This window comes from Pogoniulus pusillus, chromosome 19 (assembly GCF_015220805.1).
Source record: "Pogoniulus pusillus isolate bPogPus1 chromosome 19, bPogPus1.pri, whole genome shotgun sequence".
In the NCBI taxonomy this organism is placed as follows: domain Eukaryota; kingdom Metazoa; phylum Chordata; class Aves; order Piciformes; family Lybiidae; genus Pogoniulus; species Pogoniulus pusillus.
In genome coordinates this window covers 8678784-9824851 of record NC_087282.1, presented here as the reverse complement: position 1 = coordinate 9824851, position 1146068 = coordinate 8678784, and the positions used below count along the sequence as shown (strand labels likewise).

The window sequence follows — 1146068 nt, the reverse complement described above, 5'->3', positions numbered from 1 at the left end:
CAGATCAATTTCTGTAGGGTTTCCAATAAAACAAACCAAACAGAAACTTCACCAGAGTATTGAGTTACAGAGTTATTAAACACTAGATTTTTTCCTTCATTTATCTACTTTTTATAAAAACCTTTCTGTATAGCATCATGGTGCTTGATAAAGACCTGTAAAGTAAGAGCCCTGCTGTGCTTTCATTTTCTTTCTTAAGCGTTTCCTAACCTGACCTCATCCTCTGTCTGGCCAAACTGTTCAGAAACTTTTGGGGCCCCAGGTAGGTATTGTACAGAGACTGGCTAAATCCTGCGGCTCAGACTGAACATCTAACAGCACTGGGCTATGAATTGAAGGAGAGAAGAGGGACAATTGAGATGAAGACTCCTATTTTCCCTCTTTCTATATCATCACTTTCTTAATTTCCAAAACTTCCTGTTTAATGAGAAGTGATTCACCCTGTTTTGAACAATATTAGAGGAGATAAAGTGATTTCTACCATTCAGGTCACCTCAGTTCCTTGCCTTCTCCTGGTCTTCCTCATCCTCAAACTTGGAGCATGTTTGAATTTTTAGGACAATGACTTTCTTACCTGGAGAATAAGACTAGTGCAAGACATACTGGTGTTTATGAAGCTTGTTAAGAGTCTCCTAAGATAGGACAATATGTTATTTTGTCTATGTGGGGTGGAACAAGGTTTTCTGATTTGTTATTGCTCCAAAACAGAACTATGACCCTAAAGAAGCTTGGGATAATTTACATCTCAAATAATGTCTGTGCCTGAGCCCCAGAAGCTCCTATTAAAAAAAAAAAATCATGTTAAACATTTTATTTGGAAAGAAATCAGAGGTCAGAAGAGGGCAAGGACTGAATACATTCACAGTTTCTGTTATGCTGGCCTTAATGTAACTTCTGAAGCATATTTGAAATAATTGGGTCTGCTGGAAACCTTCCAAAATATTTCAAGGGGCCAGCAGAAGAATTGGCTATGCTGTATCTAAACTTTAGTTACAGAGTCTTAATTCTTAGATGTATAAAAGTCTTCTGAAAAAGAAAAAAAGGAAAAGATTTTCTTAGAACTCTTCACTTGGTCTTATTAAAATAGCACTTCTCTGTAGAGATGAGTTAATCATGATTGCCAGACTAAAGATTCTGTTAAACATAAAAGCTGTCACAGCCCTTGTAGTGAACTGCAGCTTAGAGAGAAAAAAGGCTAAGATGATTCTATTACAGAAAAGGTTGGTCAAATTGTACAGACACCCATCATAATTCGTGCTAATGATAAACAAACATGCAGCAGAATGAGAAAAAGATCTGCAAGAGACAGAAATGTTTCTAACACACTGTCCTTTCAGACCAAATGTGCTCAAAGAGGGAAATCTGTACCTTATCTAGAAGAGTGCCAGAGATGCTAAAAGGTAGAAAAAAACCCAGATTTATTGCAGTTAGCTGAGTTGGTATCATCATTACTTTGTCTTATCTTTGAGCAGCTCTTTTTCTACTGCAATGTCTTCTTCAAGATCAAATGCCACCAAAAAGCATTGCTTCTGGGGTGAGATCAGTCTGCTGATTGTTCAGTTCTACAAAGTACAACAGCATGAGAACAGAAGTGACTTGACATCTAATTTACTCACACGAATAGCCACGCATTAACTGACTGGCAATTTCCCTTAGGCAACAGCAGCTGGCTTGCTAGCTGTAGACTTTCTGGTTTTGCTCTGTTCATCCTTCTGAAATCAGTCAGACTTACCTGGATTTGTCTATAACAGAGGACAGCCCCAGCCACAGTAGATGGGGTTTTACCAGCTGTCTTTTAACGGGCACATTAAAACATTGCTTTGCTATGACTTCTTGATACTTCCCAGAAATCATAGTAACCTTGACACCTCTTCAGAAATCTTCTTGTCTGAGCCAAGGAGTCTGCAATGACATTAGGTTGAGAACAGTCTTTGACTGGTCTGATTTTGTCAAATATTATGGAAAGTGTTATTATGGAGTAGCTATGAGCCAAGTGGAAATACCTTTTATATTGTACTGAAGGTAAGATACAGCAGAACACACAGGAGGACTGATCAGTAAGAACAGTCATTTTGCACTGTTAGTGTTTCCAGTTAATTTTATATTCAGGTTTGAGAAGTGCTGCACTCCTTGCGAATGGAATTGTATAAGAGCAGTTTTAAAACTTACAGAAGAAAGGTGAAAAGGCAAATTGCACTAATCCAAGTTTGAAGAGCCCTTCTTATGATCTTTAGGGACTGAGTCCCAAAGAAAAAATCAGCTTGTGATTGAGATCTGAAACAGTTTTCTCTAGTGTCTACTCAGAGATGCAGAATGAAGCCCTTAGGAAAGCAGTGAGAAGATGCCAGGCTCAAGGGCTTGCCCCACATGGGCTGAGGATTCTGGAGACCATACAATGCTTTCTGTACTTATGCAGCCTGAGCATGGTAGTGAATTCAAAATAGTGCAACAAAGGAGAGCTAAGAGAGCTACCTCTGACAAGAGCACTAAGCCTCCAGGAACTGGCACAGATTACCCAGCTATAAGAAGATACCACAGGAGACTGTCTATCAAAAGTTCCACTGGCAGAAATGAGGTGTCGTGTAGTCTGTGTGAAGACGTGAGGGAAAAGGAGATAGGATTTGTGGGAAAGGCCACTTGCCATCACTTAGTAAACAGCAAGTGTAAAAATTAGTTCAAATAGGCAAGGTGTGTTAATTTGCTGCTCACTGCATATACCTTTTACAAGAAGCCAACCCCATTGTCACTTACACTTGCAGGATTTGGGTCAATGTATTTATTCTCTCTTGTTCAAAACAGGTGCTGGGGACAGTGCTTTGACCCAGAGTAGAGTTGTCACATTGTATTTGTACAACATCATTATTTTGCACTCTGCTTTGTCTCAAAGGATGTGACAAGACAGTACTTTGGGAGAGTTGGAAATGTTTAATCGAGGGATAAAAGACCACTGTGGGATTTAGTAGAGTTTGAGAGACTTTGGTGGATGGAAGCAGCGATTTTTTCCTATCTCAAAGCATGTGCACCACTATGCTGCAATTTGGGCTTGCTGGATGTTAACAGAGGAATAAAATAATCTAAAGCAGATAGCTGCAGAAAAGATTTCTCTCTGTTTGTCCAGTATTTCAGGAAATACTGTATTTTCCTACCACTAGTGGACTGCAAGAGGTTTTTCAGCCCCGCTGTGGTACTTACCAATTCTGACTGCCTTCCCTGCATGTTACACTTCTATCGTTGTACCGATGTAAGGTGAAGGAGTATGGCAAAATATATGCATGTTCATTCTCATGTATATGTGTGAGGAGAGAGATTTATTAGATATTGCTGTCACATCCCTAATGTGACACTTCAGACCTGAACCTGCTGGGTGCCTTCAACTCCTACAGCTTGATTTTTCAGTTCTGGTGACTCCCTGTGGGTCTGATTGATTTCAGTGGAATTGACTGCTCAGCACCTTTGTAAAGGCTGTCTGTCCACAGCTGTCCTGGGTGAAGGTGCTCAGCACCTTGCCAAATCAGGCTTCTCCCACACATTTTCAGACATATCTCATGGCTAAGTAACTCCAAAGCTGCCAACAGCCCTTTTGGTGTTTTATCAGTACCACACCACCCAACAAAATGTGTTCATTCCTGAACAGTTTGCAACTGGTGATGAATACTACAGTGATGATAAAAAGTTCAGGAATATCACCTATCTCCTTTCCTTGTCCCATCATTCAAATACTCTGTGTAGTAATTCTCTTCCTTACTGTATCTCTCAAATGTCTTCCATCCCTTGATGCTGAGTGCTCTTTATAGTATTATGTCAGTGATCCCTTTACACTGCATATCTATTCCTCGTCCTGCTTCTCAAATGCTTCTTATAATACCACATCTCCCTTCCCTGTAATCTCTCTGAGATACTTATAATGCTTCCTTTCCCTGTCATACCTTTCAGATGCTCCATATATTATAACCCAAACATTTCTGTGCTCACCTAGCCAGAAAGATTGCCAACCTTCTGAACGACAAAAATGATCTAAAGAAAGATGATGTAGTGAAAAAGTAAAGGTTACATCTTACTGCACTCAGGAAGGATCAGTGCGGCTTTTCAGGTCTACTAGCCAAGCAAGTGCTGCAGCCACAGTATCATTTGTGGGTCTGATTTGCCTGGCAAATATCATGAAATTTCACAGTTATGGCCATTGTGTTACAAGAAACCTGCACTGGCAGCATACAAGAAATGCTAGACATTGATATAATTCACTGAAAGGATTTTCCTGTCTATCCGACAGAGAATTAAGTCTCCACTAGGTAGTGAGTTGTAGATCTTCATTCAAACTATGGAAATAGTTCTCCGTGGCTTAATTGGGCAAAACGTGAACAGAAAGACAAATTCTTCTACAGCCTTCCTGAAATTGGTGGGCCCATGTTGAATTCAAAACAGCCCCCAATTCTACTTAAGCACTTGTGCACATTAGCTAAGCCTGTTTTTTGACATGCAATACAAGGATTGCTTGTGCTGGTGCAGACATGTGAGCTCTGTCACTGTCCACCTCCCAGATATGCCTCCCTGTATTGTGCTGTATGCTTGAACATGTTGCCATCCCTTGTGGTTCAAGCAGAATGAGGAAGAACTTTGATATCCAGATTCATCAGCTAACCAGGAAGGAATGGAAGCTATTGGGATGTGCTGCTTTATCTCAGTCAAAACCAAGAAATTGAGGTACTTTTTAGTCTGTACCCAGGGATGCTGCAGCAAGGAAACTTTTTTGGTTTATACTTGTAGTCTTTCCAGCTACAGAGAGCATGTATATACATGATTAGTCAGTGGTTGTGGCTCTGTAGTGTATGGTACCAGTGGGCACTCCTCTTGTGGATGGGCACTCACTCCTGCTCTTTATGCCTCCTGCACCAGGTACGGTGCTGGCACACCTACTGCTGCGTTTAGCACAGGCAGGAAGTAGGGCTCAGATTTCACCAGGAGAAACAAAGTTCTGATGGGGATAGGGATTAATTCCACAATCCTCAAGGTGCTTCCCTTGTGCTTGCTTTAGAGACACACGTCACCTCTGCTGGTGAAGTACAGAGAGCCTGATCAGGTCAGTGCCGCTGTTTTTAGCCACCTCTCTTTCCCAGATGCTCTTTCTGTACCTTTCTTTACTGTAAAACACTCCAGGAGTGATATTTCTGCCCTCTATGACTGTAAGGAATTACTGCCCCAAGGGAAACCCATGACTTCTGGATATGAGTGATGCCATTCCATATCTCCATGGCCCTGCTGCCACCAAGGCTTCAGCAAGACACTCACAGCTTACTTAGGCTTAAGGTTTATAGGCAAGCTAAATCAGAAAATAATAATAATATTGACAAATCTGCCTTCTTTTTATTTGCCTTGAAATGTTAGTTGAACCAATCCACCTTTGTTTGAATGATAGTCAAACTGAGTATTTTATGTCCTTTAACCATTTTGCTGTTACTTCTGCTAAGCAATGTTTCAAGGATAAACTCTTTGTTCTGACCCTCCTTCATATGTCAAGTTTTTCTTTTCTTTTTAGCCAATGGTGATATGTTTCTGTTTTATTCTTTCCTCATTCATCTCACAGAGCGTGCTCCCTATCTATTCTGTTCCTTCCATCAGCAAGTTTTGCAGCATCTGCTTTGAAGTGATAATACAGGAGTTGTCTAATCAGAGCCTGATTATCCTTTCTCATGGAGGTAGCACCATGTGGATAGGCTCTAATCTCATTAACACTACTTTCGTTGTCTCCATCCCACTGATGACATCTGCAATTCCGTCAGTGTGATTAACATCCCGGTCTGGCTTTTGGCATGTTTTAGTTGTGATTTATGTCTGCATGAGAAGAGAACCATGCTATCTGACTTTCTTCAGCTTAGGAGTTTGATCCCTCTAGATAGATTTTGGTGGGGTTTTTGCTTCTCTTTAAAGTATGATCCAACTGCTCTTTTCTCCTTTATTTTGTATTATCTGGCCAAGGAAAATGGTGCTTTTCCCCTAAATGGATAATTTTATTACTGTCATACAAGTGTAAGATTGCTTCTTGCAGATCTTCTCTTGGAAGACTGAAGTTATAAATCAGTTGAGAAAATGGCATCGTATTGATGGATATGCTTGGGGTTTGTAAATATTTTTATCTGTGTCTATATATTGAGCCATGCTAAGAGGTGACTTGGAAAGTACTGATTTTGTAAGTGACAGATAATCTACTGTGGTGAATGCACTGAGATTTAGTTCCACAGCAGACTTGCTACCAAGACTTTGCAAATTCCTTTCTTGAAGAATTTGACATTCGCTGTTATTAAGTCAAAAAAGCAGCACTTGTTCCAGATTGCGGAGCTGACATCACACTTATGAATATTTCTCTGTTGAATCTTTGCTCTTGATTGTCCTGGAACTTCTGCTTTATGTAGACCTCTTTCTCTCCTTAATTTCAGTTTTAATTTCATGTGTTTTCATGGAAACTGGGCTTCACAGTGATGTTTCACCCCAGCATGCACCATGGAGCAAGTCTTTGTGGTAAGGGAGTACGTATGAAGTGAACAATAGTTTTCAGTGAATGTCAGTCTTACTGTGAACTATAGGAAGACTAACTTGCTTTATATTGTCCAAGAAGTTATCTAGAAATGCGAAAGTGAATTTATTTCTGGAACATGCCTAAGAATTTTTTTGTGTGTGGTAGTACTATTTGTGGTGTTACCAGGCTCAAGACAGATAGGCAGAGACATCAAGAAACAGAGAGACAGTTTGCACAGCCTGGAAATCAGGCTGTGAATGGCACTGATCAGGCAGGAAGGTCCTAGAAGGAAGATTTACAGTGCAGGATAAAGCAAAAGAAGTGTGTGGAAATGTGGTGTTGAGAACAGCTCTTAAAGTCCCCTTTTTCCTTTTTTACTAGAAAGATTAGAATAATTGCTTTTGTTATTTCTTAACGTTGCCACGTGACACAGACATTCAGTCTCTGCCCTGCTGACCAAGAATCATCTCCTGCTGCTCCAGCTAGAAAAGTCACTGCCTACTAAAAGCACTTTGTGTCTGAAAAGAAATATTGGGTTGAAGGCAATAAAAATATTCACTTCCAGTCCACTGAGTTGGTGAAAACTGATTTGGTCTTTGGTCATTAACTGACAAACATAATTGCAGCTTATAAATCAAATGTGACCGCTTGAGAATGTGGCAGCTTTTCTGGTTTAAGATGTTTACTAAAGCTACTAACATTATCATAATACAAAAGAAAAGAACTATATCAAATAATACGTGTATATATATATAAGAAAAAGTCACCAGGTTTGCTCTTAAAAGCCATCTATGATTATTCTTCCTTGTGTCATCTTTGGGATGAAGTGGCATTTAGATATGTAAGTGAAGCCAGAGCAATGAAGTTGGCTGCCCACTCTTCTCTTTGTGGTTGAAACGAGGAGAGTAGAGAAGACATGGCAGACTTCTGGACAAGGACAGTGGCAACGTGAAAGTAGTGCTACCTAGGGATTAATTTTGGAAGAAAGAAAAGGCAAGAGGGAAGGGAGATTTTTTAGCACAGGATGGAGGAGGGGAATGGTTACTGTAATTTTGTATTATGTTAGAAACCTGAGGCTCCAGCTAAGGCAAGAACCCTGCTGACCTCGTGTTTGGCACTCCACATAAAGGAAGAACAATCTTGTGCTAGAGCACTTATAATCTGAATAGGAACTGAATGGGGGAAATTGTCTTCTGTGCTCTCCAATTTTTTTTAGACAGGTAAACAGAAGAAAATTGAATTTAAGTGTCTCATAGAGAGTTACATGGGGATTCCATAGCACAGCTGGGAATAAACCCAGATAATCTTTCTTTCAAAGAGCTAGCAGTATTACTCGTCTCATTTTATAGTCAGGTCATTGAACCCAGTGCAATGCCTTTGCTGGCACTCAGAAATCTGTCTTGAATGCATCCCAGATCTGTCTGTCTTTCCTGATCCAGAAACACTTCCAGAAATCTATCACAGCTTCTTTTAAACAGGAGAATTTTTCTGTCTCTGATCTTTGCAGGAATTACACAACCTCAGTAGTTTTTCAACTCTGACAGTGTTTTGAACTGCTTGCTTTTCTCCAATGAAGGTGAGAGAAGCCCTTCAGCTTTCCTAAGGAGAAATGAATTACTGAAGGGAGTAATGTTTCTGCTCCACTCTCTCCCACCAGTTCCTGTCATCTAACAGCTGCATAAAATGGTTAGAGAACTATACTTAGTTTGTAGCAAGCTACCAAATGCAGGTTAAGAACAGCTGCTGTTAAACAGAACAGGTCATACTCCAAGGGTCCCAAGAGATAGGAGTATTTTTTTTCCTTGTAGTCTCTATTGAGCTTTTAGCAGTACCAAAACAGTATGGAAACTGCTGCTCACATTTTTTATGTATTGCTATGTCAATTTCTGACCCAGAGAAAAAATGCTTTCTTTGTTAATGTGCTTGTCTGATAGTTTTCAGGTAACTCCATGAAGAAAACTCAGGGAAAACAATCTCACTTTTGCTATAAGAAAGAATGAGCAGATTGGAATACATAAATCAGGAAAGTAGCAATAGAAGCCAGGCAATCCCTGAAAAGCTTACACTAGTTTCTGAAGAATGTGTTTGATTGCAGCATTGTGTGGCCTTTCTGCTGCAAAAGAAAGGTCCTGTGACCCAGCTCAGCTTTCCCCAGTTTGGTGAGAACAGTGAATTTCCCTGAGAGTAATGATGAAGTAGGTAAACTGGCAAAACACAGCAGAAGCCAAAATCTTGGTTGTCTTCCTTCTGTTGCTAATTACCACAAAAGTTGCTGTGGGGTGTTGCAATTTTTATGTGCCATAGTATCTCAGAACAAGGCCAGGACTGTCCCAGGCTCTGAGGACTGCCATATTTCCCTCTGTGGAATGGAAGATGCCTGGGCAGAGCTCTCCCAGTATGAACATCAAGCTTGGATCCACATAATTTCATCCTAAGAATAGTAGTGCTAAAGGATGTGGTGCAAAGCAAGTACCTTTGGTCACTGCTACTTAAGAGCAGCAAGGCAAGAATGGGTTTCTAGATCCACTCTGGTGAACCTGCCCAGTGCCATGATGCTCTCTGTGTATTTCCTAGTCTGGGTCTTCTCTTTATTGTGTGGGAGCTATAGAATCAGTCCAGTGAAGGAGCCCACCAAAGCTTTATATATTCAGCAGCTATACCAGTTAGTATCATAGAACTATGGAACTGTTGAGGTTGAAGAGACCTTTGAGATCATCAAGTCCATGCCACTCACCTAGACTTCACAGTTATATATTATCAAATTACTGCCTTTGCTTGTTTCCATACATGTTTTTAGGCGGTTTTACTTTTGAACCAGCTCAGTCTGAGTACCAGAAGGATGCCTTTGTAATTAGAATTCAATGTGAGATCTGAAATTCTTGCTAGTTTCTATTATTTCTTGTATTGTCATAAACAATAAATATTCCAGAACCTGAAAGTGGCCAGTAATTTTACTACTAATTCTCAAGGGAGTTCAGGGTTCCATTTGCTTTTGCATTGTTTCCCTGAGCGTGGTGTTATGCTCTGTAAACATGGAGCACATTTGCAGTATGTGTGATGACATCCTCAGCTGTATGTAGAAATCTTGGCATGCGTCTTTAAGGAACTTAACAGCAATTAAGAAATAAGTAATTAGTATTTATATGAGAATTAAATGGACAGCATGCCACTTTGCAGGGTAGATTTATAGATGCTCTCTGTACCAACAGAATGCAAATGCAGTCAGTAATCCGTATACTGAGAACTTACAAACTAGTGTCTGAAATAAAGAGATATTTTCTCAACTCATGTAAATTGGTTTCACACTACTGCATGTTGTAACTCCACTAACTGTGAGCTGTTTTAGTCAACAGAACTAATCCAGGTTATTTTAGCCCAGGATCTTATCCACAATTAAGATTGGGTTTACAGTAAAGGCTTTCTCAAAGTGAAGTTCTTGTATGGAGTTTAAGGTGATAAAAATTTTCCCTTCTCTGCTTCTTGGTTCCTTAATCCCCAATTAATTTTTAGATCTAAACACACATGTGACTTTTTCAAGAACTTTCAAAGAAGGCTCTGAGTCACTCCAATCAGTTCTGAAGCACAAAATACCCCTTGGTTGACATTCTGAGATCATGAGCTGTGGTTATGTGTATTTCACTGTTCACATGGTAACAGAATCAAAAGAAAATCATAATGAAACACAATGGTTGGATTCAGAAATAGGTTACAAAAACATTCTTTTGAGCACTCTTAACAATGGAGAAGAGATGCATTTACATTGGGCCAAATTCACCCTTATTGCAATGCCAATTAACTCACTGAATTTGCACCTTGGAATAGCTCAATAATTAGGTAAAATTCTGTCAGTTAGGCTCGTGCCACCCTCACCTTCCCTCCAGTGCTAACCTGAAAGTAATTTGGCTAAGAAAAATCAGGGGTTGGCATTCCTGTTAACTCTTTGTATGAATGTCTTCCTTTTTTAAATCATTAAACATTTAATGCAGATTTGCATCAGGAATTGCTAATGAAGCTGGATGTATCAGAAAAGATGAGCCTCTGATGGTTTAAAACAGAAACAGCTTCTGTATAAGCATGAGAAGAAAGGGATGAAAAAGACTTAATTCTGTAGCTCTAAGCTGTCCTTTGTCTTAAAAGGTAAGAAAAGAATTACCATGGAAACGTGCTCACTCAATTCTTTTCATAGAAAGAGAGTTTGACTTAATTACTATGAACTTGTACTATCTTATCTTAAAATAATATTCTAGGTCTTTTTTCCCAAGCAGTGTATTTATGTGTCAGAAAGAACTGAGGAAAATGCTATCAGAAGGGAAATAAGCATTTGTCTGTGTTTAAATCATAGCTCGCTCTCTGTAGCAAACATTTTTATTGCTGTTGTGAAATTCACACCTCTCAGGAGGAAACCTTCTTATAGAATCTGCTGGTTTCTTTCAGCTCCTATACTTGTATGTAAGCAACTGTAGCAAATCTCTTTTAACTAGCAACAATAAAGAACAGTAATTGCACACTTTAATTTAAAATTACAAGAATGTTCCTTCCTTTTCTGGAGGGAAACCTCTTCTGCAAGCCTCTTTCCAGAACTAAGTGCCTGATTGCTAGAAGAGAAAAGCATCATCTTGTTCAGATTTACAGAGAGCACAACAGTCAAAACATGGGACACAACAAAGAGCTCTGCTCTGCTTTTTTGCTCTTCCTTGTGTTCACTCTGTACTGTCAGTCCGGGTACTAATGAGGTATTTGAAGATTGTTGTGCCATGAATTTATTCTTGCACATCTTTTGGTCCAGCTTGGAGCTGGGTTTGCTCCTGAAGCTGTGTCATACCAATCAATCTCACTGGCATTCACTCTGCTTCTGAGGCACTGTTCCTATTGCTCCCTCTCCTCACTTTCTTTCAACTTGTTCCTCACTTTGGGGGGGGGGGGGGGGGGGGTGGATAAAATCCAACAGCTATTAGAAGGTGTATATTTCTTCATAGATTTCTTCCAAGATAATCTGTCTCAGCCAGCAAGACATGAGAACTTCATCCAAGTACTTGGCAGTTTTGCCCAACCCAGCAGTCCTGGGAAGTGGAATTGGTTCTCTAAGTGATGCTTTGACAGTCTAACCTACAGTGAGCGTATGAAACATCTTACATTTCACATCTAAAACAGTAGCTTCCCATGTATCTCAAAGTACTGCACAAGCTTTGGGCTGTGAGCTTCAAAAATTGTTTCCGACTATCTGCCTTCAGTAAGAGTGGAGTCTGCATTACTGGGTGATATAGGAACAGGGTGTATTTTTATTTATCTCTCAGATAGTCTTTGGTTTCCGTATCACATCTGTGAGGCTTCCAGTCTTCTTCTGCAGTTAGTTTGCCAAGAATTATATCTGTGGGAGTTACAGTTCCCTTGAAAAAAAGGCAAACAGAGAACTTTCAGTCTAAGTAATTCAATTTAGTGAAAGTAAAGTATGAGAAGCTGACAAAAAATAAGTTTCTGTGAATGGCCAGAGGGAACACCTCTCTCCTGAAGTTCTCTACAGTCATTTTAGAACTGATAGCTCTGCATCCCCTACAAATATGTCAGGCTTAATAGTTCCAAGGTCCTTGGTTTTAGAACAGTATACATTTGTGGCAATCACAGATGCAATCAGAGTTGCACTAGGATGAGTGAAGTCTTGTTTCTGTCTCCTTTTTGGTGCCTCTGCATTAAAACAGCAAATGAAGTTTCTCAAAATACATAAGATTTAAGGTGGTGTTGGCTTCTGACTTAGCTTGGCCATGATTTTGCCCTGTGTTTCTCACAGTAAGATACAGAGAAGAGAATCAGAGAATCACAGAATGGTGGGGATTGGAAGTGATCTCTAGAAATCACCTTATCTAACCTTCTTGCTAAAGCATGTAAGAAAATTGTGGTAGCATGGGTTTAAATGCAAAACATTAGAATCTGACTGCACCACACAGGCAGCATGTTCCCTCCCCCTCATATCATTATTTTTTATGCACCAAGGGAGCTGCTACAGCCCACTGTTACATCTGGGCACCAAGTCTGTAGAGGCTTCAACTTTCAACATTTTAATTCAGCTGGTTTTAATAATGATTATAACATATAAAGATCAGTTTGAACCTTACAGAGGAGAAACTGTATTTTCTACTATCTGCTAAGCTGTGTGTCATGAGTTTCTGTAATAACTCCCAGGGATTAGGTTAATAGCATTACAGCTGCAAGTGTTACTTCCGACTTTGTGGAGACCTGTTTACAATTTACAAGGTTGGAGTGATTAGTAGTGCAGATGCAGGCTCCGCTAGTTACAAAAGCTTATGTTGCCTGGAAAGCATAGTGGATTCATTTTCTGGAAGAAAAATATGGTATGTTACAGTAAAAAGTGTACTGGGTGTGGAGAATCTTTGGCTCGTTAAGGATCTATTCACAGAAGTAGAATAACCGTTGATAACATGCTGTAAGAATTCCCCCAGCCCTGGTAACTGGAATGCCACATAACAGCATACATTCCAGAAAGTCATGGAATCAACTGGCTCTGAAAGAATTTCAGTGGCAAATCCCTATAATCCACACAATGGCAAAAAGTCAAGTCTTCCAGGGACAGTGTTACATGGAAAAAATTGTTCATTTCCAGGCATGGCCAGGAGCTTGACAGTCACTACAGAAGCTGACTGGGTGTTAGTCTGGAGAGTATTTTTGGTCATTGCTTACCTTCACCAGTCCACTCAGAAGAAGGGTAACAATACCTTATAGCAGTGTACAACTTGCATGGGGAATTCCCAGTTTCCATTGAACTGTATCTTTGCAGACAGACCTTTGGGGGTTGGTCTCTTCTGCCAGGCAATCAGCAACAGAGCAAGGGGACACAGTCTCAAGTTGTGCCAGGAAAAGTATAGGCTGGATGTTAGGAGGAAGCTCTTCACAGAGAGAGTGATTTGCCATTGGAATGGGCTACCCAGGGAGGTGGTGGAGTCGCTGTCCCTGGAGGTGTTCAAGAAAGAATGGATGAGCCATTTAGTGCCATGGTCTAGATGACTGGATAGGGCTGGGTGCCAGGTTGGACTGGATGATCTTGGAGGTCTCTTCCAGCCTGGTTCGTTCTATGATTCTCCGTGATTCTTGTGGCTATTCCAGACATCTTCAAATCTGAACTAGGCCTTCAGCTATGTGTTTTTTTTTTCATCTAGCACCTTGGTCAGACAGATGCCTTCATGTGGAAATGGCTTCAGAGACTAGTGTTCTGTCAACTAAATTAGTGCTGTCTTTCACTGTTACAAATTCAGATGTTCTAATCTAAACATTTGATTCAAAGTAAATAAGAGCATTTCATTGTTAAAGACACGATAATATAAAAAGTAAATTCTGACAGTATTTATATTAATCTTCCTCCTTGAAACAGCTGGAACTAGTGTCTGTGGTATTTCTAACCATGGTTTACACAGAGGCCAGCTGATGCTGTCCTTCCACTTGTGGGTTTTGTCAACTCTCTGCTTCTATGGTGATCTCTGTTCAGCTTCTTTGCTCCCAAATGTTTTCCAAAACTCAACACTTTCCCTTGGGTGCTATAAAATGGAAAACTACTGAGTCATACTGACTGTCCTTCAAAGCATGAGGAGTGATTAGACTTTGACCACGATGGTGAAAACCCCTATGTCTCATTTAATTCTCTTTCTACTGCATTTCTCTTAAAGATATCTTACTAGCTACAGCTTTCTATAGATAAACAGGCACTCTGTTGGAAAATTTCACACTCACAGTGAAGCCTACAAAATTTGCATTTGTTAAATTTTACAATGAGGTGGAAAAATGGCACTCGTTACTCGGAACAGACTTGAGACATAATTGCTTGTAGGCTAAGCAGATATCAAATTCATTTGGTCATGAGTTTGGTCATGCTTTGGTTTTGCAGATTGCAACCCCTCAAAAAGGACTGTGTGTGCTAACGTTTGCTGGGGGCGTGTGTGTGATTAATACCATCTGAAAAAAATAATGGTATATGATGTGACTAATGGAATACCAAGACTCCTGTATCATCTTTAGACACAAAGGCAGCCTGACTTTTCTCTGACTGTTCCTGTCGGTCTAAAATGTTGCTCTGTTACAGGAACAGTTATGGTAATGGTACTTACTTCAACCAACTTGTCCTGCAAACTAAATGTTTGCAAAATAAATTGGGTCCCTCTGGAGAATCTTGGCCTAAAGTGTGTCCTAAATTTATCCTCCAAGGTAGTAAATTGTTGCACTATTTGGGAATTCAGTCCAGCTCTCCAGACAGGAGGATTCCTGCCACTGCTGCTGGGAAGCTTCCTTGCCAAATGGCAGCCATGATTGAAAACACAACAGTCAGTGACCCTTAGCATGCTTTTATAGTACAAGACGTTAAAAATGCTTCAGTGAACCTCAGGGGAAATTGTGATCAAAAGAGAGACTCCCTCAAATTTGCCTAGAGGTAATCAGTTGTTGGGTTTTGTTTTTGTTTTCATTCCCTTGAGAGTGTATTTCTTCCTGGAAAAGAGAGAAAGGTTTTGTTGTCCCAGGGTAAGGTGACTATGGTGTGAAGAAAGGCTAATGGGGAGGGGGGGGGGGGAATTACAAGTGCTTTTTGTTTGTTCGCATGTGTTTTAAGTGCTATGTTGCTGACTCTTCCTATGCCATATGGTGGAACAGCTGATGGTTAAATGCTGATGCTGAAACATGATGCTGACACAGCAGATGCTAAAACGTGATTGTGGCAAAGATGATAGCAAAACACTGAAGGTGAAACACCAGTGTGGAAAATGTTGATGATAAAATAGAAACCTCTAATGTTTCTCTGTTTGAAATTATATGCAATAACTGTAGCAGTCCAGATGATATTTGGAAAGCCAGATTGGATAGTTGCCAGATGCGTGGGAAACCAGAAGAGTTGTCAGCTGTTTGTTAGGAGGTAGTAAACAAAGTTTCTTGTTCTTTGCTCTAAAGGGAAGGACACAAATCCCTTAGGAAGAAGCAGATCAATTGTGAAACTTTCTTTCTACTTCTCACAGTCCATCCAGCAGAAGTTTGCACCAGCTCTGTGTTGGTCTTACAGACATGCAAGAGGCTGGCTGCAAAGCAGCGGGTTTCCAGCTGGTCACAGTGAAATAATGAGGTCATCCAGCACACACACACTCTGTTTACTTCCTTGTCTCCCTTAACATTTATGTATTTTTTATGGTTCTAAACATTTAGAAGAGTTTTAAACATTTAGCTGCAACAAAATGTGGTCCAGTGGTATTTTTTAAGAGGAAAAGTCATTCTGGGGTTTGCATGCCTAACTTTCTGAAAGGTGGCTTTGACCTTCTGAGCAGATATACACTGTGATTTTGCGGGTCACAGGAATGACATTTTGGTTATCATGTACCCAAGTTGTTCTAGAAAACTGAGATTTTTTTTTTTTCTTTTAATAAAGTAAGCAAGCAAACTGGGAGAGGACCACATAACTTAAGTGGTGATATAAAAGCTACAAGAAGATGCATTTTTTAATACCTAAAGTTCCCCAGTTGGATGATGTCTTTAAAAATCCAGGGTAAATTGAGGAGTTCTCTGGCATCAGGGACAGCTGATCCTATTTCTTGAAGCAGAAGCAGAACAAGAACTGCCTCTTAGCCCATGGACTATATGTAGATTGAATTGTAGACTCCACAGTACATGTTATTAAAATATTTTGAGATCATTTCAGCAGCCCTTTACTTGGCAAAAGTCTTGTAGTATGGATGTGAAAGGGGATGAGTAAAGCCTGACCACTAGCTTGCACTCTCAGAAAAGGAGAGAGGACATGGTCAGCATCTCCCACAAACACTAAGAGTGTTTAACCTGTGAAATTTGATTAGAAACCTTCCAACGATACATTTCCTTTGAGAGTCCTGGCGTGTGTTTGACTTGTTTGTTTGCATCTTACTATGGCCTCTAAAAGAGTGTAGGTAGGCAGCAGGGAGGGGGACTTGTTTCTGTCTGTGGTACCATCTGCTGCGGTTTGGTCAGACAAGCTCTGTGAACACATGCAGACCTGAGGGATGTTCCTGGAGTACAGAGAAGGCACAAGGAGAAGATGAGAGATTTTGGTAGCAACTGATGAGAGGAGCAGAGAGAAGCCAGGATTCAGACATGACACGAAGTGTGGGAATATTTTACCTAACACAGTGTGGTTTTAAATAACTAAAGAAACCAGCTTAGGAGGCACATGACCTATGGGAGACCTGCACCCCCTGAAAACCTGGTCCACTGGACACCCTGTGACCTCCCTGAAGGCATGCCAAGTCAATGCCTAGCTACTTGTGTTCTGTCTCAGGAGCTTTTTGTCACCTGTACATAGCTTACCTATGTTGGTGCAGTAAAAGAAGCCACTCAGTGTGATGAGAACGACACAGAAGGGAAGGCAGAGGGAGATCAGCTTTCCAACTGATTCTGTTTCATGCAGCAGGTCTCTAGTTAAAAAGTAGGTTGTTTTAGTTCATGCTTAGAGATTCAAAATCTTCAGGGGATCTTTGTTTTAAGGAAGATGACTCAGCAATTCTACCTCAGGCTCTGCCTCATCATGTTTGGTCCAGAGAGGGATGTTTCCAGAGTAAGTGCCAAGTTCTCTTACTGGTGCAGTAAGTAGGTGTGGTATCCCTAAGCTAGATGAGAGTAACTTTGGAGGGAATCAAACACACTCTGTGAGTAACAGAAGTGCAATTTTCGTAGACTGCCACACTTAGCTTCTAAAACAATGAACCCCAGCAAATAATACTCACTTTAGGAAAGGGTTAATAGCGGCACCACAGAGGATTGGACCTCAACCTCTGTCCTAGACAAGCATATAGGATAGCAGATCCCACCACGTTTTTGGTCTGCAGAGAAGCTTTCACAGGTGCACAGTGCAAAATGTGGATGATTCATTCATTCTTTTAGAGTAAACTGCACCACTTGAGTCAATTTTGGTGGGCACTCATGCCTAACTCCTGCCCTTCCTGATTCTATGCTTGCAGTGTTTTTTTCCCAGAGTAGAACCTTGTTTGGAGTTCTCTTGAGATGTATTGTGGTAGCTCTGTGTTTTCTTGATCAAAATGACAAAAAAGTCTGAACCAACCTACACAAAACTTCAGTCCAGAAAAACAGCCTCAGCATCCAGCCACGTGTCAGCTGCTGGCTATCACAGTGCCTGGGAGAGGAATACAACTGCTGTCTCTGGGAAAATTCATTCCAATGTGAAAACTTATGATTGAATCAGGTCCAAAAATGTTTTTGAAAAGCAATCGCTCCAGTGATTTGGGAAGAGGCTCAGTGTTTGGTACCTAATAAAGATAGGTGGCATTGGAGGGGATGTTATTTTAATTATAACAACACGATGATGGCATTTTCAGGAAGGGATCTCACAGAGTTCTGACTGCAGACGTTTCTCTTCTCACAGCATTTAAACAGCTGCCAAAGGGTTTTTATTAATAGGTTATTTGGATACAGTATTTGCAGGCTTAGGCTATGCTATCACTGCTTCACAGCCCTTCTCTCACTTTCTTCACTTTCCTGGAAAGATGAGCCAAACAGATTTGGCCAGAACCAGTGCCTCAGATTAGAAGGCAAGAAAGCAAATGATGAGAGGCAGCCAGTACTGCAGCTCTGCATCAGAGAGAAGGGCAAGAACCACAGCCCTCAAGACCACCAGCTGCAGTAATCCACTCCATGTGCGGAGCTTTTGCAGGACAGCTTTCAATGCCTCCCATCTGAGTTAGCTGATGCAGTAAACCCCTTTCTAAATTCAGTAATGTAACTACACCGAGGGACTGAGAAACTGTAGCTTCAATTTTTACAGGAAAGCTCTCTAGCTGCCCATGGTTTGGGGAAATCACACCATTTGTGACTTGCTGTCATTCATTTAGCTGCTGTAACTAATTGCCAGTGACCTTGCTGGCTTTTAGAACAGCTGAGGACCTTGCCCAAGGGCGCGGGGTGGAACACAGTATTCTTCTGTTCTGAACTTGCTTAGTACAGCTAGGTCTCCTCTCAGATGGATCACCATACATGAGGAGTAATTGGATAGGAATCTTGGAGTCAAGCCAGTGCAAAGTGAGCATCAGGCCCAGCTACTCATGCTTGCAGAGTCACTTCTCCTGAGAATGTGCATCTCTTATCCTGCTTTCTCAGCACAGCTTGGGTAGAGGAAGAATTCAGGGAGTACCTGGAGCCTGTCAGACCTTGCAGCTATCCTCAGCTCATTTCAGCTACACATTTTCATTACTTAGAAGATTTTGCCAGAGCACCATCCCAATCAGACTGTAGTACTCTCTCTCTCTCTCTATATATATATATGTCTCTTTCCAACAAAACTTGATGCAAAAAAATAAAACAAAACCAAATCCTGAAAATAACTCTGTAAATCATCATCATTTTTTTTTTATTATTCATTAAAGAAACATTAATCATAAACCTCTTTGGTATTCATCTGGATGTAATATGTAGTTCCAAAGGAATTACGGATTAAAGAGGACTTAAGCTCAGAACACTCAGTTCTCTATGAACATGCTGTGTTCATTATGTTAGATTTAGTGTGAACTATTTTCTTCAGTATTATTAGAAGAGAGTAATGGTTGAGTTTCGCATTTATTTGAAAGTGATTAAAGTAAAATTTTCACCTTGAATAAAACAGCAGCAACATATTAACAATTTTTATCATGCCCACAAAAGAAATCTCTTCTCAAAAGAAGGGAAATAATCCTCTGAAATCTACCTGCAGCTGATTATATTAACCCATGCAAAATACACATTTCCACCTCTATGGATTTTACACTTTATACTGTTGAGGTTGTTACTATCTCTGCTACTCACAGGCACCTGGGGGTAACGTTAGGATCACTGCACATTCACTCTTCTGTTTCTGACTTCTGAAGGCCCTACATTAATATTCTAAGACTCATTACTGATGTAAAAACTAACTGGTTTATTGAACATTGCATGTCTGGCCTCGTGTCTGCATAGTACTAATTAAAAATCATAAACTTCTTTCCCAGCAGGAAGCTTTGTAAAATGTGGTGTGGATTTTCTAGAGGATTTAATCCTATTTTTGTGTATATGTACCAGAAGGTATTTTCTAGACTTTCGAAAGTTTAAAGGCATTATCTGGGGAGAGGGAAATAACAGTGAGTACACTAAGTTGGATTCTGCCCAGCCATTTTACACTACAGTAGTAGACAAATTAGCTCCAGGCATGAGAGGTCCAATGAGGAGAAATTAGGTTGCTCCAGGAACTGTGAAGCTATGGGTCACAGTGGTTCTTGTTCCTGCTCCTGAAGCTACCATGCATTTGATAGCATTTCCTTTCCAAAACACTCACCTTATCTGAAGGGCAGAAAGTCCTCCAGAAGCATAGAGGTCAGCTTGTATTTAACCTCTGGGCTTTTGGTGTTAGAACAGAGATTTCTATTAAGACTCTAATGAGATAGCATTTAGGGCCATATTTTATCAGGCAGTGGATTTCTTTTCATTTTGTATTAACAAAGTGTATGTAATCCTAATTAAGAAATAAATTAATCCTAACGTCAACTGGCACAAATCCTGTGAGGAGGAGTGTTTGCATTTTCAAAGTACTGGCATGTATTTACTTGCCTTTGGTCTCTGTGTTCTTGCTCCTGTGCAGCCAAATCTGAGGTCAGAAGAATCATAGAATGGCTTGAGTTGGTAGGGACCTTTAAAAGGTCATCAAGTTCAGCCTATCTGCTACGGGCAAAGACATCTTTCAGTAGATTAGGTTGCTGAAAGTTCTATCCAACTTCCTGACCATGAACACCTGGGAGAGTTGGCCTGCTGCCCTTGTGAACACTCATCTTGTTTGTGTCACAAGAAGTCTTGTACTTGTCTGGTCACCGCTTAGACCCTTCAGCTGTCCTTATCCACAGTGCAACTTTTTGTATGTTCTTCAGGTAACTGTTGAGGTTTGAGGGTTATTTACTTTCATGAATTCTGAAGTACTGAAACTTCTAGCTACTATTCCTACTATCACACATTTAAATTCCCCATCACAGCTGTGGCTACATGTTTTAACTCAGCTTCACACCACTAAAAGTAGCTTTTGGGCGTTTGATAAGCTGAAGAAAGAAATAAAAAGGCTTTGATAACTCTGTTATTCAGAAATGTGGAAAATATTGCAAGAATGCAGAATTAACTCAAACTTCCTAACAACCACTTCATCCTTCCTCTGAGCCAAAGCCTGGGCTGGCATGACCTCTTTCAGCCTGACAAGCATCTTCTCCAGCCCCTTCTGATGACTGCTCTGTGCTGCTCCCAAAATGCAGCCCAAATCCCCATAGAGAGGTTCTTGTAAATACCGAGGATGGTGTTTGTTACTGCACAGATGCCATATCACTGTGCATAACTTACTTACAATAATTCAGCTTGTAATGTGAATTGTGATTCCTTTCATCCTCTGCCCTCCTTTGTACAGGCTCTGAGAAGAAAGTTGTTCATTTTATTAGATGGATTTTGGATTTGTTCTTTGATATGTGATTGTCTTCAGGACAATCTTGATTTCAAGTCATGATGCACACAGAGTGTTGGATGGCTTCAGAGGCAGGAGCAATGAGTCTGTATTCCAAAGGCTGGGTGAGGTAATGTGACCTTTTTTGGGGATACAGGTGACAAGATTGCTGCTTGGGACAGGGGATAGAATCAGACCAGCCTTAGGAGGAAAACTGGTGGGGGAAAGAGGGAAAATAAATCCTTTTTCCCTGCCACTCTGTAGTATATGGAACCTGGGTTCTGTAAATATGCACTTACGTAGAGTAAAGATGGTTGTGTATGGAAAGCTTATAGCTCTAAATACCTTCAAACACTGCTTTCTTTAGTCTGTAGGGAACCTTTATCTGCTCAGTCACAGCTCCTCTGCTAGAAACCAGCTCCTTTATCTCTTTCTGTATGAAGCATGGTGCAGGGGGAAGGAAGAGTTTCTGCCGGCTCATGCGGCACACATCATCTGTTTCTGAACCTCTTGTTATTAATAATGAATTAGTCTTCACAACACAAACATAAGGAAAAGGTGGTTAGCAATGTCAGTTTTGGTTTAAAAAAACCACCAATCAGCAAAAAAACCCCAAACAAATGGAAGAAGGGAATGATGAGGAGATCAGGTGGGGATCATACTGCACCTAAAACTGGCACCTGTGACGTAGCTTTCCTGAGTGCTGTGCCAGATGCCTAGCCAGTATAAAAACTTCACCTATCTTTTATTACTAGCCTGCTCCTGGAGAGTTTTTCTTTTAGTCCTGTTTTTCTTTCCCCTTTCTTCAATCTGTCCAGCGTTAAGTACAGAGACTTTGTACGCACAACTTCCATATTCCACCAAAAAAAATAAAAAGCAAATTGGAAAGCCTCTGGACACACTGTATTTGCAACATATGATGCGATTTTGCAAGACAAAAGTCATACTGTCATTACTAAACATATGGGGAACTCTTAATGCCATGTGTTGCTGCAGCCCATGTTGTGGGCAACACGCATTATGTTGTCTTTTCTCGTGACTGTTAACTGTTCTTTCATTCCTGGTGTCCCTTTCTTTCCTTCAGATTACATGCTGGTCAAAAGCTTCTTGCAGTTTTGTGCATCACAGAAAGAAAATAAATAGGGGAACGAGATTATTCACTGCAGGTTTATGGTTGCTTGTGATGTGGAAGGCTGCCAAAGGAAGTGTTCACATGCTCAGGGACTGGCATTGCTGGTCTAAGTGCTCTTATAAGCTACCTTGTAAGCTGTGGGATAATGTTAACTTTTTTATTGTAAGGGAGTAAAAGGATTTGCAACATTAATTTTTAGCTGAATTAGATCTTTTGATAGCAGTCTAAGAGACAGTCTTGAAGCAATCATTGAATTGGAGCAGCTAATGCTGCTTTGCTGTTACATGGTCTCTTCACAGATCTAGAAGCACTCTTGTCCTGCTCCGAGGGGCATCTTCAGGCACTGTGTTCTGTCACAGATTTTAAACCATGTGTTTCCATCACTTGCTTACATGTGTCATAGGTAGAGAGGGAAGGATGCCCAGATAATTTCTGATATGCAGCCAGGGGTAAATTGGAGAAACATCGCCAAGATGCTCTCCAGTTCTCTAAACACAGCAGCAGCAATGTCAAAGCAATAAAATGTAGGCTGTCTGTACCTACACTGAAGTGTACCCCACATTATGTCCTGATTGAGCTTTGCTGTGTCTGAAAACTTTGGATGAGGTTTCTCTTGGAAGTAACAAAAGATGACAACATGGTCCATTGCTTTCTGTTGCACCTTTTAAGTGCTTTCTCACTCTCACTAGTAGCAGATGTGTTTAAATCCAGTGAGGATCTCTCCTTTCAAGGTGCTGTATCAGTGCTCTGGTTATCAGGAGAGGAAAAAATGCACTGACAGAGAGAGTGGAAATCTGTTAGAGGACAGAGATCCCAAAACCATTAAGAAAAAAAAAAAACAAAACCAAACTGCTTCCTTGATAAAGGATTTTTACTGGGCATGGTGGGAATTTGCTGTAGAGAAAAGTAATCTGTGAGTAATTGGCTGTGAGTGGGAGGAGGGGAAGAGTTGGGTTCCAGCCCACAGCTCCCATCCAGGGCTGCTGCTCTGTAACCCCTTCACACCTATTGAGTTCAGTGGTACAAGAATGTGGCCAAAGCCTTGCCAGGAAAGATCTACAGTGAATATACATCTTCACTCTAAATCACTCTAGGTTCCTGATTTTGCATTTCATTTCCAAATGCAATTATCCAATTTTCAGTTTAGTCCCTATAAACTGTAGAAAAATAGAAGTAAACTGAAGAAGAGAAGGAGGTAACAACCTTCAAAAATTGTTAAAATGATGCACAAAGAGAGAGAGAAAATGACCTTTGGTTGGGCATCCAACAGTGCAAAGAAATTCTGAAGTAGTTTACTTTGAAGTACATTTCAGTCAGAGGGATTTTTGTAGCAGTAAAATCAGGCTCTTAGCAGGGATTGCATATAATTTCCACTCTATGCCAGTGTAAAGCTTCAAACACAATGATTTTTTTTTCTTTTCCATTCAGCATCAATAACTAAGGCTCTTGATCATTTAATAATGACTTATTCCTCACCTGCAACTAGTTGAACTACATAGTCATCTACTTACTAGCCCTTAAAAGAACTTACCTTGTCTCTTCCATTTGCCTTGTCTTTCCAGTTTCTGAGCCATTTTCTGTACAAATGACACACAGAATTTGACATTTACATAGGACAACGTACCTTATTTAGAAGTGCTCTTCAACTGCCATTTGTCTCAATTTTTGGTATTACTATTGCATACTATTCCATTTTACTACTCGCTTTATTTTAATCCTCTCATAAGAATATCAGGTCAGGGACAGTAGGAGTGTGGAAGTGGGGAGCAGAGTGGTATGATATCTCCAGCACCAGAACTTCTAGCCAAGTTCAAAGGTGAACTAATTTACCTCGAAAGGCAGCCAGTCCTGTCAGGAAAGGTTTGTTGGGCTCTAACAGATTTTTACCAGAAAATCAGTAATCGGCATCTGTAAAATGACCTAGTTTAATATCCAGTTTAGGCAGCCAAGCAGAAGCTGGTAGCATTCAGGCATCAATGAAGAACAGAAGCATCTTTCTCAGAAGGCAAAATCCAACAATCTGAACGCTCAGCAGCAGTGCCTGTTGCTTTGTTAACAACCTGAGTATAACAGAGGTAAAAGCTGTTTCAGCTCATACCCTTCTTTACATTTAAGGTATCTCTGAAAACTAGGCAGAGAGTGACAAGGTTAGCACATGTGCCTGTTTTCTTTGTGCATCTGTAGGAGCTGTCATATCGGAAAAGTCCAGTCATAGAATCACAGAATCAGTTAGGGTTGGAAGGGACCACTAAGATCATCTGGTTTCAACTCCCCTGCCATGGGTAGGGACACCTCACACTAGATCAGATTTTCTAGAGCCTCATCCAGCCTGGCCTTAAACACCTCCAGGGATGGGGCCTCAACCACCTTCCTGGGCAACCCATCCCAGGGTCTCACCACTCTCATGGTGAAGAACTTCTTCCTAACACCCAGTCTGAATCTACCCATTTCTAGATTTGTTCAATTCCCCCTAATCCTATCACTACCTGACATCCTAAAAAGTCCCTTCCCAGCTTTCTTGTAGCTCTCTTATGATACTGAAAGGCCACAATAAGGTCACCTCAGAGGCTCCTCCTCTCCAGACTGAACAGCCCCAACTCCCTCAATCTCTCCACATAGCAGAGCTGCTGCAGCCCTTTGATCATCCTCATGGCCCTTCTCTGGATGTGTTTCAGCACATCCGTACCCCTCTTGTAATAGGGGTTCCAGAACTGGATGCAGTACTCCAGGTGGGGTCTCACCAGTGCGGAGTAGAGGGGAAGGATTGCTTCCCTCGACCTGCTGGCCGCACTTCTCTTGATGCAGCCCAGGATCTGGTTGGCTTTCTGGGCTGCAAGATCACACTGTGCCCACCTCTCTAGCCTGTCCAGGTCCTTCTAGATGGCATCCCTTCCCTCCATCCTGTCTGCTGCACCGCACAGCTTGGTATTGTCAAGAAACTTGTTGAGAGTGCACTCAACACCACTGCCCATGTCACCAACAAAGATATTACACAAGATTGGTCCCAGGACTGATCCCTGAGGGCCTCCACTTGTCACTGGCCTCCACTGGGACATGGAGCCATTCATAGCCACTCTTTGGATGTGTCCATCAAGCCAGTTCTTTATCCAGCTTGTGCTCCGCCAATCAAACCCATGTATCACCAATTTGAAGACTGGGATTCTGTGCAGGACGGTGCCGAAGGCTTTGCTCAGTTGTGCAATTTAAAAATGGCAAAGTACTCTGGTTTGGATGGCAGTTGCAAATGCATTCTGCACAAGAATATTTCTAGCCAAAAATGTTGTCTGTACTTTATATAAGTTCCAATAGCATTCATATTTTTTTTTACCTTTTAGTCCTAACCCATGCATTTTTTTTCATCTTTCATTCCAAACCCATGCTGCAGTCAGTGTTAATGAGAGAAGCAAGCCTTGCTCCCACCAAAACCCCTGTAACTTTTGTTGGTGACCTTCAAGTCAGAAAGCGCTTGTCTTGCTACAGAAATCAAAAATAAGCCAAAGCTGTAAAAACATCACCTTTTCTTAAGGGAGGCATCCTTTTGTGTTTTCTTTCAGTGCCTAAAGTGCCTTTTTTTGAAAGGTAACTAACCTGCAACAGATGAAAGTTAAAAGGACACAGTTAGAAGGCAGAGTAAAAGGTAGTTGTGAACATATGGCTGGTAGAATTATTTGGTGCAGTGAAATTCAAAAACATGGAAAAGGTGGGCAACCAGTGCAAATTGGAAGAACTCTGTAATCAAATATTTATGGCTCTCTTTGCAATGTTTGAAAAATTAAATTATTGAAAGCAAATATTGTGGCAAATAGGTTCCCATCAATCTCAATAAAAGCTACATTTCACTATCTTCATCACATTATTACTTTTTTTTTTGCTTGTCTTTTAAGATTGAAGAGAACAGTAACAAACTCCAGTAACAAATCAAAGCTTTTCAAAGTAATTTACTTGGTGAGTAATTTCTAATTGATTCAGACTGATGGGGCCGCATGGTTTGATGTATTGCTGAAGCGAGAGATACTTTGGATTAAGTGAATTTATAAGCACCTCTCCTGCAAAGAAAAATGGCTGCTATATTTAATGTTGTCAGTTTTAGCCTTAGCAATGTTCTTGTACACCTATCTGTGTAGAGTCTCAAGGCAAGCAAAGCCCTGGGCAGCATGTGTAACTCTGAGGAACCCCACTTCTGTTCCACAGTGGTGGGGGGAGCCAGCTCCCGCACTGGGACCCAGACACAAAGTGTATTTATGCCACACTGGCTGCCTGGGGTGTGTGTACAGCTCACTCCTTTACTCTCTCTTTTTTGAAAGTGTAGTTGCTTAGCAACATAATTTAGTCACCTGCAGGTCAGGGTTCAGATCTTGTTAATGTCATTGTGAATTAGAAGGAGGAAATGACTTTGGGGGTTTTACAGCTTCTTTGTGACATTGCTGTTAACTGAGGTTTGTATCCTGTTTCGTGGAAAACCTTCAGTGACTGCTTGTTTTGGGTGTGATTATTTCCATACATACTCTGCTATATTTCTGCAGAGAAGCAAGGAAAGGGGAATAAGACACAAGATATGTTATTTGATAAATACATTGTAGATGTTAAAGGTCAGGAGCAGTGCTTTGCACCCAATGACAAATTGCTCCATTTTAGGGCAAATTAGACTCCAGAATTTGGAAAGAATTGTTCCAATGTCAGTCCTGCTCTGTCCTCTTGTCTTTCCCCATAGCACGTACAGGGGAGGCTTTCAGGAGAGCAGAAGCAAGTTCCCTTCCACATATGCCTGCCACTTTATTTCCCACAGCTGAAATCCCTGGAGGTTGGTGCCTCAGGGGAGCAATCTATATTTAGCAGCTAAAAAATTCATCTTGAATTTTTGCTCCATACATTTGCAACCTCTTGGATACCACCTGATTCTCCCTGCTTCAGCCTGCTGTAATAAGGGCTTCAGTCATCCCCTGGCATCCTGTTCTGGTCAGACAGAGGAGTTCTCCAAGACTCTTTGCTTAGTTTGCCATGGAGGATGCAGTTCCAAATGCTTAGAGACTTGCAGGGCCACTCAGGCTTGGAAAAGTGAGTGCTTTCTAACCTGCTTGGGTGCCTCTGGGGATGCTGCACACCCATCAGGTCTGTTCAGCACATCAGGCAGAGCTGGCAGGATGGGGCCATAGAGCAAGGTTGGGGATCTGCAAAGGCTCAGGAAAGAAAATGGGATTTTTGCATGCTCTGGGTGTGAAGGAAAGGCTTTGCCATTTTGATAGAAATATTTGTGTAGAACTGTCAGAAGGGTTTTTCCACTTCATTGGCCTAACTAGTTGAAAGGAAAGCAAGCAAGCATGCATGCATGCATCCATGTGTGCATATACATATATCTAGTGTATGTGTTCTTACTGCTATGGATGAAGAACCAAATTCAGTCCAAACTTGAACAGTTTGGAACGGAATTAAATATTCCTTTTTTTTCAGGATAAGAACCACTTTCTATTACCATTTTAAAATCAGGCATCCAAATCATAACCAGAAGTCTCACTGGAAAATAAAAAAACATAACATTTTCATTGGAAAAAAAACAGAATTAAATATTTTGCATACACTGGAAATGTTTCTTCATTGTTTAAAGACAACAGTAGTTTTATCAAGTTCAATCTTGATTCACAAGTAGCTACAATCTTCCTGAAATATCATTTATTGTCGAATCCATTAAACACCAGTTTTCTTAGCCAAAGTTTGCATTTGATTTTGTGATCAAATGTATCCCTTACTCTTGTCTCTGTGGCTGGAAATCGTGTGCTAATGGCTCTGTCCTGCTGAGGTTTTCACACAGGCATTGTTTCACAGAGGCTTTGTGGCCCCATTGTAAGCTGTGCGAGAAGCTGCAGTTGTGTTCGCTGTTCACAAACACTAGTAATCCCAAGATCATTTGCATGGGTGATTTGTGGGCTGGAGTTCATTAATCTTTTGCTGTGGCTGTTCATTATTTGTGCTATGTGACTGGTCAGCTAAGACATATGGGGCCAGATTGCCAGCTGCTGAAAATCAGCGTGGCTCCACTGATGGATGGAGGCAGGCTGGTTTCCGTCTGTGACGGATTGGATCCTGGAGCAGAGGGGCTTCCTGCTTGTTTGTCAGGCTTTGAGGCAGACAATGCTCATTTTTGTAATGTATGAGCTTCTGCACAGGTGAAATCCACCTGTGAAACAAGCTGTCTTCTGATACCTCACTTATGTAAACATTTGGGAACTTGTAAAAGAACCTAGTGTGAGCACAGGTGTTTGCAAACAGGAGTTGAAAAGCCAACCAATACATAGCTGAACTGAAACACTTAGGATATTTTTCTGTTTTGTTCAAGTGACTCCCCAAACATAAGCCAAATCACTTCTTAAGTGGCTGCTTTGTTCTTTCAGCTTGAGATGCTGACCATGTTCTTGATTCCACTTCCTGTAAAAGCTTCAGCAGTGACAACAATATTATGCAGCAGCTATCCCAGCATGTAATGCCATAAACCATTATTTACAGGGATTGGTACAACAAGCATCAGTGATTCAGGGTAAAGCCTTTAAGAAGCCCTGATGATGGCGTAGGCTCCATGCCATATTGATAGCTTGTAGTGAGCTTTGCAGAGGGGACTCCAAGTCACTGGCAAAAGGGAGCTTCACCTACTTTTTTGGGTTTTATGTTCAAAACTGGGTGGGCAAGAGCAGCTACGTGAAGCAAAAATGTCGAGTCTGCCTTTGTATTAATTAACTCTAGAAAGATTTAAAATTCATTCCTTAACTTAGAGCCTTACAAAGTTGTTGGCATGAGAATCATAAATCACTCATGCAACCCCTGCCATCAGGGGTGCTGAGACTAATGTTTCAGTGGGTAGCTGGAGAGATAGCAGAATAGCAACTAAAACTGAGATGAGAGGGAGTATTCCTTACCTTCCTCTTGCCTTTGTCTCTCCCTTCCTTCCTCCACTTCAGTCTAAGTTTCTCAATCTGTGGCTGTGTGCCAATTTCCAGCAGCACCTTTAGTGCATGACAGTCACCAATGAACATAAGGCCAACCTTATCCTATGATACGGGTCAAAAAATCAGAACACTGTGGAGATGGAAGATTTGTGTTGTTATTGCTTGTTCTCCATCCCTCTCTTTCTCTGCCCCAAACATTTGACAGGCAGATGATAGCTGATAATAATCCTTGGCAGTTTAGGAGGTGAAACTTTGAAAACTTTCAGAAACTTTTCATCCATGGATCTCAAAGTGCTTTCTAGATGTACTGTCACAAGTGGTTTGCTAGTTAACTATAAGGCTGTGGGAAAGGGAGGGTACACAGTATGTGGAAAATCAGTAGCAGAGCTCAAAGTAGAAGCCAGTAGTCTTTCCTTTACCTCTCTGCTACTTTTCCAGACACTACATATATTGTTTTCAAGTGCAGAACAGTCAGGTGCCTGGTAACAATGAGCTGAAAATCAGTATCCTGGTAATTCCTAATGAAAGCAAAACCAGTTGACACACACAACAGTAGAGTGAGGAGTATGTCAGAAAAAGAAGTCATATTGGACAGCTAGATATTTTGGTTTTAATGATGAAGCTTCATGTTTCCCAGCCACTAGAGATTTGGGGGATTGAATGAAAGGAATGGAGTACAGACTTTTAAGAGCCTTTATGCATTGTTTCATCTGTCATGTATTGTCTCAAAGACACCCAGGCCTGCTAGCCACCCAGCTCTGTATGACCACCATTCCAAACCTGATGGTTAGTAACAGGTTTTGTATGAGGGCAAAAGTAGCTGGGCTTTGTTTCTGTGTGTGCCTAGTGCTCCAGAGCACCCACAGTTAATGAAACCACATGAAAATGAAATGGTTAATGCCAAAGTTCTCTGCAGGCAAAGTTTGTTTTATTTCCCTTTGTAAAGTTTGGAGAAGGTATACCAGTTTTGTTTTATTTTGTATTTTCCTTAAAAAGAGAACCAACAGGGCTTGAAAGGAATTGGATCTGTAGAGCTGTCAACAGCATCTTTAAAAGAGACTCTCTGGGAATCCCATCCACCTCTCCAGTTGCAGGCAAAAAGACATGGAAAATAACACATCAAAACTGCATTTCTTAAATATTTTATGCATAACACCCAATGTTCCAGCTTTCACAAGAGTGCCAGATAGCTGTGCTTCCTTTAGTGTTTTATATATGATACCTTAAAAACATCTGAAATTAGTTTATGCCTTGTATTGGCTATCTATAGCAAACTGTCTTAAAATCAGTGCCTTCTGTAGTTCCTAAAGGGATAGGTGGTGTAAACCTGGAGCCTCTCTCCCCTGAAGTGCCTGTTCTATAAAGAAGGCAGTGCTGTTCTTGAGCTTATGTTTAGGACTGTGATATGTTCCACTGGCAAAACTACAAGCAGGTCTCAGATGTGATTTACAAGAACTGATTGACCAAACAAACATCCAAAGCCATCAGAAGGTACAGTAGATGCTAGGTAAATTTGATGGAAGGTTAATGATTTGATAACATATAAATGTCACCTAGGGAGTCTGGCATCCATGCATCTGCTGTAGCCAGAAGTCCAGAGCGATTGCACATGCGAGTGCGTGAAGTTAAATACAAGTTTGCAGTGTGGAATTCCCTGTTCAAGAAAAGGCATAGGATAGAAAGCCATAACACTACATTTTAGCTAACTTGGCAGTGTAAATCCAGATTAAATCTTTCTGTATTTCTTAATTAACTGCCAGGTTGCTTTATGCAAACACAGTTTGATGTACATATTTGTGTGTAATTGGCACAGAGATCAACCATGCCAATTTTAAGTAAGCACAAGCATACAAACTCAAACAACAAGATGTTTGCCCAGCAAGACAACATAACTCTTGCAAACAGAAAGTCACGTCTTCATCTTCACCTAGAAACCCTTGTTTTCTTAGTCTTCCTGCACCAGGAGCCCTGCAGATCTGGTCTTTGAAGTGCTCTAAACAATCCTGTGCGGATGTAATCAAGTGTATTGTGAAGTACTTCGGGTTTACTTACTGGAATAAAGGCACCTGTGAGGTAAGGCTTTTGAGATCTGCCTGCCTCAGTTGAAAAACCAGCTTTTGCAATTGGTACTAAGCAGAGCAGAAGATCTGCTCTAAAGCAAGCCTTGACTTTCTTATTCCCATCATTTGAGTTAATGCAATGTTTCTGAGAGATGCCAGAGAGACAGCAAGGTATCTCAAGGTGCACTATCCATCCCACAGCCAGTGTAACTGAATTAAAGTTGTGATTTGTCTTTCTCATTATAAAATCTCAGTATGTTTTGGTCAGTATATTGACAAATGTGACTCTGAAAAAGTCATCTAAAGAAAGTACAACATGTAAGGTCTGATTTCTAAGATTATCTCCCACAGGTAGGACATGATGGGGTGAGGATATGAGACCTGCCTGCAAGCTGACTGCTCTCTGCCTGCATTTCAGTCATGTGCAGGGGGACCTTTGTAGCCTCTGGGTGACTCAAAGCAACCTCACAGGCCACAGGAGGCAAAGGAAACACTACCGAATAGCAGCAGTGGAGCTAACAAGGTCATTTTCCTTGTACTTGTGTCTAGACTGCAGTAACTAGTTGGAGCAAGCAAGGACAGGCAACAGCTTTCAGTCACTAAAGGCTTTGATAAAATCCAAACTCATAAGCTACAGAAGAACTGAATGATGCAAGAAATGTTAAAAAAAAAGGTGCAGAGAGTTTTCTGCCAAACACCTTTAATCATTCCATGTATTTTATCACTAAAACTGTTTTCATACAGTGTCTGACATCATGGATTGTGAGCCTGGCTCAGTGTTTCTGTGGACAGACATCACAGCTTCACACAACACAGAAGACAGAGCGTGACTCACCTTGAAATAGAATCTGAAAAACAGGAGATTTTTGTCCTACCCAGGTTGTGTTAGGACTGCAACAGAAGATGATCAGTGCTATCTGGAGCTGGTCTGCCATGAAAGAAGTGAGGAGATGAGTGTGTAGAGTATTTTATCCTGGCTGTGGATGGACTTTCTATGTGGATTTCTTTGTGTCTGACTTACAAGTCTGCCCATACATCCTTTGGAGAATGGTTGCAGGAGCAGAGCAGCCAGAAAGGAGGTGAAGGATCACTATTTGCTGAAGTTCTCTTAGCTTTTTTCCTAGAACACCCAGGGAGGCAAGTGGAAAGGTGACATGGGATCAAAAGCAGTAATGGAGAAGCATTTTCAGGAGTGTAGTTTAGGGCTTTTTTTTAAGATAAATTGTTTCTTAGAGATGCATCTTTCTTTTTTCTCTAATACTCAGCTGTTGAACTGAAATCTAAACATACCTGGTCAGTGCAGAGCATTGCAACCCTACAGTCCAAACATCCCAGCTGTTTCTTGCCTTGTTGTTTCTTACCCTATCCAGAACAGAAATACATAAGCAAATGCACCCTTGCCAGCCTCTCACACAGACTCTTTCAAACCTCTTTACAGACTTAGGAACACAGTATCCGAGATCTTTAAGACACTATTGCTGAAGCAAGAAGGAAAAGCTGCCATCTGTTTCTTCCTTGCTTCTCACTCCAAATGGCAAGAGAATACTTCTTTCTGACCCAGCTCTTCCCATCTTTTACCCCCTAAAGCATCAGTTAGAATCAAATGTCAGCATGTTATTCACATGGGGAAAATAATTTATTTACATACTTGTATAGTGAAACAGCATGTTAGAGGAGGCAGTTAACTAGAGGACAGTTCATATATCTGCAAGAATTGATTGTTTATTTAAACATTAAACACAAGTCAAAACCATAACTAAAATAAATCTGTATTCCTCTTTACATGCAGCTTTGAGAAGTCAGGAGTATTTTACGCTTAAGAGTCATCTTGTCAGCTGGCTGGCAATGTGTTAAAGATGCTTAAATGCAGGAGGGCAGAGCTGTGGTGACTTTTCCCCTAATCAAAAGGCATGGCAGGGGGAAAAACACAGATGTGATTCTGGGGCTTTGAAATCATCAGTCCTGCAACAACAGAGGCTGCAGCTTCACCTGGAGCTGAGAGGAAGACAAACAGCATGCTGTAGGCAGCCTATCTCCCTTCAAAAAAATCCCTGCTGCATCAGTCTGAAAGTAACACAGCCAAATGTAGGGCCTGCATTTTGGGGTGCTCCTACAGAATGGGGGATCATATTGATTATTTTTTAAGAGACACTTTTGTAGTTGCACAATGAAGCTTTTAATCACTGTAAATATCAAGTACCTATACAGTACAGCTTGGTTGACCCACTGAGCGAAAGAAGGTGAATTTAAGAGGGAAAACAGCTCAGTTTGACTCAAAGTCTCTGTTACTGGTTCTTTTACTGCTGTTTGCAACTGTGGCAATGGCATTTCTGGTTGTAAGGTCTGGTTTGGGGGCGGAATTTTTGCCTGTACTGTCAGAGAGAAGCACACCTGAGCCTTTAGAAATCCCCCTCTTCAAGCTTTACCCTCCAAACTTTGAAATCTACCCTGTACAAACAAAATCTTTAAAACCTGAAGGTGTGCTAAAGGGGAGATATAAGGGCAGGGAAAGGTGTTTCTTTTGAAGTAGCAATAGATGCAATTGGATGGATGAGCAATATCTCTCAGTTCAGGATCGTTAGCTGATGAGCTTGAATTTGATATAAACAAGCAGCACGTTTGGGTTTGCTGAGAGCTGCCAGTATTCTCTGGGTGCAAGGAAAGGACAGGGATTTTTCTTTTCATACATCATTTACAAGCAACTACAATGACTCCACAAAGTCAGTACAACTCCCAAACACAAAGCAGGAAAACGTACAAAGGAATGAAAAGGATATTTTGTTGCCGGTTTTTAAATAGAAGTTCTTTGTAGGCAGAGTTCAGCTGCGTTGGGGTGAAATCAAAGGGCCAATACGGAGCAATTTTTGTTCACCTTCTGGAATTTAGATGTCTGGCTTTTGTGTCGGTTTCAGCACTCCTTGTTTACTGAACAATGCCTTATATGAAGATAGCAAGGTAATGTGATATTTGCTTATGAAAAGCCCATTTCTAAAGCAGTGCTCCTGGAATTTTCAGCGGTTTTCACAGGGACCATTTCCCAGAACTTCAAAGAAAACTGCTCTTGAACAAACAGCCATTCAGAACAGACCTGTGTTTTCTATAACCTGGGGAGAAGAAATTTTCATTGAGAGGTGAAAATTAGCAAAGCAAAGCTTCAGACCTTTTGTGCACAGTCCAAGCATCATAGCTTTCACCTTATACCCCCCTCTCACGTGCTAGAGCCACATTTTCCTCTAGCAGCCAGCCTCAAAGCACTGTCACTCCTGTAGCTCAGAAATTATTTTCAGATCAGGCTGAAAGCCAGTCTTCCCACCCATCCTGACTGTTTATTTGCTGGAATGCTGATAGGTCTTATGTAGTAAAAATGTAGTTACTCCTTCCACGTGAGGCACCATTTATAAGCACAATTTCCTGCTGTGTAGGAAGGCTCCTGTTCCTGTCCCAGATGTCTCTATTATCTATTCCAGCTATGGCATTCCAGGTAGACAAGAAGGAAAATGAGATAGCCTCACGTTTCCCAAAAATATCCTAAGCTTGATGCCTCATGATTAAGGGATATCAGAGAGCAAAGCTTTGTTCCTATAGCAGATATGCAGAGTTTAGAGAGGGACCAGTCACAGAGGCTGAGCAAGAGAGAGATAAGAGGCACCATGTAAGAGGAGAATGAGACAGGCAAAAGTCTACACGCAACAGAGTGGAGAAAGGTTTAGAAAAAACCTTTTGTGCTTGTTAAGATTTTTGCAAATCCCAGTCTGCTCAAACATGGGTTTGTCCTTCAGAAAGCAAAATGGCTGGCAGAAGAAGTGGTTAGGAAATGACCTTCTTATGTTAGTTCCCTGGATAGAAAGAAATTTACTTGTAAAGGTATATTTTTAAAGATTTTCTTGTAGGTCTTATCATCCACAGCTCTATCTACAGGACCACAGGGTTTTTTTCACTCTCTTCCACTGGGGTTCATTGTCAAGTGGCCACCAAGAGCTTAAAAAGCATTTATCCATCTTTCACAAGCATGACAGACCCTATTGCTATTCTCTTGTCCTTCAGATACCTCTGTCTTAGAAAAAAATGGATCTCTTTCAAGAAAGTGTTGTTTTCCTTTTCTTTATGCAGCCAAGTGAGATTAAGTGATATTACACCATAAAGTGAAAGAGTCCTCCCTCTGCTCCTGCTGCCCCTGGATATCTCTCCTGTTTCCCTACTACATTGTCACACAATTATTGACAAGATTCGGTGTGATGTTTGCCTATGAGCTTATTATGCAACTGATATTAACTGTCATTATAAAAATCACTCTGGCTCTGGCAGTCAAGTGGTGCTAAACTGTCCACAATGAGCTGAATTCAAAGCCACCCGATTGCTGTTCTGAATATCTGAAAACTTGGAGCTGGCTGCCTTGAAACCTTAACTTTCACAGTATCACAGTATCATCAGGGTTGGAAGAGACCTCACAGATCATCAAGTCCAACCCTTTACCACAGAGCTCAAGGCTAGACCATGGCACCAATTAATCTTGGAACGAGCAAGTTAGTTTTCCTGCTGTTTTCCAGATTTTCTGATTTTGTCTTAGTTAAAGCTTTGTTTCTGCAGCCCATCAGTTTTAGCCATCAGTATACAGTGGATCTAAGCTTCCCACATATCAAAAAAGAAATGCACAGAGATAAAGTGCCAAAAAAAGATCTGTTCAAGGGGCAGACTTTAAAAGGTATTTAGAAGGTAGAGGGGCATGCTAAGAGAAGAAATGATGAGAGGAATTACAAACTGACACATGTTTTGGAATTCTCAGTCTTCACAATCTGCCCAAAACTGCTTCATTATGGAAGAGGTCCACAAGGAAGACTGTAACCTATTTCCCTTTGTTCAACTCTTTCTGTTTGGAAGGATTTATTAAGCCAATGTCAATATTCTTCCCATCAATCTTGGAATGTCTGACTCTTTGTTGAAACAAGCTATTAGCAGCAATAAAAAGACACAGGACTAGAATAATTTGTCTAGATTTCTCCTGTGTGAAATATTCACAATAGTGTGAAGAAGACAGTAAGTAATATTACACTCACAGCTTACTTTGGCTCACAGGTGGCAGCAAAATCAATTAACTACTTCTATCCATAGGACTTTATTGACTTCCACCCATTTTAGAAAGAAATGTGGCTTTCAGTTGGTAAAGTTACAAAACGCTTGTCTCATGCTGTGCAATTTTGCGATGTGCTGCAAGACATTCTTTCTGTTCTAGCCAGCCTGGCTCCGAGGGCAATATGCTTCATCTGGTTATTCTTTCCCAGAAGGCAGAAGCTCCACCAGGACTGCAAATCTTCCTTACTTGAGTGAGCTGCTAATCTGCATTCTCATTTGAAGTTGCTCAAACTATGGGTTGGCGCTGCTACTTACCTCTGATTACTTTGTCACAAAACTCAAGTCAGCAAAACTTGCAATGATTGGTATGAATCTCCTAATACCATGAGCGGTGGGAAAGTGTGTTCTTGCAGATAAGGCACCCCACACTTCTTATTTAGCTCTGTGTGATCCCCACACTAAGAACCTGGCACCATACCAGGGAAGGATATGGAAGAAAGAGGCCAAGCTATTATAGCAGGTAGATCAGTACACATAAATTGAGGCAATCATTTAATGGAAGCTTAACTAAACAAGCTGTCCCTCACCTTTTGTTCCTTCATAGATATTTGTGTTACTAATTAAGCCATGGGTTTAGGTCTGCAAGTAATGAGGCTCTTGCACCTGCTGATGTCAAAATATCTGATGGTTTGTTGGTGCTCCTACTAAAGGCAGGTAGGAGAGCTGGCTGTAATGATTGACTGGTTACCTGCAGAAGTTATTTCAGGGGCAATGCTGGAGAGGCTGAGCTGCCTAGAATTTTAGAAATGCATCTTGGCTTTTGTATCCAGAGGCTCCTGATTGGAGCTTTTTGCTGAGAAGTCTTACCATTTGGTAGCACGTTCTTCACTCTAGGTGTAGTATGTACTAAGCCTACATCTGGGTTTTCATAAGGGAGCAGATTGTGTGTGTCTCTCTTGTATAGTCTAATTAAAATAACTTGCATACATATGTCAGTGTTCCCACTGAGTCTTATGGTATTTAGTTAACTGGTTTTCATTCTGCTGAATGTAGATTTGGTTTGTATTTCTGAGCTTTGTGGCTGACAAAGTTTTAATTGAATATTTAACGAGTATGGTATTTAGGTAATATTTTTTTTCTTTTCTCTTGTTTTGTTCAATTTCAACGTCCCTGCCAGAGCAGCAGCACACAATCTAGCTCAGGTCTCAGAGGAACACATCCAGACAGGCCTTGAAAGTCTCCAGAGAAGGAGACTCCACTCTCTGGGCAGCCTGTTCCAGTGCTCTGTGACCCTCACAGTAAAGAAGTTCCCCCTTGTGTTGAGGTGGAACCACCTGTGCTGCAGCTTACACCCATTGCTTTTTTTCCTATCACAGGGAACAAGTGAGCAGAGCTTGTCCCTGCCTTCCTGACCCGCAGCCCTCAGACATTTATGAACATTTATTAAAGTCCCTCACAGTCTTCGCTTCTCCAGACTAAACAGCCACAGGTCACTCAGCCTCTCCTCATAAGGCAGTGAACCAGTCCCCTAATCATCCTTGTAGCCCTCCACTGGACTGTCTCCAGTAGATCCCTGTCCCTCTTAGACTGAGGAGCCCAAAACTGAATGTAGTACTCAAGATAAGTACTGCTGGGCACACTCTTCCTAATACACCCCAGGATCTCATTGGCCTTCTTGGCCACCAGGGCACGTTGCTGTCTCATGGATAACTTGTTATCCACCGGCACTCCCAGGTCCCTCTCCAAAGGGCTGCCCTCCAGCAGATCACATTTGAAACCTGTGGCAGTGACAAACTGGAATACAGCATGCTCTGATATTTTGCTTTATATTTAAATATCTGTGGGTGTTTCAAATACCTGAAGGCATATTTTGGGGGTTATATTTCGATTCTGGATTACTCTTGAGTGGGAGATGTATGAAGGAACAGTCGAGGTTTGCAGAGGAAATCTGTCAATGCTATACATTGCTCTTGCCTTTTTCCACTTCTTCAGACTTTGATCCTGAAACAAAGGCATCTTTACAGGGCACTTGCTAGCCAAGATGAGTTGTAAAACCTAGGTGCTGAACACTTGCTATGAAGCATTTCAAGGGTGAGACCATTAACCCAGATCTTCTGGCTGAATTCCAGTCTCTCTGTTTAACTTGTTATCTGAGTTCCTCTGGTAGTCTCAGTTATCATGATCTTCACCCTCTCATCTCTGCAGCTGCCATGTGACATTTTCCTGCTTACTTCAGCAGAAGTTGCAGATTAGCCAGCTCTAGTTTTAATCAACAATGAAGCATGCATTTTGGAAAAACACATTGCTACTGAAAGATGTTCATCATATCTTAATCAGGTTAAGATCTGGATCAACATATAGGAATGAAATAGTGTATTTGCATTTCTGAAAGGATAACATAGATGTCTGCTATCAAAATATCTGAAGTGAATGGGCTTTTACCAAAGAGAATTATTAAGCACTGTGTAATAGAGAAGGACTTCAGCAGTGGGGTAATATAGAATCATAGAATCAACCAGGTTGGAAGAGACCTCCAAGATCATCCAGTCCAACCTAGCACCTAGCTCTAGCTTCAGGCTGTTTTAAGAGACTGTCTGCATCAGGAAACTCTACAGCATTTTTGCTGAAGTTCCTTCTAGCTCTCATCAGTCAGTCAGATTTTGCATTGTGCCCAGAAATGGAACTTTGATTTTCCTTAAAGGTAACCAGAAGTAATTGCAAAAAGTTAGTTTTACTGCTGAGCTCTTGATTCTGAATAAAACTGAATGTTCAAAAGGAATGTTATGATTTATGATCTGCTCTGAATAGGGATGTATTTAAACATAGGATTGAATTTTAGCTTCTAAGGGGGAAGAACAAAGAACAGGAAGGAAAGAAGAAGAGTGAAATGTGTCATATTCATGATTAAGCTAAGCTCTACAGAACGAACCATTATAAATAGCTTCAGCTGTACCCTAGTATTAGTGTCTGGGCCAACTGTTTAGCACATTTAAACTGAGGTGCCTTCTCATCCTTTATAAAGACAAACTCTCCACCACACATCTAAGAAGTAAAGATTTCTATTGCTGAGCTCTGCTAGAGAGTTAGAAAAGGCAGACAGAGTTTACTGTAGCCTACAATGACTTAAAAACCTGATCTAATTACCATCTTTTGGGTTTTTTTCCCCCAAATAATGCATTCTTTTAGTGTGTAACCACATGAACATGATGTGGGAAACAGACTTTAATCAATATTCCAATCTGCCACCTGTGGGTGATGGTGAATTGCTAGTTAGGGCTTCTCCCAGGTAAATAAAAAGCTACCTGTTTTCTGTCTTTGAAGGAAAAGCTGTCAGGAAGTTTACTTCTTTGGGAATTTCTTTCTTTATTTGAGTGGTAGACTTCTTCAGAAAAATGAAACACTCAGTGAATTTAATCCTAGCTTTCAGAAAACTCAAAACCCTATTTCATTTTGACTGCTAAATGGAATGCTAGATGTTTGTGTTATCAGATCCAAGCTGGTATTAAATGAGTACAGCCACATCAATTATCATGGGGCTGAGCTGAGTGATACTCACTATGTGGTATTCACACCCACACTTTAGAAGGGAAGATTGGTTTGGGTATTTTTATTATTTTGTTGTTCAGAAATTCTTATCTGAAGAAAACAAGAAGCTGTAGTTTCTTGGCGTTGACACTGTTTATGGCCTCCTTGATTGAGTGAAGGTTGCTATGGTATAACTGCAGAATCTGTTCAGTGATGTATATGGCATCACCACTGAAAGCCCATCAGCTGCCAGATACCACACAGTGATAACTGGGAGGCTGCATTTTCCCTCCTGCCTCCCACCTTCACACAGTGCCATATGGTAATTGTTGGAATCACTGACCTTTGGTGGCTATGAGTGTGTCTTCAAACTACCCTTTTATTTATTAAATCATTCTCTATTTTCAGCCTTGGGACTTAGAACCAAACTTAATAGGATCATTTACTACTGTGGATTTCTTCCTAGAAGAATTGACTGGCTTGTCCTTTGAAATATGGTAAGAAATAATTACAGGCAGGCTGCAGTTTTCTCTCAGAGGGAAGCAAGTCCTTCCCAGGGCACCTGCTGTGCCAAAACAGTGGGGTCAGAGCTGCCTACAGGCAGAGCAGGCAGTGCAGACTGCTACCCACAGCTAAGATCCTGCTGGACACAGTTGGATGACTGTGTCCATACGGGAGAAGTATCTCAGCACACAGGGACTGGTTTTATTTGTTTCCAGAAATGTTGTATTAGGCTTTTTGCAGAGAGTTTTGTGTGTGTCTCAGAGCCACAGCTCAGAAAGAGGTGAGGGCAACATTACTCACATGCTGCTTGTCCACCCGGGATGGGGCCAATATTGCTATCACACGAACAGCAAAGCAGTGAGCACTCTGTGAGGTATCAGGTGATTCATCCAACTACAACAACGCAGGTGTATGTAGAATGTATCAGCCTTGAGAACTGAGGGAAACTGTGCCGCAGCAGTATAAAGGCCACATTCCCTGTGGCACTTCACGAGGGAAGTTAAAAGCAGCATGTGAGTTGAATAGCTTGGGGTAAGCACGGGGGAGGTCCCATCTGTATGTACCTTGCTGTCCCAGGGCAGGAGAAGAAGTTGAGCTGACTTTGTCTGTCTCTGGATGTTGGCTGAAAGATGAGCCAATGTACTTCGAGCAAGGATGGACGGTTAGGAGGGGAGTGGAAGAGAGGGAGAAATCTTCTTCTGTACTGAGGAAGGCTGAATTATAGTTTGGACTGGATGATCTTGGAGGTCTCTTCCAACCTGGTTGATTCTATGACTTCCCCCCCCAGCATCTGAGACTTGACTTTATCGGTTCATTTTAATTCCAGTGGAACAAAAAAGGAAAGCTTTGATTTCTTCTGGCCACATAGTATCTAAAGCTTTCTTTGCAGGTTTCTCTGTCTCTGAAACTGGTAGAGATGCCATCCTTCATTACCTGGATTTGAGCTATTAAGATCAACCTGAACTGACATGAGAGAGTATATCAGCAATGAAAAAGTTCTGAATCCCTGGGTTTAAGCTTGTCAAATCTCTGAAACTCCTTCAGGGATCTAAACAACACACTATAGCTCATACAAGCTCCATGTACATTAGAGCGTTCCTCCTAAATTTCATGTGGGGTTTCCACCTTGATCCAGTGACATGCCTATACCGTTTAGACTCTTCTTTCATTCTTTTGCACTAAACACACAGAACAAGTAGAGTGGTACAAACAAAAGTAATTATCTAGTTATTTTACTATATCATATGCAAAAGCCAGCTGATACTTTCTAAGATGCAGAACAAAGAGAAAGGAGGAGGAGGAGGAGGAGAAAGAGATCGTTCCTGAAATTCCTATTTCTCCAATGATCTGTCAACGGTTTTGGTTTGTTTTTTTCTTAGAGGAAGTTTGATACCAATGCCTGTCATGTCCACTACATTTTACCAGTGAAAAGGGCTGTACCAATCCTTTGATTTGAAATTAAGTATATATATATGGGCGTAGTTAGAAAATAATAAGGGTTTTTTTCTGGTAAAGAAATCTTGTTTTCTCTGTGCCTGCTCTCTGACAGTTGGTTGGCAGAGAAAGGAGGAATAATAAGTTTTAATTATATCTCCCCAAACAAGCAGATTTGAAAGCAATGCAAGGATTACATGAGAATAAAATCCCTTCAAGCATTAACTGTCTCTGGTAAAAGGATGTTAGATATAATCCTATAAGGTTAGATGTCCAGCATCCTGGTTTAACCAGGACAGTCTAATTTTTAATTTAACGTTCTGTCATCCTGATTATTTTCTTTGGGAGGCTCATGTGTCATGTTTGCCTTTGTGCCATACTCAAGAGTGGCACAATCATGAAAATAACACTTTAAATCATCACGCAGCTTTTCTCCTCCAATTTCATCAACCAGCATCACATGTCAAAATGCATTGAACATCACAAGCCAGGAGAATAGGAATTGTATTATCTTCTGCATTAAAAAGGAATAGATAAGCAAGAGAACAAAGGAAAAGTAATAAAGAGGAGTGGGGAAAATAACTCCAGATCTATACATGCCTTTTTTTTTCTTTATAAGGAATGATGCCTTTGACAATACACAATACACTTGTCACTTGCTTGTTACATAGAGCTTGAACTAAGCCAGTTCCAAAAAGCTTCAGGTGCTGTCCCCTTCAGACACTTCTTGGTTGGCAGGAAACTAGTAAGCAATTGCCAGTGGAATAGTTAAGAAGATGGAAAGTTTTCTTTTTTTTCTTTTTTGTTTTTTGTTCCACCCATGAGCTTTCAAACTCCCTCAGACAACAGATGGGTGATCCAAATTTGGTCTAATAAAACAAGGATAGATATTTTTTTCTGAGGCTAGAGGAAGTTTGGTTAGACTTAATGGTGTTTATTGTGCTCTTGCAGTTTTTGGTTTTAGACTAGAAGCATAAAAATCTGCTGAAATACAGTTTAGTTTCCAGCTGAAACCAGAACAGTGTTGTGAATCACAAGAGAGAAGCAGATCCTTTGTGATTTCTAGGCAGAACAGGTTCAGAAAAGCATCTAAACTCCTTCAGGATTTTCTGATCATCCATGCCTGAGGCTTTGCTTTTCTCGTGGCTCATCCCCTCAGTCTCATTGTGAGAGTCACCAAATGCTCTTTTTGTCCAGCTTCACTGTCAGGTAAGAACATTCATTACTTCTCCAGCAATATAGGGGAGATCTTAAGAATATCATGGATGAGGTAATGCACAAGGATTTAATAGACATCTGACTAAACTGACTGGTTGTTTTCTTTTCAAGCCAGATTTTCTTTTATACGTCGTTTAAGTTTCATGGATGTATTGCTCCTACACCCACGTGTTCATCATCACTTCACTTAAATCAGGACTTAGTCTGTGATTCATTTGGAATTTCCCAGGTGCTCAGAGGCTGTGTGCACAAAGCCAGCATCTCAGACAGCCTCGAGGATTTCTTGGAGGTCTCACTACTGTACAATTTACTCTCCCCTTAGGGTAGACAATAGTAAGTTTAATAGATGACTCACTGGATGAATAGGACATGTCATCCTTAGACTTGGGCCAGGCACTCTGCACAGAGTCTGTTGGCTGCTACATCCTGGCTGCTTTGCAAATATGCAAGCAGAGGATAATGTGCAGAAGTACAGAGAAGCATGTTAGTCATAGTGAGAGAGGGTCCTCTGGGAGCTCTCAATGAAATAAAATACTGCTGCAAGAGCTAAAGATGAGGTGTGAATGAAGTATTACCACTCTAAGTGGTACCTACTGCTAAGGGTGCAGTAGGCAGTGACACTTGGACACCAAGAATACATCTACTTTGAAAATCGAAAAGTAGAGGTGAATGCAAAGTGAGAAGGCAATGCCAGTGAAGTAGTGGAGATGTCTTCTCTCTTCACATGCTTGTGTAATTCCAGCTGATGCTAACTGGAATCTTGACTGCTTTCATGCTGTGATACCCCCACAGCAAGCTGATGCAGTAAGAAATGGGAGGAGCTCTCTTCATCTTAGCATTGCCACTTGGGAACAGCTAAGCACTACAGCAAAGAGAGAGAAGCAAGTTACTTGAAGCTGAAAGTTAACAGTAGGAGGCTTTGTATAAGATGTACAAGGGTGGGAGAGGACTGAGGGGTGGCCAAGCTTCATCACATCATCTGCTGTTGTAAATGCAATGGTAAAATATCCAGGATGAAGCAACAGTATTTCCACGGTCCACCTTCAAACAGGATATAAAGTGGATAAACGATGCTGGCATCCATTAATCTCTCGTTTTCTCCTTTCTGCATATTCTGGCAGACTTGATAGTTGGATTTTTCTGACAATTTTCATTATTTTTATTTTACATCAAAGAATGAAAGAAAGAAGCTTTCTGTTCTGTTTGAGCAGATGAGCTCATGAGTTGATGAGTAAAACTAGACCACTGAAATCTCAGTGTTCTAAAGTCTGACGGTAGCCAAAATGAGAGGGGGCAATTTTCTAGCTGGACAGGATACCTCCCGTCACCCACTACTAATTGTGTCATTCAAGAGTATAACTCGGGATGCTTTGGAGCAGACTGTGGTTTCAGATGCACCTGCTTAAATGTGGCATCAATCCTTCCTTCTGCTTCTATATTAATTAATGTCTTGTGGGCTGTATTTCTACAGCTAGATAGTAGGCTGCTTTGGATGGGATTTATTTCACTGGATCAGGCAATTTAGTTCTCTTTGAAGTTCTCATTGTGATTTATATTTGGATGTGCCTCTATATAACTGAGACTTAAAAATGAGTATTGATGTCTTTTTGTTATTATTATGTCTTTGTGATTAAATGCTTGTCTCTAATAGTTGTAACCCAGGAAGTGCTTTCTAGTCCCACATTCCTCTACCGAAGGCAGCAGGGTTCTGAGCAACGCAGCATGACATGGACAGCGAGCTTATGGTGTGGCAACATGGAGAGGAGGAACAGATTTTTGAAGCCTGTTTTAACTGAGATTGTGTCAGTCACTAGGAGTGTTCAGAGCAGAAAGGACAGTGCTGACAGCCCTGCTGCTGGTAGCACAGCTATTGTACCGTTGGCCATGCTTTGGCTTCAAAACAAATGCCTCTTCTGCATTCCCCACCTCCATGCCAGCACTGAGGCAAAGTCCTGGGGCAGAGTTAATGAGGGAAGTTCTGTGAACCTTTAACTCTGAAAGGCACTATGCAGAGAACCAAACACACATCTTCCAGCCTCAGGCTGGACTCAGGCATGGTAGTTTGTATAACCACCAGCAGCTGTTTTATTGCTGGCTGAGGCTCAATCTTCATGGAAGGCAACTGAGGGAGAAAGATTAAGTAATGCTGCAGGCACAGCCATGTCTATTTTTGGCCCCTTGTGGCATCACCATTTTGCCACTTGTTAAATGCGTAGCCTCTGTTGATTTCTTCCCTGTTCTATGTATAACATAAGCAGAGCAGACTGGGACTCTACTCTCCACCCCAGAACAAAACAATCTGACTTCTTAACAGGCAGCAAATTAAGCAAGGCAGTTAAATAAAACTATAAGCACATGGACATGGCACTCTGGAACATAGTTTAATGGCCATGGTGGTGTCAGGGTCAACAGCTGGACTTGATCATAGAGATCTTTTCCAACTGAAACAATTCTGTGATTCTACAAAATTAGTCTGTTTTACCAAATTACTTAATTCCAGGTTGTTTGGGCATTCCACATGTTTTGTACCAGTGGAGGAAACCTGCCCTTCTTAGCTCAGCATGTCTACCTCAAAACACTCCACTGTATCACTTCAGACCTCAGAGTACACATTACTTAATTCCAGGTTGTTTGGGCATTCCACATGTTTTGTACCAGTGGAGGAAACCTGCCCTTCTTAGCTCAGCATGTCTACCTCAAAACACTCCACTGTATCACTTCAGACCTCAGAGTACATCTCTAGTATGTTGAGGAGAGATGGAGATGCCAGAGAGTGAGCTTAACTATAACTAGGGCAAAGTACCAATCAGACATGTGCTGGTTTTGACAACTATGAAGAAGAAGCTATGTGGGATGCATGATACACTTGAGAATTCACCTACACTCGGATTCCCAGTTTCTTCTCCTCACTTGCCCTCTTCCTTGTCCTCACTGTAAGCCCAGCATTGTACCCAAGGGCATGGCAAGCACTGGCAGTAGCACATTGTTCTTGAGATGTAGAGCTATGCTTCACTGTCCCCTCTGTGTTGGTTGGGAGGTGCAAGGTCGTCATTTTAACAGAAATCAGCAGCATTAATGAGAAGTCCATAGTACATTTTGTTATGTACAGAGAGAACTTAGTCCAACCTTTCTCATGACAAACCTTTGGCTAGAATAATGAAAATGTTCTGGCAGTAGCTAAAAGGAGCAGTGCACTTTGGGTAGGACAATTTGCTGCTACTCGATCAAGGTGAAGCTCTCTCAGAGTGGCTGGCTATTGTAAGTCTCGCCTTCTCTCACTCTTTCTTCCATCCTGAAGAATCCTTTGAGATTCCTGTCCTGATACTCACCCCTTGGTTTACTGTGACACTACTGAAACCAGTAGTTCCCTTGCATTTCCCAAGCCAGCGTTTTGCCTCCATGTGTTTGCAGGCCTTCCAAAACATTTGTTTTATAGATAAGAGTAGCCACCTCTCTCTCTCTGCTTTTATATGTTGTTCTGTCTTTTGCCATCAGGCTGCAACATATGCTCATATGTTTTTTCTTTCTTTGCCGGTCTGGTTTAACCAGGGGTGAAGTCTTTGACTGTAGGATCTGTTGCTGCTGCATATCTGCCCTGGAGAAGGATAAATCAGGTTCAATGGTCATGAGTAAGGTAGTATAAGTGCCTCATCTTCTGTTTATCTACACAATATAGTACTATTTAGGTGCTAAAAAATTAATGTGGTAAAAGAAATGCTCTGCTTCAGCTGATGAGGAAGAGAATTCCACCAGAGACACACAGAGGACTGAAAAGCACAGCACTCTGAGCTTAGCAATATTTGGCATGATTAACTGGTATTGTAGAAGGTCATGGCAGAAGCATAAAGAACATGCTGTGGAAAACAGTGATTCTCTTCCATAAATAAAACAACATTGTGATCTTAAAGAAGCAGGACTTGGAAACAAGCAGACAATGTAAATAAATAAGTAGCAGGGGGAACATGAGAATATCAATCAAGAAATTAAGCCGACAGCATAAATAAACAGGCAGCCATAGCCTGGGGGGTGGATAGAAGAACATGAAGTCAAGCAAAGATGTCAGTGGAATAGTGGAGAGGAAAGAAATGGTGCTGTGGAAAGGAGTCTGGGAAAGAACTCCACCTCAAACACCAAATTCATGTTAAGCAAGTCTGGCCAACAATTAATGTAAGTGAACCATAGTTGACAGTCAAAGAGACAGCATAGGATCCTTGCCACTGATAAAGCTGCTTTAGCCTCCAAAAGTGATTTTGTGTTTAAGTCACTGGGTTTAGATCTCAGGATATTTTTTTAAATACCACACACTATATAGACTGTAAATATGCCTAGGGAGGAATGCATTATGGATATAAAACTGTCAGTTATTCTTTACATTTCTAAAATCCTTCACTTTAAAAACACAAAGATGAACTGTGGAGGGCATTTTTGTGGCAGCTGGCTGTAATTTTTGGGGTTTGCTTCTAAGTTGTATCATTAGGAAATGCTTTTCTTTGTGACTTAATTGCCCTTGTGGAATTTATTTGCATGTAAAAAAAAGAGAGAGAGAGAGGGTCAAAACGTGTGTGTGGTAAATACTCTTTTTGTCATTTGACATGTTTTCATCCATAAACCATCAAACTTTCTAACTAGTTCTGCTTGGCCCGATGAGTCTATGTTAATTTTTTTTTCATTAACAAAAGCTGTAGAAAATGTCACCACAGCAAATTAGGAGGTTCTGAAGAAGTTGTTTTCCACTTCATGAGAAAGTATACATGTGAGAGGACAGTTTGGTGTGAGAGGGTGCAAAGAAAAAGAAAAGAAACTCTTCCTATTTTTAACAAAGAGAAGGTTGTTTCTTTGAGATTAATGAGAAATTCGCTGAGAACAAAAGATAAGATAAAGTAGGCTGGGCTGACAGATGACTTCCATGCCATTGAAAAGTAATGTCCTCTGGCTCAGATTCATTCCTTTAGATCACTGAAGCACATGTCCGCAGGTGTTTGGCTTCACTCGCTGGCATCCCCTTGCAGGACCAAACCCCTCTGTCTTTCTCCAGGACCAAATTTCAGGTTGTTTCTCTCTCCAGACCCACACACTCTGCACAGGTGCTCTCAGGGACTCTAGAGAATGGCAGACTTATGTTATTCTTTACATTTTCCTAACAAGTCCTTATTTTTCCCTACTTTTACTTTTGGGAAAACTTGATTTGGTCTAGTTTGAGCCTAAGAAATTTCATGACCTTTCAGGGCTGAGCCCTGGTGTTCTCTTGTTCAGAATTCAAAGCTGAATAATAGTTGTGAGGGCATTCATTGTATCTTCAGTTTGTTGGAGGAGTTGTGTGTGTTGGAAGGTGGATGCCTTTAATCAGCGCTCTGGAGGCTCACACTGCTCCAAGGCCAGCAATCTGCTTGCTCTGTTACTACTCTGGGGTTTGGGTTGGGGTGATTTTTCCTGAAGAAAAGCAAGTGAAATGATCACCTTATGTGACAACTTATTTGAGTTTTCAAATCAGAGCTGCTATGCACTGGCTAAGGATCGCACGGTCTTATTTAATTCCTTTTTGCTGTGGTCTTTACCTCATGAACTTTTGGTATGGGTTAGAAATTTTTCTGTTTCTTCTATTCTGACTATAGTTTCCTTCTCTGGAGGATGCAGATCTTGGTGCTTTTGTGGATTTTGTCTGCTGGCCTGTGCGATACAGCTTTATGTTTTCAGCTGTTTTGTGCAAATACATCACCAAATACAGACACAAAACAAGGCAGGAGATAGAATATGACATAAATTACTCAGAGATAATGTTTGGAAGGAACATGTATAAGCAATCAATCACAAAGCTCAGGAGGAAGCTCTCTGGGACACAGTCTTTTTAAGTGTTCAGAGTTGTGTTCACATAACAGCAAAGCCTTTGTCCACAGGGGGGATTTCTAGCTTTACAACAATCCAAATAATAATAATTAAAAATAAGGTGTTTAATTCATTGCAATTCCAGACAAACTCTGCAGAGAATTCTGTAACAGCAGAAGATTAGAACAACTTAAAAGGAAAAGCACTGTATATTTGATTCTGCCTGCTCACAGCTGTGATAAAAGCTATTACCCAATTTAGACTGGCTTATCAAAGAAGAGTATCAGGTGTATCAATAAGTAATTGGTAAAGTAAAAACAGAGCTATTTATTAATTAAGCACCTATCACTTCTGCACAGGGAGACTCTGCTTGCAGCAGAAGCAGCCCTTAGGGCCTGGCTAAGTCCTGTCATTCATCCTGTAAGTTTGTAGATACTATTCTTTTTCTTTACCTGAGTGAAGAATTCATGGTCTAGAGGGATTTTCTTTCATTGCAGATTCCAGCCTTTTTCCTGTTCATTTTACTACCATGCAGAACAGAAACACTTGTGTTTGTCTATAAATATGGCTCTCCACTAAAGGGGTTTGAACCAAGGAGCTTGATCAGAGATCTCTGTCTTTCTTTCCACTCCCCAAAACAGAGCAGGAACTGGGTTTTCCTGTTTGCTGGAGCAGCTGCAGGCAGCATATTTATGGGTTCAGGTCAGCACAGGTATGGAGCATTTTGGGTCCTGACTTTTAGTTCTAGAGCTTTGTCGAAAGTCATTGGTTTTGGTGAAGACATTAACATCACCTTTACACTTCTGTTGAGCGAGATGGTGCTTCCATGGATTAGTCAAATACAGAAGTATGGGATTTTTTTAATCTTAAATGAGCTCTTTGTTGAAAATCCTTCTTATTGCAGTCCAACCACTGTAAGATATGAGCCTTTTTAATAAAAATACAGTCAATTCCCCTTCAATGTTGCCAGCAAACAGAGATTGACTGTTTTTAATGTACCTTTCAATTTACAGTGCTTTTGGAGGCCATGAGGGAAATACACAGCCCTAAGTGCTTAACTGAAGGCCGTTGTTATATCAATACAAAATCATTATAATAAAAAAACTCCTGTCGACTCTGAACTTAAAAAAATCTAGACATCATTTGATACGTATTTTACACAAATCCATAGCTTACCTCAGGTGAAATGGTGTTACAGTTAGCCCCATTATCATTATGGCAAACTTATGACCGTCATCCTGGCACCCCTGCAGGAAGAGCTCTGAAAGGCTCTGCAGCCTCTCACTGTGACAGGGTTGTTTCTATAAGATGTTCACACCAAGGGTCCTAGGTAATGTACTGCTGAACTGGCTAGGGCTGGAATGGAACAGTCAGTCTGCATGCTTGTGCCTGCCAGCATGACCTGAACGTACTGACTCTCCTGACAAAGCAGTGGACTCCTGCAGTAGTGCATGTTGAAAGGCACTTCTGGAAGTCACCTGGTTAGCTCCTCTGATAAAGGTGGTTTGCTCAGGGCCCTGTCTAGTCAAGATCTGAATATGTCCTGGAATAAATATTTCACAGCCTCACTGGGTACCTGTTTCCAGTGTTGAACTGGTGACCTTTTTTCCTAGCATCTACTCAGAATTTCCCATATTGTAACTCCCTCCTCTCATCCTATCATCTGTGCACCGTTGAGAGTCATGCTCTGAGTTCTCTGCTTCGCACCATAAGGCGGCTGAAGGTAGCAATAAGGTCCTCTCACCCTGACGGTGTTAAAACTAGGCACATGCACTCTCAGTCTCCTTTCCTGCTTCATTACTCTAGATCCCTAGCCAATGTGGTGGCTCTCCATTCTCTGTTCTTTTGTGCTCCTGGAAACATGATTCAAGAGCTCCACAGAATAAAATACCCGGGGAATAGAAATAGGCAATGGTACAGCTTCTCACAGAGAAACTTACCTTTGTATCAGGAATGCTATCAGAGCCAAAACCTCCTGTTTTCTGGGGGTGGTTTTCTTGCCTGTTGATCTTTGAGGTTTCTAGCAGGGTGCTTCACCCCAAAAAAAGAGTTCAGCCAGGTTTGGGAAATGATGGATAGCAGGATAGAAAGCAGTTTGCAAGCTGACTGGGTGAGGTGATGTGGGAGGAGGGCAGTGACGAGCTGCCAGTTAAAGAATGTAACAGGAGATTTCTAGCATCTTTTGAAAGGTGTGCATATGGGTTTCACTTTTCAGTAACAAGAGACTGGAGCAGAAAGCTAAGAAAATCAAAATGCCTTGTATTGTGGAGCTCCTGGTGAAGCAAGAAACAGATACTTTCAGTAATGAACTCCTCAAAGAAACTGAAGAATTTTGAAGGCAGCATCTATCTATCTATCTCTAGATTCAGCTCCACACATGACAAATGCTTTTGCTAAGAGAGTGAGAATCTGACCTTTTCCTTCTTATTCCTCCTGCAGCTGCAGTGCTCTGCTTGCTCATTAGCAGTGCCTAGGTATTAACTTCAGAATAATCCAATAGAAAAGCCCAGAGAATGGTGCAGCCTCCATTCTTAAATACTCCATTGCAGGCTAAATGAATGCCATGTTCCTCCACCCAGGTGAGATCCCATGCAGGTGATCCATGTTTTGTAAACTACTAGCAAAATTCTTTGGGAAGCACTGGTTGTGAATATACCAGAAATATTTTGTTGACCCAAGGAAGTCTGTAAGATGTGTGAACCCATGGCTTTACATGTAATAAAGCACATCTTCCCACTCCATTTCTTCGTTGCCATGCAGGGACATACGCTTAAAACACAGGAAGTACAAAGCAAGAGTTGAAGGGAAAGGTGCTGGCAGGAGTCTGCTGACATCTCTGATGCTCTCTGACATCCTTGGAAGCCAGCTCTTCACTGCTGCTGTTGCAAGCACAGCTGCTGCTTGTTCAACTGCTTGTCAACACCCCTGTGTTGCTGGGTGGGGAGCCTGTAGGAAACACAGGCCTTGCCTTTCTCACAGTTGTACAGAGAAACTTCCCAGAGTTGTTCTTGAATACAGGTTGGAATCAGGACTGGCTCCCAAATGATAGCTGCCTTTTGAATGGCAGTGGGGGCAGAGGCTTACAACTCTCTCCCATAGAGCAGAGCTAGATGGTGATTATTAACACAGCTTCACAGGTAACTACTTGTAATCACTAACATGCCTAAGAAATAAAGTGGTAGCTGGCCAGAGTACAGAACCATGGTCCTATCCATTGTTTGGCCCCAGCTTTTGCAGTGAAGTGGCTTTGTTTTCTTCCCTTCCTTATACCAGTTTGGTTTGTGGGAACAAGAAACTCTGCTTTTAAAACAATGACTCTTACCTGATATTTCTAAAAGCATCCCCCTACTGTTTTTAATATTCAGTAATTGTATTTTAATTCATGCATTTAACTGGCAGCTTTGGAAGTCTAGTTACAAACCTGGAACCCAGCTGCCTTCTCTGGAGGCTGTGTCAAGGTATGCCAGCACATCGCTGAAGTGAGCCAGCAGCTGGCACACCACTGCACAGCCTCCAGACATACTGATATGACTTGCAAAAGCCTCTGGATGCTAGTTTCTATTCGTTTTACAAGGCTGTTCAATAAATGATCAAGTACTGTTCTGTACTCTCCAGTAATTTGATATTCATCTTAAGGCAGGGATATTTCTCATGCACTACCAGTTTTACATTTTGCAGAAACAAAGGCCAAAGAGAGCAAAGAGCTGCATGGCTGTTTCACCTCCTTCCTGATAAAAATGTTGCCTTACATAGTTTTCTACATCCTGCAACCACTTTCGCTATGATTTTGCCAGCTTATGTAAGGCAAGGAGGTTAGTCCAGGTTACTTGGATGGGTGCTTCTAAGAACTAGCCAAGCTGCTTGAAGATTAATCCCTATGTGATTCAATAGGTGAATAGTGGCATATCCATGCTATTAAAGATGCAGTCTTTCAAACAACACAGAAAGCAAGCTTCTGAGCACACACTACCATTAGATATCTGGCTGCATTTAGGTCATCTCTTGTGAATGATGTCAGGAAAAGAAATATGCAAAAGCATCCATCAGGCTCTTTGTGTGATCGTGTTGCCAGTGTGTTCCTCACCTCTTCATACATACTAGTTTTCCTCAGAGTTTTGTAGCAAGTGGAATGGAAACAATAGTAGCTTATTTGATCAAATGTGACTAAGCATTCATTTGCCAAACTATATAGAAAAAAGAGTGTGCATGTGTGTATATCTATATAATTGGAATAAATAGACTCAGGTTATTCTGAGTTGTCAAAATCCCATAGGTAAATTTTATACTTTTTGCACTTTTTTTTTCTCCCCTGTTCTTTCTCCTTTCCCTCTTTAAATTCCCTTGTGGCTTCAAATGGAAAAGATGTTTTCTAGTTGCTGTCAGATGAACTTGAATAGTGCTAACATGTACCACAGCACAACTGCATCACATGTGCTGGATGCATGCAAAGCAGTGACTCCAAACAAACTCTTGGGGAGGCTGCTCTTTATTTGTCAGGGATAAATGAGGATGGTACTGAAAACACACATTAAATTTCTGAAGTCAGAGGAAACAGAGGATGGTCTTGTGCCTCTTAGAATTTACATTTCTAGTAATTCTGTTAAATCACCCAAGCAAGGGATGCCCAACTCCAGGGCTCAGGAAAATGCTTCAGAAATATTATGCTATCAGTGCATTCCAGCTACACCTAATCCTTCTCATCATTTCTCACATGAGCAGTCTCAGTGACTTCAGTTGGACTTCTCCCAGGCCTGAGCTCAGGAATGGCTTCTAAGTGTGCCTATCAAAGCACAACCTCTTGCACCTCACTTGCCACTCAGCACTTCTAGCTGAGCACTACATAGCTTATTTTAACCAGGTAAACCCTTCTTTCCCCTGCTCCCCTCTCTCCCCATATGAAGTAGTAGCGTCAGACTAAGAGGAGAAATTATTATGAACCTCGTGTTGTATTAGGAAAGTTTTGGAATAAAAGGGTGCTGTAGAAACATGTATGGATGATCAATTATCTCTTGATCGTCTTTACTGGCCCCCCGGCCAAAGGTTCACAGCAGCGGTCAATTCCTTAGGAGCCTCTCAGGCTTGAATGTATTCATCATGACTGCAGTCCAGTTGGGAGATCAACCAGATACTACATCATCTAACTTCTCTGTGCAAATTTTTACCTGGAAAGTGAAGCAAAATCCATTCCCCTGCAGACTAACCTCTGCCAATAAACTGTCTGCTTTTTTGCATATAACTAAAAAAAAACCATCCTTTGACAGTTAGGGAAGATGATCATTACTTAATGCCTCTTTGCTCAAGCAAGTCTGTTCCTCCACTTCAGCTGCATGCATTAATTTAAAAGAGAGAAAACCCAGACAATAAGAAGAAGGAAGACCTCATGTCATGACAAGCTCAACTGGAGCTTACTTCCTACAGAGAGCAATGCAACAAAAATCCTGTCTAGAAAGGAAATGGTCAAACATAGGAACAGGCTGCTGAGGGGAGCTAATGGAGCTCAAATAGTATAGACACAGACACTTCAGGACACAGTCGAGAGAGCACAGTGCTGTTGGGTTGATGGTTGTACTTGAATGATCTTAGAGGTAATTTCCAGTCTTAATGACTCTCTGATCCTTGCCTGTGCAGTTAAGCCCAGCAACATTTTGCAGGTGTCCTGTTTTTCCTTTATGTGGTCAAGCCATTCTAGAAGCATGACACTACTGAGTTGGCAGAAGAGACACTGGTACTTGCAGATAACAAACTAGGCTTTCTCTGAAGAGTCTTTCTTGTAGGACCCACCAATGCAAATTTTCTGAGATGCTTTTTAGGGTCTCTAAATGATATCTGAGCTTGCTGCTTTCTGTGTGAGGTATTGGAACATAGTGGGGGTCTCCTCTCTGTGGAAAAGAGGTTTTCAATCTCTATCACCTTGTGTGGTGTTTAGGTCTTTTAATTGTAACTTTCTTATTTTTACAGAACAATTAGCAAAACACTTGACTTTCAGGTCTCACATGACACCCAACTCCCCCTGTGCACCACTGCTCACTGATGTATTTCCACCGAGTACTTAGCTGAGCTTCCAAACTAAATGCATCTGCTCAAGGCAAATAGCTTACAGTCTTGGCTACCCCCCGTGAAAGTTCATCAGCTTCATTAGTAGCTGAAGGGGGGTCTCACTAAAACCCAAATGGTGGGTGCCTATAAAGGGACAGCCTGTGATTAAAGCAGAGCACAAGAAGAGGAAAAAAAAGAGTTATTACCATAAGAGCTTTTTTTCTTCTTGTGAATAGTAAGGAAAGGACACATCTCAGCTCTGACATCAGAGAGCTCCTGATCATTCCATCGTGCATCAGAATGCTCCTTGATCAGCTCTGTGATGGTACATCAGCATTCAATTGTCATTTCTGTGAATGTTTCTTGTTAAGTTTCTTTTTGCCATACAGACGAAGGGAGGGGAAACACTGCAGAGGTCCTCCTGAGGTGAGGCAAAATGCCAAAGCACTTGGTTGCTTTGCTATGGACAAAGCTAAAGGTCTCTGAGACCTTCATCTTTTGCCTTTCCCAGCAGTCTTGCCAGGCTTCTACCACCCCCCTGCTGTTTGTGCTGGCAACTGCTCAGCATAAACACAAGGGTGGAATTTGGCCTTGTACCTACCCCTGTAAGGTTGTAATTTTTTGTTGTTGTTGTCCTTTTGTACCTGATGTGTTTGGGAAAAAATGCTGATATCTTGGCAAATATCTGGACATCTTTGCTGTTAAGAGAGCAAGTGATTAATGTGCTTTTTTGTTCTCTCGATTAAATTAAAACATGTATTCTAACATGTCTTGGAGACATTAATAATTGTCCTTGGTGAGCCCAGCTTATCCAGGTCACAGTAGGCAGGTGTTGTCAGCTCAGCCAGCCAGGATTTTTAATCCTATGTGCCCAGCCTCTCTGCTGAAAGCCAAGACCCAGATGCTGCAGTCTTTGCTTTCACTAAGCAGGATATCCATGAGCAGTCCTGTTGACTGGGATGGCAGCTAGGTGACTAGGACAAAGCCCTCCTGGATCAGAACTAGGAGGCAGGGACAAAGCTCTCCTGAAGCCAGTGTGCTGAGTGGCAGTGTGGCATGCGCCGTCTCACAGAGCTCTCTCCACATCACTCCACCTGGCCTGCACTGGAGGACTGGGAAAGGTGGCTTGTTAGATTTCTCAAGATCTGTGAGGCACTTGAAAGCAAACTTTACTTGCTTGCATCTTAAATAGAGCTTTTTGCTAGTTTATCTCAAAGCATGTTTCAGAGGAGAGCAGTAGCAGCTTTGATGTGTGGAAGAAAACACAGTTTTCTGTGAAGAGCCTGTTCTGTACCCTGTTAAGAGCCCTCTCCTCCTTCGCCTGTTGATGTAACCTTAAGTAAAATGTCCGTCTCCATTACCACCACTGCCTCTCCTGTCACAGGGCACTCAAATCCAGGGGGTTAAAGAAGGTTATGATTGCTGAGGTGGCTGTCTCCTCAGTTTTGCCCTGACCCCTGTCGCTGTGTTTATGTCTTGCCTTGCGAAGGCTATTCAATTCCTCAAGGCAAGAAATTTTGTCCGTGTAGTGGTCACTTGTTATCCAGAGATGAGATCAGCTTTGTGCCATTAAGCTCCCTTCCTTTCTTCTGATGAATTTTAGAGAAGTAGTGAAACCTTCTCTATTTTCAACCTCTTTTGAATAGGCTAACACTACAGGAACACCTTTACTTCCAGAAACAAAGCAACAACCCCATAACCCAGTTTACAGACTCGGAGGTTATCCTTCTTGTTCCAGAGTAAGAAATCATGGAAAATTGTTGAAAAAGAAAAGTTGAAAATAATTTCCAATTGTACTTTTGCCATCTTTGTGTGAGGAATGAAGAGCAAAACTGATTGATAGCATTTGCAGAATTGAAGGAATTGTACACAAAGAGTCAGGGTTTTTCTGCTTCTCTACTTTTTTATAATTTCTTTTCGGGAGGTTAGGGTCCACAAGGTGTTGCTGTGTACTGGTTAAGGTATGAGAAATGAGTAACTAAAAGTCTGCAAGGGCAGGACAGTGTTTGCCACAATGGATACACACTGGAATGAAGAACATATACTTGTGATTTTGGTCTGTAGTGACAACTCGTTCGCAGTTTTTTTCATGCGTAGGGAAAAGAACTCATGGTCTCTAAATGCGACACTTACCGTGTATACAAACACTCCTGTTCTCTTTCATTTGCAACCCTAAACTACTCTGAATCTTACTGCAGAGGAACTTTAAAAGGAAAACTAATGAAACAAAAACAAAATTAATACTAAAATACTTACCATTTTTTTCTCTTTCAGTCTAGCTTTTTCTCCATCCAAGAGTCTGTGCTAACTTTCTCCTTTGAGAAGAGGTCAGGTTTGCATACTATGATATGTAGTTTTGGGGCATCTTTGCCCTTGTTTCACCTATCTCACTTAAATTTCCTTTGCCTATCAGCCCTGGAGTCACACTAACTCATCAGTTGTGTTTTTGGGGATGTAAATCTATTTGAAATGCCCCACAGACAAGGATCTGGTAGGAGCTTTGTTAAAGCATTCATCAAAAAGCATCACAATAAACGGTGTTTCTGATCACAATAACAGACACTCAGGGTTTGCCATTGATTTAGAAGCAGACATGCAACAGACAACTGAGATTTTTATCAAAGGTTTTCTGGGCAGTGAGTTACCATGGCAGTTGCAGTAAGATAAAACACTGTAGGATCGTTTGAGGAGTTCAGTATAATTTTGTAGTTCTATGGGGCGTATTGTCCAAGAATTCATAAGGACCCCATTAAGTTTCACTGGGCTATTGTAAGGAGGGTAAATAGCATTAGATCCATTATTAGACTAGCAAAATGAGACACAGAAGTGGTGTGATTCCCCCCACTGTGGCACATATACCACTGGAATGGACTCAGTGTTCTTCTTCTGTGACATGAGCCTGCCACAGCTCAACAAGGCAGCTGCAGGTGATCTGATGGTCCCTTTGTGCAGTTCTGCACTCTCAGGTGCAGCTGTGTTTTCCCAGTGCTGTCTGTTCCTGATCTGTCAGAGGATCACTCCTGTAGTGAATGTTTACATATTGTACTTGATGTCTCTAAAAGTAGAGTCATTAAGCAGCCCTTTAAAAAAGCCCTACCACACAGTTTCATGCCTTCACCAGTGTCTGTGTGCTGTCAGGGCTTTTTATCAGGCCCCTCAGGCACTTCAGCTCTTACCCTATGGAAATTGTAGTCTGTGCTTCTACCCCCACACTGTGCAATGTGTGGCTCAGACCCTACCTTCTCCCTGCCCACATCATGGACTCTTATAGCCCCAGTGTTGTACTCTCCTTTGTCCCTACCACAGCTGCTTTTGCTTCCAAAGCAGCAGTGGCTGCCCTCCTGAGAGCCTCCATGCTGACAGGTATGGGCCACAGCTTTCTGCTGAGCAGAATGGATTTATTAGAAAGTACTCCCATAGCTGATTGTTATTATTATTCTTTTTAATCCTGCTGTTGTCTCTCTTAGGCCAGTCAAACTGACAAGGAGACAAAACTTGAATCTGTGATTGCTTTTACACTTACCTGTGTTTCACACATGCTGGAGGTGTGAGGCTTCTGTGCACGTTCTCCTAGCGTGCTGTCTCAGTACATCCTTGAGATCCCTTTTGCAGCTGATTTTCTCCTTTTAAAGGCAATCTGTACTCTGAAGGAGAAAACAACTCTTTCTTATTCCTGTCTTCCTTCCCTAGTGCTGCCCTACCTTTGTCAAGGCATGGGATTATCTGGGCTGACTATGATCTGGGCTTTTTCCAGGCAGAAAGCATTTGGGGAATGGGGGAGAAAGCAGGACAGTCATGCTTAGCTTTAAAGCCAGCCTTAAAGAGATTCAGCTTTCTCTGGGGATGGGGCCAGCTGCAGTATTTTACATTTGAGCTCATTCCAGCTCTAAGATCTTGTCTAATCTGTGGAGACAGGGAGTTCAGTGTGGTTAGAAAGGCCAATAGTAGTTCTCAAAGGGGGAGCCTCAGTGATCCCCATTCATTGCCAGCCCACCAAGATGATGCCTGTTCCTGCAGGCCAACTACAGTTCTAGACTACAGTCCAGCAACCGGTAAAGGGCAAATGCAAAACCGGGCCTGCAATCATGCTTAGTTGTAAACGTTCAGCTCAACCTCACAGTCTGCTTTTTAGAGCATGAGCACACAAAAATGCCTCTGTGTGTGTTGTGAACCCAGACCTTTGAGACTGAAGAGCAAGCTCTTTACTTCATGTTCTCTCTCAGAAGAGCATGCAGAAGAGCTGCAAACAATAAGTCAACAATTTTTTTAGCTGCTTAGTTAAGGAATATCCACACTCTTTCTGACTTCATCCTCAGATCCTAGAATGGCCAAGTCCTCACTGTTTCCTCAGTTACCAATCCCATGGTGAAAAGATGCCCTTTGGTCCTGCTGCCACCTTTGTAGCAGCATTTGCCAGCCAGAGGGGGTTTCTGAAAGTCCTGACATATGGCAAATCAGCCCCTCCAACATGGTTCCTCCTGCCACTGCGTCCAGTTAACAGAGACATCTAATCTTGTCCAGTCTGGGCACATTTAGCTATAATTTCACCCATCCTTTTCTCCGCTGGTTTGTGGTCTCCTCAGGGCTGACTTTGTGGTCAAGTATTTAAGGAATACTGGAAAGTTCTTGCTCAAGCCTTCCTAATCTTTTCTTTCTCAGCCATTCTTCTTATAAGGGCTCCTATGGGAACACTGCTCTTCCTTGTGCTTCATTTCATAATCCTCCAGCCTGGTCTCAAATATTGTATGATACCTGCTGATTCATCAGTTAAATTGAGCAGAATAATCTGTATTGTTTAAAAACTAATTTTTAACACACCTTAAATCAGCCTTATTGACTCTTCTCTCGTGTGGCCTCTGTCAGGCACTTTCTGAGAAGGGGAAAAATAAGTATCGCTTTTACTCCTTTTTTTCTGACTTCTGGCTGTTGTGGCAGCACAATATTTGACTCTGCTCCTTGTCTTGCTCTGAAACAGTTTATCAAATCTCCTTCAACAATTACTGTCTGCTCCTCTATTATTCACTTTCACTACCTTGATTCCCTCCTATCAATCAGCCTTCTTTTCCCTCTCCAGCCTGCATTCTGTCAGCAAAAAAGTCTTCTTTGCCTTGAACTGCAATCCAGGGCAAATGCAGAGTTTTAACCCTTTCCATGAGTGCCCAACTTTCTGTACTCTATTCTCTATCTACCTAGTTCAGCTCAATCTGTTTGAGCTCTCCATCATCTGCTTACTCTTTCCCACCATTTGCTAGTGTGGGATTTCTGAGTCAATCAAATGGTCTTCTGTCGTTGTGATGGCTTGGGAGTTACCCCTCACACACTACGAAATCACCCTGACTAGACTCAGTAGAATATGGATTCAATTTCTGTCAGTAAAATATTCCATTTGGCCTCAAACCAGCACAGCCAGTTTTGCTCAGCACCCCAATGACATTCCAAGTTTTGTTGGCACTTTGCTCGATGCTCTTAGGTTTTTGGGCTAAAGCAAAACCTACTGCAGTACTATACTTTCTCACTGATTTCTATGTGCTTCAAATGAATCTCTGTCAAAGAAGTCACCGTGCTCTGAATATCTCCTCCATCTATGTAATTGCCTTTAAGTAAGACTATGGGGAGGTTGTTTTGCCCCTGAAAACAAAAGTTGTCCATTCATGGTGGCCACAGATGTGGATTCTGCAGTATCTTCTGCAGTTTACATTGTAGAAGGTCTCAGGAAAATAGATTTCCATAACTAGGAAGTAAAACTCTGGTTTTAACGTAATCACTAATAAAGCAATTAATTTGGTTTGTGCGCTGTAAAATCCACAGACCTTTGGTAGGTCATGCTTAAAAGTACGTTTCTCTTATATTAGCAAAGTGGTAACATTCAGATGGAAATGAGAAATGTTTTCTGTTCTTTGTATGGAATGTGAAAAAAAAAAACCACAGTGCTGGAATTTTGCTGGGTTGTTGCAGGAACTGTCAGTGGGGTTATGTTTACTCAGTGCTACTCTCCAAAGAACATGTGAAATCTTTTTTTTTTTCCATTAACAAATCAACAAAGTAGTTTTAAGGTGAAAGATGGTGTTTAGTTATGAAAAGGATATGAATTTGTATAAGCCCCAAAGCTTCAGTCACAGGATGTCAGGGGTTGGAAGGAACCCAAAGAGATTATCAAGTCCAGCACCCCTGCCAGAGCAGGAACATGCAATCTAGCTCAGGTCACAGAGGGACACATCCAGACAGGCCTTGAAAGTCTCCAGGGAAGGAGACTCCATAACCTCTCTGGGCAGCCTGCTCCGGTGCTCTGTAACCCTCACAGTAAAGAAGTTCCCCCTTGTGTTGAGGCTGAACCTCCTGTGCTGCAGCTTACATCCATTGCTCCTTATCCTATCACAAGAAGCAAGGGATCAGAGCTTGTCCCTGTGCTCCTGACCCCCAGCCCTCAAATATTTATGAACATTTATTAAATCCCTTCTCACTCTTCTCCAGACTAAACAGCCACAGGTCCCTCAGCCTCTCTTCATAAGGCAGTGGTCCTGTCCCCTAACTATCCTTGTAGCCCTCCACTGGACCCTCACCAGCAGATCCCTGTACCTCTTAAACTGAGGAGCCCAAATCTGAATGCAATACTCAAAATGCGGTCTCACTAAGGCAGAGTAGAGGGGAAGGAGAGCCTCCCTTGATCTTCTGGATACACTCATCTTAGTACACTCCAGGATCCCATTGCTCTTCTTGGCCACAAAGGCACATTGCTGTCCCATGGATAATTTGTTATCCACCAGGACTCCCAGGTCTCTCTCTCTGTAGGGCTGCTTTCCAGCAGATCACCTCCCAGCCTGTACTGGTGGAGTTTATTATTCCTCCCCAGATGCAGTACTCTGCACTTGTCCTTCTTGAGCCTCATTTGGTGCCTCTGTGTCTGGCTCTCCAGTCTGTCCAGCCTTTAGCTGTATCAGCCAAGCCTTCCTGTTTGGTGTCATCAGCAAACTTGCTGAGCAGACACTCTGTCCCCTCATCAATGTCATTGATGAAGATGTTGACCATCACTGAACCCAGCACTGATCACAAAAGGGTTCTTCCAGTGGCCTGACCCCAGTAGCAGCAGCTTGCATGTAGGGCAGTGTGTTTGAACCAGTGTAGGGGCAGACTTCTACACCCCATGGATTTGTGCCTGACTGTATAACTCACAGGGAGGGAACTAGAAAGAGAGCAATTGTATCTGTGCTCCCTATCAATTAGGATCAAAGCTACTTAGCTGGCTGAGATATGCTTTCTCCAAATCCTCATTTTGGGATTCTGTCATGCTTCTCTAATCTCCTACAAAGTTACATTTCCATAAAAAACATTTCCATTTTTCCTGCTTATTTTCGTTAAGTGGAAAGTCTCCTTAATGATGTTTTTTTGGATTCAAAAACTCCTCATCTAGGTCAGCATTTTCAGAATACCACTTTCCCAGTTGTTATATTGCTATGCCTGAAATCCTTAATTTTAAACAATAAAAGTCTTGGAACAGTTCTCGCTTTTCTTTAATTTCCTTCCTCTGAGAGCTGAATTTTTTCCTCTCATCACAGTCTCCATCCCAGCTCCAACCCATTTATCAATTTATAAGTCTTGCTTCTTCCAGAATAGTTTTTCAGTTACGTATTTTTAGATGAGAGCTGTTCCATCTTTCCAAAATGATCACTTCAACCTCAGCCACTGGAGCTCAGACATACAATATTTAAATTATTATTTATAGTACAGGAACATGCGGAGACTTTCATTAAAGATAAGGCATTAGGCATGTGCCTTGATGAGTAAAGGCACAGTGAATGATAGACCCTACTCTGAGCAGTTTTGCAGTCAAGTCCAGGGAGATTTTAAGGAGAAATTTAACCCATACACACATCAACATCATTCAAGGTTGCATAAGGTCTCCAAATCTTCTCAGAGATACCCAGCCCTGCCTTCCCCATCAGCACCACCCATTTTCAGCTTTTGTCTCAGCACCAGGCAAGAGAGACAGCAGGACAGTATCAAAGAGAGGAATAAGGGATCTGAATGCCATGACAGCATGACCACCTAAGGGAAATATCTGCCAGGTGAGCACAGAGGGGCACATCTGTCTCCACCCTGCAGAGGAGTGCAGTAAAGGGATCTTCAGAGCAGCAGGCATGGTGATACAGCTCTGGGGCATGATAAGAAAACACCACCTTGAGATAACAGATTTCATAGGCAAACATGGCCAGACAACTCCAGACCCCAGTGTTTTTCCACTAATTGCTAGAGCTCTCTTTTCCCCCATGTGCCCCTAATTCTTTTGATTCCTCAGCTAGCTACAACTTATGATCTGTCAGGCTCTAAAGAGCCTGGTGCATTTCTCTACTGAAGGAAACCTTTCTACCTGGATTACCATTTATAGCTCCAATTTTTTCACTAAGTGGTGTAAATTAGTTCTGTGTGACTTGATGGATTCTCTCCCTCCCCCTTGACAACAGTGATAAAAGATCTCACCCCTTTCTGGGCATTTGTAAAACCAAACATACAAAACCTAATTTGTTTAGGGCAGAGCTTTTAATTGCTTTACTATCACAACGTGAAAGTGAATGCTTTAGCAATCCTGAGGATTGATCGACTGATTTATAATAAGGGACTTGACCTGAGAGGAGCTATCGCTCTTAGATGTGGTAATAGAAACTTTTATGGGATGCTCAGGATGTTGCTGTTGACTTCTGTGGGGCAAGGATTTGGTGCACAGCTTCTGAACCCTGCTGCGGTTGCTGCCGAAACGTCCTAGTAAAATGGTCTTTCACGCTACACTTCTTATCAGGACTGAACACTATAAGAGAGAAGTGAAGCTTAACAACACTCAACAGGGCTTTTCTCTGCTCCCAGGTGTCCGAAAATCAGGCCATGTTTCCTGACCTAACAGGGAGGATTGAAACCCCCTGCCGGTTTGAGGTGCTTGGGTTTGGGTTTTGACAGCTCAGAATTAGGACTGCAAAGCAAAGCCAGTAGTTACATGCAGAAGATACCTCCAATTAATTAAGAGCTTTTTGCTCTGGACCATGAATTCTAAAGGCTTCTTTAGCCTTTTAGAGCCTGTACTGTTTTAGCCTTCTGTTTGTGCTGATGAGTATCAAGTCAGAATAATTCATTTTTTTCCCTGGAGAAATCCCCTGTGTTTTGCTCATAAATAAAAAAGAAAAGGCAGAAACATTCCTGATGGTATTTTTGCGATTTGACTTTGCCATCAGAATAGAACTGCACACATACAGCACTTGTCGTCCCTAAAACTTACATTTTGAAAGTTCTTTGAAGATGTAAATTACAGATCTTTCATATGAAAAGTTAATGAAGGACTCTAAACAAAATAAAATAGAAATGATGACATGAAAGAGCCTTCTTATGGCTTCAATAACAAGATAAACAGTTTAATATTCCACATACTGCATTAAAAATAACAGCTGGGCTCTATGGAGATGAATTCCTTAACTTAGCTACATCGCTTTTCACACAAGCTGAGGACAGTTAGGGAGACTGATGACTCTCTCTGAGTCGTCACCTCCTTTTGGCCCTGGGAAACACTGAAGGCACCCAGCACCTGCTAAGTTTTAGCAGACACCACAAACACTTTAACAAATACAGTAGAGATGTGCCATTACCACCAACGCTTCAGTAGCCTCTGAAGTGATAGACATCTACTGTATTGACAGCCTAGAATTTTAATGAGCTATAGCTGTTTCAGACCATATTGATTGTCCTTTTTTTTTTCTCTTCCTCCAATTCAGACAAGAGGAAACAAGAACCAGCATTTCATTAAAAGGCCAGTGATTCATATTTCATGAACACTTGTGAGCGAACACATCCCTCTAAAACAACCAATTAATTCAGCCATGTTAAGACTCAGGCTGAAAACCGAAAACTACACCACTGTATTTACAGAAACGTGAGAAGGCACAAGCTTCCAAATTTCCTACTGCATAAAAAGTTCCCCAAACAAGACTTTGATCCACATCTCTTGGTTCAATTCACTTTCTACTGTTTGGCTTTCCTGACAGCTTCTCCTGTGGATATTGTTTTGTGTGACTATTGTACCGTGCTGTTCACAGCTCAGGATGTTCAAGATACAATGTCCTTTTTCTTTCCCTTTTTGTTTGTTCATGGGTTTTGGTGGTGGTGATTTGGCCAGCATCACAGATTCCAGTTGAAAGTGACCAGAAGAGCAAGGGAAGGAGTTGCCTGCAATAATGATTTGCAAATTGTGTTAATTTCATAGTGGGATCCTGCTTTTTGATAGGATTTAATGCGTAATGAGCTCCTGAGACGTTATTTTTGCTTCAAAGCTTTGCTGAGTACTAGATCCTATTAAATTCTTGCAGTGAACACACCAAAAAAATACTTTGAGCTAATTTTAATAATTTTTAATTGAAGGAATATTTTTATTCCTATTTGAATATTCAAGCTGTTTAAAAGTTAACACATTCTCAAAGTATTCATCAGTCTTTTCTTCCCATCATATCTTTTTAGGCAGCCTGTGGGTTTGGGTTGGTTTTTTTTGTATCTGTGTCCCCGATTTGTTTTTCAGACCAAATGGAAACCTCAACTTTTTCCTTTTCCCTATTTATTTCTTTTAAAGCACCTTCATGCTGCAGTTTAATCTCCATTCTTTTTGCGGCTGTTTTATAGTCTACCATTATTGTTTGCTAGTTTCCTTTCTTTTCTTTTCTTTTTGTCCTAAGAGCAGAAGCAAAATACTAATTTCCCTGGTAGTCCTTTCTTGTGTCCTAGCAGGAGCTGAATTTGTGTGTGGTGCTCAGTAACATATGTATTTCCTTGTTAGCAGTGTTGTTATGTTCTGTAAAATCTTATGGACCCCAACAGAGGCTGGCATCTCAGGTTGCAAGGCAGCTAGCAGGAAACTGAACAACATCACAGCTTACATACATAAGCAAAAAAATATGGTTTACTGCCCTGTTTCAGGAAGGGAAAGTAGATGCAGAGAGATTCAGTGACCTCATTCAAGCTTTCCTAAAGATCTGGGATTGGTTCCCATAGCCACAAGACCATTTCTCTGATTTATCCTCTCAACCTTATTCTTGCTTTCCAAAATCACATGGAAAGCTGGAGGACAGCAGGCAGCAATGAAATAGAGCTGGGTAGTTTGTCTCTTACACGACTCCGCTCATTTTAAGCATGGTATAGACTAAGAAATTGATGCTGAAGTGACAGCTGTGCTGAAGATTAAACCCTGACTAAACAAACTGCTCCTGAGGCCCTCCTGTACAATGACCACCTATGGCAGGAATTCTGAGTCCCACAACTCTAGCTCCAGCAGGGTTAGGGTCTAGCAGAGGGGAATGGTGGTGAAGCTGGCATGTGTGATCCCAGATTGTCTTTCATTTCCTTACTGGTGCCAGCAAGAAGTGCATCCTTTGGTGACAGAGCTGTGGTGTGGCCATGGGCTTAGCTGTGAGAAACAAAGGATTTTGGTCTGCCACTGTAGCTACCCAGGGCTCTGCTTGTGGGGCACCTGGCATGGGTGCTTTTTCTTTAGTCAATGTGCCTGCCAGTCTTTTTCTCTCCACCTCCATGTTAGATTTTAGGAATCGGAGGCAGATGTTTGAGAGATTTGAGATATTTGGGGTGACCTTGGGGAGATTCTAACTGCAATGCAAAATTGCAAATGGTGACTGCAGTAAGCAGATTATGAGTCTGGCACTCTGGTAAATCTCAAAACCTAGTCTTATGTTGCTATTTTCCCCCATGGCAAACTTACAGATTTCAGAATGACTTTGCTATAGCAATGACTTGAAAATTATAGTGAGTGAGTGTTCCCTTTTAAATAATGGATTATGAGGCAAAGATTAATTTTTGCTCAATTTTCACACTAATTCAGTGCCTTGCTGCTAGCAGAAGCACAAAGAAGGACATGAATTCACAGTAGCTTTCTTTCCTTCCAATGCCTGAACGTGCTTTTATTGCATGGGACTCGTTATAACAAAGTCCCATCACTCACATCTGGCTGCCTACGTAACCATAGGACTTTGACATCTCTGGATCATCCTTTGGTGGCGTTCCCAGTGAAAATGGTCAAACCACTTCTCAGCTTGCTCAGCACATGTCCAAAGGTAGCCAGTCCTCTTTTGCTACAAACAGAAGGTCATATACCAACAATCCCTATGACAGCTTATTTTTAGGCCAATTGAGGAGGAGAGGAAGACATTAAGAGAAAGAGAGAGAGAAGGAAAGAGAGAAAGACAGAAGGCTGGGAAGAGGTGAAACCAGAAATGTTATGTCCCAGAGGCATTTATCAACCCGAATGAAATGGAAATGGTGAAAGGGAAACACTGCTTTGCTTTTCTCAAAATTGTATTTCCAGTTGAATGAGTTGAAAAGAAAATATCCTTCCCTTTTCCTGTGATTTTGAGAGATGTGTTTGCTAAGTCTGCAGGCTTAGGAGGAGAGGCATGGAGTATTTATTTTCCGTATACACTGGTAATTTATGAGGTTGCTATAAATGCAGAATTTATGGAAGTAAAATCAGGCCATGGAATAAAAAGGATTTTATTCAAATATCCCAGCTTATTAATTCTTTCTAATTCTTCACAGAGAAGAGGATGAGTGAGGATGCACACAGAGTTTACTGAATTTTAAGGGGGAGAAGATCCAGTGAAAGGAGCAAGTGCAGGTATGTTTTAAAAATAGAAAAGGGGGAAAGATAAGTGAATCTTATTAGGGCTTGAAATGTAATTGAATTTTCCTTTTCCTATTTCAACATCAAAGATGTCAAAAAGAAGTTTACTGTTCTGGGAAAGGGTCTTGCATTGCTAACTAACCTGTGTAAAGTGGCTTCACCTGCTTGTGCAGCAGGGTGTGACTGACAGGATGTAAATGCAGCTCTTATCTATGACACATGAATGGGTGGAGAGGAGATTTAGAGCCTTGAGTGAGAAGTAAGATGCCAGAATTGCTTTCACTGGGAATTAGTGTTCCACCAGAAGCAGAAATGGGGCAAATGTGTTGTGCTTTATGAGTAATGTTAACTACCAGTTCCAATGAGTGCCCGTCAGTATGCATGGCTGTGTGTTGTGTTATTGTCCTGCCTTTACCTCCTGAAGCCTCCAAGAGGATGAAAAGGTTAAGAGTCTATGATATGCTTTTTTGGAAGAAAAGGGTCAGCACAGCCTGAACCTTTGGTATCTGCTGGCTTCATGTCAGCAGGCACTCCCCAGGCATGCCATGCTTCCCAGTGGGTGCTTTACATCAATATTTGGATCTGGGAAGGGAGAACACAGGAGAATTAGGGTGTATTGAATGCTGGAGTTAAAAAGTTAGCTGATAGTGATGTCGCAGAGCAATTGTTTGGAGGCCTTCACCAAATCAAGTCCTTTCTATTAGCTAACCACATTAAAATGAGAATGTCCCCCAAAACAATCTCCTTGATTGACAGACCCAGAGGCCCTGCACTGCCTTTTGCCACACCTTGCTCTCAAAGCTTGTAAGAACTGAGTACATTTAACATTTCCCAGCTGCCCAAAGGGTGTCTGTTAGCTTTGCCACCCCCAAAAAATAACAAAAATTGACACTCCACATGCTTTCAGATGTGAGGGACAAGGATGCTGTTCTTCGTAGCTGAACTGTTTTCCTGGCTAAGAGAAGTAAGTAAGCCCTAGAATGTCAGAGCAGATGGTGATGGCAGTCACCACCCAGCTCACTGGGCTAAACGAGATGAGGAGAACAGAACCTGAGATCTGTTTCCTAGAATTAAACTGATTAGGGCTCTGTAGTTGAAGCGAATGGCATACAATGAGGGAAAAGGTCAGGGTAATGGCTCTGGGTGAAGGCATAAACTTCCTTCCCATCTTGGCATCTCCTGACCTTCTGTGGCCATCTCAGTTTTTCATCTTTGCAGGGGTTAGCTGTGATGCCCAGTGGCCCTGTGAGGGCAGCTCTGGTAGAAAACATATTAAGACTGGTAGTGTGTGGTGGAGGAACAGCACTTCTCCTGGAGTGTCAGTTGGCTGGATGACACAGAGCACTTTCACAAGGCACAAATAGACTGGAAGTCTGTGATGAGACCGCAGGACGGTGGGGTTTGAAGAGAGACTGGCTCTGGACTTGCTAGTCCAGTGGTACCCTACGGGGGACTATGACTGGGGCTGTGATGGCGAGATGAGATAAGCTGCAGTTCACATAGTGCAGTAGTGCACTATCAGTATCGCAGTTCGTAATGCTTTGGTGTCTTTTTTTGGCATGCTTTTGATAGTAGAGGTGGCATATGACCTTCTGCATTTGAGATCTGATGCCTCAGAGTCTCCAGCTATACTATTTGCCATCAGTCCCTATTCTGATATACAGAACTATTGCCAAGCTAAGAAAAGCCATAGAGAATGCTGGCTTTGCTGAGAAACAATTCCCATTGTTACGTTCACTAAGACTTCTGGACCCCTGAGGTATACAAGGGAGTGTCTGAGTTGTAACTATCAAAAGAAATTAATTATTCTATATTATAATTAAGACTTTTTTAATTAGCTGAATAATTAGAATTTTTTTTTACTTGCACTGTGGTGCAGCTTTTCACACAGCCAGATAATCTGAAACTTTAGAGCTGCTTACCCAAACAAAAGAAATTTCTAGCATCAACAACTCTCTTTCTGTAATAAAAAACAGTCAATAACAGCTCAGCTGCAGCTGCAAGAAAGGCAGCTCTCTCTAAAAGAAGTTTGTCAAGTCAAACTTGTCCCTCAAAACGTATGTTTTGTAAAAGCCTTCAGAAAATGTTAGGTCGAACTGTTTTAGTGTTATTGTGAGGAAATCAATATTTCCCTGCAGCCTCTGCAACCCCCAAATTGTAACATGTTGTTTGTGCTGAAGAGGCTGAAAGTGAAACTGTCTAAAAATTAGAGTGAACTGGCCTGTTTTTATAATTTGCCCTAAAAGCACCCAAGGTAAACAAAAATGGCACACAGGAGCAGTCAAAAAATGAAACATTTTCCTAATGTAAACAGCTGGAGTAGAGGGGTGCTGGGGAAGTTTTGGAAGGGAGTTTAAGTTCTTCCAACCTTTGTCCCTATTTTCTCATCCTTCCCACCTCCTTCAATGCCTTACTTCTCATATGATGTGTTAGATGTTAGCATGGAGTATGTCTTTCAGGCTTTGTCTCCCAGGGAAAGCATCAAGGAAATCATGAAAGGTCCACACATGTTTTGATACTGAAATTAATAGATTGCCTGCAGTAGCCTCTCCACTGCTGGAGGAAAGAAAACCTTCTCATATCGCTCTTAAATACCAACCATGTACGTCAAGCAGAGGTGGGACTGGAAGTGCATTCACTTCTTTAGTATAAAGGTGACAGAGCACTGGACAAGGCTGCCCAGAGAGGTTCTGAAGTCTCCATCTCTGAAGACATTCAAAACACTCCTGGACATGTTCCTGTGTGATCTTCTTTAGGTGAACCTGCCTCAGTAGGGGTGTTGGTTTTGATGATCTTCAGAAGTTCCTTCCAACCTCTACCATTCTTTTATTTTGTGATCACATGTTTGGGACCCTTCAGCTGGCAAAGACAGTGACAGCACTCCTCTGTATTCCTGATCCTCCACTGTGAACTCTGCCAGATGATATCACCATGGCTCAAAGGCTCTGCAGGGTTAAGGCTTGGTCAAGTCATAGAATCATAGAATCAACCAGGTTGGAAGAGACCTCCAAGATCAACCACTCCAACCTAGCACCCAGCCCTATCCAGTCAACTAGACCATGGAACTAAGTGCCCCATCCAGTCTTTTCTTGAACACCTCCAGGGATGGTGACTCCACCACCTCCCTGGGCAGCCCATTCCAAAGCCAATCACTTTCTCTGACAGGAACTTCCTCCTAACATCCAGCCTATACTTCCCCCAGCACAACTTGAGACTGAGTCCCCTTGTTCTGTTGCTGGTTGTCTGGGAGAAGACACCAACCCCCACCTGGCTACAACCTCCCTTCAGGTAGTTGTAGACAGCAAGGAGGTCACCCCTGAGCCTCCTCTTCTCCAGTGATACCAGAAAGAACAGAACGTGCGCTCTTGGATACTGTGGCTGTGGATGGATATTTTAAGCTGCTAAAAGTGATCTCCACATTGATTTGGGAAGCTTGGCTGAAACTTCTGTCACAAAAATGAAAAGGCAAAGTCTCACAGTGCTCACAGACACACTGGCACGAGCACAGCAGCTTTACAATGCCGTACCCTCACCAGCACCAGATAGAAAAAAAAAAAAAAGTTAAGCTAGGTTGCAGGATCAGGAGGGTAGAGAGCAAAGGACCAGAGGAAAGAAAATGCCATGCTGACTGGCAAAGCAATGGCTGCCTTTGTGTTCTTTGTGCTCAGACAGAAACATCTTCACAAGGTTTTTTTTTTTTTTCCCCCTTCTAATCTGGAAATAATTCTGATTTATTTTAAGCCTTCTATTAAGACGAGTCACGCAGCACTGGCTGGCTGGCAGGGGGCTGCGCGCGCGTGTGCGCGACCGCCTGTGCGTATCTCCAAGGGTGCTGCCTGCCTCCTTTGCTTGACGCCGCAGTCAATTACTGTGTTTTCAATTATATATAAAAGGCAATGATGGAATTTTTCAGCTTTTATAGTACCACAAATCACAGGGTCCTTTACTGCACATGCAGCATTGCTGTCACTGTGTAGCATGGCAGATCACCGCTTTCACATACCGACTTGCAGAGGTGCCAGTGCCTTTGCCCCGAACTGAATGAGGGCCACCGTGGGGTTTACAAGTCTTTGCAGGCAGCTGCTCCTCTGCACAGTCCTTCAGCCATCATACTGTCTGATAGATGGTGAAAAGCAATGTGATTCTTGAGCTATGCCTTGAAAGGCAGGAAGATCTGTTTTCTCTGTGCATCACATGTTCAGCAGCACATTTTTGAAGGAACTGTACAGATTGGATCAGCAAGGAAGGGTTCCAGAAGCTAGGTGAAGAGGTCATTCACAAGAAGAGAGATGATACAGAGAATAACACTGATTCCAGCACAACTTACCATGAATACCTTAGCCACGCAATGGGTCTCTTGCCACCCCCAAAGTAACTTGCTAGATCTAAACTGAGTGGGCTGGAAAGCTGTAGAAAACTAGGATCTGTTTCACAGAGTGATCATTTAGTTGTGCATAATACAGTCACACACCCACTTCTGTATCTGCAGAGCTAAGGCTGGAAAAGTAAGGGGTTAGACTGTCAGATCAGAAATGTGCTTTGTAATTAGGCTATATAAGAAAAAACTTGAAGATGTAATAGTACACAGGCAGCAAAGACCTGACCTACTGATGGCTACTGCTAGAAGATGCCACCACCTATCCAGGTATCTGAAGAAGGGCTCACCACTGTGAGGCTTGGTATTCCTTTGGCTTTGGCGTTGGCGTTTGTCATGCTAAGGCACCTGTAAATGCCTGAAAATTGTCTGGTACAAGTGCAATACTAGCAATTGTCAGTTTCTCCAGCTTAGTTTAGTAAAAAGAATATTAGCCAAGCCATTTTTATTCTGCTCTGAGCTTGTGGGGAAAGGAGTGTCTGAATGCATCATCAGACTGCATTTTACTTGTGGCAGATTGGAGGTAACCCAGCAGTCAGCTCCATGAGGGCAAGGCTGTGAGAGTCTGAGTGGAGCAGGAATAGAAATCAAATCATTGCCACACAGGGCAGACGAGAACACTCGAATTCTGAGATTCCAGTAAGCAAGTGAGAAAAATAAACAGAAGTTGTCAGCTAAGCTGGATGTATTGACTGCAGTACAAAGTGGAGAAGGGATAGTGGCTCTGATGACTGTGATGGAGACGTTTAGAATGATCCAATTTCGCCCAGGCCCTACCCTGGAGATGTAGGCTTCTTTGACTAATGAACTGCAAGTGTACAGGCATGGAGGATCTCATCATGGTGAAAAATACTGCTACTTCAGGGAGATGGGGACCAGCAGGAGACAGGCACCACTGAAGGACTCATTGTTAAATTAAGTTGGTTTCTACTCAAGGTTGAGTTTTCACTGGAAAGCTGTTAAACTGGGACTTTAAATAGAGATATTTGTGGGGGGTTGATTGTGGCTTTAGATAAATAGCCCAGTCAGGCCAATTCTGATGAAAATCCTTAAGCTGAGGATGGCTAAATACCCACTCTACATGACACCAACCTGTACAAGACTGCAGAGGAGAAAGAGAACAGTTGTTTTGAACAATGTAAAGGTTTTTAAACTGATTTTACACTGAAACTGGAATGAGAAGCAAAAAATCAGATGAGGGACTGGAGCCATGGGTTGCTGGAAAACAACACCTGACACAGCTGCTGCATTGTTTCTGGGGAGACTGAGGTTCTATTGGTAACAAACTGGGATTTGGAACTGCAGTCCTAGAGGTTAGACAGGACTGCAGGACCTAGGAATTCTGCTAACACAAATGAGGGGTGGGCATGGAAGAAAGTGCCAAGAGAACTGGAAGCAGTCTCAGGCAAGAAAAGGAACTAGAAACAAGTCTGGTCAAAGCAGTTGATACTAGTAATAACCATTTTCACAGGGTCCTGAGGACAAACAAATCCAAAGCTCTTGAAGGGCGAGAGGGATCTTTACAGTCCTGCAGTTATGTGGCACTCTGCCCAAGGGAAGGGCAGAGAATATTGTATCTGAGCTGGAAAGGTCTTGGAAGCAGACATGAGCCCGAGGTTGAAAAGAATTAGGGAGACTGAGAGAAGACATGGCTAGATGGACTATAAAACTCATTAGTGTCTTAATGCACAGATTGGCAGAGCTGTACAACAGCAGTGAAAAGCAAGATACCTGCAGTTCAAAGTGATTCTGGTGCCTCAGTGACTATTGAAATTGCTGTTTGCAAGAATGTAGGTGCCCACAGGGTACCATACAGCCAGAACAGAGGGCTCCTACAGTTTCAGCAGTGTACCAGTTCTGCTCCCACACCCACTCCCAGTGCAAACTGCTTCCTGGAGGGTGTGGTCAAGTTTTCTTATATTCTGTATCATTTGCAGAAATTCAAAAGGGGCTTTTCATCAGCCTATTCCTTAAACAAAATAGGTTTCTCTAGCTGCAGAAGAATAATACAGAAATAGAAGGACATGTAATTATCTCTACCTACAGAACGATGTACTCCTGTAAAGGTTCCTGAAATAGTCAGAAGAACCTCAGGATGAGAGTGAGTTACCTTTCCACAAGAATAAACCAGAGATAAGTTGGAGTATGGAAAGATTAATGCCTTTGCTTTAGTAACAGAGCTTGATCCAAGACTGCAGAAGCGATGTAAGTACCCAAGCTAAGCCCAGAAAGGATTGTTGTCCACTATTAATAGCCTGGTGGATCAAGGAGTACCAGTGCAATGACCCAGTGTGTGTAATTCCTCTATATGTCTGGTATTAAAGGGAGATAGAAAAATGCATCTGGCTGTGGATTTCAAACCATTAAATGCTGTAACTCTGCAAACATCACCTCTTCTTGTTAAAATGCCAGAAATTATGACTGCACTAGTACAAGGAGCTAAGTGGTTTTCAGTCATAGATCTAGCAAATGCATTTTTCTTTAGCCCTTTAGCAGCAAAGTGTTGGTAAAAGTTTGCTTTTAAGTTTCAGGGGAAACAAAATCGTTTCATGTGTTCCTCAAGGATTTCACAAGCCACCCAAATGTGGGTGACATTAACCTCTTCTTGTTAAAATGCCAGAAGTTATGACCGCACTAGTGCAAGGAGCTAAGTGGTTTTTAGTCATGGATCTAGCAAATGCTTTTTTCTTTAGCCCTTTAGCAGCAAAGTGTTGGTAAAACTTTGCTTTTAAGTTTCAGGGGAAAGAAAATTGTTTCACCTAGAATCATAGAATCAGTCAGGGTTGGAAGGGACCACAAGGATCATCCAGTTTGGGACACCCTACCCTAGATCAGCCTGGCCACAGCCTCTTTCAGCCTGGCCTTAAATAACTCTAGGGATGGGACCTCAACCACCTCCCTGGGCAACCCATTCCAGGCTCTCACCACTCTCATGCTGAAGAACTTCCTACTCACATCCAGTCTGAACCTACTCATCTCCAGCTTCACTCCATTCCCCCTAGTCCTGTCACTCCCTGATATCCTGAAAAGTCCCTCCCCAGCTTTTTTTGTAGACCCCCTTCAGATACTGTTCCTCAAGGATTTCACAAACCACCCAAATGTGGGTGACATTAGACTGCAGGTTCAGGAAGCCAGTGGATCACGTGTGGATCACACTTGAACTGGGGGAATTCTGAAGAACAAGTGCTAGGAAAGTTTGGCTGCATTCCAGGAAGAACGATTAAAAGTCAACAGACAAAAGGCTCAATTAGTGCAACGAGAGGTAAAATATTTAGAAGCAATGCTAGGTATTGAAGGCCAGAGTCCTGATAAACAAAATGTGGGATTAATTCACAAGCTGCCCAGCCCCACCACTCTGCCTAGCTGAAAGCACTGTAAGGCACATTTAATCGTATGCAGGATTTTATTCTGATGTTCACTGAAGTGAGTTGTTGTCCAGCTAAGCTTTTAGAGAAAACTAGGAGCTGGAAGCAGGGTGCAGAAAAGCAGGCAGCTTAGTGGACCTGAAGCCAGCCCTAGCCCAAGCTGCAGTGCTAGGTTATCTGGATCCAGAAAAACTCTTCATGTGTGGCTTGCCTCCTTTAGCCAGGAAGGAAACACCAGCTTGGCACAAAATAAAGATACCATCTTACAGGCTGTTGTCTGTGCTTCTCAGATCTTATTGACACCAAAACTTCCTGTCAAAGGAATGAATGCCTTTAGTCTGGAAATCAGAAAATTTGGGTTATATCATTGGAGGAAGGTCAATTGCACAACACACCAGTCACGATCCCTTGAAATGCATTGTACAGAGAGAGTGATTTGCCATTGGAATGGGTTCCCCAGAGAGGTGGTGGAGTCTCTGTCCCTGGAGGTGTTCAAGAAAAGACTGGATGAGGCACTTAGTGCCATGGTCTGGTTGATTGGATAGGGCTGGGTGCTAGGTTGGACTGGATGATCTTGGAGGTCTCTTCCAACCTGCTTGATTCTATGATTCTATTCTATGATTCTAACTGGTTACAAAATCTAGGTCTAGGCTGGCAAAATGGGTCCTTGTGTTAATTACTTAGGGAGTTAGACTTGTAAAAGAACATATGGCACAAAAACCCATCTATATCTTAATGGTGAAGGGTGCTGAACATAAGTGTCAGATATTGCAGCCTCTTGATGTGCAGTGGCCTGTGCAGATTTAATTGCTTCTGTCCAAATGCAGCCATGTAGACCACAAAGCTGATTTACAGGTGGTTCAAGTTCCCATAGATTGCACAAGATCTGTTCCAGTCCATGTAAAGAAGAGCAGGAGACGTTGGGGTAGGACTCACCTCGCTCAGTACAAGTGGCAGAAATCTCGGCAGCACTGTCAGGTGTGCTTCCCAGCAGTGTGAGCAAAGAAAGATGAAGGATTTCATTTTGCTGAACAAGTGTTTTGCCCAGCTAGGCATAAGCAGCAACTGCCCATAGCAGAGTATCCACAAACCTCAGGATATGAAGAATTTGTCTTTTGCATGAAGCTTAAAGGAAGTTAGTACAGATGAATAGCAAAACTTGAGATGCAGTGCCATCTAAATGGCTCCATAAATGACCACGATTATATTCCCTTTAAGACTATGATATGAAAGGAGATGTGACTTTGACAGCATTAGTGATTAAAAACTTCCATATCAGATAAATAGCAGCTGAAAGGTCTCACAGATTAATGGATAAAAAGATTTGACAAACAACTGCAGCAGGATAATCAACAAATAGCTGAGCAATTAGAGCAAAACGTTCATAGAATAGATAAAAGGTAGCAAATGGTGAATGGCCAACATGAAGAATGACAAGCAGGGGGTCAAGTAGTACATCATTTGTTTCCTGGAAAGAAATGCAGCTTGGGTTGTAAGTGGGATGAGTCTGGCACTAGCACAGATAAAGTCATTTCCATTGTTTATTAGTTCAAGTAAGTTCTGACAATGTGAGACAGTTCCATCAATCATAGCCAAAGCTTTGGAGAGAAGAAAATGACTAAAGTCTAGGAAAAGTTTCCTTTATCAGGATTACACAAAGGAGTGAGTGTTAACCAGTACCAGGCCCTGAGCAGCACAGAAATGTGGGTGTGCAGCGGTGAGTAAGAATGGCCCTGCCAGCTGTTGTGCTGGGCATCGGTGTTATGGAATTGGGGAATGTGGTTGCATAGTGTTGGGTACTTTTTGTTATGCATGCAGCATGGTGTTGCCCATGTTTTGCAGTAGGGAGGACAGGACTGGAAAGAGCAGAGCTGTTAGGGGTGCTGCCTCACCCACCTGTGCCTCCTTGCTGGTTCACACCCTGTCTGAGCAGAGCACTTTCTGCAGTTTGGGTGGTCAGTGTGATAAAGCTATTGTCTAGGTGTTGATACACTTGGTACCAGATAGCAGACAGAGCTCCCTAGCCTGTATCTCCAAGATGTCCAAGTTCCTCTTAGAGCTCCATTAGTGCCACTTTTTCAGAGCTAGTCATGCTTTGCTGAGGCTTTTACAAGTGCACAGTCTCATCTGACAGTTCAGATGTCCTCACATTTGGTTTCCTTTGTTCTTCCATCTATTTTACAAAGTCCCATCTACTTTATTTTAAAGGTATTGTATTTAACAGGGAGACAACCCTTTCTCCTGAGAGGCCAGCATGCTGCTAACAAGCAGTGTAGACATAGCCAAGCACTATTGTTCCTGTCACCTCTAATCATGCGATGATCACCTTCACACCAAATCCCTTCCTCCCATCTGCATTCCTCTGAATTGCATGAAATACACCCTCTCCTCCTGGTGCAGCCTGAGTTATCCTTGGTTCTCGCCATCTTTGACCCTCCCCAGCCTATGCAAGCAGTCCAGTGCCTCCAAAGGAGAAAACTGCCTTGTTATGGAGAGGGTCTCTCACTCTCCACTTTTCCTCTCAGAAAGACTCATTTCTTCTGCCATGAACTAGAATCCCTTGAGAGAAAGCAAGCTAAAAAAGTCTTTCAGCAGCCTTTTCTGTTCTGCCCTCCTGGTGCAGGCTGAAAATGAGAAGAAAAGGAGGGGAAAGATTAGAAAAAAAGAAATGTCTTCCAAAAGGAAGACTTCTGCAGAGCCCAAACAATCAACGGACAATAGGAGATAATGATTCCACCTCTGTGCCCTCCTCCTGCCAGATGGGAATTTTAAACCCTCTGTCTGCCAGAGGTGGTAAAAGACCTTAGTGATCTGCCTTGGCTCTGAACATGGCACCTCGGTGATGAGCTGAAAAGCTTGTTGCTCACGTTGCAAACAAGGACTTAGCAGAGGGCAGAGGTAAAGCCAACTGGGACTTGGCCTTCTAATCAGGCCCATGCGGTGAGCTCGTGGCATTAATCCGACAGGCAGTGACATCAAGGCAGGAGGCCTGCCTGACCCTGAGCCCGTCCAGCAGTGGCTTACACTACCCAGTACTGCATGTTCCATTTAATAAACTCCATTGATATATTTAATAAAGACACCTCACACTTCCACTGTTTCATCTGTGACCTCTCTGTGGTTGCTACCCAAAACACAAAAGAGTCAAGTATCATTAGCTGACGAGGCAAAACTGCCCCTTCCCTTGCTCTTCTATTTTTCTTGTGAGTGTCAACTGCTTGGGAGGCTGTGACTGCTTGTAGCCCTTCCTGTCTCCATTATGGAAGGGACAGGTTTCTGGGAGAGCTTGGGAAAACATTACAACGTAATTGCCTGCAGCTTGGGCAGCTCACAATCCTGCTCACTACCTTCAGACCCCTTATGCCAGCATTCATCTTCTGCCCAGAGGCTGCATGAATGGGCTCTTGAGAGCCTGTAGGGTCTGGGTACTACTCCCAGTTTTGCGATGAAGAAGCAGAAGCATTTGCTGACACTAGGGACCAGAGGAAATCGTTCTGAGGGGCCTTGGCAGTGCTGCACAAGCCAGGGCATTTGGCTTCTCATACAGGTCACTTCTCCCTGCAAGAAGGAAGAAACATCTATTTTCTTTTTCGGTAGACAGGCTAATAAAGCCTTGTAGGTGGAATGTCTGTTTTTAAATCTAAAGAGACAAGGATTTGTTTTCTGTTAAGTTTTGAGCTTTCTGGGTTTTTTCTGTTTGGGTTGGTTTTTTATTGTTATTGTATTTCATGGTGGTTGGGGTTTTTTTTTTGCATTAGAAATTGTGTCAGTTGTCAAATAAGACTCCTGATTGATTTGAAGAGGGGTGTTTATGTCTAGCTTTCAACATCCTCAAAGGCATCTAATTGTTCAGGACATAGTAAGTATCTGCCCTTACAGAAATCAAGCCTTGAGTGGAACTCCCCTGAAAGCAAGGCACCGGGAAGCCAAGATTACTTTTCAGAACGTAAGTGGTTTTCATTTTTCAGTTTCTCAAGGACTCTTTCAAGGGCCAAGCAGATGGCTGGGAGATCCACAGAATGGAAACCTGAAGTTCTAACAGGGACAGAAAGTGTATGTGAGGATGGTGGGGGGAGGTGTTTGGAGTTGCTTTTAGTTAAATCATCTTTTTGTTTGACAGCAATTTATGCTATTTTATGCAGCTGAAATGCCAGTGCATTTTTTTTTGTATAGGCTCTTCCTTTTCAACAAAAGATTGAGGAAATTGCTGCATGAATCTTTTGAGCTTCATAGCAGCTCTCCAGCATAACCAGAAGAACAATTTCCAACTTCAAAATACAAAGGCAAGCAAAAGGCTAAAAGCACTCACAGACCAATTCGGTTCAGGAAGCTGCTTGAAAACTTTGGCCAGCTATGGCTACACTCCTACTGAATTTGGAGTGGAGATGTGAGTCTGTGCTGAAGACCAAGGCAGCCTTAGCTGCTCTCTGGGTTTTCTGGGGACAGTTCAGGCTGTGTTAGCCTCTTGTGCAGCCTTAAGTGACCATCAGCTTTCTGTGCAGCTAGACAGGCTGCCCATGCACCCTGGCAGTCATGATGTGCTTGGAGAGGCTCTGAACTCTCGTCACTGCAAGGTGTGATGGCTGCAGGCAGGCAGACATGTGGGATGGGAAGTGTAAGTCTCAGGCGTCCCCACAGAACCCAGTCCTGAGCCTGGACAGCCAAGATATGGCACAGCTGCACCCCAAGGTCCCAGCAAAACCAAGTCTTAGTAGGCTGGTAAGCAAGTGAAAGCTGGCATGTTAGCTCTTATCTAGTGCATACCATCTGGACCTACTAAAATGCCTTGTTACTTCAGAAAAATAGTGCTAATCTAGCATCCCCCTGAAAATGAACTGTAGTACAGGAGTGGCCCCTCTCTCCTTGGGGAACCCCATGTATTCCCAGGGATCCCACACCCACTGAGGACAGGCTGCAAAAGTGCACACCCTCCCTCTCTCTGTGTCTGCGCTGGCATGTATTTGCTATATAGTTGTCCCACACATTTTCCTTGCTAGCCTGTCATAACCATTACTAAAATATGCTTATCTCATATATGCAAATAGCAGGATATTTATAAAGTTCTTTGAAATTTCCATAATTGTGCTGGGAAAAAAAAAAAAAAACCCACACCAAAATCTCTTTGCTTATCTCACAAAGTGTTGTAGCCACTGTGTTACTTTTATTGAAATCCAAAAAAAAAATCACTCAGCAAAATAAGTCCAGTTGAAAACCGGACAGGTTCCAAAACTTGAAACAAAAGGGGAAGAAAGGAAGCAAAGCAGGCTTTATTATTTTAAATTAGAAAGTTTAATGCTCACCAAGAAGGATATAAACTGTAAATGTATTTTAGCAGTTCCTAGAGAAAAAGGGAGAGGCTTTAATAATAACACTGTGTGCTCTTATATCATTTTCATTAGAAAAATCTCAGAGCACTTTCTGCTTATTAAAGAAAGGAATGCCTCAGAAGGCTCTTGGGAGGTACTATCCAAAACTAAGGTAACAAACATAAATCCACATTATAGTCCGTACTATTATTACTTGGAACTTCCCAGCCACCTTGGGGATACCCAGCTCCCTGCTATGGCTCAGGCTTTCTAGCCTGCCTTCCGTGGTGCAGCCTCATGTCTAGCAGCTGAGTCTAGTTGAGAGATGTCTCTGTCCATGGCAGGGAGGTTGGTGTAGATGATCTCTAGGGTCACTTCTAACATGAGCCATTCTGTGATTCTCTGTCATGCCCCATAGGGACACACAATAAGCTCTGCAGGGATTCCTCTTCTTCCTTCAGGGGATCCTGGCACGAGTAGGCTTCTCACCGGATTCAGGAATGTTCCCAGGCAGGCACTGACTATTCATCTCAGGAATGATCTAGAGGACAGAAAAACAAGATATTAGCCTAAATTTAGCAAGAGTCATGAAATGTTTGCTGGAACCACAAAAGGAGGAAGAGAGGCTGTAAGTGTAGAGGATATTCCCTGGCCTGATGAAGAAAATAGCCTTATAGAATCCCTGGTGTTTAATTTCAGAAAATACAATAGACTGCCTGAGTGGCCAGAGGAGGAACAGCATGTGAACAGAGCTCGGATAAATGGGAGTCAAACTGTTAGCCTGACAGAAAAACGAGAAAGTCCATCAATGCAATAGGGGAAAGTAACAAATTAAAAACCAGATGGTTCAAAAATGTGATTGCTTCTTCAGCTTCAGTGAGAGGAAAGAAGGGGAATGTGTATGTATTGCAGGCAGGCCAGGAACACAAAAGCTGGGAAAACATAAGCGAACAGAAGAGGCAGACTCATCATCACGGAGCTAATTAATATAGCAGGACCTCAAGTTATTTTAGATCCCAGTGGTAGAAACCCCAGAATTCCAAGCCCTGTTCTTCATTAGTACAAAAAGTTTCCTATTTCATCTGTGCTCAGAAAAGGGACCTCTTCCTTTCTGCACTAGATAGTGAGTCAAGGCAGATGGGGATTATTCTGAGCTTGGAGAAAACAAAGAAGCACAAATTAATGGTTTACTGGCAGAAAGGCAGTTGAAGCACTTTGCCAAGGCACATTTCATTCCTGCACTTAGCCTACATACATATTTTTCTCTTTAATTCTGTTCAGATCAGAAGTGCATGGCCAAGCAGAGATACTTACCTATGCTGTGTATAGGCTGGAGTAGGCATTAAAACAAACAACCAAGCAGCAGATGAAATGGGGGGGAAGAAATGCCTGCAATGGCTCCTGCAATGACTTCACAAGTTGTGTTGCCTCACTCAGCACACAGAAAATAGAACAACCCCATATTGCCAGCTTGAATTCATCCCAGAATGTCTGTGTGGGTTTATATGCACCTGTGCTTCTGTCAAATATACATATGCACGTACCTATATGCGCACCCATATATTACTGTTTCAGATGAAACAGCACTAACTGGTTGCAAGGGATCCTCATGGATATAGGAATCCTGGCCAGGATCCTGGTTCTACCATAATGAGAAGTTTTGGCTTTGGCTTCCAAAGCGGCAGGGTTTCACTCCAGCTGCCTTTGCAGCAGAGCAGTAAATCTGTAGCAAGGCTTTCCCTGTCCACAATTGTACTTCAACCACTTCTGTGAGCAAGCTGGAAATGGTTTCACTGTGTGAATTAATCATGCATAAGCAATTGAAGATATCACACCAATATTATTTTGGTCCTAATCTGGCAAAACTTTACTCGTGCTTGAATAATGTTGATACTTTCTGTGACTAGTAACTCTCAAGACCTCCACTTTATATCCCTTGGGAATTGATTCTCTCTGTTCTTAGGGGATTAGAAGCAAGAGATCAGGAGACGTAGGTTCAGCTCTTGTTATATGACTTTCAGTTGTTTCCTTAACTTCCTGCCACCCTTTTTTTTCCCTTGTGTAAAATTAGGATAATGACATTTCTTCACATGACAGCAGCTTAACGCATGTATGCCTAAACTGCTCGAGTGAAAGGTGTTATACACATTTCAGAAATTGTTGTTTATTACCCCAATTGTTATTACTGATGTTTCTGAGAGCTTCACTCTCACATATATAATAAGGGCAAAATATTATGAGTGTTTTGCCTTATTTTGAATTTCACAGCAATTTTGTTCTGAATTAATTCCTTTGAATAGAATTATTCCTGAACTACATCAACTGGGGACCAGCTGCTGACCCCAAGTGTTTAAAAACTACAGATAATCATGGATGAAAAGAGATGAAAATATATTTTATCTAAGAAGTATCTACTGTTGTGATAGAGACCGAAATTAAAGTATAATCCAGAGAGAGGGAGGAAGAGAGAATATTCTTTAATTAAAATCAGCTACCTCAAAAGATGGATATTCTCAGGAGTGAAATTTGCACTGTGCTGAAGGCTTCCCACTTAAACCCTTGATGATGCAAGGAAAAAGAATTCTCAAGGAGTGATACTGGCATTAGTAGATAGCCACTTGCCACTGCACAGTAAGGCAAATTTTGCAGAGAAAATAAGATGTGGATGATACACCTGAAAGTTGGACAAAATAGGAAGTGATCTGAAACACAAACTTGTGATTATCCAGCAACAAATTAACAGTTTGGCAAAGAAACAGACTGAAGATAGAGGCTTGGAGATAGAGAAAGGAAATTTAAAGCAGAAGCAGCAGAGAGCAGTGAAAACACTCAGCACTTTCTGCCAGGAGATATATTAAAAAGCTCCAAACTGAGGCTTTAGATAATGTGTTCAGAACGAGCCATTGTCCCACACACTATCTCTTAAGCAATTAATGGTGCTAGCCAAGGACAAATTGTGGTTCAAGCCATGGAGATTGCATGGACCCCCTGTGAAAGGCAGCAGGTAAACGGCACAACATCCACTCAGGGTATTTCTGGGGCTTGTGGCGATAGTTGTTTCCTCACCTGCTTCTGGCAACATGGGAGCCACAGAGTGCATGCCTGAGGGGGAAGTACTTCTGAGGAGCATTTCATAGTGAATCCTGTTCTGTTCTCATTTTAGTTACCATCACAGATGGCTTCCTGCAATACAAAGCAAGCTTCTGGCAAGGCAGTTTGTTGGATAATGTTAGAATTGGATGTGATGGAAGTATTACCTCACAGAAACAGCCATTCACCAGCATTTTTTTCCTTGCGTTGAGCACAGCAGATCTGAGCAGCTACTTTGCCCTGGCACTGGCTTCCTTGCATAAATCTCTCTTGCACCAATCTTGCCCAACGGTTGTCTGCAGCCAGGTGGTCTCTGTGAGAAGTGGTTGTGCTACAGTAAGGAAAAATGTATCCTTCTCTTTTCCTTCCTTTAAAAAATATTTCAGCAGTAAAGTGGAGGAGCTACTTGAATAGCATCAGAGCTCTCTGGTTACCTCTGAGGACCCCTACCAATGCTGTGAGCAACAGCAGAGCACCCCTCCTGTGCTCTGAATGCCTTTTTGTTAGGGAAAGGATGCACACAGAACCGCAGAATTGTTTCAATTAGAAATGACCTCTTAAGATCACTGAGTCCAACCATTGACCTAACACTACCATGGCCATTAAACCATGTTCTGAAGTGCCATGTCTACACATCTTTTGAACATCTCTGGGGGTGGCAACTCCTCCATCTCCCTGGGCAGCCTGTTCCAGTGCCTGACCACTCTTTCAGTAAAGACATTTTTCCTGATATCCAACATAAACATCCTCTGGTGCAGTTTGAGGTGGTTTCCTCTCATCTCTCAATAGCAACTCCTCTAACTCCAGTGCCTGTGCATACCTTGCAGCTATGCTGGATGTGATGCAAACGGTTTTCTAGAACCTAAGCTGTTAGGCTAATACTGACCACACGACATTGCAGCCAGGAATGATGGGATGTATATCAAGGGACTTTTAATGCATTAGATTAAAAAATCTCTGCAAATTTTAGCTAAATTCCCAAAGAGCCACTGTGGGTTCAGGGCAAATTTCAGTTCAAGTAGAAAAGTTGACTAATCATTAAAATACATTTTACAGGTAATCTGTCTCCCAATCCCAAACTTTTAAATGTATTATAATACTCGCAATACTTTAAGTGATAAAATGGGTTGACTGAACTTGAGATTAATTAGCAGCATCTCTTGAAAACAAAAATAAACTCACGGCAAGAAGAGAGCAAAGTCTTCTTGGCAGTGCTCCTTACATTGGAAATTAGTGGATCATACGGAGCTGAACTTCAGCTTCTCAAAGTTATGGTTTCTTACAGCAGCTTTCATCACTCCTCATTTGCCCAGTTCTGCTAGTCTGCTTGTGAGGATGCCACAGTCTTGTGGAACCTCTTTGAGCACACAGGGCTGGGCATTCCTTGGAAGAAAATCAGCACTGAAAGTCCAGCACCAGTGGTACATGGTGGAGAGCAGTATTCCCGTATTAACAGATTTCCACTCAAACTGGCAAATAGGAATGTCTATGTTAGAAATGCTGTGTGAAAGCCAAGGCAACAAAAGTCAAAATGTGCATATGAGAATATGTGGTACACACAGTATATGTCACAATGTTTACCATCACTTCAAAACATGCACCCGCCCACAGTTCTTCACTAGCGGCATCCTGGAACTTCTCCAATTGGGATTTGCTATATGAAGCAAAAGTCAATTAAAACCAACCATTATTGTACAGATCATGAGATCCCCAGTACAAGAAACCCTACTCATCCCAGATGCTCATTAATAGCAATGTGTTGCAAACGAGCCCAGGACAATTGCACAGGGTTTGTATATTCTTCTGATTGCTGTGTTTGCTCACTTAACACATAACTTTTTGTTTTAGTTCCAATGGCTTGGATTAATTTTTTTTTTTTAGCAAATAACAAATTCCCCACAAATGCAGTTCTGTTGCGTTCTGAAACTGTTGCAAATGTAGGTCAGAGGCAGTAAGTATGTTTAGCTAATAAAAACAGAGAGGAGAAGAAAGATTTGGGGGAAAAGAAATTATGTTCACTCAGCTTGCTAGAGGAAGACCTGTTGGCGTCAGCTTACCCACCAAAGAGCCTGCTGCTCTACAAGGTGTGGTGACTCATCTCTGCATCACACTCATCCTGCAGTTTTAGCTTGGAAATTAACTACCTGCTAAAAGTGTGGTGTGCTTGATTGGATTCCCTCAGCTCTTCTGTGTAGCTAAGAAAACATCATTTTTCAAGGAGGTAAACTGTTTGGTCTCACATTCAGGAGCTCACATCATTGTGCAACTCCAAAAGCCCAGTGCCTGCCACACTTTTGTTTGTGAGGGCAGAGCATTCTCTGGCCTGGTTCAGGGAAACCCACAGGGGAATGACCTAGAGCTTGAGACTTTTCTGTGGGGTGGGTGGAGGCTTCTGATTCTTCAGGCAGAGCCAAACAGTACCATCATCTCCCAGTTCCCAGGTAAGTCTTCACCAGAACTACAGGCCAGCACTGGATGTGACCTTTCATGTCCTGCTTGGAATCAAACCACTGATTTTTTTTTTTTTTTAGGCTAAATAATACATTGAATCCATATAAGAAAAACATCTTTGCTTTGGAAAAAGATTCCCCCACGCCTATACACACAGAAATGCACACACTAATTTTTAGGGCTGATTTATAAACCAAAAAATCTGTAATTAGCACAATTTTAGCTGTAATGAGCAGGGATAAGTTGTTTGCTTTAGTACCAATCCTAGTAGCAATAGAAGAACACTGACTCTTTTGGGTTTCATTCTTTCACTGCCTCTTTACATTTAGTTTCAAGGTGAGTTCAGTATCTGGAAACACAAATTAATTTATGCTGTTGTCATTTCATGGACTTCAGCAGCTCTACTCCTAATCATGTATTATGATTGTACTGATGTTCAAAACTGGCTTTGAAAACACACAGAGGCTGGTGACAACTGCCACTGTGTGTCTGACTAGCTCAGAAAATGAAAACAACTGTTGCTGGCATTTATTGTTAGAGGAGCTCCATCTCAGGTCTGCAGTGAGATATGGACTGCAGAATCTGAGTGGTTATGTACTTTGCATATGTGCCTAATTTCTGTGGATTTTGATACTCGTGTCCTAATCTCTCCTGTGCTTCCTGTTTGCTTCTTCCCACAGTGCCCCTTTAAGAGAAGCTTCCCCACTTTATAGCCAAATGTGAGGCTCCCTGCTGTGATGGATTCCTTCTTTTTCCTTCCTAATTGGAGCTATTTCATCAGATCGAATTTTGACAAAGATAGTAATTGTCATCCAATTTTAAGGCAATGACAAGATCAATATGAGTTCTCAGATGACAAGTATTATTACTGGGTGAGCACAAAGACACAAAGAAAATGAAAAATCCATGTCCTGAGGATCAAAACAGTTAAAGGCACATGCTTGCCTTGATCCACGTGTGTGTGAATCCTGTTGACAACAATAGATGCTGTGCATGTGGATGGATGGGGGTAGAACAGATGGCCTTTGCCAGCCAAATAGCAAAGGGAAACGAGCACCCAGCGCTTTAGTATGCTGCAGTTTCAGTAATGTGGGAGTCAATTAACGTACCACCAAACGGGCTTGCAGAGAAAATTATCCACAGCCCCATCTCAGAGAGTTCTGTCTCTCCTTAACATTTTGTACTCCTTCTGTTTCCTGAATGTCAGGAGTAAATACCCAAGAACATCCTGGTTCTTTAAGGTAAATACATTCAGTGTATATTTGTGTGGGCAGAAGTGCCCTATTATTTTTAGAACGTTGTTTAAATTAGATGATCTGATTAGATAATGGCCCAAAGAGTTCAGATAGGGTTCAAATGAGGTTCTAGAATGTGTTGCAGCATCTTTAGATGTTTTCCCCACAGTAGTGGTTTTCAGACAGATTCTGCCACCTACGCATAACAGTTGCCAGATGCTGCCAGATACGTTTAATTTTAGTAGGTATACCTCACAACAAGGCATCTCCTGAAGGCATTTGACCTCTAGAGTTCAGCTCTTGTTCCACTTTTACTACTCAAAGTGCATTCAAGTTACCTCTGCAGGACTGCTAAGCATGCATTCATCTTGCTAGTAAACTAGACCTCTTGCTTTCACACCCTGATATGTTAAATCCTAGGAAATAAACACTTTTTTTCCCCCTCCAATATTTATATTCAAAATACAATTTAGCTGGGGAAAGGGAATTTGGCAAAATAATACATGATTGTCATACTAATTGGCAGCTGCAATGATAACAACCATGAAAAGTTTTAGCTCTGTCCACTTCAACCCAGCCAAGTCATTAAAGGTTTCCAAGAGGAGGATCACGTTATGAAGCCTCGTATAACACTGGTAGAACTACACTGGGATCCCTACGTTGCTAAACACATTTTTAACCACCCAAATGCAGGTTCAGTAGAATTTGGATCCATGGAGGAAAGTCTCAGCTGAGTACTGAAAAGATGTTTGTTACCCTGCAAAAAATATAAATGAAATATTTACAAAGAGAATAATTGACTTTTGATGTTTACTTCAGGCTATGGTTAAGCAGGCAGTGCCTGCACTAAGCAATGCAGTGACCACCTGCCACAAATGCTGTGATATTTGACAGATCCCTTTCTGCCAAGAACTATAATTCCTATTTAAATCTAAATAGAGGAGCCATGAATGCAGATTTCTCATCACAAAGACGCTGATGTTAATCCCCAGTACAGAAAAATAAGAAAAGGCAGAACGTTTTATTGGATTTTATATGGAAGATAATTAAACAGTATTTCTTCTTTACTTGTTATACGGCATCCCATCAGCATTCCTGCAAAAAACTTGTTTATAAAGAGAGCCAGAAAGTTTTATTGCATTTTTATGTAAAAGAAAATTAGCATTTTGTATATATCTGAACTTATATTAGAATAACAAAAAGTGGAGAAACAAAAAGTGACCAAAGAATGATGAAAATAAACAGGGGGGGGAAAAAACAGTGAGGAAAAGCTTAACGCTGCTTTCATACATGCAGCTTTATATTCCAAGCATGCAAACAGGCTAAATGTTTATGTGCATATGTATGTGTTTTATATATTTGTGTTCTAAGCAGTTCTGAAACACTAAGCTCCCAAAAAAGTTAGGAAGTGGTGGCATTAATTTGGCCTTTCTGATGGCATACAGACAGACATGTGCTATTTATTTTTTTCACACAGACACACACTGCCCCCCCCCACACACCCCCCATACAAAATGGTGCAGTGTAGGCAGAAAATTGGCTGGAAGAATGATGTAATCTCTCAGAGAGCTGCTTTGCAGAAGCCTGTTCCTTTTCTGCCCACAACCCAGTTTGGTATTTTGGATGTACCCAAGGAAGTTATCTTAGCATGTTTCCCAGCAGGTGGGTGCTGCCAATCTGAGTCTGTGAGAGAATGTGTCTAAGTGTGCGTTTAAAGCCTGCTTATTAATAGAGGGGAGGCGGGGGGGTGGCAGGAGCTGTATCCAAGGTTGCATCCTCGGCATTTAAAAATGTTTCACTTGAGCCTGTGCTGCCATTTACTGCATTATGTGATGCATGTGGATTTTCCAAACAAAAGATGTTTATGAGGAGAGTATATTTTAAGATCCTTTTCATGACTGTACAGACCCCTCTCCCAGCAGATGGCCTGACAGTTGCAAGAGAACTATTCATAAGCCAAAAGCGGCATTTAAAATTCTTTTTAAAAGACATTTTGTTCTCTGTATACATGTACATTTTAAGCAGGTACTAATTCTGGTCACAGCAGCACCTTCCCTGCTTTCCAGGGCGTTCCAGATCTGACAGCACAAACTGAGGACGCGCAGGCTGTGGGGAGTGCAGCCTCCAGCAGCACCAGCAGCGCAGCACAGGACTGCCATGTTGCATCAGTGCCCTGATCTGCTCTCTCTGAGGCTACTTGCAGCACCGGTTGATGCAGAGAGGACTACTAAAACTCAGACTCCGCTCACTGCTTGCTTGGAGCAATCTTGGAGGTACAACAGTTACTCTTTTATGCTCAAGATAGGCTACATCCACAGTGAAAATGGTTACTTAGCATTCACAAGACACAGAAACAAGTGGAGATAGCAAAGAACCTTCCAAAGACGTGAATATATTTAATTCTGTTTTCATTCACAGCCTTTACTGTTACGTAGCTGTAGGTGAAGTTCACTGGGGAAAATAACCAACTGAGAACAATAATCAAACCTGAGTCACCTAACCATTACCAGGTTTGTACTGAGAGGAATCTACTGGCAGTCACTTCATCCAGCTGCATTTACTGATCCTTTTAATTGCCTTCTCCAGAACCTCCCGCTTGAAGGAAGTGAGCGCTCCTGTATCATGCACTGGATAAATAAATAATGCTGTCCCTCCAGAGACAAGAATTCCACCTCTAACCAATCTAAGCACAAGGACAGGGACTAACTGTCCTTACATTTTAGGGAGATTGCTTTTGCCTCCCCTTCACTTGGGTAACTGAGGCTTACTATTTGCAGTATCTAACGCACAGAGAAACGTTTCTGAAAGATGTCCCCAATCTCCTGCAGCAATGAGTTGCAGAGTTGATTATACACAGCACAAATGTGTTCAGAATTTTTCCTTCACCTTTCCATGCATATTTGTTCTTGAGAAAACAGAATAAATAGCCTCTTCTCCTTGCTTCTGTTATATCATCTTTTACTCTTGTGTTTTGCAAGCTAAACAATGCTAGGCTTTTTAATCACCTTTTAGATGGAAATCTCTTTCCTCGTGTGTTTAATCATTTTTGCTGCACTTTTTTTTTTCTACTGCAGAAGCACATACACGTGAGCATATGCACCCCTGGAGCAAACAAAACCTCTGCTAAGAACAGGTTTTAGGGTTCAGCAAAGGTTTGCTCTTTGCTCCCCAAACAATCTCTGTTCATCTCATTCTAAATTCACCGTAAGAAACAAGGTCCCCTGGTGCAGGTGCTGTGTGTGCAGATGTGCAAGTTTAAAACTGAGGAACAGGACAGAGAGGGCAGGGAGTCTTCATCTCCCATTCAGCAGTGTGGTCACCAGGCCAGTCCTGACTTGCTGCAGAAATGAAGCCAGAGACCGGTGCGGTAAGAAATTGTTTCTTCTTCTCTGTGAGGATGAGCTTTCCTAAGCTCCTGTCTTTCAGACATGACAGTTTGCAAAGAATGCTTTGTTTCATCTTCCTGAGGCTCACCTTTACCTTTGTCCTTCGCTTGCACTTTGCAGCGCTGCAATCCCTTCTTGAACAGTGATAGTAAGTTCAGATCTGGTGCTACAGCTCTGCTCAGCCTGAAAAGGAACAGGAAAAGGAGATATAAGATGCCGGTGAAAAACCCTAGGGAGAAGCTTGCTTCCCTGGTGGGACCAGCATGCTCATAGAGGTGTAGTCAAACCAGTTGTTACTTCACTTTTTCAGCCTTTTGTTTTCCTGTCCTGCAGAAGATTTTCTCTTACTGCTTTCTGGATCCAGAATGCTCTATTAGAAATGCCATAACTTTTTTTCTGGGGGAAACCAGTGTGCATTCTGTCAAGGCAAATGATGTAGGTGTACGTAGATTAGCTTTAGACCAGGCCAAAAAATCTTTTTGCTTGGATTTCCTCTCATTCTAACCTTCTGAAACCTGATTATCTAGTCCAAGCCCCTTGCTTAATCTTCTGCAGTAAACAAAGAGGGGAGTCAATTCATCTCATCATAAAATAGACTTCTGAGATAGAAGAGATGCCCTGAAAGTACCTCTCCTTCCTTTGGCACAGAACTGTGTGAATGATGGGCTAGCTGTTTCCCCCAATAGGCTGTAGATCTGCAGAACTAGAAAGTCCCAGAAGTATTTGCTCACAGATGCTTGTGCCTGGGCCAAGCTGCTGTCACTGCTATGGTATGAGTTCTTGGAAGCTTTGGGGTACAGGAGACTTAGAGACTTGGGCTGCTTTACAGCAGTGGCTGGAATGAGTGTACAGGCCTATGGCCAACCAGGCTACATCAACAAGAAGTTAGATTTAAATTGACTGTAGTGATATATAGTTACTAAAGTAAATCTGAAATATTCTGATCATTCTTTAAGCGAGAGAAGAGGGCAATTGGGCTTTTTCCCCCTCATCTACTTAGAGCTTCTCTCTCTAAACCTCTTTAAACAGAAAAAGTTAAGGCGCTGAACTTTCTTTTCAGTCTTATAATCAAATCAAATGTATCTTGTCCTTGGAAAGTTCTTTGTTAATCCTGTTTGTGTCTTTTAAATGCTGTGCAAACATTTTCATTGTGGATTAATGTGCTGTTTCAAAGCAGCTGAGATTTTAAGATTGTCATTAATTTAGAGAAAGAGACTTCTGTTGCTATTCCAGTTCTTTGGAAAACTAATTTCATCTGATGCCCTTTTTGAGGCTCTGCACTAGAGTGCTGAATGAATAGTATCAAAGGCCACATTAAAGAGGATTGTATATAGTTGACCAGCGTTCATACTAGGGACCAGTTTTAGATAGTGTCTTACATTAAAAATATGATTCTTCAATTATACCTCATACTGCAAAAATGAAATTACCTTGAATGCTTGGTCTAGTAGGCTTATTTCTTAGAGTACAATAGTAAGTGGTCAAATTCTTCCTCACAGTAAAACGTATCTGATTAAAAAATGAAAGAGAGAGATGAAATGCAAAGCCAGTTGTAAGAGCCCTGAGATCAGTAAAAGGACAGCTTATACAAAGACTCTCCGTTTGAGTAGCCCAAATAATTCCAGACCTGTCTGAATGACTCAAGTGGGAGTGTATAAAGTGCCCAATGTTCTACCAGATGATCCAGGACATTGAAAAGAGGGGTCAGAGGGACAAAGTGAATATGCAGAAGCTCTTAAACACATTCAACTATTCAGAGATAGTAATCAAAGCGATTTGCAAATACATCTTATACATCTTCTTAGCAAAACTTAATGTCTTTGAGATCACAATCATAAAAAATAATTGGTACAATTATGGACTGGAACTACGTTTGGTGTGACTGCAGCAATTCACATTTATTACATTTCTAAGTGTTTTCTTGTCTGCTTTCCCAAGTCATAATGTCCATCTGATTTATTTGGAGAGTAACACTGATTTGCAGTCCTCTCCTCATCTGTTTGGGTTTTTTTAAGCTTATGATCTTTGCAGATGTTTTAGGTGTGACTTTACTATGCAGAGGGTCCAACCCTGTGAGGACGCACCAGGCCTTGGTTAGGCAGCTCTGGCAGGCAATGCTGGCAGGTCAGTCTTGCTGTTCGTTGAGTTGAGTGCCTGCTGTTACCAAATATACACACAATCTCAAAGCTACCTACTGTGGTGCTTCTAAACAGCCTGCTTTTCTAATTCCAGGATTACAGTGCTTAAAGGCACATAAGGATGATGAACAAGTGGAAAGGATCTTATGTCCTTACATCCACAGGGAGTTTTGTGACTCTGTCCTGTTGGCATTAGTCATGTAAGCCTCTCATTCATCTACCTTGGGAAGAATGATTTGCTCAGCCTTTGGTGTTTTTAGCTGGTTTTGATGTGCTAGCTGAACTAACTCAATGATTGCTTATATGTATGAAAATTAATTATAAATTTTGATGATGTAAAGCAATCTTGTGAACTCATGCTTCATTAGTAGTCTGATCAGTTTGCCACTGCAATGCTAAGTGACTTAATTTGCACTGCAGATAGTATAGCTGGAAGGCAGTGGAGGTTTGTGTGGAAGATAGGAAGAAGAGTTACACCAACTCTGCATTTATTCTTATGCACCTGCCTCATACCTGGGTAGTACATGCTGAGAACACAAAGCACAAGGACAAGCATTGTGCTCCCTGCTGAAATCTTGGTTTGTGATAGACAATCTAGCTAGAGTTTACTATACTGGAGAAATCAACCTATTCAGACTGCAGTGCCCAGGCTTGCTGGGCACGGACCCACACCTTAAGACTCTTGTACCCTCACTTCCTTCTGAGCCATAGTAGAGTGCTGCAAGAGATATTGTGGAAAAGCATAACACAAGGCTGAAGTGCTTATTTTCTGCTTTTAAGCACTCCCTTATTTGTAAAATAGTTTAAATTATTCTTAGGAATGCTCAAAGCAGTTCAAGACCATGACCCACCACCTGCAGGAATCTTACTGTTTGCTAGAACAGAATCATTCCTGTCTTCCAAAAAAGACAGAGAGAAGAGAACAAAGAAATGTTTCTATGTTGTATGCATTAGTAAGAAAGATTAGACAGGCTGTAATCTTGGTCAGTCCGGGTTCTACAATTATGGAAAATTACACAGACTGATGTTAGTTGCAATTTATCTCATTGCACAAACTTCCTTGGGATGACTCTTCTCTTTTTGTAATACGTATTTCACTAAAGCTACTATATACATACATCTATATGAAGTGGTTTCTTTTCCTTTCTTTTCCCCATCAGGTTGATGATAGACTGGGTAGGGAAGTGCTGCAAAACACAAGAAAAAGTTAGAGCAATTCAGATTGTCATGGCAATATCCTAGATTTCTCAAGAAGTTTGGTTCTGTTTAGCTAGTCACTTTAATTTCCCTTCGCTAACTTGTCTCCGTTCTCTGCCATGATGATAATTCTTTAGACGACTGTCAGCCCTTTGCATTGTGACAGCTTAAATTAATGTTTTGATATTTCTCTCTTTGTAAGAATACAACAAAGAAGACAACTGCCAAGGATAGGACAGAAACTGTATGAATGTAAAACAGACATTGTGCACCAATAAAGCCAGAAGGAATAATTTTCATTTTACTGCCTTATTAACAAGCATTTGCAACAAGGAATTTTGAAGACTTTGAGTTCTATAGGTTAGTGTGGCCTTTCTGCTTCCTCTGGATTGCAGCAAATGTCTTACTGGGGACCTTAGACCCTGCTGGGAATATTTCAGCTCATTTACCCATTTAGGTCAGGGAGGTTTAATATGAAGGCAGGCTGATTCAGCCTCTAGTACTACACTAACCGTGCATGTAAGCTTTGGTGGATTAGCTTGTTTTACAGTCATAATCATAATAGCACTTGTTCACAGCTGAAACTCTTTTGCAAACTAATGTATGTTCATCTCATCTTTACATACTGCCTCTCCAAAATGTAAGAGGATCAATAGGAATTCCAAAAGGAGGACGCGGGAGGAGTCGGAAGGATTTGACTTGGCACTTACAAAGGAAGCGGTGGAAAAGAATTGTCTTAAGATTTTGTTGAGATTTACACCAGTCCTTAGCTAAGGCTCAAGGTCTTTAACAGCATTGTTCCTGTTCTTAATGTGTGCTTCAAAAATCCTCACCCACATCTGCTATTGCCTTAAATGAAGCTTGACTTCAATGAGGATGGAGCTTTTCAATGCCCTTTAAAGAATCCCTTTAAAAAGATCTGAGATATTCCAGTGCAGTTTAATGTTTGAGTATAGCTGAGGATTTTATTACTACCTTCTCTCATTTTTATAATTTTCTGTCTGTTTTTTCTCTCATACATTCCTTCAGGACCTGCCCTCACCTGAGAGCTGAGGAATTTAAATGAAAGTAGAACAAAAAAAATCAATTAATCCATTCTTTGTGTCAGAAGCCACCAGATGATGCTGTTACTCTTAGTGCTTCTTAGCATGTGAGCAAGATTTCAGTTTTTGAAGGAATACTGCATTGTTATTAGTTTAGTTTTACAGCAATCCTCTGAGAGAAGCCAGCAGCAAAGTGTGTTTTCTGCTTTATTCTCCTATATTAGGATGCAGTTCTTGGGACAAATTACTTTCCTTCTTTCCTTGGAGTTAAATTTCAGAGCCCAGACAGAAAGTGGTGCTTTCTGAAAGTGGGAGAAACTTCTGTGATGACTGCAGATGGTACTGTCATAGGGGGAAAAAAAGAAATAATAATAACAACAACAACAAGTATAAAGAAAATGGCCTGACCCTTAAATTCTGTCACTATTGGGATAGAAAGTGATAATTCTCATAGATGAAAGACACTGAAGAGGTGTAAAGGAAATTCTTATGGCCATGGATTTGCTGGGCTAGATAAAGAAAGGTGTAAGAAGACTACAGTTTGGATCTCAAATCATCCTTTTGACCTGTACCTCTCCCTCTTTAACAGCGTGCTGGGAGCTCTGGTCCCAGGAGCTTCAAAGAATAGATCAAAAGTGTGAGACATACTATTTATCTTGAAGGACCACAAGTGCTGAAAGCTAGGGATGAAAAATTTAACATCAGATTTGTCATATACTTCACTGCTGATGGGATCATTTTAGCAGAAATGACCAATGACACTGCTTATCCATCAAACTGAAGGTTTAATATAAAAAATAAATAACGTAGGATATAGGGATTTTAGTGGAAGATTCACTTTTGCATTTTAATTAAAGGTCTTGATTGTTTAAATGCAAATGAAGCAAACACAGAAATGTCAGTGCGTTGCGTTGGCATGCTGAAAATCACAACAGTGGCGGCAGGAATTTGGTTCAGTCAGGCGCAGGGATGGTAGGATCCTGAGTGGAACATGTCAGAAAGTTTGGCTGTATCTGCAGAAGACATTGCCACTGGCTGCTCCTTACTCTGCTTCTACCATCAGAAATAGTCACCTGAAGAAGATGAGAGCTCAGGCCTCAGCCATGCTGCTACTGGACAGTGATCCGTTAAACTAGAACATTTCACTGAAGAGCTCATGTCAGTGTTCAGACAGCTCTAGATCTGAACAAGGCAACATTAAGCTGTTGTACTTATGCTAGGAGAGAGAAGTGGCATGCATATATCTGAGGTTATCCTTGTCATGGAATTTCCCAGCTTGACTGCTATTTTATGTAAAATAAGTCTTGTTTACTTTTTATAGATCTTAGAAGAAAGAGTAAGCAAGCACGTACAAAAATCAAGCAAGCACATTACAGAGCTAATTCATCCAGGCTTTGCTAAGCCAATTAAGCAATCAAATCAAGGTCACAGCTGAGATGGACTCAATAGATCAATGAGATTGAATGGAGAAAATTAATACACTATGAAATTAAATCAAAAGGATAAAGTTAAGACTGAATTTATTTTGTTGGTCTTGGACTAGGCATATTTAAAGGGAATTTGTTTGCTTTTCAGTTTAAAGTGTTTGGCTCAGCGTGTATGCATTTGGCTAGTGCTCAGAGGTTGTGTCCATCAATTGCAAGGTCTGTGTTGATGGCACCAGGCTCTGTGCTCCAGTTGACATACTGGAGGGAAAGGATGCCAGAGCGACTTGGTCACACCTGAAAGGTGGGTCCACGTCAAGCTCATAAAGTTCCACAAGATCAAGTGCAAGGTCCTGCACTTGGGTCAGAGCAATCCCAATCACAAATACAGGCTGGGTGAAGAATGGCTCAAGAGCAGTCTTGAGGAGAAGGTCTTGGGGGTGTCAGTTAATGAAAAACTCAACATGAGGCCACAACATGCTCTTGTAGCCCAGAAGGCAACCATGTGCTGGGCTGAATCTAAAGCAGTGTGACTAGCAGGACAAGGCAGGTGTTCTGTTCTCCTGAGATCCCAGCTAGACTACTGCATCCAGTTCTGGTGCCCCCAGCACAAGAAGGACATCGAACTATGGTCCAGAGCAAGGCCACAAAGATGATCCTCTAGAAGACAGGAGCATCTCCTTTATGGGGACAAGCTGCATGAGTTGGGGTTGTTCAGCCTGGAGAAGAGAAGGTTCTGTGGAGACTTTATAGTGGCCCTGCTGTACTGAAATGGGCCTGCAGGAAAGCTGTTAAGAGGCTCTTTACAAGGGCTTATAATGATAGGATGAGGCTTTGAGTTGGAAGAGGGGAGACTGAGACTGATGATTAAGAAGAAATTCTTTACAGTGAGGGTGGTGAGACACTGGAATAAGTTGGTGATGTTGTGGATATCCCTTTCCTGGATGTTCAAGGCCAGGCTGGGTGGGCCCCTGAGCAACTTGGTCTAGTGGAAAGTGTCTCTGCCCATGTCAGGGGAGCTGAAACTAGATGACCTTTAAGGCCCCTTCAAACCCAAACCATTCTGTGACTATGATCCTTTTCTAGAGAGGTCCTCCAAAGCAAATGGTGATCCCATGCTGTTTCATGTCAGGAGGAGGTACAACAATCAGAGTGCCATCAGCAGCTCTGCTTCATCATTTTCTTCCTTAAATATCACTTCTCTCAGAAGTTACCGGCTTGCAGTTCTGATTGTCCTTTTCTATCACAGAGAAAATCTTTCTGTAGAAATGACACAGATGACAGTCAAATCAGGTAGAAACAGCTTAGGTGTGGGGGGGGAGACATTCCAGAAGAATCTTCCTGCAAGACTTGCAGAGTTTGGTGTTTACTTTTAGGGACCTGTATGTAGTGCTGTTTCTCCATTATAGAGTGCAAATATGCAAGTGTGTGTTTGAGATAAGGCAGCATCGTCCTGGTATAATGAAAAGAAAAAGAACAAGTTCCAAAGTGCTTTGTATTTTGGGATCCTTCACTTGTGGTGTTGACAGCAGCTGTAGCAAAGTTTCAGGCTGAACACAACCTACAATTCTTGTTGAGCATCTCAGTGGCATTAGCATGGTCAGTAACAAGATGTTCACCTCTTTTCCTGCAAATACATAGTCACAAGAGGAGAAAGCTTTTTGTCCAGAAGCTGTCCATGCTGTCTGGAAATTAACAAGCTTCTTCTCATTAAGATACTCACTTCTTCAAGAATCCTACTCCTTACTAAGGCCAGAACTTGAAATAGGTGATGTTGCCAAGTGGCAATCTTTGACCATGTAGCAGCCAGGATGAGTCCTCCCTGTCATGCTATATCTTCTGGTGTAATTGCAGGCTGTTTGTCAAAAAGAGAGAGAGAGATGGAGGGCAGGCTGTGAAAAACATGTTTGCTTTCTGACTTAATGGAAAACATTGAGTGTCCAGTACAGTGAAATACTTAAAAGGATTAAAAAAAATTGTGAGTTCTTTCACAACAGTTACTCTCTCATCATAACTTGGGTAATTACAGACTCTCTGAACGGTGGGGGACGGAAGGCGCCTCTAATCCAAACCCCCTGCTACAGCAGGATCACTTGGAACAGGTTGCACAGGAATGCATCCAGGCAGATTTTGAAAGTCTCCAGAGAAAGACTCCACAACTTTCCCTTGGCAAAAGCAATGAAGGTAAATTCGTATCCTGCTCCAAAGGAAAATTCTCCTTTTTTTTTCCCCCAGCAGACTAAATTTTGCAGATAATTAGAGTTTTTTTAGGTCCAGTGCAAGCTGACTGCATGGAAACTGTTCTAAAGGAACATATTTTGCTTTCAACATAAGCTGGACAACCTGCAGCACAACTGGGCTGCAAGACCTGGATCTGCCATTCCCCTTGGGCTGGAGTGGAGCCCTGTGCAGGGGCATATGGAGGTTTTCCTCCCCTCACAGCATGCTTTGTCAACAGCAAGCATTTAGCCACTCACTGTGTCTTACCAGCCATCTGCCCCTGAACAGCCATGGCAGAGACACTGTCCTAGTTGTGATGAGAGGCCACATCTCAGAGCTGGGATTTTGACTGGAGATGGGAATGGGAGAGGAAAGGAGTTTTCTTGCTGGTTGGCTTGAACCATGGAGCTGTAAAGCCTGAAGCCTTATTGCTGCCTGTCTGCGTTACAGCTCAGCACAGAGCATGCCAATGGCTGCTGAGGCAACTTGTGTGAGCAACTAGTACCCAGCATGAGGGGCGGGCTGTGGAGCCAGGCCTTCTGTTTGGGCAAAACCCAACAACTCTGCTGAATTAAAGACATAATTGAAGTTTTGGCAAAATTGCAACCCAGCTGCCCAAGGTCATCTCCAGCGAAAGTAGCCGAGGAGGTTTACACAGAAGATGTTAATTGGATTTTCGTTTCCTCTTTAGAAAGGTTTAGAGCTATCAGATCTCACCACACTACAAGCTGCATGAATATGGCCAATGATATTGTGAGCTGATTATTGTTCGTTCTTAACGGCTTTCCATCTCCGTAACAACAGTATTAGCATTAATATTGTGCCCAGGGCTCTGAATATGGCTACTAATGGAACTCAATCAGCTCTTAAAGAACAAAGGATCCCTTTTACATGGCATCCTGTGACAGACAGAGGATTGGATTAGCAACCTGTCAATCCTCCAGTTTGCAGCACGGTTTTTGATGCGGTCTCGAGCGCTCGGCTAGCAGGTAGAATTACATTCACTGAAAAATTCATACAAAACACTCAGTGAAAGCCATGTGCTATTCCCTCCTGACCTGATTATTCTAGATTATTTAACTAAGTAGCCAGCATACCCCCTAATTTAAGTGCTGAATTTCTACAACATAAAACGCTCTCTCTTCTCATAAAAGAAGCCCACGAAAGAGCAAGCTCGATTGCCAATTATACCTCTTCCATGAAATCTCTTCTAACCCCTTCAGGATAGGTTTGGGTAAAAATATAATTGCAGTGGATAAGGAAGCTTAAGAAAAAAAATGTAAATGAAAAAATGTTATGTGTTGGCATCTGATTGATCCATTTGAAAGGAAGAGAAGGAGAATTTGACGAGATGGTAAGGAGCTCATAGTTTGTTTCAAAGAGAACCCGGCATTTTTAACCTGTACAGGGTGCTGAGCTATAATTAAGAACGGCAAGTCAGTGAAAAATCTATTTAAACTCCTGACAGCTTCTCTAGATTAGCATATTTGACATCTACATTCACTCTGGCAAATCACTAATGTGATTTTTTTTTCCCCAAAATTATATTTTTTATTAGCTTTCTGCATATGATAACAAAGTAAAAACGATGTTACAGCCTGGGCAGGTTTTTAACTCAAAAGCTCAGTACTTACAATGTGCTTAATTAGCTGCCTGATTATTGTTTTATTCTGAAAGAAGATTTGTAAGTGTATTTTCATCTATAAAGCATCTCTAAAGTGAAAGCAACTGTTTGATTCTGTTAGTTGGTGAAAACTATAGCAAAGCCTGGATAACAAAGTGCTGTGATTAATTGATGTCAAGATACTCATCTCTGGGTTTGTCTGAGGTGGTTGAAGCACTGCATAGCAAAACAAGTATTTGGATGAACTTTTTCATTATATAAGTCTTTCCCATTAATAATTACTCTGCAAGGGAAGATTATAGCTCAAATCTGGTAAGTTGGGCATAGGTGTAGTGATTTGAAACTTATCAACAACCTCGCTCAGACTGGGAAGAACTTGCAGTAACATTTAAGTCCAATGCCCTATAAATGGAAGGTTATGGCTCAAGCATGGTAAGTTGGGCATAGGTGTAGTGATTTGAAACTTATCAACAACCTCGCTCAGACTGGGAAGAACTTGCAGTAACATTTAAGTCCAATGCCCTATAAATGGAAGGTTATGGCTCAAGCGTGGTAAGTTGGGCATAGGTGTAGTGATTTGAAACATACCAACAGCCTCACTCAGACTGGGAAGAACTTGCAGTATCATTTAAGTCAGATGCACTACAAATGTGTTGGTTTTAATTTGATAGCAAAGAAATACCATCATTAATTAGAATGCTTTCAGATTAGTGTTTGTCTTGCATAATTCAACGTTTGCCAAAGTTCAGGAAAGATACGCACTAAATAGAAATTATTACTTTGATAATGCTGCTACATTTCCCCTCCTTATTTTTAATATGGCTTTTTAATTTGAGTAATGAGTATATATCACTAATCATTTTGAAAGCCTATTACCAACACCAACCAATGCATCAACTTGAGTTAATAATTTACTTTATTATAAAAATTGGAACTGGACACAGCTGTGGAGGACTGAAGGAAAGGAAGGAAAAAGAAAAACACCAAACAAACAAAAAAAAGCTTCCTTAGCAGATAACCTATTTTCCTCTGTGCACAAAATGCTCCCTGTTCTGTTGGGACTTGTTTTCCCACTGCTGGAACTCCATTGGTAGCCATTAAGCTCCCGCTCGAGACACATTCAACTGCAGGGCATTTGGAAATTAAATGCTCAAGGAATTAGAAGAAGACAGTCTTCTCCCATACTTAATTTTCCTGTGTATTATTAGTCGCTGCCTTTGCACTGCTAATGCCCTTCTCCCACTGTGCAGGCATGAGCTGGCAAGGTCATTTATTTTTGAACGTGTTTACTGGGAAAATGCAGTGGCATCTGAATGATTGTTTTGGGAAAAATAAAAAATCCTTGGATGAGTCACAAGTGAAGGGGGGAAGAAAAAAAAAAGGTCATTTGAGAAGATTTCAGTAAGAGAAGAAATTGATAAAGAATATGGAAATGCATTCTAATTAGAATGAGAAGTTTGAAGACTGCACCCTGTAGTGAAATTAGTGTCTGCAGCAGACAATGCTCCTCATTAACAAATTGGGACCTCACTTTTATTATACTTAAACCAAGGTACTTCACCGTGTCCTACCACTTAAAAATATGCATCAGTGACCACAGCACTCAAGCCTGTGGTTGTCCTTAACCCTCTGCATTCATAAGCAGACAGAAAATCTGAAAGAAGCACCAATCAGATGAGGGGTGCTGTGGAGATACACAGAGATCTTCGTCTGAAACTGAATAGTCCTTTGAATGGTGGAAGGATAATAGGGTCCCTGCCCACTGAATCATGTTAAACTGCAGCATTTATTTGTTTTTAGTGACAACACAGTCATTATAGCCTTTTGTTGTTAAGGTTCTAGCTGAAAACCTTTGCATAAGAAAGCCACGAAGGAGAAAGTTTTCAAATGTACCCCCTCCCAACAATCACAAATCTGATTCCCCCAAGTTCAGATGTCTTGTCATTACCAGGGGTCATTACACTGGAAGGAGAGAGAGCAAATAAAAATTAGATTAGCAAATGTTCAGAGAAAATTTAAGTTAGAAGTTTCTTCTTTAACAAGATTTTGCTTTGACATTAATCCTTGTTTGCAGCTGAGCTATCATTGGCTTTTGCAGGAATTGTGGTCTCATTATTTCCCAAGGACTTCCATCGTGCTCCAAACCCAGGAGATGAGTCAGCCTCAACAAGGCCAACAACATGCCCCTGGAGATGAAGAACCACTCACAGAAAACGCCGACAGCCCAGGTGAGTGGAAAACTAAACATAGACCAAGCCTGGTGTGTTCCCAGTCAATGAAATACTTTTTTTTCAGGTTTCCCAGTGGAATATTCTACAAAAATCAACTGTTTGCACACAGAGACTTTAACAGATTTCCATTTCCTGATGGAAAAGAATTTCCCTGAAATACGGTGAGTGGCATTTTATTGCTGCATACAGCCCACATGCTTAGAAAGCAGAAACAGCATCTCCAACAGCTGAGCCAGTCCCTTCTGTCCCAGCAGCTCACCCGCCCAGCTCTGCACTGCTGCTGGGCCCTGTTAGCCAGCACTGAGCTGGCCCTGCTGTGCCAGTAGCCAGGAGGACCTGCTCTGCCAAGAGCCTGCCTGTGTTTTCCCCCCAGCATTCCATCATGCATCTCCAGCCTACAGCAACACTGATGGATGCCCAGGATGATCCCTGCCCTCTCGGGAGACTGAGGGGAGATTTCATTGTTGCTGATCAATAGCTAAGGGGACAGTATCAGGAGGGTGGAACCAGACTCTTCTCAGTGGTGTCCAGTGACAGGACAAGAGGCAAGGACACAAACTGGAACAGAGGAGGTTCCACACAAACATAAAGGAAAAAAAGTCTTCACTTTGAGGGTGGCAAAGTGTTAGGAAATTAAGCCCTGCCAGGACAGAAAGCACTGGAGCACACTGCCTAGAGAGTTTCTGGAGTCTTCATCTCTGGAGGCATTCCAAACCTGCTCTAGCTGGACGACTGGACTCAATGACCTTCAGAGGTCCCTTCCAACCCCTATCATTCTGTCATTTTGTGATTCTGTATGTGTGGTATGGCTTGTGTCTGCTCCCTTTCCTCTGGGGCCCAAGTGGCATCACCTGAGTAACACTGCCAGACATGTGCCAGCCCTGGCAGATGTGCTTGGCTGCAGGGGGGTGCTGGAAGTGGTCGCCGCTGTCCTCGCAGTGCCGATGCCAGGTTTTGGCAGGGCTCTTGTGCTGGCAGGAGGCTTGATTTCCCCAAAGCACCTGCTTTTCAACCCACCTGCAGCTCACAGCGAGCACACCCTGTCTCTAGCAGAGATAAAACCTGACTAGCATATCAAGAGAGCCTACTTTTATTTACTTCTTTAGTCTTGTGAAAGAAAAGGGGGGAAAGGGTGTAGATAAAGGTAATAAACAACCCCAAGCCCTGGTAGCATTTGGGAGGATTCTGCTATTTACGGTTTCTTTTGGCTACAAGTAATCCGTGTCTGTTACATAGCCAGTAGGGCCTTCCTACTGCTAGGACCGAATCCCAGCACGGAGCCAGAGCCACAGGCAGGAGGATGACAAACAGGAGGCACACCAGGTACAAGGCAGGCATTCATCTTCAATTCACTTGACTTGTTGGCTGGTTTATGGACCTTGTTCTCCTCACTCACACACTTTTATTCCACTGGTGTCAGTACAGCAACTTCAGTGAAGTCCTCCTGTGTAAGAGCACTTCAGACCCTCCAGACACAGAACAGAGAGGCTTTTCATGCAGTGGCAGAGCCTGACTTCATAGACACACATCCTCATACGCCCCTCAGCCTCACAGCTCACAGGTTTGTTCTCTGCTCTCCTGTGTTCTTGGTGTGCAGCATGGTTAAATTTGGGTAAATTTTTTTTTTTTTTTGCTACCTACTTTGTCAAGAGAACTGCAGGATCTTATCTGGCTGAAGTGCTTTGGGGTCCCTGCTGCCATAGAAGCCACATTAGCTGCCAGAGACACCTCCATCCTGGGCAGGGATCTGGAGAGCACCTGTGCAAGGAGACAGAGCTGGGGATGGTGCTGGAGAGCTGCAGCTAATTGCAGTCAAAAATCATAACTTTAGACAACTCTAATGTTTGCAGCTGGAAAGACTTAAAAGCCATTTGCTTCTAATCTCCCTCTGACAATCAATGAATTGAACAGTAAATGTTATTAGACTAATTTACTGTTCATCAAGAGTAAGAAATGAATAGAATAATTTGCTATTCATACACCCAACTGTGTGACATGTGTACAGAGCAGTTTGAAAGAAAAAGCAACATCAATGTTCCACTTATCCTCCCATACCTCTTCTTTGTTCCAGTTTCTCTCCATTCTCATCCATAAAGCTGCAGTGGCAGAACAGCCACATCTGTTCGGGTATAGACACAGGAATTTGGTACCTACTTAAACCATCTCAGCACTTTCCCCTGGGAGAAACAGTCACGACTGTAAAGGAAGCCCCGGCTAGTTCTCACTGTTCTCTGTGGGAGGCATCTACCTTCAGGTTTTGGGTAGTTCCCATGAGGATGCTACAGTTGTGCTTCATCCTGAGCGTGTCATCTTTCTCCATGCCTACTCTGGTTATTTGAGAGTTTGGAGCATAAAAGGAATAAATTCAATTAGCTGCCCTTTCTAGGCCAAACTTGGGATAGTGTCAGCCATTTAGAAATGAAAATCCTGCATTCCATTGCCCAATCAGTCTATGAATAGTTTAGATATTAAAGAGACACTGTGAGAGGACATTGGTCACTCCTGAATGCTGCAGACCTGAACACAAGGAGAACACATTGAAAAGTATGATCTAAAATGAGATTCTCAGTGAGGTTCATGTTACCTGCTGCCATGGATGCCCTTCCAACCCTCTGTGATTGTTTCTTGTGTCAGAACTCTGGGCTTCCTGGCTGTGATAAGAGGTATGGTGGCCCTGGTGACCTTGTCTTCCAACCCAGCACAGGAGTGATGTCCTCCCTATTAATTCTGCTCGGCTAAATGCATTTTTTTCTACAAGTTGCACATAACTGAAGCATTTTTTTTAGTTCATAGGAAAGAGCTGGTAAGTGCACACAGGCAACTTCTCACTTCAGCTGCAGAAGTTTTCTCAGAACCTCAAGAGATCCCACAGTTTTTGTTTTGATAAACAAGATGCCACCTACCATCTGCCAGCTCCCATTGCCTCTGTCAGGAAGTGCAGGTTGGAGAATTCTTCCAACTGGAAGAGTCTCAGCTGTCTCTGCACTTCAACATTATCCTTTTGTGTAATCTTTAAAGGTCTGTCCACGAGCTCTGAAATGCTAGTATTGAAAAGAGAACCTGACAAAACCAAAGCTTCAACCTTGAAGATTTAGGATCGATTTTTCTTTTAAAGCTATAAAAAAACAATCCAGAACAAAGCAGGAAGTACAGTTTCATCTCATTTTTTTTTGTTCCCCACTCCAAGCTGCATGCTTTTTCCTGGGACCTGACAGTCAGGCTCTTTTTTGTCCTCCTTCCACACTAGCACCAGTAAGAGAGATTCCACCAGCCAAATGACACTTCAAGTCTCCCAAGCAACTCTTCCCTCAGAATGTCTCCTTTTATATATACGAAATGTAAGAAGAGCTCAGCAAAGTTCCTCAGGATGAAAGCTTTCCTCTCAAGTTGTCATCCACAAAGATGAGCCCCAGAGCCAGTGATTCTCCAGTGGAATCTGCCTTTTGCTGAGCAAAAGGGATGTGATGCTTCTGGAACATGCCACAAAGAGCTGAGGTTCATCTGGGGCCACCTATCTTGCAGGACCATTCAGCCAGCTGACCCCCATGCAGACAAGGTGCAGACTCTGAGCCAGGTGAGATAATTTGCAGTTAAGTTTTAGCTACTCAGTGGCAGCAGAGTCATTATACAAGAGTACCATTACTGTTACAGCATTAGCAAGAAATTGTGCCAAAGGCTGCTGTGATCATGTAAATAGTTCATGGAGGAACACAGGGATTATGATCAGCTTGTGCTGGAGGTGGGGAAGACACCTGAGAAAAGATGCTCATGCCAGTGTGGGAGCACAATCCTTGCCAGCAGAGACACAGGAGCCGGGCACAGCTCCTGCCCTGGAAGGCAGAAACACTGGATTGGTGTGGGGCAGAGCTGACGGCTGGCTGAGCTGCAGCCAGCTCTGATTTCTGTGCTAGGCAATGTTTTAAAAATCCAATGAACACATCAAATGATGTGTCATGTAAGTTTTCCATGTCAAGGAAAATAGCCTGAGGCCCTTCTTGCCACGTTTGCTGCTACCACAGCCAGACAACCTGGCCCAAAATTTATTCTGGTCTTTAATCAGGTAAAATCCCTGTGATCTCTGAGGCTGGGCTTCACGCCTTTGGAAAGAGATTACACAGTTTACTAGAAGGAAGGCGTTAGCCCACTGTTCTTGAGGTCTGTGGTCACTGTGGGAGTCACACACATTGTGCACTGCCTGCTGAAAAAGTGGTAATGTGCTCATTTGCCCCAGTCTTCTCTGTGCAATAAGCATCCAGCATAGCTGCTTCAGAGCCATTACTCATGGTATGTTTCCTTCAGTATACACAAAAGCAGATGCTATCCAGCACCCAGATGACCCTAAGTGCTGCTTTCATCCTCTGCTAGTTTTGCTGTACTTTTTTTTCCATGCTTGTGCTGAGCTTCACCTTTTGCCATGGCTGTGTTGCCCCAAGAACAAAGCTGGTCCTCCACAGATCAGGCACAGAATAGCTGCACGGAATGAAAGGTCACTTTCTACTCTTGATTATTTTGTTCCCCAGTTTAGGGTGCAGATGTGGCCACAGTGAGATTTCCCCTCTCTGTGCACACATCATGCTTGCTTTTCCACCTCAAGTAGCTATTGCACACTTTGATTTGTATTTGGGGTATTGTGAGATGCCCATTTTGCTTTTAGGAAGGAGCAGCAACCTGAATGCACATTCAGCTGATGCAGACTCCTGCCACTGCCAGCTCCAGGAGGAGGAGGATCATGATGGTGCTCACAGAAGTCTCCATTTCAGGCTCTCAGGACTCTGAGTCATTCAGTGCTCTATAATGAACACACTTTCAGGAGAGCGAGGAAATAAAACTAGATATGAGCCTGGGTTTAAAAAGCAAACAAACCCTAAACAGGCTTCTAGGCCAATCTGCAATTGCTCTGGCAGGCAATATGGTTTTCTTGTATATATGATAAACCTTAGTAATCAGTATTGCTCTGAGCTGCCACAACCCACTCTCTCCCGTGGTGCAGCCCTGGTCGCTCTCACTGATGTGTGCTATTTCTGAACTAAAGCATAAGGTTTATCATCCCTGCTGTTCTACCCTGCAAGCAGGAGTGAAAAAAGGTCGACTACTGTGTTCAGGCAGCATCAAATTACTGTAAAAACAAGTGAGATACTGCAGGGATATACGAGGAATCCCAGTATCTTCAGTTCTCTTTCAGGCTTTTATTATAAATGGATCACAAACTGTTGCATTCCTAACAGAAGCATGAGCCATCAACTCACACATCCCTGCCAAATTAATACACATTTTGGATTTGGAAATGGAATAGTTCAGTACCTGGACACACTGTGGAGTACCTGGCGTGCTTTGTCTGAGCTACGTAATGAAGAGTTCAGTGTCACAAGCCAGCTTCAAGGCTGTCTTTGGGCTTGATGTGGGAGACAATAGGAAGCCTGCACAGGTATATGGAGGAGAAGTGCCTCACACAGCACTGGACTGGATGTGTGAGAGGAACTGGCCACTTAGGCTTTTTAATCTCCCAAATTTGAGTGGGAGTTACTTGGAACCCTACTGTCCTCACACCAACCCACACCTACCAACCAGGCACTGCTGCCTTTGTCTGCACTGACCAACTTGCTCAAGCAGCACAAGACTGACACCAATCTCTTCTCTGGTTAGAGAGAAAACAAACCTTTATCTCTCCAAGCTGAAAATGAGCCACTCAATAGATCTGCATCTGTAGAGTGCAACACCTTTTTCTTTCATCCATCCACCCACCCACCCACCCATCCATTCAATGTGTGCACCTGGCTGCTTCTGAGTCCACAGGTACAGCACACAGTGTAATCATCACAGAATTAGTGCATATTTTGTGCTGGAAGGGTCCTTGAAGATCATTCAGTGCCTACCTTTCCATGCACAGGGACATCTTCACTAAATCAGGCTGCAGAAAGCTGGCCTTGAACACTTCCAAGGAACAGAGACATCCACAGCTCCTCTGGGCAGCCTGACTCAGTGCCTCACTACACTCACAGTAAAGAATTTCTTCCTAATATCCAGTCTAAATTTCCCTTCTTTCAGTTTAAAGCTACTCCTTGTTGTATCACTACATGTCCTCATAAAAAGTCTTTTTCCATCTTTCCTATAGGCCTCCTTCATGTACTGGAAGGCTGCTATAAGTTCTCACTGGAGCCTTCTCTTCTTCAAGATGAACAACTCCAACTCTCTCACCTTGTCTTCCTAGGAGAAATGCTATAGCCTCCCTGAAAATTTGTGTGGTCTTCTCTGAACCCATCCCAACAGCTCTATATCTCTCCTGTGAGGAAGACTCTAGAGCTGGACACAACAGCCCAGGTAAGGTCTCATCAGAGCAGAGTAGAGGGGCAGAATCATCTCCCTTGACCTGCTGCACACACTGATTTGGATAACACCTCTAACTGTGCAGATGCATCACTCGAGGTTTGGTCTGGTTTTAATTACTTCTACTGAAATTCAGGCAGAGCTGATGACAAGGAGGTGCAGCCCACTGGCTCGCTCTCACCTTTTTGAAGAGGTAAAGGGTAAGCAGGAGCTGACATCCAAAAGCAAAGGTGAGATGGGAGGCATAATGCAGCAACTAAGTTGGTACAGGAGTAAATTAAAGAGTGGGAGTGTGGACTTGTAACAGCAGGTGAGATGAACAGTTGACAACCACAGGCCCCTTCTGTTAAACTGCACCTTTTAGGCACCAGCTGACACAGCACGTTCCTCTCACTGGCAGCTGTGCTGCCACAAGGTGCTGTTACTCCTAACGGCGGCACATCAGCCACTAATCCTGCAAGTCCTGCCAGCACCAACCAGTTCACATCCCAGCTTCACTCACTTTGGGGCTAATGCTCAGCCCTGGAACCTGTTCAGGAGCTTCACTTGGCAGGGGCCTGGTGGCAAATTGCAAAAAATCTCTTACAATTCTCAGAAAGAAGCAAATTTCTTATCAATGATTTGCCAAACGTAATTAAATACTGCAAAAGTGTCTATGATGCATCTTTAGGGCACAGGATCACAGAATATTAGGAATTGGAAGGGACCCAAAGAGGTAGAATTACAGAATCAACCAGTTGGAAGAGCCCTCCAAGATCATCCAGTGCAATCTCCCACCCAGCCCTGTCAAATCTAACTAGACCACAGCACTAAGTGCCCCATCCAGGCTTTGCTTGAACACCTCCAGGGACAGTGACTCCACCACCTTCCTGGGCAGCCCATTCCAATGCCAATTACTCTCTCTGCCAACAACTTCCTCCTAACATCCAGCCTAGACCTCCCCCAGCACAACTTCAGACTATGTCCCCTTGTTCTGTTGCTGGTTGCCTGGGAGAGGAGACCAACCCCCACCTGGCTACAACTTCCCTTCAGGTAGTTGTAGACAGCAATGAGATCACCCCTGAGCCTCCTCATCTCCAGGCTAAACAACCCCAGCTCCCCCAGCCTCTTCTCCCAGGGCTTGTGATTCCAACCCCCTTGCCAGAGCAGAACCACACAATCTAGCACAGGTCACACAGGAACACATCCAGACATTTCCTCTTCCTCCCCACCACGGTTTGTGGCATACTCCTACAGCATTTCAAGGCTGCTGCACACTGCAGAGCAGCAGAGGGAAAGATTGATAACTGAACAATTAATGACTGATGTCATAAAGCAGTGCAGTTAAAATGCATAATTAAAATAAGTGAACCCAAAAGAAAAAGATGCAACAGCATACAGGAAAAAAAGCTCCCACAAAAATTGTTGACAATAGGTGTCATGTAGGAACGGGAATATGCAAGCTAGAGGAGGAAAAAATTAGCATCAGAGTGGTTAAACAAAGACATGGCATCAGCTAGGAAGCGTCTCAGTGATTTGCCAAAAAATATAATAATGTTGCAATCGAACTATTCTCTGAAGTTAGCTACTTTGGCCCATAAAAGAGTCCTTTTGTGGCTCCCTGTGACATTATTTGCTACCAAGGCACTGCGCTGATGGGCTCAGTGGGATCGCTGGATCCAGCGTTAGATCAGTAAGCAGGAAAGCAGAGCTCCCACCAGATTTCCTGCCTTGAGAGCTGTTAGGATCCACGTAGTTCTTTAAAGAGCAGAGCTGCATACAATGTTACACTCAAAATGATTCCATTAGGAATATAATCTTCTGCTACAAATTAGATGTTTGGGGGGGGGGGGGGGGGGAAAAAAACCAAACATAGGAAAGCCAAAAGAAAAAAAAAAGAGAGAGAGATAAACAAAACCCACAACAACTAAGGAAAGAAATAAACCCAAATCAAACAAAAAAATCCACAAATAAAATTTTAAACTCTATAAATAAATTTAAAAACAGACACCCCAATCCCAAGCCCATTTCATTGAGGTTCATCCTTAAAATGCAATTTCAGAGGAACTTTCATAGAATCACAGAATCAGTCAGGGTTGGAAGGGATCACAAGGATGAGACAGTTCCAACTCCCCTCCCATGCCCAGGGACACCCTACCCTAGAGCAGGCTGCACACAGCCTCAGCCAGCTTGGCCTTAAAAACTTCCAGGCATGGGGCCTCAACCACCTCCCTGGGAAACCCATGCCAGCCTCTCACCACTCTCATGCTCAACAACTTCTTCCTCATGTCCAGTCTGAATCTTCCCACCTCCAGCTTTGCTCCATTCCCTAACCCTCCCTGACAGCATAAAAAGTCCCTCCCCAGTCTTTTTGTAGGCCTCTTCAGGTCCTGGAAGGCCACAAGAAGGTCACCTGGAAGCTTCCTCTTCTACAGACTGTACAACCTCAACTCTTTCAGTCTGTGCTCACAGCAGAGCTGCTGCAGCCCTCTGAGCATCCCCATGTCCCATCTCTGGACACACTCCAGCATCTCCTCATCCTTCTTGTAATAGGGGCTCCAGAGCTGGATGCAGAGGAGGAGAGCAGAGTAGAGGGGGAGAATCACCTACCTCAACCTGCTGGCCACACTTCTTCTGGCCCAGGATCGGGTTGGCTTTCTAGGCTGCAAGTGCACACTGCTGGCTCATGTTGAGCTTCTCATGCACCAGCACCCCCAAGTCCCTCTCCTCAGGGGTGCTCTGCAGCCACTCACTGCCCAGCCTGCTTTTGTGCTTGGGATTGCCTCGACCCAGATGCAGGACTCTGCACTTTGCACACTGCCTGTGCCGCTGCCCTTGGGAAGGCCAGAGAGGGCATTTACCCACGGCCTCCTCCTCAAGGCCAGACTCTGGGCTGCTCAGCTGATTTCACCCCAGCTGGATGTCACTGCCATGGGGCACCCAGCACAGAGCTGGATAGTGCTGTGAGGTGTGCACATCTGCAGTCCTGTTCAGTGACAGCATGTTAAGGCCTTCCCTCCAGTTTGTCTGCTTGCTCTCAGCACTTGTTGTTGTTGTTGTTTTGTTGTTGTTTTGTTTTAAGCTCCAAACACTAGAAAAGATTTTAACGTGTGAGGCAGACGTGCTTTCCAAGAATAATTGCTCCTTGGCTGCTGCACAGGAGCTCTGCTCGTGCATTTCTGGGAGATGCCTGCAGACTGCTAACTGCTCTGGAAGCCTTTCAGCCTTTGCTGCCTGCAAATGGCATTATTATTCACTAATAGCCTTGGCTCACCATGTTGTCTTTTGGTTAGTTAGCAGCTATTCTGCGAGTCAGAGACAGGGAAAGAGGAACATATGTTTAAGCAGTAGCCAACTTCTCAACTGCAAAAAAATATAATAAATGCTGGGGTGTTTCTCAGAGCAATCCCCAGCATTAGCTGGGGAGTGACTAGGAGGGAACATGTCAGCACCGTAGGGGGGAGGGGGTGTCCATCCCACCTCCCACAAAGCAGATGCAGGCAGGTTTGTGGAGAGGAGGATGCAGAGGATGTATGTGCTTGCTCACTAACCCTAAGATGGCTGCTGCCACAGGGTCACAAAGCTGCTGGAGGAAAGGTTTTATGGAGGTAAAGGATGCTTGGCCCCAAAATCTATGGCACAGCATTTCCACATCTAAGTGGCTATGCTTTGCAGAGCACTGAAATGATAAGTGTTTGTGCATCTCATTATAAGTCAAGTGGACTTACTGATAAAACCTTTCCTGCTTTGTTGTTCTTTTCTAAAGGTTAGGCATTGGGATTGTTTTGGTTTGTTCCTTTAAGGTTACTTGCTCACCTGCTCATTTCTTTCTGGATATTGTAGGATTCTGTTATTTACTGCTCAGGCAGTCCCAAGAACTGCTCTACTGACATTTCACGGTATTTAGTATTGACCAAAAACTACATGATAAATCTTTCTAATCCTCCAGAGAGACCATCAAGGGAGCAGTTACAAATGCATTCATTGCAGCATGTTGTGTTCTAGGTTAAATGAAATATAAAATCACATCACCAGGCTGGGTACTAATGGCTCTATCAGTATTCCATCACACCCCAGCTGCAGGTATGGTGGTTGCCATTAAGACGTCAACATTTGTCGATCGCTGTGGATGGTAACTGATGGATCTCACTTCTTCCTTCAGTATGTGGAGGGAGAATGTGAGCTGTGGTGATGTCAGTCTTGCCCCATCCATGGCTCAAACCTAAGAGGGTGCAGTGAGCACCTAGAAAGACAGACAGAAGTGGCACAGTCAGTTCTATGCAGCAGTCTGTCATGGTTACACACTGCCATCCTTTGTGTTAGGCTTTTTGCACCCTGAGACAGTGCACTTCCAATCTCTCAAAAAGTTCTGGGTTAGTTTTGAGTTTAGGGTAATTTATAGCCCAGTTGATTTCACCATTATTAGCTTTTGTATGTTCAAAGAAGGTTTAATTTTCTCTGGAAGATGCAGACGTGTGTACAGCTAGATAATGCCCTGTTTATTTTACTGACTAATTCATCACTTAAAGTGCAGGACTATAGGTTGAGAGACCAAGACTTATGCATAGTCCCATACCCCTAAATCAGGCCAATAAAAGTTAAATTCACACTGTTTGCAAGCACTTTATGCAGATGGAAAATGTCACCTTGTCTGAAATACTTTATGGCACGATGCTGAAGCAAAACGAAATCCCACAGTGAGAGATTAAAAAGCTTCACTAATGCTAGCTGGGAGGCACACGGCTCTGCACCTCCTCCTGTGCGACAGGGAGGCTGTGCTGGGAAGCAGCATCTGGCTGGTGCTCTGGCTGTGGATGCAGCAGCTCCATGGGTTCCAGCACCCTGACACCAACATGGGCATCATTCACAGATTCACAGAATGTTAGAGGTTGGAAGGGACTTCGAAAGATCATCTAAAGCAACCCACCTGCTAGAGCAACAACACATCCAGGTGGGTTTTGATTGCCACAGCCTCTCTGGGCAGCCTGTTCCAGGGCTCTGTCACACTCACAGTGAAAAAGTTTTTCCTTATGCTCAAGTGGAACCTCCTTTGCTTCAGGAAAAAGTTTTTCCTTATGCTCAAGTGGAACCTCCTTTGCTTCAGCTTGCACCCTTTGCCCCTTGTCCTATCATTGCACACCACTGAGAAGAGCCTTGTTCTGTCCTCCTGACATATTTATAAGCATGAATGAGGTCACCCCTCAGTCTCCTCTTCACCAGGCTAAAGAGACCCAGGTCCCTCAGCCTTTTCTCATAAGGGAGATGTTCCACTACGTTTATCATCTTTACAACTCTGCATTGAGGTCTTTCAAGGATTTCAACCTAGTCTTGAGCAGACAATGTGCTCAACCAATGAGAAGCTTGTTGGCTGCTGGGCAAGCTGCCAGGGCTGTTACATCAACTCTTGCCCCATATTATGACTAGCTCATCACACAGGCTTTAGCTTATCACACACTCCAAGGGTTTGGAGAATGCTTTGGAGCAGATGGTTACATTGGGTAGATTGTTAAGGGTCTTCAAGGCTCCTCTGTGATATTTCCTGCCACTACACATAGAGCCAGAACATTGTTTCAAGTGTAGTGGAAAAGCAAGGTTTTTTTAAAAGCAGCTTAACAACTGTCAGAAAGCACATGCTGACATGATCAGATCCTGGGCTACAGCAGGAGAAGTGTGGCCAGCAGGGCCAGGGAGGTGATTCTCCCTCTCTACGCCACTCTGCTGAGACTCCACCTGGAGTACTGTGTCCAGCTCTGGAGCCCCTATTAGAAGAGGGATGTGGAGATGCTGGAGCATGTCCAGAGCAGGGCCATGAGGATGCTCAGAGGGCTGCAGCAGCTCTCCTATGAGGACAGACTGAAAGAGTTGGGGCTGTGCAGTCTGGAGAAGAGGAGGCTCCCAGGTGACCTTCTTGTGACCTTCCAGGATCTGAAGGGGGCTACAAGAAAGCTGGGGAGGGACTTTTTAGGCTGTCAGGGAGTGACAGGACTAGGGGGAATGGAGCAAAGCTGGAGGTGGGGAGATTCAGACTGGACATGAGGAAGAAGTTGTTGAGCATGAGAGTGGTGAGAGGCTGTCATGGGTTGCCCAGGGAGGTGGTTGAGGCCCCATGCCTGGAGATGTTTAAGGCCAGGCTGGATGAGGCTGTGGCCAGGCTGATCTAGGGTAGGGTGTCCCTGGGCGTGACGGGGGGGGGGGGGGTTGGAACCGTCTGATCCTTGTGGTCTCTCCCAGTCCTGACTGATTCTATGATTCTATTCTATGACTTGGCTGATGGGACACTGCAGTGCAAACCCAGCACAGCTCAAGCTCTTCCAGAGAGCAGAGTGCACCAGCTCAGGAGAAGCCCTGCTGTGGCCCAAGTTCCATGGGGGCCAGATTGCTGGGCTGGGCCAACTGAAAGATGCTGGAGACGAACGTGCCTGAATGTGTTAGGCTGTGCAGAGTTGCACTCACTGAAACAAAATCAACAATCTCAGAAGCCCAATTCCCAAGTGCGGGAGATATAAATCGTGGGCGGAGCTGTCTCCTCGCCACCCGCCCGCGTCGCCCAGGCTTGTCACGGCCACTGAAGCAGGAGCAAGGCTGATTTCCACTGCAAACTTTGCAAAGCTGCTCTGAAACGCTCCATCACTCTCCCTACCAAAAGGCAGGGGATCGCCTCGCTCCCCAGGTTTCAGTGGTGCAGCCGACTGCAGGCAGAGCATTAAGTGTTCTGAAAGCACTTTTACAGTGGGGAAGGAGAGACTCTGCAAACAGCTAATGGGTATATTTCACTTCCCTATTAATTGCATATTTATTACTCGGCTGCTGCAAGGAAAAGTCATGTTACGTTGATTAAAGCTTTGCAAGCTGTACAGTAAATATTTTAAACAAAAAAGGTTTTGATCTCTGTTGCTGTTGGGAAGGGTGGGGGGAAAGCTGCCATTAGAGCCGCTATAATTAGCAAGCTCCATTGCAGACAGAATTTCCCACAGGCTCTGCAACATACTTCGTGTGTGTCTGCATGTATTTAGACAGAATGTTATTTTATGTATATGGTCTCTATAAATTATATATATTTTTATATACATACAACTCCATTTCATGTGAGTGAGGAGAAAAGCAGCAAGTCTGGGCTGCTACCTCACATCTTACAGACAGGAAAGACAAAAGACTTAAAAGGCAGAAAAGAAAAGGGGATTTACATGCACTGAATGAAGTTTGGGGGGGGTTAGGTGACCCTCCTGCTAGCCCTGATAACATGCCTGATCAACTGAATCCTTGCCTGCAAATGTTTCTGGTACTAACTGTCAAGTCTCTGCACACAGACACTTTTGGTCTCCCTTGCTTGATGGCGTCAGAAATGGACTCTATGCACAGGATGATTTCCCTGGGAAAGCCCTTGTGAGCATCACCTGGAGGCGGGGCAGAGATCACCAACCACAGACATCCTGAGCTTCATCTCCTGACCACCTGCATGGTGTCATCAGTGCATCCTAACAGCAGAGAAAAAAAACAGTCTATACTTCTGACAGACTGAATCATCTTCATCTCTTGCTCACCCCTCCCTCTCCACTCACCTTCTGCAGAAGATGCCACAGAAAACCAAAACTTACATCAAAACTACGGTGGCAGTATGAGACCGGCAGAAGTTTTACTCCTGTGCTCAGGTATGAGTTTGGTGCCAGCCCTGCCCTCCCCAGCCTGCAGTGACATCAAGGTGCCCAGTCCAACACTGGCCCTTCTCTCTCTGTGCTGGGTGAGACCAGCTGGCCCTTCCCCCAGCCCTTCTCTACATGTGACATGAATTAGAGGAGACATCAGTCATACCCAGCCAGGCAACTGTGGATACCTGTCACAGGACCGAACAAGCTAAAATGACACTAATAGAGGAGAGACAACTCTGGCTAATAAGCCCAGCAATTTGCAGCACAAGAGAGTCACAGGCAAACCAAAGGGTGTCGCTGGAAGGCTCGAACAGCCCAAGCCCAGCCCCAGGGCTGAAAGACCAGCTCTAACAAAAAGTAGTGCTGAGCCTTGGTAAACCCCTAAAGGGTCAATACCTCCTTCAGGGCACAAATTCATTGCTGTCTTCAAATGCGATTTCTGCAAACCCCAAAGCAGAGAGCTCAAGGAGGTCTCTCAGATATGCTGTGTGGGCAGCAGTGCACCCATCCGTCGGTAGGGGATGCTCAGGGGTATCTCTGTGGTGTCCAAGCCAGTCTTTAGCTTTCACATTGAGTCAGGACAGGCTTGGTCATGTAATACAGGCATATAAGTGCAGTGGTTTGGTTTATGACATTGCATAGCCCTGAGCACAGCCATGGTGCTCTCTATTCCCATGCTGTTTTCCCAGAGTTCACAGCTGCTACAGGCATACCAATGGGCAATTTTCAGGAGCAAACTTTGTTGTTCTCAAGTCTTAGGAGTTTATTAAGCTGCGGTATTTGACTTGGCTCATTTCCTACAGCGGCTCCCTTTTGGAACTGTGTGATTGCAGAGGATGCAGCAGTTATTAACAGTAAAACAAGTTTCAATCTCTTATGGCTGTACATGAAGGCTTGGAAGTGTGAACCTTCAAAGGCACAAAATGCAGAAAGCAAACCCAGAAATTATTCAGGATTTATTTCTTCAACAGGGTTTTTGAAACTCATTTCAAAATTCAAGGGGTCTTACGTCTGATTTTTCAAACCAAAGTTGGCAATGCTAAAATTACATGAGCTGCATTTACATCCCACTGATTTCTGTGAATGAAGGTGGGAGGGGGGAGGATGGGACACGGCCACGACTTCGTTTGGCAAGTCCCAGCACACAGAAAAGAAATTAAATAAACAAAGCATGAGCAAAGTATTTTCAAAAAGAATCAAACAGCATGGACCATTAATGTTTTAAGAGATAGGAGGTGTACGTGAGCCAACCATCCCCAAGATATTTATTCCCTATCTTTAAGACAGGGAATTGCATTAGAACAGGTAGAATCTTTCAAAGCAGGAAAAAAATTTTAAGGGCACTCACTATGCTTTAAAGAAGACTTCAAAAACCATCTCCAGCATTGAACTGAATAAGTTGGAGAGATTTGTAGGTTATAGCAAGGGAGAGTGATGGGAATACATGTGGAGCAAGCTGGTTACTGCAGTAAACAAACCTCCCCCAAACTAGCATGAGTGCTTCAGCTCAGGACAAATGGCTTCACATCTAGAAAATACATTTTAAAGTAAGACAAGGTGCTGGGTAAACACCAGCCAAGAGCTATAAACTATTGTTATGGAAGGTGAAAGCCAGCTAGCCTTGGCCATCGTGCTGGTGAGGAAAAGCATAGCTAGACACACTGTTCTTCATAGGCTGAGATGTAGCCTTGAGGAAGTTAACCCTTGCAGGCTTTGAAATTAAAAATTATGAAAAAAAAAAAGAGAAGTTTTCCTTACAAAGGAGGACAGCATAACACAGCTATAGAAGCAGGGCTTCAAACAGTGCTGCTTTAAATCTACAACAAAGCCAGCAACTGCACCGGAAGAAAGCGAAGCTGCACTGCTATTCATCCTGCACCATCAAGGGCAACACGCAGCTCTCCTCTCTGTGCATCCCGGCTGGTTGGTAAGAATGAACTATTTTATCTCAAGGAAAGAGACATTATCATTAATTGACTTGCATAGTGCTTCTCACTAATGGCTGGGTGCTGTAAAACAGAGATACTGTAATCACGCAGAGAGTTTGGAAATGAGCAAAGATTGCAGGGCTTTATTCCCCCACGCCCAGAAAACATGTCAGGAGTGCCACCCTGTGGGTCCTGCCAGCTGGCAGCACTGGTAGTGGGTAGGATGGGTGTCCCCAGTGCACCCAACTGAGGCCAGCACCTCACCATTGCCCCTTCACCAGTTGCCTTCACTCCTCACCTGTGCCTCTGCAGAACTCTGCACAGGCAGGTCTGGCACAGTCCTCACGATCACAGTCCCTGGGTTCTTTTCCAAGCACAGGAGCTGTGGCAGGTTTCTTTTCCCATTTCTTTTCCCTTTCCCACTCCCTGTTCCTTGTGCAACAACCCCAGTCTCCTGGCTTTCTTGCAGATGTCCTTCCCACAGGCTCAGCACATCGGAGGTAAATGTACCTCCTGCACCCTTGTAATATTGCCCTGACACTCCCTCCATGAGTCAGGATTTGCTATTATTTTTTAAAGCCAGTTGGCTCTTCCTTTTCAGGATATATTACTATTGTTATAGAATAATTATTTAAAATGTGAATGCATTAGAGAATAATTATTTTGAAGATCTATTATTAACATAATAATAATTCCTTAGACTTTGCAGGTGCTCCAAGTTGCTTCAGGGATGGATTGAGAGGTTCAAAAGCTTCTTTGTTTTCCCATAGGTGCAGCAAACAAAATTCAGAGCATTCCCAAGGCTGCTGTAAATAGATCTGTCACAGTTTCAAGCTGTGCCAGAGCAGGTTTAGGCTGGACTTTAGAAAGAAGTTCTTCACAGAAAGAGTGATTGGCATTGGAATGGGCTACCCAGGGAGGTGGTGGAGTCACCATTCCTGGAGGTGTTTAAAAGGAGACTGAATGAGGGACTTAGTGCCATGGTTTACTTAATTAGAAGGTATTAGGTTGGGCTGGATGATCTCAAAGGTCTTTTCCAACCTGGTTAATTCTGTGATCCCTTGTTACTCCCTGTGTGAGCTATCAGCGAGCATGCCTCAGGCAGTGCAGCCCGGTACAACTGCAGCCCAGCTCAATGCCAGTGACCAGCAGCAAGGCTGGTCCAAAGTCTTTGCATCAGCCCAGCACTGTTTAGTGAAGTTACTTGCACCCCATATACTTTCAGGGACAGCTTTCCTACCCTCCCTGAAGGCCAGCCTGTTCCCAGATAGCATAGAGGGTCCTTCATATAATGTAAGATCAGGTCCAGGACACTCCATTACCAAGGAGATACTTAACTGATGTTCTGCTTGTACTAGGAGGTCACAGGAGATTTATCTGAAGAGATGCACATAGAAAGAATTAGCAGACAAGCCATTTCACAACCTCTAATACCTTCACCTTCTTAGCTGCTCAGCTGAAATGCCTTAAGGGATACGTTTTACAGGAGCTCAAAAGTGAGCTGGAAACTGCTTAGATCACACAACTTATGCATTTTAAATAGCAGTGTAAAATCCTGTGCTTTACAAAAGCACACTGTTGTACTGAGCACTAGAGACATGCTCTGAGTGGTGATGCTGAAAAAGTTGCAGGAAGTACAATAGCAAAAAAAAAAAAAAGAAACCCCACAGACAGCAAAAGAAATCTGTGACTTACTAAAGTTTGTGATTAAAATTTAAAGACTGTTCAGGTTTTATTCCCCATAGCTGCTGCTCCCTGGACAAGAAGAGACAGAGAGAGGCTGACCTTGAATAATTAAGCCAGTCTGTGGCACCAGATCAATTGCTGGTATTGGCAGAACTCCACAATCAGGCATTTTGAAATGCAAGTGTCAAAGTGCATGTAACTATGGGGCTTTTGGTGCAAAGCAGCCAATATAAAGGAGAAAAGGTGAAGAGTGAGAGAAAATAGATTGTGGAGTTTTGAGTACAGTCATGGGGGAAGGATAGGAAAAGTTTCCATTTCCTAACTCTACCAGGGCAAGACTTGCAGCTGACAAAATCATGGTATGCTTTTTTCCACTCCTATAACCTTGTAAAAGTCACATGGAGCAAGCAGAATGTCTCCTGAGTGACTTAAATCCATCACCAGTTCTGAAAGACTCTTAGCAAGTACCAGTCAACAGCTTAATTGAAAATAAACTTTGTAAATCCAGGGAAACCTCTCTGTATGCCATCAATTACTGAACAAACACAGAAGTGTTTGAAGCCAGGTAGACATCCTCAGATGTGATGGACATTTTTCCTGCTGTTTCTGCACTCCTTCAGATCAGACAACACTAAGGTGACCTGCCAGGATAGGATGTGATGAATTTTACAACAGCCAAGAAAGGCTTTATATTAATATCAGCCAAGTAAGACTTTGTATTCATTTCAGGAGCCATGGGAACTCCTATTTAAATCTCTTCCCAATACCTTGACCTACAATGGTGTGCTTGGAAGAGCAACATCAGACAGGTAAGATAATCATTGTGTTTCCAGCACAGCAGCCCTGGAAGATGCCCTAGATAAGAAAAGGACCTGGGGGTACTGGTAGCTGAACATAAGCTATCAGTATGCCCAGGTGGACAGGAGAACCAATGGCACCCTGGCCTGGGTCAGGAACAGTGTGGCCAGTGGGACAAGGGATGTTATTCTTTCCCTGTACTCAGCACTGCTCAGGCCACACCTTGAATACTGTGTTCAGTTCTGGCCTCCTCAATTCAAGAGAGATGTTGAGGTACTGGAACGTGTCCAGAGAAGGGCAACGAAGCTGGTGAGAGGCCTGGAACCCAGCCCTATGAGGAGAGGTTGAGGGAGCTTGGGGTGTGCAGCCTGGAGAAGAGGAGGCTCAGGGCAGACCTCATTGCTGTCTACAACTCCCTGAAGGGAGACTGTGTCCAGGTGGGGATCAGTCTCTTCTACCAGGCAACCAGCAACAGAACAAGGGGACACCGTCTGAAGTTGTGCTGGGGGAGTTAGGAGGAAGAGAGAGTAATTGGCATTGGCATGGGCTGCCCAGGGAGGTGGTGGAGCCACCATCTCTGGAGTTGTTCAAGAAAAGCTTGGATGAGGCACTCGGTGCTATGGTCTGGTTGACTGGCTAGGGCTGGGTGCTAGGTTGGACGGGATGTTCTTGGAGGTCTCTTCCAACCTGATGGATTCTATGATTATTCCTGTGGGCCTCTGCCATACACTTCTACCTCAAATTCAGGAGCTCTTAGGTGGTCTTCTATAGAAAGAGCAAGGGACAGCTTGCACAGAGGATTTTTCACACACAAAGTCTCAATGTCTGATGGCCCTCTCCATCCATGGGGAAGGTGACACAGCCATCATGAGGCATCAGGAATTTCCCTGTTCTCTCTTGCAGACCAGGGTGGTGCAGCATCTAGTAAAGGAAGAAACCACATGATGACAAGAGAAGGGAGAAGATGAGGCCATTTCACTGCCTGTTCCATAACTTTCATAGCAAGGTTTGTGGTGCCTGCTGTTTTACAGAAAGCTCCTACAGTCCTGTGATGCGACATTGACTCCCCTCAGTCTAGTTTTAGAGCTCAGAGTGAGTTACAATTTCCAGTTTTCTCAAGCATATCTTATAGCTGAAAATTCCAGGAGGAAATCAAAAGCAAACCAAATATATCAAGAATAAGAGCACTGAATCTCAAATCATTATCCAAAAGACTTTATAATTGATGCACAGGATGGTCATTCTGCAGTGCTCCAAGATATGGCTTTAGATAAACCTGGGTCAATGAAGAAACTGTGATTATGGTCAGCTGTTGGCCAGAATCATACAATGGTAGGGGTTGGAAGAGACCTCTGGAGGTCACTGGGTCCACACCACCCTCTTATAAAGCAGGGTCACCTAGGTCAGGTCACATAGGAACACATTCAGGTAGGTTTTCAAGGTCTCCAGAGATGGAGACTCCACAGCCTCTCTGGATAGCCTGCTCCAGGGCTCTGTCACCCTTACAGCAAAGATGATTTTCCTCATGTTGAGGAACATTTTGTGTTCCAATTTGTATCTGTCACCTCTTTATGGAAGTCCATGTAGACAATATCCACAGCCTTTCCCTCATCAATAGGCGGGTCATCATTTTCACACTAAACAGCCCCAGGTCTCTCAGCCTTTCCTGATGAGACAGATCATCCTTGGGGCTGCCATTGGCTACTCTAGTATACCCCTGTCCCTCTTGAACTGGGGATCCCTGAACTGGAAACAATTACTAGGGCAGAGTAGAGGGGGAGTAGAACCTCCCTTGACCTGACCACACTCCTAATGCATCCCAGGATCCCACTGGCCTTCTTGGCCACAAGGGAACATTGCTGTTTCATAGATAGCTTATTGTCCACTAGAACTCCAAGTTCTTTCTCAATGGAGCTGATTTCCAGCAGGTCCATCCCAGAGGGATTGAGAGCAAGGAAGACAACATCTTCTTCATGCTCTCCTAACCCACAATCATTCTTTTCTAGTGTACTGTACTCACTTCAGTGTGAATATAAAGGAAGACAGAAGATAGTTAGGAGAAGAAGAAGAGATATAAGAGTTGCTCTAGACTTACAAGGCCAGCTGCTACACCATCCCCTTGCAACTCCCGCTCCCACTAATGCTGGCACATTACAGGCCTTTCACTGCCTTTGTTCTCCTCTTTCCATTTCATGGGCTTTTGGTTCACACAGCTTCTACCATGGAGTGAAAGGGAATCAGCAGCCCAGGCTCCCCTCCTCGGTGGAAAGGCTTTGAAACTTTCAAAGAACCCAACTCTCTCCCCACATCCCTGCGTTAATATGCACCGACTCTGCTCTTGACGCACTCCATTGTAAATGATGTATGAAATGAAATCTCCTTGCTCGCCTAATGCAGAGAAGAAAGACTCTGTAGGCAACGCTACAACATTCCCATCTAGAGAAAAAGGCAGTGAAACCTCAGACTCCCTAGGAAGTATGGGTTTTTTTCAAGTTATTGCTCTTCAGCATTGGTGTTTCTCTCTTTTTTTTTAACTGAGAGTAAGGATTTGAATTCAGATTTTACATAGAAACCCAAACCGCTCATATATATTTCTAAGCCTTTTGCCAGCAATTGTGTGACTGTTCCCATCCCCTCATCAGAGGGAATAGCAGCAGTAAACTCATTAGCTCCACAAAGCAGCAAAGAATGGCTTCAAACTTGCAGGAGGGAAGAGGCTGGGTGCATGGGGAAACGATTGTGGATGTTAAGCTTGATCTGGATTTGAGACCTCCTTCCAGTTTTATATGAAGCTGTTTCAGAAGTAGAATGTAACAGCAGTCTCTGAAGGGAAAAGGGATCAGTGTGGAGTGGAAGCCGTCGCGGGAGCAAAGCCTGAAAGTCAGTGGTTTAAAGCAGCAAATACTCCACAGGCAGTTTCCAGGGGCCAGACCAGATGATGAATTACTTCAGGGTAAAGGGAAAGTCACTTGAAGGGAGAGCAAAGAAGGTGACTGAGACATTGCAGGAGGCACAGAGAGAGTATCTGCTGATGATGAATAGTTCTATATTGCTCATGATGCCATTAGCATGAGTTTACTACAGATGGCCTAATCTTGGCAGCTCCTGGGCTCACCAGGACCCATATGGCCTCTGCGTGTGTGCTCCAAGCTCTCCTACTTCCAGTGGAGCCACCCCATAGCTTGCTGTCCTGCCTTGACCAGGCAGAGCCCAGATGGAGAGGAAAGCAGCTGTGCTAGCAGAAGACAGGGTTAGAGAGCCTCTCCAGTGCCTTTTGGCAAGATAAGCACAAGTCAGCTCTTCTCACAATCCCAACAGATCATAGAATCATAGCATCAACCAGGTTGGAAGAGACCTCCAAGAACATCCAGTCCAACCAAGAACATCATCCAGTCCAACCTATCACCCAGCCCTAGCCAATCAACCAGACCATGGCACTAAGTGCCCCAGCCAGGCTTTTCTTGAACACCTCCAGGGACAGCGACTCCACCACCTCCCTGGGCAGCCCATTCCAATGCCAATCACTCTCTCTGACAACAACTTCCTCCTAACATCCAGCCTAGACCTCCCCCAGCATAACTTCAGACTGTGTCCCCTTGTTCTATTGCTGGTTGCCTGGCAGAAGAGCCCAACCCCACCTGGCTACAGCTTTCCTTCGGGTAGTTGTAGACAGCAATGAGGTCACCCCTGAGCCTCCTCTTCTTCAGGCTGCATATCCCCAGCTCCCTCAGCCTCTCCTCATAGGGCTGGGTTCCAGGCCTTTCACCAGCTTCGTTGCCCTTCTCTGGACACATTCCAGTATTTCAACATCTCTCTTGAACTGAGGAGCCCAGAACTGAACACAGCACTCAAGGTGTGACCTGAGCAGTACTGAGTACAGGGGAAGGATAACCTCCCTTGTCCCACTGCCACACTGTTCCTGGTCCAGGCCAGGATGCCACTGGTTCTCCTGCCCACCTGGGCACACTACTGGCTTATCTTCAGCTATTATCCACCTGTACCTCCAGGTCTCTTTCTACCTGGCTGCTCTCCAGCCACTCTGCCCCCAGCCTGTAGTGCTGCTTGGGGTTGTTGTGGCCAAAGTGTAGAACCCTGCACTTGGCTTTGTTCAATCTCATCCTATTGGCCTCATCCTCTCCAGTATGCCACCGGTGCTGCAGAGGTGGTTGGGATAACTTTGCAAGTGTGAGAGAACAACAAGCAATGGTGTATGAAACTAGGCACAAGGACCCACACACAAGGTCCCACCTCTTAGGCCGGCTGACTCTTCCCCATACCAACAGGCCTCTTGATTTTCTCTGTCCAAAGTGTCATAGCCAGGCACTGACTGCCTCTGCAGCCAGGACTGAAGAAGCCCCCATTTTTGGGCTGACTCCTTTGGCCCATGCTGCTCTTGCACAGTGTGGGCACTGCGTTCTGTTTCCCTTGGCCCTGCGGTGTCTCTTTCATGCTACCATCACAGTGCTTCTGCCATGAGCAGTAAACTCCACTTAGACCTTATAAAGCTTTAGCAAACTTCTAGGGATGACATTTTTACAGTTGACAGATGAGTCACCTTGATGGATTATTAGACTTTACATTACTAATGAGTTTTAGGGGCTTTGCTTTCATTTTTCTTTCCCTTTTGTTTGTTCTGAGCAGCAACTTTCAGAATGACAAAACAAAATGCTTCAAGGCAGCAGCTGGAGCTTGAAATTAATAATAAAAAGCAGTTGAGCTGATGTTTGGCTGCAGAGTCATGCTAGTAAATGTGTATGTTTCATACAACCACAATACTCACAAGCAACCTGCTTTGCATCCCCATGTCCACAGAGCTGCTGGGCTGGCACATCAACATTGCCAGGGCAGACAGGTGAGCAGAAAAAGGTCCCAGGGCTGGAAACAGGCAGACAGCTCAGCAGCACATTTCCCTCTGCACGAGTGAAACTGGTGACAAATACAACCAATTCCATAGCATTGAGGTTCTCCCTTGCCTGGCTCTGACCTGACTTCATCACCTGCCACTCATCTTGTCCTGCACAGTACTGCCTGCTCCTGTGCTGCCAGCTGCAGGGAGATTGCAACCCTCAACCTCCCAGGAACCCACAGTTATCAAAATACCACACTGCAACAAATCTGCCCTTTTGAGACACAGGAAAGGAAAAATCTGTATGAGTTAAAAGCCTATTTAAAAAGCCAAACTAAGAAACAAACAAACAAAATATCAAACTCAAACTTTTGAATAGGAAAGCAATTCTGGCATGGGTTCAGCTTAGAGCTGACCTCCTCACTCCCCCTTATTCATGAAGATAACAGCAAAATTATCTGTGTATTTCTGAGGCTGGCACCATTATTTCATAAAGCTGCTTTATTTCCCTTTCTCTTTCTATTTTGGAAGAATTTCCCAACATAAAGTGAACATTTATAGCAGGCAGATTGTCTTCTCATTGTTCAAGGCTGAGATGTGAATGGGAACAGCAGGAGGGTAGTTATTCTCTAGCTATATAAAGTGAAGAGGTGATTCTGAAGGAGATCAAGCCCAGTAACAAGTATTACACCAATTCCATGATGTGTCGTGTTATTTTGGCTGTAGACAGGTGATGGCCACACAGCACCTTGACCCTTGTGAGCAAAATGAGATGCAACAGTTTGTAATCCATCTCTGCTCAAGGAAGACAAACCAGAGGAAGGCAGACGGACTAAGAGAGGTGATTCTCTGGCAGCTTTGCTTGAGCTGTAATTAACAATAACAACAATAATAATACTCTTCATTCCCAGATTTTGGCTTATCCTATACTGCTTTTGAAGCAACGCCATCTTATCAAAAAAAACAAGCAAAACATGCCCCTATTATTCCCTCCCTAGGACTGTGACAGGGACAAATCTGATACCTAAATAGCAAAGGTGCTCTTATCTGGGTGGCTGCATTGTGTAACAGTAGGGAAAACCGAACCCCTCTAGTATGACTCTGCAGGCTGTTTATGGTTACCCTTTCACAAACACATCAAAACAAACACATTCAGGAGCTAAACCTTCAGGAAAACACACACAGCAATTTCCTGGCTTGCAAATTCCTTCTTCTTTCAGGGCATGAACGTATCCATGACGCAGCCATCCTTCCTCCTATTTGGTACCACAGGTGGTAACTCAAGCAGGATAATGCTGCTGGAATAAACATCTCAAAGGCTCAGCCCTGGAAAATGTTAACTGTGTAGTAGCTGCTCTGTCAGGAGGGAGTCTGTTGTCTGAATGACACTGATTGACAAGCCAGGGCTGCTTAGTGCAAGATGGGCAGGGGATGCTGGCTGTGCTGCTCTCCACAATTGGGCGCAGCAGCAAGAAGCCCATCCCTGCCCTGTTCCCATGACCTATGGACATATGGGAGCAGAGGTTTACTGTTCATGTGTGCCTCTGGACACCAGGAAGCTGCTGTTGTCAGTTCAAAGAGGAGAAAAGCCCAAAGCCAAGCAAGAGGGATTAACCCAGGACTGTACTTCTCCAACACTCTCCATAAGACTCCTGTGGAGGCACCAAATAAACCAGGAGCAAACAAGGCACAGATCAGCACCCAAAAGGGCAGGAGACAACTCATTGGAGTTATAGAGGCAGATCCAGATTCAGCTTTATAAGCAGAGCTTTAGGGGCAATTCATGTTACAGAAGCCTGAGAGGATGCTGCCTTGGAGAGCCACCATTTCAAGCTCACAGAATTCATACAAACCAGGCTGATGAGAGTCACACAAGTTTGAGCAGAGCTGAGCCTACAAGTCACCACTGTCATCAACGGATGGGGAAACTTCGTCTCCCCAGAGGGAGTGGGACTGGTGCAGAGCACCTCTCATTCCTGGCAAGTACCCACGCGGTGCCATCCCTGCACACACCAACATCAGACAGCCCCCACACAGGCAGCTCTGCCGCTAACCTCATGTCAGGCACATCAAGTCAGACTGAGCCCAGAGGGCACTGTCCAATTATAAAGAAAACCTCAGCAAAGGTTTAGAGTTGGAGAGGGGCACACAGCAGCTTTACTTGCAATTGCTCAGCCATGCCCATAAACTTTGCAAGCCCTGTTCCATTAAAGTCATTCTTATAATGATGTTAATCAGTTATTTAAAGTCATTCACATGAAAAGCTATGAGTGGGTTTTGGGTGGTTTTTTTTCCTTTTTTTTTTTTTTTTTTTTTTTTGTTCCCCTTTTTCCCTTTTTTTTTATTTTGGAGCTAGTATAAATCAACCTTATAGGCAAAAGAATAAATACAGGGAGACAGCTGTACAGATCACACTGTCACACCAATCACTGCTTAAAAGCACACACTGTAAATAGCAGACAAAATTCACCCCCAGTGGAATGCCATTGACTGCACAGGCTGAAGCTGCAGCAGGGATAAATTGGCCTATCAAAAATACATAAAAATTTAGAAACAGAATTCAGTGACGTGTGGGAGCAATTTATCACAGTTATGTCACTTAAAATGACATTATCACTAGCAAACCCATTAAATATTATGGGTTCTCTTAAGATTCCTAAGGGGCCAAACAACAAAGGAGATGGCAGTGGTTGCATGGGGCAGGAGGGAATTCGCACACTGACCCAGTGGCCAGGGCTGCTGGCTACTCACCCAGTCCTGAGGCTAGCCTGGGGATGAACACGGATGGGGCACTGCAGGCCGGCAGCCTCGCCTGCATCAGCAGCACGTGGCCATGTATGTTCCTGGCAGAGCTGACAGGAGCGCAGGGCATTGTCACCAGACCCATGCAGCAGCAGCGGCACCAGCTCCTTGGTGTCTTGGCTCACGGGTGGGTAAGAGTAAGGTCCACTGAAGCGAGTGCTTTGGGAGCTCAGTGTGTTCCTCCCCAACCTGCTGATTTCTGTTGCGGCATCCCAGCTCTGTAACTCCATGGCAGTGATGTTGCTCTAGCTGGCTTTCCATTTTCAGCAGCTGCAGTCTGCAAAATGAGCTTTGCAGAGAGTGGGAGGAAGGGAAATGAGGCATCTTCTTTTTATTTTTTGTGACTCTCGTGGTGTTGCCATGATCTCAGAGCTTGAGAAAATCATCAGGCTGCTTTGTAGACCACTCATCAGCGGTGGGAGCCAGGCATGTGGTGGTGTCTTAGCAGCCAAGTACAGTATTTAGCTACAGGAGGAGTCTTTAGGTTTGGTGCATGGGCTCATCAGGGAGCATTGCAGAGACATCGTGTAGCACAGTATGCATTTAATGACAATAATCACGTGCTCATGGAGATGGGCTGAAGAATTTTAGCCTAGTCTGGAAATGCTCAGTAGTTCAGCACAAGGATCTGGACTTGGGCAGTTATGTGGCTCAGGATGGCTTCACTGATGGTCCAGCCTCACCAGCCCTGCTGCAGCAAGCAGAAGGCATGGGAGAGCAACCCACACCCTAGCCAAGGCAAAGCCTGCCAGAGGGTCAGAGCACCCAGGATGCAAAGCCAGGCTGGTGGAGTAACAGAACAAGTAACTCTTTGCTCTTGAAGAAAAAAAAGAAAAATAATAAAGCTAAAAGGAAAAAAAAGAACCCACACAACTTGCTAAATTGCCTTAGCAGGATTTGATTATTGCAGATACTGGGCAAGGCAGTGTCAGTCACAAAACATTTGTGGGAAGCAATTTTCTTAGAGATATCAATATAAATAAATAAAGGGGATTTTTCCCAGTGTGCTTCCACGCTTGTTTTGAAAGGCTCTTTTCATTACTCTCGTAACAGCTGTTGATGGTGTTCTCCCATTCTTTTAGGCAGCCTCTGTGGCCGTGGCACATGAGTGAGCTGACTCCTGACTGCACACTGCTGTGGTTTGCTCCAGTGGCTTTGCAATTTCCCTCTTCTTATTATTTTATAAATCTGTTAAGGGCAGCAGGCACACAGGAACACAAACAGAAACGTTGCTCTTTCAAAGCCATCACTGGGGAGGTCAGACACCGCCGATGGGCACTTCTTGTCTGGTACAGGGGACAGGCAGGGACTCCAAGCATGGCTGCTGCTGTAAAAAGGGGCCGCATCCAGCCCAGGAAGGTGGTGGGAGTCCCCTTGATGTGGTCACAGACGTTCATCTAGAAGAAAGAGGCCAGGATGAGGCATACACATTTCATGTAATCAAGGTGTCACAAAGCATTAGTCTGCAGATGTACAAGAACAACAATTCCATCTTATACTGTGATAGTTAATTCATTACTGCAGAACTGAAAGGCAAAGTGTAAGAAGGGTGGGGTTGGTTTTTTTTTTCACTCTAGATTATCAAATAGATACATTAATCTTTTTTTCTCCCCCCTCCCAGCTACAAAGCCAGAAAGCTGCCAGTAGATTCAAGAACAGAACTGTAGGTCTTATGACAACTTATGGCTCTGAAAATCTTCACCAAATATTTCCAGCACGAGCTGCTAACAAACCCAAACTGTGCAGCTGCTTGTTGTACTTGTGCTAATTGATGTTTTTGCACTGTACCATACCTAATCCCTGCCTCTTAAAACTATTTTCATGAAGATTCCTTAGCTGTGCACTAGGCATCAGTTGTTTAGACTTTTAGTAATTTCTTACAAATCTCAAAGCATTTTCCATGCATCTAGTAGGCCTTGTAGGCAAGAGTCTTCACCATGTGACAGAAAGATGCATCAAGGTAACAAAACTTGGTGCAATTTAAATACTGCCATAGAAGAACAGGCAGCAAACCTGGCAGGAGAACAGACTTCACTCCTAGCACTTGCCTATCCACGAGAGACTGTCTGCTTTGAAACAGAGACACAAAGAGTGCATCACTTGTTCTCCCATCTCTCCTCATCCCTCTTGAACACATTTTATTCCTGAAAGAAACAAAAATATTCCAGAAACAAATGATGACTTGAGAGAGTTACGGACAATTTTATTTGCTTCTCAGCAGTTTATATCTCAGCTCTCTGATGATAATGTCAGTAACACAGCCCCTGTGCTCATGCCTGCTGCTGAGCACAATGATGTGCACACTGGCAAAAGCTTGGGGCTGATGTCCCATCAGCACAGCAGGTCATGGCCCTGGCCCTTGGGAAAAATGGTGTGGGTCAGGTGCTCCCTGTACAGCCTAAATGCTGGGTCAGCTGTGGAAGGGAGTTTGATGTATCACACTCACTTGCTCTTTCTCCCAGAAAGCTGAGCACTACATTTCCACAGTGCAGATACCTGTGCACTGCTGCTCAGCCTCCTTCCATCCTACCTGCACCTCCCTTCCCTGAGACCCAAATCACTGCAGCCCAGATCATGACACTGCTGCCACCTCCTCTTAACACAAGCTCCTGGACAAGACAACAACATAACTGAAAGAACTAAAAGAAACAACAAAACTAGAAGGGAGTAGATTGAGACTAGATATAAGAAAGACATTTTCTACAATGAGAATGGTGAAACAGTGGGAAAAGTTATCTAAAAGGGTGGTAGTAGGAACAGTTTCTTTACTAAAATAATGGTCAGGCATTGGAACAAGCTGCCCAGGGAGGTGGTGGAGTCACCACCCCAGGAGGTGTTCAAAAAAACATGTGGATGTAGAACTGCAGGACATGGTTTAATGCCTATGGTGGTGTTAGGTCAACAGTTGGACTTGGATGATCTTAAAGTGTTTTTCCTGCCTAAGGGATTCTGTGGTAGATACCCCAATCCTGGAAACTGGGAAGGCTAGGTTGGCAGGGTCTCTGAGCAATTTGATCTAGTTGAAGATGTACCTGCTCGCTACAGGTGTTGAACTAGATAAGCTCTAGAGGTCCCTTCCAACCCAACTAATCTATGAGTCTGTAATAAAGCCTGGATCCATTATTTCTTTCCTAATCAGATTCTCTCTTCCCAACCAGCTCCTGCACAGCAGACAACCACATCCTGTCAGCATCCAGAGATGCTTTGAAATGTTGGTGAATCATTTCCATGCCCAATGGATTATGTTACTAATCAAATCCGACATATGACTAGCCTGAATACCTAGGCCTATTCGCAGCTGGAAAAGGATCTGGCTTGTGTTCAAAAGCAGCTTAATCAAGGGGTGGCCTTTAGATGAAAGATGAAGTGAAGTGTTTTTCCAAATTTTGATTGCTGGCTGTGGGTGACAGGAAACTGAAATCTCTTAGTAATGTCTGTGCAGAGTAAATGGCAGCACTAGAGGGTCTGGGATAAGGGCTGGCCCCTGCACTACATTTTAAAGTCAGATATTGGTTCTTGCAGAAGAAAAGGCAAAAATATGGTAGCTGAACCAGAGTTTTTCTAGCGGAGTTCTGCAATCCTGACCCTCCGCCCTTTGTGCCCATCAATCTAAATGGCTGCATCTTACAGCCCAACTTGCCTGCTAAAATCTGTGAATGTAAATTTGACCTGCAGGTGGAAACAAACACAGCATCCTCGTCCATAAGCAAATGACTTCAGAAAAGGACAATCTGGGCTCTGTATACATTGTAGTTTCACAGGAGTGCAGCAGAACAACTGTAGAACTCCAAGCAATGCCTTTCCCAATTCTCTCAACATGGTTTGAGTTCAGCACAAAATGAGATACTACATTAAATATAGCTATCCCAGGCTGATCTTCCTTGCTCAAAGATACAGTTATACACAAATATACATTCATGCAGATCCACACATATGTCCCCAGGGCTCCTCTGTGTGTGCACACCAATCCACCTACCCACAGAAGAAAGATTTTTTTGGAGTACTCCACTGTGACACTTACTGACACAGCTCCAGGGACACTGAACCTAATTAATTTTTTGGTGGGGGTTGTTTTTTTGTTGTGAGCTTTTTTTTGGCATTACCCATATAATGCAAGACATAAAATTCTTGGTAGATGTTCTAAGTTTGTATTTAATAGACCTGGAGGCATTGAGTGCCTTTTCACAGATTGCGTTCCAGCTGTCTGCCGATATTTGAATGTGCAGGTCTCGGTCCCATGCTGTGCAAACAGGGAGCCTCCCACACACTTTGTGTACCAGGAGTAATTTATGAGTCTATCTATAAAGGAAATAACAGTGCGTTAAGAAGGGGTTATGTAAAGCCCTGAGATTGAGAGGTAGCTCAGCTAACTCACTACAACTTCCCAACATCACCCTTATGTTTCAGCTGATTTACAAATACAGGAGGCCTTTGGCTGGTGATTCATATTCCTTCTGAAGCAGACAGGGGAGGGAAAGAAGTATGATAACTGTCTCTACATAAATCTTATGTCACTGAAAGGTTCCTACCTTGAAACCTCATATTCATTAACCATCTTTTTGCAAATATGAGCGCCTGAATTGAACAGCAAATCCCAAGACATCTGTGGGATGTTCCGGCACAAACCAAAGAGAGGTGAAAATAAAACAAGAGATGCAGGACATTTGTTATTTCAGCCTCGTGCCACGGGATTTCTTCCACAGTGTCACTGAACACAGATGCACTGGGACCCACATAATGACAGCCTGGCACCTCTGCACCACTGCAGTGGGGCTGTCCCATTCTTCTTGCCTCCACACTGCAGGCAGCCAAAGAATGTCCTCCAACACACACAGGAACCCAGGCTGAGCAAAACAAAACCACTGACTTACAGCACTCTTTTTTCACCCTACAAGGAGGAAACCAGCCTGTAACTATCACAGACACCTGTTTTGAAGACTGTCTGCAAACCATTCCACTCCTCCTTTGCAAACCCACCTAGCAGATAATGGGGTCTGAACAACAAAACCTTCCCTAATTACAGAGCAGGTTGTATTTAGCAGCCTCACATCACTTCTCCATTGCAAACAAGACATAAAATGCAAAAGTTGCAAGCCTCTCAGCTTAACAAGTTAAGCATTATTTATTTAATGTCCCTTAGAACATGAATATTTAAAGTGGAAAATGACCTCTTAACAGAAGGAAGTTATCAAAATCCATATGTGCCACCTCTCAGCTCAGAGGGCAGGCTGAGTTTGCTGCTTGGCTCAGGTCAAAGGCAACCAGAACAGAGGCTTCATCCTCCATCTCAGGGCTGGCAACACAGCTGGTCTTGTCATGGCACTGACCTACAAAAGGTGCACATCTTTCATCAGATCTGCCTATAAACCATTTGTGTCTGTCATCAGCTTGTAGCTGCTTACAGACAATTATGTGGCAGCAAGCAGTGCCCAGCACAGTGCTGGAGCTGAAAATCCCACACTTGAGATTCATGCTCAAGTATGTCCCCAGCATGCTGCAGAAGAGGTGGCAGGGTCTGCAATTCCAGGAGCCAGCTGGGCTACCTGGCCAGTGATCACTGTCATTGTGATCTAAAGGCTGACCCAAACTGTCAGACGAAAGAGCTTATTCCAAATGATGGGTTCAAAAATCATTTCTCCCCACCTTACCCCAAGCTAGTGCCAGAATCAAACATTTTGGCTCTCATAAAATATTCTGTTCAATTCTATTCTTTGTTGTTGTTGTTCTAAGCAATCTCTCCTCTCACAGTTTTCTGGAGACTGTCACTAACACATTAGGCACTCTTTTTGCAGGCATTTCTGTAAAAACATCTCAGGGACAAAGAGCTAAAAAAACCCACTCACAACTCTCCCCCAAACCTATCAATTGGTTGGATTTGAGGATTTGAAGACAAACCCAGCTGTGGGCATGGCTTTTTTTTCTACATTTCTCAGCCAGCAATATTGCTGGTCCTGAATAGTGGCTTTGGGAGTATTTGAGACCTATCATGAGGCCAGAACCAGCCCTGTGCAGCCACCCTGTGACCCACTGTCACATAGGCCAATGATGTCAGGCAGATGGATCCACATGGATGGATCAGGCTTATCCAGAAATTAGAGATAATAATATCTCCCTTCCTTGCAGGTCCATTACAGGAGATCCTCATTAGCACTGGGGAGGCAATCAGAACATCACCATGATGAGCACCATAAAAAGCTGTCCATGAAATGTGTCAATCACTCAGCCAACCAGCCTGAGCCGAGTCCTACCCTCTCTCCTCCTGTCACACAAGCGAGACAGCCCAAATTTAAAAGCCAAGGAACTGTCTGCCATTTTCTCTGGTATTTTAGCCACTGGGACTCAAGCTTTGCCAACTGTTAGCACCTAATGTTGCAACCAGTACGTTTCAGCTTCAGCTTGTGAGATTTCTGGCATTTCACTTAAAAAGATGCTGCTATCCTAAAAAAAGCACTTTTTGCAATGGAAGTGTCTCATGAAAAATGATTCACACCCATTTTTCACCAAAGTGTGTTGAAAGCAATGAAAAAAAGCCAAGGAGAAAGCAGCAAGCAAGCAGCCCTGGAAAACTCCCTCAGGAGATGAGACTCTGGCTGATGGCACGACGGTGTGATAGTGTGATTTGCCTTGATGTCTGCTTTGCAGGACTGGGATCTTCACGAGTTTCCCCATCTGGCCAGGAAGAGCTGAAATAATCATCACCCAGTGACAAGGCTACACAAAATCTCCCCCTCTTGGAGGTGAATCTGTCACTTTTTGGTGCAGGAATGCTTGTGCCACCCAATAGAGTGGCTGGGCCAAGACCAGGCTGGGATCTGGGATGGCTCCATTCTAGGCTTCCCAGTTTCCAACAGCTCCTCCAGGAAAGAAGCACTTCCTATAACGCATTTTCACCTCAGTGAATGAAATCCCAGCTCTGTCAAGCTGTTGGTTTTTGCAAGCAGCCCTAGCACCCTGCTCTCCTTCTCACAGTGAGAGTTCAGGACAGAAGGCAGATTTCTGGGTGCTGTCTGATGCCACGCTAGCTTGAAAGTTGGAAATCAAAGAGGAACAAGAAGTAGCCTATAATAGACTAATTAATCCAGCAAAAACACCTCCTGGACAAAGTTTGATGACTTTCACTTCAGGATAATTTTGAAATAAATATGAGGATTCACAGCAGGAAAAAAAACCCACAGTTGGGGAAAGATTATTTTTGAAACATGAATATAGCTGATTTCTAGAGCCCCTCCTCCACATATCAATTAATGAAGCAAGTCATCTGTCTGAATCAAAGATGTGGGAGAAAAACCACAGTTATCTATTTGAACTACAAAAAAATTAAAGGATTTTAAATGAAACATATAATTAGCCTGTAGGACTCTCTGCTGTAGGCTATTGAGGCAAAAAAAAGCCTCACTAACTCTCAGAACAGGAGTCGACAGCTACAAGAATAGCTTGTGCTGCACCACTGTTCATCTTCCAGAGACGGGCAAGTTCAGCCAGAGCTCAGCTTCAGGGTTTGTAACTCTGCCCCTGCATGAGCTCCAGCCATTAGCACATTTTGCCCAGCTTTGTGTTCTTTTATGGTTTTTAATTTACTTCTTTTTCTTTAACTCTAATTACATGTACAGGAGCATCTCCCTGGAGCCTGCCATGCTGCACACCGAGCTCCCAGCTCTCCATGAGTTCACAGGAGCCACCTGACTTTCCCTGGACCATAAGGGAAATTAGAAGAGTGCAAACAGCAGTCAACGAAACCCTTCATATGTCAGGTCCTGTGTTGATGCTATCTGGTGATTGCAACCACCATCCAGGATGCTGGCTCTTCATCCCCTGATGTCAGGCAATCAACAGATAGCAACAACGCAATACCTGACATAGGAGGGGTTTCGTTCGCTGCTGTTTGTGCTCCTCTGATTGAAGGCAAGCGAGAAGCACTACACATGGCTATTTTCGTCAGCCCCCAGTGCTGCAGGACACATAGCTGATGAACACCAGCTGGCAGCAGGAGGACCTGTTCCTACCAATTAGATGTATGATGATGCTCTGCAATCTCCTCTGAAGCATCTGGCATGGGCCACTGGCAGAGCCAGCTATGGGATGAATCTGCGCTCTGTGGTGCTGTGGCAACTCTTATGTTATTAAAGTTCGGATTGAAATGAGGAGTTCAATGTCAAACCCACAAGCCCAGCCAAAGACTCTGCAGATGCTGCACACATAAATGCAGACAAGGGTTAATACTGCTTTGGACAAGGCTGATGCTAGCTTTCATAGATAAATTGCAAGAACATCCCTTAGCAGACATCTTTTTTCTTCCAGAGATTATCACTTGCATAAACACAAAACACCTATGGGTCATAGCTGAAAATCCCTCTCTATTGTTGCTATTTATTTGCAGGAGCTGCATGAGACCCCAAGGCAGGACAGGCAGCACTTATCTTCCACCAAGACCTGGATCCATGCCTATCCCTAAGTGTTTTTGTGTTGCCACCACTTGCATCAGTGCAGAAGCAAGAGTAAAAAAATGGCCTTGTAGGGAGCTGGAATCATTATCATGCACTGTTGTACTGCTGCAAACAGCTACCCAAAGCATTGAGAAATCTCCTGCTTGGTGCCTGCTGATGGAGTTTTCTGAAACAGTTCTCAGCACAATCCACTCATCCTCAGACAAATGGCAGTCTTGAATGACCATAGGTAGGGCAGAGGTTTCATCACCTCAGTTAAAAATTTATGACTCACTTGATCATGATCTTGAAAAAAAGAAAGAAAAGTGAAGAGAAAATTATTCCCTCGCAAATAAGATCACATTGGCTAAGTTACTTGCTTCCCTTCAGAGGAGATTTAAGCTTTTTCTCTCTTCCTCTGCAATCTGTCTCCCTTTTGAAGTTAAAAGAAAGGAAGGTTCGGGGGCTTTTTTGTTTAAGAAGGGGAAAAAAAACCCAACCCTCTTCTCCTCTTTGAAAATATTTTTCTTAGACAATTGCTGTCTCAAATTTTAACAAATACTCACTAATTTGCACCTTGTTCAAAAGCCAAATGGTAACTTTGATTCCTTCTCATTCTTTTTTCCCCCCTTGCTGAATGCTTTTCTTTGTCTTAGTGGCAGAAGGGAGAGCCTTAAAGAAATCAAACTACCAGCTCCATTCCAGATTTCCACAAGTTGTTATTTGTTACATAATTTCTTAAGAGGAGCCATAAGGCCACTTGGAAGAAAGTGGGGGGGTGGAGGGGAACCTTTTAAAGGAAAAAAAGAAAATAGCTTTTTTTTTTCCCTACTCATCTTCTTGTAGATGAGATTGGGAAAAAAAAAAAAAAAAAAGAAAAAAAGGGTTTTCATTAGAAACATTGCATGTGGGCCCAAGAGGAAAAAAAACATCAACAAGGTGCCCCTGCTAGGAAACCCATTCACAGGGACCAGACAGAGGAAACCAAGAGGCTTTCTTCAAGGACAAAGAAAAAGGAAGTTTTGAGTAACAGGAGCTCAATTTCAAACATCCTTTCTTTTTTCTTTATTTTCTTTTCTCTTTCTTATTTTCTTTTCTCTTCTTTATTTTCTTTTCTCTTTTTTCTTTTTATTTTAGGTTTGTAGGTTTGGGTTTGGGTTTTTTTGTTGTTGTTTTCTTCTAGTCTTTTTTTTTTCTCTTCTCTTTTTCTTTCCTTTTTTTTTTTTTTTCTTTTTTCCCCTGCTCTATGAGAAGAGAAGCAGGGTTTTGTTTTCCTAAGAAGAATTGGGGTTCTGTATGTTTCAGAATTAGGGTTCTGTGTGTTTGAGAATTTGGGTTCTGTGTGTTTCAGGTACAGAGCAGGAGTGATGAGCAGGCAGGGGAGAGCTGTAGGTAAATCTGCAACACTGCCTCATAAATATGGCAGGGCTCTAATGACAGAGCAGTATTTTAGGAACCAGGTACTCAGGGCTGCTCACACTGCTCTGCGTTGCTCCAGCAACAAGAAGCTCGTCTGAGAGGCCAGTCAGATTTCCCCGGTGAGAACAAGCCTGCCAGGGTCTCACAGCCATGGGTAAAAGGGGTGGCAAAAAAAATGGGGAGCAGAGAGGTTGAGTACCTCAGACTTCTTGCACTTTAGGGTTTGCAGGGGTTCCACAGCATGGCTGGGCAACCTTGTCCTCACAGTGCATCCCCTTACAACTGCCCCAGCTGGAGAGACCAACCAGTCCTCCCACTGTCCATGATCTCGAGTTCTTGCAGACAGTTTAATGCAGAAGTCTCTCTGCATCTCCTGCTGTGCACATGCACACACACATGCCCCAGCATGCGCTGTTCATACATATGCATGCCCACGAGGGAAGCATAATGAGATGCATCCAGCCTGTCCTTTCCCAGAGGGAGCAGATCCTCCTGCAGCTGCTCCTGATGGAGCACACACACCAGCAGCTCCCCACACTGCCACCCACACCACACCAATGGACCCACCAAATCCATCTTTTCCTATCTCCTCCTATCAGGTGGGTTGATAGCACCTCATCTTCAGTCCCAGATATGGTCCAGCTCCCTGCTGCTTCACAGCTGGAGAGAAACCCCAGGGCAGGGCTGCTGTGTGCTGCTGTGTTGCTCAGGTCTGAGGAGGCTTCAGACCAGAGGGGAAAGGTGAAGGCAGTAAGAAAATAAAGTGAATGCAAGAGGTCGTAAAACTTAAAGGTAGTTCTGGGGAAGACAGGCTGTTTTTTCCACCAGACACTGAAGCTGGGCGAGGATGAAGGGGACTAAATGGCTCTGGAGACTAAAAAAACAGCCTCTGGTTTGTTGTTATTTATCAGTTTATGAGTGCTAGTGTATGCCGTGGTGGGTGTGTTTGCACATCTCTAATCAGCTAAACAGTTTGTATGTAGCCCTGGAAGAATGGCAAATTAACCCAGGATTCTGGTGCTGGAGACATTTTGTACTGAAAAGATGTTTTTGGTGGCAGACTCACAGATTCTCTCCTGTAACACACATTTGCATCCAGGATGTTTTCTCTCCAATATAAAGCTGGTGAAAACAAAACCAAACAGCCAAACACCCTTTCCAACAAAAATAAATGGAGCTAAAGCATCAAAACATATCTGTGCATTTCTGCTATTTACTTAGAAAGGAAGAAAGACAAAAGTCAAAGCCTTCAATCGCAGACTTTCAGGTCTTTTCAGCTCAGAAAATCATTTCATTTACAAGTTTCCTCCAATACTGTCAGGTGAAAACCAAACCAAAATTAACCTGAATGGCATTTTCCTTCCTCTTATTTCTCTTTTCATGGAAAATCTCCCCTGAGACTGACCCTGCCAGCTCTCAGCTCTCCAAGGAGATGAGGATGTGGCTGCTCGGCAGCTCTGTTCAAGGACACAGAGGCAAGCCCAAGGAGATCCCATGGCCCAGCTCCCTGCACCGCATCACCTGAACTCAGTCACTGCATAAGGCATCACAGCATGGCCAGCACTGAATCCAGCCTGCCTGTACCTGTCTAGGTGCATCTCTCTTTCTCTCTGGTGCTGATGAAGACTGCGGGGGTTTTTTTCCGGTATGTTTCAAGCTGCAACTTCTTGGAGAGGACACCATAAAGCAACCACCACCAAGCCAAGGAACAGAATCATGTGCATCTGCTCAGACTGTTTCATTAATAAGCTATAAATGCTATGCAAATTGAAAGCATTTTACACGAGTACAGCTTTGCCACAGTGCTACTGCAATAAAGATAATGGAGGCAAGTGAGTTAGCAGTGCTTCAAGGAGCAGGCTTTCCTTCATTAGCAGTTGCCCTGTCCCTTATGCATTCAGTAGAGATGAACTATGAAGCCAGAGCTGTGTGAATGGGACAGGGGTGGGGTGAGTGGAGCAGAGCATCTTTTCAGGGTCCTGTTTCTGCTCCTTTGAGACTCACAGCAGGGCCACCACTCTTTGCTCTTTCCTCCCTCTATTATTTCCTTCCTTGGTTTTCACAGATTAGAAAACCAAGTTTAGCTTTGCTGGCCCAGGTTGTTCCTCCCTCCTCCCCAGACATACTCAAAGCTACAGGAGAGTACTTCAGTGAGGAAATCTTTGCAGAGAATCCCCTGTTCAGTCCCTGCAGAGTGCTGGGTTTGTTCTTCCCCAGCTCCACACAGTAGAAAAGCTGCTTTCAAACCCACCTCCTTCAAAGACAGCTGTGCAGACTCCAGCAGTGATGAGGCCTGAGCTGGGACCAAGATATGTCTGGACTGCACCCACCCAGGGTGTGTCCTAGCCACACCTTCAGTGGCACAGGGGATTCCCACAGTCTTTTTGGGGCAGGTAGCTTGGAGCTGCACCTCTCTCACAGAATCTCAGAATCACAGAATGGTGGGTTCTAAAGATCATCTAGTCCAACTCGCCTGCCAAGGTTGATCAGGTTGAACAGGAATGTGTCCAGGCAGGCTTTGAAAGTCTCCACAGATGGAGACTCCACACAACCTTCCTGGGCAGCCTGGTCCAGCACATGGGACTGAGTCTTGCCCAGCAGCTCAGTGAGACAGACAAACATCTCGACAGGGAGACATTTCTGCAGTTATTATTTTTGATACCTTCCTGGTATCAAACTAGGGCAGAGAAAAGCTGAGGTCTCCCTCTTCTTCCTTGCTGCCTGCACCCTGCCGGAACCCTCCAGGCGGGAGCCGTTCCCACAGCCCCTCTCTGCAACTAATTGCCCAAGCTGCTTCCCTGGCACCCAAGGGAGAGGAAAAGATCATTATCCCTTTCAAAATGAGACTGTGGAGAAAATATACTCTGAGTTCAAAACAGTAATTGTATTCCCAAGGCTGGAGGGGCCCTTTGCTGCCAGAACTAGCTCTGGCTTCTCATCCATGGCTGGCTCAGGGAAATAGCATGAGGGTACACAGCATCCTGTGTACAGCTCACTGTAGGGCAGAAAGGTGCTAATGGTGCTGCCATTTCTAGGGAAGAAGGGATGAAAGCTGTGGTGACAGCCCCCATCACTGCTCCCACAGTCACAGCATTTGCACTGCCAGACAGTGTAACAGCCAGGATCAGCAGCTCTAGATGGGCCCATACCCCTGATAAAGCCCTGAATGCTTACTGCAGTGCCCATGACACCTCATCCTGCACCCACACAGAGTGGCTCACATCCTGTCCAGCTTCCCTGGAGGTCCCCACTCCCCAGCATGATGCATTGCTGGTCTCACCCCAGCAGCTGCTGCCGCCCATGATCCCCTATGGCTTGTTTGGTTTTAAGCTGTTGTGTTTGTTTTCTTTCACTGTTAACTTTCAAGTATAAATGTGCAAGCTGGGGAAAGTGCTTCTAATGCCCCATATGTTTCCCCTGAGGAGCAGAGATTCCAAGGCTTTAGACTTTTAAGATGTTACTGCCTCTTTGTTTTTTATTCCCTGTTGCTGCAGAGCCAGGAGCCCAGCTAGGGAAGCAGCCAAACACTCTCTGCCCCAACATGGGCAAGTAGGATGGAGTGCAGGACTTCTGTCCCACATCCTCGCCCTGTACCCATGAGCTGGAGTGCCTCCTTCCAGCAGCTGTAATGAAGTGCTTTGAACCTAAGAACGAAAAGAAAAGAAAGGCAAGGGATGTTCCTTTCCCTCCCCTGACACATCCACATGCACGCACACACTCCTGCGGACTCCTCTTTCTCCTGGTATATCAAATGAAATGGCCGTGTCTTTTTGAAGTTACCATGGCAGTGAGAGCAGAGCAACAGCACAACTCACAGAGGAGGAGAAAGTGAGGCTAAAAAAAAAAAACAGCAGAGGGATGGGGAGAACAGGAAGGGGCTTAGAAGATCCTCTGATGTCTGCAAGATGTGGTGCAGGATAGGCTTTCCCACTGGAGAAATTAAAATAAGCAAATAAATATCCAGCCATGAGAGGGGAGGAAAAAGTAAAGAGAAGAGAGATCTAAGAGCAGAGCTGGGAGAAGGACTAAGGGAGAAGCAAAGCTGAGACAGGAATTCAACTAATTAGACAACAAGGGGTGTAAAGAAGAGAGACAGAAGAAGGTGAAAGAGGACTTGGCATCAAAACCTAGAACAAGAATAAGGCCAGGAAGCATTAGGTTTGGAAGACAAAACATGCCAAAATTCCAGTGAGAGACTGCTTCCCAGCAGTCAGCTCAGCCATTGCCATCAACCTCAGAGGAGGGTCTGCAGCTGCCCTGCACCCAAGGGAGCAAGCCCTGGCCCATTGGACACCCCATTGGATGAAGCTTGCTTGTCATGAGCAGCTCAGCACAAGGCCTGAGCTCAGGAGTGTTCCTCAGCATGAAAATCCCAGCCTCTCTTCTCAACGTAGCATAGCAGGTGCTCTGTGCAACCCTCGGCTGCCCCCACACATCAGGCATGTGCCCACTGTGCATGGGCATGGCATGGCAGCAAGGGAAACTATGGGTGCTTCAGAAACTTCACACTGAGAACAGCACAGCAGGGAAGGAAGGACGTGACTACCTTGTCTGAGGCCACATGCTGTTCCTGGTTGCACACAGTCATGCTGCACTGCTCCATCTCGTCTTCATACAGTGAAGATGGCCAACCTGGTTCACAGACCTGTCCCTGTTACATAAGCCCTGTTTCCCTTGAATCTTGATAGCAGGCACCGGAGTGCTCACCATGACCAGCCTAGGAGGCCCTTTGTATGACCAGCTGGGAAAGCACCACTGACCTGTCTTCTGGCCAAGGTTAGATATCTCCAACTGCAGGTCTAATCTACCCTAGCAACAAGGACTTGACATTCCCCTCTTGGGCTATTCCAGAGATTTCACTGCCAGCAAGTCATTCAGAGCATCCCATTTTTCTCAGCATGAGCCTGCACTCCCAGTAGAGCCACGCTAAATAATTCCTTTTTGCCCTGGAAGTTTCAAGTCTTCATCTGTCATTTTGGCGTGGTACCTTATTTAAAATGGTTGACATTTCTTCAATTCCAGGCTTACCTGGAGGGTGCTACGCAGAAGACCAAGGAACTGGGAAACTTTGCAAAGCAAAAAATCTCACAGAACAGGAACGTGGGATGAAAACAGCATCCCATGCATATTTAAATACCAGCATCCAGAGTGAGCAGGATTATGATTGCTTGGCCTGAAACAAATGGTTCCACTTCTGCTGCTGCTAATACCATTAAATAACCACGACAGCGAATGTCACTGATTAGAAAATAGCACAGAACATTTGCGAGCACTAATCAACTTTAGAGAAATGTTAACTTTCAGACCTAAAAAAACCCTTGACAGTGTCCCTGTGAAGTTATTTCGGGTGAGGCTCTGCATACCGGAGCTGTCCCTTCGCATTAGGCTTGATCCCTGCTCACGGTGCGAGCACACAGCAGAGTGCACCCTTAATGCTTCTCAATTACATGACAAGCAAAGCAACTTATTGGTGCTCTTTATGTTAATGTCCTGATATTTTTCATATTTATGATATCTAATTACATTTGCTCCTGATAGTGATGTAATGTTTAGGTGCTGAAGATTGAGAAGACTGCTCTAATGTTAATATATTTACATTATTAAAAAGTAATACATCACATCGGCAGTCTGCTGGGTAGGGCTGGATTTCTAGATGAGCTCTCAAGGCAAATCCATTATCTTCTCCCTCCTCCTGTCCCCTGTACAGATTCTGATAACTAGGATTGACTGGCAGTGTTTAAAGTGACTGCAGCTGGTATCACAGTGCCAAAAGGGAAAAGGTATCTTACACATGCATGAAATTAAATAGGCCCAGGGGTCTCAAAGGACCACACAGCAGTACCAGGCAGAGGAATTTGAGACATCAGCTCACAAGATCAGCATTGCCAAAAACGGTGTTGAAAAAGAGAAGCCCTTCAAGAGGGCTAACAAAAGGTGGACTCACATGTGCAGGGCCATCAGAGGCACATTCTGGGAAACTCCACTAGCTGGAAGAGAGGTCTCTGCAAGCCACTCAGGTTTCAGACTGCCTTTTGCCCTCTGGGCAGGGAACGGGCTATATCCTGATGATCGCCAGGACATACTGCAGAGCTCCCTGCCCTCCTCAGATGAGGAGAAATGGTGTATTTATAGGAGAGGTTGAGTTGGTATATTCCCTGAGGATCAGCTTCTGGGAGGGGCACATCCCCCTCAGGACTGCATCCTCCTCCAGCACTTCCTCCTTCAGAAGTTCACCAAAGACATCAAGACCCAGGCTAGTGCCTCATACATTTTTCAGACACACCTCAAAGTAGCTAACTCAAAGCTAAAATGTGTTATTCAGTATTACATGTCTCCTCAACTCAGAAAAGATGTCAATTGCAAGTGAAGACCAGTGGGACAGGAGGCAGAAGCTGTGGTTAGTCTTCCACAGGGGATATTCACAAACCGAGCAGGTTCTCAGTGTCTTCATCTTCTGCTGTGATCTGTGAGAACTGAGAGTGATCCACACCTCCTGTATGCAACATCTTAAATACCGGCTCCACATCAAAACCCCTAAAAAACCCTTCTCTCATAGCAAAAATGAGCCACAAACTGAAGAGGCTGCAAAGATACCCAGCACCAGCAGTGCTGGAGGCTGCATGGAGAGAACAGCCTCTTCAGGATTTATTTACAGATTCCCAATAAATGACAAATTGGTGCTTTAATGAACAGCAGCTGCAGCAGTGATGCAGGCACTACCCTGATTTCAAGGCTGGAGTGATTGACGCTGCAGAAGGAAAAAGACAAGTCTGGGACTTGTCACAAGCACTGCTAGCAAGCACTAGATAACAAGGGGAAAAAAGGCATAAATGGTTGCAGAGCACTTACCAAGTACAGCAAGGTCTACTTGATCACCCATGACCTACAGTCTATCACCTGTATGTGCTGTCACATGCTGTAGCCAGGTGGGAGCTGGTCTCTTCTCCCAGGCAACCAGCAATGGAACAAGGGGACACAGTCTGAAGTTGTGCTGGGGGAGGTCTAGGCTGGATGTTAGGAGGAAGTTGTTGGCAGAGAGAGTGATTGGCATTGGAATGGGCTGCCCAGGGAGGTGGTGGAGCCGCCATCGCTGGAGCTGTTGAAGCAAAGCCTGGATGAGGCACTTAGTGCCCTGGTCTAGTTGATTGGACAGGGCTGGGTGATAGGTTGGACTGGATGATCTTGGAGGTCTCTGCCAACCTGGTTGATTCTATGATTCTATTCTATGAAACCTTCTGCCTGGGGCACACCCAGCACCAGTTCCCACTGGTGGGGACAGGCACTTTCACCAACGTTTAGACCCTGGACAAACTAATTGGATGATGGGGAGTGAGCTGATAGACCTCCAGCATCTGCTTTTGTGTAGGTGTTTATATCCAGTGCAATGTACTCACATCTTTCAGAAGAAGGAGGTATGAAATTAGGTCTTCCTGGCCTTTTCTACTCCTTTGGATGTAATTTGTGTCTCAGAGTGATGTGTGCTTACACCAAGGAATTGGAAATGACTCCTGAGTCAGTAACAGTGGAAGGCAGGAGGGGGGTTGCTTGCAAGTCAGAACTCATCTACATTAACAGAGAAGAAAGGAGGATTCCCAACCTTTTTTCTTTTAATGAGCACAGAGCTATAAGGACAATTACACTGAATGAAATAAAATTAATTAACTAACACATTTGGGGAACTAAAAATGCTTATTATCTAATATGTATGAATTTGACCTAGCTTAAAATTAATGACAGAGCCAGAATGTAGATGGCATTCAGGTTATATAAAACCAAAATAAACATGGTGCAAAGAGAGATGTTGCTGATCCCTTTCATATCAGAACTACAGGAGCTAGGGGTGGATGAAAGCTTGTGCTGTACTTAATTTTCATAGAAATTTGCTTCAGTGGAGCTTGTACTTTACATGTGTTTTAACAACTGAACTTAGTGGCAGGAGCAAGCTAGGCAAAGTGAATATTAGGGAATACTTCCATGAATATTTTCTCCAGCTGAAATTCTCTTCTAGACAAAGACTAGCACTTCACTTTCCGGGATGCCAAGAGCACTTATGCAATTGATTGAGTTTGTGGTTGCCTGCATCCTGGCGTTTCAGCCAGGGTGCCTGCTCTAAATGCTTGATCAGGAATTTTTAGTCTTGGAGGATTCTTTCAAGGAGAAGCATCCATCCAAGCTGAGAACAGAAGTATGCCATGTGGCCCACTGATCCAATTAAACTGACCAATGCACTTAAAATCTAGCATCAAGAAATGTGCAATTAATTAATCACTTGCATGCAGTTGACAGGCCACAGCTTATTCATTCAACTTATCTAGCAATGAATAACTGAATTATGAAGAAATTCAAGAACATCATAAATTGCTGTGGATTACAACAAGGCAAAGTTTATTAAATAACTCACTGCAAATTACTTGGGCCATTTTCTGTGTGACAGCATAATTTTGGTGTGTAAGAACTTCTCGGATGATGTTAAAGGGCAATTCTATCTGGATAGTGGCTGTGAAATCACATTTGGCATCTCAGGAATGCAGCTCAGCAAGCTCCTCTTATTACAGACATGTACAAGTGTGTGGTTTTCCTTCTCAGTCCAAAAAAATGAGCTTAATGGAAGTAAGGCACCATGGCTCTGCCTGTGCTTTCTGATAATACGAAGAAAAGCCCCTTTGCAAAGTAGAGCTACCAACCATCTGCACTGGAAACCCTTAGGCCTACACTTGGAGAGGCTACTGAAAAACACCCAAGGATGCACAAATAACAGAAATAAATCTTCAGATCATTCTGCTTAGGACAGAAGATTTGTGCCTAATTATAGTACCCATATCCTGAGCCAAGGCAAGGCTCCTCTGTGCAGAGATGCACGCAGAGGGCATGCCAGAGCTTCCCCTGCTCCTGCAGACACGGGGGAGGGAGGAGAATTGAATGCCCATGCTTCAACAGGATTTGGACCAAGGAAGTCTGAAACTTGTCATGCCTCATGAATCCAGCAATCTCCTACTTATACAAATCAAAGTAAACTCCATGTGAAAGGAATAAAAGAAAACCTTCCCTGCTTATACACGCGTGTCTGCAAGAATCTGGACCGACCTGGGCATACAAGAGAAAGTGAGGGTCCTGCTTTCAACTAGAGCAGAACTGCTTCTCTTCAGTGATTTTACTTTTCAGTCAAGTCTCTTCTAAGCAACATCAATTTCTGGAGTTAACAGTGTATTTTTGCAGTGCCTGCATCTAGCTGTGATAATTCTTGGTAGATACTCCTAAGACTTGGTATGCAGATCATGGTCACTGATGAATCTTTAGTACCAAGGTAGGGGTGCAGAAAGCAAAAGACTGCACTTATGGAGTAGACTGACCAACAAGGGATTCCATTCTATCAACTTTGTGTTCAGTATAAAGCTGAGGGATCACCAAGGTCAAATTCTCTTTCTCAAATCCTCCAAGGAGGACTCTGTTCATCCTGCCTTCGATCCCAAACTGTGTGTTCATAAACCCAGTTCCAGACTCCAGCTCCAGAATCCAGTTTCTGTTTGCCATCAAGACCAGTCTGGGACTACTCCAATGCCTGCCCCCAGCATAAGCTGCAATGGTGATGTCACTGCCATCAGAGTTGAATTCATTATTGTTTTGTATTTTTTATATAACTGTATATATTTTATTTTAATATTATTATTTTCATTAAAGCTGGTTCCATATTCCTTCCCAATACTTAGGTTTCTTCCTTTTTTTTCTTTCCCTTAGTGAAGGAAGAGCATCCATCACTCACTTACTGGCTGGCACAGGTCTAGCCCTTGGCAGCATTGCAGGAAGGACAAAATGAAGAGCTGCCTTCCCATCCCTCTGCAGGCACAGTTGCAAAGAACACCCTCAAGAGCAGACTTCCTGGGGATGGTGAAGCCAAGGATGGGGAAAGGACCACTAGTGATTCTTGCTCCTTATGTGCAGGCTCCTGGCTGCTAAGGAGATGGGTTCTTTGCAAATCCCAAATGCACCAGGGGTGCAGGGTCATTGCATAGGGGTGATGCCAGGTAGAAAGCCTCTTCCTGTGGTTGCTATGGGTTGAGGCAGCCCTAGAGACACAAAGGTTGCCTCCAAAGCACTTATGAGAGGGACTCAAAATTACAAAAGAACGAAGATGTGCAATTCCTTAGTCAGAAAGCCACGGAGAAGAGTTTTCTGAACTAAGCCACAGGTTTATGTATGTAACCCTATTTTTCTACAGTGAAATCACCCGTATATAACTCCCATGTAATTTCTTCTTCAATACTTTCATAATCCCATTTTCTCTTCTGGGGAGATTTCCTTCACTCCATCTGCTCCCAGATTCACATCAGGATATAGGCTTGATTTATTCCTAAGGGGAAAAGAAGACTGCTGCCACTCCTCCCAGCTGCTGCAAAGCAACCCCTTAGCCCTGCAGAGGAAGGACCCTTTCCTGGTTAGTTATTAGCATTCCCTACTACTTGCATGTAATTTTTCTTTTTCTTCTTCATTCTCTCTCTCTTTTTTTTTTTTTTAACTTCTGCAGTGAATTCTGCTTCAACACCCACATGTCTGCTATTGAAGCCAATCAGCAGGATTGACTCAGGTAAGTTCTTTTATTAGGTACTGATTTCTTTGTGTCTGATGTCTTTATCCAGACTCCTTTGAAAATCCCATTTTGGCTGAGCATATTGAAGCAAATGCCTCTCTCACTCTCTTTCATTAGCAATTTTAGGGCAGCACTGGCAGGTATTTCACTCCTCTCTCTTGAACTCAGGGAAAAAAAGAAGCAGTGGTGGTTTTATCTCTTTTCACTGTCTGCTGAGGATGTCCTGCCAACACTCCCCCACCTCCGAAATCGGGCAGAAAAATGTAGGTCTTCAGTAGTCTGATGGGATGAGATTTGGAAGCAACAACAATTCACGACACTGGCTTGCTCATTTCCTCAGACTAGAATTAGTTCTGCCACCAACGTTTTGCCCAGGGCCCCCAACCCCAGGAGTGCTCACAGTGTGTGTGTCTCTCTCTCACGAATTATTATGCTCCAATGAGGATGTTCCTAGCAAAGCTCTAACGTGTCTGGCACGGATTCATGTTATATCTAGGTTTTGACATTGGGCCTGCTCCTATAGAAGTCAATGTCAAAATTCCCTGCGAGTGTTAGAGCACAAGGATCAGGCTTGCTTCTCTGATTTATGCAAGTTATTTTTATGTGATAGTGAACTGGATGCAGTATTATAAAGCCTGGAATTAATCTGCATTCTAATACTTTATGAAAACCAGTAAAGAAAAAAAAATCCCAAATTAACATCCTCCTTAACCTTTATTTTTATCAAGTGTACTAAATCAACTGAAGAATAATTGCTCTGAGGACTATGCCAAATGAGTGCACATTTAGTTTACATATTCCCTAATGTAATATGAATTGATGAACTTTCTGAGATACACATGATAGAAATGATCATCATGTGCCATTCTTAATTTCTTTCAATTGTCTCTGCAGAAACACTTTGCTCTTAAGATTAAAAGTGTCTTAGGGGCCCACAGAAGGAAAGGAGAGGCACTTGTAAGTATTTGCCCTTTTGGCAAGAAGAGAAGCCTTTATAAAGAAAAGGTCAAAATCCTGCTGTACAGGGACTGGCTGGGACCCACATTATCACACAGCTGTTCCATGGGTCCGTGGATCAGGATCCAGCTCCCACAGCTCCAGAAAGAAGCAATCTGAGTCAGCCCCATCATACTGTGCTAGTCCCTCTTTCATCTCAACTCCCCTACCTCAGCCCTAACCCATGACTCACACCTGTCCCAGTTAGCTCAGAAGAGGAAGAGTGGTTTCTTCTCCTTCATGCACAAAAAGCCAGGGACCAAGAGCCTTCACATCTCAACCAGAAGTGGAGCCACAGCCTTGCCCTGAAGAAGGACAAAAGTGATCTGGTAAGCCAGCAGTGTTCCACTGTGACTTTCAGTGAAGGCAGCAGTACCTGTATGCACTAACCAGATGTCTCCTGCAGCACCAAGCATCCCCTTGAGTTTGAAAGCCTCACAAGGACTTCCTCTGCTTCTCCTGCTGGCCACTTCAAGAGACTCTGTGGCACTGCTTTACTTCAGCATGCCTTCTATACCCTATGAATATCCCGACCTTGGGCACATCTTCCCTGGTCCTCAGTTTGCCATCTGCTAACTGGGGCATAATAACATGTTACAGGTTTTAAAGCCAAATAGGGTGAGCAATCATCTGAGTTGGAGTGCTGTACAGCAGAAGCCACTGGACTTCCCTTAAACCTCTTTAGAATCAAAGCAAACCCCTTAGAAAAATGTATCCTGTTTTGACTTGCTCATAGCCAGACTGCAAGGATCCAAAGGAAATACAGTAAATGGTGCCAATGTTAATTACTATCAGAGATAGACATGAATGCATTTGGCTCCCTGCATAGACTCCTACACTTGGCTGAGCAGAGGAGTCCAACAAAAAGGTTTGCTCCTCAGATAGACGCAGATCACAACCAAATCACACCTTAACTTTTCTGTTATAGCACTATATTATAGTAGTAACACATAATATTAGTAATATTTATCAAATGTTCCAGTCTCTGCCTTCAGCCATATGGTTCCTCCCCCCAGATCATGCCAAACTCCACTCAGAGGATTGTGTACCAAGGCAGGGATGCCAGCACTGAGCTTGTCCTTCCCATTCCCTCTCCTCTGTGCATATCCCAATGGCTCCCTGGCAAAAAGAGGGCTGTCTCTCCATTAACCTTGATAGGTGCTCCTGCAGTGCAAATAATAATGCTCATGGTGATCACAGAGCTTGCTGCCTAGGGAGAAACTTTTCTTCTCTGACACCTGTGAGCAATCTGGAGCCATTAGCCATATCACTCCAATACTAATGATGCTCCCTTCAGTCATTAGCTTTTTTTTCCTTTCCTTTTTTTTTTTTTTTTTTTTTTTTTTTTTAAAACCCTACAGTAAAGCTGAATCTAACAGGTCATTAAAAGCCCAAAGAAGCTCTGACTGACTTGATCCCAATTGTTCCTTATGTCTGACAAGACTTTCCCTATTGAGCATTTGACTTGCATTTTATGTTGCCTCATTAAATTGTGCTAGACTTTAATCAAGGTCAAAGAGGGGCAAATTTGTGTTTCCAGAATCCAAACAGCTTGTGCCAGGGTGCTGATCTGCTGCTCGTGTTGTTGCACAAGCTCTCCCCGTGGATGGAGCCTTGTGGATTTCCCTAACGTGGGGCACAACACGCACCCCTCCAGGCCTGTGGAAAACCAAAGACCCATGGTTGTGTCTACTTCATTAAAGTCTCATTCAAACCCTTCCCTAATGCCTCTGAAGCAAAACATGCAGACAAGGAGATCAGCGAAGAAAGAATGTTATGTCACAGCATGAATAAAACATATTCTAATTTTATCAACACCTAGAGTCCTGGTCTTTAAAATCCTGAGGTATTTTTTCCCTTTATAAGGTATATGATGAACAGCCGATTACATTTTTGATGTCTTTTAATGATCATAATTAAGTATGATCCATCATTGTAATTTCACCACTAAATCAAGGTAGATCACCATAACAGTCATGATAAATCATGCTCTTTGCACAACTATTCCTGAAGATGAACCAGAAAATGAAGTTAGAGGACTTCAGAACCTCTCTGCTCTGTCAGCAGGATACTCAGCAGCAAGTGCATCCTGGTGGCATGAACAGAACGTGAGGAGTGGAACCACTCATCTGCCCTAAGGTCCACAGGTTTGCACTGCTCCTGTCAAGAGCTGTGGCTCTGGCTCTGCTTCCCTGCATCTAAGAGATTAATTCTTAGTCATCCCTTCCATTTATTTTTCTTCCTGAAACCCCAGGTTCAGTCTTTTCTTTTGAAAGGAAGATGGTGTCTAAAGAAAATGTCTCCTAATGCTGTTCCCTCACCTTAAATAGAAGACTGTTTTTAAGGAATATGAAAAATCCTTGTTCAGGCACCCCAGGCAGGAGGAAGTTCTTCAGCATGAGAGTGGTGAGAGCCTGGAATGGGTTGCCCAGGGAGGTGGTTGAGGCCCCATCCCAGGAGGTGTTTGAGGCCAGGCTGAATGAGGCTGTGGGCAGCCTGCTCTAGGGTAGGGTGTCACTGCCCATGGCAGGGGAGCTGGAACTGGATGATCCTTGTGGTCCCTTCCAACCCTGTCTGATTCTATGAATGAAGCCAAAATTCTTGCTTGTAGAGGTCAAATAAGACTCCTTGGCACTATCTACATTTATCAACATTCTAAATTTGTCTGTAAGAAAGTTTATGAGGAGGCAGTATATCCTTTAGGGGGCAATTAGGCCCCCCATATTATTTCTGATCTCTTCTTATATGTTGCTTAACGGATCAAAATCTTGATGGTACTACCAAGATGGGTTTGCTTTGGCCAGATTCAAGCCTGAGGGTCTACACAATCTCTTTCTGGCTTTCCTCTGCAATTTCAGTTCTGTTAGACACTGTTCTACAGCATTACACACCACAGATGGCTGCCTAACCAAGAAATGTGAAAGAGAGCTCTTGGGAATATAAAAAGAAGGGGGAAAAAATCTTGCATAAATTTCTCAGCCCAAAAGTTGAGCAAATAAGTGCTAAAGTATCCTGTTGACTGCTCTAGGACTCATTGGAGGAAAAACAAATAGTGATGCTACTGTATAATATTGACTATTCCACATAGTTTTGTAAGATGGAGCATGCTCCAATGTCACTAACCAAAGTGCTCAGCAACTCATTAGAAGATGTGCAGTGATCAGCCCCAGATGAACAGAAAAACTGAGTTTCACAGGATCACAGGATGTTAGGTGTTGGAAGGGACCCAAGGAGATCATTGAGTCCAACCCCCCTGCCAGAGCAGGAAAATACTACCTAACAAAAATCACATAGGAACACATCCAGACAGGCCTTGAAAGGCTCCAGAGAAGTGATACTGGTGTCTAATGCTGCCGTACAGGATGCCAGCAGCAGACCTTTCTCTCAATCCACTAGGCATGGTTTCTGTCTAAACACCACAGAGAAAACAGGACAAGGTCCCTTGAGAAGACCGTAAAGATGCTAAATTTCCCTCATCATGGTCCAGATGAGAAGTACAGTAAAGGCTATACATCACAGCTTGATCCCCCTATCTCCTGCAAGCTAGCAGAGGGCTCCCATCACTCTTGGCCTTCCTTCTCACATTCATTTTAATCAAGTATCTGTCATTTTCAGGTTTGGGTACAGCATGCTCAGCTTGACCTGCCTTTGGCTCTGCGTCAGGGGTGTCATATTATCCATCCATGTTACAGTGGTAATGCTTGATAGCCTGGAAGGTCATTTCACTTCTAATAATTCCCCCCAAAGGGGACATGAAGGTAGAATGATTACGAAGTCATGTACCTTCTTGCAGAATACCTTTGTTGCTAGATTATTTAAATGATAAATGGAAATTGGCTAAGAGAAAATCACTTAGAAATGAATTGTAGTCATAAGCCATAGGAAACATATTAGGCTTCCAGAAAGACAAAATAAAAATCATCAAAGGTTACTGTCTTCCACAGATACAGCCAAAAAACCCATCTGTTTAAAGTATTTTAGCTTTAACATCACAGATTTGTTATTAGGGAGGGAAATACCAGGAGGCAAGGTACTGGTTCTGCAGAGGTCCACCGCTGCGTGAATGGCCCAATAAACTGAAACAACTTGTCAAAACCTGGACCTGGGACTCTGATGATGTTGAAAGAAGGCATGTGGACAGCTAAGCTCTATAAGCCAGAGGCACTCACGTGCTAATCTTAGACTCTGCCAGGCTACAAGGAGGCAGAGATGCTCCTATATAACTCAAAAAAACCCTGAGCACTGAGATCTGAGCTCTTTCCCACACAGAATGACAATACTGTAACTAAAAAAAAAACAGAAATGCATTCTAGTTTTTCTTTACACTGTCATCTAAACTTCTGCCTCTGCTGCTGCCTTTGTTCCTCTTCTTTGAATTACACGTAAATACCTCTTATAATCATCTCTCTGTGTAGTCAGCTGGGAGATGTGACCGGGGGAGTGCCAATGAGGATGGTGGAGTTCATCCCCTACCTCTGCCGCTGCGCAGCTAAGTAGCCTTGGGCTACCCAGCCCAGCATCGCAAAGCTGCCTCAGATCTCCTGATTGTGAAGCGAGGATTGTAACAACACTGCTGTGGCTCTGTGATGCTTAATTAACGTTAGGGAAAATCTCCACATGGTATATGCACTGTCAAAATGCCAATGCCTTTGCCATGTTGCTTACAAGATAAGGAAATGACAGCAGGTAGGTTGTGGTCGTGCTGAGCCAGCCAGCGCTGCACTGAGCACTCCTCGCTGGTACCAAGTACATGCTTGTCTGTCTACTCATGCCCATCTACTGTCTCTTGACTAATGTTTAAATCATAAGCTCTTTAATGCAGAGGCATTTCTTGTTCAGGACGAGTGCAGTGTGGGATCCTGGTTCATGCCCAAAACTCAGAAGCATCGCAGAAAGACAAATATTATCGATGCAAATGGTTGCTCTGCTTTGTGGCATAGGTTTAGTTTTGTGGCTTGTGCTGAAATCCACCTGCTTTCCCCTCGCCTCTGTGTTTCTTCTTTATTGACAGCTTAATCACCTTTATATCTGCTGCTTATCTTTGAGGATTTTCTATGAATTGCATTCAGATACTTGCACTGTCACAGTATCATCTACAGTCTGCTAATTAGCCAGCTCATGGACACGGTTACAAGCCATAATAAATATTTCCTGTACCAGAGAATAATCATGATGCTGTCACTTGACCTGGGGATTTTCAAATCTTTTGATGTCATGGTGTTTGTTGTTTTGTTGGGTTCTTTTCCCTTTCTTCTTATGACTCTCTTAGCCATCTCGCTGCAAATGCAAACAGATGTTCCACATCTTATGACTCAATGACCCATTCCACAAACCTAAAACAATAAAACTACAGGCACTGATGTTTCTATCAAATGAAAAGTCCATCTACGCCTTTCAGCCTAGTACAAAAGATGAAAAAAAATATCTAAAGGTTAGCCTAGGGGAGCTTAGCCTCCAAAAACCACTGAGTCCTTGGAGACTACCAACAATATTAGTAATTACTGCTCAAAGCACAGATGAGTTGGCATGGAGACCACCAAGAGCTGGGCCCTTAGGAGACCAGCTCCTATTCAAGACATATATTAAGTGCTGTATTAAGCACCTACTGAACCCCAGAATAAATATAATCACTGAATTATTTCTAAATGGGCTTCTTAGTTTTTCATAAGTCAAAAAAAGGGGTCATGAATAGGAAGGGCAAAAATCAGCGTGGAGAAACATTTACCTCAGCCTCTCTGGGTGCCATTAATCACCCTTTCTGCAAAGCCTTGTACAAAAGCCATTAAAATTTAAGATAGGAGAAATCACTGCTTTTCCTACAGCTCCAGCTAATGCTGCTGATACTAGTCTTAATTAAGGTCTGAGAGCAGTCAAACATTTAAATATGATAAGTCTTAGAGGTGAGATGACTTGCCAAATGGAGAGAGAAAACATTGTCAAACAGAATCAGGGAGAGGAGCCCAGGCAGAGGAATGAGAGGAGCAGAGAGTTGTGGGATGCACTGCCAAGTGCCTGACTTGCTACCAAAAGCTCCTCCTGGGAAGTGAAGCCAAAGTTATGCCTTGTCTCAAGCCATGAATCCAAACACAAATGCTGGTTCTTAAAAGCCTTTTCTGCTGAGGTACCTTGAGATATGTCTCAGTGGAAAGGGTGTTTGTGAGAAAACACAGGAAAGCAAGGAGAAGTTGAATAAAAGCACAGGGATCCTTCCCTGGAGAAGAGCCTCAGGCCAAGAGATAGTACGAAATGAAAAGAAAGAGCCACAGCCATAAGCTCTACACTTGCAGACCTAGGAACCCAGGTCTGGAAAACCTGTGGGTGATGAAAGGGGTTTGGCACCATCACCAAGCATAAAAAAACTGGATATAACTTGTGCTCAGAAGCAGCTCTGAGCATTACCAGTGAAGTTAGTGTCACATTGTATAATCCACATTTGCTTTATGATGACACAGTGTCTTCCCTGCTGGATATTTTACCTTTCAAGCAGTAAGACAATAAACTACAGTTCCTGACAAGAAATGTTTTCATTGCCATTGTTTTAGAAGCACATGCTTTCTCATTCACTATCGGCCCCACCTAAATCAAGAGAGGTGACTTTCACAGTAAGTCAGATAAGAACGGCTCCAAAATGATACCTGCCAGCTCGTTCCCTCCCTTAACGCTGCTCCTGAGCCTGGTTGAGTTGCCTTTTCCCAGAGCAGCCCAGAGGATGGGTGTGAGGAGGATGGTGATGCACTGTCAGAGCAGGACCACAGCACGATTGCCATAGCTGGCCCAGCGTGAGTAGTGGCCACACACCCCTGCTGAGTACCTCTCATGCTGTGATGAATGACACTGCATCAAGTAAAGCAGTATGGGAAGCATGCAGAGAAATACATGAGAAATGAACCACTTCCAAGCCCTAAATTGTGCAGAAGAGCTTTAGAGTGCCCTGAAGTCTTTGCAGAGTGTATGGCACAAACAGCCACGGGTGAGTGGACTTTTGTCTTGGTGGCAAGTATGGACTTCTAGATGCTAAACAGAACATGTAAATGCTCAGTAAAAACCCAGTGCTGTGGATTTGACGCTCACAGTTCAGGGTTTAGAAGTCTCTCTTTTTTCCTACCATACTCTGGGATAAGCAGGATGAGTTAGATATAAATGACCAACAGAATCATCCTCTTCCAGCACCTAAGCAGATGTTTTCCCAGCTGGGGATGAGCACAGGTGGTCTCAGCAGCTGTGAGTCTGCACTGCACACCTGCAGCCTGCATCCACAGATAAACAGCAATCCTGCAATATTCCCTTTCTCAGCTGTTTGTGAGATATCTGGGAGGATGAAAGAACAGTAAATGGAGGAGCTGTGCACTGCAGTTCTTCATCTCAGCCTGCTGCAGCTGGCAAAGCACCACGCTGAAGCAAGGCATTAGTGAGGATGCCTGAGAGAAGCAGGTGGGTGGTGATTAGAGTTATTTCTTCTCTTGCCCCGGGTGAATCTTTCCTGTGCTAGAAGAATGTTCCTTACACACAGCAGATAACTTGTTCTTTCCACTGTGTGCTGCCCTTGTTTTTCCCCACGCACAGTGGATCCAGCTTCTTCCCTCAAAGCAATGGGTTTGTTCAGATGCCTCAACCCCACAGGGTCTCAAGGGCCATGCCTGAACAGAGTCAGTGTTCTCATATTTTCCCAGTTCCTGCTTCCCTGGGAATCCAGTGAGACCTGCCAGGGCAGCAGCCAGAGTTAGGACATTTTCTACACTGCCACTGCACGGCAGAGTTCTCTAGTGTGTCTTTTCCCACCAGATCTCATATCAACTGTGTTGTAAGTTCTCAGGAGCAGCTGGAAATCCATTGTTCACGCTAGCTGGTGAGACCAACTCAAAATAGAGTCAGTGATAATGCTGAAAAATAAAACCATAGAATCAACCAGGTTGGAAGAGACCTCCAAGATCATCCAGTCCAACCTAGCACCCAGCCCTATCCAGTCAACTAGACCATGGCACTAAGACCCTCATCCAGTCTTTTCTTGAAGGATGAGGCTGTGGCCAGGCTGATCTAGGGTAGGGTGTTCCTGCCCGTGGCAGGGGGGTTGGAAATGAATGATCCTTGTGGTCCCTTCCAACCCTGACTGATTCTATGATTCTTTTCACTAGTATCAAGTGATAGGATGAGAGGAAATGGCCTCAAGTTGCACCAAGAGAGGTTTAGATTGGATATTAGGAAAGCTTCTGTACTGAAAGAATGGTCAGGCACTGGAACAGGCTGCCCAAGGAGGTGGTAGAGTCACCATCTCTGGGGGTGTTCAAAAGTTTGGCACTTGAGTACATGGTTTAATGCCCATGGCACTGCTGTGTCAGTGGTTGGCCTCAACAATCTTAGAGTTCTTTTCCAAATTAAGCAATTCTGTGATTCTATAACCATCTTGCCCTTACAGGAAGGACATTGCTTGCTCTCATATGATCATTATCCTCTCATACTGTCACGGTTCTGCTGGACATTAAGGCACCATACTCAGACACCAGCTTCCACTTGGAGCCTTTGCAAGCTCTTGTCCAGAGTATGTCTGAATATTTTCTAATTCTGCATTCTGTCTCCATGCATTTCATATCCAGATTTCATATTCAGCCACACAGCCAGAGCTGTTGTCTGCACTTCCATTACCTCAGACCTCTGTTAGCATAACACCTTCCCTGATCTTGAGGAACACCGTTGCCAAAATCTCCATCTTCCCTGACCACACCACCACTCTGTGCAGCCTTCCCATAGTGCTGACCCCTGTTGCACCAAACAGAACCTGTACATTTCCATGTGCTCTCCACAGGACTGACCATGACTCACAGCCCAAGCTGATAGCTCCTTGTTTAACCCCATGGTGCAAGCCTCTGCTGCCCTATTCCCCAGGAAACACTTTCTTACTGTCTCTGCTTACTCTTCATGATTATACAGAGGTTTTGTGAACATTCCCTTCGTTGTTCTCCCCACACATCTCTTTAAGAAGCCAGTTTGTGCTACAAAAGGATAGCCATCGATTAGATAGCTGATATATTGCAAGCAGCACTTAAAAAGGTGGCCAGCATGTTTAAACCATGGGCTTGTTTTCCATCTCAGTGTCTGCATTTTTGTTTGTCTCATCTCTTAAGTCACAAGTTCGATCCTGTGGAGACAAGCAACCCAGAGATCATGGTCCTGCTCCACACGTGGAACTTGTGGCTGATGCTATAGTGGTAACAAGCTCCTTTCTCCTTCTGGGTGGAGCTAAACCATGCAGTGCAGAGCTAGCATTTCTCCCAGATGTCATAGAATCAACCAGGTTGGAAGAGACCTCCAAGATCAACCACTCCAACCTAGCACCCAGCCCTAGCCAACCAACCAGACCATGGCACTAAGTGCCTCAGCCAGGCTTTTCCCGAAAACCTCCAGGGATGGCGACTCCACCACCTTCCTGGGCAGCCCATTCCAATCCAAATCACTCTCTGGCAAGAACTTCCTCCTAACATCCAGCCTAGACCTCCCCCAGCACAACCTGAGACTGTGTCCCCTTGTCCTGTTGCTGGTTTCCTGGGAGTAGAGATCAGCCCCGACCTGGCTACAGCCTCCCTTCAGGTAGTTGTAGACAGCAAGGAGGTCACCCCTGAGCCTCAAATATCATCTAGTTCCAACCCCTCTGCCATGGGCAGTGAACCTTCACTAGATCAGGCTGCCAAGAGCCACATCCAGGCTGGTCTTAAAAACATCCAGAGATAGGACTTCCACCACGTCCCTAGGCAACCTGCTCCAGTGTCTCACCAACCTCATGGTGAAGAACTTCTTCGTAATGTCTAATCTAAATCTACTCTCCTCTAGCCTGGATCTGTTCCCTCTAGTCCTGTCACTACCTGACATCTTAAGAAGTCCCTCACCAGCTTTCTTGTAGGCCCCTTCAGATATTCAGATATGTCTTATGCTGGTTTCTCTTCCTGTCCAGCTTATGTTTGTTTCTTGTCAAGTGCTCATTCCTCATTTCAATCCTATTCCCTTCACTGTTTCCTGTGTCTCAGATTTTTCCTCCCTCTCTGGAGTTTTTGTCCAACGGCCTTTCCATCACTCAGTACCTTTGTTCCCAGCACTCACGACCTACCAAAATCCCCATTTGATTATACCACCTCCTGGTCTCCAGTTCTCCTCTACCTACCTGCTACATCCCTATTCCCCTGATCTCTCCTGCCTTCTTCTTCAGTCTCTCAATTGATAGTCCATATCATTTGCTGTCTGCTCTTCTCTTGAAATGCAGGCACACAGATGGAAATAAAAATATATGAAAAGAAGAATGGGGACAAGACAAAGCCCATTGCCTTGTCTCATCCAGCACTCCTCCACTGGCACCAGCTGTTCCAGACAAGAGTATTAAAATCCCATGAGCAGCCTTAGGATTCAAACTCCCCCAATAGCAACATTCAACTGTAATCCCTAATAGCTACAGATCATTCTGTGTCTTAAGGCAGGAAGTTTTATGTGTCTGTATTAAAACATTATCATTCAAGACATGGATATCTCATTACCATACCCAGATGTAAAGCAGGACTTGCTGCTTTTCCAGATCATGACTTAATGCAAGGAGAAAGACGAGGGTCTGTATTGCTCCTGCCCTGCTGTCATGGAGAAGAGGGACAACCCTCCCCCAGCTCTGGAGGAAAGACAAATAACCACTCATTTGGTGAGCCTGGGGACAAAGTCACATCCTGGTAACTTGCTTCAGGTCATCAGGACAACAGTCAGTCCTTAGGAGTGTCCCAGACAGTGTATCATAGCACGGTGTCCCAGACAGCGTCTCCTAACACAGACGTCTCAAGTACGTGCAAAAGGACCCAATTTGCCACGATTTTTGGCAAACCTCTGACCTCACCATCCCTTCTGACTGCACAGAACGTGAAAGGGTGACCTTGCCTCCACTGTGAGGTAGCTCCTCTCACCCACATCACATACCCAAGGCCCAGGAGCCCTGCTGTGATCTAGACTTTGGTACAATTCCAGGCTGAGCTTTCAGGATGCAGAAAACTGTAGCCCATGCAGCGAACTCCTCCCTTACAGAGATCAGTAAACAAAAAAAGCTTTGCATGGCTCTAATTTCCATTTCAACATCTCCAGGCTTACCAGAAGGCTATATTTGTACCAGCAGAGACTTTCATTTGTATACAGAAAGAAACCAACACCCAAAAAAAATCAAAATTAAACATTCTAAGTCAGTTGCTCAACAACTCTTTTACTGAGGGTTCAAATGTGGTGACACTACCACAGAGAAGAGCCCTATGTGGGTGTGTGCCTACCCAGAGCCATGAGAGGGAAAAAAAACCACATTAAAATGCAATTCCTCTAACAGTTTCTGAGATGCAATCAAAACCTTACAATAGGGACTCTTCAGAAGACTGGATTCTATCTCAATAATATCTACAGATTGGGTAGTCCCAAATGGCTCATGTGGAATTTTTATACCAATCTAAAGGTGGAAATAATCTTTATGTATAGATGTGTGCATGTGTAATCTTCACCACTGGAATAGCTGAGTGCCTCATGCCTGGATTCACATCCTTCTACAGCTCATGTGAAGCTGAAAGTTTAGAATGTGAGGCAGAGGTTAAGATATAGGCACTGATGCCAGCCAATTTATAAGCACCCAATCTAGCTGGTTTTGATAGCAGGCTGCTTTCCACAGGTCACCTCACAGGACAGACATTCTGCAGGGTCACTGCTGTGGGAATAACAGTGATCCAGCTGATGTAACATACCTCAAAGCACCCAAAGGGCTTTCAAGAAGCTGAGGAATCGTGGTGCAAAAGAAAGGAATTTCTCTTGAATTAACAACTGCTCAACAGCAACAGAACTAAAAATTTGAATAAATGGTCAGTCCTTGCAGTGGAGGAGGATATAGAATCAGTCAGGGTTGGAAGAGATCAGAAGGATCATCCAGTTCCAACCCCCCCTGCCACGGCCAGGAACACCCTACCCTAGAGCAGGCTGCTCACAGCCTCATTCAGCCTGGCCTCAAACACCTCCAGGGATGGGGCCTCAACCACCACCCTGGGCAATCCATGCCAGGCTCTCACCACTCTCATGATCAACAACTTCCTCCTCATGTCCTATCTGAACCTCCCTACCTCCAGCTTTGCTCCATTTCTCCTTGTCCTGTCCCTCCCTGATAGCCTAAAAAGTCCTTCCCCAGCTTTTTTGTCTGCAGGGATTTTATCTGCTGGAGATTTGAGTTGTTCAGCCTGGAGAAGAGGAGGCTCAGGGAAGACGTTGTTGATCTCTAAAACTACCTGAAAGGAGGTTGTAGCCAGGTGGAGTTAGCCTCTTTTGCCAGGCAACCAGTGACAGAACAAGAGGACATAGCCTCAAGCTGTACCAGGGCAGGTTTAGGATGGATGTTAGGAGGAAGTTCTTCACAGAAAGAGTGATTTGCCATTGGAATGGGCTACCCAGGGAGGTGGTGAAGTCACCGTCCCTGGAGGTGTTTAAGAAGAGGCTGGATGAGGCACTTAATGCCATGGTTTAGTTAATTAGGTGTTAGGTGATAGGTTGGACTTGATCTTCAAAGTCTTTTCCAACCTGATCAATTCTGTGATTCTGTAACTGCTGTGATCTGCACTGCTCAGGGCTGCCCAGAATATGTGTTTGGAATGAGAAACATGCTGGTTTAGTCTGCAGCTTTGAGACATGTTCAACTGGAAACAACACAACAAAGAGTACAGATGTGCCCATAGATCTGCAAGAGCTCCCATTCAATAAGCTGTTACCTGGACTGGGATTCTCTACCCCTGGGAAAGAGATAACTAAGAAGGTTATAAATTCAGCAATGTCATGCAGCAAAAAATAACTGGGACAATTATTTAACATTTCCCACAATATAAGAGGCAGGAAACATCACCCTCTGGAGTAGAAGGTTCAAAAGAAAATGTAGAAAACAAATTTTCCCATGCTGCATAGTTAGGCTAAAGCACAACTGCACCCAAAATGCCTTCTACTGGCATGTGGTGTTGCAGCCACTGAAGCCCAAGGGATGGAAGCATTTTTTTATATATTAAAACACATCAGAGAAGATTCCCCAGGCCAATGGGATGAGATTTTAACAAGGTTAAGTGCAGGGTTCTGCACTTTGGCCACAACAACTCCAAGCAGCACTACAAGCTGCGGACAGAGTGGCTGGAGAGCAGCCAGGCAGAAAGAGACCTGGGGGTGCTGGTAGTTAGTAGGCTGAACATGAGCCAGCAGTGTGCCCAAGTGGCCAAGAGAGCCAATGGCATCCTGATCTAGATCAGGAAGTGTGGCCAGCAGGACAAGGGAGGTTATTCTGCCCCTGTACTCAGCACTGGTCAGGCCACACCTGGAGTACTATGTCCAGTTCTGGGCTCTTCAATTCAAGAGAGAGGTTAAGGTACTGGAATGCGTCCAGAGATGGGTGATGAAGCTGGTGAGAGGCCTGGAGCACAGCCCTGTGAGGAGAGGCTGAGGGAACTGGGGGTGTGTAGCCTGCAGAAGAGGAGGCTTAGAGGTGACCTCATTGTTGTCTACAACTACCTGAAGGGAGGTTGTAGCCAGGTGGGGTTGGTCTCTTCTACCAGGCAACCAGCAACAGAACAAGGGGACACAGTTCAAGTTGTACCAGGCTGGATGGTCTAGGCTGGACGTTAGGAGGAAGTTCTTCACAGAGAGAGTGATTGGCATTGGAATGGGCTGCCCAGGGAGGTGGTGGAGTCACTGTCCCTGAAGGTGTACAAGAAAAGCCTGGATGAGGCACTTAGTGCCATGATCTAGTTGATTGGACAGGGCTGGGTGCTAGGTTGGACTGGATGTTCTTGGAGGTCTCTTCCAACCTGGTTGATTCTATGATGCACATGGACATGGGCTTAGTCAAGCCTCCCAAAGACAGAACTTCCATCAAGTCCCATACCCTGATCAAATCCCATATAGTCACAACTTCAACAGTTCAAGAGCCTCTGTCTCTCGAGCCCCTGTGTGTGATCAGAGGCACTGATTTTCACATCATCATCGAAAAGGCTTTTGCAAGCCTGTTCCAGTGATGTTTGCAGCAACCAGGACATCTACAAATGAAGAGCAAAGCATTAGCAGGATTATGCTCTGAAAACAAATCCTAAATACCCATCACATCTAGTATCTTCTGGCTTAGCCAGCCAGAACTGCTATGACAGTCTTCTGTGGCAGACACTGTGAGACCACGAGAGTATTCTCAATCTCCATGCATTTTCCAATCAGATCTGCTTCTGGTAGCTGGGCTCACCAATGCACATGACTCACTCCCAGAACATTAGGAAGCATGAAGCAGAAAAACATCCATAAAGGATTAGATCGCAATCCCAGTGACAGCACTGACAACTACTAAGGGGGCTAGAAAAAAGGCTTGTATTAAAGACTTTTGCTAGGATGTGTATTTTGCAGCATTTTAAATTCTTTGAGGACTAAGTCTACATTAAAAGACAGCCTTGCTCAGAAAAAGACAACCTTTGGCCAGTATTATATGATACAGCTATGTGGCCATCTGGATTTTGCCTTCAATCATTTTCATTGATTCAGAGGCATTTCAAAATGCTTAAGTTCCTACGTCACATTTAAATTTCAGATCAATGTTGTCTTTGCAGAACTGCTCTGTCTTGAAACATGGTGGAGCAAACACCACACACAGAGGCAGTAAGGGGCTGTGCCAGGCCAGTGCTGCAGCTGGCACCTCTCTGATTTGGGCAGCTGTTGACAGTGTCCTGTTGTGTTAATTCTGCTCACAACCTTCAGGGTCTCACATGTCATGGATGGCATCACTTTTTGGCACATTATTCTACTGCCAACAGCAAAGATGACTCTGATTAGCATCTTCTCGGCAACTTCTTAACTAGACCCAGTCTTAGGGTAGTTTGGTTGTGTCTGCAGGTAGGTGGCATCTGCTTCCCCTTCATCCCCACACAGTGTGTTCAGGAAGACCATACCACATATGCTGTCCAGCTGTATCATTGTGTATTACAGAAGTAGGCTTGTCTTGGCCTTCTCATCCTGGGAGCTCACAGCTTTATAAGGGACAGCAGAAATTTATCAGATGTGCTGCTGGGAACCACTCACTTTTGCTCAGACAGAATCAGCCACAGGTTCTCACTAAATTATCTGCTCCATACAGTGAAGATTAACTTTTCCATCACATGTCCTGTTATTAACCCCTACTTGGCCTGGCCTCCCAGCCTGGGGTTTCCTTCCCCCTGCCATGCCAGTTTCAGATGTTGGTTGAGGCTTGCTCCTCCTCCTCTACTCCTGTCCACTGCTTTGCAAGAAGCCCTTAGAGAGGGGATATTAGTTCAATCCCCTGATGTCTCTTTTCCAGTGCTTGTGCAGGGAAGGATGCTAATTACTGTGTTATATACTGCAGCCTGAAAGGAATTCACAATGAAGATGACAGAACTGGACTGAACGAGCTGGGTACAAAAGGGAAACTTGACAGTCAGCAGAGCCATGACAACACCAGAGGACATAAATCAACCAAACACATCTGTCTCCATGGGTCCTTTGCCCTATAGTAAGAGAAGCAAAGATGTAGTGATAAGCCAAAGCCGTGCATCAGTAATGAGAAATGCAGCTCCTTCTGCCTGTAAGGGGCTGCTGAGGCTGGACCATAAAGGCTATATTACAAATGGATGGGTCCCAACAAGGATTATATTTTTCCTTCTGTGTTTTGGTACAAAAGAGATGCTTTTTTACACATTGGGAAAGGGGAAAAAAACACTTGTCCTTTCAAGCTGCACATAGCCACCAAAGCTTTGTTGTTCCTTCAAATAGCCAAGATCAAAACCTCTGAAATCAGAGGAATCATCGCTTGCCCAAGCTTTCAGGGCTCTTCTGTGGGGGTAAATCATTGGCTGACATGTAAAAAGCCAGTAAACCTTAAAGCAATTTTAGGAAATTCTTCCTCTTTTCCTTCAGCCTCAAAACATGCATTTAGAGAGATTAGCATCCAGGGCACCTATCATGACAGTCTTTAACCAGGATCAATAGCAGGAGAAATGCATAATCAATACATTGATGAGAACAACTTGACCTTTCCACAAGAACTGCAGGGACAATGAAGCATTTAGAGAAAGATTCAGTAAGTTTTCATAAAATGAATTTGGGATTTGCAGAAAGTTCTCAGCTATATATAGATGGGGATGGGAGAGCAGACATCAAACAACTGCATATGCAAAGGGCCTCTGGCCAGCTTCTGGTCCAACTCCACCACTCAACCATCCCCCAGCTTGTTTGCACTGCAGCCCAAGGTGAAAATACAAGATCAAGCAGGGGGAAAAGTAAAATAATAATCTCCTGCTGCGGATGCAGAGAGCTTTCAGGCATGTGGAGCCTCCTCGCCAGCACAGCCGGGTGAGCTCTCAGGAACTGAGGCTGCCACCACCGTGGCACCCTCTGCCTCCAGAGGGACAGCCCGGGAACTGCCTTTGCTTCCTCAGCATTCGAAAACGCAGAAGCGGGGGCAAAACTCTGACCTAGCGGCTCTGGAGCCGCTGCAGCAGCAGAAAGGCAGGGCTGACCCCGACGCTTGGAGAAGGCACTGCTCCTGCAGCGCCCAGGGCGTCGGCACAATAACTCCCCCGGAGAAGCACAGAGATAATTAATTCCCCACGTACCGTGTTCTCTACGTGCTGCTGAGCAGACGCCGCTGCAAACAAAAATTAGCCCAAGTGCTGAGTATGACTGAGTAGTCAGGAGCTGACTTCTCTTTTGCAGACCCCCAGCCACCCATCATTGTGGCAACACCAGCCCTAATGAGAATTTATGACAAGTCACCAGCCAGGGAAGCTCATCTGGACTGGAGGATGGGTCATGAACTCAGACTTTTGCTTTACTGAGAGGGCAGATATGCATTTTGTTTCTCTGAGGAAAGGATGAGTGGTGCTAGCATATATCAAAGCATGGAAGGGCTCACGTTGCTTTATGCACCCAACACGCTTTGTTCCATATCAGCTGTGGACAAACAGCACAAGGGAGACAGTCACAGCAGTCCTTCCCCAACAACCCCTTTCCCAGGGGTCATCTTTGAATCCCTGGACTTAGCTTTCCTCTCCTGTTTGCTGTATAGGGGAATCTATGCAAGAATGAAGCCAGAAATATGGTGGTATTTCATAGAATCAACCAGGTTGGAAGAGACCTCCAAGATCATCCAGTCCAACCTATCCCCCAGCCCCATCCAATCAATTAGACCATGGCACTAAGTGCCTCATCCAGTCTGTTTTCTAACACCTCCAGGGACGGCGACTCCACCACCTCCCTGGGCAGGAGGACCTGCATGAAGCACCTCACATCTACTTGAGCACAGCCAGAGTCTCAGGCAGCAGCCTGAAAGGCATTCCAGGAGATCAAACCATAGCTGCAATCAGAGTGAGGAACTGTATCATCTTTCCCTATAGGTGATTTTACAAGCAATTACATAATTACTGCTTTCGAGATTGGCATAAAAGCACCACAGAGCTTTGCCAACCTGAGCTTGGGGCTTCATGCTTGGAAACCTAGGATACAGACAAGAGGTGAGGCAAGCATATGCCTGCAGTGCTCGGAGGGGACTGGGTGACAGAGGCTCAATTATTTACTCTGCTGCAGATTTCCTGGATGGTACCAAATATATCATTTATCCCATTTCCAAAATGGGAACAGCCTATTTCTACTAACTGGCAGGAGTGCAGTAAGCTGCCCAGTACAACAGGGCATCCAGCCTTGTTAGAATAAAAACCTCAGCATTAATAATTGTTGTCGGTGCAGGATTTGTATGATCATGTTTTGAATACTCAGACTTTGAACATTCCTAAAGAATTCAGCAAAGTACAAGGCTCTGTCTTGCACTGGCAGCATATTTGGCTTAAAATCTATTATAGACAGATAAACAGATATTACAAAGTGTTTGTTATATATAGAGACTCACACACACAGAGAGTTTTTCTCTAAAGCATCACTGCCACGTTTCTTATTTAAGTGCTATTGCTTTTCCTGTGCAACTTCAAACCCAGAGCCAGATATTTTAAAGCAAGGAAATTATGACCAAAGGTATAAATACATCTTGGCATACCACTGACTGACACCACAAGCTTCATTTTCATGCTTTATGACACTGCCTGAATCACTAAATATATTTCTGTTCTTGTAAGACACCATTCCACATAACCTTTATTTGTGAATAAAAGGCAGAAAGATGCACACACACTGCTGGAATCGAGAATAAATTATTTCAGCAGAGTCCATCACTCTGGGAAGCAGTCTGAATACCAAGCCTGAGACATGAATACAGACAAAGACTAACACTAGTCTATCATCAAGTGTCTGCACCATTGCTCCCAGACTCCCTCAGTGTGAGTCCTCTCATTGCTGCCCCCAGCTCCTGGGTCCAGCTTCAAATATCTTATTCTGCTGCTGGGTCCAGCTTTAAGGGTCTTATTCTGCTGCCATGTGCTGAGCAGCAACCCTGCGCTTGGACTTCAGCCCACTAGCCATTGGCACATCAGATGTTGCTGTGTCTAGAGTTGTGCCAACACCCAACAGACCCAGAGCCAGGGGGTCTCACTGCATGCTGGAGTACACAGTCTCAAGGACATCTCAAATAAGGAACACGAGGGAATGCTGGGATCCCTTCAGGTTTCTAAGAGGCAGGATTAATAGCAGACACTTCCCTGGGAGTGAGGGAGTGGGCTGGTATTTGTAAAGAAAAATCAGGGAGCATTTAAGGAGGACAGTGCTGGAAAAACAACTTTTCTCATCTGAATATGTAACCAGAAGTGTTCTTTAGGATATATTGGATGACAGTCAAGGGAAACACCAAAATGTCAGTTACTCTACCTTTACGTTACGTGCCCTCCAAGGGTCCCTCCAAAACTGCCCAAGGCAGAAATTGCTGGTGGCTCTATCGTGCTGACCAGCTTACTGCTCTGCCACCTTCATTGTCCAAGGTTTTGGCTGGCCTGAGAGCACCACAGGGCCCAGCAACACTCATGCTCATATCCCAGGACTGCAGCCCTGGCCAGGTTGCCAATCCTGCTTTTTCACTACGATTTGGTGTAACCACAGGCTCCTTACAGCCACATGTGTCCTGCTGACCAGCCAGCTTCAATTTCTGCTTGGAGTGCTTGACTTGCACAAGCTTTGGGCATAAAACATATTCAAGCAGTGCCCACCAAAGTCAACGAGCGACAATGATGTATGGAGTCGGGTTCCCATTGCTACATCTGCATTGTAATCCACATTCATCTGTCACTGAACACAAAAACAAACCTGTCTGATCTACATCTATCACACCCAACGGTGAGCGTGGACTGATCTCCCTTTGGTGTCAGCCCTGTTCCAGCTGTGACACTGAAGGTCAAAAAAGCTATGGGCAATGCATAGGAGAACGCTGCTTGAGTTTAAAGAGTCCAAGTCCTACAGTCTGAGGTATTGGTGATCACTATTTCAGATGCTGCTCTAGTTCCAAGGACTGTATAAATAATCACAGTGATGGCATCTTTCCTGTCTATCCACAGCTTAAATGCTTTTTTTCATTCTGATCTTCCCATCAGCAAAGGATACCTTTAGGGTATCCTTGTATTTCTAAATATTCCAGAAACTGCAGATGATTTACTTTCCCAGCCCTAATGTAGCTCAATCCATTCTCATTTTCTATTCACGACAGCAGTAGTTTGCTAAAGAACATCGGCTCCTATCAGTTCAGATCGTTCATGACAACTTTACAGTATCTGATATCATTTCTAATTTTTGTGCCTCGAATGGCAATGCTCATCCCAGCAGCTGCGTGTTCCAGGGAAGCGCGAAGGCACAGTCTGCATCCTGCCACCAGATGGTACTCCATATGGACACAGCAGAGGAGGACATACTGGTGCTGCATCACCAGTGGCAATCCAGGCCCTTCCCCCTCACCGCATTTGCTCTGAGGCTGTATGTTGCGTGGAGACGTGTAGAGCCCAAGTTCTCCCCTCATGTCTGCACGCTATGTAGACTCAAAATGGGATGGAGGCCACTTCACTTGGTGTGTTTCTCTGTTTCAAGGAGCTGCAGGTAAGTTGGGCCTATGTTTGTGCTCTTTCCCGCAAGCTGGTTTTCTGAATTTGCTGTTTCCATTTAGCCTGTGAGCTCCTGAGCACCATCAGTCTAGTTATAAACTCCATGTGGAGATAGATGGCATTTATCCAGGGACACATGTGTCTCAGTATGGTTTGGAGGCCACAGACCGGCTGCCATTTGGGTGATACAGTAAATCAAAGCCCTGTCTGCTGCTGGCCAGAAGAGATCCTGGCCGCCAGTGCAGAAGAGGGAATCCCAGGGTACTAGCCAGATCCCAATTTCTGTAATTACTTATTGACCTGAACATCTTCATTCCTACCTTCAGGTAGAAAATCTGTTTGACATTCTGGAGCAGAAGCATTCAGGCAGGATGACTGGACTGTCACCAAGGAGATTTTCTTTCAGTGAAGCAACACACCCATCCCTGCATGAGCTACGGATCTGACAAACTTGTTAGTGGAAGTACACTTCCATGATGCTTACTTCCACACACAGGCACTGGACTACTTTTCACTTATCCACACAGTGACCAAAACTTGCACACCCAGGTTTCTTACAGAGCCTGTGTTACAAAGCATATGCCACATTCAACTTCCTCCACTTTGCTGCAGCTGGCAGCACTACTGACAAAGCAATACCAACCAAGTGGGTGCCTGAAGGCTGGGCTCAGAAGAGGGACATGGCTACCTTTTGGCTACATGAGGAAACAGAGCATCTTCTGAGGGACTAGAACCCAGAAGAAGCCTGTTAATGATATACACACATAGATGACCTTCCCTCTACAGCAAATACCAGTGGTCACCAGCACAAGGAGGACAGTGGAGCAACTAGCATCAAATATTCCCAAATACTGACACACGATCTCAAAAATCACAGAATGGCTTAGGTTGGAAGGGACCTTAGAGATCACCTGCTCCAACATCCCTGACATGGGCAGGAATGCCTCTCAACTAGACTCAGCTGCTCAAGGCCTTATCCATCCTTGAACATCTCCAGGGAGAAGGCATTCACAACCTCCCTGGGTAGCCTATTCCAGTGTCTCACCATCCTCAGGCTGAAGAACATCTTCTCAAGATCCAATCTAAATCTACTCTCCCTCAATTTAAAACACTCTCCCTCTAATCCTATTGCTAGATACCCTTATGAAAGGTCCTCCTCCAGCCTTTCTGTAGGACTCCTTGCGTTCAGCTAAATAGGTATAAAGAAAATTAACACTGAGATTTTATTTGTTTTCCTGTTCTTGAGCCTTGGGGATGCATTTTATTCTTATGGAGAAGAGTTCTCACACAAGCTCATCCACATGTGTCTGTTGCAACCATGCAATTCCCTGTGCAGGACCTGGGTGTGCAGTAGCACCCCATGGCTGGTGCAGCAGCTCCAACCGCTCCAACCGCTCTGCAAATGGTTGCTTCATTACCACAAAGAGAGCACAACCTCATCTACTCCAGTCACAGATCTACAGCTCATCCTTGTCCAAGTCTGATCCACCCCACATTTTCCTCACTGACACCTGATGGGCTGTCAAGGCAATGTAAGTCTGGGAGCAACGCATGGCCCTCTGCGAGGGGCTAAGTGGGAGGAAGAGTCAAACGCATGCCTGAACAAGCACTGACTCCTGAGAGCCTCCTTTGCTAGAGGAACTGCTGAGACTGTTGTCTGAAATCCCACTGGGCAGCAAAAAGCAGCCCAATGATTCGGCACCAACTCAGGACAGCTTCCCCACAAAAAGGAGCTCCCAACCTCAGCTCTGTGGTCCCATGATTCCCACCACCCCCTGAGTGCAGAGGGAGCCATCCAGTCATTAGATCCCCTTTGATCTTTTCCTGGAATAAAAAGCTTAAAAAGAACAGATTGTTTTCCTTAAATGCACGGGGGGAAGGGGAGGGGAAGGAGTGAGGGTGAGAAGGAATGAAATTGGCCTGCTAGGTTCATCTCAACAGCAAGAAAAAGTCTTTTTAACTTCTCTTAATGAGGACTACTTTTTCCAGATACTACCTAATTATTGCAAATTGCTTCATCTTTTAATTGTTACTGCAAGGCAACTAAACATTGTTACGTTGATTGCTCAAGAGTGGATTGTTAATGGCTTTAATCATTTGATAATCCAGTAATACAATCAATGTAACTCGGCACCTTGTAGGAATAATTTCTGGATCCACATGCTAGGAAATGTATATTGCCTTACCATATGTCAGCCTCCATGGGCTGGATTCTGCCAGCTATCCTCAAACACAGCTGTACTCTCTCACATCAGACTAGGCCAGCAGCTTTCCATGGGAACACCCAAGTAGCAGTGACCCATTTTATACAGGACTTGGGGTGAGCAAATGGGAAGCCTGCAGATTTAACTTCTGCATCACAGGTGGGTGGTACGTTGTCGGGGAAGAGAGGAGTAAGGTCACACTTAGGTAGCTGCCACCAATGGCAGTTTTGCTATGACATGGAGAATTATTATGGCTGGAGGGAGGCCAGCAAAGAGATGCTAAGGGAACTGGAATATCTACCTTTACACAGAGAGGCTGGAAGCCCTGGGGCTGTTGAGGCTGGAAGAGACTGATAAGTATCTATAGGACAAGTGGCAGGAGAATGGGACCAGATTCCTCTGAGTGGTGTCCAGTGACAGGACAAGAATCAGTGGATGCAAACCAGGACACAGGAGGTTCCATGTAAACACAAGCAAAAAAATCTTCACTTTGAGGGTGGCAGAGCTCTGCACCAGATTGCCCAGAGAAGCTGTGGAGTCTCAATCTCTAGAGGCATTCAAAATCCACCTGACTGTGTTCCTGTGTAACTGACTTTGGGTTGTTCTGCTTTGGATCTTCAGAAGGTCTCTTCCCACCCCCACAATTCTGTGATTATGCTGTAGCACATATTTTCTAAGAACAGTCCTGAGGTGACAAGAGCCAGAGCTGCTTGAGCAGCAAGGCAGGGTGTCAGAGTGGTTCTTACTTTTGTGACAGGGACTGATCCTGGCAGTTGAAGTCTGATGCAGCTGGATTGAGGCCATCTCTGCAGCCTCTTCAAAAAAGGTAGGACTACTACTGCATTCTGTAGGGAGTCCCAAAGAAGAAAATCAGACTATATGGGGACACAGCTCTTAACATCATGTGAAAATAACAGTTTGTCACATGAGTAGCATTTAGCCCTGAGTAACTGAATCTCGATCCTTTTGGCTTTAAGACCCTTGATTATTTCATGGGCAGAAGCTGTTAGTTTCTTGAAGGTTGACTGCCCCTGTGCTTGGCACAGGCAGCCTGCATGGGTACATGACCATCTCCACTAGGTAGTCCCATTGACCACTTAGCTGTGGGGAAAGCTGGACCCCAACCCAACCACTGAGCTGAGCATGGCCATAACTTCTCACACAGAAAGGAAAGACTTCCCAGCTCAAGTGCCCAGCAGGACCTGTCAGTGTGGCATCACACACTGATATCACAGAGGACAGAAGGTTGTGTCCAAGAAGACACAGAGCAGGGGTGAGAGACATGCAATGAGCAGTGGTGCTAGCAGAAGGAGCTCTTCCTGGAAGCAGAGGTGGTGGGAAGAGATGTTTCTACCCAGTTGCCCAATGACTTTGGCCATGTCACATTCAGCCAGGATGTTTGCTTCAGCCTGAGCACTCTTGGAAGCTGCTCTATTGTCCACTAAGGATGCAGAACAGGAGAGGACATTGGACAGGATGTGTCATCCCATCCCTCCATTTCAGCTGATCCCCACATGTAGCTGCAAACAATTCTTGCTGAAGACCAAGGAGGCTCCCCAAAATGCAATCCTGAGTCATGAAAACAGTACCAGCGAGTGAATTCCTTCAGCATCTCTAGGAGAGAGTGGAGGAGGAGCAACACCTGACAGGCTCAGTCAAAAAAAGTCAGTTCTGATAGACAGCAAGGAGACTAATAAACTGAAGAGCTGCTTTGATTTAGTCTTCAAGGAAAAGAAGACAATTAAGAGGATGTGTAATTCAATAACAGTTAGCAGGAAAATGAGCTGTCATGGGCAGAGGAAGGAGCATCAGTACATGGATACCTCACAGAGGAGCAGAGCAGTGGGGTACAGACAAGCTCAGCCTTAGGGCCAGGGGCACAAACATGGGCATCTCCAGGACCTCCGGAAGGATGATGGAGGGTGAGGACAAAACCACTCTGTTTCTCAGGAGAACATAGGGGAAATCAGCATAATCACAGATCAACTTCCCTTCGCTTCTAACACCAGATAGAATGGAAGGGCATTTAATGAAGCATGAAGGAGGAGTACCCACCAAAACACAAAGATAATGTCAAAAGTCAGACAAGCCCCATCCAGGGCAAGACTTGCCAGAGCAATTTAGCTCCATCTTTTTTAAATGGCCCCAAGATAAGTAGGATTAATTTTTATTAAGGCTTGATTTTCTCATGTGCTGGGAACATATTTTCAGTAGTCTAGGAATAGGCTGATCTTTGCTTGTCAGGGATCTGTGGTGCCAGGATCAAAACTGAGGGAAGTGCTGGCCTTGGAGACCTCTCTCAATGGCAAATGGAACAACACCCAGCACTGGCAAGCAGCACCCACCTAATACAGACATGTGAAACACAAGCTGGTTCTGGCAGTTAGAAGCATGTAATTGAGTTAACAAGATTTTTTTTCTCTGTCATCTCTCCTCTTTCTTAAAGGCAACTTTTACCCCCAAAAGATGGAGGTAAACCTGCTAAAGATAAGCTCTTTGGAGGAGCAAAACCTGGGGTTGCAAGGTGACAACTTGCTGGAGGCTGGAATAGCCAGAGATGTGATACATTGCCATCATCCCAGTGCCAGAAATTTGACCCTTCACATCCACCCCTTTCTGGGGACCAGCCTCACTATCTGACTGGAGTCAAACCCCTGCAAGCCCCTGCCTCTGCAAACTGCTCACTATCAGGCTCACGATTAAAAAGAGAGCCCACAGGACTCTACACAGGTTGCCTGATGATGCACCCTCCCAGAGCAGGACCAGAGACCTGCCAAACACAACCACAGCTTTACAAATCCAAGGCTCCAGCCTGCCCAAGGTGCTGGGTGGGAAATATCCAGGGAACAGAGGAGTCTTGATACACAATCAAGGCCTTGGAGGTTTCTTGGCAATGCAATATGATGTTTTAACTTCACACAACTCCTGCCCATCGGTATCGGCAGCTCATCAACAGACAAGGGCTCAGAGACCATCGTGTCAGATACTATATCCATCACTAGGAAGAACCTCAGGCGGGTAGCTGGAGCTCCACAGATCATCATTTTTATTATTAAAACATCATATGGCTCTTTACATAGTGTAAATAAAATGAACTACAAGAACAAAGATGTGCTGCTGATTAAAAATACAACAGTTCAGAGTCCAGTGGGCAGAAATGTTAAGTGGGGTCCTGCTGAGTGCCCTGCGAGGTCAATTCAATTCAATAGTTTTATTAACAACTTGGAAACCAGACCAGGGGTATGCTAATCAAATCTGAGCATTTTACCAGAATGGGAGGGTACCAAATAATTTGCAGGACAGAAATAAAATACAATACAAGCTTGATAAATTAAAGAAGTGGTCTGCAATCAATGCAGACATTCAGCAGGACAAATGCAAAAGATTAACACATAGGAAGGAATAAAGAAAAGGAAAGAGCCTGTATGGAGATATCTGGCCAAACAGCTATACAACAGACAGTGGTCTGGGGGGGGATGATCGATTGAACAGAAGTCAATAACATCAGGCTGCTGCAGCCCAGCAAGGTAATTATTCTGCTCTTCCCAGCGCTCATCAGGCTGCTGTTTGAAGCAGCTCACCCAGATCTGGGCAGCACATTGTAACAAAGACAGACAAGCTGGAAGGAGTTCAAAGAGTAACAAAAATGCCAAAAGATTTGGGAAACAAAAAATCCTTTCTATGCCTGTGAAAAATGAACTACGTGTGTGAGACCTGCTTTTTTTCCCTGGCATTATCAGGACCCTGCTTGAGGCTGGAGGAGTTACAGCCCGAAGAAGCTGGGGTTGGTCTGAGATTAGTCTCAGAAGCAGCATGAGGAGAGATGTGCAAAATAATAGGATGCTACAAATGGCCACAAGGGATGCAACATAGATGCAGGGATTAATTAGGGTTCATTTTGCCCTTGGTGAAATTGCAGCATTGGGCCAAAGCTCATGCAAAGAAAATTTAGGAGAAATTTGATTCTGTGTTGTTTGTGAAAATCCAGGCAATCAAAAGCAATAGAAGACTGGAATCCTCCTCTTGAATGGGGCTGAGACCAATCAGAACACCAACAAAGAAAAAGAAGGGGGGGGAGAAACATACAGTGTCCAGAGAAGTCTATGAAATCGCTCTGGCTGGAAATTATCTACCTGCTGAATCCAAACCAAGCCCTATCACACTCAATTCCTGCAAACCTTCCTGAGGAGGGTCCACATGTCACAGAAAGCCCAAGATACCCACCAACATCATATAAACTCAGGACTGAGCCTCAAATGGGTAAAAAACTGCCTGGATGGCTGAGTCTAAAGAGTGGTGACGAACAGAGTTAAATCCATTTGGTGGCTAGTCACAAGTTGTGTTTCCATGGCTCACTATTGAGACCAGTCTAGTGTAATAGCTTTACCAATGATCTGGATGAGGGGAAGAATGAGAGGAAGAATGAGAGCTCCCTCAGTAAGTCTGCAGGTGACACTAAGCTGGGAGGGAGTATTGATCTGCTTAAGAGTAGGAAGCTTATACAAGATGGCTGGGTCAATGGGCCAAAGCTCAATCATGTGAGATTCAACAGGGCCAAGAGGTCCCAGGTCATGACAACTCCATGAATGCTGCAGGCTGGGGGCAGAGTGGCTGGAGAGTCACCTGGCAAAGAAAGACCTGGGGCTGTCAGTTGACAGCCAGATGAGGATGAACCAGTGCGTGCCCAGGTGAGCCATCAGCATCCTGGCCTCGATCAGCAATAGTGTGACCAACAGGAGCAGAGAAGTGATTGTTCTGTAGTTGACACTGGTGAGGCCACATCTTAAGTACTGAGTTCAGTTTTGGGATCATCACTATAAGAAGGACAGTGAGGTGCTGGAGTGTGTTGAGAGAAGGGCAATGAAGCTGGTGAAGGGTCTGGAGAACAGGGCTGCCAAGTGGTGGCTGCCAGGGGTGCCAAGTGGGAACTGGGGTTGCTTAGTGTGGAGGAAAGAAGGCTGAGGAGAGAGAGACTTGCTTTCTACAGCTACCTGAAAAGGGGTTGTAGCAAGACGGGTGTTGGTCTCTTGTCCCCAGTAACAAGCGATAGAATGAGAGGAAATGGCCTCAAGTTGCACCAAGAAAGATTCAGATTGGACATTAGGAACGAGTTCTTTACAATAAGAGTGGTCAGGCATTGGAACAGGCTGCCCAGGGAGCTGGTGCAGTGAATACCCCTGAAGGTGTTAAAAAAAACCATATAGACATGGCACTCTGGGACATGATTTGGTGGGAATGGTAGTACTGGGTTGATGGTTGGACTCAGTGATGTTAAAGATCTCTTCCAACCAAAACAATTATATGATTCTATCTCCCCCCCTATAGAAATAATGCACTACACATAGGCTACTCCCACTGCCGTTAAACCTGGATGCAATTGAAGTAGAAATGAGTCCTCAGAACTGCCAGAAATCAAAGCTATTTGACTGCAGCTGGGGGAAGGACCCACAAGAGCTCCCTCTGCCCCAGACGGCTCTCCCAGCAGTGAGAACTGGAGGAGGGAGTAGGAGCTGGAGGGAGGCAGTGCCTGGAGAAGAGCCAGAGCATCACTCAGTGCTCCAGCACAGAGACGGAGGTCTGTGACTCTGCAGCACAGTGTGTAGACTCCTGCCAAAAGCCCAATTGCACCATCTGCCAAATTAATATTCCTATTTTTAATATCTTGTTAAAAGGGAAACATTAAGGGGAGAAAAGGAGAGAAAAATAGAACACCACCATGCTGATTAGATTTCTAAGCTCTGTAAGGAATCACACCAGACACTGGGTCTGTTTTTCTCCTGTCCTCCTGTGAACAAACCTCTCTCCAGAGGTGTAGGGCTGCTGGATCGAATGCAGGGAAATGCACCACTGAACACCATGCTGCTGCTGCCACTGCCACTTAGCAAGGAGAGGAGAGCAGAGAGGCTGCAGGAGATGAATCAACATGGTTCATTTCTTTGTGAGGAGCTCTTGCCCTGTCCTATTTCCATCTTGGAAGCAACCCATGCAACCCTGCTTCTCCTGGAAGGCATATAAGAATTGCACCCTAAACATGAAAGGGAAAGGGGTGGAAATGGAGGAGAGACAAAAAGTAAGATGGAAAATCTCCCTCCTGTGAGCAGAAATGAAACACAGAAGCCATGTATCAGGAAGGAGACAGCCTGTGGAGTGGTTGTAGAGGTTGATTGAATGGTGGTCTGAATTAGCAGAGGAGTGCAAACAAGAGGCAGCTGCTGGGAGCCCTGATGATGTTAGTGACTGATGAGCTGGGGCAGGGCCTGATCCTGGCTCCTAGCCAGCCACGGGGTCCCCCTTCCAAAAGTGGCACCTCCCAAAGCTCATCCAAACAGCTCCCGGGCTGAACAGCAGCCACCACTGCTGATGCTAATGGAATTAAACATTAATATGCTAAACAGAACAAAGAGTGAGAGAGGGGCTTGGATGTCTCTAGGTAGCAGACGTGTCTGAGGTTAATGCCTGCCAATTCTTATTTGCTCTGCGATGTCAAAATCCATGTCCTCATTAGGCAGCCCATTAGTCCCCCGAGGCTAGTAGCCCATTAGTTCTGTCCGGGTCCTCCTCAAAGAGACTCCCTGTCGCTGCAGGGCAGAGCATTTATAGCCAACCTGTTCCTACCTGGCATCCCCAACCGGGAGACCTCGAAGGGAACTGGCTCAGGTTTCTGAGACCAGACGAAGGGCTTTACAAAAGCAGCTTCAAGCAGCATGGTCAGAAAGTGCTGTTTTTACCTCTGCCACCTACGTTTTGTGGTGAGTAGGATTATCCTGACATGTTCTTGAGCTCTTAAAGGTGAAATGAGCTTCCACACCTTCTTCCTCCAAAATATGTTGGGTCTACTCTGATTCTCTCATCATTGACTTTATATTATGAATCCTATGGGACAGGAGAGTTGTCTTCCAATTGCCTACAGAACACTGCTCTGTACATAATTAATAGGAATAATTAGCGGGCAAAACTACCAGAGTCAAAACATCACCAGGCCACATCAGGCTGTCAGTCTATTAAGTGCAGCATCTGCTGGATGTATGAGCTCAAAGTGCAGTAAGAGATCTCCAGTCATGGCTCTTACTCACCAGGCAACAGCTGCAGCAGTTCAGGGCACCATGGTGGGAGCAGTTTGCACCAGCAACAAGTTCAGTCTGTCCACTCTTACCACTGTAGTTTTGCTGTCACCAGGTTGTGAAGTCCTTTACCAGTGAGACCTGTATCATTCCCATCTTGCAGATAAGGAAACTGAGGCATGCACAGCATGCAGGGAACCATATGATAGGGCTTGACCAAAGTCAGATAGCAAGCCAAGCATGTAGTCTAGATTTTCTGCAGCATTCCTATTCCCCAGCTCTAAATTAATCTTAATATCAGATTAGCAGGGTGATCAGCGTCTTCTTCACCTCTCCTCAAGAGAGGAGCTTCTTTCACAGATTTCTTACATTTCCATATCAAGCAACAGCAGTGAAATAATTTTTCCCTTCCTTTGACCGTGTCTGAGTTGGGAGGTCCAAGCTCAGTTTGGAGCCACAGCTTCAGTGCCCAAAGAAAGATTGCTGAAGACACTGGCACATAGATTAAATGTTTGCCCTGCAACCTGTTTCTTCTGCCTCCAGAGCAAACATTTTCCCAGAAGGTCTCCCTCTCTGCAGGCAGGATTCTTCCATTTATTTCTATTCCCAGACCTCAGATTTCGGAAGCACTGAAGCAGGTACTTACCTTTAATCAAGCACATTAGTCGCCCCATTGAAGTCAATGGGACTTCTCAGGTGCTTAAAGCAAAGAATGTGCTCAGAGTGTGCTGCTAAGCCAAGGAGAGTGGTGGTTGATGAAGACAGAGAAAAAGCAGTCAACAAATGAACCAGAACCATCTGCAAATGACTCCCAACTGGGCAAGTTCCCTTCTATCTCCTTACATTGCTTTTCCTTGCTGAAGAATTTTTCATTATGAATAGAGAGCTCCTGCTGCTGCTACTGCTTTTAAACGGTGCTTAGTAATGCTAAACCCTCAGGGTACGTCAGACACAGCCAGAGCATCCCTCTCCCTGCTTGAGCACTTCCAACCCCGGCATGAACATGAACGACTGGTAACAGGAGAGAGGTCGAAGTACAACCACACTTTGGTCTGAGCTGGAGCATAATCTCAGAGCTATCATATGGAGAAAGCTGTACAGAAACACTCTTACTTGAGTTAGGCTACCAAAAAAAATCAAATTACAGCCCAAACATACAGGGAACATCCTCCAAGTCGTGCTACAGGGACAAACACTGCACAGCTCTATGCATGCCACAAAATTATCCTTGTGATTGCTCTTCACTAGTTATGTGTGAGGGCACCTACAAAAATGTTCTCTGAAAGTCCTCCCTCATCTCCCCTACTTGCTTTGTTGAGTGAATCCCTCCACACTTGGTAAAAATCAAGTGAGCAGTTCAGGTTTTTTAGCGTGGTGCAATCATTAACCTGTGCTAGAAATCTCTGGCTGGTAGACCATTGTGGGAAGATGGTCATGGACACCTGTGAGGGAGGCTCTCCAGTACGAGCTGTGCCTTGCTCAGCTACCTGTAACCCTGAGAATGAGCACCTGGTACAAACAGCTCTTCCTAAAAGCTCAAAATTCATGTTTTACAAATAAGCCCTTAAAAATTCACCACTTTCTGCCAGTAAACTGCTATAAAATATTCACAACCTTCAAAGTGAATCTGAATGCCAAGCAATTCTTTCCTTTTTCAGGTGAGAAGCTGCAGGAAATGCTACCCCCAGCTCCAGTCCTGGGAGGCAGAATTGGTTCAGAGTAGCTTATGCACGTTCTCTATTGCTTTTTAAAGACATTAGAGATGGCAGATTGATTTTTATTAATTATTTCTATTGCAGCAACACCTAAGGCTGATCTGATGTTTCTCTTATTTTGTGTAGGAGTACAAAATAACGAGATTATCAGGTTGTATACTGCCTCTGAAAGTGCAGTGTTTGGGACTTGTATCATCTGTTGCAACATACCCTGTAGATAGCATTTATCAGAGCAACACAAAAAGAATCCATAATATTCAGCCAGCTCTTGTGCCTCCATGATAAAATTACAGTGCAGTTCAGGGAAACACTTGAACAAGTTTCAGTGTCCTCCCCATAAGCACCATACATGACAACCAAAAATAACTATCAGCCTGCTGCAAAATGTGTCCTTGGATGGAATCATAACTTACAGAAACCACTGACTTTGCAAACAGCAGGCATCAGCAACACAGAATCACAGAATGGTAGTGGTTGGAAGGACCTCCAGAGAGTGTCTAGTTCAAACCCCCTGCTAAAGCAGGATTACCCAGATCAGGCTGCACAGGAAAATGCCCAGTTGGGTTTTGAAAGCCTCCAGAGGAGACTCCACAGCCTCTCTGGGCAGCCTGATTCAGTGCTATGTCACCCTCAAAGTGAAGTTCTTCCTGAAGTGAAACCTCCTGTGTTCTAGTTTGTACCCAAAGTGTACAAACAAGCATACCTGCAACCGCTTGTCTCTGTGGCCAGCTGGAGGTGCCCTCCCAGAGCAGAGCCGGTGGAGCCAGTTTGGGAGCATTCCTCTTCCACTTCAGAGCAAAGTCCAGCATCCAGGATACACGAGGTGCAAGCAGCGGTGGTTGGCTGCGCCGAACGATGGCGAAACTACAAGTGGAAGAATTCAGATCAGATGTTAGGAAGAAGTTCTTCACCATGAAGATGGTGAGAGACTGGAAGAGGTTGCCAAGGGAGGTGGTGGAAGCTCCATCCCTGGAGTCTTTCAGGCCACGCTGGACGTGGCTCTGTGCAACCTAATCTAGAGTGAGGTGTCCCTGACCGTGACAGGGGGCGGTTGAACTAGATGATCCTTGAGGTCCCTTCTAACCCTGACAATTCTATAATTCTATGGCTCCAGACATTCACAAACCATCTGGAGAGCAGCAGGCCCACAATTATCTTCAATGACTACTGCCAGATACTGGCCCACATAATCAGAGATGCATACGTGCCAGACGAGAGATGGATATCTATTCAAGAACAGGATCTGCTATGCGTGAAGGGAGAGAACTGCTGACTGACAGAATGCAGCTTACTATTTAAATTCTACTTTACAAAAAAAAAAATTGTCTTTTTTAATAAAATTTCCTTAGAAGAGTCTCTCTTGTGTACACAAAGCCGTGGGGAAATTTCCCAAAAGGGTACAGCAGAGATTACAAGATACAGCTTAGGTTGGAGCATCAGGGGGTGGATGCTTTGAACTCAGGGGGTTTCTAAAAGCACAAGGGAAATTCTTCCAGAGTCAGAGTATTTCACAGTGTTTTAATAGGGGACAAATTACTCCATTTTTTTTCTTTCCCACTCTCTGCAGATCTGCCCAAAGAATCACAAACATTTTTCTCCTTCAAATCATTCTCTAGTGAGAGTGATAACAATACATCCCGGATAGTCTAACTCCACCTATAGATCTCAAAGCACTCGATAAAGTTTCACAGCTTTCATGAGAGCTATTTTTCAGGGGCAGGGAGAGGTGAAGTGACTTCACTAAAGAGCTAACCTAAGTAGCTGAATCAAAAAAGACCTTATTATAGGAACACAAAAGCTTCGTTTGAGATACTACGATTTGACATCATCCCAAAAAATATAATGCTTCGGGGCATGACTCCATAGCCATTAACGTTTGTGTAAAGCTTTCCATTGACATTGGTGGAAGCAGGGTCTGCCTTTTAAAAGCTATCCCTTCATCCACTCAGACAAGCCTTTTTTTTTTTCCTCTTCCCTTCCCATTTGCAGCTGATGTTCTCCAGCCTGTCTTCTGGAAAGCGACAACTTTTCCATTTTCACATAGAGCAACTTTATTTCCATGGTAGGCCAGTCTGGTTGGGATGTCATGGCATGGCTCACAGCAAACACTAACGTGACATGACAGGCAGATGCAACTTGCTGAGCTCTGCCTCAGCAGGACAAGCCAGGAAAGAAATTTAAAGCAGGGTGTTGGTTTTGTTTTGTTGTTGTTTTTTTTTTTTCCCCAAGGAAATGTGATGGAGCAGGGAGGCGAGAAGGGGAGGGCTGAATCCCCCGTTTCTGCTTCCAGACAGAGAGACACAAAGTTTTATGGCCAAGTTTCACTACAAGAACAATACCAATGTCCCCAGAGCCAGCAGGGACAGGGAGGGCACCATCAGCCAAGCTGTGGATGACCACAGCATCCTGAGCCAGGGTGACATGTCTCTCTGCATGACTTATCAGCTCGCAGTCACACAGCCGAGTTGTGTGCAAACTCGGTTTGGCCTCTCCAAACACCCAGGAGACATCTTTTAACAGAGGGACAAAAAGAATAAATCATGCTGCCTACCCAGGCTGCAATACCTTGGAGTGATGCCAAGGTATGAGTGCTGCACACAGACAAGTAACAGAAAGAAGGGAGTGTCCTACATCTGTGATGGCACAGAGCAGCTCATGGATGTTAAAGAAGGCAAACTCATCACCCAGCTGGGCTAAACTGTGCAGAGGATCTGCACCAGATCCTCAGGAACCTTGCTGGAGGGTAGGTCAAAGCAGGAGCTGGGCACCTCCTCACCTCTGAACACTGCCAGCTGAGGAGCAGGACGAGCCACCCTTCTGACAGGTGTGAAGAGCCCTCAGCATGCACCTATTGCTGTGCTCAGACCACTCTCAGGAGAGGATCTGGTTCAGCAAAATATCCTGCCTGGACCTTAGCTTTGGTCTCATGGCAGCCACACACACTTCTCCAGGGATACTCCTTCTCAGCTCCATATCTTCGTTGTTTTCCTGCCAGTGATCCCTTGCTTTTCTGAGTCAGGCCTGAAAACCTCCCAGCAAGAACATGTGCTGCATCAGGGATGGAACAGCTCAGTGCAGCTTTGGACTAGAGCCTGTCTTCACAAGGTGTAGTATTCCAGCCACACACTAGGCACTATCACTTCTTGGACAGGATAAGTATTTATAATGACCCCAGAGCCTGCATTAATTCATTTCCCATGATCCAGAGGCTGGAAGACAACCCTCAGCTTCAATAGGACATTGGCTCAAGCCCATATACATCAAAATGCATTTGCAACATCCAAGCTGCCCCCATCTGTTACCCAGCTGTGAAGTTTACAGATGAGAAGCAGGAAAAGTTAAAAAACACAATGAGCAAGGCCTGCTCTTGTGTAGATGTACAGGACACAGTTATCCATGCATGGAGTGTAATCTCAGCTGTCCCTGTGGACCACCAATAATGCAAAGACATGGGCACAAGTGCCAGGCTTTCAGCACGCCCTGCTCAGTGCACCAGAATTAAGGTCAGCTTACATCTTACAGAGCCCCACACATGGGCTTTTTAGAAGCTTTATAGATTCATAGACCTGTGGAGGCTGGAAAAGACTTCTGAAATCATCAAGAACAACTGCACACCCAGGGCTTGTGATCCCACCACTATAGTTAAGCCACTACCACTAAACCATGTCCCTCAGCACCACATCCATACACCTCTTAAATGCCACCAGAGATAGTGACTCCACGGCCTCTCTGGGCAGCCCATTCCAATATCTGAGAACCCACTTCTGTGAAGATTTTTTTTTCCATAATATCCATTCTAAACCTCCCCTGGCACAACTTAAGGCTGTTTCCTCTTGTCCTGTCCTTGCTGCATGTAAGAAGAGACTGACCTTCACCTCACTTCAATTTCCTCTGAGGTAGCTGTAGGGAGCAACTTTCAAGCGAGTTGAGATAATTAATCTACATATTTATTCATATTCATTAATATCCATCCTAAATGGCATAGAATGAAGTCTCAGGAACCTGAGGAGCACCATCTCAGAAGAGATTACTTTTTTTCAGCAGGACTGCATCTCTCCAGAATAGCACAAGGAGAGCCTTAGGCTGGACGGAGATACTCCTACCTAACCTTCAACTGTAGCAGAACCACCTCTGAATCTCCTGGGGTAAAGTCAGTCTCCACAGGGTTTATAACATCGTTTGGCTGCAGCAAGTCTCCAAGGAGCCCAAGAGCTTGTGGGCACTTGATCTGAGGGAGAAGAGAGACTCTTTTTGACAATCCCCCACGCCAGCACTCAAGGCAGCACTCCTGCCTGCCCGGTGCAGCCGCTTGGCAGCCGGTACAGCAGCCGCAGAGCAGGCGCTTCCCGGGAAGGGTCGGTGTCAGGAGGAACAATGATTGCACGGCAGCGCTGGGAAGAGCCACAACAGACTCTCAGCGCAGAAATTACTCCAGGCACAAAGAAAACACCAACAAAGATCGTGCTCGACAAAGAAAGGCAGGAATTTCACAGCAGAAGAGAAGAATAGAGACTTTAAAAGCTGCTTTCATTTTACTTTGCAGCTCTGTACACGGCAAGTCAAGCACCAGAAACGTTAGGGCTCAGGGCGCACTGCAGGTCACCAGGATTTCCTCATTTATTGCTTATTTCTTACATAAGCTCACTACAAACACAGGAGTCCTCAGCCTCTTTGTATTGTTTGGAAACAGTGAGAATGAATAGGATCTTCTCCTTCTCTCTCTTCTTCCTCTGAAGGGCTGCAGTAATGAGCAGAAGATATAGTTGACTTCTCTGAGAGAGGAGGCTATTAGAGCTGCTGCTAAGCACCCACATCAGAGAGGCTGCAAAGCAACGGTTCCCTCCTCTCCTCCTCTGGGAAGTCATACGCTGGCAACTCCACTTAGAAAAGACCAAGAGGAAGACACTACCAATGGACACTGCTCAAAGGACTGGATCCTCCAGGTGCCACGCATGAGTTGATCGCCTTCACACCGAGGTTTCACTCAGCTGGGCTGAGAATGGGGGTCAGCACCAGGGTGGCTGTAGGAAGCGAGGCTAATGGGAAGAGGATGCTGTGGTCGGTACCCAGCCAGATGCCTCCTAACGCCAAGGAATTTGGCTTCTCTAAAAACCTCTGTCATGAGGCCGGGTTGAGATATGCTGTGACCCTGAAGAGATTTTTGCCTTAAAGTAGGTTAGTGTGTTAATAAATTAATTATGCACTGAGGTAGCCGGTTGTCTGAGGAGAGAAGGATTAAAATTACTCCTAGATAAATTAGGAGCAAGATGTCCTAGGGGGAAGGCAAAGAAGGGAAGATCTGAACCCAAAGGATTACTGTAGGAAACCCAAAGAAGAGACTGGAGGTGAAATCTGCCCTGCATGCCTATCACTAGAGTACATGTCTTGCTGATGGCATCCCTCCATATTCGGTAACTGCCAGCACCACCAACAAACTGCACCAGGAGGCATGGGTACCAAGGGGATGCCAGCTTGCATCCAACTGCCACAAATTCAATGCCTGTCACCAAACTATCAGCAGGAGGAGACAAACGCTCCAGGAGTGCCTCATCCATCCTCCCCTGAGCTGCCAGTGATTACTAAGGACATTTCCATGAGCAGTGTATGATCTTTATTTTTCTCATGCACAATGACCTTTAAAAAGTACTGGCTAAGCTATTTGCATTGCCTAGCCCAGAGTTTCAACAGACAGCAGGAAGACGAGCATTAACCTTAATGGCTAAATCACTTCACGCCACTCCAAAGACGGAGCACTCCCATGAGTCGGCGAAAGACCATTTTCATTTGATTATTACATATTTAAACAGTAACAGGCATTCCTGAAAGCTCAAAGTTACATGTGTCTGTCAGTGACGCCTTGCTTTCCTAGAGGGCCAGCCCGGGATTTCAGTAGCGCTTTGGGGAGGAAGCAGGACACCTTTGAAGACATCTTACTGCAATGAGGTAGGGTGGGAGAGGTCATGCCCTGGCACAGCCACACTGCCTGTGACGGCTTCTTTTCTCCCACCATGCAGGAGCAGGCGTTAGAGAGCTGTGAATTCAGGTCTGACCCCCCACACCTCTCGAAAGCACCCTGCAGCACTCACCAAAGGTTTGTGACTCCTTGGAGCTGGGTTCTCACATGTTTGGGTTTTTTTTCATAGGAAAAAAAAAGAAGATTTTGTAATGTGCAAGTTGTATTTATACCCACAGTAAAAAGGTAACATAAAGAGCATGTAGATAAAATTACAGCCCCTTCAGCACACTGCTTAGGTGAAAATAGCTGCTGCAGAGTGTTTTGGGTTTGGTTTGGTTTTTTTTTAACATGTTCATAAACACAAAACCCCAAAGGAGCAAGCAGTGCTGAAATAAATTCCTGGAAACGGAGAGGCTCATGGCAAAATGCTGTGTGCTTTTCAGCCAGCGCTGATAATTAAAATCTCCTATTCAGCCAAGGTAAGAATATGGCCCTCGTCCAATGCATATTTACTTCCATGGAAAGGTTTGCACCGATCCTAAGAGATTCCCAGGGAAGATCGTCTCACTATCCCGCCCACAGGCACACAGCCACCTCCAATAACACAGCTGTTCCCTAGCAGCTCACAGCAGTGCTCTGCGATGGTTTGGGAAGGAAGATGAGAGCGAGTGCCACGGTAACCGGACTGAGAGGTGTGCCTGCGTGCTCTGACCTGGACGAGGAACCTGCTTCAGCCTCTCCCACTGCATCACATCTGCTTTAATGACTGCTTAGCACTTGGAACCTGCCACTAAGCCAGAGTCAGTGCTTTAATTCCCATTCAGGGGAGTGCTATTAAGCCACTGATGTCACCTCTCTCACAGTGGATGGCTTGCAGCCCACCTAACACCAAACGTGTTCTGCTCCAGCAGATCAGTGTGAGCAAGCAGTGCCTGGATCTCCACATATCTATGTTCAAAGAGAGGACATGCTGCCTACCCATGTGCAGAACAGAACTTCTCACCTGGCTCTGCCTGCTGCAGGATTATTTCACCTGCTCATGCTCCTAAACCTGAGCCACCCATGACAAAACTAGACCAAAGAGAGCTCCAAGCTGCAGAACAATCAGGCTTCATGATTCACCTTGCACACAGCGAGGACAACATGGGCTTATACCTGGCCCAGTGGAAGTTCAAACACAAAACAAGCCCTAGTAACGAGTCTGGAACCAAATTGTGGACTTGGAGTGGTGAACATGTCCAGGGGACACACAGGTACCTGGAAAAGCCAGGTCCCTACCCAAGAGGTTGGCGGATGCTGGCAGAGGGCACGGAAGGCACTGATCACATCTCCAGCTACCAGAGGAAGATTTGACAGAAGACATCTGTCAAAACTCTCCTACTACAAACTACTCAAGAGGAAGCATGTGATGGTATTATTGGAGCTTGCATTGTGCTACTGAGCAGCCTTATTCTTCATGTCCTTTTGTCATTTAAGAGAGACTTTTGTGACAGCATTTGCCTATCACTTGTAATTCTGTGCAGGTTTGTGAAGTGCCCTATTAAAAAAAAAAAAAAACACAACCCACCATACATTAGATCTTCCCATTCTCATTTTTCTTGATGTACAATACTGTCTAAATCAGTTTAAGATCAGGCCTGTACATCATCTCTGGAAATGAATACAAATACCTCTTATTTCAAGTCAAATTAAATAATCAGGAGATATAGCGGCCACTCACATATTTAATACAAAGATCCACACAGCCCTTTTGTCAGACCTCCCACACCACAGCATCTCTGTCCCAGGCATGAGCACAGCCAGGATAGCCAATGCCAGTGCTGCTCCACAAGCACCTCACACTGATGGCTACGTCCAGCAAAGCTTGCACAGGCTCAGCCCAAGCAGAAGCTCAGAGCTGTAGGAGACAAAGGGCAGCTGAAGCCCCTCTGCAGAACATGCCTCTGCCTTGCAGCAGCCCCAGGGCATAGGCAGGGACACTCTTGCCACAAGTCTTCTCCTCTCCAAAAGCCAAAGGGATGTGGACACCTAGCATTGGATTAGTAGGCAGCCAAGAGTCCCCAGGGGACAGCCAGGGACACCCCTGCCACAAGTTTTCAGCCTGGGTGTGAGGAGGAAGCTCTTCACCATGACAGTGGTGAGAGCCTGGCATGGGCTGCCCAGGGAGGTGGCTAAGGCCCCATCCCTGGAAGCGTTTGAGGCCAGGCTGGCTGAGGCTGTGGCCAGGCTGATCTAGGGTAAGGTGTCCCTGCCCATGGGGGGTTGGAACTGGCTGATCCCTGGGGTCCCTTCCAACCCTGACTGATTCTGTGATTCTGAGCCTTCTCCTCTCCACTAGCCAGAGGGAGGTGGAGGCCAAGCACTGGATCAGTAGGCCGCCGAGGGCCACTCCCCGGCCACATTGAACTTTTCATGCACGTTTAATCAAAAGCATCGTTCAGACTTTGCTGCTGGTTGTGCCTGCCCGGCCCAGCACAGGCTAAGTGGGCTCCCCAAGCTCTTGGCCCCCGCAAAGGGCAACACTTACCACTGCCAGGACCAGCGGGCCCAGGACGCAGCCATCCCTTCGCCCAGGAGCCGCTACAGGCGCCAGGCCTTGCAGGAGCTGCTAACGAGCTGCAGCTGTCCCAAGGCAGCTCAGCCAGCCCCGGCCAAGAGAGAGCTTGGGACAGCAGGCAGTGCCTCTCATCAAATTCATTACCTCCTTTTAATTAGCTGCAATTGTTCTAATTGGATGTAAAGGGGAGGAGCAGGCGCAGAGGCTGATGGCAAGGGGCTGGGGATGTTGCACACCCCCAGCAGCCCAGCTGCTCCTGCCCAGGGCCCGCGATCCTGCTGGCTGCCACAGCATGCCCTGACCCCCTGCAGGACAGTGAGTGTGCAGGAGCCCTCTTACCTGTCTCCAGCCCCCACAACTGGGGCAAGAAGCACCACAGGCTCAGCTGGGCTTGGCAAACCCCAACCACCACCTGCACTCAGCATCTCCTTTGGCTTTTCTCCCCGGCTCCAGCAGCTGGCTCTGCCACCCAGCCACCCACCTATGCTTTGTATGCCCAGCCATGCCTCCAGTCATCAGTATTAGCCTTCCTCTCAGCTACTACAGTGTGATTTTGTTTGGGTGATGGAAGCTGAATGCAGTAGTCAAGGCTGACACATAACGCTGATTGATATATTGGTGCATAAGAGTTTTATGTTACTGGCAAGTGACTATCAGGCAGTGTGAGTAGCTGCCTGCCCCTTCGCACTCGCCAGCACAAAAACACAAAATGAAGCAGGAGCAGATGCAGCAGGAATGCTAAAGGAGACCTTTCCCTGATGGCAGGCTGCAGAAAGCACTGTCTGCCCCAGCCCAGGGCTTGCTGCACTGCCCAAGAGGCAGAAACCATCTGCCTGCAAAGGGAAGAGAGGACTCCCAGGTAATAGACGTGCCAAAACCTGTACTTGGAATGAACAGGACCAAGCTGGCAAAGGGTCTGGTGAACAAGTCTTACAAGAAGCAGTTGAGGGAACTAGGGTTATCTCATCTGGAGAACAGGAGGCTATGGGGAGACCTCACTCTCTAACACTGCCTGAAAGGAGGTTGGAGCCCAGTCAGGCTCTATCTCTTCTCTCTAGTAACTGGTGATAGGATGAATGGAAATTGCCTCAACTTGCACCAGAGGAGATTTAGGTTGGATATTAGGAAAAATGTCTTTCCTGCAAGAGTGGTCAGGCATTGAAACAGGCTGTCCTAGGAGATGGTGCAGTCAGCATCCCTGGAGGTGTTCAAAAACCACATAGTCGTGGCACTTTGGGGCGTAGTTTATTTAGTGGGCCTGGTGGTGTTGGGTTGGTGGTTGGACTCAATCTTAAAGGTATTTCCCAATTGAAATGAGTCTCTCATTCTATAGTGTTCAGGCTGACCTCTCCCTGCTTGAAGCTGCACCTGGAAATGGCCAAGTCCCCTTTCCTTCCTGAAAAGGACCTGGGGTATCCTCATGAGCAGCGTGCTCTCTCTAATCCTCCTCTGGCACCATCGTGCAGCCCTGCAGAGCCACGGGTTCATCAGGGAAAAAGCAGCTGTGCTCAGCAGCATCAGCCAAGATCACTGCTGCCCAAGTTAGAGTCCCAGGCAGCAAGTAGGGGAAGTGGACTCAAGCATGGGACTTGAGTAGCAGCTTTTATGAGCTTTACACAAAAAAATTATGCCTTTATAAAAGCTTAACAGCAGGTAGGCATAAGGCCATGAGAAACAGGGAGGTGGTAATGGTCTTTTGAAAGTAATTCCTTTCAGCCATAAAACCAAGACTTGATGAAAATGATAAGCCATGGGATGTGGCTGCCTGATAGCGTATTAACATAAATGCTTTGAGCAGCAGCCACAGCGGCCTGGCGAGCCAGCAGCAACTGGGGGAATTAGCAACCTCATCAGCCAACATGGGGAGCTGCTGCACAAAGAGCCTCGTGAGGGATGCACTGCTGATAATTGATTGTTGGGCTGGAAGCAGGCTCACCTGCATGGGCTGTCTCTCCTGCCCCACAGCTAGAGCAGAGACAAACAGGGAGAGTGTGCTGGGGAGCAAGAACAAGACATAGCCCCTCCCATTCCATCTCATCCCACCTCACCCCATCTCATCCTATCTCACAGAACAGAATCATAGAATAGGTTTGGTTGGAAAAGACCTTTAAGATCATTGAGCCCAACCATTCCCTAACTCTACCAAGCTTGGGGCCAAACCATTTCCTTCAGCACCACGTCTCCTAAACACCATCAGAGATAGAGATTCAAACACCTCCCTGGAGAGCTGGTTCCAAGCTTTGAGAACCCTTTCAGTGAGTAAGTTTTTTCTAATTTCCAACTTAAACCTCCCATGGTACAACAAGAGGCCATTTCCTCTCATTTGATATTGTTACTAGGGGAAAGAGATCAACCTTCACCTTATTCAAACCTCATTTCAGGGAGTTGTAGAGAGCAATGACATCTCCATTCAGCCTCCTCTTCTCCACACTAAACAATCCCAATTCTCTCAGCTGCTCCTCACCAGACTTGTTCTCCAGACCCTTACCTAGCTTTCTTACCCTTCTTTAGGCAGGCTCTAGCACTTTAAATGTCTTTTTTGTAGTGATGGCCCCAGAACTGAACCCAATACTCAAGGTGTGGCCTCTCATTTCACCCCATCCCACCCATTGCATGCAAAATAATCAATCCATGCCCAGGGCTTGCTGTGGAGAGTAAAAGATCTTTTTTCTACTTTATTTGACATCTTTGTGTTTTTTGTCTTCTGCCCCCTGGTAAATGAGCAGACATCCCTGCAGAAAGGGCTCCTAGGAGACCTCTTCCCAACTTCAAATCACTGACACCACCACCACCCCCCACCAAGGGAGATGCCCACTCACACCAGATCACAATATTGGCAGGCTGGGGCACCTGCTGCCCCTGAAGACCTCCTGACCACTCCCCATAACAGACCCATAGTTAGAAACACAACTTCCAACAAATGAATCTTCCAATTTCAAATGCCCCCTCAAATAACTAATATTCCAGTTCACTGGTGTCCCTGCCAGGAGGATGTGAATTGGTTGCACAGTCTATTATGTTCCAGAACATGAAAGGTCAGGCTTAAATGGGATTTTTCATTGTAAAAGTCACCTACACAAATGACTCAAAGTACCACCACAAGGCATTTGTTAAGCAGAATCCAGGATTATGGATGCACCATTTACTTCTGTTTATCTCCCAAACAGAAAACTGGAAAACATTTGCCTCTCCCAGACCTTCAGCTTAAGAAATTTCCTGGAGCTCTGTGGGCTTTAGGGGCAGGCTGTCAAACAGAAAAGAAGTGCCAGGAGCAATTAGCACAGCTGGGGATTGAAATCCTGCCCTGAAGTTTCATTCCAACTTGGGACCTACCTCAGTGGGCCTAAAGATGCTCTTTGGTTGGGTCTAAGTGATGGCAAAGTGGAATGTTGGCTGCAGCACAAAGGGCTGCAAGATGCTGCTGGCACTCACTACAGCCACCAACTGCACAGTCTGGGTCAGCAGGGCTCAGTGTCATGCCACAAGACTGGACACAGGGAAGATACTAATGGAGCACACCAAGTCTGACCACACAGTGAGTTCAAGAGGAGATTTGGAGCAGTCTCAGGGAGAAGAACACAGGGATGTCAGCTGATGAAAAGCTCAACAGGAGCTGGTCATGTGTGCTTGCAGCTCAGAAGGCCAGCTGTGTTCAGGACTACATCAAAAGAAACGTGAGCAGCAGGGCAAAGGAGGCTATTACACCCCTCTAATCTGCACTCATGGGAGCCCACCTGGAGTATTGCGTCCAGTTCTGGGGCCCCCTAACACAAGGAGGACATTAAACTGCTGGAGCAGGTCCAGAGGAGGGCCATGAGTATGAGCAAAGGGCTGTGAGAGTTGGGGCTGTTCAGCCTGGAGAGAAGACTCTGGAGAGACCTTATAGCAGTCTTCCAGTACCTGAAGAAGGCCTGCAGAAAATCTGTAGAGAGACTTTTTACAATGACTTGTAGTGATAGGATGAGGGGCAAGAGCTTGAGGCTGCAAGAGGCTAGATTTAGACTGGAGATTAGGAATAAATTCTTTACAGCAAGGGTGGTGAGACACTGGAACACGCTGCCCAAGGAAGATGTGGTTGTGTCCTGCCTGGAGGTGTTCAAGGTCAGATTGGTCAGGGCTTTGAGCAACCTGCTGCAGTGGAAGGTGCTCCTGCTCATGGCAGGGTTCAAGCAAAGCCTGGATGAGGCACTTAGTGCCATGATTGGCTAGGGCTGGGTGATAGGTTGGACTGGATGAGCTTGGAGGTCTCTTCCAACCTGGTTGATTCTATGATCTTTAAGGGCCCTTCCAACCCAAACCATTCTATGATATACTATGTAAGTGCCAGGATCAATGTGTACCCCAATAGGTTCCCTTCTCTGCTCAGCAGCATCCCATTCCATCTCATCCCAAACCTGCTCTCCCCAGATATAAGCCCCAACTCTCAGCATCATCTTTCAGATTTCTCTTCACACTTCCAATTTTTACTACCAGGATAAAAGTGTTTTGAAAGCAGCCTCCTCCGAGGACGGAGGGGAAAAGGATCAAGATGTGAGAGTCAGGCTGAGAGGGGAAAGGTTTTGGGGACAAAAGAGAATCGAGCTGCTTTGCCCTTTCAGGATCACGCATCCTGCTCTGGCTTACTGCAGAAGATCCAGAAGAAAGGGAGAGCCCTTTCAGCGTGGAAAAGCAGAGAAAGGTTCAGCACAGAGAGCAGCAGGAGTGAGAGCAGCCCCATTATCTGACAGAAGTAGAAATAAGACTGGGGGAAAGAATGACTTAAAAATAAAAGGAACATTAAAACCAATGTTTCCTGGAGCATACGTGTGTGTGTTTCTTCCCATGAGGAGGGCATTTTGAGGGATAAGCAGGGTTAAAGAGCCTCATTCATCTTCCCCTTACAACTGTGCTGACTCAGAACCTGGTCAAACAAGTTTAATCTTTTTAGTGACAACAAAGGGAAGTGGAAGGAGGGTGGAAAGGAGCCAGCCTGGACGGGCAAAGAGGGAGAAAAAGAAAGCACAGAAAGAAAACTTCCCTTTTAGAGCTTCCATTTATTCTTTCTACAATGGAAACCTGGCCTGACAGGCTTAGGGAGAAAAACAGTGTTACGAGAGTTGTGGTTCTGCCTCCATCCTCTCCCCTGGTGCTGTACTGGCAGGATGGTAGGGACCCAGTGGCACTACTACCCTGAGTCCAGGCCATGAGGATGACAGAGTGAGAGCATCGAGGCATACAGGAGCAGGACCAGAGAAGGTTCAAGTGGTCTCTGGTGGGAATGTAGTCAGAGCTTCCTTCTTCCCAGGCTCACGTGCTGCCATCAGCTCACAGTGCATGCCCAGGTGTCAGCACCTCTCACTTCCAGGACATTGGCAGCACCTGCCCAGACAGCTACATGCTGGTAGCCCTGGTGTCCAGCCACCCCTAGAAATACAAACTTGTGCCTCCATCTCAGCCCTGAATATCTTTGAGCTCCCCAGGCTAGAAGAATATGAGGGTGGGGCATAGAAAGAGCTTTTCTCCTTTTTGGAGAGGAGGAGCATGAGGACATTGCCATTGCCTCTTGCTTGAAACGGAGGCATCCATTAGCAGCACAGCTCTAGAAGGAAAATGACCACCTCCTGAAAAGGAAAGAATACCTTAAAAAAATCAAGTACCCTGTACAAAATAATCTCCACTGGCTGGAAGATGAGGTCTTTTTCATCCTTAATTTCTGTAATTCCCAGTCATGCTGAGCATGATGCATCCTCATTTATAATGTAACAGTTAAGGCTGGGGCAACAATTATTTTCAGGATCCTATAATCTCAACTGTAAAATTTCACCCCAGGCTCAAAATGAAAGAGCAAATCCTTCACTTTGGCATGAGCTGTAGAAGACACAAAGCAGTTCCACTGCTAGTGAGTTACACAAATATAAATGCACATTAGATTCCCCACTTAACATCTTTTTTTTTCTGATCTGGAGCCAAAAATAAGATCTGAACTGAAATATGAATTTTTCATTGCATGTTTCTGATTCAAGATGTAAAAAACAGACTTCCGAGGCTGCAAGCATCTACCTGTTTTCAGCCACCTCCCCAGCCCTGGAGATGGGTTTGCTGAGTACACACCCCGCAGGCAGCTACATTGTCTGGCTGTGCTGCCGGCAGCTGCAGAGCCTCTCTGAAACGGCTCACTCCCATTCTGCTCCAGATCTGTACCTGCTTGCACGCTGCCACTCAGCTCCAGAAATTAAAGGGGGAAAATCCTGGCTCAATGCAGCAATAGCAGTAAATGCTGCAGAACACAGACCACCTTGGAGAGATCTGTGCAATGACAACTGTGTGCATAAACAAGGAATCCTCCTGTGCAGAGCAGCACCTGCACCCAGCCCAGCCACAAGCCCTGCCCTTGGCTCTGGTTTGGCTTGCAATGAGCAGCTCTGACCGAAACATGGCTCTTCAGGAAGATGGGTTTTGATGGGAAAGTTTAAACTGTCCCAGGTTGCTCCACTCCAGACCTCAACAGAATCATAGAATCAACCAGGTTGGAAGAGCCCTCCAAGAACATCCAATCCAACCTAGCCCTGTCCAATTAACCAGACCATGGCACTAAGTGTCTCATCCAGGCTTTGCCTGAACACCTCCAGGGACGGTGACCACCTCCCTGGGCAGCCCATTCCAATGCCAATCACTCTCCCTGCCAACAACTTCCTCCTCACATCCAGCCTAGACCTCCCCCAACACAACTTGAGACTATGTCCCCTTGTTCTGTTGCTGCTTGCCTGGCAGAAGAGACCAATCCCACCTGACTACAGCCTCTCTTCAGGTAGTTGTAGACAGCAATAAGGTCTGCCCTGAGCCTCTTCTTCTGCAGGCTGCACACCTCCATCTCCCTCAGCCCCACCTCACAGGGCTGTGCTCCAGGCCTTTCACTAGCTTCATCACCCTTCTCTGGACACTATCTCAACACCTCTCTTGAATTGAGAAGCCCAGAACTGGACACAATACTCAAGGGGTGGCCTGAGCAGTGCTGAGCACAGAGGTAGAATAACCTCCCTTGTCCTGCTAGCCACACTGTTCCTGATCCAAGCCAGGATGTCATGGGCTCTCTTGATCAGGAAGGGGATGCTCGGAGAGGAGTGTGTTGTGCAAACACGTGAGCACTGTAAAACACAGCTAAAATCCAAACCAGGAAAACTCTCAGAGATGGAGTAAGCAGACACCCACAAGGATTGATGCCCATGGCAGCTCCCTGTCACCCACCACCACCCATTCACTCATGCAGGCAAAGCCGGCCATGGTGCAGTGTGGGTTCTGCTCCTTTGGTTTGGGTTGACTTTGTTCTTTTTGCTTCCTTAAGGAAAAGCAGCACTCCCTGCTATGGGATCAGCAGCCAGCAGGTTGGGCAGGACTGGGAACACACAGGCATTGCTTCTGCATCCCATCTGAGTGCAGGGATATGGGAGAGGAACCCAACAATACAAAAGGGCTGAAGCACTTCTTTTGGCCATAAAACTTGATGGTGCTATGGTAGGCTGGGGAAACATTAATTACCATTATTGTTGTTCCAGCCATTAAAAGGAGAAATGGACTCTGCTCTACAGAGGTCTGCCCTGGTCTGATCTGGGAAAGCATCCCAGGACAGCTCTTATATACCTGCTTAAAATTCAGCTCATGTCAAAGTACTACCCTCATTCTGGCTGGGGTAAGCAAGTGCTCGAGGGATTTTTTAATCCAAGCAAAGCCAAACCAAGGCCACACAGACACAGGGCTGGGAGAAAGAACAACAGGGGAGGCTTTTCCCTTTCAAAACATAAAGATGCTTTGAAAGACACGGCAAGGCTGAGTCTGCAGGAGAACCCGCACCAGTGAGGAGCAGCAGACAGGCAGCAAAATGCATTTGCAGGCCACTAGGGAGTGGGAAGCACCAAATTTCCGTGCAGCTGAAGACAGCTGTGGGTGCAGCTATGCCGAGGGGCAGAACCTCAGCCCCATGTTGCACGAGCCATATCTCAAATAAGTGTGGCCAAAACGAGCTTCAGGCAAAATTATTCATTTTCTGCCCAGCAATGTAAACGGCTGATCTAGAGCAGCTCATCCGATTTACCTAAAGCAGGTGGCAGCAGAAGCTGCTCCCCCTGCAGATCACAGGCTCACAGGATGTTAGGGGCTGGAAGGGACCCAAGGAGATCATTGAGTCCAGCGACCCTACCAGAGCAGGATAATACTATCTAACACAGATCACACAGGAACACATCCAGACAGGACTGGAAAGTCTCCAGAGCAGGAGACTCCACAACCTCCCTGGGGAGCCTGTGCCAGTGCTCTGGGACCCTTACAGTAAAGAAGTTCCCCCTTGTGTTGAGCTGGAACCTCTTTTGCTGCCACTTACACCCATTGCTCCTTGTCCTATCCCAGGGAGCAGAGCCTGTCCCCCCACTCCTGGCCAGCTCTCAGATATTAATAAACATTTATCAAATGCCCTTTCAGTCTTCTCTTTTCCAGGCTAAAAAGCCCCAGGTCTCTCAGCACCTCTCCTCATAAGCCCTGCCCTCCAGTCCCCTCATCGTCCTTGTAGCCCTCCACTGGACCCTCTCCAGCAGATCCCTGTCCCTCTTCAACTGGGGAGCCCAAAACTGAATACAGTATTCAAGATGAGGTCTCACCAGGACAGAGGAGAGGGGGAGGAGAACCTCCCTTGATCTGCAGGACACACTCCTCCTGGCATTGATGAAGATGTTGAACAGGACTGGGCCCAGCACTGATCCCTGGGGGACACAACTAATCATAGCTCTCCAGCTGGACCTGACAGCATTGATCACCAGACTCTGAACTCTCTTGTAACCAGTTCCTAACCCACCTCACTGTCCACTCTTAAATCCCACACTTCCTGAGCTTGCTCACTAAAATGTCATGAGAGACAGTGTCAAAGGCCTTGCTAAGGTCAAGGTAGACTACAATGGTGAGAGTGGCAGCCTGATCAGCAGTTATGAGCACCAGTGGGGGATGTGCCCCTTAGCACTGGCTGAAGAGTGAAGACCCCACCACTGGGTAGCCTGCAACAGCTCCACAAGCCCCTCTCTGGAACGCCATAGCACCGCCTTCGGAGCCGACAGGAGCGTGTAGAGGCTGCGAGCTGACAGGATTAGATAATTTGCTGGGTACAGATTTGCTGCTCAATTTTGCAAAATGTAGCGTGTGATGCAGATTGCTATGAGTGTTTGTTTTTAAATACCAGATTAAATGGGCACATAAAATTACCGTAGCCTTGAGCTGATCCATTGCTCTATGACATTTAACGTTGGGTTGCATCAGTCATGCCACGTTGCGTTGCATCGCATAATGTAATGTGACATGACTGATGAATCCAGACCTCCTGCTCCATCACCAGGGAAGCTTCACCAGCCTGAGAGCCATAGCTTGGGCTGATGGCGCAGCTGGTGCTGCCACTCCTCTATGAGCTCTCCATCTAGGGTGCCCCTCCCCCCCCCCAGGTTCTGCAGACACAGGAGAGGGACAGAGAGGGTCACTGAAGCCTAAATGTGCCATAGAAGGCTATTATTTTATTTAACTCCTTCTCCTGGCTCTGGAGTTCCTTCACAATGCATTCAGCTGATGCTCAGCACCCTCAGTTATGCCTCAGCCCCCAAGGAGCCCTTTGCACAAGCAGGCTGCTGGGCAGCGTTGAAGTGACTCCAGACTGGCAGAGGGCTGCACACTCTAAGTGGGCTGACGAGATGGAGATGAAAATCCATGCTAAGCTGCAGAGAAGCAAAATGGATTGGAGAGAGCATTAGCTAAATCCCCCAGTGAAAGGAGCAAGGGGGCTTGCTGTGTCGCTGATGCCGCCTTTGAAGCATGGGATAAAATGCTCCTCCTCAGGCTGGGAGGGAGGAGGCAGACCAGGGACCTTGTGCCGCCTGGCTGGAGATGAAGGAGAGAGAGGACAGGTGCTAAAGAGATAGACAGAGCTGTGAAAGGGTGCCCTGCATAGCCTGTCTGTCCTAAACCTGCCCTGAGAGAAAGGTGACAAAAATCACAGATTTTTTTTTTTCCCCAAACCCATCAAAAGATGAGCAAACACTTTGCAGCACTAAGTCTACCTCCACAGGCCCAGCTATGCTGCAGTGATACAAGTCATAGCCCTCCACGAGATGGAAATACTGTGCCTATGCCCTACAAAGTCCCTCTGTCACCCTTCAGTGCAGGCTGTGACCTCGGACTGGAATGCTAAGCCCCCACGGCTCCTTCCTGCAGCCCACCTGCCTACAGCTCCTTCTGGGCATAGCCTGTAAATCAGATCAAGGAAACGATCTGGGCTAAAAATAACCCAGATATAATCCTTTAAACTGCCGGGGAGGAAATCAAAATTACGATATTTAGGGATTTGCATGCAGTAGCTAAACGAAGATTATCTCATTTAAATTAGCAAGGGGAGGAAGGTCCATTGGGCAGGGCCAGCACAGCAGTGGCACCAACGCCAGCCGTGCCGGAGCCCAGCTCCCTGGCAGGACCAGCCCCTTCGCAGCAGAGCCAGCATCCAGCCAGTGCCCGGACTCACCACTCCAGTCACGCTCAGCAGAGAGACAGTTAATTGTAAAATGGGAAGGAACGAAGGGAGCCAAATTGGCATTTAGTACTTGGAACAAGTGTTATCCCCGACAGAGCCTGCATGACTGCCTTCCAGAGAACGACAAGTCGCAGGCGTGAGGGGCACATTGCCTCAGACAGCACTAAATAAGCACAATTTATTCATCTGCTACCACTCACATCATTTCCTACAAATAACTGTTCCCTGTACGCACCACGCTGCAGTGAAGACACGGCTGAAGCAGGGTCAGACTATGCTCAACGTGCCCACAGCAGCACGTAGGGATGCATCCAAAAACAGGTGATGGGAGGAGAACGGGCATCCTGCTGTACCTGCTGGTCTTACACTGGTGTACAAAGCCTCCTGAAATTGACAATGTTCAAGACACCAAAATGCATGAGAGTTAGAAACCTCCCCTACCCCACACTGAGACAAGGGCTGGGACACAAGAGCACAACTATCATGTGTGCACTTCCCAAACCACAGGAGAAATGATCCATGGGACACAAAAATCTGCAACAGGAAGTTTCCCTAAGCCCACCATGGGGTTAAGCTTTGAAATATCTCACCACAGGATTTTGCAGATGATAAAAATTTACTTGAGTTCAAGAAAAGAAAGGAAATGAGTAGGAGAAAAATCCCTCATGGGTTGAGGCATCCCATCCTATCCAGCCCCACCGCAGTGCTGGGGACTACAAGAGGCCTTGGGGAGGCGGTGGGGCAGGTTTGCAGCTTCCTACGCTCTTCCCAGGGTTTCAGCCAAAGCCCATCCCAAGGCCAGCAGCTCAGGCTGGCTGGCCCTTTACTATGACCTGTTATGACTGCTCTTAAATCCTTTAAAACAGCTTAGTTTAAATGTCAGTGAAAGATCACAGGGTAAGAGCACATCCGTACTGGGCTATCAAGGTTCAGCTGACAGGGGGTAATTTGTTATGCTGCTGTAACTCGATCCTATCTCTGGCAAGTCCCAGATGCTCACATTAGTTTTGAAAACGGGGAGAATCACAAAATCATGTTGGTTGCAAGAGACACCTTGCAAATCATCTGCTCCAGCTGTTAATTGAGCACTGCCAGGTCACCACTATGCCCATGGCCCTCAGCACCACATCTTCGTGGCTCTTAAATACCTCCAGGGAGGGGGAGTCCCCCATTGCCCTAGGCAGTCTGTTTCAGGGCTTGAAAACCCTTATGGGGAAGAAATTGTTCCTCATATCCAATCTAAACCTTCCCTGAGGTTGAAGCCATTTCTTTTTGTTCTATCACTTGTTAACTGGACCACCATCTCCTTCCAACCTCCCCTCAGGCAGTCAGAGAGAGCAATGAGGTCTCCTCTCAATCTCTTCTCCAGATTAACCAATCCCATTTCCCTCTGCCACTTCTCACCAGACCTGTTCTCCAGACCCTTTGCCAGCTTTGCTGCCCTTCTCTGGACACACTTCATCACCTCAGTGATCTTCTTGTAGTGAGGGGCCCCAAACTAGTTCTTTCCTATGAGAGAGGTGAGACACTGGAACAGGTTGCCCAGAGAAGTTGAGGTAACTTCTCTAGGCCTGCTGACCATTTACTTTCTGATACAGCTAATGAGTATGGGCAGTTCAGACATGAAAAGAGTATAGAAAGCTGGACAAGATAGAGGCACCACCAGCAAATTCCCCTCAGACAAAATTCCTCCCATCTCTTTATTCCCGGGAAAGGTGGGGTTGAACATCCCTCTGCAATCCAGTATGCACTGTTATGTCATTTACTCCCCTTCCATGATGACTTGGAGGTTTCTCCAGTGCTGGCAGGTGGTGAAGGCTGCAGGGACAGGGTGAAAGCAGTGTGTGCAGTGGGGCTGGGCTGCTCTCCACCCTGGCCACAGCCCAGCTCACCTCTTCCCTGTGATTCTCTGGACACCGTAAATAAAATCTATTTCTAAAGTCTCAAACCAATGAATTTTCCCAGTGGATCTTTACAAAGTTATTTAGTTCAAGTGTCTTGGTAATTGTGATAGATTGAGACAATTCATCCCAGCTGTAGAGTGGGCAGCAGGAGGGAACAGGGATGAGCTTGGACATCAGCTCAAGTCCCTGTAAGGGATTTTATTTACACCAGGGACATTCATCAGGGCATAGCAGCCTGAGAGGCACAGTCCATCTTCAGCTCCAGGGGGAACCGTGGCAGGAGGCACAGTCTTGGGCACGAGCTTGTGTCGAGGGTTGTGCAGAACCAGACTAAAGATGGAAGCTTTACCTTTTGGGCAAGCTGCAGGGCTCAGATGGCAAAGTCACCACTGGCCCCATCTGATGGCATGATTTAAAAGCCTCCCAAATCTAATCCTTTAAGCAACAAGACAGAAAACCAGAGCAGTACTGGGGAAAAAAAACAACATCACTAAGACACCCCAGATCCCAAGAGTCAGCCAGCAGGAGGGAGCAGCAAGGAAGCTGCTTAGCACAATCTACTGTAAGGTTTGATGCTACAAGAAAAAAAGAATTAAATGTATAATTTTACACAGTACTTTAAAAAAATCCATTTTCATTTTCAGAGATTGGATTTCCTCTTTGTCCTTCTCCCAGGTCATTTTCTAGCCGCTCAGCCTTATCCTGGTGATTTCTCATTGCACTTCCAACAAGTGTGAATGGTGAGTTGTTTTGCAAACTCTGTTCCCTCTAGACTTAGATTATTATTCGCTATTGATTCATTGCATCCATCCACAAAGATGCATACTGCAAAATATCCAGGAGCAGTACAAGAAAAGCAATACAAAATAGCATTAAAAATGTAAAGAACCAGTCATCCAGACAAGACACAGGATATGAGCGATGGCAAGTTCATCAGGCTGTGGTGTTGGCTCCCAGCTTCCCTTCATCAAACCCTAAAGAATCTGAGGCTAAAGAAAAGAAAGGAAAAGGCAATGTTCTAATCTGGCTTTGCCTATAAAAGCACTGTCAGAAGAGCAAAGGAACCAGCCCTTACAGGAGGTAACAAAGACAAGTCCAACTTCTCTCCAGCCTACCCAACAAAGTGAAGCACAAGATAATGCACATTATGGCAGCAGGGAAAGGCACCAAATCTCCTAATGCCCAGTCTCATGTATCCCATTCTGTCTTCTAGTGTTTAAGAGCAAACGTGTAAATTCATGCCTCTTAGCTGCCCAAACCCACGGTTGATGTTAAGTTCCTTACAGATGACCACATTGAAGGATCTGGTTGTAAGAGTACTATCAAAATCAGACTTATTGAAAATGCAGCCAGGATGCCACAGGGCTGACCCTTCTGCTGTGGCTTCAGAGGGGTTAGGGAGCCTGGCTGTCCCAAAGCAGGGCTCAGGCATGGGTGCTGAGGCAGCTTCTCTCTGGAAAGAGCAACAGAAGGTGCTTCCTCACCGTCCTCACTCTCCCAATTGCAATCCAGATGCACAATCTGAAACTCATCTTGGCAGTGACTGCACTGTGAGCAGCACCTAGCAGGGATGCTCCAAGGGCAGAAAGAATTCCCCCATCTGCCTTCCCTTGGGCATTCCCTCCAGGGCTTACATTGCTTACATCACAACATGAGTCCTGAGCATATAGGAAATGAAAGAAAACAGACGGGGAAAAATAAATGAGTCACTGTATACTCCAAGCAGAAAAACTTATGTACACAGAGCACACAAATAATCTAATTCAGGGCTTTGTTTGCAGGAGTTTAATATTCATAATGCACCTATTTTTATTTTAGTGCTGCCCATGAATATAACTGAATAATTGCAGCTGATTAAAGACAAAAAAGAAAGGAAATGTTAACACTGAGACAAACAAACACTGACTGTGTGGTAAATAGAAACACTCAAGGATTTAATTTCCTGAAAAGGAGAAGGGAGGGGGCAGAGAGAGCAGAGAACTCCTGCAGTTGAATTCCTCAGAACTGACTGCAGCTCGTGTTCCTGCTTGCACTGCCCTACAAATAATTTAGAGTGCTAATGTAGGATTTGCTGTACAAATGGTCACAGCCCCAGTGTAATAGTGAAAGTTTTGCTATCAAATACAAGACCAAATTCATGCCTCCACTCCTGTACAGAGCATCACTGCCCCTGCTGCAGCTTCCCCAGCAGGCTCAAGTCCAGCTGAGCCATGCTGATTGGGACCACTTAGCAGGGCAAGGAGAAAAGCAGTGTCCAGGGATAGGGAGAATGGCACCAGGAAAAAAAGTCCCTCTCCCTCTACATTTCCATGCACTTGGACATGGTCTTCACGACGCAGCACGAGGTGATGCCACCAGCACCAGGACATGTGCTGCATCCCTGGCCCTGCGCAGGGACAATCCTTGGGTCCTCCTTCTCTATGGCACCAAAGTAGAGGCTACTTTGTCAGGCAGCAATTTTGAGAAAAATATAATTGATTTTCTGACTTCTGGTCAGATTTTCCACCAAATTTAACACCCTACATGTCATGCTCAAAATACAGGCTCTAAGAGCATAAGGCACTTATTGTTAAGGTTTATTTTATGATACAATATTACAGCCATTCGAGAGAGATTGTGTCCCCTGGCAGTTTCAGGAGAAGGGTTTTTTTTTTCCCTCCTTGTATTCATTAGAAGGAAAATAAAGTGCTTGCAAAAACCAGGAAATCCCCAATTTCAGTTAAATCGAGATCATTTCAGGGACTTCACCTTCAAGAAGGCTGCAAGATAATTTACATTCTGACCTAGATTTCTAACCCAAATGTATTTGCCTGAATGTGAAATGACATTTCATTTGCTCAAGGGTTCTATTTATTTAATTAATTATCAGAGAAAGGGGGGTGGGGAGAAGGCCCTCTTTTTTTCAGATCCTACCAAAAGAGTCAGGAAGAAGAGAGACTAATTCTCTGCTCACACGTGAGCAGGAAAACAGCAGTCCCAGGGAGGTCACTGCTTGTGCTGTGCAAGTCTGAAAGCCCTGATGGAGTTCATATCTAGCTTCAGCAAATAGTTTTGCCCAGTAAGACCTCAGCCCATGGCCAACCTATGCTCTCATCCATGTGACACCAGGAGTTAGGCTAACAGCTGGAAAGCCCAAAGCCGTTTGTGTTCATACAGGACACTCCCAAATGTTCCCAGAAAGCTGGAGTCCCAAACAGTGCAAAACTAAGGTTTTGGCATGTAGGAAAAATACTATCTCCATCTATGGGAGAGTCCGTGAAATAGCTCTGAAAGACCTTCACACACAGGTTACTCTCACAATCTGGAAGTTTCTGGTTTCTTTCACAGCTAATTCAGTGTTGGGAAAGTTGCTGTTTGGTAGGATAGAGAAGAGCAGCAGAGAACACGAAGGGATCTAAGTCCTGGTGAGCTTGTTCTCATGTCTAACCTCACCATCAGTAGCACCTGGTTTCATGCAATAATCTTTCCCTGTGCATCTTTGCACGTGGTCATAGTATGTGGGTTGGTTTCCTGCTCCAGGAAGAACAAGGGCAGCAGCAGATTGGAGACAGAAAGCAAGGAGACCTTCCAGCAGGCTTCCCATCTAACAGTAAGAGGCATGTAAGGTGGAAGAAAGAGCCTTAATATTGCACCACAGAGCTAATCGTTGTAGATAAAAGCCTTTGTGCATTGTCAAGTGCAGGTCAAAGCAGCTCAGCTCAAGTGAAGTCAACAACCCCTTGTGCTGACACAAACAGTTGCTCATCACAGAGAGACAGATGAATGGAAAAAGCTGGAGAAAATGGCATCATCACAAAGCAGCATCTTTGAATATGGGTGTGCCAAGATAAAACTTACCCCTGCCCTCCATCTGCTTACCAGCAGGTCCCTGGAACAGTTACATCTGATACATGACAAGAATCTAGTCATTAGCTTTGTATTTGTGAGCAGCCAACGCCTGACCTGATGAATTCATCTGGCTAAGATGTTTATTTTCCTCTACTTTGTGCCTGAAAGTGTCATCCTTCAAAAAGCATGCAGGCCTCCATCCTAGATGCAGTTTTGCAAGATCCCTCTGAGGGACCTCAGGAAGATTTCCAAGTGAGACATCTGAAATGCACCTTGACTCCTTCTTACTGGGGACCTGTTCATTAGGCTACATGTATCCATCAACACCATTTAACATCCATTGGGAGCTAAAAACTCCCTTATGGAAATCATGGGACAACCCCAAAGATTCCCTGCCTCTTGGTTTTGCTGCTGAGTTCCTGGCCATCAGGGTTAGTGCTGTCCTTACAGACTATAGTTTTCTTTGCCTCTGGACATGGTCCCACCACTCATATGAATGAGGTTGTCTGCACCTGGCAGAGCCCTTTCCCCTGGCACTGGTCAATAACCACCCCTAAGTGCTGCCCTGTGGCACCCAGTTCTTTACCTCCAGCCATTCCTTCCCCGTTCTGACACCAGAGCTGCAGAGTTCAGCCCCTGGCTGTGACTCCTCCAGACACTGGGTGGATAATGAGAGGGGTGTTTGTGTTCCACGGAGCTCCCATTGTTCCCAGCTCTTTGTCTTCCCACCCCAACGCTCACTGGCCACCTGCCTTCTTCCCCAGCCTTTTGAAGAGGGATTCTTTGCTTCCTTTTGTTGTTCTCCCTGCCCCAAGCTACCCAAGCTGCAGCAAGGCAGGCTTCACCCCTTGAAAGAAGCCAACAAAGAAGCAAGGACCCAGTCTGGCTGGAACCAGAGCAACACGGCACAGGGCGGGGGGAGGGAAGGGTAAGGCTGGGTAGTGAGCAAAGGGTGGATCTCCCATGCTAAAAGCACACAAAACAAACACAGCAGAGGAAAAGTGTGAAAGTGAGGCCAGTACTCGTTACAGAAAATAACAGGCTCCTTGCAAACTATATGAGGAAGTGGCCTCAAGTTGTCCCAGGGGAGGGTTAGATTGGATATTGGGGAAAAGTTTATTCCCCAAAAGGGTTGTCAAGCTCCAGAACAGGCAGCCCAGGGAAGCGGAGTCACCATCCCTAGAGGTATTTACAAGATGTGTAGATGTGGTGCTGAGGGACACAGTTTGGTGGCAATCTGGCAGTGAAGGCTGACAGTTGAACTCGACGATATGAAAGCTTTCTTCTATCTAAACCAGTTCCTATATATATATATCTTGATGGGAAAGGCAGTGAGCCCAGCTAGCACCTTCTACCATCAACCCAGTCACTACGCTCAGGACTCAGGCAGTGCTGGGCAATGCGGTGGCTGGACCACACATGGTGGCCATACTCACCACCCTCCCCATGCTCCTGCATGCTGCACGGGGCCTACCACAAGCAGCAAACTGCAGCTAAAAGATGTCTCTGACCCAAGCAGGCAACAAGACTGCAAAATTGCACATCAGAATTTGGAGTGGGTTTGAAGCATCTCTCAACAGAAGCCAAGCTCAGTCAAGACCTTCTGCAAGCACAACTGACAGCACATGTCTGCTGGCAGGATGTAGTTTCTGTATCACTTGCACCATCCAGGTCCATTAGTGTCTGTACAACACAGTACTACCTAGAATTATAGAATTGCTTAGGTTGGAAAAGATCTTTGAGATCACCAACTCCAACCATTAACCCAGCACAGCCAAGTCCATCACTAAACCACATCCCTTAGTGCCACATCTACACTTATAAATACCTCCAGGGAGGGGGACTCCATAACTCCACTGGGTAGCCTGTTCCAGGGTGTAACAAGCCTTTTGGTGAAGAAATTTTTCCTGATATCCAGCCTAAACCTCCCCTGGTGTAACTTGAGACCACTTCCTATTGCTATATCACTTGTTATTCAGGTGGTGACACCAACACCCATCTTTCCTGCCATAACAGTGGCTCCATGAGAGTTTCTGCAGCTGGCAAGAATAACCTTGCTGTGAGTGTCCCATGCCCATATGGCCCAGCAGGACCCTACTTGGCTGCAGACAGCTGCCCAGCATTCACCTTGTTCTTGAGCACCACCAATGAGGTACAAAACTGCAACCAGTATGTACAGCTACAGCAAAAAGAGGCTTTGCAGCACAGGTCTATTCTCATGCACAGGAACCACCTCCAGCCCATCCTGGGAGATAGGGTGACTCTGCTCCATGATCAAGACACAAGACAAGTCTCTCCACAGACATGAAACCACTACACTAAAATAAAACCTTATCTATTCATGCCTGCAGCCTGTGAATGTAGTTAAAGGAATAAATTGCTCCTAGCTAGCCTGTGCCCTCCTGGCTCCAGCCCACTAACGTATTTGTGCAGGTCACAGCCTGGTTCAGCCTGCCTCACCTGCTGCATCCCCAAAATACCATCCCTTCAGGCAAAAATCACAGAGATGAATTAGCTATGGTAATCAGCTCCACAGATTCCTCCTGCCAAAGCTAGGCAGCACAGCTCCTGTCACTGCAGAGCCAGGCTCCACTACCAAAAAAAGACCTGGCTGCCAGGCTGCAGCTGGGTTTGCAGAGCGACCCTTCAAGCCCCTTCCCACAGTGGAAAGCCTGTGGAGATGCTGTACTGCTTCAGGAGATAACTGCTGCTGGGAAGCTGCTTTACACTGCAAGCAGCACTTGCATACAAAAAGGCTTACAAAAAGCTGCTCTAAGGAAGCTACTTATTGCTGTAGCACCAATCTAGTAGCAATATACCATAGACCATAGCTCACATCTGGTAAGACCTGGCAGCGTAAGGTTTATATTTTAACTAAGTTATTTTTGCTACCTCCCTCTGGTCCTTGATTTACCCTGCATGGGAGGTTTTGCACACTCCAAAGAGCCTGCAAAAATGCTTTGCAAAAGAGTGCAAATGAAGGGCAAAATATTTACCAGAGATGAGACACACAAGCACTCACTGCACCCACATTGGCTGCTCCCACATGCTGTAGGCAGCTGGTCAGAAAGACTGCAGAGAGCATGGGAGAAGCAAAGGGACCTGCTGAGGTGGCCACATAAGCAGTGCCAAGCCCAGTTCTCCTCACATGTTTGCAGTGCCTGGGGGCTGCAGACAGGACAAGCAAGGGTGCACAGGACAGGCAGTAGGTCTGGGAAGAGCATTACCTTATCTTGCTCAGTCAACAGCTGTGACCTGCCCAGCATGGGGCTTTGCCTTGTTTGTGTCCCACAGCCCAGGGACCTGTCCACAAGATGCAGCTCACCCTTGGCCACGACAGGAACTACTAGTGGCCTTGGCTAGAGCAGCAGCTGCCTGCTGGGGACGGCAGGACAGCAGGGCCAACAGCTCTTGAGGATTTTGGCACACGTCTCCCACCACCACTAGCAGAGACACAGCTGCGGCAGTGGGAACTGGGCAGCAGGAATCCCCCCAGCCTCGGCAAAGCTGCATGGAGGGGAGGGCAGGGCCAGCCTCCTCCCCAGCCCCAAAGCCCACCCCATTAGCATGTCCCAGTTCCTATTCCCACACAGTCAGCATCACATCCCAGGGCCTCGAGAAGCCTGGGAGCTGGCACACAAAGGGGAGCAGAACCCAAACCCCCTTGTGCCCACCCGCCCAGACGCTTGGCTCTGCGGGATCAAAGCCTTGCCGAGGAGCAGCTCTGTGGGAGCTGAGCCGGGCAGGTCGGAAAACACACAGCCATGGGGGTTTAGCCCAGTTTCCTCAGGAAATGAGGCTGGTTGAGTCACAACTATTAGTCACAGTGCCTAATGAATTCTGAGCCCTTTGGCCAGTTTCAGACAAAACTGACTGAAAGGAGAGTCCTTGAGGTATTAGGTTCCTCAGGAGCTTCGAGGGGTGGCAGCCTCAGCTGCAGAGCCTGCTCTGGAGGGGGCTGCAGAATTCATCCTGCCTATCCCACCACTTGAAGACCTCTTGGCTCCTGTCTAACTGATGCAACCCAAATCGAGTACCCCAAAGGGGAGATTCATCTGAATGCAACACCCACAGCCTACATTTTCTCCATGGCACATCCCCAGGGAGCAGGGAGAGCAGAACAGGCCAGTACTCACTGGAAGGGCAGTCAGCAGGAGCAGCCTCTGTGCCCAGTGAGGAGTTTGCTCAGCTCCAGCCCACAGTTTGCTGATTTATGTTTAAAACACAGACAATTAAATTACATGGGAGCTGATGCTGCTTAATGCATAAAGGCACTGAAATGCCAGGCCTCATCAGGTTGCCATGTAAATCACCATGGTTAAGCGGGTAACCAGGAGCACAAATAGCAGGGGCTGAGCATGCGTCACCCAAAACTCCCTGGCAGCAGCAGAATCCAGAGGCGTTTCAGGAGGGTGAGCAGGGATAAAGGGGAGCAACCCCACCAGAGTATGGCTGGCAATGGGTGGGCCAGCACTAGGGGCTTGACACCACCCTTCAGGAGGGATTTTGTTTGGGGAATTACAGCCCAGATCAGGCAGAGCCACACAGAAGGGAGAGACAGAGTCCAGTAATTTACACACCAAGTGACTCAGGTTCCAGTGAACTAAAATCAATACGAATAAAGGAATAACAAGAAGAGATGCTGTGAGGATGGATGGGAAAGGAATAGCTAAGCATCCTGCTAGGGAAACAGCATAAATCCTGCTGAGTTCCAGGCTGCTGCCTCTGGGACAGGCTTAGGGTGCTGTGCTACTTCCTCCTCACCCCAGCCACATCACTCTTCCCTGGCCCAGCACCAGCATTTGGTTGTCAGGATGCTGAGCCGCGTTGAGCAGCTGAACCAGCAAAACTCTAAACCTTTAAAATGAGGCCTAGTGCTGGAGCACAGGAGGAGAGCTTAGGGCTCACTGAGCTGCTCCAGGGGCAGCAAGCCCCCATCACTACACTGAGCAGCACAACTGGCTCAGCCACAGGGCTGAGAAGTGATGGAGCAGGGCACTGTGCTGGCTGCCAGTCACATTAGGATCCATTGCAAATCACCAGCCAAGCCATGCCAGGATTGTCCCCTGCAGGGAAGTGTTTGTTCCTCTCCAGCACAGAGCATGTCCTCCATTTTTCCACTTTTCACCTGCAAAGCATCTGCAAACATGCCAGTGCCCTGAATGCTTCCTCAGAAGCAGGCCAGAAGCCACAAAAAAGAGCTTTCCCTCTCTAGCCCTTTCTTAACTCTGAGCACTGAACTTTTGCTGTTCACTAATGAATTTCTTGTGATAAAGCAGCTATCCTGTCACATGCCAGAGAAATGGAACTGAGCACAGGGGGTAGGCATGGGAGACCAGGGGAGCAGGTCCTCTCAGCAGGTTTGCTTAGCAGGAGTGAGAGAACATAGAGAGCTTTGGGGATTTCACAGGAAACATTAGCACTGCCAAAGGTCACCCTTTTCTCCAAGAGCTCCACAATTCAAACAAGCAGCCCTTGCAAGCCAATTAGCAGCAAATGTGAAAGATCTGGGGTTTATTTATGTAACATCTAGCAAACAAAACCAGATTTCAGCCTCATCTAATATAGAGACAGAAGCTGGCAGGGCCACATGTCAGGTCACCTCTGCCTGTTTGGTGCATTCAGCATGTCCTTGCGGGTGTCGGGTCTTTAACAGCACTACAGGCTGTGGCAAAATGAACACCCTGCAAATTACCACTAATGCCACAATGACATTCCCAAGCCATCTTTGGGCATATGAAATGATGTAGTAAATTTAAGCTAAAGGGAAAAAACAAGTAGCCCTTTTCCACACAGAGCACAATGACATGGTACAGTTTATTACCACCAGATGTTGCAGTAGCCAAGAGCACAAGCTGCTTCAAAAGAGAGCAGACACATAAAACGAGGGAGCAGATCATCTGGCTACCAACCCCAGCAGTCTGGCTGCCATCCCTGGCTGAGGGCATCCCTCTGGCTCCTTGCTGCTGGAAGCCAGCAGTCTCTGCCATGGGAAAGATCATAGCCTTGTTCCCCAGCATTTGATGCTGTCCAGTGTTGGAAGCTGACCATGGAGCTTAATCTTGAGCTGGGCTAATATAGCTACATTTGTGCTCTGCTCACAGGTGGGGAAATGCTAAAGAGCAAACCTGGAGTCAATAGCACCCTGGCAGGAGCCTGCAAGTGATCCAGCTGTGTGCAGCAAGGCAGGCATTTGAGCGATGATTTAGATCCAGGCATCAACCAAGCCCTCCTGGTCGGGGGTAGCTACCTACAGGGGATGTGGAGCTTTGTCTTTGAATCAGTGTAATGTGCAGCAAGCCAGCCCATTTCTGCAGGCTCATGTGAGGCCCTGCAGCAGACCCCAGAGATGGATTTCACAAGGCTTGGCCAGACTGGCGCTGCTGGGCACCAAAAGCTAGAAGCAAAACAGAGCAGGAGTCCACCTCCATCAGCCAAGGCAGGGCACCCCTTCTCACACAGCAGGCATGAAAGCCTGGCTCACTGTGGGGCTTCATCTAGTGCCCCCTACAAACTCCTCCATGCCTGAGGATAAGGAAAGCTACTCCATCCCCTTTGTCACCAATTTAAACCCAACACGCTGCTGTTTGTCCGCAGCAGAGCCATTTGGCAGCAGAAGCACATGGTGCTGTTAGATTAATCACTGCCACTCACTGGCGTGGTTCACACACACATCAGCCCAGCAGGAGTAGTACCCAGCTTTGTCATCACAGAAGTACTTCTTAAATATACATATAACAAAACCTAACATCAAAGATCCTGAAAGAGAAACTTCTCTCAGATGATATCCCAGGCTCAGCCTCCACAGAGCACAAACAGAAGGGATGAATGATGCTGGAAACAACAAAGAGAAGTAAATTGTCTCCTCTGGATGAACTCAAGCTTAAAATCTCAAAAAATAAGGAACTTGAGTTGCTTTTGCCTCTGCTGAAAATCCACCTCCTGCTTGGACAATACATGGCTGTTCAGGAAGCAAGAGGCAGCCAGAGAGCTGGGATGGAGCCTGGTCAGGCTCTATTTACAACCCCCCCAGCTCCCCAGGGAAACAATAGAACCTGAGCATTTGCTTTCATCAGCCTACTCAGGTCTCCATCATATTAATGTAATATGTTAATTAATAGCAATAGGTTGTGCTTCTGAGAGGTCTTCTAGTCAACAATCAAGATAACTCTACCAATGCTCACCTGCACCACCACCACCCCCCCAGCACCAATGTACAAGAGGTCTCATCTCACCCTTCAAGCTGATTCAAGAGAGGAAGAAGGAACCTGCAAACATGCCTAGGATACTGGGCTGAGATGGGTTTTCCAGGGCAGCCCTCAGGCACCTATGATGGTTCCTACATAGTAGGCTGAAGATGAGCCAGCAGTGTGCTCAGGTGGCCAAGAGAGCCAATGGCATCCTGGTCTGTATCAGGAATACTGTGGCCAGTAGGACAAGGGAGGTTATTCTTCCCCTGTACTCAGCACTGGTCAGGCCACACTTTGAGTGCTGTGTCCAGTTCTGGGCTCCTCAGTTCAAAAGAGATGTTGAGGTGCTGGAAGGTGTCCAGAGAAGGGTGATGAAGCTTGTGAGAGGCCTGGAACACAAACTCTATGAGGAGAGGCTGAGAGAGCTGGGGGTGTGCAGCCTGGAGAAGAGGAGGCTCAGGGGTGACTTCATTGCTGTCTACAACTACCTGAAGGGAGGTTGTAGCCAGGTGGGGGTTGGCCTCTTCTCCCAGACAACCAGCAACATAACAAGGGGACACAGTCTCAAGTTGTGCCAGGGGAAGTATAGAGTGGACATTAGGAGGAAGTTCTTCACAGAAAGAGTGATTGGCATTGGAATGCACTGCCCAGGGAGGTGGAGTCACCCTCCCTGGAGGTGTTCAAGAAAAGACTGGATGAGGCACTTAGTGCCACTGGATAGGGCTGGGAGATAGGTTGGATTGGATGATCTTGGAGGTCTCTTCCAACCTGGTTGATTCTATGATTCCTCCTGGAGCTGTCCAGAGCAGCTCAGGCTTCAAACCACTTGTGCTGCAGTCCCTGCCACTTGGCATAGCATGACCAGAGACCATGTCCCAAAGACAGCAACTAACCAGGCAGCACCTCTCCCCAATAGGCTGCAGTAAGCCAAGGCTGGGAAACACAGAGCAACACCGAGCCACCCTGTGTCACTTAAGGAGAGGCATCCCCAGCCACTATAGAAATTGCTGATTGGCCATTTAACAAGTTAGCATTAATATTTATCGCCGCATGTTCACAATTGTAAAGATCTTCATTTAAAATGTTTTGTGCCTCACACCCTGTCAGCAGGGAAAGCACTATAAGGCAGAAAGCAGGCTTGCAGGCTCTAATGCAAAGTGATGGCTCCAACTTCAGAAGGGAAGCCTATTTCAGCAGGAACATCTGCTCTCGGTGTGGAAAGTGGGTACCTAGTCGAGAAGGCTGGGAGCAGATGGAATGGGGCACATTTCTCCTCCTCATCACAAGTGAGGTTCACCACCTCACCAGATTGTCTATGGGGTGGTGCCACCGTCCCAGGCTGCATCCCTACACTTTCTTCACTTCTTGCTTCAAAGCAGGTGGAGGCTTTGAAAGCATTTTAATTGTTTGGTGCAGCAAAAGCAAACCTGATTTACATCTGGCACCAGAAGCTATGCCGCTGGTGGTGACGCAGCTCTCCATCCCTCACATGCTTGTAGTCAGTGTCGCTGTGGTGACGACAGCTTTGCATGGTAGGCATGACCAACATCAGGGAAGGTGAGAACTGCCAGGAGGAGGAGAGGTTCAGCTGAACCAGGCAAGAGAAAGGCGAGAGGACTGAGGAGCAAGTTCTTCACCATGAGAGTGGTGAGAGCCTAGAATGGGTTGCCTAGGGAGGCTGTGGAGGCCCCATCCCTGGAGGTGTTTAGGGCCAGGCTAGAGGAGGCTGTGGGCAGCCTGATCTAGGGTAGGGTGTCCCTGCCCATGGCAGGGGGGTTGGAACCAGATGACCCTTGTGGTCCCTTCCAACCCTGACTGTTTCTGTGACTGGGCAGCAAAAAATGCAAAAATAATCAGGATTAAGGTGGGAAAGTGAGAAGAACCTTAATGCTAAGATCTGTTAAACCTCCCTCTTGCAGAGCCTTCTGCAGGTGCTTAACTTTGCGGGCTGTGAGTAATCCAATTAAAGTTGTTAAACCCTGCAGAGACTTAAATTCAGGGGAATTAACGATGGCGCGCAAAGTTAAGCGCACGCTTACTGAGTGAAACGGTGTGAAAAAGACCCCTTAAGAGACAGAGCTTCGTGACTTAAGTTTGAGAAGTGGGAAAAAACCACCGTCAAATATATCAAGAAATAATCTTGCTCTGGGATGGAGGAAGTGTTTGATGTGACCTAAAAGTCTCTTCCATCTCTGACTTCTATTAGTCTGTGACAAGACTTAAAAGGTCACCTAGTCCACCCCTTTGCTAATGCAGGATTATTCCCCACAGCACAGCGCCTGTTACTTTGTCCAGTCTTAAATGAAAAGCCTTGCAAAACTTCCTCTTCCCAAGGACCATTATCCTCCCAATTCTAATGTGTTTCTTTTTGTCAATAGTTCTGTCAGTATAATGAAATCCTGGCTGTGCTAAATTGCTAAAAAAGATCTAAAAGTCGAATCTTCTTCTAATATGACATGAAAGTGCTGGTATAAAAATAGGATTGTATTAGCGATTCTCCACTGTATTGTATTAACATCCTATTTCACTTAAGAGAGGCAGGACTGAATTATCTGCGGATTCTTCCAGCCACTGCTCGTGCAAAGCTGTGTATTTGGGGTTCAGAGCTGCATAACTTCCCATTAAAGCAATACAATAAAATCTTACGCGGCATGTAAAATGCTGAGGCAGGAGTTTAGGGCCAAGCACAGAGGGCAACCCTGTTCTTTCTTGCATCCATAGCCCACAGCCTCTGCAAAGCTGCTAAGGACATGGGAAGAGGTGTGAGAAGGCAGGTAGGCAAGACTTGAGGCCCCAGAGGTAATAAAAAAAAAGAACAAGTGAGTTTAGGAAAATACCAGAGTTACAACGTCAGCTATGGAAATGTGTGCAGAGATGGGATGAGGATGGGAGTTAAGCTTCTCCCATTCACAGGTCAAAACTCTCAGCCAGTCCAGACAAGAAGAAAGAGGTGGTGTGCAAATTCAATACAATCAAAATGGGTATTTGTAACCAATTTTGAGGGCATGCCAAGAAATTTGGCTGCCAGGAGGGGGACTGATGCTCCCAGCACACTTCAAGGAATGAAGCTCCTAACATCCTTCGGAAGGGATGGGAAGAAGCAGTGGAGGTGCTTGAGACCAGCTTTGAGGCAGTGCTCAAGCAAGCAGAAAATGGAGGTGATGCTCTGAACATTTAGAACCTCTGTCAGCATGGCCCTGACCTCAGCTCACTCACGGGCACTTTGTTCCAAGCCTTCGCCTGCTGTTCGGTGGCAGGTACAGCTGCTTTCCCACTGCACTGTGCCTGCAAACAAGCTTTTCAACTAACCACTTCCCGTGCCCCATCCCTACCAGAATTAATCCAACTTGAATACATTTTTGCACTCTGCTGTAACAAAACCCGACACTAACATTGCCCTGTTTTCTTCCTAAAACCCAGGTTTGGATTCTTTGAAGCCCCCTGAACTTCAGCAAAGCTGTTTGTAGCATCTCATTTACCAGGAATCTAGGGGGGAAAAAAACAAACACACAACAGTCTCCTCTTATTTTGGCCCAGTTCTGGTCACCATTCCCAGCATATTCTGCAGCCATGCCCTCCCTGGGATTTACAGGGGCTTATTTTCCCAACACACGCTCTGCCCTTACTATTCTTTTTTCCCTTCTTTTTCCTTTCTCCACCCCCCCCACCCCCCCTTTTTTTTTTTTTTTTTTTACAGCATAGCAGAAAGCTATTGAGTAGAAAGCCAGTGGGAAGCCACAGCTATTGTATCTCTGGTTTAGTTCCTTATCTGCTGAGGGGTCCTTTTGTGATTGTGTTGAGGAAGGACATGCAGACAGTGCCTTTTATCACCAGCACAGCATCTCTGGAATGAAAGGAGAGACAGCGGGGATGCAGATGTGACGTTAAAGTATAAAAATCCACCATATGGCAAAGATTGCTTCAGCTACAGTCTGGTCAAGATGTTGACACTTTGGTTATGAAAAACAATATGTATCTCTCTCTTGGTGGTTTCTGTTCAAATTAAATGTTTTGTATCAGGCAGAGAACTAATAACGAGCCAGAATTTCCCTCGATAGCAAAGTAGCAACAAATATGGAGTAATGTGAAGGCTGACTTGAAAATTACTATTCCCAAAGATGCAATAAACGTAGAGATAAGATTTGCTTAGAGGACTCAGATGAGATAAATGCTAAAGGTGCTGCTGGTGGGAAGAGAGTCCAACAAAAATGGGCAGAAGTGGAAAAAAAAAAATATATATATAGCATTTAAAAACCACAGTCTGATCTGTCAACATTTCAGTTAACACAGAATGCCTCCTGGACATCGGGCATTGCTTCAGCCTTCTGCAAAGTCTCCTCCTTCCCACAGCGAAGGATGAGCAAAGAAACAGAAGAAAAGGGTATCTGGGTGCAAACCATTGTGCATTCAAGGCAAAGCACACCTCTGTCAATGCCTTTGGAAGATAAGATGCCCTAACATGTGCATGGAGGCAGAACACGCTGCTGGGGAGCAGTTCTGCTGGCAGCGGGCATGACTCAGGCACAACTCCTGCGGTCAAGGATCTTTTGGGGCTGGAGGTAACCTGGCAATGCAATTGCAGCAGCACCAAGAGAAATCAAGGTGCAAAACAAATCCAGCTGAGGCTGTTTCTCCTATCAACTGCATTCTGGAGGCACAGCAATTCGGGTCTGGCTCAGGCTAAAATAAACTTTTCACATCAAATATTTAATACCCCAAAGTCTCTTCCCGAGGCTACGGCCCGCGGCTGTGTACCCCGTGCAGACAGGCTCCCGTCCCAGGGAGCTGAACCGCGCACGCTGCGCTCCACGCACCCGGCATCTTCCGGTGCTTAATGCGAGTTAACAGCAGTGGCGATGACTTATTTAAGAGCAGATCAAGAAATATCCCAGCTCTCTTTGGAGACTTCAAAAGCAGCTGAACACTACCAGTATCCTCTGATAAAGACACAGCTTTGCTGTACTGTCTGCCTCAGGGGAACCTCACACCGCAGCAGGAAGGGGAGATGCGACCACCACGGAGATGTCCCCATAGAAGGGAGGGCCCTACAGCCATCCAGCCCAGCACTCCAAAAGCTGCCAAACCCACTGCAAGCGGAGGGGAGCCAGGATGACTTCTCTCCTGGCAAAGGCAGCGTTCATTCTACAGCCACAGTGGGTGCTCAGGCTGCCCACATCACCCAGTAAAGAGGCAGGAGGCAATTGCTACAACAGGGAGCCCCCCAGCAAAGAGGTTCCCCCCCCCGGAGAAGCACAATGTACAGCTGTAGGTGTCAGTGCTGGGCACTTTCCCTGTGCCATGGGCCAGAGAAGGGGCACACTGGGGACACAGAGCCATGCTGGGGCTTGGAAGATGGATTAAATGGAGGAAGGACTATGCAGACAGAACTCACTCCTTGCTGAGCACACCTGCCTCGCCCAGTCAGGCTGCTTGTTGCTGCCCTATTCCGTTACACCTGTGAGCACCTTCACAACAGAGGCAGCAGGTGAGCAAAAGGAGGGCTGGGGAGGTAATTGGCAGGTGGTCTGGAGGCTTCCCACTGAAATTTAGAGCAAGAGACTTGATTACAAGTGCAAGCAGGTGGGGGCTGGATTAGAAGGACAACAGAACTGACATGCTTTAATAGATACCTTGGGAACAGCTTGCTGGCTGAGGACAAAAATGTCCTCCAACAGACGACATTTCCCACTGGGAACTGTGTAACCAAAGCCCCATGGCCAAAATCTCCACCCCAGGCTCAGCCCGATAGGAGATTTGATATCGATTCACTGGGGCCAGGATTTCATCCTGTGATTTAAACCTAACTCCTCCAAAGAGAATAAGATCAATTTTACAGAGAATCAAACAGATAAAGAACAGCCTTTGAGTCAGTGTGCAACAGAGGCAGAGAGTTAAAAAAAAAGTTCTTTCCTTATCAGGAAAGATTTAAAAAAAAGAGAGAGAGATAGAAAGGAACCTGGAGAAAGTTGTTTGCTCATTTTTCCTTTTCCAGTCAAAACAACCCCGCCTCTGTCTGCTCTCCACATGGGCACTGAGGGAGCAGAGCCATGCAGGGTTTCTCATAGCATCCAGCTACCTGCAGTCCTCACCCTTAGAGACCCCTACTCAGCTTCCCTGACACTACCTCTATGCCCAGCCCTTCCCACGTGGCCTCTGCCCCACGAAGCTGCCTCAGCAGTGAGGTGGTTGAGCAGGTTCAATGTGCTGAAGGCTCATGTCTGCAAAGCTGTTGCAAGTGATGGAGATGGTGAAAAGACACTGGTGGTACCACATCTATCAGCATGGGCAAGAGAGGTGCCTCAGGAGGGGATGGAGAATGAAGGGAAGGTGAGGAAGACAGAGATTTGGAGCTGGAAAGGGGAAAGCAGCTCTCCTGCAGCAGAGAAGTCACCTGCTTCAGGGGTGCAGAGACTCTCTGCTCCGGTTGCCTCTGCAGGATGTGGGCTCCCACCAAGCAGTGCCCAGCCAACCTTTCCTGGAAGCTGGAAACCCTTGCACTAAGCTTCTGTCTCATGAAGGTTTTATTATCACAACTCTTTCTTTATTTTGGCCTTGGAAGATAATTCATCAGCCTCAGGGAGCACAGGCTCGCTCCGACCAAGACAGCTGCTCTGCTCCTGCACTATCTGCCCCTAAAGCACTGGGCCAACTTGAGTTTCTTCTGTCCTATAGCTTTGCAAGGCAGCAGGCTTGTATTTTCCCCTGGGCGGCCATCCCAGCCACCTTCACTCACTCTGGGCAGGAGCACCTGCAAGCAGCACAGGATCTGTGGCAGAGGCTTCTGCAGGCAGTCACCCCCTTGCCTATTATTTAACTGCTACCCAGAGACAATTTTTCTTGGGAAAAGCTTTTAAGCTTGATCAGTGATGGGGTTAATATTGTTTGCCCTGTGTCTCAATTTTTTATCTGTATTAATGGGAAGTGCCACAGCAGAGTTTTCTCCAGCAGTCCTACAGCAGTGCTTTGCTGGAGTTTGGCTTTTTTTGGAACACTGAGTTGCAATGACTGATCATGCTGCAGCACAGCAGCTACCAATGACATCCTCACAGAAGCTGCCCAGACACCCCTCTCAATGGTGTAATAGCTACCCTAAAGCCTGAAGTTTGTCTCCAAAGAGCCATTTTTCCTGCTGCAGCCCATGCTGCCAGTAAGGGCTGGGAGAGCAGAAGTGGGAGGACCATAGGGCAGCACAGCAGCAGAGGTGAGCTCTAGAATTGTTCACCTGCCTGCATCTGCTCTCTGATGGCTCTTTGGGGACTCCTGGCTACATCACATTCAAAACAGAAAAGGACAACACAAAAACCAGGTGCAAGTTCAGCACGTGGAAGGTCTGTAGCCCCATGGAGGGCAACTGGTCTCACTTTCCCCGGTGGGCAGCAAAAGATGAGAGCTGAACCCAGATCCAGGAGCAACAGAAATGCAGGACAGAGACCTTCACTCCCCACAACACTCTGTGTTTGCAGAGCCATGCTTCAAACAGAAATATATTATATATTTTTTTGCTCTGTGCTTTCAGGCCTTTGATCTCTCCAATTTATTTGTTCTTGTCTTTGTGGGCTTCGCAGTCAAAGTGTATGATAATTCACTGCTTGTTAATCCAATTTGGCTCTGTTTAGATATTCCAGTTTAACATCAAATATAATACAGAATCATACCCAGAAGAGACAGAAATGAGATGGGTGCCTACCAACCAGCTTTGAACCTTGCCCAGTGAAGGCTGGCTGCTTGCTTTGCTGATTTAATCTCTCTCTGGTTTCACCAATACAGTTTTCATGGCTGAGCCACTCACCACAGCCAGGGACACAGCAGGGAAGAGGCTCCGGACCTTGGAAGGCAGCACAGCACCGAGAGCAGCTCTATAGCACAGGACAGCAGAGACAGCCAGCCATTGGCAACACCCTAGGGGTGCTGGGGAGACCAGGGGCAGTCGAGAGGGGCAGCAGCTGCCTTGGGAACTCAGCCCACCCGCCGCACCCAGCTCTTTCTACTGACTGCTCCTGTTTATCAGCCACGCACGGCACAGACCAAGCCTGCAACCCAGCAAAGCCGGCCCAGCCCCAGGGATCGCTCCGGGGCTCGCTTCAGCTCAGGATCTGGCCCTGGGTTCAGAAAGGCTGCCGCGCAGCACACCTCAGCTCGGCCCAGCAGCGGTGCCAGAGAGGCCCGCTGCAGAGTGCCCCTTTTCAGCTGCCGCGGCCGCAGAGCCGCGCTCCCCCCGCCGCCCGCCTCGGCCCTTCCTGGGACTCTCGATGCGAACTTCAACCCGCGGCTCCTGCTGCTGTCTCAGCAGAGGAGACGCTGCAGCTCTTTGGGGTGTGCCGGCGGGGACAGAGGATGGCGACAGCTGGCCGGGGAGCACGGCGAGGACATGTCACCAGGCTGACATCTCCGAGCCCCCAGCTCCCTACGAGCAAGGGCCTGCAGCCAGCACGGCGAGCTGCCTGGCCTTGGAGGAAGGTTATCAAATTAGGAGTGGGCCCGGCGCCCGCAGGGTCCCGGCAGGTTCTGAGTGAGGGAAGCCATGGCAAGAGTACTCCCTCTGGAAAGATTTCTGCCCCATTTCAGCTCTCGGCCTGCAGTCAGCCCATGCCTGAGCCCCGGGCTGGGGCTTTGCACTGCCTCACTGAAACCAGGGTAGCCCCTCAACTGCTGCCTTCCTTCCTCCACTCCCCATTACTGTTACTCAAGGGCCATCCCCCGACAAACGTGCTCGGTTCCTACCTGGGTGATGAGGCCATGGTGTTGGCACAGCTCTGGAGCTTGGTCCCTGGTGCAGATAGCTGGAGGGTGCTGCAACACAGCTCACTGGCCCCTGGGGCACGGATGTGAGCAGGAGCACCCATCTACAAGCCAGACTAAAGACAACAAAGACTGCAAACCTCCCCTCCGCAGCCTGCTTTATCTCCTTTCACCCACCTGCTAAATTGCTCACTAACAAGGGCGTAGCCGAGCCCCAGGTGCTGGTGCTGATCCCTGACAACACACACCTGAGCTGGAACTGACTCTCAGATCCTGCTGCATCGCCAGAGCTTTTACCATGGGAGTGACATGTGGTTAACCCCAGAAGCCTCCTGCTCCCTGTATGCCCCCCGACCATGTGAAGTGTTGCTCAGGCACGCAGCTCAAGTATCTCCCTACCCCAGGAAAGAAGCTTCCATGTCGCAGCTCTTGTTCCAGTCCCACTTTTGTGTCACCCTGACTGATGCACTGAAAGAGAAGAGGCTTTTAGGGGAGGACATTTTGCCTCTGCTAGCCACAAAGCACTCACTCGGTGTGTAAGAGCGGTCCAGGAACAGGCAATTCATTCAAAGGCAGTGGATGTTCCTTACCATCTTCTCACAGCCATCAAAGTGACCTCCTGGAGATGCCTTTTCTTCTTGAGCGTGCTTCACCATGGTCAAGAAAAAAAAGCACATGGTCAAGGAAAAAACACAACGAAAATGTGTGTGTGTGTGTGTGTTGGTGACATTTCCTAAATGTGCCCATCCCTCTTGGATCTGTTCCCCTTGAAGGTGACAGGCTGGTAGCGTGAAGCACCAGTATCGTGCTCAGTTTTGTGGAGGCACTTAGAAGTGTTCCTCCATAGCCAGAGGTGCAAAGGGACTTGGAGCCTGCCTGTCACCAGTGGGGACAACCACAGCCCCTCACTGAGGCCAGGAAACCTCTGCCTGAGGTTTACAACCTTTCAGGTGACAAAGTGTATCAGCTGTAGGAGAAGTGTATAGGGAAAGGCTGAGGTGGCACTCAGGGGACCATGCTTCTGCAGGACAAGCACAAGCAGCCCATCAAAGCAAACCCACTGAGACACATTTAACCAAACACTTACTTTCCATTTTATTCAATAATTGCTTTAATACTAAAATGCATTAGATGCTCAAAGCAGAGAAAAGGAAAAAAAAAAAAAAAAAGAAAAAATTAAAAAAAAAAGAAAAAAAAGAAAAAAATAAAGAAAATAAAGGCAAACAAACACATTTAGGTGGAAAACAAAGTTCTGGTCAGATGAAGAAAACCCCAATGTGGCAGGTACACCATTTTGAAACAGAATCATAATAATTTAATAAAGCTGCTTCATCATCTTCATAAAATAGACAGAATAATGGTGATTCTTTTTTTTTTCTTTTTCCATTTTGTTGTTTACAATGATTCAATCACTGTGAAAATGTACATAACATACAGATCAGCATATACAACAATTTATTCTTCATATACTCAGCAACGGAGACACCATGGACAAGACGTACCGCTTGCCGCTCTTACCGCTACAAGGCCCGCAGCTCCTGCTCGCCGCCCCGCCAGGCTGCGAGGAGCTGTGCTGCTGGAAACCAGTTTGTGTGAGGGGTGTTTGAAGGCTCTATCCCAGCTTAGATCAGCTGAACATCAGCTGGCGGTGACAGAGGATCCGTCTCAGCAGCGCGTGCGGTGGGGTTCGGCCGGGCTTCTCCCCGATGCGTACCGCAACACACAGCTTGGATCAGAGATTACCCAGAGCTGCAAAAGCAGCTGTAGCAACAAGATCATCAATTTTCCCCAATGACAGACAAATGTGTTTCCATTCATAATTAATTCCCCCCCCTCCCCTCAAGAATAATTTCAATATATTCATCAGACAGTGTGTTCTTTACAAAAGCAACTTGTTTCCTAGTTGGAATTTAAGGGGGAAAAAAAAAAGAAAAGAAAAACCAAGAGAAAAAAAATCACAACGAAACAAAATAAAAAGGGAATTCACTTCTGCACAATGTGTGATCCACACACAGGCCACCTCCAGCTTCACAACAAACAGCGAACAGCAACAACCTCAGCAGGACAGTGCTTGGGGGGGGTATTTTTCCAGCCATCAGTCGCTCCCCACCCAGCTCTCCCATCATCTCTCCAGGTGCAGCTCTGCAGCCTCAGGGGTGGGAAGGGCCAGGGACTCCCCAGGGAGCAGGGAAGGGTCCCTGGGCTGGCACAGGATGGGATGGTCTCCCTGTTCCCCATCCCCAGGGTTGCTCCAAATGGAGTCCTCGTCATGCTCGGGGAGAATCGTCAGTGGTTGCTGCTCTCCTGGATAAACAGGGGTGCACAACAAGTTTACCTGAAGGAAACCAACAGTTCCCAGCGATTTTTCCTAAACCAAATCTGAGGACAGGTTATTAAAAAGCACAATAATTACATCTGGAACCTCCCCTGAAATTCCCCCTCACCCTCCCTGCAGCCTTGGATGTTTTTGCATGGCCAGTTTCAATGCAACTGGAAAAAAAAAAAAAAGGCAAGAACAGACTGCAATTTGCCCAGGAGCCCTGAACTCATCTCAAGTGACACAGAGGGACAGTGACAGGAGTAGCAAAATATTCAGGAGAGGGACAAGGCAGCAGAGCTGGGGCCACTCTTCGTCTCTCCCCTTAGCCCCGTGTGGCAAGGATGTGCCAGGGAAGGGCCTCTCACTCAGCATCCCTGGCTGCAGCCTGGGTCAGCAGAGAAAACTGGTGTTTAAATGATTTTCTTGGAGGCATAAGGGTTTACTGACCTCTTTAATGCCCCCTTTTAATACAGAATTATTTCACATTCTTTCTCAGCTGCGCTTTTATTCAGAGTGGCAAGGAACGTTTCCTCTGGGTAAATTAGAGAAATGTTGCTTTTTTTTCCCCCTCTTTCTTCCTTTTCAGTTAGCATCTATTTTTCATCCCAAACGCCAGGCTGGTGGTGGCAGCTCCGCAGGCAGAGGGCAACGCTCAGCAGAAATTAACAGCCAGCCCTCTTCAGGCAGCGAGGGATGATGACGAGGTGCCCAGAGAAAAGGGGGGGAGCACGCTGCCCATCCCTGAGCTGGGCAATGAGAGACCTGGATTCCATCCTGCCAGAGGTGGTGGGTGGATGAGGAGGCAATGTGGGGACCTGGCCCTGCAAAGCCAAGAGGACCTAACAGATGGGGCATCACAGGATCTGTCACTCAGCAAAAACAGATGAGAAGCTTCCCCCCACAAGAACATCACTCAGAGCTGACAAACAGTGGTGAACATCAGAATAAACTCAGCCTCACAGTCACAGAAAACCCAGTTACTCCAACAGCCCCGAGTCAGCCCCTTTCTTCTTTGCTTGTGTTACAATGGTACACACATTTGGGGGAAAAGGAACAGAAATAAATGACAGCAGTAACAGTACACAGGCAGAAAACACTGCAGGAACAGAAATAACAAACCCCTGAAAAATAGGCTCAAACTCCAGAACAGAAGGGAAAACTCCCAGTTCACTTTCCAGAGGGGTGCAGGACATCACGTTATAGTGTGGGATGGGAGCTGCATGAGGTAGTCATCAACACCAGTGAGGGAAGCATCACAAATTTCATTAGACAACCATTTTTTGTCAGTTCTTTCCCAATTCCTGGCCCTAGCAAGTGGCAGGGGGAACAGACTGGCTACAGACCTGTCACGGACCAGCTACGGCTTCAGGCAGGATCAATCTGCCTTGAAGAAACTAATGGCTGAAGCTTAATTTTGTTTTGAGGATAATAATGACTGGAGCTCATTTCCTTGTTGACATTTTTAATTTAAATAAATCAAAATAACAAATATTTTGTCATGATACGTAGACCCTAGAAAGACTACTTCTCTAGAAACCACTAATTTCAACTTGCTGGTACAGCAAACATTGGCAAGAGCTATGCACTTCCCCTTCCAGAATCAATGGTATATTCTAGGAAACATTATTTAGGGTGGGAAAATCTGTTTGGTGAAGGGTTAATAATAATGATGATAATAATAATAACAATAATAATCATAGCTAACTGAAGTCCTCCTACCTTACTCATACCTCACTGAGGAATTATCACTGCAAGAGAGTGGAGAGCTGTGAAACTCTTCCCCTCTCTCCCTTCTACAAAACAGCTATTAAAGTAGCTCAATTTAAAAATCAATTTTATATGAGTAAATTTGTACCCACACAAAAAAAAAAGTCCTTAATTATGAGAAAAAATAATGAAATTCTTTCATTTTTTCTCCATTAAGAAGGCACATTAATTAAATTAGTAGTGTTGTTACATATCACCTGTCTGCCCCTAAATTAACATCACTATTGCTCATTCCATACTTATTTATGACGCAGGGATAGAAAGAAACCAGGACAGTCTCAAAGCCATGCCATGGTGACATACAAAGACACACAGACTTGGCATAAGCACGACTGGGAAATGCTGACTTGGAAGTGTGTGTCCAATTGAGAAGGTAATTGAGATCTCTCAAATTAATTCCACGACTTTTGACTTGGAAAGGATTGGAGATGGGGCAGGGAGCATATCTAAACCTGGTAACTGGATAAAGAAACAGAACGACCAACTTCTTGAAAAGACTTTCCATGCATTGCCTCGAAATTATGCAAAAGAAGTGGAGAAGGGAAAAAGTTCAGCATAGTGCATCTGACAACTGCAATCCAGGCAGAATTTTCCCCTAAAAAACCCATCTTCCCCTAATGCCCTATCACTGCCCTGCAAGAGCCAGAGAAGGCTGCAGGCGATGGTGGGGCTGGAAGAAGCACTTGCTCCACCGAGTCTGAAAACTGCAGGTTCCCCCAAGTTTCAGTAAGTTTTTTGTTATTTTTTTTTCTATCTTTTTTTTTTGTTTTCTCCTTTTTTTTTTTTTTCATTTTCCTTTTTTTTTTTTTTTTTTAAGCTTTGGAAGCCTTTTGCCATCACTAGACATACAGTAATTTGCAATATCAAATACAATAATAGTACAGATAAGCGTGTGACAGCAAAAGGATTCATAAACGCAGGGGTGTCCATAGCAAAATAGCAACATCTTCAAATACAACCAACCTCGTGCTGGGTGAATATCGAAACCCACCCAACTGTCGCTCCCAACAGCGGCACACAAGCGACGGTCCCTACTTTGTCCAGACTGCAAAACCGCCGGGCTGATTACTAAAGATGTCCGAATAAGGAATTTACCATTCCATTCCTCCCAGGAATGGAAATTGATCTTCATTTGGAGATATAAAAATATATTAAACTCCGAGGAGGGGGATACCGAGCGCTCCTGAGGACCAGGGGAGGGTGTGGGGGGTGTCTCCACCTCTGCCTCCCCCGCCCCGCTCCCGCCACCCACCGCCTCCTGGCAAAAGCGAACCACCAGCTCCTTTGCCCCGGCTGCACACCCCTGCTGCCTGCTGAGACGAGTGGGATTGTCACATTAACGATAGCTTCATTTATAAACAATACATTTAGGGAAAGCTTTTAAATACAGCAATCTGTGAACCATTGGTAAGCGATAAAAACAATCTGCGCTGGGAGTCGTGCGGTCCCTCAGCCTCATCGTTCTCCTCCTCTTCCTCCTCCTCTCGCCACGTGCTTAGAGGACGATGTCTTTTAGTCTCCGGGCGCCAGGCGAGTCCTTGTCCCGGCGTTCCTGAAGGAGCGGGTTGCCCTCCTGCCCGCCACTCTCACTGTCCGCCCCCCGGGGCTCTGCCTCGGTTGGCCGGGAAGGGCCATTGTTCCCAAAGGGCTCCCGCTCCCGGCTGCCGGCACAGTGCCCGGCACCGTACGGTGCCACCGGCTTGCCGGACAAAGGGCTCTTCAGGTGGAGGGGGGAGGTGACAGGGCTGACGGCCTCGCAGCCGTTGCCCGCCTCGCGGACGGCGCCGCTGACCTTGGGGCTGCAGGCGGCCGGGTCCACCGTTCTTTTGCCTTTGGGGTTGGCAAGCCGCTCGTCGGCCAGGGGCTCACCGCCCTCCTTGCCGAAGGTGGCGAAGGTCCTTTTTGTGCTGCTGCAGTCTGCGTAAGGCTCTGTGTCCACCGCCGTCGCCTCGATGGAGAGGGCAATGACGTTCCTGCCGTGCTCGGGGGACTTGGCGCGGCTGGGGACAGCACCGCGAGGCATCCAGCACCTGTCCGAGTGGCCCAAAATGCGGCACTCCTCCCTGCAATGAAATCCTTCGCTCTGATCTGTGTGGAGAAAACACAAGGGCTGGTGAACTGGGGACCCCTGCCAAGAGTATCCAGCGCTCCTCAGCCCATCCTGGGCAGGGAGCCCCGAACATGCCAGGCAATGCTCATCACTGCCACCCCAGCAGCAGTTACTCAAGCCCAAGCAACAATTGTTTTTCCCTCTCAGAAATGAGCTTTCCACTGCCATTGCTCTGTCGCTCCAAAACTGAAGTTTAATTTCCACAGGGTGTTACCTGCCACTGCCAGACCTGCAACCTGGAGACAGAGGCTGAATCCCTCACAGCCAGCCTGTCCCACGTGCCAAGCGGCTTGGAATCAGCACCTTCTCAGCTTCATAACCCACCCATGCTAAAAACCACCACACTGTAAGTTTGGTTTGATGTGACATTTAAGCTTCACCGTTTTGCAGACTGGGGAAAGGAATGGAGGGAGGAGAGGGGTTTCTTCTGCTTTTTCTTTTTCTTTGCTGGTGTGTATGTGTGTCTTCACTTTTTACTTAATCCCCACTGACCTCCCACACAACAAAGGTTTTATAAATCTCCAAGACTGCCCACTCCACTGAAGATTAAATGTGTCATTTCCAGCGCTGGGGCTTTATTCATACAAGAGCAATAAAGATCCTTTCTCTCGACTTGGGGCTGTCCCAACACCACTTTACAGAGCTGAAATATGGAGTGGTGGTTTAACCCTTTCCAAGGACCTTCCATGCCCAGGACTGAGACTGCCCAGGCTGCTGCAAACATTTTTGCCTGGTTCTTGCATGAATCCCTGCGCTGCCAGCCTATCCCAAGGGACTGCACCACCTTATTCCTCCATCACAGATGGACAAAGTGGGGCCTAGGGAAGCAGCCAGGCTCAGCCATGTGCATAGCTGGAAATCAAACTCAGGAGTCTCAAGAGCCTTTGCTGACCATCCGACCATGGCTCCCACTGAACACCGCGGGCTCCCAGATGCTTTTCAGTCTCAGCTTATGACCTTTCCTTCATTTGGCAATAACTTGTAATTGCAGCTAGTTTCATAAAGCACATTCTTTCCATACACAAAGACATAGCAGCTTCCTAGCGTAACCTACACGCACACAAAGCAGCACTAAAGCACTAATGCCATCACCCATCCACGACTCTGCTCGCTCGGTGCCTGTTTGATGGATTGAAAGCTGTGAAGGTGCAGACTCAGCCCGGGTTTGCTTCCCGTCCATCTGCAAACCGTTCATTTTGATGCTTTGTACATCTGTGTGCATAACCTCCGCTCCTCAGGCACATTGGTATTTCCACCACATTCGAGCACTAGGGCGGCTGATAAAAATTCTCAGCACATAACACAATGCACCAAAATATGAGCAGCTTAACACTTACAGAGAATAAACGAGCTAAAGGCAGACCTCACTAAAAAGAAGGGGGGTGGGGGGGGAAGAAGGATTTTTTTTTTTTTTAAAGGCAAAGAAGCCAATTAATTAAAAAATCTATGGGTAAAACATTCGCCTTTCTCTCTACCCAGCGGTGCGAAACGCAGCACAGGGTGGTCGTGCAGGAGGTCTGCCTTTTGGCAGCTGTCTCTACAGCAGTTTGAGGGAAGGATGCTCTGAACCTTACATGCAGAACAACCTGCGCCAAGATCTAAAGGCCTGTGCTCTTATACTTTGATTCTGTTACTTTCAAGTACTTGAGAAAAATATATTTAAAAAAAAAAAGGAAAAAAAATAAAGGAAAAAAAAGAAAAAAAGAAAAGAAAAATTGCCCAGAAAGTGTTGCTGTCTGCCTATTTATCCACAGCTTAACTTCAAAAGGGTGCTACAGGCATACAAAGTTGTGTAGTCTGGCTGCGATAGCAGAGGACTTGGTGATGGCTGGAGGGGCTACAGAAATATCTTGGGTTCTCATTCCCGATGAGACACTGATTTATTGTGCTGTGTGACCTTGGGCACGTTGCTGGAGTACACATCACTTCAGTCTTTCCACAAAGATGAAACGCCAGAACTGGCTGGTCCAGTGAAGGAAGGCACAGGGGAAGCTGCTGCTCCTCACCTTCCCTGCCCAGCACCACAGCTCAACCCCACATGTACAGCAAACTCTGATCCTGGAGGGAGCACAGACAGGTTTGTCTTGCCTTGAGCCATTTCTTCCAAGCTGGCACATTTCACAGCTAAAAACAAACTGAGGGCTTCACTGATTACTGCACTGCAAGTAGATGTTCCTCAACCCCCAAAAAAGGATCCATTCTTCAAGAGCAGCTTTATTAGAGATTGCTTGCATGGTACCTATATGCTGGGGGGAAGGTCAGCTTTAGACACGAAGATGCTTGTCTACAAGTCACGTCAGTGGCAGTTGAAATGCAGGCAGGAGAAGAGATGAAAGGCATTACATTAAATTATACTGTTTCAATCTTTTATTTTATGATGGAAATGTAATGAGGACAATAATTGCCCTGGGTTGACAGGTAGAAGGGCAGAAGCCACCATTCATCCACAGACGTGAAGACAACAGGTAGCACCTCGTAATGTTCTGCCTCCTTGCACCTCTCCCCACCACATACCGCAGCTTTGGTCTGCAGAGACCACGTCCCACAGCCAGAGACCACTGGGCTCCTGGGGGCAATACATATCCAGGTTTCCCAGACCAGCCCTGACCTGTCAGCAGACCCAGGGACCAGACCCTGAGCATCAGCAGCTGCTCCTCCACAGAGATTATGATCCTCAGCTATGCACTCATCACTGTCTCACCCTGTGGTTGATATCAAACACTGTATTTATGCCACAAACATGTTCAATACTGATGAATGTTATACCACTCATTCCTCTGCTGTCCCAGACAGAAAGCAGGGAAGTCCCAGAAGATTCTGGGCTCCTCCAGCAGGCTGACCTCTGGGCTAACATCTCGTGTCCTCCTCCAGCTCAGCCCCAGAGCAGAGGCAGGCTCGGAGCCTCCAGGCAGGCTCCTGGCGCTGCCCTTTACAGCAAGGTCTGACTCACCCAGCCCTAACGGCACCCAGGACAGCCATTCACATTCACCAGCTCGTTACTGTGCTCCTCTGGCTCGGTTTTTATCACTTTAACAATTGGAAATAGGACAACAGGAAATTCTTTTACAGCCCTAGACCTGCCCTAGTCAATACGACTGTTACTGTCTGCACTGAAAAATGTTCTTCATGCAAGAAGCAAAGCCCAGGTAATAACCACCGCACCACGCACGACATGACAAGTGTCAGGCAGCCAAAACAGGCAGCTCAGCTTCCCGCCTCCACGCACCCGGCGCGCCGATGGCAAGGGACTGAGCAAGCTGGTGCCAAACGACTGCCCAATGAGGCTGGGAGAGAGGTAAATGGAGAAGGGACAGCGCTGGGCAAGCAACACTACAGCTTATTAAACACTGGAACAAGCTCCACAGAGAGGTGGCTAAAGCCCCATCCCTGGAGGTGTTTAAAAGAGGCAGAGATGTGGTGGTGAGGGACACGGTTTAGCACCAGATTTGGTAGAGCTAGAGAATGGTTGCACTTGATTGCCTTTTCCAATTGAACCAATTCTGGGATTCTGGGATTCAGCACTGCTTTGCACAAGCCACAGAGTAAACACCTCATTTCAGACAGGAGTCCCTGAGGAACTCAACTGTTCAACTTAGTGGAGGAGCCCAATGCACCCAGGTGACACCAACCGATCAGCTGGCACAGGCTAGGTAAGGGCAACACTATGGCCCAGGGCTGTGCAAGTCACCCTGACCTGAGCTGGGCTTTCTATGGAGCCAAGCACACCACACGGGCTGTGGAGAAGAGGTCTGTTGCATGTGTGGCTGTAGGGACACCCATGTCACATGCAGGCTGTCCAGAGAGATGCTGAACCACTCGCCTGAGCACCAGTGCCATGCACAGGCTGTGTGCTCTGGCACGTGACAACGTGCAGGTCCCGCAGCAGCAAGGTCCAGTTTTCAGTTACTTTGCCTTCCTCCAGCACAAATCCAGGATCTTGCCTCAGAGCACCTTCAGGGCAGAGTCACTTTGAAAATGTTCCCCCAGGTACAAAGCATCCTGACAGAAGCCTTGCCAAGAACAGGTGAGCAGTTATCACGAAGTCAGGCTTGGCAGAAAAGATGTGTCACTGCTATATGTAAGCTCTCACATAGCAAACATGAAACAAGCTAAAACCAACAGCCACCTCTGGAATAAATATGCTCCTCAATGAGTACAGCAAAACCCACGCTGAGCTCCAGATTTCAAACCTTCTCTATTTGCACCTCAGGGAACCAGCACAAAGGCAAATGATGAGCTCCAGCCAGCCCTGCCTATGAGGTCTGAGGCAGGCATGTAGGCAGCTACAGGACAACCTGGTGGGAGAGACAATGACACCCTTAGCTCATCTACCTGCATACACACAGCTCGTGTCACCGACAGGGACAATGGCACAATGACATGCAAAGCAGGAGGGTGACATGAAACTCCTGGAGCTGAGTACCCTTATACTTGTCTAGTCAAGGCCCTCAGTACTTTTCAATCCCACCATAAAAGCTCTTGGTCAGGAAAGCCGGGATGCCTGAAAGCTAGGAGCCGAGAGGAGCTCAGGAGGAGCTGGCAGAGGACATGGGCACTGGCACAAGAGAGCCTCCAGCTCCATCCTACACAGGGCCTTTTCTTATTACATGTCCAGAGTGTAGAGATGCTTCCAGCCTCCTGTTCAAAGCCTGCCTACCTGCACAGAGCAACAGGAAGCCACTGAGCAAGCATCCCTGCAAGCTCTCTCAGCAATTGAATTATCTCCAGTGGAATCGCAGCGCTGGCCAAAGAGACAAAGTTAAATCGTAGCAAGGTGCAAGTGCCTGGGAATGTAATATTCCTGATAAATGGCCAGATGACATGTGGTGTTATACAATCTAAGGTGCAATTTGGGCGATGACAATAGTCCCTGGAGCTTCCATTTTCAAACAGCCGCTCGGTTCAATCCAATCCGTGTCAGAGCAGCTTTGCTGGGTGAGTAAGTAGAGCTCATTTGTGCTATTACATGGGGAGCAAGGAAAAGGAGCGGAGGAGATGCTTGAAAATGAAAAACTGGTGGGGGGGAAAAGGGTTAGTGGAAGGATGGTAGCCCAGCTGGGACACACCCGGGGTGCATGGGTGAGCATTGCACTGAGCAGCCCCAGCCCAGAGCCCCAGCCCTGTGCCAGCATGGGGCACACATGCCTGTACCTGGGCTGGTACCACAGGTACTGGTGTGCAGGAGCCTGGCTTTATCTCCTCATTTTGGTGTTTCTTCAGCAACCGTATGATTATACTGTAATCACGATGACACTGCTCCTGGGTACAGCAAACAGCACGATCATTAAAAAATTCATTTCAAAATCTTCCTGGAAGCTAATAAATTTTACAGCAGTTTCAATCCTTTCTCATTGCAACAAAGAAAAGCTTAGTTCCAGACAAATTAAAAGTAAATTGATTGCCTTAGGGGAATCTATTCAAATATCACTTTTCCATGTTAGAAATCTCTTCCTAAAACAAGAAGAAGAGAGCCAGGGAGAGCCAGCATGGGAACGATGTGGAAAAGCAAATCATTAAATCTCAGTTCATGAAACTAAGGGAGGGAGGAGGAATCAAACTTAAAATAAAATGCAAATGTCTCACTGGGGTGCAGGCCTAACATTTGTGACGGAATTTATGAATAATAAATACGAATAAATAGTAAACATGAAGGGATCAAACACTGCTGTTGATGTTTACTCATGGTTAGCCATCTTTCATGGACAATGCGCAACTGCATTATTTAACGCTCCTCTCCCAGCTACTTCAGGGTTTCTTTTCAACTCCGGCACCTTAATTTTCTCAGGGATGTACACCACAAGGCATGAGGCATGTCCTCGAGCAGCACCCAACACTCTCAGCACACCCACCTGCCCTCCACCTTATCAGCAGAGGCTGTTCCCAGGCTCCAGAGCTGCGATCCTCCACATTACACTCCAGATAAAATAGTAAGCTAGAGCAAAATACAAACAGTCCCCAGCCGTGGTTCATCATTCGCTTGTAAATTAAGACTCTGCACCTCTGCCTTATCTCCCCTAATAGCATAATATCAGGAAACAAGAGGTGGGGAATAGTGGATTATATTTTTGACCTATGGGCTTTTACAGAGCCTCCTTCGCCTTTCCTAATAAGAAATCTCCAGTCAATGCAGAAATGTAATCCTGGCATGGCTTCCCCTGCACAATGCTCAGAGGATACTAATAACCAGGGACAGTGACAAATGCTCTTTACCGCAACGAGGAGCCTTTCTTTTCCTCTCTTTTGCCATTGTTGGGGATTTATATAAGCTAAAAAATGCTGTATTTTTAATCCTGGATTGTCTGTCCCGACGCAGGAGGTCACAAGTGGTTGGGCAAAGCTAAATGCCTGCAAGGAACTATTTTAACGAAACATGGGATGCGAATTAGATTAATTTATCAGGAGATTGCTGATAAGGACCCATGGCTGAATGCAGCTCCTGGGCAGCACTTCTGTAGTGGTCAGCGCATGGATGTGATGGAGCTTGCTCCCAGCTGCTGCCGATACACACAGCTCTCAGGATCTGCACTGATTTACACCAGTGGTGGGGGGGAGCTTGGCTCATTTCCCTCTTCCCCTGCTCTCAATTATTGTTAATAATGGTAATATTATTCTGCAGAGTGATCCCTGTACCATGAATGAAGCCTGACACATTGACATCTGGGGTGCCTGGGCTAGCTATCCACAGAGGCTTAAGAACAGGTTTGATGCAAAAGATTTTCTCTGGAAAAGTGCTGAAGTCATTGAGGTGAGACGGTGGCTGTGGCAAGAGGAACTGGTATTTGGGCACACTGTGCACCACAGCAAAGACAGACCCAGAAGGTATCGCGGGCTGGAAGGCAATTTAATGCTGGCTGCGCCCTTTGTCTGAGACCGCAGGCCAATTCCCACCTCATTCACACTGCAAAATTAATTCCCCTTCAGAAGGACGTTGCAACACACCAGTTAAACTCCAATTAATCCATTTCTTAAGTGGTCCATGGAGCTCCTGCTGGCCCCTGAGCGGTGGGGACTTCACCTCTGAAGCTCTACTACTTATGCTTGGGTACAGGGCTCATTAAGATCTTAACGGATGCTGGGATGCAGGATCTGGTCCTCAGAGAGGACAGCACTCTGGGATCTGATAGACCTTTTCCATCTGGAACCATTACAGCTCTGTAATTCATAGGCACAGTGCCCATTAATGCTAATGGCAGCTCCTGCACTGCCTGCACGAGTGCAGAATACAACCCTTTGACTTCATTACTGGAATTCAATTTCATTAACACTGGATACAGAGGGATTGTCCTAAATACACTCTTTCTTATACTTTTTTCATGTTAATGTAACCATTTGAGTATATTATACCCTGCAGAGATGAAAACATTTCTAGTCTGTTTAAACACATCTCCCACAATTGGGAGCAAAACTTTGTCTCCGTTTATGCCTTTGACACCAGCTGCCTGCCATTTAATGGGACTTCAGTTGACAATGCAAATTAATCCAAAGGTTGCTTCTTTCTGCTATTGTCACATTCAAACCAGACAAAGTCACATACTCTGTTGGGGTAAGGTGGGACCAAGCAGGCAGACATGCTCCAACAGCAGCAGTAAATCGAATTATTTGCCCTGTCTCAGCCAAAATTAGATGCTGCTCTGAAATCACTACTCGGTGATTCTGATAACAATTCCACAAAAGAAAATACAGCTGGAGGAGATGTTGGCTGAGGGAACTGGGATTGTTTAGTTTGGAGAGGAGGAGGCTGAGGGGAGACCGCAGCGCTCTCTACAACTCCCTGAAAGGAGGTCGCAATAAAGTGAGGGATTGGGCTATCCTCCCTAATGTCAGATGACATACTAAGAGAAAACTGCCTTAAATTGTGCCAGAGGAGGGTTAGATTGGATATTAGGGAAAATGTCTGTCTTGCAAGAGTGGTCAGGCCATTAGAACAAGCTGCCCAGGGAAGTGGTGTTGCCACTGCCTCTAAAAGTGTTCAAGAAGCATGTGGATGTGGCACTTCAGGACATGGTTTAATGGCCATGGCAGTCTTAGTTTGAAGGTTGGACTCAATGATCTTAGAGGCCTCTTCCAATCAAAACAATTCAATGAGATAAGAAACAACTCCCAGCTGCTTGCACAGGTCCAGCTCCTGACCAAGCGCCTGTCAGAGCAGCATCCCTGCCCTCACTTCAGCCATACTGATGTGCACTCCTTGGGGGGCTCCTGGTGAACGCCTTACCACAATCTGCACCTCCCTTGGCCAAGACAAAGCAGAATAACCCACCCTCCTCTCCCCACTGGGATGTTCAGGGCTAGAGTGAGATCCTGCACGAGATCTCGACCTGCCTCTCTTCCTGTGCACCTATCAGCACAGCTCTGCCATCCCCATGAAGTTTCTGGTGCTTCTGCACAACAAGTGAGAAATAAAGGAGCTGAGGTTATAAATGCTGATACATAATTTACTCATATTATCAAGATTAAACACATCTTTGCATGCTTAGCATAAAACAACTGCCTTTCCCCAGATTTCTCAAGGACATGCACAAGCTTCATTATTATCTAAATAATCAAATGAGTATTTCAATGGAATATTTAACTGTCTGCCTACTGGAAACTCACAGCCTTAATCTAACACTGATCCTCTGTTGTCCTTCATGTAAATATTGTTGGGACGTCAGCCAAAGCCTAGGGAAGTGAGCTTCATCTTGGTGGATGGGAATCTCTCGTGTCAGATACAGTCAGCCTGACTAATGAGACCTACAGCTTGCCAAAACCTACAGCCTCGCTGTCTGTTCCAGCCATTGAACGCGCTCAGAAACCCAGTGGCACCAGCCCAGCAGTCTACAGATCCCAATCAACTATCAATAGCTTAAGTGTAAGTGATTGTGTATGAAGTACAAGCCAAATGTGTTTCCTTTTTCAGTTTTAGGACCTCCAGTATTGTTATTGCACCAGTAATGCTTGCACGGAATTAATCATAGACGTACCCACAAGGCAAAACATTATGAGAAGCTCTTTGTACTTTCTAAAAGTGTGCAGCTCTGAAGAGCAGAGGGAGCTGGAAGGCTTCCCAGCACGATGGGGCGTTCCCCACTGTCAAGAGATAGCTAGGGAATTTTTCCCTCTTTCTCATTTTAAAGCAAAAGCATTGGTGGCTGGCCACGTCTCATCATGACACTGACCTCTTACTCCTCCACCCTGCAGCTTGGCATTAGTCCTTCCCTGGTGTTCTACTTTAACTCTTTTTTAGATGAGTACCAGACTTCTCCATGCTGAAGGATCCTCTCCTCTGAAGAAGAGAGGTCCTATCATTTGATGCTGGTCTAGGGTGGTGGGTGCATCAGAAAATCCCACAGAGAGCTGGGTTATTTTGTCCAGCATCTAACATCACCCACGGCCTGATCCAGCACCATGATTCACGTAACACAAGGACGCTTCTGTTCCTCTCTGCTCTGGCCCCAAATCTACACAGAGGGCTCAAATGAGGTGCCAGCTCCATGTCAAGGAGGGATAACAGCAATGTTAAGAGAACGCCAGCTAAAAATTAGACTGGCCCCATGGCCACCGGAAGAGATTGCAGCATTGCCAAAGCCTGGGATCTGACCCATTTAATGCAGCTAAACTGTTTTCTGGCAAGTAAGTTTACAGTCATTAATTAAAAGAGTAATCATAGTGTATAAATAAACATAAAAAAATTACTATAAGGTCAAAATTCAAATCTAAAAGCCCCTTAAAAGCCTATGGGCATTGCGTTACCTGCGAGTCATGGACAAGATCAATTTCCAGCAATGAAAGTAGGGTCCCATCCCATCCTGTTCTATCCCATGGCCCCTAGCCATGGGGATGAGATGGAGAACAAGCCCTCAAGTTTGTCTGGGGTTTTTAAGAGACATAGGGTGATGGCTGAGCAATGAGAACTGAACACAACCACATTGTGATGACCTATGTAAGCACTGCAAGGAAAGCAGTAAGCTCCACAGCTCCATGGCTCCAGGCAAGCTGATGCCAGCCCATGGGCACTTGGACTCCAGTGCTGAGTCCAACATGAGGTGCCTGCGTGCCACCTTGGAGTCCTGCCATGCATTCCTATCTTGTGGCTTCAGTGCAGGGGCAGGAGGCTCTTGCTCCCAAAGCCTGATGCTCTGGTGCTGCTGGAGCACAGCAGACTTCTGGCCCAAGCTCTGCCTGCACAGCCGCCGATGATTTCCGAATTCTCCAAAGCATGCTTCTGCAGTGCTGCCCTGAGGTCAGGCTGGATTGTGTTGGCTCCTGGCCCTGGTTCACAGGGCTGTCAGCTAAATTGCACCACGGCATCGTTACTCCTGGTGATGGTGTGACAGACAGACAGAGCCCAGCTGGATTTTCAAAACCTAAGCACTTTGCAACACTGACAGGCAAGGGAAAAAAAATACAAACCACCAAGCCACAGCCCTCTTAGTCTGAGAGGTTTTATCTGGAAATAGCCAAAGCTAGTAAGTATAAGACCCCACAAAGTCACTCCTCCTGAACCACTTTTCTGACCAAACCTTTTAACTGTCACTGGGAAATAAAGAGCAATAGGTACCAGCCCCAGCCGGCGTTGCCTGATTAGTCCAGTCCCCACCGCATCCTTAACACAGCCTTTCTTCATAAGGAAAAAGCAAGGCTGAAATGACTGATGTAATTTGCTGCTCTCAGATAGAGTTAGTGCAAAGAGAAGAGTCAGGTTCATCACACTGGAGTTCATCACAGGGCTGTGGCAGCCCTGAAGATGCAGCCAGTGCCAGGGCTAAGCCATCAATCGGGTGCCCGCTTCTGCGACAGGAGGGTGAGATGCACTATGTGTGGGTAAGCTTAACCCAAAGGTGGCCCTCTGCAGTGGGAATCATCCTGACTTTCTCCCCAAGCACACAAGAGGAAGGCAGGCAGCATAGTCCTGCAGCAATTCTGCTAGAGCCTCTCTATAGGGATCCACCCTGGCTGTCTGCAGCAGGCAGATGTAATGCTGCCTCTTTGCCACTGCACGCTCGCCTCGGCTCTAAAACACTTCCACATGCAGCATGCATTAGAATTAAAAAACCATTAAACCTCGGAAAGGAAAAACTTTGACAGGATGCATAATATACTAAGTATAATTAATTAAATTGAATGAGGCACTGGGGGATGAGAGAAGAGTGGATGGAGACTGTTCTTGGAAAAGGGATGGTAATGCACTAATGTTCAGTGTGGGCCATTAAGTAAGAAACAGCCTTGGAAGAGGCGAGGATGAGCATCGGGGGCTTCGAGGGATGGCACCAGTCAGTTGGGCACCTCAGATACACAGCAAAAAAGGTGATAGCATGAAATGTAGCCAATTAGAGCTCTAAAACAAGGATAAGATGGAAAAGGCACCTGAGAGATGAAATAGCAGAAATGGTGTGAAGGTGGCTAAGTAGCAATGCCCTACCAGTGACAGTCTCCCTCAAAAAGCTCCTCTCACCCACCCTGCTAGGGCTTGGGGCCATGGGCCATGTTCACCTTCAGCACCAGGCTCTTTAGTGCCAGCACAGGCACGGGGATGGGCAAGAGGAGATTCATTCTGGAAAGCATCTGGCTCTCCGTGGGGTCATTCTTCAGTTATTGGTACCCACGGACACAGTTCCCAAGCGTGGGTAGCTCACCCGCAGTGAGTGCTGGCAGCGGCTGAGGTGGGGTGGGAAGCAACAAGCAAAGCTAGAGTTGAGGAGGGAGCATCAGAGGGGGCCCCAGCCAACACAGCAGGCAGGACATGATGAGACAGCTGCAGTCTGGCTGTTCAGCAGGACAAAGTTTTAACAGGCTTAAAAACAGCATCAGCACTGATCATTAGGCAATTACAATTGCTGAAAGTTGACAAAGCACCAGGACCAAATGAATTATCTCCCCAAATCCTGCAGGCAGAAGCATGGAAAAGAGAAAAGTCGTTGTCAACAGCCTCTGATAGCTCACTGGGTGCAGAAACAGTAACAAAAAACTAAAGGGCTGCTTATTTGCTTGCTGTTTGGAGAGATAAAAGGGAAAAGCCAGGAAATGATGAGGTCTTCAAAAACACTCTCATCACTTAGGGAGTGGTAGGAGGGAAGGTCTTGGAAACACTGATACAGCCAGGATTGCTCAGCCCCTGGAGATGTCTGATTCAGCCAGGAGAGGACCACATGTGTTTGGAAAGGGAAGGCGGATTTTGGCTGGGGAGATCACTCCTGATTCATCCCTAGCGTGGTTACTTGCTCGGTTCTGCACATTCCTGCACAGCTGCCAGCAGCGGCCAAGGGGACAGTTCTGAGTTTTTCTCTTCAAGGTCATGTTGAAACCCACTCCTCCAGGGACCTACAGAGCTTAACCCACACAGGAATACAGTGACTCCCTGCTCTGATCCTTTGCAAAAATGCAGGGGCTGCTCAGCTCTGTCACACTGTGCTTCTTGTGCACAGCCCTTCACTTTGAGTGACTAGGCACGCTTTTAGGAGAAACATGCAAATGTGATTTAAAGACTCTAAGTGATACAGAATATATCACATCCCTTGGGAACCTGTTCCAGGGGGTAATTATTCTAATTCCTAAAATCATGCTTCTCATTTGCAACTAGAATTTTCCAAGGCAAACCTCCATTCCCCCAGCTGCAGCTCTGCCTTGTTTGCTGAATTAGAGGTGCTCGAGAGCAGATAGCTTCTTGCTGAGTTCACCTCTGAACGCAGGCTGAGATGACCGATGTCTCAAGCGATGTCCAGAGCACATCCCCTGAGGATGTCATCTGTCATGGGTCTTGTTCCAAGCCCAGTGGTCTTATCTGAAAGAGCCCTGCTGAATTCAACACGCTTTGAGTCAGGTCCTAAATCTCCAGATATGTTTGGAGAGTGAACATCAGTGCCTTCAGCTATACCCAGAAGTTCCTGATGCAGATCAGCTTCTAGAAAGCAAGGGGATATTTTTGCACTGACAAAGCATCTCCTCTCCACCTCAGGTCTCTGCAAGGCATGTCTGCCCAGTGAAAGGTTTGCCTGGATTTTATAGTGACTTATCTGCCCAGACCTACCCAATAACAAGGGAGTAAGACTGGCAAAGCAGACGTCAGGCAATGAGAGAACTGCAGGTGAAACTGTTCATCTTAATTACTTATCTTCATTAGTATGAGGTTCCTGGATCCTGCAGTGATGACTAATGGGTCAAAATATTTGCAAGAGTGAACATATTTCCAGAAAAGGACACGTGGCTAAAGGGTGGAACAGAGAGAGAACTTTCCCTGGGTTTTACAAGGGAGTTTCCACTGCAAGACAGAAGTGACTTCACAGCAGCATACCAGAAGGGAGCGAACCCAGATGCATGGCAAAGATCGTTATGAGCCAAAAATGTGCCCAGAAAAAAACGTGGCTGAAGGTAGAAATAAGTGATGAACAAAGTAAAACACAGGTTACACTTAAGCTTTTGTGTTTCCCTGGCACTGGAACGAACTGGATACAAGCATCAGGTCTACCTGTTCTCCTGACAGTACTGAAAGGAAACAAGAAAGTTTGGAACAAGCCAAACACATTCAATTTGCCTGAATAATTTAGGCTGCTGAGTTATGTGCTTCACAGACTGTCATCGAGAAAAGCTGTATTGCAGAGGAAAGGTCTGTGAATCAATGCATCTGAGGGACCAAAATTCACCAGAGAGTGGCTGCAGAAGCACTGCCTGTCAGAACAGATGCAGGACATGGAAGTCAACCCCCAAGTGCTGTGAAGCAGACAGCAGCCTCACACTCCCAGGGTCAGCTCCTCAATAGCCTGCTGCAGGAGATAGTGAGCCTGGGCAGAGTAGGGCTTTGAGAAGACATGTCTTTCATTGAAACATGCTGGTGAGCAGCAATCACAGCATGTTAGGGGTTGGAAGGGACCTCCACAGATCATCGAGTCCAACCTCCCTGCCAGAGCAGCACCACAGAATCTAGTGCAGGTCACTCAGGAGCACAATGGGTCTTGAAAGACTCCAGAGAAGGAGACTCCACAACCTCTCTGGGGAAACTCCACAACCTCTCTATGGCAGCAGCACAGGTAACTCAGGTGGTAAACATAGAGTGAAAACCAAGAAACAAAGTACAGGGTATACACAGTGCCCACCCAGGACCCCACCTGGGTGTGCCAGACACATCCTCCCCCAAAGACACATTTATACCCTCCACTAAGGCACCTAACTGCTCCCAAAAACGCTTCTGGCTCTCTGCCTTTTCCAGGTTTATTACTACATGTGAATTTGGCTCCAGGTTTCTAGTCAGAGTTCTATTCCTGAACTAGAGACACTCATTTGTCGCTTCTCATTGAGCTGTATCAAGTCCAGAAGCAGCTGGTTGAACTGAGAAAGTTCTTCTTGCAGGACAAATCTGGAGGCTCCTCGCCTGTCTCAGGAGTAGTTCACTTTGCCTGTGAAATAAGCCAACTGGAGAAGGTGTCCCAGCAGATGAGGCAGCACCGTCTGCTGTACTTGCACCAGTCACTCTCCTGCCTCATCCCTTTAGCAAAGACTTCCAAAAGAAGAAATCAAGTTCCTGACCTGTTTTGGTTTGCACGTGCTGGGGGCAACCATCTTCCTTGGGCTCCTCATAAAATTCTCAAACGATGCTCTTTGCTCTCATTTCCACATAAACCAATGCAAAAGCCACCACCAAATCTGCTTCTCCAGCACACAGTCTGCTCCCTAGAAAAGGCCACAAGCTCTCCATCTTTAAGCCACTTCAGCCACAGATGCTCAGCATCCCACACGACATGACACACCCCTGCCTTGCTGTCAGCCCTGCTTCACCCTAGGGAACCCCCAGCCACTGTCCCCACACCTCCAGCCATGTGCCAGGGAGGCTGTGTGTGGCATTCAGCTCTCAAGTGCTTCCGTAAGACACAAGGTAGCATCTGTGGTGAAATCTCACCAAATGATCCAAGATAGTTTTCTCCAGCTGGGACTGATTGAATACAGCCTGGGCACCGGATGATGTGGGAAATCAGTCGGAGCTGAGCACAAATTGCATGCATAGAGGTAATTACTGCAGCACAAGGTTGGTAGCACCACTACCCACATGACAGTGTATCTCAGCAATTTTCATTTCCTATCGCTTCAATTCAGAGAGGTTTTTTTTCCTTGAGTTTTTCTTTTCTTTTTAGGTTTTATTTTTGTGGTTCAGTTTTTTTTCCTTTTCCTACAGGGACTGATGCTAAGTCAGGATTTCTTCGGGATGAAGCTCTGCTTTCACCACAGTCATTCCTCATACCCAGATGTTTTCCTGTCTGCTACACCCAGGTCTTGAGCCCAGCCCAGTCTCAACCTGACTTGACTGTCCGTTCTCAATGTGACTGCCACTGCCCAAAGGTGAAGTGACACAGTGGTGACTGTTGGTCACCCATCACTGTGTGCTGTCACCCGCAGCCAGCTGGGGCTATTGCTAATGAAACACAATGTGTGAGTAGCTAATGAACCTCATTACAAAGCAAGTTGCTCTCCACACTTGAAACAGGGTGAAAATATGATATGAAAAATGGAACTGAAAAGGGTTTCTGCTGAAAAATAAAAACACCAGGAGACCTAATGCTGAGAGTGGGGAAGCTGATCATTACTATTACAGATACTCAGCAAAAAACAGGGTCACATTATGCTTACTGTGATTATACACATTGTAGCTAGCATATATCTGTAATATACTTGCTAGAAGTAACTTATTTTCCAAACAGAACAGAGGTTAAATGCAGGATGGAAAGGGAAATCACTGAGCAAAGGCAACACCAACCCAGCCAGAGCCTGGCATAGCACAGGCTCCTGTTCCCAGCCCAGTCCGCTTCACCACGTACCTGCGTGCAAGGAAAGGCTGCCAAACTTCTCCATCATTCTGTGACCCATTTAAAAAGATCTACTTTCTTACATTCATATATGCTGTATGAGGAATAAAACATAGCACTCCTGAGTTTTGAGTGGCAGCACTTCCCTTAAGACTGATAAAAGCTGTACATTCTCTTTGCTATTTGGTGCTAATTATTACAGAGTTTTGACTTATATGTTATTACGCAGATCATTTAGTAAAACAACCTACATACAAACCCACTGGTATGTCTCTCTTCAGCAGTCACCTGCTGGAGCTAGAGCAGATTCAGAGACAGGTGGTCCCTCTCCCTTGCACCCAGAGGAGATGCAGTCCCATGCCCTGCAGCTCTCTGCAAGCCTAATTAAGAGCGGTCCAAATGCCAGACCTTTACTGCCCTTAAAATTTAATTGCGCTAATTTTGGAGGGAGGTAAAAAAAAAACAGGCACCCACCTCATCCCAGCCCCCCACCCCAGAGAAGCATGTCCAGCACTACAGCCCTGTCACCCCTGAGCTGCCGGGTGCACATTTCCTTAGAGCGGGATGGAGTTAACCTGGTGGCAATGGCCTGTGCCTAAAAAGCTGCTCCGAAGCTGGCTGTGCCACGCAGCCTGTGCCTGCAGAGCCGAGGGTCAGCGTGCTGTTTGTGGTGATTATTCTTTTAATAAAGGGCCCTGTATTTTCCAGCGGCTGCAAAAAAATTGATGCAGGTTGCCATGGCAAGCACACACTTTCCCATTTAGCAGAATAATAGACAGCTTTGTATAATTCACTGATTTCGGATGATTTCTCGCCCCGAGAGCAAGTCGCACAAGTTACATAAGTCACCTGTTGTTTAGCCAAATCTGGCCATTTTAATTAGAATAAATTTTTATGATTCCTCTTTGCAACACTTAGAGCTGCTCTGCCACCAGAATGCCAAGATGCCTGTAAATTACACAGGCTCCAATCACATCTTTTTTTGCTGTTTTAATTACAGTAACATTGCAGCATTAATCATGTAAGCCTCTGTTAAACAAGTAACAGCCATCCTCCATCATCATTAAAAAGAAAGGCCAAGCAAACAGGAGCTTTGGAGTTTACCATATTTCCAGTGAAAATTGTATTTTAACTTGAAGAGTTTCACAAACAGTAGTTTTATTTGGCTCTAATTAGTGTTGTGAAGGAAACACCAAAAGGTTAATAAGAGATGGTTAGTTTGTAATGCAAGTTTCCCGGTGCCAGCCCCAGCAGTTCAGTCTGTTTTCAGAGTCATTAACGATGTAGATTGATTACAGGAGAAGATGGGGAAGTGCTGCCTTGCTGTGTTAGCAGAAGGTTTGGTTTTATTCATATACCTTCCCTACTGTTAGATATGATGGTCATTACCTTGACCATTTTGCTAGTCTTAACTGCTGTGAGACACAAAGTGTTAATGGTTTCCTTAGAGGATACTGGCAAAAGCGGGAGGAAGAAAATCCATGTAAGCCTTTTTCTTTTTTGGCTTGTTTAAAAGTGAAAAGGAAGCTGCAAGCTTGACTGAACTGTTTATTTATCTTAGAAATATTTGAAAATCCCAGTGTCGTGTAGTGGTTTTGGAAATGGATGCTTTGAGAGAGCCAGGGTTAGCATCACCCCGTCCTTCAGCTGAACCCTGACAAAGATCTTCTCTGCAAACCTTCTGCTTGGGCTGGAGTTGAGGAACAGTTAACAAAACCTAGCACAAAATAGAAGCTGAAACTCTCTAATCAGAAATATCACTTCTCCCTGTCTCCTATAAATTGCTCTCCAGTCACCCAGCAAAAATATGGGTAAGCAATAACTAAATTTGACAAAATCTCATTAAAAAGTACAGTAAAGCACTAGAAACCCTCCAACTTTCTGGTTTGATCATTCATCTGTTACAAACCTGCACAATGGGATATGGATCCAAGTTTTTGCTTTCCTCTCAAAGTTGCCAAAATGTTCACATCTGGTGAGTGTTTTCTGTGCCTCGCTGGAAAGGACTTGAGGATCTAACGGTTATAACTCCTGTGACCCTAGACTGAGTAACTTCAGTGACGGAGACACTGCAAGAATTATCTTTGATGGAAGGAACCCGAACACTGAAGCAAAGAGTGCCAGGAATGTGAGATATCTGATAATGCTTCTCATGCAAGCAAAGGAGGCTGCACATCTGTTTGTTATTTAGTTCTGCTGTTACAGAAAGGGATTGGCATTCATCTCCTGCTAGGGATATGACTTCAGTGTCACCCTTGCCCTGCCGTTAGTTTCCAGCAAGGACTTCCCTAAGCCATGCTCAATACTTCAGAGGTACAAAGTTAAGGAAGAAGCAACACCAGGGATCTGCTTAAGCCAGACAGTGGTGATGTGTAGCTTAAACCTCCTTGAGTGACCGCTGCCCTGCTCTGCTGTGACACAGCGTGGCGGTGATGGAAGCCGAGGCTGACCTACTCCCTGACTGCCTGTCCAGACCACCCAGTGACAACGGAGCAAAGTACAGCAGATCTGGTGACAGTAAGGGTCATCCCGAAGAGAGACTTGTTAGTCTGAGTGCTTGGTGGCTTTTTTTTCAGTTACATTTGCTGGTCTAATAAAAGATCACAGAATCAGAGAATGCTTTGGGTGGGAAGGGACCTTTAAAGGTCATCCAGTCCAATCCCGTTGGCAGTGAGCAGGGACATCTCTAACTAGATTAGGTTGCTCAGAGCCCTGTCCAACCTGACCTTGAATATTCCCAGAGATGAGGCATCTACCACCTTCCTGGGCAACTTGCTGCAGTGTTTCAGAGCTCTCATTGTAAAATATCATTAAAATAGTGTAAGAAAAAGATATTTCTGGCCCTGTGAGCCCAGCTGGGCAACACTAGCATAAGCGTGTGCTTAGGGAGGGCCAGGAGAGCCTGTACAAAAGTATCAGGAACCACCACACAGCCATAGGATCAGTCAGGGTTGGAAGAGACTACAACGACCATCTAGTTCCAACCCCCCTGCCATGGGCAGGGAGACCCTACCCAAGATCAGGCCATCCATGAGCTGACTTAGATCCTCAATACACAACCATTTAAAAGTGTAGGAATCATACAACAATCAGCTCTTCTTCCCAAAGCCCAGCTTACCCACTCATCATAAAAATCCTTCTCTAGGCTTTCAGAGGACTGTGAGAAGCTGCCTGCTCTCTCCAGGCTGGTCACTGCAGGAGCACCACTGAGCTCACGGAGACTGCTTTACTGAGAGATCCATGCAACAATACAGAAATCAGAAGAGCTGTAATAATTGACATTGCCCTGTAAAGAAAGCTTACAGCCTTTATCCATCTTAAGGGATATGCTGTCACTCACATCTGCATGTTAGACTTTATGTCTTGTGCTGCATATGTGAATAACAGAAAGTAGGTATTCTGATTAATTTGTAGAAACTTCCAGAGAAATGAAGCCATATTTCCAGCCTCCAAAGCCCTAGAACATGTCACTTAGGTCTTCATGAACATACAGCTCTATAGCAAGGCTTTTCTGCAGAGTAAAAGGGGGTTGCAGGTGGAACGACTGCTGGAAATCAGCTTAAAAAATCAACACTGTCTAATACCTGTGTATGCCTCCTGTTAATACCATTAGTCATGTTCTCAATTCACAACTGAAATGCACCCAGATACTATGGAGATGAGCATAAGACCCAAATGGAATATTCTAGATAAAACCTGATCCCCTAAATGATGATGTATCTGAATAATTTGGGATGCAACCAGCAAGTTTCAGTGCCCAGCTCTGCTTTACATTCAAGCCTATTTCTATACCGTGCAATAGTATAAAGAAGACTTAATGGAAGCATTCGAATATCACTCATTTCTATTCAAAGAACCCTTCATCTCGCTGCAGTTTATGAGACTCAGACACAATTAAAGCACCTATATGAGCAAAGTTACCCAAATGTGGAAATATATGCAGGATCAGGTCTTTCCAGATGACATTTCATGCCAGCCTTTACTGCTGATCTGGCACCAGAAAAAAATGGAAGCGATGCTTTTAGAAGCAATTCTCTGTAGAGACACATCACTGACATTGCTTAAACCCCTCCCTCACTTTGATTTTAAAGCTTTTTCACTACTTTATGGCTGTGGTGACTATTTCTAATACAGGCTTTTTTATGATGTGTGTGTGTGTGATAATAATTTTCATATTTTCTTTTAGATTCTATTTTTATCCTGAACAGCAAATTCCTGCTTCACTGGGCCAACGATCTTCCTTCTACTACTGATGGTAAAAATGCTGGCTGGCACTGGGGATTAAGACAAGTTTGAAATCTGTTGCTTCTAACACTAAAAACACATATTTGAAATAGTTCCTTTCTGAGTTCTATGCTGGCAGGAGCTCCCATGACTTGCAGAGCACAAAGTATGGCTCTGGCTCATGGCTCAAGGCAAGGTGAAAAAAAAAAGTAGTAGAAAAGAAAGCAGATCTAGGTGCCTAAATGCAGATCTAGGTGTCCAAATGCATCCACCGAAGCAAAAGAAGACAACCTGCACAAACTAAGAGGGCAAAGGGATGCAGGGGAAAAAAAAAAACACTCCAGTGTGAGCAAAACCAAGGGAGGAATAACTACCTGAATCACAAAACAGACTACCTAGCCTCAAAGATGCTAATTCAGGTCCTGAGGGATCTAATCAACCTCTTTGTTGAAGTAAAGATAAAACTTTTTGACAGCAAATGCTTTCTGATAAAATGGAATTTTCAATTACCCTGTGAAACATCTGGTCCGTGCTGCCATTTCCCAGCAAAAGCACTGCCATGCTCTGCACTGTTGGAAAACATTTCATGCTGAGATTTCCCCACCTTCCTGGGAGGAACAGGCGTCAGGAGCTTCAAACCTGACGGAAAAGCTCCCGCGGCTGCCGGCATCACCCACCACTGTCCTCGGGGAGACTCGCAGTGGTGGGTCTCCTGCCCAGCAGCACTGCACACTTCACCTCCCAGCTGGAAATCAGGGTTTCCACCAGTGATGGATTTTAAGTCAAGGCTGCAACCAGAACATGGAGGAAATTCACTCTGTATCACAGTGAAATAGGGCAAGATATGAAGGGGAACCCCAAAATATATCCCTGTCCATTAACACTTTTCTTCAGCCAACCCAAAATGCTGTGGAGATCCAACAGCCACTTGAGAACGTTCCTTTCTCACACAAATCTGTTTGGAAGTTGAGCAGAGAATGCTGTTAGGAAGGGAACACAGATAAACTTCTAGCAGAGCTTAACACCTCCACAAATAAACAAACAATAAACGAACGGCAGCAAGGCAACTGTGAAAGGTGGAGAGCTGCCGGTGCCTGCCTTCCCCAGCATCCCATTTGGTATCAATTAGCAAGGGAAGGAAAACAATCCTGGGTGATAATGAACTCCAAATTGGGTACATATTAGAACCATCTTTTCAGCTGATGAATTTACAATCAATAATTAAGATCCTGAGGTAAAGTGGGACTGGGCAGGAGTCCTAATCCCAAAATAGGCAACGTGGCTGAGCTCCAGGCAGTGTTTCTGATGACCTGCTGCTGCCCACTAAAGCTTAGCACCCCCCACGCTATGGTTTGCCATTTTTCTGGAAATCTAGGTCATTTCCAGAGAAAGAGAAAGGGCTTCTGCCAGCAGGACTGACAGCTGGTATCACTCCCACCCAAAAGTGGCAGTGAATAGGCAGAGGGCTCAGAAGCCACCTGAGCATCTGCATTAGGTCCCTGGGGCTGCCATGGCCATGTGCTGGGCTCACATACTGGTGTAAGTGTTCTAAAGGGGCTTGGACTGATCCATGTCTACCTCTTTCTGCAAGAAATCCAGCACCCTCATAGGTGAAGAAGGCTGTCCAGACAGGTCCATACTAACTCCCCAGCACCACCACATCACCACAGAAGGATTGTCCTCTACCCTCAGGCTGCAAAGATTTCTGTCAACTAGCATCTTGCCTCAGCAGATCCAGGATTACTCACCAAGCACACAAGATCATAGAACCAACCAGGTTGGAAGAACTCTCCAAGATCATCCAATCCAGCCTAGCACCCAGCCCTGGCCAATCAACCAGACCATGGCACTAAGTGCCTCATCCAGGCTTTTATGAACACCTCCAGGGATGGCAACTCCACCACCTCCCTGGGCAGCCCATTCCAATGCCAATCACTCTCTCTGGCAACAACTTCCTCCTAACATCCAGCCTAGACCTCCCCCAGCACAACTTGAGACTGTGTCCCCTTGTTCTGTTGCTGCTTGCCTGGCAGAAGAGACCAACCCCACCTGGCTACAGCCTCCCTTCAGGTAGTTGTAGACAGCAATGAGGTCTGCCCTGAGCCTCCTCTTCTGCACACCCCAAGCTCCCTCAGCCTCTCCTCACAGGGCTGTGCTCCAGGCCTCTTCCCACCCTTGCTGCCCATCTCTGGACACCTTCCAGCACCTCAACATCTCTCTTGAATTGAGGAGCCCAGAACTGGACACAGCACTCAAGCTGTGGACCAGTGCTGAGTACAGAGGAAGAATAACTTCCCTTGTTCTACTGGCCACACTGCTCCTGATCCAGGCCAGGATGCCATTGGCTCTCCTGGCCACTTGGGCACACTGCTGGCTCATTTCAGCTACTATCTACCAGCACCCCCAGGTCCCTTTCTTCCTGGCTGCTCTCAGCCACTCTGTCCCCAGCCTGTAGCACTGCTTGGGGTTATTGTGGCCAAAGTGCAGAACCCTGCAGCTGGCCTTGTTCAGTCTCATCCCATTGGCCTCTGCCCACCCATCCAGCCTGTCAAGGTCTCTGCAGGGCTCTGCTACCCTCCAACAGATCCACATCTGCTCCTAGCTTGGTGTCACTGCAGACTTACTGATGTTGGACTCAATCCCCTGGTCCAGATCATCAATAAAGATACTGAACAGGACTGGGCCCAGCACTGATCCCTGGGGAACACCACCAGTGACAGCTTCCAACCAGATGTGGCACCATTCACCACCACTCTCTGGGCCTGGCCCTACAGCCAGTTCTTGGCCCATATCAGAGTGAATCTGTCCAAGCCACGAGCTGCCAGCTTTGCCCGGAGCTTGTTGTGGCAGACGATGTCAAAGGCCTCGCTGAAGTCCAGGTAGACTAAATCCACAGCCTGCCCCACATTGACCAAGTCGGTAACCTGGTCATAAAAGGAGATCATGTTCGTCAGGCAGGACCTGCCCTTCCTAAACCTGTGCTGGCTGGGCCTGATCCCTTGCCCATCCTGTAGGTGCTTTGCAATGGCACTCAAGATGACCTGTTCCGTGACCTTGCCTGGCACTGAGGTCAGGATGACAGGTCTGGAATTTCCTGGTTCCTCCTTCCAGCCCTTCTAGTGGATGGGAATCACATTGGCAGCCTCCAGTCTTCGGGGACCTCTCCAGTGAGCCAGGACAGTTGATAAATGATTGAGAGCAGCTTGGCCAGCTCATCTGCCAGCTCTCTCAGCACCCTAGGATGGATCCCAAACCATGTGAATGAAGTCTTATAGTTGGCTACTCATGAAGGATTTGTGGTGTTACAAGCCTTAGTCCAAGCCCAGCAAAGCCTGGGCATGGGGGCACCTTGTTTGGCTGCTAGGCAGGAGTTCACTAACGCTCATGAACCAATTACTATGAGTCTTGCCAATCCATCTCTCTGGGATTATAAAAGATGCTGTTCAGGCAGAGATGATGGGAGAAGGCAAAGCATGGGGACATGAGCTGTAAGGCATCCCTTGGGCCATAGACTATCTGCTCAGGGCAGTGGTCAGCCCACAGGTTCTGCACAGCCTTGTCACTGAACCTGTGTCTCCTCCCTGCCCTGCCACTCTGACCCAAAATTGTGTAGAAGTACGATTCCAAAATCACCACTTTAATCATGCAGGAACTGCTGTTATCACCATCATCTCAGCATTTAAATTTTCCTGATTATTTTCTGCAGTCTCTGCTCAACAAATCAGCTCAGGAAATATTCTCTATAACCTTTTTTTTCTAGCTTCTGTGACAGTAACTGCTAACATCCCTGCCTGCACTGCTCCAGGTCTAACAGGACTGGCAATGTAGCACTGGCAGGAATAAGCCAGAGCCAAGAGCACCAAGACTCTGGCCATCAGAAGACTGGAAGCCAAACACCCAGGTCGCCTTTGGGGAAATACACATGATGTTTTGGGGGTATTTTTACATGCACCGAGGAGTTCATGTGCATAGAACCAACTAGGTTGGAAGAGACCTCCAAGATCATCCAGTCCAACCTAGCACCCAGCCCTAGCCAGTCAACCAGCCCATGGCACCAAGTGCCTCATCCAGTCTTTTCTTGAAGACCTCCAGGGACAGTGACTCCACCACCTCCTTGGGCAACCCATTCCAATGCCAATCACTCTCTCTGTGAAGAACTTCCTCCTAACATCCAGCCTATACTTCCCCTGGCACAGCTTGAGGCTGTGTCCTCTTGTTCTATTGCTGGTGAATTGGACCATATTTATTTCCATCTGACTCCTTCGACAAGCTCTGCCTCCAACTCATTGTCTTTAACTTATTTGCATTGTTATCTGGTGCACAACAGAGCCAGCACGCAGCCTTATCAGAAATGTAATCTCTGTAAAAGCCTATCTGCAGTCCATTGAGACTGGGGTTTGGGTTGGGTTGCTTTTTTTTTTGTGTGTGTTTTGGGTTTGGGTTTTTTTCTGCTGAAGAAATGTGACAAAAAATTAACAGATGTTGCCTCGACCATTCAATGGCACAGGAATCAATTACGAAGCTTGGCTTTTCTGCTCCTACCGCCATCCCTTACTGCAAACGCATCTCAGGAAAGCCTCTCCTGATCAAAATGAAAAAGCATTTCTTTGTAATAGAGGAATAATAAATGATAGCTATCAGCCTGCGTTCCCTGACACGGCGCCGGTCCACCGAGAATTAAACTGCCACTGTACAGTTATATAAATGTTTAATTTTTTTCATCTTTGGCCACAGTAGGGTTGTCTGGAAATACATTATCGCTACGGATGCCATCCCTCTCCAATTAGCGTGGCTGGCAGTGTGGAATGGGTAGGTGACCTCTGCGTTCCCCTCCTCCCAGAGTCTTACAGGGTTAACTATGGCCATTTAACAGACTCTATCGAGAATTAATACAGCGATCAGCTTCTCTCCAGAAAAAGAGAAGCCACACACAACAAACCCACAAAGCGTTCGGCGGCACAGATGGCAGGAACTCTCTCTCTCCCGTTTGACTCTTTTATGACAGCAAAACAAAGGCTTTTAATGATGTTTACCATGAATTGAATTAAACAGCTGAAGACCAGTTCATAATCACAGCATTTTGTTTTCATATCCTTAAGTCTTTTAGCAGTGGGGCTTCCAGTTGAGCCTCAGCTACCGCTTATCTCAAGATATAGCCAAGCGCCCTGAGGCTCCCCTGCGCCCGAGCACCAAGCTGCATTCAGGCTTCTTAATTGAAAAAGACAGGATGTTTGCGCAGGATGTTTGCATCCGTCAGACATTAAAAGCAACATTCATGCCCAAGTACAAATGACGGCTTGGGCTCAGCTGAATTTCTCTGACTTCTTTCCTCCAGCAAATACCAGTCTGGTTTCAGAGCAGGACTTCATCCCTGCGTGTGAGGATGTGAAAGAGCTAAAAGCCCACCGCCTATGTTGGGGGGGGAACCCAAACCTCGCCCACTGGCCTGAGCTCATCCCTGGCGGGATGCCTGACTAATTGCCCACACGCTCCGCTGACCTCCTGCAGAAGCTGCCGGGCCGGCGCCTGCGCACAGGCTCTGGGTCGGGCAGCGAGCGGGGCGCGGGAAGGGCTCGGACTCTGCGCTCCGGAGAGCGGCGCCGGCACGCAGCAGCCCAGAGCGCGGCGCCGGTAATTCCAGCCCTAATCCCAACTCTGCTGCTCACTCACTGTCAGGCAGCTGCTCAGGGCTTTGGGCTTTCTGCCTGTGAAATAGAGGATAATCCCAGCTGCTTGCTTACCTGACAGGCATGGCGTGAAGATTAATTTCTACCTCCCTGGTACTCTGAGGATGTTCAGCGTTATCCTCAGCAAGCACTAAGCATCCTTACCCACCACAGTAGCAGATCGGGCATGTGGGAGTCAGTGGCTTACCTTGCTCAGGGCCCTGGGACCCCATGGAGGGGACGCTGGTGTTCAGGACGTCGTTGACAGCTGTGTCACAGTAGAGGCCCCGCTGCACGTCATGCTCGCTGTCCGTTTGGTCACTCTCCTCGTGGCCACTGTCCTTCAGACTGTTGCCCTCCAAATCCTTGAACGTGGAGCTGCTGGGGGAGACACATCCGTGACTGACCTGGTGGGAGAAGGTGGTCTCCACCACCCCCCAGCACTGCAGTGAGACCTGCAGTGGTGGCACAGCTGCCACCATTCAGCCTCACACCCCACAGGGATGAGGAGGTCCACTGCCATCCCCATCAGGCAGTGGCTGGGGTGAGACTGCTCCTTCAGCTTGGAGAAATGGGGCAGGGGACATGGGGTTAGCACCCCCAACTCGGCACCTCTGTGCTCCAAAAGGCAGCACTCAGCCTGCACCTCCTCACAGACTGCTCTGCCTGTGGCATGGCGAGAGGCTGTGGGTCAGGCTGCTGCTGGTATCACGGAAGCCAAGCGTGAAGCAGGATTGGAAAATAGGGTTTTTTAAATGTATATTAAAGGAGATGGTTTTATAGGTAGGCTCCTTCAGGTTATCTCATCTCATACTGAAATTACACAGGATCCAGACCCTAATTGTTTAGGGTACAGGCCAAATGCTAATCACTGAAACATCTGACAAGAATATTCTTCCTTTCTTTTCATGATGGCGATGCCATTCCTGTGTTTAAAAATAACCTGGTGATTTTGGGTCCAGGTTCACACATATTTAAGCAGATCTGCTACCAGTTGAACTCCTTGACAACTCCTGAAAGTGTAGCCACTGCTAGGGGGATCTGAGGGCTGAGCTGCTCCCAGACTTCCCCAGGGGCCAAGCATCACCACACAGCACCCTGTTACTACTCTGGAGGGAGTGAAAAGTTTCTTTCTGACTGCACTGGGGATCCTTCTGCTGCTCCCCACTGCCCTGCAAGGGGTTGATGTGCTGGGACACCAGCTGCAGTGAGCCATAGAGACGTCATGAGATGTGTCTGCCACAGGTATCACAGCCACGAGGGTGTGCCGCAGGTATTCCCAGCCTGGCATGGGAAATCTGCACCCACTGCGGGGCATCCATCTGCACCCACGCCCCCAAAACTTTCTCACTGACTGATGTGGTGTGAAACGTTGGTGGAAGACGAGCGAGACCTGGGCTTCAAAGCACCAAAGAGCTGGAGATTTTCATTACTTTGAAAAGCCCTTTCGCGTCTCCACGGAAACCAAGCAGACCACCTACCATCAGATGCTTTGCAAAAGCACACGAGGGGGGGAGCTCTGAAATACATATAAATTGGTAAACCTTCAAACATTACCTTTTAAATAAAGATGTCCCTGTTGAAGCCACTGACTTTGATTCCAGGCGACATCAAAGAATTTTAAGTTAAGAAAGCGCTACAAATCTACAATTCATTTTGTGCGCGCGTAGAGGCAGGCAGACAACACAGCAAAAGTACAAACAGATTAATTAAAGTGCTGGATTTGAGGAGATTCACTCACCAGAGATAGAAGAGCTACAACTTCTTCACAAAGGCAAAAAAGGATGAAAATGATGCCAGAGTATGTTACAGAAAATATTTTTTGTCCTTAGATGTCTGCACAGCACCCCTTGTACTTAAGATAGAAGACAAAGGTAGAAAGCCAAGGGAAACGCTGTCCTACATGGAGCTGCTGCTCATAACGTGCAGGCAACCTGTGTTACAACACATTTATCTTCCCCACAGTGAACCAGACCGTAATGCAGCAGCCACACGACATGTTTCTGGGGCTGACACTTCTCTAAAGGATGGGCAGGTCTCGGGGAATCGGCAGCAGCAGCAGCATTTCCCAAACAATACAGCTTGGGAGTAAGCCCCGCTGCGGCAGGCAGGAGTGCTGCTTGCCTTTATCTTAGGTGTGAACCAGCAAAGATTAATAGATTTGGGTTTTTTTCTTCAGCCCGCCTGCAGACTCTCTGGCGAGGAGCAGCACGGTACAGGCAAACCATCTCTCTTGCAGTGGCATTAGCATCGTTAAACATCATGAGCCACGTAGGCAAATACACCTGCCCTTCGCCAGCTGAACCCGAGCTGCTTAAACAATGTGCTTGCAGCTCCCTTACTCCTTACGTTTTTAAGATGTAAACAAATGGGATCTCAGCCAGGCAGATAATTGGATTTTTTTACTGCTCAGATCAGATCTCAACAGTTCAGGGCCGGCTGTTGCTCTCCATTACACCCCTGCTACCACGATGGCTTCTGCAGAGACCCTGAGCACAAACCCACTGGGCACGGGCATGAGCAGACAGCTCTGGCTTGCTGGCCACAGGCCTTGGCCCATCCCTGGGGAGAGGAGGGAAGGTGAGCAAAGTGTTCCTGGCCACCTCCTGCAACTGCATCCTGCACGGGGGAGATGGCCCTGCAGGCCTCCACAGCAGTCTCCTGATGAGTATTGATTGAGCTGTGTCTGTGCCTTTCCCTGCCTCAGGAACAGCCAGGAATGCCAAGGCAAGCCTGGCCACCTGCCCTGCAGGGGGATGCTCACCTCTGGATTAACAACATCCAGTGGGGTTCAGCTAGGTGACCCTTGTGTTAACCTCCCTGAGACTTTACTGCACCGGTGCTAAGCTCTGAGGATGTCAGTGTTGTATCCAAAGGGTTACATTTCCCCAAGGGTAACTGCAATTGAACTGATGATTTCCTTTTTACCCACGGAAGAAAAAACCTAACAAAGTGCTGTTTTGCCTTGGTATTCAAACTAAACCAGTGAGCATGTATCCAACCCAATTACCTGCCACCAAACAAGATTAATTTTCTCTTTTTTCCCCTCAGCTCACATGGCAGGGAGATTTCACCAACCAAGTCTATCATGTTATTCCTGCTCATTCAAAGAGGATAAACTCTGTGAATGTGAAAGTTGTCAGGGTAACAGCACTCCACCTAACTCACTGCAACTTCCCAGTGCGAGGGAGTCAAAGAGAAGCAAACAAGACTTGCCTTTATTAAGAACCAAGGTCAATGGGACTTGGTAGGCAGTAAATACTGTTTTTAAACCCAACCATTACTCTAGAAACAGTCTGCACATTGGAAAAAAAAAAAAGTAAGTAGTATGTAACACAGTAAGGAAGAACATTAAATAATCAGAGCTTGGCTGGGCAAACCCAAGCACTTTCAGGAGAGCCTACGTACCTCTTTATTAAATGAGCTCTGCTGTTCACGTAGTTGGAATCGAAGGAGTAGTTTTCAGTCTAGAAAGAGGAAAAGAAAAGAGAAATGGTTACAAGTCTGTTCCCCTATGCCTGGAAACAGCAGGGAGTGCAGGGCCAGGACAAAGCCAACAGCAAACCCCTTGACATTCATAGAACCACAGAATGCTTTTAGTTGGAAGCAACCTTATCTAGTTCCAACCCGTCTGCCATGGACAGGGACACCTTCCACTAGACCAGGTTGCTCAAAGCCTCATCCAGCTTCTTCCTAATGCCTAATCTAGATAGACCCTGCTCTAATTTAAAAACTACTGCCCCTCATCCTATCTACAAGCCCTTATAAGAAGTCCCTCCCCATCTTTCCTCTAGTCCCCTTCAGGTACCAGAAGGCTGCTCTGAGTTCTCCATCTTCTTTTCTCCAGGCTGAACAGCCCCAACTCACTCAGCCTGTTCCCATAGGGCAGGTGCTCCAGCTCTCTGATCATCTTCATGGCCCTCCTCTGGACCTGCTCCAACACTTCTGTGTCCTTCCTGTGTTTGGGGCTCCAGAGCTGGAGACAGTACTCCAGGTGGGGTCTCATAAAAGCAGAGTAGAGGGCCAGAATCACTGCCCTGACCTGCTAACCATGCGTCTTCTAATGGTTAGCTTTTTGGGCCACCAGTGTACATTGCTGGCTCATGTCAAGCACCTCACCAACCAGCACCTTTGTCTGCAGGGCTATTTTCAATCCACTCATCACCTAGCCTGCATCCCAGCATGGGACAGACCCTAGCAAGTGGAACAGAGCAGGGTGTGGAAAATTCCAGTCCCTGATGGTCTTTCCAACAGCTTTCACCAAAAAAAAAAAAAAAAAAAATAAAGGCTGTCTGGTGACCACAGAACAATTTGCAGAGAGGAAACAATGTGACTATGCTCTGTTACAAAACTAATTGCTTTTAATTCCCTGATGGACTTGGTTCTGTGTGTGTCAATTTGACAGAAAGTTCAAAAGGTATTTTTCTTATTAGTGTATAATTAACATGTTAAAATATTTATTGCATAGATATGTAAATGCCAGCAAGGTAATCCCCTGCCAGAGAATTGAATGTGGGCGCTTTTCTTTGTTTTATATCATTGCATTTGCAGACAGGGGGCTCTGTCATTAATAAAAAAGCAAACAATGGGTGACATGCTTAAAAGTTGAAGGGGAGTGAAAGCAGGGGAGAAAAGTTAATGGATTTGTCATTTGCAAGCAAAACCCACTGGCTCTCTCTGCACTTGAAACACTGTCCTTTAGCCCTAGGTTCCAGCGGCCCAAGTTGCTGGTGCTTGCAGCAGGCAAGGAACCAAAGCGAGCACCCAGAAGTTAGGCAAGAGACTAAGGTGCTACCATGTGGGAGGTCAGGGTGGAAGCCTCAGGCCTGGGATGTGCTAGATGCTGCCTCGGATGTGCTAGATGCTGTGTCCATGGTAAGGGCTGTAGGGTAGGATGAAGTGGTTGCCATACAGTGGGATGAATGGGAGCTGCATGGTGGGAGCTGCAAATGGAGATCATGGCTGTTGCACGGTAGAATGGATGTGGTGGAAGCTGCATGGTGAGCCACAGCAGAAACCACGTGGTGGGACATGGTGGAACCTGCAGGGCCTGGACAGAATCCTTCCCAGCATTCAGGGATCCATGAGGATGCAGGTCTCTGTAGGAGTCAGGTACCCCAGTTCACCCAAAGTTCCCAGAGATGTGCAAGGATCCCACCTGGGCTGCCACTTACATCACCCCTGGCCTGAGGGATGCACCTTGACACCAAAGTAGCCTGGGCAGCAGACGGAGCAGACTCTCAGTCTCTGCTCTGCCCCTCTTCCATGAGCTGACAGCAGTGTCCTCCCAAAACAGCAGTATGGACATCCACCTGCCCCAGCAGCCCCATCCCGCCTTCCCTCTGCCACCGCTCCACTCCACCTCACCCCAAACCCACAACTGCTCTCCTTCCCAAAGAGCCACTCTGGGATACTATGGCCTCTTTTTATGGCAATTATGAACATGGTAAAAATAAATGCATGCATCTTTAATGTCTCAATAAATAAAGGAAAGCAGAGTCTGCTGCTAACGTAATCACAGCGGCAGGATGCAGGCAGCGGGGCCGCTGCAGCAGAGCCGAATGTGAAATCCAATCGTTCCCTGGCAGAGGTTACACTGCTCTGCCAAGATAATAAAGCAAAGGCAGCGTTGGTTAAGTGTGACCTTTTCTGAAATACAGCACAATATCCAATTTACCAAACAGGAACCTCCCAGAGAGAAACATGCAAGGAGCTGCGAGCCGGGGGAGTTGGCCTAGCACTCAGCACAGCTCGGTTATTACTTTCACACAGTAATTACTGCTGGAGAGTCACGCAGGAGATTTACTGCACAAACTGCTGGTCCCTGCAGCTCCCGCGGCCTTGCTCCTGCAGGATGGCTTTGATGGGGAGAGCTCAGGAGCAAACGGACACATGTAGCTTTAAAATACACAATGCCCAAGACTTTAAACACTGCAGAAAATGACTGATCCTGTGTTTATCCATCAATCCTGGCACTGCCATTGCAGGGGGAGGGATGTCACCCTACAATGTGTCCCCCCACAGCAGCTCTGCAGGAAATCTCAGCCCTGCAAACAGGCTCTGAAGGTAGCAGAAAGAAGGAGGGAAGGAGGAATCTGAGGCAGTTTCAGAGCAATTCTTGCTCAACAGAGCCCCCTCCATCATCCAGCGTTAATGGATTTGGGAATGGCTCCAGCAAGCTCAGAGCCTCAGCTGCTTCTGCCCCCTTGCCAGTCCTGCTGCCTTGCTGAGCAGCAGCATGAGACCTCCTGCACTCACCACTACCTCCATCAGCTTCATCTCTGTATGCACACATCTCAGCCCTGGGAAAACTGGGAGAGGAACAGGTGGGCAGGAGGACTTGGAGAGCAAGTGTCAATGTGTACAGGTATATCACGGAGCCTTAAAATGCTCAGAGCACTGACATCCCATAGCTCAGGATTAAGGGCTCAAGAGGTACGGCCCAGGGCCATCTTGCAGGGAGCACTTGACCATGTGCCAGTGAAACCCCACTGCAGGCTGAGGAAACTGCATGTACTCCCATCAGATTTGTCACGTCCCAGATACAGACCTCATGCTCAATTCCCCTCTGAACAGCATCACCAGGAGCTTTCCAAATTATTTATGGCTGAAAAAGAAGACCAAATCCTAGTCCAACCAAAATAATCCACTGACACATAAATTTCCCATGCCTTACATTTGATGCTCTGGAACAGCATCTTTCCCACACAGACACTCTGGTCCATGTGTGTCCCCCTTGCTTGGGATGCTGTGCACCACGTCACTAATGCAACCCTGCAAGTCCACATACAGGCAAATGAGTTCCTGTAGGGTCAGCCACAGCATCCGTACCCAGGCTTTGGATTCCCCATGCCACCCAAAGCAGCTGATTAAAACATAGAATCATAGAATCAACCAGCTTGGAAGAGACCTCCAAGATCATCCAGTCCAACCTAGCACCCAGCCCTAGCCAATCAACTAGACCATGGCACTAAGTGCCTCATCCAGGCTTTCTTTAAACACCCTCAGGGATGGTGACTCCACCACCTCCCTGGGCAACCTATTCCCATGGCAAATCACTCTCTCTGTGAAGAACTTCCAGGTTTGGGACAAAACAAGGAGTGACATGGCCACAAGGATGGGAAATGTGCTTCCTTGGGCTGGAGGTTTTCCCCCTTAGCAAGAGCTGCCTGCCTTGCCCACACCAGCATGGTTCCACCGGTGCACAAAGCAGCCCAGCAGTTTGCAAGACCTCTTCTCACCCATGGTATCATCTGTCAAGGTTATCTCCATGCAAGCTAGGGGATCAAACCAGGAAAATAAAAAAGAAATGAGATTTTTCATGGAGGAGGGCGGCTTTATAGCTTGTGTTATTCAATAGAGGTTCTCTTGATTTAATTCTGGTTCATCTTGCAAAGTGCAGTCACTTCCAAACAGAGGCAAAATGACAGGGAAGGAGAACATCTCCGGCATGTCAACATTTTAATTGGGAAAGGATCCGCTCCCTCTCTTAATGAGGCCTGAAGAACAAAGTGGAAGCACAAAAAAGAGGGAAAAGGTAAGGCTGGCTGGCGCCGATGAAAGTGTGTTCTCCATAAAGCACACCGTCAAGAGGCCAGCCCTCATCCTCTTCATTATTTTGGCAGAAGCAAACAAACCGTTACTTTCTCACTGATCAGCAGCGCTCCCTGCAAATCAAAGGGCAGCACAGCCTCTCCTTTCCATGTCTACAGCCAGGTGGGGCAAGGACTTCCCAAACAGTATTGCCAATTCTTATCTCCTCCTCATCAGAACACAAATAAAGGATGTTCACGCTCTTCAGGATCAGACTCTCAGCCTCTGTGCTATGAATAAACAATACAGCCAAGGCATCAAGTAACACCAACCACAAAGTCTGCGGTCCCAGCCTGCACTTGTCATCCTCTGGGCTTAAGATTTGCTTCCCAGATGTAGGCATGATGGTGTCAATGCCATTGAAGAGAGCACCCTGGCTTGGCACGCAGCTTACCACTGCCCAATGTGAAAAATGTTTTTAACTGCTGCCTTAGCAACACAAATATAAATATAACAACAGACGCACTCAGAATGGAGCAATCAGCAAGGAAATGTTAAACTTTTTTTTTCCCCCCCAGCAGTTGCTTTCAGTTGAGGACTGCCAATTCCATTAAGTGAGAAAAAAAAAAGATGTACAAGCGTCAGTATGGCTCTTCTTGACCTGGACACTGGGGGAGATTGACTTCCCTGTTAGCACAAGGTCCGTTAGCAACAGGGTGCTGCCCCAGCCACTGTTCATTCTCTGCCTTAGAAACAGAAATAAACCCTGGAGGATCCAAAGGCAGCTTAAGGGGAATTAATGCAAGTGCCAGCAGAAAGGTCAGCAGGCTGCAGCAACTCCAGGCACAACCACTGCTGTGGGCTGATGGAGAAATAGAGGGTGCAGGCCAGGGTTGGTGCCCAGAGTTGGGGACATGTCCTGGGCTGTGCCAGAAGGCTCAGATCAGTGCAGCCTTGTCCCTACCAGCCGGCTCTCCTCAGGACATATGCTCAGGATCTGGCTCTTTCTCACTCTTCCCTCTTTCCAGCCATTTGAAATGTGGGGATTTTTTCCAAACCAAACTCCATGGAGGTGAAAATCCAGCTTTCCCCACTGTGTCTGGGCTCTTGATGGAGGGTTTAGCTCCTTAGTTCACACATCAGCCTCTGAGCAAAATCCATGGGTGTTGGAAACTGGACTCATCTCTTCCGATGCAAAGTGACAGGTATCCATCCCTCTGCCAGCCGCAGCTTTGGAAGACAACTCCATGGCATCTCAGGGCAGGTTTTCTTGCCCTTCCTCTCACTTCAGGGTGAAAACATTTCTATCTTTCTACAAATTATTGTAAACCTGCTGCAACCTCCTGCCAAAGCATGTTGGGACCCTTCACAAAATCAGCCTCATAAAAATGACACATTTAGCGCCACTTTTTCAGGGTTATCCCTTGAGCCTTTTTTATTCCCCTATGTGCTTTATTAATAAAGCTTGCATGTCACCCTTTATTATCAAAAAGTGAAGGGGACCTTTCTCCAAGGCTGCAGTGTGCGTCTCTCCTTTAGGCTTTCAGAAGATCCTCCTGAAACACGCAACAGCTCCTCATTCACTGCATCAAGATGCATGTCTGCACCAGGAGTGCCAGTCTCCTGGCATTTCCTTAATGCTGCAGGTGTCATAGAGGACAACATTCCCAAAAATCCACTGGACTTCCCTGGTGGGAAGGGCAAGCCTTGTAAAACTGCTGGTTCTGGTCCTTGCATGTTGTTGGTCCTGTTCTCTGCGGGACACTCGATCCCAGGCTCCAGCATCTGCGATAAAACTGTTGGTGTCTCTAAGAAGATCTCGTCAGCCCTTAATCCTTAGGGTTTGGACTATATTGCAGGTGATCTAGAATTCATGCAGATGAAATAAAAATCACTCCAGCTGCACTTGGGAAACAGGGAAAAGTTCAAAGCATGAATGAAGTACACACCAGCCATGAGGGAAAGTCATTACCATTTATCATGCTGCTTATTTACCCCATGGGAAATAAACCAGTGGTCTGAGACTCCTTCCTGCTGTGAGCAGGCATGGTACCAACCCCGCCGAGCACCACAGCCTAGCCCCATGGATCCGAGAGGAACAGTCAGGCTCAACCTGATGTTCTCACACCCACCAGCACGGCTGGGCTTTCTCTACACACAAGCAGGAGACTCATCAGAGCCAGCTCCAGGCTGGGAGCAGATCACAAAGAACGTCAGGAGAGATTTTCACCCATCGTGTGTGACGCTATGTAATTAGCTCCTGTGCTACCAACTGCTGCCGAGGATGCCGCTGCCTTGGAGCATCACTCAGAAGCCAGAATCATTTTGAGGCTGGAGACCAGCCTAAATGAGCAGCAAGGTATCTGACCCATTTGAGGAGCTGGATCCTCCTTCCCTGTGCCTGCTACCAGCTTTGCTCCAGTGCCGACAGCACCTGCAGTGTTTGTATCAGTGGCTGTGGGTCCTGAGCACCACCACCACAGCTTAGAAAGGTGCAGACTCATATTTCCCACTTCCTTGCTCTTCACATCAGCACCTCCCAGTGTGGTGGTTATCAGAGATGTGAGAGCAGCATCAGCCCAAGGCTTTGGGTTAAATGCCTACCTGAACTCTACCCAATTAGTTACTGGTGCATCCACCATGGAGGAAAGGCAGAAATGCTGATGGACACAGCGGGACAAGACATGCCTGAATCACCCCAAGGGGCCTCCCACCTTCTCCTCTGACAGCTAAGCTGTGCTGTGGCTTAGAGACCCCGTGGGATCAGAGCCACTGGAAAGGACTCAGCTGGCCACCACTCCCCACCAGCAGCTCCAGCTGGCTCCACTGGAGCACAAGTCAAGGCAGAGGGATGCACCTTTGCTGTATCAACAGCCCCAGGCAAGACAGAAGGAAAATGTGAAGCAATTCAGCTCTTATTAATGAGCATTTAAGAACCAGTCACCAGGAGGACTTCAATAAAGGTTAAAAGGATCTGACCTCTGGCATCTCCCTGTGCAGCCAGCTCCCAGCTCACTGCTAAAGCCTCTAATACAGCAAATTGCAAACTGTAAACTAACAACATAGTGTCTTTGAAAAAGTAAGTGCATTTAGCATCTGATATTGATGTTTTATAATTAGATGTAATACAGCAGATCATTTTCCTGCCCTTGATCAATGAAACCAGGGCTGGTTTTGGGGTTGGGCTTTTTTGCAGACACTCTGCTTGCTGCCTAAACCAACTGGAGCGGTGCCTCGCTCCGTTCAGCAGGAATGAGCAGAGACAAGGATGTGCAAACACAGCATCCATTTAGATTTACTGTCCCCGAAATATAAACAGAATATTTATTTCTGACCTTTTAAGCACTAATTCCAAATTTAATGAGGCACAATGAACATTCCTCAGAGCCAGACTCCATGGCTGCTTAACACCACCGACCCTCTAATTACTGCTGTAGCTTAAATAAAGGGCATTTGGTTCTGATGGACATTATTAAACACCGGAGGAACTGAGTCCAGCCTCCATTTTCTCTTGATGAAATAAAAAGCATTGCTGAGAAATTGCTGGCAGAGTTCATCCTTTAGCATCACCTCGTTCATCAGAGTGAGTCCAAGTATCAAACCAGATTGCATTACGGCACAGGCCAGCCCACTAATCCACACTGAACTCCTGTCCCCTCCCCAAACAAATACAGGCTTTGTCATTTTTTTTTTGGTCTGAAAATGGAACAGAGGCAGGACAAAAGGAGCTGCTGTGATGTGATTTCCAAAAAGGGTATAGGATTAGAAACCCAGATTGAATCCTGAGAGCAGCAACACGCAGTGAAGCCATAATTACACTCCTGAAAGCCACAAATAGTGTCACTCAGTTGAATTTGTCAGCGTATCAGAAATCTGCAGTATGGTTATGAAGAGCAAAAATGCAGTTAACAAAAAACCTGCCCTCCACTCAGGTGACACCTGTAACCCAAACACTCCTTGGTGGCCATGGCGCAAGGGTCTCTCCAGCAGTATTGCCAGAGCAGGTTCCCACTTGGCACCAGCTCCTCCAAGATCAAGTGAAAAGCAACACAGTGACTCAAAAGAGGGTCATGCTTTCTAGGGGATGGCACACAGACATCTTCCCTGCATCCTGCATCACAGGCAGACAGGAGGCTGACAACGCCACAGTAGGTGCCCAGTACCCCTGCAAGGGCTGGGACAGGAGAGGTTTGGAACAGAGGGAGCAATAACTCGCTCTCATGTGCCCACCAACAAGTGTGAGGCCGTGTACCAGCCCCCTGAGGCACAGCCTTCTGCATGGGGATGTTGGCTCCATATGCCAAGGAAAATTCCCGGCAGGAACATAATAGCCAGTAAACCTAATAAAAGGGATTTTTCCCATCACCTATGCCTGGGTCTTTCAGCTGTGTAATGGATCCATGTGTGCACTTCCAGGGTGGACTACACCCCTCCCTAAGTAATGCGAGAAACAATCTGGATCTAATCAGCAGCCCCAGGGTAATGGGGCATGACTTACAGATTTGTTAAAAAATCTTTCAGAATTGTCCTTTCCCTGCCTCCTACTATTAGGAATGAAAACAAATATAGCAGAGGAACCTTTTTTAAAATGTTCCCATCACTAGGGCTAAATAAAACTCCTTGTCATTCACCTGCTGGAGCAGCAGGTCAGACCCATGCACTTTGCAGGGAACAGGAGAAATCACAGGTTTGTCACTGGGGAAGAAAGAAAAAGGGTAGGCAAACCAAAAAAGAAAACCCAAAAATCACTGCAGCTGAGTTAAAAATAGCAAAGGTGTGAGATGCCTCTGCCAGCTTGGCACATCAGAGAGATGGGATGCAGAAAGATGGGATGCCTGGGCATTCCTGGGCAGGCATAAACCTCAGGGCAGGCAAGGTGTGGGAGGCATGGTGAGCATGCCAAAACATAGCTGAGCACCAAAATGTGCAGCTAGGTTCAAGCTGGGTACAATGAGCATGCCAAAACAGGGCTAGGCACCAGAATCATAGAATCAACCAGGTTGGAAGAGACCTCCAAGATCATCCAGTCCAACCTATCACCCAGCCCTAACCAATCAACTAGACCATGGCACTAATTGCCTCATCCAGAGAACAGGCAGCTAGGCTCACGCTGGGCACAATGGGCATGCCAAAACAGGGCTAGGCACCAGAACAGGCAGCTAGGCTCAGCTAGGCACAATGAGCATGCCAAAACAGGGCTAGGCACCAGAACAGGCAGTTAGGCTCAGCTGGGCACAATGGGCATGCCAAAACAGGGGTAGGCACCAGAACAGGCAGTTAGGCTCAGCTGGGCACAATGGGCATGCCAAAACAGGGGTAGGCACCAGAACAGGCAGGGCAAGACTGACACATGGGAACCTCATCCCTGTCTGGTCCCTCAGTGCAAGCCTCATTTCTTCTGCTTTTTGGGCAAGCATCAAGGGCTTCCTGTATCACCTACACACCTCACAGACATTTTAATCCTACAGCTTTATTGAAGGGCCGATCCAGTCCCATGTGTATCTCTGGCATGTGCTCATCCACATCTAGCTCCAGAATGAAGCTCTCTGCAGGGAGCTCCTGCCTGCTTCAGTGAAAACTCCCCAGCAATGGCAGACAGTAAAAGGGAGGTAAATGCTGCCCAATGTACTGCCTCCTGTGCTGTCCCACATGCCCATCCTGTCATCATTTGTGGTTCATCTGTGACTGCAGGGGAAGGCTGGCTTCCAGAACGGCCTCAGCCAGCTTCCACTGTAAGCCTGGAGGGGAGTTTGCTCACAACAAAACTGTTTCTCAAAACGATTTTCCCCTATTTCAGTTTTTTCCCATACTGGTGCAGGAAGACACAGCTCTCCAGCACACAGAACTACCTGCAGCCAGCAGACTGGTTGCAATCTTAGGCAGGACTGACCTTCCTCCCTCCTGCCATCACTGTCCTTAGGTGGCCATAGCATGATGTGCAGGGCCCAAGTAGGGAGTTGGGAGCAGAACTTAGCTTGGCTTGTCTTGGTTCAGCCTTGCACAGCTCCCCTCAAAATGTGCTGTGCTACAGTCATCCTTGGGGGTCAAGGGAGGTTCTCCTGTCCCTCTACTATGCCCTGGTGAGGCCTCATCTGGAATACTGTGTCCAGTTCTAGGCTCCCCAGTTGGAGAAAAAGTCAGATCTACTGAACAGAGTCCAGCAGAGAGACACTCAGCTGCTGAGGGGACTGGAACACCTACCTCACAAGCAGAGGCTGAGAGACTTGGGGCTGCTCAGCCTGGAGAAGAGCAGACTGAGAGGGGATCTCTTCAATGCTGATAAATTTCTAAAGGATGAGTGTCAGGAGAATGGGGCTAGACTCTTTTCAGTGGTGTCCAGTGGCAGGACAAGGGGCAATGGACATAACCTGGAACACAGGAGGGTCTATGTGAAAACAAGAAAAAAATTGTCACTATGAGGGCTCCAGAGTCCTGGAGAAGCCTGCCCAGAGAGGCTGTGAAGTCTCCATCTTTGGAAGCACTCCAAATCTGCCTGGACATGTTCCTGTGTCATTTATTCTGGATGATCCTGCTCTAGCAGGGTGGGTTGGACTGCACAATCTTGGAGGTCCCTGTAACCCCCACCATTCTGTGTAACACACCTCAAAAAGTCCTTTCTCTTCTCCAAGCCCTGCTGCCAGCTCAGGAAAGTGAGGAATTTAGCCCAGGAGGAGCCTGTTTACTCCTATAATAAACTGTAGGGAAGTAAATGATATCAAAGCACTCAGGAAATCAGCTCTGGCACTAAGTGGGTGCCCCTCTCTGTCCTCACTCTGCCCACTCCCCTGCCTAACGGCCACCTGCATTGTTAACAGCCTGGTAAACACAGCCCCTTGGTTATTACAAAGATGCCAAAACCTTACTACTTCTTGTTCCTTCCAGTTAATGTACCATGGCCGAGGATGAATTGCTATTACAAGGAACTAAAAATAAAAACGTTTCAGAGGCTGTAATTGGCTTGTCTTGTTGGGCTTTTTAAAGAGCCAAAGTACCAGTTCCAGGCTATTAGCCCTAAGGTTGTAGGAGAATGGTATAAAATATTTCTTCATTAAAACCCTACCTTCTTCATAGAGGTGTTTTTCTTTAGAGGTTGGGTTTGGTTTTTTTTCCTTCCTTTATCTTTTTCCTTATTCTTTTCTTTATAAAAAACATGTGCTAGCAAATAAGCTTTAGTTAAAAAGAGGGCTCTGAAAGCCCAGAGGTGATATAAATAGACAGGGCTCAATGCAGCTGGAGAACCAACCAGAACCTTCACTCAACTATTCAGGTCATTTTTCTACAAAACTTACATAATATTCCTCAGTTACAGCTGTAATCTTGGGCCACTTTTACTCATCAACACCAAATCCTGCAGTCCTCAGGCAGACAGTGTGCTCTGTGCTAGCGAGCACCCAGTCCACCAGCATGGGAGAGAGACCACACTGCTATTGGCTGCAGTACCCTACAAGGCAGCCCAGGGTGCTCCCTGCAATGGAGACTCTGAGCTTTTCCCCTTTTAAGACTCTTTGGTGCTACCTGGTTACCAAGAGCTTTAATCACCACCATTACTCAAGATGCAACACCCAGAACAAAACCAAAAGCACTGATCCAGGAAGATCCTTCTGTGAAGGAAGCAGATCACAGGATCACAGGATGTTAGGGGTTGGAAGCGACCTCCAGAGATTATTGAGTCCAATCCCCCTGCCAGAGCAGCACCTTAATCTAGTGCAGGTCACACAGTAGCACACCCAGACAGGGCTCGAAAGTCTCCAGAGAAGGAGACACTGCAACCTCTTTGGGCAGCCTGTTCCAGTGCTACTGGAAAGAAAGTAAAGAAGTTCCTCCTCATACTGAGGTGGAACTTCCTGTGCTGTAGCATATATCCACTGCCCCTTGTCAAGGGCAAAACTTCTACTGTATCCCATAGAGACTCCTGTTGATGCTTGGCTGAGCAAGGACTCAGCAGCTTGGTACCAGCCATCCCTGTAAGGATGGTGATGATGCACCAGTAAAATAGTAAAGCCTGCTCCAGCCAAGAGGAGCAGCATGAGGCTGCCCTTGCTATGTGCAAGGATCTCTTTGCCATCACAAGTCAGAGCAACAAGGCATTAAAATTCATAATAATATTAAGAATAAAAGAATAATAATAAAAATTATAATAATTAGAATAAGAAGTAAAGAATATTAATAATACTGATGACCAGTCCTGGAGAACAGTGCCCAGCAGAGGAAGCTCAGCAGAAGAATTACAAGAGAGCCTTTCACTGCCTGCTTTTGCACAGGCAGAAGGATGACAGATTTCTTTGTGAAACAATGACCCAATGGGTATTTACTTCTTTGATTTTGTGATTTGAAGGTTGCTGCTAGAAGAAGATTGCTTCTGTTAGGTACAATTGCTATTTTTTGATAGTGTCTAGGCAATACCTTGTTAAAAAGGGCAAAACAACAGTTATTAATTACCCTAATTAACCCAATTCATAAGACACATTTGTGTGGCTGTCATGACAACTGCTTTGACTAACTTGCCAAGAATAGCTTAGCTGTCCATTCAAATAAATCCCTGATAATTACTAGTCTAGTTTACTGGGCTTCTGTGATAATAATAATTAGTGCCTCTGTACAAAAGGTCGTGCTAAACAGTTTATGAATGATGCATTTTGCACGGCGATTACATGAGTCACACAGCACCCAGCAAACCGATGCAGCCACGTCTGCAACGTGGCAAGATGTGATTAGATGGTGCTGTGGCTGCCCTGCCTGCAGACAGCAGGGCAGGCTGAGAGGGAGAGTCATTAACATCCAGTCAGGTGAGGCTGGGATGGCCTCCAACCTGCCTCCTCAACAGCCAGATCATCCATCTATCCATCCATCCATGCAGTCAGCCCACCAGCCACCACAAGCTAGGAGATGGTACTAGAGATGAAGACAGCACTGAGACATCAAAACGCTTCCAAGCCTAATGTGTCACCTCATCACCTCACTTCCCACCTTCTCAGTGACAGATAATCAAGGGTCACCTCTGTTTTTTGTGGAATTCCTCATTATTAAGCTCCAGGACCAACAACCAAGTTACCAAAGGCACATGAGCCAGGGGTGGGCAGCTCCAGCCTTCTCTGTCTCCGTCTCTGCAGAAAAAAAAGCCTCCAACCTGCAGTGTGGGTCTCCCCATGACCAGCTAAGCTGCAGCACATCCTGTAGGTGTGGCTGAGCAGGCATCATTCAGCCCAGCATCGGTGTCACTGCAGGCCAAAGAAGAAAGGGCCACCTCCACCAGTGCCTTCCTGTGCTCCTGGACTTGGCTACGCTTTCATTCACCCTCACAATGGAAAATCCCGGCTTGCAAAGCAATATTTTCCCTCTGCTGAGGTTTGTAGGTGAACAGTCATCCGTAGAATTTCCTCTGGCTCTATCTATACAGAGGTGAGAGGAGACAGAACCGCAATGTCCCAACAACACCGCTGCAAAATTCTGCAATACCCCGGGGCAGAGAGGGCAGCGGGGCAGAGATGGAGGCAGCACACCTCCATTTAAAACAGAGGACAGCTGCCAGCTCCATGGAAGTCTATGAAATTACCCCATTTAGAATAAATTCTGATTAAACACCACATATGGTCCTTATTGTCCATCCCTCGTTACTTATCGCAAGAGGCATCCGCACATAAACGGGGTCTTAATCTGCAAATATTTGTCTGCTGCAGCACTCTCCTCCCTCTCCCCCACCTGAGCTTGCAATTATTCTTATTGATTGACTTTAAGAGAGCACCATGCACATGCCTCGAGCTGCCACGCGCCGCGCAAACAAGGGAGCGACGCCAGGCTCCGCTGCAATCATTACCGGGGCGAGCAATTGCCCTGTCACACATGGCAGGTTATGGCTTCAGACTGGAGGCAGCAAGGCCAGATGAACGCTTCAAACGTCGCTACAATGTGAAAAGCAAGGGTTTAGAAATGACACCTCCTTTCTCAACAAATCTGTTCCCAGAGCTTCTCCCAGCTCTGCAGAGATTGCATCTCGTTCATCTGAAGAGCCAGCGCAGCCTTTGGAGGGGGAACACGGGCTCTTCGCCTGCCAAAACTAAGCTCTGAAGAGGACAGCTTCCATCTGGGGAAGATGGATTTGAGGTCCCAGGAAGGATTTCAGTGCTGGGGCTCGAGTTCAGTGCTCACCTGCACATCGCTCACAGCCCAGGCCAAAAGCAGGTGCTAGAAGACAAGGTGCCTTTAGCAGACCAGAGAGGAGAAATTAGGGAAACCTGATGCTGAGCAGGACCTTCCCTAGTTTTCCCAAGTGAAGTTTGCAGCTCTGTTCAATATGTTAGTGCCTAATGAAGGTTTCCCGCATATTCTGCAGGGTGTAATCATTCTCCTCTTAATGAGCAATGTGTTAATGGCATATTAATGCTGACAACAACTTGCAGAGAACAAGAGATGAACATATTCCAAAATTCCTCTTTTTTTTTCCCAGAACAAAGGAATCCATCGTGTGGATGAGCAAGCCCCTGCCCAGCAGGAGCCCATGGTTCCCACAGCGATGCTGTCAGCCCTCATCCATGGGCTCACCGCAGGGTGCAGAGCCTGTATGGGACCATAGCTTTGGTCTCTCACTAACCCAACCTCTGCAATTAACTGATGTATAAGGAAGGATCTCAGCCCAGGCTCAATGTTTCCCCCAGACAAGGGACATAGCCACGGCGGGGACCCAACAAGAGAGCAAAGGAGCTGCTTGCAAACGTCTGGAAAAGCATTTCAGCAGACAGACAGGTTTGGATGTTGTTTCTAAGCCAACAGCCGTGTGGATTTGATTACTAAATGTCACTGAAGCTGGGTCCCTGCCAGAGCATCCAGATGTGAATCTGAATATGAAAAGTCCAGGAGGGAGCAGGTGACAGGAGATGCAAGCATGGGCACCGAGCCCCCATCCCGCTGCCGGCGTCCCAGCCCAGCTGGGTTTGTACGACCAAGTTTACGTAAGCTTGCAGGCATGGAAAAGAACAAACATAAAAATGGATGTTTTCTAGTTATTTTCATCTTTCTTTGTGAATACAGCTCCCAAAACCCTGAGAGGTCCCCAAAAAGAGCAACCATCTGCCTGGTAAATGTGCTGCCCACTGCCAGGTGCTGCAGGGAGGTGCAGAAGCTCAAGTCAGTCCTCAGTGGTCAGACTCCTGTGTGCTCCCCCCCCCCCCCCCCCCCCGGCACATCCATTTAGATTTCCAGATCGATAATCAATCTTACAATCAATATCAGGGAATTTAGCTACATTATAAAAACAGTAAAACCAGCCAATACTGAGAAATTACTATTGAGTCCTGTGTTTTCTGTACTCACTTAGTCTAATAATGGTGAATGATATTTTCCAAGTACATTATTCAGCAATAAACCCGCCGAATTATTTGATCTCTTGCTAACCTTTATGATTCTAAGCACTCTTTTTGACCCAGATTGAATGAGGCAACATCTGCAGAGCCTTTCACAAAATTGTACTCAGCGTGCACCACTGTAGGTCTGCTGCCAAAGATAAATGTTATTATTTTAAAGCCATCATCCTCCTAATAGATGAGCAAACGCACTGCATTAGCATAGCCTGCAGAGCTCCGGCACGGGTGAGAAAATGCCAGAGGGTTTTCGCTTAATGGAATTTTACATACCTGACTTAGGATGGGTTAATGCAATCCACCAACACGGGAATTTTAAAACCTGCCCTGTGGCATACACCTGCCATTACAAAAGACAGTATAATCCGACAAGCTCCAGATCCCCATGAGAACCATGAAGGATTCGTACCCAGATCTCTGGTGGCCAACAGGGCATCGAGATGAGGACCTCATTGACACGGTTCTGAAGCAGGCAGAGCTACACAATTTATCATGGACCTACATGGTGTACTGGGTGTAAGGAGGAGGAGCGGCCAGGGTGGCTTGCAGTGTGCTGAGGGTGTATGTAATACCTGCAACGCACATCTGTCCACTGCAGCACTGGCAGCTGCTCACTCAAACCTAACAAGAGTTCCCTGTAATACCACGTTGAATAGGGTATCACTTTAAGACTAAGTATTAATCACTCGTCCAGCTGATATAAGCCATTACCTCACACCAAATTTAGACTGGAGACTAGAGGGAGACACTGAAGCAACAATGCTGTAGTCTCTTTTTCATCAAACCCCTTAATAGGTGCCACATGCAAGCTCTGCCACAACAGTAACAGTGCAACTGGGAGCCATCAACAGCCTCAATGTCCCATTGTTGAGACCTGGACGATGGGGACAGTGGGGACCAGGACCTCAGGGGACCACAGGAGACACCCCATACAGCAGCCCTGCCTGCAGAGCACCCCATCCATCACCAATTCAGAGCACACTCTAATTTAAATTATAATTACACTTATAAGTACACAGATTACAACTATTTATGCTACAAATAAGACCATCCTGTGTTTTAATTAACAGAAAATGATTGGAACTCAACTATAGCCTCCACTGGGAACAATATCTAATCATTTATTGAAGCAAGGCCATGCCCAGCCCTGTAGGCAGCCTGGCAAGGAAAACGGAGTGGGCAAAGCTGTGGGTCCCCTGGATCCGAGTCCTCTTATAAGAATGGAAGCCATCTAAGGAATGTGAGAAGAGGTCTCCCAGGAAAGGTGCTCAGTGCAGGAGGCAGTCTCTGGATGGCACTGGGCAGAGGATGAAGGCCAGTGTCCTTACTGGCTGATGGGAGCTGAGGAAAAGTCCAAGCAGGGCACCCGCAGTGAGGGTTGAGCCCAAGGGCCCGAGAGGACACCTGGCTAAGGAGCTTCTCTGGCTCAAAGCCCTCAGGAGGGACTTCAGGAGATGACAGCTGGAAAATATGTCTCTGCCACAAAGCCAAGCAGGTGCAGATGGGGTTACTCAAAGGCTACCTGGGCTTGGCCCTGTGGACACTTTTGCATGCATCATATGGTTTATGCAAAGTAAATGACATGGAGAAGCCACAGAGCTCAAATCACTCAGTACACCAGGAGCCCATTCAGAAACTACTGTAAGAAAGACCATATAAAGCATGCAAGAGCATCCTTCCAATGTAATCTTTAAAAACATCTTGCTAGAAACCTTTCCTAATTTAAGAGAAAGTTCTTACCTGACATGTCACAACAAGAGTCATGCACCAGAAACATGCATCTCCAGAGGTCACTTCCAACCCCTGCCCTCCTGTGATGATTCTATGATCAGAAACTCCAATTTACTTACAAGAAAAGCAGCCTCTCTACTCTCAGTAAAAGAGGACCATAAAACCCAAACCAGTAACACAGAAACAAATGAGATCTACATATGGATAGATGGCTTACTGCATACTTATTTACACATAATTAGCTACGATATGTAACAATTCTAGACACACTTTTTAGATGCTTATAAATATATCATGTATATCATAAAGTGTATAGTATATAACAGGGAATATATAAGATACAATACAAAGTATGTAATATATAATGATGTAATCATATCTATGTGGAGCACTCAGGTCTTGCCACCGAATAAGAAGGTTTTTACTGTTAAATACAGCTTGCTACTGCCACCACACCCCAGCCATGGATCCTTGCAGCAAACCATCTTTAGAATCATTAAGTTTGGAAAAGGCTTCTAGGATTGTCTTAGTCCAGCCATCGACCCAACACTAGCATGTCCACAAAACCATCCCCTGAAGTGTCATGTCTACATGTTTTTTAAACACCTGCAGTTGATGGTGACTCCACTAATATCTTGGGCAGCCTGTTCCACCCAGACAGACTCCACTGCAGGCTGGAAAATCCTTGGAAAACCCAAAGTGATACTAGGATGGGGTTGCAGAACATCTGTGGCTTAGTGGTGGGGTTAGCAGTGCTCGTTCACAGCTGAGCTTGATGATCTTAAATGACTTTTCCAATCTAAATGATTCCATGATTTAATGAGAAGCCAAAGTGCATTGAACTAAAGGTTGCCTCAGACAGAGTGCAGTGAGCGTGGCCAGCAGTGAGAGATGTGGATAAGTGGGGGAATGGGAGACAGGGATAAACAGGAACGAGAGCTGGCGGGTTTATCTCTGCTGCAAGGTATTCAAATGAACACTTCCAAACGGAGCACTTGGAGTGATTGCATTAGGAGATGTATAATTTGGCTAGCTGACCTCGGAGAGGCATAAAAAGCTTCTGATTTCCATAATGCTGGCCTCCAGCGCTTGCAGAGGTCAGGGAACATGCAGCGATACACAAAACACTTTGGGAGTAGTTAAATCAAGGGATTTGCTGGGACTTCTAATTTCGAGGCACATTTGCAATGAGTCAGGAGGGCATCTAGGGTGGTTTGGGGTTCCCACCCCACAGGGTCTGGTTCCCAGAAGGTGCCGTGAGATCCCAGACAGGGATGCGGAGGCTGGGAACCGCAGAGCTGTGACCTGTGCTCACCCATCACGCTGCACATCACAGGCACAAAAAAAAGTGCTGAGTTACAGTGACCTCCCAAGGAGAAAACAAGACTGGCAACGCTCGCTGCGAAGTCAGCCTTTCACTAGTCAAACATCATCACTGATAATGCTTTAATTATTAGCACTGCTGAAAATAAGCCTTATTTCAACAGCCTGGCACGTCTCAGCGCCACAAACTTTCTCTGGGTTTGGAAATTATCTCTTTCTTTTTAATCTTTTTTTTTCCCCCTGCTCTATACACAGCATTACTCAGAAGCAAGCCAAACCCCTTCCAATTATGCATCGTGACGTTTCCCCAGCGTTAACGGCAAAGCAAGGCCCTTCACTTCTAAATGGCATGGTTTATAACAAATTGTCTGTTATACCAGACAGAAACTGATTTCCCCAAACCCAGCATATTAAAGCGAGTACATTCATTCTGGTTGTAACACACAAAATGTGATTATAACAGACACTTTGGGGGCTTTTTAAGGCTAGCGGAGAAGAGGAAGATAAGCTGGAGGGGAAGAAAGAATTGACAAGTAGAGAAATGACAGAGAAAGAGGAACAGCCACGCTGATTTCATTTCTTACAAAACAAAAATCTTTGTGTGTTGTAGAAATGTGCTTTAGTTAACACCACCAGATAGCCAGAGCAAAAACTGCCGGTGCTGCCTGAAACGAAAATTGCTCTATTGTGCTCGGAAAACCATTTCCTACAGAGAGAAGAACACTCTCCAGGTAGTGAAGAAGCCTATCTGAAACTAACAGGGCCTTATCCTGCAACTGTTGCTCGCTTCAAATAATCCCTGCTGCCCCGAGAAGCCCAAGCAAAATCAGTGTGAGTGAGGATTACGTGGGACTGTATCAAGGTTGGGGATTAGACCAGGATTATCACTAAACCCAGTAATTCCCCATCTTACTGATGGTGGCCACAAGCTCAGGACACAGCAGATCACCATGGTCACAACCTCCCCAGTGCTGAGTGGACTCGGCTCTGGGAGCTGCTGGGCATGCAGATCCCCAGAGGACTCAGTAGTTGCTCCACCTGGATCTTCTCCAGTGAGACGGACTAAAGCAGCAGCAGAGTGAGGCCATGCCAGATCTACACCCTGCTGATGCTGCAAGGGCAGTGCCATTGCTTCCCTTCCCTGCTGCTGCCATGATCAAGCCACCCTGGGCCCCCAGGGAGAATCAGACCAGAACCTCCAGGGTAATTCCACCTTTGCATATCCAACCTCTCAAACAAGGCTTGCTCATTCTCATTTCACACCTCCTCATTTCCTCCCTTGCTGGATCCTGCCAGAGATTACTGAGACCTAGGGACTGAGCAAACCACTGTGCCTGGGGGATGCTCCCCCTCCTGGTGCAGCACACAATGCTTCCCAAAGTGGCAAAAAGTCTGGATGCAGAACTGTCTCTGAAAGACAAACGCAGCCATTCCATGCACATGGCACAAAGTCAAAATCCAGACATGTAAGTGTTACCCAAGGGTGGCTGCTCTGCATGCAAGTCGTGTCCCGGGGCTCCAAAAAGGCTCTGCATTCAGACCAGTTTCCACATCACCCCAATGCAATGTGCATTTTTATCAAGAAGACTGCCTAATGGCTCCTATTAGCTTGGATTTTTAAACTCCTGGTATAACTTCCAGCAATATACTTGCAAAATCCGACAACAGGCCCTTTTTGATTTCAAAGCTGACTTCTCCTCCAGCTCAGCAAGAAGGAAAAATAAAAATGCCCTGAGCAGCAGCAGCATAGCCTCTGACCGGCAATGCCCTTGCAGCTCCAACGTGTCCCATTCTCCCTTATGCAAAACAAGTCAAAACACTAACGGGGGCCAAGCCTCCCACTGTCAGCCGCGATCACCAGAGCCGCTCACAAACACTTCTTGCCGTCGCTTCCTGCAGCCACAAGGATGCTGAAGAGCCACGGGCAGCAGTGTCCAAGCAATACTCCAACACTCAACGGATCACTGAACCCCAGTAGGACCAGAAACCCCAGGACATTCCCCACCACTTCCCTTTGCTCTCTTGGCAGCCATGCCCCGGCACAAGCTAAGCTCAGCTCCTACCCAAAGAGAAAAGGTTTTCAAGGGTTGTCTCAAACTTTTTTTTTTTCTGCATCCTCAGTGTGGAGTTGCAGCCGTCCCAAATGTCACTGTTTAAACCTTTCTGGATCAGCAGAGAAAGGTGGGGAGCACCGACAGAACCAATTTCCAGCAGCAATGCACTGCCAGCCCCAAGACCTGACACCGCGCACACCGCTACCGTGGCACAGGAGGAAACGTTTCCTGAAGCTCTACAAACAACCCATCCTTGGGGACTTTTATTTCAAGGTTCCCGACTGTTAAAGTAAACGAGCCTCACATTAAAGACCAGCTAACACTGCAGACTCACTGCTGCTACAACAGCGCCCGTCTGCAGTCACTTACTCCAGCCACAGCCACCGTATGCTAACTGACACCGCCAGCAACACGTTTACCTCTGCTCTGTATCTTTTATCAACTGATGCTCTGCCTTCCCATCAGGAAAAGTCACTCGGAGGTGGAGCAGCAGCAATACCTCCCTGATGCTGACACCTCATAAAGGCTCCCAGGGGAAATGCCGGTAGTCTCAGCACTGGAGGTGATTCAAAGCAGCCCAGACAAGTCCTGCTGGATGCACTGCAGGGAACGGCTTGGCTCGGGAACCTCTGGGCAGGAATTGTGTTTATGAAATCGCCGTCACGTGGAGGTGCACCAATAGCACACTTCACATGCCACAACGCCTGCCAAGGCAGCAACGGGCAGCAGTGGGTATGAGGCTGTGATACTCCTCCATGGAAGCATCTTTCATGGAATTTCCATGTCAGTTGTGTGGTAGGACAGGGCTGTCACTCAAGCACCACTGAATCTCCTCACCTTCAGGGGTCACTTGGAATTTTACAAGCCAGTAGAACCCACACCACTGGCAAGATAACTTCCCTTGCAACAGCTGGAAGCATAACACTGGGACTATCTGCCAAAAAATGTAAGAGGTCCTACCCTAAACCAAACCTTCTAACAGCTTCCAGTTGAGATTTCTTCTCATTGTGGCCTGGCCCTGGCCTTTTGTCCTAAAACATCCACAGGGAGTGAGCAGACATGCTACTCTCTCTGAGAACACCAATCCAAGAGCTGCTGGTCTGTCAGCAAAACCGAAGAGCCAACAACTGCGCTCCTGCATGCTGACCCTCCACGGCACACGTTACAAGAGACGAATTTATTCATCCAAGAAGGTACCAGTTCTTCGGTGTGTCCCATCTGTATGAGTGATGGGGAAATGCAACATGCTGGAGCCACAGGGAGAAACAACAAGCATCCCAGTTCCCCCTTACAAAGTGCACAAGTCAACAGGGGTCTTTGGAGAGCACATCCCAAGTGTTGTGTCAAGGAGGAACATGGCCAGCACTGCCTTCTGCCCACAGCTGCCTAGCAAATTTATCAGTTGAGCTATGAAGGTCCTGATGGTGCTTCCCTCCTCCCCAGCACTGCAGACCTCCTGCTGTCTGGGTAAAGCCAACATGTCATGAATTTCACAACTGGATTTTGCCAGTGGCTGGCAGCGTGCTCCATTGCTCAGTGCCTGTAGCAAGGAGTCAGCCAGAAATATGCTCAAGACCCCTCTCCAAAGCACACTGCTCCAGGAAGACAGGAATTCCTTTTGCCTCCATCATCTCAATGGCAAAGGTCATCCACAGCCTTGGCAGGCATTCCCCAAACAGCTTGGCACCGTTATCCCAAACTGGTACTCCACAGGCAAACATGAGCATTGATGCAGATCCCCTGATATATGAAGGGTGGCATTCCCCATCCCCAGCCTGCCCAAGCAGAGCACAGGAAACAAGTGGCTCCATACCAGTTCTTCTGCCTTTCTTCTACTTGACCAGAGACAGGCTTATCCCAAATAGCTCCCATCCAGGCTTGGATGCAAAGTCCCTGCCTCTCCTCATTGAAGCATTTGAAAGTTGCAGAGCCACTCAGCCCTGTGGGTGGATACTTGCAAGTAGACCATAAGAGTGCTTATTATGTAGGTCATTCCCATTCAGTTTTTGCTAAGCAGCTCCACTATAGCTTGATACAGGCACCAGAAGTTAAATTAAGCATTAATTCCCTGGCCCAGATCTGAGTCACCCCTACTATACCCTTAAGAAGGCAGGTGGGCTCTCAGCCCTGCAACCACAGGTGCCTGCACTGGGCCATGCTGGTGCACCCACGCAGAAGTTGCATCCTCACAGCATCTCAGTAGGTAACCTTGGACAGGACATGTCATATGGTGAGGAACCTGCACATGCAAGAGTGGGAGAGGCTCAAATCCAGGCTGGACAGAAGGCAGCAAAGTGCACATGGTCTGCCATGGAGACCTGAACAACCCCATCCCCACTGCCTGGTCATTAGAACCTGCACCTCTGCTTTAAGCAACTGGCATTTGGGCTGGGAGCACCCCAAAACTGGGATGACATCAGTATGTGACTTCTTAGGAGCTGGCTCTGCAGCCTTAGCAGAGGTTAAACACCAGGGTTCAATGATCATTCTGCCCATAAAACCACTGCAGAATCAGGCCCACTACCACCAGCCCTCCCCAGCAGCCCTGCAAACCCTTGCAGAGGGCCAGGCTCTGCTCTCCATCACACAAGTATAAATCTGAAGCAGCAGCACCACTGTCTCCAGCAGCATCATTTTGCATTTACACCAGCACACTGCACACAAAACAGAGTGAGCCATAAATATTTCAGCTGCTTTTTCAGCTTTGTTATTCTGTTCAAAGCAGGAAACATGACAAACCTTTGATTGTTTTGCTTAATACCAAACAATAATTCAAAGAGAGACAAACAAGCAACATTAAATGATGCCTGTGATGTACAGGAAAGACGATGAATTAGAGGAACCTGATGAGGACGGCATGGATCACAGCAGCACCTTTCCTTGGGCAGGTATCACACATCCCTCCTGTGCAGCCTGCGTGTGCCTGTCCTGTGTGCTGAGGGGACAGCACAGGGCCAGGTGGTCACACTACCCTGTGCTGCATTCATACCCAGCACAGCCAGCTGCATCCAGGGCACAGCCACCAATGCCACTTCCAACAACCTCTTAAAAACATCTAATGAAGGCAGTGAGTGTACCTTCCCTTGATCATCGCCACACTCAAAATCCACTCGCAAAGCGGCCACCTCCAGCCTCCCAGCAGCATGGAGGCAACCTGTCCTGGCTCTTCAACACCAATATCCCTGCCTGGCAGTTTCTGAGCACCTCTGCAGAGTCTGGGAGTGAAAACATCCTCCCATAAACACGTGTTAGAACAATTCCAGTAACCTCAAGATGGGTGCCCACCACTCCTCACTGCCCAGCACCCAACACGCTCTTGGCTCAGGGTATCCGACACAGAAACCACCTCTGCCGGTTTGGTCAACAAGTTGTTTTGGCAGTGCTTACACCAACGGATCCATCCATGCACCACGTCCCACGTGCAAACCCATCATGATGCCCCAGGCCCATGTGCCACCAGCACACACTCACCTCCGGCAACGGCATCCCATTGATGATGAGGTCAGGCTGCTGGGGGCTCTGCCCTGTGAAGGTGTGATGGTAAATGTGGTTGGAGCCAGTGTTCCTGTTGTTCTGGCTCTCCACGTTGAGGAAGGTGCTTTCGGAGCGGCGGCAGCCCAGCGGCAGGGTCTGCTGATGGTAGTCGAAGTAGTTGAGGGATGAAGTAAGAGAGGAGCAGCTCACAACGTTCATTTTATCCGTCTCTTCCACGTCCCGCGGTACCAGGCGGATATCGTTCTTGCTGATTTTCTTCTTCTTGCTTGATTTCTTTTGATGCCCATAGGAGTACTCTGCAATTCTGGGGGACAGAATGAAAGTCAAAAGCTGAGAGCATCCCAAACCCTGCCCTGCTAAATACACAGGCAGAAACCCGGAGGGCTTGGCCCCCATCTCCGTGTAGGCTTCTGAGTCATGCACATTACGTCATATTTTGGGTCTGGTGGCACACCACGGTCTTTAGTTTATTTTGATACCTATGATGCTTTTGGGTCAAACAGGAAAAATAATGGGAAGGAGGAATGCCCTTGGCTTTTTCTAGCATGTGTAATTGCTGATATTTAGTTACTAGGAGTGAAGTCCAGCCTGCAGAACAGAAAAATGGAGATGTTAAAATCCATGAACTGAAAAGGGTACCTGCATTCATTTCCATGCATAATAAGGATTTTTAAAGTGATTTAATTTGGTGCCTGTAATGAAAATTCAAAATGAATAGCATTTTTCCTGGTTCATTTTCCATAGCAGTAAATAAAGCAGACCCAGAAGCAGTCCTAGCTGGCAAGCTCTATTCTCTCACATTCCAAAGGCTGTTTGTTTATTAATGCTTTATCCAAATTGCTGCTGCTTTGACTGTCTTCTGATAATACCTGCTAACTTGAAACCTCTTCTCCAGCCACATCCTATTCCTGCCTGCTCCCCCCCAGCACACACACCCTCTTTTGCTGGGAAGTGCTTTTGCCTTCTAGAAACCAGAGAAAAACAACTGTGTTTTGCAAAAAGAAATGATCCTTTTTGACCTTATTTTTTCTTTACACTCCAAGCTTGTTTTCCTCTGCCTTTCTTTCCCTTTCTGCTTCCCACCTGCCAAAAGACTCAGCTGTTGAACTGCCTTGTTTGCCTTCTGCAAAACACCAGAGGAGAAAAGTTACCATCAAACACCACCCGACCAAATAATGACAAACATGACTGCACCTAACATTAGCCTGGCATGTTCAGCTCCCAGTCACTGTGGCTTCCCTTTCCAAAGGGAGCTACACAGCCCCAGCCAATGCCCCACAGATGAATCTGTACACGTGTGACACCGGGAAGCTCAGTATTTCCCAGGGAAGCACGTAGCCTGCTCCTCGCAGAGAGAATTACACATTTGAAAGTCAGGACTTTGCTGCTCTCCTTGCTACGCTAACAACACTAAAAAAATAAAATTAAAACCACCCAATAGTTGCAACAGTAATAAGGGGACGAATAAATAATACAGTTTATCTGGAAACACAAGTGTTAGACAAATATTCTTGTTCCAGAAAGCTAATTGCCTAAGCATGAAAATGCCACCACGTCAAACAGCTCTCATATAACCTTATGTGCCTCACAAATTAACAGGTTTTATGAAGACTGCCCAGCAGCTGTTGTGAAAAATCTCTAAATCAAAGCACTGCAAAGGCTAAGGGCACGCACCCACCACGAGGAGAGAGTGCCCCACAGTCGCGGCCGCTGCTGAGCCTACCTGGTGCTGCTCTGTGTCTGCAGCTGACTTCTCTTGCTCAGATGCACACTGATAACAGCCTGAGCATTCCCCTGAGCACGCAAATAAATCAGGGGAAGGCAGGGATTTCTGTTGTGCCAACAATCTATATGCTGCTGACTCGTCTAACAATGCTTGATGAAGCTTTAATTGTTTTGTTTACCTAAATGTTTAAGTTTGGCAATGCGAGAGCCCAATTATTTCCTGCAGGCATTCATTTTGCTGTCCTTTCTCTATTGACCAATTATTTAATTAAACTGCACTTCATTAATCCCTAAGCCGTCACAGTAAACCCAGAGCTTATACATATGTGTGAAGCTGTCAGGGGCACCACCACAATGTGATTTTTATCCATTCGAGTCCTATTCTCATTTAATGGGCCGAGCTGGCAAGAAATCTGGTATATGAGCTTTCACTTGAAGCCAGACATCCCATAGTACAGCACAGCCCGACCTTTATTTGCAGATTATTTTTCCCCCATCAAGCAAAAAGGCTTATAAACGCACTTTACACTGTGAAACCGGGGGATAAAACCTGAACTCCCCGGCATTATTTCTGCGTAAATAAAACTTTAAAGACCGCACATCCCCCTGCGCCGCAGCATCGCCGGGGGCGAGCGTGCGTTTCCAAGGTAGAGCAAAATTAATTTTCATCCCTCCTCTCCGAAACCACTCGGTGCCGAAGGAATGGAGAAGTCATGGCTATTTCACTAGTAACAGGATTAAACCATTTATGAGGCATTGCAGCTGCTCTTTTATGGCATCTGATTGATATTCATGTGTGGTTAGCATTTGTCTCCTAACTTGTGTAACACAGAGAATAGTAAAAGAGAGACAATAATCGCCGGGCTGTTACATATTCAGGGGATTGGATTTCCCCTATCAGCCTTTCAGCGGCTCCGGGCGCGGGGCTGACCTCCCCTCCGGCATTTCGGACCCGAGAGCACGCACCAAGCCAGCGCCGCAAAAATCCGCCCGCGCCCCACCGCTGCCAGCCGGAGCGGCCGTGCCGGCTGCCGTAGCGGCACATCGAGGGGAACGGGCTGGGTTTTGCCACTCTTTTAGCCGGTTGGCCCCACCGCCAAGCGCGGCGAGGAGCCGCATAGGGCGCACAATAGCTCTTTTGAACGGCGAGCCAGGGCTGAGGGATGCCACCGCGGCTGCTCGCCCCGTCTGCTGCGGGGATGCGGCGGTGGGCTGGGGGGTGTCCGCGCTTTGGGAACACCGGGAAGCTGCAGCAGGGACAGGGGGCTGCTCACAGGACCAGCCACGCCGCTGTAAAACTGTTCTGCTCCCTTCCTGAGACGGAGCGTGTAAAATCAGGGATGCTGCAACAGATTGCCAAGCCGCACGATGAAATCAAGCCGTTACTGGGCACAAATTTCCGCTCTCCTCCCAGAGCACAATTCAGCAAAAGCTGCACAGGGAATTCTCTGAGAGCGACGAGAACCTCACTTCTGCTCCTACAGCAAATCTAACCCTCCACGCACAGACACCCCCCGCCCCCATCCCAAGTATACAGCAGCAAACAGCAAAGTAACTGCAAAGCAAAAATCAAAGCAGACCCAGCAGGTGCACAGAAACAAAATGTCTTTACCTGCAGTTGTAGGTTCTGATTTCCTTGTTATCCCTTTTGCACTTGACTGCCACGAAGATCATGGTGACAAAAAGAATGGCTGCGATAGACCCCAGGGCGATAATGAAAATCAGGGAGAGGTTAACAGATCCTATGGACTCTTGGGCATCCAGGGCTGGAGACAGGTATATCAAAATCAAGGCAGAAGCTGAGAGAGATGTTTTTCCATGGTCGTGAGCCACCACGATCAGCTCGTATGCTGTCTTTGCATTTTCCCCAAAGGCTCTGGTGGTCCTTATCTCTCCATTGACCTGGTCTATCTCAAAAAACCCTCTGTCTCCTTCCACCATTTCATAGGAAAGTCTGCCATTTTCACCCTCATCATAGTCGTCTGCTTTGACCACCGTCACCAAGTAGCCTACCCCTGCATTCCTGGGGATATACACCTCCGCGGTCCCATTGACCAGCGGTGGGGCTGTGATCACAGGGGTGTTGTCATTGACATCCAGGACAATCACTCTCACGGTGGCATTGCTCTGCAGAGAGGGATTACCCCCATCTTTTGCCAAGACCTTGAACTCAAAGGCCTTCGTTTGCTCATGATTGAAGGATCTCAAAGCATAGATATCTCCAGAGTTGGGGTTGATGGAGACATAGGTGAAGACAGGCATGTCCCTGACTTGTGAGGGTACAATCTGGTAGGAGACACTGCCATTGAGGCCCAGGTCAGGGTCCCTGGCTGAGACCGAGAGGAGGTAGGCCCCTGGAGTGTTGTTCTCCTGCACTATGACCTGGTAATAGGGCTTGGAGAAGTGGGGATGGTTGTCATTCTCATCAGTGATCTTGACAGTGAAGGACTTTGTGGCCTGCAGGGAGGGGACGCCATTGTCCTTGGCCTGGATGGTGAGATTGTACTGGTCCCTTTGCTCACGGTCGAGACGTCCGTCCACCAGGATGGTGGAGAAGCTCTCATACTCCTGGAGCCGGAAAGGCACATTGCCCAGGAGCTTACACTGCACCCGCCCATTGGCCCCAGAGTCACGGTCCGAGACCCGCACCAAGGCGATGACATAACCTGGAGGGGCGTTCTCGCTCACCTCCACCAGCTCACTGTTGACAGAGAGCAGGTTGATGAGGGGCGGGTTATCATTGGCATCCTGGACGCTGATGGTTACTTTGCAATGGGCAGGGATGGAGTTAGGCCCCAAGTCCTTGGCCTGCACATCCAGCTCGTAGACGTGCCCCTCTTCATAGTCGATAGCACCACTCACTGTGATAAGGCCGCTCTGGGGGTCAATCTGGAAGAGGTCCCGGGCCCGCTCAGAGACGTAGCTATGGAAAGAGTAGAGGACCTGGCCATTGGTGCCCTCATCGGGGTCAGAGGCGTTGAGGCGGATGACTGGTGTACCTGGTGGGGCATTTTCAGGCACGCTGACAGTGTAGGCCGGCTCCTCAAAGAGTGGGTTGTTGTCATTGGAGTCAATTACACGTATGCTGAGCTCCACTGTGCCAAAGTTGGGCGGGTCACCACCATCCAGAGCTGTGATCACGTAGCTGTAGTGGGACTGGGTCTCACGGTCCAGGCTCTTCTCCACCACCAACTCGGCAAAGCGAGACCCATCACCCCGCGTCTTGGTCTCCAGCCCAAAGAGGTCATTGGGGGTGATCTCATAGGTCTGTACACCAAAGCTGCCCGAGTCCGGGTCATAGGCACTCTCCAGCGGCACCCTGGTGCCAGGGCTGGCAGTCTCTGATATTTCCAGCTCGATCTGGTCGGTGGGGAAGCTGGGTGCATTGTCGTTGAGGTCCTTGATCTCCAGCTTGATCACGCAGATCTCCATAGAGCTGGACATCACCTCCAGCGAGATAACACACTTGGGGCTCTGCCGGCACAGCAGGTCCCGGTCGATCTTCTGCTTGGTCACCAGGAGCCCCGACCCGGGGCTGATGTCCACCAGGTGGGGAGCCGAGTTGGAGACCACCCGGAAGGCAGCTGGCTGCCGGGGGTCCAGCACGAAACCGGCGTCCCGGGCGTCCTTGGCGACGTTGGCGATAACCGTGCCGGCCCGCTGCTCCTCCTCCACCGTGTACTTCAGGTTCACCAGGGCCCCGGCGCCGGCCCACAGCAAGGCGGCCCCCAGCAGCGTCGGGAAAGCCCCCATCGCCGCCACCGCCCCCTCCGGCCGCCCCGCCGCGCCCCGACGGCTGTTGGCCGCCCGCCTCAGGGCCCCGCCGCCCTCATGCGGACAGTGCCCGCCGGGCTGCCCCGGCGGCGGCGGGCGGGCGGGCAGGCGGGTGCGCGCACCGGAGCCGCTGTCCCCCCTGCGCCCACGCCAACGCCGGCCGCTCAGGCGCTTCGAGCCGGCGGCGCCGTGGATTGGCCAGGCATGACGTGGGGGTGCAGGAGCGGAGCTGGAGCTGGGTGCGAGCAAAGCGAAGCGGAGCGGAGCCGAGTCGAGCGGAGCCGAGTAGAGCCGCGCCGAGCAGAGCCCGCTCCCGCCGGCGCTCGCTGCGGCGGCCGCACGCCACTGCCCGCAGTCCGGAGCGCCGGCGGGCGGCGCGGGGGCGGGCGGCGCGGGGGCGGGCGGCTGTGAGCCCTAGCCAATGGGCCTTCGGGGGTGGGCGCAGCGCGCCGACTCGCCGCCAATGGGACCGCGCCGAGCCCCGCTGCCGGCCGGCGGGGCGGGGCCGAGGCGGGGTCGGCGGAGCGGCGCGGCCGAGAGCGGGATGCAGAGCTGCGCGCAGCGGCGAAGATTGACTCAGCTGTGCCGGGAGCCTGTTGCCCCACGGCGCACAGCCTGCACCGGTACCCGCAGCTGCGGCTGCACCAGCAGCCCTTTCCTGGCCTCGGTCACCAGCAGCTCCTTCTTAAGCGCTGCGGGAGAGCGGAGGAGGGGAGCGTCGGTCCGCACTGAGCGCCCTCAGGACTGCTTCAGGCCCTATCCCTCAGGGGCAGGACTGAGTCTACTCCTGCAGCATGGCACGCCCGTCCGCCACGCAGTCTCTCCGGAGAGCCGGCGTGGGCCCCGGTACCGCCAGGCTGTCTTGTGCGGCTCCTTTCCCCGCAGCGCTCGCTGCTGTTGACTCGGCAAAGTATCACGGCACCGTCTTCTCTTGAAAATTAAATAAAACTTCCCTTGTTCGGGTGCCGGTACCTTACCTCGGGTCTCCGCGCGCGGCACGCAAGTTCCCGGGGTCTAATTAAAGGGGATACTGAGAAGATGCCGCGCCTCGAGGTGGGGCCGGTGCTGCCCCCGGCGGGATGCGGGCGCTCTGCCGGCCGATGCAAGCCAGGGGTCTCAGCTTGGAGCCTTTCGGCTACAAATAACGCCGTTCGGCTCCCACTTCCTCCGCCCCTGCTCCGAGGTTCAAAGAGATGCCGAGATCCGGCGCGTCTCTGCGGCAAATCGCCCCTTGGTGCCCACCGATCGATAGTGAGACAGCGCCGCGGAGGGGGAAGGCAGTGGGACTTGGGTGCCTGATCGGAGCTGCCGCGGCATAGCCCCCGTCAGGGGTGGTGAGCAGCGGGGACGCTTCTCGTCTGTACAGGCGCCCTGCTGGCACAGCCCGAGCAGCGGCGACCCAGTCCCTTGCTTCTCCCGAGCCCGGCTTTTCCCTAGTTCGGCTCGGCTCCAACTCAGCCCCGGCCCCGTTTTTTCCCCAGCCCCTCCCCGGGCCGGCCGCGCCGTCGGGCCCTGCCGCGTCTTCCCAGGCACAACGGCGCCATCTAGCGGCCGCCTCGGGGAAGCGGAGCGGCGGGCAACGACCCGGGCAGCACACGGCTGAGCCGGGAGGGAACATGCTCGGTCCTGGGTGGTTCTGGGTCGCGGCCGTTGGAGGATGGCCAGTTCGCCATCCTCTCTAGGACAACGTTCATCCACGGACAGCATCCCCCGGGGATGCCATCCGTACAGAGACACCGTCTCCCCGGGCACCATTTGCCCAGAGACAATATTCCCCGGGACACCACCCCTCCTGACATCTGCCCAGGGACACCACCCCCTCCAGGACCAGCATCCACCAGGACAGCACTCATTCAGAGACACTGTCTCCCGTGACACGGTTTGTCCAGGAACACCGTCCTCTCCAGGGACATTTTGTCCCGGGACACCTGGGAGAACAGCCCTTCTTCCGCGGGAGACACGGGAGGGATGCAGGGTCCCACTGCTCCTGACAGCCCTGTTCCGGAGGAGCGAGAGCAGAAACCAGTGGAGAAAAGAGCCTTTGCCAGCAGCGTGGGTCACCGTGACCCACGGGGGAGTGGGGAGGTGGGAATGGTCAAACCCTCTGCTTCCAAATTCGTGAAGCTTTCCTTGGGAAAATTAATTCTGATGACTTGAACTCTGCCATGCGGATTGAAAACCTGGCTAGAGGATCATAAACAAAGGGTAATTAGAAACAGGGGGAGTGTTTATGGGGTACTGCAGGGATCTAGGTTAGGTTGGCTCTCATTTAATACCCTCATTAATGACCTGGAAAGAGGGAGTAAACTACACATTAATGAATTTGGCAGATGATGCTATACTGGGAGGTGCTGCGAGCTCCAGCAAGCACAGAAAATTAACACAAAAAAGGCCTAGTGAGATTACAAACATGAGCAGGAAAGAGCAAAAACGACCTCAGACAAATGTGAGTGCAGCTGGGAAGCAAACGCAAGTGCACACCACAGTAGAAGGGACTACGATGGCTGACCCAAGCCCTGGAGCTAGAACAGCAGCCCTGTGAAAGGCCCGGGGCAGGGGAAACAGTAAGGGGACAGATTCTGGCATCTGAGGATGTCACAGAAGTGTTGGGAGGCTCTGGGGTAGCCAGAGTAGGAGCACTGGACTCCCTCAGCTCAGAGGCATTGGTGGCAGTTCAGAGGGAAGCCACACAAATGATCAAAGGCATAGAGAAACTGATTTCTGAAGAAAGATTAAAAGGCTTAAATATATATATTGCTTGGCTGAGAGCTGTCCATGGGGAGACAAACTAAGAGCCTTACAGATCTGGTTGGTGTAAATAGAGAGAGAGGGAAGGAATTATTTAATAGAGTACAAGGGGCATCACCAGAAGGGATGACAGAAAATGAAGAAATGGAGCATTTAGGTTGAATGTCACAGGGGAAAAAATCCCCTCTGCTGACAGCAAAAATTATGAGGCTGCGACGTGGTTCCCTGGAGGGAGAAAGTTCTGTGGCTTGAGATATTTAAAACCAGACAGGATCAGTCTGAATAGAAAGGCGCCTGGGATGAGCCACTGGCAGGGGAACGTGGAGGAGCAGACAGGGATGCACCTCATTTTCCAGCTCCTTTCCCACTGAAATGTTTCTTTATATATCACATACGTAAAAGACCTGGGGGTTTATTATTGATTTCATGTATGTGTTTCTGCTGCTGCAAAGGAAATCACTGTCATGACAGTTGTTGTGCCTGGCACCTTGTAGCTGTGCAGGCCTGAGATCAGAGGAACTTCACCTCCATATGGGTATGGAGAAAGATTAAAGGGGGCTTAAGTGACTGGTGTAAGATGGCTATGATGTATAAGCCCAGTGTCTGTGTCCCTGAACAGCATTATGTGCCCTGGCCTGTAGGTTGGGCTTCTGTAGATCATCTTCTATATCACTGGCTTTCTGCAGGATGCTCTCTAGGTGACCAAAAACAAGCCAAACTGCAGCTGGCCAGCTGCATAGTACCTGAAACCTTGGTTAATGCTCCAACCTTTCACCTCCACCTAATGCTCCATTTGCCAGAGGCTGTGATAAGATCCCTTTGGAGCAAAACAGGCATCAGTTGCAGTCCCTCCCCATCTCCTGCCTCAGTGGAGGTCTGTGAGCACTGTCAACAAAATGGATTAATGGTCCTATTATCAGTTCAGATGGATGACCAGGGTAAGGAGAAAACATTGCATCCCAGGGAACTCAAGTAGGTACATTAATAAAGATGCCACACGTTGGCTCTGAAATCTAAATCCTCGCTCCTCTCCTTGCAGCACAATTAGTTTAGCCAAAGTGCAGTACTCCAGTCGTGATGCACCTGCCAGTACCTCTAGCACCAGCACATGATAGCCTGGCTGGGAAGGAGGGAACTGGTAACACGGTGTTCTCCGTGACTCCTTTGGCCAAACCCCCTGCAGGAGCTCTACCTGCAAGACTGCAGCCCATTTCACAGCATGCTCTTTCAGCCATGCTACCACTAGGTAGCTTCATCACCCACCTTGGTGCCGTCTTGCTGCCTCTTGGGATCAGGCTGGGGGCCCGGTGGGCCACAAGGTGAATCTCTGGCAGCTGAAGAGCTGGTGTGAGAGGCTGGCAGTGTGGTCTGCCATTCAGCCAGCTCACTGATGGGTATGGACAGTGTGTAATGAAGGTATTGGTTCTGTCCATGCTGTAAAGTAAGGAAAGCTTTTCATTAAAAGCAAGCAATGCAGCTTGCAGCCCTTTGTTCAGGCAGTAATGCAACTAACTCTCCAGCCCAGCATTTCTAGCTGCCACTCCTGTACCTGGCAAAAGGTAAATCTCAGGATCTAAACCATGTATATTTCAAACTGTAATATCAGTGGGCTGTCAAACCCAGGGTGGGTTTATTAAACATTCCTCACACAGGGGGTGAAGGGAAAGGACAAACATGGGATGAGGCCAGCAAATCCATGCCCCGCAGACAGGCAGTGCAACAGCCTCAGCTCCTGCTCCCAGCCTTGCCTCTGCCCTTGGCCTCTCCTGGGATGCATTTCTGCAGATTCCAACAGGTTTGGGGGGGCTGAATGCACACTCTGCATCCCTGTGTGGGAGAGACTTGCCACTGCTACTCTGACCCCCTGGAGGTACATAAACCATCATTGCAACCTCTGCTGCAGAAAGGAGGGAGCAAACCCTCCTGGACCCAGCTCCTCCAGCACCCCGTTTCTCCAGATGCAGTGCAGAACTGGAGATAACATACATGAAATAGTTTGAAGTCTTGACATTTGTTTTAATCATGAAAGAGAAACTTTATCTTGTTAATTTTTCAGAGCCTTTCTTTTAATTTCACATTCCTCAAGTGTAGTTTTCCCCCTTGCCAGCACTTTTTCCTTTTAGCTACTATGTGAAGTAAAATAAATGATGTAGGGTTGTTTTTTTCCCTTTTGTTTGCTTATCCAGTTCTGCAAAACTTGAAAGTGTTTCAAAGCATCTGGATGTTGGGAGTTACAGTTTAGGTTTGTGCTTTTTTTTCCTTCCCCTAGCAATGTTTCCACTATCACAACAGATTAGTAGGGGAAAAAAACACCACAAACAAACACAAAACAAACCTGTAGCATTGAAAAAAAGGAAATTAAGAAGTAGGAAAACTCAAAGTGCAGTCCCTAGACCATTCAGCCATCAGACACCTGCCATGTGTGGAGAAAGGGAAAGCCTACAAAGGAGAAAAACACATTTTATCTTGTGGGTGGTTGGAAAATAAGACAAAATACTCAGCTTAGAATTATATGCAGGTTTACTTTTCCCCCAGCACATCAGGACTCCATGCATGCCCACTCCCAAGATGTTTTGGAGTGAGGACAGCTTGGCCAGCTCAGCCCTTCAAGCACCAAACTGTATTGAGCACCCATGGGACTTACATCTGTCGGGGTAAGTCTGTTAGCAGTTTGCACACAGTGCAGGTAAGGGGCCACTGTAAAATACTGAGCCTTTAAACTATTGAAAAATGTCTTTCTAAGCTGAAATCTAACTTTATTTGCACTCCCACAATTCCACCCAAGTCAGCAGGGTTTGCTGGCTGTTAGCAAGGGCAGCGTCTGGCACGCTCCTTTCCACAGGAGAGGTTAAAGTGCCAAAGAGAGGACAGTGCCGCTCTGAGGAATTCGATAAACTCCTATCACTCAATAGTTTAATTCACTTTTACTGATGCAGCATCTTTTATCACAGATTACATAATGCTGAATAATCATGGAGCCCATAATGCAGAGCCAGACAGGCAGCTATAATCAGATTTAAAGTCTATATTAAAAAAGTGACAGGTGCAGGGCTAATTCTCTGCTCCCACACTGGTGTCAGTCCAGAGGAAGCCTGCTGGAACTGCTCCCGTGTTCCACAGCCTGCCTGACAGCAAAACATGGGAAGGGGATGAAAGAAATATCTTGGGGAGGGGGAAACAGCAGAGCAGTACTTTCTGAAGGTACCAAAGAAGGAAAGCAGGTGCATCCCATGGGAATGAAGGCAGCGCAAGTCGCAGAAAGGAGCTGGGCAGAGGTTGGCTCTCTGCAGCCTGCATGGGGCAATATTAAGGCAAAAGGCTTCATCCAATGCTCTCTTGCCAATATGGTGCATCAAGATAGAAAGCAAAAAGTGCCATGAGGCCATGAGACTGGGGGGGGCATAGGAGCAATGCAGCCTTTCCTCCCACCTTGTTGACCCATGCCATATTGGCATTTATTAGCCAGTGGCCACTCGGTGAGCTGTGGCAAACAAGCACCCTGGTTATCAGGTTGCTTAGGATGAGAGAGTTGTTTCAGTTGGAAAAGACAGCTGAGATCATCAAGTCCAAGTGTTGCCATCGTGGCCATTATACCAAGTCCCAAAATGCTATGTCTATGCATTTTTTTAACACCTCCAGAGATAGCAACTCCACCTCTGTGGGTAGCCTGTTCCAATGCCTGACTGTTCTTTCAGTAAAGACATTTTTCCTAATAGCCAACTTAAATCTCCCCTGGTGCAGCTTGAGGCCACTTTCTCTCATCCTATCTCTTGTTACTAGGGAGAAGAGACCGAGCCCTTACTTCACTCCAACCTCCTTTCAGGGAGTTGTAGAGAGCACAGAAATCTCTGCTCAGACTCCTTTCTGCTGTAGGGCTACCCAAAAAACATTATTTGGATTGATGGATTTTTATGCAGTATCTGACAAGAAAACCTGACCTGAGGGTTTGGAAAGGGCTGTTGGTTGCTTTCTGAGACACTCCCCTGGCCCTTGGGTGCCACAGCACACCTGCCTCTGGCAGCCCAGGGACTGACATACATTTCAGCCTTGCTGGCTAAATATTTCCCATGCAATCAATTCCAGGGCATAAAACCATCAAACAGGATAACCTTGTGATCAAATGGCCAACAGAGAAAAGTGCTTAATATTATCCACTCCAGATAATGAGCTGGTTTTCCAGCACAGGCCCCAAACACACATCACCATGCACTAAATGCCATGCAATTGCCTGCACAACAAGTTAAGCAAAGATTAAAAGTGTGGAGGAGAGAAGAGGGAGGATAGAAAATGAAGCAATAGGCAGTTGCAGCCTGTGCTATGGGCAGGTGCAGGAGCCGAGGCAGGGGGGGGCTCTGCAGTGCAGTGAGGGGCACTGTTGCTTGGTGAACCTTCAGGACAGCACGTTGGATCTCTGCCTGGATCTACGAACCCTGTGTGCTGTTACTCACACAGGTGAGGAACAGACGGCCTTAGGGTTTACAAGACAGCAATGCCATGGATGAATTAAGAGGCAACCAAACTTCTCTCTGCAGGAAATCCACCTGCCAGTGAAGGTTACCTTAGGTGATGGGAGAAACTCTGCTCTCTCTACCCTGCTTACAAACAACAACTTCATTCAGTCTCTGGATCCCTGTGTGGACAAACAGATTGCAAAGGTTAGGGAGATGGAGCCACCTGGGGAGGGACTGATAGAGAGAAGCAGAGCAGTGCCTCTGGTCTGGATGGCTACCTGGCTAACAAACAAAGCTTGGCAAAGCCTGTTCCAGCAACATTCATTCCACCTTTAAAGCAGTCCTGAACACAACTAAATCACTCAATTCTACATTTTCCTTTCTACTTTCTGCCCCCCTCCTCCTCCCTTTATTCTTCTGTGTGTTGCTTATCCTGCTGCTGACCTTGTGGAATGGGATAGAGCCTGCAACGTTCCCTTCCTCCCACAGAAAATAGATACCTAGCACTGGCAGAGAGGCTGACAGCTCCCAAATATTCACTGACTGCTACACCTGAGCCACAAGCCCCTGCCCAGCACACTACCAGGCAGAAAAAGCACATTTCTGGGATACAGAGCCTCCTGCCACGGTGCTGAATGCCAGCTGGGAGATTTCAGCAACATTCCTCAGCTGCTCCGATTTGCCCCAGCTCCAGAGCAGCCGATGGAGATGTGCAGCGCCAGCTGAGGAACAGCCATAGGGCTGGAACCAGGCTCCAGCTCTGTTCCACTAAGGTTCCCACATCAGAGAATCTGGCTCTGGTTCCTCACTGCTATTAGCAAAATCCTGGGGTTCAGCGTTTCAGACACTGCCTGCCTGTATCCCACACCTGACAATTAGGAGCCCAGGCACCAGTCCTGGTAGGCTTCCCTCTTAGCAGCTCCTGCCACTTCTGCAACTGCAGCTGTGTGGAAGCTTCAGAATACACCCATCGACCTCCCAAGTCTCCCCCAGCACAACCACGGGGATCATTTTCACCCCACTAAGTTGAGATTGGCACACTATGACACCTTGCCTGTGCTGGCTGCGGCAAGCCTGATGCTCCTGTGCTGCCACACGGCCGGGCTGGCTGTGGTGTTACTGCAGAGCACTCGAGATGGGATCATCAGGGGAAGGCATTTGTCACATAACATTACCTACGAGAGACTGGGGGGAATGAGTAGAAAACTGCCTAACAATTGCTATAATTATGGCCTCTTCAAATGGCTACATGATGTCAGACAAGGGCTGGCATCGCTTATCATGCCCAAACCGAAGGTGGATGCTGTTCCAAGCCAGTGATTAATAGTCTGCTAGGATTTGTTTTGGCATGGCAAAAAGCTGAGAGCAGTGTCTCAGAAAGATGCCAGATGGATGGCCCAGAGTAGAGCCCCTGGCCAGCCGCAGAGCAGGTGCTGGCAATGCTGCAGGTGGTCACCCTGTGCCATGCAGTGCTTGCACCTTCCTTGTGGGCTAACTGCATGCTGGCAGGGACCAGATCCTGCTGCTGCCCTGGCACTGCTTGAGCTGTTTCAGAGCCCTGCATTGTGCCTGTCAGTGGGTTATAAGCTAAAGGAAAGGCAATAGCCCCAGATTCCTTGGGGCTTTTAATGGGTTGTCAGGGGACTGTCAGGATCATAGAGTCAGTCAGGGTTGGAAGGGACCACAAGGATCATCCAGTTCCAACCCCCCTGCCATGGGCAAGGACGCCCTACCCTAGATCAGGCTGGCCAGAGCCCCATCCAGCCTGGCCTTAAATACCTCCAGGGACAGGGCCTCAACCACCTCCTTGGGCAACCCATTCCTGGCTCTCACCATTCTCATGCTGAACAACTTCTCCTCACAGCCAGCCTGAACCTACTCCACTCCCCGACAGCCTAAAAAGTCCCTCCCCAAGTTTTTTGTAGACTCCCTTCAGATACTGGAAGGCCACAATAAGGTCACCTCAGAGCTTCCTCTTCTCCAGACTGAACAGCCCCATCTCTTTCAGTCTGTCCTCATAGCAGAGCTGCTGCAGCTCTCTGATCACCCCAGTGGCCCTTCTCTGGACACACTCCAGCATCTCCACATCCCTCTTGTAATGGGGGCTCCAGAACTGGATGCAGGATGGACAAGAGCATTCAGCGTGGGCGATTGCCCAGTGGAAGCTGGAGGTGGACATTTTAGTTTGGAACCTGAGCCTCTCCCAAGGCAAAATAGAGCATATTGTGGGTTATAAGCTAAGCATGTAAGTGGATATAAGCAAAAGTAAAGGTAATCCCCCCAAATTTCTTGGGGCTGTGAAATACCTGCCAAGAGTTTTCAGGAACAGACAACAGCATTCAGTGCTGGCCCTTTCCCTGGTGGTGCTGGAGCTTTCCATTTTCAACCTAAGCTCTCACCAATCCAACATGTAATACATCATGAAGCGTCATGGGTTAGAAGCTAAAGCAAAGGTGGGACCCCAGATTTATTTGGCCTGTGAAATAGTTGCCAAGCTACTGTAAGGGCAGACAACAGAATTCAGCACTAGCACTTTCTCAGGGGAAGCTGGAGGTGAACATTTTCATTTTGGAATGTGAGCCCTTCTCAAGACTGAACAGAGCACATGGTGCCTGTTTAACAGCTTGGAAGCTAAAGCGAAGGTGGCAGCCCCACACACGGCCTGAGGAAGGGCTCATGGATGCCATGTCTGATGCAAAAGTGAGCATGCAGGCAGGACTGCTGCCTCTCCTCCTCCTGCAGCACAGGCTTCTGAGCATCACAGTACATGAAGGTGACCTTATTGCCACTGTTCCATCATGTCCATCTCTGCAGTAAACTTCTGAATTCTGTTCTCAGAATGCCAGGACAAAGCAATCCTCCTGCTGACCAGGCTGGTCCTCATCTCCTTCCTTAGCTTTCATTTGCTCCGATTTTGTTCATGAGAAGCTGCCCTCCATGCAGCCAAAACAGCAGTCACAATTCCAGTGGCACCCATGTATGAAGTGCAGCTCCTTGAGGAGCCACCCAGCTGTCATGGAATGAGTGTGCAGGGATCTCAGTCCCAGATGGAGCTGCTTTCCCATCCAGGACAGGCCAATGTGCCACCACAGTCATAGCTAACACAGACCCTGTCCTTTAGAGAAGAACATGGTGGGGAGGTGTCAGTTGTGCCCATCCAGCAGCTCACTTCTCCCTTCCCCTTGGAAAGTGAGAGTTAGACCTTGGCTGTCCACACAGTCAGGTACCAACATCTTATTATCTGCTGATACCAACACATTGTCCAATGTAGGGCTAAGGATAAAAGTGAGTCCAGATTGGCCACAAGATAGACTGTTTGGATCAGGCTGAGAACCACTGATGCAGTGTTTTGTTAACCATAATGGATAGCTGTGCCTGGTAAAATGAGTCCTAATCTTCTTTAAGGATCTCTTCTGTGTTGGCCTTGCTGCCAGCACTACAGACTTCCCTCTCTGGTCTGCAGGCCAAATCTTATCCTGGAGCAAGCAATGTCCAGAACAGAACACCACAAGCCAGGTAAGAACAGCTTTTTGCCTTTTTTCTTTCCTTTTTTTTTTCAAGAATTGAAGATAATATGACAGGCACTATCCTCCATCTCACAACCCCTCTGATTTTCACACTTCATCTCATCTCAGCCCATCAGGAATGCTATCTTACCCAGCACTTACCCAGCCTGCTGCTCCACAGCCAGCTCAGGTGTTTCCTGGGGACAGAGCTCTGCCTGGGGTAAATGGTTGGTGGCTAATGGAAGGAAATAGAGGAAAAAGTAATTTACATCAGCTAAGCATTTATTCTGTACACTGCTATTTTGTGATCATCTATCATTTTAATCTATTAACAATAAAAGACATATCTGTTCTCAGGGTTCATCTCCTTTGCAGCTGATGTAAACAAGACAAAGGGACTGGTCTGCTATTCAAGGGCATTTTGGGAAATTCTATATTTCCACAATCATGAGTGACCCCTGAAAGTGAGGGGGGCATTTGGGGAGGGACGGCATCCTACCTGGCAGAGAAGCTGCCTTTTAAGCAAGACCTGCTGTGACACTTTCCACGCTCAGCAGCAGCAAAGCATGCCACATGGAAACTGCCAGCCAGCCTTTCCAACAGCAAGACACACCACTGCTGTCACCCCAGCTCTGGCTAAAGAGCAGCGAGATGCAGCAGGCAGCAGCAGCCTGGGGAGAGATGCTAGGGACTGGAGACCCAGGCTTGGGGACCAGTGGGGAATTCACTCCCAGAGAAAGCAGTCCCATAGAGTGTATCTTCATGTGCATGTCCTGAAATACCCCCTCCCTGCTTCTCCCCCTCCTGGTGCTCAGGACCCTCAGGTAGCTGATCTGAGGCTGTGATTTGGGGCACTGAGCTCTCCTGCAGCCAGGGAACAAATAATTATTAAAGTTAAGGCAAGTACCACGTTCAAAGGGAAAAGCAGCAATTAGAGTCTAGACTACACAGCAGTTCCATGTTACACGACGTGAAAACACCCCCTTCCTGGCAGAGATTTAGCATATACCCCAAGCCTATCATCATGATTTACTTTAATTAGCAAGCTAATCGGCTGACAGCACTGTGGAGCCAGGGCTGGCACTGACTGGTGGTTGAGAGACCTCATGGAGAAAGCCACCAGTGTGAGCCATCAGCCACACAGCCCCCTCTGCCCACCACACGGAGCATCCCCAAACCTCTGCAAGGATGGGAGGGGTGCAGGTAGGGGCATACATCTTTCCATGGAGGAAGGCTGGAGCAACCAGCCCGTGGCTGAGAGGAGTTTTCCAGCCTTGAAAAATGAAAAGGCAGCTTGTTCAAATTCTGCCTGCCTCCTCAAACAAAGCTGTGGCTGCCTCTGGGCTTGGTGCCCCAGCCCTGCCAGCACCGCCACAATCTGGGCTCATGCCACGGCCAGATGGGAAGCCCCACACAGCCCTCAATGCCACTGCTCAGCTCCCTTAAACCACAAAGGAAGGGAAATCAACACTAAAGAGGGCTCCTGCAGTACACACAAATGCTGTGGGGATTGTCCTCTTTAACGTGAACTAGTTCCCCCCAGAAGCCTCCTTTTCTTCCCTTCTCTTGATAGCATCAAGGCAGTGGCACAGACAGGCTGTCCCCTGGTGCTGTTCCCAAAGGGATGCTCCTGCCCACATGTGGAAATGTAACATACTCAGAATCACACAGAATGCACTGGGTTGGAAGGGAGTCTCAAAAGTCATTTTGTCCAACCCCCTCACAGTGAGCAGGGATACCTCTAACTAGATCAGGTTGCTCAGGGCCCCATCTCTGGGTAACCTGCTCCAGTATTTCACCACTCCCATTGTAAAGAACTTCCTCCTAATGTCCAGACTAAATCTCCCTTGCTCCAATTTCAAACCATTGCCCCTCATTCCATCACTATAAGCCCTTCTAAACACTCACTCGTAAGCCTCCCTATAGGTCCCCTTCAGGCACTGAAATGCAGCTACGAAGTCTGCCCAGAACCTTTTCTTCTCCAGGCTGAACAGCCCCAGCTCTCTCAGCACATCTTCACAGGAGAGGTGTTCCAACCCTCTGACCATTTTCATGACCCTCCTTTGGACAGCCTGGGACTCAACCAGGCTTTGAATACTTCACCTACCTCCAGAGACCACAGCCACCAGCAGCAGCTCTGCCCACTGGGGTCCAGCCCATGCCAATGCTCAGGTGCTGAGATTTTCACAGCTGTGGACACCTGCAGAACCTGGGCTGGCACAGAGCTGGTTTAGGTACTCTGCATATTTGCAGCAAACAGTTTATTGGAAACATTTAGCCCTCTTTCTGTTCATTAGTGAAGTTCAAACAGACTTTGATTTTCTTCATATTTGCTCGTTATTTGAAACTGCAGAGGGAGGCTTTAATGGGGACGCCTCTGAGCAGGGACTGCCAGCCTGCTGTTCAAAGCAGGCAGGCAGCAGCCACAGCACGTCCCTGCTCCGGCCCTGACACGCTCTGCGGGATGGAAACCTGGCAAGGATTCAGGCTCCTGCTGCCGCCCCCCCAGACCTCCTCTTCCTGCAGGCGTTTCTGCGAGCAGACTTTGCTCCAGACGCAGGAGCGCTTGCTGAGAGCAATTTAAAAGGGTTTGCAAACACCAGCATGGTTCTTATTGAAACAAATACCCACCGATCTGCGCCAGGCTCCGAGAGCCCAGCTCCGGGAGAGATCACATCCCTCCAGCTGGTCTGGACACAGTGCCGCGGCAGCAGTGTCAGAGCCACTTGGCCACAAGCAGCCTCCTGCCAGACCTGCCCGAGCCGTGAGGCATGCTCCCCAGCCACACTTTCGTCGGTAATGGGACCACAGCGCCAGTGCCGCCGGAGAAGAGGGGAGGTCAAAGCAGCTGGAGGGCGCGAAAGGACATCCCATCACCAAAACGTGCCCTGCTGTAGGAACACCCAAGCCAGGGTAGGCAGTGGGGTGGGAGTTCATGGTGGGAATGAAGCACAGCTTCTGCACTCTCCCATTTATACCTGCACGGACCACAAAGCCGCACGTATCTCAGACCACGCAGGCAAGGAAATGCGGAGCAGGGCCACGAGGGGTCTCCTTGCCCTGCTTCTTCAGCCACCCGCACGACCTGGACCAGGGGGTCTGAAGTAGCCTTGGCCAGAGTAATCGGAAGAGAGAACTGCGGGGTAAGACACATACTGTTTGTCATCCTGGTTACTCCAAGAGGGAGCATCGATGACACCCCCACGCCTGCCAAACCGCGGAAGAAACTCACACGGGGGACAGTGGAGCTCCCCTGCTCCAGCCACCAGCCAAGCAGCCACTGCAGGCTTTTCCAAACACGGAGCTGACATCTCCCAGCAGAAAGCTTTTCTGTGGATGCTCCCAGCCACTGCCAAGACTTCTGTGGTCTGAATATTCCAGACCTGCTGCAACATTTGAGTATTTCACATCTCTCACAGAAGCCCAGTTTATTTCAGGAATTAAGTGGTGATGGATAGCTAGATGCAAGGAAAGGCCATTATACTCTATAAAAAGCTGCACAGTGTTCCTGCCTGTTCCATGCTCTGTGACAAACCATCTGCTTTGCCTGCACCTCCCTTTGTTTATCCTGCTCAGCTCAGCTGAAATTAAAATTGACAAAAGTAATTTCTCCTGATCAAGTTGGAAAGATAAGGAGAGTGGCTGCTGCTCACACTGCCATAGAAACCTGGGCTGCTCCAGCGTTTCAGCCTCCTGCCTGTGCAGCAGCTAAGCCTGTGAAGTGAAGTGCCCAGCTGCAGTGGGAAGATCCTCCTGCTCACGCCAAAGAAGAAACACAGATGGGTTTAGCCACAGGAGATCCATCTCGCAAGCGCAGTACTGAGGAGTTTTGTTTCAGTCGTGCTCCGGTCTCCTCCCCTTAGATTCTGAAGTACAAAGTGGCCCCTTTGATTAGAAAAGCATATTTGGGTGAATGTGGAATTATTTCCCAGTTCAAGGGAAAGGAGGGGGAAAGGCAGCATGTTTGCTCAGAGAACGTTTCTGGAGTGTTTCAAAACCTTCTAGGTTATATTTACACCACTACAGCACTTTTCAGCTCAAAGCACTCTGCAAAACATGGGTCTAGGCTGCAGACACAGCTGCAGCTCAGCTCTGACACCAAACCTCCAGCCTCCAACAATACACCTGCATGAAGCCATAAAAGCTGCAGGATGGAAGAGAAACCCCTTACCACCTCATCCCAACTCAAGGACACCTTCCTCAAGGGGCTGGAGCACAAACCCTGCCTTTGAGCCCAGAGGGGTCAAATCCTGTGACCTAGTTGCCTCCCACAGTACCTCACCAGGAGTGCAAAAGCCAGGAGCCAGAGGCACAGAGTGCAGCTCTTAAATGATGGGGAAAACTACATACTTTTACATCCAATTTCTTGAGACATGTTAATAGTACAAGACCTCTTTTCTCCGAGATGCAGGAGCAGCCGCTTGCATCTCCCCTGCATTAAGAGCCAAGGGCAAGTTTTGTGTTTTGAAGAGAGATTTTGGGGGGATGGCATTTCTTTTAAAACCTGAGAGCAAAGACAGACATCAGAAAAACATCAAGCTGTGAGACATGCCATTTCCCCCCATGCTGGTATAACTCGGGAATAGCCAAATAAAACTGCAGTCCATGTTCCTGGCAAATTCCCTGGTGGGCTGAGTAAAGGCTGGAGAAATTCCACCCCAGAAGGTAATTGCTTTTTCGTTTCTTCTTTTTTTTCCCTCCCTTCCTGAAGTTATTAGAGTCACAGGAAGGCCTCACAGCATAAGCCCCTTGACTCTCGGGAGCAGCAGACCTATGAATGCTGGAGCCTGCTGACATGGGCCTCACCCACAGCTGCTAGGGCTTCAGGGACCAACTTTTGCAAGGCAGTGCAGCCAAGTAAAGGGGTGATCAGATGCCACAGCCTTTCTACTCAGTAACGTCACAGCTGGGGGATCAGGAGCCCTCCAGACCCTGAGAGGAGACTAAGGAGCACTCTAAGTGGGAGCAGGAGCCTCATCTAAACACAGACTGCACCCTTCTGCAGGCACCCGTGGGACCATGAGTGCCTCTAACAGCAAAGAAAAGCTCTCACGACTCGGGTGACACTTGAAAGGATGACACCTTGCTTCCCAGCCAGCGTTTAACATCCTCCTTCTATTGTGCCAGTCTTGCACAGGAAGCCTCACGGCTCGGAAGTCCTGGAGCCAGAGACGTCAGGCACCTCGTGCCACCAATTAATCAAGATGACTGCTTTGATTGTGTTACACATCAAGGGGCAGATAATGCTGATAAGCCCTTCCACAGCAAGGCAAAAACCAGAGCGACAAGGCCAGCAAATCGATGGAGCAGGTCTGGATTTGCATAGGATGCGTTACCTCAGGATCTGGATCTTCTTTTGGGTTTGTCCAGGATAAGCAAGATTAGATCTGGATCAATCCCCAGCTTACTGGGGCTAAGCAAGATTAGACCATGGATCAGCCTCCATATTGATTGTATAATTTGTCACTACTATGCTTGGGCTAAAAAAAAAACCCCAAACACAATGAAAATCCCTTGTGCAGTTAATGGAAGCTGCACCAGCAGACGGGAGCGGGGATGGCAGCCCTGCACCCCTTGCTGCAGTCGTTAGACACATCATTCACTCAGCACAATCATTGTTTTGCCTGATATTGTACTTAAAATTCAGCAGCACATCCTTCCCCACCTTTAAATGGAAAGAGAGATTTACCCCCGGACATATATTATGCATTAAAGCAGTGGTTTAGGAATTAAGAGTAAGAATTCACCTGACTCCTCATTTATCTGCAGCTAATGAGGCTCCACAAATCAGCACCTCATGAACACTCCCTCGAGAGCCAGAGGGCCCATGACACTGGGGTGGGAGAAGCAAAGGGAGCAGCGTGAGGGCTGGGTAGCAGCAGCTCAGGGGAGAAGCAAGCTGAGCGCACAAAGAGAATGCAGAATGATCCACACCACTGCTCGGTGACAGCATCTGCCGGCGCCGGCCGATGCGATGTGACATTTTGGTGTCTGGGCTGGGAACGTGGCTTCAGCTAAACCTTGCTAAGTTGCCCTGGGATTTTGAAGGGTTTGATGATGGTAATAATAACTGGTTGGGTTTTGGAGGGTTTTTTTTTTGCGTGAGCTGCTTTTTATGCATCCCTGAGTGTATGAGTTAGAGGGAATCAAAGACTCTGCCAGCCTTCTGGCAGCTTTGGGGATCACAGCCCACTGCAAAGCAGGGAGGGGAGGGAAAAGCTCTCCTGGTCTCTGAAGTCTGCTCCTCTGCTGGGAGCTGCAAAAGGTTCTTTCTGCAATATTGCAGCTGGGTCAGGCAAGGAGGTGGTGACAGGAGATGAATGAAATAATGGTGCTCTGTGGGCTGAGCAAGGCAGGATTTTGCCCTGGCAATGCCCTTGGCAGCTAGCTGAGCATCAGGCAAAGAAGTCATGGACACAGGCCTTCTGCCTCCAACACCAAGGACTTCTGTCTGCATCTCTCCTACGCCCTGGTACCTGCCTGGGCAAGAGAGGGTCATTTTCCTGTGCAGAGAGAGAAGCAAGTCCTCAGCTTTGGCTGGTGCAGGAGCATCAAACCACAGTTCACTTTGTTCACAGTGTGAGTACAGTGCTTGGCACTCATTTATCCAGACACAAACATCTCCCAGATCTCTCTGCACATTTTCCTGAGGTATTCCTGTCCTCCTCTTCTTATTGACTGCACTATTGAGAGCACTACCTGCTGAAGACAAGCCCTCTCACATGTGTGGCAGGTAACACCAAGAAGTCACTGGGTCATACACCTGCCAGGGAGATCCTGCTGGGGATGGGCTGCTGAGGCACCTGGTGATGGTTTTATAGTACCTCCTGATCCCCAACAACTACCCTTTTCCACCCCAGCCTTGAAGCACAGGCCAGGGTCTGGGCTCATCGTGCCTGGTGCACAAGGAGCCTCTCAAAGGCTCAGCCACCTTCTGCAGACAGCAGCTTCTGCAAACGAGCCCTGCACATGGCTTTTTTCCTTGCTTATCCCAGTAAATATGTTTCAGCTAATCCAATTTGCTCTCACACTGAGTAGCATCAAACACAGCAGCTGCCAACCAAATATTAAAGATATTAAAGAAAAGCAGCTCCAGCCCCTTGCTGGTGTTTTGGGGAAAGGCTTGGAGCAGGCACCCGCATATTTCAGAGGACAAGCAATTCCCTTGCCCCCCCCAAGACACAGCTGGGGTCTGCTGGTGACCAGCAGCAAATAACGTGGGGGCAAAGGACTAATTCACATTTGTACATCTTCTTCCTCCATGTTCCTCTGCATTATTTAAGAGAAAACCTGTTCTCTTCTAGTCTTTATTATTTCCCCTTCACCCTTGGTGAATGAAGGAAATCAAACTCTCCCCCAAGCAGTGCAAAGTCACACCGAGTGTGATCCAGGTCTAAAAAGTCACTCCAGCTGCTGCAGTGGGGCAGAGGTGGCTCTTGGATGGGATACACCTGGAGCAGCTTAGACCTCGGCTAGGCAGAGCCAGCACCTGCCGTGCATTGACTGAAAGCCCAGAGCGCAACACTTGTAGCTTTGAAATGCAGATCCAGGTTTAAACTCTGGGAAAGAGCCATGCCCAGGGAGCAGACAGATGGACAGCTGCTGCTGCCTCTGCCTGGGATCATGGCAAGCACTGAGAATGATCAAGACAAAGCAAGAGCCTTAGGCCACCGTGGTCAGGCAGCATTTGGAGCTGAGGGCAGGCTTCATGCACCACCGCAAGCCCCAGATGGGTCCATGGCACTTGCAATGCCACGTGGCAACATGATCACACCAGACTGTCTAGACATCCCCCCCCAGTAAGCCCATCCATCCCTTGCACCATGGTCTTGCAGGAACAGCATCCTTTTTCCCAGCAAAATGACTCATCACCTGCACCATCTCAGCAGACAGCGTGGGCAGGAGGCTGCAAGGGTGATAGAGATTAGACAGAGGAGATGCTTCCTCCCAGTGCAGGCTGAGCTGGAGGGAGAGTGGAAGTCACTCTGCCACCCCCCAGCAGACATGCAAAGGCATGAGGTTAGCACAGGCACTGTTGGAAAACCTGCCCCTGCAGAGCTCAGTTGGTTTTAAAATTAATCTGTTCCCAGCAGTTGGAGTTGAGCTGGCTTTAGGTGCTCTTAAAGCTGCTTGCCCTCACGTTCAGCATTTGCATGGTGGGATTAAGTCAGATGGGGGAGTGGGAACAGACACAGGAGCACCTCTGGGTGCTGCTGCCTGATGTCTGCACATGCAGAGCAGGACCTGAGGCCGGCAGCAGCCAAGTCTCTTCACAGCTTTCCATCCACTAAATATCCCTCTACCAGGGCAAGGCTGGGGAAACAGTGAATGAGCCCTGAAAATCTTTGGGGTACAGCATTGGAGGGCCAGACCCCACCAGCCTGAGGTGCTCCAGCCCAGCAGTCTCCACCAGAGACCCTTCATGCTTTGGAAGAAAAGCTTAGTGGGGAGGATTTCTCCTCTCTGTCATTAACCTGACATAATGCCTTTCCTGCTGGCAGCTTTCAGGCTCAGCAGGTTTGTTATAAAATTCATTATCAGATATTGCAATCACAGTCACCTTTATTGGGCTCTGCATTTACAATAATTAGGCCAATAAACACTGATTTATAAAAATGACAAACAGGAACTCCCAGCAAGCAAGAAAAATGTGCTTTCTTGAGCAAGCAGCTTCTCACAGGGCAAAACAGAAATGTTCAAAAGCAGAAACCAATCACCACCACTGACAGCAAAGTTAAACAGGTTCTCCTAGGAATTTCCATTTGCCAGCCGCAGCCTCACAAGGGACAGAGCTGAGTGCAGACCCCAGAGCATAGAGCAAGGTTTCCAGCCCCCTCCCTGCCACAGAGCCAAGAAGCAGGGGGAGATGCTGGGGGTGCAAAAGGAGACAATTGTGGCATGTGGCACAGACAGGGAAAGAGCAAGGAGGGGGTGGGAGAAACCAAGAGGGAGAGCAGGAACAAAGCAAAGGAGGAGAGAAAAATCCAGAGGAAGAGAAGAACCTTGGCAGGGAGGAGAAGAAATAAAAAGCCCATCAGGTATAGCAAGGGGAGAACAGAGCAATAGGCGAGGAAGAGGGCGAGGAGATTCAAGCTTTAATGTTAGGGAAAAAAATAAGAGCCTCAGCAGGAGGGAAGAAAAGAGAAGAAAGGGAGGTGTCATCTGAGAAGAGGCAATGCAGATGCTTGCTGCGTGCCCAGACTGCTCCAGAGGCACATGAGGCTGAGCTCAGACCACTGCAGAGGGGCTTGGGAAGCACTGACCGGGCACGGCCCCACTGCAGCAGCTCCCCATGGGTACATCGGGTGGAGGGCCAGGGCAGACACAGCATTGTGCCAAAGGCCCTAAAGACTCAGCAAGTCAAGGAACGAGCTGATATGCAGCCAGCACACTCAGGGGCAGGAGGCAGTGAGCTTGCAGGGTACAGAATGTGATCAGCTGTAGTGCCACTGGCCCAACACCACACAGGGTGCAAGCCAGTGCTCCCCCAGATCCCAGCATAGGCTTTAGGAAAGCTTCATCCAGAGGTCAAGACACCAGAACTCAGTTCCCTCCCAAGAAGACCCCCAGTCACTGTGGGACACCAGCAGCAGCTCCCAGTACTGCCAGACACAGCCCTGGAACACTGGGAACCCTCCAGCTTGCCACAGGTGAGGCAGCAGCCTCAGGATGTGGCTGCCTCTGAGAGCTGCTGGCACACAGCATCCAGGTGTGAAATGGTCAGGAGACCTGTGCCCATGCCCCCAGCAGTATGCCACTGCATATCACCACCAATATGCTCATGTCTCCCCCCACCACACCCTCTATGCAGCCCATCTGCAATCACACATGGTTGAGAAGAGGAAGTTACAAAGGAGAAGGAAAAGGAGGAGAAGATTCCCTACCATTATTACAGCATGGGCACACAGCCCAGCCTGGCACAGGTCCCACTGCCCTGCAGGGACAGGGCTGCTTAATGCACACAGCACTGCTGTGACCCCACAGCCTACTCTCTACTTATTTTCCTACCTTTTTCATCTGTGTATGCCCAAATTTCATCCTGTTTCTCCTAATCCTGGAGCTACTGGGGGCCCCACAGTGCTCCTTTGCCAGCCAAAGGCCATCAGCAGCACAGCCAAACCTCCTGACAGCCACCATATCCCCTATATACCCTCCCAGGTAGTGTCAGCTGAGCTGCATTAGCTCAAATCACCTTTGCCCTTGGAGAGCACCTGGTGTCCCAGGTGGAAGCAGAGTTGGCTGCAGTGGCCTCTCAGCATGGGCACCCCCAAGGCTTCCCCAGCTGTGTGTGGGCACCCAGAGGGGAGCCAGCTCACAGCAACACCAGCTGACTGAACCTTAAAATTCACAGACTTGCAAATCCTTGCAATACTGTTTGGGGCAGATAAGCAATCACAGTGACTTTGGTTAATTTTATTTACTCTATTGATTTTTCAAATCCCTGCTTTTTTCCTTTTCCCCAAAAGGCCCCTGGAGCTGTGAGCAGCTTGGCTCTGTGTATGAGAGCTAGGAAGCAGCAGCTGAGCATGAGGCACAGGGGAAGTAGGTACAGCTTCCTGGAGGCACCACTGAGAAAGGACCAGGCAAAACCCCTCATCTCCTGAGCCTCAGGATCTCAGAATCATAGAATGGTTTGAAAACACATCTGGTTGGAAAAGACCTTTGAGGTCATCAAGTAAGCATTATCTAATTCTACCAGGGCCCCTACTATAGCCTATCCTTGAGCACCATAGCTAGGTGGCTTTTAAATGCATCCAGGGATGGCAATTCCACCACTTCCCTGGGCAGCCTGTTCCAGTCATGGAGAACCCTTTGGGTCTAGAAGTTTTTTTTTCCTAAAACCCAACTTAAACCTCCTATGGCTCAGCTTGATGCCATTTCCTCTTGTCCTGTCAGCTGTGACTTGTGAGAAAAGAGCAATCCCCACCTCTCCACAACCTTCTTTCAAGGAGTTGTAAAGAGCAATGAGGCCTCCACTGAGCCTTCATTTCTTCTGGAGTAGACATCCCAGTTTCCTCATCTGCTCCTTGTGAGTCTTGTTTTGAAGCCCCTTCACCAGCTTTGTTGTCCTTCTAGTAGACCAGGCCCTAGGGCACTGCAGGGCATTCAGCCTACATCACTACTGCAGCTCTCTGTGGTGTCAGAAGAGGGAAAATGATGCAGCAGCCCAGGGAGGTGAATCTCCACAGCCATGCATGGGAGATTTAACAATCAAAGAAAAATGAACTGCATTGAAATTCTTCACTATAATGGATTCCTTCTTGATTAGGAGCATTGAAGAGCAATCTCAACTGTCTTCATGTGCTTTACCAAGTAAACAACAGTAGTGCATCTATCAGGTGGAATAGCTCAGGAGTCTGTGTGGCACTGAGCCCATCCAGCAGGAGATGCTCAGTCTGTTAAAATTACATGGGTTTGGTTTACCAAGCAATGATAACACTCTGGTTCTTCACACAATCCCAGCATGGAGCAGCCTGTTTTACTGAAAGTTTTCTTCTCCCTGAGGGTTTCCCACTGTCAAGATTATGACCAAGGTGAGATGCAGACCTTGCAGTCCCTCAAAGGGCAACCTGGTGCCTCTCCCTGCATCCATTTGTCCTTTAATGACCCACGTACCTGCAGCATGGCATCTGCACCTCAGCTTTGTTCACCTCCTTCCCTCCCATGCTTTGGACACAGGCATCACTAAGTTACCTGCTTCTAAGAGCTGCTGGTGAAACTTCTGCATCACTCCATCTGCTGCCACGACCGTGGAACCCAGTAAAAGCCACTATGCAGCAGGTTTGGGCAACAGGCAACAGGTGATTCCTGCAGGGCAGAGGGAGACTCCAACCCTTTGCTCCACAAGTTCTCCTCTGTTTCCTTTCTCACACATGCAAGAGGAGCTGTAGACAATTCATTCAGATCTTAACAACACCTAAACTCTTTTTAATGAAATGCTTTGTGGTGTGTCATCAAGACACATGTAGCTTTCAACTGCATTTTAGCACACCCAGTAGGAAGCAGCTCTTTACTGGGAGAAGTGACTTAAGATAGTGCAGGGTTATAGGTTTGGCCTTTGCCTTACAGATCATAGAATCATAGAATCAGTCAGGGTTGGAAGGGACCACAAGGATCAGCCAGTTCCCACCCCCTTGCCATGGGCTGGGACACCCTACCCTAGATCAGCCTGGCCACAGCCTCTTCCAGCCTGGCCTTAAACATCTCCAGGGATGGGGCCTCAGCCACCTGCCTGGGCAACCCATGCCAGGCTCTCACCACTCTCATGCTGAACAACTTCCTCCTTGTGGGCAGTCTGAATCTCCCCACCTCCAGCTTTGCTCCATTCCCCCTACTCCTGTCACTCCCTGACAGCCTAAAAAGTCCCTCGCCAGATTTCTTGGAGGCCCCCTTCAGATCCTGAAAGGCCACGAGAAGGTCACCTGGGAGCCTTTTCTTCTCCAGACTGCACAGCCCCAACTCTTTCAGTCTGTCCTCACAGCAAAGCTGCTCCAGCCCTCTGAGCATCCTCCTGGTCCTTTTCTGAACATGCTCCAGCATCTCCACATCCCTCTTGTAATAGGGGCTGCAGAACTGGATGCAGTACTCCAGGTGTGGTCTCAGCAGAGCAGAGTAGAGGGGGAGAATCACCTCCCTCAACCTGCTGGCCACACTCCTCCTGCTGCAGCCCAGGCTCTGCTTGGCTCTGTGGGCTGCAAGTGCACACTGCACTTGCAGATATTCAAAGCCTCATGAAAATAAAAACAGCTCAGCACATACTGTGTAGATGAGCAAAGCCTTGCACATGAGGAAGCATTTCTGAAGGAGCTAAGTGTCTGAAATCAAGCCGTGCAGTCATTGAGTAGAAGAGAGACATGAAAGTGTTATTTATCAAGATGAAACTGGCATTTGGATAAAATTCTGCAGCACTGTTAATAACTTCTGTTGACGAGGGAGTCGCCACAGCAGCAATGAGGTAGACGTCCCCCTGAGCTCAGAGGAGCAGGATTTTTCATGGGCTGTGAGCAAGGAGAAGTGTGTATCGTCAGTAATAACTTTCTGAGCAGCTCCATCAGAACAGGCACCACGAATTTATCTTTTCTCCCATTCTCTCCAAAAGCTTTGTCAGCTTTGAATAATCTGCTGTGGCCACAGGCTGCCAGAGTGCCACATGGCCACGTTCATCTCCAACATGAAGTCCAACTCCCCCAGCAGTTTTATCATAATGATTAAGTTCCTTAACTTAAATCGAGGATGTCTCTGGAGTCCCCTATGACAATGTGAACTTAAGATAAACAATGAGTGATGAATAGGCCAATTACTGAGGCCTCCCTTCAGCTGAGGCCATATGTGGCTAGTTGATAAGAGGAGGTATGCAGCCTCTCATCTGGCAAGTGCTGTACAAAATGGGATGGTTTGTAGCAGAGGCAGTGCTGTGTGATCTGGCACTGGCTAATGAGCAATTTCCTTTAAAGCCTGAGTTCTCCCTCTCTGGTGGAAGTGAGAAGGAAACTGCCAGCCTGGCCAACGTGTGTGTGAATGCTTCACGCTGGTGTCAGGCACTGCCCCCTGCCCCCACGGCAGGTCTCAGTCCAAGACACAAAAGCCACAGGAGATGTCCAAGCACTGTGTGATGGCACTGCACATGTCTCCCAAAGGCAAGGAAGCCTTTCCTGAGAGATGCATCCCATTGAGGGGAAAAGCTACTCCATAGATCTGCCAGCAGCCTACTCGAATCTTGGTATGCACAGCAACAAAGAGGAACAGATACCTTGGACCCTGACTGCAGGACCATGGAGCAGACTCCTCAAGCCATGGCTGTGGACCACAGGACAGACAGCTTGGACCACAACTGCAGGATCAAGGGACAGACAGTTTGGGCTGATGCAGCACCCCAGACAAGCTGTAAGCCAAAGCTCTGGATGTGTTTTGGGGCTGAAGCACCTGGAACAGCAAAGTGAGAGGCATTTCCCCTAGGAAGAGACCTCTGAGCAGCAACCAAGGAGAAGGGACAAGGCTGATGGGGGAGGACACAAGGGATCCCCCCTCAGGTTCTGTGGCTCTGTACTGCTTCCCCCAGCTCCGTTCAGCAGCAGGTGCCACCGTTGCCACCACACCACCCTGCAGTGGGAGCCGTGAGGCGCTGCATCCTGCAGTAAACGGCATGATTTACTTACTACCTATGGAATTGCCCAATTAATTCACTATCCACATTAATATTATAGCTCATTTTTAACTTTACTGTCTCCATCGTTCCAATTTAGTGCTGCTCAGAGATGCTGCCACTGACCTTAATGGGTTTTTCATTATAACAAAGAGCACCATATTAATCACGATAGGGTTTCAGCTGGAGGTTGCTGCCAGAGCCCCACTGCTTTGGGGAGCTGCTTTTTAGTGGTTTGGGGACCTGTTTTATTTCTGCCAGGCTTTCTCACCCTCACTCCCAACCTTTGTGAACCATACTGCTGTCCAGGAGGAATTTCTTGGTATAATGTTTCCAGGCACAGAGGTTTTATGCAGCAGTCAGGCTACGCTGCAGTTATGATAGATTTTTCTGGGCAAATTGGAGCAAGAAGTGGAAAACTGAAAGGATGCACCAGTCATAACCAATGAGCCTCTTATTGTCCTGTAAAAAAAAATAAAAATCAAATGCCTTTTAATCATTTCAAATGTTCTTCTGGGTATCAATTAGTCACACATTAATATCAGTATTGCTTCTCTTCCTCAGTTCGCATCAGATTAAATTCTCCCCCGTCATATACACTCACGCTCATTAGCTGCAAGGAAAATTAGTGATTGTTCCCTCTTCATTGGCACTGATGGGAGATTTCCATCAGAACTGCTTTTTTATACAGAGAACCTGATTGCCATCTTAAAGAGGCTGAGGTTTTCCTCCCACCCAAAATTGTTGCTTTCATGGAGAGTCCTTTTATTATTTTCTTTCTCTGAAATCCTGACTGCTGAGACAGAGCAATGGGGGGTGGGGCAAAAAAACCCTCTCGTTCCTGATCAGTGTCATCCCTCAGTTTCTGTGCCTTTGCATCTCAAGCATCCATCTCCCTCTTCTGCATCCCAAGGATCCAGCTCCCTCTTTTGCATCCCAAGCATCCATCTCCCTCTTTTGCATCCCAAGCATCCATCTCCATCTTCTGCATCCCAAGGATCCATCTCCCTCTTTTGCATCCCAAAGATCTGTCTCCCTCCTGTCCATCCCAAGGATCTGTCTCTCTGTCGGGATCCAGCAGCTGTCACACAGCCCATAGCTGCTGAGGGGAAGGGCAATTTGTTTTGCACAGGGTTTTGCTGCTGTCAAACCCCCAGGTTCAGAGCTGGGTATTTATAACAATCTCTATGGAACAGAGCAGGGAGAGTTGTGGTTGAGCGTAGGGGATTGGGGGGGTAGGGTATCTTATCCTGCTCCCTGCCCTGAACAGGAGCTGGCGCGTTTGGGGCTGAGCTGCACCAGGGACTGCTTGTGCCTGCGCGTCCCTGCATGCCTTGTGCGTGCTCACTCCCATCCCTCCGGGCCAGCAGTGACTAATTCTGCAGGCTGCAGCAAAAGGAGCTCTCCAGCCAAGCACTGCAACCTCCCGTCCCCGGCACCCCTACCATTCGCCCCAGTCCCTCCAAGCCTGGCACTCGCCAGACGCTGTAAGGGACCGATGATATTTATTGAGTTTTATTAACTCCCAGCCCTGGGAGGTTCTCACCTCTTGCAGCTAATTCAGGCACCCGCCTCCTGCTGGAGTTCCAGTGATTGCCATTAAAAGCTTGACATTTACCTTACAACAGTAATAAAATAATAATGCCTAATTTGGTTTACGAGTGGTATTTGCAGTGTTTCCTGTGCCTCGAGTGGGGGATATTGTGAAGATCACAGCTCTGCTGATCAATTATGTCTGCTTAGCAGCACTGCAGTAATCCTTTCCTGTAATCAGAACCATCTTTTAGTAGAGCTGCTCCAAATTTTTCCTTTGAAACTTTGATTTTGACGGGAAAAGCAAATGTTTCTGGATAGTCCACTTTCCAGTGAATAACAAAAGCTTTAGAGGTGAAACTTGCTGGTGAGGAGAACAGCAAGACAAACACAGTGTCTGCACAGATTTCGCTGCATTTTGATTTCCAAAATCTTTCAGATGCCTTCAAAGGCTGCCTGTGATTGCTTTCCATTCAAAGTGATTCTTCTCCTCCAAATAACCTGCTGTCTTTCACTCCTCAATAAAATTCCTTTCTCTTATTGACCTCTCAAATATTAAAACCCCTCAGCGTGTGCTGCATTCCTGAGTGATTTGTACCAAGTCAGGAGAAGGGCAGCTGGCCCCAGAGGTGCTACTGGGCTGCAGGGAGAGAAGCAGCAGCCACGCTGGGCACAGGGAACCCCAATCATTTTGCAGGGAGCTGTTACACATCAGAGTGCACAGCCCTGCACACACAGGTGCACAATGCTTTCCCCAGGCCTTTCTGCAGCTCCGCTTGGATTTACCTTTGGAATGTGGGCAGTGATGCCCCAACGCTCACAAAGCCAGCACTGGACCAGCTAAAACCAATTTCTTTCTCTGTTTCTCAGCCTGATCAAAACTCGATGTGGATTTTCTTTTTTTCCAGTGCAATTGTAATTAGTGCATGATGCACTTCTGGTTTTTATGAGGGTAAACAGCTTGGAAAAACAGTACATGCTAGCTGCTCCACACCAGGGAGCCTCATCCTGTTTAGACTAGAAACTTCACGCTGGATTTCTGGAAGCCTTTCTTAAGATGGGCTTCATTTCCATGAAGAAATGCTACGACTTCAACAACTGGAAATTTCTGCACATAGGAAAAAGAAATTGGTCCGGAAATTCCTGACTGGGCCAACTCTGGGGCAAGGCTCTGCACAAAAGCAGGTGCAGGATGCCAGAGCCCTCCATGGGGAAGAGATTGAGCTTCACTCCACATCGCTGAGGGCTGGCAGCAAGTGGATGCACGCATAGACACATGTGCACACACACATGCACAGCCATGCACACAACTGTGCACACACACCCCCCCGTGTGCAGGCACACCTCCCCCATGCCAATATGCACACCCACAGGTGTATACACACCCATGCACACACGCACCTGCCCCTCCCTGCCAAGCCGTGTCCCCACCAGGACGCTGCAGAAGCCCCCACGAGCTCCTGAGCAGTGGCAAGCAGCCCCCCACGAGCAGCAGTGGCAGCAGGTCCAGGAGAGCCCAGGAGCCCTTGAGCAGCCTGGGCACCTCCAGCCATCGGTGCACAGGCAGAAGCAGAGGGCAGGAGCAAAGATGAAGAGCTGGGACCCTGGAGGTGGTCGGCGGGCACGGTGCAGCAGAACTGCAAGCAGGCTCCTCTCCAAAGGCGTGGGAATTGCTCGCATCCTGCTAGCAGCAAGCACTGCGGGAGTGCCCGGGGCCCGGCAGCGGCGAGGGAATGCTGACTGCCACCGTCACGGGGGCTGCGGGGGCCCAGCCTTCCCGGCCGCAAGTGCAGCCCAGAATCGCTCTAACTCCACCTCGGAGCAGGCTCACAGCCCCACACACAGAGGAGACCATGGGAGGGACGGCACGGGAGAGCCCGGAGGACTGCCGCTTTCTGGACGTAAGTTCATGGCTTGGTGTGCCCCCTTGTCAGCGTGACCGCCGCCTGGTGTGAGCGTGTGCTTGTCCCTCCTTGAGTCACCGGCAGACCTCTGCCCAGCACCGTTTGTCATTAATTAGGCAGAAGCATCCAAGACACGAAGGAGGACCTGCAGGAGATACCAGATCTGTGGGCTGCTCTTCAGCGTGCTTCTCATCTCCCTTATTCTGGTCTTTTTTGGTGTGAAGTATCTCTGGAGCTCACCACCCAGAAAAGTAAGTAAAAACTCTGTCGTCTGGCATTTCTGAGCTCGGGTCTCCAGACAGAGCTGTCCCCCTCCAACTCACCGAGACTTTTAACTACACTCTGAGACCCAGGAAACCTACAAATTGCATTTTCTTAGCCCACAAGTACTCATGGAACTTTTAAAACTCTCTGTATTATTCCTGACTAGCTTTTACTTAGCGCAGGGGCTGCTGCTTTTATTCTTTTTTTTTTCCCTTTGCCACCACTTTCTTTCCTTAACTGCCAATTTCAGGGGATGGGAGCTACGCCACAAAGAGTTAAAGTTACTCTTATTTCACCAGCAGCAAATTTTATGACAAGTAAGAAAATATTTTCCATTTCATTTCAATTATCTTGCCAGAAACTGGTGGAAAAGTCATTATGCCACCGCATAAAGAGGAGAGAAAGCCAGGACGCAGTGGTGATTGATTGTCATGGATTATATTTCTTACTTTAATGTGCCTGCAGTGTGAGGGACGGTGAAGCAGATTAGCTTTGGAGGAGTTCCTGCTAACTGGATTGGGCTCGTTTATTCCCAGCTCCCAGACGGACGCTGCTGTAAGCTCAGCACTTGCTGGCGGTGGCTGCGCATCTCCCATGCCTCTCTGCCCATTGCTGCCCAGCAACTTGGCAGTTCTGCCCAAACGTTTTTGGTTTTTTAATCCCATATCCTGAGCAAATCGCTTAACCTTAAAGCCAAGAGCCTGCCTGGTGCTTCTCAGCCTCCCCTTTGAGTTTCTACACACATGCAGGAGGTCCAGCCTGGCACTTCAGCACTGGTGAGTTTTGCCAGCTGACTGCCCCAACCTGACCAAGCGTCTCTCCTGCTGGGCAGAGGAAGCACCCTGCTTGCTGGAAACTTTGTCTTCTTATCAGCAAACAGAAATGAATATCCCCGAAAATAAAAGAAAAGCCAATAAAAGCCATATGTGCCTCCAGGCTCCTACCAAGAAGGTTACAAAGTCTCTACTGTTCCTCGAAGAACAGAGTGTGAGCTAGCCAAGAGGGGAAGAGAATATTAACCCCTGAGGGAAAGTTTTCTCCAAGCCAGCAGCACAGAGCTACTGCTGCAGCCTCAGAGAGACTGTCTGGAGCACCAACCCTCAGCATGTGGTCACTAGAAGATGGGATCCAGCAGAATTATAGAACCAACCAGGTTGGAAGAGACCTCCAAGATCATCCACTCCAACCTATCACCCATCCTTGTCCAATTAACTAGATCATGGCACTAAGTGCCTCATCCAGTCTTTTCTTGAACACCTCCAGGGACAGTGACTCCACCACCTCCCTGGGCAGCCCATTCCAATGCCACTCTCTCTGTCAAGAACTTCCTCCTAACATCCAGCCTAGACCTCCCCTAGCACAACTTGAGATTGTGTCCCCCTGTTCTGTTACTGGTTGCCTCTGAAAGCCCTTTACAACACCTCACGGTTGGACAAGTGAAGTTTGAGGCTGCAGGAAAGCAAAGATGTTTCTGCAGTGGAGCTGCACACTGATGCTTGCAACATCCAGCATTGCCATCTGCTGGGGCAGTGGCTTGTCCAACTGGCCCAGATGTCCTCCAGGACAAAAAAGGATGGGAAGGCTGGAAGTTCCTAATACTCAAGATATAAACCAAAGGGAATAAAACTCTTTCAAGAGCAAGAAAATCTTTGAACTCCCTTCAGGCAACAGGAGAGCAGGGAAAAAAAATCTTTAAAGAAGACTTGTTCCTCCAAGGGGTGGCCTTGGACACGACACTGCCCTCTGCACCCGTACCAGCCCGCACCACGGCGAGCGAAGGCAATGAGTCAGCTAACGAGGGGCTTGGTGTGGCCTCGCAGGGGGGACATATTTCAGCGACTCCTGAGCAAGTGTTATTGTTAGCCCTATAAAACATCTCACAGCTCTCTGAGCAGCACGGAGCCGACAAAGCCCAGATGGATTGGCTGGCCACTGCACTGGAAAAAGTAATCCTTTGTAAATGCAGAGGCACTCAAAGGTAAAGGTGCCACCTGGGATCCTACCCTTCTAGAAATGATGTATGGCACCATGCACATTTTGTCAGTCAAAACCAGTGGCCTTCCAGCCATTTTAGGCTTCAGGCTATTTTAACAGTACCATAAAATCCACTGACAGCTATACATCTTTATAAAAGCCTCCTGCTGACTAACGGGAGATGCTCATGGCTGCCAAGGTACATGTTGCTCTTCTGACTTTCAAGCAGGATAAAGGTACTCAGCAGTCACCACATGCACGATCTGTTCTGCACCCAAGGCTTCCTCCAGAGATTGCAAAATGATGGAAAATCTTCTGTACTTTGAGGATGTTGGAACCAGGATGTCCAGAGAGAATGTGGAGTCTCCTTCTTGAGACACATTCAAAACCTGCCTGGACACGTCCCTGTGCAACTTGATCTAGATGAACCTGTGTGCCCAGTGTCGTTGGACTAAATGATCTTCAGAGGTCACCATTCTGTGATTCTATGATGCTGAGAATAGTCCTAACAGGAGTATACAAGAAGGAGAGGACTGTGAAAGGAGATGCCTCTGTTTATCTGGAGCTCAACTATAGCAGTTGCTTTATTGCCTGATGACCCCTCCCCAGCTGGGAAGGGTGATCAGGAAAAGGAGAGAAGGCTGGTGAGCTGAAGTGAGAACAGATCTGATGAAACACCAAAACGAATGTAAATACCAACATTAAGTGTACAAAGTTATACTCACCCCAGGAAATGCACAGCAGTCCTTGGGAGCAGAATGGTAAGTGAGCCCCTTGGGGGATGGGAAGAATCAGGAGAAGAAAGAGAAGCAGCAGGAGGAGGAGGAGGAAGGAGTAGCAAGAGGAGAAGGAATAGGAGTAACAGGAGGAGGAGAAAGAGGAGAATCATGAGGAGCCCCTGTCCTCAGCAACCTTTTCCCTTTATACTGCCCGTGAAGTTTATGGTTTGGGTTACACCCATGGCCAGCTAGGGGCAGTTCCCCTAGATTTTGCCCCTCCCAGATCCTGGTTGACTCCAAATTGCTGATGGTCTGCAGGTTGGGAATGGCCCAGGATTCTGTACCAGCCAAAGCAGGAGAGGGGTTTAGGATAGTACTGCAGGCAGAGCAGAGCAATTGCTGCAGAGTCAGGGTGTTTCTTCCTCAGATCCACAGCTGTGCCAGGGGAGGAACAGGAATTTCCCACCCCCACGCCTCCATCACTCCCCCACTGCCCTGTGGACTTGAGAGGTTTTGCACAAGCAATTTGCTCCTGCATAACACCATTTGATTTGAGAAGTAAGGCTCCCCAAGGCTCCCCAGCTCTCACTGCACCAGCAGAATCATTTTGTGCTTCAAACAGCATCTGCCACTACTCATCCTGTAAGGGTCAGGCATCCAGAGACTGAAGGGCTGTCGGGCTGGCTGAGTACAGCAAGCACCTGCCAGGAGGAGAGGGCTGCTCCCCCAGCTCCCTGTAGGGATGAGTGCCACCGGAAAGCTGGCTGCTACGCCTCGAAGTCCTCGACGAGATCTTTAATCTGCAGGCAATCCCTGATCTCCTCCAGGCAGAGAGGCTTTTACCTCTGCCTTTCCAGGAAAAACAGAAAGTGCAGAGAAGGAGCAAGCGTGCTGGGGCATGACATTATTGAGCACACAAGCTGAGGACGCAGTGATGGAGAAAGTGAGCCAGGGAAGCAGTGATGGAGCAAGATGGGAATGCAGTGATGGAGCAAGTAAGCCAGGAAGAAGGGAAAGTGAGGTCCTTTGTGCTCAGGACTTCTGCTTGGGATATAAAGAGGCTTGTGCCACAGAAAGCACAGGTGAAGTTCCTGGTGCAAGTGTAAGATGACTCTTCTCCCAAGCTTGGTGCATGTGTGCTCCCACAGCCTGGCTCCATTCTGCCCTTCTTCCCAGCCTTGGTGCCTGGGAGCAAGTCTCCTTGTACTATCCAGGTGATTGTCCTGGCTCAGAGCTGGGACACCAGGAAGCATCCAGCCCCATGGCAGGTCACCCAGCATCTGTGATCATGCACCCTGCACCTGCCTGGTCAGCCACCAGCTGGTGTGTGAAATCAGGTGAGGTCTGAGCCAAAGCCTGTGTGGTTTGGACCCTTACAGGTTTATGACATGGAACACACATTCTTCAGCCACGGAGAGAAGAAGAAGATCGTGATGGAGATTGACCCTCTGGCCAAGACAGAGACCTTCAGGAGTGGGAATGGTAGTGAGGAAATCCTGGAGATCCACGACTTCAAAAATGTGAGTGTGTCAGGGTTTGTCCTGGGACCTTGCCTATCGTCTTGCAGCAGGAGCAGAGGGATCCCTTAGGGCACTGTGAGCTTGCTGGAGCGAGTCCCAGGAAGATACGCCTTTATGCCAGGGAGAGAAATGCCCAGAGGCAGACTCTCTAGGGATGTGCTCAAAGGAAAGGAGATGTGCATTTACATAAACTTCCACCGGTACTTAATAGTGGTGTGGTTCAGTTCCAGTGAAATACATCTTAAAAGCAAGCCCCAGTTATTGGATTTACCCTTGCAAAGGAATGCAATCATCATAAATCTATCTGAGCCCAGTACATTCGTCTGTCTGGAGAGCATTAAAACCTCATGACAATGTTGTAGGCTCTCTCTGAAACCTAATTAAAATTTGTAGGGAAATACCCTGTGCAGTGACATATGGCAAAATTTTCAGCTAACAGCCTAGCAGGAACTGGGGGCTGAATGTTCATATAACCATAATGGTCAGATGCTATTCTGCATACTGTTATTTATGATAACTGGAGCTTGTGATAGTTGTAAGGAGAAGGGGAGCAAAGTAAAATTTTGTGGCTATTCTGCCTTCAAATATTTGTAAAAAGCCCAATTCTCCCAAACCATAAAATGCAATATCCCTGAGGAGAACCTGTTAGTACATCTTAGCATTGCTGCTGAACACAGTTTGCACAAAAACAGCCACAGGAAAAATAAGACTAAACCCTCATCTAGCTGCACCCTGCCTACGAGGCGTTTGTTTGCCCTCTTGATCATTTTTGTGGTGTCTCTTCTGATGCTGTAGGGGATAACTGGCATCTTCTTCGTGGGACTTCAAAAATGTTTCATCAAAATGCAAACTAAAGTCTTACCTGAGACAACAGAGGCCAAGATCCCTGAGCTTGAGGTAGGTGAATAAAACTGGACGTCCCTCTGCCCCGAGTGAAACTCACTGCTCTCCCTGGACCACCATCCCAACCACCTTCCCATGTGCTCTGTCCTTTCCAGAGATGCTGCAATATAGAAATCATAAAATCATAGACTTGTTTCTGTTGGGAGAGACCCCCTAAGATGATCAAGTCCAAATGTTGACCCCACACCACCATGCCTACTAAACCATATCCTAAAGTGCCATGTCTACACCCCAGGGATGGTGACTCCACCACCTCCCTGGGCAGCCTGTTCCAGTGCCTGACCACTCTTAAAGTAAAGAAAATTTTCCTAATCTCCAACCCAAACCTCCCCTGGCACAATTTCAGGCCATTTCCTCTCATTCTAAGGAGAGTAGGCTTGACCTCCACCTGACTTCAACCTCCTTTTATGCAGCTGCAGAAAGCAATGGGGTCTCTCCTCAGCCTCCTCATCTCAACAAATAACTAGTTATGATCGCTTCATAGAATGATCTTATTTCAGAGGATTGCTTCCACAAACAAGTGGAAAGAGACAGGATTAGACAGCCCACAGACAAAAAACCTCTCAGCGCGATATGTGAGATCAAGAACAATAATCCTGTTGTAGTCAAAAGGTCGCAAGGCAGCTCAGGATTAGCAGGCACAAAAAAGTCAATCAAACTGTTTTTTTCCAAGAATTGAGCCTCATGTTCTCAAGTAGAATGAGGCAGAAATAATGAATTTAAAAGATCAGCTGTGTTTAAGAAACGCGATTTGAGAGAGTGCTCGGCGAGGTGAGAAGCACCAAGCTAGGGCCACCTCCCTGACCTGCGTCAATCTTCCTCCCATCGATGCTCCTGATTGCTTCTTACACCCATTTAACTTCTACCCACCACATCCTGATGCAAGGACTCTCACACTTTGCATGCTGTGCAGAAAGAGTTTGAGCCCATATTTCAACCACCCTCTGAAACAGTAACCTGGGTGATGGCTCAGTCCTTTGAAAGCAGTTGTCCTCTGTCCCCTATCCCCATCCCTAAGCCCCCAGTGCTGGCAAAGCCCCACAGCATACTACTCCCGCTTCCTTGATTGTGAGACAAAAAGGGTGCAAGGAAATTGAGTCTCCCCCAGGGAAGCTATTGCAGGTAAGAATGCCAGGAGGACACTTGTCTGAAATGAAGCGTGGGCAGAAACATTCCCCTGAATCATGACCCAAATTCCCAGACACCGAATCTTTGATTACAACGTAAGAAGCTAATAGATCTTTTTGGCTCCTGTCGTAAAAGGGATATGACTTCCCAGGCTTTAGTAGAACAGTGCCCTGGGTAGAGAGCTGGAATGTAAAACCTAGTGAGATAAATGTAGATTTAAGCTCTAGTCATCTCTTCCCAGAGTCAGTGTGCTGCCAGATCCTTCAGGCAGCGCCTCCCCGACCCTACAAAACCACCTCAGACTGGTTCAGGTTTCGCTTGGCTCTTTCCTAAGACTTCCCAAAGCCATAAGAAAAAACTCTATAAAAGAGAAATGCAACTCCAGACACCTTCTGGAGAGAAGGATACCATTTGCCAGCTTGCTCGATGGGCTACCACCACCAACATAGAAAATGTCGCCTTGGCAGACAGCTCAGCACAGACCCATCCAATAATCTTTATATATCTCCCTCCCTAAGGCCTGCCAAAACACCCCATGGACTAATGCAACAGCAGAGACATGTGGTATAAATTACAGAATACAGCCATGCAAAGAATTTCTGTGAGGAATAAATTAAAGTATTCAATCACAAAATCAGTAGCAGAAGGAGAGAGAAATTGTGTAGTAAGAGCAAAGCAGAGAGGAGATGTTTTAATCTTGGGTTTTAAATGAGCTGGGGCGCTCCAGAAGGCTCTTCCAGATGGTGGGGACTGCACAGGAGAAGGCTCTCAAAGCATGATGAACAGAGGGAGGAGAGAGTGGGGAGGTGTTGACTGAAAGCAGACAGGAAAGACATGGCTCATGATGGGTCTTCCTGCATGGAGACTGGTGAGGTATTGCATGTGCTCTCCATGAGCCCAGGCAGATGAAGTCCAGCTGCTACCCAGGAGGGCAGAGGTGCCTGTGCATAAGCCAAAGGGAGGAGAAGCAGCCAGTGGGGTGGGGAGAGGATTTCTCATGATGCCAAGGTGAAATCTCACTCTTCTTCCAGGGAGAAGAAATCACAACCACTTACTTTGAGCAGTCTGTGGTCTGGGTACCTGGGGAAAAGCCCATCCAGAACAAAGAGTTCCTGAAGAGCTCTAAAATTTTTGACATCTGCAGGAACATGACCATGTACTGGATCCACCCCACACCGACAGCAGGTAGAAGTCATCTCCTCCCCAAAGTGCTTGTGAGCCCCCTCAGCCCTGCCATACATCTGTTCTCTGATTCCTGTGGTGGGAACCTGTTCCCACAGCCTCATGGTACATATCAGAAGTGAGCACAGTCTTTGCCATGACTATGAGAGCGCATGGTCAGTGTAACAGCAAGGGCTGAAGTTCCTGCTTGTGAGGTACTTGTCTCTGTCAGCCCCATGCCACGCTGCACTTCACAGAGCAGCCACCCTCCTCATAACAAGGGGGGAAAAAAGCCAAACCCAAACCTTTGTACCTGCAAAGAGGCCAGCACTGCTGGAAACTGGGGCGCCTAAATTCTCCTCACTGCATGAAGATCAGAGCCTGAGCAGACATCTGCATCTAAATCACACGACGGGGTTGCCACCTCCAGCTGCTCACTACACAGCCCTGACAGAGGTTGTGGCCTCTCAGATCTGCCGGCGTAATTACCTGCTGTCTCTAACCCACTTCTGTCCCAACGAGCTGCTTTAAAAACCCTTACCAAGAAAACTCTCTTTGCGCTGCAGCCACAGAGGTGCATCCTCTCCCCAGCAGGTACCAGTCAGCTTGTGGCTACTGATGGTCCTGGGAGCAAGTGGACACCAGAGATTCCCCACACAGTGGGAGGCTGCAGTCCCTTTTTTGCTTTCTCAGTCTCCACTGCTAGACCCTCCCCCCCCCCCCCCCCCCCCCCCCCCCCCCCCCCCCCATTAGCAGCTGAGCTTCAGCAAAGGAAAACAATATTGTTACTGTGAGTCTCCCCTAACCCATGGGTGCTGTAGTTGAGTTTAATCTACCTCAAATCATCTCGTTTCACTGGGGCTCTAAAAAGCCCCCCACAACAGCAGTGCCCACCACAAGGATGTGTTTCCCCCCACTCCCAGCCCCACGCAGGGGATGCTGACACCACCAACGAGCACCTACCTCCCCTGAGCACAGGAAGGGGATGGGCTGTGTCTTCTTTACCCTCTACTCCCACCACATAATGTGCTACAGCCCCTCTCCCTAGCTTGGTAAGAGCAGGAGTACAGCTGGTTTGCTGATGGCTTTTCTTGTACCTTGGCACCAAGTTTTGGTAGATTTGGTACGTCAGCATCTGTGCATGCACTTGTCCCCCAGCTCCCTGGTTGTTGACAGCAACATTTGGGCTTTTCCTGTAGCTCCTGAGCTGGCCAACCCTGAAACGGTCCAGGAAGAAGACCTTGAGCTGTTCGTAGACAGCCAGAGCTGGCTGGATGGCGGGACTGAACAGGAGATGGAGAAGGATACACAGCCAGGGCCGAAGCGTCGAGCACGGCAGCTCACCGAGGAGGACCTGCCTGTCAACGACTATGTAAGTGTGGGAAATCACACCCTGGGTGTCCTGGTCATGCTCCTGGGGTGTCCTGGCCACAGTCCCAGGGTGTTCTGGCTGTACTTCTGGGGTGTCCTGATTGTCCTCCTTAGGATGTCCCGTCTATGTTCTTGGGGCTCCCTGCCCTGTTCCTAAGGTGCTCTCTATTCATGCTTGCCCTCCCGGGGTGCCTTGTCATGCCTTTGTGGCACGGATCCGTGCTCCTGGGTTGTCCTGGCCACGTTCCCGGGGTGCCTCAGCCACTCATGCCCCTTGCTGTGCTGACAACTGCTCTTCCCATCAGTCGGAGAACGGGCTGGAGTTCCACCCCTTGTGGGATGAGCGAGGCTACTGCTGCGCCCAGTGCCGCCGCGCCAACCGCTACTGCCGGCGGGTCTGCGAGCCCCTCCTTGGCTACTACCCCTACCCCTACTGCTACCAGGGTGGGAGGGTCATCTGCCGGATCATCATGCCCTGCAACTGGTGGATCGCACGGATGCTGGGCAGGGTGTAGCACCCACTGCAGCGCCCAGCGCTCGGGTGCTGCCCTGTGCCCGCCTGCCCTGTGGGCACTTATCCGGATGCGTCCTGCGGGAGCCGCCGCGCTGCCAGAGCGCCTGCAGACCCCAGCACCCTGGCTGGGCGCCCTCCGCCCGCCTGCCTCCGCGTCCCACGCAGCTCCCGCGGGGCAGGGGGAGGCCGTGCTCAAGTGCATCGTGGCCACGCTGAGCAGCGAGAGCAAACAATAAACGTCTTGTCTGAGCGATTGCAAAGAAAATGGAAAGTCGTTTAGTCTCAGTCTGTGATGCTTAATGGGTCTGAGAAGTGATCTAATTGCTTGGCTGCCTCGTCAGGAGCATCCATAACTCAGGTGCTGGGACTGCCGGTGCTCGCCTCGCTGGGAACGTGCCGAGGCCCCTAATTTGCTCCCTGATGGCACTGGTAGTTGTTCAGCACGTCCCAGCTCTGTGCTCCACCGTGCTTTAATGTGTTCAGCAGTTATTAGCGACAGCTCGGGGGGTGCCACCAGGCCCTTCAGGAGTGACGTGCAGCATGGCAGCATGCAGGCAAGGCAGAGGCAGAGACAGCAGCAAGCATTAAAAGCCCCTGGAAAAATGGGTGGTCAAAGCTGAAGGAAAAGGAGGTGCTGAGGACCCCAAGTGTCACCAGCTGTCCCTAGTCCTAGGATCAACAAATGGGAAAAGGCAGGAGATAAAAAGTGAGTCCCTGACATTGCAGCCACCCTGAGCAGGACACTGTCTGCAGCAGTGATGAGGGCTACTAGCCAAAATCCCTGAGTGACACACACACACAGCTTTCCCCTGCCCATGGCTTGCACCAGAGCCCAAGTTCCAGCTCTCACCCCAAGGAGCTATCTGCTGCCACGAGATTTGAAACCCCATGGATGTCACTGAGCAAAACAGTCTCGGTGCCATCAAAGGAGCACACACTGCTGCAGCTGGTGCTTTCCAAGGAAATGCCTGCGTGGATGAGCCTGCCCAGCTCTATGTACAGAGAAGGGAGCAAAGGTTGAGCTCTTGTCACTGCCACTGTGCTGGGTGCCAGCCATGGTGTCCTCAGGGCTACCAAGCCCTCCCTTCATCCCTGCAGCACCCGTAGGGATGCACCCATAGGGAACGACATGTTCTAAGGGCAGTTCCCTCCATCCCTGTTGACAGCTACCCTGACAACGTGGTTAAAATACAGAGTATGGTGCAGCAGGGCACCCTGCCCAGTATCCTAAGGGACAGCAACCAGCCTTAGGGACACCAAGCATTTCTGACAAGTCCCTCAAGGTGTTTATCCCCTGAAGATGAGAGGTCTGGATGTGGTGGGAATATGTGAAACACACCCACAGCTGCCGCAGGACACTGGAGCCCTGGGGCCAGCCCAGCTCATGTCCTGGCTTGTAGGGTCCAACTGGGTCAACAAGATGTGTTCAATGACTGTACTAGGCCAGCAGTGTCCCAAGCCTGCCTGGATCTCTCCCAGCACATGCCCATACTTCCAGGACATTGCTGATCTCTCTTCAAGTTAAAGCAAGACATCTACATAAGCACTACTTAAGCAGGTAAGATCTATGGCCCTCTGATGGCCACAGCACTGGCTGTGAGGAAAAGCAGGCTGGACAAGTCTCTGCATTTCCCAGGTCAGCACAGACAATGTTGTTTTTCCTGCAGCAGTTTGCAATTCTCTGGGCTCCCTGTGCCAGCACCATTGTGGTCTGCCTGGCATCCCCTTGGCTATCTGTCCTGAGAGGGAAGCTGTCTGCCAAGACAGGGGCACAGACCAGTGCATGGTCACTTCCCTCTGTGCAGGCTTTCTGGTGAAGATGGGTTTCTACAGACCTGGCCCTGCTTCTCACATGTACCTGATCTGTCTCCATCCATCTATTATTTCCTGCCGATGGCTGATCTCTCCAGCCTAGTTTCTGTGCTCTGACACACTCTGCCTGACCATCCCAAGGCATTGATAAGGCTGATCTATGCACACAGGTTAAACACAACACAAGGATTTTGGGTGCTTCCCTTCAGGTCCCTCTGTCAACAGCAAGGCTGCCCTGGACTGGGGGATTTTCTGTGCATAGGCAGCTTGCTGGGGCAGCTTACACAGCACCATAGCAGCGTTTGCCAGAGGGCTGATGCTGACAAAGGGCCATCACTCCTACTTGTGGCTTAACTACTCCTTTCACCTCTGACTGGCCAGATGCTCCAAGTCACAGCACTTGGGAGTTCAGTGCTTGAGCCCCAAAAATCCCCAAGATCAGCAGGAGGCGAGGTTGGCCATGCCACTGCAGCACTATGCTCAATTAAGGCAAAGGCTTACTGACAAAACAGCCCAAAGAGTACCAAATGAACTCAAACGCACGTTTCTTGTCCCAGCAGAAGCTGGGGACACAGGCAGCTCCAGCTGCCGTGGCCTTTGCTTGCAGCACGCAGTCGGCTGACCAGGCATGCACAGAGCTGAACTCATCCACTCAGCTCCTGGGCTGGGCTGCTCCAGGCCTTCTACTTCACCACTGTTACACAACCACTGTTACGAAGAGAATTAAATTACAACAGTTATTTGTCAGCGCAAGTGCACCACTGAGCATCGGAGCCACACAAGCTGCAATGGTCCAGAGGTCAAAGGCTGGCCTGGGGCAAGCAGATTATCTCCCAGAAAGGGCTTGCCCTTTCCAGTGATTCGAGCAGAGGAATCTCCAAATGAAAAGAAAAGATGATTTCATAGAGTAAAATATCTTAATATTTATTGTATTTCAAGACAAGAGTTCTACTCAACACACAAAATAAGTAAAAGCAGCATATAATACTGACAATCAAGTCACAGCTGACTCGGTGCAAGGACACCTACCAAGGTAAAGGCACCAGGAGCTACACCACCGAACCTCACTACAGCTTACAAAGAATCACTACGGCCTGTACTTAGAAAAGTACAACTATAAAAAAATATATATAAAACCCAGGGCAAGGATGGGAGGGAGCTTGGCAGCAAGCCAAGACCTGCCTGAGCCCAGGGCTCCAGGCAGGCAGGGCTGCGTTCTACCGTGGCAACAGCGCCATCCCGAGAGCAGCCACCTTTGGAGGGTGAGGGGACACGGAGGGGCTGCTGGAGATGAGGGGAAGCATCGCTTTCCCAACGAAGGCACCTAAAATGAGCGCTGGGAGTCCCGCCAGGCTCCCAGCACAGTCGGCTCAGCGCAGCACTGGAGCGTGCCGCCCAGGCAAGAGCCGGGAGCTGCGGCGCCCGGAGGAGCACGCTTGCTGTAACCACCGCAGCTACACTAATTATCCCACGCGGTGGCACAGCAGAGTAGTGTTAGGACAAGTCCCTGAGCGCACCAGGACAGCTGCTGCACTCGTTTCTATGAGCTAGTTGAGAAGAAGATCAGTCAGTTCAAAGCAAGACTTCACGAAGCGGCATGGAGAGGAGAACTGGAGGTGATGGCATCCCACCTGGCTGTGGAGAGCATACCCTAAAATGCACAAGATAAAGCATTAATAGACAAAGCTTGACTTACACACAGATTAGAATGAGGTAGAAATGCCATCTGGCAGGGGCCCTTTGGCCCTACACGCCCCACACATGGTACCCACTGTCATGCCAAAGGTCCCCAGGGACCAGCCAGGGATGCAGAGGCAGCCCTCTGAGCTTACATCACCTACAGACATACCTGGCCAATGCCACAGCATGCTAAGGGCCAGCTACACCATCTCATACTGATTGTTTGTGATGTGCTGGGACAGGCAGCAAGCAAGAATGATGCCAATCAACTGAAAAAGAGGGAAAAAAAAACCATCATGCATCAAAGGCAGCCAAAACCAAGAAGAGGCAAAACCCCCACACATCAGAGGCAGCCAAAACCAGGAGACAGTGGTTTAGGGAAAATGCTTCATAAACTGCTCCAGAGCATCAGTTTTAATAAAATCCACGGATGGACAGTGAGATTTACAAACCATAACACAGCCTGCTGCAACCTGCTTCAGACTAACTGAGAGAGGCTGAAGCAGAAGATCCTGGGCAGGCACTAGCCAAACAAGCTCCTCACAAGAGATGCTCCATGTCCCATCCCATTACATTTTGCCTCATGAAGCATCTACTGGTTTATGGTAATTCAGGAGATTACACAGGTATCAGGAGTGTCACAGCCAATTACACAGCCACTAGAGAAGAGCAGCCACCTCTCTCTGTTGCAAGGACAGTGGGGAAGGAAGGTTGCCGTTTTCACATCAGCATCCAAAGGACACACTGCTGTTATCACAAAGCAGCCTGCCAGTCCCTCTGCAGACACTTAGGACCAAATCCTGCAGGAGTTTGACCTACACCGGCACAGTTAGAGGCACATTTGCATGATGGGTCCCTGATGATGCATGGACACAGCAAGGCTTGCTGTAAAAGCCAGGAACTGGTTACAATTCCCAAGCCTGGCATCAGCCAAGACAATTTCACATCTGGGAATGTGCAGCTCACCGTTTGTGTTGGTCACGTCTCGGTGACCCCACAGCAAGCACAGCCCAACTGAGGAGGAGAGCGAGGCAAGCAGCTGGGCACTGCAGAGCGGATCCAGCTCCAGGGCTCTCCCACCCACAACCAAAAGCACTTGGTAGCACAAGCTGCAGTGAGGGGTTGTTGGCTCCTGTCTCTCCCCCAGCCTAGCGCATCCATTATGGGAAACACATGGCAAGACGTTTGTTACAGAAGAAATACCTTGGCAGGCTTCCTGCTCCCCAGGCTGCATAGTCAACCCATGGGTCTAGGGGACAGGACCTTGAAGCTCTCACAACAGTTTTTGCATGCTGGTCAAGGAGACGATGAATGTAACTACATTTCAGTATCTGAAGGGGAAGGACTGTTTAGAAGGGCTTGCAGCAACAGAACAAGGGGCGATGGTTTTAGGTTAGGTTTAGACATAAAGGGGAAGTTCTTCACAATGACAGTGGCAAAATACCGCAACAGGTTGCCCAGGGATGTGGTTGAGGCCTCGTCCCTGAAGACATTCAAGACCAGACTTTACTGGGGCTCTGGACAGCCTGATCTAGTTGAATGTATCCCTGCTCACTGAAGCAGGGTTGGACAAAATTACTTATGATGGTCCTTTCCTTGAGGCAACTCAGTGAATTCAAGCCCTTCCAAGGTCCTGGCCAGCTGAGCTCACTGCAGCTGCCTAGCACCAAGAGCCCAGAAAGCTTTCCCATAGCAGCAACAGAAGGGCCAGCTCCCACTGTGGCATCAGAAAGCCCTCTGCACCTTGGGAAGCCCCAGCACAGCGTCAGCGTGGCAGAACTGGGGGCAGGGGCCTCTTGCTTCCTGGCGGGATGAAGCCTGCCGGAGCAGGGGCCGACATGTACGCCTCTGCCGCTGCAGGAAGCATCCCACAGGATCAAGTATGGGAGAGACTGGGGAGAGAAAAGGAGAGGATGCAATTGCAGGCTAAGGCAGCACGTAGGGTGTGAGCTGCAAGCACAAGCAGCGCCTCACAGGCGCTCACAGGGACCCAACCATGCAGCCAAAATGCCTCCCTGATCAGAACAGAGGTCGGTGAGTAGGAAGAGGAAGGGTAGGATTTGATCCCTGCCAACACCAAATGCAGGGAGTTCACCCAGCAGAACACTGGTCGTATCTGGGGTTTCTTAAAGCCATTTGTTTGAGACAGGAGCTCTTCTCAAGCAACCTGGGCTCACAAAAAGAGCCGGTGCTTCAGTCCCGGGTTTACAAGACCAGAAACTGCAGAGAGGTGAGATTAAACCCAAGGGAAATCAGCAGAATGGCTGCTCCCCCCTAGGCTGAACCAGGCCGTGCCTTTTGTACACACGCCAGACTTTGCACGGAAATGAAGTACCTCCGGAGACATGCGAGCTGCGCTCCGCCCGCGCCAGGCAGGGCAGCTTACCTGGAAGCACGCGATGCTAAAGGACATTCCAGCCACAACGCTCATTTTTGACTCCATCGTTGATGTTACCAGGAAAAAACAACCCTGCAGAGGGAAAGTGAATACGTGGGTCCTGTGCTTTTCACCCCCAGGAAGTACAAACTGGCACCTCCCCAGAGCATAGGCAACTCCAAGGGGAAGATGCTCTGGTGTGGAATGCCAAGGGTTTCTGGCTGTCACCCTCCTGCCTGACCTTGGCACAGTCATTTCCCTATCAGCATTGCAGCAAGCAGCCTCCAAACGCGGCCATCTTATCAGGGGAGTGCTGCCCTCAGGCTGTTCCCAACAGGAGTTGGGTTGAGCAAGGTGATTCATCAGAGGAACGCCCCTTGTATCACCTGGCCGTCCCTGCTGGATGAGGTCACCCACGCACTCCACTGGGTCAGGACTTTGCACAGCCACTGGGTGACATCAGCACTGCCAAAACGAATTTTACTGGGAAATTACCTCCTGATTCACCTGTTCTCCAAAACACACAGCTCCCAAATGCTTGGCCCCTGACCACCATGAAAGGAAGGGACCTCAGGCATAAGGGAGGACTCATTCCTCCATAACCCTGTGTTACCTTCACCCCAAGGGAGTCCCTGGGTCACAGGGCATCTGCATTAAGACAGCAGCTCTCCTTTCGAGCATTCCTGGGAAAAGCATGCCTAGCTCTGCCCTCCCCACATCCAGGACTGCCCAGAGACTTTCTCTGAGCTTAACTCACCTCCACAAACACTTTCAGCTTGGCTTTACTTGGGTCTTTCAGATCCTCCTCCGAGCAGTCAGTCTGACTCTTGCAGCAGCTCTGGGGGATGCCCTTTTGAGTGAAGTACTCAGTCTTCTCCCAGTCTGAGTAGTTCTGCACTCCACAGCAGTGGAGCTGGAGAGAGAAGAACATTTGCAGAGCATGGTCACAGCAAGGTACTCACCCTCTACTCGTACTATCACTCCTGTGGCTACCCTACCCTCATCTCCCCAGGAACTAGATCCGTCTCACCCAGTACCTCCTGCCAAACTCAAGCTCATGGTGTGAAAGGATCACCAACACTGTGACTGGGCTATCAATACCATGATTGTGATGCCAGTACCATAGAGGGTCCCACACGATGCCCTGGGGTGAGGAGAGCACACCCACCCAACACCATGAGACACCAGCACTCACAGTTCTCTGGATGGTGTCGACAGCCTCACTGTGCCGGTCTGCAGTCACATTGTAGTCCCTCAAGGCCATGTTGAGGTTACTCTCAAAGTTTGTCTTGATCTGCAAGAAAGTGGTCTGTGTGTCAGTGTGATCCTCTCCCATGCTTCAGGACCCACAGCCTCACATTAGTCACCTCTTGGTGATGGCAGCAATGACTCCAGCCGTGGCCAGCAGACGCTCGCCCAGCCACTCAGGCATGTAAAGGCTGTATTAGAGGGCAGGCTGGGATGTGCTGTGGTGGCCTGGATGCTGCACGTAATTGTAAGGACCTGAGCAGTGCCAACTTCCCCCCAAGCAGACTGCTCCTCAGTGGAGCTTTAATTACAAAAATTATTGCAGGAGGTAGACCAAAGCCAGAAAGTAAAGTCCAGGACTACTTTTGCCAGTCCTGATGGATGGCAGTATGCCATGTCAGGAGGACCCTGCACCCAGCTTCATCCTTATGGGGACTATATGGGTTCTTATAGGGATCAAGCTGCAACTGTGCTTACGTTAAAACCAGCATCAAACTTGTTCCACAGCATTGGCAGACAGCAGTGGCTCCCCAGACTCACCTCATGCCTGAAGACGAACCCCACGACGGCAGCCACCAGGACGATGAGGAAGATGAGGGACAGGAGCATGGCGTACTGCAGGCAGAAATGGTGGGATGGGACATGCTAGAATGGGTCAGGACGGGTCAGGATGGGCCAGGAGAGGATGGGATGGGGACGGGATGGGGAACAACGGGATGTCCCAGGATGGATCGTTGTGACAGGTCAGGAGGGGAAGGGCTGGGAAAGAATGGGACATGCTAGGATGGGTCAGGATAGGTTGGTAACAGTTGGGATGGGGAAGGACGGGTTGGGATGGGTGGACCCCATCCCACCCTGTCGGGGCCACCTACCAGCTTAAGCATCCAGGTGCTACCGCGGCAGGTCGCGAAGCACCCAAAGGTGCTCAGGAGAATGATGACGGTGCCGGCACCCACCAGGACGAAGGGGACATTGGTGGCCTTCTCGTCCAATAGAGAGAAGTAGACGGCCAGGCTCACCTTGCCCCAGACGCCCACGGCCAGAAGCACGATACCCGACACCTGGAGAGAGGGGACAGCCACCGTGGTTCGCTACTGTGTACAGCAACATGGCAGCACGGTCGCGACATGTCGCGGGGGTAAGGCGGGTGGGGGCGGCGGAGGATCGGAGCTCACCCAGAAGACGAAGGTGTAGGTGAGCAGGACGCTCTTGAGGCAGGTGATGACCGGCTTGGTCTGCAGCCGCCGCGACGGGGACGCCATGGCCGACACAGTCCGTCTGCTGCCGGGACCGGCCCCGCTGTGCCGCGCCGAGCACCGCCCCGCGCCCCGCCGGCCAGAACCCGCCCCGCCGGAGGCGCCCGAGCGGCGCCGGAGGTTGCCGAGCGGTCACGGAAATGTCCGAGCGCGTCCGAAGGCGCTCTGCTCCCGGCCAGTAGGGGCGCCCCATACTCGCTGCCACCCCCTACCTGCCCCCTGCCTCCCTTCGCCTGCTTTGTGCCACCCACCCCGTGTTCCGCAACCTCCTGCTTGCCCCATGCCGCCTCCTCCACTACTCTGTGCCAGTCCCTGCCTGCCCCGGTCCGCCCCTCCACTGCTCTGTGCAGCCCCCTGCTTGGCCCGTGCCATCTCCTGCCTGTTCCATGTCACCCCCTACCTGTACCGTGCTATCCCCTGCTACCCACTGCCTGCACCGTGCCACCTCCTACCTCCACGGTGCCCCAGCACTCCATGCCACCTCTTGCCTGCCCCATGCCAGTTCCTGCTCTCCTCAGTCCAAACATGGCCCCCAGTAGGGCTCCCCAGCAGGAGGTTCCTACTGCCCAGGTGTGTTCCCATGTAGAACAGTGACCAACTGGGGCAGTCACCCTGCACCCCAGCACGTTGCACGGCCACTACTCTGGCAAGCAAGGGGCTTCCTGCCCATCGTGTGGTAAGAACCATCTCTCCTCTCCTTGAGGATGTCCCAAGGCTGCTGTGGGCTGTGGGCTCCCAACACCTTGCAGCCAGCAGCCCCACACGGCGGCCTCCCTGCAGCGCTCTGCTCCCCGCGCCAGCTGTGTGATTAATTAGCTCACTTGCCCGCCTGGCCGCCACATAATTAGTGCATTCAGGCAGCGTGTCCCCGTCTCCTACCCACACCCCCCCCGCCCCGCGCTGACCCGTGCCAGCTCTCCTACCTGCCTATGCCAGGCATGTTCCTCATGAGCACTCACCTATGTAGTCCTGTGCTTCAGAGCCCAAATCCCATCTGGCTCCAGCTCCTGCTTTGCCTCCCTCCCGCGTCCCGTGGGACGTGGGGTGGTGGGGTCCTAACGAATGAACGCGCTGCATTACCTCTGCCTCGCGGGGGCCGAACTTCAGCTAGAAAACAAACCCCAGCTGGAAGCGCTTGCCTCGGGACGGGTTTCAGAGCCCAGCGTCTGCAGCAAGGTCTCTCTATCCACCCTGGCAAAAAGTGGGAAAAGGGTCCTTGCTCCCGCAGTTTTCTCCTCAGCTCCTCAGGACCCTTCTTCCCAGAGCCCGGCAGGGCTAGCACAGACTGTCAGCTCAGCTCTCTCCTACGGCAAATGAGGTTCCTGCTCTTCTCCTTACAAACCAAAAAACTCTGACAAACCTTTAAAGCCTCGGAGAAACAGGAGGTGCATTGGAAAACGAGTGGTCCTGGGATTTCTTATTTTTCACGGTCTCATCATTCTGGGCCTGACTCACAGCTTTTGAATGTTTGGGACAAGCAGCAGAGGGGAATAGTAGGCTTGCTCAGCACGGGCAGCACGGCTGGACGGGAGTAGTGGGCGTCTGTGCAGTGACAAAGCGACAGAGAGGGACATTGTCCTGTTTCCAGCCACTCTCCATCCTCACTGGGGTTGCAGCTGCCCCCACACCCGGTGTGGCAGGTGAGCTGGCCGGCCACAGCTCCTCACCCCCGGCATGGCTCAGGAGACAGCCCCCGTCCTTCTGGTTGTCCTTACCAGGCTGGTGTCATCCACGTGGCACGAAGGTGAGTGCTGGGATGCGGAGAGAGGTGGGCAGCAGGGCGCCCTGGGGATGCAGCCTGCAGGGTCTCACTCCTGTTGGGGGGCTCACGGTGGGAAGGGAGGAGTGCCCTCACGGTGGGGAGGGAGCGACGCCAGGGAGAGCACCGGCGCCGGCAGAGTTTGGGATGCCTGTGGGGACAGGCTGTGGGGTGTGAAGAGGAGCAGAGGAGGTGCTGGGAGGCATCCAGAGAGGAGCAGGAAACCAGCCACTCCATCACGTCCCTGCTTGAGGAATGCAGCTTTCTCGCTGACTCCCACGGGGCCCATCGGCCGCCAGATGTTTGCCTGGATAAAGTCTCAGATGCAACCCTTGCAGCTCGACAGCCTACTCAAGGATCGGAAACCCCTTGACCCGCCTGATGGGGTTTCCCCGTTCCACGTTCCCACCCCCAGCCCCTTGCCACGCTGCCAGCACAGCTGGCTGGGGGTGCCGGGTACAGCCAAGACTGCGAGCGAGCTCCAGGTGAGAAGGAAAAGGCAGCGCCTGCATGAAAAGCGAACATCGCAGTGAAATGGCACATCTGCCTGCAAGGACACAGCGTGCCCTGTCCTTAGGGCCCCAGTGATGGGCTCGGCAGCCCCGCTCTGCGGGTCACCGGCGCATCCCCACCGCCAGTCCCATGGATGCCAGCTCCGCTCTTCCCCCGGGCACCCAGGCTCCTCGCAGCAGCCGTAGCAGTGCGGGAAAGACATTGGGATAAGGCTTGCGGAGGCGAGTGGGTGACTTAACGGAGCTTGTGGGAGTTGCTCTGCAGTAAAGTTCATGTCGGGAAGATGCGGAATGGAGTTTCTTGCCCGTGACGGCAGGGCTGCTGCTTGGGCTGCTCTCGAAGGACATCGCCTTCCCAAAACCTGAAGTGAGAGAAGGGGAGATGGGTGCAACCGCTGCCGCTTTGCCTGGGGTCCCTTCCCAGGCTAGGCAACCCCTATGCTGGAGTGGGGTCTGCGATGGGGCGGGCTGGCGGAGAGGAGGGGGCCGCACTAACAGGGGCAGCGGAAACGCTGCGGAAACGTGAGCTCAGTGCTGGGGAATGCCGCGGTCGGCCGAGGCGCCGAGGGGCTGTGGGGAAGGACAGCAGCCATCTCCCCCTGCACTGCTCCTTCCCGCCGCTTGCTGTCTCTTGCCCGTGGCGACACGGTGTGAGCCATAGGGTGTCCCGCAAAGATGGCACAAGGCTGTCCTTTGCCCATCCATAGGGCCCCACTGCACAGCACAGATGGCCTGGGGCCAGCAGCTCCAGGCACCATCCTTCCAGCAGCTTCATCCTTCCCTGGAATAGAAGCAGGGGACTGCGTCACCACCAGCTCCCTGGCCGTGAGCACACCTCTCCTCTCTTGCCGGGGCTCTGCTGGGACAGGCAGGATAAAACAGCTTTCCTTTTTCGCTAGGAATGCCTGGTGGCAGGGACAATGCCCTGGGAATGGATGGAAGTAGGACTTCCCGGCAGTGCAAAGCCGGGGGGTAGGTGCCAGCCCACTCTGCGCCAGCACCCATTTCCTGCCATAACCGCAGCCACTCCTGCCACTGTTTAGTCTGCAGGCGGATGCCAGCACACACCATGCCACTGGGGACTGGGCTTCGCTCTCTGCCTGTCTTAACCCTTGACAGCAGCCCCCAGGATTGCAGGATAGGGTCTGCTCGAGGCTGGGATTGCTTACTGGGAGCTGTGGGATGTTAGGGAGCTGCCCTGGGAGGCATTATTGCCTGATGCTGCTGCAACTGTAAACCATCATGCAGTCCTGTCACTTCTTTCCTCCTCCCAGGATCTGGCTACTACACGGCTGAGAGCCACACCAATGAAGTATACACAGAAGAAGCCCCTCCTGAGCCTGCCCTGGACTACCGCCGAGGTAAGGGCACCCAAACCCATCCCCCAGGTCCTCATGGGGAAAACAAGGCATGGCAGAGCCAGGTGCCCTTCCTATCTCTCCTCTCTCCCAGTACCCCAGTGGTGTGCCACACTCAACATCTACCGTGGAGATGCTACCTGCTACTCACCCCGAGGAAGCTCCTACCGCAGCAGCCTGGGGACACGCTGCGAGCTGAGCTGCACCCGCGGATACCGGCTGGTGGGGCCCAGTGCTGTCCAGTGCCTGCCTAATCGCCACTGGTCTGGGATGGCATACTGCCGACGTGAGTATGACCCAGCCACTAACTTGGCTGGACTTAATAATCTTTTGCAACCTTAACAATTCTGTGAACTTGCCAGCATACCCATGGACAGCCCTGGTGGCCAGTCCTTGGTGCTCTGCCTACTGGCATGGCCGGGCAGCCGCTTCCCTCTCATCTTTGCTCTCTGTGCCAGAAATCCGGTGCCATGTGCTGCCAGCAGTGCTGCGGGGTTCCTACATGTGCTCAGCTGGCGTGCAGATGGATTCTCGCTGTGACTACACCTGCTGGCCTGGCTACCAGCTGGAGGGTGACCGGAGCCGTGTCTGCATGGAGGACGGGCGCTGGAGTGGGAGTGAGCCAATCTGTGTAGGTAAATCCTCACCCTGCTGTCCTCTCAGCCATGTGCTACTGGAGCACGTGAGAGCTAGCCACTCTTCCTCACTGTGATGTCTACAGATGACAGCTCCATTGCCATGTGCTGTTTTGTGGAACCCCTGTTCCCATTACTCGCTGAGGTGCCATTAGTCCTAGGGCATGAGCTGATGCAGGGCATGTGGGTTTGGGATCTGAGTACTCAGTGCTGGCTATACAGCAGGTCATACTGGCCCCATGGTGTCTGATCACAGCACTGAGCCAGTGCCTGACTGTTATGGCCCAGCCCTGGCATCCACAGGTTCCCCAACTCCCTCTGCTCCCTGCTGGCAGATTTGGAGCCTCCCAAGATCCACTGCCCGGATTCCCGGGAGCGGATAGCTGAGCCAGGCAAGCTGACTGCAACTGTCTACTGGGACCCTCCCCGCGTGAAGGACTCTGCTGATGGTGTCATCAAGAGGTGAGGGCCAAGGTAGTACAGGCAGTGCTAGTGAGGGCTGTATGCCACACTGAGTGCCCCTTCCAAGGCCTCAGACTGATAAACCTGTCTACTGGGTGCAGGGTGATGCTGCGGGGCCCAGAGCCCGGCTCCGAATTCCCTGAAGGAGAGCATGTGATTCGCTACACTGCCCATGACCAGGCATACAACCGAGCCAGCTGCAAGTTCAGCATCCGTGTTCAAGGTGAAGTGAGCTCCCCTCAGCTGCAGGCCCTGCACCCCATGGCAAGGGCTATGCCCCACCACCCCCTAGTACTCACCCCACCTTCCTCTTCCCAGTGAGGCGCTGCCCTGTCCTGAAGCCTCCTCAGAATGGCTATCTCTCCTGCACCTCTGACGGCAACAACTACGGTGCCACTTGCGAGTACCTGTGTGATGGGGGCTACGAGCGCCAGGGCACATCCCTGCGGGTCTGCCAGTCCACCCAGCAGTGGACAGGCTCCCAGCCTCTTTGTGCACGTAAGTGATGTGGGGCAGAGGAAAACATGCCCACAACAATGCCTGGCACTTGGGAGTGATGATGCCTGGCAGAATGAAGAGGTGAAGAGTGGGTAATGACAGACCACATAGCATCTCCCTCATGCTCCCATCTTACCCCAGCCATGCAGATCAACACAGATGTGAACTCAGCTGCCAGCCTGCTGGATCAATTCCACGAGAAATGCCGCCTTCTTGTCATCTCAGCCCCTGACCCCTCTAACCGCTACTACAAGATGCAAATCTCCATGCTGCAGGTGAGGAGACCCTGCCACCTCTTTTCCCACCTCCACCTCCAGCAGTCTCTCATAATCCTCTCTCTTCACAGCAAGCTGCCTGTGGGCTGGACCTGCGTCATGTCACCACTGTTGAATTGGTGGGACAGCCTCCACGTGAGGTGGGACGTATCCGGGAGCACCAGTTGTCCCTTGGCATCATTGAGGAGCTCAGGTAGTGGGATGGGGAAGGATGTACTGTAAAAGGGACCAGGGATGGGGAAACCTCTGGGGGTGGCAAAGCATGAGGTTGCAGCTGGTTTTGTGGACAGCCCCTTCCTGCTGCACTACAGAGACAGTGTGGGGACTCCAGCAATTACGAATAGAGCATCACTAGACCCTCCTGGAGCTCACAGCCCTGAGGAAGAGATAACCGGAGCATGGTTGCATGGGGTGGGCAGGCTGAGCTCCCCATGGAAACCCTTCCAGCTCTAACTACCACCTCCTCCCTGCACCCCTAGGCAGTTTTTGCACCTCACCCGCTCCCACTTCAACGCAGTGCTGCTGGACAAGGCAGGCATCGACCGTGAGCGCTACATCTCCCCTGTCAACCCCGACGAGCTCTTCATCTTCATCGACACCTACCTGCTGAGCGAGCAGGAGGCAGCACGGCGGGAGCAGAGCGGGGACCCCTGCGAGTGAGGCAGTGGCAGAGACAGCTCTCTCTACTTCCACTGGCCTCAGGGGTTGGACACATTCTTTTCTGCTTTTCTAGTTGCCCGCCCTAGAGGAGAACCAGGGTGCTGAGGACCTCCAGGGGAAGGGGAACCCCTCTCCAGCTGCTCTGGAAGAGAGGCAAGCAGGGATGGGGACTGGGGCCATGTGCTGGCAGCATCCCCATTGGCCTGCAGCTAGGAGCAGTCACCAACGCAGCCCAGCCAGGACCATGGCAGCAGAAAACAGAGTGCCTCTGCTCAAACCCCAAAGCAGAGAGAAGATGGGGAAGCCAAACATTGTACTGCCAGAGCAGAAGAGAGTGGGCAAGGCAGGCAGAACAGGCAGGGCAACAGCACAACAGCCTCCAATACAGCAGCTTTACCCTTCTCTGCAGCCATCCTTGCACCATGCACAACCCCAAACCTGCTCCCTCCCACCCTGTGGTCAGCTGTGCCAGATGGGTGCTGCTGCAAGGGTCCCAGCCAAGTATCTTTCTTAAAAGCGAATGATCCCATGCTCAAAGCTAGTAGCAGCCAGCCAGCAGGCAGCCCATCCCAAGGGCTCACCCTTGCCCCCCTACCCCTCACTTGCCTCCCAACAGACATGGAGCACCCTTCCTGAAACAGTTTGAGTACTAGAATATTAACCTAAAATAAATAAATTTGTACAAAAAGTCAGAGACTGTACTGCAGAAAGGTCCAGGAGATCCTTCCAGCCAACCCAAGCTGACCCACACAGCTTCATCCACAGCCAGGGCTTGAGTTGAGCTATCCACAGCTGCCCCAGTGGCAGTATGCTTGCAGGAGAGAGCAGGCTGTGAAACAGGGCGGGTGGGAGGAAAAAGAATGGAAAGAAGAAAATCACCCAAACACACTTCAAAGCATTTTGCCTGGGGAGAAGAAGGGAGGTTCCACAAGAACTCTGGTGCAGCCTGAAAGTTGGTGCAGTCTAAGACAAAAGGAAAATCTTGTAAATGAAGCTAGGCCAAGAAGACTTTCAGCCCAAGCCTGTTTAGAGAAGGTCATGTTTATTAACCAGAAAATAAAACCAGCCCAGAACTGGCAGCCCTGCCACAGTATGCAGTAAGCATGGCTTCTGAGTAGCAGCACCAGCCCTCAGCCAAGCACCACTGCCACAGCCTACAGCCTCAGCTTGGCCATGGTGGAGCGGAGCTGCAGTGTCCCCTCTGCCCAGGAGCCTGGGTACTGGCACATCTTCTGCCACAGGTTCAGCTCCTCGCCCGTGGAGTCCATCCAGTCCACTGCCTGTCCATTGCTCATGCCTGGGAGAAAAGTATGGATGCAGGCAGAAGTCGCTGCCAGAGCAGCCTCCTGCCTGCAGTAAGGCAGCCTCATGCAAGGCTGCTTGTCCCCAGGCTTTGATCACACCCCAGGGCTCCTCACCATTGCCCACACCAAGACGGACGCCCCCAAGGAAGTCGTTGCTGGACAGGGGCTCCCTGTCCCAGACGGTCAGCTCCAGGCAGATGTGCTGCAGGTCCTCGGGGTTGATGCCATTATAGACAAAGGTGTGGTTGTAATGAGGGTTCAGGGTCTTCTTCACCACAGGTGTCTTCCTCTTGGAGGCTTTGGTTTTGTGTGGTAGGAGGTAGCTGGGGGAAGCAGCCTCTTGAGTTAGAAGCACATGAGTGACTGCCTCCTGCCCCAGGGACTGGGGCACCTCAGTACTCCAGTACCTTCCCTGACTTGGCTCAGGAAGAAGGACCATGATAGTCTGCAAAGGCCTGGGTCCCTGCTCTGCCTCCTGAAAAGCCTCTCAGCAGACTGCAAATGGTCTAAGGAAGGGGAGAGGGCAAGGACTGGAGCCTGTTCACCCCCAGGCATCTGTCCAGTGGCTTGGTGACTTCTGGAAAGACGATTTGATGGCAACTGCAACCCTGCCCTGCACACAGCCTCCCACCATGACCTCTCAACCAGCTAAAACCCAGAAGTTTTATTACTAGGAGTGTCCTGTCTCTGGGCAGACAGTGACCTCCAGGGCACAGGGTAGCTAGCAGAGAGGAGACCCTTCCCTGCCCTAGGTCCCTGCAACAGCTCTGGAAATTGTCCTGGGATGCAGACAGAAGAGTGCAATGCCTTGGAGGTCTCTTCCAACCTGGCTGATTCTATGATTTACTTCCCTCCCCATCCAGGACCCACACTCACCCCTTAACAAAGCTGTCTGAGGTCCCTCCGGACTTGGCAGCTGTGAGATTCTTGGCTTCTTTGATCCAGACCTGGAGCTCACCACCCTCCCCCATTTTGCCTGGGAAAAAAAAAACCAAACACAGCAAGGACGAATCAGCCTTGATTTCACAATCACTTCTGGGAAAGTCTTGCTGAGCAACCCCCAGCACAGAAGCAGGTACATATTCCAAGTCAGTATCTCCTGTTGCCTCCTTCCTCACTGATCTTGCCTGCTGAGGCAAAAGTGGACAATTGCTCCACATGAGGCTTTATAGCCTCGCCCCAGAAAAGCACCGGAGCTGCTCAACCAGCCTGAGGACAGTCAGGTCCACCTGGATCCAAAGCAGCCTTGCAGATGTAACAGTGGTGACAGTAGCACCACTCAAGAAACCCAACCAGATCCATCCCACGTGACCACAAGCACATCCCACAGGCTATACAGAGATCCCAAAGTACCAACACTCACCCTTCCTGCCACTCCCAGCCCCAGGGTGCTTGGAGGATGGGATGTACTTCATGGAGACAACCAGTTCCCCTTTATACTGGGGGAGACCAGCAGCATCCGCCCCAATCTGTGAAGAGGCAAGACATTACACACTGCCAGAGGTCAAAGCAGACATGGCAATGGCATGGGCCACACACAGCACCTGCCCATGCTGCACCAAAGGGCCTGGTTTCTCCCTGAGGTGGTCTAGCCTGCACCATTACCAGGTCAGACTCAGATCAACAACTTCAGGGTCATACTCCGGTTCAATTACCTCCCTTAGGAAATTCTATTTAGAGGTTTCCACAAGCTGCTCAAGCCCCAGCTACACCAAGGGCCAAGCCCACGATGTCAGCTAATCTAGAGAATCAGACTGAAGTTCAGCAGCATCTGCTGATGCCATCAAGCTGCATGAAGGCCTTCATGGCCTGGCTCTGCAACTCGCAGCAGGATGTCCTGGCCAATTTCCCTCATTTGTTTCCCTGAACTTGGCTCCAGTTCCGCGCTGGGGCAGGCAGCTGGGAAGAGCCACGGTCTTGGAGCGATCAAGCAAGCAGAATGAAAATACCTGATAAGGGAGAGACAATTCCCATGACATCACACAGGGGACTTACTGAGGAGGAGGAGGGAAGCTAGGCTCAGGACAGAAGTTCTGCCCTCTTTAACTACAACAGTACTGCTGTCTGCTTTCAGTGTCTTCATTTCTCCAAAGATTTGATTTGGCACAAGCCTTTTGGCAGCTCTTGGGCAATGGCTCTGCATCCCTCTGCCCACTGAGGGCTATCCCAGGCACAGGGGGTTGCAGGTAGCAAGACTGGGGTGGCAGGGCCAGCACCTTGCCATGCAGGGGCAGAAACTCTTCCAGCTGGCTCTCGATGTTCCAGGCATCCAGTGGGACTTCCACCTCCCCCAGGAATGTGTTGCGGCCAAAGCGGTCATGGTGCCAGACTGAGAACTGCAGCGTCCTTGCAAGCAGCAGGGACTTGTTAATCTCGTACTAGGAAGAGACAGGAAAACCACAAGTGAGCAAGCAGGGGACAGGCTTGGCATATACCATCAAGGAGCAATGCTCCAGCAGGAATGAAGCCAGATTTGAGGAGTAATAAATGCACACAGGAGACACTTCATCCTCCTTTCCAAGCCTACTGATAGGTCAAAGTCCTGGAGTAGTGGTGCAGGAGCCCATGTGCTCCAGGAAAGTGGTCTCAGACCTCCCCATCCCATCCCACCACAAGTGAAGCTCTGCCTGCCCACTGAGCCTCAGGTGGTCAGAGTGCAGACCTCAGCAAACTCAGCTGTGAGAGCCTGGAGACCAAATCACAGATCCCATTTCCATCCTGCCTGGAGATTACGTGGCCTCTGCAACATGCAGCTGGGCTTGGGGATGGAGCCAGTCAGTCTCACCACCCATCTGTGGCCACCATAGGAATGATGAAGGACAGCGCCAAGTGCTTCTGCCCTGGGGCCCAGAACTGCCTTATCTCTGCTTCTGCAGCCATGCTGCCCTCCCCTTTCACCACTATAACCTGCCTGCAATAGCCCAGGAGCCTTCTCCATGGAAAGCAATGTCCAAGGTAAACAGAAGACCTCAGCTCTGGGAAATGCCACAGAAGCTAGTAACACAGTCTGTGACACATCTGCAGCTGTGCCTTCATGCCCTCAAGGCACCCAGAGCTTGACACTACAGCCACATCAGAGCAGCAAGCCAGCCTGGAAAGGAGTTTCTCAAGCTCTTGGGACACAGGTCCTTTGCAGAGCCCCTGCCCCAGGGTTCAGAGCCCATTCCTCCCTAGCTTGCTCCAGCAGCATCCCCAGGGGCAAGTGCCTGCCTGAAGCTGCAATAAGGAGTGGGCTGCATGCCAGCCTGCCCCTGCTGACCTTCAGCAGCTCATTGTAGAGAGGGTTGATAGTGTTGCGTTTGATGGTCGTCTTACGCTTCCCTTGCCGGGATTTGTCAGGCAGGAGGTAGGTCTTGACGTACCTGAAGGGAAGAGCACACAGTACTTCACCAAGGTTTCCCTACAGCAAACCCACTGAGACCCCTGGGCAACCCCAGACCTCCTGCCTCACCAAGATCCCCCACTTACAAATCCCATCTGTGGTGGGCACCCCACAACCCAGCTGAGCACCACCAGCAGTGCCACCAGCCATTGCCCCCCCTGGCTCTCACGGGTTGGAGCGCTTCTTGCCCTCGTCCCCGTAAGCCAGCTGGCGACACTCCTTCACGTGAATGAACAGGGTCTGTGTCTTCTGCTCGTAGCTCAGGGAGAAGGAGATTCCTCCAGTGACCGCAACATTGCCGAAGTCGCCAGCCTCGCTGTAAATGCTGACCATGCTCCCCAGCGTGCTCTGGAAGACACGGCAGGGCTGAGCTGGAGCAGCACCACCTTTGTTCGTGGCAAGGATGCTCCCCATGCCTCCTCTGCTCAGTCACTCTCACCCCTCCGTGGCTGAAGATGGCTGTCAAACGCCCCCCCTGCCATATGCAGACTCCCTGGAAGAGAGCTGGGTCTCTGCACTGCAATTCCCTTTAAGGGAAGGAAGCCTCAAAACAAAAGCTCTTGTCCATGCACCCCAGGAGCTGCCCACCGTGCCCCCATCCCATTCAACCTGTCAAGCACTGCTTTTCCCTGCCATTTCTTCCCGCAATGGACGTGGCCGTGCCGCAGGGACTCACCGAGGAGGTGCCGCTGCGCATGCTGCCCCGGGCCACCCTCTGGCGATGGATCTCCACTAGGTTATCGATGTCCTCCTCCTCCTCCTCCTGCATGGAAAGAAACAAGCCACCTGTGTGGGGAGTGTCAAGGCACAGCAAGCCAGGCTCTATGGCATGCCAAAGGTCTCACCAACTCTGTGTTGAGGCCAGGGACTGACTTGCTTCTGTCTGCCAAAGAGCTGCCTTCCCCCACAAAGTCCTCTGGGCGCAGGTCAATCACCGACTTGGTGTAGTCTGCATAAGAGGTGGTGAAGCGGGAGGCAGCAGCTGGCAGAGCCCTGCTGATTCCTCAGACAAAAGGCTGCTCCAGTATCTCCTACCCACACCAAAAGCCTGCCACAGCTCAGGGAGAAGCAGCCACCTACCCTTTGCCTTGTCAACAACACCTCTTACCTGCAGGCCTCAACACCCGCCGAGGATTCTTCTTGAATATTGTTTCGTGCTCATCCACCAAAGCACTGCTGCGGCTCCCCACAGAGGCATCCTAGGGAGGAAAGGTCCTTTCATAGGAGGCAGGGCTAGCCGCTCCATGAGGCTCCCAGCCCCATGGCCCAGCACAGGGCTGAGACTGGCAGAGCTGCAGCACACACCCGTCTATCAGAGAATGTGGCTTTGGATCGGAGAGGGAGGGTCATGCTGGAAGCAGCAGCTCCTGCTGGTGCAGCAACCTGTTTTCCATCTCTAAGAGGGGCAGCTTTCTCCAGGGAGTTCCTCCTGTGAAGGACACAGAAAGATCTGTCCCATGCTAGGAGCATGGCTATGGGAACAAGCACTCAGCCAGGAAGCACTATCTCCCCACAAGTTTCCCAGAGCCCCCCAGTGTGGGGAGCAGAGGACTTGTCTGCCCAGTGACAGGTTTCAACTCAGACAGAGGATACAGCTGCCCCCAGTTAGAGCAAGAAAAGCATACTGGAAATTAAGATCTTTGTATCCCACAAGGTCAGCCTTGCCAAGACCAACCCACCCAGGGAGCCCCTCACCTGCCCCCCACACCGCTAGGTCTGTAGCCATCCAGGCTCATGTTTTCCATGGATTCTGTGTCACTTTTGCCATCCCGAGGCTCCGAAGCATCCAGCAGCGAGCTGCAGACAGACAAAACCACAGGTATGTCCTGTTTGGCAAGGAGGCCAGTCTGAGAGAGAGCTTCTGCGCCATCAATGGTCTGAGCAGGGCAGCAGTGTCCCTCTTGTCTCTTCGGCAGGTGAAGGCTGCCACTTAGCGTGGGGAGATGGCAAGGATCCTCACCTGGGCCCAGAGCGGGGCACAAGGGGGCTGTGCTGCCGGGCTGCAGAGGAGCTTCTGACCTCACCAAGCTGGGCTTTCTGAAGGAGGGTTTGTCCCACAGTCTCTCTTTTACTGGCTGAAAGCAAAGAGGCATCAGGAGGACCTCTGATGCAAGCTTAAACCAGGAGCTGCTGCCAGCCACCTCTGTGCTGGGCAGAGGTGCACCAGGGAAAGCCAGTGCACCCCAGAGGGCCAGGCTGCAGGATACCTCACTGTGGCACCCATACCTGCTGTCCTGTGCCGCAGGGACAGCCTCACCATGTCGCTGCCCAGACGGTTGGCAAAGCGGTTGACTCTCTGGTCGTAGAACCAGTCACCTGTTGCCTTCTTCAACTCACTGCAGGGTAGGGAGGCAGCAAGGGGCAATCAGGGACAGCGCAGGACTGCTCCCTGCATTCCCCCCCCCCCTCACTTAGTGATTGCCACCAGCCAAGGAGAGCTCAGTGAACACATTGGTGGCAGAGCAGAGATGATGCACTGGGCAGAAAACAGACAATTACATCCCTAGCAAACACAGGAGCAAGATGAGTTCTGTAGGACAGAAAAAGCCAAAAGGGAGGAAACATGGAGTACTTGAAACACAGGCAGCACAAGGGGCACAGAGAGATCTCGGAGTCAAATAAGGGGGAAAAAGAGCAGAGTGGGCATGAAGAAAGCCCCATAACTGGGGCACGATCCAGTTCTTCATCACCCAACCATTGCTGCCCACCCTGGGAAGTGACAGCAGAGACAACTAGAGAAGTCCAGATGGGCTAGGAAAGGGTAGCTATGAGGCATCAAGCTGAGGTTACTGGGAAATGGCATGGGCCAGGAGGAATATGCAGAAGATCCCTTCCATTTGTCTAAGGGCACTTACGCCTCCTTGGTGCAGACTTTGCAGCGCCAGGAGCTGTTGGGGCTGTAAGAACGACAGTCCCGGCACACCAAGTGGTTGCAGCCCCGGCAGGTGTTGGCTTTGGGGCTGATGCGGCTCAGACTCTGCTGGCAGCGGGCGCAGGTCCGCTCGCTGTAGCGCTGGCTGCCCCTCTTGGCTCCCTTGCGCCGAATCTCCAGCAGCTCGTTCTTCAGGCGCCTGCTCAGGAAACAGCATTGGGAGCCGTCAGAGCCACAGCCGGACCCTGGGGGCAGAGACGCCGGGATAGAGCTGCCATCCCAGTGCCATCGCTCACACCCTCGCCCCTCCAGCCGCCTTCAGAGCAAAGCGAAGAGGCCAGCACTCTGCCTTGCCCAACCACCTCCTCACCTGATCCTCCTCTCCTCTGCCTTGCGAAGCTCCTCATCACGCTGCAGGACTTGCAGGATCAAATCCCTCTCTGCCTCCGACAGGAAGGACAGATCCACGGCCTCCGACATGGCTCCACTCGGAATCGCCCACCCTCACCAGAAGGAAGCTGGCCGTACCCGTGCTAGGAGCAACCAGCACAGCCACATAAGGGCTGGCAGCCCCCCTCAGCCGGGTATCCCGTGCCTGTATTGTCCCTGGCTCTCTGCCCGCGGCGTGAAGCCCAGGCGGCACACAGCATCAAGTGATTTTCAGTCACCAGCCCGGGGCACGAGTGGCCGCCACCCCCAGCCCAGATCACCGCACCCAAAACACCGTCTCGCAGCCGGTCCGGCACGCCCCGCCAGCCCACGGCCCTGCCCAGGGCACGGCGCTGCCGCCGGCTAGCAGCCGGCCGCCTGCCAGCTCCGGTGACCTCAGCCAGCTCCGTGGGACCGCGCCTGACGCCCAGCACCGCTGAGCACCCTCGGGGAGCAAGAAGCTGCCCCATGCTTCTGCCTTCACAAATGCACCCCGGTCTCGGAAAGTTGCTCGTGTGTGTCTCCCCCTGCTTCCCGCAGCGCTGGACACGCAGCGGCAGCACCAAGATCTGTCCCGGAGGCGTACACGGCTGGACAGCGTGAGGTCGCGGCAGCCCCAGCCCCGACGGAGCCGAGCCGCACTCCCGAAGCACCGTCTCAGGAGTCCGCAGCCTGCCCGCCGCCCTGACAACCCCTTGCTTACGGCCGGGCGCCGGCGAGACCGAGGACGGATGGCAGCTGGAAGTGGCCGTTGGCGACCCCGGCAGGAGGGATCCTTCTGACCCCGCAGCCGCACCGCGCCCCAGTGCCGTGACGGGGCCGGTCTCCCAGCTCCTTTCTGACGGGAGTGGTGTCCGTGGCGTCCGGAGCAAGGACACGCCGGCAGCCCCCAAAACACCTCCGCCGGCATCAGAGGGACTCACCTTGGGCGGCCGTCGGCCCTCCCAGTACCTGCCGCGGCTCCGGCCGGCACCTCCCGGCAGCAGCAGAGTGGGGGTGGGGGACGGGATGGACGGGTCGGGACGGTGCCGCCTCCTTAAAGGGCCCGCAGCCGGCACGCCAGTGGCACCGACGGGGAGGGAGGCGATTCCCGGTCTGTTCGGTCCCCGCGCTGCAGCGGACAGCGGCCCCTTCCTCGGGCACAGCCCTGCCCGAAGCTCCCGGTCTGCCGGGGACAGTCAGCCCTGACGGCTGCTCTCTCAACGGCGCGGCCAGGCAGTGCCCGGACTGCGTTCCCGCTCCCCACAGACCTAGCCGGGTAAGAAGCTCCTCCCAAAGCACACACGGGCGGCAGCTCAAAGGCTGCACCCCCGCGCTGCTGGGTGCCCTCCTAGGGTGCCCCTCACGGCAGCAGGCGAGGGACCAGGCCTCAGGCAGCACGGCCACACTGTGCCCGCAGCAGAAGACGGCCCCACTTGCAAGGCTCCAGCCACTGCCTTTGTCCGTCACGGACAGAGATACGGTCCCGGCGGGGCAGCCGCAGAGGCAACGGGAAACCGGGAACACACAGAGCAGGATAAGGATAAGACGTGGGGCTCACAGGTGTGGGGAGGAGAGATGGGAGGTGGCAGGAGGTGTGGGGCTCACAGCTGTGGGGAAGCAACTACTTGCCATGCAGGATGGCGAAGCCACATGGGATGTCAGCTTGGAACAGCCCCAAAGCAAACACGAGGGTGCAGCTCTGCCCACACTTTTGGCTGCGCCCCAGGTTTCGCCCCAGGTTTCACCCCAGGACAGGGCAGAGCCAGAGGTTCCCAGGGGAGAAGACTAGATACCTGTACAGGGACAACCCACGGGGATTTGGGGCACCAAAGGGCCAACTGGCAGCTCTCTCCTGGGCAGGGCTTTCTCTGCAACAGGGGTACATGCATGGTGCTCAGGCAATGGGAATTTGGGCTCAACAGGCAGAACTGAAAGCAGAGGACCCAGGCAAAGGCTTTGTTCCTCGAGATGCTCCATGCACCACCCTGGGACCTGGCACCCCCAGGCCAGACTCCGACACTTGCACCAGTGGTTGTATTTTAACTGGAGAAGTTCAACAGATGTTTCCAGCAAAATAATAAAAGCACATAGCCTGTTCCTGACTGGCTGAAAGGAAGCCTGGCAGGAATCTGAGGTTTATTCAGTCCTATGGCTCTCTCCTGTGTGAAAATAGGGCTAAAACTGCCACCATGTGCTCAGGATCTGGGCAGTGACAGACAGTGCTGGCAGAAGTACTCGGGATGCTTTCAGCCACAGTTCTCCTTGTTCTCAGTCAGGGTATGGCTCCTGGAGGGATTTCCAACTGCTGGGCACTGCTGCCACCTGGGAACAAAAGGATGCAAAGTGCATCCAGGCTGGCCGCAGGCAACAATAGCCTCTCCTGCCACTGATGCTCGGATACCTGGAGCCATGTTCAAACCTGTGGTCAGCTAGGTGGATGGCACTGGCCGGCACTCAAGGTCCAGCACAAGGTGATGGACGTGGGGCGCATAGGACTTCACTGGCTCAATGTGCAGAATCCTGGTGCACCACAGCTGTCCATGCAGCTCTACCAGCAGCTTCTGGATCTGTGCTGCTGTGGCTTCAGCCCACCTCTGCCACTTAGGTCTGATCCTGGCTCCCAGTGTCTCCTTCCCACCATCCTCCATTGGGTCTTGTGCCTCTCCATCAGAGTCTGCTGCCTCTGGAGACCTGTGCTCAGCCAGCAGGACTGGGGTCTGTGGTGGGGCTGGCACAGGATGACTCTCCACATTGTGGTGTATATGGAGAACCCCACCCGTGCTCTTCTTCAGGACACGGCAGGCCACTGGCCAGCCTTCCTCTGAGCTGGGAATCAGCCCTAGGTTCACGCGGTCTGCTATGTCCTGCAGCTCCAACTGGAAAGAGAGGGAAGATGAGGTGGACTTGATGATCTGTGAGGTCTCTTCCAACCCTGATGATACTGTGATACTGTGTGTGGATGCAATGTGGGGAGAGGGGGTCTGTGGCTGGGTGGCACTGCACACCTGTCGGCTGTCCCCGTGGTAGACACGGCAGCGGTCCTGCACACCATTCAGAGCCAAGTTCCTCCGCAGGGCCTCCACGGCGTGACCATTCCACTCACAGGCATGGACAAAGGCAGCCTCTGCATGAACCAGGTACGGCAGCGTGAAATAGCCAATGCCTAGGGACAGGAGGTGGCAGTGGCTGAGGGCAGGGTTTGGGCATCACTAGAGATTCGTGTGCCTAGCCCATGGCAGGGCAGGATGCAGACTGCCACTCTGGCTCTCTTAATCTGCTTTGCTCGAGGTTGAAACAAGCCCAGATGCTGGGAAAATTGGAATTCATCCCTCCTTCCTCTGCAAAAGCAGAATATGTTTTGACAAATGCTTAGAGGAGCTTATTTTGCTGTCAGTCCTTGGCTATTAGCTGGAGATCTGCCTCAGGCTCAAAACCTGCTTCCACTCTATGCAGAAAAGCCCAGACTACCATTTATTTCAATGGACCCAGAGCAATTTTGCAAGTGCCACAGCCTTTCTGTGTGGCACAGACTGGAAGCACTAACTTGCCTAAGCACAAACCAGCAGCCTCCTTGACATGCAAATGCCTGATTTGATCTTCCCAGTCATTTGACAGCACAGGAAGCTTCACTCAGCACCCACTTGTCATGAAAGCACATAAGTACAAGCTCAGGACATCTCTGGGAGCTTTTAGAAATGGTATCAAGGGCAAATCTTTGCCCTGGACCCAAGTGGTTCCCATGACAAGCACCAGATACAGAACAGCGCTTTGCAGAGCCCGAGTGCAAGGTCATCTCAAGTGTCCAAAGGGGCATAGGAGGGACAGTAGTGCCAGGTTAGCTGAAGGCTCACAGATGGGGTAGGAGCTCTAAGCTTGGGTATTTTTCCATCCAGGCTGGAAATGATGTTTGACATCCACCTGGATTCAGGAATCACTGCTCCCCGACTTCCCACCCTGCCAAACCCCTGCACCATCCTTGTTACCTGCATAGAGATCTACCAGGACCTCCCCAGAGCAAGGCAGTGAGGCCACCCTCAACTTCTCTGTGATGTTGCCCGCTGAGAACATGCACTTGGTCACGTCAAACATATACCTAGGAAACATCACCAGTCAGGACTAGTTTCTTGCCTGCACCGGCTACATCCTGCAGTGTAGCTCCTGCCTACCTGATCCCATTGTCCATGTGCTCCACCCAACCGTCCTGGCCCAGCAGCAGGGTGACACTGGGGGACCGCATCCCATCTGGCAATACTCGTCCTTGCCTGGCCAGCCGCTGGGCACCCAAAGCCGAGGCAACTGTCTCCCATAGAGCCGGACCTGCAGCACACCCATCCCGAGAGCTTTGGAAAAGGCCAGGGCAGCTCCACAGGCAAGATCTGTGCAGGCAGACCCAGCTTCCTCTTACCCAGGTTTTCCCACAGTGCAGCCCTGAAGCTGTCCTCACTCAACAAGACTAGGTCTCCGTGCCGCTGCCAGGCATGGGGCACATCACGCTCCAGCTCCTCTGACCAGTTCTCACCCAGCAGCCGGCGCAGCTCATTCCGCAGCTTCTGGGCAGGCGTCTGCCGGCGGGCTGCCCTGGAAGGGACAGGCTGCTGTGGGAGGGATGTGACACATGGGGCTGAGACCCTGCTGCCCCACAGTTGGGCTCAGGGCAAGGAGTCTCTCTGAACCTGGATCTGGACCAGGTCACAGGGCATCTCTCGGGGCAGCCACAGCTGGGAGAGCTTCTCCTCCAGTACAGGCAGGGCCACGCGTCCACCCTGCACCTTCTGTAGCCGGTAACGCCCATCCAGGAGCTGCTCCCCTTCCAATTTCTCCCTATAAGGCCAAGGCATGGTCAGTTCTCCCCAGCCCTGCAGCCATCTCATTGCGGAGAAGAGAGCCCTCCCTCGGGTGCAGGACCACCCTTCTGAGCTCTCCTACTGGCCAGCCCTGCCTGCACTGTGCAAGAGCAGCCACAGGGCTCCCATTCTCTCTTGCAGGCTCACCTGAGGCGCTGGGCGAACTGTGGCTCCGTGGCCAGAGCAGGGACGGAGATGGGCACATCCCTGGCCTCCATCCTGCCAAGTCTCAGGATGAAGGAACATCACCTGTCAGGGACACAGCTGTTTACCAGGCAGGCACGAAGCGTCAGGCTCTCAAGGGAGCGAAGGGAAGGGTCGGTGGGGGTCCCTGGCGCCACCATGCTGGGGACATCGGAGCCGCAGCTACAGCCCAGGGCAGGGGGCTGGTGCCCTGGAGGTGTTGTGAGGTGTTTGGGGATAGGGTGATGGGGGGGGGGGGGTGGGGTACCCTAGGGGCACGAGAGGATGTAGTGCCCAGTGGGATCTGGGCACTAGGGTATCTGGGGGTGGGGCCCCGGGGGATGAGGTTCTCTGAGGTGGGGTTGGGGTGCGACACTGAATGGAGCGTATGGCAGTGGGGTGCTCCAGGAGATGGTGTGCCCGGGGTGTGGGGATACCCGAGCGGCGGGGTCACCAGCGGGCCAGGTTCTCTAGAGCTGGGGTACTCTAGGGGTGGGGTGTCCCAGGGAATAGGGTGCCCGTGTGGATTAGGAGGATGGGACCCTCGGCAGTGAGGTGAGTGTGCAGTAAGGGCTGGCATGCCCAAGGATAGGGCGCTTCAGGGAATGGGCTGCCCTAGGAGCGAGGCACGCGGGGAACTACGCCTCAGGGCCGGCGCCCAGGACAGCATGCCTAAGAGCGCGGGCCTGCCCCGGCAGCCAGCACCCCACAGCTGTCCCGAGGAGTCCCCAAAGACCCAGCACCCCCGGCCAGGTGTGCCGGCCGCCCAAGCCCCACTCCCGGTTCCTACCGAGCGCAGCGCACAGCGGCAGCAGCGGCGAGGCTCTGTGTTTCCCGGCGGAGCGCTTTCTGCGCCGCGCTGCCGGCCCGTTGGTTGCGGCGTGGCGGAAGCGGGGGGGACGGCGTGGGGCAGGGGCCGGAAGCGGCGGGAGGCCCGGGCGGCGGGATGGCGGGGCTGTCGGTGCGGGACCCCGCTGTGGATCGCTCCTTGCGCTCCGTCTTCGGTGAGCGCCGAGGGGCGGGGAGGAGGCGAGGGTGGGCAGGCAGGAAGGGGGGCGAGCGGGCGGGTAGGGGGTGCGGACGGACCAACCGAGCCGTCGCCGCTCGAGGCTGGTACCTGTGCAGCGCTCGGCCTCTGCGCTGACCGGCGGCCGCCGTCTCTCGTCCACAGTGGGGAACATTCCGTATGAAGCCACAGAGGAGCAGCTGAAGGACATTTTCTCAGAGGTTGGGCCTGTGGTCAGCTTTAGGTGAGAACGGCCGCCGGCCTCTCCGGTTCCCGCGGGCGGAGGCACTCTGCGGGCTTTGAGGGGGCTGTTAGGCTGTAGCAGCTGTGCTCGGGGTGCTGAGGTCCTGTGTTGAGGGCGCCTGAACATGTGGAGCAGAATGGCCTGGGCACAACAGCGTGAACACGGGCACACTGTTGCAGGTTGGAGGGAGCTGCCCTGCTGTGGCATGGAGCTGGAGCACCTAAGTTCTCAGGTCCTGATCAGGCTCCGTGCAGAGAGGTGGGAGTGCAGAACAGGAGCATCCTTGGGGCACTGCAGAAGTTATATTCCTGACTTGGCACCAGGCTTTGGAGAACTCTCAAATAAGGGCTTAGGAGCTGCAGGAGCAGCCAGCCCAGTCCTGTGTGCCCAGGAGCTGCTTTCATGGGGTCACAGAAAGGACAGTGCACTGATGGCCTTCCTGAGCATTGAAGTTTTGGGAACACTGATTGATCTGGATCCAGAAGGGGGTTTGTCTCTGGCTTAGTGCTAAGTGTTGTACACCTTTACCCTGGTGCTTTCATGCTGCTCCCCAGCACTCCTGTGTCATATACCCTAGTAGTACTCTCCTAAGTGATGGGAAGCTGTAGGCACTGTGCACTGCTCAATGCCTGCACTGCTATCAGTGTTGGTGATCCTCTGCTCATTCTGCAGGCTGGTGTATGACAGAGAGACAGGAAAACCAAAGGGCTATGGCTTCTGTGAGTACCAAGACCAGGAGACGGCCCTCAGTGCCATGCGGAACCTGAACGGGCGGGAGTTCAGTGGAAGAGCCCTGCGTGTTGACAATGCAGCCAGTGAGAAGAACAAGGAGGAACTGAAGAGTGAGTGAATGTTTGGGATAAAGACCACACTGATGTTGTGCTGGATGAGGCCTTTTCAGTGTTAAAAGCTCTGTGCCTTGTGCGAGGCTGGTGAGGTGCAGACCTTGTGGAGCTCCAAGTGGTGTACGCAGTAGTTCTGCAGAGGGATGCGTGGGCTCAGCTCTGTTTTCATCTCGCAGATGATGCCCCTGTTTCCACCTACTTTTGGTGTGGTGCTCCTTTTGGTGGGCCCTTTAGAAATGTCTGGTTCATGCTGCTGTATGAGGTCACAAACTTTTTCAGGTTTGGGTACAGGTGCACCCATCATAGAGTCACCCTATGGGGACCCGGTTAATCCTGAAGATGCCCCTGAGTCCATCAGCCGAGCAGTAGCCAGCCTGCCACCTGAGCAGATGTTTGAGCTGATGAAGCAGATGAAGGTGAGTGGAGAGCTGCAGTCTTGATATGACTACGGCTTTTACCACTGTTGCCTGCACCCTCTGCCCCTATTGTGCCTTTTAAGAGCTCTGATCTGTTTGTCCCCCCAGTTGTGTGTCCAGAACAGCCCCCAGGAAGCCAGGAACATGCTGCTCCAGAACCCTCAGCTGGCTTATGCCCTGCTGCAGGCCCAGGTGGTCATGAGGATTGTTGACCCAGAGATTGCACTGGTTTGTTCTTTGCTGCCTCATCCAGGGTGGGTGGGATATTGGTGGTAGTCTGTTGTGGAGAGCGGATGGAAGAGGACTCCTTTCTTTTTCTTATGTCTCTAGAAAATCCTGCATCGTCAGACCAGTGTTCCTCCTCTGATCCCAGGCAACCAGCAGGCAGTGCCAGGGCCAGGGCCTGGGCCAGGACCGGGGCCTGGGCCAGGGCCGAATGCCCAGCTGAACCCACAGAATACACCCTCATCCCAGCCACAGCCCATAGTAAGAGCCTTGCAATGCGTGTGCTGTGCTGGGGGTGGATGGGCATTGCTGGTACCAGCTTTCCCAGCTGAGGTGCCCATGTCCAGGTGACAGGGCTCCCCTGAGGTCTGATTTCTCTCCTGGGCAGGGTGGGATGCACGTGAATGGTGCTCCTCCTCTGATGCAGCCACCCATGCAGGGAGGAGTGCCGGCCCCAGGACAGATGGCAGCCCCTGTTCAGGGCCCAGGCCCCGGCCCCATGGCTCCAGGAGGTGAGTGCATGGGGTATGGCTGAATGGTGTCCTGGGCACACAGGTCCTGCAGACAGCCCTCCTTTACTTTCCCCCTAACCAGAGTGCTTGGCCCTGTGAGAGCACGCAGAGGTGCATACCATGTGCTGTGGTTGTGGCTGCTGCCAGTGGCAGTTCATAAAGTTGGCTTGTCTCTGTGGAGGACCATCAAGAAAATAAGCCTGGATGTTCTCTGAGGAGGGGAAGTGTTGAGAGCCAAAGGAACTGGTTGGTTATTCAGGTATGGCTGAGGAGGGACCTGATCTTTTGCTGTTACCTCTCAGGTGGGATGCAGCCGCAGGTTGGGATGCCAGGCGGAGGTCCTGTCCCTTTGGAGCGTGGACAAGGTAAAAGAGCTGTTGGTTAGTACTGTTTGTTACTGAGACTTGCTCCAGAGGGGACCCTGGCTACTGGTGCTGAGCAGTGCTGTGCCAAGACCCCCTGCATCCTTGCCTGCCCTGAGGCAGCTCCTGCAGCACTGGGCTGTGCCCAGGTTCTTTCACTTAGGCACAAAGCTGTTTTAGCAGCTCGCTGGCCTCCAGGGTCCCAGCCCATGCACCCATTTGCTCCCAGCTTGTTCTGCCCAGTGTTGTGCCTTGAAAACCAGGAGATCTGCCCCGTCTCTGCAGAGCCCCAGTGAGCAGGAGTGCCTGTGTTTTCCTTGCTCTCTGTGAGACTGTGCCTGGCCCTGCACTTGTGCGGGCAGGCAGAGCTTGCTCTTCTCTGGTCCTTGTGCTCCCTTGCTGCTTGGGTGTGCTGGGAAGCAGCCTGTGCTGCCGCCGCTCCTGCTTGCGTCTCCCAGTGCTCCCCGCACCGTGCCCAGCAGAGGGAGCTGCGCCCTCGCTTCTGCTTGCGGCGGCGAGTGCGGAGCTTGGCAGGGATTTCCCGAGCAGGCCGGCTTGGCTTTCCCTCCGCAGGCACGGTCTGTGCGGCCCAGCCCCGGAGTCCGCTTCCTTACACTTCATAGGCTGTGTGACCGCTCGGTCCAGCCACGTGCTGGTGTTGGCACAGACAAGGCCTTCCCGTTCTCCCGGTCACAAGGCACGCAGGCGATTGACACCTCTATAGCCTTGACTTCAGGAACATGGCAAACCTGTTCTGAGATCCTCTGGTCTTAGGTACTTAGGTGCAGCTGACTCTCATTTTCTTCGGGGTGGACACCATCTTCCTGAGAGCAGCCCAGTAGCTCTTGGCTCCTAGAAGGTTTTGAAGAGCAGACAGAAAGCTGGCACTGGGGAGTGCCATGGGAAACAGTGGGCAGGAGTAAAAGCAGAAGATGGCTGGCTGTGTGTTGTGGGGTGCAGTGTGGCCCCACAGAATGCTGTTTGTCTTGGCAGGATGTTCTGCCCTTCACATTAATGCAGAAAGTGAGGGAAAGGCTGTGCTGAGCTGGCTGTCACACCCATGGTGACAGATGTGGTGTTAGTGGAAGCAGTTGATAAAGCCAGACCTGCAGCATGCAGGTGTTCTCTGTAGGCTTTCCAGTGCAGCTGAGGGAGCAGAGATGGTCCTGCAGGCAGTACTGTCCTCAAGGCTGAGTGCACGTGTGCATACACTATTTACGTGTCTGCTCTTCTCCCTCTTTTCCTGCTGCTCGCCCAGGGAACCTGCAGCTCTCGCCCGTGGGACCTGCCAGGCCTGCGTCTATCGAACGCGTTCAAGGTATCCCAACACCTGCCAGCTCCCTCCTGCCCTGGAGCAACTTGTGGAATGTGCAGAGAGCAGCTTTCACCCTGCTGTGCTCAGGGCTGGGGGCTAGTCTGTCACTGTGTAGCCTATTAGGGTAGCAAAGAGGCAAGATTTTCTGCAGGGCTGGAGGAGAGAACAGACAAGTACTGTGCACAGAGGGCCACCAGTGGAAAAGGAGAGCCCTCCTAGAGAGGGCCTTTGCTTAAATCCAACCCACTTTCACACCTTGCTACTAGGATCCTTCCAGGTCTTGCTTTGCATCTAGCCCCACACCGGGCCGTTGATACTTGCACTTGTAGATATTGCCATAGGGGCACCCACACTTGGTTTGGTCATCTGGTGCTATGAAGGGGCTGAGGTAGACCCAGAGAAGGAAAGAGAGGAATAAAAACAGCAGCCCAGAAATGGGCTTTGGTGCACTTGGCCTTGTGTGAAAGTCTATCCCTGCAGCAGTCAGCATGGTGAGGCTGCCCCATGCCCCAGCCCCGAGAGTGCTGGAGGACAGGCTTAGCACAGCACTGATCATGCAGATGCTCATGAGCTGTTGTGTGTCTCCCTGGCAGTGCCCATGCCAGACCCGAGGGCCCCTATGCAGCGTGGACCTCTACCTGCTAGTGGCCCACCACCCCGAGGCCTTTTGGGAGATGCCCCGAATGACCCTCGCGGAGGGACCCTGCTCTCAGTCACTGGAGAAGTGGAGCCCAGGTGAGGGGAGAGGGAGAGAGAGAAGCTCTTGGCACTGTTCCTTGCCCAAGGGTAACGTCTCACTGAGGACAGGGATGGCACCAGCCTTCGGGGAGTCACTGCTGCCTGGTCAGAGGCATGTGTGCTGCCAACAGTGGGGACAGGCCTGTTTCCCCGGGGATGGGGCATCCCCAGGGGAGTGGCAGCAGCCTTGTGGCATGGGGCTAAGAGCACCCATCTCTGTGCCAGCCTCACCCGCCTCCCCTGTGTCCGGCTTTGGGGACACTCCTAGCACTCTGCCCAGACCGTGCCAAGCCAGCGTCTGATTCACACTCTCGCTTTTTCTCCTCCTCCTGCTTTGCTCTCCTCGTCTCTCTGCTTCAGAGGTTACCTTGGGCCACCCCACCAGGGAGCCCCTATGCACCATATGCCTGGTCATGACAGCCGTGGCCCCCCCCACGAGATGAGGGGGGGACCCATGGGAGAACCCCGACCACTGATGGGAGAGCCACGGGGGCCCTTGATGGATGCTCGAGGTGAGAGAGGGGGCATGAAGGGTGGCTTAAAGCATACAGACAAGGAGTCAGAGTGGAGCCCACTGCCCTGAGGCAAGGCATGGGACAGGGAGGTTGGGCAGTGAAATGACTGACTCGCAGGGCAGGGAGGGGCAGCAGCAGGGCAAAGAACTCTCCAGGCATGTCTCCTCTGCCCCCAACCCTGCAGCTTCCAGGCACTTGCTAGCCCCCGCAGACAAAGGAGGTAGCAGGCTCGCACCCTGTGGTGCTGCTCCCCTAACAGCTCTGCCTTGTCTTTCCTCTGCAGTTGGAAGAGATCCCCGAGGGCTGGAGCCTCGGGTGATGGAGCCCCGGGTGATGGAGGCACGAGCCCTGGAGGCACGAGGCCTGGAGCCACGGGTCTTGGAGACAAGAGTGCTGGAAGCCAGGGCCATGGAAGCCAGGGTGATGGAGCCCCGGGGCCTGGAGCCTCGAGGGCCTGGTCCCAACCCACGTGGCCCCATGCCTGGTGGAATACAAGGTCCTGGGCCACTTAACATGGGAGCCAGTGGCCCACAGGGGCCCCGCCAGGTACCCACAACACTCCTGCTCAGATGATTTAGCGCACCAGTGGTGTCTTGTAGATTTGGGCTGGGTGGAAGATGTGATTGTGTCCTGCGGAGCATCACCTCTGGGAGGAGCAAAGTCTGAGGCAGTGGTTCTCTGAGGGTACTGAGGACATTTGTGCCATCTCCCCAGGCACTGCCCACCTGCTGGGAACAGGATGAGGTTCAGGCTTCTCTCCATCTCTTCTTGATGCACAGGAAGAAGTGCAGGATTTGAGCAAGAGGAGGGCACATAAAACATACAGCAGCCTGTCTCACTTCATGCTTGAGCACCTTCAGACTGACTGAGGGCATCCATCTGATGGTGTTCTTGTATTTGTATGGCTGAGTCCAGAGGTCTCTTGGTCCTCACCTCCTCTTTTGTGTCTACAGGTTCCTAACATGGCAGGGGCAGGCATGCAGGGAGGAGGCATTCCTGGGGCAGGGGTCCAAGGAGCTGGTCAGCCTGGAGGCTTTAGCCCTGGACAGAGCCAGGTCACCCCACAGGATCACGAGAAGGTGAGAGCACAAAAGGGTGAGACAGTGGGAGCAGCACTTCCATGAGACTTCCAGTATTGAGGAAAGCCCCTTTCTGGCTCTGGTAACCTGTGGCTGCTCTGGCAGAGCACACCTGATTCTCCCCTCTTCCCACAGGCAGCCCTGATCATGCAGGTTCTGCAGCTGACAGCAGACCAGATTGCCATGCTGCCTCCGGAGCAACGGCAGAGCATCCTTATTCTAAAGGAGCAGATCCAGAAGTCCACAGGGGCTCCCTGACAGGTGACTTTCTTAACCCAGCCTCGACCCTGAGCCTGCTGCCGGGCAGTGAGTCAGGGAGCTGCTCAGGGTGAGGCTCTCTCCTGCTCACTCTTCTCCCCTTCCTTCCTGCAGGCCTGGCAGGCATGTGGTGGAGATACCACGCACCAGAATAGAGGTGATGCTTCATGGCAGCTGCTTGCCTTGGCTGTCTGAGCTGATACTGTGTTTCGAGTGAGGTGTCTCCTTCCCTGCTAACACTTTTTCCCTCCAGTTCACCCTTTTTTTTCTGTGTGTATATTTTACAATGTTTGAAATAAAGTGGGAGGAGGGTTTGAGTAAAGCCAAGTCTCTGGCTGCCTTGTTTGGCCTCTCCTGGAGGCCAAAGTGGGGCTCCTTGGGAACAGCCTGGCCTGGCTCCAGGCTAGTCCAAACCACTCCCTTTTTCTCCCCAGCACCAGGGCAAGAGGTACCCGTGGGGCTTTGCTGTGCTGTTTGCAGCTGTTCTCAGGACTGTAGGTGACGGGCGGGACCGGGAGCTCGGCTTTCTGTGCCTCCTGACCAGCTGGGAAGGGCTCTGTATCCAATTGCTGTATCGCTTTCCACTCCGACCTGCTCGGGCAGGCTGGGTTTCCCCTCTTCTCTCAATGTGCTCGAGTGGAATTTGTTGCCTTTGCTTGAGCTGCATTTGAAGTTGGCCTGATGATTAGGGGACTAGAACATTGCTCTTATAAGGAGAGACTGAGAGAATTGGGTCAGAGCTTATTCGGGGTTGGAAGGGACCTCCACAGATCATTGAGTTCAACCCCCCCTGCCACAGCAGCACCATAGAATCTAGAGCAGGTCACACAGAAACATCCAGACAGGGCTGGAAAGTCTTCAGACAAGGAGACTCCGCAACCTCTTTGGGCAGCCTGTTTCGGTGCTCTGTGATCATTACAGTAAAGAAGTTCTTCCTCATGTTGAGGTGGAACCTCCTGTGCTGTAGTTTATACCCATTGCCCCTTGTCCTACCACAGGGTGCAACTGAGAAGAGTTTGTCCCCTCCCTCTTGAGCCCCAGCCCTCAGATATTTATAGATAGTCTTCTCTGCACCAGACCAAAAAGCCCCAGGTCCCTTTGACTCTCCTCATAGGGCAGTGCTCCAGCCCCTTAATCATCTTCATAGTCTGCTCTTAGACTCTCTCCAGTAGATCCCTGCCCCTCCTGAACTGGAGATCTCAGAACCAAATGTAGTATTTCAGATGAGGTCTCACCAGGGCAGAGTAGAGGGTGAGGAGAGCCTCCTTTGATCTGCCTTCTAGTCTGAAACATAAGACCGAGGGGGAAATCTCAGAAATGCTTATAAATATTTAAAGGGTGGGTGTCAGGAGGACAGTGGTGCCCAGTGACAGGACAAGGGCACAAACTTCAACATAAGTTGCATCTAAATGTGAGGAGGAACTTTTTTAAGGTGACAGAGCACTGGACCAGGCTGCCCAGAGAGGTGACAGAGTCTCCATCCCTGAAGGCATTCAAAACCTGCCTGGACATGTTCCTGTGTGATCTTCTTTAGGTGAACCTGCCTCAGTAGTGGGGTAGGACTCTACCCCAGTGATCTTCAGAGGTCTTTTCAAATCCCTTCCAGTCTGAGATTGTGCACACTGGTATGTGCCTGGTGGGGAGTGCAGGTTGGCTCAAGGGATGGTGGTGAGCCCTCACAGAGGAGTGTCTGCATCTGGGGAGGAATAATAAACTCCGCTGGTATAGGCTGGGAGGTGATCTGCTGGAAAGCAGCCCTGTGGAGAGGGACCTGGGGGTCCTGGCGGCTAACAAGTTACCCATGTGCCCTGGTGCCAAGAAGACCAGTGGGATCCTGGGGTGTACTAGGAAGAGTGTGTCCAGCAGATGAAGGAAGGTTCTCCTCCTCCCTCTACTCTGCCCTGCTGAGACCTCATCTTGAATACTGTGTTCAGTTTTGGGCTCCTGTTGTGGAGGCAGGGAATTAATGTGGCCGAGTCAGGAATATGTATAAAAATAGAATCATTTTATTTCCCCGAAAGCTGCCCCCAGAACCATATACAGACATTAGCTTAGTTTTGATTAGCAGACTCGGTTTGATTGAGAAGATCTCACAAGCATACCACAGGTAACTTTGACTGTTTTGGAAGTTGGAATAGTCTGAGCTACTAAGCATAGCATTCACCACTGTTTATTAATCAGGCTGAGCCTAAAATTTACTCACAGGTGAGGCAGGCTGGCAGCAAGGGCACCCAGAGGCTTGTCCCTGCTCTCTCCCAGAGCCAGCCGAGGCTCGCCAAGGCCAATCCAGCCGCACCCAGGCCGTGCTCACGGCGGGAGCCGCCCGCAGCAGGGACGGGCCTGGCCCTCAGCAGCTCGTCCCCCGCAGCGCCAGGGCACTCTCTCTGCAGGAGCCACCCAGGCGGGGCAGAGCTCTAAGGTGGGCACCCCAAGGCGGGAAGCCCCCAAGAGTTCTACCCTGCCCAGGCACAGGGCCGAGTTACCCCTGCCTGGGCGCGGAGCCCACAGCCTATGCCCAGCCTGGCCCCAGCGCAGGCACTGCTCGGGCAGCCCTGGTGCCGGAGGGGCCTTTGCTGCGCTGTGCGCTGCAGGGCAGGGCTCGGGGACAGCTTTTCCCGCCCTTTTCTCTCCCGTGCAAACCGCAGAGGGAGAGGGGTTCGGGGTGTGCAGGACTCCAGGACAGCTCCCCAGCTGAAGAGGGACATGGATCTGCTGGAGAGGGTCCAGCAGAGGGCTGCCTGGATGATGAGGGGACTGGAGGGCATGGCTTGCGAGGAGAGGCTGAGAGACCTGGGGCTGCTTAGTCTGGAGAAGAGAAGACTGAGAGGGGATTTGATAATAGGATAGGAATAAGTACCTGAGGGCTGCCAGGAGTGAGGGACAGGCTCTGCTCACTGCTCCCTGGGATAGGACAAGGAGCAATGGGTGTGAGTTGCAGCAAAAGAGATTCTGCCTCAACACAAGGGGGACTTCATTACTGTAAGGGTCACAGAGCACTGGAATAGGCTTCCCAGAGAGGTTGTGGAGTCTCCTCTGGAGCCTTTCAAGGGCTGTCTGGATGTGTTCCTGTGTGATCTGTTTTAGATGGTATTGTCCTGCTGTGGCAGGGGGGTTGGACTCGATGATCTCCTTGAGTCCCTTCCAACCCTTAATATCCTCTGATCCTGTAATCTGTGATCTCTAGGTCACCACAAAGGTTTTTTATTGCAAAGGAAAGGATGTTTAATTTATCCATTGATGCAAAAGACTGTTTAAACCCAGAGGGGCATGCTTGTCCCCCAGCGCCTGCTTAGCGTGCTCCTCTCCTGTCCCCATCCCTGTCCTGAGGTTCTGCCCAGCCTGCTGGGTGATCCTGGCTGCTTCCCACTGCTGTTCCAGCAGCATCATCACAGCACATTCCTCTGGTTTCTCAACTAGGGGCAGGCTGTGTGGAGCTGCAGGCCCACTACCACCTTGAGAAATCCTTGTAGATCAGCAGTCCTCCAACCCAGAGTTTCTCATGGAGGAGTACCTTGCCATGTCTTGACAGGCTTTGGTGCATGCACTTCTCAGCAGTTGCTTACTCCAAGCCATGCTCTGGCATGAGGAGTGAGGCCAGATGGGCAAAGTCCCCAGTCCACTGGCATCCCAACTTATCTTCCACTTAGAAGTTCTCCTTGTTGAAGTAAAACTGGACTTTTCTGGGGTCCATGCTGGAGTGCTGGTGGCAAGACTTCTGCAGGCTCTTTGCCAAGGCTCCTGGCCCACAGAGGAACACACCAACTACTGACCTGTGCACAGCATAGGGAAGTCAGTGTGAGGCAAGGAAAAGGGGTTTAAGATCTTTTTCAGGTCCCTACAACCTGTGAGGGACAGGCACACCCCTCCCAAAGCCAGCAACGCCTAGCCCAGTTCTAGGTGCCAGGGAAAAGAAGTTGCCTCCCAGATCCAGCATCCTGAACTCCCTGCCTGGCTCTCACCTGGGGTGGGCTGCAGCCACTGCTGCAAACTCGGTGTTCCACATGGGCCGCCCAAAAATGGTTTTGTGCCTGAGGCCTGTCACTGTGTCCACAGCAGTGTCAAAGTGGAGTGCCACGTTGTTGGCCTGGGCATAGAGGGAACAGTCAGCACCCCAACCACCAATGAGCCTCACCACAAAGGAGCATCCATTGCATATCCCCACCAAACATCAGCCCTGAGCTTCCTGCCCACAGGCCATTGATATCCTTGCCCTGCCCTGTGCCTCCTGCCTGCCTTGGCCATCCCGTGTCCTTGCAGTCATGCCTGCCCACAGTCAACTCACGATGCTGGTGTTCCAGCCAGTGAGGAAGAGCCGGTAGGTGAGAAAGTCTGCCCTGCCCGATTCAGCCATCTTCTGCTCCAGTGAGGCAAGCAGGTCATTGAACCAGGCAAAGGCTCCTGTGTCCCGGCAGAGCCAGTAGAAGTAGATCTGGGATGCAGGGAAAGAGGAGTTGGCAAAGGTGTAGTAGAGCAGGAGTGGTAGGATACGATGTCAAGGACTAGGAAGTCCAGCATTAAGAAACTCACATCTGGTCCTCTGGGACACCCCATACCTTCTTGGTCTTGAGAGTCTGATCAGCCTGCTGGAACTTGTACCAGATGGACTTCAGGATGGAGGCAAAAGGGGTGACGCCAATGCCCGCTCCCACCAACATGGCCACCTCGTACTGGAACACATCTTCACTGGCTGTGCCAAAGGGGCCGTCCACCTCAATCCTGGCCAAGAGAGGCCCTGGGTAACAGGTACAAGGGAGGCCCAAATCCCTGAGCTGGTCCATTCAGGTGCTCCCCAGTCTACCTAGGTTTCTGCTGCTGGAAGATTTCTATGAGATGCTCTGTCCAGTCGCCAGCTGCCCGGACGTGGATGGAGAAGAAGTCCTCCTCTGGTGCTGAGGTGAGGGTGAAAGGGTGCCACTCCAGCAGAGAGATGGCAGGGCAGTTCACAAAGATGTACTGCCCCACTTCCATGCGGAAGCCTCTCTTCTGCATCTGCAGCTCCAGCACACGAGCAGGGTGCATGACTACCTGTAGGGCAGAGATGGGGTTTAGTGCCCAGCCTGACTCTTGTCCCTGGGCAAGGGCCTTGTGCAGAGTCCCCTTTCCACCTCCCTGTGGCCACCGATGCAAAGAGCTTTGGTACCAGTGGCTGTGAGGGAAGGAGCTGGCAGCGAGTACAGGCTCCTGTATCACCCACCTTGGTGACAACCACCTTCTGCCGTGCACGCCAGATCCGCAGGATCCGCTCAAAGATGTAGAGGAGGACAGGGGCCAGAACCCACTTCCAGGACTGCAGGGATGGAGAAGAGTAAAGGGTTGGGAAGATCCAGGGCTGGGTTATACCAAGGAAGGGCATCTCCCTCTGCAGTGGTCTTGGAGATGTCCTACCTCGGCAGGAATGCTCCCGAACTCAGGGTCTTTGCAGCAATCATGCCAGCAGTTGTCCTCCTTGTGCGTGAGATAGCGGGCGCAGCGATGGGGGTTCACCTCCTCCATGCTCTCCTCTGTCTGCCCCCGCACCAGCCCACTGAAGAGACGCAAGGGGTGAGCCCAGGGCCAGCTTTTGCCTCTCCTCCCCCTTCTGCTAGCCAGCCCTGAGCATGGGGAGCCAACAGCTCCACTGATCCCCCCAGGGCATTGCCCCAGTGGCGGTCACTGTGCCTCTGGGGAGCGATGAGGAGCCTTACGCAATGCCGTGGATGACGAGGCCAGTGAAGTAGATAATGAAGAGGTGGTGTGTGTACCAGAAGACCTCAAAGTAGTTCCTGCGGATGAACTCCGTGGAGGATGTGACCATGAGGATGAGTGCCAGCGTGATGATGACCCCTGTCAGCCCTGGGATGGTGGTGAAGGCCACATACTCAACGGTCTGCAGGGGTGGCAGGATGGGTTAGGAAGGCAGAAGACAAGCAATGGCAGGTGGCTGGGTGCCAAGGGCAAGACTCACTGTCTGGTTGGAGTGGATGGGGTTCAGCCACTTGCTGTCTTGCAGGTGCATCTTGGATAGGACAGCAGGCAGGCTACCATCGGTGGCTTGCTGGCTGTGGTTGTATCGTTCCAAGTTGAAGAGGTGGGCAATGGTGTGTACAGCTGGGCAGGGGAGAAGCAGTCACCCACCTGGCTGCCCTCCAGTCCCCACCATGTCCCAGCCCAGCACAGAGTGATACCTGTGAGCAAGGCCAGTGCATAGGCCACCAGCTTGTGGAAGGTGAGGTTGTGGTCCAGTTGCTTTCGCAGTGTGCGCCTACAGCACTGCAGAGAGAGGTGGTGCTGTTGGGGTGGAGATGGGGACAGGAACAGGGGTAGCCACACCATCTATGCTGCCACAGAGTACTCACCGAGCAGGTCCCGCGGAGGAAGGAGAGGAGATTGCGGCAGATGGGCAGCAGGATCAGCATGCTGTTGAAGTTGAGGCACTTAGCTGATGCTCGTGCCCATGCCAAAGCAGACTGAGGAGAGAGATGAGTGCTGCTGTCCAGTGCCACAGACGGGCTATGTCTGCCTGCAGCCCTGCCAGCCCCATGGCTCTGCCCAGCATGGCACTGTGTCAGGACTGGGACAGGATGGACCCATGTGATGCTGAGCTGACACTGGGGGATGCTGGCCCAGGGACTGGGAGGGAGTGATGCTGAGCCAGGAGAGGAGGAGTATTAGGAGAGGGCTGATCATGGGCTGGGACAAGATAGGTGCCAAGACAGTGACCAGCATGGAGAAATGCTGGGCTGGGAATCGGGATGGAGTGATGGCAAGAGGACAGGGAAGGGAGCTGGGGCCTTCACCCTGCTGCAGGAGGGCTCTGAGGATCACATGTGCCCAGGTAGGGAAGGTGCCATGGGGGACAACCTTACCCCAAGAATGGCCCTGGTGTAGAAGTACCGTGCATCACGATCAAAGAACAGAAAGTAGTAGGTGAAGAGGAAGATGTTGATGCCCAGCCAGGCCACCTGCAGAGGAAAGTTGCAGCTTCATGAGGGACCTCACTCCAGGACCTCTCCCACCCCTTAGTACTCTGAGGAGGGGGGGGGGGGGGTGTGTGTGGCAGCTGGAGAGTGTCAGGACTGTAAGTCCCCTCCTGCTTCCCCGTCAACTACAGGAGCATGGATGGTGCTGGGACATGGGCCTAGGACATGGGGCCAAAGGTGGGGAGAAGTGTAAGAGTCTTGCAAAATAATTGCCTTGTTGCCCAGTGCCCTGTGCATCACTCATGCATGAGGAAGGAGGAAAGACAGGGGCAGGCAATGCCTTCAGGTGGGAGGGGAGATCCAGAGTGTCCTGGCTGAGTGGGGAAGGCCTTGGGAGGAGGAAATTTCATAGGGAGCTCAGTCAGCCCCACCACAGTGCCACCACCTGTCTAACCCTGCTGTACCCTACAGCAGCCCCTCACAGCTCCTGATTTCAATTTTCTTTTAACAGAACTCCCCAAGTCACTGTCTTGCACTTGCGTTGTGCTTTGAGGTGTGTGTGTGGGGGGAGTGTCCCCAAAAAGTTAATTAAAAGAATTAACCCAACTTTCTGCAAAGCCCCATTTCCCCATTGCAGTTACAGCTCCTCAGGCAGTGCTGAGCAGCAGTGCTGGCTGGCCAAGCCCCATGGCACCAGCGATGCTGCAGCACAGCATCCCTAAGGTGTAGGCTTCTTAGAATCAAAAAAGCATTATTTTTTTTTTAATCAGAAGAGACCTTTAATATCATCAAGCCCACCCTTGCCAGTCCAACCTTCTTTTCCCCAGTGCAGGCTCTCATGGGACCCTCCTGCCCTCACACGGGGAGAAGAGGCACACCGGAGGCTCCCAGCCAAAGTGACATTTCAGAGTCTCACAGTGGGACCCACTCTTTCACAACGTGTTTTACCTAAGTTTCCCAACCCCAGCCCTCCCCTGGCCACCCAGCAGGTTGGTCGTGCAGAGGGGATGCTTGTCCCTGTCCCCAACCCAGGCGCAGGACAGTCCATCTGCCCACACTCCCCCTCCACGAGACCCCAGGGCCATGCCCATACCGTGCCCCCCACAGCCCCCTGCACAGCCCTAGCCCCTCCCGGCCGAGGAGCCCCCTTAGCCCCGCACACTCACGAGGACGGCAGCCGAGAACCAGTGGTTGACCAGCCAGTTGCCCATGGCACAGCGTCCCGGCGTCTGCCCGCCGCTGCCTGCCTGCGCCCGTCCGCTCCCGCTCGCCGTTTTATGGTGGCAGCGGGCGGTGCGGGAGTGGCGGCTGCGGGAACAGCACCGCAGGGACTTTCCCCTGAGAAGTCTTTGAGGAAACGCCGGCGGTTTCAAAGGCCGTTTTCCAGGAAAGCAAGGCTGACCTCGTCCGCTAGCCCTGAAACTGGTTCCCCGCAGCTGAGTGCTGCAGGGCACGGGGCTGCTCTTCTCGTTTCTCTGGAATATCTGGGGACAAATACGGGTTTCCTACTGGGAGGAAATCGCGGAGGGGCAGTGCTGTGCCTGGCTCAGCAGCTGTGCCGTTCCCCAACCCCTCACCAGCCTTCACTGCCGCTCCTTGACAAGAAAACCACCAAAGGAGGAGAAGCATTCCAGGGGCGCTGCACTGGTGCCAGGATCTGGACACAGGGATCCACTCCACGGTGAGTGAATTGCGACTGAATGCCAGAGGTTCTGAACCTCTGCGGGCACCCCCAAGGGCGCTAAGCACCCTTAGCCTGGCACCCAGCATCCTCTAAACTGAGCTGACTCCAAGAAAGGTTGCACTCCTGGTTTGGGGCCAGGATGCCTTGGTCCCATCAGCATCGTGATGCCAGCCACCATCTGCCCTTCCTCTCCTGCCTGCCCTCTGCTGCAGGGTCAGGAACTTCACAGTGCCTAGCACTCCTGCTAGGAACAGATCCTCAAGCCTGGATAAACAGGTTGAGCAGGATAGCTGCTTGCTGGCATGCCAGGCAGCTCCTGGCCCACAGCCATGCCCACGCTGGTGGAGGAAGCACAGGATGAGGCCGTCTCCTGTACCACCATGCTTGTGCATTTTATCAGCCCCATTGCAGGGCTTCCTTCCCATCCCCATCCCCACTTTCCACTGGCACCACTCTGGCTTGATGCCCATGAGTGTGAGGGCTACATGGGCAGCAGGTGCATGCACTTCTACCAGCCCCGGCAGGATGGTCCCCACCCTCTGCATGAGTCACTATCCACCTGCCCAGCACCCAGACACACAGTCACAGCAAAGTGTCTTTACTGCTTAAAACAGTCCTGCTGGCATCCATGGCCCTGAGGTCTGTACCACAGGCCTGTACCTGAGGTATGTACCACAATGGGCAGGTGGGGAGGACTTGGGGCACCCCAGGGGTTGTGTACTGCACAGCAGCCAGCTTGGGCAGCAGGCAGCTCGAGCACCCCAAAGTCACTGGATTGTAGAACAGAATCATTTAGATTGGAAAAGACCTTTAAGATCATTGAGTCCAAGTAAGTCCTCTGTGTCCATGTACTGTCCTGGGCAAGTGGGCATGCTCCTGCCCCTTGCCACCATGGGAATGACCAGACCCACTACCACTGCAGGGGTAGGCAGTACCTGCCTCTGGTACTGCTTGTGCCGCAAGCCCCTCTGGCTGCCAGCACTTCCCGGTGCTGCCATCTCCATGTCCACAAGCAGTCGGGGAAGCTGGGTGCTGTCTATACCTCAGACAATGCTGTGCCTCACGCCAGGCTCGTGGGGTGGCTGGAGGCGCAGAGGAGTCCCTGGAGTGCGCCGATGGCAGCAGACACAGTGCAGGAAGTCAGCAACATTGTGTCGGAAGAGCTGGCGGCAGGGGTGCAAGTACTGGAAGAACAGAAGCATGAAGTAGATACCCAGGCAGTAGCCCAGGAGCAGCTGCACCACCAGCAGAGGGGTGCAGACATGCTCGTAGACGTCGGTCTTGAAGAAGTACCAGAGGATGACGAGCGCCGTGTTCTCGGCCAGCCGGGCCACGTAGTACACAGCCAGGCGGCCCCAGTTCTGCGACTTGTCAATGAGGTCCCGGTCGGCCAGCTTGAGCTGCACAGCTGACCAGCAGAACATGTTGATGCTGGCATAGAGGAGGGTGAAGGCGCAGAGCACCACTACTGTGCCCACGCGGCTGAAGTTCTTCTCGATGTTGTCAGGTAAGCGGGTGCCGCTCCGCCAGAACTGCACCCAGGGCAAGAAGAAGACTACCAGCAGGTTGACCAGGGCAATGGGGATGATCCAGTGCTTGAAGACGGTGCTGAAGAGCACAAGGACAGCCACACGGGTGGAGATCTCCAGGCTGCGCCACATCACAATGCAGAGGAAGGCCACTGGCCGCAGCTGGACCTTGTAGTCATCGTACTTGACCTGGATAGCCAGGATGTTGCAGACAAGTGCTCCATAGGTGACTGACACCAGGCAGATGCCCATCAGGACGGCTGCAGAGAGAGAGGACAGTGAAGTCAGGCAGTGCCAAGATCTGGGATATGTGCAGTGTGAACTCTGAGTGTGAGCTACAGGGTGCCTTGGCTCAACATGAACACTGCTGGGGCAGCTTCATAGCTAGTGGTGACAGATCCCAGAATGGGGCAGGTGTAGGGGGAGCTGCAGGCAGCAGGTGGCTCTGCTGCCAGATTTTCTCTCTATTCCTCTGCTCAAACCAGGCACCATCACCCCTGCCCTGTGCAAGAAATGCTGCTTGAGGGTGAGTAGGGCATGGACTGTGTTCTGAGCACCCCTCTGCTCTCATCCAGAACAAGAGCCACACACTGTACCATTCACCCTGGTAGCACCTCAACAGCCACCCTCACCCAGTAGCTGTAAAGCCAAGGTGATTGTAGGGAAGGCTGGCAGCTGCTCCCATTCAGCACAGCCAGGAAAACTGCTATGGTGGAAAAGGGAAGTGTGTGGCTGGTCCTGGTTACACTGTGCCAGTGGTAGTGGCTGTGGGACTGAGCTGAGAGGCGCAAGACACAAAGGGAATTATCAGAAGTGTGTCAGCCGAGATTCACTTCCTCCATTTACCACTGGAGGAGCGCTGGGGCTCATCCTTCTGCTTCCACTAGCCCTATTCCCTAAAACACCCCTGCAGTGGGCTGTGATCAAGGAGGGGGTTTCAATGGGCTACCTCCTGTGTTCCCTTTTCCGTGTGCCTGCCCCAGGGACAGAAGTCTGGGTTGTCAGCACAGCTGAGAGCAGGTCGGTGAGGGCAACTCCTTCTCTGGGTGCTACAAGTGGAATGGTGCAAAAGCCTCCTGCACACCTGGCTTGTCAGCATGCCAGTGAGACTTCAAAGCTTACATCCAGCCCTCAAGCACATAAACACTCCAGGAGCAGGCAAGGGAGCCTGCAAGTGGGAGCACTGAGCTAGGAGCTCCAGCTGTTAGGAAAGGTGCAGAAACAAATCCAGTGGAAAGACTGTGGGGAAGTCAGAGCCCATAACTAATTGGGAAAAAATCAGTAACTAATGCAGAGTGAAGCAGTCTGGGGCAAGGACATGACATTTTTACGGGACAGGTCATCAGGTAAATGGCATCTGCAAGCACCAAGACATCTGCAAGCACCAAGGCTGGGACCAGAGCATGCTGCTTTGGTCACATTCTCACCTGCCTCACTCCAAGCTGGAAAGAGTGGGCATGGGGAAAGTAAAGGACTCAGCAGCAGTGGCACCTCTAGTAAGCCCCTGGAGCTTCATCTGGATGCCACACCAGTACATGCTGTGAAGGAGCTGCCACCGTGCCCTTGTGGGATCTTGTCTAAAGCCCACATGCCAGGCACCCTTACCTCGGGCAGCAGGGACGTACTTCTCCAGGATGCTGATATAGAGCTGGAGGGTGAGCTGCGGGATGGAGCCCAGGAAGGCCTGGATGACCGCCATGCGCTTGAAGGCGTTGCGGTGCGTGGCCAGGCGGCGCTCCGAGTGGCCCACCTCCTGCTCCATCTCCACCTCATAGCCGTTCCGCAGCCGCCGCTTGCGGGTGATGCTGACGTAAGGTTCCTCCTCCTTCCCCGACCAGCAGTACACCAGCAGGGCTTCCATGCATCTGTGGGGATCCAGCACCTCACCAGCTGCTCCACTGATCCCCAGCCCTCCCTCACCTGCGGCTAGACAGATGCTGCTCCTGCTGGGCACAGCACCACTGACATGGGCAACTGTTCAGCAGTGATGCGGGCAGTCCCTGGCCTTGGGAAGGCAGGATAAGGGCAGGATCCTGGGATCCCAGGATGAGGGCAGGGTCACACCAGGACTGCAGGGATGCCCAGTGGCCATTCCTCTTCTCCATGTGGTACAGAAGGAAAGAAGGACAATAATTGCCCCAGTGAGGAGTGCAACAAGTGCCACAAGAGGTGCAGCATGCAGGGTATGGAAAGCATAGCTGTGCTGGGAGCTAGAGCTGCAGTAAGGGGTTAACTGCCCTTGGGCTTTGTTTTCCCCACTGGCACAAAACGAATCTCTTCCTCTCAGTGGAGGCAAGAGAAACTTTCTGATACTGTCTTTGATGTCTCCTCTTCAGTAGATGGCTTCTCTATGCTTCCTTCTTGGTGGGGAGGGCAGGAAGGGGAGCAAAGATTTTGAAGTGGAGTGTGACATGGGCAGATAAGACAGCACTTCCGCAGGCCCTTCTCTGCAGGGCACCCTCATGTGCAGGGAAGGGAAGCAGGTTTCTCCCCTGCTGATCCTTGCTGCAAGGGGACCCTCATCCCCTGTGCACACAGCCGTGAGGTGGGTGTGCATTGTTCACAGGCAGTCTGCAGAGAAGGACCTATCTGACAGGCCTGGCTCCTGCGTGGGGACCAGCTGGCTTTGGGAGCAACAGGATGTCATTATTTACGAGTGCCCTGCAGGACAGCAGGAGATTCTTTGGTTTAGACCCAAATGCAATGCAGTTTTTGGATACATTCTCTTGGCATAGCAGGCCAGCCTCACTGCAGACTCTAACAGGAAAACTTTTTCATCCACAAGACCTGGCTTCAAGGGCAGTCCCAGGAGGTTCTCAGCATGCTATTAGACCTCAGCAGATTGGGCTCCATCTCCAGTCTGAGGAGCTGACTGAAGCACCCCACAAGGAGCAGCTCTGGCTGGCACCTGCAAGCAGCCAAGTATGGCGAGTGCTGTGGCACCACTGTGGGCCAGCAGCGGTTGTTGGGGACCCCCAGTGAGGCTCTCCTGACAGGGAGCCAAGGTGAGGCTGCTTGGCCACCACTGCAGATGGGAAGAGTGTGCTGGTGGCACCCAGCTTATTTCCGGCGATGAAGGAAGTGAGGTGCAGGCCACAGTGTTTCTGCAGCCCTGTGGGTATGGCAGGCCCCGAAGTGTGGCTGCCAGCATGCTCTCAGAGCCCTGCAGAGATAGTGGCTCTGTCATGTTGCCTGCTCCACTCCCTGTGCATTCTCACTGAGCAGGGTGGCCAGGAAGGTGGCAGCCCAGGGAGGGACCAAAGCATTCCCAAGGAGTGAGAGATCTGCACCTCTCTGGCTTATGCAACATCCACCCCCTCACCTTGCTCTCCCCAGCACGGTCTTGTGGCCCCCAGCTCCAGGCCAGCCCCACTCCTGCACCCAGATCCTCTCCTCCACGTCCCATAACCTGTCCCAGGCCTGGGGACGTTTTATGGGGGCAGGACCCCTGTTCCCATTCACGTTAGAGCCAGTCAGCTGGGCCCTGCAGCCCATGCTCCCAACCTAAGGCAGAGAATGACAACTCCCAAAGGCGAGCACTGGCTGCAGAAAGCAGCTCTGCAAGGAACCTTTCCAGCAACTGAGGCGCAACAGGTTGGGAGAGCAAATTCAGCCTGCAGCGGGGGCCAACAGGCTGGAGAGCAACAGCACCCCCCGGCAGGACCGCGGCACCCCTGGGGCCGAGCAGAAGACACCCGCGGGCTGGAGGCCGGGAGCAGCAGTGTCCCCGGGGAGGAGAGAGACGGGGAGGCGGCAGGAGCAGCTCTGGGCGCTGGGATCTGCTGCACGGGCAGATTTCTGCTGACAGCCGGTACCCGGAGCTGGTCCTCGCTCTCACCCTGTGCCCGTGAGCTGCCCAGGAGTCCCAGTGTCCCATGCCAGGGATCCTCGTATCACTTGTGCAGGGTCTCTGTACCACATACCGAGGGTCGCTGTGGCCCATGTCAGGGCACTTCTGCATCCCAATGCCAGGGGTCCCCGCGTCCCATACTGAGGGTGCCCAATTCCCATGCCAGTGGATCCCCTCGCCCTATGCCGAGGGCTTCCCGTCTTATGCCAGGAGTATCCCCGTCCCCTGCCGGGGATCCCGCCGTCCCACGCGGCGCTCACCTGATGATGGGCCCGAGCTGCAGGAGGTGCATGAGCAGAACCAGGGGTCGGTCGCGGCTGAGGTCCCGGTGAACGAAGATGAGGGTGAGCTGCACCAGGACGGAGGGGCAGAGCACGAAGAAAACGGTGAGCGCCAGCCAGAAGCGGTCCTCGGAGTGGCCGTAGGAGAGACAGAGGACGGCGGCAGCTGCCCCCTCCCCGCAGAAAAGCGCCGTCGAGAAGACGATGCCCAGCGGCAGCTTCGCCCGCGACGGGGCGGCGGGGGGCGTGCAGCCCCCGCTCGGGCCGTCCATCCCGGCCCCGGCCCCGGCCCGGCCCGGCCCGGTGGCTCAGCCCCGCCGCGGCGCCATCCCGGGCTGCAGCGGAGAGAAGAGCCGCGCTGCGGGGCGGGGCGGACGGGCCGGGGCGGAGCGGGGCTCCCCCGCCGCACGGAGCCCCGACCGGCAGCCCCAGCCCGCCTGGGGCATCCCCTAACAGAGCAGAGCTGCGCCGCGTCGTGACCCAGCAGCGCCCCAGGATCGACCCCAATGTGGGACAGCGAGTAGGACACCTGCCGGGCCCCCTTTCCCCTGGGACTCCCCCGCTGCTGTGCTCAAGTCCGTACCAATTATGGAGTCCCCAGCCCCAGGGCAACCTCACTTCATTCGTGCCCCAAGATCGAGAGCTTTGCCTGCGATTCTCCAGCCCAAGACTCTCTCTGCTGGGAACCCCATGCCCCAGGACACGCTAAGCACAGAACCATAGAATGGATTCGATTGGGAAAGATCTCTGAGATAATCGTGTCCAACTGTTCCCTAACTCTGCCCAGGCTGGTGCTAAACCATGCTCCTCAGCGCCAGATCTCTGCCTCGTTTGAACATCTCCAGTGGCAGGGATTCAACAGCTTCCCCGGGGAGCCTGTCTGAGAATCCTTGCAGGGAAGATGTTTCTTCTAATACCCAAATCTGTCCTGGTGCAACTTGGGAAAACTTCCTCTAGTCTTTTCACTCCTGACTAGGGAGAAGAGAACCACCCCCACCTCACTTCAGTCTCCTTTTAACTACGCCCCAGGACTTCCCTACCAGCCCAAGATGCTCCTGCGGCACCCACACTGTGACCCTCCCACTCCTTCAGTAGCAGTTTTGCCAGCTCCCATGCTACACCGTCTGTGTGCCCAAGCCTCTGGGTCTTCGCTCAGATCTCTCCATCTAGTACCACCCGGTTGGGTCCTGGCAGCTACCAGCACCCCAAGGTGCAGTATCTTGGGGGCTGACCCCCAGGGCTGAGGTGTGGGGCAAACCCAGGGACAGTGCAGCCCCAACAAGGGGATGTCAGTGTGGGTGCCAGGCCTGCCTGCAGCCAGGTCTATGGCTTTTACCATGCATCTGCCAGAGCACTGCCTGCACCTACTATCATCCCAGCCTCAGTCCCAGAGAAGGGTGGGCGGGTCAGGACAGGTTGCTTGCCATGCCATGGCCTTGTGTTTTGTGGGGCAGTGTGGGAGGAAGGATGTTGCCAAAGCAGGGAGCACTTTGGTATCTTGTAAGCCCAGCAGCTACAGGAACACCCTTTTGGGTCCAGCATGCAGCTGGTGTTTGTGTGCAGGGCTGGCCTCAAGGATGCTGCAGGAGAGATGTGGCTCCTGCATCCTGGATGCTCCTGCCTCTAGGTAGGAGGTAGTGAAGACCACCTTGGCTATCAGCTGAGCAATGTGGTCATCACCTTCAAGGCAGTGTGATCTGTGGACTCACTAATGGAGCCAGACTCCCGATAGCTGAGCCCATGACTCTGTCTCGAAGCCCCTCCTGGCAGCCCCACCTGCCGTCCAGGCCTGGGGACACCAGCTGAGCTTAGTCAACAGTCCAGGGTGGGAACACAAGGCTGTCTGGGATGTGCCCCACACCAATGGCCATGGGGCTCCCAGCTTTGCTGACACACACGTTGGCCTCCCAGCTGCCTCTGCCCCATGAGCAGTGGCATGATCGCTGGCAGCTGCTGGCACAGTGATGCACAGACGCTGCCTGGCCCGAGCATATGCTGCCTGCCTGCTTAGTCCACCCTGGGCACATGCTGTCTGGCTGGGAGAGACAGGCCAAGGCAAGGAGTGCTTGAGGCTGGCCAGCTTTCCCTGCTTCAGGCAGACTGGGAAGATTTAGGTAACTTATAAAAGGCACTCAGTGTTCATTCCCTGGCAGCCAGGCCAGTTTGCAAGGAGGTTCCTACACTAACAGTGAGAATGCCTTGTCCATCGCTCACCCAGCTCTGTGCAAACCCAAAGCATGAACTGCCCACACAAACCCCACCCACAAGAGTTTTCCCCCATTTCACAAGTCTGGAAACATTACCAAGGCTACTGGGCTTATCAGCACAGCTGGGAACAAAACCACCTGAGGCCTTGAAGGCCACGTCTCCTCCGACTGCAGCTCCCACACAGGAGCAGTCCTGGCCCCAGCAGCTGCTCAATGCTTCTCCTTCCAGGGCTGAACAGCTTTGGGAAACCACAAACCCCATGAGTTCATTGAGACTGGCCTGACCAGTGGGCCAGGAGTCCTATGTGTGACTGTTCAGCTCTGGTATGATAGTTACATATTTTCAAGCTGTTTTTGGAAAACAGGCTTTCCAAAAAAAGAACCCAGCAGGGCAGAGGACAAAGTGAGCAGCGTCCAAGCGAGGGACAGCTGGCTGCTCCTGCAGACATCCAGGGTGGGAGCTCTGCACAGGCGACAACTGCAGTGGCACCAGCGTGCACTCTGTCTGGGAGCTCAGTCAGTGATGCCATGTGGTGTGGCACTGCCAGCTGTGCCCACACCTCTGTATGAGCAGAAAGAGCAACATGCAATTTATACTGTTTATGCAGCTTCCATTTATCCAAATTAAAAGCATCCCCCACGAGTCTGGCAGGTCACCAAGTCCTTGGCTCAGCAATGCCTGGGCTCAGACTCATTGTATTTTTTATTTCATCTTCCCCTGCCTCATGATGAAATACTTAACAGCTATTGTTAAGAATTCCAGTCCCTCATCCAGCAGCTGTCAGGGGAATGCAGGGATGAAGCCTTGCAGCACTTCTCACCCCAGTTATTATCCCATTTTCTGACCTGAGCACGCAGAAGCAGGGAGATGTTTTCTGGTTCAGGCTGTGAGTCACCTCTCAACCCTAACCCTACCTGCCCACAGCTTGGCGTTTTAACCAGTAAGTCATAAAAGTGAAGTCACAGAGAGCATTGCTGAGCAGTCCTGCCCCACTCCTCTGCCACTCCCTGTGTCTCTGCCTGCAGACCCAGTGACACTGACACCCAGTGACACTGCTGTCACAGAGACGCCACTCACCCTGAGCTGGGGCAAGAGAGGAGGCATTGCCCAGGGGCTGGGGACATCCCATCCAGGTGTTTCCATGTGCAGTGGCCAAATTCTGGGCCACTGTGCAGTGTCCAGCTCCTTCACTCTGAGCCCTCCCGGGAGCACAACAACCCCTGTGCTGGGTAGGGTGAAGTGACCTCCAATGCAGAACTGTCATGGAAGTGCCCACCAGGATATATATGAGCCAAGTGACAGGAACCGTGTTGGCATTATCACTTAGGAAAGAGAGGGGGTTTAGATGTGTGACAGGTTACTTCTGTTATAGTGGCACCCAGAACCTCATCTATCTGCACTGTCAGGAGCTGGAGTAGGAGAGGAAGGCAGAGGAAAGGACAAAACACTGTAGCATGGTGCTACTCGAGACCCATTTCCAGCCGTGGCATTCAGGAGCCTCCCCCTTCCCAGCGATGTCCAAGCTGCGATCTTGACCCTGCCACCACATGCTGACAGCTCTGCTGTTCCCACAAGCTCCTGCCCTGTCCTGGAGAGCATGCCAGCTTCATTATTTCCCTAATCCTATCCTTCATTATTTTCTTTATCCTATCTTTATTATTTTCTTAATGCCAGTGTTCAGACAGCACACTTGGAATGCTGTGGTGGTGGTGGCTGCCCAGTGCTGGCTGCCCTGGGGTTCTCTGTGCAGTTTTCCAGCCCCCTATGCACAAGGGCCTGTGTGTGTGACAGCAGGGCTGTGTGAGGTGGGAGCAGGCTCCCTCACCAGCTCTCACTCTGAAAATAGCCACGTCTGCTCTACATGCCTGCCTGCCCAGCTCAGCTCCTGTAAAAGGAGAGGAGAAAGCTGTTTGGAAATGGCAGGGAGCTCCTTGCCAAAGCCCTTAAAGAGCCCAGGTGAGGAGAGCTGCTGGCATTCTCCTGCAGGCTCTACTCTGCCCTGGGCACTGCCACCGCACTAGGACCCAGAGCAGACACTGCTCTCTGAGTGCTGGCTGGGACATGCCAAGAGCAGGTTGCCAGCTTCCCAAATATAGCCCTGCACACGGAAGGGGAGGCAGCTGCTCAGGGTGCAGGGCTGTGCTCCCTCCCTCTGCCTTTCTGGATCCAAAACCTCACCAGCTTTGAGCTGAGGATTAAATATGAGCTGGAGCCCCACACAGAGCAGAGTGATGGTGGGGATGCTGACGATTCCCTAAAGACCCCAGGTGCTGGGTGAAGTGGAAATGACCAAGTGCCCCCCAGTTGAAGGTGTGGTGAGCATGGGACACCAGGAGCCATGCTGGCTCAGCCAGCAGGGCCAGCATTTGAGGGAATCCCAGGAATCTGTGAGATGGGAACTTTTTACTTAGTTTGGAATTAGCTTTGCAAATGCCTGGTACTCACAGCCTAAACTGTTTGGATTTTGCATTGCTTTCTCAATAACACAGTCGTACTTTTTCCTACCTCAGCAGCCTGTGGAGTACTTTTTGTCTGGGGAAATATTTTCTTTTCCATTTGCTTCTTCATGCAACTGCTTTTGCTGCTCTGTTTCCTCACCTGGCTTTGCTCCTTTATCCTGCTGGAAGGAAAACCTGTGTCTGCCCTGATCAAGCTCTGGAGCCCCTATTACAAGATGGATGTGGCGATGCTGGAGAGAGAAGGGCCACGAGGATGCTCAGAGGGCTGCAGCAGCTCTGCTGTGAGCACAGACTGAAAGAGTTGGGGCTGTGCAGGCTGGACAAGAGGAGGCTCCCAGGTGACCTTCTTGTAGCCTTCCAGGATCTGAAGGGGGCCTACAAAAAAGCTGGGGAGGGACTTTTTAGGCTGTCAGGGAGTGACAGGACTGGGGGGAATGGAGCAAAGCTGGAGGTGGGTAGGCTCAGACTGGCCATGAGGAGGAAGTTGTTGAGCATGAGAGTGGTGAGAGGCTGGCATGGTTTGCCCAGGGAGGTGGTTGAGGTCCTATCCCTGGAGATGTTTAAGGCCAGGCTGGATGAGGCTGTGGCCAGGCTGATCTAGGGTAGGGTGTCCCTGGCCATGGCAGGGGGGTTGGAACTAGATGATCCTTATGGTCCCTTCCAACCCTGACTGATTCTGTGATTCTATGAGATGATGCCTTAAAATCTCACTGCAGGCTGGAGGCTGTGCTGAGCCTGTCACTGGGCTCAAGGCTGGAAGAACCAGGGCACCCTTCCAGGGTGGGCCACACTCTGCTGCCTCATGGCTTAAGCTGAACAAGAAAATGGAGTTGCCTTCTTTGAGTCTGTTTATAGGTCTTAGAATGATTAAATGGTTTAGGTTGCAATAAACCTTCAAGATCACTGAGTCCAACCATTCTCTAACTCTAGCAAGGCTGTTGCTAAACCATAGCCTGCAACACCACATCCCTGGCTCTTTTCAAGACCTCCAGGGGTGGGGATTCAAATGCCTCCCTGGGCAGCCTGTTCCAGTAGTGCAATTTGAGGCCATTTCCTTTCATCCTAGAACTTATTACTAGGGAGAAGAGACCAACACCCACCTCACTCCAACCTCCTTTCAGGGAGTTGTAGAGAGCAATGAGGTCTCCCCTCAGCCTCCTTTTCTCCACCTTAAACAACCCTAGTTCCCTCAGCCACTCCTCACCAGACCTGTTCTCCAGACCTTTCACCAGCTTTGTTGCCCTTCTCTGAGCATGCTCCAGCACTTCAATGTCTTCCCTGTTATGAAGGATCCAAAAACTGAACCCAGTGATCAAGGCTCCAGTGCTGAGTACAGGAGAACAATCATTTCCCGGCTCCTGCTGGCCACACTATTCCTGATCCTGAACAGGATGCTGGTGGCCTTGGCCACCTGGGCACACACTGGCTCATGCTCTTGTGGCTGTTAACCAGCACTCCCAGGCTTTTGTCTGCTGTGCGTCTTTCCAGCCACTCTGCCCCAAGTGTTCATGGGGTTGTTGTGACCCAACGGACCTGGCACTTGGCCCTGTTGAACCTCATCCCACCAATAGCCTGTCCAGATCCTTCTCTAGAGCCTTCCTACCCTTGAGCAGATCAACACTGCCTCCCAGCTTAATGTCACCTGCAAACTTAATGGAGTCCTCAATCCCCTCATCATAAAGATAAGAAAGAGACCTGGCCCCAGGACTGAGCCCTGGCGTACACCACCAGTGACCAGCTGCTAAGTGGCTTTATCTCCATTTACTACCACCCTTTGAGCCCAGCCACGCAGGTCTTTGTGATAATTACACATTTTGAAGACACCTCTTTGCTTGCAGCCCCAGCTCAGGCAGCAGGTGATGGTGTAACACTAAATCAGGCAGGCAGGGTTATAATTACTTTTGATTAATTGATTCCCCTGGTCCCACCACCTATAAGAGTAAACAGTGTGCTAGCCCAGCTGGGCTGTGACTGCACATGCCTGGGCACCCTGGCAGGTAGGAGGGGTGGTTTATGCTCTCATTTCTCCTTTGTGTTCTCTTTGCTGCAGGGAAGCAGGAAAGCAACTGGAGCACACTAACGCTCCCATCCAAACCACATAGGAGCCCAGGGCAGGCTCACAGCCATCTCAGGAGCATCACCTAGTTTCATGTATGGTGCAGGAGTGAGCTGGCACCTTCCCCACACAACAGGCAGCAGAGCAAACTGAAGCAGAGAAGCTCATTCTCAAATCCAATCCTCTCCTGGGAATTTGTGTGTGCTTTGGCTCAGAAGCAGCTGACCAGAAATTGGGTGAAAAGCAACCAGCTCTCTGCAACGTTTCCTTCCCTGCCTCTGTGTCCTACCATAGTATGGTGGTACCAGTGGCAGGGGAGCAAAGAATCCTCCAGAAAAACAGCATCCCTTACCCAAAATAGCTTGCAAAATGGTTGGTGGCCCACCACACTCCTCAGTGCCATGCCAACCCACTAGCAAACCACCTCAGTGCCCCAGTTCATTGCCAACACGTCTGTGTGGCACAGTGCTGGAATTATCTTGCCTTTCCAGCCTGACCCTGGGGTGTTTGGCTGTAATTGGCTCTTGGGATTTAGGAGCTTGTAGGATCTGGGGTTATCGTTACTCACCAGAGCTGTGCTGGGATTTAAAGGGCCGATGCAGCTATTTGCACACCCACTGCTTTGTGTGCTCTTGATGTCACCTGACATGCTAAATAGAAAGATGAGGCCCTCCCCAAAGCCTGTGCACGTCCTTGCCCTGCTGTGGATGCCCTTTTGGGCAGAGGCAATGCAATTCCAGGCAAAGCAGGACAGACTGCAAATATTTCCTGCAGGACTTTTTGGTCCTTGCTATCACTTCGGTTTTGGTGCCTTTCTGGCTCCAGGCTCTTGGTCAACGCTGGAGGCAGCCCCTACAGCTCTGTGCTGCCCACTGCTTTCCCTCGGTTTTGGTGCCTCTCTGATTCCAGGCTTTCAGTCAATGCCGGAGGCAGCTCCTACAGCTCTGTGCTGCCCACTGCTTTCCCTTGCAAGCTCTCATTCCCCACGTGCAAACTCCACAGCCCTGCCACTGCCAGCCCTCACCCCAGAGTCCCTGGTGTGCTCGGTGCCAGCCTGGGCACATACTCACAGGTCTAGGAAAGCCAAGGCAGGGCAGCCTGCCAGCCCGTGTCCGTCTGCGCTTCTCTGCGGTCCCTCTGATTTCGCCTGCTTCCCTCTCCTGCAGCACTCCAGCAGGCAGAAATAGCCCCAAAACACGTGCTGCCTTCTGGGAAGCTGTGCCAGCTTCCAAGCAGCCCCAGCACCCTGAGCATAGCCCTCCCTCTGAGGCTCCCACTGGCACCAGTGGCACTAGAGAGTCCATTCCAGGATGATGCTTAGGGTATGGTCCGGCAGCGGGTCCAGTGAGGAACATCTCTTGTTATCCACCAAAATAACCATAGAGTTTCTCACCTGGCAACAGTCACCAAGGAAACTCACATGGCTGCTGCAGGTCCCCACTGGCACTGCCTGGGGGTGTCCCCATGGTGCTGGCAGAGGGACTCAGGCTGTACCTCACTGGGTACAGTCGTGTGAGCAAGGGGCCAGCACCCATCTCTGTAACCTGAGCCCAGGCCCAGCCCAGTGCCCATCCACCTAGACTTGGCCCTTACACCGCCTCTCTGGAGCTGAGTGTGGGTTTCTCTAGTACTGGGGTGGGTTTTGAGGTTTTCTCAGCTGTTGAACCCTCTGTGTTTGCATCAGGAGGGGAGACCTGGAGATGGCTCAGGCACTCAGCCTGGTTTGGCTGGGGATTTTGGGCACTTAAAAGCATCAGAGCCCCAAGTGCTCAAAGGCCTCTGGAAATCTGTTAGTGTCAGAGAGAATGGAGCTCTCACTGACCCTGGGGAAGTTGTGCTGCAGCCTGGAGGGCTGCCTGCCACATAGCATTTCCCTATTTATAGCAGCCATGGTCGTGCCTCTTCCTGTCCCCTGCCCGGCTCTCCCCTCACAGTGCCACCATGAGGCACAGAGACAGGAGCTGGTTCCTCCAGTAAGTTAGTTCAGCCCTAGTACAGCTAATTCTGCAAAAGTCTTCCCAGCCCCATGCTGCTTGCAAACATGGCACTGCTACTGAGCCCAGCAGGCTGCTGGCATGGGAATGGGAATGACTGGAAAAGGCCATCAGGCTAGGGCCAGGCTAAGACAGCTGAGAGGCAGCCACTGCCCCATCATCAGCAACACGAGAGTGAACAGTCACCCCGAATCTTCTTGCATGAGGCCATGATATCAGTACAGAAACTGCCTCCATCAATCATTAACCACAGGTGGGTCCCTGCCCATGGTGTGACTCTGGGGCAGATCCCTCACCCAGGGGTGTATGCCAAGCTTCCTGGCAGCATGTGGGGCTGGAAGCAAGGGGACATGCCCAGTCTAGGCTTGCATCCCTGGGGCCAGCCTGGAACTGTGGGATGCCTGGCAGCATCTCAGCAACCTTGACTCACAGTTGAGTGAGGTCATGCTGGTGGTTATGCATGGACTGATGTGAGGCAGTTGAATCTCTGTTTGCTCCTCACTGTGGCTTTTGGTGGGTTGCACATCCTCACCCCTCAGGTCCCACTTCCCCCACCCAAAGCTCCTTCAGCTTGGATATCCTTGTGCAGCCTCTTCTCTGCACAAAACAGCAGCAGTGTGCCAGAGAAAGCAGTCCCGGCTGGGGAAAGCAGCAGGAAACCTGAGGAGCAAGATAAGAGCTTTGGGTTGGAGATCAAGGAGTTGGGGCTTTCTTGGCTGTCTGGCCCATTGTCTGAGGGTCCTCACCACCTCCCTGCTCCCAGTCAGGTGCCTGCTTGGGCTGGCTGGTATTTCTGTTCTGAGCAGAACAGGACTTGCTGCTGCTCAGAGGGTGCCTCATTAGAGCATGGAACACAAGCAGTGAGCGGTGATGGTGGTGTTCCCCAGCCCTGGGCAGGCAGCCAAGCCTTGCACACTGTGCAGGGACTGCTCCTTGCAGAGGCTGCAGAGACACATCCATGCAGGGATTAGGCAGCAAGGAGGGACACCATTCATTAGAGCAGACACTAATTCAGCTGGAAACCCCATGTGGACTGTCAAGTGATGTCCCTACCACAAACCATCTAAGGCAGCAGTGGTGGTGTGGGGCTGCCCGGTGCTAGGTGGGTAATGCAGTCCCATGCTGTGCCACTTGACACGGTGGGCAGCCCCACAGCACTCCATGTCCCAGTGGCCACTGGCCTGGGCTGACCCCACCGCCCCAGGATTAAGGAGACTGTGAGGAGTAAGTAATTTAAATCCAGATTAGATTTAAGCAGTTGCTACGCAAAGAGATGTGAGCAGGAGCCATGCAGCAAGGATGAGCAGGTGAGAGGCTGATGGTGCTCCTGCAATGCAAGAAGGGGCTGCCAGGACAGGGTCCAGTCAAGAGGGATCTGTGCCCTCAGGGTTGTGGCTGGGAGGGCTGAGGTTTGTCTCCAAGCTTGTCTCCCGTGCACCAGGCTGAAAGCAGCAGTGCTGGGCCATGAGACACTTCTCTCCCAGGTGAGATGCACAGGGACACAGAGGGCTGCTCACTTCACAGGTGATAAAGAGAGGACATCCATCCGTGCGGCTCTCAAGAATGTTCCACCTCTTCTCTCACTGCTGGTCATGGCTGCAGGCCATACAGGAACCCGTCAGGTAGGTGCCCATACCTGCTCCTCGGGGCTCCTGGGGTGGGCACAGCATTTATGAGTGAGGACCCCAGTGCAATAATATTGTGACAGCAGTGGCTCTTACAGGAACCATGCCCAAACCACAGGATGAGACATACCAGTGTCCTTGCTGCCTCTCCAGCAGGCAGGAGCTGGCCAGAGAAGGGAGCAAGGTGGGCAGGGGTGCAGATGCAGGAAGATCCCCAGCAGGATTCCTCCTGTGCAAGCTCAGCATCTCCCCAGAAAAGCTGAGAAGGACAAACTGAAATATCAGCTGTATTTGCATGGGTCAGGAAACCCAGGTTCTTTCTCTGGTGATGGCACTGCACCAGCCCAGGCAGATGCTGTGGGTGGTGAGGGGGTTTATGATCCTTTCCTACCAACTAGGACACATTGCAGTAATGCTGGAGGTGGATCTGTGCCACCTACAATAGCCTGCTCTATATGCTTAAGGAAGAAAATTACACTGACTGACTATTGTGACTTGTCAACCACAGGGGAAATGTTCTGTGTGTAGCTGTGGTGGAGCAAGTCACTGGAGAGTGAACAGGAGTGTTTAGTAACAGGAAAAACCTCCTGAGTCTGGGCAGAACCTTGTAAAATGTCCCTGCTGCCCCTCCCTAGCTCTGTGTACCTGTAACTTACTGACCATGGAGGACACCAAGAGCAATCCTTAACTGTTTGCATATAAGGAACAGTTTGTTTGGCCTGTGCCTATCACTGTTTCATCTTGTATGATGTGAGAAGAGATCCTTGCTGTGAGATGCACACTGAAGGCCCCAAAGGGTGGCTGTCCCATGGCACTGGTGTTGTTCCAGATGCTTGTGCCTCCCCTTGTCATCTTCTGGACATCAGGGACTGTCTCTGTCCTTGCCCCCAGCTCAGCCAGAACTTCTATGACCATCCTGCCTCTCTCGCCTGAGCACCAGGGACTGTACTTGCACCTTCTCAGCCACTATGCTCAGGGTCACTGCTGGCCTGCTGCCGCGGCGCCAGCAGTGGTCACTGTTCTCCAGGGAGTGCAGCTTTCCTCCAGGAGGCTCACCCACTGTTGTCGCTCCCCAGGAAGATCACCATCCTTGTCATGGGGCTGGACAACGCAGGGAAAACCTCTGTTATCATGGACATAGAGAAAGGTGAGGAGCAGCACAGCCTCGGAGGCAGCCTCTTTAGGAGACAGCAGCTTTCTGATGCTTTCCAACCAAGTGCCCAAGCCTCGAAGGACTGAGACACTTGAGACAGAGCTGCTGTGCTGGGGGAAGTGTACAGGGCAAAGGTCATGCCTTGGGCAGCCCTGGTAGTGGGAGTGCAGATATGGCCTGGGGAGGAGGAGGCACTGCCACAGGGATGCTCCCAGGCTTGCTGTGCCAGCTCTCTTCCCTCTCCCTCACACAGCACTGGCTGGTGAGGTGCTGCCCACAGCACGGCCTGGCCAGACCTGCCTGCGAGTGGACAGGTTTGAGGTGACACTGGTGGACTTGCCTGGGGGCCAGCGCTCTCGCAGCACCTGGCGCAGCCACTACAGTGAAGCCCACGGACTCCTCTTTGTCCTGGACTCCAGTGACCTGGCAAGAATGGAAGAGGCCCACAAAGTCCTGAGCCGTGTCCTGAGCCATCCTCATATCTCTGGGAAGCCCATCTTGCTGTAAGGCTGAGTCCCTGGGATGTGACCTGTAGGCTTTGGGGCGTGGAGGGAGTGGGAACCTGTTGCTGGGATCGTGGGGTGCCTGTCTGGGCTGCTGCGGAGATGTGGTGCCCTGAGGACCGTCAGAGGGTGGTGGGACACGGGGATCCCGGTGGAGCTCGGGATTTGGAAGCATTGCAGGAGAAAGGCTTGAGGAGGAGGCTCTAGAGCCTGGTAAGGGCCAGGGCACAGCTTTGCCTGCCTAGTGGCAGCCAAACTGGGAGAGAGCATCCAGCCTCCTCAGCGGGGTGGCGGCCGCTGTCCCCGTGTACCAGGCTGGCCAACAAGCAGGACGCGGCGACTGCCCTGCTGCCGTGCGAGGTGATCGAGCGCCTGGCCCTGGAGCGGCTGGTCAACGACAACCGCTCGCCCTGCCGCATCGTGAGTGCGGGGCTGGGCGCCCCCGGTCCCGCTCCGCACCGGGGCTGACATCCCGCAGTCCCGCTCCTCACCGGAGCTACCGCCCCCGGCCCTACGCCGTACCGGAGCTGACCCTGTCCCTCGATCCGCAGGAGCCCTGTGCCACCATGCGGCCCCCGCCAGCCGGTCCGGCCCGCACCATCCTGCCGGGGCTGCGCTGGCTCCTCCGCACCGTCCCCGCAGCCCCGCTACCGCCGCCCGCCGCTGCCGCTACACCGTGCGGTGCCGCACCCAGGGCACCCCGCAGCCGCCCCCCCGCCCGCAGGTGGGTGCGAGGCTCCGTGAGTGCTTGTTCCAGTCCGTGTTCTCCACTCCTCCCAGCGGGGCTCGCCCCTATTCCCCCGCGCCGCGCTCTCGTCCATCCAGGGACCCGCCACCTCCCGTGGAGGATGCCCGGGATGGCGCAGATAAGAGCGGGGAACCCCAGTCGCTGCAACCCGCCCGCCGCCGACTGCCCCCGGTGAGCCCCCCAGGGGTGGAAAGGGATGAACGGGGTGGAACGGGATGGGATGAAATGAACGGAATAGAACAAAGCTTCTGCCATCTTCCCCTTATCCCCTTTAGCCTGCCCAGGACGAGAGCATGAAGTGCCCTGGGAGAAGGAAGAGAAAGGTGAAAGTGAGGAAGAAGAGTTCAGGGCAGCCAAGCCCAGCTGAAGAGCCAGAAGGACCAGGAGGAGGAGGTGACAGCCGAGCCGCGGCTGCCAGGGGGCTGCTGCCTCCCAACAGGGTTGGGCAGGAGGAGCCTGTGCCCACTCTAACAGCCACCCTTCACCCAGGCAAGAGGCAGCTGTGGAGGCCTGCTGGTACCACACACCCCAGAACCCTCCAGGACCCCTCAGAACACTCTGCAGGGTGGTTTTGGGAGCCAGCAACACAGTGGTATGCCAGGCTGCTGGTCATGCCATCTCTGCTGGCATTGCTTGCAGATCATGGAAGTCTGACCAGGGAAGAGCAGAGACACCTCTGAGCATCTCCATGCTGGAGGGCTGTGGATGCCCTGCAGCAGACCTCTCAGCTGGTTTGGTTACAAGTGCATCCTTGCCCAGATATGATACTCGATTTTTTTTTAATTTCTCCATCCAGCACAGGGCATGAAAAAGAAAAAGAAGAAGAAAATCAAGAACAAAATAAAATCACAGGAACCTGCCGTGGAGCAGCAGCCTGAGGAGGTCTCAAGCACCTTTGGTTGGTATTTCTCAGGACAGATTTTATTGATAAGTCTTGTGAGGTCTGGCCTGTTGGCAGCAGGGCACGAGCTGTGCTTGGTCATGGGCTGCTTGGTGTGGAGACAAGACCAGAAACAAGTGCTGTTACCAGGCAAGGTGGGGGCTATTGAGGAGTCTGGGATGTCCTTGTAGATCTCAGTGCAGGCTGCCAAGCAACTGGCACCTGTACTGGTACCTGACTGCTTCCCTTCCTCCTAGATTTGTACCGCCGGGCGATGCTTGCTCTGAAGATGAGGCAGGATCAGAGGAAGCAGCAGTCTGCCATCATCCCCTGAGCAGGAGGGCATGTCCCAGAAGATGTCTGGCCTAGAGTTCAGTGGCAACAGGACCCATGCTCATGCAGAGCTTCTGTGGTGCTTGGCCAGGGTCGGCAGCCCTGGGCAGTGGATCCTGGGGCATGAACAGCATCGTTGTCCTCTGCATGGATTGAAAACCAGCAATCCATAGGAGTGAGCCAAAAGTACTTTTGTAAGATGCTGCTCTGGCAGCCGGACTGCAAAGCCATTTGCAAAGGGAACAGTGGCCACTTGCTGACCCAGTGTTAGCATTCTGTGGGAGTCTGGACCCAGATGAGTCTGCGGAAGAGAGGAAGAGCAGAACAAATATCTCAGGAGAAAAGCTTGTCTCTTGAGCTGGCTGATGCCCAGGCAAAGCTGTCTCTGCAGGTCGGAGGCTGACTCAGCCCCTCCCTCAGTCCTTGGCTGCTGTCTCATTTCCTGCTAATGAAGGTCAGAGAACGCTCGTGGACGGTCTGCAGAAGAGCATCACTCAGCCCCTCGTCCTCAGGCACATGAGGCAGGGCTACAAGGAGCCCCCTGTCATGGTGGAGGAGAGTGATGCCCATGTGCCTGTGCATTCTTGCAGCCCATCAGGGAAGATTCAGTTCAACGCAGCTGGTGGTGGAGGCTGCTGGAGGCTCCTTTCCCAGAATCATTCCTCCTGATCTTGCCACCCTCCCAGACTAATGACCTGTGGATCAAGCAAACCCCTCCCTTGTCATTGACAGCCTGGCACTCTGCAGTCCTCAGTGATTCCCAACCCGTGCTCAGTTCAGCTCTGAGATGGGAGAACGAGCAGTGTTCACACCCAATACAACCTGTCCCAGCACACACCATGTCTAGCAGAGCCACATTGTCACAGAGATGTGCTGGAGCACTTGCACTGCCCAGCTCTGTCTGGGTCCATGTGCAGAAAAACCACCTGCCAGAGCTGGAAATGTTGTACCTGAGGGCAGAGGTGCAGCAGGTTTCTCTTCATGGCTGCAACAGTGCTGGGACTTGAGCTGTGCTCGGCATCAGAGCCTGAGTCACCTCTGCTCACATCACTGCTGGTGAACTGACAATGCCTTGGTGGTCCAGAGGAATTAAAACCAGTAGACCTCTTCCCTCAGTGAGGCTGAGTAAAGAAGAGAAACTCCAGATACTCTGCCTTGTCAGTCTGCTGTAAAGTTCTGTCTTACTCTGCCAGGGTCAGCTGTCAGTGACTGCAGGGCTCGTTGTAACTAAGCTGTAAATAACTGGAGCACAAATGAACACTCATCTGGAAATACAGTGCTGGGGGAGAACACTTGTCTCTGTCTGGTGGGGATCCCAGCAGCTGCAGTGCTGTGGGCAGGGTGAGAGGAAGAAGTGGGGACCTGTCCCTGCAGCAGATGCTCTGGGGGTGGGCTGGCACTACACTTGCCCCCATAGGGAATGGTCCAGGCTCCTTTCACTTGGTCCTTTCCTGCCAGCCAGGATCCTTTCCCTGGGGTCATGGATGGACATGGGGAGAGAAAATTCAAAGTTTATCCCCTTCTCACACACCCACCAGATTTGGGAGGAGGCCAAGCCCTCGGCACCCAAACCCAGCACATGGTCATGCTGGGACTGAGCCTTGCTTTCCACAGCTCTGAAATCATGAGGAGAGAGTGAGCTGAGTGGATTTGGGAGCATTTTGCATAGCCAGCTGGCAGCCACCTCCCTCAGGTGCTCCCGGAGGTTCCCGGCAGTGAGGCTTCTCAGCGCTGGTGCTGGCAGCTATGCAGGGACACAGCGTGCCCTGTGTGACACTCAAAGGCAGAGGAGAGAGCCATCAAGACAAGTCCAGAGGCAGAAATGGCCTGACTGTCACTGCTGGACAGCTGAATGAAACTTTCCCTGGGAACCAGCTGTTAGAAACCAGTTAGATGGGTCTAAGGTGCTTTCCTCTGACCTGCAGTGAGTGGTGCAGCCAGCTCAGACACATTCCAGCATCTAACCCCCTGTCCTGGTGTTTCCCTGGCTGTAGAGAAGCTAAACCCTACTACAATCAGGAGATAGTCCTGGTCTGCACCAACCAGGAATATGACTCTTATCATATTTAGAAGGTGAGCAACGACAACTCCGTGTTAAAAATGGTTATATGAAAGCCAGTAACATCTCAGAAATGAGTTCTTGAGATCAATGTGAGAAAAGATAAACCAAAATACATTAACCAATGGCCACTCAGTGGCATGGGATAACAGGCTGGGCTGCTCCTGCCATGCATGAAAACCAGCATCTTCAACAGGAGTGTGCACATTTGGGACAGGCAGAGTGATCAGGGGCCCTTTTTCCATCATTCTCTTCCTGCTATTTATCTTACAGCCTTATAGATGAACAACCAGCAAGGGCAGGAGGTCTCAGGGAGGTATGGCCCTCAGTGTTACAGCCTGCTGCCAGCTGGGTGAGGTGCAGTTCTGCCCAGGCTGGTCCCAGCATGCCAAGTCTGCTAGCGGGTGTGCCAAGGCCAGGCATGGTGCCCAGAACAGTGCTTGCCTGGAGGTGACCTCACCAAGAATGAGATGGTGATGAACAACAGCCTCCCACAAGTCTTGGGTCTGTTCGGAAGTGCTGGCCCTTCAAACTTGCTGAGAAACGTGAAACGATGCAACAGCAACTGCCCTGAGCAGCCCCTGTGGTTGGCCTGGATGGTCCAATTTAAATGATTCTGGGATTTTAGGGTTCTATCACCTTCTGCCTGCTGATGCAGTAAGTAAATGGTGTTGACAGCATTTCCTTCAGGGAGAACTGGAGCAACCTGGGTGATGCAACCATGCTTTGCATTTAAACATCTTTATGTTATCTAGCACAACTTTCTTTGAGGTGTCTCAGGAGGGTCAGGTTAGGTAAGACCTGGTTTCTGCTTGCAGGAACATTTTTGTTGTGTCTAAGCCTGGGATGCAGCAGCATTTGTTGCAAACTGCTGATGCAGAAATATGTGTGAGTTTTGCAGGTCTGCAGCCCATTCAGTGCTGACAGTGCTCATTCAGGGAACTCGTGGCTGCCAGCACGACCTCCAACAACTCTCTTGAAAGCATGGGTCCTCCTAAGACTGAGGGATGGAGGGAGGTTGCACCTGTCTGAGCTTTACAAAAGTTGATAATGGTTTGTATGGTACCATGAAGAGGTGAAAAGATATTTCAGCAAGTGCCTGTGGGCATACACCTACACCAGGGCATGGCTGGACCCACTTTCTCATACCAACCTTGCCTTGCACGATTGGATTTTCTCCTGGCGCTTGTTACTGCTATCAGAATTTAACTGAGCCAACTGAAACTTGGAGGCCAGCAAAGAGACCATTGCTTTTTTTTTTTCTTGAGACAAGGTGTGGAAAGAGCACTGCTTGGACAACACTAAGCCCACTGCTGTGTACAGCACATCACCAAACTCTCTTGGAACTGGAAAATCCAGGAGGAGACCTAGCAGATGGGACTATGTGGCAAGGCTGCAGGTCTCCCTGGCTGCACCCACAGCCCTGCTGTGCTTTCACCCACTTCTTTATGCTTTGCTGTCTGCCCACTGCCAGGGGATTAAACAGCAATTACACTTCATATCCTAACTCCTCCTTGTTCCTCTCTACCCCTGGAAGAAGATTTGGAATCAATCATAGAACCATAGAATCAACCAGGTTGGAAGAGACCTCCAAGATCATCTAGTCCAACCTAGCACCCAGCCCTAGCCAACCAACTAGACCATGGCACTAAGTGCCATCCACTCTTTTCTTTAACACTTCCAGGGAAGGAGATAATGACTCTGGGAGCTGCTTTAAGAGCTCTTAACTTGTCCCACATATGTGGACAGGGCAGGAAGCCCCCCCACAGCAAGCTGGTGTCGAATGCACAGCTATGTCTCATGCTGTACTTTATTAACAAAGACTCAATTGTGTCTTTTCCCCACCTTTACAAGCCTTCCCAGGAGGATGTGACCCATCACGGGTCTCATCATCACTTCCAGATTTCAGATGCAGAGATCCTTTGGAGTCAACCTTCCTGACACTGACAGTGAGGATGCCCTATGATCTAAGGTGCAGCATGGGGAAGGTGAGCCCAGTCCTGAGGTACTTCGAACATTGTTTTAGGGCTGTAAGGTCAATTCAGGCTAAGTGTGAATGGTCCTCCTTAACGGGAGTCTTGCAAGGCAAATGCAAGGGGCCACACCCTGTGGGTTGCCGCAGGTGGTCCTCATTCCCCACCACTGTCCCTGTGAATCCCATCAGGTGTTGTAGGTCATATAAACAGCCACTGCAAAGTGGAGGCTTTCTTGGGGGCAGAGACTAGGACTTGTGAGGGGCAAGGTGTGAGATTCTAAATCGTCTCTCCTTTGGTCATCAACAAAGATAAAGGTTGCCTTTGTTACCCTCCCGGGCTCAGCCGAGGTGCCCGCCGAATGCTCAGGGATGCAAATCAACAGAGATACAGTGCCTTTGCGGACTTCCCGGACCTCAGCCTGGCTTGAATGCCCAGGATGTGCATGCCTTAGCTACCCTGAAGAGAAAAGTCTTATGTGTATTGGGGGTATGGACAGCTAAGCAGCGCAGGGAGGGGGCACAGGCCCTCCCCGGTGCTGCCGCCGGACCCCTGCGAATGCACGAATACACAGAAAGATTCCCTGCTGAGCTGCACCTGAACACGGATCTAAAAATCTGTGTGAAAAGACAAGAGCAATGCCTGCCGAGATGTGCACCTCCACCAGAAGAATTCGAGGAACAACTCCTGCAGAACAACTCCAGAAGAAGAACTCCTGATGACCTCCACAGAAGAACATCCCTGGGTCACGCACGCATCTCTCTCTCCTCAGCCCCTCCTTCAGCTGATGGTAATATAATTCCTGCTCTTTTCCTTCCCTGCTCTTTTTCTTCCCTGGTTCTTTTCTTTTTCCTCCATTGTTCCCTCTCTCTCCCCTTCTCTCTCTTCCTCTGTTTTGTTCAACTTTATCCTTTAATAACTAGTTTTGTGGTGATCTATGGTCTTGCTTAGAATCATAGAATCAACCAGGTTGGAAGAGACCTCCAAGCTCATCCAGCCCAACCTAGCACCCAGCCCTGGCCAATCAACCAGACTATGGCACTAAGTGCCTCATCCAGGCTTTGCTTCAACACCTCCAGGCACAGCCACTCCACCACCTCCCTGGGCAGCCCATTCCAATGCCAATCACTTCTCTCTGACAACAACTTCCTCCTAACATCCAGCCTAGACCTCCTCTGCCACAACTCCAGACTGTGTCCCCTTGTTCTGTTACTGGAGACACAGTGTCAAGTTGTGCCAGAGAAGGTATAGGCTCGCACATTAATTTCACATCACAGGAATCTATAAGAATAGATCTTGCTCCTCTGGACAGAGATATTGTTAATCTCTACTCTCAGGACCTTTGCACAAGGTCTTTCACATGCAACTCTTCCTTCCTCTATTCCAAACTGGAGGTAATTAAAAAGCAAACAACCCAAAATTTTCAAAAATCCTGTCCTGCAGTAGCAATGACTGTTTAGGAGGTGAGCAGCCTCTGCTCCCTGGCCTTTGTGCCTTGGGATTGGGCTGGAGGAGTGGCCAAGAAGGGTGGTAGCATCCTGGGGTGAAGAGTGTGACCAGCAGGCTGAGGGATGTTCTCCTCCCTCTCTCCTTTGCTCTGGTGAGAACTCACATGGAGTATTGTGTTCAGTTCTGGGCTCCTCAGTTGAAGAGCTGACAGGGAACTACAGGAGTGAGTCCAACAGAGGGCCACAACAATGCTGAGGGGACTGGAACGTCTCTCAGAAGGACAGGCTGAGAGACCCGGGGCTGTTTAGTCTGGGAAAGAGCAGTCTGAAAGGGGTCTTATAAATGAATATAGGTATCTAAAGGGTGGAGTCAAGAGGATGGGGTTGGACACTTTTCAGTAGCACCTAGTGATTGGAAAAGGAGCAGCAGGTACAAACTACAACCCAGGAGGTTTCACTTGAACTGAAGGAGGAACTTCCTTGCTGTGAGGCTGCTGGAACTCTGGAGCAGGCTGCCCAGTGAAGTTGTGGAGTCTCCTCTGGAGAAATTCTTTTAACTCCACCTGAACATGATCCTCTGCAACCTGCTCTGGCAGGGGGATTGGACTGGATGATCTTTCAAGCTCCTTTCCAGCCCCTAACATCCTGTGACTCATGTGATTCTGTGATCTTCAGAGGTCTCTCCCAGTGGCCACCATTGTGTGATGCTGCGGTCAGGCAGAACTAAGGTGTGGGGCTCTCTCTCAGGTTACACTGTTGCTGCAAGCTGGTTACAGCATGTACATACTTAAATAAACACATCAGCAGAGTTAGTGGACTTTAAACCTTGGAAAGGGGGTTAGGGTTGATAAAACCTCCAGTGGCCTGGTTTGGAGCTTGAGAAGTTGGTGGTTGTGTACACTTTCTCATATTTGCAGCTCCTACCTTCTGATTTGGGTGGGCTGGGTGCCAGCATGCTCTGGTGGCAGTTTCCTAGCTGAATTAGAAGGAAGTGTTGGAAAATATTTTTGTTGGGGGATAACCACATCAGGGCACAGCTGAGTTTTCTCTAGATCAGTCAAAATAGCATGAAAATGCAATGAAAAATGACAGTGTGTGATATTGGGCTGCTTTCACCCCATGCCAGCTCTGAGGGGCTGAGTACATTGGGTTTTGCTATCAGTTGTAGATCCTCTGTGTTATTACATGAGAAATGAGAGCTGAGGTGTTTGCTGTCATGCATTCTGTGGAATTGCTAAGGGGGAAAAAAAGGCTTAATTAGGTGAGAGTAACTCTCTGAGCTTTTCTTGATTGTTATGAAAGAGGCTATTATGACTTTGCAGGGAAATAGAAGATAGTGAGGCCTGGAAATTAACAAAATATGAAAGCTTTCCTTTTCTAGGTTAAATGAGCCTTGTTGGAAACAATATTGCTGGCAGGAGGAAGGATATAATCAAATTTATTTAATGAACATGTTTGTCTTGGGCCACAAGGAAATGTGATGCAATTTGAGGTGTAGAGATTTGTCACATGTGCTAAATATACTTGCTCTTCACCTTATAAAAAGCTTGCTTTTAAGTAGGGAAATTTTGTTAACCAGAATTGGTAGTAGTTCTCTTTCATAAATCATCACTCTCTAAGTTGCTGCATATTTGAATAGGTCATTTCAGATTAAGGGGAAAGTGCCTCTTGAGAAGGACTATCAGTGTACTAATTGGAAGGGCTTTTGCTACAGAGTATCACTGGCTGTGGGATCAAGAACCAATTTATTAACCAAGAGTTTTGATTTTTAAAGTCTTCTGCAACGATCCGAGCTCAGGTCTCATCTGAGAGAGAACTTTCACCTTGTGAAACTACATTCGTATCTTAATGCAGCTGAGTTTAGCAAGGGTCTACCCCAGATCCCTGACCTAGGACGTCAGTCTTGCTGTGTTCTACATCAGACTTTACAACTCATCTTCCAGGCATAGTGCAGCTGTAGGAAGAGGTCTGAGGGGTGATTTTTAAAGTTCTTTTGTTCATTGTTTGCTCAGGGTTGCCTTTTTTGTGTGTGTGGTTTCGGTTTATTGGAGTTTTGTTTGGTTTTGATGGGCTTGTGTTGATAGATTGCAAGGTACAACTGCTGCACAGGCTTGCAGCTATCATTGTTGGAACCCTATGCCCTGCTCCAGATAGGAATGCTGCTGGTGGATGGACAAGTTGATTTTAAAATGGACTTGGAGTGAAGAAAAACATGTGCAGATCCCTTTCCTCGATGGACACTGCAATGTGGATGCTGCTGAGTCAACTCCATAGTGCTCAGTGCATACCCTGAGCTTGCCTCTTCCTTTTTTCCCAGGAAAGCTCAGGAAAGTCCACAGCACTCCCTAAGGTCTGTACTGCAGGTTGTGACTTCCCAGAGGAAGTCATAAGTCTGAAGGAAATGGTTTTGGCACAGGCTGCGACAAAGGACTTTTGAAATTGGCATAGTGTGGTGCTCTCCACTGGTGCTTGTCACACTGAGCTGCTCCAGGAGGAGGAGATCGGATGTGCAAGCTCTCAGGGGAGCACTGAGGCGTGTCTGCATGCAAATCCCTCTGCAGACAGTTAGGGGCTTCTGCCCCTCGTATGCATTTTGCAAATATGCTCCTTGTAAGACCTTTGACATCGTTCTCTCTGGATCATCTTGGCTGAGAACTGCATTTTGCAGGCAAATGGGTGTTAGAAGAGCATGCAGCTTACTCCTTGCCATCCTGAGAGCAATGAAGAATACCCAGAAGTGTCAGCAGCTAGAAGCCACAGGTAGCACTCCCAGGTGCAATGTCTGTGAGTCTTTGGTTGCTTTCAGGAAGCAAGCTCTTGGTCCTGTGCCTGTTGGCCAGCCTGTGCAGCCAGGGTGAGCAGGCTGGGTCTGAAAGTCTCGCATGTGAACAAAGAGCCGTTCCATATGGGATCTCCTGTCCAAAACATTCTAATTTCTTAGGACACAACACAGCTGTCACCGACTCAATGAATGATCCACACCAAGAGGAAGGGAGGGAAATGGCATTGTCTGTGCATCCTTGACATCCCCCAGGAAGGCTTCCAGCACCTATTCATGTACCTGCAGGTAAGGACAGAGCCCTGTCAGTCTCTGCTGGGGGTGCAGCAGCCCTGAACATGAGTACAGACTTCCCTAGACAGAAATGGTCCTCAGGAGGAAATAAAAGACTTTAAAAACAGAGAGCTGTAGTTGCGGTCATGGTCAGCAGCAAGTGCACTTTCCCTGACCCTTCCACCCAATGCGAGCAGCAGGTCAACAGGAGCGTTGTGCCCTTAAATTACCTGCGAGCCTTAATAATAGGAATTAACAAGATCTACTTCGAGACACCACGATATTAAAGAAAAACGTCTGTAGGAGGCGCTAGGAGGCGGGACGGACCTCGTACAGGGAAGTAAGGCATCAACATTCACGTCATGCTCGGTCGGGTATCGCAAACAAGTAGCTCCGCCTGAAGATGTGGCGATCGCTGCTCGGCCCACGGCGGCTGTCATCCTCCCGCTGGCCACACGGTGGCAGAAGAAGCAAAGAACATCGCACTGAGACGCGCCGGTGGTGCGCAAGGAAACGGCTGCGAGGGTTTGCGCCTGCCCAAGGCTAGCGGGCAGAAGGGCTCTCGCCTCCTCCTGAGCTACCAGCCAGGGACTCGGGTTCAAAAGCCCCCTTCGCTGTGAACGTGAAAAACAAAGGATACAGAGCATGAAAGCTATTTGGTGAAAGGGCTTGCTGGGCTTTCCCACGTTGTGAAGAGTTCACAACAGTCCGTTGGGTTGTGTTGCTCGTGTCCTGGTTGGCAGTCTTCTGAGAGCTTGGCTGGCATACAGTAGAATGAGGTTTTGGTGCTGCTTGAGGGCTCTCGGCTGAGCTGTATGGTGCAAAAATCTCCCCGGGACTCGCCAGTCATAGAATCGCAAACTGGGCTGGAAGGAACCTCCAGAGGTCATCCAGTTCAACCCCTGCTGCAGTCAGCAGGGACATCCTCAGCTAGATCCTGTTTCCTAGAGGCCTGTCAAGTCTCATCTTGAATGTCTCCAGGGATGGGGCCCCAACTGCCTCTCTAGGCAACCTGTTCCAGGGTTCCATCGCTCTCATAGTAAAGAAACTGCTCCTAACACCCAGCCTAAATCTGCTCTTCTCTGGTTTGAAGCCATTGTCCCTCATTCTACCACCACTGGCCTTTGTAAACAGCATTCTTGTAGCCCATTTCAGGTACGAGAAAGCTACTATGAGGTCCCCAGAGCCTCCTCTTCTCCAGACTGAACAACTCCAGCTCCCTCAGCCTGCCGTTGTAGCAGAGATGCCCCAACCCTCTGATCATTTTTGTGGCCCACCTCTGGACCCTCTCCATCAGGTCCATGCCCTTTCCATGTTGAGGGCTCCAGATATGGACACAGTACTCCAGGTGAGGGCTCACCAGAGCAAAGTGGCAGAATCACCTCTCTGGATCTGCTGGCAATGCACCTTTTGAGGCAGCCCAGCAGATGGCTGGTCCACTAGCTGTAGGCAGTGGATGCAGGATGGGGGCCCCTTTGGTGCTGCCTGTGCCATGTGTGTTATTTGCACTGGGGATGGGGGTCTGTGGCATAAAAAAAAGGACGTTAAAACTAGACTCCCTTTTAAAAGGCCTTTGAGCTGATACAGCTGCTATCAGGTCAGCAGCTGAATCATGCAGACTGTTTCAGAGTGTGAAAAAGCCCAGTCAGGGTGGTTTTGGCTGAGATGGAGATTTTGCTGATCTGAGGCCACTGTGTCAGCAGCCAAAGTGGGATGGAATGGCAGCTGCCTTGATTTCTCCATCAAAATCCTGCCTTTGCAGGGTACGGAGGGAGAGGGATGGATTTTAGCAGTCTGGTCCACAGCAGGAGACCATGGTTCTGCTGTGACAGAGTATGAGAAGCCAGGAGCTCACCTGTACCTGCTTCCCAGTTGTGCTGACTTGCTTGGACTCGATTCATCTGGGAACTACCTGGAAAAGCCTCTCTCCAACACCTTAGCCGCAACCACTGCTGGCAACACATTAAAGATGTAATGCTTCATTCCATTTCATTAAGGCTTGCATTTTAGTTCTAAGGCCAGCAAACTTTTGAAAACTAAAACTAGTTGCATTTCAAATCAAACTGGAGAGGAGCTGTGATCTGTACAGCATGGAAATCGTGACAAGTGTGGCTGGTGAGACCAACTTGGTTTCTCACCAGTTAATGCAGGTGAAAGATGAGGAGCACCTGTACCTGTAGCAATGTACGATGGAAGAGATGAATACAATATGTTGGGTTGGTTGTTTTCTGCTGGGCCAGGTCAGTTAGGCCACCTTGGCCTTTAGAAACACACAGGTACCTGGCCTCAAAGGTTTGTGGTTCCCTGGGCATCACTGATCTGTTCATCACCTATGGCAGGGGGCTGCAGCAGGAAAGATGTCTGCAAACTCCCTCTTCCAGCTAACACAAAGAGGCCAGAAAAAAACATCAGACCAATATCCAGAAAGCATTGAGAAAGCTGCATGTAATGTAGATCTAAGTTTAATCCTCTGTTTTGTTGGGGAGGGAAGGCTAAACTGGTTGGGCATTGTATTAAGATGTTTAACAATTTCCATTCATTATTATGTATGTTTCAAACCACCCAGCATTGTTCCCTGGTTTCCTCTGTTGTGGTTAGGCTTTTGTGTGGAAAGCTAACAGCACAGCTGCATGGAGAATAGTGGAAAAGTTGCACCTGGGATTCAGATGAGTGCTGGCTGTCCCTCGTGAATGCTGCCTTGCTCAGTGGGGATGTGTGGGAGCTCTCAATGACCCCCTACTGCTGCCCTGGGATAACTAGGGTTAAAAATACCCATCCCAGTAGGCTCCTGTTTGTCCAACACCTGACTGTTATTTTTGTGTTACCCAGGGCAGGCTTTCTGTGTGAGCTTAGATAGATCACACTGTGTAAAACTGTCAGACAGTTGGTGCTTAAGCAGCGCAAATGTGACTGGTTTTAGCCTTAGTAAAATCAATATGATACTATTCTTGCTTTCAAAATGTCAAGTGAAATATCTCTGTGTGTTTTCTGGGTCTCTAGGAGCCCACAGCTGTTCCCTGGGCCCAGCTGTGGTACAACAAGGTGAGTTTTGCTCAGTTTTCAGGGAGAAGCCTGCTTTAAAACAGCAACAATGCAGTCTGCCAAAACGACAGCAGCTCCTGGGCATCAGGATGGAGGAACCCACCTGCTCCTGGAAGTCCTCAGGGCTTCTGGCAAGGGATAGCACCAGGAAAACTCCCTGCCCTGTGTTTTCTCAGAGGATATTGCTCCAGGAAAGGTTGGTTTATTATCAGACAATACCAATGCCAAAAACACACTAGAAAAATGTAGGGGGTTGGGAGGTTACAGCTTGCCTTTCTAGATTTTGGTGGTTCATGTGGAAACCTGTTGGAATGGGGAGATGTTCCCTTGAGGAAGCCATTGCAGAAGACTCTTCCTCTGCCCTCTGGGGGAAGAGCATGGTGTTTGGGCTATGTGCTGCTAGAAGGCTGGGCAGTTCTGGGCACAGGGACTGCAAAGTTGCTCCAAGGACTAGGCTGGCAGGGCAGCCCCTCAAAGCTGTGCCTGAGGGGCTGCTCTCTTGGAGCAGGCACAGAGCCTCCTGCCAAGAGCTTGCAGTGGGGAAAAATGCTGGTGGACCCTAGACATCTTCCATAGAAAGTCGAGGCTTGAGAAAGGTGCTCCAAGGTGTGGTTATGGTGTTTGCTTGTGCATGAAGGGTTTAAGAGCACAGGTTTTAAGAGGGAAGTGGCTGAAGGAACTGGGGTTGTTCAGCCTGGAAAGGAGGAGGCTGAAGAGAAACCACCTCCCTGAAAAGTCATTGGAGCCAGGTGGGAGCTGGAGTCTTCTCCAGGGAAGGAGTGATAAGAGGAAACATCTTCATCTTGTGCCAAGGGGGATTTAGGTTGGACATGAGGAACAGTTTCTTCCCCAGAAGAGTTGTCAAGTGCTGGGACAGGGTTTCCAGAGCAGCGGTGGTGGAGTCCTTATCCCTGGAGGAGTTTTAAAGCTGTGTAGAGGTGGCTTAATGTCGAGCTGGCTATGGTGGGTTGATGGTTGGACTCCAGGGTCTCTCAAAGGTTTGTTCCAACCCAAGTGGTTCTGTGGTTCTATCAGGGCAGCGGCTGGCCTGGTGTGCCAGTGGATTGCCAAGTGGGCTGTGACAGCGGAGGCAGGGGACCTGCCGTACGGACAAATCTGTGCTTGGTGTTCAACCACTGAAAGGGTCCGGAGGTGGACAGAAGGTGTCTCACCCGGACTCCGGGGGCTGCAGCCCTTTCTCTCCATCAGCTCAGTCACGTTCAGGCCATGCACCGGGCCAGCGCCAGGCCACCGAGCGCTCCCGACTCGCAGGGCTTGCCCCCGGGGCCGCTCGACCCCCGCAGTCCCGGCGCCGCCGTGGCTTGGCAGGCCGTTGCGCTGGGCTGGCCCCCGGTCCGGTGGGCTGTCCCCGGAGCGGCACTACAGCTCCCAGGTTGCTCCGGGGCGGGCGGTTCCCGCCTCCCGGGCGGCGGGACAAAAGCGGGGGCGCGGGGGAAGTGCTGCCAGCCGAGGCGAGCGCGGCCGTGCCGTGCCGGGCCCCGCGGCGGGCATGGTGCGCGGCCGGCGGCGCGGCCCGCGGGCAGCCTAGGAGCTGAGCCGAGCCGGGCGATGCGGGGCCGGGCCGGGCGCCGCCGCCGCCGCGATGCTCCGCCGCAGCCTCAGTCGCCTGGTGAGTGCGGGGTCGGGGCGGCGGGTAGGTACCGGGGAAAAGTCCCTTAGTGTGATTGCTAACTGCCTTGTATCGGGCTCGGGTTTGCGGAAGGGGGTGGGCGGACGCGGCGCTCCTGGGCCGCTCCCGCCAGAGCCGCAGCTGCAGCTCCCTCCCTTGCGAAACCTCCCGGGTAGGAGGCCCTGCCCGCGCTGCGGCTCTTCGCTACAAGTTGCTTTTGCTGCGAGAGCCCAGATCTGGTTTTTTGTTTGTTTGTTTCTAACCTGCCCTTCCCCAAACCCCCTGGAACCCAGCAACTCCCAGACCTAGAGGAGGGCACTTCCCAGACCCCGGCAGCATGCCCCCAGCATCGCCTGGCTCTAGGCCGGGTGAGGGGCACGGCAGCGCTCGGGGTGCTGCTGCCCCGCCGCTTCTCCACCCGCCTCGTCTCCACCAACACGTTCTAAAACCGCTGGGTGCCACATAAGCTACGTGGGGAGATTTCACTGTGACCTCATTGCTTGGCCTGAACTCTGTAATTAGTCATTTTTTCCTCTTCCCTGGCAAGTGTGTGGTAAAAAGCAGTGTCTTAACATCCTTTGGGGAGCTCCTCTGTAGCAGCGCCGTTTCTTGCGCAGTGCGTAGCTAACAAAGTTCCTGGAGTTGAAGCGGCGGGCAGATGCTGTGGTTACAGCAGTTACACCCTCGGAGGCTCAGCAGCTGCTTCCTGAGGCACCTTGCACCCTCTGCTACCCACTTACCTCCCAAGTTAATGGGCTCTGCCCTGTGCCGGGAGATGTATTTCCACCTTCACTTCTGGTTTTGAGCGATCTAGTACTGATTCTCCGGGCGTCCAGCACAAGGGACTCTAACCTCCTTTTTTTATGTCTGCAGGTAGCTCTGCAGCAGTTCTAAGGGGAAAGAAAATGGTTAATTTTCCCCTTTGTTGTATTTGTGTGGCAGGCTTTAGGTTAGCCCTGTGGAGAGCACCCCTCCTGCAACCATTGTTTCGCAGCCCCGGGGAAAATGTATCAGATCTGGTCTCGGCGCACTGCACTGAGTTTCTGACTTTGATGGCTTTGAATTTAACTCTGTGCTATGTGCTTCTTACCCTGCCCTTGCTGGAGGCTCTTTCTGAGTTGTGTCAGGAGGCGTTTTGGGTGTGAAGCATCTGTCCTGTGTTCAGTTACAGGTGTTCTCAAATGGCTGCCTTCTGTGATCAGGTACCCACGCAAGTGCCTGTCTGGGTTCTAGTTCCAGCTGGTGATGGTGGTCCATCACTAGCGCTGCCTCTTGTCACAGTCCCTCGACATGGGGAGGGGATGTGTGCTGCTGCCGGGGTGTGATGTCCACCACCAGAGCGAACAGAAACAATCTTGAACACTGAACCCAGGAATTCCACGGAATGGTGGGTGTTGGATGTGGCCTCTAAAGATCACCTAGTTTAACCCTTCTGCTAGAGCAGGTTCATTAGAGTCAGCCACTGAGGGACATGTGCAGGTGGATTTGGAGTGTTTCAAAGAGGTGGAGACTCCCCAGTGTCTCTGGGCAGCCTGTTCTGGTGCTCTGCTGCCTCAAATTGAAGAGTCTTTTCCTTATGTTTACATCAAACCTCCTGCGTTCCAATTTGTGACAATTTCTAACTGCTTTGGTTTAGGCTGAACTGCTGCAGCACGTTTGGAAGGTTAGAGGTAGTTTTCTGGTTAGAGGAACAAGTTTATTCAAGGCCCAGAGCATCTGCAGTGTTGTTGAGGTTTTTCAGACACTTTTCCACCTACTGGCTTAGTAAGTGGTGTTTGAGGAGCGATATGCTGCTTGCTACCAAGCTGGTGCAGGTGGTGTGGGTTCCCCAGCTGTGGCAGATGGTAGCTCCCACTGCGCTGCTACAACAGTTCTGTCCCCAGCTCTGTGGGTGTCCCAGGAGGTTTGGGTCAGCCCTCACTCCTGCTCCATGGGAGGAGAGGACAGCCTATTCTGGCCTTCATGGAGGTATTCCCAATGTGCCACCCTGCCTTTGGTCCCATAGGAATGACACAGGGCTTGTCTTGTGGCAATGGCGTTGCAGAAAATTCACTGCAGTTATTAAAGGCTGTAGATTATCTGACACTTAAGGTCTCATAGGGCTACTCAGACAAATGTTGTCACCTCTGCACTGCATGTTCTCTGCCAGAGGCTCACAGATACCAGCGGATATTAAAAACCCTGTTTATGGAGGTACTTCACAGCTTAGGCACAGTGAGTGTGCCTTGCCCTATCAACATGACTGCTCCATGACTTTGCTCCCTGCCATAAACTTTTATCCTGCATGGAGTACAAAACAGGATGGTAAAAGTCAAGATGAGCAGGGTGATGCATGTGGGTCTGCTTTGCCACTCTGGGGCACAGACAGTGGCTCTGTGCAAGAGAAAAATGGAACTCAGATGGATTCTGAGTTTGAATTTGGTTTACGCCTCTGAAATCATCCCTGCCAAAAGAAGGGCTGGGATTGCTGTGGGGAAGCAAGGTTGAATTGCCACAGTTAATCCACTTTAAAGAGATACTGTCACTTTGAAATATAACTTTAATTCTTTTTTGGAAATAGGTTCTGGCATTGGAGTCTTTGTTTTTACTCTCGATGCTGCTTGTACAGCTCTTGTGGGGAGGATGCGGGAGTAGAGCAGGGAAGTGTGTCAGTGATCAGGGGAGGGTTTGGGTCTGTCTCCTTGTGCTGAGCTTCTGGCAGGACTAAGGCAAGTGCTGCCCACATCCAGACTTGCTCGCAGACACCTGAGAAGTGCTTATCCTTGCGTTGTGCATCAGAGATAGTGTGCCTTTTGCCCCAGAATTACTTCTCCCGGGTTCCTCCAAAGCATGGAGACAGCTGTGCCTCATGCCACAGCTCCACCCCACAGCTCTGCTGATGCTGCAGGTCTACTGCTGATCCAGAAAGCTGTGGGAATGGAGAAATACAGAAAGGGAAGTTGCTGTTTTCAGTTTTTTCCCCTGACTTGCTTTTGTTTAAGGCCACTCTGGAAGCAAGCCCCAGGAGGTGTTGCCCTGCTCATGGTGCAGAAAGGCTAAGGTGAGGGGGTGTAGGGGAAGCACCCTGGGGTGCACTCTGTCCTCTTAGGGTGCCCAGTTCTTGCTTGTGATGATGTTCCCACTCAGATCTCTTGGCGCTGTGGTTAGTAGGAGTCCTTGCTCTGGCATTTTTCTGCTCTTACTCAAAGCTCAGGATAAAGAAAGAAAGCAACAATCAGACTGTAACTGGCAGTGAAAGCCTTTGTTTTGTGGTTGTGCCCTGTTTAACAGCGGGACCTTAGTTGTGTTACTCCCTTTTAATTAAATACTTTGGGGCCTGATCCTCTTTACAGGCTGTGCCCTGGTAAATCCCTGGTGTTTAGCAAGTCCTGGGCTGATCCTGAGCTGCTGGCTCTTGAGGCCATTGCTTGACGCTGGAGGGAAAAAGGTGCTTCATGCATGAGCATGCAGGTCCAGCCCAGGGACAAGCACTGCGTCGTGACTTGGTGCCTTTGCCTTATAGGCTGCGGCTGATGTTCCTTCGCTGGTTGTCTTCTGTGAGCTCCACCTCTCCACTGCCTGGCTGCCAGCAATGGGAGTAGCCCTTGTGCCATCCTTTCTCTCTCCAGTATTTGTCAGTCCCTGTCGGGACCTGTGCCTGGAGCACCTTGGGCTTACCCACTTCATGGGTAAGGAAAGCGAAGAGGGTTTGTTTTGTGCAGCCCTAAACCAGCTGCTGCTCCGAATTTGCTCGGTGGTGCTGCTTTCTCGAGGAGCTTTTCTATTTGATGCTCATTTTGTTTATTTTTTTAAAGGCATGCACACTACCAGGCAGGGTTGCAGTGGGACAGACACTTGAAGCAGAGCTTTTATGTCACATGTAGCTTGTCACCTCTGTGGGGAGCTGCCCCAGCCAGCTCTCTGGGCACTGCTTCACCCCTTGCTTTGCATTCTCTGGCTGCACCATGCTGTGCCGCTGATGTTCTGGCAGCAGCGGGGAAGGGTTTCTCTCGTTGAAGTGCTCACAAGTTTGCTGTTCCCCAAGCAGCAGGGGGGACTGATCCTGTCTCTGTGGGTTGGGACTCACCTGCACACAAAGCAGTGCCTGGTGTGAAATTCAGAGCTCTGTTTGGGCCACTCTAGATTTTTGGGTTTTTTTTCACTTGAAGGTCATCTCACCCTAGGTGCCCTCCAGCCCCACACACCGTGGCCATGTGGTGGTTTGTCTCCTTGTGTCCCCAGAGCCCTGCCTGGGAAGGAACAAAGAGAGGAGGAAGGCCTTGGAGAAGGCATGTGTCGACTCAAGAAGCATGTGTCAAAGGTTGGGGAAGTGATTCAAGCCTGAGAAGAAGCAGGGCAGATGGTGCTGCTGAGCCCTGTGGGGCAGGTCCTGCTTGTTGCTCTGCAGGAAGATAACTGCTATTGAGACCTATTCACGTGGCAGAAAAAGAGAAATGGCCCAAACTCACTTTTTAGAAGGGAAATAAATTCCCTATTGCCAGTGGGGAGTAGGCAAAGATGGGCAGAGGTTGTCTCCGTGGCGCATGGGATCTGCCCATTGCTGGCTGCCACCCACTTGAACCCTGCTCAGCTCCTGGTGAGGGAAAGCTGGAGTATGTCTTGTGGGAGATGTCTGAGTCTGGAGTGAGGGACGCTGATTTACTCTCCCGTCCTTAGTGTTTGCAGCAAATGTGTACTGAAGCCTATTTTGGGACACGGAGCACATCTGCGATTTTCTTTCACGCTTGCTTTTCTGTCTCTTTTCGGCGGGTGTGAACCAAACATGACAGTGTGGGATTGCAGTTTCTATTCTAATAAAGAGGAGCGTAGGTAGGAGTTGGGAGCCTTGAGAATTGCACTTTTTCCCCCCGCCCCCATCCCAGTCCAGTCACATTCTCACCTGGAGGGTGAGGTTTCGTGTCAAATACCTTGCACCTAATTGCAAACTACTGCTAGAAGCATTTTGCTTTCATTAAACATGACGAAAACCTGCGTGCAGCAAAGGTTCACAGGATCATAGGATGTTAGAGGTGTGGAAGGGACCCAAGGACATCACAGAGTCCAACCCCTCTACCAAAGCAGGACAATACTATCTAACACAGATCACAGGTTGGAGCTGGGGTGTCTCTGTGGCAGTTGTGCATGGAGAAATCCCACACTTAAGGAGAATGTGGATTTTAATGAAGTGACTCAATTTTTTTCATGAGTATTGCTGGAGTTTATTTTGTAACCGAACATGAGACAAAAATTCCTTGTGCTCAGAGCTGTTTCCCCTACAGCAGCCACAGGGCAGCCCATGATTGACCCCAGAGAAGACAACAGAGGCTCAAATTGGGAACTTGGAGCTGCAAAAGAAGCTTCCTGAGGGCTGCAGACTCAGTGATGCCTCTACCCTGGAAAATGAGGACACAGGAGTTTCTCAGATTCCTGTAGCTGTTTAATGTTTCTAAGCAGTCGCCTAACTGTAGCCTTATTCCCAGGAATAGCTCAACCATTTGGCTATAAATAAATAAAAATCAAACAAAAAATCAGCCAAGCAGCTGCATGGAAATATTCGTGCACACAGTTAAGTTTGGAGAGGTCAGAAATGGCTGTAAGGAGGGATTGGAAAGCACTGGTCAAACATTAATGATAAAGGGTGCTGCCAATTAAACCTGTGGTGGACAGAAACTCCTCTGTGGAGTGTAGCAAGTGTCTGGAGGCTGTGTTTTATTCTTAACTCAAACCCATTTTTGTCTCTGGTTGGTATTTTGCTCAGAATAATAATAATGGTTGTCTGGGCTGTGTGGGGAAGGTTTGGAACTGAACAGACCTGAGTTGCATCTGAAGGCATGATGATTTGCTTTTAACAATAAAAACTGTAAAAGCAAACAAGCTGTCTATTAATAGCAGACTTTTCAGCCTTGCCTTTGATTGATTCCATCCTGTTACCTTTAGTTTATGCACTTCCTTTTCCATTAAAACTGCTGTTTTCTGACTGGAACCTTTGATGGGAGCAGGTTTAGAGTAGATACTAGAAAAAAACTCTTTACATTGAGGGTGGTGAGACACTTGAACAGGTTGCTGAGAAGGTTCTGGATGCCCCCTCCTTGGAGGTTTTGAAAGCTGGGTTGGACAGGGTCTTGAGCAATCTCGTCTAGTGGAAGGTGTCCCTGTCCCTGGCAAGGGAGTTGGAAGTAGGTAGTTTTTAAGGTGCCTTGCAACTCAATCTATTCCATTAATTTATTAATCTATGTCTAGTGAAGACTTGTTTTTTTAACTGCTAGCTGAAAGCAAAGCTGGTGGAGAGCGTTATTGGAATCTGTTAGCCAGGAGAAGCCTTCATACCAGAACTGGTTCTTGTTCAGCCAGTGACCATGCTTCAGCGGTGCAGGCTGTGTCCCTGTGAGCGTCTTCCTCCTGCAGGACCCACACTTGTATCTTTACTGCAGCAGAAAGACAGCCTTTGGCTGATGATTCCTCAGGTATGAGACTCCTCTTGGGGGACCTTAAGCTGCTGTCCTTGCTGAGAAAATGTGGAGTGGGCAAGTGGGAGAACATCTCTTGTGATACCTGCAACTGAGATCTGCCCACTAGAGGAGCTAGCATCTCCGTGGCAGTGGTGAGGGAGTCACTGAGTGAGTCCTGGGTGTCTGGGAAGGGTGAGTTTTCCAAGCAGCTTGAACATGGGGTGACTGAGTGCACTGTTAAACCAGTTTGCTTTGCCCTGAAACTGTTACTTGGGATTTTTTGAGGGAGTTTCCTGGATTTAGTTGTGTGTAGGAAGCAAGTAGAGCAGAGGTTTTCCCACTCAGCTGGTCACTTTGGTGGCCTTCTGCCCAAAAGTGCCCCCAGCTCCCCCACCAAGCCCTGCCTGGGGGAGCAGGTTAAGTTATGGGTGGGGAGCTCTTGTCCTGGATAGGTCATCCCGAGAAAATCCTTTAGTTCTGAAGTTTACTTGTTTTGGAGTTCTCTTTAATCTGCCTTTTGTATCTCATCTCAGAACTATTTCTGTGTTTGCTGAGGTCTGGTGCTGGGAAGGATGGGCTGTTTTTTTGCCAAGCAGGTTTTGCCAGTGTTGTAAAGAGGATGTTGTGGACCTGCCTGTGCTCTCCCCAGCACTCAGACTTGGGCTTTGAGCTTTGCAGGTGTCGCCTAAACTGCAGGGAAGCTGGAGGACCTTGCTCTCATCTCCTGATGCCGCTGGCTCCCTCAGCTTTTTATGTAAACAGGAGAAAGTTCTTTCACAGTGAGCATGACAGAGCACTGGAACAGTCTGCCCAGGAGGGTTGTGGAGTCTTTCTCTCTGGAGATACTCAAGATTCACCTGGATGCCTTCCTGTGTCATCTAGTATCGGAGATCCTGCTCTGGCAGAAGGTTTGGACATCCAGCTCCTAACCTTCTGTGATCTCTTGCAAGTAATGTCTTTTGTTTCTTCTGTGTTATAACACCAAGCAGTGTTGAACTTTGATCTGCTTCAGTCTTCTCCCTTGTTCACATGGAGATTTGCAGCTTTTTCTGACTTGAGGGGACCAGGCAGTGCTGATCCCTGGCCACTCAAGGTGCCAGACCGTGGCTATTTGCTGCCTGCTGGTGACTGACCTATGCTGCAGAGAAGCTTCGTGCTGCTGGGTGGTTGCTGGTAGCCGGTGCTGTGCAAAGGACATGTTGGTGTGCTGTGCTCAGACCATGTCTTGCCTTGAGGGACACTGCCAGTCCCAAAGTGTGTCCTGCTCATTAGAAATGGGTAAGGAGGCCACTGCTGCTCACGTTGCTGATTGTAGGCCAGTTCAGTTGTTTGGGTTTTTTAAATTTCTTTTTACTTCAGTTATTCTATAATCTCTCTCCCATAGCTTTGCTCTCTCTGGCTCCCTACACCCTTTCCATAGGGCTTACTGCACAAGGCATGCCTGGCTACCCACAATGTAACCATCACACTGCAGGCTGCTGAATTAGAGTTATCCTGCTAGTGAGTTGTTTGCTGGCACCTCCCTGAAATGGTTAAACTTGGTTTGGGCAGTTAGAATTTTGCTTTCTGTCTTAAACTCTGCTCCAAGACTGGTGCATGGAGCTGTATGTGGATTGCTACCACCTTTCCATGATAGCAGAGTGATACTGTACTGCCTGTATGCTGGAATAAATGGGAGGCTGTTTTAAAGCATAGTTTACTGACTTCTGGCCTGGAGGAAACTCTAAAGCTTTCTTCTTGTAGAAGGTACCCTACAGCTTCTGCCCTCACCTAGCTCCTGCCTGGCAGTGGCATGGCTGCTGGGTCAGGAAAAGCTTGTTGTGCCCAGAGGCTGCAACAACTTAAATGTATAGATGCATTAAATATGCACGTATGCAATATGTACACATTAAATATGCATAGCAGCAATATATAGAGGTGCATTAAAAAAGACTATATTTATTTTTGCTTAGAAGCTTTCTCAGGCTTTGCCAAAATCCAGGGAGCTACCAGCCAGTGACTGGCATGAAGTCTCAGTGGGATGGCCTCAAAGTGCATTTGGATATGCAAGTAGGAGAGTGTGGCTAGGTGGGGAGGGGAGCTGATTGTCCTCCTCTCCCTTGGTTTTGATGCTTTTGTAGGGATGCTTGCTGCTGCTGTTGCTCAGAACCAAAGATGTGTAAAAAATCTCTTTAAAGCTTCTTATGCAGTTTCTTCTACATGTCATCTGCAGTATGGCCATCTCACTTAGAATCAGAGTTGTGTAGAGTGGAAAAGACACCTCAGATCATCAAGTCCAACCATTAACCCAGCGCTGCCAGGTCACCACTAAACCGTGTCCCTTAGCATCATGTCTACATGGCTTAAAAACCCCCTCCAGGGATGGGGACTCCACCACTGCCCTGGGCAGCCTGGGCCGTGCCTTTACAACTCTTTTGGGGGGAGAAATTGTTCCTCATGTGCAACCTAAACCTCCTTTGGTGTTTCCTCTTGTCCTGTCATTTGTTCCTTGGGAGAAAAGACCAACTCCCACCTGGTTCCAGCCTCCTTTCAAGGAGTTGTAGACATCCAGGTGGTCTTCCTTCAACTTGCTTTTCTCTAGCTTCAACACCCCCAATTCTGATCCAGTTTAAAGTCCAGTTTAAATGGAGTCATCATTGGCCTGTGCCCATGGTCCCAGAAATGAGCAAGGCTCTCAAAGCCAGGTAGAGCCCCAGTTTCCTTGCTAGCAGGAGCCTCTGTCCACCCAGGCGGGCCAGGATCCTGTAGTGACAGCTCAGGGAGGGGACAGGACTTGCTTTTGGGCACCTGTTGCATCTTGCTGACTGAAGGTTGTTTTTTTTTTGAGGGGGGGGAAGTGACTAGAGTAGGGTTTTTTTTTTGCAGATAGAATTCCAGTTGAAGCCAGTTTAGGTTAAAAACATGCCTGCTCTTGACGTCCAGCTGTAACTGATAGTGTTTGTAGTCCTGTTCCCCTTAATGAAAGCTTAATGCACTTATTTTTGATCTGGCTGTTTGTGAAGGGCTCTTTGTTTCCCTCCTGCTGCAGAAAGGAAGGGTGAGCTGTGGTGCCCGGGGATTCTGTGAGCAAATCAGCCTTATTTTTGTTAACAACTTGAACAGGATTCCTGTTAACCTCCTTCCTGGTCTTGGATGAGTAATGCTTTGCCGAGGGCTTTTTGCTCAGTGAGTTCAGCTGAATTTTGTGGGATCTGTAAATAGAAGGACCCTTGCTCTGACCCCAGCCTTGCTTTCCTGGGGTGTATGCTGAGGGCTTGGTAATTCCTAGCTGTGTATTTTCAAAGGGGCAGTAGACAGCCTTTGTGTCTGGCCTTATCTAAGCTGTACTCCTTAGGAAGATGTTGTAAGACCGTTGAAGTGGGGAACAGAGGCAATATTCGCTTCATAGCTGTAATTTTGGTTGAGATACTGTAGCAACCGCACTGGTTTGCAAAACAGGGATCCTGCTTTCCTTGTGCCATAAGTGAACTAGAAAAGCTGAGTAAGACATGCAACAAGCAGGGCTAGACAATTTGAAGCATTTCCTTGGTATTGCAATCCAAAATCTTTTCAGCAGTAATCAAAATGAAGTGCTGCTAGGTTGCAGTGACACTGCGCTTCGTCGCCTGGGTCTCAACTGGCTTAAGGGGAGGGGAAAAATTCTCACTGCTGGGAAATTAAATGTAGGAGGAGAACAAAAATCCCCTTTGTGAGCAGCTCTGCCATCTTCTGTTGTGATTGCTGTGTAATTCCTCCTTGGTGTTCTCTCAAAGCCAGGTGGCTGCTGCCTGTAGGGACAAGGTCCTGGGCACTGCTTGAAGCTGGGGGGATGCTCAGGCTGCACTGGGGGCACCCACTTGTCAGCAGCCTCACTTTTCCAGGGGCTGGAAATGCAATACTGATTTATTGTTGTTATTTTGGCCTGTAAAGTGGTGCTTTGCATGTCAGTTTTGTTCACTGAGTTGTGAAAGTTTTTCTTGTTTGTTTCTGTTGGGCTCGATTTAGGTTTTTTGAGTGTATGTGGTGTGGGATTTTTTGGGGGGGGAATTGTTTGGAAGGTTTTTTTTTTGTGTTGGTGGTTTGTTTGTTTCTTTTGTCCCTCTTCTTTTCCTTCCAGTTCACCTCTTGTTTGCTGAGGGGTTGAAGCAGTAAAGTGAACTGCCATGCCCAGAGGGCTGTGGTAGAGTATGTCATTCCCAAGGGCTCCATTCTTCCAGCGCAGTTGGGTGGATGGAAGTGGGACTTTCCACTTAACTACCATTCCAGTAAGTGCAGAGGGGGAAGATCAGATCTACGGAGAGGAGACCTTGGGTGAAGGCACTTGTCTTGATAATTGAGAGCAGGAACGCCCTTATCCCAGTGCCTGTCTAGGAAAAGTGGTGGATGGGGATGGATATGACTCATCTCCCAGGATGCTGGCAGGATGGGCTCACTTCTGCAGCTGACAGTGCTGGGATGGACCACACCAAAACCACTTGAGCACCAAGCCCAGCATCCCAGGCCCAGTTCAGACCTCATCTCTGTGGATAAGCAGATTTCCCTTCTCGTGCCAAATGTATGCTGCTGTTTTTTCTCAGCCAGCTCTGGGCAGTTTGTGCTTTGCTGGAGCTGCTCTGCAGCTACGTTACCCAGCCCAGCAAGAATATTAGCCAAAAGGATTTCCTGAAGATAAGAGTTTTAGGCCACATGTTGAGGATTTTTCTCCAGACTGGGTGGATTGCAGTGCTCTGGTATCCTGGTGTAACTCTGCCTGCAGCCCCAAGGCCGTTGGTTGCTGTGGGATCCAGAGATTAAAATACTCTCAACGGGATCTGGAGCATGTGGAGCAGGGGGTGAAGTAGGTGATTTCTCCCTGTCTTACCCCCTTTATCTCCTGTTACTCCTGTGGAAACATGTCTCTGCAGTACAGCAAGGGGAGAGTTATAAAATCACAGCTTTTACTTTTTTGGAGTCAAAAAACAATCTGAACTGGCCTGAATGAGCAGCATGGTTGGACTGGGACCTCAGGTATCTGCTGCAGGGGCTGAGGACACACCATAATGCTGGTGTGAGGGTTGGCTGTGCCTGGCAGCCTGATTCTGATCTCTCATTCCTCCCAGTGACAGAACAGCTGTCTTAGGAGATGGCTTGACTAGGGAGGGTGTATGTGTGTGTGATGCAGACTGGGTAGTCCTTAGTACCAAGCCTTGCTTCTAGGGGTTGCAGCAGTGATCTGCATCATGGCAAGGGGTTTGTCAGCCTCTGCCCTGGTGGGTGGGCAGCTGGGTGGGCTTGCTTCTCGGGGGGAAACTGCTCTGGGAAATGGGGTTCTTACTGGTCAGCCAAAGCCCAGCTCTAAAATGCTGAGAAAACTTTAAAAAGGGCAAAATGTTTGTAGGTGGCAGAGGTCAAAGTGATGTCTGGCTGTGCTGCCATGCATAACCTAGCATTTAGGGTGGTTTTTTGTTTCCATAACTGAAGAGTTCAGGATTTCAGAGGACCAGAAAGCAGTGGGAAAACCAACAAATTATAGCTTTGCTGGCTGATGCAAGCATGGACAATTGCTAACTTGGAGGGGTTTTTTTTGCAGTTTTCACTTTAATTTTTGCCAGGGCAAATCACTGCTCTGAAGAGCTCAGTGCCCTGCAAAAATAGCTGCCGATGAGCAGACATATGTGCACAGCTTGAGCTGGGGACAGGAGGGAGGTAGAGGTTTGAAGATGGGAAGACCTCATCGTATTTATTTGGTGACCTCTGTGAAACATTTGGCTCTTACTCAGAAGTCCTTCTTCTGTTCTCGAGTCTGAAGTGTTCCTACAAGCCTGAATTTTCTATGCCGGCAGCATGCTGGTCAAACTCTGCTTTTGGGCTGCCAAAAATAAAAATCTGCTGCCTGCCTTTGAAGCTGAGCCATGGTTTCATAACCCTGGCTGCCAACAGGGCAGGAGAAAGAGTTGACATAGTGAAAACTTCCCAAAGTGGATGCTTGTGTTTGAACAGGACCAACAGATTTTCCACAAAACAGCGGTGCTGAAGTAATGTTATCTCAGTCAATGTCTGCTGCCTCTGGTCTGGGTTTGGCTTTCTGCATCATATGTGGGCATGGCTTTCTGCAGAAGGCTGCTGTGGTGAGGGACAGTGTGGCAGATTTGGGGGAAGATTCAGTACTACGTGATTTGAGGGTAGACTTTTCATTAGATGGAAAGAGAAAAACTCAACCAAATCAAACCCTACACCAAAAAAAAAGCTCTTTTTGGCTGTCACCACTGTTTGCGACACTCCCTGAGTCCAGGAGAGGGCTGGACCCTCCTGGAAATGTATTATCTGGGAAAAAAAAACCCTTGGATTTCCTCACTCCACCCTTCTTAAATCTTTCAAGTATCCCTTTCCCCTGTTCTCCCCGCCCCACTGTGTGTCTCTGCTTTTATCGGTGGCTTTGTTGGCCAAGTCAGCTTTTCCCGGAGACTCAGCCTGGTTGGACTCTGCTGTTCTCCAGCCTATTGTCCTTGGTGAAGGTGATCGTCCTGCAAGCCCATATGGTGAGACAGCATGTCCCCTTGGGACGGGGGACAGAGAAGTACTCTGGCTGGGGCCCCTTGTGTCACTGGGCACACCTTGACTTGCATTAAGGATGTTGTGATCTGGGTTGATAACTGCTCTGCTGTGCATCATCCCTACCAGGGACTAGGGATGAGGTCTGGGTGATTGTAGTTGGGAAAACAAAATAGGCATTGGTCCTTTTGGAAGGTGGACTGGGCAGCCTTTAAAGGTTCCTTTCAACCCAAAGCATTTTGCCATTCAGTGGTTTTCTTGCAGCTTCTCTTCTGCTTGTTGTTCTGCTTGGTCCAGAGGTTTGCAGATCAAGCTCCTTACCCCAGCTGGAGCTGGATTTTCCTCAAGGGTCAGCGCTTGGTGATCCTGTTCTCTCTCTGCTTGAATATCAGTAGGAGCTTCAGGCTCAACAGAGGAGAAGAGATACTGGTTTAAATGTCAACCATTTGCTCTCCGCAGGTGCTAGCCTGCCCTGTTCCACTTCGGGATGATCAGCAAAAATCCCCTCCGGTGGCAAGCGAGCTCAGAACTGTGCTCACCTTCAGCCCTTTATCTTGGACCTATGGGCTGTCAGTATTTGAAATGCAATGTTGGGTTTTGGCCTCAAAGACTCTGCATGTCACTGACCCCTTCCCACAGGCACAGTGGGGTTGATCCTGATCGATGGAGCCCACTCTCTCTGCATCAGGAGATCTGCCTTAAAAATGTGGTCAGCGTGGGTAAGCACAGCCTGAGCTGCTAAATCATTAAGAGCTTTCTCCCAGCATTACCTGGACTTGCAGAGAAATGATTTTAAGGACAAAGTCATAGAAAAAAAATTGGCAAGAAAAATTTTCAATTAAAAATGTATCAACTTGGGCTGCTGGATGCTTTGGGGAGGTTATGGTAAATTGGAGGAGGCTTTTTCACATGGCAAATGCAGAGTTAGGTGGTTGGTTTTTTTGGTGGTTCTGGGAATAAGTGACACAGGAGCTGGAAGAGGCTGTTTGGGAAGGGAATGGTGTTATTTTTGCAGGCTGCTTCTGTAAATCAGGTCGTCTTCTCCACTACTTTTATGCTAAATGAAACAGTGTGGCAGTGGTTAGGCTTTAAACTATTCATGAGATCTAAGCCCAGTAATGTGATTTAATCTTTCTTCTGCTTATATTTAACAGAAGCTATGCCTTCATTCACATGTTTGAGCTTTGTACTTGCACTGTATAATCATCTCTGTTTTTAGCAGATGATTTTTTTTTCTTCTGTGAGTTATTTGTGTTTGGTGCTTGGAGATGTCTTCAGCAAATGTGAAAGGAGTCTTTTTTTAATTAGTTAGCTCTGGTTTAGGTGCTATTTGAAACTAGTAAATCAAATGGTAGGGTGTTTGGGTGTTTTTTTGTCTACTACTACATATTTTTTTCTGGAAATGGGGCCAGCAGGTAGCACAGACACTTGTTTTCCATATGGAGGATATAATTAAACACTATGTTTTGCAGCTGCCCTAGAAATAGCCCACTTAGAGAGGCTCCTCATGAACAGTGGCTGCAGAGCACAGGGGTCACCTCTCCTGTTGAACTCGGTCAAACTCCATTAATTTTTATCCAGGCTGGCTAATTTTTACCTAGGTTTTCAACTCCTGAAGAGCTGCTTGAGTCCTGTTTGTGGTGCTGTGATGAATTCCCAGAAATCTGGGGAGGTGGGTGAAGAGGAGCCTCTCTGGGAGGCTGTTGTGCCTGGGCAGGACATGTTTGTGGGAGAAGAGTCACAGGATGTTAGGGATTGGAAGGAACCTCCACAGATCGAGTCCAATCCTCCTGCCAGAACAGGACTGTAGACTCTAGCTCAGGTCACACAGGAATGCATCCAAACAGGGCTTGAAAGTCTCCAGAGAAGGAGACTCCACAACCTGTCTGGGCAGCCTGTTCCAGTACAGATACAGAGAAAAATGTGGACAGAGAGGAAAATAGGCTTGAAGGGAGGCTTGTCCAAACTCAGGTGAAGAATTCAGGGAGTGCTGTGGGCTGCAGACATAATTCCACCACCTCTATGTAATGCTCCAGCAGCTTCAAGTCGTAAATATTGTTGGGTCATTAGCTGCACCCATGTGCTTTTTTAGCCCTGGTCTGACGCCTTCAAATTATACCCATGCCTACCTCCTTAAAGAAACCTTTATAGCAAAACCCAAGCCTTAGCTCACCTTGGTGTTTGAGGGTGAACAAAGGAACATTTGGACAACGTAAGAAAATGTGTCCTTTTTGAAGCTGCTGCTGGTGATTTGGCTTCGTACAAAGCCGAATGTACAGGAAGGTTGGGTTGCACCAAAATATGCAGCACGATTGTTCTGTGTCTGCTTTTGTCCACGGCATGAGGGTGGCTGTATCCCAGCAGCAGCAGCACTTTGTCCTGCCCCGGTGCTGCCGCTGTGGTTAGTTATTACTGCAGCCTGGGTCCTGCCCCAGCTGGGAAGCAAAGACACATAGTCAGCTGCCAGCTCAGAAAGATGTGCCTGGCAGAACAGCTTCCCTAGCCTCATCTTTATCTCCTGTGATTTGTGTTTGATCTCTGGCTGCTGTCTTCCAGCTGAGCTCCTTCAGGAGAAAGCTGGTTCGGATGCCCTGCTGAGAGGCTGACTTGCTGATGGACTTGGTTAAACGCAGGAGAAGCAGAGCAGGAGCCCTGTAATGAAGCTTGAAATGTGGCAGGGCTGGAGCACCTTCCCTACGGGAACAGGCTGAGAGAGTTGGGGCTGTTCAGCCTGGAGAGGATAAGGCTCTGGGGAGGCCTTCTAGCAGCCTTGCAGTGCGTGAAGAAGGCTAGAGGAAATCTGGGGAGGGACATTTTACAAGCGTTTGTAGTGATAGGGTGTGGGGGAATGAATTGAAGGTGGAAGAGAGGAGACTTAAACTGATGTTAGAAAGAAATTCTTTACAGTGAGGATGGTGAAACATTGGAACAGGTCACCCAGGGAGGCTTCAAGGCCAGGTCAAACAAGACCTTGAGCAACCTGCTCTAGTGAGAGGTGTCCCAGTGGGGGGTTGAAACTAGATGATCTTTAAGGCTCCTTGCAACCCAAGCCATTCTGTGATAACAAGAGACTTGTGTCTTTGAGGCTGGTCTTCCAATGGTGCAAACAGCTTTTAGCACAACTACCTCCTTCTCTTCCTCCTTTGGATTTGTGTCCTCTTGGTTTGTGTCTCCCAGGCTGCTGCTTGCATTTGCCAGCCGTGGGAGCTCTTCTAGGTTGCTGGGGTGCGATATGGCAGAGAAGGGACTGGAGTCACCTACCAGCATCCCCACGGCCTCGTGATTTGGTGGGAGGATGCAGTAAGCTTTCCACCAGATGGTCCTGAGGCTATGGGCATTCTGACATCACTCATTTTTGGTGCCTCTGATTCTCCCAGCACTCCTGCAAGTATGATGCCTCAAGCAGAGAGAGGTGATGAAGTGCATGTTGGGGAAATGTAATTGTTTGTGTTCTTAAATAATCTTTTTGGCAGGCTTGGCTCTAAACAGCAGAGAACAAACTCACTTTTTTTTTTGCTTGCTGACTCCTGCACCATGGGCTTGACAAAACCCCACCAGGCAAGGAGGCAACTGTTTGAATTGTATCCAAGGAATATTTTCTTCCCTTGGTTTTTTGTGTTTTTTTTTTCCACCATCAGAATTACAATTTTGATGAAAGACTGTTGGGAAAGTTGTCTAAATCCTCTCCCTGCTAATCTTCATCTTTTGTAATTTCCCCCAAAGCCTGAGTTGTCTCCTAAGTCTCTCTTGAGAGCTGTTATTAAGACATAGCAATCTATTAGTGACCCAGTGAGCTGCTGGAGGTGTGCTCATCAAAAGAACAGCTTTTAATTGCCAAACTGAGCCCATGCCTCTCACCATAGATGTTGTGGTGTGTGCCCACTTTCTGTGAAGGGAAAAAAAGTGGAGAGATGTGACTTGAAGCCTTTCAGCTGCTTGTACAGCAGTGTGATGTGTGACACCAAGACGTGGTCAAGGGAATGGGAAATGGAGTGCCAGGAGTGGTGGGAGGCTGAGTAGACCACAGAGGGGAGGACTTTTACCTCTGCCACTGTAGAGGGCTTTGATGTCTTGTGGAGGGGGTTGCCATCATCTTTGTAGGAGATGCTTTAAATGACTGAAGAGAAGTTGAGGGGTAAAAACTCACCTAGGAGTTGGTGGTGATAAGGTAGTGGTAAAAGAGAGTAGTAGCCTTGGTGAGCTGACACCACACCTGGGATGTGGCTTCCCTTCCTCACATGCTCCATGTTTTCTGTGGCTAACTATGGATAGTCTTGCAGAGTGAATACTTGTGCATGTATTTCCTGGAGTGTTTTAACCAGAGCTTTGTTGCTTCCGTGCCAATGCATGTGTTGGCAAGCCCTCCCCCCTGCTCCTTCCCATTGCTTGGCCGGCAGTGTGGGTAGGGGAAGCTCTTGTTTCCTCCCTGTGCTGGAGGGATGCTTGCCAGGCACACCCAGCTTCTGCCTAGGGGCATGACAGGGCCTTCAGGCTTGGGGACAATCTGTCTGTGCTCCCTGTGGCTGCTCTGTCACGGGTTGAATGGCTCTGTCTCCTGCTCCTGGGGTGCAGGTTGGTGAGACCCACAGCTCCATAATGCAGCAGATGCATCAGGGAATATTTTTTGGATCTGGTTTGTAGTTCAGAAGATGTACTGGTCACTGCTGCAGGTGATGAGGCTGGGAGGTGCCCAGCCTAAGCTGAGGTGGTGGCATTCCCTGAATGGGAGCATGTACCTGGTAGTGGTGGGGTCCTAGTGGCATCCAGGAGGTGCAGGGACACTTGATAAAGTTAGATAGTGGTTGGATTTGATGAATTTAAAGGTCTTCCTCACCTGAAACAATTTTATCATTCTATAATATGGTGCAGGGATGTGAGAAGCTTTTATTCTGCTTTGAGCATCAACTGCTGGAGGTCTGAGGATGGCTGTATCAAGAGCAGTCAGCACACCAAACTGGGCTTGGGCACAGTGTAAAAACACATCTTTAAAGATGCTGAATACATGGGTAGGAGCAGGTTAAGGAAGATCTGCTGCTTCCTTTGGGCAGCAGGATCCATTCAGGTGAAGAGGGCTGGATTAGTTTTTGGTTGTGTTTTATTTTTATACTTCTCTCCAGCAGCAGTTGCTCCTGGGCCTTGCTGTCTTAGTGCAGTTGTTTCCAAAGCACCTTTTCTCCAGCTGGGTTTTGCTTGCAGCTTGACAAGCTGCCTGCAGTGGGCACTTCAGACAACTGGGGTGCTGAGCCAGACCTGGGGCACACCAAGGCATCTACCCATGGCAGCCTGCACTCATCTTGAGCAGTTAACACATGGTAGGGGTTTGGCATTTTTGGCACCTGCCTTGGTTGGATTTCAAAGCAAACAAATGCTAGGCTTGTGGAATAAGACTAAGTGGAATATGAACAACATCTGTTGGTATTTTAGCAGCTCTGCTGCCTGCTAATGGCCTTGAACCATGAACAGTGACAAATGCCTTCCTTGCTCATATTTTAAAGTCCAAAACCTTAGCTCTGAGTTAACCTTAGCCTGCTCTAAGACCATTTCTTTTTCACCCACCTTCTCCATCTGCTCTTAGTGGATGTTTTAATTTAACTTTAAGTACAACCTTTCAAAATGCTTCCTTGTGCTAGCCAGGTCTCCTGCCTTGGCTGCAAGCATCTGTGACAGGGACAACATTTTATGCACAAGGTGGAATCTAGGCAGAATGAAAAGCCAACATTTAAACTATTGCACAGTTGTGTTGCTTTTAAAAATAGACTTCACTGATCCACAGAGACTCTTGTGTGTACTGCACAGCCTGCAGCTGAAAGCTGTTGGAAATGGAGCCCACAGCATTGCACCGTTCACCCAGGAGCCTTCTTCTCAGAGGTGCTGGCACTGACAGGGACCAAGTCACAAGTTAGTCATGGGTTTGCTGTTTGAGGGTTGCACTGAAGTAGAGCGCTGTGACTTTCAGTGCATTCAGATACCTTGTTTAGGATCATAGGATGCTAGGAATTGGAAGGAACCTCTGGAGGTCGAGTCCAACTCCCCTGCCAGAGCAGGATCACAATCCCAGATGTACCTTTTCCTTCTCTGTGCTGGGGCAGCGAAGTGAGTTTATCATGGATCCAGCTGCCTTATTTGTAACGGAATGGTGCATTTGGAAACTGGAAGCTATTAAATCTAAATAGACTTTTTTTTTTTTGAGCTAGTAGCTAATTTTTCCCTTCTTTGGATGCCCAACAGTGTGCTGGGGAAGAGAAGCGAGTTGGGACGCGCACCGTGGTGGTCGGGCACCGTCCTGTGTCGGAAACAGATGCGTATGTGGCACAAAAGTTCTGTGACAACAGGATCGTCTCTTCCAAGGTGAGCCTGCTCTACTGGTGTGGTTGCATCCTGCCTGTCTGTGTCCCTGCTGGTGTATTCACCCTGGTTTTGTATGATGGAGATACACCAGATTGGAATCAAAGAATCATTAAGGTTGGAAAAGACCTTTAAGATTGAGTCTAACCGTAACCCATCTACCATGACCACTAAACTGTATCCTGGAGCACCATATCTACATGTTTCTTGAACACCTCCAGAGATGGCAACTCCATCACCTCCCTGGGCAGCCTATTCCAATGCCTTATCACTCTCGCAGCAAATGTTGGATATTTTTCCAAATATCCAACCTAAGCCTCCCTTGGCACAACTTAAAGCCATTTCATCTCATCCTGTTGCTAATTACTTGGGAGAAGAGATCAGTGCTGGTCTTGCTACAGCCTTCTTTTATGTAGCTGTAGAGAATAATAAAATCTCCCCATAGTCTTTTCTTCTCAGTTCAAGAGAGATGTTGAGATACTGAAACATGTCCAGAGAAGTGCGACGAAGCTGTTGAGAGGCCTGGACTACAGCCCTATGAAGGGAGGCTGAAGGAGCTGTGGTTCTTTAGCCTGGAGAAGAGGCTCAGGGGTGACCTCATTGCTGTCTACAACTACCTGAAAGGAGGCTGTAGACAGGTGGGGGTCAGTCTCTTCTCCCAGGCAAGCAGCAACAGAAGAAAGGGACAGTCTCAAGTTGTGCCAGGGGAGATCTAGGCTGGATGTTAGGAGGAAGTTGTTGTCAGAGTGAGTGATTGGCATTGGAATGGGCTGCCCAGGGAGGTGGTGGAGTTGCTGTGGCTGGAGGTGTTGAAGCAAAGCCTGTATGAGGCACTTAGTGCCATGGTCTGGTTTGATTGGCCAGGGCTGAGTGCTAGGTTGGACTGGATGATCCTGGAGGTCTCTGCCAACCTGGTTGGTTCTATTAATTCTCCAGACTAAGTCCCAGCTCCTTCAGCTGCTCCTCCAAACCGCTCACCATCCTCATTGCTCTTCTCTGGACAGGTTGAAGGCCCTCAGTGCCTTTCTTGTACTGTGGTGCCCAGGGCCAAGTACAGAATTCCTCAAGGATAGATATAAAGGTCACTTAGCAAGTGGAGAAGCCTCATACATACTTCACACCACAGCTCCAGCCTCTTCATTAACACTTTTTTCTTCTTGTCTATCTCATTGTGGGTACATTCTTCTTCCTTTTGGCTGCATGGGAGCAGAAGGCATGGGCACATTGGGTTTGTGGGTTTGCTTTTGGGGGGGGGATGTTTTATGGTTGTGGGTTTTTTTTTGGTAATGCTCTCTGGCATCCTCTTTTGGGAAAGGACAGGTTGTGTACTGCAGCACAAGACCACCCCAACTTAGGTTTCCAGAAGGGAGTGGTAATCATTTTAGAAATGAACAGAAAATTATTGTTCCCTTTTTCTCTTCTTCCCAGGGGTTTTCCTCTCTTGAGATAGGACAAAAATAACCAGCTCTGTTTATCCCTTTGGATGAAAGGGGAAACATTCATAGAGTATTAATGCAGCTTTTGTTTATGGTGGAAAACTGTGATGACGCTCAGCTGCCTTCTGCTTCGCTTCTTTTCCGTGACATTCGTGAAGCTGTTGCAAATGATTGGAAGCCAATTGGAGTAAAATATCAAACAAGTGGCATCTGATATTGTCAACACAGCTGGATATGTATTGCTCAGGACTCATGATGCTCAGCATACAGTTAGGCTTCAGCTTTACTCTCCTTGAGCTGTAAGGGGAGGGTTTCCTCTTCTTTTTATACAGCTTGGATATTAGTTATTTTTTATGTCTCTGTGCTCCCTGAGTTTATGCTGAGGAAGTTCTAAGTCTAACCATATTTAACTTCTGTAATGTTCCCATTGACATTTCCCTGGCATGCAAGAAGGTCCTTCAGAGAGAGGACACCTTCCACTGTTTCAGTTCTCTCTGACAAATGATTTGTTTTAGCACTAATTTTAGTTCTTCCCCATTTATTTTGATTGTTGTGTCCTTGCTCTTTTTCTTTCCTGTTTCTCTTTGCTAGGCACAAACTTTTTGTACCTTCTCAGTCTCTTTGTATAATTAATTGGGCATCAGTCTTGAGACTTGGCTGCTTGAAAGATCAGGTATTAGACTCATTAGTTTCCATGTTGTTCTTTAATTCCTTATGTTTTCTAAAGCAAATGATTTGGCAGCCTTCTTAACCTAATAACAAATCTATGTGAACAACATGGCTTTTTTTTTAAGCAGAACTGCAAACGCTAAGGTAGATTTTGAGAATATAAATCTCCCCACTGTACATTACCTCTTCACAAAATCAGGTCTCTTCAAATGCCTGTCTAGAAGTTGTTTGATGAAGCACAGTCTGTTGCTTTTAACTCTTTTTTACCCTCCACCATCTTCAGGTCAGGCCAGGACCGCTCAAGGCAGCTTGCTGTGATGCTCATGCTGGCTTAAAGGGAAAACTCCTTTCCTATTTGGTGCAGATGCTTCTTATTTTGTAGCCAAAGTCTGCAGTTAGCCCTGTGCCTTGGTCTGTTTGTGAGCCCTCCTCTCTCCCTGCAGTACACCCTCTGGAACTTCCTCCCGAAGAACCTTTTCGAGCAGTTTAGAAGAATTGCCAACTTCTACTTCCTCATCATCTTCCTTGTGCAGGTAAGAGCTTGTTTGATGCCAAGGGTGGGATTTATTTGCCTTCTGATAGTAAGCAGAGGTTGAAGGAAAGGTTCCAAAGCGACTCTGCTGCTTCCAAGTGGTTTGGTTTTGTGTTTTTTTTTACAGCTGGAAGCTGTTACAATTCGAGCACAGCATCCAAGACATAATAACAATTAAAATGTTGAGAGGTGATGTTTGAATGAGTGCTTAAACAAGTAAATCTTAATTCTTTAACCATTAAGATCAGTGGTGAAAATTCATTTGGTGCTACAGAACTAAAATCCAAGGGTTTTGTCACTTTTATTACTTTGTATCTAAGCAAGCTGTATGATTATTTGTTTATTTTAGCTGTAGTGAGTTTGAAGGCAAGCAGGAGGGAGAGGCTCAGTAAAAAGCAGAAGATGCATAGCCTGAGTTTTGGGAATGTGGAGAAAGCTGCTCTGCACAGACAATGTTTACACACAACCAAACTTTTTCTTCTCTGTGCTTTTGCTTAAGGGGCAAATCTTGAGCAGCCCTGAATACTTATTTTCTGTTCTGTCAACCAAGAAAAGCAGGCTGCCAAAATGTGCTTGGGAGAATCACTGCAGTGCATTTTCTCACCTTTTTAAATCCTCAGGCCTGAGGCTCAGCAGACCTGCTCTAGGGCTAAAAATGGGCAGCAAAACTTTATCCCAGCAAATGAAATAACATCATGCAGCTACAACAAGCAGTCTCCTGTTGGGTGGCTTCTCTGGGCTTTGGTTGTTTGGATCTGAGGCATTGCACTCTTCTAGGCTGCATGTTTAAAAGAGGAGTGTCTAAAATGTCTTATCCTTACAGTAACAGGCTGTGGCTTATTGTCACTGTGGTGGCTGTTGCAGAAGTGAGGGATCCCGAGATCAGGGCTGAGGATGACTGCTGGCAGTGTTGTATGGAGGGTCATCAGCTGGCTGCTCTCCATCTCTTCATTTCGCTGGCACTGCTCCATTTTGTCAGAGTGCATTTGTAATTTGCCTTGAACTGCAGCGATGCCCCAGAGTAGGGCTGTCCTTTTTGTGTAGCAGGCCATTTAATGATGCAGTATTACTTTTTATCTGCTGTCCCTCTGGCCAGGGGGAACGTGGCATGTTCTTGATTGTTCTCTACAAAATCAGTTGCAGTCCAGCTGCTTACCTATTTTAGCCACAGACGTATGCAGATGAGTGAAGAAACCTGGCTGTACCTTTGTTTTTTACTTTGTGAGCATGTCTAAAATAGGAAGCAGCCCTCATGTTCTGTTAGAGATAAAAACAAACCCAACCAGACAAAACCCAACCTGACAGCACTAATGGACTTGCTGCCCTATAGAGTAACCGACTGGCCCTGGGCGCTGCTTGTTCTGGAGTTGTCACTTCCCTTAAAAAAAGCATTCAGGGCCACTCCATTCACTTGAAATACCAAGGGTTATGCCTTGATAAATGGCATCTATAGCTTAAATGATGCTGGTTATCTTTAAATTGTTTTGAAACTATGGAATTGCCCTGCATGCCATGAGGAGCGAAGTATCACAGCGCCTGGGCAATTGCCTGGTGCCTCCGCTCTACCTGCTGCTGAAAGCCTTTCTCACCATGTCTGTGACACTCTGATTTCTAGGTCTCATGAGAGAGCACATGCTTTAAACATAAAACCCCAACTAGTGCACTGACAGGGTTCCAAGTAGCTGTGTCTTTGGTTCGTCTCTTGTAACGCTCAAAGGGTAAACTTCTGGTGGAAATGGCTGGCCCGGAGTAAGCATAATCCAAGTGCATTTGTAGACAGACCAAGCTGATGGCACTAAGCTAATTTAGGTGGTATCAGGAATGAAAAATGTCCCTTTTGATTGATGGAGATGACTTCTGGATTGTGATCTTCAGTTTCCTAAACAATGAGTTAGAAACTATTAAGTAACAGGAGGGTCTTGTCGCTTTTAAGTGGCTCCAAATGAAGGTGTTGAAATTCTAAAACAGCTAAAAATATCTTCAAAGGAGTCTTACTTTCCACCACCCACAAAGGGGAAGAGCAGTATCCAGCTGTGAGCTGTGCACTGAGTGCAGTTTCCAAGTAGATAAATGAGTTATTTTGGGGACTTCAACACTTGTGTTTCTGTGTCTGTAACAGTATTTGCATGGGCAGAAATTAGATTGTTTGTTTAAACAAATGCAGCTGCATCTATCTAGTGCAGAGAACTTCCTCTTAGGCAGCAAGAGCTCCTCTCCCTTGCCCTTCTCAGTTAAGTCTTTTTGTATCTCCAAGGTCTGTCCAGTTTTTCCAAGATAACTTTTGGCTGAATGGCTTAAACTTCAATGATGCCACCTAGATGAGTGTCCATCCTGTGCTATATGTCATCTGCCCATAGAATCAACCAGGTTGGAAGAGACCTCCAAGGTCGTCCAGTCCAACCTAGCACCCAGCCCTATTCATCATGTAATACTTGACCCCATCCTCACTCAAGATTAGTCCTCCGAAGTCTGGTTTCTAGCAGTCATTTTGTTTACACACATCTTACACCCGTTTGAGTGAGCCAAGGCTTTGTGCTTGTTGTGTTTATCTTGGTTTACCCTCACATTACCTACGCACCACTTCCCTGGCTGCTTCTTGTGGTGCATCTCTTCCACTTCAGTATCTTCTGGCTCTTCTCTTTGGATGCAATAGTGCAGGGTAAAGTTGCATTGCACAGCATTTCAGAGAGTTAAAATTGTCCATGTAGCTCCCTCCTAGCCGATAAGAGCAGTCCTGTCCTTAACACAGCATTTTCCAGGCAGCCTAAAACAATAAATATCCAGATGCTGCTCTTTGTGAGCGTGCTAGGGAAGCACAAACAAGAGAAGGGAGACAAAGTCCCTTTGTGGGGACACAAAGCCTTTCTGCTGAGCTTCCCCATCCCTTTCATCACAGCCTTCACCATCTGTCTCTTGTGCTTCTGTCCTCTCTGGAGACAGCAGGAAAAAATGCCAGTTCTATGTGGCCTGGTTTGAAAGGTGGGGCAAAGGTGCAGCTTTTCCTCCTTCTCTTATGATATTTCTTTGTAGTTATGAACCTGGTTCTGCCATTCTTACCCTTCAGCCTAAGTCATGCTAGAGTGAAGAAGAAACAGCATTTTCCCATAGCCTCAAGGTTTAATTAATGATGAAGAAGCTTGGTTTTTGCTGTAGAGCTGGCTCAAACATCACTCCAAGCTGGGAAAAGATCCAACCATCCACCCTGGGGCCCTTGTCTGGTCGCTCTGCTCAAATCATGCTCTGAAGTCCAAATTTGAGACCTTAGAGGCAAAATGTGGTTTTCTGTTTTGCTTCAATATTCATGTTTCATTCTGCAGTATATTTCAGTAGTAATTTGGGCTGGTTATCCTGAGCAAGTTTGGTTTCAACCTTTGAGGGTCAGGATGGTTAAAGATGACTGGTGGTGTCCTCCCCTCATAGTGAGCCATGTTTTAAGGCTAAGATGTGCCTTGCTTTCACTGCCTAAGAGGAAGAATGTCCCTCCTTCAGCTCAGTGAGAAACTGAGGGTATTTTTCATGTCTCTGCTCCACTCTTCTTCACAGCCTCAGTCTTAGAATCATAGAATCAACCAGGTTGGAAGAGACCTCCAAGATCATCCAGTCCAACCTAGCAGCACCCAGCCCTATCCAGTCACCTAGACCATGGCACTAAATGCCTCATCCAGTCTTTTCTTGAACATCTCCAGGGACAGCAACTCCATCCCCTCCCTGGGCAACCCATTCCAATGGCAAATCAGGCACCTTGGCATCTGCATTTTGAGTAGTATTTATGTATCTCATCTCCAGCAGCCCATTCATCCAGGCTTATAATTTCCCACTAGAGCAAGGTCAAATTTAGGTTTAAGTTGCTTCTGATAGGATTTTTCCAACCTGAGAATATCCCATGGTCTTCAGGAAGAGGTATTGCAGTCTAATCAAGATGGAGAGCACTCCTGGGGATGCCTGTGCTTGTTCTTCTCATATGACCCTTCCTTTCCTTCCTCCTTTGCTGGACTACAACTTGCCACAGTGGAATTTTCCCCACCCATCAGAATTTTTGCTGCTTCTGCTTCCTGAAACCCAATTGTCAGCAATACTTTAGTTTGGGGTTGGTTTTTTTTGTCTCTGCAGGTGATAGTGGACACCCCAACCAGCCCAGTGACCAGCGGCCTCCCACTCTTCTTTGTCATCACTGTCACAGCTATCAAGCAGGTAAAAATATCCGTTTGAGGAGAGAAATATGCTCCTTGGGACATGTAATGGAGAAAATGATGAGCTTGATTTGGAATATGCTTGGAGGTCACCAAAACGGGCTGGTGCTTTTCAAGAGAGGCTGCACGTTGAGTGTGGTTGTTGGCCTCTCTTGTTTCAGCAATGTAGAACATCTCTCTCTGTACTGCTGAAAGCAAGCCATGAGGGTCAGGAAAGGTTACTGCTGTAGTTTTGGCTTTACTTGCATTTTTCTTCTCTTTTTAGAAATGTTCTCAAAGTCTTTGCAGGATGCAGAGACGTGCTCCAAATATAGCCCATGCTCTGCTCCTGTGTTGATCAATGGAAAGGACAGGTTCTGTTTCACCATTTAGTGCTGAAAATATGTGGGCCTTATCTTTTGGTGCCACTCAAACCCCTTTTCCTCCCACCATGTGCATGTGCCATTTAAAATTTCCTCTGCAGAAGGACTGGAGGATAAAAGAAGCTTCTCCTTCAGGAGCCATAAAGGGAGAGCTAGAGTAAAATCCATCTGCTTCAAACCTGAATGTTTAATTCTTTCAGTAAAGACTGAAGAAGAGGAGTCTCATCCTGTGTTACCATAGGGAAGAGTTGCAGGGTGTTTTATTGACATTATCAGCCTGTTCTTGCCAGTGCTGAGAAGAATAGAAACATGTTACAGGAGTTTAGCTGCTCATTGCATTCACTGCATGTAGATAATTTGTGTGTGATATTTTAACCCGTTCTGAATCTGTCAGAGATCCATGTGAAGGCTTTAAAATAGTCTTTCAGTCTGAGCTCCTTTAGTTAATGTTTTGTCAGGCATGAAGGAGGTCTGAGAAATACTTAATTTGTTATTTTTTCAAGCTCTCCTTCTCTCTCCATCCCACTTACCCTCTTTCATAGTTTCCTTGCTTCATTACAAGCTTGTTTGCTGTATTTGTGTGCCTAGGGTTACGAGGACTGGCTGAGGCACAGAGCTGACAACGAAGTGAACAAAAGCAATGTCTTCATTGTGGAAAATGCAAAGCAAGTGCAGAAAGAGAGTGAAAAAATCAAGGTAACCGTTAGCAGAAGTTGTGTGTGGTTATCACGAAGCTGATGAGAGCGCGTGGGTGTGTGGTGAGGCAGGGACAGGGCATGAGGGATGTGCTGTGGTTAGATCTGCCCTGGCATGCTCACTTTCAGATGAAATGCTCTGAGAGCCGTTCCCAGTTAAGGAGTGAAACTGCTTTTGTTTGATTGCTTTTGAAAAGCTGTCTGACAAAAGCTGTAGCAGGGCTGACAAGTGACAGATCTGTCAGCGCTTTGCACTTCTCTAGGACAGGCAGTCCTCTTCTATTTCCAACTCTCCCAAGGACACCAGGAAAGTACACTTAGCTTTGACGTTAATTTATCACACCACACTCCAGACAAGTACAGTCTCTTACTCCACCTAGATTTAGCAGAGAAATGAATGTTAATGGTGCCACATGGGCACTCTGGCTCCATGCTGGGCTGGAACGGCTCTTTGAGCTCTGCAGTGAAGCTTGGGGACTTGCACATTTCTGGAACCCTAACTTTGCTTTTAGCTGAGGTGATTTCTTCTAGGCTTTGAGAGAAGCTAAATTCATAACCATCTAATGACAGCCATGAGGGCTTTCCACATAAGTGTTTCCTTGCTTCCAGGTTGGAGACATAGTAGAGGTGAAAGCAGATGAGACCTTCCCTTGTGACCTGATATTTTTGGCCTCGAGCAGCATTGATGGGACCTGTTACGTCACTACAGCGAGTCTTGATGGCGAGTCCAATTTCAAGGTGATGATGGGGATGGATTGGGCAGTGTTTGGGAGCCAGTGCTGTGGGGGCTACTCAGGTGCCCAGAGCTACCACTGAAGGTTGCTTAACCGAAGGCTGCTCCAATAGAGCCCATCCTTGCGGCTACATGGCTGTGTTTAACAGCTCTTCCCTCCATCTGCTCCCAGTGCGTCAGCCCTGCAGCCCCTGGGGATTGTTTGTTTTCCATTTGGTCTCCAACAGCCATTTCTGCTGGCACTGCCCCAAACTGAGTCTCTCTTTATTGGGATGACTTTGCTGCCTTGCTGCCCATCATGGGCAGCATGTTTGTGCTTCCCTGCTCCTGCTCTTGAGTGTCAATAAAACAGAGCCTGTAGCTGTTTCCACTCCCTTTCCTCTACCTGCCAATGCGTTTGTTATTTAATGGAGCTTTTTTTCCAGTGAGATCTGGGACTTTTTGAGGCAGTATGTCTGGAGTTGTTCAGGGAATTTTTCACCAGTGTGAGAATAACATTGCTTCTGGGGTTTTCTTTCCTTTCCCAGAATCAAGCGGTGAAATTTAATACTAAGCTTGCTGAAGAGGAATCTTCTCTCCAGTTTTTCTTTCTTTGTACATCCCCCTCATCTCTAAACTAGAGAAAGAAGCAGCAGCAACAACAAAAAACCCCTTCCATACCTCAGAAGACACCAGCATTTGGTTGCACTTGTGTTTGATAAATATTTATGTAGATACTAGCAACTGCAGTAGTAAAACTGGAAGATGCATTTGAAATGACATGATGCATTCTGGCACACTCTGAAGTCAGGGGGAATGCCACTGTCCATCTGATCTGTGTTGTATGGGCTCTGTGGCATATCTCTTTATGGTTGGCTGCTAATTGGTACTGGGAATCTCATGTGGTAGCTGATGCAGTGCTGGTGCACTGTACTGGTTCCACTGGTGAAGAGGGTTGAAACTTTGAAGTGGCTTGAGTGTAAAAATAGGTAACCACGTTAAATAAGCAATTACTCCTTTGTGTCAGGTGTATTGCATGCATGAGTTGACATAACTACTGCAGTGTCTTGGCTCTTCCTTACTTTTGAAACTCTGAAGTGCAATGCTGAATTTCTGTATCGGGCACTGAGGTGCTGTTTTTTCTGGTTTATGGATTTATGTGACTGGGACCTGTCAGCTGTTTGTTGATGAGATGAAGATGAGTTTGAAAGGGAAGAGGGAATAGAGAAGCAAGTGCTGTTTGGGGAACTAATTCAAACATTAGGAACCAGAGCTTGCTGCAGAAGGAGGTCGAAGGAAGTGCATTTGGGTGCTCACAAAGTCTCATCTGCACGGATATCTGCTGCCTACTTGGTGGAGATTTTTCTGGGGACTGTCAGGTTGAAGTGTGGGAAAGATACCTGGTGAAGTGAAACTGGAGCTGAGCTATAAAAGAGAATCTGTCAGGGCTGTGTTTTTGAAGCACATATCTTCAGTTGCATGTTATCTAAAAGAACATGTGTTTGCTAGATGCACTAAGACTGAGGATGTAAAGATTGTGGAATTGATTAGGAGGCAGCTTTGAAGCATCACTCAGTAGTTGCACAACATCTATGGTCACAGGGAGCAGCAAATGCAAAACTCCACACAAGCTTTGGGTTTGGTACAGGGCACTGCAGGAGCACTTTGTGGTTGAGTTTCACAATGGCTGTGATTTGATTCCAGAGCTGAGTGTGTGTCTGGGCACCTGCTTCCAATAGGAAGAGCCAGGCAGGTTACCAAAACGTCTTGAAGGTGCCTATTTATAATGTCATGACTACAGCATGTGTAACAACAGTTCCTCCCGGGATGTACAAGGAGGGGAAGGCAAATGTGAGGAGTGGAGGAAGCTTTTTAATGAATTTGTTTATGAAGATGGATTAAGGCAGCCCGCCGTGACTTGGAGCTCTGAGTAGCTCCTATAAATAGAGCCTGGAAGGCAGTGAGCAGATCCTTCGTGGGCTTTCCAGTTAATTGTGAGAGATGAACCCTCTCAGCAGCAGCTGCTAAAAATAGATTGGAGTCTGCCAGCACGCTGCCTGGTCCCTGGGCACTGGAGCTGGAGTCTAATTACCTTCAAGAGTGGGAGGATGTGTGGTCCCCTAGAGCCCCTTCGCCCCAGGGGCACCTGCAGCCTCCTTATCCCACTCCAGCTGGGGTGGCAGCAGGTCTTCGGGGAGAAACCAAGGAAGATCTGCTTTTGGTGCATGCCTGACTGAGCAGATACCCATCAGCTCCTTCCCCCTGGAGTTTCTCTTCAGCTTGTTGACTTCAATCGTTACCTGAGACACGCTTCAGCCGCTTTGTGGGAGTGGAGTGAGGGCTTCGATGAGCTGCTGGGGGTGACAGGCCTTTGCATGGTGGCGTTTTAAGTAACATGGTATAGAATTTGGAGGTGGGTGGTGTTGCTGGGGGGTTGTGTTGAATTTGCCTGTCCTCCTCTGCCCAGACTCACTATGCGGTACGGGATACCACCGTGCTCTGTACGGATGAAGCCATCGACGCCCTCACCGCCACCATCGAATGTGAACAGCCGCAGCCTGACCTCTACAAGTGAGTCTGCTCCTCCTGCCCTTTCACTGTCTGCTGCCATCTCCCTGCAGACACCAGAGCATCACTGGTTAGGGGATATAATAAATTACAGCTCAGCAAAGCAAAGGGCATTTCCTCTTCATCAAAACAAAAGGTTTCTTGAGGTAGCAATAAGCTGGCAGGCTTCTATATGGAGAAAGAAAGTCAACACCCCAGTTCTTCAGGGCTTGGTTTCTTTGAAGCAAAACTTTCCTGATAGAACATGTGCCATGGTGTAATGAGCTCTTTTTTGTCAGCTCAGCTGTGGTAATTGTCCATGTGCCTGGTTGTAGGCCACTCTACCTCCCAGGTAAAATGCTTTTGGGCTGAATGACTTCCAGATGTAAGCAGTCTTTGTGGTGACATCCTTTGAAAGAGGTTGGCTGGGGTGTGTGGCACTCTAATGAGTATGTGGTGGATGTGTTTCAGCATATCAGGGAGTGACAGGGCTAGGGGGAATGGAGCAAAGCTGGAGATGGGTAGGTTCAGACTGGACGTGAAGAGGAGGTTCTTCACCGTGAGAGTGGTGAGAGCCTGGAATGGGTTGCCCAGGGAGGTGTTTGAGGCCCCATCCCTGGAGGTATTTAAGGCCAGGCTGGATTAAACTCTGGCCAGCCTGATGTAGGCTAGGATGTCCTTGCCCATGGCAGGGAGTTGGAACTAGATGATCCTTGTGGTCCCTTCCAAGCCTGACTGATTCTGTGTGTAGGCATGGCTGGGTATTGCTGCTCCGCTACTGGACAGCAACGGAAAAGACTTCCTCAGCCATGGGAGGTGTATGGCTTCTGCCTGTTCTGAGCATAGCTGCCCCTCTGAAACACTTAGCTCCCAACTGCACTCTTATATGTTTGCTTTCATCTTTTTTCAGGATCTTTATTTTTCACTATGTCTGTATCATGTTAATGTGCTTGTTATAAATGTTTCCCATGTTTTTACTGCAGATTTGTTGGAAGAATTATCATCTACAAAAGCAACCAAGAGCCCATAGCCAGGTGGGTCTAGCAGCCATGTTGCTGGCCTTTCTTAACGAGATTGGGCATCTACATCAAGTTTGAAGGATCTCATTCTTAAGAGGTTCATAGTTAATCTCTTCACTCTTCTGCCATCCTGTAATTTGTCTGAGCCCCTCCTGGGGAAGCAGCCCTAACCTGGTAACGTCCTTGTGATGAGGAAACAACTTTAAAAGGTGGTTGTAAAATACTTTTTTGAGGGAAATCAGAAACTTAATCAGAGTGTTTTGGGGGGAAAGTAAGTAAATAGCTCTTATAAGTCATGAAAACTGGATGGCTGTCACTGGAGCAATGCTGACCACGTTTCATGCTGAAGTGGATCTACTTGGAGCCTAGAAGGAACAGAGTGTGATGGATGGGGTTTTTGAAGAGGAATAAAAGCACGAATGAAAGCAAAATAAGCCATTGGCTTTGATGCTGTTGATTGTGCTGGAATGGACAGGTTTTCAACACTTTAAAATCCAGGTTTTGTATAAATATTGGAATATACTAGATCTGAACATTTTTCATTTACTCTTCCAAAGCCTTGCTATTAATCCCTCATTAAATGTGGAACTCTGAGCACCAGGAGCAGCCTGTGTGGGATGAAGTAGAAGTATGTAAAGAGAAAACCAAACTCAAACAATGCCCATTTCAATACACAAGTAATCAGACTTACAGAACATCTGTTTAGCTTTATAAGCTATTTCTGGGTCTAAATGATAAAGCAGTTGGAATGTTGTTAGAGTGATGTGATGATGTCACTTTTTTCATTTAGGTCTTTGGGTCCTGAAAACCTGTTACTGAAAGGTGCTACCCTCAAAAACACCAAGAAGATTTATGGTGAACATTTTTTTATCATATTTTTAGTTTTCTGGGGTTTTTAGTTTAAGTAGTTCTGATAAATGATGACAAATGTAGGATGTTCATCGCTAAATCTGGAGAGGGAAAATATTTCTGTGCAGCCTGTCTGCCAGGGCTACAGTTATAGTCAGTATGCAAGCTGACAGGGTGAAATGAGGAGATGGTGGTTATAGCTGCAGTGCTGCCAGGCTGTGCAGGTTGTCTTAATACACCTCAGCAAGCTTTTCTTTTTGCCTGAGATGTGAAGTGCAGGGAGTTGTTCCCAAATTCTCTGCTGAAAACCTACACTAGAATAATAGTCCCAGCCACTCGTGCTCAAGGGTGATAGCTGTGGTGGAAGACTGATGTTTTCCCTGACCATATGTGATCTGTAGGCTTCTGCTCAGTGCTCTGGAGTATCTGCACTTACCTTACTGAAGTTTCTGTAGTTGGACAGTCCTTGAGTGATGCTTCTTTCAAGTTTCATGTAAATGCTAATGCCCCTTATAGTTAACTGCAAGCTGGGTCCCTCTGGGATTGCCAGTCCCTCATGAGCTCTGCTTTAATACCCTGTAGGAGTTGCAGTCTATACTGGAATGGAAACAAAAATGGCTTTGAACTACCAAGGGAAATCTCAGAAGCGGTCTGCTGTAGAAAAGTGAGTATTTCTAGTGGGCAGAAAATCCATAACAGCCATTGGGGTTATTTTCCTGGAGGACTTTTGCAGAAATTATCCCCTAATCTGCTGCCTTTTGTTACAGATGCTCTCTGATTGCACAGAAAAGCTGTGTATTTGAGAACCTCTTTCAAGAACCTACATTACTTTTCTTGATTTACAAAACCAAAACAACAGAACAAAAACGTTAAAATGCCTAAACTGAGCCTAAATATCAGTGCTGTCAAAAGCACTTGTTCTGCAATTCCCTACTTAAAAGCGAGGAAGTCTTGTTCCTGTTATTTGCCTGACTTTCCAGATAGAGGTAGCTGGAAGAATTTACAAAAGAAACTTTGTTTTCCAGATCTATCAATGCTTTCTTGATAGTCTACCTGTGCATCCTGCTGAGCAAGGCTACTGTGTGCACCACTCTGAAGTATGTCTGGCAGAGTAATCCATTTAATGATGAGCCTTGGTACAATGAAAAGACTAAAAAAGAGAGAGACACGTTCAAGGTAAGTGGGATTTGTATTTTGGCACCACCTCTTCAGCGTTTTTTATTCTGAATGGTTTTGTTTCATCTGATGATGTCTGCTGCCAGCCCTGCTTACATGCTGAAGGCATTGTTCCCTTCAACCTCTTCTGCCTTTAGTGTCCTTCCTGCTTCTCTCATGCTTGTCCAGGGTTGTGCTTGCATGGAGCAAGGCACAGCATAAATACTGTGTGTTACAGAAATGCAGCAGCTGATTCAACCTGGATCCTTATCTGAACTCAGGCTATCTTTGAGCTTTGCGTAGCTAAACTGAAATTGAGGCCACGTCAACCAGCTTCTTAATTCACTAAGACATGGGCAGTCAAGCCTAAAAAAGTTGAGTGTAAGTGTGTAGAACTTGGCTGTTTGATGGGTTATTGAGTAGCACTTGCAGGGTCTTCACTGCACCAGTTGTGCCCTCTCCACAGCCTGACTGGTCTCAAGCCTTTTGCTCCCTGTTTCTAGTCAGAGGCCAGAATGAGCCTCTACCAATGTATTTTTAGAGGAACACACTTGAGTAAAACATCATTTTTGCCACTGTGAAGCAGTAAGCATACTCTGGTGCTATACCCTCATAGGTCTGTAGAAGACAGTGAGGAGTTCTGCATGAAAGGAAAATGGAATTTGTCCCTGCATCTTAGCTGTATTCATTTTCAGGTTGTTTTTTTTTTCTTTATTGAATGAATGTTAAAAGCAAAGCTGCCAAAAACCCTGGAGGTGTTGCTGTAAGCTACTTCTGAGTTTTACCTGGCAGGCACAGACTGCATCATCTTCTCCTCTTTCCACTGCAGGTCTTGCGGATGTTCACAGACTTCTTGTCCTTTATGGTCCTCTTCAATTTCATTATCCCAGTCTCTATGTACGTCACAGTAGAGATGCAGAAGTTCTTGGGCTCTTTCTTCATCTCTTGGGACAAGGAGATGTATGATGAAGAAATAAAAGAGGGAGCATTGGTGAACACCTCGGACCTGAACGAAGAGCTTGGGCAGGTCAGGTTGCGCTCTGTTTGGATGGCAATGTCCTCCCTGATAGGAACCCTTGTTGTGACAGTCCCTCGTGGTCCCCTCAGGGCAGAGCTTCAGCTGGTCTGGTGGCACTTTCCATTTAATGTGATTCTCCTCTCTCTGTGAAAGGGATAAGGTTATAAATAGTGCATGAAAGAGCAGGATCTGGGTCATGCCAATTGTTTCCATATTGGGGAATATCAGGCGCAGCTCTCCGCGTGTCAGGGTGGTTTGTTTGCACTGCTCCAATTAAAAATGAGCAATCCTTTGTCTCTTCAAGGATTAATAAGAATGTCTGCCCAGTCATCTCTCTGGGCACATGCAGCCACAGTGCAGGCTTCCCTTTCTTCTCAGAGAGACTGAGCAGAGGATATGGATAATGCTTCCTGCTTATATTTTGCTTCTAAAGAAAATAAAAATGCACTTGGAGTAGCAAATCCCTAATTTAAATACAAGCCCAAGATGATAATCCCTCAAAGGAGGCAGCAGCTGTATAAGCACTAGGAGCAAAGGGCCCAGCAAAGAGGATGAGGGGAAAACAAGGAACCTGGAAATTGAATTTTTTAAGTGTTTGGGACTTGCCTCCAGCCACCAGTGCAAAGGGCTGAAAAAATGAAGGAGCTGCTCCTTGGAGCAAAGTAACAGAACTGTGCAGTCTTGTAAGCCCTGTGGGGCATTTGCATATTTTGGGAGGGGGCAAATTAGGATAGAATCACTTTGGTTGGAAGAGACCTTTTAAGACCATGAAGTCCAACTGTTAACCCATGTCCCCCAGCATTACATCTCTATGGCTTTTAAATACCTCCAGCGAGAGTGACTCCCACCACTGCCCTGGTTAGCCTGTTCCAGGACTTGATAATGCTTTCTGCAAAGAAATGTTTTCCTCTTACGCAACCTAAACCTCCCCAGCACAGTTTGAGGCTGTTCCTGCTAGGGACAAGGGCACAGCCCTCACCTCATTCCAAACTCCTCTTAAGGAGTTATAGAGAGCCAGAAGGTCTCCTTATAGCCTCCTCTTCCTCAGACTAAACCCCCCTGGTTCCCTCAGGCTCTTCTCACCAGCCCTGTTCTTCAGACCCTTCACCAGCTTTGTTGTCCTTCTTTGGACTCAATCCAGCATCTCACTCTCCTTCTTTGGTCCAAAATTGAGCCCAGTATCTGAGATGCAGCCTCCCCAGTGCTGAGTCCAGCCTCAGAGTGCAGCAAGGCAGCCTGGCTGTGTGCTTCTAGGTAGAGTACATCTTCACGGACAAAACTGGGACCCTGACAGAGAACAGCATGGAGTTCATCGAGTGCTGCATAGATGGGCACAAGTACAAAGACTGCATTTCAGAGGTGGATGGCTTCTCTCAGGCTGATGGACCCCTAAAGTACTATGGCAAAGCAGAAAAGGTAAGAAAATCTGGACTTTGATAACTGTTAGGGTTTTTGGGGATGATTCTTGCCTGGCTAAATACAGCAGAGTCTAGGAGGAGCGTGTTGGGTTTTTTAGTTTTAAAATGCATGGGCACAAAAAATCACAACTTGGCATTGCCAGGTGGGCTCAGTGCATGGAATCAAGCTAGTAACCATCTCTCCTTTCTTCCCTCCTCTCTAGAGCCGTGAGGAACTGTTCCTGCGAGCCCTCTGCCTGTGCCACACTGTGCAGATCAAGGAGGCAGACCAGGTGGATGGGCTGATAGGACATCCCGAGCGCAAGTGCAGCTACATCTCCTCTTCCCCAGATGAAATTGCTTTGGTGAAAGGTGCAGAAAAGTAAGAATATGAAGATACTTTTTTAATTGCCTCTCTCTGATGAGGCAGATATATGGGCTAGCTGAAAGTGATAGACTCTCTTCCTCAGTCAAGACTACTGCAGCTTGTTCTGGGCACCATGTTGTGATCTTGGTGCTGGGCCTGACTCCCAGCCCTGGGAAGCCATGTGAGCTTCTTGGTTTAAATGAGCTTTCTGCAAAAGGAGTCCTCTGTGAAGGGTCTTCCCTGAGCAGTTTCTAAGGGGGCTGTGCTTTGCATCTACTTCAGAGAGCAGTCCCAAGACACTGTTGTGCCTGGCTGGGGCAGAGGCTCCTTTGCCAGAGTCCCCATGGCCATATGTTTCAATCTCCAAGAAATGGAGACCTGTTACTGTGTTCCTGTTGCAATCAAATTCCTTCCTTAGCACGCAGCAGCAAGATAATAGAGTGGGTTACTTTTGCCAAACCCACATTTTAGTCTTGCTGAAGGTGCTCAAAGTCAGGTTAGATGGGACTTTGAGCAACCTGGCTTAGTGGAAAATAACCCTGCCCTTGGCAAGGTGATCTTCAAGATTGCCTCCAACCCAAACTATTCTATACCATTACCTGCCCCATGGTTTTCCATGGGGGCTGTTGCAGCTCTGTGTGCTTGCACATGGTTTGTATATCTGCTGGAGACTCAAGGGACAGCATCCAGAAGCTTTCAGTGTCTGTGTGCTGCAGCACCCAGTTCTCCAGGTCATGGGAGTGAAGCCAGAACACCACAGTAGGCTCTTCATGGAACAAGCAAACATTCAGCTGAGCTTTTCAGCTTGTGTTTGTGAACTTCTTTTGCTCTCCTGCAGTACAGAAGGTGAAATGAGAACATTGTGAATGTGTGAGATGTGCCAATGGGTGTTTTCAATGTTGTTCTGTCCTTTTGTTTATTGACAGGTATGGTTTCACTTTTCTAGGACTTGAAAATGATTTCATGAAAATAAGAAACCAAAAGAATGAAACTGAAATGTAAGTGCTGCAGGGGCTGCTGAGGAACAGGGCTGCCGGTGCTGCAGCTTGGTGGAGTTTGGTCAGCGTGGCCTTGTGAAAGTTGATCCCTAAGGGCTGTTGGGTCTGTGCTGACTTGTTTGAAACCTTGTCCTTTTCCCAAAGCACAGCAAGGTGCAGACTGGAAAACTTGCATGCAAAATTCTGCTGGTAGTTTTAGTGACATCTAAATTCATATCCCTTAAGTGCCCACAGTCTCTTGTATGTATCCTTCATCCATGCCTGGCTGTACAGTTGGCTCCTGGGGTTCATGGAGTGGTTGCTGATCTTATGTACAGTTACTAGGTCTCACTGCAGGGTACTGTAAGCCTAAACTGCATGATATGGCTTCCTCCCCTTGTAACTTTTTTCCCCTTCTGAGATAAAAATAATTGGATTTTGCCCTGTGCTCACAGCAGCACTCCTGTAAACTTGCCCTCACAAGCAAGTTTCACTTCTTGCTTCCCTTATGGTGAAACTCCTTATTTAAAACCCAGAGCTGCTTCTGCTGTCTCTGCCACGAGGTGCCCTGCTGGCTGCTGAGCTTCTGCCCAGCCTTGGGGCTCACTATGCTGGTAGGCACTCACACCCATAGCCCTGTGCTCAAAGCAGCACTGAGGTGGCTTTTTCACTTCATTTTCTTGTGCAGCAGCTGTGAAGAGTACACTGCCCAGTGGGTGCTGCAGCTTGTATTGATTTCTGTGTCCTGTTAGTGATTTTCTGTCTTAAATAGTTACTTTTCTCTTAGTGATATTAAGCTCCCTTTTTTAGGTACCAGCTTCTCCACGTGTTGAACTTCGATCCTGTCCGTCGCCGTATGAGTGTCATTGTGAGAACAACCACAGGTACAGATAAAATTCATTTCTGGGCTTCCATACCCATGTGCACAAATATAAAACACATCTCCTTTATTCCTGTAGCCCAGAAGAGCTAAGCTCTTAGGTTTCCTAAGCTAGGTTCATTAAACCCTGTTCTGGGTCTGGCTGGCATGGAGTTAATTTTCTCTGTAGCAGCCCTTTGGTACCAGCAGCAGATAAGAGGATGGGACAGGGATTAGGACAGAGACCCATAGAGAACTTGCTGCTTGCTTTGTTCTGGCCTGGAGATAGAAGTACAGGGGAGATGTGAGATCTTCCCCTCAGCAGAATGGGTTTTCATGGGGACAGCAGAGAAACTCAGAAGTCACCATCCTTGTAAAGTATCAGTCCCATAAGATGAGAATCTGGCTTTACCCTCCCTGAAATAGTTGCCAAGTCATCTAAGTAGGAAAAAACCAAACTGCTTTGTCTAGCCTGTTGCAGAAATCATGCTCAGAGGCAGGTGGGGACATCCAGTGTCCTAGCTTGAGGTAAAACAAGGTTTTGCACAGTTTAGTGTAAGGCTGCTTCTGATAGGCAGCCAGTCTTCGTGCAATTTCATCTGTAGTCCCACCACATTTCCTCCCTCTACATCATTTAAGTCTTTCTGCAGCTTGTGATTGCTATAAACTATTTATAATTTGCTTTTAGGGAAGTTGCTTCTCTTCTGTAAAGGAGCAGACTCCTCTATTTTTCCAAGGGTGCAGCAAGAAGAAATCCAGCAAACAAAAGTCCATGTGGACCGAAACGCTATGGTGAGCATGCAGATGGAATTTGGCTGTCTCCTGGTGTTAGAGAGATATATTCCATAAATAGAGATGTGACCTTGCTTTGGAGGGAAGTGTTGAAAAGCTGAGCATCACTTCAGATTATTTTGAAGCCAGGTTTCTTTGGCTTCCACCTTTTATTCTACTTTTGATATACTTACGTGATCTCTGTCACAGTTGTCCCAGCATCTCTTAAGCGAGTTAAGAATAGAAATAACAGCAGACTGTTTTCTGTGGTGGGAGATGTGCCTGGTGCCAGTTTTGGCTGGATGCATGCTCTCAGTTCCTGCCCTTAGTTGCTCTCTGCCATATTACACTCACACATAACCATGGTTACCCCGCTGGGAAGAAGTTACCGGATCAACGCAGAGAAATTAGGCTTTTGGCTCAAGCCATTAAGTGGTCGTTGCCAACGGGGTCAATACTGACAGAAAGCACTGACAGTGGAGAAAAGCAGTAACCCTGAAGTGAGGAGCTGTAGAAAAAGCAGGTTTGGGACACATGCCCAGTTTTTTCCTTTTTCTCTTGCTAGGATGGCTACCGGACGCTCTGCGTGGCATTCAAAGAGCTGACTCAGAAGGAGTACGACAAAATTGACAGGCAGCTTAACGAAGCTAAGATGGCTCTGCAGGACAGGGAGGAGAAGATGGCAAAGGTTTTTGAAGACACAGAAGCAGACATGCACTTGATTGGGGCTACTGCTGTGGAAGACAGGTAAAGAGATGACTACCAACAGGAACCCTGCTGTACCTGTGGCTTCCCCCTAATGCTGCGTCATGACCCTGACTTTGCTGTGGTGGAACCGAGCAGTCAGGCAGGTGCTGGAAGTGTCCGGAGCCATTAATTAGTCTGTGACACAGCCCATTACACAGTGCCCTAGTTGCTAAAATTGGCTGGTGTAGTAGGAATTAGGATTTGTTAATGAAACTACGGAATTACTCTCACTTGGGAGAGTGAATTAAGCATGCAGCATTAATTTGCACATCAAAACAAATCCAGTTTTGGGTGCAGTACTAGCATGCGGAAATGAAACTCTTGACTCTTGAGGTCTCACCGTGTAAATCAGTCATCTTTTTTGGGGGGCTGGAAAATTGCAATTGCTGACTTCTAATCCTTATTCCTCCGTCTCTGGAGGCATTCAAAACCCACTGAGTGATGTATTCCTGGGTCATCCCCCTCTAGCAGAGATGTTAGTGGTCTTCAAAGTTCTCTTCCAACCCTGAAGGTGTTCAAGAGGAGACTGGCTGAGGCACTTAGTGCCATGGTCTAGTTGACTGGATAGGGCTGGGTGCTAAGTTGGACTGGATGATCTTGGAGGTCTCTTCCAACCTGTTTGATTCTATGACTCTATTCTATAACTCTCCAGCATGGAGAAGATTGACTCCCTTCCCTTGAGCTGGTATTTCCTACCTTCAAATCAAGGATTAAACACGGGTCAGCCTGAGAAGTGATATTCTGCTTCTGCTTGCAGGCTGCAGGAGCAGTCAGCAGAGACAATCGAAGCTCTACATGCAGCTGGCATGAAGGTTTGGGTGCTGACAGGAGACAAGATGGAAACTGCCAAGTCCACCTGCTACGCCTGCAGGCTCTTCCAGACCAGCACCGAGCTGCTGGAGCTGACGGCAAAAACAGTGGGCGAGAGCGAAAGGAAGGAGGATCGGCTCCATGAGCTGCTGATGGAGTACCACAAAAAGCTGATTCAGGATGTTCCCAAAAACCGGGGAGGCCTGAAGAGGTAAGTGAGCAAGACCTGCATTTTAGATGCAGATGCCAAGTTTGTAGAGAACTATCTGGTGGCCTGTGCTAGTTTGAGCCTAGCTGGGATGTTTTGATGAGAAGAATTAGATATAGGCTGTGAAAAAGAAACAGTGGTGATGTCTACTTCACTCATAGGCTTGCTGAGATGTATAAGAACAGGAACATATATATATATATATATAGATAACAGAGTCTCTCTCTGTCTTTGGGGCTGAACATCTCTCTCTAACTTGCTGTCTGTGTGACTAATCCTTCTGCTTCCTAACCCCCCCGCCTGAGCCTCCAAACTCACCTTGAACATAAGGCAAAGTCTGGGGTGAGGTAGAGGGGTGGGAGGAAAGTGGAAAGGTGGTGGGGAGCCCCTCCTGGGGACTCAGGTTTCTGGGAAGGCTGTTGTGTTTCTGTATACTTTTTAACTGGTATGTTCCTGTCTATAGCTGTATATATCGTAACTATGTGCTTGTATATTGTGCTAAGCTGTAAATATAAAGCTTCATTCTTTCAATTTCCAGCTCGGCTGAGTCTAGTCTGGGTGATTTTACTTAAGTGTGGAGGGCAGGTAACACCCAAACCATCACATGGCCCTAAGGACAGGCTGCTGGCAGACAGTGGTTGCCTCCTTCACTTGCTCATTATCTGTGGTGTGGGTTGGTTTTGAACTTCTTTACACAGTTCCCTTAGTGAAGAGTGTGTGTTAAATCCAGGCTTTTTAAGATTATTAAGCCCCCCAAAAAGGGATGAGAAAAAGATTACTTTGAAATCAATTTCTTTTCCACAGAGATGATACAAGTGGCTAGACTGACTTCTTAAAGTCTGATTTTTCTTTCAAATGTTGCAGAAGCTGGACTCTGAGTCAGGAATATGGCCTGATTATAGATGGCTCAACATTGTCATTGATCCTCAACCCTTCTCAGGACTCCAGCTCTAGCAATTACAAAAACATATTCCTACAGATCTGCTTGAAGTGTACTGCAGTCCTCTGCTGCCGGATGGCTCCTCTGCAGAAGGCACAGGTATTCTCAACCCTCTGAAGCAGGTCATTAGATCATGGCATGTACTTTTAATCTATCAGCTGGGTTAGCTGATCATCTTAATCAGCCAGACCTTCTCCAGGCAAGGTATTTATGCTTAGTCTGAGCTACAGAGCATGATGGAAACACACTGATCTTCCAAATCTGAATGGGAAATCTTTGTTTAATATGCTGACAGGAAGGCACAAATCCAAGCCAATTAGAGATAAACAAAACCAGTCCCCTCTTTGTGCTTTTCCCCTTTCCAAATTAGTCAAAGTGGAATCTATGACTTCCCCAGGTCAGCTGATGGTATCCAAGCCAGATAAGCAGTGTGTTGTTTCTGCCTCTCTTCTATGGGGGACAGCCTTTTCCTGTCTCCTGAAATGCTGGAGAAGTCCCATCTTTGGGAGAGCAGGATCAGCCAGAAGGAAAGGGTGGGCTGGGATTTGTTTTTTAAGAGCTGTCCTTCAGCCCTGAAGAGCTGAATCTCACTTTTGGTCTGCCTGTAACATGACATTTTTGTTAGTCTGGATTCTCCAGGTGTTGTTTTGCTGCTTTAGAAGCTTGGTTGCTTGTCCTGGGGCCTCCTGCAAGTGGAGCAGTGTCTGTGTGGGTGTGTCTCTAGAGGCTTTTAACTGAATTTCTGGTTTCTGCTGCTGTCCTCCTTTAAAATCTTTCAGATTGTACGAATGGTGAAGAACACAAAAGGCAGCCCAATAACGCTTTCGATAGGAGACGGTGCAAATGATGTCAGCATGATTTTGGAAGCGCATGTTGGAATAGGTAAGGCTCTTGCTGACACCTCTCTAACACCTAAGACCTGTCTGCAGTTGATGGGGTTTGCTGCTGAGGTGCAGTCAGTATTTCTGATTGCATGTGGCCAAACTGCTCCCATGGATAATTGCAGAAAGGCTGCTCTTGCTTTCTTTGGAGCCAGGGTTTGACTCCAGTTAGATGTTTGGGATCATCATGTGCTATTCTCCTTTTGATAGTACCTCTTTTTATATATTGGTGATAAACTGGAGCTTGTGTTCAAAAACTCCATGGCCAAATTCAAGGTCAGGGATGCTCATTGGTCAGAAAACAGCAAAAGAACAAGTAGCAAACTTCTGGGTGGATACTGCAGTTGTTGGAACCACAATGCAGTGAGAATATTAGACTTTAGGGCTCTCTGGTCACAGCTGCTAAGTAACTCAACACTGGGTACCCACATGTGTTTCTGGAGGTTGATGCTCAGTAATATCTGCCTCTGTGTAACTGACATCAGGCTGGAAACTGCAGGCTGGTGTCAGAGATACAGGAAACACCAAAGAGTTTTTTTAATACCACCAAAAAAATGACACGTCAATGGAGATAAAGGGCAGCCTGTAATGAATGTGGTCCCAGCACAGTTGGTTTAGTTGTGGTTTTGGGGTCAACAAAACTGTCTTTCTTCAGCTCAGCTCTGTGGGAATGTCTTGGGAGGCTGGGTGTCTGCAGTGGAATAACTGGGCTGTGTGAGATACAGGCAAGCCTGGGGGAAAACTAATTCCTTATCTTTCATCAGGTTTGTTTTAGATACTTTTTCACCAGGCTCTTTCATAGGAACTCAGACAGCAACCTAAATATAGCTTCAAAACCCCAGAGGCAGGTCCAAGTGCTGTGGAGCCAAAACCATGCCAAGTCTTGTAACGTGTTAGTGTTCTCCTGGGACATTGAAGAGGGAAGTCCAGCTTTTTGCCTTGCCCCGACTTGCTGAGTGATGTGAACAAACCTAGTGGGTAGCACTGGTGCTGATTCCAGTCCTTTAGGGGCTAACTCCTTGCCACGCTTCTGTCACCAGGTATAAAAGGCAAAGAAGGGCGTCAGGCTTCCAGGAACAGTGACTATGCTGTGCCAAAGTTCAAACATCTAAGGAAATTGCTCCTAGCACATGGGCATTTGTATTATGTGAGAATAGCACACCTTGTACAGTATTTCTTCTATAAGGTAAGGATGTGTGTGCAGCTTCTGTCTTTATGCTTTGGGGGGTGATTGACTACAGGAAAAAAATAGTAAACAGGAAAACCAAAACGTATAAGCTGTTTTCTCTCTTTGCCTCCCCTAGATCAGGCTATGTCTCTGCCATGTGCATGTCAGTTGAAAACTCTGCTTACAGAGCAATGTGATCGTAGCTTTATTCCAGTGTCTTCTGCCCAGGCTAACTGTTCAGTGGATTTGATTTGTATTTTGGTAGAAAACAGTGTCCTAATTTGTCTGGTGTGGTAATATCAGACACTAGTGTCTGGTAACAGGGAAAATAGTTTGGTTTTAGGTTGAGAAGTCAAGCACATCCCTGCTAATCATTCTTTCTTTCTTTCATTTCCCTAGAACCTTTGCTTCATTTTACCACAGTTTTTATACCAGTTCTTCTGTGGATTCTCACAGCAGGTAACTTCCAGTAACATGTCTGTAAAGCCAGGATAAAAAGAAAGTGTCACAGTCAGGCTTGACTTTTGGCCTCCTATCCCTCCATCACCTTGCTTTAGAGGATGGTGGGAACCAAGCTCATTTGGTCTGCACTGTATCTGAAGCACAGTGTTTTGAGATTCTTAACTGAAAAGACAGGAATTGGTTTTCTTTCCTTTCTCATCCACCACCCATAGACTCAGATGGACACCTTCCTAAAGTGAGAGAGAGATTTAGCTGGTTTTCAACACTGCCTGTTCCCCTTTTCTTAAAAGGTTTCAAAGGCTTTCTGATTTTTTTTTTCTCCTCTGCTGTTCTTCCCTGCATGAAAGGGAGGGAAGAACATTTTGAGACACAAAATGAAGAACAGTTTGTTCTTCTATGACAGCCTTTAAAAGACACACAATGAGTGTCATAAGAACCTTGCTTAGGTTGAGTGAGCATCAGAGTGGGGGGATCTGAATGGTGAGTGAATGGGTTCACGCACTTGCAGGCAAGAGCTTTGGTTTTTGGGCTTCTGTGTCAATTCAGGGGCTTTTGGGCTCAAAAGTAATGATGAGGAAACGATAGGAGATAATCCTCTGATTGTCTTGTCAGAAGCAGTTGCTTCTTTCATTTTTAAAAAGCGGTAGTTGCTGTGAAACACTCTTGTCTTTAGAGTCACAGGAGACATCAGGTGTATTAATAGAAACAGCAGCACAAGAGCATCTATAAAAGAGCTGTGATAAGGGATGTTTAATCATATCTTGTTGGAGAATGTGCTGGAGATGAGGCCAGCCACTTACAAAACTTCCCAGCCACGAGAGTGGGAGTCCTGACCAGGCAGCCTGCAGGTGTCTTAGCCCCTGAGTGTTGCAAGGAGCATGATGCCAGTCTGATAAAACTCCTATGTGTGTCTCAGTTCTAGTTTAAACTTCCTAGAGACTCAAATATAGTTAATAGAACCAATAACAATTTATAGGATGCCTTTCCCTCTTTCCCCTTTTTTTTTTTCAAAGAAAAGCAACTAGATGTAGAGAGGAAAAGGTAAAACACACCCCAATAAATTGTCTCACTTTGATTTGGAAGATAAAAGAGAACACTTTAACAATAAATACAAGGTATTTGAGGTAGGGGAGTTACAAAGAAGTATAGGGAAGGGAAAACAAGGTACAAAATATAGATATACAAGCAGATTGGTAATTTTTTTTGTCCACCTTGTGTACTGATGGCCACGTTGTAAAACAAAGAGCAGCAGGAGCAGGAGGATGGTGCTGTCAGGCAGGGAGGCAGGGCAAGAGAGAGAAGAGCCTGAAAGAGAAGTTCCTCTGTTTTCATAAAGGGCTAGACACGAAATGGGAGAGGGCTAAGCACTACACCTGGAGTAAGGCTCCGACCCACCTCCGGGCTGGAGTCAGGAGGACCTGGGGTCAGGGTCTTCCACTCCCCCGGGAAGGTTAACCTTTTACAATGAATCTGTAGGGTGTGTTTGGAGACAAGGACTGGAAAACTGTCATCTGTTCATGGGGAGACTTGTGAAACAGAATTTCTGTCTCATTTTACCCTTTCTTCCTCTTCTAAGCCACTGTATGATGCTGCTTATCTTACCATGTACAACATCTGCTTCACATCTCTACCTATCCTGGCATACAGTCTCCTGGAGCAGCACATCAACATTGACACGCTGACCTCAGATCCTCAGCTCTATATGTAAGTAGCACTGGACTAGGCAAGCCTGTGCCCAACTTGATTGGCCATGGGTTAAGTTTTGTCGGTGGAAGGAACTTCTCTGAGGGTGGAACTTCTCTGAACTCTGGAACAGGCTGCCCAGAGAGGTGGCAGAGTCTCTGTCTTTGGAGGCTTCAGAGGTCCACTTGGATGTGTTTGTATGTGATCTGCTTTAGGTGATCCTGGACTGTCAGGAGGGTTGGACTCAATCTTCAGGGGTCCCTTCCAACCCCTTCCATTCTGTGTGATTCTGCAAAGCAGGAGTCCTTGTCCTGTGTTGGCCATGGAGTCACTGTGAGCTGCTGAAAAGGCTCTTTCTGTCCCTGCTGCATTATTGCTGAGCGATTTCCTATTCACTGCTTGTTTCTTCTTATTCATACTCTCTAACATGGCTGGGCTGGCGAATTGTGCTGCTGGCTCTCTGTAAAAAATGAACTAAAGGTGGAATTCTTTCTCTGCAAAAAAAGGCAAGCTGCAAGTGTGGCCAGACCATTCACATTAGCTTTGAGTCAGGCACATGGACCAAGCACATCAGTGTGTGTAATGGATGGAGGGGAGATGGAGCTCTCAGGTGAAGAAGAGATCCATTGATTTTCAGAAAGACAAATGTTTCTGAAGTCCAGCTCAGGCAGGTAGTTTTTCAGTTGGCCTAAATGGATGTCTTTCCCCAGGCTAAATCTCTGTACAAGAGCCTGTTGCCAACTCTCCTCTTTGATCCATATACTCAGACTGGTCTGTCACATTGCCCATAGAAAGTCCAGTTTGAAGAGGTTTTATTTCTGCTTTGCTGATTGCTTTCTCCCCTCTTTTGGCTGCAACAGGGAGGGGCTGTGACCTCCCACAGAAACCAAGATGTTTGCGTCTTCCCTCGCCCCACCCATGCACCATATGCTTGAGTGCAGCCTTTCACAAGAGCTAAGGAAGATGCTTTAATAATGAAGCACCTGTTCAAGCATCACTTGCCTGGCAGTAAGCTCAGCACCAAGCTCACCCCTGTGGAGAAACCAGGTTGAGGCTGCTCCAGCCAGTGCCCTGTGCAAGCCCTCTTAGCCGTGGAGGAGCTGTGTGGCACAACAGCCATGCTTTTGCTGGCAGAGGAGAGGGAATTGGCAGGTACCTAAAGATAGCATGTGGAAGCTGTTTTAGGGTGAGAGGAAATGGTCTCTAGTTGCACCAGGGGAGGTTTAGGCTGAATATTTGAAGAAGCTTCTTCCCTGAAAGGATTCTCAAAGACTGGAGCGGACTCCCCAGGGAGGTGGTTGAATCCCCATCCCTAGCAGTGTTTCAGAGAGGCAAGGATGTGGTGCTGAGGGCCTTGGTTTCATACCAGCCATGGCAGAGTCAGAGGATGGTTGGACTCGATGATCTTAATGATCTTTTCCAACTGAAACAATCCTGTGGTTCTAGGTATAGAAAAATCAGCTAATGCAACAAGAGCTGTAAGGCTCAGAAGTGACCTGGGTGCTTTTGAAGTAAGAGCTCAGCTCCATGACTGAGGAGACCTCCATGTCCCTCTGCTCATACGGCACAATGCCACCACGTATATGTCTGAATTAATTGGTAATTGAATATTGTGCTGCATAGAGCAGCGAGAGCAAGTGCCTGGTGGGCTGCTTGATCTCTGGGGTCTGTCCATTGAGGGAGAACAGATGAACTGTGCAGGCAGACAGCTTTAGTTTGAATATTCATGACTGTGCATGCGCTGCTGAATGCAGAGCGACTGCTGTGCCTGGGCTGCGAGAGCTGAGCTGCTGCAGTGCAGATCTCCTGGCTGTAAAAGGCTGTTTACCATGAGCACTGCAGGATGTTAATGCAAACACAGCTCCCACTCAGGAAGTTGGTTGTATTTTCTCTCCTTGCAATAAAACCCACATCCAGTCTGCTTTACCCCTGTCCCTTACTCATACCCTAACTGCAGTACCTTAGAGTCAGGGATTGGAAAAGACCATTTAAGAACATCGAGTCCAACCATTCTCCTGCTCTCCCAAGTCTAAAGCATGTCCCTCAGCACCACATCTCTGCCTCTTCTAAACACCTCTAGGGTCGGGGATTCAATTGCTTGAAAGCCTGCTCCAGTCTTTGAGAACTCTTTCTGTGGAGCTGATTCTTCTAATAACTAATGACTTTTTTTATAGTGGTGGCCAGTGCAGGACCAAAGGCAACGAGCACAAACCAAACCAGAGTGTGTTTCAACTGCATCATTGTGCAGTGTTGTTGTGGAAATGGCAGCTCTAGGACCCCATCACCACACTGGTTTGCAGGGTGCACCTTGCTGAAAGTGGATGTGTTGCTTTAACAGTTAGGAAGGAAAAGGAGAAGAATGGGGGGATTTTTTGCTGTGCTATAAACATGCTTTTATCCCCCATTGCTCTTCCTTTTTTAAAGGATCAAATCTGAAAAAAATGATGCTGCAAGGAACTTCTTAGCTCCCTCCTGCCCTCGGCTGCTCTCTGCTCGCTGGGCTTTGCCTGTGGTGCATCTACTCACTGCTGCCTCTGTGCCAGATCTCATCCGATATTCAGCCCAGAGCCTCCTGCTACAATCCTCATGTTAAAAACACCCACCAGACGATTCAGGAGGTTATTTTCAGCCTGTGCAGAAAAACACCACTTCCAAGAGCAGGGCTTGCAGAGGTGGGAGTTTGTACATTCAACAGAGGGAGACATACCATGGATTGGCAGCATCCATTCTGGTGCTCCTTTGGTATCGCCCTGGCTTTAGAGTTCAGCTGTGAACATCAGGCACCGTGGGCAGTGCTGGGGCTGTGAGAGAAGCTCAGGACAGTGTTGCAGTTCTTCACTTTGGGCTGGCTTGAATTTTAATCCAGGCTTCCTACAGAAGGGCAAACCAAATGAATATGCTGAACCTCTTATTTCTTATGACCAGTAGCTGAACATGGTAAGTGCTATGTTCTGTATGCTGACAGGTATTTGTCTTCTACCTTCTTGTCTCCTAGAGCAAAGGTCTGCTCTGAAGCCCACTGACAGTAATCAAATACTGGAACAGGTTGCCTGGAGTGTGATTGAGGCTCCTTCTCTGGAGACATTCAAGATCAGGGCCAATGGGACCCCGGGCAGATTGATGTAGTTGGTGAACTTGCTCACTGCAGGGCAGTGGGACAAGATGCCCTTTGATGCAACCTGTGAATCTGATTTCCTGGCTGTGAGGGTCTTTGCAGCACATCCCCAATCTGATGCTGATGTTCTCATTGCTCTCTGTCTTGGCAGGAAGGTTTCGGATAATGCAATGCTGCAGTGGAGGCCATTCCTGTACTGGACCTTTCTGGGTGCCTTTGAAGGACTTGTGTTTTTCTTTGGGGCTTACTTTCTTTTTCAAAACTCATCATTGGAAGATAATGGAAAGGTAACACCACCACCAAAAAAAAAGACATGAGATGAGTGTTTCTCCTGTGCACTACCTCTTTTATATGCCTGGCAGGGAAGATACACATGCTTAATCTGTGCAGTGTCTTGAGTCCTGTCCAATGGTGTAGCCTTGCTTATGGTGTGACTCTGCAGCAAATGCTTGAAATAAAACATTTTCCAGATCACCATGGAAACAGGGCAGAGCTGGTTATACTCACTAGGTAAAACAACTAGTCCTGCACACAGCTTTCTTCCGTCTTGGTGAGCTTTGCACAGCGCTATTCCACTCTTCTGCATGGTCTCAGGTTATTGACCCAGGGCAGGAGCAGTGTCCATCCTTACCACCAGCATGCCATGTGAAATTTGACATGGGTTTGCCTGATTACAAGCAACCAGATCGCCCCACCTTGATGAGATGTTGCTCAGGCACAGCACAGGGCTGCTTGTGAGCTGTCCTCGCTCTGGGGTGTGGGTTCAGCCACCCTGCTGCCTTAGCAGTTGGGGAAGGCTGCTGGTGGTTTTGCTGCCGTGTGGAAGCCAGCATCTGTTCACACCACACAGGCTGTTCTTTTCCCTGCTGCTAATGCCTCTTGTGTCAGGACAAGGGCTCGCATCACAGCATGAGTAAGGTGTGGGAGCTGCTCCAGGTTAAAGCATGCAGAAAGCAAGGGGGAAAGGAACAGATTGAGTTTTCTTCTTTTGTTTGTCTTTTTTCTGGTTAACTGAGTACAGAGCAAAGCATCAGTGCAGTGCTGCTGCCACGTGTAGTGGTATGGGCTGTTTCAGGACCCAGTCCCTAAGGGAGTATACAGCAGGAAAGTGCATGTCCTTCTGTACTTGGCACTGGTGGGGCCATACCTTGATTCCTGGATTCAGTTTTGGGGCCCTCACTACAGGGAGAACGTTAAGATGCTTGAGCATGTCTAGAAAAGGGCAGTTAAGATGGTGAAGAGTCTGGACAACAAATCTGGTGAGGAGCTGCTGGGGGAACTGGAGTTGTTTGGCCTGGAGCAGAGGAGGTTGAGAGGGGAGACCTCATTCTCTGCAACTCCCTGAAAGGAGGTTGGAGTGATGTGAGTGTGGATGTTGGTCTCTTCTCCCTAGTATCAAGTGCTAGGATGAGAGGAAATGGCCTTAAGGTTGTACCAGGGGATATTAGGAAAACTTTATTCACTGCAAAGAGTGGTCAGACATTGGAACAGGCTGCCCAGGAAGGTGGTGAAGTTGCCATCCTTGGAGGTGTTATGAAACATGTCGACATGGTACTCTGGGACATGGCTTAGTGGCCATGGTGGTATTAGGTCAGCAGCTGAGCTTGATGATCTTGGAGACTTTTTTCCAAATCAAATTATTCTTTTTCTGTAATTGTTATGAAGTCTTGGCTGATGAAAAACTTCTTTACACTATCATCTGTCTCCCTTGAGAATACTTTAGCTTCTTTTTAGTGGCTAGTGCTTGGAGAAGAGCTGAGGAAACATTTCTGTGTCTATGTTGCATCAGTGCCAACGTTCATGGCCCCAGCTACATATAGTCAAGCCCCTGTAACAGATTCAGTGCTTTCCTCTATAGCTGTTCTGACTGTGTTTGGACGAAACACAAAGCACTGATGTGTTCTGCAAATGCCTTCAGAGGTCAAGGCTGTGTGGCACTCCACTAAGATCCGTGGTTATGTCCTGTTTTGTAGGCACTTCTGCCTGTAAGAACTGCTACCAGCAATTGTCCATAGTACCCATGTATGCTCAACTGACTCCTCCTGTGCTCCTATTGACTTGAATTTTTTAGGGGGGGGGGGGGGGGCCCGTTTTTTGGGCACTTTTACATTTCACTTTCTGTTTTAATGTATGCATTCAGATCTTGACAGCCTTTTGGTAAGCATCCCTCCCATTCATTGCCATCATTTGGATTTAGAAGACAGTTATCTGCTTTCCTTTGTCGTGCGTAGTCACTTGTGTCTGCAACCCAGAACTGCCCATCGCTGCCTTCTGCGCAGGGAGCTGAAGCGAGGCGATGAGCAGAGCTGTTGTGAGGAAGCAGAAACTGAACAAATTGCCAAGCAATCATGAAATACAGGTGGTCTAATGACTTGTATCCCCAACCAACATTGCTGTTAGTAAGAGGTTGTAGCTGTCACTGTCACCAACTCTGGGTCACCCATCCATCTGGCACTGCATGGCACAGGGTAGCATAGCGGGCTGGCATCTCTCTGAGCATTTATCTCTGTAGCAGTTGCTTCATCTTGTCCTTCTCCACTCCCTGCTTGCACCCCTGTCCTCAGTGTCCTTCCTGTGGTTCTCTGAGGAGGTGGACCCAGGCACCTGTGGCAATGTAAAGTGTTTTTTCAGGTTTTTGGGAACTGGACCTTTGGGACAATTGTCTTCACCGTGCTGGTGTTCACCGTCACTCTGAAGGTGAGGAGCTTCCTTCTTTCCCAGTCCCTTCTTGCAGTTACTTGCCAGTGCATGTGTATGTGCTGCACTACTGTGCAGTAAAGATGAAGTGTCTGTGACTGTTTCCCACCACTCTTCCACCTCTTCTTCCATAAAAGCAGAACTTGCTTATTGACCACTGTCATTTGTGTAGTCCGTGGTCTGTATTCCTGGGCTGGGCTGTTGTGTACGTGTTTATGTTCAGTACTTAAAGGGGATCATCTCTTTAGCAGGGGCTGCTGAGACAGGACAAGGGGTGAGGGCTTTAATCTAGAAGAAGGCAGATTTAGACAAAATATGAGGAAAGTATTTTTCACTCCTGAGGGTGGTGAGACACTGGCTGGTTGCCCAGAGGAGTAGATGCCCCACCTCTGGAATCATTCCAGGTCAGGTCAGCTTGGATTCTGAGCAACCTGATCTAGCTGAAGATGTCCCTGCTCACTGCAGTGGGGCTGCACTAGATGACCTTTTGAAGGTCCCTTCAATCCAAAGTATTCTATGATTCTATGTTCTGGTTAAGTTGTTTTCTTATTACTTGTTCTCTTTTGAGAGCTCCAATTGGTTGTGGTTGACTTTTCACCCTTTGACACCACTGTGCATTGGAGGGGGTCACAAAAGCACATCTGCCAAATAATAACAGCAAATGTGCTTTGTTTCATGGAGCTTTCCAGAATGAACAGTTAGCATAGGACCTTGCAAAAGATCTGTTATGTTTGGTTCAGAACAGCAGGTGGTGTCAGCAGGCCACTCCAGCCCCTCTAGCCTTTGGACATTTCTTTCCTGTGTCATCAGTGGTTGCATCGACTCTCTTCTGTTAAAGAGTGTCAGTTACAATCAGGAAGTTGCTGATTCCCTGTTGGCACTGAAAATATTTTCCCTGGTGCTTATATGCAGAGAGGTTGTGATTTGGAGAACCTTCTGCCTTAACATGAAGCTGGTCTGAAATGTCATACAAATACCATCTAATGCCTCCTCTGTCTCTCTTTTCACTCATGCAGCTAGCATTAGATACCCGATTCTGGACGTGGATGAACCACTTTGTGATCTGGGGCTCCCTTGCCTTCTACGTGTTTTTCTCATTCTTTTGGGGAGGAGTCATTTGGCAAGTACCTTCTTTTCTTCTTCTGTGTGGTGCTTTCGCAGGAGGAATGCCCAGTGCTGGCCTGCAGTCCTTGTTTGGACTCCCCTGAGACAGAGATGGTGTGTGCAACCATGCTCCCCTCTCTGCTCAGGAGGGCAGGGATGATACCTTTATCCAGTGCCTGCTAAGAGCTGGTGCTAGAAGAGATCTGTTGCATGTTGAAGTAGTTTTGTCAGGCCACTAAAAGACTATCCTGAAAGCAGATAATGCCCTGGACACTATCCAGGTGCTTGGCTTTGGCAAGAGGTAGTTTCTTTTTCTGCTCATGAAGTTGTTCCTGATGCTGAGGCCCTTGTCTTTATTGGGAGGTTGTGGGGTAAATGTTTCAGGATCTATTTGTGTATGTGGCTGGGTAATAAAGTAAAAACTGATGATGGAAAGGAACCCAGTGATGCAGAAGAAAAGGGACACATGAGGCAGATGGAGAGTAGGGGGACCCAGCGCTCTGTGGCAGCTGAAGAGGGAGAAATAAGCAGGAGAATGTGTAGATCCTGCTGCTGAAATCCTGGACATGAGTAGGAGAGGAAATTCTCACTGATTTGAGCATGACCAGGATTTTAGGCTTAATGTCTTGCAAAAGCAGGCAGGTAGTGAGACACTGCAAATATTAGTTTTCTCTTTCCCATGCTGGAGTTAGATGTTCATGCATCTCACATTTTACACCTTTGCTTTCCTATAGGCTAGTGCCATGGATCATTGGCTAGATCCTTGATCCAGCAGCTTGCTGATAAAGTTTTGGAACTGATAACATATTTTAATTGGAAATTGACAGGCTCTGTTTAACTCTCCAGCATTGCTAACCACCAGATCGAGATCTGTGATCACACCAGATCCCTATACCAAAACTTCTGGTTTCTGCTGGTGTGTTTAACTTGCGTAGCTCAATGTTTTTGAGTTAAAACAACTGCTCTGGGATCTTTGTCATCAGTTATTTTTCACAAGCATCTGTCAGTTCCCCTCTGTCATCAGGGAAGGGGGGAAAGGCACATATAACTGTTGGCACAGAGAGCCTCTGGATTTCCAGCATGCAAAGCAGCCCAGAAGCTATAACAAAGTCCAAAGCTGAAATAAAATGATTTGCTTGTGAAGTTGAATAATTCTTTTCAATGATAGCAGCAAAACTCAAACCTCTCTCCCCATTTTGAAATGAAGCAGATGTGGAAGATGCAAAGTCCTTGTAAGGTGATGGGGATGTCCTGCAGAGTTAGCATAGCTGAAGGCAGGAGATGTGTTGAGAGAAGGGTGGGCGGTGCGTTTCTGTGCAGGCTGTATCCATCCCCATGTGAGAGTGAGGTGCTACTGCTAATAGTTTGATCTGAATCTGCCTTTGGGAAATGCATGGTAACCAGAATTTATTTGTACCTCTCTGTTTTGTTTTCAGGCCTTTCTTGAAGCAGCAAAGAATGTATTTTGTATTTGCCCACATGCTGACTTCTGTTTCCACGTGGCTGGCAATAATCCTCCTGATCTTTATCAGCCTTTTCCCAGAAATTCTTCTAATAGTTTTAAAAAATATAAAAGAGAAAAATCATCAGGTAAGGAACAAGATGATGTATTGCACAGTATTTTTAGGAAGACCTTTCTTAATCTTAAGCACCAGATGAACCTGTACCAGTACTATGTACCACTCACATCTGAAAGAAGGCTTTCTAGAGTCTCGCCTTGCTCTTACACATGCCAGAAATAGCAAGAAGCTCATCTAAAAATACTGCCTAGATCTGTAGTGAGAAGAGACTTAGTCCATGCCTTTCCCTAGTTGCCTTCACTGGGTGGAACCCTGCCATCTCTTATTAAAGTACAGTAACTCTTTTCCAAGCTGAGCTGATTCTCAAACTTACCGTACAGTGTCCTGAAAAAAGGATGTCTGTTGGTATGGCAGAGAACACCTCCACGATGTGGGCTACGTTTTCAGGTGCTGGTGCAGGGGTACAGGGTTGGGTCCTGTCACGTTTGGCCACTCCCTGAAATAACTGAGGGTGTGTACCATGGTATTAGCCTGTGATGCCCAGGTATCTTCAAAAGCAGTCTGGGGTCTTAAGAGCTCCCTGCTGCTGCAGAGGAGGAGGAGTGGGTTCATTTTAGAAATGTGAACCAGCTCCACGTTTTCTCCATCACTCCTGCAAACAGAGAATGCCAGTGCTGTCAGGATCACTTTCACACCATGCTCAGACCCTCCCCTGCCCCTTGCTCTCTGCCCAGAGGTCAAGCATCCCTGCAGTGTTGTCCCCCTGGGCAGCCCCTCCTCACCCTGGCTGTCCCTCTGCTGCTCCCTGTGCCTTTCCTCCCTCCTGCAGCCTCTCTCTTTCCCCTGCAATGTAAGTCCTGCCTTTGACCAGCCTGCCAGCCCTTCACAGTGGGTTTGCATGTGCTTAGGTAGTGGTAAGACAAAGGGACGTGAGTTGGTGTGAGGTCACCCACCCACAGACACCCAGCAGATGCTGTCAACAAGGGTTTGGCCGAAGTGGATGGCTGGAGTCAACCATCTCTCTGCCTGGGAGGGTCTGCCAGCACAAGGGTGGCAGTGTGCAGAGGTATCTTGTGCCTTGCCAGCTGTACCCCAGACCAGCATTATGGCAAACCCATGTTTGGCAGGCCTGACCACATCCCAGGGAACCATAAGATGACCTTCCAAATACTGAAGTTCAAACCAGACTTCTCTCCTTGAAGCTCTTCTGTTCCATGAAGTTTCAGTGCACTTCCCTTGCTATCTTTGGTCCTCATTTAAAAATTATGATTACCTCCATTAAAAGATGTATCCAGTGATAGTAGTAAAGGTTTTCCTCTCCCAAAACATATGAAGTATGAGCTTAGCACAGTATCACTGACCTAAAATGTGTATCTTCAAAACAGACCTACTCCACCTCCCTAAGCCATTGAAATGGAAAGCAGCAGAGATGGTAAAGGAAAAGGGTGGTTGAATTTTGTGAGGGTCTGCATAATTTCTACCAGTTCAGTATGATTTAAGAGTTTCTAGCTTGACACCCTTATCAAATAGTTGCTGTTAGCTGTGGACATAGGTCAGTTCAAGTATAGTGACCTGAAAAGACAACTCACCTGAGAGATGACCCATTTTTTGCCTTCAGCTGTTAGCCAGGAGATCCATCTCCCCATCCAGTACTTGCTTTCAAGAGTACTTCATACAGACTTTTAAAAGAGTCTACTTTCATGGTTTAGAGAGGCAAAGTAAGTGTCAGCTAGAGAAAGCTCTTTATGTGTGCACAGCAAACTAAGCACAGGCTGAGCCATATTTAAATAGGTGTTTTGAGTAAGAACTTCAGAAAATGCCTGAAGCAGACACCACTCTGGCTGGCTTGTCTCAGCAGACACCCAAGTCAGTCACTTTACAAATTCACAGGTTGCATTGGGTTTTGAAGGGACCCTCAAAGGTTGTCTTGTCCAACTCCCCTGCAGTCAACAGGAACAGCTCCAACTAGATCAGGTTGCCCAGGGTCACATCAAGTGATCTTGAATGTCTCTAAGGATGGGGCCTCAACCACATGCCTGGACAACTTGTTCCAGTATTTTACCACTTACTGTAAAGAACTCCCTCCTTATGTCTGACTTAAATCTACTCCAGTTTAGAGCCATTGTGCCTTGTCCTATCACTCCAAGCCCTTCTGAGTAGTCCCTCTCTGGATTTCCTGTAGGTTCCTTTCAGATACTGAAATGTAGTTGTGTGATGGTTTGGGGGTTACCCCGCCCCTCCCACACTTTTGAATTTGCCCCAGCTAACTCAGACGGACCCTGGGAATATAGATGAAGCAATTTATTTACAGCTAGCAGAATTTACAAGCAGCTATTTACAATATATACAGTTATATACAATTATATACGGAAATATACAAAGGATAAACAATACAAAAGCACAACTCCCCTCCCAGAAACCTGAGTCCCCAGGAGGGGCTCTCAAACCACCCCAACACCTCCCCCCGGCCCTCTCAACCTTACCCCAGTTCTCAGGAAGAAAAGAGGTGCAGTCAAGAGGTTAGGGAGCAAGGTTAGTGGGAGCAGGGTTAATGAGATGTGACCAGGTCTAAGGCAAAAGCAAGAGTGAGAAACAAAATGGAGAATAAGTCTTTCTTCTTCCCAAAGTTCTCAGCGTGACTGTGAGAGAAGTAGACACAATTGTTTTTCATTTCACTGCCTGTTATCTAGTTCTTTTACCAAAACATTCCAGCTTGCTTCAAACTAGCACAAGTTGTATACTGAATTTGTCAGGGCATCTAAGACCAGGTAGACAACTTCAGATCAAGACCCTTTTTAGATAATCCTGACATGAATATTGGGGGGAAAAAAGAATCCCAAAACATCACCTTCCCAAAGAGAGCATTAAATGACAAACAAGAAGATTGTGTAGGTGCCCAAATCCCAAACATGTCAGTCAAAGGTTCCTTCTGGAAGAGGAGGCTGGACTGAGGCCAGGGTGATGGGCATGTGCCCTTCACCTCAAGACCAGGTTTTGCTGCAGGTTTCCTATAATGCAATGCATCATTTCTGCTCAGTCTTCTTTGAGTTTTCTGTGTGGAAATGTGGGTTTTTTTCTTTTGTTTTTTTAACTGCAAGGCATGTTTGTGTTTTCCTTGATTTCTGCCTTTCTCTTTCTTTTACTGCAATTTCTGTCTTTTGTGCTGTTGTGAACTAGGTAACGAAGCGCCTTCCTTCCTCAGGAACATCCACTATCTTCATGCTTTCTCAAACTTCCAGCAATCACAGCTTTTCTTGGAGTGAATAAGGTGATTTCTGTGTTGCTTGCTCTGTTGCTTTTTGCCTCCTCCTAATGCCTAGCTCCTGAAAACTCCTCTTTTAGATTTGCTCACCCAGCTAAACCCTGCTTTTTCCCCCCTCCTTTCGCTTTAAGTCTTTTCTTAAATGTTTTGTCTATCTCTTCCTCTTTGGTCTCCTGCTGCACCTCAGATGGGTAAGCTGATCACATAGTCAGGATGTCCAAGTGAGATGGACATGCCCACTGCTGATTACCCTTTCCTTCCTTGCTGTAGTTGTGTTAGTGACCTAGACACAAACTTTTCTAAGGCATGGGACAAGGCAAACTCAGTGTTTATTGTTCTCTGGGTTACTTGGCAAACACTTCAGGCCTGTCCCATCTAGTGGGACATCCCCAAGTGCCTGTCTTAGTCCATCCCACTTGCTAGTGTTCCTGCTGCTGTTTCTTCAAGTGAGTAACCCACTGCACTCAACCCTCCCAGCAAATGTCACTCTGGGACTTGCTGCCCATGAGGATAGTACCCTGAAAACATCTCCCAGGTGCTTGGTTTCACTGTAGGTCTCCAGTGTTACTCATTACTTCATAATACTGGGTATGAGAAGATCAAGGATGGTTTCCTCTAGCCTCAAAGCACCTGTAGGATAAACCCCTAAGCCTGAAGTTAACCGTTTTGGGAAGCAGGTTTAGATCCTGAACACCCTGTGTGCCTCTTGCTAAGCTCATCTAGTATTAATTAATGACCATGGTATTTAGGGAGTGCGTAATGCTATGTGCCTATGGCATGACTTAGGTGTGAGAAGGGGAGGGTGTGTGTCTGTGTCCTACGTAGTTCAAGCATTCGTTGGGCAGGGACAAGTGTCATCTGTGCTACAAGTTTCTTTGCCTCGCTGTTGCAGAGCAGCAGGAAGGCACCTGACCCACTGTCGACCAGACCTTCTGTCAGACCACTTCTTTTAAGAACATTCTCAGATGAGTCTAATGTGTTGTAACAGGTACCCTGTCCAAAGGAGTTGGGATGGTTTTAGGTGGTGTTGATTAACCAAATGTAACCCCCTCAAATCAATTAAACTGTGGTTGGTTCTTACAATCATCTTGACTGTCGGTGTGGGGCACCTGTCCTTGTGGAATAGAGATGCAATGCTTGGGATGCATTTTAATTTGGTGGTGTCTTATCCAATCTCTTCAGATTCTCTCAAACTGAAGTATTTGGGGGCTGGAGGCTAGAAATATTTGGGAGCATGTGAACAGACCTTTCAATATAACTGATATTTTTGGTCTAATCTGAGCAGAAAATACAATCTGAGAAGGCTAACACATAGGTGTTAGCCTTTATAACCACTACTTAACAGTGAAGGGCTCAAATCCCAGCTGTTAAAATTCATTCCAGTATTGCATCTGAATTGTATGAAAGTCTCTTTTTCTAGGGTGCATGCTGTTCTGTCAGCTAAAAATAAGTCCATTTTAATTTATCTGTGTAGAGTCAAAACTAAGCTGTGTCAGTGTATGGTATGGTGGGCATGTCTCTGTGGTTTGTACACGTATACAGACACACAGAGAGCATCCTGCTACGAGTTTACTTGAGTCTTACCTTTTCTGTTGTTTTAAACATCACAGTAAGCCAATAGCAGAGTATTTAAAAAAAAAGTGCCTTGTGGAATTCACAATTTCACTTTCAGAGGTGTTGGATAACCACATGTGGTGGTCGCTGCAAACCTAAAACTCTGCAGATCTCTCCAAGCTCCCCCGTAGAATTCTGTGGTTCTGGTTTGTACCCACGCCTGCTCCTAAAGCAGTGGGGTTAGCTGGGGTGGTCCAACAGCCAGCCTTGCCCGAGCTCCGGAGGCGCCTGCCCTGAGCTGGGGTTTCTGTTTGCCAGGGCACTGCTGGCAAGCTGACGTTAGGTGGTGCTCTCTACTGCCTTATCCCGGTGCGGACTGCTGTGGGAGGTGGCTGTGCTGGGACAGAAAGGGAGCCGCAGGGAACAGCGTGGGCTCCTGCTGCTTTGAGACTTTACTCGGCGTTAATTTAACATCCTGCTGACTGGTTGTGAATGACATTTGGCACTTTTATCGTGGGCTAATCATTCTTCTTCTCCTATCAAATAAGTTTCGTTTTGTGTTTTTGTTCTGACCACGAAGAGAGCAAAGCTTTCTGAGCTTGGTAATGTGACAGCTGCAACACGTGTGCCTTTCTCCTTCTGATTTTTGCAGACTGGCCCCTTTGATCTGCCCATGTTAGTCTCATACAAACGTATAGAGAATGATTATGTGAAGACTGAAGATGCTGTTACTAACTTGGCAGAAAAATATCCTCTCAGGATACTTTAAAGTGCTCCGTACAAACACTGTATGTTGTCATGCTGTAGGAAAAGCAACCCCAACAAACAACAACGTAGTTGGAACCTAACAGTTCTTTTTAATACTACCAAATAGAGTAAGCAGCCCTGCTGATAAAGCAGTAGCCAGAGCACTGTCTTTGGGCTTGGTGGCTTACCCACCCTCCCCAACAAACACATTCTGCCAAATCCTACATCACTGCAGGCTGAGAAAGCATCTTTAGGAATTCATCCAAAACAGCATGAATTGAAGCGCAAGAGAGCGATGCCAGCTCCATTTCACACGGGGGCTTCCTCTGCCCGCTGCAGGCCTGGCCAAGAGCAGCCAAGAGCTGCTGAAGTCTCTTGCTTTGCCTGACCAAAGAAGTAGCACAGACTTTAAACCCAGTAACAGCCCCTGAAGGTGCCAAGGAAAGCCTGCTCCTCTCACATGGAAGCTGGATGCATCCCTGAGAGCATCTCGCCTGGGGCTGTGGCCCCCTCGGTGGGGGCTGTCCCCTCCCAGCCATGGGTTGCCAGATGCACATGGCAGAAATACTTGAAAATCTGGGAGAGATCTTGGCTTGATGGTGCAAAACGTTCAGTCATGTGTCCCTCCTCTGAGTACGACTGGAAGTGGTCTGTGGTCCATGTGGAGACCTGCTGGGAAGTGCCTCCTGCGGCCAGGTTGCTGGTGAGTTTGTTCCTGATGGAGGGGAAGAAGAGGTCGTTTTCCCTCATGCTGTGGCTGCTAGTGGTGAAAGGAGGTTTCCATGGGGGAGGAAGGAATCTCAAAAGCTGGGCTGTGCCAGACTTCCAGCCATTTTGCCTGGGCTGCTGTGGTTGTTCTTACATTGCTGCACTGTGCAGTCGCTTCAACACTTTAAAGGCCTGAGTGACAACGTGATCCTTGGGTGATCCCCAGGGACCAGGACTGCACCCGCAAGCATATCAAACTGCATCTTGAGTTATTTGCACTAAAGAAAAACAGGAAGCCAGTTTGAAAATAAAAGGAATTGATGAACCTGATTTTATTTTACACTTTATTTGGGTTTTAAATTGGCATGTTCTTTTCAAATCGACCTGTACCATGGTTATGGGAGCTTTTCTCTTCAGGTTGTGCACAGCAGAGCTGAGATGCCTGTTATCTGATTTTATTTTTTTCCTCTCCCTCTCTCTGGATACTTCATCTGGGGAAAAAGTAGCTTTATAGATGCATTGAGTCCTAAGCAGTGATGGAGCACCCTGCTTGGTGTGACAGTTCCCCTTCGTGCAGAGCAGTGCAGAGGAACCACTGTGAGAAGCCTTCAGGTCTCATGTCAGCCGTAACAAGCTCCATGCTGCAACTGGGTTTGGCTCCTGCTCGCTCAGGCTTTGTGTCGCTTATGTGCAGAGAAGCGATGATTTGTGACTAGGTGGAACATTTCCTTCATCACATCTCTCTGACAAAGGACTCTCTCATGGTTTGGAAGAATCGAGTCTTGCTCTCTGGCTGCTGCCCACGAGGTCTGTCTTGGGCTCTGATGGAAGCAGGATCCAGATCAACTGCTGGTAAAGTCCGAGGTGCATCATAAGGACATTTTGCAATGGGCATTACCTGTGTGGGAAAGGGGTATGAAGAGTCTCTGTGGCTGGCTGGTGGCTGCTCTTAGATCTGCCCAGCATGGGAGGGGACACACAGACAGGACCACTGTATCATACATGCTGCACTGGCCTCAAGTGGTGCTTGCTGGCACAGTGTTAGCAACTGCAGCTTGACTCCTTGCTGCACGCAAGTAAGGAGCTACACTTCCAGCATGTGTCCCATGGGCAAAGCTTTTATTATATATATTTCTTCCCTTCTCTCTTTTTTTTCCACCCTTTTTCTAGCTCATTTCACAGACCTAGAATTCAGCTTGCAGACCTTGTCCCATTCTCAACTTTACTTGCTAAAATGTGGTGCCTACAGATCAAGTCTGCGATGAGTGCGACGAAGATAGGCTCTATATGCCAAATCTAACCTTTCTCCTTAAATATACACTTGCTGACTTGTGTTTACATAACCTTTAAAAGGCAGGCACTGAAATGCCTCATTCCTGTGATTCAAAACCATTCCAAGCCCAAATGGTCCCAAGCCTGACACCTTGCTTCTTGGTTTGTCTTGTGGCAGGCTCTACTGTGTTCCCATGGAATTCAGGTGGAGTTTTGCTGGTGACCTGGGTGTGAACAGACTGAAGCTTGCCGTGTGTGTGTGAACTGTCTGAATAAAGCCACTTAAACAGGCTGCAAAACTTGAACTTATCTCAAGGTGGAGCCTTCTAAGAACCAGATCTTTCTCTTCCCATTTCCAAGTGTTCTGTCTCAGGATGCAGCAAGCCATTGCAGTAGCTGCATGTTCAAACCCAAGGCAGGAGTGCTGAGAAGCAGGTTGGAATTGATGTGGAATGTCTTGGGAAAAGATTTTTCTGGGCTTGGATCTTCAGCTAGTGCTCGTGTAATGCTGGGGATGCCAGGACAGACAGGCTGCCCTGGACCTGCAGAGTTGCTGATCCTCATCTTTCGGCAGTGGCAGAAGTGAAATTCATATTGCCATGGACAGTCAGGGGAAAGAGGAGACCCTTTTTGGCGTTAGAAAAGGGAAGAAAAAGTGGTGATGGTTAACTGTAAGGTACAAGGCAGCAAGGATGCTGAGGTGGCAGTGGTCAGACAGTGATGCTTTGAGAGCTGTCCATGTACCATATACAGGCTGCACTCTCACAGTGCTCATCAGTGAGCTGCAAGGTCAGTACAGACTTCTCGGTGGAAAAACTTGAAGGAAAAAAAAAAAGAGGCTGGCTTTTGGTTTGGGAGTTGTTATTGTTATTATGTCTTTGGGATTTTTATTTTCCTGAGAATTCATTGCAATTTTAGTGTCACAGTAATTAGGGTTCCCTCTTAAAGCTTATGTGATAACAGAGGAACTTGGTGTAATGGTAGCTACTCTTCAGAAAACTAATCCTGATTGGTATGAGGCTGTTATAAATGACTTGGACTCGCATAAAAAGCTTACAATTGAGTTTGTCTACACACAGTTGAAAACCTGACCTAATCCTGCACCCATTTATCCCATTTCCCAGCTGTGAATTTTATTTTATTTTATTAAAAAAAAAAAAAAGCTGAAAAAAATGATTAAAAAATCTCTGTAGAATATAGAAAGTGTAAATTCTATACAGGCAATGAAAAGATACATTTTATGCTTCTTGGGGGAAAGAAAAAACAAAATGGAAAATAAGTTTAAAAAAAAAGACTGCAACCTTACATTTTTTTCACTTAAATGCAATTTTATACATTTATGTTGCTTTATATAAAGGAGATAATTGAATGTGAATGTTACCTTTTATGAATGCAACTTGCTCTTTTTTTCATTACAGAAACTTTTGTTTGAAGTAATCAAATAAACTTTGGTATGTTGTTCTGATTAATATAGATCTGTGGTCTGTCTTTTTGTTTTTGGAGGCTGCTGGTGCCAGCAAGGCCCTCCTGGGTTCTCTGGTGTGCAGGGATTACTGATTGCTGCTCAGATGTTCTTTTCCAACAAGGTGGAACTATTTTGGTTGAGAAAGGCCTCTGAGATCATTGAGTCCAACTGTTGACCCAACACCACCCTTCCCACTACGCTGTGCCCTCAAGTGCCATCTTGCCACATTCCTTGAACACCTCCAGGGATGGTGACTCCACCATCAGTCAGGGATTGCAACAGGATGCCCAGGGATCATCTATCTATGATTCTACGACCACTTCCCTGGGCAGCCTGTGCAATCCCTGACTTATCTTGAGAGAAAGACGTTTTCCCTAGCATCCAAACTAGACCTCCCTGATACCACTTCAGGCCCTTTCCCCACTGATAGTGGGCAGAAGAGACCAACTTCCATCTGGCTCCAACATCTTTTTGGAGAGTTGTAGAGAGAACTGAGGTCTCCCCTCAGCCTCTTCTCCAGACTACACAACTTCAGTTACACATCACCAGTTCTCCAAACCATTCACCAGCTTTGCCGCCCTTCTCTGGACCTTCCCCAGCACCTCAGTGTCCTTGTAGTGAGGGCACCAAAACTGAATCCAGTAAACAAGGTGTGAGCTCACCAGCACTGAGTGCAAGAGAACAATTGCTTCTGTGATCCTGCTGGCCACACTTGCTGATCCAGGCCAGGACGCTGTTTGCTCGTATTGAATCAGCATCCTCAGGTCCTCTTATGCTAAGTAACTTTCCAAACGCTCCACCCTAACTCTGTAGCTTTGCATGGGGTTGTTGTGACTCAAGTGCAGGACCCAGTACTTGGCTTTGTTAAACCTCTTGTCAGTGAGCAATTCCTCTGGTAAGAGCTGCTGCATGTAGCTAGCCTGGGTGCTCTAAACCCATTTTCCTCCAAAATCATGCCCAATTAAGAACATATATCCTGTAAATGAAGTGAATAAATTAACTTAGTAGAAAAGCTTTGGCTGACATTTAGGAACTGTGTAAAACGAAAGAAAAGTAGAACTGGGTAAAAAAATGCAGGTCCATATGCCTGACTTCTAAATGTGCCTGAAAATGAATGTGTTTTTAATGCTGTGCATTGGTTCTCTGTGTGGTGGCTACTTGTAGTGAATGAACATTTTTCAGTTCAAAGACTGGGAGCACCCCAGTGAGGGTTTTTCTGTGGTTCATGAAGTGGCTGGAGCTGGGACAGTTCAGGCCAGAGAGCTGCATGGATGAAATCCCAAGGACAGGATGAAACTGCAAAAGCAAAACTCACTAGGGTTCTGTATGACCCAAGAAACGCCTATAGCCTTGATTTTTGTTTTAAGGACATGGGTCTGATTCAAACCAAAATGTTTGTAATGAGAAACTGACAGTTTGAACAACTCTGTTTTGGCTGCTTTGGATTCTTCAGCTCCCATCAGCCACCGGAGGACAGATGGCTGTGCTATTTAAAACAAACTATAACCTTTAAGAAGCAGCTTGTACTACTGAAAGCCAGAGACACGCATTGAGAATCTTAATAGCCCAACTGAATGATAGTGAAGATCATCTGAGGAGCTGGAAAGAGTTTTACTCCAAGCTGCCTGCCTGGGCTGATGGGACAAATGTAGTGAATGTAAGCAGTGGGAGATGCCTGCAGGCCAGTGGCTATTTCAGGAACCATAGAAGAGTGAGGCTTAGAAGGCACCTCCAGAGGTCAGCTAGTTCAGGTTGCACAGGATCACATCCAGACACCTTTGGAATCTCTCCAGAGAAGGAGACTCCACCACCTCTCTGGGCAGCCTGCTCCAGTCCTCCAGCACCCTCACAATAAAGAAGTTTCTCCTTAAGTGAAACTTCCTGTGGTCTAGTTTGTACCTGTTGCCCCCTGTCCTGTCGCTGAGTGCCACTGACAAGAGCCCAACCCTATTCTCTTAATTATTTTCACCTTTTAGCTATTGATCAGCATTGATAAGATCCTCTCTCAGTCATTTCTTCTCCCAGTTAAAGAGCCCCAGGTGTCTCTGCCTCTCCTGAGAGAGAAGCTGAAGTCCCCTCAGCATCTTCATAGCTTTCCACTGGACTCTCCTTAGTTGTTCTTTCTTTTCTTGAACTGGGGAGCCCAAAACTGGACACAGTACTGCAGGTGTGGCCTCACTAGGGCAGAGCAGGGCAGGAGAACTTCTCAAGCTCCTGGCCACACTCTTGTTAATGCACTCCAGAACGCTGTTCATCTACTTGGCCACAAGGGCACATTGCTGGCTCATGGTAAACTTGTCCACCAGCACTCCCAGGTCCTTCTCCACAGAGCTGCTGCTCAGCAGGTCAACTTCTCACCTGGACTGGTGCAGGAGATTGTTGGCTGTGCTTGCTCTTGCTGAACTTCAAGAGATTCTCCTCTGTCCAAATTAGCATTTAAAGCACTCATGCAGTCTTTCGTGTTAGGAAGGACAAACAGTGTGGCTTTGTAAGGTGGTTTTTAACAAGGACAGCAACTCCTTTAAAAGCCAGGCTGCTGAAATGTGGCTCTTGGGTTGGAGTTGTGTCCCTGTCCCTCCTCCCTGCTCCCCAGCAGCCATTGCAGAAGGTGTGTCCGCAGCCTTCTCACTGCTGGGATCGGGGGTGGCTGTGTCAATGTTCACAGGTCTGGGGATAACCTGCTGAGCTGGAAAACAAGCTGTGGCCTGGAGACAGGGTGTGCATGCACCTGTGTGCGTGTTCCCATCCCAACCTGGCCTTGGAACAATGGATGAGGCGGCTCTGGCTGAGAAAGCAAGAGTGGGAAAGCGGAGTGGTGTCCTTTCTCATATCGACATAACAGGTGTCCTAAGATCCTGGGCCTGGTTAAACTGGTGCAGCCTTCAGTGGAGCCAGGATTTCTGCCAGGCTGTGGAGCATCTGCTCCTCCTGGACCAGCTTGGAAAGAGCTTGCACTGGATGATACCCCTGGTATTGGGAGGCTGCTTCCTGGTGCCCATGAAATCCTAAACTCTCCTGCACAATACTTTGATGTCACTGTGTTTATGCCAGAGGTGAGCAGTTCCTTTCAACATTGGTTTGACTCCAAACTACCTTTAACCAGCTCTGTTTTTCCAATTCTCAGCACCAGCCTTAAAAAGTAAAATCAAAGGTCTCCTGTCCTGTTGTGGCATGAAAGCCCAAGTGGCTACTTCCCATCTAAGCTGGGGCTCAGAGGTTGTGTAAGAGGCACAGGGAAGATGGACAGGTGAGGAGAGGATCAGCAGAGAAGGCTCACGGGGTAAAGGTGGAAGGGTGGTCAGGCACTGGAACAGCCTGCCCAGGGAGGTGGTGGAGTCACCATCCCTAGAGGTGTTCAAAAAATGTTTAGACGTGGTAATAACTGAGGACATGTTTTAATGCTCGTTGTGGTCATAGGTTAGTGGCTGAGCTCGATGATCTTGGAGGTCTTTTCCAGCTGAAGCAATTCTACGATTCTGTGATTCTGTTGTGGCATGGGGCAGAAGTGTTTGCAGCTGCCTTCCAGGAGGTGTAGCAGGAAAAATGGGATTTGGGCAAGGCAGGGAAAAGCTTTGAAACAATTGAGCTCTGGAGTGATGAGAGCAGGGCTGTGCCTTGGAGAAATCGTCTGGCACCTGCTGAAAGCCGGGACAGCAGGCCGGATTGAGGGTGACAAGCTAAATTACCTTGTTTAACCCAAAGGCCCTTTGCCTGGCAACTGTCAGAGGAAGGATGTTTTCAGAGGAGAGACTAGGAGGTGGGATGGTCTGAGCTGATGGTGATGGATGGGCATTTATGCAGGGACTTCCAGAAGCCTCTAACTGAGAGCTGTCTCTTGTAATGCAGTGGAGCTTGAGCAGCCACAGCCATGATCTCTGCTCAGGACTTGTGCTCTGCACAGTGCCACCTCGAGCTGTTGAAGCAGCAGCTTCGTGAAGATGCAGAAATGAAACCTGTGCTTTCTCCAAATTATATGTGTGGGGGGGAATAGTTGATGCAATTATTCAGATCAGTCTCAAAAGGTGATTGCATCATTGTGAGGCCCCAGATGTCTGTGCTTGCCTAAAATAAAGCATTCCTGTTTGACTAAACAGGCAAAATTAGCTGTCCAAAAAAAAAAACATTTGCAAAACCTAAATAATGGCACTGGTCCCTATAGAACCTTCATCTGGAAATAAAAAAGGGGGGGGGAAGAAAGAAAAAGAGAAAGAAAATTAAGAAGGAAACAAAAAATGAAAGAAAATGGAACTGAAAATGAATTAAAAGGGAAACAAAAAGAAAAATAAGAAAAGGAGGGTTTTGATTTTTACCTGAGTATTTTTTTCCACCCTGTGCTCTGGAATTAATGTAATTAGTAGGAATTCTCCCTAACATATGAAGATAAGGAATTGCACCCACACAGACATGCTGAGTAGCTTCTGCTGGTGGAAAATAGCAGCTGGACAGTGCTTCTGCTGAGCGTGTTGCTGGAAGAGCTGGGCATTTACCCTGGAATGCCCAAAAGCAGGAACTGTAAGCAGCCAGGTTTCCAAAACAAGAATCTTTGTGGCCACACAGGCTCGTAAGGGATTGCTGGTTAGGAAAAGCTATGGCAAATTATCCCTCAGCCTGAGTAAACACAGCTTTTTCCATGCTGGGAGCTGCCGGCTGTTGTCCTATGCCAGAGGAGGTGCAGCTTTGGGGTTCCTGCCGGCATCTGCCACCATGGTCCAGCCTGCCTAGGGCTCAGGTATGGTGAGCTGGCTGCAAAGGCCTGACCCAGAGACACTCTTTGTCATGTTCAGAAAGCAAGAAATGGATTGCTTGCCAAATGTGAGAGAAAGCAGAGCCCTCTCTCCTACTGGCTTAGCCTTACTCTTCCCGGACCCAGTGCCAGCAGTGGGTATGGCTTGCTCAGGTGTGGTGATTCTGGTTACAGCAGGAGAACCAAAAAGAGACTTCCCTACTCGTGTGGGCCTCATTTCTGCAGGAGCTGTTGGGGTTTAAGGAAAATAGCATTCCTGTGATAAGAGTGGAGAAGGAATGCAGCGTGGCTGTCCCTCGGTGCCTGCAGCCTTGCAGGTGGCTGTTTCCTAACCGCATTTTATTGCTTTGCACCTGAGCTGGATTTTTGGATGAGTAACTGCCCATGGACTCTGTCACACAGAGATGCTTTATGACCAGGCAGAAAACCGACTTTTCAAAGGGTTAAGTCAGGGAGGATCTGCTGTGTTATGCACAAGGAGCACTGATGGAATGAGTAGCTTTCCCTGGAAAAATTCTGTTTCAGTGTAAGAGGAGACACAGTCCACCCAAAGATGCTGTTTTTTGTGCTGCCATTGCTAAACCTTGGGTCCTAAATTAATAGCTCTTACTGCTGAAGTGTTGGAAAAAGGCTGCTATTATAGTAAGGAGCATAATTAAAAGGTTGTTTTGGAAAAACAGGAACGTCTACTCCTTCGTGCTGCCTTCCTGGGCAGCTCAGGCTCCTGAGGAGAATGAGCTGGCATCGTTTGAACCTCTGCAGTGAGGAACTGAGGCTGGAGCTGTGCTTAGAGCTCTGGCCAGCTTTGGCTGTAAGATGGTTTGATGTAGCTCTCCTACAGTGCTCAAGGAATTTGCTGGAATGCTGCTTGCAGAGGGTGAAAACACTTTCCCCCTCACACTTTTTTTTTTCCCTTAGAGAAGTGCTACAGACACTGAGGTGGGGAGCTGCAGGAGGGTGGTGTGCTGGGGGACGCTGAAGTAGCAGCAAGTTGGAAAATAAATATATAGAAAAGACAAAAAAAAAAAAAAAGAAAAGAAAAGCATGGGGGAAAAAGAAAACCAGAAAAAATAAAGGAAAACGGGGGGGGGGGGGGAAGGAAAAGAGAAAGGGAGAGAGGGAAAAAAAAAGGAAAGCAGGACACATTGGGGGGAAAAGGGGGAAAAGCAAAACCATGGAAAAACAGGAGAAGGGGGAAAAAGAAAGGAAAAACCAGGAGAAAGAGGAAGGGAAGGAGGGGGAAGCAGGGGGAAAGCCGCAAAAGGAGCAGCGGGCGGCGGGGGCAGGCGGCGCGGTGGCGGCGGGGCGGCGCGGCGCGGCCGGCAGGGCGGAGCGGTCGGGGGGCGGTCGGAGGCGGCGGCAGCGGCAGGGCCTTCCCCGCTTCCCCCGGCCCCGCCTGGGCGGCCGCGCGGGCCCGGGGCGGCGTTGTGCTGCCGCCGGCGGAGCGCTGCCGCGGGGCATGGCCCTGGCCCCGGCCCCCGCTCCGGCCCCGGCCGGGCCGCCGCCGGGGGGCACGTCGGCGGGGGAGATGGAGAGCTACTACTGCTTGCTGCGGGCCGCCGCGTTGCTGGAGGCCGCCGCCGCCGGTGAGTCCCGGGGCAGCCGGACCCCCGCGGGGCCGGGCGGGGGTCACAGGTGTCCGAAGGGTTGTCCCCGAACATGCCTGTCGCTGCGGGGAAAGCGCCTGGCTCCCGGCTCTGCTGATAGCGGGACGAAGAAGCCCGTGGAGCCCCGCTTGGTAGCCGCTGCCACTCGGGCTAAGGGGCGGACAGGGGCTAAGAGTGCTGGGGCAGGGCGGGCAGGGGTCCTGGTGCCCCGGTGCGGCTGCCCGGCAGGCCTGTGGGGCAGTTTGTGGCGCCAGCGCTGGTGGGGACTGAGCTTCGCAGGTTTTGGTGGATCGCAGGATCGTTTGGGGTGAGAAGGACCTTTCGGAGCATCGGGTAGAGCAGGGTCGGGGTTTAGGGGAAGCTGTTTCACACTGTGCCGCCAACGTGCCTGCTTCCCAGCTGCTCAGTGCAGCTCGGACTGCACTGGGAAGCAAGGCACCTGTTCGGTGAGCAGAAGGGTGCCTGCCCCCGCCTCAGACTCCTCATGGTCAAAACTACAGAAGTCTTCCCTGAGAAGCTGCCTCTTAACCTGGTGGCTGTGATGTGCCCTTTGCCAGTGTCCGAAGTGGAACAGCAGTAGATGTGTGTCAAGCGTTCCCTCTCTGTCCCAGCAGTAGGTGTGTGTCAAGCGTCTCTCTCCGTCCGGCTCCCCTTGCCTTATTCTCCCTCCTCCGTCGTTGATCTTCAAACATCGTCCAGGCTCCGGCTGTGCTGAGCAGGGCACAGAGCTGTACTGGTGTTGCTGTGGTTCTGTGGCCGCACACCCTTAACGCGAGAGGCAAATGTAACCTGATGCCTTGCCCTCAGTCTGTGAGCTGCTCTCGTGCCTCAGCCGCCTTCCCGCTGATGGGCAATGATCTCCTCATGAACCGAGTGGAGCCCTGACTGGTCATTTTGTTTGCTTGTGCTCAGAACAGGGTTTCCTTGCAGAGACATCCTCGATAATGCAGGACAAGTAGTGGCATCTTGGATGACTTCAGCCTCACTAGTGGATTCCTACCTTGTCAGGAGGCAAAGCACTCATCATTCCTTATTTGTTCACAGCTGGCAGAGAGCTTGGAGCTGTGCCAGGCATGGCTAAGACACACTGACATACAAAAAGCTTCCAGTCTTAATTCCAGTTTGCTTGACCTCTTTGCACAGCACAGTTTGGGGTGCAGGAGGGATTTACTGGGGAGTATGTCACAAGTGAGGACTTCACCAGTGTGTCACCTGCCCCTTGGGAGCTGCTTGTGTGTGTGCTCTTCTAGGATGGTGCCCACCACAGCACATTCCAGTCTGCCCACCGGACCTGTGCTTGCCCCTTTGTCTGCCTGCATCCTACCAGTGGAGTAAGAAAATGCAGAGTGATGGTGGTCAGTCAGCAAAGGATGCTACACGAGTGGATGGACTGAAAAGAAGTCTGATCCTCCTCACAGAATCATAGAATTGTTTTGGTTGGATAACAACTCTAAGATCATCAGGTCCAGCTATCAACCCAACACCACCATGGCCATTAAACCATGTCCCAAAGTGCCACGTTCATACATTTCTTGAGCATCTCTGAGGATGGTGACTCCACCACCTCCCTGGGCAGCCTGTTCCAGTGCCTGACCACTCCTGCAGTGAAGACATTTTTCCTCATCTCCACCCTAAACCCTGCCCAGGTACAACTTCAAGGCCATTTCCTCTCATTCTACCACTTGTTACTAAGGAGAAGAGACTGACCCCCACCGGGCTCCAATTTCATTCAGGTTATTGTAGAGAGCACTGAAATTTCCCCTCAGCCTCCTTTTACTGGTGTCAGCAGTGAGATAGCCACACTGCTTGAACAGGAGCTAGGTGACACAGGGATGGGGATGCAGATGGGGGATGCTTTCTGTCAGCAGTGTTGGCAGAAGCTGGGTGAAAGCAGGCAGCGGACTTTTCCTGAGCCCTATCTTCTAACCAGCTCTTGGCAGATGACCTTTGCATAATGCTCATCTGAAATCAAAATATCTCCACAAAAGCATGCTTGTGAGGCTATAGCTGCAGGGTCTGGACACGTGATGTGGCATTTACATAGATTCTTAAAATGTGGTATTGAAAAAGATAGAGTTGAGTGAGGTTCTTTAAATCATGAGATTAAAAATAAGGGAGAAGTCGTTTCAGGGTTTTTTTCCCCCCCATTGCTGATTTCTGAGCACTGCTCCTGATCTGAGGCTGGATTTTAACCATTTCCCTTCACACTTCAGTGCTGGAAACTTGTTGGCCATTTCTAGTAGGATGTGTCTGGCTTACGGTGAGGTAGGAGCCTGTAAATCCCAAACCTTTTACAACCATTCTCATCTCTAGAATGATTTGGGCTCCTGTAGATTGCTGCAGGAGTACAGGGCCAGCAGCCTCTGAAAGCTCTGCCCTGCTCTCAGCTGGACTCCTTTGGGTGGACCACAGAGGAGTAGTAGTCTGGTAGCAGTCAGTAGTATGTGGGAGGTGCTTCCTCTCCCTACATCACACTTGCTACAAACACCGTTTAATGGTTTATCATTCATTTACCAGGACAAAAGCGAAGTGACAGCAGGGCTGTGTGGGAGGGAAGTAACTGAGGTGTAAAATATGGTGGGGGAAAGAATGAGTCTTTAGCAGCATCTTTGCTGCTAAAACTGGAGAATGCCTGGAGACGTGGAGCATCTCCTGTGTGCCTGGAGACAAGGAGTCTGGAACTTGGATATTGCTTGTGGCAGGAACCTTTTGCTGAAGTTGATTTGGGCAAGTAGGACTTGGGCAGGTACCCTCAGCCTCATCCTGCAAATGGTCAGCTTCATGCTGACTGGCACATGTTACTGGGATGGTGGTCGTTTCACATGTGTAACAAACACAGCTTGCCCCCCTCAGCTTGCTCCACTGCCAGAGCCTTAATCGTCTCATCTGCCAGCTACCCTAATGCAGTAAAATGGAAGGCTATTTGTCAGGTTAGGGGCAGAGGAACAGGAGAGTGAGGAGCTGTGGTGGAAGTGGCTGGGTGTGCCTGCTCTTGTTCTCCTCCCAGGTGATGCTAGCCTGGGCTTTACAGTGAGGCTGAGTCAGGAATTCCCCGGGGCACCTGCAGTTACCCATCTACTGCTCCGTGGGTGTCTGTCCGAGGGCTGGGTGGTGTGAGACAGACAGTGAACACCAGTGATGCCTGCCTCTCCTTGCTTTCCATGCCACTGCCTTTCTCCTGTGGCAGGAAAGTGGTTAGCTGGAAGTGGAGATGTGCTTTGGCTCAGCAGGGGAATGCCAGATTTGAGTATTTCAACTTTTCCTGAATTAAAAATGGGAGTTAGTTTCCCTCTCTTAGCAGCCCTGAGTTTCCAGGGGATGCCATTGTGGGAGCCTGGCTCTTATGAGTTAGTTTCCTGGCTAGGAGGACTATGAAAGCAAACAAATTGTTCCAGTGACTTCAGTGAACTTAATCCCAGGTTCCTAGGCAGGTGATGGAGCTCAAGGATTTACTGCCCCTATGTCTCCCAGGAGTTACTTTGTGCACAAAGCTGGAATTTGGCTTGGGAAAAGCAATGCTTGCATGGTACTGAATGATGGTGGGCAAGTTGGTGCTGTTTGTACGTTTCTGTTTGGCTTTGGATGTCTTTTGTGCTGAATAGGCTCTGGACTGGATGCTGGTTATATTGGCTGTGCTGGTGGCAGATGCTAGACACACCTTCTCCTGCACAGCTGGGAAATGTGCTTGGTGCTGGTGTGCAAACAGCTGTAAACTCTTTCCTCAGCTTCCCCTGAGGGAAGAGTGACTGAAATTGGGAACAGGAGAAAATTAAAAGTACATTGAAGTTCCTCAGTATTAGAAACAAGCTTCTTGACTCCCACACCGCTCTCGAATCCACAGGGGTGGGCGTTGAGAAACTTCTATTAATGTTTCTTGCAAGAGATGTACATTCATGTACAGCTGAGCTGGCTTTTGTCTTCCCGATTTTTGCTTAGTTTGGGGTGATGTGAGAAGATAGCTTTTCTGACTGGGCATGAAAACATCAGAGCATCCAATGTTTTCTTCTCTCATATTGGTGGATTAGCCACAGCGATAACAGGAGATAACACGTAAACCTTGTTGCTATTTAGCTTAGTTTTGCTTTGCCTTTTCTGGGTAAAGCTGCCACAGTTTGCCAGCTGTTAAACCTAGATTGGAAGAAATATCCCCCCAGAAACCCTCCATGATCCTCACATTCCCCCTGGACCTTTTTATCTCCCCTGAGCATCCTCTTCCTTGCTGCCAGCACTGCTCAGCCCTGACTCCAGGGACTCACAGGATCACAGGATATTAAGGGTTGGAAGGGACCCAAGGGACCCATCGAGTCCAACCCCCCTGCCAGAGCAGGACTCTTCTGCTCCCTCCAGCTCCCCATGCTGTACCAGAGGATGACTTTCCTATGAATGTGGGACAAATGGCTGCACTTTTGTCTGGGATACTTCCCTGGCTGCACCTGGTCCTGCCAGCAGCCATGGCCTGTGGTCAGCAGGAATGAGGTTTTGCCGGTTCTGTGTGCCGGTGAGCGACCCTGGCTGTGCTGGTGCCCTGGGTGCTCCTGCTCTTTCCCAGCCGGTGTTTCCTTGCCAGCGGTTGCTGGAGGGATGCCCAGGAGCAGGCTCGTGTTGCAAGGCTCAGAGGCTCAGCCACGGGGCCTGATCCAGCATTGCCTGGACCCGGTGCCATCTGATCCCTCTTTGGCTGCCCCAGTCAGCTCCCGTGTAAGGTGATGATTCAGCTGGTCCTGTGAGGACATTCTTCCATGGGACAGGCACGCTGCCTAGATGATGGTCCACAAGCCTGGGCTGTGCTGAGTTAACATTTTCTCCCTATTGCTTTTCTTTATTCTTTAAATCCACAGCGTTTTCTGTTGTGTTTGTACTCCTATCCTCAGTTAGGACAAGGAGCAATGGGTCTGAGTTGCAGCAAAAGAGGTTCTGCCTCAACACAGGGGGAACTTCTTTAGTGTAAGGGTCACAGAGCACTGGAACAGGCTGCCCAGGGAGGTCCTTCTAAGGAGACTTTCTATGCCTGTCTGGATGTGTTCCTGTGTGATCTGTGTTAGATAGGATTGTCCTGCTCTGGCAGGGGGATCTGGACTGAATGATCTCTTTGAGTCCCTTCCAACCCCTAACATCCTGTGATCCTGTGTACATAAATCTAAGCCTCTTGAAAAGGACATTCTAGTTTTTTGGAAGCTTCACTCCTTTGTTGTTGTATGGTTTCTTAGCCAAGCACACTTCCAGATTCGGGTGGTGAGAGATGCCTGCCTGTGCTGAGGCATCAACTGCAGATAAGCCCTGGGAGCCTCAATGGAGAAGCACAGCCTGTGGGTCAGAAGGAGGGACCATCTGGTGCCATATCCTGCCTCCTACACTGTGCTGGAGCTGGTGTTTGGGAGGAAGTAAAAGAAAGAGCTTGCAAACAGAGTGAGCCTTGCCTTAAAATATCTTCCCAAGTCTGACAAAGGATAATTTAAGCAGTTGCCAAACCAGGCATGGTGACCAACCCATCGTGCCATGTGATGGCCTAACCCTCCTGGGTCTTTCCACAGCCTTTCTGAAGCCCTGAATGTTTTTGATGTTTCCTTGTCTGATGTGACTGCTTTGATTTCCTATCTGCGGCATGAGGTGGTGCTCCTGGTCAAGTTCAAGCCACAATTTTCACTGGGACATGCTCACATGAGGACATTTACTGTGGCAGTCCAGGAATAGGGTCTGCATTTGTGCCCATGTGCCCATGGAGGGTGGTGGCTGTAGCAGGGAGCCAGTGCTGGTGGCTGTCCTCAGCAGGGAATGGCTTTGCCAGGGACTTTGAAATGGTGACAAGGTGGCTGCTGTTGTCCTGGCTGGCTCCGAAGGAGGTGGCGTATTGCACACTTGCCTCCACAGCAACCTCTCTGAGGGCTGCCCGTGCCTGGCTGCCAGCATCCCTGGACTGCTGTTGGCTCCAGGGATGGCCTCACTGCCACCTGCAGCCTGGGGACCAGAGTGTGTTTCCAGCAGCAGAACTACCAGCTCCCTCTAAATACACCCTGCCTGTCCGCAGCTCTCACCATGTTCCTGGGGCAGATCTGTTGGAAAGTGTCCAGAGGAGGCCACAAAGATGATCAGAGAACTGGAGCACCTCTCTTGTGAGGACAGGCTGAGGGAGTTGGGTCTGTTCAGCCTGAAGAAGAGAAGGCTCCAGGGAGACCTCAGAGCATCCTTCCAGTACCTGAAGGGTTCTACTGGGGAGGGACTGTTTATAAGGGTCTGTGATGACAGAACAAGGGGCAATGGTTTTAAACTAGAGCAGGGTAGATTTAAATTGGATGTTAGGAAAAAGTGCTTTATGAGGATGGTGAGACACTGGAATAGGTTGCCGAGAGAAGCTGTGGGCTTCTCATTTCTGGAAGTGTCTAAGATCAGGCTGAATGAGACTTTGAGCAACCTGGTCTAAGTGGGAGGTGTCCCTGCCTGTGGCAGAGGGGTTGGAACTAGATCATCTTTACAGTCCCTTCCAACTCAAGGCATTCCATGATTCTGTGATCTTCCTTGGGATCAATCCATCATGTTTTCCAGAACATGAGGCATTTCTACACCTAAACTCATGGCTGACCTTCCTCTCCAGATGAAAACCTGCCTTCATCTGGCTGCAATTACAATCCAGGTGCTGCAGGCTGAGCCCTAGGCTCAGGGGATGCAGATGCTCCTGTGCAGCCCCTGCACCATGAGGTATGAGCTGTCCCCACGGGCACAGAGGGGACAAAGGAGCTTGCAGCAGCCGAGGGTGTTACTGAAGCTTTCTGCCATGACTATTTAATGGGTCTTTTGTGTCGCTGGCTTGGCACAGGGAATGGCTGCACCACCTGGGATTACAAACTGGTGAGTGTGCCAGGCTTTAGTGCAGCTGCAGAAATTGTTGTTCTTACACCTGAGGTGGCTAAAGGTGCTTCTACTCCACATGAATTCCCAGGACAGCAACAGGACCTCATCTTTGCTACAGATACCTCCAGATATAGGAGTGGTTATGTGTCAGGGATGGATACTTGAGCGACTGACCATGATTTTGGTGCATAGAAGGGGCTGTGCTGCTCAGAGCTGCTGTTAGAAATGACTAATGAACACACATACATCTTCTACAGCATACCTGAGATCACTTGCAAATGCAGAAGAGGACCACAGCTGTTTTTGCACTTAGCACCATGAAGTCTGTAAGTTTCTTTAGCAACTGGAACTTTCTGGGCATGGAGAGAAGATCTGTTTGATGCAGGGTGTGCTTTACGTGAGGCTATTCCTCACATGGGGAGAAGGTCTCCACAGGTCAAAATGGGATGAGACTGAAGAAGGACAAGTGCAGGGTTCTACACTTTGGCCACAACAACCCCAAGCAGCACTACAGGCTGGGGACAGAATGGCTGGAGAGCAGCCAGGAAGAAAGGGACCTGAGAGTACTGGTAGATAGTAACTGAAGATAAGTCAGCAGTGTGTCCAGGTGGCCTAAAGACCCAATGGCATCCTGGCCTGGCTTAGGAGCAGTGTGGCCAGCAGGACAAGGGAGGTTATTCTTCCCCTGTGCTCAGCACTGCTCGGGCCACACCTTGAGTGCTGTGTCCAGTTCTGGTCTCCTCAGTTCAAGAGAGATGTTGAGATACTGGAATGTGTCCAGAGAAGGGCAACGAAGCTGGAGAGGGGCCTCAAGCACAGCCCTGTGAGGAGAGGCTGAGGGAGCTGGGGTGTGCAGCCTGCAGAAGAGGAAGCTCAGGGCAGAGCTCATTGCTGTCTACAACTGCCTGAAAGAAGGCTGTAGCCAGGTGGGGTTGGTCTCTTCTGCCAGGCAAGCAGCAACAGAAGAAGGGGACACAGTCTAAAGTTGTGCTGGGGGAGGTGTAGGCTGGATGTTGTTAGGAAGTTGTTGTCAGAGAGAGTGATTGGCATTGGAATGGGCTGCCCAGGGAGGTGGTGGAGACTGTTGTTGGAGGTGTTGAAGCAAAGCCTGGATGAGGCACTTAGTGCCATGGTCTGGTTGATTGGCCAGGGCTGGGTGCTAGGTTGGACTGGATGATCTTGGAGATCTCTTCCAACCTGGTTGATTCTATGATTCTATGAAATCTGGCCCCAGGATGTTACCTCAGCTATAAAGGTGTAATTGCAGCATAGGACTGTTAACTCCCATATCTTCTGCAGCTCTGAATGGCTGATGGAACTGAGTAGGAATATCTTTTACCACCAGGATCCTCTGCTGTTCTGCCCTTTAGATATCCCTGCTGTGGGATCTGTGAGTCCCCCTGTGAGCCATTGTGCTGCAAACTCACATGTAGGGAAAAAACACCTGCCTTTTGGTGCCAGCTCTCACACAACATGTATGGATGTGGACACCTCCATCAGCTTGAGGAAGAAGGGCTGCAGGAGTCTTTTCTGACATGCTGGTGCTCCCTTGCTAACACCATGCCCTGCTGGCACTTGTGCCCATTGCAGTTTGCAAATGAGGAATTGGAGCCAGGGGAGTAATGATTTGCTCCTGGCTACTCAAGAGTTTAATCTTAAAGCCAGGAAGCAGCTTCAGGACCTTGGCTGTTGGTTCTCTGCTCAGACCAGGTCCAGTAAATCGTGTTTTGGTGAATAAAACAGGTCTTGTTAAAGAAAACAATGTCCTATTGTCAGCTACACATTGTTCAATGAACGTGCAGTTTGGCATGGCACCTCCGTCAGTGTTGTGCCTTCAAGCCAGCCACCAGCCCCTCCTGGCTCTGGTTCCCATGAGCAAACTGTGCAAACCCCTGCTCTGTGTGTACACAGCCTTGTGTCCTGCTCCTGGGCAGGTATGGAGCAGGACAGAGAGGTGGATCCAGTGAGAAACAAGTGTCAAAGCACACCAGGGGGATGTTTGTGTTGGATCTCAGAAGAAGCTTCTTCCCTGAAAGGGTTCTCAAACACTGGAACAGGCTGCCCGGGGAGGTGGTTGAATCCCCATCCCTGGAGGTGTTTGAAAGAAACAGAGATGCTGGGCTGAGAAATGCGTTTTGGAACCAGCCTTGGTACAGTTAGAGAATGGTTGGGCTTGGTGGTCTTAAAGGCCTTTTCCAACCAAACCCACTCTGTGATTCTGTGTGGAAATTGGGATCCTACTCCAGATATGAGGTTGTTGGAGAAGCCACTACTTGGAGTTGATGCATCTGGAGTGTGATCCCAGAAGATACTGGGTGAAAGTGATGCATGGGCAGTAACAGCAGCAGCCTGTGTGCCTTCCTGCTCCTGCCCTGCTGCCAGGGCCAGGCACTTTGTCACTTTGTGCTGTGCTGTTGGACAGACTTTGTGCAGACCTCATGCCCGTGTGCTGCTCAGAGGAGGGCAGCTCTCCAGACAGTATAAAGTGGTATGCTTTTCTTTAATAGCTCTCTCTGTCTTGCTTTCTGGACATGGTGTGTGGATAGGGACAATGGTGAGGGCACACCTGGAGGATTTAACAAGGCCAAGTGCTGGATCTTGCACTTGGGTCGCAACAACCCCATGCAAAACTACAGGCTTAGGGCAGAGTGGCTCAAGGTTGTCCTGGCAGAAAAGGACCTGGGAGTGTTGGTGGTCAGCTGGCTGAATGTGAGCCAGTGTGTGCCCAAGTGGCCACGAAGGCCAACAGCATCCTGCTCTGAATCGGCAACAGTGCAGCCAGGAGGAGATTGTCCCCTGTGCTCGGCACCGCTGAGGCCACACCTTGAGTCCTGCCTTCAGTTTCGGGCCCCTCGCTCCAAGAAGCCCACTGAGGTGCCTGGACCATGTTAAGAGAAGGGAAATGAAGCTGGTGGAGGCTGTGCCAAACAGTGCTGGTGAGGAGCACCTGAGGGAACTGGGATTGTTTAGTTGGAGAAACTCCCTGAAACTGCCTGAAAGAAGGTTGGAGAGAGATGGGTGTGGGTCTGTTCTCCCTCCTAACAAGTGCTAGGACAAGAGGAGCTGCACCTGGTTAACCTGCTTTAGGTGACACTGCTTTATCAGGGAGGTTGGACTGGATGACCTCCAGAGGTCCTTTCCAACCTCCACCATTTGGTGACTCTCATGGTGTATTTGGGTTGAATTCAAAGTCTTTTGAAGTTGCTCAGTGAGAAAATAAAGTGAGGCTCGCTGGCTGGGACCACGCTGCGGTGCTGGGGACTCAGCTTTCCTGCAGCAGGCTGCTGTGGGATGGGTTTCTGTCATTCTTCCTGGAGGAGCTCCTGACATTTTGCAGATAATTACATGTCAACTGAAACTGTTCTTATCTACAGTGAGTGCCCCTAGCCATGGGCTGCAGGGTCCCGCCTTGGGAGTGGGTGTAGCAATCTGGAGTGAGCTGAGGGCACGGAGTGTGTGCTCAGCAAGTTTGCTGATGTGACACCAAGCTGGGAGGCTTGGCTGGTGCAGCTGAAGGCTGTGTGGCCATCCAGAGAGACCTGGACAGACTGGAGAGCTGGGCACAGAGGAACCAAATGAGGTTCAACAAGGACAAGTGCAGAGTCCTGCATCTGGGGAGGAATAATAAACTGCACCAGTACAGGCTGGGAGGTGACTGCTGGAGAGCAGCCCTGTGGAGAGGGACCTGGGAGTCCTGGGGGCTAAGAAGTTACCCATGGCACAGCAATGTGCCCTGCTGGCCAAGAAGGCCAAGGGGATCCTGGGGTGTATTAGGATGAGTCTGTCCTGCAGATCAAGGGAGGTTCTCCTACTCGCTCCACTCTGCCCTGCTGAGACCTCATCTTGAATACTGTGTTCAGTTTTGGGCTTCCCAGTTGAAGAGGGACAGGGATCTGCTGGAGAGGGTCCAGAGGAGGGCTAGGAGGATTAGGGCACTGCAGGGCTTGTCTGATGAGGAGAGGCTGAGGGACATGGGCCTATTTAGCCTGGAGAAGAGAAGACTGAGAGGGGATTTAATAACTGTTTATCAGTATCTGAAGGCTGCCAGGAGGAGGGACAGGCTCTGCTCACTGCTCCCTGGGATAGGACAAGGAGCAATGGGTGTAAGCTGCAGCACAGGAGGTTCCAGCTCAACACAAGGGGGAACTTCTTTACTGCAAGGGTCCCAGAGCTCTGTCACAGGCTGCCCAGAGAGGTTGTGGAGTCTCCTTCCCTGGAGCCTTTCCAGGCCTGTCTGGATGTGCTCCTCTGTGATCTGTGCTAGATAGGACTGTCCTGCTCTGTCGGGGGACAGGACTCTCTGATCTCCTTGGGTCCCTTCCAGCCCCTGACATCCTGTGAGCCTGTGAGAGGACACTGAAGTGTCGTACGTTGGCCTTTCTTCTCAGGCACAGGACTGCTCTTTGCCCCAGTGAATCTTTACTTCTCAGAGTGATCAGCTTCAGGAGGAGAAGCCAAGCAGGCCTCTCTGTGTTGTGCTGGGTTGTGGTTGGGTCGTTAAGCTCTGAGAGGTTTCTGTCTGAAAGCCATTGGGTTCAGAACTGGCTGGAGGGCTGGGCCCAGAGCCAGCTGGTGCCCAGTGTGCCACAGGGGTCAGTGCTGCGCCTGGGCCTCTTCAGAATCTTTATTGGTAATCTGGAGCAGGGGATTGAGTCCATCACCAGTAAGTTTGCAGGTGACACCAAGCTAGGAGCAGGTGTGGATCTGTTGGAGGGTAGGAGAGCCCTGCAGAGGAGCCTGGGCAGGCTGGATGGGTGGGCAGAGGCCACTGGGGTGAGATTGAACAAGGCCAAGGGCAGCTGGTGAGGGGCCTGGAGCACAGCCCTGTGAGGAGAGGCTGAGGAAGCTGGGGGTGTGCAGCCTGCAGAAGGGGAGGCTCAGGGCAGAGCTCATTGCTGTCTACAACTACCTGAAGGGAGGCTGTAGCCAGGTGGGGTTGGGCTCTTCTGCCAGGCAAGCAGCAACAGAACAAGGAGACACAGTCTCAGATTGTGCCAGGGGAGGTCTAGGCTGGATGTTAGGAGGAAGTTGTTGGCAGAGAGAGTGATTGGCATTGGAATGGGCTGCCCAGGGAGGTGGTGGAGTCACCGTGGCTGAAGATGTTGAAGCCAAGCCTGTCTGGGGCACTTAGTGCCATGGTCTGGTTGATTGGCTAGGGCTGGGTGCTAGGTTGGACTGGCTGAGCTTGGAGGTCTCTTCCAATGTAGTTGATTGTATGATTCTCTTCCTGTTCTTGTGCAGATCTGATCAGACAGGATGTCTTAATCCTCATGGGCAGCCTAGCCTGTGCTCCATCAGCTGTTCTGGGAGGCTCACAGCAGGGCTGGCCTTGGACAGGGTGCTCGTGGCAATTGGAAGAGACCCTTTTCACTGAGACTTCCCAAGCACCAGACCTTCCTGCAAATACTGCTGGTTTGTGTGGGTCTGTGTTACAGGTGGTGCTAACCTCAGAGGAACTTTTGGAGACAGGTGGACCTTGCTGTGGTGGGACAGCCTAGGACAGATGGTGGCTGATGACCATGATTACCCCAGAAAATCACCAAGAGAAGTGTAAATAGGTTGTAAATGCACTGGTGTGCAGGCTGCCTTGCCACCAAAAACATGCTGCTTTGTTGGGTGTAGCTGTTCAAATGGATAAGCAGCAGAGAACAAGCAGATCAAGCAGAGAACAAGAAGCTCAATGTGATCCTTTACCCTTTCCATTTAATTTCACTTCAGTTTTGTTTCCCAGACTACAGCAGCAACCTTTACATGAAAAGATTCTTTCACAACAAAACTGTCTCTAAATGGGTTGGATAGCTGCAAACAATATTTGGTCAGTGTTGTCAAGTCTAAGGCACTGTTACATCCACTGGGCAGACGTGTCACACAGCTGCTGTGGACCTGCAAAGGCTGGAAAAGGAAAGAAAACAGCAGTTACCAAAGAGCAAGGCACCTCAGAGTTTAACTGAGGTTTACAAGACGAATTTGGACTCATACTGTAGCTGTCCCCTCTCTGAATGTCACCACAGACCTCTTCCAGGTGTGGTAGTCCCACCATGCTTGAGTTGTTCTTACAACTGCACTCCATGCTGTGGCCTGGAGATAAGTTCCTATGAGAGGTCCTAGCAATGTGTTCTGGGCTGTGCAAACCAAATGATGGGCACAGAGTAGTCAGAGGGATTCCCTGATGAGCCACATCAGTTCTTCTCAGCAGAGTAGAGAGTTCTGTAATGCCCCTTTGTCTTTTCCATGCTTAGCTTCATGTATCCTCCAAAACTGTGTCATGGCAACAGTCTCCTCTGTGGAGGAGTCTCTAAATGTGCTAACTGCAGCAGCGTTTTATAAATACTCAGTTTGGAGCCTAGATAAAAAACTGACACTGTGCTATTGTGACAGTTGATCATCCAGGTGCTGCTTGTTTCCAGCAGGACCCTAAAGCCTGTAGTCATACCAAGTGTGGGGATGGCAGAGTGGTTTGTCAAGTGCTCAGGGATGCAGTGACATGGCAGGGGGGTTCAAGCTTGATTTTGTAACAGCACATCTCTGTTGTCTAGTAGCTGCTGATGACAAAGCCTCTTTTTCATCAGAAAAGAGTTAGGCTTGAATGAAACCTTGATTCCCCTCCATCTTGTGCAGAAGCAGTGCTGTTCAGTGCTGGGCAGTACCTCAGGGTCTTTTCTATCCTGTTCCAAGAGTGTTCTGCAAATAAGAAATCCCCAGTTTGCTCAGGAGCATCAACTGGAGCTTTGTTTGAGAGGCGGATGTCTTTGGTGCCCCACTGCCTTTCTCTGCTCTTTATCCAGAGGTCAGTGTTTGAGGACAGAGGCCATGCTTCTGTGCAGGGTTCATAGCAGCATCCAACTGATGCGCTGCAGGCAAAACAACAACACACTGGTGAGGTCCATGCCAGCGCTTCATTTTCCTCAACATTTTGCTCAAGAGGTTTTGTTCAGTGGCCAAGGCAGAGCGAGTGATGAGTTGGCCAAGGAGCAGCTCTAATGAGACCACAATCAGCCTGTTGTTGTGCCTTGACCTTATCAAATGGCAGCCATCCTGCTTCTCCTTTGCTCCTTGGGTTCTCCTAGCCCACAGGAGATGGAGAGGGTTTGTAAGGGAAGTGTTCCTCAAGCCTTCATTGCCTGGGGTGAAGTACTCCCACGTAGTTATTTTGGGTGCTCAGCATAGAAGTGCTCAGAAGGGTCTGATTTTCTGAAGGTGTTGAGGGCCCTTTTTCCGTGGGAAAGGAGAGGCTCAGAGCCCTAAGGGTGCTGTAGGAATCTGGCCTTCCACCTCTGTGCCAAACTCAAGGATGAAACTTCCAGATGAATAAAATGTTGAGAAGCAAGGTGCTTGCTGGAAACTATGACTCCTGGTCATGCTGGCAACCTGTTGTATGGTGCTTTGCACCTCAATCCCAAAAATGCCAGGGCCACTTGCCATCATGGCCCTGGTGGTACTTGCCCAGCTGATGGGCTGTGTGGGGTGGTCTTGGCCTGCACCCATGTTTACAGAAGGCACAGCACAGCTCGTCCTACTGCAGCCTCCCCCCCCTCCCCCCCCCCAGCACAGTCTGGATTAAAACATCAATTGGGTGTTGCTATTTATGTGAAGATCACTGGGGTCATGGACCCCAAGACTCAAGGGAGATGTGACAGAAGAAGCACCAGACTCTGGGGTTAAAGCATGCACTTTGAGGGTGCTGTTTCATTTTAGAATGCATGGGTTGAAAACATCTGTGGAAAAATGCACCTTTTTTTCCAACTGTGGTTGTCTCCAGCTTAGTTTAAGGCTGCAAGTTGTTTGTTTGTTCTCAGTGAGAAAATGCCCAGTGAAACTTCTTAATTTCTTTTTTACCATGCAAAGGTTAACCTCTTTTTTTTCCCCAGCCTGTTTGCTGCATGTGGGCTTTTGTCTTCTGTTTCCCAAGACCCTCATGTTTAACATCATCAACTTTCATGTGTTGGAGATTATTAAGTTATTAAATGTGATTTTTAGCAGTCTAAAATTGTCCAAAAAAATGAACTACTAGAGAAGAAATCTCCTGCTGCTGCTTGTCCTCAGCTTAGGTGAAGTAGTTTGAATGGGAGAGAAGTATGTGAAGTATCTTGCAAGGCAGACTTTATTTCTTACTGCAACACATTCTGACACTTGTTAAAATCAAGAATGCTTCTGTAGATGCCAGTGAGGACCTGAGGCTTGATCTTTAACAAACAAAAATAACATTTTTGTCTACAAGAGGACAAACCAGAAATGTGAGGGTGGAAGAGCAGAGAGAAGCTTGTGGCTGTGGGGGGACTGCAGGAGGCAGAGTTGTCCCAGCTCAAGTAGCTCTGAACTGGCCTGTGAAATGAACCTCGAAACTCATGCAGAGTGCTGGGTGCAGGCAGGATGGCTCCATCAGTTCTGCACACCCCATGTTGGCACAAGCCACAGTTAATGTCACAAGATCATGCATATTCATAATAAGAGGTAGAGTTAATACAGTTATTTCTTGGAGTTCATTGACATAGGTATTTTTTCATTCTCTGTCCCAGTTCCAACCCTGCTGGTCTGGAATGTTTATCACAGGATCACAGGATGTTAGGGGTTGAAAGGGACCCAAGGAGATCATCAAGTCCAACTGCCCTGCCAGAGCAGGACAATCCTATCTAACACAGATCACAGAGGAGCACAGGCCTTGAAAGTCTCCAGAGAAGGAAACTCCACAACCTCTCTGGGCAGCCTGTGCCAGTGCTCTGGGACCCTTACAGTAAAGAAGTTCCCCCTTGTGTTGAGCTGGAACCTCCTGTGCTGCAACTTACACCCATTGCTCCTTGTCCTAGCCCAGGGAGCAAGTGAGCAGAGCCTGTCCCCCCTCTCCTGGCCAGCCCTCAGATATTGATAAACATTTATCAAATCCCCTCTCAGTCTTCTCTTTTCCAGACTAAACAGCCCCAGGTCTCTCAGCCTCTCTTCATCAGCCATGCCCTAAAGTCCCCTCATCATCCTCCTCGCCCTCTGCTAGACTCTCTCCAGCAGATGCCTGTCCCTCTTCAACTGGGGAGCCCAAAACTGAACACAGTACTCAAGATGATGAACATCCCTCACAGTCTTCCTCCCAAGATGTTTCTCATCTCTGGTCAGCAGACCCTGCTTTGTGGCTGATGTCAGGATATCCCTGCTTCTCCTTTATCTCCTTCCTGCTTTTCTTAGTAGGCCCTGCAGGCCTGGCTCTTTACAAGACTGCTTATCACAGATCTCCAATGAGTAGCTGCAGACACTTCTACAGTAGCCCTTGTTTAGGTTTGCATATTATCAACTGATTAATCTCTACAAAGTTTGGTATTTTATGGTTTGTCACAGACGCCCTCAAACTGAGCATCCAGTCTATGAGACCTTTCTACCAGCATTCCTTGATTTCCCTTATATCAGAACCAGGGTGCTGCAGCTCTCTGCAGCTGCTTAAAGGCTTGAAAAATCCTGAAGTAGAAATGACCAGAAAGCTTCTGGGAAAGTAAAACAGAATAAATATTGATGATGTTGGAGTGTTCTGAAGTGTGCAGACTGTGTGATTTTTAAAACAGCTAAAAGATTGCTCCCTGGGACCAGCCCTGTTCAAATAATCAGCGTTTAAAATGTGATCATCAGAAAGCACAAAGACTTTAATCCGTATAGATGTTCCTTAAGAACATTTATTTGCAGGAACAGGGATGTTTAATTTTGAGCTATTGTTCCATTTACAGGTAATCCAGAAAAATGTCTACCAGCTAGAAGCATCTCTTGTGTTCAGTCAGTCTGGTTTGGTTTTTTCCCCCCCTCCTTTCCTTCTCCCAGGGAAAGGTGAAAATCAGTTATGTTGATCTGATCTGCTTCAGTGCCCCTGAAGTGGTCAGTGTGCTAAATATGGTATTGAACAGCCTCTCCCATTATTTAATTAGAAAGAAATCTAATAACTGAACCTAAGAACAGCTTTTCCAGTGCATGTGGCCCTGTGCCAGATGAAAGCATGATTTCTGAAGCTTATTTGCTCAAAATTAAAGACTCTTAACAGTCTGAAAACCCAACCCAGCAGTGGCTGCTGCTGTTCCCAGTGGAAAGCTAAGCCCAGGACTCTACCAAGCCTAGGAAGCACTGGGGAAATTTGCAAAACAAAGGAGTGAAATTCCAAAACACAAAAATTAACATTGGAGATGCCTTGGTGAGGGGAAAGATATCCAGCTCCCAGCAGTGCCCCCTTAGCACATTTGATAGAGTACATTTGCTGCTGACCTGTGGCATTTGTCCTCTTAGAGCCATTAGAAACATCAGTTTCTGGGAGAACTATCAGCCTTTGTTAGGAAATTTCATATCTAATTTATCATTGAATCAGAGAATGGGTTGGGTTAGAAGGGACTTTTAAAGGTCATCTAGTCTGACTCCCTGCAGAGAGCAGGGACATCTTCAGCTAGGGCAGAGTGCTCACAGCCCCATCCAACCTGACCTGGAATGTTTCCAGGGATGAGGCATCTACCACCAAACTGGGCAACCTATTGTTGTTTTTTACTACCCTCAGACTATACCTGAGCTTGTTTGTTTTGGGAACCTGGGTTCAAGTCCCACCTTGGAGTTCACACATCAATACACATGTTGAAGTGTTCAGCAAAAGACTGGATGAGGCACTTAGTGCCATGGTCTAGTTGATTAGATAAGGGCTGGTTGGACTGGATGAGCTTGGAGATCTCTTCCAACCTGGTTGATTCTATGTTTGCTTTAGCCTTTTGTTTCCTTTTGACTACTGCTTTTGCTTTTTGTCCTCCCCACAGAAACCACAGTACCCATCTGTGCAAAGGACATCAGCGATGATTTGATGAAAGAGTTTGCTTTTCTTTCTGGTGAGTACAATAAACCTCTCCAGAATCTCACTGTGCAGTGATTCAGTGCTCCAGATGAACATCTACTCTGTTTGGCTAAATGACACTCCAGATGGGATGTTATCCATCAGGTAGTCTCTAGTGCCACTAAGAATGTTGTTAATAAAACATAAAGGCAATTGGAAAGAACAGCCTAAGTTTCTGTCTTGAGCCGTACTTTAAAATAGTCTTACCTTCAAACACTCCATGCATTAAGAAGTGTTATGCTTTGAAATGCATTTCTGTAGGTTCCAGACCAGTGTGCTGATTTGTCCTTGCTTTTCTGGCTTCTTTTGCTGTCCCATACAAAGTGCACTCAGTAAATAAAGGAAGTATCTGATGCCTGACATCTGTTTCTACCACCTGTGTGCTGTGCTTGAAACCAGAAACAGGATTTGGCCCTGTTTTGCTCTTCTGGTGATGGAAAAAGTCCTCTATAGCCATGCCAGGGTGTATACTGACCTGACTGGTGGACCTGAGCTTTGCTGCTGGCCCTCCTTGAAAGCACACCCAGGGAAGCATCCTTGTCTTTGTTCCAGGTGGCCGAGGGAAAGACAAATCTTGGATTATCACCCTCCCTGACAACGCTAGCTTCAACGAGGTGCCCGAGGAGATCGTATCTAAGGTCTTAACATACCTAACATCAGTCCCCAGGTATGTGGCTCGCTTCTGGCTCCTGCCTGTGATGAGCAAAAGGTGTTGGTCCTGTCTGGGTCAGGCAGGAGATCTTTAGGGTAATACAATGAGTGGGAGTGAGGGGCATCTTCAGTGCTCAGAGCAAGTAAGAGAGAGAAGATGAATGATGCAAACTATCACGGTGTCCAGGTGTGGTGTTTAATTTACTGGTAACTGCAGAGTAAGAGGTGAACATCATCCTTATGACTTGTCAGCCAGCCTGTATCATAAATTTAGCTGATTAAGTTTCTAATTAACAGCAAGCTTTCCATAAGCTTTGATGTGTGTCACCACTTAAATATGCCATGCCACTGCAGAGTAATATTTTGACATGGACAAATAGAGAGTCATTAGTGTGGAAAAAGAGAAATGTAACCAGAGGAAGAGGCTAATTACAGGAACAAAGATTTGGGGTCCCCATTACTGGTGATAGCTCAGCAGTGTGCATTACCTGCCTGCGTCTTGGGGTTAAGCAGCTGCCAGTCTGCTTGGGCCACATACAGGGCTGAATGCTTAGATTAATGCCCCCCCCCCTTTCTTGATGCTGAGCCTAGTGACTCAGTTGCCTGGAATGTATCATTTCCTTGAATAATGCCTGTTTTGGCAAATTTCTTTCTTTTCTGTCAGCCTGCAGGGGAGAGCAGGTCAACAGCAGCTAGATGGGAGCTTTCCATCAGTGGCTTCCTTTCAAGAAGTATCCAGGTGTTTAACCACCTCTGCAGGAGAAAAAAACAGCTTCTGGTTCCTCTGCCCTCTTTTTGGAGGGACTCTGAGGTTTCTTGGGCTTCTGGCATACAGGACTGGAATGTGCCATGGTGTGTGCTTGCCAGAAGTGTTTATCCTTCATGCTCTGCAGGCAGCTCATGTCTGTGCATTTGCACTTCCCAGCTCTGTGTGGTTTCTCCAGAGCTTCTTGTTCCATATGACTGTAAACACCCTGGCATTAGCATGATGAACAGTCCTGCTGTCGCTGTAATAGGTCAAACTCAATCAAGAAACTAATGAGAGCAGTGAGCTTGCTGGTGATTCAAATACATTCAGCATGTTATTAGTAAAACCACTTTAATCATGGTTCTCTGCTTCTCCAACCACCCTAACAACCTGCCTCAGTACTTGACCATCTTAAAAGCATGTCTCTGTAATGCTTTGGAGTCTAAACGGTCATGGTGTCAGGGAGCAAGGAGAAGCATCACATAGATGGATGTGGAGAGTATATGTTAGGTCTGGTACCACCTGTGCCAGTGGCATCACATCATGGGATCAGAGCTCAGGCTTTGGACCAGACAGACCTTAAAAGAGCTAAATATTTGACCTGAGGGTCAGAATTAGCTGTGGATGCACCAACACTTCCCTGTAATGGTTGGACTTGATCTTGAAGGTCTTTTCCAACTGTAGTGATTCTGTGATGTACTCATGCGTGAGTTATGGGCATATCAAACCCACCCACACAGTCCCTTTCTTAGCAAGGACTCTGTGTCGTCCTCCTGATAGCAGCCTTAGGAAACCTCATAAGGAGTCAGGTTTATAGTATTTTGAGAAGCTGAATTTCATGAAGCATTTTTCTCTCCAAAAGAACTGTTAGATAAAGGAGATGGATGCTGTAAGCTAGTCTTCACTACACAAACTCAGTATAAAATTTCAGAAGGAGCTTTAAGGAAATAATTTTCTTCCCCTGGTCAGGCCACACCTGGGCTCCTCAATTCAACAGAGATGTTTGGATGCTGGAAGGTGTCCAGAGAAGGGCAACAAAGCTGGTGAGGGGCCTGGAACACAAACCCTATGAGGACAGGCTGAGGGAGCTGGGGGTGTGCAGCCTGCAGAAGAGGAGGCTCAGGGCAGAGCTCATTGCTGTCCACAGCTACTTGAAGGGAGGCTGTAGCCAGGTGGGGTTGGTCTCTTCTGCCAGGCAAGCAGCAACAGAACAAAGGGACACAGTCAGAAGTTGTGCCAGGGGAGGTGTAGGCTGGATGTTAGGAGGAAGTTATTGTCAGAGAGAGTAATTGGCATTGGAATGGGCTGCCCAGGGAGGTGGTGGAGTCAACTTATTCCTGGAGGTGTTCAAGAAAAAGCCTGGATGGGGCACTCAGTGCCATGGTCTAGTTGATTGGCTAGGGCTGGTGTGCTAGGTTGGACTGGATGATCTTGGAGGTCTCTTCCAACCTGGTTGATTCTGTGATTCAATTAGAATATTCCAATAAGCCTTAAACTACTACAGTAAGACAGCCTGGGAGCTGAGTGCCTCTATATATCTTGCAGTCAGTGAATAACATGAGCCGAAGGAAATGGTTTGTTTGGTTTTTTTTTCTTTCTCATCACAACTTCTAATCCCTTTGAAATGTATTTGTCAGAGGTCAGGCTATCACAGAGCAGAGAAACAAGATGGGCATTGAATGAAAGCTTCCTGACTGCCTTTTGAGTCTCTTTTTCTTTTGTAGTGAAGTTGCCAAGTGTTGCCTGCCATGTGATCTAGTGTAGGGTGTCCCTGCCCGTGGCTGGGGGGTTGGAATGAGATGATCCTTATGGTCCCTTCCAACTTTGACTGATTCTATGATACCTCTGAGTAATCCACCATGTGTTTTCACTTGCCAAAACAAAGAATGACTGAAGACAGTGCTTGTGTGAGCTGCCCAGTGCAGATACCTGACCCAGCCCTCGGGAGCCAGCATGTGGACTGGGAGCCTCTCTGCAGTGCAGAGACACCCAGATAGGGTGGCATGGGACGTGGCTATCCTGTTTCAGCATCCACAGAATAAATATTGTAAATACTACTTAAGTATCCTGTAAATACACTGCCATCAGAGGGCTTGGTTACAGCCTGGCATACCGTTACCTGTGTGCAAACATGATTCCAGTTGGTAATTCAGACTGGCTTGAAGTGTGTCTTGTCAGGACTGGAGCTGGGCTAAGCTGGCCTGGGAAGGTGATATTTCAATTGCAGGCAGGAGTTCATCTCCCAGACTGGGCATCTCCAGTACTGTTGGCTTGCTTGGTGAGTTTGGGCATTTCAAAGCAACTATAAGGATTTAGGTGTCAGAAGGGATGTTGGGAAGCCTGTGCTTGCCAGATGTGTTGGGAAGTGCCTCTTAGCAACTGCTGCCTCTCCGTCAGGGCTTCAGTAGGAGCCAGGAAAGCCCCAGCACCCTGTTTTAGCACCAGCTCCCCTCTGCCAAGCTGGCATTACTCTTCTTGGCTTGATGTTGCTTCTCTTGCCTTGTGCCAAAACAAGCCAGGAATCATCTCTTGGCTGCTGTAACTTGGGCAAGCAGGTAGCAAGCTTAGAGAAGAGCTCAGTGGTGAGGGCAGGGATGTGCATGTTGGGGAAGAAGGTGGTGGAAGCTGCTGGCCACCTCTCAGCAGTAGAGCAGCTGCCTCCAAACACTACCAAGTCCTGCTCAAGACCAGTTTCAAGGATTTCAAGGGCCATCTGTTTTCTCCACCAATCTGTTATCTCTACCTGCCACACAGTTCCAAGGTGATGCTTAACCCTGGCCCAATCAGTAAGTCATCTTCATAAATTTCTTGCCAGTGTCTGCTCAGGGAAATATTTTTCAAAGGATATTTTGGCAATCATAGGAAAAAAAATGTGATTTGCATTCTGTGTTCTTGGGTTTGGCCTTTTTTTGGGGGGGGGATAGATTCACATGCTCCCAAAACGTTATCTGGTTATTGTATTTTATTGTCTCCTAGTCAACATGAGTCTGACACCAAATTTATCCTAATCCTGGATAGAAGATTGGACACATGGACATCAGTCAAAATGACTCTCCAAAAAATAGCAGTAAGTCCTCTTTCATGTTAATTTCTTTTGCTGTACTAAGTCATTGTGCTCATTCTGCATCACTTTCAGAAAGCCCTGAGAATGAGGAGCGATGCTGCTCCTGTTTTCTCTCTAGGTGGCATTTTGTTTTATGGCCCTGTAATTAATTCAGACACATCTCTGTGCCCCGTTTAAGAGCCTTAATGAGCAGCTTGAGTACTGACTGATTCATTTGCTTGGTTTGGAACATTTTCATAGTGGTTCGGAACTTTTTCATAGTGGTTCAGATGTGTGTTGTGCCATGTTATGTGCTTTTGATGGGTGGAGGATTTGGCTTTGTTCATGCTCTTTCTAGACACTAGGTTATTAGTGAGACTATATTTTATCTAATTGTCAGTGACTGAAAGTGTTAGGGTCTTAAAACAAGCTTCATGAGCATCTGTATGTGGGCATGGGTGGAAAAATCTCTTTTAAATGTGTATGTGAGCATTTATTTACTTTAAAGATCTATTACATATGTTTGTCTGCTGCACATCGTTTGTACAATGAGGGTGATGAGGCACTGGCAAAGGTTTCCCAGAGAGGTGGCAAATGCTTCATCCCTGAAACCATTCCAGTTCAGATTGAACAGGGCTCTGAGCAACTTGCTCTAGTTGCAAGATGGAGACAGGCTGAGAGAGTTGGGGCTTTTCAGTCTGGAGAGGAGAAGGCTCTGAGGAGACTTTATTGTGGCTGTCCAGTATCTGAAGGGGGCCTACAAGAAAGCTGGTGAGAGACATTTTACTGTGGCAGGTAGTGATAGGACTAGGGGGAATGGAGCAAAACTAGAAGTGGGTAGATTCATACTGGCTATGTTCTTCACCATGAGGGTGGTGAGACACTGGAACAGTTTGCCCAGGGAGGTGGTAGAAGCCTCATCCCTGGAAGTTTTCAAGGCCAGGCTGGATGTGGCTCTGAGCAACCTGATCTAGTGTGAGGTGTCCCTGCCCATGGCAGAGGGGTTGGAACTGGATGATCCTTGAGGTCCCTTCCAGCCCTGACTGTTCTGTGGTTCTGTGTGTACCTGCAATCTGGAAGGACAAGGGAGTGCACATTGTTCCACGTAGATGTTTTGGCACTATTTCAGTCAGTGTGCAATCCACTCTCTTGCTTTCCCTGAAGGATGATAGGGAAGGCTAGGCTGATCTAGGGTAGGGTGTCCCAGCCCATGGCAGGGGGGGTAGAGCTAGATGATCCTTGTGGTCCCTTCCAGTTCTGACAATTCTAAGATTATCTCTGCAGGGGAGTTGGACTGGATGACCGTTAATGGTCCCTTCCTACCTAAAGCATTCTCTGAGGATATGATAACCTCTCTAACCATATCTCAAAGTAAGCTTTTTGCAGCACAGCAATGCATTGTGGCTTAGGATATCAGAACTTGGTGTTACAGGAGTGCATGCAGTTATAGAAGAGTCATGCTCAGACATGCGTGGGTAGATAGGAATTCATTGTAAAAATGCATTCTACACCAGGCCATGCTGTGTAGGTAAGTTAACAAAAGTATTCTGGGTGTAGGATTATTGCCTTTGTTCCTGTTTATAATCATGGAAGAGGTAAAGGCGTTGAGCCATCTGATAGAGAATTAATTGGACAGTATGTACTGAGAAAGAAACCTCTTACCCAGTCCTGGTTAGAAATGACAAAATTAGATCTTACACTGGTTTAGGGAGTTAATAAGTGATACAGCTGAACTTGGCATCAGAAATGCCTGGCTTTGATGGCTTCTTGCTGGCAGGAAGAAGAGAGGGTTACCTTTTGGCGGCGTGCCTAAGAAACCCCTGGCAATATTTTGGGGTCTGATTTTCCTGAATGTTACAAACTGAAATTTCCAAGTATGGTTACCAAAAAAGAAGCAGCAATGTCTAAAAAGTGGTTCTTTAAAGTTATCAAAATTCAGTACTGCTGCCAGCGCTGTGAACAGGTGCTAGGGCTGAGAGCAGCCTTTAAGGGTGGTGGTGTTGCTTTGCATAGTTTGAGAGTTTCACATGTGAAAGAATTCTGTCCTGACTTGTAGCTTGGGCAGCAGGGTCATTAATTTTGTGTTCAATAAGTGAATTTATTTATTCTGTGACCTTAGTTGTTTAGCCTAGAGAAGAGGAGGCTCAGGGGTGACCTCATTGCTGTCTACAACTACCTGAAGGGACATTGTAGCCAGATGGGGGGTGGCCTCTTCTCCCAGGCAACCAGCAACAGAACAAGGGGACACAGTCTCAAGTTGTGCCAGGGGAAATATAGGCTGGATGTTAGGAGGAAGTTCTTCACAGAGAGAGTGATTGGCATTGGAATGGGCTGCCCAGAGAGGTGGTGTAGCCACCGTCCCTGGAGGTGTTCAAGAAAAGAGTGGATGAGGCACTCGGTGCCATGATCTAGTTGACTGGATAGGGCTGGGGGATAGGTTGGACAGGGTGATCTTGGAAGTCTCTTCCAACCTGGTTGATTCTATGATTCTTTGACCATACAGCCCATGCAGGTACACAAAGAGGGTGTGTGTCCATGCAGAGAAGAGACTTTGCATGTAGTGCTGTCTCTGTGGGTAATGTGGAGGTACTCTGTGCAGAGAGGAACGAAAAGCAGGACACCTTTGTCCACTAAACCTTCAGAACTGGGAATCTTACCTTAAAAACATTGGCTGGCTTTGTTTCCAGGAGGTGTTTGACTGGACTTGCCTTTGTGCAGCCAACACACACAAAAAAAATGACATCTCAGTTTCTTTCCAGTCAGAAACCACAACCCATACTGCAATAAAATATTTCTTCCCCCCAGATCTTGGTGTAATTTTGGAATAAAGAAGTGCAAATAAGCTGAATTTGAAATAGGCAGGATGCCCTAATTTTTTTTCAGCATATGTATATGTGATTGCAGCTCTGCGCTTGTGCATCTGATCTGGAGGAAAAAAAAGGAAGTGTACCAGGCTGTGGAGATTTTAATTTAACTCTTTATGTATGGCTCTAATTGCTTGGCCAAGCCCTGCTCATGCTGGTACCACTTGCCTTGGTGCCAGAGGGCAAGCCTTAGGTTTGGGCAGGAGCATCTTTCCTTAACCCCCCTCCCCAAATTCAGAAACATCGTTAAAGCATCCTGTCGGGATTTATCGCGGCGGGAGGCAGCGAAGGGTGAAAGCTGCGAGCTTGAGAGCCTCACTCCTCGAAGGAAAGGAAGCTGGCCCCGCTGCAGCCCGATTTTTGGCATTCCACCTTAAAACCAGCCCGGCGCTGGGCAGCAGCCGGGAGCGGGAGCCGGGAGCCGGGTGTCAGGAGCCCTGCTCGCCCCTGTCCCCCCGTGCTTGCCCCGGCCGCGGTTCCCAGCCCGCCTCCCACCCGCGGCGGCGGCCCCGGCCCGGTGGCGTTGGCGGGGCGATGGCGGAGGCGAGCCCGCGGCGGGGCGGGCGGCGGGCCGGCGGCACTGCGGTAAGGCTGCAGCGAGCGGGGCCGGGCGGCGGCGCGGAGGCCGGAGAGGCCCTTTTGGAGCGGGGAAGGGGATGGAGGGAGCGGGGACAGTGGAGGAGCGGCTTTAATCGAGCAGCGCCCGTGGCGGGGGTGTGTATGCCTGTATTTTTGGTGGAGCATCTTCCACAGCCAGGCTGCCCTTGGAGCATCGCTGTCCTGCAGCGCTGCTTCCAGCGCCTCCCTGGAATGCCGCGGGAAAGGCTTGCTCCTAGGGAAAGCCTCTGCGGAGAGAGGGGCCCTGGCTGCACCTGGTGCCCCATCGGTGCTGGCAGCATCGCTCGGGGGTTAATGGTGCAGGCGGCTGAAGTAAGGGAGCAGAGCGCTGTGGAGTTTGGCCGTGGCTATGAGGGAAGTTAAAGCTCCGGCCAGCGGCGCTCGGCATTTTATTGTGTGGCTTTTCCTTTAAGGGACACCAGAAAGTCATTGCCTTCAGCACCTGTGTAAGGACCGCTGGCCTCAGCCTCCCTTGCCCACTGACAAACTCACTGCCAGATACAGCTCTTTCCTTGTATTTATTGATTTCTAACCTCAGGAATGTGCCAGGGAACCTCAGGGAAGAACATTTGCTGAAAACTGAGTTTCTAAAATTGGTGAAAATCACATTAAATGCATCAGGATGAGCTGTTTTCACTAGGGAGGTGATAGCAGTGATGCTTTCAGTGCGTGCTCACCCTTGTGCTTTAGTAGCTGGGTTCATCTCTATGGGATGCTGGGGAAAATGTCTTTACTGAAACAGGCTGCCCAGGGAGGTGGTGGAGTCGCCGTAGCTGAAGGCATTCAGGAAACATGGACACAGCACTTTAGGATGTGGTTTAATGGCCAAGGTGGGATTAGGTTAGGTCAAGTTGGTGATTAGGCTCAATGATCTTAGAGGTCTTTTCCAAACGAAACAATTAGGATTATATCAGGGCTCTCTACATGGTTATGGCTGAAACATAAGCATTGAAACAACTTGCTAAACTGGGGTCTTAAGGTGTACACCTTTATGTCCTCAAGGAGAAGGGTGCTCTCAGCATGGTCTTTGGCCAAGGAGATAGTTAATAGATGTGAAACATTGCCAACTGCCTGATTTAGTGAAACTCTGCCAGCAGTTTTCTGTGGTTCCTGGTGTGCTGCAGAGGAAGAGCAGAGGGCAAAGGCTTTGGAGGGTTCTTTTAAGTTCTTTGTTACATAACCCCAAGGCTGTCAAATGCACAAATCTTGGTGTTACAGATAATAATAAGAACCATAAGGCCAGATGAAGGACCCTTTTGTCTTTGCTTTCTTGAGCATATTGTGTGGGAGGTTTTTTTTTCTCCCCTCCAGCAGTATCACTGGAGTTCAGTTTGTGTGTAACTTACCTACGCTTCACTCCTGCAAAGAACTGGAGTTGTAGCAGTGATCAGAAAAGATCCAGTCACCTCAGGAATGTCATCTCTGTGCAATTCTTGGTCTGTCTTTATGTATTTTTATATAGATATATTTTAATGATTTAATCCTTTGTTTCAAGCCTTCTAAGAGGGCACAGGGCATGGTTTGATTTGTGACTGTCTTTCTGCAACTAAATTTTTAGTTAGTTTTTTTTTTTTTGGCTTTTGCATGCTTGAAGTACATTAGGTGTCATTTTCAAGGCTGTATTTCTAGTGCTGTATCTACTCCTAAGTGCTGACCTTGATCCTGTATGCGTGAGATCAGCTGAAAAATCTCCAAATGCTTTCTAAACTGAACGGAAATCAAATCACCTGTCCTGGAAATGCAGCTACCGCTGACGTGAAACGTATCAAGAAGCTAAAGCTTAGTGTGTGCAGAGCATAAAGTTTGCCCCTGTTGTGGATGTGGCAGAAGGACCTGAATGCCTGGTGATAGCCTTTTGTATGTTGTGTGGGACATGTTGGCATCCTGAATTCACAAACCCAAGGGTGTCCCAAGGCACATTTGCTCTCAGAGAGGCATTTCACACCTTGCTGTGCCCCTGTACTCTGCACTGGTTAGACCACACCTTGAGTACTGTGTTCAGTTCTGGGCCCCCCAGTTTAGGAGGGACATTGAGATGCTTGAGCGTGTCCAGAGAAAGGTGACGAGGCTGGGGAGAGGCCTTGAGCACAAGCCCTACGAGGAGAGGCTGAGGGAGCTGGGATTGGTTAGCCTGGAGAAGAGGAGGCTCAGGGGTGACCTTATTGCTGTCTACAACTACCTGAAGGGTGATTGTGGCCAAGAGGAGGTTGCTCTCTTCTCTCAGGTGGCCAGCACCAGAACGAGAGGACACAGCCTCAGGCTGCGCCAGGGGAGATTTAGGCTGGAGGTGAGGAGAAAGTTCTTCCCTGAGAGAGTCATTGGACACTGGAATGGGCTGCCCGGGGAGGTGGTGGAGTCACCGTCCCTGGAGCTGTTCAAGGCAGGATTGGACGTGGCACTTGGTGCCATGGTCTAGCCTTGAGCCCTGTGGTAAAGGGTTGGACTTGATGTTCTGTGAGGTCTCTTACAACCCTGATGATACTGTGATAGTGTAGTCTTGGCAGGCAGCTCTGTTTGCCTCCTGGTTGCTGGTCATCTTCCTGGAACCGTGGGCTTCCTGCCTGAAGGCTCTTAGGAGAACATGTCTGCAGGTTCCCATGGGCTGATACACTTTGAAGACACAGGCACTTCCTTCACAGAGGCAGCTCTGTGCACAAGGGGTGAATGTCACAAAGGACTTGAAGGAGTAGGAAAGGGCAAAGCAGACTTATCTCTGCTTGAAGTGCAGGACAGGGACTGGAGTGGGGTAATGAGATAAAATCACAGGAGCACTCATCTGTGACTGGTTGTTCTTCTCAAATATATTCTTGATATGCTTTTCAAGAGGTCAAGGTCAGAGCCTCAAATTCAGACATCTGATCACACTGTTGTGTTTCTGAGCTGGAAACAGTGGTTTTTCCCCAAATCTCTGGGAATTCCTCTTTGGATTCACCTACAGTGGGCTCATAACCATGCATAAGGACTTGGCCTCACAAACCTTTGGTTCAGGTCTCCCCCTCTATTCCACTCTGGTGAGACCCCACCTGGAATACTGCATCCAATTCTGGAGCCCCCATTACAAGAGGGATGTGGAGATGCTGGAGTGTGTCCAGAGAAGGGCTACGAGGATGCTCAGAGGCTGCAGTAGCTCTGCTGTGAGCACAGACTGAAAGAGTTGGGGCTGTTGAGTCTGGAGAAGAGAAGGCTCCCAGGTGACCTTCTTGTAGCCTTCCAGTATCTGAAGGGGGCCTACAAAAAAAGCTGGGGAGGGACTTTTTAAGCTGTCAGGGAGTGACAGGACTAGGGGGAATGGAGCAAAGCTGGAGGTGGGGAGAGTCAGCCTGGCTGTGAGGAGGAAGTTTTTGAGCATGAGAGTGGTGAGAGCCTGGCATGGGTTGCCCAGGGAGGTGGTTGAGGCCTTGTCCCTGGAGGTGTTTCAGGCCAGGCCGGATGAGGCTGTGTGCAGCCTGCTCTAGGGTAGGGTGTCCCTGGCCATGGCAGGGGGGTTGGAACTGGCTGATCCATGTGATCCCTTCCAACCCTGCCTGATTCTGTGATTCTATGTCAGTTTGAACCACTAACACCAGGGGTGCAGAGCCTATCTTGGAGCAAAAGCATCCTATGAAAGTTCCTGTTGTCCTATCTGCAGAGAAACACCCACTGGGAAATTGCCAGGATGAGGGAAACATGAATATAAGGGTAGGTGTGAGGGAATGACACATGATGGACTTGCAGCTCAGCAGGAATAGGCACAACATTGCTGTGGACACCATTCCTCTTGGGATGTCCTAGTGCCATGGGATGTGCTGGGGCATGAAGACTGTTAAGAACAAGCCAGGTCAGCCAGTGGGCCTGGAAAGAACAACAATTACTGAGTCCAGGAGAGAGCCAGCATGGTGAGGTGGAAGAGGCAGCCAGCTTCTCTGGGACATGCTGGAGGATGAGTGTTGAGCTTGCCAGAGACTTTCCAGTGAAATATTAATGCTGTAAATTTTCAGTTCATTCAAAATATCTACAAGCCTGTACCAGTTCTGATGTGCTTTCCTCAATGAAGGTTTTCAGCATTCCAGGCAGAGATTCTGCTCAAAGGGAGGAACCACTCCAACTTCTTGGAGATTCCCAGTAGCCATTGGAGGATTTTCTTTTCTCAAGTTAAAAACCCTGAGCTGAGCAGAGTCTCTGAGATGGCTTTGTCTTCAGCGCTGCCCCTAGTAGCAGGGCTTGCCTCGTATTGCATTGAAGGAGAGCTGAGCTTTTTGTAGAGCTAATTAGGCAGGCATTGAAGCAGGGAGCTGAACCTGGATCTTTTGCAGCCTCTCACCCACACTCTCTTGGGGAAGACTTGTCTCAGAGCTTTTAAAGTCAGGTGACTTCATGGCCAGATCCAGGCCTTTGGACTGTCTGCATGTTTGCTGGAGTTGGAAGGTGGTTCCTCGTGTGCCTGGGACTGGCAGCCGATTCAGAGACCTTGCGTGCTAGGCAGGTGCTGTGTGATAAAAGTACAGCACCCAGGGCCTGGAGCCAGCATAAACACCTCCAGTAGTTCATGGTTTGCTTTTGTTTCTAATGCCAGGTCCTTGTCCCTGACACCATTCTTGTTGGCTTCCAAAGAGTATGAATTTAACACTTCATTCACATGGATTTATTCTTTTTTTCCCCCCCTTTCTCCTCCCTAAAATAACAGCAGATCAATATATTGAACTGATGTGACTTTTTTGGAGCCTTAAATCCACTATGCATTTCTGAGTGAAGTTGTGGGCAATGGGAGCCACAACCTGACCTTTCCTACACAAGAAAACCTAACAGATGGGTCACAATGCAGTTCATGGATGTCAGATCTCAACTGCAAATCATGTTTTTTTGGAACAAAACTAATGTCTGTTTACAGGAGCAGTCTTTGTTTTGAAGGTGTAGATTAAGTGCCCTGCAGTGCAAAACACCTAAACGTGTTCATTACTTGGTATAGCTGCTGCTATCATGTTTCATGGAGGAAGATATGTAAGGAGGAATATATGGGAAGAAGTAACCTGCCCTGGCAGAACTTGAGAGTAAATCACATCTTAATTAACTCCTAGTTATTAGTTCTGGGCTCCCCAGTTCAAGGACAAGGAACTACTGGAGAGAGTCCAGCAGAGAGCCACTGAGATGCTGAGGGGACTACAACAACTGCAGTACAAGGAAAGGGTGAGAGATCTGGGGCTGCTTAGTCTGGAGAAGAGGAGACTGAGAGGAATCTCATCAATGCTGATGATATCTAAAGGGCGAGTGTCAGAAGGATGGGGCCAGACTCTTCTCAGTGGTGTATAGTGACAGGTCAAGGGGCAATGGACATAAACTGGAGGCTCCATGTAAACATAAGGAAAAAATTCTTTACACTGAGGGTCCTGGAGCACTGGACCAGGCTGCCCAGAGAGGTTGTGGAGTCTCCCTAACTGGAGGCATTCCAAACACACCTGGATGTGCTCCTTTGTGATTTACTCTGTGTGGTCCTGCTCTAGCAGCAGGTGTAGACTAGATAACCTTCAGAGACCCCTTCCATCCCTTATCATTCTGTGGTTCTGTGTAACTCAGTTCTTTGCATCATGCAATATCCATAATGTAATGATGTGACTCCTACTTTCTCAAAACCTCTTCTTTTTATTTCATTTCCAAACACCCTTTTCACAGCTCTAGTTAAAGCACACACCTGCCAACCATATGCTTGAAAAAAGGCTCCAGCAGGGCAGACAGGAAATTCCAAATCCTTACCACAAATTAAATGTTGCCTTGTAATTAGCAGGGACCAGAAGAGTATGCTTGACGCAGTTATGGGGTGATTAGCAAGTTTGGCAATCAATTTTGCCTCCTCAATCTGTCATTGTTTTTGATGTCCCAGCCCTCGCTTCCCTGCTAAGTCGGAATTTCACTCCCCAAGTTACAATGCTGAGCACAAGATGTAGTATTATAAGTTTATAATAAGTGGCTCTCCAAGATGCACAGCTGGGTTCCTGCCTGCTCCAAAGGGGAGAGGAGCTGGGCAACTCTTCTGCAGTTACATCTCATCATTTAAGGAGGTTGTTCTGCCCCTGTACTAAACACTGGTCAGGCCACACCTTGAGTGCTGTGTCCAGTTCTGGGCTCCTCAATGCAAGAGAGATGTTGAGGTACTGGAATGTGTCCAGAGAAGGGCAACAAAGCTGGTGAGAGGCCTGGAGCACAGCCCTGTGAGGAGAGGCTGAGAGAGCTGGGGGTGTGCAGAGACTGCAGAAGAGGAGGCTCAGGGCAGAGCTCATTGCTGTCTACAACTCCCTGAAGGGAGGCTGTGCCAGGTGGGGTTGGTCTCTTCTGCCAGGCAACCAGCAACAGAACAAGGGAACACAGTCTCAAGTTGTGCCAGGAGAGGTCTAGGCTGGATGTTGTTAGGAAGTTGTTGTCAGAGAGAGTGATTGGCATTGGAATGGGCTGCCCAGGGAGGTGGTGGATTCGCCATCCCTGGAGGTGTTGAAGCAAAGCCTGTATGAGGCACTTAGTGCCATGGTCTAGTTGATTGGCTAGGGCTGGGTGCTAGGTTGGACTGGATGATCTTGGAGGTTTCTTCCCATGTGGTTGATTCTATGATATCTCTAAACCACTCACAGTGTTTTCCTCCTGAAAATGAGAAAAGGCTATCAGGGACAATCACAAAAAAAAGAAGCTAAGATCTGAATGATTTTCCCTCTTTTCATAGCATTTGAAAGACACTTTTGGATCTTCCACATGCTGTCTCTGTTTCTTTGCAGGCATCTTTCCCAGGGAACCTACACTTGGTGATGGTTCTCCGTCCCACGGGCTTCTTCCAGCGCACCTTCACTGACATTGGGTTTCGGTTCAGTCAGGAGGATTTCCTGCTCAAGTTACCGGTACGAGCGTACAGAGATGTTGTGCCTGTGCATGACTGGAGGCTGCCTGTGCACCTTGGGTGGGGGGATGACAGCTTCTTACTCTGCAGGCACCTACATGAAGAGTAACCTGAGTGTCTCTGCCAGAAGTGCCCAGTTTCCAGTAAATCTTTCTCCATCACATCTCTCTAGCATTTTTCAATGCCCTTGTACATGGTTTGCTCTCCACAAATCATATCCATGCTAGTGGGTGGTGATCTTCTCAGCTTGTCTTCATGGCCCATTTAGCACTGGTTAGACCACATCTTGAGTACTGTGTCCAGTTCTGTGCTCCTCAATTTAAGAAAGGTGTTTGAGATGCTTGAGTGTGTCCAGAGAAGGGCAACAAGGCTGAGGAGGGGGCTGGAGCACAGCCCTTTGAGCAGAGGCTGAGGGAGCTGAGGCTGTTTAGCCTGAAGAAGAGGAGCCTGAGGGGAGACTTCATTGCTCCATGCAACTACCTGAAGGGATGTTTAACCAGGTGGGGTTGATCTCTTCTTCTAGGCAACCAGCACCTAGAGACGTGGTGGAGTCTCCATCTCTGGAATCATAGAATCGTAGAATGGTTTAGTTTGGAAGTGACCTCAGAGATCGTCTAATTCCAACCCTCTGCCATAGGCAGGGACACCTCCCACTAGGACAGGTCACTCAAGGCCTCATCCAACCTGGCCTTGAACACCTCTAGGGAGGGAGCTTCTACAACCTCCCTGGGCAACCTGTGCCAGTGTCTCACCACCCTCACTGCAAAGAACTTCTTCCAAACATCTAGTTTGAACCTTCCCTTCGCCAATTCAAACCCATCACTCCTCATCCTGTCATTACAAGACCTTGTAAATAGTCCCTCCACAGCCTTCCTGTAGCCCCCTTCAGATACTGGAAGGCACAAGGTCTCCTCCAAGCCTTCTCTTCTCCAGCCTGAAAAGCCCCAACTTTCATAGCCTGTCCTCATAGGAGAGGTGCTCCAGCCCTCTGAGCATCCTCAGAGCCCTCCTCTGGACTCGCTCCATGTGCTTCTTGTTCTGGGGAGTCCAGAAAATCGTTCAAATCCTGCCTGAACATGTTCCTGTGTGACCTTTAGGTGACCCTTCCTTGGCAGGGGTGTTGGACTCCACCTCCGAAGGTCCCTTCCAACCCCTACCAGTCTGCAATCTGTGCATGACCTGAGTAGAAGCAATGATCAGCCTTCTGATGGTGTTGCCTTGTTCATAGGTTGTTATGCTGAGCTCGGTTAGTGACCTGCTGACGTACATTGATGAGCACCAATTAACCCCAGAGTTCGGAGGCACCCTGGAGTACAGCCACAGCGAGTGGGTCATCTTCAGGACTGTACGTACCGGGGCTCAGCACTGGGCTCTGGGGTGTTTGGGACTGGCTGGGGAAGGTTTTCTGTAAGGCACTGGCTAGCTGAAAGGAAGCCCCAATGCCAGCTACATTTCCTCAATCAAATCTGCAAGGGAGTCTGGTGCCATTAGATTTATCAGGGAACCGAGTGATTAATTGCATCAGGTTGCTCTTGAAACTGCTCCTGGAAGATTTCTCTTCTTAAGCCTCTACAGAAATTCCCTTAAAGGTAGAGATAAAGTAGGCAGTTTTGGGGTTTTTTTTTTGAGTAATGGTTGTTTCATCTCAGTATCACAAATGTGTTTGGGAACCTGGACAATGAGACTGCTCTCTGCAGAGAGAATTCTCTCTGACTGCAGAGAATTCAGATACTTTACTTTTTTTTGCTGTACAACACTTTTTTTCCTTTCATATTGCCAAGAATCAGACATTTCCTTCCCTGAGCCATGCCTTACCCTGTGTTTCTATGCAAACTCTTAGTTGCCAGTGGGACTTTCACCAGATTGATGACAGGTTGGATTCTGGGATTACCTTCCCATCAAATCTGTACCAGACATCCCTGTGCCTCTTGCCCTGCAACATCATCCACACCAGCAGATGTGGAGTTGAGTCGACAAAAGCACAGGACGTTGGAACATTTCAAGCTGTTACTTGTGCCATTTTACACTCAATGCACTGCCAAATTGACAAATGTTCTAAATCTTTTGGCTCCTAGTTTTGTTCTTTAACATGATGTGTTAAAGTGATAGCGGCATAGCTTTCATGCTGGGAGACAAAAATGACAAACTGAGTGACAAAAAAAAGAGACTCTCAGAAAAGGATGGTTTCTAGATCAGAGCTGCTTATGGTGGATAAGTATCCATGTATGTAGATTAAAAAAAAAACCTCTCAAAGTTCCCTTCTTGTGTGCTTATAAAAGATTTCCTGAAAATTCTGTGCGAAATACACATTGTTTAAAGAAAACATCAATCTGAGTTGATTGTCTTGTTCTCAAAAGCACAGCCAGAGCTTGTGAGCAAGGCTGGGAGAGTCTCACCTTGCCCCATGGTGTGAGAGAGCTGTCTGGTGTACAGAGCTCCCACTGGCTGGCTGGGATGTGCTGGGGAATTACCAACAGCACTCATTTCCAGCCCACTGTCTTCAGTTTGTCACTGGCAGGCTGTTTAGCTCACTCTTTTGTTCTCTTGCTAAAGCTGTGTATGAGGTGGCTGTGGTGCCATACTGCCTTCAAAGCCACTATTTGGGCTTGCAAAACTGGAAACATCCATCACCTAGAAGCCAAATACGTCTCCAAAGCCCTGCTGTCTGGAGACTGTGGGTTAACCAGAGGAGAATAGAAGAGGAATTACAGGAATTTGTGAGATGGATCCTATAAAGGCTTTTGTTATAGATGTCCAAGATGTATCCTAGTGTGGCTTCTGCTGTAGATCTCCAAGGTGAATCCTCTAGTGGTTTCTGCTGTAGATCTCCAAGATGAATCCTCTAGTGGTTTCTGCTGTAGATCTCCAAGATGAATCCTCTAGTGGTTTCTGCTGTAGATCTCCAAGATGAATCCTATAGTGGTTTCTGCTGTAGATCTCCAAGACGTGGTAGGGACGAATCTCAGGGTGCACAAGAGCAGGCAGCAGAAAGCAGAGCATGCCCAATACTGTTCTTATGTAAGCCCCTTTTAGGGATTCAGCCCGCACTAAAAGCCACCTGGCTGTGTGTTGGTGGCCACCAGCTAATGTCCTGCAGCACATGTCAGCTTCATCTGCAGTGGACATCCCACTCATCTCTCTCAAGGCAAGCTGCTGGGCCAACCTGCAGATCTCATCCCCGACTCTTCACCTCCCCTTTATGAGCTGTGGGAATGCACTATGTCCCAAACTGATTGCAGCTATCATCTCCCACCAGGCAATAGAGAGTTTTGCACTCACAGTGAAGGAAATTGCCCAGATGCTGCAGTCCTTTGGCATGGAGCTGGCAGAGACTGAGCTACCAGAGGACATGTATTCAATCGAGCGCATCCTGGCCCTGCGCACAGAGAAGTACTACCAGCTCAAGGTAGGTCTCAGCAGCAGCTCCTGCTTCCAGCCTCTGCTGACACAGCAAGATGGGATTTCTGGGGCTTGCCTGTTTGTTTGGTGCCCACTCCTCCTTCCCTCCCATGCATGTGTATGTGCTGACAGCCAAAACATAGCACAATGTGACTCTTTCTGCATTACCATTACATTTGCCATCCACTTGAGCAAATTACCCTACCAGCAGCCAGCAGACTGTCTCACTTGCCACCTCCTTGCTGGCTGAAGAAGTTGGTGTCTGCAGTATGCTCCTGCTGTGGGCATTACGTGCCTTGGTGGCAGGAGGACAGATGGTAGGCTTCACTACCTGGGTGTTTGTGTTCCCTACTGTGGAATCTCCTGCACTTCACCCTAGTGGCTGGAGGAAACTGCACCAAAGGTCATTAGCATGTCTGGAGGGATGCTTTATCCCTAGGTCCCTCCACATGATGCAGCTTCAATGGGGGGACTTAAGGGAACAGTGCTGCAGAGCACCCAAGGTGAAGGTTTTGTGCAAGTGCATTGTATGGAACATTTGTGATCATAGAATCACAGAATGCTAGGGGTTGGATGGGAGATCAGGAGATCAGGTAGTTCAACCCTTCTGCTAAAACTGGGTCACCTAGAGCAGGTTGCATAGGTGGCTTTTGGAAGTCTCCAGAGAAGGAGACTCCACAGCCTCTCTGGGCAGCCTGCTCCAGAGCCCTGGCACTCTGAAAGAAAACAAGTTTGTCCTGAAGTTCAAGTGAAACCTCCTGCATTCTGGTTTGTACTCATTGCCCCTTGTCCTATTACTGGCCACCAGTGATGTGATTGGCCCAGATGTGGTCCCTGTTTTTCTATGCTTTCCTAAACAGCAGTTGTATCTTTAATATTTTAAGACCTTTTTTTCAACTGTTTGTGATTGTGAATTAAATTATTACAGGAGTTAGTGGAAGACTTTGTGCAGCCAGCTGCTGCTGTACCAAACTGTTGTCTTTGCTGCTCCTGCATCTTTTTGAGGACAGTCCAGGTTGTCCTCAAACCCTCACTTGAGAAACAATTCCTGTGTTAATAGTAGTGCTGAGTGGCTGAAGGGTGAGCTCCTTTGCTTTATGGCTGGGCTCATTGACATAAGCCAAAGAAGTACAACTACATTCATTTATAATCATTTGTCATGAGACAGTGAGTTCCCAGAAGGCTGCTTGTAAGAAATATGCAAATGGAGATCTAAAGTGTGCTGTGTGTAGGCATAAATGTATGTGCCTATGTATAGAAAGTGTTACAGATCCTGCCAATAGTCCTTTATGCCTTTTTTGGCAATGAAGAGCTCTGTGTTATAAAAGTAGCAGTTGCATGTATTGCAGTGTGGCTTCTGGACTGAAACCTCAGGCTTAGGACTTGGGTTACAACAATCCTGTGAACGCTCTGGGCTTGGGGTGGAGTAGCTGGAAAACTGCCCAGCAAAAGAGGAATTGCAGGTGTTGGTTGATAGCTGGACAAACATGAGCCAGCAGTGTGCTTGGGTGGCCAGGAAGGCAAAGAGCTTCCTGGTCTGAATCAGGAGTAGTGTGGCCAGTAGGAGCAGGGAAGTGATTATGCTTCTGTACTCAGCACTGGTGATGCTACAACTCAAACTGTGTTCAGTTTGGGGACCCACACTCCAAGAAGGACACTGTGAGGTGCTGTAGTGTGTCCTCCATACAGCAAAGGGCAATGAAGCTGGTGAAGGGTCTGTGAGATGTGGCTGAGAGAACTGGGGTTTAGTCTGGAAAATAGAAGACTGAGGAGAGACATCATACTCCACAGCTTCCTGAAAAGAGGTTGGAGCCAGGTGGGTGTTGGTTTCTTCCCCCTAGTCACAAGTGATAAGATGAGAGGAAATTGCCTCAAGTTGCACCAGGGGAGGCTTAGATTAGATATGAGGAAAAAAAGTCTTCACAGCAAAGGTTCTCAAGCCATGGAACAGGAATCTCAGGCTAGTAGTGGAGGCACAATCCCTGGGCAGTATCTAAAAGATGTGTAGATTTGGTGCTGAGAGACCTTGTTTTGCTGGCTCAGTGGTTGAACTCGACAAACTTAAACAGCTCTGCCAATCTAACTGATCCTGTGATGGTATGGCCAAAGTGTAGGGGTGAATATTGACTCCACAACATAGTCCTGTGTGTGAAGCAGTCAGCAGCACACCCATTGTGGGAAAATAAAGCACACTCTGTGTTTTCATTTGCATATAAAGCACAGCAGCACTTGGCACAAGGCATCTGTTGCTTTGAATGCCTCATCTATCAATTTCAAGTATCAAAACCGCTCACTGGCTTGTCACTGAAATGAAGTCCGTTGGCCTTTTTCTTTTGTTCCTTCTAAGACGATGAAAGATGAAAGTAGATGAGAAACTGTGCACAGATTGTGATGACAAGATCCTGGCCTCTCTTGTGACAGCCCCAAGATTGGTACAGCTGATTCCTGCGTTCAGATAATGAGTTGATCAGAATCGTTTATGTGGCTGTGATAGTGAACAGAAGCAGCTGGTTGCAAACATAATGCAAAACTCACAGACATCAATTACACAGAGTAACCAAGACATTAACCTCTTTGATATGGTGAATGGGAAAGAAAAAGTTAACACCTGTTTCACAGTCAGGTTCATTTGCTGTACATATGATTGAAGACTTTGAACGTAGAGGAGAAGGTGGAGCTCTGCAGAGTGGACCCCTCAGTACAAGAAGGACATTGAGGTGCTGCAGGGTGTCCAGAGAAGGGCAATAAAGCTTCTGAAGGGTCTGGAGAACAGACCTGGTGAGGAGCAGCTGAGGGAACTGTGGTTGTTTGTTCTAGAGTAGAGGATGAGGGGAGACCTTCTCACTACAACTTCCTGACAGGAGGTCAAAGCCAGGTAGAGGTTGGTCTCTTCTTTCGAGTAACAAGTGAGAGAACAAGAAGTAATGGCCTGAAGTTACACCAAGAAAGGTTTCGTTTGGGTATTAAGAAAAATGTCTTTACTGCAAGAGTGGTCAGGCATTGCAACAGGCTGTCCAGGGAGGTGATGGAGTCACCATCCCTGGGAAGTGTTAAAAAGCTGTGTAGAGATGGCACTCTGGGACACGTTTTAGTGGACACAGTGGTGTTAGCTAAATAATTGGGCTTGATCATCTTAGAGGTCTTTTCCAACTGAAATGATTCAATGGTTCTATGCAGGAGGATGAAATAACAGTCACCTGCAACCTAAAGCATGCTGTATAATTCCTCTTCTCCTTTGAGTCTGTTGGGTATCAGAAGGAGATAGAGTTTTTGCCTTGCACTCCTCTTCTGTGATGTTTTAGTTATAGTGGCAAAGTGGCAGTGGACACTTTGTGTGTGGGAGAGGCTGTGCCCTTCTCCTCTGGGGCTGCTGCCTTGAAGGTGATCTTGTGTTTAGGTTGCTGTGAGCTGTCTGTGGCAGGCAGTGTTTAAGCAGATCTGTACTTTCTGAATCTTCTCCCTGATGTGGTTTTGCCATTGTTTCTCTTGTGATAGAAATCTGTCCCTCTCCTAGGTTGAGCTCTTACTCTTCCAGAGCTGGATCTTCAATGGAGCTGCATACAGAGCTTCTTCCAGCTCAGTTCATCAGCCACTTCTTCCTTCTCACCTGTGTTTGCTCTCTTTTTTCCACTCTGAAAACAATTGACTAAATGTACCTGTTTGCTTTGAGGCTGAGCCCAACGCAGCTGTTATTAATGAACACACCCAGGGTTTCAATTTCCTCTAAGTGGAGGTTGCAGTAAAAGTGCTGACTTGCTTCTGTACCTGGGAGCTCCAGTTAGTGGTGCCACATGCTGTCAGCTCCAGCTTTGTCTCATTATGGGATGCTCTTCCTGCAACCTCCTGAGATGACCTTGATGGGGAAGCACAGCCTCCAAGCCACATAAATGCTTGCTTGAATACATGGACTTGTCGCTAGATACAAACCCACCTGCCCACAGAGAAGGACCTATGGTGGTGCTGTGGTGGATCATTTTGTAGTCTGATGTTTTCATGTGTGCCAGTTTTGACCCAGCCTTCTCCAGCTCCAGGGGTTAACCCCATGTTAAGGGGGCTAGATTGTCTCCTGGGACTCCTTTGGTCTGATGGATCCTGGTTCTTCATTTCATACAGGAAGACTAAGTCAAGAAAAACACAAAATGAGTTGCCCTTACCTCATAAAAAGTAGCCTGAATCAGAAATACTTTTTGCATTATACAGGAAGATATTACAGCAGTGACAAAAGAAGGAAACTTGCTCTTGAGCAGTTTTGAAGAGCCTGACCTGGAGGAATGCAGTCAGGACCAAGAGCACGAGAGGCCTGGAGACTGGGAGACAGTGAATCGGTGAGTGCCCTGTGTTCTGATTTGTTTGATGTTTGAGTGGGAATGCCCATGTTATTTAAGTGTAGATGAAATGTGTTACTCAGATCACTATCAAACAGCTAAAGACAAAAAGAATTTTGCTCCAGGCCCATCAAACTGCTTCTCTCAAACAACTTTGACCTGCTCTGTTTTTTCCTTCTTGCTGATAGGATGAAGCAGGTACAGGGTTATCCCATGTCAGACTCTGAGGTAAAGGGAGATGGCAATAAATGCTTCTCCAAGGTGCTGTCATCTGCAGTAATGGTGTCATTAAAACTCTCTCTGAGGTCTTCACAAGTCACATATACACATCTGTTGTCTTCTCCTGAAGACCAGGTTCAGAAGACCTGAATAAGCAATGTCCAGGGCTTATCTATCTCTGCTTATCTTCCCTTTGCAAACTGTTCCATTCCTGTCCTTTTTCTGTGCTCAAGGTTACTTGGTCAGCTGCATGAGATGGAGACTGCTTTTGATGGCTTCTGGGAAAAACATCAGTTAAAAATGGAGCAATATTTGCAACTGTGGAAGTTTGAGCAAAGTTTTCAAGAGGTATGCTATTGATTGCCTCTGTGAGGGATGTTGAACTTGTGTTGGGTTTTAGGTCTGTGATGCCAGGGTGCAACATTTCCCTGTGTTAAATTTAATACCTGCCACCTGACTGTTTAGAGGGACAGCTGCATGAGAAAGTCTCATCAAGCACTGAACATCTGACAGCAGAGTAAGCAAATGTGATGGAGAAAAAGATATTATCCAGTTGGTAATTGTGCTGGATTAATGATAAAACTGATGTGAGGAGCTGCCTGTGTAAATAATGGCAACATTTTGGGATCTTAGGAAGGAGTTCTTCAGTACCAGGGTGGTGAGACTCTGCCCAGGCAAGTTGTGCCTGAGGGTGTTCCAGGTCAGGTTGGATGAGGCCTTGAGCAGCTTGAGCCTAGATAAGAGGTGTCCCTGCCTCTGGCAGGGAGGTTGCAGTAGATGATCTCTGAGGTCCATTCCAGCCTGAGCCATTCTATGATCAGATGCCCTTCGTCTGGCAGAAGGAGGAGTTGGAGGATAAAAGGAAGGAGAAGTTTTTGTGCCTTTTCCTTTGAGAATGTTTAATTTATGCTGCTGTTCCTTGACTCTGCAGGTCCAGCTAGCTTCGCGGGGGGACCACTATGCTTCCCCCTGCAGAGCTAATTTAGGTATCATTGTCCTGCAGTCACACAGGTTTTGCTGACAGAAGCATCTTTGAATTTAGAAACTAGTTCTTGGACACTAGTTTTATCATTTGATTTAGCAGTCTTAGCTAAAATGTGATTAACTTCAGTCTGAGAATGGTTTTCTGCCTGTGCTTTGTAGCCTTCTGCAGCAGTCTTCTTCTCTGTGTCTAGGTCAAGAATGCCATTGAATTTTTAATGAGTCAGCAAGCAGAGCTGCCTGACACTGGTGACAGCGGTCCCCAAGTGAAACAGAGGCTCAAGGACTTGGCTCATTTTGATGGTATGGCTCAGGTGAGATGATCTTTCAAGGGAAGAGACACTAATGAAATACAAGAGGCATGTTCTGCATTTGCGGTAGGAGATGTTTTCTGCAAGGTCCTGGTTCTGGTGCAATTTGTTGGTAAAGGGCTGCACTAAAGGATTGATTTTGTGTTTTTGCTCTGCACAGCAACACTATCATCACTCTGAGAGCCAGGAACAGGGTGTTTAATTCTCACAGTTAAAATAAATTGCTGAGCCACCGTGAAAATCTGGAAGAGATAAATGTCTGAACAGAGGGGAGGCGTGGGAGTTAATGAGCTGAAAGAAGGATTATTTATATGTTAAGTACTTTAGCAGTGCTAATAGGCAGAGACTTGTTACCAGGCACATGGAGAAGCAAAAGAGTTGCGATCTTGGCGAGTCTGTGATTTGAACAGAGCATATGGATGAAGATGTAGGGGAGAGAAGAGTGAAGAGATGATTTACAGGAGCCCAAGTGGTTCTCCAAAGAAAAGTGCTTGACAAGCAGGCCAGGGTCAAGCAGAGAAATCCTGAGGGGTCTGCATGTGATGCTCGGAAGCTTCTGTGAAAGTCAAAGTCCTAGGGGAAAGTGTAAGGCTTTTTCACTGTCTGTGGATAGAGGGGGAAGGAACAAAAGACCAGGCAGACAGGGGCACAGGGACACAGTCCCAACAGAAAGTCAATCCCAGAGGAGGTGCAACCACTACATCAACTAAGATGTGCAGACAAGACAGAGTGTTCTCTCCATCAGGATTTGCTGCAAAGGCTCTGGTTTGTTTTAACTGCTCAAATTGCCTTTTGTGCTGATGAGCTTGGTGTGCCTAAACTGGACATCAGCTGCACTTCAAAAAGGTGCAGTTGCTGGAGGCAGCAGTAATATGTTGCCAGCAGGCATTTGCAGCATCTCTAGTTTGGTGACAGACTGTTTTCTTCTTCAGCCACGTTTTGGATAGCAGAAGTTTTTTTTTTCCCCAGATGGTGGGTGCCATTTTGTCCTGTGTAAAGCTGCTCCTCATGGAAGTCATCTCCATGTGTGTCCAAAGAAGGGCCATGAGGATCATCAGAGGGATGGAGCACCTCTCCTGTAGAGATGGGCTGCGAGACTTGAGGCTGTTCAGTCTGGAGAGGAGAAGGCTCTGAGGAGACCTTATTGTGGCCTTCCAGTATCTTAAGGGGTCTACAAGAAAGCTGGTGAGGGACTTTTTGGGATGTCAGATGGTGACAGGACTAGTGGGAATGGAGCAAAACTAGAAGCAGGTAGGTTCAGATTGGATGTTAGGAAGAAATTCTTCACCCTCAGCATGGTGAGACGCTGGAACAGTTTGCCCAGGGAGGTGGTAGAAGCCTCATCCCTGGAAGTTTTCAAGGCCAGGCTGGATGTGGCTCTGAGCAACCTGATCTAGTGTGAGGTGTCCCTGCCCATGGCAGAGGGGTTGGAACTGGATGATCCTTGAGGTCCCTTCCAGCCCTGACTGTTCTGTGATTCTGTGTGTACCTGAAATCTGGAAGGACAAGGGAGTGCACATTGTTCCATGCAGATGTTTCGGCACTATTTCAGTCAGTGTGCAATCCACTCTCTTGCTTTCCCTGAAGGACCTGATAGGGAAGGCTCAGGTGGTGATTCTCCATGGACACCAGCTAGCAGCAAACCATCACTACGCACTCAACTTAATCTGCCAGCAATGCAACGAGCTGCGGCACCATTCCGATCTCCTGTCTGATGAGATCAAGAGGAAGCAGATGCGGCTGCAGAAGACCTTGGATCTTCATACTCGCCTTCAGCAGGTAGAGTTCAGAGACACAGTGCCTTGGGAAGTGGGTAATTAGCTTCTCCATGGGGTTGGCTTCTCTGCTTCTTAGCTGGAAGCATCTGTAATTTGCAGCTTGGCTTCAGCAGTTCATGGTAGGAAAGTGTTCCCCAGAGGCTGGAGGTGTGAGTGCTTCACCCCTCACTTAGCTGGTTAAGTTAACAAACATATCTGCTGGTGCTCTGAATAATCAGCAGAAAGAGGTGGGCATCTCTGGAGGGCAATTCAGAACACTGAAGTTCAGCTGCTGCTGTTGCTCCTGTTTTCATGCTGCATCCATGCATTAATTGACTTTGTAGGTTTTCATACCCAGTGCAATTGAGGCAAAGCTTTCAGATAAACCCCAGCCCTTCTTTGTCAGCAATTTATTAAGAGTAAACATAGCTGACTGTAGAATAAGGTGACAGATTGGCAGATTGGTGCAGCTGCTGTGTGCTAGCATGGAAGTGGAGTCATGCGGCTCCAACACGCTTTGATATCTTAATCAGCATTAAAATTCATTTAGGGAAGTTTACACTAATTATGCCTGAAGACATGTGACTGTAAGATGCTTGAGACTATTCAGAAAAGCAGTAAAGTTTGAACCTTTTTCCATTTCACTGTTTTGAGGGTTGGGGAACTTGAATATTCTCTCTGTGCTCCACTTCAGTGTCGCACTAATCTGTGGAGCCTTTCCACTGCAGGGCAGTGTCCTCTCTTGTGTTGCTTGCAATGCTGTTTAGTGCTGGTGGTCTAGCCCATGGCCTCTGCAGGAACTCACCATGGTCCTGCTTTCTACAATTTCCCTTGCTGTTTACAGCACTGGAAATGGCTCTTGGCTGCAGCATTTTTACATGCCTGTGCACACCCCAGTTGTGTGAGTGCCATCTGAACCCCTAGCCTGGCTTTGCCTCTTACATGGGGAGTTATAGATTGCAATGTGCAAGCATGACTACAGTTACTGTCATGATTCCTCACAGTTAGGTCTGCACTGAGTCAGGTGTTTATATCAAGAAAGAGGCTGAGAGAGGTGGGGTTGCTTACCCTGGAGAAGAGGAGGCTCAGGGGGGACCTCACTGCTGTTTACAGCTCCCTAAAGGGAGGTTGTAGCCAGGTGGGGTTGGTCTCTTCTCCCAGGCAACCAGCAATAGAACAAGGGGACACAGTCTCAAGCTGTGCCAGGTGAAGTATAGGCTGGATGTTAGGAGGAAGTTCTTCACAGAGAGAGTGATTGGCATTGGAATGGGCTGCCCAGGGAGGTGGTGGAGTTGCCATCCCTGGAGGTGTTCAAGAAAAAAATGGATGAGGCATTTAGTGCCATGGTGTAGATGACTGGATAGGGCTGCGTGATGGGTTAGGCTGGAGGTCTCTTCCAACCTGGCTGATTCTATGTTTCTAAACCTGCCTGTCTCATCATAAACTCTGTAGTGCCCCCTTCAGCTTTCTGACTTGGATGAACAATGACCTGCTTATCACTTGATTCAGCTATGCACTGAATAGTGCTTCTGTGCCAATTAAACCACTGTTTTTTATCTGGGTACAAGTGGGAGCACAGCTTGGCTGCGTGCTTTGAAGACTGCAGTCACCCTCCAGAAAAAAATTGCCCTCTCTAATCAAAACAGTAGCTGCTGAGGTCTTTAGGAGTACTCATTAGCTTCATGTTGACAATAGAGATCTTGTCAATAATGTTCCTCGTGGGAATCTTGATTTAGTAGAGGTGCTGATGATGATCTCACCCTGTGTTTGTCCTGTGCTTCTACCAGGCTCTGCAGTGTTGTGATGAAGGTGCCTATCTCCTTGCCAACCAGCAGATGGATAAGTGCCAGTCTAAAGAAGGTGCTCAGAAAGCTCTCCAGGACATAGAAAGGTTTCTTGAAAGCTCTTCAGCCTACTTAAACTATGATCCCCAAGCCCTACACTATGATTTTGAGTCAGTCTTAACATCTGAATTAAAGGTAAGCGACCCCTCTAGTGGAAACAAGTGAAAAACAAGAGCAGCTAGTGTTGTGGTGCTGTCACCTTTAAAGTCCTCTGTTTTGGGACAGAGAGCAGAATGATGGTGGTGGTTTGATCACAAGAGCTTTTTTCAATCTCTGCAGTGCCAGATCCAGTCAGTGCAGGTCAAGCTCGAAAACGTCCGAAGCATGTTTGAGAACCGTCAGTCTTGCTTCAAGAAGCTGTTGGACAAACACGTGAGGCCTGTCCAGTTGGTAGCCCCTCGGCCAGAAAATCCACCAAGATCAAAATCTCCATTGTTCTCTCCAAAACATGGTAAAATATTTGAAGTTCATGGTATTTTCAGAGGATAGTTTTGCTTTGAGGCAGCAAGAGTAAGGCTAAAGATGATTTTGACAAACACGAGCTAGCTGTGTGCCCAGGTGGCCAACAGCATCATAGCCTGGATCAGCACTTGTGTGGCCAGCAGGACCAGGGAAGTGATTGTGCCCCTGGATTCAGCTTGAGTACTGGGTTCACTACAAGAAGGACACTGAGGTGCTGGAGCATGTCCAGAGAAGGATGATGAAGCTGGTGAAGGGTCTGGAGAACAGAGCTGGTGAGAAGCAGCTGAGGGAACTGGGGGTGTTCAGCCTGGAGAAGAGGAGGCTGGAGGGATATGTTCTAGGTCTCTACAACTCCCTGAAAGGAGTTTGGAGCAAGGTAGCAGTTGGTCTCTTCTCTGTAGTAACAAGTGATAAAATGAGAGGAAGTGGCCTCAGGTGGCACCAGGAGAGGTTTAGGTTGGATACTAGGAAAAACATCTTTCCTGCAGGAGTGGTCAGGCACTGGAACAGGCTGCCCAGCTGCCTTTCAAGGCCAGGCTGGACAGAGCCTTCAGCAGCCTGAGCCAGTAGAAGGTGTCCCTGCCCATGGCCAGGATTTTGGAACTAGATGATATTTAAGGTCCTTTTAAACCCAAACCATTCTATGATTCTGTTTTCAGTTCTTCTCAGTACAAAAAGAGAGCTGTAAGCAGTGCACATTTCCATTTTGTCTGTACTAGCATCTTTTTGGCCTGAAAACTGGTGAATTAGCAGTACGGGGGAAAAGGGCAAGGGTTATAAACTTATTAGCATACTCTTCTCTGTGGCTGTCTTGAGCTGGAAGTGTCATAAAGTCAGACTGATGTTTGCAAAGGAGTTTGGAGAAAGGAGAGCTCAAATCTCATGAACAGAAATGATCTGGGGGCTTAACTGCCTTTGATTCCTTGAGGATATTTTCCTTAAATCCCAATTGTGGAATAATTACTACCCATAAAGTACAAATTCTGGTTGAATTGGGGTCACTGCGTTTTCTGCCATGATTTAGGTAATGGGATGTTGCACAATATTAGCTTTAAATATTAGCATGAAAACTTTCATCCTTGGTAGCCCTGGATGTATCTGACTTTAAAGGCATTCCAAAGTAATACCTGTGTTAGTTAAACCAGAGACATACTGAGTTATGTGGTGGTCTTCAATTCTCTGTTCTCACTGCATAAAGCAGTTACTTCACATTCAAATACTTTTTTTTTGGTGATGAATTGGTGAATATTGGTTACTGTGAATTGCAGCAGTAGTAGCTCCAACTTGGGGAGTGACTAAAGTCAATAAGCAGGCTTCTGGAGGGGTGGGAATGAAGGTAGATGCAGTGAGGGAATTGAAGCTACTCAACGTGCAGGCCTGTGCAGTAAATAAATCCCAAAGTGCCTTTTCCCAAGCTGATGCCTCCTTCACTGGACCACACTGACCCCTGAACCCCATCACAGAATTACTGAGGCTGGAATAGATCTCTGAGATCATCAAGTCCAGCCTGTGCCCTAACACCACCACATTGACCAGACCATGTCGCTAAATGCCACATCCAGTCTTTTCTTAAAAGTCGTCCAGGAATGGTGACTCCACCACCCCCTTGGGCAGTCCACTGCAGTGTCTAATTACTCTTTCCATGAGGAAGTGCTTTTTAACATCCAACCTAAACCTCCCCGGTGCAGCTTCAGACTGTTCCCTCTTGTCCTGTCACAAGTTGCTTGGGAGAAGAGCCTGACCCCACCTGACTACAACTTCCTTTCAGGTAGTTGTAGAGTGTGATAAGGTCCCCCCTGAGTCTCCTCTTCTCCAGACTAACCAACTGCAGCTTGCTCAGCCTCTCTTCATCAGACTTCCACTCCAGCCCCCTCCCCAGTCTCATCACCCTCCTCTTCACCTGCTCCAGCACCTCAGTATCTCTCTCACACTGAGAGGCACAGAGATGCACACAGTGCTTGAGGTGAGGCTTCACCATTGCTAGTACAGGCCAGAAGGACAGCCCTAGTGCTGCTGGCCACACTATTCCTGATACAAGCCAAGATGCCATTGGCCTTCCATGCCACCTAGGCATGCTGCTGGCTTATGTTCAGCTGCTTGTTACCCAGCAGTCCCAGGTCCCTCTCTGCCAACCCCTTCATCAATCAGGCAAGAATCATTAAGGCTTTAAAGCAGTATCACCCACTTCACCTGATGTCAATTCTCCAGCTGCCTAGCAAAAGGAAAGTGATAAGGCTTAAAGAGTAGGGTTAAATGGGTATCTACCTTTGTGGGATGTTATGAAACCATCATCAATCAGCTGGACTTATTTCATGCCTTTATGGGATGCACATTTTTCCAGCAAAGGCGTTCCACCACCTGCAAAGCACAGGTATCACCTATTAATCCCCTTCCTGCAAGAAAGATCAAGTGTGTTGAAATGAAGCAAGCTGGGAAAGACAAAAGGCTTCTCTTTGGATAGATCATGCCAAGAGGGCTTTTTAATAAGGCCTCTGTTTGATACAAAACATCAAACTGCTGCAGGCCTGCTGGCGTGATGTGCAGTGTCAAAGACACATGCTGGGCTCTGCTGGGAGTGCTTTGAGATAGATGAGTTTCATGACAGGGATTGAAACCAAACCACCTCTGAACACATCACTTTTGTCTTTTCTTTTCTTTCTGTCTGTCTTTCCTTTTTCCTTCTTTGTCTGTCTGCCTTTCCCTTTCTTTGTTTGTGGACAGATACTTCATCTTTGCCCTGGGTTTGTAGCCTGTCTGATAAATGTGTTTCTAATTTTGAAACCACTTTTTTTGGGGGGGGAGAAAGAAAAGAAAGAGTAAACCTATCCTGTCCTGAGCCATAAAACCTAGTGAGATGTGCAGAAGTGTTGGGACAGGCTGTGGTGGAGCCTGAGGACTCTTGAAACAGAGCACTGAGCTGCAGCTGGTGCTTATCTGCTGTCCAACTTCCTATTAGTATTCACTTCCTCCCAGTGGATCTTCTAGTAGAACCACTGGCAAACCCTCATTTCTTTCTGGGGTCTTTCTGTCCATAATGCGTCATACCCCATGCACATCTCTGATCTGCTCTCCAACGTCCACACCTCTCTCCTTTCTCCTTTGACATGTTGACTTGTGGAGGTCTAAGGTCTCACAGATGTGATGGCACACAGCAGCTTTACCCTACAGCAGCCCCATCAGAAGATGGAGTGCTTGCTCTCCACTTGAGTTTGCATTCCTCTACATCCATTTTTTACCTACCTCTTCTGACCTTCTGCTTCACAAAAGGTGGCTTTTTGATGTCAGCACTGTTGAAGCAGTGGATCTAGACACAAGTGCTGTTGCATTCACATGTACTGGGATACCTTTTTTTCACCCTAATGGGAAGAGGGTTTATTACTTCAGGCTATCTTTTATGGTGGTGATTATAATTTGTTATCCTCTGTTTTCTCTTTGTAAGCTAGGTGCACATTGCACAGCAGAGTGTGTGTATTTTTCAGTCTCAGAATTTGGTGTAGCCTCTAGACCTACAGCCTGGCATTTGGGGATACCACTGAGGTTGGAGCTGGAATGATGCTGGAGAAATTATCACTGTTTATATTGAGGGGGAAAGACTCTTTTGGTGAAGAATTGCCAGAGTGACTATTTGGGAGTGAGAAGCTCCTCAATTCAAGAGAGATGTTGAGATACTGGAATGTGTCCAGAGAAGGGCAACAAAGCTGATGAGGGACCTGGAACACAGCCCTGTGAGGAGAGGCTGAGGGAGCTGGGGGTGTGCAGCCTGGAGAAGAGGAGGCTCAGGGCAGACCTCATTGCTGTCCACAACTCCCTGTAGGGAGGTTGTAGTCAGGTGGGGTTGGTCTCTTCTGCCAGGCAAGCAGCGACAGAACGAGTGGACACAGTCTCAAGCTGTGCCAGGGGAGGTCTAGGCTGGATGTTAGGAGGAAGTTGTTGTCAGAGAGAGTGAGTGACATTGGAATGGGCTGCCCAGGGAGGTGGTGGAGTCCCCATCCCTGGAGGTGTTGAAGCAAAGCTTGAATGGGGCACTTAGTGCCACGGTCTGGTTGATTGGACAGGGCTGGATGATAGGTTGGACTGGATGCTCTTGGAGGTCTCTTCCAAGCTGGTTGATTCTGAGCATTTGAAAGATTCTGTCTCAGTTGTTGGGGAGATCAATGTTTTCATTTACCTCTGTAGCCCAAAGTACTTCAGCTAGTAGCTATTTACTGACATCAGAATAACTCTTCCAAGGTGGAGAAACAGCATCTTGCCCTACATTCATAAAAGGACCTTCTAATAGTAGGTGATGTTCCTTTAGGCAGTGTGATTGAATCTTATGCTTTCTGTCATTTGCAGAGGCTTCACAGACTTTGTTAGATTTCAATTGCACTATTCACTTAACAAACATTTTGGGGGTTTTATTCTGATTGTTTTCCTCATTGTGACCTTTCTGTGCCTTGTGCTATTTGATGTTAGGATTGTCATTGGAGATAGCTGCCATTTTGTTTGGTCAGTTTGCTTGTAGTGTCAGCTAATTACCCATAAAATGCAGCCCATTTTTCTTTGTGACTTCTCAGTTTTCTGTCTGAATCATCTCCTTCACTATAGCTGCACATTATATATAATTATGGTTTGTTTTGATTTGCCTTTTTTTTTTCTGTCTACCCAAGGTATGGATTTTAATTCCAGTTTGAAATTTTCATTTGATCTCTCTCTCCCTGGGAAGAAAACATCAAGAAAAACTCCAAGTTCTCGCAAGGTAAAAAAAATGATTCTTGAGATCTGACTGAGTTTTATACACAGGAAAACATTTACAAATTGATGGTGCTTAGAATTAGGATTGAGAGGTGCTCTTCAGTTTTGGTTGTTTTCCTTTTAAGAAAAACCCAACCCCAGATCTTTCATATCCACATGGTTTAGTTGTGTTAGTCTAGCACCTGAGATTTTGTTGGTCTTCCAAGTCACAGATACTGATTTTCTGCATATCATTCCCTAAACTTTGTTCTTTGCCTGCCAAAAAGCTTCTCATCTAGAGTTGTTTCCCATGTGGAAACTGTTCTGTGGTCCCTTCACTAATGAACTGTGTCACCATTTTATGCAGCAGGAGTAGTTCCTAGGAATATTTGGCTACCCACTGCACTCTGTGCCCTTCTAAAGTTTTGTGTCAGAAGGGATTCCTTAGAAGAAAGCATGTTTCATCCTTCCCCAAGACGCTGCTGTGCTGACAGCAGGGACTGGTTAGTGGGCATATGCTGGTGTTGGGCTGATGGTTGGACTTGTTGATCTTAGAGGTCTTTTTCAACCTTAATGATTCTATGGTGCTATGATTCTGTGTGGGTTCATCCTACCTCTGCAGTGACCTCCCTGCAGCTCTTCCCAGTGCTTACCATTTCTCTTCCAGATTGAAGTCATGCACGACTATCAGGAAAAACAGAATTCCCTGCAGTATTTTATTTCAGACAGTGATGACAACTTAGATATCCTGAAAGGGTAAGCTTTTTTTTTTGTTTAACACTGATTCAGACCAGTCCTTGCCCCAGCCATGAATTCCTCCAGCTTAACCTGGGTGTGGCATCTGTTTAGTCTCAAGAGGTTTGTGAGGTTGAACTGCACTGACTGCCTGTGGATATTTAACAGACATAAAAATATGTCAGTAGTGGTGTCTCCAAGGATTGGTGCTGGGCCCAGTCCTGTTCAATATCTTTATGGATGATCTGGATGAGGGGAATGAGTGCAGCATCAGTAAGTTTGCAGATGACACCAAGCTAGGAGCAGATGTGGATCTGTTGGAAGTTAGGAGAGCCTTGCAGAGAGACCTTGACAGGCTGGATGGGTGGGCAGAGGCTAATGGGATGAGATTTAACAAGGCTAAGTGCAGGGTTCTACACTTTGGCCAAAACAACCTCAAGCAGTGCTACAGGCTAGGACAGAGTGATTGGAGAGCAGCCAGGAAGAAAGGGACCTAGGGGTGCTGGTAGACAGTAGCTGAACATGAGCCAGCAGTGTGCTCAGGTGGGCAGGAGAGCCAATGGCATCCTGGGCTGTATCAGGAACAGTGTGGCCAGCAGGACAAGGGAGGTTATTCTTCCCCTGTGCTCAGCACTGGTCAGGCCACCCCTGGAGTGCTGTGTCCAGTTCTGGGCTCCTCAATTCAAGAGAGATGTTGAGGTGCTGAAAGGTGTCCAGAGAAGGGCAACGAAGCTGGTGAGGGGCCTGGAGCACAGCCCTGTGAGGAGAGGCTGAGGGAGCTGGGGTTGTGCAGCCTAAAGAAGAGGAGGCTCAGGGCAGACCTCATTGCTGTCTACAACTCCCTGAAGGGAGGCTGTAGCCAGGTGGGATTGGTCTCTTCTGCCAGGCAACCAGCAGCAGCACAAGGGGACACAGTCTCAAATTGTGCTGGGGGAGGTCTAGGCTGGATGTTAGGAGGAAGTTGTTGTCCGAGAGAGTGATTGGCATTGGAATGGGCTGCCCAGGGAGGTGGTGGAGTCGCCATCCCTGGAGGTGTTGAAGCAAAGCCTGTATGAGGCACTTAGTGCCATGGTCTGGTTGATTGTCTAGGGCTGGGTGCTAGGTTGGACTGGATGCTCTTGGAGGTCTCTTCCCACCTGGTTGATTCTATGATTCTATGATAATGCACTTCTTTTTTTGTTTTCCCCTTTATTTTAGCCATGTTATAAATGAGCTTATAGAAACTGAGAGAGTGTACGTAGAGGAACTCTTCACTGTGTTGACGGTGAGTGACTTCTTTGGATTGCTCATTACTGTTCCTCAGTCACTTGTACTAAAGAGCACCTGTCACTCTGTCAGACTGAGCAAAAATGTGATGGGGCAGGTTTCTACCAAAATGCCAGATCCAAAACTAATCATAACTGTCAAGTTTCCTCCCTCGATTTTCTTTGTTGGTGGCATCTGTGGGGAACAGTTGGTGTCAGGATGAGCTTTCCATCTAGAGTGAGGGAGAAACCTTCTGTTTGTACACAGAAGCACTGGTAATTAATTTTACCAATGCCTGGAAGAATGTACAAAAAGCTGTTGTTTTTAACTGTTCCTTAATTTCCTTTGTCTGTTGGGGGTGACAAAAAGCCTGCATTTTGTCCTGTGGAGCATTCTGTCTCAGTACTCTGAAGTTCATGGACGTATAAATCATTTTTCTATAGACACCAGGTTGTAATTTCTCCTGCTGCCACTTTAGACACTTCTGCCTTATTCCAAAATAACTCTTGCTGATGGCCAAAACAAGTTGGCTGTTAAATAACTCTGTCCTCTTGCATTTCCCTTGCCCAAGAGCAAGGAGGATATAAATCTGTGGGACTGCAGGTAGTTACATGTAATTACCCTGCACTAATTGGGTTTTTTGGTTAAACCACACTCTGTGTGATGGAAAAGTTGGCAGGTATGTGGATTTATTACTGTGCATATTAGGTCTAGAGAGAGGAAAATGGACAGATAGACTCAAGTTTTCTGACAACAGGATTTCCTTTAATAAAAAAGAAGGCTACTTGCAGTGGTTAAATGTAAATGACTAATTTTCCAGATACTTGTCTTCTGCTGCATCATTAATCAACTATGAAATGTGTGCTTATTATCAGGAATACTGATTCCAGCCATAATGAGTGTGAGAGATTAATTTGCAAAGCCAAAGATGTGCTGCACATACTAAAGACATTTTAGCCAACACTTTTGCTGCTCATGGTAAAAGGACCTCAGTTCTGTGTGACACTTGGTGACTAGCATGGCCATCTTGAGCTGTGCCTAATGGCCACCTTAGTGTCTTCTGGTCATGCCTTCTCCCAGCCCTTCAAATAGGATGTTTACTACACCTCATGCATGTTTCTGTGTTGCTGCAGTGATGTGATTTTACTGAGGAGAGTTGTAAATTGTCTTCTAGTTTCAACTACCACTTTGTAGTGCAGCAATGTCCCTTCCAGCTCCTCCCTGCTTCATTTCAATAAGCAGGTGAACCCACAAAGAACAGAAATCCTGAAGCATCAAGGAGAGTGAGATCCTGGTGCTCAGTGGGGCCTGTACAAGATCAAAAGCCCTTTGAGTTTGGTATTTGATCTCAAGCTGCCTCTGCTTTGCAACAAGTCACTTCATGCACCAGTTCTCATGAGGTTGGGTATAACTGCACACCCCATACAAACATGATATCATTCCTGTGCCTCGCAGTCAGAGCAATAGATGTGCTCAACCCAGGCAAGATTCCTCCAGGCCTTCTCCTGCAGTTCAGCCTTAGGAAGGAGAAAGTGGCTGTGATTTGCTCGTGGTAAATGGAGTGCATCTCCACAGCATGGCCAGCCCCATCAGACCCATCCCAAGCCACAACCCTGCATGCTCAGGCACTGAAAGACAAGGCTTTAGAGACAAAAATAAGGAACTAAAAGGGATGTTGCAGTTTGAAATGAAGCAGATAGTATTGAAAGTCTGTTCACGTCCTCTTTTCATCTGCCTTCAAGGCAATGCCAAGCCAAGTTCTTACCAACTGAGTGATGAGCCCCTTTTGCATCCCACAGGGCTACAGAGCTGAGATGGATAATCCTGCCATGCTTATCCTTATGCCCCCCATGCTGAGGAACAGGAAGGATGTCCTCTTTGGAAACATGCCTGAGATATACGACTTCCACAACAAGTAGGATGCTGACTCAGTTCACCTTTATATCAGACTGCTAGCCTGGAACCATTACCCAGCCAAGCCATACCTGGCTGACTGCTGCCTTTTTGTCTCTCCTGCCATCTCTTGCAGAATTTTCCTGCACAGTTTGGAAAGCTGCCTGGGAGCACCCGAGAGAGTGGGCTGCTGTTTCCTAGACAGGGTGGGTGACTCATTTTCACATCTGAAGCAGACTCAAAGGCCAATGTTTCTCCCGGGTTGTTGCGCTCTGCAGCATCACAGTTGTGTCAGCTGAGTTAAGATGCTTCTGTTCCCCAACAGCAAGGGAGGAACGTGGGTGGGTGGCCAGCAGCAGATGGGGCAGAGCAGCAGTCGTGACTACACTGTGGTCTGCTGTGATTTCCCAGCAGGGCCTTTTTTTTTTTCCCCCCCAAACTCTGTATTTTTTGATAATAGAATTGGCAGCAGAGATAAAAGCAAAGCTGCAGTTTGAGCGTTCACCTCCTCTGGCTGCCCGGCAGCGTTGTGTGCCTGTGTGTGACTTGCCTTTGGGCTTCCCTTACAGCGAGAGGATTTCCAGATGTATGAGAAGTACTGCCAGAACAAGCCCCGGTCAGAGTCCCTGTGGAGGCAGTGCTCTGAGTGCACCTTCTTCCAGGTGAGCTGGTTGCTCCTACCAAGGCAGGCTTCAGCCTGGACACTTCACTTACCCTTAACACCCCATGATTTTGCCATGTATTCTGTTTGCTGTTCCATGGAAGCCTTGCAAAACAAGCAGTCAAGAGTTTCTTGTACACAAGGAGTTGAAGGCAGATTCATTCATTAGAGCATTCTGCATCTTTGTGTAAGATCTCTTTAGTTACAGGCACCAAATGACATTTTTTACATGAAATCTTCAAGAGTCATCAGGCCATACTAGTTGTGCTGTTGCAACAGCTGCTTATAGTTGGTGCCAAACTTAACCTGTTGGGATGGGTCCCCAGAGGGGATCACAAAGATGAGCAAATGGCTAGAGAACCTCCCCTATGGGGACAGGCTGAGAGTGTTGGGGCTGTTTAGCCCTGGGAAGAGAAGGCTCTGGGGAGATCTTACAGAGACCTTCCAGTCACTGAATGGGGCCTACAAGAAAGTTTGGGATGGATTTCTAGTGGGTTTGTAGTGATAGGATGAGAGGAAATGGATTTAAGCTGACAATTAGGAAGAAAATCTTCACAGTGAGGGTGGGAGACACTGAATGTCCCCTCCCTGGAGGTTGGATGAGACCTTGATGAACCTCCTCTAGTGGGAGATACCCTGCCCATGGCAGGGTGTTTGGAACTAGATGATCTTTAAAGTCTCTTCCAATCCGAAGCCTTCTGTGATGATCTGAATTCTGTCTTCCAGGAATGCCAGAGAAAATTAGAGCACAAACTTGGGCTGGACTCCTACTTGCTCAAACCGGTGCAACGCCTGACAAAATACCAGTTAATTCTGAAGGTATCTCATATTCTGCTTTGAAGGGACATCAGGAGACAGATTTGTTTTCCAGTTTGTCTTGTTTTTCAGTCAAAGACTACCTGTAAATCAGCACTAAGATCTAGATTACATAGTTCTTATCTTGGCCCTCCACAGTGACTTGCAGTGAAGATAAAAATGTCAGGTACCTGAAGAAGGAGCAAGTGCTTTTAATAAGCCTTTTTTTTAAGGGCAGAAAGACTTTGGATCTCTTCAGAGATGCAAAATGACAGCAGCAGTGCTGAGAAAACTGAACCAGAGATGATCATAAGAGTGAGAGGAATGAAATATATTATACAGATGCATCTCCTCCTCAGGTTGTTACAGAGCCTATAATCTTAAATGCATTTATTCTTGTCTCCCATATCTAAGGAAGGAAGTGTTGTTATTTCCACTCTGTAAAGTGGGAATAACAGTATGGTAGTGGCTTCTGAACCCCACCTTCTAGCCTCTTGGTTGAGAGATGAGTGCACATGAAGCTGGAAGTGGGCACAGGAGATGTGAAATGAAAGCAATTTTATGTCGGTGATCTAATTCCCTAACCTGCCTCCCACTTATTGACTGGAAGGCTCTGGATTTTATAAATTCCAACCTGAAGACACTCATCTGCTGCAATCTCATTTGAAGGCATATACAACATGTTGGCAGCTAATGGAAAACCTGAACCTTGTTTCCCATTTCTTACAAAGCAGGAACACGCAACACAAAGAGCTGTTGCGATACCAATCTATAACCTGACACTGTCCTTAGGGAACCCCAGAGAAAATGGGCTGTGCTTCAGTGATAGCTTCCACACCTCCTACTGGCTGTGGTTTAGAGCGAGTCTTTTTTCCAGTGACATATGAGAAACTAAAGTCAGGCAGTGCAGGTGGCTTTGGGGCACTGGAAACTTGGGGGGAGATGGAAAAACCTGCTTTGTTCAAGCGTGAACACGTGCTCTCCCTCTTCTATTTTCAGGAGCTGCTAAAGTACAGCACGAGCTGCGATGGAGTTCAGGAACTTCAAGAAGCTCTGGTTGCAATGTTGGATTTGCTGAAGTCAGTCAATGACTCTATGCATCAGATTTCAATAACAGGATATGATGTGAGTAGATTTGGGTAATGAGAGGCCTTGCGCAGGGCCAGGTGATGCACAGGGAAGCAACAGTGTCCCAGAATGTACGAGCTGAAAACTGTACTAGAACAGCTAGGTCCAGGTGAGAGCCTTTCATCTGATTTCAAGATTTTGGAAACCATCTGCACCCAGAGGACATTTCCAAAGCCTCGCAGTGCCCATACTTGCCACCTTGTGGTACTTGAGAGTATTTTTCCAGCGTGCACCTTAGCTCTCTCATGGCTCACCTTACAGTTCACCTAAGGTGCCTTTATAGCATTTCTCCTGCAGCATTTAACTAACTGCCCTCTGAGTCTGATTTTGATCCTTACCCACTGAAGCGGTTGCCTTTCTTAGGGCTTCAGGGAGGGTTGAAGGGATTGGTTTCTAAGCTGCTTGTCTCAGTCCTGACCTCCTTGAGAAGTCCCTCCTCTGAGCCCTCAGTTCAGGTTCAGATCTCATCTGCTCTTTCTCATTGAAGTAGCCAGGGCCCTTTGCCTGGACTTCTCTAGAAGCTGGAGAATTTCTCCATCTTTCTAGTTGTTCCAGTTGCTGAGCTGTACCCCTTCACATAGATTGGCTACAGCCCTGTGTCCAGAGACCTCTACCACCCTCCTAGCACCATGCCAGTGCTCCAAAAAAGCCATCTGATCCTTCCAGGAAGACCTATTCTTAGAGTGACGTGCCTTGGAACAGAGCTGGCCCCGTTTCCTGTTGTGGGTTGGACATTTTAAGTGACATCCTCTTCTGTCTTTTTTCATTTGTCATGTTCTCCCCAGGGTGACCTGAGCGAACTGGGCAAGGTATTGATGCAAGGATCTTTCAGTGTTTGGACAGGGCACCGAAAAGGTCCAACAAAGATGAAGGATCTCGCCAGGTTCAAGCCAATGCAGAGGCATCTGTTCCTGTATGAGAAAGCCTTGGTCTTCTGCAAGAAGCGGGAGGAGCATGGAGATGGCTATGACAAAACCTCCTCTTACAGTTTTAAGCATTTTTTGAAAGTAAGGACTTTCTAGTTTGGGCCATTGCAATGTGTATGTAAACCAGTAACCCAGAGAGTACTTTTCCTCCAACACAGGGGGTTGTTTTCTGCTCTCAAGGCCTGAAATGACTCATATGCAAGTGCCATGCCCGTGAAAGGCTGTTGGTTGTGATAAGCTGTGAGAACCCCACAGATGAAGCAGCAGCTGAGAGAGCCTGTGGAGTCACACATGCAAGGGTGCCTGCCAGGAAAATGGAGCTGTGGGCAAGTCCCAGGGATGAGAACATGCCTTCTTCCCTTCACTAGTCTGCTTTCTAGGAGGGGGTGGGGATGAGGATGTGAAACTGGGGAGGCCCTTTGGACCTCCCTCAGCCCACCTAGGAGAGTGAGGAGCTTCTTCACACCACTGCTCCTCAGAGATGCCCCTTGGGCTGGCTGCTCCTGAGCCCTATATCTCAGCCAGGAGGATACAGAGATGACTCTTCCTCCTTTCTCATTGCCTTTCTTCTTTGGCAGGCTCTAACTGCAGCTAAAATTGCAATTATCAAATGAAGGGAGTAGCCAATGGCAAAATGTGAAGGACATAAAACAACTGTCCCAAGCCTATCAATGCTAACTGTTATCAATAAAAATCCCAAGCTGCTCCCCTGAAATAGACCTTCTGGCATATACTGTATGTGATGAGCACTTCTAGCATCAGCATTTTGACTCAATACTCTGCCTTGTATGTCTTTATGAAGGAAAGCTCAATGTGAGTGTGTCTTAGAATGGGAAAAAAGGAGCACTGCAGGTCCCTGACCTCAACAGGATCTGGGGAGGGAGATGCCAGGAGTAGTTGGAAAGCCATGTAACAGCAGATAAGTCTGTTCAGCTCCAGTGCATGTTACAACCTGTGCATTAAAAGCAAATCCCAGGCCATATGTTTAGGTACTTAAATGCTTTTCCCAAACAGCATAATTTTCTCCCTGTGAGCTTGTTTTCCCTCTTGTACTTGCTTTGCCATACATGCTTTTGAAACAACTGAAGGGGTGGTGTGGGAAAAGCTTGCTCAGAGGAGAAAATCCTGCACTCAGGAGTCCAGACAACATGGTCAGGGTTTTTCTTTACCTCCAGAGAGCTTGTTTTCCAGTTGTTTGTGTTGCCACACTGAGAGGCTGGGGTCAGAGTATCCATGGATGCTGCAGGATTACATCTGCAAACATCTGTTTTCAGAATTGCTGTCCTGAGGGTGAAATCCTGTTTCTGGAGCTTGACATTTGTTTGATTCATGGCAGCATCAGGAAAGTGTTTTTCTTTCCAAGAGTATTTTCTGGGGATTCAGAATTCAAGCAAGCTGTTGGGTAGAAGCTGTGTGACTGGACATCTGTAAAACAAACAGAAGAACCCCTCAGGATAGTATTTTACATGCTGTGTGAAGTATCCTGTAGTAAATGCCTCTTCAGCTGTGATTCAGTAACTTAGAGGATGGAGGTTCAAAACCCAGTGCAATGCCAAGGAAATCAGTGTGTCTCATGTCACAGTGCAAGGCCTGAACATGTCTTTCCTGTGAAGAAAAATGGAAACTTGGGCCATTTAGTTTTGGGAAGAGAAGGCTGAGAAGGAATCTTGTGAATATCTATAAGTATTTGAGGAGCAGATGTCAGGATGAAGGTGCCAGCCTCTTTTTGGTGGTGCCCAGTGATAGGGCAAGGAACAATGGGTACAAGCTAGAACACAAGAGATTCCACCTCAACATAACAAAACACTTCTTTGAGGTGATAGAGCAGAGAAGCAGGCTGCCCAGAGAGATTGTAGAGTCTCCTTCTCTGGAGGCTTTCCAAACCCATCTGGATGTGTTCCTGTGTAACCTGCCCTAGGTGATCCTGCTCTGGCAGGGGGATTGGACTAGACAATCTCTGGAGGTCCCTTCCAGCCCTTAACATTCTGTGATGCTGTGAATATCATCCCAGAGCTCTGCATTGCAGAGAGACAACAGCTGAGGGACTGTAAATTCTGGTCAGGGGAGGAAACAGAATTCCAAAATCCACTAACAGGAGCACACAGACCTTAAATGTGTCTATTCCTGGCACTTTCCTTCACATCCTCATAGTAGGTCATCCATAACTTCTAGTATCCTGATGCCTGCTCAGTTTTGTAGAGTTTTGTGGTTGGACTTGATGATCTTAAAGATCTTTTCCAGCCGAAACAATTCTGTATTAACTGCCATGCCAGAGGAGATGCTGAGAACTGGAAACTGCAGAATATGGGTAGTTCAAGTGAAACTCCTGTGTCGTAGTTTGTGCCCATTGCCCCTTGCCCTATCACTGGTCACCACTGGAAAAAGCTCAGCTCCATCCTCATGACCTCCACTCTTTAGCTATTGATCAGCATTAATGAGATCCTCTCTCAGTCTGCTCTTCTCCAGGCTAAACAGCTCCAGTACTCTCAGCTTCTCCTTATAGGAGAGATGCTCCAGTCCCTTCATCATCTTTGAGGTCTTCCATTGGAATCTGTCCAGCAGTTCCCTGTTTCTCTTGACTTGGGGAGTCCAGACACAGTACTCCCTCAGCAGGGCAGAGCAGAGTATTATGGCAGAAATAAAATGTGTAGAAGAGCAACACAGCATGCATTTATAAAGCTTCTTAAGCCTCATCAGAGAAATTTAATACTGAGAGAGTTATGAGATGACTTTGCAGTTAGTCCCACTGATTCCCAAATGATTGTTCCCCTAAAGTCCATTGATTGGTTTGAGAAAGCTTTTGCAAATCCAGCAGCCTGGTGGAAAGTCAGAGGGATAAGTCAGATAATGGATTTCAGTTGCTACTGAAATTAAAGTTGATGAAATGCCTTAAACTGCCTGAAACCAGGTTTGTTTAACATGCTTCAAAGCGTCTGGATTCATAGGGGAGAGGGGAAGATTTGTGGTGTGGTTTAATTTTGTTGGTTCTTCTGCACTTGCAGATGAATGCAGTTGGAATAACTGAGAATGTGAAAGGAGACCATCGGAAGTTTGAGATCTGGTACAGTGGGCGAGAGGAGGTCTATGTCGTGCAGGTCTGTAGCATCCAGACTCGGGGAATTTGCACATCCTCACAACACCCTTAAGGAAATATCTCCCACTGCTCTTTATTTAACTTGCTTTTCTGCTTCCTCTTTGTCCGTGTCAGTGTCCACAGAGTTGTCCCCAGCAACTGGTGGCTAGTCCAGAACTGTCAAAGTCATCAGAAAGTGGAGGCAGAATTGCTCCTTGGAAATAGAGCCTTTTATTCCAGATGACACCTCAAACAGATCAGTAGTTATACTGGGCTTAAGAGTTTATGTGACTGAGCCTCATGTTTTAATGGAGCAGGCCACAGGCACCTCTGCACCTGGATGTCAGAACTGCTCCCAGGGCAAAGGCTTAACCTCCAAGGTGCTCTTTACAGTAGCCTTTCACAAGGTTGTTTTTGTTGGAAAAGCCCTTCAAAGACCATCAAGTCCAATCATTCTCTTAACTGTGCCAAGGCTGGTGCTGAGCCACAGTCCTCAGCACCACATCTCTGCCTTTTTGAAGCACTGTCAAGGATGTGGGTTCACACACCTCCCTGAGGACTCTGTGCCGGTCTTTGATAACCCTTTCAGTGAAGAAGTTTCTTCTCATATTCAACCTAAACCTCCCTTGGTGCAATTTCACATTTCCTCTCATCCTATCACATATTACCAGGGAAAAGAGATTGATGTCTACCTCACTCCACCCTCTAGGGAGCTGTAGAGAGCAATGAGGTCTCCCCTCAGCTTCCTATTCTGAACACCCCCAGTTCCCTCAGCTGCTCCTCACCAGCTCTGTTCTCCAGACCAGCTTTGTTGCCCTTCTCTGGACACACTCCAGCACCTCAATGTCCTTCTTGTAGTGAACCCAGTACTCAAGCTGAGTCCAGGGGCACAATCACTTCCCTGGTCCTGCTGGCCACACTAGTGCTGATCCAGGCTATGATGCTGTTGGCCACCTGGGCGCACAACTGACTCGTGTCTCAAAATCATCTTTAGCCTTACTCTTGCTGCTTCAAAGCAAAACTATCCTCTGAAAATACCATGAACTTCAAATATTTTACCATGTTTTGGAGAGAACAATGGAGATTTTGATCTTGGTGGATTTTCTGGCTGAGGGGCTACTCACTTGACAGGCCTCACGTGTTTGTCCAACAGCTTCTTGAAGCAAGACTGATGGGCCCCAGAATTGAGCTCCAGATGCAGCCTCAGTGCTGAGTACAGGGTACAATCACTTCCCCTGGTTCTGCTGGTCACACTATTGCTGATTCAGGCCAGGGTGCCTTTGGCCTTCTTTCAGCTTGTCCACAAACATCAGGTTCTGATGGACCTGATTTGTTTTTTTAATTTTCCTTTTGTAGCATTTGGAATAGAAACTTATGGAGTTGAAATGTTTGCCTAAGAGAGTGCTCACAGGAAAAGTCCTTGTGAAAATATTGCTGCCTGATTTTCAACCACTTATTTATTTATTTTAGTTAATCTTCTGCCCAGCTTTTCTTTTACCACATTACAACACAGTAGCCAACTTGGAATCATAATGCAGATGTCTGTAGCCAAGTTCACATAGATTCAAAAAGCAGATTTGGCTCTTCAGGCGATTTGTAGAGGCAATCAGGTGCCTGCACTCCCTGTCTTGTAGTGATGGCTCCACAGTCTCCACTGGGTTCTGCCTGGGTGTAGCAGGGAACATCAATGTTGAAAGATCAGGAGTGTTTAAAGTGTAGTGATGGCTGTGGGTAAAAGGGTGTTTCAGATAGCTGCAGCATGGAAAAGTAAGATTTCATTCACACATTATAATGGAGGATTCTTAATTCAGAATTCAGACATTTTTCCCTCTTCCAGGCTCAAACAGTAGATCTGAAGATGGCATGGTTGAATGAAATAAGAAAAATTCTGTTCAAGCAGCAGGAGCTTATAAAAGGTATACTTGAGCTGTTTCTCTGTGGCATTTCCCTGTGCAGCAGAGCCTTTCCTATTTTCACATTGCTAATATTCAAATCCACTAATTCTCAGCAGAGAATTCACAGAATCAACCAGGTTGGAAGAGATCTTCAAGCTCATCCAGTCCAACCTAGCACCCAGCCCTAGCCAATCAACTAAACCATGGCACTAAGTGCCTCATCCAGGCTTTGCTTCAACACCTCCAGGGACGGCGACTCCACCACCTCCCTGGGCAGCCCATTCCAATGCCAATCACACTGTCTGGGAAGAACTTAGAATCACAGAAGGGAAACATAACTTAGAGCAGTTAAGGCCAGGTGCCTATATGAAAATGAGTTACAGAAGCACCTTTTTGTTGTCATTATCTTGGTTTTTTTTTTCACATTCATTACCAGAGGCTTAATTCAGCAAGATACATAACAGATGGCTACTTTTAACCATATTAGAGTCTTCAGTGGCATGCCCACTATTGGATTTGTGCTACCATACCACCTTAATCATACCTAAGTCTGTACTTTGCAAGAGCCTCAAGGTTTGTTTTTCTTTAACCAGAAAGCCATGAGGGTTGTGCAAAATAATGCTTCAGGCAGGACAGTTACTAATAGAAGATTGCATTTTTTTTCTGGTGTTTGTCCTCCCCATAGTGGAGAAGCAGCAGCCCAGCTTGTGCGTGGACCAGCTCCCGCTCTCATCGCAGCTGAGTGATGGGTGAGTCCCAGGAGCTGGACTGGGGGCTCTCTCTGGTACTCACTAGACACTCAAGTGCTTTCTGGCCATCTCTTGGCTCTGTGCTATGTCCCCCACCCCATTTCTGTCTGAGACCTTTGGGCAGGACAGAGGAGTGCTCTCTCTGGTACCCTCCAATCACTAGGCACCCAGGTGCTTTCTGGCCATTGTCTGGTTCTGTGCTATGCCCCCACCCCATTTGTCTCTGAGACCTTTGTGGAGGAGACAGAAGGGATATGCTGCTGCCTCGTCCTTTGGTATGGGGATAGGGGCTGTCAGAGGCACCCTTGGGTGCTCACCTGGCAGCGTAGCTTGAGCTGCAGCTCCTCTGCAAATGGGGCCAAAGACTGCAGAAATTCAGAGGAAGATACTGCAGCAATGTTATTTCCCTTCCCCAAAAATTAAAACCAAGCACTGAAGTCCTTAACCCTTATAGAAACATGCATTCAAATCTAGCATTATTATTCCTGGCCCTGCTTCACAACCCCCCTGGAGTTGCATTCCTAAAGTAAAACTAAGACTGATTTCCTTTTTTTTCCTGTTGCTTCACTGTTCAGAAAGCAGCAGAGAGCCTCCATCAGCTCAGAGGAGAACGACTCGGAGCGCACCAGCCCAGTACTGCTGGACAGTGGGCTTGTGTCCCCCCAGAACAAGCCCCACAGAAGTATGGACCTTTCCCCTTCCTTCAGGGCATGCTTTGGGGGTGGCTGGGGTACCTCCAACCTGAGCTGCATGCTGTCTTGCAGGCTGGCCAGGAATGTCACAGTCCCTGGAAATCTGCGAGGGGCTGGAGGAGTGGTCGGGTAACCAATACCTCTCCAACTGCTCGGACACCGAGGAGGAGGATGGGAACCAGCTGGTTAGTACAGAGGTGCCACGGACCCAAAGCCTTAGGTCCTGCTGTTCTCCATCACCTTGGGTTTGGTTTTTTTTGTTTTGCTTCACTTGGTAACAGATGTATCTTATCCATGGCTCTCAGATTTTCCATATCTCCATTTGGGGAACGAGGAGACGTCTCAAGCTTCAGTTTCTTTGGAGTAACTTTAATGGAAGTAGCTGATAGGGCTCTGTCACGTTCCCTGCGGCAGTCAGAAACAACAGCTGTGCCATGTGAAATGCAGCTAAATAAGATGATTTTCCCCCCCTCCTCCCTCCCTTTCTTATCACAGTCTCCAGGAAAATACAAAGCCCTTGCAGACTGCAAGAGGAGAGGCTCAGAGGACCTGCTGGTGAAAAACGGGGATGAAATTCAACTTTTGCATGAAGATGGTGAGGGACAGTGGTAGGTATTTTAGGATTACTTTGCCTTATCTCTTAAGAGCCTGCAGAGCAGTCCTGTGCAACTTTGCTTGCCTGGTGATATGCTCCTTGTGACTTCTGGTGAAGCTTTAGACTATTCCAGAAAGCTGGAGAATTTTTCTCCTTGGCAAGATGCACTGGCTTGGCCTGGAGAAACACATCAGGACTTCCCTTGCCGTGGGAGTCTGGGCAACCTGTGTTTTACCAACCTCTTCGTGGTCCCCTTTGCCACAGTCTTCCCATGTCAGATGATGCTTCACATGAGAGCTTTTTGCCCACTCCTGCTCAGCTGTTGGCTTTGTTACTCTGGGCTTATTAATAGCAATACTGAGTCATGTAAGACATTTTGCTCCCTCAAGCAGCTGTATGAGCAGTACCTGGTTAATGGCTTTGGGCCATCTTTCTGTTGTATTTAAAGCTGCAGCTCACAACATTAGACTTCAAAGCTGGTTCTTTCTTTATGGCTGGGAGCACTGCCTGAAAAATCACCATACTCAACCTTCTGCCTGTGGAGCCATTAGTGTCCTTGTCTCAGAGGGCAGCATGTCCTCTTATTTTCTTTCAGCAATGTGGCTGAGCTTTCTGACTGTCTTTTCTGTCCAGGATGAATTCTGACTAGCTCTCCTCAGGCAGCTCAGAATCTCAGCAGGAGAGAGTGAAGCTCACTAATGCCTTGCGCGGGATGTGCAAAGGGTGACTTTAGCAGGAGCCTGAGTCACATTTGTGCAGGCACTAGCCCACAGGCACAAGTGTCCCATGGAGGATTCCTGGTTGATTCCACAGAGAAAATAGACTAGAGTAACGTAGACTGGGCTATAATATTTCAGTTGGAAGGGACAGTGATGATCTAGTTAGCAGTGTGCACTTGCAGCCCAGAAAGCCAACCAGAGACTGGGCTGCAGCAGGAGAAGTGTGGCCAGCAGGTGCAGGGAGGTGATTCTCCTCCTCTATTCCTCTTTGGAGAGACCCCACCTGGAGCACTGCAACCCATTCCAGCCTCTCACCATTCTCGTGCTGAACAACTCCCTCCTCACAACCAGTCTCAATCTACCCACCTCCAGCTTTGCTCCATTTCCCCTAGTCCTGTCGCTTCCTGATAGCCTAAAAGGTCCCTCCCCAGCTTTTTTGTAGCCCCCTTCAGATTCCGGAAGGCCACAAGAAGGTCACCTGGGAGCCTCCTCTGCTCCAGCCTACACAGCCCCAACTCTTTCAGCTTGTCCTCTTAGGACAGCTGCTGCAGCCCTCTGTGCATCCTCGTGGCCCTTCTCTGGACACGCTCCAGCATCTCCACATCCTTCTTGTAATGGGGGCTCCAGAACTGGCTGCAGTACTCCAGGTGGGGTCTCACCAGAGGGGAGTAGTGGCACTTGGCTCCATCAGTATTCAGTGGAGGGAGTCTGGCATCTCTGGAGCTCTCAGGCAAGGCAATACATGCTCTGGAGAGTCCTGTTCCTCTCCACTGACTGAAGTGGGACCCAAGGCAACTGTATTCCCCATGTAAGCTTTTTAATTAGGTTCCTAAATTTAGATAGGGAGAATACTTTAAATGCATGCCCAGCTCCTGGTAAAACTCTTCCCTGGTTTGCACTGCCGGCTGTGTAGACTGTGCCCATATCAAAGTGCTCCTGGGTTGCTTTGTTTCATTTCCTAATGCTGTTGTCATTCAAAGGTTGGTGAAAAACCTAAACAGAAGAAAAGAAGGCTGGATTCCTGTCCACAGTCTGCAGATCGTAGTGGGTGACTGCAGATTTCGGAATGCCAAAGTTGCAGGTATCATATAGCACGCCTAGCAGAAATATTTTATCACTCCAATTAGGTCTTTTAAGCCATTTGCATTAGACTTGATGTACTAAATCTGGCTATATATACCTCTGCAGGAAAAAAATCAATAAAAAAGAGAAAGCAGCTACTCCAAAAAGCCTGCAAAAGTAGTAAATCAAGCTTTTTCTGCTGGTTAGCTCCTTAAGAAGTTTCTCTGACTTTAAGCACTAGCAAATTAAAACAAGCATTTAAAACTGTAGATTTTTTTGCAAGAGCACTGCATAGAAGATGGAGGAGAGAAGGAGCCTGACCAGGGATTCCCTTGACTGTTTTGCCTCCTTGTTGCCATAGCTCAACCCTTGTGTGAACATGAGGTACCTAGGCAAAATCTCCTCCTGCTGCAAACAGCGCTGAGGGCTGACCTCCGTACTCTCCAGGCAATGCTTCATTTCTGCAGCTTCACCCTTGCCCTCATTGCTGCCTGCTCGTTAATCCATCATTAGAATAAAGTATAGAAACAGGTTACCAAGTTTCAGCAGAAGGCTTCTAGTCTCCACAATAATCATTCTCATTTCCTAGCTGTGAATGTAGATAGAAATAGATAGGGAAGCATAACAGATGACACAAGAAAATGCCTTAAGAGCAGCCTGTCACCTTTGCCATTCACACAGCATCACTGCTTCATGTGTTGACTCATCACCATGCTGTCCACTGGAAATGGGAGACCAGGGTTTGTGATGAGAGCAGCTCAGGAAGCCCACCTGGATTTAGCCCATTATAAAATGAAGAAGAGTCCATCAGTTATGGCCATAGGAAACAGATTTTGCAGGTAGATCTCTTTTTAACTACTTTTTTTTTGAGGTCAAAATCCAGTATTTTGATCAATATGAAGGAAGCCTTCTAAAAAGCTTAAAATTCCAGTTAGATCCTCATGGTTTTGCAGTATATTTCTTCCTACAGAAGAAAGTGGCTTTTTAATCCCCTTTGCTGCAGGGCAGTCAAATTTCACAGACTAGAGGTGAAATAAGGGGCAGCTTCTAGTGAGCCAGCAGCATACCTGAGAGGATTCCCTTTGCTGTTGTCCCACCCTGGAGTACTACATATTGTTTCTCTGGGGAGTTTTCTCATCATATCCCACAAGGTCCTGGACCACAACCTGTGCAGGAGGCTTATGCAGTCAGAAGTGCATCCTGAATACAGGGTGTTGGCAAACTTGGAGCAGCAGTTTGATTTGGCAGTGGTCATACCCCCCCCATAGCCTAGACTCACACCTCCAGGCTGGTTTACAAAGCTGCTGATTATGAACTATGGAGAACTGCACAAGATGAAAGGCAGAAAGCTCTTCCTACAAGTCTCAAAGTGCTGCCCAGATGCTTCTCAGTTGTGTTGTCAGGGTCTAGTCACAGCACTGAGGCTCCTTTTTCCCCCGTAAGGTTAGCTGTGTTCCTCCTTGCTGTGGCTGATCATGTTTTACAGTCTCTAGGCACAGTTCTAATTTTACACACACTCCAGGCAACGTCGTAGGATGATGTAGGATGTTTTCCTGCTCTTTCCAAGAGCTACTCCTAGAGCTTTTCGGTGATGTGTCCTTACAGCCACAATGTACTTGCACTCTGAAAACTGATCTTTCGGCACACCTTTGCCTCTAGCCATTCCATTTCCTATGTGGACTAATTTTATAGCATGGGTGACTGGATAGCACCAGCTGCTCTGGGATGTGGACTGGCTTGGGCTCTGTTTCCTACTTCTTCAGAAGATGGAGCTCTTGCTCCAGTATAGCAGTGGGAGAATTGGGCAGCTGAGCTCGTAGAGCAAAGCAGGGGCAGGAGCAAGCTCTGTAACCCTCATGCACTATTTGATGCTTGTGCTGACATACTGCTTGGCATGCAAGCAGGCTAAACTTGCCTAACATGTTATTGGCTCCCCAGGAGCTAGAGTGTTCTGGAGTCACTTCAGGATGGGACAGAGGCAGTCCCATCCCTTTGCAAGGAGTAGTAACCATCGTTACTCATCTGCTATATTTCTAGTCATGCAATTTCATAAACAGAATTCTGGGACTTGGATTTTTTTTTTCAGTGTAAAGCCTTTAGCTGAACAGACTAAACAGTTCCCTTGCCTTTAATATTTTTTTGTCCTTAGATTTGCACTGCAGTCATTAAAAAAACCCTCCCACCACAGGATGGCTGATGCTTGCTCACTTACAAGCTATTCCTCTCTTCTCCTGCTAGTAATTCCAATGCTGAGCTAGTACAAATCATAATGGAGTTACAGGGAAGTTTTTGCTGCCCATTTTAAGTTATCATATGTGTATTTGGTCAATGTATTTTGACCACTGCAGCTTTGCAAACCTGCTGTTCTCCTGCACCAGCCTGCCAAGGGGCAGCTCATGTGCAAAGATGAGCTTGCAACACCTTAAATCCACAGATGGTTTTTCTTTATCCCCTGACATGGCTGCATGAGTAGTATTCTTTACAGATGAGTGGTGGCTATTGGCCATGCCATGTAGCTCTTGATAAAACAACTATTTTGGTCCAGATGCTCTTTTGCAGAGGTGTGCATGGGAGAAGCCTTATTAAACTTTTTTGTAAATCTTGGCCTGGCTATAAGCCCTGGAGGGTTTTTTGGGAGGAAGATGGCTGGCTTGAGGTTGCTTTGAAAAGCATTTTTGCTTCTGGTGTGCCTCTAGCTGCAATTTTTGAGATGAATCCTTGCTGCTTCCTTCTGAATAGATAATAGCCATGGTGGAATTTTTTTTTGTCAAGTGTGTATCCCTTAGAAATAGTTTCACATTGCAGGTGATAACACAGAGATCTAAAACGTGGAAAAGGTTTAGAGAGAAGTCTACTCAGAAAAAGCAAGATTGAGAAAATAGCTACTCCTGAGATTTACACGTGTTAAATCTGCCTTGCTCAAGTTTTAGGCCAGGCATTGCCTGGTCAGATAACTTCTGTGTCATTAACAAGAGGATGCAAGATTATATCTTCGTTGCCCTTGTGCAAGACACACATCTTCATGAAAGTAAAGGCTGCATTGTTACAATCCCAAATCCTCTTCCACAGTGGGGCAGAAGAAAAAATATGCCTGCAAGTCCTCTGGCTGCTAACATGCCAAAGATGATGATTTACAGCACCTGTATCAGTGAAGGAAAAGGCATGTGGCCTCTCAGCTGCCCTGCAGTACCCACTTCAGGACAGGCAGAGTGGGCATGGCAGAAGTGAGGTCCTTGCCATAACCCAAAGCAGATAGGTGACTCCTTTTCATTTCAGTGACACAGTGCTCATGTCCCACAGCCTTCCCTCTCATCAAGGCTCTTTGTCCCTGCTCGCTCTTTCTCAGCAGTGCTGAACAGATGCAAGCAAAGGGACATGTTGTTTGCTCCCTTAATTTTCACATCAGGTCAAAGCCTTTTCAGCTTTTTTCACTTGACCTTTAAAAGCTGGCTAGAGAGAAGGGCAGAGTGTCCAGTTTCCATTCTCTGTGTGAAGGTTGCATGATGCTGATTAATTTTAGAAAGAACATGAAATAGAGGAGCCTGAATACAAAAAACAAGGGGTTCAAGTGGAAGCCATGATAAATGCCTTTAATATCAAAGAAATATTGCTACAACTTTCAAGTTCTTCTAAACAGCAAAAGAATTTGTAAGGCAGAATCTGTCGAGCCTAAAGGTGAGGAGCATTCAGAGCAGGTATGAAAGGACGCTCTGTCCTGGCACAAACACATGCACCCACTTGAATTCAGGATGACACAACCTCCTGTTCTACACACCACACCTAGGAGAGTTCATTTTAGCACCTCAATTTCCAAGCCTTAAGGGGATTCCATGTGTGCATGCTCTTTGTGTGGTAAAGCAGATGAAAGGTTTCCCCCACTGGTAGTGCCCAAATGACTAAGCTCTCCTCTCCCCTGCTCCTGCTGGCCAGGGCAGTGGAGGTTGTCCTTTTGAATCTGGTGAGCTTGAGGCAACCCTTTACCTGGCTTCTGAGGCCACATGGTATGAATCTGCTTGATCAGAGTGTTGTGTGTGGCTGAGCTCTTGCAGCCTGGCATGAGCATGTTAGCTGAAGTGTGCAAGTTTTGTCCAGGTTCTGTTCAGATGCCACTTGTAGTTCTGCAGCTGCAGCTAAGCCGTTTGCACTGTTACTCATGCACTTTAATGACTGCAGCCACAGGCTTTTGTATTTATGCAGGATGCGTCACAGGTAATGCTGATTTCCTTTTGGCCTTTCAAGCATAAAAGCAGGGTCTCCTTGTACAATCTGCAGTGCCAGCCAGCTTCACAGAAGAGCTGTTTTGTAATGCTGTAGAAAACCATTCTGAGCAAAATAAGGAGCCTAGAGAAGATACCAGCTGGCCCTGATGTGATAATCAATTGATAGGTGATGGAAACGGTGCTGCCTTAGACAAGGCTCTCTCTGAAGCTAATGGGAGCTCAGCTTTTAGGGAGAACCATGGGAGTGCACTTTTTTTTTATGCTATACAAATGTTACCATGATTACAGGGAACAATGTCTTTCTGGGAATAAGATGCTTTAATATTAACCTCATTCTTCATTACTTTATAGATGCTGCCCTGTGTAACACGAGAAAGTTCAGTTCCCCTTGAATTAAGGGTGAACAAGTAGCATCCTATTTTCGATGCTCTTTGGAAGCTTTCAACTAAGTGTTACAGAGAAATAGCACAATAGTTGGAGTTGTCCTGTACTATTCATCACATTCACAGACCTCCACAGCTTCATCTGCACTGAACGGGACCGGGGTCCTAAGCAGCTTCTCATTGTCATAAAGGAAGTCATTCTCTGCTCTTTCTGTTGGTTTTGGTTTTTTTCCTTGTATGGAAAGTAGAGTACTTTCTCATTTTGACCTGCTGTTTTTCCATGGCATCCATCATGCTTCATCAGACTACAATTTCCTGAACACTTTGTTTAGATGCTTGAAATTTCCTCTGGAGGTTGAAGGCTTTACCTACTTATTAGCTGACAACCGTTGAAAGTTGCAAACAAAAGAGTTGAGTTTGAGTAAACCAAACAAGTAAAACAAGCCCAACAACCAAACCAACCACCAAACAACCAAAAACCAAACAAAGAAGATGTGTATGTCCTGCTTAATTGATTTTATGAATGGGTTTTACTTAAAGATCTCCTTCAGCTATGTGAATGTAATGTCCTGTAAGAGCATCATCCGGCTGACTCATGTGTCATGATGCAATAACACTGAAGATCCTCTGTTTGCACTTAGGGTCTGACTCCAGCCCGCTGTGCTCAGTCACCTGGGTTGCAGTGAGGTTTGGATCAGATCAAACCGACAACTCAGGGTTGTCACTAATCACTTAGGGTCCCAAAGCGTCCCAAAGCTGAAACCTGTATCTAGCAAGTGTTGAAGTTTACATTAAGTGTCTGTACTTTTGGAACACGTGCCATAAATCCAAATGAAATGTCCATGTTTGCACTAAGGATGTTCTTGTGGTTTAAGACTGTACTTTTCAGCATCTTTAATAATGCATCTCTTGAATTTCTTCAGTTTTTTGAGACAGGGAAAGGAATATTGGACACTCACCATTTAATTTCTGTGTTTCTTTGTCTAGTTTTGCTTTCGTAGCACGTGGGTGCAGGTGGTTTGACTTTTAAGCAGATGTGTGCAAAGAGCACCTGGCTGTGTTAAGAGCAGGGTTTGTATTATGCATGCAGTAGTGGAGTTGCTCTGTCCCAGCAAAGTGTGGAGCCTTTTATACCGTGAACCAAAGGGGGACCTTTATGATCTGACTTTCACAGACACAGTACCAAGGTGTTAAGTTAAAATAGACTGGGGTGGGGTTTTTGGGTGACCATTCTTGTACAGAGGAATTATTGGGCTATGTGATGGCTGTGGTTGCCTTGGTGAGGGCGAGGGGGGGTGGGTGTTCCCCACCACACTGGTGGGCATTTCTCCAGTTCAAGTGGCCAGTATTGCAGATAACCCCTCTAAAACCTGACCCAGCTGAGCAATGCTGCAAGATCCCAGTATTCTTCAGCTACCTGCAGTCACAGCAGAGAGGTTTTAAGTCACTAGAAGGTTATTTCTGTCTACTTTTAAACTGGTCACAATGCACTTGCTAGGTGGAGAAGTAGGAGTCTCGTAAGTAACTGTTAGGGCTGTTTATAGTGGTAACAATTCTTGTGGTACACATTTTGAGGTACAGCTGTAAATACTTGTCTCAGACAGCACATGTTGCATATTAACATGGTTTTACTCTTTCTCCCCTTTTCTGTTTTTCATTTTGTCTTCTGTAGTTTTAAATCTAAGCTTTTTGTTAATTTATGAGGTGGATAAGTTCTGCAAAGCTGAATGTACAGTCTGAGGTTTTTAACGTTGGGAACTTTGCACACGACATGGGATGTTACCTTTGGTATGCTGTTGAACTTAGGCTCTTCATGTACATGTATAAATTACAGGAGAGACTTTTCTCTGACTGCAAGTTTAAATGAACTATATTGTATATGTACCTGTAAAAAAAAAAAGAAGTGTTAAATCTATATTTAAAGATTAAAAACTTGTTAAATAAATTCACATGACCACGTGCAATTCTGTCTAAAGATACTCATGCTGTGATTGTGGGGGACAAAAAGTAATAATCCTCACAGTGTTGGCTTTATTTAATGTCTGTAGAACAAATATAACCTTTTGTGTTAAAAAGAAGCAGATGTTGCAAGTAGCTGCTTGCTGGCTGTAGTGGACATGAAAGTGGGAGAGGAACCTTCGCACTCACAGTGGTGTCTGAAATGGCAGCTGTCCTGCCTCAGGATGTCACCACATTCTCTGCATCCCAGCACTAGGCAGTCCTGCCAAGAAGGAAGCTCTGGGTTTGGAGCGTGCTTATGAGTGGCCTACAAGGACTGTGCAGGCATCCACATCACTTTACCAGGTGGTGTGGGAGGAGAGATGGTCTTAGGGGCACATGGCAGTAGGCATGAGGGAGGAGATGCCTGGCAGTGGTGTTTTGCTTCTGAGGACACGTCACAGGCCTGCGTGTTGTGCAGACAGCGTGGCAAAACCTCTGCAGGAGTGTTGTGGAGGCAGGGAATTAACGTGGCTGAGTCAGGAATATATATAAAAGTGGAATTTTATTTTTCTGAAACCCTGCCCCCAAACTATATACAGAAATTAATTTGGTTTAATTAGCAGACTCAGGTTCATTGAGAATATCTTATAAAGGATATTTTAGAAGTCAGGAAATGCTTTCCCCAGTATCAGTCAGGCTGAGCAGAAAGATTACTCACAGGTGAGCAAGGCTGTTTGAGAGAAAGGGTGGTCCAGACACTTGTTAGCTCTCTCTTTCAAAAGGCATCCAAGCTAAGCTTGCACAAAAGGGGTGCTTAGGGTGGGGAGCCATCCCAAGCAGGGAAGGTCCAGTCGCTCAGGAGCTTATCCTTGGAAGGGCCAGGGGCCTCTCTCTGCAGGAACTATGCAGGCAGGGGAGAACTCTAAGGCAGGAGCCCCTAAGGTGGGAAGTACTCCAATATTTATACCCTTCCCAGACAAAGAGTGGATTTACCATTTCCTAGGTGTGAAGACCACAGGCACGCCCCAGCCCGATTCCAGCGCAGGCATCGGCACAGAAGGACCCTTTGCTCCCCCCCACTTCAAGCCTGCAAGGCAGGGGGGGAACAGGTTTTTTGCATCTTTCCTCTCCCATTCAAACCATGGAGTGAGAGGAATTTTGGGGTATCCAGGACTCCAGGACGAGGAGCTGCCCATGCCAGGCACTGTGGGGTGCAGCTCCCAAAGGGCATGCTGCTTCCCTGGGATTTTCCCTGGAGATTTTCCTGGATGGCCATGCAAGAGCAAACAGCACTGGGATCAGCCCTTCCTCTGCAACTGTTCCCTTCCCTTTGAGTTGGGAATGGAAATTTCTCTGGCGGCAGTCTAGAAAAGACCTCTACCCAGTGTAGCTTTGCTAGGGATGTCACCTGCCCTTTCCCTGTACCTCAATGCCAGCAGTGCCTGGGGCATGCACCTTCTACGATGGTTTCTGCCACCAGCTCAGGCCAGACACTATCTGTGCTCAGGGGATATCCTGCAAGCTTGTCTGAGGAGAGTGGTGCTCTGTCTCCATCACCATCACCAGCCCCCATGCCTGCAGTCTCTAACATGATGAATATGGACACCAAGACAGGTAATGAGCACTAAACATCTGCCTTGATAATCCTAACAAGGCTCCAGAGAAAGCATACTACTTTTAAATGAGGTTTGTACAGATCTTAGGACATTTATGCAGCAAAATTTACACTCGAATTTACACTGTCCTGAAGCAGGAGAAGCAATTCTTGCTGTCTATAGAATCATTAAATTTGGAAAAGACCTTAGATCATCAAGTCCAACCATCAATGGGCATCATCATGCCCATTAAACCATACCTGATGTGCCATGTCTACGTGCCATTTGAACACCTCCAGGGATGGTGGCTCCACCACCTCCCTGGGCAACCTATTCCAATCCTTGGCTGTTCATGCAGTAAAGACATTTTTCCTAATACCCAACCTAAACCTCTCTGGTGCAGCTTGAGGCCATTTTCGCTTGTTCTGCCACTTGTTACCAGTGAGAAGAGACCAACTCCCACCTCACTCCAACCTCCTTTCAGGTAGATAGTGAGCAGGTCTCCCAGCCTCAGAAGGGGATCAATGAGCCATGATCCAGCTCAGCCTAACATGAAAACATTTAGCTTGAGAGTGCAGTGCTTTGCCTGCTCACATCCCTCATGGGCTGCTGCTACACAGATGATGCTGGATACCAATTCCCAAAGCATTCAGTGCCTGCTGGGTTCCCCCAGCCCACAGTGTGGTGCAGCTGCTGTGGGCAGTGCCCTTAGCATTCTGGCCCTGGGACATGTGTGAACCGTGCCCCATCTCATCCACTGTAGCCTCTGCATTCAGAATTTGGGAGCTGAGACCATCTTAGCAGTGCTGGTGCTTACAGGAATGTAGCCATGGGTAATTGTCAGGGCTTTTTATTTCCTTATTGCCACATTTCCCCTGCCTTCTCTCAACTTTTGCCTTCCACAAGCAGAAATCAGTTCAGTTATAAATGTTTATTAAACTGCAGCCATTTCTGGAGAGTGAGTGGCTTGCAGTGGCATCTCTTGAACTATTCAGTCCATCCCCCAGCAGGGTGCAACCACCCGTGGCTTAGGTAAGCCTGGTCTTTTCCTTTATCCACTTCAGGTACTTGGAGACCCTGGTGTAGATGCCGTATTTACCCGGCTTGGCACATTCCTCGCCCCAGCTGGTGATGCCCGTGAGAAACCAGGTGCCCTCAATCTCCACGGTGTAGGGACCTCCGCTGTCCCCCCCACAGGTGTCACTGCCGCCCGCCGAGAAGCCTGCGCAGAACATGTTCTGCAGGATGGTGGTGGAGGTGCTCTTGAGGCAGGTGGGCCGGTCAACGTAGGGCACCTTGAGGATCTGGAGGATGGTGGCGGGCCGGCCGCGGAAGAGCGTGCTGCCCCAGCCGCTCACCGTCCCCAGGCCGTGCTTCAGCAGGGCGTTGGTGAACTCCCGGTTGCCGAGGCAGATGGGGGTCACGTAGCTGTTGAAGCGGAGCGGCTGGTCCAGCTCCAGCAGGGCGATGTCGTTGTGGTGCTTGTTGACGGTGGCGTTGTAGGTGGGGTGGGGAAGGATTTTCACCACCTTCCGCCGCTGCTCCGTGTTGTCTTCCTCGTTAGTGTTGTACTCGCCTGCAGAGACAAGCGTGGCTTTGAGCTCCGTGGCCAGAGCCCCGCTGGGGTCACCCCACTGTAACACCACCCCAGCCAGGGGGCTGTGCAGGGATGACACCTGGCACCCCCCAGCCACTGAGCTGCTCCAGGCCTGGCGGCTAGAAAGGCTGTTTGCTCCTTGTCAAAGGGCAGTGGAGGTTTCCCCCACAGCAGCACCTCCTCTGCCCCTGCAGCCTACAGAAACTGCAGCCCTGAGTGTGACACTGAGCACCTGCGACCTGGCCAAACGGCAAAGGGCCACATGCTTCTGCCTAGCTTAGTAGCCACGGGCCACTGGGACGGTCAGAGGGCTGCAGCAGCTCTGCTGTGAGCACAGGCTGAAAGAGTTGGGGCTGTGCAGGCTGGAGCAGAGGAGGCTCCCAGGTGACCTTCTTGTGGCCTTCCAGGATCTGAAGGGGGCTACAGGAAAGCTGGGGAGGGACTTTTAAGGCTCTCAGGGAGTGACAGGACTGGGGGGAATGGAGCAAAGCTGGAGGTGGGGAGAGTCAGACTGGATGTGAGGAGGAAGCTGTTCAGCATGAGAGTGGTGAGAGGCTGGAATGGGTTGCCCAGGGAGGTGGTTGAGGCCTTGTCCCTGGAGGTGTTTAAGGCCAGGCCGGATGAGGCTGTGGGCAGGCCTCACCCCCAGAGGTGTTTAAGGCCAGGCCGGATGAGGCTGTGAGCAGCCTGATCTAGGGTAGGGTGTCCCTGCCTGTGGTAGGGGGTTGGAACTAGATGATCCTTGTGGTCCCTTCCAACCCTGACTGATTCTATGATTTCAGTGGTGCCCAGAGGGGGGAGGAGGTGCAGTGGGCACAAGCTGGAACACAGAAGTTCCATCTGAACGTGAAGCAAAACTGCTTCTCTGTGAGGGTGCCAGGGCCCTGGCGCAGGCTGCCCAGAAAGGCTGTGCAGTCTCTGTCTCTGCAGAGACTCCAAACATGCCCAAGTGTGATCCTGGGCAACCTGCTCAAGGAGGACCTGCTTTAGCAGGGGAAGGCTGGACTAGACGTCCCCAGGGCTTCACCTCAACGTCCACCATTGTGTGCCTCTGTGACTGCAGCTAGCTTGGGGGATTTAGCACCCTCAACGAGCGGGAAGGGGATGCTGCCCGTACAGCAAAGAAGGGAAAGCCGCTGGAATGAAAAATCTTTGTTCAGAATAAGTCATCTGTTAATGAAAAGGAGCCTGAGCTTTCCCCTCCTAAAACCACACAGCAGAAGGGAGGGCAGGAGGCTGCAAAACAGCACGCACCAACCTCCACCCCCGGCCAGCCCCTCCCTGATGCTCACAGGTGCCCCTGGGGCCCTCCACCCCCAGCAGGCTCAGCTGCTGGCAATCGCTGCGGGCAGGTGCAGGCTCTGGTGATTAAGTTCCGTTACTTCCTCCTCCTGGCTCGTGTAACAGGTAGAGAAAAGAGAAAACCCTCCGTGGGCTCGGGTCAGCAAGTGGGTAGTGGCTGGGTCTGCCTGCAGCCACCTCCTCTCTCCTGCCTCTGAACTGGCTGAGCTGAAGGCTCCTGAGCAGGATGACTTTTCCCGCTTGCCTTCTTGCGACCCAAGAGGCGCAGGGTGCATTTAACCCCTCCTGCAGTGCTTCTGCCGGCTTTGCTGTGATCTCCAGAGTGCACCGTCTCCTCTAAACAGTATCTGCAGCACTCCTGGCCCCAGCAGTGTCCTGTGTCTGCTGCATCTGCCGGCGACGAGCAGCGCGGAGCCCAGCACAAGAGAGGTGAGGCAGCTTTCTATGTTCGTGCTAACGCTGCTGCTGCTGCTGCTGTGCTCTCTGAGCGTGTGGGGGGGAGGGTTTGCAGCAGTGTGAATGTTAGCGTTCTCCCAGGCTGTCTTTCCACAGTATAAACACAAGACAGATGTGGGGGAGGTTTACAGAAGGCTTTTCTTGTGCTGTGGGGGCTTACTATTGCTGGGGACCTGAAAATACGCTTCCGAGATGAAAGTGGAGAGGAAAAGAAAGGGAGGGGAATGCTGCTTCTACCCCTGCTATTGATTCTTGGGCCTCTCAGGATACGAAGCTGAACGTCTAGCATGAATGGACGTGAGGGAGTCAGATGTTGCCCATGCAGTGTACGTGGCGCAGGCACAAATTCCATAGTCCCTGAAGCCCTGCAAAATCGTGTTTTGCTTCCTTGACTTTCTGCCTCTCCCAAATCCTGCCTGGAAATCCAGCAGTGCTGCAGAGTAGTGTGAAGGGAGCGCGAGGGGACTTGGCTGGCAATGGATTCTAAGTGGAGGGGGCGAGGGACATGTAGGAGAGGAAAAAGGAGAGGCGGTTTGCATGTAGATGCAGCAAACACAAAACCTCTGTCCAGGTGGAAATGTGCTTTTCTGGAGGGGAGCTGTTTGTGCCCTGAGTGTTTTGTACTTTGTCAGGTTAGCAGGGGTAAGGCTGGGCTTTGCTCTGGGCTTTCCAGTAAAAGTGCCTGAAAGTAGATAGGAAAAAAGCTGTGTGCAAGCTGTGAGGCTCATCCTGCCAGCACCAGACAGGTGGTGCCCAGTCCTGTGGCACTCATTTTCCATGGTCTGAGCAGGCTTACCCCAAGAGCTCATCCATGTTTACGTGGAGAATGAAGATGCAGCTGGAGCCCTCTTGTTGAGCTTGTTTCTGAGGATATAAACTCAACTCTTTAATGTTCAGGTAGAATTTTGTAGTGTAGTAAATTTCATAGTGTTTACACAGAGTGTCATTCATCCATGTCTCCTCTCAGCATTGCTTGTAGCAGTTATTGGCCATGTTAGCGTCCCCCTCCTCCACCTCTCAGTGTGACCCTCTACACCAGATAATCATAAAATGGAGAAACAAATAATCTGGGGAAGCTGATTCTGCCTCAGCTGTGAAACGTGGCCCTCCAGTGCTTGCCAAAGCCCCATGCTCAGTTACCAGCAGGCTGCCTAGCAGACAGGTACCAAGAGCCAGGGGCAAGAGCCATTTGTCAAGCAGAGTTGTGTTTGTTTTGTAAAGTGGAGGCATCACTTGCTGGGCAGTTTGGCCACATTGTTGCTGCCCAGCTCCTTGGAGACCCTTCTGTGAAAGCACATGTCCCCATGTGCCAGCCAGGTTCCTCTACTTGAAATCATAGAATGGTTTAGGTTGGAAGGGTACCTCAGAAATTGTCTAATTCCAAACCCCTGCCATAGGCAGGGACACCTCCCACTGGAAAGGTCACTCAAGGCCTCCAATCCATGAAGTCTGTTTGCTTCTAAAGAAGCTTGAAGCAATGGTAGTAATCTTTTCCTTGCAAGGAGGTACTCAGGTTGCCTGCAAATATCTGTTGTCTGAGCGTTGTGTGAAAACTTATTGTGAGCCCCAAGAAGATCAGAAATCCCTAGGGAGGTCCTATTTCTAGCTCTACTGGCCAAATACATCACACTAGCTCATGAAGCATCATCTTAATTGAAGCCCAATGGGCTTTTAAATGGCTTTGGATCTGTCCTGGCCCAGGTGAGCTTGCCTGTGGCAAATATGGCTTTGGGACCAATATGCAATATGGCTTTGAGACCGAGGCCAGACCCAGCTTGCTGCTTCTGCTGGGGGTGGTGGTACCTGGACAGAGTTGGCTGCCAAAATGCTGCTGTCTGGGATCTTAACTGCCCCGAACCAACCTGTGCCATGTTATTGCCCGTCATGGTGATGTGGGTCCCCGGGTTTTGTGCAATACCTTGCGCCTGGCCAGTGTGAGCCCCGTCCTATGTCCCTCACCTGCTCTGTCCTGATGCCACCCCAGGTGCTCACCTGCCACGGCAGTGATGTCACCACCTGTCTCCAGACAGTGGGCTGCTGTCACTAACCATTTCTCATTGACGATGGATGCACCACAGAAGCCCACCCCGTGGCTATTCACCAGATGAACCTGTGGGAACAGAAGGGAGTCACACCTGTGGGCCTCTGTAAATTGGTGGAGAAAAAAGAGCAGGATAAAGGAGGTTTGCTTGGCTGTAGGACAGGCTGTGACTACATTGTACAGACTCAGTGCTGGCAGAGGTGATAGAATCATAGCATTGTTTCCATCAGAAACTACCTTTAAGATCAAGTCTAACCATTCTCTAAGTGCTAAACCATGGCACTCAGCACCACATCTCTGTGTTTCTGAAACACCTCCAAGGATGGGGTTTCATCTACCTTCCTGGAGAGGGTGCCTGGTGAGGTGAAGGTCTCCATGAGCAGAGCTAACTTGGTGCACTTGTAGTATGTGGATATACTTTATGGCTGCTGATTTCTCAGATTTGGCTCCTCAATTTTCCTCTTGGCTCTCTGTGAGTGCGTGATGGTTGCCATCCTTGCCTCTGATTTGTACACCCAAAGGCTGTACCAGAACACTTGGCGTGGGTAGGGCAGTGGAATAGCTTCTTCCTGTCAGACACAATACCAGCAAACCACCTGCCTCTGGTGGCCATGTACATCCTCATTGTCTTACTGGGCTTTTAAACCATGAAATGGAGGGCAGATGCCTGCTTCTGACCTATCTTCATACACCCTGCTCCTGCTTCACTCCCTCTGCAGACATGGAGGGATCAGCAGATCTGTCTGAATGGACACCTTCATCCCTGTGTGGACAACTTGCCACTGAGAACACCAGTGCTGGTCTGTTCCAGTGCTTGCAACAGAAAAAGGTTTGCCATTCCTGAAACCTCATCTGAATTTATTATTCTTTGTTCTTGGTCGCTGATATTTCTGGGCTCACTCAAGCCTGAGGGCAGTAGATGACTTTGAAAAAGCTCCAAGCAAGGAGCTAACTTTCCTTTGAACAACAATTTAAAGGTATTTGCAAAGTAGTGGGTTGGAGGAGGGTTTTTTTTGTAGCCCACTCCACCTGTGTTGTTGGTTTTGGTGAGGTGGAGATGACTGAGATGTTGCAAGTTGGATAAAGAAAGAGCAACTGGATTTGGTTAAGTGTCATACAAGGACAGATCCTTTGTTGGTATGAATTGTCATGGATCTGTTGAAAATGATGGAGCCCAAACTGAGCTGGACTGTTCCTTGCTTTGCAAAGCTCCCCTTCCTCAAGCTTCAGTTTCATCTTGACTACTCAAGGACTATTGAGGAATCTGTTGTTGTAGCTCAAAACTAGATCCTTTGTGCTCCACCAGATAAAGCTGCTGTGACTCTGACTGGTAGCTTTCTTTTGCCAGTACAGACTCCTAGCAAAGGCAAGTTTGGTTGCTGTGGCAGAAAACTGCACAGAAAGAAGCTGTGTTCCTGTTAGGTTTGGGATCTGTTGTGAAACTAACCTCAGAGATGGGCTTTGGGGCATGTAGAAGTAAGGTGGTCCTGTTTTCAGAAGGGAATGAATAGGCAGAGCTAGAGGAGACCTGCAGAAGCAGCCAGTACCTGCCAAGGCACCTCGCCTCTCATGCTGTCTGTGCCACCCACGACCCGGGTGCCCGTCTTGATGATAGGTGTGATTTTTGTGGTGGCAGGGGTGCTGGTTTCTGTGATGTTGTCCAGCACCTCTTCCTGATCATCATCCTGGTCATCAAAGGTGACGTTCCAGTGGTCGAAGGTGTTTATGGCTCGGGTTAGCTTGCTCTTTGCCTCAGGAGCCGTGACTTTCCCGCAGGGGTATGGCACTGGGAGGGGAGACAATCACAGTTATGACTACCTGTGCATCACACTGAGGGCTACAGCAAGAGGAGGAGCGGGGAGGGAGGCAAATGCTGCCTGTTTTGGGATGGACATGGGAAACACAAGGCTGTGGGCTGACTGCATGTCCTCTGTGGAAACACGCCTGTGCCTTTGAGGTGCAGCGCAGGTGATTCATAAGAGTAGCAAAAGCAGCAGTGGTTTCTGGGCCCTAGAAATGCCACCTGAACAGTTTTCTAAAGAGGGAAGCTGATGAAAGAGGGCACATGTTGGATGGGAGGGTGCAGCTGTGCCTCTCCTCAGCAGGATGCTGAGGTGCATAGCTGGGAGGCTTGCCATGGACCACAGCCGGGCTCTGGGCTGACATTTCTGCAGCCAGTAACTCCAGTACAATGAAAGTCCTGCTGGGAGAGGGCAGGAAATATCTGCCAGTTGTAGAGATAGTCCTGCTTGGCACCAAGGTGAGGAAGGAGTAATAAACTCTTTTCAGAGTTGTAGATTTTCTCTGTTAATGAAGATCTCATCTGAAGCCTCGTTTCAGACAAGCTCTTCCCATTTCTCTCCTACGCAGCGTGTGCCCAATTCCTGCTGATAGTGGCAGCCAAAACAGTAAATAACATCAGGCATTGTCTTTCATCTGAAAAGCTTTTGACAGCACTGTGCAAACAAACAGTAGTGTAAAATCAGATATAAGTGTGGCCTACTGAGATTTCACTTTTCCTTTTTTAAACAGCCTGCTTTAGGAAGAGGACTTAAATAAGTGTTGAGTGATGGCAAGTGCTGCCCACAAGGTTAGGCTAGGAAATGAAGGTGTCAGAGCCAACAAAAGCTGAGCTTTTGCAGGAAGGGCAATTACCCAACCAGAAAGATGATCTTACTGCTAACAGCAGAACTTTCTGGTCCAGTGAAAGTGATACACCAAGTTGAGCAACACAGGCCTGAGCTCTTAATGATCTCCATTAAGAGAAGGGCTCCCAGCTTAAGGTACTTCCTACAATGATTGCAGAGAGAGCTTTTTCAGGAGGTCAAAGTGTGTAGCTCTCCATAGCTCTCAGAAACTAACTCACTAGGGCATGTGCCTGCATGATACCTTAGGTGTGCAAATCTGGCATTCTCAGATGGCAGAAATATGACAGCATCAAAGGTTAAATTAACCTTACATGACAAAATATTTCTCTACCCAGTCTTCTCTTTCCTATACCAGATATGCTTCTGAGATGTTCATGCCCAGTTAACTTGTTGTCTTGTGGTGGGTTGGGCTTGAATACGTCAGTGAAGTTAGAGCAGTAGCTCTAACTGGGAGCGAGGGGAATATGGGCAATATAACAAGAGGCAGGTTTTTTTTTAGCCTTCTGTGAAGTTGCAACCTCCAGTAATGCATTTCCCCTGCACCCAACTCAATACCACAGTTAAACCACAGAGGCTACTTCTTGTTGAGGGTCTTTGTGTGCAGATAGGTGCTGTTGGGAGAACACCACGACCACAAAGCTTCTGGTGTTTCCATTCTACTCGGGTAATTATAAGAGACTGGGTGATGGCCATCTGAGAGACAGATAATCAGGAGAAATTACAGTAAGACAGTCTTTTGTTCTGAAAAATCTCACGGTATCTTCAATGTAGGATCAGAAGCTCCTACTGGAGCAACATGGGAGTGAGCTCTGGCTGGCTGGACACTAGTGAGTGTACTGATGTGTATCTGAACATACAGATCAGTACTGGAGGCAGGAATGTCTAGAAACATGGCTGCAAGTGGGAGAGGCACCTGTCTGAGGAGCCATCTGAAATGAGTATGTCAATTGTGCACACGTTTTTGGACAGGTACCCTCTTTCTCCACCTCTCTAAGTCTACAAGAAGGAAGCAATTTAAACACCCTTTAAGCTTAACCCCACATCTCCTGATGGTAAAGTTCAGGGTCAAGGCTCTTTACATTTGCTAAGCAGGAAGACAAGGCTGGCCTCCAACAGCATGTTGCATTTCTGTGAGATTTGTATATCTAAAGTGAGAAGATCTTGGAAACTTTCACCCAGATCTAGTGCAAATGCTTAGAAGTTAACCTGCAGGTTCACAGGACTTTCCATCTTCATGAAGTTTGTAGCCATCAGCGCAGGAGCACACAACTTTCTGTGGTGGGTCATGCCTGCAGAAGTGCTTGCAGCCTCCATTTTTAATAGCACAAGTGAAGTCTGAAAGACATGAAAGGAAACTATGAAAGCTCTTTGGCCAGGGCCAAAGAGATGTTGAGATGCTAGAATGTGTCCAGAGAAGGGCGACAAAGGTGGTGAGGGGCCTGGAGCACAGCCCTGTGAGGAGAGGCTGAGGGAGCAGGGAGTGTGCAGCCTGAAGAAGAGGAGGCTCAGGGCAGACTTCATTGCTGTCTACAAGTACTTGAAGGGAGGCTGTAGCCAGGTGGGGGTTGGTCTCTTCTGCCTGGCAAGCACCAACAGAAGAAGGGGACACAGTCTCAAGTTGTGCCAGGGGAGGTATAGACTGGATATTAGGAGGAAGTTGTTGTCAGAGAGAGTGATTGGCATTGGAATGGGCTGCCCAGGGAGGTGGTGGAGATGCTGTCCCTGGTGGTGTTCAAGACAAGCCTGGCTGGGGCACTTAGTGCCATGGTCTGGTTGATTGGCTAGGGCTGGGTGCTAGGTTGGACTGGATGCTCTTGGAGGTCTCTTCCAACCTGGTCAATTCTATGATTCTTAAGCTCTTTGCAGAAAGAGTGATTGCCCATTGGAATGGGCTGCCTGGAGAGGTGGTGGAGTCACCATCCCTGGAGGTGTTTAAAAGGAGACTGTATGGGGCACCTAGTGCTGTGGTTTGATTACAAGGGTTAGGTGAAAGGTTGGACTCAATGATCTTAGAGGTCTTTTCCAGCCTGGTTAATTCTGTGATTCTGTGAAATTTCCCCAGCACTGGATGCATTGAAGATTCATCTGAACAGGGTGCTGGGCCACCTTGTCTAGGCCATGCTTTTGCCAAAGAAAGGTTGGGCGAAATGACCCTTGAGGTCTTTTCCAACCTGTGATGCTGTAAAATACAACTGGTCAGAGATTTGTTTGGCCTTGGGCCTTTAGACTCAGCCTATAAACCCTCTCTGGTTGTCCCAGGCTATGGAAAAGGGATGCTCCTTCTCAATGAATGAGTCCTCCTTCCAAATCACATCTCCGCTTGCAATGACGGAGCACTGGGTACCTATTTGAGAACATAGGTTGAGCAATGGCCCTGTGGGAGGTTCTGCTGAGCCCTGCCACAGCCTCCTGCCTCCAACAGCTGCATGCTGTCTGAAATTTGGCAACCTGACCGTGAAGGACTCCTGCAAATATTTGGTTACAAAGCCACGTGGTTTCCCCACAGTCGTGTTGCTTTTCTCCCCTGCCTTGCTTATGGCCATCCAGAGCAGATGCTAGTGGAGAACACCGTGTGGCAGATGGGAACCAACCCTCAACCTTTGTCCCAAGACTATTCTTGGGCTCCAAATTTAAAACCTAGAGCAAATCCATGTGTTCTCCCTGATATGCCAACAAACCATCACAACCTGACACGGAAGATGCATTTCAGTGTGCTGTTTGATGACATGGGTCCCAACCTGAGGCATGGAGAGATCCCTGTTTCTTGCATGTGTCTTCTCATGTTCCTCTGTGGTGGGAGCACCATCTCTTGGAGGTGGGAAACCACTAATCCACAGACACCCTTTTAATTCTGAGTGAGTTTTGAAATAACTTTGCAGCAGATTAACTCTATTCCTACTTATAGAATCATAGAATCAGTCAGGGTTGGAAGGGACCACAAGGATCAGCCAGTTCCAACCCTCCTGCCATGGGCAGGGACACTGTGCAAGTTTGAACCTTACCCTGTAACAGCCTGGCCTTAAACACCTCCAGGGATGGGGCCTCAACCACCTCCTTGGGCAACCCATTCCAGCTCTCACCACTCTCATGCTCTACAACTTCCTCCTCACATCCAGGATGAACCTACCCATCTGCAGATTTGCTCCATTCTCTCCAGTCCTGGCACTCCGTGACAGCCTAAAAAGCTTTTTTGTAGGCCCCCTTCAGATCCTGGAGGGCCACAAGAAGGTCACTTGGGAGCCTCCTCTTCTGCAGCCTGCACAGCCCCAACTCTTCCAGTCTGCCCTCATAGGACACCTCCCTTCCTGTAGCCATTTTGGTGCCATCATTTACTATTTTTGCAGAGCTCTTCTCACGCCTCACTTCTAGCTCCTATTTTCGTTCCTGTCTCACTTCCACCAGAAATCTGCAATGAGACTGTTTGAATTTGATGCAGCTTTGAAATGCTCTTTTTAACGTAAGCTCCTCTCTTGCCAGAGCAGAAGCACAACTAGAAAGAGAATCTTTGATGAGTGCAGTGAGTCTGGCACATTATGCGAGTCGCACGGCCCCTGATTATAAATATAAAGCTGAATATCCCTCTTGCTTAAATGATCAGCTGTTTGCTTTTCATCAACTCCTCGACCCATCAGGAAAATATTTGCCTTTTGTTTTCCTTCAGAGTCAAGGCTGCTGGTGATAATTAGAATTCTGAGTTTAGCAGAGTGCTACTGAGAGGAGGTTGTGATGATCTTGCCCTGCTCAGCACCTGCTGCCCAGCCTGGTGTGAGAAATGGAGAGGAGGAGTGAGATCGTAGGGTCTCACTGGGGTTGGTGGAAACCTGTTGTTTTCAGTGATGAGCACATCATCCCTGATTGATGAGCAGCCCCAGAAAGGCTTGTGCTGGGGAGATAAAGGAAGGTCTCTGTGTCAACATTTGTGCTGGCAGCCACAGTGTGCTGAACAAAAGACCTTGAGCCTGGCTCTCCACTGAACCCTGTGCAGGGTACTCAGCAGAGCTGGAGCTGAGGCTCTGCCAGGGACAGGAGAGGAAAGAGACATCCGCTCTTGTATCCTCAAGCATGTCCCTTTGTAATCCCATTGGTGACAGGCTGAATTGGCACATGCATGCAGCACCTGACTGCAAGTCAAAATGTGTCCAAGACAGCCTTCTAGTTGGATGAAACTCTGTGAGCACTTTGCTATTTTGAATCACTGGATCAGAACACAGAATCTGCTTGCTGGAAAAGGCATTAAGACCGTTGAATCTAGCCATAACCTAACATCTGTCTGTACACAACTGTTAGACCACATCCCTGAGCACTTCACACAAATGTCTTTTAAACACCTCCAGGGACAATGAGTCCCTGGGCAGTCTGTCCCAATTCTGTCCCAGAATTGTGAAGAAATTTCTCTTAACATCCAATCTAAACCTCACTTGGTGTAACTGAAGTCCATTTCCTCTTGTTCTATCACTTGTTAGCTGGAGAAGAGGCCATCCCCCACGTGGCTACAACCTCCTTTCAGGCATTTGTAGGGAACTATGAATTCTCCCTTCAGGATCCTCTTCTCTAGGCTGATCAACCCCAGCTTTTTCAGTGGCTCCTCATAGGACTTGTGTTCAACACTCCTCACCAGCCTCATTGCCCTTTTCTGAGTGTGCTCCACCACCTCAGTGTCCCTGTAGGGAAGGGTCCAATGGGATTTTGACTAGAGCAGAAGAGCCACACAAAATGAGCGCCTGGTACCTACCTATCTCACAGTTTCTACCTTCATACCCAGCTGGGCACCAGCACACATAGGAACTTACTCCATCCTTGCAAACGGCTCCATTTTTGCATGGATTTGGGTCACACTGGTCTCCATCTTGGAAAGAAGAGAGAAGAGTTAGCAAACATGAGTCCACCATGGTTAATGCTGACTAAGCACTGGAGCCTTGCTCTGTGCTCCTGTTAAAGATGAACAAGAGACTGCACCCCTTCCTTTTTTGTGATGGGAAATAAGTCAGATCCTGGCACCCAAGAGCACAACATAGAGCCTCAGCACTGAGGTAATGTAGGCAGCAGTGTTTTATTCAGAGTCCTAATTCTGTTCCCTGTCCCATGGGGGTTATTTCTTCTTGTTTCAGCACAACTCCTCTTCAGTTTCCCTCATACAACATCCTGGCAGGACCTTGGCAAAGTTAGAAGGTTTGCTTCATCCAGAGTGGTTAGGATTTGCTAATCTCAATGATTTTAACGCTTCTGCCTTTGTTTTCTGAAGGTTTAAGCACTGTTCACTTGGGTTTGAAGACTTCTCTGTGTTTTAGAATGGAGGACCTTGGTCATTGCACTAAGTTTTGTGCTATTTCTAACTGGTCTAGATTTTTCTTTATATGTCAGGGCTTTCATTTTCACAGTTGCCTACAGCTGAGAAGATGAAGCTTTAATAAAAGTACCCAGGACTGCAAAATTAGTGATCTAAGCTTTGGAAGAGGAAGCTGGTGATGCTAAATTCCAGGGCAGTGTGCTTTGAAATGGTACTGTAAAGACATGGGGGAAGGAAAACATCTTGATACCTTTGTGTCATCTCAGTGTGGAATGGACTTGAATACAGAAGGCAGATTGTATTGACCAAATGGATTTGTTTGGTCAAAGGCAGGGTGTTGGGGTTTGCACATCAGGTGAGGATGGTGGTGGTTGTTGCTGCCTAGTCAAGGCAATCTGGGCTTGGCAGCACTTGGATGCTGTGCGTGGGGTCAGCTCCCCTGGGCTGTGTGTGTTGGGAAGAGCAGGTGGCAAACTGAGTGGTAAAGCAGGCACTTTGGATGATAGAGGAGTACATGGCATGCATTATTTTTTGAAGAGCTAATTGGTCATGGTGGCAGGGAGAGGAGGAAAAAAAAGGCAAAGCTTCATTAAGTTTCATCAGTTGGTATTTCAGGGGATAGTCCTACGACACAAATGTAACTTGTTAAATTGTATAGTCTGGACTGAATAATCTGAATTATTTAAGGGTTTTTAGTGAGATATTCTGGGCACTTTGCCCATCTACAAAGCTGTTAATTTATTGAAATGTCCTTAAGATGAGCTTCAGATGTTTTAGTGGGCATTGAAATCTTTTTTGGTAGGGGAATGAGGGGCCACTGAGAATGGAGACTGAAAGGTGGGGGAAAATAGGTGGTGGGAAGAAAATGGTGGAGACACAAGCTTGGGATCACAGGCTATTAGGAGTTGGAAGGGACCCAAGGAGATCATCAAGTCCAAGCCCCCTGCCAGAGCAGGACCACACAATCTAGCACAGGTCACAGAGGAACACATCCAGACAGGCCTTGAAAGTCTCCAGGGAAGGAGACTCCACAACCTCTCTGGGCAGCCTGTGCCAGTGCTCTGGGACCCTTACAGTAAAGAAGTTCCCCCTTGTGTTGAGCTGGAACCTTTTGTACTGCAACTCACACCCGTTGCTCCTTGTCCTATCCCAGGGAGCAGTGAGCAGAGCCTGTCCCCCCCTCCTGGCCAGCCCTCAGATATTGATAAATATTGATTAAATCCCCTCTCAGTCTTCTCTTCTCCAGACTAAGCAGCCCCAGGTCCCTCAGCCTCTCCTCAGTCACCACTGGTGTGACTGGCAAACAGCTGTTTGCTGTGATCATACTGAAGCTCCACTTGAACATGGCATTTCCAGGGATTCCCACTGTGCCTGCCCAAGGCTGTGCCACATCTGCAGATCTCTGCTTGGTGACAGAGCCTGTGCTGTTTGCTGAAGGGGTGTTCATTATTACTGTCCTGTTTTACTCCATACCACAACTGAAAATAGAAGCCCAGAGTGTGACCTAGGCTCAGTGGATCCACTGCTGTGTGTGAACTGGTTTTGTTCTGTGAGGTTTTAAAGCCTGGTTTAAAAGAAAACCACCTCTGCTTGGACAAAGAAAATGTTAAGTAATTATTGAGTTGGTATTTTTTGGGATTTCAGTTTGTAGATGAGTCAGTCCCAGGCTGGTTAGCTGCAGGATGTAGGGTGACTAACTCTATCGTGACACAGTTTCTGAATGTTAGAATACATTTGCTTCAGTAAATGTCTGCTATTTGAGCACTGAGACATTAATATTATGCATTTGAACATGAAGAAAGCAGCTCTTACCAATATATGTATTCCAAAACTCCATCTGTAAAGGGAAAAACAAACAAAACAAAGTTTCCTTCAATTTCTAATTCCTGGGCACTGCCTGACTGAAGTAGTACAGGGAGAGCTCCAGAGCTAAAGCAAAAGACTTGCAGGAAAAACAACCATCTCCATAACCCCAGTGCTGACCAACAAGCCTTTAAAGCAGTTCCCCAGCCCAACCGATGGATCACAAATGAGGATAAACCACGACAGATGCTGCACTTAGCCCTGCAGATGTTCCCTTTGCTGTCCACTCCTCCCCCAGGAGGCTGGCGGAGGTGTGTGCTAGGGGACCCAGGCGTTCCCGTGGTGAGCAGTGATACTCACTGTTTTCTCCGTGTTTTCAAACACTTCTCGGGCTTCCTCAAAGCTGCATTTTTCTTCTATGCATTCTCTCTCGAGGTTCCCAGGAATAACCTCCTCCAGTCTGTTTGAATTGGCTCGCCTTTGCCTCTGCAGAACCGAGCTTGCCTCTTTGTTCTCTATGAAGACTGCAATTCAGAAAGGAACAGGGGCTAAAGGGGAGCACCCACCATCGTGTGGTGCGGCTGGGCTGGGCTGCTAGGGCTCTGTTCTTGCAGAAGGCAAACTGTTTTCATGCCTTCATGCCTTGAGATGTTATCTACTTGAGGTTTCTTTGATGTCTAACTTCAGTGTAATCCAGAGGATCAAATCAGGGGAACTAAGGGTCAAAGCAGTTGATAGAAACGACTGATGGGGAGAGGGTGATCAGGAGTGTCTGAGTTTGGTACTTATGGCAGCCAGTGTGTCTCCCACCATACATGCACCTTGTTTGACAAAAACGAGAGGCTTTTTCATGCTGCTGCTTGCTGAGGTGTTGTTTAGATGCAGACATTGTCCTGCTTTAACTGTCCCTGCAGTTCTGGCTGGGAAAGGCCATCTGCCTCTGCAAGTAGCTGGAGCCCTTGGAAGCCAAAGGCCATTTGCTTCTCTCCTTGCTCCTCATCTTTGCCCATGCACTTGGGTCCCACCCTTTCCTGCCGGCAAGGAGGGATGATATGAGCCCTCCTCAACCTCTGGGCCAGGTCAGTGAGGTGATGTTAATCCACCTTCAACTCGCCAGACAAGGTACTGGCCAGAAGCCACCAGCAGAGAGCTTCTGGCACTGCAGGGACTCTCAGTTTAGGCGGGATGTCCGTGGTAGCAACCGAGCTTCCCATAGTGGCTGCTTACTGAAAGATGTGCAAACTGATCACGGTGCTACCATAAACCTTCCTCCAGCAGGGTCGCATCCCGTCGACAGGCTCAACAGCAGCAGCCTCCTGGTAGCAGCTGCAAAGCAGCATTTGCTCCTGCCCTGCCTTTTGGGATCCCGCAGGTCTGGTGGGCGCACTTCCCGCTGCTCAAAAAGACTTTGTTCACCCAGAGGAGCCTCCTGCTTTGCCTCTCCAGGCTCTCCCCTCCCTCCATCCTCCCTTAGTGCTTGCAGCCATGTCCCTTTCTGTCACCAGATGGCACAGTCTAGCAGCTCTTCTTGAAACTGCTGGTGGCCACCCTTGACAAAGGCTCTTACCTGGGGGCTCTATGCTGGGTGAAAGAGAGCATGAGCTCGAGCAGAGAGGAGAGTCAGGGGAAGAATGAGCCACTTGCTCCTTTCCATGACTACCTCCTTCTCCTGATCTAGTGGATCCCAGCCTCTCCAGACCTGCAGAGCATCCATTTTGTTGAAATCTCATGAGTCCCAGGTGGGCTGCTCTGGTTTATAACATGCCACTGATGATGTTGCTAGCCCCTTCACCTAAAGATCTCTCTACAAGAGACTGAGCTAATTGTTTTTGCAGTGCTCTTAATCATGATACAGCAAGCTACCACCTCTACCTTCCTCGTGTGCTCTGGGTTTTGGTTATAAACAAAAAGGAGTGCATTAAATTCTTGACAGTCTTGTTGGTTGGCAGTAGATATTGACCTCTGGGAAAACCAAGTTTGTTTCAAACTCTGCAGCCCTTATGAGGTGGCCAGCTCTCTCCCAGCTGCAGGGTCGTGGTTTATGTGTGAGACATTAACATACACTCCCAAGCAGGTGTTGCTGAAGGAGACTTTCCCCTTCTCCCTGTGGAATGGGCTGCAGCCTCCAGCCTGTCCCCAGGCTGGGCAGAAAAGGCTCAGGTGGGAGCAGTGGGGCACTCTTCCTTGGGTTTGTAATTTTTTGGGGCTCTCCATGGGCTTGGTGCCTGGGGAACCCGATGTGGGTGCAGCCACACTGCCCAGTGCAAAGGAAGGCAGCTGTTAGACTCTCTCCTTCACTCTTCCCAGTGGGATGTGCCAGACACCTGCCTTAAGCCATTTAATGGATAGAACTCATTTTAATGAATGCAGCTTTACCACTCTCAGTTCCCTCTAGTTGCTTGCTGATCCCACATGCTGCTTTACAAGCAAAACTTGATTTGAACCAAAGGTTGCAGGTTCCATGGGGTTGCCTGTATGGTACTCACCCTGGCTGGAAACCATCCTCATGCCAAGAATACACTCACACATGGCTTATTGAGTTCTGAACCAGTACCTGAGAGTGAGATGTGTCTCTTGGCCAAGGGTCTGTGAGAAAGGCCCTGTCCTGCCAGCTGAGCATAGTATTTTCTAGGAGGTATACCTGATTGGGTGGTGGTACCAATTTGAGGTTCATTGCTAGGCAAACATTTAAGAGAGAGGCCCTTTAAAAAACTGTTACTCACAATGTTTTACTGGAGGGAGGAAGCCCAGGCTTGTACCAAGCAACTACTCACCCTGGATGTGAACCAGCCTCTACTGGAACTGTTGGTACTACAGATAAATCAAGCAGCAGCCTGCATTACTATGTGTGATTGCCCACATCCATCAACTACTCTATCCTGTCTGTGAATTTGGCTGCATCTTGCAGTCTTTGTTAAACTCACGCTGAGTTTGGCTTGAAACAGTTCTTGCAGTGGCAAATCCAAAGACTGGTTTATGGCTGTGAGCAGTCGATTGTGCTCCAGGACAAAGCGGTGGCACATGCAGAGGTGAGGATGTTGCTCCACCAGGCATATTCTCCCCACTCTGTGTGTGGAAGCATAAGCTCTAAAATGGCTGAAGCAAGCTCTAAAAGCTGCAGAAATTTGGGGAAAGCTTAGTCTTAAAATGAATCCTGTGATATATTCTGAGTAAAATCAGCATGAAAATGATTTTTTTCCTCCCCAAGAAAAGAACCAGAGCTTTAAGGAGAGGACCTATGAGACTCAGCAATCCCTCTGAGCTCTCATCTCTCATGAGAATGCAGAAGCTGTCCCACCATTAAGTGACACCTGTTCCTTCACCTGTGGCACTAAGCCACCCACTCCCACCCGCCACCCAAAAGTGAAGGACTTACAAGTCTTTGAGTGAACCCACCTGTATTTTCTTTGCCAAGGCAAGCTCCCAGAAGACAAATGGAGAATATAAGGTGGATATTTGCCATCTTCTTCCCACTGCCTAAACCTCTCACTAACAAATGGTTCGGGTGGTGGAGCTCAGTCAATAGTTCCAAAGTGCAAGTGCTTGTTTATTTACTCCGGGTAACCCTTTGATTTAAGTTCCCCAGATGTGCTATTGCTGAAGCTTGGAATGGCAGCATGAGGGTTACTAGACAAGGCATGTCCATGTACAAGGAACCTGCAACGTGGCTGCAGTTTTTGGGCTCATCTTCTGCTCTGTAGGATATTACTGCGAGGTCTGGGGGGATTGAGCATAGTATAAGAATAAACTCGTTCAGCTTTAGTAGACCTCTTTAAAGCCCTGGATTTCTCTTTCCTGTCCAAGTGGTGGTGTTAACCATTTAAAAACCCACAGCAGCACAGTAGACTCTAGTATGGTTTGTGTTTCATCCTAAAGAGCTGGCGAGAAGTCCCTTGAAGATGATCCTACAGATGATGTCTCTTCTTGAGCAGCTGATGCCCTTGGAGCAAGACTTTGTCAGTAAGCTCTCATGCAGGTTATCTAGATAAAAACCTGGGTGGAAGGAGATGAGACCATTGGCCCATCATCCAGATATGCTGGGGCAAACCCTTGACTTCCCTAGGTTTTGTACTGGAAGCCAGAGGAAGAAACCTGCTGTGTGGTGGCTGAGACAGTAGACTGGTGTTGGAACGTGCTGATGGATGTGCAAGCTCCTGGCTGCAGGACAGCCTTTGTCCAGGGCACGTTCAGAGGCTGCCTCTGGTCCATATTGGCCAAAGAGCAGACTGAAAGGGAAGGGGTGATGTGGGACGTGAAAAAAGGAGACAGAGAGGTTTTCACAGAGAAAAGAAAGAGTGGGATTTTATATAACCTCATTCCTATTTAATGGTGGGTTACTTAGAACATTTAAAACCCAATTCTTCCCTCCTAACTTGCCTTGAATATGAAGAGCAAGTTCAAAATGAGTAATTGCTCTTGGAAAAATACTACCTATTGTAAAAAACCTAAATGAAACATTCTATGATTCACTTTTGGAAAGGTCAAAACTCTCAGTCCCACCCCCTACCTTGAGGAGCTGTAAGAAAGTAGGCCAAAGTCATTCATCCCTCTCTATGGAGCTTTCTGCTTCCCAGTTTCACAGAATCACAGGATGATAGGGGTTGAAGAGGACCTCTGGAGATCATCTAGCTCAACTTCTTTGCCAGAGCAGGCTGCACAGAAGTGTGCACATGTGGGTTTTGAATGACTCCAGAGAGGGAAACTCCACCACCTTTCTAGACAGCCTATTCCAGTGCTCTACCACCCTCAATGTAAAGAAGTTCTTCCTCACATTGGGATGGAACTTCTTATGTTCAAATTTGTGCCCATTACCACTGTCATCCAGCCACTAGGCACCACTGTAAAAAGACTGGCATGTTGGCAGTGTGTCTAACCCAGTCTGACTTCTTTTGCTCTTGAAGGGAACTATGCTTTTGACTTGCCTCCACCAAGACTCATGCCATTCTGACACCCACCCTTTAAGTATTTATAAGCATTTATGAGATTACCCTCTCAAGTCTTCTGCTCTCCAGGATAAAAAGTCCCAGGTCCCATAGCCTGCCTTCATTAGAGAGGTATTCTAGTCCTTTAGTCACCTTTGTAGGCCTTTGTTGTAGCCTCTTAAGCTACCTCCCTACTTCAAATGGGTAGCCCAAAACTGGGCACAGTTTCTGCTTCCCCATGCATAAGGCAACACTGGAATCCGTCGCTGCACCTATGTACATCTGGAGCTTGCAGTCCTCTGCCTGACTTCGAGAAGGTCTTGGCCAGAGGTGTGTTAAAGCAGAACTCCATTTCTGGCTGTTGTTGGCGCTCTTGCCTTTAGCATTGGTTTAGTGTTAATGCTATGCTTTAGCAGAGCAGCAAGTGGCTGGCAGGCTCTGATGGTTGGTTAAAGCAGAAGAGCTACAAGAGGGCAGCTGGCAGGCTTGACTAGTACCCAGCAAAGAAAGATGGATATTCTGCTATTGTCAGTGCACAGGAACCCCACAGCATGTTTTGGAGTGATGCAAGTGCTCATGAGCAGGTCACCACCACCCACTGAGATCCAGGATTTGCACTGTGTTGGATGTGCTGGAGAGCTATTAGTTACTATGAGGCTACCATAGCCTTTGGCTAGTTGCTAAAGTGTTTACTTGAGCTTATGAACCATAAATTCTGTGCACTCAGTCCAAGAAAATTCAAACTGTTCTTTTGTGCAGCAAATGGGAGATGATGTTTGTGGTTTCGTGGGTATTTGGAGTTACTTTTGTATGCAGAAAGGACCCATCAGCTGCAGGTAAACATCAGATGCTGAATGTGAGTTACAGCCTTGTGAGAGCTGTGTTGCCTAAGTGAGGGGAAAAAAATCCTTTATTTTCCCTTTCTTGAGCAAACAAAAGGTCCCCAAACCTATAATTCATCTTGCTGCTGCTTGCTCCATTTGAAATGATCTTTATTCGTCACTGACAGTAGCTTTTGTTATCAAATTTCTCTGGTAGATAAATGAGTTAGGATGAGGTAATGTGCTGCTGATGTAAATTGAATGCAGAGTGAAGAAGGTAATGATCATCTCTCATTTTCTGTGCATGAGAAAATGCAAATATGAGAAAATAAATTGAGCTGAAGTGCTGAAACAGTACGTCTCCTATCAATAAAGAGGAGAGTGTAGAGAGTGGCCTGCCATAACAAAGGATAATTAGAATCTCATTACTGTAAATATTTTACTTTAGAACATAGGTCAGTCAAATTAGTTTTGGTTTATGGGGCATATTTCACTTGTAATAGTGTTTGCAGCATTATTGCTAATTAATCTTCACAGAAAACACCAGCATCATTAGGCTAAACAAGGCTATTAGTACGAATAATTTCTATTATTTGCTGCTGTTGCTGTCAACTTTGGGGGCACCAAATTGAAAGCAAAAGTGCTCCTTTTTTATTTAATTTGCAAACAAATTTCCCAGAATTGCAATTCCCACCACAGGCACTTTGGAGATGTCAGGACTAGGGGGAGTGGAGCAAAGCTGGAGGTGGGGAGATTCAGAGTGGATGCGAGGAGGAAGTTGCTGAGCATGAGAGTGGTGAGAGCCTGGCATGGGTTGCTCAGGGAGGTGGTTGAGGCTTTGTCCTGGAGGTGTTTAAGGCCAGGCTGGATGAGGCTCTGGCCAGGCTGATCTAGGGTAGGAGGATGTCCTTGCCCATGGCAGGGGGGTTGGAGCTAGATGATCCTTGTGGTCCCTTCCAATCCTTTCAGGTGTAGGCAAGGTGTCTTGCGACGTGAAGCCTTGGTGGGAGACTTTCAGATGTAGGCAGGGTGTCTTGTGACATGCAGCCTTGGTGGGAGACTTTCAGATGTAGGCAGGGTGTTTTTGTGACATGCAGCCTTGGTGGGAGACTTTCAGGTGTAGGCAGGGTGTCTTGTGACATGCAGCCTTGGTGGGAGACTTTCAGATGTAGGCAGGGTGTCTTGCGACGTGAAGCCTTGGTGGGAGACTTTCAGGTGTAGGCAGGGTGTCTTGTGATGTACAGCCTTGGCAGGGGACTTTCAGGTGTAGGCAGGGTGTTTTGTGATGTACAGCCTTGGCAGGGGACTTTCAGGTGTAGGCAGGGTGTCTTGTGATGTACAGCCTTGGCAGGGGACTTTCAGGTGTAGGCAGGGTGTTTTGTGACATGGAGCCTTGGTGGGAGACTTTCAGGTGTAGGCAGGGTGTCTTGTAATGTACAGCCTTGGCAGGGGACTTTCAGGTGTAGGCAGGGTGTTTTGTGACACGCAGCCTTGGTGGGAGACTTTCAGGTGTAGGCAGAGTGTCTTGTGATGTACAGCCTTGGTGGGAGACTTTCAGGTGTAGGCAGGGTGTCTTGTGATGTACAGCCTTGGTGGGAGACTTTCAGGTGTAGGCAGGGTGTCTTGTGATGTACAGCCTTAGTGGGAGACTTTCAGGTGTAGGCAGGGTGTCTTGCGACACACAGCCTTGGTGGGAGTCTTTCAGGTGTAGGCAGGGTGTCTTGTGACACGCAGCCTTGTCACAATGTCACATTGGCTATCTTGTGGAGGCATTTAGAGCCTGTTCCTAGTAAATTCAAGGCAGGCAGTTTCTAGGCAATTCAGCAGAGCTAGCTTATAGCTTTAGCACAATACTGGTGAAGGCAATAAGGCAGTATACTGCCAGGAACAAAGATCAACAGCAGCAGGCTGTAGCAAGCATGAATACAATGGCAGAGCACACTGTGTTTACCTGCATCCCTCTTTTTATCAATACAGCCAGAGACCAATGGGCCTTTGGACACAATAGCCAGTCAGAATGGCAGCCAACCTTGACCATATTAGGTGAAGCCATAGGCTTGCTTTTCCCAATTTGGGGAAAAAAATAGGTGGTGCACAGGACAGGCACAAGCTAAACGTGTGTACCTTGTTTACTGCAGGATGAAAACAAGTCTGGGCAGGCCAGAGTCCTTAGACACAGTGGCTCCAGGTTCTTTGTCCTCTTTGCTGTGGTTGCTTCTCCTGAAAACAGAAGGAGGGAGAGCAGAAAAACATGCCTGGGCAAGCCAGGACATGTAATGAGCCTGTTTTTGGTCTATCAGGCCTACCAAGACAGGGATTCTGGTTTGAAGTATTTGGTTAGGAGTTTTTTTTGTTGAAATATCTTTTTTTTTTTTTTTCCCCTGTTGAAATATCCTTTTTAAAAAAGATCTCCTTGTTGGAATATGCTTTTTTTTCCCCCTTTTCTTTTGTTTGAAACGTCCCTTTATAGGTTGGAACAGAAATGATGCATGCAAGAGACTGCTGCTGGGTGGGCATTTGTGTCCAATGTGGAGGGAGTTGGTATAGTTAGAGGACCTTGCATTCCTGCAGAGCCACCATTTCAGACCTGGGGCCTGCCTGTCTGTCAGAGAAGCTTTCTGCTGCAAAATAAAACCAAGTTTCTGAGAAGTCAGAACAAGAAAGCCATTTCCATTTTAATCTGGTAGATTATTTTCTGTTTATTGGGGTTTTTTTCCCTTTTAAATGTGCCCTGCTGAACTGATCAATAGTATTAAACAGCCTGATGGTATGAGGATCTTGTTAAAGGATTGCTCATAATCTCCCTTGTCTCAAATGCACTCTTTTAAGTGAAAAATCCTCACTGAAAACATTAAGCACAGTGCAATTTGCCTTTGCCCTCTAAACAGCTATGGGAAGTAATCTTCCCTTAGCTGCAAACAAGCTATTTCTGGGGGGGGAACCAACACTGGGGGAGTAATGCTTGGGTTTAATTTTTTTTTAGTTCTTTATTTGATTACTTTGAAGTCTCTGTCTTTTTTTTTTTTTTGGAGCAGTGATTGTGGGAAGTTGTCCAAATAGAGAGGCAGCAGAGCCATGGGGTCCTTTGCAGTGCCTATCATTCTGTTGTAGTCATTAGCATACTGGAGGAAGTACTTCTGCTGGTAAAACTCCCAAGGCCTCTAGAGATACTAGGGTGTGTTTGGACATGAGTAGCATTAGTGGCACAACCCAGATGAGGAGATGTCCTCAGCTTTCACAGGTGGGAAGTAGAAGCCTCTGGGATTACAGGATCACAGGGATGTTAGGGTTTGGAAGTGACCTCCATAGATTGTCGAGTCCAACTCCTCTGCCAGAGCAGGACCACAGAATTTAGTTCAGGTCTCACAGGAATGCATCTAGATGGGTCTTGAAAGTCTCCAAAGAAGGAGATTCTACAATCTCTCTGGGCAGCCTGTTCCAGGGTTCAGTGACCCTTACAGTAAAGAAGTTCTTCCTCATGTTGAGGTTGAACTTCCTGTGATGCAGTTCGTACCTATTCATACCACCTCTTCTGCCAGGCAACCAGCAACGGAACAAGAGGACACAGTCTGAAGTTGTGCCAGGAGAGGTACAGGAGGAAGTTCTTGCCAGAGAGTGATTTGCTATTGGAATGGGCTGCCCAGGGAGATGGTGGAGTTGCCACCCCTGGAAGTGTTGAAGCAAAGCCTGGATGAGGCACTTAATGCCATGGTCTAGTTGATTGGCTAGGGCTGGGTGCTAGGTTGGACTGGGTGATCTTGGAGGTATCTTCCAACCTGGTTGATTCTGTGATTCATTGCCCCTTGTCCTATCACAGGGCACAACTGAGGAGAGATTGTTCCCTCCCTCTTGACACTCCGCTCTTGATGTTGGGATTGCAGGTGCAGGGAGATGCTGATGGTGACTCCAGTTTTGTGCTGTGGGATGGATGTTCAGGGCAGCTTGTATGATGTGAAATAGCAACCAGTGCCAGCTCTCTTATGACAGCAGGGTGTAGTTTGTGCAGCAACAGTGTGGGCTCAGAGAACCATAGAATGCACTGGGTTGGAAGAGACTTGATATTATCTAGTCCAAAGTCCCTGCAATCAGCAGGAGCATCCCTAGCTAGATCAGGTTGCTTAGAAGCCCATCAAGCCTGACCTCGAATGATCCCAGGGATGAGCCATCCACCCCATTCCTGGGAAAGCTGTTCTGGTGTGCCACCACCCTCTGAGTAAACTTCTTCCTCATGTCTAACCTAAATGTGCCGTGCTCTAGTTGAAGATCACTGCCCCTTGTCCTAGTGCTGCATGCCTTTGGAAACAGTCCCTTTCCATAGCTCTCCTGTCTCTGAAAGCCTCTCCTCTACTCCCTCTGTCCATCTCAGGGCTTTCAGTTCCTATGTTGGGCATTTCCTTTTTGCTTTCAAGCAGACACTTCAATACTTGTGCCAAGAAGCAGGCTCCTCTTGCTGAATTCCCTCCAGATACATCCATCACGGTTAGCGCTTAAGCTCTGTTCCCTCCCATTCTATTCAGTTTTTAATTAGACTCCCAAAGAGGAGCACAGAGCAAACTCTGCTTTCATCTGGGAGATCCTGTGGCTGTGAAATATTTACAGGAAGTAAATAACTGTCAGAAAGTAAATAAGTCCCTGACTCTATGTGAGTGTAGAAGTCCTTTGAAAGAGTCTCATTCGAATACAAGCTCCTCACGTTAAGTGGCAGTAAGAAACAGCAACACAGGCAAAAAAAAATCCCAGTGTGGAAGGCAAACACAATTACTAATTCATGGAGCAGTGTTTCACAGTAACAGCTTTAATATCTCTCTTTGTAGTTTGGTTGAAAATAGGCCAGATTAAAAGGAAATCTGGATTTGGGTTGGTCATCATCCTTGGAGAAGGCAGAGGACAAGACACATTGCACCACTGAAGTGACTCCACATTTAGATTTCTTCATCTGGGTAAAACAATGAAACAAAGCTCAGGGGCAGCAGCAGCTCTTGCAGGTTTGGATGGGTCAGGTAGATCACCAAGCTCAAATATCATTGTACAGGGCAAGAAGGAAATTAAATATAAACTCACAAGCTGGCTTGCTGCTGTGCCTTGGCACAAGATGACACAACCACTGGAACAGGCCAGGCGCTGTGTGCTACAGAGGCTTGTTCTGCCCTAGGCTTGCTGACGTGCATGAGAGTTCTGCTGATTGCTTTGAAACACATCTCTCAAAGATGTTTCTCTCTCCTCCAGCAAACTCATTGCTCCCATCTGCTGACAGTGTTATAGAATCATAGAATTGCTGCCTTTCAAAAAGGCCTTTAAGATCCTCAAGTCCAGCTGAGTACCTTAAAAAACACACACAAACTCTATGAAGAGAGGCTGAGGGAGCTGGGGGTGTGCAGCCTGGAGAAGAGGAGGCTCAGGGGTGATCTCATTGATGTCTACAACTACCTGAAAGGAGGTTGTAGCCTGGTGGGATTGGTCTCTTCTGCCAGGCAACCAGCAGCAGAACAAGGGGACACAGCCTCAAGTTGTGCCAGGAGAGGTCTAGGCTGGATGTTAGGAGGTTTTTGCCAGAGAGAGTGATTGGCATTGGAATGGGCTGCCCAGGGAGGTGGTGAAGTTGCCGTCTCTGGAGGTGCTCAGGAAAAGCCTGGATGAGGCAGTTATTGCCATGGTCTAATTGATTGGCTAGGGATGGTGCTAGGTTGGGCTGGATGATCTTGGAGGTCTCTTCCAACCTGGTTGATTCTAGGATTCTCCACCTCCCATTCCCTTTACTGTCTTGTACTGGTTTGAGGCTAATTGGACTATTTTACTGAGAGAAGTGAAATCCTTAGCTGTGAGAAGAAACCAAAAATAACAGTACCCTACATCATCCATTCCTCTGCTGAGAAACCCAGCTAGTCAAAATGCAGATAAGGCACTCACTTCTCAGCTCTCATTTTCAGCTGTTCCTTCTCTCGGTCTGGTCTGTGTGGCTGTCTCTGCCTTAACTCTAGTTTGACCTAACTCCTTTTTCCTCTATCCTCCATGTCATCTTTTTGACATCTCACCTCAGTTCTCCAGATTTATCATGTGGGATATATGTAGGGCGATCTGGTTATTTCTGTAAGGAGGGAAAGAAGGAGGGGGAAAGGGGTTTGTGTCAGGAGCCCTCCTGGGGACTGATTTCTGGGAGGGGTATTGTGTTTCTTTTAACTTGTATATATTTGTGTGTGTGTATATATATATATGCTTGTAAATTGTGCTAAGCTGTAAATAGAGCTCCACTCCTTAACTTCCAGATGGCTGAGTCTAGTCTAGGTGATCTTTTCCTAACTGGGGGGGGGGTGGGTAACACCCAAACCATCACATGTCTGTATAAATGTGCCTTCTTGCCCTTTAGGGATCAAACTGTCTGTGGTGCTGACATGAAAATCTAAGGAGAGGATATGCAGAGAAGAGATAAGGATACTTCTAATCTGTGTCTCCCTAATTGATACCACCAGCCAGCTTCCTGAGTCATTGGTATTTGAAGCATTTGCACTCAGAGCTTGTCCTCTGCTTAATAAATGTGGCCTTAGAATACCTCTTCCAGTTGACTGATTTGGGAGAGGTCTGGAAAAGCTGAGAGCTCTCTCCATTGCTCTTGGACCTACTGCAAGAGGCAGCTGAGGGATGGCATACTCAGAGGAAGGGACCTTATGGTCTTCATTATAGAATCACAGAGTGTATTGGGTTCGAAGGGACTGTTAAAGGTCATTTAGTCCAATCCTCCTGTAGTAAGCAGGGATAGACCCCTCTAGAGCAGGCTGTTCAGAACCCAATTAAGCCTCATCTTGAATGTCTTCAGGGATGGGGTCTCCACAACCTCCCTGGGAAACCTATTCCAGTGCTCCTATCTGCTCCTACAATGGATGAAACCACCACACTGGCTGCAGGGGGTGACACCACATTTTTCTCCTGAAATCTCAGGACCATCAGAGGTGTAGGATGTGATCTCCTACAAGGACAAGTTTGGAAAAATGGGTTTGTTTAGCCTAGAGAAGAGGAGCCTCCAGGAAGACTTTATAGAAGCCTTTCAATATCTGAAGAAGACCTAGCCAGGACCAAGCCAGAAAAGTTTGGCAAGGACTCTTTAGAAGGGTTTGCAGTGATAGGATGAGGGGTAGCGGTCTGAAACTGGAACAGAGAAGGTTTAGGTTGAACACGAGGAAGAAGTTCTTCACTATGAGGGTGGTGAAATACTGTAACAGGTTGCCCAGGGATGTGGTTGAATCCCCATCCCGGAGACATTCAAGGTCAAACTTGATGGGTCTCTGAACAACCTGATCTAGTTGGGGATGTCCTTGCTGACTGCAGGGGGGTTGGACTTTATGACCTTTGAGGTTCCCTTCCAACCAATCACCTTCTGTGATTATGTAATAGTTAAGATTGAGTTGGTCTTTCTAGTGAGTTTGACCTACTTGGGTTTTCTCTACTGTTCCCATGACCCAGTGCCTTGACATTCTCATTCTTTTCCTGCTAACAGCCTTTGCTAATGGATGGTTGGAAGCTCTGACTTGCCAGTTCTAACAGAGCCAAGAGTGCACTGTTTGAAGATTAATTTGCAGCCAAATTCACCAAGAGAGCTATCCAAACTCTGCACTGCTTGGGCACTACTTTCATTCAGGAAGGATGGTAGTGTGTTCAATATCTTTATTGATGATGTGGACCAGGGGATTGAGTCCAGCATCAGAAAGTTTGCAGATGACACCAAGCTAGGAGCAGGTATGGTTCTGTTGGAGGGTAGGAGAGCCCTTCAGAGGGATCTTGACAAGCTGGATGGGTGGGTAGAGGTCAATGGGATGAGATTGAAGAAGGCCAAAAGTGCCTTGCAGGGTTCTGCACTTTGGCCACAACAACCCCAAGCAGCACTACAGGCTGAGGATAGAGTAGCTGGAGAGCAGCCAGGAAGAAAGGGCCCTGAGGGACCTACTGGTAGATAGTAGCTGAAGATGGGGCAGCAGTGTGCCCAGCTGGCCAGGAGAGCTAATGGCATCCTGGCCTGGATCAGGAGCAGTGTGGCCAGTAGGACAAGGGAGGTTATTCTACCCCTGTGCTCAGCACTGGTCAGGCCACAGCTTGAGTGCTTTGTCCAGTTCTGGGCTCCTCAATTCAAGAGAGATGTTGAGGTGCTGGAACGTGTGCAAAGAAGGGCAATGAAGCTGGTGAGGGGCCTGGAGCACAGCCCTGTGAGGAGAGGCTGAGGGAGCTGGGAGTGTGCAGCCTGGAGAAGAGGAGGCTCAGGGCAGAGCTCATTGCTGTCTACAACTCCCTGAAGGAAGACTGTAGCCAGGTGGGACTGGACTCTTCTGCCAGGCAAGCAGCAACAGAACAAGGGGACACAGTCTCAAGTTGTGCTGGATGTCAGGTAGTTTAGAATCATAGAATGGTTTGGAAAAGACCTTCAAGATCATAGAATCCAACCATTCTCTGACTGTACCAAGTCTGTTGCTAAACCATGGCCCTCAGCACTACATCTCTGTGCCTTTTAAACACCTCCAGGGATGGGGTTTCAACCTGCTCCCCTCCTGCTCCCCTCCTGCTCCCCTCCTGCTCCCCTCCTGCTCCCCTCCTGCTCCCCTCCTGCTCCCCTCCTGCTCCCCTCCTGCTCCCCTCCTGCTCCCCTCCTGCTCCCCTCCTGCTCCCCTCCTTAATTTTGCTCTCCTGCATTTCTCTAAGGCTATTGTAGCACTTTTCAAGTCAGCCTAATTGTAAGCAGTCCTTCATCATAAGCAATCCTTTTGGTGTTAATAGAAAATTCAGATGATGCTTCTGTTTGTTATGGACAGTTGCACTACTGCAAGGCCAGGGGGACAATACTGCTGCATCAGCACAGGAAGAATTAACCACCCAGGGCTGAGGGCAAGCAGACCCTCCCTATGGTCTGCTCTGGGTTTAAAATACTCCTAGGAGATGAATCTGAGAATTGAAGCTCAATGCTAGTAAATATTTTTGACCTGTGCTCTGGCTGTGGGTAATTTACAATGTGCTTGAAAATCTGATCTGGGCTGTGTCCAACCCACAGAAGTTTATTTCCAAGGTGGTTATTTATAGACTGCCTTCCTGGCTCTTGGCTTTCTTGAGGAAATGTCTGAACACCATCCCTGAGCAATCACCATAAAATGAAAATTTTCAATTTTAACAGTGAACAAACAGTTTAAGGAAAGTGAAATATTATCCCACAAATCCTTCTTTTCACTTAAAGCTTTGAGCCTTTAAATATTTATTAGCAGTGTCTCTGCTCTGCAGCCATGTGAAAAGGCTCAGCCCCATTCTGAGGAGGGAACCTGACCATTTGGTTAAAAATGAAGAGCAAATGGCATTTCTAAAGAAGGTCTTCAAGTCAGATTACAGTGTTTGGAAAAATGAGCAGCACTTTTGTCTTCTCTGTACTGCAGCTACAAATGGGGGGTTTGGGTTGATTTTTCTTCCTTCAGCCTCCTTTGCCATACAAATGCTGTGCTTCTTCCTCGTGGCTGGACTCTGTAGAAGCAGTGGTGGTATTTCTCTGGGTGGATCCACTAAGATGCTCTCTAGATGGAGTTCCTCATGTGTTTCATACTCATCATTTGCAGACATGGGGCCCTTGAGTGCTCATTGCTCTATTTAAACTTCTGTTTTCCTCTTGCTTTAGCTATGTGGGAAAGAGCCTGATGCAGTCTCAGAGGAAAAAGAGTTTCCTTAGATTTCCCATATCTCAACTCTATCTCCCCATGCACTGACTGAACTACCTGTGCTGCTTTGTTCTTAAAAAAATACTCATGGATTCATAGAGTGGTTTAGGTTGGAAGGGACATTGAAGATCATCCAGGTTCAACCCCTCTGCCATGGGCAGGGACACCTCCTGCCAGACCAGGTTGCTGAAGACCTCATCCAACCTGGCCTTGAATAACTCCAGGGAGAGGACATCCACAGTGTCTTTAGGCAACTACAATGGCTTTAAAAATGAGCAAATTCCAGAATGCCAGGTTGGAAGGGAGCCCAAGAATCATCTAGTCCAACTTTTCTAGGTGATAGTGCAGTTGAAACGAGATGGCCCAGCACTTTGTCGAGCTGAAGCTTGAAACTACCCAACGTGGAGGAATCTTTTGCTTCCTTTGGGAGATGATGCCAGTGTCTGACCGTTCTCATGGGGAAGCATTTTCTTCTGGAGTCCAACAGGAATCTCCCCAGGAGTAATTTATGACATCACCTTTTGTGAACACTGCCTGTCTCCCTCATGATATTATGTAAGGTTTATGTAGCTTAAGGTAACTCCAAATATACAGCAGGGAGGTAAGACCCAGGAATTCCTGGGGGCTGAGTGAAATTCTCTCCTTCATGTGTGCTGGGAAGAGTGGACAGCAGCAGGGGAAGTGACTGTCAGGCCAAAGCCTGCCTAGTTAAGGCCCTGCAAGAATCTAGTTCTTGCTTGTATGGAGTATGTTTTGCTTTAAAATCTTTAAGATCATAGGATCAGACAGGGTTGGAAGGGACCACAAGGATCAGCCAACTCCAACCCCCCTGCCATGCCCAGGGACACCCTACCCTAGATCAGCCTGGCCACAGTCTCATCCAGCCTGGCATTAAACACCTCTAGGGATGGAGCCTCAACCACCTCCCTGGGCAACCCATTCCAGGCTCTCGCCACTCTTGTGCTCAACAACTTCCTCCTCATGGCCAGGCTGACTCTCCCCACCTCCAGCTTTGCTCCATCCCTCCCCAGTCCTGTCACTCCCTGAGAGCCTAAAAAATCCCTCCCCAGCTTTTTTGTAGGCCCCCTTCAGATCCTGGAAGGCCACAAGAAGGTCACCTGAGAGCCTCCTCTTCTCCAGACTCAACAGCCCCAACTCTTTCAGTCTGTCCTCACAGCAGAGCTGCTGCAGCCCTCTGAGCATCCTCCTGGCCCTGCTCTGGACACGCTCCAGCATCTCCACATCCCTCTTGTAATAGGGGCTGCAGAACTGGATGCAGTACTCCAGGTGGGGTCTCAGCAGAGCAGAGTAGAGGGGGAGAATCATCTCCCTCACCCTTCTGTCCACACTTCTCCTGCTGCAGCCCGGGCTCTGCTTGGCTTTCTGGGCTGCAAGAGCACACTGCTGGGCTCATGTTGAGCTTCTCATCCACCAGCACTCCCAAGTTCCTCTCCTCAGGGTTGCTCTCCAGCCACTCACTATGATGATTCTCTACACAGTAGTGAAGGTGGTAAAAAAAGATTTGTTTATTGAATAGGATTTCAAATTTAATCTGCATCAAGTTGGCAGCTGAAAAAATACCCCCTGAATCATGAGTGCATATGGAGCTGGTACTGCTTTGCCTGGGGAGGTGCCTGGTACCTCCTGGGAAGAGTGGAATGCTGAAAACCTTCTTTGAAAATGTGAGTTCCTGAAGAAAATTATCTCATGATAGAGAATGGTCTGGTTTGTTAATCTCTGCAGTTGTCTGTAAAGGTTGGTGGGTTAACCATAGCTAGAAGGACCATTCTTGATTGTTTTAATTGCATAGTAGTGAATGCTTAAGTTATTCTTATGGGAAAGTTCTGATCTTTGTGTGTGCACACAACCCATTAATGCATGCTGCATCCTGTGGAAAGAAGGGCTTCACAGTGGTCATCTGTACCAGTGTACAGGGATAGGAAAGCTCTCCACCAAGAATCACAGTTATTTTGGTTGGAAAAGGCCTTGAAGATCAGCAAGCCCAAACATCAACCTAACATCACAATGGACATTAAACCATGCCCTGAAGTACCATAAAACATTTTATGCTATAAAAACAATGTAGTGATACTTGTTTCATGTTTTTTTTCCCAGCCTTTTGAACTGCCTTCCCCTGTCCAGATCCCACAAAATTATTTGGGCCACAGCAACACTACACAAAGGTGACCCAGGGCCAAGTGTAATATAGTGTTGGACATAGCTTTACTTCTTGATGTCCAGGCTAGCATCACTGTGCCTGTGTTCTTTACCAGTGCAGAGGTAGCTCCCTTGTTCAAAGTCATACAATCACAATTCTGAGAGATGAAGAAGGGGAAAAGGAACAGTAGGGGAGCATGACAGTGCAATGAAGGAGTGACAGAGCCAGTAGAGAAAGCTCTGGTTTTCTGTAGAGTTTCCTGGCTCCCCTTTCAGGCTAAGCCCCTTATGGTAAGACCATAATTAATCTAATTTGCTGAAACCCTCTCTGGAGATATTCAATGCCTACCTGGAAGTGCACCTGTGATCTGGTACAGGTGATCCTGCTCTGGTGGGAGGGTTGGACTAGATGATCTTTCCAGGTCCTTTCCAGCCCCTAGCATTCCATGATTCTGTGACCAGCAGTGTCTCTGGAAGGTCTGCAGAGGGCATGGCATGCTCCTGCCCCCTACAAACTAGCCAAGGCAAGCTGCCCTATGTAACTGTATTGTCAGGGTGAGGGAGCAGAAAAAATCTTGTTAAAAGGAAATATTGTCCATTAAATGAGGTAGGACTTTCTCACAAGTGTGTGATTTCACAGAGAAGCAAACATAAAGCTGGCTAATACACCTGCTCTTCAACTGAGCCACTTGGCTTAGTTTGCACAATGTACATTCAACCCTGCCTCTTAAGTCTTCTAGTTCATCTTAGGAAACCATCCTCTCTGTCTTGTGTTCTAAATGGCCCAGCTCCCCTCTCTCTGGTGCAGAAGACAGTGAATTCTTGGTAGCTGAGCCTTCAGCTACAAGAGCTGCTGCAGTTAGGCTTCACTGCAAAAGATAAGGTGCCACAAAAACTGTTGATGGCAGAATAAAGGAAAACAAATTATTGTGCCTGGAATGAAATGAGTTTTAATTAATGCCTCTAATCTGTCTAGTTGAAGGTTCTAAATGCCATTTGTGTCTTCATTGTGGCTCTAAACAGTGGCAAACTCATCAGAGGCAAACAAATTGCAGTGTCTGCCACTACAGTTAGAACGTAGCAGGGAGAGAGCATCATTGTAGGGAAACCTGTTTAGCCCCGAAGTTCATGCACTGCAGCCCACCTCCAGGAGCTGTAAATATCAGTTGGCAATGTAGACCCAGGATGACTACTTGCTCCCAAATAGAACTGCAGGCACAATCCACATACTTCCAGTCCTTCTCAGAAGACCTCTCCTTGTGTGCCCCAGCATGGAAGTGGATTCCTTCTGCAGGCAGCTTCCTGCATAACAAACACTTCTGAGGAGTGATCCTGCCTGGGGAAGGGGAAAGCTTTCACTATAGCTGGGGAAGAAATTTATGCAGAACTAGATCTGAGTAATGCTTTTTTCCCAGTGTGGGTTCTGCAGAACCCTAAGCAAGCTGAATTTGGTGCAGACATTTATTTTTCTTGTCCATACCAGTCTTCTTCTCTGTTTTCCTCTTTTCATCTACAAAATACCTGCAAGAAGGAGCAAATGTTCATCTTGCAGTGTGCACATAGCTTGAGGGCTGGAGATGCTCTATAAGGTTGGGACAAGATCTTATTTTTGTTGTCAACTGCCTTCTTTTTAATCTAAATTTTGTGAGTAAAGGAAGAGTGATGTAAAAATAGAAGGGTAGAAAGCAGTCAGAAGGAAATCTGAGCTAGAATTTAGACACAACTCCTCTGAGTAAGGAGTTTGGTAACTGCTCAGCAGCAGTTGGAATGGAGGAGAGGTGGGGACTAAGTGGTCAAAACCAGCTTGAAGGCAAAATGTGTTAAAAGCAGCTGGATGGGACAGTAGGCAACCTGGGGCTGAGGCAGGAGGGAACATAACTTATGCTCACAAAATGCAAGGTTCATCTAGGCTTCCACCCTATGCTTATGAAAGGAAGAGTTTCTTGGGTGGAAAGACCCAAAGCCAGTTGTAGAAGTGATCCAAGTCCCTGAAGAAGGTGATCTGCAAAAAGAAAGGGAAGCAAATTGAGAACAGATTTCTTCCATTTTGCAGCCATCCTCAGAGCCCCTCAGACTTTTATTTCTGCTCTTGCAGAGGAGCTGATTGCATATCCATGAGGCTTTTGGTCCTCAGCTGTAGAAATAAAAGCACAGTGAGCTGTGCTGGTTGCCGATTCACCTCTATGAGTAGAAACAGCATTCCAGCCTGATCAAAGGCTTAGTCCAGAGGGGGTCTTTCTGTAGCATTTTTAGCTCAGACCCAAAAATATGTAAATGCCCTGCAGAATCTGACACCCATGATTAACATTAAGCAGAGCTCCTTGTTGATGCATTCTTCCTAATAAAAGGAACCCAAAAACTAAAACAAGCCCCTTCTGAACCATCAGAGGCACAAGTGAGCATCATTCCTCTTCGTTCTCTTCGTTGCTTTTGCCTTCCTGCAAATTTTATGTCTGCTGGTGCTGAAATGTGGGAATAATCAGTCAGGAGCCTCAGTTGTTTCTTTCCTTTTGCAGTCCACAGACTGGTGTTGCAGCAGATCTCTGTAGTCTTCTATCCTGTGGCCTCTGTGGTACACTTAATAGCAGAAAACAGCCAGTGCTTTGAAATAAAAATTAATTTAGGCTTGCATGTTAGATGCAGAGGGAAAGAGTTACATTTTTTTGTTGTTTTCATCTTATGTATTTTTTTTCCTCCTTTACCTGCTCTGAATAGGGAAGCTTTTAAATCTTTGGTGTTTATGCTTCAAGCAGATGCAAATAAAAGAGTGAAGAAACTAGCTGGGTTTTGAATGTATGCAGAGAATCACAAATGTTATAGGCTGTCGATGCTATCTGAAAGGAATCACAAAGAATTAGACTGAATAGTGAATTATAGGGGGAAAATTTTCCTCTATTCCTACCACTGTGGGGTGATTTGGCACTGCAGAGCTATTTGTGTTAAGGAATTAGAGAGTGCAAAAGTGAGCGTGGTGTGTATTGAATGGATTCAGAACTGCCTAAATAATGATCCTCAAAACCATCACTGTCAGCTGCTGGTAGAGAATCATAGAATCAGCCAGGTTGGAAGAGACCTCCAAGATCATCTAGTCCAACCTAGCACCCAGCCCTGTCCAATCAACCAGACCATGGCACTAAGTGCCTCATCCAGCCTTGGCTTCAACACTTCCAACAACAGAGTCTCCACCACCTCCCTGGGCAGCCCATTCCAATGCCAATCACTCTCTCGGACAACAACTTCCTCCTAAGATCCAGCCTAGACCTCCCCCAGCACAGCTTCAGAGTGTATCACCTTGTTCTGTTGCTGCTTGCCTGGCAGAAGAGACCAACCCCACCTGGCTACAGCCTCCCTTCAGGTAGTTGTAGACTGCAATGAGGTCACCCCTCAGCCTTCTCTTCTGCAGGCTGCACACCCCCAGCTCCCTCAGCCTCTCTTCACAGGGCTGTGCTCCAGGCCCCTCACCAGCCTTGCTACCCTTCTCTGGACACATTCCAGCATCTCAACATCTCTCTTGAATTGAGGAGCCCAGAACTGGACACAGTACTCAAGGCATAGCCTGACCAGTGCTGAGTCCAGGGGTAGAATAACCTTCCTTGTCCTGCTGACCACACTGTTCCCGATACAGGCCAGGATGCCATTGGCATTGTTGGTACTGTGGGTGATCTCCAGGACTCAGTTTTTATCTCTGCTGCCGTGATGTTTACCAGCTATCTGGAAATGGCAGTGAGATGGCAGTTCACAAGCTAGGACAATGCCATAGGGAGAGGTGGCAAACGGTGGTCAGTGGGAAAATATGCTGAGTATGGGTTCACCTACAGCCAGGTGAGGCAGTTTTTGAGCACATGTAGTCTGGGAAGGGGATTTTTGCCTCTGTGCTAATGTAACTGCAAAAAGAAAACTGTCAAGGTCAGCAGATCAGAAAGAGTTGGAGTTAATCAGGGTCCCCTCTAAGATTCACCAAAGTCATAGGTTAACATTCCTTATAGTGAGAAACCTGAGCAATTTGCTTAGCTCCTGGAGTAAGTTTCCTGCTAACCAAGACAAGTCTTAACTTTCCACATCTGGAACAAAAGATTGTGAGAAGAAGCATTTCAGTACAGCAGATGAAGCTCTGCTGAGATCCTGGCAGTTGGAGAGGCATCTTAACACAAGAAGCAGTCAGTGGAACAGTGACAGAGGTCATGGTCAAGTACCACTGCTGGAGAATTCTAGATGCATTTGTACTGATGTGGAATTAAACAATTGTGTACTGGGGAGAGCTGTGGCCTCAGATACGGAGTTTAGGTTGGAGAGTCAAAGCAATGTTTTCACCCTGTACCTGAGAAGGAGTCCCAAGGGTCCTCTGAACTCAGTCCCAGAGGTTGGATCACTTCTTTCTGAGCGCCTCGAAATCTAACAGCCTGGGGGAAATTCTGTGGCTCACTGCCTTTTGCAGAGACCCATGTGGTGGGATGGGTTTCTGCCTCCATGGTGATGCTGAAGCCACATCAAAGGTTTAGATTTTTTTTTTTTTCTCTTTTTCCCATTGGCTCTGCCCAGAGTGCAGAACTGATGGGGGGGTTTAAAATAGGAATTCCCATTTCTTATTCAACATTCAGTCCTAAAAAATGATGGAAACAGGAGCAATTAGAGGGGGTGAGAGTGAGTAAGGTGCCTATTCCACTTCATTTAGTAAAGAAACTGAGTTGTCTCCCTTAGGCACTTGTCTTGCAGCTTATGTGACTGCAGATGGCTGCCACTTTGAAGGAAACCTGTAATTTAAAAGCAGCTCTGAATCATCCTGCCTGCATTTCTTGCCCTAACACCACTTCACTTTGCTGCTCTGCAGAGGCTGGTGTTCACAGGTTTATCTTCTTGACTGGCAACACAAGGCAAGCTGTGCACCCAGGATTAATGGCAGGTGCCTTAGGGAAGATGAGGTCAAGTATTTTGGTCTACTGCCTCTGCAGCAGGTAGCCCAGTTAGCATTATCTAGCATTACCTGGGATGAGACTGAACAAGGTCAAGTGCAGGGTTCTGCACTTTGGCCACACCAACCCCAAGCAGCACTACAGGCTGGGGACAGAGTGACTGAGAGCAGCCAGGAAGAAAGGGACCTGTGAGTACTGGTAGAGAGTAGCTGAACATGAGCCAACAGTGTGCCCAGGGGGCCAGGAGAGCCAATGGCATCCCAGCCTGGATTAGGAACAGTGTGGCCAGTAGGACAAGGGAGGTTAAGATATTAGATAGGTTAAGATATTAGATAGGTTAAGATATTAGATAGGTTAAGATATTAGATAGGTTAAGATATTAGATAGGTTAAGATATTAGATAGGTTAAGATATTAGATAGGTTAAGATATTAGATAGGTTAAGATATTAGATAGGTTAAGATATTAGATAGGTTAAGATATTAGATAGGTTAAGATATTAGATAGGTTAAGATATTAGATAGGTTAAGATATTAGATAGGTTAAGATATTAGATAGGTTAAGATATTAGATAGGTTAAGATATTAGATAGGTTAAGATATTAGATAGGTTAAGATATTAGATAGGTTAAGATATTAGATAGGTTAAGATATTAGATAGGTTAAGATATTAGATAGGTTAAGATATTAGATAGGTTAAGATATTAGATAGGTTAAGATATTAGATAGGTTAAGATATTAGATAGGTTAAGATATTAGATAGGTTAAGATATTAGATAGGTTAAGATATTAGATAGGTTAAGATATTAGATAGGTTAAGATATTAGATAGGTTAGAAGAGGTTAGATCACTGGAGCAGCAAAATGGAAGCCCAAGCTGCCCCAAAGGGTGCTGTAAAAATCTATGTCTCAGCTACTGTTATGCATGGAAGGAAATTGCCATACCTGCTCCTCCCCCCCTCCTCCAACATGTTTTGACCTCTTGTTTAATTATCTTCCCCAAAATTGTCCATTCCTGAGATAGCTGAGGGTTTTTTTGCTAAGCAAACTGCTGCCAATGTGCCTGAAAGAGATTATTTTACAGGAAAAGCATTTTCACAAACAGATTTAATGTTCACTTTTCTTTCTCCCCCCAAGGGCTCTCTACCTATTTTTACTCCTTATGTTCCCTTATCATGCTGTAGAACCCAAGGCCCTGTTTACTGAGAAATGTTTTGGAAAGCCTAAAAGTTTCTATTTCTATAAATAAATCTATCTGTGCTGCTGGAGTCAGGAGCTTGGGTTTTGAGAGATCTTGCTTTGCTTGCAGCTGGATTGCTGCTTGACCTCTGTTCTGCATTAATGGAGGTGAATAATGCAACTAGCTTGGCAAATTCAGGTAGGCAATGAGATTTGCTTTGCTTTCTGCATCTCTCCACACATCTTGGATGGTTATGGAGGAAGCAGATGATCTTCTCTGGGAAGATGTCTTTGATTCTGAGTTGCAAGCCAGGGGTGACCTCATTGCTCTTTACAATTACTTGAAGGGAGGTTGTGGTTAGGTGAGGGTCACTCTCTTCTGCCAGGAAACCAGCAACAGAACAAGGGGACGTAGTCTCAAGTTGTGCTAGGGGAGGTATAGGCTTGATATTAGGAGGAAGTTGTTGGCAGAGAGAGTGATTGGCATTGGAATGGGCTGCCCAGGGAGGTGGTGGAGGTTCCCGGAGGTGCTCAAGAAAAGCCTGGCTGGGGCACTTAGTGCCATGGTTTGGTTGACTGGCTAGGGCTGGGTGCTAGGTTGAGCTGGATGAGCTTGGAGGTCTCTTCCAACCTGGTTGACACTATGATTCTATGAACCAGACAGTGACTGGAGAAGAGAATGCTGAGAGGAGATCTCAAAAAGACTTAACAGCGTCTAAAGAGTGGAGGTCAAGTGGATGGAGCTGGGCTTTCGTCAGTGGTGTCCAGCAACAGAACAAGGGGCAATGGGCACAAACCGGAACACTGGAGGCTCCACCTGAACACGAAGAAAAACTTTCTTGTGTGGGTCCTGCAGCCCTGGAAAGGCTGTGGATCTGTGGAGCCTTGTTCTCTAGGGAGACTCTAAACATACCTGGACACTTCAGTCCTGGGAATCAGCCCTAGATGAACCCACTTTAGCAGGGGTGTTGGACAACATGATCTCCAGAGGTCATTTCCAACCCCTACCCTTTGGTGATTCTGTCCAAATCTGTTTTGGTAGGAGTTTCAGGTGCTGGTATAAACTCTTTTCCAGCTGCACTGCAGATAAAAGAGATGTTTGACCTCAATAACAGTGTTAGGTACCTCTGGGGAGAGCCATTCCTGCCTCAATCTACCCTCTGGAAAAAAAAATCATTTGTGCATTCAGCAGCAGCATTGAAGGTGGAGAACACAGGCTTCTCAGCCACCTAGTCAGTACATAATATGTGGCACACAAAATGAGCTAATGGTGTTTTTATGTAGGAGAGAGGCAGGCCAATCATTCATCCACACTCAGTTTTACTGTCTGTTTTATTCTCTCTGATTCAAACCAGTCAGATTCTAGCACCTTTCCCTCCATGAAAGGAGCAGACTTCAAACCTCCTCTGCTCCTCTCATATTTGAGAAGGAGGAATGTCTCCTTCCACCAAATTCTCAAGGCAAATGCCTCCCTGCATTTCATTTCAACATCTCTGAATCTAGTTGCTCACCTCAATACTTCTAGATCTAATAAATCATGTAGTGATAGCCACAAACAAAGCCCTCACCTCCTCCAGCCACCACAGACAGAAGGAAATGCCAGGCTCATCTAGTGCCTCTCAGAAAAATATGTGGGAAGTCCAAAAGTTAAGACAGCAGACTTAGTTGGGCTGCTCCTTGTCCAAAACCAAGGTTGAGGAGGAGGCTAATAAATTTAGGGGTTGTCTACTATTGGGGAAAAAAATATCTAGGCAAAGATCTCAGATTTTTTTTTTCCCCCCTACACTTCTTCCTGGAGTCACAAAAACGTTAAGCTGAAAGAGGACTTCTCATAGGGCTGTGATTGCAGGTGGTGCAAATGGCTGAAGCTGTCTGCTGGGTGGCTTTGGCCTCTCCACAGCTCTTCAGGTATCCTAAACTGGGCATTTCTTTACCAGTTTCACATGTGTGTGTGTGTGTGAAATGGGAGTGCTGCTAATTAGGCTCCTAAATCACTTATAGGATCTTCTGCCAAGCTCAGAGTGGTCCCTGTGTATATCTTGGATTCCTTCAGCTTTCCCACACCCTTCTCTTTTCCCTATCCTGGAGAAAGGGAAGCATCAACTCTTAGAGCTATGGCCTAGAGTATGCCTGGTTGAGGAAAGGTTTGAGGCTGTAGGTGAAGACTTAGATATGTACATTTTGGATACCTTGGGAAAGGTGAGTCCCTAAAATGTATTTGTAATCCTATGTAAAGCTCTGCCAGGGCTGCCTGCCAAGGCAGTGGAAATGGGTAGAGGACTTGCTGTAACTGCTGCCTCTGCAAGCTTCATCTTACTGTGGGACTAGGCTCAAACTTATAGACAAGGCTTTACAGAAGAGCACAATTAATGCCTCAGCCTAGCAGGTCACCAAGTGGGTTTGCAGCTTAGCAGACTCATTGCAGCACAAACAAAATGCCTGCTTCAGAAAAAGGGCAGCACTGTGCTGCATCCTCTGCAAAAGCTCAACCTTCTTGGTGGAGGCAAGTCAAAAGCACAGCTCTCCTCAAGAGCAGGGGAAGTGAAGTTGGGTTAGACACGCTGCCAACGTGCTAAGCACCAGCTTGTCTGCATCAGCCTGGTGACACAGGAGAGTCAGAGTGTCCTGAGAACACCAGAAGGCTGAGCACAAGTGTTTCTTCTAGCATCAGATTGATCATACTAGTCCAGCTGATGGTTAGGGGACTAGAACCTCTCTCTTATGACAGAAGGATGAGAGAATTGGGTCTTTTTAGTCTGGAAGAGAGAAGGCTGAGGAGGGGTCTTGTAAATGCTTACCAATACTTAAAGGGCAGATATCAGGAGGATGAGGCCAGTCCTCTTTTAGTGCTGCCCAGTGACAGGACAAGGGGTAAAGGGCACCAACTTGAACATAAGAAGTTCCACCTGAACATGAGGAGGAATTTCTTTGCATTGAGTATGGTGGAGCACTGGACCAAGTTGCCCAGAGAGGATGTGGAGTCTATCTCTGGAGTCATTCAAAACCCACAGGAACTTACACATGTTCCTGTGTAACCTCCTTCAGGTGAACCTGCCTTGGCAGGGGGTTGGACTAGATGTTCTCTAGGCCCTTTCCAACCCCTACCATTCTGTGATTCTGTGATTCTGTGGCTGGTTTAAAAATCAAGACTGTACTTATCAATACTGTTAAACCATTGCAAAGTGCTTTCCCAGTGCACCTCTTGCATCATACCTTGTGTCATTCCTTGTTTGGTGTATGCAGACCACTTCCTTCAAAGCTGCAGTGAAAGTCCTCCATACACAGATAATGAACACCTAATTCTGCATTATCCCTAATGTAACCTTTTTCTCTTTAGCCTTTCAGTTGTCACAGCTTTAAGGATAGAGATTCCATAGTGTAGAGAGACTCTTGATTTGATGGGAGATGATGAATAGGCCAAGATAAGGGCCATAGCAATGGTTCCCTCTGGCAAAGGAAATCTGATGTCTGTGTGGCATGATGGAAGCTGTCACCTTGTTAGATTTCTTCATTCAGCACTGAAGCCATGCTTTCTGGCCAGTTAGTCCTTCCCTACCCTGTAATTTGTTGTCTACAGTGTATTGATTGAGCACCTAAAATATTTGCACATCTTCTAAAGCATAATCTGCAGTGAGAAAATTTCTCTTGGCAGAACAGCACTAGCAAAAATTAAATCCCTTGGGTTCAGGGTGGGGACACTTTTGGTGGGTGGCAGTCAGGCAGTTCTTGGGTGGATCATATGATTTTTATTTGGAGAGCTGAGAGAAGAATCAGAGTGAAAGTGTTGTAGATATCAAGAACATTTCGGTTTCTATGCACTGTCAGAGATTGAAGTGGTCTGCAGAGTCTGCACCTGGAGTATTATGTCCATTTCTGGGCTCCCCAGTTCAAGAGAGACAGATCTACTGGAAAGAGTCCAATAGAGGGCCATGAGGATGCTGAGGGAACCGAGGGGCATCTCTCTCATAAGGAGAGCTTGAGACACCTGGGGCTGTTTAGCCTGGAGAAGAGAGAGCTGAGAGGGGATCTTCTCAGTGCTGATCATCAGCTAAAGGGTGAAGGTCAAGAAAATGGGTCTGGATTCTTTTCAGTGGTACCAGTGATGTGACAAGCGGCAGCATGTGCAAACTGGAGCCCAGGAGGTTTCACTTGAGCTTAAGGAGAGACCTTTTTGCTGTGATGGTGCTCTGTGGGAGCAGACCCCCATAGAGTTTGTGGAGTCTCCTTCTCTGGAGATTTTCCAAACCCACCTGGACCTGTTCCTTTGCAACTTGCTCTAGGTGACCCCACTTTAGCAGGGGGGGTGGACTAGATGGTCCCTTCCAACCCCCACTATTCTGTGAACACAATGAAGACAAGACTTAGTTATAGATCCCAAAGGCAATGCAAGTTCCTATTTCATGCTGTTCTCAGGAACTCTTTGTCACTTTTAATGAATGTGTAGAGGGTTAACTCTAGCACTTGCCAAACATCTGTGCACCCAGCCAAAGTTGGAGATCCAAAGTTATCAGACAAACTGAAATGAAAGATAGCCTGACACACCAGGATGAGTCAGGGCTTGTTCTAGAAGAACTCCTTTCTGCCTTTGTGTGTGTGTATGTCTAGGTATCATGAAACTATTGCTGGTGCCTCTCAATGACAACAGAAGAGTAAAGCAGGGAGAAGCAATGAACTTGCTCATAATACTTGCAGAAGTGGGAAGAGTCACCCAGATCTACTTCATACTCTGCAGATTGCTGTAGGAATCTAGGAAGATGCAACTGCCTGTCTCTCCTCTGGAGGCTCTTTGTCCTAGTTCAGTGCAGCAGCAGAATCTCTTGAGGTACCTCTCCTTGCACTTTCACTTGAACTGTGAAATGCTGGGATATGTATTTGCAAAGAGAGAGTTTCTTGGGTCAGTGTTCTCTCTAACACAATACCAGCTTTTCCAAACACTCTTCTCTTTTGGTTTACCCATTTTACTGGTTTCTCTAGGCAACATTTCCTGGGCATCATTTTAAAGCTCTCTTTCAACCTGAGCAGTAAAATGAAATGGGAACTCTGCCTCCTCTTTAACGTGGTTTCATGCAGTTTCCATGTTGTGCCACAATTGGCAACCACCAGTGAGATCTGCTCCAGTGCTATGGCAAATCTTCTTCTGCTGGCCAAAGAGGGACATTTGGCTGGAAGAGCCTTGAAAACCCTAAGAAATGCACTGCCTAAATAGATGCTACTGTAATTATTGATTTGAGTCCAAAGCCAATTGTAATCACAAAATTCAGGATTTAGGTTGCAGCTCCCCTTCATGCTCCCCTGACTGCCTCTTGATGACTTTATTTGTTGCCTGAGGAAGAGGGTGGGTGGGAGGGCAAACAGCTGGAGAAATACAGCAGAGAGCTGCAAATCCTGAGCCCCCAAAACCTGGAACTCAAGAGTAATAATGTCACAGTATTCAAAAAGATTAGTCTTTTGATCCTGTTGGCAATGTGTGCTGCTTCTCAGCTGGTCAAGCTAGCTCTGCCATCCTCCAGTCACAATTTCAATTGAGAAATGGCTGGAGAGCTGCTCCTGTACTCAAGTTCTTTGCTTCCAGATGCACAATTATTGCTTCTGAAGTAGCAAAAGAGCCTGTCCTGGGAATACAGCAGGCCCTGAGTAGCTTGATTTGCTTTTGACAGCTGTTGCATTGCATTTTGTGTCTTGCCTTTAATGCTTGGCCATGGCTGACATACTTCACCTTCTGACCTGTGCTGGCTGTGATCTCTCCTGTTAGCTGTGATTGTTTCAAGTGGCTAAAATACAGCAGAGTGTTTGTGAGGTCAGGTAGGATTTTGGTGGCAGTGAAAGGGTGTGACAGATTATGCAAAATTAATGTTCTGTATTGTTATAGGTGATGATTGTTATGAAAACTGTTTATTAACATTAAAACTCACCAGAAAACTTATCCACAAGGTTCAAAACACACAGGTTGGAAATTTATACACACAGGGAACAGGCAAAAACTTGATCACTTCTTTCTTTAAGTGGCAAGCACAAATATTATACTTGAAGAGGCTTTTAAGTATTTGCTCACAAAGTATAAGTCAGACAGTACCCAAAGGAGGTGAAGGGGTTACTGTTAGAGTTTTCTTTTCTCAGGAAGCTGGGAGTCTATAGCATAGTCTCTGACCTGGTTCCTCTGGATGATCTGTATATCTCCAGGACTACCCATCTTGGCAGGAGACTTGCAGAGGGGCAGGCAGGATGCAATGTGGTGTGCAGTCTCGGCACAATGTCACGCTGGCTATGCAGGCTGATTGCGTGCAGGCATTTAGATCCTGTTCCTGGTAAGCAATCCAGGCAAATTCAGGATGCAAATAAGGCAGTGGCAGCACCCTGTGCTACCTGCTTATCCCTTTCATCAATATCTGGCCTGAGACTAATTGGGTATTGGACATAGATTAGCTAATCAGAATGGCACTTGGCCAAGATTCACCATATTAGGTGAAGCCAGGGCTGTCACCCTCCCCTTCCACAGTTGCTTCCCCCAGCACAAAAGCTTGATGGCAACACCCAAAGAGTGGCTGTCAATGGCTCCATGGTCAAGTGGAGGCCAGTGACAAGCAGAGTCCCTTAGGGATCAGCCCTGGGATCACTCTTGTTCAACATCTGTGTTGGTGCCATGAACCGAGACATTGAGTGCAGCCTCAGCAAGTTTGCTGACACCACCAAGCTGTGTGGTGCAGCAGAAATGCTGGAGGGCAGGGATCCATCCAGAGGGACATGGACAGACTGGAAAGGTGGGCACCAGCCAAGCTCATGAGGCTCAACAAGACCACGTGCAAGGTCCTGCATCTGGGTCAAAGCAATGCCAAGCACAAATTCAGGCTGGGCAGTGAGTGGCTGGAGAGCAGCCCTGAGGAGAAGGACTTAGGGATGCTGGTGGATGAGAAGCTCAACAGGAGCCAGCAGTGTGCACTTGCAGCCCAGAAAGCCAAGCAGAGCCTGGACTGCATCAGCAGAAGTGTGGCCAGCAGGGCCAGGGAGGTGATTCTCCCCCTCTACTCTGCTTTGGTGAGACCCCACCTGGAGTACTGCATCCAGTTCTGGAGCCCCCATTACAAGAAGGAGTAACTTCCTGTGCTGGTGCTGGAGCGTGTCCAGAGCAGGGCCATGAGGATGCTCAGAGGGCTGGAGCAGCTCTGCTGTGAGCACAGACTGAAAGAGTTGGGGCTGTTGAGTCTGGAGAAGAGGAGGCTCCCAGGTGACCTTCTTGTGGCCTTCCAGGATCTGAAGGGAGCCTACAAAAAAAGCTGTGGGGGGACTTTTTAGGCTCTCAAGAAGTGACAGGACTGGAGGGAATGAAGCAAAGCTGGAGGTGGAGAGATTCAGAGTGGACATGAGGAGGAAGTTGTTGAGCATGAGAGTGGTGAGAGCCTGGAATGAGTTGCCCAGGGAGGTGGTTGAGGCCCCATCCTCAGAGGTGTTTAAGGTCAGGCTGGCTGAGACTCTGGCCAGGATGGTCTAGGGTAGGGTGTCCCTGCCCATGGCAGAGGAGTTGGAACTGGCTGCTCCTTGTGGTCCCTTCCAACCCTGACTGATTCTGTGATTCTAAGCAGGGGGAACAGAGGAACATGTCTGGCAAGCCAGGGCATGGGTAAGCCCATATTTACCCTATCAGGCCTTCCATCACAAAGGGGCAAGTCTCATTTCATCAGGAAGATCTGTTTTTTCCTCTCACAGATCTACATCTTCCCTTCTTGCCTGCTCCTTAATTAGCATGAAAATGGACTAAATATTTTAAGCAAATCAGACTTTGCAGAAGCAGTTCCAGCGGTGCCTCGCGCTTAAGCGTGCGCACAGCGCCCTGCACGTCATCATTGAATAATGAATTAATAAATACCTTTGAAGAAATTTTTAGCCCAGAAAAAGCATACACCATTTTAGCTCCCAGTCAATTGCCCTATTTACTCTGCTCCCTTTTTAGCAACGTTATCAGTCTTGAAAGTAGCCTTGTCAATATTTTAGTTGCTCTGGTGTACGGAGCCGCAGCGTTCGGTTGAATTGTAATCCTTAAATTGGCAAGCAAAAGGGTTTGCTCAGCTTGCCTGTTCCCTTTTTGGTAACAAAAGCTTGGGGAACCTTCTGTATAGGGTAAAATGAAGCTTTTTTTTTCTGACACAGCTGTGAGGTTCTGTTGTTCATGCTTAAACCTTTCTCTGATGCTGCTGACTTGAAGGACACAGGGAAAAAAAATCCTATCATAGAATCAACCAGGTTGGAAGAGACCTCTGAGATCATCCAGTCCAGCCTAGCACCCAGCCCTAGCCAATCAACCAGACCATGGCACTGAGTGCCTCATCCAGGCTTGTCATAGGTACACCTAACCCTTTCAAAAGCGTGGGGAGTTGAATATTTAAATCACCTCTGTCTGGGAGTGACTTCAGCTCCTCCTCCCCATGTTTAAAGGTGTTTATAAGCCCAAAGACCCAAACCTGCTAAAAAGGAAGGGTAAAATGTGATTTGGATCATGCTTGACTCCTATGCATGGATTGTATGGAGGAATGTGCTAGTTTGAAGCAGGCTAGAGTGCTTTGGTGAGATGAACTAGATTACAGGCTGTGAAAGGAAAACAATGCTGATGTCTACTTCACTCATAGGCTTGCTGAGATGTATAGGAAAAAGAAATAAAATCATAGATAACCACTCTCACTTGGGCTGCTAGCTGAGCTGCATCTTACCCTCTAACCTCACCCTTGATTTTGGACTAATCCACTTCGCTTCCTAACCCCTCTGGCCGAACTTCCATTCTTCCTTGGGACTGGGTAAGGCTGAGAGGAGTTAAGGGGAAGGTGTAGGGGTGGTTGAGAGCTCCTCCTGGGGCTCCCTGGGAGGGGAGTTGTGTTTCTGTATTACCTTTTACCTTGTCTATAACTGTACATACTGTAAATATCTGCTTGTATATTGTGCCAGCTGTAAATAGAAGCTTCATTCATATTTCCAGAGCCAGCTGAGTCTGGTCTGGGTGATTTCTAAAGTGTGTGGGGGGCAGGGAACACCCAAACCATCACCAGGAAGAGTCCTGCCCCATGCTTCTTTTCCACATCCATGTAGTTAAAGGAAGGATGCTGGGGTCAGAGTGGGCTACAAGAGGGGCATGGATGTGCTGCAGCCTTTCTCCTGTCCCCAGTACTGAGCCCTGCTTTCTGTTCCCTGGGCCAAGATAGAAGGAGGGACACTGAGCTGGAGTGAGGTCAGGTGTTGGGGTTGTTGTGGTGGCTAGGACTCTGATTGCCATGTGGGTGGCATGATGCCCTGTCCTTACCCTCCCTGTGTGCAGGCTCTCAGCATGACCAGTGACACTCCTTCCAGTTAGATGAGAACCATGTCCACCCCGTGAGTGAATTGCAGATGTGACTGCAGCTTCTACCCTTAGAGCATCTGTGAGTTTCATGTCCTTACAGCAGTGTGTTTCCAATCCTTTTCTGTGCCTCCTGCTGCTGTGCAGGGACACACTGGTGACAGAAAAACCTATCCCAGAGCACTGTCAGGTGCAGGCTCACCCTACTGTGACACTGATGATACATTGATGATAGACAAGTGCATAAAGTAAATAGACTGTCAGTTTCCCCCAGAACCTCGTTTTGTAATAACCAAATTTAGTGTTCATTCTAATAGAGAAGGCAAAAAAAGATGGCTGGGGATTGTAATTTTAGAACAGTTGAGTCCTACTAAGCTGCAAGTGAGACAAGATTTGGGTTTAGTGTTTAGGCTGTGCACGATGGAGAGCAGTCAGCAGAGCTGGGCTGTGGCTGGAAGTAGGGTATCAGGTCAGAAAATTGTGTAAGATGAAACCAGCATTTGTTCAGGCTGGGATTCAGCTTGGCTCTGAAGTATGTGTATTAAATCCCATTGACTTCACTGGGACTATTTGTGTCCTTTTAAAGTCACACAAGGGCTTAAGTATTTCACCATGCTGAAGCCTCCCGTTGAGACTTAAACTCATTCTTCCGTGTAACTTAAAAATATCCCAGTGGCAATATTTAGTTCTAGCTAGGAAAAGCCAGAGAAAAGATGAATTACACTCCTCAATATTTACATAAATAGTTGCTGTGAGGCGTTTTCCAGCCCAAATTACTTGTGCCCAATTTACCTAAATGCGTTCTGAGGGCTGCAGCTTTTAGCTTTGTTTCTCCTCAATCTCTTTAATGTATGAAACAACTAAATGTGGTCTCTGAAGCCTGGTAGATCATTTAAATTATATTATTAGCATTGATCAGCCTGACAGCATGGCACTTCCCTTTGAATGTCATTGGAAGGTAAGTGACAGCTGCAAGGGGTCACAGGAGGAAAAGGAACACTATGCATGGAGGAATGGATGTGGTTCTGAAGGCTTCATAAGGCAGGAAAGAACATAAACAGGAGAATAAAATGTAGTGACTCTGGGCTACTGCATGAGAACTGATGGGATAAAACCTCTTTCAGGGGAAAAAAACCAAAACCTGGTTGATTCTATGATTCTAAGAAAACTGAGTGACAACACAAAGCTGGCTAAGGCTTTGTGTAACCAGCACCCAGCAAAGTAGTTCTTATTAAAGTATGTGCTGAGTGGCTCATCTCAGAAGTCCTCCAGCGTGGAGATGCCCAGAAGAGCAGGTAGGGTAGCATCCTGCAGCCCCATGCTCCAGGTGAGCTGATATGTGCAGGAAGAGGGGGGAAACAGCTGTGGAGAACTCTCTCCACCCTAGGTTAGCCTCTGCATGTGTCTGTGTGCTCGGTCACAAGTAGGTCACGTTCTAAAGCTCTTGTAATATCAAGGAGGACCAAAATAACTCATTCACAGGGAACTGGCCCTGCCGAGGACAGTTCCATTTAAGCTACTCTAAGTTGTGTTTATTACATGCTTCTACTACACACAACCAGCTGGTAGGATGTGAATTAGTAATTTAAAATCAGCTTACCAAATTAGCTCACAGTGCCATTGAGCAACTCTATGAGTAGAAGCTGCCTTTAGTAGGCAGGCTGGAAGCACGAAGCTGTGAGTAATGTAAACTCTTAGTGTAACTTCCAGTGTGTTATCTGGAGGCTCTCACAATTCGCCCAGCTGGTGTAACTCAGTGAGTCTCTGGTCTGACTTGGCACCAGATGGAGAACCTTAACATAATCTTGAGCTAAACCTTCCTCTGCTTCTGCAGGGTGGATGCAATGTGCTCACAACTGCTTTTCTGCTCCTCCTTAGGAAAAGAAGGGCCTCTTCCTGTGGCTGAACCAACAGTCACAGAATAATCTCTTTCTTGCAGAGACCCATCCTGTGTAGCAAATAATATGTTACAAACAGTTTGTAAAACCTGGTGGCAGCTTTGTGAATGCTGCCTCCCCAGGGAGCTGTCACCCTGCCTGTCTGCTGCTAACAGGAGCCAAACAAACCCTACCCCCTCAGAGCCATCTATAAGGAAAAAAGCTTTACCTACAAACCCAACAGTTAGGATTTCAGGTGAAATTCATGCCTGATTTTGTGGTGGTGGCAACCAGCACCATAGAGGAGCCTCTGGCAGCCATCCGGTATCCTGGGAGTGCTGGCTAATGAGTTTGCAGTGAGGCAGCAATGTAGCCTTATGGCCAAGAAGGCCACTGGCATTCTGTAGTGCATTAAGATGAGTGTGGTCAGCAGGTCTCGGGTGGCTCTCCTTCACCTCTCCTCTGCCCTGGTGAGGCCACATCTGGAGTATCGTGTCCAGTCCTGGGCTCCCCAGTTCCAGAGATACAGGGGACTAAAGGAGAGAGTCCAATAGAGGGCCACAAATGAGAGGCTGAGAGGTCCAGGGCTCTTTAGCCTGGAGAAAAGAAGACTGAGAGGGGATCTCCTCAATGCTAATCAATAGCTAAAGGGTAGAGGTCATGAGGATGGGATTGGGCTCTTTTTTGGTGGTGCCAGGTGATAGGAGAAAGCTCAGCGGATACAAAGTAGAACACAGGAGGTTTCACTTGAAGTTAAGGAGAAACCCTGGGGGTACTGGAGCAGGCTGCCCAGAGAGGCTGTGGAGTCTCCTCCTCTGGAGACTTTCCAAACCCACCTGCTTGTGCTCCTGTGCAACTCACTTGAGGCAACCCTGCTGTAGCAAGGGTGTTGGATTAGACAAGCTCCAGAGGTCTCTTCCAACCCCTATACCCTTCTGTGATTCTGTGTTCAGCAAAGGCAGCATTTGTGCTGACCTCTTGGCTGTTGGTAATTCAGTGCTGGAGATGCTCACACTCGTGCTGTGCAGGAACAGCTGATAGTACCAGGTGGAGAGCAGAGGCATGATCAGGCCCAAGGAGCTTGTATGGATATTTCAGCCAACAACATTTTTTCCCCTCATTTTAAATGGCCAAGCTATACAAATCCTTGCCAATGGCAGCAGCTGATAATAGAAATGCTGACTCAGCTGTAGCTGTCTGTGGCCCTGCTATGACTCTGGGAGGAGAGTTGAGATCATTAGCAGCAGATGACCACATTTTTCAACTTTAGGAGCAATTCTCCTGATGTGCTAACCTTATTTACACTTGTTTCAGCACACTCATGTCTTTCTGATGAATGTCATGGGTAGCCCAAGAATCAAACAGAATGAACAAGTTCTTCCCATGTCCTCCACTGTAAGGAAATTGCCTCAGCTCTGCAGCAGTCAGTGGGTGGCAGAAGGTTTTGGTGTTGACCAGCAGTGTGGTGTTATATGTATGGTAGCCAGATTTTCACCTTGTGCACACTGGTGTGTATGGGGACATGTTCCTTGAAGTCTAGGGAGTGATACATTTGTCTGCTTAAATTTAAGACACTGTATTATGGATAATCAGTTAATCATAGCATCATTGCTTGAGTTGGAAGGGACCTTAAAGGCTGTCTAGTTACAATACCCTGCTGTGGGAAGGAACACCTCCTACTCAAAGCTTCATCCAACCAGGTCTTAAGCCACCCATGTTCTTCTCTGGGTATCAGTTCAGATGTGTGGGTGGTGGAAAGAAGATGGAAGGAGCTGGGTATATAGTGGTTTAATTGTGTAATCTCTTCAGGATCACTGGAATTTTGGGCTATCATTCAAAGTCTTGGTCCAAATTTTCAAAGGTGCTACTGTCCAAGCACCTTCCAAGCCAAATGTAGTTTTAAAGTGTCTTTATTAAAAGGCAGAGAAAGACATGGAGGTCCCTTCCAACCCCTAACATCCTGTGATCTGTGACAGGGATAAGAAGCTTAGAGAGGAGGAGGATTAGAAAGAGGGAAAAAGAAATGGCCCAAACAAACAGATACTGATAATGAGACGAGCTGTAACAACCAACTTCTGTTTGGTCATTTTTAACTTGGGAGTTTAAGTACAGATTGGGGTGGCTAAATAGAGGCAGCCTGATAGCTATGATGTGAAATCTCAGTTTGCAGTGATTCAAAGTTTTTCTGCTATATTTGAATAACAAGTGGTTTATCACACTGTGGAACAAAAATCCTTTCAGAAACTACTTCTTTGCTGTTAGTTGAACAACTCAGGAGAGATTTCCTCTATGAGAAGCAGCCATCAGATGCTCTTCAGAAGATGAACGATTTGCAGACTCTAATGAGAGAGAGACGTAGCCAGGATGTGAGATTTCACATGCCCTCTACCCCCTACAATTTTTTCTCTTTGGAAAGTTGGGTCAGAAACTGTTTCTCTTCCTGTAACTGTTAAAATCTGCTCCTTAGAAGCCTTGTGCCTTCATCCTGAGCCTGCCCAACAGGATTTCATTTACCCAGATAACATGAGCAGCGTGGTGCGGAATATTCACTCTGCAGTCATATCATGCTTGAGATTAAACCCTAGCTGATGAATGAACCTTCCAGTTCTGAATGTAATTTCTAACCATTAAAGCCTTAAACTGGCAACAGGCATTGAAATGGGGAAAAGCTGTAATTGCAACCTGTACTTATTCACAATCATTCCAGTCTTACTGTGCCATATATAGAATGACTGGTCTGCCATGGTGCTCTAATGTGGTGTAGCGCTGCCCATCCAGCCCAGCATGGGTCCTTGAAGCTATAATCTATTGAACAAGGTCTTTGAAGGCTATAAATAGCCCAGCATTGCTCCCTGTTTGTAAACGAGAGCAAGGGAAGCTAAATATATTGCTGAGCCTATTGTGACAGATCCTGAAAGCCATTCTGATTCATTTTGATTCTTGCCTAGAATATCTTCCTTGAAGTCCTACTTCTGAATCATTGAAGAAAACAACACTGACACTAACTCAGCCTTCAGCCCTGTGCTGCAGAGCTCAGCTAATTGCAAAGTGAGATGGAATGTGGGTGGTTTTCCTCCTTTCTGAGCAAAATCCAGACTGTCATTAAGTGCCACAGTCAGGATCCTTAGCTGATTTGGACTGGCACTTTGACATTGATGTCATCAGGTCTATTTGGAATTAACTGGCAAGAGGATCCAGCTTTGTAGCTTCATTAGCCCAGCTGATGCTTTTGGGCTTCTCTGGTGTCTGAAGCTGTGTTATTCTCCCACTTTGCTCCGCCCTGGTGAGGCTTCACCCTGCAGTACTGTGTCCAGGTCTGGGCTTCTCAGTTCAAGAGGGATAGGGAACTGCTGGAGAGAAGGTACAGCAAAGGACTACAAAGATGAATAGGGGTCTAGAACATCTCTTTTATGAAGAAAGGCTGTGGGACTTGGAACTTTTTAGCCTGAAGAAGAGAAGACTGAAGGAGGTACTGCTTTTCAGTAAAGTGTAGGTGTCAGGAGGATGAGGCCAGTCTTTTTTCAGTGGTTCCCAGTGACAGGATAAAACATAATGGGCACAAACTTGAACACAGGAACTCTCATCTAAACCTGAGGAAGAATCTCCCTACATTGATGGTGGTTAGAGTACTGGTCCAGGCTCCCCAGAGCAGTTGTAGAGTCTCCATCTCTAGAGTCATTGAAAACCCTCCTGCACTCGATCCTGTGCAACCAGCTTTGACCATCCTTTGACAGGGGGATTGGGCTAGATGACCTCCAGCATTCCCTTCCAACCCCCATCATTCTGTGGTTCAGTGATCTTTGCCATCCTCACCGTGGATTCCCAGCTCAGAAGACAGTAAAATAGAAAACTGAGGCAGGTGTAAGATGAGAGGAAAGTTTGTGAGGGCAAGGTGTGCCAAGCCATGGTGGGTGTCTGGCTGATCTTTGCCCATTAAGAAGGCAAATATTAACACCGCTGGGAGGAACTAGGTGGGCAAGGACAGGAGTAGGGCTGGTAATGATCTTCTCAGAGTTAGGTGTGTAAGAAGCAGCAAGGAACAAACCACATCTAAGATTTTCTTTTGTCATACATGGTGTGTACAAGTTCCTAGGGAATACAACTGCATTTATACTTCAAGGTTAAAATCCAAAACAGTAGAGAAATGGAGGTGTTATTCCTGCTGTGGAAACAGTGAAGATTACAAGGGGGAAGAAGAACATAGCAGATACATGAAGAAATTCAGTTTGGTCCTTCAGGTGGTAACAACATCCCAACAACAACCTTGCTCTCCCCTGTTTCCAGACATTTTGGCAGAGCTGTAAAATCTCAAAGCCCCAGGAACTGTAAATTTATACCTGTGGGTTTTTGCTTCTCCAGTTCAGGAAAGGGAGTTGGGGGTGCAAAAACAGATGGGAGCTGTCAGCCAGCTCAAAAATGAGCTGCCTCAGGAAGTGTTTTATTTATGGAGATGTTCAGATCAAACAATCACAGAAGATCCTTGATATCAATTGGAGAATGGGAATTTGATTCCTGTGTCCCAGTTCTGCCTTCTTTCAAACATTTGCTTTAAGCTTGAGGGAGGACGAGAGGGCAGCAGGGCCACTCAAGCGCCTACTGCCTCCTAAGAAGCCTGGGCTGATGGAAACCGTTCTTGATGTATAACCTTAACGTAAGGAAGGGATAAGGCACTCTTCTCCTCCTCACAGCATGAAGCAGAATGGGGTTAATGCTGTGATCACAGGAGTGCCTGTGAAATGTTAATGTCAGATGCCCAAAATATTTGTTAAACAGAGGAGATTTGAGATTTAAAATATTACAAGGCTGCTATTTTTAGTGCAGAGCAACCTTTAGTCATTCCACATTTAGATGGCTTATCAGAATTAAATAAATAACAGCACTGGTTACTACTCAAATTAGGTCTGCCTTGGTTTCCATGGCATCCAATCTGTTATCTCCAATATTCTTGCCAGGATTTGTACTGGGGCTCTGGGACAGCAACATTTCTTATAAGGCTTATAAGGAATTATCCTGTAGCAATTTCAGCTATATGGTTTCTATGAAACCCTGGAATAAATGGATTTGTTTAAGATGTGTTGGAGGGGTTTTGCCTTTTTTTCTTTCTCTCTCTCTCTCTTTTTTTTTTTTTTTTTTTTTTTTGAACTGTTGTCTATTTTTAGCACTGCTGCCTGCTTTTTTTTGTGGTGATGCTTTAACTCTTGTGTGGATCTGTTGACGTGGGATAGCTGCGCCTGTTGCACCGACCTGTGGGAGCAGAAGAGGAATTTGATTATTTGATGCCTTCAGCAGAGCCTATTTGAAAACCCAGGGGTCAGGAACATGACATAACATGAGTCTTTGCTTCTGCCTTTTTGGTATCTCACAGTTCTTTGAAAGCAGCTACACAGGAGCCTTTCCACTTGTTCTGAGACACTAAGTGAAGCCATTCTAGGAGAAAAGGTAGCACCACTTTGAGCTTAAGACATTTTTCTGAGGCTAAGGCAAAAAAACCCAAAAACCTGTATTTAAGTTGCTGCCTTCAATTTAAAGGTATAGGGGTGACATAGACCATAGAATCAGCCAGGTTGGAAGAGACCTCCAAGATCATCCAGTCCAACCTATCACCCAGCCCTAGCCAATCAACTAGACCATGGCATTGAGTGGTTCACATGCATGAACCTGTGTTTAGTTGAAAACCAGGCTGGATGATGCCAGTGATTTCCTGAGACACTGCATTTAAAAGGCAGTTACAATCCCAACTCAGAAGAAGAGCACAGTGAGCACAGCAAGCTGAAGAGCTGCAGAGAGGAGGAAGATATATTAGTGCTCTAACAGCTGCACATTTCCCTGTAGACCTTCAATTAATACCCTTTACAGGTACATTTTTTTAGTTCCTTGGTGGTTAGAATTTTCAAGTGAGGGCTTCATTAATCTTTTGGTTTGTAGTGTTGCCTAGTCTATAGATCCTGGTTCCCTTTTCCCCTCTGGTAAACACTAATTTGTTCTGAGTTTATTTGCATCCTGTTGTGAAGAAATTTTGGATCCATGGCATTTGAAAAATCAATGGCTCACTGGGTTTCTAATTTCCAGGTAATATCCCTGAATAGAATGTACCATTACATACTACCAAGATTTATGGCAGACCATACCTCGGTCTAAACACCAGCTCTAAGACTTGTAGAAGAATGAACAATGTAGGAGAGGATAACTATTTTTGTAGTGCCTTTTTTTGCAGGAGATCTCAGGAGGGCAGTGTCATAGTGAATAATTTGATGTTCAATATTTACTTACTTGTACCTCAGTCTTAATGGGACGATGCTGACGCTCCCCTGCAGATCTTCTGCTGGCATAAATTGGCCTCCTTTCCCCAGGCATCAATGGAGCTGTCCTGATTTATATGAGCGTAGGGTGCACCTCTGGTGCACACAACGTTTCTGCCATACCTCACATTGAATTTGATTTACTCTGAATCATGATTGAAATATAGCTGTGTGTTTAAAGTAGGCAAGAAACGATAAAGTACTTACTATTTATAGACTTGTAGCTACTTTCCAGAGCCAGCTGAGTGATTCCCAAGCACAATCACCATACAAAGACTTTAATATTTTAGTACTCTGTCACCCTGTGGTCACTATAAATTTACTGTGGCTGGGCATGCAGCCCCAGCACAAATCTAGTTGAAAAACACTTACTTAAGCAACTGCATTAATGCAGAGGTAGGCTACGTATGTTTGCACGCATCTTCTCTTGACCCACTCTGCAAGGAATGGAAAAGGGCTAAGCTGAACCTGTGAACCATTACATGGCAGCAGGAGCTGGGTGTAATGGAACTCACAGGCACTGGAGCCCTTGACTTAAGGTTCTTTGCTTGGGGAAAAGAGTTAATGGTTAACACATTGATGGTACCTACAATCACAGAATGATGGGGTTGGAAGGGACTTCCAAAGCACTTCTAGACCTATTCCCACGGTAGAGCAGGTTGCAAAGGAACATGTTCAGCAGGTTTTGAAAGTCTCCAGAGAAGTCACTCTGAGCAGTGTGGTCCAGTGCTCTTGCATTCTCAAAGTAAAGAAGTTTCTCCTTAAGTTCAGTTGAAACTTTCCATCTTCTGCTTTGTGCTTGTTGCCCCTTGTCCTGTCACTGACCACCACTGAAAAGAACCCAGCCCCACCTTTCTGACCTCCACCCTTTAGCTATTGCTCAGCATTGGGAAGCTGTTGTAGCAGCTGATTCCTGCTTTTGGGGCCATGGTGATTAAAGTACTGTAGTCTCTCCTGTCTGTGCCCTAGCCAGAGCTTCTTTTATACTGGGGTTCAATATTTTAGTGTAATAGTTCACTTTTCTTTTTCAGTCACATTTCCTTCTGAAGGTGCATGCTTACATGAAATTGCCAAGGCTGGAATGCTTTCTGTCCTACAACTTGTCTAACTGCGGAGGTGCCTTAGGCATGCAGCTGTGGCAGTGGGAATGGCAGGTAGAAAGCTTCTTAATGTGCACAACAGTGGCTGTTCCTGCTTCTGTCTTACTGGTGAAGCCAAATGCAAGCAGGCAAGCTTTTAGCTCAGATTCATGGAGCAAATTCCCCAGGAAGGGAAAACAAAGCAGTTATGGCATCTCCCTATCTGATCTTCCACCTCACTGTGATCAGAGCAGTTTTCAGATGGCTCTGGGTACAGTGTGCTCCTGTGGCTGCAACCAGGCAGCACGGCCCTGAGCTGGAGCTCTGGAAAGTGAGGGAAAGAACATTCTTATGCAGCTGATGTAGCTGGGAGAACTTTCCCATAGCTGCTGCAGAGCACGACATGGTCCTATCTATTCCTAGCCTCTCTGTGCTGTTTATTAAATCTCCTTGAAGCTCTTCTTGCTGTGCCCTCAGGGATGCAACATACTGCGAGAAAACTGGTGTGGAAATTGTATAACACCGAGTGTGGCTTTGGGTTCCTCTAAGCTGAAAGAAAACACTGGGTAAGCCACTTCTGAAAAGGAAATGCTCTGGAAGCAGCTCATCCATTGCAGAAAGCCCAAGGAACCAGGCTGTGCACTATCAAGCTCTTAGGAAAGTGATGCCATGCACATATTTATTGCTGCCAGCCCAGCACCAAGGGCATGCTCCCAGGCTTGAAGACCCATCCATCACATGGGAGGCAAGCTATGCAGCAAGTTGCATTGTTCATTTTGAGGTTAGAGAAGCCCTGATGATCAGAAGGAGTTAAACTTACTAGGTCATGTGTCAATAGCATTTCTCAGCAGTCCTGTCCTAAGCAGAGCCCAAATGCACCATGAGAAGCTTTAAGAGAGAAGCTTTATATTTAGATGCCAGACCAGAGCATGTGGAGCAACTGGGAATATCGTGGCTTCTTGCCACGCAGAAATATTTGTGAGGGAGCTTTTTTTCCTGCTGGAAAACAAAGAGATCTTTTCTAGGGAGAGGACAAAACAGGTGGAGGAGTGCGTTTTGGATGATGGCCATCCTAAAGGCCAAGAAATTGAACCATGGTTAAAACTAAACAAAAGATAATCTCAGAAAGGACTGGGATGCTCTTGTGGCTGCTCTTGAATGAAAACATAAACTGATGAGACTCCAATAGCAGCTTTTTAGAAGGAACCCCCAAATTCTTTGCATGTTTGCCCACCTAGACTCGAGCCACCCACTTGAGGTTTTTTTGTTCTATTTAATGAAGAACCATTTGGTTCTGCTGGTATAAATGAGGGAAGAAATAAAGTACTGGTTTTGGCAAGACACACAAATGTTGTGCCTGAAGAATACTTGTCCCATGTCAGAGCAGGAATTCATCCTCTCTGTGTCTTGTCTGCAACAAAGAGCAAAAGCAATTCTGGGGAAGACTATGAGAGTAATACAGAGACATAATGGTATGCATGGTATGCACCTAGCTCCTTTTCCAGCTTCTGTCTAGCAGTGGCTCAAGGATTTTCTGAGGTGAAGGTTTTTGTTCTTAATGGTCTTGATGAGATTCCTCCCCCCCCGCCCCAGATTTCTCCAAACACTTCTTAAATCCCTGTAAGCTATGAGCATCCACAAATCTGCAGAGCAAGGTGTTGCACAGCTCCACTGCTGGCAATGACCTCTCTTCTTGGATCTGAACTTTTCTGTCTACTAGTTTCAGTTGACGCTCCTTGATTCTAGCACTGAGAGATAGAGAGGAAGTGTCATACAACCACCAGATTAAGTGGCAGCCCTTGCTCCCATGTGCCTACCAACCACCATGTAGACCAGCTGTAAGAGGCACATGAAATAAGATGTGGGGGAAAGGATTTGGAAACTGCATAGTGCTGCAGAGGCTGCAAGCCAGCTGTGTAGCTGTTAGTGAAAGAAGGATGGTTCCACACAGTAGGGATTACTCTGCTGTCCCTCCTCACACTCCCTTCTGGAATAGATTGCTTTTCTCCTCTGCTGGGATCAGGCCCTTATTTGTGAGTACTTTTCTTGTTGCAAATATCAATGTTGCTGCAGCATTTGGTGCTTTCCAGCTAACGTGCTGAGCGCTGGCAGAGGAAGAATTGATGTGTGGATTATAAAACCACCACCACATTTCTGTCTTGGAAGTAAAGGTGTTAACTATTTCTGACTTAATTCAATCAGGTTGAGAGGCACCAAGGGATTGAACTTGAAATACAGCAAATCAATAATATAAACTCTTTGAGCTCTGTGAGCTAAGAATAAACACCAAGCCGAGAGCGAGGCAAATGAACCTGTGCAAAAGGCACGGGGGAAATGTAGCAGCAGTGTTCTGTTATTGCAGGTCAATAAAGGCTAGATAATGTTTGGCTTTCATTACTGATTAAAAAGATTTCCTTGCAAATGTTATGAGATTAACACTGAGCTTTCTGTGTGCACTGAAAGGGTAATGTTTAGAAACGATCATCCCACGTTGTCCCCGTGGAAATGTGAATAGTGGTGCTGCAAGCATTGCTGCCCTGGCTGGGGTCAGAGTGGGTTCTTCTGCCTGAGTCGTGGCTGAAGTGGGCACATGCAGTGGGACGACCTGTTCCTGGTGATGATTTTTCAGCCTGTGTGACACCCTGGTGTGTGGACATTTGCAGGAGGGCCTGGACTGATGATGCTCTGTGCCTACCAATAAAACCAAGAGTCTGTCTCTGACTCAGAGGGATGCAGGACTCCATCAGGTTTTGGCCAGAGGTGTTCTGTCATGCTGGTGAAATTCCAGTTATGGCAGAGGAGGCAATTTCATTACCTATGCCTATTTTTAGGTGCTTATAACTCAAAAACATTACCCTCTTGGAGGGAATTTATCACACTTGTTCTCAGCTCAAAGCTGATATAGAAGACTTGGCCAGCCTCCAGGTAGCTGAGGAACAGCTGCCTGGGATATTTCCCAGCTGTGTTTTTCACCAATTAAGAAGTTTGTTTTCACACAGTTTGGAGAATGGTTTGTTTTCTTTCTTTCCCTTTAAGATCTTACCTTGGTAGGCACAGCACTTTGCAGCCTTTGGTCCTAAAGCATATTTCTCCAGAGGTCTCAAAGGCATTTCTTCTCCTTGAGGAGCAATCAGAAGATATATAGGATCTATCAACATTTAGTCTAAGTCTAATGTATAGCTCTATAAAATCAGGAGCTGCACACCCTAAAATAAAAATCGTTTGCCTTTATTGCCTTGACTGTACAGAGAAAGGCAGCACAGACTGTGCTGGGCAGTCAAGCTGTGGCTGCTCCCATGCCAAAAAAGATCACTCTGGGGCTTGCTTTTTCACAGAACCACAGAATGGTAGGCATTGGAAGGGACCTCTGCAGACTACCTAATTCAACCTCCCTGTTAAAGCAGGGTCTGCTGGAGCAGGTTGCACAGGGTGGCGTGCAGATGGGTTTGGAATGTCTCCAGAGATGGAGACTCTGCCATTGCCATTGCCCTGGACAGCCCATTCCAGTGCTCTACTACCCTCAAATTGAAGAAGTTTCTCATCATATTTAGATGGAGCTTCTTATGCTCAAATTTGTGCCTGTTATCTCTTGTCCTGTCACTGGATACCACTGGAAAAACACTGGCCCCATCCTCCTGGCACCCACCTCTTAATCATAGAATCAGCCAGGTTAGAAGAGACCTCCAACATCATCCAGTCTAACCTAGCACCCAGCCCTATCCAATCATCTAGACCATGGCACTAGGTGCCTCATCCAGTCTTTTTCTTGAACACTTCCAGGGATGGCAACTCCACCATCTCCCTGGGCAGCCCATTCCAATGCCAATCACTCTCTCTGACAGCAACTTCCTCCTAACATCCAGCCTAGACATTCCCTGGCGCAACTTGAGGCTGTGTCCCCTTGTTCTGTTGCTGGTTGCCTGGGAGAAGAGACCAACCCCACCTGGCTACAGCCTCCCTTCAGGTAGCTTTAGAGAGCAATGAGGTCTGCCCTGAGCCTCCTCTTCTCCAGGCTGCACACCCCCAGCTCCTTCAGCCTCTCCTGATAGAGCTGTGCTCCAGGCCCCTCACCAGCTTCATTGCCCTTCTCTGGACACGTTCTAGTATCTCAACATCTCTCTTGAACTGAGGAGCCCAGAACTGGACACACTAAGATCCACCTTAGTCTTCTCCAGACTAAAAAGCCCCAAATCCCAAGCCCCAGCAGCACAGTGGTTCTACCAGCACTCTTCCAGTGTTGTTCTGCTGGGCTGGAGATTTCTTGCAGCATTATGGCAAGCAAAGCTCCATCACCTTGAATGCCATGGCTGATGTGCATCATTTTGCCCATATTTCTATGACAGTGATTCTATGACAGTGGCATGTCTACAAACAAGAGCTTGTAGCTGGCTGAAAAGCAGGGGTGCAGGGCCTATTTGTGAAATTGAGAGTCAGGTAAGTTTATTTTGAGAGAAGGTCTCCCCCTGCATTGAGTTTATCATGGCTCATAGAAAAAGAAGCACTTCCTAGCACTCAGCAGTAGCACTGTTAGGCAGAAATCTGGGGGTTTTTTTTGGAAGCTGCCTAGGCTCTGAATTTACATCCTTCTCTGCAGAGAAGGGAACAACCAAAGCATTTAACAGCTGAATATTTCCTTTGAACATATTGTTTAAAGTTGGTCTGATTTTCTCTGGATGCTCTGAAGCAAAACCTGCAGGCTGGGAAATCCCTTGTCCAAGGCAGAGCAGCTAAGTCTCTAAGAATGGTGCTGGGAAGTTCTAAAACTGTTTTCCATTCAACACCGTTGATGTGCTTTACCCTCTGTGCTGTTAAGATACTGACCCACTTCCCAGCTGTGATAAGACAGCTATGTGGCCGAAGGCCCTGAGAGGCTTCATAATGGAGAAGGCATCATAAAGATTCTTCTAACCACTTTTCTGTGGCCTTCCTAGATAAACTGCTGAAGGAAAGGATACTAAAGGGATTTGTTCTGGCAGGAATTTGGCTTGCAAAGTGTGTTTCATGTTCCCCAAACACAGAAATTTGTGTATGTCAAGAGTGCAGTCAGGTCTATCCAGGGATATAGGCTTGAGTTATTCCAGGTGAAAAAGACCTTGTAGATCATCAAGTCCAGCCATCAACCCAACACTACCATGACCATTAAATTATATCTCAAAGTTCCATGTCTACATGTTTGGGTATTTTTTTGACATCTTCAGTGATGGTGACTGTGGAGAGGATCACAGAACCACAGAATTAACCAGCTTGGGAAAGTTCTCTATGCCTTTGAGATCATAGAGTCCAACCTATCACCTAACCCTTCTAATTAATTAAACCATGGCACCAAGTCCCTTATCCAGCCTCCTCATAAACATCTCCATGGGTGGTGATTCCACCACCTCCCTGGGCATCCCATTCTAATGCCAATCACTCTTTCCATGTAGAACTTCTTCCTAACATCCAGCTTAAACCTGACATGGTGCAGTTTGAGGCTGTGTCCTCTTGTTCTGTCACTGAGGGCCTGGGAGAAGAGACCAACCCTACCTAGCTACAGCTTCCTTTCAGGTAGTTGTAGAGAGCAATAAGGTCACCCTTGAGTCTCCTCTTCTCCAGGCTGGGAGTTATTAGGATGTGGTTATATGGAGAGGACTAGGCTGGTCGGTTGAGAAAGGTGCTCCTTTTCCTGCCTTCCCTTGTACTCTGCCCTGATGAGGTCACAGCTGGAGTACTGTGTCCAGTTCTGGGCTCCCCAGTCCAAGAAGGGCATAGACCTGCTTGAGAGTCCAATGCAGAGCCACAAAGATGATTAAGGGAATGGAACATCTCTCTTATGAGGAGAGACTGAGGGAGCTGGGGCTGTGCTGCTTGGAGAAGAGGAGCCTGAGAGGTGACCTCAATCAGTGGTTATAAATATGTGCAGGGTCAGTGCCAGGAGGCTGGAGCCAGGCTCTGCTGGGTGATGCCTGATGACAGGACAAGAGGCAATGGGTGGAAGCTGAGGCATAGGAAGTTTCCTGTAAGTATGAGGAGGATTTTTTCTCCCTGTGAAGGTGACAGAACCCTGGAACAGGCTGCCCAGGGAGTCTCCCTCTCTGGAGGTAATCCAAACCTGCTTGGGTGTGTTCCTGTGTGATCTGGTATAGGCGATCCTGCTCTGCAGGGGGGTTGAACTGGATGAGCTTTCAGGGTCCCTTCCAGCCCCTGAAGTTCTGTGATTCTGTGAAGATGAGCAGCCATGGTAGGGGAATGAGGCCAAAGGATGTAGGCTTGTTTGTATTTTCTTCTAGAATTGCTTGTATGTTTTGGAGAGCAGAGGGACAAAAAGCTGCCGACACCTGCAGGCTGCATGCTCTTGTGGTTCCTGGTCCAAACCCAGTGGACTATCAAAGGGTTCAGTGCCCAGATATTGCCCTCTAGACAGGCCAGGATGGCAGGGTAGGGAGCCTGAGCAGTACATTCCCAGATTTGATGCTGGTCTGCCTTATTTTCAGCTTGAGTCCAGCTGGTAAGAGGTCATTGCTATGTCTTATTGATGGATCTCCAAATGCTACCCATGGTCTTAACTCAATAAACCCCTCTGAAATGATACAGAAAGTTCTCACCACCTCAGGCGGGTGCAGAACAGATGCAATAAGCTATATGAGCCTTTCTGCAGTCCCAGGAAGGGAGATAATTTTTCCTTTTAAGGTCCCACTATGAAACAAATCTGAGAACTTCCTCAGACATAATTATCCTGGGTCAAATGAAAAGGTCTTGCCAGTCTGGCTGATGTCTGCAATTCTCTAGAAGTTTGATGGTGCAGCCCACACACTGGCTTGCACTGTGAGCAGTTATTCTTTGCCAAGTGTTTTCCTCTGGTAGGTGAGAAATTTAACCCATGGTGTCAGTTTCCCAGCACATAAAACTGCTGAAGGGGAGCAAGAGGCTGGAGCAAAGTTCCCCAAAATCCCATCTCAGCTTGGAATCAGAGAGGTGTGGAACCTCAACTTGAGAGGTTTAGAATGCAGTCTGGCTCTTTTTGTTTGCTTTCTGTTGTTCCAGACACAGGATTCAGTTCAAGCAGCTCTCTCTGGGTATGAGGACCATGTGGTAATTTTCCATGGGATATCTCTTTCCTTACCTTTTAAATTTGTGTGTGTCTCCCTATTATTTTTCTCCATTAAGATGACACTGCTTATAGTTTGGTTTCAAATGGGTGCAAATTTCATAGAATCACAGAATGGTTTAGGTTGGAAGGGACCTCAAAGATCCTCCAGTTCCAACCCCCCCTCATCCAGCCTAGCCTTGAACACCTCCAGGGAGGGAGCAGCCACAGTCTCCCTGGGCAACCTGTGCCAGTGTCTCACCACCCTCACTGCACAGAACCCTTTCCTAACATCCAGTTTAAATCTCCCCTCTGCCAGTTAAAACCCATTACTCCTCATCCTGTCATTACAAGACCTTGTCAGTAGTCCCTCCCCAGCCTTTCTGTAGCCCCTTCAGATACTGGAAGGCCACTATAAGGTCTCCTCGAAGCCTTCTCTTCTCCAGGCTGCAGAGCCCCAACTCTTGTAGCCTGTCCTCATAGCAGAGCTGCTGCAGCCCTCTGAGCATCTTTCTGGGCCTCCTTTGGATTTGCTCCAACAGTTCCATGTCCTTCCTGTGTTGGGGGCTGCAGAACTGCACACAGGACTCCAGGTGGAGTTTTACTTTGCATTTAGCACAAACCAAAGCAGAAACAAAGATGTCTGATGGGTTTCTTGCTACTGAATTTTCTGGGACCGAACCAACATATTCCTTGCCTTTAATCTTGTCCTGTCTTCCCTTATGGCAATTGTGATTTCCCCACCTCCCGTGAACAGAACTTGAAGAAAAGATTTGTGTGGCTGCCTGCAGGAGGAATCAGTACATTTACAGCACCACAGAAAAAACCAAAACCAACCCACCACCACAAATCTGCCTTTCCCTACTTGGAATGCCTCTCTTTGCAGATGCCATGATTTGTTATTCTCTTTCTTCCCCCCTTTCTGCCCTAGCAGATAGCATTTGGGCCAGCAGCCATCTCAGCATTTTCCATGCAGCTCTGCTAGATATTTTTGTCCGCCTCGAATCAAAACGGTGCCAGATGGAAGCCCCATGCTCTTCAGAGATGATCATTTCCAGCATTCTTCTGCTAGGTTGTATAACATATGTCCAGGAGAAATTAAAAGTGCTCTTTTCTTGTATGAACTGTGTGTGGCTCCAAGGGCACAGAGAAGGTTAAGGAAAGAACCGTTCTGTGGATTTAAAACAAATTCATTTCCCTGCAGAGAAGTTACATTAACCTTTAGATTGGTTGCTGATTTGTTGAGGGTGGTCTTATTGCTAAAAACACCTGTAGCAGCCACAGCAGTCATAGAATCAGTGAATTGTTTTGGTTGGAAGAGACTTCTAAGATCATTGAGGTCAACTGCCAACCTAACACCACCATAGCCATTAAACTGTGTCCCGAAGTGCCATGTCCACAGGTTTCTTGAACACCTCTAGGGATGGTGACTCCACCACCTCCCTGGGCAGCCTGTTCCAATCTCTGACCACTCTTGCAGTGAAAATTTTTTTCCATAAAATATCCAACCTACACCTCTCCTGGCCCAATTTCAGATAATTTCCTCTTGTTCTGACACCATTCATGAAAAAACAGTAGAAAAAGGAAGGAGTCTGATGTTCAAAATCATAGTCTTTTCTATCAGGAGGATGCTGTTTCTCTGATTTGGTGAGACTGTTGTTTTTTTTATCTCCCCTCCCAACCATGCTCAATGTTACTCTGCTCTCATCAGACCCCACCTGGAGTCCTTCATGCAGTTCTGGAGCCCCTAACACAAGAAGGGCATGGAAGTGTTGGAGTCCGTCCAGAGGAGGGACAAGAAAATGCTCAGAGGGCTGCAGAAGCTCTGCTCTGAGGACAGGCTACAAAAGCTGGGGCTCTGCCACCTGGAGAAGAGAAGGCTTCGAGGAGACCTTATAGTGGCCTTCCAGTATCTGAAGGAGAACTATAGGAAGGCTGGGGAGGGACTATTGACAAGGTCTTGTAATGACAGGACAAGGAGTAATGGGTTTAAACTGGCAGAGGGGAGGTTGAAACTAGTTGTTGGGAAGAAGTTCTTTGCAGTGAGGGTGGTGAGACACTGGCACAGGTTGCCCAGGGAGACTGTGGCTGCTCCCTCGCTGAAGGTGTTCAAGACCAGGCTGGATGAGGCCTTGAGTGACCTGTTCTAGTGGGAGGTGTCCCTGCCTGTGGCAGGGGGCTGGAACTGGAGAATCTTTGAGGTCCCTTCCAACCTAAACCATTCTATTCTATGATTCTGTTTTAATGCTATTCCACTCAACACCCATGGGAGCTGACTGCTCACTTCTTCCTGAGCTGGAGGAATTTCTGTGCTTTGGACTGGGCTTTTAAAAGCATTTTCTGTATGGGTGTAGTAACCAGACTGAAATTGCCAGTGCTGGCATTTGAATGCTTGGTGCTCATTGACTGAATAGGAGCACAACATCCAAACCCCCGGACTACCTCTGAGAGGTCTGCTGGGGCCAGCTGCCCCAGGAGGCTGCTGTCCTTTCTAACCACCCTCTTTCCCACTTCAGCACTCAGCCTCTCTGCCCTCTGCAAGCTTGTCTCCTTTCATTTCCATCTACATGTTGGGTCATCTGCTCTTTAAGTACAAATCCCTTTGCATTTGTTTGTGTGTTTATTGAGCAAAGCATTACATATGTTCAGGAGAGCTGTAAAAAAACACCACAACAACCAACCAACCAAAAAACAACTCTCATTTATGCTGCTGTAATAAACCAGGAACTGCAAATAGCTACAATAAACTCCAAGCAGCTCTCCCTGTTCTGTCTAAGTGTGGGACTGATCACTTCACAAGACCAAGTGGAATAGCCATTGAGTGTTGATGCATGCACAGAAAGCATTTCACTTTGTTTATTGTGGGCACTTGGCAAAAAACATCTGAGCTTGGTATGCTTACTCCATGCTCAGCTACAGACCTGGGGATGTGTGGTTAGAAAGCTGCATTTTGGAGAGGGACCTGAGGATATCGGTTGACAGGTGGCCAAGAAGGGCAATGGCATCTGTGTGGCAGCAGGGACAGGGAGGTGACCATCGCCCTATGCTCAGCACTGGTGAGGCCACACCTCACCAGTTTTGTATTCAGTTCTGCTTCCCTCACTACATTCCAGTTTTGGAGTGTGTTAATTGAAGGGCATGGAGGCTGGTGAAGGACCTGGAGCACAAATCCCATGAGGAGTGTATGAGGGAGCTGAAGTTGTTCAGTCTGGAGAAGAGGAGGCTGAGGGGAGACCTCACTGCTCTCTACAACTACCTGAAGGGAAATTGAAGCAGGGAGGTGGTCAGCCTCTTTTCCTTGATGACAAGTGACAGGACCAGAGGAAATGCTTGCAAGCTGCTCCAGGGGAGATTCAGGTTGGATATTGGGAAATACTTCTTCACTGAAAGGGTTCTCAAACATTAGACCAGTCTGCCCAGGGCAGTGGTGGAGTCACCATCTTTGGGGGTGTTCAAGCAGCATGTGAACCTGGTGGTCAGTGAGATGGTTTGCTGTCGACCTTCAGTGCTTAGTTGAGGGTTGGACTGGATGATCTTGGAGGTGTCTTTCAGCCAGGTGTATTCTGTGACTCTGTGAAAACCAACATCTTTGTGCTAATATAAGTAAAATTATTTCTCTCTGCTTCTGGGGCAGGCAAGAGCAGCACATCAATTACCTTGGGCTACGCAATGGGTGGTAGCTTGTTTGGGAGAGGTAATTAGGCTGTTTGCAGACATGCTATGCAACATTTCAGTCTGCTTTCCTAAGGAAAAAATGTTTTGTTGTGATCCTGCTGTCCTTCTCTGCTGAACTCTTTGGACAGCTGCAACAAAACTGGAAAAAAGAGCAGAGGTTGCAAAATGTTGGCTTTCTCCAGGTTCACAAAACCAGACAGCTCGGCAGAAAGCTGAGATTCCTGCACAGCAATGGGACCTCACTTCATCTTTAGACAACAAAGTACAGAGATAACCATCCCTGTCATCTTGGATCAGCCACCTCCACAGTGGACAGCTTACTCATATTGGGTGGGGAGATGCAACATCAAGTCCCTGAACTCAAAAGAGGACCTAAATGTGGAAGGTTTTAGTGTTGGGTGACCTTCTGACCATAATGCCAATCCCTTTTTCTTCCTGGTTGGTACATCCCACTGGTGAAATCCTCCCAGGAGGACAATATGAATTGAGAAAGAAGAGCAGCATGGTTTGTCTGCTCTGATTCTCCATTGACTGTTGGAGTTATCCTCATCTATTTTCAGACATTGTGTGTGCTGCCACTTGGGAAAGCATTGAGAGCTTGAGGAGCAGGGAATTGCTTGTTTGGGAGGGCTGTTCTGCAAAGGTGGTTGATTTCAATACCCCTGTGCTTTCCAGGACTGTTTGCTAGGTCCTGAGCTGTCAAGTGCTAGGTCAGGTGCTTTGGGGCTGTCAAATACCATGCAGAAAGGAATTGTGAGAAGACAACTGACTTTTCTCTGGGCATTTGGAAACTCCTCTGTGAAGCTGGGAGACTGAGGGCCCTCCATGGATTCTCTGGAAATTAGCTTATTACTTGACTGTTAAGCGTATTGTATATGCCAAGTAATTAATTTTTACAGCAAACTTGTCTAGGACTTGGGCAAAGGAGCAATTAATTCTCTGGAAATAGATCCATTATCATAATTGCTAATGGATGCAAAACTCCCTCAGACACAGATGGACAGAAAAAACCTTTTCATCTCTGTGATTAGGGTACCTGAAAGCCAGGTCCAGCCTGCATGACAGAGAGCCCATTAAAAAATCCCCATCTAGTGCTAATTGTGGTTGCTGAGCTTGAGTGTGTTAGGTGGAGGGGAGAGCATCAGTCACTCCTTCCTCCTCTCCCACAGCTAGCTCAGGAGCATACACCCCATCACCTTTTCCTCTCTGTGGGGATGTTCTTCTTCTCATGGGTATATCTGAGATTTTCCTGCTGACATCTTGAACTAGACAGGTCTTCAAACTCTTGGTATTGTGCAGACCCAGCATGTCCTATGCTGGGAGGGAGGAGTGTAGTCCCTGCCACAGACACCAACCAAATTCAAACAAAAGATGGGTTTGTCTCTTTGCAGCCCAATGAATTGTGGTTAACCAAAGGTAACATAGCCTTGCATAGGACAGAATAAGCCCTTTGCACCCTTCGTTGCTGGCTGACAGCTTTGCTGCATCATCCTGCAACAGATCTTATATCTTCAGCTTGATTTGTGGTTGAAAGGACGTTTGGGAACTTGCAGAATCATAATTAATATTTCATACAACCCAGCCCTTGAAAAGCAGCTAACAAAGAGCTCTCGGTGCTGTGCAGCTGCCAAATGCTGCCCAGGGACTTCTGTGCTCTGCAGGCACGAGTCTTTCCTTCTCTCCAGACAGCATCCTCAGGGCCCAGGCTCTGCTGCCCAGCAAACAGGAGCCGGCACTTGCAACTGGCTAATGCACCGCTGGTGAAAGATGCGAAGGAGCAAAGGGAATAGAACAAGAGGCTTTTATGCAACTTGATCTGTTGCTATTTAATCTACAGTGACAATGGCATTGTTAATAGAACATGGGGAGGATGATGAGATGGGCCAGACCTCAGGCCTGAATGCTTGTGAGGTCTGGGAACACAGACGGTGCTCTTCTGAGCTGTTCAGCATTTCAGGAGCACCAGCACTGTGCTTTTGGAGCATCTTATTGCACAGCATTAGGTGATACGACTGATTCTTCTGATTGAAAGCCTAACGTGACTTAGAGCACAAGTCCAATCCCACTTGTTCTAGCATCTACTTAACAATGTAGAAGTAACAAAACAGAGGGGACTGGAGCATCTCTCTTAGAAGGAGTAGCTGAGAGACCTGAGGCTAAACTGCACTACGCAGCAGAAGCAGGTATGGAAGATGGATTCTTTAAAAAGCACCCATTTTAAAGCCTTGCACATTAATTATGGATGCATCTGAGGCTGAGCAAAGGCCACATACTGTTGCAAGCTGGGTTCAGTACATCTAGCAAAGCAGCAGAATTGACATGGGGTTTCTCGACAGTACAACCAAGCAGAAATGTACTGACAGTATCTGGACACAAAGATAGCTTGTAGGGGAAGGAACAAGCATCAGCATCTCCTCTACAGGCAGGGCACCACAGGCAGGGCTCTTAGTTCTTGGAGTTTGTGCTGCACAATGCTTCACAGTATTAAGGAAATTACATTTGGCTCATTCTGGAGTGTGGGAAGCAAGTTGCCTGTTTGAGTGGGAACTGGCTTCCAAACAGCTGAGAGTATTATTGACCATAGGAAGCTACTTCAGTATTTTGGGATAACAAGGAACTGTAGAAAAAAGCCATAAAATGCTTTCTTCATACAGTGATGTTTTATGTTGCTTCCTCAATTGCTCCAGGGAGAAAGATTGAGTTTCACAACCTTTTCTTAGAATCACAGAATTGTTTCAGCTGGAAAAGACCTCTGAGATCATCTTGTACTTGTCCATGTGACTTTTCAGCAATTTCCAACTTGAATTTCTTGCTGGTGGGTGCTGGCTTGATGTCACTGCTGACCTTCACAAATTCCTAGCAGAGCAGTTAAGACACCGAGTTTGGAGAACAAATATTTCTGCTAGAAAGAACCTGGTTTTCCTGGGGAACAGAGCTACCCAGATAGCATAATGGCATTTCAGAGTTCTGACTAGGTCAGGAAAAGGAAAAACCCAAAGCTGTGCACTGGGCATAGCTCAGAAGATGAAGGAGTGGGTGCTTCACCCATGGAGGTGAACGCAGCAGTGCTTCAGTACTGTAGACATTAAGGAATTGAGTCGGAAGTCATTAGTCAAGAGCTCTCAGTTCATCCCTTCTTCAGGAAGAAGTAGCTCTTCTAGGTATCCTTAATGGAAATGATTCTTACAGCATTGCTTCAGTGTCAGGAATAGAAGCTGAGTTGTTTCTCAAGAAGCCTTATCTTGCCACACTAGACATCAGTAGGCACATCTGTCTCTAACTCTGCTCGTGACAGGGAGTTTGTAGTTGATTCAATTCCCACTCACCCCCCACCTTTATTTCCCCCCAAGTTATTTGCTGCTGGTAGTAGTTTTAATTATCTTTTTTAATAGAAAAGCAAATATGACAATATACTGTACTGATTAACACAGTAAAAAGGTCCTTGAAGTGTTTATAGTCAAGTGTTTAAATTCAGGGGTAGGAAATCACTTGTATTGTTGACTTCATCCCATTTTGCAAGGGAGGTAAGTTCACTTGCAAGAACAAAGCATCTGTCCCTCCTGTGCACATTACTGATGTGTTTGGCTTCTTGCTATAACAGGAACTGCTGTGATTAGTAATTGGACCATTAACCACTCAAGGTTTTCATTTAAAACACTATGGCTTTGTGGTCCCCGGACAGTGGAAAGGAGACACAAAGGCAAGTAGCAGAGTGACTACTGGCTTCAAGTGAGCAGCGAGCCAGCACCTATCCGGGTAGTTGCTGGGGGCGATTTTATTGTTACAGGAGCAAAACTATTGCCCCAAGTTGGCAGGCTGCTGCTGGGTTGTGGTGCTAGTCGCTAGGTGGCAATGCTAGCTGCATGCACACAGCAGCCTGAAGAACTGCTATCCAGCGTCGGGAAGGCTGCTCAGAGCATCCACAACCCCCAGTCCCTTGCTCTTAGGGGACAGAGCTGTTTCCTGAGGACAGGACACTGAGGTCGAGCCTGAGAGCTCTGCTATAGGAGGAGGTAGATGTGAAGCTGTATTCAGTGCCCCTGGCTCTGTCAGTGATCCAGGGCCAGGCATGAAAACAAACAAGGGCAAAAAAATCTGGTGCTGCTTGGGTAAGATGGTAGGTGGAAAATCCTCATCTTCCTGTCCAAAAGCAAGGAGTTCCTCAGGCACAAACCATGCCTTCTTCCCAACCAGTTCAGGCCTTGTGGCTCCCTGACCTTTCCCTATAAAGACAACACTGTGACCCATGGCTGCATAGGAAGTTTTGCTAAGGTTGGCTGGTGGCAGGTGCAGAGCACATCCCTGCATAAACTCATGGTGCTGGTGAATCAGCTTGAAAATGCTTCTCAGGAGAAGGAAGTGGTCTGAGTGCCTCAGGCAGCATCTTCTCCGTGTTGTGGGCAAGGGAGTTGTATGCCTCCAAAGTGTGTATTGCTGTATGTCAGCACCACTTTGGCAGCTCTCTGCCTGCTGGCACTCCTGCCTTGACAGGACGTTGCTGTCATTTGCTAATAACAGCATTCAGCCTGTGCCTCAAACAACAATCTGGCTAGTTTTTGTCCTGAGAAGACAACAGTAAGTTGCTTGCCTAGGAACATCTGTTTGCATGAAGGTCAGTGGGGTGTAGTTTTGGAACCAAAATTGTTTCAGGGCTATGTGTTTAATTTGTAGTTATGTGGTAGCTGAATACTTCTCAGGAAAATTCTCTTCCCATTCAAATCAACTTTTTGCTTAGGTCAAATGTAACAATGGCATCGAACTTCCCCTCTGATTTGCTTCCCACGGTCACTAATAAGTTCTTGATTTTCTGAGTGTCTTCACTCTAAGGACACTGAGGTAATGAAGCTTATCAAGAGAAGGGCAACAAAGCTGGTGAAGGGTCTGGAGAGCAGATTTGGTGAAGAGCAACTGAGGGAACTGGGGGTGTTTGGTGTAGAGAAGGCTGAGGGGAGACCTCATTGCTCTCTACAGCTCTGTGAAAGGAGGTTGTAGACAGGTGGAGGTCAGTCTTTTCTCTCTAGCAACAAGTGATAGAAAGAGGTGAAATGGTCTCAATTTGCATCAGGACAGGTTTAGGATGGAGATTAAGAAGAACTAGTCTGAAAGGGTTCTCAAACACTGGAACAGGTTCTCTAAGGAGGTGGTTGTATCCCCATCCCTGGAGGTCTTCAATAGAGGCAGAGATGTGGTGCTGAGAGTCATGGCTTAGCACCAGGCTTGGTAGGGTTACAGAATGCTTGGGCTTGATGATCTTAAAGGTCTTTTCCAACCAAAGCAAATCTATGGCTCTTCAGTTATCTCTGTCTATGAGTTTCCCCACATCAGCATGGCAAGGACTCTGCTCTTAGATTGCACTCAGGAAGGAGCAGTTCCCCAGCAGAAAAGATCTGTTTCTCTCCCTTTTATGTAGTATTTAAATGCATACATCTATGCTGATGTCTTGAGGTCATTAGTCACAGAAATATCGATCTGGAGGGAGACCTTAGGAGCTCAGACACTGGGTGGATATGCCATGGCTATTGCCAGCCTTTCCATGCCCTCTGCTGGTTTCCTCCTCTCCCTCCTGACTTCTTACTGAGAGGTTTGAAAGGCTGGAGGAAATGGCAGGTGGGAAGATAGCAGCATCACGTAGGAGACACATGTTCAGAAGCTCTCCTCTGGCTCCAACAGCCTTCTTGCTGGGAGAGGTCTCTGCATCACTGTGCTCCTCCGAGAGGGTGACAGCTCCCACCAGCTTGAAACCATTTGGAATGTGGCATGGAATCTGCTTTGCTAATTATGAAAGTATCTGCTGTCGTACTGTGGTGCTGACCTCAGCTCTATGTGCAGCTGTACCAGGGATGTCCTGGGATATCAAGTGCCAAAAAAAAGTAGAAATGTTGGAAAGAAAGTTGGAATTTTCCTAGATTCCTCAAGCTGCTTTTGGGGGAACACTGGCTGGAATCACTAATGAAATCAGCCCTTTCTTGAGGCTCCCCAGCTTAACGCATGCACGGTCTTGCCGTGGCAGCTTTTAAAAGCTTGTTTGTCTCATTAAAGTTCAGTTAACTCATTTCTGAAATGAGCAACTTTTATGATTAATGACTTGTGGTAGTTTGCTTTAAAGAAGGTGCTTGCTAATCAGGTTTGGGTTGTTGGTTTGGTGTGTCGTCCCCCCCCTCGGCCCCAGTCACTTCTGAGACTTGCATTACTGCCTCAGTTATGACACAGTGACAGCGATCCTTGGTACTTCAGGAAAAAGAATTGGTAATGATGTAATTGGTGCCTGCAAGAGCTGTGTCTGAGGAGCAATTGAAAGCTACATGGCTGTAATGCCAAAACACAGGAAGAATCATGGTTAGTGAGTTTTTCAGCTTTAGCATTGAGACTCTTGTTCATTTTAATGGAGATCTGCCAGGCTAAAAAGCTTAAGATCAGGGACTACAAAGAATAGGTCATGTTCATCCTTATTGTAGCCTTCCAGTATCTGAAGGGGGCTTACAAAAAAGCTGGGGAGGGATTTTTTAGGCTATCAGGGAGAGAGAGGACTAGGGGGAATGGGACAAAGCTGGAGATGGGTAGGTTCAGGCTGGATGTGAGGAGGAAGTTGTTCAGCATGAGAGTGGTGAGAGCCTGGAATGGGTTGCCCAGGGAGGTGGTTGAGGCCCCATTCCTGGAGGTGTTTAAGGCCAGGCTGGATGAGGCTCTAGGCAGCCTGATGTAGGGTAGGTTGTCCCTGCCCATGGCAGGGGGGTTGGAGCTGGATGATCCTTGTGGTCCCTTCCAACCCTGAGTGATTCTATGATTCTATTATTCTTGACTTGCTTTCTTTAGCCTTTGAGAGTGGCTCTGAACCGCACTGACATGTGAATAACACAGGCACTAACCTTGCTGTCGTACATGTGCTCACAACTGGAATTGTGAGCCAGAAATAGCAGTTTCTCAAACCATTATTTGCAGACACACACAAGTGAGCATGACAGCACTGGGAGTGTTATCACTGAAAGGGCATCAGAATCGCAGCTCCCTGGGTTTTCACAGCGCCGATGCTGGAGTGCGGATGCAGGGTTCAGACCCTGGTGACATCTTTTCTCCTCCCTGAGTCCAAGGAGAATGTGTAAAGAATTAATCCTGGGTCTTACAACATCTCATGCCAACTGAGAAATGCTGTGACCGGCTCTGATGATGTCCCTGTATGGGATGTGGTCTGTGGTTTCAGCTTCCATTTCCAGCCAAATTCAGAAGCTCTCATCTTGCACTTGGATCCTGCTGTGGTTTAGGGGAGGGTGCAAGAGCAGCTTCCCATGTAGGATAGCTGTTACTGCAGTCCTGGGCCCTGTGCTGTGGACAGGACATGGCCCAAGGATCACCCCAGCTCCCTCCTTAGACCTGCGCCTGCCGAGTCCCAAGGGGTCACTCCTCAGGGCCACAACCTCCCAGATGCATCTCATAGTTCAATCATAGAATCAAGCAGGTTGGAAGAGACCTCCAAGATCATCCAGTCCAACCTAGCACCCAGCCCTGTCCAATCAACTAGACCATGGCATTAAGTGCCTCATCCAGGCTTTGCTTCAACACCTCCAGGGATGGTGACCCCACCACCTCCCTGGGCAGCCCATTCCTATGGCAAATCACTCTCTCTGTGAAGAACTTCCTCCTAACATCCAGCCTATAGTTGAGAAGTTATGTTCATTACTATCTTGAACCTTAGAAGTAAGCAGCCAAGTCCTGTTTCCCACATTTACCTCTAGTGTGAGACAGAGATTCCTTTGTTAAAAAAATGAGAGGCAAAATCCTGTCAGAGCCTGAATCTCTGAGATCAGAGAATCATAGGATTGCTTTGGTTGGAAAAGACCTCCAAGATCATTGAGTCCAACAGTTGACCTAGCACCCCCATGGCCATTAAAACATGACTCACTGACACAGCTACATAATTTTGTTAACATCTCCTCCCTGGGAATCCTGCTCCAATGCCTGACCACTCTCAGTAAAGACATTTTTCCTAGTGCCCAACCCAAGCCTCCCCTGGCACAGTTTTCAGGTGAGCATGGGTTTTATTTACAAGTAACAGACATACATTCCAAACGTGCATAAAGCAAAGGATGTTCTAAGAAGAATGATGTTCTAAGAAGAAAACACTTTGCTTTTTGCTTCCCCTTGCGCTAGTTTGAAGCAGGCTAGAATGTTTTGGTGAGAAGAACTAGATTACAGGCTGTAAAAAGAAAACAATGCTGATGTCTACTTCGCTCAGGCTTGCTGAGAAGTGTAGGAACAAGAAATAAAAAAACATTAGATAACACTCTCGGCTTCACTCTTGCTGGGGCTGCTGGCTGAGCTGCATCTCTCTAACCTCACCCTCCATTTTGGGCTAATCCACTTTGCTTCTTAACCTCTGGCTGAACCTCTATTCTTTCTTGGGACTGGGGTAAGGTTGAGAGGGGTAGGGGGAAGGTGAAGGGGTGGTTGAGAGCCCCTCCTGGGGACTCAGGTTTCTGGGAGGGGAGTTGTGTTTCTGTATTACCTTTTTACCTTGTCTGTTTCTGTCTGTAACTGTATATACTGTAAATATCTGCTTGTATATTGTGCCAGCTGTAAATGGAAGCTTCATTCATATTTCCAGAGCCAGCTGAGTCTGGTCTGGGTGATTTCTAAAGTGTGTGGGGGGCGGGGAACACCCAAACCATCACACCCCTCCACTCCTTTTGTGCTTTTCCCTTCCTTGTTCCATATCTCCTGGCTTGTCGTGATTCCCTACTTTGAAGCTACTTGTAGCAAGCTGCTCCTCTTTGTGTATTGCGCTAGCATTTTTACGCAGTGCTATCTTTAAAATGACAGACTTGGCCAGTGCAGTCACACTCCACACCTCTCCTCTCCCTTGGAAAAGGAATCCTACGAGTGTACTAAAGTAAGAAACGTTTAGAGAGTGACTGGAGGGGGTATAAATAGCTCACAAGCAGAAGCAGCACCTGCCATCTTTGCTGTGTCTTGCACTTCCCACAAATCACTCGTGCACGCTGGGTCTGATCACAGCTATTGTTTGTGCTAAGCTTCCTCCTACTCCTATAATCCTCCTATTTAAATGGATGAGATATTTTGCATATGGTAAGGATTTTGGGGGATATAAATTGCAGCCAAGCATTTTGTGGACATGACATTGTACGTGTGCGTGTTCTGCCAAGGGCAGAGAAATGGAAACGTCGACAAGCGCCGCGCTTTAAATGGAAAGGATGTGGCTCTTTCCAAAGTGCCTCCAGTCACATACTTTGATGCTTATTGCTTCTTTTGAGGAGCTGCTGCTGCTTTCCAAATATAGCAGCTCTGGGTCCCTGTGTCAGTCTGATAGGATCTGTGGCTTTTGGTGGACTGGTGTGTGCTGGGCTGTTGCCGTGTTAAGCCTGGGGCAGCCTTGAGCACATCAGCCTCTCTGAGTCCCATTGCTTGATGTGTGCCTGCCCAAGGGATTGCAGCATGCTTTGTCACCAACTCAGCTGTCCCCATATCCATTACTGAGAGGGTCAGAAGGGTTAGGGCTATGTGCTCCTCAGGGATTGTACCAGAGGCAGTTCAGTCCCAATCACACCTGCCTTCTGCCACTGGCTGCCTTCCCATGCAGCTTCTCTCACACTATGAAGATGTTTTCTTCTACCAGGCTTCCTGTAGGAGGGAGCTCAAGCACAGCACACTACAGCCCTTCGTGCTTCACATTGCTGGAGGGGATGTCCCATGATTGCAACTGGTTCACAGCAGAATGAGAGGGTACAGCAAAGGGCTACAAAGATGGTTAGGGAACTGTAACATCTCACTTAGGAAGGAAAAGCTAAGGGACTTGAGGCTCTTTATTAGGTAACTGGAACATCCTGTTTATGAAGAAAAACTAAGGGACTTGGGGCTCTTTAGCCTGGAGAAGACTGAGGGGAGATCTTATCATGAGTGGGTCTTGGGAAGATCGGAACAGTCTTTTTTCAGTGGTGCTCAGTGACAGGGCAAGAGGTAACAGGCACAAGCTTGAACACAGGAAGTTCCATCTAAACACGAGGAGGAGCTTCTTTACTTTGAGGATCCCACAGCACTGGAACAGGCTGCCCAGAGAGGTTGTGGAGTCTCTTTCTCTGGAATCATGCAAAACCCACCTGGACCTGTTCAGCCTGCTCTGGGTGAACCAGTTTCAGCAGGGGAATTGGATTAAATGATCTCCAGAGGTCTCTTCCAACCTCTGACATTCTGTGATCAGACAAGAATGAGGGAAAAACATCTCACTTTCAAACTGAGAGCACCCAACAGCATGAGGCTGGGTAGAGCAGCTATGGACAGTGAGGGCGGCACCCTGACAGACAGTGATCAATTGGGGTCCCCCAGGATGAGAGTGCCTGCTGTTAATGATGTCTCTTACTGATGACCTCTTAGGGCTTTACTGCAGAGAAAGTGCTGTAAAAGAGAGGTGCACAGCAGTCAGAAGTGTCAGAGTCACTGTTTTTTATGCTGATCCTTATAGGCAGGACTGTGTGAGGCTTGCTCCCTCAGAACAGCTCCCCTGCACTTAGGATCACAGGATATTAGGGGTTGGAAGGGGCCCAAGGAGTTCATCCAGTCCAACCCCCCTGCCACAGCAGGACAATACTATCTAATGCAGATCACACAGGAACACATCCAGACAGGCCTTGAAAGGCTCCAGAGAAGGAGACTCCACAACCTCTCTGGGCAGCCTGTGCCAGTGCTCTGGGACCCTTACAGTAAAGAAGTTCCCCCTTGTGTTGAGGCAGAACCTCTTTTGCTGCAACTTACACCCATTGCTCCTTGTCCTATCCCAGGGAGCAGTGAACAGAGCCTGTCCCCCCCTCCTGGCCAGCCCTCAGATATTGATAAACATGTATCAAATCCCCTCTCAGTCTTCTCTTCTCCAGACTAAAAAGTCTGAAGTCTCTCATCCTCTCCTCATCAGCCCTGCCCTCCAGTCCCCTCATCATCTTCATAGCCCTCCACTGGACCCTCTCCAGCAGATCCCTGTCCCTCTTCAACTGGGGAGCCCAAAACTGAAGGCAATATTCAAGATGAGGTCTCAGCAGGGCAAAGTAGAGAGGGAGGAGAACCTCTCTTGATCTGCTGACAACACTCTTCCTAATACACCCCAGGATCCCCTTGGCCTTGTTGGCCACAAGGGCACATTGCTGTGCCATGGGTAACTCGTTAGCCACAGGGCTGCTCTCCAGCAGATCACCTCCCAGCCTGTACCGGTGCAGTTTATTATTCTTCCCCATATGCAGGACTCTGCACTTGTCCTTGTTGAACTTCATCTGGTTCCTCTGTGCCCAGCTCTCCAGTCTGTCCAGGTGTCTCTGGATGGCCACACAGCCTTCAGCTGTATCAGCCAAGCCTCCCATCTTGAGGAGCAAAGCACTGAGCAGGCAGCAGAGCAAGCCCCCGTTGTCCAAAATATCCTGATTGCTCATCACAAGCATCTAGTTCCATATTTTCTCTCTCAAGTGCCACCAATTGCATTAGCTGAACAGAATAATCACAGAATGGTTGAGGTTGGAAATTATTTCTGGAGATAATCTAGTCCAACTTCCCTGCTAAAACAGGATCACCTTTAAGTGTCTAGTTGCAAGTATTCATGTGCTTTGCAAACCAAAACAAAGGCCAAGTTGTTACTTTAGGGTCTATGAAGACTTCAGTTTAGCTCTTGATATGATATATTCAGACCATTTGACATTTGGTTGGCAGCCTGTTCTGAGGAGCATAGATTTTATTGAACTCACTGTTTGAGCAAACTGCTGCTCCTCTGTTGTTTTCCTTCAGACATGGTCGAGGACATTGTTGTATGCCATTGCAGGCACCTGCCAGAAGGAAAGATGTGTAGGGGTTGCCCATGCTAGTTACTGTTGTGTGCTGTATCAAGTATGGTTTAGTTCTCCCTCAAACTTGATATTGCACAGCTCAAGCCTCCTTAAGAACCACTATGAGGCTTGTGCCAGGAGGCTGGAGCCAGGCTCTTCTCAGTGATGCCCAATGACAGGACAAGGGGCAATGGGTGGAAGCTGAACCATAGGAGGTTTCATTTAAACATGAGGAGGATTTTCTTCACTGTGAGGGTGACAGAACACGGGAACAGGCTGCCCAGAAGGGTTGTGGAGTCTCCCTCTCTGAAGATATTAAAAACCTGCCTGGATGCATGCCTGTGTGATCCTGATTGGCAGGGGAATTGGACTGGATGAGATTTCAAGGTCCCTTCCAGCCCTTGACATTCTGTGATTCTGTCTTCCTCATCTTCCAATGTTTAATCAGACCCTGAAACCCTTCCTTTTTGTGGGACACTATTCCAACTTGCCAAGACTTTTCTTCCTGTTTCTGCAAGGTGATAAGGAGGATCTGGGTAGTTCCTCCAGCTGAAAATGTGCTGGGTTGTTTGTGGTAGTGTTGTTAGGCCAAGGAGTGGGGCTGTGGCATGCAGAGAAGTCAGCTGGTGGAGTGGGTGCTGGAGGCACCAGTCCCTGCAGGGCACTGGCAGGGAAGGTAAGGCTGGTTGCTATTTAAATCAGCAGCAGATGTGTCAACATGCCTGTGATGTTCCTCAAGATGGCTTGGGGAGCCTGAAGTTTCTAAATGGTTCTTCTTCTGGCTTCTGTTAATTTTAGCCTTGGAGTGTTTACAAACAGAGCAATATTTGTCACTGCTCCTGATTCAGAAGGATTTCAGCCCCATCCCTGCTGGCATATTCCCTAGAGGAAAAAAAACCACAAAAGGGATACAAACCAGTGATAGCTATTAAAAGATGCTCAGGGAGCATTCAGATTTGGAGGCACAGAAAGCCAGATCTTGTGGCTATAAATAATGTATCTGTAGATATCATAGTGTCACCAGCAAATAGGAAGGATATACACCTAGGAATCACTTTGGAGCAGAGAAATGGGGAATAGGGAGCTGAGCTTGAAAACACTGCTTCTTACTGGTGCTCCAAGGCAGTATCTAGCAGTACCTCAGGAAAAGGCCAAAGCAGAATGGCATGACAAGAAATAATCAAGTTGTAGCTACATTTGACAGCTGTCACCAGCACTGAGCCTGGGTGCAGTCCTGCCTCAACCTAAATGCCAAGGGTTGGTGTGTACCAGTGCGGCATACAACATTGCTGATCTGAATGCATCTTTTAGCTGCTGCTTTGGAAAGAGGCAAGAGCAAAAAGTTAAAAAAATTTCCATTATGTCAACACAATTCATATGGAGCTTTAGAAAGAGGTTTAAAATACACACAAACCAGTTTAAACTTCTTTCCCTTTCAGAGCCATGACCTCCCAATGCAGTTCTTTGAACAGGGAACATCTCCTAAAGCGTTTGTGGTTTTCTATAAAGGATGAGCAGGCAGAATCCTCCTGGGCTGGCAAGGCAAGGACCTGCACTTGATGGCAGTTTGAAGGAGAAAGGCTGTAGCTGCATACTCTTTCTTGAACAAATCCAAATCCCCAAACTTACTCGAAGTCTGCTTTGTAGAAATGTCTCCAGGTTGTGCAGTACTTGACTTTCAGAGCTAAAGCTTTGTTTCTCCTCGGAGATCAAGCTAGCTGCTGTCACAATCAGCCTCTTTGTGCTATGGGAATTTAATGGGTCATGAGGACTCAAGCACATCAAGAAACAAAAGGGAGAAGTCTTTCTCTCTGCTTTGTTTCTGCTCACCCAGGGCACTGTGCATGTCATTCAGATCAAAACTTGGTTGACACCTGAGAAATACCAACTGCCATCTAATTAAGACATGAGTGGTTCATGAGGTAGCTACAAGTTCACCTCAGTTGGAAATGAAGAGGAAGTCTTAGAGCTGCATGACACTGCTGTGGTGCCATGACCAGTGGAAACAGGAGAAATGGTGCAGGAGTGCTCAGTGCAATATGGGTGAGCTTCATCTTCTGATCCTGGGTGAGCACTGAAAAATTCCATCAGATGCAGCTTCAAACTGATGCAAGTTAAGGAGAACTGAGGCACTTGGGATGAACTGCATAGAGCTATAAGAGGAAGGCAGCTTCATGAAGGAAAGGAATGGAAAGTATAGAGGAGTAGTATGTTCATGACAGATGAAAGCAACTTATTTTGTGGCTGTAGAATTCTAGCAGTGCTTGGTGGATAAGAGGGTGTTCAAATGATCAGAAAACATCTTGCTTTTTATGCACTATAGGCTTCTTGCAACACTTAGAACTTTCTCTTAGGATGAGTGTCTTGAACTAATTTACTGTCTCCATTTGCCCTCTGAGGATACACTCTGAACTTTTAAGCATAACTGTGTTTTTAGATGTCTTTGAGCCCCCCAAACAGGGCTGAACAACTGATCATTACATTCCTCGCTCTCTCAAGCTTGTGAAAATCAAACACTGATTAATTTTTACCATGCTCAAGGAAAAAGTCAGACATGAAAAAATGTTATCCTGTGATGCCACTGCATATGTAAGCCTGCAATAATGTTAGAGCTCTACTTGGCAAGTTTCCATTCAAATATTGCTGTATGTTCTTTTTTCCTGCTGTTGCTCTATTAGCTTGCTGTGTCTGACACTCTGGTTTAACTCCAGGGAAGATTCAGATCGATCATGTAATGCTCATCACAGTCCTTGCCTGCCTATTAGAGGTGGTCCAAGGTTTCTAATGTCAGCTCTCCCATTGCAGTGGGACTTCATATCCACCTGAGTTTACCTCTGCATTTCAAGCCCAAGTTTGGTATCATACACATTTTGCCTTCCCAACCTCCTCTTCAAATGCTGTTCTCTCAGCTCCACAAGGGCTGGAGTGAATTCAGCCGCCACTGTCAGACTGCAGCTTGGTGGAGTCGAACATCAAAGCTCCTGTTCCAGCTCAGCTTCAAAACCTTTCAAGTTTTAAGACTTGACCAAGTAGCAGAAAGAGCTGTAAAGGAAAAGCTGTAATGCACATGATGACAGGCTCTGTGAAGTAGTGCATATTCGTCTTACTTTAAAAAGCAGTGAGTGCTAGCTACAGCTTGGTTCATGCTTCTTGTTAGTGTGCTCACGAGGAGTGTGGGACCACACTTGCCCTTTGACTTGTGCCGTGAATAGCAGAAGAACCACCCCTTGGTCTTTCACTTTTATGCTGTCTATTACAAACTTTTGGAAAGGAGGCCTTGGGCAAAAATCTGTTTTGATACCAGGGTACCTGGTTTCAGTTAGGATTCCAAATGCTTCCCCGCTTTGTTTTCCATTCCACCTGCAACAGTACTGCAACAGCTACTGGGTAGAAAAAGTGTTTCAGTTGTTTGTGCTCCCCACAGACTTCCCTGGAAAGAAAACGAAGTGCCTGTCGGTTTTGCATGATCCTCCTGTGTGTAGCCAGGTGATGGGTTGGTCTCTTCTCCCAGCCAACCAGCAACAGAACAAGGGGACACAGTCTCAAGTTGTGCTGGGGAAAGTATAGGCTGGGTGTTAGGAGGAAGTTGTTGGCAGAGAGAGTGATTGGCATTGGAATGGGCTGCCCAGGGAGGTGGTGGAGTCACCATCCCTGGAGGTGTTCAAGAAAAGACTAGATGAGGCACTTAATGCCATGGTCTAGTTGACTGGCTAGGGCTGGGTGCTAGGTTGGACTGGATGATCTTGGAGGGCTCTTCCAACCTGGTTGATTGTATGATTCTGTGTGTACACATTCGTGCAAACTCTGGACGAGCTAGATGAGGTGAAGGTAAAGAGCGCAGCTGCATCTTTAATGGCTCAGCCAGCATCTTTGTCTTGCAGCTCTTCCCACTGCCTTCTGGCAGCGGTAATATGAAAAGACCTCATACAAAACCTCCTATCTTTTGATTTACCTGTAGAAGCATAAATTAGAAATAAGGCATCAGTTCAGGGTCACCTGCTTTTCAAGGCTATCACAGGCAGTGCTCCTACAACGTAGCTTACTTCACGCAGTGCTTCAGGCTTTGCTGCCAGTGCTGGTTTCACTTGAAAGTGCTGGAAAGCACTCAGGGGTCCTTTATTGTGTCGTGACATTGCCACCTCGTATACCTGCAGATCCATGCCCTTCATATTTGCAGTGTTAACTCAGTTTTACTGTGCTGGCTGTAAACAGTTATTGGATGTACAGAGCCCACGGTGCCAGATAGGTGCTGCTGGTGCAAAGGAGATGAGATTTATGAGACAGTTACATTTCACCAAACTTGAGGAGAGAGGTAACCTCAAAAACAAAGAGCAGGCTGCCAAGCAATCATCTACTGAAGCTAGTCTGGATAGGATTTTGAGATAGAAAACTCCTTTTGTAGGTCTGCTTAGGCTTTCCAAGCTTAGTAAAATTGATAGAGTAGATTGGTAGGAGTTAGAAAGGACCCAAGGAGATCACAGGATGTTAGGGGTTGGAAGGGACCTCCAGAGATCATCAAGTCCAACCCTTCTGGCAGAGCAGAACCAGAGAATCCAGCTCAGGTCTATCATCAAGTCCAGCCTCTCTACTAAAGCAGGATCACCTGGGCAGATGACACAGGTGCACAATGTTTTGGCCTCAAAAGTCTCCAGAGAAGGGAGACTCTGCAATCTTTCTGGGCAGCCTGGTCCAGTGCTCCAGCAACCTTAGAGTATATCTGTGTAAATATTTCTGCTAAATGAAGATTTTAAGTGATAGTTCACAGATTGGGTTAAATGTTGCAGTGATTCCCATAAATATATCCCATTTGCCATGTGGCATTTGTGTAACTACCAGCATCCCTCAAAAATATTTTGCCAAAATTCACTTATTTCAGAATTTCATGGTATGTTTCAGCATGTTTTAGTTGCAGTAAGTCTAGGACTTAAAACCAAGGTGTGCTGTGAGCCTCGAAAAGCTTTGTTAGCTGGGAGTGAAGCTCTGAGAGTGCATGGGAGATAGTCTTTGCACATGAAAGCACTACTTTGTGGGCTTTTCCAGAGTTGTAAGAAATACTTTGGTTATTTCAACTCAGACACCAAAACCAATGCCATACCCTGTTACAGAAATGCATGCCTTCATAAACTGTGCAGATGTACAGAAATAGAGAGGAAAAAAAGTCTTCAAGGTTGTGATGGTTTAGGTTTTACCTTCCCCTCCGCCCCCCCCCCCCCCCCTTTGGAAAATGACCCAGACTAGGCTCAGTGGCTCTGGAAATTGAATGAAGCTTTACATTTACAGCTTAGCACAATATACAAGCAGATATTTACAATATATACAGAAATAGACAAGTTAAAAAAATAGACAAGTTAAAAAATAACACAGAAACACAACAGCCCTCCCAGAAACCAGAGTCCCCAGGAAGGGCTCTCAACCACCCTGCCGCCTTCTCCCGCCCCTCTACCTTATCCCAGACTTTGCCTTACACTTAAGGTAGTTTCGAGGGTCAGCCAGGGGAGTTAGGAAGCAGAAGGATTAGTCACACAGAGGGCAGGTTAGGTTAGAGAGAAATTCATGCAGCCCCAAGAGACAGAGAGCGGCTCCCTTATCTATGTTTGCATTCTTGTTGTTATACATCTCAGCAAGCCTATGAGTGAAGTAGACATCACCATTGTTTCCTTTTCACAGCCTAGCATCTAATTCTCACCAAAATATTCTAGCTAGCTTCAAACTAGCACAAAGGTCTATTTTAGGCTTTCAGTTATCTGGAAGACTTTGATCTCAAGTGCTAAAAGCCTTCCTCACATCAGTGTGGTGCTTGATCCAGCAGCCTTGATTAGGATTTGGTTTGGAGTTCACAAAGCTTTATCAGCCAGAGGGATCATTCCACAGCAATGTGAGATGGATTCTCTGCTGCTCAGGTGCTGAGCACATTCTCCAGCCCAAAGCAGCAATCCAAAGTGCCAGGGTCACAGCACAGAATGCTTGATGTCCATTAATTTTAATTGCTGTGATTCACAGTAAATAGGTGAGAGATTCACCATGTGAGCATGATCATTATCCCTTACTACTTGCATCTGCTTAGGGCTTTGCTGTTGATCAGGTTGAACTACTTAAAGAAATTAAACTGCAATCTCCATGCTATCCATTAGCTGGAACTCTATTTGCATGTAGCAGTTGGGTTTTGGCAATAAAAACCAGGAAGATTCTGCACAGTGAGGCATTTGCCAAAGAAAAAAAACTCCTCTCTGTGGTGCTTAAGACTGTGTAGGAATAGGAATGGTAAAAATAAGATGAGGACCAAATTAAACACCCATTAGAACAAAAATGTGCCTGCCTCACAACAGCTGTGCTTTGGCCTCATGGTCAGTATTAATCTCAGCTGTGAATCGTTGTGGGTTTCCTTAAAACACACAACTGGCAGCAATTTGTCCTATCAGTCCAGTTAAAACAGTGGCAATAAGGAGATGTGTGGTGGATTTGTTTGGACTGATTTTCTAGGCACATTAGAAAAATACAGCAACAAAACTTTAGACATAGCCACCTAGTGATTTACTTCTTTTATCATATTATTTCCCTAGCATATTATACTCTTTCATCATAGTGCAATGGATACCTCTAGATGCCAGTATGAAGATAAAAATATCATTTGAGATGAAGAGTAAGTGCTTGTATTAGTGAGACTTTATCATGTCTGCTGTTTTAAATTTAAGGCCTAATGCAGGGAGTTTTCATGCAGATTTAACTGGGGACATACCAGGAACTATCCTGACAAAGCTAACTAAAACTGGCTGGGCTGTTTTAAAGGCATACTGTAAAATTTCTGATCTATAAAAGAGCAGAGTTTGGACCTTTTACAAACCAAGGCCTACAGAAAAGAGAAAATTTCAACTTAAGAATAAGCCAAAGAACCCAGCAAAAAAAAATGCACTGAGGATCAGTGCTGATACCATATCTGTGTGAGCTCCAGAATTCTTTGAAGGATCCCTGTCTCTACAAATATTTTACAAGGGTAGGAAAAGCATGCTCATGACTTGAGTATGTTCTTTATGGACAAACCATACAGCTATTGGGCATTAAGCAGCAGTAGTTGTGCTGTATAAAGGCACTTAGAGTTTACAGTTTCAGGTTGTAAATGATACCAGGCTTATCCAAGCCTGTGCCAAGTCAGAACCTTCTGGGAGATGTTTTGAGTGGAATAAATACCCTCAGCAGAGGCACAGCTCTGTGCAGCACGTCAGCCCTGCTGTGCCTGTTTCCAGAGAGCGACCCTGAGCTGCAATCATTTGGAGAGCCCTAATATGATCTACTGCCTGTGTCTCTTTGTTGCAAAAGCTTCATGTTTCACTTCATACTTGGAGCTTGTGAGATTTTGCTGTGCTTGGGGCAATTGTGCTTGTCCCTCTGAGCAGAGGAGTTCAGGAACTATAAAAGGTTATAGATGATGCTCCAGCTCTTTGTTCTGCCTTGCTGGTTTGCTGTCACTCTGTTTAGATGACTTCAACACAGTATCTTGGGAGGAGCATCAAATGTGTGTAATTAGAACAATTTAATACATTTGACTTGAAACTGCCTTCTCACCAAAGAGAGTTTTGAATTTAAACCTTCTCTGAATACTTGGGTGAATAGGAGACACCTAAACAGCGTTTACACAGGACACAGCAGACTTCTTTGTATTAAATATCACTAAATCTTCTACCCTCTGGATATCTTATCTGGATGTGCAGAAATTGTTTCTAATTCAGAAACTTAGTGATCACTCTCAGCGAGAGGTACAAGCTCCATGCCAGGGCTGTGATCCTGAAGAAACTTGGCTATGACATGTAGCTTGTTGCATATCAGTTCCGTCAGTATCCTGGTGCTTCCCAGCTCCCAGTGCTAAAGCTGTAAAGCAACAAGGTGACTCTTTGCTCTACTACTATTGAGAATATGATGTGCAGACCTACTAAGGCTGGGATTCATGTTTAAATATTTTTGAGTTAGTTAAAAGATTGTTGCAAAGCCAGATCTTATGTGATTCATCCCAAATCCAAAGATGCTCACATCAAAACAAAGAATTGATGAGGGAATCTGAAGACACAAGTCAGTGTCCCAGCCACAGATACCATCTTCACTAGAACACTTGAGCCATCAAGACAGCTTTAAAGGTAAAAGCCATGCAAATTGTACCCAGACTGCAAAAAATCTTCATGCAAATCCCCTTATATTTGCATGCACTACACCATATTTCATTACTGTTTTAACTGACACTTATAAGCCTGGCAAACTAGTAAAGGGAAAAAATTAACTTATTTCAAAACAGCAGGGTAAGCTTTCTCTGCTCACCACTAGGTACAGATCCTCTGCTACCTGCTGAGCTGCTGCCTCCTTCCCATCTTTAGTTTGAGTGTATGGGCCTCATCTGGTCAATGCAATTTAACAGATCTCCTGGCAAAGGTGAGAATGGCTAACGTAAGGCAAGCTCAGTGTCAGCACTAAGCACAGCTTTTATCAGTGGCCTCTGGTTCTGGGAAGACCTTTGATTAGAAGTGCAAATTGTCTGTAACCCCAACTCACCACAAGTCCTTTTGAAATTCTGGGTCTAAATTGTATTGGACAGTTGCAATCTCAATTCTGGGGCTCACTGGTTACTTCTGACAGCACTAGGTCAGCTGAACCTCAGAATCCTTTCCCACTCCTTCACTTCCAAGTGTCTAGTTCTGGTGGCTCAAGTTCTACTAGAGAGAGCCAAGATAATGTCCAGGTTTTTTATCTTCCTGGCAGGTCTCTGTAGTATTAAAGACTCAGGTAAAACAACCTTGTATTGAAAGCATCCTAAGTCCATCTACCATCAGAGTAATTTAGGTTGGAAAAGACCTTTAAGATCATCAAGTCTAACCATTAACCTAACCTTGAAAAGGTGGCCACATCCCTAGGCACATCTATGTGTCTTTTAAAGATCTCCACAGATAGTGACTCAATCACTTCTTTGGGCAGTCTGAATCTCCCTGAAACAAACATGACTCTATCAGGACAATTCCTTGGTTCCAGAAACAGAGCAGAAGTTGTTCATGATGCAGACAGATGCATGGCAGTCTGGATGACCTCTGTTTGTGGACTTGGGGTTCAGTTTTCTTCTGTGTCCATTTCCTAGGGGAAAGTAATTTAAAGAAGTATAAGCATAGAGGTCTTTCAAGCAGCAGCGTTGATCCTGGCTCTTCATTCTTAGCTTACACACCTGATTTACCTAATCACACCTCAAATGCAGCCACTTGTGTGAAGTGGGATGGTACTTTCCCTCAGGCTGAGGGCCAGCAGAGGTGGTGTTGTCCTGCCTCCTGGCAGCACAGCCACCTTTCGCCGGGGGCAGGAGCACGGCTGGGAGCACGCTAGCCACGGTAAGCCGATCTGCCTTCAGCTGTCCCCGGTGCTGGGCTGGAGTAAAGGGAGGGGGAAGGCGGCAGGAATTTGGCTCCGCTAAAAATAGCGGCCGCGCAGTCCCGGCCGCCGCTGCCGCCGCTACCGGGGACTGCTCCGGAATCTGGGGCTGCTCCGGGCCCCCTTTGCCTGCCCGGTCGCGGGCAGGAGGAGCGGAGGAGTGCCCAGAGGCCAGGGGGAGGGTTATGCTCTGAGTATATCGCCTTCACCTGTGGCGGCCCAGCTCTGCCTGGTTCCCTGATACTCTGGAAGAAGTCCATCCGTGTTCCCCTCTCTAAACAGGCCACTCGCGGGGGGTGGGTTGTGGAAGTCCGACTGCACCAAAGGGGTCCCCCAGGCACTTCGCAGCTCGCCGTTCCCTGAGATTTATTCCCGGCTCCTGAGCAGGGCCGGGCTCCAAGAAGCGCCGGCTGCATCGGGTTTCCCCCGCCCGCCCTCTCTCCCTCCGTGGCGGGTCAGGGGCTAGGTGCCCTCCAACAGCGCTCCCTGCCCCGACAGCTGCTCCGCTCGCACGAAGTTTTGCCCCCGCCGAGGAGGATGGGGCGCGGGGGAGTTTTTTTCGTACAAGTGAGAGGAGCTTAAGCTGCTCTTGGGGAGTTCCTTCTTACTCCTCCAAGGGGGGGAGGGGGGGGGGGGGGCAGGGAGAGGGGGATAAGCCCCGTCCCGCATCCCGGGGCAGAGCAGCAGAACTGCGAATAGCACGGCACAGGCTCTGCGTGTCCCCTGGTCAAAGACAGACCCGATGTGACCCTTCTGCCTCCAAGTCGTCCTTCCCCACCTTCCAGTATTCTCGTCGTTGCTCCGTTACTCCTTCCCCCCCCCCGCCAGTTGTCCCCCTGGTCTTCGCACTCCCGCGATGCCAGCAACAGGCTGCCGGGCTCGGGACCGGGCAATGCCGGGCAAAGTCCCGGCGCCGGAGCCTCTTTTGCGGGATGAGTGGGTGAGAGCTAATTCCCAAAGTGAGGGCAAGCTGGGGCTATGCCACCTCCAGCCCGGCGCTTGGGCACAGTCCCAGGGCTGGAGGGCCGCAAGGATTCGTGTTGTCCCCCTCGGTATCATTTCATGGAGGCCCGGCTGAGGGATGAGCAAGGGGATGCGCAGATTCGGGGGGTGCTGGGGCTGGGAGGGGAGCAGCTCTGGCTCTTTGCTACCGGCGAGCGTAAACCTGCCGCCTCTTCTGCAGTGCCGCGGACTCGCGTCCTCCTCCTCCCATCCGCGGCTGCAGCTCTGCTGCTCCATCTCGTTATTAGGGGAGGATACAAAAAGAAATAAACAAAACCCAACACACCCAAGCAAACAACCAAAGCCCACCCCCTCGGCCCCAACTCACGGTTACCCCCCTTCCCCCACACCCCCGGTCGGTGTGACTTCCAGGACCGGCTGCGCTTCCCTGGCCCTGGGGAGGGGAAGCAGAGCTGGGGAGGCGGGGGGAAGGAGCGAGCCGGGGCCAGGCAGACAGAAGGAAAATCGCTTTTGTCTCCGGCACGGCGAGCGGCGCAGGGGCTCGGTGCTGCGGCTGCCGGAGCCCCCCGCTCACCCGCCCGCTCCGCTCCCCTCCTGCAGGCTCCGTGGCTCTGCGCCGGGGAGCGGGCAGCTCTCAGTCTCCTGAATTTCTTTCTTTCTTTCTTTCTGCTTTCCTCCCCTCCCCTTCTGTTGGTGTTATTCCTGCCTTTTCGGCGTAGAGGATCCCCCCCACACGCACGCACGCCGCCCCCCCTGCCCGAGGGTTCTTTGGGTCCAGCCGGAATCCGCGCCGCTGCTGGGGATTTTCCCACCCAAGCTGGGGTCTATGAGCGGGAAGGTGATCAAGCCCAAAGAAGAGAAAGATGCTTCCAAGGGTAAGGCAGGCGCAACCGCTCCGATAAACAGCATGGTCCCCGGCCCGACGCGGACAGCCCGACCTTACTGGGGCGCGGATGGAGCGGGGAGCACTGCTCCGCTGAGAGTCCATAGCTCGGGGAACCTCTACCCCTAGGCACGGGTTGGGGGAAGCGGTGCCCTGCTGTGCGTCGTATACGAGGCACTGCACTGGCACCCCGGCACGGGGAGTGTGCTCAATGCGGCACCGGCAAAAGTATTGCCCCCCACGCCATGGCCAGCTGGCTCCCCGCACCGCGGACCGAACCGGGGCTCAGCGCTGCAGGCGGCCCCGGTGTGCCGGGGCGGTAGAGCGGGGGGGAGCCATCGCCATGGAGACGCGGAGCTGGGGCACCGCCGGTGCCGAGGGGCGGGGGTGCTGCATGTGTCCCCTTCTCCACCCCCCAGCTGGAGTCGGTGGAGGGGGTGCTGCCCTAACCCGGCTGTCCCCCGGGACCGGCAGGACAGCGCGGGGGCTTGCAGAGGAAGGGGGGCATGCAGAGGAAGGGGTGCATGCCCGGGAGGAGAGGGTACATTGCATGCTGTGTGTCCTTTCCCGGGGGTGCATGCCCCGGGGTGTGCGGGTGCATGCACAGCCCTGAGTGGGTTCGGACGCAGCTCCTCTACGGAGTTAGCTGCCCCCGGGGCTGTAGGAGCACATGCGAGAGGCGGCTGGTGGCCCTCCAGCAGTAGTTGTGTGTGTAGGTAAAGCTGTGCGTCTCCTTATCCTACACCTGTGCGGTAGGGCTGGCGCTGCGGGGGTGATACCCATAAGAAGGGGATGCCCTGGGCCTCCCGGAAAGAGGCATAAATCTGCTTCTTATTGACTAGTTCTATAAATCATAATAGGCACTTTACTTTTTTTAGTAGCCTACAAGGCCAGATCAAACCAATTCTTCCTTTCTGTTTATTTTTTTTTAAAAGAACTTCTTGGTTTCTTGATTGTGAAAGTTTGTATTCAACACTGGGTTTTTGAGACCTGTTTTGTTTTCCTTACATATTTCCCCCCTTCTCTCTCTTTACAGTTCTCACTGTATTATGTTCACGACCTTAGCATTTTCATCAGCTTTTTATTTTTCACACCGCCACAATAAAGTTTACCATTCAGAGGCACTGGAAGACCTTACCTTTAAAAAAAAAACAAACAAACTTTTATATATTTTCTTCTGTCTTTACATTGTTTTCTTTCATGTTGAATATTAAATTTTTATGGTGGCCTTATTGATGAAAATGCTCTTTAAATAATTTATGAAGCAATGCAGAACAAAAGATTTCTGCCTTCCTGAGGAATCGTTTTGCACAATCTAGAACTGTGTTACAATCCTCCATGAAAAGACTTTGTTGTGCTGGTGCTGTGTTTCCTAGAAAGCTTGTGTTCTTCAAAAAAGTAATCAAACTTAGTCCATTTTGTGGTATGATTACAAGTTTCAATGTCATATTAACACCTTTTTGAAATTGCCTGTGCAGAGGTTTGGGGACATATCTGTATTTCAGAACACAGGGGCTAAGACATTTGTATCTTCTGGTAATGAGTCGGTAATGACTTGAAGTGCAAGGTGTGGATTCCTGTGGTGATTATGTACCAGAAGGTGTGCGTTCTGGGGATCCCAGGAGAAACAGTTGATGCTGATACTCTGCTACCAGGAGATGCTGATATGCTCCTTGAGCTCATATGAAAACTTTCTGCCTTATCATAAAGTAAAGAGGCAGTTTTAGATAGACATGTACCATCTCTTCCTGCTCTAAGGTGGTTTGGCACTGCTGCAGACAAGTGATGGTTGTGGTCTGTGAAATATGCATTTTAAAAGGGTCCAGGCACAGTGGCAGGGAAGTGGCATTTATCAGTCAATGTGTAATGTGGTGTTTAGCAGTTAATATATAGGCTATATGGCCTTCTTTAGCCTCCTGCATAGACTAAAATAGGAAGTGGTTGTGGTTTGCTTTTTTTTTAATCCTCTAAACTATCTGAATTTTCTTTGGGTGATCATATTATTGCTCTTAAGGGGAATGTTTCATTTTGATCTAGCCAGCTAGCAAGCTGGCTGGTTTGGTTCTTTATATATTGGTTTTTTTTTTATTTAATATAATGGGACTAATTTGCCTAGAAGGAGTGGGATACCATTTCTGCAGCCATGCTGTGACACTGGGTATGCTTTAGTCCCAACAGAAGCCTGCATGTTCCAGAGTTAGTTAACTACTCCTTCAGAGACCAACGTAATCGAGTTTCGTGTGAGCGTAGCTCGTTGCAGTGATGTATCCATGTGCCCACATTCTGTGAGATATATGATGTAACTTCAGTACCTGCTGTAAACGCAGGTGTCCCGGGGCTACATTTGCATAACAGATGTGAAACACTTTGTTAGTAAGAGTAGTGTCAGCCTTTCTGACTCCTGAAGCTTTCCTTATGCCTTTTGGGGTGGTGCATGAGATGGGACTTAGCTGTAGCTCTCTGCAGAACTTGGGAAGGGCTACATTCATCTCTAATGTAAAGAGCTCCCTGGTGTAAGCTGTTGAGTGGCACTTTCAGCAACCAGCTTTTAGGTGAGTCTTTGTGGGAAAGCCTGATTCAGAGTGAATCTTGAAAGGCCATGGATTTTGGCAGGATCAGCACAAGTAGTTACTGTCTTGGAACAAGTGTTTTCAGTTGAATTTCTCTCTCTTGCAAAGCCTGTGGTGGTTTCAGTGGAGTTGAGCAGGTGTAAACCAAGTCCCAAACCCTATTTTGAAAGAAATATTGGTAATTTTTGTTTGTTTTTAAATACCTTTTCTTAGAGAGTAACTGCTCTCTTCAGAGTTTGTTGTCCTGACTAGAAAAATCAGTGTTGACTCTTTTCCTCAAAATTTGACTACTTTTGAGACTGACTGTGAGTGTTTGAGAGTTAACTGACCCAGTCTAAGTATATCTTATAAATTAGCATAATGAAGTCAGAGATGCACACCTTTATGTTCTGCAAAATGCTGCATTAACTTTAGTGTAAACAGTGTAGAAGTATAAGATTATGGCATTGATTTTATTTATTGTTGCTTTGGGTGATTGTTGTTGTTTGTGTGTGTGTTTGAGTCTGAGTGTCAGAGAGCTGCAGGATATTGCAAGCCCAGGTAGCCTCCAAGCTGCCTCACAAAGGTAGATTTGGCAGTGCTGCTGCTGCAGGGCAGTGGCTGTTTGTAGTAGCAAACAGCCTGTTTCAGAGAGCAGGCTTGGCCCTGCTGCTGGTGGGACAGGTTCTTGTGTCTCTTTTCAATTCGCAGTCTCTCTGGGGGTTAGCAGGAGTACGAGGATCTGAGTAACAACAGCTCAGTATGCTGCAGTGGTAGTCTGGTGGCTGGTAAGAGGTTTTCCTCAATGGAAGTTGGTTTTGAACTCAAGAAATACCCATAGCTACATTCTCACTGGCATCAGTGCAGCTCTCACTAATTAGATCTTCTGCCGCACAGGTGGTGTGTTGAGAGCCACTTGTGTGGCAGGACAGGTGACTTTCCTCAGATCTCCCTCAGAAAGGTTTTGCTTTGCCCTGTGAGAGCAGTCTATCCAGCGTCCCCAGTGAACCCTGGAGCTGTACCAACGCAACTTATTGTGAACCTTTGATTTGAGAGAAAGGCATGGATGGCAGAATTGAGGGCATTAGAAAGTCACCTGAGACCAGCTGAAGTCCTTGTGCTTTGGATCTGGGCCTTAAGGAGCTTGTGCTGTGTGGTGTTACAGCCAGACTCTTTACAGAGGCTACTTTGCAGTTTCTGTGGCTTCCCCAAGGAAAGTCAAGAGACTGAATAGAGAACCTGAACCTAAATCCAGGGAATGGATTCATCTGCATTTGTTTTTCTTTTCACAGTTGGATTATGTACCGTTGCCTTCCCCATGAGACAGATGCATGAAGGGTCTCTTCCTGTCACTGTGCTCTCGCTGCAGGAAACTTTGATAGCTTTGCCCAGAAGTCTGTAAGCAGTGTGAAAATGCAGAGTGTATTTCCGTCTACAGAAAGCAAATTAGGAGGAGTATTTTCGAAGCTGATAGCTTCTAATCTGAGAAGAGTGTGTGGAAATAGTGACAGTAAGGGTGAAGGCTTCGGAAGTGTAGGTACTATTCTAATTTAGTTACAGCAGAAAGCAAAGCACTTTAAAGAAAGCGCTTGGCAGGAAAAATAGAAGTCAGAATTTTGAGGTATCTATTACTGCTTTCCCTGGCTTTATGGGAGTATAATATAGTGCAGCTTGTGATTGAAAGGTCTGTAGAAAAGCTGACAAAAATAAAGAAGCTGATCTCAACAGTTATATTTCTATAGTACTGAATCATGAGAAAGCAACTTACTTCAAGGACTGAAGAAGAGCTGTGCAGAGGCAACATGTAAGCTGACCATGTCTTGGTCTGAGTCCACTGAATCAAAATTAGCACAAGTGCAGACCCATGAGAGAAGGGGGAAGGGAGCGTGGTTTAGGTGCCCTTATCTGCTTCTTGGACAGCTCTGGGGCGAGGCAGAGCATTTCTTTGTCTTTTTGTCAGGAGTTTGGATGCCAGTTCTTTAGCAACTCAGGCAAAAAGTCCCACCACGCTTCACCAGCAGCTATAGCTGGAATTATGAACTTCATTTCTATTCAGACAGTAGATTGGGTCTTACTGTAGTCATTTGATGCTACTGACTTAGGCATCAGAACTTGTGTTTGTTTCCTAAATGTTTAAGGACACTAAAATAAGAGTAAACTCAATGCTTTTATTGTGTTTGCTTCACACTAGAAATCTCTGTGCCTCCTGTCTGAAACTTGAGATTGCAGATCCACTTTGACTAAGTGCCTGCTTCGCCCACTGAAAAGTGACAGCCAAAATCTGAGGCATGACCCACCCCATCCTGGATATTAATGTTGCAGGTTACAATAGATACTCAGCTCTTGGCTGAGGTCCTGATCCATTCAAAATTCCCCACTGACACCAGTGGGAGTTCTCTGTCTCTGCCCGTGGCATTGCCTCTGATTAGTGGGTGGCTGTTAATGTGCCCATGCTTGGAATATTTACAGTAACTACCTCCTGTTATGACTCATTATCTGTGACTGGGTTTGGTTTCACAAACTACACTAACTCTTTATAAAAGATACATTTACGAAAGAAACCTCCTTCCTTCTAGCCCCAAGCTGACATCTGACATCTGTTGGTGAAACATCAGCAATTAAAAAATGAAGATGTCCTTTGAGATCAAGATGCCAGCACACTTGTGCCCATGCTCTGTAATGGTTTTCAGTGCTAGCTGAAGGCATCCCAAGCATGGCATTTTTTTCAGGGACAAGCTCCAAACTCTGGGGTTTGTGATGCTGTTGGTCCTCATGAGACTGCTGTCCATGCCAAAGAGCTTGTGTTGTATAGAAGGTAGAAAAGATAGTAAATTTTCTTCTTTTTTTCTTTTAGAGGAAAATTTAGTGTTAGTTGCTTCTTGACAGATGCTAAATCTCTTCTTCAAAGGGAAAAACTCCCAGACAGATGAAGGATGGAGGATGAATAGTCCCACAGAGCATTTCAGGGCTGTGCAAAGAGATGAGTACCAGCATCCACAGCAGAGGCAGAAGGGTATGTTGATTTGAATGAGGGTAGAGAGGCTCTTCAAAGGGCCTTAGATAGGCTAGATCAATGGGCCAACATTAATGGGATGAGTTTCAACAAGGCCAAATGCCAGGTCCTGCACTTGGATCACAACAACTCCAAGCAACACTGCAGGCCTGGGGCAGTGTGGCTGGAGAACTGCTTGGCAGAAAGGGATTTGGGGGTTTTAATAGACAGGATCCAGCAGTGTGCCCAGGCAGCCAAGAAGGCCAATGGCATCCTGGCTTGGATTAAAAATGCTGTGTCCATCAGGAGGAGAGAGGTGATTGTCCCCTTGGAGTTGGTTTTGGCCACATCTCGAGTATTGTGTTCAGTTTTGGGCACCACAATGCAAGGGAGATGTGGACGTGCTGGAGTGGGTCCAGAGGAGGGCAAGGATGCTGGGGAAGGGCCTACAGAGTAAATCTTATGAAGAGTGACTAGGGATGGTCAGTTTGAAAAAGAGGAGGCTGAGGGGAGACCTCATGGCTGTCTACAGGTACCTGAAGAGACATCGTGGAGAGGCTGCTGCTGGTCTCTTCTCACAGGTAACTGGAGACAGAAAAAGGGGAATGGCCTCCAGCTGAGACAGGGTAGGTTTAGGTTGGACGTTAGGAAAAAGTTTTTCACAGAGAGAGTGGTCAGGGACCGCTGGAATGAGCTGCCCTGGGAGGTGGTGTAGTCACCCACTCTGGATGTGTTTAAGGGTTGTTTGAATGTGGTGCTTAGGACTATGGTTTAGGGCAAATCTTGTATAGTAGGGTTACAGGTTGGACTTGGTGATCCTGAGGCTCTTTTGCAACCTGGATATTTCTATGATTCTGTGGCTTGTATCTGACATCTCTGGTCTGTGGCCACCCACAGCATGCTGGAGAATTGTCATAGCATGCATTTGTGTTTGCAGGCAGTTCTTGCAAGGCACTGGTCTCTATACACTTCAGGTAGTCTTGGGTCAAATTAATGTTAATGTTCTTCCTCTGTTTCTTATTGCGTGTGATTGTGAAAGTGTGTTTTGGAAAAGAGAGTTAGAGGAATCGCTGCTTCTGCAGCACAGACCTGGTAAATCCTGTTCCTCACTCCCTGCAAGCAGCAAATCTGTGCTTTTATGAAATCCTCTGTGTGTGAATCCAGGTGTGTGGCCAGTCCTGAATGGACACAAACTGTTGCTAAATTTGAGAGGACAAGCTTCACATCCCAGGAGTTAGGGATTTTAGGACCAAGGTGTTTTTGTCGGTTATTGCATACTGGAAAGGAATTGCACTGATTACCAAATGCTTTTACAGATTTGGTGGGTTCAGCTCTCTTTTGTGGGACTGAAGCTTTCTGAGCTGCTTGGATCCCTTTTAGTTGAGTCTGGCTTTAGGGTCTGCGTGCCCCAGACATGGTTTTTCTTTCCTCAACTACGTCTCTTAGCTTAACAAAATTATTTTCTTTTCCCAGAACATGTCTTGGCTAAGGTTACATAAAAAGACATGTGTTAAAAACCCAAAATGAACCAACAAGACAAATATGCTATTTAGAGAATACTTCTATTGTGTAGTAACTTGGGTAAAGGTTTCCTTAAGTTGCATGATCTGGTTTCCTGCTCAGTGTTTGTGTTATTTTGCTGGAAGTAATGAAGGCAAAAATAATTTGTTGCACCCCCAGGCAGGTAACAAATTCAGTTCTTTCCATGAAGGGAGTGTAAAGTGATACTGTTCTCCACTTAATTAGTTTTGTGAGAGCAGTGTGTAAGGCAAGGTCAGAGCTAAAGGAAGAAAGGGCTGGCATGGATTGAACACTGCTTACGTTATTTGAATAATTAGAGCATCACTCTGAGGTGGGAGGGAGGAGGGGGACTGAAATGAAATGGGAAGAAGAAATATTCCTGAAATAGCAGTTGAGTTGCCACTGGCCTGGGTTGCATCATGTGTATGCCATTCAGGACTGCCTGGATCTGCACTAGCAGTGGTTCGTTACCTTTGACGCTGCGGTTGTGATTGTAGCTGAAATGAAGATGTATTTATAGAGATTGCTCTGTGCTGTGGCCCCAGCAATCTCTAGATGCTTTTCAGTTGAGGCTCGATGTAACTGATGCAAGGCTCTGCTGGTTGCTTAAATAATAAATTATATAATCAGTGCTTGGTATTTTTGATATATGTGCTTGTAGTTACTGCCCCACTTCAGACAAATTTCTTTTGTCTTAGTGAGATCAGATCAGATTCGCACATTGTGTAATCCTCATCCAAACCGAACTGACACTTCTCCCAAGTAACCAGTGGCAGGATGAGAGGAAATGGCCTCAAATTGTGCCAGGCAAGGTTTAGGTTGGATATTGGAAAACTTTCTTTCCTGACAGAGTGGTCAGTGGAACAGGCTGCTCAGGGAGGTGGTGGAGACATCATCCCTGGAGGTGTTCAGAAAACAAGTAGGCATGGCACTTTGGCACATGGCTTAGTGGGCATAATAGTGTTGGATTGATGGTTGACTTAGTGTACTTAGAGGATTTTTTCCAACCTTAATGATTCTAGGAGTGGTCCACAGACATTTTGCTGGGTTTCATCTCTCTTCTGGCTCCCTGTTGCCTGATTCTCATTCTTTGAAACAAGCTCCATTTTATAATTATCGTTTCAGGATTTTTTAGTGAAGATGCCCATTCTGGGGGTTTTCTGCCTCCTTTAGCAACTGAGACTGGCAACACAGATCTAGGATTTCATCAGCAGTCATGTTAGTACCCATGTGATTATTTTTCTAATCTTCTTCCTTCTCTATCCCTATAAAACATCCTGTGCCAAGAGGGAAAATACTTGTGTGGGTGGGTGACTGTGGCCAGCTGCCAGACACCTACCCAGCTCCTCTCTCTCACCCTTCTCAGTAGGACAGGGGGAGAAAATATGATGGAAAAGTTCCTGGATGGAGACAGGCTGATTACTTACTAGTCAGACACATGGGCAAAACAACCTTGGCTTGGGAGAAATTATGTTATTGCCAAGTAGAACAGAGTTGGATGATGAGAAGCAAAGGCAAAAAATAAAGCACTTTTGCTACCCCTCCCCTTTTCCCCAGGCTCAATTTCACTGCTTCACTCCCAACTTCTGTACCTCTTCTTGCCCCAGCAGGGACAGGGAATGGGAGTTGTTACTGCTGGGCTTGCTTGTAACCTGCACTGGTGCTCTTGGGGGCACTGGCTGGAATTGGCCACAGCTGCTGGAACCACCTGTGTGCAGCTTGAGGCAGCCTCACCAAGCCCCTGCTGCTGCAGAGAGGTCACTGTGGAACTGGCCGGAACTGGCTGTGGCCAGGTCAGGGCAGCTCTGCCCTCCCCTCGCAAAGCTCCTGCTGCTGCAGAGGGGTCACTGTGGAACTGGCCGGAACCGGCTGTGGCCAGGTCAGGGCAGCTCTGCCCTCCCCTCGCAAAGCTCCTGCTGCTGCAGAGGGGTCACTGTGGAACTGGCCGGAACTGGCTGTGGCCAGGTCAGGGCAGCTCTGTCCTCACCTCGCCAAGCACCTGCTGATGAGGTGGGGCTGTGCGGCCGTTGTGCAACTGGTTGGAACCGGCTGCGGCCAGCTCGAGGCAGCCTCAGCGTTGCCTCATAGAGGCTGCTGTTGGTGACACCTGCACACCGACAGTCCAGCTTGCACAGCGGCTTGGTGGCAGAGGGGATCCGTGGCTTGGCTTCAGCTCCTGATGATGAAGGTAACCTTCTAATTGCATTTTCCTTGGGCTGGCAGTGAGGTTAAGCAGGGAATTCTTTCTTTCTTGTGGAAGTGGGTGGCTGTTCTGGTGTGTCAGTGGTTTCACCTGGGCCCTCAGCAACTGAAGCAGGAGGGGGTGATGACTAGAGAGGCTGTGGAGTCTCCTGTGGAGACTTTCAAATCCCACCGAGGTGAGATCCGGTGCAGTCTGCTCTAGCTGACCCTACTTTAGCAGAGGCCTTGGAGTAGATGTTCTCCACAGGTCCCTTCCAACCCTCACCATGCTGGGACCCTGCGGTGGCTGTGAGCTCTCTGCTTCCAGGAGGTTCACAACAGTTTTATTCACACTCTTGGTTTAATAACAGAAGCTTAGGAGTTCTGAACAGTTTTCCCCTCACCCTATAGTCTGTGTTTGCAAATCCAGCAGCAATTAGCAGCGATCTGGGATTGTTGGATATGTTTTTTTTCCTGTTCATTTTGTGTATTGAATCCTCAGAGGTTTTTCTCTTCTGTTGGAGGTGACTTTTTTTTCCCCCCCTCACACTCTAGAAGCATTTCTGATTGTTGCTAAATGAAGGGGCAAAGTGCAGGATATTCATAAGAAAGATACCATGGAAAGAAAGTATGAAAGAACTGGAATGAAAAGCATAACAGGAGGGGCACTGGGAAGACAGCTGGTAGCAGGGAGGATTGAAGACTGAGCTCCAAGTGACACTCTCTTACCTGCCCAGCAGGCACACAACTGGATTCAGAGCTTTCCTCTGTTTATTTGTTTGTGTTTTGTTGTTGTTCTATTGGCTGGTTTCTATTGCCACTTTTTCAGGAGGCATCAAAATCTTTGAAGGTGGCAGGCACTTTAAAAAAAAAAATTGTTTGTGTTTGATTTTTGTTTGGTTTTTTTTTCCCCTGTCGTCATGGGGTGTACTAGAAGGAGCATGGTTAGGAGGCTGAGAGAGGCTCTCCTTTCCCTCCACACTGCCCTGCTGAAGCTGCATCTGCAATATTGTGTCCAGTTCTGGGCCTCTCAGTTCAAAATGAATCTCAGGGAACTTAGACCAGTGCAGAGCCACAAAAATGGAGTGGAAATTCTTCCTTATGAGGAGAGAATGAGGGAGCTGGGGTTCTTTAGCTTGCAGAGGAGGAGGCTGAGAGGTGACCTCATCAATGTTTGTAAATATGTAAAGGGTGAATACTCGGAGGATGGAGCCAGGCTCTGCTTGGTGATGCCCAGTGACTGGACAAGGGGCAATGGGTGGAAGTTGAGGCATGGAACTTCCTTGTTCCATGGAAACATGAAGAGGATTTTTTTCTCCTGTGAGGGTGACAGCAGTGGAACGGGCTGCTCGGGGGGGGGGGGGGGGTTGTGGAGTCTCCCTCTCTGGAGATACTAAAAACCTGCCTGGATGTGTTCCTGTGTGATCTGGTACAGGTGATCCTGCTCTGGCAGGGACGTTGGGCTGGATGAGCTTTGAAGGTCCCTTCCAGTCCCTGACATTCTGTGATTCTGTGGTACATTTTTCACTGCTATTGGCCACAGCGTTTGTTCAGGTAGCCTAGGCTTCCTTCCACACATTGTGAGTGTGCTCTCAAATTGCTTGCACAGAAACCTTTTTCTTTTGGCTCTTATATCTGCTGTGAATTTCTGTGCAGCTCTCTTTTCTGTTCTACAGACAGATTTCTTGTGTTGCTGTTGTATCCCAGTCTGTCCAAGCTGCGCTGCCCTCTGAATGTTAAATTTTTTAATTGTAATTATACACAGTGTTCCCAACTGCTGTCACTTAGACTTTGTTCCTTTTGAGTGCTGTGAGAGAGTAAGGAGCTATGATGGAGCCAATTGCCACTGCAAGCCATTGTCACTTCTTATGGTGTGCAGAGCTGGAACACCTGAACCGTGAAAGTCTTTTAAAGTGAAATAAAGATGCAGTGGCATTTTGGGGAGTTGTACCGTTGGTGGGAATTGCAGACTTACCCACTTCCTAGGGGAATCATGATTTATAGTTGCTTAAGACCATCATAGAGTGTAGGTGCTCCATCCTACCCTTCGCTGCAGATGTTGAAGTTGTCTTTCTTCTGACTGTAAATGGGAGAAAGGTCTCTGCAGCCATAGTGATGCACAATCAGTGCAGGTTTGTCATGTGCTTCACTTTACGTTTGCTTCTCATCTTGCATACGAGTGACTGAACGTTCAGAGCCTGCCAAAAATAGCTAACTGTTTTCAAGTGATTGGGCAAGGAGAATGGGAACAACTTTCATTTGCTGCTTCTCTTTCCTCTTCTTCCCTGACTATCCTGCATTTGCTTTCTGAAGAAAGGAACTTATTTGGTTAATTTATTTTGGTGGAAGTCAATAAGAGGTGGTTAAAGTGAAGTAAGTCTGAAGGCATCAAACAGCATATCTCTTCTAGGAAGGCCACAGGGCCAGAAAGAGTATGATGCCAATCCCAGGAGCTGAGAAAAAAATTCTGGGATGAAGTGAGACCTGTTTCTGTTCCTTTCCAATGTCAAGATACCTTCTGGCCAGGGCAATGAACAAAGCAGTAAATCTATTGTAATATTGGAGTTGTGTGGTATCTGGCCTGTTGAACTCACTGTCACTTGGCCATTGGGAAGCTGTGTTTTTGGGCTCTTTAGCTGGAATAGGGCTTTGACTTGTTTTGTTTTTTTCAGTTGGTGTGGGATTGGGGTTTTGTTGTGGTTTTCTTTTTCGTTCTTCCTTTTTCTTTTCTTCCTCAAATGACCAATGCAGAAACCAGCTTTCAGTCTTCGTTCTTGTAATCATATCTTTGGGATTAATTTCTGTTGTGTGATTTCTGGGGTGTTGTGAGAAACAAGCCAGTATAAATAAGTCTTTTCATATAAAGTATCCAAGTAATAGGTGATAAAAAGGAGAAAAACTATTCACATAGGTACTCAAATAGAAAGAGAAAACATCACTGAAAACAGGAAGAAGGTAACTATTTTCCCTAGGACTGCATTTAAGAGTGGCAGATATTTTTGTTTAGGACACTTAAGTGGCATCAGTGAATGTAGAGGAGACCAAGATTATGCAGAGCTGTGATAATTGTCATTTCTCTTTCATGGCATCTTCTGGGGTTTAAACATTTGTAATTTTCCCCCTCCCCCCGCAAGCCTGGGAAGTAAGCAAAACTTCTTTGAAGCTACTCAGAAAAAAAAGAAGGCAGACTAGAATTATTTTAAGGAGGAAGACCTGTCAGGTGTTCTATCTGTGTCCTTGTTCCACCCTTGATCTGAGAAGCCCTCCAGTCAACACTGGGATGTTTTTGCAAGACTGAGTATGATCAGAAAAATTGGTTAGGCACTTCTGAGCAATGTTAGGAGTAGATTGTGGAGTATAAGAGTGTTTCAAAAAAGTAAAAATTGTGCAAATCCAAGGCAGTGATGTGGAGGATGGCAGGAAGCTTTATAGTGAGGCAGAGAGGTTTGGTATATGTGCCTTTTGGACTGGAAGTGTGGGTGTTTTTTTATTTAACTGCGCATTGTATTGTGAAGGATGAACTTCTGATTGCTTTGTGACTTGTGGAAGGAATACAAGATTTTGGGATGAGAGTGCAAGGGGGAGAGAGTGCAGTGGAGTGGCAGGAGAAAGAAAAACCCATGAAACTTTGAAGAACGAAAATTAGTTTTGAAAAGGCTCTGGAGAGCACAGGGAGGTTGAAAAAATGTAATGGAATAGGGGACATTACAGGCAAAATTTGTCACTGTTTCTGAGATGGCAGTGACAGTCTGGCTATTCTCACTGCGGAGTGTGGGTTTCTGAAGATCAGAAAAGAAGCAATATGGGTAGTTGAGTCAGAAAGTGATCAGGGGAAGGGGTTCCAGTGGAGGCAGGGTCAAGGGAGAGATGAAGTTAGCAATGGTAATGAGATTGAGACAGAAAGGCACAAGGAAGAAAAGAGGGGAGTTTATGAATTTGCTGCAGCCCCAAGGCTTTTTGTGAAGACCAAAGATAGGGGTTTTCATCACTGTTGGCAGGAACTGCCAAGACCACTGGAATCTGAACCACTGAAGCCGTTGCAAATACTGAGCGTATGAAGAGAAATACCTTTGTATATCAGGTCAGCTTGCTCAGCTGACTGCCTAACTAGGTTTTCCATCAGCTGGGTTCTTTTACAGATTGCCAGAAAGCACCCAGATTATAAAGTGGCAGGAGAGATCGAAGTTCTGATCAAGGGAGACAGAACTGAGTTAATAAAATGTAGCTGCATTGAAAATAGAAGGGAAGGACAGTGGTGTCTATGTGGTGTGTAATAGTCTGATCAGTTAGAGCTCAAAGATTAAAAAAAAACTCTCTGTCATCTGATTTTTCACCTCTTCAGGCTACTAAACTGGGATTATCTTTATGTTGCTTATCAAAACATGTCCTATGTGTATTGGTTCAAATGTCCAGGGATGAAACTGATGAAATGAAGCCTTCAAATTCTGTTCCTTCTCTGTGCTTGAGTTTCCCAGAGTCTTGCTCTCCATTTACCATTAAAAACCAAACAAACCCAAACTCCTAGATTAAAAAATTCTATGTCAGATTTGCACCAGACTGAGACAAGGGCTACTTTAACAAGCAGTCCTGTGAAAGCCCACCAGTGCCGGAGACTCCTGTGACCACCAAAAATGAAGTTTGGAATTACTACTTGAAATGCTTTTTGTTGTTGTTTAAAGTTGAGGAGCTCTGTAACAGTGAACTTCACTGGTGGTATATTGGAAGTAGCGTGTGGCTAAATGCAAACTTCCATGGAATTCAGTGTGCATTTCTACCTGGATAATTATCAGGTACAATGGTTTGTGGTTTGGAGGCCAAATCTTGCTTCACTGATAGAGCAGCTTGAAAGAAAATTTTAGGCATGTGTTTTTTCCAGTGGTGTAAAAGGAGTTAACTTCAGTAGTAGTATTGAAAGCAAAGAATCCTCTCTCAGCAGTTACAGCAGTCTGTAGTGAAAGCTCACAGGTTTGACATCCTAACACCCTGCAGAAAAACCTTGACAGTCTGTCCTGTGAGGTGCTGAGCAGCTCTGCTTCTTGTTTACCTGCAAACACTCAGTGCTCTGGTTCGGGCTCTTTGTCAGTGAATGTCACACCTTCCTGTCATGTCATTTTCCCACTATCACAAATTCTTACATTAAATGTGTTTTGGAGGGAGCAGTTGACTGTGCATGGGAAAGACTGAGCGAGTGACAAAAGGCTTATAAAAGAAATCAGCAAAACACAGCACAATTTTATCCCTCATTCAGGCATCTGTGTATGAGCTGTTTGTCAAGGCAGTGCCTTCCTTGCTAAGAGGAGAAGATAACATATCACTCTTCTTCTGTAAACTTGTTAAAGTTGTTGCTTTAATTAGTCAGCAAATTATTACACTCTCTGTAGTACAGAATCACAGAATGGTAGGGGTTGGAAGTGACCTCTGGAGATCATCTAATCTGACCCCTCTGCTGAAGCAGGATCACCTAAAGTAGGTTGCACAGGAATGTGACTGGGCAAGTTTTGAAAGTCTCCAGAGACTAAGACTCCACCACTGTCTGGATGGCCTGCTCCAGGGCTCTGGCACCCTCAACAGCAAAGGTGTTTCTCTTTTAAGTTTTAGCAAAACTTCCTGTGTTCTGCTTTGTGCCCGTTGCCCTATTACTGGGCACCATTGCAAAGAGCCCAGCCGCATCCTCAGGACCTCCACCTTTTAGCTGTTGATCAGCATTGAGAAGATCCCCTCTCTGTCCTTATCCAGGTTTAACAGCCCCAGGCCTCTCAGCCTCTTCTCATCAAAGAGAGATGCTCCAGTGCCCTCAGCATCTTTATGGCTTCTGTTGGACACACTTAACTTGTTCTTTTATGTGTCTTAATGCACTTTGGTTTCCTCAGCAGGATGGCTAAATAGTGTCTTTATTACTGCTGTCCCACTATGCAGGGGACATGGGTTTGAATACCTCTACAGGTAAGAGACTTTGATAGCTCATCTGTGTTTGGTTGGGTGATACCTTATAAAGAACAGAACTTGAATCAGGACTGTCTCACCAGCTTAGATTAAAACAGAGTTTGTGCTGTTCAGTATCAGTCTTGCTGAGTAATACCCTCCATGGGAGCATGATGCGCTTCGGTGCTGACCGTCATCATGATGAGTATTTTAAATGTTTGGTCTTTTTCTCATCCTTTAGGGGAAAAAAAAGAAGTATTTTTCTGTTGAGTCAATGTTGTGTTTTAAAATAAGCCTGAAGATGACTAGGGGGGAAAAAAAAAGTAAATTTTGTGCTGAGGCTTGGTTCTGCAATATGGGATTTTTGTGTTTAGGATGAATTGCTGTGATAGTTCCAGCAATTTTAGTAGAGACTGAAGTATATAAGACAAATACATTTGGCTCCTGAAATCTGATCCTACAAATCAGCAGAAAAACCTGTTGGTGACTAAAAGGTTGCAGAATCTGTTTTAGTTTTCGTCTTCAAAGATTGCCTGGAAGATGCTGCAACTGGAACAGTATGGCGTGAAATTCTGCAACACTCTATGCTGGGTGGCCTTGGAGGCAGCTGCTGCTTCTCTCATTCCACTGTATCATGGTAGTTTGTGCTTCAAAATACGGCTTGGTATCATGGTATCAAAAGTGTATAATTCAAAGGCAAATTCAAGCTTTGTCTTTACAAGCATGAGGATTACTTAATGACTCCTTCTTGAAGGGTGACCCCTTCAAACAAGAAATCTTGAAAATTAGCCAGAAATTGGGCCAGGGAAGGTTTAAGATGGATATTAGGAAGAATTTCTTTCCTGAAGGAATGGTCAGGCATTGGAACAGGCTGCCCAGGGAAGTGGTGGAGTCACCATCCCTGGAGTGTTCATGAAATATGTGGTCATGACACCTGAGAGACATAGTTTAATAGCTATGGTGGTGTTAGGCTGATGGCTGGACTCAGTGATCTTAGAGGTCTGTTCCAAATGAAACAATTCTACGATTCTTTCTTGAAGGCTGATTAGTACCTTGATACACATGGTAGGAACAGTGGGTCTTTAGAAAATGGTGGCATTGCTTTTTGACCCTGGCTGTCTGATACCACCACAAAGCATGGAAATGCTAGTTTTATCTGCATTTTCTAATCAGCATTCAGGATTGCCATGTGCTATAGGTTGTGTCTCTGTTTCCCCACATAGAAAGAACAGCTCATGCTTTATAAATCCAAGTGAAACCAGCTTTTATTCCTGTAAGTTTATTGCCAGATAAACAATATCTCTTATACAGAGCATGACTGTACTTGTAGGCTTAATGCCCTGGCTGCACTGATATGAAAAGCCAGGAGGCTGGCTGATGATCAGGGCTGGCTAATGGAGCGCCTCAGAGAACCAAACAGTTTGAAGCTTACAATCAAACTGTGGGATGAAACCAGCTCTGCCTTTGTTTCACACTTCTAAGTCTCACAGCAATGAAGCAGGCTGCCCTAGCCTGCCCAGCTTTATTTTCCAAGATGTAATTATTCCTTGCTCGCTGACTTGAGTAAATCAATTAAAACTCTGAGTGTGTGTAACAAGGCTTTGACGCAGGCTAATTGATCAGGATGTGCAGGCACACAAGAAAGGCATGGGATGGATTGTAAAGCAGAAGACTGAAACTTCATGAGCTTGCTTTTGCTGTGGGGGGTAGTGTGGTGATGGTGGTGAAGCTCCCAGTTTGCTGTTTGGCTGTCACCACATTGTTGTCTGTTAGTTTGGGGGTTCTTTTAGATTCGGACTGCTCCTCTCAAAGATGTTCAGAACAGCATCATGCTGTATGCCTTTTTTGTGTGTCCAGGTTAGTTGGTAGTCCAGGCTGGTTGGCTAAGTGCCCCCTGGCTGATGTATGGGTGCTGTTGATGTGACTGACATGCTGCTCTTGCTGCAAGGTATCCTGTAAAAGAAGCACACCGCCTTGGGCAAGATTGATTTCTTGATATTGATGTAGTTATTGCAGGCTGTCCTGCAGCCCCTTGCAAATATCGCTGTTGTCACACTGGTTACATTTTATTGTCGTGGATGAAGCCAGCTGATGTTATTCTGTAATGCAGATTCACAACATTATTTTGTGTGGAAAAGACCTTTAAGATTCTCTAACTATGCTGAGGCTTGTACTGAACCACATCCCTCAGCACCACATCTTCCTGTCTTTCAAACACCCTCAGGGATGGGGATTCACCCATCTCCCTGGTGACCCCTTTTCCAGTGTTCATGAACCTTTCCAGTGAAGGTATTTCTTTATATGTCCAACCTAAATCTCTCTTGGTGCAACTTCAGGCTGTTTTTTCCAGTCCTATTGCTTATTACTAGGGAGAAGAGACCAACACCTACCTGACTCCAACCTCCTTTCAGGGCGTTCCAGAGGGCACTGATGTCTCTCAGCCTCCTCTTCTTCAAGCTAAACAACCTCAGTTCCCTCAGCTGCCCCTCACCAGCCCTGTTCTCCAGACTCTTCACCAGCTTTGCTCCTTTCTCTGGACTTGCTCCAGCACCCCAATGTAGATGGCACATAGATGTGTAGGGTGACTTTGGTCCTCCTCCCATGGTGTGATGTGGCACATACCAGTCCGGTGGGGTATTTCAGTTTGCTGTTGATGTTCCCAGCACACCTGCACTTGCTTTCCATGAAACACCTGCAGTGTTCTGTGCAAGGTACTTTTGTCACGTGCCCATTGGGAACATTTCAGCATTTCTCCTGAAAACATTTGGCTTAAGCTGCTTTTCAAGAAAATTCTGTATTGATTGTGCATCTATGCATATTTTTTGTTGTTGTTTTTGTTTTCTCTAAATTTTCTTTTTTCTCTTTTGGTTTTATCCTTGCTCTGGGCCAGGCTTGCTGTCAGGTGTGGGAAGTTTATGCAAATCCTGTGCCCTCAATGTGGACCAAGTTCTCTTGTCTTTGCTTCTGTTACTATTAATGCCTTCATCTCTTCCAGCCCCTTTTGTTGTCATACTGACAGCTGCATTGGAAACCAATTGCAGCTCTGCTCCAGCAGTATTTTGCCTGAGGTGCTATAGCAATTGACTAAAACTGACTTGGATCATGATTTTAATTGGTTTGATTTTTGCCATTGGGTTTATAAAAAAAGAGCCATTTCAGTCCGTCTTCATCCTTGGTCAATGCTATGAATCCATCTGTGGTTTTAAAAACCTCTGAGGCTTTCGGCATGGAGAAGGAAGTGTTTCAGAGAGAGGCTTACTCTGGAGTGCTGGTGCAAGGGTAGTTTTTGGTTTCCAGAGGGCAACGATACTCCTGTTTGGTCATGCAGAAAATTGCCAATTTAAGGGGACATGACACTTATTGATTACTGTAGAAAGTAGTTTTTCATATGAGATTGGAGACATGTGAATACCTTTTTTTTTTTGTAACTTTTGTTTCAATTATACTCCCTGTGACATTTTTCTCCTTGGACTGCTGGTCCTTGCCTTCAGAACCAAGGGGAGGGTTATTCAGCACCCGTAGCCACAGAGATGAGCGATGACACGTGTTTGTGCTGTTTTGCTGTGGGACAAGAGCAGTCAGTTTGCTTCAATTTTTAATGCTTTGATTCTTTGGCAAACACCAGAGGTGTTGAAACTACTCACTCATGCAGAAAATAAATTATGCATGCATACAGGTTTGGTGCCTGAAGGCGTTTTCACAGGGTGTATCTTCAGGCGTGCAGCTTGCAGAGCCTAAACTCCTCGCACACACACAGACATTTATAGAGTGAAAGGACAGAGATACCCTTCTCCAAATATCCATATAGGCTTTCACAGAACTGTAGAGGTTGGAAGAGACCTCCAGAGATCATCAACTCCGACTGCCCTGCCAGGGCAGGATCACTCAGGGGTAGTTCACACAGGAATGCATTCAGGTGGGTTATGAAAGTCTCCAGAGAAGGAGACTCCACAACCTCTCTGAGCAGCCTGCTCCAGTGCTCCATCACCCTCACTGTGAAGAAGTTTCTTCTCATATTGAGGTGAAACCTTATATGTTCCAGTTTGTAGCTCTTGCTCTTTGTCCCATTGCTGCTGACCAGCAAAAAGAAATTGGCCCCATCCACCTGACACCCACCCCACATCCTCAGATATTTGTACATATTGATCAGATCTCCTCTCAGCCTTCTCCGGACTAAGCAGCCCAGGGCTCTCAGTCTCTCTCTGTAGGGAAGATGCTAATATTCCCCAGTCGCCCTTGCAGCTCTCTGCCGTCCTTCCTGAACTGGGGAACCCAAAACTGGACACAGTGTTGCAGGTGTGGCCTCACCAGGGCAGAGTAAAGGGAGGAGAAGAACCTCCCTAGACCTGCTGGTCACACTTTTCCTGGTGCAACCCAGGATACTATTTCCTCAGTCTGTTTCCACCTCCTCCCACCCCAGCTGCACCTCATTCTTCTCTCATACAGGCTGATACAACAAACTGTAGATAACTTCAACTCTCACTGCCATTCAGTACAACACCACCACCTTCAATGACTGATTCTGAATTGAAAATATGCAATCAGATTTATCTTTCTGTCCGTAAGGACCTGATGGATGCAAACTTTGGCTGCCCTGTGTTTGATGACTTGAGCTGGTAGTTCTAGGTTGAGTTTGTTGAGCTGAGGTGGTTTAAGCTGGTGTGGTATGTGATCAGTTACAAAGGCAATTCAGGCACTGGTTAATTTGGAGTTTTATGTCCTTTATTTCCAAGAGATGTCAGTTACATTACCTGCTAATTGTATTTCTGAATAATTTCTTGCAAAGACCTGTAACCATGTGTTCTTGACATGAAAGCCGCATTATTCTGTAGGGGAGATCATCAGTTGGTGACTTACGGAGCTCAGCTTTTGCTGTTTGCTGTTTTCCTCTGTGGTAAAACTTGAATTTTATTGGCTAGTGCAGAACATTTTGGCAGTTTCTTTCCTTTGTGCTTACTGTGAGGCTTTTCCTTTCAAATAGATGAATTTCCCCCCCCCCCCCCCATGTTATTTAAACCCCATAATTTTTAAACCCCATAATTTGTCAAGTAATGTTTTGGGGTTATTTTAAAAACACAAAATGGACATGGCTATGATCCATTCACTCCATTATTAGGAGGCTCTCCTGAGGCAGAAAATCAAGTTTCGTTTAAAAATTGTCACTTCTAAACATGAATCCTGCTGGCAGGTGCAGGACTTTGGATTTTAGAAGTGGGGGAGTTTCTACTTTCCTGGCATGTGAAGAGCACCATCTCTCACAGCCTCAGCAGGAGGAGCAGCTTGTGGAGTGAGTATGAGTACTTTCCAGAAGTGGTGATGAGGCCAGAGAAGGCTCTTGACTGGTCAGGATATTAATGGGCTGAAAGAGAGGATGGGAGGCTCTGAGAGTTGGTATAAAATTAATCCTTTAAAGTATGATTTGACACCACAAACTGCTGATGGCACTGAGGCTCCTGGGATGTCAGAGGCAGGATCCACTCCTCCACTCAAAGTTTATTTCTTTTTCCTGCATCAATATTTATGAATCTTCCTCTGCCACACTCCAGGCAGCAGTGACCCAATTTAAGGGTACTGGGTTTTTCTGGGAGGTGTGGGTGAGGATAAAATTGGGGTATGAATGTGATGTTCAAGGTAGTTCATTACTGTCCTTGTGGTACACTGAATGCTTTCCTGGGGTACTGCTGAAGGTATTTGCTATGCCAGGTAATGTTATTCATCTCAAATTGCATTGGGGGAGGTTTAGATTAAGAACAAAAATTTCACCAAAAGGGTCATTAGGCACTGGAATAGGCTACCCAGGGAAGTGTTGGAGTCACCATCCCTGGAGTTGTTTAAAGGGGATTTGGATGAGGAGTTTAGGGGCATGGTCTAAGAGTTGTGCACAGGGAGATGTTAGGTTATGGCTGGGTTTGATGATCTTAAGGTCTTTTCCAACCATGAGATTCTGTGATTCTTCTTAATCACCAGGGGACCAGAGGGAGGGCAAGGGGTGATAGTGAGTGGCTACAGCTTGTTTCAGATTTGTGCCAGCTCTGCCATCCCCCATCAGAGGTGATGTGGGCAGTGTGTGACTGAAGGCTCCACTTCTGGGGAAGGAGTGTCATGCCTGGCTACTGTTCAGTCCTTCTTCGGTGTGGAAAGCTTTCATCTCTGATCCTCTGTGGTTTGTCCTTAATCCAGGTTAATAGGCTTCTTCAGGGAAGAACAAGGATGATTAGGGGGCTGGAGGGCATGCCTTATGAGGAGAGGCTGAGGGACTTGGAGCTTTTTAGTCTGGAGAAGAGAAGACTGAGAGGGGATTTAATAAATGGCTATAAATATCTGAGGACAGGGGGTCAGGAGGGGGGACAGAGACTCTGCTCACTTGCTCCCTGTGATAGGACAAGGAGCAATGGATGTAAACTGCAGCCCAGGAGGTTCCAGCTCAACACAAGGGGGAAGTTTTTTACTGTAAGAGTCACAGAGCACCGGAACAGGCTTCCCAGAGAGGTTGTGGAGTCTCCTTCTCTGGAGACTTTCAAGGCCTGTCTGGATGTGTTGTTCTGTGACCTGAGCTAGATTGTGTGGTCCTGCTCTGGCAGGGGCGTGGACCCGACCTCTTTGGGTTCCTTCCAACCCCTAGCATCCTGTGATCCTGTGAACTGGGGAAACAGGTAGTAGTATACAGAGGGCACGTTGAGGTGATTTATTAGACTTGTCTGATCTGAAGCAGTAAAATAAAAAACCCTATGAAACTCTACATAACCTCATTTGACATTTTAAAGAGCACATAACCAAAGCCCAAAAGATTATTGCACTCTCTGCCTGAGAGCAAGAGGTGTGATGTAAAGGAAACTCTTCTGATCAGATTTGTCTTTCAGCATTTTATCTTCATGAAGGTGAAGAGCTGGCCAGAATTGTCATCCTAACTTCTAATTTCCTAGCATTTTAATTGTTACCAAAATGTAATGCCTATAGTTCTGAAGGGTTTCTGTGCTTTTGTTTAAAAAAGTAAAACTGGAGATACGCACATTTCTCTGCTCAGGGTACTCTCTAAGTCAGTACATCCACACGTGGAAGGGGCACTGTGCTCTGCTTGGGAGCAAAAGGCATGGTGGAGTGGATTCCTGCACTTACAGAGCCACTAGATACTGAGAGCTGTTTTCAAAACTGTTAGTTCAGTGACATACATGTAAGGTGTGAAACCCTTCCTTAACTGAACAGCAGCTCTTTAATGTTTCAGGGGCTGTTTCTTTGCTTCAGTGTATAGGCTCCACTGCAGTGATTTCAAACTGAAAGCAGATCCAAAAGAAAAAGATTTTCCAGGCTGCTAGATAAGTAGTTTTCCTCATTAATAACAAGGTCTGCACAACCTGGTGCTTCTCATTTCAGTGGAAAAAAAAATCTCAGTGGCCATAGGTGTCCTCAAACCATCTTTATTCCCCACATTGGTATTACACAAGGAGTTCTATCTACATAGCACTCCAACTGTTCATTTCTCATTTGTGTTTCCACATAGCAATGTTGCTGTTCAGATAGTGAAGTATTGATAAAATTGCTCAACAGATCAAGATAAGCTGAACAGGATTTGTAGCTTGAGCACTGGGCAAGCAGAGAATCTTGAAAGCAAAGCATCAGAAAACTGTGCCTTTAACTGCTGACATTCAGACAGGCAACATTGAGTTGGGTTTGCACCCTTACTGCTCATCATTGACTCTCTTTTAAATTTCCCTGCCTTTGTCTTCTGAAAACACTTCTGGACATCTTTCAAAATTGCATCTCCTGTCCCTGAATATGTTTAGAAAGCTTAGTTGCTGTAGAATCTTAGCATGAAATCTTAGTGTTTCTGATTGGAAGGGAGAGATTAGTTTAGTAAGACTTACAAAGGGCACTTACTTTCTTTCCCAGTACTATTAGAGTCATTACAGTCTCTTCTGGGAAATCAGTCTCCCTGGGAAGTTTCATGGTTGTGAGGTTTTCTTTTGTGCTTGGGCTTTACTGATCCAGTGTGCTTTGCTTGTCTGAGCTTTTGTTTTTCTGGTCCTGCTAAATATGTTCAGGCTTAATCTACAAGTTCTCAGTAAAGCCTCCAGCAAAGCAGTGCAGTTGCTCTGTAAATACAAGGTGTTTACCTGGTTATTGGATGTTTCTTGCAGGTCTGTAGCACTCTTGACTGCTAGGTAGCTGCAAGGAAAACAAACAGAGGGGAAGGAGAGTGTCTGGAGATGAACAGCTCCTCAGTTTATGCCCTTGAGTTGTTAAATGACAGTGGTAAGACAGAAAATGGAGACAGACCAAAGACCTAGAGGTGTGTATACTGTCATCTTTGACAGGAGAGCCCCCATCACAGGCAGCTTTAATTTTTTTTCCCTCAAGTAATGTTGCCACTTTGCTCTTACTACTAAACCATTGGATGTTTAACTTGGATTTTGAAGAATGGTCATGCTAGGAAAGGTCTGCAAAGGTACAAGACCCACTCAGCCCATGGGATGTTGAAGTACCCTCTGTAGAAGAGAGGGGGAGCATCTGCAGTACACACCAGGATGCTCCACGTTTCTGACTCCAGCTGTGAATGGACTGGCACCTCTGCATGGCCAAACATGGCTCTGCACAGAGTCACTGCCTCGGGAGACGGAGGTTGTGTGTCTGTCAGCTTGCTGCTGTGTGCTTTGGCTGAGCCCTTCCTCTAACTGGAATACAGGGTTTCCAGTTTGCGAGGAGCTGGCACTTGCCTGCAGCATTCTGCAGTGTGTTGTGTGGTGCAGTGCAGATATACCCCTAAAGGTGCCAGGAAAACAAGGCCACACAAGTACTGTTGATCATATTTGAGAGATGCAGCTCAACATCTCTAGCCAAGCAAACCCTCCTACATGGACATACCAAGTTTTTCAGCTGTGCATCCGACTGGCTGCTCAGCAAGGTTTCTGTGTGGCTGTGACATCACTTGATAGAGGCACCAAAAGGTTTCGTGTCTTGTGTATAATGTGCTCTCTCTGGGCCTCCAAAAGGCCAAGGAAATAGACTTAAAAGAGGCTTTGGGGTAAGGGGGTTTTGCAGTCAGAGAGAGACATCAGGCACAAGAAGGGAAGTGGTGCCTTGGGAGGGAATGTCTCCAGCTGTTCCCTGCTTCATGGGTCCCACAGCAGCAATGGCTGGAAGTTAATTTGAAGCTGGCTTTGCAGGCAGGCTGCTACATGGTGCATCAACACCAGCTTTCAGGTGGATTTGCACACCCCAGCAGATCCCAGGATATTCCTCTGGAATTTCTCAGGGATTTTCACACCCTCTGTCTTCAGACCCACCCCCATTGAGAAGTTGTCCTGGGTGTGCATGTCCTCAGTAGACAGTAAAGGTTTAGAGCCGCAGGCTGACCAAACCCAGCCTTTGCCCCAGGTTTTAATGGACATCCTTGACTCCTGGAGCCAGAGTGTGGCTGGAAACATCCATGCTTGTGGTGTTTATGTGTTTTTGTGATCTGTTCTTTTCTAAGCTCACTACGTGCTGACCCTTTTGTCTTCCTGGGACCCTACCCCCTTCCTCCACACCTGCCAACCTTTCATCTATCCCACTCAATGCCTTTCTTTCCTTCACAGGTGATAAGACTCCTTTCCCTAAAGTTGTCTAATTGAGGAGGGCAGGGTCTGGAGGGCAATGAAGCTGGGGAAGGGCCTAGAGAATAAATCTTAGGAGGAGTGACTGAGGGAGCTGGGGATGGTTAGCTTGAAAAAGAGGAGGCTGAGAGGAGACCTTGTGGCTGTCTACAGCTACCTGAAGGGACATTGTGAAGAGTCTGCTGCTGGTCTCTTCTCACAGGTAACTGGAGAAAGAACAAAGGGGAATGGCCTCAAACTGAGACAGGGTAGGTTTAGGTTGGACACTAGGAAAAAGTTTTTCACAAAGAGAGTGGTCAGGGGCTGGAATGAGCTGCCTAGGGAGGTGGTGGAGCCACCCACCCTGGATGTGTTTAAGAGTCATTTAAGTGTGGCGCTTAAGATTCACCTCAAAGTGTAGCCTTGTAGAGTAGGGTTATAAGGTTGGATTTGGTGATACTGAGGATCTTTTCCAACCTGGATCTTTCTGTGATTCTGAATAGCATAATTAGATTAATTGACAGCAATTGTCTTTAACCTGTATTTAGCTTGGATTTTGCTTCTGCTTTGTTGGGCCTGGTGGAGAGACTGTGTGCCAAAGGCTTGTCCAGTCTTTCTTAATAAATTAGTTGAACACATGGCATAGTTCTTTTTGTATCTCCTTACACTGCCATGACTGTTGAGTGTTGCACTCGTAGGAATTAATTTCTTTGTCTGACTGTGCACTGAACAGATCCATGACTGATGCTTTTTACTTAATTTCTTACAATTACATTGGTTAATTGGAACTTTTGAGAGCTTTTAGTTGTTACAGATATGCAGGTGCCTCACTCTTTGTCCATAGCCCTGCATTATAATAGCTTCAATCATCAGCCTGTAATGTCTGCATGTTAATTATTCCTTTTGCGAGATGAGGTTGGCAAATGAATCTTCATCAAGCAACTGATAAATACATTTGTGACTTAGTAATTTAAAACTAAGGTTAATAAGGCCATGTCCTGGTGGGAATCAACCAGTGGTCTTTGTTGTAATGAGCCTCGCTTCCCACTTTGCATGCCTCCATTTCTGAAGATGGGTAAATTAGTGAGCAGAAGCAGGTGTGAAGGATATTATCCACTCTGTAGATGTTAATTGCATCTCTATAGAATAAACAAGCCACATTTCTTTAGAAATACAGGTGGGTACCTTCTGCAACCAAACCTTAGGAAGGCTCATTCTCTTTTCAGTGCTGCTGCCATGTGTTCCAAATGGGACTGGTATTTTAGAGCTTTTTCTTGTAACTGCCATGCTGTCTTCAGGCTCATATCATACATTTTCTGTTTTCTGCTGTTGTGTTATCACTCATGGTTCACTTGAGCTGGCTCGTTTGACATCTGAGCCTTGTGTTAATCTGTGCACAGATGTGACTGTGGCCAGCGGCTGTCAGGCAACTGCCCAAGCTAGGGAAAACTGAAGTCACATGTGCTCTTGTTCTGGTTTTGCTTCAGAGAGGATTGAAATGGTACCTCTTTCATAGTGGATCCTTCAGAATATTAGCCATTTGTATTCCATGGTGACTATGAAGCCAAAAATGAAAGGTTAGGAGGGTTTGTGTGACTCTGTAACTCATCTGACTTCAGAAGAGCAGAACAGACCTGGCTGATGAAACAGCGGACTGCAAAGTTGCTCTTTTTTAGCTTGTTCTGCTCAGGAGCTGAGCTAAACCATGGTACTGAGGCCTGCACCCAGAGTGTGTTTCTCACAGAGGGTGCACTTGCTCTTATGAAGAAGACAGTATGTTATAGGGAGCTTTGCATTTCATGCCTTGATTTAAGACCTTCCCCTGCATTTCTTATGCTCTCTTATGGATGTTGTCTCAAAGACAATGTGAAGGTGGTGTTCAGATGGTATTTTTCTGCATCAGAGTGATTAAAAGATTGGGTAGAGCCATCTCTGTGCCTGAGCTGACTGCTACTGATTCATTATTACCCACTGCACTAACTTTTAAATCGGAGAGCTGAAACTACCTGCTACACTGGAACAGAATTTCTGCTAGTTTTGGAGTGCAGCAAATCATGTTTTACTGTAACTTACAGGTTCCCTGCTAATGCAAGTTATAGATCTTCATTAACTTTGAACTAAATACCAACTTTTACTCTTGCAATTACAAGGCAGTATGAGTATATAGTTTTAATCGGCTTTGATGTCAAATGTTAAGAAAAAAGGAGCAGGATTTTAAATGTAAATGGCACACATTTAAATGGTAATGATTAGTCTGTATATCCTATGTGTTCTAGATTGCATGGAAATGCATCTAAGTGAGAAGTCATAGGAGACAGAACATGTCTTAAAGGTAATAAGCAAAAATTGATTCATTGTATTATTATATTAATGTTCAAAACCAGGTGAAGACTCTCAAAACTATTTGCCAGAGAAACAATTGACTTGCAAAGAGATGGAGGGGAAGGTGGGGAAAGGAGTACCATTTGGGATAGCAGTGTAATAGCTAGTAATATATGGTCAAAGTGAGGCATATCAGAAAAAATCTTATTTGCATATAAAAAGATGAGGGTATTTGTAGACCTATTCATGTTCTGGTGCTATTGCTCCACCAATTTGCTGGAGGTCTCATCTTGTATTCGAATGGGCAGGGGTTTGTGTTTTGGTTTTTGTCTGGGCAGTCTGCTGTGGATGGCGTCAGGTTGGTGGCTTCATAGCTGACATAGATCCCTGTGGTGTGGTACCTGCACAAGCAGGTTCTGTTGCACAGCACAGGATTTAAGCAGGGCAGGACAGGTGTGAGTAGCTTTCTTGCCCTCTCAAACATCCTGGCTTGAAGCCTTTTGGGTGAGCATAGCTGAAGTCTGCTGGCAATGCTGGCTCCACCTTCATGTCATCATTGCAGCAGGGAAAGTTTACGGTGATAAGAGACTGGGAGCCCATCTACCAGCATGGCCAGTGCTGTCACACAAGAGTGAAGAACAAGCAGTGTGTGAGAAAGAGTGGAATGGGTATCTAAAGAGCTTACTGCCCTTTTGTGCGGGAGTTCAGTTTGGCAAAGGAACTGCCTCTACTGCAGAAGTGGAAATATCTGAGGTGAACAGTGTCCAGCTACTGTGTGTATACCTTTTGTTTCTTAACGGCGTCAGACTGGGAGAGATCTTCTGCTTAAGTCCGTAGCGTTAAAGTAGAGGTGACATGCTTCACTGAGTGACCAAGTGACTCTGTTGCTCTTACCTTGTTATGTACAAGTAATAGAACTTTCAAGGAGGAGTATACACAGACATCTGCTTTGCATTGAGAAGTTAAAATAGAGTTAAAATAGAGGTTACATGCTTCACTGAGTGACCAAATGACTTTGTTGCTCTTACCTTGTTATGTACAAGTAATAGAACTTCTAAAGAGTAGTATAAATAGACATCTGCTTTGCATTGAGAAGTGTGTAAGGTTAATAGTTCAGATTAGTTGTTATATGTGCCCATGGATTATTAGATTCTGGTACTTAGCATAATTATGAAGCTTAGCAGACAGTCCTTTAGAAGCTGCTTTGACAGAGCTGTAGATAGAGGACTTCAAGATGAAGTGCTGAAAGACTGCATTAAAAGGGGAAATACTTTTTATATGATCAGTACCTTGTTGCAAAGCAGTGGCAGTGACTTTTAAGTTGGTGGATAAAGACATGGGGAAAAAAAATCCCAGGAAGCTTATTTGGCACAATAAATGTACAGGCAGGAATAAACCTACTGGCAGGTGCTGACCAGGGCAAAGGTCTGAAGAGTAGCTTTTGCTAGGAAAATACTGCCTTTCATAACATTTGGTCCAAAACACAGGAAGTCTGTGGTTACTGAGGAATATCTGCAGTTATTTTCCAATGTGCAAAAAAGTATACATGAAGTTAAACAATTTGGATGTATCTGAACAAGAGGAAACAGAAGAAAATGATGCAAATATATCCAAGTAGCACTCTGTCTCCGTAGCAGAGATTGTCTCCCTTGTTAGCTCATGCTGCTGAACGTTCACCATAGCAGCAATGCTTAGTAAATGCTAGTTGAAGTCTAAGTCCTTAGGCTTTTAGTTTTGTAGTTATAATAAATTATATTCAACCCTTGCATTTCTTGAAAATATGACATACTAGTTTGATTTCTTAAAGACAACACTGTGCATGGTGACATAGCCTGTCAAACTTTTTTACCCATGGAAAGCTTGAACTGGGCAAAGCCAGTGGGACTTTAAAACATACAGTTGCTGCACTACAGGCTGGGGACAGAGTGGCTGGAGAGCAGCCAGGCAGAGGGAGACCTGGGGGTGCTGGTTGACAGCCAACTGAACATGAGCCAGCAGTGTGTTCAGGTGGCCAAGAAGGCCAATAGCATCCTGGCCTGTATCAGGAATAGTGTGGCCAGCAGGACCAGGGAAGTCCTTCTGCCCCTGTACTCAGCCCTGCTTAGGCCACTCCTTGAGTACTGTGTCCAGTCCTCAATTTAAGAAAGATGTTGAGGTAATTGAAGTTGTCCAGAAAAGGGCACTAAGGCTGGTGAGGGGGCTGGAGCACAGCCCTGTGAGGAGAGACTGAGGGAGCTGGGGGTGCGCAGCCTGCAGAAGAGGAGGCTCGGGGCAGACCTCACTGCTCTCTACAAACTACCTGAAAGGAGGTTGTAGCCAGGTGGGGATTGAAATCTGCTCCCAGGCAACCAGTGACAGAACAAGAGGACACAGCCTTAGGCTATTTTCAGGCTTGACCTTTGGCTGGCTGAGGCTACTTTTGTGTAGCAGTGGTTTCAAGCACCAAGTTTGTAGAAGACATCTTGTAGTGTAGCAGGGGATTCAGCTCTGGAGGGTGAATGCTGCTTCCTAGATGCTGAGCACTCCCTGCTCCAAATTAAGTTGAGGCTTGGACTTTAAAAGATTTTTATGTGCACAGAGCAAGAAGCAGCAACCTTAATTGACTGATTTCCTTTTTTAATTTTTGATTTAGTGAGAATGCTGAAGTGATGACTCAGTGAGCCATGCTCAGATGTAATCTGGAAATATCTTATATAGGATGAACAGTCCCTTCTGATATAGTCTGATCTGAATATTAGATTTATTTCATAATTGATTTCCTCTGCAGGAAGAGCTACTCATGTCCAAAGTATTGTAATTAAAAAGACAAAAAAACCCCAGGCAAGCAGACTGTATAGCCTGTGGCTGTTGGTGGGCTGATGAGCTAAACAAGTGGTGTGATTTGCCTTTCTGAAGGGCTGCTGCAATTACAGAACAAGTGCAGCTGAGCAAATGTGGCCTGCTTTACAGCAGGCTGTGCCTCAGTGCGAAGTGCTGCCATGACTTAAAAGATGGCAAGAAAGCACAGTGTTCATTTATTGGGTCAATTCTACTTTGAGGAGCACCTGAGGGACTGCAATGCAGCTTTTGCACTTCAGAATAGTTTCTGCTTATTAGACTTCATAAAATTCTGGGAGGGTTGTTGTGTGCCTGGAATCTGCCATTAAGAGAATTTTATTTGTTTGTTTTTTATGTATGTATATATATATAAAAAAAAAAAACAGAACAAAAACAAACAAACAAAAAACACCCAAGCCAACAACAAAACAAAACTCCCAAACCCAAAACAAATGAAAATCCTCCCTCAAAAAACTAACAACCTCCAAACCAAACCCCAAACGACCTCCTCACACGCACCACACCCAGTGCCTGCTGCTTCAAATCCCCTCCAACCCCCTGAAGCCAAATGAAGTGCTTCAGTGCAAGCAGTCACTTCAGCTGCATCTCTGAGGCTGTATGATTCAAATATAATTCAAACACATATCAGGAGGTACAAACCCTGCCATATCTGCACAGGCTTACTGTTAGAACAGCATACATGTGTGTCGGCTCTTCTGCTCAGGCTTTACTGGTTGAGCCTGCAGTTCCGTGTGTTGGAAGTGGATTTGTGGTCTCAGATCTGTTCTGTGCAAGGAGGAGACACTGATGTAGTTAGAACAATAATCATAGAATAGTAAGGTTTGAAAGGCACTTCTGCAAATCATTTTGTCCAACCCAGTGTTCTATGTTTCCATGACTCTAGCCTATCATCTAGTCCAACCCAATGCTCTGCATTTCCAGGACTGTAACATCTAAAGCTGGTCTAATATGGGCAATTATATTACTTTTTTATCTAGATCTCTCTGTGTGTGAAGTAACAGTGGCAAGGGGAACTGCCAATTACAGAGCAACTTATGGTGATAATTGCAAAGAGGGGAGCTGGAGGGACAGTCTGGGGAGCAGCTGATGTGCAGTGTGTAGCAGCCAGTGCTGAGCTGCCAGGGAAGACCGGTGATGGAAGAATAGTTTCCCTGTGTGTTGTGAAGAGACTGGAGGCAGTGATGGAGTTACTTTCAAATGCAAAGTGAAAATTTGTGTTGGGAGTGCATGACAGCTGTAGCCCCCAAAGATGGGAACAATTCACGAGCCAGGGAAAGGCAGAGAATCAGGCACTGTACATACAACACCACTGTGGGTGTTGTAGGGGTGTGAAACTCAATGAATGGGACATAGAAATGATTCAGAAGGAGAAAGTTCTAATGGTGAAAGTATTGTTTTTAATAAATTAATCAGTCTCTGAGAAGGAAAAGAGTTAGTGAGCCTCTGTAAGACAATTTAGGCAGTTCAGGCTCGCTCCCTTGAGTTGGGAAAGGTGAAACAACTGGTGTTTGGAGTAGCCCAAGTGGCAGCAGGACTTAGTGTCTTAGTGTGCTTCAAAAAGCACAAGGCTCTGATGTGATGGTTTACTGGCTTATGCTGGAACATTATCTGAACAATAGTGCTATTGCTCTTTGGTACAGCACCAGCACCACACTTGGATCTGGCCATCAGCACAAGAAACTCAGTCATGAAGGTTAGTGGTGGCAAAATTGTAGCCATAGAAGTTCTTTTGGTTGAAACTCAAATATTCTTAGCTTTGAACTTTTCCATTTTCACTTTATTCTGATAAAGAGACATTTAAGGGAGAGTTGCCATGAGTATAGTGAAAATAATGACAGTATATAAGGCAACAAACCATAAGGATGGAGTACAGTTGGCAATAGTAATGACTTCTGCCTGGATTTCTTGACCACACTCTGTAATGACTGGCTTACTGCTTTCTTCTATCACTGTTCTGTAGTTGAAAATTTCCTTTTCAGGGCTGCACAAATTGTTCTTTCACTGTAGTCCTGTTTTCCCTTAACATATGGGGGAGGGGAACCTTTTAAAATACCCAACAGGAGTATGTGCTTGCTAAGATAAATGAATTAGAAGGATAGTCAGACTTATTTTGCTTCTCTGTGCATTCAAAATTAGGCTAAATTTCCTGATGTTTTTGCAGTTTGACAAGAAGTAATTGTTGCTAGTGGATTTTCAGTGCAAAAATCTCAATCATTCTAGATTTTGGGCACCCTGCTACTGTTAAAATAATAATGGAACCATCTAATATTGGAGGCAAAAATAGAGATGAAGGGTGCTATTTCCTCTTGAGTGTTTTTGACTTGCCTAATGAGGTAACACAGAATGCCTTTATTCTGGTGTTTTCTCTTTTCAGTACTATTTAGGAAATCTGTGTGTGTGTATGTGATATATAATGTATGAAAACCATAATGAGTGGAGATCAGTAATCTCTAGTCTCTGCCCCAGGCGTCATTCACTATGGTATCTGAGCATCTAACAAATCAATTTGCTTGCCATTCAGTCTGTTTGACTTCTCTGGTACATCAAAACCCCACTGAAGTTAATAAAGAGGCTCCTATTGATTTTGGCAGTGTTTGGATCTCATCCTGATTTAGTTTTTCTTTCCTGCTACTTTCCCCCTTACTCTTTCTGATCCCTCCTCTGAAAGGAATCACAAAGACTTGTACTTGGAGCAATGCCAGCTGCATTTCAAAAGGTGTGTGAGCCAGCAGCACTTGGAGGGATCTTCAGCAAGGGAGCCCACAGCAGCTGAGATGGATTTGCTTAATTTCTTCTTTTCTGTCTCTCATAGCCTGAGAAGACAGTGGCTGGTGAGGTTTTCTCAGAGACTCATAGGTCATGTCTATAGAGGCTGTATTAGAGCCCCCATCACAAGAAGAGCATGGATCTGTTGGAAAACATCCAGAGGAAGGCCATGAATATGATCAGAGGTCTGGAGCACTTTTATGGGTCAGGCTGAGAGAGTCTGTTCAGTCTGAAGAGAGGAAGGCTCTGGGGTGACCTTATAACAGCCTTCTGTGTGGCATGTGGTGATAGAACAAAAAGCAATGTTTTTAAATTAAAGCAGGGTAGATTTAGGTATTAGGGAAAAAAAATTACAGCGAGGGTGCTGAGACACTGAAACAGGTTGCCCAGAGAAGCTGTGAATGCCTCATCTCTGGAGGTGTTTAAGACTAGATTAAGTGAGCCTTTGAGCAACCTGGCTTATCAGGAGGTGTCCATGTCCATGGCAGTGGGGGTGAAACTAGATGATGGTTAAGGTCCCTTCCAGCTCAAGCCACTCTGTGGAATTGGAGTCAAGCTTCAGGGACCTGAAGCTACTTCAGACAGATCCATGCAGCATACAGTGGCATGCTCTGGGCACACAGCTGGTTTTGTCAAGGGATGGTGCAGGACTGATGTGTCTTCTTGGAACTGCCTTCATTACAATGATTGAGCAGAGATAATTTTCTCCGGCAGCTGAAGTCACAGCTTTGTGCTGTGGGAGGTGGGTTGTAATGGCTTAGCAGCAAGTGGTGGTTAAATGCCAGCCCTCTCTTGTGGTAGTCTGTGAATGAAATCCCCTGGCAAGGCTCTCAGGTCTGACTGCTGCTTTCACAGAGAGAAGGGTTATCCTAGCACATGCTGACTGTGTGTAGTAAGTTGGAGACAGAGTGAATTCATTCTTATCTGCCCTGGAGAGCAATGGTAAGGATGTGAGGAGCTTGGTCTGTGATGATTGTAGGGAGCTAGCTGATGCTGAGCTCTGGAAAGCCTTGGTCAGGAGGGTGAGTATGGTCTCTACAGCCCTTAGCTGCTGCATTAAGGAACTTAATGCAAATTAAAACTTAGGAACTTAGAACTGAATCCTCAGTCCTATAGGACTGATACTCCCTGTGCAGGACTTAACCAGAACCAGAATGAAGCTGTCTTCTAGAAGCAGAGAAGCCTCAATGAAAGGAGCTGCTCCTAAAGTGGCCAAAGCTGAGTTACTCAAACTTAGAGGCAGTTGTACCTACACATGTTCCATGTTATTTAGGCTAGTTGTGACAGCACATGGAAACTAATGAGCTATTTGATGACCTTTTCAATGGCTGCTGCTTCCCCCACAATAAACCTTAAACAGGAGGATATGTTGCTTCCTTCATTGCATCTGCTAGTAGGTCTATGAAATTTAAGTCTGTGAACCAGGTAGATAGAAATCTGTCTTGTATGCAGATACAGATCTAAGAGAGCTCTTCCCACTAGCATAAATAACTATTGGGGATCACCCACAGAGGAGAATGCACAAGTGGCTGGATGTATTTTGAAGTCTTATAAAGCTCTGGTAGGAAATCACTAAATTTACCAGGTTGGAAAAGACCTTTTAAATAGAATCAACCAGGTTGGAAGGGACCTCCAAGATAATCCAGTCCAACCTGTCACTTTTTCAACCTATCTAACACCTTCTAATTAATTAAACCATGGCACTAAGTGCCTCATCCAGTTTAAATACCTCCAGGAAGGTGATTCCACCACCTTCACAGGCAGCCCATTCCAATGCCAATCACTCTTTCCATGAAGAACTTCATCCTAAAGTCCACCCTGGGGCAGCTTGAAACTGTGTCCTCATGTCCTGTCACTGGTTGCCTGGGAGAAGAGACTAACCTTCACACGGCTACAACAAATAGGTATACACTCCTAAGAGGAAATTATGTTTGGTTTAATGACTTGGCAAACTGTTGCTTGGGAAGTCTGGCAGCTTAGAGGTTGGTAGACGTGCATGTATTGCTGCTGCTGCCGATTGCTTTAGCAGAAGTTAGTCTTATGTTGGCTACTGTAGGTTAAAACTGTTTCATTGGGATAATGTGCATGGATCTTACAGCAGGCTAAACACTCTGGAATTGCTTTGATGATAATTTATTTTAGCAGGAACAGGAATATTTGGTGCATCTCTTTTTGTGACTCCTCTTGCTTTGCATTCTTGAGACTTCAAGACTATTATCTTATGACATTTACTAGAATAAATTCCCAGTGATTGGGATTTTCTCTCACTAACTCAGTAGCTTTTGGGTAGGTAAGAAGGTGTTTCTTTTCTGTATAGTTCATCTTCTGGTGGCTTGGAAGTTTGAGCTGTGCTTTTTACTGCAACAAAAGTACCTGTACAAGGAAGCCTTGCAAAACACATTAGTGAGGCTGCCTGGGGTTCTCAGTGAAGCCTTAGTTCCTCAAAGGGGTTGCATGGAAGGCAATAAGAAGGCCCAGTTGAAATACAAGTAAAATCTTCTCATGCTAGTCATTGCTAGTCATGTGCATAGCCAAGATAGACACATACGGAATTCATGTTCTCAAACAAACATACCTCCCAGTAAACTTCAGTAAACGAAACAGCTTCCTTCTAGCTCAGAGCCTTCAAGGTCACATTAATGTAGCAATGTTCTGCCCTTGCTTGCAGTCACACTGAGTGCAGCTCTCCACTGAACAGTGAAAATTCTCATGGGGAAAATTGGTGAGAACTGGAAGAAAGCTTTTTGCATGCTAAGGTGTGAAAATTATGACTAGAAATAATTAGGGGAGAATGTCTGATGATCTGATAGCTATAATTATTGTGCATGTATTGCTGCTTAATTAGTAAATCCACTGCTGGCATGTCTGCAACTGAATCCCACAGAAGTGCTGTTGCTTTGAGGACAGGTGGTTAATAATCCCAGGGAAGTTCCAGGACTAAATTTGTTCACATGTTAGCTTCTCTAAAAGTTGAGCTGGTCTTTTCCAGCCCTGGAGGTGCCACATTGCACCCTTCTGTGATAAACTTTGAAAGAGTAGGATTCTGGTTGCCTTTTGGTGTTGAGTCTATGATGTGATTTGTGTGGTATGGTATTGGCTTACTGTAGGATAACAGCTAGTTGCTAATGGCTTTAGCTACATGGAAGGAGAAGGGCCTCTTGGATGATGAGCAGAGTAGCTTTTTGTCGAAGACACTACTCTGTAGTGCAGCAGGTGCTAAAAATAAGACACTGAGATTTATTTTATTCCATAATAGCGGGCAGCATAACTGAGTTCAGCCAATTAGAGATGATTTCTTAAAAGCTTTTCCATTTATAAAGCCTAGATGACATTGCTTTCAGTGGGATAGTGTCAAGTGAATAACTTTATCTGTTTAAGAGTCAGTTCTTAACATTTCTACCTGCCAAGTACTCGTGTGTTTGAAGTCAGATTCTGTTGCTTTCACCTTCTTTTGTAAGAACAGTCTCAGTGTAAGTGATGGAACCACTTGCAGACCAAAGAGCTAGTCAACGTGATTGCAATCCAGATATTGAACTGTATGCAGACAGCAGTAAAGGAATATTGAAGATGGTGCTGCCAGATGTCACAACAAAAAGGAAATGCCAAAACATGCTGTGGGAAACCACAAAATCTGAGAACTGAAATACAACTGAATAACTGAGAACTGAAATACAAGTGGACTTGCATGAGGGTAATAAAAAAAGAGAGCCACAAAGATGCTCAGAGGGCCGCAGCAGCTCTGCTATGAGGACAAGCTACAAGATTTGGGGCTCTGCAGCCTGGAGAAGAGAAGGCTTCGAGGAGACCTTATAGTGGCCTTCCAGTATGTGAAGAGGGCACGCAGGAAGGCTGAGGAGGGACTATTTACAAGGTCTTGTAAATACAATGACAGGACATGGGGTAATGGGTTTAAACTGGCAGAGAGGAGATTTAGACTGGATGTTAGGAATGGGTTCTTTGAAGTGAGGGTGGTGAGACACTGGCACAGGCTGCCCAGGGAGGCTGTGGATGCTCCCTCCCTGGAGGTGTTCAAGGCCAATATGGATGAGGCCTTGGGCAGCTTGTTCTAGTGGGAGGTGTTCCTGCCTATGGCATGGGGTTGGATCTGGATGATCTTTGAGGCCCCTTCCAACTTAATCTGTTCTGTGATTCTATGAACAACTTTGTCTAGGCCAGCCTGATGACTTTAATGGCAATCCTCGAGTACTTGCTGGTTGCCAGAAAATTGCTGCCTTGTGGTGGCATCCAGCCTCTTACTTGAGTCACTTAATGCATACACTGCACCAGAGACCACAACTCTCGAAGGCCTCAGTTGACATAAAGGCTGCATTGAATTAGGTATTGTGTGAATATGATAATCTAAGAGACAGCCCTTGTCTTGAAAAGGTAAGTTGAAATAGATGGGATAGAAGAAAGGAGAGGGTGGGAAGGGGAGGAGAAAAAAGCCCAGGTGAGTTGTAGCTGATCACAGCACTAGGTGGTAGGTAGCAGAACCGTTGGTGGCTGTTGAAGTGAAGGCACAGAGCTGCTGAGGGAGATGATTAGCTGCTGATTGCTGGGCACTGGGAAGGTATCAGTTCATGCCCCCTCAGTACTCATATTACTCCCCTGACACTTATTGCTGCTGCTGCAAAATGGACTAGAGTGAACCTTTGCCCTGACACAGGACGTAAGTTTTTATCTCCATGTCTTCTGGCTCTCAGTCCAGTGTCTTACCCACTGAGGTGCATTCTCTCAGATATCTGTGTTGGACAGCTAGTCAGGCTATTGGTGTGGTGTCGTCTTTGTTGTTTGGTTTGGGGCACTTGAATATTAATATCCTTTTTTAAAAAGGGGTGGATTAAATATACATATTTATAAGGCAGGTGAAACCACTTTTAACGTGCAAAACCCCAAGAAACTCACGAGAAAATATTTTGACATGAGAATTTTTTTGGTAACTGTAATTAGTGATTTGCTTCATTTTGTTCCACTGAGATATCATTAAACTCAGCATGCTTTCAAAACCTACTTATGTAACAGGCAAGCATATATATATGTTTTTAATCTCCTTTCATTTTCATAAACCTTTAAAATGTTTGCAGGAGCAAAACATCTCTCTAGGGATTTTTTTTTCCTCAAAGGCAACTTGGCATCCAACCTGTACAGAACATCAGTGGTGTCTGGGTACTTGCACCTACTTATTTTTTGGATATCCTCTATTCAAACCCAAAACTGAACAGAGAGAGCCCAAAGACAGGATGTGTTCTGTAGCTTTTTTACTGTCATAGTAGCTTGTATCTCAGGGCATAAGGGACACCTTTGCTTGTTTTGTTTATGTATTTGTAAAAAAATAGAAGCAGGATAAAAATTAAGCAAGGAAATACAGATGAGTCCTGCTATTGTGCCATGTTCTTCTTTTTGGAAAGCAGTAGCCTGAAGAAGAGAAGGCTGAGAGGAGACTTTTATTGCTCTTACAGCTACCTGAGAGTGTGGTAAGGCTGATGCTGGCTGCTTCCTTCCAAGTAACTAATGCTAGTACAAGAAATAATGGCCTCAAATTGCACTAAGGGAGGTTTAGAGAGAGCTGGGCACAGAAGAACAGGATAAAGTTCAACAAGGTCAAGTGCAGAGTCGTGCATCTGGGGAGGAATAATAAACTGCACCAGGACAGGCTGGGAGGTGATCTGCTGGAAAGCAGCCCTGTGGAGAGGGACCTGGGGGTCCTGGTGGATAACAAGTTATCCATGGCACAGCAATGTGCCCTGGTGGCCAAGAAGGCCAATGGGATCTTGGGGTGTATTAGGAAGAGTGTATCCAGCAGATCAAGGGAGGTTCTCCTCCCTCTTTACTCTGCCCTGATGAGACTTCATCTTGAATACTGTGTTCAGTTTTGGGCTCCCCAATTGAAGAGAGACAGGGATCTGCTGGAGAGAGTCCAGGAGAGGGCTACAAGGATGGCCCTGACCGGAGGGAATGGCTTATGAGGAGAGGCTGAGGGACCTGGGGCTTTTTAGTCTGGAGAAGAGAAGACTTAGAGGGAATTTGATAAATGTTTATAAGTGTCTGAAGGCTCTGCTCACTTGCCACCTTTGACAGGACAAGGAGCAATGCGTATAAGTTGCAGCACAAGAGGTTCTGTGTCAATGCAAGGGGGAACTTCTTTACTGTAAGGATCCCAGAGCACTGACACAGGGTCCCCAGAGAGGTTGTGGAGTCTCCTTCTCTGGAGCCTTTCAAGGCCTGTCTGGATGTGTTCCTGTGTGATCTGTGTTAGATAGGATTGTCCTGCACTGGCAGAGGGGTTGGACTCAATGATCTCTGTGGGTCCTTTCTAAGCCCTGATATCCTGTGAATTTCTTCTCTGAAAGAGTAGTTAGGCATTGGAACACACTGCCCAGGGAGGCAGTGAGGTCACTGCCCTGAAGGTGTTAAAAAACTGAGTGGATGTGGCACTTTGAGACATGGTCTGGTGGCCATGGATGTACTGGGTAGGAGGTTGGACTTGATGATCTTGGAGATCTTTTCCAACCTTAACAATTCTGTGATTCTCTCTGTGCAGTGAAGCGTAGCCATAATGTGGGTTTGTTCAGTCCAAACACTGAAGCAGCGCAAGACAATTTTAACTTCAGTGCTTAAAAAGTTTTATGAGCCACAGTAGGCACTGTGCAGACACACAAATTAATATTAAAGCAACCTACCCTGTTTTCTCAGCTTAATCTGCAAATGGTGTGTGCTTAATAATGAATTGTCCAACTGCCCAGGCAAGCAGTCCTATGAAAACAAAAGTATTTGATTTGTCTGTGGCTCTGAATTTTTCATGTAAACTCAAGTCAGTCTCCTCTGTGGAACACACCGCCTGAGGACTTGTATTGGAATGATATTTTTCACCGAGTTTTATACTTCTGTGGAGGAGAATGCTATGAATACCTCATGATTAAGTCACTTTGTATCTTGCCATACAAGACTGTACGAGTATAAATTATTCAAGTATAGTGGGCGTTAAGAGACTTCTGCATTAGTTGTGCTCTGAATATAGAAACTGGGAGGCCTATTCAGCCAAGAAAGGTATTGGAAACAGCTATTGGCACCTTTTGAGAAAGCTCCTTTTTAAAAAGAATGAGAGGGTGTGACTAGTCAAAAAAGTGTGGTTTATAACAAGTCATTTGGTTTGTGCACCTCTTTGCCACCAAAATCCTGATGTTCAAGCAGAGTTTTGGGTTTCCCTCTGAGTTCTTTAAAGACATTTTGGACAAAAGTACTTAGAGTTGTAAACTAGAACCAGACCCTGTCACTTCTGCTTGGTTTTATCATTATTTTTCTATGTCAAGATGCTGCACTGGAGATAAAGGCAGAGTCTTCTGGTGTAGGAAAGTCCAGTCCAGCATTTGTGCAGAAGATGATACAACACTGACTCGAATCAAGTGGATGTAATTCTGGCAGTGAAATGCTTGCAGTCTTTTATTACCTTCACTTCTGTGGTGAAGAAGTCATTATAGTGAATATGGAATAATTTCATTTGGAAAAGACCTTTAAGATTGAGTCCAACCATCATCCCAGCACCACCATGCCCACTAAACCATGTTCCAAAGTGCTGTGCCTACACATTTCTTGAACACCTCCAGAGATGGTGCCTCCACCACCTCCCTGGGCAGCCTGTTCCGTCCAGCACTTGACCACTCTTTTGGGAAAGACATTTTTCCTGATATCCAACCTAAACCTCCTCTGGTGCAAGCTGAGGCCATTTCCTCTCATTCTAAATGAAATGGAAGAATTATTGGATATGACTATTTTTGTTTGTCGGCTTAAGTCAGTGGAGCATTCCCCTTGAGACAGTGCTGATGTTGCCTTGTTGATTGGATTCTACTTTCCTTGAGTTGCTGCATGAATGCACCTTGGCCAGTGGGGTTTGGATAAGGCCCTATACCCTCTGAGGACTGTGCAGATATCCTACTGTGCACCCACTAAACTCTAGTGAAATATTATCCAAGCCTTAGTTAAGAGGATGACAGCTGAACAGAGAGACAAAAATCATAAATGAAAGATGTGCTTGTTTGCAGGTTTCATTGTTCATTCTCTTTCAAGCCAGCATCGTAGCCTGTGTATTACATTATATGCTCAAGGTCATGCAGTGCCTACAATCATTTCTGGCAAGTTCTAGATCTCACATTTCACAATTAAAAGTAACAGAAACGTAACAACAACCAAAAAAAAACAACAAAACCCACTTGTAGAAAGGTCCATGTCCTGCTTGTAGTTACGAAGTGAGGGCTGCTGTCTCCTTTCTGTAAGGTAATGATTATCTATGGACTTTGCCGAGGTGCTCTGTGTATTTACATCTAAGACAGCTAAATAAAGTAAACCCCATAACCTACTGAAGCTTTATGTAGGCTGTCCCCATTTCTGTTAACTGTAAAATGATTTACCTTTTACCTTCAGACCCCCAATGGGTTTTCCCCCTTCCAAGATGATATTAGATAGCTCTGTGATTGAATCAGGCACTTCATTCCTATTGGTAGGATCTCATCACTGTCTGATTAGAAGTCAGCTCCTTAGGCGTTGGTCGAAGGTGGCTCTGCTGTGTGTTGTTTCCTCTTCACTTAGAAAATAATATCAAAGTACATGAGATCTGATTGCTTCAGGACTTACACTCAGATCATATTTAGATTAGAGAATCTAAAATGCAAATTGAGGGCAACTATTGTTCAGTGCAGAAAGCTGCTTTGTCCTCTTTGGTACATGAGGATCTCATTTGGTGCTTCAATAAAAGGATATTGAATTGGGTTTTACAGAAGAAGATCAGTAGAAGGATATTACATTTTCCTGTTTGTTGCAAGATTTAGGCTCCTGTGACATGAACAAACTTTTCCAGCTTCCATTTAATGGTTTTTAGTTTTATGAGAGTTTTTCTGCATGGATATGGAGCAGTGCCTTTCTTGTGCTGTTTCTGGATTCCTCACCATTCTCTATCATTTCACTACTACATTTATGTGGCTGCTGTTGTGTCCATGAAGATGTTGAGTGACCACAAAGAACCTGATTTATTTTTTAGCGTAAGACTAGTTTCTTTTCTAGGCCAACTGTCTACTTTGGCTTTTTAGTTGTGCTCTGAAAGCTATATAGCTTATATCTTTGTTTCATATTTGCTCTTTTCAGTCTTCCATGGCTGTTTTTTGTATGCAGTTGATCTCTTTTCTGTATCCTGAATACGTGCTGCACGTAGCCTCCGTAATGCAGCAGTAAACAGATCTTGCTTAAGCTGAAAATGGATCCTTTTAATTACTCTTACACCACAGTGTGTGTGGTTAAAAATAAGAAGGTCATACAATTCTAGCCACTTGCACTCCTTTTGGCACTGCCAGCAGTGACTGCAGCTTTTCCTTCATCCACGTGGCCTTGGTGACCCCTTTCCTTCCATTTACAGCAATCATCCACCTCCTGCCCTCTTGGTTTATGGTACTGAGACCATATGTGTTCTGGCCTGCCTTGTTGCTCTTCTCTGGACGCATTTGAGCACCTCAACATCTTTCTTAAATTAGAGGGGCCCAGAGCTGGATACAAGGTACTCAAGGTGTGGCCTCATCAGTGCTGAGTACAGGGGCAGAATGACTTCCCTGGCCCTCACTACCTGAAGGGATGTTGTAGCCAGGTGGGGGTTGGTCTCTTCTCCCATGCAACCAGCAGTAGAACAAGGGAACATAGCCTCAAGTTGTTCCAGAGGAGGTCTAGGCTGGATGTTAGGAGAAAGTTCTTCACAGAGAGAGTGATTGGCATTGCAATGGGCTGCCCAGGGAGGTGGTGGAGTCACCATCCCTGAAGGTGTTCAAGAAAAGATTGGATGGGGCACTTAGTGCCATAGTTTACTTGATTGGCTAGGGCTGAGTGATAGGTTGGACTGGATGATCTTGGAGGTCTCTTCCAACCTGATTGATTCTATGATTCTGATGGCCACACTATTCCTGTTATAGGCCAGGATGCCATAGGATGTTGGTCACCTGGGGCATCCCTAAGCAGGGTCTCATGGCGTAGTACCTCTTAGTGCCCCAGCTTGGATGGGGTGTCTGAGCTTCAGAGAAGCTTTGGGATGTGTGAGATACATGGCACAAAGGGACAGTGGGGCATAGGGTTTGCAGTCTTGCCTGTCTGGAAAGTCAGCTGAGTGTCATGTTCTCTCTGGGGTCAGTCGATAGATAAGATCTGATCTGTGCATGTAGCTGAAGCAAGCACCCTGGCATTTTGGCACCTTTTGAGCTCTGCACACCCACAGAGGTATGAATTTCAGTGCTTATGTTGTTTACAGCCTCAGTATGTCTGCAAGTGTAACATCATCTATCAACACACTTTACCTGTGTGCCGCAGGACTCATTTTTGGAGAATTTGGCACCTGCTTATTGATTCGTTTTGAATTGCATTTCCCCTCTGAATTTATCAGACAACTGCTGTCCTCAAGGGCTTGGGATCCTGTGCTTGCACACTGCTTCTCAGAACTGTGTTTTACTGCTGAAAGACAAGTATTTTGGGGTAGTCACTTCCCATCTTGATGCTGCTTGCTGGACAGAGGGATTGCATCTACTAAGTTCTTTCCCAGTGAACATCTCATTGAGTAGAAGTGTCATTTGGCAGACAGCTGCCAGTGCACTAAGAGGCACTGTTTACAAGTGAAGAAAAGTTATTTGATGGCATGGTCATTTTGCAGTATAATGTATACTGCAGCCTGAAAGAGCTGTGAGCTATCACACGGTTAAAAATAGAAAGCCAAAGAATGTCTGGATGGCTGTGGGAAATGCACTTGAAATCAGTTATTTGACATTGAAAACTTAATTAAAATGTCTGTTTTTTAGGAAGTCTAGAGACTGCAGTAAAGCTACAAGAGACTGTTGTAAGGAGAGGGATGGATCTTACTCTCGAATCAGCTTTGGCTGGGATAGTAGTGGGAAGAGTCTAGGGAGGCTTTAACCTTAGACTGGTGACTGGTGGTATTTAATAGGAAAATTACTTTTTCCTGTCTCTTTTTTGCATATTTTGCTTTTCAAGTACCCTTTCAGTGGATGGATTCCTTGTCTTTCTTAGTTCCCTCCATCACTCTGCATTACTTCTCTCTGTTGGCCAAACACAGTTGTTCCATTTTCAAAGTCTACTACCTCTTTTTCCTGAAGACACCTCAGCATCTGGTCTCACTTGCAGTAGGTTGCCACATTGCCACAGTTTGGATTTTGGAAGACCTTGCTGTTCTTCAAGGATTTGTGGAGAAACATATGTAGAAGAGGGGAGTGCAGGGGAGATTTGACTGGGAATGTCATACTTGGACAGAAATTTTCTGTACTGGAGTGTATTAATCAGGCATCATGTAATCTCTCTTCCTCTAGCTTGTACAGGACCTGGGTCTTTGTTCCTGAGCTCCTTATGCTAAAGTTAATGGCAGCAAAACTATTTATCTGCTAATCTGCTCGTATGTAATGATTTGCTTTTTAAAGAGAGTGTGTCTTGGAGACCCCTTTGGATTCAGCCCTTTTGTAGATAGGGCTTCCATTAGTCCTGTTTGCACTGATATGACTGAAAAAGTTAAATGAGCACAGAACAGAGACCATGCAGCCTGGCAGGCTGGTTCTGAAGCTTGTTCTTTCAACAAGAAGCAGAGACAGTTTTGAAACTGCCATTTCTTTGTCTGTGGATGACAGAAATAGTACAGAGTGGGTATGGAGAGAGCACAGTTGCTCACATGAAGCGCATGGCTGCCTTCTCCTCAAGGGCTGTGTCTGGTGAAGATGTTACAGCTTAATCCCATGGTTGGGAAGCCATGAGTTAGTAAATAAGGCTGCGCCTCTGCAGATTGAGTGAGAAAAGTGTGCTTTGAAGCACATCTTGAAACATTAGTAGTGAAGCTAAGAGTTCTGTAGATAGCTTGCACAGTGTCATTAAAACTCTCAAGGTTGGAAGAGATCTTTGAGATTTTTATGTCCAACTGCTCCCCTAGAGCTTGCAATCCCATGGCTACTTCTAAGCCACCATGTCCCAAAGCACCACATCCACATGTCTTTTAAATGCCTTCAGGGATGGTGACTCCACCGTACATTATCTAGCAATGACTACTGCACCTGAGGAGGAGGAAACCTTCAGCATTCAGGCTGTGACCCTGCTGGTGCCTTGTCCACATTGCCATGACAGCCACCACAGTTGCCTTGCTATGGGTGGTCTTTTTATCAATCAGGGAGAAACTAGGATGTAACTGTGTCATAGAATCAGCCAGTCCAACCTAGAACCCAGCCCTAGCCAATCAACTAAACCATGGCACTAAGTGCCCCATCATCCAGGCTTTGCTTGAACACCTCCAGGCATGACAACTCCACCACCTCCCTGGGCAGCCCACTGCAATGGCAAATCACTCTATCTGTGAAGAGCTTTCTCCTAACATCTAGCCTATACCTTCCCTGGTACAACTTGAGACTGTGTCCCCTTGTTCTGTTGCTGGTTGCCTGGGAGAAGAGACCAACCGCCACCTGGCTACAGCCTCTGGCCTTCAGAAACTGTATCATCATTAAGACAAACCTGCTTTGGCTGGGGGTTTGGATTAGGTGCTCTCTGGAGGTCCCTTTCAACCCCCACCATTCTGGGATTTTTGTGATTCTGGCATTCTAGGGTTGTGTAATCTTTACTCTTGCAATACATGAGGTTAAATGAGGTGGCACAGTTCAGCTGGTAGCTCTGCAATGTCCCTGCTCCATTCTGCTGTGGGTTAATAGTTGTCACTTTGACATGAACTTTTGAGTGTGTTTGTAGCAGGTGGTTTGCCCAGGACAGAAAAATGTGAAAAGCTATTTGAGAAAGAAGAGTCTTATCTACTCTAAAACTATGTAGACAAATAGTGCTGCTTTTTTTTTTTTCTTCCCTTTTTTCTTCCCTTTTTTCTTCCCTTTTTTCTTCCCTTTTTTCTTCCCTTTTTTTCTTCCCTTTTTTCTTCCCTTTTTTTCTTCCCTTTTTTCTTCCCTTTTTTTCTTCCCTTTTTTCTTCCCTTTTTTTCTTCCCTTTTTTTCTTCCCTTTTTTCTTCCCTTTTTTCTTCCCTTTTTTCTTCCCTTTTTTCTTCCCTTTTTTCTTCCCTTTTTTCTTCCCTTTTTTTCTTCCCTTTTTTCTTCCCTTTTTTCTTCCCTTTTTTCTTCCCTTTTTTCTTCCCTTTTTTCTTCCCTTTTTTCTTCCCTTTTTTCTTCCCTTTTTTCTTCCCTTTTTTCTTCCCTTTTTTCTTACCTTTTTTCTTCCCTTTTTTCTTCCCTTTTTTCTTCCCTTTTTTCTTCCCTTTTTTCTTCCCTTTTTTCTTCCCTTTTTTCTTCCCTTTTTTCTTCCCTTTTTTCTTCCCTTTTTTCTTCCCTTTTTTCTTCCCTTTTTTCTTCCCTTTTTTCTTCCCTTTTTTCTTCCCTTTTTTCTTCCCTTTTTTCTTCCCTTTTTTCTTCCCTTTTTTCTTCCCTTTTTTCTTCCCTTTTTTCTTCCCTTTTTTCTTCCCTTTTTTCTTCCCTTTTTTCTTCCCTTTTTTCTTCCCTTTTTTCTTCCCTTTTTTCTTCCCTTTTTTCTTCCCTTTTTTCTTCCCTTTTTTCTTCCCTTTTTTCTTCCCTTTTTTCTTCCCTTTTTTCTTCCCTTTTTTCTTCCCTTTTTTCTTCCCTTTTTTCTTCCCTTTTTTCTTCCCTTTTTTCTTCCCTTTTTTCTTCCCTTTTTTCTTCCCTTTTTTCTTCCCTTTTTTCTTCCCTTTTTTCTTCCCTTTTTTCTTCCCTTTTTTCTTCCCTTTTTTCTTCCCTTTTTTCTTCCCTTTTTTCTTCCCTTTTTTCTTCCCTTTTTTCTTCCCTTTTTTCTTCCCTTTTTTCTTCCCTTTTTTCTTCCCTTTTTTCTTCCCTTTTTTCTTCCCTTTTTTCTTCCCTTTTTTCTTCCCTTTTTTCTTCCCTTTTTTCTTCCCTTCTTTCTGGAGCTGCCAAATAACAGGAGCAGCTCAACATGGTGTCAAGTGTTCTTACAGCCAGAGTTCACTGCTAATGAAGTGACCTTTTGTTAAGAGCCTGGAAAATGTGTTCAATAGATCAGTTAATAAAAAGATCCAAATTCAAAGTTATTGAGATTAGAATGTAGCTAATTTTGATGACATGTGTGTAAATGTATGCTAATTACAGAATGTTTCATCACAGATGTTTTTTGTATTTTTTAGTCTTAATTAAATTACCTGATAATAAACACATAGGTCCTATTTTCACTTGTCTAGAAGAAGGTAAACAAAGATGAAGAAATTATTTCAGAGAGATACTGTCAGTGATCCAATTAAAATTAATGACCAGTTGTTTGTAGCTGTGATTAAGTGACATTTAAAATGCTTTGAGAGTTTGAAAAGTTGTTCCTGGATTGTCACCAGTAACAGGCTGGTTTTACAGTCAAGCTTCTCTCCCTTCTTTGTGTGCATTTATTCAGAGATGAGCTAAGAACTGGGCAAACAATTGCACATTTGGTAAAAGTAGGTTTTATTTATTCGTGGAGGAAATAAACTGCTGGAGGGGAAAATGTTGTACATTCCAAGGTACTAAGTACGTTTGCATGGTGAATTTTGGTTCTGTGTATTGCTTGTGACAAAGATGCTTTTCAAACATTCACTCAGTAAGCAGAAATTGAAGTGAATTGCCCTTTTTGCAATAAGTTTTTATTCTGTAACTGAATCAGGCTAATTTAGTCAGCAAGATGTCTGTGTATATATTCTGTCAATATTGCAATGGTTTTATTTTTCTCCAGTTTTTGGCTTTGTTGGAATTCTGTACGTGCTTCCCTGCAAATTACTTTAAAAGTCAGGACACTTAAACATTAGAGGACTCTTGGAATTTTTGCTTAGGTGAATTATCTGCTTTGCACACCTTTGTTTTATGACTATGGAAATCGAGGTTTTTTTTCCAGAACTGTGGAACTGCTGAGCATAATAATAAGAGAAGTCATCTGAGCATTTTCATTTTGACAAAAATAATGTGGCTTTTAAAAGTCTTTGTAAAGATCTGAATGAAAACTCAGACGAACCCTGCCTTGACAGATCTTACTCCAATTAGATTTCAGTCAGATTTCAGTTTTCACATTTATTCCATGCACACTTTGCTGTAATGGATTTCACTAGCAATTAATTGATTGGAAGTTAAGTAGTAGACTTGTTAACTCATTGATGAGGGGGTATGTCAAGCAAGGTAATGATTTGTAGGTCTGTCAGTGTCTCTTAATTTAAATTCTTCCATGCAGAACAAACTTTGGAAGCGATGAAGTACTTTGAAAAGAATCATATGAAGTAGATGTTGTGGAAACTGCTTTATGCTTGGCTGTTGGTTTCTGTATGTATATGTGTGTGTATAAAGTAATAGAGAGAATTACACCATGCTGTGCAAAATCCTACCTCATGCTCTGCTCCCAGAAACTGAAGAGAGTTAATTGAATTTGCTCTTCAGTCTCTACTACTGAAGACTCTTACATGCTCATGTGGTGTTTTCTTGACGTGATTAACTGGTTAGAGAAATAATAGCTTGACAGTTTTTCCTCTGTCAGAGGCCTACAGCCTGTTTCCCCCTTTTTACTTGGTAAATTCTTTAACCTCCATAACTTGCATTTTTCCAAATATGAGGCATTAAAATAAGAAGGGGTATTAGTTTGGGGTTTATTAGTTATTTTAGTTCCTATTCTTTGATGCACTGAAATAAACTACGCAGTTGCTGTTGATGTGCCAGTCTTCACCTCTTAACATACTCTTACTTAACATACTTAAGTTATTCTTACAGGATTCTCTTACATCCTGGGATTCTTTCTGAGATTTCTGAGACAAAGTGTGTCCTATAGGCAAAGCAAAAATGTGTCCCTTTATTATTTTTAACTTGCTGCAGCACATGAGAAAGTGCTTTCTTGTAGCAACTGGACCACTGTTCCCCCTACTCAAGAATTTTATTTGCTATAATTATAAAACAAGGATGTTCCTCTTCTTTCTTTTTACCTTTTCACAAATTCTTTGTATTGAGACAGATTACAGTTGTTCAAAAGCCACTTTTTTTCTTGAATCAGTCCATAAATATACCAAATCCTTCACGAGAATGACAAACTAGTGTATACTGTATTTCCTCAAATCTTACAGTACTTACAATAAAATGTGTGGCTTTTTTAAACACCACCAAAGAAGCCCCCAAACACAAACAGCCCCCCCTCCCAAACCAACAGTAACACAAATCCAAAAGCCCAAACCCTATTTGCAGCAGCATTTCAAGTAGGTACATGCTACTCTTGATCAGGAAGGTATGGACTTTGAGGCATTTTCCCCTGAAGACCCCACTGGTGCCATCCCTGCTGCAGAGGTGGCTGTTCCTAGGAGGTGAGTTGTAGGCATCAGTGCTGTTTGAATGTCATGGATGAAATCCTGACACTTCTGAAGACACGTGCTGTTGACTGTAAAAGTCTAGAATTACAGTCAAGGTCTTTTATGTGGTCTGGCCTAAAATGACACGGCTGTCCCTTGGAGCATGCAGTTTCCCAGGCTCTGTGGGAAGGGGAGAATCTGCTGGTAAGACTTGCTGTGATTACAGCTGTGCTTGTGTAACTCCCCAGGAGCAGCTGCTCCTTGCCCCCTCCCATGGCTGGGCATCCAACAAGGGGTCCTAGGGCTAACGAAGTAGAGGTGACATCAAATGTCATGGTGTTGGCACCAGCAGGGGTCTGAGATACCATTGTGGCACCTTTGGGGCTGCTGTAGTAGCCATGGCACCAGACAGCACCAGCTGCAGTGAGCTTGTGACCAGGACTACCCCCAAGAAATCTTTCCCCCTCTGCCTCGGGGTCCTTGCCAATCTAAACATGACATTTTTAGGGCAATGCTATTTGTCTGCTTTTGCTTTTAGCATGTGCTTGTGTTGCTGAGTTCTGATGGTTTTGGTTGTGACAGTGTTTTCATCTCCTTGCCCTGGTGGCTTTCATGCTCTCCAGCAGTCTTACTCATCTATGCCCAGGAGGCTGACTCACATTTTCTCTGTCCTTCATTGCTTCATTTTCACAACCCTTCCACAGCTTTCCAAGACAGGTGTCATAGTGCCAAGGCTTCCCAAGCCATTGGCATATTTGTTGAATTCTTCTGCTGATTTAATCATCTGCTTTTCTCTCTTTGTCCACACTGTTGGTAAGGCAGCATTTTGTTCTGCTTGTGTTGAGCTAGGATATTTTTCTAATCCTGTATATTTTTTCTCCAAGATTTATAGCTCTTTCTTCTAAGTGCTGGATGTGTGGACTCTGTTGGAAAGCCTCATTAGAGCATAGTAGCTCAAAAAAAAAATGCCCTGAAGTCCACTGACAAGCCAGCAGTCATGGCCTAGTAGAGTCGAGCAAGAGGAAGTTCATGTAACAAATATAGCAATGATATGCATTAGCTTCCACTTTAATTCATTTATGTTGTAGTTCATGCAAAATGGATCAATTTAGTTTATTAATAATCTAAGTAATAGGGTATAATTTTTTTTTCAAGTTGTTATACCTTTTTCTTTTCCACCCCTGGGATTTTCTGCATAAGTCTTGTAATGACTGGGCAAGGGCTAAAGGGTTTAAATTGGAAGATTCAGACTGGATGTTAGGAAAGGGTTCTTTACAGTGAGGGTAGTGAGACACTGGAACAGGCTGCCCAGGGAGGTTGTGGATGCTCCTTCCCTGAAGGTGTTCAAGGCCAATATGGATGAGGCCTTGGGCAGCTTCTTCTAGTGGGAGGTGCCGCTGCCTATGGCAGGCGTTTGGAACTGGATGATCTTTGAGGTCCCTTCCAACCTAAACTCTTCTATGATTAAATGTGCACACACCCTTGAGTTTGCTTGCTTCTAAATATGTGCTGTGATATGAACAATAAATATGTCATGATTTTTCCACACAGCCTGAAAGTCAATAACTCTTCCTCAGTGCCCAAACATTTAGAAATGCCCCCAGAAGTCTAGAAAAGTTCTTCCCACATAGAACTTCCACGACAATCTGCCTGTGGAAATGAAGAGAATGCTGCCATTTCTTGTGTGCACACTGGACATAAGTAAGTTAATTGGTATTTCTGTGGCAGAGAGGAATAGTTGAAAGTGCTTCTAGCAGGTTGATTGTCTCTGTACTTCGCACAGGTGAAAATGCATCTTGAATGCTAGATTCAGGTTTGGGCCCCTTGCTTGCAAGAAGGATGTTGAGGTGGGTGTCCTGCTCAGGGTGTGTCCAGAGAAAGGCATTGAAGCTGGTGAAGGATCTGGAGAACAGGACTCTTGAGGAGCAGCTGACAGAACTGGGGGTGTTTAGTCCAAAGAAGAGGAGGTTGAGGGGAAACCACATTGCTCTCTACAACTCCCTGAAAGGAGGTTGGAGTGAGGTGGGAGTTGGTCTCTTTTCCCAGATAACAAGTAACAGGATGAGAGGAAATGGTCTCAAGTTGCACCAAGGGAGTTCTAGACTGGATATTAGGAAAAAATTCTTTCTTGAAGGAGCTGTCAGGCAAACATCACTGAAGAGTGAACAGTCACAACTTCTGCTACCACAACAGGCATTTACTTCCTCCTGAGCTGAGCTATTGACTTTGGCACATACCAAACCACTCAGTCTCAGCAGTGTGGCAGTCAGAGCATTCAGTTTTCAGGCTTCTCCTCCTCAGTGCAATTTGAATACTCTCACAAACATCCTCATCCCCAGCTCATCACTTGTCTCAGCAACCTTGGTGTTCAGTACTTTTCACTCCTTCAGTTTTTCATCAAACTGCCAGAACAGCCTGACCGTGCTACCAGAAGAGATTTTGTTTTGCTCTGAGGGAAAAAAATCTCCTTTGAAACATACCCAGTAGTATTTTGGCCAACAAGGGCACTGAAAAGTAGTGAAACATGAGCTCATTTTTCAAAGTTGCATGATTACATCTCAAAGTGAGCATGTTCAGGAGCTGCAGGCAAGCTGATAGTGTCTAAGAGAGGGCAGAATTGGGGTCTTTTTTCTGTATGGTAGATATTCAGAAAGGCTGGATTAGTTTCTTTAGAGCTGTTCTCATCAAACAGCTCTGAACAAAAATCAAAGTAATATAGCCCTGAAGATGGATGAATTCTTCTGTGCAGTACAAGCTAAAATTGACCCATGTGCAGCTGTGAGGGCAGCTTGTAGTGCTTGGTGCTTACAGGATGCAAAGTTGTGTCCTGGCTTCAGCTAGGGCAGAGTCAGTTTTCATAAGAAGCTTGGAGAAGCAGACTCAGGTACCCAAGGGGCTATTCAACACCGTGTGACATCATGCCAGCAGGTCAAGGAAGATTCTCCTTCCCCTCTACTCTGTCCACAGGGACAGGGAACTACTGGGAAGAGTCCGACAGAGGGTCATGAAGATGCTGAGGGGACTGGAACATCCCTCTTAAGAGGAGACAGAGGCTTGGAGGTGTTTAGCCTGGAGAAGAGCAGGCTAAGCGGGGGGAATCTTACCATGCTGATCAATATCTAAAGGGTGGAGGTCATGAGGATGGGCCTGGACTCTACTCTGATGCTCAGTGATGGGACATGGCCAGCAGGTATAAACTGGAACACAGGAGGCTCCACTTACTGGGGAGAAACACAGGAGAAACATAGTGAGTTTGAGGGTGCTGGACCCCTGGAGCAGACTGCCCAGGTATGTTGTGGAGTCTCCTCCTCTGAAGACTTTCAAAGCCCCTTTGCAACATGCTCTGGGTGACCCTGCTTTAGCCAGGGAGGTTGGTCTAGATGATCTCCAGAGGTCCCTTCTATTCCCCACGGTTCTGTGATTCTACGCTCAGTATGTAACTGGGGGAGCTGGTCAAGAGTGACGTGTGAGAGGCCACATGGTGCTTAGTTGTTGGCTCCCTAAACTACACCAGGCTATCATGATAAAAATGCCCTCAGTCCTTGTGGTATTAAAGCTTCCCACAGTTAGTTTATTGCTGCAGGATGTTAAAAACTAGAGAAACTTCTTCTACCAACAGAGCAAAAGTGTGCACAACTCGTCTTTTGGGAAGGTTTAGTGACTGCCTCATTTCCAGGGGGTGCTGTCTGCTCAGATCTGTTCTGTGCAGGCTGTGCTGCAGGTGCATGCTGTGTATCTTGATTTGCAAACCGGGAAGAATGATGCTATTTTAATTCTTTCTCTGCTCCCAAAGCTCACAGTGCTGCTTTGCTTGGGTTTTTGTTTTTGCACACTTTATTTCAGTCCTGAGAAGCCTGAAACAGATTTTGCTGGCAAGGAAAATATTCTGCTCTGTCAAATATTGCAGTCTTATTCTGGTATCAGAGAGTCATCTCGAGGAGGAGGCTAAAATTAATCCTAGCACTATTTCGTCCAACGTCTTCATCTGGAAACTCAAAGCCAATGCAAATTGCAGAGAGGAGGTCACATGAAAATATCAGATGATTACAAGCTATTTATCTTGGGTGCCTTCTTGGCTCCTCAGAGTATATAAGGAAAGTGGATAGTGAATCCAAACAGAGGTAGGCAGGCAGACAGAGATTTCTCTGTGTGCTTCAGTTTACTGACTTTTGTAAACAAGAAAAAAAATAGGGGGCAAGAGGGTGTGTCTTTATCTGCAGCTGGTATAAATGCAGCAGCTTAATGCACCATCTCCATGGACCCAATTCTTTCTGTGCTATTACTCTTGAATTCCTATGGAATGAGAGCAAGATCCATTCCAACATGTTATGGTAGTTGATGCCACTCCAGTCATGTGAGAGTTAACTCAAAGATTGTTTCTGCAGCTGGCACACATGAAATGGTTTTAGTAGGTTTGTTCATGCTAGACTGAAATACAGGTGTTTGCTTTTGGAGGAGATGATGCTGTGGGAGGAAATACCATGCTTGGCAGACTCAAGAGGAGGTTCTGATTGTTCTTTCTAGCATGGAAATGTGAAGAGCTTGTAGCTACAAGATCAGTCTCAGGCATGCTTTGAATGTGTGTACACTTGGGCTAGGATCTGACGATGTTCTTGAGCATAATCTGTGTGGACACTGTTGTCCCCATGCTGCAGGAACACCCTGTCAGAGCAGGCTCTGAGCACTTCAGGATGAAGTGGAGTGTGGGAGGGCATGGGATGAGAGCAGAGGGCTTGGTGTGGATGAGGTAGTACCTGGCACTAATTCAGGGAAGTATTTAAGCATATGTCCAGCTCAGCACTGAGTAGGGCCTCTGAAGCCATTTGGACTGGGCACTAGCTAAAAATAGCACAGAGAGCAGACTTTCTTTTTTTTCCTTTCTTTTTTGTGTGGACCAGGACCTTTGGGACTCCTGTGTATGCAGCCAGGAGCAGAGCAGTCAGGACTGCAGTTGTGGCACTCAAAGTACTTCAAAGCTGTGTGAAGCTTTGCCCACAACTAGCAGCTGCTGCTGGCATTGCCTACCCAGGGCATCTGTTTGCCTTGTCCCAGTAATTGCCAAAATATATGTGACATCTCCTGAAGGTAGCCATTCCTGGAGCCGATGGTGCAAGAATTTTGGGGAAAGTGTGATGGAAAGGTGAACATAAGCAGGAGCTGCAGGGTGTTTGCCTATTTTTCATCTTATGTGGCTGAGGAGCAGATTTCAATGGCTGCAAAGTCCACAGGGAACTTGTGGAATTCCCAGCATCCACGGTGATCAACACCCAGCAGTTAGCCTGACATAGTGATGATCTCAGCATCTTTCCTTCAGGATTTTCAAGCCCTTAGTCTCAGAATTGTTAGATTCCAAGATCTCAGTGAAGCAACTTGCAGGGAAATGCTAAACTTTCGTGTCCTTGAAATACTTAGTAAGAGAAATGGATGCTCTTGAACATTCTTTTTGTACAGAGGAAAAAAAAAAATACATACAACTGTTATTAAAAATAAATATATACAGCAAAATAAGAACAAACAACCCCACCCCCCTCCAAACCCCAGCTAAACACCAAAACTTAGACAAGTGCTTTCAGAAGTGTCTTGCAGCTGCAGCAAAGTGATATTTGACATCTCCATTAGCCATGATGATGTTGGGGAAAGTAAGTTATAAGGAGCAATAAAAGCATAGCCTGTCCTTGTCAGGGGCTTTTAAATACATTTCTTGTGCAATCACAGAAAGACAAAAATGTACCCTAAAAAACAAACAGACAGAATACTCCTTCTCCCCTCAACTGGCTGAGAAGTTAAAGATGCAAACAAACCAGTGTAAGGCTCTATCTGCTTCTGTAGAGAATTACATACTTTAGCAGACAAAGCTGATTTCCCCAAACTTGTTGTAATCTGCTTTTTGAGCAGTACTCAAGCCTAGCATTTGGTATATGTATGAATGCTGATCAAATTTGTGTTTTAGTATGCTGTGCTATGCTGCATCCTTGAAAGTCCCATGTCTGTAGTGGTAAGAATGGAAAGAAAAATGTGACTGTTATGGGTTTAAGAACTGGGATGTCTTAACTATCAAGTAGAGTCCTCCAGGGACTAGATAGGCCAGGAGGTGGACACCAGAAAATGTAATCTTTTATTATTATATTCCCTGCATCAGCCTACATCTTCCTTCCCTTCTGTGAATAAGTTCTTCACAGAAAGAGTGATTTGCCATTGGAATGGGCTATCTATGGAGGTGGGGAAGTGTTTAAAAGGAGACTGGATGAGGCACTTGGTGCCATGGTTTAGTTAATTAGAAGGTGTTAGGTGATAGGTTGGACTCTACGATCTCAAAAGTGGTGCCATGGTCTAGCCTTGAGCTCTGTGGTAAAGGGTTGGACTTGATGATCTCTGAGGTCTCTTCCAACCTTGGTGATACTGTGATACTGTCTTTTCCAAGCTGGTTAATTCTGTGTTTCCCTATATACACTGGCTGCACAGTCAGATTCTGCCCCTTTTCTCCCTCTCTTTTGTTCCAGCTTGCTGAGCTGGCATGTCTCTGGTATTTACAGGGCAGTTGAGACTTTTGGCCTTGAGCAACTTGGCTATTTTTTATTGCATCATTTGAGTCTGAGTAGGGAGGTAACAGGGGTGGGGGGACCTTGCGGATTTGTTAGGAGGTAGATTTTGGATGATGATGGCCTAGTGAGGCTTTGGAAAGTCCAGGATGGAGAAACTGGGCTGAGGCTGAACATGAATTTAATGTATTTTGCATAGTTTTGTACTGTTTTATATAGTTGTGAATAGTACTTCCATTTAAATTTCCATGTCTTTCCAATCCTGTGTGGAGTGTTTTCTCTTACTCCTTTGAGGAGGGATAAAGGAGTTTGTGCTCACTCTCTAAAACTTCAACAGTAACTTAAGACTTCAATGGTCCTTTGCTGTGTATGGTGTGGAGCAGCCTTGCCTCTGCTCTATGGGGTAAAACCGGACAGGTCCTGGGAAGAGAGTCCACAGATTCTGTAATTTTGGTCAGTTTCCAGCCTTTCTGGTTTGATAGTGATGGCAATCACATGATAGGAGGAAGAGCAGAACTGTTGAATTGTTGGGAGCTGTTAAGCTCCAGAGGCATTTCCACCAGTGCTGATCATCTGCATTATTATGGAGATATAAAAATTTTTTGGCAATGTTGTTTTTTGTCTTGCATGGATTATTTTTATGGTTAATGATACTGGAGCAATGGCTGAAGACCAGCCAGTGTTACATCTCCTCAAAGACCTCCATTAACTTTGAAGCTAAGAGTAACCTTCCTAGCTGTGGTCCTCAAGCTTCTAGCTGCATAAACTGTAGAGTGGTAGGGTCAGTGTCCTTAGTCCATCTAGGGAAGTAAAGTTCTTTGGTGTTTTTTGTTTGTTTGGTTGTTTTTTTATGTTTTGGGTTGGTTTTGTGGTTTGTTTTGAATGGAAAAGGATACTGTGATTGAGATGAGCACCTTCAGCTTGGGTAATTGCACGGCATGGAAGCTTATGTGTTTACACATGATTATCTTCATTTGGGATTAATGGTGGAGCTACAGTCTTGTCAAGTGTACTTAGAGGTAATGTGTATTCACTAAAGCTTCTGCATGTACTGGAGATGTGATGTGGTTATTTATGCTAATGACTGAGATGTGTAAAATGTCACTAATATGATATTGCCCTTTCCTTTCTGTATATTAATTTCACCAAATCTAAAGCTGTTGAAGTCCAACCATCTCTGTAAGAATCTATTGCAGGCATGAATCCTTTTCCCCCCCCTTACATGCCTTATTTGTAAAATTCAAAGCTTCAAAATGGATAGAGGTAGTGATGGTAATGAACTTTGATTAAGACAGCATATTGTCTAATGAAATCTTACTAGCAGGCTTAGCTCTGTACTCCAAAATACAGTTAACAGCAAAACTTTAATGATCATTACAAAGCAGTTGTTAACAGAAGGCACAAGTACTTGCACCTGCATAAAGATGCAACATTTTACTGTCTCATTCTTCCAGATCTCTTTTTAAACATGCTTGTTGGACTTGGAAGCACTTGAATTGACATTCTCTGTGACTAAAGTTTCTTTTGAAACTCCTACAACACTGGCAGGACAATGCAGGCTGCCACTGCCCACATTGTTATTAGCAGAGTATGGGAGGGAGGATAATCCAGTTTCATTTTTCATTAGAGTCTGTGCCCTCCCTTCTGGGTTTCTGGTAGACATCCTTGTTAGCAGTGTGTTCTGGGCAGATCGTGTTTCTCATTTTAGTTCCCAGCCTAGGGATGTTTATCTCCATTTGGCTCAGCCACTAAAGACATTGTGGACAAAGGCTTACAGCACTGCAAGTGTAAGCTGCAGTGGAGCAGGTGACCAGCAGGTAGAGGTTTGATGCTCCATTACCCAGGAGCAGGTGACCAGAAGGCAAAGGCTTGATGTCCCATTATCCAGGAGATGTTTTAGCATTTATACTCCTGTGATTTCAGTTGCAGGTCATCTTCATTAGTCACTGTCCCAGAGACATTCAGAGAACACACAGACATGGCATTCTGGGACATGGTTTAGTAAGCAGGGGTGATAATTTGACTTGATAATCTTAGAGGTCTCCTCCAATCTTAATGATTCTATAATATTCTCTCTATTAAGTTGTTTGGAAGTACTGCCACATCAGCCAATTTGAGTGAATGAGTTTGGGGCTAATGTACAAGAGGACAGTCTCAAGCTGCACCAGGGGAGGTTTAAGATGGATGTTAGGAAGAAGTTCTTTGCAGAAAGAGTGATTGTCCATTGGAATGAGCTGCCGAGGGAGGTGGTGGAGTCACTATCCCTGGAAGTGTTTAAAAAGAGATTGGATGTGGCACGTGGTGCCAGGGTTTAGTTGATTAGATGGTGTTGGGTGATAGCTTGGACTTGATGATCTTGAAGGTCTTTTCCGACCTGATTCTGTGATTCTGCATCCCTCTGTGGAAATCAGCCTTTATGCTGAATCTCCTCCACCTTCTCATTACTATTAATCCTGTGTTTGCTGGCTCTGTGCTGTATTCCTGCTTTGTAGCTGCATAAAAAAATAAATGTGGCAAGCATGGAGTACATGTCTGCAGATGATATTCCTCAAATAGCTTACTATGGGTGCTCCATTTCTCTCTGTGGTAAACACTGTTACATGTGAAGGGTCTGGAGAATAGGTCTTCTAAGGAGCAGCTGAGGGAATTGGGATTGTTTAGTCTAGAGAAGATGATGCTGAGGGGACACCTCTCCTCCTTCCTAAGTGGGAAGTAGGTCTCTTCTCTCTAGTATGAAGTGACAAAATAAGAGGAAATGTCCTCAGATTGCACCAGGAGAGATTTAGGTAGGATATTAAGAAAAATGTATTTCCTGCAGCAGTGGCCAAGCATTGGGACAGGCTGCCCAGGGAGGTGGTGGAGTCACCATCCCTGGAGATGTTCAAAAAGTCTAAGTATAGAAATGGTGCTCTGGGGCATGCTTTAGTGGGCATGGTGGTGTTGGGCTCATGGTTGGACTTGAAACAATTCTATGCAACGTGGGGATAATTTAATGATACATTACTCTTAATTCACCTAGTTCATTTCATAATGGATAGTTCAGTATCTGTAGGCCTACTTAATGAATTTAATAGACTGATATCATGCTTTTCATCCAGCATCACTGAAGCACATTCAACCTTTGCTCTGAACAGCAGCAGCTAGCAACAACACGTAAGCAGCTTGGTAAAAACCCTGAACATAAATGGCATTGTCCCTCCAGAGATCTCAAAGCAGACTGTGAAGGTGACTATTTATTTGCTTCCTTATCTGTAAACCAAAGTGAGATCCAAACTGAGTGAATTGGCCAGAAATAGTATGCTGATTGTTTCGCTAGGGAAAACTATCATTCTCTAGACCTACTCACCTGATTCTTTTATGGCTCCAGGAAACACTGTCAATAGATTAAATACAGACTCACAGAACTAACCAGCTTGCAAAAGGCCTCTAGGATCATCGAGTCCAACTGATCACCTAACACCTTCTAATTAACTAAACCATGGCACTAAGTGCCTCATTCAGCCTCCCTTTAAACACCTCCAGGGATGGGGACTCCACCACCTCCCTGGGCAGCCCATTCCCTCAGCCACTCCTTGTAGAACTGTGCTCCAGCTCCCTCACCATCTTTGTTGCCCTTCTCTGGACATGTTGAAGCACCTCAACATCTTTCTTAAACTGAGGGGCCCAGAACAGGACACAGTACTCAAGGTTGAGCCCTGACCACTGTTGAGTACAGGGGCAGAATGACTGCCCTGGTCCTGCTGGCCCCACTGTTCCTGATACAGGCCAGGATGCCATTGTCTTCTGGGCCACCAGGGCACACTGCTGGCTCATGTTCAGTTGCCGTCAACCAGCACCCCCAGGTCTCTTTCTGCCTGGCTGCTCTCCAGCCACTCTGTCTCGAGGCTGTAGAGCTGTGTGGGATTGTTGTGGCCAAAGTGCAGAACCTGGCCTTGTTAAAACTTATGGCATTGGACTGTTCCCATCTGTCCAGCCTGTCCAGGTCCCTCCACAGAGCCCTCCTGCCCTCTAACAGATCCACTCATACTCCCAACTTGGTGTCATCTGCAAACTTAATGATGCTGGACTCAATCCCCTCATCCAAATAATCAATGAAGATATTAAACAGGACTGGGCCCAGCACTGATCCCTGGGGCACACCACTACTAGTGACTGGCTGCCAACTTAGTGTGGCATCATTCACCATCACTCTCTGGGCCCGGCCATCCAGCCAATTCTTAACCCAGCACAGAGTGGCCTTGTCCAAGCCAAGGGCTGCCAGCTTGGCCAGGAGTTTGCTATGACAGACAGTGTCAGAGGCCTTGCTGAACTCCAGGTAGGCTACATCCACCATGTGGGTCACCTGGTCATAAAAAGAGATCAAGTTGGTCAGGTGGAACCTGCCTCTGCCAAATACATGCTGGCTGGGCCTGATTCCCTGGCCATCCTGTAGGTGCTCTGTGATTGCACTCAGGATGATCTGCTCCATTATCTTGCATGGCACTGAGGTCAGGCTGACAGGTCTGTAATTTCCTGGGTCCTCCAAGTGGAATCCTGGAAGAAATTTGATGTAGGCAGGATATCCTTATGCGTTTTACAGCCTGCAGGACAGTGTATTGACAAATGCATTGTTACTAAATCGCTGCCAGACTTGCAAAGACCACTGTGATCAGGGCTGTAGCTTTCTTTAATCCAAGGGAAATGTTCAAATGAATAATGTTACACGAAATTTCTGAGACTGTTCTTTGATTTCTGATTGTGGAACAGTAATATTTTCTGCTTTTAATAATATGCTGTAGAAATAAATCTATGTTCCCTCAGAAAGAGGAATTCAATAGCTAATCTCAGTTGAATGCTGCAGTACTGCAGTAGTGCAGTGCCAAGCATAAATAAGTTGTAGACTTAGTGACTAAGTGGTGGCAGCTATTATTATCAAGAGGATCCTTTATTGTTTGTGGCTCTTCAGGACTGGGTTGGGTTGTGATCTTTGCTTGTTTTATCTTTTGCACCACTTAATCTTCCAAAGTTGTTTTGCTGTTGTGAATGATTTCCTTTGACAGCAGTGTGCTGAGCAGTGGCAGATAATTTTTTTATACATAAGCTTAGGAAGCAGAAGAAAAGAGAAAGGAGAGATGATGATTTGAAATCTTTCATCTACATTGAGCCATTGTGAACTTAGGATCTAGGGCAGAGTGTTAAAAAGAATTAATCATTAATGAGCCAATAAAGAGTATTAAAAGACAAATTGGATGAACCTTGCTGGCCTTTTCCATTTCCTTCTATGGAAACAGAGTATAGAGTGCCAGATGATAAATAGCTCCAGTCCAGCTATTCTTGTGGGATTAACATTGTAAAATTTCAAATAACAAAAGCATCCACTTTTTAGTGCATTAAAGTATTTTCTGTTGTGCCTGTTTTGTGTACACAGAAGCAAGCTTGAATAAACATCTGCCTTAAGAGCACTCTGCTGCGCTAACTCCTGCCTTTTCTTCCTCTTTGCCTGCTGTGCTCGCCAAGAAATTGGTTACTGGACAAATATTTCCAGGAGCGCTTTCTGCCACAGTGGTCAGGCACTTGTACCCTCAGCTCTGCCACATTGGACTTAATTCTCTTTTATCCCTGCAGCAGCATCTTTGCCAACATCCCTTGTCCCTCCTGCATGGAATGCTGCCCTGTAGCTCTGCCAAGGAGCTCTCCAGCTTCTTGTACCTTGCCCCTAGCCTGGCACTGCTGTGCAAAGTTTATGCTGCCACCATCCAAGGGGATTTTGGTGCAGGTGGCTGCCAAGTAGAGTGGTTGTTGATAAGGGGAAGCAGAAGGCATTTCAGTTAGTATTCATCAGTAAGAACTGACCTGAGGAGCATGGTCTTTGAAAGAACCAGGTATAATTTCCTCTGTTGGCTCCGGCTCTCGGCAGCAGTTCAGATCCAGTAGGGAGCAGTACCCACTCCTGTGAGTATTAACGAGCTGTGACTTCAGGTGCTGAAACTAGGAAAGAGAAGTTGAACTGATTGTGCTGTTGTAACCTCAAGTGAATTCAGCACCACGTTCCAGTGAAAGGCATTGAATGCATTGTATCTTTATTTGAAACTTTACATTTTGAAACAGGTAGAATTTTAAATGCCCATTCTTGGTGATGCACCAAGCTGGGATCAAGGTCCTTCATTGTCTAGCTCTGTGAATTAACTGCTGAGCTTTCTGGATTAAAATGGTAGAGAACCTGCAGTTAAAAGAGGAGATGTGTCTACTGCCTAAGTTGAATGTGAAAAGCATTCAAACCACAGTAATCAGAATGTTTGGGTTTCACCCTTGAGTTGCTTAACCAGGCTATGAAAATATTTCTGGTTCCTTTACTCCTTATCTGAAAGAGAACCTGACTGATACATTCCTGTTACAGGATTTTGCCAATGTGGAGGTCAAAAGCAAGTGTAGAGTCCTCCACCTGAGGAGGATTAACTCTCTGCACTAGTATATGTGAGGGGTGAGAACAAGTTCCCCAATAAGCCAGCAGTGTGCCCTTGGGGACAAGAAGGCCAATGGGATGCATTAAGCAGAGTGTGGGCAGCAAGTCCTTCCCCCTCTGCTCTACCCTGGAGTATTGTGTCCAGTTCTGGGCTCCCCAGTTCAAGACACAGGGAGCTACGTGAAGGAGTGTAATGGAGGGCCACAAAGATACTGAGGGCACTGGAGCATCTCTTTTAGAAGAAGAGGCTGAGAGCCTGGGGCTGTTCGGCCTGAAGAAGAGCAGGCTGAAGGAAAATCTAATTAGTGCATACAAGTATTTAAAGGGTAGAGGTCAGGATGATGTGGCTGGCCTCTTTTCGGTGGTGGCCAGTGATAGGACAAGGTGCAGTAGGCACAACCTAGAACACAGGAAGTTTCACCTGAACTTAAGGAAGAACTTCTTTGTTGTGAGGATGCCAGAACACTTGAGCAGGCTGCCTAGAGAGGTTGTGGGGTCTCCTTCTCAGGAGACTTTCAAAGCCCTCCTGGACAACCTTTCTGGAGACTTGCAAAACCTTCCTGGCAACCTGTGCAGGTGGTTGGACTAGATGATGATCTCCAGAGGTCACTTCCAACCTCTACCACTCTATGATTAATGTTTGTTGGCAACTCTATACAAGCTGGAGTGCTGTGTATGACCTGTGTGTACCACAGAGCTGCTGCCAGTGATCTCTGCCTCCCTCTGGCATACAGGGACAGCTTGTGGAGCTCACATGCCCCAGGCTGCAGTCAAAGACAGAGAAAACTTTAAACTTGAGAATTAATATTCTCTGTGGGTCACTCAAGCATCATGAACATGGGAGGTTCACGAACACTTATCTCAGAACATGATTTGGCTGAAAGAATAAATTCTAATTTACGCTTGTTTGCTTGGTAATTAGCAACACTGGGGAGAAAAAAACCCAGCAGAGGTTGTAGCTGTTGTCTTCCTTCTCCTCCTTTTCCCAGTCCACCAGATCTCCAGCACAGTTCTCAGCAGGAGTCTGGTGCATTTTTCAATCTCTCAGGGGAAGAAAAGACAAAATAGCTCTTTTTCTTCTTTATACCTTAGAAATTTCCCATCATTACCTCCAAGAATCTAAAATCTTCCTGCTTACAAAGAGGACAGTTCTAAGACTGTGATAAATCAGTGCCTCTGATACATGAGGAGCAGTTGCTGACTTGATGTCTTGCATTTGGCTATTTACTTTCCACTTGTGGAAAGTGAACTAGCTAGGTGTCTACTTTGTGGTCCTTAAAGCAATTTGATGGGTCCTGGCAATAGCCATGTTCTAGAGCTCACCTAATTTAGTCAGCAGATACTTATAATAAATCACAGTCTCTGTGGCATGTCATGTGCCCTTCCAGCAAAGGGCACTTTGTTTCCTTTGCAGTTGATTGGGAGCATGGCTCTAGCACTGGCTGGGTTGATTACAGTTGTAAAAGGCACATGCCTCCAAGGTGAATGGCTGCAGAGGTGTCTGCTGTTCTCAGAGACTCAACTTGCTCAGGTGAAGAACGATTTGGAAAGCTGAAAAGGGTTCAGTGGTTTGCAGTGATGCATGTCAGGGTGAATCAGCAAATCCTAATGCTCTTCTGAGTTCTATGTATTCTTATCACAGGTTTAAGAAGGAATTTTCAGTATCGAGCTTTGATTGATGGTAGGAGTTGATCTTTAGCCATCTGAGGGGGCATGTGCCATAAGGGATAGAGGCATGGCTGTGGGGATATGTTTAAACTAAAATGCACTTCTGAGCCACCTTCAGTAACGTTGTTGAGCGGAAGAAAGGTGGAAGATATAAGGCCTGCAGTTTGCAATTGTGTTTGCTATTGCATTTCAAATGTGTGTTAATCCCTCCCTGTGTGACTATTCGCCCATCCAAATGATAAACTGAGCTCAAAGCTTCCAGCATCATAACGATGCTAACGTATCCAATGGTGGCTAATGTAGCAGAAGTTAAACCCCCTTGCTTTCCAACTTCTCCTCAAATTTTGGATGGGCTGGCTGCGGCTGAGCTTAACTCCTGAGTGTGCCCAGCTGCATCTTTGGTGTGGTTACCTTAACATTCTTGGGAACTGAATTAAGGCTGAAACAGAGCCACGTGCGAAGCATGCGTCGTGATCACGGGAGCGGGGATGATGCGAACGGGGGCAGTGTGCGGCGGCCAGGCAGGACAGCAGCGGCCAGGCAGGACAGCGGCGGGGCTGCTACCCCTCTGCAACCAGGCTCTCCGCGACGGCGGCAGCTCTCTCACTGAAGGGGCGACAGCTCGCAGCAAGCTCTCCTACCAGCTTCTCGGCAATCCCCTCCAAGCAATTGTAGCAGCCCGCCGCAGCCGCAGCTCCTGGCAAATTCTAACGGCAAGTTCCCCTAGCAGTTTCTATAGCCGAGTTCTCCTTGCTGATTCCTGGTAGCCGATTCTCAGTCTGTAGCAGCCGATTCCTCCTGACCCTGTAATCCGTTCGTCATCTGCCCTCTGTCGTGACGCCTTTTATAGCTTCGCACTGCTGCTAAAAATAGTCACCCGCCCCGATTCTGCAGTGAAAGGCGTGCCCGGTGCAGCCTCCAGGCTCCTAAAGTCGACCCTGTTGGCCAGAGAGTCTCCAGAGTCCCAAAGCTCCTCCGTCGACCCTAGGGGGTCAAAGCCAGACTCTCTCTATTTGCCAACAACGTGGAGCCACGGCTATGATAATGGTCGGTCCCTTACATGTATAAAGGTAAGAATGCATAATAATGATGCCAGAGACAAGTTTCTGGTGTATTACTTCTGGTTATTTGTGGGACTACCTCAAAGGAGTTTGGAGTGAGGTGGAGATGGGTCTCATCTTGTCACTTGTCACATGTGAGAAAAGAGGAAAACAGCCTCAAGTTCTGCCAGGGAGGGTTTAGTTTGGATATTAGGAAAAATTTCCTCACAGAAAGGATTTTCAAGCATTGGGCAGGCTGCCCAGGGAAGCAGTGGATTCACCACCCCTGGAAGTATGTGTAAGGATGTGGTACTGAGTGATGTGGTTTAATGGTAGCATCTTGGCAGTAGAGGTAGAATTGTGCACTCTGTCTGGGTGAGCAAATGAACTTGAAGATCTCAAAAGTCTCTTCCAACCATAACAGTTCTATGATTCTGTTATGTGCTTCAAATCTGGGTGTTTCAGCTTTTATGGACTCTTGGGGTGAGTGGCTGGCTTCTGTGCTTATCTGCATGTGACATGGTTTTGGTGCTGTTTGATATTAAAAGCAAAAACCCAAACAAACAAAACCACCAACAAAACAAAACACCAAAAAACCACAAAAAAAAAACAACACCAAAAACAAAACCAGCCAACAGCAACAAACCAACTCCAAACAAAACAAAGAAAAATCAAACAACTGACAAAAAAAGGCAGACTTGTTCTCCTATAACCCACAAGTGTGGAAGGCGTTTTAAAGTGATGCTTTAGTGTAAATCAGAGGCTGGATAAAAAAATGAAATGCTGTGCTCACAGTTATGACTGTTACAGGGAAGCGTTGCTTGGGATTTATGCAGCGTGCCTGAAAACCCATGAGACTGGAGTGCTTGAGGGAGGCTTTGGTGTGAATAACAGCTTCATGTCAATAGTCTGGGAAGTTGTGGCATGCACCACACCACCAAACACAGCGCTGCCTCTGTTCTGGTTTGGAAACCACCCATGAAACTGCTGTTTCATGAAGGCTCTTGAGCAATTTATCTCAGTGCTGGGTTTTTTTATGCTTGGAGTCAACACTGTGTTACTACTGCATGAGGGAGACACAAGCATTTTGTGTTAGGAAGTGGGAAGGATCCTGCTGAAGTGATGGAAGCATGCCTGAGCTGAGGAGTTAGGTGTCCCACGTGCCTGTTTTACTTGCTTTTGTTTTTCTACTGAGTTTCTCGTGATACGAGAAGTTTCAAGAAGGTATGATGGTCTATCTCCTACTAAGTCTCTTAACAGCTCTACAATTGAAGTTAATGAACATATGCATACAATGAGCCTGTCAGTAATTCTATTTAATCTCAGGGAAAATATTGCTGCAGCCTGGCCACATGCAGCACTCATAAATTAGCTCAGAACAGCATTTTGAACATATCACTCCCCTTCATCTTCACCAGCGAATTTTCTGCAAAGCTATTAGTGACTTAAAGGCATTGGTTTGGCTTAGAAATGATACAGTTTTCAAGCCTTTAATTCCCATGTACCTTGCACTGGGAGACTGCAGGGGCAGACTGATAACATGCTGCAAGTCCATACTGGTGAGTTAGGCCTTTCTGACTAAAGCAGGCAGAGGAAAAGGAAAGCGTTTCTAAGTATCATTGTGTATTTAGTTTCCCTCACAAATGTATTTATCCGAGTGTGAGATTTGCCCATTCAAAACTCTTTTCTGGGCTTGAGGCTGTGGGTGTGCTTAGAGCACAGTCAATGCAAGGTACCTCTGGGTACAGCATGGCCTGTGGAGTGCTCTGATCAGGTCTTCTCAGCACCCTTTTGGCTATTGCAGTATGATTCATTTGTATTTAATTTAAAAGAGAAAATAGCAAGGGATTTAGAGGTCAGTCTGTCTGGTTCTCCAAGTTTCTCCCAGGAGATGAAGCCAAGATAAAGCTAACGGGATGGAGGCTTGAACACCAGGAGCAGCAGTGCTTTGCAGCCTGACTTCTCTTGTCTCTTGCAAGCTGTATGAAGCACAGACTGTTTTCACTGAGCCCTTTTCAGCACTCATAGAATCGCAGAACCATTCAATATCAAGTCCAGCTGTTAACCTAGCACTGCCAGGTCACTATTAACCCACAGGATCATTAAGGTTGAAGAAGACCTCTAAAAGGGTGATGGAGCTGAAACACAAGCACTATGAGGAGAGGCTGAGGAAGCTTGGGTTTTTTAGCCTGGAAAAGAGACGACTCAGGGATGATCTTATTGCTGTCAACAGTACCTGAAGGAAGGTTGTAGCCAGGTTGGGGGACGGTCTCTTCTGCCAGGCAAGCAGCAACAGAACAAGGGGATAGAGTCTCCAGTGGTGCCAGGGGAGGTGTAGGCTGCATGTTAGGAGGAAGTTCTTGCCAGAGAGAGTGATTGGCACTGGAATGGGCTGCCCAAGGAGGTGATGGAGTTGTTGTCCCTGAAGGTGTTCAACAAAAGTCTGGATGAGGCACTTAGTGCCATAGTCTAGTTGATTGGATAGGGCTGGGTCTAGGTTGGACTGGATGATCTTAGAGGTCTTCTTACCTCGTTAATTCTATTATTTTATGAAATTACCAAGTCCAATCATCAATTCAACATCACCATCACCGCTAAACCTTGTACCAAACTGCCATATCTGTGTGTCTTTTGAAACCCTCTAGGCATGGTGATTCAACCACCTTCATTGCCTTCCTCTGGACTCACTTCAGCACCTCAATGTCTTTTTTGTTGTGAGGGCCACAAAGCTGAGCCCAGTATTCAAGGTGTGAATACAAGTTTCACTCCTTGCTTTTATGCAGATCAAGTTTAATTACTTTGCTCTTGCCCCATCTTAATGCAGACTGTGCAAAACCTGAAGCGCACACCAAAGCATCAGGAGTCTGCTTAGACTTGTGGTTTGCTTGGCACCTTTCTCACACGGACACGGTGGCTGGCATTGCACTACCTGGAGATGTGTAGTGAGGGATGACAGAACGGGTTTTAGGACATACCTGTCTGAATTGTTTATAGAATGGTGGAGGTTGGAAGTGATCTCTGAAGATTGAGTCCAACCTCCCTGCCAAAGCAGGGTTGCCTAGGGCAGGTTGCACAGGAATATATCCAGATGTATCTTGAAAGTCTCTAGAGAAGGAGACACCACGACGTCTCTGTGTCAGGTTGTGGAAGGAACAGCAGTTTGTAAGGGGTTAACGGACTCCTGTGTTTGTTAGTTTGGGGAACAGTGTAAGTAGAAGGGAAAGCTGAGTAAAAGTGAGCTAAGGAGAAAGGCGAGTCTCTTGCTTTTTGTCTGGCTGATGCTGGAAATGGCTACAGAGATAATAGCTGAATGGTTTTCAAGATATTTGCTTTTGTTTTGTAACCATTTTGTGGATAACGCAGTAATCTCAGAAGAAACGAGCTTGGTGCCAATTGATGCTGAGAGCTGTGCTCTCATTAGCTGGCCCAGCTGCCTGCCCATGTTACCTGCAGACACTGCACTGTCACCTCATCCTAGATCTGGGTGTTGTCTCTAGCAGAAAACAAATACAGCAAAATACAACACTTCTATGCTGAATTGGCAGAAAGATTATTTCTATATGGTGATCCTGGCTAAAAGAAGGAAATTGCTTTAAATATGGTTTGGGTTTCTTTTTCCCCCTCTCCTATTACACTTGTGTTACTCTGGATAGAGCCTGCATTGTGTAAACTCTCATCTGAGGAAAAAAAATGGCATCATGTGAGTCCTTTTGTTCAAAGGACTACATTCTGCATACTCAACGAAAAGAATCTTTCTTGTCTTTGGGCAAGATCAGTGAAAACTTCTTGAATTTTCCCATTCTTAGCCTTTAAAAAATATTTTTTAAAAGAACCTGTCAAAACTACCAATGATAAAAAAACCACCCCAGAAACACAGCAGGTAGAGAATGCAACAAAATATGAAGAAGTGAAAAATAACTTCAAAAGCTATGTGTGAAATTTTCAGTCTTTGAGCATCTTTTTCATTATTCATGTGATGGGAAGCTTTTTTTTTTTTTCCTTCCCTCCCTCTCTCCCCTCCTCCTCTTCTCCCTACTGCATCTGTGGGGATAAAAACTTGTTCTGAAGAGTAAATTTTTAATTATGCTCCTTTTTGAATTCAGCAAAAATAAAATTAAGAAAATATAGGATATTTTCCCCCACCACCTGTTTTAGAATCATAGAATCAAACAAATTGGAAGAGACCTCTAAGATCATCCCAGTCCAACCTGTCACCCAGCCCTAGCCAATCAACCAGACCATGGCACTAAGTGCCTCATCCAGTCTTTTCTTGAACACCTCCAGGGACAGCGATTCCACTACCTCCCTGAGCAGCCCATTCCAATGCCAATCACTCTCTCTGGCAACAACTTCCTCCTAACATCCAGCTTATACCTCCCCTGGAACAACTTGTCCCCTTATTCTGTTGCTGGTTGCCTGGGGGGAAGAGACGGACCATTGGAAGAGGTGTGGGTAGAGTTTACGGTTTCTGTTGACACATCAGAAATGCAAACATGTTCAAAGGAATTCTGTAAAAGTCTTCAAGACAATAGTTGTGTGAAAGGTTTGCTTCTTCCAGGGAAGTTTTGACTAGGTGACCTCAAGGTGCCTTCCTTGAGCAGGTGCCAGAGCATTCTATGACTCTATGAGTTTTTGGGTCCATCAATCAAAAAGCCTTTTTCATATAACTCCTACTAGGGACTCCTGTGAATTTACAAATAGGAGTAGCTCTCTGATTAAACTCTTAGCTGGAATCTACTTTCTCATGATTTACACAACAGCTGGCACAAGGCATGAGTCCACAGCAACCTGGTGCTAATGGTGTGGCTGGTTTGAGAAATGGCTCCTGTGCCACACTCCGGGTAAAGCAATCATCTGCATGGAGCCAGGGGCACAGAAAAAGTGGCTAGGGTAGCTGAGCTGAATGGGTTTAGGATTTCCAATAGATCAAAAAATGTGGGCACCTCAGCTTGCTTTCTTTCATCCTCAGTGAAAAACAAGGGTTTGGAAAGAAAAGACTAGACCTTGAGGTCTTAAGTTGATGCAACTATCAAGCAATGCCTAGTTCAGACAGTTCACATAACATCGTTTTCTCTTGCTCCCGGGTTGGCAATGTACCCAAGCCTTCCCATCACCCAAAGGTGAGCTGAGGACACAAATATGAGTGGGATGGAACAGGTTCTGAGGTTATTTTGAAATTCATGCTTAATTTAACCATTTTATACTTTACAAAACTTTAAAAAGATAACAATTCTGAAATGGAAATGTTCTCTTTCAGTGCCTGGCATGAAAAGTCATTGTCTTAGTGTGGGAAACATTTTGTTATCAAACTGGTGTAGTTGTTTCTTTGCTGCAGTTTAAGCGGGATGGAGTGAGTCTTGGATTTGTAAGGCCCCTATGTGATTTTTGTAATGCTCTGAAGTCAGGTAAATTCATATCATTTGGTCAGAGGGAAAGGTATGTCTATGGTGACAACTGAAGTGCCTGGGACAGGGGCAATAATGGTGGCTTCAACTTGGTGCCATTCAATAACACATGGATAGCAGTAAGAAAGCATTGTGACAGGAAGTGAAACGATTCAACCCAAAATGTCTTAGGGCTGTCAAAGAGTGTTCTGATGTAGCAGGAAAACATTCACTCCAGGAAATTTTCCTAGCTAGAAATATGCTTGTTTTCAAGAAAATCAGGCATCTTGCCCCCTTTCCCTTCCCCTCACCCCAGTCTTTTCTTTGACAAGACCTGCAGAATCTGGTGTGGAAGTATTTAAAATTGCTCTTCTATTTCTGGAAATTGTCTGCTGGTTTTGTCTTCTGCTCTGATGCTTGATGGGCATTTTACCTTTGAGTAATTGACATGTGGTTAAACTTGGAGCAGCCCTGAGAATAGGTGTGGAAGAAACACTTTCGCTTCCCTGTTCTGCTTGTATTTGGGTTAACTGAGCTTGAGGACTCTTAATTTTTGTCTGTGTGGCTCTCTGAATGAAATACTGGAGATGTACTGGTGCCAGCAATCATTCCATATTATATATGTGTTGTTACTGGGATGAGCAATTGCTTCTGATCAGGCTACTCAATGTTGCCAGATCATTCATTGTCACTGCATCTGCTGGACACACATAAAAGCCATCCTCTATGAATGCTTTTTTGAAGATGTTCTCTCAAATGGACTAATTCCCTCTGCTGCTTCTTGGTCTTATATTTGCATCTTCTCTCATGATAGAAAAATCAATTTCAACATCTAAGTGCGATACAAAAACTGCTTGGACAGAGTGAGAGTAGGAGTATACTTGCAAGTATGTACTCATGCATGAGTCATGGATGTGACTTGTCTGATGATGCAAAACAGTGGTAAGCAAAACACCATTTTTATTTTGTAAGCTAAAAATTCCATCACTCCCTGTGCCTTAAGTCAGATATGTCAACTTTTTCCTGAAATACTCTAAATGGAAGATAAGCTCTAAAGGGATGGATTATTTTCTGCTTGCTTTGATTCCAAAGGGTATCATTGTTCATCCCATCCTTTACTGTTTTACCAGGCATCAGATGGCTGAAAAGATTATTTAAATTCATTTCAGTTTTGCTGTTGGACTTTGTGATGCTTCCTGAATAATATAGTATTTGACAGGGCTTGAAGTGAAACTTTGTTCTACAAATAACCTTCCAGTTACTAATCAAATGAAAGACAGAGTTTGCAGGCTATTGTCCCCCACCCTTCTGTCAACCCATGAACTAGCCATGCTCTGCAAAACACATACTGTGGCAGCTTCAGGAGAGGAAAAGAACTTGTGTGCTGAGCTTCACTTTTACCCTGGGCTGTATATTTCCTTTCCCTGTGAATTATTTATACCCCACAAATCTGCTGTGGCATGAACAGGTACCTCAAGACTAAGAGATCTTCCACTGAGAGGATGAATTGTTCATAGGTGTGAAGATCTGCTCAAGTGAATCTTTATTTGTTTTTTGTTTCTTATCCTCATGACACAAAGCAGCTGTGTTCTCATAAGAGGAAAATGTCAGGATCCTGTTGTCAGTGATTTTTTTCCAAAGAATGCAAGTGCAGTTGTGCTCAGCCTGTGGAAATTTGCTATGCTACCTACCAGGAGTAGGATTTGTTGGATTGTTTTAAATTTTGCTCTCAGTAGACCTGGTTTTGCATTTGCATTCATTTGTATGTATCCCATGAGGACTTCACCAAGGGTACAGACGTGGCTCTTATAATTTGCTGTTTCCACTCTAGGCTTGCTCAGCAGGCCGGGGAACCAGCTAGCTGTAGCTTTGGCTTTGTCCTTGCTGAGGAGTTTTGATCTGGTCAGTCCCAGTACATCCTTTCCTGTCCCCTTCACTCCCTGCAGCTAGGATCTTGTTTCCTTACAGAATCGAGAGCATTCTTTCCCCAATTCTGCTGCACATCCATCATCAGCTGCTCCCTTACCTTTACGAAGCTGTTGCCACTTTGTGTTATTTATTGCTTGTTTGCTAAACAGCTGGAGTCATGCTGAACTGTGAAATGATTTCTCCTTTCTCACAATCACAGTCTGCAATGTGTCACTTCTTTGAGACAGTTTCATGCTCTACATCAGGGAATTTTTAATATTGTGTTCCTGTCTGGAGCTTTGCTGGGAATAAAACTCAAATTCTTGTGAAGATCATCTACCAAAAGAACCCTGGCTTGGAGCACGAGGAAGTTGTGTTTGAAACAGTCTTAATGCTGCAACACCAAGAACAGTGTGGGTCACAGCATCTATAGGATCAGAATTGTTTTGGTTGGAAGAGACCTCTTAAGATCATTGAGACCAGCCATCAGCCCAGCACCACCATGCCCTCTAAACTATGTCCCACAGTGCTACATCTACATGGCTTTTTAACATCTCCAGGGATGGTGACTCCACCACCTCCCTAGGCAGCCTGTTCCAATCCCTAACCACTTCAGCAGCAAAGACTTTTTTTTTTTCTAATAACCAACCTAAACTTCCCCTGGTGCAACTGGAGGCCATTTCTTCTCATCCTATTGCTAGTTACCTGCAAGAAGAGACTAGCCCCAACCTTGCTCCAACCTCCTTTCAGGGAGTTGTTGTCAATATGTGATAAGTGATGAGCAATATCTAAAGTGTGGGGATCACAAGGATGGGGCTGGGCACTACTTAGTGATGCTCAGCGGTGGGACAAAGGACAGTGGGTGAAAACTAGAACACAGGTTTCACTTGAACTCAGGGAGAAAGTTGTTTACTTTGAGGGTGCTGGAGCACTGGGGCAGGCTGCCCAGAGAGGCTTTGGAGCCTTCTTTACTGGAGACTTTCAAAACTCACCTGGACATAGTGATCTTGTGCAACCTGACCTAGGAGATCTGATCTAGCAGAAGAGTTGGACTAGATGATCTCCAGGGGTCTCTTCCAACCCCCAGCATTCTATGATTCTGTAAAAATGCCTAAGAATCTGAATAGAAGGGAAAATATTTCCTTTAATACAGCAGAAAACCTGAGATTATTTAAGACAACTGTTGGTTATTGCAGCCAAAAGACAAGGCAAAAGTTCAGAAGACTTCAGAGTGTGCAGCTCTTCACTGACCTACAGGGCAGTAAGGTTCAGGAAAGGGCAAGGCAGAAAACCCGTGTAAAGAATGATGAGATAAATTAGTAAAGAGGCTGCTGACACCCCTTGGGTGCCTTCTGGTGCTTTGTATCCATGATGGGAGGGCACAAAGTATTACTGAGGCATTGAGGGGACTGGTTAATTGGTTCATGTGGAGCCTGGGGAGCCTGCTGGGTCTTAAGGCAGCTTTAGAAAAGCTTTCTGATGCCTGCTTTGGAGTGTCTAGAGGTCACTGAAATGCAGCTGAGTGATGAATGAGATGTTACAAGGTGAATGGACAACCAAAAGGAGCAAGACTGTTGCCTGAAGTCTGCTGTGCTGGTTTTGAAGTTGTGAAGCTGGTGTCCTGCTGGCATTCCAGAGCTCCATAACCTGAGGATTGCTTTCCTCCACATGCAGAAAGGCCGGATGCTATTTCTCCCTGAGCGAAGCTTTGTCTTCTCTGCTTTTGGCTGCTATGAAGCCATCTGGAGGCGTCAGCTTGCACATACTTTCTTGCCAAGCCCTGTCTCATGCAGAGACCAGGTAACACCTGTGAACCATTCTCTGTATAAACTACCAAGTGTTATGCAGGTGGCACTTGAAGTGTTGACGTTCACCTGCGATGGGCTAAACGGTTTGTGTCGTGCCTGCCCCAGGAGCTTGCCTTTCCAGGTTGCAAGACAGCATACACTGACTTTCACATCCTCTGGGCTTGGCACTTCAGACTCCTTGGGTCTGGCAGCCAGAGCTGCTTAGCAAATTGTCCCAAAGAAATTACTTCCAAATCTCACAGAGTTTGCTGGAGACCAGAGATCTTGTAATTTTGTGAGTGAGAAGCTGCTTTATTGTCTCAGTTCATGATTTGAGGATAATATTGTGGTTTTAAAGAGACAGAAGGACTGTGATAGTGATGGGGTTTTGTGCATGTGTGGGTGAGTCTTTTTGTAGAATCCTAGAATTGTTTTGGTTGGGAAAGACCTCTAAGGTCTAAGTTTAACCACTGCCATTCCCACTAAACTCTGTTCTGAAGTGCCACATCTGCATGTTTTTTGAACACCTCCCTGGGCAGCCTGTTCTGGTGCCTGACCACTCTTTCAGTAAAGAAATTTTCCCTAATACCTGACTTAAACCACCTGTGGTGCAACTTGGGACCATTTCCTCTTGTTCTGTTACTCAATACTTGAGGGAATAGACCAATCCCCACCTCACTCCAACCTACTTTCAGGTAGTTGTAGAGAGCAGTATGGTCTCCCCTCAGCCTCCTCTTAAGTCATCTCTGCTTCACTTCTCATAGTCCCATGCATATAGCATGGGTGATGTGCTTTGAGAGGGGCCAAAGGAGAGCCATAGGATATGGGATGTGTGTTGGAGTATGGTGTAAGAAAGTAACAATTCAGTGCTTCAGATTCTATGGTAGTAGAAAATTTACCTTTTGTTTTGGTACCGTATGAGAGGCTTTCTTGCTCTCTTCAGAGAGCAGAGTCTTCCTACTGTGGGTAGAATAATAGGAACTTTATGGGACAAGCATTTTATACTACCGGGAATAATGGCTGGGAAAATAATTATAAAAAGATGTGAAAAACTAACTCCAGCAATTCAAGAGTCATCTGAATCAGTCAAATGATCTTCTGTGTACGTTCGTGTGCTCTTAGCGGGAGCTGAAATAACTGAATTTTCATGGTGTTCTGCTTATCCAAGGGCTTACAGACTGACCTGTGTTTCTTGACTGGTTGTGCATAAAATAGCCTCTAGGCTTGATCTCACAAAGACTGTGGACTTCAGAGGAAAACTGAGATCACACGAAGAATTTGAGTTACTTTCATTGACAGCTGTTCTGATCAGCAGTTGATCCATGATAATCGTGCCTGTCTTGCTCTGATCGTGAAGCTCTCTGTGTTTCACATCTCATATGGGCCACATTTTGTTCTCGTTCTTAGTTTGATGGAGAAGGTGCTGCCCTAGAAAGTGGGGGGTGTTGGTTGGCAGAGAGAAACCTGATCACCTGCTCTCACACAAAACATTAGAAATCTTTGGAATGTTGCTGCTGGCTTCCCGTGTTGTCAATATTTGTTTGATGTGGTTTACAGCAAAATCAAAGCTATCCATGTCCTGAACGCATTGGCTGGATTGAGCTCCTTAGAGAGCTTAAATAAAGAAGCTTCAAACCACTTCAGTTTTGAAGGTGCACACCAGCGTGCTCATGTTGGGACTATAGTACAGCTTAGGTGTTTAGAATGTCATGCAAGATACACTTCTCCAGCAAGCACTTAGACATTGCGATCTTACCTCTCTATTTGCAGGCTGGTTAGGGTGACTGTGAAACACCTCTGAACAACTGCTGTTCAGATGCAGTCAGCCCAGTAATTTCTCTTAGGAAAAAAATGAAATATTTTAATGATATTTAATATTAGTCCTGCATAGACACAAATGCCAGCATGATTTATTTCATTTAGCAGTATATTCTTCTCAACTGAATTATGTGTAATTCTGTAGGCATGGTCACTTTAAATATTTTATGGGCTTGTGTAATGTAAGACAGAGAGAATCCTGTAGGGCCAGTGAGAAATATTGCTGTATAACTTTAATTTTATTTCAGCAGTTTAATAATTCATTTTAACTGGATTTGAACATCAGAACGAGCTCATGGCTAGTGTGTAACCTACTGCTGTGGTTCTTGAAGTCAGAGTAAAGAGCAATCTTGAATAGCTCATAGAGATAAGCTATGAATGTCTTCAGGTTGCCATCTGAGAAGGAATCTCTGACTGGCCAGCAGGTCTAGAGAGGTGAATCTGCCTCTCTCTACCCTGCTCTGGTGAGATCCCAGCTGGAGTACTGCATGTCCAGTGCTGAGGCCCTCAACACAAAAAAGATATGGACCTGCTGGAATGGGTCCATGGGAGGGCCATGAGGATGATCAGAGGGCTGGAGCACCTCTCCCTACAAAACCAGACTGAAAGTTGGGATTTTTCAGCATGGAGAAGGCTCTAGGGATCCCTTTGTAGCATCCTTCCAATACCTGAAGAGAGTCTAAAAGAAAGCTGGAAAGGAGCTGTTTACAAAGGCATGTAGCACTAGGACAAGGGGCAGTGGTTCTAAAACTAGAGCAGGGTACATTTAGATTGAACATTAGGAAGAAGCTCTTTCCTATGAGGGTGCTGAAACACTTGAACAGGTTGTCCAGGGAGAGGGTGGAGGCCCCATCCTGGGAGATAGTCAAGGTCAAATTTGATGGAACTCTGAGCAACCTGATCTAGTTGGAGATGCTCTTGCTTAATGCAGGGGGGTTGGACTAGATGGCCTCTAGAGGTCCCTTCCACTCCAAAGCATTTTGTGATTCTATGATGTGGTTGCTGCTTCAGAGGCAAAGTGTATTAAAGGCTTCAGCTGGCTAGAAGTTTTCTGACAAGGTAGGGTTATGTCACATGGAAGACACAGATTTGCCAAAATGAAAGAGATTTTGGTAAAGTGTGAAGAGGTTCTTTTGAACACTTGTTTGCTGGTAGTAAGGATTTTGTTCCTGGATGTTGTGGGGAGTGGGGAGAAAACTGAACTACTGCATCCTGGATGGAACTGCATGAAACGTAGCAGTTAGGTCTGTGCTTGTTGGCACCCATGGGGTGTCACAGGATGGCTCTCCAGCAGCTGGGAGAATTAGGGACCTCCCTGAATTTGGGCATGGCACAGCCTTACACACATTCTGTGTTATTTTTGAAAGGAGGCAGGAGGGACCAGCAACATGGCCATCTGTGTCATCTTGCTGCTTACCATGGCACAGTCTGAAGTTCTCACAGGCAAAGGTGCTCTTTTGCAGTGGATGCTGGATGCAGTTGACCCTGGTTTGTGTGGTAAACTGCTCGCTGTGAAAAGGGAGGGATTGTTCTGTATGGGGCGGCAGTTATGCTTTAGACCATCTTCTTGCAACAAGTGATTCTGAACTGACTGGGAGGCCTGATTCAGTGAAGTACTGAACACTTTTACAATGCATTAAGGATGCTCAGGACCTTTGCAGGCTGCTGACTTCTAACTAAATCACTGTGTGACCCATAGCTCACTTGGTTTGCATAGTTGTTTGCCTTGTGGGAAAAAAAAGTCTGCCAGCTTTATCAAGAGAGGATATTTGTGCTTATTGGCAGGATGAGTAACATTTAAGTCAGCTATCATCCTTTTCAGGTTTTGCCACTGGTTCTGTCATAGATTTGAACGTGACTTCTTTCAGTAGGATATTGAATAACACAGCTAGCTTTAAACACAGCATCCACAATTGCTTCTCACTTCTGACTCATGGCAGTACAAAGATCTGTCACTAACATGCTTTTCCTCTGGAATTGTCCACCTAAAGGTATCTGATCTTTGATGTTTGTTTGATTTTGTCTGTTTAAAAATGTTTATTGGCTCAGGTAAGTGGCTAGAAATTGAAGTGTAAAGCACAGTGTAAATAAAACATTTTGTCCATCCATGGAGTCTCTGTAGGAACCACGTAAATAGATTACAGTAAGGGATAGTGGGAAGCTCATCTACTTAAGCTGCCCTTTTTCTTTCTTTTTTTCTTTCCCCCTCCTTTTTTCCCCATTTTCTTCTTCCTGTCAGAGTCACATGTACTAGAGTAGCATCTTGAGGCTGATAGACAGCAAGTGTATCTCACCTGGAGTCAGATGTGTTAATAAAAACACATTCTTGCATAGGACCAGGATGTAGCTGAATAGATTCAAGGTTTTGCATCTTGCTCAGATAAAGCAAGAGATGGTCAAACCCTAAACATTTTCAAACTAATTAAATACTTTGTAGCCTACTTGAGCTTAAAAATGTGTACTCACAATTTTTTGTGAAGGCTTTCCTAGAAGGGGTAAACCTGATTGTAATTCAGCACAAAGCAGCCTAAGAGGCTTTGCTTTACTTGAAGTAAACGGCCAGGTTATTCATCAATTACTTCCATTTCTCTGAAATCATCAAAACTCACCCCCCCCCCCCCCCCCCCCCCCCCAAGAGATGAGATATAATTGCTCTGAACAGAGGAACTGTAATTAGAGAAAAGCAGGGAGATAGATGGGCAGAAACCAGCAGCAGTTCCTGCAGATCAGGATCCCTGTTCTGAGCATCCTGTATCGGAGCAGCTTTTTCTTCCTGTGCATCTGTGTCCCCATGTGCTTCAGCCTTGCTGCTCAAGAGTCCAGGTGGGAAACATCCCTGTAGGGAGGCACTTTTATCCTCCTCCAGGAGATTCCCTGCTAGCAACTCATAGGTCACCGTCCTGAAGAGTGGTAACCATCTCTTAGTCCTTCAGGTTTCTACCTAATAGTTGCCAAGAGACACTTTGTGTCTTCAGTATAGTCTGGCAGGTTGCCCTTTTCTCCCGTACCATCTCTGTGACCACTGTTTAGCCGTTTCAACTCTGCAATACAGTCTGGCAGGTTGCCCTTCCTCCCTTCCTCCCATATCATCTCTGTAGCCACTGTTTAGCCATTTCAACTCCACATCTTGCCTTTGCCTGCAATGCCTGAATACAAGAGAGTGGCTTATTTTCCACTAAACTGAGCTCTCTTCTCACACCAGTTGCCCAAGGACAACAGCTGCTGGGATTAGGCTCAAACCAAGCATTGCTACTGTGGTTTTGTGGGCTGATGAAAAAGGGTGGAGGGAAAGAAGGCAGACAGGGGAACTGGCTAGGTCGGAGTGATGTTGGGGTGGTTTCCAGCTAAGAGCCAGTAGTACTGAAAGGGTCAATGAAACATTTTACATAGCTGAAGATACTTTTGTGGGAGGAAAAATGATTTTGAAACAGATCTTGATAAACCTCAGGATTGTTGCCATTTCGAGTCACAAGTCAAAATCTCAAATGCTGACTTTTTTTTTTTTTTTTTGTTAATTTTAATAGGTATTTCTCACTGGGAAAGTGTCTGAAAAATATCACCTACTACTTACGCTGCCAGACAGCATATTTTATGAGACATTTGTGTTTTGACAAAGCAAGCTCTGTCATGCAATTTGGTTTCACATATTTTTGTACCAACACTTAAATGTTGGGTTTGAACTACTCAGCTGTAAGAAAATATATTTATAATCTCCTTAGAGTTGCATATTCTTGCATGCTTAAAGAGTTGGGTAGAGTGATTTGTAACTCTTCCAGATAATTTTAAAGCATACACATTTCAGAATCAAAAAGGAACTGCAGAAAGGAGCTCAGAAAGCAGCTTTGTGTCTGATCACATGAAAGGCAACTGCAGAGCTTCCAGTGAAGCTTGCCAGTGACTGAATGTTGCTGTTGGAAGGATACCACGCTTGGATTTGAACACGTTGGCCAACCGTGTTGTATAGGTGGCCAAAAGTATGAATTCTACTTTTAGAGGGAACACCTGTCCCAGCTGCCTCCCGTCCTCTGCTGCAGATTCCTCTTGGCAGCAGAAAGGGAGAGAACAAGTGTTCTCTATTTTGAAAAGTATTTTTGGCACTGCCATAGTCTATTCTTACCTTCTAGATAGAGTTATTAAAATACTTGCTTTCTTACAGTCTCTCCATGAAGTCTGTGTGTGCATCTCCCACATGACCTCCAACATTTACATCCTTGGACCAAATTCTGGTCAAGGGCAGAGGGAGTTCTGCTACAGCAGTGTTTGGGTGATGGAGTTGCTGAGTGAAGCACTGGTTTTACTTGGAAGATGTATCTTCTGTAGGTTAGATATGATAGAAACATCATCTGGGGGCTGTACTGTTGCATGAGATTGCATTGCTCTGCCCTAGTGAGACTGCATCTGGAATACTGTGTCCAGTTTTAGGCTCTGCAGTTCAGGAGAGACAGGGACCTCCTGGAAAGAGTTCAATGGAGAGCCATAAGGATGATTGGGGCACTTGAGCATCTCCCTTATGAGAAGAGACTGAGAAACCTGGGGTTGTTAAGCCTGGAGAAAAGAAGGCTGAGAGAGAGTCTGATCAATATGTACAAACATATGAGGAGTGGGTGTCAGATGGTTGGGGCAATCTCTTTTTGGTGGTCAGCAGCAATAGGACAAGGAGTAACAGCTACAAATTGGAACATAGAAGATTTTGCCTGGACATGAGGAGAAGCTTCTTTACAGTGAGGGTGACAGCACTGGAACAAGCTGCCCAGAGAGGCTGGGGAGTCTCTTTCTCTGGAGACCTTCATAACCTGCCTGAATGCATTCCTTTGTGAACTACCCTGGGTGATCCTGCCTTGGCCAGGGGGATTGGACTGGATGATTTTTGGAGGTCCCTTCCAGCCTCTAAGATTCTGTGATTCTGTACTGTGCTTTCACATTCAGCTTTTGGCGTGTGGGAAATGTCACTGGTGTATTGAGATGTGTGTTGCACTGAGAGTGCTGACTAAGATCTAGACAGACAACTTGGCTCCTGAGTTGGGCGGGGGTTTGTGCTGAGACTTTTTCTTGCCATAGGATTTAGGAAGTTGAATGCAGTTCTTTCTGTAGGGGAGTCACTCATCTCCTCTGTGCTGCTTGTTTATGCTACAGCAAGTAGCATGCAAGTCTTGTGATTGTTTGAGCTGGACTCTTGTAATAACCACATTCCTGATAGAAATATTCTGTGTTTCAGAAGAAAAACTGTCAACAGGCTTGGTTTAAATCCTTTGTTTGAACAAGTGTTTGTGACAGTCCCCTTGCCTCCAGGATTCACTGAACGTAAATATGAACACAGCCAAAGCAGGCAGAATAATTTATTTGAGCAAATATTCATAGGAAAATGAGCTGATATATTTGCATGGGGCTAAAACTTTCTTTGTCACAGAGGCTGGCTGAAGAAGTGAGGGTTCTAGCTGGAGCTGTCAAGGAAAGACATAGGGCAAATGAGCTTGCTTGCTTTGTTCTTTCTTTTCCAAGCCTCCCTTTAAGATCTTAAATTCCATGCGTTTGTGCATGAGCACCAGGAGGAATGCAATTACCTCAGTGATAAGAATGTTGATTAATGCTGCCTAGGCTGTGGATAACACCTGCTTTAAAAGGTGAAAGCTTTCCTGTGTGTATGCTCCTATGTGTTTTAGTGGAGCATGGAGTCAAGAATTCGACATTTTCCTCATGACTCCCAGTGCATTGAGTCATCACGCAAGCCTGGATTTGCTCTTTGTCATTCGGTTATTTCATTACCTGTCTAAAATGACTTGGGAGAAAGGCTATCACAAGCCTCTAGGTTGTTGATTTCGGTTTGGTGGTGGTTTTTTTTTTTTTTTTATTCAGTATGTTTTGTTTTCCCTTAAAAAACAAGAAAGAGAGAATGAAAAAGAAAATATTCTATTTACTAAGCAGGGAGCATCCGCACAGTGCCAGGGCTGAGCTGGAAATAGAACAGTGACTTCACCAGCCAGTTTTATAATGGAAAAAACTGCAGTTAGCATATATTTTGCAATGCATGTAGTTGGTAAAGCAGTGTGAACAGCTTTGCAATGACTGAAGCTTCATAATTATATCAACACAAAGAACGAGCCAGTATTTAGATGCGGAGTCAATTCTTTGTTGCTTTCTTCCTGGAAGTCTCAAGGCCATTGGAATTTAACGTTCTGTGAATAAATAACTGCTATTTAGCTCATCAGAGATGGTGTTGCAATTCTTATTGCCTCTGAGCATGCTTCAGGCTTCTAGATTTAATAGGAAAAGTGCAACTGCAACTAGATAATTGTCTGGATGACTATTATTGGTTATAATAATATTACTCACAGTTTAATACTCATGATATAATAGAGTATACTTGATTTTGGAGCAAAACAGTGACATATAAAAGTGCCCTCTTCAGTTAAATTCTAGGAGACAGCACATTTTTAGAAGGTTGGAGCAAGCTATTACATAAGGACAAATATTTACCTAATGTAATCAAACTCCTCTTTAAATCAGAACAATAGTGGGAGTGCAGTTACTATGGTTCTGTGTAATTTTGTACTATATTTGGCAAAATTTTGGCAGGACTAAAGCCACAGCTGATCATCTGATTTTGAAAGGGAAGATAATGTGGCAGGTTTGCATTTCAGATCTGTCCTCAAGATGATGGCACAGGCCAGAGCAAGGAAAAATTACCCTAAGAAATGCTTCTGAAGAAAAACCTTGCAGCTCTGCAGACCTCTGATGGTGAATGTGATTTTGAAAGATACTGTCTTTGGATACTTGCCCTCTCCCCTCCTTCAGTGCCTTGCACAGTAGGTTTAAAAGCACACCTACCTCAGCCTCCATCCTCATCCTCCCAATCCTTCAGCCAGGAACCCCATTTCAGCCCAACTTTGAGCAACCAGTGTGTGCCACAGTAGTGCTGAAGGTGTTGGTCTTCTGTCTTGCCACTGATCTGCCCAGCCATGAGACCCTGCTGAGCTGGCCTTGATCTGTTTGTGATTTTCCAAAGTGCTCTTTACTGTAAGCAGAACAAAGTCATGGGTAAGGCATTCTCCAGATCATTCCCTTGAGATACTGATTTGCTGACTCCCAGTATGCACTGGAGAAGGTTCTGTTCCCCTGAGCTTTTCTGGGATGCAGAATTGCGTCAAGTGATGGACGTGTGGAGACATTGAAGTAGGGTTAAGCTTGAGTGTTTGTTTTTTTACTGGGGGTGGGAAAGGTGTTGTTGGAGTTTTTTTTTAGTTATCTCTTGCAGTTGGACCGAGTGTGAGTTCTGCATGTGGCTTAGGACTCTGAACACGAGACTGCAGTAATTAGTAAGAGATGATTAGCACAATCACAGTAAATCATCTGGCAGCTTGAGCCATCTGAAGTGACACAGAGTCTTTGCATACTTCAGAAGTAACCTTTCAGAGAGTGTTTCGTGCTTCAGCAATGTGAAAAATAGCAGTGCGTGAGTGAAAACAATGTCTTTTCTTGACAACAGATGATACATGTTTTTCCTTGTCTTTCACCTGTTTGTCATACCCCATTTCCACTTGCAGTGGAAAGACATTTGAAGTTATTGGCAATTTGGAGAGTGTCAGGAGTGCCCATATGGGCCAGGTACTAGGCTCTGCACTTGAGTTGCAAGAATTCTGCTTGGGGCAGAGTGGTTAAAACTGCTCAGCAGATAAAGACCTGGGAGTGCTGGTTGGCAGTAGGCTAAACATGAGCCAGAGTGTATCCATGTGGTCAAGGCAGCCACCAGCATCCTAGCTTGGATCAGCAATAGTGTAACCAGCAGGAGTGGGGAAGGGATTGTTCCCTTATACTTGACACTGGTGAGGTCACACATTGAGTACTGGCTTCAGCTTTGGGGCCTCACTCCAAGAAGGACATTGAGATGCTGGAGCAGGTCCAGAGAAGGGTGAGAAAGCTGGTGAAGGGTCTGCAGAACAGGACTGGTGAGGAGCAGCTGAGGGAGCTGAGACTGTTTTGTGTGGAGAAGTCTGAGGGGAGCCCTTCTGGATCTCTACAGCTCCCTGAAAGGAAATTGTAGTGAAGTGGAGGTTGGTGTCCTCTTGTGGTGGTTTAGGTGTTCCCTGCTCCCCCCACCCCCCCCCCCACTTTGGAAATCACCCAGACTAGACTCAGCTGGCTCTGGAAATTGAATGAAGCTTATATTTACAGCTTAGCAGAATATACAGATATTTACAGTATGTACAGTTATATACAGAAATATACAAGGTAAAAAGGTAATACAAAAACACAACTCCCCTCCCAAAAACCTGAGTCCCAACTGCCCTTCCACCTTCTCCCACCCCTCAGCCTTACCCCAGATGTTGCCTTGTGCCCCAAGGAAGAATGGAGGGTCAGCTTGGGGGGGTTAGGAAGCAGGTGAATTAATCAGAGAGATGGTAGGTGAGGTTAGAGAGAAATGCAGCCCACAGCCCAGACAAAGAGCGACTCCCTTATCTATGTTTGGATTTTTGCTCTTATACCTCTCAGCAAGCCTAGGAGTGAAGTAGACATCATCATTGTTTCCCTTTCACAGCCTGTGATCTAATCCTTCTCACTAAAACATTCTAGCTAGATTCAAACTGTAACTGGTGATAGAATGAGAGGAAATGGCATCAAGTTGCACCACAGGAGGTTTAGGTTGGATATTAGAACAAACTTCCTCCCTGAAAGGGTTCTCAAACACTAGAACAGACTGCCTGAGGAGGTGGCTGAACACTCATCCCTGGTGATGCTTAAAAGAGGCAGAGATGTGGTGCTGAGGAACATGGTTTGGCACCAAAATTTACAGAGTTGGATAGTGGTTTGACTCTGTGACCTTAAAGATCTTTTCCAAGTGTAATGATTCTGTGATTCTGTGAGGTGAAGCCAAGAATGTGTTTCTTTTTCATAGGTGGCATCAAATCTTTAAACTACCTGATCTTTTACATTTTTATGCTGAAAAGCACATACCTAATGTACCACTCCAGTAAAAAACTTGTCTACTGTTAGTGCAGTGAAAACAAATGGCCTTTGGAGGCAGAATTGATAAAATCATAGTAAGTGAAATTGTTTGTTCTTTAAAAGTGGTCATGGCTCTAACTGTTTTTTTTTTGGTTTGCATATATGTTTTTAACTGGTCTTTTTTTTCCCCCTCATATTGTGTTGTGAGAGTATTTTAACCTAATGCTTAAAATCTTTAAGCTTTGTCTGTACAGAAAGTACAAGCCTAAGTGTTGAGGATATATGCAAAAGAGTTACATTAATACAATTGGAAACCTGATTTTCATTTCACATAGTTGCTTATGGACTTCTTTTTTTAATGAGCAGTGATCCTTGTAGTTTCTTTTGCTGGATAGGCCAAAGAGAAGTAATCACAGTATTGGTGGTCCAGTTTAGTGATTTTCAAGCTGACCAGAAGCTGGGCCATAGAGACATGCATAAAAGGTTGTGTTTTGAGGGAGGTAGGTCATGCTCTTGTTGCTTGTGTAATTCAGAGTAGATAGGATGTTTTATCTCCTGAGAAAGAAAGTCATGCACACAACATCTGAAAACTAATGGTGGATCAAACTAAGCATTGAATCCAGAGACAGGACATTCCAGCAGTGAAACTAGCTTGACAAAATGCCCTGATGAATTTGCTAACCCTCCTGTGTTGTAGTTCTACAGTTTTACTTGGGGGCAATTGTGTTTATTTAGCTTCTTGGGTATGGTTGGAATTAGTACACATTTGTCTACTGCTTCAAGGATGTAAAGTCCGTAGTCAAGATGTTGATTTATCTGACAAGTCTGAGGAGAACCTGACTCTGACCATCCCAAAAGCAAGCTCTGAAGGCTAGAAGTTTGGATGTACATTTAGATGCATCAGCCATTCTTGGCCCTTGGTCTCTCTTCCCCCAGAACATGTTGGTCCTCCTTGAGGACATGTGGTCTTTGTCTGCTTTCTGCTTCCTCTGCGTCCAGCCTACCTGCTGCCCTTTGGTTTTTGTTCTGTGGAGTTTAATTCTTCTTTGCCTAGGGTAAAGTCTTAACAAAATATTGTAAATAGCATTGCCCCTTTACATTAGGAGCAGGATGGTTTGCTTGATTTGCTACAATTTAGCCTGACTGAACCAAGCTTCTGGCACATAATTACTTATTCTGGTCATTAAATCCCTGTTAATAATGTACTGAATTAGATGCCATCTGTCTATTCAGAGATACTCCTGTCTGCTGAGTCATAAGTCATTGTGTCAGATGCTAGGGTAGGTCCATGTATGTGTTGCATATGCCTTGTTCCTGCCTTTCTTGAATCTGGGAAAAGAGAAGAGGGGCCACATCTTATCTGGAGAAGTCATGGGAAAGCAAATGGATCTTCAGCATGTTAAAAGAGAAAAAGAGCATCCTTGAGCAGGCAGGGCGGGGAGATAGTGAAATTCATGTCAGTAGCTACAGCAATTTATGCAAGGAGTAAGCTGAACATCTTTATTAATATCGTTTTGGAAGACCTTAGCTAGGAATAGCAGTGGATTCTTCATGAGCTGCTCTTTAAGATGGGGTTTCTCTTTCTGAACAAGATAGTGTAGAAGATCCAGGTGTTAAGCAAGAGTTTCCCTGGGGCAGTGGCAAAAGAGCTCATGCCTATGAGCTGAATATACTCCACAGAGCACAAAGCAGGAGATGGTCTGGGTCATGCTCAGAAGACCAAACACACTGAAGACACCCTCCTAAGAATATTCTTTTTCTTGTTTGTTGATGACCTATGTTACACAGAAAAAACAGCTTAGATTGCCAGAATGTCTGGGTCTGGCTCTGCATTTGTACTTTTCCTGAAGATGTGAGTATTTATGAATGCGGTCTCCCACCATGTAGGGACTCTCAAGTAACAACCCCCTGAGGCAGGATCATGTTTGTAAACATAAACTTTACCCTGGGCTCCCTCCAGGACTTTTGTGTGTGATTTTTTTCCTCCCTGTGGAAAGCAGGCTTAAAAAGAAGCAGTGCTTTGATACCAGTTCTTTTCAGTTGAAGTTTGGGAGCAAGTCTGCTCAAGCTGCTATGAGAAATCAGGAAATAATTTCATTGAGGCTCATTAAAGCTTTCCCACTGATCTCTCATAAATGCCAGCTTTCCCACAGAGCTGTATTAGAGGTTTTGGGTGAATTTCTTACTGATTTGTGTCACTTCTATTACGTTCCTTTAACAATGACATTTGTCTCTATCTGCAAGATATTACTGGTCCAGTCAGAACCTCTTCCAGAAACATTACCTAAAAATAAGCAGTGAGATCCAAGAAGAAACCAGACTTATCAAGCAGAAACGTTTCATTTTCTCTCTCCATAAAGAATCCATTGGGAGATTTTTATTGAAGGACCATTGCAATAGCTTGTGCAGTAAGTGAAGGAGAATGCATCATTTCCTCTGGAAGACAGGCAAATTGAATAAAAGTTATATCTCAAAGGTTAGGACAGCCTGGGTTGCTCATCAGCTGGATAACCATGTGATAGACCCAGAGGCAACTTCTGAACTGTCATCTCAGCTGTTATCAGTAGAACCAGCCAAGGAGTCAGACCCTGAAGTTTGCAGGCATTCTACATGAGCAGCTGGTTCTTGAAGCAGACAGTTGAATGCAGCCCATCTGTGCTCCCCATCTTCTTCCATGTGTGCTACCAAGGCAGGTAGTAAAGTAGAGGACTCCTGTTTGGGGTATTATGCTTTCAAAGCTGGATGGATTTTCAAATGTGAGTAGTTGCTGGGCTGGTAGTAACTCCTGAAGTCAAAAAGCTTTCCACCCAAGCCATGAAATTCTACCTAACTGATTAAACTTCTTGGAAGCAGCTTCCACCAAATTTGCATGCTTGTCCACTTGACATTCTCAGCAAGACTGGTAGATTCCTTGAGTAAAGAGTGAAGACAAGAGTAGCAGCACAAAAAGCAGAGGTGGCTTCTTAGCCTAGTGTGACTTCAAGAGGAGATACTGCAGGGCATGGGGTAACTGTGTGTACCCTGAGTCACCGTAACTGGGTGGATGCCTGTTCTTAGCCTGTGCTGGACACAAGCTTAAATACCCTCTCTGAAGCACTCAGGAAGGTTTAACCAAGTGTATTAGCAAGCCTATTGCAGCAAGCTTCTTTTGCTTTGCATTTCTGGTGAGAACAGAGAGGTGCCTAAGCAGGGACTGCTCCAGGGGTGCATGGTAACTCAGTGACGCATAACTCAGCTTTGTGTCTGGCCTCTGAGAAGTATTTTCTAGCTCTCATCTCTTGATGGGTAAGACCTTTTCCCAACAGTATCAATAGTTCTTCCAACCTTTGAAAAGCTGTTTTGAGGTAATTACAAAACAAGTGGAATTAAAGGAATGAGGTCAGTTTCAAGCATGTGTTCTATTTACTGGGGGGAAACACAAAGACTAAGCAAGAGGAAACTTGATCAGAACCTGAAGTTTTGGTGATCATTTCCCTTTACTTTAAAAGGACAGTTGTTATTTAAGGGATAGAAGTAGCAAAGGGGGCTTGGGCAGGTTTGTAGCCTCTTCTGTTAGGCTTTCATACTCAGCTCGTTTAGAGTCATGGAATTGAATAATGGAGTTGATTCAGTTGGATAAGACCTCTAAGATCATCAAGTTCAACTATCCACCTAACACTGCCATGGCTATTAAAGCCATATCCTAAAGTGAACTTGTGCTCTCCACCCTTGCATCTCTTCCTTCTGTGTCTGGCAGGAACCTCTGTCTCCTGCAAGCATGTCAGGAAGGCAGCACAAATGGTGGCTGCTGGATGTCTGCTCTTGAAATGGGCAAGGAGTGGTTTATGATTGCCTTTCCATCATCAAGAAGTTATTTGAGATCTCTTTGCTGAGGTTTTAGGTTGAACTTTTACAAATGGTATTTCTGAAGATCTCATCTCAAGACATGGCTGAAATCACAGGATCACCCAATGTTAGAAGTTGGAAGGGACCCCCAGAGATCGAGTCAAACTCCCCTGCCCAAAGCAAGATCACCAAGGGTAGTCTGAACAGGAATGCATCCAGGCAGGGAGACTCTACTACCTCACTGGACAGCCTGTTTCAATATTCTGTCACCCTCACTATAAAGAATTTTCTCCATGTTGAGGTAAAACCTTCTATGTTCAAGTTTGTATCCATTGTGCCTTGTCTTATTACTGTGCACCACTGAAAAGAGCTTTGACGCCTCCACTTGACACCTAGCCCTCAGATACTTAGAGACGTTGATCAGATCCCCTCTCAGTCTTTTCCTCTCAAGACTAAACAGCCTCAGGGCTCTCTGTCTCTTCTCCATATGGGAGATGCTTGAGTCCCCTAATCATCCTCATGACTCTAGTTGGACACTCTCCAGCAGGTACCTGTCTCACAAACAACTGCAAAGGAGAAGTGAAGTAATAAAGGGATGGATATCTGGACAGTGAAAGTGTCTAATCTCTGTTCTCTCAAGAAACCAGGTTAAAAAAGAAAAAGCTGCTCCTTCCTCTGGGAGCTTTGCACTTACTGCTTGGACAGCTCTCTGCGTTCTTGGGTTAGTCAGGATAACCCCCTAGATAATATACAGGAAGAGCAGTGAGTTGTGAAATGCAACAGGTGAATTAGTGTTTTACTTCTGCATTATTTATGAAAGCTCAGTTGAAAAAAACCATGCTTGTAACTCACCACTGCCTTTGCATATTGTGAAGATCAGTTTAAAATTTCCTCTATGGACACTGCTGCATATTCTCCATCCTGTTACACATGCTCATTGTACTGACTCATTTCCTTTGTCTTTCTGTAGATGAAATTATGTTTAATCAGGTTTATACCAATATCCTGCCTGCTGCTAGTTAGGTATAAAACCAGACTGGTTTACCTGTCTAAGGATGAGATTCTCAAAATCATCCACATGGGACAACTGGGATTGCTTTAAATGATGGGACAGTGCCAGCACAGCCTTATCTGGCAATCGGAAGAGTGTACTCAGGGACTTTAAATGAAGCAAGGTAAATCACTCTTAACTTTCTTAGACTTGCCAGTTACAGGTTTATGATGGAGTTTTCCCCCCTCTCACCAGACAGTGATGTCTGTTCAAGTACTTTCTGGTCCTTTTCACTGTGTCTTAGTGTCTCCTGTAAAAAAATCTACCCTTTTGCTGTCTCGGGAGTGCTTCAGGCTTGTTATCATATTTTCATGCTGCTTCAAGAGCTGAATGGGATGACTTGCTTAAGGTCGTCCCAAGGAGCCTTGTTGGCACATGAGTATAGGATTGTGAGTCACAATCCAGTGCCATCACCACGTGCCCTCTTCTGGTGTTGGGATGGCTCATCTCTACATAGCTTTTATTTGGCAGTGAGAAGAGGCTTCATAATGGTTTTGATGAATTTATTTCTGCTGCCTGCCTTTTCATTCTGTAGGACTTCTGTGTCTATGCTGAATCTTAAGTTGTTAATGAAGTTAAGAAGCAGAGAGTGATTGGGATGCAGGATGGGAATGATTAGCATTCTTCTGTAACAAAAGCTTGAGTGAAATGTCAGTTTAAGCTCATTTCCACGGTATTGTTATGCAAAACAATAGAAAGAGCTTGTCTGCTTCTGGTTTTGGGATGGGGAACTGTTGTTTCCAGTTTGTCTACCCACAGGATGAGTCCAGCCCCAGATGTCTAGATTAAAGTGTAACCTTTAATCCAAAACAGAATCACAAAAGCCTTGGATTATAAAGATGTATTTTGAGCATTCCTTTCCCCAGAAGCCTCCTTATTGCTGTTTTTGTGGTCGTTTTTCGTGGTGTGGGGGTTTGTTTTTTGGTTTGTTTTTTTTTTTTTTTATTACAGATTCTCATTTGTGGGGAAAATGTTATAAACGTGGCATCTGCTGACAGTGATTTTGGAAATTGCTGCTGTTTGTCAATAGCTTCTTGTTGCCAATTGTACAAACTCATTTCTCTGTGCATTTAAATATCTCTTTCAAGTTGTTCTGGCTACTCCTGCTGAATGGCAGGCCTTTGTCAGCCTTCCATACCTGAATAATCTGCTTTCTTCTGACCCTATGTATCATGTTATATATTATAATATAAATTACTGCAATAGGTTGTCCAGGGAAGTTGTGGATGCTCCTGCCTGGAGGTGTTCAAGACCTGTCTGGACAGGACAGCCTGGTCTAGTGGAAGATGTCCCTGCCTGTGGGACCTCAAATTATCTTTGAGGTCAATTCCAACCCAAACCCTTCTATGATTTGGTCAGGAATTCTAAGATATTTTCCCTAGAATCTTCAGTGTGGACACAGAGGAAGGAAACAGAAAGCATGTGAAGTTCACTAAATGATAGTCTGACAGGGCAGGCTTCATTTAATTTGAGGTCTTGTCCTAAGCTCGGTGTTAGCATCACATGGTTGCAGGTAAGCACCAAGACAATGATCTAAACCAAACCCAGGGTGCTTGTTAGGCAAATCTGTTTTGGTTTTAACACAAATCCAATCATTTTATGCTACATATGCTTGACATTGTGGGAATGATGAGCAAGAAACCCATCTTCAGAAACACTTTTAAGAAAGGCTGGAACTTGGATTGCTTGGATGCTGTCAGTGCATATTGGCCTTGACCTTAGACTGTTCCCTGAGTAGCCACCATTGACCATACCAAGAGACTGAATTGTTTGGGTTAGTGAGTTTTTCACTTGGCCAATTTGTTTGCTCTTATGTTGAATTTGTCAACGATTACAGATTTTGAGAGTAAGGAAAGGGATAGGGATTTTTTTTTTTAACTTCTTGGAAATCTCTCACCTGGACTGAAATACTCCTGGCAGTTGTGCTCTTGAGTTGCTGGCTATCCCCCTGTGGGTACTACAGCATTAATATGCTGACGTGCCCAGCAAATGAAAGGAGAAAATTGGAACAGCATCTAAATACACTTGTATGTGCTGTTACAGCACTTTTCTCTAATAAATGCTGCTGGCCAGACTGCAATACCCTATAGCAGATTTTAGCCAGCCATGGAGTGTCTGTCTGCATGCAAGCTCATCTGGATTGGTGCCCAAAAAGACCAGGAGCCTGGGATCAGTGGCGCACTGAAGGACAGCAGCTCCTTTCTGGGATCCAGACCCAGCAGGATTTGAGAGCTATGAGCAGCCTGGGCAGTCTCTGGACACCTAAAGGCAGGCGAACAGCATGGGTTTGCCCAAAAATTGAGAACTTGAAGCATCTGCTAAATCCAGTGCAGTAACCTGGCAAGCAGAGCTGCCTTGCTGCATAGCGAGGGCAAGCTGTGCCACTGCAGCTGTAAGTGACTGTTTCCTTTTCCATTCCACTTGTTTTACTTCTCTGTCATAACCAGAGGTTAACCTAGTGGTTGTATTTAGCGTTTGGTTTTCTGGGTTGTTTTTTTGCAGGCTTTTTTGTGATGCTCAGTAGTATAATCCTTTCCCCACACTGGGGTCTTGCTCTACAGCTTGAGCCAGTTAAGCGGCATTTGCTGCTTCTGAGAAGGGAGTAGATGCTGAAGAAGCAGCTGAGAGATTATTTCAGAGTGTGTTTTTTTTTTTTCTCCCTTGTCCATTTTTCTTCTCCTAATGTTGCCTTAAGACAGCAGTGATAGCGTGTGGATGTGGATCAGCTCTGGCACACATTTGGCTTTGCTTTCCATGGCAGCTGGTGAGCCTCCCGTGGAGTTCAGCTTGGCAAGAACTTTTCTGCATGAGCAGCCTTTCATTGCACTGGAAGTCATTTACCTTCCTGGCTTGTTGGAAGACATTTTTGGAGGTTCTGAACTGCTCTGGGGCTCTAAGAGTCCATAAACAATTATTTTCCTTAGCACCCTCTTTTAGTGAGCTGAAACCCATTTAAATGGATTTGAGACTGATATTTTTGAAGGATCTAATGATGCTGTAATGAGGGCTGATGTGTGTCTTCTGTAATGTCACAGCACCAGCATTTCAAGCAATGGGAGAGAGACCTTGGCACCCAGCTTAAAAATAATTATACTTGCCAAATTAATTAACACCTTGAAAAATGTCTCTGCCTGGAAGCGCTGCCCTCCTTCCTTCCACCACACTTCTGCCAAAGCTTCCTAGCTGAGCAGGCTTAAACCAGGTCAAGGAAGTATGAGGAGATTTCAGATTTATGGTGGTGTTGTTTTTTTTTTTTGCATGAACCTATCTGTGATTTTTTTAAATCATTAATAGTCCTGTTAACTGCTTGGAAGGTGAAGCTGGTTTATTGTTTGTAATACTATTGGTTTAAAAACAAAACAGTACTCAGAGCTGAGAGTGAAATAAATGGTTGTCTGAACTGCTTTAGGGTCTTAAATGGCTTGGCAATTGAAGAGGATGGTGGTGGCCTGGCAGTGTTACCCAAAAAGCATTGCAATGAATGGAGAGCTGTGGGCCTTGAATTGCCAGGAACCAAAAGTTTGCAAGCAGAAGGAGCTATTTTTTGGGGCATGTGCTTAATTTGGTTTTCTCTTGAAATGAGATGTAGTTGTGATGTGTTTTTTTTCCTCAAAATCACCTTAGGAAAGGTGAAGCCTGTTTAAAAAATACCTAACATCAGACCTGCAAAACCAGAGCTTTCTTGTGCTAGTGGTACTGGGAAGAAGGTTCACCTGGGCTGGATTCTTGCAAGATTCCTCTTATCATAGAGTCATAGAATGGTTTAGGTTGGAAGAGACCTCAAAGATCACCCAGTTCCAACCTCCTACCATAGGCAGGGACACCTCCCACTAGAACAGGTTGCTCAAGGCCTCATCTAACCTGGTCTTGAACACCTCCAGGGAAATTACTTGTGGTACAGAATTTAGCTTTGTGCAGTTGAATGATGGAGAAGGGCTGTAGCTGATGATGTAAGTATAAATAGGAATAAATATTATCCTTGGGTTTATTCTAAATGTAAGCCATTTATTTATTCTATTGGAAATACTTTCCTCTGGGTTTTGTTTGGTTTATTTTTTATTATTAGACTATTGGAGAAGTTGTGTGGGAGCCTTCACTCAAAGTTAGAGTTCAATACTGAAGTAATAACACGGTCTCACAGGGTACATGTTTTTTTACCAGCTATGCTATGTTGAAGATAAGGATATCTTAATGTATAAGCACCATGAAAACTGTAGTGGGCAATTTTTATCTACTGTGTAACTGAAGAGATACAATTTAGATATCCCTGGCATAATAAAGTAAACCCCAAAGCATCTCCAGATCGTATTATTATTACTGCAGAAGTAAAAGATGTGACAGATACTCCACAAGCTAAACTCCATTTTTCAGTGACAGGAATAAAGTCTTCTGTTTTGTGTGAGCAGGGACAGCACAAGCCAGAGCAGTATCTCCTGTTTGTGTGCACTGGGCATAGAGGAGATCAGAATTAAATAGCTTGGCTCTCAAGCTACTCAACTACCTTTTGCTTTCATTGAGTCATAGGACTGTTGAGGTTGTGTTGAGTTGGCCCCACTGAGGCTATGCGGGAGTGGGAAAGACATGAGCTTATACCAGTATGGTACATAGGAGGTCAATCCATTTATTGAGGGGATGCTTAGATAATAGATTGGATACATGCAATTGTAATTCTGCTAAGTTTTGCTAGCTAAAACATTTGCTTGTTCCCAGGGCTGACCATCCTGCCCCCTCTTCAAGGCCCCCTTGCCCGGCTTGGTTTACAGACAGCAGCTTAAACTTTCCCAGCTTCTACCCAAGGCTGCTTCCCTGCAGCTGTGCCTCTTATCAGTTCTCAGCCTGTTCAGTTAGCCCTGTTCAAACCCCAGCAAGGTTGGAATCATACTTTGAGGTCATCAAGTCCAACTGCTTGCCTAGAGCTTGAGGAGATGATAAAACTATGAAGGCAACACATAAATATAACTCTCTTCTGAAGTAACTTTGGTGACCTTAGGATAATGAGGGAAATGGAAGGTGATGCTTGCCCTGCTGCCCTCACCCTTCTCTGCATCAGCAGATGCCATCAAGCTGTTTAGTTTCCCTTCATTTTGTGGGCTTAGGCCATTTACACTAATGAAAGGCCTGCGTGTCTTTTTATCACTGGGTTCTATTTTCAGTCTGTTGTTTGTTCTGTGGTGCTGCAAGAGGAATGAGCCTGAAAAAGAAGTCATTGTGTACCAACACTAATTGCACAACTTCATGTGTAAAATAGCTTCACTTACAGGGAAAGAAATAGAGAACACCATTTTTTTTTTTTCAGCTGATAGTTCCTCAGCTGCAATACAATTTCAATGCTTCAAATCCAAATATTTTGTGACTTTCCAGTATTCTCCTCGAGTTCTCATTTTATGTTGAATGTGTGCAATTATCTTTGCTAAGTGCTATCATTCTCCACTGAAAAATCTGCAGGTTTTATCTTCAGTTTCATTTATTGGTGCTGCTTCTCCTACACCCAGAGTACATTGTGGCAAAGGTATTTGATTTGAAGGAGAGTGCAATTTGGATTCCACTCTGTCAAATTAGTTTCAAGGGGGGATTTTCTATTAAAATTGTGAAGGAAATTCTCTGTAGTGAGACATTAGGAGTAGTGTGTGAAATAAAGAGCTAGAACCTAGTTTGGCTGCTTCTAAAGCTGGTAAAGAGGTCGCTGGCACATATGTGACCTTCTGGTGTCATCTTCCTCTGCAGTGACCTGTACTGACAAGGGATGGAACAAAAGGAGGAGGGAGGCAAAAATCCATCATTGCTGTTGTACATGCTTAGGTGTTTGAGCAGCTATCGATTTCGGCTTATGAGTAGCTCAGTAAAAGCAGTTATGATACATCAACTGTGCCTTCCATAAGATAGTTGAGGTGCCATCCAGGCAGATGTTCAAGGTCAGGCTCGACAAGGCTCTGAGCAGCCTGATCTAGTGGAAGTTGTCCCTGTTCACTGCAGGGGTGCCAGAGTAGATGACCTCCAGAGGTCCCTTCCAACCCAAACTGTTCTACGATTCTATGATCTTTAGCTGCACTAGATTCTGTGGCCTTGTTCTGGCAGAGCAGTTGGACTTGAGAATCTCTGGAGGCCCCATCTGACCCTTAACATCCTGCCATCCTGTGAACTGCAAGCTTTTTCTTTTCTCCCTTAGGGAAATGCTCTCCTACCCTGTGACTGACTTTTCAAAAAGGTTTTTGGGAAGTGTGAGCCCTTGTAACAGCTGTGCTGTGTGAGGTGAGCTGGTGTCCATCACAGGAAAAGTACCTGAGCTCAGCTGGCTCATACCAACAGGGTTAATTCTTGAAGCAGATGACAGAGTTGATGCTGCTGTCCAGTTTGTTGATTAACAGCTTTTTAAACATCTCATAAAAAAAATACAAGGAGCTTGAGCCATTTTCTAGCTAATCTCTTAATCAGCATGTATTGAGCAGTGCCATGGACTGTTTGGAGGGGCACATTTTAACAACCTCGGTCAACAACCACACTTGAACTAAACCCTCCTCCTACATTTCTGTAGTGGAAAGAGATTTCTCTTGGGAACAGACATGAAGGTGATTTGATTTTTAAAACCCCATGCTAGACTTGTTTTGGCTCCAGTGTTTTAGCTGTATGGCAGTAATAGCAAGTGATTTTTAATTACTATTTTTTTTCTGGGCAGATAATTTCCATTTCATGTGAGTGACACTATATTTTATAGTAGCTAATCTTTTTTTTAGTAGCTATATATATATTTTATAGTAGCTAATTCATTTTAAAATGAGTTTCCAAATGTTGTTCTGTGCTGATTTGGTCTAATTTTTAAGTTGGTATTAGGGCTGTTAATAATGAGTGTTCTCATAAGAGAATTTTAGGTTTTAATACTGCAGTTATTTTGGACACGGAGACACATAGCAGGTCTCATCTTTTATCTACATAGAGACTCTTTTGGAGGGAGAAACTTCCTAGCAAACTTTAATTCTTCCCTATTTTAACAGAGCTAAAGGTAGCAACACCTGTAAAGCTGGATAATGATGAAGCGCACTTGACCTCTTCCTCACAAGTCATATGTGGTGTCAGTTGAGTATACAAGCTCTCCTCCTGACTTTAACAGGCTTTGGTGAGGATGACTGCAAGGGTGGGTCTTTAGATGACAGGTAGCATGATGTCACAGTCTCACAGCTTTGATCCCAGGTTACCCTGCTAGCAGCTGAGCTGTTGCAAACCTGCAAGTCTCTGGTGGTTGTGCTGACACCACGTCTGGTGAAATCCAAGAACTGGGTCTGTTAGTCAGAGAGCCACAGCTCTTTGAACAAAACCCAATCCCCAAACTACAAAACATGGGAAACTATCAAAAAGACTTCTGAGGCCTCAGCATTTGATCCTGGGAGCTGACTCCTGTGTTTCATTATATGCACACAGTCATATTGAATGATTTTTGCCTTGGCCCTGGAGGTGAGCAAGTTGCCTTTTTATGGGACCAGGTCTGGTGTGCACTCAACAAGGGTCTGGTAGAAGCAACTAAAAAGGGAGGAGAGTGGAAGAAAATAGTTCTTGCAGCAGTTCAGATTGTGGAGGATAAAGGTGCTCATCTAGGAAGGTGGAGCACAAAGACGTGGTTACTTCTATAGCTCCTAGGTAAATTGGGGTTCTGAGACCTGAGTATCCTCATGCACAGGGTCTATGCTGGATGGTTTGTGTCTTATCCTCCAGCCAGATGATTCTTTTTTTAGGATGTATGGTACTGAATGTCTTAGAATTGTATTAGCTTGATCCAGAGCCTGTCCCCTAAGCATGGGTAGTAGCTAGTCCCACCTGGTGCTTTACTTGGCTCAATTTTGTTCTCCTGGTTCTCCTTCCCAAGTTCTTTTTCAGCACACCCACCCAGTGTATTTCCTGAAGTCAGTGTACAATTTGAGCTTTTCTTTCAGTTTTTTTCTTCCAAGGCTGCTCACATTTTTGTACTGAATCTACTGCTCAGAGATAGCAGTTGAAAGCTGATATCTTCAAGTTCCCTTCTCCGTTTTTCCTTTTACACATATGCTTTGTGTCTGAAGTATTGCTCTTGTGGAAGAGATTTTTGTCTGGCTCTTTGAGGCAAGGCTTTCATTGTTTCTCCACTGTTTTTAAACAGTTGTGCATATTTACAGGGGCTCTGTGAGTGCTGCAAGTACCTGTCAAAGAAATCACTGAGCAGCAAACTACCCACTCATCTTTGATACACTGAGAGTAGGGGAAAAAAGTCATCTTCTAACAAGCAAAGTGATGGAATTTGGGAATGCATCAAAAGAATATCACAGTTGTAGCAATATTTGCCATGCTCAAAAGAATATTGGGCTGCTCTTGGCAGTACAGCTCACCCTTCTTCTTGTGGCAGTCGTGTTTACAACCTGTTGTAGCTTGAAGGATTTGTTGACTACTTTTAATTTGAAGCTATTACAGTAACCAATTGGTGGTGATGTCACTAAGGAGTTGAGAGTGCCTCCTCCCAATCTGGCCCCATCCCTGTAATAGAACTGACATTAAAGATTAACGTGTGCATTTTTCTGATGAGCAGAAAGATGTAGCAGTGTATTACTTTTTGATTCCTGATTAAGACTTTAAGAGGGTGCCTTGTTCTATTATCTATGCAAATTGGTGGCAATGATGGGAATAAATCAGAAGAGAAGGACTTAAACATCATCAATCGACTTGATGCATGATTGATTTCTCATGCTCATCAAACCCCTGTATGCTTTGTGGTTTTTCTTGCTGTGGCAGGATTATTTCCCTTGATCTATGATACTGATGGTGAGTTTGCCCAGGACAAGTGGTGTTCCTCAGAGTTCAGTGTTGGGACCACTTTTGTTTGACATCTTGATGAAGACACAGACTGTGGCGTCAGTAAGCTGGCAGATGACACCAAGTTAGGTGGCAGGGTTGATCTGCACGAGGGTAGGGAGGCTCTACGGAGGGATTTGGATATATTGGATCCATGGCCAGTGTTAATGGGATGAGCTTCAACAAGGCCAAATGCCAGATCCTGCACTTGGGTCACAACAACCTCAGGCAAGGCTGCAGGCTTCAGGCAGTGTGGCTGTGAAGCAGCCTGCAGGAAGAGACCTGAGGACTGTAGTTGACAGGTGACTGAATATGAGCAAGCAGTGTGCCCAAGAGCCCAAGAAAGCCAGTGGCATCCTGGCTTATATGAGAAATGCTGTGTCCAGCAGGAGCAGAAGGTGATTGTCCCCTCGTACTCGGCTCTGGTGAGGGCAAATTTTGAGTGTTGTGTTCAGTTTTGGGCACCTCATTACAAGAGGGATGTGGAGGTGCTGGAGTGAGTGCAGAGGAGGGCAAGGACAATTTATTGTCCATGTCCTTCCCCAGCTTATGAGGAGGGACTGAAGGAGCAGGAAATGGTTAGTGTGAAAAAGAAGAGGCTGAGAAGAGACCTCATGACTGCTTACAGCTACCTGAAGGGAAGTTGTGGAGAGGTTGGTGCTGGTCTCTGCTCACAGGTAATTAGTGATAGAACAAGAGGGACTGGCCTCAAGCTGCAACTGGGTAGGTTTAGACTGGACATTAGGAATTTTTTTTTTCACAGCAAGAGTGGTCAGGCATTGGAATGAGCTGCTCAGGGAGGTGGTTGAGTCATCAATCCTGGATGTGTTTAAGGGTTGTTTGGATGTGGTGCTTGAGGACATGGTTTAGGAGTGACTCTTCTAGACTAGGGATGTTGGTTGGACTTGATGATCCTGAGGGTCTTTTCCAACTCGAACGCTTCATTGGTTCTGTGACTAAAGCTGAATGCTTTCAAAATAAAGCATGCAATGATTAGAAGGAGACTGATGGAGAAAAATAAGTGGGTTATCCAGAAGTTGTTTTTAACCATGAGGGATTTGGCTTGGTATTTTTTTGTTTGGTTTTGGGTTTGTTTGAGTTAATTTTGCAGAGAGCGATGTGGCTTCTGAGACATTCCCTGCGATCCTCTGCCTCTCTTTGTTAGCTGGGCCAAGATGTGCATGCCTTGGACTGCAGCAAAATATGCACACAAATTAAATGGAGTGGTGAAAGGAGTGATGACAGGGTGGTGACCAATGTTAGGTGCTTAAGAAGGGAGATGACTGTTCTCTCAGTACACACCTTTTCCTTCCCTGAGCTACTAGATCATTTTGCAGAATAACCTGGTATGTTTTGCAGTGACAGCAGAACTTGATAATCACTAATAAGGTAATGACATTGAAAAGAATATATTAAGTGCAGGGACACATTTGTCTGCCGTTAACATTACTGGAAGAGAATTAGGTTCATAATTCATAATATGGATTGAAGTCTTCATTATATATAAAGAAGAAAAGAAAAGAGCTGTTAATATATTGCAAGTGAGTGAATGCAGATAATAGCCAGAGCTAACTCACCGTGTCAGTGCTGCTCATATTTTATCTTGAGACTAGACTTGCATGTGCTTGTGAGTTATCTTTTATCAACTGATCCATGCTGGCTGGCAATATATGCACTCCTAGCTCACAGCAGATACAAGCTGGCTGTTCAATATCCTAGGCAACCAGCAACAGAACAAGGGGACACAGTCTGAAGTTGTACCAGGGGAGGTATAGGCTGGATGTCAGGAGGAAGTTCTTCATTGAGAGAGGGATTGACATTGGAATGGGCTGCCAAAGGAGGTAGTGGATTCACTGTCCCTATAGGTGTTGAAGAAAAGCCTGGATGAGGCACTTAGTGCCATGGTCTAGTTGATTGGCTAGGGCTGGGTGCTGGGTTGGACTGGATGATCTTGGAGGTCTCTTCCAATTAATTCTGTGATTTTAAGGAAATGTAACTGGGCTCACTCCTTTCATCCTGAGCTAAGAGAAGTCACAGTAGCAGCAGCTAAGCTCCTACACTGCTTCTGCAGTTCCACTTTTCTAGAGAGTCTAAGAGAGCTCTGCAGAGTTCACCTGTGTGTGAGGTTGGAGTCATGCTGGATAAATGATACTCACAGGAAGCTCCACTGAAGCATTTAACTGAGGATTTGTCTGAATAGTCTTCTGTCATACACATTTTTCTCATCTCTTCATATAATGAATTCAGCTTTGGGTCTATGGAAATTTTGTCCACTTCTGTAGAATTCTCTGTAGGATTAAAGATAAACTCATTTAGATAAGAGCTCTGACATAGGAGGCAGTGTGCTCAGGTGGCCAAGAAGGCCAAGAGCATCCCAAGCTGGATCAGCAATAGTGCAGCCACAAAAGTCATCATGTCTCTGTACTCAGCATTGGTGAGACCACACCTCGAATACTGTGCTCAGTTTTGGGGCCCTCACTCCTAGAAGGACACCAAGGTAATGGAGTGTGTCTGGAGAAGAGCAAAAAAGCTGGTTAAGTGTATGGAAGACAAGTCTGGTGAGGAGCAATTGAGGGAGCTGGGGTTGTTTAATCTGGAGAAGAGGAGGCTGAAGGGAGACCTCACTGCTCTCTACAGCTCCTTGAAAGGAGGTTGGAGTTAGATGGGAGTCTCTTCTCCCAAGTAACTAGCAATAGGATGAGAATGAAAAGTCTCAAATTGCACTAGAGGAGGTTTAGGTTGGGTATCAGGAAAATTTTCTTTAATGAAAGAGTGGTCAGGCATTGGAAGATGCTACTCAGGAAGGTGGTGGAGTCACCATCCCTTGAGGTATTGAAAACAAAGCCCAGCATGTAGGCACAACACTTTAGGACACTGTTTAATGTTGAAGGTTGTATTTGACTTGATAACCTTAGAGGTCTTTTCCAACCTTAATAATTCTTTAAGATGACTGTATTGGCTTGAACTTAATTTTCTGTGATTGACTGTATGGTGTGTGTTACCCCTTTTCTGATTTATCAAGAGAAGGAATTACAGTGCTACATTGAGGAAACTTCAGGAGTGAGTGACTTAGCCTTGTTATTTTTTGTTTGACAAGCACTGAGAGAGGAGAAGTGTGCTCATGTGAGTGAGTCAAGGAGAGAGAGAAATAAATGAGGCATCCTGAAGAGTGTATGTGTGCTTATGCATACATGAGCACATGCTGGCATGGGTGCAGAAAGGGAAGGTTAGAAGCAATGTTCCCCCTACCCTGGTTAGAAGAGCTCTGGTACAAGGGGGAGGGAATGGGGAGGGGAACAGAGGCTGTCCAGATCCATGTGGGCTGTATTAGCTCAGTCTCTTTTTGGAAGGATCTCCACAGCTGCAAAGAGGGCAGGGAGACCTTCTGGTGATCTTCCAGTAATCCAGAAGAGAGACCTTCTGGTGGCCTTCTGTCAGTGGGCTGATGAGGAAGATGGGTCAGACTTTTTAGTAGGACCTGTTGTGACAGGACATGGGGCAGTGGTTTGAAACTAACAGAGGGAGATTCAGACTGGAGAGACGGAAGAAATTCTTTACACTGAGAGTGGTGAGACCCTGGCTGAGGTTGCCCTGAGAGGTGGTAGATACCCATCCTTGGAGCCATTCCAGATCAGATTGTTTGGGTCTCTAGCAGCTGTGCTCTGGTTGCAGATGTCTTTGCTGACTGCAGAGAGGGTGAACTAAATGACCTTAAAAGGTCCCTTCCAACCTAAAATAGTCTGTGAGACTTATAATTACCGTGTAAGGAGATTTAGGTTTGGAGAAGTTAACAACTTGTGCTAGCTAGGAGCTTGTGCAGTCCAGTTTTCATAATCCTCATGTGCCTTCTAGCCTGAGTAGAGAAGCTGTGTGGAGAAACTGCTAGGGGTGTGTGTCAGAGCATTACTGCCAGCAGTTACAACATGCCTTGTGTGCTCTTCCAGTGACTAAAGCAGCCTTACTGACTCAGAACAACACTGCTAATGGGACAGCCAAGGAAACCCTCTGAATCCTCTTAACTGTGCCCACTGATAGCACCATATGCAATTATGCACACTCAAATTCTTGGCAGCTTTAAGGGAATGTGTGAACACTGATGCATGTGCTTTTTATGCCCTGCTTCTGAAATATTACACCCCCAAAACTGTAGCTGGTGTGTCCAGGAGAATACTTTATTCCAGACCTCCTGGACATGAGCTTTGCCCCTGCATAATCCAAGTGACCAATTTCCCAGTGGAGGAAGAACTGTTTCAATCCTGAGTTGCTATTAAGTTTCCTGTTACTCTCAATAAGTGTAGGATCACGGTTTCAACACCTTGGAGGTTTTGAGGGTAACTGAAATGCCCTGCAATAGAAAAGCAGGTGGTGTTTTTTTGTCTGAGATGCCACAGTGCAAGAAACACAGGGTTGCTTTTGAGCAACTGGAGCAATTAAAAAAAGGGGAAAAAAGGGGGCAAAAATTCAATCCATGAAAGCTCCAATTGGTTCCTTCATTTAAATTGTTTCTTTAAAGTGATTTCAGTATTGAAAGTTATTGGACTGTAAAAGAGACCAACTGCTTTACTTGACTTCTTGGAAGTAATTACACCCCACATGCTGTGCTTCCATAAAACCAGCTCTGGTTGGTGAGCACAAGGTGGGAAGCAACCAGGTGCAAAGCAGAAGTCAAATCGCTGAATATGCAGAAAGTCTGCACTGAGCTTTTACAGTTTTTCAAGCAATCAGCTGGCCCAAATGAACAGAACATTGACAAAGAGAGATTTAACAGATTAAGACAGAATCAAGAGAGGTGTGCTGGGGTTGGAGGTTTTTTTTGTTGCCTTTTAAAAAGGCTAGAACATATCTGTAAAACAGTGGAATGTCTGATTTAAAGCAGCAGAAATTGAGTCAGTTTGCTGAAGGCTGACATTCTGTTGGTTGATACTTCTTAGAATCATAGAATCAACCAGGTTGGAAGAGACCTCCAAGATCATTCAGTCCAACCTAACACACAGCCCTGTCCAATCAACTAGGCCATAGCACTAAGTGCCCCATCCAGTCTTTTCTTCAACACCTTCAGGGACAGCAACTCCACCACCTTCCTGGGCAGCCCATTCCAATGCCAATCACTCTCTCTGTGAAGAACTTCCTCCTAACATCCAACCTAGACCTCCCCTGGTGCAACTTGAGACTGTGTCCCCTCATTCCATTGCTGGATGTCTGGGAGAAGATACTGACCCCCACCTGGCTACAGCCTCCCTTCAGGTAGTTGTAGATTTGATTGCTTTACTTGCACAGGTATTCCTCCTGGTGGAAGACCTTTGTGCCCAGGTACTTTTTCTCAGGGCTGCTCTCAACCATTCCCCACCCAGCCTCTATCTGTACTTGGGATTGCACTGACCCAGGACCCAGATGCAGGACCTTACACTTGACCTTGTTGAATGTCGTGAGGTTGGCCTGGGCACACCTCTCCAGCCTGTCCAGGTCCTTCTGGATGGATCCCTGCCCTCTAGCAAGTCAACTGTGCCACACAGCCCAGCCTGGTGCCATCTGCAAACTTGCTGAGGGTGCACTGATTCCTCTGTCCATATCATGGACATAGATGTTAAACAGAAGTGATGCCAGAACTGACCCCTGAGGGATGCCAGTTGGCACTGGTCTACCAAGTGGACATTGTGCCCTTGATCATCACTCTCTGCATGCCACTATACAGCCAATTCCTTACCCAGCAGTACTCCAGTTGTGTTTTTCCAATTTGATGACCAGGATGTTATGTGGGACAGAGTCAAAATGCCTTACTCAGGACCAGGTAGATGATGTCAGTTGCCCTTCCCTTGTCCACTGTTGCTGTGAGTTAATCATAAAAAGCCACTAGATTAGCCCGGCAGGATCTGCCCTTGGTGCAGCCATTGCTGGTTACCACCAATCACCTCTGCTTTGTTCCCCATTTGCCTTAGCAGAGCCTTCAGGAGGACCTGCTCCATGATCTTGCCAGGCACAGAGGTGAGACTGCTCTGTAGTTCCTGAGGTCGTCCTTTTTTCCCTTCTCAAAGCTGGGCCTTATGTTTGCCCTTTTCCAGTCAGCAGGAACTTCACCAGTCTGCCATGACCTTGCAAATATGATGGGCAGTGCTTTAGCAACTTCATCTGCCAGCTCCCTCAGGACCCATGGGTGGATCTCTTCAGGCCCAATGGACCTGTGCACATTCAGATTCCTTAGGTGCTCACCAACATGATCTTCAATTATAGAGGGCAGATCTTCCTCCTCCCAGCCCTTACTTTTGCCATCTGGGACTTGGACATTGTATTTGGAGCCCTTGCTGTTGAAGACTGAGGCAAAGAAGTCATTGAGCATCTCTGCCTCATCCATATCCTTTGTCATCAGCTCTCCATTTCCTTTCTGGAAGGGTCCCATGTTATCCCTGGTCCTCCTTTTCTTACTAATGTACCTGAAGAAGTTGTTCTTGTTCCCCTTAATGTCCCTGGCCAGATATAATTCTAGCTGTGCTTTGGCTTTCCTAGCACGAGCTCTGGTTGCACAAGCAATTTCTTTGTACTCATCCTAGGTTCCCTGTCCTTGCTTCCACTCTCTGTAGGCTTTCTTTTTGCATCTAAGTGTGTCCAGGAGCTCTCTATTCATCCATGCAGGCCTCCTGGTGTTCTTAGCTGCCTTCCTCTTTTCTGGGATGCCTTGCCCCTGGGCCTGGAGGTGGTGATCCCTGAACATTTACCAGCTTTCCTTCCTTCTTCCCAGAGTTTTTTCCCATGACAAGGAGGTCTCTGAAGAGGTTGAAATCTGCTCTTCTGAAGTCCAGAGCAGTGGTGAGAGCCTGGAATGGGTTGCCCAGGGAGGTGGTTGAGGCTCCATCCCTGGAGATGTTTAAGGCCAGGCTGGATGAGGCTCTGGCCAGGCTGATCTAAGGTAGGGTGTCCCTGCCCATGGCAGGGGGGTTGGAACTAGATGATCCTTGTGGTCCCTTCCAACTCTGACTGATTCTATGAGTTTGCTATGCACCCTCCTAGATGCTTTGAGGATCTTAAACTCTACCATTTGATTTAAGTTTGTGAGGTTTTCTTCCAATTATTCTCCCTGGAAAAAACAATTAACCTTGAGGTGAAACTGAACTTGAGGCTTATATTTTGCTCCTTCTCGAGGTATCATTAAATTTAAATGGAGGAAAGACAAATTTTCATTGTGTAAAAAAGCAAACAAACAAAACCAAACCTTGAGTCCATCTGCTGTTCCAAACAGAAAGATGATCTCATATTTTTACAGCTATTTTCCTGTAAAGTGACTCCTGGGTTTGGCTCTCCCCTCCCCTCCCCTCCATGTAGCTGAAGCAGTGGGGTCCCAGAAGTCACACAGGGTGGGGTGGAGCTGGCTCTGCTGCCAGGCTCAGGATTTAGATTTTGTGTACCTTCAAATACATTAAAATCAAGCTGGTGCCTTTGTCTTCTCAGAAATGCAAGATGACAATTGAGACGTTGCTTTGTCCTCAGGACAACTTGCTTGCCTGTGATGGGAATTTTAAGGGCAGGCTGCAAAGACAAGAATAAAGCACAGGAAAGTGCCTGCTCAGTGGAATTCTTAGGTCTTTTACTCCACCACTTTACTGCTCTGCCCCACTGTTGTCTTTTAATGCTTTCCATTTTGACTTTAAATGAAACTTTAGCAGAGAGATGAATAAATAATTTTATTTATTTATTTTTCATCCCTTCACTTGATCTAAAATAGCACATAAACCCAAAATAGATACACTCTGAATCCAAAGGAAGATTTGTCAGTGTGTCTCACTGACAAGAATGTGTATTTTTAACTCCAGCCAAGAAAGAAAAGTCAAAAAAACCTTTGAAGCATCTTTATCTTCATGCAGGGAGTTAATTGCTAGAGAAGCATGATTCATAAAACAGGAACACATCAGGGATGCAGCACTTCTTCCCTGTGGTTCCTGGATGAGCTGATAAACCTCAGATTGTGGATCTGAACTCATTTCCTTTTTCAGCCTGAGGGATTTTAAATGCCTTTTCCTTGCATTCCTGGAAAGTGTCTAGCTGTTGACCTGTGGAGTCAGTCTAGGCTCAGCTAAATATTTAAGGAAATAAAGCAATGTCAAGAAGAGGGATTGAAAACTGTCCTCCTCGTGTCCCTCGTGGTGCAGTGTAATTGTGGCACCTTCCTGGGCAATAAACTCTGCCAGTTCAAATCTGCTCAAGTGTAGGCAGGATATTGCATTGCAGATGAGTGCTCCAGCTGATAGTGGATGAGGAGGAGGGTGCTGACACCACTGCTCTCTAGCAGCCAGGCTGAACCTCTCTATTTTTTTTTCTACCTAAAGCTACTTGGCAGGTTTAACCTAAATTACAGCTTGACCGAAGCAGCTTTCTAAGCCACCAGTGTGTTAAAGAGCCTTTTTTTCTTTACTTTTTCTTGCTTGGGGTGAGAGTCTGGAAATCTGCCTGGCAGAAAAGTACCTGTGGGTGCTGATTTACACCTAGCTGAACATGAGCCAGTGTATGCCCTGGTGACCTGGAAGGCAAACAGCATCTTGGCCTGGATCAGCCAAAGCGTGACCAGCAGGACCAGTGCAGTGGTTGTCTCCCTAGTACTGGGCACTGATGAGGCCACACCTTGAGTACTGGATTCAATTTTGAGGCCCTCACTCCAAGAAAGACAATGAGGTGCTGGAGAGGATCCAGAGCATGGCAAGGAGTCTGGTGAAGGGTCAGGAGAACAAGTTTGGTAAGGAACAGCTGAGGGAACTGGAGTTGTTTAATGTGCAAAAGAGGAGGCTGAGGAGAGATATTCTTGCTCTCTGCAACTACCTGAAAGAAGGTTTCAGCTGGGTGGGCATTGATCTCTCTGTCAACAAGTGACAGGACAAGAGGAAATAGCCTGAAATTGTGCTAGGTCAAGTATTAGGAAAAGTTTCTTTCCTGCAAAGAGCTGCCAGGCATTGGAACAGGCTACCCAGGGAGGTGGTGGAGTCACCATCCCTGGAGGTGTTCAAAAACCCTGTAGATGTGGCACTTCGGAGTGTGGTTTAGTGGATGCGGTGGTGTCACCTTGATGGTTGGACTTGATGATCTCAGAGGTCTTTTCCAACTGAAACAATTCCATGACAATCAAGTTTGTTCTGCCATTGTCAGGGTGTGCCTTGCCCACCGTATTAATATGCAGCAAACCTGTCTCAGAGGAGTCACTACCAAGTGAGCAAATGTATTTTAAGACCTCCACTACAGAGGTTTCTCAGTTGGCTTACCAGAGCATACATCCCTTTTGCTTCCCCTTTGGCATCACAGTCAGGAATTGGATGTACTCTGCAGCTTTTCTGAGACAGCAGTGTCCAGTGTGATGAGGTTTGTGAAGCACAAACAGCACTCAAGGACTTTTGGAGGAAACTGGAGTAACAGTCATTTCACACAAAATTATGCTTTTAAATGCTGCTAGGCAGAGCCCGTGAGCTGCTGTGGAGTTTGATGAATGCATTGCTATCAGTGGCACTGCTTGAGGGAGTACAAGCATTTTGGCAGTGTAAGGAATATGATATTAAATCATCTCCAGTAAGTGATTCTTTCTGCTTCCATGCAAGTATTACAGACAATTCCATAAAGGGCTGTATGGCCACATGCATACATGTAGGCTTAAGCCTGACATCTTTATAGGGAACTTGGCTGTTTTCACCCAGTATGCCCAGATTGGCAGATTTTGGTTTTTACAGTGTGTAAAAGCTTACTTATGTTCTCACAAATCCATTACATGAAAGATATGTTAGCCTCCAGATTAAAAAGATCAGCTTCTGAGCTGCTCCCAGGACGCTCCTCTCTGATGGTCTCATGCAAAGCTGGAGCCCCAAGAGAGCCTTCATCCAGCTGGGGGAGTCGAGAGTGCCCACTTGGTGTCTAAGGAATCATTGATTTTCAGTCTGTGCAGAGCACAATCAGGATATTTTGTCTTCTGAGCACTTTGAGGTTAATCCTGAGGGAACCAGTATTCAGTGGAGAAAAGTTGGGAAGTTCATAGAATCATAGAATCGTGCAGGTTGGAAAAGACTCCTGGGAACATCAAGTCCAACCCTTGACCCTACTCTAAAAAGTTTACCTCTAAACCATATCCCCAAGCACCACATCTAAATGACCTTTAAACACATCTGGGAATGGTGACTTGACCACCTTCCTGAGCAGCCCATTCCAATGTCTGACCACTCTTTATGTGAAGAGATATTTCCTGATGCCCAGTCTAAACCCACCCTGTGAGAAGAGACCAGCACCAATCTCTCTACAGTGTAGTCTCTCCAGCACCAATCTCTCATTCAGGTAGCTGTATGGAGTGATGAGCTTCGTATTTCCTGGGATGTAGTAGTGTTTAATAGATGAAGCTGAGGATGTTTAAAATGCAAAGGATGAAAAAGTTTTGAACTGGAGATGAAAACAGAATCATAGGATTACAAAATCATAGAATCATTGAGGTTGGAAAAGACCTCCAAGATCATCAAGTGCAACTGTCACTGCAGCACCACCATGGCCACATGTCCCAGAGAGCCACGTCTGCATGCTTTTTGAACACCTCCAGGGACAGTGACTCCACCACCTCCCTGGGCAGCCTGTTCCAATGCCTGAATCTTCTTTCAGGAAATGAATTTTTCCTGATATCCAATCTGAACCTCCCCTGGTGCAATTCCAGTCCATTTCCTATTGTCCTTCTCAGAGTTTATCAGGAATGTTTGTTGAGAAGAGAATTCAACTTACAGGCATTCAGAAAAAAAACCTAAACCAAACCAACAGTGGAGAATTGGTTTATTTGTGTTGCTTTTTTCCCCTTAGATCTGTTTGTTGTTGGGTTTGGGGGGGTTTAAGAAGGAAAATGCATTTTTTTTTTAGCTCTTATCTAGCATTTTTCATGTAGTTAATTAATTTATTCATTAATAAAACATAATTTATATACAGTGATAATAGCTTGCAGGCTTTCTTTCTTCCCTTTCATTTTCACTGAAAGATAAAGCTGGATGGTTTTTATGTTGCCCCAGCTAAATCCTCTCTAATCAATATATCCTGCAAATCACCTGACTAATTTTATCTGGGAGTCATTTGAGGGGGATAAATACAAAGCTTCTGCTTTGAGATGAGCCATCTCATGAGTAATATTTCAAACAGGCAAATGGATTAAAGGCTTTCACAGAGTTTGCTGCTTGTTTATTCAAAGTGCTGCTTCCTACTGCATGTTTCTCCAGACTGGTTTTGTTCCTTCACTTCTGAAATATATTTCCCTGTGTAGCTTCATTAGATCATAGGATCATTAAGGTTAGAGAAGACCTACGAGATCATCAAGTTCAGCCCTTGAATCCAACACCACTATGACTGCTAAACCGTGTCCCAAAGTGCCATGTCTGCAGGGTTTTTTTAACAGCTCCAGGGCTGGTGACTCCACCACCTCCCTGGGCAGCCTGTTCCAGTGCACTCTTGCAGCAAAGAATTTTTTCCTAGTATCCAATCTAAACCTATCCTGGTGCAACTTGAAGCCATGTCCTCTTGTCTTGTTGCTTGCTGCTTTGGAGGAGAGACCAAAACCCACCTTTATATGACCTCCTCCCAAGGAGTTCTGGAGAGATACCCTGGTAGATTTTGATACCTGTTTTTTGTTTTAGAGTTGAAGGCTGTAGGTCTTTCTGTCTGCACTTCCTAAGCTGTTGTGTGAGCAGAGCAGCAATGGGCAGTGCTCTTCCTCTGTTAGACCCTGCAGCTTATGGAAAAGTATGTCAATACTCTTGAGCCTTGTGGCACTGCCTGTTCAGTGGTTGATACTGCCACTCCATAAGCAAGCTAGATACTGCCTTTTGAAGGTTGCCTGAGAGTTCTTTACCTCCTTTTCATTTTCCTGGGGCAGGGATTCAGGTAACTGTCTCCTTGTGCATTTTGGAGATACTCAGAACCTGTGAAGCTCTGCAGCCAGGGATGAGCCTTTTTTAGTAAACCTCTGAGCTGCTTCTGTTTAAGTATACAGAGGTGGCAACTGTGTGAAATCCAGCTTAAATGCTGACGCCCCTGAATTTCTCTTTACTTTGTACTGGCTATGGGCCAAGCAGGCAGGAATTAAGTCTCTGGCTGTTCGTTCATTAAGTGTGACAAAGAACTCAATTTATAGTTAAGCTGGTGTGGGAATTTCCTAAGGTTAGATGTAGGAAGTTGAGAGCAAAGCCTAGAAGCAATCTTGTATAACTCTACAGCTCCTGAGTCTGAACAAATTCTTTATTACTTTGGTGAATATTACTGCTTGGGAGAGCCCAGTTTTAGATTGAGGAAAGTCTGTCTTGAAATGGTCTGCATTGGAAGTGAAGTGCATAGTAGATTTTATTCCCATCCTCCCTTTGTCTGCATTTTCTTGCTCTCTGGAAATGTGGAAACACAAAGAAATGTTTATATATTCAATGTCCAAACAGTGCAGTGCCTGAACTGAATTTTTATGCCACATGAGGACTATTTCACTCCCTTGGGACCTGTGCTTCGCTTCCATGTCTGTAGAGTGAAGGTACCTTCACTTGCTGCACATGAATAGGAGACTCTTGCTAGGTGAGTTATTAAGCCCTGGTGGCTCTTTAGCTCTACTGTATGCAGGGACTGCCTATGTAATTCAAGAGTACATGTGCCCAATTCAGGTGGGAGAAAGGAAATATAATGGTAGTTTGTTGAAGTTAAGGAGGAGCTGCTTTTTTTTAAAACAGAAGAAACACTTGGAATGGTCTTAAATGTTTGTGATTCAAGAAAAGAAAGCCCTAGCTGAGGGCTGAGCACTGAAGTAGATGGAAAGCCTGCAAATGACTTTGTTGCTCTCTGTAGACACTGCCATGAGATGATCTGTATGGCTAGATTGAATGTAATGGCCAAACACTCTTGAACAGCATCTGTAATCAGTGGCATAAAAGGGAATCTTTATACTGGCGTCTGTGATTGGATGCTGCTGCTCTCTGTGTGCTTCTGTCTTCATCTGCTCAGTTCTGAAACGGCCTGATTGTTACATTGTAGTTTATTTTGTGGCTTTCTTAGTCTGTGAAAATGTTAACTTCAAGGTAAATTGTTTAACAGATTTTTGGAGAATTCCGCTGCCTTCACGCTGCTGTTATGTATCTTCAGCTTCTGCCATCTAAAGCTTGATCTGTACCAGTTCCAGGGTTTGGGGTTGGTTGCTTGGTGGTTGTTTTTTTTTCCTGTGGCAAATATTAGAACTGGACAATCAGAACAAGAGGCGAGACTCACAGACTTGTGCTGATAGAAGTCAATAGAACATGAAAGCTGAACTCAAAAGGCAGTTACAGCTGATGGTCAGACCTTTCCTGTGCTGGTCTGATAGAAGTTAGATTTGTCCTTTGAATAAGTTGAAAGAGAAAAAGGCTTAGAGTAGGTTTATCTTTGGCTTTCATCTTCAGTTAATATAAATCACCAGTGGTGCTTGGACTGAGATGTTAAGGGTGGTAGCTTCTGAGATGCAAGAAGGCAATGCTGTAATTGTTTTATCAGAGTATCACATTGCCTTCAATTTCTGCCGTGGCATCATTAGTTGTGACTGCTAGGGTAGTTAGCAAAGCCATGTTCAGAAAGAGTTTGTGATCCATAGCATGTTTCCAGTGCTACATGGAAGTGCCTTGTTGCTATTTCAGATGGGGCTGTTCACAAACTCTTAATTAAGTTAGTGATTTGCTGATGCTTAACTGCGTGAAACTTTTCTTAGCAGATAGCACTGCAGTTTACAATAACTTAAGTCTTAGCACAGCCACAGAACATTAATTGCTCTTGACTTGATGAATTACTTGAAACTCGCGTTAATCTCATCAGGGAAATGGTGAAGAAGTTTAAATGTTACAAATACTGTTCAGAGTGGTATTGTTACTGAGTAGCTGACATCAAAGATGTGTTCAGCTGTGACCTCCTGGAAATGTCAAGGTGTGGTAAAGCAGCAAACGTTGGACTGTGTTTGCTAAAAGTACTTACTAAGCTCCATCCTTGAAAGCACACTTACGACGTCAGCCTGCTGAACAGCACGCTCTGATGAGGTATTCAGACTTTACACCTGAGCTGAATCTGAGCATATTCATCGCCTCCTCTCAAGTTTTTCTCTGATTGCATCTGTGAGATACTTTCCTGCTCTGTAACCTACCCCCCCAGCACACTGGTGTGCTGCAGAGACCTTCCCCTACAGCGCACTAACACGCACGTCCCAGCTGGCTCAAGGCCATCAGATAGCAGAGCCTGTTACTGCTGCGTTCCCATCCCACTGCCAGAGCACACTTTGTCACTGTCAAGAGATCTGCCTTATCAACAGCTGCTGTGAAGCTGGCACTTACAGCTCTACCTGCTGCTGAGTGGCTACGTGGGTGGTAAAGCTTCCTAGGAATGCTCATGTCCTGCCTGAGGAAGGGTTTGTCCTGCTACTGAGATAGGTGTGAGGCTTGCTGTGTTGATATGAATATGGTTTAATGGCCATGATAGTGTTAAGTCGATGGTTGGACTTGATGATCTTAGAGGTTGTTTTCCAACCCAAACAATTGGAACAGGCTGCCCAGAAAGGTTGTGGAATCTCCTTCCCTGGAGACTTTCAAGCCCTCTCTGGATACATTCCTATGCAACCTGATTCTATGGTCCTGCTCTGGTTGGAAAGGATCTCTGGAGATCCCTTCCAACCCTTACCATCCTGTGATCCTGTATGATGCTGTAACTGCATCTCTTGAGGTGGGAGAGGGCTTTACACACCTAACCTCATGAAGTTCAACAAAGTCAAGTGTAGGGTCCTGCATCTGGGCAGGAGTAACCACTGCACCAGTACAGGTGAGGAGTTTAGGTGCAGCTCTGTAGAGAGGCACCTGAGAGTGGTGGACATCAAGTCCCCCAAGAGCCAGCAACGTGCCTTCATAGCCAAGAAAGCTGGTGATGTTCTGGGGTGCCCGAAGGAGAGTGTGGCCAGCAGATTGAGAGAGGTTCTCCTTCCCCTCAACTCTGGTGAGGCCACATCTGGACGATTTTGTCCCGTTCTGGGCTCCCCCGTTCAAGAGAGACAGAGAATTACTGGAAAGAGTCCAAGAGGGGGCCATGAGGATGCTGAGGAGACTGGAGTACCTCTCTTTACGAGGAGAGGCTGAGAGGCCTGGGGCTGTTTAGCCTGGAGAAGAGACTGGAAAGGGGTGTTCTCAATGCTGATCAATAGCTAAAGGATGAGGGACAAGAAGCTGGTGGTGTGCATTGATAGAATGAGGCACAACAGGTATAAACTAGAGCACAGGAGGTTTCACTTCAACTTAAGGAGAAACTTCTTGACACTGAGGATGTCAGAGCCCTGGAGCTGGCTGCCTAGAGACATTGTGGAGTCTCCTCCTCTGTAGACTTTCAGAACTCACCTGGATCTGTTCCTGTGTCACCTGCTTTAAGTGACACTCCTTTAGCAGGCAGGCTGGATTACGTTGTCTCTGGAGGTCCCTTCCAACCACCACCATTCTGTGCTTCTGAAACAGGTCATCTTTCTATATGACAAAAGCAAAAGATGGGACCAGGGGCTTAAGGCATTCGTAAAATCCCCCTCACGTGGGCAGTGCTTGTAAAAGAAACCTTGGCAGAGTGCTGCCCGATGCTTCAGCTGAGTACTTGTGTTCTGCATGGTCAGCAGCTTGGTGCTGTGGTGTGGCTTTACACATCTTAACGGGGCAGTGTGGTTTCAAAAGAGAAATCACTGAAGAAATGCAAGAGCAGAAACAGTCAAAGAACCTGGCTGTTTCAAAGTGAATGCTGCTGTGTGATTGATACTCCTTTTGAGAAGATGGTTTGCTTTACCCTCACCAGAGTCTTTCACTGGTGAATGACATGTGTTTGTAAACAGCCTGCCACATACCCTAGGGTATTCCAGTACCTTGATCTGGCAGGTCTCTGGAAAGCTGTTAGTCTAGCATCCAGTGACATGCAGAAGCTGGTCCCAGCCACACGGCATCTCTCTGCAGCAAACCTCACATGTGCCTTGTAGAGGGCACAATGGGCTTCTGGAGCCTCAGGCTGAGGAACAACATTGTGTGATGAAGGATTAGAGTTGAGCCCAGGATCTTGTGGAAGCTGAATGAAGAAAGCTAGAAGGAATCTACAGGACACAGAATGGTACATTTCAGAATACTCAGTACCGTCATCTGCTGAAGTTTGAGGTGACAGTGGGTGGAATTGGTTGAGGACTCAAATGACTGATGTACCAAACAGAGCAGCCCTGGAAAAGGGCCTGGATTTCTTATAAAAGAGATTAAATTACTAATGTTCTTGAAATGCAAAGAGAGGAGGCATGAATATGGATTCTTCTGCATTTTGAGTCCATTTAAAGCAAACAAACCAACCCTGCAGCTCAAATGGCATTTTTGTCTGACCTGAACTGCTGTTTGGTTTTATGCTTTTCAGACAGGTGGTGGTTGTAAGGATGGTAGCTTTTCATCCCAGGCTAGAAGGGACTGTTCCTTCTGTGCTCTCAAGTATTTTCACAGAGCACTTGTATCATTTCCTGCACACCTTTGATACAAGCTCCCTGGCACTCTTTGGAGGGCTTCTCTCGTGATGTTGACACCATCCACCACCACTCCTACCCCCTCACCCCCCCACTCCTGGCCACGTTTATTGCAGTTTAGCTCAATCATTACTGGCATAGCTGGCCAGGGTTCAGGAAGGCAGTCTGGGAAGCATCTGATAGTGAAACACGTGTTGCCTGAAACAAGCAGTTTCAGAAGATTGGTGAGCATCAAATAATGGCAAATACCCCCCAGCCCTTTGAGAATAAATCTTGTGAAGAGTGACTGAGGGAGCTGGGGATGGTTAGCTTGAAAAAGAGGAGGCTGAGGAGTGGTCTCATGGCTCTCTACAGCTATGTGAAAGGAGGTTGTGGAGAGGTTGGTGCTGGTCTTTTCTTGCAGGTAATTAGTGCTAGAACAAGAGAGAATGGCCTCAGGCTGTGACAGGGTAGATTTAGACTGGACATTAGGAATTTTTTTTTCCCAGCAAGAGTGGTCAGGCATTGGAATGTGCTGCCCCAGGTGGAGGTTGAGTCACTAACTCTGGATGTGTTTAAAAGTTGTTTAGATGTGGGGCTTAGGAATATGGTTTAGGGTGAACCTCGTAGAGCAGGTGGACTTGATGATCCTGAGGGGCTTTTCCAACATGAATGTTTCTGTGATTCTGTGTGATTGTTTGAGATGAAAGGTGCACCAATACAGAATGCTCTGTGTTTGTCTGATGGCTGCTCACACCACTCCTCCCCTGGTGTGAGGTTGCCAGGCTGTGTGGTAGATGACAGGGGAGGGTTTCTTTCACTGGAGAGCACATCCTTATCTTCTCTTTCCATGGATCACATGTTATTTCCCCCCTTGTAGAAAGCAGCCCTTGAAAAATGTTTGTCCTTTTACCCATATGTAGCCCTAAGGCTGACATCACATCTGTCTAAAATGTGAGTCACTTTGTGAAAGTGGCCAGTGGCTAATTGCCAGCCTGATTCTTTTTTTGGATATATTAAACAGGCTATGGCCTGTTGCATGTCTGAAAGTCAGGAAGAGATTGTTGCTGTGTTCCCAGACCATTGTGGATGCTTTTATCTCCACTGCTGAGATATTTTCCCATTTTTTAAACTGGAATAAAAGTTATGAGAGCTTAATGTAAATATCTATTCTCTTAGATCAACTTGCAAATAGGTAGTATTGGGGCAGGAGGACAAGAGATGTGTTGCTGTTTTCTTTTTACTTGTTCTAAGCTTAGCTGAAATTGGCTGTGTTGCTTGGTGGAGTCTTCCTGCTTGACAAGCACTAGTGGTTTGCAAGGGCTGTTGCTTGGCCTGATTGATGTTCTCCTGGTTGTGAAACAGGCACAGAGTAAAGGTGAACTGAGATGTGAGAGAATAGGAGAGACAGTGCTGCTTTAGATCCCGTTCTTAGGTCAGTCACAAGTGGAACCTTTCTTTTATTTTTACCCTTGAATGGCAGCTATGAATAAAAGGTTATTTGGGAGTATAGGAAGTATTATTGGTTTGATAAAGTAATGTCTCCTCTCGTCATCATCTTTCCTTGAGACGTGGGCATCTGAGATTGCTGTCTTCAGGGTTGTTGAGGCATGCTGCTTCCCATGGATGCCAGTGGAGCGAGGGATGTAGGTACCTTGCAAGGCTGCAGCCTGAGTCTGCAGTAGGATATGAGAAGTTGCAGAAGTTCTACAGAGACAATTAGCTTAAGGGAAAAATCTATGATCTCCACAAAGATAATGCACTTAGCTGGTTAATAGGAGGCCTGCTGGTCTGCAGATGCCAAGTCATTTACTAATTGCCTCACTTGCATCATTGCATTAAATCCCAGATCTGATCTCTAGTCCTCTGCTATGCCAGAGAGCAAAGGAAATCATGTGCTGCCTCCCATCTGCTGATGCACGTCAACCTTCAGAGCCCAGGCACTGGCAGGACAGGAGCATTGCACCCTCTAGTTCTGCTGGGTCCAGCTCGGTGTCCTGCCCCTGGAGAAACCCACTGTGTGTCTGCAGGCTGGGCATGCTCTGGAAAATAAACAAGGTCATGCCAGGGCAGCCTGTGCTGGAAGTGCATCTCACCCTCTCCGTATTGTCAGCTTTAAAAAAAGAACATTGAGATAGTGACGAAAGAGATCTGGGGGCCTGGGGCTGTGTTTGCAGTACAACGGACAGTGAAGCAAAAGCTGCTGAAAACTGTGATGTTGGTATCCTTTGAAGCCAGACTAGGGTGCTGCCATTCTGTTTTGATTCATGCCCGCTAGCAAAAGTAAAGCAGGTTGTCACCAAAGAAAGGCTTCCTTTAAACCTATTTATTGCAGCTACAATATCCAGCCCTGCTGGTTGGTGTATTGGTGCTAGCAACTGCTGCAAAATTAGGAATCCCTCAGAGCTGCCAGGAGACAAAGCCATGGGCCTGGAGTGAACTGAATCCTGTGGTGTTCATTACTCCTGGAGTGATGTTGCATCACGTTGCAGAGGCCTGTAGAAACAGGCATCCTGGAATCATGCAATCCTTCACTAGGAAGAGACCTTTAAGATCACCAGGTTCTCTAGTTCTGCCAAAGCTGGTGCTAAACCATATCCCTCAGCGCCACAACTCTGCCCTTCTTAAACACCTGTAGGGGTATGGATTTGACCACCTCCCTGGGGAGACTGTTCTGGCGTTTGAGAACTTTTTCAGTGAAGAAGTTTCTTATCATATCTAACCTAAGCCTCCCCTGGTGCAATGTGAGGCCATTTCCTCTTGTCCTGTCACTCATTACTAGGAAGGAGAGACTGACTTCTACCTCACTCAAGTCTCCTTTCAGGGAGCTGTAGAGAGCAGTGAGTTTTTCCCTCAGCCTCCTCTTCTCCAGGCTAAACAACTCCAGATCCCTCAGCTGTGCCTCACAAGACATTGGATCAGCAGTAGGACTAACAGCATTATGGGTTATGGTTGACTTGTGGAGAGTCTACTCAGACTTCTGCTCTATGGATGCATTACAATAGTGTTAACCTCATTACCTCTGACTAGTCAAAGCAGACAGTTGCTTGAAAGAGAAAGGGACATGACAGGTATGTGACAACATGAGACACATCTGGTCCAAGTAACCAGGAGTTCTGAGCACTCCTGGATGAGTGCAGGTAACACACTGTCACCCAATGATCTCTCTTACCGATGGGGGGTCTGATACTACCCTTGGGAGAGTGCTTGCCATGCACTGTGATGCAGTCAGGCTCCCTGTGATGTCAGGAAGTCTCCCAAAGTCATGTATTCCTGCTCCTGGTTGATGTCTGCAAATAGATAAGTCACTGAAGATGCCTATGTGACATCCAAGTTGAGAGAAATGAGATTTATACAGATGCTCCCTTCAAGGACTGTCTGAGACAGGGTCGTGCTTGCTGCACTGCTGAAGGCTCTGTTTGGGAAGCATTGGATGTTTCACTGCCTTTATTAAGAAGGTTCAGTCTTCACCACCATGCTGCCAGCATTTTCAAGAAGTAAATCACACTCTGAGCTCACTGCTACCTTCTTTGAAATGGCTTTCTCTGAGAGGAGTAGCTGAGGATCTGAATGTGTACTCTTTGTGACCTGATCTGGTCCTGCAGAAGTGGGGTGTTGTGCTAGATGGCTTGCAGAGGTCCATTCTGACCTCAGTTGTCCTGGTGTTGTGTAAAATTGCTTTGAGCATATTTCCTGCAGAAGCAGCTATTTTTAAAACAGGATGGGCTAGTTTAATTTGCTTCAGCTCATTTGTTCCTTGTTTAAAACTGAAGTCACATATTTCCTTGTTACATTTGTTAATACTGTTTCCATTTTGAGTGTTGTTAACAGTATGCTGAGCATTTTTATCCTTCAGTACTTCATGGGAAACCTATCTCAAGTTACATAGGCCCTTTTCTGTGTTATCTGAGGCCTTTTGGGAACATTAGTGACTTCTGTATGATTAATTCTGCCTAGCAGAAGTTCATGGGCAGGCATTGAAACAGGCTGCCCAGGGAGGTGGTGAAATCACTGTCCCTGGAAGTGTTTAAAGTGGATATGGCACTATGGGACGTGATTTAGCAGTCATGGTGGTGTTGAGTTGAGGGTTGGACTTGATGATCTCAGAGGTCTTCTCCAACCTTAATGATTCTGTGGGTCTGTCCTTCTACCCCGTATCAGAAACCAGGATGGATGAACCAAAACCTCACCTTGCTTCATCTACCCAAAATAATGTAGATGGGGTGAAGGCACTGAGAGAAGTGGACAGAGCTGCTTCCTCTGGCTATTTTTCTTGGAGAATGGTTCTCCTTCTGCTCTGGCTGCTTTCATGAGGCTAAACTTAGCATCTCAGTGGCGCAGATACATAAATTCCCTTCTCACCTTTTCTAGCTCACAGTCTCTGTGTCTTCTACAGAGATTTCAGTGTAAACATTCACAACCAGAGCACATGGATACAGTGATGTGACAGCCAAGTGGTTAATTATAAATGAAAGAAAAACCCCTTTAAGCTGTGCCAGTCCATTCAAGTGATCCAGATTTGTCTGATAGCCTGTGTGATTATGCTTCAGTTAACTCTGTCACAGTGGATTTTCTGTGCTTTGCAATCTCCCCAATGTTCAACTCTTGCTCGTTGTTTTTGATGCTGGGATTTGTTGTAAACCTCTGAAGTGGTCAGAAATGATGAGCTGGGAAAAAAAAAGGAGCTTAAAAATAACTTTTTCAAAAGCCTTTCTGTTAGATCTTTGTGACAAACCACTTGTGGTATGGATGGAGAATTTATTTGGAATATGGAAAGTGTTTCCAGTGGCCATCCAAACAGAAAATGGCATGCAATTGTAATGAACAGTGACATGCTATAATTAGCTACCAGTGTCATGAAATTAGTTGAAAATCAACAGATGTGACAGGAATGGGTGCTGCTGGGTCTAGACTAGAATGCTAGATGAGAGAAGAATAAAACTCTAGACAAGATTTTGATTGATTTATAGACATTGGAGGATCCACAGTCTGGGAGGGAGTGTGATCCAGTTGGGGTTGTCCCTGCTTGGAGGAGGTGTTTAAGGCCAGGCTGGATGAGGCTCTGGCCAGCCTGATCTAGGGTAGAGTGTCCCTGCCTGTGGCAGGGGGGTTGGAACTAGATGATCCTTCTGGTCCCTTCCAACTGACTGATTCTATGATCCTATGCTTACTGCAGGGAGGTTGGACTAGATGACCTTTAAAGGTTACTTCCAACCCAGTGCTTTCTATTGAGTCTCGAATTTCTTTGAAGACAGGACTGACTGTTTAGAGGAAAATCTATTGTGGAAGATGTCCATATCCCTGTAGGTAAGGAGCAGACATGGCTCTGAAATGCAGCCAGGACACTTCTAGGACCAGTAGAACACTTAGAGTGCAAGAGCTGTTTTTTGCCTGCCTGGAATCATCCCTCGCTTGCTTTCTTGACAACTGCCTTGGTGCTGTGCACCCTGACATCTCCCCAGATGCTGCCTACTGCAGCAGGAGGGACAGAGGCTGCTGTTTGTATTATAGCTTCCTAAATCACTCTGGCGGGCAGCATTTTTATGCTGTGATTTGACTCTAGAGGAAACTGCTGCTGAGGACATGACAAAGGATGGAGCAAATGTGGAGGGCTTCTACCGTGGAGTGGTGAGGATTTACACCCTCTTTATTTCACTCTCTGTAGTATAATGATGGAGGTTGGCATATAAATGTAGAGTCTGGGCCTCAGTGATAGGGTACAAGTGGATGCAGCCCAGATCTGAGAGGGGAAGGAAGAGCTGCCTGACCCCTTGCTATCAGATGCAACGTGGGAGAGAGCTAAGCACCTCTGGTGCTAACAGGAGTGCAGGATATAGCTTTTTTACCTACTTCAGCAAAGTCCTTGCCTTGCAGGGAAGTGGTTGGGCTCATAACATGGACTTGCAGTTGCACAGCCCATCTCTGCCCCCATGTCTGCAAACCTTTCTTGCCCTCAGTAATTCTCACTGTAGCTGGTGTTCATCTTACATCAGCTCCCTGCGTGAGGATTGTTTGTAGACAGGTATTCGCTACCATCATCACCTTTAATAGCTCATGGGAAAAAAATACAAAGACAAATTTTTAAAATCTACTTTAATTTGTTCATCTTTTATTATGCTGGAGCTAGAAATGCTTGAGAAATATAATTGGAGGGGAAAAAAAGCAATTTCTGGGCTCCCTCATGCTCATAGTCTCTCCCCATAGGTACAATATGTTATCGTAGCGTGTCTAAGGCATTATTTTAATTGGTCTGATGCAGACCTTCCCAAGATGAATGACTTGTCTTCGTTTTATTACTTCATTTCTACTTCATTACTTCATTTTCTACCTGTCATAAAAGTGGAGACAAGGAGGCCAGTGTCTGTAAGGAGGATGCTGAGGGCTAGCACCTTTTGTAAATCATTCTGATGGTGGTGAACATTTTTACGTCTGCGATCCGAGCTACGGAGGAAATTGCTGCTCGACTTCTGATGAAATGGAACGGAGCACAATAAAAGAGCAGGAAGGTACAGTCTGAATAATGGGGACAAAAGATGTGGCACGTCAGTGACTTGTAGGGACGTAAGAGAGGAAAAGAAAAAGCAGCTTGTGACTCGTTCCTCTACTTTTTCATTTAGTGTAAACTCGTGCCCTAGGCAATGACAAATAATAAAACTAAGAGTGAGGCAAGAAATGCTGCACGACAAACTGCATCTTTAGTTGATTTTCCGCTTTCTTTCCATCAAGATTGGTGATCTTGGAGGTCTTTTTTTCAGCCCAAACAACTCTATGATTCTAAGAGGAGAGTACAGGCAAAGCATTGCTTCTCTTTCCAGTGTCACTAAAAGCATTTATGATTCACTGCAGTTAGAATCGTAGAATCAGTCAGGGTTGGAAGGGACCACAAGGATCAGCCAGTTCCAACCCCCCTGCCATGGGCAGGGACACCCTACCCTAGAGCAGGCTGTGCACAGTCTCATCCAGCTTGGCCTTAAACACCTCCAGGGATGGGGCCTCAGCCACCTCCCTGGGCAACCCATTCCAGCCTCTCACCACTTTCATGCTCAACAACTTTGTCCTCATGTCCAGCCTGAACCTACTCATCTCCAGCTTTGCTCCATTCCCCCTAGTTGTGGCATTCCCTGATATCCTGAAAAGTCTCTCCCCAGCTATTTTTGTAAGCCCCCTTCAGACACTGAAAGGCCACAATAAGGTCACCTGGGAGCCTACTCTTCTCCAGACTGAACAGCCCCAACTCTTTCAGTCTGTCCTTGTAGCAGAGCTGCTCCAGCTCTCTGATCATCCCAGTGTCCCTTCTCTGGACATGCTTCAGCACATCCACATCCTTCTTGTAATGGGGGCTCCAGAACTGGCTGCAGTACTCCAAGTGGGGTCTCACCAGAGCAGAGCAGAGGGGGAGAATCACCTCTCTTGACCTGCTGGCCACACTTCTCCTGCTGCAGCTCAGGCTCTACTTGACTTTCTGGGCTGCAAGTGCACACTGCTGGCTCCTGTTGAGCTTCTCATCCAGTATCACCTTCAAGTCCCTTTCCTGAGGGCTGCTCTCCAGCCACTCACTGCCCAGCCTGGATTTATGCTTGGCATTGCCCCAACCCGGATGCACTTGGTCTTGTTGAACCTCATGACGTTGGCTTGTGCCCACCTCTTCATTTTGCCCTACTTCCTGTGTTGTACAGCTTGGACAATTTGTGAAAGCAGTTACTAAGTAAAATGAGCGTTTTATTGTGGGGCAGGTAAGGTCTTTGGCATGGTAGAAAGTAGCAGGCACTGTAGATCTCTTGCCAGTGTTACATTTCTTCCTGCTGTACCTTAGCTGCTTACAGACCACCTGCTTCCTCCTGCCATTCAAAGTCACATTTAGCATCTTCAAGGATTTTTCTTCCTGTTAGGTGTGTGGACTCTGAAAGGAAGGAGAATGGGTTGGATGCTCCTCTGACTTGTGCCAGCACAGCAGTGCTGGTGGCATTCCAGTTGGAAAGGCTCCTGGATGAGTGGTGTCAGTCTGCAAAGTTTGTTCTTCTCTTCTTGGGTTCTTTCTTTTTTCATCCCCTCCCTGCCCCCCGTAATTCTGTCTTACTTTCTACAAATCTGTCAGAATTCATCGTGTTCTGATCCTCTGCAGGTTTACTGAGCAAGTTTACTTTGCCAATTAAAACATTAAATCAATCCTCACCTTTCTCTGACACCATTTGTGTACATGAATTCACAAACGTGCATTGACTTCTGCACTATGTGTTTTTTTGTGAGCTCACAACTGCATTTGAGTAGTGCCCTTCTGTGCCACTGTTCATCTTATTTATTGTGGTAGGACTGCCACCATTCTTCTTCAGCCAGAGACTCAGGTCTTAGTAGTATAAATATTGAGATTTGTCTTATTTGCTTACCGTGGCATGTAGCAAACTACAGAAGCTGGGCAAGTTACCTTGTAGACATCCTCTGAAGTGCTGCTCTTTGTTGAACATCACTGTCCCCATGGTGATGTCTGCAGGACTGGCAGACATCTACATGATGGCAGCGTGGTGTGTCCATGTTTTTTGAACACCTCCAGCAGTGGTGACTCTACTGTCTATCTGGGCAGCCTGTTCCAATGCCTGAGCACTCTTTAAGGAAATAAGTTGTTCCAATCCAGTCTAAACCTCTCCTGGTGTGATTTCAGGCCAATTCTTCTTATCCTGTCACTCGTTCCTTGGAAGAAGAGACCAATCCCCACCTGGATCCAACCTCTTTTCAGGGAGTTGTAGAGAGCCAGATCTTCCGTCAGCCTCCTTTCCTCCAAACTAAATGACCTCAGGTTCCTCAGCTATTCCTAACAAAACCTGTTCTCCAGAGCTTTCACCAGCCTTTTTTGCCCTTCTTTGGATCTGCTGCAGCACCTCAATGTTATTCTTGTAGTGAGTGCCCTAAAAGTGAACCCAATATTTGACGTTCAGCCTCGCTGGTTATTCAGCCAAACCCTCCGCTCTCTTTCTAGTAAGCAGGCAGCATTGCTCTTCACATGGGTCTTCCTCTGTGGGCTGCTTTGCCTTGTGTGAAGCCTTGTGCCAGCCACTATTTTTCTGACAGCCATCCCAGACTCTCTGCACTTAATTGAAATCTCTGTGCTGCTCAGAGCCAGAGAAACACAGGCTTTGCTGAGGCACATGCAGGCAGATTTTAGGCTTACCCACCCATTGCCAAAGAGGGGTTCTGTGCATCCATGTCTTGTGATGGAAGGGAAAGTCTGTTGAGAGGCTGTGTTCAGCCTGGAGGAGACTTAGAGGGGACCTTATCACTCTCTACAACTACATAAAAGAAAATTGTAGTCAAGTTTGGGTCAGGCTCTTCTCCCCAGCAACTAGTAACAGGACAAGAGGGCATGGTCTGAAGCTGCACCAGGAAAGATTTAGGCTGGATGTTAGGAAGTGCTTCCTCACAGAAAAGGTGATTAGGCAGTGGAATGGACTGTCCAGAGAGGTGCTGGAGTCACCATCCCAGGAGGTCTTCAAGAAAAGGTTGGATGTGGCACTTGGTGGCATGGTTTAGCTGATGTGGTGGTGTTAGTCATAGGTTGGACTTGATGATCTCAGAGGTCTTTTCCAGCCTCGGTGATGCTGTGATGCTTTATCATTGCATGCACTGAGAGGGTGGTTTTTTTGCCCCTGTTCTATGGCATCCTGTGGACTGTATGATATTTTAATGACTCTTCAAGAACTTAATGTTGTCTCTTTTCCTAAAAACCCATCCTCTGATTCTTGCTGTTCTCCCAGGATCAGGATCATGAGAGCGTTCCAGGGGCTCTCACTATGTCGTGTGGCTGTTTTCTAATTCCCACTCCAGTTGTGCCATTTCCTTTTCCTGAGAGCACTTTTGGCACTGCTTACTGAAGGTGAACTTGCAAATGTGTAATGTCTTGGGAAAAAAATAAAACCTTAAAATTGCCATTTGCTGTATAGCAAATGCCTTGCTCAAAAGCATCTTGAAGCTCAGTGTGCAGATGACATTGCATGACTAAAGGCCTTAACTAGCTGACCTTTAGCATCCCTCTAAAAATAGCTCCCTTTCAGCGCTGGCTCTCTTTCAGCAGCAGGTGGGGTTGTCCAATGGGTCTTCATTACCTCTGGCACTTTCTCAGTGAAGCATGTGAAAACTAGATGTGTTTTTCACTCTGTATCGTAGAGCAATATCCTGCATTTCTCAGTGGACAGATTTCCTGTTACCTAATGCTTTTAAATGTCTTTAAATAAATATTGAGCACAGAGATCAATGCCCATACACTTTAAAGATACACACTGTCTTTTGATGCCAATTAATCTGAGTTTGAATGTATCGATTTGCTTCAGCCTAATATTAACAAGAGCAGCTCAGAACTAATATTTCATAATCATCAGGGCTCATGGATTGTAATGACAGGGTTGAAAGCCCTCATTCTACATTAAGGTATGGATTAATTAATTAATTGAAGGAAGTACAAGTTCAGCCTAATGGAACTTGAACCAGAATTTCTTTTCTATTCTTTAAGTTGTGCCTCACAGCTCTTAAAAGAAACTGATAAATGTGTGAGACCTTGGTTTGTTTCTAGCGATATAAATTTATCTAGTGCTCTTTTTTGTGACTATCTATTGGGAGAGGAAACAAAAATCCAACAAAAGAACAGCAGGAGTGCTGTACTTGGGGAAAAAAATGAAACAAACCTTCTGTTTCTAATTGTTGTGTAAACAGTGTAGCAACAATGATGAGATAATCTGGAAGTGAGAGCTGTGATTGATGTTTCAATGTAAGTGGAAAATTAATTCCAAACAACTGTAATCCCTTTTTAATTCTTCCTGAAAATGGCATTCTCCTCCTGGGCCTGATTTAGTTAGGTTTCAAGGTTCAGACAGCTTAAGGACTACTGGGGGTTGGTCTAGATGATCTTTAAAGGTTCCTTCCAAGCCAAGTTATTCTAAGTGCCATTGTAAAACTCAATACAGATAATAATTTCAGATATTATGAGAGAAATATTTGCAATAAAGATCCAGTGTGAGTCTCAGCACCATAATTGCTCTTGCTGAGCACATAACATTGTTACCCTTTACAGTATGTTAGGGGTTGGAAAGGACCTTTTGCTACTCCCAATTAGTGCCTGTAGTGTGAAAAAATAAAATAAAAATAGGGGAAAAAAACCACCACGAACAATAAATCAAACAAAAAATACATTTTTGTAGTAAAATACACTTCAGTGTCTCTGCAGGATTGTGTGATGTATCAGTCTTGCTGGGGAATTTTGGAAGGCACTGTTAGGCTGGGATTTGGAGTCCGCAGCTGCTGTTCACATTCTGTCTCAGCAGCTGGAGCTACTGTAATTGCCACTTCCATATTGTCTCAGTTCAGACTCAATTAGAAGTGTTTTGTTGCATAGGTAAATATGAATAATTTTCTGTTTCTTAGTGGTACTTAAAGGAATGGGCAGGTTTAGAGTGGGCTATTTAAGAATGAAACATCCTACCTGTTTTGATGTGAGGAGTTTCTTTTGATCTATCTTTCTGCGGATCATGTAGAGTAAAAACCTAGCTGGGTTGTGAGAGACCAGCTGAGTCCTGCTAGATGATATCAAGTCACCTGGTCCAGCAAGTTGCCATCTGCAGCATTCAGGCATGGACCCTAGATAGCATTGCTGGTGATGGTCAGTATGAGGATTTTGGGTTTTATCTCAAGTATTTGCCATGTAGGTTATTGTTTTATTTCTTTGTTTTCCAATATCACTTTTCAAGCTGTAGTGAAAACATTGATCTTGCTTTGCAGATCTATCATTACTATTTCAGTTTTTGGAGTTCTATGTGCACAGGGGAGATCCATAAAAGTCACTGGAGGATACCTTTTATATCACCAGTTCAGAAATTGCAGTACAGGTACACCCTGTGCTTCCATCAGCTGCATAGGTCAGGGAGGAGAACTCTGCCATTGTGCCTTTCAGTCCTTATGATGGACTTTAATGTTATTTAATGCTTTATGTTATTTTCTATTTGATGTTATTTTCTCTACTCTTTTATTGCTGTATTCGGGATAATTCTCTTGCTTTTTGTGCACAGACTTATTGATTAGGGAGGACCACTCTTTACCTGGCTGGAAGATCAAGCTAATCATAACAGCAAATTAATGAGAAACTAGTTATACCCTGTTGCTAGTGATACTCTATGATACTTCCCTGTGCTCTTTGTTTTTTGTGGATATCTGAGCATGACACCCAAAAACCAGCCTTCCAGTACAGCAGTGTAATCAAACTTCATTCACTAGTGTGATACACTGATGCATGAAGACAAGATGGGGAAACACCAAGCAAACTCAAAGTGATAAATCACAGCAAAACCAGAAAACCCAGTGTAAAATCCCTGAGTGTTATGGTGCAAAACTAACCCTTCTTCTTATGCTTGCTTTCAAGTTAGTATTCTTTTGGTCATATTTTGTAAGTATTTCAACTTTGCTGTTATTACCTTTTTGAAAATGGTTGTTCTCTGTATAACAGTGAGTTCCTGGCATGTCACAAATATGCCTGAAATAATCAAGTTGGAAATACAGATCACAGTCAGCTGGTGTCCTTCCGCAGTGACCAGCATCTGATGTGGTCTGCTTTTTACACTCCTTAAGTCAGTGAGGCAAGGAAAGAAGCAGATGTCATTAGAAAGGCTGTGTGACAACAAATCCAGGCAATTATAGCATGCTGTGTTCACATTGCACTTTCCCCAGAATCAGGTCAGTTTTGCATAGAAGTTTTCCTCTTGCCAAAACTCCTCCTGTATCTTTTAGCTTCTTTTCAGTTGTCCTTGGAAATGCCACTTTAGAATAGGTTTGGTGAAGAGCTGCAACCGGATCAGATGTGCAAACAGGGGAGACGCATCTGTAAAGACTCTTTAAATGGTACTAGAAAAAAACATGCAGCATATTGGTTATTCTGAAGTACAGAAGACTCTTTTGTTTTATAAAATTAGTTGATGGTTTGACAGCTTTAAAATAAACAGATGCTCATGCTTAAGCATTTCCCTCAAGCTGAAACAAAGCCAAGAGCTGCACCATGCACACAGCAGTGAAGTATGTCTCCTAGTCAAGCATCTCCCTTCTATACCTCTGGAGTTTTAAGTGCTAATTGTATACATTTTCTGTCAAGTTGCAGTTCTCTCATTCGTTATGTGCTCCAGGTAACATAATAGAGAACAATCTGGGCACTGCATAAAATAGTTTGAGGTGTTCGTTATCCCCTCCTCCCTGTACCGTAGCTGCCTCAGGGTGGATGATTTTGCAGGTCTAAGCTGGTAGGCTTTTATGGTAGGTGCTTCAGGTTTATGATGAAAAACAATGTTTGTTGGATGATTTCTTCCTGCTTTAAAGAGAGAGCATTAAAAGAGCACTTCAAAACTGAAGTAGCAAGTGACAGTTACCTCCACATGCATGTGTCTGTGCTTCATCTCAGGCAGACTTTGTTACTCAAGAAGCAGTGGAAGGATCTAGAAAGAACTTTCCTGACATACTGCTGATTTCCTTAGCTGATCTTACTTTACTGACGCTCCCCTCTCTGTCTGAGTGATTGCTTTTTCACTTCCAAGTCTTAAAATAACCTCTGCTGTTGCTAGAAGAGGTTTAATAAATAGAAATAAATGAATACGTAGCATTTATTAGTACAAGATGTGGATAGCTTCTGGCTGGTAAAACTGCTTTGTCAGGGAGAACATAAAAATGGAGCAGAATCAATCACCAGGAGAAACCTTAATGTTGCTAGTTGGCAGTGAGGAAGGTTTCTCATGTTCACCCAGGAGGAACGTTGGCTGCACTGCCCCCAGCAGGTTCTACCCTGGGTGCTGCTGGCTGATTTGGGTGACACTGGTCACACCACTGCCTTATCGCCTGTGTCCATGCCAGTGAGCAGGTTGACTCTGGGGAGCCTTCTCAGCTGCAGCTTTTCCACCAAAAATTCTTTCCCTTCCTTGTCGTCTTGACCCTGCTCTGGGGGAATGGTCTGCAGAGATTACAAGTTTGTGATTGTCTTCCTGGAATGCCCAGGTGAATGGCTTCTGGGCTAACACTGCTGAGCAAGTACCAGTGATACTGGTGCTGATGCTTGGCTTGGGTCTATGGACATTTCATGACCTGGGCATTAGTTTGAAATTCAGTAAGCTGTTTTTCTTCTGAAACAGGCCAGTTGTGAAGAGGATTGTGCAGGGCATCACCCACTTCTGAGTTTACACAGATCAATCTGCTGTTATTTTATGTTCAGTCTCAGGTTTACACAATGTCCTTCATGCAGACATCCAGGGTAGCTTGAAAATTAGTTCCATATCACATGTAATTTCTAATAGGATCACTCAAAAAAAATCTTAAACACATGACCTTTATGACAAGAGGTAGCAGGCACAAAAGTGGACATCAGAAGTTCCTTCTAAACGCAAGGGGGAACTTCTTTACTTGCAAGGTGATAGAGCACTGGAACAGAATGCCCAGAGAGATACAGGAGTCTGTCTCTGAAGTAATTCAAAGCTCACCTAGACCTGTTCCTGTGGAGCCTGCTGTAGATGCATCTGCTCTGCCAGGGAAGTTAGACTAGATGATCTCCAGAGGTCTCTTCCAACCCCTGTCACTCTGTGCTTCTGAGAGTCTGTGGTTTAGCACTCCCACGTGTTCCATTGGTTGATTTGCAATATATTTCTAAGCCAGAGAGAAATCTGACTTGACTTTTTTAATGCTGTGATTTTAGTTGGTATGATTTTGGGAGTGGAAAGGCTCCATCGTTCTCCAGATACTTAGGGACAAGACATACAGGTATGGGAGCTGGTCTGTAGACACTGTAGGCAGAGTATGCCGACAGGGTATGCTAGCTGGACCCAAGACAGGTAACATGCAGTGGACAGGAGAAAATGTTGGTGTAAGTCTGCAAACCCCCTCTGTTCTCATTTACCTGCAAAGAGTGCAGCTGCTCAGCTGGAGAACTGGCAACAGTCTGAGCAGTGAGCACAGCACTGTGCTGCTGCATCGCTGCATGCACAGTTCCCAGCACAGAGAGGCCATCTGCATTACAGGCAAGCAGTGAAAGAGAAGATAAGGGGAAATGATCTTTGTGTGAGTAGATAATGCTTCAGGTCTGGAAAATATTTTCTATTACATACTCCACTGATTCTTTTGTCTAAGTGTTGCTTGTTTCCACCCAGTCACACTTGCCTCATTCATTTGCCTTTTTTTCCCCCCCAGTATGTGTACAATTGATTTTTACTTTCATAAACGTTGTGAAGAGAGATTTTCCTGTGTAGATGAGGGATATTCAGGATGGATCTGTTTGTCTGCCTTCTCTATGTTAGACTGTAATTATTAGGAGGCAGAAGGATGCGTGGAAAGCGCATAAGAACAGATGAAATGTCAATAAATCTAGATTATACTTTGCTCTTCTTTTCAGCAGGGGTTTAACGGAGTTTGTTTTCTAAATTAGGTGTCACTGTATGTAGATATTTAGGAATGTGTATGTAGAATGGAAGAGGGTGAGAATTGTGGAGTACTTTGTGTTGGAAGGGACCTTCAAGATCATCTAATTCCAACCTGCCCCACCATAGGTAGGGATACCTTCCACTAGACCAGGATGCTCAAGGTCTTGTCCAATCTGGCCTTGAAAACCTCTTGCAAGAGGCCATCCACAGCCTCTCTGGGCAACCTGTTCCAGTCTCAGCACCCTCACTGTAAAGAATTTCTTCTTCCTAATCTCCATTCTAAATCTCCTCTCTTCCATCTTAAATCCATTGCTCCTCATCCCGTCACTACAAGTCCTTGTAAAAGTCCCTCCCCAGCTTTCCTGTAGCCCCCTTCAGGCACTGGAAGATCTCTGTAAGATCTCTCTGAAGCCTTTTTAATTCCAGGCTGAACAGCCCCCAGTTCTTGCAGCCTGTCCCCACATGGGAAGTGCTCCTTCTGTCTGATTATCTTCATGGCCTCCTCTGGATCCACTCCACCAATTCCACGTCCTCCTCGTGTTTGGGGCATCAGAGCTGGGGACAGTATTCCAGGTGGGGTCTAACAACAGCAAAGCAGAGGAGCAGAATAAGCTTCCTTATTCTGCTGGTCACATTGCTTTTGATGCAGCCCAGGACATGGTCACCCTTCTGGGTATATCTTAAACTTATGTCTCTGAAACACAAATATAATTTCTGCCCTACTGCAAATTTTGTGTTACAAATTTCCATTCAGAAGGCTTTTTTTTTTTTTTTTTTTTTTTTTTTTTTTTGTACAGGACTTTAAAATTTGTGCATTAACTTATTCAATATTTGAATTCAAGACAAAGTGCTTTGTTTTATCTTTTCATCTTAACATCTCTCAGCATCGTGCATTCTGTCAGTGAGCAAAACAAAGGGGTGATTGCCATGGATGGGCAATCCTGCATAATAATGCAAGACAATGCCACAGAAGCTGAATATAGACAGACATGAGGAAGACAATGTTTGATCCTGAACTGACACGGAGAATTTACACAACATCTCAGGGTCACAGAGTATTGTGAATAATGAAATGAGTGTCTATGCGCAGAAGTGATTATCTGCATGGGAGAGCACAATGGGTGAAGGAAATGTTCTCTTTGCATAACTGCAGAGCTGCCACCGTTTTGCTTCTCCAGGCTTTGTTGTAGCCTCTGCTGAGGAACTTACATTAAAAGCATTCATGCCTGCAGAGAAAAGAAGAAATCTGGAAAAACAGTACCTGAAGGGAACCTGCAGGAGAGCTGGAGAGGGACTAGTTACAAAGGCTTGTAGCACAAGGCCAAGACACAACAGTTCTCAACTAGAGCAGAAAAGGTTTAGGTTGGACATTAGGAAGAAATTCTTTACTATGAGGGTGGTGGAACACTGGAACAGGTTGCCAGGGGAGGTGATGGAAGCCCCATCCTTGGAAACGTTCAAGGTCAGGCTCTGAATAGCCTGCTCTAGTTGGACATGTCCCTGTTTACTGCAGCAGGCTTGGACTAGATGACCTTTGAAGGTCCCTTCCAACCCAACACATTCTATGATTCTAATTTTTTTTTCCCTTTTTATCCCTCTTCTTTTTTGTATCCTGTTCCTATTTAAAGGTTTTCCATAACTGAGAGCGAGGGTAGCATCCCAGGTCAAACAAACTTCAATTAAAGCTGCTGTCTGATTTTTCTGAAGAAGTGTTTTTCACAATGTCTCAGTGGCACAGTAGGCAGTCCTGGACTCTTCAGTGTTCGACCTGTGACAAGGCAGGGAAAGAGGAGGAGAGGTTTCAGATGGAAAGATTTTTCTGTCTTTTCAGGAGGTTTTTTTGAGAACATTTGTCATTGGTCTGTTTTTTATAGTTTAGGACTTGGCTGGTTTAGGGCTAAGTAGAAGAGAGTAGAACTAATACCAGATGTGTTTCAATGTGATGCTGGCCTCCTAATGGCTGCTTCCAAGCCTCTCTGCTCACATTTCAAGGCAGCATCAGTGGGGAAGTTTTAACTTCTACAGATGCACAGGTTTTGCCTCTGACAGGAATTTCTTTGGTGGGCAGTTTGTGTAGATGTGTAAGTTTAACAGCAACATGTCAGGGCTTCAGTGGTCAGTCAGAGTCAAGAAGCACTGATTATCTCAATTGTCATACAGATCCTTCTTGTCTTCTGCTTAGATGCTAAAGGAACACACTACAAAGCTGCAAAGCTTCTGCAATCAGTGGGAGACACTTACTGAGCAAGCTATTTAAGTTTAGGTGTGATGTGTCCAAGAGCTGTGATGTACAGGGAGCCTCAGGAGAAAAGCTGCTGTGCAGTCTTTCAAGCAGAAGCAGAACATGGAAGAGCAGCTGTGGTGTCTACTAAATCTTACAAAATCTACCCCAGAAGGGGTGTTTTTTTTGCTCCAGGAGACCACTCTGAGGATATCTGCAGCCACAGATGATGCTTTTGAACTGTTTAGAAACGGACATCCTAGTTTGTCACTTTTTTTAATATGGTATGTTTTATTAATAACTGTTGGAGGGAGTCCAACAGAGGCCATGAGAGTGATGAGGGAACTGGAGCATCTCTGTGATGAGAAGCTGAGACAGCTGGGGCTGTTCATCCTGGAGAAGAGCAGATTGAGAGAGGATCTTCTCAGTGCTGATCAATAGCTAAAGGATGAAGGTCAAGAGGATTGGGCTGGGCTCTTTTCAGTGGTGCCCAGTGATAGGACAAGTAACAGCTGGTGCAAACTGGAACACGGGAGGTTTCACTTAAACTTAAGGAGAAATTCCTTTATTGTGGGGATGCTGGAGCCCTGGAGCTGGCTGCCCAGACATGTTATGGAGTCTCCATCTCTGGAGACTTTCAGACATCACCCAGATGTATTCCTGTGCAGTCTGCTGCAGGCGATCCTGCTCTAGCAGGGTGCTTGGACCTAGATAACATCTGGAGGTCACTTCCAACCCCCACCCTTCTGTGATACATGTAAGATAAGTGTGTTCTCCAGTTCCTGGGTCTCCATATGACTACATGTGTGTGGTGAAAAGCAAAGCAGAGAGGGCACGGTGCTGCTGTGCTGCTGCCTGCCAGTAATCATCTGTAACTTCATGAAAGTTGGTGTCTAGGTATAGTGGGAGCATTTCCATCAGTCTGCTTTTATCAGAGCAATTTGGAAGTAGGTGAAGGGAAAAAATTGCAAGCTACAATACATTGACATAAAAATATATCACAGGATGAACAGCTTCATTTCCTGAATTGACTTTTAAATGGTAAGACAGAGCTCCATGTATGGGGCTCAACAGTGCAGTTCCTCTTGATGGTAGAATTTAGCAAACCCATCCCTGGCTGAACCTCTTGCAGAAAATACATTTGCAAAGGGTTCACAGAGGCATGAAAAACTCTGCTGGGTTGGCTGAGGCAAGAAGAAGTGGGGGGGAAAAAGCAGAGCTTTAGTAGGAGGGGTTCCTGAAGCACTGTCAGCTGGTGGTGGAGCTTCCTGCGCTCCTGTGGGAGGGCATCATGACAAATATTTTCTATTAGGAAAGTGGAAGTAATGACATATGTCGTGTGTGTACTCTTTGTCTGAGATGTGCATGCCTGTAAAGAAACAGATGGCTCCTTTAATTGTAATCATGGGCATGTTGCTCCTCCGTTTTCTGAGGCTTTTGCTCCTGTGCAGATTATTTGCCAGAAATTCTAAGAGGGAAGGGAAGTGACATCGCCTTACATCAACTCATTACAAATTACCAGGGGCAGGAAAGATTATTAGGAAGGCTGTGTCCAGTCAACCACAAATATGTTGCCTGGAGCAGACTGAAAGGAAAAAAAAACCCAAACAACCCACAAAAAACAACCCCAAACCAAGGCAGAAATAAAATGTAAATGCTAATTCCCAGAGGATGCTTCTGTGTCCTTGTATTCACACAGGGAGCTAACGCAGCCTGGGCAGTTCTCCATCACATCCTGCTGGGGTTTCTCTCCCATCTGCAGATCTTGAGCTCCCACATGCCATTGTGGGGTGCAGTCCTGCACCCTGTACCACATGCTGGCACCCAGACCTTTGCAGGACACGAGAGCATGTCAGTGTGGCCAGCCTAACTTAAGCCTATTAATTTTTTTGGATTTAACCACTCCAGAATTTTCCAGTTGCTGGTTGAAGCCATTCTTGAGCATTGATTTTTGTCAAAACAAAATGGACATGCAGCTTGGACTGCAACTTGCTCTTGGATAATGTGTTTTTCCCATGGAGTAAGTCTGCTCAAGAGGGATTAAATGGAGAGAAGGTGGAAGTTCGTAGGCCAAGGTAGGAGATGTGGTGCCTTTCCTTCTCCTCTTTCTATGCTGACCCCAGGGTGATCTGATTGCTTTACTAGGCTATTTGCATTGTCCTTCATTGTCCTTGTTTTCCTTTGGCTTATGCCTGCAGAGCTCCTCCTGCATCTTTTTCTGATACCCCCGTTATTCCCTAATGACCACAAACAGTGTGTGAGCACCAATCCTTGCTCAGGGGTCACCTCAGCCCTTTTTTTGGTGTGATGTGCTGTAATACTGAGCTGTTCTTTCTGTCAGTCCTGTAGCAGATCTATTGCTTTGAAACGGAGACCACAGAAAATCTGATAGTGACAGGATTCTGTTTCACTTTTGAAACACACCATAAATAGGTTTGTTCTTTTGCTTTTAGCACTTTTCTGGTGAAGAGAAGCTTTGGTTCAAACAAAATGTGTCGTCTTAGTGTTCTAACAAATGTTTAACACCATAATCAACCTCTTGGGAGTCTGATGGCACTCCATCCCTCACATCTGATTCAGAGCACTGCTAATTTCTTCAGTCTCACTGGGAAATAAGGCAGGTTGAAGTACGTTCCTACAGCCAGGAACATAATGTTGCTGTGTTGCTTTAAGCATCCTTCTGAACAAAGGGAGATCTATCCACTTTACAGTGGCAATACTGAAATAGATCCTAGCTTTTAATGTGCACCTTTGTGGTGGCCTTCTTATGATTTTGAAGGTGTGGTTGTATTGCACGTGGTCTGCTGGTGTTTTGAATACTCTGTTCCATTTCTCCAAGAGTCTCCTTCACCCTCAGGTACTATGTAGGCAAGGAGAATGTCTCTTACAGTCAGGAATTGAATGCTTTTCTGTATGGTAGCTTGGAAACTGATTGGCTTGTCTCTAACCTATTTTTCTGAAAACATCTTGACTGCTATCAGTTCCTCACCACGGTGGATTTTAGCCTTGTACTTAATTATGCTGATAATTTCTATAGGCTAAGGCGAGTGATGATGGTATTGAAATTAAAGAGCGTTAAAAATGAAGAGAGGAAGCTGGGCAGAGGCAGTTGTCTCTTTGAATTGTTTCAGTAGATGAAATAGCACAAATGAATGAGACAGGAAAAAAACCCCAGCAGTGATGGGTGATTCACTTTCTCTCCATGGAGCTGATTCCTGCATTAGTGCACCTGGAAAATTAAGGGCACTGCAAATGAATTGTATCCATCATCTTCTGGGGCATCTTCTTAGGGGCTCCATGGACCTCAATGGTCAAATTCATGGAATCATGAAGTCATTTGGACTGGAAAAGAACTTCAAGATCATCAAGTCCAGTTGTTAACCACCACTAAAGCATGTCCCTTAGTGCCACATGTACATGTCTTTTAAATTCCTCCAGGGGTGAGACCTCCACCACTTCCTTGGGCAGCCTATTCCAGGGCTTGACAACACTTTTCTGTGTTTCAAAGCCTCAAGCACTAAAATACCTCTTAGTCTGTTTGCTCATTTCCAGGTGACTGCAAAAAGTGTGGAGGTTTCTTCATTTGTTTCACCAAAATATGGCCAAAGGTTTGCTAAGATAATGTACAATAATATATCTTCATTCTTCTTCTTTTGACTTATCTCCTTCCATATTTTAATGCCAGTACCATTGTCTACAGAGGAAGAGAGCAGAAAACATTAACTACCCTAAATTATATGGATTTTTCTGAGCCAGACAGAAAGTCAGAAGAAAATGGAGCAACAATGTTAATTGGCATAAACATTAACATCTTTAGAAGTGAAAACTGAAATTTGGCAGCAGATAGGAGCAACTTACTTAAAAAATGTAGGAAAAAAGGAGGTTCAAGTGAAAACAAATCACCTTGATAACAGAGCAATTATTAAAGGGAAGGTGGGTTTTGAGAAGGACATAGGCTGAATGTTCCAGAACTTGTATTTGGTGCTGTGAAAATTTCACTGGTGAAGTACTACAGCAGACATTTGATAGTCCCCCAGATGATGCAGCTTGACTGTAAGGAGTAATTTCAAGAGTATAATCTGAAGATGTTTGTGGAGCTCTGGGGGCCTTTGCTCCTTCTGATCTATTGTGCTGCATGTTCTGAGCTCAAGGATAGAAAGCTCTCAGAAGTAGCCAAGGTTGGCAAGTTCCTTGTGCTGTTTCCTGCTGTTGCCATCACCTTGGTTCTATCTAATGTTCACCTTGAAGCCCCAAAGCATCAGAAAAACTTGTTCAGAGTGTAGTAAGTTGGAAAGGTCTTTGTACTGCCATGTACTGGGAAGAGATTGATGAGGGAGAATATCTGCAGAAATCTCAACTGAGTAAGGAGAGGTGGCCAGGCATTTCCCAGCTGAGAAGAGCTAGTGGCAGGCATATATTGAATGGCAGTGTTGTGCAAGGCTGCTAGTCTCAGAATTACAGAATGATAGGGGCTGGAAGAGACCTCCAGACATCATATAGTCCAACTTCTCTGCTAAAGCAGGTTCCCCTGGATCAGATTGCACAGGGATGTGTTCATATGGATTTTGAAAGTCTCCAACAACAATAGGCATCAAGATTACAAAGCTAGTGTTATAGCAGAGGTGGTTGGGAAGCACAAAGATGCAGTAGTCATCCACCCACTGCTGTCACAGGGTCATGGCTTTGGCATAGTAGCCAATGACAAAGCCCACAGGAGAAGGCATGATGCAGCTTCTGTGTGCAGCAGCATGGAGAGGCAAGGCTGGAAAGATACAACTTTAGAATGCATGTCAGCAAACATAGTGGGAAAGAAAAGACCAGAAGATATCTGGCAGCACTAGGCTGTGCCTTTTGTGATCTTTGTGATGGGGACATGCAACTTGATAGAATTTCTCAATGTGATCCACTCAGGCTTCCTTCTGCAGGTACCTCTGTAGATGGGAGTAAATATTCTCTAACCCCCCACTGCATCACTTTAGTCTCTTACAATAGGCTTATTGCTAAAGAACTTATTAACTGTTTACTTTCTGGTAGCAGAATAAGAAACAGAGGTTAAATATTTGTCAGGTTACTCAGGAGACCTAAATAAGAACCAAAGAACTGTTTTTAGAAATAAAGATTCTGGATGAGGTTCTCCTTAGCTGTCTCTGAGCAGTCCCTTTGAACCACCCAGCCACTTCCTGTGCATACGTGGATGGATCTATCTTGGGTATTAAAGGCAAGCAAAGATGAGCCTGAGGTACAGGCTTTCAGGTATTGGCCAGCCTGCCAATCTAGCCAAAGTGATCTGTTGTCACTTTGAGCTGAAGTGAGGTTTCTGTATTTCAAGTCAGAGGCATGTGTTTTGGGGGCAGAAGGGCTCTGGTTCTAGTCCCTGTGTATATATGCCAAGCACTTTCCCCAGGAATGTTGACTCAGTTACATGAGATTTATTGGCTTGAAATAAAACCAAATAAGTTAACCAAATAAGTTAAATACAAAGGATATTTAACAAACTTCTTCATCCAATGTGAACCTTGAGTTAACGTATAGGAAGGTAGGTAATGAGGGCACCAACCTGCTGCGAGCCTGAAGTGTTGTCAGTGCATTTACAGCATTATTTCATATTGAGTGTCCACCTCAGTTTTTGTTCAGAAAAGATGAGTTTAGCAGATATACACAAATTTTTGCTATGTTTCTGTTCTTAGGCAGTTGATTTTACTGTGTAGTAGAGGGTCAGCAGTCTGCTGTACTTCTCTTCCCCTTTTATTGTGTGAATAACTTAGCACTTTTTTTTGGTAGAGAAGGCAAGGTGCTTTGTGTTAAGTTATTTAATTTCTCTGATGGAGGACTCAGAATTAGCTTTTCTTCAGGGTTTTGTGCTTTACCTTCAGCTACTGAAATGGGTTGATCTAGTTCAAGGGCCAGGCTTAATTATTCCCAACTTCATGACTGAAACACCTGTAAAGGTCCCTGCTTAAAGGCTAAACGCTGCCTTGATTGTCACTGTAACCCTTTCTTGGTGTTCTTTTTTTATCTTATTAAGCACAAAAAGGTTTTTTCTCCCTGCCTCTGGACCACAGCCCCTCTCTCCACAGCTGCTTTTTATACCAACAGTTTGCCTGGGCTGCATACCAAGGTCATAGGTTGGTTCTTATTTCAACACACATAATTTGACATGCAAATAGTTTTTTCTTTATTTTCTTTCCTGTACTCTTAAAACCTCTTTGCCACCAAATATAGATTGTAGCTTATCAGTTTCATCTACAAACTTTCCTCCTGCCAGTACTGCCTGTGTCGTTGCAGACCTTCCCTTCTTATCTAGGGAAATAACCTTTCTCTGGATGAAGAGGGAGTTGTAATGCTGTAATATTCTTCTGTGTGAATGGATTTTAAGGTCTGAGCAAATCAAGATTTTTTTATTTTGTGGTTTGTTTTTTTTTCCCTCTCCATTTTGCTATTTCTCTGGAGTTTTCTTGAGGCAGAAAAGGCATTTGGCACAGCAGGTCATCTCTGATGGTGTCTGCAAACAAGGCTGCAGTCATAGGAATATAGATGGAGGCTGCTCTAATGAGTGCAGCTTACATCAAATTGCCTTAATGAGGCAGTGCAGTTGTGCTAGCTTTATTACATTTCTGAATTAATGGCTTGGAAGGAAGTTTTTTAGCCTGCTTTACTCAAAACCAAACCAAACAGCAGCCTGCCCTATTGGAGAATGACACGAAATAGCCGATTTGGAGTTCAAATGTGCCTCAGACTTTTGTGTGATTCTTTCACAGAATCACAGAATTAGCCAGGTTGGAAAAGGCCTTGGAGATCATTGAGTCCAACCTTACATATTCTAATTAAGCCATGGCTCTAAGTGCCTCATTCAGTCTCCTTTTAAACACCTCCAGGGAAGGACACTCCACCGCCTTCCTGGACATCCCACTCCAATGCCAACCACTCTTTCTGTAAAGAACTTCTCCCTAACATCCAGCCTAAACTTGCCCTGGCACAGCTTAAGGCTGGTTGCCTGGGAGAGGGCACCAACTCCTACCTGGCTACAGCCTCCCTTCAGGTAGTTGTAGAGAGCAATGAGGTCTCCCCTGAGCCTCCTTCAGGCTCAACCCCAGCTCCCTCAGCCTCTTTCTATTAACAAAGCAACCACAGAGGTGTTTAATAGGACAATCCCAATGGCTGGGGTGCCAGCTGAGAACATGCAACTGCAGGTGGCTGTTTCGGGTGGACAGTTACTCTCTTCATGTTAATGGCAGTGAGCTAAAGCTCCCTGCCCGTGGCCACCTCATGCATCTGATCCCTCTGCGGTGTGTCAGGAGCCATGTGTGCGATACTAGCATGGGACTGTTAAGCTGAAGCCATCATGCCCTCGAGGCAGAAAGCAGCATGGTCTTTACTGCACACGCAGCAGCTGAGCGCAGCAGCAGCTTCAGTGTGGTTGATCCTCATCTTGCTGTGGTAGGATGCATGGTTGGGATAGTTACCTTGCATCCCAACAAGCTGATTTTTAGTTGATCAAGTGTCATCTAACAGAGGGTTCAGCAATTGCCTAGTCAGTGCACAGCCTGTCACCCTTCAGCATAGAAAGCTCTCTGCTTTTTTGAGTTCTTTCTCTTAGTTTTTACCCTGGGTTTGTTTTACTTTAATTGTGGTGTGAAGAGTCAATACAGAGAACTTTCCTTTCTCCTTTAGTTTTCAGTTCTGGCTTACCTAAGGTAGTTTTTTTTTCTTGGTTGTATGTGATGGCTGAGAGTTTTCAATGGCTGCTATTAAAAATACTGTGAGATTCTAGAAATAGAATAGACTGCTTGCAGAAGGGAAAAAGGGGAACAGACAAAAAAATGACAAAATACAGTAGTAGTTCTGAGAACAGAGTGCAGACTGAACAAATTGTGGTTAACTGGAGGGTGCCTGGTAACTCATTCATCCCCATTTGTGTTGCTGAATGGACATCCTGAGAATCACAGTGAGGAAAAGGTTTTTTTGTGAATAGTCCTGACCTTGAGACATTAGAATTGTTTAACAACCTGCAGGTAGTGGGAAACTGAGCTATTATCTGACTATACATTGAGACTTAAAGAATAAAATCACTGCTGAAGTGATTGGAGTGTTAAAAGCATCAATTAAAAACAAAAAAAAAAGGAAAGAAAAAGAAACTTTTCAATCATTAAGAGGTGCTTTGATACTTCAGCATCAGACTTGATTTTGGTGGCCATGTGGGGTTCCTAATGTAAAATGAGACACTAATGAACACCAGAGTCTCAAAACTGAGGAGGTTGGTAGAAAATCACTGCTTAATGTGTTGGTTGTTTTTAAAAAAGGCAATTTAATTTACCATCAAGCAGACTCATTCCAATTCAGCCTCCAGATTTAGTGGGGAAGCCAAGGCTATGGAGAGAAACCTCTGAAGCAGGGCATGAGCAGAGCAGCTGAAGGGAGGATTGTTCCTTTGGGTGAGGGCATGTGAGATAGCCACTGATTGATTTGGGAAATCATTCCATCTGGGCCACAGCAACCTTGTGGCAAGATACAGGCTTGGGAATGTATGGTTGGAAAGCTGTGACTCAGGGAGAGACCTGGAGTATCTGGTTGACAGTCAGTTAAATATGAGGCAGCAGTGTGTCCAGGTGGCCAAGAAAGTCAATGGTATCTTGGCTTGGATTAGAAACGTGGTACCTAGCAGGGTGCTCAGCACTGGTGTGGCCGCATCTCAAGTGCTGTGTTCAGTTCTGGGCCCCTCACTACAGCAGGGACATTTTGGTGCTGGAATGTATCCAGAGAAGGACAGTGATGCTTGTGAAGGGCCTGGAGCACCTCAGCTATGAGGAGTGTATGAGGGATCTGGAGTTGTTCAGTCTAGAGGAGAAGAGACTGGGGGCAACCTCACTGCTCTCTACACCTACCTGAAGGGAGGTTGCAGCTAGGAAGTGGAAGCCTCTTCTCCTTGCTGACAAGTGACAGGACTGGAGGACATGGTTTCAAGCTGTGCCAGGGTAGGTTTAGGCTGGATACTAGGAAGTATTTCTTCACAGAAAGGATTCTCAAATGTTGGAATGCTCTGCCTAGGGTGGTGGTGGAGCCACCACCCCTGGAAGTGTTCAAGCACTATGTGGATCTCATGTTTGGGGACATGGTTTAGTGTTGGCCCTTCAGTGCTGGGTCAAGGGTTGGGCTGCATGGTCTTTGAGGTTTCTTCCAACCACGCATATTATGTGATTCTGGAATTGTAAGATGTTAGGTTTGGATTGGCAGATGTCAGACAGGAGAATGTATTGGAAGATTTTAATAGGTAATGGAATACTTTGCAAGAGAAGTCGAATGAAAAGATACATGCAGAGGTGGAGAAGGGAAATCTGCATTTCTGCCAAATACATAAAGCAGGCCAAATGAAAGCATGAGATCCCATCAGAGAGTTTAATAATCAAAGGACAAATGAGGGGAAAAAAGAAGAATGTGACCAAAAAAGAAATCAACACTTGCAATTTTGCATGTGGCAATGAATCATGAATCTTTAAAATCATTTGGATTCAACTTAGCAAAGATTAGTTTGTGTATACTGGAAAATTGCCTATCAATTCTTGGTTGTCATTGCTGTTATTGAATAGCTTTGTTGGAAAATACAGCTGCAAAGCCAGTAATCTTACATATGAATCAATATTTGCTAGCCATGATGTATTGACTGAAAATGACACCTAATGAAGCACAATTCACTAGCGTGGGATGTTTACCTTTTTGCAAGAGGACATGATTTAAACTTGGGCACTTTTGAGCCTCCAGCTAAATGATCTTATGGAAAGGAACGCTGGAGAAGCTAGAGAATCAGTCTTCCAGCTACTGACTTTTAGGACAGCATTGTTTTTACTGGGATTATTCCTGGCTGGAGTTGTATTTGAGAGATCTCTTCCACTTCTGAAGGAGAAGAATAGGAAATGGGAGATATTACACTGGCTTTGAGACTGAGCATGTGGAGGTGGTCACAAAATCACAGAATGGTTTCAGTTGGAAACAACATTTAGGATCATCAGCTCCATTGTCTGACTCTACCAAGTCTGATGCTAAATCATGTCCCTCAGCACCACAAACCTATGGAGGAGTAAATGAGTCAGCACCAGGAAGATGTGTAAGGGTAATGCAGAGATGGAGGTGTGCATGGATGTAACAAACCAATGTGGATGTATGAACCTTTACATGCACATTTTTAATTGGCAGTGTACTTGCCTGTTTGGGGCTCTGGTACAATTGTGACACCTGAAGAGTATTTAGGTGAAGTCAGATTTGTAAGTTCAAGCATTTTCACTACTATTTGCAGAGAGGAAACATGCAGATTTCTCTTTTCATCTCCAGGCCTTTGGTCTCATGTTTGTTAGTTGATTTGTTGTATTAAAGAACCAGTTTAGAGATAAACTGTAACATTGAGCTTTTCATTAACTCCAAGAACACTGTGAGCTTCCCAACTCAAAAACCCTTTCTACCCTTGAATATTGGGAAGCATATTCCACCCTCCCTCTCCTCTCAGTATGTTATTTGATATTGTTGCTGCACATGAAGCAATCTCTCATAGGGCCAGAGATGACAGTTGATCACTGTATCATAAGTTTTCATAACAACCTCTTTAGAACTCAACAGACTGTCAGATCTGCCCTTACATGAGCTGTCTTCTTTGAAAGCATCTAGGAGAGGGAGGGAGAAACAGCAGTCCTGGAATGGCAGCAAATTACCCAAGTGAAAGACATGGCTGGTTCAGCAGACGAGAGGGACACAAAGTTGGTTTGCATGCTGGGAACACAAACCAGGCCTGTTGTAAGAGATGGAGAGATTTCTAGTGACAGTCACAGCTCTTCAAAAAATCTTTTCCCTCTCTAGCTCTCTTTGCCTCTGTCTCTTGTTCTGCTGTGTTCTGCTCCAGAACACCCCAGGTTTGCCACTGAGGAAATGCTTTGTGGATAATATCTTGGTTTTTTATTAAAAGACTTCAGTTAGGAAGAGGAAAAAAAAAAAGAAACAAATATGTTTGGGAAGAGGAGGAATCTTGGGTTGGAAACTTTGTGTTTCTGTAGGAAAAGTTTACTTGGAATGTTTTTGTTGGTCTTCTGTCAAGTGCTTTCTCCCACTTATGTCCTTTCTGACAAGTTCTGTGGCAGGTGCAGAGAACAGAACTGAAAGGAAAAAAGAAAAAAGAATCAACAAACAGAAAACTAAATGCATAGATGTTGAGAGTGCCAAGGACAGCAGTAGAAGTTTGCAAGTTTTAATTTTACTCAGATGTGAGAGAACTGAAAACTGATTTAAGGAAGGAGCATGTGGGTGCAAGGCTTGTTCTGCTTTACTTGCTGGCAGGCCACATTTCCAGGGCTGCAGCCCGTGGAGTGGGGCTGAAGAGAGGGAGGAGATGGTGACAGGGCTGCTCAGGGGTGAAGGAGGAAACTGCATCTGGCATCAGAGCAGCTGAGAGGATGGATATTAGAGGTGCATTTCTGAGCAAGAGTTAGGAGTAGAGGTAGCTGGACTTGGTAGATTGTCTGAAGCAGACTGAAGTAATGAGCAGCCACCAAAATTCTGAAAGCAGCCTGTGTTGCCTGTTTCTTCTGAGGCTTGTGAGGGGGATGTTCAAAACAGGTCCAAACTCTCATTTCTTATGCATTACCAATCACCTGCTGAACAATAACTTTCTGTCAGTAACAGCCTAAATTCACACCAGGATCTGCATCAATTCCCAGGGCTGTCACTTCTTTCTCTTAATAATTTATTTGCTGCTGTAATTGCTTTGCAGGGTTTTCATGACACACAGGGAGTGAGTGTCCAACACAGATCTCTCTATCTGAGCTGTACCATGGATTGTGCTGTATGCTGAAGCATGCTAGTAGTTATATAATCTCACCATTCACCTAGGTGGTCAAAACAGGTGAAAATCAGGATGCAAATATATTTGGGGACAGATTATCAACATCTTCCTGGCTGCTCCCTTAATGGGTAAACTAGATATGACTTTCACCGTGAGCCCCTGTGGCCAAGAAGGCTAACAGTATCCTGGGGACCAGGGGAAGAAGATGCCCAGGAAGTCTGGGGAGGTTTTCCTCCCCCTTTGCTGGAGTATCGTGTCCAGTTCTGGGCTCCCCCAGTTCAAGAGGAAAAGAGAACTGGAGAGAGTCCAGTGGATGGGCAGGAGGTGATGAGGAGGTTTCTGTGCTCCGGTTTGTGTCCACTTTCTCTGGTCCTTTCACTGGACACGACGTATGCTGTGCAAAAACTGTCTCTGCAGTTAGTCTGCCCTTGCTGTCTGATCCTTTTGCCTCTTCTTTTGCTGATTTACTTTTCTTCATTATTTTTAAGCTTTTCTAGAAGAGTTTTTTCCCACTTGTCATGCAAGATGACCCTAACCACAGCTTTCTACCGTGTGCTGATCTGTACTGAATAGTTTTGAATCAATTTGAATATATTGCACATGAGAAGCTATCCTACCACAAAAGTTTGTATGTGGAGCCTTCCCCCTGTCTCATTACAAAATGAAAAAGGGCTGGTGATGTTCTACAGTTCCAGCTGATGAAAAGAATCCAGTAGGATGTGTGTGCCACAGGAGGGTCGATGCTGTCCTTACTCTGGTTGCTCCAGCTCTCTTTCCCTGCTGTTAGCAATATGGGAAGGACACATTCAAAACCTGTTCTAATACAGCTTGTCAAACACACTGCTTCACATGGATGTTAGCACTTGCTTGTGCAGGTCTGTGAACATCTGATGGTGGTTTTTGCTTGCTAGAAGTCTCAAGATGCAACTAATAACTTCTTCCAAGTTAAAAACAAGTGCACAAACCCCTGTTTTATTCACAAGTTATTGTTCAGGTGTCTAGGCTACAGCTGCGTGGTAGAACCAAGATTTATTCACTGTGTCTGCATTGTCTTTAGGTAGTTAGGTAGCTGTATGATGAAAGAAGCTGGTCTCAGGTTGTGCTAGGGGAGGTTTAGATTGGATATTAGGAAACAATACTGAAAGAGTAGTCAGATGTTGGAACAGGCTGCCCAGGGAGGTGATAGTCTCCATCCCTGGAAGTGTTCAAAAATATATATATAGACATGGCACTTCAGGACATGATTTAATGGGCATGGTGGTGTTGGGTTGACAGTTGGACTGGATGATCTTAGAGGCTTTTTCCAACTTTGTGATTCCGTAGTGTTGGGAGATACTTATCTGCCTGCCTAAAAAAATGTGTCTGTACAGATAAAGAGTCATAGAATCAACCAGCTTGGAAAAGACCTCCAATATCATCCAGTCCAATCTATCACCCATCCCTATCCAATCGACTAGACTGTGACACTAAATGCCTCATCCAGTCTTTTCTTGAACAACTCTAGGGACAGAGACAGCGACTCCACCACCTCCCTGGGCAGCCCATTGCAATTCCAGTCTCTCTTTGTGAATATCCTAATATCCAGCCTAGACCTCCCCTGGCACAGATTGAGACTGTGTCCTGTTGTTCTGTTGCTGGTTGTCTCAGAAGACACTGACCCCCACCTGGCTACAACCTGCCTTCAAAATGTTTATGGCTCTGACTGTATCTGTGCACGTATCTTTTGCAGGAAAAATCTGCATGTTTTAGTACTTGGCTGTGTTGCTGCCTCAGTGTTTCACAGCAAAGGCTCTCCCCATCTATTGTTTTATAGAGAGTGTAGTCACTGACCCAAGCCAAAAGAACAAGGTAAAAGACAACAGAGCTTATGAAGTTATAGCACAGAGAAGGACTAGAAACTGCAAAGGCCCTTACCAATTGCTCTGCTGTCACTCATTGCTGCATGATGAAGAGGGTGTCAGAAATGATTGGCACATTTTTCAGACATCTTTCACATCTTCATCTTCACAGCTGTAGAGCACTGGACTAGAATCCCCTTGGACTGAAGGAGGGGTGGGTTAACAATTGAGTGTGTACTCACAATAATAGATTTTGGACCTTTTCCTTTAGCATAGTTAGTTACCAAGGTTAAATTGGTGAGTATTGACCACCAGTAGTGTGCGAGCTCAAGTTAACCTCTAAAATACTGCATTGGAAACTCAAGGAGATGAAAATGTATTGTTTGTAGAGCTCAGTGGTAGGCAGTGCAGCAGTCTGCTCTTCCTGCAGAAGCTGCTAGTTAAGTGTCAGAGCAAGGCAAATGTTGTGAGCCTGTTGTGTTACAGGATCTATAGCACAGGACAAAAACTGTTGGTCCCAAAATAAAGCAGGAGTAGGGAAAACAGTTGTGACTATAGCAGAGGAGGACTGACAAGGAGTCTTGAGTATTGTGTTATTTAGGTAGCTCTGGTAGAAATCATCTGAAGGAACTTTCTCCCAAGTAATAGCTGATAAGAGGAGAGAAAATGGTCTCAGGTTGCACCAGGGGAGATTTAGGTTGAATATTAGAAGGAACTTCTTCACTGAAAGGATTCTCAAACTCTGGAACAGGGCTGCACAGGGAGGTGGTTGAAGCCTCATCCCTGAAGGTGTTTAAAAGAGGCAGAGATGTGGTGCTGAGGGACATGGTTTAGCACCAGCCTTTGTATACTTAGAGAATGGTTGGACTTGATGTTTTTAAAGGTCTCTTCCAACCAAAATGAGTGTGTGAGAAGAAACCAGTTTTCTGCATCGTCTCACTCTTCTCCAAACCCTGTTTCTGCCACTGCTGTTCTTCTCTGCAGTCGTTTTGGTCTTCCTGGATTTTTGCAGGGACATGACTGCCAGAGAGTGGGAAAGGCACAGCCAGGCAGGGGCTGGAGATTAGATTGGAGGACTGCTACCTTGGCTTCCATCAATTCAGGTGGAATTTCATCTGCTATGGTAGCATTTACACAATAAATGCAACCTTACAGTAAAGTAAATAGGCTGTAGCTGGTCAAATAATAACCGTCTGCTGTCTGTGGCACTTTGGTAGCCTAAGCTGCCTGATGTGTTTTAAAAGGAGGACTTCTGTCTGTGAGTTGGGTGTTCTGCAATCCTTGAGCTTATATTTACTGGAGAGTATGTATCTGATTGCAGAAACTCTTGTAGCATCACCTTATCTGTCTTTTATGTGTTGACATGTCTGGCTTTTGATATTGTTGCTGTGAGAGGAATGGAAGTTTTGAGTTCCAGCAACATTTTGTAGTTTCAGCAAAATGATTTTCTGTGTTGCTTTTTCATTTGTTCCAAGTCAGGACCCATTTCCAAGTTTCTTAGGAAATAATGTTGAGGAGGTAGGGAGAGATGTATTTTCTCTGCTTTATGAGCTCCAAACCTTGTGAAGGATAGTACTTGCACTCCTGCTTTGGGGAGAGACTGAGGGAGCTTCTTTAGAATATAGTGCAAGTCATTACAAAAGAGTAGATTAAGAATCAGTTCAAGGTAAGCATCCTTCCTTGGGAGAAAATTCCCCAGGTAAACACGAGTTAAAATATTGATGTTAACAATCATCTGCATTGAGCAATCACTTATAGCTTAATGTTATTCCTGAGTTCAAAAAGCCTCCTTGTTCTTGTGCATTCCAGTGACAAGTCTGCCCATGATTTTTCAGCATTTACATCAGCATCTGGCAAGAAGAATTTAACCATGAGAGCAAAGTGGAATTTGCTTTCAGAAAGGTTCGTTTGGTAGTGTTGTTGCAGCATGAAATGGCCCATCTCAAAGGAAAACTAGCACCTTGATCTGACTCATTTGAGCAGCATGGTTTGATCTGTGGCTGCAGAACATTTGATCTATAATTTAAGAAGCAGGATGTAATCAATGTGGATGAAGTGCTGGAGGTTAGTGCTGATCTGGGAGACAGTGACATGGAGGCACTGATTTGACTCTGAGTCGTCAATGCACCTGGAGATGCTTCTCCAGCTTCAACTTCCTTGCAAACCCTTTGTGTCTTGGGCTGCCTGTCTCTGCTACTTTGGGTCAAGCTGGCTCCAGCCAGCTGTGACCACTTCCTGCAGAAGAAGATGAGGATGCAGAAGAAGGTGGAGCTGCTCTGTGCTTTGCCTGCTCTTGCTGGAGATCCAGGAGGAAAGAGGGAGGGCTGTCCAGCAAAAATCATTTCAGAGCAACAAATCGTTTCAGGGAAAGCATGCTGGCAGCTTGACCAGAAGTTCTTGTTGCTGCTGTAATTAAACAAATAAGCAATTAAATGGACATTGTGGCAGGCTGAGGAGCAAAGCAGTCCCCTGCCTACCTCTCTCTCTCCTCCTGCTCTGGTGCTGACGGTAGAGCAGCGCTGCAAGCTGGCTGCACTTCGCAGCAGAGGGGGGCTACATTTCTCCAGAGAAAAACATCCAGAGGGCCAAGACGTGATGCTCTCATTTCTGACATCTTAAGCTTGTCACAGGCGCCGAGCCTGTTTCACCCAACGTGATTATCTCTCCCTCTGTCAAGGAGGCAGATGCCTCAGCTAGGAAAGTATCGTCCCCAGCCTGTCATCTGGATTCTATAAATGGAAATAGGCCTTTGCAAAGCCAAAAATTATATTTAGTTGCAACTATGGGGGGAGGAGGGGGAGAAGAAAGAGATAGAGAGAAGAATAAATAAAGTCCAAACCCTTCAGAATTGCAACAGGAACAACAAAGCAGTTAGGTTAGCCCTAATGATCTGCAAATGTTGATGCATTCATTAAAGGTAGGCTGCATAAATAAAAGTTATTCTTCTGTCACTGCTTTTATCTCTGCCTAAGGCATTCACTTGCCAGTCAGGTTTCTGTGTACATGCCATAAATATTCAGCTTTCCCTGGAATAGTTTTTACCCTATATTTGCTTGTTTTCATCTCAACTCTCCATAAGCCAGAAGCAGGAATAGCAAAATGCCGTGAGCTGGAAGGAGATGTGCATTGAGGTGGTTTAGCCTTGGATAGTTTTCAAAAGCCTTATCTGACCAGGATTTATTAGCCCTGTGAGGCAGAAATAAAATCAAAATCTTGCTGGTTTAGGTATGAAGGAAATTTAAACTTTGTCTGTGCTGCAGTCAGTGCTGGGAACAACTCTTAATGCTGTGTTACTGCTCTGTGGGATAGGTGTGAGAGGAGACGTTAGTTATTAAGGTTTAGGTTTTAATAGCTTTGCTTGTGTGGTGCTGACTAAGCAGACTGGACTGCCTGTGTTTTAAAGGCCATTCAGGAGAAATCGTGGGGACAGCTTAGAGAGTGCTTCACTAAACACAAAGTTGGGTCAGCCAAGAAATGTGGACTTGTCCAATTATTTCAGCTGGAAGGAAAAGTGTTCTTTCGAATTCTTACTTTTGAGAAAAAGACAACACTGGTCTTAGTCAACTCCAGCTCCCTGTTTTGTTGTTGGCAAACCAATAGAAACAAAATGGTCTGTGCAGTGTTGTAGGAATGGGCATGGAACAGGATATTCCTGCGGCATGTGCTGGTGGTGGTACAGCAAAGTGGTTCCTCCAGAGATAGAGAAGCAGGGGCAGAGGGAGTGTGGGAAAAGCAAGGGCACTCTTTAGTCCTTCCATGCTGGATTGGAACAGAGAAGTTGATAGAAATGTTTTACATGTTCCCTTGTACTGAAACATCTGTGCTGAATCCCAGGAAGGGAAGAGGTTGTGCAGACTCTTCATGCTGGTCAGTAGGGCACCCAGTTCTACACTAGAGGTGTCTAACCTTTTTGTGGTTATAGTCAGTCTCTTCATGCTGGTCAGTAGGGCACCCAGTTCTACACCAGAGGTGTCTAACCTTTTTGTGGTTATAATCAGTTAAATATGCTTCACTTGCATGTGGCTTCTGAGATTCAGTTAAAGTCCCGTTGCCTGTCATGGGGCTGTGAAAACTGATCAGAAGCTTACAGTGAAGTAGGATTTTGGCACTGTTGCTTTTCAGGCATGTCACCTTAGTGGGATGGGGGTGATTACCAGCAGGAGATGAGCAAGAAAGTGAATTATCTGCAGGCATGCAAACCTTTTCAAAGGCAGGGAGAAGAACACAGCAATTGGCGCTTGCAATTTGCTTTGCAAATGTCAGTTCAGCCTGTTCAGATGTGCCCAGTGGTTTGCACAGAGCTCTCTGGTACCAGAGGTTTCTTTGAGGGCACAGGTGAATTCATCACAGAAGGCTTGGTGGCATTAAATCAAACCAGATTGCTGTCTCTTCTAGAAGGGAGAAATATGGAGGTACAATTAGTGATGAACCACACTTGGTATTTTGCCCTCTCTGTTCTAAAAACATGTGGAGATCATTACTGGTCAGGACCTGCTTTTTAATTCTTTTTACTGTGTCCCATTGCTCTTGAGGTTCTTTAGGTTGCTGGCTTCCAGTGTGGGTGTGTTGATGCCAGCAGTGAGGATAAATTGTGTGTGTCATCCTGCCACCCTCTCAGCCCCTCTCCTGACCCCTGAATTTATGGGCACAGATCCATGCAGACCTTTCTGCCTTTGCCCTGTGTTGAAGAGGCAAAAAACCTTTTTTCTGGTCCCTTTCTTCCTACCTGACCTTGCATTTACAGAGGAGAAGATACAGAATCATAGAATCACATGGGTTGCAAGGGACCTCTGAAGGTCATCTAATCCAACCCCCCTGCAGTGAGCAGGGACTTCCTCAACTAGATCAGGTCACCCAGAGGCCTGTCAAGCTTCACCTTGAGTATCTCCAGGGATGGGACCTCAACTGCCTCTCTGGGCAACCTGTTCTAGTGCTCAACCATCCTCATTGTAAAGAACTTTTTCCTAACATCCAATCTGAATTTACTCTTCTCTAGCCAAGAGCTGCATTGTTTCTCCCTGAGCACTGGCTATGCCCACACTGGTAGGTTTGCAGGGCTGCTGCAGAGGAGACAGAGCTGGGCTGAGTTCAGGACTCAGGACTTGAGATGCCGAGCATATAGAGGACTCTAGTCACCTAGAGTTCCTGGGCAGGCTTATGGTCGTCGTCTTGGATCTCTGAAACACTAACTAGGTCCCTGGGAAACAGCTTGTGAAGGCACCCCAGAGAAATTAGAGAAGATGACAACTCTGGAAAGCTTTAGTGGAAACATACCTGAGTTGTTATCCTGTTATCCATCCTCCCCTCCCTTTCTCCCTCCCACCACTGGGATTGTCTGGCCTTCAGTGGAACCTGATTGTCATTTGTCTCTTCAGTTCCCTATTCAGAGGCTGTCATTTTTATTTATTTTAGTGTTCCAATTCCTATTTTAGGATCAAAAAGAAAAGGAATTTTGACCAAAAAGAAGAATTAGAAGCAATAACTTTTTCAGAGAACTTAGCCTTTGCAAATGATGGATTTTTTGTTTTAATTGTGTTTAATTTCCTGGGTGTACAATTTCTAATACCTGTACACCAAGTGGGTTACAACAGCTATACAAAAACATTCATTCTAAGTCTGGTAATGTGTTAGTGTATGAGTGCAGTATGGTTATAGTGATTCACTTACAGGACGATTGTGACAACTGCACCTTACCTTAAGAGCGCCAATTTGCAACACGAAATAGTTAATTAACAATAACAAAGAGAACAAATGGAGAAGAATGTTACGGAATGTTAGGGGCTGGAAGGGTTCAAGCCCCCTGCCAGAGCAGGATCACCTATACCAGATCACACAGGAGCACATCCAAGCAGGTCTTGAATATCTCCAGAGAGGGAGACTCCACGACCCCCCTCCCCTATGCAGCCTGTTCCAGTGCTCTGTCACTCCCACAGGGAAAAAAATTTCCTCCTGTCGCCATGGAATTTCTTGTGTCTCAGCTTCCACCCATTGCCCCTTTTCCTGTCGTTGGGCTTCACCCAGCAGAGCCTGGCCCTGTCCCCTTGGCACTCACCTTTACATATTTGTAAACATGAATGAGATCACCTCTCAGGCATCTCCTCTCCAGGCTCTGAACCCCAGCTCCCTCAGTCTCTTCTCATAAGGAGAATGAATCATTTTCATGGCTCTGCGCTGGACTCGCCCAAGACGTTCCCTGAGGTCCTTGAACCGAGTGGCCCAGAACTGGACATAATATTCCAGCAGGGCAGAGTAGAGGGGCAGGAGAACCTCTCTCAACCTACTAACCACAGCCCTTCTAATACTCCCCAGGATGGCATTGGCCTTTTTGGCCACGAGAGCACATTTCTGGCTCCTGATCATACTTCCATTCACTACAACCCTCAGGTCCTTTCCCCTTCACTGCTCTCCAGCAGGTCAGTCCCAAACCTATACTGATACATGGGATTGTTCTTTCCCAAGTGCATGACTCTACACTTGCCTTTGTTAAACTTCATTATTTTTTTCCCTGCCCAGCCCTCCAGCCTGTCTTAAGTCTTACTGAGTGGCAGCACAACTCTGTGGTGTGTGTCAGCCACTCCATCCAGCTTTGAGTCATCAGCAAACTTGCTGACAGTGCACTCTGTGCCCTCATCTGGGTCCTTGATTGAATATCTTGCCTGCCAGGCAACCAGTGACAGAACAGGGGGACACAGTCTTGGGTTGTGACGGAGGAGGTCTAGGCTGGATGTTAGGAGGAAGTTGTTGGCAGAGAGAGTGATTGGCATTGGAATGGGCTGCCCAGGGAGGTGGTGGAGTCGCCGTCCCTGGGGGTGTTCAAGAAAAGCCTGTATGAGGCACTTAGTGCCATGGTCTAGTTGATTGGCTAGGGCTGGTTGCTAGATTGGACTGGATGAGCATGGAGGTCTCTTCTAACCTGTTTGATTCTATGATTCTATTGAATAGTACTGTTCCACCACTGACTCCTGAGGGATTCCACTAGATACAGACCTCAAGATGTACAGAAGTTGAGAGCACTAGCAGAATAATAGCTGGGCTTTTTAATGGATCCGAGTAGTGTAGACACTGAAAAATGCTAATGGAGGGAAAATGACTTCTATAAAAACTTAAAAATTAGTCTGGTTTCTGCATATCTCATCTGTCATAATCATTGGGAAATTCCTTGGATGTTGCAAGCCTGAATTGGAGAAAATTGAAGTGATAAACTAAATGGGATCCATCAGCACTGTGCAAAGACCAGTGGATAACCTGGTCCTGCAAGGGACTTAATTGGGAGTATCAGAAAACATTTGCCAGATGTAAGATAATGTCAGGTAAATATGTAGAGCTGTAATCATGCTGCAGCATGTTAGAGGATAATAAAAGGCACTGAAAGGGAGTTAAATGTGCTTAGTTTAAATAGATCAGGTACATGAAGCAAGGCAAGGATGCAATTTCCACAGAATCACAGAAATTCGTATCTAGATGCAGCGTTCACCTAACAGGAAACTGGAGAAGGGTGAACAAAGTTCTGGGGTTGCTGAGAAGTGTTAGAGACTCTCTGATGGGCTCTAAGAACTTTACTATCTGTTTGTGAGACCCTGCCTGAGCTACTGCGTCCAGTTCTGGTGCTCCCAGAAGGATGTGGATCTGTTGGAGCAGGTCTAAAGAAGCCACAAACTTATCAGAGGGCTGGAGAACCTCCCCTATGAGAACAGGCTGCAAGAGTTGGGGCTGCTCAGCCTGGAGAAAAGGTGGCTCTGGGGAGACCTTAGTGCAGCCTTCCAGTACCTGAGGGGGCTATAGGATATTTGGGGAAGGACTTTTTCCAAGGGTTTATAGAGGCAGGACAAGGGGCAATGGATTTAAGCTGGGAGAGCTGGATTTCCACTGGATATTAGAAAGAAATGCTTTGCAGTGAGGATGGTGAGACACTGAAACAGATTGCCCAAGGAAGTTGTGGATGCCCCCTCCATGGAGGTGTTCAAGGCCAGGTTGGACAGAGTCTGGAGCATCCTAGTCTAGTGGGAGGTGTCCCTGACAGGGGGGTGTTGGAACTAGATGATCTTGAAGGTCCCTTCCAACCAAAACTATTCTATTATCCTAGCATCAGGCTAATGTGACTTTGTGATTGTGGTTCTTTTACGCTGTCTGTTGATAGTCCTTTTTCCTGCATGGAGGATGTGGTGCTGAGGAGTTTCAGTTAATGCCTGGGTAAAAGTAGTATTGTCAGAATGCAGCTGGGCACTGCTGAGTACAGCTGAGCTTAGGAGAGAGCTGGCTCAGGAGAGCAATTTAACGCTGGAGACACTTGGTTAAACACCTTGTTCATACAGTTAGTGCCTGCTTACATTTTTAGCTGCAGAAAGCCTCTGCAGAACTTTTAATTACTTCTTGTCTTGAGGCTGTTTCCGTTGCTCTGGGTGCCTGGGTGGTGGACACCTACTGAAAGGAATGAATACTGAAACTTGACCTCTTCCTGCCTCAAGCTCAGGCAGCTTCCCATTATTTTCCCTTCTCTTGAGAATAAATAAACGAGATGCAGTGAACATACACCGTGTCAGCTCTCCACACAGCTTCTGTTTTGTTCACCCACAGCTGTTTCAAGTGCCCTTCCAGGCAACTGCCCACAGCGGGACACTTTGTCTAGACATGATGTGAAGCTAAAGCTGTTAGTCAGACTCTATTAATATATGATATGCAAAGCATTCCTGGAGAGAAACTTCAGCACAGATCTGTCAGATATGGCCAAGGGAAGCTCTCTTTCCTTGTCTTACCTGGTGGGAGAGGATGACTTCTGATGGGTGAGGGCAAGGTCTGAGCCGCAGCGTCATAAGCAGCCTGACCTAGCATGGCTGTGGGAGCTCTCCAGTGGTTGAGTCAACCCTTGTGTCAGCTCCTTGACTGTGGAAGACAATTACAGCAATAATTCAAGCCAGAAAATTGACAGAACAGATTAATGTGTGTGAGAGTGACAGTGAGTCATCTCTGATCGTTGTGTTTAGCAGCCTGGAGATCCACAGGCACCCAGGACAGCCTCAGTCCCACATCTGCATGACAGCTCAGGACAAGGAGAAGCAGCTCAAAGTCACTGTCTTCCTTCCAGAGAGGGCTTCGTACGGGTTTGACCCCAAGAGACCAAGGCAGGGAAAGGTAGGACCTGTTGCCAGCCAGGGGCTTGGGTGGGGGTGGGGGTGAGATAACACATTGGGTATCTGCAACCTTTGCCCCCCCTTCCCTTCGAGTGGTGGCAAGCTGGTGCATGCAACAGTGAGCACATCAGCCTGTGTCACATGTGGATCTGGTGTGAAGTGAACAGTTCATGGCTAAAATGCTAATCAAATTTTGCAGGAATGCCCTCAGGGTTTCTGTTCATGTGGAAGTTATGGATTAGTAGATTTCAAAGTAATAGAAACAGTGGATTTGTTTTCAGCTTGCCTCATTTCTTCATTGAACTGTGTGAGAGCCCATTAGAAGTGTGTGCTCCTCAGCAGTCACTCAAGGGGAGAGTGGAGTCGTGGAGGCTAAGAGTGAAAATGCTGCAAGTGCTTATGTGGGACACAGGCAAGGAGCGACAGAAAGCCTCCTGCCACTGGTGGTTGTGAGCTGTGCAAATACTGCTGAGCACAGGGCTGGCAAAACTGAGCCATCCAGAGCAGCACAGTGCTCAGTTATGAGGGTCTGCAGGACCTACATTCTCAAGTACTCAGTCTGACAGTTGTATGGGCCAAATATTCAGCTACCAAAAATTGCTCTGAAGCCTTGCTTGATTTGCTTCCATTGAACTGGAGTTGGTATGAATCTGCGAGTTGCAGATGTTTATAGCAACAAAAAGTCCTTCTCATGTTTTAAAGTTTTGGAACTGAGTTCCAGAGTAAATATCTCTATTTATTTTGAGCTATACATTTAAGCTAGCAGGTTTAAACGTGATGGTGACCTAAAATAGTGACTCGTCTCTGATATGGATGGTTTCGAAGCAGTACAAAAAGGGACTGTGGCATCCCCAGAGCCAGCTCTCCAGCTTCGACCTGCAGTATGCAATGACTTTACTAGTGTGAGGTTTAACAAAGCCTAGTGCACCTGGGTCACAACAAACCTGTGCATTGCTCCAGGCTTGGGACAGAACGGCTGGAAATTTGCCTGATGGAAAGGGACCTAGGGGTGCTGGTTTGCAGCTGTATGAATGTGAACCAGAGTGTGCCCAGGTGGCCAAGGAGGACACAGAACCAGGGGACACAGTCTCAAGTTGTGCCTGGGGAGGTCTGGGCTGGATGTTAGGAGGAAGCTCTTGCCAGAGAGGGTGATTGGCATTGGAATGGGCTGCCCAGGGCAGTGGTGGAGTCACCATCCCTGGAGGTGTTGTAGCAAAGCCTGGCTGGGGCACTTAGTGCCATGGTTCAGTTGATTGGATAGGGCTGGGTGCTAGGTTGGACTGGATGAGCTTGGAGGTGTTTACCAACCTGGTTGATTCTGTGACAACATCATCCTGACCTGGATCAGGAATAGGGTGGCCAGCAGGTGCAGGCAAGTAATTGTGCCCCCATTCTCAGTGCTGGTGAGGCCCTGCCTCCAACAGTGGGTTCAGTTTTGGGGCCCTCCATCCAAGAAGGACGTTGTAGAGCTGGAGTGTGTCTAGAGGAGGGTACAAAGCTGGTGAAGGGTCTGGAGAACAGGTCTTCTGTGGAAACTGAGGTTGTTCAGTCTGGAGAAAAGGAGGCTTAGGAGAGACCTTGCTCTCTGCAACTACTTGAAAGGAGGTTGCAGTGGGGTGGGGGTCAGTCTCTTCTCCAAAGTAACTACAGATAGAATGACAGGAAATGGCTTCAGGTTGCACCAGGAGAAGTTTAGGTTGGATATTAGGATCAATTTCTTTCCTCCAGGAGTGGTCAGGCATTGAAACATGCTGCCCAGGGAGGTGGTGGAGTCACCATCCCTGGAGGTATTAGAAAAATAGATCCAACACTTTGGGCCATGGTTTGTTGGCCATGGAGGTGTTGTGTTGCTGGTTTGGCTTGATGATCTTAGAGGTTTTTTCCAACCTTAATGGTTCTGTGAAAAGAGTGACCTTTTTTTTCCCCTGTCTCTACTAAAATGAAGACCACTTACTGCTTCATAAATACTAGAAGTTGATTTATACTTCAGCATTGAAACAATACCTTTTTCTCTAAGAAAGCCATTTACCTCTGCTAACTTTGATAGACTGTTATAAGCTAGTGGGCTTCAGTATTCACTTCATGCACTGCAATGTGAAATGCGATGATTTTTTTTCTTAGGGCTCTGCTGTGCTTGCTGCCTTGGGTTATTTTTTATGTCATTTACAGTGCTGAACACCAATGTGAGCATATTACACAATGGAGTGTAAAGAAAAAATAGGTAAAGGCAATAAACTCCACTGTTATTTCTGCTTTACCAGAGCAGCCTGATTTCATCATTTTGCCTTTTGGTTGCAAATGGTGTGTTGCATCTGAAGCATTTGTGAATTGTGCCAGAGAAAGTTTAGATTGAATGTTAAGAAAATTGTTTTTCCTGAATAAGTGGTCCAGGTGTTGGCACAGGCTGCCCAGGGGGGTGGTGGAGTTACCATCCCTGGAGGCGTTCAAAAAGGGTGTAAACGTGGCACTTGGGTTAGTGGGCATGGTGGTGTTAATGATTCAATGTGATGATCACAGAGGTCTTTTCAAACCTTAATGAGTCAGTAGTGTGCCCAGGTGACATGGAAGGCCAATGGTATCTTGGCCTGTAGCAGGAATAGTGTGGACAGCAGCATTAGGGTTGTCATTTTGCTCTTTACTGGCACTGGTGAGGTCTGACCTTGAGTACTGTATGCATCTCTGTGCATCTCTGCAAGAGAGATATTGAGGTGCTGGAGTGGGTGCAGAGGAGGGCAGTGAGACTGGGGAGGGGGCTGCAGGTCAAGGCCACTGAGAAGAGACTGAGGAAGCTGGCGGTGTTCAGCCTGGAGAAGAGGAGACTTAGAGGGGACCTTATCACTCTCTATAACTTCCTGAAGGAAGTTGTAGTCAGGCAGGGGCCAGGCTCTTCTCCCAGGCAACTCATGACAGGACAAGAGGCCATGGCCTGAAGCTGCACCAGGGGAGGTTTAAGTTGAATATTAGGAAGCACTTCCTCATGGAAGGGTGACTAGGCATTGGAATGGGCTGCCCAGGGAGGTGGTGGAGTCACCATCCCTGGAGGTCTTCAAGAAAAGACTGGATGTGGCACTTGGTGGCATGGTTTAGCTGATATGGTGTTAGGTTATAGGCTGGACTTGGTGATCTCTGACACCTTTTCCAGCCTCAGTGATGCTGTGATTAATGATTCTATGAATGTGTGCTTATAGGGCTTGCAGAAGTTCCCACTGCAGAGCCATCTCCCATGGCTGGCAGTGGGTGGTAGCTGTGCAGGCTCAGGCAACGACAGCCTTCCAGGCATGGAGACCACCTGTGGCAACCTCTGGATTTTATGCTAAGTTGTGAGGAAATGTATGCTAGCTTCTAACAGCTTGGAAATGTATTTCTGTTCCATGACCTTGTTAGGATGCCCTCCCCATTGCTGACAACACATCACTCACTCATAGAAAGCTGCAAATAAGTTGGCCTTGGCTGAGGTTTTTGGAGCAGCCCAGTGATCTGCAAGGCCAGAGCTGCTCATCTGAGTCATTTTCAGTTTGGGTTTGGAAATCTTTCTTGCTAGTATGCAAACACATAGTATTGAGATGCCTCTTTGCACCAGGCTTTACTCTAGCCTGGTGCTGGTGGTTTTGTGTTCCAGGATGTGCGTACAGCCACCTCCACTTGCCTCAGGACAGGTGGACCTCATTGCAAAGGTACTCTGAGGTGCTCCAGTGGCAGCTTTCCTCATTTATCTTACACACTTGGCAGTGAATTGAGTAGCTGTGGGGTATCAGGGCTCCTATCTGAGTCAAGGCAGCTTAAAACAGGAACAAGAAAATCTTGTCACGTGCTCATGTGGCTGGTCTTGGGATCACCACCAGGCCAGAACTGTGTAGGGTAGGCTGGTTTCTCCATTTTAGTGAGAATGTCCTACTCCAACAGCATCTTGGCCTGGATCAGCAATAGTGTGACCAGTAGGAGCAGGGAAGTGGTTGTAGTCTGTGCTGATGAGGCCATACTGTGGGTACTGGCTTCAGTTTTGGGGCCCCCATCACAGAAGGACTTTGAGGTGCTGGAGTGTGTCCAGAGAAAGGCAACAAAGCTGGTGAAGGGTCTGGAGAACAGGACTGGTGAGGGGCAGCTGAGGGACTTGGGGTTATGTAGTCTGGAGAAGAGAAGGCTGAGGAGAGACCCCATTGTTCTCTACAACTACCTGAAAGGAGGTTGCAGTGAGGTGACTTTTGGTCTCTCCTCCAAGGGAACTAGTATTAGGAGGAGAGGAAATGGCCTGAGGATGCACCAGGGGAGGTTTAGGTTGACTATTAGGAAAAATGTCTTTGCTGCAGGAGTGATCAGGCATTGGGAACAGGCTGCCCAGGGAGGTGGTAGAGTCACCATCCCTGGAGGTATTCAGAAACCATATAGACATGGCACTTTGGGATACAGTTTATTGCACATGGTGATGTTGTGTCCATAGTTAGTCTTGATGACCTTCGAGGTCTTTTCCAACCTTAATGATTCTGTGATCCACTGCCCCACATTAAGGGGGGATAAGAGTGCTGCCAAGACATCCCCTTGCAGAGTGCCACTTGGCAGGGGGGAAGATGGAAGCTTTGTGCTTGCTGAGGTGAAGTTAGCTCTGATTTTTGCTGTGAACTTCTGTCTGCTCAAGCTGGAATTAATGGGCAGTGAAAGTCCTCCTGGCGTTCTCCCTGATCTGTCAGGTCAGTGTCGTTAGCCACGTCACTGCACATCGGCTGTTCACAGCGTGGTAGCAAAACCCTTCCTGCCCTCTGTGACCCAGCACTGGTCACCTCTCTCACCTTGTCTTTCATGTGCTCTAGCAGCTGTTCCAGGAATTGAAAGATACCACTTTAGACAAAAAAATAATAATAGAACACTGAAACTCATGCTTGATGACAGTTAATGTCCTTCTGGTGTAGTTAGGCTGCTGGTGCAAATCCTTGTGCTGCCCACCTGTGGAAGAACCAGCATGCTGTCCAAAAGGAATTTGTGTAGTTGAGAATGATCTCGAGGTACAGAGCACATAGTCACACTCTACAAGCATGATCATTAAGGTAGACAGTAAAAGGGAAACAGGTAATTTAATCTTCTCCTAAGTCGTCTCAGTGGGGATTAAATTGATTAACAGTGAAAAGCAAAACCCTTCTGTGTGTATGCAGAACTGGAGTAGATGATCCCCAGAGATGCTTTCCAACCCCTACCATTCTGTGTGAAGGCAGTATTGTGGCATTATTGCCACAATTTTCACAGGTGTGGGATTTAATCTAGGATTAACACCTCAGGGAGGGCAGGAAGCTGCCCAACTGTCAAACTGTTGGACGTGCATTGTTCAGTCCATCTTGGCAGCCTTGATGTTCAAGAGTTGCTGCCTGGGGAAAGTTATTCCAGCAGTGGCTCATGCAGTAGACGTGGCACTTTGGCCCATGGTTTGGTGAGCCTGCTGGTGGTGGGTGGGTAGTTGGATTCCATGATTCTGTGAGGTTTATTTCTTTCTTTTCTAGAAGGGTGTTTCTGCAGTTCATCCAGCAGCTGTGTGCGTAGCTCTGGGCTGAACTGCTCACCTCTATGGGGAGCACACAGGACTCTGCCCTATTCCAGGGCTGTGGGGAAAATAGTGCAGCACGCTGAGCTTTTCTGCTTCTGCTGATTAGTTTTCTCTGATTTGCTTTGAAAGATTTCCTCTGAGGCCATTTCTGACAACAGCTCTTTTGGTAACGAGTTTGAATTTTAAAACACTCAGTTTCTTGCCTCTCCTTCCTTTTGTTAAGCTCCAGTAAATAAGGCAAATAACTGGGAGATGTCACCTGTCCTTTTGTGAATGGAATAATGCCCGAGAGCTGCAGCAGTGGAAAGTCTCTTAAACAGTCTTAGACTATCTCATTGCTGCTCATCTTCTGTTCCCCAAAAATCACAGCCAATCCTTCTTTCAGACTTCCAGGAAAGATGCAGTCCTTTTATTTGGTGATTTTATTGCCTTCTGCAGGCTCCTTTTCCTTGTTTTGCTCTTCTAAGATGAGTCTGATTTCTTTTAGGTTTTTTCTTTGTGTCATTTTCTCCTCTGTACTAGGAAAGTTTCTGGCACCTTTTGTAGCTCCGCTGTTACTGATAGATGCTCTATAAATACAAACAAACAAAAGCTGTAGGCATTGTGTCTAGCATCAGTAAGTTTGCAGATGACATTGAGTTAGGAGCAGCTGTGGATCTGTTGGCGGGTAGGAGAGTCCTGCAGAGGGACCTGGGCAGGCTGGATGGGTGGGCAGAGGCCAGTGGGATGAGATTGAACAAGGCCAAGTGCAGGGTTCTACACTTTGGCCACAACATCCCCATGCAACAATATAGGCTGGGGACAGAGTGGCTGAGAGCAGCCAGGAAGAAAAGGACCTGGGCATGCTGGTAGAGAGTAGCTGAACATGAGCCAGCAGTGTGCCCAGGTGGCCAGGAGAGCCAGTGGCAACCTGGCCTGTATCAGGAACAGTGTGGCCAGCAGGACAAGGGAGGTTCTTCTGCCCTTGTACTTGGCGCTGGTCAGGTTGCATCTTGAGTGCTGTGTCCAATTCTGGGCTCCTCAATTCGAGAGAGATGTTGAGATACTGGAACATGTCCAGAGGAGGATGATGAAGCTGGAGAGAGGCCTGGAACACAAACCCTATGAGGAGAGGCTGAAGGAGCTGGGGATGTGCAGTCTGGAGAAGAGGAAGCTCAGGGCAGATCTCATTGCTAAAACTACCTGAAGGGAGGTTGTAGCCAGGTGGTGGTCAGTCTCTTCTGCCAGGCAACCAGCAACAGAACAAGGAGACACAGTCTCAAGTTGTGCTTGGGGAGATCTAGGCTGGATGTTAGGAGGAAGTTCTTGTCAGAGAGAGTGATTTGCATTGGAATGGGCTGTCCAGGGAGGTGGTGGAGTTGCTGTCCCTGGAGATGTTGAAGAAAAGCCTGGATGAGGCACTTAGTGCCATGGTTGATTGGATAGGGCTGGGTGCTAGGTTGGACTGGATGTTCTTGGAGGCCTCTCCCAACCTGCTTGATTGTATGATTCATTCCCTCATCTTCTGACTTCCTGTGTCATTTGAAACTATTCTCCTGGCTTCAAATAGGGCTGGATCAATAATTCTCATTAAAATGATACACAAGAGCATTCTAATGTTTCTTAAGTAATCAACTCTAGATTTCCAAAGCTGCCTCAAAAACTGTTAGCTTCTCACTTATCCCTGGACCTTTCTAGCAGTCATTTTGCCACCTCCTCCTCTGCTTGCTTGATTTCCACCACCACAAGGATATTCTCTTAGAAACAGTGGCATTCTTGGCTTCCTCCTCCTCTTTTCCCAATGGAGTGAAGCACAAATTCAGTGTTGTGCATTGTGTGATTGAGACATTCTCTGCATTGAGCTTGAATTTGTAGTAGAGAGGGGTGAACAAGCTCTGACTTCCATCTGAGGTTGCCTTCCATCTCCTGACATCTAGAAGATGAAATGGGAGGAAATGGCCTCAGGTTGCACCAGAGGAGCTTTAGATTGGATAGTAGGAAAAATTTCTGTACTGAAAGAGTTGTCAAGCACTGGAATAGGCTACCCAGGGAAGTGGTGAAGTTATCATCCCTGGAAGTGTTCAAAAAAACATGTAGACATGGTACTTCAGGACAGGGTTTAGTGGGCATGGTGGTGTTGGGTTGATGGTTGGACTTGATGATCTTAAGAGGTCTTTCACAACCTCTATGGGTAGAGAAGAGGAGAGGTGAGCCACCAAAACCAGGCACCAGTTCATTCAGAGTTTAAAACCAAACCAACAGTTTGGTTGGGGAAGACATAACTATTACTTTGACTTTCTTCAGATGAGATTTCCAAAGTAAAACTCTGCTCCACATGAACTCTGGTTGGATCTGGAGGCTGCTGCTGGATGTGTCCCATGATGGTTGACAGCTTGCCAGTGACACAACTCTGCCACTCCTCAGACTGGGAAGCAGCTCCTGGCCTGTTGTTCTCAAACCGATACTATAAACTTCCTCTGTGGCAATTATTTCTCTGTGCTTATTTTTGAACTGATATTAGAAGGGCAGTTTTATGGCATGCATAAATAGAACATAAATTTTGAGATAGGCAATGGCTGTCTCTCAGAGCTCAGACACACTCCTGGGGAAGCAAATTCCTTATCCAGAGAGAACTTTTGCTACCTGAACTAATGATTTTTGAAAGTGCTGATCTAAATTAGATTGCAGTTGGTTATTAAGAGTTGAGGCTTTGGGGATTTGATAGTATATGGGCTAAGAGCCCTTTTCTCTATTCTCCCTCTCCCACCAGACAAACTCCTATTTATGGCATAAATGTCATGGAAATGTTTAAAATTCACCACTGATGTCCAAGTAATAATCCCTACTGTAAAGCAAACAACCCTGCTCCTGCTGTGACTGCCATGTAAGGCAGAGATTCCCAAACACTTATATAGGTGGCAACAGCCTGGACTCCAGCCCCTGGGGAAGAGTCCTCATCCCGTACCAAGTATCAGGTCTGTTTGTTGTATTGGTTTTGGATTCCCCAGCAGCAGCTGCAGCCAACTGCACTAGCTTGAAATCTCATCCAAACAGCCTCTAATGGCTGCAGTCACAGCAGAGACTTCAGCACGAGCACCCCCAAAGATTTCTACCAGATCCTAAGCCTACCTGGAGCCATCAATTCCTAAATGGAACTGAAGCATCAATCAGAAATCCTCCCTGCAGAAGGCTGTAAGAAGAAGGAAGAGATGGAGTGTGGTAATCACAGAATCATAGAATCAACCAGGTTGGAAGAGATCTCCTAGAACATCCAGTCCAACCTAGCACCCAGCCCTGTCCATACAACCAGACCATGGCACTAAGTGCCTCATACAGGCTTTTCTTCAACACCTCCAGGGACAGCAACTCCACCACCTCCCTGGGCAGCCCATTCCAATGCCAATCACTTTCTCTGACAAGAACTTCCTCCTAACATCCAGCCTATACTTCCCCCAGCACAACCTGAGACTGTGTCCCCTTGTTCTGTTGCTGGTTGTCTGTCCTCCTCCCAGAGCTTGGTCAAGCATGTGCGAAGCAGAACATCCTATCCAGCTCATCAAGCATTACATTTTCCCTCTCAATAAAGCAGGTACTGATATCTGTTCCAGTTCATCCACAAGTGGATTTCTCCTCTCCAAGGCAGTGCTCTTCCTCTCTTTAGATGGATCATTGGTAGTGATTACACATTCCCTTCCTATCCACTCAATGAAAGCCTTGTTAGTGAACCAGGAACAAAGTGAGCCAAAACCATGAAGCGAAAACCTGCTTTAGGCAAAACATTTCATTCTGAAGTAATTCTTAGGGTGTGCACAGCTCTGCCTGTGCTCCCCAAAGGAAAGAATTTCACTGATTTTAGGCAGCATTCTTGTTTTCTGTTTGGAATCTACCTTCCATTGTGAAATATATCCATTTTTCAAACAAGCAGCTGCTGTCTTGCACTCGGGGTTGGAAGCCTTCGGCGTTTTTGGAACACGTTTCTTTCCACACATTTAGGAACTTCTAAACTTTTTGGTCTGCTTTAAGACTCTGAAATATGCTCTCTTTGGGTCAGCCACACAGAATAATTTTTTTTTCAGATCTTCCAAAAATGTTTGCACAGAACATTCCCCCTTGACCTAAAAGAGTTAATTGGATTAACTGCTAGCACTAATAGGCTGTTATCCTCTAAAGTGACTTGCCAAGATAAGGCTGCATTTAGATCCCTGTGCATAATGACAATGACATCCAACAGCCAAAATTTGTTGCTGAATTCTGAGAACACATCTCCTCTTCCTGCTGTGGAAAGAGCACAAATGTTTCTGCACAGAGCCTTATTTCCCAGCTCTTCCATCTACCACCAAACAGCTTTTGATTACCTCCAATCTGGCCACTATTCAGTGATGCAGCTGCCTATAACCACAGTCTCGCTGTGCCCACCCGCAAGAGCATGTTTTGGGAGAACAAGCAGCCATTGGAATAATCTCCTCAGGAAAGTGATGAATTCCCCAGCATGGGACACCTGAAGATTCAGCTGGACTTGGTGCTAGGTCATCATGTGCTTTTGCAGGAAAGGCTGGACCAGATGATCCTTGAGGTCCCTTCCAACCCTTCACAGAATCACTGAATGGTAGGAGCTGTAAGGAACCTCAAAAGATTATTGAATCATCCAGCTTGGAAGAGACCCCCAAGCTCATCCAGTCCAACCTAGCACCCAGCCCTATCCAATCAACTAAACCATGGCACTGAGTGCCTCATCCAGGCTTTTCTTGAACATCTCCAGGGATGGCAACTTCACCGCCTCCCTGGGCAGCCTATTCTAATGCCAATCACTCTCTCTGACAACAACTTCCTCCTAACATCCAGCATAGACCTCCCTTGGCACAGCTTGAGACTGTGTCCCCTTGTTCTGTTGCTGCTTGCCTGGCAGAAGAGACCAACTCCCACCTGGCTACAACCTCCCTTCAGGCAGTTGTAGACAGCAATGAGCTCTGCCCTGAGCCTCCTCTTCTGCAGGCTGCACACCCCCAGCTCCCTCAGCCTCTCCTCATAGGGTTTGTGTTCCAGGCCTTTCACCAGCCTTGTTGCCCTTCTCTGGACATGTTTCAGCACCTCAACATCTCTCTTGAATTGAGGAGCCCAGAACAGGACACAGCACTCAAGGGGTGACCTGACTAGTTTTGAGTTCAGGGGCAGAATAACCTCCCTCGTCCTGCTGGCCACACTGTTTCTGATCCAGGCCAGGATGCCATTGGCTCTCCTGCCCAGCTGGGCACACTGCTGCCTCATATTCAGCTACTCTCTACCAGTACCCCCAGATCATCTAGTCCAACCCCACTGCCAGAGCAGGAATGATGTGATTCTGCCATAAATTATTCTCTACACAATTACAAGGAGAGGAGGAGAGGTTGTGGTGAGGAGGGTGTTGGTGTCTTCTCCCAAGTAACTAATGTTGAAGCAAGAGGAAATGGCCTTAAGCTGCAGATTTCTCCCCAGAAGCTGCTAGGCAGTGTTGTTGGCCTTGTGCATCTGAGCTGTGATAAAGAGAAGAGCCACACTCCTGCTCACCAAGGGCTAAGTAACATTGACAGTTCCCTCTCCACGGTGCAGCCCTGCTACCTTTCCCTTCTGGGCCACTCAGATCTGTGGTTTTGCTGTGCAAGATGTGTGCCCACTCACCCTGATTTCTCCCTGCAGCTCACGTCACCGTTTTGCCTCTGCCTGTCGCTGAATGAGTAAATGTTGCCCTCCTGCCTGCTTCTACTGGCTTGCTGCTTTTCCCATCTGCTATCAGAAACACGAGCTGGCTGCTTTCCAAACAGGTGGGCTGCTCCATGCACCACAGCAGACAAGATAGTAATTTACAGTGTACCATTCATTCTTCTGGAGTATGTGCATTGAGAGCAACAGGCAGGCAGACCCACTTAGGGCAATGCTGTAAGCACACCAGGTGGAGCACACACTTGGTGGAGATGCAGGGGCTACCTTAAGGCAATATAAAGAAATGGAAAGACCATCTTGGCCAGCTTCAGGAGATAGCCCATTCAAATTGCACAGCCACAGCTGTTCACAACTCAGGCTCTAATTCTGGCTGACAACTAAAGCACCAGTGTGCAGACTGTGGATCAGTCTTTCTTCTTTCTGCTCCACAGATGCAAGGAAAGGGAGTCTTATAGAACCATGGAATCATTAAGGTTAGAAAATACCTCTAACCCCTCTGCCATAGGCAGGGACACCCTACCCTGGATCAGCCTGGCCAGAGCCTCATCCAGCCGGCGTTAAACACCTCTAGGAATGGGGCCTCAACCACCTCCCTGGGCAACCTATTCCAGGCTCTTACCACTCTCATGCTGAAGAACTTCCTCCTCATGTCCAGGCTGAATCTCCCCACCAGCTTTACTCCATTCTCCCTGGTCCTGTCACTACTTGATATCCTGAAAAGTCTCTCCCCAGCTTTTTTGTAGGCCCCCTTCAGATACTGGAAAGCCACAATAAGGTCATGTCTACAGAGTTTTTAAACATCTCCAGGGATGATAACTCACTGCACAGCCGGTTCCATTCCTTGTCCTGCAGGCAATCCCTTGAAGCAAGTTGTTTTGGAGAAGGTTTTTCAGATTTGTTCTTATAAGGAGCTGAAAGCAACTTGATATCCTCATGTTTTCCTGAAAAGGAAAAAAAAACACCCAAACATTTCTTATACAACTCTAAACAGCCTCAGAGACTTGGGTAACTTCACTCTTGAGCTTTCTTTCTCTTTTGTGGGTAGAGGAGCCAGAGGGTGAAGAAGGTGCTTGGCAAGCATCACTGTTTTGTTTCACAGCCCAGCCTGGCAAGCTCCAGTGGTGATGCATCTGCTGCTGCTCTTATTTATCCCAGAAAACCAAAAGTGAGAGGATTTTCTACACTTGGTGGGTGCATGATTTGAGAAGCACTCTACTGGTCTTTGTGGCTTGAAGATCTAGTGTAAAACTATGACTGTAGTCCTTCTGAAATGCTAGAACAGCCTCAAGTTGTGTCTGGGGAGGTCTAGGCTGGATGTTAGGAGGAAGTTTTTCCCAGAGAGAGTGATTGGAATTGGAATGAGCTGCCCAGAGAGGTGGTGGAGTCCCTGGAGGTGTTCAAGAAACGCCTGGATGAGGCACTTAGTGCCATGGTCTAGTTGACTGGCTAGGGCTTGGTGATGGGTTGAACTGGATGATCTTGGAGGTCTCTTCCAACCTGGTTGATTCTATGATTCTATGACTTATTCCAAGTGTCCTGAGACTCCTAGTATGTAAAACTAACCAGGCAGGGAATATAAGGGAACTGAAGAAGGAGGAAGGAAATGCAAGTTTCGGGTAATGACCTGAAAGGTCATTCAGGAAAGCAGCAAATCTATGGGAGTGTAAGTTTTCTGTGTTAAATTGTGTGCTAAATGCAAGAACAATAGTCCAAAAGGAACATGAAGATTCATTTTTATCTAGTTATTAATAAATCTCTTCCTTGTGGTAAAGCCTCTCCATGTCAAAGAGGTGGGGGGAGAGGGGCAGAAGAAGTTGCTTCCTTACAGCTTTATTATTCAGTTGCAACCTGAGCCAAGGCCTATGGACAGGGTTGATGTTACAGTTTCTGGCAATTCTAGATGGGACTGAAATGTAGTTGGACATAAAAGAAAGACAGAAAGCAGCAGGGTGTTCAGCTTATGTGTTGATGTCAAGTAAACACGTTTGACTTGATCTTGAAATCATCCCTGTGCCAGCAGTCATCCTGAGGATCGTTTTCTCTCAGGAAGGCTTATGGTAGGAAGGAGTTGTTTTCCTGCTGGCTTGTTTGGCAGTAAGTTTTTTATTATTGTTGTTTATTTATTTATTTTTAAACTGAGGGATATGCTGCAGGCTGATATTTAGCAAGTTGACTGCGTCAATGTAGGAAACAATAGTTACTGCAGCTATTTAGTGCTAACTGCTAAGCAAATTCCTCTCGTGTATACACTGTTGCAGTGGTTTCAGTTTCCCATCAAATGATAAGAGGGGATGGTGGGGGGAAGAAAAAAAGATTCACTTAAAGTTTTTTGTTGTTGGGTTTTTTAAGATATGAAGTGTTTATTTATCATCCTCTAACTGAGCATACACAAGGTCTTTCCTAATATCTTAGTGACCTGCATCCATAACATGTGATCACCATGAGAGTGGTGAGAGCTTGGAATGGGTTGCCCAGGGAGGTGGTTGAGGCCCCATGGCTGGAGGTGTTTAAGGCCAGGCTGGATGAGGCTCTGGCCAGCCTGATCTAGGGTAGGGTGTCCCTGCCCATGGCAGGGGGGGTTAGAATTAGATGGTCCTTATGGTCCCTTCCAACTCTGTCTGATTCTATGATGTCCTATCCCTGTTTTACTCATGGGAAGATGGAAGCACAGACCACTGAGATGTTTTACCCGTGAGAATGGAAGTACAGTGCAGAGCCACAAGGATGATTAAGGGAGTGGAACATCTCTCTTAAGAGGAGAGACTGAGGGAGCTGGGGCTCTTTAGCTTGGAGAAGAGGAGCCTGAAAGGTGACCTCGTTAATCTTTATAAATTTATAAAGAGTGAGTGCCAAGAGGCTGGGGCCAGGCTCTGCTCATTGATGCCCAGTGACAGGACAAGGGGCTAGAAGCTGAGGCATAGGAAGTTCCATGGAAACATGAGGAGGAATTTTTTCCCTGTGAGAGTGACAGAACTCTGAAAGAGGCTGCCCAAGGGGTTTGTGGAGTCTCCCTCTCTGGAGATATTCAAGACCTGCCTGGATGTGTTCCTCTGTGATCTGGTATAGGAAATCCTGCTCTGGTAGGGGGTTTGGACTGGATGAGCTTTCAAGGTCCCTTCCAGCCCCTGACATTCTGTGGTTCTGTCATTAGGATAGGCAGCTACTGAAGTATAACAACAGAGGCAGAAATGGATATTGGAGGCTGGCAGGATAACCACATGTCTGCCTTCAGGAATGTAGATGTGCCTCAGTAGGGGTTCCTTCTAACCACTCTTGAGAACAGTCAGGCCACAGGGTTCTTGTGGGTCTTCTGCTCAACTTGTTGAACTTGGTGCTGATCTAATGCTAGCTTGTGTACCTGCACGTGATACAGAGGAGTGTAGATTTATCCTAGGTTCTGCAATCATTAGAGTCTGTACTGGAAGGAGCAGTTGAGTAAAAGCACTGTCTTGTGCTCTGTGCAGCAGAGTATGTGAACATGGCTTTGGGGTTTTGTTAGTTGCCTACTATTTGCTCTTTATCTCTTACTGTAGTCTGTGTGTGATCCCTTCACAAACCCTGTGTGGGGTTTATGCCATTAGCAAAATGTCATTGGAATGGGCTGCCCAGGGAGGTGGTCAAGAAAAACCTGGATGAGGCACTTAGTGCCATGGTCTAGTTGTTTGGTTAGGGCTGGGTGCTAGGTTGGACTGGATGAGCTTGGAGGTCTCTTCCAACCTGGCTGATTCTATGATCAGAACCGATTTCTGATGATACTTTTCCTTTTTCCAAAGTGCTTGTTCACAGTTGTTTAATAATGATCCTGTCATGGTTGTGCACTGGTTATTTTCACACATGAAAACTGACCATCATTAGGGTTTTACAGTTTTTTACGTTAGATTCTTTTTGTTGGAAACTTCCCTGTGGATTGGTTCTTGGGATCCATAATTGAAGTCCTGTAGCTGTGATTTCAGTGGCTCCAGAAGGCTGTCTGGCTGTCATCATAGCAGGGAAAAGGAGGCATGGGGATCAAGGAGTGTTCCTAGTTCTGTAATAAATTCCCAGCCTGACTAGAGGCCATTCATCATGTTAAGAAAAGGGTTTAGCTGTTCCCTTCAGAACACTGACATCAATTAAGTTATCCATACATCACTGCAGCATTAAGGCTTTATTAGAGCTTAGGTTCTTAGGGTTTGCTCTGAATGTTAATGTTGTGATGGTACTCAAAGTCAAGGCTCATTTGCACCTGCTGTCCTGGATTCTAGTAACTCAATGTGCTTTTGTTGATTTCAGCATGTTCTTCACTTACTGAAAGTGTGGTTTTCTGTGGCTTACTCATATTTAAGTAAATCTGTGTGTGGGTGATGATCAGAGCGTGTAGGTGAGTGGTAAAGGATCGGTTGTATCTTTTATATCTGTCTTCATTAATGAGCTTGCTTGAGATAGGGTAGACCTACCTAATGATGTCAGGCAGCTATTTGCCACTCAATGAATGAAGTCAGTCTGTCAGAGCTTCTTACAGAAGCTGAGAAACGACAGCCCAGTGCCGAACAGCTCTTGTGACCGGGATAGGTCACAGAGTTGCAGAATGGTAGATGTTGGAAGGGACCTCTGGAGATTATCTAGGCCAATCCTCCTGCTAGAGCAGAGATTGTACCAGAACACATCCAGTAAGGTTTTGAAAGTCTCCAGAGAAGAAGCCCCTCACAGCCTCTCTGGACAGCCTAGTCTAGTGCCCCTGCACCCTCGAAGCCCCTTACACCACAGCTCCAGGTGATCTCCAGTACCTCTTTCTTCCCTGCAGACCCTGTTTAGCAGCTGCCAGCCTGACCACCTTCTTTTTTTTACCAAAGTCACAGTCCAGCACCAGGCAGCATTGAACCTTGTGGGTTCCCACAGTGAAGCAGGGCTTCTCAGGAAGGACAGTGCCTCTCAGAGGGTCAGCCCAGGGACATGCCTTTTGCCCAGAGCTGAAGCTTCGACAGCGAGACACATGCTCTGCTGCGCACCAGCCAGCTGCCCGCAGGAGGTAGCTGTGCATTTCACTCCTCGGCTGGCTCCTCGTCTTCCAGGGCACTCGTTAGCTCTCCTTTATCCCTGCAAATGCCAGAGGGACACGCCACAGGGCTCCCTCACCATTGACGTCAGGACACACAGCTCGCTAAGGGCTTTGCACAGGTAGCTGCCGCAGCAGCTTCTGCAGCACCTCCTGCCTGGTGTCTCTTGGGAGAAATGGCCCATCTGTGGCTTGTCTTGGGCGATGACTTTTAGTAATTACTCCCAGCGGTTGCCCTCAGCCCCAGGGCTGTCATTGTGTTTCAGGAACACAGAGGCACCCTTCAAACAAGCCAAAGTGGAAGCGGCGTTGCTAAGGGAGCAGTTACCTTGCAGCTCCATTGACCCCACTCTTCTTTTTTGAACCGCTTTTGCTTTCCTATTAGCTTCTGCATCACTTTTAATGATGCCTCCTATGGATTATTAGTGAGTGTTACTTGCACTGCCTGTAGCCTAATGAAGCAACAGCAGCAAGGTGCAAAGTGTCTCCTGTGGATTAATAAGGTCTTGAAAGAAGGTGACTGCCCACTGTGAAAAGAAAGACCATCAAGTTGAATCACTTATTTAATACTTAGATGATGTGACTCTTACTGGTACCATTCTTGATAGAAGGAAAAAAAGACCATCAAGTGCATGAAAATATGAGGATGGTAACCGTTTGGAGGGATCCATGTTTAAATCTGAGTGTTCTTCCTTTTGAAATTGTTATACATTGACAGATATTTAGGAAATAGTTAAATGAGAGTTGGAGAATCTCGGCTTGGGTTTGGCTGTGGTTTTAGCTCTCTGCATCATCCTATAAATAAGAGGTAGTGGTTAGAGATTGTCTCTTGAAAAAGTGTTTCATTTTTGCTCTTGAGAGATGATCTGTGCCTGAAGCTGTAAGCTGAGGAATCTCACTATCTCTCTTATTAAGGCTTCATTTTTTTGGATAGCTGAGAAGTGTTTCAATTCTTTCTGGTAAGTGTAACACTTTGAGGTAGCTGGAGCTTTCTGTACGTGATATACTTTATCTTTCCACCGTTTAATAGCCTGACCCCATTCAGAAAACATTTCAGACTGCATATCATTTATATTATTAATGGCAGTATTGATTTATAAGATCAACTTTCAAAAACGACCTGCTGTTTTACAAGAAAACCATCAAAAGGATTAATGTGCTTTTCCCTTTGTACATCTACTCTTCCATCCATTAAAAACGCTGATGGAGTCAAATGTCGCTGGATTATCGCCCTTGCTCTCAGGAGCTGTGCGTGATTGTATATCCCGAGACAGCCACGTTCTTTTGCCTTTGGGGGATAGATGCTCTGAGGCTGCATTACCTGCAGACGTGGAATGATCACTCCCTGATTGTTAACGTGGAGGTTGCCAATGGATGGGCAATAAGGGCATGCTGTTTGCTTTCTCCTTCCCTTTGATTTGCATGCAGAATAGATAGAGGTGCTGTAGGAAGAGTAAAACAAAGATGTAAGAGCGAACCGTGCTGCGTTTTGGAGCAGGGTGTTTAGTCTGCTATTTATTAAAGCTGCATGAAACTAATGTAAAGTGTTGATGTTTATGAGAAGCCTTGTTTATAAAAGTGAATGTTCTCCCCACCCTTCTACCACCACGACCGAGATCCTTTACTCTCGCAATTGTGTTTTCCTTCCTGTCAACATTTCTTCCCCTCCTTTCTTTCCCCGCCCCTTACCTTGACATTATGTAGTTGATTTAATCCTGTAGGTTGCTTTCCTCAAGCTCTAACTTGAGTTCATTTTGTTATGTGGTGACCACAGTTATGGATGACGCTCCCCCTGGCACACAGGAGTACATTATGTTACGGCAAGATTCCATCCAATCTGCGGAATTAAAGAAAAAAGAGTCCCCTTTTCGTGCTAAGTGTCACGAAATCTTCTGCTGCCCACTGAAGCAAGTGCACCTCAAAGAGAACACAGAGCCCGAAGGTTTGTGGCACTATGGATCCATGTTCTGTTTGTTTCTATGGTTTTCTTTTCTTTCCATGTATGTCCCTAGAGTGTGCTGTGTGTTTTCCAGCCTGTGTCAGTGTAGGCTGATGCGGGAAGCGTGATGCACTCCATGTCCCCCTTTGCTTGCCTGTTAGTGTCTGATTCAGCTATCCCAGGACACTATGGTGGAAGCCGTGTACGGTATTGTTCTAGGCCAGAAGTGACGCTGCTTTCCCTTGAATAAAGTTTGTTTGTTTCAGCTCTCACCATTACACACTGCCCTTTTTTTTGGCTGCCAAAGTTGCTTGCTACTGAAACGGCATCAATTCCTAGTTGGTTCTCTCTGGTAACATTTCTGAAGCTGCTCTCTGCTGAAAATATGGCACTTTAGGCTCGGATTCGGCTTGTCCCCAACACCTTTCACTCCATAAGGCTTCTGCATAGCGCTAGAGAATGCTCATGACAGCTGTACTTGAGTCAAGCAGGATGGAGTTTGTATGTAATGCACGCCTGGTTGCATTTTGGGAAATGAAATGCATGCAGAGCAGAAACAAAAAATAAGTAGAATGTTTTCCTTTTCAGATAAAGCACAGGTATGGTCTCTCTAATGCTGTGTTTCCTAATGTGAAATTACTGATGGGGTATCTCTGTCTTTAACTTGTTCATCTACTGTACATAAGAGTAAACGATTTTAAATTCTACTTTTTAATATTTTCTCTTATTGTTCCATATGTGTTCTGCATTACTGCCTCATATTCCACATGGTAAGCCTTCTTCTACTCTCTTTGCATAAGCTCCAGTACCTGCCAAGACAAATAATGCTGCTGCTGGTAGATGTATTTTAAGGTGAAATATTCAGGGCTGGATTCTGCCACAGTTGAGTCTGCAGGAATGGCAAAGTGAACAGGTTGGAATCCTTCCTTGCTAGTCACTGTCATTATTCTCTCTGTGAAGGATGGGCATCAGGTGCTTAGCTGTCACTGTTAGCCCAAAATAATTCAGTCAATTGTTTTCTTCTGTTAGATACCCAAATTCTGCATGCACCACTTCTGGGAAATTTGTGTCTTTTAAGATGAAAAGTGTTCTACTAAAATGGCATTTTGCTGTCCCACCAGGAATGTGAAGTCTGACACAAATGCAAGTGTAAGGTGTGGGGAGAGAGGTGGTTTGTTGTTGTTTTTTTTCAGTGATGATATAACAAAGTCCAATTCTCCTCTCAGTTCTGGGGCTGACTTGATAGAGGTTGTAATTTCCTTATCCTGAACTCAATAAATATGAAGGAAAGGAAAGGTGAACCCCACAGCACTCCTCTTGATCAGCAAATGTCATGGGTTTCCTGTCATCTCTCAGGGTTGGTGGTGTTCATCAGTAAATTATGAGCCCAGAACTGTTCATGTCAAGCATCTCCAAGAAGATGAAGCCAGATGGCTACCAGAGGTGCTCAATATCCTTGGCACGTGGTATTTGGCAAAATGAAAAAGTCCTTGTGAGCCACTGAAAAAAGGGCCCTGGGCTTGGCACTGGATTGCAATTTTAGTTTGTGCTTGTGTGCAACCTCAGCAGCAACTGAGAGTCATTTCAGTGGACTTTCTAGTGGGAGCTGCTATTCCCACAGGGGACCAGCTCTAACCTAGGTCTGTTTTCAGTGAACAAGTCAACAATTTACGCACCTATGGCGTGTTCAAGGGAAACAAGGGGAGTCAAGGTATGGTGCACCTGAGTCTCCTGGGGCCATGGTTTGGTTCAGTGTGGAGGAGTTCATGATCTGAGAGAAGCTTGTGAAGTGCAGGCTCTAAGCATCAATTCTGCCATATTGGCACCAGGAAGACAACAGTTGCTCGTTTTAAATTCTCCATAAATCTGCATTCTGTCTCTCTTCAACAACAGCTGTGTTACTCCTTCCTCCATGGCATATGGTTTTGCTAATCATTCTTGCTGAAAATGTTTTGTTTTAAGAGAAAAGCTTTTCGTCTTTTACTGCAGAGTGATGAAGGATGAACATATCTTCTCTTCCCTTTTTTCATTCCTCCTCCTCTGGTGATTCTGCACTACTAGACAGGGCAGAGGAAGCTATGACCATACTGACTTGTCCCATCACTATCTGAGTTGATGGGAATTCACTGGGGTATCAATTTGTGTTGATGTATGATTTCTGTATGTGTTTCTGTGAAAGCTGTAACCTCCAGTATGAGAAGGGAAAATGAATGTCTGTCTTAAACCTTTTAGCTTCTGTTGCAGTTCAAAGTGCCAGGGCTGCATTGGTCATTTTCTTCAAACTCTCTGAATTGCCTGGCTATGGTTTTAAACCCACTGACCAGCAATGTGTGCCATCCTTAGTGGCTGGTTGGCATGAGGCTTGGAAAACAAAATGATCTTAGCTTTGTTTTCAGTGCAAAGACCAGAACAGTCTTTGAAGTTAATGGAGTGGCTGTAACAAAGCCTACCTGAGTACCTTCTGCTGTGAGCCCAGCAATTAACAGCTCAACTGTGCCATGAGGGTGAATGAAAATAACTGTTTTAAGTTGTTACTATGGCATGAGTTACACCTTTGTGAAGGTACTGGAAAGTATGGCAGCTCAGGAGCTGTTAGGAAAATTCTTCAAGTAAAATGTTACAATGGAAGTTTTATGGAAAGTTGCAGGCTTGAAAGACTCTGCAGAGAGTGCAAAAATGTTCTTTTTACCTGCTGGGTAACGACATGGGAACACACAGTAAATCCTGCATGCTTCTAACTTTGCAGCTCCTTGCCTGATTCACTGAGATGATGAATTTCTTCTTTGTCCAGCTCTGAGGCCCTCAACAGAAGAAGGACATGGACCTGATGGAGAGGGTCCAGAGGAAGGACACAGAAATGATCAAGGGGTTGGAGCACCTCTCCTATGGGGACAGGTTGATGGAGTTGAGGTTGTTCACCCTGGAGAAGAGAAGGCCCCAGGGAGACCTTAGAGCAGCCTTCCAGTACCTGAAAGAGGTCTACAAAAAAGCTGTGGAGGAACTTTTTACAAAGGATGTAGCACTAGGAGCAGTGGTTCAAAACTAGAGCACAGTACATTTAGATTGGACATTAGGAAGAAGTTCTTACTGTGAAGGTGATGGAACACAAACAGGTTGCTCAGGGAGGTGGGGGAGGCCCTGTCTCTGGAGACATTCACAGTCAGGCTTGATGGGGCTCTGAGCAACTTGCTTTTTTAGAGATATCACTCCTTAATTGAGGGGATTTGGACTAGATTTCCATTAGAGATCCCTTCCAACCCAATGCATTCTATGACTCTCTGCACTTTTAAGCCACTTTTACCCAGAGTTAACGCTTGGGCAGCCTCATTTATCACTTCAGGATTTGAACTCCCCCTAGGCTTATATGATGATACCAGGTAAAAGAATTTACTGGCTTTTTGGAGAGGTGTTTAAGGGATGTTCTAATATTTGCTGAATGAGTCAACTACCACCTCACTGTGGTATTTGGACCAGAGTGGTCAGGCATTGGAATGTGCTGCCCAGGGAGGTGGTTGGGTCACCAACCCTGGATGTGTTTAAAAGTTATTTGAGTGTGGAGCTTGGGCATATGGTTTAGAGTGAACCTTATAGAGGAGACATATTGGTTGGACTTGGTGATCCTGAGGGGCTTTTCCAACAGGAATGTTTTTTCTTCTTGTATCTCAGACCCCTTTCTAAAAGCAAGAGAAGGAATGAGACAGTTAGATCCATGTTTCCTGAATTAACCTGCCTTGGGTTCCTGTTATTTTGCTGGCACCCTACCTGCCTGCTTGCAACATCATTTGTTTTTCACAGCACCCATCTGCCTCAGCAGAGTAGTGCCAGGACCAATACATCTGATGTCAAGCTGGTGGGCACAAAGATGGTCCTTGGTGCTTAACTATAGCAGTGACAACCTTATGACAGCCTGTTTGTTTTTTTTTCTTTTAAAGTGGTAGATGTGGAATGAAGGTGAAAAATGACAGGGATCCACAACAATATTAGTCTGCAGAAGTGGAGATTGAAAGGAGACCTTATTGCTGTATACAACTCCCTGAAAAGAGGTTGTAGTGAGCTGGGAGTCAGTCTCTTCTCCCTAATATTGAGGAATAGAATGAGAGGAAATAGCCTGAAGTTGTACCAGGTGAGGTTTAGATGGGGAATTTGGAACAATTTATTTTCTGATAGATTGGTCAAGGATTGGAATAGGGAGATGGAGTCACCATCCCTGGAGGTGTTCAAGAAATGTGTGGACATAGCACTTCAAGACGTGGTTTAATGGCCGTGGCAGTCTTAGCTTGATGGTTGGACTCAATGATCTCAGAGGTCTTTTCCAACTGAAGTGATTCTCTGGTTCTATGTCTGTCAGTTTAGACTGCAGCTCAGATAGGAAGCTGCCTTTCCTAATTCTAAGGAAAACTTGGGACTAAGTTAAAAGATGCCCTGCTGCTTTGTTTTGCATCACTCCAGCTTTGTTTCATCAATGTTGTGGATCTCTCAAATACAATAAAACAAGTGGACTTGACACCTTTACCTGGGTGCTAGGTCCTGTGGGCATTATGCTCTGTTTACAACCACATCCAAGCAGCAGCAAATTCCCTCAAGCCAGGAACACACTGCTCTCAGGAGAGAGGCCATCTGAAGTGCTTTTTGCCAGCTATTTGTTCTCTTAAATAGTTTAAACATAAGCTGCTGCTATCTGTATAAAACATGGTTACATAAAAGAAGTCTGCTCCTGGAAAGCTAATTTGAGTTGTATTATTACATCCAGAGGAGGGAATAGAACGAGAGAAATGGAGTTTCAAAACACCCATTGGTTAGTCACAGTCACATAATCAAGAGACTTGGTCTCTTGCCCACAGTTCTGTTGTCATGTGGGGTTGTGGGTTTATTCCCCGCCCCCCCCCCCCCCCTCCCCCCTTTCTTTTGGTAACATCTAGTCTCCCTCCAGGCATACATAACCTTTTTACACAGAAAAGCAGACGAGCAGGGCAAAATACATGTTGGGGATGGGGAGAGGGAAATCTGGGCTGGCAGTTGGTGATGAGGAAAGGCAGCTTTTCTCAACCAACAGGAAATCTGATTAGATAGCAAATGGTAAGGATGCTAATGGGAAACAAACAGCTTTGTGGTTGCCCTTGGCAATGGCTTGTTGTCTTCATCCCTAGCAATGGGATGACTGGCAGAGCCAGTCTGGGGGGCGAAGAGAAGGTGGGGCATTCAAACAAATGGTTAAGGGAGGCTGTTTTTCCACCTACTCCGTGCACACAGGTGGGTTTGTCACCAGCAAAAATTCAGAGCCTTTATGTTGTCATGCAGAACGTCCCTTTGGAGCACCGAGCACAGTGTCACCACTGATAGTAGTGGCACTCTAATTACACACTTCTCTTCTAGACCGAATCAGCCCTGTTAGCCTCACTCCCTCATTTAATTATGCATTTTGGAGGAGGAAAAAGAAGAGGGAGGAGAATCTCTATTTGAAATCATGGAGAACAATGAGAGGTTTTGAAAGTTTACATATTGTTCAGAACTGAAGAGGACTTTGTATTCCAGTAAGGAATAATAGAGATGAGCCATGTGAAACATGACCTGTGCTGTTTGTGTCTGAGATGTTCAGGCTCGGCACATGTGGCTGTGAGACAGCAGTAAGAGGGTTCACTGGCTGTGCTGTGGTTGCATTCAACCTCAGGTTTAGTTTGGACCAAGAGCTACCTGAAAGGAACTCTCAGTGGTTCATTGACTAGGGCCTCCTACTAAATTTTATTATACTGTTTAGGAACTTTACTAGGGCTATGGTCCCTTAATTGTAAATTAATCACATTTTGTAGTCTTCCATGATGTTTTTCAACATCTCTTCTGCTTTCAGTTGAGGTGAAAAGTGAAGATGTGGTATCTTCTTTGCCAAGGCTCTTCTCAACAGGAGGATTTAACCCTTTTGTCCTGCAGCTAAGCTATCTGACCTGGAGAAGTTCATTTCAGGGAGAGAACAGGAAAGGCAGGAAGCCTGCTATTACCTGATGTTGGGCACTGCAGCCCTCAAATGGGCCTCATCATCACCCTTTCCCCCAGCAAAACCTTGCTCTTGACTCTTCTTTTGCCTGCATCTCTCAGATGCTCCTGTGGAGAACATGAAGCTTTCACCTTGCCTTGCTCCCAAGACTTGACACTGACAAGAAGCAACACCTGAGACTTGTCTGACACTAAATGGAAACAGGCTCTAAATCCTGTCTGTCTGGATACTCATGGACTTAGTGCAACTGTGGGACCCTGTCTATAGTGAAGAGTAATGTAAAGGGACTGACACAGACCACAAAAGCCAAAGGTCAGAAGCTACCACTGTTGTGATGACCTTTCCCCCACCAAACAGAGACTGACTGACCAGAGTGATTAACTGGTAGCCTGCAGTTTCTGGGTACTGGGAGGCAGTGGTGACAAGTGCACTCTTCTTTTTCTTTGCACTCTTAGCACCTCAAGCAGAATAGCTCAGTCCTGTAAGTGGCAGAGCCCTCTTGCCCTGCTCCTCCAAAGCCTTTTAAGCACATGAGTGCCCCCAGCAGAGCCAGAGGGGTTAGGATGTATTTAATGAGCTTACCTGAGCACAGTCTGGGCCTGGCTTGGATTCAGACTCAGGCTGTGCAAATCCAGAGTAATTTCATCAAAATCCAAGATTTACTCAATATTTACTTGTCTGCAAATGAGATCAGAACCCCTTTACAGAGCTTGATTTGGTTTCGTCTTTCTTAGTCCCTCAGGAGTTTACATGGTCCTTATTTGCCACAATGATGCATGACTGAGCATGTGTGTCATCATGGCACTCCTGTGCAGCAGGGAATTTAGTGTTCCTCCTTATAAGGAGAGAAGTGAAGGACTTGATTCTCAAAGCTATTTGGGCTTCTCATCAGCATCAGTAATACTGCCTGCTGAATCAGCTGAGCAGTAGGTACTTAGCTAATTTATCTCTGCTAGGTGCTGGGGTGTGGCACTTCTAACTATTCAGAAATGCAGCAGAGTTAGGAATTCAGCTTTTTTTCCTTAGAATCATAGTGATTTGGGTTGGAAGTGACCTCAAAGATCATCTGGTTCCATGGGCAGGGACACCTCCTGCTAGACCAGGTTGCTTAAATCCCATTCTTTATCAGCTGTCCTTAAACACTTCCAGGTTGGGAACCTCCACAGCTCTCTGGGCAACCTGTTCCAGTGCTTCACCACCTTCATGGGGAAGAATTTCTTCCTAATGTTTCATCTAAATTGAGCTTCTTCCAATTTGAAGCCATTACCCCTTGTCCTGTCACTCCATGCCTTTGTAGAAAGTCCCTCTCCAGCTCTCCTGTAGGCCACTTCAAATAATGAAAGGTTGCTCCAAGTTCATCCCAGAGTCTTCTCTTCTCCAGGCTGAACAGCCCTAACTTTCTCAGCCTGTCTTCACAGGAGAGGTTCTCCAGCCCTCTGGAACTGTTCCAGCAGATCCATGTCGTCCTTGTGCTGGTTGCTCCAGAGCTGGACACAGGATTCCAAGTAAGGTCCTCTAAGAGCAGAACAGAGTGGGCAAATCACCTCCCTTAACCTGCTGGCTTCTTTCAATGCAGCCCAGGATGTGGTTGGCTTTCTGAGCTGCAAGTGCACACTGTTGGCTCATGTTTCATCAGCCAGCACTCCCGAGTCCTTCTCCTCAGGACTGCTCTCCATCCATTCTCCACCCAGCCTGTATTTGCACTTGTGATTGCCCTGACATAGGTGCAGGACCTTGCACTTGACTTTGTTGAACTTGTTGCCACTGGCTCACCTCTGCAGCCTGTTAAGGTCCTTGACTTAGTCCTTTCCATTGAGTTTTCCATCTTCAGCAGCTCAGCCTGTACCAGCTGAACTTTGGGCTGCCTCCAGCCCTCTCTTCCTCTTTTCCCACCGCATGCTTGCACACTGATGCATACTGCAGCAGGCTTCACCACCAAATGCCACCTTTTCTTGTCATGTGAGCTACAAGGGATGGGGTGGCAGGGTGAGGGACAGAGGACAGGAACAGCCAGAGTTAGCAGATAATGTGTGAATGATGACAGGCTATTAGGGTCCTATTTCAGCTTTACTCTGACCTGATATCCTCTTCTACCTCTTTAATTTTCTGTACTTCATTCACTCTTCATCAAGAACTTAACTCCATGCTCAGTTTGCACATCTAACCATGTGCTGCTGCATTTCAGAAGCCATCTCAGAACCACAGAATAGCTTAGGTTGGAAGAGGCCTTAGAGATCATCTATTCAGCCTCCCTGCTGTGGGCAGGGATGCCTCTCAACTAGACTTGGCTCATCACATATGGCCCTGAACACCCCCAGGGAGGAGGCATCCACATCCTCCCTGGGTACCCTATTCCAGAGTCTCACCAACCTCATACTGAAGCACTTCTTCCTAAGATCCAGTCTAGCCCTACTCTCCCTCAGCTTAAAATCATTTCCCCCTGTCCTGTTACAAGACACCCTGATGAAAAGTCTCTCTCCAGTCTGTAGGATCCCTTCAGGCATTGAAAGGCAGTGCTAAGGAGTCTTCTCTTCTGAAAAACCCCATCTCCCTCAGCCTAAAATATAAGGAATAAAGGTAGCCTGGGCATTCTCCTTCTGACAGAAGAAGAATTTCAGACTTAGCAGTGCCACTGCTCTTCCTAACCTGATGCCCAGGCCAGCTCTCAGAGGGCATTCAGCTGGTGTCTGGCATTGATTGACAAATGCTCACCCTGCAGTCACTTCTTACCCAGCAACCTTTGTGGGGGCTAATATTTAAGTCATAGCTCCAGCAGACTGTCCTTTCACCAAGCACACCATTATAAATCATAGAATCAACCAGGTTGGAAGAGGCCTCCAAGAGCATCCAGTCCAACCTATCCCCCAGCCCTAGCCAGTCAACTAGACCATGGCACTAAGCACCTTTGTGTGTACACCTGTTGCTGAACTCCTGGTGCCTTTTGAACTATGTTCTTGAGAGGGTTTGCTAAACACTTTTAGTGCCCAGATGTCTCCTTACCTCTGTAAAGCACAGTTGAGTTTCAGCTTCTAGTTGGTGCTGATTTTCCAATGTATTCATTCCTGCCTTTCAGGGTGACTGTCCTCACTGAGCCATCAAGTGGGTGTTCCCAAGTCTGTAGGTAATAGCTCCATCAGGGAGGCACTAAGGGTCCTGCAGCACTTCTGTCTGCCATCTCACCTGGCCATAAGGAAAAAACTGGACATCAAGTGGTTTGTTAAACTGGTTTTGCTTTTGGAAAGAACAGAGCTGTAATTGTGTCATTGTGAGCTGAATTTGCTCTCTGCAGACTGAGCTGAATTTGCACACAGGAATTTATGTGATGGCACTAGGAGCAGTTTTAGAGCTTTTATTTCAAGCTAATGGGGTTTAACTCTGAAGCTGGAGCTGGCCTCACCACTGAACGAGTTACAGCAACATAAAGAGAACTCATCTCTTACCTTACCTGTGTGCAAAACTTTTATCTGTGCTTTTTGCTATTTTACTTTCATCTTAGAATAAATATTCACTATGGAGACAGTATCTGGCACTTAGCATATCTGAAGTAGGACATTTAGACCAAATGAGTCACACTGATGTTCTTATCTCCCCTGTAAAGCACTCTGAGAGCTTCAAAGAGTGTTCCTTGTATGGAGGAAGGCCTTTGTCTTGCTACTTTTTCATTCCAAAGCTCTCTTGAGAAAGCATCAGACTTGACTCTTCAATCTGTCCTCATTTTAAGTAAGAAGATGTAGCTCTTTATTAATAATGAAGATCCTTCTTTGTACCCTACTCAGCTACATGGCCCATTATAATTATTGCACTATCTTCTAGCAGTGGTAACCTCTGTGGTATTTAAACACTGCCCTTTGGGTTGAGGGCACATCAAATTGTTCATGCTCTTCTAGAGCGGGACAACTCCAGAAACAAGGAGTTGTTGAACTTTCTAGCTAGCACTGGGAAGTTATTTCCTTTCCCAAGGCAATCAGTTACAAAACTATGTGGGCCTGGCTATGAGGAGCTGCAGAACAATCTGCAGAGGTGCCCTAGGTACCCTCCCACATCGATGCAGCACAGCACCATGAGGTGGGGTTAGCTGCCTTGGATAATTCACAGTATGATGTTGCAGCATGTCTGTGATTTCCAGTGCCACGATTAGCTCAGCCCATATCTAACTCATGGATTTCTGCTCTTCATTCCTGCCTTCAGCAGCTGATAGCTCTGAGTGCACAAAACCAAAGCCACCACAAACAGCAGGGTTCATCAGAAAGTCAAGAAGACTCTTTACCTCTAGGATTACCTAGAAAAGCAGAGTTCTTGTGTTCATGTTCTCCCTCAGCATTGTGTTCTTCTCTGGGTACTGCTTTTTGAGAGCTGTGGATGCTTTGAGAACAGCACTGAAGAATTTTCACAGCAATAGAGATCTTATTTGAAATATGTGGTGAGCATGCAGTGCAGTACCACTGGGTTAATGTTCTGTGACTGTTGTCTTTCACTGGTAGTGCTTTCATCCTTAGTTTTCCTTCTCTTTTAAGCATCCTACCCTGAAAAGATAAAGAAACTGAAGAAGCTTTACCCAGACCTCAGTGAGCACAACAGAACCACAGAATGGTAGGGGTTGGAAAGGACCTCTGGAGGTTATCTAGTCCCACCCTCCCCTCTAACTCAGTTCACCTAGATCAGGTTGCATAGGAACATGTCCAGCTAGGTTTTGAAAGTGTCCAGAGAAGGAGATTATATAACCTCTCTGGGCAACCTGTTCCAGTGCTCCAGCACCCCCAACAGAGGTCCAAAGATTGCAAAAGGACAGTTTTTTCTACAAGACACAAAGTCACTGAATGTTTTTCCAGTAGTATCTGAGTGTTTGAGAAAAAGGCAGTGCTCAGACTGTTCTGTATTCCGTTTTCTTGCTCACTGGTGTCTATCTATAGACATTTCCCACTGTGTGCAAGTTCTTTGATTTTTCTTATCTGCTTCTTAAAAAAAGAACAGTGCAAAATATCTGCATATCTCCTTTGAAGCCAACCCTTGTCCTCCAGGACAGAAAGGTGGATTATCAAGGAGTGGTGTTCAGGAAGACTGAAGGTGATTGCTGGATATTCATCCCTATGTGTGTGTTTGTTTCACAGGATCACAGGATGTTTGGGCTTGGAAGGGACCTCCAGAGGTCATCAAGTCCAACCCCCCTGCCAGAGCAGCACCATAGAACCTTGTGCAGGTTGCACAGGAATGCATCCAGACAGGGCTTGAAAGTCTCTAGAAAAAGAGACTCCACAACCTCTCCTCTGGGCAGCCTGTTCCAGTGCTCTGTGAGCCTTACAGTAAAGAAGTTCTTCCTCGTGCTGAGGTGGAACTCCCTGTGCTGTAGCTTATATCCATTGCCACTTGTCCTGTCACAGGATGCAATTGAGGAGAGTTTTTCCCCTTCCTCTCGGCCCCCAGATATTTCTAAATATTGATGAGATCCCCTCTAAATCTTCTGATGAGATCCCCTCTAAATCTTCTCTTCACCAGACCAAGCAGCCCCAGGTCCCTCAGTCTCTCCTCACAGGGCAGTGCCCCAACTGCTTCCCCATGGTTGTAGCCCTCCCTTGGACTCTTTCCAGTAGATCCCTGTCCCTCATGGACTGGGGAGCCCAAATCTGAATATTCCAGGTCTCACCAGGGCAGAGTAGAGGACGAGGAGAGCTTTTCTACTATGTGCTTGAAAACACTGAGACAGGGTTTTTTTTCTTCTTCTTCTGAAAGGCCAAGATTCCAAAGGGATGGGTTAAATCTTAATGGTTACAAAGGACATCAACCTGCGAGGGTTCTGCCCCGCAGAGATGTATCCAGCAGGTGTCTCTTCATCCTCTTCAAGCGACACAGTGTTCCTTGGAGTCCTGCTGTAAAGGAAACGATGGTGCCTTTTGGAAACAAGGAGACAGTCTTTCATAGGTATCTTGGATGCTCCTGTTCTGAAGCTGTCTGCCTCAGTTTTCAAGTGCATTAGATAATGCTTGCATGTTGATTTAGCAAGGAAAATAATGAAGATTGTGTCCAACTTACTGCACAAGAAGTCCTTAGGTGCCAGCTGTCCTTCGTGCTTGACATTTCCACGTTACACAACAGCCCCATCTAGAAAGGTTACTGGTGCAGCTAGTTTAGTGCTCACTATTCTAGACTATCTGGGCAAATTCAGCTCACACAACAGAATTGAAACTTAGTGGCCACTCTAGGTTTGTGCCAGCATCATTAAGACAAATGTTTGTTTGTTTTGTGTAGCCCTTGGCATAGAGGAGACAGAGGAGCAGTGGTGTGAGGAGCAGGGACTCGGTGTAGCCGTACACAGATATTTAAGCATCTTGAGGGCTCTGCAGGAGCCCCTTACAGAAAATAAATTAGATGACCTAGAGCTGCTTCCTCTTAATTGCTCCATCCCTGGAGGTGTTTAAGGCCAGGTTGGATGGGGCTTTGAGCAGCCTGATCTAGTGGAAGGTGTCCCTGCCTGTGGAGGGGGACTAGATAGGGTTTAGAACTAGATGATCTTTAAGGTCCCATCCAAGCCATTCTATGAGGTTTACCTTTCTTAACAAATATTTTCTAGCTAACAGCTTAACCATTTTCCTTATATTTGGTTTTCCTTTTTGTTGCAATACACCTCTCATAGGTTTTTTTTTTTCCCTTTGGATATTTTGGAAGAGGCACATTTTGTTCCTCTGCTATGCTTGTTGCAGCCTTTATGAGTCCTAGCCCTAGAGCTTCACATCCTTACAGAATGCAACTAAAAGGTTTACTACAGATGGTGAGGAAGGATCTAGACCCCAAAATCAGCAGAACTTACTCCATACAGTAAGCTGATACTTCAGCATCTATTGAAGGTACATCAAGGTGAGACTTCTTGTGGTGTGGTCTGATGATAGTAAATTGTGGCCTAGTGACTTCAAGAGTAGAGATGTTTTCATTCATATCTCCTGCCTGTCATTGTGAACATCATTCTTCTGGAAGCTTTATGATCTCTGGCTTCAATGTTGTGAAGAGAAAAGGAGCTGCAGGAAGAGTCAGCTCTGAGGATCACCTGCAGGACAAGAATCAGTGCTGACGTCACTGCTTTTGAAAAAAGGTGTTAACAGAATAAACCACATCTGTAGTGACACAGAGAGCTGTCATGGAGTCTCCTTCTGTGGAGACATTGGAAACCTGCCTAGATACGTTCCCGTGTAACCTGCTCTAGGTGATCCTGCTCTGGCAGGTGGGTTGGCCGAAATGATCTTTCAAGGTCCCTTCCAGCCCCTAATGTTCTGTGATTCTGTGATTGTTGGTCTGTTTTCTAAGCTTACCTTTCCTCTGAGCATTTAAGTGCCAAATGTGACCCTGAATTGCAAAAGCTGTTTAAAATGTAGACTTCATTCCAGTTGGGAGTCTTTGCTGTATCGGTGCCTGCTCCTGTTCCTCTTCCTCTGCAGCTGTGGTTTGTTTGAGTCAGTAGCTGAAGTCTGAGCTTTGCTCTCTAGTTCCTCTTACCTCTGGTGAGTATAACCATTCTCTCATTTCATGCAAATGGCAAAGGTAACATCAAATCTCATAGAATCAACCAGGGTGGAAGAGACCTCCAAGATCATCCAGTCCAACCCATCCCCCAGCCCTATCCAGTCAACCAGACCATGGCACTAAGTGCTTCATCCAGTCTTTTCTTGAACACCTCCAGGGATGGTGACTCTCCCGAGTACCTCTCAAATATTGTTAGTAGGAAATGGTTAAGCTTCACTCAGGGTCTTCCCTTCTAATGATGAGCCAGCAGCATTAACCCAGTCAGATTCAGATGGACTGGTCTTTTGATGGTAGATTTAGATTAAATGCACTGTTAGAACAGTAGTAAGCAAAACCATGAATGAGACCTGAGCTGCCAAATGCAAGTAAGTGGTTTCTTAAATCACTTGGATGTTAAATTAGGTATGTAAAAACGGTGAGAAATTTGCTGGTCTTTGTACTGCTAATAAAGGAGGGCAGTTAGGAAATTGCTCTTTTAACTGAGAAGAAGTGCATGTAGTGCATTTAGTAACGTGTGCTGAGATGTGCAGTCAGTGTGAGATAGTCCAGAAATAACAAAATACTGCAGTGTTATCTGCTTCAAAGCTGAGGGAAGCTCTGAGTCAAACTAAGCTTGCTTCCTGGTGCTGAAGAACATGTTCTTTATCATATGCTGTTGCTACTCAAAATTCCCTAAAATTCAGGTGCTTTGCTTCAAAATTTCCTTTGCTCCATTATAGTTTCCCTCCTAATAATGGACAAGAAGGTTAAGTTACTGCTGAGCCAGCTATTGCCAAAACATGTTGATTAGTCTTGAGGAAGACTAAGCAGATTGCCAAAAGGTTCCTGAATTAAAGAGATCTCCTCCTTTAAAAGAGTGATGACCTTCTGACCAAAAAGGAATTGCAGAATCACATTGCAGTTGGAAAGGCTCCTCAGGATCACCAAGTCCAACTCCACAAGGTTCACCCTAAACCATATTCCCAAGCACCACTTCCAAATGACTTTTAAACACATTCAGGATTGCTGACTCAACCACCTCCCTGGGCAGCACATTCCAATGCCTGACCACTCTTGCTGGGATTTTTTTTTTCCCTAATACCTAGTCTAAACCTATCCAGGGAATGCTTGAGGCCATTCCCTCTTGTTCTCTCTCTAATTAACTGTGAGAGGAGACCAGCACCAGCCTCTCCACAACATCTTTTCAGGTAGCTGTAGACAGCGATGAGGTGAGACCTCTTGAGTAGGTTGTTTTTAAGGATGGTGGTTTCTCCTGCAGAGATTTCCCTTGGCTGCTTGTTCTTTGGAGCACTGAAGTACATGCTCTTCTGAAGGTGCCTCTTCTCTGTCTGTAAATAATACTTCTTGCAACTTCCAAATTCAGGAGAGTGTTCTTCAGGACATAATGGTAGCAGCTGCTCAGCTCGTGCAGGCTGATACCGCTGGGAACTCTGAGGAGTTGGTAGGCAGTGTCCATTGGAAACACTCTGGAAGATAAATGTTCTTTTTATTTGCTGAAAACCACTTCTATTCCCCATTCCTATTAATTTTCATTTGAAGGCAAGTTGCAAGTAAGTGTGGATTAATCATCAGGAGGAAGGGTGGGTTGAATAGAGTGGCAAACAATGATAGGAAAATTAATATCAAGAACAGCAAGGAGGAGAAGGCAGATTTTGAGCCATAAACCATCATGGAACTGAGAAGAGGTTGAAGAAGGATGAGGTGAGTGATGATGAGGAAGGCAAGTCTGATAGGAGAGGGATTAAAAAGCTGGCAGTATGGACAGAGGAGAAGGGAGCTTTTAGATGAAGTTGGCTGCAGGTCAGAATCAAATTAAAAGAGAGATTCCCGAGCTCCAACTGAGTCAGAGGGGTACTGAATTAGCAAGGCACTGCAACCCCCTTCTGCACAGGAACCTGAAACTGAGAGAAGTGACCTGGAGAGAACAGAGGTCTCAGAAGGAAAACAGATTGGTTGCTCAGCTGCAGCTTTGTTTTGAGTAACATCATCCTTGTTATGCAAATACTGCCCAACAAGCATGAGCTCTTCTCCTTGGGCTGTTCTGCCTTACTCTGAGTTCATGGAGAGCAGCCAGGCAGAGAGGGACCTGAGGGTACTGCTTGACAGATGACTGAACATGAGCCAGCAGTGTGCCCAAGTGGCCAAGAAGGCCAATGGCATCCTGGCCTGTACCAGGAATAGTGTGGTCAGCAGGACCAGGGAAGTCATTCTGCCCCTGTACTCAGCAACGGTGAGGCCACAGCTTCAGTTCTGGGTCCAGCTCTGGGTCCCTCAATTTAAGAAAGATGTTGAGATGCTTGAATGTGTCCAGAGAAGGGCACCAAGGCTGGTGAGGGGGCTGGAGCACAGCCCTGTGAGGAGAGGCTGAAGGAACTGGGGATGTGCAGCCTGAGGAAGAGGAGGCTCAGGTCAGACCATATTGCTGTCTATAAGTACCTGAAGGGAGGCTGTCACCAGGAGGGATTGGTCTCTTCTGCCAGGCAACCAGTGACACAACAAGGGGACACAGTCTCAAGCTGTGTCAGGGCAGGTTTAGGCTGAATGTTAGGAAGAAGTTATTCAAAGCAAGAGTGATTGCCATTGGAATGGGCTGCCCAGGGAGGTGGTTGGAGGTGTTTAAAAGAAGGCTGGATGAGGCACTTGGTGCTGTGGTTTAGTTAATTAGAAGGTGTTAGGTGATAGATTGGACTCGATGATCTCAAAGGTCTTTCCCACCTGGTTAATTCTGTGATTCTGTGAGCAGTCCCCGTGATGCAGCCCAGATGCATAGCTCACTGCAGCTCCTTCTCAGACTTTCAGAGCTCTCTGTGTACTGTCACATCCAAGAAATTATTAGATAACCTAAACAGTGGGTTCCAGCCACACCTGTGGTTTTCCATGTCCTCAATTTAGTTTTTTTTTTCTATGAAGTACACTGACTTCTGTAGAACGGCACCAATTTATATCTGATCAGGTGTGTTTGTGGGCAGAATCTTTCACTGACACACACAAAGGAAATGTGCATAATTGTTAATCCCAGGAGATGAGGAAAATCACAGGGTAGCACTCTTGACAACTTGTTCTTGATACAATCTCTCCTAGAACTGAATTTGCACTGTCTCAACAGAATTGAAAAGGTGCCTTTTAGAAACTGATGTCTGAAAAGGGCACCATAAGAAAAAAATTAAACCAGACACTGCTGCCAGGTTTTGGGGGGTTGGTTTGGGGCTTAGTTTGGGTTTTTTTTTCTGTTGTTGGGGTTTGGTTGGGGTTTTTGATTTTTTTTTTTGTTTTGTTTGTTTGGGTTCTTTTGTTCATTTGTTGTTGGGGTTTGTTTTGGGTTTGGTTTTTTTTTGTTTGGGTTCTTTTGTTCATTTGAGTTTTTTTTTGTTTGGGTTCTTTTGTTCATTTGAGGTTTTTTTTGTTTGGGTTCTTTTGTTCATTTGAGGTTTTTTTTGTTTGGGTTCTTTTGTTCATTTGAGGTTTTTTTTGTTTGGGTTCTTTTGTTCATTTGAGGTTTTTTTTGTTTGGGTTCTTTTGTTCATTTGAGGTTTTTTTTGTTTGGGTTCTTTTGTTCATTTGAGGTTTTTTTGTTTGGGTTCTTTTGTTCATTTGAGGGTTTTTTTGTTTGGGTTCTTTTGTTCATTTGAGGTTTTTTTTTGTTTGGGTTCTTTTGTTCATTTGAGGTTTTTTTTGTTTGGGTTCTTTTGTTCATTTGAGGTTTTTTTTGTTTGGGTTCTTTTGTTCATTTGAGGTTTTTTTGTTTGGGTTCTTTTGTTCATTTGAGGGTTTTTTTGTTTGGGTTCTTTTGTTCATTTGAGGTTTTTTTTTGTTTGGGTCCTTTTGTTCATTTGAGGGTTTTTTTGTTTGGGTCCTTTTGTTCATTTGAGGGTTTTTTTGTTTGGATTCTTTTGTTCATTTGTTGTTGGGGTTTGTTTTGGGTTTGGTTTTTTTTGTTTGGGTCCTTTTGTTCATTTGAGGGTTTTTTTGTTTGGGTTCTTTTGTTCATTTGAGGGTTTTTTGTTTGGGTTCTTTTGTTCATTTGTTGTTGGGGTTTGTTTTGGGTTTGTTTTTTTTTGTTTGGATTCTTTTGTTCATTTGAGGTTTTTTTGTTTGGGTTCTTTTGTTCATTTGTTGTTGGGGTTTGTTTTGGGTGGGTTTTTTTTGTTTGGGTTCTTTTGTTCATTTGTTGTTGGGGTTTGTTTTGGGTGGTTTTTTTTTGTTTGGGTTCTTTTGTTCATTTGTTGTTGGGGTTTGTTTTGGGTTTGTTTTTTTTTTGTTTGGGTTCTTTTGTTCATTTGAGGTTTTGTTTGGGTTCTTTTGTTCATTTGTTGTTGGGGCTTGTTTTGGGTTTGGGGTTTTTTTTTTTGTTTGGGTTCTTTTGTTCATTTGAGGATTTTTTTGTTTGGGTTCTTTTGTTCATTTGAGGGTTTTTTTGTTTGGGTTCTTTTGTTCATTTGTTGTTGGGGTTTGTTTTGGGTGGGGTTTTTTTGTTTTTGTTTGGGTTCTTTTGTTCATTTGAGAGTTTTTTTTTTGTTTGGGTTCTTTTGTTGTGGGGTTGTTGGCTTTTGGTTGTTGGGTTGTTTTGGGTTGGTTTTTTTTGTAGCCTGGTGTGCTTTGAAGCTGAGAGTCTTGTTTTTAGGAGTTTTATTGCTATCTTTTAAAAGTCAGCTTGTTTCCAACAGAATGATGTTGAGATAGAGACTTGCCTACCTTTTCCTTTGTAAGACCTTGGCCAGACTCTTATTTATGGCTGAAATTGAAATTCAGTCATCCTGAGATGGATGTGGTGAGAGTGGTAGCTGGCTTCAAGTCAGCTTGCTGTCTGAGATCCCTAATACGTCCCCAAAGATCTCATCACATACCTTTGAAAGGCACCAGTGACTTAATGTGGTGTTGCAGAGGAGTTCTATATTTAGCTCTCCTCTCTTACAGGAACTGTTTCTTATTCAGATGCCAAACTCTCTACCTTCATTCCTTGTTTCATTTCTAGCAATCTTTCTGTATTTCTGTGTTTCATAAGTCATTCTTTTTCCTTCTGAGTTGATGTGTGAGCTCAATCTGTTGTTGCTTCAAGGAGTCTATCTTCTCTCTAGTCCTAAGCAAAGGATTCTGGCTGGGAGGCAGGAGAAACTTGGGGAAGAAGCAGTCTCTAAAGGCTGTCAGCTTTTCCATCTCCTGAAGCTGATATCTGTGATGAATGCTTACTTTTAAGGACACGAATCTGTAGGAATATTTTTTTTTTATAACCCAGAAGCCAAAGTTGATTAGGAAAAACAAGCAAAGCTAAACTCAAACCCAATTTTCTCAAGAGATTTCTGTTGCTGTGGGTTGGTTAGAAAGGAAACTTTAGTGAAGAGGTTCTGCATTACTCCTTTGATTTAGGATGGGACTCCAGGGAAGGATCGAAACAGATTGGTTCTTGCAGGTGGTGCTTTGAGCAAATTCACAAATAGTTTAAGGCTTCCTTATGGTCTTTAAAAATCAAGTGGTGACAGTGTTAGAGTATGGGAGAGCTGATGTCTGATTTCTCCATCACTTGAATAACATGACTTGTTATTTCTTCTGTGACTGAACTTGCTGAAATTGGCCGTGCTCCATTTGAAGTCAATGGATCTTGAAGCTGTGAAGCAGAGGGTTTGGAGGAGTGGAGTGAATCTTGGCTGAGAACTGGCTCCTAATGCTTTCTTCTAACTTCTTGAGATGCTAAATGCTCCAGGTTATATGTAGTGCTGCCAAATGTTCTAGGAATCCTCTGCCACTCCATTAAGCTTAGCTGCAGTGAAGGTCCTGTAAAGAGATAATGGCTTTGCCTGCTCCAGCTCCAGGTGATAGCCCTTCTTCTCAGCAGCATGTTAAAAAACAGAAGAAGTCCATATGCACAAAACTGATAGATCTTATCTGGAATTATGTCTTCTGCAGCTTTTAAAAGTGTCTGTAACATGAACCCTGGAGATTTGTAAGGGAAGTGCTTTCAAAACTGCATTTCTTTGTTAAAGAATCATAGAATCAGTTGGGGTTGGAAGAGACCACAAGGATCATCTAGTTCCAACCCCCCTGCCATGGGCAGGGACACCCTACCCTAGATCAGGCTGGCCAGAAGAAATGTGCTTCAGCAGAAGAGGGATGTGCCTGTGCAAATGTGCCATGTTATTTCATGGGTCACATTCTATTAGCAGCTTTGCCCTGCAGAAATTGATTGCTCCCATTTGGAGTCTAAATTAAGTCCAGAAGATGGTTTCTGGATTTTCTCAAAGTGGTCTTGTGTTGGGATTGTTTTTTCTCTTTCTCAACCATATAATTGTATAGATTCTCTGCTCTGATCACCCACTTTGGAGGTACAAAACCAGTTAGGAATTTGAAACAACCTGAGACTGGACTGGCTTTAAAATCTGTGTTCTTAACTAGTGTCTGGCTGTAAGGCGACTTTGGGATGTGCAGTGTCTTTCAATCAATCAGCTGTTCTTTGCTGAGGAAATTTCCTGATTCAGGAGCCAGGCTACAGCCACCACCCATATTTAGTGTTTAAAAAACTGTGGGAGCAGGTCAGTGCTTCCTTTGTAACCATGTGAAAGTCTCCTGAGCAGTTGCAGAAGTGTTTACTGGAGTCTCCCCACATGGGCTTCTCTCTTCTCAGGATTTAGAGAAGGTTCCTTGCTATAAGCCATCTCATCCTCCATTTTCTGTAATAACAAGACTGGAGCCAACTCAGGAAATTATCAGTCTTCTAAACCTTTTCCTCTCAAAGATTGCTCTGAACTCTAAAATCTGATATATAAACATACCTTACATGATATCTGGCATCAACAAGACTGCTTGAACTAGTATGAGATGTGAGAGCTTTTCCAGCCTGGTGGAGAAAACTATTGTGATATTAAAGTGTAGTTTGAATATGAGCCAAGGCTTTGCACATTGGAAAACTTCACATATTGAAGAATTGGAAGCCATCTGTCTGTCCATCTCAATAAATGAGCTCACAGCTCAGACAGCTCAATCTCTTGCAACCCTGTGATGCCATTTAGCTTGTTGCTTTGGGCTGTAGGGCAAGGTAGAGAAGTGCAGTGCATGTATGACACTCAGTGTAGGCTGGATCAATCAGGCTGGTTTCATGCTCCTTCTGCATAGGAGGACTCCATCTGTGTTCTTTGTAAAAGCTATTTATTATGTTAATAGTTGGTGCAGAAATGGACTTTTTTTTTTAAGTTCCTCTCTACCCAAATTTGAGTTTGGGTTTTTGTTGTTGTTGGACTTAAAAGTCCTTCCCCTGGACAAAAATTTACATTTTTCTCTTAAAAAAATTACTTCTGCCTGGAGACAGAAATCAGAAATACCAGAGAAAGCTCTTGGTCTCTTTTAAGGCTGACAAATCAGCATCTCAGAGGTAAAGGATGGCCAAACTTTGTATTTCCATGTATGTGTCCATCAGCAAGGTCAAGTTATAATGCATATAAACAAATGCAGGTCAAGACCTTCTCAAAAGTCTCTTCTGCTCATAGCTCTGCAGGGTATGTTCGATTCACTTGGCTAAGAGAAGGGCACCAATGAATAACAGAGTTAGTAGTGCAAACTGTAAGCAAAGGAATGGCTGAGGAGTTAAAATGTGTAGGAAAATCCAAAAATCAGTGTAATTCCTGTGGTTTACAGTGGCCCTATTTCTCCCTCATTTGTCAGTGTTGTGGACTAGAAGTTAAAAGATCAGTGAGCACAAACACCAGCAAATATCCTCTCCACAGAGAAGAGGTGGTGGTGCTTGCTGACTCGGCGCTGGCATCATTTCAGCTTTAAACTATTTAAAGTGTATTGACAGGTTAAGCTGCCCAGCAGAGAAAGAACTGGGGGTGATGATTGACAGCTGGCTGGAGATGAGTCAGCATGTGCCCAGGTGGCCAAAAATGCCAACAGCACCCTGACCTGTGTAAGTAGTAGTGTGGCCAGCAGCACCAGGGCAGTCATTGTCTTTTTGTGCTCAACTTTGAGTACAGTGTCCAGTTTTGGGGCCCTTACTACAAAGGACATTGAAGCACTAGACCATGTCCAGAGAAGGGCAACAAAGCTGGTGAAAGGTCTGAAGATGAGACCTGGTGAGTGAGGAGCAGCTGAATGAACTGAGGTGGTTTAGTCTTGGAGAAGAAGAGGTTGAGGGAGACTTTGTTGCTCTCCAGCACTCCCTGAAACAGGTTGTAGTGAGATGGAGGTTGGTCTCCCCTCCCTAGTATCAAGTGGTAGAATGAAAAGAAATGACCTGAAGTTGTGGCAGGGGAGGTTTAGTTTGGAGATGAGGAAAAATGTCATTCCTGCAGGAGTGGTCAGGGATTGGAGCAGGCTGCCCAGGGGGGTGGTGGAGTCACCATCCCTGGAGGTGCTCAAGAATCTTGTGGACATGGCACTTTAGGCCATGGTTTAATGGGCATGGTGTTGGACTCAATAATCTTAGAGGTATTTTTCAACCAAAGCAATTGGTTGATTCTCTGAGGAGCTGCTCTTGTCCCAGGACAGTGTATTTCCTCTGAAGGGTGCAATTTAATTCAAGTAGTAGAGTTGATTCTTACTTGCATTAGGTCGTTCACACATTTTGATGGCTGAAGGGAGATTTGCAGTGATCTGAAGTGATTCTTTTAACTATGCTACATCACCTTTTGGTTCCCTTTGCAGTAAGGGCAATTAAAAGTCAGGCATAATTGAATTTTGTGCTTGCTTATAATTAACAAATATATAAAGTGGCTTAAGACAATCTTGAGGTTTTGATTTTTTCCCCTATAGCCTCTGTACTATAATTAAGTCTATCAGTGCTGAATAATGGCAAAGCCAGGAGCATGTTTTTCTTTCTCCTGGTGAATAAAGGAAAATGTCAATGCAGAGACCAGATTAAATATTGTGTGCAGGATATCAGATTGTTCTTCATGGCAAAATCACTTGATTAGGACAATTAAGGCAGAGGTGTTGTGACTGGGTGTAGCAAGTGCTGAATAGTGTCACATTTCTACTCAGCACTCTAAGTTCCTGTCTTCTGTTCAGCAATGGGAGGTGGGGACTCAACAAAGAGGAAAGCTCTTTCTGCGTGGGAATTGTACACGACTGGAGCAGCCTTCTGTGGCAGCAGGAAGCGTGGAGCTCACCTCACCCACAAACATGCAGGTTCCTGGTTGAATGTCCAAGCCTGAGAGCAGTAGCGCTTGCCTGAATTGCTAGTGGGCTGCTGTGACTCAAGGCAGAAGTGACATTAGGTCATTTGAATAATGGAGGCCACTGACTCTCTTCCAGAATGTGGTATTAAGCTCAGCACTTTGAACCAAATAGATCTCCTTTAAAGTCATCCCACCCTCATGATTCACTGTCTTCTTGGGGGTCTGTTTTTCTTTCAAAAGAGAAAATTGGTCTGAAAAATGGTCAGTGCAGTCATCTTCACTGAGCATAAAATTTCCTTTGTTCTAACTCTATGCACACCTCAAATACTACTAGAAGGACATTAAGATGCTGCAGCCTGTCCAGAGAAGGGCAGTAAAGCTGGTGAAGAGCCTGGAGAGCTGAGGGGTTGCTTAATCTGGAGAAAGAAGAGACCTTCTTGATCTCTACAACTACCTGAAAGGAGGTCATAGTGAAGTGGGGGTTGGTCTCTTCTCCCTAGTATCATGTGATGGAAGGAGAGGAAATGGTCTCAAGTTGCAGCAAGGGAGGTTTAGGTGGGATATTAGGAAAAATGTCTTTGCTTCAAGAGTGGTCAGGAAATGGAAGAGGCTGGCCAGGGAGGTGATGGAGTCACCATCCCTGGAAAGTGTTCAGAAAATGTGTAGACATGGCACATGGTTTAGTGTTCAAAGTGGTATTGGTTTAACAGTTGGACTTGATGATCCTAAAGGTTTTTTCCAGCTGAAATAAATTAATGACTGTACTTTTAACAGCATTTTCCAGATGGGCTGGCTCTTGGTGTGTTTAAAGAAAAGCCTGGATTTTCATACGTAGAATGGCATGGGATGTTGATGGAGTAGGTGGGGACAGGGGAACACCTCTGTGACTTGCCAGTGTGCAATTGCAGCCCAGAAAGCCAACCAGATCCTGGGCTAGCATCAAGAGAAGCATGGCAAGCAGGTGGAGGGAAGGGATTCTTCCCCTCTACTCAACTCTGTTGAGACCCCACCTGCAGTACTGCATCCAGTTCTGCAGCCTCTGTTACAAGAAGGATATGGACATGCTGAAGAATGTTCAGAGAAGGGCCACAAGGATGATCAAAGGACTGGAGCTGCTCTACTATTGAGTGAGAGGGTTGAGGCTGTTCAGTCTGGCGAGGAGAAGGCTCTGAGGAGACCTTTTTGTGGTCTTCCAGTATCTGAAAGGGCTACAAGAAAGCTGGCAAGGGACTTGTTAGGGTGTTGGGTAGATAGGAGTAGGGGGAATGGAGCAAAACTAGAAGTGGGTAGATTCAGATTGGATGTTAGGAAGAAGTTCTTCTCCAAGAGGGTGGTGAGACACTGGAGCAGGTTGCTCAGAGGGGCAGTGGAAGCCTCATCCCTGGAGGTTTTCAAGGCCAGGCTAGATGTGGCTCTGAGCAACCTAATCCAGTGTGGTGTCCCTGCCCATGGCAGGGGGGTTGGAACTGGATGATCTTTGAGGTCCCTTCCAGCCCTGACAATTCTGTGATTCTGTGACTTCCCCACCTACAGGGAAGGCATTTGGGCCAGCTCTGGCAGTGTCCCAGGAGAGCTCCTCTGAGTAGTTGTCTAGATTTAAGGTTGTTTTTTTAATAAAGGTTACTCCAAAAGCATTTTAGACCAAGTAGGGAATTATTTCCAGGTCATTCCTGAACCTGAATTTGGACAGCTCTGGATTTCGAACCCATTCATTTGTCTGCAGAGCTCTGTTGGCAGCCACAGGAAACAAGGGGTGGTGTGTTAGAGTCCTTCATGCCAAGGTATCTAGAGAAAGGGGCAGAGCTGCCCTTCAGGCAGGACTGGAGTGCTTTTTGATAACTGAGGGACTGAACAAACCAAGGCTGCTTGTTTCTGGACTGAAGCCATTCTTAAATTAAATTTCAAGCATGTGTCATTTTTTATTTATCTTCTTTCCCTCTCCTCCACTTTAAAAGTGGATAAATACAGCAGAGGGAATGGGAATCGTGGCTATTAGATTAACGCTCTGAAAATCTTCCTCTAAGTTCTGGAGTCGGAGAGGGAGAAGATACCAGCAGGTTTTCCCTAAAGGCTTCTCCAACTTGGGTCTTATCTCTTTCATAGTTCTCAGTTATCCTGTCTCCAAGGTCATAGTTGTACTCTGTATGATTATGGACCACCATATGTGCAGGGAATGTTATCAGAACACCATGGCCCTTGAAATCTGCTGTAGGTTTGCCCACAAGAGGCATTTCTTATCTCCTCCAAGCCTGCTGTCTTGGTACTCTCTGCATCTCTGGTATGTCAACAAGACATAGCCTTTTTATTGCTCTTATTGCTCCAGGAGAGATCTCTTAGGCAGCAAAACAGCATTTAGAGCAGGGTTATGCAGGATGAGAGGACGAGGAATTTTGGGAGAAGAGGCCACCTATATTTCACATTTAATGATGTGGTGACTTATGAGTAACTAACCAGGAGTGATGTAGTTAACGACAGCTAATCAAAGCAGGGAAAGATGCATATTTACTAAAGGATTCCTATTGTCTTTATTATCAAATAGCATTCAAACAGTGGCAGATTTTAAGGTTAATTTTAAAATTACACAGATTTGAAACCCTCAAACCTCCCAGTATGTAACAAAACAAAGAAACTGGCATAAATGAACATGAATCTGTAGGGCTGGAGGAAGGCTGGTACAGCTAATGAGCAAGGAAGGAAATTGCTCTGTAAATCCAATAGCAATGGGAAATTGTTTTATCAGGGCTCCTAGACTAGCTGCACATGATGTGATTGATGTGATCATGTCAAATATTGATCACTGAGAACCTTCAGCTGTAAGAAGGTAGCACAGGTTAGAGAAATATGCATGAAATGCATGCAATTCAGCTTTCAAAAGGCTGACCACGGGGCAGGACTGCAGGAGGAAGGGGAAAGAAAACCAGGCAAACATTGAAGTTTGGCTGGCAGAACTCTGACATTATTCAGATGGGGACATGGTGGCTCTTTGTCACCCCAAAACCCACCCACACAAATCCCACAACCTTCATATGTAAGAGAAGGTTTCCGTTTTATGAACGGTGCTGGGTTGAGAGTCAAGCAGATAATGGGAAACAATTTAATCTGATACATGAGGAGGATTAATTTTGAGTACCTGAGTTTTTACAGGACAGCACAACTCAATGCAGATAAATGGGAGATAATAAACTTAGGAGTAAAGAACTCATAGTAAACGACTGCTCAGGCAGATGCTGCAGCAAGCTGAATAGGAAAGAAGAAGGAGAAGTCGCTGGACAAAAATTGCCTATTCAGCAGCAAAGCCAAATAGAGGAAATGGGATATTGAACTGCTGCTGCTGAAGGGGAATAGCAGAGAGCTTAAAACACTGTGGTTAGTGCTCACCAGTGCTCTCTAACATTGGTGGTAAAAGGCAGAGTGCAGGTTCCAAAGGGAAATGAAACTCCCATGAACAGAAATGGTCCTTAAGGATCAGAAAGCTTTACAGAAAGCCGAAGCCCTGGTTTTGAGAGAAGCAGAGCATTTGTAGTTTTGTAGCCTGTAGGCACAAGACATGTAGCTTCTTTCCACCAATGCCAGGTAGGAATTTGATTTGTGTGATTTAGAATTTGTATGTTCATAAAAATCTAAACCAAAGCAAAGAAGCTGCCCGAGTTAAAAACCACAGAGCTCTGTGATGGTCAGAGGGGGAAGTCAATGCTGTGGAGCAGAGCTCTCTTGAGGAATTTGCATCTTTGACGTCATGAGAGTGAGTCCCATCTGACCGGGATGAAGTGCATGGCTCTATGATGGAAAGAACCAAGGTACAAGGCTCAGAAGAAAGGAAAATGTAGTCTATGCTGTTGTGAACTTGGAGGAGCCTTGCTCTTGCAAAAGGTCCCTCTGCCTTTCTGCTTAAAACTGTGGTGCTTTTGCCTTCAGTGTTTTTATTTCTCCTGTTGTTGTATAATGTGTTGCTCTGCTGACTTGATCCAGCTTAGGTTTTCTGCTTCATCTGTTTAACCATAATGGAGAAGAAATCAGGCATAGTTTGTAGGACAATGCAGTGTTTCTAGCTCATGCTACCAAAGATGCTACTTCTCCTTAAAGCTGTTGCTCACTTTGTACCTCAAGCATACCAGAAATGACTTCTTTTATTCAGTATTTGCCCCGGGAGGCTTCTGTCTCCTTTCCTGACACCATTTGGTTCAGTGCTCAGAGTGGCTATGAGGATCATTTTGTATTTCCTTGTGGCAGAAATAAATAGCCTAGACCTCATGCTTACACATTGTGTAACTGGTCTTGAGTGGTTAACACAGGTGGCAAACCCTGCTTTGTGACTGAGATACTTAAAAAGACATACTATTTAGTAAAGACTGCATATATTCTGAGCTAGAAAGTAAAGCAAAAAGGGGTGATGGTGCCTGTTGTTTCTGTAATTGGATTGTGGTAATATCTGTCCATGGCTTAGTATTATCTCCTATAACAAAACCTGTTTTGTTCCCACCCAAAACCATGATAATCTAAGTAGAGACTCAGAGGTGTTATTTCTCTCTCAAGTAATCATAGAATGGGTTGGGGTGGAAGGGACCTTCAAGATCACCCAGTTCCATCCCTGCCATGGGCAGGGATCCCTTCCCCTAGACCAAATTGCAGAAAACCTTGTCCAACCTGGCTTTGAACACCTCCAGGAAGGGGATATCCACAACCTCCCTGGGCAGCCTGTTTCAGTGTCTCACCACCCTCACTGTAAAGAATTTTTTTCTAATATCCAGTCTAAATCTACCTTTCTCAAGCTCCTCTCTTGTCCTGTCACAACAAGCCTTTGTAAATAGGTAAGTACAGGGCTTTCTGTCCATTCTCAGGCTGCTTGATTCAGTGTGTTAGAAAGAGACCTCTTATCTCTGAGTGTGGTTGGCCCAGTAATAATCTGTCTTCCTGCAATATACACCTGCCAAAAAACATGGGTTGTGTTCGGTAGTTTGTGTTCTAAAAGATGCCAGATTTACCTTTAAGGGTAAAATGTTAAAGGTAAGAGACACATAGGAACAAGATACTAACCTGTAGGGATGCTCCAGCATTCCAGCTTAACAGCAAATGAATTAGAAAGGCAAGTAATTAAAGAATGAACATTAATTAAGAATCAGTAGTTTCAGCAACTGTTCTCTTCCCCTGATAATGTACATATTGTTTAAGGTCAAACTCTATAGCATAGAACTCTCATAATGCTTGTTGTAGTGAGGTGGGGGTTGGACTCTTCTCCCTACTGTCAAGTGATAGAACAAGAGGAAATGGCCTCAAGGTGCAGCAGAGAAGGTTTAGGTTGGATGTTAGGAAAAATGTCTTTGCTGCAGGAGTGGTCAGGCTTTGGGAAAGGCTGCCCAGAGAGGTGGTGGAGTCACCAGCCCTGGACATGTTCCAAAAGCATGTAGGCATGGTACTCTGGGGCATGATTTAATGGCCATGGTGGTGTTGGACTGGATAATCTTACAGGTCTTTTCCAACCAAAGCAGTTCTGTGATTCTGTGCCTCAGGTAGACCGACTGGCAGCTCTGAAAAATGGGAGCTTATTTAAATGTATAGGCTGGGATTGAGTTATAAAACCACTTGCTGATCCTTGTGGGAACAGTGTGGCCTGGTGGTTTTTGTGCAGGCAGGCAAAGCTGCCTGTCCATAGAGCAAGCTTTCGTACTTGCTTCCTCCTAGCCGCTGTAGCCCTATGGGTGCTTAGAGCCAGGGCTGGACCTGATCCTCCTGATACAATTCAAGCACAAAGAAGGACCAATACTGGCAGACTTACTTTCCAGGGCCCAATAGAGCAACAGGCTGGTTTTATGTGTAAAATGGAGGTAAATCTAAGTGCTTATGGTCCACAACATAAAGCCTAGGTGTCCTTCGCAGTGCTCACGCTGGGCAGAGCATCTTCATTGATTCTTTTGGCTCTCAATGCACATATCCATTTGAATATATGAATGCCCAAGCAGGTTTGCATATATCCTATTTTTCTGCTAATCATATTTTTATGGCTTCAGAATTCAAAAGCAAGCTGTATTTTTCTAAAGCCTTGTGCATATCTAATGAGAGGCTTGACATGAAAAGCTTTCTCCATCCACAGGTACCTTGGGAATCGTGAGAGTGTAGGAGCCCTGCTGCTGTACTAAGGCACTCTTCAATTATACATTTTTTTTCACCATGATCTTCTAAATCAGAGTAACCCAGAATGAGTTTAACATGCTCCTGTAATTATTAAACCGTGTTCTGCCTATGCACCACTTGAACATACAGCTGTGAAAGCATACTAATAGAAGACTATATGGTAATGGGTTTGATCTCCTATGTTAAAAATCTCTTATTGCAGCTAAGTAATAGCCACAGGGGACAGAGGAGGTGTGAAGCAGCTCGTGGATGGGGCAGTTTGAACTTTGTGAACTGATCTGGTGGTAAGACTGAGAGCAGTTCAGGAGCAGCTGTTCCTTTTCAGAGAATTGTTAAGGCTGGGAAAGACCTCTGATTTCGTCAAGTCCAACTATCAACCCTACACCACTGTGACCACTAAACCATGGCCCAAAATGCCATTCCTACACATTTTTTTAACATCTCCAGGGATGGTGACTCCACCACCTTCCTGGGGAGCCTGTTCCAATGCCTGGCTACTCTTGCAGGAAAGACAGTTTTCCTTATACTCTACCTAAACTTGCCCTGCTGCAACTTGAGGCCATTTCCTCTCGTTGTATCACTCATTACCTGGGAGATGAGACCAATCCCCACCTCGCCCTAGCCTCCTTGCAGGGAGTTGTGGACAGCAAAGAGGTCTCCCTTCAGTCTCCTCTTCTCCAGACTAAGCAACTGCAGTTCCCTCAGCTGCTCCACACCAGCCCTGTTCTCCAGTTCCTTCATCAGATTTCTTGTTCTTCTCTGGATGTGCTCCAGCACTTCAATGTCTTTGAAGTGAGGGCCCTAAAAGTGAACATGGTAGTCAAGCTGTGGCTACCATTGCTGAGGACAGGAGTACAACTACTTCCTGGGGAGGGACTATTGACAAGGTCTTGTAATGACAGAACAAGGAGTAATGGGTTTAAACTGGCGGAGGGAAGTTTTAAACTAGATGTTAGGAAGAAGTTCTTTACAGTGGGGGTGGTGAGACACTGGCACAGGTTGCCCAGGGAGGTTGTGACTGCTCCCTCCCTGGAGGTGATCAAGGCCAGGTTGGATGAGTCCTTGAGCAACCTGCTCTAGTGAGAGGTGTCCCTGCCTATGGCAGGGAGGTGGAACTGGATGATCTTTGAGGTCCCTTCCAACCTAAACCATTCTGTGATTCCCTGGTCCTGCATCCAGACCAGAATGCTCTTGGCCTTGGCCATCTGGGCACCTGCTGGCTCATGTTCAGCACTCAAGCTCTGCCCAACACTCTGCAAACCCCTCATGCTGCCTGTCTTGCCAGCATGAATATATCTTCTGCAGCCTTGCTGATCTCTACCAGCTCAGCAGAACTGATGTAGATGCCACCATGGAGATGCTGAGCTGTGTGGCCTCAGTGCTGTTTGGTAATTGTAATTGTTGACACAGTCTCATAGATGGGGATTCTGTAGTCTGCTATGTAGCCCTGTCAGTAACTCAAAGGACAGTGATGAACTTGCATACAGATCTTGCAGTGGCAGAGAGGGACCCCAGATTTCCACAGTCCATAGAAGGTGATCACTGTAACAGAAGTAATGGGTGATAATGGTCTGCCAGACCATGCTGGATGGGTCATGGCTAGGTCCACGTGCTGCCCTGTCTCTGGCAGCTCCCCTTGCTGCAAGCTTTGCTCAGTAGTCGTCCCTGATACCAGCTCTTCTCTGGCCCTGCAGCATCAAGCATGTAGTAATTATTCTAACATTGCATTATGCAGAGTCAGGAAAATTAGTGTTACCCAAGGCAATTTTATATACATTACCAATTTCTTTTCCAGTTATCACTTTAAATTAGGACAAAACACTCTGAGATTCAGGACTTGATGCAAGGCTCCAGCCAAAGCAACAGAAATGTGTGTGAGGAGGGAGATGGTTTTGTTCTGTGCTATGCCTTTCACTTTTGTTCAACTTTATGGTATGCCCCAGAGTGAAAACAGATTTTCCAAAGCATAGGTGGAGAAATTCTCTGGCTTGTGATGTAGACAAGGGAGAAAAAAGTGGAAAAATCCTGAAGGGACTCATCAAGGGTGGACTTTCAGGATCTAACTTCAGAGCTCCAGCCATAGAATCAACCAGGTTAGAAGAGACTTCCAAGCTCATCCAGTCCAGCCTAGCACCCAGCCCTGTCCAATCAACCAGACCATGGCACTAAGTGCCTCATCCAGGCTTTTCTTCACTCCTCCAGGGATGGCAACTCCACCACCTCCCTGGGCAGCCCATTCCAATGCCAATCACTCTCTCTGACAACAACTTCCTCCTAACATCCAGCCTGTACTTCCCCCGGCACAACTTGAGACTGTGTCCCCTTGTTCTATTACTGCTTGTCTGGCAGAAGAGACCAACCCTCACCTGGCTACAGCCTCCCTTCAGGTAGTTGTAGACAGCAATGAGGGCACTCCTGAGCCTCCTCTTCTTCAGCCTGCACACCCCCAGCTCCCTCAGCCTCTCCTCACAGGGCTGTGCTCCAGGCCCCTCACCAGCTTCGTTGCCCTTCTCTGGACACCTTCCAGTACCTCAACATCTCTCTTGAATTGAGGAGCCCAGAACTGGACACAGCACTCCAGGTGTGGCCTGACCAGTGTTGAGTACAGGGGAAGAATAACCTCCCTTGTCCTGCTGGCCACACTGCTCCTGATCCAGGCCAGGATGCCATTGGCTCTCCTGCCCACCTGGGCACACTGCTGGCTCATGTTCAGCTACTTTCTACCAGTACCCCCAGCTCCCTTTCTGCCTGGCTGCTTTCCAGCCACTCTGTCCCCAGCCAGTAGCACTGCTTGGAGTTGTTGTGGCCCAAGTGTAGAACTCTGCACATGGCCTTGTTCAGTCTCATCCCATTGCCCTCTGCCCATCCATCCAGCCTGTCAAGGTCCCTCTGCAGGTTTCTCCTACTCTCCAACAGGTTGACTCCTAGCTTGGTGTCATCTGCAAACTTACTGATGATGGACCTTGGGGGCTCGGTGCCATTATTAGCCTGACCCCACATGCTTGCAATTAATCTTTCCAGTCATTGTGTTGAAATTCACTGTCATGAAGATCTGTCTCGCCGATCTTGCAACATGCCTGTATGCAGCCCCGCATCTGAGAATCAGTCCTCCTCCTTCTCTCACTTCTTTTCATTGGTCTGATTTTTTTTTTTTAGAGAATATTTCTGTTTTTAAAGTAATCCCATCCAAAAGGTAATTGGAACAACAAAATACTCAATAGTTTCTAAAGCCTCCTCCAACAGATTTGAGTGCAAGACTGGAAATTGAACCGTGTTATCTTTTCAGTTATACTTACAGAATGCAGATTTGAATTGCAAAAAGGCCATTAAAAATAGCTTGTGCAATTTAAACCAGACTGAGTCAAACTGACAAAGCAGAAAATAACATGAACTGGAGATGCACTTGTGTGCTATATCATGTTAATGATCCTGTTTTCTAAGCTGGGAACAGCTCAATAATATATGCTGTTTCCAAACAAACCTATATTTTATTAAAATAAATTAAGATAGAGAGAAATGCAGCAGTGTGGGATGGGCAGGAAAACAATTATTCAGGAAGATTAAACTTGCTATACACCAGAGGCTTGTGGCGTGGCCCCAGTGGGATTTTGGGTTACTGTTTGTAAATATTTTATCTGCAAATTTTACATCTGGACTCAGTAATTTGGTATGCAAGGCTGTGAGCATTGCACGCCACAGATACAGCACGGGAGGGAGAGCTGTCCAAATGCTGTACACAGATACTTGCTTAAAAGCCATTCTGCAGCTCCAGTAATCTAACCTTTGAGGTTCCAGAGGACAGTAATAGCAGAGTGGGGAAAAGCAAGGTTTGCCTGTTCAGGTTTGGTCTAAAGGCCAAAACATTTGTGGTTTGAATCGGTCTGCTTCATGTACCTGGTCGGGGACAAGGAGGGTTTGATAGAGTGAAGCTCCTCCTGGCAGCAGCTCTGCCACGCTGGCAGTCCAAGCCTCTTGTGTCTGCACTGGTGGCTCCTCATCTCCAGGGGCTAGGCTGTGTTTGCATTCTTCATGGGGAGGCAACAGAGGGGGTTGAGTGCCATTGACAAACAGGGTGAAAGCCTGTGGGATTGGTCTCTTCTCTGACTAGAATTGTAGTCTGAGAAGAGACCAACCCTGGTAACTAGTGACACGAGAGGAAGTGGCCTCAAGTTGTGCCAGGGGAGGTTTAGACTTGATATAAGGAAAAATGTCTTTCCTGCAAGAGTGGTCAGGCATTGGAACAGGCTGCCCAGGGAGGTGGTGGAGCCACCAGCCTTGGTGGTGGTCACAAAACGTCTGGACATGGCACTCTGGGACATGGTTCAGTGACCGTGGTGGCATTGAGTTGATGGTTGGACTTGACGAACTTTTCCAACTGAAACAATCCTATGATACTATGACTTCTGCAGCCAAAACAGCCTCCAGAGTTTATCCTTGCCTCTGACAAGCCCAGAAAGGTTTGCAATGCTGTTTTTCTTATGCAGGCTGATATCCATAGGTTATGGGCAGACATGATGCTGCCTGGCACTGTGATGTGATCATTCCTTACATCTGCATTTTGCTGTACATGATACTCCTGTGAGCACTGGATGCCCAGAGATCCCCCCTCTGGCTAATCTGTCATATTCCCTTGACAGCTATTAAACAAGGATTTATCAACATGACTCAGAGGTACCTTTCTGGCACTTCTAATATGTTTAAATTTCAATAAGGCAACTCTCTAGCTACTTGCTGATGCAGACCATGCAGCAAATTCAGAGCAGATGTCCTTAGGATGGTTTTGATCTAGCATCTACTGAAACAACCAAGCTGGCTCTTTGGATAAGGAGTATTTCCTAAAGTTCTTTAGTGCATTCATCCCAGTGTTTCTTTTTACCTGCCCTGGTGACTGATAGTTTGGCTGGAGCCCAAATCACTCAGGTTGTGGTTAAGAAGTTGTAAACTTACACACCTGCTGCATGGCTGAGCCATACTGTGCTCAGGTCCAGCCACATCAAACAATGCAGCCCACAGAGGTGGGACCTTGGGTCTCTGTTGAGATACTGATATTGTGGTAATTAATAATCAGTTATGAATTATTAATTTTGATGTGAATAATTTTTATTATTAATAATATTTTAAAAATTGGGGAAATTCCCTGAGATTCTTTGGATTTTCAGCTGACAGGAAGTATTTACACAAAGGGTATTTAAAAGCATGGAATTAAACAGTTTAAACAATCAGAGCTTGGAAAGTAGGAATGTGAAAACAGGAGAATTCTAACTATGCTTATAGAGCCTTAGCATTGACTCCAGCGTAGGTACTCACAGTGCTTTGATCCCTGAGGAAGTTTCCTGTACAAAGACACTTCCAGAGCTCACAATAATGATCTCAAGGTAATATTCCAGGCAGAGGGAAGGAGTGAAGAACTGAGTTGCTGCTGCTGAGCTGCTGGTGCAAGCTGCAAACAGGTAGCCGCTGTGATTCCCAGTTAAAGGAGCCGCGAATGGGGTGCTGCTGCCGGTGGAGAGTCAGTGCAGGAAAGGTGGTTTCTAAATCACCCCCCAGTAAATACACCCTTTTGAAAAGGAAACTGGCCAGTAGGCACTAGCATCATTGTTCTTGGTCAATGGAATCAAAGCTTCGTGTGACCACACAGGCGCATTGAGGGGCAGCACGAGACACCTGACGTGGTGGTGCTAAGCCCATAGTCCTCCAGGCTTTGCTAGTGCAAAACCCATCATTGGCTCATCCACTCAACTCCCGGACTCGCATCAGGAGGAGGAGAGCAAGGGTTAAACCAGCCTGGCAGGATTTATGCCCTACCATGACAAATGAGTGTAACCAAATCTCCTCGTGGGCTAAGGGTGCAAATCTAGTCTGGAGGTTGGCTTTGAGACTGGAGTTAACTTTGAGCACAGATGTTCCATCACAGTCCCTCAACTCTAACTAGCTCTGGTCCCTTGCAGGGACTTAATCTGCAGGGTGGTGTTAATCTGGATGACTGGGTGAGGTCCAGAGGAGGGTGACAGAGCTGGTGAGTGGCCTGGAGCACAACCCTGCGAGGAGAGGCTAAGGGAGATGGGGGTGTTTAGCCTGGAGAAGAGGAGGCTCAGGGCAGATCTCATTGCTGTCTACAACTACCAGGTGGGGTTGACTTCTTCTCCCAGGCAAGCAGCAACAGAACAAGGGGACACAGTCTCATGTTGTGCCAGGGAAGGTATGGGCTTGGTATTAGGAGGAAGTTGTTGGCAGAGAGAGTGATTGGCATTGGAATGGGCTGCCCAGGGAGGTGGTGGAGTCACCATCCCTGGAGGTGTTGAAGCAGAGCCTGGATGAGGCACCTAGTGCCATGGTTTAGTTGATTGGATAGGGCTGGACTGGATGATCTTGGAGGTCTCTTCCAACCTGGTCGATTCTATGATTCTATGGGTAATGACGAGGAGGCATCAACTGCAGAGTGCATGTACTTTTCTTTTTAGTATTTAGGTGGACCTCCATTTCTATGTGGCATAGTCGTTACTTTATTTTGGCGTTCATGGTGATTACCCTTGAAGAAGGGTCCCTGATGCTCAGCTCTTAGATGTTATATCTCTTGTCCCCCTGTTGGTAAATGGGATTATGCTTGAAAATTGCAATCCTGATTAGTTTGAAAGTGATTATGGTGCTGCATTGTTGCCATCAAAGGGATTTGGCCTGTGCATTGAATTTTGTGTTTCTCTCCTGTTCGTTGTCCTTCCTCCGAAGTCTCTTCATCGTAGTGTAACTCTGAGTAGCATCGCTCTCACCTGGAGTAATGGAGCCTTGCTGCTGTGTAGTGCTAGCAGTCAGAATCAGGCAAGTGTGCTGCTTGGAGAGCTATGCTCAGATGTAGGATGATAGATGTCCTCCTCATTTAGTAGCACAGGCAAAACTGGCTAAAATTAATCTTGCCAAGATAAGTACACCAAGCACTGGGAGGCATTTAGGTGCAATGCAAGTGTGAACAAGGGAAAGAGCTCAGATGGGTTGGGCTGTTCAGTATTTGGAAGGAGGAATGAAGCTGTACTTCTGTGTTAGGTGCCAGCCAAAAACCATCACTCACATAGCTCTTTAGGTAATATTTAGCTTCTTAAATGTGTCTCTAAGCTGCTGTTTTATTAAATTATCCTGTTCATAAACAATATTTGTAGGCAGAGCCATCTATTTTGCTCTCCTGGAGTTAAATATGTAGCCAGTGATAAGTACTGTGATAAGACTGCTCTATAATACAGCATTAGCAAAGCTGAACCAAGGAAATAAATGTGCATCATGGGCTCCTGTATAAATTATATTGAAATAGAGGCAAACTCAGGTATGAAGATGCTCTCCAATATATTTAAATTCAAAGGAAACAGAATAAATCCACTGCTTTGTATGTTCTAGGAATAGAGATCAAGTGCAGTGGGGAATCTGAGGTCTGTGAGTTCGTGGAAACTCATTACCTTGCCATGACTTGTTCGTAAGCTCAGCTATGAGTTTTTCACTTCAGTCTCATGGGCATTGTGATGGAGCTAAAGTTATGTTGGTTATAAACGTAGATGTGTTACATTGGAGCCTGTTGCTTGAAGATGCAAACTATGGCAGCCTTCAGACCCTTTCCCTGTGGTTCCCTGGGTGGTCAAAATCTTGTTGGCTGAAGAGCAAGGCAAGGTTATAAAAGACTGGAGCATGCTGCCCCAGGGAAGTGATTGAATTCCCACCCCTGGATGTGTTTCAAAGCCATCTAGAGATGGCACTCATGGATTTGATGCAGTAGTGGCTCTGGTAGAGTTAGATAGTGGTTGGACTTGGTCTTAAAGGTCTTTTCCAGCCACAGTAGTGCTGTGATTCTGTGAAATATGTTGTTTGATTTTATTATAAAGATGTATGTCTGGGCTGGCAATTAAATCAGTGCTCAAGTTAGTGAAAACAGAACAGTAGAAATAGCAGAATATTGCTATAAAGTAGAACGAGCAATATGTGAATTCTGACAAGGATTGGAGATCTGCAGGAAACCTGAGATAAATACAACAATTAGTTTAAAAGTCCTTCAGAAACAGATGAGGCTGAGACGTGCTTGCTGAGCTCCCTGTTCCATGGGTTGGTGCTGAGCTCTGCTGGCCAAGAGAACGCAAGAGGCAGGGTGGTACTTTGGCAAAGCATGAAGTGTCAGAGCAGCCTGATGGTGAGGGCAGCAGCAGGCATTATGTTACCCCAGGGCAGCAGTTATTTTATGAGTCAGCTCTGGGGGAGAAAAAAGCAAAGCAGAGCATGTTTTGAAAAGAAGAATTTACTGTGGGACCCAATGAATCAAAGGTTGTTGCTAATCAGAGACGTGGCAAATAAACGTCATTTCCCCCAGCCCCTTATCCCTGAGAATCCATAGTAAAATCATTCCATCCATGATGCAATTGATTTCCTTTCCTGTGCCAGTTTTTCCTACTCACTGTGCCAAAGGATGGGCATTTCTGCTGGGAGTTGAAGGGTAAGGGGGGGACCTTTTTTCTTCTTTCTCTGTTTCTTTTTGTTGCTTAGCAGCTGAGCTGCTGATTGTAGACGGAGCACGGCAAGCGCAGAGCGCAGTCGGAATGAAAGCTCTATTTGTCATCTTGATAAATCTTATTTGTAACACTTCTGTAAAGGATGTGACAGATGAGCTGAAGGAGAGGTCTGGGGACATAGGGTAGCACACAAAATTTAATTCTGACTGAGTGGATGTTGCAATGCAAATGAGGCATGGTCTCACATGGTGTAGTAATTGCAGCTGTGCTGGCCACTGCTTTGTGTATTCTTTGCATTCTTTCTACTGATTAAAAAGATGTTGCTGTAGTAGCTGGAACAGAAGTTTTCTCAGTGTCTCTTCTCATGTCTTACTGATTTTTTCCCCTGCTTAATAAAAATGAGAGTCCTCCCTTATTCCTGAAAGGAGCCAGTTATTTATAGCTTCTAGGTACCTATCAACAGCTTTTGTAACAGCTTACATTTCACAGCTGTGTAGGGCTTGTTGACAGGGACAGAAATAAGATACATCACTCTGTCTGAGGTGGGTTTTCCCTTGGTCCTCACTGCTACCACCATGTGGAAAGTGGTCATTCTCTGCTGTTTTACCTACAGGGAGCTGGACACTCATAGAATCATGGAACCATTGGTGAAGTCACCGTCCCTGGAGGTGTTCAAGAAAAGCCTGGATGAGGCACTTAGTGCCGTGGTCTAGTTGACTGGTTAGGGCTGGGTGCTAGGTTGGACTGGATGATCTTGGAGGTCTCTTCCAACCTGGTTGATTCTATGATTCATTAAGGTTGGAAGAGACTTCTAAGATCACCAAGTCCAACTGTCAACCCAACACCAGTGTGCCCACTAAACCATGTCCCAGAGTGCCATGTCTACATGATTTGTGAACAGCTTCAGGGCTGGTGACTTCACCACCTCCCTGAGCAACCTGTTTCAGGGTTTGGCCACTCTTTCAATATGGATACTTTTCCTCATGTTCAACCTAAACCTTTCCAGATGCAACTTGAGGCCATTTCCTGTCATCCTGTTCTAGTTACTTGGTTGCTGATCTCTTCTGAGGGGAGACCTCATCACTGTCTACAGCTACCTACCTGAAAGAAGGTTTTGGAGAGGTTGGTGCTGGTCTCTTCTCACAGGTGATTATTGATAGAACAAGAGGGAATGGCCTTAAGCATTCCCTGGGTAGGTTTAGACTAGATACTAAGATTTTTTTTATTCATAGAAAGAGTGGTCAGGCATTGGAATGTGTTGCCTAGGGAAGTGGTTGAGTCAGCCACCTTGGATGTGTTTAGAAGTTGTCTGGATGTTGTGCTTGGGGATATGGTTTAGGGTGAACCTTGTAGAGTAGGGTTATTATTGATTTGACTTGGTGATTGTGAGGGGCTCTTCCAACCTGAATGGTTCTGTGATTCTGTGAAACTGACCTGAAACTTTATTGAGGTGCCTAAAATCAGCATGAGGAAAAGGCCTCTCCTGAGTAATCAACCATAAAATTAGGAAGAAAATGGTACAAGTAATTTTTCATGAAGAAATGCAGTTTGGAGATGAGTGAGTGTTGTTCAGTAGGTTCATTGAGCTGTTGGAGTGGGTACAGAGGAGAAATGTGAAGATGATCACAAGCCTGGAATGCCTTATCTATGTGGAGTTAGGCTGAGAGAGTTGGGGCTGTTCAGCCTGGAGAGAGGGCTCTAGGGAGACCTTATAGTGGTTTTCCAGTATCTGAAGAGGGCTACAGGATAGCTGGGAAAGGACTTTTTATAGGGGCTTGTAGTGATAGGACAAGGGGCAGTGGATTTGAGCTGGAAGAGGAAAAATTTAGACTGGAGTTAGGAAGAAATTCTTGAGATTGAGGGTGGTGAGACAGTGGCACAGGTTGCCCAGAGAGGTTGTGGATACCCCCTCCCTGGAGATGTTCAAGGCCAGGTTGAATGAGGCTTTGTGCAACCTGGGCTACTGGGAGATGTCTTTGTGCCTGGCAGGGGTGTTGGAATTAGATCATCTTTAAGACCCCTTCCAACCCAAACCATTCTATGATTCTGTGATACTGTGTAACTTTGGCCTGTTTAAAAGGAAAAATAAAACAGCAGCAAATGTTGTAGGTCTTAAAATCAGGGGGTTTGGACTTCTTCATTCTGAATTAGCTGCTGTTCTAAAGTGGTGCAAGTGAAACACTGAAAGAAAAAAATCACATTAAGACAAAACTTTTGATTTTTAGAAGAAGGAAGATGTTTCAGTTTCTATCAAAGTGGAAATAAAGAGAATTGTTTGGACAGCTGAGCGTGTTCTGTTGCACCTGGTGTTGCATTGAAGCAGGACAGAAGGAAGAGCAAGGGGAAAGGAAAGGATTGCCTCTTCTTCACCTCTCTGTATGCTTGTCCAAGGGTCAGCCATAATTTGGCTCTCAGCGTAGCCAACATTGATTTCTAATCTAATCTTGCTGAGAGCTCTTGTGGCTAATTCTGTAGGTCTGACAACAGGTTTCTGCTTTCTGGTTTGCAGCTGTGAGATTTGTAACTGGGCTTTATAAAGATAAGGGGCTAGTTTTTTCAATAGTTACTCTGCAAGCAAGTTAAGTTGACATCCAGCTGTAGGCATTTCAGAAAGGTCTTCAATTCTTTTGTGGTGCTGCTTTTCTAATTCCTTTATTATTGTTATTATAGTTTGTAGACATAGAGCCAGGGAAAACTTGAGAAGCTCTGCTTGTTTAACATGCAGCTATTTGATCTTGTAAACAAATGGTTGGGGATGCTGATGCGTGGCAGCCAGCCTAATATCCAGAAAATTGTAGTGACCTTGTTTGGTTTGGAGATGAAAATGGTAATAAAGTCAGAGACTGTTTTCCCAAGCAATAATTGTGTGAGCTGTGTGCTAGAACTGATTTTGATTAGCAACTAGTGGCAGAGTTAGCTGTAAAGATAATGAAACCATGGTAATTAAAGAATGCATGCATATTGTAATGATCAATTCAGGTAGATGAGCTGAACTAGACTTTGCAGTGTAGTAACAAGGCATTATTTAAGGAGAGCAGATGAGATAAAGTAGCAAGACTTGAGTAAGGCTCAACCTGACTCAAGACTCAACCTGAGTAACAGGTTGCCCTGGATGGTGCTGGTGAGTAGGAAGCTTCCCTATGCACTCACTGTGTGGCACATGGCAGCCAGACTCATTTTAGTAATGAAGGCATAGTCAACATTCATATGTGCCCTTGGCATGTGGAATAGTTTCATGGCTTTCTGTGGCAGTTTCAAAATCACAGTGTCTCCATGTTTTATCTGTGTAAACAATGCTTACTTGGCTCTAATAAATGTAATTCAAAGGTGGATTAGAAGGGCTGTGGCTAGTAGGTCAATAGAGGTTCTCCTGCCTCTCTACTCTGCCCTGGTGGGGCTGTATCTGGAGAACTGTGTTCAGTTCTGGGACCCCAGCTCAAGAGGGACTTGGAAGTGCTTTTGAGTATCCAGCACAGAGCCACAAAGATGATGAAGGGAATGGAACATCTCTCTTACAAGGAGAGCCTGAGGGAGCTGGGGCTGTGCTGCTTGGAGAAGAGGAGACTGAGAGGTGACCTCATCAATGCTTATCAATATGTAAAGGTGAGTGTCAGGAAGATGGAGCCAGGCTCTGCTAGGTGATGCCTGATGACAGGACAAGGGGCAATGGGTGGAAGCTGAGGCACAGGAAGTTTCATTTAAACCTGAGGAGGATTTTTTTCCCTGTGTGGGTGACAGAACAGTGGAACAGGCTCCCAGGGGTGTTGTGGAGTCTCCCACTCTGGAGATGTTCAAAACCTGCCTGGATGCGTTCCTGTGTGATTTGGCAGGGGGATTGAACTAAATGATCTTTCAAGGTCCCTTCCAGCCCCTGACATTCTTTGACTCTGTGAAAGGATCCCAGTAAAACATCTCTTGTTATGCAGGGCCAGAGGTTAGAAGAGTTTTGCCTGTGGAGGATGTGTCTTCAAGCTCCAGCCAACATGATGCCATTGTTTTGCTAAAGGTAGATGTGAAATGATGAGGAAGAAGGCCTGTGGTAATAGGTTTATTTAGTGGACAGATCACAAAGAGCTGTCATGGCTGTCCCTGTGAGGCATACCACCCTTGGGGACACACAGGGTCAGGCTTGGTGAGGCTTTGAGCAGCCTGAGATAGTCGGAGATGTCCCTGCTTACTGCAGAGGGGTTGGACTAGATGACCTTTAGAGGTGCCTCCCAACCCAGTGCATTCTGTGATTCTATGAACTGTGTTGGAGGTGACCACAACCTGTGGAGGATTTGGCACTTTCTGAGTTCTCCTGGGGTCTGACAAACTGCAGAGGAGCTAACCATAGGCTCCAAGGGGTTCAGTCCTTTAAGCTGTTTCTTTTCTTCAGGCTTTATGGTACAAATATGGTTGAGGTTTAGCAGACCTGCTCTGAGGCATCTTGCTGATGTCAACCACTGATCAAAACTGAAGGAAAGACTGTCCAGATGAACCCAGCCTAGGTATGCTTAGTGACACAGACATACATTGGCTATTCAGGTGTGTCAAACCTCAAAATCACAGGTTGAGAGGGACCTCTAGAAGTAATCTAGTCCAAGCCACCTGCAGTAAGCAGGAATGTCCCCAGCTAGAGATCAGGTTGTGACCTGATGGGATAAATGGTTGCTTTAGGAAGTGACTATTGCTTGTTACACTCATCTGCTTGTCCAGCTTTGCTAGGTTTGTTTTAAAAACTACAGAGTAAGGACTGTCAGCTGTAGAACAAAGCAGAACTCTGTCCTCTTGTCACAGTGCTCTGTCTCCAGTGCTTCTGTCCTACAGTAGAGCTGCAAAAGTGCTGATGTCTAGTGAATCTCCTAATTGCATTTGGCTATTTAAGCACTGCAGATCTTAGCATCCCTCACTGAAATCTCTGGCTCTTTTCTTTCTCGTTTTATCCACCAAGTATAATTAACATTATTGCTGTGAGATGTTCATCTTAGTCCTGCTCTGTGTAAAACTGATGCTGGTGTCATTTAGGTGTTTTATCTAGTTGTTAGTCAGTGGCTTAGAGAGTAATATCTCCCACGGGAAGGTTAGGTTTACATGTTTCCTGGAGCTTTAATTGCAACCAAAGGGAAAAACAGACATTGGATGCTTTATCGATTGATTGGGAAAGCACAGCAGAATATGGAGTGGAGCATAAAAGAAGAATGTTGTGCTCATCTTATCTCCCAAATTATATTGAATAGCTGCAGCCTGGTTGCTGAAGTATCGTATTAGCAGCAGCAGAAGTGGGGAAACAACTGTTTTCTGCTCTTGGAGCAGCATAGGATATCCTCCTGGAATGGTGGTGCCCAGAGTCACCTCACAGCTGGTGAACAGGGTGAAGGAGGTCCTGCTGGGTATAGGGGGGGGTCCAGTTCCACTGTGGCAGCTGGGAGCTGCAGTGTCTGGCCACCCTGGGTAGTCGTGGAGAGTGGCCCAGTTCTTCCTCCTCCTCCTCCAGAATATTTCCTCCTCTGCTGAATTAAGTGAAAGTGCCTGGCTTTCTGTAGGCACAGCCTCCTGCCTGAGCTACAAGGCAGGTGCTAATAAGTGTTTTCATGACTTTCATTTAACAGAAGACTGTTAGTCTTGACATAATGAGTGCTAAATAGTAGTCTGCATTTCACCTTTGTTTTTCTTCAGTTCTCTGGCTTAAAGTGGAAAAGAGTTGGGAAAAACCTGTCAGCAGCAAGTGTTGAGTCAGATATGTGGAGGTATTCATGGGTAAGACAGAGTATGATCACTGCCTGCTTTCTCCATACCAGCCACTCTGCTTCCTCACTGTGAGGTGAAACATGTGTGCATGTCTCAGTGGCACTTAGCTCGTTTTAGTGCTTTGAGTAGGTGATCCAATTCCTCATTGACTCCTTTGGCTGGATTGCCAAACAAGGAGTTGTTGTTACTGTCCGTTGGTCGTGTGTTGGAGCAGCCACCTTTGTGAGTAACAGCTGCACTAAAGCACAGAATATGCTCTTGGCTATTTCAAATTAAGGAAATAGATGACAAAAATCAGCATCCCACACAATTTCCTCATATGACCTCTTCTCTCTGGTGTTACCTTGCTTTATCCAGCTTGGGTAGTGTTGTTTATCCCATGCTTAGGTTAGTGGGAGCCTAAAAATAGCCTAAAGTGCATAGCCCCATCAGTCTAAGTGATGTGTCATCAGCATTGGGAGAACACGCAGAGAAGAGTAAGACTGCACTATCCTCTGCCCTCTGTTCAGGGCAGTTAAAACTTGAGGTAACAGAATGAGCTTGGAAGTGTTCCCATTTTAAAGAAAATGCTCCACTCTTAGAACTTGGAAGGCAGCAAATTCCCCAGCAAGTAAGTTCCTTATGCCGTTGCTGTCTTGAGCATGCCAGGCTGAGTGCTGAATGAGAGCAGAAGTGGAGGGGTGCAAGGAGGGTGGCTATCAGACAGCTGTGCTTAGGGTGTCCTAAGCTAGTTGGTAATGGAGGAACAGTTCTCATCCATTTTAGAGTTACTCAGGGCCCAACCAAAAATAATTCTTCGAGGTCACATAGACAGAATGAGGTTGGAAAAGGTTCTGAAGATCATCGATTGGTAGACAGCCAGCTGAACATGAGTCACCAGAGTGCTCAGGTGGCCAAGGAGGCCAACAGCATCCTAGCCTGGACCAGAAACAGCATGGCCAGAAGGACCAGGGAAATGATTGTCCCTCTGTACTCAGCACTGGTGAGGCCACACTTTGAATACTGGGTTCAGCTCGAGGGTCCTTACTGTAAGAAGGACATTCAGGTGCTGAAGTGGGTCCAGAGAAGGACAGCCAAGCTTCTGAAGGGCCTGGGTAGCTGGATAAATAGCCTCAAGTTGCACCAGGAGAGGTTTAGGTTGGATATTAGGAAAAATGTCTTTGCTGAAAGAGTGGTCAGACATTGGAACAGGCTGCCCAAGGAGGTGGTGGAGTCACCATCCCTGGAGGTATTAAAAAATGAAGTGTAGACATGGTGCTTTGGGCCATGGTTTAGTGGGCACAGTGGTGTGGGGTTGACAGTTGGACCTGATGATCTTAGAGATCTTAAAGATTCTACCTGTAGGCACATATGAGAATGAGACATGCCTCTAGACCATGGCTCTATCTGAGTTACCATGTTTAAAATGAAGAGTAGGAGAATGCTAGAAATCTGTGCAGTTCTGAAATGCATATTTCAGGGTGTGTAGCAAGCTGTTTTCTTTCTAAACTACTTGTAAGACAGCATGGGACTAGAGGCTTCCCAAAACAGCCTCGTGTGCTGGGCCTCTAGTTAGTGTTGTGCAATCTGCAGTTTGTTTCAGAACCTGACATTAGGAATGAGATGTACTTGTCACTGAGCTCTTAGAAACTGATCTTTTTTCATCTGTTCTTAGAATTTCCAGACTGGAAATTCGGACTGAAATTTAGCTCCTTTCTGCATTTTGCTGAATTCAACACCCAAGTGTGAGTCTGTGTGCTCAAGATGAGAGATGCAGATGAATCACACAGTGTCAGGGGCTGGAGGTGACCTCAAAAGCTCATCCAGTCCAGCCCCTGTGCCAGAGGAGGATCACCTGTACCAGATCACACAGGAACACATCCAGGCAGGTCTTGAATACCTCCAGAGAGGGAGACCTCACAACCCCCCTGGGAGCCTGTTCCAGTGTTCTGTCACCCTCACAGGGAAAAGATTCCTCCTCATGTTTCCATGGAACTTCCTGTGCCTCAGCTTCCACCCATTGCCCCTTGTCCTGTCACTGGGCATCATCCAGCAGAGCCTGGCTCCAGCCTCTTGGCACTCACCCTTTGCATATTTATAAACATGAATGAGGTCACCTCTCAGGCTCCTCTTCTCCAAGCAGCACAGCCCCAGCTCCTTCAGTCTCTCCTCGTAAGAGAGATGTTCCATTCCCTTTAATCATCTTTGTGGCTCTGTGCTGGACTCTCTGAAGCAGTCATATGAGACCTAGTATTTCCAAAAAATAGACACTTTTAAGTCCTAGAAAGCCCTAAGAGGCTCTCTGGGCAGTTGCCTTAGGTGCTTGAAAATGGGGCTGAATTTGCACTCTGGAGTCACAGAATCACAGAATCACAGAATGGTAGGCTTTGGAAGGGACCTCTGCAGATGAACTAGTCCAAGGCAGGTTCACCTGAAGGATTGGCAGCTGTCTGCTGTGCTGTGTTCCTTCCAGGGCAGGTTTGTGTTGTTCTTTCAGCCTGTGGCTTTTGCAGGCTGAGACCATGTCGTGGTGCTGGTGAGTGTGATGGCATGAGGCTCACCTTTCTCTGTGTTAATAGTTTTAGATGCCTGACTTCAAGCACTTTATTTTTCACCAGGGCCTCAGCTATTTGAAAAACGTCTGGGTGATGGCAGCTTTCAGGCACAGATGATTGTGACTGGGTTTAAACAGGAGCTAGGGAAAGGAAGCTCCAATACCCATTTCAAATCCACTGAATCATTTCTCAAGGATGCTTCTGTTATTTATAAGCTGCCTCTTCTCAGAGGATTCAAAACACCACAGGCTCCTGTATTGCACAGACCTGCATCTCTTCTAGTCCTTTCAGTGTCCTTCTTGGTGTGAGTGGACTTTCCCAACATCCCAATCAGAAGGAGAAGTTAGCTGCTCTTTTTACTCTTCCTCAGATTAACTTTATCCTGTTTTCTGTCAGCATATTACTTGGTGCTCAAACAGATGAGCAGTTCAGTTGCTGGAATGCCAGGAGCTTGAGACTTGCTGCTGCTTCAGCGTTCAGAGCTCTGCTGTCAGTGAGCTTGTACTGTCCTTACCAGAGCTGTTTTGTTCTTTGTGTTGCTGTTGTTGTTTTAAAACTGATTTTAAGAAGGTGTTCTTTCTGTGTTATAGTCTGTGGGGTCCACAACAGGGTTTTGGGAATGGTTTATTAACTGGGTGCCGCTACCTCCTCTCGCTTGGTGTGGAGCACTGCAAAATGTGAGACCATTTCTAGGGTATGTAAAGGTAAAATTAAAAGTATACAGGATTAGACTGGTGGATAGTGCTGGAATCAGTATTTCCAAGGATGATAGAGTCATAGTATGCCCTCAGTTGGAAGGGACCTCTAAAGGTCATCTAGTCCATCCCCTCTGCAGTAAGCATGGACATCCCCCAGTAGAGCCACATCAAGCCTCACTTTCCTGGGCTGTTCAAGCTAAGCCTTGGAGTCAAGATCTGGTCCATGTTTTTGAACGTGCCACAGTTTTTATGGGCTGATGATGTTTGTGCAGACAGGGCACAGGCAAATAGTTGTTGTGGTTGAATCTGCCGACACCTGCAGCAGTGGTCCAGGCACACCCCAACATCCCTTCAGCAAAAAAGGTAACATGACTTGCTCTGTAACGCATAGATAGGGCATGACTGTATTGTCTCCTCTCAGACTGGCTGCTTGCTTTGCCTCTGCTGATGTAATACTTAAGAACATGATGTCACTGGAGTCATCTGCCCATTTATTTATGGGTGTCTATATCTGTCAGTCATTACCAAAATAGTCATGAAATAGGGATAGGTGACTCCTATCTGCCTGCCCGTGGCAGATGGATTTCTCCAAGCCCATCCATTTAAAAGCTTGTGAGAGTGATGCATCCTTCTGGATCTCCAGGGTCACTGAACCTGAGTATCTGCATGAATCTTCTTTCAAGCACTGCAGCTCAGAACAGGGTTCCTTAGAGCAGGAGTGCTAATGCTTGACATGAGGAGAGGGACCAGATTTTTATGCTGCTATGAGTCCACTGCAGAGCATGAAATAGGTTCCCAGGTTTTCTTTTGTTAGTTTTTCTGGTGCTGCTGCCTGAATGGTAGGATGCTGTTCCCTAAAGCCATGCTTCCAATTTTCCTCCTTCTCGGCAAAGAGAATTAAATGGGAGGAGGACTCCCTCTAATGCTGAGATGTGGAGTTAAATCTCTCGCCGCTGTCGCTGAGCACTTAGACGTAGTTGCTTAATTAAAACATTGGAATTCGATTAAATTGCTTTGGTTTACAGCTGCTTCTTTACAAAGGCAGTGGAGGTGGGGATGTTTAATGATGCAGAGTCAGATTTGGAGTTTATGAGCTGGAAGCCAAAAGAACATCACAGAAGGCATCACTAAATAGCCAGCTTTCAGGCTCTGCCCCCCTCCAAATGAACCTGATTGTTCCCTTCTGAAGTGCTGAAGCTGTGAAGTGCTGCAGTGAGAGGAGTGCTTTTTCGGTGCCCTGGAGCCCCATGTGGTGGGGTGCTGTGCTACCCACATCGTATAAGCACTATGGACTACTGTTTCCAACCTGACAAGTACCCTGCCCAGTGTATGAGGCACTTCCTAGCCTGTTTTGTTGGCAGAGGATCTAAGGACTGCCACTTGGAAAGCTGCACCTGTGTGAGCTCCCTCGGGAGCTATCAAAGCTCAAGGTGAGCTCTGAAACTTGCAGTTGTCACCTTCTGTCAGAGGCCCCTCTGAGCTTGAGCACTAACTGAATATGCAGCATCGTGGCCAGATATCAAGCCTGACCCTTTGTTGCTGAAGTTCAAGAGCAGGCAAGGGGGAGTCTCTAAAGGTACCTCAGAGTACAGCAGCCTGTGATGCATGCATCAAAAGATGTTTTTGTCTGGACAAACCTTTCTGCCATATCTGTGCTGATCTCTTATGGGATATGCTTGTTGTGTCAGTGGAGAAAGGGCAGCTATTTCTGGGACCATCAGCCAGAGATGCTTTGTAATCACGAGATTTGTGCACAGAATTCTATGGCCCATTTCCCTTTATATCTGTTTACAGCTAGACCAGACTGGAAAGGGCAAATCTCTTTCATAGAAAACCAGCATGGTTTAACATTTGGTTCTATTCAGCTCTGGAATAAAAGGTAAGACAACACAATTCTCTGAGGGAACAGACCCTTGGTTTGGGGGTGCAGACTGGTGGTCTAAGGCTGAAGGTATCTGGGCTACTGTGTCCACTTCTGGAGCCCAGATATGGACGTGCTGGTATGCATCTAGAGAAGGGCCACAAGGATGAGCAGAGGGCTGGAGCTGCTCTTCTGCTGAGACAGACTGAGAGAGTTGGGGCTGTTCAGTCTGGAGAAGAGAAAGCTCTGAGGAGACCTGATTGTGGCCTTCCACTATCTGAAGTAGGCTATAAGAAAGCTGGAGAGGGACTTTTTAGAATGTTGGGTAGAGATAGGACTAGGGAGAATGGAGCAAAACTAGAAGTGGGTAGATTCAGATTGGGTGTTAGGAAGAAGTTCTTCCCCATGAGGGTGGTGAGACAATGGAACAGGGTGCTCAGAGAGTTGGTGGAAGCCTCATCCCTGGAGATTTTTAATGCCAGACTGGATGTGGCTCTGACCAGCCTGATCTAGCGTGAGGTGTCCTTGCCCATGGCAGGGGTGTAGGAGTTAGATGATCCTTGAGGTCCCTTCCAGCCCTGACAATTCTATGATTCTATTTTAATCTGGGCCTTTAATCTGGTGCTCCTTAAAAAAATAACAAAAAGTACCCAAAACCCCAAGAAATGGAGGGGAAGAGAGTGAAAAAAACAAACCTTGCTGATAGTAGGGCTTCACTGCTTATTCATCCAGCTGAAGGTTCTCTGCTGAAGATTATTACATTTACAGATCAGTGGAGACCCTGAAAGCTCTTGCTTTGTTCCCCAACATCTTCCCTTTGGCAGCCCTACAGGCAAGGAAACATGCCACCAGCCTGAAACAGACAGAGAGGGTGCAGATTATGAACTCTGTGAGCTTTGGGGATTTGTTTTTCCTTTGGCTCAAGATGAAGTACAAATCCAGGTGCTGAGAAGTTTGCTGGGTTTGGAAGAACTTATTTATAGGAGGAGCTGGGAAACTGTAGTGGTGCTTTTGCAGAAGCTCTCCACTGAAATTTCCCTGGTACAGGTGGACGAAAAAAATGATGCCATAGCCTCCTCTAGTGGCAAATGCTTGGCTGAGATTCTGAGTGCTCGAATCGTGCTTTTGGTCCCAAGTGAGGAAAGCAGGCAGCATGATGCCTGTAAATTGAGTGGTGAGAGCTTTTTGGTCTGATAGAGGTTCATGCTTGTCTGTCTGGTAAGCTCCCCAAGCACCTTTGGTTGACAAACTTGTGTAATCCAGCAGATAATGGTTGGACTTGGTGATATCTTTACTAATGTAGGTATTGGAATTAAGAGCACCACGGTGAAGTTTGCTGTTGACACAAAAATAAGTGGGGAAGTTGACACCCCATAATGAGAGCCACCCTCCAGGAAGGTCTCATCAGGCTGCTCAAGTGAGCAGGAAGGAGCTGTATGAAGTTTAATGAGGCCAACTGTAGGGTCTTGCACCTGGGAACATATAACCCAGGAATTAATCTGGGGTGCATTAAAGGGGAGAATGTGGCCAGCAGATTCAGGGAGGTTCTGCTTCCCTTTTACTCTGCCCTGGTGAGACCTCATCTGAAATACTGCAGCCAGTTCTGGGCTTCCCAGTTCAAGAGGGACAGGGATCTGCTGGAGAGAGTCCAAGGGAAGGCTACAAAGATGCTGAAGGGGCTGGAGCACTGCCCTGTGAGAGGCTGAGGGACCTGGAGCTGTTTGGTTTGGTGAAGAGAAGACTTAGAGGGGGACTAGTCAATGTTTATGAATATCTGAGGGCTAAGAGGGAGAGGACAAACTTGTCTCAGTTGCACCCTGCGATAGGACAAGGGGCAATGGATGTAAACTACAGCACAGGAAGCTTCACCTCAGGAAGAACTTCTTTACTGTAAGGGTCCCCGAGCACTGGAACAGGCTGCCCAGAGAGGTTGTGGAATCTCCTTCTCTGGAGACTTTCAGGCCCTGTCTGGATGTGTTTCTGTGTGACCTGCAGTAATTATGGTCCTGCTCTGGCAGGGGGGTTGGACTCAATGATCTGTGGAGGTCTCTTCCAACCCTTAACATTCTACGATCCTGTGAATGCAGCTCAGGTTGAGAGCTACCTGGCTTGAGAGCAGCACTGTGGAGAGGTACCTTGGGATCTTGGTGGACAAAAGGCTTACCATGAGTAAACAGTGTGCTGCAGTGGCAAAAAAAAAGCCAACAGACTGCTGAGTTGCATTAACAAGGGTGTCACCAGCAGAGATAAAGATGTCATTCTCCCACTCTACTCAGTGCTGGTCAGACCACACCTTGAGCACTGTGTACAGTTTTGGTCCCTGCTATGGAAGAAGCATGCAGACAGGCTGGAAAGGGTTCAGAGAAGTGCCACAAGAATGACCAGAGGACTGGAAGATCTGTCATGAGAGGGAAGGCTGAGAAAACTGGATTTGTTCAGCCTTGAGAAGAGAAGGCTTAGGGGAGACCTCATAACCATGTATAAGTGCATAAAGGGCAGCTGTCATGAGGAGGGGGACTCTCTTGTTCCAGAGTCCCATGGTAAGGACAAGGCATAAGGGTACAAGTTGCTACTGAGGAGATTCAGACCAGGTGCCAGGGATTTTTTCCCCACCATTCCAGCTATTGGATATGAGGAATAAACTCTCAAGGGAGCTGGTGAGTTCCCCTACATTAGACAGTTTCAAGGCAGGGTGCTGGGCCATCTCATTTAAACGGTACCCTTACCCTCAGAGGTTGGACTAGGTGATCCGTGAGGTCCCTTCCAACTTGCTGTCCTATGAACTCATGAATCTCAAAGGTTTTTTCCAACCAAAATCCTTTTATGACTCCGTTCACTTCCCATGAGTAGCACAAAGCTGGATCTAAGCATATAGTGATGAGGTGCTGCATTTAATAGTGACAGGGAAAGGCAGATGGATGATGCTGGCACAAAAGAGCTCATTTCATCTGTTGGTGTTTTTCACTTGTGTTTTCTAGTAGTGTTAAGTGCAGCACTTTGTGTGTGCAGTGCATCTTTGGGACAAAAAATGCTTTGTGCTTAGGTCCAACTTCTTCGAGGCATTGTCTTCAGTGACTGCTGCTGCAGTTGGGCTGGTGAGGCAAGGACAGAGGTTTCCATCTCGTTTGTACCTGTGCAAATACAGTGCAACTCCTGTCTTCAGCTCAGGAATTCCTAGGTTGTAGCCAGGTGGGGGTCAGTCTCTTCTTCTAGGCAGCCAGCAGGAGAAGAAGGGGACACAGTCTCAAGTTGTGCCAGGGGAGGTCTAGGGTGGATGTGAGTAGGAAGTTGTTGGCAGAGAGAGTGGAATGGGCTGCCGAGGGAGGTGGTGGAGTCACCATCCCTGGAGGTGTTGAAGCAAAGCCTGTATGGCGCACTTGGTGCCGTGGTTTGGTTGGTTGGTTAGGGCTGGGTGCTAGGTTAGATGAGCTTGGAGGTCACAAAGTGCTTTTATTTCCATGTATACAAGGAACTTGAAGCTGATTTTCCAAACAGTGCAGGACTCTTCTTCATCCATCTCACGTCAGGGATGTCTGCTCATCCTTTTCTGTCCAGGGCTGAGGTCAGTATTTTCAGAAGCTGATCTTGGTCTGCTATTGCAGGAAAATAAAATAATGATGGTTCACAAGGTTATGAAATATCAGCACAAATGAAGAATAAAATCTGAAGGATTTGACCCAACCCCAAGTTTGTATCAAATTAAGGGACTTTCAACCCATAATTTTCCTCTGGCAAATAGTGAAATCATTATTTTATTTGAGCTAATTTATTTAATTATCATAAATGAAATGATGTTTAGGAGCACTAATGTGGGTATTGATTTTGGCTGTGAGTGCTTGCAAGCTGCTGAGAGAAGGGCTTTCCTCGTGAGCTCTGTTTGCACAGAGCATTTGCAACTGGCATGGGAAATGTAGAAACAAAGGAGTCACAGAATCATTAAGGCTGGAAGAGACCTCCAAGATCATCAGGTCCAACCATCAACCCAACACCACCATGTCCACTGTGCCATGTCTGGATAATTTTGAACACCTCCAGGGATTGTGACTCCACCACCCCTCTGAACAGCCTGTTCCAATGTCTAACCACTCTTTTAGGAAAGAATTTTTTCCTAATATCCATCCTAAACCTCCTTTGATGCAATTCGAGACCAATTCTTCTTGTCCTAAACAGTTGGAATAGGTTGGACTTGGCAAGAGGCACCATCATTTCGGAGCCTTCTGCTCATTACTGAGTGCTGCAACCACTGTGGTTTGGCTGCCTGCCATCTGTCCAGGATAGAGCTTGGGATACTTCATGATCAACTGTGACATGGACCAAGGTCGCAGGATCACAGGATATTAGGGTTGGAAGGGATCTGATGAGATCATCGAGCCCAACCCCCCTGCCAGAGCAGGACCAAACAATCTAGCACAGATCACAGAGGAACACATGCAGACAGGCCTGGAAAGTCTCCAGGGAAGGAGACTCCACAACCTCTCTGGGCAGCCTGTGCCAGTGCTCTGGGACCCTTACAGTAAAGAAGTTCCCCCTTGTGTTGAGGTGAAACTTCCAGTGCTGCAGCTCATGCCCATTGCTCCTTGTCCTATCATAGGGAGCAAGTGAGCACAGCCTGAAAAAGGGGGGATTTTCTCAGGTAGGGAGATAGCCACCATCAGATGGGCTGCTGGAGCAGCATCTCAGGGGATGGAGGTTGAGTCTCCTGAGCTCATCAGCCCTGACATCTGCCTGCTATTTCCTTGCAGTTGTCTCAAGCTGATCTCCAATGAAGTTTTTCAAAAGCACTTTGGGGAGTCTGAAACTTGTGTCAGGGAAGTGCAGTGAGTTTTATGCTCCCAGTGTTCTCAAGTGTGTTTGCAAATGCTACCACAATAACATGTGTGGCAGCCAGCCCTCTTCTCTCAACAGGCACACCAGTGAAGGGTTCAGCATAGTTTTGGTCTGTACTGGAAAAAAAAAAAACCTCTTAAAAATTCATCTCCAGCACTTAAAGGACCAGATAGGATTGGGATCCTGCTCCTGTGAGGCTTGGACTAGAAATCAGTTGTTTTTTCTTCTCTGTGTTTGGTGGATGAGTGAAAACTGTGTTTGAGTTACAAGTTTGCCAGTGTGATTGAAATCTGCTTTCAGGTATCAGAACAGCCTCATCCCACAGGGCCCAAATAAATAGACAGGTGGCTGTAGCTTGCAGCTCTTGGTTGTTTGATATTTGCTCTGCCATTTGTCAGCATTTGCCCACATTATTAATATGTCTTTCCTTGGAGTGTGATAAGAGCCAAGAAAGGAGCAGGGAGCTTTACTCTGAGTTGCTGCACAGTTCTTCTACCGAAAGCCCCTGCAAATACATAGGGCTCTTAGCACACGGCTGAAGCATGGCTGTAAGACAGCATGGTCCAGGAACCTCATTTGTATTTACTTCTTTTTCCCCATTGTATTTGCCTCTTTTCCCCCATTACCCTTAAAAAGCTTTTCCAACCAGAACAGTTCTGTGATTTATAACAGGCTGCCCAGAGAGGTAGTGGAGTCACCATCCCTAGAGGTATGTAAAAGGCATGTGGAAGTGGTGCTGAAGGACATGGGTTAGTGGTAGTGTTTTAGCAGTAGTGGTGGGATTGTGAGCTCTGGGTGAGCAGGTGGACTTGATAATCTCAAAGGTCTCTTCCAGTTCTATGATACACCAGAGACAAATGTGATTCAAGATAACCTCTCCTTGAGCGTGCCACTGCAGAGGTGCTGTGCTCTCCAGTGTGTCATTGTGAAGGTGCTGTGCTCTCCAGGGCAGAATGCTTGGTAAATCATTCTGCCTGCTAATTCATAGTAATGCTGCTAGTCACAAGGTAGCCTGAATGTCCCTGCACAGACATTGTGCCAAGTAGACCTGACCTCTTAGGTTTTCACCAAGAGGCCAATTTCTGATACAAATATTCACCCATCCACAGCTTCAACATGATGTGATGCAGAACACAGAATTACAGAATGATAGGGGTTGGAAGGCACCTCCGGAGATTGTGTGATCCAACTCCCTTGCTAGAGCAGAATCACCTCAAGCAGGTTGCAGGCTATCAAGTATCACTCTAGCAAGGCTTCAGCGTCATCCTGTCCTTCCACAACATGTGGGACAGCACAACCCAGGGCCACTGTTTTCAGAATGATCAAAGAGGAGTTACTATTGATTGTGCTTCAGTTTGCAACTGTGCTGAAGCATTCTGGACATGTAAAATAGAGTCATAGACTGGTTTTGATTATGTGATATTCCAAATAGGATACAGTAGCTTCAAAAGTTTATACAGGCACCTATTATGTCTGTCCTGATCTATTCTCATGGCATAACAGCAGGACATTGCAAGCTGTTAACAGGCAGGTTTACAAAGTGGCTCTCGCTCTTTCCTCTTTTCAATCCTACGCCTACAAGTCCTGCTTTTCCAACCAAGCTTCCATCAGGCTCAGGGACTTGTCACAAGTGCTATAAATTGTTGGGAGAGATCCTAACACTTGGGAATTTGCAGATGCTTAGTTTCATACACTGAAAATATTCTGAACTGTTTCCCTTGCAGTTAAAATAATGTTCACGTTGCAGAACGCCATTGAATAGTGTTGTGTTGTGTGTGGACCTGAACTGCTCAGCTGTTTGCAGCTGCAGGGCTGCTCGTTGTTCTTTACAGCCTTACTGTCGACTCTGCACTTCAGGTTCCTGCTGGAACTTGCAGGTGGACAACATGATGGACAAGAGGCTCAACATGAGCCAGCAGTGTGCACTATCAGCTCGGAGGGCAAACCAGATCCTGGGCTGCATCAGGAGAGGTGTGGCCAGCAGGGCCAGGGAGGTGATTCTCCCCCTCTACTCTGCTCTGCTGAGACCTCACCTGGAGTACTGCATCCAGTTCTGGAGCTCCCGTTACAAGAAGGATGTGGAGATGCTGGAGCGGGTCCAGAGAAGGGCCACTGAGTTCATCAGAGGGCTGGAGCACCTCTCCCATGACAACAGACTGAGGGAGTTGAAGCTGTTCGGTCTGGAGGAGGCTCCAAGGTGACCTTCTTGTGGCTTTTCAGTGTCTGAAGGGGGACTACAAAAAAAGCTTGGGAAGGACTATCCAGAATATCAGGGAGTGGCAGGACTAGGTGGAATGAAGTGAAGCTGGAGATGGGTAGGTTCAGGCTGGCCATGAGGAGGAAGTTGTTGAGCATGAGAGTGGTGAGAGGCTGGAATGGGTTGCCCAGGGAGGTGGTGGAGGCCTCACCCCTGGAGGTGTTTAAGGCCAGGCTGGGTGGGGCTCTCTGGGCAGCCTGCTCTAGGGTAGGGTGTCCCTGCCCACGGCAGAGGGTTTGGAACTAGATGATCCTTGTGGTCCCTTCCAACCCTGACTGATTCTATGATCCTACCCTAAAAATGCTGTTTTCTGCTCTCTGGGACTGTACCACCAGGTGGCAGATGAAGCCAAGGAAAGAAAGTGCTAGAGCTGTGCTGGCTTCACACAGCTCCCCTTCAGTAAGCAGAAACGGAGACGTTCCCAGCATCAGGACACTTACTAGTTTCACTCTTTAAATGATTTTGTCCTTACTGTGGCTCGTATGACAAGGTAGTGCCATCAGGTCAAAAGCAGAGAACAACCAAACGATGGAATCCCACATTCTTCCATGTAAATGTTCAAATGTCTGATAGTTTTATTAATCTGAAGTTACATATAGCACAGGATGGATTTGGGTCATTTTATTTTGGGGCTAAAATTTCAACAGCTGAATGACTGTGCAAATATAATAATCACTACTATACAAACAGTCTGTGTAGACCAACAGGCTCTAGAAACTTGGGTGGGAGTCCTGGTGGACAACAGGATGATCACGACCCAGTAATGTGCTCTTGTAGCCAAGTTGGCAAATGCCATCCTGGGGTGCATCAAGGAGAGTGTTGCAAGGTGGCTGAGGAAGGTGCTGCTCCCCCTCTTGCCGATCTCTGCTGCAGCCTCACCTGGAGTTCTGTATCCAGTTCTGGGCTCCTTGATTCGAGGAGGACAGGGACTTGCTGGAGAGGGTACAGAAAAGAGCTATAAAAGTGATTAGGGAACTGGACCATCCTTCTTAGAAAGAAGATCTGAGAGAATTTGGCCTTTTTAATCTGGAGAAGAGCAGACTGGGGGGGGGTGGTCTCAGAAATGCTGACCAGTACTTACAAGGTGCATGTCAAGAAGGGATCAGTCTCCTTTCACCGGGCCCCAGTGATAGAACGAGGGGGAACAAAGGAGAGCATAGGAAGTTCCACCTGAACAGGAGTGAAAATTTCTTTCCTGTGAGAGTGCTGAAGCCCTGGAACAGGTTGCCCAGAGAGGTGGTGGTTTCCATCTCTGGAAGCATTCAAAACCCACCTGGACATATTCCTGTGTGAGCTTCTTCAGGTGAACTTGGCTTGGCAGAGGAGGTGGACTTAATGATTTCCAGAGGTTCCTTCCAGCCCCTACCATTCTGTGATTCCTGGCTGGGCAGCAGTTCTGAGCTCTCACTTCTCTTTATTCCCCTTCTCCAAAACAGCAGGAACCTTCTTACAGCCATCATCTGTGTTTCTCTGGGAGGTCTCTGTCGCAGCTACTGTTTGGTGCTGTGTGCTGTTGCTGCAGGACTGCTGAGGCAGCAGTTCTGTGCTGGCTCATCTGTATTTTGCATCTGGGATTCTTGGGTCATAACAGCAGCAACAGAAGTGGAGCCTGAGCTCTCAGTCTCTTCCTGCTAGACTAATTGGCTGGAGCTTTTGTTGGTGATTCCAAGGAATAAGGACAAGCCTGACTGTTGTGTTTGTGTTTTTTCCTGTACAAGATCAGTTCAAAACTGCAAGGTAAGATTAAATTAAATAGAAATGCTTAAAAGTTTGCAAGATTACGAATCCAATTCCCTGTTGTAGTCATGGAAAGGAGCTGTGTTCTTCTGCCACAGCAGAGCAATAAATGTGTGTCGTTTTGCTTGTGGCCACTCTAGTTTCTTTGGATGTGCCTGGGCCCTTATTTCAGCATGTCTTGTTGTGGAGAAGCTGCATAGAAAGCAGAACACCACACTGATAGTCTGGCCAAGTTTTCTGGGAGATAAGTACTGGATACAGTCTTTGCTGCTGTACTGTCTCCGTATCAGCCAGCAAGGAGGTAACGTGGGGCTGCAAATCCTACTGGGACTTACCAAGTCATCTGTTCTGATCACTTTGCAAAGCAAATAGGTGTGGCACATAAAACCAGGGGTAAATTGATCAGGTTGTGCTTTACAGGGACTGGGTTTGACTCACCACTGTCTCTTTGGGAGGGCTAATTTGTGCTTTCCTCCTTGGGTGGATAGAAATGTAAATTTCCTCTCCAAGACCATCTTATTTTCCTTTCTTTTAGGTGCTTAATCGTGAGTCATTCACTAATTGCAGCAGGGCAATCTCCAGTGAGTACTACACAGCAAACAGCAACTATTTATTGATGCAAAAGGCAGAAAACCCATACAAATTCTACTGGTAGTCCTTTTGGTGCAGGTGGGCTATGGAGCTGCTTTTCTTAAAGTGATACTCCACAGAGGTAACTGATAGTCTAGCCAGGGGTAAGGTCTTAGCTGGAATCTCAGAGGAGCTGTGCTCCTTTAGGCCAGGTGGTTGGAGTCACATGCTGAGGGCACATAACATAAAGTGATCAGAGAAATTCTTTCCTGTCAGGGTGGTGGAAGAATTGTCCAGGGAGGTGGTGGAGGCCTCATTCCTGGAAGCATTCAAGGTCAGGCTTGATGGGGAACCTGATCTATATGGGAACCTCCCTACTTTACTGCAAGGAGAAGTCCCTTCCAACCCATTGCAGTCTATGATTCTGTGAAAGCAAAGTGGAGGTTTAGCTGGGCTGTGTTTTCCTCTCGTTGATGAGAACAACAAAACAATATGCAGCGAACATCTAGAGAGTAAAAAGGATTGGCTGGGCACAGGTGATGTTTTCCATGTGCAACTCCAGTTTTCTTCTCAAATCCTAAGAACCATTCTGAATCACTTAAACCATTTCCTGAGGTAGCTGAAGAGAACAGAATGCTGAAATTTTAATAAGAACTGCGCAAATTTTAGGGAGTTATCATTACAAATTCATGTGGGCTTTGGGAAAAGGAGTTAAATGTGCTGCTGGTTGTGGGAAAAGAACTACATTTGGAAGCAGATTAACCTTGTCTGTAATTGCAAGGCACTACGAAATGCCACTGCTGGCTTTTGCCTGCCTGTCAATAATTGACATGGGTGACACAAAACCTATTGACTCAAGGTCAGTTGTTTGAAATCGGTAGAACTCAGCAGGCAATTAGAGATGGGCTTGAGAATGTTCTTCCAAGGGGCTTTTTGACTCCCTTTTGCTGAGAATGGTGCCATTTGCAAGTGAAGATGTTTCAGAATCAACTTCACTTCTTGCCCCACCGCAGTTTTCATGGTGTGGTGCTGCTTGTTTCTGGCAGCAGTAATTAAGGTTGTTTTTAACAGCAATGTCAGCAATATTCACAGCTTGATTATAAGCAGCAGTGGCATAATAGGCAGTGAATAGTCTCCAAATTGTGTAGTTCACAGAGTGATTTGTTTCTGCATACCTGTTACTGTGAATTCCAAGTACAGAAGGAGTAATGTGTATTAGTAAACACTGAAATATTATTTGGGGGGAATTGTTTACTGGTAATAAACTGGCATGCTTCACCTTTCCAGGCTGCATTCAGCAAAACATAAATGCTTTAATGTGCTAAAATGCTTGAGTGGCTTCAGGTAGAATCATAGAATCAACCAGGCTGGAAGAGACCTCCAAGCTCATCCAGTCCAGCCTAGCACCCAGCCCTATCCAATCAACCAGACCATGGCACTAAGTGCCTCAGCCAGGCTTTTCTTGCACACCTCCAGGGACAGTGCCTCCACCACCTCCCTGGGCAGCCCATTCCAATGCCAATCACTCTCTCTGTGAAGAACTTCCTCCTAACATCCAGCCTAGACCTCCCCTGGCACAACTTGAGACTGTGTCCCCTTGTTCTGTTGCTGCTTGCCTGGGAGAAGAGGCCAACCCCTACCTGGATACATCCTACCTTCAGGGAGTTGTAGACAGCAATGAGCTCTGACCTGAGCCTCCTCTTCTGCAGGCTGCACAACCCCAGCTCCCTCAGCCTCTCCTCATAGGGTTTGTGTTCCAGGCCCTTCACCAGCTTTGTTGCCCTTCTCTGGACATGTTCCAGCACCTCAACATCTCTCTTGAATTGAGGGGCCCAGAACTGGACACAGCACTCAAGGTGTGGCCTGAGCAGTGCTGAGTACAGGGGCAGAATAACCTCCCTTGTCCTACTGGCCACACTCTTCCTGATTCAGGCCAGGATGCCATTGGCTCTCTTGGCCACCTGGGCACACTGCTGCCTCATCTTTAGCCTACTATCTACCAGCACCTCCAGGTCCCTTTCTTCCTGGATGCTCTCAGCCACTCTGTCCCCAGCCTGTAGTGCTCCTTGGGGTTGTTGTGACCAAAGTACAGAACCCTGCACTTGGTCTTGTTAAGTCTCATCCCATTGGCCTCTGCCCACCCATCCAGCCTGTCAAGGTCCCTCTGCAGGGCTCTCTTCACTTGCTAGATCTTTTTTAGCACCTCAAGCCCAGACTCCGGAAGGTGTTTAGTTGCTTGTGACTTTCAGGTCTGATCCTTAGCCTGTTTCATGCATTTGCAAGTGCTTTTGGTAAAAAAGATTGAGAAGTAACATCTCCTCAGCTGGAGTTTGATGCTTTTCCTCCTGATACAGACATTGGTATATGTTCACTGCTGGTCCATTACACCAGAAAATAACCAGACTCATGCACGTGTGACTTGCAGATGTGTCTTGGAGGGAGTAGTAACTCCTGGTGAAGTGGCAGAGCCTTTTAAAACAGCTCTTCTCTACTATGTGCAATCATATGACTTCATAATGAACAAATCACACTCAGAGACAGTGCTCGACCTCGCAGTCTGACTCTGCTTCTGAATTGGCTAAATCTCATTACTTATGCAGGATATGAGCATGAGCTTAGCTTGCTGTGCTGAAGGAGGATGAGTTAAATAAGGTCTTTGTCAGGTTCAGTAACAGAAAATTCAAATCCATCTCTTGATTAAGACAAAGAATAATTGTGGTTATGTTTTGGACTACAGTCTCTGCAGTACTGTACACCTTCAAACCCAAATCTCAGTGTTTTCTTCACTCATTAAAGATGCATTAGGAGTAGCTGGCTTGGGTGACCCCAGCTGAAATGTCTTCAGTATTTTTTCCCCTACCTTTGAATGACAAAAAAAAGAGGAGTTTTTCTGAAGTGCAGAAGTAGAGATTAAACATTTCAAAGGGTAACCATTTCACCATTGGTAGCAACTGTAATTCTACTGCGTGCTTTTTTTACTTGTTACATTTTACAGGGTATCAATCTGTGGCTAATTTAAAAAAAGAAAGGAAATATGGTGCATATTCTACCCCATGAATGTTTCTGAGCTATTTGTGTTGCAGAGTGCCTTACAATAAAGGGTATCAGCTAAACCAAGCACTAGGCTCCAGTGGCTGGCATAATGTACCGCAGGATCCAGTTACAGGCATTCTCTGTAATTCTAGGAGGCAGAAAATAAAATTTGACACTCAAAAATAATAAGTTTAAGTAAATCATGTAGGAGAAATGTACATTTATGTCCAAGAAATGGTTAGAGGTTGCCAGAACAGTACAGCTACATTATGAATCTTTAATGATCTCTGAAAGTCATAATGGTCTGTCACTAATGCCCATTAATGATCTCTCTATACCGCGGGTATGGGCTTGATGTTTCTGGCCAGTACCTTAGAGAATACTTCAAATATGCCTTAAACTTTGTCTGATCTACTCCCTGTGTGGCTGCTCCAAATGTAGACTGCAATTGTTTGGGTAGGAGCGGCTTGCAAGGCAGCATGGCTTTGGGGTTAAGAAAATCTTATTCAGGTAAGATGTATTTAACCAATGTTTTTACAGGAAAAAATAAGAAGGTACTTCCTGGCAGCTAATCCTCTCTTAGAGATGCTGAACTGTAGAAAGAAGTTAAGGCTTAATAGTTATTAATATTAAGAATGTGGTGGTTCTTTGACTTCATGAGTTGTCTTTGGTAACTCTACAAATAGAAAATTTCATAAGGAAGAGGAAGGGGTTGCTGTTAATTTCTACTGATGGGAAGTGTAACTGTACTGGATACCCTGCTGAACGGGCAGATTTGTCCTGTTTGGCCATGTATTTCCAATGTTGCACAGGTTGCTTCGATGGCCTTTCAAACAGCCCTGCCACCTATTTGCTTAGCTTTGTACCCAAGCTTTTTGTCAGGTGTAAAGCTTGCTTTAGAGAAAAGAAGCCCAGTGTTAGTGTTTCTAGTTGTGTTCTGATTGCCTTGCGTGAGAGCACTGAAGTTGACCGAAGACAATCTCATTACGGCGCTGATAACTAGAAAACCTCTTCAATACAAAGCCATCATCATCTCTCTATTCTTTTGCAAGTGTTTTAGCTAAAGGCTTTTGATGGTGTAATTTGCTTTAATAATGAAAAAGCATGTTGTTTGCATTTGGTACGTGAACTGATCAGATTACTGTAAGAACCAACGCCCTATGGCTAGAAGGGAAAAACAAATCTGAGGACTCTTTGAAAATGCCTCAATATCAAGCAGTAATCAGTGTGTACGCGGTTAGATATTAACTGTGGGAGTCAGGTATGTTAACTCCTTGGGCCATATATGTATTTTAATTTTTATTTCATTAGAAATAACTTGGAATTATTGGTAAACAACTTTTATGGCATTGCATGCAGCATCCATGATTTTTTTTTTTATTCTCTTTGCAATTTGTGCAGTCAGTCTAATTGTAGGGAAGTGTACAAAGTGGAATAAGCAGATTACAATGTTTGGGGGCATGTTAAAAATGCATTTGCAAAGCACAGTCGCTCAATATGCAGTCTTGATGGTGAAGGACTGAACGCCTTGCTCCTTGTCGGAAGGGGTGAGTTTCTGTAACCCAAGCGGAGGTGCAGACGAAGCGGGTCTGAAACCATCACTGGATTTTGCTGTAGGTCAGGTTTTGGGAAGCACGTCGCCTGGTCACAACGTACAAACAAAAGGCTGGTGGCCGATTATAGTCTTCGATGTAACCTTGGTGTGGAGGTGCCGCGAAGGGGAAGGGAGGTGGGAGGTTGTGCGGAGCAGGGTGCGCGGCCGGCAGCCGCGACGCGGATCAGCACCGCGGACAGCGGCCGCCCCCCGGCTCCGCCGTCACCGTCCCCGCGGTGGGGACGTGGAGAGGAGCTGCGCCCTGCTCCGGGTACCCCTCAATGGCCTGAAAACGGGAAATACAGTCTGAAACTGGGAAACAGCCTGAAATGGGAAACAAACACAGCCTTAAAGGGGAGTCACCGCCGCTCTCCCTGCCCCGTGCTTCCCGGTTCGCTCTTAATTACAGCCGGAGGCACCTCGTACGGTGATTGTAATTAACTGTCACCAGTGACCGAAAGAAAACTGGGAGAGAAAGCGAATGACCTTGCTAGGGCGCTAACAAGAACTAACTCTAGGTGTCTCTCTTGGTTTTGGTTTTAGCAGCAATTTTGCACGTTTTGGGTTGGACCGGAGGTGCTGGGAATTTGTCCCGTTGGTTTGGGATGTGGCTGTTTGCAAATGAACAGCGTGCTGCTTCTGCAGGAAGCTATCTTTTGCTGAAAGCCTCCTAGAGAGAATTTACATCAGAAATTTTGTAAGTAGGCTAAAATTTATGGCAATAATGGTTTCAGAATATAGTTGCTGAGAAAGACATTTCATATATCACAGAGCTGGGAGAGGAAAAACAAGGGGTGAGGGGAGGGTGGGAGTTTCAGTTCTGATTCCCTGGTGTTTGTGCATCTCAACATTGTTGAAACATCTTAGGTTTGATCATATTCTTAAGTTAGACAGAAGAAAGGCAGAAAAAGAAAAGAAAAGCCACAAAACTGTACTTAAGTGTCCATATTCTAAATGTAGAACCAGTTACAGTCCCAAGGAAATTGGACTCCATTGCTCCCAGCAACTTCATGCTCCTGTGATGTGAGAGGAACTGCCTGGGAATCCCTGCAGGTCTCAAAGAATGCTGCAGGATTTCATGTGTTCTGTGCACCTACTTGTTTTACTTGTGCTGATGTACACATGGGTGCCGTTCTGTAGTCAGGCTCTTAAACTCCTTGTAACTGCCCCTAATTTAGGAGACAAGAAATAGCAGGGAGATATTCCTTCATTAAGGTTACATGGGGTGAGCTAAGTGGGATTGATTGCACAGTAACATTGGAAGATCAGTCAAGATAACTTCTTACAATCCATCAGGCTCACTTTTGTGCCTTAGGATCTAATTCTGTCCTTTCTTCCTCAGAAACATCTTCTAGGCCTTGGAATGTTGTGTTGTAGATGAAGCTAACTAAGTCTATTTGTTGGTAAGCAAGATTAAGTTGACCTCAGCTGCAGCATAAAGGCATCAGGATACTGATGGGATTTGTAGCTACTGCTCATCATAAGCATGTTATAGTTTTTAACAGAACAAGGAAAGGAGGTCCTGGCAGGAAGAGTTGCAAAATAAGAATAATAAACAAAGGGATGAGGGTTGAATGAAGAAGACAGAGATGCTGGTGATGGATTGAGCATCTGTTAAAATGTAGTGTCTCTCTGCTCTGAGTGTAGCTCAGCATGATTTGGCAGTATGACTGGGCAGTTGCAAAGGCCATGCATGTGGACTTAGGATGTAATTAAAACCATGGTATTGTATTTGTATCTACTTCTATAGTTTAATCTACCAGTTGTTGGTGCTGGTAGGTTTAGATAGAAACATAGCTGCACGTCAGACAGGTACCCAAACTCTGTACAAGCAGACATGTCCCTGTTGTAGTTCATCTGGATTTAAGTGTGGCTTAGGAGTGTTCAGCTCAGGCAGGTTCATATCTGCTTCTCTGCTTTCCAAGCCTTGTTTCCCATTGGAATGGGCTGCCTGGGGGGTGGTGGAGGCACCGCCCCTGGAGGTCTTCAAGAAAAGACTGGATGAGGCACTTAGTGCCATAGTCTAGTTCATTGGATAGGGCTGGGTGATAGGTTGGACTGGATGATCTTGGAGGTCTCTTCCAACCTGGTTGATTCTATGATTCTCTGCATGACAACAAACCCTTTCTGATGAGATCTGAGTCCCCAGAGATGTACCCAACCGCCTAATGTGAAGAGTGGGAGCAGCAGCAGCAGCAGATGTTCTGCTATTACCCTCCTTCCCTGAACTGACTTCTCTGAATTTCTTTAAGTTGATTATGCAGAATTTGCATCACTTTTTTTCCAGTCTCCAGCCCTATTTAAATGCAGTACAGCCAATGCTGGCTTGTGCTTCTCATCCCTGTTTTGCCAACCAGTGTTGCTTGTGAGCGCTGCTTTGCAGAAAGAGTACATCTAGCTCATGCTAATGAATTCCCCTCTGTTTACTTAAGATACATTGTATTTTTCACCTCAAAATCCCTATGTGATTTATAGATGTCACCTCTGCTCTGCTCTTGCCAGCAGCAGCTTCTGCTAAGCCTGGAGTTGCTACAAGGCCAATTGCTGGAAGGTATGTGTGTGGGAGAAGTGTGCCACTGCTCGGGCTGGGCTTATATTCACATGTATTCCTGAGTTCTGCCAGAAGCAAGACACTCAGCTATCTGGGCCTTCATTAAGTGATTACTTAGTTTTGATGGTGGTAAATATTATTTATTCTGAAGATACTTTAGGTAGATTACAGTCTGAATCACTCAGCACTCGCAGTTCAGCAAGGCAGAGGTAGTGTTTTCCTTCATGCAGCTGTGAAAATAATGGTGATTTTTTTTGTAGGGGATTGAATTACCATCTGAAGGTGCCTTTCTCTCTTCTTTCTTGGTTGTACAGCCCAAATATTTGGTCAGATGGTCTTAGATAAACCTAACTTTTACATAACTGAATTTAGTTAGAAGTCTGCTCTGTCACAATTAATATCACAATTATGACATGGGGAGCTGAGGCAGAGTGCAGAAGATTGGGCTCATGGCCCTCTTCCTTAACCCTCAAGGATATGCCTTCCTCTGGTTACTGAAACTGAAACCAGCAGAACTGCTTCCAGTTCCACAACAGCAAATGGAGCAAGGCCTCACTTGCACCTTTAGAAAAGCATAGACCTAATATGGAATCTGACTCCAGCTCCTGAGGAGCCCTGCTTCCGTCCGAGACATGGCACTTGTTCAACGTCCTTTTCATTTGTGAGCAACTCTCTCCACATTCTTATCTGTCTTGGTGAACTTGTTGCCATGATCTCAGGAGTCAGGTAGAAGTCACAGAAAACCATTGCCAGGCCCTTCTGATCCTAGCCTGGGTAATTTGGTTTCGTTGTGAGAAAACAGATGGGTCTTATGCCATTAACGCAGCCATGGGAAGCAGCAGGCTTGGCATGCAGCATACAACTGCAGTGAATTGGGCTCTCTAGTTATGTGAACTCAAGCTGTGGGGTAGAAGTTAACTTTGGAGCAAAGCAAGGACCATAGCTGGGAGAGAGAGCTGATAGAAATGTTTGGGTGCAAGGGGGGAAAGGGAGAACTTTCAGAGGTTCCAACTCACTGGAAACCAAATCACTCTGGTTTTGTTCTTGATAAAGATCAACCATCAGTTCTATGAAAATTGGAATCATAGAATCATAGGATAATTAAGCTTAGAGAAGGTCTCTAAGATCAAGTCCAACTTTCTGCACAACACCTCCATGACCACTAGACCATGCCCCAAAGTGCCACAGCTAATCTTTTATTTTAACACCTCCAGGGACAGTGACTCCACCACCTCCCTGGGCAGCCTGTTCCAATGTCTGACCACTCTTGCAGGGAAGAAATTATTCCTAATATGCAACCAAACCTCCTTTGGTGCAGCTTGAAGCCATTATCTCTTGTCCTGTTGTTAGTTACTGGAAGAAGAGGCCAACACTTGCCTCACTGCAACCTCCTTCCAGGTAGCTGTAGAGAGCAAGAAGGTCTCTTCTCAGCCTACTCTCCTTCAGGCTAAAGGACCAGGTGGAAAAAGATGCATTGGAGTAATAAGACAATCTCTGGGCAACTTGCTTTGGGTCTGTGAAGGACTACTTAAGAGTGTTTTGTCATGTGGAAAGTGTCCTTATGTTAAGTTTGACAGTGGCATATAGCCCACACTTCTTGTGTGTCCCATGCTGAGATGTAAATATTTCAGGGCTGATATGCTGTCATTTACACTGGTGTTACCAAGAGTCATCATGCTGAGAGGTGAATGAACAGAGACTCCTGTGCATACTGATGTAGGAAGTTTTTTTGCTGTAGCTTTGTGGTGGATAGAGAGAAGTTGGTTTGCCATGGCTGCAAGTTCCTGCCTCAGGTTGCTCCCCCCCAAGACACCAGAATAACTTGTTCCCATTTCAGGAGCCTGCAAAGCTGTGGGAGCTGATCTCTTCTGTTTGTTCTGTGACCTTTCCCATCTGATTGGCACTGATCTTTTATGCACCGGATAAACGATCTTTTGTGGTTGACATTTTGGGATGCCTGAATATAGATTAACCTAGGCAAAAATATTTCCATCTTCCTACCTTCAGAAAATGCTCTCCTTTTCCAAAAATGCCTGCACCACCAGGTCAGATCAAAACCAGTTTTGGCTGAGTGCTATTGAAGGAATTGGAATACACAGCTGGGAAGGGGCACTGCTGGGATTTCTCTCCTTAGTGTTTTCTCTGAGAATCTAAGAGGAAAGTGATGCTCTTGATGTGAGCTCTCATGGCCATCCTGAGCATTAGGGCATGTCAATCATGAAGAAAAGGCCCTGATTCTTCCTCGAGCCAGTGAGGATCGCTTCCAACCCGGTGCAATCTGTGAATCTGTAAGCCTTGTCCTAGCAAACCTGCGTAGATCTGAGAAGAGAACAGGATGAGGATGTGAGAACCTTTTGTAATGCATCAGGCACATAATTATTTTTTAAATATCTTGGTGAGATGACTCACATGTGGAAGGCAGGGACATGTTTCTCTGCTCTGCTGGATGTGGGCCAGTTTCAGCACATCCAGTCCTGTGCACCAGTTGTTGTACTGAGGTCTCTTCTGGTATTGAGATTCATGATTCTGTACTCTTGAGAAGATAAGAAACAGCCAGAAAACTAATCCCTTGAACAACAAGTGAGCTCTTAGATCAAGTAAGTCCAGGTGACATGTCTACACTGGTGTGACAGGAACTTCATTTCATTCTTTTCTGGTTGCTGAACAGGGCTGCATATTGCACTTCTGCAAAGATCCATGTCACAGACACCTACAGGAGCATCCATGTTTACTATTGATAGGTTCCCTGATGCTCTCAATGTAAATATCCTTCTCTTTACAGCTATACAGAGAATCACAGAATGGTGGGGGCTGGAAGAGACCTCCGGAGGTCATCCAGTCCACCCCCTCTGCCAGAGCAAGTTCACCTAGAGCAGGTTGCACAAGGCAGTGTCCAGGAGGGTTTTGAATGACTCCAGAGACAGAGACTGCACCGTCTCTCTGGGCAGCCTGTTCCCAGTGCTCTGCCACCCTCAACATAAAGAAGTTCCTCCTCGTCTTTAGATGAAACTTCTGTGTTCAAGTTTGTCCCTGTTACCTCTTGTCCTGCCTCTAGCCTCATCTTTCTGACACCCACCCTTTAAGAATTTAGAAGAGTTGATAAGATTCACCTTCAGTCTCCTCTGTACTAAAAATCCCCAGTTCCCTGAAACCTTTCTCCATAAGATAGGGCTCATATAAAGGTCTACAACTGATTATTATGTCCTGATGTTTAATAGTAAAGTTAATTTTAAGATGGCCCAGTCTATTGACTGAAATATCCTCTTGGTCTGGACCTTCCCGAAGGCCCAGCTCTTCCACTAATACCTTTTCCCAGCTTGCACACAGATATAAAGCTTTAGCTGACTCTTAATTTAGCTGCTATCTAGGGTAGGATGTTGCTTTCAGGGGCAGTGAACTGGAGAGCAAGGCATGCTCAATGCCCCGAGCAGCAAGCACCCAGCCAGGCGCCGCTCTGCAGCACCCGTGTCCAGCCACCGAGCTGGCTGCAGAGGAAAGGCTGAGTCATTTCCACGGGATGTTTCACGGAGCAGCTAAGTGATGCGGGGCTTGGGTCTGAACAGCTCTGCTTCCTGGTGAATAGTAATTCTGTTTACTTAGGAGGGGGAGGGGGGGGAATAACCCACTGGGGGCCTCAGCGCTGCTGTGTCATAGCTGGCTGGATGAGGACTTGTTTATCTCAACCTGCAAAGGGAGGGAAGCAGTTCTGGTGCCACTTCTCAGGAAACGATGCTCTACTTTTGGGGAGTGTAGGCAGTGGCAACAGTCCATAAAATGTGAGTCCTGAAGTTTTGTTTTGTTGGTTTGTTTCCCTTGCTTGTTCTCTAGCAGCAGTAGCATGTTACCCCAGCAAGGATGCAAAAAAAAACCCTGAGGAGAGACTCCTGGCATTCCACACCAGGAGAGATTGGCTTTTGTTACACCAAATCAGTTTCAGCCCTCTAAATACAGAGGGATGGATGGTTTAGGGTTCATGTTGGGATGAGTGAGGTCTGGAGCTGGCTTGTGACTTTTTTCCTCTGGTCTTGATTTTCATGCAACATTGGTTTTGCTCAGCATCTTCCCATTTATACAGGAACTACTCTGAAGCTTTTGGTACTTGTTTATAGGGGAACAAGAAATAACTGGCCATGCTGTTTAATCTGAGGATGGGATGTTTTGACCCAAGGTGCTGGCAATAAGTTCCTGCTTTATGACAACGTGTCATGAGAATTGTTAATGCTTCTAGAGGGCACAGAGGAGATTGGGCCCCTCAGCGAGTCATGTTTGTCTCATATGCCAATCACTTAACCAGGCACCTGGAAAGTGCCATCTCTCCTCCACCTGTTCCCTTCGCTGACAACAGTGCTGCACTGATACGTTGCTCTGTGCTCCATTACATCTGTTGACGTTCAAGTGTTGCAATAGCACAGGCATCCAGCAGTGGGGGGGCAGTGGGAGCTCCTCTGTGCACATGGGCCACCATGGCTTGGCAGAACATGCAGCTTGCTTTGTGGTGGTGAGGGCTGGAGCTGGCTTCTGGTTTTGTCTCTGCTCTCACTTTTTGTGCAGTGTTTTTTGAGTTGGGTTTTTTTTGCTCAGCAGCCATCTAGAATCATAGAATTGTTTTGGTTGGAAAAGACCTCTAAGATCATCAAGTCTAACTGTCAGCCTAAGACTACCATGGCCATAAAACCATGTCCTGAAGTGCCATGTCCACATGTTTCTTGAACACCTCCAGGGATGGTGACTCTCTACAACCTCCCTGAGCATAGAATCACAGAATCAACCAGGTTGGAAGAGACCTCCAAGATTGTCCAGTCCAACCTATCACCCACCCCTAGCTAATCAACTAAACTGTGGTTCTAAGTGCCTCATTCAGTCTTATCTTGAACACTTCCAGGGACAGTAACTCCACCACCTCCCTGGGCAGCCCATTCCAATGCCAATCACTCTCTCTGCCAACAACTTCCTCCTAACATCGAGCCTAGACCTCCACCGGCACAACTTGAGACTTTATCCCCTTGTTCTGTTGCTAGTTGCATGGCAGAAGAGACCAACCCCACCTGGCTGCAAACTCCCTTCAGGTAGCTGTAGACAGCATCCCAGCCCAATGCCTGAAACTCTTATATAGGGCCAACTAGAAATCTTTCATGGTCAGGATAGGTTCAAACCCATAGGAAACAGCAGTGGTTGGTGACCTGCCACAGAACAAGCAGTTCAAGAAGCATGAAGCAAAACCTAGAAGTCTAATTTAGTGAAAGTGCCACCACTGCTTGCAGTTTGGGCCAGGGATGGGGGGGTATGACTTTTCTTGCAGGAGAAAGGCAGCAAGGGCAGCACACTTTGAGCTGGATGAAAACCATGCCCTGTGTAGCCCTGCACTGGGGGAATGTGGTGCCAAATTGCAAGGTTTACTTTTAGCCATTCCAGGCAACTTGTAGAGGTTCAAGTAGATTTCAGTGATCAGAATCATTGAAATAATCACAGAATCATAAAGCTTGGAAAAGATCTCAAAGTTTATCAAGTCCAACTGTCAACCACACACTACCATGCCCACTAAACCATTCCTCAGCATAACTTTAACAGATGTCTGTGTGGAAAAATTGTAACTCAAAAGCAGGTGAGATCTTTGTCTGCTTCCAAAGAATGGAGTTGCTGCTGGGTCACATCCCAGCTTTGGATATATCCTGGTACTGTCTCTGACAGCAACTCTCCAAGTCTGTCCCATGCTGATTTTGTAAGAGGTTCTTAATTCTTGATTGAAAAGGGGCTGGTAGTTTACTATTTAGCTTTAAGTATACCCTTTACAATAATCACACACAAAGCATGGGGACATATGTTCAAGGAGTGTCTGGTTGTCTTCTACATTCAAAAAGTTGCTTGGAGTGTTATTGGATTTTACCTTTCCAGCATGGTGAGGAGTGAACAGCTTTTGCTGTTCAAGAGAACAGCAGACAGATAGACTTAGGTTTATTAATTTTTAGATTGACTTATTTTAATTTTCAGACTTACTTACATTTTAATAGAGGTTTTTTTACATTAACTGTAGATTTTCCCAGGGTTTCCATGTTTCAAGTGAACACAGTATAAAGTAACAATGGGCAGCAGTATGCTGTGGACTTAAAAAGTCATTCTAAGTTATCTAAAGCTTTGAATTTTTACTCCACCTGGAGTACTGTGTACAGTTCTGGAGCACCCAACACAAGAAGGGCATGGAACTGTTGGAATGAGTCCAAAGGAGGCTATAAAGATGCTCAGAGAGCTGCAGGAGCTCTGTTACGAGGGCAGGCTATGAGAGTTGGAGCTCTTCAGCCTGGAGAAGAGAAGGCTTCGAGGAGACCTTGTAATAGCCTTCTGGTATCTGAAGGAGGCTACAGGAGGGCTGAGGAGAGACTATTTACAAGGTCTTGTAATGACAGGACAAAGAGTAATGGGTTTAAACTGGAAGAGAGAAGATTTAAACTGGATGTTAGGAAGAAGTTCTTTGCAGTGAGGGAGGTGAGACATTGGCACAGGTTGCCCAGGGAGACTGTGGCTGCTCCCTCCCTGGAGGTGTTCAAGGCCAGGTTGGATGAGGCCTTGAGTGACCTAGGGGAAGGTGTCCCTGCCTATGGCAGGGGGATGGAACTGGATGATCTTTGAGGTCCCTTCCAACCTAAACCATTTAATGGTTCTTTAAATTTGAGGCTGTGATATTTTTAGTGTCATTTAAGCTTAAATAGCGTGCCTTCTATATCACATTAGACTGGATGAGGCACTTAGTGCTATGGTTTAGTTAATTAAGGTGTTAGGTGATAGGCTGGACTCGATGATCTCAGAGGTCTTTTCCAACCTGGTTAATTCTGTGATTCTGTGAAAATAAAGCTGTTCCTTGAGATTTTCATGTCTGTAAAGCTGAAGTCTTCCCATGGCCGGTCCTGTACCAAAGACATTTTCCCAACAGGATCTTCATTTTGGTGTGCCATTTATAGTAAATGAAGACATCTTTGTAGGAGTACTGAAAGATGAAGAGGCTGATCATGCAAAAAAAAAAAAAAAATTACAAAACTGGGAGGACTGTGTTTTTTGAAACTTAAATCTGATTATGCATATAGGCTATTTTTATTCCTCTCTTTAGTTATCTGTCAAGGAACATTTGTGCAAATGAATTTTCATTATGGATTTTAAGCATGCAGGCTGGAATGCTGGCAGAGAGATATCCTAAATGCTGCTTTTATAGACTGCGTTTCCCCAGGATTTTCAAAATTGGGTGATTTCTGAGTTCTAGGCAGTCATTGTGAAAACAAAATGTCATTTGACCTACAGGACAGATAACAATGAGGCAGCTTCACTTTGATCTGAAGATCAAACGCTGCTTTCCAGTCTGAGAATGTTTATAAAGTAATGAGTCTCAGGAAAAACAAGTTTCACTCCTAACTGGATTGGCAGTGGAAAGATGGCAGAACTCATAGTACGTTACTGGTGAGACAAGTAGGATGAGTTATTACTAATAATATCCAACTGGCTGTCTCTTGGGTTGCTTTACACATGTCTTATGTGGACTGGCAAGTGAGGGTGGTAGTGGAACTTGTGAATTGCAGTTATTTTTACCCGGCTGTTTAACCCAAATTAAAAATAAACCAGTATTTATTTAACATGTGCATGTAGATACTATCAGCAAAGGTGAATGGATGGATAAGCTTTGTCTGTAAGTGTACATATATATGCAGCAAAGAAGTGGGCTGCCCAACTCAGCATGCCATGTCAGCTGCCAAGGTCCCAGGCTGTTCATGGCACACGATGCACCCAAACATCATCTCAAAACTTGTACACTATGGACATTTGTGTTACTAAGATCTAGCCAGGCAATGTATTTTGTTAGGGCAGGAATTCCTGGGTGGAGGAGACAGATTTGGACCTATTGTGAGCTGTTTCTTGTTCAGAGAAGGAGTGGAGTGTTTGCAGAGATAAAGTGAACCACTTTTGGATTAAGTTCTTTGAAGCGATGATAGCGGGTGGCATGGTTTCTTCTCGCACTTGCCTGCGACCACAGCGTGCCAAGGGAAAGAGGAGAGGACCTCATGGCTTTGTTTGAGGGCATGTGCAGGAGAAGGGGCAGATAGCCTGAGAAGTCTGGCTGAGCCTGAAAGCACATCAGGAATCTGTCACACCAACCCACCTGCGTCAGTTCTGTCTCAGTAGCCTCAGGGTAGCCCTGGGACTGGCCCATGACATGCAGGATGCTGCTCCCATGGATGACTGAAACCTGTTGCCATCAAGGTCCTGATGCTCAGCTCCTGCAAGGTGCCAGCCCCATGCCTCCCCTCTGCTGCTCACAGGACATCCCTCTCTACCTTAGTGCCTGTCGGGTGACTGCCAGTCCCCTCTGCCTCGGAGATAAATTACTTCTATAGCTGTTCATCCTCAGGGCTGCAAACCTCTCTTTTGTTCCTAGCCTGAACTGGCTTTATATTCGGCTTCAGTTGCTGAAAGCGTGCGGAAGATGGGGCTGGGGGGAGGTGCGAGTAGGTGTGTGTGTGGGGTGCTTGTAAAGGAACCCCCAGGACCTCCTACTTCCTATGTTCTAGGTCATGCTTCTGTACAGGGTTCTGCATCCACTCTGCAGGGCACTAACCACAGTGTTCTGACAGCAGACTGCTCCCAGCATCTCCCTGCTCTGGTACCGCCACATAGCCAGGGGTGAATAAACGCAGCTGGCATCAGAGCCTGGCCTCCAGGGACACAGGGGCTGCTCTATGAGAACAAAGGGAAAAGGGCAAACGTGGAAATGACAGGGAAATTGCTCTCTCTGAAGATTTTCTTGTCTCTGCTAGAAAACTGGAGCTGATAGCATGTGGAGGAGGGAAGGAAAGGCAAGAGAGCCAGAAAGCCTCCAGTAAGTCAGTGGGGCAGGGAGTGAGTCTGGGTGGTGAGGGGAAGGCAGGAGAGAGCTATGGCTGGAGCTCCCCTGCGTGGCCCCCTCCCCAACCCACCTTCCCGTTGTCGGCCAGGTGTCCTCACTCGCTGCCGAGAACCTGGTGTCAGCTATTTGCTCATCGCAGTCACGTTTGTTTGGGTGTCTGCGGCTCCCCAGGAGGCGGCTCTGGCAGAAGCAGGTACCCACAGCCCGGGGGGGCCGCCAAGGGTGGGCTGCCCACCCTGAACCCCTGCCTGCTCCTCCAGCTCCTGCCTCCTTGCTGCCTGCACCCCGGGGACCCCTCCGCAATTGGCCACACAAAGAGCCATCGGGCAGGTCTCCCGCTCGCTGCCTTGCCTGGGAGAGGAAGAAGAGGCGGAGGAGGAGAAAGAGGAGGAGGAGGAGGAGGGTGGTGATATGGGGCTTGCTGCGTTGCCTCATTTCTGTGCCCGGCGCGGAGCTAGTGGGATGTGCGCGGGTGCGCGCATCGCTGCCTGAGGATCGCGGCTGCTCCTGCTGCTACTCCTTGTCCTGCTTCTGCTGATCCTGCTGCTGCTGCTGCTTTCCTGCTGCAGTCCCGGCGCTGAGCTGCCGGCGGGCGGGTGCCAGAGGAGCCCCGGCTGTTTTCCTGCCTGGTGACAAGAGCTGCGCTGCGAGAGCCGAACGCGTCCCTGGAGAGGAGGCTGCGCTGACAGCGGCACCTGTGAGGAGCGGAGGGGAAGAGGCTGCCCGAGGCATTAAACAGCAGCAGACACCCTAGGCTCCAGACATCAGCACCTCTGCGCAAGTGTCTCCACCACCCCTTGCTTCGGATCACTTCTTAAAGAAGAAGAGGAAAAGGGATACAGAAAACCCCTGCAGCTGGGCAGCCCCTGCTGGAGTCTAACAGGTGTTTGCTGGGATTTGAATGGGGAGGGGGCGGGTGGGGAGAAAAGTTAACTGGAGAAACTGGGGCTAGGAGAGATGCAATGATCTTGCACCAAGTGGATGTGCCATGTCTGCATGTGAATAGCGCATCTGGAGAAGCTCAGAGGGATGTCTGGCAAGTGATCTGCTTGATCTCCGTAGAAACGCTCACCTCTGCCTGCAAACTTTGCCCTGACAGAAGTTGGCAGAAATAAAAAAAGGCATCAGAAAAACCAAAGGGGAAGATCTCAGCCGACAGAAACACTTGAGCTAAACTGTTGCATCCTGACCCAGGGCTCTGGTGTGAGCATCCCACCAGTTGTCTCCCGGGCTCCCAAGCCAATTGGTGGTGGGCGACGTTGGCCACAGTGCCCGGCAGTGTCCCCAGCACTGGGGACAGGCCGAGCAGCATGCTGGCTGCGGTGCCCGCGGCCGGCAACCGAACCCCGCGTACCTGAGCCGCCAGTGGTGCCGGGGCCGTGGCGGCCATGGCTGCAGCCATCGCCAGCTCCCTGATCCGCCAGAAGAGACAAGCCAGGGAGCGGGAGAAGTCCAATGCCTGTAAGTGTGTCAACAGCCCCAGCAAGAGCAAGGGAAGCTGCGACAAGAACAAGTTGAATGTGTTTTCCAGGGTCAAACTCTTTGGCTCCAAGAAAAGGCGAAGGCGGCGACCAGGTTGGCAAGGCTTATGTCTTTGGGGGGTTGGTTCCTTTAATGTTCATAAAAGCTGAGCTGTGCATTAGGCCGTGGGGAAAGGGGGACTGTTGTCTCAGGGCTGGTCAAACAAGTGTGTGAGTATCACCACGCCTGGCTTGTATGATCTAACAGATATGGGTACCCCGTGGTAGTTTCCCCTTTGTGTTCATCTGGTTTCTTTGGATTAGACACACCGTTACCGGTTGCCTCGCTTGCACACCCTTGTGCACCATGTACCACTACTTCAGTAGACTGTCTCTCTGGTACACCTATGCATACACAAACACATGTGATTTATTTGTGAGGGAGATGGTAGCAGGAGGAGTTCCCGTGCATACCTCTCCTTCAGTTGTGTGTTACGTGACTGAGTGGTATGGAGATCCCTTTTTGTCTTCCTGCTTCACAGAGTGCCTGTGCTTTATTTGCTGATCGCAGACGAGACAGTCTGCTTTTGCTGGCACCTTGCAGAGTTTTGCTTGGGCTCCCTGTTCCTTTCTAGGAATCCCATCCATGCAGCTGCCCTGTGAACCAGACGCTCTCTGTCAGAGGTGCTAAAGATCAGGCACGTAGACCGAATCCCTGATCTCAGTGGGTTTTTAGTATGTGGGAGGAGCAAAACCCCCTGGTAACATTGCTACTGCTTTGCTGTGCTGAAACATTGATGCTGTTAGCCACTTAACCTCTCTGCCTTTCTCAGCAGCCACCAAAGAGGTGGCTCACTCACAGTTTGGAAATGGCTTTTGGGTGTGTTATGGTGAAAAAGCCAAAGTGAGGCTTGAATTAATGTTTTATCAGAAAAGTTGGTAGGCAAGAATTTGGTATAGCACCTAATACCCTGATGCAAAACTATTGCAAGCTCTTGCCTTTGGCTTCTACTAAAATGAAGTACAGCAGCAGAGCTCTATAACATCTTTGGTTACAAACACAAGGAGTCTTGTCCAGATCTTGGCTGTTGGAAATGACACATCATATCTCCACAGTATGTTTATCTCTGAATTAAGTAAGTTGTTGTGGGGCGAGCTGCAGAGATGCATCACTTCCCGACAAGCATAATTGTGTGAAGTGGCTACAATGCAGATGTCATTGGGATTCAGTGGAAGTAGTCCCTTTTTTGCAACTACTCCTGGTGCATTACCTAGATATCTGAAGTGACAGGCTTGACAGCAGATCTTGTTGCTGTATACTTTTTGGTTCAGAATGATCCAAAACCCTGTGAGGTATCTCACTTTCTAACGGTGAATCTGAGGATGGTTATAGGAAAAAGAGGAAGAAAAGAAAACCCTATCCAAACTCTGCGTTGTTTTGATCTTTCTTCTTGTAGCTGATGAGGTAATTACCTCAACCCTTATGGTAATATTTATTTTGCAGTTCTACACATTGCTGGGTTTCAAGGTTTTTCCGTTTTCCATATGTTCACTGAGTAGTTTATCACTTGGGGTGCTCTGTACTCTCCAAAGCAGTGAGGAATGGAGGTTTGTTTATTAGAGCTGCAGCAGTTCCTGTGCTAAACATTCGCTGATGTATATTTAGGCTTTCCACTGTCACTATGGCTCTTATTAGCACTATCGTAGTAGTCCTCTTTTTCCCCTCCATTTAAGAACTCACACCTTTTTAAAAGGCAGAATATGCTCTTTGCCAGCTCATTTCTAATCTTAAATGAGATAGGGCTGAGCTCCTGAGGCCAAGCAGCACGCTGTTGGAATTTGTATTCACTGGAAGTAGATTTTGCTGTGCTACCTACATGCAGTCGGAAGTGGCATTTAATCATTGTGGCAATTGATTTCATAGACATAAATCTGATCTCAGCTTAAATGAAAAGTGTTGCAAAGCTGGTTGCCCTGCTTTTGTTTTGTTTTGTTTTGAGTCTTTTCCATATCTCAGCCTTGGAGGAGAAACCCAGAGCTGCATTTTCAGCATCCTGCTCGCTTGGAATGGCACTCCAGGATTTCCCACATTAATCTCACTATTGTTTTTTTACAGAGCCTCAGCTTAAAGGTATAGTAACAAAACTATACAGCAGGCAAGGATACCACTTGCAGTTGCAAGCAGATGGAACAATTGATGGAACAAAAGAGGAGGACAGTAGTTATAGTAAGTGACACGAGACTAAATGGTGTGTTTGTGAATCGTGGTGTCTCATTCTTCCCACATAAGTCCGTTCAAATTTGTTGTCCTGGGATGTCTGAGTGAGTGGAAGTGGCATTGACACTGTGCTCACAGCGCAAAAGTCTTTGGGGCTCCTTGGGTCTGAGAGAGATGCAAATAAAAATCACTTATAGAAATAATGAACTAGAGGAGGTAACGATGACACATGTGACAAACAAAGCAAATGTTATCTCCATGGTAATCTAGAGGAGTTCATTGCTGTCCTTTGGATTTTATTAGGGATTTTTTTTTTTCCTTAATTCTTTTTTTTCCAGCAGGGAAAATTTGCTCGCCTACTCAGAGTGCCTGAAATAGAATAAAGCTATCTCCACTCTGAAACAGAGGCCCCTTCAAACACAGCCGTATGCTTTCACACAACTAGAGTTCATCAGCCCTTTAAAGTTCACATTTCCCTATTACTATTACTGCTTTATTTCTCTTTTACTCCTTACTTACCCCTAATTACTTTCTATTCCCCCTATTTACCTTCAGCTTTCAGATTTCCCTCAGTTTCTCCGTAGGGAGGAAAAGAAGGGAAAAAAAAAAAGCTTTGGATGTTTTGAGGTGGATTTATTTTATTTCATGTTATTTTTTACAACCTTAAGAATTAATAGCAAATAGGAAAAGATGGCCAGGTTTGATGTGTGTAAATAAAACACATGAGCACTTAAATACTGTTTAGCTTAAACTGCATTTCTGTTCTGAAAAGAGAGTTAGGAGGTGCAAGGAGTTTAAGTATTTCAGGCCACTTAGACAACAAACTGGAAAATCAACAGGCAGAGCTTCCTTTTTAATTATTGAAAAGCACTGATTTAAGTGCTGTCCTTTCCATATGAAAAGCATTTGCAGGTGAAACATGGTTTCATTTTGCAGAGCACTTGGACATGGGGAGAGTAAGCCCTAGATGCAGCAGTCGGTATCGCATCTTCTACAGTCTCTTCTACCCTTTCCCCACGCCCTCTTCAATCGTTTTTGCTTTATCAGGGATAAACCACCCTGTTCTCATCCAGCCCTACTTTCCTCTGTTAACTTCTGAGTGACAGGAGGGAAAATGTTGTGCTGCTGGAGGAGGTTTCCTCTACTCTGATAGGGTCTGGAGGTACACCAGGTCCAGTCCTCACCCTCAGCGGAGGTGGCACAAAGACCAGATCTGTGCAGTGATGAGTGGCTGCTGCCATCTTACAGAGTTCTCCTCAGTGCAGACGCAAAATTTACTCTAAGAATGATCTTTGTGGACCTTGAGCAGCACTTTTCTTTCAAGTGAGTGAATGATCTAATATTTATGATTTTAAAAGCCAGTGCAGATCACTCAAGATTTCAGGGTCATTCTGTTAATTATCTTTGAGGAGGAGAATTAAGCAAACCTTACCTTTTGCATCAAAGGATATCAACTTGTTATGTACTAGAACAAGCATCTGAAATTCCATCATTTTTTTTTCTTTTTTTTCAATTGTTTCATTCACCTGCTTTGCTTAGGATCCCTCTAATAGGGATGCTGAGATTTGAAACAAGATCAAATTGGTGCAAATCTAAATGTGTTTGTTTCTGGAGCGTCTTTACTTCCATCGTGTCCTTAAATTTACCACAACTTGGTAGATTACGAAGGAAGTCATAAAAATTCTTTATGGCTGGATACCAGCCTTCCAAAATGCTGAATACTTAAAAGTAAAGGAAGTATTCCAGAAAGGATTGCAGCTGGGCTGCAGTATTTAAGTGTTCAGAACAGAGGAGGGTTTTATCTTTAAAAATTGGAAGTTTTATACATTCATCTTTTATGTAAGCCAAGTTCTGGATGTCCTGCAGCCCTGAATTTAATGGACCTAGTGAGACAGACTGATTGCTGCTGTGGATCAGAATCTGCATAAGGGTCTTCGCCCAAAGCCTTCATCACATCAATATTAGGTGGATCAGGCTCTCTAAAATCCTTTCTCCTAGTATCTGCAGAGACATCTCTTACAGCCTGTGTTTGTGCACTGTAGGGAAGCCACAGGACTTGTAGCTCCCTCCAATGCCAGAGGATTCTTCCTCCAGTCCCTTTTGTTCTCTGCACCCTTTTGTCACCTTCACTGCATATTTGCTCTAAGGCCCTTTGATCCCACCCTCAAATGCAGCTGTGGTTGCACAGCACCTCTGCAACTGCATCTTTTAGAGCAAACCATAGCTGTTGTCCATCAGGTCTGCAGACAGAGCACTGCTCAGCCTTGTTAAAATGTCAGAATTGTTCTGCCCTTTCTTTCTGTTTTCTATTTTAGTAGGCATGGGGAGAGCTTCCAGTCTCTGAAAAACAAAGCTGCTGGTGTCTGCTCCTAACAGCAGCCTGGATGTGGGAATTCCACCTTCCCCATCATTTCCTACCTAGAGCTGAATGGGAAGTTTGCCTGAAAATCCCCTTCAGCTCCTGACTTGGGAGCAATTACTTCAAGCTCTGCAGACACGCCGCTGTACCCAGGGTTCACAAAAAACAAGGTTGCAGTTACAGGGAGTTTAAAAGAATGCTGAGGGTTTGGAGCAGAACTTAGGCAGGAAGTGACATGGATTTGAAGAGCTGTAGCACTCAACAGCTCTTGGGTTTAGCCAGGAATTGGTGTGACTTGAGGAAGCACCTCATGGAGAGGATTTCCTGGCTGAGAAACAGATTTTGCCTCGTTAAATGATTTAAATAGGACAAGGTTTTAAATCAAGGCAGAATTTATTCCCCAATTTTGGCAAGACAAAGAGATTTCAAGACTGATAAAATAAGGAAATACAGGAAACAATATCCTGCAGCAAGGGTTCCGAGGTGCAAGCGGCCAAGGCAAGGATGGCACAGACCTCACAGTAATGTCTAGGTTCATAAATCCAGCTGTGGCATGCTGCCTCTAACTCTGCAGCTCTAACTCTCTGTCAGCTTGCACTGCACAAAGGCCCTAGAAAAGATCATCTTTCTCAAAGCCACTGCCAAGTTGTTCATTGCAGTTGACTTTGTACCCTGCCTTGAAACAGCGCAAATGCAAATAACTTTGCATTAGTTTACGCTACATAAACTGACCATAGGAGCAAGCAGTTATTTCCCTGTGGCTCTTTTGCCACCCTGTCTGCCCACACGAGGGTCAACTCCTAGAAACCCAAACAGCAGTCAGATCTGTTTGCCATGGTATTGGGGCCTTGTAGAGAAGGGGGCTGTATGGCTCTGTTGTTGGCCCCGTCAGCATTGGCTGATCACGGACAGGCTACTCACTGCTGAAGGCAGACTTCAACTCACTGCTGTGCAAGGATGTGGGGACACTGCTGTGCAGCAGCTGCTGCTACACAGGAAGGTCCCACTTTTTGCTGCAGTGACAACGTCCCCACACCCTGGAGGCGGCAGCTGGGGCAGCCTGGCTGTGTGTCTGGCTATGCTGGCAGAGGACAGATTGAGTGTGCACCCCTCCAACAGCCGGTCCCTCTCCCAAGCAGCAGCAGAGCCAGAGCTACTCCCCCACAGCCTTTTTGTGGCTTCCGATCGTCTGTGCCACAGCAGCTGCTAATCCCACCGATGTCTCAACCAGCTTCTGAGTGTGCTCAACCCTCTTCATGCCTCAAAATAGAGCATGCACATTTATGACAGGAAAAGATGCTCGACTGCTGAGGGAAGCAGATGAGCACCCATCGCAGTGGGTGCCCCAACCCTTCTCTGGCAGCAGGTGCTCAGCCTCTTAATCTCTGCTTGCTTTGCCAAGCACAGCGCAGCCAGGAATTGCTCACTAGAACTTATCTCTGTGGCTTGTGGCAGTGAGCTGTATCTTCTCAACTGCCCCATGCTTTGCCCTGTCCTCAGCTGATCCACTGACAGGCTCACAGCACTATTTACAGTGGAGCCCAAACTCACACCCTTGTGCTGAAAATACCCCGAGTTTGCCCTACTCACAAATGTGCCATTAAGAAAGCACCTTTCAAAAGAGACCTCCAGGTTCTGCCTGCATACTGAGCTTTAAATTGTGCTCTCTTGCCTACACAAAGATCAAATACTGCTTTGGGGGTTGAACTGCCAAAAAAAAAAGGGTTCTCCAAGGGGAGATTCACTGAGTCAGACAGGGAATACTTCTCTCCCAACTAAATTCAAGCATTTGATAAAATGAATGAGAAATCCATTTCCCTTAGCATTTCTCTTGCTGAAAATGTCAAGTTTATGTGCCAAAATCTGCACAGGACTAGAGGATTTTGGTTCAGTGAAGAAAAAGCCATTTCTGTGGATTTTTGTGCTGGAGGCAAGTGTGAAGGGGAGCTGTACGTGTGTGTATGTGTTTGTGTCTGCATGCACACTCGTGTATGTGAGAGGGAAAGAAAAACATGAGTGCTGTTTTATGGTCTCCTCTATTTATTAGTTCTGGATATTTCCACCTACACTGCTGTATTCAACTGTTGTAGGAACTTGAATGCTCAAAGGTGCTCCAACATCACAGCAGAGCAGCTGTCGGCAGTGGTGTGCCAGCCCTGAACATGGTCCTCAGCTGCTGGCCCCCTGCAAGCTCTTTGCAACCCCTCTGAGTTTCTCAGATTAACCCAGAGCAGTGCACAGAGCTGAAGGTCCAGGTACCTGCTGGAACAGTCTGTTTTCACCAAGATGTAGTCCTTCATCCCCAGTTCACAGGGTTACCTTCTGGCCATGCTTCTCTTAGAATCATAGAATCAACCAGGTTGGAAGAGACCTCCAAGACCATCCAGTCCAACCTAACACCCAGCCCTGTCCAGTCAACTAGACCATAGCACTAAGTGCCTCATCCAGTCTTTTCTTGAACACCTCCAGGGACGGTGCCTCCACCACCTCCCTGGGCAGCCCATTCCAATGGGAAATCACTCTCTCTGTGAAGAACTTCCTCCTAACATCCAGCCTAGACTTCCCCTGGCACAACTTGAGACTGTGTCCCCTTGTTCTGTTGCTGGTTGCCTGGGAGAAGAGACCAATCCCCACCTGGGTTGGACATGCATACATTTGCTCTTTCCACACTCTTGGCAACTCTACACACAGAATTTAGGATCTGCATCAGATGTTGGCACACTGCAAATTTTCCTTTAATCAACTATGATCACTTGGGGATTGCCAGGCTGAAAAATGGAATTCATTGTGGGACACAACGCCTGATCTAGGGTAAGGTGTCCCTGCCCATGGCGGAGGGGTTGGAACTAGATGATCCTTGTGGTCCCTTCCAACCCTGACTGATTCTATGATTGATTTCTGTGATTCTTAGCTTATACTATTGAAAAAAAATCACACTATTTCAAACCCATAGTTCAGTTTTAAATCGGCTTCAGCCAGGGACCATAAATACAAAATTCCATGCTGGAGCAGACCAGAGTTTCCCAGGCAAACTGGGAAACGAGAGCCAGTTTGCCATTGCTTTACCTTACCCTTGCATTTACACAACAGCCTGGAGGGAGACACTTTGGGTTGTAACAACAGTTTTTTAACATTTTAATCCTTTTTTTTGTTATCCTATGTATTGATCACAGAGTACAGTGCTCGTTGTTGCTTGTGCTCCGTTTAAATTTATCCACGTATCTAAGCTATGCTAGAGCTTTGCTGCCTTTTTTTTTTTAATGTTGTTGTTGTTACAGCTTTGTATTTTCAATCTTTTTTTATTTGCTAGTTTATAAACCAGAATCTTCTTTTCTTTTGTAAAAACCTACGACTTCTAGCATGTATAGCAGGGTTCTGCACTTTGGCCACAACAACCCCAAGCAGCGTGATAGGCTGGGGACTGAGTGGCTGGAGAGCAGCCAGGAGGAAAGGGACCTGGGGGTACGGATAGATAGTAGGCTGAAGATGAGCCAGCAGTGTGCCCAGGTGGCTAAGAGAGCCAATGGCATCCTGGTCTGCATCAGGAACAGTGTGGCCAGTAGGACAAGGGAGGTTATTCTTGCCCTGTACTCAGCACTGGTCAGGCCACACCTTGAGTACTGTGTCCAGTTCTGGGCCCCTCAATTTAAGAAAGATGTTGAGGTGCTGGAACATGTCCAGAGAAGGGCAACAAAGCTGGTGAGGGGCCTGGAGCACAAACCCTATGAGGAGAGGCTGAGGGAGCTGGGGTTGTTTAGCCTGGAGAAGAGGAGGCTCAGGGGTGATCTTATTACTGTCTACAACTACCTGAAAGGACATTGTAGCCAGGTGGGGGGTGGCCTCTTCTCCCAGGCAACCAGCAATAGAACAAGGGGACACAGTCTCATGTTGTGCTGGGGTAGGTCTAGGCTGGATGTTAGGAGGAAGTTCTTCACAGAGAGAGTGATTTCCCATTGGAATGGGCTGCCCAGGGAGGTGGTGGAGGCACCGTCCCTGGGGGTCTTCAAGAAAAGACTGGCTGAGGCACTTAGTGCCATGGTCTAGTTGACTGGCTAGGGCTGGGTGCTAGGTTGGACTGGATGATCTTGGAGGTCTCTTCCAACCTGGTTGATTATGTGATTCTATACAAGCATCAATGCAAGCAGAACATTGGAAGCAGCTCAGTTTTGGAAGCGCAGATACAAGGCTTGATCCAAAGAAGAAGCTGTCATTCCATTTTGAAGCTATTTAACTCTGTGTTTGTTTTCAAACCCATTCTCCTGTTAAAAAGTGAAAAGAAAAAAAAATACCCCAGTGACTTTTGAGTGGAAACATCCTGAAATGTTAATGAAGGGTTTTAAGTTGACTGAATTTCATCTTGCTCCTTCCTTTTGGTCCATGAATTTAATAGGAAGAAAAAGTTTAGTTCATCTCAAAACAGATTTTGTTTGGGCTTTTTTATTATTTCCTCTTATGTTTTCTTTTTTTTCCCCTTCACTTACTGTCAAAAAACCAAAACAAACCAAATCCTTTATGTTCAGCTCTACTCATTAGACCCTGGATTCTGCTCAAGTCCTTTTTAGCTCTCAGTACCTCTAGTTCTCCATCTTCAGAATGGGGGAGGTTGGTTGATAACCTCTGTAGATCATTTCTGACTGTTGGTGGGAATTGCTGCAGAAGATGATAGTAGCACCCACAGAAATTCATCTATGCATGAGTGGGCATTTTGTATTTCATTCTGGTAATTGTGGTTTAATTCTCTATCCAATCTGCATACCCTGAAGGATTAATTTTGCACTCCATCTCCTTTCTCTCCTAGCTTTGTTTAACCTCATACCTGTGGGTTTACGAGTGGTGGCGATTCAGGGGGTTCAAACAAAATTGTATCTGGCAATGAACAGTGAAGGATACCTATATACATCAGTAAGTAAACATTTTCCATTTTGTTCTCACTGGAATTATAGTAAGGAGTTAGTAAATGAATAATTTAATGTTCTAAGGAATCTGCTCATAACCTGTAGACGTCGGAGTTGATGATGAGCAAATTCCGTATCGTGGTGGCAGCCTCTTTTGAGCTTATCACTCTTATTTCTGTTACGAGTACATATGGATGTGCAGAACCAAACTGTGGTGCCTTTGATGCAAATTAATGATCCTGAAGTGTAAAACAAAGAAAAAAACCCCTCACCCTACAACCAAAACCCCAATCAGGAAGGATGCTCTCTCTCGATCACTGTGGACCGATGCCGGGTGCAGAGGGACAACTTTGTGACTCACAGGCGTACCTGAACACATTTTATGTCTCCCCCTTTAATCTCTGTTATTAAAAGGGATTAGAGAAAGTAATTTTTTTTTTGTTTGTTTGGCCAGGATTTTCAAACAGAAATAGAATTAAGAGCCAAAATCTTACAGCTTCAAGTTGCTGAGTGAGTGAAGACGTGTTTTGTGAGGAGTTATGCTGGGGAACGCCAGTTAATTTGCAGTGGCATTTCTCAAGAGAGCAAGCAGTGTTTTTTATGAAAAGAAGGGGAAGGGGAAAGGACTTTTAAACTTTATTATTTTAAATAGGCCATTTTTCAATTAAAAACATGCAGTTGAACTATGTTCAGGAGTTTTAATTATAAAGTCTTAATAGATTTTTTTTTTCCCAAGGAAGGAAATAGAGGAAAATGCAATTTGCTATCTACTACAAACTGTTCTCTCCTGTAAATGATTCCCTTAAGGTGCCTTTAATGCTGATAACAATTAAGTAAACTTATTCAAATCTCTGATTTGTTTTACAAACCTGAGAGCTGGGACAAGGGGCAGCTTTGCATATTTTTTTTTTCCCCCATTCCTGTCTGCCAGAGCAAAAGCAAATTAGAAGTGGTTTGCTGTGGGACAAGGTGAAATTTTCAGTGAAGAGCATGGAACTCTGCTTTTCCTTTTTTCACTCTGGCTATTTGCTCAGCGCGGTTAATCCACCGCTGTGTTTGCAGGGCTGTAGCCACCCAGCTGGCTTGTGCAAAGTCCCCTTAATCCTGTGTAGTCATGCTCCTCTGACTGCACAGTGTCATTTACATTTGCTCTGCAAACCTACCTTTGACTGCAGGGTACGTTTCCATTTCCATTAGCATCCTCAGCTGCTCTCCTTTCTGGCTGCCCACTCGCCCGGAGCACTGCTCTTCGGTGCCGGCTTCAGTGGGCTCGGTTCCACCTCAGCAAGAGTGGTGAGATAAAGGGGTTGGTATATAAGCTGAAAGCCCATCAGCTTGCATGGAGACATGCTTGGTTTGGCTAGGTCACTTCCTTCATTACATGTGTTCTGGGAGAATCAGAGCTAGTTTTGCACAGGTGCAGGAAATGGCCAATGGCATCCTGGCCTGAAGCAGGAACAGTGTGGCCAGCAGGACCAGGGCAGTCCTTCTGCCCCTGCACTCAACACTGGTTAGGCCACACCTTGAGTACTGTGTCCAGTTCTGGGCCTCTTAGTTTAAGAAAGGTGTTGAGGTGCTTGAATGTGCCCAGAGAAGGGCAACGAAGCTGGTGAGGAGCCTGGAGCACAGCCCTGTAAGGAGAGGCTGAGGGAGCTGGGGGTGTGCAGCCTGGGGAAGAGGAGGCTGAGGGGAGACCTTGTTGCTCTCTACAACTACCTGAAGAGAAGTTGTAGGCAGGTGGAGTCGGTCTCTTCTCCCAGGCAACTAGTGACAGAACAAGAGCACACAGCCTCAAGATGTGCCAGGGGAGGTTCAGGCTGGATATTAGGAAGAAGCCTGTCATAGTGACTGGCATTGGAATGGGCTGCCTGGGGAGGTGGCGGAGTCCCCATCTCTGGAGGTGTTTAAAAGGAGACTGGATGAGGCACTTGGTGCCATGGTTTAGTTAATATGAAGGTGTTAGGTGATAGGTTGGACTCAATGATCTCCAAGGTCTTCTCCAACCTGGTCAATTCTGTGATATGGGGTGGGGACAGGTTCTACTGCTGCGGATCTACAGTAGAGATATAACCCTGACATCAAAAAGACCACTGAGACAATGAAGAACCACATGCAAGTATCTTTCAATATGAGGAGGAACAGCAGAGTAGAACACTTATTCTAAGTCCAGTTTTTTAGTCTGATGGGTATTTCTGTGCCTTAGGCAGAGCTCAGAGATAGAAACATTTAGGTTGGAAAAGACCTGTAAGGTCAGCAAGTCCAGCCATTCTCTAACTTTGCCAAGGCTGGTGCTAAACTATGTCACTCAGCACCACACCTCTGGCTCTCTGAAATAGCTCCAGCCACCTGCCTGGGCAGCCTCTTCACCCTTTCAGTGAGGAAATTTTTACCTTTTATTCTCTTCAGTTACATTTTGTGGGTTTTGCATCAATTAGGGCTAGTTCTTCATATGGTCTTACATGTTAACAAGGGAATTGTCTCCCTTGAATCCTTTGGTATCTGTGAATGTAACAGTTTATGCCACTGTTAAATTACTTTGTGCCATCCTTCTATTTTGCCCTGAGTAACAATGGACATTCTTGTTTCTTTGGTAGGCAGATATCTTCTTATGTTTATTCCTTTATTGCTGTTGAACCTGATGAGCTTGGCAAGGCATTGAATGGGCTTTTGTCATGTTGTTGTGTCCCAGATTCCTATTTTTCAATACCCTTCACAAATAAGTGCCCATTTAATGTTAATTTACTTTTCCAAAGTATGTTTCCCTCCAAGTTCTCAATAATCTCGGGTTTATCACCTGATGTCTTCTGATTTGGTTGTTTTGTAGTTTGCAGTAGTTACAGAAAACTGTCTTGGTGGGCAAAGCCTAGTTCTTGTCTCTCTTCCTGCACCCAGGGAATGGAGAAGCTCTAGGTGAGGAACATCTACCCCTGCTTCACCTGCTACACAAAAAGGCTGCCAGACCTAAAGTCCCAGCACCATTTTTAAAGTGTTTCTAGCACTTCTGCTGCTGATAATGGTCCTGTCAGCAAGGGATACAGTCTGGCAGTCTGATGCATGGGAAATTAGCTCTGTATTTTGGGCTGTATTCTTCACTGATGTAAATGAGTCTCAAGAGAGCTCAACTGATTTATTCCAGCTGAACATTCACCTGTTCAAGGAATGCCAACAGGGAGTTCAGGAAACAGATCAACCCAAGTAAATGACATCCATCTACACATCCTGAGGGTTTCCAAGCCCTTACAGGGATGTGTTCCTGAATGGGATTTGTCAGGACCAGACAGATGGCAACGTGGGGATTGATCAGGAGCAAAAGCCTCACCAAACCCTGTCAAATTCCTGAAGCTAGAACACAGGGAAAAATAGAAATGTACTTGAATTGTAGATAACTGTTAGAGATAGCTGCACCATTTCATTTCCCCAGAGAACTGAAATTAGCATTGACAATGCCATGTAATAGGGAGAAGGAATATTGTGATCGATGTCATGATTGCTTGCTTTCAGTTTTATTGCAACTCTTAACACTTCAGTCATGCTTGTGCAGAACTTGCCTTCAGATTGCATTGCTGAGGGTTATATATTCCTTTGGCAGATGGTTGGAAAAACACACTGCTAACATGCTCTCCTTGTTTCTCACCCTGTGCTGCTGCCTGTGCCTTGCACCTGAGAGCGTTTTCTAGCCTGAAACATTTCCGAAACACGGTGCCTGTTAAAGAGCCCATTAAGTGCACAGCATTTACCCCACTGGTAAATGGGTAAATAAGACATCTGGCTTCCAGGAGGATAAATGGAGGCTCAGCTCCATGCTTTCCCACACTTGCATAAGAAAGGATATTAGGGCTAAGGCTCCAGGTGTCCCATTCCCATGCATCTTGAAGTAAACTGCAGCATTAAATCACAGTTCCTTTGCCTTTTGGAGGCTGTAGTGAGTTCTTCTGATTTGTTCCTTATGCTATATTTTATTTAGGTTTGGACTGTGCAGCAGTAAAATTGACTTAGATGGTTCTGAGCCTCCTGCATATGTAGAAAATGTGTTCTAGCCAAAATCAATTACAGCTGTTGGCAGATGGAGAATGTCTGCAGATGCAGTTTGGTGATTTGTTGAGATCTAGCTTTGGCCTTGCCTTGTGGCCAGCACTAACAGGAAAGTTACTGTTGCTCTTTGCTCGGTGCTGGTGAGGCCACACCTCAAATAGTTCATTTGGTTTTGCCTATTTTACTCCCAAGGACACTGAAGTGCTGGAACATATCCAGAGAAGGCCAACAACGATAGTGAAGGGTCTTGAGAACAGTTTTGATGAGAGGTGGCTGAAGGAACTGGAGTAGTTTAGTCTGGAAGCAAGGAAGCTGAGGAGAGACCTTCTGCCTTCCTGCAGCTCCCTGAAATGGCATTGCAGTGAGGTGGGTGTTGGTCTCTTCTCCCTAGTAACAAGGAATAGGATGAGAGGAAATGGCCTCGAGTTGCACCAGGAGAGGTTTAGTTTGGATATTAGAAAAAGAAGTCTTCTCTGCAAGAGTAGTCAGACACTGGAAAGGGCTGCCCAGAGAGGTGATAAGAAACATGTGGACGTGGTACTTTGAGACGTAGTTAAGAGGGCACGATGGTGTTGGGTTGACAGTTGGACTTGATGATCTTAAAGGTCTTTTTCAACCTTAATGATTCTGTGATTCAGCTGCCCTCTTCAGCATCCTTGCAGGGTATATTCAAAACTTGCATCCTTTGGAAAGTGCCCAGGTAACAAATGCTAGGATGAGAGGAAAAGACTTTTATGGAGGCCTCAGGTTGCACCAGGAGAGGTTTAGGTTGGATATGAGGAAAAATCAAGCCCTGGAACAGGCTGCCCAATGAGGTTGTGGAGTCACCACCACTGGAGTTATCTAAAAGATGTGGTGCTGATGGACATGGTTTGGTGATGACCTGGCAGTACTGCAGCTGGCTATTGATCTTAAAGGTCAATCTCTCTCTTCCAGTGAAAAAAGATTCTACAGTTCTTCCTCCCTTGTAGGTGCCTCCCCTTGGAGGCAGTCAGGTTGCTTCTGAAGAATTGACTGCTCAAGAATGAGGTGAATTTGCTCCATTAGGGAATCACTGTGCAGCCCAGAAGGCAAATAGTATCCTAGGCTACATCAAAAGGAGTGTGGCCACTAGATTGAGAGAGGTGACTGTGGGACTCGACCTCAAATACTGCATCCAGGTCTGGTATCCCCATTATAAGAAGGACACAGAGCTGTTGGAACAAGTCCAGAGGAGGCTACAAAGATGATCCAAGGACTGGAGGATCTCTGCTATGAGGATAGGCTGAGGATCTGGGCTTGTTCAGTCTGGACAAGAGACTGAGCTCTAAGGTCCAGGGGGAACTTAGAGCTGCCTTCCTAATACCTGAAGGGATCCTACAGGAAGGCTGGAGAGGGACTTTTCATAAGTGTGTCTAGTGACAGCACAAGGGGGAATGATTTGAAGCTGAGGGAGAGCAGAATTAGACTGGATCTTGGGAAGAAATTACTCAGTACAAGGGTGGTGAGACTCTGAAACAGACTACCCAGAGTTCAAGTCCAGGCTGGATGAGGCCTTATGCAGCTAAGTCCAGCTCCATGGCAGGGAGATCGGAGCAGATGATCTCTAAGGTCCCTTCCAACTGAAGCCATTCTATGACCAAATCTGCAGAAAAGAGCTATCTGTGGTTAACAGTGCTGGAGTTTGTAGCTAGTTTGGGACATCCATCAGAGCAAAAAAAATCAGATCTTTAATGTAATAATAGAAGCTCTTTGGGTCCAAGGCAGCAACTGAGCTAAGCAAAACAAACAAACCCCCCCCCCAAAGCAACCAACCACCACCACCAAAAGGTAATTATGACAGAAGAAGTATCTAATTATTTACATTTGTTACAGAAACACATTAGAGATGCTGGGCTGCAGGGAAGGGAAGCTGCTGCTGCTCACCCACTCTGAGCAGTGTGGACCTCCCCCCCACATCAGCTGCAGAATGTGTCTTCATCCTTGGAGGTGTTCAAGAAAAGCATAGCCATGGCACTTTGAGACATGCTTTAGCAAGCTGATGGTTGTCTCTTTCTAATTACTTTCTTATAATGGTTACAACTCAGTTTGTTTGAGGCAGGACAGGCCAAGTGCTGTTTCAATCTTAGACAGTGGTTGAACTTGACGATCTCAGAAGTCTTTTCCAACCCGAATGATCTGTGAGTCATGTTACAGAAGAACACTACATTTGAAATGGGGGTGTTATTTTTCTTTTCCATAGCTAGTTTCCTTCCAAAGTCAATGGAATGGGACTGCATGTCCCAAGCCAAAACTGCCCTGGACATTTTATTTGGAGGGGTCTTGTCAGGAGTTATGTGAAGCTGTAGCTCTTCCTGCAGTCCCATGATTCAGTATCCACTTCAAATGAAAACACAGGGTTTGATTCATCCCCTCTTACACCAGTGCCATGCTGCTGCAGGATGACATAGAATCATAGATTCAGTTAGGGTTGGAAGGGACCACAAGGATCATCTAGTTCCAACCCCCCTGCTATGGGCAGGGATGCCCTACCCTAGATCAGGCTGGCCAGAGCCTCATCCAGCCATAAACAGTGTTAAATGGCACTGCTATCTTACATAACCACATCATGAATCATGCCCCCTTGTGTTTTAGGTGCCTTTGCTTTGTCTTATTTTTCCTTCCATGAGCAACTGGATCTCTCAGACAACCACCACTGCCACCCCTGAGTTTTCAGTTTGCACACCCTCTGAATCCATAGTGTTCTTTTGGTTTCTTGAACAAAGGAGTGAAAGAATATTTTAAGGATGTTTACCAGACATGTACTCTTAGAGCTTTCCCCTCCCCTCATTAAAGTGATTATGATGTGACAGAGGAGGCTCAGGATGGCACAGAGCAGCAGCTGAGTGAAGTTCATTAAAGGGATATTTGTAGGTGAAGAGAACTGGGTGTACTGCTTGAATTCTACATCTGCTGAAACATGAAACACCAAAGCAGCCAACCCTGAGAGCAGCTAGCCATGTATTTGCTGTGAACCAGCATGTCACAGTTCTTGAAGTCATTTAGTGCCCATCAATGGCTTGCATATTTCTCCTGTGGAGCATTTCAGACCTCTGTGTTTGTTGAGCCTGGATACATCATCAGGAAGCAGCACAATGAAATCTGTGCTGCTCGTTGCATCCTTCTGGCCAATCTCAGGAGCTGTGCAACTCAGTTTATAAAGAGGACTTGTTTTCCTTCTTGCCTTGCTCTGGGTTCCTGTGATTTGTCAAAGCACTTGATTTAATAGTGTCATATGTGAGTGAGCCTAGAGTTTCTCCCAGGTTGGACAGAACCTTTCTCAGAGTACTTCTCTGCTCTGACTGCGTGTGATAGGATCCAGTCTGTCTCTCCCTCCTCCTGCAGCTTTTCAACTCGCTTATTGGAAATTCAGGGCATGCAGCCTTTTGTAGGGTGGATATTAGGGAGGATGCTTCATGGCAGAGTTGTTTATGCTTGCTTTGTTAGCTGTCTTATGTCAAATGTTTTTGAGTTAATAGAGCTACTGTACACAGCTTCATTTTGCCATTTCTTGCCCGATGCGCTCAATGCAGTTAGCAGGAGGCTAAGAAGACCTTTGACCTAATACCCTGTGCAGAATTTTATATCTAATTGACCCTAAGAGAGCTTTCAGCTAACTTTACCCTCTGTATATAACACAGATTGTCTTATCTGAGTTTGGTACCTGCATAGAAAGTAAATATGGTATGAAGCGTGCACGTTGATTATAGCCAAGAGAACTGAAATGTGATTAATTTCTCCCAGTGATGCAAAAATTGGGTTTGGTGAGTTGGAGAGAAGAGAAGTTTGTGCATATTTTAATACTGAGCAGTGCAGTGGAGACCTGCTGCAGCTAATGGGAATGGCTGGGGCATTTATAATGAATTACTGGCAAAGAGCATTTTTCCACCTCAGGGAAATAGCACAAACCAAGAGGTAGGGGAAATAATCAGAAACTTCATCTAGTTAAATTTGCATGTCAGTGTAAAGCATTTTTTTACCATGAATGCTCAAGTGCAGACTATACCTTAAAATAGTTTGTTCTCTTCAGTGATAGGCTGTTAGATACAGCTGCATATGTTCTTTCCATCGCAGCACCTTGCTCTGTGCTGGATAAATGTGTAATCTCCTCACAGCCAGGAGAGGTGTCCTGGCCCTGCCACAACCCAGAGTCCTGCTGACAGCCCTGACTGTTCCCACTGCCCTCCAGCAATGGTGGGAGAAGGGGCAAGCAAGGTGTGGGATCATTGCTTGGACAGGAGCATGCTCTAAGGAGCTTCCCAGACACTGCAGGACCAGCTCGACCTGATAAATGTTTTCTGACACCTTCAGCCATGGACACTGCTCTAAATTCTGCCAGCAGCTAAGCTCAGCAGATGCAAACACTTGTACTTTGGTTTGGTGTTGCAGCACTCCCCCTGCCAGGGGAGAAGCTTGGCAGGTCTCCATGCAGCACCACAGGCTCCCAGTAAGGCTGCCCAAATGGGCACTCCCTGGCTCAGTCTGGGCATGCAGACTCAGCCTATTACCAGGCAGTTTGACAGTGGGATTTGGACGGTGCCTAGCATAGAGGAGTGGAGCATGGAGGAAGCATTGCTCTCTGCAGCACCTTGAAAAGATGTCATAGTGAGGTGGGAGTTGCTCTGTTCTCCCAAGTAACAAGTGATAGGAAAAGAGGAAATGGCCTCAAGTACCACGAGGGGAGGTTTAGGATGGATGTTGCAAAGAATTTCTTTACTGGAAGAGTGGTCAGGCATTGGAACAGGCTGCCCAGGGAGGTAGTGGAGTCACCATCCCCAGTCCTGTTTGAAAAACATGTAGATGTGGCAGTATGGGACATGGCACAGTGGCCATAGTGGGCTTGGGCTGATGGTTGGACTTGATGATCTTAGAAGTCTTTTCCAGCCTTAATGATCCTGTGATTCTAGCCATGTAGCTGCAGAGCCAGCTGCTCACAGACTTATCTCCCACTCGCTGAAGGGAGCAGCAGCAGCCTGTGACTGATCTTGTGCCTCTCTGCCCCCACTCTGTGATGTAGGACACTGCTGGAGGTTGGGTCCCTTTCACTGCAGTAGGTCTTCCTTAATGAGGTATGTGCTGACATTCCTAATATGTTCTGTTGCTGAGTGGTGCAGCAGAGTGATGGGTGCCCTTTGGTTCAGGTGCTGGAGTCAGTGTGATTCCAGATTTCAGGAGACAGATTGCCTGCTGTCTGCAGCAGAGAAGTGGTGAGGACATCACCCTCCCATGGGAGAGTTATTAGAAGACTCAGCAAGCTGAAAGTCTTGGAGCTGTTATGCAGCTTTTCTCTACAAGTCATCCCCCAGGCATCTGAAACCTACAGAGATGCCACTTTGCATCCATCCCTCACTTGTAAGTGGTGGGAGCTGAGGATCCCCAGCGCCTTCTAAGTTGAGGCTGCCCAAGCCTGAGAGAGTGATGATGCCTCAGGACTCTTCCCTTCACAGATCCCAAGAGACCTACAACAAAACACCTGTGTGGTGGTTTCCTAACAGAGTGGCTGTTCAAAAGCAGCAGTGAAATTACTCTTTGTGCAAAAACAGTTTCAATGTCCTACGAGATAAATAAAATAGTACATGTGTGAAGTACAGAACAGACTGAAAAGTGCATCAACTCACTCTCCTTGTTGGAGACAAGACTGCTCAACAGTGCCAAGGTAATTGGGTAGAAAGACAGAAAGTCTTCATAAGCTCAGACTTCAGATGTTGCTCTGAGAAGTTTGGGACTCAGCAAGTTGAGAAACATGGCCAAAATGGCAACATAGCTCATAAGGCCCAGTTTTCAGATTGTTGTGCTGCTGACTGGGGTCACAGTGACACAAAACCATCAATGATGCCAAAAAAAAAAGACAGGCAAAACCTTGGCAGAATTTGGAGCTGGATCTGAGCTCGATCGTTTGGCACCTGGATCACACATTGCTTGCTTCTAGCATCGTGTTCTGGCCCCGCACCAGCATACCAGGAATATGGAGTTCCAGGACTTCCAGGCTACTCACAACTCTTCACCCTCACGTTGCAAAGCATGTTTGGCTGGAGAGAGTTGTAAGCAGATAAGGACTGGAGCAGACAGTGGGAGTTGCAGAGTGTGACAATGAGAGCATTGGCATGTTCTCGGCGGGTTGGGATTGCGTAGTGAGCTCGCTAGAGCCCAAGTGACACTGCTGTGATTCAGCACAGCCAATGAGAACAGTGCTGCTCTTCTCTCCTAAATTTGCTCCATGTGCTACATGTGGCATGGGTGCCTGCAGGGCGACACGTGCTGCTCCCTGAAGAGCTGGGCTCTTCTGCAGTCGGTGGAGGAAAGATCACAGGATCACAGAACTGTAGAGGTTGGAAGGGACCTCCAGAGATCGAGTCCAACCTCCCTGCCAAGGCAGGATCCCCTAGGGTAGTTCATACAGGAATGCATCCAGGTTGATTCTGAAAGTCTCCAGAGAAGGAGACTCCACAACTTCTCTGGGCAGCCTGCTCCAGGGCTCTGTCACCCTCACTGTAAAGATTTTTTTCCTCATGTTGAGGTGAAATCTTCTATGTTCAAGTTTTTATCCATTGTTCCTTGTCTTACTACTGTGCACCACCAAAAAGAGGTTGGCCACATCCACCTGACGCCCACTCTTCAGATATTTGTGCACACTGATCAGATCTCCTCTCAGTCTTAAATAGTGTTTATATGGATTTTCGAGTTGCCTTTTTGGGTTTTGGCCTGACATCTATGAAATATTTTCCAAGATCAAAAGAAAGAGAACTTCCCAAACTTACCCTGGGTTTGCATTTGGGTTTTTGGGGGGGGTTTATTTCAGAGTGTGGATTAATTAAAAGAAAATACCATTATGAAACCTCAGCTTCTTTCCTAAGCTTGCCTTTCCTTGCGAAAAGCTGCCTGCCTTCCCTCCTTCTGCCCAGAAGGGCTTCCCCTCCCTCTTATGCTGCAGGTTGAGCTAATGAGCAGCTCTTGTCACAGTGACTCAGCAGAGCTTCTGCCTCGTTACACTTGCTCCATAAGCTGCTGAGATGGCTCACCCCGCTGGCCCTCGCAGCCTGCTGCTGGCTCGAAATGCCCATGCGAAGATGAACGCCTAAACAAGGACGCAGGAGCAATCAAAGGCAGTCTCCAAGGGCTCCCCAAACCAACAGCAGTGGGTTGGTACTGGAAAACACACTTCAAACTTGAGCAGCAACCAACCCAGGCTGACACTGAAACAGAAGGATTCATCACAGTTATTAAAGCTGCAGGAAGTGTTTGCCACACACACTTGGTTCAGCTGGGCAGCTGGGTGTGATGGGATGCTGAGGATGTCATCAGTTTTGCTGGCTTCACTTAAGGGAATTCTTGAAAGAAAATGCTGCAAAATACAGTGATGTCATGTTTGGTTACAGGCTCGGGATGGAGAGGCTGGAAAGCTGCCCAGCAGAAAGGACCTGGAGGTGCTGGTTGACAGCTGGCTCACCGTGAGCCAGTGCGTGTCCAGGTGGCCAAGAAGGCCTACAGCATCCTGGTCTGGATCCACAACAGTGTGGCCAGCAGGAGCAGGGAGTGATTGTTCACCTGTACTCAGCACTGCAGAGGCCACACCTTGAGCAGTGGGCTCAGTTTTGGGACCTCACTACAAGAAGGACATTTAGATGCTGGAGCATGTCCAGAGAAGGGTTTGGAGAACAGGGCTGGTGAGGAGCAGCTGAGGGAACTGGAGTCGGTTAGTGTGGAGAAGAGGAGGCTGAGGGGAGACCTCATTGCTCTCTCTAACTACCTAAAGTGAGGTTGGACCCAGGTGGTTTTTGGTCTCTTCTCTCTAGCATCCAGTAATAGGTGAAGAAGAAAAGGCCTGAAATAGTTCCAGGAGAGCTTTAGATTGGATATGAGGAAAACTTTCTATCCTGAAGTGAGGATATAGTCAGGCTTTGGAACAGACTGCCCAGGGCAGTGATTAGGTCAGCATCTCTAGAGGCATATAAAAACCTTGTAGACATGGCACTCTGGGACATGGTTTAGTGGGCATGATGGTGTTGGTTGATGGTTGGACTTGGTGATCTTAGAGGTCTTTTCCAAACAAAACAGTTTCAGTAGTTCTGTGCCCATGGAGGTGGTGGAGTCACTGTCCCTGGAGGTGTTCAAGAAAAGCCTGGATGAGGCATTTAGTGCCATGGTCTGGTTGATTGGCCAGGGCTGGGTGCTAGGTTGGCCTGGATGAGCTTGGAGGTCTCTTCCAACCTGGTTGATTCTATGATGTTTTCTGTATGGGTTGTTTTTCAGGAGGCTGTTGCTGCTCTGAGGAGAAATACTCAAAAGTGCTCATTAACCTTGGTTAAAGATATGCAGGGAAAAAGTGGCTGTGGTGAGACCATGGGAATGGAATGAGAATGGTCTGCAAGGAAAGCTGAATGAGCAGACAGAAGTGTGCCTAGTCCTGCATATCCACATCCCTGTGCAATGTTGCTGCAGGGCATGACCCTCTAGTGGGAGGTGTCTGCCCACAACAGGTTGGAACCAAATGACCTTTATGGTCCCTTCCAACTCAAGCCGTTCTATGACCTGGAGCTTTAGCTGTTGCAGCAGTGCTAGGGCAAACAAAATGTGCCAGTTTGTGTTCTAGAAGTAAGCAAAGGGCAGTTCTGTTCCCCCAAAATGTCTAACCATCAATCCAGGCTGGCATCATCAACAGATCTGTCCCACAGGGGTATTCAGAGTGCCCTTAGTAAACACATTTTGGTGCCTTTTTTTTCTCTTCCTGTAGCTCTGCAGTTGTGACACTGCTAAGAAGCAGTTAATTCAGTTCTGTGCCTACTTGGCAGCCTCAGGAGGAATGTTTACTGCTTTCTGGCCATTTGCATCCTTGCAAACCCACGAAAGCAATCCTTTTCCTGGCAGGACTTTTACTGCAAATGATGAGGTGGAAAAACTGAGAATCCAGCCTGACTGTGGAAGTTCACATTGCATTTCCAGTGCTGCCAGCCACAAGGCATATTTTGAAAAGCCTACCCAGCAAACCCAGTGAGGAGTCAGTAGGCAAGGAAAAGGAGTTTGGTATGCCCAAGATTCACAGTTCTAAGGTTGCTCTGGGGAATTGCAGCAGAGCTGGAAGGGGTTTCCAAAGGAAAGTGTCACAAAAAGCCTGAATGTCATCCTCTTGGAGTGACTTCTTGCTGCTGAGACCTAAGTCCTAGAAAGCAAGTGAGCTGTGGTATGTGATCCAGAAGCTAGGCAGGCACAAACAGAACGAGAGGACACAGCCTCAGGCTGTGCCAGGGGAAATTTAGGCTTGAGGTGAGGAGAAAGTTCTTCACTGAGAGAGTCATTGGACACTGGAATGGGCTGCCCGGGGAGGTGGTGGAGTCGCCGTCCCTGGAGCTGTTCAAGGCAGGACTGGATGTGGCACTTGGTGCCATGGTCTAGCCTTGAGCTCTGTGGTAAAGGGCTGGACTTGATGATCTGTGAGGTCTCTTCCAATCTTGGTGATACTGTGATAGGGAACAACAAAAGTTGTCCTATGTAGGTTCTGCTCTCAAAAGCCTTGGTTTCAGAAATCAACTTTTCCATGGGTAAGCTGAGGTTTCACTGTAGACCTGCAGAATTGCTGGCTGGAAAAATCTACAAAGGCTCTGGGAAGGAAAAGAAGTCTGTTGAAACCCAAACCTGTATCAAGTAACTTGCATTTGCATACTGCACCGCTTTTGGTAGGCAATCTAGGAGTGACAAAGCAGTCCAAAGTGTGGAATGGATTAGGGACTCTGTGGATATAATGCCAACAGGTTGGATGGTTTAAATAGCTGATCAGATAAGCTCTGTCATAGTTTACATTGTGTGGATGCTCCAGGTGCCAGCACATTGGTTTTCATCTGTGTGTGCTTCTGCCCAACCAGCACTGGCTGTTGAGCAGCACAGCTCTTCTGGTGTTAAATCCCCTGGGGAGCTAAGCAAAACAGGCAGCACCGTTCTGTTTGTTTAACATCTCAGGAGGTATCTCAAAATCAGAGAGCTCCTTTCAGAAACACAGCAGAAGAGGCTGGCTGCTTGCTGAAGCAGTTCTCCCTGTTCCTTACCCTGCTGGCTTTGAATGCATGTTAATGAGGAGTCACTTTAGACCCTTCCATCCTTATCCCCAGAGCATTTTCCTACTACGAGCTAGCAGTGTTTGTCTTGAACTGGAGTGTTGGTGAGACCCTGCACTGGAGCTGACTGGGAATGGGCAAACATCACAGCACTTGTGAGGGCACATTTCCTTGAAAGACAGCCCCAGAACCTAATGTTTTATCCAACTGGGTCTAGAAACCTGAGAAGTGTGGGCTGTTCCTCACCCTGCCAGTACTCCCAGCCTCCAACCTACTGTATGTTTGAAATGAGGATAACTTGAGGAGCTGCTACACGAATTAGAAACAGCTTCAGAAAGACGATGGTTTCAGTTTAGGCTTCAGGCAAAAGTTGCCATCAAGTCTTATTCTGTTCTTCTTGCTATTTCACACCAGTGTGCTCAGGTCTAGAGGAGCATCTGCTGCCAGCTGAGCTGTACTGACACTGACAGAAGGCACAGTAAGCTCAGAGTAACGAAGTGAATGAAACAGAACAAAAAGCCAGAGAGAGTCTAATAAGTGGAAGAGGCACAGTTTGAAGTGCAGATCTGTTCCCTCCACCTGACAAACTGAGAGTTTCATGGGCTTCATATTGTAAACTCTTTCTCATGTAAGCAATCCTTCCTTGAGTGAGCAGTTCCAGCTCACTGCCTGCCAGAGGAAGGATTTATTTATCCCAGTAAGATTTTTCAGGATCAGGACAAGGCAGCCATTGATTTGCAATATGAAGTTTGTCTGATTGAAAAATGAACTGAGTATTTAGGAGCCCAGTGAAGATTAAGGACTGAAATCAGTCCCTACCTGCCTGGAGACAGGTCCCATAGACTGGAATGGTCATGAGGAAGAGGGAGAGCAGCAGACCTCAGTCCTGGATGTCCAAAGTATCCTGGACTCATAGAATTGTTTTGGTTGGAAAAGACTTCTAAGATCATGAAGTCCAACTATCAACTTAAGACCACCATGCCCTGAAATGCCATGTCTGCATGTTATCCTGATGCAGATCTTGAGCACTCAGCTTGGAGCCTTCTCTCAAAGTGAGTGTCCAGGGATTTATTTTCACTAATTTGGCCAAGAGAGCCAATGGTATCCTGGCCTGGATCAGGAACAGTGTGGCCAGTAGGACAAGGGAGGTTGTTCTGTCCCTGGACTCAACACTGATCCGGCCATACCCTGAGTCCTGTGTCCAGTTCTGGGCTCCTCCATTCAAGAGAGATGTTGAGGTGCTGGAAGGTGTTGAGAGAAGGGCAGCAAGGCTGGGGAGGGGCCTGGAGCACAGCCCTGTGAGGAGAGGCTGAGGGAGCTAAGGGTGTGCAGCCTGGAGAAAAGGAGGCTCAGGGCAGAGCTCATTGCTGTCTACAACTCCCTGAAGGGAGGCTGCAGCCAGGTGGGGTTGGGCTCTGCTGCCAGGCAAGCAGCAACAGAACAAGGGGACAGAGTCTCAAGTTGTGCCAGGGGAGGTCTAGGCTGGATGTTAGGAGGAAGTTGTTGTCAGAGAGAGTGATTGGCATTGGAATGGGCTGCCCAGGGAGGTGGTGGAGTCACCATCCCTGGAGGTGTTCAAGCAAAGCCTGGCTGAGGCACTTAGTGCCATGGTCTGGTTGACTGGCTAGGGCTGGGTGCTAGGTTGGACTGGATGAGATTGGAGGTCTCTTCCAACTTGGTTGATTCTGTGTTTCTATGATTTTATGAATGTTCAGCAAGGAACTTAAGGAAAAACTTCTTGACTTTGAGGGTCCCAGAGCACTGGAGCAGGCTGCCCAGAGAGGTTGTGGAATCTCCTTTGGAGACTTTCAAAACCCAGAATCACTGAACTTTAGTGGTTGGAAGGGACCTCCAGAGATCATCACAGGATCACAGGACATTAGGGGTTGGAAGGGACCTGAAGAGATCATCGAGTCAAACCCCCTTGCCTAGGCAGGATCAACCAGGACAGTTTGCACAGGAATGCATCCATGTGGGGTTTGCAAGTCCCTGGAGAAGGAGACTCCACATCCTCTCTGGGCAGTTGCTCCAGGGCTCTGGCAGCCTCACTGTAAAGAAGCTGAAAGGTGAAACCTTCTATGTGATCCTGTTCAACCTGCTCTGAGTGACCCTGCTCTTGCTGAAAGGTTGGACTAGATGATCTCCAGAGGTTTCTTCCAACTCCCACCCTCCTGTGATTCTGGGAGGTGCAGAAGCAGCTGCTGTGCTGTTCACCAGCAGTCCCTCTCTCCAGATGCCTGGTACTTTCAGGCACCTGCTTGTAAGACTTGCCACATTTTGGCAGACCTGTATGAATCTCTCTGCATCTCCAGGTGTGGGGGAACATTAGCAGCAGGCTCTGCCTGCAGTGCTGTCACAGCACCAGGAGTGTGGTGGTAAGGGTCACCAGTTGGCACAGCATGCTTTGGTCTGACAGCTTTCTGAGGCAGGCAGTGTGTGCTTGGTGTCACAGCTCAGCAACGACAGCTGAGCTTGTCTTGGGGTGTTGTGAAACTGGAAGCAGCTTCACTCACCTGCTTTTTGAAGATCTGGACTTCAATTTATGCTTTAGCTGCCTCTGGGTGAACCAAAGCTGGAATGTGTGTTCTAGACACAGACATTGAGAGCTTGCTCCATGGGCAGTGGAGCTCAGCACAGGCTTCCCTAGGCTTTGTCTTGAGGAAAATATTGCAGCTGTGACAGAAGAGACCTGAAAGAGATTTATGCAAATTGTTGATGTCTACCACATTAGTTAATTGTTTCCCAAATTTGCATTTCTAATCAGGGAGATGCCAAACCCCACATTTACTGCCTTAAGTGTGGTGCTAATAGTTTGTATTTCCTTTAATCATGCTTGTAGAAACAATAGCAGAATGGCAAGCATTTGTTAGAAATAAGCCCCAACTCTTACATCTAAACTATAAATAATCACAGGATCACACAGATGTTAGGGGTTGGAAGGAGATCATCCAGTCCAACCCCCCTGCCACAGCAGGACCACACAGGAATGCATCCAGACAGGCCTTGAAAGGCTCCAGAGAAGGAGACTCCACAATTTCTCTGGGCAGCCTGGGCCAGTGCTCTTTGACCCTTACAGGACAGAAGTTCCCCCCTTATGTTGAGGAACCTCCTGTGCTGCAGCTTACACCCATTGCTCCTTGTCCTATCCCAGGGAGCAGTGAGCAGAGCCTGTCCCCCCCTTCCTGACCCCCAGCCCTCAGATGTTTGTAAACCTTTATTAAATCTCCTCTCAGTCTTCTCCAGACTAAGGAGCCCCAGGTCCCTCAGCCTCCCCTCATCAGCCATGCCTTCCAGTCCCCTCATCATCCTCCTAGCCCTCTGCTGGACCCTCTCCAGCAGAACCCTGTCCCTCTGCAACTGGGGAGCCAAAAAATAACATTTACCTTCATAAAATGATGTCCTGCAGCAGTGGCAGGGAGAGGCTGTTCCCTGCTCATTGGCCAAGAGCTGTTGCATGATGAGCCAGGGAAGATTTAGATTGGATATTAGAGAAGAAACTTCTTTACTGCAGGAGTGCTCAGGCACTGGTACAGGCTGCCCAGGGAAGTTCTGGATTCAGCATCCCTGGAGGTGTTGAAGAAACATGTAGACATGGCACTCAGGGACATGATTTTGTGGGCATGGTGGTGTTGGATTGATCATTGGAGTCAATGATCTTAGAGTTGTTGTCCAACCTTATTGGTTGTGTGATGTATCTTCCTGACCAGCACTGATTTGGCAGCACTACCAGAACATGTTTATGCACCACCTCTACCGCAGAGCCCAGGCAGTGCTGTGTTTAGAGGCCATACAGCAGCCTCCCCATGGTGAAATCCCTGAGGATCTTGGCGTTTTCAGCTGGGAAGGAGGCAGTCTTGATCTGTAAGTGGCTTAGGAATACCTGTACTAAGGAAACCAACCTCCTTTTGTGCTGTTAACATGAGAAGATGAGCGCAGTCACCCCAGCTAGGCTGTGAATCATCTGATGAAGCTTCATTGCCTACCCAACAGCAAACCCTCTGCGCTTGCAGCCTTCAGTTTTATCATCACAGGGACAGTAAAAGAAGACAAGTGGGGTTCTTTTCTCCCCTCTCTTTTAATATCAGGCTTTCTGTTGTTGCACTGCTTTGTTTCCCTCTGGCTCTGACACTCTGCTAAACAGCAGTTGCTTCTCTCATGGAACAACTGGAGTTGTGTGGGTAATTGTGATAGTTATGGCCCTTAGGTTTTGATGCAGCAATTATCCAAGCTGTACTTTTGTCACTGAGTCAAGCAGTGTTGGTAAAATTAAGTTGTCATTAGGCTGAGCTCTCTGGAGATTGTTTGCCAAACAGGCTGAATCTGAACCTCTCCACTCTTTCTCAAAACAAGTGTTGAGTAACCTAGAACTGAAAGTTCCCTCTGCCTTCACCCACTCAGGTTGTACCTTGCACACCATTTCAGCTTTCTCCAGGATTCTTGGCCAGTATAATGTAGAGAAGAGAACACAATATAGATCATATCACAGAATTATAGAATCATTCTGATTGGAGCAGATCTTTAAGACCATTGAGTCCAACCATTAGGGCCACGAAGATGCTCAGAGGGCTGCAGCAGCTCTGCTACGAGGACAGGCTATGAGAGTTGGGGCTCTGCAGCGTGGAGAAGAAAAGGCTTAGAGGAGACCTTGGAGTAGCCTTCCAGTATCTGAAGGGGGCTACAGGAGGTCTGGGGAGGGACTACTGACAAGGTCTTGTAATGACAGGACAAGGGGTAATGGGTTTGAACTGGCAGAGGGGGGAATACAGACTGGGAGTTAGAAAGTTCTTTACAGTGAGGGTGGTGAGACACTGGCACAGGTTGCCCAGGGAGGTTGTGGATCACAGAAGCACAGAGTGTGGTCTTTGATCACATTCTGTGCTTCTGTGATCCGTGGTCTCCCTGGAGGTGTTCAAGGCCAGGTTGGATGAGGCCTTGAGTGACCTGTTCTACTGGAAGGTGTCCCTGCCTATGGCAAGGGGTTGGAGCTAGATGATCTTTGAGGTTCTTTCAACCTAAACCATTCTATTCTATTCTATCTCTGTGTCAGTTGCAGCAAGGTCACACACATTGTGAAGAGAAGAGTTTGGTCCTTGGAGTGCTGGTTTGGCATTTTTAACGCTCTGTTGGCAGAGAGCTTTGTAAGGCTTTACAGGTCAGGTAGCTCTTAGACTGAAATCAAAGCACTTCAAGCTGGAGGTGGAAGTTTCCATTTGCTATCCATAGGACAGCAATAAATAGAGGAGATGGGTAGATTACTCTTTTAAGTAGAGAGTTTGATTACTTCACAAATGGCTGTTTGCCTTCTACCTTCCAGAAGGGTGGGTTCACAAAACTACAGGAAGTTTTATCTCTAATCTTTAAGGTCTTGAAAGCTTGGATCAAATTTTACTTCCTTGGAAAAGGTCTTTTGAAATTATATATTTGCATCTTTGCATCTCCATCAACCTGATGCTACAACCATTTAGATTTCTAATGTAATGATAAGGAACATATCTGTTATACAGAAGAAATGGATAACATCAGATCATTAGGCTGGATGTTAGGAGGAAGTTCTTCACAGAGAGAGTGATTTGCCATTGGAATGGGCTGCTCAGGGAGGTGGTGGAGGCACCGTCCCTGGAGGTGTTCAAGAAAAGCCTGGATGAGGCACTTAGTGCCATGGTCTGGATAGGGCTGGGGGATAGGTTGGACTGGATGATTTCGGAGGTCTCTTCCAACCTGGTTGATTGTATGATTAAGGCTGGAAAAAGATCTTCAGGATCATCAAGTCCAACTGCCCACCCAACACCACATGCCCACTAAACCATGTCCTGAAGTGTCATGTCCAACCACTGATCTAAATCTGCCATGGTCGTTGAACCATGGTCCCTAAGTGCCCAAAGTCTACACCTTTTTTTTTAACACCTTCAGGAACAGCCTATTCCAATGCCTGACCACTCTTTCAGGAGATAAAGGTTTTGTCATGTCCACCTCTCCTGGGGCAATTTGAGGTCTTTTCCTCTCATCATGTTACTTGAGAGGAGAGACCAACACCCACCTCACTCCACCCTCCATTCAGGGAGCTCTTGAGAGCAATAAGGTCTCCCCTCAGCCTCATATAAATCCATGTATAGAGAATAAATAGAGATGGAGAACCTCCAAACCTGTAAGCAGGGCTGTGGAGCAGGTTGAAGATGTATACTGGAACCTGGAATGAAACAACTGAGAGTGGGGAGAGGGGGAGATGTGTGCATGGAGAAGCTTCCACTAAACAAACAGCAGATGAGTTGAACTTGAAGTTTTTCTCCCAGTTGTAGTCTTTAAATACAAAACTTCTGGCTCAGGAAGATTTAAGGCAGCTTTACTTGTTGGGCTTTTTTTCCTTTTACTTTTTCAAACCAAAACCACCACAAAGCTCACTCTGTTTTAACTCCATTGCATTCATTTCATTTCAGTTCATGATTTATTTGTTCCTACTGACTCATTCAACCCTTCCTCGATGCTTTCTACTCACAAAGAGGCAGTCTGTTGCTCACATTGGTGTATAAGATTTTTGGAGGAGGCAATCATGCCTCTAAGGCTAATTGCATTATCTCTGATAGACTGGGTGTGAATAATGCTTTGCTATGGCTGCCTAGAAGTTAAATCATAGAATCACAGAATCAGCCAAGTTGGAAGAGGCCTCCAAGCTCAGCCAGTCCAACCTAGCACCCAGCCCTAGCCAATCAACCAGACCATGGCACTAAGTGCCTCAGCCAGACTTTGCTTCGACACCTCCAGGCACGGCCACTCCACCACCTCCCTGGGCAGCCCATTCCAATGCCAATCACTCTCTCTGACAACAACTTCCTCCTAACATCCAGCCTAGACCTGCCCTGGCACAACTTGAGGCTGTGTCCCCTTGTTCTGTTGCTGCTTGCCTGGCAGAAGAGACCAACCCCACCTGGCTGCAGCCTCCCTATGATTCCATTAAGGGGGACACATGGAATGACACATTTCAGTCCTCTCCAAGCACTTGTCTTGCACACCTTGCCTTCACTCCTGATATGCCACTTCCTCATTCATCTCTCTGTCACTGTCACTTAGGAAGTGTTCTATCAGTACATGGTATTGTCTGACACTGTGTATTGTGGCAAGCACAACACAAAGAACACTCCACAAAGTGGTGGTTCAGCTCAAGAGTGATCATTTCTCAAGGTGGTGCTAGTCACTATTGACTTTGCTGATGCATACCTGCTCTCAAGCAAGAGTGAACTGCCCCTTGTGAAGTGTTTGACCACTCTCACAGAACCTCCTCCCTGACCCCTGATTTTGAGCAGCAAAGAATGCTGATGCTGAAGAGGGAGGCAGCAATACCATCTACTTGTGAACCAGACTGCTCTAATTCATCCCTGCTCCTAGACAGGCATTGCTGCAGAGCAGGATGAAGTGAGATATAACCAAAATGCATGGCCACACGTAGTGGTGTCAGCTTCACACTGAGTCTTGGTGGCCTTACCTTGTCTTACTGAGGCTCTTGATGAAGGAAACCTGAGTCTTTTCAGCATCATCTCCAAACATGCATAGCATGCAGACAGATCAGAGATTCGCTTGCACCAAAACCTGACCTCTCAACAGCTCAGGCATCATTGAAAAAGGAGGTTGGAAAAGAGCTGAGATTGAACTAGGAGCTAATTGCTGCAGCAAGGCAATCTTCTCTTTGCTGAGCCAAAGCAAGTGCCAGATGCCCATGGGCCAGCTCTGTTCTGGTGCACTTCAGTCCACATTGGACTTGTAGGAGAGAGAAACTGAACAGTCCCTGTTTGGTTTGGCTGCACCCTGGGGAAAGGATAAGAGCAGGAGTAATACCTTCATGCCCCCTTCTTTTTGTACCTCTGAACTCGAATCCCTGAGACAGCAGGACACAGAAGGATGAAATGGCAGTGCTTGGCCAAGCTGTGGCCTGTCAGTGTCAAAGCCAGCAAGGTCAGGCTTTCATGCTGATACATTCATTTGCAGGGCTGTGTTTGTCAGCTTTTGGAAGGAGATGAGCCATGCCCTTCTCCACCAGCTCCTTTCCTCTACCCCTTCATCTCCTTTTCTTTCTGTGAGCCTCTGTGAGCATGTCACAAACCAGGGAAGCAAACACTCACGAATTCTATTACTCTTCAAGCTGACCCTTTCTGAGATGATACTATGATCCTTTTGTCCTTAGTGGGCTCCTGGTAGCTCACTTAGCTAACAGCTTGACATGCAAATGTGTGGACAGTTCAAAGAATAATCATCTGAGCTAGGAAAAAACTCTTCAGGAGCCAGCAATCGATGCACAGCAGAGCTGTTATCACTGTGGGGTGGAGCAAGAAACCTTTCCCAAGATTCTGGCTATTCTGTAGGGATTTTCCCCCTGCCTGTGTGTATTGCAGTGAATAAAAGCAAATTAAGACTGAGTCCAGCCCTCTGCCTGCAGGGGACTTGGATCTAAACGATTTTTACTGTCGCTGCCAACCCAAATCATTCAAGGGAAGAGATTCTCCCCTTTTACTCTGCTCTTGTCAGACCCACCTGGACTACTATGTGCAGTTCTGGAGCCCCCAACACAAGGAGGACATGGAACTGCTGGAGCCAGTCCAGAGGAGGCCACAAAGATGCTCAGAGGGCTGCAGCAGCTCTGCTATGAGGACAGGCTACAAGAGTTGGGGCTCTGCAGTCTGGAGAAGGCTTTGAGGAGACCTTATAGTGGCCTTCCAGTATCTGAAAGGGGCTACAGGAAGGCTGAGGAGGGACTGACAAGGTCGTGTAATGACAGGACAAGGGGTAATGGGTTTAAACTGGCAGAGGGGAGATTTAAACTGGATGTTAGGAAAGGGTTCTGTGCAGTGAGGGTGGTGAGACACTGGCACAGGTTGCCCAGGGAGGTTGTGGCTGCTCCCTCCCTGGAGGTGTTCAAGGCCAGGTTGGATGAGACCTTGAGCAATCTGTTCTAGTGGGAGGTGCCCTGCCTATGGCAGGGGGTTGGAGCTGGATGAGCTTTGAGGTCCCTTCCAACCTAAACCGTTCTGATTCTGTGATCTGTGTATCAGACATGGTCAAGAGGGCTGGTTGAGATCAGGCATGTAGGGATGAGGGAGGGCTGGAGACCCATGTCCAGTGCTCCAAACTGCCCATGCAAAGGGGATGGCTGTTAGCTGAAAACCTGCAGGTGTTTCTGTGCCTTGTTAAAATCGTGCTTGCTTGCTCTAGTTATGAAAGCTTCTCTGTTGCTGCCATTGATTCTCCTCCAAATTCCATCTAAGAATTCCAGGAAGATTTGACTGGCAGCAAGCACTGGCTATTTACATGTCAGAAATCATTGCTTTTATTTTTATCAGTAGGCTTGGTAATAGGACCTCAAGGATCTCTGGTAGGATGTAAAATTAGATTCACCTGCCCATGTATTTTCTGTTTAAGAAGGCCAATTTGCCTACCGAGTGCTTCATAAGAAAAACCTTTGAGACACTGTCTGGAGAGTACAACATTTCAGTTGTAATCTTACAAACAGATGATGCACTGTGATTTCTTTTGCTGTTCACTGCAGCACAACAGAGCAGTGCATTTTGTGGGGCCTTGGAGAGTGCCTGTGTTTAATAAATGGTATGGAAGGAAACTGTAGGATGATGTAGAAACCACAGCGACTGCAAAGTTGTGCTTTTATTTAGCACCCATCCCAGCTGGCTAAACAAATTTCACATCCTCTTGCCATGTTTTGTTTTCTTGATTTCCTATCTCTTTTGCCCTGGAAGCTACTAAAGCTACTGCAACATAACATGAGGCTGACAAAAAGCAAAGGAGGTTGTTTAGGAGGATTTTATTTGACTTTACTTCAATGCAAAATCTATCAGAGGGCAGCACATCCAAACAACACTGCCTGGTTTTCTAAGTGTAGGTACTGTGGGTGCCTGCTTGGCCAGCTGCTGAGATATCTGACTCTACTCCTGATTACATTAAACTCCATTAGCCAGCTCTGACTAGAGCAGATTGAGTGCAGTTTTCAGAGACACTAACTGCCTGTAGCTTTTATGGATTCATAGTGCTGTGTCCAGTTCTGGGCTCCTCCATTGCAGAGAGATGTTGAGGTGCTGGAAGGTGTTGAGAGAAGGGCAGCAAGGCTGGGGAGGGGGCTGGAGCACAGCCCTGTGAGGAGAGGCTGAGGGAGCTGGGGGTGTGCAGCCTGCAGCAGAGGAGGCTCAGGGCAGAGTTCATTGCTGTCTGCAGCTGCCTGCAGGGAGGCTGTAGCCAGGTGGGGTTGGGCTCTTCTGCCAGGTAACCAGCAACAGAACAAGGGGACACAGCCTCAAGTTGTGCCTGACCAGGGGGAAATATAGGCTGGAATTTAGGAGGAAGTTGTTGTCAGAGAGAGTGATTGGCATTGGAATGGGCTGCCCAGGGAGGTGGTGGAGTCACTATGCCTGGAGGTGTCCAAGCAAAGCCTGGCTGAGGCACTTAGTGCCATGGTCTGGTTGATTGGCTAGGGCTGAGTGCTAGGTTGGACTGGATGAGCTTGGAGCTGTCTTCCAACCTGGCTGATTCCATGATTCCCCAGTCAGTTTCTGTGCTTTATCTTTCTAGCTGTGGCTCTGCTCTTACAAGCAGAGAGCTTACAGGATAGCATCAACCTTCAGCATTTCTGTTTCCAGGATTGGAACCTGGGAAAGCATGGATTTTAAATGCTTAGCTTTTCCTTTAGATCCAGCAGATCAATCAAAGTATCATTGTCCTTTGTAGAAGGAAAGACTTCTCGTTAATTTTCATCCCCCACATGCAGCTTTATTGCATTACACTGAAAAAATCTCATCTGTGAAATCCTTTTCATAATGCACTGTGTTGCAGAGCAAAAAATGAAACTGTTTCCCCCTATGTGCTTTTTGTCTTTCAGGGATTTGGAGGATGCTATTAGTGTATTGGTTGTAGTCTTTCTTTGCTAACCCAATGCAGGAATGCCATTTTTCAAGCTGCACACACACCACTTGTGTAGCAGTGGCTTTAGGTGCTGGGCAGCATGTCACAGGCTCACAGGATGTCAGGGGTTGGAAGGGCCCCAAAGACATCATCCAGTCCAACCCCCTTGCCAGAGCAGGACCACAAAATCCAGCTCAGCTCACAGAGGAACACATCCAGGCAGACCTTGAAAGTCTCCAGAGAAGGAGACTCCACAACCTCTTTCTGGGGAGCCTGTTCCACTGCTTCAGAATATGCCTGCAAGTTTGGGTGCTCAGCAGTGTCTAAAGGTTCAGTAAAGAAGCCTATCAAGGTAGATTCCTTGTCCTGCTGGCCACACTGTTCCTGATACAGGCCAGGATGCCACTGGCTCTCTTGGCCACCTGGGCACACTGCTGGTTCATCTTCAGCTACTATATATCAGTACCCCCCAGGTCCCTTTCCTCCAGGCTGCTTTCCAGCCACTCTGTCCCCAGCCTGTAGTGCTGCTTGGGGTTGTTGTGGCCAAAGTGCAGAACCCTGCACTTGGCCTTGTTAAATCAAATCCCATTGGCCTCTGCCCACCCATCCAGCCTGGCAAGGTCCCTCTGCAGGAGGGGCCTGGAACACAAACCCTATGAGGAGAGGCTGAGGGAGCTGGGGGTGTTTAGCCTAGAGAAGAGGAGACTCAGGGGTGACCTCATTGCTGTCTACAACTACCTGAAGGGAGGCTGTAACCAGGTGGGGTTGGTCTCTTTTCCCAGGCAACCACCAATAAAACAAGGGGACACAGTCTCAAGCTGTGCCAGGGGAGGTCTAGGCTGGATGTTAGGAGGAAGTTCTTCACAGAGAGAGTGATTGGCATTGGAATGGGCTGCCCAGGGAGGTGGTGGAGTCACCATCACTGGAGGTGCTCAAGAAAAGCCTGGATGAGGCACTTAGTGCCATGGTCTGGTTGACTGGATAGGGCTGGGAGCTAGACTGGACTGGATGAGCTTGGAGGTCTCTTCCAACCTGGTTGATTCTATGATTCTATGATTTAAATGTTGGAGGTGTCTGTCAGACACACCCCACCTTCAGTGCTTGATGCTCCAAGATCCAAGCACACACTTTGTGTGTCCTCATTGCTGTAGCACAAGATTTCCCTCTGTCCTTGAGTTCAGTAGAGCAGTAAACATGAATCCTCAGCTGTTAGTGTGCTACTTGTTGGGTCCTGTTCCCCAACCCAGCAAGCTGCTGGACCTCAAGGCAGAGCCCAGGCAACCTCCTTTACTCCCACACTCCAAAGTCCCTACTTTTCCCATTCAGGTGCTTTTTAAGCTTTTTGGGCATCAGTACTCTCCACAGAGTGGTTATCTGGGTAAGAGGTTAATAGAAGATTCCATCTGCAGGTCACTGCTCTCCTTGACCAGTCAGCACCACAAACACATCTGGCTGCTGAGGATCCCCTCCCCTGAGATGATAAAAGACAATCTAATTCATGTCAGGGCAGGGTTTATTAGCAGAAATCATTACTGAAGAGAAGGCAAAGATTAACTGGGAGAGAATTCTAACCTGCACAGCCTGATCTTGTCTTTTAGCCTTCTTTTTCTTATGCCTTCTGCTCCAAGAGTCTTCTGCTCCAAGAGTAAAACACTCATGTAAGCCCTACATTTTTGCATGCATGCATATTCAGGGTTGTAAATGAAAGGAGAGTGACAGTTTTGCATTTAGTAACTTCACACCCACACACCTCTCTTCTTTCTGTTGCTGACACTTCAGCCTTTGAAACAGCTCCCAAGAGCAGTGCTCAGATGCAGACAAGTGAGATCTAAAGAGGGGACCTGGATCTGCTACTGTTTGCACATGGCACCTGGAAGGGGCTTTGAAGAAGAGCACTTTTCTAGAGAAGTAACTCAGAAACTGTTTCTCATTAATTCAGGAAAATGCCTAAAGCCCACTTAAAGAAGAGACCAAGGATGTGCAGTGGTCTAAGGGCTTATTAAGACAGGGGAAAGAAGCCAAAATCCTGTACCAGCAATTAAAGATCAGCTGGGTTCTCCTCCTGCCCACAGGGCTGACTTTGGTGGATCTCCAGGCAGGTTTCCAAATCAGGAGGGCTCCTGCTGGCTTTCCACTGCCAGTTGCCATGAGCATGAGGTGGATTTGTGGTTACAGCCTGCCCTGCATCACCCTGCATCTTTAGCAGTGAGGCAGGACACTGCTGTGGTTATTGGTTGCACCCAAAGCCCCTCTCTGGTCCTGCTGTGGCTATTGGTTGCACCCAAAGCCCCTCTCTGGTCCTGCTGTGGCTCTTGGTTGCACCCAAAGCCCCTCTCTGGTCCTGCTGTGGCTACTGGTTGCACCCAAAGCCCCTCTCTGGGGTGGTCCTTTCATTGCAAAGGGAAAGAAAGGGTTAGCTGCTACCTGTCAAGCGCAAGCTGTTTCCTTGGCCCCGGTGGTACCAGAGACTGCACTTCATTTTCCCTGATTTAAGTGGCTCCCCCTTCTCCTTACATCTCTCTACATCAACTTACATCTCTTTGCTACGACTTCTCTTTTCTTCTCTTCCTGTCACTTCTCCTCTTCTCATGTCTGCTTTTCTCAATAGTCTCTTTATTACATTTCTCCTTTTTTTCCCCCTCCCCCTCTAGCCTTTATTGCATCCCTCTGGTTGCCAGCAGAGAGGAGAGATTTCCTTCCCTCTCTCCTGTTCCCAGAGTGGTTGCAGGTCTGGTTCAAAGCTTGCTGGAGCCAATGGCAAATGTGTGACTGTAAAAATAACAAAATGCATTTCATGTTTTGGAACAAAAAATGAGTGGTTTGAAAACCTGTTTCTTCTCCCACCCTGGTTTGGAAGGACCTTTCCAAATGCTCTGCTCAATATAGGCATGCATTGGAAAGAAAGTGGGGTTTAATTTGGAGTGGGAATGGGCAGGCATACACATTCAACTCAAATCCTATATATTTGGGATAAATTTAAATCACCACAGCTAGGGTGATCCTTAGCCATTCCCAGCAGAGCCCACAGCATCCCCAGCTCTCTTTAAACGAACAGCAGAGTGTGTTTGCCCCCGGGAAATAACACTCCCTTGCTTCCAGGTAAGAAGGATCTGCTCAAATTGCCTTTGGATGAACTGCTTGGGGATGATGTGATCACCCCTGTGAAAAGTAAAAGCAGGTGTTTGGTTTAAGCATCATCATTTTTATTCTAAAGTCAGCTTGTTAAAAAGTAACTAAGTGGAAAGGAGCAAAAAGTGTACTGCTTGCTGGCAAGGGCACCTGAGCTTTCAACACTGCTCAGGCCACACCTTGAGCCCCTCAATTCAAGAGAGATGTTGAGGTGCTGGAACATGTCCAGAGAAGGGCAACGAAGCTGGTGAAGGGCTTGGAACAGAAACCCTACATGGAGAGGCCGAGGGAGCTGGGGGTGTGCAGCCTGCAGCAGAGGAGACTCAGGGCAGAGCTCATTGCTGTCTACAACTACCTGAAGGGAGGCTGTATCCAGGTGGGGTTGATCTCTTCTCCCAGGCAACCAGCAACAGAACAAGGGGACACAGTCTCAAGTTGTGCCTGACCAGGGGGGAATATAGGCTGGAATTTAGGAGGAAGTTCTGCGCAGAGAGAGTGATTGGCATTGGAATGGGCTGCCCAGGGAGGTGGTGGAGTCACCGTCCCTGGAGGTGTTCAGGAAAAGACTTGGATGGGGCACTTAGTGCCATGGTCTAGATGACTGGCTAGGGCTGGGTGCTAGGTTGGACTGGATGATCTTGGAGGTCTCTTCCGACCTGGTTGATTCTATGATTCAAAGGCTGGAAGGCTGACTGGGTTTGAGCATTAGCAGGTTCGGTACTTCCTTCAAGGCACCAGTAAAGGGAGCCATGGAAAAATCCACCACTCACACTAAGGCTGGAAACTGAGCAGAGCATTACCAAAGGGGAAGGACAGTCTGGGAGAGGGAAGAGAACAGATGAATTAGTACAGCAACATAAAGAGGGGAAGAAAGCAAGCAGGACGATATCAAATATGATCCAGGGCAAGTACCTCACAGATCAGACAGACATCCATCACAGCTGAGATGGGATTGTTCTTAACTAAGTACAGCTGGGCAAAGCATTTTCTCTTCTCCATGTAGAAAATTAAAGAGAAAGAGGTGTTGGGGGACACAGAATCGTTGAATTGTTACAGTTGGAAAAGGCCTTTAAGATCAAGTCCAACTATTTGCTAACTCCACCAAGTCTGGTGCTGAACTGTGTTGCTCAGCACCACATCTCTGCCTCTTTTCAACACCTCCAGGGATGGGGATTCAACCACCTCCCTGAGCAGCCTGGGCCAGACTTTCAGAACCCTTTCAGTGAAGAAGCCTTTTTCTGATGTCTAACCTAAACCTCCCAACAGCCTTTTTGTTGTTGTTGGTGGTGGTGGTAGAAAACTGCTAGCAAGGTGGCTGGGCACTCTGGAATGGGGCTACAAAGATGATGAAGGGGCTGGAGCAGTGCCCCGTGAGGAGAGGCTGAGGGACCTCCTCCTGGTGAAGAGAAGAATTAGAGGGGATCTAATCAATGTTTATAAATACCTGAGGGCTGGGGGTCAAGAGGGAGGGGACAAACTCTTCTCAGTTGTGCCCTGGGATAGGACAAAGGGTAAGGAATAGAAAATACAGAACAAGAAGCTCCACCTCAGCATGAGGAAGAACTTTCTGTACTGTAAGGGTCCCAGAGCACTGGCACAGGCTGCCCAGAGAGGCTGTGGAGTCTCCTTCTCTGGAGACTTTCCAGCCCTGCCTGGATGCATTCCTGTGTGACCTGAGCTGGATTTTATGGTGCTGCTCTGGCAGGGGGATTGGACTCGATGATCTCTGGAGATCCCTTCCAACCCCTAACATCCTGTGATCCTGTGATCCGTGATGTCAGGGTCTACTGAGATCCTAGAAGCTATCACTGAATGCACTGATGGCAAACAATTTTCAGCACAGTTCCTACTGCTTGATGATTTTTTGACTTCTACCAAGCTAAAAGTGGATGTTCACTAAAGTTTCCAGCTTTGCTTTGACTGCAGAAGCAATGACAGATATATGGGGGGTTTAGTGGGGAAATTGTCAGCTCGAGGGTGATGTGAAGCTACTCCTTCAACAGATTTGTTGAAATATTACAGACTTTTTTCACATGGAGTTTGACACTAAGGAGAAAAATATCAGCATGATACAAAAGTATCAGCATGATATCATCATCATCATTAAGATTGTCAAAATGGTGTGAAATGTGAGGGTAGAGCACAAAGAATCTTCTTCTCCAACCTAAATTAGGTACACTGTCAAGTTTTCCCCTTGAGCCAAGTCACCCTGGCTAGTAAGGATCCATTTACAACTGTTCTAGGAAGAGCTGGCCTTCCAGTACCTCAACATCTCTCTTGAATGGAGGAGCCCAGAACTGGACACAGTGCTCAAGGTGTGGCCTGACCAGCGTTGAGTACAGGGGCAGAATAACCTCACTTGTCCTGCTGGCCACTTTGCTCCTGATCCAGGCCAGGATGCCATTGGCTCTCTTGGCCACCTGGGCACACTGCTGCCTCATCTTCAGCTCCTATCTACCAGTACCCCCAGGTCCCTTTCCTCCTGGCTGCTCTCAGCCACTCTGTCCCCAGCCTGTAGCACTGCCTGGGGTTGTTGTGGCCAAAGTGCAGAACCCTGCACTTGGCCTTGTTCAGTCTCATCCCATTGGCCTCTGCCCACCCATCCAACCTGTCAAGGTCCCTCTGCAGGGCTCTCCTACCTTTGAACAGGTCAACACCTACTCCTAGCTTAGTGTCATCTGCAAGCTTACTGATGCTGGACTCAAAGACACAAAGGTCGTCCCCAGCACATCCCAGCCATTACATACACTCTACCACTGGTGCCAGCATGCCAGGTTTCTCTGAGTAACATCCCTCCAGTCCTTGGCATGACCAAATAAATGATGATCCAGCAGCTTGCAGAAGTAAAGCTACTTTCAGAGCCCAAAGTTCTGCTGTCTGACCTATGGTCTGACCTATTGAGCTGTAGTCTAGTCCTTAAATCAAGGAAGATGAAGATGTAGCTAGATTCAATACAAATCTTTAAGTGCTTTTTGCTCTGTATGATTGTTTTTATGAGACTTTAAAGTACTTTCATCTCCCTCCCAGAATTACTTTTTCCTATCAACTGATGAGTTTACCTAAATCTGTGCTTTTTGTGCCCGGAGATGTACTTTCTGAGTCACTGCTGCCTAGGATGGGAGTTGTCTAAGCTCTTGTCCTTATCTCCCTCTCAGGAAATGGTGGAACCTGCAACATCTTATCAGAGACTTGATTTTCTGGAAGCAGCAGTTGCTTCTGCACCTTTCAAAAATGGGGTCCAGGTAGCAGGGTACACAAAACCCTTGCATTAATACTTCTCAGCTGGCTGGGAGAATCCCAGTCCTACATCCACTCTCCTTCCACAACAGTGCCTTCAGCTTTGCTGGAGGTTAGGGCAGCTCATCTCTAGCTAAAGAACATGGGTGTTTAACAGTGGCAATTTACTCATTTAAAGGAAGAAATGTGTTTTTTGTCTGTGGAATGCTGGAGCTGGTTGCACAGGGATGTGGTTGAGGCCTCATCCCTGGAGATCTTCAGAGTCAGGCGTGGCAAAGCTCTAGGCAAGCTGATCTAGTGGAGTTCACTGCAGGGAGGGAGTTGGACTGGATGACTTTTGGAGATGCCTTCTAACTCTATGATGTTATGATTCTTGTTTGCTGTTGCCTGTGATCTCCTGTTCACTCAGCCCATTTGCTCCATAGTAATCACCACTCTGGAGCTGGATTCCCATTTCCTTCCAAACTTTTACCCAAGCTTTACATTTCTTGCAAACATTCCCAAGATGGAAAAATTGCATTTCTGTTTCAGGGGGAGAATGTAAGAAGGTTGTTGTTGCTTGAACTAGAACAAGCAGCATCTTCATGGCTTGGTTGTTTCCTGGAGTGGTGGTGTTGACTCAGATCTCACTGTCATTGAGAGCTGATTTTAATGCTAGACATTGCTTCCTGCATATGGTTTACACCTAATAGTAGCCTCCTCCACCTATTTAAGACTGAAATATGAAGTGAAGCTGGATAAAGGTCTTGTATCATGACCAGACAGCCTAGGGGTGACCATTGCTGCCTGCTGGCATAATCTCCTTGTGCTTATTTACACATGGTGTCACAGGAAGGGGGCCATGAGGTTCTGCTGTAGGAAGATTTCATTTGTTTCAGTTGCTGCCTGTAAACTAGGAGTACTTAGGCCTGGCTTAGGATGAGAGTCTCATGAAAGGCAAAGAAATCTGTCTCGTGTGTTGAAGTCCTGAAGTCTGTCTCATAGACATGTTGCTCTCTGGCTCCTGGAAAGCAGGAGCCATGGCAGGAGGAGTAAGGGACAATTTCCCTCCCTTCTCCTGACTTTCACAGGAAGGATTTTGCAATGCTGATGGCTGATTCATTGTGCTTGTACTCAGGAAGCCACCTGGATGGTAGCATTTCTCCTCCAATCCCATCTCAGCCACACTACACAACAACTGACTGTCAGACTGCAGCATGTTCAGATCTCTGAATACTGATAGCACACAGCTGATCCTACAGAGTAATAACAGTTAATGTAAGGCCAGAGCAAAGCTGTCTTTCCAAACCTCAGCTCTAACCAAATTACCTCAGTCCTAAATACCCAGAGAGTGCATTGAGCACTGCATTTGGTATGAGCTCATGGTTGGCCTGGGAGCCTGGGTGATTTACACGTGGAAGGTGGAGAAAGGAAGCTCTCAGCTCTGTTTTGCAGCTTGGGATGGCATGCACAGTGGGAAGGAAGCTGAGGTGAGGTTACACTTAGATCTTCACAAGGCATCTTTTAAATTATAGAATCATAGAACTGGTGATGAATGGGACCCAGCAAGGAACCCCAAAGGTACTGGGTGCCCACCACGTTCTACTTTCACTTTGGGAGCGGTGTGGTCCACTTAGCACTAAATCAACACAACATCAGCTTATCAGGCTTTGCATTTTCAGTTTCACTGCTCCTGAGGACGTTGTTGTGGTCACAGTAACCAGTTGTGCACTTTCCTGAACCATTAGCTGGTAAAAGCATTTTCTTTCAATGTTAAGAAGTGGTAAGGGCTGAGTTACAGCTCCTCAAAAGTGTTTTCCTGTGGGAAAGAGTCTTGTGCATATCAGACAAAGCACTCACTCTTCCAGGTCACTCTCTTTAGAGGTTGTTATATCAGTCTGCCCTTTTGCCTCTTGGTGATAATCAGAAATGGCTCTGGACACATCTTAGAACCTTCTGGTGATGTACTGTGGGCGGGACTGAGAGAAGACCTACCTAGGATGGAGTTCATCTGGGAAACTTGTTGCAAGTTAAGGTTTTGTTTTCTCTTACCAAGATTGCATTTGCAATGAGTTAAGTTAAGCCCTGGAGATGCCTTCTGACAATTAAGTTGCAGCAGTTAGTGCAAACCTCCCACTTGCCTACGACAAGAACCACCCCACTCTTAACTGGGAAATGTGCTCTAAGTGCATAAGGGGCAACATTTCCTACTTGCTGGGATCAGTAGGAATCATTAAATAAACCAGATGTTTTCCATCTGACAGTCAATCCAAGGATAGTGCTTAGACCCTTTAATGGAACTTAATGAAACACTTAGCAGTCCATTTCCTGCTGCTCCTGGCTTTTACTTACAGCATCATCCCATCAGCGTGCAACGCCTTGCAGGCACAACTGTGAAGGTCACAAAGCTTGTCTGGACGTGGCAGTGGTCTGAGCCCAATGCCTGCACACAGCAGCATCCCCACAACTGTGGTCAAAGGGTCTTCTCCCCTCAACACAGTTCTTCTGACCTGCAATTATGTTTTCTCTTCAGAGTCCTTGTGGAATATTTGGATAGCTGGTGCTATCCCCAGTGCCACAAAAGCAGCATCTCTTGATGTCAGTGAAAGAAACTTCTTCCTTTAGTAATCAACTTTCCAACTCCACCTCACACTCCTCCTGAGGTGGAAGTGCTGGGAGCAGAGTTGAGGTTCTTCTCACACCAGCACAGAGGATGCAAGAGGGATGCAAAGAGGATGCAAGAGAGGGATGCAAAGCCAAGGAGCAGCACTGGGAGCCATTCCAGCCATCTACTCTGCCTTAATGAGGCTGCTCCTGGAGTATTGTGTCCAGTTCTGGGCTCCTCAGTTCAAGAGAGACGGGGAGCTACTGGAGAGAGTCCAATGGAGGCTATGATGATTAAGGCAATAGAACATCTGTCTTATGAGGAAAGGCTGAGAGACCTGGAGCTATTTAGAATGGAGAAGAGAAGGCTGAGTAAGAGTCTGAGCAGTGTTTACAAATCCCATAAGGGTGAGTGTCAAGAAGAAGGGGCTAGTCTCTTTGCACAGGTGCCCAGTGATAGGGTGACATGCAAAGTGCAGTGGGTACACACTGGATCACAGGAAGTTCCACCTCAACACAAGGAAAAGCCTCTTTACTTTGAGGATGCTCACAAGATCACAGGATATTAGGGGTTGGAAGGGACCCAAGGAGATCATCCAGTCCAACCCCCTGCCAGAGCAGGACCACACAATCTAGCACAGATCACAGAGGAACACATCCAGACAGGCCTTGAAAGTCTTCAGGGAAGGAGACTCCACAGCCTCTCTGGGCAGCCTGTGCCAGTGCTCTGGGACCCTTATGGTAAAGAAGTTCCCCCTTGTGTTGAGCTGGAGCCTTTTGTGGTGCAACTCACACCCATTGCTCCTTGTCCTAGAAGCTGGAGCCCTGGAGCAGGCTGCCCAGAGGGGTTGTGGAATCTCCTTCTCTGGAGACATTCAAAACCCACTTGGATGCATTTCTGTGCAACCTGCTCCAGGTGACCCTGAATTAGCAGGGGATTGGACTAGATGAACTCCAGAGGTCCCTTCCAACTGCTACCATTCTGTAATTCCATGATCCCCACATGGGAACAGGTTGGCAGAAGGGTGCCAGGCTATGAGAGTTGAGAGGAAAGGGATTGCTAAAATCAGTCCTGGTAATAATGAGGCTGAAAATTAGTCCATCAGAGAGAGGAGGGCATGAGAAGGGCCACGAGGATGCTCAGAGGGCTGCAGCAGCTCTGCTGTGAGCACAGACTGAAAGAGTTGGGGCTGCTCAGTCTGGAGAAGAGGAGGCTCCCAGGTGACCTTCTTGTGGCCTTCCAGAATCTGAAGGGGGCCTCCAAAAACGCTGAGGAGGGATTTTTTAGGCTGTCAGGGAGTGACAGGAATAGGGGGAATGGAGCAAAGCTGGAGGTGGGGAGAGTCAGTCTGACTGTGAGGAGGAAGTTGTTGAGCATGAGAGTGGTGAGAGGCTGGAATGGGTTGCCCAGGGAGGTGGTTGAGGCCCCATGGCTGGAGGTATTTGAGGCCAGGCTGGCTGAGGCTGTGTGCAGCCTGCTCTAGGGTAGGGTGTCCCTGGGCATGGCAGGGGGTTTGGAACTGGCTGCTCCTTGTGGTCCCTTCCAGCCCTGCCTGATTCTGTGACTCTCAGGTTCTCCTTAGTTGTAATTGCAGCTAAACAGAAAGGCAGTGAGACAAAAAGGAAAAGATCACTGGCAAATATGCCTGCCCCTGAGTTCATCATAGCTTAGGGACCACAGCAAACACTGATAGTTTGCTTTCCTGGTCATAAAAAGAAGCCCTTTTTAGATTTGCTTCCTTACAAAAGGCCAAGCAGTAAAGCAGACAGAATCAAGAAGCATTACAGCTCACTGTTAGCTAGGAAGGAAGAGCTGAGACTAATCAGCTTTCATTTAAGACTCTGCCATCCCCACTAAGCTCTTGTTGCTGCTGCCTTTATATTCTTACTCCTATTAATCACTGCTCTTAGGAATTGGAGTGGATGGCAGCTTTAGGAGGATACTTGGGGAACCAGGATCAGGGATCCTCTGTATGAGGTGCTGTAAAAAGGCATTTATAAAACAGGGCTCTTCATCCACATGGATAAACAAAGAGTGGTCAGGTATAGGTGGTTCTGCTCTGGCAGGGGAGGTTGGACTGGATGATCTTTTGAGGTCCCTTCCAGCCCCTACATTCCATGTTTCTATGATTGGAATAGGTTGCCCAGGGAGGTGGTTGAGTCACTGTCCCTGGAGATGTTCAAGGAATGTGTGGCCATGGCACTTCAGGACATGGTTTGATAGCCAAGGTGGTCTTAGGTTGATGGTTGGACTTAATGAGCTTAGAGGTTTTCTTCAGCTGAAATGGTTCTGTGATTCAAGAAAATAAATTCAGGGCAAAAAGCCTGGGAGAAACATAGCTGAAGGCAGGAGAAAAGCTGGAAGTTGTGGTTTATAAATATATGGGGGAAGAGTACCAAAATATAGCACAAAATATGGTATGAAATAGCTGCAAATCATTTCTACATTACACTTTCAATTTTCACATTGTGTAACAGCCTAAATGAAGAGCTTTAAGAATGTGAAGAGGTTAGTTCTGATTGAATGCTTTCTGAAAAGATCCAGGATTTTGCTTGCTCGCTCCTTCCTTCCTTCCCTCCCTCCCTCCTTTCCTCCCTCCCTTCCTTCCTTCCTTCCTTCCTTCCTCCCTCCCTTCCTTCCTTCCTTCCTTCCTTCCTTCCTTCCTTCCTTCCTTCCTTCCTTCCTTCCTTCCTTCCTTCCTTCCTTTTCTCTTTCCTCTCTCTTTTCTCTTTCCTCTCTCTTTTCTCTTTCCTCTCTCTTTTCTCTTTCTTTTCTCTTTTCTTTTCTCTTTTCTTTTCTCTTTTCTTTTCTCTTTTCTTTTCTCTTTTCTTTTCTCTTTTCTTTTCTCTTTTCTTTTCTCTTTTCTTTTCTCTTTTCTTCTCTCTTTTCTTCTCTCTTTTCTTCTCTCTTTTCTTCTCTCTTTTCTTCTCTCTTTTCTTTGCTCTTCTTTGCTCTTCTTTGCTCTTCTTTGCTCTTCTTTGCTCTTCTTTGCTCTTCTTTTCTCCTCTCCTCTCCTCTCCTCTCCTCTCCTCTCCTCTCCTCTCCTCTCCTCTCCTCTCCTCTCCTCTCCTCTCCTCTCCTCTCCTCTCCTCTCCTCTCCTCTCCTCTCCTCTCCTCTCCTCTCCTCTCCTCTCCTCTCCTCTCCTCTCCTCTCCTCTCCTCTCCTCTCCTCTCCTCTCCTCTCCTCTCCTCTCCTCTCCTCTCCTCTCCTCTCCTCTCCTCTCCTCTCCTCTCCTCTCCTCTCCTCTCCTCTCCTCTCCTCTCCTCTCCTCTCCTCTCCTCTCCTCTCCTCTCCTCTCCTCTCCTCTCCTCTCCTCTCCCCTCCCCTCCCCTCCCCTCCCCTCCCCTCCCCTCCCCTCCCCTCCCCTCCCCTCCCCTCCCCTCCCCTCCCCTCCCCTCCCCTCCCCTCCCCTCCCCTCCCCTCCCCTCCCCTCCCCTCCCCTCCCCTCCCCTCCCCTCCCCTCCCCTCCCCTCCCCTCTCTTTTCTTTCTTTCTTTCTCTCTTTTGTTCATCTCTTCCAACCTAGTTGATTCTATTATTTCCTTTTTTCTTTCCTTCCTTTTTTTCCTCTTTTTCTCTCTTCCTCCCTTCCTTCCTCCCTCCCTCCCTTCCTCTCCTCTTTCCTCCCTCCCTTCCTGCTGCTGGTTCACAATAACAGACTTTGTAGCCCTGGGTGTATCCCACGGGACCAGATGTGTTTGTATTGGCTGTAACCATACCATATCACTGGAGAGAGGCACTGCAGAAATAGCTGTTTGGCTGTTTGAAGGATGCTTGGGCTTCAGAGAAGCCTGTGAAGAGCTCTGGAGTTGTGACTGCAGCTCAGGCTTTGAGGGGCTGGCTCAGCAGGCAGAACTGAGTAGGTGCAACGTCCTGGGTGCAGCAGAGCTTGGCTAACGTCGGTCAGTGCATTCATGTGGGGTGTAGGAGAAGAGACAGGGACAAATTAGATTTCCCAAGATCTGCTGGATAGCAATTTCAATAGCAGCTATCTTTGGCCATCCTCAGCAGATGGACTGGATTTGTTGGGAAATAATAATGGTGTGATTTGCTCATCGTGAGCACTGTAGATAAAGACTGGGCCATTACATAACGTTCACATGATTGAAAGATGATAAGGTGCTCATAAAAAGGCAATTCACCAGCTAGTGGCCAGTGGAAGCCTGTTTGAAGGACTGTGGAGGTGCTAGAACATGACATTGTCCTGCACAGCAAAGTATTTCACATTATACCTTGCACAAAGATCATCTGGCTTATTTTAAAAGGAGTTGATTCAATTCCTGAGATAGACACAAATGTGTATTTTGCACAGCTGCTCTATTGAGTCCATGGTTGTTATTCCATTAGGGATCACAGAATCAACCAAGTTGGAAGAGACCTCCAAGCTCATCCAGTCCAACCTAACACCCAGCCCTGGCCAATCAACCAGACCATGGCATTAAGTGCCCCAGCCAGGCTTGGCTTCAACACCTCCAGCAACAGAGACTCCACCACCCCCCTGGGCAGCCCATTCCAATGCCAATCACTCTCTCTGCCAACAGCTTCCTCCTAACATCCAGCCTAGACCTCACCCCGCACAACTTGGGGCTGTGTCCCCTTGTTCTGCTGCTGCTTGCCTGGCAGAAGAAACCAACCCCACCTGGCTACAGCCTCCCTTCAGATAGTTGTAGACAGCAATGAGGTCATAGATCATAGAATAACTCAAAGATCATCCAGTTCCAACCCCATACCCAAAAGCAGAGACACCCCCCACTAAAACAGGTTGCTTAAGGTCTCATCTAACCTGGTTTTGAACACCTTTAAGGAGGGAGCAGCCACAAGCTCCCTGGGCAACCTGTGCCAGCATCTCATCACCCTCACTGTAAAGAACTTCTTCCTAACATCTAGTTTAAATCTCTGCCAGTTTAAACCCATCACTCCCTGTCTTGTCACTACAAGACCTTGAAAATAGTCCCTCCCCAGCCCTCTTGTAGGCTACCTTCAGATACTGGAAGGTGACTCCAAGGTCTCCTCAAAGCCTTCTCTACTCCAGGCTGAAGAGCCCCAACTCTGATAGCCTGTCCTCATAGGAGAGGTGCTGCAGCCTCACCATAGGGATGATGATAAAGCAGTCTCAACTTCCTACAAAGTTGTCCTAGGCATTCACATTCACAGCCCATGAAAAGATCTTGCCATGTGTGCAAAGGCCTCAGAATTGAGATCAAAACCAGTCCTTATTTTGTGAGCAGCCAAATTCCCTTCAAAGGGACATTCTGGGAATTCATTGTCACTGTCATTTTCAATAGCAGCCATGGAGTTTTTTCTAGCTAGCCCTGTTCTAGTTCAAGTCTAAAGCAGGGTTGAGTTTGAGTTTGTAGCTAAGTTTGTGAGAGTGATCACTGGGAGACCTGCAAAAGACAAGGCAGATCTCCTTTCTGACTCCTAGGGAGAAACTAGTTCCCAGGAAAATAAATCAGCCCAGAATCATAGAAACATTCAGGTTGGAAAAGCCTCTCGGGATCACCAAATCCAACCTACAGAGCAGGGTTCACCCTAAACCATATTCCCAAGCACCACATCCAAACGACCTTTAAAGACATCCAGGGTTGGTGATTCCACCACCTCCTTGGGCAGCACACTCCAATGCCTGACCACTCTTACTGGGGAAACACTTTTCCTAATACTCAGCCTAAACCTACCCAGTCACAGCTTGAGGCTGTTCCCCCTTCTTCTATCACCAATTAGCTGTGAGCAGACACCAGCAACAGCCTCTCCACAACCTCCTTTCAGGTAGCTGTAGACAAGTGATGCAGACTCTCCTCTTTTTAAACTAACCATTGCCAGCTCCCTCAGCCACTCTTCATCAGATCTATTCTCCAGGCTCTTTCCCAGCTCCCTTGCCCTCCTCTGCACTCACTCCATCACCCCAGCATCCCTCTAACAGGGAAAAAGGGGTTCTTCAGTTTTGAAACTGGAGAAGAAAAGGCTCAAGGGAGACCTTCTTGTTCTCTACAACTACCTGAAGGGAGGTTGTAGCCAGGTGAGGTTGGTCTCTTCTCCCAGGCACCCAGTGACAGAACAAGAGGACACAGTCTCAAGCTGCACCAGGACAGGTTTAGGCTGGAAGTTAGGAAGAAGTTCTTCACAGTGAGAGTGACTGGCATTGCAGTGGGCTGCCTGGGGAGGTGGTGGAGTCCCCATTCCTGGAGATGTTTAAAAGGAGGCTGGATGAGGCACTTGGTGCCATGGGTTAGTTCATTAGAAGGTGTAAGGTGATAGGTTGGACTCAATGGTCTCCAAGGGCTTTTCCAACCTGGTTAATTCTGTGATTCTGTGAAAGAGGAGAGCTGAAAAATCCACGTCATTTGTCCCCAATATATCTTTACCAGGCTGAAGAAAAGCTGAAACAGAAAATGTTGCCTTTTATGTTTTCAGATGCACGTCCTACAGTAAAAATGGGTCGTGCCATTTCGGATGAACAGGCCACGGTTTGGAGGCATCAGCACTTCTAATCTGTGTATTTCTGGGGGTTTTATCACTCAACACCCACATTACCTAATTATATACACCTCAAATCAAAACTTAAGAATAGCTTGCTTATTAAAAGCTGTCACTGCTGTTGGAAAACATGCCACTGCTGCATACACTTTTGTTTCTGCCTTGCCTTGTCACCACCACTGCCACATTAAAACCCTGCTTGCTCACCCCCTTCCCCCCCCCCACTTACCTGTTATTTATCTAGGTGGGTGGAAATGGGAGAGCTCAGAAGGTTTCTCCCAGGGGAAGGGACCTCCTTGAATCACCACTGCAGGGTGTTTAGCAAAACTAAATGGGGAGGATCTATTTAGCATCTCCACAGAGAAGGCCCCAGGAGTGCTGGTGGACAACAAATTCACCATGAGCCAGCAGTGTGCCTTTGTGTCCAAGAAGGCCAATGGTGTCCTGGGGTGCATTAAGAAGAGTGTGGCTGGCAGTGTGGGCCCTCTGCTCTGCCTTGGTGAGACCTCACCTGGAGCAGTGTAGCCAATTCTGAGCTCCCCAGATCATGAAGAACAGGAAGCTACTGGGTAGAGTCCATCAGAGGGCCATAGAGATGTTGAGGGGAATGGAACATCTCTCTGATAAGAAGCTGAGGGAGCTGGGGATATTTGTCCTGGAGAGGAGCAGACTGAGAAGGAATCTTATCAGTGCTGACCAATAGCTAAAAAGTAGAGGTCATGAGGGTCAGGCTGGGCTCCTTTCAGTGGTGCCCAGAGACAGCACAAGGGGCAATGAATACAGAGTAAAACACAGGAGGTTTCACTCAAACTTAGGGAGAACCTTCTTTACTTTGAGGCTGCTGAAGCAGTGGAACAGGCTGCCCAGAGAGGTTGTGAAGTCATAGAATCATAGAATCAAGCAGGTTGGAAGAGACCTCCAAGCTCAGCCAGTCCAACCTAGCACCCAGCCCTATCCAGTCAACCAGACCATGGCACTAAGTGCCCCAGACAGGCTTGGCTTCAACACCTCCAGCAACAGAGACTCCACCACCTCCCTGGGCAGCCCATTCCAATGCCAATCACTCTCTCTGCCAACAGCTTCCTCCTAACATCCAGCCTAGACCTCCCCTGGCACAACTCCAGACTGTGTCCCTTTGTTCTGTTGCCTGGCAGAAGAGCTCAACCCCACCTGGCTCCAGCCTCCCTTCAGGTAGTTGTAGACAGCAATGAGGTCTGCCCTGAGCCTCCTCTGCTGCAGGCTGCACACCCCCAGCTCCCTCAGCCTCTCCTCATAGGGTTTGTGTTCCTCACCAGCTTCGTTGCCCTTCTCTGGAAATGTTCCAGCACCTCAATAACTCTTGAGTTGAGGAGCCCAGAACTGGACACAGCACTCAAGGTGTGGCCTTAGCAGTGCTGAGCACAGGGACAGAATAACCTCCCTTGTCCTGCTGGCCACACTGCTCCTGATGCAGGCCAGGATGCCATTGGCTTTCTTAGCCATGTGGGCACACTGCTGGCTTATCTTCAGCTACTATCTACCAGTACCCCCAGGTCTCTTTCTTCCTGGCTGCTCTCAGCCACTCTGTGCTTAGCCTGTAGTGCTACTTGGGGTTGTTGTGGCCAAAGTGCACTTAGCCTTGTTCAGTCTGAATGCCATTGGCCTCTGCCCACCCATCCAGCCTGTCTAGGTCCCTCTGCAGGGCTCTCCTACCTTTCAACAGATCAACACTTCCTCCAAGCTTGGTGTCATCTGCAAACTTACTGATGCTGGACTTCTCTGCTGGTCTTCTTCTCTGGGCACTTTCAAAACCTGCCTGGACACCTGTGCAAGGCAATCTAGGTAAAGCTATGTTAGCAAAGGGGTCGGACTAGATAATCTCCAGAGGTCCCTTCCAACCCCTACCCTTCTGTTATTCTGTGACCCAAAAGCTGTGTTACTGAGAGCTGTGCCTGTGCAAGTTCCCCAGATGCTCTGACCTTCCTTCAAGGCACTAATTACCTCTCAGTTCACTTCTCCACAGCTTTTGTGTTGGCTTTGTTGGTTTTCTTTTTTTCACTGATGCCATCTTTCATCTTTTTTCCCTTCTTCTTATGCAAACTCTTTCATACTTGTCATGGAGGAATATTGGGATGAAAAAAACTTTTTTTTATCTCTTTCAATATTGGATTTTGCTTCGTGATGTTATTGCTGTGCCTGCAACAACCCAATTTCCTCCTCCTCTCTATAAACCTTTATTGCTGAGTTATTACCCAGGTAAATTTTCACTGTTGTCACTCTGCCATTTGACACAATGTGATTAATGTAGCACCAGAGGTTGTATTTCAGAAGCTCCCTGAAAAGGCTGCCCACTCAGGTGATGGACAAAGTTGTCCCCCACCTGCAGTGCAGTGTAGCTGTATTTTAAGGGCTTTGTTTTAACTGCATTTCAGTTTTTGGCAGTTGTGCTGAAACCTGGATGCAGTTCCCCACTTTGAGATATATTCATAGAATCATAGAATCAAGCAGGTTGGAAGAGACCTCCAAGATCATCCAGTCCAACCTACCCCCCAGCCCTATCCATTCAACCAGACCATGGCACTAAGTGCCTCATCCAGGCTTTTCTTGAACACCTCCAGGGACAGTGACTCCACCACCTCCCTGGGCAGCCCATTCCAATGGCAATATTGCCCAAGATGGAAGACAGCAATAAAGAAGTAAAGATGCTATTCATTAAAGCTGAGCAAATATAGGGGGGGGAGATGTTAAAAAAAAAGTGACTATTCAGTTGATTTAAAAATAAATTAGCTTTAGCTGTGTTCCCATCCCCTCTGGCATTTATTTTCCAGAACTCTGCATCCCATTAGACTACAGTAGTGTAAATGTTCTCTGAATGCTCCTTTTTAGCTGGTATGCTGAATTATTTGTATGACCCCCAGGGATCAGTTCCTTATAATTACACAAATCAAGTCCTTGACTTACTTGTAGCTGGGTGCTGTAACTGGTGAAGTGTGCCACTGTTGATGAGCATTAACCATGTGTTACTGGGACACAGTGATTGCCAGCACAGCCTCCCACTGAGCCAGCAGTGTGCACTTGCAGCCTGGAGGGCCAACCAGAGCCTGGGCTGCAGCAGGAGAATTGTGGCCAGCAGGGCCAGGGAAGTGATTCTCCCCCTCTACTCTGCTCTGCTGAGACCCCACCTGGAGTACTGCAGCCAGTTCTGGAGCCTCCATTACAAGAGGGCTGTGGAGATGCTGGAGAGTGTCCAGAGCAGGGCCAGGAGGATGCTCAGAGGGCTGCAGCAGCTTTGCTGTGAGCATAGACTGAAAGAGTTGGGGCTGTGCAGGCTGGAGCAGAGGAGGCTCTCAGGTGACCTTCTTGTAGCCTTCCAGGATCTGAAGTGGGCTACAGAAAAGCTGGGGAGGGACTTTTGAGACTCTCAGGTAGTGCCAGGACTGGGGGGAATGGAGCAAAGCTGGAGGTGGGTAGGTTCAGCCTGGCCATGAGGAGGAAGTTGTTGAGCAGGAGAGTGGTGAGAGGCTGGAATGGGTTGCCCAGGGAGGTGGTTGAGGCCCCATGGCTGGAGGTGTTTGAGGCCAGGCTGGCTGAGGCTGCATGAAGCCTGCTCTAGAGTAGGGTGTCCCAGCCCATGGCAGGGGGGTTGGAACTGGATGATCCTTGTGGTCCCTTCCAACCCTGACTGCATCTTCTGAGAGCAAAGAGATGTACAGGGAAAGACAAAAGCCAGGTTTGGCAATACAGCAAGAGACAGTAAGGACATTGCAAGGACTGGGATCATTCCAGGACTTCCTAAGAGCTTAAAACCAAGAGACTCCAAACTTGCCTTGACCTTAATGTGCAAGAGAGCTCAGTGGAGTCGGAGGAGGCAGGAAAAGTCTGTACTGAAAACAGCAGTGGTGCAGGAAGTGTTCTGGGGTTTTAATCTACACCAGGAGATAGATTCCTCGTTAGCCTTGGGCAAAACACGTAAGAAGTTGGTTTCCATTTCCTCCTCTCTAAAATTATTCATGTGAGACTATCATCCAAGCACTAGGAGGTGTAGCTGGTGCACAAGTCCTGTTTCAAGAGCAAGGAGAAAAAAACACAGGGAGCCAAGGCTCACAAAAAAAACGAGAGAAGCACTTAAACAGGTGTACCCCAAGTGCTGAAGCTGCTACTGGAATGAAAATGCAGTTCAGCTCTTAAGTATTTGCTACTGAAATGAAAATGCAGTTCAGCTCTTAAGTATTTGCTACTGAAATGAAAATGCAGTTCAGCTCTTAAGTATTTGCTACTGGAATGAAAATGCAGTTCAGCTCTTAAGTATTTGCTACTGAAATGAAAATGCAGTTCAGCTCCTAAGTATTTGCTGCTGAAGTGAAAATGCAGTTCAGCTCTTAAGTATTTGCTACTGGAATGAAAATGCAGCTCAGCTCTAAGTATTTGCTACTGAAATGAAAATGCAGTTCAGCTCCTAAGTATTTGCTGCTGAAATGAAAATGCAGTTCAGCTCCTAAGTATTTGCTGCTGAAATGAAAATGCAGTTCAGCTCCTAAGTATTTGCTGCTGAAGTGAAAATGCAGTTCAGCTCTTAAGTATTTGCTACCGAAATGAAAATGCAGTTCAGCTCTTAAGTATTTGCTACTGAAATGAAAATGCAGTTCAGCTCTTAAGTATTTGCTGCTGAAATGAAAATGCAGTTCAGCTCTTAAGTATTTGCTACTGGAATGAAAATGCAGTTCAGCTCCTAAGTATTTGCTACTGGAATGAAAATGCAGCTCAGCTCCTAAGTATTTGCTACTGGAATGAAAATGCAGTTCAGCTCCTAAGTATTTGCTACTGAAGTGAAAATGCAGTTCAGCTCTTTAAGTATTTGCTACTGAAATGAAAATGCAGTTCAGCTCCTAAGTATTTGCTACTGAAGTGAAAATGCAGCTCAGCTCTAAGTATTTGCTACTGAAATGAAAATGCAGCTCAGCTCTAAGTACTTTATGTATTTATTTGCAGGTTTTTGAACATTGCATTGCTGCCTGTCTCTGAGACCCCTTCTTTCCTGCTGCCCCTATTTTTCATCTTTATTCTTTGATCTGGAGTTTCTTAGGGCCAGTTGGTCCTTATTGCATCCTTCAGGGATGTGCCCTGCACATCTAGTAAGCTAAGAGAGTAAATAAGCAAGAGCAAGGTCTTGAAAGGCTAATTTATTTATGAGCTTGGAAAAAAGAGCAGCTAATGGATTAACAGTTACAAAGGGACAGTAAAAAGAACTTCATATCGATGCTTTTCTTCTTTTTTCAGCTGTGAGAATGGTAATTGAGGGTTTAAACCTGTCATGCTTTGCACTCTGTAGGCTTGTGCCATAAAAGTAGGTGGCTAGTGAATGACTGAACCATAAACAATTGTGCTTTAGAGGTATCATAGCATAATCCCAGTGGCAGGGGACCCCCACACATCATTTGATGGCTAGGTCAGGAGTTTGAAATCTGATTCACATGACTTAGTGTTTTAAAAATACATAGATCCTTTTTCCCCCTTTGTCTGCAGAAATACTTCAGCCCTTGGCATTCTTGTCTGGTACCACCATTGGCTGCAGCTGCTAGGGGCAGGGAAGGTGACTCTTGAAAGATGACTTTTTTCCAGGTGTATTTCAGCTATGTAAATGTGATTACACTCAGGTATTAGTTAGTCTTCATTTTATCAAGGGAGTGCAAACATTAATTCCCTCTCACTGTTGTGATCACTGCAGGTTTACAAAATAGGAAACTGGGTACAGAGCTTCTTTGCTCTGTTCAGCTCCCCAAAGTGCATCCCTGAGAACTGAGATTTGTCCCAGGCCACGCTGGAAAGTCTCAAACTTGAATTAGGCAGTTGTGGGGACCTGACTTGTGGTAAAGAGAAGTCTTAGAGGGGATCTAATCAACGTTTATAAGTATCTGAGGGCTGGGGGTCAAGAGGGAGGGGACAAACTCTTCTCAGTTGTGCCCTGGGATAGGACAAGGGGCAATGAGTGTAAACGACAGCACAGGAAGCTGCACCTCAAGTTCTTTACTGTAAGGGTCACAGAGCCCTGGAGCAGGCTGCCTAGAGAGGTTATAGAGTCTCCTCTGGAGATTTTCAAGACCTGTGTGACCTGGGCTAGATGGTCCTGCTCTGGCAGGGGAGTTGGACTCAATGACCTATGGAGGTCCCTTCCAACCCCTAACACCCTGCGATCCTGTGACCCCTAATCATAGAATCATTAAGTCTGGAAAAAGACCTCCAAGAACTTCAAGTCCAACCCTCAACCCAACACCACCATGCTCACTAAATCACATCCTGAAGTGCCATGTCCACACAGTTTTTTTAACACCTCCAGGGCTGGTGACTCCACCACCTCCCTGGGCAGCCTGTTCCAGTGCCTGACCACTCTTGCTGTAAAGAAATTCTTTACAACCTAAATCTTTACAACAATTTTAGAGAGGAGGAAATTCTTTACAACCTAATATCCAACCTAAAGCTCCCCTGGTGCAATTTGAGGCCATTTCCCTTTGTCTTAATTGCACTGACTGATCTGAAAGGTCAGCTGAGATCGTGTCCACACTAGAAGATGCCATCTAGACCATCACTTGCACATCTCTTTTGTCTTGTTCCATAATAAGGTTTCAATGACAACACATGAAAGATGGGCTCTGCTGCAAAGACATAGCATCTTGTTTTCTGTGTAATTACCTCTCTGTCTAGACAATCTGGACGTTGGGTCAGCAGCTGGTTGGTTTAAGCTAGACTTTTATAATTCATTTTTGGACTGAGTTTGGCAAACTTGCTCCTAAAAGTAGTGTTGTAGGCTGGCAATCCTGTCTTGTCTCACCTGAGAACATTGTGAGAGACCATTGTGCTCCTTCAGGGCAGGTATATGTCAAGAGAACATTATTAGAGACCATTGTGCTCCTTCAGGGGAGGGGGAGGTATATGTCAAGAGCAGAGGCCACCTCAGTACCAGGCTATGCTCCTGCCCGCCACAATGACCCACTCAGGCAGAGGCCACCTCAGTACCAGGCTATGCTTCTGCCCACCACAATGACCCACTCAGGCAGAGGCCACCTCAGTACCAGGCTATGCTTCTGCCCACCACAGTGACCCACCCAGGGGACAGGCAGGCAGAGGAATGTCTCTGGCTGCTGTTTGTGATGGTTTGTCTATGGAAAAATGAGAGGAAGAGATGGGAGGGCAATCTGGGAAGAAGTAGTAGGATTGGAGCCATGGGACAACCTGGAGGAAAGTTGATTTCTGCCTGAGGGATTCCTCCATTTGAAGCCAGCAAAGCTTCTCCTGTATTTGAGCCCCTTTGTGTTTAGGGAAGCAGGACTTCATACACTCCATGTTTGAAGAGTAAGAGGCTTCATTATCACATCTCCTGCTAGCAGAAATAGTCTCCAGAGTGCAATGATTAGACAAGCCAAGCTGACCATAAACAAAAAGTGCTTTAGCCCTGGATGATTTCAACAGCTGTGTGAATGCCTGTTGCCCTGGGGTGACCTGCACACAGCTACACCATAGACCTTCACAGAGCTCCTTAAGGCTTTTTGCAGAAGCTGGTGGCATCCTGCTCATGCAAAGTGTTATTTAACGGGCAGGAATTCATGCCAGTGCTGTCTGTTTTCTAGTCCAAGCTTAATTAAATTTCCACAGGAACCCCACTGCCAATCAAAGATCTCTGCTTTGTTCAGAGCTCTGGTGCTTTGGTTTGTTTGAGGAGGCTGTGTGGAAGACCAGCAGCAGCTCAGGTAGCAACAACCCCTGTTACCAAGTTGGCTGCACTCCCCATTACCAGAGTCTACTTTCAGCTGCTCTGTGCTCTGTCAGAATTTAGGATTCAAAATCTATCAGTTTTCCATTGCAGGCTGAAGTTTGTGGGGAAATTTCAGCTTTATCACTGCAATTATTTCCAAGAATTAGACTTTGAAAACAATATCTGTGATTTTTTTTTGGGGGGGTGGTGGTGTCTATTTATATTCAGTCACAGCCTTGGCATGGGACTTTTATGTCTCCATAATATCTGTGACAAGACCTTCTCATTTGCTATTAGTTCAGGATGTACTTTTTCCCTTGTTGGGAGGGGGAAAAAGAATAAAGGGGAAAAAAGCAGCAGCTTGTTCTTTGACTTTGGCATGAGCCTCTGTAAATCTCTCTTTGCAGGTATCAAACAAAAAGATATTAGGATTTGGCAGATAAGTTTTTCCTCAACTGAGTTTGCCTTGAGCAAAGAAGGAGGCAGGATTACAGTTTTTAATTGTGGGGGTTTTACCCTGGGGAAAAGATAAGAGAGGGGAATGACAGCAATGGGACAGGAGACAGGAACAAGAGTGACAGCAGGGACTGGAAACAGAAGGTAGAGAGAGGGTAGTGGAGCAGAAGGTTTGCGTCTGTAAAAGTGTTCTCCTCCTTTCCTATTGCTGTCTGGATGTGTTCCTGTGTGACCTGCCTAGAAGGTCCTGCTTTGGCAGGGGCACTGGACTCAATGATCTCCAGAGGTCACTTCCATCCCCTACCATTCTATGATTCTGCACCAGGTTTCCTCAGTTCAGATGTGACTTTTATTTTTGTCCAGAACCCCACTGATCAAATAAATCTTTATTGCTTTTTATTAGTGTGCACAGAGGATGAGAAGTAGCTCTGCTTACTGCCTGCTCCTCTCCCTGCATACCCAGCAGCAATGATGAATCACAGAGCATCCCAGAATGGTGGAGGTTGGAAGGGACCTCTGGAGAGCATGGAGTCCAACCCTCCTGATCTAGGGTAGGGTGTCCCTGCCCATGGCAGGGGGCTTGGAACTAGATGATCCTTATGGTCCCTTCCAACCCTGACTGATTCTCCTCTATGATTCTATTCCATTCTAAGCAGGATCACCTTAAGGCAGCCACACAGGAACACATCTAGATGGGTCTTTTACGTCTCCAGAGAAGACTCCACAGTCTCTCTGGGCAGCCTGCCCCAGTGCTCTGGCACCCTTGCCATAAAGACTCTGCTCCTCACCTTGAGGCTGAACTCCTGTGTTGCAGGACTGATGCTATTCTATGATTCTATTCTATTCTAAGCAGGATCACCTTAAGGCAACCACACAGGAACACATCTAGATGGGTCTTTTACGTCTCCAGAGAAGACTCCACAGTCTCTCTGGGCAGCCTGCCCCAGTGCTCTGGCACCCTTGCCGTAAAGACTCTGCTCCTCACCTTGAGGCTGAACTCCTGTGTTGCAGTTGGTGCCCGTTGCCCCTTGTCCTATCACAGGTTCAATGCAAGCAGCTTTAAACCCCAAAGTGTTAAAGCCCTTGGAGGAGGACTGAGAGTAAGGCAAGGGTGGAGGAAGGATCGCATCTGAGTGCGGCAGCAGAGCGTTGCCCCTCCGTTCACAGTGTGATATTTTGGCTGTCTAGTTAAGCTCTCAGAGAATGCAAATTTGCCAGCAGCAGCTGGAGGAGCTGGATGGTGGAAGAACAAAGTAGGAATTCATAATGTGGATATAACTGTAAAGAGAAGGATTTTTTCGTGAGGGATCAGCGGTAGCGCAGAGTAATAATCATCTTAAAGGATGACTCTCTAGAATTAGTTGTTATTTTGTTTGAGTCCTTTGAAATCGTTTCCATACTCTATAATTATCTTAAATTTTAAGTGCTTCCTGCAGTGATAATGTGTGCATTTTTGCATTCTTATGTAAATGCTTCAGCAGTTCCCAGTGCAGAATTGGAAATGCCATTCAAAAACAGGTAATGGCTTTGCAGAAATTTAGGGGAAGAAATTAATGTTGGGTTGTTGGTTTGTGGGTTTTTTTTTCCTTCCACATCATTTTACAGTTTATGTTTTGTCCTTCTGTGGCTGTGTGTAGCTCTGGCAAAGCTGCCCTGCCATAACAAACACCCAGTGGTGGGATAGGTGGAAGCAAAGAGCTGAATTTCAACGATCCGAGCTCAGAAAGGGCGAGAGAGCAGCAGCCAAACTGCTCTGTCCTAAAGAAAGAGAAAATTTACTCTCTATACTCAATCTGCACTCAGACATCCTAGGCAAAGCCAATTAGGAGTAATTATCAAAACAGTCTGTTGTAATGAAGGTCTAGGAATCCCTGACAAGATGATCGTTCTTAAGTGGTGGTGCTGAATTCAGTAAACATGAGTCACTGGTCTCTGTGAGCACCCGAACCTGAAAGGGGCTGAGCCTGGGATCAGAAGTCTGAAGCATCACTCTTGAAGGCTTCCTGCAAGTCATGTTTGATTGGCTAGGGCTGGGTGCTAGGTTGGACTGGATGAGCTTGGAGGTCTCTTCCAACCTGGTTGATTCTATGATTCTATGTACCCCAGTCTGTACCAGTCTTGGGCAGCCAAAGCTCTGCCAGCCCCAGCCTGATTGACACTGCTTCCAGTTTGACACAACACCACCAGTTCACCTGGCTCTACAGGTGGACTTCTAAACCAGGAAAGAGCTCATAATCCATTAAGGTAGAGATGCTGCTGCCCCTGTGCCCCATGAGCCAGCAGTATGCTCTTGTGGCTAAGAAGGCCAAAGGTGTTCTGGAGTGCCTTAAGGGGAATGTGGCCAGCAGGTGAAGCAAGGTTGTCCTCCCCCCTCTACCCTGGTGAGGGCACACCTGGAGTATTGTATCCAGTTCTGAGCTCCCTGGTTCGAGGGGCCTACTGGAGAGAGCCCAACAGAGGGTCTCAAAGATGATGATGAGACTGGAGCATCTCTCCAGACCTGGGACTCTTCAACCTGAAGAAGAGCAGATTCAGAGGGGATCTCATCAGTGCTGGTCAATAGCTAAAAGGCAGAGGGCAAAAAGATGGGGCCAGACTCTTTTCAGTGATGCCCAAAGACAGGACAAGGGGCAGCAAGCACAAACTTGAACACTGGAAGTTCCAGCTGAACGTAAGGAAAGAATTCTTTCCTGTGAAGGTGCTGGAACACTGGAGCAGGCTGTCCAGAGAGGTTGTGGAGTCTCCTTCTCCTGTAATTTTTCATCTGACAAATGCAAACTCAATGCCTGAGGCAATATTTGATCTTTAGTCTGAGTCCCTGGAAGGTGCCATGGAGGAACAAGAAGCTCTATTGACAGGTTGCTCTGGGAAAAGTCCATTTGCCTCTTCTGACAATAAATTGTTTTGCAAGAGGGAGGAAAGGAATGAGCTTCCCTACGAGGAAAGCAGCAGCTTGTGCTGTGAGGGGCTCTCTTACACTGCAAAGCTGGAGCTGGTGATGGCTGTGTTTGAACCAAAGCAACAAGGCAAGAGCTCTGTGTTGTGCAGAAGCAGGATGATTAAAATATGAGGTGTAAAAGGCACTGCATTTGGCTAAAAAGCTAGAGATGAGATTTCAAAGCAGGCTGAGAGTTCAGCCACGAACCTTCTGCTAGTTTCAAAGGAGGATTTTTGTCTACCTTTTGCTGAGCTCTTTTGAAAATTGACACAAATTCTTACATAGAATTCACTTTTAATAATTTAGAGCTCAGTCCTGGAGCACTAACTCAGGCAAAGTCGTGATTCATTTCAGTGGGAGCTTTGCCAAAAGAAGGCTGTGAGGTCCGGGGGCTGTTCCAGCAGAGGGGAAAAGAAATCCCCTGTAAATATCACAAAGCAAGAACTCTGTCTTGGATGTACCCAGAGTAATTTCTCTCAGTTTCAGCAGTCAGGTTGCTGATGCCAAGGCTGTCTGGAGCAGGCTTGGCCAAGAGCAGAAGTGAAATCCTCTTCTAATATAACACTCAATATTAAAGCTCACTTAACCCATCTCCTATTGTGCCAGGGAGCAGCGACTTGGGGCCACCTGGGGACAGCCTTGTGCAGCTCTGCTGAGCTGCAGCATACTGGGACAGACAGGTCCTGCTAAGGCGTCCAGCAGAGCTGACAGTCTGGGCTCACACCCCTCAGTGACACTGGAGGAGGAGCAGAGTCAGCACCTCCACAGCTCAGTTTGTGTTTCAGCAGGAGACGCCCGATCTGCTTTATGGTAATAACTCCCCTGCACCAGTACAGGTGAGGGGGTGACCTACTGGGAAGCAGCTCAGAGAAGGACCTGGGGGTGCTGGTGGGCACCTGACCAGGCTTCCCAGAAAGGTTGTGGAGGTTCATTCTCTGGAGACTTTCAAAACCTGCCTGGACATGTTCCTGTGTGGTCTGCTCTGGGTGGCCCTGCTTTAGCAGGGGGCTTGGACTTGGTGACCTCCCCACGTCACTTCCAACCCCCACCATTCTGTGATTAATACCTCTCCTCTCCCTCCTCTCCCTTCCTGCCTGGGTCTGGCTCATTCCCATCCCTTGTGCCCCTGCCCTCACCTCCCTGTGGCTTTGCTGCTTGCCTCTACACACTTGCAGTACTGTGCCCAGCTGAGCACTGGCTGCCCAAGCCTGGCTCTGCCCACTGCTGTGTCCAAGCCTCAGACACTGGCAACACAGGGCATGGCAGTGCTGCCCTGGGATGTTGCACCACTTCTTGCTGTGCTCAGAGAGAAACAGAGGCTTTAGCAGAGCTGTATCTGTGGTGTAGGTGGCAAACACAGCAGATCCATGTTCCCCTATCCGCTCCAGGCATGACTGATCCCAGCTATACTCTCTGAGAATGGGAAAATCCCAGACTGACCTGGCTCCTAACTTTGGTGTTTCTTTTGAGTGCCTGAAGGTAGATGAGATGAATCAAAGCCTGGACTTGCATACGGGGGTTTGGATTTGGGCCCAGATCCTCAGGGGTACTTAGATGAATTTTATCCCCTTCATTGGTAGTCTTACTTTATTTCAGCAGTAGAGTTTAAATGAAATTTAGTTAGTCTTTCATGTACACAGAGCTAAATAACTGCCCTGTTTGGTCTCCACAGGCTTAGCCTCAAGACCCTCAAAGCCCAAAACTGTCCAAGGAGTCTTGCTTGCTTGCAGGAAAACTGCATTTCTGAACTCACCAGCCCTTATTTGCATGTGCAGACTTCAGCAGACAGGTGCTAGGATCCATCACCATTTCCTCTGAATCCCTGGTCTGCTACACCTTCTTGCTTCAGGCTTTTTTGTTCTGCTGGACAGTGAAATGGAAGCTCAACCTGTGGGTAAATTGAAAGACAATCACCTTTTCTAACGGACAAGTTCTCTACTTGCCAGTAGAGAGTGATTTAGCTCTCTGCCGTCTGCTTGGCTGGCTACAGCCAGCTCTTATTTGCTAACTTGGAAATAGATAACCAGATTTTAGAGGCAGAACTGATCCAAGGCAGTTTAGATTCTCAGTAAAAAACACAACAGACATTTTCAAACTAAGCCTTGGACTTCCCTTTCAGGTTCCTCCTCGCAATACAACTCAGGGCAGTTGTTAATCTGGCATCAGAAGCTCTGCTTTAACTGTGCTTAAAAGGACTTTTCTGTAGCAGAGACAGAAGGTTGCTTTTTAAAGTCAGAGTGCTCACACAATTCAGTCTTTCCTGTGATTCAGGGATGAAGGTTTCTCCTCACTAGAACCCCTGTAAATCCTTTTGGGAAGCTCTCTGTCAATGGGTAGCACTAAGAGAGAAACTGAGATTGAGATTCTAAGTGTTCCTCAACTCAGGTTCTCAGGATGTCTGAGAGCCTTGCTGGACACAGGATCACAGGATCAGAGGATCAGAGGGTGTTAGGGTTGGAAGGGACCCAAGGAGATCATCCAGTCCAACCCCCCTGCCAGAGCAGGACCATCCTATCTAACACAGATCACAGAGGAACACATCCAGACAGGCCTTGAAAGGCTCCAGAGAAGGAGACTCCACAACCTCTCTGGGCAGCCTGTGCCAGTGCTCTGGGACCCTTACAGGAAAGAAGTTCCCCCTTGTGTTGAGGCGCAAACTCTTCTGCTGCAACTTACACCCATTGCTCCTTGTCCTGTCCCAGGGAGCAGTGAGCAGAGCCTGTCCCACACTCCTGGCAGCCCTCAGATACTTGTAAACATTTATCAAATCCCCTCTCAGTCTTCTCTTCTCCAGACTAAGCAGCCCCAGGGCCCTCAGCCTCTCTACATCAGTCATGCCCTCCTGTCCCCTCATCATCCTCATAGCCCTCCACTGGACCCTCTTCTCTCCCTGTCCCTCTTAAACTGGGGAGTCCAAAACTGAGCACAGTATTCAAGATGAAGTCTCAGCAGGGCAGAATAGAGGAGGAGGAGAACCTCCCTTGTTCTGCTGGACACACTTCTCCTAATACACTCCAGGATCCCATTGACCTTCTTGGCCAGCAGGGCACATTGCTGTGCCATGGGTAACTTGTTAGCTACCAGGACCCCCAGGTCCCTCTCCACAGGGCTGCTCTCCAGCAGATCACCTCCCAGCCTGTACTGGAGGAGTTTATTATTCCTCCAGGACTCTGCACTTGTCCTGGTGCAGGTAAGTCAGGGATTAGTCCTGCTTACATTTGAATTTAGTGTTTTGCTGGGTTTTTTTTCCCCTGTGTGAGAGAACTGTGAGTAGCAGCAGCTTTCCTGTTGGAATATTCTAACACAGATCTGCAGCCTTTGGCTCGTGGAGCAACTGTTCCACACCATTCCCAGAAATCCGTGATTGCAGTCCAGGCTATCTTAGGCTCGGGTTTTATATTGCACCTCCCAGAGACATTTGGGTGTCTTCCAAGTTTAAATTAGCTTTGCAAGTGTTTTCCTGGGGACCTGCATCTCCTCTGCTGCTTAGGCAAAAGCAGCACAGTGTCTCCCAAAAGTCTGGCTCCAGAGTAATCTCTTACACAGCCCAGGGGCAGCAGGCAGCCACAAGCCAGCCAAATGACAGACCCTCACAAGGTCCACAGCACTGTGTGGAAAACAAAGCAGAGCTTTATAAGCTTATCTCTGTGCTCAGGCTGTGTCTGGAAGAGTTGGGCTTCCTACTGGACTGAGGGTTTGGTTTAGAGAAAATTTGCCATGAACTACTGAGAAGGTACCCAACACACTGCAGCTGTGGGTGCTTTGGCTCTACCACCACAAAGTCACCCTGCAAGGTTAAGGGTATTGGGTGATGTAAAGAATCAGCAGGAATGCTTCTTCCTTTAGTCACTGTGGGCAATGATGTTCCCATGCCTTTTTCAGTGGGGATCAGGATCCTTGTGCATCAAAGAATCATAGAATAGAATAGAATCAAGCAGGTTGGAAGAGACCTCCAAGATCATCCAGTCCAACCTAACACCCAGCCCTGGCCAATCAACCAGATCATGGCACTAAGTGCCCCAGCCAGGCTTGGCTTCAGCACCTCCAGGGACGGCGATTCCACCACCTCCCTGGGCAGCCCATTCCAATGCCAATCACTCTGACAACAACTTCCTTCTCACATCCAGCCTAGACCTCCCCTGGCACAACTTGAGGCTGTGTCTCCTTGTTCTATTGCTGGTTGCCTGGCAGAAGAGACCAACCCCACCTGGCTATAGCCTCCCTTCAGGTAGTTGTAGACAGCAATGAGGGCACCCCTGAGCCTCCTCTTCTGCTGGTGCATGACCTCCCCAGAATCCACACAGGCATCTATGTGCTCCTGTTGCAGGCTCTACCCTGTTGCACAGTTTTTCATGTGCAAGGTGCTGGAAAACTTTCCCAAACTTTAACTTCCATTCATTTTACTCTCAAAATGCTGCTTATGGATTATTTACAAAGGGAAGTTTAACTTGTTCTCCACATGTGTGTCCCTTCTTAGGTGGGGTCCTTGCTTTCTGAAACAAATGTTTTCTGCCAGTCAGCATCTTCTTTGCATAACCCTGAAATCCCACCATTTAGCCTGCCACCTAATATCCCTCTGAATGCCTCTCAGCAGCATATGTTCAATAGCACAGTTTAGGGAGCTGTGAGGGCAGAAGAATTCCAAAGAGCATCTCTGCTCTATATCAAGAAGCAGGGTTTGGCTGCCAGTAATGCTCTGGCACTGTCAACCAACCAAGGTTTGAAAAACATCTATCCATGGCATTAATGAATATATGGATTGCAGTAATTAAAGCTCCTTTGAAAAGGTCTCATTACCATTTGGTCATATGAGATGCAGGTTTGATGAGGTCCATTCTCCTTCAGCTTGTGACAGTCCTGTCATTATTAAGCTTAATCTTCTTTTATTTGCATCTCTTAATAAGTGACAAATATCAAATAACCTCAATTGTTTCAAGTGGGATTGTCTCTGCAGCCTACCTGAGTGGTGTTAGAAAGCTAACCAAAGGGTAATAAAGTCATGGGTAGGATTTCCCTTGGTCATCACACATTTTGGATCAGGTCATAGAATAGCAGATTGGTTTGGGTTGGAAGAGACCTTTGAGATCATCTAGTTCTAGCCCCCTCCCTGCCATGGGCAGGGACACCTTCCACTAGCCCAGACAGCTCAAGGCTCCATCCAAGCTGGCTTTGAAACCCTCCAGGGAGGGGGAATCCACAACCTTTCTGGGGAAGCTGTTCCAGTGTCTCACCACCTTCACTCTAAAGAATTTCCTCCTAATATCCAGTCTAAATCTCCCCTCTTCCATCTTAAATCCATTCCCTCTCATCCTGTCACTACAAGCCCTTGTAAAAAGCCCTTCCCCAGCTTTCCCATAGGCCCCTTCAGGTACTGGAAGGTCACTGTGCAGCCTCCCCAGAGCCCTCCCAACTCTCTCAGTGTGTCCCCACAGGGGATGTGCTCCAGTCCTCTGATCACCTTTGTGGCCTCCTCTGGACCCACTCTAACAGTTCCATGTCCTTCTTGTGTTGGGACCCCAAAACTGGACACAGTACTGCAGGTGGGATCTCAGCAGAGCAGAGGGGCAGAATCCTCTCCCTTGTCCTGCTGCTCACACTGCTTTTGATGCAGCTCAGCACACGGCTGCCTTCTGGGCTGCTGGCTCATGCTGAGTTCTTCATCAACTGACATCCACCAGCTCCTTCTCCTCAAGCCACTCCCCACCCAGCCTATATTTCTGCTTGGTCCTGAAAGAGCCACTACTTTTCTTTGGTGTAATTACCTGCTTAACTTTCTCCATGCTGGCATTACCCCTGTTAAAAATGAAGCATGCAGCCTAATGCTTTGCAGAATCAAAACCTAATGAATAGCCTATTAGCATGGCATTAGGATTTAGAGTATCATTCCAGACTACAGTGCATTTAGTACATTCCAGAGGCTTGCAGTAGGTTCCCAAACCACATCTGGGAGGCAGATGAGGCACCTCTATAACAGCAATTGCAGCCCATGTCTGGGCAGAGGATGGCAGCCACCTAAAAGCGTCGCACATGAGGGACAACAGCAGACAGGACAAATGCCTTTGCCGAGAAGTCCAGTGTCAGAGGAAGGTATTGAACACTAAAGCATCAGCTAATCCATAGCACCATAAATATGCATCCACATTAATAAAATATACAGGCCAAATGGCAGGGCTGTCCTTCTGTGCACAACAGCCTCTGAGCTGACAGTGAAGCAAGGTCCTGCTTGATGTAATGTGGCATTTGTTCTTCTCCGGCAGCTTGTGCCGTTACTTATCTTCCACTTGCAGCTTCTCACAGTCACTGAGCAGCAGCAGTTTCTAGTGTGCAGAAAAAGAGCTCCTTCAGCAGCATCTGTCTGCAAGCCCTTCCTCTGGGGCAGACCTCATCTTTCTTCTTTAATGTCACTGAGGTGGCTGCTGGTAGTGTGGGGAGGGCTGAGCTAAGCTGAAGCTGTGCTTGGGAAAGCCTCTGAGTGGAAGAGCACTGCCTCCACCAGTTCCCATCAGAACCCTTAGGAAGAAAGGCTGAGGGACTTGGGACTCTTTAGTCTAGAGAAGAGAAGACTGAGAGAGGACCTTATCAATGCTTAGCAATACTTACAGGGTAGATGTCAGGAGGATGGAGACAGTGTTTTTTCAGTGGTGCCAAGGGACAGGACAAGAGGTAATGGGCATGAACTTGAACCAGGAAATTCCATCTAAACAGGAGGAGAAACTTCTTTGAGGCTGGTGTAGCACTGGACTAGGCCGCCCAGAGAGGTTGTGGAGTCTGTCTCTGGAGTGATTCAGCCCCTGCCTGGCATTGTGATTGTGGGCAACCTGCTCTGGGTGACCCTGCAGTGGCAGAGGAGTTGGTCAGTAATTTCCAGAGGTCCCTTCCAACCCCCACCATTCTGTGATGGCATCTCAGCAGAGCAGCAGAGGATGAGGAGATCACTTCCACATCCTAACTCTCAGTGGTTGCTCAGAGAGGTTTTCAGCCAGGTTGCAGGTTACCACAGAAACAGCACTCCCTGTTGTCACCTATTCCCACAGGAAGGTCTGTAGCACTTGTTCTGACTGTTGCTCATCCAGCTACTCTTTCCCTGCAACAGAGAAGCCTTTGTGTGCTTTCCTGGCTTCCACAGAATTCTGGGATCATGCACTGCTAAAAGGGTCATGTCCCTACTTGTAATTAACCAGACAGATTTAGAGCTTGCTGCAAACCCTGATTAGATTATTGTTTTTCAGCAGTTTAGGATAAATCTGCATGAATTCATGGATGACAGTCTGAAGGAGATCTCTTCCATATCCTTACCTCAGGGCTGATGTCCTGTATCTAGGATACAGCAGTAAATCCCACTCTCTTCTAGTTAGCCCTGCTGCTTCTGCAGAGCCTCTCTGGGGAGCAACTTGACGCCAGATCTGTGACCACCAAAGCGTCAGGGGAGCATCTGGTGATGCAATGCTCCACCATCACTGCCTATCCTTCCACTAGGGTAGCCCAGTGTGGCTGTTGCTGCCTGCTGAACCCCATACTGGATGACCTCCCATGGAGTGGTAAGCAGCATTTCATAGAATCATAAAAAGCTTTGAGTTGGAAAGGACCTTCAAGATCATCCAGCTCTAACACCCCTGCCAGGGGCAGGGACACCTTCCACTAGCCCAGGTTGCTCAAGGCCCTGTCCCACCCTAAACACCTCCAGAGAGAGGCCATGCACAACCTCCCTGGGCAACCAGTTCCAGTGTCTCACCACCCTCACTGCTAAGAACGTCTTCCTAATACCCTTTATTTTGGGATGATGCAGTCAAGGCACTCGATGTTGCAGCAGAAAGGTTGTGCTGCTCTTCTTGCCCCTTGCTCCCAGGTGATGCATAGCAAATGCTGGCCAGGTCCCCTCGTTCCAGGAGCAACTTAACCCACGGCTGTCACCCTGTGGTCGGCAGCCCCAGCAGCAGCAGTATGGGCTTGCCCCAGTGGGGGTGATCTCACAGATGCATACAAGAGTAAGTGTATAAAAGGACTGCTGGGACAGGAGTGCATTTTCTTTCTCAGCTGCTCATGCCAGCTCACAGACATCTCCCCCTCACAGTGGCCAGGCTGTGACAAAGTGATAACTCTTCGTGCCACACTCATCTGCCTGATGGAGGAACTCTGCTTTGGCAGGTTCTTGCTACAGCTTGTTGCTGCTGGGTGGAAAGTTCCAGGCTTTGCGTGGTTGCTCTGTCTCCATGTCCCACCGAGGCATTGGCATGCAAAACCCAAGGGAGAACTGGCAGGCAGTTAGCAACACAGAGGAACAAGCCACAAGTAGTTCACTCAAAACAAGGCAGTTGAGGTGTCTCCCGAGGTTCAGGGTCCTGCTAGGCCTTCAGCATCTCAAGCCACTCTGGGAGGAGAGGCTGAGAGAGCTGGGGCTTGGAGAAGAGGAGACTCGGGGCAGACCTTATTGCTCTCTACAACTGCTTGAAGGGAGGTTGTGGCCAGGTGGAGTTCATATCTTCTCCCAGGCAGACAGAACAACAGGACACAGTCTCAAGCTGCTCCAGGGCACGTTTAGGCTGGATGTTAGGAGGAAGTTGTTGGCAGAGAAAGTGATTGGCATTGGAATGGGCTGCCCGGGGAGGTGGTGGAGTCGCTGTGCCTGGAGATGCTTAAAAGGAGACTGGATGAGGCACTTGGTGCCATGGTTTAGTTAATTACAAGGTGTTAGAATCTTAGAATCATAGAATCAAACAGGTTGGAAGGCACTTCCAAGCTCATCCAGTCCAACCTATCACCCAGCCCTGTCCAATCAACTAGACTAGGTGATAGGTTGGACTTGATGATCTCAAAGGTCTTTTCCAACCTGGTTAATTCTGTGAATGGCAGTGGGCTCAGGGCTTGGCCAGAAAACCAAGTGGGATGCAGAGCTGTCTGGAGCAGAAAGCAGACCCTGGGTTCCATACTTTAAAAGGAGTTTTGCAACTCTAGATTAGTTTGGGTTTTTCAAGTAATGCATGACACACTTAAGCTGAGGACATTCTGCACAACAGCTGTGTCAGAGAGATTTGACAATACGGAGACCTGATGTCAATTATAGCTGCTAGAAATCTGATGGCAATGGCTGGCAGGTTATCTGTGTGATAATGGGTATGTTATAAAACAGGTTGCTTAGCTTCTTTGGAGCTTTCTGCTCTAGTTCTGAGGAAGAAAGCCATCCTATCTGCTTTTTGCTTCCTTCTCCCTCCCTTTAATATTTAAGCTTGGGTACACCAACTGCTCAGAGAGTCAGAAATACCATAAAATTGGACCATATTTATCAGAGACATCATTTAAAAGATAGTGAACTTTTGTAGGGACACACAATAGTGAGGCTGAGCAGCAGAGACTTTGTCACAAGGCAAGAGGACTGAAAATATCTTACCTCCTTTCACACAACTCAGTGGTGCAGTCTCTTTTTACATGTTGTGTTTCGGAGCTGGAAATGATGGAGAGAGGAAAGGAAGAGGGGAAAAAATAAAGAAAGAAAAATACTACACATTGAAAGGACTCAGTGAAGGGTAATGAAAATGATTAGAGGCCCAGAGCAGCTTTCATAGGAGAGATTGAAAAAGATAAAGCCCGCCTAGTTAAGACAAGAGATGAATAAGCAGAGACACGCTAGAGAGAGATGTGGGGGTAATGAATGGCTCAGAGGAGGGATGCTGGGTACTTGTGTGTGCTGTTTTCCAAAATTCAAAGCTGAGAGAAGACAACTGTAATGAAAAAGAAAAGAATACATTGGCTTGTGATAAAACCCACCAACGGACACGGCTTCAGTACACCTTCTGCAGCGCTGGCTTCACCTGCGGAAGCCACTGCCACAGGAAGGAGGGAGAACGAGCTCAGGAAAATTATGGGGAGGATTGGCTGCTCTGGGGAAAACTGTGAGCCTACAGAGAGGTAAAGGCAGTCCTCCTGTAGCTTAGAACAGGAGCAGGATTCTCTGTTTGGCAGGATCCCATGGCTAGTGGAAGAAGCAGCAGCCTGGGTGGGCTCTGGGTATCCAGACACTGCACTAGGTATAGACCGATACCCACCTCAGCTGCCTCCAGTGAGGGAAGATGACTCTACTGATCATCCAGGTTGAGCTCCCACACAAGCTCTCTCCCAGTTTCTTTTCAAAAAGCACATCTTTTCCACCATTCCTGTTTTCTCTAATGCCCATGCAGGCCATGTATTGCATCAGCTTTTGCTTTTCAGTTGACCTAGTCAGAGGATAGCTCTTGGTGCTTTGCCAGGAAGCTGGGAAGGTTTGGTCCTTCTGCTTAACTCAGTTTTGTGGGAGGGTAGTATCATGAGAAGCTATAGCAGCAAGTTCACCACTCAAAGATGATCAGTGGCACATACCTAGAGAAGAATATTTAATGTGAGTGTGGAAGAAAACAAGGAAAACATGCAGGATGCTTCTGTGTTCCACTTTTCAGCTGGGAATTACCTTAGCCAGTGGTGTGAACCAGCCCTTGACCAAACCTGGGAGTACAATTATATGGCTTTATAGAATGACAGAATCATTACGCTTGGAAAGGACCTCTAAGATCATCAAGTCCAACTCTACCCAACACCACCATGCCCAGAGAAGAGCAGAAAAGCTGGTGAAGGGTCTGGAGAAAAGGTCTTGTGAGGAGCAGCTAAGGGAACTGGGGTTGTTTAGTCTGGAGGACAGGAGGCTGAGACCATCTTGCTCTCTACAGCTCCCTGAAAAGAGATTGCAGTGAGGTGGGGGTTGGCCTCTTCTCCCAAGCAACAAGTGACAGGACAAGAGGAAATGGCTTCGAATTGTGCCAGAGGAGGTTTAGTTTGGATATGAGGCACATTTTCTTTGCTGCAAGAGTGGTCAGGCATTGTAACAGGCTGCCCAGGGGGGTGGTGGTGTCACCATCCCTAGAGGCGTTTAAAACATACGTGGACATGGCACTTTGGGCCATGGTTTAGTGACCATGGTGGTGTCAGACTTGATGATCCAAAAGGTCATTTCCAACCAAAATGATCCTGTGATGTCTCTGTGAGAACTGAGCCTGTATTCAGAAGCCCACCCACCTTTGGATGATTGCAGAGGTTTCCTGTTGCGTGCTTGTAGGATCATCAGAGGGGTCCATGATGCATGGCACTAATGAGGAAGAGAAGCCTTTGGGGGCAAGGTGGATTTTCTGGTTTTTCTTATTCCTGCCTATTTAATCACTTCTTCTGGGATGAATTGGGAAGGGATTGGTGTTTGACATCTGTGAGGTGTTCTCCTGGGCATCTTGCAGAGCCTTTAAACCACATTAGAGGCTTTCCCTAACAGGATTCATTTCCTTTGCAGCCATCAGAAGGGCATCTTCATTCTGTAGGTATCATGCATTAGTTCTCCTGGCCAAATTAGGGAGTATTTGGTTAATCAAAGCAGTTGTTGAAGTGAAACATCACCCAAGGACAGGGGAGCAATAATATCATCATTCCTAGTTCCTATCTCAGTTAGATTCCAGCATTGTTTACACTGCCTGAGTCTTTTTCCCTGGGCTCATCAGGCAGTACATTCCATGCCCATTCCATGGGCAGAGCATGCTGAGAGGTGACGCAGCGAGCTTTAAATAGGTGCTTCTTGATGTGCCTAAATGCCACTTCGGAATCTGGGCAAAGATAACTTGGGCAAGTTTTCACCACTGAGTCACTGATAAGGCTAGAAAAAGAATAATGAGCAAAACTTAAACCTCTGCATCTCTGTATTTCTAATTAATATGTTTGCTGCTTCAGTTCATGCTACGTTTTCCCCCTGACTTTGTGCATTTCCTTTGCTGTGCAGAGGAAACGACATCAAGGGAATAATTACAGCATCTTTTCAGTGCCATGCTCATGGATTGAGAGAGAAAACCTAGTGACAACCTGAAATCTTACCCTGGGGATGCCACATATCCACCTGCTTCCTTGGGCTCCATTTTACTCCTTCTGGAAGCTTTGTCCTAAGTAAATTCGCACACCTCTCACAGCTCATGTTCCACTTGAGAAATTCCAGCTTATTGCACCATCCCAGGAAATTCCATGCTAGGGAGTTGTTGGGGATCACCATAGAATGGTTTGAGTTGGAAGGGACCTCAAGGATCATCCAGATCCAGCCCCCTGCCATCAGCAGGGACACCTCCCACTAGAACAGGTTGCTCAAGGCCTCATCCAACCTGGCCTCGAACACCTCCAGGGAGGTTGTGGAGCAGAGAAGCACCAAATGTGATCAAAGATCAGAGATCACATTCGGTGCTTCTCTGCTCCACAACCTCCCTGGGCAACCTGTGCCAGTATAAAGAACCCTTTCCTAACATCTAGTTTGAATCTCCCCTCTGCCAGTTTAAACCCATTACCCAGCAACCTTGTACCTTTCTATAATTCCTGTTAGCAGGCAGGTTTCCTGATGAAATAATTGAGTATAATTTCTATCTATTATATATTCTATAGAAACCTGAATTTCGTTTTCTTCTTTCCTTTTCATTTTTTCATTTCCTTCCTTTTTCATTTCCTTCCTTTTTCATTTCCTTCCCTTTTTGTTTCCTTCCTTTTTTTCATTTTCTTCCCTCCTTTTTCATGCCTTCAGATTCTAGTGAAGGCCAGAGGAATTACAGCCTTCCAGAAATTCCTCTTCAGCAGTAGTTTTTTGTTCTAGCAGCAGTTGGTTCAGCTTTAAGGCACCTCTTGAGCCTTGGAGAAGAGGAGGCTGAGGGTAGACCTTTCATTTCCCTAAAGGACCTTGGAGTGAGGCAGGTGTTGATCTCTTCTCCCAAGTAACAAGTGATAGAACAAAAGGAACCTCCCTCAAGTTGCACCAAGGGAGGTTCAGCTTGGATAGGAGGAAAAATGTTTTTCCTGAAAAGAATGATCAGGCTCTGGAATAGGTTATTCAGTGAGGTGATGGAGTCACCATCCCTGGAGGTCTTAAAAAGTCATGCAGATGTGGCACTTTGGTTTGGTGGGCATGGTGGTGTTGGGTTGACATTTGGACTTGATCTTAGAAGTCTTTTCCAACCTCAATGATTCTGTGATTCTGTGGTGTCTGAGAACTGAGCCTGTCTTCAAAAGTCATGAATTAGTGAATTAATGATTTAGTTAATTAATGAATTAGCTAAATCATGGTTTAGTTAATTAGAAGGTGCTGGATGATAGGTTGGACTCAATCTTAGAGGTCTTTTCCAACCTGGTTAATTCTGTGATTCTGTGATTACTACAGCACATTTCATGCTAGCTTCAGTCAGGGTGGAAAAGACCTTGGAGATCACCGAGTCCATCCTATCACCCAGCACCTTCTAATTAACTAAACAATGGTTTAGTTAATTAGTTTTGAGGAGCATATCTTTTGCTGTGACTGGCATGATTATGTTTAGTGTTGGACTTGGCTGGGATAACAGTTGGAGCTGATGATCTTCAAGGTCTCTTCCAACCTAAAGGATTCTGTATGGTCAAACAGTCTTCCAGTCCTACAAGACCTTTACATATCCACCTATTGTGAGTTGCTCCCACTGAAAACACTAAGATTCCTCAAAATAGGTAGATCTCAGCCAAATGGACTATGTTGTGGGAATGGAACCTATCTGGAGGACCTGTAATTTGTCTAATCCAGAATAAATTGCTTCAAGATGCTTTGAAGTTTCCATTCCAGTGGCTTCGCTAAACACCTGTTTCTTTAGAGAGCCTTCTCATGCCTCTGATCTAAAAGCTGTTATTTCTGATAATGTTGATGCTGAAGTATTCAAGTCTTGTGCTGTTGATAGCACTGCACATCACAGGGAGATGATCCAGAGGATACACCCTGAGACTTCACACGCCAAGATGAAGAAAATCAATCGCCGTTAATAAAAAGAGGCAGGCTCAGTGACGCAGAAAATAGCTACCCTGGAGTCTTCAAGGGGCTCCTTCAAAAACACATGATTAAAGAATGGAATCCTGGGCTGCACTGTAGCCCTGAAAGAAATCAGGATATGGGGTGGGAGAAGGGGGGGAAATCCAATTTTCATTAGGTGAAGAAAATAAAGAACAAATCCCACAAGCAAAGACATCGATCACATGGAACATAATTACATGCTCAATATAGAAGATCCTTTTCCAAGTTTCCCAAGCACTCCAAACTTTTCCCAAATACTTTTCAAACTGATTCTTCTTCTTGCTTGCTTACTCCTGCCCTTAGCACCAAACATCATTCCTGATTATTGTGACCCTACCCATGGCAGGAGGGTTGGAACTCGATGACCCTTGTGGTCCCTTCCAACCCTGACCGATTCTATGATTCTATGACTCTAACTGCAACAGGTTAGCTGCAGGTCCTTCAGTCTATGACATTAACAAACTCAAGACTGACTTAATGACTTCAAATTAATACTCTGTGAAGTATTTGGTGATAGCTCCTGCTGATGGATGCAAATGGAGTATGCAATAAATAGAAAGCAAAGGCTTTTGCTCACCTTATGTGCACTGTGCCTACAGCTGTCCTGATGTGAGGCAGCCATGGAGACAGAAACATGATGACCAAGTCCTAAATACCTTCCTTAAAAGCCAATTTCCCCTTTTCTTTGTGGAGTGTGAATTTCTACCTCTCACTTAGAGGGTAATTAATACTCAGTCCTGCAGGTGAGGTGGGTGTGATGGCTGATAATTTCAATGGGCTTTGGCTTGAAACACGACTTTTGGACAGCTAGAACAGAAAGAATGCCAACTTTCACATTAACATAGCTTTCACAGAATCATAGAATCAAGCAGGTTGGAAGAGACCTCCAAGCTCATCCAGTCCAACCTAGCACCCAGCCCTGGCCAATCAACCAGACCATGGCACTAAGTGCTCCAGCCAGGCTTTTATGAACACCTCCAGGGACAGAGACTCCACCACCTCCCTGGGCAGCCCATTCCAATGCCAATCACTCTCTCTGCCAACAACGTCCTCCTAACATCCAGCCTAGACTTCCTCTGGCACAACTTGAGACTGTGTCCCCTTGTTCTGTTGCTGCTTACCTGGCAGAAGAGACCAACCCGACCTCACTATAGCCTCCTTTCAAGTAGTTGTAGACAGCAATGAGGTCACCTCTGAGCCTCTTCTCCAGGCTGCACGCCCCCAGCTCCCTCAGCCTCTCCTCACAGGGTTTGTGTCCCAGGCATACCTGTAATGCAGTATGGAAGAGACTGAATTATTTTGGATGTAATCTAGCCAGCTGCCTGGAAATGCAGCCACTCCAAGAGTATGCTGCAAGGCCTTTTTACCATATTATCATACATCAAATTCTTCTTCTTTTTTTCTTTTTAATTATTTTCCACATATTTCATGCAGCTGCAGATCTATTCATGAAGGAACATTTCAGTACTTCAGCTGATCAGCTCAAAAGCAAGCAGCAGCTTCTGACAGTTCATCTTCTTGCTTATCTAAGCATGGCTGGGTCATGACTACAGTGAATCCACCATTCTCTTTCACTTCCATTTATTCACTCATTCGTTCATTCATTGTAAAGGTGCATGTGTGAGGGGCTTAGGTGACAGCAATTCGCAGTCATGCAGCTGCCATCATCTCTGACTTCTAAGACAAGCTGAGCTTGAGAGTGTGTTTACACAAATACATAGAATCATAGCATCAGTCAGGGTTGGCAGGGACCACAAGGAGCAGCCAGTTCCAACCCCCCCTGCCATGGGTTGGGACACCCTACCCTAGATCAAGCTGGCCACAGCCTCAGCCAGCCTGGCCTTAAACACCTCCAGCCATGGGGCCTCAACCACCTCCCTGGGCAACCCATTCCAGCCTCTCACCACTCTCCTGCTCAACAACTTCCTCCTCACATCCAACCTGACTCTCCCCACCTCCAGCTTTGCTCCATTCCCCCCAGTCCTGTCACTCCCTGATATCCTGAAAAGTCCCTCCCCAGCTTTTTTGTAGGCCACTTCAGATACTGGAAGGCCACAAGAAGGTCACCTGGGAGCCTCCTCTGCTCCAGACTGCACAGCCCCAACTCTTTCAGCAGAGCTGCTCCAGCCCTCTGAGCATCCTCCTGGCCCTGCTCTGGACACTCTCCAGCATCTCCACAGCCCTCTTGTAATGGGGGCTCCAGAACTGGCTGCAGTACTCCAAGCGGGGTCTCAGCAGAGCACAGCAGAGGGGGAGAATCACTTCCCTGGCCCTGCTGGCCACAATTCTCCTGCTGCAGCCCAGGATCTGGTTGGGTTTCTGGGCTGCAAGTGCACACTGCTGGCTCCTGTTGAGCTTCTGGTCCAGCAGCACCCCCAAGTCCCTCTCCTCAGGGCTGCTCTCCAGCCACTCACTGCCCAGCCTGGGTTTTTGCTTGGCATTGCCTCAACCCAGATGCAGGACACTGCACTTGGTCTTGTTGAACCTACTGAGGTTGGCTTGTGCCCACCTCTGCAGTCTGTCAAGGTCACTCTGACACAAAACAGATGAAATACCTTTCATCAGGTTTGTGTAACAATATATTTGTACCCCTGGACTTCTTCAAAGCTATTGGAATCATTTTCATTACAAAGATGGGCAAAGAGGATGTCTGAGAGGCAAAAACTGACCTCAGAAGTCAACATTTCATTACATTTATAAATGTTCAGTAGGGTTGACTGTGTGAGCTGGAAAAGATCAGTTTTGACTGGGGGACACCACCCTCTTCTAACTTTACCTTGCCCTTCCTTCCTAAATTGTTCAAGAATTTGCCAGGAAAGATAATAATGAGCAACTTGTTCTTGCTGCTTTGCACTGTATTTTGAGCTGGTATGCTGAGAGAACTCCCATCCATAGCCAGTTGGGTTAGCACATGGACTTAGCAAGCTCAGAAAAGTCCATTTCAATTGCAGTGCCCCCAGATCTCTCTTGCTGGCATTCCTCATTCAGAGCTTCCCTCTGCAGTTCTCCTCCTAGGGCTTTTTTATTTAGTGAGCAGGTAAGACACAGGTGGGATAAGCTAAAGGCAAGTGATGGATGGGTACAGACTCTTGCAAAAGGTAAGCAGCTGTTTAGCATTCAGGAGCAAGCAAAGCACTTCAGCTTCTGCAAACAGCTCATGTGGGACCTACTTTTATTTGGCAAAGAGGATGCTTTTCCCCCTGTGCAGCACCTTCTGAAGCCGCAGCTGTAGCTGAGGAATTGAGCAGATGCTGTCAAGATAGAGGGGCACAAATCTGTGCCAAGCCAGGCAGGTGAATGAGCTTTAGTGCTGGAAAAACTGGGGAGGGAATTTGTTGTGGTAACCGAGTAGGGTCTGGAGAGGTATTATTTGTTTCCAGCCTAGTGCTTACTGCTGAATCACCGCTCCAGGGAGGGGGTTACAAACCCTATGAGGAGAGGCTGCGGGAGCTGGGGTTGTTTAGCCTCGAGAAGAGGAGGCTCAGGGCAGACCTCACTGCTGTCTACAACTCCCTGAAGTGAGGCTGTAGCCAGGTGGGGTTGGGCTCTTCTGCCAGGCAAGCAGCAACAGAAGAAGGGGACAGAGTCTCAAGCTGTGCCAGGGCAGGTCTAGGCTGGATGTTAGGAGAAAGCTGTTGTCAGAGAGAGTGATTGGCATTGGAATGGGCTGCCCAGGGAGGTGGTGGAGCCACCATCCCTGGAGGTGTTCAAGAAAAGACTGGATGGCACTTAGTGCCATGGTCTAGATGACTGGACAGGGCTGGGTGCTAGGTTGGACTGGATGAGTTTGGACATCTCTTCCGACCTGCTTGATTCTATGATTCTATGATTACTGCCTGTGATGCTCATGGGGATGGCTGTCAGCCTGGGGTGCACCACCAGGCCAGTGTCTGGCTGTGTGTGGGCTCAAGTGCCAACTTAGAGAGTAAAAGCAGAGGTGAAGCAGCTTTTTATTGTCTTTCTGTCTCCCCACTGTTCCTGCCCTTCTGTTTCAAGGAACTCTGCAGGCAACAGCAGGCAACCTCTGCTGCTGCTCATTCAGAGGTTAACTTGCTTCCTAAGAGAGCCAGAGTAAATGTTACAGTTCTGTTTGCAATCTGACCCTGTGCCTCTGTGTACAAACAAGCCTTTTGTACCCAAAAGAGTTCCAAATTACTGCACAGAACCCAAAATCTTCCGATGGGAGCACTGTGGCTTTCCATTTTCCTGCTAATTGCTTGATACACTTGCAGTGGTCTTTGTTAACGTGGCTGGTGCTGGGCAGGGAGCAGTGATGGAAGGCTCTGATTTAGAAATGTTGCAGAAATGCAGTGGCTGTCCCCATTTGACAGCAATTGAAACCAATTGCCAATTAACTAAATAGCAGCCAATTAGCTTGAAGAAGGGAGGGGGGGCAAGGATGAAAATTGCTTGCTTCACATTGCTTGCTGAAGCAAACACCAGCCAGAAGATGGGAGTTTGGTGAGGGTTTTGTCTCCTACAAGAAGACAAAATGGCAAAAGATGTGCAGAAAATGCACAGTGGTTTGCTTGGGGTTTTTAAATAACATCTTTGTCTTGCCCAATAATATTTCAGAAAAGAGATAAGAACAGCTTCAGCTCCTGAGCCATTTAATTTCCTTTCAGGTTTTAAAATGAAGATTGCAATCACTATGCAAGCACAATTTTCCCTCCTTTCTCTCATGCTGCTATAGGATGCTTGAAGCACAGAGGCAGCTCCACTGAAGCTGGCTGACTTCACAAGGAAGCACCAGCAGACAGTGCAGTGCTGTGTGGTGTGATGACAGGACTGAGATATTAGCATCTGCATCACCAGAACAAGCCCTCCCTTTTCCATATTTTATGGACCTTTATGAGGCCATAGAATCATAGAACCAACCAGGCTGGAAGAGACCTCCAAGATCATCCAGTCCAACCTAGCACCCAGCCCTGTCCAGTCATCTAGACCATGGCATTAAGTGCCCCATGCAGGCTTTTCTTGAACACCTCCAGGGATGGTGACTCCACCACCTCCCTGGGCAGCCCATTCCAATGCCAATCACTCTTTCTGGTAACAACTTTCTCCTAACATCCAGCCCAGACCTCCCCTGGCACAACTTGAGACTCTGCCCCTTCTTCTGTTGCTGCTTGCCTGGCAGAAGAGCCCAACCCCACCTGGCTACAGCCTCCCTTCAGGTAGTTGTAGACAGCAATGAGGCCTGCCCTGAGCCTCCTCCAGGCTAAACAACACCAGCTCCCTCAGCCTCTCCTCATAGGGTTTGTATTCCAGGTCTTTCACCAGCTTCATCGCCCTTCTGTGGACGCTTTCCAGCACCTCATAGGTGAGATGATGTCAGAAATTGCAGTGTTAAAAAACCTGGAGCACAGAAAGCCCCTAGGAAGCAGCTCAGTAGTCCTGTCAGGACTTTTAAGACCCATGGTTCATGTCTGCACCCTTTTTTAAATCTGGACAATAGTGCCAAAAAGGTTTTAGAATCACAGAATTGGCCATCACATCCAACCATCAATCCAACACCACCATGACCACTACACCACCTCCAAAATAGCCATCTCTACACCAGTTTTTGAACACCTCCAGAGATGGTGACTCCACCACCTCCCTGGGCAGCCTGTCCCAATCCCTGACCACTCTTGCAGGAAAGACATTTTTCCTAATATCCAACTTAATCCAAACTTCTTCATATCCAACTTAAACCACGGTGCAGCTTGAGGCCATTTCCTCTCATTCTGTTACTTGTTACTAGGGAGAACACTCAACCTGGCTCCAACCTCCTTTCAGAGCTGTAGCATGCAATGTGGCCTCTTCTCCACACTAAACACACCCAGCTCCCTCAGCTGCTCCTCACCAACCCTGTTCTCCAGACCCTTCACCAGCTTCGTTGCCCTTCTCTGGATATGCTCCAGCACCTCAAGGTCTTGCTTGTAGTATGGGACCCAAAACTGAACTCAGTATTCAAGATGCAGCCCCACCAGTGTTGAGTATGGTGGGGCACAATCACTTCTCTGGTCCTGCTGATCACATTATTCCTGATCCAGGCCAAGATGCTGTTGGCCTTCATGGACACCAGGGCACATTGTTGGCTCATATTCAGCTACCTGTCAACCAGTAACCTCAGGTCCTGTCCTTGATTCAGCCAAGACCATTGCATGTGGCAAGCCAGCCACACCACTGGCAAGAAGAAAAAAGGCTCTGTCCTGGTCTTTACTCTTTAACTCTTAGCTCAATACCATCTCCCCAGAAGCAGCAGTGCAATTGCACATGAAGACTACAGCCTGATCCTCGAGGCTTTCAGCTGTGGTACAGTCCTAGAGCAGAGGCTAATGTCTGCAGTGAGCCTCTGACTGCTGGGGTTTCACAGGGCAGAGAAAGAGCATGGATTAGACCAGAGAGGCAGCTGCTACCAGCTAAGTTAATATTGCTGGCTTAGAAAGAGACAACCATTTACTCCTGGCATCTTGGCTTTGAATCTTGAGTGCACTTTCCACATAAACAGTTAAGGCCAGCAGTGAAGACACAAAGGCATTACATGGCCTCACTGCTCACCCGTGGGGCTGGAGCACAGCTGGTCCCATGGGGTTGGCATCAGGGCTGCCTCTGCCTAATATCCATTAGGTGCATCGATCAATAATTCTTTACTGAGACTTTTTACTCGTTCAGAACAATTTTGCTGTGCTGCTTTGAGCTGTTTCACGGGTTCCAATTTGTGTTACTGTGTTGTTAATACTTTTAGGGCCCGTGCCTCATAATTGGATAGCGGCGGGGGAGAGGTTTGTCTTTTAACCGTGGGCAAAGCAGCGACTGTTGGATGCTTTTTCATTAACTGCCGTGAGATTTAGCACTGCACCTATTGATCTGTTCTTGCAGGAACATTTTACACCTGAATGCAAGTTCAAAGAATCAGTATTTGAAAACTACTATGTGACGTACTCCTCGATGATCTACAGACAGCAACAGTCTGGCCGGGGCTGGTATTTGGGGCTTAACAAAGAAGGAGAGATAATGAAAGGAAACCACGTCAAGAAAAATAAACCTGCAGCACATTTTCTTCCCAAACCACTAAAAGGTAATTTCTTGCCTTTGCTCTGTCTGTCTGAACTCGCATTATCTTGTGGCAGAGATGTTTAATTGCTGTGCATCCACATTTGAAGGGTTCAGCTGCTTCCAGAGCAGGAGGACAAGCTTTGGTAGCACACCTCGAATCTAACCAGAGCTGCACTTTTTAAGGCTTCTCTACCTCACTTCTGTGTTTCTCTAATCTAATCAAATACATATGTTAGGTTCTTTGTGCCCCAAGTCCACAGTGGCTCCACAACAGGTAACTAAGGCTCTGTCTGGATGCCAAACATCTGCTTACAGGCCATTAGTGACTTGTTCTATAGCTCCTCAATATGTGCTTTGTGTCACAGAATGTTTGTTCGTCCCTTTTTGCCTGGGATTAGAACTCTAATGGGCCATGCTTATTAAACCACAATTAATGTGGCCTCAGCATATTAAAAGTAATCAGAATTAAGAGTAATAATACACCTGGCACATGCATACTGCTGTGTAGAAAAAGCCAGGATGTACTCTCAGCCCAATTAACTGCAGGATCTGAATCAGGACTGTGGCCAAACCTGGCTCCCTCTTTGGTCAGTGCAGAAAGAGTTGATGTATGGAGGTGCTTCTTTTCTCCAGAAAAATAACTTCTGTGTGCACCTTTCTTAAGAGGTTATGTTCTTAGGTAGCCTCCTTATGCACCTTCCTTAAGAGGTAATGCTCTCAGGTAGCCTCCTTATGCACCTTCCTTAAGAGGTTATGCTCTCAGGTAGTCCCTTAAGGCAGCATTGTTCTGAAATCCAATGTTTCAAAGGTGCATAGCCCCAGGTATATGCTGGACTAGCTTGGCAGCCTACATTTAGGACTGTTAGGCAACTGATGTCAAGGTTGAGCCTCACTAACATGTGTGAAATCAAAGGAATCAGAAGACTGAAAATCCATTTTTGCACTCACCTACTCAGGGAATATATACAGGTGAGAGGTCAGATCACAGCCGCTAACAATGCTGCTGTTGGTAACAGCCTAAGTCTGTCTTGCAGAGTTTTCTACGTGCAGTGAGTAGGTGGCAAAGGGAGGGAGCTGTGGTTTTTTCCTTCCCTAAAATGTCATTCCCTTCAAGAGAACCTCAGAGGCTCTTAGGGTATGCTGGAAATGGAAGGGGTCTCCTTGCTGTGTTTCTTCCATCCACTCCTTGCATTGCTTATTGCTTGTACAGGGTTAACCCTCCAGGGGGAGCAACCTTGAACCTGACCTTAGGTGGTCTTGACCCCTCCCCAGGGGTAGGTCTGAACACTACCAGGTGATGCTTAGCCCACTCCCCTTCCTGTCTAGAGATCCATAAAAGCAGGGGGGACTGCCTGTTTCACTCTCGCTGTGCTCCCTGCCTCCCAGCATCACCATCCTGTTCCTGGTTCTCTTTGTTTCACCATGTGGCCATCACCCACGAGGCAGATGAAGCCATTTGATCACCATCAAAATTGGGTTGCATCTACACATTTTGTATCTGTTTTCCCTTCCCTGTGCCTTTGTAACTTCCCTACCTCAGATACCTTTTTAATTTATTGTTAAACTTTTCTTTTAAACTTCCAAATCAGAGTGAGATTGATTTCTTTGGGTGTGCTTACCTTTTCCTCTCTCTACATCTATTTCCTTTCTTTTGGGAAAGAAGGGGGAAGAGGGAAGGGCACTCTATAAATTCTTATTTGGTTCTATCAAATTTATTTGAGTCTCTGCAAATTTAAATTAGAACCTAGACACTGCTGAATGGAAAAATCCCAGCAGCTGGAGTTTGCCTCAACAGGCTGAGCAAGCCCCAACACATGCTGACTGTGCTGCCTCTCTTTTGCTTTGCAGTGGCCATGTACAAAGAGCCTTCTCTCCACGATCTCACAGAGTTCTCAAGATCTGGAAGCGGGACCCCAACAAAGAGCAGAAGCGTTTCAGGAGTGCTAAATGGGGGTAAATCTATGAGCCAAAACGAGTCAACGTAGCCAGGTTCAGGCCAGCCAAGTGCTCTCTAAACAGAACCTTACCTCTGGATGCAGTTGAATTCTTACTAGCAGTCTTTTCATCCAAAACGTTCAATTGCCCAGGACAAGCCACCGAACTTGCATAGGTCACTCGTTTATCAGCCATTAGATCTCCTGGTTGTCAAAGGATACACCCCAATAACCTAGAATATGCTTGTGCATATCACAAGGCACTTGGATAGCCAGCAAAACGTAACTGTGGGATAAATCTCGGAGAAGAAATGTCCAGCTCTTTCTCTCTCTTTCTCTGTCTCTTTCTCTCTCTCTCTTATGCTTTGTGGAATACGAAACAAAAACATTTCACAGCATTCACTGCTGATAAGAATTTGCTTTCCAACTCAGAAAAACAACCAACCAACCAAAAAAAAAACCCAAACAAAAAAAGACCACTTTTGCTCTTCAAAGGAAATTTTAACGCTTGTATGTTTTATAGGGGCAAGCAAACAACAAACAGATGTGTAAACTCTGTTGTTTCCTTGGCTTTACTGTTTTATATCCAAGGCTTGAGAGATATATATATATATTAATTAACAAAAAGTTATCCTTTAATTTGGAATAGTGCAACTTTTTTTTGTTTGTTTTTGCTTTCTGAACTCCAATGGGTCTTTAAAGCTTATGTCTTTAAAACAAATAATTAAAGCTAAAAAAATAAATCAGGGTTGGAACTGAGAGTTGGCATCTCAGGCTCAAGCAAAACAAAGTCTTCTCATGGGTTTTAAACACAACGAAATAGACATTTTTTTATAGATTTGTAGTTTCTGGTCAAGTTCTTGTGCTAAACCCCCAGTCTTGTAGGAACTGAGTCGTTTTGTTCTCCTCAAGTGGAAGTTTTAATGGGAAGGGATGAAAATTATCCCCCGGGGTGTAGAATTTCCTCTTAATTCCATTTTGTGCGTCATGTTTAAAACTATTTGTTGTGGCTTCTTCTTTTTCTTTCTTTTTTTTGCCCTTTTTTCTTTTCTCCTAAAGACAGAAACTGTGGAATGAAAGTGACTTTTAATTATTATTCCTTTTTTTTTATATATATATATATAAAAGAAATGTCTTCTTTGTAAAAGTCCTTTCACTGTACCAGGCACGTGAATATTGTGTAGGAGGAAGACGTTAGGACAGGTTACCCCTAAATGACAATATCCTTAACCATGCTATTGGAAACAATTGTTTAAAAAAGAAAAAAAAAAGGAAAAATTAAACAAAAAAAAATAGAGTAGTTAGGTTTCCATTTAGCTCATCATGTCTGTTGCATGGGAGAAAGTTGGAATATTGGCCTAGAGTTGCATGATGTGTTAAGATTTTTGTGCATTAACCATCGTTGGATTCTGTGCTCCAAAATTGACGTAGTTCCATGCAGGCAGTTTTCTGCTGCCTCCTACTAAAACAAACAAAAGAATTGTTTATAATTTGTTGTATACACAACCATGCATTGAATAAACTATTTCTATTAAGATGTAATTTTTTTTTTAACAACAACAACAAAAAAAAAATGAGCTTGTTTGGTTACCTGATGTACAATCCCTGCCTGATTTCAAAGGGGGAAGGGTTGGGCAGTTAAATGATCGAGTTAGAAGCTAGACTGTAATGAATGTTCCAAACCTTTCTGTGTGCTGGGTTGATCCCCTGTAATGCCATATGCTGTACAAATGACAACCTGTGCTTTCTTTTGGATATCCTTAGAACTGGTCTCACACACCCAGCCGAGATACTCAAAACATGCTGAGCATTCAGTGCCACAAAGCCTTGGTAACGCTCCGCCGCGCGCCGCAGGAGCCCCAGTGGATTGTGCTCCTCTGCTTTGAGCTTCTCCAACTTCTCGGTGTCTGTCCTCCCTGTTAGAGTTCCCTTAGTGCAGCCACATAGTGCTACCTGGCAGCACACTTGCCCTCGCAGCAGGGGAGGCCCAAACTGGCCTGGTAAGTCAAGCCCTGCTTATGCCTTGGTGGCACCTTGAGGATGCTCAGCATTGCTGTGCACTTTAGGGGCCAGCATTGTCTGGTCTTGAGGAAAGCTCTGCCTCCTGCCTTTGTGTACATGCTCTGGAGAGAAAACATCCCTCTCTCCTGCCTTTGCTCTCTGAAAACATCAGTGAGGACTTTGCTCATCTACACCATCCAGGCAGCTCTGACAGGTGAGCTTCACTCACCAAGGTGGTTCAAAAAGTACTAGGAGGAAAAAGCTGTAATCGTGGGTGGCTGAAGATCCAGTGCTGGAAAGCAGTGAAGGAAATGAAAGCAAAAGCTACTATCAATGTTAGCCTGAAATTAAAAGCAGGTACTTTGCTGTCTGCTCTGTGTGCCTCCTGCTTCAGCAGACTGGAATTAGACCTCAGAGCAGGCTGGGAGGACAATGTGGGGGTAGTTATGGTTGAGCTGAGAGAGGAGAGAAGAGAAGGAGATGCTATTTCAGATCAGCCCCCCCCCCCAGATTTGTGGGTTTGTGGTGAATAGCAGGCAAAGAGCTTTGCCTTGCTGAGCTTCCATGTGGAAGAAGAGCATTGCCTTCTCCAAATACTACCATTTTGCTGTCCTTTAGAGGATTTGGGGGTCCTCAGCTCTCCCCTTTCCAGCAGGTGAAGGATGTGGGAGCACAACCAATGCCACAGAAACCCTTGACGGTTGAAGACACAGCTGTGATTTCTCCAGAGTCTGAGTCTGGAGCATGTTTCCCTTCAGCCAAGTGCGGTGTGCCTTTGTGTGAAGCATCTCTCTTAAACCTCCCAACCCCAAACACTGAACTTTTTGAGTGCAAGTTAAAATAGGAGTCTGAGTGCCTTGGGAACGTAAAAGCTGGTTAGAAAATAGGTGTGTTTGTGGCAAAGCTAGTTCAATGCTGGGTGTTTGCTGTCCCAGAGGCACGCGGAGGCCTGCTGCTTGCCTTTATGCTACAGCCTGGTATTCCCCATCTCTGGTACCTCTGACCTTGAAGGTCAGCTGCAGCTGAAGAAAAATGCTCATCTCACAAATGGTCCCTTCTGATCCATTTGGTATTGACATTGGCATCAGCTGTGACCGCTGAATGCCAAGTCCCTGCTTTCAAAGGCTTCAGTACACCAAGCTAACAAAGGCCATGCTTGGACTCAGATGAGAAAGCTGTGATGAGCCATTAAAAAAAAAAAGCTGGTTCTGATAATTATGTTAAATTTCTGACAAACCTGTTCCAACAATAGTTTCTCCTTTGGATTATCATGGACTGGAAGGGCAATAGATAGAGTCATGATAGCAGACAACAGCTCCTGTACAAGATAAGTAAAGAGGGGAATTATGCCCAGGGTCTCTGGAGCCATAGACTGGGATTTAAGGAGAGATGGAGTGAAATGTGCCTTTGCAGACAGTGAAGCGAAGGTGATACCCTGCCCCAGCCAGCAAAGTCCCATGGGTAGACAAGAATGTAGCTTCAGCAGAGAAGCATCTTGAGGAGCCAGACTCCAGAGCATGTATTTATCCTTCAGCACCCAGAAATGAGAATGTTAAACAGATGACTCCTTGAGCCCACCTCCCTTTGAGAAACCTGCTAGCTGCTGGGGAAATGTCCATACTGGTGGTTGTCTAGCAAAAAAAAAACCCTGATAGCCACTGGACAACCCATTTTGTGCTGCCACATGTAGAGTGGTAGAGTACAGATGTACACCTGGAACGAACAATGCCCAGGGGCTGGTAGGAAGCCAAGCCTTAATGTGGCTGCGCCCCACAAAGCATCTGCAGAAGGCTTGGTCTGAGACCCTTCTGTTATTGCCAGTCTGATGGCTGATGCTTTCCTGGCAGCCACTTCACCTGTCCCTGCGTCTCCAGCAGTGCTGCCCACACTCTGTGCAGCACCACGGGGCTGGACTTGGCTCAGCAGGTGCAGAACCAGACATAGCAGCGTTCTGATGCACCTGGGCTTCACTTGGCAAAGCTCTGAGCCACCCTGAAGGGCTTGCAAAGCCCTTGTGGAAGGCTGACAAATGCCACCTGCCAACCCCAAATCAAGCAGGTCAGCCATGAAATTGGGAGGAATACTGCTAGGAGCACAACTGTTCTGAGGCCAAATCGCTGCCTGTTTTTGGTGATCCACCTGTCAGAGCTGCTTTCTCACAGGTCTCTGCAGAGGGCTCAGGCACTGCCTGCGTGGTAGGGGGTGAGAGGGGTGGGAAGAGCTCTTCTCTGTATCACAGAGATCTTTCTTTTTTCTTTTCTTTTCCCCCTTTGCTTTTTTTTCCTCCTTTAATTTACCTCATGCTACCTCATAGCATGGTTGTATCTCCGTAGCCACTTGCTCAGCCATGTTCATCGCTGGCACGATGGAAGCCAACTCCCTGCTCGGTGAGACTATCCCCAGGTTCTCCCAGGGAAGAGCAGTGCCCCTTCTGCAGCACCGTCTGATGTCCCCACCACTGGTTTCCAGCCCACAGGCCAGGTTTTCCAGCGGGATAAGGGCGGTGCAATGAGCTCAGGGATGCTGTGTTATGCCAGGCCTCGCCCCAGCTGAGCAGCAGCACCAGAGCCAGGTCTGGCAGAGCTCTGCTGTGTCTTGAGTATCTCTGCGTGGAGACCAGAGCCAGCTCTAACGGGTTGAAATGTCTCCCTGACATAGCTGTGACCAGGACACTTTTGCAGGACAGAATCTGTACGTAACAACCTCCTGTCTTCTAATAAATAACTCTCTCTAAAACAGACTCCCTCTTGTCCAGGCTCTGATTTTTGTCACTTTGTCATTTAAGGGCTCTCCACTCCACCACCAATGCACAACACTATTGCTTCATTTCCCTTGGGACACGGACTCTTCTGTGGTAACACTGTCCTTCTTCTGTGTCTTCCTAAACCAGAGAGGGGCAACTTGAGTGGTCAAGCCATCACAGGTAGATCCTTCCTTTTAACTGAGTGGTCAATCCAAGACCATCACAGTTGAATCCTTCATTTTGACTGAGTGGTAAAGATAAGACCATCACAGGTGGATCCTTCATTTTAACTGAGTGGTCAAGCTAAGACCATCACAGGTGGATCCTTCATTTTGACTGAGTGGTAAAGATAAGACCATCACAGGTGGATCCTTCATTTTAACTGAGTGGTCAAGCTAAGACCATCACAGGTGGATCCTTCATTTTGACTGAGTGGTAAAGATAAGACCATCACAGGTGGATCCTTCATTTTAACTGAGTGGTCAAGCTAAGACCATCACAGGTGGATCTTTCATTTTAACTGAGTGGTCAAGCCAAGACCATCACAGTTGAATCCTTTATTTTAACTCAGTGGTCAAGCCAAGACCATCACAGGTGGATCCTTCATTTTAACTGAGTGGTCAAACCAAGGCCATCACAGTTGAATCCTTCATTTTAACTCAGTGGTCAAGCCAAGACCATCACAGGTGGATCTTTCAATTTACTGTAGCCTCAAGCTCCATGGAGGACACAGGTTCCCATCTGAGGGAATGGCTTCTCTGAATACTGGAGCTCACTTTCCTATCTGGTCAAAGATTAAGACAGTAACCACCATGGTCTTGCCTGACTAGTCCTGCAGAAATGCTGTACAGGACTAGTAGAAAGCCTATTTTAATTGGTTTTATTTCCATGGGGAAAAGCCCTACCATGTAATTTATGTGATTAACACCAGCTTTGGGCTTTTTCCAGCTCATTTAGGGGGAGATGTTCCTGACAACTTGAAATTCTCAATTCACAGGGTAGTCTCTTCCCTGGGATGAGTGAGCAGAGCTGCCCTTTCCTGCCAGCCTGGCATTGAGGTGCATCCCTTTTGGAGGGCAGGGACCTGAAGCAAGCTGGTGTGTAATGGGTTTTATTGCAAATCAGCTCTGGTGGCAGAGCTTGCCCTGCTTTGGCACTGTGCCCTGTCAGCTGGGGACAGAGGGGGACACTTAGTCACCTTGGCCTTCTGCAGCTCTTCTCCTGGGGAAGTTTAAATATTAAAGTAAAACCTGAATTTGAAACAAGTGCTGCATTAATCACAGAAATTGAAGTAATAAATTATTCCATCTCATCAGGAACTGGAAGAGAGCTTATAGGGTTCCCTTCAATGACCATTAGTAACAATGTGGAACTTCAGATCTTTAAATATCCCATATGGAAAATTACTTTCAAGCACCCATAGACCTAATTTTTTCCTCACCTATGTGTGCAGTTGCTCACCTAAATTCATCTCCCGTGGGTTTCTCAGCATCACACATTGCCAGTCACACTCCTCAGCTTGTCCAAGGATGGTGTCACAGATCCACCACCCTCCACTAATCATAGAATCATAAAATCAACCAGGTTGGAAGAGACCTCCAAGCTCATCCAGTCCAACCTAGCACCCAGCCCTAGCCAGTCAACCAGACCATGGCACTAAGTGCCTCATCCAGGCTTTGCCTGAACACCTCCAGGGATGGCGACTCCACCACCTCCCTGGGCAGCCCATTCCAATGCCAATCACTCTCTCTGACAACAACATCCAGCCTAGACCTCCCTCAGCACAACTTGAGATCACACCATTGTTAAGGTAGGAAATCATCAAGGGGACCAGGAGGGGGGGAACAGTAGAACATAGTTTACAGGAGTTAGGGTGGGACTCAGAAATCCTCCAGCCAACACCTGGAACATCCCTGAAGCCGCACACACTTGCTCCAGGGAAGGGGTAATGGGAATACAATGTCAGTAGGAAACTTACTCCTGTTCAGGGGTATTTTTGGTCACAGTGGCTTCATCTCATGTTCCTCCAGGTGGCTCTTTAACTCCACCAGAAAGGTCTCAGGGCAAAGAAGTAGAAGGTTCACTGTGATGAAAAGGACAAGGCCAATAAAGGGAGGGGATGGATTCTAAGGGTTAGAAAGTAGAATGCACTCTCCCTCAGAGGCAACAAAACTGCTGCCACTCACTGAGTTCAGCAGGACTCAGCTCACACCCTGACACAGTTCAGTCCCCTCTGCTGTGGATATCTCAAGGCCTGATCTTAGTCTGGGGTGCAGAATGCACCACAGGCTCCAGCAAGTCTGGAGTCCCTTGTTGATTTGAAGAGCCTTTATCTACACCAGCAATTCACCCTCCTGCTGCAGGACCTCAGCCATTACTTCATTTATAAGCATGTCACAGTGTTAATCTATGAAATATTCTTAGATAACAAAATTAACCAGTTCCAAACTTAATTAATCCTATTTCCTTCCCAAATGGTTTTCTTCAAATGGCACTTGGCAACAGTTTTACTTTCCCCCATTGTCTCTCTAATGCACTGATGAACTTTTCCTTCTGAGCTTCTCCTCCTTTGAATTGCCTGCTCATCCAACCATGCCTTCTGATAATTGAGTTAGTATCTTTAAAAATTAAACTTCTTTTTGTTAGGCAAAAAGCAGAGTTTTTGTTTTTAGTGGGGAGTTAACTTTCTTCCTTTAAAAAGGACAATTACTGCCTTTGGATGTAGTGGCAATATTTGGGAACCCACCTGCTGTTGGTGAAAACATTGCTTTGCATTCAGTAGGCTAAAAGTTTTGAGTTAGGTAATGAAATGAGAGGCAATCTGCAGGTTTTATAATCACTTAATCAGGGTACAGAATCAACCAGGTTGGAAGAAACCTCCAAGCTCATCCAGTCCAACCTAACACCCAGCCCTAGACAATCAACGAGACCATGGTACTAAGTGCCCCAGACAGGCTTGGCTTGAACACCTCCAGGCACAGCCACTCCACCACCTCCCTGGGCAGCCCATTCCAATGCCAATCACTCTCTCTGACAACAACTTCCTCCTAACATCCAGCCTAGACCTCCCCTAGCACAACTTGAGACTGTGTCCCCTTGCTCTGTTGCTGCTTGCCTGGCAGAAGAGACCAACCCCACCTGGCTACAGCCTCCCTTCAGGTACTTGTAGACAGCAACAAGGTCACCTCTGAGCCTCCTCTTCTGCAGGCGGCACACCCCCAGCTCCCTCAGCCTCTCCTCATAGGGCTGTGCTCCAGGCCCCTCCCCAGCTTCATTGCCCTTCTCTGGACACATTCCAGTACCTCAACATCTCTCTTGAATTGAGGAGCTCAGAACTGGACACAGCACTCAAGGTGTGGCCTGAGCAGTGCTAAGTACAGGGGAAGAATAACCTCCCTCATCCTACTAGCCACACCATTCCTGACACAGGCCAGGATGCAACTGGCATTCTTGGCCACCTGGGCACACTGCTGCCTCATCTTCAGCTACTCTACCAGTACTCCCAGGTCCCTTTCTGCCTGGCTGCTCTCAGCCACTCTGTCCCCAGCTTGTAGTGCTGCCTGGGGTTGTTGTGGCCAAAGTGCACTTGGCCTTGTTCAATCTCATCCCATTGGCCTCTGCCCACTCAGCCAGCCTGGCCAGATCACTCTGCAGGGCTCTCCTACCCTCCAACAGATCAACATTTGCTCCTAGACTGAGCAAAACAAAGAGAAGGCAAAAGAAATCATAAACCAGTCAGGAATATGGATGCTTCTTTTACCAGCTGGTAGCCTCTTCTCCTTGGATGACCCCTCAGGCTCAGCCTACGATCACCAGTCTCACCTTCTTGGCCACTAATGCTTGGCTCTGTTGCATCAACACTAAAGACAGATGATGGAGAGCCCAGGCTTATGTCAGCCTCCTGTGGCAGGTCCACAACATCCCTGCTGTCAAGCAAAGCCAGCACCTCACTGGTGTTTCCCCATTGGAGGTCACTTGCTCAAGGCCTTTCTTCCCCTCAGTGAAGCCCCTCACAACATGCAGAGTGCAGAGCAGGGGACTACACCTACCCAGTTACACATCTGGCTGAAGGAGAGCTTTGGCAGCTGGAGGTGGTCAAAAGATGTGTAGATGTGGCACTGTGGGAGATGGTTTGGTGGGCATGGTGGTGCTGGGCTGACATTTGTCCCTGATGATCTCAGAGGTCTTTTCCAGCCTTAGTGATTCTGTGATTCCCCCACTGCAGAGCTGGCCCCTGGCACACATCTCTGTGGCATCTTACTGAGCCAACTCTCTTTTCATTTCCAATTCCAATGAATCACAGAACTGTCAGGGCAGGAAGGGACTTCAAAGATCATTCAGTTCCACACCCCCTGCTGTGAGTGGGGACACCTCACACTAGATCAGGTTGCTCAGAGCCCTATCCAGTCTGGCCTTAAAAATCTCCAGGGATGAGGTTTCCGCCACCTTCCTGGGCAGCCTGTTCCAGTGTCTCATGGTGAAGAACTTCTTCCTAACACCCAACCTGAATCTACCCACTTATATTTTTGCTCCATTCCCCCAGTCCTATCACTACCTGACATCCTAAAATATCCCTCACCAACTTTCTTGCAGCCCCCTCTAGATAGTGAAAGATTACAATAAGGTCTCCTTGGAGCCTTCTCTTCTCAAAACCAGAATTCTTTCAGCATACTCCACATCAGACAGGCAACATCCTGCTTGGGAGTTCAAATTCTGCCAAGGAGGAAAATGTCTTCACACAAGCAGAGAAACACAGAATGATCAGGGTTGGATGGCCCCTCTGGAGACCATCTACTCCAACCCCATCGGAATGTGTCACATATACACACACAATCACATGAGAGACACATATAGATATATATATATAGATATATATATATATGTATATTGAAGACAGACATAGAGATGATATAGAGATAGATGATACAGAGATAGATGATACAGAGATAGATGACATAGAGATAAATATAGATATATATAGACAGATAGAGATGCCAGAGATAAATATGTAGATAAATATATGGATAGATACAGCTAAAGATATAGACAGATACATAAATCTATGTACATATAGCAGCAAACAGCCTGAACTGGTGAGAAAGGAGTTGGCATCAGCAAGCTCAGGGAATGCCTCATGCTGCAAAGTAGGCTTAGAGCCCGTAGTAATCTACTTGGCCAAAGCACTGAAGTACAAATGTTTAGGAGATCACAACATCACAGCATGTTAGAGGTTGGAAGGGACACAAAGAGATTGAGTCCAACCCCCCCCTGCCAGAGCAGGACCATACAGTCTATCTTATGCCACAGAAGAATGCATCCAGATGGGCTTTGAGAGTCTCCAGAGAAGGAGACTCCACAGCCTCTCTGGGCATCCTGTTCCAGTGCTCTGGGACCCTTCCAGAATCACAGAACTTTAGAGGCTGGAAGGGACCTCCAGACACCATCAAGTCCAACCTCCCTGCCAAGACAGGATCCCCTAGGGTAGTTCATTCAAGAATGCATCCAGATGGACCTTGAAAGCCTCCAGAGCAGACTCCACAACCTCTCTGGGCGGCCTGTGCCAGGGCTCTGGGACCCTTACAGTCAAGAAGTTCTCCCTTGTGTTGAGCTGCGACCTCCTGTGCTGCAGCTTACACCCATTGCTCCTTGTCCTAGCCCAGGGAGCAGTGAGCAGAGCCTGTCCCTCACTTCTGACCCCAGCCCTCGGATATTTATAAACATTGATTAAATCCTCTCTCAGTCTTCTTCTTTACAGACAAAAAAGCCCCAAGTCCCTCAGCCTCTCCTCATTAGGCAGTGCTCCAGTCCCCTCATCATCCTCATAGTCCTCCACTGGAACTTCTTCCACAGATGTCTGTCCCTTTTAAACTGGGGAGCTCAAAACTGAATGCACTACTCAAGATGAGGTCTCTCTAGGGCAGAGTAGAACCTCCTCTATCTGGTGGGCACACTCTTCTTAATACACCCCAGGATTCCATTGGCCACCAGGGCACATTGCTGTGCCATGGGTAACTTGTTAGCCACCAGCACTTCCAGGTCCCTCTCCACAAGGCTGCTCTCCAGCAGATCATCTCCCAGCCTGTACTGGTGTGGTTTATTATTCCTCCCCAGGTGCAGGACTCAGCACTTACCCTACTAGCCCTGTTCATGCAAGCACTTTCACAAGCCTTGGTATTCCCCTTGGTACTGGCTGACCCACCTTGTACAGCGAGCAGGAAGAGACCAAAGCTTTGCTGGAAGTCTCTTACTGCTTAATCAAAGTTTGCAGTGGGAAAGGCTTTGATCAGTCAGGGCGAAGCACAAGAGTGAGGAATCACTCAGCAGTGGCATATGAAAAGAGGAAAGCAGACTCCAGTCGCTCGCCCAACACAGCAACAGGGAGGGGAAGCAGCTGCTAAAACTTCTCCCAAAAAGCTGCACAGAGATCTTAAGTCTTTGAAAAGCGACATGGAAATGCAGCTGGGGAAGATTATAGAGTTGGATGCAGCTTTCCAGGCAGGAGTTGGGGGGAAAAGTTTAATCACCAGCAGGGTAAGAGGAAATTTAAAGTCTATGTGCAAAAAAAAAAGTGCTGGGAAGAGAGAGTAGGCCCAGGAAAAAAAACTGCTGAGTGGGTTGGTATTAATGATGACTCAAAAGTTATGGAAAGCTGAGCTTCCTACAGACCTAGGCATCTGCCTTAATACCTAAAGTCTATGTTAAATGCCAATAAAGCCTCCAGCCATCTGGTTCTAAACCACCAAAGCCAATCTCTGCTCTGATTGCCCAGAGCTCAGGGTAAGTCACCTCCTCACCCTCCTGAAAATGCCTCTGAGAGGAAAAATCACTGTAGTTACAGAAAGGTCAACTAAAATGGATGAGCTCATCAAGCCCAAGTGCAACACATCACAGAACAAACAGGCCCAGGGCAAGCGGTTGATCAGTAGTGGCTTTAACTGTTTTATCTATTGTCCAAACCTTGGGCTAAAGCCACATTATTGCCCTACAACCAGGAAGGAAGAATTGATTTGTAAGCCAAATTTGTAATCAGATGTTTTGTGTTGCTTCTCATAGGCAATGGCTAACAGTGCTCTGCCAGATACCTCAGATGTGTCCAAGTGGGCTTCAGGCTATCACTGTGAATGTACCAGCAGCATCAGCTACAATTATAGCAGCAAACATGGAGGTTCCCTGTTCTGTAACTACTCTTAGAACAAAACCATCCCAATCCAAATGGCTCAGGAGCCACCTGTCCCTCTTAAAAGTCAGTGCTGTGATGTGAAATCAAGTGATGCAGGCCTAGAATTGCATTAAAAAGAGAGCACAGAATCACAGAATTGTTTGGCTTGGAAGAGACCTCTAAGATCATCAAGCCCAACATTCAACCTAAGGTCACCATGGCCTTTAAACCATGTGCCCTGGTGCCATGTCCACAAGATTTTATGAACACCTCCATAGAATCATAGAATCAAGCAGGCTGGAAGAGACCTCCAAGCTCATCCAGTCCAACCTAGCACCCAGCCCTAGCCAATTAACCAGACCATGGCACTAAGTGCCCCAGACAGGCTTGGCTTCAACACCTCCAGGGACAGCAACTCCACCACCTCCCTGGGCAGCCCATTCCAATGCCAATCACTCTCTCTGGCAAGAACTTTCTCCTAACATCCAGCCTACACTTTGCCTGGCACAAGTTGAGACTGTGTCCCCTTCTTCTGTTGCTGCCTGCCTGGCAGAAGAGATCAACCCTCACCTGGCTACAGCCTCCCTTCAGGGAGTTGTAGACAGCAATGAGCTCTGCCCTGAGCCTCCTCTTCTGCAGGCTGCACACCCCCAGCTCCTTCAGCCTCTCCTCACAGGGCTGTGCCCTCACCAGCCTTGGTGCCCTTCTCTGGATACATTCAAGCACCTCAACATCTTTCTTTAAATTGATGAAGCTGTGACCTAGCCAGTGCTGAGTACAGGGGCAGAAGAACTTCCCTGGTCCTGCTCTCCACACTGCTCCTGCTACAAGCCAGGATGCCACCACACCATACTGCTCTCAGCTCTCATAAATGTCAGAAAATGAACCAGCAAATGACTGGGTGAAGGAAAATGTCTGTGCTGCTCCTCACACGTCTTCCTGTGCCCAGGCTTTTGGGGGTAACCTTTACATCACTTTCTGTATTCAGCACCAGCAGGCAAAGACGACAGCGCTGTGAAACGCCCCACAAGAACCCAGGCTACAGCCTCCGTGGCAGAGCACTTATTTGAACAGGACCTTGATTTGTTCTGATGAAGGCAGCTGTCAAAGCACTCAAGGACCCCTGCTTCCTAAGTATCCATGATATTTAAACCCCCATGACCTTTTAAAAAGCCTAAGATCAGGGCTTAAAGGGCAACCTTCCTGAAATAAACACCTCTGAAACCTCTTAGGTCAGGCTTTGTGAAAAATCCATACTGGCCAGACCTCACAGTATTTTAGCTATCAAGAGATTAATCACTGAGAGCTGGCAATTGATTTGCAAGCTCCATTTATTTAAGGTGTGTTTGCACAGCACCCTGCCCACCCATAGCTATTATCCAGGGCCCAGGGAGTGAGTTAGTGCAAATAAAATCAATGCAAGTCATCGATTCAACTCCATAAATACCTTTGGAACTTGGACAAGCCAAAGTTCCTGCAGTCATTCTCAGGGCTCTGGTTTGCAATGTAGGAGCTGGCAAATCAGGGCCTAAAGCAAGCCAAGGAGGCTGGTGAGCTCAATGTGGACCTGCAACTGGGGTCCATGCTTGCCTGCATGGTGCAAGTCACTGTCTGTGTTTCACCTCAAGATGAGGAGAAACATTTTTACAGTGAAGGTGACAGAGCACTGGAGCAGGCTGCCCAGAGAGGCTGTGGAGTCTCCTTCCCTGGAGACTTTCAGAATCCACCAGGATGCATTCCTGTGCAAGCTACCCTGGGTAATCCTGCTTTGGCAGGGGGGTTGGACTTGATGATCTCTGGAGGTCCCTTCAAACCTCTCAAGTTCTGTGATTCTGTGATTTGTATTGCTGGTGCATGCTGCAGTCCAGGTGAGAGAACAACAGGAAAAGGACCTGGGGGTCTGGGTTGGTGAAAAGCTCAACATGAGCCTGCAGTGTGAGTGCAGCCCAGACAGCAACCCTGTGTCCAGAGAAGAGCCAAGAGGAAGCTATGAGGGCTACAGCAGCTCCGCTATGAGGACAGACTGAAAGAGTTGGAGCTGTTGAGTCTGCAGAAGAGGAGGCTCTGTGGTGACCTGCTTGTGGCCTTCCAGTACCTAAAGGAGACCTACAAAAAAGCTGGGGAGGGATTTTGTAGGCTATTAGGTAGTGACAGGACTAGGGGGAAAGGACCAAAGCTGGAGGTGGGGAGATTCAGGCTGGTTGTGAGGAGGAAGTTGTTGAGCATGAGAGCGGTGAGAGGCTGGCATGGGTTGCCCAGGGAGGTGGTTGAGGCCCCATGGCTGGAGGTGTTTAAGGCCAGGCTGGATGAGGTTGTGGGCAGCCTGCTCTAGAGTAGGGTGTCCCAGCCCACGGCAGGGGGGTTGGAACTATCTGATCCTTGTGGTCCCTTCCAACCCTGACTGACTCTGTGATTCCTTCCTTCAGCTTCATCTGGCTGCTGCATCTTCTCTTGCACCCTGAGAAATGTTTCGGGCAGCTGCTCTGTTTGGGCAGCAGCTGCCAACTGCAGTCCTGCCCTGCCCATGCCTAAAGACAGAGTGGCACTAAAACAAGCCCAAAATTCATGCATGCAAGAAGATGTCCTGAGCATCTCCAGTGAAACATCCCAAATTAATTGATATTCTCGACAGAATCCTTCTGTGTCTCTGTTGCTTATCTATACAGTGACAATGTTCCCCTTCCCCCCTTGCCTTACTGGGCTTCACAGAGCCAAATTAATAAACACTTTGCATGTGAAATAAACAAACATGACTGCAGCAATGAGTGTCATGGAAAAAAAAACCATCAACCCAGCAGAAACAGTATTTCATCTTCCCAGCCAGGCTGAGCAGCCTGCAGTAAACAAGGGCTGGGGCCACAGACACTGAAGGATGGGAAGAAAGAAAACAGCCTTTTGAATCGCTGCCCACTGCTTTGCATCAGGCAGCTGCTCGGCGGCGGCGGCAGAGCCCCCGTGGAAGAAGCAGCATTTGATAATGAAGCAGAGCTGGAAGCCTGGGAAAGAGTATCACAGTATCATCAAGATTGGAAGAGATCACAGTATCACAGTATCACAGTATCACAGTATCATCAAGATTGGAAGAGACCTCACAGATCATCAAGTCCAACTCTCTACCACAGAGCTCAAGGCTAGACCATGGCACCAAGTGCCACGTCCAATCTTGCCTTGAACAGCTCCAGGGATGGCGACTCCACCACAGAATCACAGCCTCTTTGGGTCAGAAGGGACCTTCAAAAGTTGTCTCTAGTCCCTGCAGTAAGCAAGGACAGCCCCCAGCTAAAGCAGGTTGGTCAGAGCGCCATCGAGCTTCACCTTGAATGTCTCCAGGGATGGGGCCTCCATCCCCTCCCTGGGCAACACAGTCTCAAGTTGTGCCAGCGTAGGTCTAGGCTGGATGTTAGGAGGAAGTTGTTGGCAGAGAGAGTGATTGGCATTGGAATGGGCTGCCCAGGGAAGTGGTGGAATTGCCATCCCTGGAGGTGTTCAGGCAAAGTCTGGATGTGGCACTTAGTGCCATGGTCTAGTTGATTGGCCAGGGCTGGGTGCTAGGTTGGACTGGATGATCTTGGAGGTCTCTTCCAACCTGGTTGATTCTATGACTCTATGGGGTGTGCCCAGGTATTTAGCAGGAGTACCTCTTATTCTATTCTATTCTGAGCTGCAAGAGCACATTGCTGACATTATTTGCTCTGGTTCATTTCAGGAGAAGACTCTCCCTGCTCCTCACACGCTTGGCTTTGCAGTTTGAGCACTGTCACACAACCTTGTCTGTTAGCTTATGTAATATAGCAGAGATTTAATAAAGTTTATGAAGCTTATCAGTGCTGTGGCAGCTACGTGCAGGGCCAGGCCCTTTGAAAGTGCATCTCTGAAACAGTGAAACGGTTCAAATTATCCTGACACACCACAAAACAAAGATCTTACATAATTCACTGCATCTGGCAGAGAGAAAATCTTCCATGTCATAACAACACATATCAAAAGCATTATGTAAAACCCACCCATAACTCCAAACACCACTGGAGTCACTTCATAATTAGGGCAAGGTCTTTCAAAGGCTCCCTCTGGAAGCTGAAACCTCCGTGACAGAGACTCTGTTGAACATGAACAGGTCTGGAGAACAGGTCTTATGAAGAATGGCTGAGGGAACTGGGATTGTTTCATCTGGAGAAGAGGAGGCTGAGGGAAGACCTCATTACGCTCTGCAACTCTCTGAGAGGAGGCTGGAGTGAGGGGGAGGTTGGTCTCTTCTTTCTATTATCAGGTGATAGAATGAGAGGAAATGGCCTGACATTGTGCCAGAGGAGGTTTAGGTTGGATATTAGGGAAAATGTCCTTTCTCAAGAGTGGTCAGGCACTGGAACAGCAGCCCAGGGAGGTGGTGGAGTCACTATGCCTGGAGGTGTTCAAGTAACGTGTAGATATGGCATTTCAGGTCAAGGTTTAATGTCCATGGTGGTCTTACTTTGACAGTTGAACTTGATGATCTCAGAGGACTTTTTCAACCCCCCAAAAAAAGATTCTGTGATTCTATGAAAATACAGAAGTGAGCACTTCTAAGGCACTGCATGGTGGAACTGGAAGCACCAATGGCTTTAAGGCAGCCCAGCAGCTCCATGCAAGGTGGTGGTGTCACCTCCACACCCAGCAGAGATACTCCTGCTAAATACCTGGGCACACCCCATAGAATCATAGAAACAACCAGGTTGGAAGAGAAGCTCATCCAGTCCAACCTAACACCCAGCCCTGGCCAATCAACCAGACCACAGCACTAAGTGCCTCATCCAGTCTTCTCTTGAACACCTCCAGGGACAGCAACTCCACCACCTCCCTGGGCAGCCCATTCCAATGCCAATCACTCTCTCTGCCAACAACTTCCTCCTAACATCCAGCCTAGACCTCCCCTGGCACAACTACAGACTGTGTCCCCTTGTTCTGCTGCTGCTTGCCTGGCAGAAGAGACCAACCCCTCCTGGCTACAGCCTCCCTTCAGGGAGTTGTAGACAGCAATGAGCTCTGCTCTGAGCCTCCTCTTCTGCAGGCTGCACAACCCCAGCTCCCTCAGCCTCTCCTCACAGGGCTGTGCTCCAGACCCCTCACCAGCTTCATTGCCCTTCTCTGGACACATTCCAGTACCTCAACATCTCTCTTGAATGGAGGAGCTCAGAACTGGACACAGCACTCAAGGAGTGGCCTGAGCAGTGCTGAGTACAGGGGAAGAATAACCTCCCTTGTCCTACTGGCCACACTGCTCCTGATCCAGGCCAGGATGCCATTGGCTCTGCTGCCCACCTGGGCACACTGCTGCCTCATCTTCAGCTACTCCCTATCAGCACCTCCAGGTCCCTTTCTTCCTGGCTGCTCTCCAACCACTCTGTCCCCAGCCTGTAGTGCTGCTTGGGGTTGTTGTGGCCCAAGTGCAGAACCCTGCACTTGGCCTTGTTCAATCTCATCTCACTGGCCTCTGCCCACCCATCCAGCCTGGCAAGGTCCCTCTGCAGGGCTCTCCTACATACACTCCAAGAGATCAGCAGCTGCTCCTAGCTTCTTGTCATCTGCAAACTTACTGATGCTGGACTCAAATCTCCCAGTCCAGACAATCAATAAAGATATTGAACAGGACTGGTTCAGACAGAGGACACCATGGTCCTTCCAGCACATCTCCCATGGCAGGCCATAGCAACAGGTCACACTGGGGAGGGGGGAGGTACCACACACCATGAAATCTGGTGGGACCTAGAAATGTCTTATCCTTCATTAACCTGTGTGTTCAGCAGGTTTTTCTGCAGGCACTGGAGAAGTGAAAAGTGGATGGCAGGGAACAACTTAGTGACATCTAACATCAAAGAGCTAAGAGAGTTACTATTTAGACCTGCCAAGTCTCTGCTGTACCCAAGGGGAAGGAGCAGGCATGACCTACTTGCAGAACTAAGAATTCACCAGGAAATGGGTTTTAGGATGCAGGAGACAGTCCAGCCTGTGAATCCAAATGTCTGTTGTGAAAATCCAGCACTGGCTTATGTCAAGGCTTGAAATGCTCCTCATTACTCCAGCTAAAAACACCTCTCCTCCTGCCCTGACTTCTGCCAGCTCTCCAGTTACACCTAGTCACACCATGGTGAGCTGCAGCTGATGTCAAGCTGCAGCAAAAGGTTCTCATGTGAGCAGGGGCTCTGGCCCCAGGAGAGCAGCAGCTCACATGGGCCTCTGGGCAGCTGATGGACCTTACTAAGAAACTGGGAAAAGACCCACATCTGCCTTCCAGAGCACAGTGAGCAGTAGTGTGCTGTACACAGCAAGAAATGGAGCTGAGATGTGAAGAGCTGGGTCAGATGTGGAACTTCCTTGCCAGGAAAGACTGAAACCTGCATCTTTTTAGCCTGGAGAAGACTGAGAAGGGGACATATAAATTCTTCCAAATACCTAGAGGATGAGGATCAAAAGGATGGGGCCAGATCCTTATCCATGGTGGCCAGGAACAGGACATGGGGTAATGGTATGAACTGGAACACAGAAGGTTCCATTTGAACATAAGGAAGAACCTTTTGTGTGAGGGTGCCAGAGCCCTGGAGCAGGCTGCCCAGAGAAGTTGTGGAGGCTCCTTCTCCAGACACTTTCAAAACCCTGCTGGGCATGTTCCTGTGCAACCTGACCTAGGTCAACCTGCTCTAGAACAGAGAGGATCTCCAGAGGTCACTTCCAACCCCCATCATTCAGTGTTTCTGTGATTCTGTGTGGGTGAGAGGGTGGCTGGAGCTGCCAGGAGCTGCAGAGACAATGTACCTGCCCCATGACCCTCCACAGCTACCTGAACAGGACTTGAGAAGAGCCAGTGAAGAGCCACAGACTTAAATCTGCAGGTGCAAAATTCTAATCTAATCTTGCAAATAGAAAATGCAGACCTGCAGAGCAGAACTGTTTGCTCTTCTCATGTGGGTAGGTTTCTGTCCTCATCAGCAGGTCACTCCTCCCACATCACACCTGCAACATCCCTTAGAAGACCATCAGAGCTGGAGAGCAGCAGCTCTGCAGTGGCTTTGCAGGAGCACCAGTCACTAGAACTTACTTTCACTACATTCCTTCCTCTGTGTGCAAAGGAACAAGAGAAGAAGACCTGATCCTGAGCACCTGAGCAGCACTTGTCTGGGGTGAACAAAGGATGAAATAATTTTCCACAGCCCAATTTTCTCCTTCTTCTCTTGGGAGAATGAAGATTTGCAGGCCTGAGCTTTCTCTGGGCTGGAGAAGAAAGCAAAGCAGAGTTACTGGTAGCATTGAGCCCAGAGGGACTCCTGAAGAAAAAGCAAGCTTGAAGCAGGAGGAGAGAACAAAAGGAGAATGTTTCACTGCAGAGGGGCACTGGGACTAACCATGGCCAGTGCAGAACTGCCCACTGCAGCAGACATGAGACTGCTCTGGTGCTGCTCAGGAAAGGGCATCCTGGGTACCAAAGAGGTTTTGGAAGAAGTTCTCAGGAGCTGTCCATGGGGAAGGAGGTGGGGAGGATGTTCCACCTGCTCATGCACATTTGTGCTCTAGTGATCAGAGACACCACATTTGGAGCTCTTTTTCCAAATCTTCTTGCTTTGTCTGGATGAACTTAACCTGAAGAACTGGGTTGTAGCCCACTGTTGGAAGGCAAAAGAAAACCAAGAAGGAATTACAGGGAGGGGAAAGCAGAAAAAAAACAACCAACAAGGAATAGCAGGGGAGAGGAAAGCAAAAGAACCTACAAGGAATTGCAGGAGAGGGGAAAGAAAAAAAGCCAATAAGGAATTGCAGGGAGGGGAAAGCAAAAGAAACCAACAAGGAATTGCAGGGGAGAGGAAAGCAAAAAAATCCCAATAAGGATTTGCTTTCCCCCCTCTTGCAATAAAAAAAACAACAAGGAATTGCAGGAGAGGGGAAAGCAGGAAAAACAACAACAAGGAATTGCAGGAGAGGAAAAGGCAGAAAAAAAACCCAAGGAATTGCAGGAGAGGAAAAAGCAGGGGAAAAAAAAAAACAACCAACAAGGAATTGCAGGGAAGAGGAAAGCAGAAAAAATACCAAGAAGGAATTGAAGGGGAGAAGAAGATTGTGTTTTAAAAATTGGGAGTCTAGAGCTAGCATTGTCTGTCTTAGACCTCACAACTGTAACACCAGAGCTCTGCTCTCAGATGCAGATGTTAGAAACATCTGTGCATCACAGGCTGCCCAGAAACCTGGGCAGGGGAAATTTCCTGTTGCTGCTCAGTTTCCCAACAGCTTGCCAAGGCCAGGAGCCAAACACACCAGCCTAAAGACAACCTGCTCAGCTTGATTTCTGGCTGCTGACAGTCCTGCTGTGTTCACTGCTGTCCTGCAGTCTCATCACAGCTCTTGGATTCCCACTCTCCTCAAATCTATGGCACTGGATAAAAAGAAAACACTAAAACAAGAAGCACCAAAGCAGCAGCTAAAATTCTAGCTCTCCAGACAGGAGAAAAGCTGAATAAAGCACTAATAAATGCATCACAAAACCCAGGCAGATCCTGAGTTTCTTATTTTTAAGCTTCTAACATTTAAGCTTATTTAGCTGACCTGATGGTTTGGGGTTTTTAAGCCTATTAGCATCATGGTTTCAGCTAACAGATTACCAAATTCTATTGCACCACTGTGTGTGGCCATGGAAAGCAACCCTCTAACTACACCACAACTGAAAACAAACAAATGCCCATAACAAGCCCCAAAGCTCACAGCTGGGCAGAACTGAGCTCCACTCCAAAAGATGCCAACAGAGAGGCTGGAGAAGGCAGAGGAAGAATCATAGAATCACAGAATTAACTAGGTTGGAAAAGACCTCTGAGATCATTGAGTCCAATCAATCAGTTAATACCTTCTAATTAACTAAACCATGGCACCAAATGCCTCATCCAGCCTCCTTTTAAACACCTCCAGGGATGGCAATTCCACCACTTCCCTGGGCAGCCCATTCCGATGCCATTCACTATTTCCATGAAGAACTTCTTCCTAACATCCAGCCTAAACCTGCCCTAGCACAGTTTGACACTGTCCTCTTGTTCTGTCACTGAGAGAAGAGACCTACAAGGGCTTGTTCGTGTTGCTGCCAAGTATTTATGGAGAACTAAGAAGTAAGCCCAATGGAAATCAGTAGGGGTTTTCCCTATCAGCTTCAGCAGCTTTGTAGCTATGGCATTCCCTTTGGATTCAGCCTCCTGTAGGTCTGCTGGCCTCAGCAGAGCTTGGGACCCACAGCACTCCAAGTTGCACTGCTTCTTTCTTCCCTGAGGCACCAACGCAGAGCATCTTCCATGCCTTTTCTACAGCCTCTCCAGCCAGCTGTCACCAGCCACGTCCTGGAGACCCCGGGCAAGGAAGGTTTGTGTATTTCACGTTGAACTGCTGAAGTCTGTATTTCCTTTGTTCCCCTGCTGTAGCTGAAGGCAGGATGCGTGTGGTGGAGCACCAGGCTGGGTGAGTCAGCCACTCGCAGTGCTGGGGATGGTTTCCCCAGCAACGGGAGATGGGAGAAGAAGGAGAAGAAGAATAAAAAACCCTTTGGAAGAGCTTTCTCTCTGTAAACAGGCTCTGGCTCCTGCTCTTCTGGGCAGCATGTGTGTGCAAACCTGCACTCACACTCACTGCACTACAGAAGAAAGGCTTCATTTGCTTATCTGTTTCTTCCTTTGCTTAAGAGTCATTTGTTGTTGTTGTTGAAGGTGAAATGCAAAGCAGGAACTGACATGATCAAAACCAAGCACTATGCCCTTAAAGTAGGGAAAGAAAGAAATACTGCAATTATTTTGAAACCAAGGGGTAACTATTAGCAATCCCTGACAATACAAAGCTGGATTTAATCACAGGACCTGACTCTGGGCTGTGGCAGAGTGGTGAGTTGTACAAAAGGCAACAAGGAGAAGCACAAGGAGAGTTATCAGATGTCTCATGAATTTTGTATTTGGGGAACATCCCTCTCTAGCCTCAAGGGCTTAGTGACCTATCTCTGTTCCAGAAGACTCAGAAATGCTGGTGGAGATTGCCTTGTTTTCCTCCTTCTGCTCTTCTCTCCTGCCCCAGGAGGAAAACTGCATCTGAAACTCCTTTCTGCCTGCATTAGACTCGACATCCCTAGGTTATCCTCGCTGCATCTAAAAATAGCAGAGGGAAATCCGCCTGAGATCAAAGCCATTCATTTACAAAGCGCTGCGTGAGGACAGAGCTCCACCATTCCATTCTCATTCCCATCACATCCACACTAGTGGGATGGCAGGAATCGTGCCAGAGCTTTGGAAACGCGGGGATGGCTCCCTGCCTCTCTCTGCCGCTCCCTGCCTCTCCCCCACCTCACCCTACCGGCTCCGAGGGAAAACAAGTTGAAGGCAAAGTGATGTGTTCGATAGAGGGGGGTGCTGGTGTGGGTTTTCTCTGCACGTGTTGCAGATGCTGCTTCCCTTCAAGCTGGGCTTCAGCAGCCCTGCTGTGCAAGGTGGAACAGGAGGGAAAAGACCAGGAAAAGAAGCACAGCCTCAGCAGCTGGAGAAAAGGGCATCCTGCTGCTTCAAACCTGCCAAAGGAGCTGACAGCACTGAGTGAATGAAATTAGAAGTAAGGGGCAAGGCTGCTCCTCCTCCAGCAGCCCGCCTGTCCTGGGAGGTGTTGCAGGACCCACCCACGCTGCAGCAGAATGCTGCAAAGCATTCCTCCAAAATCTAGCCAGACATTGGAGCAGGCTGCCCAGGGAAGTGTGCACTGCAGTTACCAGCACTGGACAGAGCAATTTTAGGACATGGGTTAGTGGGCACGGTGGTGTTGATGGCTGGACTTCAACACTGGTCAGGCCACCCCTGGAGTGCTGTTTCCAGTTCTGGGCTCCTCAATTCAAGAGAGATGTTGAGGTACTGGAAGGTGTCCAGAGAAGGGTAATAAGGCTGGTGAAAGGCCTGGAACACAAACCCTGTGAGGAGAGGCTGAGGGAGCTGGGGGTGTGCAGCCTGCAGAAGAGGAGGCTCAGGGCAGACCTCATTGCTGTCTACAACTATCTGAAGGGAGGCTGTAGCCAGGTGGGGTTGGTCTCTTCTGCCAGGCAACCAGCAATAGAACAAGGGGACACAGTGTGGAGCTGTGCCAGGGGAGTTCTAGGCTGGATGTTAGGAGGAAGCTGATGGCAGAGAGAGTGATTGGCATTGGAATGGGCTGCCCAGGGAGGTGGTGGAGTCTCTGTTGCTGGAGGTGTTCAGGCAAAGCCTGGATGAGGCACTTAGTGCCATGGTCTAGTTGACTGGCTAGGGCTGGGTGCTAGGTTGGACTGGGTGAGCTTGAAGGTCTCTTCCAACCTGGTTGATTCTATGACTTAATGCTCTTAGAGGTCTTATCCTACTCTTAATATATAGATTATATAATAATACAGATTAATGGAAACCCCCACTCTGAAGGCTTAATTGTGGCTGCTGATCAATCAAGCAACACATAAATAAAGGAATTACAGAATGGTATCTTTGGGATAGCTAACCCTGTGCTTTTTAATGCAACTCCCAGAATGACTTGGCAATTTACCCAGTAGGTTCTGCTACTCAGATAAGACCCAGGAAATTTTCTGACTTTTCAATAAAAAAGATGTCAATAAAGTTATACATGAAAAAAAAGTGCTAATTATAGTGAGCCAGTCATTTTTAAAAGCTAAGAAGGTAGAAGCCAAATTAGAACAGCTGCTGTTCCTTCTCATATTAAATAAATTCATCCTAATAAACAATAATAGAATCATAGAATCAAGCAGGTTGGAAGAGATCTCCAAGATCATCCAGTCCAACCTAGCACCCAGCCCTAGACAATCAACCAGACCATGGCACTAAGTGCCTCAGCCAGGCTTTGCCTGAACACCTCCAGGGATGGCAACTCCACCACCTCCCTGGGCAGCCCATTCCAATGCCAATCACTCTCTCTGACAACAATTTCCTCCTCACATCCAGCCTAGACCTCCCCCAGCACAACTTGAGACTGTGTCCCCTTCTTCTGTTGCTGCTTGCCTGGCAGCAGAGCCCAACCCCACCTGGCTACAGCCTCCCTGCAGGCAGCTGCAGACAGCAATGAGCTCTGCCCTGAGCCTCCTCTGCTGCAGGCTGCACACCCCCAGCTCCCTCAGCCTCTCCTCACAGGGCTGTGCTCCAGGCCTCTCACCAGCCTTGCTGCCCTTCTCTCAACACCTTCCAGCACCTCAACATCTCTCTGCAATGGAGGAGCCCAGAACTGGACACAGCACTCAAGGGGTGGCCTGAGCAGTGCTGAGTACAAGGGAAGAAGAACCTCCCTTGTCCTACTGACCACACTGCTCCTGATACAGGGCAGGATGCCACTGGCTCTCTTGGCCACCTGGGCACACTGCTGGCTCATCTTCAGCTACTATCTACCAGCACCCCAGGTCCCTTTCTTCCTGGCTGCTTTCCAGCCACTCTGTCCCCAGCCTGTAGTGCTGCTTGGGGCTGTAGCTGTACACACACATGTTGAATCTCCATGTCCTGAAATAAGCACACTCGTGCAGCTCTCACCACCCCAGACTTACTCTCCCATTGCTTTCCATAGTTTAACACATATTCCTGTGGGTTTATTTCCCATGTGTTTGGGACATCTGAGACATCCTACTTAGGAATCCCCTCTAAGTGAATGTTTTCTTCTGTGTAATTTCCATGGCAATGAGGCAGATAGTCCAAACTAATTAAATGGAAATGTGCAGTTTGCTTTGAGACAGCCTAAGGTGGTAGTGGTTTGTAATGAGCAGATCGATGAAGAGCTGTGGGAAGGACTGGTGACCGAGTCATTGCTTAAAAGGTCTGAAGGAAGCTTAGGCATATTTCTTCTAGCTCCTTCTCTGTTAGCACTGCAAATGCCACACACTTTCATACCTTCAGCAGTGTGATTTTAGCTTGTCCCAGAGCAGACCTTAGGTGCACTGGTTGCAAAGTGCATTTCAATGGCAAAGAGTGTCTGCAAACAAGCCGTAACTGAGAATGTCAGAGACTCCCAACTGGTTTAAATAAAACCATCATCAGACTAGAAACTCAGCAGGCTCCTCAGCTGCCAGCATGGCATAGGATCACTTCTTCCAGGGTGAACCACAGTCACACAGACAGGCATACAAGCAGGAACCTCCAAGTTCTTCGTTGGGTGTTGAAAAGAATCACAGAATGGTTTGGGTTGGAAGGGACCTTCAAGACCATCTGTTTCCAGTATGTCCCTGTTAAAGTCAGGGTCAGCACCCACTAGCCCAGGTTGCTCAAGGCTTCATCCAACTGGGCCTTGACCATTTCCAGGGAGGGGGCATCCACCAACTCCCTGGGCAAACCTGTTCAAGTGTCTTACAACCCTCACTGTAAAGAATTCCTTCCTAATATCCAGTCTAAATCTCCACTCTTTCAACCTGAATCCATTCCCTCTTGTTCTACCACTACAAGTCCTTGTCAAAAGTCCCTCCCCAGCTCTTCTATAGCCCACTTCAGCTACTGGAAGGCTCCTCAGAGCCTTCTCTTCTCCATGCTGAACAGCCCTCAGTTCATCCCCATAGAGGAGATTCTCCAGCCCTCTGATCATCTTTGAGGTCTCTTCCAACCCTGATGATATTGTGATACTGTGATCTTCATGGCCTCCTCTGGATCCGCTCCAACAGTTCCGTGTCCTTCTTGTGTTGGGAGCCCCAGAACTGGATACATTCTCCAGATGAGGTCTCATGAGAGTAGAAGAGGAGAATCCCCTCTCTCATCCTGCTGCTCACCCTGCTTTTGATGCAGCCCAGCACACAGCTGCTTTCCAGGCTTTAGGGGCTGCTCTACATACCAGATGATTCTTCCACATACCAGGTGATTCCTGACTTCTCCTGCCCTGCATATAGATGGAGGTGGGGGCACAACATTTGCCACATGACTGCAGAGTAAACCTCGAGCAGGCAAGGGAGAGCCCTTCCAGAAATACAGCAGGAGCTTTACAGCAGCAAGCAGAAGAATGGTCTCTTGTTGCTCCAACATCCTTATTCATTGCTACAATTCCTTACGCTGCATTTCATAAAGAGGATGCTAAAGGCTGGGGGAAAATCAATGCTAATAAGAACTGAACTATATGAACATTGAGCTGGAGCAAAGGGGTATTTTGCTTTTGATTAAGTCATTACCAACCCCCCCTTGCACTATCAAATATTTCCCTCTTAAATCGTTCACCAACAGCAGTGTGCCTTGAAATGCATGGAGAGAAAACAATGCTCCCTCAGCAAAGGGAGAACAATCTGTAACTCAACTTTGGGGGTGTACTTTTGTTTGCTTTGGCATTTTTGCAGGTAATTAGGACAGTATGCAGCTAAATAGTGCCTGGGACAGCAAAGCAGGGAATCAACAGCAGGCTTGGGATTTAGGATTAGTTCATATCATCAACTTGAGCATGTCTTGAGAATGTAAAATTAAACACATCTAAATCATCCCCAAACTCTCACCCCTGCCCATGGCAGGGGGGTTAGAACTATATGATCTTTAAGGTCCCTTCCAACCCAAACCATTCTATGACTCTAATCTCCATTAGAAAAGCCTAAATAAATCCAAACTTTACAAACTGAGCCTGGCAGCAGCAGCAGTTCATTGACCCTACACAGCCCTTAGTCACTGGATACAAAGAATGGGCCCTCTAATGCCCACTCACAGGGCAGGGACAGAGATGTGCTCCTGCCTCACACTGCTGCTAGTAAAGGACTAGAGGAGTTCAGGTCTGGGTCCTGTCAGAGCCAAATCTTCTTTTGCTTTCAAGAATTAATGTACCAATAAAGAAGGAAATTAGGTCTTGGCCCAGACAGCACTCTGTGGTGCCAAAGAGGATCTTTATGCTGCCACAGCTTTCACCCAGCAATTAACCAAGGCTCTACTGACCCTCCTGTGCCTGGGCATGAACCACTGAGTTAGAAACTCTCAGAGAGAGCAGTTGCATTTCAAACCATCAGGAATACCTGATGGGAAATCACTGCCCCACCAAGCATTGTTAAAGCAGATCCCTTCACTATGAAATGAAGATCTGTCAGGCACACCATATTAAAAGCTTGTCTCCTCCCAGCCCACTCTAGAAATGCCAGAGCCACATCACCACTTGCCTTTCCAGCTGGCACAGGCACATCCAGAATCGAAGAGGACAACTTGCACACTAGAGCCACGTTGGTGCCCTGCCATATCACTGCAACACTTCCCCTCATGTAATAGATTTAGACTGGAGATTAGGAAGAATCCTTTAGAGTGAGGGTGGAGAGACACTGGAACAGGTTGCCAAGGGAAGTCGTGAATGGCCCCTTCCTGGAGGTGTTTAAAGCCAGGTAAGATAGGGCCTTGAGCAACTTGGGGTAGTGGAAAGTGTCCCTGCCCATGGTGGGGGGGTTGGAACTAGATGATCTTCAAACCAGTTTATGATTCCATGCACCACTTTCAGCCAGCCAGTTCCTTGCACTGTCCTAGGTGACTCTGGGAGAATAGGGGGAAATTTTCTATGGAAAACTGGGATATGCAGCAATGCCTCTGGCTACTAGCAGCATCTGTTAGAGCCAGGGCTCTCTAGGCAGCCTCTGTTTGGAGCTTAAGATGGATGAACTTTACTTGTGTACTGTGGAAAAAGGCTGCAAATAACTGTGTCCTGAGGCATTGCAGCAGAGAATTAGGCTGGAATGGTCTGGGCTGCTGCACAAGTGTTTCTTGCCACTGTGCAGCCAGTACAAGAAGAGAGGACTCAGATGCTGCCACCTCCTCCCACCATGCCATCCCTGCTGATGGCTCCAGCTGCTCCCAGCCACCCTTCACACATACAGAGTGATATGCCAGGACCTTCTGCGTGCTGCAGATGGTCCCCAGGGGCTTGGCAGCCCCTCTTGGGGCTCCAGAGTGGGATTTTTGGGCAGTTCTGTTCCTTACAGCCATTAGTGTGAGCAAACAGACTCCAGCTTCTGTGCACCCCTTGTCCTTCCTCACCCTCCACCCACACACTCCCATGACGGATCCATTACACACTCCTGCTCATGCCTGCATTTTGCAGAGCTCCCTGGAAAAGAGACAGCTTTTCACAGGACTGGTTGCTGCCAGCAGCATTCTATAGCAAGAGGACAAACACCACATGCAGCCATGCTGTGGGTAAACTGCAGAAGAAGACTATCAGCATTACCTTCACGTAATTGTGGCTCTTGAATTTAGCAATCTCCAGTTTAACAAGAAAAAAACAAAAACAAAAAACACAGGATCAAAATAGAATTTAGCAATAAATCTAGGCTAAAAAAATGGTGATTTGAAATGGGGGCAAAAAAATTAACCTGTCAAAAGGTTATTGTCCTTTGCTAAGAAAAGAGCTGCAATTACAGGAGCTGTGATTGGAGCTGCAGCACGCAGACACGCAGGTGGTGATGGCTGTGCCTGCCCAGCCTGAATGGGCAGCACTGCTCCTGCCTGAGCTTTCAGGATGGAGCATGAGCCTGTTTGAGAGCTCTGCAAGGGTTCTCTAAAGAGTGGAACAGGTGCTTGAATCCCTATCCCTGGAGATGTTTATAAGAGGCAGAGAAGTGGTGCTGAGGGACACATATCGGACTTCACAGAGCTAGAGAATGGCTGAACTTGATGAGCTTGAAGGTCTTTTCCAACCAAAATGATTCTATGATCAAAATGACCTGCACTGACACCAAAAGGTTACTTACCTGTCTCTACAAGCAGTCAGACCTCGACTGTGGACACCAACAGGTGTAAACACAGAATGTTTGTACACAAAATGGTGCCTCTTGGTTTAAGCCAGGAAGAATCTTCGCTAGCTACAGACGTACCACCTGCGCGGTCTGTGCACCTAGCTTTAACCGAAGCAGAACCTTTGTTAACTATTTCTGTCCCTGGTCATTCCCTGATCCTTAACAGGCCTGTTGGGATGGCAGCCAAGTGAAAATTCACACTCCTAAGTGCTCTGTCCCACTTAAAATCGCCGGGTGGCAACGCCAGTCAGTCTCCGTAGGTGTCGAAACCGCATGTCCAATTCTAACTCCCACCAATCGCGGCGAGGAAGAGGCAGATGGCTATCATATGCTTAAAGTACCATCTCTGCACTGAAGCACCATTTGTTTGCCCTGTCGAATTCAATATTTCCCCATCTGAGTTCTGTGTCTAAGAGTGAATTAGGGAAACCTGCCGGCGCTGCAGAAACATTCTGCGGTGCCTTGGCAGGGTCCCCGGTGGCGCAGCCGGAGCGGCTCGGGGGGTCCTGCCACCCAGATGGTGATTAGCAGCATCTGGCCTCTTGGCAACCCCGTTTGGGCACCCTGGCTGGCAGCTGTGAGTTTGCCAGAGGGGAGATCTCGGTGCTGAATGTGCTAGTGGGGATTGTCTTGACCTCCTGCGTGACACTTCCATTTGAGTGAGCAGCCTGCAAGCAGGGTATTATTTCCTTCTCGGTGTCAGAGCTCCTGCAGCTTCAGTCTGCCACCTCCACAAAAGGAGCTTAAAATAAAACCATAGTAGATATTCCTTTCTGATTAGAGCTAAAATTACGAGGCCAGATTGAAGCAGGTTTGCCTGGGGATTCGGAACAGCTCTTCCTTCTTTCCTCTCCACCAACTGATAGCAAAAATCTCATCATTAGAGAGAGCTGGAATATCTAGCTGTGGCCAAAGCCTGGCCCAAAAGTGGTTTGTCTATGTACAGCTCCTAAATCCACTGCCAGAACAACTCTGTATGCGCAGAGGCTAATGGAGTTAATGGGATTGTGCAGTCTGGAGAGAAGGAAGCTGAGGAGAGACATTCTCACTCTCTGCAACTTCCTGAAAGGAGGCTGGAGTGAGGTGGGGGTTGGTCTCTTCTCCCAGGTAACTAGCAATAGGATGAGAGGAAAAGGCCCCAGGTTTCACCAAGGTTTAGGCTGGATGTTAGGAAAAATGTCTTTGTTGCAAGAGTGGTCAGGCATTGGAAGAGACTGCTGCCCAGGGAGGTGGTGGAGCCACCATCCCTGGAGGTGTTCAAGAAACATGTGTGGACATGGCACTTCAGGACATGGTTTAAAGTCCATAGTGGTGCTTGGTTGATGGCTGAAGTTGATGATCTTGGAGGTGTTTTCCAGCCTTAATGATTCTATGGGTCTAAATTACTATGCATCATGTGCTTGCTGCTCTCCATAAACTTGGGAAGGAACCTCCCAGCTTGAGGAGAGTGAGGGGCCAAGATCTGTGCAAGCTCCATGACAGGTGAGATTCCAAGAGACAAAGTTCATCCAGCTAGATCCAAGGGAAGCAGTTGCATCACTGAACTAGTATAGGCCCTGAGATGGCGCTCACAATCCTCTCTTTTAATCACATACACAAATTCATTGCAATGGTAAATCTTGTAAGAAACTATGGGATGCTAAAGAAGTCTCTCAGGCATGCAGTACATGATGAAGAGAAGTAATGTCTACAAAGTTGGTCTAATAAGTGAACACTGATTGGAAGTTTTTGGAAAGTACCTAGTTAGAGGAATTTCCTTACAAGAAGCTTCTTAATCATTTTACCTTTCACACATCTGTTAAATTGGCAGTGCAGTCCAAACAGAAATCATTTTGCTTGTACTTCAGAGCTACCCAATTTTAATGAGTCTCTGGAGGCACAGGGATGGATTTTGCTGCCAACTACCATTCAGCCAAATATTGCAATGGAAATATCAAACTAGTGGATCCCAGTGTGTCCCTGCTGTCAGACTACTGCACCATGAAGTTAGCACTCACAAAAAGAGAACAAGAGGCATTGAGGATAGACAATGGAAGGGAATCCAGCACTGAGACCCAGACCTACCTTGTCAGCAGAGTTACTGAATATTTTCATTAGAATCACAGAATCAACCAGGTTGGAAGAGACCTCCAAGCTCATCCAGTCCAACCCAGCACCCAGCCCTATCCAGTCAACTAGACCATGGCACTAAGTGCCTCAGCCAGGCTTTTCTTCAACACTCCCAGGGACAGTGACTCCACCACCTCCCTGGGCAGCCCATTCCAATGCCAATCACTCTCTCTGGGAAGAACTTCCTCCTAACATCCAGCCTATACTTCCCCCTGGTCAAGCACAACTTGAGACTGTGTCCCCTTGTTCTGTTGCTGGTTGTCTGAGAGAAGAGACCAACTCCATCTGGCTACAACCTCCCTTCAGGTAGTTGTAGACAGCAATTGCTTAATTAAGAACATGAACATGTAGCTCTGTTCAGCATTAAATAATAATAATAATGACAATAACATGTTCTGTCCAGACTACAACAAAGGCCAAAGACAGAGGTCCCTTTCAGCCTGCATTAGACTATGGCCATAAGAAATGAAATAATTAAATTATAAGTAGCTACTGTGTAGGGGAAAGAAGGACAAAAAAAACCCTACTGGACTGCAATTTGCTGGGATTCAACTTTCTTAACAGCCCTGTGACAAAATCTGGTGCAGAGTCTGTGGGTGGTTGTCCCAGCAATGCTGCAGCATGAAAGCAAGCATGGCTACAGAGGCAGCAAACACTTCTGTGCCTAGTAAAATGGTTTAAAATTATTTGAAGAACTTTAAGAAAACATTAGGAAGGATTTCTCCTCATGTACTACAGAGACAAAAGTTCTGCAACACAGATAGTGCTAGACCACAATTGAAGGCACTTAGTAGGCAGGGCTGTCAGAATCACGGCATCATGGAACGTTAGGGTTTGGAAGGGACCTCTAGAGGTCATCCAGTCCAACCCCCACTGTCAAAGCAGGATCACCTAGAGCAGGTTGCACAGGAACTCATCCAAAAGAGTTTTGAAAGTCTTCAGATAAGGAGAATCCACAGCCTCTCTGGGAAACCTGGTCCAATGCTCCATCACCCCCACGCTAAAGAAGTGTCTCCTTATGTTGAGGTGGAACCTCCTGTGTTCCAGCTTGTACCCACTGCTCCTTATCCTGTTAGTGGGCACCACCAAAAAGAGCTTGGCCCCTTTGTCTTGATACCTACCCCTCAGATAGTTATAGACATTGATAAGATCCTTTCTCAGCCTTCTCACACCCACACAGCTCCAGTCTTTCCTCATAGGAGAGATAGTCAAATCCCTTAATCAGAGAATGATAGAATGGTTTGGGTTGGAAGAGACCTCTAAAGCTCATCTAGTCCAAGCCCCTCAGCTCCAGTCTTTCCTCATAGGAGAGATAGTCAAATCCCTTAATCAGAGAATGACAGAACAATAGAATGGTTTGGGTTGGAAGAGACCTCTAAGGGTCATCTAGTCCAAGCCCCTCAGCCATAAGCAGAGACATCCTCAACTATGCTGGGTTGCCCAGAGCCCTCCTCATAGCTGTTTGCTAACAGACTCTCTCCAGTAGATCCCTGTCTCTTGAATTGTGGAGCCCCAGACTGGACACATGAACCCATGGTGTGGTCTCTTCACTTGCATGCCCTCATATATTGTTTTTTTTTTCTCACTTCTAATCAACTGAGCAGTAGACAAGTGTTAAAGAAAGATCTAAAGCAGCTAAGTATAGGCTATGATCATTCCTACTTGTGTAGCTCCTTTTGAACAAGGACTCATCTCAGGGAGGATGAAATAGAGAGGCAGAATGGAAATCTAATCAAGAGAAACACTTTTTCCCAGACAAAGCAAATGCCTTCCCACCACCCAGCACCAATGCTCAATCAGCAGAGGATTTCCAATCAAAAATCAGGGTTCACCTTAGCCAGTAATATTTGTGCACTCAAACTACAATCACACTTCCACGAAGACTTTTCCTTTCTCTCTTTTCAAAGGCTCCCATTTAAGCACATGCTTATCTTTAAGAAAAATGGGGAAGAGAGATCAACAGGATGCAGTAATTAAGAGAGAGAGAATTGCAGGCTTGCACTTCAAATCTCTAACAGGAAATGGGAGACTAAAGACAAAATTAACTGAATCATTTCTCCAGCTCAATATACATTAGATAATTATATCTAATAGAGAGACTTAGCCACTGATTTTCACTCAACATCAAGAAACTGGAAAGTCATTAGAGGGAAGAGACGAGATAATCAGTTAAAATCCTTTAGTTGGATTTTGAAAGTTGAGATGAGAAAGTATGCAAATCTTTGGAACCTTCAGAAGAACCTCAGAGTCCTCTCCCACCAGCCAGAGCTGCAAAATGAAGGCAGAAAACCACACATGCTAAACTTGAGCACAAAGAGGCACTAAACCCCTTCTGAAATGGCTGCAAACCAGAGATGTCTTGTCTGAGACTTTGAACACAGAGCTCCTACACTGTCCCTCCCTGTATCTTTCCCTTCAGAGCCTGTGTCTCACCTGATAGTGAATTGAGTTTGTGTCTGGTGCAATTTTAGCAGTGGCTGAAGGGCTACATGGGTGGCCTCTGTAAGAAGCTTCTAGAAGCTTCCCTTCCTCCAAGTTGGACCCACCTCTGGTCAAGGTTGAGCCAAACAGTGCCTCTGTGGGAACATATTTAAAGGGGAATAATCTGCTGGGCAACTTCTTTGGGAGGAGTGGGATGTGACAGAAACAAACTCTGTGGACACCAAGGTCAGTAAGAATGAGGGAAGGAGGTGTGCTGGAGAAGATATTCCCCTGCAGCACACAGAATGGTTTAGGCTGGAAGGGACATCAAAGATCATCCAGTTCCAACCCCCCACCATAGGCAAGGACACCTGCCACTAGAACAGGTCACTTAAGACCTCATCCAACCTGGCCTGAACACCTCCAGGGAGCAAAGTGAAGACCTTGATGAGGCAGGCTGTGCCCTTGCAACCCATGGAAGATAATGGTTGAGCAAATATCCACCTGTAGCCCACCCAAGATTCCACATCAGAGCAAATGACTGTCCCCAAAGAAGTCAATGGCTCTGAGGGGAGCCCACACTGAAGCAGTCTGTTCCTAAAGGGACCCATGGAAGGGACCCAGGCTGCAGCATGTTCATGAAAAATGTAGCCCATGAGAATCACCCATACTGAAGATATTTATGGATGGATTTGTATTGGGTATTAGGAGAAGTTTCTTTACTGAGAGTGTGATCAGGCACTGGAACAGGCTGCCCAGGGAGGTAGTGGAGTCACCATCCCTGGAGGTGTTTAAAAACCATGGAGATGTAGCACTTTGGGCTGTGGTTTAATGGCCATAGTGGTGTTACATCAGCACTCAATGATGTTAGAGGTCTTGTCCAAGAGAAACAATTCTATGACTCTCTGACTGAAGGGCACTGGCAGGGCTGTATCTTCACATCCAGTGTTTGAGGTCTGCCCTTTCTACCGAGGAGCCTTTGTTTGGGTTTGATGAAAAGCACTTCTCTAGCAGAGGATAATGATGACACCAACACCAGCTCAACCACTTGCAAAAGATGAATGAGAGCATCAAGTGCTGGGATAAACCTCATTAATTCCTGTCACTCAGTCAGATGCATTTAAAGATTTGTACTTGGTTAACAAGGAACACCAGACTGGGGCAGCTGCTGTCCTTGGGGAGGGGGGCTGCAAAATTTACTGCTCCTTAAGTCACCTTTCATTGAGGATCTCAATTAGCTGATTTGTAAGAACAATTACAGTGCAACTGCTGAAATCAATAAGTACATTTCAGAGCAGACAGATAAATTGTATTTTCTTGCCTAACTTCCATTTACAGAGGCCAAACGAGGCTCTCACTGGAAAAAAATCTTATAAAGCCTCAGAGCCTCTTAGTTGGAATCTAGTTAGCAGTAAAAATTCCTCCTGCATTTAGCCTCTTGCCTTGCCAGGGTGAGACTGTGGCACATTCCTTACAATCTTCTAAAGGGTTACTCTCATTGAAGTGGCTTTAAGAGATTCTCACTAAACCCATTCATTCCAGTTGAGCTGGAACAGAATCCAAACCAAATCCTAGGAACAACATAGCTGTGGAAGGCAATGCATATCAGGCAAAAATATTAGGATCTATACATGGCAGCCTGCAAAGTTTAGGGACATACCTGGCAATTGCCAGCTTCTGTAGTGTGTAACAGATTACAGCAAGCAGACAAAAAGCAAAAAAGCTGTCACTATACTGCTGAAGATCTTTCCTCATCCTCCTCAGACCATGAGGAATTAAACTCATGTCAGTTGAACTTCTTTCTTTCCTGAAATCCCTTGAGTAGCTCCCTATATCCTAGGTTCAGAAGCATCCTCAAGCATCTAGACTTCATCAAGCCATCCTCTGCCTGTTAAGCATCTCAGCTTTTCAGGAGCACAAAGGGAAGTATTGGGACTTCTCTTGACTGACAGTGGCATAGATGTGGAACCAAGTCTTAATAACTTGAATTTCCAGGGCTAAAATGGTGGGACCAGGACGTTACCACGGGAGGGAAGACGTGCACCACTTGGGTTTTACTTCTACATCTTAATAATCACAATGAACTAAGTTAACACAGCATACAGAAAGTCCAGTGAGGACGAGGAGTGAGTCCTGGTTAGCTCCCATGTGAATGTAGTATCTGGACAGAATCTTGGCATGACTTTTCCTGATTCCTTTTAATTCTCTACCTGTGAAGCAATGCACTTGTAAATATAATGCACAGAACCACAGGATGATGAGGGTTGGAAGGGATCTCTGAACATCATTCAGTACAATCCCCCTGCTAAAGCAGAGTCACCTACAGCAGGGTGCACAGGACCACAATGTCCAAGTGGATTTTGAAAGTCTCTTGCAAACACTCTGGGAAGCCTGCTCCAGTGCTCTGGAAAGAAGCTTTTCCTTCATAAATTCAAGTGAAACCTCCTGTGCTCTTGTTTGTGCCCACTGCCCCTTGTCCTGTCACTGGACATCCCTGAAAGGAGCCCAGCACTGTTCTCTTGATCTCTGCCCTTTAGCTGTTGATCAGCATTCAGAAGATCCCCTCTCAGGCTGCACTTCTCCAGGCTAAGCAGCCCAGACTCTCAGCCTCTCCTCAGAAGAGAGATGCTCCAGTCCCCTCAGCATCTTTGTGGCCCTCCATTGGACACTCTCCAGCAGTTCCTTGTCCCTCTCAACCTGGGGAGGCCAGAATTGAACATGATACTCCAAAGGCAGCCTCACCAGGGCAGAAGGGGATGCATTCTTCTCAATGCACCCCAGAATACCATTGACACTCTTGGCCTCAAGGGCACATTGCTGGCTCAAAGTGAACTTGCTGCCAGCATTCCCAGGTCCCTTCTCTACAGAGCTGCTTTCCAGCAGGTGACTCCCTCACTTGTACTGGTGCAGGGGGTTATTCCTTACATTTGGAATAATTACATCAACTCTAGACAGGCAGCTGAGGTGGAGACACTCACAGTTGGCAGTGCTGAAGTCACTGCAGTGCTGCTTTAGGCTGAGCCTCTTGCAGCCCAGGTGCATGGTTGTAAATGCACTTTTCCTGGAGCTGCATTCCTCTAACCAGGGCTGATTTCCAGCCATCATCCTTGAGCATGGAGTGATTTTAAGTGGTTCTTACCCAGCTGCTTGGGCAAATGCTGACCTCCAGGTTTGCTCACCAGTGGTAGCATACAGGAGCTTCATTCAGGAATAAACTTACACAGTCTGACCTTTAACACTTAAGGCTGAAACTGTCACCTGAATTTGTGTCATGGACTGGAAATGACACAGGAGGAGAAAAACCTGGGTGTAGTCACTGAACAAAGGATGATTAAGAGACAGCAGTGTAATTTGGGCACAGCAAGCAGAGTCATCTACTCATCCCACCAACCACAGGGTGGCAAATCTTCTCCTGAAAAGCCTTGCAGCCCTTCAACCCTTCTCTGTCAGGCTCTGACTCTTGTTTTGCAGAGCCCTGCAGCAGTGTGTTGATGCACAAGGTACTACTGTCATCATTATAACCTGATTCAAAGATAACTGCAGTCAAAGACTATGTTTCCATGGCCTTTATGAGGCTTTTCAGCTCAGACCTCAAGGGTCTGGAGAACCAGTGTAGTCCACAATAGCCACCTCCCATCTCAGGGAAGTCTGAATCCAATCAAAGTTGCATCCACTGGTGCCAGGCATACTAAAGGACTCCATCCTTCTGGTAGCCACTCTTTATGTCCTAATCCATAGTAATAAGGTCTCCCCTAATTCTTCTCTTCTCAAGGCTGAGCCAACCCAGCTCCTTCAGCCTTTCTTCATATGGGAGACTTCTTGCATGACACCTTAATGCTCTAAGTGGTTTAGGATAGGATTTTCCTGTCTGACAATATTTTCCCTAGAAAATAATTAGCAGTAGAGCTCTACACTGCAGAAGTTCTAAAGGCATTTCCTTGTGATGTACATCTGTAGCTCAAGTCATGCTGCTGCTTCTGTTTCTGATGGCCAGCTATACAAGTCCAAACAAAGCTGGGGGGGGAATACCATCACTGACTGCAACAGTGAGCAATAATCACCTCAGCTTCTCTCTGTCTCCTTTTATCTGTCTTCCTCATTACACTCTGGTCACACCTCCCACTGCTGTGAGGAGGGGTCTCAGAGCCATCAGGGATCTGTGGGACCATAGAATATTTGTTTTGGTTGGAAAAGATCTTTAAGATCATCAAGTCCAACTGTCAACTCAACACCACCTTGCTCACTACACCACATCCCAAATGCATGCAAGGGCCACAAGGATTTTTGAACACCTCCAGGAATGGTGACTGCACCACCTCACTGGGCAGCCTCTTCCAATGCCTGACCCTTCCTTCAGCAAAGACATTTTTCCTCATATACAACCTAAATCTCCCCTGCTGCAACTGGAAGCCATTTCCTCTTGTATCTATCTATCTATCTATCTATACTAGGAAGAAGAGCACAACTGACACCTCACACTTTAACCTCCTTTCATAGAATCAAGCAGGTTGGAAGAGACCTCCAAGCTCATCCAGTCCAACCTAGCACCCAGCCCTGGCCAATCAACCAGACCATGGCACTAAGTGCCTCATCCAGGCACAGAGAATTGTAGAGAGGGAGAAGGTCTCCCCTCAGCCTCCTCTCCTCCAGACTACACAACTGAGCAACGAAGCTGGTGAAAGGTCTGGAACACAAAGCTATGAGGAGAGGCTGACGGAGCTGGGGTTGTTTAGCCTGGAGCAGAGGAGGCTTAGGGCAGACCTCATTGCTGTCTACAACTATCTGAAGGGAGGCTGTAGCCAGGAGGGGTTGGTCTCTTCTCCCAGACAACCAGCAACAGAAGAAGGGGACACAGTGTAGAGCTGTGCCAGGGGAGTTCTAGGCTGGATGTTAGGAGGAAGTTGTTGGCAGAGAGAGTGATTGGCATTGGAATGGGCTGCCCAGGGAGGTTGCTGGAGGTGTTGAAGCCAAGCCTGGATGAGGCACTTAGTGCCATGGTCTGGTTGACTGGCTAGGGCTGGGTGCTAGGTTGGACTGGATGACCTTGAGGTCTCTTCCAACCTGGTTGATTCTATGATTCAAGGTTTGGCTTCACCATTGCCAAGCAGGGAGAGGCAATCACATCCCTAGACCTGCTGGCCATGCTATTCCTAATGCAAGCCAGGATGCCACCTGAGCACTCATATTCAGCTGGCCATCAACCAACAAATCCAAGTCCTACTCCAGCAAGCAGCTCTCCAGCTACTCCTCCCCAAGCCTGAGCAAGACAAAGTAATGGTTTTCTAAGCTGGAACTAAAAAAGCCACTGGTGTCTTAATACATGCCAAAAGATGAGTGGGGAAAAAAAGAAGACATTTCACTCATTAGATAGACACATCATTTCTTCATCCTCAGACAGGACTCCTCTAGTTTTGTTCTAGACCTAATTAGATTTTAAATGAGATTCCAGCACCTATAATAACTCATTCTGATTGTTCTTTTTATATCATACAGGCACTGAATATTCATTGTGTTCATATGATTAAGCACCAAATCAATAGATATGACTACTGGACCTGTTAGAATTTATACCTTGCCTTATAAATGAAGTCATATCTGATGTGGAGTTCAGCCTCCCTCTTTGAAGTGCTGCTGTGACTGACATGGCTGCTGAGCACAGTGGAAATGGGGAAGAATGAGTAATTTGATGACATTTCTGCATCTAGGATTAAAGCAACTAAAAGGGACTGTTACAATGTGGGATGAGCTCCCAAGCCTTTATGGTGGAAAAAGAACTACCCAGGTTGAAAGGGTCACTGCTCCCAAAGCAGCCAATGATAGGCACTTGCAGCCCAAAAGGCCACTGGCATCCTGGGCTGCATCAAAGGAGGAGTAGACAGCAGGGCATGAGAGGTGACTCTGCCACTTTGCTCTGATGAGATCTACCTGGAGTACTATGTCCACTTCTGGGGCCCTCCACACAGGAAGGACAGGGACCTGTGGAAGCAGATCCAGGGGAGGCCCACAGAAATGATCAGAGGGCTGGACTCTCCACTACAAAGATAGGCTGGGCAGCCTGCAGAAGAGAAGGCTCTGGGGAAACCTTAGAGCTGTGCTTCACTATCTGAAGGCAACCTACAGGAAGGGTGGGGAGGGACTGTTTAGAAGGGCTTGTAGCAGGGTAGGTTTAGGTTAGATGTAAGAAGAAAGTTCTTCAGAGTGAGGGAGATGGAACACTGGAATAGGCTGGCCAAAGATATGGTGGAGGCCCCATCTATGGAGCCATTCAAGGCCAAACTTATCTCCAAGCTAGCTGGAGATGTCCCTGATCACTAGAGGGGCACTGAATGAGATGTTCAACCCATGTTCCCTGTACCTCACCCTCCAGCACTCAGTATCTAGGATGTCTCAAAAGCCCATATGCATAAAGCTCTGCCTTAACAGTGGTTCACCTCTTCCCTTTCCACAACCCTGAAGAGCCACTGCAGAATTAATAAAATAGGCAGGGGGAAAAGGGAATTCTTCCAGCAGGCAGTGACATAAGACAAGTATGTAACAGACTTTTATAGAACACAATGACCAAATCAGATTCTGTTTGGTAACTGAAGGATGTTTTCTGTGGGGAAGTTACTCCTCTTTCCCAGGACAATCCAAACAATGCAGCCTGTCCTGCAGTACCCCAAATACCACATTAAACCAGGGATTCCCAAACACATTCTACTCCTACACTGCTGTTATCAGCAGTAGCAACAGCCTTGCTCATGCTCTGGGTGACAAGTCATTAGGCATCTCCAGCAGCATCCTCCCCCACTTCACTGGGGCATGCCAGAAGAAGCAGCCCTTGTTTAAGCAGCAGTGCCACTGCCATCAGGATCCACATGCATGGTCACCATCGAGGCTTGACTGGGATTCAGTTTCCCCCAAGGGACAGAAAGGTGAATGGAAAAACCATCTCCTTAATGCCCAGCATCTTGTGGGCTTGGTTACCCCCCAGAGGGCAACTCTCTGTTGTTGCAGTGTAATAAAAGATGCCCTCTCTAGCTCCAGGTCCTTGATCATAGAATCATTAAGGTTGGAAAAGACCTCAAAGACCATCATGTCCAGCCTTCTACCCTACACCTCCATGACCACTACACCATGTTGCAAAGTCTCTTCTCGAACCAGGAATGGTGACTCCATCACCACCACGGGCAGCTGATGTTACAACGTTAATCCACCACGTTACTGCTCTCTGAAAAAGCTCTTGGAGATGTGCTGAAAAAAAGCCTTCAAACTTATTGGACCAGTCTGGCTCCTGCCACAAGCCTGGAAGTTGTCCCTCCCTTTCACTTTGCAGCCCACTCATTGCTAGAACCTTTTTGTTCGATTTTTCCATGAATCTCGTGTGGGTTTTCAAAGCACATGGAATCCTGCTGCCTCCTCTGTCAGTCCAAACTCAGCTCTGGACTGTTCCTCAAATGCACTGCCTCTTCCAAATGGAGTTTTGATTAATCTGGGATTGAGCAGCTCTGGCCATCTGCTCCCATCAGAAGAAGGATGAGGCACCACAGCACAAGCAATCATTTCCCTGATGTGCCCTAAGGAAAGCCGCAGGACCAAACCACGCAGTCCTTACTCTGGCATGCCCTATAGGTTTCACCCCTCCATCTGGACACTTCCCACAATCCCAGTATTCCTGCAAAATGTCCAGTCCAACCAATTAGTGCAGAATGTGGGGTCTGCTCTGTTTAACATGTTCCAACACAATGGGAAAAGCTCTGGTTTTATTGATGAATCTGACACCTCAGGCGGGATAGTAATTACATTAACAACCCTGTTCCAGCTCCCACTGATGCATCTATTTCAGGAAGATGCTTAGTCTTGTTGTTTAAATCCCCCACCTCCAGCTAAGTTAGAGTGTGAAATTGTAACTACAGGAGCTTTTTTTAACCTAGAGAGCTGCACTGTGCCTCTCTTTAACTGCTGCAAATCAGTGCGATTTCATTTTCTCTTCCACTTGTATTGGCTGAGAATCTGGACTCTTAATACCCTGTTCAATCATGCTCTCTCATCAGCTGTTAACTTCCATCCCATAGTCAGCTTGCTCCTGCTGTTAAACACCTTGGAGATGCTGATACAACTGGAAATCTGTGGGTCACCTCTGTTGCCAAGGAATGAAAATGGGTTGTCAATTGGAGGAAGGTCATGAGAGGAGAGGAGGAGTGGTGCAGGAAAAGAGGGGGAGAGGGGACAATATTGTTGGAACAAACAAGACAAAGAGCACTGCCAGCTACCCTAAGAACTGTCAAGAGTGGATGAGCTGCTGTGCTAGTTTGAGCCTAGCTGGGGTATTTTAGTGAGAGGAATTAGATGGTAGGCTGTGAGAAGGAAACAGTACTGATGTCTGCTGCACTCATAGGCTTGCTGAGATGGATCAGAACAAGAACACAGGTTAACAGAATTGCTCTCTGGCTCTGGCTGCCTCCCTTTTTCCCCTAACCTGCCGCCTGTGTAACTAATCCCTCTGCTTCCTAACTCCCCTGGCAGATTCTCCAAACTCGTTTTGAACATAAGGCAAAGTCTGGGCTAAGGTAGAGGGGTGGAAAGGAGGTGGCAGGGTGGTTGGGAGCCCCTCCTGGGGACTCTGGTTTCTGGGAGGGGAGTTGTGTTTCTGCAGGGCCTTTTAACTTGTACATGTCTGCATATAGCTGTAGATACATTGTAACTATCTGCTTGTATATTCTGCTCAGCTGTAAATATAAAGCTTCATTCCTTAACTTCCAGCAGGCTGAGTCCAGTCTGGGTGATTTTCTTAAGTGGGGAGGGGTAGGTAACACCCAAACCATCACAGGCAGGATTAGATACTTTTGCTTCTTCAGACTTCTCTTGTCCCACAATAAATTCAACCTGGTCTGGTTACTACACTGCGAGACCAGACTACTAAACACACCAAGCTGTGGGACTTTGGGGTCAGCTTTGGGATCAATTCAGGCTCCCTTGCAAGTCAGAAGTTCAGAAGAGGGGCTGATTTCTTTCTAGGCACTACCAAGGAAACTAAATTCTAGCTACATTTGGACAAGAATCCCAGCCCATTTATTTAATCCATCCTTGCTGGAGCAGAATGACTTTTGACCTCAGGTTTGCTCTTGGCCTGCACGTGAACATGAAGAGTGTGGTGGCAGAAAGCACATTGCCTGCAGAGAGTGACAGCTCCTAAACTACTGCTTTATCTGCTTTGACCTTTGCTTCCTGAGAATCTTCTTTTGGGGCTGCAGTACAGACCTGCTGCTGTGCCATGCCCAGAAATAGGACACTTATCGCAGCAGAGCTGCTCTCACCTTCCAGAGGTGAGCCACGGGGCCAGCACAGCCTCTCCCTTCCATAGGCAACTCTTGTTATCAAAAGAATGCTCTGCCCTGAGCAGTTCCAGAAAATTCTTTTCAATTTGCTTTAGATACAACACTTTCTCCTGTTTGAATGTACAAAGTTTGATGGGGGTTCTGTGATGGTCATCACCTCAGCTGTGTTGCAGAGGAAGAACAAATAAGGTTGTTTAGCCTGGAGAAGAGGAGGCTCAGGGCAGAGCTCATTGCTGTCTACAACTATCTGAAGGGAGGCTGTAGCCAGGTGGGGTTGGTCTCTTCTGCCACACAAGCAGCAACCAGCAACAGAACAAGGGGACACAGTCTCAAGTTGTGTTGGGGGAGGTCTAGGCTGGATGTTAGAAGGAAGCTTTTCACAGAGAGAGTGATTGGCACTGGAATGGGCTGCCCAGGGAGAAGGTGGAGTCACCATTCCTGGAGGTGTTGAAGCAAAGACTGGATGAGGCACTTAGTGCTATGGTCTAGTTGACAGGCTAGGGCTGGGTGCTAGGTTGGACTGGATGATCTTGGAGGTCTCTTGCAACCTGGTTGATTCTATGATTCTAAGCCCTCTGCAGAAAAAAACATCTTGAGCTCACTTTTCCCCTGCTACAGGTCTTCAGCAAACAGGTAAGTGCAAAGAGTGGTACAGATCATGATTTCCTCTTGTCCTGTCATGTGTTATGTGTGAGAAGAGGTCAGCTCCCACCTGGCTCCAACCTCCTTTCAGGGACTTGTAGAGTTCAAAGAAGCCTCTCCTCAACCTCCTCTTTTCCAGACTAATCAATCTCAGTTCCTCAGCCATTCCTCACCAGCCCTGTTCTCCAGAACCTTCACCAGTTTCATTGCCCTTCTCTGGACACACTCCAGCACCTCAAATTCCTGCTGGGAATGAGGGGCCCAAAACTGAACCCTGTATCTAAGATGTGGCCTTGCCAGTGCTGAGTAGAGAGGGACCATCACATCTTTAGACCTACTGGCCACACTATTCCTGATGCAAGCCAGGATGCCATTAGCCTCCCTGGCCACCTGAGCATATTGCTGCCAGACATCAATCAACATGGCCAGCTCCTTCTCTACCAAGTAGCTCTCCAGCTACTCTTCCCCTAGTGGTAACCTGGTTATTACAAGGCTTCAAAGTTAATTTGCTCAATTAGTAGATGTGTATCTGTGTTGGGGTCACAAAGTGAGTCCCTCTATTGCAAGGCACAGAAGCTGCTACACACTTTCTTTTGTTTGCTTTTTCTTTTTTGCTGAGATGTGAAATTAATTTATTTGTTGGCAGGAACCAAAACAAACCACTTTGAAGTGGAAATATTACTGTGCCCTTTAGATTTTACTTTGATGAAGCCCATGTCCTGGAGTCCTGTACCCCTAAATTCCTCTCCTGCCCGGACTTCGGGGGGAAAGGGGAAAAGCCGCCTGGTTTCCCCCCCCCTCGCCTGCCCTGCAGCCGAGAAGGGGGCGGCGACTGCCCCGTGAGTTCCCGCGCTGGAGCCAGGCTGGGATTGGCCGTGCGCTTTCGCGCCTAAAGTGTGGTAACTCTGCCCTTTGTCTAGCGAAGGGTATAAATATTGGGGGTCTTCCCGCCTTTGGGGTTCCCGCTTTGGATTTTGCGTGTGCCTGGACGAGTTCGCTCACTCTCCTGTGCCTGGACTGCGGAGAGACCAAAGGACTTGCCTTGGTGTTAGGCACACCTTTGTCTGCCTAACGACCCTTAACGACTCTTAACGACTCCTGTAGCCGCTGGAGGAGGAAGACCGACTGCACGAGCCAGCCTGAGTGAGTTATTTGGCTTAGCTTAATTTAGTAAGAAAACCGCTATTAATTAATAGCTAAAGCCTTTTCCAAAAACTGACTTCCAAATATATATAGTCAGATTATTAATGGTATCCTCGTAGAATTCTCATGCAACTCAACCTGTTTATCAAACGAAATTAATCTTTGTATATATAGTTGTGGGGGCGGGTTTTGTAAAAATAAAAAATATCTATTTTTGATAAATTTTCTTCTCGGCCACGAATTATTACTGCCCTCCGCAACATTATGGCGCAGTGTATGCAGGGTAGTTCAATCATAGAATTTCTACAAGAAAAGGGATGCCTAATCACAGGGCTTGATTTAATTTGGGCTCAGAAAAATTGTAAAAATCCGGAGAAAATCCTGGAGAAATTAGCTGAGCGCTCAGACCCTGTGATTTCTGAGTCTCCAACGGAGCATTTCTCTGTTGTTCTGGGGTCAGTCGTGACCCAGACTCTGGCCGAATTTGAAAATTATGAAAAAAGAATTCAGGCCTTGGAAAAGGATTTATTAGCCGAAAAAGCTAAATGCCAAAGTATCTGGGAAAGCATGCTGGCGCAGACAAAGAGCCTGACCGCGGCACTGACTGCCCGGATGAAAGAAAGGCTTGTAACGCCTGCAGACACCACCTCTTCGGTCTCCGTGTCTGAATTTGAATGGAGTGATTCGCGGGAATCGGGGAGAGAGGCAGAGAATGCCCCGAGGGGCTCTTCGGGGGAGAGGAGTTCCCCGAAACCAGGCACAAAAGACTCTGCCAGAGACTCAGAGAATTCCTCTGCACATGCCTCTGCGCGGCAGAAAGCCTCAAAGCCACGCAGAAAGCGCAGGTCGCGACCGGACTCTCCCGTAGCTAGCGGAGAAGAGAGCTCCGGTGAGGAGGGCGCCACGGTGCAGAGGCACGTGTTGCCTGTTACAAGAATTGAGTCCGTGAAGGGCAGAAAAGGCGGTGCAGGGACCACCGTGATCAAAAAGCAGTTCACAGATGCACAGCTCAGTGACTTACAAGTCAAATATGCGAGAGATCCTGGAGACTCAGTCGCTGACTATGTGTATCGAGTGTCCCGAGCCGGTGGGGACCGGGTCCTTCTAGACTCGCAGGAAGCTGCTGGAGACTGGGGGGACGATGTGTTCCTGACACGTGAACCCGAGGGAACACACAGCCTCACCGCCCGGATAGCCTACTGGGCAAGCAGTGTCCGTCCAGCCTACCGGGGGGAGCCGACGGAACTAAAGGTCACCAGCTCCTCTGAGCTCATCACTGCTCTCCGCAGACTTGCCTGTGTCCAGGCTATCTATGATAAGGGACATTATGATTGCCCATTTTATGCCCCTGTGGACCCGGAGAGACTGCACCCTATTATGAAGGGTTTGCCAGCAACTCTGCAAATCCAACTAATGAAGAACGTTGAGAAAATTGAACGTGTGTTTGGAGAAAATGCAGAGAACGATGGTGCTAAAGAGCACGTAATGACTTGGGCTGAACTGTTAACTGACTTGAATGCCCACGGGCTGCAGTTTGGGTTTGGGTCTCCTGAAGGAAAAGGGACTGGGGAGAGACAGTCTCGTGCTTCTCCCCCAGAAAATCCCAGGACTCTGCGCAGGCAGGTCCGGCCAGTGCAGGACTGCCCCCCCAGGGGGACCGGTCCTTCAGGCTTCTCCCCGAGGGGAAGGGGCAGAGACCCACAGAGTGACTGGAGACCCAGAGGAAAGAACAGCTGGTATAGACAAGCCCTGACTTTAGGGGTACCAAAAACTGTTTTAAGGCAGCTGGCAGACTGGCAACTGAAGGATCTAGTGCGGTGCCTTCAGCAATCGGCTGCAAAATCCAGAGGCAGCCGCCAGAAGCCTAGGGCCAGCAGCAGCGGCACACCCAGCGGTGGCTCCCGTAGCGGCTCGCCCAGAAGCGGCAGCCCCCCCGCTGGGAACTGCAGCTCGTCCCCAGACAGAAAGGTTAACCCTTTCTCGTCTCCCACACGGGAGGCAAAACACTGAATTACTGTAATAGTGGCTCGGCAGCTTTTAATGGTCAGCAGTCACGGGGAGAGCTACAGAAGCCCCCAGAATAAAGACCTGCTGCCTAGGTGAGCCACGTGGTCACTGACCACCTGCCCCAGTACAAAAGGCCAACCTATAGGGGTAGTGCCAATGGCATGGGGTAAACCCAGAGGCTTATATGCCTGGGAAGCCCTAGATGCAAATGGAAAAGGCCACCGGATCATTACACGGTGGATCGTCCCCAACTATTAATTGTCAAGCCTGGCCTTTATAGGCCGAGGCGGATTTTGTCTCCTTACAGGTTAAGGTCGAGGCAGAGGACCAGTTCCTGACCACCTGACCAGCACCTGGGAAGGGGAGAGCCAGCTACACGAGAGACGGAGTCATATCACCGGGGTGGCCAGTAGATGATGGCATCTGGACCCACGGACTGTGACCTCCAGCCATGGACTCAGAGCATCTAAGGCTCTGCCATGAACTTGGTTGCTCTACCAGGAACAAAGCAATCTTCAAATTGACTGTGTAGCTTTATTAATACTGTTTGGGCTATTGTTAAACCTTGTTAAGTATTGTTAAATATTGTTGGGGCGATTAATGTATTACCTATTGTTAATGTTGGAAAAGGCTAAGCCATATATATATATTAATAGGTTCCTAAATTGAAGGGGGATCACTTCTCACTCAAGTTCTAGACAAAGATGCTCATTACCACCGGGGTGGGATGTCCTGGAGTCCTGTACCCCTAAATTCCTCTCCTGCCCGGACTTCGGGGGGAAAGGGGAAAAGCCGCCTGGTTTCCCCCCCCCTCGCCTGCCCTGCAGCCGAGAAGGGGGCGGCGACTGCCCCGTGAGTTCCCGCGCTGGAGCCAGGCTGGGATTGGCCGTGCGCTTTCGCGCCTAAAGTGTGGTAACTCTGCCCTTTGTCTAGCGAAGGGTATAAATATTGGGGGTCTTCCCGCCTTTGGGGTTCCCGCTTTGGATTTTGCGTGTGCCTGGACGAGTTCGCTCACTCTCCTGTGCCTGGACTGCGGAGAGACCAAAGGACTTGCCTTGGTGTTAGGCACACCTTTGTCTGCCTAACGACCCTTAACGACTCTTAACGACTCCTGTAGCCGCTGGAGGAGGAAGACCGACTGCACGAGCCAGCCTGAGTGAGTTATTTGGCTTAGCTTAATTTAGTAAGAAAACCGCTATTAATTAATAGCTAAAGCCTTTTCCAAAAACTGACTTCCAAATATATATAGTCAGATTATTAATGGTATCCTCGTAGAATTCTCATGCAACTCAACCTGTTTATCAAACGAAATTAATCTTTGTATATATAGTTGTGGGGGCGGGTTTTGTAAAAATAAAAAATATCTATTTTTGATAAATTTTCTTCTCGGCCACGAATTATTACTGCCCTCCGCAACAGCCCACAATACCATTCCTGTTAGCCATCTGTTTAAATCTTAATTAAATGGTGTTTCCATATGAAAAAAACAACCATATCATCCTCTGTAATACAAAGTTCTATGACTGTTCCAAACCAGAAATTCAAAGCATCAAAAAAAACCAACAACCCTCCTGTCTCTTCTCTATCTACAGCATTTGTGGTAGGTTGCAAATTAGTTTTAGCTTTGAGTCCCAGCAAGGAAGCACAAATTGTAATGTGTTTGTTAGTAAAGATTTCCCATTGCAGCCCAGAAAGCCAACCAGATCCTGGGCTGCAGCAGGACAAGTATGGCCAGCAGGGCCACGGAAGTGATTCTCTCACTCTGTTACACTCTGGTGAGACCCCACCTGGAGTACTGCATCCAGTTCTGCAGCCCCCATTACAAGAAGGATATGGAGATGCTGGAGTGTGTCCAGAGAAGGGCCACGAGGATGCTCAGAGGGCTGGAGCAGCTCTGCTGTGAGCACAGACTGTGCAGTCTGGAGAAGAAGAAGCTTCCAAGTGAACTTCTTGTGGCCTTTCAGTATCTGAAAGGGGCCTACAAAAAAGCTAGGGAGGGACTTTTTAGGATATCAGGGAGTGACAGGAGTGGGGGGAATAGAGTGAAGCTGGAGATTGGTAGGTTCAGGCTGGATGTGAGGAGGAAGTTGTTGAGCATGAGAGTGGTGAGAGCCTGGAATGCGTTGCCCAGGGAGGTGCTTGAGGCCCCATGGCTGGAGGTGTTTAAGGCCAGGCTGGATGAGGCTGTGGGCAGCCTGCTCTAGGGTTGGGTGTCCCTGCCCGTGGCAGGGGGATTGAAACTGGCTGATCCTTGTGGTCCCTTCCAGCCCTGACTGATTCTGTGACTCTATGTTGCAAAGAGATCTGCAAATATGAATTGCACTTTCTTTGATGAGTAGGTGATTTCAAGCCATTCTGTTCTGTTGGTTTGGTTTTCGTCTTTTAAGGCTTTCCAGAAGCAGAGGAGATGCTTAGCAATGGGACCATCTCCTTCATCTTCTCCCAAAACATGGGTCTGATGACAGAGCAGCTCTAGTAGCGTGGTCTACTCTAGGTGATTGTGTTCTGGTAGAGGGGCTTGGACTAGATCATAGAATCAACCAGGTTGGAAGAGACCTCCACAGTCATCCAGTCCAACCTAGCACACAGCCCTAGCCAGTCAACCAGACCATGGCACTAAGTGCCTCATCCAGGCTCTTCTTGAACATCTCCAAGGACAACAACTCCACCACCTCCCTGGGCAGCCCATTCCAATGCCAATCACTCTCTCTGCCAACAACTTCCTCCTCACATCCAGCCTAGACCTCCTCCAGCACAACTTGAGACTCTGTCCCCTTCTTCTGTTGCTGGTTGAGTGGCAGAAGAGACCAACCCCACCTGGCTACAACCTCCCTTCAGGTCGTTGCAGACAGCAATGAGTTCACCCCTGAGCCTCTTCCAAGGTGCCAAACATCCTATGAGTCTGTGTAAATTCCCAGATCCCAGCCTTTTCCTCAGAAACTGCAGCACAGATAGCTGAAGCAAACCTCAAAAGATCAGGCTTATCAATTAAAATGTTTCTGACTCCATGTTTTATCTGGCATTACCTTACCCTTCATTTGCTCCCTGGAAATGCCTTATGCCAGTGAGTCACCTCCTTTGAGCTGAAGAAAATCACACACATTTGCCAAATACCCTTTTCCAATGAGACTCAACTCTGTGCAACAACAAATTGAGTTAAGAAACTGAAAAATTTGGTTTCCTCCATGAAGCAGCAAATTTTCCAAAGCAAAGCTGAAGTGTTATCTCCATTTGTCCCTTTCCTCCTCCAGGATTCCCATTTGAGCCTGACTTCAGAATTTGGGGTCAAACTTTGTTCTCACACAGGCCCACTTAGAAAAACTCTGCTAATCACAGTCTTGAGGTGCTTGTCTAGAGAAAGCAAAGGGGGTCATGGAAAGGAAAAGCTTGCTGAATTCTTGCATCTGCAAGCCCTGCTCTGACACCATTCCATGCAAGCTTGCTCCTGGATCTGCCTGGGGAGCAGAGAAGGAGAATGGCTGAGAACAGAAATATCCTTCCTCACACTTATGTGTGTACATCAACATCCAGGAATGGAGCAGGCTACTTGCCCTCACCATGGTGATGCCAGAGTTATTTTCATTTGGCAAGTTTTGCCACCTCCTTGCACCTCCAACAACTTGCTTTGGTGAAGCTCTTAGGATGCCCTGACTTCCACTTTCTACACGGTCTCTCCTAGGCTGGGATCCTGCCAATATCACATCCCACCACAAAGGAGAGCACTGCTCTGTCCCTTGAGTCATGTGTCCAGTTCTGGGCTCCTCAATTCAAGAGAGATGTTGAGATACTGGAACATATCCAGAGAAGGGTGACAAAGCTGGTGAGAGGCCTGGAGCACAGCCCTGTGAGGAGAGGCTGAGGGAGTGTTTAGCCTGGAGAAGAGGAGGCTTAAGTGTGACCTCATTGCCTTTCTACAACTACCTAAAGGGAGGTTGTAACCAGGTGGGGTTGGTCTCTTCTCTCAGGCAACCAGCAACAGAAGAAGAGGACACAGTCTCAAGTTGTGCCAGGGGAGGTCTAGGCTGGATGTTAGGAGGAAGTTGTTGTCAGAGAGAGTGATTGGCATTGGAATGGGCTGCCCAGGGAGGTGGTGAAGTCACCATGCCTGGAGGCGTTGAAGCAAAGCCTGGCTGGGGCACTTAGTGCCATGGTCTGGTTGATCGGCCAGGGCTGGGTGCTAGGTTGGACTGGATGAGCTTGGAGGTCTCTTTCAACCTGGTTGATTCTATCTTTCATAAATTAGCCACTGTCCTCACAATCTCAGCATCCAGCAAGTGAGAGAGTCCTGCCACAGGCTGCAGCAGGGACAGCAGGGTAGTGTGACAGCCATAGCTCTGCCACACGCACTACCCAAATGTCTCAGCCCTGTCACTGCTGTGCCAGACTCGGTTCTCACTTCTCCAAATGAATGGCAGCTCCTCACCTCCTTGATGGCTGTGCTTTGCTCCAAGCACAATCCACACTCACACCCCACAGGTGCCTCCTGTTTTGGCTACAGCTATGCAACAGTTACAGCACTTATACAGCTCTTGCAGTAGCAGGAGGCAGAGGGAAACCTTGGGATGCTGCAGAGCAGACCTCCTCCTTGGCGCTGTGCTAGTCACCACATTGCCACAGCAATTGCTCCCCCCTGCTGCGACTGTCTCCATGCAATGAATGGGAAATGTCATGGTGCCATGGCCAGGAACTTTCTGTGCACAGAGAGCAGCTGCTGCTCCAGCAGCCTCTGGAGTCCTTACTGGGAAAATCCTGGGGTGGATCTATCAGCTCTGCAAAACTCTCAGCACCCAACACAAACGCAAAGAGAGCATTAAAAGTATTTTAGGGATTCCTCCACCTCCTGCAACATCTGCTACCTCAAGGGAAGCCTGTCCTGGCAGCAGGTTTAGAGCAAACAAAGGAAATGACATTTGACTCTAATCAGAATCATGGAACTTTTTGCTACAGGATATTGTAACAGCCAAAAATATCAACAAACTCACAGCAAGCTTTGTGAAGATCCTGGAGTCCATCTCCACTGCACCAGCACGACACTGCTCTGTGGGCAAAGGCCATTCCAGGCATATTGGAGCCAAAACAGCTGGAGCCTGAGGAGGGGAAAAAAAAAACAGAGGCTGTTCTGAAAACATCCTGTTTGGATGCTGTTTCTCAGGCAGTGGTACTGGAAGTGCCAGAGACAGGGTGGATGAGCTTTGAGCTCAGACCTCTCTTTGCACTTCCCAGCTGTGGCAGAGCTCTGTGGTACACAGACTTCATCAAGTAGATCACATGGAGTTACTGGTGAGCAGGCACCAGCTGGGGCCAGTGACAGCAGCAAATTCCAGACATGGGGGCTCTGAGCAGCTTGTCTGTATCATCTGCTACAGCTTCCCCACATGCATATCTCCTGCTTCTTCCTCCTCTCTCTGCCCCACAAATGTTCCTGAGATTCACATGGTGTACCCCAAAACCTAAGCTGCACAAGCCTCTGCTTCCAACCTAGGCCATGACACAGGCACCTACAGCAGCTCAAAGCTGGTGAGTACCTGGAGGTGCTGGTAGATAGCAGCTGAAGATGAGGCAGCAGTGTGCATAGGTGGGCAGCAGAGCCAATGGCATCCTGGCCTGGCTCAGGAGCAGTGTGGCCAGCAGGACAAGGAAGGTTCTTCTGCCTCTGGACTCAGCACTGCTCAGGCCACCCCTTGACTCCTGTGTCCAGTTCTGGACCCCTCAAATCAAGAGAGATGTTGAGGTGTTGGAAGGTGTCCAGAGAAGGGCGACAAGGCAGGGGAGGGGCCTGGAGCACAGCCCTGTGAGGAGAGGCTGAGGGAGCTGGGGGTGTGCAGCCTGCAGAAGAGTAGGCACAGGGCAGACCTCATTGCTGTCTACAACTACCTGGAGGGAGGCTGTAGCCAGGAGGGGTTGGTCTCTTCTCCCAGGCAAGCAGTAGAACAAGGGGACAGAGTCTCAAGTTGTGCCAGGGGAGGTCTAGGCTGGATGTTAGGAGGAAGTTGTTGTCAGAGAGAGTGACTGGCATTGGAATGGGCTGCCCAGGGAGGTGGTGGAGTCACCATCCCTGGAGGTGTTCAAGCAAAGACTGGATGAGGCACTTAGTGCCATGGTCTGGTTGACTGGCTAGGGATGGGTGCTAGGTTGGACTGGATGATCTTGGAGGTCTCCTCCAACCTGGCTGATTCGATGTCAGTGGCTGGAGTAGCAGCTCATGGGCTTGTCTATGTGGAAATGCCACCAAGCTAACACTGGCAGGAGATGCTTTGAGTCTTGGGACAAAAATGAATGGGGAAGAGAGAAGGGGAAAATGTGGGTTGATAAACATGCTAATGCTTCTCATCCTCTAAAGAAATTCAGGGTGTGATCTGCAATTGCTTTCGCCTCTACTTTTTTTTTCCCTTGTTTTTATGTAGATTGACCCAGAAATGATGCTGATTGAAACACACAATTGAGTCATAATAAGGATTTGGTTGAAGATACTCAACAAGAACTACTTGTAACACTTCCCCATTCTGATTCAGAGACAGCTAGCCTGAGGCTAACCTCACTGAAAATTAAGGCTACTTTTCATATTTATCAGCTGGGTTTAATGTAGTATTTTATCTTATCATGTGTGCAGATACAATTCTAGCTGTGAGAAGCACTATTCATAGAATCATAGAGTCATAAAAGGGGCTGGGTTGGAAGGGACCTCCAAACCTCATCTAGCCCAACCTCCCTGCAGCGAGCAGAGACATCCTCCTCCAGCGCAAGTTACCCAGAGCCTTGTTGAGTCTGACCTTGAATATCTCCCAGAACAGGGCCTCAATGACCTCCCTGAGCAATCTTTTACAAGAGTTCCACCCACCTTCATGACAGAGAACTTCTTTCAAGCTGTTACCCCTCATCCTATCACCACAGGCCTTTGTAAACAATCTCTCTCCAGCCTTCTTTTGGGCCTCCTTCAGGTACTGGAAAGTTTCTAGTGTAAAACATGGCTTGTTCTTACCCTCCCAGCTGAAAAAAAAGTTAAGGATTTGCCCCCACTGCTGCAAAACAGCATCTAAAGGAAGTTCCTTTTTGGTGCAGATCAATTCCTTTCAATGAGACCACAAATCCACATGACAGCAACATGCTTGAAGGAAAATCCTTGCAAGAAGGAAAAACCAAGACACCTTTCCAACACTAAACTAGCTCTAGAAATTACTTAAGTTGCCCTTAAAACTCCTTCCAGGCCCAAAGAGGAACATTTCAACGGCAGTAAAAAACAGTGAGACTCCAGCTACCTTTGGAAAAGCCTCCCCTGCTTCAGCTAGGAGTCAGTCTCTTCTCACATGCAACAAGAGGAAACAGTCTCAAGTTGTGCCAGGGGATGTTCAGGCTGCATATTAGGAAAGGCTTCTCCATAGAAAGGGTTCTCAAGCACTGGAACATCTTGCTCAGGGATGTGATTGAGCCTCCATCCCTGGAAGTACTTAGAAGATGCATGGATGTGGTGCTGAGGGACATGGTTTAGTAGTATTGGCTTAGCAGTAGCGGTGGGATTGTGAGCTCTAGGTGAGCAGTTGGACTTGATGATCTCAGAGGTCTCTTCCAGCCTCGACAGCTCTATGATTCTATAACCCAAAGCTTGCTTTCCTAGGAGAATTAAAGCAGGGAAAGAATTAGAGCAGGGAAAGGTGACTTCTAATGTGATCATTGACAAAGCAAATTCCCCACCACAAATGCAAACACACACCTTACTGCAGTCCAAATTCATGAGAATAAGGAGAAAATACCTTCTGCCTTGCAGCTTTCTGCATGACTCTCAAGTTGCCTAGGTCCCAGGTCCCTCTCTTAGCTTGAACACCTTCTGCCAAGCTGCTTGAGCACCCACACAGTGTGTCCCTAAGAGCTGGTACAGGAGCTGCAACAGTGACTAACTGCAGCAGTGCCACACCTCTTCCGTGGAGGCTGAAATCCCTCCTCCGATAGTCACAGGTTCTCCCACTTATCTTTGCTGTACTATTTCTTGCTTTACTATTTCTTTTCTAGATCTGTTCATATGTGAGTCTGGTGCATACATATGTCCATACTCCTCTATCATACTATAATGAGTCGTCTCACACTGCAGCATCCAAAGAGCTGTTAAAAGGAGAAGTGTTTTAAACAAACATCAAATGCAGACTCAGGAGTGAGGACAAAGGTTTTTAACTGAAAGGGGAAAGTAAATTAACTCATGTTCACAAGGTTGGGCATCCAAGAGAGCCTCTAGGCAGAGCAGCCTAGAGGAACTCATTGCAAATCTCTTGCCGTAAGAGCAGCTGCTGGTGGCACACGTGCTGTGGTTAGGGCAGAAGGAGCAGGGAAAAGCTGCAGCAACAAAATTAAAGCAAAGCCACATCCACTACCAGGAGAGCATTGTCAAGATCAGAGATGCTACAGGGACAGCAGAAAAACAGAGCCTTAAAGGCACCTGCAATCATGGAGCAAGGAGGATGGTACAATGCAGAGCCATTTGTACACATGGAAGAAACCTCTCCTCCATCCTGAACACCAGAGCTGCTGAGGCCATGCCTGTCTGGCAGCTGACAGTGCACTGAATTCAAATCATCTCCACAGGGGACTGCTCTCCATTGCTTAATGTGGTCCCTGCCACAGACCTGCTGCTCCCACGAGCTTTCTTTCTAACTGAAATAGATAAGATGGACACTTTCTCTCCATTACCTGTTCCATGGAAAAGTATCTGTAAATCATAAGTGACCCTGAATCCATCCTTCTACACACAGAGCAGGAAACAAACCAAACAACCCAACAAAAGACAACAGCCCAAACCATCAGGGAAGGGACTTCACGTGGCCTGTGAGAAAACTGAGCTCTCAAATACTAACTACCAGTTGGGATATTTGACATCCTTCCTCCCCCCTTCAAAATTAATAAATAAAGCAGACAAGCAAGCCTGCCAGCCTGTCAAAGCCTCCAGGAGACAGGAACAGGCGAGAGGAATGGTGCAAATCAATCTACATTACATTACCTCACCAGAAAGACCTGAAGGGACTACAGAACATTTCCATTTATCTTGTACGCCACTGCTCCGTGTCATCCCAAATCGCATCAAGATGAGATCAAGCCAGAAGCCACCACCAGCATAGGAGACAAAGGAAAAAGGGGAGATGGGCCAGACCTCTTACAACAGCCAAGACTTAATGCCAAGCACAAGTTCTTCCAGAAGAGCAAGACTGACTCCTAACTGAAGAGTCAGGAGAACTGGCAAGTCTTGCGGGGAGCAGTTGAGGGAACTCGGGTTGTTTAGACTGGAGAAATGCAGGCTGAGGGGAGACCTTCTTGCTTTCTAAGACTCCCTGAAAGGAGGTTCAAGTGAGGTGGGATCAGTCTATCAACCCCAAGCAGCACCACAGGCTGGGGACAGAGTGGCTGGAAAGCAGGCAGGCAGGGGTGCTGGTAGATAGTAGCTGAACATGAGGCAGCAGTGTGCATAGGTGGCCAGGAGAGCCATTGGCATCCTGGCCTGGCTCAGGAGCAGTGTGGGCAGCAGGACAAGGGAGGTTCTTCTGCCCCTGTGCTCAGCACTGCTCAGGCCACACCTTGACTCCTGTGTCCAGTTCTGGGCTCCTCAATTCAAGAGAGATGTTGAGGTGCTGGAAGGTGTTCAGAGAAGGGAGATGAAGCTGGTGAGGGGCCTGGAGCACAGCCCTGTGAGGAGAGGCTGAGGGAGCTGGGGGTGTGCAGCCTGCAGAAGAGGAGGCTCAGGGCAGACCTCATTGCTCTCTACAACTCATTGAAGGGAGATTGTAGCCAGGAGGGGCTGGTCTCTTCTGCCAGGCAACCAGTAGCAGAACAAGGGGACAGAGTCTCAAGTTGTGCCAGAGGAAGTCTAGGCTGGATGTTGTTAGGAAGTTGTTGTCAGAGAGAGTGATTGGCATTGGAATGGGCTGCCCAGGGAGGTGGTGGAGTCGCTGTCCCTGGAGGTGCTCAGGAAAAGACTGGATGAAGCACTCAGTGCCATGGTCTGGTTGATTGGCCAGGGCTGGGTGCTAGGTTGGACTGGATGAGCTTGGAGGTCTCTTCCAACCTGGCTGATTCTATGATTCTCTCTATTAAAAAATGGTAGGACAAGAGAAAATGGCAGGACAAGAGAAAATGGCCTCAATTTGCAGCAAGAGAGCTTTAGATTGGATGTCAGAGGAAACTTCTTCCCTGAAAGGGTTCTCAAAGACTGGAGCAAGCTCTTCTGTGACTCTAAGAGGCTCTGATGAGGAAAGCACCAGTGAGTCCAGTGGTTCTCCACCTTTCTGGATGCAGTAAGTACTGGAGTGGGCCAGTGTTACCTGTGCTGGAGCAGCACATCATCTCTGCATGTCCCACTTGAAAACTGTGGGTTCACAGCTCCCTTAGGAGGAGATGCAGAAGGTCACTCTGGGAACATGTCCAGCCACCATACACTAGGAGAAGCAACCATCCCTCTGAAGCAGCTTGGCAGTGAGCAATGGTATGGGGATACCCACACTCTAGCAAGCCAGTGTGCCATGGGAACACACCTTGCATGCACCCAAACCCCCTCCCAGTTCATTTGAGGGCAATTTTAAACATGACCATAGCCAACAAGAAGATTTCCATGCTCAGTTAGGCTTTGTTCCACTACTGTACTGAAGTCAATCTGCTACCACCACCCAGCAGCTCCTAGCAAGGAAAGGTGAGCTTGTTTATATAGGCAGTGGAGCATTTGGCCTCTCAAGTCCCCACCAATACACTTCTGAGTGGGCCATGGACCTGTGAATGAGTTACCCTCAGCAACACAAGCTGTCCCAATTAAAAAATAAACCAATCTGTGCACACAGCCCCCCAGAATGATTTCACTCTTCCCCCCTGGGTTGAATCCTGGCTAAATCTGACACACTTTCAAGTGTCCATCTTTCAACACATAGTCTGCCTCTTTGTTTGCAGCTGCCACAGTGTGAATTGCTCCAGGTTTATGCCTCCAAGTCTTGCTTCTTCTATTCATGCAACCACAGCATTATCACAGAGACACACTGAAGGTAGCTGTATTGGAGTCTTTTCAAGCAGAAAATGTCTAGCTGTCCTAATTTGGGGCTGCGGGTTGTCAGGGGGGAGAGGGGAAAAAGGAGAGGGGGGACAGGAGAGGGGGGACAGGAGAGGGGGGACAGGAGAGGGGGGACAGGAGAGGGGGGACAGGAGAGGGGGAAAAGGAGAGGGGGAAAAGGAGAGGGGGAAAAGGAGAGGGGGAAAAGGAGAGGGGGAAAAGGAGAGGGGGAAAAGGAGAGGGGGAAAAGGAGAGGGGGAAAAGGAGAGGGGGAAAAGGAGAGGGGGAAAAGGAGAGGGGGAAAAGGAGAGGGGGAAAAGGAGAGGGGGAAAAGGAGAAGGGGGAAAGGAGAGGGGGGAAAGGAGAGGGGGGAAAGGAGAGGGGGAAAAGGAGAGGGGGAAAAGGAGAGGGGGAAAAGGAGAGGGGGAAAAGGAGAGGGGGAAAAGGAGAGGGGGAAAAGGAGAGGGGGAAAAGGAGAGGGGGAAAAGGAGAGGGGGAAAGGAGAGGCACCCAAAAACACCAACCCTGCCCCAGCACTGGAGTGTTATCACATAAAGGAGCTGCTGTGTGATGCTTTCAGTTCAAACCCAGCCTGATGCTAATACTTGCCTTAATTTCCCCAGGGAAAACAAACATGCTGAGACTCAGTGTATAATACAAATGTGGAGATTTGCTCATCAAGCTGGGTTAGACCTATAACAGGCCAAGAAAACTGGCAAAAGTACCAAGCTCTGAATCTTTAACTCCAGTAATTGCCAGGCCAAAGTTGCAAATGCTCTGAAGAAGTCAGCTGGTGCAGAGACACCCCCGCTCTGTGCTACATGGGCACTCTTTGAAGGAGATAAGAGGAGTCAGAAACAAGCACAAATGAAAAGTGGCTCCCAATACCTGGCATCACTTTGCATCTCTTGTACAAGCAGCCTCAGAGCAAGTGTTACAGGTTGGGAGTCCCTCCAGAATTCCCACTGTGTTCTTGCTGATGGAAAGCTGAGCAATATTTCATAAGCTACTCATTCGGTCAACACTGTCCTCTTTGGCTCATGGCAAAGCTCTAGAAGGGAAGTCTCAGCATCCTCCTACACACAAACCCTGGTATTCACCTTCTTCAGTCACCTGTCTCTTCAGCCTGTCTGCAGGCACTTTTTGGACACACCTTGACTGTGAGGAAGCCATTATGGAGATGCCCTGAAAACCAGCCAGGCGATCACAGCCCAGTCTCAGTAGATTCATTTCCACATGAACACACCTAAGGCACAGATTTAAAGATATTTGTTATAACTCCTAATTTGCTTTCCTGGGGACTTTTGTATCAGGAAAAGCAGAGTTTTTGACAAGGGCACAACACCCAGATATGAATCCCAGTGAAACCAAATAGCTGTAAGACTGAGTTTCTTCATTCACTTGAAAGTGACAGGAAAAAACAGCAGCAGCAAAGGTTTCCAGATCATTCCACTGGCTCTATTAGCCAAAGTTTTAATGCCTCTCATTAATCAGCTTTGAAAAACAATAAGAACTAAGCATGGCAATCGTGCTCTAAGAGCAACAAAATTAAGTTGGTGCTACAAATAATGCACTAATAAACAACTTCCAAAACCACGTTCAGCCCTCTCACCAAAATAATTACAACATCGGCCAATGGGAAATTCCTCCCCCTCAGTAACCATGGAAATATTTGGAGGTTGCCAAAGCCTTGCAATTATGGATTTCCCAATAGTTCCCCCTGTGAAGTGGGAACTCAGTGTGTTGTGCACAGAAAATCAGGGCTCGGTGCCAACACGTTATCACAACAGAAAGGGAGAGTTGGTTGAAAGACAGAAACCAGAAGAACTCCAAATCAATAGAAGACTGCCACCAGCTTGTAGGATGTGTCTTATCTGCCTTGTTAGCATCAAACAGAACTTTATACTCTATGTGTCAAAGGTTGTGGAACAAGGCAATTCAATTTTTGGAAGTGTGAAGCTATCACAGTTATGAATATGGATGAGGCCACAGGCAGTGGAGGCCTCTCTGCAGCCCATCAAATGTTGCTGGAGCAAGCTGAATGGAGCAGTCTCACTTGGCACTATGCTGGACTCTGACCAGCTTCTGGAGCTGTTAACCTGAGGAAGCAGAGCATGGCAAGAAGGGCTCATCCCCTGGGTGCTGTTAGTGAGGTGAAGCTGAAGCTGTGCAAAGCAGGTCCAGGTGACAAGAGGAGACACTTGCAGCCAGGGGAGTATTACTGTTGTCCTGAATACATCAGAACTGGACCCCACAGTTACACAAGGGGAAGCACAGCACACCCTGGACATCCTTTCTCCCCTCTTCCTCATTTTCCCCATTCTCCTGGTGTCTCTTATTTTCTTCTCCTTGCACGTTGTCCCCAAGGATCTTTCTACACATTTGCCTGTCTTACCTCTTGTCTTCCTTCCTGCCAGCACATCTTCACATCACCAGTCTGGCCCCACAAGTGCCAAACACTGTCACCTTTAGGTTCAGTCATTCTCGCTCGCATATCAGTTTCTGCCACTGACAAGGCAGTCAGTCACACAGAATCACCATATGGCACTAGAGAGCACATCTGGCAGCAAAACACTGCCTTCCCTATCTCCAGCACAGAGAACTCAGCTTAACAAAGGGAACCATCCCCTCCCCACCTCTTTGCTTCACAAGTCCTCTGCTGCAGAAGCAGACTCCATTAATCTTTACAAGTACATTATTCAAACTGGGCTAACACAGCAACCCGAAGGAGGGTACTGAAGAGATCTGCTGTCATCAGAGGAATAGCCCAGCCTCCTCCAGTGCTGCAGAGAGGAGAGGAATTCCCCATCACTTCAGATCTCCTCATCACAAATGACCTGTCTCCAGCTCTTCCAGAGGGCACACGTGATTTCTCAGCAGTGAAATCTCCAGCAGGCTCAGCGGTCGGCCCGAGGAAGCAGTGCCCATCTATGTATTATTTATCCTTGACACTTTGGATCACTGCAGTTAAAAGCACTTCCCTCCATTTCCTTGTGCTGCTTCTGTTTGTACCATCAGCCTAGAATGGCTCCAACTCTAATTGAGCCTGCATGTGCCAAGTGAAAAGAAAACCTCAAGACATGCTTGATAGAAAAGTCGCCATCCTGTCCTGGTACCAAAGCATCATTCCACAAATCCTTTGAATGCTGTGGTGTCCTACTTCTAGGAATATTTCTGGAGGGAAAAGGTGCTAAAGATAGGGACCTTAATCTGAATAAGGAGAGATTTAGTTTAGATGTTAGGAAGAAACTCTCCTCTGTGAGGGTGTGAGACACTGGAACAGGTTGCCCAGGGAGGTCAGGGATGCTATCTCCCTGGAGGTGCTCAAGGCCAGGTTGGATGGGGCCTTGAGCAACCTGAGCTAGTGGAAGGTGTCCCTGCCTATGGCAGGAGGGTGCAACTAGGTGATCTTCAAACACAAACCATTCCAGCATTCTATGTCATCACCAAAAACAGAAAGAGAGCATTTGAAAGTCATGTGTATGCTGACATACTCCACTAGTGACTGGCCAGAACTCTCAAGACATCAGCAGTGACTGATGTAATCTTTATTGATGATCTGGACCAGGGGATTGAGTCCAGCAACAGTAAGCTTGCAGATCACACCAAGCTAGGAGCAGGTGTGGATCTGTTGGAAGGTAGGGGAGCCCTGCAGAGTGACCTTGACAGGCTGGATGGGTGGGCAGAGGCCAATGGGATGAGACTGAACAAGGCCAAGTGCAGGGTTCTGCACTTTGGTCACAACAACCCCAAGCAGAGCTACAGGCTGGGGACAGAGTGGCTGAGAGCAACAAAGAAAATCCCTGGTTTGCTAATGAAAAGAAGTGGTACCTGAATATGCAGTGTCCTAGCACAGAGCAAATCAACCCCGGTGTGTGCCTACAGCTCCCTGCACTGTTGTTTGCATTCACAGACCAGGAAATGAAAAGACTTTTGTGGTTGACAGGGAACAGTGATTAAAGAGCTGGAAGCATCAGGATTTGTAAATGGGGAATTAAGCTTTCATTGAATTTGTGATTATTTCTCAGTAGCAAATAGGGTAGGGCTTTCATTTCATGTGCTGATTACAGGTGACTCACCTTTCCAGACAAATCAGAGTTTAATCAATGCAGAACAGCCCAGAGCGACATCATTGCTGGCCTGGAAATGGGGAAGAGGCTGAAGGGGAGAGATCTAATACAGCATCTCCTGCAACATGCAGCAGGCTTTTGTGACTTGCATCATCCATCCTCGCATGGTTGCAGTCCAAACCCTGGTTTAAGACAAAAATAACATCAATAAGGCAAGAGAATAAACTGAAGAGCAGGTTAATACCACATCAACTGATTTCCTCAAAGCTTCCCTTGCACAAACAAAGAACAAGTGGCCTCATGGCCAAGAAGACCAATGGTATTCTGGGGTGCCTTAAGAAAACTATAGCCAGCAGGTCCAGGGAGGTTCTCCTCCACATCTACTCTGCCCTGGTGAAGCCACACCTGGAGTATGGTGTCCAGTTCTGGGCTCCCCACTTCAAGAGACAGGGAACTACTGGAGAGAGTCTATCAGAAGGACACAAAGATGTTGAAGGGATTGGAGCATCTGTCTTATGAGGAGAGGCTGACAGACCTGGGGATCTTTAGCTTGAAGAAGAGCAGATGAGAAGATCTTCTCAATGCTGACCAATATCTAATGGCTGGAGGTCACAAGGAAGAGGCTGGCTTCTTTGCAGTGCTGCCCATGGATAGGACAGGGGGCAATGGGCACAAACTACAACATAGGAGGGCTCACTGGAACTTAAGGAAGAAACTATTTCCTGTCAGGGTGCCAGAACCCTGGAGCAGGCTGCTCAGAGAGGTGGTGGAGTGTTTTCTGGGGACTTTCAAAACCCAGCTGGACATGTTCATGTGCCACCTGCTCTAGCAGAGGAGTTGGACTAGATGCTCTTCAGAGGTACTCTCCAACCCCCACCACCCTGTGATTCTGTGATGAGGACATCACAAACCACCACAGTGTGATGTAGAGATACCCTGAGAATGAATACCAGCAGAAACTAACATATCCATTCCTAACTGGACTGATCTCTAAGCCTTCAAGCACACAGATATTTTTGGCTAAGTGCACTAATATTTCCATCTCTTTCTGCAGGACAACTCACAGGGTTAATGTTGAGCCCTCTCTGAAGTGTTTGCCTGCTTTTGTCACACCAAGTATCGTTTCACTGCAAAGGTACCCTGGAGTGGCTCATGAATTCAGAAGGCCCCAGATTCCAGTGCTGCTGTATCTATCACCAGCCCTGCATGACACACAGTAATTACAGGCTGCTGTCAGACTGGTAAGATCCTCAGCAAGCAGAGCTGAGCTCCTGTACATCAGTGTGCCAACTAAGCACTCCAAAAAGGGAGATCAGCTGAAGGAAAGAAGGCCAAATCCTGCTCTCATTTACCCCTCTTGGATGGACTCTGTGTATTTGGCTGCCAAGATGATTTGGCAAGTTGCAGCCCTCCAGCAGCACAGGCTCTTCTGCACGGCTCCTGCAAACAGAATGCAAATGCAGGACCTGAGCTGGATGGGTCATGGCCATCAGCTGCTGCTTCTCTTGCTCTGCCACCAATACTGGTGATGCTCTGCATTCCAATTTACACGTTTCTAAGTCACATTTCCAGTTAAAAATACTCATCTTTAAAGTCCTTCTATCCCACTCAACTCACACAGGACAGTTCAGAGGGGTTACTTTAGCTTAGTAAAGGGCAAGAATATTTTTCCACTTTAAATAAGCAAACCACCAAAAAAAAGGACTTTCCACTGAATAAAGCTGATAAAACCTAGTCTAGAAGTAAACTGCTGGATGGAGTCTTAGAAACCAGTTCCCTGAAGACTAGGTGAAGACAAAGAACTGTGTGATTCTCATTCAGAATGGAAAGGAATCAGAAACTCAAACAAGGCATTTCATTGAAAGTCTGGGACAGGAACACAGCCAGGTTTCACCAATGGCTGTGCTAGGAATTTCTCCAGTAGGGTACATTTATTTCTGAGGCTATTCATTTTTCCTGTGTCTTTTATTGTCAAGGCTGAAGATGAGCCAGCAGTGTGCCCAGATGGCCATGAGAGTCAATGGCATCCTGGCCTGGATCAGGAACAGTGTGGCCAGTAGGACAAGGGAGGTTAGTCTGCCCCTGGACTCAGCACTGCTCAGGCCACACCTTGACTCCTGTGTCCAGTTCTGGGCTCCTCAATTCAAGAGAGATGTTGAGATACTGGAAAGTGTTCAGAGAAGGGTGACAAAGCTGGTGAGAAGCCTGGAGCACAGCCCTGTGAGGAGAGGCTGAGGGAGCTGGGGGTGTGCAGCCTGCAGCAGAGGAGGCTCAGAGGTGACCTCATTGCTGTCTACAAGTACCTGAAGGGAGGCTGTAGCCAGGTGGGGTTGGTCTCTTCTCCCAGGCAAGCAGCAACAGAAGAAGAGGACACAGTCTCAAGTTGTGGCAGGGCAGGTCTAGGCTGGATGTTAGGAGGAAGTTGTTGTCAGAGAGAGTGACTGGCATTGGAATGGGCTGCCAGGGAAATGGTGGAGTCACCATCCCTGGAGGTGTTGAAGCAAAGACTGCATGAGGCACTTAGTGCCATGGTCTGGTTGATTGCTTAGGGCTGGGTGCTAGGTTGGACTGGATGATCTTGGAGGTCTCTTCCAACCTGATTGATTCTATTCTATTCTTTTTTTGGTGTCCTACAATGATCCCTCAGGTTGTGAGGTTAGGATTTAGTGGCTGTTTTATACAGCCAGTAGCAAGACACAGCTTAAAGACCAAGATGAAAACAAATGCAGATGTTTAGACTAAAAAAATAAATACATTTTAAAAAACCTAAATCCTGGCATGTAAGGCAATAGCAAAGCAATGTTGTTTTTTTCTCACCAGGCAATAATTTAACAAATGGAACCTGTATTTCTGTAAATAAACATCTGCCTTCTCATTAGGTTCACATCAACCTATGCTGAAATATACATCAGAGAAGCCTGTCAAAGCAGTCACAAAGGGGGGGGGGGAGAAGAAACAAGAGCAGAGTTTAAAAGCAAAGCCTTCAAAAATTGTTATGCTTTTCAAGTCTAAGCAATAAATAGGACAGGAGAATGACAGGAGAGTTGGCAACAGAATCTCATCACTAAAAATAATGTGTCGGCTTTTGGGTTTGCTTCAAACACAAAACCTATGTTTGGTCAACTGTCCACAAGTGGTTTGCAGAGAAGGGAGACAGATATAAAATCCTGACGTGCTGTAAAATCACAGCCCTAAAAAAAAATGCAATCAAGAGTCCCAAACCAACTGTCAGGCAGCAAACAAGCCCAGCAGACATGGTTGGTGGACTAGAGAGAGCCTCAGACTCCAGACGCATTATTTTCTGCTTCTTAAGAGGGAAAAGAGGAATCTAGCTCTTACTAGAGCACAGGATCAATACCAAAGAGAAGATAATTAGATGTATTATAAGTAAAACTATGTACTGAAGAAATACAGACCAATCTGTCATTACTGAGCAAGTCCTTGCATTGCACTCCTGAGTCACCCACAGGCTCGCGTGGCAGCAGGTGACATTTCTGAGGTCTGCGTAATGAGACTGTGAGAAATGAATGCAGGGAGAGAGGTTTGTCCCTCCACAGGATCATAGAATCAAGCAGGTTGGAAGAGACCTCCAAGATCATCCAGTCCAACCTGGCACCTGGCTCTGTCCAGTCAACTAGACCATGCACTAAGTGCCCCAGCCAGGCTTGGCTTCCACACCTCCAGGGATGGCAACTCCACCACCTCCCTGGGCAGCCCATTCCAATGCCAATCACTCTCTCTGACAACAACTTCCTCCTAACATCTATGCTGGAATTACAGGAGCCTTGTTTTCCTAGCAAACTGATGGCAGTGTGCCATAACATCTCTATCTCTCCCAGACAACTGCCCTGTCTCTGCTAGAATTACCTCTTCCCCAGTACCCTAATTTCCCTCCCCACCAAGTACTGGATGTTGAGTTGGGATTGCTGAAGTGAGATTAGATATGTGCAGACAGGTCTTGAATATCACCAGAGAGGGAGGCTCCATAACCTCCCTGGGCAGCCTGTTCCAATGTTCTGTCACCCTCACAGTGAAAAAACTGTTCCTCATGTTCCCATGAAAGTTTCTATGTCTCAGCTTCCACCCATTGTCCCTTGTCATGTCACTGGGCATCACCCAGCAGAGCCTGGCTCCAGCCTCTTGCCACTTGCCTTTACATATCTATAAACATTTATGAGGTCACCTCTCAGGCTCCTCTCCCAGCTCCAAGCCCCAGCTGCCTCAGTCTCTCATAAGGGAGATGTTCCACTCCCTTCATCATCTTTGTAGCTCCACACTGGACTCTCCCAAGCAGTTCCCTAAGATCCTTCTTGAACTGAGGGGCCCAGAACTGTACACAATATTCCAGATGTGCCCTCAGCCAGGCAGAGCAAAGGGGTAGAAGAACCTGTCTTGACCTACTAACCACAGCCCTTCTAATCCATCTCAGAATGGCCTTAGCCTTCTTAGCCACAAGAGCACATTGCTGTCTCGTGGTCAACCTTCCATCCACTAGGACCCCCAGCTCCTTTTCACCTTCACTGCTATCCAAATCAAATAAATGCCAAATAGCACCAAAAGCTTCCCTCTTTAGGCCCAGGTATTTGAATCCTGCTTCACTTCAAACATTGACCCCATATCTCTTTTCTAAAAGCACCTTGTCATTTTGTTTAAAAGTTTCAATGTACAGCCCACAAAGAAAAACTTCCTAAGTCCACCTTGAAGCACTGATATTTCTGGATAACCTCTTTCCCTTGCTTCCAGGCTCAGAAGAAACTGTTAGCTTGAACTTAACTAAAAGCTTTAACTACAACCTTTAAGTAGTTTGAAGTGCCTTTCACAAAAATCTTAGTGTCTAAGCAGCCAGGGGCATCTCTGGCCAGCACAGCTGCTGCACCACCTACACTAAAGCCCAAGGATGTTTCAAAGTCTAAGTAGCAGCTTCAAATTGTTTACTATTGAGAACAGTGTTTCTAAAAGCACTTAATACCAGTTTAAACCTGCTGCTGTTGAAGATGGTGGCAGAGCTGCCATCCATCCCCTGCAGGCAGAGATAAATAGCATCAGGTGATGCTACCCGGGATCGTAGAATCATAGAATGGGTTGGAAGGGACCTGAAAGATCATCTGGTTTTGACACCCCTGCCAAGGGCAAGGACATCTCCTGCTGGACCAGATTGCTCAAGGGCTCATTCAACCTGGCTTTGAACACTTGCAGAGTTGGAGTCTCAACAACTTTGTTGGACAATCTGTGCCTTGCCACCTCATGGTGAAGGTCTTCCTATTGCCTAATCTAAGTCAAACTTATGCCAGGCAACCACCAACAGAACCAGGGGACATAGACTCAGGTTGTGCTGGGAGAGGTCTAGGCTGGATGTCAGGAGGAAGTTGTTGTCAGAGAGAGTGATTGGCATTGGAATGGGCTGCCCAGGGAGGTGGAGGAGTCGCCATCCCTGGAGGTGTTCAAGAAAAGCCTGGATGGGGAACTTAGTGGCACGGTCTGGTTGATTGGACAGGGCTGGGTGCTAGGTTGGACTGGCTGAGCTTGGAGATCTCTTCCAACCTGGTGGATTCTATGACAGTCTGAGGATATTATCCCCCTTCTTTCTCTAACTACACACATCTGTCTCCAGTATCTATTTGAAGCAGTAGGAGGAGCAATATAGCCAAATGCAAGTTCTCAGCAGCAATAATACAACTTCCTCTCATTGTCCCTGCTGTCCAGAGCAGAAGAGAATGTAGCTTCTTACTGTCCTTTAGCACCAATGTGGCAACTCTGCCCACTGTATAATCAGCAAGAGAGACCAAAAGATGCACTGAGAAGGCACTACTTAAATCATTGGCAGAATGGTTTGATCCTGTCACCTGTCAATTATCTGGAGCTTGTGTGATGCTCTGTGTTACCAAGTTGCTTTACTTCTGAGTCAGGCCACAACTGCACAAAAGCAATTTAGGAAGCCAAGTGCAAGAATGACTTTTTTTTTTATCTCAGATCCAGAAATAACCACCCAGGATGGTGCAGCACATTTCATCTCCACGTGGCTGAAGTGAGGAGCACACAAACGGACTCCACCCCCGTAGTGACTGAGCATCATACTTCAGAACTTTAAAGCTATTCTCTTTCTTCCTCTGAACCTGTCAAACATCTGACCCAACAGATCAGGGAGTTCTGAAATAATGAGGCAAATCAGGAGGTTGAAAGCTCCTCTCTTTGCACCTCTTATCCAACCATCAGCTCAGATATAGCTTGTCCCTGCTATTTTCTGCGTGCTCCTTAACATTTAGGTTTGATACTCAGTCAGCAGTACCCTCTCCTTGGCAATGGTGAGGCCACACCCTGAGTAGTGCATTCAGTTCTGGGGCCCTCACTGCAAGAAGAACTTTGAGGTGCTGGAGCATGTCCAGAGCAGGGCAACAAAGCTGGTGAAGAGTCTGGAGAACAGAGCTGAGGAGGAGCAGCTGAGGGAACTGGAGGTGTTTAGTGTGTAGAAGAGGAGGCTGAGGGGAGACCTCATTGCCCTCCACAACTCCCTGAAAGAAGGTTGGAGTGAGGTTGAGGTGAGTCCCTTCTCTCAAGAAACAAGTGATAGAACAAGAGGAAATGGCCTCAAGGTGCAGCAAGGGAGGTTTAGGTTGGATATTAGAAAGAATGCCTTTCTTGAAAGAGTGGTCTGGCAGTGGAACAGGATGCCCAGAGAGATGGTGGAGGTGTTTAAAAAGATGCTGGGTTGATGGTTGGACTTGATTGTGGAGATCTTTTCCATTCTTAATGATTCTAATATTCTATGATCATTTTCCACCATGTCTGCATCCTCCTTTTTTCCTGTAAGTGCAATCAGAGCAAACTGGTTGGGTAGACCTCACTTGAAAACAACACAGATAACTGTTTTTCATGCCGGTCTAGTTCCCTGCTTTGGGTCCTTCCCAGTGATTCCTCACCAGCTTACTTCACCTAAGTCATACAATCACCTAGGTTGGAAGGGAACTCCAAAGGTCATGCAGTCCAACTCCCCTGCAGTCAGCAGGGGCATCCTCAACTAGATCAGGTCACCCAGAGCCCTATCAAGCCTCACTCTGAATATCTCCAGTCCTATCTGTTGTGCCAGGTGTATAGGAAGGAGAATCCAGAGCAGAAGCAGCTTCTCCAAACTAAAGCATCGGCCATGAGCTGAGAGCTCAGCCAGATTCACGCTCCTTCAAGGCTGCAGTTAAATCCACACACAGAGTGTAGTAGCTCCCAGGCTTCTAGTTATCCTGTAGTGGCACCTTTTCTGGATCAGACCCAGAGTACATGGCATTTTGCAGTGCTGATTTTCCTCCCAGTGCTGGAGACATTGGACATGCACCAAGGAGAGTTGGCTGTGAGATTCCTGAAGGCATAAAACATTAATGTCTTATGGTGGCTCAAGAACTGTACTCAAGTTGGCAGTAACCCAAAGCTTGATATAAACTTGTTCAGGGATCACATTTACTTCTGAAGCATGATCACTTCAAACATCTTCACATGCTTTTGACAAATCAGTCTCTAGTTTGCTGTCATAAAGAGAGGAGCTTGTCCAGTGCCCAGATGTTGAGGGAGTGGGCAAGCCCAGGAAGGCAGTAGCCATTGTGCACAACAACACAGAACCAGACAACTGTTTTGGTGGGAAATGGTCTCTAAGACCAAGCTCAAACATCAGCCTAACATCACCATGGCCATTAAACCATGCCCCAAAGTGTTATGCCCACATATTTCTTGAACACCTCCAGACACTGTGACTCCACCACCTCCTTGGGTGGAGGACATGCCTCTTTTAGGAACTTTATTGATGCCTGAAAGCCTTACTTTAAACATATGCATGCCCTTCTCATAAGAGAAGTTGGTTTTTTTTTCTGTGCATCTTGCTGAGTTTGGGGTTGCCCCCATGCCTTGGCAGCAGTAAAGGGTTCCATGAGCAAAGCACACACTGCATGAAGAAGCATCTCCTGAAAGCTAAATTTTACTTTCATCAAACTTCTCTTCAACAGTGTGACAAGAAAACTCACCCTTTGTGAGCCAACAATCATTTTGACCCCCTTAAACTGGTACCCATAAAGGAGCAAACACAGAAGAGTTCCCTTCCAAGTAGTGTTTCTGCTTAGGAACTCCTGCTGAACTTCCCAAGCATCCTGGAGGAGGTGGTGATGGAGTCGCCATCCCTGGAGGTGCTCAAAAAAAGCCTGGATGGGGCACTTAGTGCCATGGTCTGGTTGATTGGCTAAGGCTGGGTGCTAGGTTGGACTGGATGAGCTTGGAGGTCTCTTCCAACCTGCCTGATTCTATGATAACAAAACTCACAAACAGAGTTCACATAGGACTCACAAGGTCAATATAAAAGACAGAGTTCAAGCACAGACTGATCATGTTTGGTCAGACACAGACTAAGTAATTGGTTGAAGCCAGGTGGGGTTGGTCTCTTCTCCCAGGCAAGCAGCAGTAGAAGAAGGGGACAGAGTCTCAAGTTGTGGCAGGGCAGGTCTAGGCTGGATGTTAGGAGGAAGTTGTTGTCAGAGAGAGGGATTGGCATTGGAATGGGCTGCCCAGGGAGGTGGTGGAGTCACCATCCCTGGAGGTGTTGAAGCAAAGCCTGGCTGAGGCACTTAGTGCCATGGTCTGGTTGACTGGATAGGGCTGGGTGCTAGGTTGGACTGGATGATCTTGGAGGTCTCTTCCAACCTTGTTGATTCTATGCTTCTATAGCAGAACCAATCTGTTTGTAGAGGGAGAAAGAAGGAAGAAAGCTCCACCACCCTCAAGGCAAGTAAGTTCCTCCTCATATTTAGATGGTTTTATCAGTCCAGGCAGGCTTCAGCACAGATTTACAGACCTGCAACATGATGGGAAAGACCACAGCAGATCTGGACACATCACCACAGAGGTACAAGATGTTGAAAGTTATTCCTGGCAAGGAGGTGACTGAAAAAGCAAAATAGTGAAACTCCTAATGTGGGTCATGGTCCCCAGCACATTTCTACTGGGGCAATGCATGCCTTACATTTGCTGATTGCTGTCCAGGTCACATGGCCCAGCTGCTGACCAAAAGGAATAGTGCAGGAGGGAACCACAGTGAGGTCTGGGTCAGAAAGAAAGATGTTTTTATGTAAAAAGGTTCAAATGGTAGATTGAAGCTACAGGGGCCCCACATCTCAACCACTTCCCAAAGAAAGACTTGGCCTTCCTGTAGAATAACCACAAAGAGCAAAACTGAAAGACAGGCAACAGTTGGAAGAGCAGTAAGAAGATGCAGGAGATATTAGCAGTCAGCTGCTTTGTAATTACCATCACAGACCCTCCCAGAGGGGAGGAAGGAAGTGATCTCCAAATGTTACAGCCCCAGAGAGCAAAGGGAGGCAGAAAGGCAAACAACAACATTGTTAGGTGATCTACCCCTCAGGAGTGTGTCTCTTGCTGGAGGAAATTCTGTATTATACATGAATTATGGAGGGGAGGATATTGCTTGGAAGCAAAAGGCATGGCAGGATTTTGATACATGGCCATTGTGAAGCATTAGTGACATCAAGAGCGTTGTTTGTTGTCACTTTAAAGTGTGCAGCTTCTTTACATAACCAAATAAATTACTCCATTCATATTTTTACAGCTAGATAAATATCTTAATCCCTGTTTACTGCCAGTGGCTTTCACTAACTGCTTTATGTAATCCTTTTATAAATCTTAGTTGTAGTACATCATATTTGATATAAAACCTGAGCTTTCCAGATGTCACAGTATCACAGTATCATCAGGGTTGGAAGAGACCTCACAGATCATCAAGTCCAACCCTTTACCACAGAGCTCAAGGCCAGACCATGGCACCAAGTGCCACGTCCAATCTTGCCTTGAACAGCTCCAGGGACGGCAACTCCACCACCTCCCCAGGCAGCCCATTCCAGTGCCCAATGACTCTCTCAGTGAAGAACTTTCTCCTCACCTCCAGCCTAAATCTCCCCTGGTGCAGCCTGAGGCTGTGTCCTCTCGTTCTGGTGCTGGCCACCTGAGAGAAGAGAGCAACCTCCTCCTGGCCACAACCTCCCCTCAGGTAGTTGTAGACAGCAATAAGGTCACCCCTGAGCCTGCTCTTCTCCAGGCTAAACAATCCCAGCTCCCTCAGCCTCTCCTCGTAGGGCTGTGCTCAAGGCCTCTCCCCAGCCTCGTCGCCCTTCTCTGGACACGCTCAAGCATCTCAGTGTCCCTCCTAAACTGGGGGGCCCAGAACTGAACACAGTACTCAAGGTGTGGTCTAACCAGTGCAGAGTACAGGGGCAGAATGACCTCCCTGCTCCTGCTGACCACACCATTCCTGATGCAGGCCAGGATGCCACTGGCTCTCTTGGCCACCTGGGCACACTGCTGCCTCATCTTCAGCCTACTATCCACCAGTACCCCCAGGTCTCTTTCTTCCTGGCTGCTCTCCAGCCACTCTGTCCCCGATGTAAATAAACATCTTTGTGCATACACATACACCAAGCTGTGTGGTGCAGCAGCCAGGCTGGAGGGCAGGGATCCAGCCAGAGGGACCTGGACAGGCTGGAGAAGTGAGCACAAGCCAACCTCACGAGGTTCAACAAGACCAAGGACAAGGTCCTGCATGTGGGTTGAGGCAATGCCAAGTACAAACTGAGACTGGGCAATGAGTGGCTGGAGAGCAGCCCTGAGGAGAGGGACTTGGGGGTGCTGGTAAACAAGAAGCTCAATGTGAGCTGTCAGTGTGCTCTTGCAGCCTGAGACAAGTTTGAACCTCTCTCCCATTGCAGCACAGGTACTTACCAAGGTTGGAAAAGATTTCTAAGATCAAGTCCAACCATCAACTCAACAACACCACACCTACTAAACCATGTCCCAAAGTACCACGTCTGAATGCTTTTTGATCACCTCCAGGGATGGTGACTCCTCCACAGCCTGTTCCTAATATCCAAGAGAAACCTCCTCTTGCACAACTTGAGACCATTTCCTCTTGTCCTATCATTTGCTGTTAGAGAGAAGAGACCATCCTCACTACAACATCCTTTTGGGTAGCTGTAGAGAGTGAGGTGGTCTCCCCCTCATCCTCCTCTTCTCCACACTAAACAACCCCAGGTCCCTCAGCTGCTCCTCACAAGACCTGTTCTCCAGACCCTTCACCATGTCCTTTTTGTGTTGGGAGTTCCAGAGCTGGGCCCTTTACTCCAGGTGGGGTCTCATCAGAGCAGAGTGGAGGGGCAGAATCACCTCCCTTGACCTTCTGGCCATGCATTTTTTATTATGTTGGTTACCTAATTTCTTACCCTGAGTAAAATTAAACCTGTATCTTTTAGACTGTTAGATGGATTTGACTCCAGAACTGGCTCTTTGAAGCCAGCAGAAGTTTTCCCTCTAATGCCAGTAAGCACATTTGCTCCATCCTGCTCCAGCCAGGTGACTCAGAGGACACTGGTACAGCCCCTCTGGCACTGGTACCCTGTGGATTACAGGCTGAGTGAATGCAAAATGCCACAAACCCCTGCAGAAGGAACAGCGAATTGCCAAACCATTGGCAATACCTGTCAAGCACAGGATGTTCATCTTTAGCATAACTGCCTCTAAAGATGAAATACTTCAGTTACACAAGAAACAAGAAAATATGATAATTTTCTGTCACACTTGGATGCTTCACTTACCACAGTGATGAATCAAAGTAATTGCCTGGTCCAGCATTTTGTACAACACTAAATACAGTGCTGGATCTATTGATCCTGTACATGAACAGCTCTTTGAACCTCAAATGAGTGCCTTCATGCATCTGCTTGCTTCTTGCATTTGAAGCTGAAAGAGGGAAACACATTTAAATGTGTGCTCCTCTCTTCCCTTTTTTTTGGTCCATCTTTGTCATGTCAAGTGTTAGTACTCAGGCTGGGTTTCTCTCCTCATTTCAGTTACCACTGATGGCCTGGAGAACTTTTCAATGCACAGAAAAAAAAGTTCCCAGGAGGCTGGCTGGAAAGACTACTAAATAATTTAATGCCTCCAGCTACAGAAAGCCTTTAGAGGGTAAGTAACTGACTGCTGGCAACCCAGCACGGAATGCTCTCAGCTCAGGGTTTTTCCTGTAGAAAATGTGCTCCTACAGGACCTTTGCTGTCCACTTTCAATCAAGCCCTGACGTGCTTCTGCTCTGCTCAGTCCCAGCAGTGGTGCCCGCTGACAGGCAAGGCTCCAGCCAAGCGTCCTGAGTCCTGACATGATTTGGGTCCTCATCCCAAGCTCCAGCGAGCTCTGTGGTGTGATGCTCCTGGCTGCACTCCTTCTGTACCATGAAGATCTCCTGTTGTTTTAAACGTTTGAGTAGAGAGGCAGGTTTCTGGGCATAGATTTTTGATGTGTTAGGATCTCATCAAAAGGAGGAGATGAAAGTGAAATGATTTCTGAAAGCTTTGATTCTCTAGGCAAAATTTCCAAGGCAGCCACAGAAGGGAGAGACTTACATTTGAAAATCTGATGGGGGGGGGGGGATAATTAGAAAGCTTTGTCAAATGCACACAGTGAGAAGGAGGCAAATTTATGCAAGCACTACCTCAAAATTCACTGGCCAGAACCAGAGAATAGTCACATGGCTGTGACAGCACTGCAGGAGAGGAGAGTATTGGTTACTTAACTGAGAAGCTGTACTGACTTCACCCTGAATACCTTACTGAGGACTTACAATCCAGCCAGCTAACGTTCATGCTTGAATTTTGATCCAGCTCTGCATTTAAAATGTCTTTCTCTCAGAAAGCAAATTAAAGGATTTCAGATGCATGGTTTGATTCACAGAACTAACAAGATAAAGCTCCTGACTAGAGGTTAGAAACAAAGAAAAACAAGCCAGAGCCCTAGGGCAGGGCTGCCCAGAAAGGTTGTGGAGTCTCTTTCTCTGGTACTTTCAAAACCCATCTGGATACATTCCTGTGCAACCTCCATACACTAAATCAGTGGAAAAGTTTCCTTCAATAGATCCAACCTTCCTGCAGACTTGACAGGTTGGAGAGACCTCAGGCAGAGATCATACAATCATAGAGTGGTGTAGGTTGGAAGGGACCTCAAAGATCATCCAGTTCAACTCCCCATAGGCAGGGATACCTCCCACTAGAAAAGGTTGCTTAAGGACTCATCTAAGCTGGCCTTGAACACTTCCAGGGAGGGAGCAGCCACGACCTCCCTTGGAAACCTGTGCCAGTATTTTACCACCTTCACTGTAAAGAACTTCCTAACATCTAGTTTAAGTCTCCCCTCTGCCAGCTTAAAACTATTACCCCTTGTCCTGTCATTACAAGACCTTGTCAATAGTCCCTCCCCAGCCCTCCTGTAGCCCCCTTCAGACACTGGAAGGCCACTCCAAGGTCTCCTTGAAGTCTTCTCTTCTCCAGCCTGAACAGCCCCAACTCTTGTAGTCTGTCCTCATAGCAGAGCTGCTGCAGCCCTCTGAGCATCTTGGTGGCCTCCTCTGGACTGGCTCAAACAGTTCCATGTCCTTCTTGTGTTGGGGGCTCCAGAACTGCACACAGGACTGCAGGTGGGGTCTGGAGAAAGCAGAGCCAAGGGGCAGAATCCCCTCCCTTGCCCTGCTGCCCACACTGCTCTTGCTGCAGCCCAGCACAGGGTTGTGTCTGGGCTGCACTCACACTGCAGGCTCCTGTTGAGCTTTTCATCAGCCCAGACCCCCAGGTTCTGTTCCTCAGGGCTGCTCTCAGCCATTCCCCACCCAGCCTGGGTCTGTGCTTGGCATTGCTCTGACCCAGGTGCACGACCTGACACTTGGCCTTGTTGAATGCCATGAGGTTGGCCTGGGCACACCTCTGCAGCCTGCTCAGGTGCCTCTGGATGGATCCCTGCCCTCTAGCAAGTCAACTGTGCCACACAGCTTGGTGCCATCTGCAGACTTGCTGAGGGTGCACTGATTCCTCTGTCCATGTCACTGAGAAAGATGTCAAACAGCACTGGTGCCAGCACTGACCCCTGAGGAAGCCACTTGGCACTGGTCTCCAGGTGGACACTGTGCCCTTGATCACCACTCTTCATGAATCCTTGGGGTGCATGAAGAAAAGTGTCTGCAGCAAGTTAAGAAAAGTTCTCCTCATCTGCTCTTGCCCTAATGAAATATGTTGAGTATTGTGTCCAGTTCTGGGCTCCCCAATTCAAGAGAGACAGGGAAAAGCTAGAGTCTGGCAAAGGGTACAGGGATGATTAAGGGACTGGCACATCTGTCTGATGAGGCAAGGCTGAGAGACCTGTGGCTGTCTAGTCTGGAGAAGAGGAAACTGAGAGGAGATCTTCTGAATGTTATATATGTATTGGTGTCAAGAAGATGGAGCCAGCCTGTTTTCAGTGGTGCCTGTGATAGGGCAAAGGATACTAACTGGAACACAGGAAGTTCCACCTCAACACGAGAAAAAACTTCTTTACTTTGAGGGTGCCAGAGCCCTGGGGCAGGCTGCCCAGAAAGGTTGTGGAGTCACTTTCTCTGGACACTTTCAAAACCCACCTGGGCACATTCCTGTTGAAACCTGCCCAAGGTGAGACTGCTTTGGCAGGCAGGCTGGACTAACTGATCTCCAGAAGGCCCTTCCAACACCCACCACTTTATGATTCTATTATTTTGCTTCAGTGTTACATGTTGGTTCTGACACTAAATATCCCCCAAGATTCTCTTCTTGCACATCCTCTGCTAGCATTGGTGCTGCTCCTGCTCATCCCCTACCTCCAAATACACCTTTGCTCCCCTCAAATTAGCCACAGACATATGCAGCAGCAGCAGAAGAGGTTTCTGGATCATCTGCAGCCCCCAGTAACACTGACAGCATCTGCATCCTCCTGAGCCATTGGTTGCAGATGGGATGAGTCACCTGGCCCCTGCCACCACAGCTGCTTCAGAAAAACAGTGACAGAACTTAATGTCACAGACCAAAACTGAAAAAACAAAACCCCAAAAAAACAACAGCTTCAGAGCTTTGAAACCCTGGCAGGAGGGGAGGATTGAAGAGGATGCTGCAGGAAAAAAAATCATTAATCATGAGAGAGTCTCAGCAACATCCACTCTGCTCCTTGCAGCCCCCCACTCCTTTCCGATTACAACAGCATACATCAATTTCTGGGCACTACTCCATGGGATGAGAAAGCTGTGAGAGACTCTGCATCACACAAGAAAAATAGGAGGGTTTAACACAGTGTGCTAATCACATCCGTCCCTGCTACTCCCAGCTCTCCAGGGAGGTGGCAGGAGGACTGGTGGATGCTTAGCTTCGGGGTCCTTTCAAAAGTCTGCAGCACAGACTCATGCTCTGCCCTTCAGGTGGTGGCAAATCCATCCAGAAACCCCTCCAGCAGTTGCTCACTATCATCTCAACAAGCAAGTGACCCCAGCAGCCTTCCTGCATCAAGACCTGGGACACTGGAGCCAGCCCTTCCATCATAGAATTATAGAACCAAGCAGGTTGGAAGAGAGCTCCAAGCTCAGCCAGTCCAACCTAGCACCCAGCCCTAGCCAATCAACCACTCCATGGCACTAAGTGCCCCAGCCAGGCTTGGCTTCAACACCTCCAGGCACAGCCACTCCACCACCTCCCTGGGCAGTCCATTCCAATGCCAATCACTCTCTCTGACAACAACTTCCTCCTAATGTCCAGCCTAGACCTGCCCTGCCACAATTTGAGGCTGTGTCCCCTTGTTCTGTTGCTGGGTGCCTGGCAGCAGAGCCCAACCCCACCTGGCTATAGCCTCCCTTCAGGGAGTTGTAGACAGCAATGAACTCTGCCCTGAGCCTCCTCTTCTGCAGGCTGCACACCCCCAGCTCCCACAGCCTCTCCTCACAGGGCTGTGCTCCAGGCCCCTCACCAGCTTTGCTGCCCTTTTCTGGACACATTCCAGCACCTCAACATCTCTCTTGAATTGAGGAGCCCAGAACTGGACACAGTCCTGGCTCCTCCTATCCTTCATGCACTGCTATGGCTGAGGGGAAGGAGCATCAGTGTGATCAAATATTCTTATCATAAGAGCAAGGAGGTCTGCACAGCACCCCAGTGCTTCCCAGTGCTCTGAAGGCAGCAGGTTCAATAGCCCCTGCAAAAAAAAAAAAAAATCATAATGCAAGTTCATTTTCTCCTGCCATAACAAAACAGAAAGTGAGGAGACTTTGATATAAGTAACAGAGCCTGTAGGTTAACAGAGATTAACAGCAAAGAGGTTTATTAAGCGTGCATAATTTCCTCCTTATTGTCCACAAATGCATCAGAGTGTGCTGTGCTTTTCTTTTTTGTAAGCCAAATGTGTAATTGGCATTATTAGTTTCCTCCTCCTCCTCGCTCCCTCTCCTCTAGTTTTTAATTAGAGCATTGAGGGGGAAATGCGTATTTGATGTGGGGAACTGGGGAGGGAGAATAATAATTGTGACTGTTTGAATTATTCCTACATGAGATGAGCCAGATCGGTGCAAGAGCTCAGCCTCCACAGTCAGCAGCAGATCTGAGCCAAGGACCAGTACTTGGTGTGCTCTGCAGGGCTGCACTGCTCCAGAGATCCAGCTCTGCCTTGGTTTGAACCCACTGATGGAGCCAGACTCTTTCAAACCTTCAGCCTCACTTGGCATCTGTGTCTCTGGAAAAGGACATCTTCCCACCAGAGCACTGCTTTAGGTTGAATGTCCCTTTCTTTGCAATGTATTACCAGGGTACCTTCATGTGCTGAAGGCAATCATCTTCCCACCTCATGTATCCATCACCTTCAGACACTCCTGATGTGGATGGATCTGTCTGCTCATCTCATTTGCTCTCTCCTGAACCTTCCTTTTTCTTCTTCCTCTCCAGTACACTTTCAAGGCTATATATCCTTCATCAGTCTCTCATTCCCTTATCCAGCATGGGTGCAACCAGCCTTGCTGCTCACAGGGCACACACACAACCCAGTCTCTAGTCCCAAGCTGAACTACACTTGCTGGACAAAATTACACACACAGAGACCTTGGGCCAGGTGCTTTCTCTGCCTCCTTTTTCCTTCCACCTCTAGTTTGTGAAATCTAAGATTAGAGCCGAGAAAGCTGCAACGACCTTTATAAACCTGCTTAGTTTTCATCATTCACCAAATGCTTAAGGAGTGGTTTTATGCAGAGTGCACTTAAGTGGAATTATTGTCCCTGAAGTGGCAGAAATATCCTTCAGGTGGTGTACAATGTCTGCAAATCAGTCACATATGTATCTATGGAAACCATGAGATACAAATGCCACATCACCAAAGCTCCATCAGTTCATTCCATGGCTTTTTACTAGCATATTTGCTCCAGCAATTCAAACCTCTCATTCCAGCTTGGTTTCATTGATAAATAAGACTTTATGACAAACACATTTTCACAAAGCAGGTGTTAAGCTGACAATCACTTCCAATCTGATCTCACACCCAGCAAGTTTTTCAAGCAGTGCATTTGCAAAGTCATGAGGAACATGCTGAGAAGGGGTTTGGACCACTGCAGTGCTCAATATAGCATAGGAGGAGATGGGGCTAGTACAGAACTAACTGCAAAGGAGGGCTTTAGCTGCATTACTGGCACAGGCAAGACCTCATGCTGCAACTGAGTAGGTTGAGACTGGACGTTAGGAAACATTTTTTCATGGAAAGAGTGGTCAGGCATTGGAATGGGCTGCCCAGGGAGATGGCTGAGACACCAAGCCTGGAGATGTTTGAAAGTCATTTGGATGTGGTACTTGGGGACATGGTTTAGGGTGAACCTTGCAGAGTAGAGATATCACAGAATTAACCAGGTTGGGAAAGACCTTTGAGATCCTCAAGTTCAACCTATCACCCAACACCCTCTAAGTAACTAAACCATGGCACTAAGTTCCTCATGGAGTTTCCTTTTAAACACCCCCAGAGACGGGGACTGCACCACCAACCTGGGCAGCCCATTCCAATGCCAATCGCTCTTGCTATGAAGAACTATTGGACTTGGTGGAAAAGATTCTGAGGGTCTTTTCCAATCAGAATGTTTCTGTGATTCTGCCATCCCTGCAAGGCAGCTAAAGGAGCCTGCACAAGTGGAGATGAGGTTGTCCTTCCCATGACCTCCCCAGCCTGCTGGAGGCCCCACACATCTGCGTTTGGGAGCAGGGTGGTCGGTCGCGTTCCAGAATTACACTCGACAAATGGATTTGTCTCAGCTGTGGATCCAGCATGCACACAGTCCACTAAGCCATCTCAGAGCCTGTCTCTAATTAAATCATGTGAAAACAGCCATGGAGCACAAAAAGCCAGCCCTCCAGCAAAGCTGAGAACTTCTTGCTGCTACACAGGTTTAAATCCCTCATGGTTTTGCAAAAGCCTGAGCACCTTGTCAAGCCTCTTAAAGACAAGCTACAGACTCTTCTGAGGCAGGACACTGGCAGGAGGTAGTTTATCTTTGGCACATAATTCATTTTCAATGGTATTAATTCTTCCCCACAGTGCTGCAGCTGCTCCCACCTACTAATATCTGTGTGCACCACGTCTCAGTAAGGAAGAGGATGTCAGATGTGCTGACTCTCAGCTCCATCTCAGACCTCAGCACTGCACCCTTTCCCCACCACTACAGTGGTCACTGGGATAGTTATAACGTTGCTGGCAGAACCCCAGGGCAACAGGTTTACACCAGGTTGATTTTGAAATCAGAGAACTCACCAAATATCCCATTGAACTGCAAGGAAGAGGTAGGAAAAGGATGAGGGTTACACAGAACCTCAAGCAGAAAACTTGAAAAGCTTTTCCCTTGGTTGTTTCCACTGAATCACCATGGTTGGAAAAGACCTTGAAGATGATCAAGTCTAATTCAACCAAGGCCACTACAACACCATATCCTTGAGCACCACATCTAGATGGCTTTTAAATACATTCTGGGTTGTGAATTCTACCACCACCCTGGGCAGCCTGTTTTAGTCTTTGAGAACCCTTTGGGTATAAAAGTTTTTCCTGATATCTAATCTAAACCTCTCCTGGTGTAACTCAATGCCATTTCCTCTTGTCCTATTAGTTGTGACTTGTAAGAAGAAACCAACACCCACCTCTCTACAGCCTACTTTCAGGCAGTGGCAGAGAGCTTCACATGCCTTGCTACATGCCAAAGTGCCACCTCCAGCCAGGAAGCAGCAGGGAGAGATTTCCAATGTACAGACTAAGACAAGCACCCAGGCAAACTACAGGGGAGAAACTTTTTTTGGTCTCCCTACTCCCTGTATGCAAGAGAGGAGGGAAAAAGTGGCTGTTACCAAAGACAATGCAACTCCCTCACTTCCCTTGCTGTCAGAGTAAGTGAGACATCTGACTTGAAAAAGTGCCAATAAAAAGAAAGTATGTACTATTCCCTGGAAAGCAATAACCTGCATCCTCTCTCTATTACATGCAAGCTCCACATGACAGAAAAGCTTAATGTCAGAGCTTTAGAAAAGACCTTTTCCCCAGTGCAGATGCAGGAAAGCAGGAAGGCAGGAGTGAGGGAGTCCCTGAGTGAGTCGCAAGCTGCAGACAGAATCACAGAACTGTCTCCATTGGAAAAGACCTTTAAGATCAAAACCAGACAGCAGTTACACTCACAAGTCCTGACTAACCATGTTCCTCAGCACTGTGTCTACAGAGACTTCAGTACCTCCAGGGATAGAGACTCCACCACTGCCCTTGGCAAGCTGTTCCAATGCCTGATAGCCTCCTCAGTAAAGAAATTCTTCTTAATAGCCAATCTGAACTTCCCTTGGTGCAACTTGAGGCACTTGACAGCTCTCAGAAAGCCACAAGGAGGTCATTTTTGTCTCTTTGGGAGCAAGTACCCTCCAGCACAACTGGGTCTTGTATAAGCACAGGTATATGGTGACATTCTGGGAGCTGATGCCAGGACAACCCTATAGGTAACCTCCTATACAGCTAAAACAGTTTATGTGCAGAGCAGGAGAGCACTAAGAGAACAAAAAAAACAAGTGCTTGGTAACACTGCTGGCTACAACTACCTGAAGGGAGGCTGAAGCCGGGTGGGGGATGGGCTCTTCTCCCAGGCAAGCAGCAATAGAACAAGGGGACACAGTCTCAAGTTGTGCTAGGAGAGGTGTAGGCTGGATGTTAGGAGGAAGTTGTTGGCAGAGAGAGTGATTGGCATTGGAATGGGCTGCCCAGGGAGGTGGTGGAGTCACCAGGCCTGGAGGTCTTCAAGAAAAGCCTAGATGAGGCACTTAGTGCCATGATCTGATTGACTGGACAGGGCTGGGTGCTAGGTTGGAGTGGATGATCTTGGAAGTCTCTTCCAACCTACATGATCCTATGATTCTATGATCTCCACGCTCAGTTTGGTGTGGCAGGGAAGCAGTGGAGGGGACCAGTTGGTCCTGCCCCTCATTTCCAGTTATTACTTTATATCAAAGATCTCCTTGTGAAGCCAGATTCCTGCTTTAAAAATAAATAGCTGCTACCTCCCCTTAAAACAGCTAGTAACTAAGACTGGTGGACTCAGGGGAAGCTCACATGCTTTGCAGCAATGACATTTAGGGCTGTGGCACAGCAAACATCAGGAGCACTTAGCTAAACAGAGGTGATTCATTACACTGCTACTGTGCAGCTAAGTCAGGTGAAGGCTATGCCTCACAAGATGGTATCTGATACCATCCCTTGGATGCTTTTTGTCCCAGCTCCAATTAATTCATCCACTTGATTTGTAAATGACAAAGCCTGCAGAACTTGCAAATTAGTAGAGTTTGCCCAGCAAAAGTCCTCATTTGGGGTAATAAATGGCTTAAAAGCACACAAGCAAAATGCAGTGCAATAGGGAGGACTATGAGAGCCAGACATGACTGATGTGCAAGGTGCATAGAGAGTTACAAGTCCCTGTAACTTTTGACAGGCAAAAAGTTGCTCATCAGATCACTGAAGTCTAATAAGTATGAAAGCAACTTCAAAAATGCCAGAGCACCTGCTTGGTCTTCAAGCACTATTCTTTGAAGATAGCTTTTGATGCCTTTCTAAACAGAATAATTTTTCTGCATAGTATTTGATGTTGATTTGCAAAGCAACCATAACATTAAGAATAGAGTCTTCACATCAAGAACAGTTCCTCAACCTGTGCCTTTCTGGTAGCCTGTAAGTGACTGAAGAACAAAAAAGCAATCAAATAACTTCCCCCACCCCATCCTTCAGCCACAGCCCTCTAAAATGTAATGCCTAGTCACATATCTACAACCTCTACTCTACCCCCCCCATGTATAGGGCATATATTTAAATACTGCCCTCCCTCATAGAATCAACCAGGTTGGAAGAGACCTCCAAGATCATCCAGCCCAACCTAGCACCCAGCCCTAGCCAATCAACCAGACCATGGCACTAAGTGCCCCAGCCAGGCTTGGCTTCAATACCTCCAGGCACAGGCACTCCACCACCTCCCTGGGCAGCCCATTCCAATGCCAATCACTCTCTCTGCCAACAACTTCCTCCTAACATCCAGTCTAGATCTCCCCTGGCACAGCTTGAGGCTGTGTCCCCTTCTTCTATTGCTGGTTGCCTGGGAGAAGAGACCAACCCCACCTGGCTAGAACCTTCTTTCAGGTAGTTGTAGACTGCACTGAGCCTACTCTTCTCCAGGCTAAACAACCCCAGCTCCTTCAGCCTCTCCTCATAGGGTTTGCTCTTCTTCCAGGAATGCCCACTGGTTACAGCACCACCAGCTGATGCAGAGACACAAATTCAAGTCCCTGCTTTGCAGATTTCAGACACGTCCCAGAGCCTTACTGGCTGCACAGGCAGAGCCAAGGCTGGCCTGAATTTCCAAGAACGGTTGTTACTGGGTTTGTGAGCATTTGTTTTGCCCAGTGTGGGCTGTGGGGGCTGCCAATGCATCTGCTGGCTGTATCCCACAGGGAAATGCTGCATATGGCATATTCTGATTTGCATACCTTAATGGCAAGGAATAGGTTTCTTTTCCAGTTACAGCATGGGCTTTTCAAGACAACTTGTTCTCACTTAAGGCACCCAAGCTCCCTTTGGAGAAGAAAGGAATCACATCCAGGACCCTCAAACTCCAAAGTTAAATATAATCATTAATATGGCATTAAATGTAAGCAAAGGGCTGCTCCAAAGCAAAACCTCTGGGGGTTCACAGCCATTCTTTGAAGCATCCTCAGCATAGTTTGTTCTTTGCAGTCTGGACCACCCCACACGTCCCAGCTAGCAAGTATCCCTCTCTCTTTGCAAGCCTCCAGCCCACCTGGACAGGAAAAGACACTGCTCTCTGGGCTCATGTCATATGCACCTGCATCCCCACTGACAACCTCTTGCTCTTTCATTAGCTTCTTCATCACAGTTTTCTCCTATTCTTTTGATTTCAACTGTGCCACACCACTGTCCCCTCTGTAGTGCTCATCTCCCCCTCCTACACTCCTCTCCTAATGGGAAAGACTGCACACGTCTAGCCTAGGTCTGAGCACTGAGGCTCCAAATCCAGCCTTCTCTCCAGGGATGGAGCTGAACATTCCCTGCCAAGCATCACCGCCTACAGCTCAGCACAGGTGGACCACAGGGTTAAGCAGGACAGATGCTGCCCATAAAAGCTTCTAGAGCTGGAGGCTGGGTTACTGGATGGATGGTCCTCCTCACTGCTGTGGCCTCTGTTGCATGGCATTAGAGACAAGAACAGTGACCCCATGTTATAAGCACAATCACAGACACACAGAACTGTCGAGGCTGGAAGACACCTTTGAGATCATCAAGCCCAGCTGCTTGCCTAGAGCTCACAACCCCAGCACTACTGCTATAGCACTACCACTTTACCATGTCATTCAGCACCACATCCACAGGTCTTTTAAACACTTCCAGCCATAGTGACTCCACCACTTCCCCGGGCAGCCTGTTCCAAATCCTGATAAACCTTCCCATGAGGAATTTTTTCCTAATATCCAGTTTGAACCTCCCTTGGCACAACTTGAGTCCTTTTCCTCCTGTCCTGTCACTTGTTGCATGTGAGAAGAGACAGATCCCCATCTTGCTCCAACCTCCTTCAAGGGAGCTGTAGAGAGCAAGGAGGTCTCCCCTCAGCCTCCTCTTACAGCTCCAGCTTTCTCAGCCATTGCTTATCAGACTTGTGTTCAAGCCCTTCACCAGCTTAGTTGCTCTTCTCTGGACATGCTCCAGCACGTCAATGTCCTCCTTGTTGTGAAGGGCCCAAAACTGAACCTGGTACCTGAGGTGCACCCTCACTGGTGCTCAGCAGAGGAGGACCATCACATCCCTAGACCTGTTGGCAGACAACAACTCAGCTGCTGAAGTTTGCCTAGCTCCGTACTATTAGCACAGTAGGTTTAACATTGTCACAAGCACAGTAAGCAGTGATGAGAATGGTCCTGCATTTGTGTCCTTCAGCATCACAGGGGTAGTGTAAGACCTCAACCCCACAGGAACTGCATGGAGTAGCTACATCCATGGTGCAAATTAAAAACAAGTCCTGGCTGTCAGTGCAAGGTAGGTATTTCCATGGATTTCTGCACAAGAAAACCCAAGTGCTCCTCCAGGGAGACAGCAAAGGTACCTGGATTCACATCACAACTACACTGCATGCTAAGGGAAGGCAATGAGTAAAGCCCCTGTGGGCTACTCAACCTGATTTAGAGCTCCAGGTCATATCACTGCTAACACACAGAAGCACTAAGGACTGCAACAGGCCTCCACTATCAAAGCCTTCCTCTGGACACCATCTTATCCAGCCTTCCAGGGAGGACAGCCCACTCCTGGAAGGGGTGACATGCAAATTCTGTGGCTTGTTACAGCAAAGCCTCCTCAAATGTGCAGTTTGAGCTGATCTGGTGTGCTACAAACACAGCCACCTTCTGCTACCCCAGCTTGTGTGTCAGTGGGAGAGGTGGCTGTGGGAGGTAACACTGCAACTATCATGCCAGAAATGTTCACAACAAGTAAAGAATTTTAGCACTAGCCTTAAAAACGAAAAACATTTTAAAAACCACTTCTCTCTAGAGCTAACATGCTGAGAACATATCACACTTGCATGTATTCAAACTCAAGAAAAGCCCAAATGAAATCAGGTGAGGCACTAGAAGAGGCTGCCTAGGGAGGTGGTGGAGTCACTGCCCCTGCAAGAGTTCAAAACACAAGCAGATGTGGCACCTGGGGACACGGCGTAGTGGTCATGGAGGCATTGGGTGGAATCATTCAATCAGTCAGGGCTGGAAGGGACCACAAGGATCAGCCAGTTCCAACCCCCCTGCCATGGGCAGGGACACCCTACCCTAGAGCAGGCTGCACACAGCCCCAGCCAGCCTCGACACAGATGCAGGACCTTGCACTTGCTCTTGTTGAACCTCCTGAAGTTGGCTTGTGCCCACCTCTCCTGCCTGTCTAGGTCCCTCTGGCTGGATCCCTGCCCTTCAGCCTGTCTGCTGCACCACACAGCTTGGTGTCATCAGCAAACTTGCTGAGGCTGCACTTAATGACTTGATGATCTTTGAGGTCTTTTCCAACCATAATGATTCTAGATCTTTCTTTCTTTCAAGTTGACTTATCTTTTGGTCACCTTGAGCTGCTTGTAAAATGGATTGGTTTGGGGAATTTTAATTGGCAGGGGAAAAGAAAGCAGCTATTAAAACACCAAAAGCCTGCAGCAATGCCATGTTTGTTCTGTATTTAAACTTCCCATGTCTTCATTTTAAAAATAACATTTCCAAAAATTACTTTCCCTCAAGTGAAGCCTTGAGGGGTTTGGGGTTGTTGGGGTTTTTTTTGCTTGGTATCGATCACTGCCTTGTTACAGCACTGAGATCAAAATCTGCTGCTTCGTTTGTGGTCTAAGACAGTGGTTTGGCATCTGAAGAAAGAGCCCTGCTGCCCATGCTCAGGTTGGTACCTCCCTGGCAGCACATGAAGTAACACCACCACTGCCACCCCCAAGCGTACAGCAGCTGATTCTCTTGGCCATCCAGGAAAATCCTGGAGCTTTTCCCAAATCATATTATTTGAGGACAGAATAATTTAGAGAGGAGGAAAAACATTTACCACCAGCATATGTGCATAAGCACACTGCTTGCAGACCCACAGAACACATCATGTCACAAACCAGTGAGCCTGTGATGGCAGTGCAGCACTCTGAACTGCCAAGAGCCCCTCACAGAACCAAACAAAAGGTAGCCTGGATTTGCTCTGGGCTAAGTAAGCTAAAAACTGCACCTTGCAATGCACAGAGTGAGTATCTTGTCTCAGTCACCACCATACACAGCATATGGACATTGCTAGTGCAGTTCAGCAGAATCCTCTACCAAAGGCTACTTAAGATGCTAAAATATGGACCTGGAGGTGGAAGGATGGAGAGCACTTGGAAATCAAAGAGCAGAATTAGACTACTTCCCCCAAAGAGAGGAGCTTTAAGGTTCCCTTCAAGATCACTTACTGTACAGTGTACTTCCAGAGGGGCTCAGAGAACAGAGAAATGAGCAGTAAGGCAGCAATGCTTGCGGGTGACACTGGTGTTCAAGTCAGTCCAGATCCCTGCTCTGCTTGAGGTGCTTTGGTCCAGTAAAACTGGTGATCCAAAAATTACAGCTGCTTCCCTGCTGCTGCCAGTGAAGCTCATTTCAGTGAGCTGTGTGCCACATCACTCCAGGGAAAGCCTGGAGAAGAGCAGCCTGAGAAGGGATCTTCTCAATGCTGATCAATAGCTGCAGAGTGGAGGTCACGAGAATGGGGCTGAGCTCTTCACAGTGGTGCTCAGTGACAGGACAAGGAGCAATGGGGACAAACGTAAAGAGAACATAAAGAGTAACTTATTTCCTGTGACAGGGTCAGAGCCCTGGAGCAGGCTGCCCAAGAAGGTCATGGAGTCTCCTCTGGAGACTTTCAAAACCCACCTGGACACATTTCTGTGCAAGCTGATCTAGACAAACCTGCATTAGCAGGGGAAGTTGAACTAGATGATCTCCAGGGGCCCCTTCCAAATCTCACCATTGTGTGATTCTATGAGAGGGAAAGTCACAGCAGGGCTGTAAGTACATAGGATAAAAACAGGAACCAGAGCTTCAAACACCTGGGTTTTAGTACTTAATACTCACTAGGTGGTTAATGAGGTTTTCTTAGTTCTGTTCTTTAAGACAAAGAACTCTTAGGAGGATTTTCCTTTTTTCATCATCTCACAAAACCTGACAATCACACCAATATATTTCTCTACCTGAAGCTACTTAAGACAGTGCTTAAGAGGAAAAATCCCACACAAGTAAAACAGTTGCATTCATACATTAAATATGATGAAGCACAATGCACACATGAGATGCCTGTGAAATATTTATGGGCACATTTATTTTCTTGTAAATACTTTCTCCATTAAGATTCTGGCTTGAGCACTGGTACAAGATGCAGGTTTGCCTGCAAAATGCAGCCAGTGGAGAAGGGCAAAGATAATTTTCCTCTCAGTTAAGAGAATGACAATGATGCCTGATACATCAATGAAACTTCATTCTGTGTTAGCATCACTGATGGGACAGGAAATTGAATCCCACTGGCTGATCCATTGTTAATGATTCCTTTTCATAAATACACTTAGTCTTCATTATAACTTCTTGCTGTGGGAAATAGGTTAAGCTTTTTTGGGGGGAAAATATCTTTGGAAGAATCAATTATCAGCACAGCACCTTCTAATCATTTTGATTTATTGATATATTTTTTTCCACAGGTAAGAGACCTTAAATCCAGGTTTGGCTGGAAAAGACTGAACAAGTGCCATTGCCTCAACCTCCCAGTAAGTTTGCATAGGTTTAAATCAGGTCTGTGGGAAGGGTCCAATGCACTGCAATTTCATGGAATGGGAACTCTTGATTATCTTCATTAGCTCTGAACAGCATGAGCTCAGGCTGCAACACAAGCTCCTCACAGCAACGTGGGCTCAGAGCAAAACCCTCATGCCAGTGATCTGCATCAGCAGGGCACAGGTGACAATGTGATGCTATAGCATAGATGTATCTAGACATGAGTTATTCATCTTCTCTGCCATTTTCCCCTGGCTCTAACTCAAGGGCTCTGCTCCTATTCTTCATCTCAGATGTTGCTCAGGCTGACTGCAGTGAGTTCCACACATGTGCTTAGAGCTACATTTTAGACATATGTTAAATAGGAGGAGATAAATAAGAGGATGTCTGAGCAGTGAGTCAGGACCTCACCACACTTCCCACTAAACATCACACCATAATAAAGGTCCCACTCCTCCCTGCTGTTCTTCTCCATCTTAACAGCCTGTCAGATGTTCACAGCAGTAAAGCATCATCTCCTCTAAGCCATGAAGGGAAGGTCCTTACAGGGCTCCATCTCTCTGGAAGAGTCAGCCACTTGAAAACATGACAAAGGAGTCATCTCTGGTTGATGAGGACTGGGTTAAGAACAGTTGAGTAATCTGCACATCCCTAAGTCCACAGGTCCTGATGGCATGCACCTGTGGGGGTGCTGAGGGAGCTGGCACAGATCATTGCCCAGCCAACTCTCTACCATCTTCAGTAAGTCACGGTGGACAGGAGAGGTGCCTGGGGACTGGAGGAGGCAAACATCACTCCAATCATCAAGAAGGGTAAGGAGGAGGACCCAGGTTAATTATAGACTGGTCAGCCTCATCTCCATACCTGGAGCAACTTAGCCTTGGTGCTGTCCTTAGGCATACCAAGGACAGTGGGGCCATTAGGAGCAGCCAACATGGTTTTACCAAGGGGAAGTCACGTTTGACCAACCTGATAGTCCTTTATGAGGACATCAGCAGGTGGATTGATGATGGTAGAGCAGTGGTTGTGGTTTACTTTGATTTCAGTAAAGCATTTGACATTGTCTCCTACAGCATCCTTCTGGCTAAACTGAGGCAGTGTGGTCTGGATGATCAGGGCATGAGGTGGATTGGGAACTGATTGAAGGAGAGAAGCCAGAGAGTCATGGGCAATGGGATGGAGTCTATTTGGAGGCCTGTGACTAGTGGGGCCCCACAGGGGTCAGTACTGGGACTAGTTCTCTTCAATATATTCATCAAGGACCTGGATGAGGGCACAGACTGCACTGTCAGCAAGTTTGCTGAGGACACAAAACTTGGTGGAGTGGCTGCCACACCAGAAGGCTGTGCTGCCATTCAGAGAGACCTGGACAGGCTGAAGGGCTGGGCAAGGAGAACCTGAATGAAATTCAACAAGGGCAAGGGTAGAGTCTGGCACCCAGGAAAGAACAACCCCAGGGATCAGTATAGGTTGGGGACTGATCTGTTGGAAGGCAGCAAAGGGGAAAAGGATTAGGGGGTCCTAGTTAATGAGATGTTGACCATGAGCCAACAATGTGCTCTTGTGGCCAAGGAGGGCCAATGCCATTCTGGGGTGCATTAGAAGGGCTGCCCCTAGCAGGTCAAGAGAGATTCTCCTGCCCCTCTACTGTGCCCTGGTGAGGCCACATCTGGAGTACTGTGTCCAGTTCTGCCCCCACCCAGTTCAAGAGGGACACAGAACTGCTTGACAGAGCTCAGCACAGAGCCACAGAGATGAAGAGAATGGAACACCTTTCTTACAAGGAGAGCCCGAGGGAGCCGGGGCTGTGCTGCTTGGAGAAGAGGAGCCTGAGAGGTGACCTCATCAGTGGTTATAAATATGCGCAGGGTGAGTGCCAGGAGGCTGGAGCCAGGCTCTGCTGGGTGATGCCTGATGACAGGACAAGGGCCAATGAATCATAGAATCAATCAGGTTGGAAGAGACCTCCAAGCTCATCCAGTCCAACCTAGCACACAGCCCTAGCCAATCAACTAGACCATGGCACTAAGTGCCCCATGTAGACTTTTCTGGAACACCTCCAGGGATGGTGACTCCACCACCTCCCTGGGCAGCCCATTCCAATGCCAATCACTCTCTCTGTGAAGAACTTCCTCCTAACATAATGGGTGGAAGCTGAGGCATAGGAAGTTCCATGGAAACATGAGAAGGAATTTCATCACTGTGCGGGTGACAGAACCCTGGAACAGGCTGCCCAGGAGGTTTGTGGAGTCTCCCTCTCTGGAGATATTCAAAACCTGCCTGGATGTGTTCCTGTGTGATCTAGTATAGCTGATCCTGCTCTGGCAGGGGAGCTGGACTGGATGAGCTTTTGAGGTCTCTTCCAGCCCCTGACATTTTATGATTCTAACATGAGTGTAAGCTCCTCTAGGTAACTGGGGGAGGGGGGAGACAGAAGGGCAGGAGGGGAGATCTAATCATTAATGTAGACATGTTAACTTAAGATGCACATGTTTTGGTGATGAAAGAGTGCACTGGAGAGCACAAGTCCTGTGAGAAGTGCCTGAGGGAGCTGGGGTTGTTTAGCCTGGAGAAGAGGAGGCTCGGGGGAGACCCCATTGCTCTCTACAGCTACCTGAAAGGAGGCTGTAGCCAGGTGGGAGATCTGTCTCTTCTCCCAGGCAACTAGTGACAGAACAAGAGAACACAGCCTCAAGATGCACCAGGGGAGTGTTAGGGTGAACATTAAGAAAAAATTCTTCACAGCAAGAGTGGAATGTGCTGCCCAGGGAGGTGGAGTCACTGTCCCTGGAAGTGTTTAAAAAGAGACTGGATGAGGCACTTAGTGCCAGGGTTTAGTTGATTAGACGGTGTTGGGTGATAGGCTGGACCTGATCTCTAAGTGTTTTCCAACCTGGTTAATTCTGTTATTCTGTGAAACAGCCAGACAAGATTTTAAGGTAAATTCAGTGCTAGGTGGAAAAGTGGAATTGCCAAGCAATGTGAATCATAGAATCAACCAGGTTGGAAGAGACCTCCAAGATCATCCAGTCCAACCTATAATGTGGTTTATAAACAAGTATTGACCTCTAAGGCTTCGCTCTGGTCAGAACTTGCTGCGACCCTCCAGGATGTGCACTTGCTCCAGCCAACAATCACAGGATCACAGGATATTAGGAACTGGAAGAGACCCAAGGAGATCATTGAGTCCAACCTCCCTGCCAGAGCAAGACAACACAATCTAGCACATAACAGAGGATCACAGGATATTAGGGGTTGGAAGGGACCCAAGGAGATCATCAAGTCCAACCCCCCCTGCCACAGCAGGACAATCCTATCTAACACAGATCAGAGGAACAGATCCAGACAGGCCTTGGAAGTCTCCAGGGAAGGAGACTCCACAACCTCTCTGGCAGCCTGTTCCAGTGCTCTGTAACCCTTACAGTAAAGAAGTTCCCCTTTGTGTTGAGCTGGAATCTCTTGTGCTGCACCTTACACCCATTGCTCCTTGTCCTATCACAGTAAGGCTCTATGCTGGGAAGAGCTTGAAGGGAAGATTAAGTAATCTACACTGCAGTATTTCCAAGCACAAAAATAAAGTTTCATGTTTCCTACCAACCTCCACAGGAGATTTTTTTTCCAGCATTATGCATTACTTGAATTTTAGAATGGTTTGAGTAAATACATCACAAACAGCAAAGGAAATGTGTTTCAATAACACAGGTGTCCCCATGAATATATGCATGAATCCTGGCACATAGTTTTATTTTGCTAAGAATTGAAAAGTTGCCCTCTGGCATCTCTCATTGCTGTTTGCTGTAAATCTCAGGCAAAAATGCAAACAGGGAAGGACACAAAACTCATTGGTAATCCTGAAGAAACACTGCACTGAGCCCAAAAGCCTGAGATTACCAAAACCTGCATGAACTGGCCTTCTGCCAATAATTAAACAGCAGCCCATAATTGTGCTGTGCCATTCAAACTGGACATCCCAGGTGGAGATGACTCACACAGAGTTTTCCAACTACATGCCTTGTATTCCTTAAGTTGAATCCACATGTGCTCCCTGTTCTCCCATCATGACTGCCCTCCTCTAGCTGAGCATCTCTCTTCTTACCTCTCTTCTCTGAGCCATCTCCTTCCTTCTCAGACACCCAACCTAACTGAGAGTGAGCTGCAAGGTTTATAGACCATGTCCTTGGGATATGTTCACTTATGCCTTCCATGCCAGCTGCTCCCTGCAGAAAGGATGTTTGCTTCTACATGGATCTCTCATTTGCTCCCTGTATTGTGATTGCATTTATTAAAGAGAATATGGCACCAAAGAGGGGGAAGTGGAGACTGTTTTAACAACAACTTCCTGCCTAAATGATCCACTGGAACAGCAACAAGTTTGCTTGCCCAAAGAACATTAAATTCTCTGGGTAGAAAACAGAAACCCTGCATTCCCCATGGAAACGTGGATCTGATGAGAACATCAGTGGCAATGAGACCAGTGACACTGTGTAAACACAACTCTACACTCAGCCTCATTTCAGGCCCTTGGGGCTGGATACTATCCCCTTCTCCCCCCAGAGGAATGACTACTTGGCCACATATCACTCCTTAGCAGTTTGCTGTTCAGCCATCCTGTGCAACTTGCTCTAGGTGAACCTGCTCTGGCAGTGGGGCTGGACTAGATGACCTCCAGAGGTCCTTCCCAACCCCTGCCATTCTGCACTTCTGTGACTTTTGCTATACCACCAGTGACCCAAGAGAGAGACTGCACTTGAGCAACAGTCATGGCTTTTTCACCTTGCAAGAATTTTACCTTTACTGGACTAGGCTCTAGTGACCAGCCTTAATTCATGGCCATTTGCAAACCAGTGCTTGCTCCCCAGGCCTGCCAAGTCATCACTTGGTTGGTGTTTCCACAGATGCAGCCTGGAGCCAAATGATAGGAAGAGAGAGTAAGGATGTACTTGCTACATCCATTCTGAGCTGCTGCAAATCACAGAAGTTTAGGGGCTGGAAGTGTCCTCAAAAGATCACCCAGTCCAATCCCCCCTGTCAGACCTGGAGCACCTAGAACACATTACACAGGAACTCATCCAGACAGGTTTTGAGTATCTCCAGAGAAAGAGACTCCACAACTCCTCTGGGCAGCCTGGTCCAGTATTTTGTTGTCCTCAAAGTGAAAGTTTTCCCCTATGCTCACATGGAATCTCCCCTGCTCCAGTTTGCACCTCTTGCTCTATCCTCCTAGCACTGCCCTTCACATCTTTACCAACACAAAGGAGGTCACACCTCAGTCTCCTCCAAGCTAAGCAGACCCAGCTCCCTCAGCCTGTCCTCCACTGATATGGAAGAAGAGAAAACAAACCAGAAAGGTTTAACAACAAACACTTCTTTTTTGCTACAAACCACAGATTTTGGCCACAAGCAGCATTGAAACTCCTGGTTCCTTGAGGTATCAAGGTATCAAACATTGCTGAAGATGTACATGTAAAACAGCCTCATCACTGCATTTTGCTTTCTTACCTGTTTTATAGTTATTCACTCCTCTGACAGTGCTATTGGCTCAGATTAATTTTCAAGCAACAAAGGACTCGTGTGCTCTCTCCTCAGCTGAGCAACCACAGCTCCCAGGACATGACTGCCTCTTTACTCTGCTGTAGGGAATTGTGCCATAATGAAAAGAAGTCCTTCCCTGCAAAGATACAGCAAAGTAAGTGCTCAGGGAGCTCTACCAAGTCACACAAACTTCCCTATCTGCTCTTCAAAAGTTTGTCTTCTACCAGGCTGCTGCTCATTAAATAACTTGCTCCACAGAGGAAGCTCTTCTCCAAGCACTGCTTTTTTGTAAGGTAGAAACACTAACACCATACCTTACCTGCCCTTCCAGAGCTTCTCAGGGAACAGACTAAACTCAGGCAAGCTTCTCATAATTAAAGAATGCATTGGGTTGGAAAGGACCTATAAAGGTTATCCAGTCCAACCCCACTGCAGTCAGCAGGGACATCTCCATCTACAGCATGCTGCTCAGAGCCCCATCAAGCCCAGCCTTGGCTGGAGGACCTTCCTGGGTAACCTGTTCCACCACCCTCATAGTAAACAACTTCCTAAAGTCCAATCTAAACCTGCCCTGCTCTAGTTCCAAACCATTGCCCCTCATCCTATCACAAGTCCTTGGAAAAAATCCCTCAGTCTGCTGGCCACACTTGTTTTGATGCAGCCCAGGATGTGACTATCATTTTGGCCTGCAAGCACTCAATTTTGGCTCTTGTGCATCTTCTCCAAGTCCTTTTGTGCAGGGCTGCTCTCTGGCTCATCATCTCCCAGCCTGGACTGATAACAAGGATTGTCTCAGCCCAGATGCAGGACCTTGCATCAAGGTCCCAATGCCTCTCTGAGCTGGCCCTAGACTGGACTGAGCCACTACACCTGGTGGCACAGGCAAATACCTCCTCGCTGCTACTCGACCAAAGGACAAATCTCCTTACCCCTTATCCCATTTTGACCTAAACAAGCTTGTTAGCTTAATCAGCAGGCTCTGCTAATCCAGCCCACTTTAGCTGAAAAGGGTTGGCAGTGATGACAAGTGCAGTGTGAGAGCTGTTGGCTGTGACTGGTTGGAAGAGGAGGAGGTAAGCAGATCAAAGTAAAAAACCTGTGACAGTGGACAAGAGTGAGGAGACTCACCCAGAGCATGAGCACCCTGTGACAGTGGACAAGAGTGAGGAGACTCACCCAGAGCATGAGCACCCTGTGACAGTGGACAAGAGTGAGGAGACTCACCCAGAGCATGAGCACCCTGTGACAGTGGACAAGAGTGAGGAGACTCACCCAGAGCATGAGCACCCTGTGACAATGGACTAGAGTGAGGAGACTCACCCAGAGCATGAGCACCCTGTGACAATGGACTAGAGTGAGGAGACTCACCCAGAGACAATGGACAAAAGGGAGGAACTACCCCAGAGCACGATCACCATGAGGCAGCAGTGCTGCTGTGCACTGCCCTTAGACCAGCACCAACCAAAGTATCTAGAAAGGCAGAGTGGATTAATTGGAGCGGAGTGGGGGAGATGTTTGTGGATTTGAGTAAGGAAACATTTTCTATGTCCCTGCACAGGAACAGCTCTGTGTGAAGCAGGGAGCTTCCATGTGGCCACTTCTCCCTGGCACAGTAATGATTCCTCCTTTCATCCCACCACGGGCACAGAGAATGCCTGTGGGAAGGGAGCGCAGGGACAATATCAAGCTGCAAAGATCTGCACAAACAATTCAGCAGTAGTTCAAACATCTCATTAATTTAATTTATAGGGAAAAGCTGTCAGCCTTAATTTTGGTTCAGCACTGAACCACAGGTGAAGCTTGTGCCTGTGAAAAGCAGGAAGAGAAAAGCACGGCAGTTTTCTCACCCAGCACCCTGTGGCCTTATTAACCCATGGCAGGAAGGTGGGAGAAAAGCAACACAATATCTTCCTGGGAAGCCCAGGACTTTCCTAGGCAGTAGCACATCTGCAAGCTATGTGTGTGCAGCAGAAACACAACAGCAGCTGTGTTTCCACAATGTCAAAGATGGTGGAAAAGCAAAGCAGCCCCAGCTGAAGCGTGGAAGCTGCGCTCCCCATGCTGGCTGGACCACCAGCTCTCTGCTACATATGGCACTTGCACCCTGCAGTTTTTTCCAGTCTCTCCTTCATGCCTAAGATGTGTCAGTTTGTAATTGCAGCACAGGTGGGATCACAGGAGCCTTAACGCCTTCTGCACTGCCCTGCTAAATTCCTGGCATCTGTGTGTGCATTTTGATGGGCTTGGAGCGAGGGCTGCATTTTTATCTCTCTGCTTGTTTTGCTTTTTGCCCAACTACAAGTTTTTTGGGGTTGTGCTTACCTGAGACAAGGCTCAGAAGTACTTTCCAAAAAAAGGGGCCCCACAGGCTCTTACTGGAATGCTACCTGTGGCCAGGACTAGGGTGCAATGGAGACTCAATTGCTTCTCCATCCAAGCAGCTCCTGCTCAAACTCCCAGCAGTCTGCTATGTGCCTCACTTGCAGATTTAGTTTCCTCAAGTCACCCACTGAAAAAATGTGTGAACCTGACCAGAAAGGACCAGCAATACACTATAAAAACACTTCTCCAAGACAAAGCTCCTTTCCCAGCACTGGGTCAGCAGGCAAACACCCTCTAGGATTAAATCAGGAAGGGTAGTCCATGCCACCCCCTGCCTGGATCCTGCCAGGGTCCTGCCAGTGCACTGATTTCCGTGGCTGCCTCAACTCCTTGACTCATTTTGGGCAAGCTGGAACAAAACTCCATCTGCCATTCTGGTGCAAGGTGTCTGTCCCCTTCTGGTGTGACAAAAATGCCTTTCTGAGATTTCAAGGAAGCATTTTCAGCAGGGCCCAGTGATAGGACAGGGGGTACAAATTGGAGCACAGGAGATTTCACCTGAACTTAAGGAAAAACATACTCTGAAGGCACTGGAGCTCTGGGCCAGGATGCCCAGAGAGGCTGAGACTTTCAAAAACTGCCTGGACACATTCCTGTGCAACTTGAATTAGGCATACCTGTTTTAGGAGGGCTGCAGAGGTCTCTTCAGCCCCTACCATTCCACAGTTCTATGATTCTGTGGTCTTTTCTTTACATTTGTGTGTGTCTCAGCTTTGGAAGCAAGGAAGAAAATCCAATATGCTTGTAACTTCCTAGGGGAAGACCCAGCATGGTGACCACACAGATAAAAGCCATTGCCAGGAGGAATGGCAGGAGAAACTCAGAGTTCCCCCATAAACACATAGCTGTTCTGGGACATGTCTACTATTTTGTCACTTAAAAAATTGTGGCCAGTAGGATGAGGGAGGTTCTTCTGCCCCTGGACTCAGTGCTGGTCAGGCCACACCTTGAGTGTTGTGTCCAGTTCTAGGCTCTTCAATTCAAGAGAGATGTTGAGATACTGGAAGGTGTCCAGAGAAGGGTGACAAAACTGATGAGGGGCCTGGAGCACAAACCCTATGAGGAGAGGCTGAGGGAGCTGGGGGCATGCAGCCTGGAGGAGGCTCAGGGGTGACCTCATTGCTGTCTACAGCTACCTGAAGGGAGGCTGTAGCCAAGTGGGGTTGGTTTCTTCTCCCAGACAACCAGCAACAGAACAAGGGGACACAGTCGCAAGTTGTGCCAAGTATAGGCTGGGTGTTAGGAGGAAGTTGTTGGCAGAGAGAGTGATTGGCATTGGAATGGGCTGCCCAGGGAGGTGGTGGAGTTCTCAGTCCCTGGAGGTATTCAGGAAAAGCCTGGATAAGGCACTTGGTGCCATGGTTTGGTTGACTGGCCAGGGCTGGGTGCTAGGTTGGACTGGATGATCTTGGAGGTCTCTTCCAACCTGGTTGATTCTATGTCCAGAGAAGAGCAATGAGGCTGGTGACAGGTTTGGAGGGTGTCATGTGAGGAACAGCTGAAGGAACTGTGATTGTTCAGTCTGGAGAAGAAAAGGCTGAGGCAAGATCTTATTGCCCTCTACAGCTACCTGAAAGGAGGTTAAAGTGAGGCCAGCCTTGGTGCCTTCTCCCAAGTAACTAATAATAGGACAAGAAGAAATGGGTTTAAGTTGTGGCAGAAGAGGTTTAGATTGGACATCAGGAAAAACTTCTTTACTGAGAGAGTGGTGAGGCATTGGAACAGGCTGCCCAGGAAGGTGGTGGAGTCACCATTCCTGGAGGAGTCCAAGTGTGTCGATGTGATGCTTCAAGACATGGTTTAGTGGCCATGGTAGTTGGGTTAAGGTTGAACTTGATGATCTTAAAGATCTTTTCCAACCTTACTGATTCTATGACAAAAACACCTGTTTGGCCCTGCCCTCTCCAGCCAGGTGCTCTGCCTGCATGACCAACCTCATGCAGGGGACAGGCAAGCAGTGTGGTGAGGGCATGACATATGCTCCCTGCCTCTCTCATGCCTCTGCCCTGCCAGCTCACACACCAAGTACTGAATGCAACATTCCCCCTCCGCTGGCACTGAAAATCCCTTTCTGGATCTGGGCTCTACATGATTTTCACATCCTCCTTACTCAGTGCTTTGTTTTAAGAGCACATCCTCCACAGTAATTTCATAGGTTTCTATTCCTAGCTTCAGGGGAGGGAAGGGAGAATCTAATAATATTGATGAATAACCAAGCTGCTGCTAAGAAGTCTGCCTTTCCTCTTATTTCAAGAATACCTGCTAGAAGAAGTAGAGAGGATGTGTCACTGCAGACTGCAACAAATGCAGTAAGTGATAGATTAGGGGCCATGTTCCCCAGAAACATTGTCAACATCAGGGAAAGAAAACATACTCTTGTAGCTTCAAAGAGCAGGGACAATCTAGAAAACAGATCACCACAACTGACACCTTGAAAGGTGAAGCCTGTTGAAAAGCACATTTGGCTTTTACTTGCCTTTGAACAAACGCCCACCCATTTCCTGGGGTTGTCTTACTTGCTCAGATCCCCTCTCTGAATAAACGAGGCTGCCAAGATGAGACTTTGCAACAACTTTTAGGCTGCTTGGCATGTGCCTTTTCCATGTGATTCGTGCTTGCCACCCAGCCTTCCCACTGGATAACACAGTCCAATCCCTGCCCAAAGGGCACGTCAACATGCCAACTTAGATGCAGACCCAGGGTAACCAGCCTGGTGGGTCTGTGAAGAACCACAGAAGCAGGGATCTCTGGAGATCATCCAGTCCAATCCTCCTGTCAAAGCAGGATCACCCAGGGGACTTTGCACAGGAAAGCATCCAGGTGGGTTTGGAAAGTCTACAGAGAAGGAGACTCCACAACCTCTCTGGGCAGCCTGCTCCAGGGCACCCTCACTGTAACTAAGTTTCTCCTTCTGTTAAGGTGAAACCTTCTATGTTCCAGTTTGTAGCTGTTGCTCCTATCTTATTGCTGCTGACCACCAAAAAGAGCTTGGCCTCAGCCATTTGACACCCACCCCTCAGATACTTGAATTGCTCTAATGCAACGGGGGACCTGATAAAACACTGATGGAAAGAACAGCTGCTCAGAGGGATGATGGCATCAGACTCCATGTAGAGGAGCAAAACAACAACAAAAAGCAATAAGGAAAAAATATTACTGAATTGTGAGTGATACCTTTGGGGCAAATGTACAGCTGCTCCTTTATTATCTCCAGCAGCAACATTCAATGCCAAGGCTACAGCAGGGAGATAAAGGCAATGAAACAGATCACAGTAGTTTTGGCAAAACATGGGTGGATCTCTAAGTGCAGGGAACAAAGCAATATGAAAAGTGGGCCCCTGTGTTCCATTTGCCCACCTCGAGCCCCAGAACACTGCTGGGACTCTCCAGCATACAGCAGTAATGTCGTGGCTCTTTTGCACCAGCTCTTTCCCTTCAGAGATGTCTCATGTTTGTGATAGAATCACAGAATCCTTTGAGTTGGAAAAGACCTTTAAGACCATAGAGTCTAATCATCCTCTAACTCCACCAACTCTGTGTGATCTGGTATAGGTGATCCTGCTCTGACAGGGGGTCACACTAGATGATCTTTCGAGGTCCCCTCCAGCTCCTGACATTCAGTGATTCTGTGTAACTGTGGTGCTGGACCTTGTCCCTCAGCATCACAGCTCTGACTCTCTGAAACACCTGCAGAGATGGGGACTCAATCACCTCCCTGGGGAGCCTGTTCCACTCTTTGAGAACCCTTTTGGTGAAGAAGTTTCTTCTAATATCCAACCTAAACCTCCTCTACTGCAACTTGAGACTATTTTCTCTCATCCTATCACTTGTTACTAGGGAGAAGAGACCAACCCCCACCAGGCTCCAACCTCCTTTCAGGTAGCTATAGAGAGCAATGAATTCTCCTTTCAGCCTCCTCTTCTCCAGTCCACATAACTCAAGTTCCCTCAGTCACTCCTCACCAGACCTGCTCTCCAGGATGAGCAAGAGCAGTATCTTCCAGGAATTTAGACAGGCACAAGGCAGCCAGAGCAAGAGCTAACAGAATGGTTCTCCTACAAGTGTACCCCAGGGGACATCATTAAGAAGGACTTATAAGGAATTAGGGAATCACATTTTTTATCAATTACTTCTGTGTTTCTATTAAACAACTCATCTTGGGCCTAAGTGAAAGGAAATTGTTCATCCACAAACTACCTCTCAATAACTAGGACTGCTGCACATCAGCACACCCAGGAGTTTGCAGCACATGTGTTTAGCAGATGGGTATTTATTGCCCCGGGGCTAATGGGAGTACTTTTGGTCCTCACAGCTCATGCTACTAGGTCACAACTGTTGGTTTCACGTTGTGCTGCCCAGCCAGAGAACACCCCTGCTGCTGTCTTTCACAGAATGGTGAAGGTTGGAAGGGACCTCTCATGAGCATCAAGACCAAACCCCCTGCCAAAGCAGGGCAGGTTGCACAGGAATGTGTCCAGGTGGGTTTTGAAAGTCTCCAGGAAAAGAGATTCCACAACCTCTCAACATGTCACTGCTTTCACATTGATTTTAAGACCTTTTCACAAGGACCACAAGAAATTTTCTGCATGAGGAAGAGAGAAGCTTTCCTAAGACAGAGGAAACGTTAAAGGGGGGAGGGGGGGCAGAATGATGACAAGATGAACAGCAGTGATAAAGTTGGGGCAAAAAAAGAGGACTAGGAAAAAATCTAGGTGCTGTAATAAAACTTGAGAAAGAGCTGACAGAGCCACCTACTGCTCACGGAGCTCCAAAGCCAGAGCTGGGCTGGTGGCAGGGACCAGCTGGCACATCCTGCTTCCACCTCGGCTGCCTGTGATGAGAAGCGTGGGAACATCTTCCCAACGTGAATTATGTTATTAGCCCCCATTACTTTGTAACATCAAAAGGAAGGATAAATATATATAATCTGTGGCATAAAAGAAAGAATAAGAGGCCAATAAATAATACATAAACCAAGCAGCAGATATTTTTCACAGCCTTTTAAAATAACTCTTAGATGGGTAAAACACACCATAAATATCAAAGCTGCAGTGCAGCCCTTATGTGACAAGTCACCAACTAGCCAGGAAAGGCTTTCTGAGATCTGAATCATGGCCACTTAACTATTCACTTTCACTAGAGGGGAGTGGGGAGGGGGGATAGAAAGAACCAAAAAAAAAAGAAAGAAAAAGAAAAAGAGAGAGAGAAAAATTAATAGCATCTCTCAGCAGAAAGTTATTTCTAGTCCTCTCCTTTGCAAAGGGAACTGTCACTTCATTATTTTGGTGGGTGTAATGGCACATGCTGTACCCACCATATGCAATCAGAGAATTAAATGCTGGCTCAAATATGAAGACATAATGAGATATACACTTCTTGGTTTTTTCTTTGCTTTTGTTGTTTTTTGTTTTGTTTCGTTTTTTTAATGAGAAAAAAATGATTGAAAATAAACCCCAGGACAGCACAAAACACAGATGTCCCCAGCATCATCACACTTTCTGGAAATGTAGACTCTCCCTTGCCATTGTTGCCATTGCTTAACACTCTTTTACCTGCAAATTGCCTCTTAAACATTTTTCCTTTAAAAAAAATAAGCCATCTGCATGAGATGCCTGGCACACATTCAGTAGGGCATTGAGGATGTAACCTGGAAGAACCTCCTTATAGAATACAGGATCATTAGAGGTTGAAAAGACCTCTAAGATCATCAGGTCCAACTTCATCATAGAATCAACCAGGTTGGAAGAGACCTCCAAGATCATCCAGTCCAACCTAGCACCCAGCCCTGGCCAATCAACCAGACCATGGCACCAAGTGCCTTATCCAGGCTTTTCCTGAATACCTCCAGGGACTGAGAACTCCACCACCTCCCTGGGCAGCCCATTCCAATGCCAATCACTCTCTCCATGAGGAATTTCCTCCTAACATCCAGCCTAGACCTCTCCTGGCACAACTTGAGACTGTGTCCCCTTGTTCTGATGCTTCTTGCCTGGCAGAAGAGACCAAATCCCACCTGGCTGCAGCCTCCCTTCAGGTAGCTGCAGACAGCAATGAGGTCAGCCCTGAGCCTCCTCTTCTCCAGGCTAAACAACCCCAGCTCCCTCAGCCTCTCCTCATAGGGTTTGTGTTCCAGGCTCCTCACCAGCTTTATCACCCTCTCTGCCTGGCTGCTCTCCAGCCACTCTGGCCCCAGCCTGTAGTGCTGCTTGGGGTTGTTGTGGCCAAAGTGCAGAACCCTGCACTTGGCCTTGTTCAATCTCATCCCATTGGCCTCTGCCCACCCATCCAGCCTGTCTAGGTCCCTCTGCAGGGCTCTCCTACCTTCCAACAGATCAACACCTGCTCCTAGCTTGGTGTCATCTGCAAACTTACTGATGCTGGTAAGGTGTCCCAGCCCACGGCAGGGGCATTGGAACTAGTTGATCCTTGTGGCCCCTTACAACCCTGACACACTCTGTGATTCCATGATCAACCTGACACCACCATGTCTACTAAACCATTCCTCAGCATCAAACAAACAGATGACTGGTAAGAAAAATTCTAACTCAAAAGCACAGTGTGGGTCACAGAATGACAGAATCATTTTGGTTGGAAAAGACCTCTAATATCATTAACTGAACACAACACCACCACAGCCACTAAACCATGGCCCAAAGTGCCATATTTTGAACACCTGCAGGGATGGTGACTCCAGCATCTCTCTGGGCAGCCTAATCACTCTTGCAGGAAAGGTATTTTTCCTTATATACAATCTAAGCCTCCCCTGTTGCAACTTGCTTGTGCCTTTGGAGATCTCTGGGGCCCTAAAGACATTAGAGTTTTTTCTTGTCAGCAGAGGGCTTATAAATGCAGAGGTCTTATCCCCAAGTGCTCCTGACTAGTTAAGTGAATCCAAACTCAGTTAAGGAGATACATTAGATGTAGCTCTGACTTCCCTGCAGAAAATCATCTGCTCTTGGTTATATTGCCTGGCTGATAAAGGAAAGTGCAATAGGAGTCAGGCAGCAGGAGCTAGACTTCTGTGTTCCACTGGGCCACCACCCTTCTGCATCTCAGCATCCCCACCTGCAAAATGGGCACAGCTCCAGCAACTCAACATGATGGAGTGAAAGGCTCTGATGAAGTGAGCGCCAGAGACAGTCTTTACCTCTGATTTTAGTTAAGTGATTGGGTCACTCAAGCTATCCTCTAATAGCTGTTTCATGCTTCCCTCTCCCTCTTCAAATTCTCTCTGTCCTCTGCAGTCTTCTATCAGCCTCTCCTTAATCTGTGGGAACTTCCTGCCCACAGACTACCTCTACTGTTCTCACCTTGCACAGCCAGCAAGGCTGCCCCAGGAGCTCACTTTGCATGCAACTGCTGAAAGCAGAGAGCCAGAGGGAGAAAAGCAAAGCACATGCTAAGCAGTGGGTGGGGGCTTGGTGGCCATGCCAGCAGCACAAGCTGACAAACCCCAAGGAGAGAACATGCTGTTCTCTGCAGCACTTGCAGCACACAGGAAGATTGACCCACTCACGCAGCACAGAGCCCAGCAGTGGCTGCTCCAGCTCGGGCACACATCACCAGCAGCAGCTTGTGCAAAGAGTTTCCTTCCAAATCCATTACTCTAAGAGCACCTGGAGACCAATACCAGCCAGCAAGGCTTCCTCTCCCCATGAACATATCACTTTGTTTGCTGGGTTTCTCTCCAAATCAGGTTACCTTCTCTTTGGTTTGGAGAAGGGCACTAAAAATACCCAGCCTGTCCTTTTCATTAGGGCAGAGAGGAAACACAACGGTGCTCACTGTTGTCTGCAGAACTCTTGATTTTTTAGCTACTCATAAAATTTTACCACTTCAAAGTGATCCCAGGAGGGGTGTTTATTAGAGGAGTCTGAACTCATCTCTGGTTGAAACTGGCTCTGTCTAGCTATCGTGAGCCACATGTGGTTTCAAAGTGCCTCTGATAGCAGTCTCCAGAACAATGCAATCCATGAGTTTACATTAAATATTTATCTGACACCACTTTGTGCTCTCCTTGTTTCAACTGGTCTTTGAAATTCATCAAAATGTATTAGCCAAGCTCATTACTTAACATTGTTGCTACTGTTTAGTTTCCACCTTCTGCTAAACACACAGGTTGTCTGCAAAGGCCAATTTAGGGGAGCAAAAGGGCAAAATTCTGCCTTGGCTCATGCCAGACGTAAGGAGAATGAGGACCATAAGTTGACTTTGGAGCTGGGATCAAATCTAATTCCAGGTAGGAGTACAGTGTTTGGGAACTTTTACATGGAGAAGGACAAATGCAGCTTCTCAACAGGAGGAAGATGGTTTTGCTAAACTGACTTCTAGTCCATGTTCTAAAGTGCCACATCTAGTTGGTTTTCCAACACCTCCAGGGATGGTGACATCACCACCACCTCCCAGGGCAGCCTGGTCCAATGCCTGACCACCCTTTCAAGAAAGACATATTTCCCAATATCCAACCCAAAGCTTTCATGGTACAAATTAAGGCCATTCCCCCTTGCCCTGTCGTTAGTTACTTAGGAGAATGCTGGCCTCACTACAACAACCTTTCAGGTAATAGTATCTCCCCTCAGCCTCCACTTCTTCAGACTACACAGAATCACAGAACTCCAATGACCATCCAGTCCAATCTCCCTGTCAAGGCAGGATACTCTAGGGTAATTCACACAGGAATGTATCCAGATGGGTTTTGAAAGTCTCCAGAGAAGGAGACTCCACAACCTCTCTGGGCAGCCTGCTCCAGGGCTCTGGTACCCTCACTGTAAAGAAGTTTCCCCTCATGTTGAGGTGAAACCTTTCTCTGTCCCAGTTTGTAGTTGCTGCTCCTTGGCTTACTGCTGCTGACCACCAAAAACAGATTTGTCCCAGTCACTTGACACCCACCCCTCAGATATTTATAGACAATGATCAAATCTCCTCTCAGTCTTCTCTTCTCCAGACTAAGCAGCCTCACAGCTCTCAGTTTCTCTCCATAGGGGAGATGCTCAAGTTCCCCAGTCATCCTCATGGCTCTCCAATGGACTCTTTCCAGCAGGTCACTGTCTCTCTTATCCTAACTTACTCATCTTCTCCTCATAAGGCCAGCTTACCTACCCTTAACTGGACACATTCCAGCACCTCAATGTCCTTCTTATACTGCAGTGTCCAAAACCAGACACAGTAATCAATTTGCAGCCTCACTAATGCCAAGTACAGGGAGACAATCACTTCCCTAGAGTCCTCCTAGTCACACTATTCCTGATCGAGGCCATGATCCTGGTGGCCTTTTTGGGCACATGCTGGCTTATGTTCAGGCAGCTGTCAACCAACACCCCCAGGTCCTTTTTTGCCAGGCAGCTTTCCAGCCACTCTGACCCAAGCCTGAAGCATTCATGAGGTTGTTGTGATGCAAGTGCAGGACCCAGCACTTGGCCTTACTGAATCTCATGCAATTCACCATAGCCTATTAGTCCAACCTATCCAGACCTCTCTGTAAAGCCTTCCCACCCTCAAGTAGATTAACACTCCCACTTATTTTTGTGTTTCCTGCAAACTTACTGAGGGTGGACCCTTCTCTATATCCTTAATAAGGATGTTAAATACATAAAAGATGGTTGGGTTTGGGTTTTGGAGGGGGGTTGGTTTGAGGCTTTTTAGGTTTGCTTTTGTTGTTGTTTTGTGGGGTTTTGTTTTACCTTTATTTTCAGAAAACTCATGCTATTTCAAATGAAATAAAGGCTTTTGAAAGCTACAGCATGGAATTTCCCAATTCATAATGAGAGTTAAAAGGTTAGAATTTAAAACTTCACCACACAGTCAGAACCGAGACTTGGATTTGTTGGTCTGAGTTGTAACGAAAAGCAGCACGAGACACTACAGCAACTCCTAAACATTTTGCACATTTACAGTTTCAGTAAAAAGGCTTCTGTAGAAAAGAGAAGGCTTTGATTTCAAGCTCATTGTCTCTCACAGACATCACTAAGGAATAGAAGTTGGACTGCTGTCCCCCACTGCCAACTGTGTCATTTACAATTGGTTGAGGAAATAGAATCATAGAATCAACCAGGTTGGAAGAGATCTCCAAGATCATCCAGCCCAACCTAGCACCCAGCTCTGCCCAAGCAACCAGACCATGGCATTAAGTGTCCCGTCCAGGCTTTGCTTCAACACCTCCAGGGACGGTGACTCCACCACCTCCCTGGGCAGCCCATTCCAATGCCAATCACTCTCTCCATGAGGAACTTCCTCCTAACATCCAGCCTAGACCTCCCTTGGCACAGCCTGAGGCTGTGTCCCCTTCTGTTGCTGCTTGCCTGGCAGCAGAGACCAACCCCACCCAGCTACAGCCTCCCTGCAGGCAGTTGTAGACAGCAATGAGCTCTGCCCTGAGCCTCCTCTTCTCCAGGCTGCACACCCCCAGCTCCCTCAGCCTCTCCTCACAGGGCTGTGCTCCAGGCCTCTCAACAGCTTCGTTGCCCTTCTCTGAACACATTCCAGCATCTCAACATCTCTCTTGAACTGAGGAGCCCAGAACTGGACACATGAACATGATTCTATAACATACATGAACAGATTCTAATATTCCTGCTGGAAGACCTAACTGAAGGGGGGAAAACCTGCACCAGTATGGATAGAGCCATTAGTAACAGTGATTTTGATCTTGTTCCTTTCCTGTGCTAGGATTCAGTGTTAGGGTTCATACAACAAAGGACAATTCCCATCACCTCAGGGTGTTCTCTGTCCTGTAACTGAATCAGCAGTAATCCTCTGCTGTTGTTTTTCACAATGGAGCTGCTGGTGGCTTAGAATAACTTCCCATCACTTTGGATTTATACCTTGGTGTAATCACTCACATTCATGGATAAGAAAGCAGAACGTTAAAATGCTTACAAGTGGGTGGTTGTGGGGTTTTTTTCCAAATCCAATTAGATGTCATTCAAATACTTAAGTACAGGGTGCAGGTTTTCCCAAAGGGCTTGCTTTTACAACTGTCATACTAGGCCACAGCAGAACCTATGTCATTAATTGATTTTGGAGCACTTCAGCATTGCCAGATTTCCAAATTAACAGCAAGTTTAAAAAGCCAAGGATTAGCTCAGAAAGAAGAGCTCAACAGCCAGACATCCAGACAGTTGCCATTTATAGTATTAACAGGTTGGAGCAGAGGAAAATCAGACTAACACGAGGACCAAGTGCCATCTGGTGGATCCACAGGCAGCACGCAGAAGGCATTTGGGTGGCAGTCAGACAGGACTGATTTGCCTGCTGTAGGCACAGTAACCGGTATTAAATCAAATCCCTTGGCTAAAATCACGCACATGCTCCCCCTTTAGAAGACTGCAGACATTGCCATTGAGATTTACAAGTGCCCTATTACCCTGGCTCCCACAAGAAGCCCATAAAACTTTTACCACCCAGTTATTGCATCACAGCCATAAATTCTGACTAGTTTATCTCAAGTAGCACAAACTGGGCACTGACAGCAAAGCCAGACAGAAGCTGCAGCTGCGTGGCTGGAAGCGTTCATGGTCCCTGGGTTACATGGAGCTAGAAGTGCAGTGATTTGCTAGGCTCTCCACCAAGAGGTCACAGTTTCTCCCCAACATAAGCTCTCATGTGCAAGTGGTGTTCCTGCTCCTACCTCTCCATCCTTATATTAGAAGAAACTTCACTGAAAAGCTTCTCAAGCACTGGCACAGGCTGCCCAGGGAGGTGGCTGGATTCCCAGCCCTGTAAGTGTTTCAAAGAGGCAGAGATGTGGTGCTGACGGGCATGGTTCAACACTAGACTTGACAGAATTAAGAGAATAGACTCAATGATTTGAAGTCTTTCCCAACTGAAATCATTCTGTGATTCTATGACCTCACAGAATAAGATATCCATGATACAGTGCTCAGAGAAGGTGTAAGACCAAGTCTCTAGCATCCCTGAGACACCCACACTGCTGCTGAGAAGGTTGCCGATCGCTCGGTGGTGCCAGACCAGGACCTTGATGGCTTTGCTAAAGGCACCACACCCTTTTGTAATGCCTCAAGTTCCAGTCCAGGAGAAGAAAGACCTGAAATTACTTTTCTTCCACACTTTTCAAAGCTACCAATCATCATGTTACACACACACACACACACAAAAAACCCCAAACCACCAAAAAACCCAAGCAAATGAAAAAAATCATAGAATCAGTCAGGGTTGGAAGGGATCACAAGGATCATCCAGTTCCAACTCCCCTGCCATGGGCAGGGACACCCTACCCTAAAGCAGCCTGCCCACAGCCTCAGCCAGCCTGGTCTTAAACACCTCCAGCCATGGGGCCTCAACCACCTCCCTGGACAACCCATTCCAGCCTCTCACCACTCTCATGCTGAACAACTTCCTCCTCCAAACAAAAAAACCTCCTAATGGCCAAGAAGAGCTCAAAGTTACTCCAATGAAACTTTCTCTTGGATACCTTTCCTGTACCTCTTCCTTAAAACAAAGTAAGGTGGAAACTGCCAGTGGAGGCCTTATTCCTCTCATGCTTCTCCTTGTTTTCCAGAAACAAATGCCTTATTCTCAGAGAACTTCTGCCTCCCCTCAGGATCCAGGAGCCCCCAGCAACACTGGGGAGCGAGAGTAGTTTTACAGTGCTATGTGAGGTGAGGCTGCACATGAACTAGATGGCAACTGAGCATAAGTTTATCCACAAAGGAAGAACTCCTGTTCCTTTGCTCAGGAGTGATTTCCCATTGGAATGGGCTGCCCAGGGAGGTGGTGGAGGCACCGTCCCTGGGGGTCTTCAAGAAAAGACTGGATGAGGCACTTAGTGCCATGGTCTAGTTGATTGGTTAGGGCTGGGTGCTAGGTTGGACTGGATGATCTTGGAGGTCTCTTCCAACCTGGTTGATTCTATGATTCTACTCTTCGTTCTGCTCACGCCAGTTTTTATAGCAGCCAGAGAATGGCCCAGAATTCCTCAGGGGATGGTTAGGGACAAAACCAACTCCAGTTTATAAGAGGGGAATTTAGGACTAGGTCAAGAGTCACGTTGTCCAAGGAAGAAAGGCCAGGCCAGACACCCCTCATGACTTAAAATATTTATTAACAGCCCTGTAGCGGTAACTGCCTGATTGTAAAGAGATGTAATTCAATCCACATTTCTTGGAAGCCCTTGATAGAACTTCAAACAAGAGGCTCTATTAAGAGCAATGGAAATAAGGGCTCACTGGACTTCCACCCTGCCTTCCCCCATGCACAGCATATGAGCCACACACTTAACAAACCAGCTCTGTGGTCTGCTCTCCTCCTGTGCTGTGCCATGGGGTACACCACTGATCTCTCCACACCCAACACTCTTCCTTCAGGAAGTGGGTTGGAGCTGTTCTTAAAATCACAGTTACCTTGAGCTGGCAAGACTACAAAACCAAAAAAGAACTAGACCATTTTAAATGGGGAAAGTATCCAATCTAGATTAATGGCAGGCTGAAAATAGTGCTCCTTCTCCACCAGATGACTATTATAGGGTTCAGGCCAGTTCAGTGGAGTGATATTCCAGTTACACCAAGTTTCTCAGAAAGGAAGGTACCATCCATCACCCCACCTTCTCCTCCTTTTATCTGTAACAGAAATGATTATTTTTATAACACCTTTTTTTTGGTAGACTTGCATGCAAGTCATCTCTCTTGGCTCATTATTGAGAGTCATGTTGTGATGATAAACTTAAAGCCATCAACTTTGAAAGCAAAGAAAGGTGACCTGTCTGTTGATAGAGACAAATCAGACTGGGATAGAATCCAAAGAGAAACACAGAAGGGCTTTTAACCCACATCAGTAAGCCCTCCCATTTCTTTCTCCAGAGAGAGGTCAAACCAGACCAGCCAGACTTGGTGAGTGAGTCAGATAAGTACCTCCAAAAGGATAAGAGGAGAGCTGAAATGCTCCACAAGTTATCTAAGGTCTTTTGCACAGAAGCATGGGAGGGCACAGGTACCATTCCTCCCTCTTTCTTCTCGTGGCCAAGGATAGCATCATGAGGTTTATAGCTTGTGGGATCCCTGCCAGACCACACCCCACCCCTCCACAGAATCACAGAAACATGCTGGAAAAGCCCCTCAGGATCACCAAGTCCAACCTATAACCCTACTCTACAAGACTCACCCTAAACCATATCCCTAAGCACCACATCCAGACAACCCTTAAACACATCCAGGGTGGGTGACTCAATCACCTCCCTGGGCAGCTCATTGCAGTGACTCAATCACCTCTCTGGGCAGCTCATTCCAGTGCCTGACCACTTTCTCCATGAAAAATTTTTCCCTAATTTCTAATCTAAACCTATCTGGTCTCAGCTTGAGGCCATTCCCCCTTGTTCTGTCCCCATCTACCTGCTTCTCCACTCACACTCTGTTAGCTCTGCTCCTGAGCGAGCTACACCTCTAAATTACCCTGCTAAAGCCAACAGGAGCTGGGCTTCACTCACCTGCTGACCCAAGCATATCCTTACATGTGTGTACATCCCCTCTCTCTGAAGACCCTCAGCAGCACCAGCCCTAAAACTAATTCAGAAGGTTTCACATTTCTCCAGGTGAGCATTTTAGTTGCTGCTAAACAGATCATCTTTCTTTCAGGACAACCATACAAGGGATTTTTGCTCTCACAGATGAGCCCTTCCATGCCACAAAGCCTTTCCCAGCGCTTTGGGTGAGAGGTTTGGCCACAAGGGCAACTACACCATCCAAATTGCACCGTCTGCTTCCTTACTGCTGAAGACCACTAATGTCTGGAAATAGCTCATCATCTTGCTTAAGGAGACCAGTTTCAACAGGTATGGTTGAAGCCACATTCCAGGAGGACACAAGACCACAGACAAGAATGTTTTCACACCTGATGTTTGTTCCCAGTGCAGGACATCTACAGCGAATCACACAATCACAAATGGTAGGGGCTGAGAGGGACCTCTGGAGGTCATCTAGTCCAGCCACACTGCTAAAGCAGGGCCACCCAGAGCTGCTTGCACAGGAACATGTTCAGGCAAGTTTTGAGAGCCTCCAGAGAAGGAGACTCCACAACCTCTCTGAGCAGCCTGCTGCAGAGCCCCAGCACCCTCAAAGAAACAAGTTTATCCTCAAGTTCCAGTGAAACCACCTGCCTTCTAGTTTGCACCTGTTTCCCCTGGCCCTATCACTGGCCACCACTGGAAAGAGCCTAGCCCCATCCTCATGACTTTCACCCTTTAGATATTGATCAACATTGATCAGATCCCCTCTCAGGCTGCCCCTCTCCAGGCCAAACAACCCCAGATCTCAGCCTCTCCTCTTAGAGAGCTGCTCCAGTCCCTTCATCATTCCTATAGCACTCCCTTGGACTCTCTCCTGTCATTGAACTGGGGAGCTCAGATGATTGCTATAGGAAAGAGAGACCACAGCTTTTTCTACACCCAGATAATCCATCCTGAGCTGGAGAAGTTTTGCCTCCTTTTCAGAGCCTGTGTAGGAGAAGAGAAAAATTTCCAACTTGTTTAAAAACTTGATCCAGAGTGCCACCTACTAACCTGCAGCTGAAATGACAAAAAATATGCTGTGCTTCCAGACAGAAAAAACAGAAGCAGGGTGTGTGTGCTGGGGGGAATACCTAGAACCATTTCCTTTTAAACACTTCTGTAATGCAAAGCATCTTGTCTATTGCTGGATGTGATGATGAGAAGGCTGCACTCTCCACAGGGCACAGACCCTGCTGCTTGGCTGAACTGACAGCTCCTAGCACCTAACTCAGACTCAGCTGACTGATTCATTCATTTTACACTGCAATAGATGAAATGTCCACCAGCACATCCACAAAGCCATAGTTCCTTAGAAGAGACCACCTGAGATAGTTCAGCATCTGAGGAGGAGTACCTGCACTCCAGCAGCTGTTTCTCTTCCACATGGGAAGAAATAAATCTTCTTCTTTATGTTCACACTGTTGAGAAGTTCAAACCAAGAACTCTTTCTCTCTACATATGACACATGCATTGTATCCTGGAGAGTGGCCAGCAGGTCAAGGGATGTTCTCCTCCACCTCTACTCTGCCCTGGTGAGGCTACACATGGAGTATTGTGTCCAGTTCTGGGCTCCTCAGTTCAAGAGAAACAAGGAACTACCAGATAGAGTCCAACAGAGGGCCACAAAGATGCTGAGGGGATTGGAGCATCTCTTATGAGGAGAGGCTGACAGACCTGGGGCTGTTTTGCCTGGAGAAAAACAGAGTGGGAAGGATCTTCTCAATGCTGATCAATATCTAATGGCTGGAGGTCATGAGGAAGGGGCTGGCTTCTTTGCAGTGCTGCCCATGGATAGGACAGGGGCCAATGGGCACAAACTAGAACACAGGAGGTTTCACTGCAACTTAAAGGAGAAACTTCTCTGCTGTGAGAGTGCTGGAGCCCTGGAGCAGGCTGCCGAGAGAGGCTGTGGAGTTTCCTTCTCTGGAGACTTTCAAAACCTGCCTGGATATTGTGATCTTGGGCAACTTGCTCTATATGACCCTGCTTTAGCAGGGAGGCTGGACTGGATGATCTCCAGAGGTCCCTTCCAACCCCTACCATTCTGTGATTGTGTGATTTAGCAACGCTCACACTGCTATATACATGGAAAAACAGCTAGAGCCAGGTATCATTAATCTTAAATCTTTATATCTTCCTGGAACAAGTAGTTGACAGCTGCTAAGCTACTGGCAAACTGTCTGCCTTAAGTATTTTTCCCTTTTCTTTTGGCACTATGCCTCTGGCTTGGTTTCAACTAACACATTGAGAGACCATTCAGAATAACTACACTGTCTCATAACGTAAGCTGGGGAGAACATTCCCCCCACAGCAATCCCCAGCCATGCCTGCAGCTCATTAACAATAATGGACCTTACACACATTTGCATGGATGAGGAGAATTAGCTCCTCTACGTATCAAATGACTTTCCTGTCCTTGCTGCAGTCCCCCACTCCACCCAGCACACCAGATGAACCAGTGGAAAACTCAGCTGGCAGGCTGCTATTTGGATTAACAGCAGGAACCACAAAGAGCTTAAGGGGAGAGAAAACTCAGGTTCTGTGTGAACTTCTAGATAATTTGGGTTTTATTCTGCTGTTACTGTTTTACACTCGACTAAGTTTACACTGGGGACAACGGCAGCAGTGCCCAGACTGACCTCCATCAGCTTCACTCGTTAACATGACTCTGATTCCTCCTTTCTCTGCCAGGTGGTACTGCAGCAACGGCTGCTAGAAAGCACAGGGATGTTAAAAAGGAGCACATCTCAGCAGCACAGAATTGCTTCAGTTGGAAGAGACCATTCAGTCCACACGCTACACCAGCACTGCCAGCTCACCACTAAACTATGTCCCTCAGCACCACACCTAAATGTACGTTAAATCCCCCTGGGGGTGATGACTGTCACTTCTCTGGGCAGCCTGTGCCAGGGTTAGGTTTTCATAGTATCCAACCTAAACCTCCCCTGCTGCCAACTTGAGGCCATTTGCCCTCATCTTGCCATTCTTACTAAGGAGGAGACCAACACTCACCTGGCGCCAACCTCCTTTCAGGCAGTTGAGGAGAGCATTGAAAGTCTCCCTTCAGCTTCCTCTTATCCAGGCTGAACAACTCCAGCTCCCTCAGTTGCTCCTAGTAAGCCTTATGATTTTTTAAAGGTCCCTTCCAGGCCCTCACATTCTGTGATACTGTGACTTGCATTTTAGACACTTTACCAGCTTCACTGCTCTTCTTTGGACATGCTCCAGCACTCAATACCTTCCTTGTCGTGAGGAACTCAAAACTAAACATAAGGAGGCAGGGGGAATTAGATTCAGAGGTGTTCTGTGGTCCTTTCACCTCAACAGAATCACAGAATCATGGAATCACAGAGTGTCAGGGGCTGGAAGGGACCTCGAAACCTCACCCAGTCCAACCCCCTACCAGAGCAGGATCTCATATACCAGATCACACCGGAATGCATCCAGGTAGGTCTTAAATCTCTCCAGAGAGGGAGACTCCACAATCCCCCTGGGCAGCCTGTTCCAGGGTTCTGTTACCCTCACAGGGAAAAAAATTCCTCCTCAAGTTTACATGAAACTTCCTCTGCCTCAGCTTCCACCCATTGCCCCTTGTCCTGTCATCAGGTATCTCCCAGCAGAGCCTGGCTCCAGCCTCCTGGCACTCACCCTGCACATATTTATAACCATTGATGAGGTCACCTCTCAGGCTCCTCTTCTCCAAGCAGCACAGCCCCAGCTCCCTCAGTCTCTCCTCATAACAGAGATGTTCCATTCCCTTCATCATCTTTGTGGCTCTGTGCTGGACTCTATCAAGCAGTTCTGTGTCCCTCTTGAACTTGGGGGGGTGGCAGAACTGGACGCAGTACTCCAGATATGGCCTCACCAGGGCAGAGCAGAGAGGCATGAGAACCTCTCTCAACCTACTAGCCACAGCCCTTCTAATCCACCCCAGAATGGCATTGGCCCTCCTGGCCACAAGAACACATTGCTGGCTCGTGGTCAACCTCCTATCAACTAGGACCCCCAGATCCTTTTCCCCTTCATTACCTTCCAACAGAGCTGTCTCCATGCTGTGAGGGACCCAGTTTCACTGGAAATGCTGTTAGTAATGCAAACAAGCAGTGGGCAGCACAATTCCTGGCCCAGGAAGACAGGATGTCATGTTTTGCATCCTAGAATCACAGAGTGGTAGGGGATGGAAGGACCTTCTGCAGATCGTGTGGCCTAGCCCTTCTCTCAAGTAACTAACAAGACAAGAGGAAATGCCCTCAGATTGCACCAAGGGACTTTTAAATTGGATATTAGGAAAAATCAATTACTGCAAGAGTGGTCAGGGATTGGAACAGGCTGCCCAGGGAGATGGTGGAGTCACCATCTCTGCAGGTGTCAAAAAAAACCTGCGGACACAGCACTTTGGGACATGGTTTAGTGGCCACGGTGGTTTTGGACTGATGATTTTAGAGGTCTTTCCCATGATTTTGGATTTTCCCTCCTAGTTTCAGCTGCTTTGGAAAGAAAACCTCTTTAGCCACTAGTGGTCGTTGTTGTTCTGTACAGGAATAATTCCTGGAGTTGCCGTGCAGAGAGAGCATCGCTGAACAATTAGTTTACAGGAGTTAATTTTCGCCAGGTACAAACCACAGCCAAAATTACGAAGCCGAGCATAAAACAGTAGCTCTGTCCATTCACTGGGAGTCGAACGGGTGTAACATTCACCTCTTCCTGTCAATGATGTGCAACGTGAAGGGAAACACAACAGTTTGTAGACACCAGAGGGAACTGGAAAGGCTGCAACCAGCCAAGCAGATGCTGCTTTGTTTGCGTAGAGTTCGTGTAAACACTGGATTTGATGCAGCTCCTTCTCTCCCATGTGCACACACAGCCCCTCTTAGTCCATGTGCACACACAGCCCCTCTTAGTCCATGTGCACACACAGCCCCTCTTAGTCCATGTGCACACACAGCCCCTCTTAGTCCATGTGCACACACAGCCCCTCTTAGTCCATGTGCACACACAGCCCCTCTTAGTCCATGTGCACACACAGCCCCTCTTAGTCCATGTGCACACACAGCCCCTCTTAGTCCATGTGCACACACAGCCCCTCTTAGTCCATGTGCACACACAGCCCCTCTTAGTCCATGTGCACACACAGCCCCTCTTAGTCCATGTGCACACACAGCCCCTCTTAGTCCATGTGCACACACAGCCCCTCTTAGTCCATGTGCACACACAGCCCCTCTTAGTCCATGTGCACACACAGCCCCTCTTAGTCCATGTGCACACACAGCCCCTCTTAGTCCATGTGCACACACAGCCCCTCTTAGTCCATGTGCACACACAGCCCCTCTTAGTCCATGTGCACACACAGCCCCTCTTAGTCCATGTGCACACACAGCCCCTCTTAGTCCATGTGCACACACAGCCCCTCTTAGTCCATGTGCACACACAGCCCCTCTTAGTCCATGTGCACACACAGCCCCTCTTAGTCCATGTGCACACACAGCCCCTCTTAGTCCATGTGCACACACAGCCCCTCTTAGTCCATGTGCACACACAGCCCCCAACCCTAAAATCACAGGAAAACATGACACGCTGTTAACAGAGTTCAGTGGATGTGTGGAGTGCTGCAAGCAGATGCTGCTTTCCCCAGCTTCCCTCCACCCTGACAGGGTCTCTGCAGCAGAGAGTTAAAAATTTAGAATCAAATTGACAAAGGGACACTGGCTTTTGATTTCTTAGCTTTCAGGTGTTCATCGAGGGGGAGGCTGCAAAGCATATTTCAGGGCTGTGCAGTTACCCTGGCTATTCTACTCCAGCTAGTTCAAGCAGTGGAAACAGTGCAGCTGCTAGTCCTAGAAACACACAAAAGGTGATCAAAGGCATCATCAGTAAGTTGAACTTCACATTGAGACCAATACCCCTGCCAGTGCAGGACCATAAAATCTAGCTCAGGTCACACAGGAACAACATGCCGATGGGATTTGGAAATCTCCAGAGAAAGAGACTCCACAACCTCTCTGGGCAGCCTGTTCCAGTACTCTGTCACCCATAAGTAAAGAAGTTCTTCCTCAAGTTGAGATGGAACTTCCTGGGCTGCAATTCATATCCATTGCCCTGGTCCCATCCTAGGGCGCAAGTGAATAGTTTGTCCCCTCCCTCTTTACTCCCAGCCCTCAATTATTTCTAAACATTGATTAGATCTCCTCTAAGTCTTCTTTTCATCAGACCAAAAAGCCTCAGGTCCCTCAGCCTCTCCTCACAGGGCAGTGCTTGAGTCCTTAAATCATCTTCATAGCCCTCCTTTGGATTCTTTCAAGCAGAATCCTGTCCCTCCTGAAGTGGGGAGCCCAGAATTGAATGCAATATTCCAGGTGAGGTCTCAGCAGGGCAGAGTAGAGAAGAAGAACTTCCCTCGACCTGATGGCCACACTCCTCTTAATGCATGCCACAATAGAATAGTATCAACCAGGTTGGAAGAGACCTCCACAGTCATCTAGTCCAACCTAGCATCCAGCCCTAGCCAATCAACTAGACCATGGCACTAAGTGCCTCAGCTAGGCTTGGCTTCAACACTTCCAGGGACATTGGCCCAATCCAATGTCAATCACTCTCTCTGCCAACAACTTCCTCCTAACATCCAGCCTAGACCTCCCCTGGCACAACTTGAGGCTGTGTCCTCTTCTTCTGTTGCTGGTTGCCTGCAGAAGAGACCAACCCCACCTGGCTACAGCCTATGTAGCCTGTCCAGGTCCCTTTGTAGGGCTCTCCTATCCTCCAACAGCTCCACACTTGCTCCTAGCTTGGTGTCATCTGCAAACCTACTCAATCTCCTAGTCCACATCAGCAATAAAGATATTGAACAGGACTGGGTCCAGCACTGATGCCTGGGGGACACCACCAGTGCCAGCTGCCAACTGGATGTGGCACCATGTGCCACCACTCTTTGGGCCCAGCCCTCCAGCCAATTCTTGACCCATATCAGAATGAATCTGTGCAAGCCACGAGCTGCCAGCTTTGCCAGGAGCCTGTTGTGGCAGATGGTTTCAAAGGCCTTGCTGAAGCCCAGGATCCCATTAGACTTCTTGGCCAATGAAGGAGAAAAAGGAAAAAAGTCCATTCCTTCCCCATGCTTCTCCATTTAGCTGATCTACTCCACACCCTAAATCCTTGTTCTCTAGTCACATTTATCTATGTTATACCCAAGCAGGACAGACAGTTCATCTAAAAGAGATACCAAAAGTAGCTTCCACTCCCCAACTACAGTACCTCACAAACCCATCTGTCTCACTGCATTTTGTGGAAGATGTATTTCCAAAGTTCCAGGTTTGTAACAGTGTCAATCAAAACCATTCCAGGAGATTAACTGTAAGAGCTAGAGGTAGAATCACAGAAACATTAAGGTTGGAAACGATCTCTAAAATCCCTGAGTCCAACCACAACACTATTACCGTGTACAGTTCTGGTGCTCTCAACACCAGAAGGACATGGAACTGTTGGAGCCAGTCCAGAGGAGGCCACCAAGATGCTCAGAGAGCTGCAGCAGCTCTGCTATGAGGACATGCTGAGAGAGTTGGGGCTCTGCAGCCTGGAGAAGAGAAGGCTTCGAGGAGACCTTATAGTGGCCTTCCAGTATCTGAAAGGGAGCCTACAGGAGGGCTGGGGGGGGACTATTGACAAGGTTTTCTAATGTCAGGATGAGGGGTAATGGGTTTAAACTGGCAGAGGGGAGATTCAAACTAGATGTTAGGAGGAAGTTCTTTGCAGTGAGGGTGGTGAGACACTGGCACAGGTTTCCTGGGGAGGCTGTGGCTGCTGCCTCCCTGGAGATGTTCAAGGCCAGGCTGTATAAGGCCTTGAACAACCTGTTCTGGTTGTTCCTGAATCCTCTCACTGAGCTACAGGAAGGGTTAATCTAGTTGATGCAGTTGGAGAAGCCTCTGCTCACTGCAGGGGACTTGGGAATTCCCCACTGTCGCTGGGAATTTCTGCACTGACCTTTCAGAGCTTGGGATTGAGACTCAAGATTATAAAAAGAGAAATGTAAGAAAGAACTTTGCTTTTGCAGAAATCCTGACATTGTCTCCATCACAAGCTTCCCACAATCAAATACCATTACTACACAGACTATAAAAGAGCGACAACAGGCACCCAATTTCCAAGGCTCTTCCTCACTGATGTATAAGAAATCATTCTGAAGCAGCTTTTCACTCCCTAAAACACTTTTTCTTTTCTCTCTTGGAACTTTTCTGAAGAAACATGCTCAATACTCATCCATACTCCAGTGGCAGATAGAATCAAGCATGTTCATACCAGTCATGCAGGAGATGTTCTAGACAGTCTGTTCACTTACTTGCAGGCTCTCCCAGAGGTTACATACCCATTGAATATTTTTCCCCCACCAAAAAAAAAGCTAAAAAAATTAATTTACTTTAAATTCAGTTCTCCATAATTCCATTTTAGTGCAATCTATATTCACACAAGCATTTAAATATCCTATTAAAGAGGATCTGTCATCAAATAATGTGGAATCCAGCAAAGTAATAGCTAACATCTTAGTGCTAAGGCTTCATCAGAGTCACAACGGTGCCTTGATACCCCCTTCATTTCCTTCCAATTCTGGCACCTGTAACCATGGCAACATACACTGAAACCTTTCAAGCAGAACAGAACTGACAATCACAATAACAGCACAAAATACCTGAGGTGGGGAAAAAAAGGGAGAGGCGCAAGAAGGTAGTTGTTGAAATTAAAAGCTAATGACAAGAAAACAGCTGGAAACAAATGTTGGCTCACATGGCTATATTCTCTAGGCAGATGTAGTTTTGCAAACCTGGTCTGTGCTATCTTATTAGCTGAGCAGCTCTGGAAAAGGAAGCAAAATAAATCTTGTTCCAGCAAAGAGTAGAAGTGTGAACTTGAAAAAAGTAAGTTGCAAATAGAAAGCGACTGTTTATCTGTTGCGTGCTCAGCCAGGAGTGCTCAACATGAGCCAATGGAAAAGCAGCCCTGGTTTACTTTTTCCCCTAAGGCAGTCACAAATGTGCTTCAGAGAAACATCATCCAGCAAAAGAGAGAGAGAAGTCACCTTTTAAAGTGATTCAAAAAGAATAATTCCATTAGCCTACATCAAAGCAAAGGTTTGAAATGAGCATGAGTTAATAAACCATATATGTGTAAACTGGGATAACTTCCTAGACATTTAAGGGATCTAATTAGCATTTGAATGCTCTGCAGCAAGAAAGGGAAATTCTATCTTTAAACTGCAACAATCAAACCTAGAAATGAGATTGACCTGGGTGGGGTGGGAGAGCCTAGCAGGACTGCAGCTGCAAGGTTAGCTTCCAAGGTTTATGGGGCTGGAGCTGAGAAAAACCACAAACATCAAGGCCATCACAAGACCTGCAGGGAAGGCTCACAGTTGTCTTCTGTTAGCCTGTGAAGCTGAATTTGGGGAACAGAAATAGAAGAACAAGAGAGGACTTACATCAGTCTCCCCCACCGTAGCAACACACAAGCCATAAGCCATGACCTGGGCATCAAAGCCATCAGGGAAGTCAGTGAGCAAGCCTCAGAGGAAAAATAATGCAAAGCAAAGGCAAACAAGATGCTAAGCTAGAAACTGAAGCAAAGCAGGCAGTGAACTCAAGGCCATAACCCACAAGAAACCAAGATGAGCTATTTCACACACCTTGCTTTGGTATCACTTCACTCTTGACTAAGCCACTTCATATGCTCTCAAAACATTCCACTTAGCCACGTTTAGCCTTTGAGAGACCTTTTCAGAAATCAGAAGCAAACACAAAAACACTGCAGCAGGTATTAGGCAGGATAAATCCCACACTTACATGGTGCAGTGGCAGCAGATGGGATGGGCAGAACTGGCTGGGGACTGTTCAAAGGCCTGAACCCTGAAGATGTATAAACACACACCAGGGAGGTCAGAGCTGCCAATATCAGACCCTGCAGCCACTTTTTCTCCCTTCATCGTGGCTTTTCATGGACACAGAACTGTGATGGCCCTGACACATCACTGCTCCATCTCTCCAGGCAATGAAGATAGAGAATCTGTGTTGCCTGCTCATGGCAGTACCATTCACTTCACACTGGGCCCAAAGATGAGGAGAAGACTCTTGGAGGACACCCAACACCAGAAAACCAGAGCTAGCCACAGACACCTGACAAGGACCTCTCACTCTGTAGGGTGACTTGGACCTTGCTCCTTAACAGAGGACTCTGTGATATGCCTTGGGTTGTGCCTTCCCTTTTGGCTTGTTCAGGAGCATTTGTGGAGACCACAACCTTGTGAAAGAGCAAACGTTCCAGGCACCTCTTGGTTTCACCACAGTGCATGGATGTGTCTCCATGCTGGAACTTCTTGTATCACTGAGAATGCTAATGATCCCTCATCCAAGGTGAGATGGAGGGAATTAGGAGTGCTTGCTTCTAGGGCAGGAAGCAAAAGGTTGGTCCATTCCTCTTCTCCCCAGTCTTTGTTTCATTCAAACCTCATTGTGCAACCAGGACTGGTGCAGGGAGCAGAAGAACAGCTGCAATCCAAATGGAAAACACCAAAAAGGAGAAGAGCTGGGATGTGAGCAAGCATTTGTGTTCTGAGAGAAGAGTTTGATTCTCCTTCCTCACTCACTCCTCACTGGCAACATGTAACTGTCAAGCCACAGCACACGAAAAAAGCTGTCACTCACTGTCATGTAGGAAGTACCTTATTCTTCCTCCTCTGGGGAATTTCCTCAGTCACCAGATTTTTTTAAGAGAGAAAGAATATTTTTCCTCCTACCACCATGTCTCTCTGACTCCTATTTTCTTCTTTGTCATTCATAAGATGCTTTTTCCTGACCTCCACAGATGTTTTCAGCTTTCCCTCCAATTTTCTGAATGCCTTCAGGTTAATATGGGTTCAGCAAAGGCAGAGTTTAACAGTGGGTTAAGCAGCAATCACTCAAAGGTGTGGGAAGGATGAGAAATGCTAGACAAGTGCCAACCATTGGGTAAAGCCTGCTCCATCCTGCATCCTCTATGGATTAATTTTGCTCCAGCCCTAGCTAACAGTGGACCCATGTGCTCCACCTGAGCAGAACTGCACACCTATACACAGCACCCCTGTGCCCCACACATCATCCAAAGTCTCTGCATCCAGAGCAGTCACATTACAGCTTGTGGATCTTTCCCTTACCTGCTCCACGAAGCCTGAACCCACAGACCCTGAAAAATACCCTTCCTGCAAGAGTGGTCAGGCATTGGGACAGGCTGCCCAGGGAGGCAGTGGAGTTCCCATCCCTGGAGGTGTTCAAAACAGCATGTAGGCATGTCACTCTGGGACATGGTTTAATGGCCATGGTGGTGTTAGGTTGACAATTGGACTCAACAATCTTCAAGGTCTTTTCCTAACAAAATGATTCTATGATTCCAAGACAGAGTTTTTCCAAGGACTCACAGTGAGGTCTCCAGCAGGAAGCTTCAGTGGAAGACTGCTGGCATATGCCACTCCATCCTCTCCCAGTACACTGCAAATTTTGCTGGTCTCCTAGCAAACAGTGGCCTGTCACTTAACACATCACACACCATCTGCTCTAATTTGAGTTCATTTCAATGCACCACGCACTGATTCTTGGTGCCAAAAGAACAGCTTGACGCAAGAGATCTCAGACCTACCCAGAGCAGAATCCAGGTAATCAATACAGCCCACATTAGAAATAATAGCAGAACTGGTTATGGTTTGTCATCTGCAGGGATACAGGAAGGAAGGGAAAATAGCAACAGTTGCTTCATTAAGGCATGAATGTAAAGTGAGACCATTCTGAAGTGGGAAATGGAATTGTTACTCACTTCCACCAGCTGATTCGGACATCCCAGCCAGGACAACAGCACCACAGCAGCAAAGTACATGGCTGTCAGCACTCAGCATCACAGCCCTGTAAGCCCAAAACCAAGTCCAAAGATCCTGAGTCTCCACAACCCACTATGTGTGGCTGAAGCTAGTACAGTAAAGAAGTCTAATAGTATAGGATCAGCTCCCCAGTGGTAGCCTCCAGCTGTAAGAGGCTGTCCACAAGGCAAATCACAGAATCACAAAAGGGTAGGGGTTGAAAGGCACCTCTGGTGATCATCTCATCCAGCCACTCCGATAAAGCAGGGTCACCCAGGGCAGGCTGCAGTCTCCAGAGGAGACTCCACAACCTCTTTGGACAGCCTGCTCCAGGGCTCCACCACCCTCAAAGTAAAGAAATTCCTCCTCATGTTTAGATGGAACTTCCTATGTGCCCATTACCTCTTCTCCTAGCACTGAGCACCAACTGAAATGAGTCCAGCCCTGTTCTCTTGACCTTCACCCTTCAGCCCCAGGCCTCTCAGCCTTTCCACAGAAGCGAGATGCTTCCAGGCCCCTCAGCATCTTTGTGGCCATCCATTGCATGTTCTCCAGTATTTCCCCGTCTCTCTTGAACTGGGGAGCCCAGGAATGGACACAGCAGTCCACATGTGGCCTCACCAGAGCAGAGAGAAGGAGAACCTCATTCAACCTGCAGGCTACATGCACTCTAGAACACTACTGGCCTCAAAGGCACATTGCTGACTCATGGGGAACTTGTTGACCACCAGCACTCCCAGGTTCTTCTTCCAACAGGTCACCCCTCATCTGTATTGGTGCAGAAGGTTATTCCTCCCCAGTTGCAGGACTCTACGCTTGCCCTTGCTGAACTTCACAGGTTCACAGAAAGACCTACTGGCACTGTACACCTAAAAACTCACCAGGAAGAACTGCTGCTTTGTTAAAACAAACAAAAGTGTCTTACTTGGACCAGTTGGCACTCTGCTGTGTAATGATGAGTCCCAGAATTGCCTCTGACTTACACATGCACACTTGCTCACCATCATACTTACACCAGGGTCCCTCCTACCCTGGTGTTCCACACCACCACCACCATCCCCACTCTCCAAAGCAAGGTATGACAAGAGAAAAGCATCATGGCACTGTTACTTCACCCTGCAATTCTCCTGTGCCAGCATAAAGCAAAAGCAGCTCCTCCTGGGCTGATCTTGCTGTAGCACTGGTGCAAAGAGCAGCAACAGAGACCAGGATTAGGGCTTTACAGCAGTTCAGCTGTTACCCTTCTACCTGTGGCAAATATGTGGGAGGGTTTTATAACTTATTATATTTTAAACTTAGGCTTTATGATATCAGAATTAGAGCTGAATCCTATTAGGGAGACAAAAGGCTCCTTGTAGTTCATACACATCTAATAGTGTGGGAGATAGACTATTATATTTGGCACAATATTTAGAGAAATTAATCCTCAAGTGCTAAAGATTTGAGGGATTAACAGACTTGAGTGACAGCTGAGCTCATCCAGCCTGTATCCCTGGGATGTGCAGCATAACCATTTGCCTTCAAGTTGAACATGCTCCTCAATTCCACCCAAGTCAGCACAATTCCTGCTTTTATTGCACTCAGGTCCCCAGGGGAGATCAACAAACTAATAAATCCTTATTTCATGGTGGGTTACAAAATTGTCATGTTGTGTTCATTCCTAAGATTTGATGTGTCCTTTCCTCCCTTTGTAAAGAAACAGACATATCCTAGATGGAAAACATGCTCCTTTTTTTTTCCCCAAACCTTCCAAACTTGATTTAGGGAGTCAGTGAAACTGTCCATTTTCCATGGAAAACAGAATCACAGAACCTTAGAGGTTGGACAGAACCTCCAGAGATTATCCAGTCCAAACCCCCTGCCAAGCAGGATCACCCAGGGTAGTTGGCACAGGAATGCATCCAGGTGGATGCAGAAAGTCTTCAGAGAAGGAGACTCCACAACCTCTCTGGGCAGCCTGCCCCAAGGCTCCATGACCCTCACACCTTAAAGAAGTTGCTCTTCAATTTGAGGTGAAACCTTCTACATTCCAGTTTGTATCCATTGCTCCTTGTCCTATTACTGTGCACTACCAAAAAGAGCTTGGCCCCATGCACTTGACACACACCTCTCAGATATTGATAGACATTGATCAGATCTCCTCTCAGCCTTCTCTTCTCCAGACTGAACAGCCCCAGGGCTCTCAGTCTCTCTACATAGAGGAGATGCTCAAGTCCCCCAGCCATTCTCCTGGCTCTCTGTTGGACTCTTCCTAGGCAAAGTAGAAGGGATGTGGAGCAGTCAAGTGTATCTCCAAAATATCATCCAGACCTTTGCAAGCACTGCTTGGAGAAGACATAGTGGAAGACCTTAACTAACAGGAATTTCACACAGCAAAGATGTGAACATTGCCCTGGACTATACTGATTTAGTTGGGGCAATTAACAGGGCAGGAACTATAAAATATATAGCTAATTTTACTTCTGGAAAGCCCTGCCCACAACTATATACAAATTAGATATATTTGGGTTTTAATTTGGTTAGGAAAATCTTCACAAGGATGTTTATGGTTAATTCATTCATTTAAGAGAATCAGAACATTGGAAAAGTTTAGCCACAAAATGGCTTTGCCTCACTTACAAATAGGTAGCTGGAGCCCTCTACTCCCTGCAGTGTGTTCTACTCACTGCAGTGGAGTAGACATTTCAAGATAGTCCCTGGCTCCTTTGTGGCAGTGTTGGAACTGCTTGGCTGTTGAGAGACTTCCAGATCTTCCCAGGGTGCTGGGAAAGAGGCAGATGATCTCTGACCTGATCCTGGTTCCTCTTGGCACAAAGGTTTGCAGAGGTGCAGGCACTTGCAGATGCACAGAGAGCACCATGTCAGTGGCACTTCTTGCACCACCATGAGGCACTTAAATGCCTTCTGGGAAACTTGAGGCACCTAAGTTTCCAGGTAGTTCAAGCCCAACATATCAAGGCTAAGCTGGTCTGAAGCACAAAGCAGAGAAGAACACCTTGTCCAAGAGCAGTGAGGCAGAGGCAGCAAGGTAGAAGCAGCAGCAGAAGTAGCAAGACAGAAGCAGCACACAATGAGGCAGAGGCAGCGAGGCAGAAGCAGCACACACAACTGCTTGAAACTTAGCTCAATTTATAGTACTTGCCCGAGTGCAAAGGCTCCTTTGGCCACAGAGATTCACCAATCAAAATGGCATTTGCCAAACTGACCATATTAAGTGACCCCAGGGCTTGGTCACCCTTATTTGGCCAAGACACCAACAAGTACCTAAACACCTGTGGATACCTGTTTATCACTTTAAGAGGAGACATAATGGCCCAAACCTTTGTTTTCCTCCTGCCCTTGCTACCTCCATCAGCAGAAGGATGGGGCAAGCCAGGACATCCAATAGGTCTATTAGCCTTCCAGGACATATACTGGGATGGAAGAAGGAGGGGAAAGATGATTCCATCTCCAATTACTGTAGGGTGGTCCTACAGTGGGCAGTCAGGAAAGAGGAAGTGGTCCTGGTACTGCAAAGAGGCACTGACATAACTGTGGCATTACTAAGCAGAAGCTCTCCAGCTGAGCAGACAAGGCCTGATAGGGAAGAAGAGGAGATGCTGTGGTTGCCATGGCAGTGGCAGCATGGAGCCATGTCAGGAGAACAAGAACTATTCCCTGCAAGCTTATTTTTGTAGCTTCATTAAAAATAAATATATATTTTTAAAAAAGACATACACAAAAAAAAGTTAAAGTAGCTGAAATAAATTTCCAGTGACTATTTTCAATGCCTTAGTACTTTGGAGTTAAAGCAGCACGTCAGTCCCAGTATATTGCACAAGGTGAAATTTTGCTCTGAGTTGCACAACTCTGCAGAAAACAACCACATTACAAAGTTACGTCCAAAAGCATCCTGCAAATCACTCTGCTAATGTGTTTCTTATTCCAGGGCTTAAGATATCACAAGAGGAGGAAAGTTCCTCCAAGAAACACTGTCACCCAGGCAGCTGGCAGAGATCATAAAATCATAGAATGGTTTAGGTTGGAAGGAACCTCAAAGAACATCCAGTTTCAACCCCCTGCCACACAAATTCTTGCAGGGAAGCTGCCCATGGCAGGATGTCTTCGCCATCTCTCTTCCCAGTTATCATCTAATTTCCACAGCCATTTTTGGAAAGTAATATCCACTTGCAGTTCCTGGGTTTAGGAAAGGGCACCATGGGCAGATGGAGATTGATGGACAAGGTATGGTACACACTTCTGCTAGAGATGAGGTTTAGGAACAAACGAGTGGGAGATGTTTTCACAGCAATGGGAACACGGCAAACTGTAACTGGGGACAACTGCATGCTACCATGAGATGCTGCTGCAAAGGGACTCCTGAGGGTATGAAGAATTACAGAGTCATAGAATTGATTCAGTTGGAATCAAGTGTATCCATTAACGTCATTAAAATGCAACCATCAACAAATGCCACCACAGCCATTAAACCATGTTCCAGAGTGTCATGTCTACATGTTTGTTCATTAAACCAACCTCCAAAAGGTCTCTAGGTTTTCCTGTGAGCAGAGAAAGTACCTTAGGCTGCAGATATGTCTCACTGCTCATAAGCTACTTCCTTATCCAGCATTCATAGGATTCACAGCTCCTAACTGTACATCAAATTAGGATCTTTATAAACAAACCATGAATTTCAATGCTTTCAGGGTAAGAATACACCTGAGAACTGCCCTCTCACCAGGCAACCAGCTACAGAACAGCGACGGGATGGAGATGGAAGGAGAGCATCCAGAGCTAGTCTTTTTTGCCCAGTGATCGCCACACCTTGGGGGCATCTGTGCATTATCAGCCTACTGTGGTGTGATGTGAAGGATTGAATGAAAACACAAACGTGCCCTCAGTCTTTGGCCAATATGCAATGTTTTCTTTTCCTTCCTTAAAACTGTCCTTTGGCCTTAATTATCTCACGAGCCTGGCAGGATTAGATGTAGAACAAAAACATAACCCTCAGTCTTTGGCCAATATACAATGTTTTCTCCTCCTTCCTTAAAACTGTCCTTTGGCCTTAATTAGCTTGCAAGCCTGTCACTCAAAAGCTGAGATTTCCTCTCTGGATTTCCCCCTGCTTTAGTTCACATCACATCTAAAAGACAGAGCCATCCTTTCATAGACAGAACCATTTCTGTAGCTGGCATAGTAAGAGCCTTATCAAATTTGCTCTTCTCCACCGCAATAATTCTTTTCAAGGTAGCTCACTAACCCTTACCTGTTTTTCATTTTGACCTGCAAATAGCAAAATACCATCAACTGGAAAAGATAATTACTCACTTATGAAAGTAAGTGTTATTTTTTTTGATTCTATGATATGGGCAACACAAATGTCACTCCAAGTCAGGCTGTATTAAGTAGTTCCACATCACATGACACGGTGTGAATTGACACACGCTGTGCTGTTGTATGAGATCTAGGGTTGCTTGTGTGAAGAGACTTTTTATTCTCTTCTGTTTAGGGGAAGATATTAGGTACTATAGATATTGCATGATCCATCCATTAGCTTGAAAAAAAACTGCATCCAGAGAAGGCTGTAATTTCTTCCACTCAGACCAAAAGAAAACCTGAAGATGATTGCTTGCCTCTAATACATCTGCTGATAGTCAGCTCATTCCTTACTGTTTATGAAAGAGAAGAGAAATAAAGGGGAGAAACAACATCTGTAAATAGATACAATGAGTATAGATAATAAAGGGAAGAAAGTAGATCTGTAAATAAGTACCACAAACACAGATAAATAAGTTTTAAAACCAAGCAGATTCCAAAAAAACAAATGACGTCAAGGACATAGTAACTTTGGCTTCACACTCCGTAAGGCCTCTTACAAGTTTCAGCACTGTCTTATTTTTCAACAAGTCACAGAATCATAGAATCAACCAGGTTGGAAGAGACCTCCAAGATCATCCAGCCCAACCTAGCACCCAGCCCTATCCACTCAACTAGACCATGGCACTAAGTGCCTCACCCAGGCTTTTTCTTGAACACTACCAGGGACGGTGACTCCACCACCTCCCTGGGCAGCCCATTCAATGCCAATCACTCTCTCTGCCAACAACTTCCTCCTAACATCCAGCTTATACTTCCCCTAGCACAACTTGAGACTGTGTCCCTTTGTTCTATTGCTGGTTGTCTGGGAAAAGAGACCAACTCCACCTGGCTACAACCTCCCTTCAGATAGTTGCAGACAGCAATGTGGTCAGCCCTGAGCCTCCTTTTCTCCAGGCTAAACAACCCCAGCTCCCTCAGCCTCTCCTAATAGGGTTTGTGTTCCAGGCCCTTCACCAGCCTTGTTGCCCTTCTCTGGACATGTTCCAGCACCTCATAAATCAAGGAATTATCAGCAATAACTCTCTCCACCAGCACACACACCAGGCCAGTAATAGTAGAAGTCCAGCACTAACAGGTGCCTCATCATTTCAGCTGTATTAGAAGGGGTTGGGACAGGACAAAAGGAGTTAGATCCTCATTTAAATCACACCTAAGAGCATTCAGTCAAGTCACATCTACCAACTCAATTAAAATCCAGATCAAAGCTCATTAAACCCGCTCATACAAACCTGGACAGCACTTCTCTGTTTGCTTAAGATTTTCCAGAACTTGGAGATTTGCTTTCCACCAGTCTGGAAAGCCTCAGTGCAGCTCTGGCACAGAACAGGAAAGCTGCTACTCACAACCAAAGAGGAACAGATTGATTACAGAATCACAAAAGGTTAGGGGCTGAAGTGACCTCAAAAGATCATCCAGACCAACCCTCCCGCCAGAGCAGGATCACCTATATCAGATAACACAGGAAGGCATCCAGGCAGGTCTTGAATATCTCCAGAGGAAGACTCCACAACCACCCCTGAGGACTCTGTTTCAGGCCACAGTCTAGCCTGGATCCTGGCAACAGTCCTATTATTTGGGTATGAAGGTCACCATCTTCTGTCATTTTCAGACCAGGCTCATTACTGTCAGCAGCATCTGCTTCAGATGCAGTGAGCTTTGCAGCAGCCTTCTCAAGCTGGTCCTCCACTTCCAACATGCCAGGACAATATTCTGTGCCAAAACAGACATTTTTCCCCATGCTCATTCACCTCCAAGCAAATAGTCTCCACTTTGGATTTATTATTACCTTTCACTCCTTCCTAAGGTACTTTCTTATGCTCCCTTTGCTCTCCCTAATATTTTGGAGCCCATGATTGACTTGATCTATGTTTCCCCTTCATTCCAATGAAAGCTCAAAGTAAAATCCAGCTGAAACCTCTCCCTTTCCACTGGTATTGCATCAAAGTCAGGGATTTTAATATCAAATTCCACAACATAGTCATATGAAACCATGTCCAAGATAACTATCAATATTCATTGACTCCCCAGTGAAAAGCTGCTTATAACTTACAATGAACCTCCAAAGCCAAGAAGTCTCATGAAGCTCTCTGATTTGATCACAGAAGTTCTGTTGTGCTCTGAGGTTTGAAACCTTTCAGATGAAGATGGAATTAAAAATATATTTATTTAACCAGCTCTGCTTGGAGGGTCTGTATTCCAGGTAGGGAGGACAGAACAGCATCAAGAGCCTCAAAAAGGTCTTGATTCAAAGGACAGAGTTCCCCTGGCACAGAACAGAGGAAAATACCTGCAAAGTTGTCCTCATCTTCTGTTCTGGCACAGGGGACCTGGCAGGAAAGACAACTGGAGACAGCACAGAAACCACCATCTCTGAAGAGCTCTAGCTCTGCAAAACCACACAAACACTCAGTCCTGATGCTGAGGACCAGCACCAGCTCCTCTGGAATTAGTAGCAGCATGATTTCACTGTCTCATCCCAATGCTAGCCTTTGGAACTTCCACCAAATTCTGGAGTGTTAGGCTGCCTATCAACTACAAAGCAAGCACTGTTTAAACCATCTCCACTATGTCCCTCTTAGAATCATAGAATCAACCAGGTTGGAAGAGACCTCCAAGATCATCCAGTCCAACCTATCACCCAGCCCTAACCAATCAACTAGACCATGGCACTAAGTGCCTCATTCAGTCTTTTCTTGAAGACCCCCAGGGACGGTGCCTCCACCACAAAGGAAGACCCTGATTCCACGCTGTGTGGAAGGCAAGAAAGCTGGTCTAGAGAGCAAGTCTTATGAGGAGTGGCTGAGTGTCATGGAAGGGAAATTGGGGTGTTTAGCCTGGAGAAGAGGAGGCTGAGGGGAGACCTCATTGCTCTCTACATCTCTCTGAAAGGAGGTTGGAATGAGTTGAGAGTTGGCCTCTTCTCCCTAGTATCAGGTGATAAGAGGAAATGGCCTGAAATGGTGTAAAGAGAGGCTTAGGTTGGATATTAGCATCATAGAATCAGTCAGGGCTGCAAGGGATCACAAGGACCATCTAGTTCCAACCCCCCTGCCATGGGCAGGGATATCTCACACTAGATCAGGTTGCTCAGAGCCTCATCCAGCCTGGCCTTAAACACCTCCAGGGATGGAGCTTCCAGCACCTCCCTGGGCAATCAATTCCTGGATCTCACCAACCCCATGCTGAATAACTTCTTCCTAACAGCCAGTCTGAATCTACTCATTCCCAGCTTTGTTCCATTCCCCCTAGTCCTATCACTACCTGACATCCTAAAAAGTCCCTCCCCAGCATTCTTGTAGGTCCTCTTAAGATACTGAAAGGTCACAATAAGGTCACCTCAGAGCCTTCTCCTCCAAGAGAGCTCCGAGAAAAGCCCCAGCTCCTCATAGGAGAGGTGCTCCAGCCCTCTGATCATCCCCATAGCACTTCCCTGGACATGTTCCAGCACATCTATATCCCTCTTGTAATAGAGAGGCCTCAGAACTGGACACCATACTCCAGCTGGGGTCTCACCAGTGTGGATAAATGCTTTAGGAAAAAACGTCTTTGCTGCAAGAGTGGTCAGGAATTGGAACAGGCTGCCCAGGGAGGTGGAGTCACTGTCCCTAGAGGTGCTCAAGAAACCTATGGACACAGCATTTCAGGACACGGTTTAATGGCTATGGTGATGTTGAGTTGACTGTTGGACTTCATGACCTTAGAGGTCTTTCCCAACTGAAGCAATTCAACGATTCCATAATTCCAAGGCCAAGCCAAGCATCTCATGCCAAACCCACAGCCTCCACAGCACAGATCTGGAAAACCCTAGGTTTACACAAAAACACCTTCTGATCATCAATTTGCAGGACTCCCTGCACAGTCCACGTGCTGTTGCCTGCAAAGCAATGCAATCCTCTGCATTTTGTCAGCAAGTCTAGACTCAGGTCTGCTTAACAACGACTGTGGTCAGGGTGTTGCATCTGCTAGCAAAACACACTCTTACTTTCTCAATATTGCCTCCTTTATTGCAGGCTCTTAGAGCTGACAACACAGCAGAGAACTTCATAAAGAAAGTCTCATGATAGCTGTTATTTATTATGCAAATGCTGCCTGTCATGGCAACATTGCATGCAGTGGTTTGCTTTATTTGCCCTGGCACATGCATATTCAGATTAAGGCTGCCTACATTGTGCCTATATATTACAAAGATTTTGTTTTCCTCTACCCTTGGAGGAGAGCAAACTACAATTAATACAGCCTGTTGAAGCAGACAGCACCCAATTAGTTATCATCCATTTTCAGATTGGGACTCTAGACAAAAAAACATGGAGCTGGCTTCTTTTTCAAAAGGAAAATACATCCAAACTACAGGTTTTCAAAGACACATTTAACTCACAATGGCCAGGATACTCACTTGGCCTTTAATGTGAAATGGAGTGTTAATTTTTCTCTGTCACCTCTTAATTGCTTCCTTATTATACTGTTCAAGCAGTTAATTGCTAGACTGAGTGAAAGAGTGTTTTCAAGGGAAAGGAAATGCCACAGCATGAAAGAAAAAAAAATAGAAGCAGGCACTAGTGTAATTGGGCCTGATATAATGTGAGTTGTGGTATTGCCTTTAATGGTAACTACAAAAATTAATAGGAAAAGCCAAGTTGCTTTCTATTGCACAGCATATCAGGAGGCTTGGTGTTCAGCTGCCATGTGCTCGGTGGGATTACGCTTTCTGCAAGCCAATCTGCCCTGCCTGTTTGTACTCAGAGCAGCTCCTTCTGCTTCATCCCTTTCAGGAAGGGACCTCACTCGTTCATAGTGCAGAACTGCTGCTCACATCCACGTCTCTCATTCTAGTCACGGTTATCTACGTGGCTGACAAGAGCATCCCACTGCCTCAAAGCAGGAGGCGTGAGGATTGGAAACAGCCGCGCAGATGCAGCCCCTGACTCTCCAAGGCCGTTGTCCGTGACTGCTCTGCTGAGTTCTCCAGAGCCTCCTGAGCAATCCTGTGCAGCAGACTTGAAGAAACAACTATCAAACATCTTTCTGCCATCCCTGCAAATGCAAGGAATTGAAATGACTGGCCTCTCACTTCCAAAGACCCTGAGCATACCTGACAGCTGACAAAGTCTGGGTCATCCTTTCTTGCCTTAGCCTAGCAAGGCTTCTACAGGAAAGCTGGGGAGGGACTTTTTACAGAAGCTCGTTGTAATAGGATGAGAGGCAACGGTTTTGAGACAGAAGAGAGGAGATTTAGACTGAAGATCAGGAAGAAATTCTTTCCACTGAGGGTGGGGAGACACTGGGAAAAGCTGCCCAGGAAGGACGTTGATGTCCTTTCCCTGGAGATGTTTGAGGCCAGGTTGGACAGTGCCTCCAGCAGCCTGGTCTAGTGGGAGGTGCCCCTGCCCATGGCGGGGAGGTTGCAAGTAGATGATCTTTGGGGTCACTTCCAACCCAAACCATTCTATGATTCGCTGAAATAAAAGCCAGTCCTTTGGCAAAAGAGACCTGTGAGTCAGGAAGGAAAGACCCTCCTGATGTCACAGAGGGAAAAGATACTCCAGATGCAAAGACAAGAACCAGGGGCATTCGCTTAAACAAGGCTCTAATGATGATCTCTGCTTGACAGTGCTAGAATCCATGATTAGAATTCATTTCTCCATCCTCTCATTTTTATTAGAGAACAATGATTATTAATGAAGAAAGGAAGCAGACAAAAAGCAGATGCCAAGGATACAGTTGCATGGTCTAAGAACATGCATTAACTCATTAAAAAAAAAGTGAGCTAAATACAAATTTTTAATTCATTTCCTAAATGTAGCTTCCCAGTGGACAATAGAAAGGAGATGATCCAGTTACTAAGTTGTGCTTATTAGCATTCAAATGTGCTGATTAACTCATTAGTAAGACTCTATTTGAGGCCTTCCCTTTTGTTTCCTTCTCTAAACTGTTGGTCTTTCTCATATTTGCTTGGCAGGAGGAAGAAAACTCATCTATTTAGGACTGAGTCAACTCTAGATGATAAACAGCAAACTTGAAGGAACATGAAAAATGTCCCCTTTCATTTCACAAGAGTTCAGTAAGTAGTACTATCATTTGCTGAACTGAGTGGGTGAAGATGAGCCTGTGCCTGACAGCCTTATCATTGAATCCTAGAATTGTTTCAGTTGGGAAAGACCTGTAAGATCATCAAATCCATCAACCCAACACCACCATGGCTATTAAATCATGTCCTGAAGTGCCACGTCTACACACCTTTTTGAACACCTCCAGAGATGGTGACTCCATCACCTCCCTGGGCAGCCTGTTCCAATGCCTGATCACCTTTTCAATAAAGAAATGTTTCCTAATATCCAATCTAAACCTCCCCTGGTGCAACCTGAGGCCACTTCCTCTTATTCTATCACTTGACACTAGGGAGAAGAGACTGACCCTCTTGTCATGTCATTGGAAGAAAATTATGGGCAGCCATCAATAAAGCAAAACTAAGCTTTTCACCAGACAGATCTTTGAATTGCACAGAGAACTCCAAAGCAGCATTCCTAATGTGGGACTAAGACTGGCTGATGGAGCTCTGCCTTGCCAAGGGGCCAGACTGCTTCCAGTTCTTGCAGCACATTGCTGCTGTCTGTTCTCACACACTCTGCAGGCATTAGTCATCTAAATTCTCAGGCACAAAGAGTCCCAGTGAACATGTGGAACGCACAACTGACGTTGTGTTATCAGAGATAAGAGGGAAGGTTTTGGCACAAAGCATGTAGAAGGTGTGAGCTCCATGTGTCTTCAGCATGGGCAACTACCAGTAAAGACAAACAACACTGCTCTGCAAGGCTGAAGAACCTGCCCATTTGCCCTGCTTCATTAAACTGTCTTAGTCTCACTGGTAGAGCCAAGGTATCACTTTTAGTCAACAGTGAAAATGAAACAAGGTGAAATTCAACTTTTCAGGAGTTCATCAAGCTTCTATCACCTTGCTGAAAAAGGAGAGTCAGAAGAGCCCAAAGCAGAGCTGACATACAGGCAATTGCAGCAGAAGAGACATTTAAGATCACTGAGTCCAACCTTCAACCTAAGACTACCATGGTCATTAACCCATGTTCTGAAGTGTCCACACATTTCTTGACTATATCACTGCATTGAACTTTCTTAGTCATAGGCAGAACCTGCAGCAAAAATCTCAGCTTATCTCCCCTAAATAAGCAGCAGTGAAGGGAAAACTTGTGTCTATCTGAGCCAGGTACCCATCTGCAATATGAATTACCTGGCAGCCCTCACAAAGGTGAATCCTTTTGTAGCAATTGCAACACCAATTCCCATCCCCAACCATGCAGAGTCAAGATTTTCTCAAGTCAGCCATCAGGGAAAACATTTTCAACACTTTAGGCCTTTCAGTGATTGACTGAGTACTTTCTTGGACTAAACCTCTGAGAATTTGCCCAATTATAGCACTGCAGTAGTCTGAGCTTTTCACTTCTTTTCATACAGTCAGTGCTAGGTGTTGGCCATATCCCAGCATCTCCACTGTGTGCATGTTTGTATGCCCTTCACTTCTACCTGATCTATACACCTTACAAGTACTGAATTCTGTCTCATCAGCCTCGTGGAATACTTAATAAGATTTTTAAACTTCTTGACTTTCAGGGTGCTGAAGCCCTGGACCAGGCTGCCCAGGTTGCTTTTGGAGTCTCCTTCTCTGGAGGCTTTTAAAACCCACCCGGGCACATTCCTGCACAACCTGATCTAGGTGGTCCTACTTTGGCAGGGGAGTTGGACTAGATGACCTCCAGAGGTCCCTTCCAATCCCTATCATGATAGGCTTCTGTGATAAATAACTAAAACTCAGAGGCTTAGGATAAATTAAGTACTCTACCACAGATCACACAGACCATTTTTCTCCTTTGGCCTTCTGAAGTCTCTCTATTTAAACATATGAGGAAATTATTAAAAACACTTGAAACACATCCAAAAATATCTCTCTCCCACTGGTGTAACCAACAAGTCTTTATAATTCAGTCTAAAGACACCTAAAGATCTCATTTTTACACAGTAGAACTTCTGAAACCTTTTCCTGAGAATGTCTGATGTCCATAAAATACTTAGGGATAAGTACATGCTACCCACCTCCCTGCAGTATCTTCCTGTTATTAGAGTACAGGAACAACCTCTTTATGTATTTCTGCATCTGAGGAGGACATAAATATGTCCTCTGAACAGGATATAATTACATGGAACAATTTAATGTCTTGTTTTCAGAAAATCCATTTTATTAAACTGTCTGCTGCCATCCTTCTGTATTTCTTTACCTGCATCTCTCACCTTTTTTTCTCTTTAACTTCCAATCTGCCTCTGTCTAAGGATACTGACAATGTCCTACATAGCCTTGAAATCAATTTAGTGAGACAGTCTCTTTGTACAACAATTTTTCAATCTGTGACATTTGCATTTCTATACCTTTTTCTTCTTTTTTTTCCCCCCTTTAATTCACAAAGAACAGCATGCCTTAGCTGAAAAAAAATGGCAAAACTGAGCTCCAGGAATATTAAAATCATCTACAAATTGGTCCAAAATGATTTAAAACATCCATCCTTAAATAAATCTTTAATATGAATGAACTCTTTTCTTTTTTTTTTTTTTTTATTGCTAGGTTCCAAAGGCTCATTTTTTTTTTAATACAAGTTGAAGGTCCTCATTATATAACACAATGGAGTTAAGGGAGACAATTTCTCATTCCTGCCCAGGAATTTATGACCTTTCCCCAGATTTTATCAACTGGGAAATAGTTGTTAACATCATCATTCCCTCCCTGTCACACCATCTTAATATGAATTTTTAAGGTCTGTGGTGTCTCCTGATTTCAAGTTTTTATATATATATATATATACACTCACACATATATGTGATGGTGTGCTTATGTATTTTCAGCAGTTCATGGCCCCACATTTGGCACCAAAATAAAGATGTGACAGTTTGGGTGTTACCTGCCCCCCCACTCTTATGAAATCACCCAGAGTAGACTCAGCTGAGATGGAAAATAAGGAACACAGCTTTATATTTACAGCTTAGCACAATATACAAGCAGATATATACAGCTATAGAAATATACAAGCAATACGGAAACACAACAGCCCTCCCAGAAACCAGAGTCCACAGGAGGGGCTCCCAACCACCCCTTCCACCCCTCTACCTTATCCTGGAGTTTGCTTTACATTCAAGGTGAGTTTGGAGAATCAGACAGGGGGGTTAGGAAGCAGAAGGATTAGTTACATAGACAGCAGGTTAGGGAGAAAAGTGCAGGCAGCCAGAGTCAGAGAGCAACTCTGTTATCTGTGTTTATGTTCTTGCTTTTATACATCTCAGCAAGTCTAAGAGTGAAGTAGATATCAACATTGTTTCCTTTTCACAGCCTATAGTCTAATTCTTCTCACCAAAATATTCTAGCTAGCTTCAAACTAGCACAATATATCTCACAGAGACATCCAGGTTAGGAAAGACACTCAGGATCACAAAGCCCAACTTACACACTATATATTTAGATTTTAATATAATTTTATATATATCTTACTTATATATTTTTAAAACTTTACATATATTGTTCTGGGGTATTCCAAATTCCTTTCTTCTCCCCCCACCTCTTAGGGTGTGAATGGGAGGAAGCACAAAAACTGCTTTCCTTTCCCCTGCAGGCTTGAGGAGGGAACAGCAAAAGGCACTTTCCTGCACATGGGCTGACCCATGTGGAAGCCTGTGCTGGAGTCGGGCTGGTGGTTGGCTGAGTTTTCATGGTAAATAGACACTTTGTCTAGAAAAGCTTAAATAGAGCAAGGCAGAATGGAAAGATGCTCCCACCTTGAAAGATTCCCACCCTGAGAGTTCCTGTCTTGAAATATTCCTGCCAGGACAGAGCGACCGACAGGACAGGTTCCTGCTGTGACAGAACTGCTGTTTTGGACCATCCCCGCTTTTGGATGGCTCCTACTCCTTTGCACGGCTCTCGGCTTTACACCGTGCCTCTGTTTGGGTGGTTCTCCCCACTTTTGTACCATTCTCTGCAAACTTGCAGGCTTGGCAAGCCCTGGGGACCTTTGAGAGAGCTGCCAGCAGCAACTGGACCGGCTACTCTCAGATTATATCAGCAGCCAACTTCCTGGCTGCCTTTTGGACTGAGGAGACCCTAGGAGTTTTGGCTCTCGCCTGCCACTGCGAAGGCAGCATCGCTCCACGATCATCCCACTTGTGGAAGAAGTGCTTGAGATATTTCCAAGTTTGGCAGTTTTGCCACTCACCTTGGGCTTCTGCTGTGTGCATCTACACTACTGGATATTGCCTGCAGCATCAGAAGGCTGCTCCTGCAGAGGAATCCAGCAAGGGATCACTGTCGAGTACCTATCTCACCCCCATGAGTAAAACCTGCTGCTCCCTTAATCCTCTGCTCAGTCTGATTGATAATGGGGTAAAGCTGTGTTTATAGCTTAGCCTTCTCCATTTCCTGACTTCCTAAATCTCTAAATTTACCTATAACATCCTTTTGGAAGAAACTCCCAATCAAACTGAATCTGTGAATAAACTTAAACTAATTGCTTTGAGATAGTTTGAGGGCAGGGTGTTCAGGAAAATACAATCATTCTGTATTTGATAATTCCTGACTTGGCCACATTAATTCCCTGCCTCCATGACATATATATATATAACTCTATAGAAAGAGACAACACATTTTATACATATATATATAAAAAAATCTCTGTCTACAAAGCTGTGAAGGAAATTACCCTTGTCAGGCCCTTAGCACTCCAGGTTGTGATGTATTAATCCTCCTCTTGAAGACTCATTGCATTTTATTACACTAAACCTTCTTATTAGCTCCCCCACACCTTCACATAAACCACAATATTTATCAGTAAAATATATATAACTTGGCTACTCCAGCTATGTAAATGAAAGAGTAAAACAATAGCTATTCCCTTAGAAAGAAAGCACAGAAGTATTAGAAATAGCTGCAGTTTAAAAAGAAAAGAAGTTTGTTCTCCAGGATTTAGAACATTAAATATTTAGATTCCACTACATAGCATTCATTGAAATTGGGGCTGTTCAGCACAGGGAGCAGAAGGCTCCAGGGAGACCTTTGAGCAGCCTTCCAGCATCTGAGTAGGGCCTACAAGAAAGTTCAGGAGTGACTTTTTATTAGGGCTTGTTGTGACAGGATGAGGGGAAATGGATTTAAGCTGGAAGAGGGGAGATTGAGATTGGATATCAAGAAGAAATTCTTCACAGTGAGGGTGGGGAGACACTGGAACAGGTAGCCCAAGGGAGGTTGTGGATACCCCTCTTTGGAGGTGCTCAAGACAAGGCTGGATGGGGCCTTGAGCAACCTGGACTAGTGAAGTGTGTCCCTGCCCATGGAAGGGGGGTTGGAACTAGATGGCCATTAAGGTCTCTTCCAACATAAACCATTCACCTAAAACCTCTGATCTCCTCAAAATAGAGCCAAGCTGTCTAGCAACTGTCAATTTAACCAGGTCTTCTGCACCACACTGAAGAGAAGACATTTTTACCAGTCCATGAAGTTAATTTTGAATGAGATAATTGCACTGAATTTTGGGCTGCTTAAACGCTGATGTCTGAGCTAAGCTATTTGACTGAGCTTTCTCCATGGTTAGTGGAGACAGACAGCAGGTCTCCTAGCTAAAGCTGCTGGGATGAGTTTCTCTCTGGAGGTGGAGGTTGAAGGACCCTGGCTGACAAGCTTAGACAAAGTGCCAGACTCAAAGTTAGCTAAGCAAAGCAGAAAAAAACCCTTTGTCCCATGGGCTTGCTTCCATCAGCAACTTTGTCACTTCCAATCAAATATATGCCAAGCACTTGTTTGGCAAATATACTTTCCAGCTATTTCTCTACACATAAGGCACCTCAGTTCAGGTCAGCGTAGCATTCCTGATCAGGCTGTCTTCTAGAATCAAAGTTGCCAAGGTATCATACCTCTCTAAAGATGGTGAACTGCAGCTTCTCTGCTCTAAAAGTAGGAAATTGTCAGTGAGTCTGTCACAGATGGGAAACAAAAACAATAACAAGGCAAGAGTAGAAAGAAGGCTGTCAAGGCACTGACAGAGAAAGTATCACAGTATCACAGTATCACAGTATCACCAAGGTTGGAAGAGACCTCACAGATCATCAAGTCCAACCCTTTACCACAGTGCCCAAGGCTAGACCATGGCACCAAGTGCCACATCCAACCTTGCCTTGAACTGCCCCAGGGACGACGACTCCACCACCTCCCCAGGCAGCCCATTCCAGTGTCCAATGACTCTCTCAGTGAAGAACTTTCTCCTCACCTCGAGCCGAAATTTCCCCTGGCGCAGCCTGAGGCTGTGTCCTCTTGTTCTGGAGCTGGCCACCTGAGAGAAGAGAGCAACCTCCTCCTGGCCACAACCACCCCTCAGGTAGTTGTAGACAGCAATAAGGTCACCCCTGAGCCTCCTCTTCTCCAGGCTAAACAACCCCAGCTCCCTAAGCCTCTCCTCGTAGGGCTTGTGCTCAAGGCCTCTCACCAGCCTCGTCGCCCTTCTCTGGACACGCTCAAGCATCTCAGTGTCCTTCCTAAACTGGGGGGCCCAGAACTGAACGCAGTACTCGAGGTGTGGTCTGACCAGTGCAGAGTACAGGGGCAGAATGACCTCCCTGCTCCTGCTGACCACACCACTCCTGATACAAGCCAGGATGCCACTGGCTCTCTTGGCCACCTGGGCACACTGCTGGCTCATGTTCAGGCGGGTATCAATCAGTACCCCCAGATCCCTCTCTGTCTGGCTGCTCTCCAGCCACTCCGACCCCAGCCTGTATCTCTGCATGGGGTTGTTGTGGCCAAAGTGCAGCACCCTGCACTTTGAGCTATTGAACCCCATCCCATTGGCCTCTGCCCATCTGTGCAGGCGGTCAAGGTCCCGCTGCAGAGCCCTTCTGCCCTCCAGCTCAGTCACATCTGCCCCCAGCTTAGTGTCATCTGCAAACTTGCTGATGACTGACTCGATGCCCTCATCCAGATCATCTATGAAGATGTTAAAGAGGATGGGGCCCAGCACTGATCCCTGAGGGACACCACTAGTGACTGGCCGCCAGCTGGATGTGGCACCATTCACCACCACTCTCTGGGTCCGGCCCTCCAGCCAGTTCCTAACCCAGCACAGAGTGTTACCATCCAAGCCGCGGGTTGACAGCTTAGCCAGCAGTTTGCTGTGGGGGACAGTGTCAAAGGCCTTGCTGAAGTCCAGATAGACCACATCCACAGGCCTCCCCACATCCACCAAGCGGGTCACCTGATCATAGAAGGAGATCAGGTTAGAAAGGCAGGATCTGCCCTTCCTAAACCCATGCTGGCTGGACCTGAGATCTTTGCCATCCCTCAGGTGCGCAGTTATTGGCCCCAAGAGAACCTGCTCCATCAGTTTCCCTGGCACTGAGGTCAGGCTGACGGGTCTGTAGTTCCCAGGTTCCTCCATCCGACCCTTTTTGTGGATGGGGACCACGTTGGCCATTTTCCAGTCTCCTGGAACCTCTCCGGTGAGCCAGGACTGCTGGAAAATGATGGAGAGTGGCTTGGCCAGCTCAGCTGCCAGCTCTCTCAGCACCCTGGGATGGATCCCATCTGGTCCCATGGACTTGTGGGTGTCCAGATGGCTCAGCAGGTCCTGAACTAATTCCTCATGAATTTCCAGGGGAACACACTGCTCCCCGACCCCATCCCCCAGTTTAAGAGGCCATTTGCATCCTCCTCCTCTCTCCTTACTGTTGAAAACTGAGGCAAAGAAGGCATTCAGGACCTCTGCCTTTGCTTCATCATCAGTTATAGTGTTCCCCTCCTGGTCCAGTAAGGAGTGGAGGGTCTTCTTGCCCTTCCTTTTAGCATTGATAAATTTATAAAAGTGTTTTTTGTTAAATTTCACGGAAGTGGCCAGCCTAAGTTCTAGCTGAGCCTTAGCCTCTCTAATTTTTCTCCTACATAGTCTGGCTACCTCCTTAAACACATCAGGAGAAGCCTTCCCCTCCTTCCAGAGGCGATACACCCTCTTTTTCTCCCCCACTTCCTTCAGGAGCTCTTTGCTCATCCAGGCTGGTCGCCTCCCCCTGCGGCTCATCTTTCGGCATGTGGGAACTGCCAGCTCCTGTGCCTTCAAGAGCTCCTGTTTAAAGTAAGTCCAACCATCCTGGACCCCTTTGTTCTCAAGAACTGCTGCCCAGGGGACATTGGAAATAAGTTCCTTGAGCAAATTGAAGTTTGCCCTCCTAAAGTCCAAGGTGTAGGTTTTGTTGAGGTGCCTCCCTACCTCCCTGTATATTGAAAACTCCACTAACTCGTGGTCGCTACACCCTAGGCAGCCTCCCACTATCACATCTCCTACCAGCCCTTCTCTGTTGGAGAGCAGCAGGTCAAGCTGAGCTTGACCCCTAGTAGGCTCGTTTAACAGTTGGGTCATGAAGCTGTCCTCCATGCACTCCAGAAATCTCCTGGACTGCCTCCTCTCTGCTGAATTAAGTTCCCAGCAGATATCTGGCAGGTTAAAGTCACCCACAAGGACAAGATCTGAAGATCTTGAGACAGCCTCCAACTGTTTGTAAAATATCTCATCTGTTCCCTCATCCTGGTTGGGTGGTCTGTAACAGACTCCAACCAGGATGTCAGATTTATTAGTCCTACCTCTGATTTTAATCCACAGGGTCTCTACCCCTTCATCCCTCACTTCTAGCTCAATGGCATGGAGTGACTCTCTAATATACAGGGCCACCCCTCCTCCTCTTCTCCCTTGCCTATCTCTCCTGAAAAGGTTATATCCCTCCAGTATAACAGCCCAGTCATGTCTGTCGCCCCACCAAGTTTCTGAAATGGCAACTACATCGTAGTCCCCCTGGTGGACCAGGACTTCCAATTCCTCCTGTTTGTTACCCAAGCTGCGTGCATTGGTGTAGATACACTTCAGCTGGGCTCTCGATTCAATTGTCCTTAGTTTCCTTCCATCTCTCTCCTTCTCAGAGAGAGTAATTTCCTCACCCACCCCCTTCAGACCTAGTTTAAAGCCCGCCTAATGAGCCCTGCCAACTCCAGTGCCAGGACTCTCCTGCCCTTCCTAGATAACTGCACCCCATCACAAGCCAGCAGGTCCGGCGCAGTAAAAGTTCCCCCATGATCAAAAAACCCAAAACGCCGCCGCTCACACCATCCCTTCAGCCATTTGTTGATATCATAGGTTCTGCTATTCCTCTCTGTGAACTCCCTTGCCACAGAGGGAACTGAGCAGAACACCACCTGTAGTAGTGTCTGAAGAAACCATCCTTTGACACCACCTTGTCATAACCACTTCCCCTTCCTACAGCCTCAACATATCAGCAAAACCAACCTGCATCTAGGTTCTAACCTCTTGTTGTGTGGCCGTTTGAGCTGATCCTCTAGCTCAGACATAGGGGAGAGATGAACATTCCAGGGATAGGCCACATAAATGGCAACAATAGATAAATTAATATAATTTCATTGGAGCATCAAGAACTTAATGTCTAGAAGCACAGTTTGTTCTCCCCCTTCTCCCGCTGGCTTCTGCTGCTGCAGCTTCGCCTATCTTCCCCGGCTGCTGTTTTGGCTACTGCTGCTTCTGCTGCTTCGCCGCCGCTTGACCCCCCTCCCCATCTCCCTTAAGGTTATTGTATTGTTTTCTTTTTTTTCCCTTCCTTCCTTCTCTAGTTATTATTTCTCTTTACATTGTTATACTTATATTATAAGAAAATACAATTTCATCTTTCCCTGACTTTCAAAAAAGTAGGGGGGTTTGTGTTGTGAATTTCTTCCCGGGGGAGGGATCAGCCCAAACCCGGGACATGTTGTCTACTTGTGGAGCAACTGCAGTGATGAGCATGCTCCAGATCTGAAGAGAAGCCACACAGCAAGCAGTGCTAGTGCAGTCTTGGTACTAAAATCAGTTCAGATGGACTGTGGGCAAAGCATTATCACCATAAATCACAAACATGTGGACTCCCAGCTTGCAAACATAAATGCTACTTTAAAGCAGGCTAGACTGTTTTGGTGAGAAGAACTAGATTACAGGCTGTGGAAAGAAAACAATGGTGATGTCTACTTCACTCATAGGCTTGCTGAGATGTATAAAAACATAAGTCAAAACATAGATAACCACTTGGCACCACTCTTGCTGGGGCTGCTGGCTGAGCTGCATCTCTCTAACCTCACCCTCCGTTTTTTTGGGACTAATCCACTTTGCTTCCTAACCCTCTGGCCAAACCTCCATTCTTCCTGGGACTGGGGTAAGCTTGAGAGGGGCAGTGGGAAGGTGAAGGGGTGGGTGAGAGCCCCTTCTGGGGACTCAGGTTTCTGGGAGGGGAGTCGTGTTTCTGTGTTACATTTTATTTTGTCTGTTTTTGTCTGTAACTGTACATACTGTAAATATCTGCTTATATATTGTGCCAGCTGTAAATATAAGCTTCATTCATATTTCCAGAGCCAGCTGAGTCCACTCTGGGTGATTTCTAAAGTGGGGGGGGGGGCAGGGAGCACCCAAACCATCATACCTTAAATACCTAATAAGAAATCCATCTAAATCAACCACTTACCCAAACAGAGAAAACACAGACAAATGGAAGACTAAGGCAAATATTAACCTGATACTGCATCACAAAATTACAAAGGCACAGAAAGGCTGAGGTTGGAGCAACATCTGTGGATTCTCCTACTCAAATTCCTCAACTTAACACAAGGTCATCTAAAGCAGGTGGCCCAGGACTGTTCAGTCAGGTTTTCAGTATCTCCAAAGGTAGGGACTCTTCTGGGCAACCCATTCCATTACACTAAGAAATGCTTTTCTTACATTTCAAGTGGCTGAAAAGTTGAACATAAAGTCTGCTATACAGTGGGGACTCCAGAAAATCATTCTCTCCACCTCAGGAAAGTTCAATGCCATCTTTGAGAGGTGCTTATCCAACCTGTTTCCCAAAGATGTTTTCCATGCCAAAATCACTACGAACTTCTTTTTTCCACCCATTCACCTGCCTTGCCTTCTGACTTCCATTAGGCTGCTAGATTTTTACTTTCTCTTAAGTATTTCATATGCCCAAAAAAAACAACTGGGACCAAATTCATTCCACTACTGTTCTATTAAAGCCAGCAGATACACTTTAGGGCTGAATTTGCTCTTCTTATGTAAGAAATGGAGGATTCAGAAGAAGATAAAAAAAAGAATGAAAAGAAAAAGTGACCTTGGTGGTCATATTTTCTTTAATCCACTAGGGCCACTCGATGAATACATAAAGCCAGACCAACAATAGTGCCTGCATTTAAACTCGGGTGGGTGTAAATATAGGTAAGGGCACTAATCAGCCAGGTGGCTACATGTTACCCTGAACACAAGCAATTAAGTACGAGGGCAATTTTCTCCCAGAGGTTAGTTATTTCATAGCCAATTACCCAGGCAGCTTCACCCCGCTTTGAACTGTGTGTGGAGTAAGAGCCACGTCTGCATCTGGACCTTCAATAGATTCCCTGTAGCTTTAGCCATCAGCCCTATTCATCTTTTTTCTAAAGTAGTTACAGCATCCACCTGCCTTTCAGTATTTAACTCCTTCATTTGTAAAGAAGCAAGCAGAACATTCAAACAAAAAAAGATATTTTTATCTTTGTAATAGGCAAGGCAATTTTAGCTCTAGATGTCTATGAAATTCGGCACTCAGCCTCGAGCAGGATCATCACAAAAATCAGCAAATGCACTTTAGCCAACATGTCCCCCCTCTGACAAGCTAGCCCTTAGAGGCAGTGATCTGCCTTGTGTCCTGTTTGGAACATGGCAGGTCCAGGGAAGACTGACTGAATGCAGGCAGCAGGAGGAGAATGCAGGCAGCAGGAGGAGAATGCAGGCAGCAGGAGGAGAATGCAGGCAGCAGGAGGAGAATGCAGGCAGCAGGAGGAGAATGCAGGCAGCAGGAGGAGAATGCAGGCAGCAGGAGGAGAATGCAGGCAGCAGGAGGAGAATGCAGGCAGCAGGAGGAGAATGCAGGCAGCAGGAGGAGAATGCAGGCAGCAGGAGGAGAATGCAGGCAGCAGGAGGAGAATGCAGGCAGCAGGAGGAGAATGCAGGCAGCCAACACCACCCCGGCGCTGCAATCTCTTTGTGTACCACATTAATAATGTAATTGCCCCTCAAATATTAATGGAATACACTGAATAACTTTGAGCTGTGCATGTAAGCAGCGCTTACGTTTTGTTCCCATAAGACGCAGGCTACGTTACGTTACAAGCAGCCAGGTGAGGCATGTACACCTGCATCTCTACCTTCAAAACAGTAGGGCACACGGGGAGGGAAGGAAATCCTAGTGAAGGACAGCAGGGAGGAAAACATGAGCAGAGTACTAGGGGAGCATGGCAGTGTGGAGAGAGATGGGGAACCACAAACCTCACCTCAAGACGAGGTTGCTCCCACAATGGCGCCCAAAAGCTGAGGCACCCTCCGCGCCCACCGGCGCACTCAGTCCTTCCCTCTGTCCCTTTCCAAAGCCTCGGACTGCTCACTGTGGTCAGGAAACAAGGTTCTGCTGTGCTTGGACTCACATTTCTCCCCTTTCTCACCCTTCTGGTCCCTCAGTGACCACCCGGAACAGGCTTCTGCTTCCCCCCATCCTCACACCAAGCACCTGGAGGCGCCTGAGGCCTGCTCGCGCACCCCAGGTCCCCCACAAACCACCCCGAAGTGAGGCCTCCCCGAGCACAACACAGGCACCAGGCTGGGCACTGGGGTAACTGCCCGAGCACAACACAGGCACCAGGCTGGGCACTGGGGTAACTGCCCGAGCACAACACAGGCACCAGGCTGGGCACTGGGGTAACTGCCCGAGCACAACACAGGCACCAGGCTGGGCACTGGGGTAACTGCCCGAGCACAACACAGGCACCAGGCTGGGCACTGGGGTAACTGCCCGAGCACAACACAGGCACCAGGCTGGGCACTGGGGTAACTGCCCGAGCACAACACAAGCCCCAAGCTGGGCACTGGGGTAACTGCCCGAGGACAACACAAGGCCCAGGCTGGGCACTGGGGTATCTCCCTCTCCTTCCCCGGGGGCAGCGTGAGGCAGCCATCAGCACAACCCCAAAGCCACCGCAAGCCTCTCAGCCGGGAACACAGCAGCCCCACCACGAGAAAACAGAGTTTAACATTACTAACCTGGTCCACGTCCTCAGCAGCCCCTGCAGCATCTCAGCACCCCGGAAAAGTGAACAACATGGATGAAAGACAACGTTAATATCCTCCTCCTCCTGCTGCTGCTGCTGCTGCTGCTGCCGCTGCCGCTGCCGGCGGCCCCTGCGCGAGGTGCGGGCGGGCCGGTGCGGGGCCCCGCGGGCGCGCCCAGGTGCCGCTCGTTACACACTCAGCGCACAGCTGCCGCCACTCAGCAGAGTGTTCCAGAAAGCTCCCGGCCTTAGCCATCAGCTCAGCTTTTAGCACCAACTGTGGGCACGCGGCTGGGCCACCACATCAGTTACATTCCTAGGACAGACAAGCTCCATTTTGGTGTGGCCAAGAGAAGCTGCTCCTTCCTCATGGATGTTAAACACCAGTGGTCTGCTTTGTCACCAGAGTTAGACTTGGGGAAGGGAATACATGGAGTAGATGTCCCTGGCCTTCTCATACACTTTCAGCTATGATCATAGAATCATAGAATCAACCAGGTTGGAAGAGAGCTCCAAGCTCATCCAGCCCAACCTAGCACCCAGCCCTGCCCAACCAACCAGACCATGGCACTAAGTGCCCCAGCCAGGCTTGGCGACTCCACCACCTCCCTGGGCAGCCCATTCCAATGCCAATCACTCTCTCTGACAACAACTTCCTCCTAACATCCAGCCTAGACCTCCCCTGGCACAACTTGAGACTCTGTCCCTTTGTTCTGGTGCTGCTTGCCTGGCAGCAGAGCCCAACCCCACCTGGCTACAGCCTCCCTTCAGGCAGCTGCAGACAGCAATGAGCTCTGCCCTGAGCCTCCTCTTCTGCAGGCTGCACACCCCCAGCTCCCTCAGCCTCTCCTCACAGGGCTGTGCTGCAGGCCCCTCACCAGCTTCATTGCCCTTCTCTGGATATGTTTCAATATCTCAGCATCTCTCTTGAATTGAGCCCAGAACTGGACACAGCACTCCAAGTGTGGCCTGAGCAGTGCTGAGTCCAGGGGAAGAAAAACCTCCCTTGTCCTGCTGCCCACACTGCTCCTGATACAGCCCAGGATGCCATCGGCTCTGCTGCCCACCTGGGCACACTGCTGCCTCATCTTCAGCACCCCCAGGTCCCTTTCTTCCTGGCTGCTCTCAGCCACGCTGTCCCCAGCCTGTAGTGCTGCCTGGGGTTGGTGATGTCCATATGCAGTACCTTCTGAAGACATCCATTGCTCTGACTGTACTGAAGGGGCTGGGGCTGGTTGGTTTGAAAAAGAGGAGGCTGAGCTGGCTACAGCTACCTGAAAGGACATTGTGGAGAGGCTGGTGTCAGTGTCTTCTCACAGGCAATTAGTTGACAGAACAAGAGGGAATGGACTCAGGCTGTGACTGGGTAGGCTTAGACTGAACATTATGAAACATTTTTTCACAGAGTTGGTCAGGCACCGGAATGAGCTGCCCAGGGAGGTGGCTGCATCACCAACCCTGGATGTGTTTAAAAGTCGTTTGGATGTGGTGCTTGGGGGTGTGATTTAGGGTGCACCTTGTAGAGCAGGTATCTTGGTTGGACTTGGTGATTCTGAGAGGCTTTTCCAACGTCAGTGTTCTGTGATTCTGTGATCTCCAAGCATCCAGCCCATGCACAGTGCTCTCAAGGCTGATGAAGCCATTGCATGGGAACAAGTGTTGTGGGCTCCAACGGCAGAAATCCCCACCCTTTCTCATCCCTGTCCTGCTGTGCACCATCCTTAGAGCTGAACTGTAATTGTATCATCATACAGAATCACAGAATGGTGAGGGTCGGAAGGGACCTCCAGAGATCATCTAGTCTAGAGCAGGTTCACCTACAGCAGTTTGCACAGGAAGGCATCCAGGTGGGTTTGGAATGACTCCAGAGAAGGAGACTTTACCACATCTCTAGGCAGCCTGGTCCAGTGCTCTGTCACCCTCAAAGCACATCAGATGCTGATCTTTTCTCTCCAAAACTTGCATCCTCCATGCCACAATTCAGCAAAGGGCCACAGCATGTGTCATTCTGATAGGAAATATTCCCATCAAAATGTGTGCACAGCTGGCTTGGGTTCTGCCTGTGGACCACCATGACAGCAGTGCCTGTTGCAGCAGCTCTCTCTGCCAGATCCTGTGTCATTCCTCCACACCAGTGACGCAAAGAGCCTGGAAAGTGCAGCTCGGCTCCCACAGACCACAGTGCCTGGGGACTCCATGTACCTGGTGTAACACAAAAGCATCTCAAAGCACCATCTATGCCAGCCCAGAGGAGAAAAAGGAAACCATTTCATGTCCTGGGCTGAACCCCTGAGTCTCCTGCTGAAAACCTTTCCTTAAATTAGGGGCAGTCACAAGTTCAGAGCTAGAATAACCTGGAAACACAGAACTCCTGTGAATTTCTTTTCTCTTCCTGGGGTAACTCAGACCTTTTTAAGGAGAAAAAAAAAATGCACCCTACACAAGCCACACATTCTCCTTCCATAAAGGGATTAAAAGGTACCAGGGGAAAAGCAGGATCTCCTGGACTTGCCAGTTTCTAGGTTGCCAAGCCCTTGCTAAAATAAGAATGTTAAAGCAGAATACAAATGGAATTGTGACTGAAACGTTTAAAATCAGGAGTATAAAGAAAGAAAGAAAAAATGCAGTGTATCAGTCATTGCTTTTCACTTCAGGCAAGCTAATAAATCAAAATAGATCTTTCAGTGATTTGGGATTTGGGGTTTTTTTCCCAGCTGTCATGCTATTTCTGTGCTGCATCACATCTCCACCCATGGGACAGTAAGGCCCCTGAAGACACAATGGGCATTGCCTGGCTGTGTTTGCCTCCTCCAGGTGTGCACTTGCCCCTACAAGGAGATGTCCAAGTCTGGGTCCAGAATTTCTTTGTCTTCCTTAAGATGAAAATTTCTAGGCAGTAAAAATAATCCTTAGCCTTTTGCCCCACAACCTGAGGCACAGACACCATTTGGCACAGGTCAGCAAAGACCCAAAAAACACCACAATAAAAAGTCTTCCCAGCTCACAAAAAGAGTCTACCTAAAAAACTTCTCATTTCAGCAATTATGGTCAGGAGCAGAAGAGATTGTTCAAAATTCGGCCACATTAATTCCCATCCCCTCCCTGTGATAAGACAAGGAGCAATGGGTGTAAGTTGCAGCATAAAGAGGTTCCACCTCAACACAAGGGGGAACTTCTTTACTGTAAGGGTCCCAGAGCACTGGCACAGGCTCCTCAGAGAGGTTGTGGGGTCTGCTTTCCTGGAGACTTTCCAGGCCTGTCTGGATGTGTTCCTCTGTGATCTGTGCTAGATTGTGTGGTCCTGCTGTGGCAGGGGGGGCTGGGACTCGATGACCTCCTTGGGTCCCTTCCAACCCCTAATATCCTGTGATCTTGTGATCCTCCTACCCTTGCTGAGGGTTTTTTTTGATTTCTCACTACCAAGCCTATCATTTTAAGCACCATTTATTTACCAGGCAACCATGGTATTGTTTGATATGCAATAACATATTTCCTTGAATTCAATTTGCTAAAAATGAACAGCATGAGATAAGTCTTCAAATCTACTACAGTAAGTAGCAAAAAAATAAGACCCAACTCAATGCTGACCATTAGGTATCACTGGCAGTGAAGTTTTGCCTGCTATAGCTGTTCTCATTTACACAACAAATTCCTTAATAAATTCTCACTACACAATTTAGGCAATTGCTAATATTACTAAGAACTGCAAGGTATACCATAGGCATTTTCAGATTAGCTGAAAACTGATCTAGGAGGAGAGCACAAACTCACTTTCAAACTGCAAACCCTCCCATGGTACAGATTGAAAAAATATGCTACCTCCAACATCCCCCATAAATTATAAAAGCTCCTTTAAAACATCGAGGGTAGATCCTACTGTGCTTAGGATGTCAGCAGAACTCTAAAAATATGGAGTGATGAGGCATGGATGCAATTTATAGCGGAAATCCAGCACGCTTTTCAACTTGCACACACCGAAAATTAAAGGGGGGGGGGGGGGAAAGGCAGTAAATCAAAAAAATACTTTCCCTTTTTAAACTGAAATTGAGCCAAAACTGTATTAACTTCACACAAATCATCCAGATTAGTGAGATCTGATTGCAGCATTCAGGGATCCACAGCTGCAACTGTTGTGCTGCCTGCCTTTTGTTTGTTGGTTTTCTTGGCATCACTTGGCAGCAGCATTACAAAGCCTAAGGCTGCAGTTTGGCAGACAAAGGCACCAGGAGAATGTACCCACACGGCCAGTTGCTTCAAGTGGGCTTGGATGGGAAACTCCTCTGTTAGCACTGTCCTGACACTCCTGGAGATCTGAATGTTTCCAGTTAAAAACACACAGAATCACAGAATTGCCTCAATTGGGGCAGTGCTTTAAGCTCACTGAGTCCAACCATCAACCCAACACCACTACGGCCGCTAAACCATGTCCCAGAGTGCCTCGAACACCTCCAAGGATGGGGACTCCACCTCCTCCCTGGGCAGCCTGTCCCAATGCCTGACCACTCTTGCAGCAAAGACATTTTCTCTAATCTCCAACTTAGACCTCCCCTGGCACAATTTTAGACTATTTCCTCCTGTTCTATCACCTGATACGAGCAAGAAGAGACCAACCCCTACCTTGCTCCAACCTCCTCTCAGGGAGTTGTAGAAAGCAATGAGGTCTCTCTTCAGCCTCCTCTTCCCCAGACTAAACAATCCCAGTTCCCTCAGCTGCTCGTCCTGTTCTCCAGACCCTTCACCAGCTTCATGAACTAGAAGTGGAGGAAGTCAGCAAAAAGCAGTAAGAAAATGGCCTGTTTGTAAAGGGAGATTAGGTAGCCACTGAAATAGCTTCCCAAGGGGCATGATACCTTTTCTACATCTTTCCTAATCATAGAGTAGAATCACAGAATCAGTCAGGATCATCCAGTTCCAACCCCCCTGCTGTGGGCAGGGACACCCTACCCTAGATCAGGCTGCACACAGCTCAGCCAGCCTGGCCTTAAACACCTCCAGCCATGGCGCTTCAACCACCTCCCTGGGCAACCCATTCCAGCCTCTCACCACTCTCCTGCTCAACAACTTCCTCCTCATGGCCAGTCTGAATCTCCCCATTTCCAGCTTTGCTCCATTCCCCCCAGTCCTGTCACTCCCTGAGAGCCTTAAAAGTCCCTCCTCAGCTTTTCTGTAGCCCCCTTCAGATCCTGGAAGGCCACAAGAAGGTCACCTGGGAGCCTCCTCTTCTCCAGACTGCACAGCCCCAACTCTTTCAGTCTGTCCTCATAGAATCAACCTCACAGAATCATCAAATCAATCAGGTTGGAAGAGACCTCCATGATCTTCCAGTCCAACCTATCACCAGTCTAAACCTCTCCAAGCACAAATGAGTGACCAAATACTTTTAGGCTGAGCAAGCACTGAGACAGAGCCTGCCACTGCCAGCTCCCTGGGTCTGCACAGAGCCCCAGTGGATGGAAAGGGCCCCCCACTGCACACAGCAGAATCTCTCTGTATAACTGATAGCAGGACCAAACCTGCACTATTTCCTAGCAATTAGTAACTATTTCCCAGACAGCTACTGTAAAAAGGGAGCAACAAATATTCCTAAAATCATAGTGTTTATACTGCCAACTTGTAGATCTTGAGGAATTCAACAGAGGAGGGAGGTGAGACACAACATCAGGCTCTGAATTAATGCAACTGTAGGCACAGTTTGATTTTTTCATGCATGGCAGGAAAATTCTTGGACTTCCCTCAACGAAAGGCAAAATCTCTGCTGTGTGGCTGCTTCAACTGCAACACCTGCAAATAATGAGGTTAGTTATGGCAGGAATCATCAGCAAATAATAAGGTTCCTAAGCACCTAATCCTCACTTTGTATTTACACAACCCTCAGAAATCTGTGTCTGGTTATTAGCAAACCCTCCGAGGTCGTTCTCTTTTAGGCAGAGAGGAAGGGAGGACAAAAAAAAAAACCCACCAACCCAGTCGTTGTTGCAGCTTTTTCCTTCTATTAAATCATCTTGCACCCCGGTGAGACTTGTTGGCCATTTCTGAGCCGTGCCAAGAGTGGGGGACGAGGAGAAGACGGCGCTGGGGTGCCGGCGGAGCTGTGCCCACACGGTGGCAGGCTGCGATGCCGTTTGCGTCTCCCAGCCAGGCTGCCACTGCAAATCTCCTTCCCCTCTCGAATGACAGCAGCCCCCAGGTAGTAGGGGTGACATTTGCTTTACATTATGATACACACTAATTAATCATTAGCGATCCCAGAAGTATGTTGACTAAAAATGCTTTGCTAAGGCTCGGCACAGTAGGGGCTTTCAATGCTGATACTATTACACACACATGTGTTCCACGGCTGGATGTTATATGCTGATGGATTTAGTGGGTTAGGCTACAGAATATCTTTTTAAGTGCTGCTAATTATTGTTTGATCAAAATCCTTACAGTGGGTAATGAACTCAGTAGCTTCTACCTTATGCAACAAATTCATGAGGTTAGGTCACAAAATGATTGCTTGGCCAGGCAATGAAACAGGACTTTTACAAGCTGTAGCTGCTACAAAACTGGCCACTGCTTTTCGTGGCATGGTCAAGACTTTTCAGACTGGTTTTGCCATTTTTCCACCCCTGTGGCTGTCTCTGTGCCAACAGCCCGGGGTCACCTCCTTTCAGCCCACAACCAACCATGGCCACAGCTGAGCAGCAGCTCAACAAAGATGACTGCAGATGAGAACACTGTAAAAGATGATGCCTAAGCATGGTTCAAATATGATCAAAGCTTCATATCCCTTTGGTGGAGACACTGAGGTGTTCTGATTTACCTCTGCTACTCAGTACACATCTGGGCTGGAAAACAGGAGGTGATGAAAAGCAAAGTTCACATTAATAAAGGCAAACAGGAGGTCAAGAGTTCCAGAAGCATCAGCAGCACTCAGTCTCAGTTTCATGTGAAAAGCACCCAAGCCAGTCAGGAAGAAGCAGCAGAAGAAAATTGGACCTTGATCTCATGCCAAGTTACCTTTCCTCTTTTTTGAAAGCTATGCACAAACCTTTTGCCAGGGAACTCTTTTTCATAGCTGCAAAGCTGCTGACCTGTCTCATTTTTTCACCTCGTTATTGTTGCACACAGGCAACCAAAAATGCCCCTTACAGATCCTAGCATGGCAGTCCTGCTCTCAGTGGCTTCATTTTCAATCATCCTAAGCAGACAGCCACTCTCCTTGCCCTACAATTAAGGACCAAGGATTCTATGTTAGGTATCATAGTTTAGGTATCATAGTTTAGGAATCCTTCAGCAGATCCTTTCCAATGTTAAGGGATGCTCAGGCACAGACCAATGAGGGGAAACACAGATGGTCAAAATGTTCCATAAACCAAACAATCCTGAGTTCTGAAACAGTTGGTAAGGAAAAACCCAGTTATGACAGCTTTAGAAATGCTCTAGCTGGTGCAGAGCTGGTTCAAGAAGGTCCAAAAATAACTCTGAAACTGTATTAGTGAAGCACATACTCTCACAGTGCAACATCAGTGCCTGTGATGGACATGAGGCTTTTACCCAACAGCTTTTTTGCGGCTTCCAGGTGCTCAAGTTCTCCACTGCATCTTTGAGTACTACAACACAGAAGGAGAGAGAAATCCAACAAAACTAAAGCTCTTGTTGTAAAGGAAGCCTCCTCCAAACCCACATACCCTTCCAAGCTTCTCTGGGAGTCATCTGCATGAGATGAAAGCTAAACTGTTTTCTAACCATACAAATTAAAGGCTTTGAATCTGCTAACCTGGCAAGACAGATGTTGAAAGGCAAAGAGCAGAGGCTGTTGCAAAGGTTATGAAGTGAATATCGATGATGCCTTTCCTCAGGGAAGTAAAACTCAAGCAACCAACAAATATCTGCTTAGGGTTTTTTTTTTCTCTACCATCACACATCACCTGTGTGTCAGAAGGACACATGCCAGCCTGGATGTCACTCTTTTCCACCTCCCTAAATGCTCTGCTGGGCACAGGGGATGCGTCCACATTCATGGTGCTCACTGCTGTAAAAGCTCTGGCTGAGCTCCTGGAAATCCTGTTTCTAATATGAACATTTCATTGGGACAAGTCAAGACTAGGTCAGCACTTAACAGCTAAAGAACTGGCAAAATCATTACTGATCTAATGGGTCAGGAAATTAGACCTGTTCAAGTAATGGAACTCTATTAAAACCATAGAAAGCAAACTGTAAAGAATAAAGGAGAGAGAGGGGGGCAGAAAAGGAGGCAGGAGAAACTTCCACTTCCATATGGTTTCAAGACTTGGGGTTCTTCCAAAAATACCAACTAGTGCTAAACTTTTGATACAGCTGTTAAGAAGCACAATTTAACTGTTTACATTTTGATTAATGCTGATACAGTTTGGGGATTATATATAGCAAGACAAAATGATAGAAGAATGGGATTTACCAGTCCAGTCCCTCAATTCTCTATGAAGCCCTTCACAATGGTGATTTCTGAAGGGATGAGCTAACCTTTACCTTCAGGATCTGCAGAAAGCTTGGCCTTGCATTTTTTTGTCCCAAGGCATCAGAAGTTTGCAGCCCTGCAGCTCCCACTCATGCCATTTTCCCAGGCAGAATTCTCTACAAGCAGAGTGAGGAAAGTTGCCTGCTTGTCAAGGCTAACAGTGTCCACAAGGCCCAGCAGTGCTCAGACACATTTTCACTCAGCCACTTACATCTGCTTGTGATGGCTCTTCTTAAGTAGTAACCTTAGTGAACAATAAAGCAGTTGATATGTTGACATATTTACTGTGCCATTCCAAACACACTCTTTTAACTTGGGCACCAGAAAGTGAAGAGAAAGCTGTAGGGAAGAAAGAGCATTTTTACTGCTACACTGATTGATTTTTAAGCCTATCCTGATCTATTTTAAAACTTTGGGAATTAGATCCCATTCTCTCTCCTTTCCCTCTCTCATGCCAACCATAACACTTCTTTAAAATTCCCTCTTTTCCTGACGTAGTACAGGTCCGAAGAGCCCCCACGGGAGTTTCAACTTTAGCATCTTTTTCAGCAGCCTCCCTGATTTATGAGCTTAGGATTTCTACAGTTTGCTGCTTCACACTGAAAGCTTAAAAATGTACCAAGCAAATTTTAAAAAATTAAAAAATATTAAGGGGGGGGGAGGGGAAGGAGAGCTGCCTTCTAGCAGCATGATGGCATCCCTCAGGACGTGCAGATTTTGTTCCCTTCTTCCTTGTGAACCAGATGGTGTTTTATGCTTAACACAATCAGGACCATTCTCTATCTGTTGCCTTCTAACCTTCTCCACCTGTGTGAAACCCAGCCAGAGCTTAATGAACATACTTGGAGCTGTCTGGACTGAATTAGTCCCAGTAGGAGTTACCCTTCAGGTACTCCACAGTCTCTCATGGCCGTGTTACTGCAGAGGAATACAAGAAACCTTTACACTGTGGCTAATTAAATAAAGGTTTGCCTCTGCTAAGTGCATTTTTTATTCCCCCTTCCTAAAGCAGGTAATGTTTAGTCTGCTGAACTATTTTGGAAGCATCTGATGCTAGCTTGAACATTTTGGGAGACAAGTGGCATGAAAATGGGATCAGAATGTGACTTTAAGCCACGTTCTTCTTTTGTTTTTAAAGCTTTCTTTACTCCTGCATATGGAATAATGGCAGCAATCACCCTGCAAATGCAAGGCACCACCAAAAGAGTGCTTTTTACAACTTACAGGACAAAACTTTTTGTTCCTACCACTCATCCCCTGAAGTTCCATTTCTCCCACTTGAAATTTTACCCAAAAAAATTATCTTCCTGGCAGCAGATCCTTTAAAATGAAATTACAACCTGGTTACTCCGACCATATTCCACGTCCCAGAAGGCAGATCTCAAAACTGTCCTGAAGACAGACTACAGCAATTTCCTTCATGCTAATTATCAATTGCAGAAAATTGGTGTAGTGAAGTAATTCAGCAGCCTGAAATTGCTTCCAAAGTACCCACGGTGGGATCTCTGAGCCAGCTCACACACTGACACTTTTGCTTCTGGCTTTCATTCCTCCGCCTGATGTGTGACACAATTCCTTAGTTTCCAACCTGAATGAGCACAAAACTTCCATTAAATTATTTGGTCCACTGATATGAAGGAGCAAAATGAGGTTTGCAAACCTAGCTGAGACCAAGGATGGGATCTCACTGGCCTGCAATCAACTGGATGGCCAAACTTCCTAAGCAGTCTTCACTAGAAGAGAAAATGATCCGAGTTCTCTATCCCATTCCAACACTCTACAGCTTCCTGAAAGCAGGTTGGAGTGAATGGGGGTATTGGTCTCTTCTCCTAAGTCACAGCTGATAAGACAAGAGGAAATGGCCTCCAATTATCACAGAATTACAGAATGTTAGGGGCTGGAAGGGAGCTCAAGAGCTCAACCAGTACAACCCCCCCTGCCAGAGCAGGATGACTGAGACCAGATCACACAGGAATGCATGCAGGGTTTTGGGTATCTCTGGAGAGGGAGACTCCATTATGCCCCTGGGCAGCCTGGTCCAGTGTTCTGTCACCCTCACAGGGAAGAGTTTTTTCCTCATGTTTCCATGGAACTTCCTAAGCCTCAGCTTCTACCCATTCTCCTGTCACTGGGCATCACCAAGCAGAGCCTGGCCCCATCCTCTTGGCACTCACCCTTCACATATCTATAACCATTAATAGATCACCTCTCAGGCTCCTCCTCTCCAAGCTAAAGACCCTCAGCTCTCTTATTCTCTACTCATAAGGAAGATGTTCCTCTCCTTTCATCATCTTCATGGCTGTGTGCTGGACTCTCTCAAGCAGTTCTCTGTTCTTACTGAACTGAAGGGCCCAGACCTGGACACACTCAGCAGGGCAGAGTAGGGTGGAGGAGAACCTCTCTCAACCTTCTAAGCACAGCCCTTCTGATACCCCTCAGGATGGCAGTGGCCCTTTTAGCCACAAGAGCACACTGCTGGCTCATGGTCAACCTTCCATCCACTAGGACTCCCAGGTCCTTTTCCCCTTCACTGCTCTCCAACAGGTCAGTCCCCAACCTATATTGTTACCTGGGGTTGTTTTTTATGCCAGGGGACATTTAGGTCAGACATGAGGAAAAACTTCTGTAATGGAAGAGTTCTCAAAGACTGGAACAGGCTACCCAGGGAAATGGTGGAATCCCTATCCCTGGATGTATTTAAAAGCCATCTAGATACAGTGCTCAAGGATATGCTGTAGTAGTGGTCCTGATAGAGTCAGAGAATGGTTGGACTTGATGATCTTCGAGGTCTTTTCCAACCACGGTGATTCTGGGACATCTGCAATTGTCTCACACTGAAGTTCCAGTATAGGCTGGATGTTAGGAGGAAGTTCTTCACAGAGAGAGTGATTTACCATTGGAATGGTGGAGTCATCATCCCTGGAGGTGTTCAGGAGAAGACTGGATGAGGCATTTAGTGCCATGGTCTAGATGACTGGATAAGGCTGGGTGCTAGGTTGGACCGTATGATCCTGAAGGCATCTTCCAACCTGGTTTATTCTATGATTCAGCTCTGGTCTTTAGGTGCACACAGACAAGGCAGATTCACACTTTCTTATCACATCAAGGAGAATTCCAGAAGCCTGAGCCAGCCACTGTGATGAACCTGTATGGGGAACCAGAGAGATAAAATTATCATAGAGAAACAGAAGGCTTCTCCTACAATTTCTCCAAGAAACATCATCAGGTAGGTTTGTACATTTTTTATTCAAAAGAAGCCATGCCAGCTTCTTCTCTTGAAGAAAGAGAAAACAACTTATGAGAGCCACCAAGGTATCTCTGCTTTTGGTGCAGAAAAGGTGGTGAGAACTGTATTACCACAATCCAAAAGAAACTACATTCTTGTTTGGCATAGAAGGGAACAGCACAGGCAGATGCACAAGAGGGACAGGGATCTACTTGAAAGAGCCCAAGGGAGGGCTACAAAGATGATGAAGGATCTGGAGCACTGCCCCATAAGGGGAGGCTGAGGGACTTGGGACTTTTTGGTTTGGTGGAGAAATGATTTAGAGGGGATCTAATCAATGTTTGTAAATATCTGAAGGCTGGGGGGCAAGAGGGAGAGGACAAACTCTTCTCAGTTGTGCCCTGGGATAGAACAAGGGGCAATGGATATGAACTACAGAACAGCAAGTTCCACCTCAACATGACTGGATGAAGCATTTAGTGCCATGGTCTATATGACTGGATAGGGCTGGGTGCTAGGTTGGACTGGATGATCCTGGAGGTCTCTTCCAACCTGCTTGATTCTATGATTTTACAATTCTTGACTGTAAGGATCCCAGAGCACTGAAATAGGCTGCCCAGATAGGTTGTGGAGTCTCCTTCTCTGAAGAGTTTCAAGACCCATCTGGATGTGTTCCTGTGTGACCTGAGTTTGATTCTATGGTGCTGCTCTGGCAGGGGGGCTGGACTCGATCACCTGTGGAGGTCCCTTCCAACCCCTAATATCCTGTGATAACTGAGGCAAGATTATCTGGAGGGTTTTTGCCAACCTAAATGATTCCATGATCAAGTTGGACCCTTTCTACTGCCTTAGCCTGGAGTCACTTGCCAGTGCTCTGGATTGATTCTCCTCTTCCAGAAGTGGTTGTTTGCTAGAAGTATTGCAGAGAGGTATCTGAGAGCTATCTATGTAGTGAGTGGGAAGATGAGACCTGAACAAACTCCTCCAAGATCCTTCTAGGGACAGCTAGAGCAGAGGAACATGAGGATCTTTAAGTGTGTGTGAAGGTGATGAATTGTGCAGAAAGAGGGTTTCCCCACTTCACATATTGGGCAGCTTCTGGGATAGGAAGAAGCTAAACAGGCTCAGAACACAACTGACAAGGCCCAAGGGAGTTACTTTAAACTCAAAAGCAGGGGGAATTAGAGGATACAAGACAAAGACAGTTGTCAGTTATGTGTAGGTAACAAGAGAGCTGGCTGTAAAGCAGAGGGCAAAAATCACAGCTGAGCCCTGCAACAGACAGGTGGCCCTCCTGGGGGGATGCTCCAGCAACACAACTCAGCATCACAAAAGGTGGTCAATAAAACAGAGTGCAGTGGTCAAACAAACGCCAGCCACAGCTCTTCCTTACACTGCCACTTAGCTGAACTCCAGGAGGGATTGGACATCCCAGATGAGAACGGAGGGAGCACTCTGCTGGAGGCACAGTGAGGGGAAAGAAAAGAGAAAAGCCTGGACAACAGTCTCAGGACTTTGGTTAGACAGCCTGGTGGGATAGGATGCAGGGACAAAAGTGGGTGAGCCAGTACCAGCCTTTCAACTAATCTGTCCCCACTACCTGGAGTCAAGTGCATGGAGACGTCTCTGACAGTCCTGAGATGTGCATTTAGGAACCACTACCCTGGGGATTGCCCATCTCTGCTTCTGCCACAGGACCTCAGGGAGAAGGTAGAGGGGCTTAAAAGCAAGGAGTTAGTCACACAAGTCAGGCACTGACAGGGCAGGCAATCCCATGATATCAGACCTTATCCTTAGAGCCCTGGGAATACCTTTAAACTCCAAGAAGCCCACTGGACAGAGGTGGCCTTTCTCCAGGAGTGAAGAAACTGTACTAATGCCACATGTACCACTACAATGGGCAAAAACCAGTCTGCTCCATAGACATGTAAGGTAGTACTTCTAGTTCTTGTCTTCTCTACCAAACCAACCCTCTGAACTCTACTTGTTCTATCAGCTCTCCTACCACAGCCCTGACCATGACAAGCTAAGGTAGTTTTAGAGAAGGGCACTGGATGACCACATTGGGCTGTAAGAGTTCTTTGTAGAGTCACACAGAATCCCTCACAGAATGGTGGGGGTTGGAAGGGGCCTCTAGAGACCAGGTAGTCACCTTGAACAGGCTGACCAGGACCACATCCAGGCAGGTTTTGAATGACTCCACAGATGGAGACTCTACCACCTCTCTGGGCAGCTTGGTCCAATGCTCCAGCACCCTCAGCATAAAGAAGTGGCTGCTCAGGTTTAGATGGAATACCCTATGTTCAGGTTAGTGCCCATTACCTCTTCTTCTTTCACTGGGCACCACTGAACAATGACTGTCCCCCATCCTCCTGACATCGATAAGCACTGGCAAGATCCCTCCTCAGTCTTCTCTTCTGCAGGCTAAAAAGCCCCAAATCCCTCAGCCTTTCATACAGAATCATATCATAGAATCATAGAATCAACCAGGTTGGAAGAGACCTCCAAGCTCATTCAGTCCAACCTAGCACCCAGCCCTGCCCAACCAACCAGACCATGGCACTAAGTGCCTCACCCAGGCTTGGCTTCAACACCTCCAGGCACAGCCACTCCACCACCTCCCTGGGCAGCCCATTCCAGTGCCAATCACTCTCTCTGGGAAGAACTTTCACCTAACATCCAGCCTAGGCCTCCCCTGGCACAACTTGACACTCTGTCCCCTTGTTCTGCTACTGGTTGCCTGGCAGAAGAGACCAACCCCTCCTGGCTACAGCCTCACTTCAGGTAGTTGTAGACAGCAATGAGGTCTGTCCTGAGCCTCTTCTTCTGCAGGCTGCACACCCTCAGCTCCCTCAGCCTCTCCTCACAGGGCTGTGCTCCAGGCCCCTCACCAGCTTCATTGCCCTTCTCTGGACACCTTCCAGCACCTCAACATCTCTCTTGAATTGAGGAGCCCAGAACTGGACACAGCACTCAAGGTGTGGCCTGAGCAGTGCTGAGCACAGGGGCAGAAGAACCTCCCTTGTCCTATTGGCCACACTGCTCCTGATACAGGCCAGGATGCCATTGGCTCTCCTGTCCACCTGGGCACACTGCTGGCTCATCTTCAGCCACTACCTACCAGCATCCCCAAGTCCCTTTCTTCCTGCCTGCTCTCAGCCACTCTGGTCCCAGCCTGTAGTGCTGCTTGGGGTTGTTGTGGCCAAAGTGCAGAACCCTGCACTTGGCCTTGTTCAATCTCATCCCATTGGCCTCTGCCCACCCATCCAGCCAGCCCAGGTCCCTCTGCAGGTCTCTCCTACCCTCCAATAGATCCACACCTGCTCCTAGCTTGATGTCATCTGCAAACTTACTGAAGATGAGCTCAAGTCCCCTGTCCAGATCATTAACAAAGATATGTTCTACTCCCCTTATAATCTGGATTATGAACTGCTGAAAGTCAGCTTCCTTGCTTAAGAAAATCCAACAAGGTGCTCCTGACACAGTGACAAGGACAGGCAGAAGTGAACTGAAGAACTAAGGACAGGTGACTCACTAAAGTACAAAGGGGCACGGTGTCATTAAATGCAATATCCTTGTGGGAGGGAATGAAAGCCTGCACTGTGGCATTAAGCTTTAGGAGGGGGATTTAAAATAAATAAATAAATAAATAAATAAATAAGTAAAAATGAGGAAGCTTGTCAAAAAGGCCCTGAAGTCAGAAGTGAGGAAATTAAAATCCTTCAGCTCAGCATGCAGGCTACTTAAGCAACCATAATAGAGTCCCAGAAGGAATGTGCAGCTTTTCAAAGAAACACAGAAGGTAAGAAAAAATAAAATTAGCATGGAAAAACCAGCAAGGTTCAAGGGGTTATTTAAGCCAAACAGGTTAACATTCCTAAAGAAGGGGAAAACCTACCTTAAAGAAAGGCAACGAGAAGGAACACAAAGCATGGAAGGTTCTCCCCAGTATGCAAAGGATGTTTCAAAAGTTGTGGTGACTGAGAAATTACCTAAGCTGAGAAGGAGGTTAAGGAAAAAAAACTATCTGAGCAACTGGAAAAATGAATGCCCAGAAAATTTTAAGGGGTCATAGCAGTGAATAAAGTGATGGCAGAGAATTTTCTCATCAGCATGGAGGTTGCTGTGGAGAATACAAGTTGCCTGGAGTTGAAGTGGTCTATGAGAAACAGATGGGATACAATCAAGGAGCAGAGAAAACAAATACATTAACACCCAAGAGATCCCTGGAGCCAGTTGGAGTAAGCAACTGCTCCCTAGATTGTTGTGTAGCTGATTGTCTATAACTGACCACAAGTTATAGAAACATAGAATCAAACAGTTTGGAAGAGACCTCCAAGCTCATCCAGCCCAACCTAGCACCCAGCCCTAGTCAATCAACCAGACCATGGCACTAAGTGCCTCAGCCAGGCTTGGCTTCAACAGTTCCAGGGACAGGGACTCCACCACCTCCCTGGGCAGCCCATTCCAATGCCAATCACTCTCTCTGACAACAACTTCCTCCTAACATCCAGCCTAGAGGCTGTGTCCCCTTGTTCTGTTGCTGCTTGCCTGGCAGAAGAGCCCAACCCCACCTGGCTACAGCCTCCCTTCAGGTAATTGTAGAGTGCAATGAGGTCACCTCTATGCATCCTCTTCTGCAGGCTGCACACCCCCAGCTCCCTCAGCTTCTCCTCACAGGGCTGTGCTCCAGGCCCCTCATCAGCTTTGTCACCCTTCTCTGGACACATTCCAGTATCTCAACATACAGTGAGCCCCTACAGAAAGTGGCAAAATCACTGCCCTGAAACATTCTTCCCTATCTCTTAAATGCTGCCCCAAAAAAACTCTTGATGCAGCTCAGAGTGATCTCTGAAAACACAAGGAGACCTGAAGTCCCTGGCAATGCCTCATGACCCTTCCAGACCAGGAACAGCATGATTCAACACTTCTAAACGAGCCAGGTCAAGTAGAGCTGTCCTCACTTTAATTTAGTTGGGCTCCAGCAAGGCACCCAGTGCCCAGCTGCAGCCACTTTGCAGCACAGAACACACTCCTTTGGGCTCCAGTCATTTGTGTGGTCTTGTCAGGAATTCTCCATTGCAGTACTGAAGGAGGGAGCACAGCATTTATTGGACTACTGGCTCTGTGCTCCCTTAAACACACAGCTCACTTCTTTGGCAGCCAGCTGCACTGGTGCAAAGCAACAAGCAAACATTGCTCTTTTCTTCCCTGTTTTTGAGCTACACAAGAAGAGTCTTTAAGAAAAAAAAACACCACCACCACAATCCAAACCCAAAGCAACCAGGAATGGTGGTACTACAGCCACAGCCCAGACAGTTCACAGGATGTAAGGGTTGGAAGGGGCCTCCACAGATCCAACATCCTTGCCAGAGCACTTCCAGGTAGCTCTATATGACATATTTCAGACTCAATCACAACACTGGAGGTAGCCATGGCTCATTACAGTGCCTCATACAGACTTCAGCTGAAAGTAGGCAAATTTACCTTTCCAAGGGCACAACAAGGGCCACTTGGGTGTGTATGTGTGTGTGACTTAAGCACAGACATAGTGTGCTTAAGTCACACACATGCTTGATTTAAGCACAGACATGGTGTGCCCAGCTGCAGCAGGTGGCTCATCTCTGTGGTGATTCCTGCTTTTCAAAAGGCACATGCCCTCAAAGAAACAAACACACACAAAAACAGGGAATAGAACAAGTAGTGGTCACTATCTGAGAGGACTTCATGGAGTCTGCAGGCTGGAAAGATGACGGCAGCACACACTGCAGCACTGGGAGTCAGGAGTGACCAAATCACAGGGGTTAGGGGTTGGAAGGGACCTCCACAGATCGAGTCCAACCTCCTTACCAGAACACAACCAGAGAATCTAGCTCAGGTCACACAGCAGTGCATCCACACAGGGCTGGAAAGGCTCCAGAGAAGGAGACTCCACAATCTCTCTGGGCAGCCTGTGCCAGTGCTCTGGGACCCTTCCAGGAAAGAAGTTGTAATTTATATCTGTGTTGTAATTTATATCTATTGCTCCTTGTTCTATCCCAGGGCACAACTGAGAAGAGTTTGTCCCTTTCCCCTTGACCCCTAGATGTTTATGAACATTGATTAGATCCCCTCTAAGTCTTCTCTCCACCAGACCAAACAGCCCCAGGTCCCTCAGCCTCTCCTCAAAGGGCAGTGCTCCAGCCCCTTCTTCATCTTTACAGCCCTCCCTTGGACTCTCTCCAGCAAATCCCTGTCCCTTCTGAACTGGGCAGCCCAAAACTGAAGGCAATATTCCAGGTGAGGTCTCACCAGGGCAGAGTAGAGGGTGAGAAGAACCTCTCTTAATGCATCCCAGGACTCCCTTGGCCTTCCTGGTCACAAGGGCACATTGCTGTCTCATGCAGAACTTGTCCACCATGACTCCCAGGTCCTTCTCCACAAGGCTGCTCTCCAGCAGATCACCTCCCAGCCTGTTACTGGTGCGGTTTATTGTTTCCTTCTCAGGTGCAGGACTCTGCACTTGTCCTTGTTGATAAACTCAGGTAACATCCTCAGGCCAAGGTTGCAGAAGAAGCCTTGTGGCTGGGTGGGATAAACCAGAGGAATCCAGAGGCATCAAGGCAAGACAGGGAAGGAAAAGAGCATACAGAGAGAGCTGCAAAAGTCTTCTCAGACAGAAGGGGCCAGGCTCTTTGCAGTGGTGTCCTGTGACAGGATATGGGGCAGAGGACACAAAGGGGAACACAAGAAGTTCCACTTCAACATGAGGAGAAACTTCTTCAGGTGAAAGGGTGAAAAGACACTGGAACAGGCTGCCCAGAGAGGTTGTGGAGTTTCCTTCTCTAGAAACTTTCAAGACCCATCTGGTATGTTTCGGTGTGACCTGTCTTTGATGAGCTTGCATTAGCAGGGGAGGCTGCACTCCATGACCTCCAGAGACCCATTCCAGCTCCTAAAGTTCTGTCATTCTGAACAGCCCTCCCGGCTGGTTTGCAGTTGGAGAACTTTCTACTTGAGCTACCTACTAAAGACGTAGTTAACCAGGTGGGACGTGAGATATTGAACACAAAACCAGCTGCACTAGCACAGGCAAAAGGTCACTCCAGCCCAGTTACTTGTCTCCACTTATGGTCAACCACAGATGTGGGAAACAGGAGTGCAAGCACACAGTTGTGTTCATGCAGAATACTCCCTCATGACTATTCCTGAGGAATTTCAATGGCAGAGGAGATTCTTTGATTTTAAAAGCTCTGAGAGGGTCTTTCTTCCACCTTTTCAGAACATAACATTTCTCAGTCCTCTTCATTGCCTATAGATCCATCAACCAATTGCTCAGCTACTAAAACAAATCCCTAATGGTGTTATTATCAAATAGGGTAAAGATTAAACTTCAGACCCTGATACAGTCTGGCTGAAGTTAATATCTCAGTGTCTTGTGCTTTTGTTAGCACGAATTCTACTCTGCTGGTGGTAGGCTACATTTTATTCACAGAATCACAGAACTGTAGAGATTGGAAGAGGCCTCCAAGATCATCATGTCCAACTGCTTCCCTGGAGCTCACAATCCCACCACTACTTGAGCCACTACCACTAAACCATGTCCCTAACCAATCACCACAGCCACATGTTTTTAAAACACTTTCAGGGATGGTGACTGCACCACTTCCCTGGGCAGCCTGTTCCAATGCTTGACAACCCCTTCTGTGCAGAAATTGTTCCTAATACCCAACCTAAATCTCCCCAGGCACAACTTAAGGCCATTTCTTGTCCTGTTACTTGCTGCATGCAAGAAGAAATGGAGCTCTGCCTGGCTCCAACATCCTTTCAGGTAGCTGTACAGGTCTCCCCTTAGCCTTCTCCTCTGAACACCTCTAGGGATGGTGGCTCCACAACCTCCCTGGGCAGCCTGCTCCAATGCCTGACAACTCTTGCAGCAAAGACATTTTTCCTAATATCCAACCTAAACCTCCCCTGCTGCAACTTGAGGCCATTTCTTGTCCTGTTGTCTGTCGCTTGGGAAAAGACCAAGATCCATCTGACCCCCAACCTCCTTTCAGACTAGAGCAACGAGGTCTCCTCTCAGCCTCCTCTTCTCCAAACTATACAACCCCAGTTCTCTCAGCTGCTTGTATTCAAGCTCCTTCACCACCCTTCACCCTCAAATTACACCACGTAAATCCAGCACAACCAACAGAATCCTCACTGGAGCTGTATCACAGCCTTCTCTTCTCCAAACTGTACAACCCCAGTTCTCTCAGCTGCTTGTATTCAAGGTCCTTCACCACCCTTCACCCTCAAATTACACCACGTAAATCCAGCACGACCAACAGAATCCTCACTGGAGCTGTATCACTGCCACAGGGCAAACATTAGCATGCCATTAAATTAATCATTTTATCAAGCACAGGGATTGCACACCAACTCATAAATTCACTCTGGCTACACTTACCCAGAGTCAGGAGCAGGGAGAGCTTATTGCAAAGCATCACTGAAACTATTTGTCCAACAGTGGGTTGGCTGAGTTCCATGAGGAATGTGTTTAGTTAATTGAAAAGGTTTTGGTTAAAGTTTGCCAGCAAGAGATCACAGAGTTCTAGACAACACATACTGTGAGTATGAACTCCCTTCAACCTTTGGAATACCTCTGTGAAGGCAGGAAATTGAAATATTGTGCTATATTGGCAACTAAAGGGTCATTTATCATCCATGCTAAGTTTGGAGCACAGCAAAGTGATTTTGAAACTCTCCCAGGGCCCTTATTCAAAATTACAAGGTGTGTCTATCCAGATATAGATTAGGTATTGAAATACAGCTTCAAGACAAACATGAGATAATCAACAGCTGTACCCACCCTCCTGTTTGCCTAGGATCAAATCTGGGCTATGCTCAGAGGCACAAACGCTACATTAAAAACCGAGAGAGGCAAGACACCTACTGACAAAGCAAGGAAGCTCAGAGTGCAGGGGGAAAGCAGGGCCATATGTTCTGCAGTACCTAGGAACAACAGGGAGCATTCAGCTCATCATTAAAGAGGCACCCAGTTGTGCCTAGGTATTGGAGAACATATGGAACACTTCCCTGCTCATGTCTGAATTTCCTTACTGTTGTCAGCTTATGGATCAAGCCTCGCTTTTTTCCCTTCTTTTCTTTTTGCTTCCCTAATCTATAGTTCAGAGCATTCTTAAAGCAGTTGTTTAGTTTGCAAAATGCCATTTCATTTCTCTAATGATCAGCCCCAGTGGCAGACATAAATCACTACAAGCCATCAGGATCACTGGAAACCACAGCTTCTAAAAATAAAGCAGGGAGATTCTCAGGGAGTTTCCAGGCAGACACCTATGGAAGGTTTAAAACTGGCAGGACAGACTGGACTTAGTGTAACTGAAAAGCAGCTCTTTCTCTTTATGCTTCAGCCTTTCCCTTTAAACATCAAGGTTTTAACTTCTTAAGATAACATAATCAATCCAATGCAGTGTAAATGTTTATGTTTTAATTACCAGACTGTTAGGAGTCCCCAGTCAGAGCTGCCATGTGCTGCGCTTGGTACTGTACATCTGTTTATGAGATCCAAACACAGTCAAAGCAGCTAAGGAGCTACAAAAGAAAACATATTGGTTATTGTTCCCAGTTTAGAGCTAAGGCTTCCCTCGAGCCAAAAAAGCAAATACATCCTGGCCTGGGATCAGCAATAGTGTGACCAGCAGGACCAGGACAGTGAATGTTGCCCTGGGCTCAGCACTAGTGAGGCCACACCCTGAGTCCTGGGGTCAGTTTTGGGCCCCTTCCTGCAAGAAGGACATCTGAGGTGTGGAGCATGTCCAGAGAAGGGCTACAAAGCTGGTGATGAGTCTGGAGAACAGGGCTGGTGAGGAGGTGCTGGGGGAACTGGTGTTGCTTAGCCTGGAGAAGGCTGAGAGGAGAACCCACTGCTCTCTAGGATAACTTGAAAGGAGGCTGGAATGAGGTGAGCGTTGGTCAACAAAGAACAGGACAAGAGGAAGTGGTCTCAAGTTGCAGCAGGGCAGGTTTAGGTTGGATAGTGGGAAAAATGTCTTTCCTGAAGGCATGTTCAGACATTGGAACAGGCTGCCCATGGAGGAGGTGTGGAGGAGGTGTTGAGACAACGTGTGGGCATGGCACTCTGGGACACGGGTTACTGGCTGTGGTGGTGCTGGGTGGATGGTTGGACTTGATGATCTTAGAGGTGATTCCACAGGAATTAACTGAACTCTGTAACAACTTACACTGTGCATCAGCATCCTGCTCTGGGCCACTTCTGCCTTTACTTCAAAGAACCCTGCAGTTAAAACAAAAACTACCTGACATGTTGTCAGCAACCCCCTGGGCAGGGCTTCACCCACCTGGACACCATTCTCTCCAGCAAGCAGGCTGTGTGGCTTCAGGGCTGGCATGGTGATGGGCTCCATTTACTGCCAGCACGAGAGGGCAGCATTGCTCGTGGCACCTGCCTGGCTGCTTATGGTAGCTGCCTCTTGAAGGGAGGTGGCATCCAAAAGTCTCTTACCCTCAGGGAGGTTCCCACGGAGACAAATACAAACCTTTTTACCAGCACTTGCATGGAAATTCACTTGATTAACTTTGCCTCAACTTCTTATTTTTTTCCTCTTATATGAAAAAGAAAGTCAAATTATACAAAGTGTCATCTTTTCATGCAAACACACAGGAATCTGAGGGCTTTGAAAGTTCTCCAGTCTTCTCCAAAAGCATCTGAATTTGGTTCTTTCACTCAAAATATACCAAGGAGAAGAAGAGGGAAGGTGTGGAGTTTGTACACCCATATGGGGTCCTGTCTGCTCTGAATTATAGTCTTATCTTCTATACGTACTGGACAACCATAGGTCCCAGGAGACAAGACTGAAGGAATGAGTTTGTCTTCATATTTTCCTTCCTAAACTTTCCTGTCTCCAAATTAATCTTCCTCTTTCAGCAAAATTAAGATATCCAGAATAAAATGTTGATGATTCAGAAACTTCCAATTTCCCATTTTGCTCCTCTTTGTCCAGAAAACAACAAAGTCTTCCTGGACTCTGGAGTTTGCCACCTTGGCCTTACGGAGTGCTGAGTCCATCACTGCTTTTACATTTTAGGATCTGAGAAAATCCTGCACAGCCAAAGAGAAAACTCCACAGGTCCTGCAGGGTCCTTGCATTCACTGCTTGACAGTTTGCACCCCTTCATTTCTCTCCCAGAATGAGTTACACCTTTAGATGCTTAGGTAGGAGTAGCTCTGCCCTTCATTGCCTTTCTGCTACTGCACCTGGGAAACCCCAGAGAAGCACCTTTCAGAAGCTGCCCTGAGAATGTTTGCTGCCCTCAGTCAATAAATGTCACCCTTTGTTTGTCCTCACCCAGCCACAGGCTGAGCAATTCTTGAGTTCATGGGGAATGCGCAATAATAGTCCAGGAAGAAAAGATAGTGCCATGGTCTAGTTGATTGGACAGGGCTGGGTGCTAGGTTGGACTGGATGAGCTTGGAGGTCTCTTCCAACCTGCTGGATTCTATGAAAAGCTTTTTTTTGCCTGATGGGTCATTCTCTGGGGTCCAATTGCAATCTCTCAGCTGAAATAATGCCATCATCCAGAAGTATGCAATGGAGAAAGATCCTGTGCCCATGGGAAACTGCCCAGCCTCTTCTTCCTTAGCAAAAAGAGGGAAGTTGGTTGTAAGAGATGGTTTTAGCTAAACTGACTAACCAAGTCTGAGCCAAACTTTGCCAGCTTCCTCGTGCCAACATAAAAGAATGAGGGCTGTACTCTCAACTCAATCCATTCAGAAAGGTAAGAATGAGATCTAAATCAAAACAGTGAAACAACTCAGCACAGGATTGCTCCTCCTTCAGTCCTTCTATCATTTCCTTCCCCTCTGGAAGAGCACTAAAATGTTCTTATAATCTGACCACAGAAGCTAATTCATGTCTGCAGTAGTAGTTTTAACCATCAGAACAGGTCAAGGAGAAACTTATGTGCTAAAGACCAGTGAATTATCTGCCCGTGCTGCTACTGTCAGGAGTGTGACTATCCCTGGCAAGCTGAACCATTTCACCTATTTGCATAAAAGTTCAGATGGAAAAGCTGTAAGGAGAGCACTTACTACGAGCAGAAAGAGACAAAGCAAAGTGCAGACAGCAGTGGTGTTACACTCAATTTTGTGTTCCAGCCTGCTCAGCTCTCCCGGGAAGCAATGCCTTTCCATTTATTAAAGTCCTTCAGAGACTAGATACTCTACAATTCAGATTTTAATAGCCTGTGTTGATGTTGACTGCTCAGTTATTAAGTTGTCTTCTAGAAGTCCATCCAAACCCTCCATCTGAAGAGGATGTGGAGCAGACACATCAGTGTTCCCCTTCAGATGCCCTCTGTAGCCTTGTGAGCTGGCAGCAGTAGCTCCAGGGAAACTACAGTCACTGTTCTGCTCCATGGGGCCAGGGCAGAAAGGCTCAGCTGCAGCTGAGAGGCAACAAGCTTCTGCACCCTTTTCTGATGGAGGGTCAGCTGGATCTCAAGAAACAGCTCCACCAACCTCCCTTCCTCAGCACATTGCACATACCTGACTTCAGGACTCCAGTGATGCAGCAGAGAATATCAGTGATGCTCCTCAGCTTTGATGCTCATAACACTCATAGCTAGAACCAGGTTTTAAAGAGCAAAGGAGGCTGACAAGGTCCTCACAGGAGCAGTACCTTCCTCTTGATTTTTCATGTCCTTTTAGAAAAGAACAAAATCCCACTGATGACTCAAAACTTTGGGAGTGCCTTTCCAACCAGCAGCATTTCTGTAGCTAGTTAAAATGCCAGGAAGCCCTTCTTGAATGCCTGCAGTGCACATCTCACTGCAGACACGAGACCAGCAGCTGTCTCTGCACAGCACACAAGCCAGCATCAGCCGAGCTCCATGGCTACTCATCTCTCCATCAGGGAAAGAGCAACTGCTTGCAGCCTGGGCTTCATGCTCAGCAACAGCACACAGCTGGCAGGGAGTATCCCCACGATGCCTTACAATACTGGGGTCACCTTGCTCCAGAAGAGCCTCCAAAGCTGGGGATCAGACAAATCAATCTTAAAAGAATGCCAGACATCTCCTGCCACTGTGCCAGCCTGTGCAGCACAGGGGATGGGAGGCTGCACTCTCTTCTGCCTGGCAGCTGAATGAGAAGGAAGCTGGTCTTGAACACAGGGCTGGCAAACCTTTCCATGTCACCAGTGCTTGCAGTGTGCAAGCAGGAGCACTTTGCCCTGTCCTAAGTGGCAATTAGTCAGACAGAAGTTATACCAAGTAACCTTTTGTCTGATGGGGCACTCCAAATTGCCAGTCGTCTGGAAAGGGAGCATGCATGCAAGGGTCAGGAGTTTAGCAAACAGTCTCTTAGCAGCATGGCAAGGCAAGAAGTGATGGTGCACGTACATCAGCTGCATGTAGGTTTGACATCTTGAAACAGATCCACTAAGGACTGAGGAGTTTATTTAGGTCAGAAAGGGTTAGGCTGCAGTTCACAGGCACATTTGTTTTATTAATTGAGTCATAAGCTCTGGCAGAGTGCAAATACATTTCCAAACACGCATCAGCTGCTTTCGATTGCCGTAAGAGATCTGAAAAGCTGCCAGTAGAGTCTGCTTGCAGCTCTTTAAAATGTTGGCTAAAATGCTGGTTTAAACTATTAACAATTACATTGGCCTTTTTTTTTTTTCATAGAATCATAAAGGTTGGGGGAAAAAAACCTCTCAGAACGTCAAGTGCAACTCTCAAGCCAACTGTCAACACGACTGTGCCCTGAAGTGTCGTGTCTGCATAGGTTTCTTCACACCTCCAGGGATGGTGACTGCATCACCAACCTGGGCAGCCTGTTCCAAGGCCTGACCACTTAGATTCTTCCTAATATCCAATCTAAACCTCTTTTTTTTTTCAAGTGTGGAAGGAGGGAGGTGGGAAGAGAAAAAGAGAAGTGGATTCTGTTTAGACTCAGAGGACAATAGTGCTGTAAAAGTGCTCCTCTGAAGGAAGGTGATTATTTTCAAGAAGTTGATTATTTTCAAGACCAAAGACTTGCCATTTCCCTGCTGTCCTGAGTCTTAATGCCTACCTTTTGAGTTAGACAATGGTTGGATTTGATGATCTTCAAGGTCTTTTCAAACCACAGTGATTCTGTGATCTCCTGTAGCCTTTGGCATGCCTTGGAATGAGATCAGTATCCTGTAACATCCAAGCAAAAAAGGGGAGGATGTCTCATCTTCATGCCCGGTTTTAAATCTGTTAAGCACACAGGTTGTAAAAGAAGAAACCTAACAAGAGAAGCAGTGTAAAAAAAATCACCAGCAACAAAAAACAAACAGGTACAGCTTGAAGGAAAGAAAACCTACAAGCAGGCACAGCTCTTGCTAAAATCTATCCCAAAGAAGTACTACCAGACTGAAGAAGAGATGTTTTTCTTGCACAGTACCAAGCTCAATGTGACCATGTCACAGCTCTGAGGAGAGATTTCAGCCATGCAGATAGTGTTTCAGATGAGACTTACTTGAGCTTCAAACCCAGCAAGTCTCTCCTACTACCCCACCATACTACCAGGATGATTTGTCAGCAGCTATCTTAAAAGCTTTCACATCCCCAAGTGGCCTGATGCCAAAGACAGAGCTGCTTGGTTTGCTTTGCTATGAAAGGGACTGGACTCATCCCAATGACATAAAGGTTACAGATTTGGCACCTCCATTTCCCCTGACTGCAGAATCAGCCTTTGAAAAGTGCTATTCTGACCCTGTGCAGCTGTTGGGTTCTTCAGTGTCCACATCCCATTCCAGTCCTCCTGCCTCTCTCTCTTCATATGTCCTCTGGAGGCCAAGCAGCTCCTACAAGAACACCAAAGCTGGTCTGTAAAATGCATGCAAATTGCCACACTCAGCCCCTGTAAGAACACCAAAGCTGGTCTGTAAAATGCATGCAAATTGCCACACTCAGCCCCTATAAGAACACCAAAGCTGGTCTGTAAAATGAATGTAAATGACCACAGTCAGAAAACAGACTTAAATTTTGGTTCCCTGAGCACACAGAGAGCTTCCTGCAGCACAGTGCCTATAAGCATGGTCTGTGGTCTGGGTTTGTACAAACCAGCTGCTGCCCTGGGCAAGAACCAGAGAAGAGATGTAACCAGAATTAACTACATCAACTCTTGCCTCTGGCACCTCTTAAATGACTTCATGCTGCATTTTTCATTACACTGCCTTCCAGCAAGCTTGTTACCTCTCACACTATAATAAAACCAGCCACCCAGGCACCTCAGGTATACTAACTGATGCTGACACATCCCCTAATATTTTAGTATATTTACCTTGCAGCCCTTGCAAGCAGCAATATGCTGCCCCCCTCTTCACATTCCCTCTCATAACAGATCCTTGAGGGACCTCAAGGATCATCCAATTCCAACCCCCTGCCATAGGCAGGGACACCTCCCACTAGAACAGGTCGCTCAAGGCTTCATCCAACCTGGCCTTGAACACCTCCAGGGAGGGAGCAACCACAACCTCCCTGGGCAACCTGTGCCAGTGTCTCACCACCCTCACTGGAATCCAGTTTGAATCTCCCCTCTGCCACTTTAAACCCATTGCTCTTTGTCCTGTCATTACAAGGCCATGTCATAGTCCCTCCCCAGCCTTCCTGTAGGCCCCCTTCAAATACTGGAAGGCCACTACTTGGTGTCCTGGAAGCCTTCTCTTCTCCAGGCTGTAAAGCCCCAGCTCTCACAGCCTGTCCTCACAGCAGAGCTGCTGCAGTCCTCTGAGCATCTTCATAGCCTCTTCTGGACTGGCTCAAACATCTCCATGTCCTTCTTGTGCTGGGGGCACCAGAACTGCACACAGTACTCCAAGTGGGGTCTGACAAGAGCAGAGTAAAGGGGGGACAATGCCCTCCCTTGCCCTGCTGGCCACACTGCTCTTGCTGCAGCCCAGCACACTGTTGGCTGTGGTGCAGGAAGGCTAGAAAAGAGCACGACTGCATTTAGCACCTCACAAAAGCAGGTACCTACAGAATGGCAGGGGTTTGAAGGGACCTGCTACAGTTTAAGACTAGTGTAAATTGTAAATAAAAGTGTTCCAGAGAGTTCCAGAGAGATTTCAGGGGATGTCCATCTCTAAAGGGGCTGAACAAAATGTAAGAGATATATTTATCCCATGTCATTGGCTCAGTATTTTCCTACAGAGTTGGGAGTTCCATCTCTTCTTTCTCTCTTGCTTGCTTGTTTTTCCTACTGTCTCTCCCTTTGGCCTTGCCTCCTCTGTGCCCATCACTGTTTGAACTACTGGTAAAAAGAGAGACAGAATGTTATGGCAGGCTGGGCTTTGTCCAGAGGGGTTAGCTGGGTTATTGTCTAGTTCACAAGATCCTAGGATGTTAGTGCTTGGAAGGGACCTCCACAGATCATTTGAGTTCAACCCCCGAGCCAGAGCAGGACCATAATCTAGTGCTGGTCACACAGGAACACATCCAGACAGGTCTTGAAAATCTGAGAGAAGAAGAAGTTGCATATGTACATATGAGCTGCCTTGGCAGGTGGTGGAGTCACTGTCCCTGAAGGTGTTCAACAAAAGCCTGGATGAGGCACTTAGTGCCATGGTCTGGTTGCTTGGCCAGGGCTGGGTGCTAGGTTGGACCGGATGAGCTTGGAGGTCTCTTCCAACCTGATTGATTCTATGATTTGTATATATTTAGCCTATCTTATATCTTATCTTTAGCCTATTTCTTGTAAATAAGGATTTCTTTTTACTTCCACCTCCTGAGTAGCATGCTAATTTACCATCAGGGGTTAAATCCCAAGCTCTAAGTGCTGTAAACCCAGCACAGGACCTCTGGAGATCCCAACCCTCCTCCCAGTGCAGGTTCAGCTAGAGAAAGTTACATTAGAGCACACCCAGGTGGGTTTTGAACGTCTCCAGAAACCCAAATGCCTTCAGCTATTTGGGTACAGTTAGTTTGAAGGGTCTGTGGCAGCACAGGGAGCTCTGCACTCAGGTCCATGCTCCTTAACCAGTGAGGCTACCTCACTTCTCTGTGCAGCTCTGTAAACAACAGTAAAAGACCTGATCATGAGAACTCTCAGTATAAAGCTACTATATAGCTCGAGGGTGCCTCTTGTTAACAAGTGGAACACAGGCTACATAAAGTGAAACCCTGAAGTGTTTATTTAGCCAAGAACAAGGTTACTACCTTGTAAACAAGAAGCACCCTCAAGCAATCCAAGCTACATTCAGAGGACACCCAGGTTTTGCTGAGCAAGCAAAGGACACAAGTGTCCTGGGAACCCTCCAGGATGCTGATTTGGTTTGGATTTCTGTCTGGGATGGTACCTTCCCCTGAGTAACATCTCAGTTGAGGCACATAAAATCACCTGTGCTGACAAGGGACTGTCCAAGCCAGCATCCTAACAAGGCATGTGTCAAATGAATACAAACCCACACATTTACCACGGCTTAGCACTTGAGCTTTTAAGTCTTTTTCCTGAGTCATAGATAGACTTCATTAGTGTCAGCCCACAGAATGGATTCACTCCTGCGCTGGTAGCAAGCACCAAGTGTTTGACTGAAGGACTCTTTCCAAGAGCCATCAGCTGTAATGCAGTGAACACCTTTGGGAACTCTTCAGTTTTCACTATTTCACTTTACCAACTTCACCTGCTAGTTCACTACAACAAATCACCACTTGAGCAGTTGTTTCCAATGAGCTCTTGCCGCAGAGTCACAGAATGTCGGGGCTGGAAGGAACCCTGAAAGCTCATCTAGTCCAGCCCCTCTGCCAGAGCAAGATCACTCAGAGTAGGTCACACAGGAACACAGCCAGGTGGGTTTTGAATGTCTCCACAGAGGAGACTGCACTACCTCTCTGGGCAGCCTGTTCCAGAGCTCCAGCACCCTCACAGGGAAAATGTTTTTCCTTATATTCCTGTGGAACCTACTCTGATTCAGCTTTCACCTGTTGCCTCTTGTCCTATCACTGGACATCACACAGCCCTTCTAGTCCACCTCAAGATGCCACTGGCCCTCTTGGCCTGTGTGTGCTCCCTGCTCACACAGGGAGTTGACCCTCCCAACACTGCCCTCCACATCTCTGTCAACATCACTTCTCAGTCTCCCCTTCTCCAAGCTAGAGAGTTCCAGCTCCTTCAGCCTGTCCTCACAAGAGAGATGTTCTACTCCCTTCAGCATCTTTGTGGCTCTGTGCTGGACTCTTTCAAGCAGTTCCCTGAGGTCCTTCTTGAACTGAAGGGCCCTGAACTGGACACAATATTCCAGATGTGGCCTCACTAGAGCAAAGTAGAGTTGGAGGAGAACCTCTCTCAACCTACTAACCACAGCTCTTCTAATCTACCCCAAGATGCCACTGGCCCTCTTGGACACAAAGGCATATTGCTGGCTCATGGGCATCCTTCTATCCATCAGGACCCCCCAAGTCCCTCTCCAACAGGTCAGTCCCAAACCTATACTCGTATATGAGGTTGTTCTTCCCCATACAGCATCAGCACTTTTTTTTTCCCAATAAAAATACTCTTGTCTTGTGGTTTCAGTCTCCAGCTTGTTACTTTTCCTTCCCAGGTAGAAACAAGTTAGTTATATCATTGGTTCAATCACCTGAAAAGGTCTTGTATGGTTTTGGCTTCATTAGTAATCAAATTAATTACTCTTCCCATTAAAAAAGGCCAGAAATTATACATCTGTTGATGACCTTTCATAGAGAGCTCCATGTGCATGAGGGCTGAAGGAACATGTGACTGAAGTACAGGTCTTGACCCAAGAAGAACAGTCAAGGAAGGATTTGTTTAGCATGCAGAATTGGTTTGTGCATACAGCAGGCAGATGACAGAAGCATTATAGAGTCCATAAATACTCTTACAGAAGTGAGACCATGACACAGTTATTTGGTCCAAAAAACCACCTGCCAAGGAATTTGCTACATTTGTGCCTAGGGGATAGGATTTATACTTGCAGGATAACTGTTAGCAGCGACATGAGCCTTTTTACAATCCTATTTCAGATGGGCCTGACCCTCCCAAAGTTTAAATAAGATTATTTCCCACCACCACCACCAAATTATTCCTTAAAGCTAACAACAAAGAACAATCTCCAAGGAAAATCCACCAGGCAATTGTGGCATTCTCACCCATGCTGGAGTCCTGTGCTATTCCAAAGAGGTCATTCCTACACTGCAATGCACCTCATTAGAGATTAGGTGGGGTT

At 47.0% G+C, this 1146068-nt stretch overlaps 13 protein-coding genes and 3 long non-coding RNA genes across 41 annotated transcripts; 6 read left to right on the top strand and 10 right to left on the bottom strand.

Moving 5' to 3' along the window:
• Positions 1-225116: 225116 nt before the first annotated feature.
• Positions 225117-286424, bottom strand: PCDH19 (protocadherin 19). 2 transcript variants are annotated; one of them, XM_064159192.1, is made up of 5 exons: positions 284284-286424; positions 280923-281250; positions 256865-256923; positions 253665-253837; positions 225117-227774 (listed from the first exon to the last, which is right to left on the bottom strand). In XM_064159192.1, the coding sequence occupies exons 1-5, from the start codon at positions 286422-286424 to the stop codon at positions 227182-227184; spliced, it is 3294 nt and encodes a 1097-aa protein (XP_064015262.1). In that variant the 3' UTR covers positions 225117-227181. The 2 variants fall into 2 exon arrangements, with proteins under 2 accessions (XP_064015262.1, XP_064015263.1); XM_064159193.1 differs by having other exon boundaries at positions 253665-253834.
• Positions 286425-291348: 4924 nt separating this feature from the next.
• Positions 291349-297387, bottom strand: LOC135183672 (uncharacterized). The gene is made up of 3 exons (XR_010305646.1): positions 297313-297387; positions 293752-293823; positions 291349-291632 (listed from the first exon to the last, which is right to left on the bottom strand). It is a non-coding gene; the product is annotated as an uncharacterized LOC135183672 (long non-coding RNA).
• Positions 297388-314631: 17244 nt separating this feature from the next.
• TNMD (tenomodulin) lies at positions 314632-324528 on the top strand. Its single transcript, XM_064158875.1, has 7 exons — positions 314632-314727; positions 314847-314981; positions 319067-319207; positions 320003-320104; positions 322270-322423; positions 323599-323771; positions 324076-324528. The coding sequence occupies exons 1-7, from the start codon at positions 314680-314682 to the stop codon at positions 324283-324285; spliced, it is 963 nt and encodes a 320-aa protein (XP_064014945.1). The 5' UTR covers positions 314632-314679; the 3' UTR covers positions 324286-324528.
• A 2466-nt stretch (positions 324529-326994) lies between these two features.
• On the bottom strand, positions 326995-332786 carry TSPAN6 (tetraspanin 6). Of its 2 annotated transcripts, XM_064158873.1 has the most exons (8): positions 332577-332784; positions 332274-332462; positions 331942-332016; positions 331349-331447; positions 330911-331066; positions 330163-330246; positions 327946-328045; positions 326995-327747 (listed from the first exon to the last, which is right to left on the bottom strand). In XM_064158873.1, exons 1-7 carry the CDS (start codon positions 332661-332663, stop codon positions 327977-327979), a joined length of 759 nt encoding a protein of 252 aa, XP_064014943.1. In that variant the 5' UTR covers positions 332664-332784; the 3' UTR covers positions 326995-327747; positions 327946-327976. The 2 variants fall into 2 exon arrangements, with proteins under 2 accessions (XP_064014943.1, XP_064014944.1); XM_064158874.1 differs by lacking the exon at positions 331942-332016 and having other exon boundaries at positions 332577-332786.
• A 128-nt stretch (positions 332787-332914) lies between these two features.
• On the top strand, positions 332915-339504 carry SRPX2 (sushi repeat containing protein X-linked 2). 2 transcript variants are annotated; one of them, XM_064159188.1, is made up of 10 exons: positions 332915-334401; positions 336203-336289; positions 336381-336572; positions 336745-336921; positions 337257-337383; positions 337485-337606; positions 337702-337881; positions 338023-338156; positions 338228-338349; positions 338636-339504. In XM_064159188.1, exons 1-10 carry the CDS (start codon positions 334332-334334, stop codon positions 338814-338816), a joined length of 1392 nt encoding a protein of 463 aa, XP_064015258.1. In that variant the 5' UTR covers positions 332915-334331; the 3' UTR covers positions 338817-339504. The 2 variants fall into 2 exon arrangements, with proteins under 2 accessions (XP_064015258.1, XP_064015259.1); XM_064159189.1 differs by lacking the exon at positions 332915-334401 and adding an exon at positions 335782-335900.
• Positions 339505-339841: 337 nt separating this feature from the next.
• SYTL4 (synaptotagmin like 4) lies at positions 339842-347819 on the bottom strand. Of its 2 annotated transcripts, XM_064159183.1 has the most exons (17): positions 347727-347819; positions 346745-346907; positions 346358-346573; positions 345729-345838; positions 345463-345577; positions 345198-345299; positions 344808-344931; positions 344611-344701; positions 344348-344451; positions 344179-344265; positions 343672-343850; positions 343380-343482; positions 342337-342498; positions 341484-341589; positions 340997-341096; positions 340235-340443; positions 339842-340113 (listed from the first exon to the last, which is right to left on the bottom strand). In XM_064159183.1, the coding sequence occupies exons 2-17, from the start codon at positions 346852-346854 to the stop codon at positions 339971-339973; spliced, it is 2061 nt and encodes a 686-aa protein (XP_064015253.1). In that variant the 5' UTR covers positions 346855-346907; positions 347727-347819; the 3' UTR covers positions 339842-339970. The 2 variants fall into 2 exon arrangements, with proteins under 2 accessions (XP_064015253.1, XP_064015254.1); XM_064159184.1 differs by lacking the exon at positions 345198-345299.
• Positions 346432-352744, bottom strand: TRMT12 (tRNA methyltransferase 12 homolog). Its single transcript, XM_064159190.1, has 10 exons — positions 352603-352744; positions 351777-351878; positions 351459-351606; positions 351191-351380; positions 350952-351102; positions 350769-350878; positions 349791-349948; positions 349205-349661; positions 347727-349107; positions 346432-346573 (listed from the first exon to the last, which is right to left on the bottom strand). Exons 2-8 carry the CDS (start codon positions 351845-351847, stop codon positions 349215-349217), a joined length of 1275 nt encoding a protein of 424 aa, XP_064015260.1. The 5' UTR covers positions 351848-351878; positions 352603-352744; the 3' UTR covers positions 346432-346573; positions 347727-349107; positions 349205-349214.
• CSTF2 (cleavage stimulation factor subunit 2) lies at positions 352727-359649 on the top strand. Of its 3 annotated transcripts, XM_064159185.1 has the most exons (15): positions 352727-352816; positions 352984-353062; positions 353735-353904; positions 354187-354323; positions 354432-354551; positions 354654-354809; positions 354937-355060; positions 355363-355425; positions 356681-356740; positions 357331-357472; positions 357836-357987; positions 358274-358536; positions 358944-359069; positions 359205-359330; positions 359442-359649. In XM_064159185.1, the coding sequence occupies exons 1-14, from the start codon at positions 352759-352761 to the stop codon at positions 359325-359327; spliced, it is 1773 nt and encodes a 590-aa protein (XP_064015255.1). In that variant the 5' UTR covers positions 352727-352758; the 3' UTR covers positions 359328-359330; positions 359442-359649. The 3 variants fall into 3 exon arrangements, with proteins under 3 accessions (XP_064015255.1, XP_064015256.1, XP_064015257.1); XM_064159186.1 differs by lacking the exon at positions 356681-356740; XM_064159187.1 differs by lacking the exons at positions 356681-356740; positions 357331-357472; positions 357836-357987.
• A 2608-nt stretch (positions 359650-362257) lies between these two features.
• Positions 362258-368914, bottom strand: NOX1 (NADPH oxidase 1). Its single transcript, XM_064159732.1, is given in 14 exon segments — positions 362258-363097; positions 363287-363411; positions 363610-363756; positions 363881-364043; positions 364126-364352; positions 364522-364614; positions 364713-364851; positions 365012-365414; positions 365492-365576; positions 365663-365866; positions 366173-366268; positions 367393-367534; positions 367804-367946; positions 368846-368914. Coding segments are annotated over 14 exon segments (2163 nt in total). The 3' UTR covers positions 362258-362970.
• On the bottom strand, positions 368492-381574 carry XKRX (XK related X-linked). Of its 2 annotated transcripts, none has more exons than XM_064159180.1 (4): positions 381364-381574; positions 373550-373905; positions 371045-371304; positions 368492-369699 (listed from the first exon to the last, which is right to left on the bottom strand). In XM_064159180.1, exons 2-4 carry the CDS (start codon positions 373840-373842, stop codon positions 368954-368956), a joined length of 1299 nt encoding a protein of 432 aa, XP_064015250.1. In that variant the 5' UTR covers positions 373843-373905; positions 381364-381574; the 3' UTR covers positions 368492-368953. The 2 variants fall into 2 exon arrangements, with proteins under 2 accessions (XP_064015250.1, XP_064015251.1); XM_064159181.1 differs by having other exon boundaries at positions 373550-373638; positions 381364-381569.
• Positions 381575-400634: 19060 nt separating this feature from the next.
• ATP11C (ATPase phospholipid transporting 11C) lies at positions 400635-463922 on the top strand. Of its 6 annotated transcripts, none has more exons than XM_064159175.1 (30): positions 400690-400757; positions 419900-420019; positions 422565-422654; positions 426764-426844; positions 427794-427901; positions 428510-428638; positions 431080-431183; positions 432143-432193; positions 432969-433033; positions 433610-433691; positions 434053-434203; positions 435012-435209; positions 436455-436616; positions 436822-436979; positions 437891-437962; positions 438752-438825; positions 439489-439592; positions 440137-440318; positions 441076-441339; positions 442201-442375; positions 443056-443158; positions 444198-444343; positions 444725-444784; positions 446364-446491; positions 449737-449872; positions 452217-452282; positions 453299-453402; positions 454823-454976; positions 459061-459156; positions 460375-460462. In XM_064159175.1, exons 1-29 carry the CDS (start codon positions 400707-400709, stop codon positions 459151-459153), a joined length of 3411 nt encoding a protein of 1136 aa, XP_064015245.1. In that variant the 5' UTR covers positions 400690-400706; the 3' UTR covers positions 459154-459156; positions 460375-460462. The 6 variants fall into 6 exon arrangements, with proteins under 6 accessions (XP_064015247.1, XP_064015246.1, XP_064015245.1 ...); XM_064159179.1 differs by lacking the exon at positions 460375-460462 and adding an exon at positions 458084-458174 and having other exon boundaries at positions 400691-400757; positions 459061-459251; XM_064159178.1 differs by lacking the exon at positions 459061-459156 and adding an exon at positions 458084-458174 and having other exon boundaries at positions 400692-400757; positions 460375-460464.
• Positions 463923-470091: 6169 nt separating this feature from the next.
• MCF2 (MCF.2 cell line derived transforming sequence) lies at positions 470092-543455 on the top strand. Of its 4 annotated transcripts, none has more exons than XM_064159159.1 (31): positions 470092-470244; positions 487875-487943; positions 488501-488615; positions 492324-492414; positions 502610-502729; positions 503957-504073; positions 505985-506134; positions 510328-510452; positions 510905-511019; positions 511847-511966; positions 513551-513742; positions 515508-515699; positions 515844-516015; positions 520676-520764; positions 521407-521495; positions 522672-522738; positions 524519-524634; positions 524749-524818; positions 525182-525274; positions 526000-526092; positions 527068-527193; positions 527982-528203; positions 531125-531217; positions 533033-533111; positions 533776-533839; positions 534415-534521; positions 534604-534716; positions 535027-535139; positions 536826-536926; positions 537589-537746; positions 541479-543455. In XM_064159159.1, the coding sequence occupies exons 1-30, from the start codon at positions 470118-470120 to the stop codon at positions 537696-537698; spliced, it is 3450 nt and encodes a 1149-aa protein (XP_064015229.1). In that variant the 5' UTR covers positions 470092-470117; the 3' UTR covers positions 537699-537746; positions 541479-543455. The 4 variants fall into 4 exon arrangements, with proteins under 4 accessions (XP_064015229.1, XP_064015230.1, XP_064015232.1 ...); XM_064159162.1 differs by lacking the exon at positions 470092-470244 and adding an exon at positions 471865-471911; XM_064159160.1 differs by lacking the exon at positions 537589-537746.
• Positions 543456-545847: 2392 nt separating this feature from the next.
• On the bottom strand, positions 545848-563643 carry F9 (coagulation factor IX). Its single transcript, XM_064159163.1, has 8 exons — positions 563577-563643; positions 560541-560704; positions 560190-560214; positions 557823-557936; positions 554297-554425; positions 551990-552228; positions 550394-550511; positions 545848-546622 (listed from the first exon to the last, which is right to left on the bottom strand). Exons 1-8 carry the CDS (start codon positions 563641-563643, stop codon positions 546075-546077), a joined length of 1404 nt encoding a protein of 467 aa, XP_064015233.1. The 3' UTR covers positions 545848-546074.
• On the top strand, positions 548097-973003 carry FGF13 (fibroblast growth factor 13). Of its 9 annotated transcripts, none has more exons than XM_064159170.1 (7): positions 548097-548374; positions 791163-791307; positions 809322-809489; positions 886550-886660; positions 893809-893912; positions 966152-966350; positions 968177-973003. In XM_064159170.1, the coding sequence occupies exons 3-7, from the start codon at positions 809324-809326 to the stop codon at positions 968311-968313; spliced, it is 717 nt and encodes a 238-aa protein (XP_064015240.1). In that variant the 5' UTR covers positions 548097-548374; positions 791163-791307; positions 809322-809323; the 3' UTR covers positions 968314-973003. The 9 variants fall into 9 exon arrangements, with proteins under 9 accessions (XP_064015240.1, XP_064015239.1, XP_064015243.1 ...); XM_064159169.1 differs by having other exon boundaries at positions 791160-791307; XM_064159164.1 differs by lacking the exons at positions 548097-548374; positions 791163-791307 and adding exons at positions 634213-634324; positions 636047-636202.
• LOC135183881 (uncharacterized) lies at positions 633559-634438 on the bottom strand. Its single transcript, XR_010305750.1, has 2 exons — positions 634165-634438; positions 633559-634076 (listed from the first exon to the last, which is right to left on the bottom strand). It is a non-coding gene; the product is annotated as an uncharacterized LOC135183881 (long non-coding RNA).
• On the bottom strand, positions 973000-1115257 carry LOC135183880 (uncharacterized). Of its 3 annotated transcripts, none has more exons than XR_010305748.1 (4): positions 1115139-1115257; positions 1029615-1029787; positions 1019507-1019611; positions 973000-973144 (listed from the first exon to the last, which is right to left on the bottom strand). It is a non-coding gene; the product is annotated as an uncharacterized LOC135183880 (long non-coding RNA). The 3 variants fall into 3 exon arrangements; XR_010305747.1 differs by lacking the exon at positions 973000-973144 and adding an exon at positions 1002531-1003625; XR_010305749.1 differs by lacking the exons at positions 973000-973144; positions 1019507-1019611; positions 1029615-1029787 and adding exons at positions 1097056-1097667; positions 1098008-1098088; positions 1098245-1098343.
• Positions 1115258-1146068: the final 30811 nt, after the last annotated feature.

Bases quoted from the DNA above. Each gene is read 5' to 3' on its own strand.
- TSPAN6 (XM_064158873.1), bottom strand. From the start codon at position 332,663: ATGGCGTCCCCGTCGCGGCGGCTGCAGACCAAGCCGGTCATCACCTGC. The intron at 331,067-331,348 runs GTGAGTGCTGGT...TTCTCTCTCCAG, and splicing joins TCGACACCATCCAGAGAACT to CTCCACTGCTGTGGAGTGCA. The intron at 330,247-330,910 runs GTGAGTTAAGCT...TTCCCTCTGCAG, and splicing joins AGCTGAAAGTGTTTGTGGAG to GGTTGTTTTTTCCTGGTAAC.
- SRPX2 (XM_064159188.1), top strand. From the start codon at position 334,332: ATGGCTCAGGAGACAGCCCCCGTCCTTCTGGTTGTCCTTACCAGGCTG. The intron at 336,573-336,744 runs GTGAGTATGACC...TCTCTGTGCCAG, and splicing joins TGGGATGGCATACTGCCGAC to AAATCCGGTGCCATGTGCTG. The intron at 337,607-337,701 runs GTGAAGTGAGCT...TCCTCTTCCCAG, and splicing joins GTTCAGCATCCGTGTTCAAG to TGAGGCGCTGCCCTGTCCTG.
- ATP11C (XM_064159174.1), top strand. From the start codon at position 400,707: ATGCTCCGCCGCAGCCTCAGTCGCCTGGTGAGTGCGGGGTCGGGGCGG. The intron at 436,617-436,821 runs GTAAGAAAATCT...CCTCCTCTCTAG, and splicing joins ACTATGGCAAAGCAGAAAAG to AGCCGTGAGGAACTGTTCCT. The intron at 438,826-439,488 runs GTACAGATAAAA...ATTTGCTTTTAG, and splicing joins CATTGTGAGAACAACCACAG to GGAAGTTGCTTCTCTTCTGT.
- F9 (XM_064159163.1), bottom strand. From the start codon at position 563,643: ATGGCAAATATCCACCTTATATTCTCCATTTGTCTTCTGGGAGCTTGC. The intron at 560,705-563,576 runs GTGGGTTCACTC...TCTGAATTGCAG, and splicing joins CCTTGGCAAAGAAAATACAG to TCTTCATAGAGAACAAAGAG. The intron at 546,623-550,393 runs GTGAGCACCTGG...TTGTCTCTGCAG, and splicing joins TGACATCACTGCCGTGGCAG to GCGAGTACAACACTAACGAG.
- FGF13 (XM_064159164.1), top strand. From the start codon at position 634,213: ATGGTACTTTCCCTCAGGCTGAGGGCCAGCAGAGGTGGTGTTGTCCTG. The intron at 886,661-893,808 runs GTAAGTGACACG...TTTCTCTCCTAG, and splicing joins AGAGGAGGACAGTAGTTATA to CTTTGTTTAACCTCATACCT. The intron at 966,351-968,176 runs GTAATTTCTTGC...TTTGCTTTGCAG, and splicing joins TCTTCCCAAACCACTAAAAG to TGGCCATGTACAAAGAGCCT.
- SYTL4 (XM_064159183.1), bottom strand. From the start codon at position 346,854: ATGTCGGAGGCCGTGGATCTGTCCTTCCTGTCGGAGGCAGAGAGGGAT. The intron at 345,839-346,357 runs GTAAGTGCCCTT...CCTACCCTGCAG, and splicing joins AAAGTCTGCACCAAGGAGGC to TGAGTTGAAGAAGGCAACAG. The intron at 343,851-344,178 runs GTGAGTCCCTGC...CGTGTCTTCCAG, and splicing joins TGCGCAGCGGCACCTCCTCG to AGCACGCTGGGGAGCATGGT.
- TNMD (XM_064158875.1), top strand. From the start codon at position 314,680: ATGGGAGGGACGGCACGGGAGAGCCCGGAGGACTGCCGCTTTCTGGAC. The intron at 319,208-320,002 runs GTGAGTGTGTCA...CTGATGCTGTAG, and splicing joins AGATCCACGACTTCAAAAAT to GGGATAACTGGCATCTTCTT. The intron at 320,105-322,269 runs GTAGGTGAATAA...CTCTTCTTCCAG, and splicing joins CCAAGATCCCTGAGCTTGAG to GGAGAAGAAATCACAACCAC.
- MCF2 (XM_064159159.1), top strand. From the start codon at position 470,118: ATGGCCCTGGCCCCGGCCCCCGCTCCGGCCCCGGCCGGGCCGCCGCCG. The intron at 521,496-522,671 runs GTAAGCTTTTTT...CCTTTATTTTAG, and splicing joins AACTTAGATATCCTGAAAGG to CCATGTTATAAATGAGCTTA. The intron at 535,140-536,825 runs GTAGGTATTTTA...TGTCATTCAAAG, and splicing joins GAAGATGGTGAGGGACAGTG to GTTGGTGAAAAACCTAAACA.
- TRMT12 (XM_064159190.1), bottom strand. From the start codon at position 351,847: ATGGAGGCCAGGGATGTGCCCATCTCCGTCCCTGCTCTGGCCACGGAG. The intron at 351,381-351,458 runs GTTCAGAGAGAC...TCCCTCCCACAG, and splicing joins GTGACCTGGTCCAGATCCAG to CAGCCTGTCCCTTCCAGGGC. The intron at 349,949-350,768 runs GTAACAAGGATG...TCCTGTCCCTAG, and splicing joins CCTGGTAGATCTCTATGCAG to GCATTGGCTATTTCACGCTG.
- CSTF2 (XM_064159185.1), top strand. From the start codon at position 352,759: ATGGCGGGGCTGTCGGTGCGGGACCCCGCTGTGGATCGCTCCTTGCGC. The intron at 353,063-353,734 runs GTGAGAACGGCC...CTCATTCTGCAG, and splicing joins GGGCCTGTGGTCAGCTTTAG to GCTGGTGTATGACAGAGAGA. The intron at 355,426-356,680 runs GTAAAAGAGCTG...CTGCTCGCCCAG, and splicing joins CCCTTTGGAGCGTGGACAAG to GGAACCTGCAGCTCTCGCCC.
- PCDH19 (XM_064159192.1), bottom strand. From the start codon at position 286,424: ATGGGGGCTTTCCCGACGCTGCTGGGGGCCGCCTTGCTGTGGGCCGGC. The intron at 281,251-284,283 runs GTAAAGACATTT...TCTGTCCCCCAG, and splicing joins ATCAGAACCTACAACTGCAG to AATTGCAGAGTACTCCTATG. The intron at 253,838-256,864 runs GTACGTAGGCTC...TGTCTCCCCCAG, and splicing joins AGAGCTCATTTAATAAAGAG to CAGCTCCACGTTCAAGGATT.
- XKRX (XM_064159180.1), bottom strand. From the start codon at position 373,842: ATGGACGGCCCGAGCGGGGGCTGCACGCCCCCCGCCGCCCCGTCGCGG. The intron at 371,305-373,549 runs GTGAGCGCCGCG...GGATCCCCACAG, and splicing joins CAGCTCGGGCCCATCATCAG to ATGCATGGAAGCCCTGCTGG. The intron at 369,700-371,044 runs GTAAGGGTGCCT...CTCTCTCTGCAG, and splicing joins GTACGTCCCTGCTGCCCGAG to CCGTCCTGATGGGCATCTGC.